General features: G+C 38.7%; 5 protein-coding genes across 6 annotated transcripts; 3 read left to right on the forward strand and 2 right to left on the reverse strand.

Moving 5' to 3' along the window:
- The first annotated feature begins 436,934 nt into the window (after positions 1-436,934).
- On the forward strand, positions 436,935-949,268 carry GALNTL6 (polypeptide N-acetylgalactosaminyltransferase like 6). Its single transcript, XM_075709495.1, has 13 exons — positions 436,935-437,063; positions 574,058-574,066; positions 628,443-628,551; positions 653,839-653,977; positions 672,264-672,430; positions 861,311-861,496; positions 867,062-867,245; positions 901,930-902,047; positions 911,730-911,837; positions 923,074-923,295; positions 934,245-934,361; positions 942,918-943,067; positions 949,101-949,268. The coding sequence occupies exons 1-13, from the start codon at positions 436,935-436,937 to the stop codon at positions 949,266-949,268; spliced, it is 1,806 nt and encodes a 601-aa protein (XP_075565610.1).
- A 33,094-nt stretch (positions 949,269-982,362) lies between these two features.
- On the forward strand, positions 982,363-1,055,656 carry GALNT7 (polypeptide N-acetylgalactosaminyltransferase 7). 2 transcript variants are annotated; one of them, XM_075709510.1, is made up of 12 exons: positions 982,363-982,488; positions 1,016,363-1,016,817; positions 1,033,434-1,033,600; positions 1,039,687-1,039,817; positions 1,040,087-1,040,166; positions 1,042,058-1,042,240; positions 1,044,877-1,044,994; positions 1,046,938-1,047,060; positions 1,048,546-1,048,764; positions 1,050,947-1,051,045; positions 1,052,384-1,052,512; positions 1,055,519-1,055,656. In XM_075709510.1, the coding sequence occupies exons 1-12, from the start codon at positions 982,363-982,365 to the stop codon at positions 1,055,654-1,055,656; spliced, it is 1,968 nt and encodes a 655-aa protein (XP_075565625.1). The 2 variants fall into 2 exon arrangements, with proteins under 2 accessions (XP_075565625.1, XP_075565624.1); XM_075709509.1 differs by lacking the exon at positions 1,042,058-1,042,240 and adding an exon at positions 1,042,409-1,042,591.
- Positions 1,055,657-1,067,762: 12,106 nt separating this feature from the next.
- HMGB2 (high mobility group box 2) lies at positions 1,067,763-1,069,434 on the reverse strand. The gene is made up of 4 exons (XM_075709228.1): positions 1,069,285-1,069,434; positions 1,068,973-1,069,118; positions 1,068,696-1,068,870; positions 1,067,763-1,068,224 (listed from the first exon to the last, which is right to left on the reverse strand). Exons 1-4 carry the CDS (start codon positions 1,069,432-1,069,434, stop codon positions 1,068,072-1,068,074), a joined length of 624 nt encoding a protein of 207 aa, XP_075565343.1. The 3' UTR covers positions 1,067,763-1,068,071.
- A 15,875-nt stretch (positions 1,069,435-1,085,309) lies between these two features.
- On the forward strand, positions 1,085,310-1,092,415 carry SAP30 (Sin3A associated protein 30). Its single transcript, XM_075709497.1, has 4 exons — positions 1,085,310-1,085,618; positions 1,087,182-1,087,304; positions 1,089,952-1,090,050; positions 1,092,102-1,092,415. Exons 1-4 carry the CDS (start codon positions 1,085,310-1,085,312, stop codon positions 1,092,222-1,092,224), a joined length of 654 nt encoding a protein of 217 aa, XP_075565612.1. The 3' UTR covers positions 1,092,225-1,092,415.
- Positions 1,092,416-1,095,872: 3,457 nt separating this feature from the next.
- On the reverse strand, positions 1,095,873-1,097,718 carry SCRG1 (stimulator of chondrogenesis 1). The gene is made up of 2 exons (XM_009488752.1): positions 1,097,483-1,097,718; positions 1,095,873-1,095,927 (listed from the first exon to the last, which is right to left on the reverse strand). The coding sequence occupies exons 1-2, from the start codon at positions 1,097,716-1,097,718 to the stop codon at positions 1,095,873-1,095,875; spliced, it is 291 nt and encodes a 96-aa protein (XP_009487027.1).
- Positions 1,097,719-1,153,433: the final 55,715 nt, after the last annotated feature.

Genomic DNA, 1,153,433 nt, shown 5'->3' on the forward strand with positions numbered 1-1,153,433 from the left:
AGGCTTTGCTTTCATGAATACTGAAGTGTTTTGCACAAAATGGAGCAGCTTTGACAGCACAGACTGAGAAAGACTCTAAAGCTTTAAATAGCGTTTCATACATTCTTCTCTGCCTAAAGTATATGCTCACCCATGGATTGCAAGGAAAAAAACATCTTTTTAGTATTCTTGGTAGTGCTGTATCAGCTAGCACTGCTAGTAATGAGCCAGCTATCTACTGTGTTAAGCTCTGAATGAAAAGGTAACTCCTGCCTTAGAAAGCTAACCTAGACTTTTGTATGCTATGGTAGTTTTAAAAAAACAATCACTTTTACAAAACCAAACAATATGGTATTCTAGAGAGTATCACTCAATACTGGGAATAGCTATAGTCTTAAAGAAGATGAGAGAATAGGCAATAAGTATATATAGAGCCGGTTGACTTCAGCTTGAAGTACTCTGTCATGTGCCTATTGATTGCTGCAATTAATCTTGAACATGTCAAACTTCCCTTGACTTTTCTAAGAAAGGTTTGATAAATTAATTTATTCAGCCTTATCTTACTGGCTTTGTTCTTAGCACTTGCTCCTTGTTCCAATCTTGGTGTTACTTCTCTTAGCCTATCAATACCTCTCATCTTAATGCTGTTTATAAAGGTACTGCAACCTTTCAAAAGTCAAACTGATTCTTTGTTTTTGTTTTCTCCATGTTTGATTAAATGTCAAAATCATTGCCAGGAAGGTTTTGTTAAGATATTTCTTCTTTTTTGCTATTAAAAATATAATACACTTACATTTGAATCAAATGTAAGTTCCCAAACATCTATTTTCATCCTTGGCTTTCTTGCATTGAGTATTTAAAGTTGTTCTGGAACCTGCCCTAACAGTTAAATGACATTTGACTAGTACCTAGACTTTGACCTTTTCTCCTGGGCAAGGACAATTTTCAGTGAGTGGCCTTCTGAGTAACTGAGAAAATATGAGTAGATGAAAAGATAAATGTAATTATGCAATTTTCCTGCTTCGTGCATAGTCTTCAGAGGATAATATCTGGTATGGGTGGCTAGACTAGTTCAGTAATGTGACAATTTTTTTTCCTGGCAAATATATATGACTCTGTGAGGATAACGCCTGCCTAATTTAGAAGGCCAGATTCTCTCCTGAAATGTAGGACACTCCAGTTTGAAGGATTTTCCTGTAGAATTAGTGAGAAAAATCTTGCCGCCTTCTTTTGCTGTTCCTGAGTACTAAATTATGGACATCATGTCTATGTTTTTGACCAGATGCTTTTTAGTCATCAGTTCCTTGTTACTGAAGCACTGTGAATTTTTTCTGCTAATAGAATTAGTCTTTAAGAAGACTTTCAGTTATATGTCAAGGTGCTATCCACATAAACAGGCAACCCAAATTTGGCTTTACATGCATATAATATTCCTGTTGTTCTGTGCTATTTAATTTTTGAAATGTAAACAAGATGCACATATATGACTAGGTCAACAGAGAACTTTACAAGACATGTCAAGTTATGAAAATAATTTAATTCATTAAAAATGAAATTAATTTTAAATCTCAAGAAAAGCTCCCATTATGAGTCAGTAATTCTAAATAAACTGCATTAGACTGAGATAATTTAAAAACAAACAAGCTGAAAATGTGTCTGGATTTTGCATAATAATTTGCATCATATTGTTAACATTTGAATTCTTTTCATTCTTCTATACTGATGAGTTTTTGACCATTTAACTTGGGAAAGGAAATGTAATTGTATGACTGCACGCTATATAACAGCCATTAATAATTGCCTGGTCTATGGAGCTGCCACAGGAAGGGATCTTGCTGCAGTTCTTGGGATGTATCTCCCAGGAATTTTACCGGAAGGAGTTCTTCATTGTCAGGCCCAAGCTAACATAGCAAATGAAAGTCTGAGGCACTATCTCCCTCCTTTTTGGTGCCCAGAAACAAAACAAATGAGAAATACGTACCATGGGAGTGTTACCACTAGAACATGGACAAGCATCGACAAGTTACAAACGGACCCAAAGAGATTTTACAATTTAATAAAACACATTGTAAACTGGTGCTTGAGATTTACACTTTATATTACAGAAAACTTGTGTGATGTATTTATATTGGTCCTGTGATCAAAATCATATGGTTAGTAGATAATTGCAGTTCATGAATATCTTTCCATTAGAGTATAACTTTTTACATACATACAAAGTCTGTTAATTCTTGCTTAGTCGCGGTAGCAAGACCGTGTTTTGCAATGCAGGTGTATCTAATTAAAAAATGTTGGTTACTGGTGTATTCACAGATGAAAAACCAAGATTTTTTTTGTGAATTGGTGCCTGTCGTGGTTTAACCCAGCCAGCAACTAAGCACCATGCAGCTGCTTGCTCACTCCCCCTGCCCTAGTGGGATGGGGGAGAGAATCAGAGGAGTAAGAGTGAGAAAACTCGTGGGTTGAGATAAGAACAGTTTGATAATGGAAATAAAGTAAAATAGTAGTAGTAATAATTGTAATAATAGTAATAATAATATGTAAAGCAAGTGATGCACAATGCAATTGCTCACCACCCGCCGACCGATGCCCAACCAGTTCCCGAGCAGTAATCACTGCTCCCCGGCCAACTCCGCCCCAGTTTACATACTGAGCATGACGTCATATCATATGAAATATCCCCTTGGCCAGTTTGGGTCAGCTGTCCTGGCTGTGCCCCCTGCCATCTTCTCGCTGTCAGGGCATGAGAAGCTGAAAAGGCCTTGACTAGCATAAGCAGTACTTAGCAACAACTAAAACATCAGTGTGTTATCAGCATTATTCTCATCCTAAATCCAAAACACAGCACTATGCCAGCTACTAGGAAGAAAATTAACTCTATCCGAGCTGAAACCAGGACAGTGCCTTAACATCCACGTGATGCATGATGATACTCTTTCACAATAGTGGAGTAAAATTTCACTTTTTTTGGTCACGGACAAACTTTACTTTTCTTCCTAAACACACCCCTCTTTTTGACTGGTGCATGGAAAGCAGATAATAAAAGTAATTCATGAGGTTATAAGACCTGTTAAAGCACTAGGTATGAAATGACTGTCACACTTCACTTTCACAACTTCAGACATAATTATTGTTGCTTAATGGTTGACAGGCTAGAGTCAATTTTTACAGTCTAAATGTTAAGAGTGGATGATAGCAGCAATAAATACCTGTCAGCAACAGCTTTCAAACACTAAAAAAATATCCACTTGTATCTGGTCAGAGTGATAAAAGCACATGAAAGTTCACAAATTAACTGACTTCAAAAGGATTTGTCAGGTCAGAAATGCTGGATAGGTCAGAAATGCTGGATTTCACAATTTATTTATCTTTTTTGAATAGTATTTGTAGCAACAGATTAACAATTATTGTTACAGAAAATCAAGTTGGAGATGAGGAGAAGGGCGAGTATGAGTTTTTTATCTGCATTTGATCAGGCTGCCTGTATTTTTGAATAGTGTGTGCAGGACTTGGTAGTAAAGTACCTCAACTTGTGCTGATGAGGCAAGAAAAAGTGTTCAGCTTTGGGCTCTAAGCCTAGCTCTCATGTCATCAGCAAACATGTTTCGGATACTGAAAATTTTAAAGTATTTAAACTTAAATATTATTGCTTTAGGTTGTATTTCTTTCGGCTTCTATGGTCTTTCAGCTTTCGTACTAGAGACACAAAAGAGGTAGTATCTGTATTAATGCTTAGGTAATGCACAATGAAGCCCTCCAAGGCCCTAAACAGACTGTAAGTCTGACAGCTCCTTTATTTATTTTGCCATTTGACTTTAGTTCATCGGGAAAGTGGGGAGGGATGGGGTGCCATTACCAGAGGTGAGCGAGAACCATCTGCCGGCGGTACGTTTAAGGCATTCGAGCTCGGTGTTTAGATTTAGGCTTTTGGCGGGATGCGAGGTAGCCAAAGTAAAGGCCTATGACTGCTCCTTCCTTCACACTCTTCCCTGCTGCGTCCTTCTTGCCCATTCTATGTATGATTCTATACAGGCTGGATCGATGGGCCGAGGCCAACTGGATGAGGTTTAACAAGGCCAAGTGCCGGGCCCTACACTTGGGTCACAACAACCCTATGCAACGCAACAGGCTTGGGGAAGAGTGGCTGGAAAGCTGCCTGGTGGAAAAGGACCTGGGGGTGTTGGTAGACAGCCGGCTGAACATGAGCCAGCAGTGTGCCCAGGTGGCCAAGAAGGCCAACAGCATCCTGGCTTGTATCAGGCACAGTGTGGCCAACAGGAGCAGGGAGGTGATTGTCCCCCTGTACTCGGCGCTGGTGAGGCCGCACCTGGAATACTGTGTCCAGTTTTGGGCCCCTCAGTACAAGAAAGACATTGAGGTGCTGGAGTGTGTTCAGAGAAGGGCAACAAGGCTGGTGAAGGGCCTGGAGCACAGGCCTTCTGAGGAGCGGCTGAGGGAACTGGGGTTGTTTAGCCTGGAGAAGAGGAGGCTGAGGGGAGACCTTATCGCTCTCTACAGCTACCTGAAAGGAGGTTGTAGTGAGGGGGGTGCTGGTCTCTTCTCCCATGTAGTTAGCGATAGGATGAGAGGAAATGGGCTCAAGCTGCGCCAGGGGAGGTTTAGCTTGGAAATTAGGAGAAATATCTTTACAGAAAGGGTGATCAAGCATTGGAACAGGCTGCCCAGAGAGGTGGTGGAGTCACCATCCCTGGAAGTGTTCAAAAAACGTGTAGATGTGGCACTTCGGGACATGGTTCAGTCTAGTCTACCCTTGATTGGTTTAGTGTGGACTTGGTAGTGTAGGTTAATGGTTGGACTGGATGATCTTAAAGGTCCTTTCCAACCTAAACGATTCTATGATTCTATGTCCTCCGCTCCGACGCGAGCCCGCCGCAGCCCCCAGCCCTGCCCCTGCCCCTGCCCCTGCCCCTGCCCTTGCCTTTCCTCAGCCTCAGCTGCCCGGGCTCAAACCGGTTTCCGCGGGGGCGCCGCCAACTCTGATTGGTTCGGAGGCGCAGCAGGCTCCTCCCATTGGCTCAGCTGTGTCGTGCACCCCGGCCCTTGGGGGACCGGCTGGAACCGGCTGTTGCTCGTTAGGGGGCAGCCCCCGCCTTCTGCCGCCGGGGCTCCCCGCTGCAGCTGAAACGTCGCCATTTACGCCCAATACAAGGGGAGGGGACAGGGCAGGGGAAAGCGGGTGGCAGACGGCTGCTGAGAGCGGATGAGCCACAGAGCCGCCCTGCAAAGGTGCCCTGGGTCCCACCCAGCCGACCCCCTCGCTGCAGGCAGCCATGGCGTAGGTGATGTGCTCTTTCCCCTCCATCACTCCATGGTGGCTGCTTCCGATCCCTCCCTTGCCCGGCGCCTGGCTGGAAATGCCTTCTCTCCCACCCCCAAGGATCGAGGCCAACCGGCCTGCAGTGCCTGGCTCTTCCTTCAGGCCTTTCCTGGAGACAGGAGTCACATTTGCATTCTCCCCACCCCTCAGGAACCTCTCCTGCTCGCTGCCACATTTTAAGGGCAGTCAAGAGAGGCCTCACAGTGAGGTCCGCCATCTCCTTCAGCACCTGCGGGTTCATCCTGCCAGACCTCAGCGTAGCCCTAGCATGGCCCCCACCCTGCCCTAGGAAAGAAACATGGCTTTCCCAATGGTGCAACCCTGCACAAAGCTTTATTGACAAAGTGCCCTGGGGCCACAGTCGTAATGGACCCTGTCTGCTGCCTGCCGCACCCCACTGGGGAACCCACCCCACTGGGGAACCCTCAGCAACCCACGGGCCCTGGAGAGCCTCATTTCCAGTTTCCTCTGCCACTTTTTCCAGGATTTAATTTACCAGTATGGCTTTGAAGTTAACCCTCTTCTAGATGAGTGGTAGGGCCCTATAAGCCCTACTGTGGTTTCCCACCTGCCCCCACTTAATTGTTGCTATTTTGGACTACTGTTGTCTCCTATTCCTCCACAAAACTAACTCCTGTAATAGACACATCACTCCCAAGAAAAAAATACAAGCAGAAGTAAGTTTCACAAGGCCTCTACCAGAGCTTTCCTACAGGTTACCAGCTCAGCATTTGGCTCACATAAACCACAAATTATACTATCTCACCAGAAGGGAATAGAAACATTTTACGTCCCTGCTTGCAACAATTCTCTTACATTAAAAGCCCCTTCAATTTTAGCCAGTGGGTTTAATTTCTATCAGGCCATGCAAGATATCTATGCCAGACCATTGTTCCCAGCTCAGCACTACCATCCTCTTCAGTTACTGTTTTGGATCCTCAAAGGTCACAACCTTATTTGTTTCTCCAAACCAAAACCACCTTGGGCCTGGCACTGAAGAGCTGCTGAGAGACCAGTCGCTCAGAAATGGGACATGGCATTTCACCAGTTCAGCATGGTGAACTGTGCATCTCCCACACCCACAGGCCTGTGAGTTTTCAATCTGCTCTATGCCTCAAACGCATGCTGAGCTGTTTCAAACCTTTCTTTTAAAAATCAAACAGCTTTTCACTTGTTTCCCGAGCACTGTCTTCCCTTAAAAAGAAACTGCTTGGCACTCCTGTTATCAAAGTAATGTACATTTCATGAGAAGGGCACACAGGTTGTGCCACTATAGCTTGGATCTGAGTTTTTCACCAAAGATTTTAGTAAAGATCCCTTTCCATGCTTTGCACATTACAAGAATCCAGCCTGGACATCTTTGGAAAACTCCTTTCAAAAGCCATGTTTCTCATAATACAGATCAAGCCCTTGCAGACAAATGGGCAGGGAGTGCAAACCTTGTGTTGCAAATATTCAGCTGCCCAGTGCACATCAACTATTCACTCACAGAGGCACACACCTGCACAAAGACATTTACTGCTGGCAGCCTGGTCCAAGTGGAAACATTTTCTGCTATTACAGTTCCCATGAGTGTTGCTTTCCAATCTTTCATCAGATTTAGAAATAACTGTTCATTTGCTTTCTTCTTCTAGTACTGTGCTTTGTACTGTTTATGTGTATGATTTATATCATTTATATTGCTTTTATATTGTTTATGCTGTACTTCATACAGGTTGTTACAGAGCTCTTAGTCTATGTGCACTGCCTCACAGCTCAGCAGACTTTGTGGTTACAGCAATAAAAAGACTGTAAAGGTATTTTAGATTCATGCTAGAGTTGAAAAGCCTGACTCCTACATGAGCTGTGTTTGAGTTAAACACAAAGAGATTGTCACATCCCCTATAATCACAACGACATTAAGAACCTTCCCAAGACATGAATTTATCTAAAATAAACCCCCAACATTGTCCTCTTCAAACTGTACTGTCTTGAACTGATCTTGAAAAGGACCCAAATCTTAAGGGATCTACTCCTGACAGAGGGTGCTTTTTTGACACCCTGATCTATTTTCAAACCGCTTCCCTTTCAGGCAAGGCTTAGGAGTGGAAGGCAGTGAAGGTTAAGCAGCAGTCCTCCAGCAATGTCCCAGTTTTGCAGTTTCACGCATGGTTCATGTTCCCCTAGGAATCAGGGTCTGCTCACCAACACCCTCCCCACCTCCCTGCAAAAAGCGGTTCCTTCTCTACAGCCTGCCATCCCCAATGGCTTGAGGACAGCCCAAGCCCTGTCTTTGGCTGCCAAGCTGGACTGATTCTGTCATCAGGGGATACTCAAAAGCAGTGCCCAGAGAAAACCACCTACCACAGTAAGCTCCCCAAAAAGCCTTTAAAAAAAAAAAAAAAAAATTAAGGCAGCCATTTTGTTTAAAGAAAACCAATGTAACTTTGGAACAACAGCTCCATATTTCTGGACTTAAGTTAACATGTCAAATAGGGCACATGTAATCAGAGAAACAAAATAGAACTGAAGAGGCTCATACCCACATGAATATTCAGTTTGAGCAATGATAGCAGCATCACAGGGAGCAGTCATGGAAGCAGGACAATGAAGGGGATGTAAAGGCACTGGTTCCTTCTGAGTGATGAATCTAAAATGCAGAGAACCAGATGTGTTTCTGTGCCAAAAAAGTATTGAAGTTTGCAAGTTACCCACAAGTGCTATTGCTTTCCACCAGAGTAAATGAGTCCCCAGTGTCTTGAAGTTCATGCACTGATGCACAGGTCAAGCGACGATCTGCGCCCACGGGTCACCTACTGTCTTGTTGGGTGGGAGACATCAGGGCTGCTGCACAGCATAACTGAAGTGAAAGGTTTACACTTAGACCCTTAAGGGCAGAGGAGGAAACTGAAAAGCAGGCACTGCTTACTTAGGTGTTCGGTCAATTAACACGGTGGTTAAGATATCCTGAAGGGAAGAAGTGGGTAGTGCTCTAACAACTGAAATATTATATAAAAGCAGGGTGTGCATTTCCCTTCTTAAATTGTGGTACAGTTTACTTCAGTATTCCTTTACTTATATCTTCTAAGTTTTCCAGGGTTTTTCCAATTACTCTTAAGGTGGATTTGATACTCCTCAATTTTGTCTCGTGTGCTTCTTTCCTGTAGTTAGAGCAGGTTGGTTGAAGAATGAGTAGTTACTGTGATGCTCTTTCTGCTTTTCTCACTCAGTGATCTCCAGCTTTGTTACTGTTCTGTTCTGTGCGTATTTGGAGTATTTCAGTTACTTAAGGCTTATTTTCTCTTGATAGATAACTTTGATTAAAGTTAAGTAAGGATTTGAGTAATTATCCTAGAATAACAGTGTTTATGAGCTACAGAATTGCCACAATGGTTTATCTCAAACTGTTTTCAAAATGGATCATGTTAAACCAGATGTGGCACTTTTATCCTAGAACAAGAATATTCACAGATGAATTATTCAGGGACTGCTGTTCTGGAAAAAAAACTATTCTTGAGTAAGTATTTCTGAGAAGCTCACATGTAGAAAGGCTTTTCTGCTGATGCTCTCCACAATTCACTCATCACTCACAACATTTAGTGTAACAGCAATCTGGAAGCAGAGGTGAAAAGAACCACAAATCTCACTTGATGGGCCATGTGGGTTGTTTTTCCTGCAAGCAGCTTAGATGTTCCTTTATAGCCATCAAAAGTTTATTAAAATGCATGAGATACATCCATTATAAACCAGAAAAAAAAGTCCATTAATATTACATATTAAATGAGAGTTGTATCCACACCCCCCCCCCAACCACCAAAAAAAGCACATTTAAATGTAGATATTTAGAAAGGGCAGGAGAATATTTTTATACTGTGCTGAGTAATTGATTAAACTGTTAAAAAGTGGATCAATAGTGAGACCTTCTGCCTAGAAATCCAGCCAGTTCCAAACAATGCTGGCATAGCTCTGTGACATCATGATGCAGCTGACATTTCCTGACCTTGCATACTTTGAAGGCAAATTATATGGCCCTCACACAATAGATCTGGGAGAAATGAAAATAACCCATAAATATTTGAAGGGTAGTGATAAGGAAGGAGAATCCTTTAGAATAAATGCAGTGGTACAACTAGAGTTAATAGGATGAAATTAAGGAAAAGGTGAAATGTAGGTGGACTATCACGAGAGAATTCCTGTTCGTAAGTTACTAAGCTATATTTGGATACAAAATGATTTCTCAAGAGAAGAGGGGATAACACTCTCACTGGGATTTTTTCATGCTGGTCTGTGCGCAGCTATATTCACATGTAACACTAATATAGTATTGGCAGAAAGTAGATTATTTGTTCAGTACTTGAATGTTTGTCTAGTTTCCCCATGAGGTCTCCTTTTTTCAGTTACATACTGAGAAACTGATACAGAATGAGTTTCATGGGTGTATAGGATATGATGAAGTGAACAAGCATGAACTGATGTCCTAAAACAATATTCATTCCTGACTGCGGCTTTAAAGATGTTACTGTTTTCTTTGTAGTCAACTCTAGCTGTGTTTTAGCTTTGCAGCCTCCTAGGAGACTTCTTACTGCAGGATGCTCTCAAAATTAGGTCTTTCTTTTCCAAGGTATGTGCAATGTTAGTACATCTGTGTAATTCTTATAGTGCAGCTCAGCAGGCTTTTGCCAAGTAGCAGCTTTCAAGATAACTCCCTATTGGTCTCCTCTGGAAGCAATTGATTAGTAGCTTGGCTTTAAAGAAAATATTTTTCCAAAATATTTTCCTCTTAAATAAGCTTTTTATAGCTTGTTCCCATTTTCATTCTCCTGTAAATTATAGGAAGTCTATTTTTGGAGGAAAATAATTGTCTTTCCAATACTATTAATTTAATATATGCTGATGTCAGCCAGCAGAATCAAAGGTGTCTATGAAACATGGCAGGTGGATAAACTGCTTTGCTATTAAAGATGAATCATCTCTTGTTTGCATTTATTTCACTCATGTCTTAAAATTGTAACCCTGAAAGATTAAGAAGAAATAAATTAGGTTTTAAAAAATATTCTCCTTCTTTATGACAACTTCTGAAATGGTACTGCAGAACTTAGTCCTTCTTTGCAAAAGGAGCTCAATTTTTGCAGTACCTTCAGTACTGCAGCACACTCTTTTAGGTGGTCTTCTCCAGGTAGAAGCTGTGAATGAAATTCTCTGTATAGACATTAATCTGCTTCTGCAGAGTTTACCTGCAAGGCCAGGAAATGTTAGCAACCTCGTCCATTGAAACAGCACAAACCTTTAACAGAGCAACATGAACCATAATATTAATCATCAAAATTCTCCTCTATCTTTGAAAATGCTCTGGTTTCTTCTATATGTGATATTAGACAAGTGGACACTGCAAACAAGCGCAGAATAACTTGATATTATATTTACAGTGGATTGGAAATGTTTGGGATACATCACATCAACTCTGCTTACAAATTAGGTCCCAATCACTTTTTTCCTGTTTTTTTTAGATACATTTCAATATATGTCAGCCAGGAAGAAAAGAAGAAATAGCTGATGCACAAAATTCCTGACGTTGTTTTCGTGCTACTGTTACATATGTGAGTGGTGGCATATTTTAGTAACCAATTTATTAAACAGTGGTGTTTGGTTTTGAATCAAGAAGAAAAAAGTCACGTTGCTCATAAAGAATTGTGTAGTTTCTATATTCAAGTTTAAGAAATGTACTGAATATGCTGTAGCAGATTTATGATGTCTAGCTATTTCTGTGGCATAGTATTATTGCAGAGAGGGGAAGGAACCGAATATGATCATCTTCTGTGAAAACTGTTGAACATTTAGATTGCACACTATTTTCTTATGATTGTAAAGTCTGTATTAATTAAGCTAAGGGTTAGACATCTTTTTGGTAAAGGTTAAAGTCCTTCAGCTGCAACTTTAAAAAGCTCAGTTTCAACCTGTCATAGCTTAGATGGAAAGGTAACACACAGTTTGGGGCATATAGCTAGGGAATACTCATCACAAAAATTGCCTGCTCTGGAAGTCTAGTGCAGGTACATTACACATCTGGCCTCATTCTTTCATAATCTGAGATTTGACACACAAGTCAAAAGAGCCTGAAAATGGACTTCACACAGTGTTTCAATGCACATAGACTGGAGTCACTTGCATGTATAAATCCGCTTAGTATTAACGTGTGTCTGAATTGTTGAATTACACAAGCAGAAATCTTGCTTTTTACTCAGGTTTCAATCACTGAAACTAGTTCTGTCTAGAATAATACATAAACTTTAATGTTATCACAGTTTTCCATGGGCTTTAGTAAAGATTAGTGGCAACTGGTCACCTGCTCCAAATTTCTATGCATTTAATTCAAGTGGCTCTGTACTGATATCTGCAAGGAAATTTTTTGTTAACTCTGGCCTTAGTACATTTCTGTAGGTATTGCCAAAGTACGTCTACTGAAAATATGTGCTTATCTGCAGAGAGTTTTGGAAATTTTGATAACTTTTTTTTTTTTTGTAGTTTTAGGCTTGTTTGTATATTTCTGAATTTTACATTTTCCTGCCCTCTGGCTTGTAAATTATCTGTAAAAACATGTATTAATAAATCCTTGTATTTTCCCTCTAGATACATAAAACTGATTTGAACCTGCTTACTCTAAAAGTCCAGAGTCTTTCTAATTAAATTGTAAATTCTGTATTTCATATATTGCTATATTTACGTCACACTTTTGAATTCAACTCTCAGGAACCATTTACCTCACAGAAAATTAAATTTAATTTCAAAATGGGACTATGAATGTTAAAGAGCATTAAACATTGGTTTGATTATAGCCAAAGGTTAAATTTCTGTGGCTATGAATGTGAACAGAGTTAGTTTGGCAATGAGTAGTTTTGAGAATCTATGCTATGTACCTGATTTCCAATGATTTTCAGCAGGAGTTGGTTTCTTATGCTCTGCAGATGTCATAAATCATTTAAAGAATGTATCTAAATCTGTACTGGAGTATCGGTGATTCGCAAGGATGTTGCAGCAAACTTCAGAAATTAGCAAAGCGCTCACTGAAAGTCTGTGGCATGGATTTAACATTTAGATAGTGTAGGCATCTAAGTTTTTAGACTTTGGCATTACTAGAAAGAATAAATCACTACAATGTAGCAAAATTCAGGGTAACCTGAAGACTGATAACCTGTAACACTTTCCCATTTTGACTCTTTTTATATCATGGTTTTACTAGCCCTGTAGTTTGAATAGACAAAACAAAATACTTCAGCATCCTTCCAAAATCTGAATTCAAACTTCTCTACAGAATTCTGGTTTGATGATAACAAATATTTTCCTAGTGTCATTAGTTGCATTGTCTTCTGCCAATTCTGAATAAGAAATAACACTGTTAATCCAAACAAGACTGCCTAAGAATTCTTATCATGGAACCATGAGAAGGGAGATTAAGTAGAATGTAAAGCCTGTTGAAGCAGTGCTGTAAAATGGTATATCAAAGAACATACAGAATATATTAGAAATGTGATGATCCAAAGAAAGTAGTGGTTAATCATTGTGTTAATAGTGTTAACCAATGAAAATTATTTTTCTGCAAATTAATACTTTTCAAAAATTGGGGAAGTGTGAAGGCACTTTTTTGTCAAAAAGTCAAATACTTTTTAAATCAAAAGTGCTGTAAAAAAGTCAGTTTCCAAACTAGGAAATATTTGTGTAGCTCTTATGTGTCAGTGAAAGGGAACAATGAAATAATCAGGAACACCTCAGGAATATGAACACTCCAGGAAGAGCCAGAATGGCCTCCAGGGATTGCTGCAGCAAATGCAACTTAGCAGAACTGTTAATTATGTGCTGGGAAGGACCTGCTCCTGGGTTTATTCTGGAATGAGGAAAATAAAACCAGTGTCTTCTGCAGCCCTTTTCTGACACACTCATCTGGTGCTGAGTTGATGCTGGGCCAAATATTTTCCCTAGCGTATCTTTGGGGAGAAAGAACTGGAAATGACAGTGATGGTCAGATGTTTTAGAGAAAGAGGGCTGATTTTATTTTGGTTTTTTTTAGCCTGTGAAAAATCTATTTTATCATCAGAAGCTGTACTTCACCAGCTGAATAAAGGCAATTCATCAGTTTGGATAATTCTTATAATACAGATGAGATAGTTGTAATAGTACAGGTAACAAATCTTTTGCTCTCTTGTATTTTTCATAAGTAGTATGGCCTTCCTAACTCTGTACATAATGTGATACTGTGAAACTAATTTCCAGTGAAACCATTAGTTTCAAGGCTTTCTTTTATCTATTCTGGATTTGTTTGTCCTGAATCATTAGTAGCCAACTTCTTATAATGAGATTTTCATCAGAGTAGTACAGGTTTATTCTTTAGTACTCCTTGAGGGGTGGAACAAAGCTGCTTAGATTAGCTTTTTTGGTGCCAAAAGGGGTTAATACTTGCTCTGACAAAAAGAAGCTAGACCAAATATGTTATTATTGCTCCCTCGTCTGGATGTTCTTTTCTAATGTTATTTGCTGTGTTCTGTTTTAGTAGTTGCAATTATGTCTTGGTCTATCTGGACAGAACAATACTATTTGATGAAATTCCAACTGCAGACATAAAGTCCACCTAAATCTTATCCTAAGTTTTGCGGAGTTAAGAGAACAAAAGCCGTAAGTCAAGCACCTCAGCATTCCTCAGCAGTTGACATCAGAAGATTATTTTACACTGGAAGCGTGTAAAATACCATACCATATTTACAAAAATAGTTTCTAACCCAAAGGGAAGGAAGTTAGGGAGAAAGCTTACTGTATGAATTCTTCGACATGTCTGTTTCAGGGTCCACCAGGCCTGTGCTATCATACAAAAAACCCCAAACAAAACAATCCCCCAAAATAATCCTATCCCACAATATTTATGAGTTGATGAAGTTTGTTCTTTGTAAATAAACAATTCAATGCCAACAGTAATTTTTTTAGTTTGGCAGGCAGCTGTCTTCAAACTTTTGATACCTGTAGTGTTATTTGTTGTTCAAATATTTCTCTCTATATATATTCGCTAAAAATTAATTCCAAAAACCCCTGCTATTATTCTGTTTGACTATTTCCTATTGGTTTTCTTATGTTACCAGAATGACTGTGTGTTTAAAGTTAATTTTGCTGGTTGTTGACTGAGACTGTATAACAAACAACAGTAAAAGATATCTCAGCTTCTAGTTGCCAGTCTTGCATTGCAGAGCTCCAGCTGCTGCAACTGACAGTTTCTGTTGGAATCTCCACTTCTGTTAAATAATGTGAATTTCTAGCTTTTCAGGTGAAAATATAACCTGATTGCAAGGATAGAAATATGATACCCAAACTGGTTATCCCCATGCTAGGGGGATACCTCAGGGGAACTATGATATGTTCTCACACTGTCATCTAATGAGATAAGCAAAATTGAAAATAATGTAACCAAACCAAGTCTTAACTCTGACACGCATCCTTCCCCCCCCTCCCCACTTGCTACAACTGCTAGTTTTTCTTAAATATCTGGGACAGAATGCAAAACCAATGAATGTATTTGAGGAGGAAATAGAACATGTATCACCAAGTTGCAGTTCTAACAAACTGGATAACATACTTGGGTAATTTTTTAAATACTAAGTTTCAGTTTGGAAATTTTAAACGGGGAAAATGCTGTCTGAGGTTATTGAAAAAAATGCTCTTCTGGGTTCTGTAATTAGTTTTGCACTTAATTAGTTATGTTAAGGGACTGTGGTGGTCAGTGAGCTACCTGAAATACATTCCAGATGCCAGAAAGAAAAATTGCATCGCAGTCGTCTTTAGATACTATTGTCTGTCCCCTACTGAGTGGATGTGTGTGTAGGTAGGAAGAGGGAGAGGAGAAAGTTTGGCCACGTTGATATTTTTGTTGGTTTTATTATGCTTTGCTTTCTCTGCTTTTATAGCAGGCTTATTAATGTCCATGCTCCCAACAGTGCTTTCAACATCCCCACAGGCAGCTGCCTGCTACTACCTATTTCTGTAGTAGGTGTCCTTTGTCCTGCTTGCCATCTGTTTCTGAATCTGCACACCTCCAGTGACACGGCATACCTACTGTTAATTGAAACCTCATGATTAAGTGTTTTGTTGCATCAGTAGAGTTAGAAGTCTAACCTCAGCTATTAATGACAGCTCACTCATCAAAAGTGTTACTTGAAACAAATGTGATAAAAACATTAGAGATGCTTGAGTGAAATAATTTTTGTAGTTTATTCACTCTCTTACTATCAAATGATGTTTTTGCTTGTTTTTAATATTTTTATCATGTAAATGGTTTGATGGCTTAAATATTGAAATAAGTCAAAATATATTATATATATACTCAATATATATATCAATTAGCATATATACTTGACGTAAAACTGTATGTGTTTAAAATTAGTAAAGTACAAATATATGAGACAATTTTATATTTATTGATAATTCATTTCAATTATTATAAGACCAACCATTACTGTACTAATATATATTTGACATAGGAATCATTTGCTTACCCAATAGTTGTGTTTTATTCTTTGAAAGTGTTCTTGCATTTCACTTTCACCTTTCATGTTGAAAATAGTTTTCCTCATAATATATAACTGCCATTTTTCCTGGCTTTGGTCCATAACTGCTGTGTAAACCATAAGCAACAAATGAGCAGGGGCTTTTCCGATGGTCTCTTCAGAAGATTGGTCTTGCCAGTGCTGAGTGCTCACAATTATGATGAATTTTCACACTTCCAGTGCCTGGTTGGTGAGTTTTATGTTGATATTTGCGTCATACCATGCCTTACCTACCCTGTGTGAACGTTCTGAGGCTATATGCTAGAAGCCATGATAAAACTTGGTTATATCAAAACTGCTTTATAGAAGTCTGCATGTTTTGATGAGAAAGTTTCTGTGAACAAAAGCATAGATAGCAACTAGTAAACTGGGAGTAAGGGTACCTACCTGGGCAGTGGAAGAGAGAGTCAAGTCCTTATTCTGCCTAAATGAAAGCAAAGACATAAACCTGAATATCTCCTTGAGGAGAGCTTCTTGTCTCAACGAATGCGGAGGGCATTTAGAGGTAAGCTATTTCAGCTCTTCTTTCAGCTTACTCCACAAAGTAGGCTGACTTTATAACCTTCTAGTACTCTGGTAAATCCCTGTTCCAACCAGAGTGAGCTAAACAGAGTGGAAGAGCGTGGGCAAGGGGTCTTGCATCAGACTCGGTTGGTACCTGTGTACTTCCCTCAGACTAGAAGAGCAGGGTGAGCATGACACGCCGCTGATCACCCTAAGCAACTTCCAGATGAGACGCCAGCTTGCATGCTGCCAGCATGGTCATCTCTACATCCTGATTCCCTGGGCAGTGTTTACATATTCTGTTTCTGGCCTTGAATTGGCAGAAGCAGGTCAGGTGCTTGAGCTTGGATTTCCCATGTATTACTGTAGCCTTTTCTGGATAGTGGACTGTTTTGGTAGGGACCAAAGGAGAGGAGGAGAGTTCTTGATCAATATGCAGCATGTGTGCCTTAATGGCTTTATTCTTCATGCTGTTAAAACGCTGCGGGGTGTTTTAAGCCAATAAGATTGTATGACTGAGCATTGGAAAATTTCAGAATAGAAGACTTGTAAAGCTAAGAAATAATTCAGTTAAATAAAGGAAACACATTTTTTCCCCTGGCAATATTCTCCAAAGTCATTCTGGGAGAATGTTGCAGCCAAACTTCCTCTCAGTTCAAGGATGTTCAGGACTAGGATTTGGTTTCTCATGGAATCTGCATAGATAAGAATTTGTTGTCAAATAAATCGCTGAAGTGTCTGCTTTGTCAGTTTAGTTTGTGAAGTTGCTGGAGCACTAAAGCAAAGCACTTCGGGCATGTACAGAATGTGAATAAAGATTAAAAAAATCTTTAGGGAAGGAGGGAAGGCTGAAGCAGAAAGCAAGAAAAGCCTGCTTACTTAGCATATATGAACTTTAACAGTGTTTCACCAGAATGTGACAAAACCAGATGATATCTCAACTGAATTTATTTTTAAAAGTGTAAATTTACAGTAAGAAGAATTAAATTAATGTACAAAGAAACTAAATGCCCACCATATTATACTGGATTGTCTATATAGATTAAAGCTGAATTTTGTGAAGCACTTTTTTGTCAAATGTGTGTGTAGTCACATGCGATGATTCCTACCCTTGGAAAATTATGGTAAGTATTTTCTTTACTGTTTAATTAATGTTATTAACCGAGCATTCCTATTTTTCATTGTGATTTTATTGTCCTTAAGCCAAGATCTTGAGTCCTTACAATTATATTTTAAAACGATCTTGGGACATATATGTTGACTACCTAAGCTTTAATTGATGTAATTGAAACAGTAACTCAGCCAGCATTCCAGTCGATTTCACTAGGAAGAAAGATCCAGCCATTAAAATCAAAAGATTCAATAAAAGGTATCTAAGCAAGCCTAGAATGATTTACATTCAAAGCAATGATAAATTGTATGTCAAATTAAATTATTTGATTCACATCAGGTATTTTATTAACAGTACAGTTCTCATGAATAAATACTTTTTCTTCAGAAAGCAGAGTGGATTTTTCAGCAGTTTGCATGGAGTTAAACCCACAGCTATTAAAAACAATGAGAAATTTGCTATTAACTTTGGTAACAAGTAAGTCAAGGTGAAGAGAGTTTGGAAATCCTTCTAATTTCAGGCTGAAAATCAGTTATATGGAAGTGTATGAATTGTGGCAGATGTAGATGGAATAGTTTAAGATAGTAAGCTCCATTTCCCTGTTCTGTAGTTCTTGCCTGATTCGTGAACACTGAGTTTCTAAGACGACTGTCAGAGCACTAAATCTTTTTCAGACAGACTTCAAAAAAAAAAGTCTGATGGCAAACTGGAGATAGATTTAAGGGGGGGTTTGACCTACTTGTTATTGTCTTTTTGCAGAGATATAGCTAGTAACAAAAAAATTACTATTTATCTTTTCAAGCATCACAAACAATGAAAATCTGAATATTTATCAAGTCTCTTTTTCAACACTTTTCTTTCCATCTGGACCTACCTTGCAGCTCCCTGCTTGCTTGAATCAATATTTTTCCGAGCAGTGGCTCCTGTCAGTCACTCCAATGTTTTAATCTATGGGCATGCTGATATGTAACAGTGGGCAGCTGACATGGAAATGGCCAAAGCAGGAAGGAGGGCTGAGCTGCATTTTTGAAGATAAGTAAAAAAAAAAAAAAAAAGGGAAGGTTAAGATTCTCTTAAAAGCAAGGCTTGTTTTTGGCTAGCCCTTTTCTGTACTTGCCCCTGAGTCCTATAAACAGTAAGCATTAGAAAAATGTATTAAGTAAACATTACGACTATCAAAATAGGATGCATTCAGATGAAGAATTTTTAGAGGAATAGATAGTGTTGCTTTATGTATTGAAATTGATAACATAGTCTTGTCAAACTACTGTGAAGAGTTTGTTTACATTTGGCTTATTGAAAGGCAGCATTGTTGCCTTTCTAGCATTGAAAACTTTGTCATGGTCTTTTCATGTTGTAGAACTGCACAATTGAAAACAATATTAATTATATTTTCAGCAACCAATTGTTCATTTTGCATTAGGGGAAAAAAAAACAGCAGCAAAACAAAACTCAACATAATATAAATCCCATGAAAAATTTAAGGAAAGAAGCTCATATTCATTTCTTTACATAAGCAAGTATTGCAGGGAGAGATTTAAGTTGTGTTCATGACTTTTCAAGGCAGAGTGTGAGGAAAAAATGAGTAAACCCACTAAAATTACCTAAATTTTGTTTGAAGAAAGTAAAAGCTTGTGACCTTCTTTCCTAATTCTGCTTTTTCTTTATTCTGAATCCTTCCATTATAGATTTAGACTTTTTTTTTAAATCAGGGAAAGTACATATTTTTATTGCAAAAATGGATGTTCAGTACTGGCTTGATTATGACTTATTCTGGAAAAGCAGCTTAACGTATTTAATTATCTATGTATTCCTAGTGATCTTAACTTGTTGGCTATTTTCTTGCATGACAAAGCTTATGTGATATCAGGGTTTTTATCAGAGGACTCCCCTATGAATGATAGCATCAGGTAGCAGTGAAAAGGTATACAGCCAATAAAAAGGGAGAATGTGGATTTTACAGGCCATAGACAATATGCTTTTTTTCCCTTTTCTTGGTGAGTGTGGGAAAGGTGGGAGGTGTTGTAAAAAACTGCTTGACCTCCCTGGGAGAATCAGGAAAAAAAACTGGGACTGAATTTATAAAACTGGATCAGCAGTGCAAATTGGTTGGGATAGCTTTCGTTAAGTAAATTAGACAGTAGTGAAAATCCAGAATTCAATGCATTCAGTCTTCTACATGAGAATAACTGGCTGAAGTACAGGAAACCAGTTTCATAGAATCATAGAATCCTAGAATGCTTTGGGTTGGAAGTGACCCTTAGAGGTCATCTAGCCCACCCCCCCTGCAGTGAGCAGGGACAGCTTTAACCAGATCAGGTTGCTCAGAGCCCCAGCCAACCTGACCTTGAATGCTGCCAGGGATGGGGCCTCTACCACCTCTCTGGGCAACCTGTTCCAGTGCTTCACCACCCTCACTGTAAAAAATTTCTTCCTTATATCCAGTCTAAATCTATCCTCCTTTAGTTTAAAACCATTACTCCTTGTCCTGTCACAACAGGCCTTGCTAAAAAGTTTGTTCCCATCTTTCCTATAGGCCCCATTTAAGTACTGAAAGGCCGCAATAAGGCCTCTCCACAGCCTTCTCTTCTCCAGGCTGAACAACCCCAACTCCCTCAGCCAGTTTAGTCTGGGATAGTTGGACTTTTTCTGCTAAGTTATTTTTGCAGTGTAATCTTTATCTCATTTTACAGTCCATGGCCTGGAAAATTCTTACAGCTCGTAGTTGGGGAACTTGCAAGAACAGGTAGCTTTTGGGCAGAAATTTTGCTAACTTGAAAAGGAAAGAAGGAAAAGCTTGGGGCAAAGAAGAATGTAAAGTTATTACAAATATTCCACTTTAATTCGCAGCAAATTGAAATAAAATTTAACCACATTTACTGTTATGCACACATTATGTTTAACAAATATCAGTGAGATTCTAGATCATGGTTGATATTTATGCTGTGAGTGATGACTAGGTAGTAAACCACACACAGTAAATCATGCTTAAATAGTTTTTATTGATCCATTTGATCAATAGAAAATGATTTGTATAAATATATGAATACATATGAATTGCCTATGCCAATTTCATTTCTAATTAAAAAAAAAAAACATCCTAAGAAGTAGACAAGTAATTTCCTGTGAACAAGGAGATTCTTATTTGCTACATTATTTAATGAAGCTGTGGCCTGTGGAACACTAGGCAGTAACTAGTGCTGATTTCTTCTTTGCCACTGTAATGCCATTTTCTCCTTGCTGTAATACTTTTGAGACACCCGCAATTTTTTTTCAAAGGTTTAAATGGGAATCAGCTGTTTAACACTATTTATAGGAAGAAATGGACTTATAATAACTGATACAGGTCTGAAATTACTTTGAAATGTAAGGAAAATGTATTAATAACTGGAAGCAAATTACATATTAAAAATTCTGTTACATTTTTGTGTTCATATGTTTTTCTTCTGTACAATGAGAAAGAGAGGTGAAAGTACTTGGAATAAATACTGCAATGAGGTCTTTGTAGGAGCACCTTGAATATCTTTTCCAAGAAAGAATTGCATTCTTGAAGCAAGGGCAATTTTTTTAGAAGAGTCTATGTGGTGGGTTGACCCTGACCAGCACCCACACAGCTGCTTGCTCACTTACTCCACCTCACCCCTGCCCCAGCAGGACAAGGGAGAGACTAGGAAGAGCAAAACTCAGAAAACTCATGAGTTGAGACAAAGACAGTTTAATAAGTGAAGGAAAGAGGGGGAAAAAACCCAACAAGTGATGCAAAGGCAATCATTCACCACCTCCCACAAGCAGAATGATGCCCAGCCAGTTTCTGAGCAATGGCCACTTTGAAAGCCCACCTGCCTGTCCCCTTCTTCTTCCACTACCCCAGTTTTACTGCTGAGAATGACATTATGTTGTATGGAATATCCCTTTTGCCAATCTGGGCCAGCTGTCCCAGCTGTGTCCCCTTGCAACCTTTTGCCTACTTCCAGCCTTCTTGCTACTGGTTCTAGTACGATAAACGATGCCTTTCTGGTTTTCTCCATATACTACTGTGAGCTTGGAGACCAGTCACAGCTGATTCTATGTCTGAAAACTTGTAACATAGAGTCAAGGAAGCTAGAGAGTGTGTCAGTTCAGTTATTTTCTTCTCTGGGCTCCCCCATATCACTATCCTCAAAGCTGAGTGAACAAGAAAGCTTGGGCAGAGTTGCTTTCATTTCTCATTCATGTCCAGATAGAGCTCCTCCTTCCTGCTGAAAGGGGGTATGTGGGGGGGTGGCGTGTTTATCTTGTTTTGTGTTCCTCTCACTCCTCTTGCATAATGTGGCAAAGTGACACTCCATAGTTTTCAAAGAACAAGAAAAGTTTGTTTTGTATTACAACCTCCCCTTTTCTCCAGTAATACGCTCTTTTTATACCACAATAAAACATTATCTGCCTAAGGCTTTGAGTCAGGGGAGATGGACTTTCAAAAGCCTTTGACTCTTTTTCATTTAGAGCTATCGCATATGTGCCAGGAATTACTGTGTTCCATTTCTGGAGTCCCAGCTGGTTTCTTAAAGACTTACCAAATACTGTCACTGTCAAAATGCCTTCAGGCTTGCAAATGAAGAGGGGTTGCATATTCAGTTGGATAGCAGGCTGATGGCAGATGGGAGGGACCCATCTGTGGAGGGTCTTTGAAACTCCATCAGTTTCACCTTGAAAAGTCTGGCTTGGTCAGAAGATTCAGGGTTATCTTGTGGGCTGGAAAGTAGGGTCTGAAAAATAAAGTGTATTAAATCTGCTTACTGTTCTGCTTAACAAGATCCTGACTTCTGTTTTACTCATTTAAAAAACCTGATTGAATGGAAACTATTAAAATAGATTTTACAAGTAATTAAAAGGTAAGCAGTGCATCATTTTGAAAAAAATCTCTGGAAACTTGACAGCAGCTGAACAAAGATGGAAAGCTTTGGAAATGACTCTGTTCATCTTTATTGGATGTACAAAAAGCCTTATTCTAGGATGATGTAAATTGATAGAGCTTCACTAAATTTACCTTCTCTTGCACTAGTACAAATGTGATTTGGGGTTATCTTTCGTACAGTTTAGATACTCTATTCCCCTTCCTGGCACTCAGCTTCAACAGTCCCATTATCTGCCTCTAACTCGCAGAGGTCAGAAATCAGTCCACTGGAAGAGATCCGTCTGCTTGGATATGGATCTAGGCAAGTCCACCACACAGGAAATACTGAATGTCTCTCCCTGAGGTGAAGGATGAGGCCAAGGATTTGGGATGCTCCTTCCATGGGAAAGGCTGGGACCAGGCTTCCCTACTGCTCTTTCCCTCCCGGAGGAAGGATGTGGAGGGGAAAGTTTCTGCTTCTTTGAGGAACAGTGCTGCCCAGCTCCCCCATGCTGGACCATCCAGCAGTGGCAGCCAAAAGCAGCCATCCACATTTCTAGAGATCTGTCATTTGAGTTATCTGCCTTTCCCTGCCTACACCTTGAAACAGGACATCTGTCACATATAGTGATACTGAATGGTAACAGATACCAGTTTTTGGAAGGCACATAATGTATAACATTTGTCTGCTTCCTCCCTCGGTTACTTGGTTGTAGGACTTCATATCTAAAGAGTAAACTAGAGTTGATCAGAATATCTAGAACCTTAATATGTTTAACGGAGAAAAGTGTTTTCCAGTTCTAGCTATGCTAAAGAGCAACTTCTGTTTTACCAGTTTGAAAGTTCAGGGGCTTAGTGAGTTTTTCCCATGTTTTTGAGCATGCAAGTTAGTGGCTGTTGTTATTCTGTCTCCCCAAATGAACTTGAAGCTTTTCTGTCTTCCTTTATTTATATAGCCTGGACATCTGTATCAGTTAATCTCTACTCAGGAAAACACTTAGGTACATGCTGGAAACTGCTCTCCAGAACAGCACTGTCATCTACAGAAAAATGAATTCATAATACAAAAGGTTTGAAAACACGTTTGTGATAGTACAGCACTGGCTATTAATGTGGACATAACTGGGGGAGATACGGGGTTTTTTCAAGTTAGAATCTTAAAGTCACTGAGATCCTGTCAAACCCCCAAAAGTGGTTAATATTTTTAATTTAATCTTTTTGCTATTTCTAATGACAGAGAGTACTCTGATGATTAGGGTATTCTTGGAAAACTTACCTTCTTTGACTACCAGCACTATTCTGGTTGTTTTGTAACAGTCTGATAGTTTATTGTAAGCAGGAGTCAATGATGCTACCGACTTCTTCATGTTTAGAGGTAAAATGACTACAAATTCTTTTTTCTTTTTTAAAGGTGAGAAAGGTACAAAAGTAATTGCTCTTTGTTATATAGTATTCTTGTGTTTGGCCTTATTTCTGACTGTATTTCATTAATTAACATAGATCAGACATGCATTGTGGATGTATAGAGTATTTCACACCTTTGCAAACCAAGACCTATACAATATATCAAAATGTTTGTGAGTTGGAAACTTAGTTTTATTTTTGATAAAAAGTAAAAGTTTGTAGAAGATACTAATTCTAAAACATCTGCTTCTTCTTACAGATACATTAGTGCCAATTGATTTCTATAATTATATATTATGGTTCATAATTAATGCTGCCAAAGATTATGATATAATTTAAAATATATTAATTATGAATGGCTTCTGTTCTTTAGAGAACTTTTTTTTCCCCTATGCATATTGAGATAGGTTTTACCTATGAGTAAGTCCATTCCACATTTCCCTAGCACATTTTGTGTATATTGGACTCTTTTCAGAAAATCTGCAGCAATTTAAGCAACTGCACAGAAAGCATTTTGCAGCGCTTTAATTCTGAATTTGTTTGCATAGTATGAGATGCTGGGAGTGTAAACATTCACAGTGGTACTGAGAATGGGCCAATGTGAATTTTAAGCCCAGATGTTCTTTTCTCTCACTGTATTAACTCAGATATTTTAGCACATGAAAACTGCCTGGAAGTGCCAGCTCTGTCAGGGACAGTGTTGGAATGCTGGTAGTTTGTAAACACTAGGTATTTATATGTGGCCAGTTTTACATCCATTGCTCACAATGTATATTACTTAGGCATGTAAACAGTTCTCTCAGTTAGATGAAACATTTGCTTTTAGCTCTCTGAGTAAAGGGATGTATACATTTGTGCTGTCCTATCAGGAGAGAAAAAATATGTTGTTTCTGAATACGTTACGTATAATTTAGAGAGATTGTGCAGAAGTTTTTATGAGACTGTCTTATTCCCCTTCGTATTCAGCAAATTATTTCAGAACATTATCTGCTGGAAAAGTTGTGTGCCCAGTGTGGGCTTATTGAATTGACATAGATTAGATAAAGGTCTAAGCACCAAAAAGGCAGACAAATTGTTTACTACTTCCTATGAGTTATAACTGGAATAAATTGGATGACAAAAAGAGCTTCAGACTGGTGTGGATGGGAGAAGACCATCTCAAACTTCCACTCTACCCCTACAGACCGCAAATTGTGCTGAAGCTGGACCACCCAGGCATCTCAGATTGTACTTCGTCATCCATCGGCTGAAAAACAGGGAAGGACTAGACACCTCAGCTGTGATGGATGAGCTTGTTGGAGTCCCCGGACAATTTATGACCTTAGAGCAAAATGTGGTATTCTTCTGTCAAGATTCTGGTGTCCAGGTGACAGTGTGAATTCACTCCAGTGCAAGTAGCCAGCTAAGCATGCACATCACTGCCCCCGTGCAGAATCTCAGGACCTGCTTGAAAAGCCAGTGAAAGGTGGAGGCCAGCAATGGCTGGAGTAGATATATTACCTGTGGTGTAAACTCTCAACCAGTCGGGCCAAAAGCAGGGAGGCCAGTAAGCTTGAGGATGTTGGCATGAGTGCAGTGATACTGAAAGTTTGAATAGATGTCTTCAGTCGGAAGTGGATTAGAAGGTGAACACCACCTTTTGGCAGCCAGCTGGGGAGTGATAAGCATCATCTTTAAGATAAATGTATAGGGATGGAAGATGGGCTGGATGATGATGCTTATTTCTGTGACATGGTGATGCATTTTTCCACACTAGTCTGAGTGAAATAGCCAGAATCCAGGGAGTGGAGGCTGCCCTCTTGGGAACTAGAATAGGATTTTAAACGTTATGTGCCAGTGTTGCAGATTTCACAGGTGACACTGCACAGAAGGCAGGAAGGTAGCTCTCACTTTTCTCTTGTCTCCTGTAAAATGGACTAAAGGATAGACATGCCCTCAGCTGGAATGCGTGCAGTGCCTTCCTATGCCAGGAAGCTAGGAGAGAATTTTGTTGCACTTGGCCTCAGCACAGAGAAAGAAGTAGGCTTGAGGTCTTCTCTGATGAACGGCTTCTGATCACTTATTATCAGACCAGCAGCTGGTAGAAAGCTTGTACAAACAAAATTCGCACAGACACCATAATGATGAGATGGAGCCCCCTCCAAGAGGATGTGTTTGGAGAGTCTTGTGGTGGGAGCAGGGCACAGGAGTTTGTCAAGGAGTGGACTTTATACTGCACTGTTGTGGGTGGCACATTAGAGGGACTGTCTTGTAAGCTGTGTTCTAGTGTCTTGAGCCTAGGGGCAAAGGCAGCTTACAGGATGGGTATTGCTGATGCAGATCACTTGTCTTGATAAATTTAAGCCTGAATTTAGGCATGTCAAGGGCAATTTAGACATTACTGCTGAAGCTGATTGCAAAACTTCCACTCACTACTGTGCAGGCCACCCTTTGAGTTTGATTGCAACTGTGTTATTTTTTTCTAATATGAAAAGCCTATTTCTTCTTACCCATTCATATGTCAAGTTTATGTTCACATAATTCTTGCAGGCAAAACTTTCTATGCATGGATTCTATATGTAATGTATACTAGCACAATGACTCCAGGAGACTGCATATTTCATAATAATCACTTCAGTGTGGATATAAGGGCTCCTGGCAGTATGTTGTGTATGAAAATGCCTTCAGGACATAATAGGCTTATGGTACTGCAACTATAATTCACTTTTTTTTTTTTTTTTCCTAATGTCTAAGGAGCTGCCCTTTCTTTTTTTTTTTTTTTTTCTTTTTTTAGAGAATTGCATTTGTAACCCTCTTTCTCTGATTCACTTTGGAAACTTTTACTCCTTTTGCGCTTTTTACTGTGAGCATGAAGCACATAATTTACACTGAAGAGTACAGAGCAATTATTTATTTGTAAGCATGCTGTGGATAGCTAGGACTAGTGAGCTAGTAGGTGAGGGTTAATATTACCGGACTGAGCATTATATACTCCCCAGTCTGATGAGATGTCTGACAAGCACTTGCTGCTCAGGCAGTTTTAAGTCAGGTGAGGAGGGCTCAACCATCTGTGCTCCTTAGATTGAGCTGATCGTTGATGTTGCTGAGTTGCCATCTTCTGGTTCCGCATTTTTTCAGCATTTTAAACCTTTTAATGTCAGTATTTTTCCTCTTGAGTCCTCATGCTGCTAACTATCCCCATATACACACTTACACTTTTTTTACTCTTATTACATCACACGGCTTTTGGTTCACTTCCTTTTGGTCATCTCAGCAGTTTTCTCAGTAGACTGACCAAAGGTCACACAGCTGTACTGCCCCAAGCTGGGCTTTGGATCATAGGCAGCAGTAGCTCTTGTCTGAGGGTTGCATGTGAATGGTGTTCCCAGATACTTTCCTTTCCTGACTTGATTTTACTCAACAACTTCTTTGCCTCAGTCTTCACTGGCAGCCTGTCTCCTCACCCCTCCCGAGTAGATGGGCCGCAAGATGGGGACCAGGGGGTTAAAGCCCCTCCCACTGTAAGGGAAGATCAGGTTCGAGACCACCTGAAGAACCTGAATGTATGCAAGTCTATGGGACCTGATGAGATGCACCACAGAGTCCTGAGGAAACTGGCTGATGTAGTTGCCAAGCCACTCTCCATGATATTTGAAAAGTCATGGCAGTCAGGTGAAGTCCCTGGTAACTGGAAGAAGGGAAACGTTGTGCCCATTTTTAAAAAGGGAAGAAGGGAGGACCCTGGGAACTACTGACCTGTCAGCCTCACCTCTGTGGCTGGGAAGATCATGGAGCAGATCTTCCTAGAAGCTATGCTCAAGCACATGGAAGACAGGGAGGTGATTCGAGACAGCCAGCACGGCTTCACCAAGGGCAAGTCCTGCCTGACCAACCTAGTGGCTTTCTATGAAGGAGTGACTGCATCAGTGGACAAGGGAAAAGCAATGGATGTCATCTATTTGGACTTCTGTAAAGCCTTCGACATGGTCCCCCACAACATCCTTCTCTCTAAATTGGGGAGATATGGATTTGATGGGTGGACTGTTTGGTGGATAAGGAATTGGCTGGATGGTTGCATCCAGAGAGTCATGGTCAATGGCTTGATGTCCACATGGAGACCAGTGACAAGTGGTGTCCCTCAGGGGTCCATACTGGGACCAGCGCTGTTTAACATCATCAATGACATAGACAGTGGGATGGAGTGCACCCTCAGCAAGTTTGCAGACAACACCAAGCTGAGTGGTGTGGTTGACACTCCAGAAGGATGAGATGTCATCCAAAGGCACCTGGACAAGCTGGAGAGGTGGGCCTGTGTGAACCTCATCAGGTTCAAGGCCAAGTGCAAGGTCCTGCACCTGGGTTGGGGCAACCCCCAATATGAATACAGGCTGGGGGATGAAGGGATTGAGAGCAGCCCTGCAGAGAAGGACTTGGGGGTGCTGGTGGATGCAAAGCTGGACATGAGCCAACAATGTGTGCTTGCAGCCCAGAAAACCAACCGTATCCTGGGCTGCATCACAAGAAGCGTGGCCAGCAGGTCGAGGGAGGTGATTCTGCCCTTCTACTCTGCTCTGGTGAGACCCCACCTGGAGTGCTGCATCCAGCTCTGGAGCCCTCAGCACAAGAAGCACATGGAGCTTTTGGAGCGGGTCCAGAGGAGGGCCACAAAAATGATGTGAGGGCTGGAGCACCTCTCCTACGAGGCCAGGCTGAGAGAGCTGGGGTTGTTCAGCCTGGAGAAGAGAAGGCTGTGGGGAGACCTTATTGCGGCCTTTCAGTACTTAAAGGGGGCCCATAGGAAGGATGGGGACAATCTTTTTAGCAGGGCCTGTCGTGACAGGACAAGGAATAATGGATTTAAACTAAAGAAGAATAGATTTAGACTGGATATAAGGAAGAAATTTATTACGATGAGGGTGGTGAAGCACTGGAACAGGTTGCCCAGAGAGGTAGTGGAGGCCCCATCCCTAGAATCATTCAAGGTCAGGCTGGATGGGCCTCTGAGCAACCTGATCTAGATAAAGATGTCTGTTCCCACTGCAGGGGGGTTGGGCTAGATGAGCTCTAAAGGTCCCTTCCAACCCAAAGCATTCTAGGATTCTATGATTCTGTGATTCTACGATTTTTATGTGAAGTTTTGTACTCATGGATTTAGCTACATCCCACTAAGCTCAGATAGTATATAGAAACAGTCAAGACCAAATTTAGTGTCTTGGCAGTGTGCTAGTCTTTGCAGAATTTAGAACAATAAAATAAAATGTCATGATAAAATTCTATGAATAATAGTTAGGATTTCCATTGTGTTTTGCTGTTCAAGGATGCATACAAATATTAAATAACTGATCTCTGAAGAAAGTGTATTTAAAATAAAATATAGAATATATTCTAGTGTTCAGAAGCCAAAGAGCATTGCACTAGTGAGTAAGAATTACATGGAGAAAATGACTTGAAAGAGGTCTCCACAGTAAATCAGATATTATTACTTTCATTGTTTACCATTTCCTGGCATGTAGAAGAACCTGTCACGGACTAGAATTCCACCCTTCTACACACTATACAAGCAAAACCAAATAATGATCTCCCATCAAAGAATTTACAATCTAAGCATAAAATAAGGGATGATAGGCAACAAAACTTTAGGTTTTGATGAGATGCGTTAGACTATAGCGTAGGTAGTGTCCTGCTACATGAACTGCCTAACTTCAATCTGGCTTTTCTTTAACATTAAACAAAAGAGGTTATAAAGAAGGAATATATATTAATTTAATGAGAAAGTCCTGCAGCTGTCTTTTTTATAAGATTTATGAACCATAAGCAGAGATCCCATGGGAAGCCTGTATTCTGTTTAACGATAAAACCCAAGTGGCTGAGACTGCTGCCTTTTCTGCAAGACTGGCATTCTTCTTTCCATGCTGGAAGAAATGTCAAGTTAATTATCAGCAAAATAAATTCAATTTTGATGATATTTAGTTTCATTTTTATGATGTAAAGCTGTGATTCTGCAGCCATTTAAACAGTGTGTACCTTGGCTCATGTGAGCAGTTATCATCTGACGTGACAAGGGAGTCACAGACACCTTGGCAGCTTTCCACTCTGAAAATACACTGGTCTTTAGCAGACTCTGAATCTACCACTATTAGGTCTTCAGGAGCATTTTTAAATAGTCTTCCAAGGTGTCTTGTCTGGTTCCCACTGTGCTCTTTCTCTTTAACAAAAATCCCCCTTAGATGATTGCTATTCAAATGTCTCAGAATTCCTCTGGAAGACCCCTTGGTTGTTTCGTGACAGCCTTTTTGTGCTTCACATATTAAAGTACCAGAGACAGCTGGTGGAATACCTTCTGCTCTCTTCAGCACCTCACCTGTTACAATAAACGCTTACACAGTGGTGTGTTACAGGTTGGTTGTCTAAGATTTACAGAGATACGGACAACAGGCTTAAGGTTTGGACTTTGTTTTTGGTGAATCTGAAGACTCTCAGCAAAAATGTTTCTTTTTGTTATTGAGAGCTTGCATAGTTTCACATCTGTCTTTGAACTTTCAGCTTTCTTTATATTCCTACGTACAGGTTACAGTCTATCTATGTACGGTGCAGCATATAGACACTTTACCTGAGAGTGGAACCATATGAACAGATAATATCCCCGTCTTCTCTCCTGAAGTATGAAGTGATTAATGATCTCTGGCCTGCAAAGCTGATGTGTCATGTGCCATGATGTAGGATGTTTTCCACCTAGAAGCCTTGATTATGGAGATAAGTGTATAATTGATGAGAAAGAGGAAACAACTCAAAACATTAGGGAAAGAAATTACATGTCTAAGATGGTTTGAGTGTCTCTGATTCCATCTTGGGATGCAGAAATGGACTGGGTAATCTCTCAGGATTTCTTTCATCTCTACTTTTTATTATTCTGTTTCTCTAGAAGAAATGTAAGATACCAGGATTAGTACCTGTCTATATGCAATGCTGTTTCTAAATAACATGTAACACCAAAGTAACACCTTGTCCACAGCCAGTGGCTTGCTCCATGCAGCTCTTTATCCGAGTTTGTAAGGAGGGATTTGCAAGGGGAAAGAGAAAGAGACCAAACAAGGACATAAGCAGAATTAAGACAGAGGCTGAAAAGGGGACTGACATCCAGCTGGATCTGCGGTGAAGGAAAACCAGTCTAAGGGCAGCAAAGACATATAAAAAATCATTTGGTGATGCTTACAAAGAAAGAAATGTAATGCATTCTCAAAGGTAAGCTGTCTTGTAGTTCTCCTTCTTTAGTAGGTGTTGTCATGTCCCTGAGGGCACCAACAGCCCTGACTTTCCCTGCCCCCCGCCTAGGACCTCCCTGCCCAGGGCCCAGGACCCCATTTCAGCCCCCTGTCCCAGCCACGCTGCCGTGGTGCCACTCTCCAGCTCCCCACAGTCCTGCAGGCTGATGTGCCCGCCCAGCCTCGGCCTGTCCCTGTCCCCAGGGAGGTGCCCGATGCCCAGGGATGGGGCTGCTCCCCAGCTGCCCTGCTTCTGGCTGGGGCAGTGGGATGTGCTCTGGCTGTGGCTACCAGGCCCTGCCCTGATGCCCCCGGGGACCCCCTGCAGCACCCTGGCAGGGGTATAGAAAACAAAGTCTGGAGTTAATTAATCCATTTATTACATGGAGCAAGCCTACCCTGTGCATAACTGAGAACTTACACATTACTCCCTTGAACCCTTTCAGCAGCTACAGCCTGAAAAAAAAGCCATAATGAATCTCATGTAAGAAAGTTTTGTGAACATTACGCATGTTCTGCATGACCATATTTAATAACAGAAAAACAGGGCTGAAAGGGACCTCAAGAAGTTGTGGAGTCAGTCTTGCTCCAACACAAGTCCTGTCTTCAGCCGTGTCCAGCACATGTTTTCCAGTCTGTAAATACTACAGCTATATGTATGTTATATGTTGGTGCATATCTCACTTTCTTAACCATGGAGGTTTGAAATGTGTGGCTGAGTTTCATCCACTGCTTTCAAAATGGTGGGAAATAAAGGAGTAGAGATAACCTGGACAGGAAAACTTCCTTGCACTTGTAGAAGAAGGAGCTAATTCAGGTGTAAGTTAGTAATACAGTTTTCAATGCAATCCTGATGTTACGTGAATGTTTCAATTCTTTACTTTTTCCTATTTTTCAACAACTCTTTTAAAAAAATCTTTCTTCTTTCAAGCTCCATTTTTTCTTGGACCATTATGTAAATCCAAGAACCATGTTTGCATTCATGTACAAGTCTTTGTACTGTCATTTCCCTCATTGGTTTCTAAACATGTCCAGGATGACTCAAAAAGTGTGGTTTATGCCATCAAGTTTGACTGAGGCATTTATGGATCAGATTGAAGAAGAAGTTGCTGGTGTCTGAACTGAGAATTCTGTTTCTCTGGGACATGGAGAGGTCATTTGGAGAGACTAGAGCAGAGATACTTACCAGAAATTAAGGTGGTTCTGCCTTCAAACAAGAAAAGCTAAGCTACAGTGATGTACGACACTTCAGTCTTGTACAACTTTTGTTTCCAAAATGGTTTCTCATGTTAGTTGATCTTCCTCAAATTGTCTGACATTTCCACTCTGTTTCTTTTCCTTTCACTCATTTCCCAAGATACTGCTTGAATTCTGTCCGAACATAATTTCTTTAGCTGAGTATCTGCAGAACATATTAAATATATGAAGATAAGAGAAATTTTGCAAAGACTTGAAGACATGGATTTGTTTTGGTTTGTTCCCCCCCCCCCCCCCCCCCCCCCCCCCGCCCCCGCCAGTGGACAAGCACTAACATTTTTAAATTTGTTGCTAGGAAAATCTAGATTTTTTTAAGATAGATTAATCAAAATGTATCTTCTTTCCAAAATCAAACTGTTGATGTTAAAATTTAGACTTCTTATTACACTATTACACAAATTGGAGAATCTGAACAAAGAATGATTTGAAACTGAAAAGGTGGAACATTTTTTTCTGCTTGCATCTTGTCAGAGCTTTATTTGCTAGTTTACTTTTGAAATTAAATTGCAACATAATCCAGTTTTATTAAATGCTCTGATTTCAGCTAAGCAGCCTATTTTTCAGAATTTCTCCACCAGTTCTACTTCCAGTAGCTAGTGTTGAATAGACACAGAGAAAAAATTCCTTAGCAGGACAGGAAATAATGTTGTTAAGCAAAGACTTGTGCTGAATAACCACCACTGAATGTAGAAAATTAATTTCAGTGTGTAGTTTTTTATATTCCCAAGAACTGTGTGGCAGTATAGTTCCTGCAAGAATAATTGCACTATAAATCCTAAGAATGAATTTCCAATAAAATAGAAAGTGTGGAGAAGATGACAGGCATGCAGGACAAGCACTGCCAAACCAGTAAACCACAACACGAAGTTTTCCTATCAGTTCTGCTCTCTAGATAATAAAAATTTCATACTTTGTCCAAAAAAGACAAAGATGATCATAATAGTAATGCACTGTGTATAGGATTTTGAAGAAAATGGATTTTGCAGTCCTGGCACTGGCTGGCGTGTCAGGTTCTATGTTGAAAAGTCTTTGGATTTTGGTGCCACTTCAGTTAAGTTAGTTGTCGATGTGGAAAAACATACTAGATGAGATATTTGACATTATGTCACATGTCGTTTGACATAAAATGTTCTGTGGTAGTTTGGGTGGGTTTTAATTGTGCCTACTGCCAGTATTAGTGCTTTGGGTCATGGTGAGAGATTTACAGATGTTTGAGTTTCACATGAGTTAAGGTGATAACCTTTAGCGCTCTCTGGAAGACTAAATATGTTAATCCCTTCCTAAAATCCTTTTATACCTTTTGTGTTCAGAGGTAAAATGAAGGGTACAGACTAAGAAACTCACTCAAATCATGCAGTTGAATTAAAAAGTAAAATATTGATGACAATGCCCAACTCTACAGCTGAAAATAATATAGGTGAGGAGCATGATATAACACATATAGTAGCTGTTAGAAATTAGAAGGGTGAATTGGGGTAGGTTGTAGATAGGCATTAACTGGACGTGGTTTTAATCCAGTACTCTAAAGTGTGTTGCAAATTAAGAGAAACATTTACCTTTAATGTAAACAATTGGCAAGGCCCTGTGTAGAATTATTAATATTGCAGAAAATCTTACAATTGTAATGTGCTTAGTGTGTGAATGCACTCAGATTGAAGCCCATAAATAGCTTTCAATAACAATTTAAAGTGAGAATATGTTGCTGCCTGCATTCAGTATTGTTGCAATTTACACAAAGAAGCCCTTTCCCTTTTATTTATTAAAATAAAGCACAGTCCCACAGTATACATTTACTCATAAGCCTTGCTGCCTTCAAAATATTTTTCAACAAATTAAGTGCCTGGCAATATACTTTTCTGCAAAGAAAATAATAAATTTGCTAATTTTATGCTGTTAGAAATGGAAGTAATAAGATTTTGCGTGGATCTAGGTGGACAAAAACTTAAATAGCTGTATGACTTGCTAAGAAACTGGCATTTTTTGTCATTCTGAGATTAGCTTGTGCTTAAAAAGCTCCCGTGATACCTCATGGTATCACGGAGAATACCCCATTCTTTCCTAATGATGACAGTTCTCGCAGGATTTCTTCCACATTTCGCTACAGTCTGCTCTTTGGGACCTGTGGGATACATCAGGAGAACCAGCCCATTTTGGGTTTCTCCCATAGAAGAGACTCACGTGATGAACAGCATTATGCAGATCCTATACAATTTTGTGGACATGTAGGAGTGTGTCATATAAATGTTGAATCAAGGCAAAGTGAAAACTTTCTATTACTCTGATGTTTCAATACCTCTCCTGACTTTCAGAAGTAAAAAATCATGAGCAGATTACTTATTAACAGTTATTCTGAGTTTGACCAATTCTAGTGCTTATGTAAAATATCCCTCCATGGCTGCACAGTGACTAACACAGTAAGAACCTCATTGGTGATTGCAGTCTCTGTATCTCACCAAAATATAGATGATAATGGTGATAAGCTGTAGTTGTATGGCACATATCTGGGAGGGAGAGAAAAAAGAGAGAGGGTGCTTGATCTGCGTATTGCAAAGTAAATGTGAAAGTGTACAGGTTATTAAAAGAGAGGCAATGGCTCAGAATAAAACTCCCTATCAAGGAAATTGGATTTCTGTGTTAACTAAATGAGAACTTTAAGCATGCTGCAAGTAGCCTTAAAAAGATTGAAATATACTATCTCTATTTATTTCTTAATATTTAAATTATCAGAAATATCAGAAAAGCACTTTGGAATTTCAGTCATAGGACTTTTGATTTAAATATTCTTTGATCATTTTAAAGTCAGGACAGGTGAAATTGTGGAAATAGCTGGAGAAATATTTTTTTTATTTTCACTAATATTCTAAAAAAGGGAACAGAGGTATTTTTCTTTGTTGTTGTTTTGAAAAAGAGACCTTTTTGATATCCGCACACTGATACATCATGGAACTGCTTTGTTGTGATGCCTAAAGATCCTAATGATGCCTTTCATCTTTATTGCAGCAGTTTGTAGACTGCAAAACAAATCATAAAGCAATCCAATGTAAGTGCATCAAAAATTGATGTAAAATTTTGTATAAAGTGCTTTGAGAATCAGAATGATTTGCCAGTAGAAATGATCTCTGTATAGAGCTTGGTAGCTTGAAAGAGGATTTTAGTGTTAAAAGTAGTTACAAATAGTGAAGCTTTTCTTTTAATTATTAATAAGACAGAAATCATTAAAAAGGCACTATTAGCAGAACCAGTGCATTCAACAGAATAAGTAAGACCTATTATGTTTTCCTTGATCAATATTGAGGATGAACTTGTATGGGATAGTTGGCAGAAAGTTTCACTGTGTTCTCTGTAAAAGAATGACTTCTCCATGTAGACGCTGTTGCATATGCTGTCCATTTCCAACTTATAAATCATGCCTGCATGACATGAGACTTCAGAAAATCAAAGGTCTTCATACTTGCCTTTTGTTTTTTGAAGTTCTTAGCTAAGTCTGGTTGATTCTTTCAGACTTTTTTCTGTGGAAAAGTTATATGTATTTTTACTTCAAGGATTTTAGTAAGCTATACTAAGTCTGCTGCTGCAAAAACCAGAATGCTTCTTGCAACATAAAATGACGTTAAAATGCTTGGCTTACTAATACTGAAAGCGAAAATCACCAAGACGAATGAACACCTATATCTCTGAAAGTCTCTGGAAGTTGTTGTGATTGAAGGTTTTTCTTCTGATCCTCCATGTGTAAGCCTTCTGATGTGGGCAAATGTTTGGCTCATGATGACCAGAATTCAGAAAGATGGGAGTGGGGACAGGACCAAAAGAAGAGTAGAATTAACAAGTAATTAATGTACTAGGACTGGCATCACTTAATAAAAAGGATCTCAGAATAAGTGGTTGTACAGAAAGGTTCCGCTTTTGTCAATAGGAACCCCAGTACTTATGCCTGCCCTCAAGGCTTTTTAAAATGCAATTGAATATGTTTTCCTCACAGATGCCTTAGAAGGGGAAAAAAATTGGTGGCTGGGAGAACATAATTGGGGATTAAAATGTTAATGCATCTCTCATTTTGCATTGTTAATGCATTTATTGAAAGATAGTTATTGATTTAATTATACTAACAAAACAAATTACATTAAAAATGCAGTCTAACTCAGTTTTGTACCTTGGAAATGGAAATAAGTTTTTCACCTTCAGAAAAGAAGAAAATCCTATTTCAAAGACAGGAAATCAGTTGGATTACGTCTAGAAATTTATTATGGATGCTTTTGAAATGCTATTGGCATTGAAATTGCAGAGCACTATTATTCTCCAATGTAATTATAATGGGCTTGATTGCATAATCTTACACATCCTAGTAATAACATTTGCAGAAGTAGATATGGTCTAACCGAAATCCAGGCAGACTTAAATTTTCTGATAACACTGTTAAAGCCCTACAGTAAATTGTAAAGGAAGTACATTCACAGTGCTGCTGCATAATATAAGCTCAGTTTGATATGTCCATGGAATGTGAAGATTCGAGGTACGTAACTAAGCAATGATATGACTGCATATTACGCGTTAAGTATAGACAGCAGACATTCTGGTTATGAATGGATATTTTTTTGTCATTTTTCTTCCCAGAGTTTGGGAGACAGACAGCCTCCTAATGACTTCTGTTCATACAAAAGAGCTAAACCTCAGCCATTCAACTTGCATACATTTTGAGTACTTAGGCTCGTAAGTGACAGTTGAGGAAGCAAAATCTCACTCCCAAACCAGGGGCCAGTCCAGGATCTTTTTCCCCAGCTCTTCAGTTTCTATTGCTGGCAGGCAATAAATAAGTGGGCCTCCACTACTTTATGTGAGTGTGCTGACAGGCAAGCTGGCTGCCGCCCTTTGGCTGCCACTCAGCAGAGTACACTGCATCTTAGCTTTTCAGAAGCCAAGGCCCTATAGCTTCGTGTGGCCATGGAGCCATATGTTGTGCAGAGCTGTTGTAGGAACCTACCCCTAAGTGCTTTTTTTCAAATACGGTTGAAATTTGCTGGTAGATCCAAAACATGCTGTACAGGAGGGATAAATAGACAAACTCACAGCAGGACAGTAAAAGGAATTCTCTTAGGAAACTGAATTAGAAATGGTTTAGGAAAATGTTAAAAATTAGAACTTTTTAAAAAACAACTATATGCAGATGAAAAATGCTTTAGAAACATGTATCTTTTTTTATTGTGGTTAATTCTTTCTTCTTCCTCCTTGATTTTCTTTTCCCTTTAACAATTTTTTTTAGACTGGTGTTACTATTTTCATTTGAAGAAGCTGAATAAGTTATAAAGAGGTACAGATGGACAAAAAAATAAAGTGCAGAAAGAAAGAGAAAATGAAAGTGAAACAAGTATCCCTACACAGTGCTCCTTCTATTGTGCTTAATGGCAAATGAAGAAAAAAATAAGAAATTCTGAAAATGAGTATGTCAAATATTTGAAACATCCGAATTTTAAAATGTCCTATTTTGGCCCGAAATTGAAAAATGTGAATCATTACTGTATGGAAAACCGGAATTTTAAAGCAAAGATGATAATGAATATGAAATACATTTTTAGCAGTAAAATGTCAAACTCATAGCATTGCTTGGTCACAGGATGGTTACAAACAATAAACCTTCTTATTTCAGCAACACTACAGAAGTGTAATAGCAGGAACTTGTGCATGCTGAGCAGAAAGTACATTCAAAAACTCTAGAAGGCTCTGACAGAAGACAGTTTTGAACCATGTTTTTGTGCTGACATTGGCTTTTTATTTTCTCCATATTGGCCACTAAACTAGTATTTACTACACTTCTCTCCAATAAATACTGTCTCTGAACAGTTTGTTAATATAATTCTTGTTTTAGTGGTAACTTCCATTCTTTCTCTTAGTTTTGCATTATGTTGCCTTGTCCAACATAATATTTGATGTTTGTATTTTCCATGTTCCTAATCAACCATCTTTGCTTTTTCTTGGATTTCCCTTTACTAGACAATGATTTGCTTCACCATTCCCATTGATGTGTCTTTATGCTTTTTGCTAGTATATTGCACGGAATCGTAATTTAGGTTGGAAGAAAACTCTGGAGGTCATCTAGTCCAACACAGGTCTCATCGGATCATGCTTCTTAGGGCTCTGTTGTCTAGTTTTGACAAAGACGGAGATTCCATAACCTCTCTGGGAAACCTAATACGTGTTTCAACCTATGACCATTGCCTCTTTGTCCTACCACCTTGCACCTTCAAGAAGAATCTGGCTCCATCTCCTCTGTGTCCTCACAAGTGCTGAAGAGAGGGGAAAAGTCACTTACCTTGACCACTGGGCTACACTCTTGCTGATACAGCCTGGTAGCTTAACACTCATAGCATCTTATGCTTTCAGACTACTGATGCTCCTAGAACTTATGTCTTTTTGAGAACTTGTGCTATTACTAGAGACACATAAAGGTTGAATTAAAGCTTTAGTCAGCTTTTGGCTTTGACTTACTCTGTTTTGCCTCATTTTTTGGCTTCTTATAGAGAAACCAGCAGCTGCTATTGCTAGTACCACACTGACACCTGCAGTTGACTATGACAGAAGAAGCAGGTGGTCAAGCATTGCCCAACCTCAGTTTTGTCCCCCTGAAGAAAGAACTATTTAAAGAAAACCCCTAGTGCGGCTCACCATGATATGCAAACCTGAGGCATGTTATGTTGTTGCATTTTGCAGAACAGTTCAGTAAAGAGAAAAAAAAATCAAACCTACAGTAATCCACGAAGTCCATTTCAGACTCTAATCTTTTCTTTTTTTTTTTTTTTTTTGAGCAAAAATACTTCCAAAATCATCTTAACTGTAGCTCTGGCTGCATGAGATAAGGAATAGTGCTGAGACAATCCTGTTTCTTCCTTTCAACCTACACATCTATACTTGTGAGTGAAGGCTTTGCCTGGCAAGGTAAAACTTAATATATCTTGCTTATGTTGCATATTTCCTTGAACAATTTAATAGAATTGGCAAAGAAGGAAGGGACTTAAAGGCAGTATATAGCCATTTACCACTATGTGTAATATACTTTGTAAAATGAAAATGTGTGTTTTAAGGAAACAAATTCAGCCATTTAATTCCAAAAGTTGAAAACCATGAGCAAAAATCTTTCTTATATACTTCTTTTTAGTGTTTTGATGTCTGCATTTACTGTACTTATGGTTAATATAATTTAGTGGAACTATAAATACTCAAGTTTTTCAAAGAGTTTAATGGAAGTGAAACTTGCCATTTCAAAAGTGTTGGAGACAGAAGACCTTTGACCACAAAATATTCAAATACTGAAAATGGCAATGCAAACTTCAACATCAATGGACTTCATCCCTGTTTGCTGAGCAAGAACTACTTCTCTTAGATTCTGTTATCACATCCTTGAGCCTTCCAGTGACCAGTACTGAGGACAGTCCTGGTGATGCAGAGATTTGCTTCAGTCAGGCTGCTGATAAACTGTGTCATTCATTTGCCCGTTGTTTTCCTAAATGAGTGTTATCCAAATAGGTGGCAGGGTTTTTCAGAAGACCTTTCCCTACTTTAAAGGAAGGGGGGGATTATTTAAATGTTTTAATAACCTAAGTGCATATCACTTTGCCTATATACTCTAACATTCTTGTCACTATGTTGATCACATAGATCAACAGCAGGAGATCCTATAGCCACCAGTTAGAGGCAAAATGTTTTATCTGTAGCCTGCATGAACCTTACCAGCATATATTCTTTGGTACTTTTATTTCATTTAGCAATGGAATGCATATGAAATTAATGGAATTTGCAGAACTTGATACAGCAGCTGTTTAGGTTTGCTGTGTGTATAAGATGCAGTGTATATTCTTGACTAAGCATTTGCTTTTCTCGCTTGTCCTACCTCAGGGTGTTTGTTTTCTTCATAAGTGTTCAGAAACTGTATGATTTTTCTAGCAAAGTATACTGAACTGTGGCTTTAATTTTTCTTTCACATATGTTCTCTGTTGCTTTGTTTTGGTTGGAATTATGATTAGAATTATGGGGTTGATTCTTAAATCTGTAATGTGCTATTGCAGAGAAATAAACTGTTTCCCAACTAATATTACAGTCAAAGCATCCAGTTGACTTTCAAGAATATTCAGTTCCAAATTTGCTAAGTGTCCCCCAAAGGCACTTCGCCTAAATGGGTAGTAAGGAAATTTAGCATGAAAGGAGAGCTTAATCTGTTTTCTTCAGTCTCTTTACTCCACAGCATCTGGAAAAAGTGGATGATTCCGTCTAAGTGCAGAGCAGTATAAAGGCCATAAAAGAACACGGTTAGCTTCTAAGCCAAGATGTGAGATAGAGTATTGATAGCCCCATAGAATAGGGGATTATATCTGCAACAATTTAGAAATTAACAGCATCCATATTTTTGGTTTAAACATACTCATCGAGCCTCATGACTATGCCTTGAGCATAAGCTGCTAAGGAAATACTTCTGAACTCTCCCTGAGAATGGCTCCTCCCTTTAGAGACAAGCTGAGTGAAGGAAGGATGATATTTTTGTGATGAATATCTCACTGAGAAGTGCTGCTCAATTCAAATAAACCATTGACCATTTCTGCACTGGTGTTATTTACAGCTTAATAAATAGAGATGGCTATAAATCTGGAGCTGTGATACTGACTTCCCCATCTACTGCATTCCTTTATGTCATTAAAAATAAAAAAAAACAACTCTAAAAAGCCCTGTGCACTCAAGCTAGCAAAATGTTTGTTTGCAGACTTCACTAATTGTATAACAACTCTCCCTCAAGCCAACACCCTCCCCTGACAGAGATGGTGCTTCTAATTAAGCATTTAAGTGGAAACACATGACCTTAACTCATGGTATAAAAACCCTGTGTGATGCTCAAACATAATGGCAGAACTGAGCTGTGGGTAGGTTGTGTTTTTTCTTCAAAATGTGATGAGGAATAAGAATGGATAGAAATTTTTTCCTTATGTTGAGAGACCAAGCTGAGAGCTCTTGAAAATTATGTTTTCAGGTATGATATTGTGATGTGCAATTAGTTTTATCATAGATGCTTAAAGTTTTAAGATTTCTGTTTTGCAGGAATAGTATTCAATCTGAAGATAGCTTATTAATTAACCATAAAAGGAAATGAGAAGCCTGAAAAAGTAGAAAATGGGCAAACAGGTACTTCTTATTCTTGTGTTCCTTGGAACTCTTTTAATGGCATATGCAAACTTGTCTTGTTTTGCTTTGTGTATAAGAGTAAAAACAGTTGAGAGGTTAACCAGAAATTATCATTCAGACCAACTGAATACTGTTCAATGAGAAAATCTAGGCTCTAGGAGGGATTTAACCTGAAGGGACTTGATCAGACTGTTTGTATAATTAGAAAACAGAAAGTATTAGGTTTCTAATGAAAATACTGTTTCTGATACCAGAGAAAATTTCATTAACTTTTCATCCAGGTAGATGAAACTATCATTAAAATATGATATATAAATCAGAGTTTGTATCTGAGCCTGATATACTGAATAACTCCAATTAATTTTGGATAGTAATCATGTTTTGCATGGTTCTTTAGTAAGTGAAGCCTGCATGTAAGGAATTTGTGATTGTTTGTAGTATCTCATAAGCTAATTACTCTTTTGGAACTGAAATGCTTCAGGTTTTGGTGTTCTCCTTCCCCCCTTCTTAGCTGAGGGCACTATTTCAGAATAATTCTGTATAGAAAAGCATCTGATGTAGTATTATTTTTAGGCTGCATTATTTGAGTAATATAGGTTAATACTCTAAGTGCTTCCTGTCATTTCTAAGCTTTTCCAGGGGCAAGTAAATTATCCAACCTGTAGAAAGAATATGTTGATTCTGGGTCCTGTATGTATTGGCAAGCAAAACTGAAAGGAATTTAAAATAGACTGAGTAACAAGGAGTATTATATATTTTTTTTAATTAGAATTTCTAAACTGTAGAACTTGTTTACTATCCAGGCTTTTTGTCTGGACAGTAGCTTGATTAGAATAATAAATACCATGTCTGGCATGCTCTGTGTTCTGTATCAGCATCTGATTCAACGATGCTTAAAAAATTAACTTTGCTTTGAGGCCTATTTCAGGGATGTTGATGTCAAAAGCACTTTCTTTGCTACAGTTTAGGGCTGCAGACTGAATTCCTACAATGTTATATGTCAGATGCTAACTGGGCAAATATATGAGCCTTCTCCTTTTTTCCATGATAATTCTCATCAACAACAATGTAGAGGTATAAAATACGTGGCTAAAATCCCAGAATTTCTTCTTAGTATGTATGCTTTTTTTTAAAGTATTAGCACTTTTATTTGTACTTTCAAGTGTCAAAGGAGTAGAGAGAAATTTCTACCAAACTTCTTGAGCTCTCTTGATAAGGCCAAACTTGCATGAAAAAAATACTTTGTGCAAGACAAACAAAATTGTTTCAAGGCAGGAGGGAGGAAACAATTTAATGTGCAGGGGCATGTAACGCTTCCAGACTGCAGGTCAAGGAAGCACAGTAGCATGCTGGGGAAAAGAGTGTGTCTCTTATCGGAATAACTGTGAATGTATTGGATGCCAGTTTTTCTTAATGTGGTGGGTGAGTCTTTGCAGCCTTTGGAAAGGTGAGTAGCCAGGTCAACAGGCTGCCAGGTGTATAGAAGTGTCAGTAAACAAACTTCAGTGGTCACACAAAGTGATGGCATGTAAGTGAAGTGAGGTTATTGCTATCCTGTATAACACCTTGAAACCACAAAGGCCTATGGTTTCCTTTTGAAAAGGAAGCAGGGATATAAACTATTGAATACTGAATGTCAGAGCTATGAATATTAATGTACTACTTACAGCCATTTTTCAGAAGATGCTTGGAGGAAAAGCCTGCTTTACAGTTCTGCTTACAGCTTTCTAAAAGGGAGAGGGGAGGAAGAAGAGGTGTAAACTCATTTGAACAAATGTTTCTTTTGGTCGTTGGAACTTGGTCATATTTCCTTCTGAGGCTTTCCTTTTTACTAGTATCATAGAATTGTTTAGGTTGGAAAAGACCTTTAAGATCATCCAGTCCAACCATTAACCTAACATTACCAAGTCCACCACTAAACCAGTTAAGGGCAGAGTAATAATTAGTTTCAGGTTTTCTGGCTTGGTGGATGGATTATTTATAATGAAAGTAAAACTAGGAATCATTAAGGTTGGAAAAGACCTCTAAGATCATCAGTCCAACCATCAACCCAACACCACCGTGCCCACTAAACCATGTCCCCAAGTGCCACATCTACCTGGTTTTTTAATGTCTCCAGGGATGACTCCACCACCTCTCTGGGCAGCCTGTTCTGATGCTTGACTACCCTTTTCATGAAGAAATTTTTCCTAATATCCAATCTAAACCTCCCCTGATGCAACTTGAGGCCATTTCCTCTTGTCCTATCGCTAACTACTTGGGAGAAGAGACCAACACCCACCTCACTACAACCTCCTTTCAGGTAGTTGTAGAGAGTGATAAGGTCTCCCCTCAGCCTCCTCTTCTCTAGGCTAAACAATCCCAGTTCCCTCAGCTGCTCCTCATCAATGCTTGAAGAATATATTTTTTAGGGCACAAGGAAGCAATTTCCCCTGTCAAATATGAGCAGCAAATCCCAAACCCTGTAGTATAAATCAAATAGGATATACCGATTGATTGTTGTAAACATACTTGAATGTATTTATTCTGTGTTGCATTTAATATCTGTATTGCTTTTAATAAAAATTGTGTAAGAAATACTACTTGTGCTTAAAATCATCTAATATGTATCCAAATGTTATAATGGTACACACAGTATTGAAAAAATTGAATAGAATAATGTTTTCAGTATATTTCTTTCAAGTATAACTTCTTAAGCATCCTGCATGAACAGATGAGATGAAAACCATGCTTTTTGTCAGACAGCATATTTTCTGGAATATTTTCATCTACAAGTATTCTTACTGCAAATGGCATTTCAAAGTAAAAGTAATTTTCTTATAATTTTTATTGTAACTGTTATTTTAGTGCTAAATTGAATATTCACTTTCCTTGTGTGTAAATATATTATGTTGGAGAGAAGATTTCCATTTAAGTCTTGAGTTTCATAAAGGAAACAAATGATAATGTGATGTTTTTATGCCAATACTAATCAAATAAAACATATTACTGTAATCTTTCTTGCTTGTATCATTCCTGGCATGTATACAAAACCTCTATCATATTAATTTATGCATGTTAGATATGTATATTTCAGTGCCTGAGCGTATTTCCTACTACTACCCTTGCATATGAATACACACATGCACAAACACAGAAATGCCCTTTGTTTGGTTTTTGGAAAAACTTCACTGGCACTTTTTTTGTGCTGGCTTTTAGCACCATTAGAGCAATCACTTTGTTATTCTTCCTGATAAAACACTACTGTCTAACAATCCTTCACAGGAATGTAGAACTCATTAATAGGATCAACTAAAAGTATTGTTTATAATGGCTTTAATGGAGATCTTGGATTTACACAGTGCCTGAATAAGCAAGTGAAAACATCTTACAAAGAAAACCAGAGGACTGCTAAGTCATCTATTTGTTGTAGAGAGGCAGCACATATTCTCAAGTGAATTCAGCAGTCTGTGTAAGACTGTTACTGCATAGTAACAGTCCCAGAAAACTCTTGGCTACTCCTGGTTTATGGTCATCACTGCAGCTCTAAGCTGCTCTTTGCTGAAGCAACTGTGCTCAGTTACTGTTTAGTGAAGTGATTGAGCTGTCTTCACAGCTGAGGGAAGGGTTGTAATTTCTGCCCAGCATCTTTGACATGCACATTCAGTAATTTCTTCCAGGGCTGGGGTAACAGGTGAGTTCTGTAACCATAGTTTGGGGCTCTTTTGGCTTATCCTATGACAGGCAAGCATTGGGGAGCAATTTAGTGAATGAGAATGTAGTCAGTTGTATGTAAGAGAGTGGCAGCTTTATGTACCTCATAACCTTTATGGTGCTTAAATGTATATTCACCTGTAGTCCAAAATGTGTGTGGTGTATTGCTGCTTGCGATTACAGGATGCTCACATCAGAGTTTGGTCTAGCTACCACATACACCTCAAGACCATCACAGTATCACTCTGTGCCATGTGGCAGTAAGCATGGTTCCCAGCAAGCATTGCTCAGAGCCTGCACATGGAGGTGAAACAAACAAACAAAAAAAACCCCAAAGCAATAAATTACTAATTAACCACATTTCTTCATGAAATATTAACACATTAATCCTCCTGCATAGTGCTTAATGTTACTAAATGACTTGCTGTTACTGAATGAGTTAAAGCTGATATAATCTATGCAGTGCAGCAAAACACTTTTAGACAGTGTAAGTTCAAATTAGAGCAAAGGGTAATTTATATCTTCTTGTGGCCTCTTCTTGGCATGTACCCTGACCAATCAATGTGTAATTTACCATACAGACTGGTTGCATTCACGGGAGGAAAATGGAAATGTTGATGTGCAAGCTTAGGTAACTCTTGGATTAGTCATATGCTGTGGCAAATAACATCAAGGGAATAACAAATATGCTCCACATGTGAACTTTCGAACATGATCTAGTTTTCTTCATATGCCTAAATGATCTTTTGCATCTGTTGAAGTGCATGAAACAAGTGACTTGATTAAAAAGATGCCATTTCACTTTTTAAACTGTAGAGGGGCAATAATCACCAACGAACAGAAGGTATTTATAGCTTTTTTTTTTTTCCTTTTGGAAGATGTGCAGACTGCTTTGATTTTTCTTCCTTAAATTGGTTGTCAGAAACATATGTTAAAATGGCAGTTACTATCTCAGCCAGAATCCTTAACTCTGTAGCCATTTCTCACAGGTTTTTGTCTGATTCATCAGCAATTATACTGTAGCATTAATCCTATATCTGGAATGTGGGCTACTTTCTCCTGTGCTATTGCTTTCCTTTTTGGTCAAACACTAGGAATTATTCCGGAAACAATCTGAATTTTATCCCCTGCTTTCTGAGATTGTAAATCAATGCTCTTCTGTGACCTTATTGATATTAGCAACTCATCCAAACTTTCAATCCTTGTTTCATTCACAGAATGAATTCATAGTTATAGGAGTGGTTCTTACATGAGAAGTTAAGTCCCGTGCACTTTATGTTGCTCCTGTAAGAATTAGATCCATAAATAGCAGAACTGTTCTTTCTCTTCATTTCAGTATCTATGCTACAGAGAAAGTGACATGTTCCTTATTAAAAAGAAAAATAAATCTAGGAAATGGTGACGCAATGAAACCACTGTTATGACCAGAGAACAGAAAGGATATTAGACTTCTAATACATATACTTTTGATTTTAAGTACTTCATAATTTATGAATGGGTGTTACAACCTTTACTATAAGCAGTATTATTGGAAATTCATAGAGAGCATAAGGAAAGCTGTACCAAATTAGAATACAGCCTTAATGTGTCTCCAACCCTTAATCTACCTGTCTGTAGATTTAAAGTTGGCTGATTAGCTTTTTGATTTAAAATTAGAGTTATGAATTTTACTTTTAAGTGATTATACTATATTAGAGCACAGATTTATCAACTTGGTTTTCCACTATGTTAATTACTGATTAATTTTATGAAATCTGCTACTCGGTCTGTCTTACAGCAATGTTGAAAACTCTTTACTGCTCAGAGAGTACATGTGGATCTTCTTTGCATGCGGCAGTGCATCATTTAGGAGGTTCTTCATGGATTTTCATTGCCTTTGGAAAGACATTTTTAGACTGATAAAATAGATTGGAAGTTTTATGAAATGGACAGGGAAAACTCTGTTGCTAGTCCTAAAGCTGATAAAGGGCTTATTTAGGACTAAGTTCTGCGCTGAGTGTAGGGTGGCAAAAATCTCCCTAAGTATGTGCAAATATCTTATTTTAATGTTTTTGTAGAGGAAAATGGTCAGTCAGTAGCTTGGGAGTAGAGAGAATAAGGAGAGGGTAAAGGTCTTGAGGGTTATTATGCTAGTCAATGCTACCAACTGATGGTAAGGATGTTGAAGTTCACAGGTGGTACAAGTCAAACCTTTAAAATGTGATTTGTGAATATCTATGTTTACACATTAAATCCTCAGAGTGAAGACTTTGCCTCTCGGCAAAAAAAGGATGTAGCAGAGGAGGGGGAAAGGCTTTTTAAAGTTGTGGGTGGATTTTTTTCTTTTACTGGAATGTGACACAGGATGGGAGTGGCTGGAAACACTTCAGTCAGGCTGGTGAGATGCCTGGTGGCACTTACATGAATCAATACCTTCACAAATGATTAAAACTCTTCCTTCGCAGGTGTTCAGCTTCAACTTAAATAGACTAGTGGGAAGAGGTGCTACTATCAGGCTTGAAGTACTTATGGGGGGCAGACAGATGGTGGCCAGGTATAATTGCATGGTAACTAATGGGAAAGCATAGGTTTGTGTTCTCCCCACAGCAGCTCAAGATTTTGGGACTTGCGGTACCTGGAATAGCAGGGAGATAGCTGCAAATTGAAGTAACAAATTCAATGTAAAGTCTGTGAGCCAGCTACAGAAAGGGAGATTAGTGGTTATTCAGAAAAATGTGTAGTGAAAAAGCTCAGGGTCATATTCTTAGCACCATGAGACCATGCGTTAACACAGCTTTATGAACTTAGCTGCCAACTGAATACAGCACCAAACCTCTGTTCCTGAAGATTAGAAACAAATATGGCATAAGATGTATCTGAGATGCTGTATCCTCATATGTTTCTTCTATTAAGTGAAAAGTAGAATGTGTTAACCTATGTATGTATATGACTCCTTTATGAAATAGTTTTTCTTCTCATCATGTGGGATCAGCTGACAAGATGAACTGAGCCGAGATCTGGAGAAACAAGTACCTGTCCTGGTTTCAGCTTGGATAGAGTTAATTTTCTTCCTAGTAGCTGGCATAGTGCTGTGTTTTGGATTTAGCACGAAAATAGTGCTGATGACACACTGATGTTTTAGTTGTTGCTAAGTAGTGGTTACACTAGTCAAGGACTTTTCAGCTTCTCATGTCCTGCCAGCAAGAAGCGAAGCTGGCAGGGGCACAGCCAGGACAGCTGACCCAAACGGGCTGAAGGGCTATTCCATACCATATGATGTCATGCTCAGTATATAACCTGTGGGGAGTTGACCGGGGGGGCAGCAATTGCTACTCAGGGAGTGGCTGGGCATTGGTTAGCAGGTGGTGAGCAATTGCATTGTGCATCACTTGCTTTGTATATTATTATTATATTGTTATTACTATTACTATTTTACTTTATTTCAATTATTAAACTGTTCTTATTTCAGTCCAGGCATCTTCTCAGTCTTACTCTTCCAATTCTCTCCCTCATCCCACCGGGGCAGGGGGAGTGAGTGAGTGACTGTGCGGTGCTTAGTTGCTGCTGTGTGTTAAACCACAACAGTCCCTCACTTCCATTTCTCTCCTTTACTATTCTAATACCCATCTACTATTCATTGTTTCTCCATTTAAGTTTGACTCTCGTATTAACAGCTATTATTTTAGCATGCATCTGAAATATCTACCACTTCCACATATCACAGAAGGAGCACAATAGCTTGAAAAATTGTCAGCTGCATCTGAAAGAATGTAATGACAAAGAAAAGACCTGAAATAATTTAGTTTCAGAACAGTGTGGTCTACTGTGTATGGCCTTGAGAGTGACCCATGTCCTCAGGCTAGAAATTCCTTTTCTGTGTATTAATTACTCATCTGAATGATACTGATACGAGTTATTTCATAAAATGTTGTGAGTTGTGCTGGTAAGAAGCGCTCTTTCAAAGCAAAGATTCATTATTTTTCTCTTTTATGCTGCATGATTTTCAAAGAGCTGCTGCAAACAAAGGAGTTACTAAGGCTTCTCGAGAAATGATGTAAGTATCTATTATTATTATTTTAGTCCCTCATAGTGGGCTAGACTTCCGCTACTTTAAGAATGGGTATTCTAACCATGGTTACCTCATTTTAAAATGAGACTTGCTTCATTCTGGGAATCTTATATCCTTAACTCAGCCTTTTTTGTGAGTTAATACTGTGATTTAAAAGACTGTGGACAGCAAACAAGCCCCATCTATTATTGCCTGATTTATTATTGGAGAGGAAACATGGGAGGGATATTTTTGAATTTTTTTGGAAGTCCAGAGGCTGTCAAACCAAGCAGTTTTGTTATAAAACTAGTGAGACAGGACCTCTAACATTCTTTTCTTGAGATGGTCATCATTAGGAGCAGAAAAACATCCATTTTAGTGAAGTGATTTCCTGAAGTGTACAGTTCATTGAACTCATGACATTTAAGATCACCAGCTGGCCTTTCTGTTAGTGTCTTGAGGAAACTTTCAGGAGTTACGAGAGCTTGCTATTCCCCTTTACACTTAGAAGGTCATTTTGTGCTAAACTGTGGACTTGCAGCCTGGGAAGCAAAAAAGCCAGACCGACTTGAAAGGGGAGGTGTACTTATCTCTTTGGCCTGCCATGCAGAGCTGGTGAAAACTTATGGCATGTTTGCATAAGCAACACCTTTGACAGAAGGACCGAGACATGTGTGAGTCCACCTTTTCCACCTTTTTACAACAATAATGTTATTTACTTGATGTAGACACAGAACAGAGTTCCTGGGTGTGAGTCCTGAGAAGAAATATATCTGGAGAGATAAGAATTATCCCTGCAAATGTGTGTGTGGTTTTTTTTTGTTTGGGTTTTTGGGGGGGCTATGAAGCTCATCAGTACTGGTGGTCACTTAAGCAGTAAGCCATTCAGCATGATGTTTTGTGACTTTATTAATAGTATCTAAACTTTTCTGTGCAGTGAGAAGATCATGTTCTTTACTTAGGCTTGTGAATCTCAATGAACAGTGGAGAATCTAAAAGTTAGACCTTGTATTGGCCTGAGCCAATAACTAAGTTGGCCTCTAAGTGCCTTTGGTCTTGGAACGTGATTGGATCATTCAGGGAAGCAGAACATGAAGATATAAGAAAGCGTATGGAAAACATGGACCTGCTCGAGTGGGTCCAGGGGAGGGCCATGAAGGTGATCAGGGGCTGGAGCACTTCCTGTATGAGGCCAGGCTGAGAGAGCTGGCGCTGTTCAGCCTGGGGAAGAGAAGGCTGTAGGGAGACCTTATAGCAGCCTTCCAGTACTTAAAGGGAGCCTACAGGAAAGATGGAGAGGGACTCTTTATCAGGGAGCGTAGTGATAGGATGAGGGGTAATGGTTTTAAACTGAAAGAGGGTAGATTTAAATTAGATATACGGAAGACATTTTTTACAATGAGGCTGGTGAGATACTGGAACAGGTTGCCCAGAGAAGCTGTGGATGCCCCATCCCTGGAAGTGTTTAATGCCAGGCTGGATGAGGCTTTGAGCAACACGATCTAGTGGAAGGTGTCCCTCTCCATGGCAGGGAGGTTGGAACTATGTGATCTTTAAGGTCCCTTCCAACCCAAACCATTCTGTGATACTGAACTGGAAGGTAAAATAGTTAAGTGGAAGGTCCTGAACTGTGCCTTTATTTGCATTGGTAAAGTAAAAGACACTGAAATTAAAGTTGCAGCAAAGGCAAAGTAACCCATGTACAGCTCCAAATTGCATGTGATAGAAGAGGAGAGTGTCTAATGTTGAGGGAGAGGTCAGGCTTAACATAATACTGAGAGTTTTAATAAAACAATTGCTTGCTTGCTTTTTCCCCGCCCCCCCCCCCCCCCTTCCCCATAAAGGAAATTTAAACTTACAGGGTTAAGGATGCCATGAAAGACATAAAAAAATTATCTCTTTTGAGAACAAAAGCTTTTAACTTACAGTATTGCTGTCCTCCCTCCTGGCCTTTTTAGAGACTTGAAATACTATCTTTTGGACTATACCATGCTGTATTACAAGTAAGCATGCACTGCTTGTTAAGTACATGGCTCTTCAACAATTTGTTCTCACCAAATTTTGTTGGTTTTGCACTTGGCTTGAACACATATACTGCTTTGAATTTGTATTAATTTTGTTTAATTGCACTTGGGGGGCTATAAATTCAAGCAATAATTAATAAACTTTATTCATTAGAGGAAGGTACAGAATTACAAAAAAATGAAAGGAAGAAAAACATAAGTGGAAGACATCTCACTTCACAGTCAGTGGTCTATTAAGCTTTGCAGTGCAAGCAGAAATGTTCCCGAAATGACAACTCTGCTCATGTCATTGCACAGTATGTCTTCTACACACACCAGCTTTAGATTACTTTGATATTTGCCCAACAAGTCTTCCAATTTCTTTTCAATGATATCTGAATTATTTAAGGCTTCGATTTTTTTTTTTTCTTTTAGAGAACAGGAACTTAGAAATGTGTTGGCAGTGTGACCCTGACCATTAACATATAAATAATGTAAGCTGCTCTATACTTTGAGAGAGATGATTGGCTCTGTAAAGATATTTGGACAAATGTGTTAGCTATTTAATCCTCATCCACACAAAAACTAATCATCCTGGAAACAGCCTATGAAAGATAAACTAATAAATCTTTGCAAGAACTATGGACGCCTACAATATTTGTTTTGAAAAAGTAGTGAATAAAGGCTATGTATTAGTGAAGAAAATATTGATTGATAAACCTGTCATTTCAAAGGGTTGAAAAAGTATGGCTCTTAGACTTATTTATGCAGAGATGATAATCATTTTTATTTCAGTAACAAATCATAGTATGACAGACACAAAGGTATTAGGTGATAAATCATGAGATAGAAGGATTCAGGTAGCAACTCTGGGAAAATAATCCTTTTAGAGAATAACATTTACATTTAATTTGTTTTAAATAGAAGTATATCTGAAGATGGATACTTATGTCTGAAAGGTGTTCCCATTCTAAGTTAGTAGGGGAAAGAATGTCAAGGTCTAAAGCCACAGCATATTTCAGTGACCTAATTGTGAGGAAAGAGTAGGACACTTATGTGACATTTCTACTTAGGGAAAATGGATTTTATGTTCTGGTTCCTTTAATTATTCAAAATGCTGAAACAACTAAAATTGGTTTATCTGTTCATTGACTTAAAAGTGGCATGACCTAGAAAGTGTAAAGCCAGGCCATTTGGCCTCCATTTGCAGATCTCCGGTGATCTGTTTTGTGACCTTGTCTTGCCTTGGTTTCCTTCTTTTGACCTTCTTTCTGCCTTTTTAGTGGTTACTCTCCAGTGCAGATGTTATCCTCTGTTCTCATTGATAGTTTCTGTCTACCCTGTTCTTTAAAGGCAGCTAAATCCACCATCCAGGTGAAACAATCCTCTTATGTACATTACAATCCACCCAAACTGATTCCAGTTTTGGTTGGAAGATACATTCTCACATGTTCTTTTGGTTAGTACACCGTCAGATCTTCCAGGGTAGGCACGTTGGCAGTCTCTGGGTTGTACATGAGAAACAGACTTGTGTGGGCTCACACAGAAGATAAGTAACTTTAGAACTAAATTAGCAAAAAAATTGGGGCTTTGGTCACTTTCAAAGTCACTATTACAAAATGATGCACACCCAATTGTAGTGCTTACTACAGTAGGATCTTGTGGTACTAATATATTACAAATCGTGAAAAACAGTATGTTTGCTTTTAAAACAAGAATTAATTAAACAAAATTGATTCCTCTGTCAAAACCTAAAAGAAGTTGCATAGAAGTAGGAGTTGGGAGCAAGTTCCTGGCTGGTAGTGAAGCTTGGTAGCTCTTTATTGCACATTTTTTGAGAAACTGTATATGAAATTTTCATTCTTCAAAATACAAAATATTGGGATTGAGAGGGGAAAAAAAAATCAGTCTGAGAAATTTCTATGACATCTGATTAGATCCAGCTTCTTGAAGGAACCAAGGTTTTGACCTTAAGGTTCAATACTGTTATAAAGGTTTTTTCTGCTCAATCACAGCAGATCATAGTTGTCTCCAAACCAGCCAGAAACTGAGTAGCGAATATGCAATTTTGTTTAAAAAACTTTAAAATTGCTTTGTTCTGGGTGTAATTCCTAGTATATCAAAGAATAATGCAATATTTCACTGTTGTATAACAACTTGTGAGTTACATTCAGCGTTTGGAGAGTTCAAAACATGTTAGGATAGTGGACAGAAGAATAGCACCTGACAGTAACAGCTTGAGGTACTCTCTCTTTAGAGGACACTGGAATAAAGAAAATGTTCAGCTGCTGTGGGAAATAAGCATTAAACTGCATAGCTTAAAATTGGGACCTTGCTTTGACTGCAAACTCTGTGAACCATGTGTTGCACAGCATTGAATTCTTCCGTATGCGTCTATTAATTTCTCCACGATGTTTGTTAGCTTTGCCACTCTATCAACTGTGTAGTCTGAAGAGAGTTGAGCAGTCCCGATACCTAGCCACATGCACATGATAAAGGGTGAAAAATGCATTTGGAGAGGAAGGGGCTTTGCTCTGTACCCTGAATGTACCCATTTACCTTGTCTGTGGTCCTGTTGGCCTTGGATGATAAATGAAAAATGAGTTTTCATCATTAAGGCTTACAGTTCACCTTTGAACATTCATGTACAACTGATACTCTTGAGTTGCTCAACTATAATTCCTGCTGAGACATCATGGTCCTTCTTCCCTGCAGCAAGGAGAGAGAACTCAAATTTAAGGTATTTGTGTCTGTGTTAAACAGATATAATATGAAGTTCACTGCATGCTCTCATCTAGCTTGTATTCTCTCAATTGGAACTAAAATTTAATGAGGAGATCATTGCTCTTTGTGTCTGACAGTCTTAGTATGCAGTCTTGACCTGCTTCACTCTTGGTGTGTTTCACAAACTGCCAACGGAGGCAACTGACCTCTTGTCACAGAGGATGAGGAGTAGCCCCACGGTTATTTTTTCAGCAAACAAGCATATGAATAACACTGAGATTTTTACATGAGCCTTGTTCAAGGTGATGAAGTATTGGAGAAGCTGGAATTAATGAACAGACCTTTTGAGGCCTCTGAAGCTGTGCTTGGTTCTCATCTGAATTGGTGACTGCTTAAGGCAAAGAGGAGCATGACTTCCTCTGGGGCTCTGGGTGCCTATGCTCATTTCTTCCTGAGATTGCTGACGCAGCATCTGGTAGCTTGCTCCGAGAGTTCATGACTCATGCTTGCTGACAGAAAAGAAGGGTGAGGAGACCACCCTATGCTCCTCAGTCTCTGCTGTGAGATTCACCTTTCCTCAGTGTATGTTTCCATATCACCTGAGACCCTCTGTGTCAGTTATTATAAGGTCATGACAGCACCTTAGGGCAGCCTCATGTTTATTGTATTAATGTGAAATAGAAATTGAAGGCGAAATTATGTGAATCATTATACCTGCTTATTTTCTGAGACCTGATCTTGGTCTAAGGAACTGAGAACCCCCTCATACGTGCTGAGCAGTATGCAGGCAGCATCTGTATCCCATGTATTAATGGAGCAGGAAGGCATCATGCTTCTTGCAAGCAATAATACATGCTTTTGTTCTCTTGCCAGCACAAAGGTGTCTGGTGCCATCTGAGATGCTCTAGGACATCCAGATGTAGCTGGAAGATACCATGTAGGACCTGTAGGAGAGCTGTTGACTTTAGAAGTTGACAGGGGGAGGTTGGCTATAGTATCTTGGAGCATCTCGGATGACACTCCGTGCCGATGTATGGCAAATGACTCAAGGTTTAATTGTCTCGTGTATCACAGGGTTTCTGAGGTTTATGAAGTTTAAGGCAAGGCCTGTGGTGGCCAGGTGTAGTATCAAATAAGTACCAAACGCATTCTGATCCTGCAAAGAATGTATCTTGTGCTCATAGGAATCCTTTAATTAATTAAATTAGTATTCTCTATACAGAAGAGGATTTGAGCACACTCACTTAATGATTCATGTACCTTTCCTTTGTCTATACTAATTGTGAAATAAAGATAGCAGGTATCAAGAATCTGAATCTGTGATGTTGGCCCATAACCTGGGTTTCTGTTATTTAGATAAAATCGGTCTTAGATTGAATATTACTTTTATCTTGTGTCGACAGTCACAGATTTGTTTAATAGAAAACTTTGCTGTTAATTATAGCAATATCTGTCCCAATCTCCATAATTTTCTTTACAAGCCAATTGATATTTTAATTTTGATTTAGATATCAGATACTTCTAAGTGTTCTAGATGAATTTATTAAGATAATAAACTGAACATGTTTTCTCTTCATGGTTTTCTGTGTTTGGAATTAGCAAACATAGCTTTCCAATCAGAATAAGTTAGCCTTTGATTCTTAACTGTTCTCTCTTTTTTTTTTTAATGTAGAATTTTTATTTTCACTAATTCTCGTTATAATCCCATCAACTGACGTTCATTAAAACTACTGTTTATTAAAATCTCTAAAACACTGAAGATTTCCAATTGGTAATAAAGCATGAGAACTTAGAAATTAGTGACCTGATTTACTTGCAGGACAAAACCTAATTTCATGGTGATACTGGCTTTTAATCAGAGGAGTATGCTGAGAGTGATCTGGTTTGGGGTTTGTATTAAAAACAATAGTAAAACCTTGAGCAGTCACTAAAATAGTCTTTAGTATTCCTCTCAGAATTTTTAGTTAACCTTCAAACTCACTTAGCATCTCTGAAAAAAACTGTCCTACATCTTCATTTATAGATACAGAAGTAACATTACTTCTTAAAAATTTTATTACTATAGGCACAGTGACCACTGTAAGTCTGTTTTTCACTTCAATCACTTGTTAATAATGTAAAAAAAAGTTACAATTATTTCAGACCTGTTTTCATGCTTCCTAAATACGCACTGACACAAACACAAAATGTGTTTTTCTCTTTTTTTTTGAGGTGAAGATATCAGCATTAGTTTATATTTGACAACTAATTGGACAAAATTATTAAAGACTTTATTGTTTCTTATTGTATGACTCATTATCATTACTTCTTTGAGAGGACTTATAGGAAAAAAACAGTCTGACATTGGCAGCTGTATTTGTGAGATTATAAACATTTCATGTGGTTCACGAAACCAGAATTTATTTCAATTTCCAAAAAATGATCCATTCCCAAAAGTGCAAAGATTTTTTTTGCCTTTGTGTCACAGTATTTGGAATATAACTAGATAAGTTATATAGAAGAAACAAATTCTTATAATTATAAATAAGCCTGAGTGAATAAAGTGTTTCATTTAGTTGAATAAATTCATTACCTCTTCTGAGTTGTATATTTAACTAGCATTTCATACATGGAAGTTGAAGTTTTCACAAGAAAATTAATACATTTTCAGAAGATATTTTTGTTAGGATTGCAGCATATTAAGACTGAACTGTAGCTGAATAGCACTCATTTAGTATTCAAAATATTAGAAAATGATTTGTATTATAATAGCAAATGCTATATGTGTTGCTTCCCAAATTTCAGCAAAGATTGACATTTAAAAGAGTTTCAAATATATGCAACAAGGTCATGTGGAACTAAGATGCTAAGAACAACCACAACATGAAACTTACTTTAAGACATATTTTAACTTTGTTAATGCTGTGAAAAGGTTATTATGAAAAGGTATTACGAAGTCTTAAAAAGAGTAGTAGTAGATAATTCTTACATGTAGGGTTAGCATTGCTGTTTTTATTGTTATCTTTCAAAAGTTTCTACTTAAGTGGGAATATTAAATCTCCTTCAAAAATCTTCAGGAAGAACTGCTGTTCTTCCCAATTCTTTCATAACCTATTGCTTTCACGTGTGTGAGGGCAGTAGGACAGCACTAACAAAACCTGTCATTTCTTCCCTTAGTTCCCGGTAGGTGAATAGTAATTGTGCTTGGGAAAAATGTTGGTCTTCAGCTGTCAGTAATCAAAGGAGGAAAGAGAAAAGGGGAGGTTGTGTATTCCGTTGTATTAAGAGCACAACGAGCCTATACAACCTATGGGTGCGTGGTCATGGCACATGTATATATCAGCTCATTGTGCTCTTAGCATTATTTTGAGGAAAGGGAGATTAAAGCCACTTAATGGCTATGCAATTCTCTTGGAGTTTATGTAACTGAGAACATTACTCTCTTGCCTCTACTTAATGAGAAATTTCTGAAGTGTTCAGTATGATCTTTAAAAAGTTATTTGCCTCCCCCCACCCTATATTGCAAATGACTCAATGATCACTTTTCTGTTAACTTTTATGTAAGCAGAAGATACTATTTTTATATCTAGTAAGTTTGTTAAAAAGCCTGTTTTAAGATTTCTTACACTTGTAAATTAACAATTTTTTCTTGTCAGTTCATAAAAAGTAATTCTGTACTGTAATTTTGAAGAGGAATAATAGTGCATTTTTTAGATATGAAGAAACTTAGTTTGAAATCTAAAATACAGACCCAGGAGAAGGGTTTCTGCAATGAATACAGTGCAAACATTTTTTTTTCACAGTGGAAGCAGTACACTTCCTGTGGTGGGGCTTCACAGTGCCAGTGTGATCATAGAATAATCAGAAGTACATCTAATAACTTAAATGTGGGATCAAATCTCCACTTTACATTCAGAGTATAGGCAGGCAAGATTCCACTGGAGATCAAGATACTCAAAATATGTTTTGAAACTGAGATAGATTTGCAAAGTAGGCATAATGTCTTAGTTGTTCTTTGGCTTTACCTATTTAATTTTTAATTTTAGTGCCACTTATGATAATCGATTAAATAAAGTTAAAGCTTAAACAAAAGACAATGAGAAAGTGACACAGCCAATAATTTCTTCATCTTGAACACAAAAAAGCTTTTTAGAAGTTAGAATAAAATCCAGAGGTCCCTGCAAACTTTTAAAATTTCCTTTATTAAATCAGCCATCCTTTGAATTCAATGACTGGTTTTTGCAATGATCTGTGTAAAGTGTGAATGAAGACTGTAGGCTTTGAATTCCTGAATGTTTTAAGTCCATTACGATGCATGCTAATGATTCTTTACCAGCCTCAAAAGCCATGCTGATTTTACAGTCCGTATAGAGGATTCATAACGTAGCTGATCAGCACTGTATCTAGCCAGGTTTTGTTTTTAAACATATGTAGATATTATTATGCAACTTTATTTTGTTCATTGGGCTAGGGATGAGCTGATCCTCTTATGGTAATCTCAGTTATCTGGTCAGATGAAGTGTTAAACCCAGAGTGGGGCAAGCACAAGAGTGCATTTCTACAGCCTGTAGCTGTGGATCCCGTTGTCCAGCACAGAGGTGGGCATCTCATGCTGGCGAAACAGCTCCTGCAGCAGCAAGCAGAGGCTGTGAGGGAGTCTGCGACCACCCTCACAGAGCCATGCAACTGCCCCACAGCATTTACTCCTCAAGCGGTTATTTGCTTTCTCCCACAGAATAAGGCAATAGCTTGGATTCAAGTATCCCATGGGCTGGATGGGTTTATAGGCTGCTACCAAAGATCACCCTGTGCACATCGGTATGCGACAGGAGGGAGATGTTGCGCTGCAGTGGTACGTGCGTCACAGCCATTGGTCTCTGCCTATAGCTTTCTTCCTGTATAGAATGAATGCTCTGTTAACTTGTTAGAACAGATTAAGGAGTATTCCGAGACATCAGCAGCCCTGTATTAAATGTCCTTGGAAGGCCAAAAATCAGATTTAAGCCTTTTTCCTTTTTCTACACCTATTTTCCTTTCAATAGACAGGTTGTCTCTCCGTATGAAGGTCTATGTTCTTTCATATCGTGCTTGTGGTACATGAGGTTAATACATGACTTCATTTAATAATTCTAAAGATTATTTTAGGATCAGCGTGCTGAAATTCATTGGCAGATGGTTGAGAAATACCATTGAAGTTATTCCAGTCACTGCTCTTTCCAGTACTATTTCTTGTCTAAGGAGTGGATTTCAGTATCACATCTGACATGTTAGCATGCAGAGTGCTGTCTCTAACCACATGTTTTAGGTGTCTACATTAGCAATAGATGTGTGTGAATAGTAAATTATTCTATTCATTTATTATTCCTGATGACTAGTAAATTATTTTAATGACGTTGACTATCCTATTCATGCATTACTTGAAAGTGATTGGAAGTGAATTGCTGTCAAAAAGGCTTTGCAGCTGCAAAAAATTACACTTCTTCTTTTATTGTATTCCTTTACACCCAAATAGAATATACTATTTCTATCTTTCCACTTGATTCAGCCAGCTGTCACTCACAGATCCACAGACAATTACAATGCACTCACATCATATCCCAGCTGCCTGTGATAGACTATTGTTTTGTAGAGCAGCGCGTACAGGATAATCTCCGAATATCCATCTCCCACTGGAAAATATTCTTTCATTGGCCACACTCTCTTTCAGCTGAATGATTGAAGATGTTCTGGTCAGGTTCCCAGCACATCTTAATCTAAGATGAGTTTTGCATGATCTCTGTAACACAGGGTTGTCTAAAATGAACATATCACTAATATTTACAACGATTTTGTTTCAAAAGTGAATTAGAAGCATTTTGATTTAGTTTGTAGAGCTTCTAACATCTCAGATCAATAATTTGACATATTACGCTCATTACAGAATAGTTGTGTAATTACAGAGGGAAAACAAAATTGTTGCTTTTCATACCAAGTGGTCTGTGACAAGTATCATGAAGAATGCTTTCTAAAAGGCACTTATTCTCTAGGAATACATTATGTTCATTTAGGGTCACTTGAATTGTTATATTATTTCCTGGTCTATTTTAACAATTGTGTCCATGTGTTTAGTATTTTTCCAAGTATGAAGAACAAGTCCTTAAAGGAATATGCAGAAATAGGAAAAAGAACTATGGTCTGGGGACAGCAAAAGTTTGCTAGTTTCATCTGTGTAACCCAGCCTTGAGTTGAATCATGCAAAATTTTATGCTTATTCTAATGTCTTCCCTTTCTTCTCTTAGTGATCAGATAGGAAATAGAGCAATTATAAATTTATTGATCATGTGTTCTGCTTACTTTATAAAGCAACAAAAAAGATGACACTTGGCAGGGGGGTGGGTGAGTGGAAAGGAAAGCTTATATTTCTCTTACAGAAATTCAGGTAGCCAAAGGATTATTGGCCATGTTACTGTTTATTTGAGACCTACTAGATCATAGAATCATGGAATCATTTAGGTTGGAGAAGACCTTTAAGATCATCAAGTATAGTATTACAGATTAAATCTAAGTCAATGTGAAAGAAAACAGTGATTGGACTATTCCTTTTTAATAACATCACCCAAAGTTTTCAGCTGAGCATTAATGATGCTCAGGAGATGAGCAACTTGGAGTACATGGTTTGCCATGTCTGTGCAAGCAAATTCTGAGGAACTGCTGGTCTTACTCCCTGCCAAGGGCACACAGATAGAGACTGGATCTGATCAACTGCAGTGCTAATCTACAGAGAAGTTAGTGTAGCTTTAAACCCTGAGCCATTTTTGTGGTGTGATATTTGACAGCTTTGTTTTGGAAAGATTCTGGATTTTAAGACAATTTCAGGAAAATTTGGGTCTTGCCTCTTTAACAGCATGACAGACATCTCCCTCTGGCTATTATTATTATTTCTCCTTCATGTTTTAAACTTGCTTTAAGTGATCTTTTTCAAACCTAGTGGCGCTTCTCAGGTTTTTTTAAACCTCATACTTCCCTATTGTGCCCAGTTCTCAAAATAATTCTAAACTGATTGTTATATACTTTATTGGTAATATTTCCCATTATCCATGGCTCTGGAGTCATCTACTAATTATTAAATGAACTTTAAATTTTGTTTTGTATGTGTATATGTATATGCATCTTTTAATCATTAATTATTATGGTATATGATAGAGCAGTTTATCAGCCACTCCCTTGCTTTCAGTATGGTTTTCAAAATACGAGTCTTTTACTTCCCTTATGAGTGGTTGGGTTAAACTGATGCTTTAGGTAGGCATGAATTGGCACGTACTTCACTGATGCAAAATGGTGTGTTCAGTTTGTCAAAAAGAACATTAGCTTCCAGTGTGATTTTTTTTTTTCTTTGTGTTAACAGTGAGAGTTAACAAAATAATGTATGATACTTACTTGTGTTGACACTGAATTATGGCTTTGAAAATACTGAAGGTATTGATGTATGTTTTACACTTTCAATTTTTTCCAGTTAATTTAGAATGATTGTGTTTCTTTCATCCTTTTCTAAGGGCTAGTCCTTAACACCCTTGTTTCAGCTTCCAACTATGAACTTCAGTGAAGTCAGTAAATAATGTCTTATAGAATCAGTTGCTCTTAAATCATATGGTCTTTATTGTCAGCAAATGAGTAAGTGAATTAGAAAGGGTGACATCCAATTAACACAGCCTTTTGTAGGTTTAATGAGCAATGATAAATTTAAATCCTTTCTTTGGCACATTTAAAGCAAGTGAAGTTACAAGTAGAATGAACTAAAAAGATTGTTGTTCCATTGATTCATAATAAATTATTTGTAATTTATTTATACTGGGATAGGAGGCATCTTTGAAAAGAAAGCCAATGGTTATTTGAATAAATGTCTGTTATAATAAAACCCAATAAAACATTAATTCCTACAGTGTGTGGAGTTACATAGTAAGATGAGCCATGCTGTTTCATTACTTAGATTTTTGTTTTAAATATTCAGTTAGTATCCCCTATACCGCTAAAATGTGTGGCTTTTCTTGATTTCCATTGAGGTTACCTTATTAATAGCTCTGAGAAAATGTTGCTAGTTTTGTAGCAGCAATTTTGTAGACTTTGCTAATTAAAATCATAATTAAATGTTTTGCAAGTAGGGTCTCTGCATAACAAATATTTTCTTCTCTTATTAAAGCTAACTAAGAAACTGTGGCTTTTTTTTATTGTTGCTTTTTTTTTAAAAAAAAAATCAGAACAATTTTATAGTTATTCAGAAATAACTGTAGTTAAGGAACATGGTGCATTTGATTTTTTTTTTTTTGTTCCAGTTTGTGTAGACAAACTATTTGTGACTGGGGTTTGATAAGATGCTTTTTGGTCTCCCTGAATTTTTCCAGTCAACAGCAGCAGAACTACTTTGTATTGTTCTGTAAGTCATCTTCCTAGTAAGAGCATCTCTGCTCTGTGTTTCTTGTATATTCCTTGGGGTACTCCTATAAAGCCAATCGTTTAGATTCTCTTGTCACATTAAGGTTCACCAAATGTAGAAGCAAGTCAGCTCATCTCACTATGGTAAATAAGAAAAAAAACCCAAACCCCAAAACAGAGCCACAAACCCAAACAAACAAAAACAACCCCCACAAAACCCAAAACAACCTTACAGGACACAGTCAATGTTTATATAGTTGAAGTGAATTCTGTGGAGCTAATTATCCTTTTCCTCAGTATGGTTTTATTAGCTCTAGATGTAGTATTTGGTGATTTGCATTGATATCTCAGACATAAGGTCCTCAGAGTTTCTACAAATACATCTGGTATGCTGGTGTTGAGGAATTTCACTTGAACATCCTCCATCAAAAGAAAGATAAACTGATTCATAGACTTTAAAAAACAATGTAAACCTTCAGCCATGCCTATATCACATTCTCTTTTGAAATGGGAAAGGAGGAGGATTAATTTAAATGGTGGTAGTTCCTTTCTATGAATCTGTATTTCTTGATACAAAAATTAAACCCTAAAATTGAAGTTAGTCTGAGTTTTGAAACAAGAACTGGAAACCCAAATAAAAATCATCACTTAATGAGTTTTTGTGAATGCAGTTCATCTAACTGTACATGCTATAAATTGTTCATTTGCTAAACTAGTTTAAATCTATCTTGCTGTGGGTATTTGAGGGAACTTCAGCATAGTTGAGATGCTAAGGTATAGAGGCATTGTCATCATGAAATACATAATAAGTAGTTATCAAAAGATTGAAGACAGGATTGAAAGCTCATTTTCTTAGAGATGCATACATTTTCAGATAATGAAATAAAAATAGACTGAGTGTTTTCTTTTAAAGGTGCTCATGATTCTTACTAATTTATGTTCAAATGGAAATAGAGTAACCTGAAATAGGCCATTATTTCACTTTAGGAGTATAAGCTTGCATAATTTAATCAAAAATATGAAGGTTCTGCTCACTAATTATTAGATTTAATTGAACATATCTCTCTTTCTCCATATGAACAACTGCCCTAGTTGTTCCCTACACTTTCTCCCCTTCCTGCTGAATAGTTCCTCTAACCTTAAACTCCCAAAACACCCCTTAAGTCTCTCATCTCTTCAACTCTGTGTCCCCTCAAGGTCTCTTGCTTAGCTTATTGCTGACTCTGCCCTTTGGACACTGGGATATCTTTCCCTGTGTAGAGGCCAATGTAGATTGTTTGCCTGAAATAATGCTTCAGCTTACTTTGTCTTCTTTTGAAACAAAATTAATGTATAACATGATTATATTGATTACATTTCTGGGTTTGGTCATCCTTATTTTATTATAAAGTGCTAATACACTTCATAATTTCTCATGTATCTCAAGGAAATGGTGTGAAACGCAGCTGACTAAAGCTTAACAAACACTGGGGTTTTGTCTGAAGGGTGGAGGTATGGAGAATATAATGAAGACTAGAGACAGAAGAAAATGGGTGAGAATGAAGTAATTCAATTTTTTCACAACTATATCTGAGAAAATTAATTTAATATATTTTTTTCCCTGAACTAGCTTTAGTTTTCCTATGAGATATTTCAACAAATAACTAATAGTCTTTGCTATTAAGCATTGTGAAGCTAGACTTGAAGAAGGAAATGTTGTTCAGTGTCCTCATATTTTTGGTTCATTGACACCTTGCTTAACTACAGAAAGTGCTTGAACTTCTTTAAACAAAGAATTTTTTTATCATTAGTCTTTAAAAGAAAACCTCTACCGAAGCCTGTTGTTTTCATCTACACTAAACCAACAAAATAGTCATAATATTTCTTCAAAGCAGTTTGGGTTTCTTTTGTTCTCTTCCTCTTTTAAATATATTCCTCAAAAAAATTATTTACATTTTTTTTCCTAGTAATTTTGGCATTCTGTAACTGTCTTCCTGTGCTAATGCATACTTGACAGCTTACACAAATCCCTTCATTTTTAGAGCTCTATGCTTTTGCCAAAATTGTTTCTCCTATGATAAGATTTAGCTTAATTTCCTTAGGAAGAACCATAATGCTTCACATCCCCTTAAGGGAGAAGACCACTTTATTGTTGTTGCTTTTTATTATTATGCCTAATCCTAAATTTCTAACTAAAAGTCATATTGTATCATGGATCACAAAGCTAAAGGCTTCATTAAAATGACTCACAGAGTAGCTGAAAACCTGATCTATGGATGAATTGGAGAATTAAGACTTTGAATTGAGAATAGAAAGCATTAAGAATCCGTGGAAAAACTGGCACTCGGGAGAGTATGTTCACGGTTGCTTGGCTCAGTGAGGCAGTGGGCAGCTGGATGAGATGCAGATGGAGGATTCTGCCTATCATAGTGTGTCTGTAAATAAAGTGAGCTGTGGTAATGCTGTCTGAATATGATGATTGTATGGCTCATTGTGGTCATTTCAGTGGGACACAATACATGGAAGACATTGGGGAGCTGCTGCGACAGGTTTATTTTGTCAATACTTGAAAGGATCAGGCTGCTTTGGCTTAGCAATTAGTTTGAGCAGGACCTCATGCCTTCACAGACGTGAAGGACGAAGAGTGAGTGAGTGGGAACTGGGTAAGGATGATGCTCAGTTAGTTATCAGGTTTCTTTTTCCTTCCCGTTGCACACCATCACGTCATTTTTTCACCTGCTTTGGTCAGAGCTGAGCGTATTTCATCTAGGAATAGTGTTTCAACTTTATACACTTGCTTGGGAAAGTGGCACCTAGTAGTATGTAACTCAGAAATTCAGACACAGATGGCTGCAATCTGACTGTATTTGGGAATTTTCCTGTTTCTTAACTTTTCCTTTGTTTCTCAACTTATAGTGAATAGACTGAGAAAAGGAAGTATTTCCACGCATGTTTTGTATTACGCGTTATTTAAAAATTCAGCTGTAAACCTAAGTAAAACTGAAAACAGAATTCCTTAAAATAGTTGGTGTTGGAAATTTTAAACTACAATGCTGCTTTTATGCCAGCATTCTGACAATTTTGGCAGAAATATGACAGCATTCAGTTTCATGACAGTGATATTTAATAGGGCTGTGTCCTCAACTGATGTTGCCAGAGGAATTATAAATTGATCAAAAACTGCAAGCGTCTTCCTTTTTTCCTGCCAGTAGTAATTTTGTGACCATGTTGGATAGCATGGTCTCTCCACTTGTCTGTCTTCAAATGGCAGAGGCTGGGCAGTTCTCCATTCACTGCCCAAGCACAATTTTCATCATAGAAGGTAATGGTTCAGTGCTCCTGAGCTTCAGGAAAGGTAGCACTTCAGACTGTATTCCTTTTATCAGATGAGCTTTAGGAGGTCACTAGGATTTCTGTTTTATGAGGGCCTATTAGATAGGCAATAAACCTTGGCCTGCAACTAACCAGTACAATTATAGACCAGTAATACCCTAAAAACTCCAGTCAGGCAAGTTTCAGACATTTATTAACTGAAGATTAAAGACTAACAGCCACCCAAGAGTCCAAATTAGAGGATGGGTTTGTGATAGTTGTTGATAGCTGAGTACCAGCTCTATATGCTACAACTGACAAACTTTTTACTTCTAATATTATTTTTTTATCTTCTCTCTTATTTCTTCACATTTTTCATACCAGGCATAAGGTACCAAAATGGCTCATCATTTCCTATGAAGAGCATTCACAGACAAACATTTAAAAAAACCAGATCACTGCCCCCCACCCAAACCCAAACCACCCCCCCAAAAAAACCCCAAAACAAACTCCAAAACCAGCAGATGACTGGAAAAATGCAAATCCTTCCTTCTTGTTTCCATTTAATCCTTGTTAGCTGAAGCATGCTGTCTTAAGAATCCCTTCCCTATGGTATTTTTTTCGTGCTAGCACTATCGGGGTAGTAAATCTGTAAGTTTGGAACTTGTGTATTCAGTCGTTACTCTCGTGTGTGCTCCAAAGCAAGCTGAGTGTAAGCTGTTTCTGTGCAAGTGGGGGAATATATGTATTGATTTATCAAGGGGTCATTTGAAATATTTTTAAAAAGAAGTAATCACTGAATATAAATGTGACAGCTGTTAAATTTATTTTGTACGATACATACATTGTAATCTTGGTTTAAAAAAAAAAAAAAAAAAACACAACAAAAAATTCAAGACTACCCCCCCAAAAAACCTCACTGAACTTCTCCTAAATCCTTGCACGGCTTGAGGCCTTTTTCTACAAATATTCCAGGAGGGTGTTTTATTTCATATGTAATTTTCCAAGGTTATTGTGTGTACTTCAGAAGTATTATGACTTTTACAGAATGATGGCATATTTTTAGAGATGAAGTATGAATACTCAACTTCCCAGGCTATTTTCTTTTTCTGTTACTGAAAAATTAAGCTAGAAGATACAAACTTATATATATATATTCAAGTCAGAATTATACATAAAAAAGGCACAGATATTCTAGGAGTGGCTGGTATATATTGAGTATCCTTGGTACTTCTATTAAATATGACAGCTTAAACTCCTGACAAAATTACAAAATTGGGCTCTGGTTTCATATGATGTAAATTATAAGCACCAGATTGTTTGAATTTAACCTTTCTTGTTGACTTTCATCTTCTTTTGAACACTGGGAAATTTAACTAAAGCTAAATGCCTGGAGATCATAATATTTTTAGATCCCCGTCATCTTGCCAAGTAAGAGTTTTGAATGACCTTCTGAAGAACATATGAGAAAATTGCCTACTGTAGATAACACAGTAACTGTGACCAAGGACAGAAAGGACATATAATTCTTTATAGTGAACTTTTTACTGGCTAGTGGCAATCTATTACTGACAGCTTGAGGCTGAAATGAATATTGGATAGTTTCAGCAAAACCTCCACACTTCACATCTAAGGAAAGCCATGCACCTTTTGATTAGTACTGCATCAGGCTGTTCACCAGAGATTCAAACACTTGTAAACAAATCTCTAGATAAGGATGCATGAACTGGCCTTTTTGACAGTTCAGTTCAGCATGCAGTTCAACTAATTAATTTTATTTTGGGGGAGAACCAGTTTCCTGGAGTCTTTTAATGGAAGCGAGAATCCCATCTAAATACCTTTTCATTTACTTTTTATATTCTTTCATCTCAGCTAGCTCAATCTATTTGGTCTAAAAAGCTTATCATTTATCTGAGTGTGAAGGCACTGCTGTGTTTACTGGGCAACTTGTTCGTATGTTTCTACTAACATTTATTAAAACATGTAGCATAAAAAAGAGAACACAGGTGACATGACCTACATGAACCCAAATAAACAGCTCTACATCAAAATAGTTGATCAATATGGCCAATTCCAGTTCTTTTTCACAAAAGCTTCATACATCGTGTTTTTAACTTCTCTGCAGGCTGGCCTTTTAAGCAAGCACTCTAGTGAAAGAAATTTACATTTCAGCTCTGCTGTCATCCTTCAACTGGCACTTCTGCCGGTAACTCTAAGACTTGGTGGGAAACAAAGTATTTAGTGGATTTCTGAGAATTCCTTCCAAACAATAGCTCAAGTCCCCTTGACAAACCTTATATCAGAGATAAGCTTTGAGAAGCCTGTCCAACCTGAAGTATTCTAAAGAATAGATTGTGAAATATTTCATTACTATATACAAACAGATAAGACTTTGTGCAGCATAATCCAGGATATGGAAATACAGTTATTAAGAAGCATTATAATCAAGTCACATATTAAAATGATCAATATTTATGTGATAGATAAAATTCAAATGAGAAAAGTTAGACAATCTCCCTCAGCGAAGTCCAGAGTATTATTATGCCTATTCATCTCAGTTCATGTGTTAGAAAACAAAGTTATGATTCCTTGAAAATACCCTTTTTGCATGAATATGGGTGGCTTATGGAGTTTTCTGTAATTGGTAGAATTTCATCATCTTTTGTCTACTATGCATACTCCTGGGGGGCAGTCAGGAGAGAAATATAAATCTCTCTCTAATCTTAGTCTTTCTCATTGGAATACATTATCTGAGCATGATCAACTATAGAATAGCATCTTAACAATGTTAAATCTACTTTCATTTTCACTGCACATCACCTTCACTGATGGAAACAGGAAAATGTGTATTTCAATCTAAAACCAGCACTGACTAGGAATAAGTTTACAGTCTCTGGCTTCCATATTTTGTCAGTGAACCTCTTAAGACTGGTAAGTTTTTACAGGTAACTGCCACAGGAAAGGGCTTCAGCAAACATAAGCTCTTATATTTGTCAATGGTCTTTCCATGAAAATATGATTTTTCCAAAGAACACCTTGTAGTTGCTTATAGGTTACAGCAACAGGTGTCCAAGCAGTCTGAGTCTTACTCTTGCCATAGTATTACACACTGGCAAAAGCGGTTTTCAAAAACTTTTGTAGTGTAGGTCCCATCTTAGTAGAAAGGTTCTCAGGTACCAGCTGAGAACACTCCTTATGCAATTATAATTGAGTACTAAAATAAAACAACATATAAATTTTTAATAGCAGATGGAGATAAGGGGAAAAATCACCAGTACAAAATAAGTTTGCTACAAAAATTACTCTGTGGACAATGGAACATTGTACTCTGTTCTGGTAATAATGTACCTTGTTTAATGTACATCACTGTAGTATGTTTATCCTTCCAGTAATGCATAAAGCACAGCCACATGAGTGAATATTTCTTTTTACAGTCTATGGTGTAAGTTGTTGCAGTCTGTTCTTTAAGGTTCACTTATATTTGTGAAGTGAATATATATATTCACTTACATACTTGATAAAGTATTTTTAGAGTGTATTTGTCTTGGGTGATCAGTCAGGGAGATCTGCTAGTAGTTTTCAGACCATCAGCTTTGGAAAATGGTGCCATCCTATTTTCATTGTTTTAACAAATACTAAAAATTAACTTAACACACTGCTGTTGTCATGGATGGATAAGTAACTCTTATTTTTTCTGTCTGAATATTTTTTTTTTTCTATCCAATGTGCAACAAAAGGAGGGACTTCACATTTGGAAAATCTAACTTTCCTGCTGAAGTTCAGAGTACAAAATGAACACTACCAGTTTATCAGTCATGGTATTTTGGTTTTCAGTTAGAAGCTTTTCTTTTTCATAGTATTTAATTTGTGTATGAATAAAGTTTGTAGCTGCATAAGAAATTATATCGCAAGTTTTCATTCTTTTGCAGTACTTTGAATTAATGAAACTGGTTTTCTGCTATCAAAACTGGTATTAAGTTAAGCAACAGTAGGGTGAACCTGTAAAGGATATAGTTTGATTCCTCAATATACATATGTAGCAAAGTGTGACACACTAGGAAGATCTCATCCAAAAAGCATGATTCCTGACTTGTCCAAATCAAAGCTTCTACTGCTGACTGTAGGAATGCAACTTAATTGATGGAAAATATTTGCAATGTACAAATTTGCCAGTTTTGTTGGCTCTTTTTGTATTGTGATGTTCTTCCTTCCCTTTTTTCCGTTTCTTTGGAAACCTCCCACACCTCCAATAGTCTCCTTTTCTATTCCTTAGCTCTGATGCAAGAGGTAAGTGTTGCACACCCTGCACACCTTTGTCAACCCTGTCACATCTTGCCACAGCTCTTGTATCCAGCTGGGCTGCTGTAGCACCTTGCTGTCTTGATAGCTATACAACTTTCCTCCATTGCTCTTGCTGAGGCACTGCCAGAGCATGACTAGAGAAAAGAATTTACAATTTTAACTATTCTTATGTTTCAAATGCTCAAGAAAATGCAGAGAGAAACTCTAAGAGGCATGTTATGAAGACAGCCAGCCTAAAACCTTATGTGCTTGGGAATACAATGAAATACTAAAAAAAAAAAAAAGGAAAAAAGAATTGATTTTTCAGTGTGTACAAAGCCTTGAGGGAAATCCTTTAAAATGGAATAGAAAATAATAACAGTTTGAGACACCTGGGAGCCTTGTGATGTTCTGTCTCTCCTGCTCCTTTACTGTAGTAAATTGCACTTTTGTGACTAAAATTTGACGCAGGATTTCCTTGTGAGTGAGAAACAGTCTGTGGACCTTTTGGGGCAATATTTGATTATGTGGGCTTGATGATCCATTCCCTGATTTTAGTTCCTGAATCACTCTGTGTACTTTGATAGTGGTTATGTTTTGGAATTCTGTAATGAGTAGCTTATAGATTTCAAAGAAAGACTATAAAATCTCCTGGAGCTCATCTGTGTAATTCCATAGGATTTACATCCTCCCATAAGGGAGCCTAAAAACATACTGGATGCATCTCACATCTCTAACCTTGTTCATGTCTCATTCACGTGTTTATGTAGCTGTGTGTGCATGTGAGAGAAGGAGAGAGAGTTTATGGTGGGAATCAAGTACAAACTCCTTTTCAAATAACAAGGTATAGATAATTGTTTGTAACTGTGTTGGATAAAAGAATGAAAGCTAGATGATGGAAAGATGACTTCCAATACAATTGGAAAGGTTAATAAACTGTTCTCCAAGAGAAATAAGATAGCAAATGAAGAGGATGTTTAATTTTTAGCAAAAAGTGACATTTATTAGATAGTAGGGTAAAATGCAAGTAGAAGATTGAGAGCTTTAGCATGAATTAGAGGATGTGGCTTATAGGTGTGACTGGCAGAATTAAGGTGGTTGACTGTGCCTGATGGCATGGAGTTACTATTATTCTTTGCTTATTGGTGGTCTGAGGTAGAAGCTGTGCCTGCATTTTCGGCCAGTGAGTCTTAGCTGCTTTAACGCATCAATGTTGATTTACAGTTGAGGCTAGTTATGAGCAAGAAAGATGAGATAACTTCTGAATTGGAAAGTGGGCAAAATATAAGCATTCATTGCAAATTGGAATATGAAAAAGAACTAGGAAATGGATAAGGGATGGAAGACTGAAAAACACATCTTTATCCTGACTGATCTAAATAAAAAGAAAAAATATTTTTAAGAAAGTCAGCTCCAAGTTTAAGGGCTCAATGGGATCTTATAATCAGAAAGATAGGCAGAAACATGTACACTTTTGTTTTAAATCTAGGATTTTAGAATCTCAGACTCCTGAGAAACACATTTGTCTTATTTAATATCTTCAAAACACCTTGGAGATTGATAAAGTGATGCAAGTATTAATCAAATTAAAACATTTAAATGTAGGCTTTATTCAATGTCTATAGTCCTTATTCATTGTATCTCATCCTGTTCATCCTATCTAATCTATCCTCATAGATTCTCCAAAGCAAGAAAAAATGTCCATGAAAGAAAGTATGCAGTACAAAAGGTGAAAATCTAATAGATGTATCAAATATATGTTATTAATTGAAAGGACTGAAAGCTCAAATTCAAGTTCTGAGTCGAGCAGATTATGCATACCGAGAATTGCATTTTGCCCCTCATGTCTGTCTGTTTCTCAGTGTCCTTACCAGCTTCACTAATCCTTTGATTCATAGAGACAGAAGTTAGTGACGTGTGATTGACTAGTGTATTCTGCGTTCTGCCCAGCAGGGTATGATGCAGAACAAGATAGTCCAGTAGACTATAATTGCTGTTTTACAAGAGAAGAAGCTTTCCTCTTCCTTTAAAAGAGCAATACTATAACCAGGGAGAGAAATCGTGTTGGATTTCTGACATTTAATATCATGTGGAGCTCTTAACTTTCAAAATCATATTTGTAATGTTCTCAAGACAGTTCTCTTTGCAATTTTTATAGTGATATCACTGTATAAAAATTTCATTTAATAAAAATCAGGAAAAGCATCTACACAGACTATAGTCCCTTTTTCAAAATTCAAGCTCTGTGGCTGCTATTTCTGCGATGCCATATATTCAAACTTTATACTTTGCTTTTATTTTTATTGTGTTCATGATTACCCATCACTCTCTTCAGTCCACTCTATGTATTTTTCACCCCGACTACCTTCAGTCTTCTCTCTTGTCTGGAGTTAATTTATTAATTTTTTTAAAATTCATTTCCTTAAAGATTGAATTAAATCAAATATATTGTTCATCACCTCAGAATGTGATGTTTTATCTCCCAGACCCTGAGGTATATAAATGAGTTTCCTACTGAAAATGTCACATAGGTCATTTTTCAGTACCCTCACTTCCAGCAAAACTCTGGGTGTGGAAATATATAACTCCAGCTACAGGAAAAGAAGTAATTAATCTGCAAATCAAAAGACACTGCCACATGGTTAGAATAATTGGAGGCATTTTACTGTAACATATTCTGAAGTTATCAGTTTAATTCCATAGGTGAGATTCTTATCTTGTTTTCAAGTAATTTTTTGACAAAACTTTTGGCCTTTCTTTAAGGTTTCTGTGAAGTGTCCTTAAATTCTTCTGTTGCACTGAAACAGTTACAGCTACAGGATTGTCAGGGTGGTAACTGTGTGCTTTAGATCAAAGTCCACCAGAAAAGGGACAAGCCAGACAGTGCTGCCTGGGAACAAGTGGGATTAGAGGAATGGACCAAGAAAGCATCCAGGGGTATATTCAGTGAAACTTCCTAAAGCACTGGCAGTGGTGTCTTGTTCTTGGAAATGGTTTGCTTAGACTAACTATTTATTTAGTGAAGCTACCTTTGTTCTGTTAGATGTTATGACATATTTTCATCTTGAGTACGCTCAACAGGCATGTGCAGGTCAACCAGGGGATCAGGCCCAGCCAGCATGTGTTCATGAAAGGCAGGTCCTGCTTGACCAACCTGATCTCCTTCTATGACCTGGTGACCTGCTTAGTGGATGAGAGAAAGGCTGTGGATATTGTCTACCTGGACTTTAGTAAAGCCTTTGACACTGTCTCCCACAGCATTCTCCTAGGGAAGCTAGCGGCTCATGGCCTAGGCAAGTATACTCTTCACTGGGTAAAAAACTGGTTGGGTGGCTGAGCCCAGAGAGTTGTGGTGAATGGAGTTAAATCCAGTTGATGACCAAACACAAACAGTGTTCCCCAGGGCTCAGTTTTGGGGCCAGTCTTGTTCAATATCTTTATCGATGATCGGGAAGAGGGGATTGAGTGCACCCTCAGTAAGTTTGCAGATGACACCATGTTGGGTGGGAGTGTTGATCTGCTCAAGGGTAGGAAGGCCCTGCAGAGGGATCTGGACAGGCTGTATCAATGGGCCGAGGCCAATTGTATGAGGTTCAACAAGGCCAAGTGCCGGGTCCTGCGCTTCGGTCACAACAACCCCATGCAACGCTACAGGCTTGGGGGAAGAGTGGCTGGAAAGCTGCCTGGCGGAAAAGGACCTGGGGGTGTTGGTAGACAGCTGGTTGAACATGAGCCAGCAGTGTGCCCAGGTGGCCAAGAAGGCCAACAGCATCCTGGCTTGCATCAGGAATAGTGTGGCCAGCAGGAGCAAGGAGGTGATTGTCCCCCTGTACTCGGCACTGGTGAGGCCACACCTGGAATACTGTGTCCGGTTTTGGGCCCCTCACTACAAGAAAGACATTGAGGTGCTGGAGTGTGTTCAGAGAAGGGCAACAAGGCTGGTGAAGGGTCTGGAGCACAGGCCTTCTGAGGAGCGGCTGAGGGAACTGGGGTTGTTTAGCCTGGAGAAGAGGAGGCTGAGGAGAGACCTTATCACTCTCTACAACTACCTGACAGGAGGTTGTAGTGAGGTGGGTGTTGGTCTCTTCTCCCAAGTAGTTAGTGATAGGACAAGAGGAGATGGCCTCAAGCTGCATCAGGGGACGTTTAGATTGGACACTAGGAAAAATTTCTTCTCGGAAAGAGTGGTCAAGCATTGGAACAGGCTGCCCAGAGAGGTGGTGGAGTCACTGTCACTGGAGGTGTTCAAAAAATGGGTAGATATGGCACTTTGGGACATGGTTTAGTGGGCATGGTGGTGTTAGGTTGATAGTTGGACTGATGATCTTAGAGATCCTTTCCAACCTTAATGATTCCTAGTTTTACTTTCATTATAAATAATCCATCCACCAAGCCAGAAAACCTGAAATTAATTATTACTCTACCCTTAACTGGTTTAGTGGTGGACTTGTTAGTGTTAGGTTAATGGCTGGACTGGATGATCTTAAAGGTCTTTCCAACCTAAACGTTTCTATGATTCTATATGACAGCAGCGTGAATAGTACTGACCTGAGGACATTCTTTGCTTTTTTTAGAAATCATAGACAACCAGTCATGTAAAGGAAAATAAATACCCTGTGATTTTTGGGGCACCTGGTTTATAAATCAAAGGAGAATTTAAAACATTGAATGCTCATTGAAACTTTCAAAATGATTGATCCATAAGCTGAAAAGAAGTATCTATTACTATAAATTATTTGTTTATTGCATTTCAAATATGGTAGAGTTTTCTTATTTTTTGTAAGGAATCATATGAGTTTGTGGTTATATATTAAGTTAAGCAGCTGGATACTGGTGCATATGGTCTCACATAAAGCTTACATTTTGCTCCACCTTTTTTCTCAAGAACAACTTTTTCCATTTTTTCTATGATAGCTGGTTAATAAACATATAGATCTACTGTCAGTACTGTGCTGACAGAAATACGTTAGTGATTAAGTTCAAAATATTATATGGAATTATTCTCTCTGTATTTTGAGTATTGTAATTTGTTTGACAACAGTTTTATCCTCCCTTTGCAGGTATTCTTTGCTTGGCTTGCTTTTCCTCTTCAAGGGCATTTCATCGTTTACTTCTGCTAGCAGCTTGCAAGTGTCTGTCCTCCCTAGGCAGTGTGTGCTGTTCAGGTGTGTTCTGCTATTTACTACAGCTTTGTATTTAAATAATACAAATATATGTTGAGCACACAAATAAAATGTTATTTTCTTACACAAAGGGAACAACAGAAGTCATTGTCAAGGAAAATATTGGAGCATTATAAGCAACACCTAAAACTGTGCTATAAAGTACTGTTGTGTGGTATTTCAGATGAAATAGGGATAATGCAAAGATGCAAAGGAATATTAGAAGCTCTTCCTGTCCAAGAATCTGCCTCTGGAAGTGCTTAGTAAGCAGAACAATTTCAAACTAGGGCTTTGCTGTATATGCAAATGCTTACAGTGATAACTGTAAGTGCAAAGTGCAAAAATACTGTCTGTCTGATTCTGTAACCTCTTTTTCCTTTGCTTTGTGACACCTCTGCACTTATTTAAATAGTCATATGGACTGCAGAATCATGCTGACTGGGACCATATATATGAGTGACTAAGCTTTCATTATTTATGTGACTGACAGTGTGAATACAACATTCAGTGATACCCCATCTCTGTGACAGCATATGGTCATCCTTTTGGCAAGGCAAGTCTAGTTTCTCTGTATTGACTTATCCTGCCTATTGGTAATGCAAAAGGTACTAATTAGAAGCAGCTTCTTCCTAGAGCTGCAGCAAGGGAAATCTTGAGCCTGAAGGTGATTTTTTCTTTAAGTAGTTGATGTAATGTAAACTTCCTATATAATGGTTTTCATAAAATAGTCATGCTTTGAGATCCTTGATATATTATATGCTTAATGGGGAAAAGGGTAAGAAAATTTTAGTAAGTATATTAACAACTAAACCTTTAAAAATCATAACAGAACTTAAAGGTAGCTCCACACTGGCATCTTGGTGTATCAAATACATGTCTGGAAACCAATGGAGTTGCACTGACAGTTGTTTTTTTGGCTTGGTATTTCCACATTGAAAGAAGTGATAAGTGTGTTCACTTCTTTGTACTCACAGTGAATTCTGAGCTCCATAAGATTATTGGTAGTCAGTTAAACTTTGAAATGCTTTAAGATAAGAGATCATCTGAGCTGAAATAGAGTGCTCTGCAAGTGTGGATGCTACAGATTATAACTGTGCTTTAAACTCTGAGAAGGTAGGAAACTGTCAGGAGACAGTTCTGTATCTATTCAGTTCACTCCATCAAATACAGTACTTTAAATTTTCAAGATTAGCAATCTTCACCTACAAACTGCTGAAGGACAGCAAAGTTTTACAGATTTCATTTCCAGTGTGTGTGACAGTGTCAATGGATTTGTCACTCTAAGCAGTAGCTTCTTCCTGAAACATTTTGGCAGAATTGGGAAACATTAAACTAATTTCTACATAAGCATTAAAAAAGTCTAGCAACATCTTGGTATTTTTCCACCATATTTGATGTATGAGTGCAAATACCTACAGTAAATTTCAAGGTCACTTGTGCATTCCGAGTCTGAAAGACAACACTGGGTTTCTGAGAAGATGCTGAAGATGGCAGTACGCAGACTTGAGCGTTGTAGGTCAAAGTCTGCATTTGGTTTGTTGCCACTGATATTGTTGGAGATTCCTGGGATAATGGTGTTTAACTCCAGACCTTGCTGAGGTAGAATGAAGGGGGAATCCAGCATGATCCATCTGTCATCTTTGGAATTATGCATGTACATCCTTTTTGAGTAAAACCCGATTAACAGTTGTATGTTGTCATTGTTACTGTAGGGCTATTCATTTAATCACAATTATCTATAAAATCTTAAAATAAGTCAGTAATATTTGAATTTGCATCATCCTCATCATGTGCCCATTTCCTTTTTTTTTTTTTTTTAACCCTTATGGTTTACCTAAGAAAAAGATTGCAGGAATCAGTTAGCCCCCACTTTTTTTCCCCAGTAGATTGCTGCTGTGTTTGGCCTGCAGTAATAAGCTTGTGTAGTTATGCACATTTTAATGTAGAGGCTGATTTAAAAAAAAAAAAGAAACTTCAGTGAAAGAAACATCCCTCTTTAAGGAACAGAAAGTAGTTTTCAAAGGGAGAGACAAGAATTTTATACCTTATTGAAAAAATAGGTTAAGTGAGAGAGGTAACTTTTAGTATAACAGAGTAACATTTACATACTTGTGGAAGGGGGAAAAAAACCTCCAACCCCCAAACACACCTTTCATTGTAACTAGGAGGGTGACTATGACCTCTTCTATGCAGCAAGAAAATAGAACAAGTTTAAGATAAAAGATACTGTCTAACTGTTGACTGATGCAGTATAGTTGACTGATGAGTATAGACAAGGGTGGATTACTCTGACCTAGAGACACTGTTGTAATTCTTGGCATATGAACATGGAAAAGAAGATGCATATTGAGTTGGTTGCTCCTGGAACCAACAGGGCACAGACAAATTACTTGGGACATTCTGATCAGTGCTTCTTTGAAGAACTGTGGCAATCTAACATCCATGGCCCCTTGCAACCGCTGAACACCCCGTAACCTTATAACAGGTTATTTAAAGTCTATTTCATCGCCAAGAGAAAGACATTTAAATTACATTTCTTAAACAGTTCTACTGTAGGCTTAATTTTTTAACAATAAATTGCACCAGTGGCAACAAAGGGAACAATTTATAGTGAGTATGTTCCTAGTTTTGCACATAATATCTGTTTTTAGAAAGGTGTTACTGTATATATCCATGAGGTTATATACAGAACTGATTTATGATTACCACTTTCAATTAATTAATCAGATTTAAAATGGTAGAACATACTTTTCAATCGATTAAATTGCAGATTGGGTATGCTAGGATAATTTTTAATAAAAAAGTGCACGATGAAAAAGTTTGAAAACTAGGTAAATAAGAATGGACAATATTAAAGGAATGTTGTCCTGGTTTCAGCTGGGATAGAGTTAATTTTCTTCCTAGTAGCAGGCATAGCGCTGTGTTTTGGATTTAGGAGGAGAAGAATGTTGATAACATGCTGATGTTTTTAGTTGTTACTAAGTACTGCTTATGCTAGTCAAGGACTTTTCAGCTTCCCATGCTCTGCCAGGGGCACAAGAAACTGGGAGGGGGCACAGCCAGAATAGTTGATCCAAACTGACCAAAGGGCTATTCCATACCATATGACGTCATGCTCAGTATATAAACTGGGGGGGGTTGGCCGGGGAGCAGCGATTGCTGCTCGGGAACTGTCTGGGTATCGGTCAGTGGGTGGTGAGCAATTGCGTTGTGCATCACTTGCTTGGTATATTATTATTGTTATTATCATTATTGCTATTTTACTTTATTTCAATTATTAAACTGTTCTTATCTCAACCCAGGAGTGTTTCTCACTCTTACTCCTCCGATTCTCTCCCCCATCCCATCGGGGTAGGGGGAGTGAGTGAGCGGCTGCATGGTGCTTAGTTGCTGGCTGGGGCTAAACCACAAGTGTTTACTTCTTAAAATGAAAAATAAAAGTCAGAGGAAATGCAGATTTCGTGGAATATGTCTGCAGTTGCAGTTGAAAGAAATGTTGTAAAATAAAACTTCCGTAACCAAATAAATAATGAAGGCTTGATATAATAAAATTAAATTGAAAGGATAGTAATTTTTTTAAGCTTATTGCTTGCAGTTTTTGTAGTAGAGGATTAGAAGGGAGAATGAAGAATAAGGTAGTATGTGAACACAGGTATGTGTCAATGTGAGTAATGGTCAAGATAAAGCACTTTTTTTAATGTTCTGCAGTGCTAGAAGTTCCAGAAACACAATGCATTGGAATCTATGTGACTCCATTTCTTTCTGTTTTTGTTGTTGTAAACAGCAGTCTAAAACTTAAAATGCCCTAGTCCCTTATGCTCAATCTGTTATTTTTTTGTTCTTTCACATTCAAGCCAGGTTATAAAGTTTTAGTGCCATATTCTTTTATTTGTTCATAAAAACTTTGCTTTCAAAAATATTAAGTGACGCAAAGCAAATCCAGAAAGATGGTGGATGTTTGCATCTTTCTGTTAAGTCAATATGTATTGCAAATTAGCAGCTGTGCTTTTCATGATGTAGCCCCATAAGGAGGCAAAATTTAATATACACTACCTTATGGAACAAAGCTTTGTGAAATTGTCAAGCAACACATAATTTCCTGTTTTTCCTAAGGGAATCACCAGTTTTTATTTAGTTTGCAGTGTGACCCTTCTTTTGGGTAAAACATTTGAGGAAAAGGAAGCCGTGCCACACAGCAGGCTGGGTACCAGAAGCAGCATAGCTGTCCGAGCACGTTTCTCCACATAGGTTAGGTGAGCCTGCACTGTGTCACAGTGTCTCCTGGCTTCCACAACCATCTTATTTTAGATGAACAACGTGCTCTAGCAGAAGGCACTTTAGTTTGTGACTACTCCTGGCATTGACTGGCAGCATCAAGAACCGAGTAACTGCTATCATACCACCCATCCAGAAACTTGAGAAAGGAAACGAAACTACGTATTCAGAGCGATGCTTTCCCACTCTTGTGCAACAAGCTGAACAAGCAGACACAAAGAAAAAGACATATTCTGACTGTGCATATTTTATAAAATATCTGAGAATTCTAGTATAATTATGAAATTCACTGAATGATTACTCAACAAAGTAGTTGCCGAAAGATGAAAGGACAGCTCATTTCCCACCTTCCTCCTTCCTCATTAGCCTGCAAAGTACTCTAGTGAGTGGCCTGACCATCCTGCTCCTTAGGCTTACAGAACTTGCTGGAAAAGGCAACCACTGCTCCCCTTCATCTCCCAACTCTGTTCTCCACTTGCACAATCTGAGAAGAGTCCAGCTAACAGGCAGATTGCTATGAAGAGATTATTTCATTTCCCAGGCTTTTGCCTGAGTGTGATATAGTTACTGTTCTGGTCCTGGAGGCAGACACTTCACCAGGGTCATTACTGAACTTCAGTATTATTCTTTTCATTGCTGGCCCTCTGCTAGCTATATTAATCATGCTGGTTACACATAATTTCCAGTATATTGGATCATCTGCAGCTTTATTGCTAGGTACCCTGCTTAGTTATCTTCATTCCAAATCTCTCATGTTAGCTGTACTCCTCATTTTTTTTTTTTTTCTCCTTTATTTATATTATTTTGTACTTTTGGATGATCAGCTCTTCTGCAACTGGTCTTAGGAATCCATTTCTCGCTGTTGGTAACTGTGGGGCTTAGGATGGTCAGGCAGCTTGGATACTTTACTGTCGGCTTTCCTGGTTATCAGTGAAGCCACTTTGGCTTTCTGAATGGGAGGGCTGATTCCACTGTTTATGAGTGTATGTTTGCCCTGAGCGTATGAAAACCTACAGTATTTTTTCCTTCTTCTTTGGATTTGATGGCCTTAGCATTAAAAGGTAGTCTTTGGGTGTAGTGCCTCGAATGTATCCAAATCATTACAGACCCAATAGTCTTCAGGAGAAAACTTCTTGTGATAAAAATTCTTTGCTCAGGGTTATTTTTGAAATCATGCCTTTGCCTGCAGGACTAACACAACTGAAGGCTTTTGAGCAGGGCCATTCCCTTTTACAGGCAGGACAAACAGATGGTGTATGTTTTTAAAAAACAGTATGTTTTAGGACCTGTACTCTGAAGGAATAATTTTGCTTTATAGAATTACAAACATTTAATGGATTGGTTTTACATATTATTGCCCTATCCCCTAAATAGAATAGATTTTCATGTCATTAGGAATTCATTATCATTAGGGTAAATGTAGCATATAAAATTACCTCCCACCCACTGAGGTGGGTGGCAGACGCAGGGGGGTGAAGCTTGTTACCTGAAAACTTGAAATCTTCCTCAGGGATCTAGGAGGAGAGTAACACACCAATATCAAGCAGAACAATAATGAACATACCTATGATGCATCTTCCACATAAATACACTTAGACAGAAGGGAAGTAATTGAAATGCTGAACTTTATTGTAGCAAGATTCAAACATTTTCTATTTTATTTTTTATTAATCAGCATAACATTAATGATTGGAAAATAAAGCAAAATTCTTTGCTTATAGATTTCAGTGGCAGTTTTCCCCAGGGTGTAATTAGGAGTGTTGTGAGACATTTTTTGGTGGTTCTTCTGCTGAAGTCAATGGCAAGATTTTCATTAACTCTCTCCTGTGATAGCTCAGTCAAGCTCAGAATGAAGGAAATACATATCAGGGTGCTTTGTTAAAGCAATGGCTTTAACTGATATTAAAAAAAAAAAAATGAGATTGGCTATAAGCCAGTTTAAGATTAGTACACATAAACTAATTTGTTATCTCCTTCCATGCTCCAAATGTCCCACCACATTAGTACATGGAGCATGGAATTACCAGTGTAAAAGCTGGAGAACTTGGATATCCAGTACTGTGTTAGTGAAGCACTTGATGATGCGAAGAGAAAGAAAATGATGGTACACCATTTAAAAAAAAAAAATTTAAATCCTATAAACTAAAAAAAGTCTGTAAAGATGTGTATAAATACTAGTGTATATATATAAAGATGTGTTTGAAAAGAGAATTTCCCCCTGGAATAACTGGAATATATTAATATTTTTTGAGTAACACAGAAGAATTACATGGAATATACAGCATACCAGAAGACAAATGCTAGGAGAAAATTTATTGTCAACAGGAATTACTTGAAAGAAAATCTTTGGACTATTATTGTGATTGATTAGCATAGCACACCACTTAAAATAATTTTTGTGTAAATATAGTTATTGGAGCAAAAGAAGCATTTTATTTATTAGTAAGCCTTGTCAACAGAACTCTAAGCCTCAGGCAGATTTATCTGTAATTTATTCAGATCTGGGATTGAGTTTTCCACTGTATTCTAGAGAGAAATGGTAATCTTTCTATTAGAATTTAAGACTCATTTGAAGTATTTTTAACAAAGGTTTTTCTTCTACCAGAAGGGATTTAATCACAATTTACTAGACTCCATTCAACACTGCTAATCTAGTCTCTTAAAATTATATTTCTTCTCTAGCTCCTATTTTGAAGTAGTCATAAATATTTTTGTTCTGACTACTCAGACTACCCAGTCTTGGTCATATGTTAAAAGATGCTCAGCTTCCATCAGAAAGTTTGTCAGGGGAGCTGAGTACTCTGAACAATTCTCAAGTATCCTGCAAAATACCAGTGGTTTCAAGGTATTTATAAAGCCAGATAAAGCAACACTGGCCTATTACTACAGCACAAACAATGAAAAAGTCATTAGAAATACAAACCATGTAAAGGCTGGTAAAGTATTTTCAGGAGCTTTTATAGGTTCGTATATAGACAAACAGCTCAAAACATACCAGAATGTTAGCAGACATTTAAAAAACAAAGCAAAGACAGTCAGAACTAAAACCAAACCTAAACCTAAAATTTTTAATTCTTTGCAAGTCCAGTCCATTGGAGCTTGGGCTTTTCCCATAGGTCACCTGAATTTAACATGTGTGAAAGTAACTTGGGGTGACTCTGTGTGTGTTGCATGGCTGGGAGTATATTGTTTTAGAGTTAGTTGTCTGACTGCAGAGGCCACATAAAAATGAATGTCCTAGGATTTAGTCTGGAGGGATTTGGGCAGCCAATATTTAGTTCTTATGTGTAAATAGCAAGTTTAAAAAGCTTAAGAATAAACACAATGTTTCAAACTCATTTTCTTTAGCATTACTCACATAATATGCTTTTAACTGTTTAAATAAAAGTGGCCTGCTGTCCAGAGCTGTTGATTTGTCATTGTTACTTTTGGTAGTTGATCAGTACCTTTAGTACAGAGGCTACCTGTAGGCATAGTCTTGTTTGAAAAGGTTGGCCATGCTGTGAAGTGTGTTTCTATGAGTGTGTATAGCATCACATCCATAACTGCAGTAAAATAACCTGTCTCTCTAAAGTTCACTACTGTGATTTACTTATTCTACAAATCTGGTATGTAAAAATGGATTTTATTTTCTTTATTTCTCTTCTGATATGCAAAATTTCATTGAAAAGGTCAGTCATAGGTCTTGTATAAGTTTCAGAATTGTTAAAAAAAATTGAAGGTGTAAACTATTTCATAATTATTAAATTATACAATGTACTTTTCCCAGATCAACAGCATCTTTATCCTTTGTCTCCCTTTGAAGCATTTTTTTTATATATGTTGGTGTTATATACTAAAGAAAATACAGTCCAAAAGCTGATGTAAAAGGTTTTGACATATACAATCAAATTATATTAGGTCATCAGTCCTTAAAGTCAATAGAGATGAGTTTGGATGTTCATAACCAAATGCATGGCAGGCAAGTAAGTGTCAGCAAGTTGTGAGAAGACAAGTGAATTAACATAATTTTGCTAAATATTTTCAGGATGGCAGATGAATGATTTTATTGTTTTGGGGGGACCAAAATTAGATTTTGTTTTCTCAGCTGAGACTGCAAAATTATCTTTGTAAACTGGGATTGCACATTTATGTATGGGCTGCACTAGGTATATAAAGATTTTGATTTTCTGTTGTTATGGCATCACTAAATGTTCTTTCACTGAAGCTGCTTTTTGTCAAAAGTAACTAAAGGGATTTTTTTTTTTGGTGAAAAACAGTAAGATTGAATATAATTTTGTTAGTAAGAGTTAAAATGCTACAGTTTTTAATTAGCAGTAATGAATAGGTGACATATACCTTGTGAAAGCAGCAGCTTAGATGGCTTCATCTTAGTTGTAGCTGACCCACATAAGAATCCTACTCCTGAGTACAGTAGATTATGTATTTTGGGGGGGAAAGGGGAGTAATTCTTTTTAAAACAGGATCTGCCATTCCGTGCTAAAGGAAAGTGCCCTACATCTCTCTCTGCCAGCAAAATTCAGGCTCAGCAGTTTGATATGACACTAATTTACTTGCAGAAAGATTTATAAAGCTTCATAAATAGCAGAACAATATGATTAGATAGTACTTCTGTTGATTCAATTACAACAGAGGTTTAAAGATACTAAGAAAAAAATCAAATGGCCTGAGCTGGAATTAAGCTTTCTTAATGGAATGGGAAAAAAGTCACCAATGATGAAAATGAAACAAAGAATTTCTACTGTGATCAAGCAGGAAAACCATTTCTTAAGCTGTGATTGATGTATTGCATCAAAAAATGGAATTCTGAACCACACATCATTCTTGTTCGGGATCTAGATTTCATGTATAACTTCAGTGAAATGTTTTTAAATTATTTATTTTGGTTTCCACTGAACTTGCATCTTTTCATACAGAATGGGTTATGCACTGGATCACCCCCTCATAAATGTACCCAGAATACTGTGAGGACTTTTTTGGTAGTGACTTATGCTTTTACTCCCTTTAATGTGCAATGTCATCAGTTCTCTGATGATGTCTGTTTTTAAGCTGAGCAAGGCAGGAGTTTCAGACTAACATCTAGCATACAAATCTACCTGTTCTATTGATAGTTCAGCCATACGTTACAGATATGACAAGCCTCTTGCTACTTGCCTGCGTTGGACAGTTTCCTGTGAGAGGTGAGGATACGCTGTTGAAATCAGTGGGGCACAGGGTTGTAAACTTCAGCATGTGGCTTAGTACCACTAAATCTTCAGTCAAAATTCTCCAGCAGACAAGGATTTATTTAGAAAAAGGTTTTAACTGCCACTATGTGAAGCTTGGCTCACCTTTTTGGTTCAGCTACCTATTTGAAGAAACTTACATATATGTACATGCGTGCACATAGAAAAATTTTTTCTGTATTTCTCTGGCAAAAGCAATTTTTTTAGATGGTACTTCAGGTTGAATGGCACACTTCATATCTGTAAAAATGCTGAAATACTCACCAGATGAGAGGTCATGAAGAAAATGAATGCCTTACAGTGGGTAGGGAAGTTTATTTAGGAAGTTGAATACCTGTATTTCAGCCCTAGCACTAATAAATATTCAAATACCATATGATATTTGGTCCTATCATTCCGAGAAGTACAAGCAGTTTTGCTCAACCTGCTAAGTCAGATTGCTTTTTCCTATTCCTAACCAATGAAAATTAGCTGTTTGACCAGTGATGCTGGATTACAATACAAGTCTAAGTATAATGTACTCCTACCCTACACCTTTGAGTCTAAAGCAAAAGCAAAGAGAATTTGATGTGGCTGTCGCTTTTAAAAGGCTCATGTTTGATACCCATCTTTAAGCTGGTAGCTTCCCAGTAAATATGAAACTGAATGAAAAATGGTCTTGTGAATCCCTAACACTTGTGTCCTTAAGATTGCTTTCTGGGTTTTGATTCTTTTGATTTGGTTTGTGGGGGTGTTTGGGGTTTTTTTTGTTTGTTTTTGTGGTTTGTTTTTTCTAGAGAGGGAGAATGGAAAGGAGGAAAGGACAAGCTGTTTACCTGGTTTTTAGTTCCATTCATGTATTCTTTATAATTTGAGCCATTAATGAATTATGGAATGTCTTGGATATGAATGCTTGAGCAAGATGATACAAAAAGCCTTTGTAGACTTTTCTGTTGAGAGATTGCATAAAGACAGAAGTGCACTGACATGCTTGTTGTTATGAAGTATGTCTAACTGACAAATACATTGAGTAACTATTTATGAGGAAATACTTCCTTTATGAATACAGATCAAGGAACACAGATTTAAGAAAGGAAGAATAGAGGTTTAAAATTAAAATTATTTGGCTGTGTGTTTACTAGTAGGACTTAAGGGTAAAGAAAACTTTTTTGCTATTTGAGGATGTCTTATGCTTAGCAAAGTTTGTTAATTTGTTGACACTCATGCATAAGTGTATCTCTATGGTGTAATAATAAAGTAATAAAATCAGTACATTTACAAAGGGGTAAGAAGTTCTTTGTAGGATACTTTTGATAGTATCTGTAGGCAAGCGGAGAGAAGCAACTGGATCTGAAGGCTTTATTTGCAAGCCTGTTCTTCCATGGTTAGAAGTGATTTGAAGTTGTCAAATATAGTATTCGCTGGCAATTTTATTGACAGAGACGGTTTTCTACCAGTCATATTAAGGATTATTCTTAGCAGTGTGAGGATTATTCTTAACAGTGCCCCCCTATACGATGATAGTGTCAAAGAGCTTTGGACTGAGATGGTGGAAGGAGAGAAACTCCTCTTTGAATTGCAGGTTTGGGATCTTGTGTGTCACTTTTTCCTCTGAGGGCTTACTGTAAGTGGTCAAATCATGATGGAGCAGCATGGGCCACTTTTCTGAGGCTACTGAGGCTACAGCAGCTATTGCTTCCTGGCAGGGGATTACTTAGCTAGCAATAGACCTGTGCTCGTTTTCGCTCAAAAAGCTCTCCAGAAACCTCCAACACCCGGAGTCCTTCAAGCTTGAGAAATGAACTATGATTGCTGTATAACCACTGTTAGAAAGAAGTATTTGATTACCCTGACAGCTGCTCAAAGTGGTAGGAGAGTGACCAGGATTTTTCCATTATGTAAGTGCTCTGAGAGACCATTTGTAACATCATCACTGTTGAGTGTGGTGATTTCCAAAGTTGCTGTTTTATTGTCCTTTGCTTTTTCTTTCTAAAGTATAGTGAATATTTAAACATGAACTGACATATGTGGAGGTTATTTCTCATGAGGGGAAGTCTAGCTAGTGTGGTTTATTTCTCCAGTTTTCTGACTGCATCCTTAGAGGGATGGTAGTATCGGTGGTTAGGAACATTTAAACATTGAACTTTTATCTGGGCTCCGGAGAAGATTAGTGCATAGGGACTAATGCGGTTGGAATTGTATGTAGGAAAAAGGGGTTGTTTTGGGGAGGATAGGTAGGCTGAAGACCCTTCTTCCTGGTTGAGTCCTTACTCTGAGCCTGTATGTATTTCAATCAATGAAGTTTTTAATAACATTTAACTGTTAATTAATGCTGCCTCAGCAAACTCAGCAATGAAATATCCTATCAGAGCTGGACAAAACACCGTCACAAAATTACCTGTGGTTCTGTCAGGAAATGAATTAATGGGACCTGACCTTTCTTTAAAAACTGAGTGGTTTCCTGTTTCACAAGCCAATGAAGATACCACCAGTCCTTATGCTTCTTGGGTAGAAACAGTTACATTGCTGTAGGGTTGCAGAAGCCATCAAATGAAGACTCAGTCAAGCCAGGTGCTACTCCTTAATAAGAAAATAAAAACCTTCTTTCATCATAACTGGTCTAATATAACCCAGTTTAATTGCTTGCAGAGGAAATCCCGTTTATCTGTTCTAGTAGTCTGCAAGAAATATGTTTACACACAACTTACATAGTGATTGAGCTTACTGCTTGGTAGGGCAGCTGTATTCTGTAAGACTCTTTCCATTAAAATGGTTGGCTCAGTCCCCTTACTACTTTTTTTCCCTCTTGGAAGGGCCGTGACCTTTCCATGTAAAATATATCCACAATATATCTGGGAATATTTGCCCAGAGTGTTCTCATGTTCTCTGCAGTCAGAAGAGTTATCGTCATTTGTTTTCAAATTAGAAAATGAAAATACAGATATGTAACTTAGAAATGTGAAGAGTTTTTCTTAGATGCAATCTGTCCTTTGAAGGAAAAGAAGAAAAAAGAATATCCAGTGGGGTTTACCAGTGAATTTTCTTCATATAGTTCTGTAAGTCCAAGTGCTTATAAATAAAGTACACTGAGAGGTAACAACTTGCAGAGGGAATAATACTGAAACAATGCTTATGGATTTCCAGAAGAAAGATTTCTGCTTCCAGCAAGGTCAGAATCATGTTATAGATGATTAAAAATATTCATAGTTTGAATTTTATCTTTGGCAATGCAGAAGATAAAACTAAAAAAACCCCAAACTGCCTTCCAGTTGCATCTTCTATACAAATAATAGAGTGTAGAAGTGTGACTAAATGTATAAAATTATGCATTTATTAATTCAAAGAATCTTTTAACTATTCCAAGTGTTAGAAGTATATAGAAAGTGATCACATAACTGTTAGTCTTTTAAACAAAATAATTTTCATGGCAGGCAAGAGAGACTATAGCTTTCCTCTGTTCATGTCCTCTAATGTTCAGGAGAAAAATAAAAATGAGCAATTATTCACTCAGTCACGTAAATATCATCAAACCGATCTTTTGCAGAAAGTGACTGAATTACATGTTGCCTGTTTGAACACATTTTTGCCTGTCACAAAGAAGGGCAGAAAAAAATTCCTGAAAAGTTGAAATCTCTCCTCACCTTGACAAATACAAGCTAAACCAAGAGCTCCAGGTTATCTTTCAGTAAATATTAACACATAAAACATTCAGAAAAGGTTTGTTTTAAGCTAGTCACTTCTCCACAAAACTTCCTTTGAACCTTCAGGGTTCAAACATTTAACTGTATGTCAGAAAAGTTGTGTGACAGTGACTGACCCCACTTCTTTCCTGTTCCCTTTGATATCAGATATGATCCTGTAGACTTTCTATGAAAAAACATCTTAGTCATCTTTGATGCTTTGGTATGCTGGACCTTTAGGTCAGAAAGCTGTGGCAATGGGCTCCAGGACTGCTATTTTTAGTCTCTCAATATGTTTGGATGAAGAAAATCATCACCTTGAAATTACCTGTAGGGGTTTGAGCTAAGGAAAGATGGAATGTAAAGTGTTCATTTACACTTCCCAGCATAGACAGCATAGTTACAAATGTCTGTAAAAACACCACCAAGGAAGGAAAAGAAACTAAGTTTAAAGTAGTTAATCAAGATGAAATGATAGTAGTGTCTCCCATCAGTGGGGGATCCTGCCCTGATTTTCTTATGAGATCCTGTTTACTCATATCCTATCCTGTATCTCGGGTTGTCCTCCTCAGAGAGAGCACCTATTGGCAAAGTATATATTTTCTGTCCAATCCACTCAGATCCAATTTTCTTCCACTCCTCTTCTTTTCCTCCAATTTATTTTGCCTCTAATTCATTCAGGCAAAAAAGCAGTGTCAAAAATGACTAAATCAAGGACAGATTCACCTTTTTGAATACATATTCTGCTGGCAGATGGGACTCTGGCCTATCCATGCTTTCCTATTTTAGCAAAGGTAACTCACCCAGATCTCCATCATCAAAGTGATGGAGTGCTCCGTTCACACAACTTTTTTACATGAGCTTGCTTACTAACAAATACTATTGCTAAAAACACTGCAGTGAATTTAGGGTGTTGGGCACTATTACTAATTCTTGCTGAGATGTGATCTGTTTACAGTCAATATCTGTAGAGTGCTAACAGGTTTTAGACTGACATTCAAAACACTTTTTTGAGGAATATCTCAATAGCAGCAAATGCATATTAGCCAACAATATTTAAGTGTTGAAGCTTAGCTGCATAGAAGCAGCGTTACTATATATCTGTGTATACCTGAAGACTTGCATATGATATATTAAATGGAGAGACTAATTGCTTAGCTTCCATTATTAGTATTTTTGCAGTGAATCTCATGGAAAAGTTATGCCTAGAATTTTTGTCTGTATTTACAAATTGTAGAATTCAGCTAATTAATTGAACTAAATGTCTATGCTAAATGACTTGCCTCTAATTTACTGCAAAATTTGCAATGCATTTATTGAGTTCCAGGGCATTTCACTTGTGGCACGTTAGTTTAGCAAGATCACCTCTGAGTTTCTGTATAGATTCGGAAAGCCATACTGTAAACAATGGGTTATTGTCTCTTTGACGTACACCTGCATGCATTTAATTTACATGTCCCTTTTCTCTTTATTTTTGCATTGCAAACAAGCTACAGCTGCACACCTCATAAGCTGATGTTATAAAGAGACACTTAAGAAATATTTATGAATTCATAAGGTGATTAAATATTTTAAAACATCTGCCTCTATGTATCTAAAATCTGTAGAATGTATGGCTGCGTAGTAAGGTGTTAGCACAGTTTCTAAAGAATTAGTTGACCAGTTTTTTTTTTTCTTCCAGAATCTTTGCTTTATTATTCAGGTTATCAGTTGATCAGGACTCTCTAAATGAAAAAAAGGAAGGCTAGTGACTAGTTTAGTTTGGTTTCATGTTGAAACTTGTGGTTTGAGGTTTGGACCTATAAATCATCCATATCTTGCTCTAAATACAAAATATTAATTTCCTCATAACCTTTTCTGGGTTTCTCAGCAGTATAACACCTGAGTGCTTCACAAACAAGATTTGATGAATTTACGTTGCTAAAGTCCTCTGAGTGAGCTATGTGATTTATACCCTGCAAAGGGAGAAGAAAACTGCAGCTCCCACTGATTTCAGCTGCAACTGTGAATTGTCTGTGTTTTAACATCTCAGGCCTTCAGATTTCAAGTAAGGTTCCCAGAAAACAGGAACACATAAATTCTGGCTGCCTGTCAAGAGCATGCTTTGAAACTGCTGAATTGCCAGAGAGAAGCCAAGTGAGAGTCCAGTTTTTCAGCACAGCATCCAACCATCCTCACCTTTAAAGGGTGATACAAAGCCTTTGTTAATATCCTTTATTACTATAGGGGTGTTACAGACAGATGTATCTCCATAGACCTTGGAGATCATTCCTCATATGCTCTGATAGGAGGGGATTCTCTCAGAGTGGAATGGGATCACACAGTTAATGCTTATGAAGGGCTGATGTGAAGTGCAAGGGTACAAAGATAACTGTGAATCTGACTTTTCTCAACAGTTAAAATCACAACCTGAAAACATTTGTGTCTTGCTGCCACCTGCATATCATTTCCTAATCCCTTTTGTAATTCACAACTTTTTGCTTATAGAAAATAATTATTTCTGTTAATGCCATTCCAAAGAGTTCTGTTTCATCACCTTTTTTTCTAGTGCTAGCATAATGTTTTTAGTCAAGTAATTTTTCTACTAAAACCACAGTTCAGGACTGAATAAAAGTTCCCATAGATTTGGATTGAATTCAGAATACATTTTGGTCCCATTAATAGGGGGGGAAACATTTTGGAAAGCTTGGTGGTTTTTTTTTTTTTTTTTCTGTAAAGTAAAATAGATTAGGGTCTTTTCCACTTAAAAGAAGATTAATGTAATATTAAAAACGTAGTAACGTGGAGGTTTTAGTCCAAAGTGATCTAAAATATCCAGTATTTAGTCAGACAAAATCTTTATTTTGGCAAAATGACATCGCTTCTATTTTTCTTGGTTGAGAAAAAAACCAAACCAACAAAACCCCCCAACTCCAAGTAACTCCTCAGTTCTTGCTTCCGCCTTTTTTCATTCTTTCTTCCCCCCTCCCCCCCCACCCCCAAGCTGTCCTCTACTGCTTGATTCTACACTTGTTTGTCCCAGTCTCATGATCTACTCTTGTCTTTGCTCCTTCATGCTCTGACTCCTGCCTCTCTAGGCATGTTATCATTATGGATAGTCATTGAATTATCTCCTAGCAGCTGGAGTCCAGAAGTGACTTGGAGAATCTAGGGGAGAAAAAGTATCTCCCTTCCCTTAGTAGAACCCAATCTTTAACTTCCTCATGGAGTACAATGAATACAGTGAATTACTATGCAATCGTTGTGCATGCCCTGCACAGTACAGGAAACTAGTCAGGGAAGGCAAATCTCTACAGAATTTAACTCCTAAATTCTGACCCATGTTACTTCATCAAATGCAAACTTAATTTTTATAAATTTATAATATAGGAAAATCTTTAGGAAGTCTGGAAAAGGCAGATCTCTGACTCTAGTCAGCCCTCTTTTCAAGTTTCATGTTCTGCTGCAGACTTTGGGAATTCTGTGTGAAGTGGCTCTAAGAGTTTAACAGGACATGAACCCATATTTCTTTCTGACTTTGTTCTTAGAAAAGATTGAGCCTTTTTTGCCTGAGTTGTCTAAAAAGTTTAATCTGGGACATACAGCTTGTAAAATTTTGATGCTATTGGTTTAAGTTTTGCCAAAATTAGTTGTAGCTAAATGAAAAAAAAATTTAAATGAGACTATTGTGAACTTACAGGCAGCAATACTTGGCAGAGAAATTATTTCCTGATTACTTTAATAGCCAGGCATACTTTCACCCAACACAATGACAGGACCATTCAAGTCTTCCCCTAGGAGAAAATTGCTGTAGTAGTCTACCTCTCTTGAGATGAAAAAGAGACTGTATGAAGACTCCAATTACAGAAGGAGCTCTGGATGCAAGAGAGTCTAGCCAGGAGTTACACATTTACAAGAAATCAGGCTTCACTGGCTAGTATAACAATGTCTAGTGTCTTTTTCTTTCCTCTTTTTTCCTTTTTCTTCTCCCCCACCCCCGCACTAGTCTCTTGTTTCAGTCATCTTGCAGTCCAGCTGCAGGTATGCTAACAATGTATTACATTTCCATGCTTCATGTGGCAGTTTCGCCTTTGGATAGTCACTATGCTATTTTCTAAGCAGCTGATTAATTTAAGCAGCCTACTGTATTCACTGGAGTCAATGAGTCTTCACTAGTGTGGCTGTAAGCAGAATTTGACCGATAAAATAGTCTTTTTCTTCTTTGCTGTATTGCTTGTGTCTGCTGGTGACAGGGTTGCTTGTTTTATCTCAGTGCTTTTATCTGTTCTACTCTCCAGTAAGACCCTTCTTCCAAATGGCTCCATGCTTCCAGGCGTATTTTAATAATTCATCACAAAAAGCTAGAATAAGCAAGATAAATAACACAGTATGATCTATGGCTGCACCTCAAAGGCAGGAAGCACAAATTGTGTTTAACCACATAAACATCAAGCTCTCATCTCACTTTACAGACAGGGAGTGGTACACGTGGTAAAAAAACTGCCTGATTTATAAACATCTGACTTCATATATATAAAAAAAAGAGATGGGTGGAAAAGTTCACAAAACAGATGGTAATTATTTAAAAAGAACATTATTCAAAAATATAAAGGTGCATTCATATGCATAACAGTTTTTCAAAGAAGTATTAATATAAAACCAGCTAAATACGTCAGTGGTAAATGTCAGCTCTGTTTCTCTTCTATTGCATTTTTTGGCTTTCAGTAAAGAAAAAACCTCAACAGTTATTCAAGTTTTGGTAAAACTGAGATCTTTGCATGTTATTCCGGGTTATTTGTACTATTTAAGTAGAAATGGCTGATAAAAAATATACCTGACCATGCAACTACGTCATAGTTAACTTTTCTTTCTTCGTTGTCCTCCCTTCTTCTCTGTTTGCTTCAGAGTCCCTATTCTTCCACCTCCACTACCTCCCCAAATCCTTAGCAAATTCCTACTTCTACACCTGTCCCCACATCTCCTAGCTCTTCCTGTAAATGTTCCTTGGCAATATAGAGAGTCTATCTACTCATATTTCTAAATATTTTTCAAAGTAGTTGATAAACCGTTCAGTGTTCACTGCATGCTGCCTGTTTTTTGTGATCCAAGGGACAGCAAAGAAGAGCTAAACATACCCAAATATTGGGCAGTTGGGCAGTGAAGATATAAAATGCCAATATGTAGAGGGAAAAAGAGCAGGTTTTTTGGGATACCCAAGTGGAAGAAAAAAGTGGAAGCTTATAATGTTCATAATAGCATTAGCTTCTGCTCTTTGCCTTCTGTTGCAGCTAATGGATGAGAGAAGAGGATTAGGCAATGATGGGGAGAGCAGGAAGATAAGGTTCACCGTGCAGATGCCAGGGAACAAAATCTTGGCTACGGATCCAATTGCTCCAGAAGATGTGCCAGCAATGTCCAATAGCCCCACGGATCTTTAAGCTCACTGGCTTGTCTAGCACTTTTCTCCTTTCTTGGAGACCTGCAGAAAGTATTTCATTCTCTACAATTTGTCAGAAATCTAATGCTGTGTCTTAAAAAAAAACCCTTTAACTTAGATATTTGTGTAAAGCAAGTTTGCATTCTGATAAACTTTTGGTCTTCAACATATGCTTTTCCTATGGTCCCAAGTACATTATTTATGCCTTTCTCTTCACATCCTGTATTTTTTCCTTCCTAATCCTTTTAGTCTTATGAAGTGTCCCACTCATTTGTATAACAGAACACAATCTAAGTCATTGGCTCAAGATATGGGGATGGTCAAATGGCTGGGTTTATGTATTTTTTTAAATAAGAATGATAGTGTAGGTAGATAAAGCTCCTTTCATTCACCAGGATTCTTGATCTCTTCACCCACTGTAAGTTGTGCAGAAAAAAATCTGATACCCATGAACTCTCGCACACTGACAATTAAGATGGTTTCGTGTAATTGAAGTAATTCTAGGTATATTAGTTAAACAGAATGAGTTTGGACAGCACCCAAAGGGGTTAATGCAGTGTGAATGTTTCCAACACTTTTTTTTACACTTTACTGATCTTACTTGAGAGAGCCAAGTATTCTTATTAATCAGTAGCCATATAATGTACAGGATTAATAATGTAAGTACCAAATACAATCATTGCTGAAGGAAGTACTTAAAAAATACACTGTATTTGACAGCAGTTAATGTGAGTGTCTCTTGTCTGTCTCTGTCATCTCTTCTGTGCTCTTTTCAGGACAAAAAGTTGGTTATTGCCATGTTAGAGGTCCCATCCTCCTGTCTCTCCTTCATCAGCAAAATGAAATGCGCAAACTCATGAAAGGACTTGTTACAGAGGAACAGAAGGGCAATGCATTTCTGACAAATTGTGCTTGGTGTGGGAAGAAATCTTTACCTTATATTTTATGCAGTAGCTAAATTATTTCCCTGATCTGTTTCAGATACTTACGTGCAGCCTGTAATATATTCTACTGGAATTAGACAGCGGGTGTTTGCTTCAGGTACACATAAAGTCTTTTAAAAGACTTTAAAATGTCAGTATCAGATAAAAAGTCTTGGTAGGAAGTTAGCTACCATGGAGAGTTTATGGAAATTTTCAATACAGTGCTTCTCTTCAAAGAATTATATCAAATTTTCATTCATCTATGATGGAAGATAGTCAACTGGATGCCTCCAAGAGTAAGACTCTTCTGAAGCCCATGTGCACAGGAATTACGCTGTTCCTCCCTGTGCCCTTTAGGCCATTGCCAGTTTGGTCAGACTTACCATTTCCTGCATGCATTATGTACCTGCCAAGAATTCTGCTTGAAGAAAACCACCCTGTATTTGGGGTTTTTCTTCTCTTCCCCTGACAAGCCTTTCCTAAATTTCTTATGATTTCCACTGACCCTATTCTGATTGTGTTAATTCATTCTTTTCTCCCTTGCTTCTAAGGAAAGAAAGATCTTAGCTTTTCAACCATCTGAATAATCACTGAGAGAATGAATGTGTTATACTGTGTGTCTAAATATCCAGTTAAAACTAGAGTTAGGGACAGACATTGTCTCAATGGAAGAGGGCTAAAACTTGTGAACTGTTTTAATTTAGAGATAATTTAATTAAAAATATAAAAATTAATCAGATAGCTAACATAAACTGAATGCACCCAATATACTAATCCTAACTTTTTTCCAGAATGTGAGGTATATAACAGTTGTGATAATGATTTTTAAAGCAATATATAACAAATTGCTATTCATTAGCTGTACAAGGAATATACATATATTAATATGAATATTAAATATATGAATTTATTCCAACAGCTAGGAAATTTTTACAAGTTTTTACATACAATATTTTACATGAACAATTTTTACCTTTTTATCTGTGGTGTTCTCAGAAAAAGTTAAATTTCACTCTGATCTATCTTTCTGCTGACTTAGCTGCAAGAAAATCATGGTAGAATACCTGATCAATACTAATGCACATTTTAGCGATGACATAATCAGTAGAAAGGAACTAGAGGTAGTCCCTGATCTTATAAAATGGTGTATTGGATATACTTAGGTGATACTCCAAGTTTATGATAGAGCGTCTGAAGTTTCTTATGTTTTAATAGCATATTGCTTTTTACAGCACTCTGTTTTTACCTCAAAGAGACATAAGACAGAATGTGCTTTAGACTATACTGTAAAATAGGTAAAAGATACACATTGGAACTTTTGCAGATTTGCAAAGAGGTTTTCTTAGAGCACAAAAAAGGAGCAAGCACTGTGGGAAATATTCCCAGCAGGGGTTATGGCTATCTCCTGCACTTCTGTAGAGATACTTCAGTCTGTTTCTTCTCATTTTCATCATCTCATGCCATGTAGTGACTGAAGGTCTGCATCTATATGTCTTAACATATTTACACACTATATTTAGAAGTCTAATAAAGAAGACAATGATGAGAAAAAAAAAAGTCTGTCCCCAGATGTTTGCAGCTACTTTTTGTGAGAGTTAATCACCAGAGAGGTAGCAGAATGCAGTGCTGATATTTTACATGTAAACTGCTACACAGTGCATGTTTCTGCAACAAATAGAGGCAAGAATATTTCACTCATTAGTCTAGCATTCCAGTGCAACAACATGGCAGGTTACAAACAAAGAAAAATCAGTTTTGTTCCAATCCAAACCCTCTGCAATTCTACAAATTAAATTCAGAGAAACAGTAATACATAAATATAACTGTCAGCTGATTGTATTGAGTTGATACTAAAAGATACAAATTTTGTTTAACAATTTGTTGACCTATTTTGCTACATCAAACACTTTATTTGGGTTTTGCATTGCAATTTTCCCTTCATTTTAAAGGACTAGTATTCCTTTAAAACCAACACACACAAAACACTGTCATGTTAATGTCAGCAATCCACATACATTATACCGCAAACATTTTTTTGGTGACCTGGTTTTCATTTTGCCTTTAAGATTTCAGTTTCAAGGCAGCCTGTTCCTTGTTAATAGATTGATTGATTAAAGTATGTTCTGCACATCATACATTACTGTTGCTGTCTTGAATTCTGTATTATTTAATTTAGTTATCACTTGGGGGCAGAGAGGATATAAATATCAACAATAAGACTTCCTGCTACGTTTGTGAATAAACAATTTTTGTTGCTTTACTTCCTAAAATTGTGATTGACTTCCTTCACCATGCATTCTTGTTTATTGACAGTTAGGACTTGATGCAAAAGGCTGATTACATCGCTTACGATGTGGTGAATCACCTTTTCTAGGTGCTTATGTCTTTCATTTTCTGTAGAAGAGTTGAGATGACCAACCCAAACTGGACATTTGACTTTCAGTCATCTAAAGTTCAGTGAAATGTCTCACAGGCACAGCGTATGACCTGCAATCTTATGGCTTTTCAGACTTTTTGCTTCAAAGTTGGTCCGTTCTATGCAGTCCTTGAGAATTTGGCTACCAAGAGGAGATTTGTTTAAAAGTCGGAGTTCCCTTGCTTGAAAGTGTCCAGTCCAGTGGAATTGAGTATGAGTAAGGAGTGTGGGTGAAGCAGGTGAAGGTGCACAGACCACACAGCTGGTCTTCTGGCTGGGCTGTTATAGAGTCTGTCTCACACATGATAGGTAGCAATGCACACACAACTTAAGTGACATGTAAATTATCCCTCTCCTCTCATTTGTTTTTGACAGTGATATTGATGAGGTGATTTTTATGAGTTTCAGATATTGCGCTGGCATGACTTTTGAAGGAGTCTGATTTATGTACACTATTGGAAGAACTTTCTTTTTCCCAAGGTCCTTGGGTCCAGAAAGAAAATTGATGTTTTCAAGCTGGCAGAAATCATAATATTTGCCTAAAAAAGAGGACAATTTTTAAAGATTGTGAAATCAACGCTACAGCTAAGCATGAACTTCTGTGACAATTCTGGTAAGCAAAAATATTCATGACCATGTTTTTTCCTTTTATTTCTGGTCAATTTCTCTCACATTATAGCTTTCATTTTATGTAGATAGTGCCAAACACGAAAGGCTCTTACTAACATGGAGAAAAACATTTCTCAGTTTAGTACCTTCCAAAAGATTGAGTGAGATGTCTATTTGCATTTTGTTAAAGGGAATGGTAACAATGTTTCTGATGCTGAAATTAGTTTTGGAACAATTTTCAAGCACTTTTTAGGACATCTTATTATCATCTCTCTAATTGTGCTTCTGCATTGCTTGGATGAAATGGTAAGGTTTTATTACATGCATTTGTTCATGCTGTAAATCTTTGTTGATTATTTTACTTGTTTATTTGATGGTCAGACCATTGAAAAAAGAAAAAAAGACATGAATTCTGGTCTATTTTACTATGTTTTCATTACTTTATCACACCAATTGCAAAGGGATAAATCTACTTTATTGTTTTTCAAAAGGTTAATGTGACCATTAATCTCTCTTGAATTTATGCTACACACAATATCTGCTTTATTGCATATCTATTACAGAGCCAAAGCTTTGCAAATTTGATCAAACCCAAAGAAATTATTTTTCCTCTCGTCCTCCCCAAAACCGTTTTCTGCCTGTAAACTTCAGTGTAACTCTATTTTGTTATAATCCCTTTAGCATTTTCAGCAAATTAGCTAGCAGGCACAGTAAGAGTATCTAGATGACTGTAATTAGATATGCATATTTCCTTCTTTATCAGCCATAGCATAGTTTAAAACTATGCTAGCAGTGAAACTACTTCAGTGGAAGCAGTTTTTAATCCATAGAATCGACTGTTGATATTTCTTTAAAGGCAGAAAGAGGACTTACAGTTTTCTTCATTAATAATGGTGTCTTGGAGAAAAAAAAGACTTTGCTCTGTGGAACTTTGGCAGATGCCAGGTCCCAGATGCCAGAAACCCTCAGAGAAGGCTCTTTTAAGGGTGTATGGTCCATTTTAATCTATGGGCAGCCAGCTCTGTTTCTGAGATAGGAAAAAGGCTGTGAATCATTTGATATTATCTATTGCCCATATAGGAAAGCTAAAGCAGTAGGTGGTGAGAAGATCTGGAGCTGCTGTGTAGTGATATAGTGGGTGCTACCTGCAGAATGGCTGTTACTGTAGGACTGTATTTAGTGTGGCTCAGAAATTTTCATCGAAAATCCCTCAGTAAGTGCTTACAATGTGGTAAGAGACAAGGTCACTAGCAGCAAGAGAGGTCCCCATGGAGCACCAAAGGAGCTATTGTGAATTTAGAAGGGAGGACACTCTCCAAAGAGCTGGGTAATCGGTGCAGGTATCTGCAAGGTGTAATGCACAGTGCTGTGCGTTGCCTCCCGGATGTGACAGCTTTGGGGCAGAGTGTGGTTTATTCTTGGCTGCATGCAGCAGCCCCATGTTATGAACTCTGCTGGGAGGACTTTACCAGCATGTCTGCCTTTCTATTTGTGTACAGCTGTAATCCTTTGGACCCCAGCTGGCTTGTTGTCAAATGAGCACAGATGCTTTCTTATCTTACTTTCCAGTGGTAGCATTGTGCTTAAATCATCTACTCTGCAGACATGCCTTGCAATGTTGACAGGAAAAAACCTTATCTGGTCTTGCTTAGGTAACCACTGGGAATGGCAAGACAGATGTGTACATTGCTTGTTTTACAGTCCTTTTTTCCCCCCTAAGTATTCTGTTTTTACTGAAGTGTAAATAATACTTTGTTTTACTTTGGCCACAGGCTTTTGGAAAGAAGAATCACAGATACTTAAATCTGGTCAAATATGTTTTCATCTAGTTCAGGCTTGTTAAAGGAGTGGGAGACTTGCAAAAATGGCAAGAATACTTAGCCTGGGAAGGAGACAGTAGCACAATTTGATCTATAACCGATAGAGGGTACCAGCCAAAAGATACTGTTCAGGTGTTCCTATTGGAAAGCTCAGCTGGCAAAGCATACTGAAGAACCAGAGACAAGGTTAAATACAGTTGCTGCCACTCAGTTTTGGAAGGCACATCAGTATGTGCTCTGGGTTGTTGGAGTTGCCTCTCAGTTTACAAAAAACAGTCTAGAAAGTGCAGTATGTTTTACTGTAGTTGTAGCTTAATTAAAGATAATGAAAAGACTCAGATACTCAAAGTTATCTTCCTAGCAAGGGCCATGTGTATGATACTGAGCAAAAGATGCAAAACTTCAGGCACCTTTCCAAATTAAGCTTGTATTATCTTCCTTTCTAAGTTAAAAATAGGAGGGATCATTCCAGTGCTTTGCTGCATTTTACTTCCTTTGCACACGTAGTAAGCATAATATATCTGCTTATCCATAAGCACAAAAGGGAGAACATGCTGTCAGCATTTTCAGCCTTATTTATTCCCAAGAATGTCACAGGGATTACAAACCTAAGTAAACATATGCTATTATAAGTAAACGTTTCACAGCCTGCAAGGAAATACTCATTTTTCTTCAACTACTTTCTCTTCTTGCTAGTCCTCCACAATGGATTCGGTTATGACTAATTCTTCATCTCAGCTACCTATTCATTGCCCTCTATTTCATTCAAAATCCCAGGGGTGGCTTGGAAAGGCTAGATCCAGAGTTGCTCAAGATTCACCCTGGAAAATTTAAAAAAGAAACAGAAAAGATATCTACCATCCAACAAATTTTATTCTCTGAAGGGGTCGCTTTCTTATCCAAGAGTTGTTTTTCCTTCGCTTGCAAACAGAGGAAGTCCTTAAGCCCAAAATGTATCTTTAGTTTCATTGTGCAGTGCGACAGGTCCAGACAACTGGATGCTTCTGCAAGTCTTCAGCCTATGCCCCAAGCTGCAAGCCAAATTATAACAAGAAAGCATTAGGAAACAGTGATCAACTTCAGGCAGGATACTTAACCTTTCAAGAACTTCTCATTTTTATACAGAAAAGAGGAAAGGCATTATTTTTGGCAACATGAGATCCCAATATGAAAGAATCATAAGTTTTTTCATCACCCTTACTAATCCTGTTGCAATTAAATTTAAAAAAAACCCTGAACCCCAAACCACTAAGAGCATTTCCCCTCTGGAGGGAGCATAAGCCAGGATTTGATGATGCTTGATACCCTGGACTCTCAAGGGTTTCCTTCACGAAAGGAAAACATTTGGATGAATGGGCAAGTAAATTGTAGAGTCTTCCAGTTAACTCAAGCCACTTGAAAATGAACAGCAAAAGGACAAAGTTTTTGCAGATTGGCTTAAAATGTTAAACACCAGGAAAAGCGACACAAAAAATATTCTCATGCTTAACTGTTAGTCTTTTTGGTGGTTTTCCTGCTAATTTCCTCTCTAAATAAAAAGCTTTGATGAAGAGAAATGAAGGGACAGACTTGAAGGTGCTTTGCCTGATGATATAGCAATCAAGTTATATCTTTATTAAAGTGACAGCCAGCAGACTGCACTGAAGATCGGTTAACCATATGGCAAAAATACTTCAGGGACCTACTATGCTGCAGTGCAGAGAAAATGGTCAGGGACTGGCTGTTGTAGAAGGAAGGTGAACACTTCTGATCAACTTGTTGGCCAAAAATCCTTTTTTTTTTTTTATTTTATCTGAAAGCATTAGAGGGAATGTATGCTCCTTTTTAAGACTAGGCAACTAATTCTGATACTGAATTTTTAAATATATTTTTTATTTTTACTCTACTGTGGACATTCTGACCACTTGTAAAATTTGAAACTGATTTTACAATTCGGTAATGGAGGATGCTTAATTTTTTTAATTGAACAAAAGAAGGCCTCAGTAAAGGAAAAGTATTTCCAGCCCATCTCTACTCATAGTGCTTTTGGATTGCTCCTGGAGATGTTATTTGGATGAAAGCTCCTGTCAGACTTGATAAAATGACTGACAAGGCCAAATTGGCATGCATTAAGGGAAATGACAGGAGAAAAGCTTAATTATGCCTGTACCAATAGATTCAAGCTATTTTGGTGATCACACTGCCATCCTGTGTGTGTCAGTAAGGCTTCACTTTCATCTCTGTAGAAAAAGCTACAAGGCAAAAAGGCAATTGGCCTTGATTACATGCTGAGGAGAGGCCAAAGAGAAAAGTAAAGCTTTCTTGGCACTGATAGGATAACCGGTCATGTGATACACTCTGCTGTGTCCCACAAAACAAACGGGAAGATAGAAGTAAAATGGAGGAATGAATTATTTCACATGGAGAAAGCTTGGAAGTACATACCTCAGTCCCTACCCCTGACCCAGTTCAGTGAGAAAAAAAAGTCAGTGAAAAGTGTGGAATAGAGTTAGATGAACAAAAACCATCTGAGTAACTATCAGGTTATTCTAATATAATGACTATACTATTACTATGACTGATATTTAATATAAGCTGCTAATGAAGGAAAAGCTAGTCCAGCCCTTTTTCATAATTCCAAGTTCCTTTGAACATCCACCATGAAGTATTTGGGTTTCTCCATAGCCACAGCCTTTGCTGGAGGCTGCAGAAACTCACTACTGGGAATTTTTGAGTGGCACAGCTGGCAAGCCTTTAGCTTCTTGGGGCACCATTGGAAATACAAGAATCTAGCTTGCAGATAAAACTCCTGAGTGTCTCCCTCTGTAATATTGACTTGTTAAAATCCTAAAATGCAGGATAGCCACGACAGCAGCATCATTCTGAGAAGCTGAAGGCTGTCAACCACATTACAAAACAGGTTTGGAAGCAGATTTTATTCCACTGACTACAGCTGGCCACCATTTGTGTATAGGTGGGTGTGCTCTAGGGTTAAATTATCTCCTTGAATATTGTTTCCCTGTTTTCCTTATTTTCCTGAAATATTGCTTAAGATTGTTATTAAAGTAATCTCCACAGCACCTCTGCTTTCTGCCAGTCCTTGGCTAAACTCATAGGAGAGGTGAAAATGCTAAAGAACTATTAATTCTCTGTGCTTGAAAGAGAAAAGGATGCTGCTGTGTCACGCAGGGGTTTATCTGAAGTTCCTAAGCTTAGTTTCAGTCCTCCAGATGGGATGTGCTCAGACATGCTAGTGAGAGCCAGAATGATAGACAGGATTTCTTTGCTTTTCTCAGTTTTGTTTTTTGTATCTCATTACTCAAAAAAAAAAAAAAAAAAAAAAAAAAAAAAGTGATTTGGTTAGGTGGGACCTCCCGGCAGGGGGAGAGCAGCTGAGCATGCCTGTGAAGGGAAGTTTAGTAGCTGGAGTTTGTGGCAAGCAGGAGAGCGAGTGATCACGGGTAGGAGCTGGGAGCTAGCGAGGCTGGGATGCTGCTGGGAGCAGGGTATAGATCGCCCTTTGGGCACCACACTGACAAAGACACTTCCTAGAGATCAGGAGGGGTTTTGGCATTGAGTATCCTGACACCAAGGCAAGGCCTTATCTGCAAGAAGTGGGCAAAAGGTTTGTTATAAATAATTTTTTAATTATTATTATTATTATACCTACAGTGTTATTTTAAAAACCATTTGCTCTCTACCAGGAAAATACCTAGGCAGATCTGCTTCAAAGCTCTGGGGTCCTTTTGCAAGCAGAGATATAAAAAAACTGGGAACGCAAACCAGATATTATACTTTCACAGCTTTATCAACACTGGGCTTTTTTCTTTCACTTTTACAGCTTTGTCTACATATGTATAAATCTAGCAAGAATGGCATTTCTGCCACCATGTTGTGCGGATGGTTTTGTAATGGTGTTTAGCTGGAGTGCCACTGACCTCCAGTAGCCCAAGATATACCCTCCTCAGTGAGAAATATAAGAGTTAAGATTAAGAGTTAAGCCAGCAGATAAAAATATTGTATGTCTGCCTCTAATTCTCACTTTGTAATATCCTAATGCACAGCAACATGGGTATGATAGGCAATGACAGAAATTGCATTTATTTTCAGAAGTGAGTCAGGATGTTAGCACCTGGTAGTGTAATCACACAGGCCATAAAAGGATTTACCTCTTTCTAAACCATGAGGAGGATATTGGTGGGTTCTGCTCCTTGCTCCTTTCAGTCCATTCTTGTATTTCCTACAAGCTTTGTCTCTTTGCACATTTCTTCCCTTCTGGCCCTGATCTAAATGTGATTCCCATTCTTTTACTTCTTCATTCCTTAGTTTCTGCCTACAATAAAAAGCACTTCATGCATTCAGAGGCATGATTCCTCTTTTTTTTTTTTTGTTTTTTGTTGTTACCGCTTTTTATTTGCCACATCTCCAGCTTCTCTTCCCATTTTATGAACAAATTCCCTTCTTGACAGCTACTGTGGGACTTTGTCACAGTTTGGTTCCTCAGTGTGTTGCTATCATTTTATTTGAACTTTTACTTATATTTATTTATTTTCTGTTATTTTTGACCTCGTGCCATTCATTAAGCTGACTCCCCCTTATGGCACGGCAGTGTCTTCACCTCTTATGGTAAAACTGCAGAATGCTTCTGCTTGATGGTGGTTGTTGCAGCCTTTCTCTGATACTTTTGTTTTGTTTTGTTCTTTCCTACCCTAACTAATGCTCCTCATTTTCCATTCTCAGACCAGTCACCAAGTCTATTTGCTGCTCATGCTTAATAATGTTAAGATCCTCAGGGGATTTCTTAAGCCTGTTTAGTGTTTGTGGATCACAGTGCTACCCTTCAAAGAGTCCACAGCTGCTATTAAAAACACATTCTCAGATACTATGAGAAAAGATATATGGATTTATAAAAACTTACTTTAAGATATAGCAAAAAAAAACCCCCTACAAATTCTTTTTACGTGACATAAAAATACGTGATGCTCTTTAATAGTGCAGGCTCAGGCTTTATTAAGACAGAACCAGCTATCAGAGATGACAGTCCCTAAAATATCTGTGTATTAAATGGTAGAATGCATGACTTGGTTATTGCTGACAACCGGAACCGAAGCAGGCTTACACAAACACAAGGCTTTACAATTAATGCTCAGTAGCACTAGGCTATTAAAAGTCTTAGTTGATGTTTCCTTTATGGTAAGGATTTTCAACAGAACTTGGGAATTTCAGATCATGTGTCCCACCAAAATTCGAGACCAAAGGGATTTGTCTGGATTCAATTCTGCTGCTTTGACATTTGCAAAATCCCAGTCCCATAGAATCAATGTGTGTGTTAACAAGGACTTAAATGAAGTTCAGGTTTCACCCATGGGTCTTTTGCTTCCATTAACCTTAATGGGCTGTGAATCAGAGCTATTGAACAATGGCAATGAGAAATCAATTACTTTTATAATAAGGTAGTGTGTGTGAGATGGACAGAGACAGATCCGACCCTTTGATTTTATGCTTTCCTACATCTCTGAGGTATATTTTTCATTTATAAAATCACAGATGAACTAACTTCTGTGGATTCACAAAAACACTAACCAAATTTAGATAAGAGTGACTTTAAAGTGGTAGCCAAACCTACCTAACACATATCATGCTCAATGAATTAGCTAATAATAAACTTAGTAGGTGGTAAATGAGCTAATAAAATATGTAATATAGTTCTATGCTGGAGTCCAAAACAAGTGTTAAAATAACATTTACAGTTATGTTTGTAGTAATTTGTATAAGCTGCCTGGCAGGAGGTGAGTGTGCTGCACTATTACAAAAATTACAACAGGAACAATCTCATTATTTGTATCTCGGACGAAAGGTAGTCTGTGAATTTATTCCACAAAATGTGCTTTATGAAGAACCGACTAAGCACAGAGGTCAGCATTGGGTATTAAAATTTAAAGCCCAAGGACTAAAGACAACGTTACCCAGGAGTCAACAGGGGCTGGAGTAATTGATCACGTTAGCAAAAAAAATAGAAGTGCACCATTGTATGCTCTGGAAAAGTCATAAAATGACTTACATAATGTTGATTTGAGTAATTTTTGCTGATTCCACAGAAATATAAAACAAATGAGAATCGAAAGCAAATCCTAACTGAGAAATCTAACACAGAGTGCTATATCCCCTGACTGCAAATTCTACAGGAATTGCTTTGAAATATATATAAAAAGCTGTGTAGTGAAATGATCATGCTGGGCTTCATTCTGCACCACCGACTCTAATGGGATTTTCCTGAGCAGCAAATGCAGGATTCAGCTCTGGTTAGTGGCAGTGCCGCTCTACTCCAATCACATAGCTAGTCAGACAGACCTGGGTGTAGAAACCATGTATTGAATTGTATCACCTACCTGAACCTGGAAAAAATGTTCACCAAACTTTTTTCCAGTATAACAACTGGAAACATGCTCAGTTCTTTTGAACAAAGGGTCAGTTAAGTTATATTTAATTGAACCCTCCTTGACTATTAATGCTTGGGGATACCTGCTCAGGAAGACATGTATACCAATGTTTAAATCCAGTCCCATTCAAAGCAGCATTTAAGCATGCACTAACCTTTGAGCTTAGTAACTCCACCTGTGTAAGTGCTCTCTTCTTCTCCCTTTATCCTACACACTACTTCAGCCAGAGTTTTGGGGGGATGAAGGTGTAAACCAGAATAACATCTCAAAATTGAGTCAGCAATGTTCCCTTGGGGTGGAGGAATGCCAACCTCAGCTGCACTGTATTGGCTAGACAGTAACCAGCAGGTCAGGTGATGTGAAAATTCCCTTCTCCTTGATTTTCTTTAGGTTGCACCTGGCATATTGGGTTCAGTTTTGGGCTACTTGGTTCTAGACGGGGTTTGTTCAGTCCGGAAAAAAAGAGTCTAAAAGGACAGTTAATTGCTGTCTTCCACTACTTAGGAGCTAAGGAAGATCCGGGACCAGGCTTTTCAGGGCAGTACAGAAATAGAGATCACAGTCACAAAATGCAGCAAGAAAAATTTGTACTTTTGCCTAAGAAAAATATTTTTCATGATGAGAGTGGTGAAGCACTGAACAAAGTGACCCAGAAAGGTACGGGAATTTCAATTTTTTTTTTTTAAATATTCAGAATTTCAAGCAGAGATCTATTTTGGAATATGAAAATAGATTTTTAATAAAATGGCTAGTATTTATTGTGGAATTAGGTCATTGAAATCTTCTCTGAGTCTTTTTAATGTTTAAAAGAAACATGGACTTGTGTAGCCTTACTATCTGGAAGTTATATTTAGATACACTATTGTAGATTTTTGTGTTTCAGCTGTTATTGCAGTAGTTTGCCAGTTTAGAGAATGCCAGTGGGTTTCTGGAGTCCCAGTGTATGGCTAAAGCAATGTCAGAGAAGGTATAATTCAAGATCATAAAGCACCAGACTTTGTGCAGACTCCAAAATGCAGATTTTCAGAATTTACTTGCCACTTTAATTCTCAAGTTATTTTATGTTCTGTTGAAGAATACATATTGATTACTGGGATTATTCTGTAATTGCAAGTTACAAATACACAGAAACTCAGAAGCCATCCAATAAAGAGTGTCTCCTCAGAAACTGTTGGACCATGTTGGGAGTATTTGAATTGGAATACTGGAGGCTATTTGTAGCTGATAAACTGAGGTTGAGGTTGATTTTGAAATTTCCTTAGTGCAGAACAATGTACGGGTATTCTACCGAGTAACAAGCAAATATAATGGTATCGAGATCCTAATTAGGGTTGTAAATGCTGTTACGAGAAGAACTTGCTTTGATTCCTTTTACAAGTAAAGACCTCCGATTCACAGAAAAGTATTTTCAATAAAAGAACGTAGTAAACCCGTTGATTGGCTTTTATTTGACTCATATTTCCTCTCACTATAATAAACCTTGGTTATTCTTTATGGCTAAGATGACAAGAGCCTTTTAAGATGTGTTGTAAATGCTGTGTATCTTTACATAACCTTCATGTAATAATTTCTTATACTCTTGTAGATTACATGATTTATGAAAAATATATTGAGGTAATTTGATAATACAACTGGTTATTAGTATAAGAATATTGATACCAACTGGAGAAAGTAATTACCTGGCAATGCTTAAGCAAATTCCTTCCAAACACAGGAAACCCAGAGGACTCTTTCCAGAGGATGCTAACAGTGTTTCAGAAGTTGAGAGGATTAGTGTAAGAATCCAATGGGTTTTTTTCTTGAAATAAAAGAAAAATAAGCACTTATTAAACACAAATAAAATGTAAAATCTTACACAGAAAATGAAATGAGTAAAAGAAAAAAAATACAGCTATTCTTTAAAAGGTACCTGGAATTTTGAGGAAAAAAGTTTAAATCAGACCAAAAGACTAGTTTTAAAGCCTCTAGGTAAAGCTGATATGGGTTTCTGAAGCTGTAGTATAATACAGAAACCAATTCCTGTGAAACACCACGTTGTTCAGCGATCACGTGTGCTCAGAGAGGAGGCATAAGCTAACATTTGGTGAAGAGAAAGGAACAGGGCAATTTAATTCAGATTCAGGACTCTTGCTGCTCAATGATATGCCTGTTCAAAGGCAACACCTTATGTGCTTTTTCTAGGTAACTGACTTAACTATTGTCTTTGTATTTTTAGGCATTATTTATAGGTTACAGCCCCTCGTCCTGTTATGCAGAGTGGATACCCTGAATATCTTATAAGGCAGAATTAACCAACATAAAGATGTTAACCTGTTTATTTCTTGCTTTAGCTATCTTTAGTGATCATTTATGTGGGAGGCAAGATAGTCGGGTCGCCCACTCCTACCCTGCGGGCAGGCACTCCTGTGTTTTTAAAAGTGTTTTAGTCCAAGGTGTGAAAGAACCTGACAATTTTGTTTTTTGTTGTCTATTTTGTTTAAATATTCTCTTTTTAATATAATAGTAATAGTGATAATGTTGATCATTATGATTGTTTCACTTGTTTCAACCATGATAGCCCTAGGGGGTGGGCAAATCTAATAAAAATAGAGGAGTTACCGTGTGGTAATTGTTTTCACAGAGCCAGTAAATAAGAGCTTAACCCACCTTTTCTCAAAACTGCGAGTAGCTGTTTTTAAGACAAAACTATCTGACATTTAGAAACAGATATGTAGTAATCACAATTGCTATACTCAGTGACAGGGAAGCTCATGGAAGAGAAAAAAAAAAATCTTATTAGGGATTTATTCATTAAAAAAACCCTAGAACACTTTGCCTTAATTGGATGGACAGAACAGCTATTAAATGAGGAGGAAGTCTATGCCAATAGAATTGGAATGATGAGAGGTAATTTCTGACAACAAGAAAAGAGGAATTGTTCTTTCTTGTTTCAGTCTATTAAAGTCATGCTGGAAAAAGCATTTTTGACTTTTGTGTAGGAAATACTCCTGCACTAGCAGGGCATGAATGGCAGAAAACAGGCAAAAAGATGTAAAAGGTCTTATGAATTTCTAATTTAAATGAAATTAAAATTGAAAGGAGTTTTTTTTTTTAACTACAGTAAAGATTTAGACTTGTGGTGAATGAACTAAAATGTAACCTTTAATGACAAGGAAAGATAGTGGTATAAAAAAAAAATTGCCTTCTACTTACTGACACAGCTAGATCAATGTTTGATTAGTTCACAGATGGTAATTGAATTAAAGCTCGGAAGTGCAATGTATAGAGTATTGATTTTTCCTGTTGACTAATCAAGAAGCAACAATTTAGATGCTGAGAGAGAAAAAAAATGTTGCCAGCAAATATAATTGCTATTAAAACACATGTCGTAAGGCAATGACAAAATCAATAGAAGACTGATACCATGCAAGTCTGGGTGCTTCTAATTACTTGAAAGTATACGGTCTAAACTCTGTATTGGATTTATACCACATATAACCTCATTGATTTCAGATGAAATTTGGTCCAGTACCTACAGAACACTCCTTTTTGTTTTCCTTTCTCACCATGGGTCTTCCCCTGCTGAAATCAATAGCAGAACTCACATTAAATCTCAATAATGCATGAGCATGGAATATTGCTACTCAAGGAGATGTTTGTATGAAAAATGGGAGAAATAATTTCTCCATTGATAATAATGGCAGCTATATTGATGAGGCTGTTGCTTTGCCACATTAGTTGCCTGTTTTTAATCCAATTTAAAAAATGGCAGTTACAGAGGCTTATGATAAGGAAGAGGACTTGAATAAAGAATACAGGAAAGCATATCTGTGTATTCTTAACTTCATCTATACGAGTAAAGTCAATAGAATTCAATCAATGGTTCATTCAAGTGTAAAGCTAAGGATGTGTATAGAGAATTTTGCTTGGTCAGTTAAGTATACACAATAAGTAACTACACAAATATTTTCTGCAAATGTCCTTCTAAAGTTTACCTTTTTCTCCAAGTGACTGTGGATTTGTAAAGATGTGTACATTTTGGAGGAGCAGCCTACCATCCATGCTTTTCTGAACTCATCATTGTTTGAACAAATACATTGTATTTTAAAATTTTTTTTACTGTCCCACAGAGCTCTCCAGTTACTATGTGGTGAGTCAGACAATAGTTGCGATGTGGTTGTGTGGTCCCCAGCTGCCTTTCAAAATCTGTCCAATATGAGGATTTTGTATTCCTCCCTACATTGCTGTTTGGGCTAGCTTGTGCAATTGTCCAACTTTGTAGTTGAGTGACATTTAGAGATGAACACTTTTAATGTTTCCGCATAGTGTACTTCACTTCCCTATTGGAACTATAAAGACACTCCTTTATTATGCTTTAACATATAATCATTACCAAAAAGGGCTGCATTTAAACAAAAGTCCTTTCAAAATCCAAAGCTTCAGATGTAATTTGCTGAGGCCTCAGTGACTGAATAAAAATATGCCTGCCTGGCTATTATGCCAGATGTCCCATTAGAGATATGATAGCTCTTTTCAATCTTAGTGATTAATATACTGTGACATATATAGATGCATGGGAATTGAAGCTGATTCTATGTTAGAGGATCTTATCTGGTAATTCGGAATATGCATCTCTATATATACACACACACACAACTTTTACATTGACTATATGCAGATGTAAATGGCGTTCTATCAATTTGGCAAACTTTTATGATGACACAGAAATATTATAATCTATCTTGGTTTTCAACATAGTAATTTTGCTCTAGACAATATCCTGCTCCCTCTCACTAGCCTTCTGAATAGCATCCGTGTTACATACCTCCTGCTTAAATGGAACCATTGTGTGCTGGAAGCCACCAGTGCCTGAACAAGGACTTAAAACTTTTTTTCATGTGTAAGAAGAAATTAACATTTCTATCATGACCATACAAAATGAAAGATATGGAATCTGGCTACTCTAAACAAAATTAGTTCATTTGGGGGATTAAGCAAAACATTAGTCAAGTATATTAATCAACATGGAAGTTCAGTGAGCTCAGAAGTATTGTTTAGTTGAAAAAGCTGCAGATCTTCTCCAAGCAGATGATTTCACATACCCAGCCTGCTGGCAGAAAGCAAGGTGGTTAATTGAAGACTGTATCTTCTCAGGTAAGAGATTCAAAGAAGGTAAGTGAGGTGACTGATGGAAGTAGAATACAGAGTTCAAAAGTGAGAGCTAGAGGCAGCTTGGTGAATGCATCCCTCTCTCTTTGAAGAGAATGCTGTGGAAAGGAGAATGTAAGATACGTGTTGGACTTGGGAATTTTGGAGTGAGTTGCTGTCTTGGTTTCGGCTGGGATAGAGTTAGTTTTCTTCCTACTAGCAGGCATAGTGCTGTGTTTTGGATTTAGGATGAGAATAATGCTGATAACACAGTGATGTTTTAGTTGTTGCTGAGTACTGCTTATGCTAGTCAAGGACTTTTCAGCTTCCCATGCTCTGCCAGGTGCACAAGAAGCTGGGAGGGGGCACAGCCAGGACAGCTGACCCAAACCGACCAAAGGGCTATTCCATACCTTATGACGTCATGCTCAGTATAAAAACTGGAGGGAGTTGGCCAGCGGGCAGCAGTTGCTCCTTGGAGACTGGCTGGGCATCAGTCAGCGGGTGTGATTGCATCACTTATTTTCCCTGGGTTTTGTTCCTTTTTCTCATTGTTTTCCTTTTCATTACAATTTTTTATCATCATCATTATTATAATCATAATTTTATTTTATTTCAATTATTAAATTTTTCTTATCTCAACCCATGAGTTTTCTCACTTTTATTCTTCTGATTCTCTCCTCCATCCCACTGGCGGGGAGAGGGTGAGCGAGCAGCTGTGTGGTGCTCTGTTGCTGGCTAGGGTTAAACTGTGACAGTCCTTTTCTGCACCCAACATGGGGCTCAAAGGGTTTGAGATAACAACAGATTAACCAGAGTTTATTAAGGAGTTTATATCTTTTAACAGTTGTGGGTCATGATATTGATTCATCTGTTCTCAATATTTGTTTCTGATCTGCACTATGCTCATTTTTTTGCTGTGCGTGTTAAAGGTTGGTGTTGGGTTTTGCAGTTTGCTGTGCTCTGCAGTGATTAGTGATGTTTTGCCTGGGAGATTTGTTATTAAAACACTGACCTTGAGCTTTATCTGGTATTTGGGTTTTGTACTGAAGCCATTACTGTACTTTGGGTACCACCTCATAGAGACAATTAGCAATTATAGTACTACTTCTGAGAGGTTTTTTATGGAAGGAATACAGAATGGCACCTTTGCTACCTTCTTCTATGATGTTTCCTCCTTCATTACAATAAATTTTCAGTATCTTGAACATCCTTGGGTAGTTAAGATACATCTATTGGTATTTTTTGGGAATATTGTTTCAGTTTTGTCTAAGGTTAACATGCAATTTAAGAATATCATCCAGAGACCTGCCCAAAGGCTGGAGAGTTGTGGCAGGGTGTGTGGGATAGCATGAGCAAATGCCTAGGATAGTAGACACCTCCAGTGTTTTGGAACTTCATCCCTGAACAAGTGCAGAATCCTGAAAAATTGGTAGCGTATTTGGAAAAGGTATGCTGTCACCCTGGCAATTCTAGGGAGACACAAATCACTGCAACATGGTGGGGCCTGGCCCATGCAATCGAGCCCTGTTCAACACTATTGAGTACCCTCAAGGGGAAAAGAAGGTCTCTGGATCTGATGACAAAACAGCAGGCACAGTGGCTACTCCAACCCCAGTGGTGGGCACTGATGTGGCAGTCACAACGAAACCACAACAGTTGCTTTGGGAAAAAAACAATGCAGAGACCAGGGATTAGTTCAACTGGAGAAATGTCTCTTTGAACTGGTCTTGGATGAAGTTATATTTGTGAGACTAATGGCTACCGTTGCTTGTTAGTTGAGGTTCAGCAATTTTCTGGCTGAAAGTCCTCACTGTCTGTCCTGTAAGTGCTCTGACCTCCAGGCTAGGGAGAAAGGTTTGGCTTGGTTTTGTGAGGTACTTAAGGAGGAAGACACTCTTTACAGTACTTTGATTTCTCTTCCTTACTACTAATATTTATGGAAGGTTTGACAGCTTTGTAATGTAAGAGCTTATTGAGTGAGAAAAGAACATTCACTTTTTAGTTTTTAATAACAAAATCCTAGTATTTTCTTCACTTGTTACTAATTTTGTTAAGAAATTTTGAGATATTAAAACATTAGAGTAAAAAATGTATCAAAGGCCAGTTACATGACAAAAGTAGTTAGTTTATGCTCACAAACAGTCCTGTTATGAAAATGATTTGTTGAGTATATATAACAATTTGGTGAATATATACATTGAAAAAAGGAACAGCTTTCAGCAAAATCATTATTCTAAACTCGCCAATTTTTTATACAATATAGTATATGCATATATTTTTTATATAGTATAGCACATACTGTGTGTATGCATACATATATATACACACAAATACATATGTAAAACGACTTGCATAGAACACTGATGGACAGTTATGTTGAAGACCAATTTGAGGTGATATGCAATGTTGCTTTATGGTTGTTGCATAACAGTAATATGTGAACAGTTTTTCTTGCCCACAGTCACCTTTAGAACACTGCTGTAATTTCATGCAAAGTGTAGCCATGTTGGTTACTCCAAATCTGTACTGAACTACTTCACCATGAAGTCTGGATCTCTACCTGGAAAGATTGGGGAACATAATATGTTTGCATGCGCTGTCGGTACAGAGTATAGGGTTCGGCATCTAGGGTTACTTGAATGGAAGCTGCCAAGTGCTCATCACTTTTGATATTGTCTCTTGGCCTTTGACCTAAGTACAGATTCAGAAACCCAATTGTTGTCCCTTATCTTTAAAGGCTGTCCTGACTAGGGATTGATTTGGGATCCTGTCTCTTAGTGGTAATTAGTGTATTTAGTGTTGTGAATGAAGCCTCATTAACTTAAATAAGTTTATATTTTGATTTATATTGTGCACTTTTAGCTTCATCCCAGTATCTCATTTATATTTCTCACTTTAGCTACCTAATGGGTGACAGACTTTAAGGATTTGTCTATAATAGTTTCCAAAACTCTTTTCAGCTCAATGCCCTGATGTTCATTTTCCATTTAGCGGCTATACGCTGTCTCTTTTTTTTTGATCCAAACTCATTAGTCTACATTTATCTGCATTTGTCATCCACTAGTAAGGTGCATTTGTTATTTGCATTATGATGTATTGCATTGCTTTTCTTCATTTGCTCTTCTTCCCAAGCACAGCTGATAGAGTAGTAGGAAATAATCCATAAACTCACCAAACTCACTTTCTTTTTACTGTGATCCAGAAATGAAACATTGAGAGTGGTTCGGTAGAATTTATACGGATATTTATGACAATTTGGACAGATATTGGCAAATCACAAAATATTTGTTAATTGCTGTATGTTCCTGAATTATCAACCATAAATCATTACTCACCCGAAATCTGTAGAGAATACATTGTCCTGTCTGACATTTGCTGTTCTTTAATTTTTTTTCTCATTCCTAAAACAGTCGTCATCCCATCACAGAGAAGAAATTGGCATGATGTGACTGAAGCAAGTAAGCAGACACCTCAAATATCAATAACCCTATTTCACATAACTCCTTTGGTGCACTTGCTTATCTGATGATGAATAGGTTTCTCATTAGCACAACTGTATCCCTATGCATTTCCATCTACTTTGCTTCTCAGATGCATGTACAGAAATGTGTGAATACTCTCTGAATGGCTACACACGTGGACGTTTATTTCTTGTACCAGATGCCTGCTAATACATCTGCTCATCATTCATTTTTTACTCAGGTTCCAAATATATAATTCAATTGAATCATATTTTACTGCTTGACAAGGTATAGAACTCTGATTATAAACCAGATATCCCCTTCAGATATCTGCTGGAAGCACAATCTGCCCTATATAAAGAAAGCTTTTTGTGTTTGGGTTTCTATTCTTATTTATCACTGCACTCCACTCAGTCTGATCAAAATATCACCATAAAAATCACCAATGATTTTTAAATGTGCTTTTCTGCTGTATTATACTGTTTAAACCATGGGGTGGGTTTTTTTGTTGGTTTTTTTTTAAATTTAATTTGGTTTTTTTTATTTCTGCTTTCTCATTTTCTCACAAGGAGGAAAGTCCTGACCTCCTTTGCCAGGGCCTGACCTTCAGTTGACTATACTCCCAACTCAGTGGTTTTGGAAAAACACACAATTTAAAGTGGTGTTTCTGATACTGTAGTTACTCCATCCTTAGTGATGTCTGGCCTGTAAGATTTATGCAATGTTATCTGGAAATTCACAAGCAGGTACAGTAACTAAGTAAATCCTGGAGACAGCAAAATCTACCTCTTACTAGACAAAGATGGACAGATATGCTCAAAAGTAAAAAGAGTGTATGAAAGTTATCTAAAACTTGAAACTTTTTATTTACCTGTTAGTCAGATGTTTTCTAAACCCATATTACAAAAAACACCCATAGGTTTTGAGCATGCTAAGCTATTCATGAGAAAAACAATTGTGTAAATGAATGAATTGGGAAGAGGAAGAGCACCAGTTCTGAGCTATTCTGGGGACATTTTTTCCTGCTGAATGAGAAAGGGAATAAACACAGTAGTTCCAGAACTCATGTAGAGCAATGGAAGGACTCCTGGTGGATAGATCAGGTCTGCACAGACTGAAGATCCAAGAATAAATAAGACTTGATCGCTACCAAAAAGTGCAAACTACCCAAGTAAAAACAGCTCTCAGTAAGTTGTTCTGACCCTGGTCACTGCATTAGCCTTGTGTAAGTCTTCCATTACAAGCTGAATGCTAGGTTCTCTTTCTCTGCTTATATATTGAAAACAAATTGATAGTTTCTTTAAAAGTGCTCCATCACCCTCGAATATTCTGAATGATTTTCTATTTCTTTGTTCACATCAAATCCCTTCTGATTCTGTAATGCTCATTTTTACTTGCATACTGTAATTGCATAAATAATTTCTTGGGGAAAAAGCTGAAGTATAATTTTAAGAGTTTATTTAACCAAGCATTTTAATATTTATAATACATTTAATCCAGAAGGCAGTTAGATCCAAGCATCTTTGATAAAGTGATATTGATTTGTTCAACTGCCCTAAGCAAAATGGATAGTATAATTTCTCTTGTTGTTGATTAGTAAATGCTCTGGCTCTTCTGGCTTTATTTTTTACATAGTTGACAGAATGTTTGGGGGAAACACAATGAATTATCTTTTGAGAACTGCAGCATTAATTTAGATTTGTTTTAATTTATTTTGATGTTATGTTTAGAACTATGATCATTGTAAAGATTTATACTTTTGCAGAATGTAGTGATGAAATTTCCAAAAAATGCAATTGATAGTTCCTTTTACAGAATATGAAAATTATTTTAGAAAGAAGCAACAACTGTGAATTACACACAGTGACATCTATAATATTCATGTGAAAAATGCAAAAGTGAAATTTATGAAAAACCCCAATCATTCATTGCTCCTCAAAACTGAATGAAATCATAAAATTGCTGCTGGAGCATTCTCAGCAGGCTTCAAATGTACTTTTCAATTATATGAGCATCATTCACCATCTGTCAGCCCCCATATCTGGTCATTTATCTGTATGATGACTCACTGCAGGGTGCTATCAGTATCACCATTACTTTATTTAATGAGTACCCTGTCTATGTGCACCCCTCTTGACAGCTTGTGTCCATATCATTCATTCGTTGTCAGCCTACCATCAGCATAGCAGGAAAGGCATCTCTGGCTGCCGTGTCATGACAGCCTGCTGCTTTTGGTAACATCCGTTCTGCATCCATCCCATCACCACTGAGCCCATTCTTGTCGCAGCACCAGTAGGCACAAAGCTACATCAGCTCATGCTGTTGCAGTACTTCTCCCAAAGGAGGAATGGAAACTTCCTCAGGGAATCTGACACCACTTTTGACCTTGAAAAGATGATTATCTGATACAAAGGGAGAGTGAAAAGGAGGTACTGATTCACATAGATCCTCTCTATGGAAAACACCAGGAAGGTTCTGATGCAAGGAAAAAATTGCATGGAACTTCCTTATTCCTCTCGTAGTTCAAGTTGTTCTGTGTGGGAGCGAACTCCTCTTCTCACTCCGCCCATGTAAGAGACCTTGGGTCCAGGTACACTCTGTGGAGCAGAATTAACACCCAAATGTATTAAAGGCTGCATGTAGTGCTGAGCAATGAAGAGTAAATTACTATGACCAGCATGGGCAGAGTCTGCAGAGCGATTAGAAAGAAAACCCCATGGGAGGAAGTGCAAGGGTTGCAGACACATTTTGAAAAGCAGCTTCTGCTATTATTCCTCATAATTTCAAATTTTGTCAACTCATGCAATTAAAATACTCACAGTGAATCAGTATATACCAGTACAAAGTCATTAGACAGGCATCTAGTATATCTTTCCTTGTAATCTAGTAGTGATATGCCATCTCTTCTCCCTAGTCATCCAAACCTAGGAAAGTTGAGAAAGGGTTTACTTTGAAGTCACTTCTACTCTCTTTCTATACCATATGTAAGTAACTGTCCTGGTTTTGGCTGGGATAGAGTTAATTTTCTTCCTAGTAGCAGGCACAGTGCTGTGCTTTGGATTTAGTAGGAGAAGAATGTTGATAACACACTGATGTTTTTAGTTGTTGCTAAGTACTGCTTCTGCCAGTCAAGGACTTTTCAGCTTCCCATGCTCTGCCAGGCGCACAAGAAACTGGGAGGGGGGCACAGCCAGAATAGTTGACCCAAACTGACCAAAGGGCTGTTCCATACCATATGACGTCATGCTCAGTATAGAAACTGGGGGGGGTTGGCCAGGGAGCGGCTATCACTGCTCGGGAACTGTCTGGGTATCGGTCGGCGGGTGGCGAGCAATTGCATTGTGCACCACCTGCTTGGTCTATTATTATTGTTATTATCATTATTATATTGTTATTATCATCATTGCTATTTTACTTTATTTCAATTATTAAACTGTTCTTATCTCAACCCAGGAGTGTTTCTCACTCTTACTCCTCCGATTCTCTCCCCCATCCCATCGGGGTAGGGGGAGTGAGCGAGCAGCTGCGTGGTGCTTAGTTGCTGGCTGGGGCTAAACCATGACAGTAACCAGCCTGGATGCACTTTAAAAAGTGCTCTTTATTCTGCATGATAGGAGTCTGTTGGGGAAAAAAAAAATTCCCGCATGGAATTATTAATCGTGGAACAAGGTCTCCTAGATCAAATAGCCCCTATTGGAGGATATACTTCCAAATTAATTACTTTCACTAGGGGGGCTAGAAAGAAAGCAGTGCAATGTTTCTTTAAGCAAAGTAAAGAAAGGAACACTCATTTGAAACTAACTTCCGTTTGGTTGGTTAAATTTTACAGTGGCATAAAATAATGTTTCTAGATTTGTTATTCATTGGCTGTGTAGTTTTAAAATGTATCAAAAGTGTGGGTCAACTATATAAATGTTAATTTCACTGGTAGAATGAAACAGAATTTAAAATTTAATGAGAAATGCCTATCTGAAGTGGGAATAAGAGAAAAGTTATTACAACTTGCAGTGGTATATGTGTATAGGTGGTAAGATTTAACCCTGCTGATAGGAGAGGTTAATGTCATTCTCATTAATAATGAAGAATAACAACAATAATAGCATGACATCCATAGATCACCTTCTGTTTGCACTCAGATTATCATAAATTATGATTCTCTGGCATTAGGTTAATCAATGTCCACAGACCCCAGGAGAAGATTTTCTAGGTCTTTTCCTCTTCTGGCTTGTTTTCTGCCTCCATGGAAGGAAGAGTCACCTTGGAGTGTGAATGATCTTACTCTTTTGCCTCAGCTCAACACAGAGCATTCTCCTGTAAATGATGAAGCAGCAAGCAAACAAAACCCCCTGTCTTCTCAGTTATTTTAAGTTAGATACTGAAAAGCATAAGTGCCTAAAATGTAGGAAGCAATTAGTATTCTAGGAGGGGACACCATGAACACAATACTTCACCTCATATAAAGAAGCAGGTAATAAATATAAATGAGGAGATACAGCTACAGCTAAGCTATGCGGAAGAGATGTAAGAGATTAATGTATGCTAATAAATTTCCCTTGAAGAAAGGAACCATAGCCAAGGAAGGAAGAGTTGTCCTAATGATATTAGATAGAAAAATACAAATCATAATTGCTGGCAAAGATTCTAAATGTGGAAACTCCCATCTGTTTTTTAAGTGATTCTATCTCCAGTATTTGGCCAGTATTAATATCTGACACATGTAAGTGGTTATAAATGGAAACTGCCCCACCAAACTCTGAATATGAACTTCAATGCAAGAGCATATTTGGTGAGAAAATCCTCAGAGAAGACATAGAAAAATACAAACCCTTTTCACTGCAAGTTCCAGCCCAAGACTGGTTATCAGGAATCTTCTCCCTGCTGTAACAAAAGTAGCAATTAAAAGGAGAGGAAAAAAAAAAACAAAACAAACCAATCCTAGCAGCCCAGATGTAACCTAGGCAACTTGAGAAATGTATGAGGAAACAGTCACAGAATATACGTCCTGTGTTTGTGCATTCTTGTAAATACATGAAATAAAAATATACTTATTTCTTTCAAATAAACAGAACAGTCGGTTCTGAAGCATCTGTTACATGTTATTTTACAAAACTGGCAAGTAAAGCAGCATTTTTAATGCTCATATAATTTAAACAAATATAAATGTAATTGACTTGAATGAGCTGAGATTTCCTCGGAGTACTCTAAGCAAATACATCCCTTTTTCTAACTAAGATGCAAATGAAAATGGCTTCTTGCTCAATAATAAATAAAGCAGACTGGTTAATCAATCTCTTTCTCATTTCTTAGGCTTTGTACTTCTTTTAGATTCCTAACAGAACAAACCAAATCAAAGCCTATGGTATGCTAAACAATTATCTAATATTTACTAGACTTGCTTTTTCATTATTGTTGGGAGGAGCAATAAATAAATAAACAAATTTACACAATTGTTTCCTGATTTTGAAAAAAATGAACTCTGGTCAACTCTTAAAAATGTTTATAACAGTGATATAACCACACGAATTGATGAGCTCTAAATATTAATATTTGTTGTGGTTGCACAGATAGCTGCAAGCCAAATTACCTATTTTGCAGGCTTTTGCTGGTATGATCCACTAACCTAGAGAATCAGAAAGAGGTTCTTCAAAACTGTAAATACTAATAGCCTTTCTGTGAGTAATCTGACTGGTCTCTGGTATTTCAGTGTTCTAGGCAAGACCAAAGCTTCCAGTTAATGGAAATGAAATGAAAATCAAATTCTACTCACTTAAATTGGGCATTCCCATAAAATTGCCTGTATTGACACTCAGTTGTTCTTTTGATCAAGATCAGGTTGATCTCCTACTGCATTTTTGTTCAAATAGGAAGTCTACTAATGGACAAAGTTTAGTTCTTTAGGCCCTATGCTTCAGTGTAGGTTTGGTGCAGAAATTTGATTTAGATTTAAGGCATGTTACTGAGAAGTTAGCCCTAGAATTTTATAAGAACTCCATCTTAGGATAGTTTGTCTTTAAGTAGCCAGCTGATTTAGTCAAGAGTTTAAGCTTTTTCAGTCAGACCATTTTTCAGTAAGGTTACTAAGTTACTAACCCATTGCTTAGTACTGGAGTGGTATAGACATGTCACTCCTTTCTGACTTTTTACAACTATTCTCTTAATTTATCAGAAATAGATGATGTGGTGGTTAGACAAGGATAAAGTTACCACAGAATAAGGGTTATGTGTTAAAGAGCCAGTGCAAAGTCAGCCAACAGCACACTTGACATCTGGTGAGATTTCTTGGCATTTATTAAATATCAAATCATGACATTTAGGAAGACAAAAGCACTTAACCCACTACTAAGAAGCTCTCAAGATGCTATTGCCTGTATGAGTGAAACTAAAATAGCAGCAAATATGCTTATGTATACACAAACATAAACACACATACACCAGAAACTACAAAATGACTAAGCCATACACTGGCCCATGTATTATTTAGCATATTATTACTCATTTATCATATTATATCTTCAAAAGGCTATAACATATGTACAATTGCTCATCAATTTCGCCTATCCACACCACTCGTTTCTCAGCTGCCTGCTGATGTTAATGTGCATGCTGGACTTTGATTTTGCGTGTGAGTTTAGTCATACACCCTTTTGAAAATTGTTAATGGGCTACCTGAAAAGAATCTGAAACACTTCCGAATCTGAAAAAAAACCCACCTTTTCATGTCATTTTATGCCCAGGCTTGCTTTTTCAGGATTTATGTTGCCAACCTTTCCTAAAACTCCTTTATTGGTCTTATTGTTGTGTAGATGTGTAACATCCACATCAGAACATCAGAAATAGGTGTGCAAGATTTTGACCCCATATGTATTGAAAGTTCACTAAAGAGCTCACTGAGGAGAGATTTGGGGAGAGTGTTTTGTTTCTAACCATCAAGACAGGAAGGATTTGGTGGTAATGGACCTTGAGCAAGACTGATTTGCTTGATTTTTTTTTTTTTATTTTTATGTTAAGCTTAATACTATTTGGGTTGTAAAATTGTTTCTAGCTTGGGAGTGTTATATATCAACCAGCAGGTGTTATTGTACATGAACAAAGCATGGTGTATTGCAAAGAAAATGGATCACAAATAATGTGTTCCAGATATGTAATATATTATTCTTATCTTGGACTATTTTTCAACTGTAATGTTGCTTGGGAATATTTGCTTGTAATTCCCGATGATATATATTCTTTGCTGATACATATCTACTGCTTGGAATTATTAAGAAGATGCAATACAAAAATAAATAAATAGGAAAAAGAGATGCAAAATAAGGAAATAGGCAGAGGCTGGTTTTTTATTTTTATTCTCAGGTAAAGCAAGCTGTCTTGAGAGCTCTGTCAGGAGATGACGTGCCAATGCCAACTTTTGCAAACCTGAAGAGCTTTTACATATGTGTTAGAACAACAAGCAAAACAAAACCAGGCTTGCCTTCATTGTAGGTTTTTTTTAATAGCCTACAAGCAAATAAGAAACAGGCATTTTAACTAAAGAAACAGTACAGCATAGGCTTGAAAAAGACAATGCCTAATACTTATACTTGTCAAACTATTAGAGGGAGCTGGTAAACAGATAGATCATGGCTGATAAACTATTAATGGCTTTCTGTAGTCCATCAAAAAACAATCAAAGTGTAAACAGATAAGCAGACTTTCATGAAATTCTGAGACAGTCTCTGAAGTGTCAGTGACACCTTTGATGGTGGACGCATAGATCAGATTATAATACGCACATGCCGGAGAGAAGCACCAGCAGAGTCTAAAAACTAAGAGAATGCACATTTCATACACAAGGTGCTGATTAAAAGATTTGTATTCAGGTCTTTGGGCAGGTAACACCGCTACGATACCCTTTAAGCAGCTGTAGACTGAAGTTAGCATTGCTACTGGCTGCACAGCCTCAGTGTTGATTTGAACTCTAGGAGGGGACATGACTGCATGAATCCAGTCCTGGGAAGAGACTAGAAACATATTCAGGAGTGACACCGTGGCCAGTATGGATGATCAGCTCTGAATTACTGGCTGTTGGTTAGCATTCCTTGGATGCTGGTGATTCCTAGAGATCAGATGTAAATCAGTGTCCTGAAGTTTCAGGAGTCTCTGCTATGCCTGCAGGTAGCTTTTGGGATGAATTAGCCAGCAAGAGAGGCTGACTCCATAAAGAGCAGGCAAGAGAAATGAAATATAGTGAATTCACACATTGCAAATGACATTAAAAGCAATATGTAATTATACAGGATTTCTAGCAGTGCTGTGACATTACCTATTCGCTGCCATCACCCCAAATTTAAAGGCTGATCATCAAAACCAAGTGAGATAGAACAGACTTAAAATGAAGCCACAAGATTAATTTAGCCCAATCTTAATTGCAATGATTTATCATTGTCCACTGGGTATTGCAAAAATATTAACAAATCTCGCAGAAAGATTAATAGATACCTAGTAATAAACTTAGTCTCCACATCATACATAAAATTAAACATGAAGTTTCCTCAAGAGACTCAGATTATTATTTAAATACTTGAATTATTATCACTTTAGTGTTTCCATTTTGTGGAATTTTCATTTCTGCTTTAGCTTTAAATGAGATCATATTTATCCAGAATTGTCTTGACAGCCTCAAGAGTCATGAAGCACACAGTGCTCAGTGCTGTTTTGCCACCCCACAATGGGTACATGAGCTTGGCTTCCACCATTCTCATATCTCACTGCTCACAGCAGGAGAAGCCAGGAGCCCCATGAGGTCCTTTATGGGTCCTCCTGCTTCATTCCGCCAAGCTATTTTCTGAGGAACTCACCATCCTGCCACTTCTGAGTGCAGTCTTGTTGAGATAGGCAACCACTAGCTGCTCTTGGAATCAAATGAGGAAACGGGTGCTGATAGCAACAATGTTAGGATGGGAAGCGCTCAGGGCTCTGTCTCCTAAAGCTCAACCCAGAACCCAGCCAGGAAACCTATGCTGTGTGCAAGCAGAGGAAAGCACCTCATGATGAACCCAAAACCCTGACAGATGAAGAGCAGCTGCCAGTATGACAATACAATTATTTATATATTAACCAAAACTTACTCCTGAGTGTAAGCAAATGGCTCAGGACTTTAAGTGAGGAGGTCTCTGCGTTTAGCATGTACAGACCTGAGGTCTTTTTTTGAAGCAACCCTTGAGTAGTTCTTTTTGTTTGAAACGTGACAATAGCAAACCCACCTTTTTATATGTTGCCCTCTATTTGAAGTGCTCATGATAAGACAAGTCATGAATACCAAGTGGTTTAGTACCTTCCTTGGTCAGAGGACCAAGTCATCCTCCAGGCTGCTGGCATAGCATGGCAGGCATGTGCAGCAGGTGACTACAACACCTCACCACCAAGAAGGGCTCTTCATCCCATTTTCTTTGCTAGGGTAATAAGGAAGCCCGAGAGATTTCCTGGGAAGGCTGGAGGTGAGCAAAGAGGATGCTAACCTATGGGCTTTAGGGATACTTAAAAATGGCCTCTCCTAATTTAAAGGGGCTCCGAATAGTGTGTCACCATGGGAGTAGCAGCTTCATAACTACGAGAAATGGGGAAATATTTCTCCTTCTCATAGGTTAAACTGGCAAATAATGAATGTTTATATGACATGATGGATTCAATGGATATGTTTAATCCCTTTGGTAAAACACATTTCACAACTTCTGACAAGAAACATCCATTAACTGCTCTTCCTACCCTCAGGTCATTTCTTTCTGATGTCTTTAATTAGACTTTTAAAAATGGACTGATCTTATTACATGACATTTTCTGCAAAATTCCTATGTGAATAGAATTTTATCAAATGCTTAAAGGTTGTTCCTCTTTGAAGAGTTATCAATAAAACAAACAATAAGAAATATTAGGGAAATGCAAATAAAATTAGGTAAAATTATATAAACACTTCATAATCAACATATTTCCTACAAGTGATAGGTAGAATGGTGTTTCTGAGAGGATCTTAAGTTTAGGTATAGAAAGGGCTTTGCAAAAGCTATCAGATGGCCATACCAGTCATTAATTTCAGTATGTGGGCTGAGGTCTGATGTGTGACTAAAATGTTCCTTATTTATTTGCTTAGGTACTCCTTTTTAGGAATGTTCTCCTCAAGTATTATCTGTAGTAGAAAATCCTCCAAAGTTATCATGTATAGCTTTTAGTAATGAAGTATCTGAGAACTTGTATGTAGATAAAGACGATGGAGTTGATGGGTATCTGCCTGTAGCATCCTGATCATGTTTCATATTATTACTTTCGTCTCCTTTTTCCATGGATGTGAGTTTTTTGAAATGATGGAATATTTGGTTGAAGAGTTAGAATAAAAATAAAATTGTACATAAAATAATCACCAAAAAGCACAAGAATAAGCAAGAAAATACTAAACTACAAAATGGCACACTAAAATAAAATGATAAACTGCAGTACTGGCTTTTCATTCAATGTTTTATGGATGTGCTGAGACTTTATAGTGCCTACTGCTGTTAACTGCTCTTGGGCTAATTAGCAGATGCTTAAAATCTCTAAAGATTTGGCCTGGAATTACTAATTACCTACTGTACATCACAGACTGAAGAGAAGCTGTAAATATATGGTGTGTGCCATGCACCTGCCAGGCATTCATTCCTTACTCATAACAAAAAGCACATGAGGTTTTCTGAGATAGAAGTTTTTGATTGTCTTAGGGTGTGGGGTTTTTTTAAAGAGTTGAAGATCTGGTCACATTCTCCTCTTTGATCCCTCACATTTCAACATCTGATGAACCTGATAATGTTTTGATATGAGCTTTTAACTGAATAAAATCTTCAGGACAAATGCTGGAGAGAAAGGGAAGCAGCACCCATACTTATAAAGAGCAAAGCTGCTCATTGTGTTAAATAGCATCCATGTAATGTTTATGTGCTCTTTGGCACCGACACATTTAAATCTTACAAAAGCAAAAAACAAACCAACCCCCTCATTTATAATGGAAGCTTCAGAAAGTGACTTTCTTAATTGGTAGACTGATACTCTGTTTGGAAATGACTGGGTTTTTGTATGGCTACCTTTCTGCCTTTTAAAAAATACTTTACAAATCACTAACAATTGGCTAATCTTTGAGAAAAAAATCTTTCTCAACTATGTACATTTTAGAGATGTTCCAGTGTATCTGCAAACAGGTACTTCCGTGTGAACATATGTACAGTACAGGAGAAACATCGTCATGGTCTGAAGTTCCTGTTTTATTATTTTTTCACCTATTTAAACTAACTTCTTTGTGTAATGAGCAGAAACACCTATCTGCAGTTAAGCTAGTTTTTCTAATACTGTTATTAAATAATCACGGCTTGTGTAATGCTCTGATATATTTTATTTCCAGTACTTTTTACAGAGTAGGTTGTTCTTGTTAGCCCAGCTTAGCATAACGACTGTCAAAATTGGGCCCATGTTGCTTAGAGCTCCATTAGTCCTGTTGAATAAAACACATCTACCTGTTCTTAGTTCAGTCCTACACTATCTAACATCTTAAGGCCTAGAAAACCTCTTAAGAGTATAGAGTGGTTCTACATGCCCGAGGTTACTGTTCCTAAGGTCCTTTGAAGGAGAGGATCATATCAGATCAATTAGAAGCAAATTAATTAAATCCTGATGAAAGCATTTTGAAGTTAAACTAACCAGATTTTCCTGAAAAGGGTGTTGGACCTCTCACAGGATCGCCTGTCCATTAGAGTTGTGCATAGTAGTAATACCTAAATAGTGGCTGGTGACCTCTTTTACCAACACAGAGGTAAAATTTGTTCCTGGCTGTGCTGGTTTTAGCTGGGATAGGGTTAGTTTTCTTCACAGTAGCTAGTATGAGGCTATGTTTTGTATTTGTGCTGAAAATACAGAGATGTTTTAGTTATTGTTGAGCAGTGCTTACACAGAGTGAAGACCTTTTCTGCTTCTCACCCCACCCCACCAGCGAGTAGGCTGGGGGTGCACAAGAAGTTGGGAGGGGGCACAGCCGGGACAGCTGACCCCAACTGACCACAGGGATATTCCTGACCATATGATGTCATGCTCAGCACATAAAGCTAGGGGAAGAAGGAGAAGGGGGAATGTTTGGAGTGATGGCTTTTGTTTTCCCAAGTAACTGCTATATGTGATGGAGCCCTGTTTTCCTGGAGATGGCTGAACACCTGCCTGCCGATGGCAAGCAGTGAATGAATTCCTTGTTTTGCTTTGCTTGCATGCGTGACTTTTGCTTTACCTATAAAACTGTCTTTATCTCAACCCACGAGTTTTCTCACTTTTACCTTTCCGATTCTCTCCCCATTCCCACCAGGGGAAGGTGAACAAGTGGATGTGTGGTGCTTAGTTGCCAGCTGGGGTTAAACTATGATACTGGCCTAAGAGTTTTATTTTGTTCAGAATACCCTTGAGGCTTAATTTTAGGATTTTGAGTACTGTTAAAAACAAGGAGTGTCAGCCTTTGCTGGTGTCATGGTTTAACCCCAGTTGGCAACTAAGCACCACACAGCCACTCGCTCACCCTCCCCCCCACAGTGGGATGAGGGAGAGAATAGGGGGAAAAAAAAAAAGTAAAACCCATGGGTTGAGATAAAGGAAGTTTAATAGGACAGCAGAGGAAAAGAAAGTAATAATAATGATAAAAGAATATACAAAGCAAGTGATACGCAATGCAATTGCTCACCACCTGCTGACCAATGCCCACCCAGTCCCCAAGCAGCAATCGCTGCTCCCTGGCCAACCCCCCCCCCCCAGTTTCTATACTGAGCATGATGTCATATGGTATGGAATAGCCCTTTGGCCAGTTTGGGTCAGCTGTCCTGGCTGTGCCCCCTCCCAGTTTCTTGTGCACCTGGCAGAGCATAGGAAGCTGAGAAGTCCTTGACTAGCATAAGCACTACTTAGCAACAACTAAAAACATCAGTGTGTTATCAGCATTCTTCTCCTCCTAAATCCAAAACACAGCACTATGCCAGCTACTAGGAATAAAATTAACTCTATCCCAGTCGAAACCAGGACAGCCGGTCATGTATGTTTTAGCAAGCATGGGAGTAAATGGTGGGGAAACACTTTTTATTAGTCAGTATCTGACTATTAAAATTTTCCTCAGACTGTAGAGATATGGACTAATGCTACACTTTTCACTTTAATAGTTGTCTTTGTATTTTTAACATTTAATCATCCTAATGAATCTTGAAGATGTTACACATAGATATACCGATTTATTTCTTAATGAATTTTTATGGATGTCTTAGCAGTAAGCTGGAACCATTCCTGATTGAGTTAGTCTGATGTACTTAAAAACATACTAGGAATAATGAGTAAGCAGTACATAAAATCACAAACCTTAACATAACAAAAATTAGGTGGCATTCTTTAATGTATTTTATATCTGATTTTTATGGTGGCTCAACTTTTCTACTACATTTCTTCCTAATGAAAAAGGGCATTCCTCATACCTAGTGACACTGCTGCCTGTTTAGCTTCACTGCTGCATTGAAATCAAATAATTTTTCCCTGAAATTCAGAGGCTGTATTTTTCCAGACAAAGACCAGGCCATTCAAATGCACAGGAACAGATCCAAAAACTACAATAGTTAAAGGGATCTTTCACTTAGATGACAAAATTTGGGGTTTTGCCAGAAAAGAGGCATGGAAGCTCTTACGGCTTTAGAGGCCATATTTAATTCACAATTGTGTGCTTATGACAAAAAAAAGAGTTTGGTAAGAGAAACAAAAGTTGAAAGAATATAACTTTTTTAATTTTTCATATATCTATTTGTTTCTATCTTTATTGGCACTCTGGTATAAGGTCTGCATATATAACCATTTTTTGAGAACTCAAAAATAAGTACATACTAGGTTGATTCAGTATTGGTTTTGGTAGTATTAGCAGGAGTAGTAAATGTGAGCATAGGTTTTATACAAAGAAAGTGTTAGTTTAAATTCTAAGAGATGTTAAAACCCTTATCATTTGGAAAGAAAAAGCAAAGAAAGTTCTGGCTCAGGAGAAGCTGTTGCTTGTCTCTGGAGTCACTTCCTTGTTAGGCGGGTTTAGTAACGTGTTTGGTATTTATATCTGGTTTGTGCTTAAATTTTCAATATTTACAAAATTTAAAAGTTAGTATGACTTTTTGGAGTAGATGTATAAGAAATTAAATGGCCATAAAGATGAAAACAATCATCAAAATAGGTGTTTGAAATGAACAATATATATTTGCTATCAGTGTTTAGGCTTCTGCCTGCTCAGAATTTGCCTATATGGAAAACTTCAACATGGAGCAAGCCAAATTATGGCAAAATAAACCTGTCATTCACTCATCCTGCATTCTTGGTTTGTATTTGTTGTTACTTGCACAGTGTCAGTCATCAATGTGAAGTCTCTGAAAATGCCTGTGGATCACAAATGTTTTATGAATGCTAGTTATTCAGCTACCAGGCAGATTTCTTTCTGTTTTGTAATTTAAATGCAAGATTAGTTTGTGTGTGAACTGTTGCACAATTCAGTGAATTGATCAATGAATAATGAAGAATACTGGAAATGTGGACTGGATAACAAGCAGTAGCAGAGACTGAAATTGCAATGAGTAAGTCAGCAAATATTTGAATGTTTGTTCCTAGCTCATGACATTTTGATGCAGGAATACAATTTCTTTACTACTTACATATATATAAACAAAGTCCTTGAGAAATGACAAACTTGAAACAGATGCAAACGTTTGAAATTAAGGCAATGATGGAAATAGTGACTTCCTCTTATAAAAAGGCCACTGCCATTTTCAGACCCCCATGCTTTCCTGGAAACTCTCTACATTATCCTTTTTTATATTTTTCCTGTCCTTTGTCTACTCATACTTTATTGTTTAATGCATTTCTCATCCTAACAAGTAGATGGCATCAAAACTCACATCAGACTTTCTTCAGAAATCTATACAACACATTACAAAAATCTTTAAATGGTTTTACAATCTAAAGGAAGGGAGGGTGAGGTGCAAAAGTAGTAAGACTAATGTAAAAGCAAAGTAAGAAGATAAATTCAAGGAAATGTAAAGAGAGTACCATTGTTCATGAACATTTTATGGTAAGATTTGAATCCTCTTTTGTTATTTTGGCACTTAAAAAAGCGACACTTTAATTCTGATCTAGCTAAATTGGAATAATGAATGGAAATGGAAAAACATAAAGTATTACTGCATTGGCTTTCTTGTCAAACACATACATCTTCTCTCTATTTTTTTTTTTTTTGTTTGTTTTAAAAGGAAGTGACTGTAAGCCTGACTTACATATGTGTTCCTCTCTCACTCTGATACAATAAGAATAAAAAATTAGTAAACAGCTGCTAAGGTCATAAGAGTCTAGCAATATTACACCCAAAAGGTGGAGTAAAGGTCTGGGGATGTTTATGAAAGCTGGAGCATATCAAGGTATCAGTAGCAGACTATAAAGTGGTAGCAAAATCAGACAAAGAAGGTATGATAATCAGCATGCCTATGCTGAATATAGTGGTAAGTCATGTCTGCTTCCTACTTTCTTAACTGGTGTCTTAATTTTTTTCATGTCATGGATTTAACTTAGATGGTTTAGAAAAATATCTGGCACCAAAAGAAAGTGAAAGCTCACTGTATTATTAGTGCAGTTATGAAATGTTATACCTTCTGTTAACTGGAGATTTTTAGGCATGCCACATGATGCACGTACCACAGATTTTACAACGGTGACATCTGCAACTTGACAATGCTAGACAGCAAAAGAAAAAAAGCCCCCCTCACCCCACTCCCGAAACTGAAATTTCTGGTAAGTTAATTCATCATTAAATAAAGTTTAATGCTATATAAAGTAGACCCTATTAGGGAAAAGGGAACCGATTTTATTATGTCTCGCTTTCAAACCAGCAATCACTAACATACTGGAGTGTGTGTGTGTGTGTGTGTATGGATGGATGGATGGACTCCAGCATGGATTGCTGCTTCAAAGGCAGGCCTGTGCCTTAGGGTAGGCTCAGCTTCTTCTGTTATCATCATGAAACCAGAAACATATCAAAATGATTGTCATGGCAGCTAGTAGGTGGCAGAGGGCAGCTAAAAGAAGCCTCCTACTGCTTGGAAGCCACATCACATTGAACATATTTGAGTTTATATTCAACTTATGTGCAGACAGGTAAAGCAATGACACATTGCCATTATTACTGTCTTATTTCAGATTAGGCTGATAAAAATAGCTGAAAATAAAATGTCCCAACCAAATAAAGACTACAGTATCTATTTGTTGATATTATTGTGGCATAAAGTATATTGAGGCAGATTCACATGAGAAAAGATTTCATAGTGGGATCTGTAGCTGATGGCATATGTTAGAACAGTGAAAGGTAGTCTTAGAGTAGGATTAAATCAAAGCAGAGAGAGGGAAGGGAAAGGGAAAACTCTTCTCAGTGGTCAGCCTCTGGGGGCACTCTCCAGTACAGCAGGAGGAAACAATGAAGGTGACGAGTGATGAAGGTGTTGATGATGATTTTTTTGTCATGCTTTCTCCCTGGTATTATATACTTTACACTGGGACTTGTTCAAACGGCCTACAGCTTGTTCTTGCTTACGAGGCTGCTAGCACTGATTGGTGTACGCTAACCAGGTGCATGCGCAGCATCCTGTTTATCTGTTAAGTTTCTGTATGCATGTGCTACTGGATAAGACTTACAAAGTATTTCAGTGGTTGTTATCTACCTTGTTTTGCGCTGTGTTTAGCTTTCTCTCAGGTGCAAGATCATGGGACCAACAGCACAAGAACAACAACATGGGAACACAAGGGAATAATACTGCCACAGAGGCACTGGGAAGAGACTGCTGCAGCAGCTGAGAGAGGCTCCAGAGTTGCAAACAGCGCGGCCTTAGCACTACTTAGGCAATAGCACTAAGGCACCCAAGGTACTGCTCAACAGTATCAGCCTGTATAACCTGAGGTTTGGATTTGATGCGTTTTAGAGAAGATTTTTTGTTTTCTCCTCCTTTGTCCTGTAGAAGTGATACCCCAGTGAATGGCAAGACATGGGTAACTTTGTAAGGGAGAATAAATCCATTTGCAAAGGGAGAAGACATGATAGACATTGTCTTGGATTATGCCAGGACGAGAAAGCTTTAAAACATTTTTTTCAAAGTAATTTGAAAAGTTTTGACAATTTACAATGCTTCTTTTTGGATTTTAACATTTTTATTTTGTATTAGAATATTTTCAGTACTGTTCTTATTTTTGAGCTTATTTCATAATTACTTTATTAAACATACTTCATTGTGAAAACAATCTGCATTCTGAAATTTCTCCTTATTATTTAAAAAAAAATGTTTTTCTATTATTTACCAAAGTAATAGTGTTAGAAAATGATGTGTCATTGACCCAACTTTTCTTAAAGTGGAAAACCCTTAACTGTTTTCCAAACAGTTCTTGAAAGGACTAACCATTTTTTAAATGCATTTTTGTTTTACTGGCAAATACTCCTACCTATAGACATTGTAGCATGTGGGAATGAAAAACTTCCAGATAATTCGTAATTTAAGTATAAGCAGATTAATAAGAAATGAAACACGAATAGAGGCATTTACTGTGGGAAGCTTCCAGGCTAAAAGACAAAATGTCTTAGAAAGATGCAGGAGATGTCAGCAACTTTCTGTGTGTACAGGTGAAAGTCAGTGTCAAGTTACAGAGAAAACATATTACTCTCCAGGAGAATAGCTATTTGGAGCAATTTTTTCAAGAAAGAAGACTAGGAGTCTGTATAATGGGGAGCAGGAGCTTGTGCCACCCTAAAAGCTGGGGAGAGGAACCGAACGAAGGCAGGATGTGAAAGGGACAACACCGGAGCGACGAAGCACGATGTGATGGAAGAGAACAGGACAAGAAACAGAGATAGACCTTTGCTTTAGTTGCAGGCTGAGGTGGGGAATTTAAAGGTGATTTGTTAGGTGCTGATTGAGTTCCATTCCTTTCTCCCTCACGCTGATTTTTGTTGTTGTTTTTCAAGGAATCGCAGAGTGCGAAGAATTGTACAGTTAGTGGCAAGAAGTTTAAGGACAGATGTTGGGGGATGGAAGAAGAGCAGAAAAGGAGAATAAGCAGGACTTTTACTCCCCATACATAACTGCAAACATATCAGTCAATGTCAAACCAGAAGCAACCTTTGTTCTTTTTGCATGGTTATGAGAGGAAGAAAACAGCATTTAGCTGGGGAAGGGCATTTTCCCCTCAACTGGTTTCCCTGTGGTGCTCTTAAGTGGCAGCTTGCCAGTTAAAGTAAGCTTGATTATCCTTTTTTTGAGAAATATAAGGATCTGTAAATAAAAGAAGTTTGGTTGAAACTGTCTCATTCTGAATCTTATTGGCGGGATTTGTATTTGCAGCTGTACTCCCAAATTCTTAGATTGTGCCTGCCTTCCTGCATATGTGCTTTCCTACATAGTGCCTTTTCAATAAGAGAGTCTCTTAAGGTCGTCTTCTCCAGAATAAAATTTAATAAATCCCTCACAATCAGGTCTGGAAGGTGGGGTGATTTTTAACATCTTCAGATTTACGTTATATCTGTGGCAATAAGGGACTTTTCCCAAGAGGTACATTCTGAATCCTTTGGTAATGATGAGTAACACATTGCTATGCAAACAGTACCATTAAATTTCCTGTGGTTTCCTTCTATCACCTTACTTTGGGTCTTAATGAAATTTGAACTTGGATTTCTTCCATCTGAGTCTGGATCATTAATTCTGTTGATGTGATGGCTTATGCTCCAGCTCATCTTTTGTATATAATGTTGCTGCTTCTGCCAGGAAAACATGGGTTTGGGGTGGAGCTTGGCTTGTATTTGAACTCTGTCCCAAAACTCTGTTAGAACTGCATGTGAATGCTCTTCCATAGTTGTCCCAGTACATTTGGTGCCTTATATTACTCTTTCTGACATATTGACATGCTATTTTAGCATTTTTTATTCTTCTCCTCCTTTCCTTAGGGTCTCACCATGAAAAAAAAAGAACAAAAATAGAAAAGTAACTGCAAGATAGTTGTAATCCGTTGCAGGATGAATAACTTGACTGTTAAAAAGACTGTCAAGGAGCAACATGAAAATATCTTCTGGGATCTTGTTCTTGCAGAACAGTCTAAGACACTGGGGTAAAGTTTAAAAAAAAGTAAAAAGTGAAATAGCTTTGCAGCAAAATGAAACCAGCTCTACAGGGCAGTGCCCTACATTTCCTTATACTTGAAAAGTTTTAATAACTTCTACAATGCCAAAGATGTTAAGGATGAAATTTTAAGAATAATGGAGAGATTATTTATTATGAAATCAGAACATAATTTAATAACAACATGAATTTGCTAGGCTTTGATTTCATATGTCTCTTTTGTCCCCCTGGCCTCCAGGCAAAGTTGGAAAATTCTAATTTTAAAAAAGAATAGTTTAATTCTGGTATCCAAATCAAAGGGATTTGCTAAAAGTTTTATGAGCATCTCAATGCTTAACAAAGCCTGTTAAGACTTAGTCATTACTAGATATTTATATATAGTGCTGTACTTTATTTTATCCTTTCATTAAGTGATGCTTGTTAACATATCTTTAGCTAAAAATAATAGTCGTGATATTTTTCTATGACTGTCCCAGACAGCAATCATTGGGTTAAGTACATAATATACTATTTTGTTACTGGTAAATATAAAAGATTTTAAATTTGGCATTGCTTTCCATCAAATATCTTCTGAATGCAATATACGTTTTTTCCCCTGTATTGGTTTTAGGACAAAACTTCAGCTGATTCAAATAAATAACCATACATTTTATTTTAAGTTCCTGCTATAGGTCTTCTGTATCAAGATGTCAGTGAACTGAAAGGAGAGAAGGTAAAAGCTCTGTGACAAGGGTGAAGTAATACTTTTTTTCAGACAGCCCTCCCCCACCCCAAACCCTGGCTCACAATACTTAGTGGACTGCTTCATTTGCCTTTCAGTGTGTGGTTTCATTCTCTTTTCCATATTAATAATGCTAAGAACAGAGTACCAAAGCACCTGGAACTGTTAACTTTCATCAGTGTTTCTAATGGAACAAATAAGCAAAACATTTATGTGTATGCTGGAAATAAGAAACACTTCACTATCCCTTTTTGTTGTTACTGAGTTATGGTCCAACATTTTTTGGTGAAAAGTAGGAAGAAAGACCTCCTAGAGCTAATAGATTATCTGAAATCACAGTAGTTGTTGACAGTCTGAAGCAGCAGCTTAAAAAATAGCACAGAATTCATGTTCTGTTTTGTTTCATTGGATTCTTATGTTGATGTTACATTGTAATTTAAAATACAAGAATAAAAAACCCCGCATGTCTTGTGTTGGACTGAAAAGGGCTTTGTACATTAGTGTTCAGGGCTGCATCGTTTAAACTACTGCCTCATTTAGAGGGAGATGAAAAGCACAGACTACATGGATGTATTTTTCATTCTTCTCTTCCCTGAGGTTTGTGTACCTTATTCAAGACTATACATACTCTTCACTTAGGATTCACAAGTTGGATTTCTTTCTTGGGTGATTTCATTCAAAACTCTTTCTTTCACCTTGTCCCTTCCCAAAGGTGGTCTTAGTCTCCCACAGTAGCTAAGTAGTTAGCACATTTGCCCAGAATATGGGGGAGATAAATTTAATACCTCCTTTTTCAGAGAGGGGTCCAACCCCACATCTTCTATCTTCTGGGAGAATACTCTAATTAAAGGGCTCACATATAGTATCTGGAATATGACTTCTTTTGTGGAAAATCCCAATTTGGACAAAAAAGTTCAAGATCCGCTGATCAGTGAGAAAAAGCTTGAGGAAGTATCCTTTCTGTTGCAAAACTGACCTGGGAAGACAATGCATAATCCTAGTTCCAGTGTGAGACAGTGAAGTTGACCTTAATTCTGTGAATGAGTTATGTGGTTACACATGCTACATGTTGCTATTAAAATGTCATACATTATCAGGGATCTGATGTACAACCTGCTGGCCCATTTCAAGTTGGTCTTGACTGAGGAGGGGAAGGGCCACACAAAGATAGGTGTTTGGGGATTTTTTTTTCTGTATAAATAGTAAGTTATTTGATCAATTGGAAAATCTATATTCCATTATGATTTTTCAATTTTCTTCTAAGCAGACTTAATCTTTCCCCCTAAGAAATTGTGTCAGTATACATGAAGATAGCGGTACAATGTTGGGAATATTTCTCAGCCCTCATAACCTTAGTCTCTCACTGAAATCCTATAATCTGTCAGACCCTTCTCTTTTATCTAGACTAGTATTGTATACCCTGCTAGCTTCCTTTCTATTCTTCTAATCAAAGGAGCACTTCTTTTCAGCTTCTATCTACTTTCAGTTTCCATTAGAGCTCTGAGATTCACTCTCCTTCCTCTGTCTCCTACAGATTGTCCTCAGGCCACCTCATCTGGTCCCATTTACAGATGGTAACACTAAATACCACCCCTGAACTGACACCTTCTAGATCTACTCATCACACTTGACCTTTTGCTGTCAGTCTGCTTTCTGTCGTTTGCTGTGCTGCTGCCAACTCAAATTCAAACCGGCAAACTCATGTTTATGCTCCAGAGCCCTGCACAGCCCTAGTGAAAGGTGATTTGAGTGGCAGATTACCTCTCCTGCATCCCTTTTAATGTTAAACATGCAGCCAGTTCTGCCTGACAATGACAAGTTTTCTGTTTGCTATGGAAGGACCTGCAAATTATGTAGTCAAAGCTCAGTTGTGCTACACATGATGCCAGTTTGGCAACTGGGAGTTGAACAGAGTTGAGATGGAAAGACACTTTGTCTGTGTGGCTGTGGAAAACATTGCTGATTGCAGGGTCCCTTTGTGGAAATCAAAGTCCTGTGCTAATGAGGAAACTATTTCAGTGCAAGCACAGCATTTTTGAAGTATTTAGAATAGAACAGAACAGAACAGACTATTTCAGTTGGAAGGGGCCTACAGTGATCATCTTGTCCAACTGCTTGACTAATTCAAGGCTGACCTAAAGTTAAAGTATGTTAAGGGCATTGTCAAAATGCCCCTTAAACACTGACAGGCTTGGGGCATGGACCACCTCTCTAGGAAACCTGTTTCAGTGCTTGACCACCCTCTCAGTAAAGAAACGCTTCCTAATGTCAAGCCTAAACCTCCCTGATGCAGCTTTGAACCATTCCCACGCATCCTGTCACTGGATACCAAGTAGAAGAGATCAGCACCTCCCTCTCCCCTTCCCCTCCTCAGGAAGCCATAGAGAGCAATGAGGCCCCCCCGCCTCAGCTTCCTTTTCTCCAAACTAGACAAACCCAAAGTCCTTAGCCGCTCCTCATAGGACATTCCTTCCAGCCCTTTCACCAGCTCTGTTGCTCTCCTTTGGATGCATTCAAGGACCATAACATCCTTCTTAAATTGTGGGGTCCAGAACTGCACGCAGAGTTCAAGGTGAGGCTGCACCAGTGCTGAATACAGCAGGATATTCACCTCTTTTGACGGGCTGGTGATGCTGTGTTTGTTGCACCCCAGGATGTGGTTTGCCCTCGTGGCTGCCAGGGCACGCTGCTGACACATTGAGCCTGCTGTCGACCAGCACCCCCAGATCCCTTCCTGCAGGGCTGCTCTCCAGCCACTCCTCTCCCAATTTATGCTTGTGCTTGGCATTACTCTGTCCTAGGTGCAGAATCTGGCATTTTGACTTGTTAAATTTCATCCCATTGATCATAGCCTAATGCTCCAATCTATCTAGATCCCTCTCCAAGGCCTCCTGTCCCTCAAGAGAGTCAACAGCACCTCCCAGTTTGGTATCATCAGCAAACTTGCTGGAGTCCATTGACACTTCCAGACAGCTTATAGTTTTATTTCTTGGTCATTATGTTCGGTTAGTCCTTGCAAGGGAATGATGGCAAGGCCTGCCATTATCACTAGGTACATAGCGTCAGTTCTAATATCACAGGCTAAACTATATTGCAAGTAGTGGTGAGGAAGATTGCTGCTTGCTGCATTTTTATTACAGGTACTGTATCATTGTAATGTATACATAAGGGCTTCCTGTGCCCTTCAATTGATCAAGCGATGACATATGGAACTGTTGAAATAATTATGAATTGAGGATACAAGTATAAAGATCCTCCAGAATTGACTACATTTCTGTAATGCATAATTAAAATGTTCATGTCAGCAAATACCATTGATTGCACTTGATAGTGTATTATGCTACTGTTCCATTGAACTGGCAGAGATACTTGCAAGAAATGGTTAGGCTTTTAGTAGAAAGGGAATAGAAATCTATTTCATATTCTCACTTTGTCTTGTTACCTATAATGTGACTTTATACATATATTCTTTAAGTGTAAGTATTGACACCTGGGACAGTTCTGAAGAATGTATAATAAGTATAAATAAATAAATAAAAAAGTTTTAAACTTCCTTGGCTTTCTAAATGTGATCAGTCAGAAGAAAATTAAACGTCTCACTATATCTTGAGTGGTGAATAATATTCCTTACAATAATGCTTACAACTAGATAGGCACCTGCCATCCCTGGCTACATGATAAATCAAAACACAGATTTTTTTTTTCCCCCCCATAGCCCTAGAAGATATAATGCTTAAGACACAATTTTGCCTTAGACAAACTCAAAACAGTGTATATCATAACACTGACTTTATTAAAGCCATTCTTGATTCATGTCATGCTGTGATCATAACCAGATTTAAGTTCTTTAACAATATGATTAAAGAAAGTTGTCTAATATATCTCTTCTAGTTTTCTCACCTTCTCTGAATTTGAAATTTTAAGTATGATTTTCTGCCTTGCTTTACTGCTGCTCCTGCTGAAATCAGCAATGGCCTAGTATTCATACACTCAGTATCTAGAAATCTATTAATTCCTTTCTTCTAGGTTGGTAATGATATTAACATGCTCTATATGCAATAGGCAGATTTTCCTCCTGGGGCACTGTAATTAAAGTCTAAGTTTAATTCCACATCTCTTTCCTTGAAACACGTTTATTAGCTATGGCAGATGTAGGGGCTTAAAATAGCACTTAAAATAACTGAAGGTTATCCAAATTTGTACTTCATTCAAATTAGGAAGAGAAACCAATGCTGAGTTTGATTCAAACTTTTTTTTACTTAAAGAAAAAAAAGTTCTAAATACTTTTTCCCTAAACATGAAGGAATGCAGTGAGAGCCATTGCCTTTTCAGCACCCCACACTGTTTTTCAATACAAACTAAGGTGAAAAGGTCTGTCTTCAAGTTGTGTTGAAGTGAGGGAAGGCGAAGGAAGAAAAATGAGCGGGAAAGAGTGTTTCCAGTGGTTGCACCAAAATCACCTTGCTATTGCCTGTTCCCTTTGTTACTGACATCAACACCTGCTAATCTCAATAGTTAGCCTTCTGCCTTTGCTATTTACCTCTGGGAAACTTCTTACCCACAAAGTGCAGTATTGCGCTCCCGGTCTAATGTTGGTAGAGGGGGCAATTAGCTGTTGATTCAATCGGTCTTGAATGTCAAGCTGGGAACGACATGTGCCAATTTTGATACCATTTAACTCAATGGTCAGTGCTATTTAGCTCAATCCATGACTTTTCAAAACACATAAGATTTGCTGTGAAAAGAATAAAGGAAATATTTTTTCTTAATTAGCTCTTCTTGACTACTGAGATGAGTCCTTTCTCTGACCCCTGATTTTTCCTATTTGCTTTAGGGACTATGTGTGATTTTCCATATAGCATATGAATACTGACTCTCAAAATAATAGAGTTTTAAAGTACTTAGTTGGGCTTAACAAACCTGTGCATGCAAAAAGATGTACAATAATTTTCAAGAAGATATTTCTACACCATCCTTTATTTACGCCACAGTCTAGACACAGCCCAACTCCTAAAAGCACTTAGTCACTAAAAATATAGGCAGATGCTTAGTGTAATTTTCAGAAGCAGCTATGATTCAGACCAAGTTTCTGTTACCTTAATGATTCAGATCAAGTTTCTTTGTGCATGAGATTCATATTTGCCAGTTCCTTATGATTCTAAAAGGAAATTGAAACAGTCGGTGCAAGGACATGAAACTCCACTCAATGATGCATTCATGATAACCTGTGACTAGGCAGTGCTCTCAAATATTCCCTGCAAGAAACAATTACAGATACTGCAATCTTTAAATGCTTTCTAATGGTATGGAACAAAAACGTCTAGAGGAACATTACATACTAATTTACATACAATGAAAAAGGAAAAGAAAATGGTTGTTCTAAAACCAAACATTTAACGAGCTAATTCAAAACGTAACTTACATAAATGCAGTACTTCCACCAAAAAAAAAAAAAAAAAGTAATTTAAAAACAATAAAATAATGGTATAGAATAAAGTTACTATGTTTTTGAACTCAGTGTTTTGAGGGTTTTTTTTAATCCCAGCATAATATATAGGAGCACCTTTTTAAAGCTAGTATAAGAATTTGAGTATAATTTTAGAAATCTTTTTGTTCTTTTTTATTTAACAACAAACTGGAATTTAGAATAGCAATGGACAGAGACCATCTAGGTGAAGGTCAAGTCTGTAGGCAAAGATTCTTATAGCATTTTGGGAAAATGTATTAATATACTTCTTGTAGTTCTATCCAGATATCAAAATTGGGTAGAAAAGACCTTAACAAAACCCTTTGCACAAAAACTTTATCTGCCATCAGCAGATTTGATGTGATTAAGTAAAACATCCAGGAGAAGTTCTATTCTTGGGTGAAAAATTACTGATTACACAGTTGTTCCTCCAGGTAATGTAAGCAGATTAAACAAGCATAAAAAATAGGACTCCTATTAGCACAAAATAAAAAGGTAACTGGTCCAGTTATGGGAAATGGGACTTGGATGTTTTACATTCATATTGCATTAGAAGTAGACCATTAGTATTAGAGACAGATCACTGGATTTCCATCACTACTATAGTTGCTATATAAGAAAAACATATCAATGTCCATCACAAGTCCTGACAGCAGCAGCTGACAGTGTCAGGCTGGTGGGGAGGAAACATGGGAAAGATCTGAGTATGTCAAGGGTATGAAGCTACCAAGGGTTTGGGATTAGTTTGGGTCAGGAAAAACAACAGCAGTGAGGAAATACTCCCAAAAGGATCCTCTGCAATGAACAAAAGTATTTTAGTGGGAGAAACCACAGCCAGGAAAAAGGGACACATCACACTGTGTCTAAAAGCTGGGGAAATACAGGAAAACCTTCCAGGGAATTTTCCAGAGCATTCTTGGCTTAGTCAACAGAAATTCATAATCAGAAGCATCCCATCTCAATCTCACACCTCATATGACTATATAAACGTATGCAAAATAGTGTAAACCTGATAGCATACATCTGGACACTTCCTATGCCTCCGGGAATGCTCACTGTGCTGTGATGAGAACAGGGTTAATAAATGTTTTGTTTTACCCTCCTCCCAATTGCAAATGAATGCAAGATCAATGGGACCATTACTGGTCTTTTTTCTGCATCAGTGTATTTCTGACAATGTGCACTATGAGCATAAGAGGATGATTTGACCTCTTTATTGTCGTGGGACGTGGCAATTAATTTTTTATTGAAATATCAATTATCTTTTCTGTTCCTATAATGTTTTACCTAAATCCTCTTTTTAAGTTCTTACTGAGCTTACCAGAAAAGATCATCTAAGCATGACTGTGTTAAAAGGTAGAGGTAAAGAAAACAAATTATTTCTATTGTGTACAAAATTGAGGTCACTTTAGGTTAACTGAATCAGATTCCTTGAAGAGATGACGACTTTCCACATCATGAAGAATCATTCAGAGAATTCTAATTGAAAAAGAAAGACACCAGCATCTTATAAAAAGAAAAAAGATACTAAGATTAGTACAACTGAGCAAGAAAACCTGAAACAGATTTTACAGACTGTTGCCTTTATGACCCTCATAAAAGAAGAATTACCAAATGAAAAACAGTGGAGAAAAACCTGTGAATTACAACTTTATATCAAGCTGTCTAGTATCCTGGACCAACTAAAGAACAAAGGAATTAGGTCTTAAAGTTAGAATTCTTATGCATCTGAAATGCTTAAATGCTAATAGAAATGTTAACAAAGAAAAACCTACTCTTGTACTTGACACCAAATTAAGAAATGGTGTCCACAGAGACAATTTTAAATTTCATTTGTCAATGACTACTATTGCTAAGGTTAAGATTATTTTTCCTTGGAAAACTGTTATTTTTGTTACTTGTGACTTCCTGAAAAGCATACTAGTTAACTGAAATGTTATATTATTAATGAAAACTTAAAACACTGCTTTTCCAGTCTTTAGCCCGCATCATGCCAAAGACATTTTGTACTGAGCAATGAAGCTACTTTGTGGAAATGTATATATGTTAAACATAGAGAATCTGAACTTCATTAGCCCTTGTATTGTATAAGTGCTAAACCAGCATTTACACTTAAAATCAGCTTCATTCAATACCAAAAGCTGACTATGTTCAAAAACATAACTATATTGCAGGGTCCTCTGTTTTCTGTGAAAATTTATGTCATTTGCCAAGCTTGGTCGCTGGGATGTGAATGCACTTAAGTAAGAGAAGTTCATAAATTACATACTAGTAATTTCCCTAATAAAGCAAGTCATTCTTACTGTTCTAGCTAAGAAGCCAGTAAGTCCATTTTCACAATGGTAATGCCAATATAACTCACAGGGCATTTAACTCCGTCCAAGAAAAGAAGAATAGATAGATGGGCGCCTGTGCATGTGTGTATGTTGCAGGAAAGTGTTTATCAACTATTTCAGTGGTATTGAGTCCCTATCATGAAGTGCTGGGGCGGGGGGGGGGGTGGGGGGGGAAGAAAGAGGAATTATGGCCTATTCCATACTGAAAGGAGGCTTTTAAAAGACATGACAGGAAGAAATTAATGTAAGCTTAGGGATTCAGTGTGTATCCTCTGATTTGCAGTGACACCAGAGATTGGCTGAAATTCACAGTCGGTACAAATGAATGCAAGTCCTCCAAATCAGGTAGCATCCTGCCAGCCACGCAGGTGGACGTTTCGTACCTCCTGCGTTGACAGTCGGGGCTAACAGTGCTGCGTGACAGATAAAATTCCTCCATGTGTTTTGAAACAAAAATCTGTACCTCCAGAAAAGATGTATTTTCCTGAGTACTTATGTAGCCTATAGGGAGATTACAGAGAGAGGAAAAATGTCAACTACCTCCACCTGCAATCAAAGCTGGTTGCCATAGTAACAGCACCTCGGTTTTGCGTTAATGGGGGTCAGACTCCGGTGTAGTCCCCAGCTATCTTTCTTTTTCTGTCTCACAGAGCTACACTTTTAAACTTTGCAGATGGGCAGTTCATAATTTGAGTCCATTTTTACTCTTTTTGGGTTTAATTTTCTAAAAGAAAACAGCTCAAAGCACATCAGTGTTACTGCTGCACATCCATACATGAACAGCTCAGGAAAATGAATCATGCCTTGAAAATAACATCACATGCATGCATTTTTTCACCTATCTTTATACACCTGAAACTAGTTAAAATTTGTGATTATCCAATGACAAAAGACTGATACAAACATAAGGATGGTTTTCTCTCTTCCTGTTGTGTGTCTTAAAAACTTTGCTATTTAAAGCTGGTCTTTAAAGGTAAAGGAACATAAAGAATGTGTCCTTCTAGGATAGTGGAGGAATGGTTTGTAGAAGGAGGGACTATATTGCTAACTGCTTACACTAAAATTATGCCTGTGGTCAGCGTACCTAAGATTTTTACTCTAAAGCTTTTAACCATTTAATTTCCTAACTTCTGACTGTTACTATTCTCAGTATCTTAGGAAAGTAGATACTGAGTTCATTATTTTATGGTGGCAATTTTGTCTCCCTTTTTGAGAATGAAGGTGAACACAGATTTTCTTAGAACTGCAAAAATGCATTGCTCTCACAAATTGCTCTCATAGTATTTCAACACAACAAAACAGGCCATCACTCATCCAAGAATTGGATAATATGCAAATGAATACATCAATCAAGTTGCTGCCAGGTCTATAGGTAAAGTGGTGACATAAAAAAGCACTAGGTAACAAAAATATTTATATCTTCAAATATTTTTCCTGGTGTTTTCAAATTAGCTGACTGTAATCAAGTCCAGTAACTAAAACAATGATAGTAAGATTTTTATGAAGCATATTCTTCACATCTTTTGTGTGCTTGGATTCTCCCTCGGAGTTACAGGGAATTGTGTCTAGAACATAAACATTGAAAAAATAAGTTGCCTTTTAAGAAAATCTGAGGTTCACCAGGGAAGCTGTAGGTCCTGACTATGTGCATCCAGTAAAGTGATAAGAAAATATACCTGGTTGTTTTGAGATTGATTTAACAAAATGTGTTCCTGTTTATTTTTGCATGAAACACCTGATGCTTTAAGGTTAAATCTAAAGCTCATTTCTGTTTACAGGGATCAATAAACTCTGTAGCTGAATGCAGCAGATTTTTCAGCTTAACCTGTTTGTAGCTAAAAATACTCCTGCATCTTTTCTCATTTGTTGGTCTGATGAATGAAGAGTATTTGGGCCAGTGAACAGCCTGAAACAAAACTCACTAGAATGAACAGGAACCTCCCTGTTGATTTCCGTGATCTTTGAACTGATCTAAGGTTACTTTCAAATCACACAGCTGAATTTCAGCAAAGAAAATCATCTAGCCTGGATTGAAATTTATGGACAACGAACAAGGCTATGACACTTCCAACACGCTAAAGATACTGCATAATAATATAATAATACTAAAAGTTCAAAATCAGCCTCCACAAAAAAATGCATAGAATCTAAGCCAAGAAAATCTGTGAGCATTTAGGGGCAGATGAGCGTTGCTGTGTTTAACATCACTGAGTTGTTTTCAAATGCAGACAGAGTGTATGTATCTTGGATGAAATACTCCACTAGTGTGAAGAAAAGCTTCATACATCATAGGAGAAATGGACAACGTTGCAGTGGAAAAATTAATAAACAATTGCCCTAAAAGTAAATATAACTTCTATTAATTCTGAAAAACAGAGATGTACAAGCCTATGAGATACCAGAAACTGAAGTCAGGAAAAGAAAACCTACAGGCAATAAAGAGTAAGAAACTCAGGCCTTGCTGTGATTAAACTACTAGCATTTTTGTTATGAAGTTGTTTTTTTAGCTTAAATATGTAATATTCTCTGAATATTTTCTGCTAAAATGTTACTCCTTGATGTTATCAGAGTGAACACATGAACTTAATTTTGAATCCTTCTCTAAAACCTTTCTATTCCCCTGATTATGGACTTTTTTTCCTCAGGTTTTGCATTTCCTGAGTAGACCAACTATGCTTGATTTTAGCATTCTATTCTTTAAAAGTCAGAGTGACACTATGGTTTCCTTCGGTGCCCTTCAGCTGTTTTCTGCAATAAACACGTACTGCAGCTGTTTTCTTAAACAAAGGTCTATGGCTGTTTTGCTAGTGTAGGCTTAGCCATATTCTTCAGCTAGTCCATTGGATTTTGGGTAATACCTTATGGTTTGCATCTGTGTGCAGGTCAAGTAGGAGAAACTCCAGGCCTCTGCAAATTACTGGTATTATTCAAATGTGTGTTGTTTTTCATTCTTTGAAATTAGGTCATTTCGCTATTCTCTCACATAGCCAGCATGTCTGACAAGCGATGCTGTGGAGTATTTCACTGTAGTTTTCATGAACAGATTGCCCACTGAGGAATCTTAAGAGTGCTAAGAAAAGGAGATAGTGTTTTCTGAGGTTATTTTTTGCATAGTATATGCTAGGATGCATGTGTGATTTTTTTTTTTTTTTTTTTTTTTTTTTTTAATTTCTGGGTAAATTTCCATTAAAAGCAGTTGCTCCTTCCTTTTCACAAAAAGCTAATTCTTCCCAGTTAGCACATTGGTTTTTTTTACTTCATAAAGGTCACCATTAGTCAATGAAAATTACCAGGTTTGTGAATGTTAAGATTCATTGTGTCTCTCACCATTTCTCTTATTTCTGGATACTTCCAAATGCACCTGCATTATGTAACCAGTTCTCCAAGTCTCATCTCCTGCCCCCACAAAACGGTGCGTGAAGGTCTGGAATGAAACTCTTTTCTGGGTCTGTTTTTCACTTCAGGTTGTCTTTTTATTACTTGAAGATCATATAATGAGACTTCTGTGGAAGAACTCCTTGAAAGGCTGGAGTTTTGTCAGAAATGTTCTCCTGGTTTGAAATCTGATTAGGTTTATGTGTATATATAGTGAGAAGGAGACAGAGAGAGAGAGAGAGAAAGGTGAAGTTTCTGGCATATCTTGAGAAAGGCAATTCCTTCTCACCTGAATAAAACTCACCCCAAAAGCACAGGAGAGATGGTGGGTTCATGACGCTTTATAGTAAAGATACTACTGGTTGTTAAAGTCACTAAACTCTTCAGATGTTTATGGATTAGACTCAGGCTAAATATGAGCAGGCATCTATATACTGCCCACAATGCAAAAAAAAAGCAGGACTTTCATATGTCACATTATGGTTTCGAGATAGTTACCAGCAGGAGAAAGAGACATCATCAGGAAAGAACACCAGCCTTCTCACCATCCTTATCAGATCCTTACAGATTTGATTATTATGCATTTGACATTACCAAAGGTCAAAGTAAATATTACAGTAACATTATCGGATCAAGTTTTTCTTTTATCAGTGGAAGTTTTTCCTGTCCTTGATCATCAGCTACATTTAAAATGTTTCAAATAGCCTTTTGCTGTTACTGCTGGAGAAACTGCTCTTGTATGAATCTCCATTCCCCAGGAAAGCAGAAAACAGAGGAACAGGTCATTAACATGAGCCTGCTTTTAAGGAGAGGCATACTGTCATTTCTAATTAATATATCTATAGTAGAAAAAAGGATATGAGATTTTTAAGCAATCTAAATAGCTATATACCTCAAAAGCATGAATAAAACCCCTCAGCTAGGCCACTTTTCCTCTTTATATCAAGCAGGAAGCTACAAAGATTTCAAATCCAAGCAGCTGTACATCAGGCTGAAAAAAGATCCACTTCACTGCATCCTCCTTTCTCAAAATCATGTGCAAAAAATAAATCATTTCTGTGTTATGTACTGCTCTAGAAGCATGAGTTTCTGTGTCTGTATATTAATTTCTAAGTAGACCAACATAAAACTCTTGTTCTTAAAACATCCTGAGATTTGGCTTGCTTTGTTAAAGCAATTTAAAGATTTGGCTTTCTCTTTTTTAAAGAGATGGCAAATAGCATTATCGGTTTAGTTAGTTTTTACCTGTTGCTTTATAATGAATGTGTGGTTGACATATTTTCAGCTATGACACTGGATTTACAGGTACTTATATGAATAGGTCAGCATGCGCAAAAGAAAAACCATCTTTCATCATATGCATGTTTTATTACTCTCAGGGTACGTAGATCTTGTTTATCCATGGGCCATTTTATTTTGCTGTGGAAATTGCTTTTGCATACAAAGGTGAGGACAGCCTTTATCTAAATAAGTACCAGAGCCAAAACACCTCATTTGCATGCCTCTATTTTATTAAGACAAATGTCCTATTCACAGTAATACAAAAATTATCCATTATATGTTTTTTCTGTTTCCTGTCCTGGAGAGATGAAGTTTATTGTTTATAAAGCTAATAGACATAATGCTGCTACGTTTCCAGCAATATTGGAAAACAACAACTATTTACTGTATCCCGCAAGAATTGAATTCCCTCTGTCATACTATTTAGTTTGTACAAATGCATCCTTTTCCTGAGAGATACTTCGAACCAAACCACTTCCGCAGTAAATTCCATCTGATTTTGGTTTCCACACAACGGTTTGGAAAAGTTTGTCCATTCAAAAGAAGAATTCTTCTGGGAACTCTTCCAGAAAAAAAAAAAAGAGTGTAATGCTATTGTTGGATCCTGCTTTTTCTACATGCAGCGATGAATGACATCATAACTGTCAGGTAAGCTTCTCTTCAGGTATGCAGTTTATATCAACTGTGCTTTTTATCCCGTTTAGCCATTAGGTTTGACTATTTCATATGCTATCACTTGTCACCTGTCCATGAGTACGATAGTACGCTGCTCCACTATCAAACCACACTTTTAGAGGCAGACCTTGACTATATTCGTGACCTGATTCGTGAACTAGTCAATAAGCTATATCAGCTTGCAGAGCCTGCATAGGAAACTTGTTTAAAATCACCAACCTTTGTTAGAATGAACCTGCAGATTAAAATTAATTCTTACTTTTTGCAAAATTTATTTTGTTTTGGCTCACTCTCCTTTCCAAAACATTTTTTTTCAGATGCTTGCATAGACTGATTTCCATATTGGCTTTTCCTCTGCTCTTAATTACTCTATTAGGTACTTGTAGGGAGACAGGAAAGAATGTGGTTTTTTTTTTAAAGCAGCTGTAATTCATTAATATCATCATATGCATTTGTGTTCTGTTGTGCTTGTGATTTGATGGGCATGTTCATACAGGAAAGGTGTGAATATCATAGCTTGTCATACCACAGAAAGTCCTTCTGATAATGACTTTTTCAGCAACAGCCCATTTACAGGGCTGTTTACAGGGTAAAACTGTTACATGGCCAGTAGAGAAATAAGGCCTTAACCCCCCCCCCACTGAGCTATATGGGAAACTCAGAATACTGTTATTTAGGGCATGATCGATGCTACTTTTAGTCTTCTAGTGTTCTAGTACCATTATGCAAAGTGGATTCAAAAAACCCTAAACAGATAATGCATCTGATTTCCTCACTGTTGATCTGAAACACTTGGAGAAGAGCACCTGAAGCAGTGTAGCAATCTAATTCATAGAGGTAAAGTACATTCATTGCTTATCCTGTTTTACTGAATTTAGCTTCAAGGTCTCTGTTCTTTTTGGTGTTATTAGAAAGATAGCAATGAAAGAGAATTGGTGCAACTAGGAATAAATTCAATTTTTACTGAAGTACCCTAAAATACTTAAGAAAAGTCAGTATAGGGCTGTTTCTGGCTCCTTCTTAGAATTAAACAAATAAACTTTCAGGACCTTTACCTGCCAGATTGGTGGTGTTATAAAGCAATTCCCTAGGTCTTAAAAGAGTGATCCATTGATCTCTGGATTATTAGCACCAGCCTAGTATCCTCCCTGCTGGCCAGCTGTCCTGATAACTCCTGATAGCCACATATGGATTTCAGCTGTCAGGGGTCAACTAATCCTTAGCAGTGTTACGGCATCCATAAAACGTGAGAATTTGCACAGCATTTTTCAGTTGCCCACTGCTTAAAGTGTCTTTTTTCTTACTGAAACTGTTTTGCACTTTTTCAAGTAATTGTATTTAAGCCTAATTAGATTCAGGTGCCTATGTAAATAAGGAGGGCTTCCTGTTTTTTTTCTGCCTCTTTATTGGGATAAGACCTAAGGAGGTAAAGGGACAGATTTGTTGTATCTGGCAGGTTATTAATAGGCTCCTTAAACTTTGTGTGTCCTATCTGAGGAACTATTTTGTGTATCTAACAGTAAATATAAAATGCTGGGTGTTTGGGTTTTTTGGGGGTTTATTTTTAATTTTTTTTTTTTTTTAAGTATTTGAAGTTCAAAGTTTTGATAACTTAAAGGGAGTTTTGAATCATTTATGAATCACTTAAAACACTTAACAATAAGAGTTTTTAAACTTTAAGGGTAGAAAAAAATAGATCAGGAACTAGAGAGTGGCTTAAAACTAGTGGGAGTGGCTTTGTGGTTTGGAGAAGAAACCACAGAGCAAAATGCTCTGGAGAATTTTGGACTACATCCTCAAAATGCTTAAGAAAGGTAGGAAATGGAAACAAGAAGCATATACTGTTGTGTTTAGTACATATTTGTGGCCTTGTACAAAGACTGGTTGTTTTTTTTTTTTAATCTCTGCTTCTACATCATCTTATGTTGATTTAGTGAATGCTTGCATATTTGTTTTTATATTCATTGCATAAAAAATGCATTGTTTTTTTGAATACTTTCATAGGGCCTGCCAGCTGTTTGTTGTTGCCATAGGCATCTGAAGAAGTAGAGAAGGCATGTACTTGAGTTAGTATTGGTTTTAGGGATTACTCTTGTCTGCATTAAAATAATCACAAATTTAGAGTTTAGCATTTCTCTTCAAGGACAGAAATATATCTTATTGGGAAACTTCTAGCGCAATTTGGTTAAGTAATGATTGAAGCTTTTAAGAGTTCTGTTGACTACAGAATTTAGCTACCATTTTGAATGTTTTTCTTTTGTTTTTGATGGCTATAAATTGTTCTTCAGAAATAGGCTTTGTTCCCTTCCTCGATTTCTTTTGCCCCTTATGTTGATCTGCCACCTGTGTGTTGACCTTGGATCGCTTTATTTTCTTGCTGGAGGTGTAAGTCTAGGTAATGTGTCCTTCAGTTGTTTTTTCTTAGTGGCCATACTATCAGTTTAGGCTCTCATGACAAGTACAAGTGATTAATTTCAGCTTGGGCATAGAAATATTTTTGTTCAGTTATTGATTTTCAAATTAATTTCTGTATCTCTTCTGCATCTGAATCTGTGGGGAGAAGTAATATGCAATAGCATAGGATAAGCATGCGGTTAGAGTTAAAATCAGAAAATGTTGCTGTTGGCATTGTTACGTGGTATATCTAATTGGTATTTCAGACAAGTATAACCTCCAGATATATTCACTACTTTAATTGGGAGAGCTTTCTTTTTTGTGACTGATACTAACTAGCAAAATAAACCCACAAGTATTTGCACTCTGGTTGAGAAATGGTAAAACCAATTTTTGTTTTATTCTGAGGAATCAGAAAGTCAAATACCTATAATACCAGGAGCTGTTTTGAGTGACACATATTTTAACTTGTTTGACATTAGTACTAGAGCTTGCTTTTTTTTTTTTTTTTTTAAAAGATGTGCATACCTCTAATTCTAAGATCATAAGAACACTGCTGCATTTGGAGAAGGGTCTGCCTCATAGCAGGTGTTAGTTCCTGGATTTCACTGACGTATTATGATGAAAATATAAAAGCAGATGTTGAACAAACTTATTTGCAATGGAAACTTTAAGAAACAGTTTCTTCTGGTTGGTCTTTGAGTATTACCTAACATTAACAGTACAGAGGCTTTTTTAGTTGCTGTTGTTTGTTTGCTTGTTCTTGTTTTGTGCTCATGAGGAGACAGGTTTTCTATAGGGAAATAACTAGTTAAGGTACTAATAATTCAAAATATTTTATGTGCACTGACCAGTTTTGCTTTCTATTTTAGTCATGCTTAAGAAAAAAGTGTTTCATTTCTGTACTCATATGGATGAAAACTTACTGGAGAGTACACTGCAGGCAGAGGAATTACGAACTTGGACAGTTTTGTATCGGGTTCCTTCCCCTATCTCTGACATTCCTTATTGCTCTTTTAGACTGATGTTGATGATTTTAAGGGAACCAGTAGAGAGCTGTTGTGAAACAGAAATGCTGGAAAAATAAATAAAACCACTGAATCTTGTTTCCAGAATATGACTGATCTCTGAAAGGCCAGGAACATGGAAATGGTGTGCAAGAAGCTTTTCTTATAGTATATGAAAACTCAAACTTCCATAAAGAAAGAGGTAAAATTAGTCCACAACTTAATTGTGGATAATTTAACACAAATTGAAATGCACGTTCTGTAATTTTACAGCAAAAAGCAGCAACACAAACAGCTTTTTTTTTTTTTCCCCCCCTTCCCTGGTTTTTAATTTAAATTTTTTTCTCTCCAAGAAAGAATAGGCCCAAATCACTATGATTGACTGAAATCTGCTAAAAATTAATTTCACCCTTTTTAGACAAGGGCATTTAATACTACTTAGTATAATCTAAAGCCTTGTTGAGCAAGGAAGCTTCCTTTATATATCTAACAGGAATGGTATTGTAGGAGAACACTTGAAACTTGGATTTTCCATTCTGTTGTACAATTACACACTACACTATGGAAGTGTGCTGGAAGTTACATGATTTAAATTCAAAACTTTTTTCTCTGACAGTACTTCTAATAATGAATTTTCTTGTGACAGCAATCTCTCAATAACACAAATCTGTCTTAGAGCATGATATCTAAGTCACAACGTGAAATTGACGGAGCTGTTTTTATTTTAGGAAATGTAGAATTTCATTAATGAACATGGACACGTGCCTGTAAATGGTGAAGCGATCTGTAAAGGCCCTTGGATCAGAGCTTTACTAGGGATGTGAAAAGGATAACAGATGTAGCTAGAAAAAAGGCACTGAGTGTATGATGGCTATAAAAATATAAAATCCATTGGCTTGAATCATCACTTGCCAGGTTTGTTGCTCTATGCTTGAAAATACAGACTGACTCATTGAACCATCTACTCATCAGGAAATTGGATGACTCAGAACATGGCTTGTTTTCATGGTTGGGTTTCTAGGCATGCGTGAAAGAAGACAGTGGGAATTTACATGAGTGTACGCTGAACCTGGACTATAGCTGCTGCTTTGCTTGTGGTCAAAACCCAACAGTATGATTCTAAGACTGGAGAACTGATTTATTTTCAGAAGAGTGGGGGTAGAAGGAAAACACATTTCTCTCATGAAGCATGCCTTACACCCTATCCCACCCCTCTCACCCTCATCAAATTAATATTTTCTGGTGCATCCATCTGACAGTCCTATAGTAGAAGTTCATGCAACTTATCTGGTCAGTTCTTCAGATGAAGTCTGAATGATGAAATGGTGGGATAAGAACTCTCTAAGGGATAAAAAACAAGCCCAAATGAAAAACCAAAGCATAAAAACCAACTTGCTTGTAGTTACCGGCCAACAATTCCAGTATGAACAACCAGGGCGTTGAAAGAACACTAGTAATTCAAGATTTGTATCTAGTGATTAAACTACACAGCAATCTTCTACCGAAGGGTAGGAAGGAAAGAAACAGTGACTCTTGGCCAGGAGCCTGGGACTTCTTTGGACTAATATTAACTCCTATTTGAGATGGTAGGAAATGATTAAATTTAGGCAAGTTATGTTTTTGCAAAGTAATTTTTCAGTCTATGAAAGCAAAATTCTTATTTAGCCAAGAAACTGCAGTATGTATCACTTGCATTCTGAATTCCTTTTATTGGTATTTCTGGCAAGTACAAGCCACTATGTAATGTTAGTGTAATTTGTTTATAACATTCATGACTCACTCTGGGATCATTCACAAGGAAAGTGCTCTATAAACATTAAAGGTGACCTATGACTAGAGCAATTTATCTTACTGCCTGCAAACTTTCATGCAGTGTAGGAAATGGGACTTAGATCCCATCTAGCTCTTGCTTATCCACCTCTCACCACTTGCAGTACAGTATGAAACACTAAGATGATGTTTTCACCACCCTGTCTTACAAAGCTGCTTAGTATATTTTCCCCTCGTATATGGACATAGTCCTCCATAAAGCTAAGGTATCATACTTTTCTTCTGCATTCTTATTAGAAAGTAGATGAAAGAAACACCTAGACGATACAGGGACTGTTACCATTCATGAAATCAAGCTGAATATATTGTTGCTATATTGCAGAAGGGGATCAGAGGTACCCAATGCTTTAAAATTTTGGTTTGATTGTCATTTTGTTTATTAAGATCAATTCACTGTAAAAGTAAGTTGTTACATTTTAAATACACTGGCTTCAGGGAACAAAAGAAGTTCACTTCCAAATCTTGAAGTTTTTTTTAAACAGCCTATGTGCTTGTTATAAGAATGTGAAAAAAAAAAAAAAGGGGGGGGGGCGGAATGACAATCTTCAAACAAAATCCAAAAAGACTAATACCCTTTTTCAGAAGAAATTATGTATTTTTCCATAAGGTTATCCTGCTAAGATTCTATTTGCTCTGCATGTGTCCAGATGGCTGTATTTGCATATTTCAGTATCCTACAGATATGATTTTGCTCTGGTGTTATTATTATACCAAGATACATCTCTCATTTAAACAAATCAGTAGTCTCTGAAATAAGCTTAGTTCCAAATTTTTGCCATCCTTACCAAATTGTTATGTTTACTACCTTCAAGATGCCTTTGTTAGCTTAGTGTTGTGGTGTACTAAGTTTAAAAGGACATGACTTGATCTCTAGGTTTTGTTCATAAATGGAACTCCTATTTAGAACCTCATAATGCTACTTTTCTGGAACAAAAGTACAGATTATAATTCAAACCTCAGTGATTCTACAATGCCTACTTAAATTCTGAAGTTTGCTTTCTTCTGCTGACCTAGTCACAAAAATTCTTGCACTATGGAGGTTGCATGCATGGTTCTTTCAGCCTTCTTTGTTCTAAAAAAATATATTATTGCAATCTTACTGATGTAACAGTTTTCACCAGTTTCTCTCCTTTATCCACTAGTTCTTAACATAGCCTTCTTAAACATAGCTACTTTAACTGTTCGGTGCTGCTTTGGAGAGTCTCAAAAAAAAACCCAACCACCAACAAAAACAAACAAAAAAACCCCCCACCACCATGAAACCATCTGAGTTTAAACAAATTTCTCCTGATTCTAATGGTTCTTTCATAAACATGAGCTTATGAAACAAGCTAGTTTTAAAGTAATGGCATTTCAAACGTCCGGCAATATGATTTTGGTTTCCTTGGCCATCTGCGATTTGCTTTGTGTTATTTTTCATGACTATTACTGTTTAGTCTCAGTGTTTGGCCTAATTTGCATGGCAGGGATGGGTATGTTGCTCTTGGCTCACTGCCTAGTTGGTGATTCTCTTGATTAATCTTGAAGAAACAGTCAATAGCTGTTGCAGTCAGTGCTCCCTTTACAGTAAGGTGTTGAAGTCATATATGGGAAGGGTACTTGCAGCGCAACATGGTTAAAGGGGAGTTGATATGCTTCACTGCCTGATAAATGGGTAGGAATTACAGAGGCTATACAGTGGATAACACTGTAGGTAAGGTGTGTATACATAGCAAAGAAAAGACTTCTAACATTTCAGGGAGAAGACAATGTGTTTTAGAAGGAAGAGATGGGATAGAGTCCTTAATTGCAGCCAGAACAATGTCCAGTGAAGTAGCATGTTTCCTTGTGATTAGTGTTACTTCCTAGGTGGTTGTGATTAATATTGCTTCCTAGATGGTTGTTAAAATAGGCTGAAACTGAAAGTGGTTTTTTGGTCCACAGTATTAATGGAAAGGAAAGCTATGAGCGGGATTTGCTCATTAAATGTGGAAAGAAGGAAAATATATTTAAATTGTAAGGGCAGGATATGAACCTCTTTCCAAGCTGTTTTTTTTTATCTTAAAGGCTGGTGGTACATGAGAAGCTCTATTCTGAACCAATCATTGGGATAGCTGCTGTCTTTCATTATTAGAACAACCCCATAAGCATCAACCATTTTTAAACAGAATATCCTCTTTTGATTTACCTCTGTGACATCATTCTAAGTTTTCAATGGAAATATTATGGTTCCAGGTAAAGAATAAGCTTCTAAGGAAAAGAACTTGTTCCCATGCAAATATCCAGCATAACAAAAATAAGAACTACAAAAATGCTTCTCATAGCAAATTTTGGTGAAAATGAAATAACTGCCTGGAGAGCCTCAGTAAGGCCTTTGACAAAAGGATTCATATTCTTGACCAACACATAGGCATGTACTTACAGTGACAGCTACAGAAATGCTTATGTTTGCACTTGCAACACTCGGTTATTTAATGTGCATTTTAGCATTTTGAAGAACCCTTCAAACACTATGCTTCAAAAAATCTGATAGGCCTTACCTTAAAGTTCAGTGTTTATCCATAAAAATGACACACTTGGGTGTATACCAAGACCTGAAAACTTGTTCTATTTAATTAGCATATTTTAATTAGCCAGTGAATTACTGACACAGCCCATGTTCTCAGTCTTGGTCTTCGTTATTACCTTCTGTTACATGTCTGTCTTTTTCCCCCCACTTCCTTCCTATGCTCATCCTTTAGGGGAAATAAAAATGGATTAAATGGTGCCTATCCTTTTATGAAATTGGACCTGGAAGTAACCAGCATTAATTTATTGCAGGGGATAGAAGCATTTCCAATGTGAAAGCAAATGTGCTTCTGGAAGCTTTTTACCCACTTACCTATTATCCAAATCACTTTTTGGGTCATCAACATGGTTCTGTCCTTTCTGTAAACATCTTGTGCACATAGAAATAATGAAAGCAAAGTCACAAATAACAGCAGCAAAGATAGCCATAAAATGTCTGCCAACACTTTTTGAGGAAGCACAGGTGTCAAACACTGAATACTTCATCTTCAAAGTTTATATTTGGAGAGGGGTGCCTAATCCAGAAAATAGTTCTGGATCATTTTTTGTTTAATTTTTTTTTCCTAATCTGTCTGCTTAGGGGAAATATAGCTTTAAAGCAATGAAAGCTGAAGATTTGTGCAAAATAAACACAGAGTCACAGAATTATTTAGGTTGGGGAGAACCTTTAAGATCATAGTGTTCAACATGTCACTCATAACAGCAGAAACAACCTAGAATTATCCTCAGCCAGAGGAGGTGATAAGGTTTAAGCACTTCAGATTTTTGCCAAGTCTAAACAGGAGATTGTCTTAAAAGAATGTTGTGCCGTGCACTCTTTTTGGGCTCTATATTTTAAACAAAATCCAGATGGCTTCCTGATGCAGGAAGATGCCTTTAGGTCCTTGACTACATTGAAGTATATACATTTAGAGGAGTGGGATATATCAACATAAGAGCAGACAGTGAAGCACAGCAACACTGCACATGTTGCTTAGATTACATCAATTTTTCTCAAGAAACTTTTGGTGTTGAAAGAAACTGTTGTCTCTGGCTAGACTTGTGAAAAGATTTCTTCCTCTGTCTTGGAGTAGTTATGTGTGTGCCCTTTCTTTATATTTGTTTTTGTTTTGTTTTCTCCAGACTTTTAACCCCAATTTTTCCTGAAGAAAAGCAGAGGTCCTTCACTGTGATTTCCATCTTAAGGCATAGGCTCCTAATAACTGCTGCCTACATCTGGTGATCAAATCTTCCACATCAGCAGGAGGTTGCAAGTGTCTTAAGATATTATTAGCATGTGTCTCTCCACTACTGTGCTACAGAAACTGTTGTGATGCCATATAATGAATATTTGCTCAAGCTGTCAGTATTCAGTTAATGTTCCCATTTAACACTCCATATACCTGAGAGGACTGTGTGGTAATTTATTTTGCCATATTTCAATTCACTTTTATTCAGTACAATGGAAAAAAAACCCCAAAACCCCACCACCAAACAAACAACTATTCGATGAAAATCCTACATGCTGTATAGATTTTGCTCATATCATAGTTACATCAGTGGAAGCTAGTTTATTCCAGGAGAAAAAATAGATTTAAATCCATGTGTTAACACATGTGAAACTAAAAAGATAGCCCAAAGCAAGCCTATCTCACCCAGGTAGCGGCTGCTTTTCAATGCTGCATTTTAATCCACTTGTCTGTACATTCAGCTTGGTGTTGCACTCAGGACTTACTGAAACATATTCTCAGCTGAGGTAAATGGCATGACTACTGGTTTAGGTGAGGAATTGACCATATTTTCTATCCTTTATTTGTGAATGTGTGTGTGGGGGGAACTCATTGCTTGGAGGCTATGTTTTACCAGCTCTGTTTGCAGGCTAGTTTTGAATCGGAGTCTCCTCCCACCTCTTACCAGTACAGCAAAACAGAAATCAAGAGTCTCTGATCGGATAAAACGCTCTGCTGTGACTGGTGCTGACAGCTGAAAGTCACTAAAAACCCCTTTGACATTCTGTAGTCTTGGGAGAGACAGGGGCTGTTAAGAATGACTATTTCTGGAACCCAGCAGATGTCCACTTCTGTTAATGATGCCTGAGGCAGAGGTGAAAAGAGCCACTGTAATGTGCCCGCTGTGTGTCTCCCACTTGGAAGTGCTGCATTACGCTGAGACTAGAGACTCTTTACAGCATCAGCCACCTAAATTAAGTACAAGAGTGGGGGAGACATGGATCTCATTCAGGTTAAATAGAAATGGAGGAAAAACGTAGGATGGAAGAGGAAAGCATGCCCTATGCATTTGTGAAGGGATAATATAATCTTGACCATCATTTCAGCAATGATCTGTTAGTAGGCTGTGTCTGTCACAAAGGCCTCAGTCCTGCTAACTGGAAGGGAGGATGGAGAGTAATGCCTGGTTGGACTATTCCTGTGCAGCAGTGCAGCTTGGTTCTTGCCAAAATTCCCGTTATTATATAGAGGGATGTATACATATGCTGGCTTTTAAATAAAGACTGCAAAGATATAGAGAGGTTGATTGTCATTAAATGTGATTGTAAAAGGACATGTCTGTGGCAAATGGGCGACTGGCCTGTTTCTTCAACAGGCTACTGTGTAAATACTGTGCTACTTTCATTATTATTTAAATGTAGTAACTGTACCTTTAGAAAGAATGCTGCTGCTTTTGCTTCTTTTCCTAGTTTCACTCTGGGTTTCTTAGAGGGGAGGCCCTTAGCTGAGAGTGCTCAGGTGGCAGAAACTCCCAAAGCGTGGATTTAAGCAGGCAGAGAGGGACTGAGCAAGCAGGGAGCTGCAGGAGCAGTGCAGGCAGAGGAACAGGCTTCTGGGCAGACCTAAAGCTAAGCTGCTACAGGGCAGAAGAAATGAAACTTTCATAAGGATTCAAGAAGACTCAGAATTCAACCAAGAAAGCCACTAAAAGTTTCCACACTAGAAAATAAAACTGGAGGAAAGGGTCCTATGCAATACTGGACAGAGAGGACATCTTTATCTGCTTCATCAATGAGTTCTCACATTCTTTGTTTAGAGATATCTTGTTCCAGGTCACTATTTCTCTGATATAATATGAGTCATCTTTAGAGACTGAGAATGCTTAGGCTAGTTTAATAAGCTCCTCTTAAGGAAAATGTGGTACAATTCTCTCTCAAAGTTTTGGCTGTAACCACACTTGTTGAGGGAAAATCAAGAATTACTGGAAATGGAAAGTTGGCAAAAATTATTACTATTTGTTGGATAAAATCTGTAAATAACTTCATATACTCAAGCTTTACAGTCACCACGTAATACTTAACCTTCCTGAGCTTTAAAAAACAATATCTGACGTCAAACAAACCTCTTGAACTGGTCAGAATTAAAATCTAAATGGTGATATGCATAAATTCAGTCATGTTCCTTGGTTTTATTCTCTCTCTCTTTCAGCAATAACATTTGCCTTCAGTGTCTGCCACTTACAATTGTAAATGTTTCTAGTTCATCCTACTTCTCCACAGGACAACATTGTTTTTAAATGCTTTGTTTTGTAGCTCATAGTCAACCTAATAATATAAACAATTTAATTCAAATGCTAACTAAACAATAACTTTGTTTTGTCCTTGAATTATATATTTTCAACACTTTAAACTTGTTTACTATGATGTTTCCAAACAAGACTTCTTATTCTTTTCTGATGACATCTGAATTATTGAAGGATGGCATCTTGACTGCAAAACTTGCAGAATGTCTGAAAGAATCTAAATCTATTCCAGACAGTATAAATAATTCATACTCAATTCTTCTTTCAGCTGTGGGAATGCTGCTGCTTATTTACAGCGCAGTTCAAGGAAAAAAAAAAGATATCTCATTTTATTAACATTTCTCTGCTATTAGATAAAGCCGGTCATACATTCCTATAGTAGCTACTCAAATCCATTTACTGAGCTGTAATCATCCTTGATTTTCTACGTTTATAGTTAGTTTGTTCTTCATTTATGAACTTAAATTAACAACTTTGGGCTTTTTTTTTTTTTAAACCTGTTCCAAATGAGATAATAGTGTCAGTGTTTTCCTGTAAGGAATTCCCCCTATTCCCCTTTCAGAACTAGAGATGGAGAGGATGTGGGAGGCAAGAGTTCAAACTTCTCCAGGCTTTGGTTTTTTTGTGTGCCTGCTTGAGCACAGTAAGTGTGTCCATGTTAACATTCAGGGTCTTGGCATTAGTTTTCATTCCACTGTCGAGTGAAAACAATGCTTTTGAATGGTTCTGTGAATAAAAATTGCCCAAATACTTTCCAGCTGAAAATTGCAGATTTTTTTCTATGCAGGACTCCCTTCTTCAGAACCAACCAGCCTGTCCTAGCCAGTGCCCTGCAATAACTTCATGCTGATTAGTTTCCATGAAGTGTTTTAATATTGCTGATAACAGGTGTAGCTTGCTGGATTCCCTTTAATAAAATGTGTTTGGATAGGCTCTGACTAATGTGGCTGATTCTACCTGAAGAAATAAAAGGGAAAGTAAAAAATAAGTGTTAAATATGCACTTACCCATGCTTTATATTCTACATTATTGGTATAGGAAAACTTGAGTGAAAATGTTATACATAACCTTCTAACTTTTGGATCTCTGTTTCATATTTCAGATGAGACATCTCTAAGTGAAAATGTAAACATAAGTGTTAACTGTTACTGTTAACAGAGACCTTGCAGATCTTGTTTTGCACTACTGCATGATGTGTTTGCACGATAACTTAGAGGACTGATACTGGAAGAAAAGCTGCTGCTGCTACAGCTATGTTATATTGACACTTATAAGCCTTTTCAGTTACATAAATTAGTAATTCCATAGGTATAGTTTTGTTCTCTGCACTAGACAAACTATTTCCCTCTTGTAGATGTAAATCCAGGTGAATCCTATCAATTAGGGGAATAAGCCAGTATGAGTGCAGGACGATCCACCTTTGCTCAGGACAGATGTAGTAACTGGTAACAGTGTTTCAGAGAAAAGGAATCCATTTGATACTGGAAATCATATAATTACCTGCTCAAGGATGTACTTGCTCCTTTGTCCTCTACAGGTAATGTTCCCTTTCAAGGAGGTTTCTATTATGATTAGTGTTTATACCTTAACTCACAGCTATAGATTTTTTTTCACTATACATGAAAATCTCTAACCCTTTTTTGAGTGTTACTGCTTTTCAGGAACTTATCTCAATATGTATCCCACAGTAGTGTCTTACAGATTAACTGAGGTCTGTAGAGAAGCCCATTGAGCATTCTGCATTCACTTTTCAGTGGCATTGAGCATGTGTTACCTCCAGTAGTTACCTCAGAATCATTCACATTTCTGTTCTTGCAGTTTCCAGTTTACTTAAGTTAAATATGAAGAATTCTAATAAAATGCATCTTCCTTTTTTTAAACCCAATTTACACTTAAGAGCCGTATAGATATTTTTTCTACTGACAAAAAGGATTCTTTTACTAACAACTAGAGATTAATGCAACAAATACAAAACTTCTAAATGAATATTTAAGTGATTAAATAATTAAAAGTTACAAGAGAGGTATTAAATGTCACTTTTTCAAAATACCTAGAATGAAAACAAATTGGTACTAAGTTTTTCAGATTACTTCTCCACACATAATGCTTTAGGAAACTTTACTCTGCTAAGGGGATAAAATCACATTCACACAAACTAATCCCTTTAGTCCACAAATATTGTTCATGTAACATAAAGGATCACACGGTATAATATTTTTAATGAGGTCTTTGTTCAGAAACACAGAATGGTTAAGATTGGAAGGGGCATCTGGAGAATGTCTCTTCTAATGCCCCTGCTCAGGCAGGGTCAGCTATAGCAGGTTGCCCAGGACTGTGTCCAGTCAGGTTTTGAGTATCTCCACAGACTGAGATTACGCAACCTTTGGGCAGCCAATCTTTGGGCAGCCTCTTCCTGTATTTGGCTACCTGCACAGTAAAAAAAAGTGTTCCGATTGAATTTCATGTGTGTTAATTTGTGGCCATTGCCTATTGTTCTGTTATTGGGCACTGCTGAGAAGAGTCTGGCTCCATTCTCTTCATTCCCTCCCATCAGCTATTTATATGCATGGATTAGATCCTCCTGAGCCTCCGTTTCTCTAGGTTAAACACTCCCAGCTCTCTCAGCCTCTCCTCACATGAAAGGTAATTCAATTCCTTAATCACTTTTGTGACCCTGTGCAGGACCCACTCAGTAAATTCATGTCTGTCTTGAACTGGGGAGCCCAAAACTGGACCTAGCACTCCAGATGTGGCCTCAGCAATGATGAGAAGAGAGAAAGGTTCACCTCCCTCACCCTGCTAACAAAGATCTTAATGCATCCTGGGATACTGTTTGCCTTCCTTGTCATGAGGGTGCATTCATGGCTCATGGTCAGCTTGTCCACCAGAACCACAAGGTCCTATGCAAAGCTGCTCTCCAGCTGGTCAGCCCCCACTGTGTACTGGTCCATTTCCCCTTGTTGAACTCCACAAGGTTCCTCTCTGTCCAGTTCTCCGGTCTGAGGCAGGCTTCTCTGAATAGCAGTACAACCATCTGGTGTATCATTCACTCCTCCCAGTTTTGTGTCATCAGTGAACTTCCTGAGGGTGCACTCTGTCCTGTTCTTGAGATCACTAAGGAAGAGGTTCATAGAATAGTTTGGATTGGAAAAGACCTTTAAATGTCATCTAGCCCAACTCCCCTGCAATGAGCAGGGACATCTTCAACTAGATCAGGTTGCTCAGAGCCCCAGCCAACCTGACCTTGAAGGTTTCTGGGCATGGGGCATCTGCCACTTCTCTGGGCAACCTGTTCCAGTGTTCCACCACCCTCATGGTAAAAAATTGCTTCCTTATATCTAGTCTGAATCTACCCTCTTTTACTTTAAAACCATTACCCCTTGTCCTATTGCAACAGGCCCTGCTGAAATGTTTGTCCCATCTTTCTTATATGCCCCCTTTAAGTGCTGAAGACCTGCAGTAAGGTCTCTCCAGAGCCTTCTCTTCCCCAGACTGAATAACCCCAACTCTCTCAGCCTGTCCTCATAGCAGAAGCATTCCACCCCTCTGGTCATTTTTGTGGCCTTCCTCTCCATGCTCCAACAGGTCCATGTCTTTCCTGTGCTGAGGGCTCCAGAGCTGGGTGCAGTGCTCCAGGTGGGGTCTCACCGGAGCAGAGTAGAGGGGCAGAACCACCTCCCTCGACCTGCTGGCCACGCTTCTTGTGATGCAGCCCAGGATATGTTTGGCCTTCTGGGGTGTGAGTGCACATTGCCAGCTCATGTCCAGCTTTCCATCCACCAGTATCCCCATCCTTCTCCATGGGACTGCGCTCAATCCCTTCATCCCCCAGCCTGTATTGATACTGGGGGTTGCCCTGACCCATGTGGAGGTCCTTGCACTTGGCCTTGTTGAACCTCATGAGGTTCATGCGAGCCTGCTTCTTGAGAGATTAAAGAGCATTGGCCCTGCTATTGACCCCTGGAGTATACCGGTAGTGACTTGCCTCCAACTGGACTTTGCACCACTGATCATAACCCCCTAGGCCTAGTGTTATGCCAATTTTCAATCCACTGTCCAGTTGTCTAACCTGTACTTTGTCAGCTTTTCTATGACTATGTTACAGGACACTGTGTCAAAGGCTTTACTAAAGTCAACATCCACTGCTTTCCCCTCATCCATCAAGCCAGCCACCTCATTGCAGAAGGCTATCAGGTTGGTTGAGCATCATTTTCCCTTTGTAAATCCATGCTGACTAATTCTGATCACCTTCTTGTCCCTCATGTATTTGGAAATACTTTCCAGAAGGATTTTCTCCATCACCCTCCCAGGGACCAGGTGAAGCTGTTTGGTCTCTAGTTTCTCAGATCTTCCTCCATACCCTTCTTGAAGATAGGAGGGATATATGCTCTCTTCCTTTCTTCAGGAATCTATCCCAATCACCATGACTGTTCAAAGGTAATTGAGAGTGGCCTCACAAAGACATGAACCAACTCCCTCAGCCCTTGCAAGTGCAAGCCATCAGGTTCCGTGCACTTACATACATACTGTTTGTTTAAGTGCTTCTTAACCTTGTCCTCCTCCACTGAGGGCAAGTCTTCCTTGTTCCAGACTTTTCCTCTAGTCTCAGGGGCCTGGGATTCCTGAAGGCTGGTTTTACTACTAGATACAGGCAAATAAGACATTAAGCACCTCAGACTTTTCCATGTCCTTGCTTTTGCTGTCTATGTATCTGTACAATCCTTTCTTGTTGCTCTTTGTAAATCCCTTGCCAGATTTAACTCCAGAACAGCTTCGGCTTTCCTAACTCTATCTCTGATCAATCAGACAGTAACTCTATACTTCTCATGGAGTATAATTACAATTTATTAATGTATAATTAAAAAATATGAAAACTGTATGGGGGAATATTAAAAAGTTTATTTAAGAATAACTGTTGAACATAAACATTTTTTGCTTACTTTTGCCAGTAGGAGATATTATTTCCTATCTTGTGAAAAATACAAACATGAATGAATTTTATGTGGTGAAAACCTGCTATTAGCTGTATGAATTCAAAGTTACCTGTTGTTTGTATTGTTCTTTCTGATTTACCATGGTATAACTGCATGTAGTGTATATCCTATTGCTTATTTGTCAGAAAACAAATGTTAGAGAATTCTGATGGATGTTCTTCCCTAACCCATGCTGTTAAAACTCATATTGCTCTTCTCAAAGCTTTGATTACTTGGTGACTACCCATCTAATCTCTCTTAACAATGATGGAAAGTACATTGAGCAAAGGTCATAAGACAGCCTCAGTTACCTTGGAAGCATTAAAAGGTGACTTGGAATAAAAGTGGTAAGAACCATTATTCATAGAGTTGTGGTTTTTAAGGTACTTTAAAGGAAAAAAATACATGTTCAGAGCAGTGCAGTTACTATTTTCATACTTACTATTTGTTAGGTGCAAAAACTAAACGCTAAAAAGTGAATCCTGGGTTTGATTTCAAAAGCCGTATTCAAGCAGAACTCTCACCGACTTCTCAAAGTAACTTTGAAATTCACGCCATGCCAGTGACGCTGAGAAAGTAGCAGAGTTCTGATATACCTCAATAATGGAGTGCTTTTTCTTCAGCAATGATATTCTTACCGAAAGTGATTGCAAAGAGAAGCTGTAATAATTCCATTCAGATGCAAATATGTCTGGATTTCTGCTGAACTTGATTTACCAGTGCTATTTGCCTGCTTTAGTAATCTATACCTGTGCAAAATGCAGAGGGGGGAAAGGAGGAGAAAGCCTCTGCTCTATTTTAATGAAAAATCCCTGATTACAAAAGATGCAAGTCAGTGGAGAACTGATCTCAACTGTCTTGTTCTGTTAAAGCTGTCTCTGTTTTCTTCATGGGTCCATCTTGTTTACGTTTCTATAGTACAAAGCAGTGAACTCTTTGGTTTTGTTCTTCTGAATATTACATTTCAAGAGGTACTTATTACTTTGTTATGAAATGATTTCTCTTCTGCCATTAATGTTCCAGGAATTGCCAAAAAAAAAAAGTAGTCAGGCTCGATAAGAATTATGTCATCTGAGACTAAATCTGAACTGTCTGAGGAGAGATCGAAACAGTCAGTTGGTCTTAATACTTTTGTGCTTGATGAAGTTTTAGTTAATTATTTGTTTAAGGAAGAACAATAATTGTTTTCTTAGACCATCTGGAATAAAGAAAAAAATTTCTTTCTAGTAGATTTTTGGTTTTCTTCCCCTCAAAGCTAAAACTGAAACCAATTGAAGCTGCTAACATTGTTTAGTGTTACAGCAAAACCTTGTGTATGTTGTATTTTGAGACTTTTTCTTTACAAGAATAGCCTCCATGCATTTTCCTCTTTCTAACAGAAGGGGAAGGAAAAACTGATGTACCACCACCTCAATTCTATCTTCCAATAGTTTTTGCTTCAGTGACTCCGTTCCCCCTGTGACTGCTTTGTTTTCTTCTGGAAGAGTGTTCTGCCCATCATGACATCTGTCGCATGGGTGTATTCCTCACAGCGTACTCAGAAGGAAACTCTCCTCTGACTTATCCCTCATTTACCTAGATGTGGATCAGATCTGTTCCCTGTTTTGAAAGTCCATGGAAGGGAGTCTCATGGATGTTTCCATTAATTCTGCTCATCATCCCTCCCTGGTCAGGGCATAGATAACAAAAAAACCACCTTTCTTTTCTAAAGCCCTTGTTCTTTTGCTTGTCCTTTTCAGTCCACTTCAAAGTTTAGCTGAAATATCAACAAGGTTTTCTCTATATAGCTTTTACTGATAATTCTTAGCATTTCCATATATATGTATCTGCTTCTGTCACCTTCCTTCCCACCCAAGTTACATTTTGTTTTCTTTCTAATGTAATAGGAAAAAGAATTATAGTATTTAATTTTTATTGGCTAGAATTACCACTTCAAGTTTGGAAACTGTAAATCATATAGGACATATCTTACCACAGCGGGAAAAAGTAGGTCTAAACTTAATGACTTTCCATTATACCTCAGTAGGACTTAAGTGTCTTATGCTTGTGTAGTGCCTGTCACATTAGATTCTACCTACTTCACACTGGTACAATGCAGATAACAGTATTTAAGTGTTTTATTAGCCACGTGGTCATCTGTTGTAGAGAAAGAGCGTGTTCAATTAGAAAGGGGATGCACAGTGTAACCTACTCTAGGTGACCCTGCTTTGAGCAGGGGGTTGGACTAGATGATCTCCAGAGACCCCTTCCCATCTCAACTATTCTGTGAATAGGCCTGTGGGAGGAGGGGAAGTCCAGGTGCCCTGGTTCCCTATCTTGCTCTTCTGCATAAGCCATATAGATCTTATGCCCAAGCCTCTCAAAAAACACTTTTTACAGCTGGGAACTAGTCAAGAACGAATGAGATCTTAGCTCTGCTTCCTGGCCAGACTGGCTTGAGGTTGGATGGAGTGAATGGTAAATTACCAAGGGTCCTTTCTAAAACAAACAAGTGTACCCTCAGGAAAAGGAAACAAGAGAGAACAATTGTGATTGACATGTCTTTCTGGACTATAGTGACTCCTGGCATTAATATCTCTTAGATAGTAACAGAAGTAGCTGACATACTATCTGTATCTCTCAACTGTGCCTAGAGTCACACTGTAGCCTACAGTGTGCCTGCTAATGTCCTCGTCTGAGCTTTTTGTGTCAGCAAGAAAGCTCCCACTGAATTTACTGATGTGGAAATAGGTCTTGTAGCCCTTTAGGGACTAGAGGAACATACACTGTCTAATCAATTCCATTTCAGAGGCTGATATGTGTTCCTACTCAGATAAGAGATGTACTAGTTTTAGATGTGTGGAAGATGCTGGACGGTTTATTTTGTACTGTTACGTGGAAGGTTTCTGTGACAATTACAAATCTGAATCCATTTATTTTGATCACTTTTCCAAAAAGTGCTATGGGAGAAATAAATGCCCATATGTTAAATTGCTACCCTATATGTATAGTTAGATATGGTATTTTGAAAACTTTGTGGACTTTTGTTTTAATTCTCATGCAACTTACTAGTCTTTAAAAAAAAAAATTAGGAAAATCTAGTGTGTGGTAAAGAACACATACACAGACTGACTGAGAGAGAACTTACAGATCCTGCTTCTCACTTCACTGGCACCACTACAGAACTGTCTGTTTGGGGTAGAGAGGAGCGTTCATTTTGTGCAGAAAACAACAAGAAATAGCAGAATTACACTTTTTGTTAGTCCTTGGGGAGACCTAGATTCCTGGAATAGTCATGCTTTTCTGTGACCATACGTAACTTTCTAGAGGTGAGTTCTGTATACCTGATATTTATTTATCCACACATGTTCAGTCAGATACTTCCCTTATGTTGTCTCATTATGTTTGAAAGAATTAATCCACCACTTTCTCTGTGCCCTCCCTATATATCTTGCTCTCTCCTCTTTATATAAACCTAGGAATGGATGGGTGCTATCAGAGAAGGATATTTTTAATGCAGTATCATATTGCCAATCCTAAATACCATTAGAATTTGAGAGAAGTGATTGCTTGTATGAATTTCTCATTAGTTAGATAACTTTACAATAATTTTACTATATCAGAACTGAAGTTTCTTTTCTGTTGAGAAAATTGAAAATCTCAGAAAATACTTATGCTTAATTTTGTACTTGTAAAGTGAATCTGATCTTCACTTCTGGAAACATTCAGCTTTGTATTAAGATGTGCTATCAATTTATACAGAGTGATTTACAGCATAAGGAATACTTGCTTTTATGGTCTCTTAACTATTTTCATTAGAAGGTATGAAACGTGTGTGGGAGTAAAGGTATTCTTGTTTATACTGTTATTTGCTCCAAACTACCCTTGAAAGGTTTGGCTAATGTGGGTTCTGTCTTGCTTTAGTGTGGGCTTGTACTTATTAAATACTCAAAACTGATCTTGAAATCATGCCTAATATATAAGAATACCAATGAAGCTTGGTCTGTTAAGTCTTAATAGTTTTTGTTCACCTTTAGTACCTAGCTTTTCAGAGCAGGCTCTCTCCAATACTAACAGGAGCTCAGTAATGAAATTAGCTGCCTGTTGTACAAACAGATTCCTGACTCTCTTCCCCAGCCAGACCTGCTAATGCCTATTAAACATAAAGCCATTTCCCATTTAACTTCTGTGAGCCCACTTTCCCAAAATTTAAGATCATTCCCAGTTAATAACATTCTTGTAAAGAAAAATAGACTCATTCCAGGAGAAAAGGGTACTTCCTCAGTTAAACCTTTTCTACTGTGGATTTCCTTTGATATGCTAGGCAAATCCCTTATATCAGTACCTAAGGCAAAAAAAAAAAAGTCTATGTTCCTTCCCTCCTTGTGTTGGGCCATATGATGGTGATATTGGAAAGCTTTTGTATGTAATGGTGTGCTAAAAACAAGCCTGCTTTTCCACCTGACTTTCTGACCTCCAATCTCACTGTTTCTCGTACCAAATAGAAAGTATAGGTAATACAGCCTCTCCTCTTCTAAATATTATCATTCTGATAGCGATGAGCACTAAACATTGCACAGTTAATAAAAACCAAATAATTCTGGACTCTTAGAAGACCTTGTTAGTGTTCTGAAAATAAGTTATGAGGTCAAATCAGATAACCTTTTCAAAACATGAGCAGAAGAAATAGTAGCCAAAGTAGATTTTTTTAACAGAGAAAAACAATGGGTGATCACACAAGAACAATACAGAAACGCGTCAAGTGCATATTTTGAGATGTATGTCTTGATATCCAAGAGCTTAACTTTTTAAAGTACTTAATTTCATGTCTACAACTTACCTTCCATGATATATTATTTTTGACCACACTTTCCACTTCTATTGCAGTGATAAGAGATTTATAATAAAAGTCAATATCAGGGTGTTCTTGTCAACTGTTGCAGCGTATACAAAATGTTCCAGAGAAGGAAGGAAATTCATCCTATTCACACCAGTTTTGAGGGACGGTGCAGTAAGAATGCATGGGTGGAATACAGTCCTTTTAATCTTAGAGATCTCGCATACTCCTGCCTCAAACAGTTTCCAGTCACTGTATTCACAACGTTGAATTTGTTTGACTCGGTTAAAACGGAAAGACTGAAAGTCATAGAAACGAATACAGCAGATATCGGCACTAATCAGTATTCAGAGGAGGGCAATGGACTCTGAGAAGGAGAAAGAAAATCAACCTGAAGCCATATTGTTGATGAGAGGCCACCTTGACTCTCTGACAAGTACAAAGGAATCTTTGTGTCATGTGAAATCTCTTCAGAGTAATTCTTCTGAAGTAGTGAATTTGAGAAGAACCAGGGGACGCCAGTCCAGAGATCACATTGAAAATGAATTATTCATCTCCCTGCCTGTTAAAATCTTATTATCAATCACAGGTACATGATCTTCAGTACTTGATCAGTTTGATGAACTGTGAGAGAGCAGCCCCTCTAATTCATATTTTGAACTGTTTGGGGGTTTTTTTGACTGAGCTTGATCCTTGAGAGGAAGAGATGAGAAGGCAACAAAAACACATTACAGGATTTCTAAATTTGTTTGAAGACAGGTAGAACACTTTGCTCTCCAGCTGATGTGGCACAAACCGATGCCTTTCTCTGTTGAAGTGAGGGGCGGGGAGAACTTTGGGGGAAGGAGAGGGAACTCAAAACACACACAAACTGGTACCCTCTTAGATTGTGTTATGTTATAAAAGACTGTTAGGATCAAGTTTAGGCTTTATTAGATATGAAATTGATCTCAATGTCTTAACCGTCTCATTCTCTGGAGATTACAGATACTGGTTTTGGAACTTCCAACACTGGAGGAGTGGACTAGGAGATGTGCTCTCTCAAAACAGAAAATTCTGTAGTTTGCAAAGCTAACTAAATGCACAGCAGTGAATTCAGAATCTACCAACCTTTTTCTCACTAACCTTCTTTGACAGTCAATTTTAGTTTGGTTGCCTTCAAGTCCTCTGATGGAAAGTGATAGATATCTTTACAGATAGGTAGACCATATGCAGATATCTAATACAGGTACATAGATATAAATGTACATCTTAAGTTAAAAGCCTACAAATAGTTTTGAAAGTACACATTAGTACTTCAGACTCCTACTGGATGAAAGTCAAGTCTTCCTATGCCTGACAGCAGTTTGGGGGATCCCTGCATTTTGCTTCATTGTAGCATGCCCTGATAAGGCAAAGAGTAGTGCTGCTGCAAGGAGTGAATGCACAGGCATGCATATATCTTGCTAGCACATTTTAATGAATGTTTTTGATATATCAATTCTGTAGAAATTTGAACTCTGGTAATAAAACTGTAATTCCCTCAAATAAAATATTTATTGACTCTTTCTGTGGTTCCCTCATATCTTTTTTTTAGATGTCTGATTATTTCTTATTTAAAGACTTGCTTAGTACTACATAATCCTAAAGAAGAGGAAAGAATGAGTAGAATATAATGGTGAGATCTTGAAAAAACTGTATACCATGGGCAGGTACAAGTGTTTTATAATGAACAAGACACAAATGTGGCTTTCTTTTCCATTAGGTGAATGATACATAGCTTAGTTCTTGTACACCACCATCACCTCCAAAAAAAAGAGGAGAAAAAGAAGGTACCAAGTACCAGCTGTTTCATCTGGTTTTGTTCTGAGAATGTGATGCAATTGTTTTTAGGTTTATTATGCTTCCTACAAAGCACTATTGGTTTCACTAAAGCATTGTTTTCAAGTGTGTGCCTAAAAAGCAACAGTTTTTCTGTACCCATTACTTTTAGATATTTGGGTTTGAACATATCTGTTATTAAAAAGTAGCTGATGGAACTTAACATGAGAGAAAGAAAGGAATGGATGATGATGTCTTAAGATTACTAAGAAATTGCAGAGTGCTTCAGATAGGGACATATAAGGCAAGGCAAGAAAAAGTGTGAGGTACAATGCATAGCACGTGGTTGCACCCCAGTACCTTCTTAATAGTAGAAAGACTTGCTAGACAGGATTAGGAAAAGAAGTATGAGCTCCTAGTACCGCATGTGTTAAGTATTAGGGCCAGTATTAGGGTTCATTAAATTACTGGCTCAGTATGATCATAAGTTCAGAGGGTTAAATTTCATGCAGGATTTTGTACACTTAACTGGAAATAAGGAGTTCATTCCTGTATGCTGGTGTTTTTATTGACTTCAGTGAGGACACCAGAAAGCTGTTCACTTCTGGATTTCACAGCATGTTCTTGGAAATGGTATGTTATTCCACAAAATGGATGCAGAAATTGACCATTTTCTTAGACAAGAGGTCAATTTCTGTTTTAAATTCTGCAGATTAATGTTTACACTAGAACCTGTTGAATAATTAAAAGTTTGTCTGAAAATATTTTTTTTACAAAAAAGATAGTCACAAGTACTATTGGGAGCAATTAATCCAGATTTACATTGCACAAATAACTCCATTAATATAACTGTAGTTGTTGTTGCCTCTCCCAAAAGATCTTCATCTTTCATCATTTGGTCCTGATCTAAAGTCTGTGGAAGCCAATGGAAACAGTTTCTTTAAATTCAGTGTATTCACTTTTTCATTCAACATTGGTCACCCCTTGCTGTACATGAAAGGGATGACTTATGCTCAGTTCTTGCTGACTACTGTCCTTGGCCACGTATGCTGTGTCTTACTGGGTCAGCTCCCCCATCACATGCACACAGTTTTGCTTGCTAGCAGAACATTCCACTTCATCTTTGTGGGTTTTTTTTTGCCTTGCATACCTAGTGTATATTGATATCCAAGTTGCCATTCTTAGATCTAAGCAGCAAACTATGGGTTTTTGTCAGTTCTGTGTTGCTCTGGCCAAATTCTGGAGGCAAGGACAGAGAGACTTCAGTTTGTTTTGTGTCTGTGCTTAAGCTATAGATGTCTGCTAGACAACAGTGCCTTTCCTTACTCATTTCCAGGTGATTTCTACAGCTTGTGGGTTGAAGGGGTGATTGATTTGGAAAGAATGCTTAACTCGTCTAACTTAGAACTAGACTTTATAATAGGTTTAACAACTCTTAGCATAAGAAAGTAAGTTAACAATCAAACACTTCTATATTAAGATCATGACTTTGCATTAAACTTTAATTAGATTACAATACTGTCATCTCCTTCTTCCTGTGTAATGATTTCTTCCTTCTCTATATTTTCAACATATTCATGAAACCATGTACTACTTATGCTGTGACTGCTGAAGTTTAATGTTAGTCCTACACCAGTGTTTCCATACAATACGAAAGGTTATGCAGAACACCCAGGTCTCCTTTGAATGACAGCTGGGAATTGGCCAACATGTTTACCTTCTCCACCCAAGGTCTAACTCTGAGGTCTTCTACTTTAGTCCAGATACTGGCCCACAAGAAACCAGAAACCTTTGCATATAATCAGTTTTGCTTGTTCATTTCTGTATTGCTTATGTGTGTTTGTGTTACAAATTAATAGCTGACTTTTCCCTCATAATTTATTCCTTGGTACCTGATCATGTTGATTTGTTTCATGTTATTCTTATTTGGTTTATTTTTTTAGGCCTTACATAGGCTTTCAAGAAAGGTTGTCTGTAAGCATCAACGTTCTAATGTTTAAAAAAAAAAAAAAAATTCTGAAAAACCACAACTTTATCTATCAATAAAATTGAGTCATTAATCAATAGAAGCTCTCAATCAATAGAAGAGGAATAGGTAACCTTGATAATTCACTAAGTTAACTGAAATACAAACAGAAAGAAATTACAAAATGATTCTCAACAAGTCAAGAAAGAGAAGGAAACAGGCCTACATTTTAGAGCATAGAGTATATATTGGAGAAATCTAAGATTTAATCAATACTGCAATCTTTTTGTCCAGTTGGTATCCAAACTTATGAAGTTTAACCTCATTGTTTGTGTATCTCTGTGAGATAGTGAAACTGTTATGGAAAATTTTAATTTCAGGACATTGATTGTATTTCCCCTTTCTATTTGGCATTTGCAGTTTCATAATTAATGTACTATAATATGTTTGTTTCAGTCATCAACTGTTTCACATAACTCATCCTGTTGGAATATTTTAATTTATTGTGGAATGGGATTTGACATTTTCAACATGAGATTAGTAGACTGATAATGCATTTGGAACAAAATGTAAGGATATGTAGCTGAATCAGTGCCTAGAGGAATCAAGCTCATGTTTGACTGGTGCCAACTTTTTTTTTTAAGAGTGTATTTATACAGCTTGTGTCTAAGCCAGGCAACGTTCATCAGTGTTTGAAAGATACAGTGTTCGATCTGAAGTAACTTGCTAAACAAAAAAAACCCACTCACAAAAAACCCGCAACCCAAACCCCCAAAAAACCCAAACCCCAAAATATTAAGATTACCTAAAGTACAAGAAGAAATGGAGGACTGAATAAGCAGGTATGGAAAGACAGTGTAATGTTTTAATCCCTTTTGACTTTTGAAGTATTTAGCAGAATCTTTCGCTGACTCTGGTTTTCATCAGTTCTCATCCATGAGTTACATTAGCTATAGGTGCTACAGTCACAGTAGCAGGGCAAGTCTTCTAAGATACAGGAAATATATTACAGGAGGCTCTGCATATGAATAATGCAAAAGGTTTGAGTGGTTCAATGAGGGGAAAAAAAGGCAATCCAAATGGATTCTTCCACTTACAGGTTTTAGGGGTCATTTCTAAAGACTTTACCCTAACAAATTGGTTGCATTTAAGAGCCTAATAAAACTTAAAGCTGTGTTACTAGACTGCATCTGCTCTTGGTACAATGGTTTATTTTAAAGCATTTAAACTGTGCTTGTCAAGTAAATTACATACCCAAGAAATACAACTGACAAGTACATTGGATATAGTCTGAGCTGCTTTGAATTTTAACCAGTGGGATATGTGGTACATCAGAAACTTTATAATGAAAAACATCCATTTCCTTTTTGTGAAATGTTCTCATTCCTTGGAACTCTGGTTCCAATGTGTCCTCTCACTCTGAAATCATTTGAGGGGAGATGTTGATTCCTTCTCTCCTATTTCCTTTGGATCTCTCTGCATTCTTTCTTGGCTTGTTAGTATTCATGTTGATTTCTTTTTTTTTAAACCTGGAGAGAAAAGTGGAATCTCACAGACAAATTAATGGAAAATATCTGTTTTAAGATCATACTTAAAGACTATGTTTAGATAGCCCAGCAGCAGAGTGGATTTGAACCTCTTGTTCCTTGTTTTTCAAACTATGCATAAAGAAACTGATCTGCTGTACTATAGTATACAGTATGGTTCATAAAATGTGGTACTTTGCTTTTTCAGTAGTTGCTAGCAACTACTGTGAAGCAGCAGCTGAGCTTATCAAATTAGTTCAGAATTTCTTAAGATTACTGAAGTATCATAAATATTTCATGTACAATATTAATTTCAGTATCAGTCTTACTCTGTTGTGGGAAACTGGCATGCACAATGGGACAATGAGTTCTTTCCGCTGGTGGTAAAGGAGCAAGAAGACAAACAGCAAAGGAGTCACTTCAGCCGTATGTGGGACTTCTGGATATCATTTCATTCATTGGCTTGAATACCTAACTTCATTTTGATCTCTGTATGGTTGCCATTGTCACAGAAAGCCAAAAATCACAATGGTAAAGGTATAACAGCATTCCAAAATGCTCTCTCTGGGGTCTGACTCTAAACTACTACACTAAAAGCATAAGCCTGAATAAAATAGCCAACTTCCAGAGCTTAAAGGCTGCAAGAGAATATGAACTCTCTTAGCTATTAAAAGGCTACAGAGGTATCTGTACCAGAAGAGCTTGAATGTGTGTGGTGAAGACATGCAACTGAGGCAGCAGTAAGAGCAGCAACTTAATCTTAAGCCAAAATGAGCATAATCAAATCCTATAGGTTGTATGTAATATCCAAAACCTGTTTCTGCTTGTTTCTTCCCCCAATACAGAAAAGAACGCAGCACTGAAGAACTTGCTTACTTGTTCTTTTTCAATAAGGATTAACGATACATTTTAATTTTGAGTTTCTTAAGTCTACTGGTCTAAAGTGGCCAAAGGGCAGGTGAGGTGTAGGACTAATTCACAAGTTTAATCCTCTGTGATTAGACTGAAAATCACAAACAGTATTTGATAATGTGGTAAAATACAAAGACCAGGCTCCAGCTTGTCCAAAAAGGCACCTACGAGGATATCTGAAGGTACTAAGATACAAGGCTCTACTTGACCAGATGTTCTGCTTTTTTAAAACAAAGTATTACAGAGGAAGTATTTTAGGTACTTTGAACACTTCTAGAGAAACAGAGAAGTACTTTGTGACTGATTTCTTTTAAACTGATACAAAAGGCATGAGATGTTGGAAAGTTAGGAGCTCCCTGCTTCAGCCACTGTTTGGATGAAGAGCACTGACTTTTCTCTTGTATCCTAGGCCAGTGCTAAAATCATCAGACTCCAGTAAGGCAAGTTGAATTTTTTCCCCACAACTCTCTATCAGAAAGAGCCAGAAGAAGGGAAGAACTTGGAGAAAAACTTCTTTTTTTTTTTTTTTTTTTTTTATTATCAACACATCACTGGAAATTTCTTGGATCTTAAGAAGGCAGGGAAATCATGACGGATGCAGCATTTTCAGTTTCAAAAAAACTTGGCATTCCAAAGAAACAGTTTTCTTTGGAGAATTCTCAGAGACAGGTGCTCTTCATCTTCAGCTTGGTCATCAGCCAGGAGGTGGCTACAGGACTGATCAAGTCTGAGGCCCCAGTCTCTTTCCCCCTCCCCAGTTCCCATATATATATATATATATATGTGTGTGTCTCTATGTCTGTGAGAGCTCCTGCACTGCAGAGTAAGGATTGCTTTGAGCTAGATACCTTCCAAACTCTCCACTGAGTAAAGATTCTTTGTGCTCATTGCTAAATGCAGACACTTCACTTGCTTTCAGAATGGCAATATGTCTGCATCTGCTTTGCTTCATCCATCTGCTTTAATCTCTCACTTTGGGGTTAGTTCCAAAACTTTTGCAATATCAACATGCCATTTTCTTTGTCCCTTGTTTGTTTGGAATTTTTTGGCTTTTTTTTTTTCCTCTCAGTCTTAGCTGAGTCTAAGAACTGTATGTCAAGGGTCATATGGCTAATCAAATGTATAATTGTCTCCTATCGCTTGCCTGTATCATTTAACAAAACAAAGAATTTTTTCTTCAGGTTGGAGAACTTTGATATTTCTTTCAGGAGCCAGGAATTTGATTCAGATGAACATTAATTAAGATAAATACTCTGTCCTTCCTCATCACTTCAATTGAATGAAAAGGTGGTGACTGATTCCACCCCCCCACTGCCCCCCACCTCTTGCTGTTTCATATAATGAAAAATGTAATATTGTTAATGAAAGGCAAAATGAATGAGAAAGTACTTACACCTGTGTTTTTGATAGTATTAAGAGCTTAATGAAGGTGGAAGCCTCATTATTGATAAAATTCAACTGGTTTGTATTTAATAAAATTTTTTTGTTCTGTAGCATAATTGCAGTTTTAATCATTTTTGGAGACATCAGGCTTATTGAATGTTATCTATACTTACTGCTCTCAAGAAATGGCTAATTAAGAAGACAGTATGACCCTTTTATTCAAGGTTAAATTCTGCTCAGTTAACAGGAATTCTTCCCTGATGAAATTTACCTGTATTAATCTAAGATCCAAGACTCTTTGATTCATTCTGCTAGCAACAGATGGTAGGAATTGCACCTACTTGGACAATAAGCTGACACAGCTGAACCAATAAACAGTATTTAAGGGACACTTTTTACTTTAGCATTTTTTATGAATTTTCATTTTTCTTATGAATACCTTGCTCCTGTTGCATTCTGTGCTATGTAACTCAGCTGACATTGTATGCTGAGAAAACTAGCTATATCAACTTTTTAATATACATGAAATTATTAGGTCTTAAAAGTTGTCAGAAATCTTGAATACATAAAAGGCAAAACAAGCCAGAGAATATAAAATGGGAGCTTTTTAAAAGGATTTTTTTTAAAAAAGAAGATTGATTTTTACTTTTAAAAGTGAATTTAGAGTAGGAGCCAAGCCTATTCTGTGTAAGAAACCTCAAGGCAATACTGCTTTGTATTGTAAGTGGGCTGTATAAGAAGCTGGATCCTGACTTCTTGTTGTAATCTTTTTCTAAAGGCTGTTACCAGCTCTTCAAGACTAGATGTTTTCCAACTAGACAATAAAAGCCATAGTAAGTGCATGTACAAGGGTGTGTTAAGAGACACAGGAAGGGATTTGTGCTTCCATGGTGCATCTGGCTTACACAATGTATGGAAGAAAGTTTAAAATTCAATTGTTTTGGAACACCTTTACCCCTTGGATAAAATGTATTAGCAGACAGAAACATTAAAATATCAGTGAATGCATTTAATTCCCTTTATAGATGTCTTCACTGTCCTTTGCTATCCTCAGGCACTTGCAAAACTGAAAATCTGATGAAAACCTTCTTTTATAGTTTTCTTTCAGGAAGAGCAGTTATGAATTGTTCATAACTGCTCATTAGCCTGAGCTCTTGAACTCCATTAAAACGCTTCCTTAACATTTCATGAAAAAAATCAAAGAAGAAATGAGAGATTAAGGAAAAAAATAGCAAGAATTTGAAGACATTTAATATCTGTTGAGACCAAGGTTTAGACTACAGTAAAGGGGAAAGAGAAGACTGGAAACATTCACAGTGCATCAAGGGACTGACAAAAGAGAAATAGGGGGAGCACAGTATTTGATATGTGACTAGGAAAAGAGGTTCAGAAAAAATGGTACATATACAAGGATATACAGTTTCAGAAAAACAATGGCACAAGGGGAACAAAGTAGAACCAAGAGGAGAGAGGAGTAATGAACCAAGCTTTTAGTAATTTCTGCTTAAATTTCAGCCAAGTATGTAAATGCTGTTGCAAGCAGTTCTGCATAGACAAATATGTTTTGCTTTTGTGGTTTTTTTTTTTTTTTGGGGGGGGTGGTGTGGTGTGTTGTGTGGGTGTTTTTTTTTTGTTTTGGTTTGGGGTTTTTTTAATAAAGTTTTATTTGGCCTTAGGTATCAAATGCTTCAAGTTAATAGGACCTTAAACTTTAATGTTATTTTTAGAATCCCTGTTTGTGTGTATTTGCTTTTCAAGTGTAGTACTGAATCTTTGTGAGATTTTTAATTTTTATCTATAGAAAAATGAGATGTTTAAGGAACCAAGTTGTGGAATCCAGTATATGGAGGCTACCTATTTTGGGTAGGATGCTTGAGTAAGAGATAAACTATACTTAGATTGGGAATTAATATTGACATTTGCTATATGAAGTAGCTTTGCCTACCTATGGAGTGCTGAGTCTGGACTTTCTCCATTTTTATATCTGCTTTAACTCAGGAGCCTACCTGAAAACATATTTTAACCTCCAAAGCTTATAAGTCATATAATGCTAAGGTCAAGTTTTATTTAAGATTAAATTAAAGTGTGGATTGCTATTCTGATCTAATAATGGAAAGTCAGGCTGCCTAGTTATGACTCCTCTTTACTGCCAAAAGTCAACAGTCGCCATTCACCCTGACTTCACAGGGTTCTAATACTGGTGGATATACTAGTTCATAATCAGCACATTTTATAAAATGTGAGAAGGATGTTCTAAACTACTTATATTTCAACACAATTTAATAGAATTACATCTGAAAGGTGGAAAAGATGAAATATTCAGACGGCAGATGTACTTAGAGGTACCAAGAAAATTGGGTTTGTTTCAATGAAATCTATTAAAAATTAAGCTTTTAAATATGGTCTGTCTGTAAATTGACTTGACAAGCTACTGATGAATACAATGGCACAATAACAAAGGATATGGAATAAGAATGATTTTTAAATGACGTTAAAGTGTCACAGCATTCTTCCTCATCTTTGTATAGTAATTGAGATACTACTGATGTATCCATTTGCATGATAAATAACATGCCTTCTTTCTCATATTACTAATCATCTGACTTCTAACACTTATATTAAACAGTAAGTACACCTGACCCTATATCAAGGTGCTCATATCATTTGAGTGTTACAGTAAGAAAAATGCATACAGAAATGTTGCTTTTTCCAGTGTTATTCCCTGTCTGACTGTCCAGGGAAAATGCATATTACCCTCCTGAGACATTGAGACTATAGATGAGAAAGCTAGAGAAATAAATGCTAATGCACCAGAACACTGCATAAAAGACTAGAGGAAGGTGGGAAAGCGTGACATGGTTTTAAAAATGGATGTAGAAAGCATGATTTCATGCCAGCACCATGATTACTGAGAAATTTGCTGCTAACAAATTAATTCACTTTTCCAGGTTGGATTGAAGGAGGGTTATAGATTTGATATTTAGTACTTTGAAATTCTCATATATAAGGATAAGGTAGGGAAGAGGCCAAAAATACAACAAAAAGGCAAACATGCATATATTTTTGCACTGATTCACTGTTGTCTTTGCACATCTTTTTATTGCCATCATGACTATTGGCAGCAAGACTTATCTGAACATTTAACAGCTCCAGTTCTGAAATACGGGATTTGTCCTATCGTTATATTTTGTACAAGACCAGGGATCAGAGCTATACCCTCTGTCCCAATAATCTTACTTTTATTTTAATTCTCTCCAGTTACATATCCAGTCTACTCTGCGATTGATTGATGATATGGACCATGACTGTGTTTAACTGCTTGCATAGATAATTAGGTGAGGGATGCCTAGGTGCTGTGCTTTTAGGAACTTAGAAATGGCTGAGGAAAGTTTGATTTTGAGTTCACAGCATGGCTTGTTTGCCTAGTAATAGGCAAACTTCGAACTGGTATAAAATTACTTCCTTCTTGTATTTAGCTAGCAGTAAATATTATTTCTTACTTTGTCACAATAATTTCTGTGCTAGGTACTAAAAGCTCTGTGTGCATGTACAAGCTAAATGTAGCTTTAATCCTGTAATACTAAAAAATCACTAGAGAACTATTATCTTTAAAAATTGTGGTTAAGTAGATAAATGCGGAATTAGCGGGGATGTGACCACTCACTAGAGCTTAGGTATTAGCTGCTCTGAAGAACCATTTCCCTCTGTTCCAGGGGAAAGAGGAACCTGAGCATTCAGCCTTGAATTCCAATGGCTATGGTGGTTCTGCTCTGACTTTGAGGTGCTGAGAGGTTACCAGAAGAGGAGCTGGTGGTTCTCCTGCCGGCACTTGGCAGTGGAGCTGTGACATGGGACAACAAAAGTCTTTTGCTTTAAGTTTCCCAGATCTCTGAGGAAAGCCTAGAAATAAGATTTCACTCAAAAGCTTGAGCTGTTGATTGGTGATCTTTAACAATGAACTTAGCCTTTTTCTACTTTGTTTTATACTTGGCTGCCAATGCAGTCCTGGGAAAGGTGTTACATCAACAGGCCTGAAACTTCTAAATGCTCAGAGTTTTGAAAAACTTACCTTGCATTCTTAGTTTACTATGCTATGGGTACTTTAAATCCAACCTGAAATACTTACTGTTTCCATTAATTCTTAAACTCTCTGCAAAGATGTTATTTCAGACTTTTATTCTCTTATTTGACCAATGTGAGAATGCCTAGCTACAAAAATCGATGCGTTTTAATTAAAAAAAAAAGGATGGGACTACTAAGTTACTTAAAGATTACTCAGTTGTAATATTGTACTTACAGATTTACTGCTTGTAAACTGAAAGCTCTAAATTTTTTTATGTTTGAAGATGCTTAGTTGTAAAAGATGCAGCATTATTCCATAGTCTAAATAGCAGGCTTTGTCCTCCTTCTCACTTTGCATAACTTCAGTGAATACAGTAAAGCAGAACACAATGTCAGTTTAGGTGATGCCTAGTCTGGAGTTGCCACTCACCATCCAGTATGCAGCATGAAATTTGTTAAATAATAACAGGTGGTGAGGCTGATCTAGTTGCCTCAGGGTTTTTCCTCCAAAGAATAGCTGTATTTAGGGTTTGGTTTGTTTTTTTTTTTAATTATGCTGGGTAAGTGTATATGTTTCTTAATATAATCTATTTATAATTGCCCTGGTGTTCTAGTAGATATTCAGCTTTTCTGTCCAAATCGTTCTCTGCAGATGTAATAAACTGTTAAACAGTGTCTGAAGAGTAAAATCTGCCCAGGACCTGTGTTCTTGTTCTGTCACTAGCTGTTTTATTGGAGACCTTTCCTGGTCCCTGCAGACAGAGGAAGAGCTGAGGAACTTTTTAATACAGCAAAGATGAAAAGATAGAAGAAAAGAGGATATCATATGGGAAGAAGAGAGAAATTGAAGAAAGTGGTGTTGTGATTAAAAATAAGTGAGCAAAGAGGGGAGAGCAGAAGGAGATTAACATTTCTTTATGGGGGGGACATGACACACAGACAATGACACTCAAACAAAAAAAAAAAAAAGCCAAAACCACATATTGTATCTGCCTGTTTGTTTATAGTGGGTTTAGAATATTAAAGGCCTTGTCCAGGAGGTGTGCTGAGGCCATCTAAGCAGTCTGGATCTGTTTCAGTCTGATGGTTCTCAGAACTATAGCATGCTCCTGGAAACCATAGACCCAGGGATGGAAATATCCTGTAAACATCTGTCAGCACACCCTAAAGTATTTGTCATTTAGAATATAGAGCTCCTGGAAAGAACACAAATATTTTAATTATTAAAAAATGATGCATTTGACTACAGCAGTCAAAGGATGGCTCTCAATGCCACAACAAAAGCCCAAACTAGTGCTGTCTGCTGCCCTGGTCAGCAGGTGTAAGGAAATGTCTACAAAAGTGTGAGGAAAAAAAACGTAATTTCCCAGCCTCCAACTCTGGGGACCTTCCAGAGACATATACATATTTGTGCATTTGATAACCTTTAGTGTATTTGTCATCAGAATATTTGTCAAGTGTCTCCTTGAACCTATATAGAAACCTATTAGTCACAATATCCTCTGGCAGCAAGTCCTACAAGTTTACTATCTGTTGCATGAAGAACTGGCTTTTGTGTGTTGGAAACTTGTCATCTCCTTTAACTTGGCGGCCTTTAATTCCTGTATTGGAAAAAAAAAAAAAAATGCAGTGAACAAGTGACTCCTGTCTGATTTTTAGGAATAAGAATCTACCAAATGTTTCCTCAGCTGTTTCTAGTCTAAGGACACCTGACTTATTTAGTTGTCTGTCCCTGTAGTCATTATTACAGTCCATCTCTGAACTTTTTCCTTGCTATTCCATACCTTAGGAGGTTTGAGGTGGGGTGAGCTAGTTGAATACTGTGACATTAAATAGTCTTCTGTTTTCCTGGAACTAGAAATATCATAGAATGGATTTTTGTCAGTATTATTCCTCCCTCTGAGAAAATGTTTATGTCAGAATGGGGTTTGTATGCTCTCACTTATATCTAAAAGAAATTAATAAGCTATTCTTTAAGAAAAATAATAATACATGAGTGCAGGAAGAGGCAGCCCTCAGGAATTTTTCTAGAATGTTTGCTGGAGGAATAAGGCAACATAAGCGAAACAGAAGAATATGGGCTTTTTTGTATGAGACTACAGGTTCTACTATCTACAGAGTAACTCACCTGAGAGATGTGGGGAGCTAGCACATACTGCTGTATCAGCCAAAGTCCTGAAGAGCACCTATTGCTTCTACCCGTATCATTCTGTAACTAAGGATTGATCGGAAGGAATAGCAAGAAGTTAAAATCTCTATTAATGAATATTTTGTGACATTTTCTGGCCTACCTACTTTCTGTCTTTTTTCTTTTTGTTTTTCTCTCTTTTTAAAGATTTTTGGCTTTTTCATCCATTATAAATTTATTCTTGTCAGCTTATGTCTAGGAGAGCATTTTAAAATAATTCCATAGTTTGATCTTGGTGAAAGTTTCCAAAAACACAATGCAGTTAAGTGTCATGAACTTAATGTGTGGTGTGCATTTAATTTACTTTTTAAATAGTAAACATGAATTTTATTCTTCTGCTTTTCTTATGATTTACTGTAGCTTTTAAAAAGCAACTAATTTTTTAGGACTGACTTATTTTGAATGTACTTTTAATATATGTAAACTGTCAAGCAATAAGATTCCCCTCTTCAGAGGAATCCTTAAGCCAGAAGAAAGAATATTGCAGAAATTACTTTAGCATGTATTTTAATGCTTTTTATGAATTTTAGTTTTTAGTGCATAATTACTTATTTTTCTGTTTCAGTATACTGTAAGTCCATTATCGTAATTCTACATGAGATATAATTAATAAAACCAAATTAGCTGCTTCTAATATTTTCAAAATATCCTGAAACCAACAGATATTGTTAATATTAGGTAGCCTAGTTTAAGCTGTCGGTCAAACTAGAAGTCTTTATTGCTAGACTATTTGAAAGGAATGATGGACTAACTGTGGGTTTTGGCTCCATATTTAAGATTTCTGTCTGCTTGTGAGCAAGTGCCAGAATAGATGTTCACTTCTCGAAGATCCTGTTTATGAGCTGCCATGGTGTCCTGGTTTTGGCTGGGGTAGAGTTAATTTTCTTCCTTGTAGCAGGCATAGTGATGTGTTTTGGATTTAGTAGGAGAAGAATGCTGGTAACACACTGATGTTTTTAGTTGATGCTAAGTACTGCTTATGCTAGTCAAGGACTTTTCAGCTTCCCATGCTCTGCCAGGTGCACAAGAAACTGGGAGGGGGCACAGCCAGAATAGTTGATCCAAACTGACCAAAGGGTTATTCCATACCATATGACGTCATGCTCAGTATAGAAACTGGGGGGAGTTGGCTGGGGGGGCAGCGATCGCTGCTCGGGAACTGTCTGGGTATTGGTCGGCGGGTGGTGAGCAATTGCATTGTGCATCACTTGCTTTGTATGTTATTATTATTATTATATTGTTGTTGTTATTACTACTACTATTTTACTTTATTTCAATTATTAAACTGTTCTTATCTCAACTCAGGAGTGTTTCTCACTCTTACTCTTCCGATTCTCTCCCCCATCCCATTGGGGTAGGGAGAGTGAACGAGCGGCTGCGTGGTGCTTAGTTGCTGGCTGGGGCTGAACCATGACACATGGCTTATGAAATATGAAGGAAATCCCAAATGGGTCTAGAAAGACAAAAAGAGATCTTTTAGAGGTATTGATGTAGAAAAGCATAACAATACAGATCTTCACTTGTGCCAGATGTAGAAATATGTGACTTTCACAACATCATTTTGTTAAGACTTGTTTTCATTTGATTTCCTATCTACTAATCAATTCTGTAAGACATCTGGACCCAATTTGTATGTTGCTTTCTAAATCATTCTCTTACTTCCTTATTTTAATTACTAGTCTAATGGTAGAGCTTCTGGTTGATGGCTTTTTTTTCTTCCTCAAAAGGAAAAGTAAAATTGAGAGTCTTTCTATTTGGCTCATCCCTTTTATTCTCCTGAGAACTGGTATTTTAGCGATGGCTTGAAAGATCATTGGAAAAACTTAGCTCTGTGGTAATTTTATTACTAAGTTACTAGCACTATTTTACCTGTTCAGGAAATATTTGCAATTTAGGGGGTTTTAAATTATTTTTTTTCTCTCCTAATAGAGTATTCCATTTCAAAACTCAAAAGGAACCCACAGGGAAAGGGGACCACTGACTTGGACAGAATTTTTCTCTTTATAAATAAGTAATTAGTCTGTATTATCACTATTCTTTCCCTTCAGATAAAGTGTGTGTGTGTGTACCTAAAATGTCTTTTTACAGTAACTACACTTAGCTGTGCTGCAGTAAGATGGCATCCATTTATGTGTGTTAGAGTGACTGTGATTCCTTTTACAATTTCTTTCTGAATGGGAAGAGATGAAGGTTCAGTAAAATTGCATTTCAGACTTTGAAGGGAGGTTGAAGGAGAGCTTAATACCAAAATTACTCAAACGAAAAAGGGAATATCCCTGTAAGTACCCATGACAGTAGAACTGCTAAGCCAAACTAGACATGATCCGTGGAGCATAAATACTGGAGCAGACATTCCCTTTCTGAGCACCATAGTCTGTCTCATAGTGCTCTGGGATTTCCAATTTCAATCCTGGCTGAAAAAAAGAGAAGATGAAGGACGAAACTATGTCACTGTTTGTTTTTTTTTTTTTTTTAAAAAAAAAAATATGCAGTGTTTCAGTTCAGGTTCAGGATATTTTTTGACTTATCTCAACTTTTTTCTTGTTTTATTCATCTTATATTCTTTTTCTTCTTGAAGTTTAGAACAAGCACTGACAATGGAATATCTGAAGACTCTACCTATGCTTACTTAAAATGCTGCTAGTATTTTATTGTAAAGTATATAAATTTCTACCAAAAAAAGCACTTTATACTGCCATGCCCTTGAATCAATTGTCTTTTTTCCCTAAATATCTTGTAGATAAATATGCTGTGCTCAAAAAGGACAGGACAATTTCCATTTGTTTTTCTTGAAGTGAATGTGCAGGTGGTTGCCCTGAGGGGTTTAATATTTGTGGTTAACTAGTATAGTGGAAAAGAGAGGCAGGGAGGTGTGACCCCACATCTAAAAGGAAATAATTCTTTAGTGTGAAATATAAATCCTTATGAGACAGCATGCATGATTTTTTTTCCACTTGATCTTGAAAGTTAGAAAGAAGTGAAATGATAGGTAGGGTCTGAACTATAAACAACTGAGATAAATGAAAATGTAGTTAGAAGAGCACAATGCAGAAATAAGAACAAGTGAATGGTAGGGCTTGGGGTCCTTTCAGATTCTCAGCAAAAGTGAAAACTAAATCCTTGGAAATAAAAGCTAGCCATACTGCTTGCCTACTGGTAGCATGGCATAGTATTTCTTTGCTATTGACCTGAACTCCTTGTGGTAAATTGGAGCAGGACGGAAGGAGGAGGGTCGTAAAGAGGTAGTTCTTGGAGCTCACTGAATTGAATGGACTCATGTTGATGAGATGTGGTTTAATGCAACATGAAGTGCTAACACCTAGCTGATCACTCCCAGGAATGAATTGTTTTAAGATACTAAAAAACAAACACACAATGACAAAAAAACCCCCACCAAATGAAAAAGCCCTAGTTTTGTCCATTTTGGTCTCTGATTAAAGACACCATTAATTATCTTGCTTTGTGTTAGATGATGTGAAGCTATTCTGTGCAGTGGAAGAAGTGAGAACAGCAGTGCATGGGTAACCTGGCAGAAGTTTTATTTGTTTCACATAGACTATCAGATGGTAACCAATTTAAAATTCTTCTGACTTGGAATGTCTTTGTTGCGCTGTAGAAATATTAAGCTTGTTTTTTCTCCCAAAGATTTACTCATTAGTTCATCTAGCTTGTTGCCTCAGCTGCATTAGATCTGCAGTTTGTACATGTTCTGTAGCTGACTGATTCATAAAAGATTATTAAATCGAACATGCATGACAGAAACCACTAACAAGTGTGCCATTAGCTAGTCATTTGCATGCTTGCTGTAAACTATCCTTAGATTGAATAAATAAGTTAAAAGAGAAAGCAGTGATGCAAGCAGGTATGAGATGAGACATGCTTGAGAAGGGGAGGGGGGAAGAACATACTGGTAATTAATGGTCATAAAAATAGAAGTCTGAGTGCAATTTTTGGTTGTTTTTTTGCTGTGAATTGGAGGGGGAGGGGCGGGGGGAAGCAAGTGCCTAGCAAATGGACAATAGTCCCAACAATTCTGTTCTAGCCTAGGAAAATTTTGAAAAGCGATTAGAAATTACATTCTGAGCATGAAAATGTTACTGAAAGAAAACATCTCTTTACTGTGGTGAAAGCAATACAGGAAATAATTTATGTTAAGTTCTGCCATATTTCTATGTCTCTGCAGTAAAAAAAAAAAAAAAAAATTGGGCCTATTGATTATTTAATTGCTGTACTTTCCAGGAGAAATGAACAGTAAAAGTGCAATTCAGTTTGGTTTCTGCTGCGAGACCATACCATATACTGTTGACAAAATAGTATTGTCTAAATCTGAGCTTGTCATTTGACTGGCAAAGATATGTATTGTGAGAAAAAGAAATATGAGAGTGACTAGATTATATTGTTACTAGATAGTACAGGTGTCGTGGTTTTTTTCTTGTAATTAAGGTGCATTTTCTCAGCTTTTACCCTTCTAGTATTTATGTGGGTTTTTTTCCTGTGTTTTTAATATAAGATCTTTATTGCTTGACAATGTTGCAAGCTTGCCAGTAAAGCTACTGTTGTCCTCAAGGCAACAAACAACAGAAGAAAGGAACAAGTACTGCTGCGGATGTACAGTACAAATTTAGAACTTTTTTTGGTAATCCACAGTGCAGGTCCTAACAGGACAGTCAGTACTTTGACCTCAGATGGAATTCTGTACAGACAGTATGTGCCCACCCAGGGGAAGATGCAACACAGGCCAAAGTGGTAAGAGCACTGGAATGCAAAGCCAAGGAATTTAATATAAAATGCAGATTGGCGTAAAACGCTCTGTGTATGAATGGTATACAGCTGAAGACTTTAAGGGTTACTGGTGTATTTCTTAAGGACATTAAGATATGTACTGCTCTGTTAAAATTAGGTAAGCTTATCTAGGGCATGATTGTGCATTTTAAATCTGACTGGATGCTTTAATAGATTGTGCCCTTTCTCTAAGCATGACTTATGCAGGTGTTAGCCATAACAACAGGATATTGTGAAATGACTTGTCCTACATAATGCCTTTAACCCTTTCCTATAAGGCCCATTTGGGACTGCATTAATTCTTTAGAGGAACACTTGAGCACAACAATAATCAAAGGAAATCTTAGAGGCTGTCACTGAGATGGTTTCCTGTGTGTCCACCAAATGGGAGATAAATTGAAGGGTAGCACTGCAATATCAGATGAGATGGCATGAAATGGATCTGTACCTACATGACTCAAATTCTTATGAAGTGAACAATGAAAGGATACAGCTACAGTTAAAACACTTGTAGTATTGCTTTGTCCCAAAGTAATGCAACATGTCTGTGTTTTGCTTTCCTTGTAAGGCACGATCTGGAGAAGAGAGTTTCCCAATCCATTGGGAAATTCTGTGTTTGTACATCTATATCTTTTGCCACTTTTTGCTTTTAACTAACTTCATAAATAATCTAAAAAATGATTCAACATTTTTTTAAAAAGAATCCTATTGAGATCAGATAAGAAGAAAAAAAAATCCCAAACCATAGTGAGAGCAAAATACTGTGTTCCATATTAATATGTTTTCACAGATAGGGATAGGGCCTTCAGTTTTATAGAGACCTGACCTGAACCTTTAAGCTACAGAAGGCATTTGTTTGCACAAAATTGCATTAAAATAGAAAAATATGCCCGCATTCAAACAAAACTAGAGATTATCATCAAATTCTGCAAATCCCAAGAAAACACTCTAATATTTAATTCATGGCTTACAACCATTTGAATAAATGAAAGAAGAATTTAAGTTTTGTTCTAGGTGAAATTATACAGAATTAATATTTTCCACTGTCAGGGTGCCTCAGTTCTTTCTGTGAAGCAACTTTGTAAAATCCAGAGGGCTGAGCGCTAAGTATATTAGCTTTGAAACTGAAGAGAAATTCAACAAAAGTCTGGATGGATGACTTCTTTGAGTCTAGATGCTGTTTTCAGGAGATTTCTCCCATTCTTGGTTATACCATTCATCAGTGTCAAGCTGGTGACTAGTGGTGCTTATTGCTAACAGTTACTGATCAGTGGAACTGACAACAGATTTATAACTGAATATGATTGCATGGCTCCAGGCAAATGAAAATATCACACCTCTCCTTCCCCCTTGTCTTCCAGTCCAGAAGTCATCTTTGTATTCTGCAGTAAGCCTGATGGAATGGTATACCCAACCCTGATTTAGCACAAGATAGCTATTTTAAACTAAACAAAATTATGTAAACTAAATTGCCATATGCCTAGCAAATTCACAGTTGTTTAGTTCCTAGTAACAAGACAAATTTAACTTTCCCCATAAATCATAAAACCTTGTTTCCAGACAGGGTTGCTCACACTGGCCAGTAGAAAAATCACATTGCCACAGACTCCAAGTAATGTTGTCTAGTTTGGTGCTAGGCTCTCACACACAAAAAAGTGAGAAGAAAACAAAGAAAAATAGTCCTTAGAGACATGACACAGAATTATGATTTGGGTAGACTTAATCCTTTCCTTCTTGTCAGATGGACAGAAAACAAGTTGCATCTGCAGTGGCAAAATCTGGTCTCCAACATACAGATAGAGGACTGTGCAATTTCAACATTGGGTCTGGGAGTAGGGTTTTTTCTTTGTGATGGAAACTAGTATGGACTTAGGTAACAAGAAAGTGAGTTTGTAGGCTGGCTTCTGTTGGGATATCTATTTCAGATGTTGTTGATAACTTTCTGTGTTGTTCTCAAGACTTATTTCAGTCTATTCAGGCTAAGCAGCCACTTCGTAGTGTCCACATCGACGTATGAATCTCTCTTGTGAAAAGGCTCTGAATTAGTTATCAACCTATCTGTGTACAAGTAGGTTAAATTGTTCCTTCCAAAGCACATTCCCTTGTACATGTTTAAAGCAAGTGCTTCACCTCTTATTCTGCTGGCAAATTACACAAAGCTAACCTCTTATGGACTTTTGAACAACTAGTCTTGAAAGAACACCACACCTCCTTTTTCCTCAGAAGTAGGAACACATATCTGTACTAACAACACATTCCATGCTTCTTCCCAATGCTTTTCTGATGATCCAATAGGATTTCACCTTTTCACATCTTGAATCTTTGTTGGATATTGAACAAGTTCCAAACACTACATGTGTGTGTCTTGCCTTTTTAGTTTATTTTCTGGTAATGGTCTTGCATACTGCTGTTCATGTCCTCTTCAGTGATAGCAGCAGTCTTGTTCCAGCTACTTTTGAACTACTTCACAGACCATAAGAATTCTTGTATGAACTGCAAGACCAAGCTGTATTTCTAAATGTGACACTTCCTCTTGGACTTACAAATTATTGTTCTGGGCTCAGTTTATTTTTATTACTGATTTATCCAATAAATCTGTTGGCCACCTAGTCATTGGTTGTTTGACATTACGACACCTAGACTTAGCTCTCTGCATACGGGTACCTAGCATGCTTCTATGTGTGTTAAGTATATCAGTTCCCTTTATAGCTGCCTATGTGTATGAGGTGCCCTCACATACTGCTACTACTTCAGGATGAGTTTTCCATAGACTCTCTGATCTTCCACCTACATGCAGATGTTTCAGATACACCCAGGCATCTCAAATACTGCTAGACCACTATATTTATGCAACTGACAATCTTGGTCTGTCCAGAATTGGGTTTGTAGAATTTTAGGAATCTTCCCTGGATGTGAGGGCTGGAAGAAACTCTATGAACTCCTGTGTTGTCTCTTGCAATGTATATACTATTGTCCAAAACCCTCAGTATTCACCAGAAGGATCTAGGAAGCTGTGTAAGCCAAAGCATGATAGAGGTTAAAAAAATTTGCAAAATTTTTATGGCTGGCACTCAGAAAAATAAAACTGTCTGATATAGTAGACATCGTTAACAGGGAAGGTTAGGTAACCTTAGCATGAAGAGTTAACAATTTCAGGGTCATAATCACATCTCCCTGTTGTAAACAGCATAAGATTTTTCCTACCATTCAAAATCATTACATTTCTTAGGCTTAAATTTGCTTATGAATAAATGGGAAAGTCTTAAGAAAACATTATGTTTTCTTTCCAGAAAGTTAGCTAGAGGAATTTGAGTACTTCAAGAAGTCTAAAATATAGAAAAAAAATTTTTTTCAAGGATCCACTTTTATATCAGATACACAAAATTAAACTTTGAAAATAGGAGATTATTGTGGTCAACTTTCAAATTACTGGGTTCATTGAAAGGGTGACTTATAGCTCTAAGGTATGTGCATGAAGTAAACCAGACAACTTCAGTATTTGATGAACAGCCTCCTGATGCCAGATGCCATGTGAAACACCCTCCATCTCCCCCTTCTATTTCTCATCTTTGCCCAAATTTCTCCTTCCTCCTTCATACATCCTAATTAATCTGTGTTTCATTAATTTGTTAATTATGGAATAAGGAGAAAAACCAGTCGCAAAGGGCCTTTGTTCTAGTTGGTTTTTTCTTTGTAATTAAGAAATAAATATTTTAGTTAGAGTTTTGCAAAAGACTTGGAAGTTCTATTCCCTTGTCATTTGCTTAACAGACAGCTGAATTGTACTCTGGTTGATATATTGCCATCAAATATTGTTGCTTTCTTTTTAATGTCCCAGTGTACGTGTTGGATAATGAGTCATATGCTATCATCAAAACCGAATGGAGGGAGTTATCTGTGAAGTCAGAAGGAAAAGGGAGGAGGGACTCAGACAAAGAATTGACAGTGCTATGCATTAGTCAGGAATAAATAATAATCAAATACATGCTGCTCCCTGCAGTCTGACATATTTTCTGAAAAAAAAGTACTTATAAAAGTGAAATAAACTGGATCTAAACTAGAATATGAATTGCCACTCCCCATTGAGGATAGTTAGTTAGGTAATGAGGACAAAGTCATGAATACTTCAATGTGTTCTTTAAGAGGGTTTGAGCTTAGGTTTTGGTTCATGCTCATTTCTAGCATGAACATTTTCAGGCAATAAATTAAGCTGCAACAAAATAATTATTGGAAAAGATTGATTTTTGACTTCTGGTGCCTATTTTCACATTTGCCTCACACCTGCTACCTGCTATCAGACCTTAGTCAAAGAGCATAAATCTTGGGTGATAAATAGCTTGTTTGTGGCTAAAATGGAAGCAATATAATTCGCTATCTCACAGGCTTTCTCTTGTATCTATCAATGCTGCCAGATTCTTGTGAAGAACTTATACAAGCATATGGACATCAGTCTAGTTTGGTCTCTAAATTGGAGAACACAGAACTAAAAGTTGAGGTTGCGATACTAGTAACTGAGGAACAAAGTTAAAAGGGTTTTCTTTCATTCTTTGCCATTCAGTGATCAGCTTTATGTTCTGCTTAAGGCAACATGAATTCAATGTGTAAGACAGGGAACTAGAATACAGTGTAGTACTTTCTAGATAAGCTTGCAATAGCAATATCTCTGGCAGATGTAAACGTGAAGCTCTGTCAACTCAGATAGAAGCAGAATTGAGTGTAATGGAAAAGAACATATGTGACTTGACAGTACTAAAAATCCTAAATGTTACTTAGTCACTATGGCATGAACTCTTGGGTTTTTTCATCATCATTTCCTTTAAGAAGAAATTTTTGGAATGCTTCTTTTTTTTTAATAGTTCTTGTTTCCAAAATGTTTTTAGATTGTGAGAGAAAAACACCATAGCCCTTTTTGGGTGGAAAGGGTCATAGTAACAGTCATGACTTTTAAACTTATAAAATAGTGAGAGTGACTTCTGAGTATATTTCATTCTATACCAGAGTATCACTGAATTAATGAAAGACTCAGTAGTAAGGGAATAATGTGACTGAACAATAAAATCTGTGCTTTGGGCATATTTCTCCCATTGCCTTCAGTACGTCTAGGATCTCCATCAGAATAAACACCCAGGCAGCTTTGAGAGCTTCCAGATCCTGGGTAAGTTATGGAGTAGAGATATGCTTGACCTTGAACAACCTCATCCTGTGCAAATAACAAAATAAAGTTCAAACATTCACAGAAAACGTCTTCAGGGATTTTTGTTTGTTTGTTTTATTCCTCTTTCCAAAGAACTTCTGGAGAAACCTTCGAAACCTACCGTCATTCTCTTACATGCTTTAAGAATACTGACTTTCACAGAAATATTTGGCGCAGGAGAAGGATTAAGTCTCCAGCAGTCACTCAGAGTCCTTCAGACTGAGGTGCAACTAAACAAGAGCTATATTCTGGACTTTGTTGGCTGAAGTCCCTATATACCAGCTAAATTACCTGCTAATGTTCCTGAGTGAAGAATATCAATGGGAGTGATTTCAGACTTCTTTACAGGGAGTAACTCTATTAGTGTTTTCAGGGTCTACAGAGGAGCTGTAACTCTGCCTACTCTTGCCTGCAGGGTTGGATGAAGTAATGGTCCTGAAGTGAGCCTACTAACATCACTTCTTCATGCAAAAGCTGTAGGACTCTTCTGACTCTAAAGTCTCCTTTGACAGAAAACAACAGATGTCTGCTTTCACTTTGTCTCTCATTCTATGCAATCATGCTAGTCCGTAGATAAGCAGGGGAGAATACTTACTATGTACTTAGTTTTACTGTAGAGCATTACAGACAGCTGCACATTCAGATCCACAGTAAATAGCAGTATATGCCCAAGTTTCACTGTGCCTTGACAAAACACAAGGAAAGAACAACAAAAAACGTCTACTCATGTGGTTGACCTTGGAGATCAATCATCTCTCCTTTGATCTTCAGGAATCCTATCAGTTCCATAAAGAAACCAGTGTGGTGTTCTGAAGCTCAGAGTTGTCCTCCTGCTGCTTGCCTTCCTCACTTCCACAGTCTTTTAAACTCTACCCTCTCATGGTTATGAAAATTAAGGCTGCCTTGCACTACCAATCCTCAGGCAGTTTCCCCTTTTTCACAAAGAGTAGATGCAGCAGAGCACCTCTCCTATTGGCCCATCCAGCTAGAATGTATCAAAAATAGTGTCCAATGTAACTCAAAAATTTCCTGGATTGCTAATACCACTCTATGTTGCCTTCTTGTCTTCCCTGCTTATATTTCCTGAAATGTCTGTATCCATCTAACACAGCACTCCTGTCATATGTGCTATGGTATTGCATCTCTTTAATTCCAAAGATACCACAACTCTGCAACTGCTCGCAGATTTCCAGTCCTTCTCATTTTTTTCCCTGTCTACATGCCTTTGTGTATACGCACTTCAGATGACCCTCTCTTTCTGGTATGTAGTTTGAGCCGAAATGTGCTCTACGATTTGCCAAAGTTTAGTTCAGACTTAGAGTTTTTAATGGTTAAATAGATGCTTACCTTTCCATACAAGTGCCTTTTCTGAGGACCGTCAAAACAAAAATTAGAAGTAATAGTATTGACTTTGTTTATAAATCTGCTACCACTGCTTCTACTTGCATGACGCATACCTGCATTCTGTGTAGTAAGGAATGTGCCTATAAAGATTCATGTGAAGGAGAAATTAGCAAAGTTACTCCTAAATACTCATGGAAAATATGTATACTTAGCATAATTTCAGAATATTCAAATAGCCATTTGCACCTTAGGATGCAAACCAAAGACTGCTTTGGTCAGCACTCCTGGTGCCAGTTTTGTTCCAGTTCTGAATGCAGCCGGAAACTTGTAAGAAGGTGAAGCACCACAGACTTAATACTGTTAGAAATGCCTCAGAGTGTTTAATGGGAAAGTTTCTGGATGTATGAAAACAGCCTATGGGCTTTAAAGGCAAAACCACTCACAGACTATAACTGTTTCCAAGGGAGAGGAAGGTTCCCATTGTATCCCGATGCTATAAATGAAGGGGCAGCCACTGAGTGAGATAAAAAATTGGATCCTAGATATTAAAAAGTGTCTGTATTCTATTAATGATAGGCAAGTATCTACAAGGATAAGGACTGAAATGTAATCTAGCTGTTGATGTCACTTACTTAAAAGAGAAAATACTTATGGTAACTGTTTGTTCTTATTATTACCCATTGTTGTGGTTTAACCCTAGCCAGCAACTAAGCACCGCAAAAAGCAGCTTGCTCACTCCCCCTGCCCTGGTAGGATGGGGGAGGAAATTGGAAGAGTAAAATTGAGAACTCATGGGTTGAGATAAAAACAGGTTAATAATTGAAATAAAGTAAAGTAGCAGTATTAGTAATAATAATAACAATATAATAATATACAAAGTGAGTGAAGTACAATGCAATTGCTTGCTACCTGCTGACCGATGCCCAGCCAGTCCCTGTGCGGTGGTTACTGCCCCCTGGCCAACTCCCTGCAGCTTATATACTGAGCTTATATATGTCATATGGTATGGAATATCCCTTTGGCCATTTTGGGTCAACTATCCTGGCTGTGCCCCTCTATATTTATGCCAGGCCTCTCCATATTTATATTTCAGCCATTGCCCTCCATACCAGAGAGGCTTGAACTGCTTGGCTTGCTTGATTGCAGCACATGTTTCATGTTCATGGATAACCTGTGCAATAGTGTCCATGGGCAAGTCCACCCCTCGATCACGAGCCCATCTATATGTTGCATCCCTTCCTTGATGGCCTGAGGTGTCATGGGCCCACTGAGCTATAAGTAATTCACCCTTATGTTGCCAGTCCAGATCCACCTGAGCCACTTCAATCTTAGCAGCCTGATCCACCTGCTGGTTGTTTTGATGTTCTTCAGTAGCCTGACTCTTGGGTATGTGAGCATCTATGTGACGAACTTCTACAACTGCGTTCTCTACCCAGGCAGTAATACCTTGCCACAATGCAGCAGCCCAGATGGGTTTGCCTCTGTGCTGCCAGTTGCTCTGCTTCCATTGCTGTAACCACCCCCACAGGGCATTTGCCACCATTCATGAGTCAGCGTAGAGGTAAAGTACTGGCTATTCTTCTTATTCAGCAATACCTAAAGCGAGCTGGTTGGCTTTCACCTCTGCAAACTGACTCAATTTCCCCTTCTCCTTCAGCAGTTTCTGTGACTTGTTGTATAGGACTCCATAGAGCAGCTTTCCACCTCTGATGCTTTCCCACAAGATGACAGGACCCATCAGTGAACAGGGCATATTGCTTCTCATTTTCTGGCAGTTGATTGTACAGTGGGGTCTGCTTGGCACATGTCACCTCCTCCTCTGACAATATTCCGAAATCTTTGTCTTCTGGCCAGTCCATGACCAATTCCAAGATTCCTGGGTGACTGTGGTTTCCTATTTGAGTCCATTGTGTGATCAGGGCAAGGCCCTTACTCCACGTAGCATCAGTTGCATGATGTGTAGAGGGGACCTTCCCTTTGAACATCCAGCTCCAGGATGCCAGCAGGAGCTGTGCTTCAGTACTAATCACTTCTGAAGCAGCTCAAACCCCTTCATATGCTGCTAATATCTTTCTCAGTTGGCATGTAGCCGGCCTTGGATCCTCTGTATCCCCAACTCCAAAACCCTAGGGGTTGACCTCCAGTCTCCCCTGGTGCTTTCTGCCAGAGGCTCAAGGTAGGGCCATTGTCACCAGCTGCAGTGTAGAGAACATTCTTTACATCTTGCCCTGCTCAGACTGGCCCAAGGGCTACTGCATGAGCTATCTCCCATTTAATTTTTTTCAAAAGCTTGCCATTGCTCAGGACCCCATTTGAAATCATTCTTCTTTCAGGTCACTTGATAGAGAGAGGGGTTGCAATCAGACTGTAACTTAGAATATGCATTCTCCAAAAACCCACAACACCCAAGAAAGCTTGTGTTTACTTTTTGCTAGTTGGTGGGGACATGGCTGTTATTTTGTTCATCACATCTGTTGGGATCTGATGACATCCATCTTGCCATTTTATTCCTAAGAACTGGATGTCCTGTGCAGGTTCCTTGATGTTACCTTGTTTGATGGCAAAACTGGCATTCAGAAGGATTTGGACTATTTTCTTTCCCTTCTCAAAAACTTCTTCTGCTGTATTGCCCCACACAATAATGTCATCAATATACTGCAGATAGCATCATAGAATTGTTTAGAAAATTGGAAAAGACCTTTAAGATCATCCAGTCCGACCATTAACCTACACTACCAAGTCCACACTAAACCAATCAAGGGTAGACTAGACTAAACCACGTTCCAGAGTGCCACTTCACCCTGTTCCAGTGAAGTCTGGGTCCATCCAGTGGCAAATGGTGGGGCTCTGCTTCCACCCCTGGTGCAGTCAATTCCAGGTGTACTGGACGCCCCTTCAAGTGAAAGCAAACCATGGCCTGCACTCTGCTGCCAAAGAGATTGAGAAAAATGCATTAGCGATACCAATTGTGGCATACCACTTGGCTGCCTTTGACTCCAGTTCATGCTGAAGTTCTAGCATGTCTGGCATGGCAGCACTCAGTGGTGGTGTGGCTTTGTTTAGGCCTACTGTTAAGTCTCCACTCTCCATTAGACTCTTGTACTGGCCATATGGGATTGTTAAAGGGTGAGCGAGTCTTGCTGATCACTCCTTGGCTCTCCGGTCAATGAATAAGTTTATGGATGGGAACTGGGGCGTCTTGGTTTGTGCAATATTGCTGCCAGTGACCTGTTGTGGTAGCGATTGGCACCTGTTGTTCTTCGACCCTCAGCGGCCCCACAGTAGAAGGGTCCTCTGAGAGACTGGGCAAGGCAGACAACTGTTTATTTCCTCCATCTCCAAGGCAGCTATACCAAAAGCCCACCAGTGCCTTTTTGGGTCCTTGAAGTACCCTCTCCTGAGGTAGTCTATGGCAAGGATGCACCAGTGTCCACTAGAGCCTTGTACTCCTGTGGGTCTGGTGTGCCAGGCCATCGAATCCACACAGTCCAGTAAACCTGGCTGTCCCTTTCCTCCACCTGGTTGGAGGCAGGCCCCTCTAGTCCTGGTCATAGTATTCATTACTCACTTCTTGTAAATGCAAATCAAAAGTCCCTTTATTAAGATTGGAAGTAAAATTAGCCCTCTTAAGTCTGTCTGGGGAACTGCTCACTGGAAACTGGAGCTGCAATTTTCCTGGGAGAACTGCCTTTTGTAATAGTTTTTCCTTGCAACTCATGCACCCATGCCTCTAGGGTTGAGATGGATTTCCCATCCCACTTCCTCATGTTCTCGCCGTGATCACACAGGTAAAATCACAGGGTGGCCAGTCATGTGTATCCATTATATCCTCTCTCTTGAGCAGAAAGATGTTGACTCCTAATGGCTGAGATACTGGTCCATACAGGTGGAGAGTAGGACCTATCCTCTCTGAGTTGCTGGAACTCCTGGGACAGTTTTTCGGACAGTTTTTCGGACATTTTTTCCACAGCTGAGATGCAGACCTGTAGGAAGGAAGAGGGTCTTTCTTCATATTGCCAGAGTTGGCCAGCAACTCATCCACCATCTGTTCCTCTCCATCTTTCCATGTCATTACTACCAATGAGTTTGCATGTGACGATGGTGCACTCCATACAAACTTCCACCACATGGGTCATGTGCACCTGACTTCACCTGGATTTCTGTTCATCGTCCAGGTCATATAGATCACCTTTAGCACAGCTAATTCTCTCAAGTACTGGATATCTCTGTCTATGGTGGTCCACTTGCCTGGGTGACATATAACACCTTCCTTGAAGGGATACCTTTCCTTCATGCCTGACAGGAGCCTCCTCCTGAGGCTGAGGGCTTGTGCCCCTTTTCCAATCACTTTGTCAATGCCCCCTTCCCTAGAAAGTGATCCCAGCTGCTTGGCTTCCCTACCCCCTAATTCCAGGCTACTGGCCCCATTATCCCAGCATCGGAGCAGCCAGGTGATGATGTGCTTGCCTGGATGACAACTGAAATCATCTTGCATATCTTGCAGCTCACTCAGGGATAGGGTTCAGGTGGTTACCAACTCATTTATGGGTTCTGCTGCTTCCTCCTCCTGTTCTCATGATGGCCCTGGTTCATCTTCATCTCTTACTTAAATAAGCTGATTTTCTTCTGTATTTCTTCTTGTGTATAGGGCAACTGATACCAGCAGGGGTTGGTTCTCTGTTTTAGTCATGGTGCCTGTCATGGGCGTTTAAGTAACCGTAGTGCCTGTCGCTGGGGTTGGAGTAACTGTGATGCCTGTCACGGGGGTTGGAATAGCTGCAGTACCTGTCATTTTGTCATCAGATCCAGACACCTTCTTTTTCTTTTGAGGGTTCTGAGTAGTGTTGAACAGGGCTTGGTAGGCATGGGCCAGGCCCCAGCACATTGCAGTGATTTGTGTGTCTCTGGAGCTGCCAGGGTAACAACATACTTTTTTTCAAATACTTTACTAGTTCTTCAGGATTCTGCACTTGTTCAGGGGTGAAGTTCCAAAACATGGGAGGTGCCCACTGTCCTAGGTAGTTGCCCATGCTATGCCACACACCCTGCCACTCATGACTATCCAGCCTTGGGGCAGATCTCTGGATGATGATTTCAAATTGCTTATTAACTTTAGGCAAAACTGAAACAATATTCCCAAGAAATACTAACAGATATATCATAACTACCCAATGATGTTCAAGATACTTAAAAGTTATTGTAATGAAGGAGGAAACATCGTAGAAGAAAGTAACAAAGGTGCCATTCTGTATTTCCTCCATAAAAAAACCTCTCAGAAGTAGTAATATAATTGCTAATTCTCTCCATGAGGTTGTACCCGAAGTACAGTAATGGCTTCAGTACAAAACCCAAATACGAGATAATGCTCAAGGTCAGTGTTTTAATAACTAATCTCCCAGGCAAATCATCACTAATCACTGCAGAGCACAGCAAACTGCAAAACCAACACCAATCTTCAACATGTACAGCAACAAAAGGAGCATCTGCAGATCAGATGAATCAATATTGTGACCGGCAACTGTTAACAGATTCCTTAATATGCTCTGGTTATTCTGTTGTTATTTCAAAGCCTTCATGCCCCACGTTGGGCACCAAAAAGGACTGTTGTGGTTTAACCCTAGCCAGCAACTAAGCACCACACAGCTGCTTGCTCACTCCCCCTGCCCCAGTGGGATGGGAGAGAGAATTGGTAGTGTAAGAGCAAGAAAACTCCTGGGCTGAGATAAGAACAGTTTCCTAATGGAAATAAAGTAAAATAGTAGTAATAAAAATAACAATGTAATAATAGTAATAATAATATACAAAGCAAGTGATGCATGAGGCAATTGCTCACCACCTGTTGACCAATGCCCAGCCAGTGCCCAAGCAGTGACCACTGATGTCCACCCAACTCCCCCCAGTTTATATACTGAGCTTGATGTCATATGGTATGGAATAACCCCTTGGCCAGTTTGGGTCAGCTGCCCTGGCTGTTCCCCTTCCCAGCTTCTCACTGGCAGGGCATGAGAAGCTGAAAAGTCCTTGACTAGTGTAAGCAGTACTTAGCAACAGCTAAAACATCAGTGTGTTATCAACATTCTTCTCATACTAACTCCAAAACACATCACTATGCCTGCTACTAGGAAGAAAATTAACTCTATCCCAGCTGAAACCAGGACGCTCATGTATTTGATTTACCCCACGCTGTTCACTACAATAACGTGTTTTGTATTGGCTTACTATTAAATAATTGGGTTAGTATGGGCATATTGGGTAAGAGACTGACTTTTGAATCTTTTCTTTGCTCATTGCTGCCTTTTGCTCTGGTAAATTGTACTCTGAATACTGTCTGCCAGTATGCAATATGGAAGTGATGCATTTATCACTTAGCTACCCAGCTTCTCATTCCTCCTTTAAAATGAACAAATCGAACTCGGGTAACAGCCGTAAGTGATGTGACAAAATTCCCTTTGTAGGAATTCTCTTCCTTGAAGCAAGGGAAAAAACACTATGAAGAAAATTATCTTCTCAAATCAAGTTATGAGGAAAAAGTATTTATAGCTTTTGAGTACTGAACTATATGCAAAATATATAGTGGATAAATCTGTCCTAATCATAGCTGAAGACAGTTATCCTTGTGCTCTGCATTGGACTCAGCAATAGCTTACTTTACCCAACAGAACAGAAAGCTAGATCTCGGGCCCAGTTCAGACCTAAGGTTAACAAAGTAATAGGCTCTTCTGGGATTTTTCAGGACACAAGTGAGAGGGAAAGGGAGAGGGAGTGAGATATTTTTAAAGACCTGTTTTTTCTGTACTGTCCTTCCTAGTTACTCTTATTTTTTTTTTTTTTTTTAAATACGCAAGGAGTTTTGTAGTGTGATAGAGGTTGAGTTTTTCCTCATTGAAGAACCTTGTCTTTTTGGGGTGCTCTCCATAATGAAAATGTCTTGTTTGATCCACCTCAAATATCTGGCCAGTTAGCGGTTAACAATTTAATTGACTATGCTTGACAACTTTTCTGCACCACAAGTGGATTTCAGTTAGCCAAAGACTCTCTATTCCAGAGTACGTATTCAGATGGAGTCCAACACTTGTGATATGAACTTTCTATGCCAGGGTCAAGGACAGTCTTCTTTTAATGTTTTTTGTTAACATCTGAAGAAAAAGGAATTTGGACATTTATTTGTGGTCCTACAACCAAAGCTTCTTCTGAAGTTTCTGAAATCCAACCCTGTCTGTTAGTGTCAAATCAAAGAACTCGTATGCATTCGTAAGAGATTAAAGTGTGCAAGCATGTGCACATTGGAATTTTGTATCAACCAAAAAACTGATTATAATAGTGTGTAAGACTGTTAAGAACACATCCATTAAAATGAGGGGAGAATTATGCTGTTTGGAAAACATAGATACTGCACTAGCTGCCTTGTAATATATTACAAATACATTTCATAGAATCACAGAATCATAGAATCGTCTAGGTTGGAAAAGACCTTTAAGATCATCCAGTCCAACCATTAACCTACGCTACCAAGCCCACCTAAACCAATCAAGGGTAGACTAGACTAAACCATATCCCGAAGTGCCACATCTACCCGTTTTTTGAACACTTCCAGGGATGGTGACTCCACCACCTCTCTGGGCAGCCTGTTCCAATGCTTGACTACCCTTTCTGTAAAGAAATTTTTCCTAATTTCCAGTCTAAACCTCCCCTGGCGCAGCTTGAGCCCATTTCCTCTCATCCTATCGCTAGCTACCTGGGAGAAGAGACCAACACCCCCCTCACTACAACCTCCTTTCAGGGAGTTGTAGAGAGCGATAAGGTCTCCCCTCAGCCTCCTCTTCTCCAGGCTAAACAACCCCAGTTCCCTCAGCCGCTCCTCATAAGGCCTGTACCCCAGACCCTTCACCAGCCTTGTTGCCCTTCTCTGAACACACTCCAGCACCTCAATGTCTTTCTTGTAGTGAGGGGCCCAAAACTGGACACAGTATTCCAGGTGCGGCCTCACCAGCGCCGAGTACAGGGGGACAATCACCTCCTTGCTCCTGCTGGCCACACTATTCCTGATACAAGCCAGGATGCTGTTGGCCTTCTTGGCCACCTGGGCACACTGCTGGCTCATGTTCAGCCGGCTGTCTACCAACACCCCCAGATCCTTTTCAGCCAGGCAGCTTTCCAGCCACTCTTCCTCAAGCCTGTAGCGTTACATGGGGTTGTTGTGACCGAAGTGCAGGACCTGGCACTTGGCCTTGTTGAACCTCATACAGTTGGCCACGGCCCATCGGTCCAGCCTGTCCAGGTCCCTCTGCAGGGCCATCCTACCCTCCAGCAGATCGACACTCCCACCCAATTTGGTGTGTCATCTGCAAACTTACTGAGGGCACACTCGATCCCCTCATCCAGATCATTGATAAAGATATTGAACAAGACTGGCCCTAAAACAGAGCCCTGGGGAACATCGCTCGTGACCGGCTGCCAACTGGGCTTAACACCATTTACCACAACTCTCTGGGCTCAGCCACCCAACCAGTTCTTTACCCAGCGAAGAGTATGCCTGTTCAAGCCGTGAGCTGCCAGCTTCCCGAGGAGGATATTATGCGAGACGGTGTCAAAAGCTTTGCTAAAGTCCAGGTAGATGACATCCACAGCCTTTCCATCATCTACCAGGCGGGTCACCAGGTCATAGAAGGAGATCAGGTTGGTCAAGCAGGACCTGCCTTTCGTGAACCCATGCTGGCTGGGTCTGATCCCCTGGTTGACCTGTACTTGCCTGTGGAGTTCGCTCAATATGAACCTCTCCATAATCTTCCCCGGCACCGAGGTCAGGCTGACAGGCCTGTAGTTCCCTGGGTCCTCCTTCCAGCCCTTCTTGTAGATGGGCGTCACATTGGCAAGCCTCCAGTCATCAGGGACCTCCCCTGTTAACCAGGACTGCTGATAGATGATGGAGAGTGGCTTGGCGAGCTCCTCCGCCAGCTCCCTCAGTACTCTCGGGTGGATCCCATCTGGCCCCATAGACTTGTGAGCGTCCAGGTGGTGTAGCAGGTCATTAACTGCTTCCTCCTGGACTATGTGGGCTCCATTCTGGTCCCGATCCCTATCCTCTAGCTCAGGGGCCTGAGTACCCTGGGGATGACCGGTCTGGCTGTTGAACACAGAGGCAAAGAAGGCGTTAAGTACTTCAGCCTTTTCCTTGTCCTCGGTGACAATGTTCCCCCCCACATCCAGCAAAGAATGGAGATCCTCCTTGGCTCTCCTTTTATTGCTGATGTACTTATAAAAGCATTTTTTATTGTCTTTTACAGCACTGACCAGATTGAGTTCTAGCTGGGCTTTTGCTTTTCTAATTTCCTCCCTTCAGGACCTAACAAGATCCCTGTACACCTCCTGAGTTGCCCGCCCCTTCTTCCAAAGGTGGTAGACTCTCCTTTTTTCCCTGAGTCCCCGCAAAAGCTCCCTATTCAGCCAGGCCGGTCGATTTCCCCGCCGGTTGGTCTTACGACACACGGGGACAGCCTGCTCCTGCGCCCTTAAGACTTCCTTCTTGAAGAGGGCCCAGCCTTCCTGGACCGCTTTGCCCTTCAGGACCGCCTCCCAAGGGACTTTCCCAACCAGGGTCCTGAAGAGGCCAAAGTCTGCCCTCCGGAAGTCCATGGTAATAGTTTTGCTGCCCCTCCGCTTAGCATCACCCAAAATTGAGAACTTTATCATGTCGTGGTCGCTAAGCCTGAGATGGCCTCCGACCTCGACATTTCCCACAAGCCCTTCTCTGCTGGTAAACAGCAGGTCAAGCGGGGCACCTCCCCTGGTAGGCTCGCTTACCAGCTGCATTAGATAGTTATCCCCCACATACTCTAGGAACTTCCAAGACTGCTGCCTCTCTGCTGTGTGGTATTTCCAGCAGATGTCCGGCAAGTTGAAGTCCCCCACAAGAACAAGGGCTAGCGATTGTGGGACTTCTGCCAGCCGTTTATAGAATGCCTCATCTACCTCTACATCCTGGTTGGGTGGTCTATAGCAGACTCCCAACAGGACATCCGCCTTTCCGGCCTTCCCCCTCATCCTTACCCATAAGCATTCCACCTTGTCATCACCACTGTCAAGCTCTACACAATCAAAACATTCCCTAACATACAGAGCCACCCCACCGCCTTTCCTTCCCTGCCTATCCCTTCTGAAGAGCTTATAGCCCTCCAGTGCAGCACTCCAGTCATGAGAGTGCTCCTTGCTTTAACATTGAGCAGAAACTTTAGTCCTTCCTTAGGGGTCAAAAGCTACTCTTACTACATGCAACATACTGCATTACCACCATTTACACTTGTCATTATGTGGAATAGCGTTGATAGAAAACACAGTTCTTACCAATAAGATGCTTGCCAGTGAAAATTACTTTTATATAGATATGTTTTTAATATACAAATTTTATTTCATATATATTTTATTTATATATATGTAAAATATATACACAAAATCTACAGATACAAATATCTTCAAAAAGAATAAATACAGTTTATCAACTAAAGTCATACTAATAGCTAACACTTCTGATTTCTGCTCATTGACTATAATGATACAGAAACCTTCAGAGGCAATGTGCCTTATCTTCAAGACTGTAATGCCAAATATGCCTTATAAAAGATTTTCCCTCCCCCTTCTACTCTGTAAAACTCTTTATAAAATGCTTTTGCTGTCATGTACATTATGGACGCTACATAAAAATGTAACATGCTTTATTGTCAAGAAGATAAAAGACAATGGCTCAAAAGTCTGCTCAATGAATGATTTTTACTGAGTAAGGCAAATAGTGGGAACTGAAATATGAATATATGGGATATTTTCAGTTTAATATCTGTAAGCATGAAAAAAAAAATTATTTGACTCACTATTAACCTGAATAAGTATATTTATTAATCACTCTCAAAATATTGTAAAAAGAGAGCTGAGTCTTTAAATACAGTAAGGTATTAAATTCTCATAGATTAATTATTTAAGGATTCAAGAGTCCTGATCAACAGCTACTCAGTTTGGTGTGGAATTGCATATAACTTTATATTTGTGTACTGAGAAAAGTATTAGACTCCACTTCTTAAATTAAGTAAAAAAGTGTATCTCTTTTGACATCAAAATAATAATTGTGTATGCTATACACATCCATATTTCTCTATTGCTAATTTTTCCAGCATGCTCATGGATATTTGTCAGTAGGCAAATTTTACTTTTATAGTGGAAACTCATTCTGCTGTAAAAACAAAACATTTTGGGGAGAGTGTTTGGTTCAGAGAACAATAAATATAGACTTAGAGTTTAATGCTAAAACAAATTATTTAAATACTCCAATGGAAAACATGCTCCTTAGGGAATTATTCTGAGAAGTATATAAGGATGGATCCTCAAGCCTGAACTGGAATGAGAATGTGAGTTTAAAGGACTGGGGTTTTTGAGTGAAACACATGGCATATCTGTCCAGTATTAAAAGGACTATTCTTACTGGACACAAACTATAAAGTATTCTTAGAACATCCAGAAGGAAAAGTATAGAAAGATTTTAGGCTAACCATTTCCTAGACATCTCCAAGAGATCATGACAGCAAGGGATGTACTAGTCATAATGCAAACATTCTAGGATTTGTACGTATATGAATGGAGTATCTATACTGCAGCTACTGAAGATAAAAACCAACTTTTAAAATGCCGTGAGTCCATAGGAAAGAGAGGACAGCTGTGCTGTGCTTGGCTTGTGTTCATGCTGAGGCTCTTCAGCGCTAGGCAATTTGCCCAGTAAAAGGCATTTCTTTAAAACTGTGTTTAGTTAACTAAGTTATTTTCTCAATATTGAGCACTTTAATAAGAAAATATTAAGCTTCAAACAAGTGCAACAGGACACAACCCAGGATACTTATGCCAAGAGAAAAAAAATAACTAAAACAGATTCTTATGAAGTCACAGGGAATTGTCTGCCCTTCCATGTCTTTAAAAGTGATGAACTTCCTATGTGGAAAGAGAAGTCTAAGTCTAAATCAAGAGATTTAATTTGGCATAGATAGACAGTTACCTGGAAAAGAACAGTTGTTGATAAGAAAGTTCATCTGTTCTTATGATTTAAAATCATCATTCTGCTCTATTTAGTCTATTTTTATATTTCATCACCTTGTTAGTATGGGGGGAAAAATGACAAATCACAAAGTTTTTCAACTGTCTTCTCCCTTTCTTGACTTGAAGCAAATATTTCTTCAATGTGAAACTCCAGTATGAGTACCTTAAATAATGAGCTGACTTTGAAATCCAGTCTTCAATCAGGCTTACTTTGAAAATAGTTTCATTTGAGTAACGATAAATAACAGGCATAAACTTGAGAATTATGTCTCTTTCTGTCAGTGGTCAGTCAGGAAAACATGTATGAATCAGGATCCTACTAAAAGCAAGCTTTTTAAAATAGTAATTGCTTGATTTGGTGCTTGATTGTTACTATTCTGTCTGAAAAGTTCTTGTTTTATTACTTGAAACAAATTACCACATCATGTCTAAACCTGTTTTTATACAGAACTCACAGCTAAATCAGTGATTCGGTGCATCTCTTCTAGCATAAAATATTTGTCCCTGGAATTTTACTGAAAAGCTGCCATTCTGAGGGGTGGGCTGCATAAGGAAAATAAAACATTGCTAACCTGCTCATCTTCATGAATCTGACTTATTTAGTCTCCTTAAGCTCCCTCTAGACTCATAAACAATAAGGTTCTCAGAAAGTGATTCACAGAAGGATCACAACTCACATTTTCTGAACTACTTTTTGCAGGAACCCACCTCCCTTACTTATAAAAGCTACTGGCTCAAGTGGTTGCAAAAACAGGCCTTTAATTTGTGTGGTGAGAATATCTGCGTGAGTCACTCATGTAGTAGAACAACTTGGACTTAAATGCAGACAGAATAGGGGGATGGGACGAGAAAGAAATGGAGAGGAAGGCAATGACAGAAAGTGTAATGGACAGATTGTCCTCTAGTTTTCAGGTGAAAATCACAGATTTTTTTGTTTTGTTTTAAATTGAGGTAGTATTTGTGAAGTTAATGTTTCAGAATTGATTTATAACAGAAAATGCCCCTCAATAAAATTGAAATTCTTACTTTTTCTCCAGAAAAATCTTTGACTTTCTGTAAGTGAAATAAAAATAAATTGTGCTGATTTCTGCTAGTGTCGTGGTTTAGCCCCAGCCAGCAACTAAGCACCATGCAGCCGCTCGCTCACTCTCCCTACCCCGATGGGATGGGGGAGAGAATCAGAGGAGTAAGAGCGAGAAACACTCCTAGGTTGAGATAAGAACAGTTTAATAATTGAAATAAAGTAAAATAGTAATGATAATAATAACAATACAATAATGATAATAACTACAATAATATACAAAGCAAGTGATGCACAATGCAATTGCTCACCACCCGCCGACTGATACCCAGACAGTTCCCGAGCAGCGATCGCTGCTCCCCGGCCAACCCCCCCCAGTTTCTATACTGAGCATGACGTCATATGGTATGGAATAGCCCTTTGGTCAGTTTGGATCAACTATTCTGGCTGTGCCCCCTCCCAGTTTCTTGTGCACCTGGCAGAGCATGGGAAGCTGAGAAGTCCTTGCCTGGCATAAGCAGTACTTAGCAACAACTAAAAACATCAGCTTGTTATCAGCATTCTTCTCCTACTAAATCCAAAACACAGCACTATGCCTGCTACTAGGAAGAAAATTAACTCTATCCCAGCTGAAACCAGGATAGCTAGCTTTTGCCCAATTAAGAATAATTCATTTAAAAGATATATTTGTAAGGTCTGAGAAAATGTGGTTTCAAAACTTATTTGAACTGTCAGTGTCTGTAGGAGTTGGTGGAGGGTAAGATTTGCTATGAAATTTGCTGGTCCTCCTGAGTACTCTAGCTCCCTTAAAAGAAGGAAATTGCTTTCCTCAGCAACTTTCTTCATCCTCGTAATACCTACAAAAGGACTGGCCTACTGGGTGGTGTAGATGAAATGTATAACTTTCTCCACAAGGCAGTGGGTTATTATGGAGAAAGTAATGTTTGATGTTGAGGAAATTGAAATCAAAACATTTCCTATTTGTTCAAGGAATGAATGAAAAATTTGAACATTGTCACTTCTTTAAATCTGCAAATCCCTGTCCGACAGGACAAGAAATAATGGTTTTAAACTAAAGGAGGGTAGATTTAGACTGGATACAAGGAAGAAATTTTTTACAATGAGGGTGGTGAAGCACTGGAACAGGTTGCCCAGAGAGGTAGTGGAGGCCCCATCCCTGGCAACATTCAAGGTCAGGTTGGCTGGGGCTCTGAGCAACCTGATCTGGTTAAAGCTGTCCCTGCTCACTGCAGGGGGGTTGGGCTAGATGATGTCTAAAGGTCCCTTCCAACCCAAAGCATTCTATGAAAATGAAATATCCTAACTGGGATTTTCCCTCTTGTAAAAGTACACTCAAAATTTGTGCTTAGCTACCTCACTCCAAACCAGAATTTGCAAAAAAGGTATTTTTTTAAATGTCAGAAATTACCATTGTTCACAGAATCAAATTTTTTTTCAATTCTTTTTCAAAACTGAGGCCTCCTGCACTGTATGCCTTTGGCCTGAATGTGTCTAATTTCTCAGCTCCTGTTGCTTAAAGGCCAATAGGAACATGTGTAGGCAGGAAAAATAGAGGTCCTCCCAATTTCTAGTATCAGCCCTTTGAAATAGTTTTGCTTATTCTATTTTCTCTACAGCTGTCTTACACTGCAGGATTGTTTTTTAATGAGTTTTAATATTCACAGGTTCTCATTGTATTCCTTCAAATCTTTCTCTGTACTTAGCATTTTAAATATTACCAAAACCTGTGGGTCAAGATGGCCACACAAATCTTCTCACATCTAATTTCAGTGAGGCTCCAGCTGTAGTGCTTTTTCTTACTGTGTGGTTTGTTGGGTTTTTTTCCTCCTATCTTCCCTCCTTTGGCCATATTGGCTTTTTAAACTCCTCGTTTTATTTCTGTATGTTATGCATTCCATATCCTTTGGGCACACTTTAATCTCATTATACACGTTTCAGTTTCTCTCTGCTGTTTCCTCTCTTCTACTTTATTACACTCGATTGCACTCAACCTGCTGAATTTTTTCCCCTAAACTCTGTTATTCTGAAACCCAGTATTTTCATTTCCCCCCTTTGGCTTTACTCTAGATGTAATTTTACACTTAACTAGATTAAAACTACAGTGCAAAGCAGATTTGGTTACTTTAATTGTTCTACAAACTTTATCTCAAATACTGTCCAGAACTAAAAAATTCAGTACAGTAAGAAAAACACAGGGGCTGGAAAAAAAAAAAAAAAACAAACCCACACATAAAAAATGACAAATGCATTAACCACTCAGATCTAGAACTGAGGGAGGGTAAATTAAGAACTCCTTGGAACAGCCTATAAGTATGTTCAAGAGATGGGAAAATAAAACACAAGATGAGAGTAGTGAGTAAAAATAACATAAAAGATACCAAACATAACACAGGTAAATAATATTAAACAAATGAACAAGAACAGAGAAATAAGCCATTTGGGACTGAATGATTACAATAAGAAAAGATAGATTTCCATTAGCCTTGCTCACTGTCAGTATCACTAGCTGCTCCCTTCTCCCTCATAGCCCAAATTGTCATGTCTTATACAATTATTTGACTGAGAGATGGCCAAATGAGAATTAAAATTTCCAGGGAGCGGTTAAAGGTATATGAAATTGAAATGACCTTTTTCTTCTATGCATTAGTCAGAGGGTGGAGAAGATAGTTTCTTCATATGCCACATAAGCATGTCATTAGTCAGGTGTGACATACCCTTACTGACCATTGCTCTTTTGTATAATCTGCACTTTACAATGGACTTTATCTAATATGTTCATTTGCTTTTATGCTCAGTAACAATATTACTAATTACATTTGCATCAGCTATGCTCTGTCCCTACATATGTTTTTCTTGTTTTCTGAAAAAACACTCTTTGACTAGAGGAAAATCAAGATTTATTGGCATAGATTTTGGCCATCACCAAGCTCAACAGAAATGGAGCATTTGGGATCATTAGAATTTCCAGAGGAAGAAATCACTGCTATTTTCTTCAAATATCAGAAAAATTATGAAAGGGATTACAATTTATTTTAACTGGCTTGAGGATTCTATGATTCTGTTTCCCTACTAGCACAAGAAATTAATAAGAATAAAAAGTTTATTGCTTTGCAAAAAATATTAACTTGATTTTGATTCTATTTAGAATATCACTTCATATTAAAATTATTTGTCATGAATATACTTCTGTGTAGTCTTATCTTTCAGTTTTCACCTTGCCACTTTGATTCCTACTTTTTCTTTCATTTAAAGATTCCTTCTAAGCAAACCTCAGTTAGCTGTTATATTAGATGTCTCTAACATACTGTTATCTCTTCATACTAAATTAATAAATATACTGACCTGAGTTTTTCAATGGATGACTATACCCCTCAGCTTTTTTGAGAACTAGTGACACAAGCAAGAGCAAGTTTTTCATTCTCTTGTATCTGTCTGAGGAGTGGTGGGATGATTGCTCTGGTATTGCTGAGTTTTTGTATTAGGAATCTGCCACTGTATTTTTTTTGAAGTCTTGGCTTCTCCTAGTCCCTCTGTGGCTAAAACCCAGACTGTTTATGTCTGGGAGGGAATATTAAATAAGTTTATAGAAAATTGAAGGCTATATCAAGGTTTGAAGAAAGAAAACTGTATTTACCCACTCTTCCTATACATTAAAAAGGTGAGCCTACCTTCCTTATTTACCATGTTACCAACTTTTACTATAACATGCAGCTACATTTTGATTTTTGTAGAAACATTTTCCTTGAACAATTAGACTTTAAGTTCATTCTGCAAGAATTTTCCTGTTGATTGGCTTTAAGCATCTTCCCAAACTAAGCAACATCATTTTTTGGTGGTCTGTCAATAGCAAAATAGAAATTCTGAAGTTATGCAAGAAAGAAAATTAACACTATCCTATACAAAAGGCTTGTATTCTATGTAATTTAAGACTTCCATGAAAGTCTTAACTACCTGTACGCTGTTCCTATCTGTGTTTAGAGGAATTTGAGAAGTCTGGAATCAGAAAAGTGTGTAGTTAGAGTACCTTATACTCCTCACATCTCCAGCTGGACTTGGGGGGGAGTCAGGGTTTAGGAACAGGGGTTTTTTTGTTGTTTTCTTCACAACCAGCACTTACAGGGAAATTAATTTTACACATTGCTGTCTTGGCAAGAATCAGAATTCTTATTCTTAAGTCCTTTTTCCAATTGTTCACCTTCAGAAAAAAAACTTTGGCCTAAGTGGTTGCAAAACTAGAAGATCCTCAGAAGTGGGAGTTGTCTTTTACTCTATTTGGTCAATTTTTGGAGTGATACAGATTACATTCAGGGAGGAGTGGATAGAGGTCATCTTGAAGGAAAATGGCAAGGAGGAGTGGGAAGGGCTTCATTCCTCAAACAAAAAATATGTATTTTTTTAAGCACTCAGATATGTCTACCTTAGAAAATAATTGAATAAGGTAGAGCATGGTTTTGGTTACTTTGGGGACTTTCAGCACTGCAGTGCTCTTTCCTCTAAATATATGGAACAGGTCAGATTATTCCCAGTTTAATTTTATTGAGAGTTTTAGGAGACACAGTGATTGCTCAGACACAGTACTCTAGCATGCCATGATTTGGATAGGATGTCCTGCTGAGAAAGTCCATTTAAGTTGGAGGGAAATGTTGGTGATAAATTGTAATGAATTTAAAAGCACCAAATCAAGTGTGATGTCCTTAATGAAAATGGATTTTGTTCAGCTGCAATGGGACCATCATAGGAAATGTAGAAAAATAACTTTGAAATTGTGACCTCTCTAAAAGCAGCCTAACACAGATCAATATTTAGACCTACTCTTAACTGTCAGATACCACCATCTGAAGGAATATCTAATTTTCAAAAATGCATTTGGTTGTGTGAATCTTACTTTGTTTTTTTTTTTTTTTTTTACTCCTACTGTGGAATGTCTTTTTTCCAGCTGCTGATTTTAAAAGAGTGATGAATTTAAGGACATTTAGGAACTTAGGCATGAAATTAATATCAGGAAAGTAAAGAAATAGAAGCATAGAAATGGAATTGGTATGCTGTTAAGATGAAGGATTAAACCAGAGTAGTATGCTCATATATCAGACTAAAACGTAATATTGACTTGTTCTTATTTTTCTACCCCCTCTTTTCAGGAATCAAAATGTTCTTAAATGAATAGCATGATAGAAATGTTGATACTCTAAAAGAACTTACTAACTATTCATGGATTATTCCTCCTCTTGGTAATGTGAAAGTACCAAGAAAAAAAAGAGTGAAATGGGCATTTTTTCATTTCTGCTACAATTTGTTCGGTTAGAAAATTCCTGTAAACCTGCTAGTCAGTAAAGAAAGCAAAGGTATTTGAAATATCATTTCAGAACAATAACAACACTTAATTCATGGTGGATTTGCTGTACTTAGTACTATAAAAATGTTATATCAGATTATATTTTCATACATATACAAACTTAATTTAAAAAGGGACTAAGGGACTTAGTAGAGAAAATATTCATGGGCATCAGCAATAAAGTACAAACTAATTTAGTATTCCCTTGATTTTTGTACTTGTTTATTGCTACATTTGCTACAAATAATTATTGGAATATGGGGTTTTTTTGTACTGATACTATTACTGCATATTTCTCAGCTTCTCCCTCTCTGAGTCTGTACCACTCCTTTTTTTGCACTGACATTGCATTGAATTTTTTGGATTACCATCCTACATATAAAAAGGGGCTTTCACACTGCCATTTGACACAAGTTGACCTAACAGCAGGAGCATAAAGATATGACAACTGAAAAGCTCAGCAATAAGGTATTGTTCTATGTATCAAATACTACCTAAGGACAGCATAAATGGCTCTGAATGAATTGTGTATCAGTTTAAATGATATATAATTCACTTAATTATACAAAGTCACCACCTATCCCATGGCTGTCCCTGTTTTCAGATATATTTTCATGTATTAGCACCATAAAATATGAGGAGATTAAAAACATCAGACCAGGAAATCAGATGATAAGCTCAGTTTAGGGGATGGTTACATGTAGGCCAATACAGGTAATAACATATGAAATGCCTGTGACCCTTTTTTAGTACAGATTGGACCAGTTTACAATAGAAAATCCAGTCAGATTTATTTAGTTTACCTGATAACTTTGAAGATTCAGCTTCCCTCTATGATTGAAAGATGTGGCCCACTGATCTGACTTGTACAGTGTGCAAGAATATTCTTTCTAAGCTCCGTTATTTTCTCATACACCCTCCAAATCTGTGAGGTGTGAGCCATTGCGAATCTAAAGGTTCTCTGTTTGAAGATAGCAAACTACACTGAGACACCCCCGAAATGGGAAACTGGTGGCTTGGAGTGCAGGCAATGCACATGTATGCCCTAAAGATTGCTTCTGCCGGGAGTCACTAGGAAGCATGGTGCTTTGTTGTTTCATGTTCAGCTTCCCCATGAAACATAACCCTCTAGAGCAGATAGGCTTCCAACCAAATATTGGCTGGATTTGAAGGTGTGGCCTAGGAGTACAGGAGACCGGGGCTAACAGAGGTTTTTTCCCCCCTCATACAAGGAGCTGGGGATCTGCCTGGTCAGAGCCTCAGCAGATGATGCAATGGGGAAAGGCAGGTCTCTAAGCTGACATTAGGCTGTATAGAGAAGGAGGTAGCAGCAGATGCATCACAGATTACTGGAGCTACTTTTAAAAGTTGTTTTACTGAAGTATTTCTAGTACAATTATGCTTTCCAGTACGTGATGTTCCTGGAGTTGCAGATAAAAAAGTGTCTGAAGTTAGTACTTGCTTATGGAGCTACAAGCAGCAATGGACTGTAGCTATCAACATTAAAATCTGAGGTTGGGGGAAATGCCTTGGAAGAAAAAGGAGTGAGCATGAGATTTCCTCTTTAACGAAGGGCATGCAGTGAGTAGTTGTCATGTTGGCCAGGGAAAAGGAAAAGCCAGAATCCTTCCCCATGACCAGTGCAGAATTGCCTGAGCACAAACCAGCTCCCTTAGCTCTTACCTGGTTCTGGTGAACTATAACGGGATAAGAATTGTGCTGCAACTAAACAGATGTGTTAAAATCTATCCACATGTGGTGGTGGTCTAAACTGTATTCATTGTGCTGTATTCGACTAATGCAGAGGTTTTCTCAAAAATTTTCAGTCATCTTATATAGTGTTACCTAATTTCGTTCTAATTGGATGAGTTTTGAAAAGAAGGGTCAAATGGATAAATAATTTCTGTGTGATTTCTGTCAGAATTGGAGTAGAGCATAATGTTGGGTAGAATGACTCCCAGCTCTGTAGAAACATATAGACAATCAGAGAACTTTATGCAGCAATGTCTGTTAAGTAGTTTTTATTAAGTATTATAAATGAATATACTTAGAATTAGTTTAGATTATAAATGTTTTAGATAGCACTGTGTTCACAATAGGAAACACTGAAGGAAAACAGTTTTGAGACTGAAAAGTTATGACCATCACTCCCTTATTTTTTCCTGTTCAGAGTCTTTTCACTTTTCAGTTTCAGTGCTGGTGAATTAGAGGAAAAACTCTTTGGTGATTGAATTTTTCTTAATGAAGAATCTTTTTCCAGTAGGATCTGAGTGCTTACGTGCACATGTAGGGCTAAGAAAGGATGGAAGAGTTTTTAATATTCTTACTCATTTTTACAAAACCACGAGGTTTTTAAAGGTTAAAAGACAGCTTCTGATCTCCTAGGTAGATTGCGTGAATGTAGGTGAACACTAATTCAAGTTAAATAATGCTTGTGGGAAGACCAAAGACCAATAAACATCTTAATATCCATTTAACAAAGACATACATAATGATACATCTGCTGTTGATTGGTTTGTTCCTAATCTGTAACCATGTACAGTCACCTTGATTTTTCTTTTGGTACATATCCAGTTAAAAGATAAAAAGCAATAGAGAAGTTATTCTCTCCAAGGAAGTTGTAGGTTATTGGATCGGACTGACTTTAATAACAGACCCACGGAACAGTTTACTTGTAATGAAAATGAAAGCTCTACTTAGTAATTCTGGCAGCTGTCAGCTTGCTGTGTGCATTAACACACTTATGATACGTAAGTGACCTATGTGTATGTAGAGAGTAGATGGGGTTAAAACAACAAAGAAAAAAGAATTGAAACTTCAGAAGTATATATTTATTTCATTGTCAGGCAAAAGCAGGAAATTAAAAAATACAGCTCAAAGTGTAAGAAACATATAGGCTACAAAACTTATGTAGGAGTATTTAAAGGTATTATGTCCATAACCTTTAGTCAGCTAATGAGATGCAATCAGACAACTAAAGCTGGAAGCCAAACTGAACTGAAATCTGTTTCAGTCTTTAGACCATAATTTACTTCTGGCTGCCCTCTTTTATCAAGACCCATGAGCTGGGCAAACTGGAAACTACTGTGTCTGTACACTATAGTTTGGTGATTTGCCAGATTTCTTTTGCATATCCACCATCTATTGTATTTAAAGTCTGAGGTAAGGTAAAGCTCATTACATGTTGGGATTTGGTCTTAGTAGTAGTAAGTCAGTAATTGCAACCCTTTCTGAAAGGTATAGAACCATAATTTAGGTCAGAAGAAAGCTCCAGAAATCATCTAGCCCAACCACCTGCTCAAAACAAGTCTAATTAGATGAATTTGCTCAGGGGCATGTAGAGTCAAGTTTGGAACACCTCCAAGGACAAAGATTCCACAGCCTCTCTGAGCACCTGTTCCAGTAGTTAACCAGCTCTCAAGGTAAAATGTTTCAACTTGCATCTGTTGCCTTTCCTCACTGTGCACCTCTGAGAAGAGCCTAACTCTCTGTATTTTCCTATCAGGTAGTTGTAGACAGCAATGAAATGCCCTCTGAACCATCTCTTTTCCAAGCTGAACAGACCCAGTTCTCTCAGTCTCTCCTTGCATGTCATATTCCCCTGAATGAGGTCCTCTGTGGACTCACACCAGTATGTCAATACCCTTTTTGTACTGGGGAGGACCAAACTAGATGCACCACTCCAGATGCTGTCTCACAAGTGACACACAGAAGGGAAGGATCAATTCCCTGGGTCTCTGCTGGCTAACTCTTACTGATACAGCCCAACATTCAACTCTTAGTCCACCAGGAACGCCCCTGCCCCACCCCATGTCCTTTTCTCTAGAAAGAGCTGCTTCCTACACAGTCAGCCCCTACCTGGATTACATCAGGTTATTCCAACCCAGATACAGAACTTCACAATTGCTCTTGTCGAATTTCATGAGGTTCTGGTTAGCTCATTTCTCCAGCTTTCCTCAGTCCCTCTGAACAGCAACCCCACCCTTCAGCATACTGATTGCTCTCCTGATTTGGTGTCGTCTGTAAACCTGATATCCCACTGGCATCAGCAACCTCTGATGATTGCCATGATGGTAGACAGCAGCCTCACAGTGACAGAACCAGCTCCAACAACCTCAATCCCATAGACTTGTATATGTTGAGGAGGGTTAAGCGATCAGGTTAAGCGATAACTCTTTCTTCCTCTACTGTTGGTACTACTTCACTTCTACAGACTCTGCTTGGAGGACCCAGGATACCTGAGAACAAGCTTTACCAGTGAAAACTGAGGCAAAGAAGGCAGTGAATATCTCAGCCTTACCACTTGCTGTTAAACTTCCTGCCCCCCCTGAGCAATGGGCCCACATTCATCTTAGCCTTCCTTAGAGAACTTAAGTTCCTTAGGAACTTAGAGAAACCATTCTTATTAGCCTTTACCTCTGTTGGTAGTTTCAAATCCATCTGAGCTTTGTTTTTTTCCTACATGTGGCAATGTCTTCTTATTCCTCCCAAGTAGTCTGTTCCTGCTTTCACCTTCTGTACACTTCCTTTTTGTGTTTAAGGTCAAGTCAGGAGCTCCATGTTCATCAATGTTAGTTTTCTTCAATGCTCACTCAGTTTTCTGCAAATCTGCATCTGCTCTTTTCAAGTCCAGGCTTGTAATTCTGTTGTTAATATTGCTCATTACTCTTAGGATCTTAAACTTCACAGTCTTGTGGTCTCTGAAGCCAAGGCTGCCCTTGACATTTACATCATCCAGTAGTTCTTGGTTTTGAGTAGTAGATCCACACTACCCCGGGATGGGCAGCAGAGCACCGATGGGCTGCAGTACACACTGGCAGCACTGCCTGCACCTTGTCCGTGCTCTAATCAGCCTCACTGACCTTCTTTGGAACTATTCTATTTCTGCTCTTACTATTTAGAGATCAGGTAATCAAGCTGAACAGAATTTTCAGAGAGTTTCAATTTCATTAATTTATATAATGGCATTTGAATGTGTTTAGTATCTCATCTCTTACACAACCTGACACCTTCTTTGCTTTCTGACTGTCGTGCACTGAAGTGACGTTTTCATGAGCTGTCCGCAGTTACACTTGCATCTAAGTTGTTTCAGTTCACTTCGAAAGCTGCGAATGCGTATAAATCTGCTGTTTCTTAAAATCTTTCCTAGGTGAGACTGACTTCAGCAATTGTGCTGCAGATTTTGTTGTCTCATTTTGTCTTCCTTTTCTTGGGTTACTCTAAATACACTACGTAAAATACATGCTAAGATGACAAGGATGTATAAAGGTACATGCTATATGCAGAAAATGGAACCTCAGCCTCATGGTATGTTTGTGATTGCTTTTATTAGTATGTTGATTGTTCAGAAGCGGAAACAAACAGAAAGAGAAGTGGCAGGCAGAAGGTAATCTGGCGAACAAAATATTAACATCTTTGTACCTAAGTCAGTTTTCAAAAGGCTTTTTGAACATATTGGTTTATGGCTGAACGTCCTGCTCCTGATACATTTCTTCTATTGTCTATGAAAGATACTTTTTTATTAATAGAAACAAAGGTACACAAAGCACTACAAACAAACTTTTCAAATAAGGCAACTGAAAAACATAAAAACCAAGGAAATAACCTAAGGAGCTAATACATGTGAAAAATATAAAAGATACACTCTGCCCTCTATTGGTCTGCTCCTCTCCCCCTTCCTGTTCATCACACACAGACAACACCTGCAGAACCTGGCAATTTCGCATCTTGTGGGCTCTAATTCTTGTGCATTACTTCATCCCTTCTATTATTTCTATTCTTTTGCTTCATCCTAGTCAGTTTTCTCTCATGTTGACTGCCTTTTTTGCTAGCATTTTTTATTTAAGTAATACTTGCATGTTTTCAAATGCTGCCGTGACCCTCTTGTAGCAGACACTGTTTCAAGTACAGTTTTAGAGATGCTTCATGCCTGAAAAACTTTGCTTGCTAAAGAGGTAGGAGACAACAGGTGAAGACAACAGTCGCCTTAATCACTTGGCTGACTTGCTGGTCAGAATTATGTGGGTGATACCAATGTATTCAGCAGGCATTGGGCTGAGTTAGTCAGGTTTCTGGTATTTCAAAAATATTAGCTCCAGCCATTCCTAAATATAATTATGTAGGATAGGAGTAATCAATAGAAATCCTACTGGTTTATAGTGTTAGCTTTAGAAAAAGTGTAGAAGAGTGCAATTTTTTTCCTTGGAGTATGCGTATGGCAAAGTAATGTCTGCTTCTCTTGAAATCAGTTGTTTAAATGTGGAAGTTTTCCACTAAAAGAGTTGTTCTAGGCTACATGGGTCTCAGTTGTCACTCAAGCAGAGGTAACTGACCAGTCCTTGCATTAATCGTTTGAAGTCATAAAGTTAAAAAGGGTTTTGAAGTTTTATTTAAGATGTTATCTTCCCTTCCTCTGAGACACAAGAACACTGCCTCTAAAGCCCTTTAGTCAGTAGAAATTACGGGTTGTTAATGCTGTCTGAATACTTAAAAATACGTGTCAGCATCTGTATTAGTATTCTACTGACATGGTAAAAAATATTCATGTTACTATGTGCCTGTACCCTCTTGAAGAAAACAAATTACTTCTACATAAAGAAAAATATACACAAAATTACTATAACATTAATACTGATTTTTGCATTTTGTCCTTTGTTTATATGAATTTTCCACATTATCATAGTTTCCTCTTATTAAAAACTTAAAAGGAAATTCACAATGGATGACTAGTGAAGCGATGGCAGGATAGAGCATCAGGTCTGAGTAAAAATATTCAAATACTACAAGATTTAGAAAAAATAGATATACTCTCAATGTTCAGTAAATTCATATGCTCAGTGAAGAAGTGTGTGATTATCACCCTAGTCTAATAGATATACTTGTTTGCGTTTAATGAATAATGGTAAAAATGGCAAAAGCTTTATGGAAAATGGGAAAAAGAATTTTAAAACTTAAGAGAAATCTTTGAAGCTTAGAAAAGAAACTGAGTAATGTTACAGGACATCGGGGCCAAGTGGTTTAGAAGATATAGTTTATGTAGAATGGTGAGTCCTTTCCTAGCGAGATAATTGGTTGTGACTAGTCTTGGACCAGTTCTAAACCGGTGGTTGCTGGACTGAAATGTCAATAGTCAGCACTGATTACTGGAGCGTATGTTGGTAATTAAGTATTAGACACTGTTCTTCTTCCTCAGAATTTGCAATAAAAATGATCTGGCATGTGTAAAAGTAATTAGGTACAAATGCATCATAGTTGGACGCTCACTGAAAAGACTGAGATGAACTAAGTAGAAACGATGAATGCAGTAGAGGCTATTTCATTGCATTGTGTGCAGGCAGACATCTGGTATGAAATTCACTGAAGATGTCATTATTGTTTGGGAATACAAACACAGTATTAGTGTTTCTTTGGAAAAAAATGTATAAAGTCTGTGAATGAATATAAGTGAGAGTTTAGGGCAGGTTGGGGTCAACTCTGGCTACTCTAAGCAGATATTTAACTTCTGAGTTTTATAGACCTGGGAAGTAATTTGTTGCTTAGGGTTTTTTGTTCCATCAGCCCAATCCCTGATTCTTTTAGAAACTAACTTTTTGCACCTCTGTCTTTTCTGCAAACATACACACACTTCTGAAAAATAGTATGTGTTAGATTTCAAATAAAGGAGGTTAGGCGAAAAGTTACACTTGTGAAAGGGAAATGCACAATGTCTTAGATTTTGGTTAAGTTCCAGTGAAGTCTCCTTAAATATTTCACCTATGTGAAAACTGAACAGCTGTTAAAATGATTTTTGAGTGACTTCTACCTTCCTTAGTTTTTAATTTATTTGCAGATCAGTAACTGTATCTTCTTCTCTCTCAATAGTCAGGTTAAAATGAAGAGCTACTCAAAATATAGCTTAAATTAATCTCTGATATAATTCTGCTAACTTTGAAGAACCTTCTTTGCCTACTATATGAGTGGAAGTAGGGTTGGTCTGGTGTAGAGTGTATGTATTGGTGTATAAGCACACACTTCATAAAACACAAACTGACATAGGTATATAATATTGGGGAAAAAACCGCCGTATGTATCCTGACTATAGGAAAAATATGTACTATTATATCATCTCTTTATTGTAGTTTTTGTCTTCCAGGTGGTCTCTCTCCCCATAGTCTATTAAAGTATGGCAACTCATTTGCAACCATTTTCCCTATCATCTTCAAGGTGATTTCCAGATTTGGCATAATACTTCTACAATACTTAAGTTTCCAAAACAAAAACAAAATTAAAAAATCCCTTCAGTGGAGAGTGCAGATTGAAATTTAACCAGTCTAAGTTAGAAATGGTAGCAAGAATATCAGCGCCAAGGGAGCCATTTTTAAAAATATATATTCTGTTTTCTGTATAGTTTTAATACTCTTCATTGGTATTATAAGAAACAGGAATTCTGAGAAAAGGACTATTTTCTTAAGAAAAATAAGAAGAAAAAATGAAGTGCTTTATAAGGAGAAGAGTAGTTCTGAAAAGTATAATTTTTGTGTGACAAAATAATAGCGACCTGGCACTCTAAAGATTCCACCACAGCATAAATGTTAATCAGTATAGATTGCTATTCAAATACAGGGGGAGGGGGAGAAAGGGGAAAAAAAAAAAAAAGATTTATACCTTCAGAAACACACTTTTAGAACTCTCTTCTTTTTTTTTTTTTTATGAGAGAAAAATAGGTCTTTCAGATTGAAATCAATGTCACATGTTGAACACCAGGCAAAATTCTGATTTTATTACGTACAAGCCCAAATACAGATAACTGTAAAAAGTCAGAATTTAATCTAATCCTTCTAGAATAATTAGTTTAAAACCAAGAATAGTGTACATTAATATTTTTATTACAGTCTTATGCATACTAGCATTGTGGGTAAAGGAAGGTGAGTCTACCCATGGGAATAGACTTGTAAGTACTCTATTGATGCCAAACTGAAAATCTTCTAGCAAATTGTTTCATTACTTGCCATTATAATTAGGGTGGAAAAGGGTGGGGAGGACATATGCAGAAGAAGTTAGTATCCTTCTATATCCCTTAACAGCCAGTATTCCTCTTTTAGGACTTTCTTCTTCCACCATATGGGAGTTGTCTTAGAGTCTCATCATATTGAAAAATCACATTATTAATGTAGGATAGTATTCTCAGACCTATTCCATAGTTTTCACCTTGTGTTCGTATTTGCTTACATGAGACCTGGTACTGTGCTAGGGATCTTTTTTTAGCTTAGGAATCCCAATTCAGCATTTATTTCTCCCTGTGAGCCTTGATGAGGCCAAATGTGCAAAACAATTGCACTTTGAGATAACACTGGATATCTACTGAGTCAATGAGGTAGGCTACCTCCTTACATGCAGAGCTGTTATCAACAGTAGCATTGTACACCTTAGCCAGAATGTGTAGAAAAACTCGTGAGAAATTTGAGAACAGTTGTCTGTCTCAAAAGACAACAGATAACTTTGTGGCAGCTAGCACAGTGTCTTAGAGAAGAGCATTCTTCAAGAATTAATTTCTGAACAGGGCTTAATAAGTAAATTTTCTCTCACACAGATACCTCAGACCTCCCATCCACCCATGTATGTCTGATGAACCAGCAGAGGAGATGGTCAGACTTTTGTAGCCTTCTGTACTTGCTCCGATTCAGATAATCCTCAGGTCTTCCACGGAGACTTGCACAGTTTCAGTGGAAAGGACTGAATGTGTTTAGTACTAGAGATTAATGGGTAGTGGAGTTAAGGAAGCTTCCAGGAGTGAGGACCTGTGGCAGTCAGTAAGGAGGAAGAGGGAATTAAACCACTCTCTGTGTATTCTAATCCCTGAGCTACAGAGCACGAATGAGAAAGACTGGCAGCTTCTTCCCCACGTTTTGAAAGAAATGAACATTTTTGAGAAATGGATTAACTTAAAACAGATGGGTCAATCTCTGGTTTCAGTGATTTTTAGCATAGACTATTTCTTTGAAGGCATAAATGGTTACTGTTCTTTCATATATTCAGAGGTTCTGGAAAATTGAACATGCTGTTGATCTTATGTAAATAAACACTAACACAAATTTCTGTTGTTACCTGATTTCATTTGTGTGTTCTTCCTTTGTATAACTGATAACAATCGTATAAAATTGATACACACTAACTTTGTAGCAGAGAATGTGGGTTGAAAGAATTAATTTCCTTTAAAACAGTATCATAAAATACTCTCTATCTTTCTTGCTATTTTGAACCATTTGAAAACCAAGACAGTCCAGAACACCCGTGATGAATTTTCTGCTGATTGTGCCGAGATATAGAAAGTAATAAAACCAGAGAAGAGTCATGTCATCTATAAAACTGAGAAGAGAAATCTTAAAAGTTGTTCAGTGTCTGAGCCATGAGTATATAAAAATTACATTACTGTGAGTCAAACATTTTTTAAAAATACAGAACTTCTAAAGCTGGCAGAACCACTGCATAACTCAGTCTTCATGCTGACATTTTTTTGTTGACAAATTGTATGTGATTCAGAACTTGTCTACAGATGTGACTGATCTAAGTCAGGGGACATAGAGAGGACTGATTGTACCACTGCCAACAACATTTCATTCCAGAATCTAACCATCCTTATAAAAAATACCTGCCTAATTTCATAGAATCATGAATATCTTGGGTTGGAAGGGACCCATAAGGATCACTGAGTCCAACTCCCTGCTCCTCACAGGACTGCCTAAAAAATCATATGACTAGGAGCATTGTCCAGATGCTCCTTGAACTCTGACAGGCTTGGTGCCGTGACCGCTTCCCTGGGGAGCCTGTTCCAGTGACCGCCCACCCTCACAGTGAAGAACCTTTTCCTAACGTCCAATCTGAACTTCCCCCGATGCAGCTTCATACCATTTCTATTTAATTCTTTCCAATTTTAACATCCAGCCATTGGTTCCTGTTTACTATACTTTTTTTAGATAATTTTTGTTTCTCTGCTGTTTTTTTTCCCCTGTGAAGCTTTATAAATAATATAACTAAAGCCATTTCTCAGTAACCTTCCTGAGAGGTAGAACAAACATTTAAATTACTACACAAAACAATTTTTTAGCTGTCTTTTGCATACTCAACTTTTTTTCATCTCCTCTTAAAAAAAGTTGACTGCAGTTTTGTACTGTCTGCAAGTATTCATCCCACCACTATAGCAGACAGCTACACTATCATATCCATACTCTAGCTCACTAGTTAGCTATTTTCCCAGAATTCTGTATTAGTCACTCAGGTTGAACACTCTCCTAGTGGTGCTCTGCTAATGCTCCATTCTGAAAAAAAGTGTGAGATTTTATTTCTCTAGGCAGAATTTAGAAGAAAATTGCAAATTTTTTGTGAACTTCACATTTAGCATTTTCATCCCTGTATGTGTTATCATTTTTGTGCATCAATGATTTTATTCTCGTGGACCTAGATTTGCAACAGCCAACATAATTCTGACAGTGAGCTGGAGGCTAGATGGAAGTTATCAACACAGTGCCTTTTGCCCTTCTATATGGATGTTCTTTAAGGTAGTGTATAGTCTGGAGATTGTACCGCTCCTGAGCTGCTGTAAGCCTCCTTTTCCCACAGCACAATTAGGAATGGAAAGAGAGACGACACTAAACCCAAACTGGTAAAATATTTACAGTCACCACTTCTGTTGAAATCCATCTGTGCAGTCCATCTATGATAAGAAACTTTCATCTGTCGACTTGTACTTTCATATTCTACGACATAAGCATATTGCACAACAGAGTCATCAGTGTATCAGCTAAGCGAACATATACCAGCCTTGGGATTAATATAAAGTATAATATGGCAGTAATTTGGTTATTTTTCAAAAAAAAAAAAAAAAAACCTGCAAACCAACTCTGTAGTGTGTCTATTATTTTTTGCAGAGTACACTTTCTGAGATATGTTTATTTTTCACAACTTGAAAGGACAGCTCAGGTAAATTTGATTATGCTCTCAGAAAATGGTTAGCTTTTCTTAAAAGAACATTGATGAAAACATAATCAGTTATTCACTGCATAACTGTGAATAATACCTGTCTTGTGTCAACCTTTACAATAAGAGTTTGGAAATTAGAGAGAAAAATATGCTATGTCACAGAACTGTTTTTGCATATTGCACCTGACTGCAGGCATGTTACTATAGAGATACTGCTAAAACTGGGTCTTTGGCATTCACTGTTGCTTCGAAAAATAACTTTGAAGTCTTTGGAGGCAATTTACAGGAAAACAATGTATTGCAAAGGTTCCATATCTTGCTCCCATACAATAATGCCAAAACTATTCCCAGCTAGCAATAATATTGCATTATCAGATCTGAGGACATCCTATTGCAAGCTGAGCTAGGGCTAGGATGCCAAGATGGTATTTCTGGAAGCCAGATACAGCTACCACTGTGCTCTTTTCTACTATAAGTATATAAATGCATCTTATGGCAGGAATAAAGAAATAGCATATGCATGGGGTCCACCTTGACAAGCCATCTGTAGAGTTCACTTATTTATTCTCATTTCTAGTATTTCTTTTTGTTTATTGCTGTCATACAGCTGTCAGTTTCACAAAATCTGATTTGATTTATACAGTAATTAACTGGAAAAATTTGGAACAAATCCAGTAAGTTGTTGAGAACATACTGTTAGGAGCCTAGCAGCACTTTTGTCTCCAGGGCAAGCAAAAGTTTTAAGCAGTGCAGACTTATGCGGTTTGTTCATCAGTGTTTAGCATGCCGGGGCTTAGCCCTCTGCCCAGGCAGTTTCTGGCTGGGAGAACTTGGTGGTTTTATTTGTCTGCTCTCATTATAATTGTTATAACCAGGGATTAAATATCAGTGGTGTAGTGTTATGGTAAAGAGGCAGAGTTTGGCAATGATGGGATATCATGTAGAGTAGCAGGACCATGCAACGTTGTTATAGGAGTCATAAGCAATTGTACAAATAAAGCTGTATTAAATCTAGGATTTGCCTTGAATCTGTCATTGTGATTACCTCTTTAATTTACGTTTGCTTTTTGAACATGTAAACTCTTAGGGCTGGAAAAGAACTTTTGAGAAGGTTTTTTTTGAGAACATTTTTCATAGCCATATTTGCATTGAAACTTTTTAATGCTTTTCTTTTTTTTAAAAAAGTAGAACACATTCTATAAGTACAATCCTGAAGTCTGTTCTTAAGCTTTATTCAGATAAACTCAAGTGAGTTTCAAAATGTCAGATAAAAAACTGAATTTGTATTGCCTAAATAGTACAGGCTTTGAATCATACAATTTTGCAGAGTAATAAAGAATCAGTCCACAATCAGAAACACCAGTTCTAGCCAACTGTTAACTTGAATAGTAACCTTTGATGTAAGAAAGCAGAGTTCTGGGTTGGATGTTCATTATTAGAAATAAAATTTAAAAAAAAAAAAGGGGGGGGTGGGGGGGAAGCTATTTTCCATGGAGAGAATATATTTTTAACTAACTGGAACTATTTCTTATTTTTCTTACCCTTTGGGACTCTCTCATGGTCTGATTTAAATCATGTGTAGCTTCATTGAGTTACATTTCCATTATGCTGGTTTAATATTAAAGAGATTTGATCTCCAGAGCAACCAGTGTACAACATAGTTGGTGCATATGTTTCCTTCCTTGATCCATGAATTTTACTTATTACATTAGCTTTTGCCTAGAGGATTTCAGATGCATGTTGATGTCAAATGCCCTTCCAAAAACAACTGTCAAGAGAAATAAATACTGTCAGAGTGATTGACTTGGGGGAGAAAATGTACAGATAATAAGCAAGTCAGCAACATACAATTTTATTCTCAGATAAATGGCCTGAAATTGGTGAGTTGCCCTCCCTGGGAGATCAAAAGGGATCATAAGATTTAGTGAGTGGGAAATATAGAGTGCTTTTTTGCTTCAAGTGATGTTGGAACTTCTGGGGTCTTGGGGCAATGCTGTAAGTGAGTGCAGTGGTCTTTACATTTATTCCTCAGCTGAAACATTTGATAACACATTTTCTGGGAGTTGAAACACTTTATTGGATGATTCTTATCATAAACCTTGTCACAGGGTTTCTGAAAATTAAGATATTTGAAACACTGGTAAAGGCTGATGAGGTTAATGTAAGGTGAGGGACTAGGAGAGATCTAGGTTGCCACAAGATTAAAGATTCCAGACAGCTTGTGATAAATTAAAATTTACAGAGAAGTTTTCTCTTTCATTTCACCTCAGTGAAGCAGTAAGAGTAAAGCAATGCTCCAAAGCAATTTTTCCTTGTGAACTTCTGCATGAGCAACCCATGCCTATACATAATACCCTTTAAAATGTACTGGTTGGCAACCACTTTGAAAGTCCTTTTCCATTTACATTGAATTTCATTTATAAGCAATAGAAAGAACTAAAATGATGGCCGTATCTCCAGCATTTGTAAATTAGCTGTGGAACACCAGGATCTGGTGGCTTCTGACAGCGTAGTTGTCGTGGTTTAGCCCCGGCCAGCAACTAAGCACCACGCAGCCGCTCGCTCACTCCCCCTACCCCAATGGGATGGGGGAGAGAATCAGAGGAGTAAGAGTGAGAAACACTCCTGGGTTGAGATAAGAACAGTTTAATAATTGAAATAAAGTAAAATAGTAATGATAATAATAACAATATAATAATAATAATAATAATAATAATAATAATATACAAAGCAAGTGATGCACAATGCAATTGCTCACCACCCGCTGACTGATACCCAGACAGTTCCCAAGCAGCAATCGCTGCTCCCCGGCCAACCCTCCCCCAGTTTTTATACTGAGCATGATGTCATATGGTGTGGAATAGCCCTTTGGTCAGTTTGGGTCAACTATCCTGGCTGTGCCCCCTCCCAGTTTCTTGTGCACCTGGCAGAGCCTGGGAAGCTGAAAAGTCCTTGCCTGGCATAAGCAGTACTTAGCAACAACTAAAAACATCAGCTTGTTATCAACATTCTTCTCCTACTAAATCCAAAACACATCACTATGCCTGCTACTAGGAAGAAAATTAACTCTATCCCAGCCGAAACCAGGACAGTAGTGAAAAGTGACTGTGTTTCTGTTGGTCACATATGTTAATGTGAATCAGATGTCAGTAGTTCTCCAGCAGTCTTTCTTCCTGTTTCTGCCTTCTAAAAGGAGAATTAGTTCTGCTTTTTTTTTTCTTTTCATGAGAGCCTGGGATGTCTCCATTAAGAATTCTCATTGTGATAGGAAAGATAAGCAACCAGGCGTTTGCCATGTTCTTAGGACATTGGCAAACTATTTTTGCAGTGGAGCAGCCTCAGCTTGTACTGATGGTAGCCCTGAAGCAGGATCATCATGTGCGCTTGATTGCTGAATACGTGATGATATATGTAATATATTTGTTTGCAAACTGTTCTCATGTAAATTAGATTGAGAAAAAAATTGCACTTATCGCTAAACCACAAGGGCCAGATTCTATCATTTTTACTAAATCATCTTGCATAGTTGTTATAACGATGAATAACTGAGATCTGTAGCAGTACAGGCTTTGGGGAATTTGGTCTTTAACAAAGTCTGGAAACAAATGTGTTTTGTAAATGTTTTATGGAAAAATCTGAATGCTACCACGGTCCTCAAAATAGCACTTGAAAAAAAAAAAATCCCCAATTCAGATATCTTTTACACATTTTCTGCTTTTCAAATTGCTTTCTATATTTTTCCCCTTAAATTGCCAACTGTGGTCAAATTTGGAAGTTCTCAGCTTCGCTAAAGAGCACAAATTTGCTTTATATTTCCAAATGTTGCCTTCCAGTGTTCAGGTGCTTCACTGTAAGCATTTGCATTTGAAAACTGATGCTGAATGAGAGTGAAACAAGCTCCAGCATAAGCAGGTATGTTGATTACTCCTGCTCTTCAAGTTGATTTTAATGTTTGTTACATGCAAGGTAGACTGAAATTTCTCTTAGATTGCTTAAGGTGCTAGGGTTTAATTCTTATTCTGGTTCTTCTTTTATGTGGCTTTGACAGAAGCTCAAGATGGAGAATGCCCTAAGTATTCTTTTTCTTCTCTTTCTGGAAAAAAAAAGCCAAACATTCATTAAAATACAGACAAGAAAAGATGAGGTAAACTTCAGAAACAGACACTTGTAGGCAGGGAACATTCAACAGAACTTGAATAAACTGGCACAAATTTGTGCACTTTAATAGGAAGTGCTGAAGATCTTGCCCCTCATCAGGCTGTGCTGGCTATGGTGAGTACCTGATGACTCTATCAGATATCTAGCTTTAGGCTGATGCTCTGTTCATTCTTTGCTGGCTAGCAGTGTCACTGCTGTACTGCATATTAAGGACAACTAATTGTGCTATATTGAGTATGCCTGCAGTAGTATGTTACAAGACTTAGTTACAGCTGACAGTATGCTCTGGTATTACAAAGTGGTATCTACTCCAGTTACCTTCCTTTGCATCCTTTTCTGTAACTTCATGTACTGCATTCGTTTCTTGTACATCCATGCATCTTACAGCAGTATTTAGCCTAATGTTGATTAATCTCCTGAAAAAAAATTCAGGCAGGAGAAACACAAGAAGGAAGGAAGTGGATGATTTCACCAATGCTAGGTCACAAGAGTCTTCACTTCCTTGGTAAATTTGAGACTAACAAGCACATTTCCCTTGATTACTCCTTGCTTCCTTGATGTCGTGGTTTAGCCCCAGCCAGCAACTAAGCACCACGCAGCCGCTCACTCACTCCCCCTACCCCGATGGGATGGGGGAGAGAATCGGAGGAGTAAGAGTGAGAAACACTCCTGGGTTGAGATAAGAACAGTTTAATAATTGAAATAAAGTAAGATAGTAGTAGTAATAATAACAATATAATACTGATAATAATAATAATATACAAAGCAAGTGATGCACAATGCAATTGCTCACCACCCACTGACCAATACCCAGACAGTTCCCAAGCAGCGATTGCTGCTCCCCAGCCAACCCCTCCCCCCTCCCCCCCCCCCCCCCCCCCCCAAGTTTTTATACTGAGCATGATGTCATACGGTATGGAATAGCCCTTTGGTCAGTTTGGGTCAGCTGTCCTGGCTGTGCTCCCTCCAGTTTCTTGTGCACCTGGCAGAGCATGGGAAGCTGAAAAGTCCTTGACTAGCATAAGCAGTACTCAGCAACAACTAAACCATCAGTGTGTTATCAGCATTATTCTCATCCTAAATCCCAAACACAGCACTATGCCTGCTACTAGGAAGAAAATTAACTCTATCCCAGCCAAAACCAGGACACTTGACAGTTCTTCACAAACGGAGAAATGTTCAGTTATGCTATTTCCTCTCTGTTGCAAATTCTCAGGGGTGTATGCTTGGGACTTTCCCAGTCCCAGAATAAATGCTTTCCCTGTCCTTGTGGGCATAAGGATTTATATGTGATAACCTTCAACAGCTTGAACAATGTAGCAGTTGCTTGTAACTCAAAATGATTAATTTACAGTTTTGTTTGATTTATTGGTTGTAATTTGTCTGTGACCAGTTTTTTATGTGTATCCATTACATAAAATCCGACAAATGCATCCTGTTGTGTATCTTTTTTCTGATTGGCTCAGAATAATATTTTCTAAATAGAAGTGGCATTACATATACAAACATAAATTTGAAATTCTCTTTTTAATATCACTATTCAATAAAGATGGTGAATTTGCTTTGCAGGGTTTCTGCTAGGGCTTAGCCGGTCTTTTAAGCTGAGAGAACGTATGGCTTGTCCCACTAGAGCCTTGCCTGTGCTTGGCCACAGCTCAAAGCTGAGGGAAAAGTTGGAGAAACTCCTTGTGAGAATATTCTTGGAAGGATATTTTATCTTCTGCAATTTTCTGTAGCTTTCCTTGGGGTGAATGACCTTTGCAGGGATAGGTTTTCCCCTCCATTTTCTTTTAACAGCCTATGTATTAATACAGTTTTAAAAAAGCTGGTGATGATATTGTATTAGAAATAATAATAAAAAGTCTTATAACTTGAAACAGGAATACTTTCCTTTAACAAATGAGAGGTTTTTACTTAAGTGGATACTGTATATATTGAGCTGGAAACAATCCAGACAGGAGATTGACTGCTCAAAGTAATTGTAGTCCAGTAAGATACATTTAAGTTTTTCAACAAAATTTTGGACTGGGCGGAAACTTTTGAGCTTTATCTCCCTCCTGTTTTGCCATTTTCAAGACAGCAGTCAGATTTTTCCATGATGAAATTACTATAGTTAGAAGACTTGGTGCGGGTACTATGCCCTGCCCTCATAGCAGAGGATCCTGAAAGAGTATTAAGCAATCTGTCTGCCCTCAGTCTGACCACCCTCACCTATCATTTTTACACCAATGAATATATTACTTCTGCAAACAGCTCGTTCCTTCTCATTCACTTGAAAACCACTGTAATATCACTGTTCTTACAGAATATTGCTATAGTTTAAGAATTCTTGTCAGCTAGAAGTATATCATGGTTAGACCATGGAATGCTAAGATTTCTTGGTAAGTTTAAGATGCAGTGGACTCTTCTACCCAAATTGAAAGAGAACCAAAAGCATGTTTTATTCTGCTCCCTTCCCTCGCCTCCCCCGCAAAAAACATTTAGTATAACCTCAGTAGATGTAAATTACTATTGTTCCACTGACTTGGATGGTGTTCTACTAATTCACAACAGCTAGGAAACATCGTCAAGATTTCAGGAATAGTAGAGGATCCACTACACTGCATCTTAGAAACTGCAGTTGTTCATGACATGTTACAACCCAGGTATTAATACATATGTTGCTCTGAATAAAAATGCTAAGGTATTATTTAAGCCGTCTTCATAAAAACTTGCAGTAATTAATACACCAGGGACTTGAAATGAGATAGAAAAGGGAGAGCATACAAAAAAAGCAACTATCTGCTAATTCCCCATCACAAGATAAGATACTAATGTAATGGGCAGAGCAGGGTAGCCTGATCCATACAGTACTTAATAAAATAGGACCACTTTGTGAAAAAGGACAGTGAATAAGGACATATTCTCATTTGAGAAAGACTCTGAGTTTCATAAACTCATAAAAAATGAAATGTCTAATAGTTCTTCTGTGTAGAATTTTTATCTTCTTTCCTGTCTATAACTGAATTTTTTTATCCTGCTGTAATTTAGTTTCTTGGCATTGGTGCAGACACCTTTTTGTCTAAAAAATTATTACTCTTCAGGAGGAAATTTTAATGGGCACATCAGAGAGACTGGATAAAGTGAACTCGAGGAAGGGGGAGTAGCCATTAGGAAGCGGTAAAAACCCCTCCACCCGTCGATCATTATTAGACACCTTCTTGATGTGGAGATGTTTGGAATTTCCTTATTTGCCTGTGTCACTCAGTGCGTATGTGCTCTCTGCAGGATTTTTGTTTTCCTGATCTTCACTCTTGAACATCTTCATTAGTGCTCATAATGCTGATTCATTATTTTAGGGTTGAAGCAAAGCTGTGTCTGGGGATATGAGAATTATGTTTTGCCTTTGTTTGTTGTAAAGTTTGTTACAGCTTGATAAAGATGAGTGGGAGTAAAGTGCCTCAGTACACAGCAATACTGAGTCCGAAGACTATTTAGATGCTTAAGCAAAATTGCAGGTGCCTACACATTTCAGAATGACTTAGTTCAGTAGGAATTTGGCAGCTGACGTAGCAAGGACTCTTATGAAGTCTTGTTTGAAAAACAGTCAGGCAAAATTGAAAGACAGTGGAATAATAGGAAGACTGTAGCCTTAATTCTTTGGTGAAACTAATGTTGTATATCTGTCCACAGGCAATAAAATGTGTTTAAAAATCTTCCCCCCTCTTTTATGATGAGGGTGGTGAAACACTGGAACAGGTTGCCCAGAGAGGTGGTAGGTGCGCCATCCCTGGAAGTGTTCAAGGTCAGGTTGGATGGGGGTCTGAGCAACCTGATCTAGTTAAAAATGTCCCTGCTCATTGCAGGGGAGGTTTGCTAGATGATCTTTAAAGGTCCTTTCCAACCCAAACTATTCTGTGATTCTTTCCCCTCCCCATCCCAGCCTAAAATGACAAACGCTCCCAAGTTAATTATCACTAGGTATACTGATGGATTTGGACTCTAGAAAGATCAAGCATGGTCTTTAAAAGTCATGCATGTATCTGTTCTCCTGGACTTGGCGCTCCATCACACTATTGAACTGAACCCCCAATGACTGACTTTTCACTTGAGCGTTGCGTTCAGAATTTGAAGATCATTTCCCCAGTAGTGAAAATGCAGCAGACAGCTTTATGCCAGTTACTTCTCTGGAAGTCAGTGTCTTTATGCCTGAGTATTCCACATAGGCAAATAGAATCATTCCTGACTCATAGCAGGGTCACTTGGCTCAGGGTGGATGGTTTTGTTTATGAAAAACCAGATTAAACTCAGTAGATCTGTGTTTACTTACTGATTCTGTCCTGGGTAACTTAATTTTTCCACCTTTCATTTTTGTGTTTATAAAATTATACTTCATCCTTCTTGTCTGTTTAGTGAAGTTGGAGATGACTATTGTTTGGCCTCAAAATTTTTGCCAGCAGTATTGCGTTGACTGGGATTTGGGCTTGGGGTCATTCTGGTCTTTACCATCACATGATTTTCAACTCCCCCCTCCCGCACAATTAGTTTTTCCTGTTACAATGGGTATATGATAAACTGTGTTGTTTGGTTAAAAAATATTTTTCTTTCATATATTGCTTCAAATGACATATGTGAGGTCTAACTAGTGTCAGTACTACATTGAGCAGAGATTGATTAAGAATATTGACTGTTCTTAAACCTGTCATGCTGGTTACCAAAATTGCAAACTATTGTCTGGTCCAGAATATTTCTTTGCAAATGGTCTAATGACTGTGTTATTCTATATTTGAAGGAAGCAGCCATCTTCTGTACTATTTCTTCATAAGGAAGTGAAAATCAATGCAGAAAGTGTATATTAATTTATGAACTATGTCTGCAGCACAGGACATTTATCTTGTATTAAATTTTACATTAATGCTGCCTGAGCATTTAAGATATAGATCACTCGTGCTGTGATTGCACCGAGTTTTCCAGAGCAGTGGACTCTATTTTATCAGGCACAATATTCCTTGCCCTTTCTCAGAGGATACACATGTTCAAGATAAAGATATTGGAAGAATATTTATTAGGACTGCAAAGAACAGAGGCTGTGAATTACAGCAAAGGGAGCTGGTTTATCTACAAAAACTCCAGTGAGGCAGTTATAGTTTAAACAGGTCACCTAAAGCCAGTGTGTGTTCCTTGTAGCCAGGTGACAGTGTTTTGCAGAATGTTTATCTTGTATATATGACTTCTTGCAAGGTCAGAGACAGCCCTGGTAATACTGGGAACATTTGGTCTGGGGTTCTTTTCCAGTTGCTGGGAGAGAACGGTGTGGTCTCCTGCACAAAAAAATGTGGTATAATTCTGAGACTTTCAGTAAAGGGCAAAAATTATATTATATGCAGATTTTGCTGTTGATAATGTGTTTTATTTTTTCCTTATTCCCTTTGGTGTGTGGTAGAAATTGCACACAGAAACTTCTACTTTTAAAATTATTGAGTTCCCCTGCCTGTCTCCCACAGCACACACATTCATCTTTACAACAGTGGCCCTTTCCTTTGTCAATCACAGTGTCACTTTAACAAGGAAAATATTTGGATTGTTTTGATATTTGTTCAGGAGGGCATTTTATTCACCTTTGGAAAGCACGTAAATTATTAAAGCCACCCCTGAAAGGCTGCAATTGAATGGGACTTCTAATCCTTGTTTAAAAATATAAATTATTCATTGTAGGATTTAATTTAAAAGTTGGCTGTGTGGTTCCTATGGTTGTTTACATTGCATTCTGGTGAAATTGAAAACACAAATGAATTCTACTAGGTTTTGCTACAGACCTTCTGACTCTGTATATCTGAAGGTTGTCTTTCTATTTCTTTAAATATATAATCCTTTTGGTTTTGCTTCCTGTATCAAAATAAAATATAGATAAAAAGAGAAAGTTGCTAAGTGCCTTCAGCAGTAGCATTTTACTGAATGCTGCCATCCATTCACACTGGCCACAGTTGGCTCTTGGATGCGAAACATCTGAGGAAAATTGATGTCTGAAGTGGTAGTGCTATTATTTCAGTATATTATGTTTCATTGTGAGAAAGAAATGAACTGATGTGCTTAGACCTGATAATTTAGAGATACTGAATATTTTATACCATTTTTTGAAAGAGGAGTAATAACATTTGTGGGCTATGTGAATTTTGTTTGGATAATTTTATCCAGTGTAAATGCCTTGCTCCCCCATCCTAATTCTATTCTAATGTCGTAGGAACATTATTGTTATAGCTTAATGCTAAATTTACTGAAACAAGTGAGCAGTGTATCTTCTCTTTTATGCTAGTGTTGAATGCTCTTGCGTTTAACAGATCAAACTGTAGAGATCAGTACCTAAAGCCCCCTCCCCAACATGCAGAGATGAACAAGAGTTTTGTCACATCTAAAACAATTTCCTAGTGACTGTTATAGCAAAGTAGAGAGAGTTTAGGGAATTGTCTAATCAAGCTCTCTGTTTCTTTGTGTCTTTAAAAAAACAAAAAAATCAGGGAAAAATGAGCAGAAAAGTCAAGGACGGAGTCACAATAAGTAGTCTGAAAGCATGGCATCCAAAACTAAGAATATATCTTTATGTTAACCTCATAGCAAGTGAATGTAAAGAGCAGATAAATTAAGGAGGATAACCAATATGAAATCTGGAGATTTTTTTCTCCAATTCCATTAAAAAATATTTAAAATTATATTTTTTATTTATATATTTTTTATTTCATAAATTGTTATATGTTATTTTTATTGCTATAGGAATATTTTAAGTATGCAGGGCTGTATGATGCCATTTCACATTTTTGTTTTTGTTTTTTTAAAGTAGTTTTTATTGCCCTTATTCCCATGAAAATCCTACACCTCGGGCACAACTGGTCTGGAGAACAGAACAGATTCTATGCCTTGAATATGTACGATTATGAGGCAGAAAGAGGATCCATACAGGTTGGGCTACACATGAGCATGACACAATGATCAGCTGTGTAAGTCCAGTGCAGAGTGATTGAAACATGATAGTTTTGTGGGACTCTAGAGAAAATTGGTTAAAGCAGCCATTATTCTGTATTTAGCTTGGTTTAGATGAGATCAGAATATGGCACGCTGCTGGCTGAGTCTGTTTCCTCTGAGTTCAATCCTGTTGTGTTCTGCTTAAAACTCATTCCTGTTGTGTTTGTGACACAGGCTTCAGTGCATACCACTTCTGTAGCATGACGTTACAGTATGGGTTTTGTATAAACGCTTAGTTTCAAATTGCTGCTTCCCTTTGATCATCCATACTCAAATACGTTTGTGTTTGTCTAAAAGGTGTAATGTTGCAACTGGCTGTCATGTCACCAAGCAGATTTACATGCTGTAATCCTATGCAGTGCCCCTGCTACAGGTCAAGAGCAACCATACGCAGCCAGTTTTTATATATCTCTGTCATTTCACATCACATCAGCAAGTTTGCCTTTCCCTCCTTTTTAAAAAGCAGCACTTTAGATGAAAGTTTATTCAAAATGTCAGCTGACACAATCAAAAAAAATCTATGATTGAGGCTTTAGTGCAGGGAACACTGAGATTATTATATGTGTCGGAGAGTGAGAACTGACTGAGGTTGTGGGGGTTTTGTTTTAATGATTTAGCCAAACACAGCATAAGTGAACACTTCTTGAAAACTTTCAGAAACTTAATGCATTTCTTATCTCCTTTAAGAGATGTCATTTTATTAATAAATATGACATTCAGTTTTATTTTTCTGAAAGATACTTCCACTGTGTGCAGCGTTTCCCTCCACAGTCTCACTAATGATATTTACCTTTAGCGGTGTTCAGGAACTGACAGAAAATGTCATTTTCTTCCCCACAGGATTTTTGTCAATTTCAGTCAAATGTGCTTAAGTAGCTTTGCATGGGGAGAAAAGAAGGAAAAAAAAAAAGATTTCTGTCCTCAAAAAATATGTACCAAAAGGACGTGATGGAAAATTGCAAAATACAACTTCAGTGTTAGAAAGGGAAGTGAACACATTTGGGGATTTCGTTTGTTTTTCTTGAACCTTCTGGAAAGGAGTTCTTGGTTCTGTCAAATATCATGGATTACTTCTGCATAGGTGGGAAAATGGTTCTTTTTCCCTACTTGTTGTTTAATATCTTTTCCTGACTGCCTTTACCACAGTACCAATATTCCACAGCCTTCAGGAGTTTGTCTTCGTTGACTGTAGAAGACTTACCATAGCATTTTACTGTATGTTTCGGCTGTCATATTTGTAGTCTTTCGTGTTTTGTTTGGTGCTTGGACTTTTTTTTTTTTTTCTGCATACCTCTGATTTCCACTATATGGAATACACCTTTGCCAATGGTTTTCTGCCAGGTCTGAAGGAACCCCAGTGATTCCTTTGGTATATTCTTGTAGCTGCTCCTTAAAGTTGATTATATCATTCCCTATAGCTTCAAGCATCTAGCTAGAGCCTGTCAAATATGCAGGTTTGCTATCGTAAGGTACCATCATTTGAATTCAAAATCATTTATGTAAAACAGAACCAGAAAGGAATGCTTTCCTTTCCTATAGTTATAACCAGTGTTAGGTTCTCTAGGCAAAAGCTAAAGCAACATCAAAAACCAACTCACTGAATAGTATCTTCACCTTCCTAACATAGCCATGTCCATGGCCTGGGCATTATATAGCATTTCCAATCTTAGCATAAAACAATCTCTAAGGATTGGTATTAATACCTGTGGAATCAAAAGAAGAACTGAACAGTGAACATGTGCTGTGAATGCTTTAAATTCTGAAAGCAAGGAAAGTTGTGTGGATTTTCTGGCTTCCAGACTGTACTTTCTGGAACAGTTTCTATTCAAAGGATATCATACATAGTCTCTAAGGACTTGGCTTAGGGCTGAGCTTTCAGGAAGCAGACCTTAGAAAATAAGAACATAAGATCAACAGTTCCAAGACAGACAAATCATTTTCTAGTCTGTATCCTTTGGCTAATAGTAGATGCCTAGGGAAAGGTGCAAGATCAGAACAAGCACATAATGATACTGCCCTACATTACTCTCCCAACAGCCAGTGATTTGTAGCTCAACTATTATTGAACCAAAGGTAGTTTCTTTCTGTTTAAGAAACTGTGCTTCATCTGTCTGTCCAACTGTTTTTTGAATCACTGTAGGCTTCTAGCCTCAGTAATACACCCTTTGGTTGAGGCTGCAATTCTAAATGGTGAGTGTTAGGTTAGCCTAAGCTTAGGCTCAAGCATATGTGGAATCATGTGAAAAACTAAATTTTTTGAAACTCCTGACTTCTTGCATGGTAGCATATCCATCTGTTAGTGAAACTCATCAGTTATAGACATATTTTTTCTGATTTACTGTAAATGTACTTCACAGTTATACTCTTTCTTGGATTAAGATCTTAGGTTTTGCATGCTTAACTGGCATGAACATTTTTGAGCACAACTACATGAACTTCTTTGGTAACACCTTTTCGAGGGGAAAAAAGAGTCTTTTATCTGAGCTGAAGTATTTACAATTTGCTTTGACACAGGTTTTCATCAAGAAGGCTTTTGAGGCCCTCAATGAACTCTAAAGGGGGGGCAGGGCATACTGGGAAACATTTTTTAGTGTTTTTTTTATTTTTTATTATTTAAAGGTGGACAAATCAGTATAGTCCCATTCTGCTGTGAAAGAAAAGCAAATTCTGAATATCTCATAGCTGCTGCAGGATTGTTTTTCTTTAACCACATGGTGGTAACACTTTTGACTAAGTGGTTATGTCTTCTTCACTATATGGTTCTAAAAAGGCATATTTTGAAATGCTTATTTCATTGTCAGAATCATGCTGCTCTCTGTTCTTTGCAGAACAAGTACATATGAGAAAGACCTTACACAATTCTTTAGTCTTCCCTTTTGATCCTAAAATAGATGATACTAATAAGACTAAAAGAGTACATGAAGGATTTTCATCCTCCTTTGGTTAATATACACCCCATACATAGTACTGAATTTCCTGATATACTGTTTTATATATCTCAGAGGGCTTCTCAGTGTGTTCTGGGGTTCTTTCAGTAATGATATGTTTATGGGGACAGAGGAATCTTTTCTCTGAGTCTTTCTGTCTGTGGGAAAGGAGCCATCCAATAATAAAGAAACAGTATTCCTTGGCTTTGTGAGGTAGGATTGCTGAGGTATAAAAGGGAAGCAAAAGATTAATCAGGTCCTGAAAGCTGGGGTAAAAGGTCACTTTCAGGTTACATTGGGTAGATAGAGAGTGGTTATGATCAATTTATACTGCAGAAAAAGACCATATTTTTATTAGGAACAGCCAAAAAAACCATGACAAATGAACAAGGAGAATGTTTTGATTCACAATGCAAACAAGAAGCTACAGCTATGAGTCAAAACCAAAGCAAGTCTACATGCTGATCCCCAAAAGACATAAACAAACATTAAAGCTATGCTTCTGGAATGCTTCTCAAAGTGATTAATAATTTTATAGTGTGTAGCTACTGTAAACTAGGACAAGTAGAGAAAATGTTACTTGTGCTATGTCTGATTCTGAGGCACTCTTGAAATCATGGTTCAAAAGGGTGGAAGAAAAATTTCAGAAGCACCTGTGTTTCATTTTGCATAACAACATAAGCATTTTGGAATATAAACCTAATTGAAAGCACTTCTAGTCCTTAGAGAATCGGTACTATTTTGCATTGGGCATGAGGTAGAGACCTAGGTCTTGCATACTGTTACACACAGCACAGCGCAACAGGGAAACGTCAGTCTGGGCTCTGAAAGTAATGCAGTCATACTAGTGCATTTTTAAACTTAAGTTTATAATGCATTTCAAGGGCACAGTCATATAACAGTAATTTGGAGTTCTCTTGACTACGCTCCTGCAAGAGAGTGGATATGTTCATGACTTCAGCTGATGCAACTGTAATCATTGGCCTCAAGCGCTTAAGGTGTTTAAGACATTCCTAGATGACAAAACGCTCTCCATATTGAGTGTGTTACTGTCTTTCAACTGGTTTAATGGCATGACTCTTGCTGTGGAACTCTGGCTTCTATAAATCTCATGTTAAACTAGAGAAGGTGGCATTGATATGACCACTTCAAAATCAATGGCAACATGTCAGACTGCTCGCTAGGTACAATATATTCAGGGTTCCAGTATTTACATTTCTTGATGTGAGAAGGAAATCTGAGCTGGTGTCAAAGAGGCTTCACAGCAAGAAAGATCGCTGAAACAGTAACAACTTCCGCATCAACTTACATTTCTATACACCTTGTTGTACTTTGTTAGTGTGTAAAAAATGCAGACTAAATTTGTAACAGAAATCACACATAGGATGTCTAACGCAGTAAATAGAAGTTCTAAATTAATTTTACTCATTTTTTCATGTCAGCTTTGGAATTGTCTTGAATTCTGTGCTGACTCGCAGTAACATCATTTTATGATTTCTGTCTATGGAGAGTTTCTATTTCAGTAGTATGTGGGGAAAACTGAATAATGTTGTTACAATTTTTTTTCTCAGATTTCAGATCTGCAGGGTTTTTTCCTCACTTATCAAATTCAGCAAGGATTTGAGGCTAATGCTGAATCACTGTTGTAGCTATCGTCGTTGCTGGTGATAAAAAATTCTGCAGCTGGAACTTGGTTGATGATTCTGTTGATGACATGATAGGTAGAATAGAGTCTCTGCATTGCTAGCTGATGTCTCCAAATCTCATGGAATACAGGTGTTGCATATAAAATGTTTGTAGAATGGCATCTTTACCATTCTTGAAATTTTAAAATTGCTAGAAACCATCTCAAACATATTTGATTAAATGATTAACCATAAAGGTATAATTTTTGGTAAAGTGGAAATGTACTGCGGGCATAGAATTTTGACAGTTTTCTACAGGAATGTTTCTGAAATCCATTGTGGATGCCCTGGTCATATCAATAGAAAGAAACAAAATAATAAGAGTGTGGTAAGCACGAATCTGAAGGTTTTGATATAGACTGGATGCTTCAACACATTTCCATTTTTCAAAACTGTCTTAGATTTTACTTTTTTGTCTTGGAATCAAATGAAAGCAGAGTTCAAAAACTGCATGCATGCAAAATATTTGCTTTAATAATTTAAAAGCTCACAATGTGATGACCCCAATAGTGGATTTTTTTTTTTTTTTTTTTTTTAGGTTAAAAGACTGTTTCTGTAATGTATTCTTCATAGTTATGACAAAAGTATGTTTTAGCAGATTTGAATGCATTTAAAAATAATTTAGTCTCTCTTGCTTCTATGTAAATGAAATTAAGATACTTCTCTTTTCTTCAGGTTTGATTGGGGTTTTTTTTCTTTTTTTCTCTTTCCCATTTATTACATAGCATAAAGTAGAAACTAAATGCAGTGTGAGCAAAGGTCACCAAGTAGGAATTTATATGTAGAGTTCAGCTATGATCATGACTTTATCACCCAAAACACTGCATTTGCAGATGTGAAGACACAAGATCATCTGCAGATTTTTAAACCTAACTTTGATTGTGGGTGATTGTTTTTTTAGATAATGTAAATTGTTACATGTTTTACCCTTATGTGGCATATTCTTCTATACCAAAGAAAGTAGAAGCACTCAAATCTAGTATGTATTCCTTACATATAGCCTGGTGGTTAATATGACGCATGTCAAAGAACTCGGTGATATTATGTAGCTTGCTCTAAACAAAATAGATTGTTGCATGGTTGAGATTTGTGTATTGGGAAAACAAATTCACAAATATCAATTTAAGTATGTGAATAGTTGGTATAAGCCAAGCAAACCCCAGAACTGATGTATGTTTTGCACTGTACATAACAGAAAGGAAGATCTATATTATTATGTCTAATATTTAGGAAACATAAGAAGATGCAGATAGAAGACACCCTGGAAAATCTTATCTTATATCAGTGACAAGATTGGTTGAGCCAAAAAGATTGTTTTAGACTTTGCCAAAATCATGAAAAAGCAGATTTTCCCACTTTGCACACTGAAAGAATTTGATTGATTTCAGTTAAGAATTGTTCCACACCTCAAGTAAGAATGAATAGAATTTGCACTTAACGAGGTGAATATTGATTTCCTAGGAAAAAAAGAGTTCGTATAATGAATTTGTATAGAGGTAAGCTGAGACCACTAGCAGTAGGTATAAAAGGTCGCACATTTGGAGAGTGTGATGAAACTAACTGCTGTTAGACGTTTCCTGGTGGAATATATTGTTTCCTAATTAGAATACTTTCTTACATCATTATCTAGAAAATTTGAGTAGTATTCTGTGTACAATAACACTTTGGCATTAGATTGTTAGTATTTATGGGAGATGCAAGTTGTACGTTTGTAAGCACTCTGCACTTTAATTGCATATTTTATTCTTATGCAGTTTTGCACTCAGGGATGCAATCACATATTTCATCTTTTTGTACTATTTATTAGATTATATAAAAAGATAAAAGGTTTTCTTCAAATATTTTTATATATACATAAAATATACATTTTACTGCTCTATTGATACATAGCATCTGATACATAAACAATATTGATGACTTAGAAGCTACGTTCTGACAATTTTTGAGGGTTTGTTTTTAGTGAAAAATATAAAATTACTAAAATGGATTTTTTTCTCTAAGGTCTTGAACATTTTCCTCTTTTGAAAAGTAATCTCTTTATTTCTTTTCAGGAGAAAATAACTTTGTGCTTGTTGTATATTGAAATTATTTGAGATTTAAGGTTTCTGAAAACCTCAAAACATTATTTTTATATGGAATAGTGATTCATTAGTATTTTTAGTTTTGCTTTCCTAATCACATTGGGGAAAACACCTAAACCATCAGTCTTCTTTTTTTTTTCTATGGAATGGGAAATCAATTTCTTAATTATCAAAAGGTCTACTTGAAGTTCTGCACAATTTTTAACCTTTTAATAAAGATACTATTCATTTCCTAAACTTTTGCTACTGGATTATGAAAGTTAAATTGTCGCTTGTCAATACAGTTATCTGGTCTTGAAATTATTTTGTAACTTCAGTGCAACAGGGTATTCAAGAGTGGCTATTTATCAATAAGCTTCTGTAATGAAGGTAACATCTTACAGCCTCTTTCACCTGTAGCTATCTTGAAAATCCATATTTGGAAAGACCACTACTTTTGCTATGAATAGTACTGTATATTTCCCCATATATTAAAAGCTCATTGTCCTTGCATATTATTATTGTGTAAAATACTTCTGTATTTTCCATCCTTGCCACTGGCAGTATAGATGTGCCACATGACAGTGCAGTGAAGCATGAAAGACTGCTCTTGCCTCCTATACCATGACAGCTCTTTGTCCTGTGATGCTCTGTGAAGAGCATTAAACAGCACAATACGACCAGTAGGATGAGACCTACAGTGGAGGGCCCCAGTTAAAGAAATTTATTCTCATGAAGTTATAGAGCATCAGTCTAAGGCAATCCAAGGAAATGAAAGGACAGCGTGAAAGATTTCTTCTTTGTATATTGATTTTTACTTTAAATGATTTGTGACATTTCTGCCATCATCAAGTTTATTTAAGGTATTTTGTAAGGTATTTGTTTAACTGTTGAACATAACATCTTAGGAATTAAATGTGTCTTTGTAGGAGAATGTGGACCTGAGCCAGGCTGTTTAAAATTTAGGCTACATAAACAAGAGGAAATTAAACACTGAAGTGTTCCAGGCACTGGAACTTGATTGTCATGTTGATAAATTGTTGGAACAGTTTTGCCTTGGTTTTGACCCACAGGCTTGCAGATGGTTGTCAGGTGCCATTTGGGGGGGTGTGCGTGGTCAGGGGCCGCTTCCAAAAAGCAGTTTGGACATAGTCACGTCCTCTTAGAGCATAAGAGAGTTTACAGAAAACGTCTTCCAATGCCAAGATAGCTTCAGTGCCTGAATGCTCCCGAGCACATTAAAAATATTAATGTAAAAGTAGCTTTGCAATCTATGGCACATGTACAAGGGAAAAGAAGGGAAAGCAACATATATAAAACTTCTTGTTTTGATAGAATATGTTGCAGGGTATTTTCTTTAATTTATATCATAGTAGGAGAGTGATGGTTATTTCTGGAAACCTTCAGATTAATTTCATTTTTATAAAAAAATGCATTTCTCTGTCAGTCTTCTCTGGTGGAAATCAGCTCTGTTAAGCATCCATCCTTTAAGGGCAAGTCATAATGACTGCATTTGGTTCTGGATTGCGACTCAATTCCATTGTGGCACAAATGGGAGAAAATAATCTGATAAAATGGCAGATGTGCCACTCTAGGGGTAGACAGAAGATGGGAGCTTCACAGCAAACTCACTCTCTTGACAAATGTATGAAAAGCTTACTTCTAATCCTGTGTGTCTGGGTGTGGATGAAGAACGTCAAGCTTAAAGAAAATCAGAGGTTGAGAATGACTATTTTGTAGGGTATAACTTTTTCAGGATCAGTAGAATTTATGGTAGATTTTAGAGGAAACTAATATTTCTCCTATTTTCTGTTGAACATATAAATCTTTCTGGAAAAAGTCCAAAGGGAAGCTGGTGTAGATACCGTTTCATTGCCATTGGCCTGTACAGTATTCTGTTTAAACCAGTTTTTTTGATACTTTGTCCTTTATCTGTATGTATGCCTACTGCAGCAAACTTAACTCCATCTCTCAAACCTCTTTTTGTCCCATAAACATTACTTTTTCAGCTCCTTTCAGCTTCTTCAAAGGCTGTTATTGTACCCTCATTTCCTTCTCTTGTTCCTTAAGTACTGCCATGGTAAGTGACAGTGAGTGCTGTGGCTAGTTTCAAAATACTTAAGTCTAATTAACCATGTGTTTTATGACGGGCTAACTAAAAGGTCAGGAGAACAGATAGTGTAGAGCTTAGATCACACTCGCCTTCTGGGCAACACAAAACTAAGCCTCTTCTACCCCATTATGAAAGAGGTTGTAAGCAGCTTGTAGTTTTTGTAAGTCTCGCTCTCCCCCTGCCTCCTTTCAAAACTGATTGAAATGAACCAAATATCAAAATATGTGAGATGGACGATAGGGAATGGATGGGCAGACAGAAATAGTCTCATGAATAGTCTGAGGTAGACTTGAGTCTGAAAGATGGTGCTTATTTTCAGTAAGAAATAAATCTGTAAACACCCATTTTTATGTTCCCAGCACAGGACAAAGTAGAATCAATATCATTGAAGTTGGTCTTCTTCCTGGCCTGGAGTTACAAATGTTCTTTAAACTTATGAGTCCTTTCCTCTCCCCTCTCTTCTTTCTTCTCTCCTTTTTCCTCCTTATAAAATCAACTTTAACTTTCAAGTGGGTTAACTTATTAAATTTGCAATAGCTATCTACATCTTAATCTAAGATATATACTTGCCTGAAAAAAAAACCCCAAACCCAAATAAGCTTTCAATAAGATTTCAAAACAGTGACCAGAGCATGATGGGCTGTATTTTATTGTCCATGCAGTTTATAATAGACTCAGCAGGGACATGGGTTTGATGAGAGAGTGATTAGGGTTCCCTGAGTCTCTGGTCTCCCTTGGCCACAAGCCTATTTTAAACCATGTTTGTTTGCTTTGCTGTATCTGCCGCGTGTGATCTGGATTGACATAGCACTTTTGCTCTTTTTCCACTTCCAAAAGTGGAAAGTTTCCATCAGCTCCATCTTCTGCCAGTCTGGGTCTTCTATTGGCAAAGCAGTAACGTTATAGAGCTGATACGCGTAGAATGGATCAGTATCTGCAACAAATGGAGTTCTTTTTACTACCTACTTGTTGGCTATTTGATTTCACAGTCTACTGATACCTTTGATTTTAACAGAGTTTCTTTCTGGTCTACACAATTTTATCTTGAAAGAACTAGACATATTGTTCTATGCTTTGATGTACTCATTAAGCCATTTATTGTAAATGACTGAGAAAGACTCCTGTTGTATTCATACAAGGCAATGTTCCAGGCGTTTCTTAGGGCATACTTATGAATCTAAGTCATGCAAGAAAACATCTATAGATAATTAGTAAACTATAATCAGACTGAATTAAATAAAGTTTTCCTAATTTTCTTATTTTTTTAAAATGGCCTCACATGCTTTAAATTAAGATTTCATCTTTAACCTTTTCAAACTACTTTAAAACAGGCAGGCTTCTCTGCTCTCTACTTCCAGTGATTCAGGTTTTGAACAAGTTTGACAACAAGGGAAATGGAAGATTAGCAGCTGTAAGCCTAATCCACGATGTCTTTCTTTGATGGTCAGACTTTTAGCCCTGGATCTCTTCTTGGCTCTTCCACTGGGATGTACCTGCCATTGCCTGGCAAGGCCTGATCCAAGTAACAGGGGTAAAACAAATCAAGCCCATCCTTATGTTCTTCCTGGAGGAAACACAGCATTCTGTGAAATTAATAGTCAGAAACACAGAATATAGTAATTGACCAAATGTTAGCTTTCAGTGTTCAAAAGTTTGTTAATCCATGCACAGAACACAGACTTTCCAAATTTATCTGATCTAACACATTACATTTTCTTTTTTTTTTTTTTGTAATTCTTAGGTATGCCATCTACTAGGTATATAAAAATATGAAACTTTCAACATAGAAGTTATTTTAGATGCATGAAAATAACTACGATTAAATAGTTCACTGTTCATTTTGGAAGAAAAGATGTTAAAGATTCCTGAAATGTATATTAAAAAAAAAAAAGCTTAAAAATATTATCATGCCCTTTCATAATATTGAATAAACTTTCTCAAAAAGTTTGGCTGTAATTGCATTTTTATCATCTGCTAATGTTTTATTGCTTCTTTTTTAATGCATTATGATTCACAATAATGTCTATCTATCACTTCAATTAAATATTTCCAAGGTCTATTATAATAATAGATTCGTGCTCATTTTCTGCTGTATTTTCAAGGTAGAGAATTTTGTATAGAATTTTTAAACTTGATGTCAGTTTTTGCACAGTTGCAAGTCAGATCTGTTTCCAGATACGTTCTCTTTGGTTTTTATCCACCTAAGGTTCCACTTTTCTTTAATCAGAGGCATTGCTCCCTTTCTGCATCTTGAGCGTTAATATAAATTAGGGAAAACACTCATGCAAGTGGAAGATCCTAAGAAACTCCACCATAGTGCCCAGATCCGTGGAAAAAATTTGCCACAGTGTAGCCAGAGTTCCGTCACAGCTGCTTGGATGCTATTTTACATTTCCTGATATTTGGGTCCATATCTATACCCTGTAGCTGCCTAAGTCTGCAATTCCCATGTTACCCCCAGGGCACTGTGGTACTGCACTCCTGACTCCAGTGGGTATTGAAACATTTCCTACATAAAATTTTGAAAACCAGCATAGAACAACTTAGGCTAGGTAGGGTGCAAATTTAAAAAAAATTCATGTTAAATATTTTTGTATTCCAGGTGCTGAAATGGTGCTGTACAAAAAACCTTGGCATTCAATTACATATTAAAGAAAGCTCAGCCTTAACATGCTGCATGTAAAAGTTTAAAAATATCAAGTAACATGGGACTAAAAGCAGTGAGGACATTTTTTTGGAGTTCACGAACAGGCTAAGCTGTAACACAAATTGACCTTTCAAAAGCCAGAAGGGAGATGATCTGAGTTTTAATTTGCTTTTTTTCTGTTTACTTGTTTGATTTTGTAGAAACAGAGTCATGATTTTTAGCCCTTGGGACTGATAATTTCAGGCCAGCTGCACACCACCAAGTATTTCACCTTTTTACCTGTGAAGCCCAACCAGAGCTTCTGTACAGCACTTTTATACTGCTTGAACTGAAGCTTGGGCAAAGGCATGAGCACAGTTATTTTAAATTTTGATCACTGGTTGTTGGTATGTTATCTTTTCTATACAATAAAAAAAAAATTATTCCAGCACTTAGAGGAGATGCCTAATTAAAGCCTTTCTGCGGTAAGCATTGTGAGCAATTCCAACATTGCTTTTGATACAAGGAAAGTGGGGGCAAGGATTAATGGATTTGTTGAAGGCTGGTGAATGAAAGGCAGAGCTTAGAGACAAGGTTGGAATTTACTGCTCTGTATGGCTCGCTTCTGCTGCTGGAAAAATTGGGAAAAAATACTGACATGGCGTTAGAGACTCTTCATCCATTAAAAGACATTTGAGAAGGAAATGAAAGCATAAGCCACAGTTTTATTCAGAAGAGAACTGCCATGCAAGCCTGATTGCTCTCTGTTTTAACAAGAGATAATAAAGTTGTTAGACATCACATAGTTTGATGATTAAATTTAAATTGTAACAAATTTAAGAAGTCCAGCTTTAAGAAAAATGGGTTTTCTGTCCTGGCTTCTGAGCCCTTTGGGATTTGCTTGTGCTTGGATGTTTGTTTATTTGTATATGCATAGGTGTGGAAACAGAGAACATATGTGTATGGAAGTGCATTAAAGATATCAGGCCACTTCTGTTCTCCAGTCAGCAAAGAGACTGATTGCAAAACCCCGTTGCTAGGAATTGCTGACTCCAGCATCCTTCCACTACTCTTTAATCCAGTAAATCAGTTTTACTTCCAGCCAATGAGACCTATAGGGTGATATTTTGCCACTTACCAGTCACTACCTTGCAAAGTGAAGTTTAGGTGCCATTGCCTTAGAACTGCTTTACGTTAGCAGAACACCACAGACTACCTAGAAGCAGGTGACAAATCCTATTCTCTAGTCCAGATTATCACCTCCAATCTAGGCTACTAAGGATGAAGGACCAGCCAATGGTTCAACGGGTGCAAATTTCACTGCAGAGTAAATTTAATCTAAAGGAGGTGAGGACTTGCTGAATATGCCTGATAAACTCTTATTTTTAGATATAATGATTTGCATTGCTATTAGCTATTACTGCATAGTGGTCCCTTTGTTAAACATGAAAAAAATTCTTAGCTTCTAGCTCTTTATATTTGTCATGAGCCCCTGCCCAGACAACAGACTACATGTAAAAGTTCAGTACTACTGATGAGGTAGTAAGAGTTAGACTGAATAATAGAGAAGATGATATCCTCTGTGGGGAAAGTTGCTGAAGTTATTGTAGTGCTGGTTAGTCTGTAATATCTCCAACACTAAAAGAGCTGAAATCTGGTTCTTTTTCAATATTTATGGGGACCTCAGAAGAATTACAAGTCACGTTACTTGTAAACTCTTTTATTTATATTTCCCCATAGCAGTAGCAGCACTTACCTGCTGTAAAAATTAAACTCACTTCACAGAGCTGAACACCAAGCGTGCCTTTTCTGTGACAAATCCAGGTTCTGCTAACTTCCTGATGCCTCAATATTATTGAGCTACCTCCACAGGCTCGCTTCCTCACTCCAGAGTGATGAGATAAAGCTAAACTACTTGGCTAGCTTCAAGTAATATTTTTTTTTTAAGTTTAAAGAAGATAGTTAATTTTAAATTACTCCTGCTACTACATTTAGTTAAATTCTGAATGAATATTTTCATTGGACACAATAACCTTTAAGAATTCCTGAGGGAAAACTGGTGATGTGTCTTTTAATATGTGAATCAACTAAGCGTGCCAAAAAAAGTGATTTATTTAAATATATAATGAAGGGCAGAAAAGTGTCTATGTAGTCTCATCCTTGGCATACCTAATTCAGAAGGTTTACTGAGAATTTTGTCCCAATATAATATTACTAATTTGCTGACATGACTTTCATGTTACAACTCATAATTCTGTGAATTTGGGGTTTGCCTCATAAATCAGTAATAAAATATGACCTATTTTATTCCCTTTCATTTGACTAATTTTGTTGTAATTAGTAGCAATGTAATTTCTGTCAGTTCTGAGGGTTCCTGTATATATTAAAAAAATACCTCTGCTATCATTATGCAGACCCGCAGAAAAAAGCTGTAGTCACAGGTCAGTATAGCATAGACATCCTGATCTATGCAGTCCTCTGAGTCTTTCTCTTTTCTTCTTGAAATAAAAACCCACAAAATATTAATCCCTGTATTAATTTTTCTAGTGTTATAAAATGAGCATTGATATCTCTCTTCTGGTCCTTAATTGGCAGTGGCTGCTCTCCTTTCTTTTCTTTCCAAAGCTTTAAAGCAGCAGCTGATTCAATGGGAGGCACTAGTTTTACTACTCTGTCCATGAAGTCCAAATGAAAGAAGAAGAAAAGAAAAAAAAAAAAAAAAAAAGCAGTACAGGGATGTGACTGGTTTAGAAATAATGCTTTGCTGCTCTCAAATTAATACTGAACTGGTTTTATATCTGTAGCAGTGTGTCTGTGCTGGAAGTAATCGGAAATAATGATGGGTACTTCTTGTAATTGCTGAAGTGATCATTACTGTGTCTCTCTTATCTCTCTTAGCTGCTTTCTGGAAAATAGGGACCAAATCTGAGTAAATACTAAGAACTTTAAATGGAAATCCAGACATATGCATCGTTCAAAGAGGGACAGTTTTGGAAAGAAAATAGGCTAACTTAGGGCTGATTTACATGATTATTCTTTGCTTGTTATTGTAGCCCCAGACCAGGAATATAGTGCAAATCGCAGAGCAAATGGAGACCCCTACACTCTAGTATTGACAGGAGGCCACAGGCCAATGTTCAGAACAAGCTTACCCTTCTTATTCCAACAGGTGTAGCTGCACAGGTTGATTTTAATCTTTCTTTGTATTCTATATTTCTTTCCGCTTTAGGTCTCCTTTCATTTCAGCATTTTGCATTTTCAGTAATGTTTATGGTACCAGAGTGTTGTTTGTATAAGCTTTGCTTAGGCCCAGAGCTTGCTTTCTGGAAGAAAGTTCCTTTTCTGGTTAAACTTTGTCTTGTCTGGGGTAATTGCGCATACACCAGTAATTTTTCTGCCTACAATATAACAACAATACGTGCTCCTATTAGCTTTTCATGTTAGTCTTCCCCAAATGCAAGACTGTTCCTTCTCCAAATGCGGGATTGTTGCTTTCCTTTTCCTTGTTTATTTATGGAAAGTAATGTCCACTTTTTTACCGATTTCCTTTTATTTCTGCACCTTCACCTTTGCAGAGAGTGTGGTGCTGCTTACATTTTTGGAACAGTTTTATGACTGATTTCCAATTCTGAATTAATGGAAAATTTAAAACCCACAGAGAACACCCAAACATTCTGTTGGAGATGTAGGTACTTTTTGGTTGTCATCTTTCTGTTGAAATCCACTGCTTATAGATACACAATGTTGAGCTGATTAGCTTATTTTCTTTTTCTTTTAGAGTTTTAACCTTTGTGGAAGTTTACTTGCTCTAGTCTCCTCCTCAGCTTATTTTATTTTTAATTCTGGGAATCAGGCTGTTTGGTGAGCTCTTCATTGATGAATTGCCAACTGTTGCTGTCCCTAAGAAAAATGCTTCTCTGACATCTCTTCTTCATTTATGCTGAGTGTGGAAAGATAGGAACAGTGCTCAAGAGTGTACATTATATACACGCTGTAGCCATTGCATCCCTGAACTGACTTCACTGATTACTCATGCAGCCAAGAAGGGCACTTCTCTATGGGCTGACCTACCCCTTCATTGAAAAGGGTGTATTGACAGCTGTATCACAGTTTAAATTGGTTTCTGGAATGAACACAAAAATACAATTTAAAACTCAGAATAGAAAATAATAATTTTCCCTTGCCTGTTACTACTTTAATATGCAACTGATGTTCTGAAAATTTCCTGAATGAATAAAGCTGTTGTTTTTCATCCTTCTGAAAAAAGGATCAACTGATCACCTAAAAGCCTTTTTTTCAGTACAAGTTTGGTAAGTCCTGAAGTCAGAGACAGGTCATTTATAGATTCACAATGGAGCAGATGAAAGAGCTTTCTAAAAAGTGAAATGTGGCCTTTTCCAGTATGACCTCACTTGCTACTTATTTGAACATAGGGGAGTGGCTTTCTCTAGAGAATGGGTCTACATAAATGTAGAAGAAACTTCAAAAAAATAATTAAAAAAATACCAGTTTTACAAAAATTGTTAGGATGGGACAAATTCTGATCTTTGTTCTGAAGAATTCAGTAGTAATTCCATTTAAATTAGTAGTACATATTTGGGAAAGGCACTTGCTTTTGAAGAAAATATACAGTATGCATATTACTGAGGACAAAATTGACTTTGCAATGTATTTTTGGTCTTTGAATGATTTAAGCAACAGGTAAGATACTAGCTATGTTTGTTTTCATTAATTGTTGCTTTGTTTTGTTTTCTTTCTTTACCTTTTTAGCAGGCCTAAGTTGTAATTGCACATTCCTTCTTCATAGATATTCCCTCTGGTGACCATGCAACTGTGCTAAGGATCTTAGTTTTAAGTAGCGTTATCTTTCACAGACAGTACCTTGATTAAGACAAACTTTAATTAAGATAAATGGTGGCTACTTAGTCATCTGTTTGGCATGGTAAGACTTGTATCTTCAGACTAATGCTAGAAGTAATGAAAATTTTTCATTTTCGTAGTGAAAGCACAAATTAGATTTTTGCAGGATTGTTGCCCACCTGTCCTGATAAGTGTACACCTGTTAGAAAGCAACAGTAAGCAATTTCATTATACAGATTTTTCTCTGTAATGAAGTTGTATTATCTTCCCAGTTATCCTATAAGGATGCAAGTCAGCAGTAGCTGTTCCGGGAATAATATTATTTAATCAAGGTTAGGCTTAATTGCTACTGATGCAAATAGTGTTCATTTCTTAATTCATAGAAGAGTTGGGGGGTAAGTGCTTTTTGATTTCTTTGGGAAGGTGATCCATTCAGAAATCAAGATAAATTGTTCAGTGGAGAAAACCACAGAATATATACGTTATTTAGTTTGACATTTCATCTTTGTTAGCAGTACTGAGAACATCAGCTTGAATAACAATCCATAAAGGCACCATTTTGTCTGTACATCCATAGGTAGGTTTGGATCTTGTGCAATGAGAAACATTGGAAAATAGACAGTATAAGGTTTAAACCTAATAGCCTGTTATCTTTCTGAGTGTAATTTAAAATACATGGCGTTGCTGTTTTTTAAACTAAAGCATTCTCAAGGTTCCACTTAAAGAAATAAAGAAAAAGATGATTTATATGACCCAAATCTGCCATAGCAGAGTTATGCATGCATTAAATTTTTGTCCAAAACGTGAGCTCTTTGAGCTCATGGAGAAAATCCTGTCCTTTTTCTGGTCTCTGGGTTGTTTGCCTGGGTTCCATCTTTCCACCTGCTCAATGCCTCGGACTTTTTCAAGGAAGTGTACTGAAAAATTTGACTCTAAATGAGTCACGGAAAATAAAATGCAATGTAAAGATGCGAGTTGCCTAACTTTTTTACACTTTTATGGGAATGGTGTTTGCGTGTATTTTGGCTGATACTGTGGATTTGTTCTTATCCATATAGGTATGAGAATTTATATTGGAATGCAGCCAGATCAATGAATATCTTTTCTCCTGCTACTGACTTATAATGCCATCCTTAGAAAGGATGTTAATTTCTCCTCTTGTGGGCAATTATCTTGCATTCCAAATGTAAGATTAGGCAAACCACTTAATATGTATAATAAAAATTGGTTTTAATTTTTTTAATTAAAAAAAATACAGGCTCTTCAGGATCTCACAGTCTTCAAGGTTACTTTTTAATAGATCGGTGAAAGTGATAAATAATCTCTAAAACACAGATCCAACCTAATCTTGGGGCTGATTTAGTATAATTGTCCAGAAGCAGATTATGACATCTCTTAAATTGTGTATATATGCTTCCTTAGTCAGAAAACCAAAGCAGGCTATCAAATGTGGAAAATAAAACCCTACTTCAGAAAGGCATATTTTCTATTACTATTAGGTATATAATTGCTTTTTTCAATGTGCTAGCATAATTTGAATCATTCAGTGAAACCCACATGCAGTTTTCGCAAGTCTAAAGGCTAGTTACTATAGTCATAGTATTAAATTTTAATGTTAATGTTTTCCTGATATGAGTAGTCATACAAACAAGTTATTACGAGTAAAGAAACACTACAGTTGTACTCTTGCTTCAGATTTGCCTTAGAAATAGCATGTTTCTCTCGGCTTTTGTTAAACCGTATTGAAAGGACAACTAGCTTTTTGGTTTTACATTTTATTATACATACACTCTTGGTTAGGTAGGATTTTTCAGAGGATATTTTTGTAATATAGGCTTGAAGTAATTGAACAATTGCCAATGATGATACCTAAATGTTATAGATAACTCTCAATATAGTTTTTTAAGTGGTTTAGAGTAAAAATAGTCAAACAATATTTTGTTATATAATAATGAAATATTTTCAGTCCACTTGATTGTAGAAGTGTGTTATATACACTTATGGTTTAAACAGAAAGCTAAACAGAGGCCAGAATTTTATGAAAATGCATGTTTTATGAAATTCTACAGCTGTGTATTTTATGATTTGACTTTAACTATATGCTGTTTACTACTAATTACTGTTTTGCTAAAAGCACTTTTGTATCCAAAGACAACAATAAGGGAAAGAAACAATATAACTTGAAAAATAAGAAGGATTGTTATTTTGAAGTATTAGTAGAGAAGTAGAAAATGCTTGTGGCAGTTGTACATAGAAGAAAAAAAATCCAACCATTTAAATTTGAATTTTTCTTACAAAATACAAGCAATATTTTCCCAGACTGTTTTATTCATTTGGGATATTTGTTAAATATTTACACTCCATGATTCAGTTGCAAAATGAGATTGTACTGCAGGAGGCTCAAAAAAACCAAATAGCTTTCAAGTTTGTATAAATATTTATTGGCCTTAGTTTATGATAAATGACAAAGAGCATAGCTTTATAATTTCATAGGCCTTGGCATATTTTTCTCATTTAAGTGAAAGGCAGGAACACTAGCTACAGTTTTATGCAGTGTAAGCCAGGTTTAGGTAATACTACAGCGTCCAGATAGTTTTTATATGATTTCTAGGTTTCCTGTTTATATATACTTCATAAGCAGTACAATGTAATAAAGGCAGAACATTTTGTGAAGGTGTAGGGCCGTGTCAGACAGAATCAAACAGATCTCGGAGGCAAGATATCCTGTGCTTTAAAAAAAAATAAGAAAACCACTTTCTGCTTCTTGACCTCTAGTAAATACCCGCAGTCTTCATCTTTCTTGCAAGGACTTTCTAATCTTTAGTGCAGAGTAGCATTTGGTATTTGATTGTAGCTTTAAGCACAAGTGTCACTATTTCAGTGAGGTAAAGCTTAATCTCTTCATCTTAAAGAATCTATTTCTAGAAGAGATTTGGTTTAGGAAGAAGGTTCAAAGCAGCTGCATTTTCTAGTTCTATCAGGGACCTGGAAAAATACACCCAAATAAAATGGCTTCCCACCCCATTTCTCTGATCCTGGGTATCTGGGCTGTGTTACACAATTTTTTTGGACGTTCTTTCTTTTTTTCTACCTAGAAATGTTGTCCTGAGGTACTTGAAAAATTTACATTTATCTGGGATTTTGGTATATCTGGTAGCCTTAATAGATTGTATGGCACAGCCAGGATATGGCTTATCTGGAAATGCTGTATATTATGGCCATGTTTAGCAAAGGCATGTTTAATAAGGTTGATTATTTTAAAAAGCATCAGATGAACTACCTTGTACATGTAGGTAGATTACATATGCAAAGCTTGAACCCATTAAATCTGCTATATCCCAATAGTGCTAGGTACACTGCATCTGCAGAGCAACCAGTCAGCACACACAAAGCAGACTGTGGTTCCTTGCAGTACTACATGCTCTCTACAGACCATGCGGCCTTAATTTCCAGACAAAATTTGGTGGGAGCCAGTCTTCATAGCCCCAGAAACATCTGCATGGGGCTGGAATATATGATGCTTCGGTTATAGGTGACCCGTAACTTTATGGAAAAGGCAGTGAGAAAGCAGGCAGGATACCCTTTAAGACCTCAGATGACACTAGGTTCATGTGTGGGCGTCCAAACTGAGCCCCAGTATAAGAACACCTGATATGGGCACAGACTGGTTCCCAAAATTCTGCTGGAGCTTCCCATGTGTCAATTAATAGAAGGATATACAGAGCAGCATATCTATACCTGGATATGTAATGTATATTTTCTACAGTCTATACAGTCACACTGACTTCCTGTAGTGTGTGTTGTGGTCTTGTTTTTTTAATATAGTCTACTGTCTTGCATTAGTTGAAGAATATGAGTAAAAGCAAGTATTAACTCAAAATGGCTTTGCACTTAAGTCTTTCAACTTGGGAACATAGTAATGAAAAATCACTTTGTAACTTCAAGTATTCTCATGAGATAATGAAAATGTATTGTTCTTACGGAGCAGAGCAAAGGATTATACACATGGTACTGAAAAACCAAAGTGATTTATTGGTTCAGTTTTACAAAACCAAAGAAATATAATGTAATGTTATAAAAAGTTTTAAGGTTTGAAACAACATCTGCACACTTGTTTTCCAGGACCAGAGCTAGTTTTTATATTTCTTTGTTTATTGTTTTAATCTCACATATTATTAGCACTTCCCTCCCATTCTTGGTAGTGGGAGTGCACGCTGTGCAGAGGATTGGCTGGAATATCTTCAGTTAAAAAAAAAGAAAAAAATCTTTTTCTTCACAAGGTACAGGGCATATTTTTGCATATAGAAGAAGTGTTACAAAAAGTGTCATATTGAAGATCATGACACATTCTTTTACAAGAAGGCAAAGCAAAGTGATTCTAGTTCTCCTTGCTTGCCTGTGTAGTAAACTACTAACTTAAAAAGCCAAGAGACCACATACAGATGCAAGCAAGAAGTATCCGGAGAATTCTCCTGAAAGAAGCACTTTTGATAAAGTGTAAGGTTTTAAAAATATTTTTCACTACTTTGAGACTGTTGACCAAAAAAGACAAAAAAAAAACTGAAAATCAAGTATTTTTCTCAAATTCCATGAACTCAAAGACAGGATTTGAAGGCTTTTGAAAGAAAAGGGAGAGACACTGGTAAAAAAGTTGAAAAATGTTGTCAAAGGCGAAGTATTTGAGGAAAAATTTCCAGTACTTTTAGACATCCTGGGTTTGGGGTTTTTTTTAATTGCCTAGTTCTTTTTATCCTTCCTTTTTTTAATATACCTTTTCTGGGTAAAGCGCATGTGTGAACACTGACATTTTATTCTTCTCGTACAGCACTTTTTTTTTTTTTGGTTTCCAGTGCTCATGTTGGCCAGGATGGCATGTACTATTAATGTTAGTGTGATAAATCTTTACAAGCCCCACATAGCTTATGTGGTTGTGATACTTGCAATACTGTAGTATCAGTTGGTAGAGGATTAGTTACACAATAAAAAAATCATAATAAAAAAAGCTATACCTTTACATTACATAACAAATTGACATGGACTCAAAAATTCTGTGTGGTTACAGTGTAGAGGAAGGCATCAGAAAGAATCTTATTGCTGTTGGTTTTCACTTCTATAACACAAATGGCATTTGAGTGCAAGCTCCGTGAGAAATCACTGTATCTTCATCAGGGTCTCTGCACAGTCAAGCACTGGAATGTCTGTCTGGCTAACACTTTTGTCAGCTCTTATGAGCCCTGAGTGGTGATCGTTAAACTAAGGGCTACTTTCATTGACTTTCACAGTGTAGCAATCTTAATGAGGTTCAGTTATTGGTATAAACAGTCATTTAATTTAAAAATGCTGAAACCATGACAGAATGATAGCTGTCTGTCTGTCTGACTGGTGATGTGATTTCATTGCTGTTGTGATGGAACCTGTTGTGTTCACATCTAAAATAATAGTTTTTCTGCTATTTCTAGCCTTGTTCTAAACATATTCTTGGAGTCATTTTCACTGTCCCAAATTTATCTGATTGTCTCAATAAGTCTGATAGAACAGCAGCTGACATCTGTGGGGTGCTTTGCCTCTCACAACCAATCAGCTAAAATGAACTCAAAAAAATTATCTGTCACTGTCACAGCACAGATTTAGTAGAGGAGTTGTGGGTCACAGATTTGTTTAAATGAGTGAGGAAAGGATGGAAAGAAATAAGTAAAGAAAGAATACTAGGCTAGGCTTTGGGGGCCGGGGCACAGAATAGATGTGTTGTTTAAACCTGATAACACAATTACTTCACAGTTTTATGTGTAATTTGTGTTTACAAATGGCAATTGTTTGTCATTCCAAGTAACCCACAATGTTTTGGATTTTTTGCTTGGGTGGGGAGTTCAGGGGGGAAGGAGATGGCTAAATCAGCTGCTTTTACAATGGGAACATTTTGAGGGTATTAATTGGACCCTTAGCCAGAAGATGATACTAAAGGAATGCCAATGAATGCACTTAAACAAAAAACACCCTACCGACCCCTCCTCCCCCCCCCCCCCCCCCCCAAAAAAAAAGCATCCCAAACTTTGTTGCTTTCTAAATCTATTAATTGGTAACAATTACACTTTTGATCTTGAATAGTCGCTGTTCTGTTAGCTAGTTCTTCTGGCTCAGGTCAAAGGAACGGAAGAAAGTAAATAAAGAAATATATCCATAAGCAAGAGAACCCAGTGTCTATTTTATCAGATTAGCAAGAAGACAGTGACTCAATTATGTGTGCCTTGGGGTTTATCTGTCTCTTTGGCTTTCATACAAAGTTCTCATACAGGTTTAAATAAAATCAGGATAGTATAGTATTCCTTTAGGCTCTTCCCCAGTAATATATAATCATAGCCTTTGCATTGGATAAGAAGGTAACTAGTGTCTCCTTTGTAAATACCCAGTATGTGGAATTTGAAGAAAGTGTAGGCTAGATGTACGTAAAGACAAACACTATTTGTTATTATTGTTAGATATCAAATTCTCATTCTTCAAGTTGTTCTTTGTAAAACTTCACAGAAGGCAACAGGGTTGGATGTTTGTTTATTTTGGTAACTGCTGGCTACATTGTCACTTTTTTGTCCTGGAGAAAGATGTGGTATTTTCCAGCAAATAAGATTTTGCTTTTCTTGGATATCCTAATGTAATTTAGTGAGTATTTGAGCTATGAAAGGCGGGACAGTAGGGACCTGCCTAATGTGGGGTTTTTTAGGCAAATGTTGTTTCTACAGCCACATTATTAGTCCCTATTGTCTTCATACAGGCCTATATGATAGAAGCAAGGCAGTTATGCAACTGTTATTTGAAAACATTAATAAAGCATCTAAAATTTTAGAAGTTGTACCTGCTAGTTTTTGGATGGGACTGCTGTTGGCTCTGCTCTCCAGGCACTTGCCCCAGGAGCTTTTGCAGACTCACAGATGACCATCTATGTGAATCCAATTACAGCACTGAGGCCACAGTAAGCTAAATCATCAGATGTTATAAATTTAGAAGAAACACATCCTGTACCAGCTAAAGCTCCTGGAAATACCCCTCTTCTGACTCTCTGATATGCTTCCTTCTTTTTCTTTGCTATTTTTCTCTGATCTTTTAAGGGAGGACTGAGTGATTAGTAAATAATATATTTCTTTATTATTCTTGTTGACCATATAGTTATTGTCTTAAGTTTGGCTGTGTTATGTACTGGCTGTTTGACTCAGAAGCAAAATATTAGGAATTCTGATGAAAAATTAGCCTTCAGAGAAAATTTCAAGTCAATTGCTATATAGTGCTTCTGTGCAGCAAGTTTTCCATGGACATGGTCTCCTTTCTCCCTGCAAAAATTTCTTCCAGCAGATAAAAGGTATTCTCTTTGTTTGTTTTTTCCTTGGCAGTTGGTTGGAACATTGTCATTTAGATAGTAACTTCTCCTGAAAAAAAATTTAGCAAGATATTTAAAATTTCTTCTGGAATATCTGTAGGAGAGATGGACCATGTCGGGATTTGTTTTCTCATCATTTTTGTGGAAACAAGCCTGGTCCTGACACTTACCTATGCATCCAAACCTGGAGCATAAAAATACTTCAGTTGAAGTGCTGTTAATTAATCAAATATTGCCATGGAACATTTCACCCACCTACTTCCTCCAGCAACATGTCTCACCAAAGATATTAATTGAAGAGAGGATAAATGAATGCCTGTAGCCAATGGGAATTTTCATGTTGCTCCATTGCTTTATGAAGGCTTGGAGTTAACCCAAATAACTAGGTCCTGATCTGCTTATCTAAACAGCCTGTTGAGGCAGTTGAACTATACAGATGAGAAAGGGCTGAAAGATGGGGTCTCATTTCTTCTGTATTATGTACCCAACTTGAAATTGCTCACAGTAGGAGAAAAAAAAATACAAGCAGAGACTAAATTGCCATTAAGACAAATGCTTAAATTGAAGCTAAGTAGATGGAAGGCATTATGGAAACTGTAGGGCTAACTCACAGGTATCGTGCAGGCCAGGCATAGAAGCTGTCCTAGAGCCTAAATCAGTAGTGGTAGTTGGAGTTCTGTGGTAGCACTCTGAGTCAGATTTCAAAGCAGTAAGCACAAGTGAACAAATTTCTGACTCCTTCCACTTCCATAAGTCTCTTTTTTTTTAATAATGTCTGTTTGTAGGGATTTCAATGAATAAATCTCAGAAAACATCAATACAGTTTGGAACTTCAGTGATTAAAACGTACAACAACTTATATATTACTCTCCATTTGAAAGATAATAGCTTTACGATATTGGTATTCCAGATACCTCAGCACTTTTTCTTTTTTCTTCTTTAGAAATGCACAAGTGAAAATTCTCGGTTGGTATCACCATAGATTCCTCTTCTCTGTGATGAAAGGCCCTAGCAAGAGTCTAGTGAAGTTGTAATTATAACCTGTACATGCAGCTAATCTGTAAAGAACACAATTTATGTTATTACATTCTGACTTATCAATTATGATTTAAATTGATGACTCACTTTCAAATTAATCAATATATACACTGTGTCATAGTAAAATTGTTTGACCTCTATGGCACGTCCTGTGAGAAGACTCAGCTGAAGCATTGCAGGCTTTGGTTATAAATTTTGGGGAACACAGTGGAACCAGTTCCTGGTTGCTATGGGTGATAAAACAATATAAATATAATGTTCTTGACTAAGAACATAGATGATGCAATATTGTGATAACTGCTAGTAAATATTGATTTTTAATTAACTCTTGCAAATTAACATATGGTAATGCATGTAAGCAATATTTGAAAATATGACTTTACAAAATTATGGTGTGGCATTAACTTTCCCTTTCATCAAATGGGTATTTAAGTTTGGGGGAAACAAATAGCAACAGACAATTCATGCACTGTGTTTTCAAGATAAAAAACATGTAAGTAAAGAATGAGATTTGTAGTATAGAAAGCTTTTAACCCTTTTAATTCAACAGTACCTATCTCCTTTCTTGCAGCAGTGGCTATAAATGCATTTATTTTTTCACTAAATTTAGACTGGCAGCAAACATTTATGTGAATTACTGAGTCTGACATCTAATTAACACAGTCTTTACAGGTTTAATGAGCAGTGATAAATTTCTATCCTTTCTTTGGCACATTTTAATTAGTTCTAATTATGAGTGGAGTGACCTGAAAAGCTTGTTGTCCCATGGATTCATCATAAATTTGTGTAATTTATATATGTAGACACAGAAAGAGGTTTTATGGAATTGAAGACTCAAAGGTTCTTTAAAACATTACATCAGTCATATAATATCCTTCTGTAAAACTCAGGTAAGCAAAATATTGGACATAAATATTTGACCACACTGCAGGTGATGCAAATTTATTGTCTTTTTTTTTTTGTCTGAAGAATAAGCAAACATTGAAATCTACTTCATCTGTTGCTCATGACTGAAACATTGACTGCTGACATTCATCTTTAGTGGCATTACAAGTTTCAAGAAGAATGAGAGTGTATGTGTTTAAAATATTTATAAAGATTTTTAGCACTGAATAGTTGCTTAAGTGAAATGCAAACAAATGAAAATATAATCTTAATTAAGATTACAACATGAATACAAAGTGTTTTCCTTACTAAAGCCATTCTGCAAAAGTAAAGAGGAATAAAACTTTCTAGAAGCCAAGACTATTCTTCCTTCACAGAGAGTTTTGTATAGTCTCTAGGGAGATACATGAAAGAACTGTCAATGAGATTAATATAAATTTACATTACCTAACACAGCATATGAAAGTAAGTGAAAGGTTCAGCCATTAAAATAAAAGTGTATTTCATAAAAATGGTAAAAATCAACATGATAACATTTTATAAAGATCTCAGTCATGAACTGTACTTTGATTAAAAAGATATAATTTCATAAAATGGAACTGTATGTAGCATTTCTCTCCTGTTAATCTGATATTTCACTTCTTAGAATCATAGAATCGTTTAGGTTGGAAAAGATCTTTAAGATCATGAAGTCCAACTGTTAACATAACACTACCAAGTCCATCGCTAAACCATATCCCTAAGTAAGTGCCACATCTATTCATCTTTCAAATACCTCCAGGAATGGTGACTCAGCCACTTCCCTGGGCAGCCTGTTCCAGTACTTGACAACCCTTTCAGTGAAGAAATCTTTCCTAATATCCAATCTAAACCTCCCCTGATGCAGCTTGAGGCCATTTCCTCTTGTCCCATCGCTTGTTACTTGGCAGAAGAGACCAACACCCACCTCACTACAACCTCCTGTCAGGTAGTTGTAGAGAGCGATAAGGTCTCCTCTCAGCCTCCTCTTCTCTAGGCTAAACAACCCCAGTTCCCTCAGCCGCTCCTCATAAGCCTTGTGCTCCAGACCCTTCACCAGCCTTGTTGCCCTTCTTTGGACACACGCCAGCACCTCAATGTCTTTCTTGCAGTGAGGGGCCTAAAACTGAACTCAGTATTCGAGGTGCAGCCTCACCAGTGCCAAGTACAGGGGGACAATCACTTCCCTAGCCCTGCTGGACACCCTATTTCTGAGGCAAGCCAGGATGCTGTTGGCCTTCTTGGCCACCTGGGCACACTGCTGGCTCATGTTCAGCCGGCTGTCTACCAACACCCCCAGATCCTTTTCAGCCAGGCAACTTTCCAGCCACTCTTCCCCAAGCCTGTAGCGCTGCATGGGGTTGTTGTGACCCAAGTGCAGGACCCAGTACTTAGCCCTGTTGAACCTCACACAATTGGCCTCGGCCCATCAATCCAACCTGTCCAGATGCTTCTGTAGAGCCTTCCTACCCTCAAGCAGGTCAACACTCCCACCCAACATGGTGTCATCTGCGAACTTACTGAGGGTGCACTTGATCCCCTCATCCAGATAGTTGATAAAGATATTAAACAGAACTGGCCCCAATACTGAGCCCTGGGGAATACCACTTGTGACTGGCATCCAACTGGATTTAACTCCATTCACCACAACTCTTTGGGCCTGGCCATCCAGCCTGGGCTTTACCCAGTGGAGAGTATGCCCATCCAGGCCATGAGCAGCCAGTTTCTCCTGGAGAATGCTGTGGGAAATGGTGTCAAAGGCTTTACTAAAGTCTAGGTAGAAAAAATCCACAGTCTTTCCCTCATCCACTAAGCAGGTCACCTTGTCATAGAAGGAGATCAGGTATGTCAAGCATGACCTGTCTTTTATAAACCCATACTGGCTGGGCCTGATTGTCTGGTTGTCTTGTATGTGCTGTGTGATGGCACTCAAGATGATCTGCTCCATGACCTTCCCCAGCACCAAGGTCAGACTGACAGGCCTGTAGTTCCCCAGATCCTCCTTCCCACCCTTCTTGTAGATGGATGTCATATTTGCTAACCTCCAGTCAACTGAGACCTCCCCAGTTATCTAGGACTGCTGACAGAGGATTGAAAGTGCCTTGGTGAGCACTTCCGCCAGCTCCCTCAGTACCCTTGGGTGGATCCCATCTGGCCCCATAGATTTGTGTGTGTGTAAGTGGTGTAGCAGGTCACTAACCATTTCCACTTGGACTATGGGGGCTTCATTCTGCTCCCCATCCCTGTCTTCCAGCTCAGGGGGCTGGGTACCTGGAGAACAACTGGTCTGACTGTTCAAGACTGAGGCAAAGAAGGCATTAAGTACATCAGCTTTTTCCTTATCCTTTGTTCACCATGTTTCCCCCCATATCCAATGAAGAATGGAGATTCTCCTTAGTCCTCCTCTTGTTGTTAATGTATTTATAGAAAAATGTTTTTATTGTCTTTTATGGCAGTAGCCAGATTAAGTTCTAGCTGGGCTTTGGCTCTTCTAATTTTCTTTCTGCATAGCTTCACAACATTCTTGTAGTCCTCCCGAGTTGCCTGCTGTTTTTCCAAAGTACTTAAACTCTCATTTTTTCCTGAGTTCCAGTCAAAGCTCCCTGTTTACCTATGCGAGTCTTCTTCCCTGCCAGCTCATCTTTTGGTACATGGGGACGGCCTGCTCCTGTGCATTTAAGATTTCCTTCTTGAAGAATGCCCAGCCTTCCTGGGCTCCTTTGCCCTTCAGGACTGCCTCCCAAGGGACTCTGTCAATGAGGCTCCTACGCAGGCGAAAGTCTGCCCTCCAGAATTCCAAGGTAGCTGTTCTGCTGACCCCTCTCCTTACTTCTCCAAGAAATGAAAACTATCATTTCATGACCACTATGCCCAAGACAGCCTCCAACCATCACATCACCCACAAGTCCTTCTCTGTTCATAAATAACAGGTCCAGCGGGGCTCCTTCCCTAGTTCGTCCACTCACCAGCTGTGTCAGGAAGTTATCTTCCACACTCCAGGAACCTCTTAGACTCTTTCGTGTCTGCTGTATTGTAATTCCAGCAGACATCTGATAGGTTGAAGTCCCCCACGAGAGCCAGGGCTAGCGATTGTGAGACTTCTCCCAGTTGCTTATAGGATATTTCATCTGCTTCTTCATCCTGTTTGGGTGGTCTACAACAGATTTCCACCATGATATCTGCCTTGTTGGCCTTCCCCCAGATTCTTACCCATAAACACTCAACCCTATCATTACCATTATTAGGCTCTAGACAATCAAAATGTTCGCTAACATACAGAGCTACCCCACCACCTCTCATTCCTTGCCTATCCCTTCTGAAGAGTTTATAGCCATCAACTTCTTGTATGAGTAACAAGAGCTGTTAAAGGAGGGCATGCTGAGTCATGGTTAAAATCATCTGAGGCCCTAATTTCTGAAGTGCCGTACCCTTTGGGAGCTGATGGGGATCCAAAGCACATAGCATCCATCTCACTATTCTGTGTCACTGTTCACCATGCTGTGAAGAATGATGTCCTTTTCACAAGGAGGTGGGCCTCCTGGTAGTGCTAGTTTTTTGGCATCTTTCATCCTAATTCCCTAAGTCTGACAGCTACTGCACCACCATGCAAAATATCTGAAGATATGAAAGAGAGGAGAGAACAGGTGGGTTTTTTTCAGAGAATTGCAAAAAAGGAAGCAAAAGAAATTTCACTTGTTAATACAATGACAAAAACATGAATAGTCTGTATTAAGGGTGACTAAAATATTCATATTCAGAAGTCAGAACAACATCTATGTGTGTCTGTTTCCATGATTTGGTCTCAAAATCTCATTCCTATGATCACCAAAGAAGCACTGAACAAATTCCTCCTCTGCATTAGCAGCAAACTGGTGATTCCTGTGGTGTCTTTTGTTATTTTAATTTGGGACAATACAGCTTTGGGCAGCTTCTGCTAAAGAACATGGTAAAATTACTGAATAACACCTTCTGTTGAACTTGCATCTCATACTTGGCAGCCTGTGAATGGTAGGGGTGGAGAGGGAGCAGTAGAAAATACCTTGGCTTTTTCTTCCTAATCTGTATCCCTTTGACTGTGGTTTTTGGTCAGTTGAAACTGCTGTGGTTTAAATTGTAGTCTCAGTCAATCCAGAGATTACCACTGGACTAACCTTAGGTAAAATATATAAGAACAGAACTCAAAAAGCCACGGTAAAATGAACAAAGGACTAGAAGCTGAAAAAGTACATGGATTGGGAAGCTTAAAAGTTTCAGAAAGATTTTTTTCCTCAGAGAATCTCTTGAAGATAATTTTAAAATAGAGTTAAGCATCGCTGTCAAGCTCAGGTCTGTTTGTTGTAGTGCCTTATTTTCATGAACTTCCAGCTTTATTCAGTTCTTTCACAGTGTTTACTATCCTTGTTGTCTGCCTTCATTTTCACTGCATTTTTCCTATTCCTTTTATGACAGTATATTGCTCTCAATTACTTTGCATAATGATTGATGACAGTGTCGTCTTTAATAATTTTTTGATGGTTTTGGTTGTCAGGCTACACAAGGAAGCATTTGTTAATACAGATAGTAATTGCAACTACAAACAACTCTTTTTATTTGATGAGAAAGTTGCATCAGGTCACATGTGCAATTATGGGTTTGTTTCCTAGAGAACATTTACTGTTGCTTTATTAAGCTAGTTGTAAACAGTAAAAAAGATAAGAGTTTCTGTCACTTTCCTTGGGATCCTAGACCAGATCTGATCAGGAGGACATTTTCTTTCTCACAATCATTCTAAATTTTCTTCTTTGGGTATGGTTTGTGCATTCTTAGAAAATGAACTGAGACTTAACATTTGACTCTAAAAAGCACAGGTAAAATTCTGAAAGTAATTTATTAATAGCAGAGTACTTTGCCAAGGACCATTAGATGGTCCTCAGAAGGCATGAGAAGTGTGACCTCATATTTTACCAATTTGTTCTTCTGCAGTCTCACAAGACTTTTTTCAGGATATGCACCATGTTAGCCATCAATATCATGTCACTCCAAGGTCTGTTTTCTCCCCTGGTAAATTTGATCTGTAGAGTTTGAGAGTTTGATCTGTAGCCTTTTCTTTCATGTCATTTATTTTGTTTAGTGAATTGAAGTAACTTCAGCTTTTACTGAATTAATTTAAATTCAGCTTTTCTTCTTCAGTAGCACTATTCTACAAAATGATTAAATCAAGAGTATTTTTGGTGTGGCATTTTGAAACTGAACTGTGAAGACATAAAGGAGAGCTTCAGCAGATGAACACCAGACATGAGAATACTGTTTCTGAGACTGAACATTAACTTCTCCCAGTAACACCTTTGAATGCAAAGGAATCAGTCTTTAGTGTGTCTATTTGTTGAGCTGGCTTTATTTTATACCCTGCTAAACTCATCAGGCCCAAAAAGATGAAATAAAATATTATGAGAATCAAAGTGAAAATTATCCAGCCTATGAGTCTGAAAAGATCCTGGAATCATTGTCTTTCCTCAAGTACTACTGCTCATATCTTTTCCATTGCTCTTGAGACTTATACTGTCATCAAGGAGAAAAATAGTTGAGTCCTAAAATCTTCTCCACTGTATATACGAACGGAGATAATGAAAACTCCTTGGACTCCATTTGGGGACATAATTTGACCTTTCTTGTAAATTCTGTCAAAACTGCTCTGTAAATGGGGAAGGAACAATGACAGAGAATACACATCATTGTTGTTACTAAATCTGCAGAGAGTACTTAGGAAAGATAATGATGACACACATTAACTCTGACAGGTATCACTTCCAAACAGTAGAACTTCCTTTTGGGGAAGTTTCTAGTGCATTTCTGTCTCAATGCATTGTGTGAAGGACCTGGCCATGCTGTTCTGGACTGGGTATGCCCATATATTTACTGTGCAATTAAATACTTCCCCATTTGCGATCACGTAAAGGGAAGATGTGGTCCAAATGGTGCATGGACTGAATTAAACTGGTATGTGTAATAATGAGCTCAAATAAGTTAGTTTGCAGCATTGCAAAGAAATTAATAGAAATACCATTTTTGGTATGCAAACTACCCTTCCATGTGCACTATTTTTCTGGTTTTGATTGTTTTTAAATCAAACTTGTGTTGATAAGAGGATGCATGAATGAAATAAAGCTTTCCACTTAAAAATGGTCAGACCCAGCCAGACCGGCGAAGTCAGTGAAATGGAGAAGAGGACAGCAATATATTTAATATTAGAGAAGGAGCACCATATATGTACTCTACTGCATATTTATTGCTTATTAAAAAGTTGCCTAGGCCCTTATTCTTAAAGGTATTCATTCAGCTCTTCAGAGTTTGACTGACTTAATCTAAATTTCATTGGCAATGGGTAAGATTGAAAACTAGAGCTAGTAAAGGATTTAGGTGCTTTAAAGTCTGTTTTAGGCATTTAAGTCCAAAACTGTTATTCAAAAATCCTAAACTTATTGAGGCCATGGTTCAGGGCAATATTAAAGTATTTAGATGCTGTCTTGATTGGTTTAGATATCTCTCTTTGGCTGTACAGAAAGCAGTTCTAGCATTGCTTAAGCTGTAGCAGAATCTAGTAACCAGATGACACTCCTTTTAAATTTTCTGCAGGCCCAATTATTACACCTCTTAAACACAGACAAGGTCTTGCTCCTCAGGAAATACAGCTGTAGCCATTCTGTTTCAGGGGAAGGTCTGTGATGACATGTTTCATGAAACAAACTATTGTGTAGACTATTTGCCTGGAAAATAGGAAAGCAAATGATCATTTAGAAGAGAAATAAACCTGAATGTTTTAGCTGCTATAAGACAGAGTCATTCCTTTCCTTTATGCTTTTTGTGTGTTTTGTCTGATTATTATTAAATTCTCTTTTCTAAGAAGTAATTGACAGGTTATTTCAAATAAGAGTTATGATATACCATATGTAAGGATGCTACCTGGCCCAAGGAGAATTTCTGCCTTCTCAACTGCATCTTTTTCATCTGTTATAACCATGAAAAAGAAGTGGTAGTTAGCCAAGTGTAGTGCCAACTTATGTACAGGTTGTTTTTATCTGTATTAATGCTTAGAATTAAAAGGCAGGTTCTTAGGAAATGGAAATTCTCGTTGAGGTGACTTTTCAGAGAACTGTTTTGAGAAATATTTTAGTTCTTAATTTTTTCACAAAGCTTTTCCCAAATGGAACAAGCAAAATATTACTTCTGCATTATGTTAAATGATCACTTTCCCATGATGGAGAAAAACTGTCTCACAAGAATGCTGCTGAAATTTATTGATTAAACAAACAAACAAACCAAAAACCTCCTATACTGGTGTGTGTAGAACTATAAAAAGTATCTATTGATTGTTTTCTACATGAAAGATTATTTTTATTCTGATAAATATGTCCTTGCCTTCGTGGCTTTCCTTGACTCCAATAGAAGCTATGCTTGTGTGAATAACTGAGAGTATATATAGTTTTTTTTTTTGTTACAGCAAATGAGAGGAAAGAAGAGTTTTAAGTATTGTGCGATAGAATATTGTACACACTGTGGCTGGCCCTTTTTTTAACAACAAATTTGAAGACCTTCCCGCATTGTTCCCGCTGCATTCAAAGAAACAAAACTGAGAGAACTAGACATTGGTCTGGAAAATGTGCATAAAGTCTTTATCTGGCTATTTTAATAGTATTTTTGTGTTTTCTTTTCCAGTCAGATGTACCAAAAAAAGCAATTGAGTATACTTTAAAAAGCTACCAAGAACCAAAGTACAATCACTAAATTTAAATACGTTTCTACACCTGAGCTTTGTAATTCTTTCTCTCATATACTCAGCAGTCATAGTTACAATAGTCCCAGACTGGACCAGTTTCTACTTTACGTTCTTCATGATGTCTCTGTGGCTGTAAGGAGCGGGATTAGTTCCAAGATTGACATATTTTGTAGAAACTCTGGTCTGTGTATAAAGCTATGGGTTTTTTTCTTTGGCTTCCACTTTCAATTGGCTTCAATGGGTAGCTTTGTTTAGCGTGCATTATAGCTGCTGTCAAAAAGGCAAAGATATGGCTGGTTTGTGATGGGGACTGCACTTTAAAAGGTAGGTGGCTCCTGTCTCTTTAAATCAAAAAGAAAGAAGCACAGTTCTCTTGGTCACAATTACCTGAATGTATTGGGTGGCTGAGGAGCTAACAGTAGTGTAATATGCATTTACTTAGCGTTTAGCACAGACTGAATAAAGTTCCACTCCAAATTAGATACTAATGTGCAATTCCGATAAATGAAGGGAGCTGCTGATATGTGAAAACTACGGGGTAAAAATCTGAGTTCTGAGCAGCTCTATAATTGGAGATAATTTTTCTTTACTCTGTTTTTGTGGGAAATGTTTATTTCTGTTGGATCTTGACCTATATTTAATTTTTTTTCTCATTCTTTTATCGGCTTTGTGGACCTCCCAGTGTCAAGGTGTAGATTTATAATTAGCACAGTTGTAAAGGTTGCTGTGTTAGCCTTCCTACCTGGTTGTACTGTGTCATCTCCAGTGGTTGTGTCCTCTCTCTCACTGGCTTTTCTACTACTGCTCTCTCTGTATTTGCAGTTTTGTACAGAAAAGAAACACACATGTATTTAGACATCTGAAGTAATTTGGTAAGACATTTTAGTGTCATGGCAGGTATAAGGCTAAATTCACTGTGCTACCATTCTTTCTCTGCAATAGGTGAATAAGAAAACTGTCTCTCAAAACAAATGAAGAGCAGTTCATTGTGATCTGCATTAAGATGGTTGGGATATTAGCTGGGCCCAAAATAGCAAAAGCTAAACCAAGTCAGGACTAGAAGGATGGCTAAAAGAAGGCTAGGGGGCTAAAAGAAGGCTAGGGTAAGGAACAGAATCACTACTGAAGAAGAAAACTGGGTAGACTGAGAGGAAGACAGCTCGAGAAATCTTTTTGGTGTGGGCAGAACTGGGCTTACATACTATGCAACACTACTTGAGTAGTATACAGATATTACTATAAGACGATGCACAAACCAACTCTCAATTACCTGTCGGGAATGAAGTTAGGGGGATGACTTACGTATTCCCATCAAACATCTTTGTCATCCTCTCACATAAAGTAACTAAATACAAACCCAAACATGAATCTTGGGGATGTAACATTTATTCATAGTGCTGAACGTTGTTTAGTACTCTATAAATAGGCTCAGGTAAAGAATACACTTCAGTATATACAGTACAGTGAAAAACATAGCAAGAGTCTACCACAGATTCTAGAATTATTAATGAAAAAGCAATTAAAATACTTACATAGGAAAACCTGAGTATGGCATGCTGGATAATAACTGTTCAGCTGGGTTTGGAACAGCCAGAGTGACTATTTTCTTGATGTAAGTTATTTCCCCCCTGCCCCACACCCCCCAAAAAAAAGAGTTCTTTTTTGCATGTAAATATTTCCAGTCTTTAATGCTGCTTAAATTAGATTTTGTGTACACTTAAATCAGTATGTTGGAGAAATCTACTGAAATGTACTCAGAAGTGTATTTCAATGGACTTAATTTTTCTAAGTTTTTTATAATACCATACTAGGGGCACCAGGATGAACTGTAGCAATTTAAAGAGAATGAAGGTGTAGACTTTTTTTTTTTTAATCTCCCACTTTAACCTTTATGTCTGGCTCTCATCTCACCAAATTTTTGCAGATGATCAAAGTAGGAGGAGTTAATTTTATGTGTTTAGTAACAGAATGTATCATCATTCTGGAGGCTTGCCATCAAGGAGGTGGAGATCAGAGATGCATGTGCTTTCCAGGCACCTTTCAGAGTTGCATATGCTTTCCAAGGTGCAGGAAAGTAAAAGAAGACTTTTCCAGAGAGAAGAAATGAACAGATATTCTCCAGGGAGAGTAGGTGAAGAGAGAATGCATACATATTATGTGTCAATAACATTAAAATGAGGTTCATTTACATAGAATCATAGAATCGTTTAGGTTGGAAAAGACCTTTAAGATCATCCAGTCCAATCATTAACCTAACATTACCAAGTCCACACTAAACCAGTTAAGGGTAGACTAGACTAAACCATGTCCCCAAGTGCCACGTCTATCTGGTTTTTGAATGCTTCCAGGTATGGTGACTCTACCACCTCTGTGGGGAGCCTGTTCCAATGCTTGACTACCCTTTCCGTGAAGAAATTTTTCCTAATATCCAATCCAAACCTCCCCTGGCGCAGCCTGAGCCCATTTCTTCTTGTCCTGTCGCTAACTACTTGGGAGAAGAGACCAACACCCACCTCACTACAACCTCCTTTTGAATGCTGCTGAAAGATGAGCAGCAAACCCAAAGCACAAGGCTTGAACTGATTTGTGTACAGCAGCTGAATGCGGATAATGCTCCGTTCTTTAGCCATCTGATCAGCTTTCTGCTTTTTACTGTGTCAAGCATGATCAAAAAGGAGTGTAATGAAAGGAAGAGAAATGATGTAGCTATTCTTGATGCTTAACCACTATCTAAAGAGTGGAAACAGCCATTGGTTTTACAGTGTTAATTAACTGATGGGATTATGCACTTTGTAAGTGTGTAAAAGTGTTGCCGGTTTAAAGTGAATACTGGGTAGCGGAGGAGCTGGGAAAAATCTCCTAACACCATTTTTTCCAGACTTTTTATGCTACAGCTCTCACAGGGAGCTGTGGTATATAAACGATACTGCAGCAAGTGAGGGGTTAAATTAATGGTGTTCAGCAGAGGCAGGAGGAAAGGGCAGGAGGTGGGAAAGCGGCCTAAGACTTGTGGAGATTTCTGTATGTGATGGAGAATTGTAGGAGCGGCAGATACAGGTAAAGGATTTAGAAGGGGTTAAGATGGCATCTCAGGATCTGATGAGCAGCAGTTCATTTACCCTTCAGGATCCTGTGGACAAAATGATATACATAACATCACTAAAGTTTCTACTACAAATTGTATGTATGCAGAGGGCTACCTGGATTCTACCTTCTCCTATTTTTTGGTGTTTGACTCTGAAATCACTGTGGTAAAATAAAAGGGTTTTAAAAAATTTAATTGCTATTATCAAATTTTAATAAAGTGAAATTTGTGATTATGTAAAAACAAATCCACTTTACTATCAATATACAATAGATATGTGAGGATATAATCTGAAAAATAAAATTTAATAAATTCTTTTAAAATCATACCTGCAGTAATACAGAGTCACAAAATCTTTCAAATATCAGACTGATGCTGTATACTATACAGGAAGTAATAAAACACAGATGCAAAATGACACATTACAATAAATAAAGTTTGAGCTCTTAAAATAGATGAGTTAGAGGACACTTTAGTAAGCTATCCAAATTATGAAGAATAAGCATCTTTCAGTGATTATTTTTTCAGACATGACAACTTTTAGGCATCTCAGAATTGTACCTGCCAAAGAAAAATAAAATCAGATTATTAATAACAGCATGTACCTTTACTGTTCAAATAAAAAAAAATATTCTGATTAGAAACACTCCCCTGTGTCTATGGGGGAAAGAAATCTTCATTTAGGTATGAATGCAAAATGAAAAATGTATTATAAAAAAAAAAATGCCTGCATGCTGAGACATGACATGCTATGGAATGATGTTCAATGACTAAATGCCATCCTCTCAAATCTTGTCAGTTTTTTTTGCAAAAATCAGCATTTCTCTCAAATAATAATGAGATGTAGCTGGCAGATAAGACAAGCTAAACATGTTATCAGAGAAAATGGCAGAGATATGTATGTTACATGGTATTTGCTTGGAAATCTCTTTACTTATCAGCAAGGAGAGTGGAGCACCACAAGCACAGCAAAACTGCATTTCTTATCAACCTTGCAAACATTTTCCACCATTTTTGTTGTCATATAATTAGAGACTTTTCTCTTTGCAGAAATGGGGTATACCACACAGAGCGTGACCCAGTAATGAATGAGCTGCCAGACAAGCTGCCACAAGGGTGATCCTCCTGCACTTGTTTTTCCAAGCTATTGAATTTGATTTGAATTCCATTCAGGTTTCTTAAATGCCAACACTCTTAACCACCTCACACTTTTAACCACTTCACTTGGATTTGGATATAAAGACCTAAAATCTGTATACGTGATTGAAAGTTATTTTCCCAGGTACTCTATAGATAAATGCATACTTTAGGAAGTGAGCCAGCCAAAACAGCTGGGTCATATTCAGTTTTCACATACAGGAACAAAATCTTCTTTCTAGTCTCTCTTTTTATCAACACAAAATTTATCCCTAGTGTATACTTTATTTTTGTGTCTATGTTCTTTTCATCTGTCCCAAGTAATTCAGGACTGGAGGATGGTTTTTCAGTCTAACAAGCTTTACAAGCTGAAAGCTTTTGAGACAGTACAGGTCATCCCTTTTATTTCATGCCAGGTGACATCTCCTCTCCAAGTATACAGTGTAGCTAAGTTTGCTCCTATGTTTCATACAGTATTTTTTTTTCTTTACAAAAAGCCCTTTTTTTCCCCCTCATACAACAGTTGGTTTCTACATGCTCCCATTTATTTTCTGGTAAGAAGGAACTGAAATAGAAAAGCATGTTCATAGTGCAGTTTCACCAGTGTCATGTGGTCCAGGCTTGCTTGATGACATGGTAGATCTGCTTTAATAGTCACTCTTTGTTTCCATACCTGCCAATTTGCATCTGATTTTCTCCTCATTACTGACATATGAAGACTGCTGTTCTAGTTTCTGCTTTTCCGTAAAAATTGTGTTCAGGATTCTTTCATATCTATCAATTTCTATATTTTCTTACCTTATTATTAATTTGCTTTACTCATATTTCTAATGCATGCTTTACCCCCTTTGTAGATTTCTGTTAATATCACCCACAAATTTTAATAGTACTTATGTAAGTCATTAATAGGAAATTTGGCTACAACTGAAATTTATGCTATTTTCTTGCAATAAATCTGGGAAATTTTGACAGATTTTATTGTGGTGATCAACGTTAAAAAAAAAAGGCTATCTGAGTTTTGCTTTGGAAACGCATGGGAGCATCAGTATATATGCAGGTATTTTCCTCTCATTTTTCATTTCTGAATTTTTATCTGTAGAAAGTTTACTTGGATTTCATAGTAGAGAAATCAGTAATTGCAGTTTCACCCCTAAAAACCTGTCAGTAGAAAAGAGTTGTAAAGTTCTAGGCTGAATCTGTCCACGTTCCACAGTAACAGTAATGCAGACTCTCCAACAGTAGTTTGGAGGTCACTTCTGAATTGTATTGATAGTCAGTCTTAATACTTAGTTGGCTTGTGTCAGCATGATGACAACAACATATATTTATGGATTAGCACCTTTGTGCCAGTCTCAATGTATAGAACAAGAATTTTGAGAATTAGAAATTGAAACATCCTGTCATGGTTGCAGTTTCTGTACAGGTGCTGTTGAACTGTTTATTCCAAAGGCAACTATAGCGTTTTGTTTGTTTAAAAAAAAAAAAAGAAAAAGAAACAATTGAAAAAAGAGACCAAGGTCTATACAGTGCAGAATAGTTCAATGTGTTTACATTAATCCAAGAAATGTTTTTTCTCAATGTCATTTACTATCTTGCAGAACCATTTTGTGAGTTCTTTCAAGAAATTTGAGGTTCAGGTGCTGTCCAACCTGAACATTTAGTTATTAAATTGTCTCATAGGATCATAGGACAAATCTCTTCAGAAGGGATCTCTGAAGATCTTTAGTCCAGCCTTCTGCTGAAAGCAAGGTCTGCAAGATTAGATGAGCTTGCTCAGGGCTTTATCCAGTTGGGTTGTGAAACCTCCAAGGATGGAGATTGCACAGCTTCTCTGATCAACTTGTTCCGCTGCTTGGCTGTTCTCATGGTAAAAAACAGTCCAAAACTCTCTTATTTCAATTTAAGACCATTGATCCATGCCTTTCAGATAGTGGGCATCCCAAAATTATATGCAATATTCTATGTGTGACCTCGTGGGTACTGAACATTTTTTTAGACTTTGCTATTTTCAGTCCTACTGTTAAAGGAGCTCTCAGTGCTGAAGATACTGACTTCAATCCTTTCTTAATTCTCAGCAACTTGCAGTTCTTTCCTGGGAAAAAAATCTTGCTTCTAATTGCTCTCAGAAGACATCAATGTGAGTCATTGGAGGAGAAGGGCAAGAAGCACCCTCTCTACTGCATTTAGCAACAGCATATTGTCTATGGGATTCTCCTTTGACACAGTTCTTTTCCTTGGGGTCGTCACCCCGAATCATCTGAAGTAATCTGTGCTCTTGTTATTGACTATGGTACAGCCATACTTCAGGGTACTTAAGTACTAATTTACATGGCAAAGTACCATCCTCACAGAGACAGATCGTAACAGAAGTCTTTATCAAGAAGGTGGCTGAACGTTTTAACAGAACTGTTAGTGTAATTTCTTGGGGAAAAAGAGCTACATTCTTCAGGATGGTTTAACCTCAGCAGCCATGAGAAGTGATGCTAGGGTTTGGGTCCTGCAGACCGTTTGCATTTTCTTCTCCCTAAACATCCCCTGCCCCTAGCAGCAGCAACCTACTTGTCCCTAAGCAAGCATCAAACATGGATATTTGACTTTCTTCCCTAAGCAGCAGCTTACCAGTCCCACACAGGTATCTGCCTCCTCTTAGTGTTCACTACCTGCAGGTTACCTCCTCCATCAAAAAGCCACTGATGTACACACATCAGCCCTTCTTCTTGTCACAAAACAGTGGCATTAGTAGGCCTTTCTCCACACTGGGATGTGGTAGGTGTAGCAAAAGCTGCTGTAATAGTAGGTCTCAACTGGGAGAAAAAAGGTGGGATTTCATAGAATCATTTAGGTTGGAAAAGACCTTTAAGATCATCAAGTCCAACCATTAACCTAATACTACCAAGCCCACCACTAAACAGTGTCCCTAAGGACCATGTCTACATGTCTTTTAAATATCTCCAGGGATTCTCTATCCTATTCTAATGCTTGATAAACCTTTTGGTGAAGAAATTTTCCCTAATATCCAAACTAAACCTCTCCTGGTGCAACTTGAGGCCATTTGTTCTTGTCCTATCACTTGCCACTTGGGAGAAGAGGCTGACACCCACCTCACTACAACCTCCTTTCAAGCACTCTGGTGGACCATGCTGATTTCTATCAAAGAAGGATATCTTAAAATGTTCAGCTGTTTTGTGACAAACAATTATGAACTTTACAGTCTGAATGAACTTCTGTTTCTCTGTACAGCTTTAATACCAAACAGATGCTGTGCCTGGCAGGGATCTTTCCTGCCTAAAATACAAATCACAGCAGCTTCAGGGCTGTTCAGAACTCTGCTAGCTTCTAATTTTGTCCAGTGGACATTACTACATGGGCTGGCTGAGTTGACTTGGCTCAGTGGAAATTTCTCTTCTTATCTGAAGAGTATCCTAGCTTTTATAGCTTCTTCAAGCACTGAATGAATGGGTGAGGAGGGAGAGAGAGAGAGAGGAGAATGGACTTGTGAAAGAGATAGAAGGTAGTAACTTGCTTGTAGCCATAGATAATGACAAAAATACTTTTTATAAAGCATTTTCTGTTACCTTATTTGCTTATCATCAGAAATGATTTTATATGACTCCAAAAAATAACAGTTCATAGATTTATTAAATGGTAAATTTGTAAAATATTTGGTTCTTCTAGATATTTTGCCTTTCTGTTTCTTTTTCAGGTTTGTTTATTTAATGTGGAGGATATATCTCTAAAACATGTAATAAAAATGCACCAAATCTTACAACAGTTTGTGATCTTGAATGCTATTAATGAATATAGTTTTAGGTAAATTTTTTTTCCATAGCATAATCCATTGAAAAAGCATAACTCTGAATAGATCCAGAAACCCAGATTCTTATCTATAACTTAACTGAGTCTGCAGCATTCAATCAGAAGTCTCCTAAGAGAGGGTGATGAAAGATTATTCAATATTGTTAAAAAGCATGTCTCTACCCCTCTGATCCTTTTCACTTTCTCATGTAATTCAAACATTCTGGATTTGGGTTGACCTAGAGTATGATAATGCTTTGAATTTCTTAAGATTCAGACTCATGGTCATTTCATCAGGGGAAGTAAATATAATCCTTCAATGTTTCCATTAGATTAAAACCTGAGCTTTGAGGCGACCATTCTATGCCCCACATTGCATCTCCATTCAGCAATATAAAAGTGCCTGATTCAAGTCCCTACTTTCCCTGGTTCATGGCAGAGTTTTGAAACTGGAGTCTCCTATTGCCCCACCTTTTTTCTACTTCTTCAGAAGTGACCAGGGAACCCCAGGACTCTGTGGGAGGTAACTGCTGCACAGTTGGCAAGTTACCTCCTAATATCCAGTGCAGATACTATTAAACTACAGTAAGGACATGTGAAACTTCAGATCGATCTGACCTTGATGAGTCCAAGTATGATATACCTGAACGAGACCAAGTGGTGTTTTTATAATGTATGCAGCCTGTCAGTCAGTGGCATGTGTATAAAAAACTTACACCACTTTCTTGAGCGTATGGGTTCATCTGTGTTAATATTCTACCTCAGATAAGAAATGCACTTTTGAAGCAAATATTCTGATCACACTGATTTTCCAGCCTGGTATATTGCATAGTGATCCTATAGTACACAAGGTGGATTTTCTTTATGTGAAAGTAAAAGAGAAAACATGGTGTAGGAGCGTGCATGATGTGATGTAAACACTAATGGTTATTCAGTCTGCTGAGATCAGACTAGAGCTATGCCAGAGTAAAACATGCTGAAATGCTTAGAATTTAGATGTCAGGTCCTTGGTCTAAGGTGTTTTTTTCTCCAGATCCATTCCATGCTGCCTTCTAATGTCCATGCTACCTCCATGCTAACGCACTGTCTCTTAACGTGGTCATACACAGCCAGTTTGCTCATAGGTTGGCTTATATGGAAGTAACTTTTGCCTATTGATGTTGCAGAAACCTTCCAGAAACGTCATCAACAGCAAAATAACATTTTTCTATACTTCATACCGTTAGCAAAGAGGTAAATATTAATAATATGTAAAGGCTATCTACTCTTTTATTAGAAGTGTTATTAGTCATTATTATTGAGTTTTCAATTTTTGTTGGTTCTTTTGCTAATGATTTTATTCAGTTACTATTTGAGCTGCAAAACACTTTTTTTCTTTCTTTTCTTCCCCCCCTGCCTCCATCTCCTGATGGTTTACCCCAAACTTATTTACCATCCTTGCTATGAATAAGACGAGGTATAATCAGCCTCCCAGAAATAGCTTAAGTGAAGTGCATTGTGGGGTGGGAGTAGGACTGGTACTAATAATAAATTATCCATAAGTGTTTCTGTTTTTTTCTGAGGTGTTTTCCCACATGAAAATAAATATTGATTAATTTCTTTAGATCATTGATTTTTCGGAGGATCTTGTTTTTATCTCTGTGAGAAGGGAAGTTAGATGCTTCAAATTAAACCACTATAAAAAATCAGCTTTGATTTTACCAGGTGGGATTAGCATGGCTTTTATTACTCAATTTTTGTCAATAGATTTTCTAGTCAAGGTTCCTATCATTTCAGTAATAACTAATTTCTTTAATAGTCATCAATCCCATAAGATTTTTATACATATATGTAACACAGTGGAAGGTCAAACAACTTTTTTCTAAATCAACTGGCAGGTACAGCATATAGTGAAGCCTCAAATTCTGCAAACAGGGAAACAAACAAAAGAAAAACAACAGGCCAAAAGAAACAAAAAAAAGGAAAAAACACCCCCAAATCAAGGTTGCCATACACTAAAAGCTCACTGGAATGATAAAAGGCAAAAAATTTCTGAAGCAAAATGAGCAGAACACTGTATCCTAAACTCCACTTAGAATAGGGCCTCCATCTGCTACATGCCATTCAAGTACATAAATAGTCACATTCAAAGAACAAATTACACTGTATTTATGCCATTTCCTTTTATGCAGAAATGGAGTGAAAAAGCTAATTGTAGCTCTACAACTCTGAAGAAAGTTGCCTGTAAACATGGCTGTGTAATATAGTTGTTTTGAATAGTTTAGGCTTCTGGAAGTTTTAGATTTGTATTCTAGGAAGTTCACTGTGCAACCACAAAAAGTGTGATCTCACAGGATTTTTTTTCAGGCACAAGACTGTCCCATCAGTGGATTATCCCACTGTTTTGGGGTTTTTTTTTGTTGTCCAGCTGCCCTAACGTCCTCCTGCTATCATCTGGCACTATTGTGAATTTCAGGAATAGCATATGATTCAATGTCCAAAGCACACAGCTTGATGTCCAAATGAAGACCGGTGACAAGCGGTGTCCCTCAGGGGTCCGTACTGGGACCAGTGCTGTTTAATATTTTTATCAATGACATAGCGAGATCAAGTGCACACTCAGCAAATTTGCAGACAACACCAAGCTGAGTGATGTGGTTGACACTCCAGAAGGATGAGATGTCATCCAAAGGGACCTGGACAAGCTGGAGAGGTGGGTCTGTGTGAACCTCATCAGGTTCAACAAGGCCAAGTGCAAGGTCCTGCACCTGGGTCAGGGCAACCCCCAGTATCAATACAGGCTGGGGGATGAAGGGATTGAGAGCAGCCCTGCGGAGAAGGACTTGGGGGTGCTGGTGGATGCAAAGCTGGACATGAGCCAACAATGTGCACTCGCAGCCCAGAAAGCCAACCATATCCTGGGCTGCATCACAAGAAGCGTGGCCAGCAGGTCGAGGGAGGTGATTCTGCCCCTCTACTCTGCTCTGGTGAGACCCCACCTGGAGTACTGCATCCAGCTCTGGAGCCCTCAGCACAAGAAGGACATGGAGCTGTTGGAGTGGGTCCAGAGGAGGGCCACAAAAATGATGTGAGGGCTGGAGCACCTCTCCTGCAAGGACAGGCTGAGAAAGCTGGGGTTGTTCAGCCTGGAGAAGAAAAGGCTGCGAGGAGACCGTATTGCGGCCTTTCAGTACTTAAAGGGGGCCTACAGGAAAGATGGGGAGAATCTTTTTAACAAGGCCTGTTGTGACAGGACAAGGAATAACGGATTTAAACTAAAGAAGAATAGATTTAGACTAGACATTAGAAAGAAATTTTTTACAATGAGGGTGGTGAAGCACTGGAACAGGTTGCCCAGAGAGGTGGTAGAGGCCCCAACCCTGGCAACATTCAAGGTCAGGTTGGCTGGGGCTCTGAGCAACCTGATCTGGTTAAAGCTGTCCCTGCTCACTACAGGGGGGTTGGGCTAGATGACCTCTAAGGGTCCCTTCCAACCCAAAGCATTCTGTGATTCTATGATTTGTCAGGGGGATCTTAAGCAACAATGTCTAGGGCAACTATAAGTGTGTGTACTGTAGTGTTCTATATTAGATAAGGATTCTCTTTACAACTGTGCTTTGGCACAGAGTATTTTCAGAGTGCTGTAACCCAATTCTTTCTGATGACCCTGAATTGGTAAGGGGTGCTGCCCTGTAAGAGCGTAACTAATGAGCTCTAACCCCTAATGGGCATTAGCTCACAGGACCAAACTGGAGCTAGTCAGCTATAACCCTTTCAAATATGTGTAGCATGGACTGCTGGTCCTCTGCAGCAAATGATTCACTCTACAAATTTCACTCCTGTTGTGCCATACTACTTGCTAAATTAGACATAGTCTATGTTCATCCTTCTCCTGTTCTATTTTCTACGGCTTCAGCAACAGTGGGAATGTACCTTCTCTACCTCATATGGCTCTGAGAGGATCTGCAAGGGGACACACAACTTTTAAAGAAAAGCATTTTTAGATGCAAGGATCTCAGCTGGATTGAGCTTCAGAAGTATCAAGGACAACATAAGACAGATAAAAATAGAGTGGATATTTAAGATCTGATGCAGCTATTTTAATTCCAATATCTGATAAGAATGCTATGTCTGAACTGATTTCTTTGCTTGGTAGTAAATGCACATTTCACTGATTTCAGCAGAGATTATATGACAAGGTCAGAGTTCAGCCTTCACCCAAAAGTCACTTCTGCTGGGAATGTGGGACATTCAATTCAAGCTTTCAACCCAAGTAAACAGGCATGTTTTAGAATTTTTTTCAACCTGCCAGTTTTACAAATTGGAATTTTAAACTAATGCATATTTGTCAAGCATGCCAAGGTGTGAGAAAGTCACTAGGGAGGAACAAAAGTATAATTTACTAACTGCAGTATTTTCCAGTTTATTTAAATGTTGTTCTTCTCCTGTCTCCTTTCTCTGAACTTAACTATGCTATACCTTACTGAGGACTAATAATACAAGGTTATGATGAACACCTACATACAAATGAGTAGATTTCTTTTATTATTCAGAAGAATGAAGGGCACTAGAAGGTCTTGATATTCCCAGAAATAAACCTGTATGCGGTTTGATGTGGTTTCCCCTGTCTGTGATTATGACAAAGACAGCGTGAAACCTGTTATGTTTGAAACTGATTCCAGTTTAAGTCCTGTAGAAGAACTGTCAATCCATTCACTGACATAATGGCAATGCGCAATTAATAGGGCTTCCTAAGCTGGTGACCTCTGCTTGCTATCCTTCTGCCCTTACAGAGATCCATCTTTCTCTCATTCTTTTCTCTGGAAGCTGACTTACTGTGGCACTCCCAACAAATGCCAGAAGTAATAGTTCACAGTTTTCAGTTCCTTGACTCTAAACTCAGTGGTTTTCCAGTGCTTTTCAGGCTTTGTTTCACCCCACTTGCAGTCCTCAGTAACCTGGACCCAGCATCTGTCATCTCAGTTTATACCTTCATTTTCAATTCTAATTGGGAAGCTTTTGTTTCAGAGCTGAGAACATTTTTCTACATTCCTCATCTCCTTGGTCTGCTGCTCAAATGTTCTAAATTTCCTGGAGTCCTTCTGGGCTTGTTCACTAGTTTTGGCCTAGCTATTTCAAGGACTTTCTACACGAACTTTAGGCTTGCTATCCTCTTAGTTAAAACTGTCAGAGTATCAAATACTTGTTTTATTAAAGGACCACCACATATTCAGAGGAAGATAGAAGCAGACATAGGTGAAGAATCCAGACATGATGTTGAAAGAAATATTTACCAATTCCAACTCTTGTGCTAAATTTTGTATTAGTATATTCTTGTGGGAATAGTCCTTGAAAAATATTCCTCAAAACATTCACTTCAAACAACTTGTACTGATTCTGTGGAATTCTTGAAAGAGGTATGTGGTATCCATTTGAGTCTTGTTTAACATATCCTTTAACCATAAATTTCAGAGCTGTTAGTGTTGTGATCAAAAAATAAGCTTGATTTAGAAATTGGAAAATGGCCAGTATTAAGGGAGAAAAAAACCCCTCTGCTATTCTGTTGGAAAATTCTGCAGATAGACACAGAAAACAATTGCCATTGCTTATTTTGTATTTTTATTTTTAATTCCGGGAACAGAGCAAAATGTTGTCACCTTATAAAGCACACATTTACACAAGTTTTCAGAGATAAAGCAAACAGCATGATCATCCTCTGTGAAGCAAACTTTGAAGGAAACTGGATGACCACTCTGTTTACTATATGTTCTGCCAGCTGTGTTGCAAATTAATGTACTGAAGACTGCTGGGCAAAATGGTTTGCAGATTTTCAGTATGAGTGTGAACTGATGCCATAAATATAGGTTTATAGATCAAACACTTGGCAGTGCTGAGAACATCGAGAATGATGGCAGCTCTCCACAGAAGGAAATGGTGTTTTGTGTGACCTTCCAGGCATCTTCCGTGTGGATTAGCACAAACGCAGTCTTTGGATTGATGATACCAAGCACAAGCTCAGTAAAAAAAGTATGTGTGTTTATTACTGGAGGGTAAAGGGCATCTTTGCATCTTTGCAGCAGGTTGTTCCCTCCCTCTAAAATACTGTTGTTTCCTGTCTTCCAGCTCCAATTCTCAAAACTGCTCTGGGAAAAACAGACTAGACTAGCTCAGCAGCCATTACAGCCTGTGTAAACAGGCTCAGAAGCTGTGGTGTTGATAATGAAACGAGGTTTGAATTCGGGCCTAATTCTTCAGTGCATTAAGGACCTCCAGTTCCACTAATGAGATCTGAGGACACAGCATTTTTTGCAAGGAATTCAACGCCTTGCAGAATTAGTCTCTGGCTGAATTCCGGTGAGATGTACAGAACAGGTAATTATGATGAATAGGTATTAAAGAAATATTTGACACTTCAAGATACAGTAAAAGAGATGCTGTTATGGCTGGTCACTAACATCCAGAAACTGTGAGTTGAACAAAAGATTAATTGCTTATAGAGTATGTAAATACCTTTATACATTTTTAAAAATTGTCTTCTGATTATTTTCTAAATACACAGGATCATGTTTTTGGGCTTTTCTTTCCAGCAAGTAATCTCTTTCAGTTTTAACATAGACTGGAAATGCTCAGCCCTGATGACATCCTTTAAATGCAGGCTACCCCAAACAATGCATTTAAAACAGCAGCAGCTGTGGCATCCATTTAAAAAAAAACAACCAAAAAAACCCAGTAAATTCTTATATGTTGATCTTGCTTTAGGAGCTGAGGGTTAATAATAAATTATAATAAGTATTAAATTATTCATAATATTTTAATTATTTAATTTATTTGTTATTGTGCTTTATATTTAATTAAATTACATTCAAGTGTATTTAATATTTATTTTTAATATTTTAAATATAATAAATATCCAATAATCAACACTGGATATATTTAAAGAGCATATTTTTTCCTAGAGTATTCTATGTGGAATAACTTCCAACTCCTACCCTGCCCCCTGCTTAGTTTTCAGTACATAGGCTCTAGTGAAATTACAAAAAATGCCAACATTGATTTGTTTTCAGTGCTGATTAATATGTCAGATAACGTTTTCTCTTCTTAAGTCAATATTCAATTTTTTAAAACTATGATAATGGAAAACTAAGTAATTTTGGTTTAATTCTCACAACTCTAATTACCAGTGCTAAACGTAGCATATCATTTTACTGTATAATTTGCTATAAGATAGGAGACGCATGCCATTTAGAATATTTTCTTCTTGCTTTAGATCATTTTTTCTGTGGTAAGCAGTTATAGCTTTAACAGCAAATGCTGTGTAAATTCATTCTCATAGCTACTTTCCTTCACGTTGAATGTAGGTAGAGAGACTGAAGACAATGGAGCCATCAGGTGGCCCTGGAATTTGCTGAAGAGCAGAGTGCTTTGATACTACTTCATATTTATTAATAAACCTGAGAACTGCCTTAGCTTGTTATGAATTTCAGAAGTACGTGGAGGGAACACTGTAACACATACATGAGAGACAGGGCAAAATTTGCAGTTAGTTGAGATGACAGTACTTGTTACCTAAAGTACAAATTCTCATATGGTTGCTTTTCATTATTCTGGTTAAAAATCCTTAGAATTACAGAAACATTGCCAAAGATTGTGAATGAGTTGTTGACGTACTTGATGTTAAGTGGAGACAATCATTGAAAGCTTTGGGTTTTGGAACAAATTGAATGAAATGGCTAACTGCCACCTAACATTTGATGTTTGAAGGCATGCATGAAGAAATACAAGGCAGAGCTTTTTGCTAAGAAACAGCTTTTTAATGAAAATATATCTGAAATTACAGTCGCTTATTATCATTGTTGTGAAAGGGCTTATGAAATAGTGTATTAATCTAATAGTAAGTCTTGATGTACGGTAATTCTTTCAGCATCACTTATTGCTATTGGTCACCCCAAAGAGTACTCTGCGTTTTTCTTGGGCTCTGTGGGCATGTTTGTGTAGCAATTCAAGCTCTAATTGGAACCTTAGGTTTAAATCTTTATCCGCCTTTTTCACCATGGTGAAATCTGCCTTGTGTTGGGACAAGAACTGTGCCAGTGCCTAGTTCACAACAGCACAAAGTGAGGCCTAGTCCGGTGGGCCTGTATGCAGTGTTGAGCTGCAATGGCTCCAGCTGGTCTTATTTAAATATTCTTACCCCCATGCCTTTTCTGGCTGCTTTTACTGTTGATTTTCTCACTTTCCTCATAGAGGAACATGTTTACAAATTCTCAGCTTCAGTAGTAGCAACCTGCCACTTAAAAAAGTTGTCAGGTGCATACTTGAGAACTAATAACATGCACAGTAACGTAGTTAAGTTGAATTCAGTCCAAGCTGACATGTTCAGTGACAGTATAACTGCTCATGGGGTTGTAAGTGGAGGAAGTTCCTAAGACTTAATTCCTAATTCCTAAGAATTAAGTGATGTTTATACAGGAAAGCTTCCAGAATCAATAGTTTACTTAGAGTTTTGTGCTGAACTCTTCATGGATATGAGTGATGAAATGACAGGAAGTTTGAGAGGAAATCTTCTGTTTTGGACTGGGCATTTGTCATTTGTACTTGCTTGTGCATGGGTAGGAGAGAGGAGGAGAAAACAATACAGTATCTTGATTTTTAATTTATTTTGAGCAGTGGAATAGTTCTGTGATGTGGTAATTTCTTTATCAGCCTTGATCCTTAAAAGATGGTGTTGCTGTTGTGAACAACATTTGACAGACAGTCTTGGTCACTCAGTAATGACAAAATCTTTAAACTAGGATCAAAAAAGACATTGCAAATATTCAGATATGTATAAACAATAATGACTAGGAAAAGGACCTAAAAATTGTTGAGTTTAGGGTTCATTTTAAGAAGGTCATAAGAAGGACAAGTAGAATAGCGTTATGTCAATCCACCAAATATTTTAATTGTTTCTGTACTAATTTGAGAAGTAAGGAAAATAAACAGGAAGAGCTGAAATCTTAATTAATGATCACAACAGTTACTCAATTGGCATATGAGACACTCAGTGGGATAATTCACATGATTAGAATATTAGTGGGTATAATTTGCTCCAGAAACATCTGCAAGGGGGCTAAATGAGAGAATGTATTGCTTTGCATGGCAAGTAGATCCATAAAGAGATGACACACATTTTCTGGATAGGGATAAAATGGTCAAATCAGCTGTGAACTACCAGTTAAGATATGATTCTTGGGAGAAACAAGACTTTTATTGGAAGGGGCAGGGGAGAAGGCAAGTTTTGAAGTGTAAAGACAATGGTAGTAAAAGTTTTTTAGAAAATAGATAAAACAAGGCACAGAATTTTCATTTATTTTGGAAAATGGAGGAGAAAAAAGAGAAACTAAAAAGAAAATTAGATATGTAACTGTAAACATTATGGAGGAACAACAGAAAATGTGAAAGTAGCAAAAAGCCTAGGTGAGAATGACTGTGAAAAGAGAAAGTTTACAGTCCTTAGAAAAGAAAAAAATCTGACAAAATAAAGAAATAAAATTCAAGAAAGTAAGCTTAAACAAATTCAGCTAACTGGTAGGAAAATGTGATAGGAAGCAAGTTTAAGTAGAAAGGGAGTTCAGAGCAGTTCCATCTCCTTATACAGACTAATTTAAAGACATGCATGCATTTATCCTGGGACAGAGAAAGACTAGAAAATATAAGCAGGGATTAATTTGATAATGTAATAAAATCTTCAATGATCTCAAACAAAAGGGTTTGTACATAATGTGGAAAATGCATCAAACTGTTAAGGACATTAAAAATAGCATAAAAACACAGGCACAAAATCAGAAGTGTTAAGGTAGAAAATGAGGTACTTTTGGCACAGGGTTATGAAGGGAAAAAAAGATACTGCACAAGTGAAATTCTTCCACTTAGTGTTACAAGAAAGACTAAGGAAGGAGTAGATTTACCAATCAATAGGAAGGAAAACCTATTGAAAAATAACAGCTGCAGTTCATTTAAAAGCTTTCGTGGTGATCTCTTCATTAAAATTACTCTTTGGCTCTCAAAGGACTGGCACAGGTAACCTCAGAATCTTGAATTGTTATTACTGGGAATATAAAAAAAAAAAAAGAGAAGATTTTTAGAAGAATGAAAAAATAGTGTCTGTCCATAAAAAGATAAACAAGAAAGACATGACAGCCAGTTTACCTTCCCAGAAAAGTACTGGAGCAATAATCAACTATTGAACTATCCATATATCTGAAAGAAAAGGAGATAGGTCTAACATCAGTTCACCAAGAAAAAGTCTTGTGCCACCAACCTAATTTTTTTCCTGTATGAAAGTAGAGGATCTTGTAAATAGGAAAGATGCAGTAGAATTTTTATCCCCTGACTCCAGTAAGTCTGCTTTCCTGTCCTACAGCATTTCCATAAGAGAGCTAAAGCAAAATAGAATACATTACACTGCCAATATCAGAGGAGAAAAAACATGCTCAAGATACCAGGGTTGTTTAGCTCCAAAAAGAAGAAAACTGAGTTGGGAACTAGAATGTGAATGAAAAAGTTAGTTAAGAAAAGTCATCAATTAGGAAAAGATTTAAGTGAAAAAAAGTTAGATTTTTAACATCAAGAGAAGAAAACTTTCTAATGCTGTGGACAACGATGCACTGGAATAAATTATGTAGGGTAGTTGGAAGTTTGTAAATTGTACATCTGCTAGAAATTATTTAGGTATTGCTGATCTTGCTTGGGGCAGGGAAATGGTGTAAATCATCTTCCAAGATCCCCTACAGCCACACTTTGTAGTTATTTCCATGATATCTAGCTACTTAAATTAGCCATGTTTGGTTGCTAGCTTCCACTGTGTTAAACTTACCAGAATTTCACTCCACAGAGAGAGTGATTCCAGTAGTCTCATACAAGTTCTACTGAAAAATCTTACCATTTCAGAGGGTGACTTACATTATTTTCTTTACTTCTACAGAGAGAAAACAAACATTTATCTTTAAATTGTTTGCAGCATTAGGTAAGTTGCACACCTGTGACTAAGAAGTTAAGAGTTGTTAAGCCATGCCAATAATAATAAAAAAGTATCAGCACTTTTTTTTCCTCCCTGGTGGGTACAGCACTTGGAGAACAAAATATTAAGGAACTTTTGTATCCTCCTTTAAAAAAAAATCAGACTTCAAAATATACTTTTTGTTCTCTTACCTGAGCATCAGGCTTTTTATTTAAACAAGTTCAGTCTTCACTTTTCTTGACAACCTTTTCCTTGGGGAAGGGTTGCGGATCTGGGAAGCATGCATTATCGTAGGGCTTCCCCAAATTAGGTGGTTCTTCATACAGGGGCCTGTAGAGATCCTTGCCTGAGTTTCTTGAAGGTACTAAAAGTTCACATGGGCTCAAGGGAAGACTGGACAAGTTTTTGGAAGAGATAAGCACTAATGGTGGTTACACTTTAAAAGATACACCTGGTTCAGGAAGTCCCTGAATTGGTTGGAGCCTGGGAGGTAATTAAGAAGAAGTACCAGATATACATGCCCTGTTCTTCTCACTTCTGTCATGGGCGCTTACCGTCATTGCTGAAAATACGATCCTGGCCTGGAGGGATCTTTGGTGCAATCCACCATATCTGTGAGAATGGATCCCGGGAGCCCCAGCCGGTGGATATATCTTCTCATTGCAGGGCAGCATTATAGTGTCTCTGCTGTTCCCTCGCTGATGTAATGCATCAGGATGATCACAGAGCTGGGAAGCTCTGTTTGGCTTCCATAGCAAGGCAAAAGAAATGGGGTGACGCTGAATGAAATAGAGGTCTGCCTGCAAAGGGCAGTGTAAGTTCTTTTATATTTGTTTGTTTGAAACTTGACAGGACACTTTTTTGAAAGATATAAAAATATGTCTGTTGCATGTGCTACATGAGGGAGGTAAGACATTAGTCTTTCAATCCTATCACAGATGGACCTTTTACTCCCACTCAGTATTTTCAGTTCATTAGGGTTAGATTTTTAAAAAAAAGAAGCCAATTTTAGGTTAGGCAAGCAGTTCAATTGGTATTGAATTATAATCTTTAAAGTTTAAATGTAGCTTTTTGTCTCTTCCTCAGTGTGCCAAGATTACTGTTTGTACAGCATGTTGTTAACAATTGGACTGGGAACATTTGGAAAAAAGTAGATATTGTGGAGCAGATATTAAATTGACAGCATTAACTCATCTCCATAAGTTTGGATTTAACGAGTTCTCACCCTTGAGATTTTACTTTATTTTATAGTGTTACTATTCTCAAATTATCTTTTGCTATATTATTTAATCTTGTGTATAACTTCTAAATATGTAACATTTAAAAAAAAAAAAACCTTCAAATCCATGTTACAAATTGAAGAGTGGAGCTTGCATCTTCATCAGAATATTACCATCAGTTTTCCTGTCATGTTCTAGTCTGCTGCTACTCCAGCATTGAAAAGCTCCAGTTGTCTGAATAAACATTGTCTTACATATCATTGATAATCACTGATGCAGAAGGAAAGGGAATAAAGGGTACTATTTTTACTGCAAGAAAGTACAAAAATCATAGTTCTAATACCACCTTTAAAATCTCAGGTCTATTTTTTGTATGTGTGTGTGGCACACAATGTAAGACTCGTATGTCAGGTGTGGTGTTCTTATGACTCTAGTGTCAGAACAAACAGGAATGATAAGGCACATGCTTTAAGCCTTTTGTCAGTCATTATTTCCAGCTCTGGTAAATACCCCAATTTCATAGAACACTTCAGTTTGCCCTCTTATTTTCTAGTCTCCTTTGCAGAAGAATTTGGTTTTTGCTTAGTCGCTGAGATAATTGCACAGACTGTTTGTGTCTCTCTCTCTCTTGCTCAGTCTCATGGTCTCTCAGTGTCTCTCTCAGTCCCTCCTCACTAGGGTGTGTTCCCTCTGGTGGCCTAGAAGGACATCCCGGAGGTGTTCTGAGGTGCCATGGTGGAAGAAAGTCACTGTCTATTTGTCAGGAAAGAAGCAAGGGGTAATTAATTGGGCATTGGCAATTCCTTGTAGCAGCAAGGAAGCAGGCAAGGAAATATGGTGCAAGGAACAGGGCATCAGATAAAAAAGGATGCAGAGAAGCTTGCATTTAGTTTACAGGTAAGGTGCTAGAGATAACCTTCAGAAACATGCAATAACTGTATGGAGTTTAGGCATTGCAGCTGATTTCTTGTGTGCATCTGCATTGCAGGTCCAGGGGTGGTGACCAGGGTCAGACACAACCCAGTGATCACCCATCACGGCTGTAGTGCCAGGGCAGGTCTAGGATCAAGCTCTGGATCAGGAAGGTACGTGGCCAGGCACAGGGAAGGCACAGAAGCAAGGACCAAGGCGGTAGCCTAAAGCAGCTCCCAAATGAAGCAGGGGCAGGTCTTTTAAGGCTCTTTCTTGAACAGCTCTTCCTTCAGAGTGGTGTCAATTAAGGTGGGTGCCACATCAGTGAGCTGTCCTTGAGCACAGGCAGCTGAACTCCTGCGAGGCAGGGAGTAAGCTTCAGGCCCTGACAGTAAGCAAAAAATAGTGTTGGTATGCAAGACGTTATTGAAAAGAAGCATGATACAGAAATATTAACAGGCAAAATCAATTACTTAGAAGATCTGTAATTGCAGGAAACAAATAATTACTTTGTAACCTTTATGATTCAAAATAACCTGCCTTCTTGTGAAGTAGTGTTAATCCATGCAAGTCAACATATTGTAATCTATTTATGTAATTCTTCTGTGTGGAATTAACTGATGGAAGCAAGAGAGTGATCAAGGTTTTAAATGTCCTTTTAAGAGTGTTTAAACAATAAGGTATTTTTCAAGCAGAAACAAGTAGATTTCCCTTTGAATGCGGAAATTTAAATTACAACCTTTGGTGTATCGTTATACTGTTTTGCTTAAAGCAGCCATTATTCTACTGCAAAGCTGGTAAGTCTCAACAAAGCTGTGTTGTTTTGGTTTTCTGGGCCACATGTCACCACAGCCCTTGTTTTGTATCAATTCTTTTACAAAGAGTACAGTGACATGCAACATACAATTTTCAATTTGAAATATCTGTCACAAAGAGGAGACTCTGAATAGGTTAATGACCTTTTTTGATTTTTAGAACCTTTGTGTTTCTTCTGCTCCTTGATTTATTATAGGTATTTCCCCTATGATGGATGCTGAAAGAAAAATTCTATCTATTTAGCCTTCATAAGGATACTCCTGCTACTCAGAATTCAGGCCACTAGTTTTACATGCATTATAAAACACAGTATGGACAACCCATTCTGTGAAATGTTCTCACCTCTTACTGGCTATGTTTAGGTCCAGTTAATGAGAATGCTAAGAATAAGTGTAGTTTGAGATTTCAGATATGTGCAGGGAGGGTTACTATCATAATTATCTATAGAGAGGGTTTATAACCCTGTATTTACAGTACAAGTATTAATCCAGTACATTTATAGGCACATACAAAGATGTTCTGAGGATATGTTATGCATATATTTTCAAGGCAATTGCCAGCATGTTTTGAAATACAATTTCCATTTAGTATGAACATACAGTGCAAGGGGGATTATGTGTTTGCTTTTTATCTGTTTTAGTTCTCTGTGCCTCCACATCACTCAGCAGTTCTTCAGAGTACGTACTGCTTATGGGAATTTTCTTTCATCGCCCCTTTCAGTCCCTTTGCCAGTTCACTTAATCTATTATACCTGCTTTGTAACATTAATTCTCAACTTCAAAATAATTAATTTATTTATCTCCTAAAATATAATTTCTTTGACTTTCCATCTCCTGTTCCTTACTGTGTTCCTTTATACTTCCAATCTCTCTGTTTTACAACTGTTTTCTTGCTGTTTTTTTCATCATCTCTTCACCTTTCTCCATGTCCACAGGGATATGGCAGGAGGTGGATAAGGGGAAGGGATTGCATTCTTGACATGTTCTCTCCCCTTTGCTAAATCACAGCTTGGATTGATTTCTTATATGATGGTTGCAAATAATTAGTGACATAATTACATAATTATCTGACATGTCAGATACGTTACGTTTACTTACAGAAAAAATTAACACTTTTAAAATGTTATTGCTCATGTCACATGAAATTAGCTTATAGGCAAGTAGTGATGACACTTTGTGGGTGGGCTGTATTTTTATTGTGTCTAATTCGTCATTATTCATTACACTGCTTGCCATCTTATTCTTCAAATAATATCAGTCAGATAATATAATTTAATAAAATTATAAAATAATAATTTTGTGGTAATTTATTCATTAATTATTATAAATGGTTTGAGGATAATTTTGTATATACAGCTCCTGAGAATGAGGACCCTCATCTGGCTAGTGGCTTCACATTATGACAGGTGAAATCATAGTTACAAATATAACTTCTGTGTGATCTTTTGACACTTACCGATGAGTAGCAGCCAACATGACAGAAATTCATGCATAAATATTTCCCAAACCTTTAAAGTAAATTAGGAATGATTACAAGGAATAAAAGCCACCTCAGTGTTACTGGAAGGGTGGGCTCTGCAATTCACCATTAGCATTAATTTCCTGTAATAAGACTGTGGGGTTTTTGTCTCTTGTAACTTTGCCAAATGCTAAACATTTGGGTACCATGTCATGTATCTGCCCTAAAGTTTAACTATTTTATAAACATTTAACCCCACATGGCTCATCTAGGTATGAAAGCAAGGCCAGGTTGCAAATACCTTGTGTTGTAATAGTAAGAAGAAAAGTTCTGAAACTTTGTTTGTTATTTCATATTTCATATGCAATATATATTTTATTATTACTACATTATTTCCTATTGTTATATGCAGTATAATTCTAGTGTCTGTGTTTTTGTAGTGAGAATTTCAAACTTGACAGGGAAACGGTTTCTGTGAGGAAGTACCTTTTGACTTGTGTGGAATCTACTCAAATGTGTCTAAGCCAAAAACTTTTGAAAAATCCTATGTGCTTAGCCTGGTAGCTAGAAGCTTTGAGGTACTCTATTATTGGCAGGGAGTGACTGCTCTTAGTTCTCTTGCAGCTCCCACTGCAGACAAGACAATGCTCTATTTCCACAGAGAAGCTAGACAGGAGTGCGGCTGGAAGGAGGACAGAAGTCTGTTTCTCCTCTGCTAATAACTGAGGCAGCAGAAAATCATATGCCTCAAATGACTTTCAGTTAGAAAGAAAGGAGTAGGCTATAGCTTTGGAAGCCTGGAGAGACAAAAGCTGGGTCAGAAGGCGATAAAAGTTGGTGGAGGAAAAAGGGAATGGAGAATGGGACAATGTAGAAAAAGCAGAGCTAGCTGGATAGAGCAGTAGAAACTAGTGAGGCTGATGGAGGGAGAAGTGATCTCCATTTGTATTTGAATGCTCTGTTTAGCACCTTTAATGTACATTTGTATATGTAGGTGTGTCATTTTCAGTGTTCTGGTTCCTCCCAGATGGCCAGACAGGTATATAGGTGGATCTGAGATTGTTTTGCTTGCCAAAAATGATTAGAATTTGCTTCTCCAAGAGAGTGATAAAACTTGCATAAGATCTCACTGACACTATAATCTATTACTTCCAGGAGCTGAGGGAGAAATTGCTTCTGTGATATACTCCCACGAGATCAACATTTAAACCCAGAAAATATAAACAACACTTTGAGAATGTGAAAATTTAGACATTTACATTGAGGTGACTACTTTTGAAGAGTTTAAATAATAATATGGTACTCTAAGGATAAGTTAAAGCTTTGTGTTGATATACAATTTAAAGGTTTATTGAATATTTAAAGCCTTATTATTCTCTCACCATATATTCATTTTCTGCTAGCACATGTTTACAATTAAGCCTGTGTAGAACAACACTGGGAAATGTCCTGTGTTGGAAATGTAAGCTGACAGAATCAGTTCTGCTTGTGAAGTGCAATGTTAATTTAGTTCACGTGCATCTCATGTAAACCTCTAGGTGGTGGTGAGTGGGTGGACAGTTAACGGTGAGATTACTGTTGAAATATACTTAATAGTCCAGCCAAGGCAGGCACTTTGGGAAGGAAGTGAAAATTCATGAGTCCCCTGCTGTTTGGCTGAGTGGCTTAGGGTGCATCATGCTGACCAAAGTGGCATGTCTGAGCCGTCTGCACAGTAGTCAGCCTATTTTTATTCTGCAGGTACAAGTCCATTTTGTCAGGTAGCAAAATGTCTTATTGTGTTGTTTTCTTCTCTCTAGTCTGACCCTAGTAAAAATTAAGCTTTTATATCTTTTGTTTGAGGTATCTTTTCTTAGAGAAGATAGCCTACTAGAAAGTTCAGATGAAGCAAGGAATTTCACCTTTTGCTTTTACTGCATTTATGCCTGAGTATAATTAGGCCGTAGTTTGCGAAGCAGAAGAAAAGTAAATACATGTTCTTACTTGAAATAGAATGTTCTGCCTTCCATTTGGCCTCCAATACAACTCTCAGGGGATACTAATGTTTGTTCCAAATGTTTAATATGAACATCTATTTCCTTAATCAGCCAGAGGTGTTGCCAGTGTTAAGCCAGGAAACAAGTAGCTGGAACCCAGGAACTAGCAGAGCAGAACATTGTGTGTGCGTTTTTAATTGAAAGGGAGGTGAACAGAATCTTTCACTTGGATGAAGATTGCTCAACGACATCTGAAATCATTTGAAGGCAGTCTTAAAATTCACTACCTTGGGTTCTTGCCTGCATCCATAGTATGTGTCAGGGAAGGTAAAGAGGGCTCCAAAATCTCTCCTGTTGAGACCTCAGTCACCATTGCAAATGTTATTTGATATTGTAGTTTCACCTACACAAGGATTGCCACTAATCTTTACCAGGAAAACACATAAAACTGCACATGGAAAATACCCCCTTCTTCACAGAAAGCTTTTAACAGTTGTCTCCCTTCTGAGCCTAAGGCAAGATGATTAGTTGACAGAATACTTTATTTTGATGTCAGCTGCCACTCAGACAGCAAATTCAATCAAGATGAAACCTCCTGAAAACTGCCTTACTAGATCCTGTAATTGATTAGCCTTGAGTTTTTCCAGAGCTCCCATTTCCATATCTTCTATTGCTTTCTTCCACTTGACAACAAATGCTTATTAGACAAAGGAAAAACCAAAACCAAAACAACCAAAACCTTCAGTGACACTTTCAGCGGTCATTTTTTTTAGAAATCTGCAAACAAATCATAAACAAATATGATTGACTAGATGGCAAAACATAGATACTGCTCAGGTTCAAAAAAGGAAGGTAACCAGTTGTAATAGAAACCTAGAATTGTGTTAATCTCATCAGTTCCTTAGGCTTTACATGAGAAATCCTGTTTCTGATGGGTGCATAAGGTTGTCTAAGCACATATAAATAAATAAAAATCTATATATAAAATGGTAACATGCAAGAAGCATTACTTCTGGTCACCTAAGCACCACATGGGCAGCTGCACATGTATTTTTTCATATTTACTGTGCTCATATACTGTTCAAGTTCTCAGGCTGACATGGAAGATAGAATCCTATTCTAGACTAGCTTAAATCCCACAGACATTCAATGTCACGGGCATTAGTCTAGTGAGATGCTACACACAAAGTCTATATTGCTGGGACAACTGCTTCACTGGAGGAACTGCTTTAGAACTGGGGATGGAAAAATTACTAAAACTTTCTTTATAGACACAATTTTAGAGATCTGCTTCCATAAAAATACGACTCTTATCAAAGAAGGGCTGTTCACCGTTTTTTTTTCATATTATTGTCATCCACATAACCTTGGAATGAAGGCACTTTTTGTCACCTTAAAATCCATCTCAGAGTTACTGCTATCATACAAATTAATGTATGCAAACAAAAATTAAGCCTCTTGATACATTGGGCAATGGTATTGCCACAACTGAGTGTGGTGCTGCCATAGTGTCAGGGCCTCGATTATGCTACTAGATCTTAACCAGCTTTACCTGGGGCATCCACCTACGTATCCTCTAGGGGCTCCATTTACCTTCTGGGCACCTAGATCTCTGAGCTATATTAGAGCTGACCCAGCTTGCTGACTGATTTTTCTGGATGAACCATAGACCCACATTGCAGGCTACTTTGTCTTCAGTCCCATTTTTGGCCATCTCCTGCTGTTTGTGACTGAACTCCCTGAATAGACACTGCACCTCACCTTGTCTGGGCCTGTTCTGATACTGTGCAACTGTGACCTTGTTGATGAGGGCACTGTCTGTGCTGTGGTGGTCTTTGGCTCCTGGCTTGTCTTCCCTCTTGGAGCAGCCAGGCTCTTGCTGCTCCTTGACGCACAGCTCAAAATGTCAGCAGTCCAGGTGTTGCTGCATATTGAGGCACAGGTGGATATTCGGAAGATGGAACTTGATAAAGTCATGAAGGGCACTAAATGCTATCCCTGTAGATAACCAGAAGTTGGTGCTTGTCAGACAGGCCAGGTGTCTTATACTAGTGAGTGTATTAGAACTCTGTCTCCTTTCTAGCTTTACTGATGTTTCTGTTTAAAAAATATATAATATGAAATATAAACTGCATTTTATTGGTTCTCACAGTACATATAAAGTATACAGTCATCCTGTAAATAGCAAGCATGATTTAAAGAAAGAGATGGAGAATGTCAGCATCCTTGAAAAGCTGTCAGGAAGGTGAGCATCTTTGTTCAGCCTTTCTTACTCTTCCATTTCATCCACACCAAAACAAAATTACACTGATATAAAGGGCAAACCACCCCAGACTATTACTGCTGTAGATTGTTGGAGTATATTGCAGTACCACAACCTCTATGTATGTTGTAGTGAGACTTACTGGCTTCTCTATGTTGTATTAAAAAAAAAAAAAATCTCAGAATCAAACTCTCATGTCTTATCTGTATTCAAAATAAATCATAAGAAAGTATCCACATAAAATTTGATTTTATATATGAAAAAAATCCATATATATGTTCTATTCCTTCCTTTTCCCCTAAAGGAAAACATTTGTCAAGTGAGGGAGATTTGGTGCTGCAGTTTGACAGAAAGAAAAAGGATTGTGCTATATACAACAAAAGGAATGCATTTCCTGCTGCTTAAAAGCCTGAAATTTCCTTTTCATGGGAAGGGATGAACACACAGTTAAAACTAAAAGACATCAAACCAAAACCTAATCTAGCAAAAATTGTTGTGCTCATCTTTCATTCCTATTTCTACTTGGTTCGACATTGTTGATCTGAGTAAGGTATTCATTGTATAAAAGCTTTCTTTAAGAAATAGAAGTCAGATGTTCAGCAGAGTCTAAAGGAGACATCCAGTCACACATGTAGTATAGGTTGTGTTTTGCATTAGATTTTTTGCCTAGTTCAATAATGACTGTTATGGTTATTGACATTAGTTATTACTGCTATCACATTAATTATTGTTATATTATTAATAATAGACATAAATAAAACTCATGAGGCAAAATACCGTTACCTGACTCAAATTGGAATTTATTAAAATAAATGTTCATCTAATCCAAAGATATGTGAATGAAAACACAATAAAAACTCATCAGGGAACTCTTTTAATCCAAAGAAAAGGAAGCCAGATGATTAATACCATGATAAAGCCATAGGAATGAATGAATATCTGATAGAATACCTGATAGAAATGAATGATTATTGCTGCATATGAGAGAAGATACCCTACCCTCGGGAAAACAGGAAATGAAAGAGTGATAAAGCAAGTAAGGTATTTCATACCATATCAATGAAACTCATTTAATGTAACTTAAAACTTTAAAACCAAATTTTATAAAAGGAAAATGAATCCACAATTTATTTTTGAGCTAATAAGTGTATCAAACAGGCTTTTTATATTTTCAAAGTGCCAAACTTTAGGAAGTTCTCTATCTCTATTGCTTCGTTGTGTTTGTGATGTGTTTGCATCACTTCTTTAACCTCTAGCACAGTTAGACACCAGAGGGCACAGGGAAAAGCTCTTGTCCTATAGGGCATCTTGGATTTTGCCATACTCTTTTGTCTGTAATACAGGAGGAAACTCTTGAAATACAAGGACAATCTTTTTTTTTTTTTTTTTTTCTTCTCCACATCAATTTTTGTCTCTGCAATTCTACAATGTTTTTCACTTGCCTTGTGAAGGGGTAGTCTCTTTGTGTGAAGAGCTGTACTACTAGACAGGAAATCAAAGTACTGTTTCTTTTCAGGGGAATATGACTGTATTTCAGGTTAAAATTCAGAGGAAATAGATCTACAAAGAAAAATGTGGGAGCAAGTTTTAAGCTTCCTTGGGGAGTCCTACAATGTACAAATTTGTTCTTCAAGAATCTGCGAGTCTTTCAGATAACTTCAGGTTTCTAAATGTCTTTCTAGACCTGTTGGAGACTCAGAGATGCATTCTGAGATGTGGTAGACGTAGTTTTCTGACTTCTAAACATTTATTGTTCCTGCCATATGCTTCAAAAGTTTATAAAGCTTTATTGCCACCAGGTTGACTATGCAATAGCAGTAATTTCAGAGTTAAGGGGAGAAGAGACAGCACTTTTATTACTTCAGGGCAATGCTCTTTAATTGCTATATCAGAAATTCATGTTACTCTCTCTGCTTACTGAAAATTAGCTGAGGTATTTTCTCCCAAACTGGCCTTTTGAACTTCAAATGGCAGCATTAGGTATTCCCTGATATCATCAGCAAATATTTTAAATCTTACTTATGTATTCCTGATTTCATAACGCTAAGAATATTAAAAAAAAAGAAATCACTTTTATATATTTTATTTCATCTCTCTCTATTCAACAAGGTTGTATTGGAGTTTCCTCACTGAAAACAAAAAAATAAATACTATGTTTCTATCAAGGGCATATGACTGGAGACTTCTTGTAATGCAGTATTAGTTACTGATAAGGTTCTTAGAGTTTCTAGGCAAAGCAAACCAAGTTATCCCAAGAGTATTAACCCTTGGAAACTGGGAAATCAAAATAAATAACTAATAAAAATTAAATAGTTCTGCTCCATGGTCTACTACTGCTAGACTCAGATATCTATCTATAATTGGAATGCATGTAGCTCAGTACTACTACTTTTACTTGTGTTTAAATCAATAGAGCTTTTTGTGTCCAGAGGAGTACGTTTAGACTATAAACTATGCCTAAGTCTTCTTTTATAGTAACAATCAGCCTAGACAAGAAGAAAAATGGCAGAGTGGGGACTAAAAGAATTCTGTATGAAAGCTCAGGGTAAAACAATAATCTTCTGGATATTCGGAATACTTTATAAAATTAGTCAGTATGCCATGTCACTGCAAGAAGAACTGAATGCAGACAGGAATTCTGTTAGGAATTATCATAAACAATTTAAGAATGATAACATTGCATTTAAATATGTGACATAGCCAACCCTAGCTTCAAAATACTTGGCTTACATACAGTTTACATGCATGAGGCTCCCTGTGGCTGCAAAACCGTGTCAGGATATTGATAATAAATGCCGAACTCTAGGCTGCTATGGCAACAATGGTAGCAGTACAGGAGTCAGCTAATTTTAGACTAGCTTGGGTATGTCTACAAAGATTGCAGTTACGCTATTGCCTATAATAAAAACACAATCTTAGATCACTTCAGCGTCTTAAAATATGAAGTAAATCCTGAATGCCCAAAAGTAATATTTAGATGTATGTGATGTGTTACTGGATGTTTCAGCAACTTCAGACTTTTTTTTTTTTCTTTTTGCTGTGTATTCTAAGATATATTGTGGTAATCAAATGCAAGGCATAAAAAAACCCATTGACCTCCATGACCAGAATAGATACCTGAGGCAAAACCAATCTGCTTGAGATTTCCTTCAGTATTTAGTAGATTGAAAATCCAATAATCTTGTTGACAATACAGTTAATGTCCATACTTTTCCCCTGGGAATCAATGGAATTTTTCAAATTGGTATAATAATATTCATAAGCAATAACTTTGACATGAAGATGGGAACCGAGCATCTAATTCTTACACCAATGGGGAGTAACATAGTGCAGTGATTGAGGTCACCTTGATTTACAACAGATACATGTCGCAGACTTCTCTGGTCTGGGCAGAATGACAAAATACCTTGTGCAGGTAAGCCCAAAAATAACTTAAGGCCTTCAGCAGTGCATTTTCACTTTCCCTGTATTGCTGATGGCACGTTGAAATTAGAATTTGGTGATAGACTAATATTAGTTAACTGTTATAATAAGAATTTATATTATCAGGGTGCTTGAGGAAATGAATTCGACAATTGAGCTGAACACTATCAGCTACTGCAGGTTTCAAAATACAATGCCTGCTGAAGATGACACAGGTAAGAAAAATATTTTGATTTTTTTTTTTTTTAATTATGGACTGCTTTAACAGAATGTGTTTGCAAATCTGAGTCATCTTAAAACTATGATGAGCTATATATGCCTCCTATTTTGCAAGGTGCTTGAGAAACTTTTAGATTGAGGGGCCTAAAATAAGTATGTTTAGTTTATTTGCCTGACACTGCTTCCCTTATCAAAGCATGGCTTATTTTAATTTAAACAGAAGTTTGCCTTGATCTCACAGCTAGGAGTAGGTGCGATTCCCTTGCCAACAAATTAGCTAAATATTCTTACTTTCTACACCTTATTGCCATTTCATCCTGGGTTAGCTAACTGTCGTGGTTTAACCCCAGTCAGCAACTAAGCACTACACAGCCGCTTGCTCACCCTCACCCCCGCAGTGGGATGGGGCAGAGAATCAGAAAAAAACCCCTAAACCCTGTGGGTTGAGATAATAGGACAGCAGAGGAAGACAAAGTAATAATAATAATGATAAAAGAATATACAAAGCAAGTGATGCACAATGCAATTGCTGACCACCCACTGACCAATGCCCAGCCAGTCCCTGAGCAGTGATCACTGCTCCCCGGCCAACCCCCCCCCCCCCAGTTTCTATACTGAGCATGATGTCATATGGTATGGAATAGCCCTTTGGTCAGTTTGGGTCAGCTGTCCTGGCTGTGCCCCCTCCCAGTTTCTTGTGCACCTGGCAGAGTATGGGAAGCTGAAAAGTCCTTGACTAGCATGAGCAGTACTTAGCAACAACTAAACCATCAGTGTGTTATCAGCACAGTTTTCATACTAACTCCAAAACGCAGCACTATGCCTGCTACTAGGAAGAAAATTAACTCTATCCCAGCTGAAACCAGGACAGTAACATTGTTATTGCATTAGTACCTTGTTCACAAAGAGTTGCCTTGTAAAGGGGACTTATTTTAATGTTTTCTGATAAAACACAAAACCCAAATCAATACTACTTGACTTTTAAAAAGGCAAGGAAAAAAAAGCTTGATTTAAAAAAGGCTTAAATTAAAGCACTGACTATGTACATGCATGCATTTCCACACATGAGTTCCAAAGGTCCAGTGTGATGCATCCTAAATGGCTCAGGTGACAATTGTTGATAAACAGCACTTTGTTAGAGCACAGAATGCAATAATGTCCACACTTACAGCTCAAACACATGAAGGTTTTGCTGAATATTGGAAATACGTAAGTTACTCCTCCTTACAGTAACAGCAATAGAATTGCCACATTATCATTTAGGGGATTTTTTTCCCTTTTTTTTGTGTGTGTGTGTGTGTGTGTGTGTCCGTCCGTCCGTCCGTCCTTTGTATAAAAGGGTTGTTCCAGTGTGCTGGAATGTATCTTATAGCCTCTGAGGTAGATCTTGACCAAACACTTTTAGAACTATAACATTAGTTCAGTTCTGGGGCACTGCACCTGCTAACACAGGTGCTCTCTTTCAGGATTGTTGTTTGTTCCTGGTTTGCCCACAGTGAGAAGGTGGTAGGAGAAATGGGAAAGTGATTCTGTATGCAGGAAAGGAGGAGAGGAAAGTCTTGTTGCTCAGAAAGAGAATTTGTTTCTTTTTTTTTTTACAATGTGTTTGTTCTCTTCACCAAGCAGTCCTCTTTTTAAGGATGATTTAAGGATGGTCCTGATATCTTTTTAATGATTAATTTGCTGATGCTACCTGAAAGATGTGGGTAAGTCATAGTTATCTACCAGGAGAAAAAAGTTTTTGAAAAAAGATCACTTGGCTCTAGCACTGATAGAAGAAAGGAGTTTCAAAAATTGGGTAATGAATCCAACTTTAGGATAATGTAACTGACATATATGTCAGAATTGGATGGAATTTGTGTACGAATAATATTTTCCCTGCTTGTGCTACTAGCACATTTTCAAATCTCTTTTTTTTTTTCAGAAACAGGGCTAAATGTGAAAACATGGAGGAGGCAGAAGGCAAGGTGGGTGGGCATCACTACAAAGAATGTAATTCTGAAGAGTGTACTGACTACTGAAACAGTAAGTGCCCAACAGACCATTACATTAGAAGGGGAAATGTATTCTTGTCTCAAAATTAGCTTAAAAGCTACTGACGCGCCTATGAAGCTTTCATTGCAGAATTAAAAAATCAGAACTGATCTTGTGTCAGCAAGACAACACATTAGGCATATTGGAGCAATTCCCAAAGTCAGTTATTCAGAAAGCAATGTGCACCAACAGGTTGCATGGGTAAGCCCCAGGAGAGCAAAATGGCTTCAGCAGTTAGCAGAAAGTACAATCTGATACCTTCCTTAACGCACATGCTCAGAGGATCTGTAGAAACAATTAGGAAAATAAATATTTACCTCTTTGGAGGAATGAGGTGGAAATACAGGCTGACCAACTTTTACTGAGTGTGAAATAGTAAGGTCTGTGTCTGCTCACCCAGAAAGTGATAGGAGTTTTGCAAATAGGTTATCACAAGCAGCTACTGAGTTTGGAGAACATAAGCAAGACATGAAAAGATGAAGTGTGGCTGGTAGACTATGAAAGAAACCTCTGAGATGTAAACCTGGCTTCTGCTCAGGTTTTTTTTCTGTACAAACTTGTGGAAGGTCACTTCTCTGTATGCCGTCTCTCTCATTTGTAAATTAAGAATAATACCTGCCTGCCTTGGTTTATTTATGCTGAAGATTAATTAAAATTCATAAAAGCACTTTCAGAATTTAGTGTTGAAAAAATGTTAGAAGATTTGTAATTTTGATAAAGAGGAGACCTGCAATGAATAGTAAGAGGAAACACTTCATGCTAGACATGTAGTTAGAAGAGCTGCCAAAGTTTTGGTCAGTCTTTGTGATGGACTGTTTTCCTGAATCTTGTACCTTTTTTTTCCTGAAGGATGGAAGTTTTAAGAATTATTCTTCCTTATTTTTCTTGAAACAAAGCTGTTAACTGTACAATAAAACATGCATGCAGTGGAGATTTTAATGAGAGGCTGGCTTATTTTCATATTGTAGAAGTCTAATTATGGCTTTAAATCATGGGCTGGCTCAAAGAATCTGAGCAAGTTATAATATGGGAAACTAACCTTCAATTACAGTGGAAAAGAAGACCCCATTTTCCTTACGTACTCTAACTCGAAAGGAGTACTTTCACAGGGGAATTTCCTTTGCAGACATTGTGGCTATTTTCTAATCAGGAAAGGGGAAGAAGAGACTGACTTCTTAAATGGCTTTCCATATACTGTTTTCTGGTACAGGTGCCAATCACAGTCTGGGCTTCAATTTTTGCTCCCAAATGGAAAGTGTACATATTGTCTGTAATTCAAGTTGTTGCTGGGAAGTTTTTGTTTGCGCCTGTTGCAAATATTACTGCATGCTCTGGGCAAGAGTCTCTTCACCTCCTTTGATGCCTTGTGATGTGATGTCCTGGTTTCAGCTGGGATAGAGTTAATTTTCTTCCTAGTAGCTGGCATAGTGCTGTGTTTTGGAGTTAGTATGAGAACAGCTGAACACACTGATGTTTCAGTTGTTGCTAAGTAGTGCTTACACTAGCCAAGGACTTTTCAGGTTCCCATGCCCTGCCAGTGAGATGCTGAGTGGGGGCACAGCCAGGACAGCTGACCCAAACTGCCCAAAGGGTTATTCCATACCCTATGATGCCATGCTCAGTATATAAATTGGGGGGAGTTAGCCGGGGAGCAGCAATCGCTGCTCGGGGACTGGCTGGGCATTGGTCTGCAGGTGGTGAGCAATTGCAAATATAGATTTTGTATATTCTTTTACCATTATTATTATAATCCCTTCCTTTTCTGTCCTATTAAACTGTCTTTATTTCAACTCATGAATTTTGCTTTTTTTCCCCCCAGTTCTCTGCCCCATCCCACTGGGGGCGGGGGAGTGAGAGAACAGGTGTGTAGTGTTTAGCTGCCTGCCAGGTTACACCACAACACATGCCCCGGTGGAAGTATATAGGTGCTTGAAATGGGTTCTTGTGTAACCACTCATAGAACAGTGTCAAGGCATTTTGGTGGAAATGCGAATGAGATTCACTGAATATATCTAGGAATATTCAAACAATAGTGCTGCCTACCAAATTCTTGTGTCACTAAATACCAAGTATTGCAGACATAAAACTCATTGAAGGAAGCAATGACTCTTTGTAAACACAGTACATTCATAAAGTCACCTGTGATGGTTCTCAATGCATGTCTGTTAAATCCTAGTTTATTTTCAAGCAGAATAGCTGATGAAAATATTGAAAGATTTTTTTAGAACATAATTTAAATATCTTGGAAACATTCATTTGATTATCTTGAGGTTATTGCATAGCTTCTGTACATATATAATTTCCAGATAATACTCATGAAACAAATGCATTTTTTAAAAGAAAGACTGAAAAATCCGCTCAGACTTTACATGTGATCTGTTCTGTAGTGTTTTTATTTGTAATAAAACTAACAAAAAAATAGTATCAGTTCATGGTTTTGAACAGAATCAGTGCTTTATAATAGCATTTCAGCTTGCTTCCTTGCTGCTTTTTTCCTTATATTTCCATGTAACTGTAGTGTACTGTAAATGTAATAATATACCGAAATAAAGCGGAAATGATAAAAAAAATTATAGTGAAAAATCAGAAATATGTTTCAGCAGTAAAAATGTTTTCTGTTAATTCATTTCAAGTACCAAGTGATAGCACTTCTCTCTCATTTGGAAGGTTAGCTGAAAGAATATTTGAGTTTATCATATCTGAAAGTCCTAACTGTACTCTACTATCATTTAAATTCATTTCCCTAGCTATAGATTTTCAAATTAAATTTAACACTAGCAATCTTTAAACTACATTAAAGGTTTTCTGCTTGCTCTTTTCTTCTTACAGGATTGTCAACATGACAATCATACTTAAAAATAAAAACATGCAAATATGAGTCACTGACAAATGACAAAAAAAAAATTATTAAGGCTTTTAATGAAGAGTCAAAAGTTATCATCAGCCACTTATTTAATTTCCATCTTAATCTTATCTTACATACTTTTCCTCCAGTGGAGAATACCCATACATGTGGGTACCTCTTCTTTTATCATTAATTCAGTGGTACAATAAACATTCATTTCCAAAGGCTCTTTTCCTCCTCCATAAATTATTTCCTTATTTCTTTGCTTTAAATTCCTCTTGGCCTTAAAGTTCTTTGCAACCTTTTTCTTAGTGCTTAAAACAGGTTCTACATTTTTTTAAATAAATTACTACTTCCTTGGTAGGCTTTTAAAGTAACCTAGACATGGAGCTGATAATTTTTACACTCCCCACATCGGACATATGCACCCATCAATTATGGGTGTCATGCTACCAGTTCAGAAGTAGCGGAATTGGACATTTTACAAATGGTGGTTAAGCAAGTTTTGAGCAGCGTTTTTGCACTGTCCATAGCATTCATGCTTTGTAAAGCACTTGCACATGAGAACTGCTAGTAGACAGATGTTTGTGTCACAGAAGACTGAGGAAAATTGAGATTCTGTCAGATCAAAGACGAAAAAGACAAAAGAAACATACTACCTTTCTATATATGGAGTAAAAAAATCTAGATATTACTGTGAAAGGTGTCCTTGCTGATTTCAAATAGATGAGCATGCATCATACATACATGTGTATGAATTCCAAGATAGACTTCAAGTGTGATAGCCAGAATTCAAAGTTGGTGGTTTTTTAGACTAAATTTATTAAGCTGAAGTTAGAACTTGGCTTGATCCTGGAAACTATGATGGAAAACAGAGCAGTCTCATGGATCACAGAGTTTGTGTACGCAGAATGCCACATTTCTTGTTCCATAAATTAGGTATAATTAATTAATTGCAATTATTGAATGTATATTTGCCTGTATAGTTTGGCTCAATTATGTTAAGTAGTATTGTTGAATAGAACTGACCTCTGTATAGACATAGAAGTTTCTATTTTCTGTTGCACTTAAGTAGAAACACATTTTCCTTGTTTCGTGTGAAAAAATGCCTTCCCCTATTTTTCAAGTAAACAGTCTTTCATTAAAGCTTGATTTTTCTGTGAAGTCTCATGCAAATCTGTTAATTAGTTTCTGAGTTCCAGTCAATTAAATACTGGCCTGAAATAGTTCCTATTTGGAGTCTCATGGTATTTTGGGCGCTGCGGTGTGAGTGTTAGACTATGCAGAAAGCCAAAAACTACACAGCAAAACAGTTAGTCTCTTTGGGTTATGTTATTATTTAGTTACCTACCAAAAGGAAAAATGCTCGCTAAAAGAGAAAGCTTTGCAACAGCTGTGTGGTATAGCATGTGTCCCACTAGTTCAAGCACTGTAATAATAATAAAAACAGATATGCAATTTTCTTAATGTTGAAATGGCTCTAGGGGTTTTTTTTTTTAATATGTTGTTAATACTGCATAGATTTTATTTTTGCAAATTCAGTCTAAAGTATTTTTGAAACCTACTGTGTCTGCACTTTTCCCTTAGTACAAGGTATGGCATTCATTTCACTCGGTTCACACCAGTTTAACATTGGTGTAATCAATTGTATTGATTACAGTGGATTAACTGTTATATTTGTAGATGAAAGGAGGTATAGCTGAGATCGTCTCAATAAGGTGCAGACCTTACTCTGTTGTAGTATACTCAAGGAAAGAGGAAAACAGACTGAAGTGAGACAAAAAGCTTTCTATTGTACTTTGTACTGGGAAACGATGTTTTTATGACTTAAAATATGAACAGAATCATTGGTAGTTCTTACGTTGCCCCAAATCTGTAAATTGTATTGGAAACCCTGACTTTTTTTGTTGTTTTGTTTTCCTTCTTGCAGTATGTCTGTGTTTGAAAGCTGTTAGTATTATCATCTACTATCATTGTTGTCCTCTATAATTACTATTATTACTGTTGCTATGTCTTCTTTTTATTGAAAAAGTGAACTAGGTGCACAGTACTGATCCTCACCTCTCTTATGTTAATAGAAACCAGGAATAATTAAGCTCAAGAGTGTGTAGATATTTTGATGAATGTTACAGGACAGGAAATTCAGCTTGTGAAAGTTTGCCCAATTTTTATTGAATATCAAACTTCTGCATCCATATTAGAAAAGAAATTGTTCTCTGCCCTAGTGAGAGCTAGGGTTTTTTTAATCACAGCAAGGAAGATGATTAGAATTAGTGTTTTTGCACTACTACTCTTTTTTTGAGGCTTAGGCAAACTGAATTTACACATCATGAATGCAGGCAAAGTGAGTTGTTTAGGATTTAATGTTACTGGTGAATACCTTTTAAATGAAACAGATGCTTCACTTCTCTACACATTTGCATAGTGTCTGGCTTTATTTTGCTTTTCTTTTTTAAAAAAAAATCCTCCTCCTGCCTAGCTTATTGACAAGATCAGGATACCAGCTTAGGAACTTCAATGGCTGAAAATCTGTTCCCTGAGCACAAAAGCTAATGAGTTCTAGTTTCCTGCAGTTCTGTGTCCTTTCTCCTTCCATCACCACTGCAATACCTCTAGCTCCCCCTCACCCTGCATGGTATCATTCTCTTTCTTTTATTTCTCCTAGCTTCTGCTGGTCGACAAGCAGCATGGGCTGTAACTCATTCCAAGCCAAGTGTTCAGGGCCATATGGTAACCTTAACAGAGCAGGTAAGTCTTGAACTGTTTAATTGAATGTGATTGGAATTTAATGCACTACCAGAAATTAACTTGCAAAACTCAAACAATGCTTTGGAAAAAGAGAACCTGATTAAAAATTGTGAGTTTATTACGAGATATAGAGATGTCCAACTCAGAAATGAAGTTTTGGATTCAGTCCCTGAAAAAGAAGCTTAGGTATGTGAATGGGGAGTCATCCAGCTTGAGGAGTTTGGTTCTACAAACTAAGTTAACATATTTCATTAATTCATTTGTTAGAAACTGCATATGTGTTTGCTGTAGTTACTATTTAAATCTCAGTAATGTTGCATCACTCTTTTATCCCTGTTAGTCAATCAATGTATGCAAGTAATTGTTTTTCAATTTTCATGTTCTCAGCTCATGCAAAACACATAAAGTTCTTCAGCTGCCATTCTCCTTTTTTCAACCTCTTACAAAGTTGGAAAATCCAATCAGACTTGTTTTAATGTTCTTGTATCTATTTTTTCTACTTGCAAAACAGGTGCCCTTTATTGTTGACATGCCTTTTCATGAATGAATTAAAATTTCCTGATGAAATAGCTCAATAAACTGTTGTGGAGAATTACAAATCAAATATAAATAGTCTAATTGTTTTTCTCATGCTTCTTTAGTCATTGTCTCCCAGCTTGTATCTTGCATTGCTTTCTTCTTGTTATTATTTAAAATTGTTTGCCTTCTTTCTTTTCACTTGCTGTGATACAGTGATTAAATATTCCCATCAGTGTACTAACAGTTTAGGAAAACATTTGGTCTAAATAAAAAAATAAGTTACTCCTTTTCATTCTTGATTTTATTACTGATGGTTTGAAATTTCATGCACTTCTGGTAATAATATGGCAATAAGAATACTGGCTGTACAGGCCAAATTCCATAAATTCTTGCATTTAAGTTTAGAGCTGGGAGTAAGGAAACTTTACTGAAAGTACCTCTCATAGTCTCGCTTCATTATCTTTAAGTTGTCTTCTGAGAATAACTATTATATATCTTAGGAAAGCAGAGCTGGTAGGACTGCATTATTATATTGAGCTTCATGGTCTTTGCAGTAGGTCAGTGGAACGAGACTCGAATAGGTTTCTTGAGATTGAAGTAGGCTACCGTTCTCTGAAGAGCTGGTAAGCACACATGCTTAATGTAAATGGGTTTATTTATCAGATGAACACTCGTATCAACAGTGGTTTTCATATGCAAGCTTGACTTTGTCCTTTTTACAGTATTCCTTGTGTTTTCCCTTGATGGTGTGTTGTTTAGGGAAATGAAAAAAACATGCATACGTTACAATCCCACTAACACTTTTAATAAAACCCTTGGGAATTACTTTCAACAAATGAGGCGCTAGAGGACAACTGAATTCCAGGGATTTGGGGTAGGAGGTGCTTACAGGAGCTGAGTGAACCTGAGTGACTAGCCCAGCAGGGGTTTTTTATGTGATTTGAACACAAGTTATTTATATTTATTTGTTTTTTCAGCTTAAAGGTGCAGGGGTACAGGTTGGCTGAGAGGCTGATTAACCACATGCAGTATATAGTTAACAAGAAATGAGTATTAGTAGATTCCAAAAATGCTAGCCACATACTTGAATATGCCAGGAAAAATGATTCCCATCCTTTAAAATGGAATCTTACATTCAAACCTGTTTTGGATTGTGCCCATTACCACTGCATATGCAATTCTTGGTATTTTATTGCTGTTGCAGAACAATTTAGCATTCAAATATTGAGTTTATACGCCATCTAAAGTGGTCAGTTTAAGAGATGCAAGTATTCAGTTTAATTCTATCCTTCTACTTACTTGGAAGCATCTCATGAAATTGTCACTCATGTTGTAATACCCCTACCTTTTGTTATCTAAAGGGATTCTAAAATTGAGACCATTTTATTTCACCAATTCTTTTAAATGTATTACTGTAATTGAAGAGGGACTGATTACATATTTCATGATAAGAGAACACTGGAAAGAAATTGAGAGGCTGAAGGTTTAAAAACAAGCAGGCAAATGACAAAGAATGCAAAGGAAGTGTATTGAAAATAATTTTAAATGGCATTAGAGATGAGTTTAGATTATCTGTTTTCTGGGAGGGATAGAATTCAGAATCTTATTTTTTAAAAATCAAATGCTGCTTTCTGCTGCATTTTTATTCCTACCATTTTTATTTAGATGACTAGCATGAAATAATTATTTAGTATTTCATTTAGTATTAGAGATTTTTCTCCAATGATTTAAAAGAGATATTCTTAATGACTAGGTACATGATTTAGTTCTCAGTACTTATTCAGGCTGATCTCCCATGTCAGGGTCCCATGTCAATACTAAGTTATGTGACGATACTATTTTCTGCTAAGTTAAATGTCTTTCGGGGCTAATGGAGGACCTTAATGAATTTGTTGGTGTCTAGATTAAGTTTTGTAGAGGGCAAACCATGGCTTTGTGCACTTTTACTATAATTATGAACCTTAGAAAAATATTACTATAATTAGGCTAACATAGTCCCTATTTAGTTAATTTCACATATTAATTGAAGTTAATAACTTCAATCACTTTAGTTACCGAGACTAATTTAAATAATACACACATAACATTTTGTGTATATTTGCAGGATTGCAAGCAGTCATGTTATCTATAAAAATCTAAAGAATTTACTGCCGTTCAGAAGGTATATGGTAACTTTCTAATTGTAACCCATCACAATGACAAATAAACATGGATTAGTGTCTGCAACCCATACAAAAAAAACTAGCTAATGAGCAGATGATAGCTGAAGAGCTCATCTACAGTGGAAGACACCGATTTGAGAAGGACAGACAGCTCTCAGAAATGTGAATGTTCCAGGAGCTGAAGTGAAACAGGTGCAGCAGAAACTTTCTTTCTACTTCTTTTACAGTTCAGATGGGTGCTATTAATTCAAAGCAATATGCTATACTTGAATTTCTTTTCCATTAACGGTTTTGTCAAGACTGAAATAATCCTCTGGGAAGTATCCATTATTTTTCTGTGAAAAACCTGATATTGTTCTTACTAGGAACAGCACATACTCTATTGTAGAAATTGAAACTTTCTTTAGTTTTATTTGGCAGCAAAAAACGGTTAATGTAACAACAATAATATTTAGAAAACTGTGTTAATAGGTATATTAATGGAATTCAATAACATCTGCAATCTTAGGCAATTAAAAAAATCTGGTTTAGACATTTTGGTATAAAATAAGTGTTTATATATAGGTAATTCATGTAACGAGATTCTTTTCATTGATCCATCAAACTGGCAGCATTAGAGTTTTTGTGGACTGTGTCAATCCTAGTGATTGGACAGGCAGAAGAAGCTTAAAAAAGTTTAAATACTAATTAAATTGCATCAAAAAAAAAAAAATTTAGACTAAAAAGGAAGTCAGGTAAAATCCTGGTTCCACTGACATCAAAGGGAATCTAGGTCCTTGATTCATGCAGTCAGGGTTTCATCAAGTGTATAGAGTCCTTTTTTGAGAAGAATGGAAATTTAACATGCTCAGAAATTTTAGATAAAAATTGTACCATTGTACAGTTATGTATTTTCAGATATGAAATCAGAGCAATTGGTCACTTAAGACTGATTAGCCATGACATAATAGACATAACTTCTTGTTCATTAGGTTAAAATTTCATGAAGAACACAGCTTATGCTGGACATGATAACATTATTTGATTGTCTTGATTCTAGAAATAAAATGCTGAGAGAACAAAAATAGTAAAATTCTTTACTACTGTCCCAGTTCTTCACAACATAGGGCATAATTCAAGAAAAAGAAGAAAGATACAGACCAAAAGTAAATGTGAGTACCTTTTTATCATATTATTTATTCAGTCTATGAGTTGATGTGAAACTGAACGAAGTGCTGCATACCACACTATTTCTTGATTTTAATAAGGATCTTCTTGGACTGTTGTTCAGACACCTCATTTTCTATAGTGTTTTCAGGCTTTCTGATTTCCCTTTTAGCAGTAATCCATAGAATTCATGAGAGGAACTTCAATAGAAATGTAGAAAGTAACCAACTTTGTGCCTTTGTCACTTAGGCACTTCTTGTGAACACCAAGGATTTTGGAATTCAATTAGAATTGAATTAAAAGTTAGAACTTTTAATTTTATGAGTGGTGTTCTGTAATATTCTTTCCATTTATTATTGGGTTTGTTTTGGTTTTTTCTCTTGGTGCAGGTTGAATAGGTAATGTTGAAGCTGGGAAAGATATAACATTTTTTATTGTTTCTTTTCAGTAACTGAATAGTCTTACTTTTTATCCATATTCTGTGCAAAAATTACTCTGATTATTTTAAATTTGTACCTCAGTTACTGAACAAAACAAAGAAGGCTGCCAACAGCATATTTTACATGATATGGATATCAATTTATTTAAAATGCTTTCTAGAATGTATTGGAATGCACTGTACTATAATTTGTGTGCTTCTGTGTGGTTACTTAGGAAGCTGTTAATATAAAAAAAAAAAAGGTAATTTTACTGATACCTGCGGGAAAATCTAGAATAGTGGTCATTCATATTAAATTTATATCAACTTTATGAGGTTTCTGTCATCTTGACACATTTATGGAGCTGTTAAATTTTTGCTGCCTGGGGGATATAATGTACTTGATGTGACCCCACTTATTAAATCGGGACCATGCAAGTAACAGTGATGACACGTCATTCAAGAATAAAACAGTCAAGTCTTCTCTAGTTCTAGAAGCAGGACATATTTGACAGAGAAATAGGTAGGGAAATAGGTATTATCATCTATATCAAGAAGATACATGAAAAGGGAAAGAAGGAGAAATATACAGGCATTTAATCAGGTATCTCGCAAAACTTCTTCTGCAATTGTTCATGGGTGATAAAACAGGGTAAGACTCGTATTATGATAGCCTAAAAGAACTTCCATTGTCCTAACATTAAATGTGAGTGGACAAGCAGATATACAGGATTTGTTATACATTTCAAATTTCTGTATTAATGTACTTTATAGAAGCTATATTTTCTACATGGATATGTAAGTGAGCATACGTTGTATTGAGACCTTATCACTGTGTTGTCATCACTGCCTCAGAATTCCCATTGTCATTAAGTTGAATAAAATCTATTTAAATTTAAAACTTCTTTTAAGCCTAATTTATTTATGTTGGAACCAGATCCAATAACCAAACAATGTCAGTATTCACTGTAGTTCAGAGAGGTCAAATTTAGAATTATTCTATGTAGAATAATTCTAAGTGAGGATTCCATATCATTGATCAAGAAGGTTTCAAGCTTATCAAAAATCAATTCATGATGAAGAAAGTGGTTGTGTTACTACACTTTTGAGCTTTGTACTTTATTCTCCACAATCACTCACTGAAGAACATGAAGTCATTTTCAAAAAATTTATATTCATACCTTCATATTCTCTAGAACACATGGTATTCTGGGCTAAAATTTTGGGTCAGAAGGGAACACTTCAACCTCTTTAAATACTTGTTTAAGAACTTGTATAACAAAGACATTTTGGTTAGATTCAAATTAATAGTAATACAAATAAGTAATTTTGTGTTTTGGCAATATTTTGTTGTATTATACTAAGATAAATGGCTTTATATTTGAAATCTTAGACTTAATTTATGGGTTTATTTTCCCTAGTTGATTTATTTTCTTCTGTGGTAGGACATGTTCTTCTGGTAGAAAAATGTATTCTCTGTTTCACAGCCAAAATCTTCCTATTTTTACTAGGCACTAACTGCATGGTCATGCACATATTACTGAAACTCTCAGTAGGAAACATTGGCTATATAGCTTTTAGCTTCACTTAGGAAAATATGGTAAATATTCCCATTTCTAAACATAGTACTATATCATATTTACTGAACTGAATCATAGGCATGCAGATTTGTAACTTGAGCTTTGCAACAGCCAAAGACCCTCCTTTTTATATTTTGTTTTACATAAAGCAGCCAACACGCTGGTGTTTCTTTGATATTAACATTGTGAACCTATTTATCTCTCCAAATTGGTAAAGAAGTTTTACAAGAATGTGTTCTAATGAGCATTCATTGCAAATTGTTTCTGCTCAAATAAAAAGTACAGTGAGTACAGCCTCTTTTCTTAGTTTTTTACTTAGTTTTCTAAGTGAAGAAATGCAATGCCACATGAAAACGTATATGGGAGTTAATCAAAGTATTTGTGTACTGCTAGAGAATCCACCTTTTCTTATACTTTTTGCTTTTCTCATGGTCATTACTGTTCTCAATGCATAGAAGTGCTTACAAATGATGAAGCCCAAATGACGACTTGTTCCACAAAGGCATGCTGTATCATGTAGGCAATAGGTGATTCTCTTCCTATAAATTCTGCAGTGTCCCTATAGGTCATGGACTTTAAATCTTAAGGAGGTAAGTACATTCCAGCCATTAAAAAAAAATACCAAAACCAAAAAAACACTAGTAAATATTGCAGAGCTAAGTATGTCTTCACTATTCCATCTAGCATAATTTAATAAAATTCTGAATGTAGTACAAAGTACACATAGTGTCTTTTCTGTGTCAAAGATAACCAGCTATGACTAATTGTGAAGTAGCCACAAGGCTTTCTCATGAGAGTAAATTTTTTATGCTAAACAGGCAAGAGACAGGCAACTTCCACAAATCTAGTTTAATCCACGAATCTTCTTGACAGATTGTAAATTACAGCATCCAGAATTTTTCATCAGGGAGATGAATGAAAGAAGCTGAAAACAAAGGTATTAATATTATCATGTCAAAGATATATATCCAGTCATATGCCATATATTATATATAGCACTGAATTTTAAGTTTGTTTCTTTCATTTATGTAGGTCTATTAAAAACTTAGAAAATTACTTGAGAAGAACAGTGGATATAATTTTTGTATTACAGGCATTTTTACCATGTCTTCAGTGCTTATGTTATTTATTATTATAATGTCAGCAATTTAATTTAGCTACTTTTATTTTTATCCTTTTAGTGGGGTTTTTTGGTTGTTCTGTCCTGTGTTGCAGGTTCATTTACAACAGTTTCCCTATATAACTTTGGGCTTAGTTTATGAGAACAATATAAGAATTTTTAATGAAAATTGAACAATCTGGGTATTTTTACAATTAAAAATAGAATATGTATCAAAACTAAAGGTTTCTTCATATGCATCCCTATGGTTAGGAAAAACAGCCTTCATTACAAGGACTTCTTTATTATTTTTTCCGACTAATCATAGAATTTCCAGAATTATTCTGCACTGGGCCACGTGTGTTTCCTGTGGGTCAGTAATGAAGGTAGAGGTAGCATGGACCAATGCAAAATTATTTTGAAAACTCCACCAGAACCATATTCAGATTATAGCATGTTAACATACTATGTAGTACTGTAGACAGAGCAGTTACTTAGCACTTACAACTCTAATTAAAAAAAAAAAATACTGTATTTAATATTCCATTTCTGATAAGGTATACAATGTTAGTATCAAATATTTTAGAAAATAAGGCAAATAATTCAAATTTTACTCGCTTAGTCACATCTGTTTGTATCTCCAGTCCAGGCAGGTTTGGAGAATGGCAGCATAAGTGCAACTCTTTCATCTACAATAAGCATCCCCAGTTGCTGTCCTCTGTCATCTTAGCACACTATCAGTTCTCTCCACATGCAGATCCAGTACAGAGTGGACTTCAATATTGGAAAGTGTACCTCACTTAAAAAAAAAAAAAAAAAGAAAAAAGTGAGTAGTCATGAAGCATGCTGGTTGTTTCCTTTATCTTCTTCATTCCGCGCTTTCTTGCATTCATCAACAGATACATTTTTTCTACTACCAAATGGACTATTGTCATAGTTTTTGTAATAGTTAAACAGCACATAAAATATGCTTAGTAGAAATAATGTATTTATTACAAAAATGCAAACCACTGAAGAAAACTAAACCACAGGCACATAGGAATGTGAGATATGCTACCTCTAAAACGTATTACTATCTTACTAAGGATTACTATGTTAGCAATATGCAAAAGTACTTTATTGACTGCAATAGGTGTATCTGAAAGAGATTTTTATCCTACATGGCAAGAGGTGTCTTTTATAGCCCAATATTAGGAAGAAAACAACTTTTAAGTTTAGATTCATCTGGAGGAGCAGTTTCTCTTCAGCTGTTGACTGTACCTGACTTAGAAAATATCATTGGAATTTGGGCTTGGAATTTGGGTGTATGGGATGACTGTGTTAACATGCCAAAAAATTCTTATGAGATACTGAAAAATTACTGCCCTGAGCAAAAGAAAACTGGAGAAACTTTTTCTATGACCTGATCTTTTGACAGCTATATCAATAAGAGCTTCTAGTTCCAAGATTCATACAAGGTTCCAGCTGTAAGTAAGTTTATCTATTAGTTATTTCATTTTTTTACAGTCTGTGCTCCTGTTATTTATCAAAAGCCAGTCAGACAAGATGAGCCTTCTCACTAAGGTAGATAAAGCATTTCATTACAATTTCCATTATCATAGAAATAGAGAAAAATCATTCTGAACTGAAAACTATGTCAAAATATTTAAAACATAAATATAAATTGCAGGAGTTGAAATATTTAGCTCATTCATCCTGTTTGGGTCTATTTTTAAAGCCAATGCTTTGAAATCTGCTTGTGGTTTTTAAATAAGCTATTCTGTCAGGGTATTCTTCATCTGCAGGATGTTTTATTTCAGCTACTCACCTGTCTTCTCATTCAATTTGTTACTAAGAGGAAATAGGTATTGAGCTATTTGAGGGGGGAAATCGCCTCTTCAGGAAAAAGAAGGAAAGCTCCAAATGCATCAGCTTTTACAACAGTGTCTTGGTATCAGTGACAAATACCACGATAAATGAATTATTGTAGTGGACCTTTCAACTGCTAAGCAAAAGAGTGTCATGACCATTTTAGGTGAAATAATGCAAGTTAATACAGGAAACAGACTTTTATCGCTTGGATATTGCAGAATCAACAAATAACCAGTAAAGATTAATGGAAAAGGAAAAGACTGTATCATGGTTTACTGTATAAATCTCACTGACAATACATACTAGTTTAAGAAAGTTCAAAAAATATGTTTCTAACTTACTTTCTGCATTGTGTAAAACTATTCTCAGTGAAAAACCAATGTTTTTAATGGTAATATGAAATGGTAATTTGTGTGGCGTTGAGCCTGTAGTTACTATCTTGTAGTAACTAACTTCTAGTGGACTGCAAGAGAGAACAGCTAATAGAACTGTGTGACATTCAGGAGGGAGAGTCCTATTTTTCTGCCTTTGAAAGTGTATGTATGAGAGCCATCCAAAAAATTTATCTAGCACAAATCACTTTGTTTTCAAAGTTGCTCTCAGCCACATGGCAAAACCATGTTTTATTGCAAAAGTAAAACAGTTTTGTCCACAAAACTACTCAAAATATGCTTAAGGAGTTGTGTTTAACTAAAACCAGTGTTTGACATCTTAAGCAGGAAGAGAGCCGTACCGAGTGTGAAATAGAAGAAATGAAGAAGTACATGCCAGTGATTTTCTTCCCTTTTTGCTTGGTTTTAACAAAACCCACATATTTTAGAATAGCATTGACCTCATGGTAAATGAAGGAGATATCATAGGTACAGTCCATTACAAGCCATTCATTCTGGTGAATGAACCACAAAACCAAAGTTACATAACTGGTATTTTTTCACTTCTGCTGCGCTAATGCCAAGGAGTGCATGCTGGAACAAGTAACTAGTGTCAAGCCTTTGAGCATTCAGTGTCAGTTTTGGATGCTCATCACCTTCCTGAGTGTCTTTGCAGATTCATTCTCTATCTAATTCTGGAATATTTTCATATTTAGGAAAATCATCTTGTTCTTAAATTAGAGTGATGTGATTCTGGAGCAGTTGGATAAATTGGTGTCCTCAGTGTACATTGGGTTTAGATCTTGATCTGGTTCACAAGCAAGTAAAAGGAGAACTTCCTTGGAACTTCATCATCCAAGACCAGGCATAGTGTCTTAGTGGAGAATGAAGTTCAGCCCCAGTGGTGTTTCTTTGTCATCTAGTCAGAATACTTTCATACTTTTAGTTGGAGAAACTAGTTAATCCATGTGATTGTGAATGTGTTGATAGAAAAAAATCTTTTAAGATTTCATTTTGAAAAGAAAAGAAAAAAAGAATGTGAATATGCACTTGTACTTTTCCCAAGCAACAATACAGCAAGAAATGGTATTTCAAACTGGTTTGTCACATTTACAATACTTCTAATTGTGTAAAACATAATGAAGTGAACTGGAAGGTGTTTCTCATGTAGTATTTGAAATTCAAAGAAAGATCACTTTTACCATGCCACTCAAAGATTTCCATGTATGTAAAGGCATGTTTAAATCATAACAGGCATACTAAATTATAAACACAGAAAAGAAAAGAAAAAAAAACCCACAAATATCACAAAGAGCTTAGACGATACAGAAATAAGGGATTGGGAAAAAGAATTTTTTTATTCTGCTCATTAGTTCATATTCTCACTTTGTCATGCAAAAGTATTTGTTTTGAAGGAACAGTGGAAAAAAAAATCACCTTTTTTTCCCTCACACAAAATATGTACTGCAATCCAAAGCAATTAAGGTTAATACCATGTATAAGTGGAAATTCTGTTTTCCAGGACATTTTCTAGGTTATACTTTGTTTTAGTGGGTTTCAAATGACAAGTCTGTCCAATACACTTCCGATATTAAACTGAAGGTTTTTAACTGTTAAAAAAACTTATTTATCATATTTTAATAAATGGTTAACCAATATGCTGTCTCTGACAGTGAACAATCACTATAACTTTTTCCTGAAAGAAGGAAGGAGTTGTCTGTTCCCTTCATCCCTGAAGGAAGGAGGACAAATTATAGACTAGATAAATGTAAACTTGGGGCTTGGTCCTGTCTTGCCTACTGAATTATTCCTCTGGTTTCAATTTGTAAGGCAGAACTTGAAATTTAGATCTTGCATGCAAGACCCCACTTTGCAGGCAGCACGCTGCCTGAAGGTACTTCCTCTGCAACTGCAGTACAGGAAGCACAAACTGTAGTATTTCTCCAGTTCTGTGTTTGCTTGGCACTGTACCTTCAGCAATAGTGCAAGGCTGTGGCTAATGGCCCATATACTTCCTGCATGCATGAGCTTGGCAGAAGTAGCTCTAACACTGTACAGGGGCAGATTCCTATTAAAAAAAAAAAAAAAATCGGTTCAGGACATACATGAAGTAACTGCATTTAAAGTTTCAGAAGCCCATAGAGACATCCACCCTCATATGGGAAAATATATAGATCCCTTTGGAAATGCCAGCCACACTGACCACTGACAGTCCAGTGTGTTATAAAAGCCGTGACTCATTATATGAGATGTCACTGTGGGTTTGGCCATTGAGCCCTGTAGTCTGTGAAACTGTACACCCTGTCCTCCCACAGAGCACCCTCTGCTCCTTCCCCTCTTCCATCTGAATTGCTCAGTGTGACTGGTTCAACAATGGTATGATTATTTAAATCCCAGAAGAAACAATACAGAATTGAAAACAAGTGAGTAAACAGGTGAGCATCCTGATCTCAAAATATTTAATTACAAGTAACAGATGATGATCTAGTTCATGCTATGCTAAGGCAAGAGAATACTCTGCCCTGCCCATGCAGGTAAGGTTGTATGGCCAGGTCAGGGGCTTTCTGTTCTTTCAGAAATATACAAAACACTTCCAATTCTTCCGCTGTGACAGAAGAGGAGTGATGCATGCTGGAGGGAAAAGGCAGATTGTAACAACCAAAGACTGGCTGCATGAGGTCAGCCCAGCAGAGACTCTCTAGCCAAGCATTCCACCTCTGGCAGAGATGAGAAGAGGATGACCTGGCAAAGGCAGGAGGCTATCCTGAACTCCCAAGCATACTCCAGTCCACAACTATTTGTGCCTCAGGTAGTTATTAGGCCAAGCGATTTTCTCAGCTTTTTAAAAGTCCTTACATTGTTCAGTTGTGGGTTTTTTTAACACACATAAGTTTTTAATATCCACATCTTACAGCAAGAAGTCCCATAGATTAATTAAACATGTGACCATGCAATTAAAAAAAAAAAACCAAACCCCCCAAAAACCACAAACCACATTTGCTTTCTATCTGAATTCTTGTTTAATTTGATCTTTCATACTTTCTGGAAAAGACTGTTAATTATTGATTTCCTCTTACCCCTCTTACCTTTCTTTATAATATATAGATGCCCATCTTTTTTCCTCTCAACTGTCTCTTTTCCAGACTGAAGCATCCCTGTCTTATGTCATACTAGTTGCTTTTCTCTGGACTTTTCCCAGTTCTTCCATAAACTTACTGAGTTGTAATCCAACTGCATACATTATTCACGACACCGGTGCATCGTGCATTTCCATGACAACATGACAATATTTTTTTATTTTGTTCTTTTCCTTATTGTTTCTTGCATTTGATTCATTTTTTTTCACTGCTACTGAGCTTTGAGCTGATGTAGTGAAAACCCCAAGACAGTACTCCTGAGAAAGCATAGAATCCATTGTTTTGTATATGAAATTCAGATTTTTTTTTTCCATATGCATCACTGTATATCTGTCTTGCTACACCTAATTTTATCTGCCATTTTAAGGTACAATTGCTCAGTCTTTTTTTTTTCTTTTTTTCCCTCTGAAATTGTTCACAGTTGGCTCCTATTCTCACTATCCTAAATAACCTTATATTGTGAAACTTCGTTCTTCACCTTCCTACACAAGTTGTGAATATATTGAACAAAAAATACAAATATATATCTGTACTAGAACAGATGCTGAAGTATTCTTTGCTGAAAGCTGCTCATTCTTTTTTTCTGTTTTTGACTTTGAATTCATCCTTGCAGAACCTTCCCTTTTAATCTAGAGCTGGAAGAGGAACCTTCTTGAATGCCTTAAAAATAGACAATAGTTCTTCCTTTTCCACATGCTACTTCATAATCGAGAGATCTGGACATTCTCTTTTTCTGATGAATCCCAACAAAAGCCTGTGTTGAAACCAGTAGAGGAGAAGTATCTTCCTCTGTGATCACAACTGCTGCTGATGAAAAGTGTACAGGGTAAAATTAATGCAGATTTATTTAGTCTTAAAAGAACATCTTTTATTTCTGAGATATTCAGCCATTTGCAAAGCATGCAGCAACACAGCCTGTATATGGTTGCTTGCATTATCCTCCTTTTCCAATTTTACTTAGGTTTCCAGCCAGGAAGTAACAAGTGGAGCCCATTTGCCCTTAGTCATTATATATCATAAGATATGCCAGAATGCTGACCAAAATGATATGTGTTCTACTTAATGTATTACATTTTGTGCTTAAAAGTAAAAAGATTTATCGATAAAATAATCTTGCCAGTTTTTCAAGTTGAAATCCTTCTCATTCATTCATTCATTTTGTTCTTTGTGGATTCTTAATATTTGCAACTCAAAGGATGGACCCAAATTTTGACCTCATTTTACACTGCATTGAATCCAATGTGTAATGGTCTGAATCCAGCATGTGAAAAAAACAAGTAATGTTATCTTTCTTAGAAACTGACTACCTGTGATTATATGGTACTCCCTTCAAGGATGGGTGGGGAAATATATTCTGAACATCACTAAGAAAACAAGTTCTTTGTTCTTGGTCAGATTTGAAGAGGGACAACTTTTTTGTGAGGCTGATTTACAGTACTCTGAAAGTCATTATCTGTATCCCACTGGCAATTACTTTTCATTATTGCATATATGTATGTTTTGATAAAAACTGCCTTTTTAAATCAGCTCCTCCTTAGACCTAATCTAGGAATAAAGCCATAATGCCGAGTTTATGGTATCTTAGTGTGTTGCTATGGAAGTGATATTAGCAATATTAGAAATCCAGCACTGTGGTCTCTGTAGCAGTAGAATGTGATAGAAACTGAAAGCGTGGATGCGGTAGAAGAGGCTTTCATTTCAACACAAATATCTTTGATTCTTTGGAAAACCATCAGCGAAAAAGAAGACAGCATATCAGAGGAAAGTAAGTATATTTAGAAGTTACAGTTTATCTTGATGAGGATGTCTAGAATGTAAGACCATAAAGTTCTTAATTGTCAAAAAACATGTTTTGAAAAAATAAATTTAAAGGTTAGAATCACTGCACTTGAATTAATATTCTTATTAAGAAAAGAAGAAAGGTTTTTCACTGTTTGCTGTTATGGTCATAGGCTTATTTTTCTTTCATGTTTTCTTAATTTTTTTCATTTATTTCTTTCCATTTCATTTTGATTCTGCAATGGGAAACATACCAAGCAGATGGTAGCAACCTAGTTCTGTTCCTTTTTAGCTGTGATTATTTCCAGTGACAGTTAAGGATGCCTGGCTCTGTCTTGGGCCCTTGTATAGTAAGCCTGTTCATATTGAGTGATTATCGAATAGCTCTATAATATATCTCTATGTGCAATTTAAGGTACAAAATGATCAGTTGAAGTTTGTTACAATGTGCTTAGATGAAAGACTGAAGAATGGATCAATAAAGTCATTACTAGATGGAAAACGCTATGAAAACTTATCAGTGATGTACGATTAAACTAAAGAACAAAAATCATATACAATCACTGGTTCCAGCTTTTGACAGGAAACATGAGCCTTTAGGCATAAATGACTGTGAATGGCAAAATGCAGCTGCTGCCTTCATTTGAATAGCCTAAGGAAGACAGGAGAGCAATCAAAACATGCCCCAGCAATAAGCAATCATTTCGGAGCTTTAGCTGACTTAAAAAGCAATAGCAAGTGAGACCCTGAAGAGTACTAGACAGGATCCTGTGATGTGGCGTTGCCAACCCCTTTGGAGGAGATACAGTGAATAAAGGAATATTCATGAGAAAAGGGACATCCCATAGGGAATTAAGCAGCTGCAGAACCCGCAGTCTCTGCATGAAGCATCACATACGTTCCAGTTTCTGCAGCTGCCCTTCAGCCTCTCTTCAGCTGCTGAAACACCCATCTTTGCCTCCCTCTTTCTGATCCTAATGGATGCTCCCCAACAGCAAGCTCAGAACTGTTTGCATGTTCTGCAGCAATCGGATGCAGTGCTAATAAAATCCATTCTCAGATGCACTGTTTTACATTTACTGCTCCTTTCTTTCTTTTTTATTTTATCTTGCTAAGAACTTAAAAAGGGATAACATACCGGTTGCCCTAAAAATATGATGGACCTGTAGATCTGTGCACAGTAACTATCACAAATAGATTTCTATTGTGAGTACAATTTAAGTACAACAGTGATTTCAGGAGGAAAGAGATTCTAGAGGAGATGCAAACCAGGGGTGGCATGTCCTCACAGCCTAGTGCAGTGCCATTTTTTAAGAGCCCTGGAGGTAATAATAGCACAGGTCTAGAAACAATAGGACCATATTAGCAACACACTGTCCCAGCTAAAATCCCTTTTTTTTTCCTTCTGGTGTTGAGGCAGATTTGATCAGCCAGAGGTTGAAAGTCTGTATCACGCTGCCCAGTGTATTTTGCAGACATGCCCGCAGCTATCTTTACTCTTACTGACATCAAATAAAGCATTTAGGGGGAGGTGAGAACAGGTAAACCAGTGTAAAATATAAAAATAAATTATCTATATAATCAGAGGAGCATATTTTGTTGACCAGCGTATTTTGTTGTCCAGATTTTCCCACTTTACATAGCCCCATTTCTCTTCATTCACCTTTCTCTCTTTTATTGCATTCCATAATTGCCAGAAACAAATGAAATCCAAAAATTCTGTGGAGAAAAACAAGTTAAGCACCCCCAGCTGTTCACAGCAGCATGAGCTGCTGCTCCATTAATTCCAATATGTATGTGCACAGGCCTCAAGCACAGCCTTGCCCCAGCAACTGCTAGGAATGCAGAATTATTGCTTGTAATAAATCATTGTAAGCCAATTGGAGCTCTGGATACCCTGGTGTTTTGACACATGCTGTGTTTGTGAGAATGGTATTTCCAAATGTTAAAAAACTATGAGACAACTTCATTTTGTTACTGTCTTTGTTAAACTTACTTTTTACTTCTGCCATTTTAACGTTATTCTTAAAAAAAAAAAAAAAGGAAAAAAAGAGAAACAATTTGGTTGCTAGTGTAAAGAAAAAGAATTTCAGTTGCTCATAGAAGTGTAGTACCATTGTATAGTTTTGCTTATACTAGGAACCATTTAACCCAAGAGCTGTATTAACCAATGAAAGGTTAAACCATGCCTGTGTCACCATTCAGATATTTGTTGTTGCCTCCAAATGCATTGTCTATGAAGGCGAAACAAAAAAAAATAACACTGTGTAGCAGAAATTGCTAAACTGACACCAAAGATATTGTAAGTATTTGCGTTGCCCAGCAAGAATAAATAAATAATTATCTCCAAGTCTTCTTGAAAGGTACAGTCATCAGTCATATGGCTCCATTTTTTTTTCTTTAACAGGTCATTTCATAATGGCTAATGGAGTGTTCTGCTTAAAATTTCTTGAAATAATATGGCCAATAGCTATATCAGGTAATATGTCATACTCGGCGATCATAAGCAAGGAGCTTTTCAGATGCATCCAGAGCCTTATATAAATGTAGGAAATGCACCAATTCTAATTGGTTTGAATTCACTTAAGCTGAATTGAAGTCTGGTTTATAAAATAAGCCTCATTTTTAATTAAGTAAATGTCCTTGCAATCTTTTGCACTATTTATCTATGTCAATTTAAATAACACCTTAATCAATTTTTTGATTAGAAGACGTGAAGGTATGAAAAGCGTGTTTTGTTTGGTTTTAAAAGAAAGCTAAAAGCCTACTTCTGTTTGTTACCTTATTCCACTCTGCTATCTGTCAGTATCTGTTAAAACAGCTCCAGTTCCTTGAGCTGTAGTGTGAAAAATGGAGCTAGTGTTTGCAAGTGGCTTTCAAATTGATACTGGTATTTAGTGGCATGCTTTCACTGCACAATTAACTGGACACTTTACTTGAGTTGTAACTCACTCCAACCTCACCATCTGTACAAAGGAGCTCGGTTTTAGTGTCCTCACTTATTTATATGGGAATACAAGCAAGTGTCTAATCACTGCCTTCCAGCGGAAACCCACTGGTGAGGATACAGATAATGTCAATAAGCAGAGCATAGTCATCCAGTGTCAGGACAGGTGTCAAACCTGGCTGTCAATCACCTCTATACACTGTGCGGCGAGAAGCCAAAGTGTATCATGCAAGTCAGCGTGATGAAACATTGGAGCTTACTGGTCTGCACGGTCCAGTAATAAGGTGAGGCTGGGTGACAGTGAACACAATGTTGTTTTGGGACTAAATAAAGCTGCCTGTGTGGGGTTATTACTAAAAAGCATTCCAAACTGTGCTTATAATTTAAAACCTTACAAAACCCTCCATACATAAAATCTGAGTTTTGCTCAGTGTATGGACAATTGCTATACAGTGGAGGAATTGACTTTGTTAGCATTTACCTGAAGATACAAGCCTTAGTAAATGTGCCCGGCTAAATAAACAGGTAACATATACAGTTTGGGAGGAAATACAAAATAATGCTGAAGAAATGTGATTGCTAGTATCTCTTAATAAAAACAAATTTTGAGTAAAATATCAAAACTGTTGAGTGAATTGGAATGTCAGTGATAAAAATGCCTTTGGAATTTGAATGTATGTGCAAAAAATGTATATGCTTTCAGGTGAAGATAAAGCACATTCCTGTTTATATGATATATTATTTTATGAATGTTGTACCTTAGACTGCAAATGTTACGTGTTAAAGGAGAACTATCAAAATTGGAACTATAGAATAACAGCACTAAGATCAGGAAGTAGTAATTATGCAGTTTATTTGACAGTTCATTGCTTTGTAGAAAAAGCCAGAGCAGGTATCTACTGATTAACCAAACGCTTGGGGATAACAGGTCCAAAAAAGAAAAAAAGCTTGAAAGAGCATGGAAATTATCTGTATCACTTCCATTAAATGTATGCATGGTGTTAAACTTCCAGAAAAGGTATTGTGGGGAAGATAACCTATGGATGCTTAGCAAGAATCTTTACTGGAACACATAAATTAGAAAGAAAATTTTCATGGTATGTCTGTCTAAATGTTTATACAGGAAAAAGCAAGTGCATGTTTACAGCGTATGTTTTAAGTACCTTTTTTTTTTTAAAAAAAAAAAAAAACAACAAACCCTTCTTTCCACCATAATTTGATTGTTATTTCTTTACTGGCTGGAGACTAGTTAGACAAAGACCAAAGGAGAGATTTGTAGAAATACCTTTGCATACCCACATGATGTAATGCATGCATAATAGAAGTATGAAAATTAGCGTGTTTCTTCATTGGATGAAAAAGATTTAGAAAATATATAATTTATGGCTCCAAAGTTTTTAAAACATTTGTTTCTGTAACACTAGTCCTTTGAACCCTAGATAGAAAAAAATCATCCAAGCGACAGGCCTCTGCCTCGCTTGCTCTTAATCTAAACTAGTTTACACTGTGGAAAAATCACAGAATAAGTCTGGGTGTGATGCAGACAAAATATAGTGAAATAAATCTCTGTGCAATGGATGCAGTTGTCAGAGCAACCGCACTGTGGAATTGGTCTGGTGAGAATCAGTGTAGTTTAGTTTAACCTCTGTGTTACTAATTTTTTCTCTTAATTCCTTTACAGTCAGTGGTTTATTTCTCAAACTGAGCAGTGTTGGCAAACAACAATCCAAGGGGAAAAACAAAAAAGATCAAGCCAGTGTTAAATCAGAAACATTGTAGCTAGAAGTTAGTGTCCAGCATTGTGAATCCGGAGACTGAAGCAAAATTTGTCTCCTCTCGATTTTATGTGAGCTTCATTGTAGTTTGAGATTCATCTTTAATTCAGCGGCAGTTCCACAGCTGACTACGTATGACCTTGATTTGACTTTGGTGAACTCATGAAATTCCCTATCTGTAAACTGGATGTCATTTTCTGCTTAAAATGGATGCTGTGAGACTTAATTAATTGGTATTTTTTCTTATAAGGAGCATCGGGGTCTTGTAACAAAGCCTATAAACAGGCAAAGCAGATAAAATCTTCATGAGTATTGCAAGGGAGAAATCACAGGCCAAATTGTTTAGTTATATTTTGGATATGCACTAAATTGCAAGTCATGCCTTGCCAGAATAATTTTGATACTCCTAAAAAAATTTCTTCTTGAAGAATGATAATGAAAATACAGGGAACTGTCTTCTCTGCTGGTGTTGGAAAGCTTGCTTTATCTCGATAAGGTTTTATTAGGATGTTATAAGGAGGCTGGAGAGGACAATATACTTCTCCTGAGGATTGTTAAATGCCAGTACTGCCCTGGTGTCCCATAAGAAGATTGTTATTAGTGTTAGTTTAGCTCTGATGATTTTCATTATACTCTTTTGATTGCACTTTAATAAATGAAAGAATCTTTCATTTAAATTATTGCTTATATAGTTGTGACCTCAATTTTTATATATTTTTATACACATGCAATGGGTATACACATTTGATTTAAACTATCTCAAAATTGCTTGGAACATTAAATTTGTTGATTGCTTGCACAATGTTTATACGAAAGCTTTTTTTTTATAAAATCAAAAAGGTCAAGTTTATTCTATCATATCCTAGGTTAACAGATACTGAGTTTGAGTTTGGATGAAAATGTAGATGGCTATTTTGCATACCACTTTAACAGTTTAAAGAAAAATTAGTCTACTATTGAATTTTCTCATGTGAATTAGATTACATGACCACAGTGCTTTGAAAATACTTCATCAATCCAAAATAAAGTTCTACTTTAAATTTCCATGTGTTCTATAATACATTCAGCCTATAAAATCAAAACACTTTATAATAGCTGTACTGAATCAGTCGGATTTTAGACTTAGTATAGGCCAGATAAGTATGTCCTCAAGATACTATCTACATTGACTTTTGTCCTATGACTCCAGAGCACAGCTTCCTTGTCCATTTGTCTTACCCTGAAATTCCTTTTTATTACTCTCCTTTTTATACTCTAGCAATACTGACAAACTCAGTTACAGAAGTCTATGCATTTCTCAGTTCCCCAGTATACCAGTACTTGAGATGTGCATCAAATAACAAGCAAGATACTTTGGGATGTATGTTGTGTCATACACCTCCCAACTGGTTGTCGTTACTGCATGTCTATCGTACATCCTCCTCTTATTACATTGTTTGGGCTCTCTGCACCACACATGTCTCCATTCCAGGCAAAAACTACCTTCTTTCTTCAACACTCACTCTTTTTCTAATATGCCGTTTCATGTTAACCTTGGCTGATGTTGCATCATTTAGACGATGATTGCTTGTCATTGTTCTGCTGGGAAGGATGTTCCCTAGGCTGAAACAGGGTGTGCAGATATGCAATCTATCTGTACAAAAATGATAGCCTGGCATCTTCCTTCTTCCTTTCTCCTTGATTCCCACACTACAGCAGATTTTATGAACTCCCCTTTGATAGTGGCTGTGGTATTCAGAAACCCAAAGCCAAATACGGGAACAATTATGTATATGGGTTTTTTTGCCTTTTGGGGTTTTTTTAACCTTTAAAATGTCCTGTGCTTTTAGGAAATCAAACAATGCACAGGCTTAAATGCTCTTATAACAAAGCAGTATCAAGGTCATCATTTGCATGTTGAGGGTAACATTTTTATATTCATTTAAACTCTTTTCATTCAATACTGAAGTTATAAAGGGGGATCTGTTTGAAGACATGTTCCTCCCTTTTTTCCTCCACCAACAACATCTTAGTAGGCCTATGCCAGGACCCATGAACTGTGTGCCCACCAGTTCAAGCTGGATTTATATTAAAGCTATTTAATTCTGAGTAAATAAAATTCTTTTCATTTTTGTTGCATTTTTCAGTGGTTAGTTGGTGACAGTTTTTTTCTGGTTTAAGTTGTGGTTTCTTCTCTGCTAACTAATGCACTCCGATGGACAGTGTAATTTACTGCATTAACTTAAGTAAAGTTTTAACTGAGTTTTGATGCTGATCAATATTTTCTAGTTATATGAATCTCTTTAGGTGAGCTGTTAAATACTACACTGTTACCATGGGTTCAGTTAGAATGGTATACTAGTTAAATGTTGTAGAGTATGACTATTTCTGCCAGTATTTCCTATTCTCTCTGTATATCTTTCAAACTTGTAACTTCTTCAAATCAAGTAGAAGTTGCTTTTGTCATGAACAGATGTCTTTTTATCAGTAGAGAGGAAAATATGAAGCTATTTAGGTTAATTTGTGGGGGTTTGACCTTGGCTTAAGTAGGAAACTCATATTCATTATATTTAGGAAAGGTAATAAATTGATTAGAAGACTTAGACTGTATCATTTATCTTACATCATGACTTTAACAGTTAGGCTATGATTCTAATAAAAAAATGTCACTTTGGATTTTAAATCTATTTTTATCACCCAGAACATCTCATCTGTCAATATTTGATTAGAGGTCCGCGCTGCTTGAAACAGCTTTTCTCTGTCTGACAGATAATCTGAAGCTCCAAGACCATCGATTGAAGCTTCATCTCTAGGAGGGGGGGGGTGGGGAGGCAGGGGGAAGAGCTAGGAGATAATTTTTGATTACACTTCAACCTGTGACTTCTGCCTTGAGCCCAGTAGAAAGGCTGAATCTTCCTGTCTTATCACTGCAAAGACAGACTACTGCAGTATTGATTTAGACAGAGAAGTTCAAATAAGTTCCAGCTTGATTATTTCTTCATAACATCTCCTCTAAGTTTAAGGAAAACTATCCTAGTTTTTTCTTTTCAACCTCACTTTTTCTCCTTGTGATTTTCAGTGCAGTAGAATATGTCACCAGTCTAATTCAGGCATTTAATATGCTTGTCCACAGTGCTACACGTACCATAAGGTTTCTGTTCAAGCACTGTCTGAGATGATTACTTCATTACAATATAGTAACTGTCCTGAAGATGAAAAAAAGGCTAAAATTTCAGTCTAAGATATATGTAAAATCAGAAACAGATAAATTGATTGATGTTGGAGACCCTGAAAGGTCTTCTTTGCCCACCTCCTATATCAACAAGTGCTTGTCTAATCTGTTCATAAGTATGTTTTTTGAAATAAATTGAAGGATATTTCTTGGTACCTGTAGGAAAAAAATACTATATTTAATGTTTTCAAACTTTCAGTTTAGTTCACAACTCCATATTTGATAGAAACTAGCACAAGCGTATTTTCCCCACCTAGCAATTTTGAGTGCTGAAGATCAGGCATTTGTTTAGATATGTACCATAAATACACGGGTAGATTTCTACCTTTAGTTATCCAAGTAATTTTTTTATCTAAATGCAAAGCTTACATGTATTGCTTACCCCTTCTAGAAGGACAACTTGTGAGTTCTTCCTTCTACTGACATATTTGGATCCTGAAAAGGTAAATTTAGAGCCTAACAGCCAGAAATGTGTTAGCTGACTGCACAAAAGCTATTGTGCATATTTTATATTTTTTTATTCATATCTACTGTGTTGAAATTTGACAGTATTCTAGGTTTGAAGTTAGATTTTATGTCAGACAGAGAAGTGTTGGTGAAAAGCTAAAAGCAAGGTGAAACTTTGCTTTGCCTAGGAATATTTAGCATAGACATAGAAAGGGCCAAGCTTTTTGTCTTGTGTCACAATGAAAAGGTACTGATATTAGCCAAAATAGTCAGGAATGGGAGTGGGTACCTGAGACTGCAAGACATCTAAAGATGCATGGTCAAACTTATTCAACCCAAACATACTTGAAAACAAGAAATACAACCACTAAAAATTTGCCAGAAAATTTTTACAAACAAGTCAGCTCTGTTGACATTCATATTAAAAGCTAAGAATTTGAATATAATATGTGGATAGCTGGAAGCCAACATAAGACTCAAAGGGGATGTTCTTGAATTTAGCTGTAAGGTTAGAACAGTGATAGGGACCCTTAGTAATAGGTGTCCAAACAAATGTACATCAGAGATACTCACAACTATTGGATAATTCATATGTAATTAAGTTCTCCTTTGGGTTTCTGAGCTAATGACCTGATTAATTTGCCTTGCAGCTTTGTCAATTATGTATTTTCCTTTTATACATCCGTTTTCGAAGCAAATTCACAGTATGAGCACAGAGTAGTGGTTTGCACACATCACAGAAATGCTATCATCTGCCTTGGCTGGAGTGTTTCTTAATCATTCTTGTGAAATGCAATATTTTATCTATTTCAAGTAACCCTTGCTGATTTAAGTTTCGATTAATCTACTCTATCAAAAGCCTTGGAAAAGAATTAATATCTTAGATTTGTTGACAAGAATGGGCAACAAATGTTGGTTCTAACGAAACTTCTTGTTGAGTCTGGAGATCCTTGAAGCTCAAAACAGTGAGTAAGAAGAATGATCCTGCTGAGACTCCTGTAGTTCCAAAAACAGCCAGCTGAAAAGTAGCGGGTAACTTTACTTTAACTCAGTAATGTTGAGTCATGAAATAACATTTAATGGCAGTCTCTGTTTCCCAGAAGAAAAGGATCTTGGGTATCATGACAGCAATTATGAGTATAGCAGCAACAGAAGGTAAAAGCAACAGGAGAAACAAAATTAAAAGAACTTGTCTTTCTTTTGAAAAGAAGGAAAGCTGTTTATAGTGACAGATATGCACAAAACTTTCTCTGAGCCTAGATTTAAAATATGAACAGAATTACTACAGAGGAAAAAATATATTTAATTCACTTCCATTACTGCAGGAATGTGACATATTGAATCTGCTGTATATTTAATTTCTAACAACCATAACCATAAACAATATTAGTTAACAAAGTAACAAAGTTAGCAAAATTCCCATGTTTGCATCAGTTGTTTATACTATGTTAAAATCTGAGTGAATAAGCAGCAGTTAAATAAAGATCAAAGATCTTCCAGCTATTACGCTCTGGAGAGCAGGTAGAAGAATAAAAGTCAGTTCTCTTTCTATATGCTAGAAAATCCCATCCTTGACGAGAGAGTTGGATTGGGATATTTTTTTTTTGTCTTTTTGTTTGTTCATTGATGTGTCATACATCACTCGTGAACTTCAGGAAGGAAATAACATCTAGATTGTTAATCATTTAATCCACCTTCAATTATAAAAATGCCCAGGGCATCTTTTTTTTTTATTATTTGCTTTTCCTGGATAGATTCAGACGCTTGAAATGGAATTGAATTCAATAGATGAACTTGTGAGTTTCTTTTGCTTTTCTCTACTTCCATTTGCGCTGTATCAGCCTATTCCAACTCCAGAATTTCCAACAAGGTCTTTCCTTGCTTTTCTATGTCAAACATTTTTATTTGTTTCAAAAATATTTATTTTCAGATTGTCTTGCAAGATAAGAAGGTGACATACTGTCATATACTGTCATACATGGAGATTAAGGTCAAAATACCATTCTGTTTTGTTGACAAACTGAGCTACCAATGACCTGCTTTCCAGACTATTTAGCATTACAAATATCTCAATGGTACAGTAGTTTAAAGCAAAGCTCCTGCTGACTTCTGTTGCAGATGTTACTATTCAGTATGTCTGCATATCAGGATCATAGGTCACAAATCAGGTGATCACTAATTATGTGTCCATATTTAATGGCCATCCATGAAAAGTCTATTTTAAATGGCTTGTTCATTAGCACATAGGAATTCGGTAGCTAACGAGAGAATATGATTTAGTACTATGGGTTTTTACTCAGCTGCTTTAATTCTTAGATTGCTTTTGTGGTGGTGTTATAATCCCAGGTTTATTCTAGGGAAGCTGAGGTTGGGGGAGGAAGGAGGGAAGAAGGAAGAATGGAGACTGAGGAGACAGGCTCCTATTATCAGTGTTAATAAACAGACTTGGATCTTACATAGTCCTCAGATACTGCCAGGAAAATACCTGGTGGCCTTGGTCTGAAGCATTCTTAGTACAAAAGAAATTTATCGTTACAGTAAAGCTGTGTTTTCTAAGCACATGAAGACTGTATTTTTAAAAGCAGATAATTTGGGCAGACTTCCACAGGCATGGGTAGCTTATGCTTCCTATAAGAACATTGCCTGCTATGTTTTAGCTGCCTGCTTTGAAAATACATAATTTCTATAGCTTTCCAATTAATAGTTGATGAGAATCAATCATCAATAAGAATTTATTTTAATATTAGGGAACACCACACTTTCTCTAAACTTTTTGCTAAAATCCAGACAAAACAGGTTAAAGTAATCTTGCATGGAAAATTTCTGCCTTAATGATTCTATTTTGTCAAAATTATAGATAATTAAAACCATTGCCTTAAAAAAAACCCAAAAACTTGGAAACACAAAAGGTGATACTGACAGTTCCACAGTTCTAATATTCAATGACAGAAGTTAAAAGAGGAGTTTTTGGTTTCTCTTCTCTTTCAGCAAAATACACCATGCTCTGAAACCCCTGAATTGAGCTGAAAACCTGCCACTGGTTGTAAATGGTCTTTGAACAAAGCCCATAATGAAGGCACAAAATAATTTTTACAAAATTTTTCATCAGAACAGACATTTTTTGTTCTCTATAGTTAGAAGGAGATTTGCTGAAATGATATTTGTAACTGTTTCTTTTTATTCCAAAGCACTTTGTCCACCAGTTCAGTTCTTTGATGTCATTTTTATAATATTGTTAAGGCAACTGGCCAGTCAAGTTTCTTTATACCTGTCTTAGCAGATGGGTTGTTGGAGGCCCCATCTCACAAATGCTAATCTCTTTTATCTATTTATTTGAAACTTTGATCATTCAATCAAGTTCTCCACTGTTCTTTTGAGTGAAGATGTGTATATGTGCATATATATATGTATGAATACATGTTTTGGTGTATACATACACACATATATATGTATATGGTGCACACACACATACACAGATATACACCGAAATGAACAAAAATGTTTCTGGTTTTGATTTCTGTGTTCAAGAAAAGAGCTGTCATTATGCAGTCGCTGCTCATTGCTAACCAGATCAGAAAACTCTTAACTTCACTATTCTTGTGTGCAAAAATATGTTGACAGAAAGCTGGGAGGCTTTTGTATCACCAAATAAAAAGTAAAGAAGTATGTCAATTATATGACAGACTGATAGGACACAAACTGTTTAAGGAAGTGTCTATCAGGTATGCCTATAGATTTAGCTTCCAGAAAGACCATGCAGCTAGGAATGTAGTACTTTGAAGATTATATTAGTGGAGCCTTTAAGAAATCATATTCTGATGCTGTTAACGCTTTTGGAAGACTCTTTCCTAATATAATGTTATTTTTTCATAACTTGATAAATAAATCAATCAGAATTTTCCAGAGAAGTGCAAAGCATCCTTATTTTTCCTTTTTAATCATGCTCTAAAATTTAATAAGGATTTATATCTTTTATTAAATGGTCAAAAAATTACAAGATAATTTATTATTCATTATTAAATTCTACCATTTATCATTATCTACTTAATACTGTTTTTCTTTTGCACAGTAAATAACCATGGAGACTAGTAAGAGTCCTGAAGCTTGAAGCCTCTGCACTGCTCATAATGCTGTCATCTTTTGGTATTTGTAGCAAAATGCCAAGGTATTTCCCCAAACTCAAAGACTTCCTTTCTTACTTGCCTAAAATTAAATAGTATGAATTGACAATATATCTCCTTTTCTGCATATAAGAATGGACTTTTTTGGAAAGCTCAGAAACTTGGACCTTTCTAGAAATACCTTGCTATGCTTATTTAAAGTAAAGTTATAATGTACCATTAAGGGTCCTCAGGATTTTCCCTGGACAAACAAAAACTAGAAAATATGAAATTATATTGAATATCAAGGAGCTGAAATATGGATACAGAAACAAAGCAAACATCTATAGACCTTCCCTTTTACTACTTCATATTCATTTAAAATGAGAAGTAATTATCTCCTCCTCTTTTAAAACTGATGAAACCATAAATGCCCATATTATATTGATGCACAGGAGATTCTGGTCTCTTGAGTAAGCATATTCATTCTCTTTTTTTGTTTGCATGTTTGAATGTCTGACAGAACGTGAGTAAATGGTAAAGAAAGTAAATCAGGCTAGCTGGGCTTTGGTCATTCCCCATTCCTTGCTGTATATGGACTGTATTTTCTAGGGGTTCAAGTTCAGTTTCCACATCTGTGAATGACAGAATCTTATTTCAGACACCTCATGAAGAAGCAGTCTTAACATATTACTTCAAAAGGGGAAACCTGGGTTCAATTAGATTACTGTGTAGATTATACTCTAGATGTATGTATATCATTTCAGCCTTATTTGAATGTTCAGGTTCCGGAACAGCTTTCTGCTGAATCTAGTACTGAAATTAATGTCACCATGAGTAGTCATGCATCTCATGAGAGAATTGGATGCTTCAACGGAAATATAAATGGAACGTGTTTGGAAAATGCAGTGTTAATTCTTTCATCTCATTTAAAGGAAAAGCGTTTTTCTGACATATTGGTCCAATTTAATGCCACTAGTTGGATATTAGGAGCTCTCTATTTTTCTATCTTAATGTTTAGTAACAAAAAGGAGCATGTGAATTTTATGTTTAAAAAAAAAAAAAAAAGAAGGAAAATTGTGCAGTGAAAAGTACCCAGAAAAAACAATCATTTAGTCAGAAACACTCCTACACATCCAAAATGTGTTAATGGTTTTACAAGTAAATGGATTTATAGTTTCATGTGTGAAAGAAATTTGGGGGGGGGGGAGGGTGGTAATTTTAATAATTGTTTTTAATGTCTGCTGAAGCTCACTCTAAATTTGACCAAGTTTTCTTTACAGTATGTAGTTGTCAGCTAAAAACAAATAATAGGGTTTTTAATATGTCTGGTTTTAATTCCTGTTTCTAAAAATCTTCTTTTTTATTTGGATAGTTGACCTTTAGCATGGCATTTTCCTTTCATTCTGTATTAGGTTTAAGACAAGGCAATGCATTCCAAACAAAATCAATGAATCACAGAAAGAGGTACATGATAAGACTGTTCAAGAAATATTTGTATTTGGTTCTGAGGTTTGTAGATAAATATTCTGCAGGTTTAGAGAAATGAGTATAACTTTATTAAATACTATTTTTGTGCCACTGAGATGGAGATCATTCCATAAAATTTTATTGCATACATCAGTCCTTAGTTGCTATTATAGAAAACGTTAAGTTTCTATTCTCTAAACTGCTTTAAAGACAGTGTGAGCAGCACCTTTCTCAATATACGCTGGTGCAAATTCAAGAAATCAATGGTAACATTTTTGCATTTGAAAGTAACAGAGCTGCAGCTATGATGTTGTGGTTGAAAGATGACAAAAGGTGTACAGTAGGGCTAGATCAATGACAAGTATTTTTTATTCATGAGCTTCATTGTTTGCTTTCCTTTGGCTAATCCATTCAGTGTCATTCTTGACTCCTCTCTATTCTTTTTTGCAGCTTAGTAAGCCTTCTTTCCATTTTATCGTCAAAATCCATCCTTCCCTCCTTTCTGTTCATATCCTTGTGGACAATTTGTCCCTTCTTCCTTTGTATCTAAAATTTGCATACTTTGATATGGCTTCTTCTCCCACACTTATCTCTTTCTGTTCAACTCTGGGGTTTTTGCCTTCATATCTGTTACAAAATCAAATTCAAGCCCTTTGCCATGTTTTTTAATAAAGGGTTTTGCCACCCATGTCTAAACTAATAACAGCCTCTTGTCCTTTATCTTCTCTTGCTTCACATTACTGGTTTGTTTTTCATTGCTACTCTTCTTGCTTCCTATGACATGAATAGTCATTGTATTATATCCTCTTATTACAAAGTCTTTCTAAAAATACTTGCTTTGAGAAAATGTTTTACTCCTTTTTTTTTCCCAAAACCTCCAGTTCTTATATTTCTTCAGTACCAGTTCTTATATTTCTTCAGTAAAGGTCTCTGAAAGCGTGTACAAGATAATATTTCTTATTAGCAGTGATATTGATAAGTGAGCATGCTAAAATGAGGAGTAAGTGATGTGACACAAGACTGACTGAACTGGTAACAGGGGTTCAGATTCTCTGACCCTGTTTTGGTTGTTTTCCCTGACCTGCTACATTAGTTTTACAGCTTCGTCTGGTTTAGATGTAATGATTTACAAAACATAGAACATCGGCTGCCAAAAAAATGACAGAGAGAAATTGCTAATGTCCCTTTTTAGTAGGGAGGCTTGCTTTTTCTTTTTTCCCTTTTACTTTACTCTTTCAGGCATAAATTATTCTATAGTATATTAAATGAATATGCTGTTGGTCTCTAGATTTTCATCAGTAATGAAGACTAAGAGTAAAAAGCCCTGAGCTGAAACAAAGCCTAAATGATCCTTCCTACCAAAAGAGATATTAGAGGAAACAGGAGAAATCTAATAAATGCAATCACTCCCATCTTCACCCTTGAAATGGCTAGTCTTAGATATGGTGTGCTCTGCAAAGCATCAGTATTCATACCAGAGTAAATTGAATTAATAGCTCTGAAAAATGCACTATTTCAAAGCATAGATATTTGGTTTCTTCTGCTGCAGTCTTTTTCAAATAGAAAATGAAAATTCATGAACTTTCTGCTATGATTTTTTTTTTTTATAGTATTTAACTTCACTAGGCCACCATTGTGCATGTCATTTCTGATGGATAAAATATTCCTGCAGCAGCTGTACAACAATATAATTAAACATGCTTCCTTCTTTTGATGGATAAATTACTGGAAACATTTATATGGTGGAACAACTGCATTAGCCATCATTTCTTTGTCTGCTATATTGCACCAGAGAGCCTTATTCTTCTATACGTACTGTAACATAAAATTTTGGGGAGGGAAACTACGATCAGGATGAAATAACTGATAGGAGTCTTTCCAGTTTTGACAATGGAGGTTTCTTGGGGAGTGGTGGTAAAGCATTGTTTGGGAAGGAAAAGGTCTGTTTTTGGTTTGCTTGAAAGGAAGTTAATCTATTAAACACCAAATTTCCAAATGTGATTTTACAGTGTGTCAAAATTTGAGATTTTCCTTTCTCAAGGAATTGTAAATATTGCTGTTAGTTTTAAACTTCAAAATTCAATTATGCAAGCTGATTGTTGAACAAACACCAAAACTTCCAGTTCAAACATTTGTGTGGGTTTGCTTCACATTTAACCTACATTCTTTACAAATTTTACTCCACCATTCTCAATGGGATCACTCAGTCCCACCTAGTCTGTATCTTTGTTCATGCTCCATGAAGATCTGACTTATATGAAACACAGTAATAGACCAGTAAGTGGGAAGACTCTGCGACCATATCGGACATCTTACCAACCTAAACCTTAGAGACAAACAGGGAATGTGAAACACCTGGGATGCATTTCTTAAGAGACACCCCAACAGCTCAAAGGAATGCACGTATAAATATCCTGTGATTGGTATATGCAGTGCAGATCCCTAGCCTATGAACTTGGTGGATTTACATTGCGGTGGCATTGTATTTTTTTATTTTATATTTTTTTATTTATTTTATTTTTTCCCCCCTTAGATGTCAAATTGCTATTATGAGAGAAATAAAGCTACCCTGCTCTCTTTCCATTAAGAATACCTCTGGAAGACTGGTAGGAAGGAAGAAGAGACAGCCATGCTGTTAGCTCTGCACCATCAGTTATCAGGTAACACTGCAAGTTTTATAGTGTATGGCTGGGGATAATTCCTATTTCTATATTACAATATGTAGCTACTGGTAGTCATAATTGCTTTGGTGTGCTGCAGATCAAATCTAGAACCACTGCGGGCATTACACAATTAACACAGAAAGCATCAGTTAGGGATTTAGCATTTGCTGTCAAAAGGAAACTAAACTGGAGTAACAATCTCTCAGAAAGGGGTGCTCTGAATTGTATCTGCAATAGCTTATGGTACCTGAGTGAGGAAAGGATTTGTCTTCCAGCCCTATAGATAATTATTATGACCATTGCCATTAGTATGACCATTTAATTTAGCAAAAAGTTTGTGTGATCTTTTTCACTGTTCTTTGTCCTTATTTACTTTCTCTTCTTGGATGGTAAACTCTAAATATAAGTCTGCCTGAGTCCTGTCCCAAAACTCCTAACCTAGAGCTTTCCAGATACAGAAACATCAGCCACAAGGACAAGAGAGTTCTTTGAAGACCAGCAACAATGTGACTCTAGATGGAAGAAAATTTGATTTTTTTCTCTTGTATAGGACAAATTCTGCTTGCCACAGCCCTGTCAGTATTCCAAAAAACAGTCAGATTTCAAGCTCCATTAAAAAAATGCTTCAGCTAACACTGGAATAACCTTTAGAAGGAAACTTTTTCTCTCCATTGCAACTACATTTCTAAGCTGTGTGTGCAAAGTATGCACAGATATTCCCATAGTCCCCAAAGCACTTAAACCAGAACAGGCCATTTGAACTAACTGGGAGATATTCATTATTATTATTTTGAGTCTTTTATGATAATAAAAAGTCCTTCCCTCCTTCCTTTGGGATGGTTTGCAGTGGAACAAATGCATCTTACTGGAGTCTTGGTTTGGCACCATGCATTTATAGGTGATACAAAGAGCATGCACTATAGGAGAAGAGGAATAAAGATGACAGATAGAAGACACTACAAGGGAAACGAATGGGAGGCTTTTCTGAGACCAATTCCTGCATTAATAGCTGAAGCATCTGCTCTGGAACCACAGACAGATATTGTTGTTTTACATAAGTTACAAATATTATTTCAACTTCTTCTTTAGGTTTATACAAGTCTCCTCTTATTAGCTCACATAAGTGTATTCCCAAAACTAAAATGAAATATGAGATGTTCGAAACTCATCAATGATGTTTATTCATGATAAATATGCCTAAGACTGTTCTACATTAGCAGAAATATCTATGTTCTACTAGCAATATATTCAAGCAAATGAAGAGATGCTCTCTTCTCTGGGAATTTCCAGGAACAAGCTGGAAACTTAGGTCCTGAAGTGTTACAGAGGGTTTTCCTCCTACAGATCAGCTAGTCTGTGCAATAGATGCACTCTGCCATCTAGATATCTTCCACTGAACTTGTGATAACCTGAAGTGCATTTCTGATGTTTCATTCAGTGTAAAAATGATAGATGTGTTTTGTTGTTCCTTTTACCCCCCTTTATATAGTCTAGGCAAAAGTATGGCATAGTATGGCTCCAGATATGCTCTGTCTATACCAAAACTAAAGACAGAAAGCCGTATGTAAAGGAGATTGTTTACATATCTTCATGATATAGGTAGGCCCTTGAACATTGAACAAATAGTTGGAAGATACACAATTTTTAAAGACCATCAGAACCATCAAGATGCATGCAAGAGGATATGCCTGAATATGCTACTGCTGTCTTCTAAAGCACCGTTTTTATAAATTCCATAAATTAAGGAATTTTAATAATTGATGTTGTAGCCTTGAGTAAAGCAGTCACTGTGTTTTGAAGCCAAAGTATGACCAGTATGAACAGTAGTGTACACGCAGAATAAGATTTGAAGCTGTAACTTTGAGCTCAACAAATTTATTCAAGTGTCTGTTTACTTACGTGACTGTGCCTGAAAGAGGAATACCACTTGCAGGTCCAAATAAGAAAACCAAGCACTTTAATACCGTCGAAGGGTTATGTTGCGTATTATTTTTCATTTAAAATAGTGAAATTTAAATATTATTTAGAGAAGTGGTAATTAAGAATTTATGCCATTAGTGAGAAAACCTGTCATGTTATTGAAAGGTGCTAGTATATTGTTTCACTCTCCAAAGTATCTTCAAGCATACATTTTTACAGCCTTCAGTGTCTGTACATACTCTTATTCTCTCTGCCTCAAAGGGAGGTTGATCATTTCTGTCACATGGTGGTGTATCTAAATGGATAAGTAGAAAAACTTTACCAAATCTTCAGCCAATATGAAGAGTTACTTCTATTGCTAAAGACAATGAATAATGGCAAGGGTGAAAAAGTATACACCTTACCTGCCTGAATTGCCTGAGTATATGTTTGAACCAGAAACACTGTCTGACAATTGAAGTATTTTGATATAGTGATGAATATTTTTCTGCCAACTACTTATTTTTATAGTCAAATCACTTCACTGATTGTACAATTAGAAATTATGAAGATTTTTTTTAATATTGTGAATGTTTTTGCTTTGACTTGTCTATTTTTTCAAAAGCTGATTTCTGATTTTTTTCATGTAAAAACATGAGCCCGTGAGTGAGAAGTTTGGAAAGGTTATTGGCGATGTCAAGGGTTGAATGGAAGAAATTACTTCTACTCTGGTTGTCACTGTTTTGCCTGATATCGTTGTAAAGAAAAATGTATGAAAGATGTTTTGATCATTAGTTCCTGGATCTACAAATGGTAAGGTGTCTTTACGTTCCTGAGATCTTGATTTTATAGGATTAGCACATTACATTTAATGCTAAGGCTCTGGGACTTACACTTTTGTCAATCGGTCAATTTACAGTTCACCTTAAAATTTAGTCTTTATTTAAATATTATGTAAATATACACAGTGTAGAATGACCACAGTAAAAGATTTCTTTTTCATTAAAAATGCAGCTCAACAGCTTTGTGATAAATGGTGACATTATGTATATGCCAATCCCTTCTGGAAAATTGGAGAGATTCTAGACTTTGCCAAGAATTTGACATGCCACCCTAAATGTTTAATCAGGGATGCTGTGACATTCAATGCTCCTTGTATAAATGTGTCAGTCTAATTTTTATTAAACTTCTTCACAATGTAACAGAATCTGCTTTTGGAAAGAAAAAAAAAATCGACTGAACCAAACTTATGCTATTAATATATTTCTCAATGGATATGATATAAATAATCTAAAATTAACTATGATCCTCACTTCACTGAGCACAAACTTCCCTAGTAAAAGTTTTGAATTGGAATAGAACTCAGAGGAGTGCTGTGTCAAATTAATGATCATGAAGCAAGGCTCACAAAGCATTAGTAGTCAGCTTCTGCCTTGGGTGAGACCAGGGAATAGATGCCATTCAGTCATCTGAACAGAATTTCTATGATAAAATCTGTCCTTCAAAAAACCCAGAAGAACCTAAAGGGACTTTTCTGTGACTTCTTCATCAGCTGATTCTATTCTGGACATGGAGAAACATATTGGATTTCAGATAAGGGCCAGAGAAACCAACTAAAAAGAATCATTATTAATCTGTTGGTGCTGATGCTGCAGATTAAAATGGCTATACAAGTTAGTAGTTCCAATCCTGAAAAGCTTTGCTTATATGTATTATCTCTTCATTTTTATATATAGCCTGACTTTGTTTAGTGAGACTAGCTGCATAATTTAGGAGAATTTAGCAGAAATTAGGTTTATGTGTATGAGTTAAACTTCACAACATGGAACATTTTTTTTATATGAATATTTCTAGTTCATAATGATGCTCTTACTGGTGTTTCTTCAGATTGTTTCTTCTATACATTTTACCTGCTATTTATCCATCCCCTGGTGTTACAAGAAATAAGTAATTAGGTTCTATTCTGTCAACAACAAGAGATAAATGTTTTACTAATGCCAGCTCACCCAGGATTTAATTCCCAGTGCTGTGAGAAAGTAGTGGGTTCCTCTCTGAAGAAGGAGTTTAGAAAGCAAGGGGGTCCTTTCTGAACCTCATGACTCAATGGAAGGATCTTCTTGACAGATTTGTCTGGCCCTGTTCTCTATGCAGTAAATATTCCAGCGTACCTTGCCATCGAATCTTGTTAAATCACTGTCGTGTTTACCTTTGAACCTTGTTAACTCACTTGTTTATATCAATCAATTATAGTTTTGCTTCTCTCTCACTTCATGCATGACAGTTGCTGAATGATTACGTGTCTAGTGGCAGCAAATATTGTTGTTCTATATCTTCTTTGGTGTAATGCTGTGTCCCAGGATATGTACTGCAGCACTTCTTCCCAGACCTGATATCCACTTGTGCTGTTCGGTGGGAACAAAAAGACCCAGGATTATATTCCAAAATACAGATTACACTTAAAAAGAGGCATCAGGTACTCTGGAGCTTTCATGGCTCCTGTATATCCAAGGTTCTTTTGAGAAAGTTAGTGCTTAGATTTTACTACAGAGATTCTATGGTTTAAGGTAAAGAAAAAACCCTATTTCATTCCCTATAGTCATGTTCAGCAAAAATTAACTGATAGACATATGATCAGAAATGTACTGTTTGTAAATATAATATATACAGTATGGTTTTGTAGTGTCATTGTAAGATAAAATAGAATGGAATAGCCAGATCTGCAGGAACACAAATGTTCCTATCATTACAGAGAGCAAATTTCTGTGGGAAGGAGGATTTGGGCATTTAGCAGACAGAAAAAGCTGTTCATAGTTTGTCCTGTATAAGGTCTAGTAAGATACCAACTTCCTTGTCTGGTACACGGATCTTTAATCTCATGTACTCGGCCATCATTCTTGTTATATACACAGTCATCATTCTTGTATCATCAGGATGAAATTGGTATATTCAGCAACCTACTGAAATGCTGGATTAACCCAAAGAGAGAACAATTAAAGATGGAAAAATACTCTACTCTTTCTTACAGTTTTAAGGCTCCTTTTGTCATGTGGCTGAAGCCCTAAATTTAGTCACAAATGCATTCTCTTTCTCTATGCTTGAGAGGAGATTTCTGGAAATTATACTACGACAATTCCAGAAAATAGCAGCCTGCCTATTTGTTCTTCCACCCCCTAAAATTTCTTGCCTCCCAGTTACCCTGGCATATGGTTAAATCATGACCTTCAGTCTAATTCATGATTAGATGAAGGATGAGGCGGGTTTAATGTAGATGCTGAGGGCATTATACTGTTAAGGGCTGTTGAGGTCATTGGAAGAAAGTATTGTTCATCAAGATACTTCTTTTTCCCCTTTCAGCACTTTTAATTTTCTGTTTCTCTCTGTTTATATGTAGATGTCATAATTCTGGAACTTACAAGGATTTCCAGGCAAAACTGAAGAGGCAGTCATGCAAGTCGTATGGTGTCTTTGGGGAACAGTGGAGAAGTTTGACTATGGGCAAAACAGTATTGATTTAGTATCCAATGCTATCTTCTTTACTCCGCTTGAAATATTTAGGTTGCATTAACAGTAATGCTCTATTTGCACATTGCTTGGCCTTTGATGACCAGTCAGGAAGAAGAGAAAAAAAAAATGCAGGCTGACATGAAACTACCTGTTTGCTGTCTGAAGGCAGCTACCTCCCAGTCCTTTTAACACAGAGAGGAAAGAATTCTGGATTCAAAAATCTTCCCACTAAAAATGTGAGGAACAACACACCTACAAAGGGTTTCTGAAAAAACACCAATGAGAAATCAGATAGAAATATACAGACAAGTATGCTTGATATTAAAACTCCCTGTGATTTGATCAGTACATGTAGCAACTCAGGAAAAGTAGCAGTTGTATTTTACATATTATGGAAGAGAAGGAACAGCAGGAGCATAAAATACAGAAAAGACTGGGGGAAAATGATCTTTTACTGTAGTTCACAAAGCAATGGTTGTATTCTAGGATGAAATAGCAAACAACTAGAGAGCCCTTTTAATCATACTAAAGACTGTATGATGATATACCAAGTCCACAACATCCCCCAGTTACAGCAGCAGTGTGGTAAAGTCATACTGGCTATTCCTATTCCAGCAATAAAAGTGAAAAAAACTTGCCTTGGTCTTGCAGAGGCAAGTCATCCATAACCTTAGTGTGTGGAAAAGGAAAAAGAGAGGACAAAAGCTTTGGAGTCTTCAAAGTTGCCTAAGGTGCCCTTTATGGCAGAATGATTCCTAGCCTCAGAGGAAAATAACTATTACTTGATCGATATATCACAGAAAGTACTTTGTTCTATAGTCTTATGGAGCATTGTTTAGTTCATAATTTGTTTTTGAAATGTTTTATTCTACACCATACCCATAACAGTAACTGCCATAACTTTAATGATGTTTTAATATCATGAGATCTCATTATAACAGTCTGCTTATTCAGTTTTTGCTGAAAAGTGAAGCAAGAATGCCAGCTGTTCTGGTTGATTTACTGGGTCCATGAATTACTAAAAAGAAAATTAATGTAGTCATTATTCCTTTTTTTCCTATTGACTAGCATCTAGAGGCTTCAGTCAGGATTAGAGCCTCATTATAATAGATGCTGTATAAACATTAAAGATGGCCTTACATGGTAAATACAACATGCTGGTTTTATTTAGTTTAATGTTGAAACAAGCTGAGTTTTGTTTACATTTTCAGGAAGAGAGGTCATGTTTAAATAATGTTGTTCATACTTAACTAATACAATTAATTCAGTCATCCAAAACCTGTGTAAAGACTAACAAAATGTATATTTAGATCTGAGATTACACTGAAAACTGTTTAACACCTACTTCACTGATTTTGTACTGACAGACTAAATATTGTATTGCATACAGATCTGGGGGTGGGGAAATGAAAGTAAACCAAATTGTTTTCCATCACAAAACAACAGTGAATACAGTAGCACTATTTTATTCACAGCATAGATGTTTGTTTAATCAATTTATTGGTAGCAACCTAGAGAAAATTGAACCAAGTTGCTAAAATATAGCATTTCATCACACACTGGGAAAAAAGAATGCAGATATGTTGCAATTTATTGAAATTTACTGCACTTTGAGATATATTGCATATTGCAAGAAAGATAATTTATCTTTATATCTTATGTTATTATCGTATGTGTCAAATAGAATTTTAGTTTGTCATATTTCTAAAAAATATAGGCTCATTTCAGGAAAGCAGTCATCACTGTATATGTATGTTTGTCATATTTATTTTAAAGTCTTAACCATCATCTCGCCTTGATTTTTCTTGCAGTGATAGAAAGAAATGACCATCTTTCTCACTGTTTAAAAGAGCAAAGTCACCAGCAAATGGGTAAGATCTCTAAAGAGGATTGTAGCATTAGCTCATCTGGGGCATGATGTAGTTAGAAAAGGGTGCAGAGCAATTCTGATGCGATGTTCTAGTAAACACTTGGAATCAGCCTGTTCTTGGAATCAGGAACCTTCTTACTTAAAGAAAGTGCTACAAAAGCATTATCAGTAATTTAATACCTGGCCTTTGGACTTCTCGTGATGACTGTTAGCCAGCTTCACACTGGGCAACAAGCACCATTTGTCTGTATTTTCTGGCTGATGCTGCTGGTAGGTTCCTAGGAAGATAAAAGATGAATAAAACTCCACCAACTGTTGCATAGCTTGGCAATAATAGTGTATGTATAGACTTTTATCAAGCTGCCATCATTGCATACAGCATCTAATAGGTGAGGTAGGAATGATGTCTATTCCATAAGTGAGAAGAGAGTGGGTTTCTGAATTTTGTAGTAACCAAGCACTTGAAGCTCAGCACACAACAAATTATCTGAATTACTTCAAGCAATCAAGTATAAAATACTGCTGTCCGTTGGAAGTTCATAGTAGTACTTCGTAGTGTCAGCAGAGGTGAACAGACAAGAAAACTTGGAAACGGTACGGAACATTTGTGTGCATCAGGTGTATGGTCTGCTGACTTCAGCGTTCAGTGCTCCTGGCAGCCCTTGGGTTCACAGATGTTCATCTCCCAGGCTCTGAGGATCAGGCAACAGAGCAGCCACGTTATTTGTTTATAGCTGGATCCAGATGTATACAGAGCCAAGACATAATCCTCTTGTTAATATATGCTGACACCACACATGCTGAATTTTGCAAGTGTTAGAATAGGCCTATCTAGTCTTTTCATTTTATGACAGAGGTGATTTTTTTTTTTTTTTCTAACTGGCAGATTAGTAAAACTACTTGTCCAGTACTAGGTATCCATGAAAAGGCTCTAAATACCATAAAGGCTCTTCAACTCCAACTCCCCCTCCTCCCTTCCCCCCCCCCCAAGTCTAGAAGGAGTGAAACCAATTATCTGTGATTAATTTTGATACTTATTTTAAACTTAAACTTTTTGACAAATATAAGTGATTTTATCTGTTTTTTCCTATGATAAAATAGAGCATTTTGAAGGGTTCTATTTTAAAAAGTGACTGTAGTCAGTCAAAAATTTACACAGGATTTCTTTTTCCTATGAAAAACGTTATTGTTCAAAATACAGGGGTTTTAATAAAAAAAAAAGTATTTAGATTTTTCTATTTTTAAGAGAATTGCCGTGTCGGTATACATTTTTCTAATTCTTAGTGAAAACGATACATTAGGTGTCATAATTTTTCATTGTGATTTTTGTATACTAAAATTAACTTGATTATCAAATGAAACTACTGAAGTAATTCAAACATTTTTAGCTCCACTTCTTAAAATTTTTTTTTAGTCAGTAAATCATGCCAAAATGTATCTATTCAGAATTCTTTGGGAAAGGGAACCTTCAGAATTTTGCCCAAATTTCACTTATAAAAACTTCCATACTATTTATGTTATCATTCAAGTTTAACAATGACAAACCTTAAATAGCAAATAACTCACTTTGATTACACTAGTATAATAAATATAAAGATAAGCAGCTCTGTTTCTTTTCAGTTATTGGCTACAAGGAGAGAAGCTTCAAGTTTATTAGGCTGGAGTTGGAAAAGTCTTTGAGGATCTAGTAACAAGTCAAGTAAGTGTTTTTAGTAAGTTTTTAAGTAAGACTTTTTTTTCTGCTTTTTGCTTTTCTAAGAAACCTTGCATTTGAAAGAAAAAATATGTTCAAGATTATATTACAGGTACCTTATTTTGCTTTTTGGTCTTTTTTTTTAACAAACAAAATGTTTAAAAATGAAGATGAGAAAATAGATTTTGCTTTTTATATTTTGCATGCAATTGCATATTTTCATATAACTATTTTTGAAAATACATTAAATTATATCATTGCAAAAACATTATGTCATAGAGGAACAACAGTTAGCAATGATTACTTGGAAAAAAAATGCAACTCATTTATATAAATTGATAGCCCAGAGGAACTCAAGAACCATAAAATAAATATCTATAACATTATAGCAGATAAATGTAGCTTCTGCAGAAATCACTTCCAGAACTTAATTAGAGATGGTTATTTTTGACAGAAATCTTGTGGTTTGAATTAACAAATGTAATAAAATATTCAGACTAGGAGTTAAAAATATGTTTTCCTTTATCCTTTGAGACAGGACTTGAATGAGAATTGAACATATACAGGGAATTTTTTATTATTATTTAGCAATACATTAATACAATGTTATAGCCAAAAAAGAATCTTCAGTGTAGCAATCTTTTTGTATCGGTATACGGTCTATGGTTTAGTAGTATATTTACAAGAACAATACTGAACATATTTGGTCACTGCAGTGTTTTCTAGAACCGCCTCATCACTTTTTGCAGCAGGTCTGTGAGTACTGTAGCCAGGTAAGGCCAGTACGGAGCACAGAAAGTATTTTCTATATTAAGGGGCAGGGGGGTGGGGGAGTGTTGACATTATCACATTCTTTAAACAGTCTGTCAACAAAAACTCTGGCTATTTTTTGTTATATAACCTAAGAGAAATACTAATAATTCAGTTACACATGACTCATTAATATCCAAACAAATTAATGTAATATAGCAGTGTCAAAAATTGAAGTTCAGCATAGCAAGAGAAAAATCCAAGAATAATATATTTGCCTGTATTGGTCAATCTTACTGGCATCTTGCAAGCCTTTCTACTCCTATAATTTTGTCAAAGGTTATACATGCAAGAAGTTTATGTGAGCACGTCTCAACCTTCATAATTACAACACAAAAGCTCAGAACACAGTAAATGTTTCAGTTATAGAAAAATTCTCTTTTGGGAACGTCGTGATACCTCTTGCAATAAGTCACTGTAACAAGTTTTGGGGGTTTGGCAAAGATTAATTTTATGCAGCACACAGGCCAGAAAGAATTCAAACGGTAAATAAATTAGACCCATGTTGCGTTTTAATGCAGTGTGATTGCTAGTTGACAACAAATATTGCAGGGTAACTTCAGTAATATATAAGCATCTAATTATCGGCCACCATACTTCTGTAAATATTTGATATTTTCGTCTTTCTTACTTACAGCTGATCCAGTTATGCCTTACCCTCAGTCATGATTCCTAATGACAGGAATTGTCTAGCAGTGTGCACCTGCAACAGGGAAACTTGGAGACACTTAAATTTGATCTTATCCAGCCAAACAGTTCCTGTCTCTTCTTTCCTAATTTATTGTGATTCTGAGATTTAGGGTTGGGGTTTTTGTTTTGTTTGGGGGTTTTGTTGGTTGGTGGGTTGGTTGGTTGGTTGGTTGGGTTTTTTTGAGGGAATAAGAATAAGGGTAGAAAGGGAATGGGAATCAGAAAAGTAAATGCTCTTTTCTTGAATCATGTGATATTCCATCCAAGTGTTTATTCCATCCAAGTTTGTTTATTAATACACCTTGTCCTTTTAGGATGCCTAGACTATCAGAAATATTAAGAGAATGTGATGAAATTTATTCTCCCTAAAAGGTACTCATTTTCCACCTTGCTCAGGTGATTCAAACTCCAGCTGATGTATAGCATGGTGGTATTACAAAAAGTTATGTCACATTAACTATGTTATATTTCAACAGGCAAACACAAGGCACTGTGTAATAGCTTCAGCTGCTCACTGGTGTAGTGATGATATCCTCTGTCCTATTATGGCTGCTTGGATGCTCAGAAGAAAGATGACTTTGAAGGTTTCTAAAACTATCTTTTATGGCAGACAGGTAAAGGGATGTGCAAATCAAAGAGCTGCTGTCATTTCTGGCTGAAGGCCAAACAACTTGGAACAATTCAACAGAGAATTTGAATTGCTCACTCCATCATCTATAGTGGAATAAGACTAATAGTCAAAATTCTTTTTAAATGATCAAAAATTTATGCCATGGTAGGCTCAAAGTGTTGGCAATACATCTTATGTATTAGGAGTTAAAATATCAGATTTGGATACCTCTGGCAATGTTTTTGTCTGGTGTTGCTATAATTTCGGCAGCACCTGACAGCTGTAATAGAGATCTGTGAGTTATTGCAAATAAGTTGCTTATCGTGTAGCTTTGCACTGGAAGAATATTTAGTGAAATTAGTGTCAGTGTTAGTGACAGTGAAACCCTTTGGCAAATCTAGCAGGGAATTTAAAAACTAATAAAGAAATAATATATGTATCTTGCCCTCTTTGTCCCTGTAGCGTATAAACCTGAGGAGTCTCATATCAGGTAAGGGTAAATCTCCCATCTAATCTAAAATAAATTTTAATAATTAATTAGTTACAGAAGTATTGATATCTCTTCTGAAAACCTGATAGCAAGTTGGCCAGACTTATCATTTTCAGATAAACCTTAGACATACATAACATTGACCAGCACATCTTTCCTATTGTCTGTGAGTGGCTTGACAGCCACGCAATACAAAGGCACAGTTTTCTTCCATGTTTATTGAAGGTTATCTATCCTTATTTTCTTTAGATATCAAAGTACAGTTTGGTCTAAGTGGAGGAAAATATTGCTTGTCTTGGTTGCAGCTGGGGACATCCTGGCCAAGGAAAAGAAGACCAGAAATTCTCAAAGGTTATGTACTAAGTATGAAAGGTGAGAACTGGGAGCAGGGGCAGGCAGGAGCAGAAGGGCTGAGGCATTGAAATTGCATCAAACAAGTGGAGGGATGCTTCATACTATGCAGAACTCACCAGGAGGCTGCTGCTGTCTTTGCGTTCATCTTCTCTAGTAAATCTACACCTAATGGGTTGTCTTCTTGGTGCATCAGCATGCAGAAGAATGAACCATCTTAATAAGCTTCAACAGTCTTCCTCCTTTCTGCTCATGACACAAACTGGATAATTGCCTGTCCATTGGATTATAGCAGCCATCATGGATTACGCAGGCAAGGCAAAGAAATTTTCTTTTACCTGTGCTTTTGAATGTATCTGCCCACTCCTCTGTCCAAGTGTTGTATCACATCAGGACAGGAATTCAAGCTCTAAATTACAATAAGATTAAGCACACAGTTTTCTGGGGGCTTGTTGTTTGTCTTTTTTTTTTCTTTTTTAATGCATTGCAAATTACTTAAATAAAGTTTGAATATATATTAATGTTAGGCATTCACTATCAGACTTCTTGCTTTTCAGAATACTTTCAATGATGAAAAAAACGATTCTCGCAAAGGTTTGCTAAAATGTAAATTCCATGTGTTTACTTCTGCATTTCAAACCTAAATGGTACAAGTGTTTTCCTTTTAGCATTCACATTCACTCTGGGTTTATTTATAATCTGCTGAGAACAAAAAAAAATCTCAGTGTGAGTTGCCTTATCTTAAATAGTGGACAATGGAGCCAACATGTAAAACCATCTATTAACATGTCAGTCAGAGTATTATTGTACTCCTCCAAAATAGTAGGTGTACTTTGAACAAGACTGTGATTTATGATTCAGAATCACAAAACCTCTCTTTCTAAGCCAGTAAAGAAGACATCTGGGAAGAGCAGATCTAAGCCTATTCAAACCTCAGAGATTTTACCATTTATAAATTCAAATTATCTGCTTTCAGCATTGAAATAGTGTTTCAGAATGACAGAAGGAAATGATCACTGGTGTACAACAGGCTGACTTAACCACAGGCTTCACTGGCAGTGTGCAAGAGAGGTTTTGTAAATGTGTCATTAAGAATAACTGGTGGTTATCTTGTATTCGGTGTAGGCAGGAAAATAAATTCAAGTAAATATAAATGATAGTTCTTAGATGGCAGCTCCCTATAAATTTATGTCTAATATTAATAATTATACTTCTGAGAAAATTAAGGAACCGTAAAGGCTATTGAATTCAGATTTTAAATGAAGCTTTAAGAACCTTGGGGTCTGTCTGATCTGAAAGATCTTCACATGCTGAAAGTTAATGTGGTTGAAACTGAAGCCAGAGCAGAAAAACAGATCACAACGGTCTAGTGTTCATGAAGTCATCAGATTCTGGTATGAAGTTTGGTGATGTTGTTTTAAATGCCTGCTTTGTGCTGAGTGTGAGATCTGGAATAATAATGTGATGAATAAGGAGTTGGATTCCAGCATATTTGAGGGCAAAACTTTCATTGACTTCAGTTCAGCCAGGAAAACACACTGTAAGTATGTTTGCATGTTGTTGCAAATTTAGCACAAAACATAGGAACTATGCATTCTGAGGTCTGGCTTAGTATATTTGAGCATCTTGTCTTTCTTTTCTACTTGACTATGCCATGAAATTCCTGTTCTTCCCTTTCAGCATGCTTGCCATACTGTCTTTTATAAAAAAAAAAAAAGAAAAACCACTAAACTACAGAAATTTTGGTAACATACTGTAAGACCAACTTTGAATTAGGGTGGAAGAATCTTGTAGAAGGTGAATTGGAAAAACTCACACTCAATTTGTCAATGCAAAATGCTAAGTCTTGTTCTATTAGCTTTGTAGAGGATTTACCTACTGAATCCAAGTGCATACACAACTGTGCTAAGAAATTTCAAACATGACCTTCAGCATCACTTTTGTGCAGGAGGCAGAGGAGTGCCTCTCAGGAGCTGCTAATTCTGCACACACTGAAATCTACCACTGGCTTGAAGTAAGGGCAGGATTTTTCTCTGGAAGAGGCATTCCCAGTAGTGACGAATGATGTAATGGATTTTTTATGTGAGCAAATGGACACTTAGTGTACATAATTGTATTTCCTTAGTATCATTTACCTAAGTTCAAAATGTGTAATTCATTTAGTGTTTTATAAATTGTTATTTTGGAGCTGTGCCAGAAACTAGAACAAAAATTTGAAATGACCATAATATTATTTTTTAATATGGAGTGCACTTATAAATGGAAGGAACCAAATCAAGACATAATTCAGACTCATTATAAATAGCAGCTTAACACCGAAATGTGCTGATATGAAACAAAATAAGTACAGGATTCATTACGCAGAAAAATAAAGTGAACACATGCAATAAACTAATTAAATGTGAACTTGTTCATACAAAAAGAATGTTTACCCTGTCCAGAGATAGATTTAAGGTCTACTGATAATTAGAAAATCCTGCTAATGGTACTACAGGACATTAAAAATTCCTATGCAATATTTCATCAAATGATAGAATTTGAAATACAGGAAACTGCATGCACTTTTCATTCTTTTTAGTACCATGTTCTTCAGCAGTTTTTAGATATGCAGCCTTCTAGAAAGCTATATCTTCTGGATGGCACTGGCCTCATAATATTTCTGCTCTACTCTAGTTCTCCTGTAACAGATTGGATTTGGTATTGAAACTCTTCCAGGTTATTTGGAGTATTTATGCCTCTTGCATCAAATGGCAATTAACTTGTTACATGATCAAAATTCATCAGGACAACAAATTACTATAGCAAATATTCACCTGGTCTGCTCTAATTGTCCATCCTTGGAGACTTTTGATATGTACTTTATGGGAAATACTAACTTAAATGAAGAAGAAGAAGTGTAGAGTTACACCAAATGTTGTGTGTCAAGTAGTACACGTCCAGTAAGAGAGCTTGTTGCTAGGCTAATGGGGAAAATACAGTGAGGTCAATGAAACATTTGGAAGTTTTTAAAAGGCATGTAGCTGTAAGCCTTTCTTGTTAGACCTGGGTTTGCTTTAGCACAATATTGTAATTTACTGCAATCCAAGGATGCTCTTACCACTTCAGCGCTGTGTGCAATGCACTCAGATGACATAATGTATCCACTTTTCCTGTTTGCTACATTCAGTACTCAAGGGCACCTTTGAGAAATGATCAATCATTTTGTGCACATCTACCAACTTTTAGAAAGGTTCCCAGACTACTGTAGGGTCACATTTTTTGTTGTTGTTCATATTTTCAATTTTCAATAACATCCATACACCTTGGCCATTAGACTTACCAGAACAACACAGAGTTTTTTATCTAATTACAGTTGTATTCATCTTTACCATATATATTTATGAAGATTAGTGGCTAAAATAGAGACGGTCCCAAACTGAAATGTTGATTCCAAATACTCTGAAGCTTTTTAAATGGGTGTCCTGGTTTCGGCTGGGATAGAGTTAATTTTCTTCCTAGTAGCTGGCATAGTGCTGTGTTTTGGATTTAGTTTGAGAATAAGGTTGATAACACGCTGATGTTTTTAGTTGTTGCTGAGTACTGCTTATGCTAGTCAAGGACTTCTCAGCTTCCCATGTTCTGCCAGGTGCACAAGAAACTGGGAGGGGGCACAGCCAGAATAGTTGATCCAAACTGGCCAAAGGGCTATTCCATACCATATGACGTCATGCTCAGTATAGAAACTGGGGGGGGTTGGCTGGGGAGCAGCGATCGCTACTCGGGAACTGTCTGGGTATCGGTCGGCGGGTGGTGAGCAATTGCATTGTGCATCACTTGCTTTGTATATTATTATTATATTGTTAGTATTTATCATCATTATTATATTGTTATTATTACTACTACTATTTTTACTTTATTTCAATTATTAAACTGTACTTATCTCAACCCAGGAGTGTTTCTCACTCTTACTCCTCCAATTCTCTCCCCCATCCCATCGGGGTAGGGGGAGTGAGTGAGTGGCTGCGTGGTGCTTAGTTGCTGGCTGGGGCTAAACCACGACAATGGGTGAAGTACAGATTCAAATTTTGTGTTTCTCATGAGATTCTAGTTAAAAGGCAATTTTTTCTGCCATAGTTATTGTTAATCCCAAACTTCTAAGTATGATTCAACCCTGAAGTCTCCTCAATAATAAAGATGTGCTGTCGGTCATGCTGAAATGAATATTGATGAAAATAGTGGTTCAAGAACAATAACAGTTCTTTATTAGTCAAAATTTCCACTCCAGAGACTTTTTGGCAGAGTTTCCAAAGCACTGACCTAACTGCAGCCCAACACTCACAACAAAGGACGCAGTCATTTGTGGCAGGTAGACACCGCTCTAAGCTGGATCTCTAAGAGATTTCAAAGCATTAAACAGGGCCCGGACAAGGGTCCCAGGGTCGTGGCCTTACTGCTGATCTCTTGTTTGAGCAGCAGTGAGGTAAAGGCTGTTCCAGTAAGTACGTAGAGCCAGTTCTCTCTCTAGATGAGAGACAAGAAATGAGAAATGGTCTCTAAGCACAACAACAACAGTGGTTCCTGAGCATTTTTGTTTCAAAGGATGGATGATTTTTTTTTTTTTCTTCACCCATCTGTGTACACTATATACATATATATGTTTCAGGAATAGATGAGAACTTTGTGAAATAATTTTTATTTTTTCTTCCTGGTTATGTTTTATCCATAAGAGTTTTTTTTTCTTTTTTCTTGTGCTTTTCTTTCTTGTTAAGGGGCATTTCCATTTGCATTTAACTTCAGGCCAAAGTCAAGACCCGCTGATTAGAAGGAAGGGGTTTGTGGGTTTCAGAGATACCAGGTTTTTTAAATCCCTGAGACAGCACCACTTACAGAGAATGTTCTGGACCCTTTATGAGGTTACATTATGGTGAATTTTATAATTGTTTACCACCGCACAGGGTGCCAATAAATGCCTCTCTAATAGGTGAATACTTTTATTCCTAAAATGTTGATTATTGTAAGTGATTCAGAAATCCTAATGAATAGCTATGTATAAAGAAGTAATTTTGAAAATGAGTTTTCGGAGTGCGTGAAAACACAAAGAAATGCAGCTTGCTTAGGAGGTGTTGATGAGATCAAACAAGTCCAGCAGGAAATGGAGCTCTTGGACTTGACAGGAATAATTCTGTTAAGTGTGAGCAGATATGACTCCCAAAAAGAGTAAGCATCCAAATAAGAGGCATTTAATCTTGCAATAAAACAGTGCTTGAAGCATTTGCAAACATTCATCAAATCCTTTCAGTATGGGCAAGGAATATTTTAGGCTAGATTGTGACTACCCTTTCTGGCAGAATTCAAGTTATGAATACAAATGGCCTCTACCTAGATGGCTAATAGTAACAGGTTAGAGGATGCCTTAGGATCAGTATTGAGATTGTATGTCTTTGCACCCACAGATGGCTTGAAAAGAACATGAGGAATGAGGAGGTCACAGGCTGCTTCTGGGTATGATGTTTCTTATGACAATGGTTAAATTTATAAGTGTGGCTGATATAATTTCCTGGTTGATATACCACAGCTCAGATCTGCGTTCTTATGCAATTCCATCCTGGGTTCACTTCTTCTGAAAATTTATTTCTTGTCTGGGCTCAGTCCTAGAATATCCTTTTCCTCTCAAGCTTTCAGTAAGCCTCCTATTTCACTTGTCCTCTAAGTAAAAACTTTCTTCAATATTTCAGGAGTCCTGCAGTGTGTCTACTGTCCTGTTAAACTTCAGGTGCTGGGGAGGTTGGAGTTTATTTTTTGGTTTGGGTTTTTGGGGTGGGTTTTTTTTCAATAAAAAGATAAGCCTTTTTTTCTTCAGCATTTTTTGAAGTTTTCCCCCGAGTGTCTGAGAAAAATCTTCTAAACAGCTTCTGGCTTCTTACTCTTCTTTTTTCAGCTCTGTACACAACGCACACAAAAGTAGCTCTCTCCATTTCTTTTTCCCCCTCTGTGGAAAGAAAACCTTCAGAAAGGCTGCCTTTCTCCTTGCTTGCTGTCTAGTTGTCTCAAACACTCTTTTATTTGAAGTGTTCAGGTAGTGCTGAGTGAAATGTATTTATTTTTTCATTTGCTTTCAGGTAAGACTGGATTATCTCATGATGTCTTGCATTAAAATTTGAGCTATAAAGGATGATGCTGCCCACATACTGAGCCCTGTGTGCTAAGATGCCTGAGGATACGATGTGCCTGATGTGCAAACCCTTCTGAGATCCTCTTGCACATCCTGCATACCCCTCTGTCGTAGGAAACTGCATGTAGTGTGAATGTCAGCAATGCCACAGCATTGTGTTCAGGCTCTGGGTCCTACATTGGTAAAATCAATCTTTTAATTGCTGATTTGAATCCAGAAATTAACTCAGAAAAGAATTATACCAGGTGGTTTAGACTGTGAAATGAAGACAGGAGCATTTGAACTGCCACCTACCGAAATACAAATAGTTCACTATTATGCCTGTAGTTTTACTGAAAAGGGTATGCTATCAATTTCACAATGACACTTCCATGCTGACTGCTGTGCACGTATGTACTGATTAAACTCTTGTTTAAAATATCACCAGTGAGAATCGCCACATAGACACAGATAGTTACCTCATATTACCGTTCTCGGAAGAGCATATTTTGGCAGATGGGTACACCTAAAAAAGGTCTGTGGTAAACACCTGGTTTTGTGAAAGATGGTGTGTTCCATAAAGTTTAAGTAGTAGTTGCTAGTAATTTTACTTTCTTAGAGGATGCTATTTAGCAGACTGGCATCTAGGTAGTCAGACAGATTTAACTGACATAACTAACCATTGCTTGGTTTTCAAGTAATCAGCTGCCAAGGGTTAAAGTGAGGTATATTCCTCTACAGGAAGTCAGAGAAGTCAGTTTTGATGAACTAGAGCTTCTGCTTTTCTTTTGTTACTTTGGACCAGGAAAGTAATAGCTATAACACAGTCTCAGAAAATGCTTCTGGTAGTCACACAATCATTTTCCCCAGAAAATGCAGCGAGTGACATGTGTGCTGTCATGGAAGCACCTGGAGGAGAATCCAAGATCATGCAGCTCTTGGGAAAAAGGAACTCCAGAGCTCGACTGGTTCAGCATTTGCCTAGGGACATGAAAGATGTTTCCAGTCCTTTATGTAAGCTTTTAGTCCCAGATGACTTGGCTCTGTGCTCTGAGAGCTCATAATGAGTAGCACAGAGTTTAAGCTTCCTTCTGTGATTCTTCCTAACCTGTGTCTGCTTTTGTTCCAGACTTTACTGTCACCTATCTTTTCAGAGTGTTTTTAAGGCATCCAGATTGATAGTACCTAGGCAAGCACAACTTCACCTCACTCAGAATTTTACTCTGAGCTCCATTATTGGTAACACCTCATACATATTTGATATTCTGAAAATGATTGAAAAAAGTCATGGTTTCAGTACTGAGGAAGGAGGGTGAAGCTTACAGATGGTAAGGGAGCACTGGAGGTCCTGGAGTTTTCATACACATTCAGCACATACATACATACATTCAGCACATTTTAGATCCCAAATTAATAGCTGAAAATCAAATTATTTCACTGTATTCAGTTTTCATATAATTTATTAAACAGTGTAATACTTCTAAAATACTAAACAAGTAAAGAATGCTATTCAGACATCAGATTTTTTCAGAAAGAAAAATAACTCAGTGCGGATATTTCTGGTAACACAGTAAAAAATAAATAAATCACATTATCAGTGGAAGAAGGAAAAAATCCTAAGGAACGTTTAATTTTTCCTTTTGTATACACCAGGAAAGAACCCATACTGCTTTAATCTGGGGTACTACTGGTTTCTGTTTGCTCCAGTGATGGATAAGGATGTGATTATTTGTGACAAATATGAATTTCTTGTAGGTATTTTATATAAAAACACAGAGAAGTGACAAGAAATGTAATAGGCATTCAGGCCACAAAGGAAGTTTAATCTGGATTTGAACCATGTTTAGTTCAGTAGGAGTGTACTGCACTCATCCCTGAGTGAGATTTTGTTATTTTGTGCACAGATTATGATATCACCACAATAAGAATGACAAATGCTCCAATTTGAGCAGGAATCCTATCTGAATGTTAAAGATCCCTTTCCAGGCATTGCCTCTGGATTTCTGATTTCCTAACCCTGTTCATTATGAAAAATATATGAGATGTCAGCAAGTCCGTATTTTAATAAAGAAATGGAAATAAAGGAAAGAAGGAAATGCATCCAATAAAAATTCCCTGGGAAAAGGCTTCTTCCATATAAACACACAGACGCACACATGTGCACCCACATACCCCCTTTCTCCAGTACAGAATTCTTTGTTGTTTTGGGACTCTCTCTGGTGCAAATTCTTCATGGGGGACCTGACCAATATTATGTTTTATCGGGTGCTCCTGAAAGTGTTTACTATATAATCTCTGTAGGATGGATCAAGTAGGTTTAGTCTGAAAACCCTGAGTCCAATGTAACAAAGTGAAAAGTGAAAATATTTGCTGACAGTGAAAGTTCTTTCACTGGGAAATGCAGGTGAAAGGTTAAGAGTTTTTTGTCAGGTCTCAAGTGTATGTAGCCCAGTCTCCTTCCAGCAAAAGAATGGTGACCACCCATAAATCTTTCCAGAGAAATGAGAAGAGGAGGTAACATAAAGAGAATAGAAATACATTTTGCACTTTGATTAAGTTTATTTGTGAGGCATTATATATGACATTAACCGACTTGTTAAAGCTCTCAAATTTGGCATCATAAGGCATTCCTAAGACTTATGATTAATGATTGTGGCCTTAAAATGTCCTTGATCTGAGAACACTTGCTATTTTTTTTAGTATGTGTACGTACCTTGCTGATATTCTCCATTAGTATTGTTGTTTTCATTTTTGTATCTTGAGAAACTACTGACTTCAGTCTGAAGTAGAGCTCTTATTTTGAACCACTGTTGCTTCTTCACTGTAATTTTAAACTTTTTGGCTTTTTCTTTGTGTGTAATAGCTTGTCCTCATACAACAGCTGTCTGTAACCAGGAGGTTCTACTGAAGTTGGAAAATGTTAATGAAAATTTGAATTGGGAAACAGTGACTGATGGTTTGGAGTGTCAGTTGGACTGTGTTTGTTATGGTCACATGACTTATAAAACCTAATTTTTGTTAACATAGTGCCACTAAATATTTTGCAAAATTTCTCTTAAGAATAGTTGCATAAACCTAGTTGTCCTGTGTAAAATTCAGCTCAGTCACCCAAACCGCTATTTATCTTTTGGCTAAATTCATGTGATACACAAAATGATGCCTTTAGATATACACTATGTAACTTGTATTTCCATTTGTAAAGATACTTTGATTAACTATTTGGTGAAAGATAACTGCCAGAATGCAAAGTGATTCTAATAGTTAGAAAAGTTTAACTGTAGTATATATTTAGTAATAAAAGTAAACTTATTTATTAAGAAAAATAAGTTTTTTATAATTGGAAGTAATCAGTATACTTCATGTAATCTGGCAGTAAATGACTGTGCACCCACAGGGCTACTTAAGTTCAAAACCAATTTGGTAATCTTCCAACTGGAAATTACAATACATTAAGGTCATTTCTCCAAGGAATGACGTAAACACTTAAGTAATGGAGCTCCTCTCTTTATGTTGAATCACATAAGTAAAATTAGAGCCTGCTTAATTACATCTATTGTTGAATGTTTCGATCGGGCATTTAAATACCTGCAGTGGGGCTCACAATCACATTTCTCCTTGCTAAGCTGGAAATATTAAACCCCCAAGCAATCAGTGCAGGCATGTCTTTTCTGCACAAAAGGCAGCAGGAGAAAACAGGCTAACTAACTAGTGAAGATATATTAAAAAAAAAAAAAAAAAAAAAAAAAAAGCCCAGCCCTACAGATTGTGGTTTTTTACTTTTCATATTAAAATATATGCTGCTGTCTGTTATACTTTTACACTGTGTCATTAAAAAAAAACAGTTATGAGTTGCTCATAGAGGCTTACAGTTTCTGTTTTATTTTTTTCAAAAGGTATAAGGGTATAGGATATAAGGGTAAGTAGGCATTTTCCCTTCTTTTTTTCTCCACATCTCCATGTAATTTTGCAAGATATACCATATCTTCAAAGGAGAGGCTAATCAGTATACAATACTGTGTGGGACCACACAGTTGGATTGTCTTTAGCCTTCTGTTAACTCCTAAAATGATCATATGTAAATATTGTCATTTTCTAGTGTGACTACATGGAAAAACTCCCTTTGGTACTCAGAATTTGCTTCTTGGCATTTTGGATTGATGTCATCTTTAATCAAACAGCAAAGTTATTCAGTGACACAAAACCAGATTTTTGAAAATAAATGTTTAAGCAGCTGGAGTCCTTGATGCGCTTTCCATGTTTCAGTCCTGGTAGCCAAATTCTGGCTTTTGAGATTTGCACAGGCTTTCCCATGGTAGCACTGCACTAAGAAAGATGATTCAGCTTGGGGCCGCCATGTGTCTTCTAAGAGAACAGACATGAGACTTTTGGGGGGAATCTTTGCTGTTCAGTTTACTTATTAACCTACTTAGTTCTGCACACCATGGTCCCTCATTTTCCTTCCTTATTTAAGACAGTAAGACCAGAAAATACTTTGTCATGGGGGTTGGAGAGGTAGAAAGGAAAGAGAGTACTGTACTGAGCAGATGGGAATGCACACATGCAGCAGGATTTAATTCAGGGAATTAGGTTCCGTGAGCAATAGACACCAAATTTACAAACACCTGTGAATTTTATGTTTTTCATGTTTAAACTTTTTGACTTATTCAGGTAAACCGATATGCAGTAAGTTGACTCAAGAAATGCAAAGGACTACATTCCAGTGGATTAGCTGAAAAAGCCTGTGCAAACTATAGTTTATGTTGACAAGTGAACTACAGAGTCTGTGCTTTATTGAATTTTGTTCAGTTCAATAATGTATGAAAATGACAGGAGGAAATGTATTAAACTTATACATATGGATGTGACAGTCATGCATGAACATTCTGGACATAAAAAACTACTTAATCATCTTTCTCAAACAATAGTGTTTGATGTTGTTCTCAGAAGTACTTTAAATATAAGCAGATAGTATTAATAGAACAATAGAATAGAATTCTAACGGGAATTTTATTTAAGATCATGAATATGCATCCAGGTATCTTCTGTCTCTGGACTAGATATCTATGATTTTCAATGCCTGCATAGCATGACCATAGTCCTAGGTAGTCAATTAAAAAAACCTATTATTCATAACAACATATGGATAAGCCAAGACCTCCCACGTGGCTACAAGTCTATATTGTTATAAGTAACATTCAATTTCATGTAGACAAAATTGGATATTTCTGAACAGTAATTATGCTTTTGCAATACATTATAATTGGACGAATAAAGTTGAAAATATTTTCCTTTTTATATTTTGTGGAACCAGAACGGTGGTGGGTAAGAGATATTAAAAATACTTAAAATCAATTTCTCTTGCTTATTCCACATGGCATTTTATATTTCATTGCATATTTATAATTAGACTTTGTGGGTACATAAATGATACAATAAGTGACAAAATGTTAACTTTTTAAAGACACATTCTTGTAATATTAATATTTATCAACTGAGCTTAAATGATTTTTAAAAACTTCCTTTTCTCTGTACACTAACAACAAAAAAAAAAAAAAAAAAGAGAAAAGATGCATTTCAACCTTGCCCAGCAATTAAGTTTTAAAAATATTTATTCATCTACTATATGTCATTATTAGTGCATGAAACATGGGGGTTTCAGAAAACAGAGGAAAAAGAGGCTATATCCATGCATTGTGCAAAGATGATAAAGGACTCTAAGTTTACTTAATCCTTGCTTTAAGGTTTGCAAAGTCACCCTTTATTTTGTCTCAGTGGTGAGGTATTTGCTTCATTGAAAGAAGAAAAGTTTGCCACTGGCTTCAGCAGAAACCAGAATTTTTCCCTGTCAAGTGGGGAGTAATGTGGAGATTTAATTTATTTTCTCAATAGGGTGCTTATTATGAGGTATTAGAGAAGTTTCTCCAGATCTGTACTCAAATAAATTTCATCTAGTCAGTATTAAACATCATGATGGCATTCTGGGTTCCAGGAACTAAATTATGCTCTTAGAAGGATTCAGTGAAAATATTCAAGTAACAGGAATTTAAAAATGCTGTGACTGTGTTTTGGAATCCTTATTAAACACTGATGGACTCACTTCAGCTTCAGCCCAACTTCCCTTACCTAGCTGAGTGTTCCCACCTGGCTGGATATTTCCCCAGGGATCCACATGAATTCCTGTCTTCTCTCTCATATATTTTTTTATGTCAGAGGAGTTGGTTAGTGTCTGGCTGGCGCCTGAGTAGAAATGCAAAGAAACACCAATATATGTGTAAAAAAAGGTTTGACTTAAGGTGCATGTAAGTTAGTAATATGTTTTTTAACTTAAAACTCTTGAGGCAAGGGAGTTTTTTTTGATTGAAAAGGTTATGGTTTTTATTTCTGCATATAAAGCATGCAACGGTCTCCTCTACAAGGCTAATTTGAAAGCTCAGCTAAATCCAATTGGATTGTAGCTTTCTTCATAGTGAACTCTGCTTTGCTGGGGGACTAGTCCTTTTCCTAGACAGAGACAGAGACTAAGATATGCTTGAGCTTAAGGAAATGCTTTATAACATGGCTGGTAGTCATCGGTCAGTTTATCTCACTTTGATTTCAGTGAGGATTGGAAGGGCCTCTGTACTGATTTTATGGATTTTGTGGGAATGCTGAAGTATAAACAAATTATTAAAAAGAGTATTTGCTTATTACATATTGGTTGACTGAGACCCAGTATCACCTGCCTAAATGATTGGTTTAGCTTCAGAGTTGCAGATCTTGAAAACAATTTAAAAGTTCTGCCAATAAACTAAAGGAAAGTTTAGAATATTTGTTCTACATTTTCCTTCCTCCCAGTATTTCAACGCTAAGCTGCTCCTGCCAGAAGCAGCTTTTCCACTAGGCTTCTGTGAATACCCAACCCCCTACCCCGCCCCCCTTTAGGACAGATCTTTTCACTTTTGAAGGGCAGGGGGGGGGAAAAAAACTAGAAGAAGATCTCAGAAAGGTCTTAATACCCCTGCTCACTCTGCTTATCGTGAAGTGTAAAATGGATACCTCACTTTAATCATCTGTTAGTATTTCTATTACAACAACATCTATAGAGTGTGTTTGATCAACGGTTCCTCTGTGATAGACATTGCACCCTGTAGTACAATACAGTCCTACCCCCAAGAGCTTATGATCTTAAGGTTCTAGGCTCATAATGGACCCCAGTGACAAAATGGAGCACAGAAAAGCCTAAAGAAAATCCCATAATATCCAAACTTACAGACCTTTGATTGTAGAATTGTAAAAGTAACAAGCAGTGCTAGCAGCAATAGGGAAAAAAAAATTCAAGCTCCTTTTGTTAGTTTATAACAAGGATCCATTCAGCAGTGTCTAGTGTGCCAGCTAGCAGACTAGAGTCAGAGCACTTTAAGCAATTTCATTATAAACCCTGCTATTGAGAAATTTATAAGACTGCTATAAAACTTCACTCAAGGCTGATCAGTGCCAAAGAACATTCCTTTTCCACTTAAAAATAACATGTGGCTGCTGTTTATAAATGATAGGGTTGCAAAAGTGGAGAGATAGATTTTCAAAGGCATAAATTGGGATTGGACACCCATTCTCTGTTTCTTGGAATATCAGACAACAAATTCATAACAAAAAAGGTGAGGCAAAAAACTTTTACACAATTCCTGTGTAGCAAAGCATAAATTTTGATGAATAGGAGGAAGTAATGAGGGAAATTTGCCTGCATAATTTTCCCCCCTCAACAGCCTTTTTTTTTTTCAACTCTCTTTTAAAATTATAATTAGATTTTGGATTATGTTCTTTTGGTGATTGAAAATTTAAAAGGACATGTTGCTAGAGTTTCAAAATTATCTTCTATAACTTCTCCTTCATATAATTTTATACCTGCCCATATTGTCCTTTTAACAGCTTCCTGCTGTGATAAATTGTAATGACCATCTGCCCATGATCACCTGTCATCTATAAAATATTGCAATATACATTTTGAAATTGGACAAATTAATCTTTGCGTGATAGACTTTTCCACTGTCTTATTTCTTCTATACCTCTGTAATATTTCTTCTTCTAAATTTGGCTGCCTTCTAATTAACAAAATTAAGTAAGAAAAGTTAGACAAAGGAAATTAAATTCCAAGCTGACAAAGGACAAAGAGTCTTTAGTATGTATAGCGAGTATGTATGATATTATTAACACTATATATTTGCTGGGTGTAGTTTCTCCTTTCTATTAACAACACTAATTCTTAGTAAGGTGCAGTTGGTCCTCATTGACTTGAATATAAAAGTCTCCCTTATAAGCACTCTGCCACCTCTCCAAGAACTAATTTGTTATATGTTTTTGTAGTACATTCTTGACATAGACACAAAAAAAGAAAGGGTAGCTCCAGATGTGAACAAAAGGGAAAGGTGATTTTCAGGAAAAGGGGTTTCTGACCGTTACTCTAAAACGAACAACTGAAAAATAACTCTCCTAACAGCTCTGCAGTTCTTAACTTCCTTTCTTTTCTCTGGTGCTTCCTTGTACGGTGCAAGATCAAGAGAATGCCGCTGGTGGAAGACAATCTAGTAAAAAGGAATGAATGCAGCCACATTACTGGTAAAGTGATCTAAGTCCTAGGAATAAAACTAGAGGACAGGATGTTTTTGCAACTTACCTCCAGGCTTCCGAGTCCTTAGGTTCTGCAGGAACAGACTGACTTCTGCTTACAGGGTACAGAGCATCTACCTTCTCCCTCCAAAATCCTCAGACACTGAAAGGCAAAATCCCAGTTGCCTCTTTGGAGAAGATACAAATTATGTCTAGATCAGTAAAATTTCTTAAAAAATCTTTTCGTTGCAGTTTAACCATTAGCCAGATCAAGCTCAGAATTAAAGACGGTCTTATGCCTCCTGTTACATCTGATGGCCTTTAGCTCAGAAATCCTAACTAATTTTAGAAAAGAAGGACCTGTTACAAATGTGAGGTAAGTTTTATCTAATCTAGCATTGTGTTATTATTTCCGTTTCCAGATATATATTACTATACCTACATAAGGAATAAAGGTGAAATAACATTGTTGGATTTTCCTACACAGGTGGTTCATGTATACATATATAGAGATAAAAAAAAAAGTTATATATGCTGTTTGTCGGGATGTTTTGTTGTGACATGGAAAATCTGCTTTTCATAGTAGCACATGATAGCAGGAATTTTTTTCCCCATATATGACATGACTCTGAAATATGAGGTGAATGATTTTGCAGGAGAATAACAGTTTTAACTATATTACATGTTTAAAATCCCAACTGAACATAATATAACTTTACTAGCTCATTTCTCCTGAGGCATCAACACCATTTATCACTACTACTGCCATCTGGCATGTCTGAACTATCATGATCAGCATTTTATGTGGAAATGAAAGCAGCCAATATGGTCTCTCTTCTCTAATGCCCTGAGGTCAGATACAATACTGCTTGGAGGCAGTGAAGATGCATTGTTATCACACACTTGAGAGATATCCATTTGACATATTTTATAGTTTTCTATGTTAAGACCAGCCAAGATTTTTCTTATTTGCATTGACCTGGCATGAGGTCATTTGCTGTAATGACAATCTAAGATTAATTCAAATAAACCTCCGGTTTACAAACAGAGAAGGACTCGTGGCAGATGTCATGGTCGGAGGCCATCTTGGGCTTAGCGACCATCATATGATAGAGTTTTTGATTCTTGGTGAAGTAAGGAGAAGGGCCAGCAAAACCACTACCATGGACTTCTGGAGGGCAGACTTTGGCCTGTTCAGGACACTGATTGGGAAATTCCCTTGGGAGACAGTCCTGAAGGGCAAAGGAGTCCAGGAAGGCTGGGCATTCTTCAAGAAGGAAGTCTTAAAGGCACAGGAGCAGGCTGTCCTCATGTGCTGTAAGATGAACTGGCAGGGAAGAGGACCAGCCTGGCTGAACAGGGAGTTTTTGCTGGGACTCAGGAAAGAAAGCAGAGTTTACCACCTTTGGAAGAAGGGGCAGGCAACTCAAGAAGAGTACAGGGATCTTGTTAGGTCATGCAGAGAGGAACTTAGAAAGGCAAAAGCCCAGCTAGAACTTAATCTGGCCACTGTTGTAAGAGATAATAAAAAATGTTTCTACAAACACATTAACAACCAAAACAGAGCCAAGAAGAATCTCCATCCTTTACTGGATGAAGGGGGGAACATTGTCACCAAGGATGAGGAAAAGTCTGAGGTACTTAATGCCTTCTTTGTCTCTGTCTTTAATAGTCAGACCAGTCATCCCAAGGGCATTCAGCCCCCTGAGCTGGAAGACAGGGACGGGGAGCAGAATGAAGCCCCCATAATCCAGGAGGAAGCCGTTAATGACCTGCTACACCACCTGGATGCTCACAAGTCTATGGGGTCAGATGCGATCCACCTGAGAGTACTGAGGGAGCTGGCAGAGCAGCTTGCCAAGCCACTCTCCATCATCTATCAGCAGTCGTGGTTAACAGGGGAGGTGCCAGGCAACTGGAGGCTTGCCAATGTGACGCCCATCTACAAGAGGGGTTGGAAAGAGGATCTGGGGAACTACAGGCCTGTCAGCCTGACCTTGGTGCCGGGGATGATTATGGAGCAGTTCATATTGAGTGCACTCAACAGGCATGTGCAGGTCAACCAGGGGATGAGGCCCAGTCAGCATGAGTTCATGAAAGGCAGGTCCTGCTTGACCAACCTGATCTCCTCCTATGACCTGGTGACCCGTCTAGTGGATGAGGGAAAGGCTGTGAATGTCATCTACCTGGACTTCAGTAAAGCCTTTGACACTGTCTCCCACAGCATTCTCCTTAGGAACCTGGCTGCTGATGGCCTAGGCAGGTGTACTCTTCGCTGGGTAAAAACCTGGCTGGATGGCCGAGCCCAGAGAGTTGTGGTGAATGGAATTAAGTCCAGTTGGTGACTGGTCACGAGCAGTGTTCCCCAGGGCTCAGTTTTGGGGCCAGTCTTGTTTAATATCTTTATCAACGATCTGGATGAAGGGATTGAGTGCGCCCTCAGTAAATTTAGAGATGACACCAAACTGGGTGGGAGTGTCGATCTGCTCCAGGGTAGGATGGCCCTGCAGAGGGATCTGGACAGGCTGTATCAATGGACCGAGGCCAATTGTATGAGGTTCAACAAGGCCAAGTGCTGGGTCCTGCACATCGGTCACAACAACCCCATGCAATGCTACAGGCTTGGGTAAGAGTGGCTGGAAAGCTGCCTGGCAGAAAAGGACCAGGGGGTGCTGGTTGACAGCCAGCTTGAACATGAGCCAGCAGTGTGCCCAGGTGGCCAAGAAGGCCAACAGCATCCTGGCTTGCATCAGGAATAGTGTGGCCAGCAGGAGCAAGGAGGTGATTGTCCCCCTGTACTCGGCACTGGTGAGGCCGCACCTGGAATACTGTGTCCAGGTTTGGGCCCCTCAATACAAGAAAGACATTGAGGTGCTGGAGTGTGTTCAGAGAAAGGCAACAAAGCTATTGAATGGTCTAGAGAGCAAGTGTTATGAGGAGTGGCTGACGGAACTGGGATTTTTTAGCCTGGAGAAGAGGAGGCTGAGGGGAGACCTTATCACTCTCTACAACTACCTGACAGGAGGTTGTAGTGAGGTGGGTGTTGGTCTCTTCTCCCATGTAGTTAGTGATATGACAAGAGGAAATGGGCTCAAGCTGCATCAGGGGAGGTTTAGATTGGATATTAGGAAAAATTTCTTCACGGAAAGAGTAGTCAAGCATTGGAACAGGCTGCCCAGAAAGGTGGTGGAGTCACCATCCCTGGAAGTGTTCAAAAAATGTGTAGACGTGGCACTTTGGTACATGGTTTAGTGGGCATGGTGGTGCTGGGTTGATGGTTGGACTGATGATCTTAGAGGTCCTTTCCAACCTTAATGATTCCTAGTTTATATTTTCATTAAAAAATAATCCATCCACTAAGCCAGGAAACCTGAAATTAATTATTACTTTACCCTTAATTGGTTTAGTGGTGGACTTGTTAGTGTTAGGTTAATGGTTGGACTGGATGATCTTAAAGGTCTTTTCCAACCTAAACAATTCTATGATTCTAAGTTTTGTTATATTGCAGTGTTAAAAGTTTGGCACATGCAGCCAAATATTTGGGGGCTGAAAAACAAATGTCTAGTACATTTTTTATAGAGCATAGAAAGGAAATGGAATCACTTGCCCAACTGGTTTCTCCCCACGGAAGGGCTGCATGTGTATGCTTAGCTGAGGTCTTTGTGAAGAGATGTTAGTTGCTCTCCTTTTCTCATGGACAATTCATGGAATGTGGGCTGATGACTTAGTTAAGAGTATCTTGTAGTTTAGGTTTAAAACTTCAGTTCCAGTGTGTAAAAATATATGGCTGTTCCTTTTTTACACTGCAAATTCATGAGTCTCTGTCAAATTCTAAGCCTCAGTAATCCATCACGTGAGAAGCAGTGTTACCACAAATATGTTTTAACATCAGCTCCTTCATGGCCATTTGTGATCATTTTAAGATAGAGGAGGAATTCTGGAACAAAATATTGAGTCTGTAACTCTGCATAAATCACAGTACAATCCTTAATTTCTTTACAATTCATCCTAATAATATATCTCTACTTACATAATTTCAAACTTCATTTTTCAGTGTGACATTAAAATAAACACATTGTTTTTGTTGACATTATACAGGTCATGAAAAATACAGGTAAATTTAGTATAGTCAGGATGTGGTGAGTACATGGGAGGTTTTGGATGTATCTGAAAATTTATTCTGAGCATTGTCTTTTTTTGACCAGTCGTGACTGAATGGTCTCATGCTTTTTCTTCATTGGGTAATATTATGTTAAGGCAAACTATCTTCCAAAAATCGTCATTTACTGAGATTAAAGAACTGACACTTGATGGCAAGCACTATAAGTTAGTCAGGATATAACAAGGTCTCTCTGTAGACTACTGCTTCTTTTGCTCATAAAAATCTACTCATAGTCAGTCACTGTGGTTGTAAAAAAAAAAAAATTTCAATGTTTCTCCATGCTTATTGATTTTCAGTAATTCTACATTAAATCCACTGAGCAGCAGATAAAGGGTCCAATTCTAATACAATAGCTAGTGCTTTACTCTGCTATTGATCTAGTATTACTAAAAAAACCTGTGGCGTACGATACTATGCTACATGAAGACAACTAGAATCTTCCTCCACATGATCTGTTTTAAAACCATAATCTCGTAAATACATCCAGAAGGCTAAAATTTACTTCATGGAAAATGTAACTTAAAAACCACACACCAGTGAAATGTCTTCATTTTTTAATTACCCTTGCAAATTCCATGTGTTAGTTGTTGTCCTTTTGAAAAACAAACAGATAATTTCTGTGGCAAGGTGTTTTTCAGATGTTTCCTAAATGAGAACCATTAGCAGTTATCCACAATATACAGCATATTTACATTGCCTACAATGTTTAGAACAAAGTTGGAATTAATAGTAGTCTCTCCTTAAAATGTAGTGATGATACACTACCCAGGAATTATAGTGCCAGTGCTTTTCTATAGTCAAGTTTCAGGGTGGACCTTCAGTTTAGAAACTCATGAACATTTTAGCAGGTATTTCCATTACTTCAAGGGCCAAAACCTAATCAAAACTTGGAAGAATTCCTCAGTAACTTTCCTAAATTCAAACAATAGTTTCTAATTCTGATATATCTTTAAACTCCTGGGGGAAGACTGTATGGAAAACTGACATTTTCCATTGGCTTCAGATACTGCTAAGAGAAAGGCATAAAATGTAAAGAAATCCAATGGAAGCAATCTAGTAGTATCTCAGTTTTAAGATGTTTGGGCTTGTCACTTTTCTAATGTTGCCTGGCTGAGTTGAATGTTGTCTCTAACATGCAGTAGAGCACAGCAGTGGCAACATTTTTTTTTTCTTATTGTTACTTTCTTTCCAACTTTCTACAATCCTAATCCTGAAAAAGCAAACAGTTTCTCTTTCCCTTTGTTTATTTTTCCATTGTTGTGAAAACTTTCTTTTTTTAACCTTTAAACAGCCAAAATTCCCTATTTGTACCTGTAGCCATCTGTCTTCTCCCACTTGCAAGCTCAAAAATTAGAAATTCACTGTCCACTAAAATATTCAGAATTGAATAGCCCAGAGTACGAATGTATGATTCATACATAGTACACTATGTGTATCATTTCAGATGTCGGGAGACATTTTTTCTAGGAGAGAAAATGTAAATGACTCATATGGTTACCCTCATCTCTCAAATTTCTCTTTCCCTCTCTTTTGCGTAGTGTCAGTAACCTTGACCATAAGACAATACACTGAGGAAGAACTACTGAAAGTAATTAGCACCAGAGCCAAAATTGAGTTCTGCTTTCCTGGAATAATAGCTCAGGTAAACTATAAACTTAATATTCAGGCACAAGCAAAGTTACATAAACATATCCATAGTTAAATTATATCAGTAGAAAGCCTCCAACTATCTTCAGCATGCTAGGATCATTCAGAAACTCTCATGAGTAATTAAAATAATAAAAATGTATAAAATGAGACTCTTTGCACATCATTCATGAAAGATTTCTAAAAAATGAGCTATAGTGAATGCATTGTGATTTCTCACTAAGCTTATTCTGATGATTAAGTGATTATTGTTGGTCCTTTTTGCTGTTTGTCCAATTATGGCCCTTGCTCTAAGTGTTACAGGTTAACAACACTTTGAAGTCATTAATTTTACTTTGAGAACAAGGACTGTGTCTATATTTTAAGAGGAATTCTAAAAAAAATATTTTTAAAAGATAATGAAATATTTTCAAATAAAGTAGATAAGGTATTTGTATAAAATTAATTCTGTACAGTTAACATTCTTTGATTTTGATAGCTGAGGACTAAATTTGGGTAATCATTACTGGGTCATGAAAGCACAATGTTGAAATTGCTCATTTTACTCTGATAACTATTGCAAATGGGACTTCTATTAAAGCTGTCTTAATATTGTCTCTATCTTGGAATTTTATTCAGAAATGTGTACATCCTTGTAGTTCTGTTATATAATATATTTGATGAAAGCTTTTTGAGGGGAGGAAGCATCTCTGTGCTTATATTAAATAGGTTGAAAAAATCAGATAGCAAGTTCTCTCTAGAATTGAGAGCATTTTTTGTCAAATAACTACTTTTTGCTCTTAATAGATGGTAGGGGTTTTTTGTTGTTTTTTTCACAAATCCTCTCTCATTTACAGAGTAAGCTAAGCACATAATCAGCCTCATTAAATAAAAATCAGACTTTTTTATATTCTTCATTCATTTTTGAGTGGTTTTCAGAGATAATAGGGATATCTTGCCAAGCAATTCTTTGTTTTCATATATCAATTGATGAGATAAAAAACTATTAAGTGGGACATCCTACAATAACTATATTGCAAGTCCACATGACCAGTATATAACAAATAGTGTTCATGTTCAGGCTATTTTAATGCAACACTATAAAAAATACTGTAAACCATTTATTTATAAAATAGTGTTCATAAGGGTTAATTGTGGTTTTGTATCAAAATGTGAAGTCTCTCGTTTCCATGTTATGCTTGACTTATTACAGAAAAGTAACTTTCATCACTCTTCTAGCAGATTTGAAAATAATGGAAGAGCATAAAATCCTGCCTTCCACTCTATCATTTGTCCTTTTAACATGGCATTCTACTCTATTTATGGAATCAAAATAAGGGAAATGTCCCATGTAGTGATGTTCAAACTATAGTCTCTGAACTCCTTAAGGATGCTAGGAAAACTAACTTAGACAAGTCAGCTCATTGTCAGTCGGTCTCTATGCATTACTGAGGAGTCCACAACTTTATAGGCTATACCAGAGGTCTCCTGTTTGAAAAATCACTTTTCTATGAAGTATTCATTATGTAAAAATATAGCAACTCTGCCATCAGTTCTATGGGGGGACCTGCGACCAGTTCTCTGACTGAGATGAAGTGTATCTACTTCAAACAGAAAAAAAGAAATGGAGTAAAATGTCATTCAGATTTAAAAACAAAACAAAACTACAAAAAACCCAACCAACAGGTTTCACAGTTGGGTGTTCCCACAATATTACAAGCAGCCCTTTAAAACATAAGAGTGAAGAGCAGGTTGCATAAGTAAAAATTTACTATCAGTTCAGCTATGGAAATCACAGCTGACCAGAAACCAGGCAGAGCTCAAACAGATCATAAGAATAGATCTGCTGAATTTACTGTCTTCAAGAGCAATCCCCAAATCATCTATCCAATGCTAGAATAAAATGATCAGCAAGATGGGGGGGGGGGGGGGGGGGAGAAAAAAACCTGCTAGCAAAACCTTTGCAATAAGCAGGCTGACTCCCTACCAAACGTGTCTCATAGAAGCTGACAGGGTTCATGTCGTCATAAACTGCAGAATCATTGGAAATGGAAGAAACTGAAGATGTCAGTAAATCCTTCAAGGCAGAGACAAGTTCAAGCAAGGACAGAGGAGACTATGTAACGCTTTTCCAGCAGAAATTCACAAGCAGCCACTGGGAGCACTCACAACTGAACCAGCTCTTTTCATCATCTGCTGTAATATTGCTAGTCAGTATGCCTTGCACAGCATTGTGTCTTTATTTCTTTTACATATGTATCCTATGAAGACTTCAGCTAAAGGCAACCCTTCTTTACATAAATCCAGGTCCAGCTTATGTTAGGACATAGCTAATGCCAGGTTAGGGCCTGAGCTCAAGCCCCAGCTCCATATTTCCACTCCAATCTGCCAGCAAAGCTGGATATATATGCAAGTAAACACATGAACCCCCCCATCCAAGAGCATCTTTGTAGAGAGCGAGTGCAGGATAAGGGAAGCTTAGTTCCTAAAGGCTCTTGGGTTTTGAATTACAGATGATTTTTCTAAATTCCTTGTCTAACACTGAAACCTGACTTTCACATCCTATTTCAGGGCTTTGAGTAGAGGAAGAGCCTCTCTCAGGCCAAGTAAACCACCCGTGAGCAGAAGGAAAACCATTCCCAACCTACATGTTCTCTGGTGCAGGTGACCTCTCAGCTGCATCCCACCTCCTCCTGGCGGTGGCACATGAGCAACTCCACCTCTGCCTTATGGTATTCTGCTCGCTGTGAGGAAGCAGTCTTGAAGTGTGACCCCAATGTCAGTGGGGGCACCCGGGAGACCAGGTGCCGGAGACAAGCCCCAATACATACCACCTGTCCAGTATGGATAGTCCTGATGATGCCCAAACTCGATCTTTTCCTCTATATTTCACTCCCACCTAGTTTAGGTACTGTGTCACTAAAGTCAAAGTTCTTCATGGGTCTTCTTGGGAAGGCTGGTCACTTACGCTAGGATCAGAAATCCTGTTAGGAAGACTTCATTTTGGAAGGTAAGGTTTAGAGATGCCTTTGAAAAAATCTCGTGTTAACCCAGTGCTTAGTGTGGTGCTCAACAGCACACAGATGCAATGCATACCTTGAGGAGAAGAAAACAATCACGAAGTACTAAAATCTGTTATAAACTCTAAATTCAGCTACATTAGTTTTCTAATACAGACATTTAGTTTACCATTAGAAAATAGATAATTTCAGAATAGAGGCGAGGTTAGAAGACCTTCACTGTTATTACAATTTCTGTTAATAAGGTGAAAATTACTTCTGATATATTAGCATAATAATGCCAAATACAAATATATTTACATTATCACAAGTATTTCGCACAGATTTTTAAAACATCCATCTCTGTTAATACTGAAAAGCTGAATATTTTAATTATTTCTTTTTTAACTTACTGCCTAGCCATTAATACTTCCAAATAGCTTTTCCCATTCTCTGAAAACAAACATTTCAGTATTTATTGAAGGAATTAAATTTAGCACAAATTTGGAGAATTAAACATGACTGACTAGGATAGCAAAGAGTCCTGGGGGAATGGTTCTTCCCAGTTTTGCAAAATACTGTTGGAAACCTGTGGGAAATAACTAATCACCGAGGGTTTTTTTTTTCTAGCTTCATATACCCTTTCATACTCTTCCCAAGAGACAGACATGTTTTATACACTCTCTAAAGGGAAGAAGGAACTGCTTGATTTATTTATATTTATTTTTTGAATCTCAGACTTGGAATCCTTTGAGTTGTCAAAACAAAAATGGAAACTCTAAAAATCAGCTTTCCTAAATTACTGCCATCCCAGAGTAAACTGGGGATCTGTGTGATAGCCAATGACAGCACTGACAGAGGTCCTGAAGGACTTTAAGTAGCCAGATCCAAAGCAGCCATTTATTATACTAAAAAACCCCCAGAGTTCATCACAAATATTTGCTTTTGTATTAGATAAGATTAGTGTAATATTGTATACCAAACAGCATCTCATCAAGAGAATCATTATCACTTCTACATTGATTTATAATTTTTTTTCCGATGGTTTTATGTGATTTATATACAGAATAGTTGCTGTGAATTATGGGTTTTGAGCTACCATCTCCCTGATAGCTTTGAAAGTTTTATTTGATCTGTCTTTATCACCCTTCAAACATACTTACTGAATTTTCCTTTTCTTTTTTTCTTTTTTTTTAGTTACAATTAAGTAATACAATGGTGAAAACTATGAAAACTGTGAAACTACCTTAGAAGAACATACATATTTGAGTGAAAAGTAAGTGCTTGTATATTAGAATGTTTGTGTTTAATCTGAGTTTATGTACCACTTTCCTAATATACAAGATATTAGACACTGATTTATGAGCATTTCTGTAATTTCCCTGCAGTTTTATCATGACAAAATTATATCCTTAGGTAGAACTGAAATGTCAGTTGATGATTAGTGCACTATTACACCTTTTCACTGGATGGTAATAGAAAGTGTCTATAAATCTACCTGTTAAGAAGTCAATAAAGATTACACCAGCAGTTAACTTGGGTTTTTGCAATTCTTAGGTTGGCAATTACATGTCACATTAAAGACTTTTATTAAGCCAAATTCCAAATACCTGTCAAACGGTATGCTTTTCTGCAGAAGCATCAACAAGAGCTTACTTTTCACTATTTTATGGTGCGCCAACAAATGCCAGTTTATTGCAGAAAACGTACATCACAAACCATCTGAAACAAGCTAAACAAACCTCTCAAAATCTAGGACATGGCATTCAGAGTGTGCACGATCAGTTGTATGAGCCTGAATGAAATCCGTTATGTCAGCGCTGTTCAATGAGGCTAGAGAAAGCAGAAACATTAGCATCACCGAACTGTCAAAAAGCAGGCCTATTTGCAAGTGCTGAGTTTGAAGTACAGAAGGGAACGGTCTGCACAGGATCACCAGCTTTGCCTATCAGAGACGTGCTTGAGATGTGGGGCAAACAAGTCTCAGGCATCACGGCTTAAAGGACAGATTTCACAGCAGGTTCATGGCTCAGCTTTTTCTAGGCTTTTATCATGTTTCACAGCAGTGTGTGGTGGAGAGATGGTACAGGAGAGGAACCACCTCTGAATTAAGTGAAAGCAGGATTGCGCCCATTGTATCACTTCAAAAACTATTTCTTTTAACTGCGGGCAATACCAGTTAACAGAAACTAGAGTTTATTATTCGAGGTTTTTAAAGATTTTCCAGCAACCAATGCACAGTGCCATCAAAGTTTCAATAACCAGTCATTGCACACCTGCACCTCAAGGTCTTTTCCTTGGGCTTCTGATCGCTGTCTGTGAAGCTAATAGCATGTGAGTGAGGTGGCCAATTCAAGTTTTGAAATGGCTGTGCAGCTGAAGCGCGACATACTTTGAACAAATCTTTTGTCGTTGCCTTTTTTTTGGTCAGTCTATGTTACATCTACTTCACAGTGCCGGGTCTCTGCCTATTTAGAAAACCAAATCAAAACACAAAAAGGACTTGTGGAGAAGAAAGGTTCTTTTTAATTAATGCACTGGGACAGTTCCCATAGCAAGGTGCCAAAACTCTCTCACTTACCATGGTTTGGTGTTCATTTATTGGGAAAACCTCTGATTAATAAAGGATAAATATTTGGAGGGCTTGCACCTAGACTGTACTTCAGTGGTTTTCCCTGCAAAATGAGAATGGTACTATTTTCTTTCTTCCATTATTTGTTTACCTTATGTAACATATACATTTACAGTGAGATTATATGGTTCAAGCTTTTGTGCTTGAACACCTGAACTGAACGTAGTTACACAAATGACCTTATTTTAAGAAATGTGAAATCCTTTGTTTTCAGAGGAGAATCAGGGTCTGCAAAAAATGTTGCAAAAGAATCTTCCAAAAGAACCTTGGTCTTTGTGTGAATATAGAAAATATCAGCTAACCATTGTGAAGTCTAGAATTTATTCCTGTCAGATCTCATGACGTCAATGCTGCTTTAGTAAAAAGTGAGTAAGAAAATGGTTCAATACTATTTTAAATGTAGTTTATCTTTCTGCCAGTTATAAACAAAAATTTAAAGACTATTTTAAAAGAAACTGAAAATCCAATTTGAAAGCCAATTCTTAAAAGCACTGAACAGCACTGATACCAGTTTTCCCTAGCTTCTTTCACCTGCTTTCCGTTCTTGCAAACTGTTCTCCATTTCAGATATTATTTCTCATATTTTCTCTAGTTAATATGTCTCCTGAGGTTGGATGCGGATTCAGCTATTCCCATCTACTTCATAAAGCCTACGATTAAGACTGTATCTCATTTTTAAAACTCATCTATATTTTGGAAGAATTTTGAGCCTCTACCAATCAGTAAATGCAACAAAAAAATTGGTACAGTACTTATTACAGAGAAAAGAATGTCAGCTAGATTTGACAACTCAGACTGATTTTGTTTCACCTGGGATCTTTTACAAAATGCCATTCCTTGATTGCTTCCACTTATTTCTGCTCTCATGACCTCTTTTCTGTCCTTTGCAGTTTTCACTTTCTGCTGCTGCTGCTTCTCTCCTCCTTTCAGCTTTCTTCTGTTGCTTTTTTGCTGGGTTTTTATTGAAATATTTGGTGTTCATAATCATTTGGATTAACAAATGATACACTGTCTCTTGCTGTATGAATACTTACCATGCACGTAGCTTAATTAATATTTGCAATATTAATAGATCATGATACAATCACAATGCTGGGATTTTTGTGGCATAATTTACATAAAGCAATTGTTCTTTATCTAGTGTAATTAACTGAGTGTTACCCAATTGATAGAGCTTGGAGGCTTTACTTCCAAATCCTTATGTAGTCTGTATCATCAATAGTGAAGACACTGAAAACTTAAAATTAGGCTAACAAAATCAATCGTGTAGTTAGATTGTCAAATCTAAAAACTGTAAAGCAAAACAGTAAGTAGTAGCTTGCTGCTTCTTTGCTCTAAGTAGGCATTCAGATAGTAATGGGGCTGTGAATAATCTGTGGATTTAATTTTTGCTGGAGCTGCTAAACAGTCTCGAAGATGAGCCATAGTTTTTATCCTGGAAAAAGTATCATCATGAAAACTAGAAATAATCCAGACATGAAACTAGAAAATTCAATGTAAATTTTAAACAGCTAAACGAAGGTAATATTCATCAAGTCCAAAATGGAAGGCTAATTAATCCTGTTGCTGAGTTTACCATTCAACATGTTTGTGTAGGGATGTTAGGGTGCAAATACATATACGTTTTTGAATCACAACCACAAATTTACACCCCATCAATCTAGCAACAGGAATAACTTTATTTTAGTTGCCTATAGGTCTACAATAACGACCTTGCTTAGAGTTGTGAAATAGAAAACTGAAACTCTGATAGCTTTAGCTTCAAAGGTTTGATATCTGAAAAAGAGCTCTGTATAAACCTGTGTTAAGTTTTACAGAGGAACTAATTTGTTGAAAAAAAGAAGATAAATAGTGATTCCTGAGCATGACAAGAAATAGCAGTACGAAGACACTAAAGAAAATAACTTAAGTGAAAGAAGAGAATAGGGAAAAAAAAATCCACCAGAGATAAAATTGAAGAAATAGGGAATAAAGAACATAAACTACAGCATATCTTCAAAAAAAAAGTGCACAGGTGAAGAGGATGCTACTTAACTCAAAGAAACTGACAGTGGTTTTTGATACACTAGAGGTACTTAACATTTTTATTTAAGTAAAACAAAAGATAACAACTATAAATGTGCTAAAAAAGTTTGAGAAATATGACACTGCAGATAGAAATGAAACATTTTTAGATTTCAGAATTTATTTTACAGGTAAGGTATCATTCTGAAAGCATCAGGCTTGTGCTGAGACCTCCCAAATTCTGCCCTAGTACTGGTTTCATAAGTAAAGCTCAGAATGGAGTGATAAACTGAGAATGTAGTTTAGTGGGCATGAGATTACATGGCTTGCAGATGCACATGATCTTAATCATTTAGTTCTACCATCACAACCTAACAGTGAAAAAAGATTGAAGGTAACGAAGCAATGATTAGACAAAGTTGTAGAATCAGACTGAGTTGAATTTAACATTGCTGATTTATAGGATAACAGCAGGGAAACATGTTTCAATGCTTACAGAAATTTTTATGAGTAACTGGGAATTTCAATGCCTGTAATAGATGCTGATGTTAGAGGAACTGAGAAATTACAGACATATAATGACTCAAAATAACAGTGGAGAAGAAAAAAAATCCCTGAAATCAATATTGCTTTATCAAAATGACACAATGACTATCTATGATGGAATTTTTTTTGTAGGGGTATGACACAAAGTTGTCACTTTGAAATTGATAATCCAAGTCACTCCTAAAATAGGGAAAAAACAGCATGTTGAATCTCAAGTCACTTACATGGAAGACTAGCAAGGGAAGGGTGGATATATTACCAAAAAGGCAAATGATGCACAGTATCATTTTAGAGAGGAGATATTAATATGCAGCTTCTGTTTCCCCTCCCTATTTCAGAAAAGGTCAGTGTTTCTGAACAGAAGTATAACATGCCTTGTAAGACAGCTGAGATCCTCATAACACTCCCTGAAAGTGATTGTGCATCTCTTGACAGCAGTATGAGTGACAGACAGCACTATGCATTTCAGAGGTTAAACGGCATTAATAAATTCAGTCAATAGATAGATTACAAATATTTGGAATTACACAGCAGAGTTCTGCAAATTGTTGTTGTCTTCTTTGCCTGGAAAAGAAAGATGTAAAATTAAAACTTATGTGCCAGTTCCAGCAAACACCCTAAAAGTCTTAATTCCATGTAAACCTCTTTTTTTATGCTGGTTAGATCTGTCCTGATGTCTTGGTTGGTTTAGGCAGCGTGAGCTTGAAACTGCGGAAGCTGAAGGATTGTTTAGCACTTAACGGTCAAACTGATCACCAGGTAAAAGGTGCATTCCTTACAAGTATGTTGGCTCCAAACTGATTCTGTACTCAGAGACAAAACCTCATATTATATGAGGTACATGACCTTACTAAACTGTAATAAAAGCAAAAAAAGCATAAGCTAGAGCTCTTTGATTCCAGCAATAGCATCCATCTTTCTGTGTGTGATTAACTGAATATCTTTAAGGATAATACTTTTCCTGCATTCCTGCCCCCTGTAAGAGGTAGACAGCAAGGATTTCAAGTAGCACTTTGTTCTATGTAGATCCCAGTGAGGTCTTCTGCTACACAGTTCAAGAAGGGACAAGACTCATCCAGGTTTGTAGAAACTTAGGCAAACTCCTGACTAAGTTAGTATAGCTTGTACTCCTTGCATTCACAAGAAGAAGATGAATGTCTGAGCTAATTTGTATGGTTTACTAGAGATTTAGGTTTTGACAGAGTGCATTACACACAGCTGTGGTGTCTCATCAGCGCTAGTCCCTGCTCTCTGCACTTCATAAACCAATCTCTACTATAACTTCACTCAATTCCCCAGTCATCTTCCTCCTCCTTTCTACCTGCTACAGAGAAGTGTGATGTGTTAATTACCTAATTAACACATCTGCTTTGTAATTAACCTGGCCTTCTCTTTATCCTGACTATCCACACCAGAAAGAAGGATGTCAGGTGGATCAATTTATGGCAATCTAAGCTGTTTACAAGCATATAGGCAGTTTAAAACAAATAGTATGTTAAAAAGGTCTCAATAGGGAAACAAGTTTTATTACCAGCTACTGAGGTAGTAAAAAATTACATTTTTCATTAGAATACTATCTATGCTGTACTCTCTAATGCCCAGCCTGGGAAAAGCTTAGGACTGTTTGTTAGAAAAAAATTGGAAGACATGCCCCACTGGGCAGTAAAAGGGAAGAGGAAAAGATTAGTCTGAAACAATCACCTGCTGGAAGGGTGCAGGATCAGAGAGCACATTTCCTGACAGCAACCTTTGGATGAGGCATTAGTCATTCTCTCCTGCTTGGAGCGTGCTGCTTTGTGTAGGTGGGTCTCCTGGGGAAAATCCTGCTAAAGGGTGATTAGGAGCAAGAGGTTTTCAGGGATAGACTACTGCTTCATTCTATTTGATTTAGGTGGATAATGTTATGGAGGGATTTCATATTTAATTTATATAGTTGTGAGTGTAACAAAACATTTCTAAAGGACTAAGGCTAATTTAAAAAAAAAATGGAGTTATGTATTGCTTTAAAATACTGCTAGTGCCTTGCTTTTAAGTGATTGATCTCTTGAGTGGAATCCAAAACCTGATAGGAACTGTTCAGTTTAGAGGTGTATTTTAAATCCATTCCCTTTCCAGAGCCTGAGTGACCCAGAGGCTGAAAATTTTAATTTTGTCTGCTTTGGAAGAACACTGGTGTGGAGAGATTTGTTGATAGTTCTCCTTTGAAAAGAAACTTTTTTTTTTTTTTTTAAAAAAAAGGGAAAATAGGAGAGGAGAGACCAAACAACCCAGTAGTTGCACTTCTGTGATGTCAATAGTAGCTGATTACCTTGAGAAATCTAGTCTGTAGTATTTTACATATCTGACTCAGCTAAGGTTTCATGAAAATATATAAACAGCCTTGGCACCTAGTGCTTCCCTTTCTAGGTAAGTTTTTTTTTTCTTTTTCTTTCATAATTGTACGTCTTCTCTTTTTCTTCTCTTCTTACATGGTCTTTCTAACAACTGAGTTACTACATAAAAGGAGTTGATAATATTTTCCCATGCAACGTTTAGAAGAATTAAGAGGCCAGTAGTCTGACTTCATGCATAGCTTTATTCTGAAGGCATTCTAGGAACACTTTCAAGCAGTAAGAATCACAGAAGAAAAAAAAAAAAAAAAGCCGGTTTCTTATATTATATTAGGTTTAGGTAGGAGATTGTATAGTCTGTCTACTCAGCTCTGTCAGTGCTGAGGTGTTTGTGGAAATACACTGAAGAAAAACTTTCAACACTTGAGAAACTATTAGGGTAAAGAGGTGGAGGCAACAATGACAATTTGAAGTGTTTTAAGTGTGCTGAGGTAGATGAGCAGGGATTTTCAGAACTATGAATTTTAACTTAAGTGGCTATCTTCTGTCCAAGTTGTGCTTCAGATGCTGAAATCTTATTTTAAATCAGGCTACTAAAGCTTAGGTAGGAGTGGTATAAACCCAAAAGAGTACTAGTTCTGTATTCCTTGGGTGCAGTGAAGAACAGCAGAACCAGATTTTTTTTTTTTCCTCCCCACCTTTCTCACAGTCTTACAGCCTTTTCTTAAGGAAAACTGAGAGTTGGGTTTAAAAAGGCTTCCAGAAAGCCTTTTCAGCTTATTTCTAGAATTTGGCCAGTGTTCAAATGAAACGTAGTAATTAACTCATCCTCAAATTAGGTGATTTTTGAAATCTCTTCTAAAGATGAAATTCTTTCTATTGCAAATGAAATTTCAGGAGCACCCTTCTGAGTGCAGTGCACACTGCCTGGTGATGCACGGCATGAAGGATGCAGTCCATATGCTGCTGTGTGACTCACAGGGGAGGATGTCCTCAGTGCAAGGGGATGCTGTCAGCTTACGCTGCTTTTTTGATTTAAGTTCATTTGCTGTAGTTGCTCTTCTGCAAACACGATCAACTTAAAAAATTAGTGCTAGAGACAATTTTAACAGATTTGGGTACTTAGCTGAAAGCAAGCACAACCCCATGACATTTTTCACTTTGCTCTCTTGCAGTCATCTGTCTTGGCCAGAGCTTAAGACTGAGGCTATAGATGTAAAGCCTTGCCTTATCTGTGTGTCTACAGAGGTAGTCAGGACAGCAACACAGTCTGTTACAAATTAGTTTGCGTTATTCCAAATATTTACTAGTTCCGGAACAAATACAAAGTGCCTTTTTGAGACCTGTCATCAGGAACTGATGTTAATGAGTCTAGACACTTGGTTTGCGGCAGGACCTGCCCACCATCTCATATAACTGTAGGGAATGGGCTTGCCCAAGCAAGCACAGATACCGTTCTCTGTGTGGTTTTTTTTTAAAGTGCATCTGTATGATTCTGAATGTCCTTACCAGCTCTAGGCACTGTGGTGGTGAGAACTGCAGTCTTTGGAGATGCTGGGGGTGTGCGGCAGCTTTTGATAGCGACTCCTCTGTTTGTTAGGAAGGCTCTGTGTCTTTGAATCCCAGCTAAGAGATGGCTGCCTTCAGACAGGAAGAAATTGGCTTCCCAGTGTTCCTCTAGGGATGCTACCTGCCTTGCAGCTCTTCTTGTGTGTTCTTCAATCCACTTTAAAGCAGTATTAGGAATTTTCATTCATACCAGCACAAACCCATGTTCATTGAAGCCGGTGGGGGGGCCCTGCACCTGTGCTCTGTCCTGCTGCCTTTAAAGTTCAGCATCAGAGAGTAACCACACAGCACTTGAGAATTTGGTTCTGTGCAAGTCTTACCATTCTTTTTTTTTATCAAGCACACTACTGCTCCAAAACGATGGGAAGAGATGAGGAGCATGGACAGTTGTGCATGTCCAAGTTAAAAAATCCTGACCAACAGACAGTGAAATAACCTACATGTTATATCCCAAACAACAGCCAACTAAATCACCCCTGATTATTCCTGACATCAGCCTCTGGGATTCCCTCTCTCCTCCTGAACTGTGTGCTGTAAGAAGAATTTACAAAATAAAAAAAATTGCCAACTGCTATTCAAATGATAAGTGGTGCATGCTAATTACATTTTATATGGTGATTAATTAAAAATAACCATGCAAATGTCTAATTTAAGAGTCACTCAATTCACTAAGTCTTCAGACACTGCCTAGCTGCCCTAGGCATTTGGTAGTTAGGCAATTTATTCAAGCTTTCAAAATATTCTCAAAATGTCTAAGATAATGAAGGTTCTTGAAAAAGTTCCAGCTAGCTTGGAATATATAAACAGAGGTTTCAGAACAGTAAAATAGCACTGCATATATTTGCATTTTTGAGCCAAAGTACTCTGTGTATACATAAAAATAGACCAGGAAGGGAATAATAGAGATTCTAAATAATCTGAATATTTAGCTGCAGTGCATAGTAGACCAGTTCATAGATTATTTCATTGGCTGAAGAAAATGAAATACCATCTTACTTAGCTCTCCTGATACAATTCTGTTTATTTGTGAATAAGGCAAAGTCCCTGTCTACGTGTGTATCAAAAGCTTCCTCTTTTAAAGAAAAGAAGAAGTCATAACTGTGACTTGATTCAAAGTGAATTTTAATCAGTGGAATATGCAATTGACAGAACAGGTTACAACGGCCTAGTGGATGGGAGATTAAAATATACAATGTGAAGAACATTTTCAGAAAGTAATGAGTAAAAATTTACAGAAGTATAATTTACCATTTTTACTAATAGAAAAATAATGTTAATATTTGAATTCCATATGCCTTTTTTTAGTAGAATTTTTATTTAATTTGGTCAATAAATAATCCAAAAAAATGAATGAATATGTGTCTAAGAAAATCTCTGCATTTAATTTAATGTTCCTGCTTATGTAAGAAACAGTACCGTAATGACTATTGCCACAACTCTTCCTAGACAAAATACTTGCGGTTTGTGTATCATACAAGAGAATGTATGCTGTTCCACAGCATCATACTCTCATAACTTACCTTTTTTATTTTAAGACTCTTTACCAGATACCCAAATGTTTTTTACAGAGGTGAATGAGTTTTGGATTATGACAAATGGTCTTAAAAGCATCATCTGCACTGGGGCAGCTTCACCCCAGTAAAGGAATAATCGATACATCCATCTTGGAAAAGAGAATGATGTTATAAGGGCATTAACCATGCCATTCTGGGCTAGTTGAAAATCGTTTCATCTCTGAAACTGTTCCAGTAAATTCTACATATACAGCAAGTTTATCTGCAGGAATTTTCTGGTATTAAAAGAGAGAAAATTTAGATCAATAAATGCAGAATACACTTACTTTTCCATGCATTAGTGATGTTCTTACTGCTCTCCAGATATTCTACTCAATTTTTCAAAAATTAATTTAGTAATAACAAACACTTGTTTTCTGGGACTATTCTAGTTTGCAGAAGGCTATAGAGTGCTAAGCTTCCGTAACTGCAGACATTCCTACCTGCAAACACTTCACAAGCATAAAAGTAAAATTAATTAGTAATAGTATTAATTATGACATATTTCACCAGGTTTTATAAATAGCAGTATTTCTTGCCACATACAATGAAACCCACAGTAGCTGAGATTATATGACACTTTCCACTCTTCTCTAAAATGAGTTTTACACACAGAATAATTATTTTACTTTTTAATGTTTAAATAAAGTTTACTGTTTAAACACTTCAGATAGCAGCTGCATAGAATTATGAATAGGAGAGGTGGAAAAGACATACTGTGGTAGATTTGTTTTAGTTGTCATTTGTTCATATGAAATTTGTAACTAGTTTTGTAAAAAAAACTTCCACTATGCTATCTATTTTTTTTTTTTTAAGTTATAAATTACTCAGTATTTCGAGTGATGGGATTCAGATTACCTCCCACTGGCGGCACCTGTTGTAGATGCATCAACACTGGAATCTCACTGGTTTACTAAAACCCCTCTTTGTGTGTCCAGAAATTATATGTTTGCTGTCTGTTATTCTGATACTTCCTCCATATTAAAAGAGCTTTTTCTCTTTCCTGATGACCTTCCAGTGTGGGGTGTCTAGTGTAGTTTGAGGCATATTTTATAGACTTTACTAGGTGATCCTTTGAAAAGTGTACTAACCACAGAGAAGTATTTAATAAATTCTGTCATCTCATGGTATTCTCTATTTAGTTCCAAATGGAGATGCTTCTTCATTGAGCTAAGGTCCTGGGGTTTTTTTTTAAGGAGTGCATTTAATCTATAATTGCTTTAAATTGGGATAAGGTGCCAGAATACAGATTTATAGCTTTCTCCAGATATGCAAATACACCTCATGCCCAGTTTTTGGACTCTTAATGATCAAAAACTCTGTCTTCTGAAGTAGCTACTTTTTCCTATATAAATTACCTGTATGAAAATATCCCAGATCTCACTCAGTCCAACAATTAAAAGTGATTCCTTGTTTCTCCAGGATGTTTGAAGAAAACTCTTTTTTTTTTTTTTTTTTAAACATCAATAGAATAATAAAATAACAGAGAGAAAAGCATAATACATATCTTCAGCAAAAGATTCTATTGCACTTCCCTCTTTTGATTAACTTCCCCCATGCTGAAAGCGTGTGGAGGTTGGTAACACAAGTTAGGTGTTTTAATTCATCAGCTCTGATTGTGTTTCTGATATCTGTTGTTAGAATCATCTTTTCTCCACTGGTGTGTCCTGCCTGAGGGCCACATGTTTTGAAGGTGCTGTCCTGGGAGGTGAGATGTGTAGTAGAGAAATGAACGTTTCACTCATTTTGTAAGTGATGCTTCAGTGCATAGGGTCTGTGCAGGGGGGGTTAGCAATGGCATCATGACCATTCCAAAACCAAGTGATTGCTACCAATTCTTTTTGTTGAGAGCCCCATCCTTTAAAACATAAGAGGCAAAATTTAAGAACATCAAATGGAGCTCTTTGGGGGATTTACTAGAAGAATGTGCATTTTGTGGCTCTTAAGCAGGCTGAACATAAGTGCTGAGCAGCGAATTTCTGGGTTTTTTCCCCATAACTAGGACATATGTAAGAAACTTTAAGATCAAAAACTTCTTTAGAAGACAGTATAATTAAACTGCATTATAAGATGGAATTTGAGTGGATTTTAATGCTTGTAATTTTGGACTTGGACTGTTGAAAAACTCCAGGGAGTCCTAATTCAGATGTCTTCCTAGTGCTAGTGACATCATTTCTGCAGTGTAATAAGTGTTGGTAAATTTTCTCTGTGGCATCACATAGAGACTATAGAATATCTTTGTCCTGATGTAAAAGGAGTTTAACAAGTGCAGAGTCTCAATATTGAAGTTTTCTGGTACTGAGCATCTTTTTAGATGACACTTTCTTCCTCAGTGTAGCCAAAGCTATATCCTTCATAATGAAGCCACTAAGCTAGTTCACGTCTCTCTTGTTCATATGCAACCTTTCTTATTGGATTTTGTATGGAAGACTACAATCACTAAGCAGACACTTTTCATTTGAGCAATTTTACACTTCTCTAATTATGAATGTATTGACCTGTGCATATGTAACGATGCTAAGAATGCTGGAGGTCATCTTTGAATACATTTTAATGCCATAATTGCAAAATCTACAAGAGTGTTTTCATTTTCTAGAAAGAAGGCCCACAAGGCATATATGTTACAAGTAATTTCCAAATTATATTCAGTTATTTTCTGTTCACATATTTGGCATTTTGTGGATTTTTTTCATACTGTACAGCCTTTTAAAAAATATTCACACTTTCAGCAATTGCACCGATAAAACACCAAAATGACTTTTAGTACTGTCTTTCACTATTTGTCATTTTCATCTTACCATCATTATCTCATCTCTCATTACTGTCTAGTCTGACACTATATAATCGGTCTTTAGGAGAAAGAGTGCTGGCTTTTAAGTAGGTATGAGACCATTTTCATTCCTAATACTTATCTCTGTAAGAGTGTATCTACTGTATAGCAGTGATAGTGTGTGCACATAACACGTTATTAGTTATATATATGTGTAGCAATTCATGGTGCACATACACTATCAGTGTCTATATAATGTTCTATTTCTATATCATACCATAGATAAACTGCAGGAGCAGTACTGCAGTTGCAAATTTATGGTCACAACATAAAGTCTCTGAAGCAATTACACTGATAGGTCTTTGTTTTAATAATGTGAAAATTCATCTTCTACATGTTGAGAGCAAAAGTTCAGCAGTAGTTACTCTAATAGCTTTTCTGATAAGTTATTATTATATAAGAAAAGTATTAAGTCTTTGGTTTAATGTTTGTGTTCGAAGGTATACTACATTCAACAAGGGTTTAAATAGTGTATATCCATGAAACAGTTTTATGCCTTGAAAGGGCCAGGATCATATTCAGTGACAGTTACTCACCTCTGGAAATATTTAATTTTTGTTATTAGAAACAATGAGGGAGTTCTTACAACAACAAAAATTAATTTGGGTTCAACTCTGGTTTCCCTTTATCCTAGCACATAATAAGTCATGGGAAAAATAGTCACCTCCATAAGGTCAAAATCTGGTACTAAGATTAGGTCTGTATATATCTGTGTTTTACTCCTGATTATGTCTTGTGCACAAGCTGTTGGAATACAAGATTGTGCTTATGATACTGTAGGGGAAAATTTGGGTGCAGGAGCCTAAAAGCACTCCTACTTGTAGAAGCCAGGCAAAGGTATACCCAGTCCAAGCCTGCCACTGTGTATTCCTTCTGTCCTTGAAGCAATATCGAATGACCAATGTCATGCAGAAAATCTGAGACCCTGGAAGGGTTCTAGTACTGTATTTGCAAAGGCCAGTAAGATCTGTAAGTCAGCCTGTGCTCAGGTTAGAGCAATGTGGCTGCCCTGTATAAAACTAGATGTCATTCAGCGACTAATATAGGTGCCTGGAGCATGGGTTAGGAAAAATGCTATACTGTAACCATTTCCTTAAATACACACCTCCTAAATTTAGAGGGTCTTGGGGAGCATGGGGACTGAGGGCTTAATAGGTGAAATGAACATTTATGAGAGAAAGAAGATTGCCTTGATTTTCATGTACTGTCACCTATTTATTTCCTTAACAAGGTTTGTAGAGAATGAATCTTCTACATTTCCTATTTCTCTTCCTGCATCTCATTTTGCACTAGAGATACCATAGTGAACGCTGTTTGTAAGTCTATTCTGTCCTTTGCATCTGAGATACTAAAAATGCTAATTAATGAACTTTCTTTCCAGCCGCACCCCCCTTCTCATTTGTAAGCATTTTGTAAGCCCTCCAGAACAGTCATGCAGTACTTGTCAAATAGGCACATTAAGAATTAGCTTGTATTTTCAGGGTCAGTTTGGAGAACTTTTTTTTTTTTTTTTTTTAATGTTATGCACTTTCTAAATACAGTCAAGGAATTTTCTGGGTCTTGTTTTGCTCTCTTATCATGCCCATTCACAAGGCTTTAATGAAAAACCTACTTATCAGTGAAGCTGTACAATTAACTGTTCACTATGTTCTTCTAAGTGTGAAGGGAAAGATATGCAGCCATGTTGGGCTTTATAGTTAATTATGGGATTTTTCTCTATATAAAACCTAAAATGAGTTCTACATTATCAAGTTACAAAAATGATGTTTTACCTTTCAGTAGTATTGGAACTAGAGACCCAGGGCACTAAATTTAGTCCCATAAAGTTCCACTTAGACTTCTGAATTTAAAAACACGGTCCATTACTGTTTGAGCCTTGGTATTAGGATCAGTAGTGTGAAGGCAATAGCTGATACCTAACGCTACACACAGACCTACCGCTCTTCCAGGTGGTCTGCGGAAGAGGACAAAATGTCCCATCATGTTAGAAAATGTTACGATTGTGAGGGTCTTGGGGCTCTGGTGACAAAACTATATATGATTCAGTCAAATGAACGTTACGTTGATTTCTCCTCCAGGTCTTAGTATTTTCTGCTGGAGGTTATTGAATTCTCAGGTTTTAACAGCATGGAAATAATTTTCTGTGCTAAACTGTGTCATGGTTCAGCCCGTCGGCAACGGAGCACCACACAGCCACTTGCTCACCCTCCCCCCTGGGCAGGATGGGGGAGAGAATTGGAAGGGCAAAAGTAAGAAAACTCTTGGGTTGAGATAAGAACAGTTTAATAACTGAAATAAAATAATAATAATAGTAATAAAAATTGTAATGAAGAGGAGAACAATGAGAGAGAGAGAAACAAAACCCAAGGAAAAAAAAGTGGTGCACCTGCTCACCACCTGCCAACCAATGCCCAGCCAGTCCCTGCATAGCAATTGCTGCCCCCCGCCCAACTCCCCACAGCTTACATGCTGAGCATGATGTCACATGGTATGGAATAACCCGTTGGCCAGTTGAATCAACTATCTTGGCTGTGCCCACTCCCAGTTTCTTGTGCACCTGGCAGAGCATGGGAAGCTGAAAAGTCCTTGACTAGCATAAGCAGTACTCAGCAACAACTAATATTAAGTCACTAATTAAGTCACTAATATTAAGTCACATATGAGAAAGCTTGAAGCCCAAATCATTCCAAAGTTCCCCCACACCAGTGATTTTGCGTTTGCATTACTGCTCATGTTTTCTGTTTAGATAACAGCAGAGCCAACAACCCATTCAGTACCTTCTAAAGTGCAAGTGGGTTAATTTTAAAAGATTAATGGTTCTGCAAAGCAGTAACATAAATGATTAAGAAGCCTAAATTCCCACATTTAACTTGATGCAGTGCCCTACACTTAAAAGAAATGTAAAATTTGGCATTCTAGTTGAGTTCTGTCACAATATGAACAAAAGCAATTTAGTTATGGAGCCTACAACAAAGAAGAATGAAAGCAAGACCAAAGTTAGAATTGATCTAGTTAGAATCAAAGGCGTCTTCTTATCAGGGAAGATAAAGGTTGAATTATGGAGAACAGTGATATAATTGTTGACTCTGGAAGAATCAGGAACAGTATCACAAGAGGAAGGCTATGGCAAATGGCGGCATTTACGATGGGCACTTGCAAGGTAATGGAGCCTGCAGTGATTAGCATGGCAATAAGCTAGAGCTAAGCCATTATATTCAAAATAGTATGTAACTGTAACTGGCAGATAGCCATAAAGTCTAAGATTACTGTACAGGATATTCAGAGCTGTCTGAATAGCTGTTTCTTGTTTCATCATGACCAATACAGAACACAAATGTACCAGAGAGCATCAAGGGCAACCATAACTTTATCTTTGTATTTTGTTTATTTAGTGTGGGAGATGGGTTTTATTTCCCCTAATTTCCCCACTTACATTATGAATATATCTAAAGTGGCCCTGATTGCATCTGAAACCAGGAATTGGAAAGGAGTACAAATATGGTGTGTTATGGTATGTGGAAGTTTAGCATATTCCATCCAAGAGATGTTGTTGAACTGTTGGTTGTAACAACTTGTTATAAAACTTGTATTAATCTTTTTTCTTTTAGTACTTATTCATCTCTGAGTATTTTAGTTATTAAAAAGTAATTGTTGTGGTTTAGCCCCAGCCAGCAACTAAGCACCGCGCAGCCGCTTGTTCACTTCCCCTACCCCGATGGGATGGGGGAGAGAATCGGAGGAGTAAGAGTGAGAAACACTCCTGGCTTGAGATAAGAACAGTTTAATAACTGAAATAAAGTAAAATGGTAATGATAATAATAATGATAATAATAATAATAATACACAAAGCAAGTGATGCACAGTGCAATTGCTCACCACCCGCCGACCAATACCCAGGCAGTTCCCGAGCAGCGATCACTGCTCCCCGGCCAACGTCCCATGGCTTATAAGCTGAGCATGACGTCATATGATATGGAATAGCCCTTTGGCCAGTTGAATCAACTATCTTGGCTGTGCCCACTCCCAGTTTCTTGTGCACCTGGCAGAGCATGGGAAGCTGAAAAGTCCTTGACTAGCATAAGCAGTACTCAGCAACAACTAAAACATCAGTGTGTTATCAGCATTCTTCTCCTACTAAATCCAAAACACAGCACTGTGCCTGCTACTAGGAAGAAAATTAACTCTATCCCAGCTGAAACCAGGACATAATTAATTCTGACACTGTGAAAAATATTTAGTTTGTGTAATAGATTTCAGAGTAGCACATGCATGTGGGGAAAAAGAAAGGGGGGAAGAGTCATGTGTAAAACCAGGATGCAGCAAGTAAAGCACACAGATATCATGGGAGTTAAAGTACTCTAAGAAAATTGTAGCAACTAGAAATTTGGGGTTGATAAACATGCAGAGAGAACTCTTAGCTACTTCCAGAAATTCCGAGGAAAACTAGCATCTTTCTAAGTAATAGTTCTTTAATAATGTATCTTGAGTAAACTGCCAAGAATTACAAAATAGTATGTTACGCACTAATACAGAGATATCAGAAAGATATAGAACACAAACTTCCTTTTAAAAAAGGGTTTCTTTCTTTTTATGGGTAAAATGATGATCTTCAAAACATAGGGGATCCTTCGCCCCTCTACTCGGCACTGGTAAGACACATCTGGAGTGCTGTGCCTAGGTCTGGACTCCTCACTCCAAGGGAGACATGGACATACTGAAGCCAGTCCAGCAAAGGGCCACAAAGATGATTAAGGGTCTGGAGCACCTTTCATATGAGGAAAGGCTGAGAGAGCTGGGACTGTTCAGCCTGGAGAAAAGCTATGCTCAGGCCTATTCATGTGTACAAATACCTGATGGTGAGGAGGGGAGGCGAGTAAAGTCAACAGATGGTATTTACTATTTCTGTTTTTTATGAGTGCCCCTAATGGATGTGACATGAAAAAATTAGAGATCCTGGTAGCTGTAGGCAGCTCCAGTTAAATAATTACAAATAGCGTAAAGGTTATCTTATCTGATTAGACCAGGAATAAGAGAAAATACTGCTATGGTTAGGTTAATGAAAATGAAAAGGCACAGTTCTGGAAATGTCCTTCTCTGTAAGGAAATGTGCCTTGATAACATAAATTTTGCATGGCCTCTTCTAGTCCTAAAATAACAGATTAGAATGCACATAGTCTTCACAAATTGAATTCTTGTTGGTGTCCAGCATCTCTATAGTAAACACTCTGGTAAGGCATAGGAAACAGGAAGGAGGAAAGATGATAAATAATAATAATATTTGGGAAACCTTCATAAAGGCTTTTATAATGGTAATTGTGATATGCCTACAGAAGCTGAAAAATCTCAGTGGACCTCTGATAATAAACATAACTAGTACAAAGTCCAGAAAATTGCACCGCATGTTTGCTACTCCATGGGGAAGGTGTATTCCCTCCAAAACTCACTGCTAGATTATATTTTCTGTCTGGAGACTTAAGGCCAGTTGACATTGACTGTCATCTGTGTCTTATGAGGCTTTTCGTTTTTTCTTTCTTTCTTTCTTTTTTTAAATCAGCCATGTTTACATTAGTACTTTACATGCGAATTACTCACAGATCTTGCATACTTCCTGAATTCATAGTGTAGCTTCTTGACCCAGCAACTATAGTGATTCAATTGCATCATGTTACACAGCGTGAGGCTACGTTGTAGTGCTGCTTGTTATGGGGACATTATTTTGAGTTCTCAGCAAGATGCAATATTCTAACAGTAACACTCACACTATTTTTCAGCGTAAAATAGCTCCCACGTTTATGATGTTGTTCTCTCAAGACTGCAGGTTTGGATAGCAATTCCTGATTTGTGGAACAGGTTTTCAGCTGAAATGTGCTGGCCTAAGCAGGAATGGCATAGGAATGCTTTTGTATTTCCATCTATTTGACTAGTGTAGCGCTTTCAGATCATCAGTCTTTGCTGACAGAAAGGTACAGTTTACATCAGTTTAAAAGTCTACCAGACAGAATTGCAGCAAGGCAGGCTGATTCACATAGCATTGTTTCAGCTACAGAAGCTTGCCTACTAAGTGAAGGTCTTCCTAAAAGCTATGATAATCCCTCAATGTCTTCAGTGGAACATAAAAAGTAATGAAACTTTGGAAGTCCACGGAAATATCTGTACAATGAGCTAATAATCTTTCAGTTTATTAGTTGAGGAGAATGTAGAGAGAAGTTAACTTTGTGATGTGCTGAGAAATTGAAAGACGAGACCGGAATGGTGCTGCAGTCTCTAAGAATCTGATACACAGCAGGATTAAAATTAGATAAGATAATTTGTAATATGATATTTAGTGATTGCTATACCTTTCAGTATTTACTTATCACATAATGCAGATTATTTTTTTTTACCATAGCCCAAAGGAAAAACACTTGAATATGACTTGCTAAAATTGACCTTTACTTACACATTGTGACTTTTACATGGCAGTATTATGATAAACTGACTCTAGCTTCAGATTTATTACTCAACCCTGACCTTTGGTTATATTAGAATATTGCTTTCAACCAGACTAAATAATAATGTCTCTGTGAATGTAAGGAACTGGCAGATCTGAGATGTCAATTGCCAGCTCAATTTTCCTTTCACCTGGGAGTATAGCATGTCACAGTGCTTTATTGATCTAAGAGCCATTAGAGTTCAGTGTTATAACTCTTCAGTTTTCCACACAGTGCAGTACAGTGCACTGTAAGAGAGATGAAGCATGAACTGGAGCGTGACTCCAGTCAAGACCGGTCAAAATTTGGAATGACTGTTTCATCAGAAAGAAGTATAACTATTTTGAAATTATTTTTCATCCTAAATTGGAACATGCAGCCAAAATCTCTTAGGAAAGATATCTTAAAAGATCCTTCCAAAAGTATTATCGTATCGTACTTTTAGTATATTCTGGAACACACTCGTTTTGAGATTTAAGTGCTTAGTTTTGATGTTACTGGAACACTTCAAACAATTGCATTGTTGCAACTACATTGTGCTCCTTTTGAGTACAGTGTAGTAAAATTTTATTTCATGACTGAATGTAATATTCAAAATGAAGGACATCATTTTACTGCAAAGAAAATTCTTGTGAACTTTTTTTCCCTAAATGTCAGTGATGTTGATAGATTTTTCTGATACGTTTTGATTTAATAAAATCAGTATCCACTAATAGAAACTGTTTAGGTAGCCAGAAAATTTTCAGTCTGTTGTAAACTAGAGGATAATAATGAATAAAAGCACCTCCTTGTCACTTCTGTTCATCATGCTTCAGAAGAATGATAGTATTTCTGTGTAAGAATGTCTTTCAAGTGGTGAAGCAGCTTCATGTGCCTTTGCTTTTCAGGTAGGGACTGAAATCAACAGGATTTTCACTTAAAAAAAGGACTAAGATTATAATCCTATAGAAACTTGCATTATTAAAATAATAATTCATTTACTTAACATCTACATAAAGATTAAAGTGTTTGGCCTACTATTATTAATATGCTATTGGTGCCAGGATTCTTCTGGATACTGAAGCACATGTCTGCTAGCATTTGGGCCTTAGCCAATTTTTAAGCATGTTCATAAAACTGTTAGTTGTTATTGAGTCTTAAAACAACTTTTCATATGCTTCTGTTTACTGTGCTGCTCTGTGGATGAAGGGCAGAGTGGCTTATTTTTCCTTTTTATGAGGCTCTGTAAATTTTATAAGTTAATGTTTTAATATTTAATATGCAGATTAAGCTATGTTGTCTCTATCCAAATTATTTTTAAGGTATTTGTGTTGACTGAAAGCAAAAGTGACTAAGTAGGTAGATATTCATAATATAGAGATATTTTAACAAGGTGTTTTCTAGAAGACACTTTGTTGAATTCTTTTTTTCTTCCAATGACATTTAATTAGTAGTGGAAAAAGAAAGGAGAATTTCTTCATGGATTAGCAGGGTATAGTTTTGTGGTTTAGTATTTCCTTCAAACTAAATACATATTGGGGGGGGTGTTAATATTTTAGTCTGTTTTGCGTAATTATTTTAAGTGTACATTTTTCCTTCCTCACTCATGGTGGAAAGAAACATACTTCAGAATCTACCAGAGCAACTTAAAAATGGAGGTGATAAGTAAGTGAAATAAAAAACATTGATACTGGCTTACAAATAGCAATGTCTTTCAAATTCCCATTTGTTAAAACCTAATTTTGTGCTTATTATACTTGAAGTCATACTTAGGTACTGTACATAATGTTTTATTTACACTTTTAAACATCATCTTTAAAATACACTGGTAGTCATTCCACCATCACAAAGAGGTCTCCAGTCATCTTTCTTTAAAATCAGAACTGTTTACAACAGATACAGGATTTCACTAGTTTGTTGGCAGCAGCAAGGTTACCTTTAAAATGTTCACGTTAAAGCAGAGGTGCTTTCTGGAAACAAATTCAATATGTGATGCTTTGAAGGCAGCCATCAGTCAGCAAAATGGTTGTAGAAAAAGATTCCACCAACTATTCCTCATTTCATTTGACTGATTGATCTGATAAGGCCAGTACAGCAGAAGCAGTTTGTTATTCCAAGCACTCTGAACTTAATCTCACTTAAGGGGAGGAAAAAAAAAAAAAAAAAGGAAAAAATCAATTGTCATTTTCAGCTTTTTAGAAGACTCTGTATCTTATTTTACAAAACAAATACTTGTTCCTGTTATGATGGAGGAAATAAAAATGCAACTTCTGTCTAGAAATTACTGCTTAGCTTATTGCTATTTTATGAGCATTTCTTCCCCTGACTGAGAACACAGTTTAATTGCCCAATAAAATTGTAAGGTTTTAAGACAAAAAAATCTACTATAAAATTAAATGAGATTTAAAAAATGTATGCTAAACAATGTGTCAGTTCATTACACCAATGCTGGTGGTTTTGAGAGCTGAGAATGAGAGGGTCAGATTCATTAGAACTATATTGGTGTCAGATGAAGTTGAGACAGCATTTTGTCCTAAGTTTACAGCGCGCTCAAATTCAGCAAAACACTGAAACAAAAATTTTGTGGAACTGATCACTACTGGGGATATGAGGTCTTTATTCACTTATAACCCCATCTTCCCAAGTGAAAGAAAAGAGACGGATTGCAACACTTTGTTGTTCAGGGGGTTTGGGCTCTGTGACATTTCATTTGTGAATTCCATCTACTGGGCAGTGACAAGGTAGACAAACAGAATTCTCCACGCCTGCTCTGCTATTCAAAAATTAATGAGAAAAGACAGTAAAGGCTAGGTTTAAAGCTCCTGAGAAGAGGGTGTTGGAGATGCACCATAGGGGAAGGATTTTTGCCTGTAGCATTCTTACAGATTCGCAGGATTTGTGAATAAAGCCAGTGCCTGACAGTTCGATGTGATGGCACTCCACAAAAACTCTTGCCAGCCATTGCCTTCACCTCTACAAGGTGTTTTGTATTTCTGTGCTGCAAGAAATGCTCCAGCTTCTTTAACCTTCAAACCATAACCAGGGCACTTTTTCATACCAGTTTTGGCACCCTGTCGAAACAAAAGTAGAGTTTTTTCAGGGACCGTGGCCAAAGAGCGGTCAGAGGGACAGGCCTGGGACTGGTGTCTAGCTGAGGTTTTCCCCTTGTTCTGCTCGCACAGGAGATGGGGACTCGTGGTTCGGGGTGGGACCTGGGTGGCAGGAGGCTGTTCCCCCAGACTGGGTGTCAGGGAGCGGCAGGCAGCAGCGGTGCAGAGAGCAGACTGCAAGAAACCATTGATGAGACAGCTTGAGGTCAAGCAGGGGCTTCCAGTTCCATTTTGATACAAAATCAGAAAAATTGGGAGTGGTTGGGGTTTTTTTAGAATTACTTATACCAAAGCAAAATTCAGAGGTTATATAAGCCAAAGTGATGTTAGATTTAAATTGTGAATCCTTTCCAGAATCCTGGCCAGGATTAAGGCATACTGATGAGAGAAATATTATGGCCATTTTTACACATATTTGCTTTCATTTTTTTGCATATATTTCATTGTCTGTTAAACCCTTGCATCACTAGAAAGCCTAAAGTAACTTTCTTCTAAAGCTGAAACCAAATGGACTTCATTATAATGAAAATAGCATACTTTATTCTTCATTATTTTTTTGTTTCACTGCTATTTTTTTGTTTCACTTCACTTTGTAACTCATAGCTTTCCATCTGCTACTTATCTTTGTTCTACAGGTTGGAGAAGAAACAATTCCATACTAATAAGCCCAAATTGAGTAACAAGATAAACTCACTGGTCCTACCCTCATCTTCAAACATGGAGGCAGGACTTTCTCTTGCAGGTTCTACCCCAGAGTCTCAGGCATGCTTGTTCTCAGAGAAGTATAAATCTTTATAGAAATACGCTAGCAGAATTGCTGAATCTCTCAGAGTTCTCATAATCTGATATTAAATTTAGATTCCATTTTGTGGATATTTCATTAATTTGTGCATTTCCTCCTTGATGAATGGTTACATCATAACAATGCAACATCTTTTACCACACTGCTGAGCAAACGGTGGTAAAATTTTGAGTCACTGACCACTTCAGAATGAATCATCTGCCAACAGGGAACACTTCTCTGGACTTTGGTTACTCTGTTTCACACCTCTGAGATCAAGTATTTTTCCAGACACCATCTGAATATTTGCAGTGATGAAAAGAGGAAAAAGACCTCGTGATCCATGATATGGAAAAGGAGAGAAAGATCCAACTCAGAAAAGCTCTGGACAATGATACTTACTGATGTTTCTCCACAAAAAGAGAAATACTAGATACTATTTTTATCTATTGCAACCTGGTAAAATGCAGGTAGAGATAAGGTGACTTTTCAATTTATGCTTGCAGTTCCTCTAACATAGCTTTTGTACCCAAAAAGAAAAGAAAGAATATACGTTTTAATTTACACTTTTTAGAAACAGTGGCTTTGAAATCTTCCGTTAACACAGTAAAATCAATGGCCTAGTGTTGCAGCTCCCGAGCAGAGAAATCCTGTTGACTTGCATGGGAGTTCTCAGACTGCAGCTGAAAAATTTCATTTTGGATTGATCCTGGTGCATTTTCTCCTTGTAAATGTTTCGGTTTATGTACAAAAGGCGATGGTATTCATTCTTCTAGCTACTTCTAGCACTTCGGAAAAAAAAAATGCCATTTTCCTTGCTTTGGTCTAGAATGTGGCAGCATTCATTGAATAAAAGAAGTTCTCATATCTGGACACTAAATATTACAAGTACTATGTGAAAATTAAAAATATTATGGCCATTTTCTTTCACGTTTTTATATGTATTTCATTGACTGTTAAACCCTTGCATCACTAAAAAGCCTAAAATAACACGTTCAGATCTACGTGGGCCAAATCTTTTCCCTTTCTGTTTAACAGTCATTTGTTGGACGAGGAGCTTTTCATAGCTCTTGATAATTGGTTATATAAAAAGACACAGCTTACCACTGCTGCTGAGATTGCAGCCAGATGTTTAATCTCACTTAATTTTCCATGTTATTTTTACCTATTTTGTTGAGTCAAGTGAGTCAAATACTTATTAGTCAAAGAACATATGTGATTGTACTATAGGTATCTGAGTAAGAGATGTATGCTTTCCTGCACAGAACTTTTATTAAGAAATGACCTATGATTCTCTGAATGAATACATCATTCAGAATTTCAAATGTTTTCTAAATAATGTTTGAATAACTCCATTTTCTACCAAAGAACTCTTTCACCCACTTTTGTATTCCCAAGGCTTTTAATTAACACACCTGGAAAGCTTCACTGCAAGTGGTTGAGGTTGTGAGCGACTTAATGTATTGTGGAAATTAACATCTTCTATTCTGATAAAATTATATGGTAAGTAATGCACGCATTCGTTTTGAATGAACATTGCAAAATTTGAAATTAGTTGTCACTGATTCTCCCTCTGTGTTATTTTCTGAAGCAGCCTCAGTACTCGGTCTGAAGCACTTTTTCATGCTTTTTGGTACATAAATTATGAAGATGTACTTTGATGTTTTATTTCATTTTAGAAAACCATGACCACCAATTGGAAGGAACTCTACTGCTCTTCAGGACATGTAGGACTCAGCAGACAGAAGTGGAAGAAACTTTTTTATTATCCTCCAACAAGACAACTGGGTCAGTGAATGAAGCAGGCAAAGTATTGAAGAGGTACCCGTCTTCACCCTAGAGCACTGACAGAAAATTCTTTGGGTTTGGTGGTTGTGTTTTCTGTAATTAGAACATATTTTTCAATCATTCTGGATGCATTCAAGTTGTAAGTGTCTCAGGATGCACATAGCAAATTATTATACTGCTGGTCTATACTGGAAACTTTATGAGACATTCTGCATCCTGATTTGTTAAAGGAAGATAAAACAGCATAAAAATCAAGCTGAAAGGTACAAAAAGCATTGCTGCTTTGGTTTTCCTATTTATGAAGCACTGAACTGTAGCGTAGTCTAATGATAGCTTGTATTAATTTTAACAAACTTGAAAATCTTGCTGACTAGTCTAACATTTAGGTGCTTTTTCATTCTGTTTCTCATCAACCTTTAGCTTTCTGCTGGAGGCACCACATTTGTTATGTTAGTGTAAATAGATAATTACAAACAGTGGTAAAATGAAACACCACCACTGGTAAAGCTAAGAGGCTTTTAAAAGCTTCATCCCACTCAGTTAAAAAAAAAAAAAAAATTAATTTAAATTAAAATACATGGATTGTGAACATAGCAGTTTTATTAACACAAAACCCATTTTTGTGCTGCTTGCTAAATAGCTCCAATTCTCTTAGAAAATACTCTGTTTCTTAAAACTAGCATTTTCTGGTTCTTGCTTTCTACTTACACATGAACAGTGGAATTTGTCTTCAGAAACTACCCAGGGGATTTGAAAAAAAAATGTAATGCCTCTTCTCACAGATTGGTCTTTAACTAAAGGTTAAATTGTATAGCAGTTGAAACTCTGGTGATCCCGAGTCGTCTGTTGGAGGTGATCTTTAGCCTTTTGTAAGCAGAGCTTTATTTTGCAAAGACACAGGGGACATGTTGTAGGGGAGATAGGGTATAATGCCTGATGTGTTGTACTGGAGAGCTGAAAAAGAGAATACTAAAGAGGGAATAATAAGTGTTAAGAGAATAGCACAGGGCACAGCAAGTCCCTCCTCTTCAGTTAAATTTAGGAAATAAAAAAAACCACTGGTGGTTCATTTGGATGCTTAACCCATAGCTGCCTCTACTGATGCTGCTTCAAAATTTGCTTATGTCTAGGCAGAATACGCTTTATATACGTCCTGTAAACACTACAGCTCTTAATGCTTTCTTTGGCCTTTGTTCTATATTCCGTTATCCTGTGTGAAATTAATCCTGGGAGCAGACACTGGGCACAGGACTGTATGAGTGTCAATGAAGTTGTCAAATTAAAACCTAAATGGGACATGGACTATGTGCTGGCCCTTTTCCAAGGATGAATTTCACCTTTTTCTGCATGAATTTCTGACTCCTCTTCTTCCTTTGTGAGAGGTCTTCTATTTCTGTTAAGGAGTCCTTGAGCTCTTTAAAAATGAATATATATTTTAGTCCTTTATTAAACAATGTGGCAAGAATACTGGCAGTGAAGTAATCCTTTCCTTTCCATTCTTATATCCAAGTGAGATTGGATAGGGAAAAAGAAAAAGACGGAAATACAAATAGACTGGCACTTCATAATACCTATTTGTAAATAATATCCTCAAAACCATGTTCCCTTTTTTATTTTCTGTCCTGTTTCAATATCAGCATATGCCCTAGGGGGACATCACAAAAAAATGTAAATATGTTATTACCATTTTTCCATTTCCCTGCTATGCAAAAGACTAATCAATATTGCAGCACAATATTGCAGTTTTTGAACCCCCTGACTTTATTACACGTGAAGAGTGCATAGTGCATCCCCAGGTATTTGCTACTAACCTTGTCTTCATATGATTCTTGATAAAAATAAGGATAATATCCTGTCTCAAATCTGCAGATGTGGATGTATTCTGCAGTAATATTTTTCTAAACATGAAGTTATAGAATTTACTTTTAAAGCCTGTTTAGCACTGACTATCAATACTTGTGTTTTATAATTGAATTAATTTGCTGTTTTTTTCAACTATCATAGCAATGTTTAAAGTTTTTTTTACACAAAAAGTTTGTAAGCAAGTATTTATGCACGCAGCAATTCAAATTTCTGTATACTTTGTAAGGTCACATTTTCAAGGAAAGCATCGACAGTTTAGGGAAAAAAATCCTACATACACTCAAGCACACATGCTATCTTTATGACATAGTTTGTTATGATAGAAACAGAAATCAAGTATATTGGGTGTAAGGGAAGTTTTTAGGCTAAAGGAAAAACACTTCAGTTGTTGTCCTTGTGTGAAAAGGAGAAACACTAACCATATGCAGTTTTCTAGGGATATTAAAATAGTTGTTAGAACTGTGTAAGCAAATGTGTACTGCAAAATGGGAATAAGGCATATGGCAAAGTTGTTGAATATCTTAGTGAAGGAGTTGTAAACTGATTTCAATTTAGGTCATTCACTGACATTCCCCAGAACTCAAACCGTAGCTTCAACAATCTCCTTTAGCAGCATTCCTCATTTGTGTCAAACATGGAGGTTTTTTTAAAAAATGGAAGAATGGTCTTGCATTTTTGAAAGTACCTTTAAGAGGCAAAACCACAAAGCAAGTGCTTTACATCAAGCTAAATAACTGAAAAAAGAAGAGTGGTGTTTTCCAACTTCTTTTTTTGTGCTACAGCTTCAAAGTGTGATTAACTGGTTGTTACGCTCTGTTATAAATATGCTTCAACTGAAGAGGTGTTCAATTGGCTGTTAACACTTTAAATTAATCAGTGTGTACCTCACAGTCAGCTAAAGCTCATTTTTGTGACTGTAAAGTGCCATCTTTGTCTTCTTCTAGTACAACATATATACATGCTTTTCTCCACAATATCTTTAAAATAGCTCTAAAGTGATCTCCAGGGAGCATACTTGTCATGAGATAATTACTGTCCTGTACTATATGAAACTCTTGGCTGCTCTTCATGCTTTAGGATATCCCAGGAGAATAATCTCTGTATTACAATGTCTTTTCTATTGTGATTTAATATCTTCTTACACTGATTGACAAAGCAGTCAAGATGAAATTAATTTATCTTGTACCAGTAGTTTCCCAGCACAATCTGAAGTGAAAAGACATTGGGTAATGCTGCTCAGAAGTGTTCAACGGCCCTCTTTTCTGACATTAGACTTCAGCTACCTACATTTAAAAAGCTATGAAGCATGACATCTGGCAAGCTCATTCTTCTCAACCTCTTTTTATAACGGGGTTTAAGACCTCACTGGATATTCCCTAGGTGAAGATGCGCAAAGCCTAGCTGCTGATACAGTCTTTAGATCTTAACATACAGAGGTGGTACATAAACACACAGCTGGAGAAGAAGCTGACATCCAGCACTTGAGCATTTCACAGTACGGGTCTCATTGGGGTTAGGTCACCACTGCCAGGTGGGGTTGGCTTGTGCAAAGCTAATACAGATCCCCAAATACAGGAGTAAGTAAACCAGGAGGAACTGCGCAGGCTGACTTCACTGACCAGCGAAGGGAGTGAGTAATGGCTGAGGAAACCTCCGTGGTTATGCACAACTCTTTCCTGGGAGATTCACGCAACTGCTTCTCTTTGGCTCTCTAAAGGATGTGATGTACATCTCGGTCAGACTAAAACTTGGGTATGCAGCTTCTGGGGACAGAAAGGTTGCTGTTCCTGACCACATACCACCCGCTCTGAGCTTCAGTGTCATACACCAGCGCTGCATGGTGCAGCTTTTCACCTTACTCCCCTCCCAGCCGCTGTGGTGCCTGGCTGCCAGAACAGCCCCTTCTCACGCAGGGGGCACCGCCTACATTATTTTATAAGATTCTCTGACTTACATCAGTAAAAAGACCTGTTCCTGGTATTTTGAAAGGAAAAGGGGGAAAAACAGGTCAGAGGCAACTTGGGAACCTGGAAACAAAAAAAGAAACATTTGCAAATCCAAATGAATATTTTAATTGTCAAATGAAGGATGACTGCTTCTTAAAGACAGGAGTTTGGTTTTGTGAATGTTTTTGTGATTTCATGTGCTTTTCTAACAGATGCACCTGCTTCCAAAAAAAAAAAAAAAAAAAGCCTTAATTTTTAGTACGTATGTAAAGCAACAAGGAAGCATATGGAAAGAAGGCTGGAAACCATTGTATGATTTATTGTGAGAGGAAAAGTAAAGTTATATGAGAATTTCTCCAGCTGAAAGACAGAAAAAGGACAATATAGTGATGATTCGTGATGCAATTTATGATTTGCCCTTAAGATATTTATGAAACTATTATCTTTATTTCCCCTTTTTCTTCTCATATAATTTGATTTGTGGGAAAATTAATAAAAGAAATTACATACACAAAAGCATAGCCCATAACTGCTGCATACTCAAATTGATAAATGTGAACCATACTCAGTGTGATATTTAACAGAAATGAAAATATGATGGTACTAAAGTTATAGCTCTCTTTTTTTTTTTTTCCCTCTTCATTGGCTCTGCTATTAAATGAAAGGAAATCTGAATATTATGCGTCTTGACAATGGACTCTTACATAGTGAAACAGCATTTAGCATTATTAAAATGTGAGTTATTCTTGTAATTGCAATTTTTTTCAACACTAAAACAGTGATTGATGTGCATAATATTCGCCTAAGTCACAGAAAATACAGTAACAGTAAATTTCTTAAAGCAATTAAGTTGTCTTTTGCTAACATTTAAATTACAGCCAAAGAACACTTATTAGGTTAATAAATGTATTTGTTGCATATATAATTGAGATTAAGCTAGAAACTAATCTAAACTGAATCAAAATGTATTTTTGCAGATAATATGCTTCTAATAATATGTCTGCTTGCTTAGGTTAGACAACTACAAGCTCTATCTACGCACCTTGATGCAAAAGTGTAAATATACCACCAGAAAACTCATCACAGAAAGGAAGCTTTGAAAACTGAAAAGCCAGTCCAGTGCTTCTTTCTTTCATGCTGTAGTAGTGTGGTTTCTCGTATTTTCCATGTAGAAAATAAGAACTTTTCCCCACCTTATTGCTATGTTGATCTTCATGTGTTATAAGATCATAAAGAAAGGTCTCATGCTATGGTAACAGTGGCTTATGAGCTGCTGCATAAACAACTAATTAAATAGGCGCAATCATCCTACCCAGCAACTAATGTCCTACAGACATGGACCTGAGAAATCTCTAAAAACACTTTGTCATTTGAATAAAATGAAAAATGTATTCGCTTGTCAAGCCTAAGAAAATCAAAAGAAGGTAGAAAAACCTGGAAGAAGTATTTGCACAAAATGAAGAACACAAGTACAGTGCACAGGTAAAATAATGCCGTGGTGATATGCAATGAAGACTTTCATAGCCCAAATAAGAGTGACTTTCAGAATCACTTTAAAAATGGGAATTTATATAGAGAGAGCCTTCCCATTGCGGTCAAGAAAGCATTTGCCAAAATTTGGCAATGTATCTTCTATGGTTGCTACATGGTTTGCAGAAAAAATGTTTAGAAAAGCTGTTATTCTTATTTTTACTACCACTTTTTGTGATCATTAACATCAATTCTTGTGCAAGAAGACTGAATACTCAGTATGTCAGGCAAAACACATAACGAGCATATTTTAGAAATCTATGAAATTATCTAAAAAAAGCTTCAGTCTTACCATCATAATCCAAAGTCTCACTTTCTCTTTGTAGGTTATAAAATAGAGGCCTCTTGCGCTTTTGAGAAGTTACACTTCTTGGATTCCTATTATTGGAGGCTTAGTGAAGCATCATGTGCCAAATATTTTTCTAATGCAAAGTTCCCGGGTTAGGAATGAATCTTGGAGGGAAAATTCCATGTGTGAAAGCAAAGCACCTTATTTTCTTTTAAACACCATAGTTGTTTGAAGCTATTCAGAGGTTATACCATAGCTTTGTTAAGTTTTTGAAGTCGTCTTAGAAAACTTTCTGAAGTGTGTTTCTAAGCAAATAACGTGTCTGTTGTGTGTATATGCACGAACGTTTGTTCTAGGTAAATAGTGGCACTGAAGTCTTGCCATGTTTATTTCCAGATCTCCAAATAATCTGCCTAAAGTAGTGTTTTTCACCCACGCGCAGAGTTTTTGCACAAAGAAGAAGAGAACCGAAGGGCTGGGGGGGCTTTGCTTTCTGGGACTCTCGGTCTCCGTGATTTATTCCAAAAAGCTCCACATGAATTTCCCCAGATGAAGTGATAACAACAGGAGTTTTGCCATTGTTCAATGGGATCAAGGCTTTGCACCAAACCACTGCCCCGTAATCCAATTACATGGTGTCAGCAGCAGAAAAAAAACACGCTTTCCTTCACATATGACTTGCCTGCATTTTGCTTTCTCCTGATTTGTAAACTAAGTGAAATTAGCACATCTGAGCATCCAGATGTTGTTGTTAGCAAGCCTCCAATAGCATAGGTTATAGCGTCCCAGGGTTATAAATTAATATCGTCGTACTGGGAAAGTGGTTGGTTTGTTTCTTTTTTTTTCATGCCAAGTTTCTGAAAGTGTAGCACAGCATAAAGTTATGTGTTTGTTCTCTCCTGGATGGCAGGACTGACCTTCAACCAAATATTTAAGAAACTCTGCAGAGCCTGACATGCTCCATGCTGCATGAGTCAATGGGAAGGAAGCATATCTCTACAGGAGGTCATCAAGAAAGTAAGATAAAGCAGCCACTCTGAAAGGAACAGCAGCAGGACATGGCTTAAAATATTATCAAGGGAAGAAAACTGTTTTCTTAAAGGGCAGCAGTCTCCATTGCAGAGGTAATGCATTTGCATTGCAACACTTTTAGGAGGTATGCGATTTTCAATGGGGTGTCATGTCATTCAGACAAAATGCCACACACAAAAAGAGTTTTTATAATCTATTGTATGTTTTTAAAAACTGCCTGAATGTGTGCCTGCTGCTATGAAGAACTTAAGCAGTTAAAAGATTGAAAGTTCTGCAGCTTCCTCACCTAAATAAAAAATATTTCTTTTCCCTTTAAAGGAATGGACACAGATAGGTATTAGAAGTATTGGTTGCAACTTTAACTATACATGTTGTATAGAGCGCATGTGGTAACAGCACATTACAGAAAAGATTTCTTTTCAGTCTCATTTTTCTTCTTCAAAATGTATTTCTGAAGGGAGAATTTAGGCTCTCGCATGTAAAGGTCAGGAGCAATATCTTTAAAGAAAGATACAAGACCAATACTTTGTGATTTATGGTAGCACAGTAGGGCCTTTGAGAAGTTTCAGCTGACCTTACTGTGCTTCTCAAGTCCTACCTGAGCAAGTGTATAAGCAGTTAAACAACGTATCTCATAGCAAACAGCATCGAGTATTTGATTGTCTTCCTTTGTGCTTTTTAATGCAATTATACAGAATTTGAGACACCTGGAGTCTCCTCATGCTCCTTCAAAGTCTTCTGCTTTAACAATGCAGCAACTATTTCACATAAATTTTGAAATTTTGAATGAAGACATGAGTGACAGAAAAGAGGAGAGTGGAGCCAAGGGGAGAAGTGTAACCCTCCGTATGGTTGGTGACCAGCCAGCCTTCCTCTGGCTCTTCAGTGGTGTGAGGGCCTCTTCAGGTCCATGTGCCTAGGGTATTAGTTGCTGGATAGGATGATTGCACCTATTTAATTAGTTGTTTACGCAACAGCACTATATCAGCTGTTAATTCTAGAAGTCCACTCACTGAATGTAAGGGAAGATGTTTCTTTTCCCTGTTGTTAATGATCCTATATAATTCTATGTTAGATACATCTCCGTTAAACATTTAGAAGACTTGAGGAAGTGTAGCATTATCTTTGGTATTACGGGTTTTTTTTGGTAAAGCTACGTATAAATCGCTCATATATGCATGCATACACACAAATGTTTATACACATATACACATGTACTCACACATAAATTAACCCAAATTTATAATAGATTTTAAAGGGTAGATAATGCCATTAATATTAAAGAATTCATAAAACATCTCATTTAAAAATATATTTGATTATCATACACACACTGTCATATAATATTGCAGTGTGTTTTAAATACTGTTTGAAAGCTCTGTGATTATAATACTCAAATACATACCATCAAGACTGTCTGAAGGCAAAAGAATGTCAGAAGAAATACATGATGAGAATAAAAATTACATAAAACTAGCCTTCTAAGTAACAGTCAGGCATGGCACTGGCAAATGTCAAAATAAATAATGATTATCATGTGCAAATTCATATCTGAATGATATTATAGAGTAACTATGCCATGAGCCCTGTACCTTGTATGAATATTATATAATCTCTCCCTCAGATTTTGGCCAATTTGTTTGCACTACTCTAGGTTTTAATATGTAATATGATTTTAAAAAAAAATTGCAAACATCTAAATTTAGATGATGTGCATAGTAGTTGTCTTTTTTCAAAAAAGCCCAACACCCTCCCCCACCCCCCAAAAAAACCCCTCCTACCTTTTAAAAGTCATAGCCATGACTAGATTTCTTAAAAGTGCTAACAGAATTATTTCAGGTTTGGACAAACACACTGCAACTTCAAAATATAGCTATAATTATATCTGCGCATTTAAACATCCTGGTTTTTCTGAATGCAATTTGATTGCCTTAACATCGTCTTCTGCCAAAGTGCTATAGCATTAGAAATGTAGCAATAGCAGTTGCATTGGAATGATCCTACTGATCAGAGCAACAATCCATCACTGCTGCATCCCATCTCTGACAGTGGCCAATCACAGGTGCATAGGGAAAGCATATAGAAAATAAAGATAGAGTAGATGTGTGATGCTTTAGCAGTTTGTCCAAGGTTTTTAAAAAATCAATAACTTATGTTTTATTATATTATTTTCTCCCACAATCATATACACTAGCCTTTGATGGGTTTTCTTTTATTACTTCTTTAATTATTTCTTAATACATTTTTGGTAATGCTAAATGCCATGGCAAAGTTATGTAATTTTACAATTGTTATTTTCTTTTGCTTGTTTTAAATCTGTTGCTTGGTAATTTAAGCACGTCACCTAGTTCAGGTGTTTTGGTGGGAAAAAGTGAATACATTTTTTTTTCACTTCATTCAGAGCCTGCATAAGTCTACAGCTCTCTATCATATTCTCTCTCAGCCACCCCTTTTTCAAGTGGATAATATATAGCTACCTATAATTTCATATATAGAAGCCGCTCAATGGTTAGCTTCATCACTATTTTCTCTATCTCTAGTTCTTTTTGAAAGTACTATTTCAAGTCTGTACTACAGAATTTATCAATTTTCTTTGCACATTGCTGCAGAATAACCTAGATTTCTCTAGGAAGCTGAAATTCCACCAGTGAGCTTCCTTTCCTCTGGCAGTAAAGCTGATTTAAAGGATAACTAATACACTTTACGCGTTGGCAATTTCACATTGAAATATCAAGCAAATATCACATGATCTGTGTGATTTATAAATATTCAATTTATTGGTCTGTTTTTGAAAATGATCTATTAGCATGTCTAACTGAAATGATTCCCCAGACTTAACTCCTATAAAGAAAGGATGTAGTATCAGCTTTCCTTAGACTTCTCTGCTATGAACATCAAGGCATTGGGATGCTCACATTTTCCGTGATGGCTTTTTCTTCCCACAGCATCCTTTTTGTACCTACAGGATCTATTGACCCTGAGATCATGGATCTTTGGCATAGGATTGCAAGGCCATACAGCTGTGTTTGCCAGATTCCATGCTTACGATAAGTCTGTAAAATTAGTCATAGCTTTGGGGCATTTACATTCCTCAAATCTCTTCTTTATCTTGCATCATTAATGGTTTCACATTTATGTTATGAAAGGTAATCCTTCTCCTGGTCTGATTTACTCCTGACTTCCATGTCTTTAATGTATTTTTGCTGTAAGAGCCTCCTTTTTCATTTAACTATGGTACAGCCTATAAATAAGATGGCTGTTTTTTCAGAGAGGGGACCTTTTAGATGAGCTTTTGGTGTGGTGTTATTTTTATCCTGATTGGCTAGTGCGGTGTCTTTAGCTATTTTCCATACTGTACTTTACCCTTTCAGCTGCTCTTTTTAATTTCCTTTTTTTTACAAGCTTCACATTTTTATATACCACTGCTAATTGAAGGTAAGCAATAGTCTTATGAATAGTTAATAGGGTATCTCTTTTCTTCTATAAGGATTTAGGTCACTGTTACAAAGTCACTATTTGATTGAGGTATTTTGAACAAAATCATGCCCTTTTTCAGAACTAAATCAGTAATTTTTTTCTCTTTTTGTGAGTTCTGTAATGAGTTGCTTCGAGTAGCAGTCACATATGATATAAAAAATCTATACCTTGCATTATATACCATCTGACATTTATCCACTGTGGATTATGTTCTCATTTATGGTTTTATTGACCACTCTTGGAACAAGATATCCATTAATCAGTTTAACTGAGCCTTTCTTCTGACCTAAAAATAGATCAGTCAAACTTCTGATCTTATTTACTCATATACAGTGAACTGTATTCACTATTAAAATGGATACCAGAATTACTTTGGGAACCTTAATTTCAAAAGGGCCATGGGAAATCTAGTCCACAGATAAGGAATGGAAAGAAAGCAATTTTTAAACAGGGAAAGAAGAAAGGTCTTCCATAAGCTGGAGAATCTGATATCAAGAGATGTTTAAAGATCAAAGCAAATTTCTCTAAAGGGTGGATATAGAGATAGCCCACAGAGGAAATGAGAGTTCTAGAAGAGTGAAATAAAGTTGCCTACAGAGAGTAACGGAGAGTACTGTAAAAGTTAATAATAACTAGGTTACACAAGACCCAAACAATATAGCTCTCAAAAGTCCCCCTTTCCCCTAAAACTGCAGGATAGCAAATTGCTTTTATGTGGAGACAGAAGAGCTAGAAACTGTGCTTTAATTTAGAATTTTGTCACTTGGTTCAGGTGCATTTTGTAATTTGATGTGACAAGGTTTCAAGATAAATGGAAGAAATAAGTATTTTCCCAAATTACTAAGGTATGTCTCTGTTGTGCTGAGTCTCTGCACTCACTACGCACTAGATTTGTACTTAACTCTAGTATTCCTTCTCTGAAATGGCAAACATACCCATGGCACTTCATACAAATGTCATTGTAAATGAAATGCTAAACTGAAATACTAGCTATGAATTGCCTATCCACATAATCTGTAAATTACTTTTAATAATCCATAAAAGGAAACAGACTGTGTCATGTTAAAGGTTTTTGCTGTATCTCAATGAGTGCAGCTCTGCAGAAGTCAGCTGAGATCTACAGTTGCATTCATTCACTCTGGGAAAAAATCTCCTAATGCCTCAGGTGGAGAAAAGTCTTCAGCATCTAATCCTTGTAGCCCAGATCTCCAAGACTGCAAGAAAAAGATGTTCCTGTAGCTGTTCAGATAATATAGTCTCCCTCTCTGGCCCAGAATCCTAGAACAAATTGTTGAAGTCTGGGGAATAGCATGGCATAATTGAACAGGGAAGAAATGGAAATTATATTATGTTGTTCTGATTTACTACACAGCATAAATGCATGTTTTATATGGGAAAAAAAAAAAAAAAAAGACCTTTCTGTGAGAACTCTGCAGAAGTGGAGTGGTTACTTTGAGGGTTTTCTCTCATGTTGATGTACTTCTACCTCAGAACACTCTTGATGCTATGCTAAAGGTAATGTTACTACGTAACATACGCATACCATAGTCCCATCCCTCCAAAGAATACAACCAGGCTGGGTCCACTTAGAGAAGTGGTCTCTTGTAAAGCCGGTGTCAGATCTTACAGCTCCTGTATATACTAGTCAGCCTTAGTCTTTGAGGACTACTCAAGTGTTTACAGTGATTTATAAAGAATTTACAGGATCATTGTGAGAAAGAAAAAAACAAGTTTTGTCTTCAGAAATGCTGACAATCTCTTAATATAGAAAGACTGGTATGGGTGCTTTATGATCCATATCAAAGAAATATTTTGGTGTTGCTGATATTTTAGTACAGCTGCATAACAAGAAACAGTCAAAAGAATAAAACTGCATGGCTGAGATTCAAATATGCTCATAAAGCACAGTGTTTGGATGCTCAGTGAGTTTTGTAGCGCTGATAACTCTCAGTTGTGTCACATCAGAAGCCTTAGGCACTCTTGTCCTCTGATGGCATCTTGTTAGCAAGCAGCAGACCCCAGCAGAAACAAAAGCTTAGGGCATCTCTGCCTAACTGCCCATGAACTCCAGTTTCTCTAGAATTCTGCCTAACAAGAGGCTTGGTTACTAATCTGACTTGTAGAAGAGCAAACCCCTGGCAAATTAAAAGCAGCAAACGCTCCCAAGTGATTTGCTGCAAAGCAGAACAAATGAGTAACTTCTTTAAATGAATCGTATTCCATTAATTTCACATAACAGAAAAAGTAGGATTTTTTCCCTAGTTTATAAGTGAAGTTGTCTTATTTGAAAAAAAACATTATTGGAAACATTGACAGTAAAGGTGGTTTATAGACAAGACCTGATTATGTCAGTCCTTAATTCAAAAGTTGCCATATAAACAGTATTACAGGTGTCAGGGGACAACCAAGTCGTCATCCCCTTACTCCAAAATTGCTTCAGAGTTCATGAGAGAAATGTATTTGGAAAACAGTAGGAAGATTGTCATGCTTAACATTGCTACCACACAACTATGAGGAATGAGAAATATTTCTCACATGTATGCCTCATAGTCTAGTGAAATAATTGCTCAAACGCCTAGGTTTAAGATCAAACAAGATGGGCATACTCAAAGTATATTTTACCATTGTTTTCCCATTACAAGTTTTACAAGACATTGTATCAAGAGCTAACTGCAGTAGAAGAAATTAAACAGGTGAAAACTGGAACAGATGAGTCTATTCTAGGTTTTGACGTACAGAAGGATTTGAGAATCCAGAATGTCTTGACCTATTTTGCAGGGTCAGAGCTAAGGAAAAGATTCTCAATAATTCTCAAAATAGTAACATTCCCTATAAATATAAAAACATAGAAGAAATGAGGACTTCCTACTATAATGCTGGATAGAATGAAACATTTCTTTTAGCACTGGCATGCTGTGCTTATTCATTATCCATGCATTCATTCTGCGCCTTCTTACTGTTTTTCTCCACGATTTCTGTCACTTTTCCATAAGCGAAATAAAACAGATGTGTCAATTTTCACATAGAAATCTCTGCTTTTGGTGCTTAGCATCATTCATTATTTTATTTCCCTTTCTTTTCAAAAACTTTCTTTATGTTAAAGCTAAGCTAAAGCTTAAGTTGTAAAAACTATTCCTCTCCTGATTTTACAAACAGTTTCATCTTTACTCACCTTATCAGTGTCACTATAGTGTAATGTTTAATTTACATTAATAATCCCAATGACTTCATTTGGGTCCTGTTGCGGGACTGAAAGTCAAATATGCATCTTTAATCACATGCCTGATGAGCCCATTTGACATTCAGTCCCTGTCGTGGTTTAGCCCCAGCCAGCAACTCAGCACCACGCAGCCGCTCGCTCACTCCCCCTACCCCGATGGGATGGGGGAGAGAATCGGAGGAGTAAGAGTGAGAAACACTCCTGGGTTGAGATAAGAACAGTTTAATAATTGAAATAAAGTAAAATAGTAATGCTAATAGTAACAGTATAATAATGATAATAATAATAATGATACACGAAGCAAGTGATGCAACAGAAACCAGATGAAGTCATTGGGATTATTAACGCAAGCTAAACATGTACGTATTTTCTGGGCTAATACTCAGTTGTACTTAACTGTTCCTCACTGTCAGTAGAGGGAACTAAATTGAATTGTGATTCTTATATAATTTCTAACAATCATGGAAGCAAAACACGAGTTCCCTCCTTGGAGGCTGTTTAGGATTGGTTTGTGTTCTGAAATATAAAAGATACAAACTACAGAGTAGGTACAGCCTACAGAGATGCATGCCATGAGTAACACTTGAATGTATAACTTTGCTGATACTTGTGTGAAAATCTTGAGAAATATGGTGATATTCTCTTGTCATAGAGGGTGCTTAACTGCTGTAAACACTAGTGTTTTCTAAGAAAGCAGCATTTCAATGTACAGAGCTTCAAAAAAGCAAATAATGACAAAAAGAGGAGCAAACAGAAGAAGTCATTCTGCCACTCTCTAAAACTATGGCATCCCCTTCTTTTGAAAACTGTGCACAGTGCTCTCATTTGTCTTCTCAAAAGGGATAGAGTGGACCTGTATGGCAAGGTGTGACAAGGATACAACAGGGTTTAGGGCTTGATTGGGCATTTGGTCTTGCATGTTGTGGTTGCTTTCACAGACTAGCAAACCTCTGTCAGCAAGGTAAATGCCTGGGGGAGAGGATATCCCATCTGGCCCAAATGTCCGGTCCACTTGCAGATCTATGGGGGATGGAGAAGCCCCTGTGTAAGACACAATGCCCCTCTGTGACTGGTGTCAGACAGTCAGCGTGACCGCTAGTCCTAGTTCTTGTCGTTTTCTGTCTCAGTGCTCCTCCCACTCTTCAAGGTTCATTCAGTTTGTTGGTGATGATTTTCTCATGTCCCTACAATAGGCAGTCACAATTTGATAAAGGAAAACACTGCTTATGAATGATGTAGGAATCGCACTGCTTAGTCAGTGATATATCTCAACCTCTCAGCCATATTTTCCCAGTTATGTTTTCTGTGCTCCTAAGTGCTGCCCTAGATGACAGTGGAGCTAGTCTGACACTTGCTCAGCAGCAGTTAACAACAGACTAAAAAAGCTTTTACAGCACTGTTTATATCTAGTTGCAGTAACATTCAGATTTTTCATGTAAATCAGAACTCTCTTTTTTGTTTCTTCTGAAACTTGTATTCACATAGTTAAGCAGAATAATTTTTCATTCTTGATGTAGAAATTTTGAGGCCTGGAAAGGTCAAACAGCTCATGGTCTGTACTATTTTTACCGATTAGTTGGCACAAAAGAAAATAATTATAAAGCTTGGAAATTCACAACAGGAAAATCCTCAATCTGTGAAGAATCTGCCTGTGGGAAGGAACTAGGTAAGGGACAAAGGAGGAATACATTTCCTACCCTCAGCCATTTGTGCCTTTCCTAAGCAAGAAAAAGGGATAGAAGGTAGTTCTCACAATTTAGAAGCTTTGTGCAATATAGACTACTAGAGCAGTAAAAGCCACAGTGATGATCCTTAGGGCAAGAGTAGATAATCAAAGGAACTAAGACCTACTTAGGTATCACTTTGTAACTGACAGCGGAGGCTCCCTTTACCTCCTTCAGCTGGGAAATGCACTGGTTTAATATACCATGCTTTAGTTTTTAAAAACCTGGATTTTAAGCATTTCCTCTGTTAGGCTGAATCTGATGGGGAAACTACACTTTTATTTGCAAGCAAAAATGTATTAGTTAATCATAAAGCATGGTGCACTCTGTAGATGAGGGAGATGGACCAGCTAATGCCTTTGACGGAGTACCTATAAGATGGTAGGCATTACTTTACAGCTGAATAGCCATGGGATCAGGAGCAACGGGATTTTCAGACATGCATAATCCTATTTACGCTGGTCATTACAAGAGCAGAGCAGTAAGAGTTGATGGTGTCTAATCCTTCATATACTCTTCTTGATAATCATTATCCACCAGAGGGAGCTGCTCTAGAAATATTAAATAATAGGTTTTATTGTGAATTTTGGCTCCAAGATATACTTCTTCCTCACCTTCAGCCTAAAGGAATAGGGATATGTTAGAAGTATGTGTACTGAAGTAAAAGATCAATCTTAATACATGCAGTATGCCTTTATGTAACCATGTGTCATGCTTTTATCCTTTTTATAAACAACTTTCAATCTTAGGGTTCATGAGAAAAGCTAATGCGCGAGGCTCAGTGCCAGTCTGAGGGCATAGTTATTAAGATATTATATTAATGGAAATGACCTCTGTCAGTAAGATGGACTAAGCTTGCTTCTGAAGCCTATCCGGTCTTTACCAGTTTTATATTTCAGATGCTCCCTTAGGCACATCAGTGCACTGGCATATTAAGTTATGGAATTAAAGGAATGTAAATTCCACTACTAAAAGTATTCCTATAAGTAAGTAAAAAAGTTCAAAATTGTTTAAAATTTGTTGAGCAAGTGACTTCTGAATACTAAATATTTTCTTTTCTAAATGCTAGACTGGACTGTGTAAAAGTGGTTGAATCTTTCAGTATTGGACAAATTTGATCTCTCATTTTACTGCTGTGGTATCTTTCTTTTGTTTTTCTTTGTTTCCCAGTGCTCTGAAAGAATCCATCCAGGTTATGGATAAATTTTACTTTAATTAGTTATACTTAAAGCTTACTCATGGGAATAATCCTGTTAATCCCCAAAATTAGATACTCGTGTCATCATACATTAAGCTGTTCATGTCTACACAAAATTGTTCCCAAATCAACACTTTTAACAGCAAATTACATACCAACTTAGGTCAAGTCTGCAGTTTTTAAATTCCAACTATTTATCTTGGTCATCCTTTGGATTATTTTTCTAAATATGTGTAAATGAATAGGTGGTTTTAAGAATTGGTTGCTGTCTTTTCTTGGTTTTCCATTGAAAGTGAATACAATAATGTTCACAGTATTTTAAGATAAGCTTTTACTTCGTATTGGCAGTGGACTAGATGTAGGGCAAACAGGAATAGCCCTTTAGAAAATACTCCTAGCTATATGAATTTTAAATTTCTATGTATGTAAAACAAAAGGTAGTAAGTGGATGCATTTTACAGTATCTAGTTTATCTGTCTCCCTCACAAAGAAACATAATTACCTATCTCCAGAGCACTCTGAGAAAGGGCAAAACCCAAAATACTTTGAGAGAAATACCTTAACAGCTGGGAACTACATTTCTTTGCTGGAACACTAAAGCTGTAGTACCTTATTTTCTAAGGTTATGTAAAATGGTAATATACCCTAAATGTTTAGATACTTTGTTATCTACAGAAAATCAATATTTTTTGCAAGCAGCTGCTGAGTCTGATCAATCATACATCCATATTCTGCTCCAAAGTCTGCAGATGTGTTTTAATAAAGAAGATCTTTTGTATCAAACACTAGACAGATTAAAAGCAATTTATTGAGATAAAGTTTGAGGCAGATTTCTGAGTTGACTTGCCAGTTGCATCTTTTTGAAAAGCTACAGGTAGCTGCAGCGAGATGCATTTACAACTTCCAATAAGCTTAAATCTAAATGATCAGCAGCATGCCTGAGGCTGTGGTGAAAAACTAGGGCAGATTCACTGCCTTAGAAGCCAATAAAGGCAAGTTTGCTACGTGCTACAGCTACTGGCAAGGGAGAGCATCCATTCAGCACCTGCTATATTTCAAGCTCCATTGAGCTGCTTCTGGGCAGCTCATCTGATAGCCCTGAAGGAGAGTTTAAATTTGAGCAAAGACCAAAGAAAAATCAAACAAATGTTTTGTGCCTTGAAGCACCAGATAGAAAGAAATTTTATATATTGCATAAAGTAGTAAGTAACATACATTTGTATATGCTTTACATAATTTTATAGGTTAGTCTTTTGTTTCAATGACAAAGGGAATGCTAGTAAGCCTGACACCGCAGCTTTTTCTACAGTTCTGGCAGTAGAAAGAGGCATTTTGGACACACTGTGATGTGATCTTTCCTGTTGAGTACCCTTAGTGGTCACAGTTCCTAAGAATCCCAAGCAGGTCTGGATACCAGTCTTAATGCATAAATTTGTAGTAGGAAATTAATAATTTCCTTGACCTTGGTGCCGGGGAAGGTTATGGAGCAGATCATCTTGAGTGCCATCACATGGCAACGTACAGGAAAACCAGGTGATCAGGCCCAGTCAGCATGGGTTTATGAAAGGCAGGTCCTGCTTGACCAACCTGATCTCCTTCTATGACAAGGTGACCTGCTTAGTGGATGAGGGAAAAGCTGTGGATATTTTCTACCTAGACTTTAGTAAAGCTTTTGACACCGTCTTCCACAGTATTCTCCAGGAGAAACTGGCTGCTCATGGCTTGGATGGGTGTACTCTTCACTGGGTAAAAAACTGGCCGGATGGCCAGGCCCAAAGAGTTGTGATGAATGGAGTTAAGTCCGGCTGGAGGCCAGCCACAAGTGGTGTTCCCCAGGGCTCAGTATTGGGGCCAGTTCTGTTTAATATCTTTATCAATGATCTGGATGAGGGGATCGAGTGCGCCCTCAATAAGTTTGCATATAATGCGAAGATGGGTGGGAGTGTTGATCTGCTTGAGTGTAGGAAGGCTCTACAGAGGGACCTGGACAGGCTGGATCAATGGGTTGAGGCCAACTGTATGAGGTTCAACAAGGCCAAGTGCTGGGTCCTGCACTTGGGTCACAACAACCCCATGCAACGCTACAGGCTTGGGGAAGAGTGGCTGGAAAGCTGCCTGGCCGAAAAGGACCTGGGGGTGTTGGTAGACAGCCGGCTGAACATGAGCCAGCAGTGTGCCCAGGTGGCCAAGAAGGCCAACAGCATCCTGGCCTGTATCAGGAGTAGTGTGGCCAGCAGGAGCAGGGAGGTGATTGTGCCCCTGTACTCGGCGCTGGTGAGGCTGCACCTGGAATACTGAGTTCAGTTTTAGGCCCCTCACCGCAAGAAAGACATTGAGGTGCTGGAGCGTGTTCAGAGAAGGGCAACAAAGCCTGGTGAAGGGTCTGGAGCACAGGCCTTATGAGGAGCGGCTGAGGGAACTGGGGTTGTTTAGCCTGGAGAAAGGGAGGCTTGGGGAGACCTTATTGCTCTCTACAACTACCTGAAAGGAGGCTGTGGTGAAGTGGGTGTTGGTCTCTTCTGCCAAGTAACAAGCAATAGGACAAGAGGACATGGCCTCAAGTTGCACCGGGGGAGATTTAGATTGGATATTGGGAAAAATTTCTTCATGGAGAGGGTTGTGAAGCATTGCAGCAGGCTACCCAGGGAAATGGTTGAGTCACCATTCCTGGAGGGATTTAAAAGACACAAACTCAAATTTAAAATGTAGATGTGGTGCTTAGTGACATGGTTTAGTGATGGACTAGGTTAACAGTTGGACTTAATTTTAAAGGTCTTTTCCAATCTAAATGATTCTATGATTCTATAATAAGGAAGAGTTATTATTACTTGTACTGTTGTTGTAATTTCCACTTTAATTTCTTTTCTGCTTTAATTTACTGTGTATAAATTCTTCGTATAGCTTCTGCAATGCGAAAAAGTATCAAAGAATGTGCTTTGAAGTTCAACATATATCAATGCAGGTGACCCATTAGATTCCCCCATCATCATGGCTTTCTTAAATTGGGACTGGTTGTCCCAGCTTAACACCAAATTATCAGGAAAATATTTCATTACGGCTTTAGGCTTTTTTAGTAAGAATTATCCTTTAATTTAATTTCAGCATTATCAGCTCATGACATGGTATTTTTCCAGACAGAAATGTCATGTTTTAGACACAAAATGTGATTTTTTTTCATATTAGTTGGTTTACTGCCTTTTTCTATATTCAACAGCATAGAGAAAACTGCATGAAAATAAACAGCTTTTTTTTTTCATTCCACCTGATCAAACCAGAAGGGCTGCTGAGGCACTTAGTCCAGAAAGACATGTAAGGAAAAGGAAACTTAATTTTTCAATTAATTTATTTTTCATAGAGATAACTTTTTCTGAAGTATGATTAGAGCTGAAGAAAGAAAAAGAATTGCAAGGAACTAAAAATTTCTGGAAAGCAGCTTCCCAGTTACTATGGAGGAAGGCTTTTAAAAGCCTTCTACAAATTTGGAGTTTCTCTCCAAAGGATCTGTCTGCTACTTCAGATTTGAGAAAACTGAGAGACACTGAGAACATTGGAATATTAAAAGAAGTAAAGTTATTTTCTTTTTCCAGCACAAAGAAAAGCTATAGATGCTTCATAGATGTATAAAGGCAAAAAGGAACATTCTGAGACTGAGACTATTTAGTCATCATATTCTCTAAGGGAAATTACAAAGTGATTAGCAACATGAAGCAGACCCAGGGCATGCAGCCAGGGATTTAACTCCTCAAGTAAGCAAGACATGAGAAGAGGCTATTGCAATGGTAATATTCAAAGTTTCACTGAATGCAGGTATTATTGGAGCATTCAGCCCAACCTCTATAGTAACCGGTCCTTATCTTTGCCAAGATACCCTGTACTGAATCCAAAAATATTCCTGGATAAAGCATGTCTTCCAGAAGAGCATTAGGTGAGTCCACCCATCCTATTAGTAAGGCATTGCAATAGCTAATCTCACTTATAATCCCACTTATTGTTGAAATTGCATGCATTTTCTCATATGAGTTTGTGTGGTTTCAGACTTTCAGTGCCTGTCTCTTAATCTTGTGTTTCCTAAGTGTCATGCACGGTGTTTTCTCCCTGTGAAGGTACTTAGGCACTACTTGAACTACCTCTACTGGTGGTGGCGGCAGAGGGAAAAAAAGCAGCTTGCAAGGTCTCTCACCATAAGGAGTTACTTTGCTACATCCATCAGAAGAGGCACCTAATTACCACCAACATATTTTACCTGGTAATGCTTAAATCTTCTAACTTTATGTAAGCCCATTCTACCATGCATTTTCCACAATGCATTTAACTTCCTTTATCAGATTTCTATATCACGTAAGGTTTAAAGTTTATCTTGATTTATTTTCTATTTCCTTCTTGCTCTTTTTTTATACTGTTAATTACTGTCCTCACATTGCCCTGAACCAGGATGCACTTTTTAATGTACTTCTCATCTCGATAACAGAATTGTTACTGCATGATTCTTGCTCTCTAGCAGCCATCTTATTTTTAAAGAATTTCCAAATGTCTTTTGACATCTTTCTCTTTAAACATTGTTTTCTAACCTGTTTTTCTTATGATGGCCTTCATTTTGGGGAAAATCACTCCTTTGGAAATTTATGTACTAACACAGTTCTTAGTGGCTGGTACTCTGTTCTTTTTCCTTACAGAGAGATTGGTGGCCAGCTGCATTATTGCCATTGGTCTGCAGGTTCTGAAACAATGTCCAGTTCTCTTATTGATTAATCTTTCTGCAACATAATGATGTCCAAATTAAATTAGAATTGCAGTTAAAAGCAGTGTCTTTTGAGCCTGGAAGTTATCTTCTTCATTTAACATTGCTATTATTCTACTATTTGGTATCCTATGTGCTTTAAAATCCAGGTTTTCTTTATGCACATTAGAAAAATTCTTAAGAATTACCTTGTCCTGGTAATATTTTTTAAAAATAAACGTTTTCAAATATTTGTATGATCTTTCCTAATTACCACAGTTTCCTAAATATGCTATTTAAAATTTATTTATTACAGTATTTGTCTAGCACAGACTGACTCCGTCCATCTTTTTTCTTCTTATTATTATTTTTTTTAAACTTCTTGGTAAGCAGCTTATTGGTGACTTTTTAACATTGTAATAATCTGACTTGTTCTGCCAGGTTTCAGGCAATTCCTTTGCTCTTCTCATGAGTCATAACAATTCTTTTCCTTAGCAAAACAACTGGCATTGGTTATATAAGCAGTTTTATATTCCTTGTCAGCTCAGCTGAACTTGTTTGCAATATGCTGAGTAGGAGTTTGCATGACAGTTGTCATCTCAGCACCCTTTTCTCCCTGTTGCTAATGCAACAGCCTCCTTGATGTCCAGCTACTCTCTGAGATCATTAGCTCATTATCATCAGCGGAGATGCAGCCTGTTCTTGTTGTCTAGCCTCCTCTCTTATGGGGATGTTGTACGCTATTTTGCAAAAAGAAATCTTCTACTTTGCACTAGCTATGCAAATAGTAATATGTCTGCAGCACTCGCAATAACAAATTGTGCTGCAAGAATAGCTCTAGAACTTTGCTAATATCCTGAAATCTTCTGCTATTAAAGTAGGTCGCTGATGGCAAAGTGTGTCATTAGAGGCAGCATATAATTTTATAATTCCATGCAATTTACAGTTGCATTTTTACTTTTGCTCCAGGCAATTGGCACAATACCTGTACTTAGTACTGAGAGCCTTCAGTCTCACCTTAGCTGTAGTAATGCTTCCAGCTTTTTTTCTCCAGTCTCTGAAATACTGCGTAAGTAGATACATCTCTTAACTGAAGAGCTTACAAATTAGAAAGGTATATTTTAGTTCAAACAATACTTATGAGGATTGATTCTTCAGAGCTTACTTAACCTCTAACACTAAGACAAATGGAAATTCACTACTAACTGGCAATGTATATTTCAGTAGCTAGTTTTCCCTCATGTTTAAATGAATGGTTTAAATGAAAGGAGGTGGATTGAGGATGATAGGCCAACAGCTATGGATGAAAATGTACTCTGTTAGCATTCTATATCTATCTATATCTATATTCTATATCTGAATAAGAAGTACCCCTTCCAAAATGAGTACAAGATGTGCATGCCAGTTGCACATACAACCTCAAATTTGATAGTCCCCCTAATTGCTAATATACTGAGTGACTCTCATACATACAGATGAACACTTAACACATTTTTGTAGCTCATTTGCCTTTATAAGCATTTTTAAAGGGCACAGCCCTGAAAATTGTATCTCCAGAAATTTGCAGAAGTGGCATCCTGTTACCTCTCTTAAATGAAGAAGAAATTTCATTCCTAGTGTGCTAGTTACCAGCAAAGACACTGTAGAACCTCGGAGGATGCTGTTAATTCTTTATATCACCCATGCAAAACTCGGGAAATATCCAAGGAATCTTCTCCAGATGTAACTAGGAGCTGGTGAAACCAGGGCTCCTCACCTCAAAGAGTGCTCTTTGCCTGCTTTAGGACAAGAAACAACCCACTGTAATTAGACATAAGCAAGTTCTTCTGATAACATGATTTTGAGATGGTTTCAAAGTGAAGGTTCACAAATCCATAACATTTTACTGCCACATGCAACAAGAAGAAGCCTTTTCTCTCAGACATATAGCTCTTGTTTGGTTTATGAGACAGTCATCCTACACCTGCATCAAATAGGCTGGACTGTCTGTGACACTCAGTGGTTCATCCAGAGTAGTAACTCTGTTTCCACAAATTCACAAGCGAAGTAGTAAACTGGTAGGGTTTTTTTCTTTTGACTATCCCCAGTGTGACAAGAAGAGATGTCCTAGGAAGCACCCATTCTCTCTCCTTCTAAGAATAATCTAGCCTGACAGGACATGGGGAGCAGCATTGAGCTTCACTCACGACTTCAGTTTTGATGCTTTTTTTTTTTTTTTTTTTTGCTGTAATGAAACAGCGGTAAATAGCTAGTACAAAATATCCTAGAATTGCTCTTATTTTACATCATTATTTTTTTATTTATATTATTTTAATGTACATCTGAGTGGTAACATTTATAATGCTTAAAAAATAATTTTAAAGAGCAGAACACCTTTCAGTTTTGGAAATGAGATTAAGGCTTCACTAAAAACTGATGTATATGCTGTTTTGTTTTTTAAAATATGCTTGCGAATGGGGAAGAATAGTCTGCTTTATGAAGCTAATTTTGGAGTGATACTTTATCAAAGGAGTGATTTATGCACTTCATCTCAGTTAAGTTGCTTTATACTGAATGATACTTTTCATTGGCATATAAAAATATTTATCTAAAGTCAAAGATGCTGACTGTCCCCAGGACATTTGATTATAGTCTGAAGTCTTTGTGGAATGGTTTTGTATGATTTCCTTTCTGAAATGGGAATTTCCCCCTTGCTGTGGTATACCTATGACATAATCTACATTCAGCAGCAATGAAACTTAATGACTGGCACTCTACGTAAACAACTAGCTATGTCAGTTAATGAAATAGACTCCTTGAAACACTTCTTCAGTTGCAGCTGGGTCTAAGGAATCACTGTTACACAGGGTATGCCGGAACAAAGCATTCCTGTAGGAAGCTGGATGCTCTCACACATTACGTTCCTGACTCTCTCTCAGCAATGTGTAAAGCTCATGCTTTTGGCTCCACCATGGAGCTACCAACTGTAACTGCACCTGCACTGTTGACACTCATCATATGACTTGAATCTGAAACTTAAATGTCTTTATATTACTATCTCTAGCCTACCTATTTGTAGTATAACTTCAGTCATAAGATGTTTTAAAAGCACATGATGTTTTATCGAGAAATAGTTAGGAATAGTAGAAAGATTGCTAAGCTATCAAAAGTAATTATAGTTTGCAAGTTAATGCATTTTTGAGACTTTTTTTAGAAATACAAACATGATGAAAAAAAATTCTTTTAAAGTCTCAGTGAAGCAGCTGGTTTAGTACATTCCTATTCATCAAACAACTCTAACTTTCTGAAGTTCTTTAAATTCATCCTCATTTTCCTATGCTTATGAACTTTTGGTAGTCATAACAATGTGTTTTTTTTACTGAACCATCTCAGTACATATCTCAAAACTCCAGAACTTTGGTCTGCTTTGGTGAAGCTTTTTGATGTTGTTTCCATCTTGAAAACTGTTATATATCATTTATTTCATGTTTCATACTGTGTCATTTCCATGTTAGCCTCAGCTTTTACGTTCTATTGCTGTCTTCTACAAAGGGGATAACTCCTTTGTCACATGCCTGTAAGAAAACAAAATCTTTAAAAAAATAAGCTCAATGCAGTTTGAAATATAACAAAATGATCACACATACTGACATGTTGCATAATACTCATCTCGTGGTATTCCATCAAATAATGACATAGCACAGTTCACATTGTTCGAGTCACTGTGTTTTAGACACAGGTAGTTGAAATGGCAGTTATTAGTTTTAGGACACGCTTTCTATGTATTGGTAAGAATCATCAATCCTTCTATCTGATACAGATTGCTGTGTGTGGACTAATCAAGGAGGATGACTAACCAAGCCTGCCCAGGGTCACCATATTTTGAAATAGATTCTCCTGATCCAAAATACTGGCAACCTATTCGTGAGTCACTTTATGAATTTTCATTTTTCAGAATTTTAATCATTCTGTGACTATGCTATATTAATAAAATAAATGTGCGCAAAGTCTAATTCTGCCCTACTTCAGGCACCCTCTTGATAAGGTAGGCTCTCTGATGTGTAATTTTCTGAAACTTACTGGCATGTAAAATTCCGCTGAACTTCTGTGGAGGTTCAACCATGCAAAATGCCTGGCACTGCAGCCAGAAAAAAAGAGCATTTGAAACCTCGTTAAGCCAGGAACTTTATGGGGTAGATTCCCCCCCAAAACTAGAATTTTCATATGTTTGAATTTGTCATGACATATACTGAGGAACTTTGATGTTTTCCAACTTATTGTCAATGTCCTTATATAGTTACACTGACCAAAACTACTCAGGCGTGTTAGTAATATTGGAAATTATCTTCTGGGGTTACACAGCTAGCTCCCTTCAAAAAATAAGCAAACAAACAAAAATATCTTAAGATCTATTTTGTCTTCCATTTTTGGACCTTTGGTCTGAATCAGCTGAAGAAGAAATAGTAGGCTTGTGTGACTCAGTATGTAGTGAGTGACCCAATACATAGAAGCAACTTTACTGCTTCCCTTAAAAGGCACTCTGACCCAATTTCAGCTTGGTTTCAATAGGGTTTCAGTTGGGTAGAAGCAATGTTTCTCTTTCTGTACTTTGCCTGCTTCGTATTCTGTTCTTTTCCTTTAGCAGCTGACTTGTCAAGGAGATGAAGCAGTTTGAATTGTAAGCATTTTCAAAAGGATCCAGTTTTGAAATACTAATTCTTGAAAGAACTAGACAATTGGAAAACTAGGTAAGACAATGCTCCTGGCCCTTGAGTAGGAGGGGAATACACAGTTTGGAGAGTTTTAGACTTCTTCATAACACTCATTAAGAAGGGAGGGAGGGTTAGCATTAGTCAAATGGATTAAACAAGTTAGTCGAGCCCCTCAGGCTGGAATGGACCCCTGGATCTATCAAGCAAGGTCTCTGCTACTGCATGTAGTCACAATGTTGTTTTTCTAATCATAAAGTTAGTGAGATCATTTTAAACAAATTAAGTTGCTTTCGCCTAACACTTGATGGAATTTTAGTCTGCTAGCTAAAATGTCATTCCCAATTTTCACTATCTTTTTTTTTTTTTTTGGTCATTTAATGTATCATCTTGTCCCCAACTATACTAAACTCAGTTTCACCTTTATTATTCTAGCCATCAAAGTCATCTAGCTCTTCCTATATAACATTCTAATCTTCTCCTTTATTGCTGATGACTCTCAAAATGTCATTAGCATATACCTACTTTTTGTGCCAACATCACTAACATAATATTCAACAGCATTTTTCCCCAAGACCAATGCTTGACCAGCCTCTACAAGAACTGAATTTTACACAGTGAGGACAGATTTATTTAAAAAAAAAGGAATGTATATTAAATTATAATCTGAAATAGTGCATACCCCCTAAAGACACAAGTATATTTCTCAGTCAACTTGACTGAGTACAGTCAGAAGTTCAAGAATGGAGCTGAAGTAAAATGAAAATACCAAATAACTCATGTCAGTAACAGAAAGTGCTTCTAAATACAGGTCTATATGCAGATGGCATCCTTTCCTTTCATAATGGCATTGAATATGGGATATTGATTAACTTTTTTTTTCTCTGTACAGAACCTCAAGAGACCGGAAGAAATTTTTCAGCTTCAAATTCCAATTAGCCTGTGCTAGGAATAATGTTTTGACTGACACAAGGCTGACCAAACACTGATGTAGTGCTGCATTATTAATCACCAAAACTAGGTAAGCTTGGCTGAGGCCCTTTCCCTTCTTGAGAATTTTTTCCCATTGTCTTATGCACTGACAACATAAACTTATTACCAAATAGATAGGTGCAGTCTTTCTGAAAAGTAGGTGGTATAGATGTGCCCCTGTAACTGTATTTATGCAATTATGTTTGCCAAACCTATCATGAAAACCACTTATAGCAGTGAAAGCATGTTTTCTACATGCTGCCTGTGAGCATCTCCTGCAAAACATGCTTCTCTAATATGATTTTAGGATACTTCCCAAGAAGATGTTCAAACAGGTATGCTTAAGCAGCTTTTCAAGTGTAGATGCATAAACATGATCAAAAACTGTGTATTAAAAGCTGTTGGAACACCAGCTAAGCAAAATACAGAAGAATCTTTCTTGTGAAAGGATGGGGTGTTGGTTACAAAACAGATTTGCATTCATAGTGAAGACAGGTCCTTAGGTGCAGCAACCTAAGTCAGCAATTACATGATAACGGATATAAGCAGGGTGGTTGACGCATGCACAATGGCAGGTCCATCTTCACTCAAAACCAGACATAAGCAGTGCTCAGAAAGCTCTTTAAACACTGTGGGGTTTTTTTCCCCCCTCTTCATCAATAAAATTTGTGCCTCTTCGCAAGATATAAGAGTATGTGTCATTGTTATTCATGGAAACTGTCAGGCTTTTTAACTCCGTTGAGAAACATGAAGAGTGAATGACAGATGGGGACCGCTATCTTGGCAAGGAAGTTCTCTGCTAGGAAAATGCCATGGTATGAGACCTGAAAGAAAGAAAAGACGACAATTTAACTTGTTCTTATACATGAAAGTAATCTGAAAAGAGGCATTTCGTTGTGAAGTACCCTGAGATGCTGCAGTATTTTAACTCCTATGTGTTTAGGCTGAAACTGTCTTCAGTCCTGCCCTTAGAAGACAAATGGTCTTGAAAAGCTTAAAACATATCAGTTAGGCTTAATACTGCTAATGCCAACCAGCTGCTCTGGTGGCTTCCAGAAGACAGGAAAGCATTTAAATCAGGTGTGATAGCTTGAGAACTAGAGCTTTAAGATTTTATAAGAAACTTCAAAATCCCTACCAATTGTTGAGGTGTTCAAAGTGTAGTGACTCTTTATCTTGATAAGTGCTTTGTATGGTACATTTTCACATGTCCATTGCATGCTCTACAGGTCGGGGACCTGTATCAGGGCAATTACCTCTAATATTTTACATCTACATTCACAATGTGCCAATGTCCTCAATACAAGGTCACTTAAAGCATGGGAAGGACATAAGTGAAAAACACTGCTCAATTAAGTATGCGAGTATGTGAGAATACAGGTGGACAGGGATGGAGGCTGATGGCCTTTCTGATGGCCAAAAGGAAAAACTGAAAAAGAAAATTCATTTTGGGCTAAACAAAAGCCCTCACAGACACTGAAATGGAGCACTTGCTTTGAATTTTGTTTAAAAAGATCTTAGGCTTTTTTCTTATTTCAAATTTTAAAAGTTACCTTACAGTGGTCATGTTTTATTTTTTCTTTTTAGGGTTCTTCTTTGGTTGTTGTTCAGTTTGTAATCCATCCATTTGCTTCAACATCAATGCAAATTCTGGTTTGTTTCATTGAATAGAATCTATAATTATAGCAGAAATCTTTTTCCTAATTTTTTTCTCCCTCCTCTAGTTATATATAAAATTACAGATGCATGTACCTGGAAAAAGTTCTAGAGAATTTGGGATTTACTACTTGACAGACTTCATTAATCACTTCATAAAGAGCTGTTAACATTAGCTATTCTTAAATTTATCATTAACTTCAGTGATGAAAGTTTTTTGAAAATCCATTTGGCTCTATTCTTAGCTATTTTTTATCCTTGAACATGGAATGATCCTTTTGATATTGTATTAAGTGACTAAAATTATCTCCCCAAGGTGTGGAAGGCCCTCTATATCCTAGCTATAAAAAAAATGTTTCCTCTAAATAATTAGGGGGAAAAAATTCTAAGCTACATTTGCTAAGATTAGGCATTACCATGGAACAATGTTTCTGTTTCAGAACATTAGCTTTTTTTAAAAAATAAGTTTGTCAAGCCACACAAAAGAGTACTCTTTTATTGCCTGTAGCATGATTCACCTCTCATTTACTTCGCATTGCTGTAGCTAAAATGAAGCTGTTCTTGTTCTCACTTTAAGCAAAAACTTCAAGCCAGATACATGTGTTCAAGAGCTCTAACTCCAAAGTGAAAGGACAGGACAGAATGCTTATTGATTCACATTACAGCAGCAGAGGATGTTATTGGCTTTCCCCACATACATTTCAGTGTTGGCTAAGGACTATCATCTCTCAAGTTAACTTATTGCAGTTCTAGCACCTGGTGCTGCTTCTGACTATTTGGAAGCAAAACAAGATTTAGAAACATACAGTAAACTGGGTATTTTGAAACAACAGATTCGTGGATATTTTAACACCAGAAGTTGCCAGCTCTCACAAATATTCATAAAAGGAATAAGCATGTGCTCATGGAAATGTCCACAGATTTGTTAATACTGTCCCTGCCCTCAGTTTCCTGATAGTTATTGTCTTGGTTTTTACTCAGGTGTCATGGTTTAGCCCCAGCCAGCAACTAAGCACCACGCAGCCTCTTGCTCACTCCCCCTGCCCCGATGGGATGGGGGAGAGAATTGGAGGAGTAAGAGCAAGAAACACTCCTGGCTTGAGATAAGAACAGTTTAATAATTGAAATAAAGTAAAATAGTAATGATAAATAATAACAATATAATAATAAAATAATATACAAAGCAAGTGATGCACAGTGCAATTGCTCACCACCCGCTGACCGATACCCAGCCACTCCCCAAGCAGCGATCACTGCTCCCCAGCCAACTCCCCCCAGTTTATATACTGAGCATGATGTCATATGGTATGGAATAGCCCTTTGGCCAGTTGGGGTCAGCTGTCCTGGCTGTGCCCCTCCCAGCTTCTTGTGCACCTGGCAGAGCATGGGAAGCTGAAAAGTCCTTGACTAGCATAAGCAGTACTTAGCAACAACTAAAACATCAGTGTGTTATCAACATTCTTCTCCTACTAAATCCAAAACACAGCACTGTGCCTGCTACTAGGAAGAAAATTAACTCTATCCCAGCCAAAACCAGGACATCAGGGTATAAGGAGAAAAAAGAAAAAAAGAAAACCAAACCAAGAAAACACCCCAAATCAAATGGAAAAAACCCTCAGCTTCTTTACATCGAGGGTCACTTAGATTGATGTTACATTTTTTTTATATCTGATGGCCATTAATACTTTATTTTCTCACCTTTGTGCTAATATGAAATTCATTGAAATTATAGGGTTTTTTTTCAAAGTTTTCAATAAGCTTTTGATGAAGGTCTTTGGTTAGTTTTATCTTTATTTCCTTCATAATATTCAGTGATGTCTGTATTTGTTATGTTTGATCCTTTAATGTATTCTGAGTCCTGTTCAATATCTTATGCACCTGAATGAAGTCTGAGACTGAAAAGACAACTTGTGATATCTGAATTGTAACAGCCAACAAAATCTTCCAGTTCTCATGATGGCTATTTTGAAACGTGGATAACAACTTCCATGGAAAATACTAAATATCTGGTTAGTGGGATTACAGATTAACCTGACAGTAACTATTGGTTATTTAATAGGCACTTTTCTGAGTGGCATTCCAGTCCTTTACGTTATACCTTTGGTTGGCTTATCTCTAGTCTTCAACATTTGCATGTAAAATGTGAAATATGTTAAGCATTAAAAAGCAGAAAAAACTCTTACTAATACCCCTTAGAAAAAATACTTTCTAATATAAAGTATTTATCTTGAGCCTTGTTTCTTTCAGCATTTATTTTCTTACTTGAATATGGTGGAATCAATATTGCAAATCACATTCACACAGCTCATCAGAAATCATTGGATTTGGTGATTATAATTTTAAATAAAATGACATTTTCTCCTTAATGATGGAGCAATACATAGTCATTAGAATCCAGGTTATGTAATTGCTGGGTTGCACCCAGAATGCATAAAACCATCATCTTGCCTTCTATGGCATCTGTGATGCCTTTCTACAGTACACAATGCAATTCAGTGCAGTAACGTAGTATAAATGTGCTACTTCTTACTTGCTTCATGTTATTATATTTATTTATACTAGAAATTTGCACTGATGGAACTGGAGCTGTCAGCATTATGATCTTCATTTACATTCTCTTTGACAGATTCCCCATCTTCGAATCTGAAGAAAGTATTTATACAGCATTTGTTGTCCTAGGTATACTTCACAGAAATTAAGTCAACTGTTGGTGAGTTAGGGATATACTACATGTTATTAGCATTGAACTGTTAGTAGCAAACCAATGTTTTAGTTTGCTTGCTTTTCAACAGGGAGAGGAAAAGGTGCATGCCATTACAGTGTTTGAGGTGACATGAGGTCTCTGTGTAAGCCACTAAAGTGACTTTCTTCCTACCTCAAGGATGTGTAACGTACCCTAGGGAATGACAGGAAGGCATGGCGAGGGTTTGGGGCATGTGGAGCTCAGCTGGCTGGGAGTGCATGGAAGATGACAGAGATACAACCTGGTGCCATCTCATCCATTCATCCCTTTACATGGTTAACTGAAAGAAATGATTCCCAGTGCTGGACCTGGGCTTGGTCTTGGAAAGAACTGTTTGGAGCAGCCCAGAACAAAACTGGAGGCAAATGAGGAACTAAGAAACGCGGAGCTCCCTCTAGCCCATTCTCCTGTCCTATTTATCAGTGTAGATGTCTCCGTTGGCGATGCCTTTAGTGAGAAATCAGAACTGAAGGTGACATCTGCTACCTTTTGATATATTCTGCACATTTTACAAATTTGGTGAGATGAGACTTTCAATCGTGTTAAGGAAGCTTTGCAGAATGTGCTGCTTTACTTCCAGTAATATAAAGTTATTTGAGATCCAGCCTGGATCAGGTTTTGTGATGAGAGTGTGAAGGCACTGTGTATTATCAGACAAAGGAAACTCAGATGTGAAAAGAGTAATGTTGATGTGAGTAATGTGATGTTACTAGACACTTGGAAAATATATAGCAAGCTTTCTGAAACGGGCCAGAGAGAAGACCGAAAAGGAGGGTTGATCTTCGAAAAAGCTGAATGCTTTTCCTAGCTAACACAGAGCTGAGTTTGTTCTGTTCTTGCAAAGTTAATATATTGCTTCTGTTTGTTGAAAAAGATGATCTAAAAGATCTAAAAGAAGATAACTTTTTTTTTCATCCAACTTCCTGCGAATGCCATGTTCCTGCACCATATTTAGGTCCAAATTACTGTGGATTTTTGTGAAAGGAAGAATAAGAAACTGTTTTTCCTGACATCAGTGTTTTATGATTACTGAGCTATTTAGAAATATTTGACATTGTACTGATTTTCTTTCTCAAAATAAACTTTTCTGATTACCCTTACATTTCAGTGATTTCTTTTGTGCAGTAGTGAATCTGCAGCTTGTGAGGTAACTGGCAAAAAGTCTGATCCATCAGCATTTTTGTTTGCTTTCTTGACTTTGTAGTGGCACAGCAACAATGAAGAAGCAATCATCCATCATCCAGCTAGTCAAACAGAATGAAGACTTGAAAGTGGAAATAATTCATGGCGTTAGCATTACTCATTTAACTTCTATGTGACTTTTACTGGAGCAATAGGGTTTTTTTCAGAATTTAAACCAAACTTTATAGTTCTGGAATAGGAATTTCATTATATTCTAAATGCCAAAGATATTGGGGGGGACTTCCCCAATAATCTTTTCATATGACTTAGTTCTTTCCATTGCTATTAAACTTTTTATTTAAGGTAATGGACCCTTAAGTGTACTACAACTAGAAAATCTCCACCAGCTAAAAAGAAGAGATCTTCAGATTTACAACTACTTCGATTTTAGTAAATGCTTGTTGTATACTTCTCAAGTAAATTTTCTGGCTCTATGCAATATTGCCAAACCTAGTAACTTAAAAAATACAAGTCAGGATCCAAAAATTTTGATAAAAGGAACTTCTCCTGAGTTTCTCTCTGGGGACCGAATTTCTGTATTTCCTATATGAGTAGGAGGGCTCCTAGCTTTCCCTTTCAGCTGAAATTCTCAGTTAACTTTGAGAACAGAGTTTGATTTTAAGAAAAACCCAACAAATGAGATTTACAAAAAATATTTCCGCAGTTAGCAGCAGTATAAATATGCGATGATGATTTTGAAACTTGATGACAAAACTGGAGACAGAGGAGGCCAAAATTACTTAGAAACAGAAGGTCAATAAAAAACTGTTACATGTATTGTTATTTATAGCCAGAGTCTATATATAAATGAGCATTTCAGTTTTTGAGGTGAATATGTTGAAACTTTTCTCTGCAGAATACATTGAATATATATGTTCTCTGTGGGAGTCTGGCGGATCTTGGATTTTGAACTTTTGTAGAAGAGTACTTTCCTATCACATTGGATTTCCATTTCTATTTCTAGAATGCTACCAGCGTCATGCCTTTCGCTTGAGATTTTGGTTGATCTTAAGACAAGTGATACAGAGAGAGGGTGTGGGGTGCTGTGAGGGACCCTTGGAGGTCTGAGGATGAAAACCAGCTATGATAAAAGCATGTCAGTCCGCTAAATACTAGAATCGCCAATTGTTGGCACCTCTGTTTCAGATCTGGGTTGTACTAGTAGAAGAACAGACCCCTTTGCCCCTCTTCCTGCCTTTGGGAGTGGTTTGCAATGCTACGTGTTGTCTCTAGCTAAGGCGACTGCAACAAAACATGGGAACAGATCTGGTCATTTTACATCCCAAGTTACCTGGAGGTAAATACTGTAATCAAAGCAAACTCCCATTCCATTACTTTTATTCACTCTTTTATATGGCAATATTACACACGGTTAATCATCATTTTACTAGATTCATTCTCTGTTGAGAACACATCAACCTCTGCTGTTTGTAACAGTGAACACGCAGGTGGGTACTTTATCTTTCATGTGAGTGCAGAGTTTGGCTCCTGCGATACATGCACTTCATAGTGCTTGTCCTGCATGAAGAGTATTGATTAGCCATGAGCTGGAGTTTCTTTTGAGTAATTCTTATATGTAAAGCTGTGATCTCAAAAAATGCACCTCACAGGCTGTCTGAGTTCAGCTTCTAGGTTTGAAACGCATGGCTGAACAGCTCTCATAGTCATCTCGCTTGGTAGCTCTCATCCCTGCTAGGGTGCTTTACACTCTGCTCTGATTTTCTGACCTAGGTCGTATCAGAAGTCTTGGTGGAACTTTTGACTTAGGAGGACATTCTGGTAGCAGGAATGAAAATATGTCCCCAATACACTAAATTGTGGTGCCAAGGTGTGCACATTTTCAGAATGTACCTCTTTCATTCTTTTTCATATATGACTTGAGATGTCAAACAGCAAATACTTGAAGGCTTGAATGTGTTCCCACTGAAGAAACTGTATATTCTGCAGCTCTACTACAAGTTCTTCTGGGGCAAGCATATGTTATTGCCACATGCCTTGATCCGTGTTTGCAGCTTTTAACTCACAGAACCGTAAGGCGCTTTTTTTTTTTTTTCTTTTTCCTTCCTTTAAACTACCTTAGCATCTTAAAATTCTGCAATTCTTCTTAGGGCTAGGTGGCTTATGATTGTGTGTAAAAATTATTTGCTGAAAAATGTGCTTTTATTCTTTACAAAGCAGACCTGAATTTGCTAGTTGTGGACTATGACCCTTACTACAAAGTCATTCTCAGGATTCAGGAAATTACATTGAATTTCATCTGCTGGGAGTGAATGTCTGCATTCACTTCGATCTGCAGAGAAGGACTTAACCAGCATGCTATGGAATCCCAGTACGCAACATCTCCTAAACCTTTCCTGCCAGTAGTCCTACTTTTTCTATACAATTATTATATGATCTCATAGCAATCATTTCTATACTTAGGATGGTTCCCGCTATTATGCTTCTCACACTGAGTGGAAGAACATCAGGGCTGAATCCCTTCAGACAAAAAGGCAGCTGAGTCAAAATCTTCTATATGCTGGGTAAGTGTCCTAACCCTGGATGACGAGCTAAAAAAAGTAAGTGGAATTTCTGACAAGATCAATGCTTTTTGGTTTTGTGAATACTTCTAATCTTTTGGTAGACTCAGGTCTTGAATACAAACCCAAATTTTAAAAATTTGATTGAAATGAATACCTTATTGGTTAGCTGCAACAATCAAAAAGTGTAACCGTTTGCGTAGCCCTTTTGGCGGTCTTCCACGACATCCTTATAGCCTGGCAGGGGTGAAAAGAAAATAATGAAGTATATCCTTTGCCACTAAGACAACAGAGCAAAGCCTTGCACATGACACTCTTCTAAGCAAGAATAGTTTACGTAGGTCTTGCAACTATCAGGGTGAGTGCAAGATTGTCTGGAAACTACAAAGAGAGTAAAGTATCAACAGCTCACTCTCAAATGTGGGAGGATACATTTTGTACAGCTCTGCAAGGATCTGTCCTGCATCTGAACATGTTGAAGTTCTCGCTAACAGTCTGGACTACAGAATAGAAATTGTTTATTAAATTTGTATATGACAGTGGAAGATAGGCTTAAATTCAAAGTGATTTTGACAAACTGGATAAATATTTTGGAAAAAAATGATGATAGTCAATAGAGACAGTGCAAAAGGGAGAACTATTCAGCCATAGAGATAGAAATAGGAACAATGAATTAGGTGGTAGTTAATTCTAGGGAAACAAAACCAACTAGAGATTAAATTGCATCACAAAATTGTCATTAGTTAACAGCCTTCTGCTATTACAACCAAAGCCTGCATTCCACACGGACGCATGGAAAAAGAGTATACGCTGTGACACGTGCACAATTATCCTTCTTTTCTTATAAACATTTATAAGTTCCCAAGTAGCACATTACGCCCAGCTTTGGACATTGCACTGCAAGAAAGATACAAATCAGTTGAAGACAGTCCTTGATGAAAGCAGTAAGAGACATCAGCTGTTGCGATGTCCCGAAGTGCCTGTGGAACAGTATCTGGAAGTGGGCTTCAAGTATGTAAAGACTGAGGGGAATACTCTGCAATCACAGCAAGGAAGATTCAAGTTAAACGTTAAGGAAAAGTTTGTGACTGCAAGTCGGAACAGATTGCCTGAGGAGGCTGTAGTGGTGCTATCGCTGGAGGACTTCAGAACGGGTTAGACAAACACTTGTCAAGAATGACATAGATGGAGCTGATCACGCCTTGGGGCAGAGCCATGGAGGAGCTGACCTCGCAAGGTCCCTTCCAGTCCTACTTTTATGTGAAGAGCATTATGCTGTTTCCTCCCACCCCACCTTCAGCGTTCAGAGTTCTTCTGTTCCTCCCACAAGCTTTCCTTTATCTCCAGCTTCTCTCCTAAAAATAACCTTTAACTGCCTCTTTTACTGTTTTATGCATGTGTAGGAAACGCTTTCTGCACAAGACAGTTCTGTGGATGGACAAGATCGATCTCACCTATGGAAAAGGACAAGATTACTTCTCACCATTTGTAGAGAAGCACTTTGGTTACAGAAAGAGGGTTCTCACTGCAGGATTTAGACCTAGATGTTCAGAAATATTTTAGCCACCAACAGAAATATGGACCGTAATTGAAGTGATAGCTGTTTATACGCAGGGCAGAAAAAAAGGCAGTTAGATACACCCTTGTCTTTCAAAATTCATTCTAGACACATTAACGTTACAAGCCTGGTACGCATTTTCCCACCGTTTGATGCGATGAGGCTGAAAGGGCGCTAGGTCCTGGTAAGCTTGACCTACGCATCCTCCTGTTTTGCAGAGAGGAGTTAGTTGGAGAAGACAGGATAATTGCCGTGCGCGGTCAGAGCGAGCGGCTGAACTCGGACCAGAAGCCCAAAACGGGTCTGATGCAACAAGCAGGGTAGAGCCGACGACCGGAGCGACGTGGCTTTGAACATCTCCTCCCCCCGGTGCTGCTCCCGAAGCGGGGGGTGACCTCTGCCCCCCGCGCTGCGGGGAAGCCAGGGGCTGGCGGGGCTGGCGGCCGGGCGGCGCGGGAAGCGCGGCGCTGCGGGGGGAGCCCGGGGAGGGGAGCGCCCGGGTACCGCCCGGCGCAGCGGGCCGCGCCGCCGGACAGGGAGCCGCCCGCGGGCTCTCAGCGCGGTTCCCCCCGCGTTTCACGCAGCGCCGTGGAGGACGGACCGGAACGGGAATTGCAAGCCCCGTCCCCGGTGCGCGGCGGCGGCGGCGGCGGCACCGGCACCGCCCGGCTCCGGCCCGCGGTCCCCGCGCCGGGGGCCGCCCCCGCGGGGCTGCTCTGGCCGAGTCGCCCTCCGGCGCGGACAGGCGCGGAGCCGGGGATGGCACCCGCGGGGCGGCCGGGATGAGGGGCCCGGCGCTGCCTCCCGGCCCGGCCGCCGCACGTGCTGGCGGGGGGCGCGGGGGGCGGCCCCTCCTCGCCCGCCCCCCCGGCGCGCAGGGGCGCGCTGTGCCGCGGCACCAGCCTCTGCCCTCCTCTCCTATTATTATTATTTTTTTTTTTTTTAATTTAAACTCTTGCTTCGCAAATTGCGCGTGATGAGCTCATGATGCCGCGCCCCCCCGCCCCGGGCCCGGGCAGGCAGGGGGGCGGGAGGGGGACGTGAGGGGGGCGGGCGCGGCCCCAACGCTCCGCGGCGCCCGGGAGGCGGGGGCGCTCTCTGGGGCCAGCGCTGTTTACCGGACTCGGGTTGCGTGGTTTTGGGTTTTTTTTTTTTTTTTTTACCTTTTTTTGAAAAATCATATTTTTTGCTCCCCCCCCGCCTAGCTGTGCGCTGAGCTGCTCGCCGCCCCGTGCGCAGGTGGATCCATGCGCTCCCCCGGGAGCGGCCCCGCCGCCGCGCAGCGCCGCGCCGGGGCGGGGGGAGCGGCCGCCAGCTCCGGCCCCGCCGCCGCCGCCGCCGCCGCCGCGGGGGGCGGCCCCGCCCGGGCACGGGGTGGGCGGTGGTGAGCGGGCGGGCGGGCGAAGTTTCTCCGCGGCGGCGGGCCCCTCCGAGCGACGGCGGGGAGGGAAGGACCTGGCCCCGCGGTGCTGGGGTAGCCGCTGCCGCTGCCGCCGCCAGAGCAGCCCGGCGTTGGCCATGAAGAGGAAACAGAAGAGGTTTCTGCAAATGACGCTGCTCTTCACCGCGGCTCTGATTTTCCTGCCTGACGTCGGCCTCTGGTCTCTCTACAAGGAAAAGCACCTGGTGAAGCCCGCCGAGCCGCAGGTAGGTGCGAAGCCACCCGGGAGCGCTGCTCCGCGGTGCCGCGCTGCGCCGGGCGGGCGGGGGGCGTGGGGGGGGGCTGCCGCCTCTCGGGGCGCGGCCCCGGCGCTCGCCCCTCCGGGGCTGCGGGGGGTGCGGGCGCCGGCGCGGTGCGGAGCGGAGAGCGGGAGCGGAGCGGAGCGGAGCGGAGCGGGGAGCGGGAGCACATGCGCTTGCCCGGCCTCCGCGCTGGAGGGAGAAAGTTGTGGGCGAATACATGAGCCCGCCGGCTCGGGTTTCCCCGGGAAGGGCAAGGGTGAGCGGTCCCAGCAGCTGGCTGTGAAATTAGGAGGACGTGGGATTTTGCGTGCTTCGTTGGTTAGCCAAGGGTGATGCTGGTCTCTAATTTTCATGACGAGGAGTGGAGTTTTTTTTTCCGGCAACTTTCATTTGTTGGCCGATCTGTAATACTTCTTGAACTGATCTGTGGCTGTATGTCTGCTAGAATTGCTAGGGATCCATCTAGGTAACTAACCGCCTAGATTTTTGGTTTCCTCTTCCTTTCTGTTGAAAACTCGACAGAAGTGACTGACAGTCTTTTTCTCCTCTGAACGTTACTAATGTGACCTGATACAGCTACGCTGTGTGTAACTGCTTGTCAGACGGATGTCACAACGAACTTTTAAATATTTCCAGTTTACAGTCTCATCAATCACTGTTATTAATAACAGTAGTTGACAAAAGCTATTTCTTTTCTTAAGTTATTCTTCAACTCGCTGGGTTTATGCATGGCTCGTAAATCGCAGTATGACCTGCATTAAGTGAAGTTTAGTTTTAGGGAGGAGTTGTAATGCCGTGCTTTAAAAGCCTGCCTGTAATTTACCAAAGCTTCTATTTGTTCTGTTCAACGGTGTTATGCTCCTACACTGTAACTGTCAGTGTAATTTAAATAGAATATAAATATTTCATAGATCATTAGTAAGAAATTATGGGATTGTTTGATATTTTAGCTTGTTTACCACTTGCATAGCCTTCATGTTAGAGTGTATTAGCATCGTGTATCATTTTAGTGTATTAGTAGTCTTAATTTCAAGGGTCATCACCCATGTATATAATGCACTTTCCACATACCAAATGTATTTAAGTCAACAGCTGCGGTTGAGCAATAACATATTTGATTCTTCGTTACTATAGCTATCCATTACAGAAGTTTGTCCTCCAAAGTATCGTAACTTTGGTTAGTGCATTACGCTGAATGGAAGATACTTTATTACTACAGGAGAAAGTTAGGGGTAGCTTCTTTATTTGAAGCTTACTTTATCTTTCCAAGGGTTTTAAAACGCAGTAGGTGTCAGGTGCTGGATTTTAGTTGGAAGTAATTTCTGCTGAAAGAAAATTATGCACGATCATAAGTGTCTGTCATTAGTTTACAAGGTGCATACTGTAATCTTTGCAGTTCCTAATTTACTTTGTGATTTAGGAAAGCTCAGGTGTTCAATGCAAATAATGATTTCCATGTTTGTTGCCTGGCTCTTTAAAAGACACATGCCTTGACATAAGATGAAATTTCTAATGTTCGACACTGCATCCTAAGTAGAGCATGACTGGATAGCGCTCAAAGGGAAATAACTTTAAAAAAAAAAAAAAAAAGAAATTAGTTCTGGATAAAACGGTGGAAGAAAACCTTGGAGATCAGCAGCCGAGCATACATGAAGGGCCAGTGAGACTTGCTAATGAGACCCCAGCAAATTTTGAGTCCTAGGTTTTCTGAACGGGGCTTTTTACTAGCTTTGTCTTTTTTTCCCTTTTTTTCCCCCCTTTTCTCCCCACCTGAATGCTAATTGAGCCATAATGGGACTATTTAATGAGCAAACAATAAAAATGAGCAATGAAACTTCGAACCGTACAGCTGTACTCTAATGTAATTCCACTGTCACTGTCAGAATTGAAGTCATGTTGGCAATGTCATTGCCCAGTGAGGATAGCAGGTTGAAGTAGAGGTGAGTATGCAATTGCAGTACTTGTGTCTTTTGATGTGCACTTTATAACCCAAAATACATACAAGGAGCAAGGGTTGAAATACAAGTTTTGGATTCAACTCTTTTAAATATAAAGGAAACCATAAGATGGTCAGTGTATTTCTTTGAGACTACACTAGAAATGAGGTCATACTATAAAAGACTACATTAGAATAGTGAAATAGCATCATAGTAGAAACAGAACTTTTTCCCCCTATCAAGTTAGTAGGAGAAGCAAGAATTTCAACACAATGCAGTCATTCTTTGCCCTTGAGGTGTTCAGTTACTCAATACTTAGTGTGACTTAACACAAGTTTAAAGGTCAGTCCTACTGACACCGCAGCAGACTTATGTATTCTCAAGTTGTGTTAGGTTACGTAGGTACGTATGTAGAGTCAGCACATGAGACAGTGATGTACGGTCAGGCTGCTAGGGTATGTCCTGACCGTGGAAGAGGGGCAGAGCTGTCAATGACTTAGCCATAGGCTGAACTGGTTTTGCCCTCATGGGTGAAATGTGTGTCTAGCGGTATTCTGACCTTGGCAGTAATGCTTATAAACATGCCACCTTGTTTTAATAGCAATTAAATTAATGTTACTGATCTTCAGATTTTTTTTTGAGGAGGTGGCATTGTGAAATCCTGATTTTCTGACTAGTTAAAAATTAAACTTTCAAATGCATTGCTAAAGCAGGCATCCCCAGACTTCCCTGTGAATGAGGACTCTGTCAGCCTCTCCCACCACCTAAGCTGCTTGCCACACCACCAAAGCGAAGGAGGGATAACAGGCTGATGGAGGAGGCACTGATATCCTGACAGCAATAAACAGAGAAGCTGTTCAAAAGCAGTCCACAATGCAAAAATTTTCTATCAGTGTGTAGAACAGTGTCCCCTGGGAACTCTGTCATTCCTGGTGCCTAGAAGGGGGCACTTGTGCTCTTTACTGCTGCCTAGAAATTCTGATGTGACAAAATAAGTTGACTTTTTTATTCTTTAAAATAGTGCTGCAATAAGTTGCATAAGAGTATTTTTTTGTCATTGTGCAAATTCTGTTTCTGAGCAGAGCAGCTCTTCTTTTCTTCTTTAGGAAAGATTAAAAGATGAGAAAATGGTATTGACAGCCCTGATTTCAGACAGCGTTAATGATTTTGATCACTGTACATTAATTCTGTACACATTATTAGCCTCTAAGTGTTTCGTACAAACTTACTTTTTTTTTAACCTATCGTATTTTCCTAAAGTTTTCACTTGGGAACTTGATAGACTTGGTCTTTATATTTTGATAATTGTTTTTTACTTTAGGTTTATCATTAGTGTAACTTCAAGGGTAAAGGTACAGATATTAAGGTTCTAAGTTACATGGAGCAACAAGCTCTCCGTAAAATATAGTTTGACAATAAAGCTGTACATGTGAGGAAAACAATACAATCAATTTCTTGGTTAATTCTTTTTAAGTCAGTTTTCCTTGCTGTACTATGGGAATAAGGGAAAATAAATAGGGTATTTTTATCGCCTTTTTAAAAAAGACTTATAAATTACTTAACACATTATGGTGTCCTTGAGTTTTGACTACAGTTTTTACAGTTAGTTTAACTTTGTCTCTTTTTTTTTTTTTTTTTTTTTTTTTTGGTCACTGAAATATTATGTATGTGATATAAGTATCCTGTCTAATCTTTTCTTTTGACAAAATCCCAAGATCAGGGAGTTTGGATACTGAGTTATGCTGATAAAACTTTTTAATTTTCATTTTGTTTTCTGTGGAGGAAAAGCAACAATGCAGTACAACCAGTAGGGTGTAATCCTGGTCCAAACCTGTTTATCTGATGCTATCTGAAGTTAGTGCTACTTTATTTGGCTACAGTAAAGCTTTATCTTTGTCTGTTTATATACTTTCAATATATGAAAAATAACTTCATGTAAAAGAACCAGATTTCCTGCAGCAGCTTTCCAGTGTCCGTAATCTAGGCATTTGGTGAAAAGTGCTGTGCAGGATGTTTCTTTCTGTTCTTATGGGATGCCAGTGTGTTTGGCTGAAAGGAGGGCAGTCTAGTGACGTAACCGCTAATGCATTTCAACTTCATTTTGTACTTTTTTCATTCAGTTGTCATCTCCCTGCTTCCTGGTGTCAAATCTCCTCACTTAAAATTGGATTGAACAGCAGCATCTCTTAGTCACAGGTGCTCTGTAGTACTTATTCATAGGTGCATTACTGATATGCTTTATGATGTGTAAAATAAGGAAAGAAGGTAGATTTCTGGCTTCGTTTCGCTTATGCTTTGGCACGGTGGGGCATGCTACTTTAACCTCCTGATTTAGGCACTTCTGCAGGAGGAGCTCTCAGTGGTGTTGGCCCTCTTTGTTTTGGTGCATGCACGGTGCCCAGAGCAAAGACCAAAAATGCAGCCGTGCTGTCAGGGGAAAGCGTTGGTCCATGGGATAGAGTCACGCTGTCTTTCCCTTGTCCTGTGAATTCTGTATTTCTGTCTGGTTAGCCCTATGATTAGGTCTTTCTCTTGGGGCATGTGGGGTACGGATTTAAATGAGCTCCTCAGGATAAGGAGAACTTAGTTCTTAAAAATGCTGGGCAAACAGGCACAAAATCCACCTTCCAAGCCTGGTGGCTGTGAAAGGACCAGCTTTGGCTCCTGAATCCAGGAAGCGGTTTCAGCCTGAAATCAGTCTTGCAAACAGCCATCAGTTTCTGAAGTCCATGAAAGAGGTGAAAATTTAAATTTACCCGAAAGTGCAGTGTTTCCCACTGTTTAGTACACAGGTTCTGACAATCATAATTGTTCCAGGACAGTTAACTCTGTGTACTCACTATTGATGCCAGTGAAGGACAAAGCTTGGGTTGGTGAATTCTGCTTCTGGAGCTACAAAAAAGCTGCATCTCAAAAGTGAAACTGCCCCCCCCCCCCTTAGCGGTATTTCCCTTGCTTTTCCAGTTGATCTCAACAACTGCAAAATCTTGTACTAGGTATAGTTTGGTTAGGACACAAATGGGCACCTATTTCCTATGATTGCACTGTCAGGACACTGTCAGTTACTTATGTATTTAGTTCCACTGCCTCACTTACTTACCTTTGCTTTCACCACAAACTTGTGAGGTGGGAGCATTTTGTTTCTCTTTAACAGGAGTAAATAAAGTATAGAGTGACAAACAGGGCCAACTCTGCAAAAGTAGCTGCTTGACTATTGCTGACATTAATTTGTACTATTTTGGGAGACCGTATGGCTGACCATAAAAAAATACTGATAAAATGAAGCCTCACTGTCCACACTCAGTTTCTGTGCATGTGCTGTTCCGAGCAAGTCCTCATTTCTCTCCCCAGAGCAGCAGCTGGGAGCTGGTGTGTTCAATCCTCTTTTATTCTGCAGCCCTGCTCGTTGCTGTGCAGGTGTGTCAGCTCCAGGAGCCCCTATACATGGCATGGCAAAACAGAGCTGAGTGTCTTAAAATGCAGTGAGCTGGCGATCTGCGTTTATCATTTAAGTATTTAACAGTCATACGGTTAACGGTTCTGTAATTCACTTCTTCATCTGAATTGTTCATGTATAATTTTATTCCCCTGTATATATTGGAGCCGACTGAGGAAAATATCATTTGAGGTCTAAAACCTTTGTTACTTTTAAGCTACAGTATTATTTTTGGCAATTAACAGTATGTTTCTGTTGTATTCAGTATACCAGAGGGAGCCCTCCTGTGGTTAATTTAATACCTATCAATTTTCAGGAATGTTACTAAACAGAGTATATCTTACAGGATAAAATGGACTGGTTTATATATTTAGTTTTCTTTCCATTTAACCTGGCGTTTGTAATGCATTTCAGCTAATATTACTGTGTGTAGTTACCTTTTTTTTTTTTTTTTTTTAAAGCACAGTCATTTCAGATTAATCCAGATCAAAACAGAAGGCCAGGAAACCTCTGTGCATGCCAGCGTTTGGACTTGTAAAAAGACCAATGAGGGGGTCTCCATGGCCTTATCGAAGGAGTTGGATGCAAGATTGCTCACTGATTAGGGAGACATACCCAAGCTGTTTTTTGTCCCCTCGCTGGGACATGATGCTCACTTCTTTCCTAAACTTCCTCATTTCCCTGTGCAGGGAAGGTAGCTCTTGTGTTAGGGTCTGGGGAACTGCAGCGGTACCATAGGTTCATCCTGGTTGGGAGCCAGACTGCACTGCACATGCCGTTCAGTGGAGATGCAACCATGTGTGTAGGCAACTGGCTGTTCACATATAGAAGAAAGAACAGTTCCGCTTAGCCTTTTTTTTTTCTTTTTTTTTTCTTTTTTTTTTTTAAAAATGCTCAGACAGGTAACTTATGGTCTTTGTCTAGTGATATGCTTATGCACCCATTTATAGCAATTGACTTCAGCAAAACTGAGTATGCTGAATATTTTGATGGATCGGGGCCAGGAGCAGACATGTTTGTTTACTTTAAACAAGGCTGAAAAAAATTAACTTAGAGGTTGACAAGTTAAATACAATGCAGCTCGGGAATCCCAAGCTAAAAATGCTACATCTATTGTAAATGTTCCTCACTGTCAAGAGACAAAATTACGCTGACTGAACAAAATAGCAGTCCCAGTTTTTTAACGTTTCTTTAAAATGTGAAAAGGCTTTATTAGGAGATGTCAACCTGCTGAACCAACTCCTTTCTGAGAATTCCAGTGTAAACTGCTGTTTAAGGTCAAGCTGTATCGTGATTCATTGGTTTCAAACTGTTTTTGACAATTGTCACATTTGGAGGAGTTTCACTGGGTGATGGGCTTGGCTGGGTAATCTTTCTCAAAACATGTCTTCAACAGAGAAATCCTTTCCCTCTTTTTTATGAAAAAAAAACCCACTATAGAAGAGACCTACTTGAGGAGGTTTGCTCAAGAGGTAAAGGAGAGGAAGAAAATCGATATTGCAGGAATTTAGCAGGATTTTATGCTTCTCTTTTGAATTCTTCACCTTCATTTCCATAATTTGCACACATCTTTCTTCATAGAGAAGGTGACATAACTCCAAGTCTATGCAGACACCTGGTGATTCAGGTCAGCTATTTGATCGCCAAACTAATAGCAGTATATTGAAGAGAATTGTAGGAATAAAAGTGATGAGGTGTATGTGCAGCTAACATAGAAATGTATGGGCTACAATATCCCACTCTTTTCTGGATGTTGGTATTCTGCAGTGTCAGAACTGCCATGTTCCTGTTCAAGGCAGTGTTTCACAGGGACAATGTTATCTTACACTGACGTTTTAAGATGTCTTGGCGGATCTTATTGAAGGAATTTCCTATCCCCTCTTTCTCCTGGTCAGATCCTGTTTATTGAAGACCTCTGTCCTCACTATAGGAAGCAGTCACTAGCTGAAATACGAGGCTTTCACCTAGCCACATGCGGATTTAACAGATGACTACAGCATCCCTTTACCCCCATCACCTCCAGCTGTTGGTTACCATCCAATGCCTGAATTTTCCAGCCAAATCTCTGGTGACAGGACATAGTGGGGCCTGGCAGATGCTTCATTGGATCATCTGAAACCACCTCCACAACCGTTTAAGCCTGTCTGCTAGACTTTTCCCTGAAGTAGTTGAAGAATATTTGCATGTCTTCTTCAGAGCCATGCGAGCAGTAACCCCCAGGAGAGCTGCAGCAACCAGGAGTTTGGAGACTGGTGACATCTGGCAGTGCCATGAATATGCAGTGCCCTGAAATTTCTGTCAGGTTTGTACCAGCTAAGAGTTACCATGTCCACTGCAGTTTCCTACACTTTGCCAGTTGGTGGTTGGTTTTTTTTTTTTTTTTTAATGCCAAATTTACAGTGCAAATTGGGCAGAGTAGACTAGAAAATCTGGCCCGTACAACCTAAATGTTTCATCGATCAGCGATAAACCATTGATTCCGTGCTTAAGATGCAGTGGCGATTTAACAGTTTACTATACAGCGGTTTATGACAGGATGCGATACTGCTAAGAGATTTAGCTAGGCAGAGTAATTATCTGAACTAGAATTTGGTCAGGACACCAGTGTTAATACACGGTGCTTTAGAAATTGGATTGCTCACTGAAGTGTGTAAGTGTAGATTTATCAGACTAACTTAAGGTGCTCATTTGCTTAAAGAAGCATATTTTTTCATACTTGTACTTAAAATAGAATAACAGATGAGTTTGTTTAGAAATTTTGGCCTGTTTGCTTACTGTTGCTCTCTGAAAATAGTTTTCTATAAATTAAGAACTGGGAGAATGCAGACAAATGTTTAGGACAAGCAAGAACGTTTTATAGCCAGCCGGTGACAAGTTCTATATATAGATGAAGATGGGGAAGAGCAAGGGCTCCTTGTGTCTCTGTTCAGAGCCAATGTCTGGGAAATATCAGCCCTGCACGTGTATTCCTGCAATGTTAACAGCTTCTGTAGTGTGAGGGAAGTATTTTAGCCCATATGATTTTGCCTCACTGTGATTAAAATCTCCCAATTTTGCATTAGGTAAGATAATTGTCTGTCATAGGCAGTTGGTCTTTCCGTTTTGTCATCCAATCCCTGGGCTAAAAGTTGTGCTTGTAATGTAACATTTGGGTAATGCTGCTGAAGCTTTAGGTGGCGGTGTCAGAGAAGGCAAGGTCAAACAAGTGCACATGTACTTTGGAGGTTTGAGATATTCCCACCCGCAAGAGTTAGCTCCAACAGATATTGGCAACTGAAATCTCTCTTCTGCACAGATTAACTATACCCTTGGCAAAATTTTGCCAGTCCCTGGCGAAGCCTGCACAGACGCAGCAGTAGTTAGCCAGACCTAGATAACTTGAGAAGAGACTGTAAATTGTACCAGATCTTGTGCTGAACCAGTATCCTTCAGTGGTTCACCAGCTCTGAATTATCTGTCTTGCACAGAATGTAATGCATGGTTTAATGCAATAATTCACTACTTCTATATAGTATTTTTTTTAATACGAGAGGCAAAATAGCTACTGTGGCTCTTCAATGGGGAAAGCCCTCTTATTTTACACATAGCAGCACACCTCTGTCTCTTGCCTCTTTCTCTCCTCTTTGTTTGGGTTTTTTTTTTTTTTTTGAAAAACATGTTTCAGCTTCTTTAATGTTTTTGATATCTCATTTGATTGCTGGGTAAATTATTATATTGGATTGCTTGAATCTTGGAAATTTTTAGATTGCTTTTTCTACAGAGCAGTAGTTTCACATTAGCATGGGGAATGCATGAAAAAGACACATTAATGCCAACCTACAAGAAATATATTGCTATTTTTCAGGCTCTGATAAATGACTATGTTTTAAGTTGCATTTGATATGGATACAGAATGAATGACAGGATTGAACGGATGTTGTTTTTCCAGAATTGCTCAACATAAACTAAAGTGACAGTCAAATTGCTGATCAAATTTTGCAATTACAACACCAGTATAAAAATGTAAATCCAGATCCAGAACTTTTATGACATTAAGTAACAAATTCTCCACTAAAGTTACAAAATCGTTAGAGACACAGCATACATGGACATAAAAAGTACTTGGGTTGGCTGTAAAAATTAGCAGAAAACTCAAAAATGACATGCAAAAACCTCACAGCAAAATATTCCTGCAGTATATATAACCTGTGTTTCACATCAGATTAGATTTTTTTCAGCATAAGGGCATCCTTGACATAATTCCCAATGATGGTGAAGCAGTGGGAATTTCTCCAAGTATCTAGAGAGACTCCTCCTAATGATGGTCAGATTTTATTTTGATCTGTATTATTTCTTGGTCTACGTAGCGGTCTGAGAGAAGAGTGGGTTTATCTCATCTTCCCTGTCTCCTTGCTTCATGAGGAGAGGATGCACCAAGGGCAGTACAGACGCCGAAATGTTGTTTAAGCCATCCATACGCAAAGCGTAGAGAGAAAATGCTTGACAAAGAGTTATGAATGTGAGACTTTTTATAAAACTGAGGTGGTATCTCAGCAAATTACTGCTCAGAAATTCTAAGCGCTGCAGTTCATATGCTGGCCCCACACAGAGTAATAGTGCAGTCACTGAAGAGAAAGGTTTTTTCATTGAAGCAGCTTAAATATGAACAAGTCAGAGAGAAATTTTTCTTCAAATGCACAAGACGCACAACAGATGTCTCCTTCAGAAGCAATGAAGAAAAATTCTATTTTATATTGGGAGAAGGGAAATGGAGGTGGCATCATGCTAAGCAGCAACCTGCTTCTAAGCAGCAACCTGCTTCTGCATCTGGAATGGATGTGCATGACAAATGAACGCAGGAGATCGAGCCCAGGACGTGTATTTACTGCCTGTGCACGTTGTAACCTCTTCAGACAGAGGTCTTGGGAAAACTCACCTTTTTCTCCTGTTGTTGTAACGTTTGTTCTGTGACTTGTGAGAGTAAAATCTTACTGAGTTGAGTTTAAAACTAAAATTCAGTGAGTTGAGACTTCAGTGCACTTTAAAGAAATTGTTAGTAGACTAGATTCTTCAGAAATGGTTATTAGTGTGGGCTTTGAGTTTTTCCTTTAATTTTTATATATATATATATATATACACACACACATATATGTACACACATGTGTATGTGTGTTTATGGGCAGGAGGAGGTGAGGACACCCTCTTTGCTTCCTACAGGGAGAGGGAGTTTATTTTTCTTAATATGACATGCCCTAACAATCTTACGAGGAGTGGAACCATTTTGTGAAAGCCACCATGGAAATACATGGGAAGGTGTATGTTTATGACTATAAATTCAGTACAATCTACAGTGTCTTTGGCATTTTCCTTTTTAATGTGGATTTGTTTGTTTTTGTCTCCCCTACCTCTTTATGCACAGATTGTATGTGGGCTGGCTTTATGTTCAGTTTTTGAACGCTGATAACTTTAGATGATCTACTGAGCTTTTTTTCCCCCTCTATTTCTAAGTCTTGAAATATGTAGGCAATAAAGATGTTGGCTCATTTCGTTTATGCCCTTGATTCTTTCCAATCTTTCCTGTTAGTTGTTTCTACTCTCTAGACAATGGACTCTCATATACATTTCTTCAGGAGACCGTACACAAGTTTGTTCAAAAAAATACTTGCCCAAGGCTGCCGTTTTTACAATATACTTTGCTAACCTGCTTTTCTCCTGACATATGTGATCTGAAATAATCAAACGACTGACCTTCTCTTCCATTTAGTAACCTTTTTCATATTGCAGATTAACCTCCAATTTACTTATCTGGTTGTTAGATAGACCAGCTACTCTCTTTTAATGATAATGGAGAATGAGAAGCTGCCAGAGTGTTAGGATGGAAGTGACAGAAAGAAAACATGAAAGAAAGGAAAACGTACAGCCAGGAGAAGAATAAGGAAAATATATCTCATCAAATATATTTCTGGAACTTCTAAGTCATGTTGCTATCATGTTTCCTATGCTATCTCTTTCATGGTGCTCTAATCTGCACCTCTGGCATATATTGTTATCATATTATTATTTTTTTAAATGCATGCTTACTGCAACCTTGCTTCTCTATTCTAATTTATTATAGCGTATTAGCAAAGCTGCTTTGGAATACCCTGGATTAATGGTGCATTTTAAGCTGTTTTAAAATGACCCCAGGTTAGGTCAATTATTGAAGTAGTGCCAGTGAGGAATATTTTATTTTGATTGCAGTAAGCTCTTAGTTTTATGTTAACCGCATCGTACAAACATGACCTGTGGACTTTTAATGTTGTAGTGAATTGAAAATGTGTGAATAAAGCATGCTTCATATTTTTATGTAGCAAGCTGAGGCTCCTTGAGAGGAGACTCTAAGCTTGGTTTCTTCTGTTACACATGTGGTCACCTTTTTGTACTAGTGCTCTGAGAAAGCAGGCTTGTCTTTTGATGTAAAGGGAAAAGTTAGTGAGGTGCAGGTGCTGCTTATGGCATGTTAGGTGTCAGTGCACTCACCCCTCCTGTATCCCCCCAGCTTAATAGACCCGTGCTGCTACACTCGTACTTGGACAAAACGGTCTCTCTCTTCCTTTGCAGCCTGAAGGTTGAAGGACCGAGTAGCTCAGGATGTTTTGATGTGGGAACTGTAGCTTGGTGATGTTCTTTGAGCTCCTACCAAAAGCAAGGGGAGATTCTTAGTGGGGCTGCCTTGCTTCGCTTCCCAGCGCTTCGTGGTGTTTTTGATGTCTGCAGCCAGAGACGGGCTTTGCAGAGGACGTCCGAGGAACCGCAGCGCATGTGGGGAGGAGGGCATCAGTTTCCCCAGGGCACTGCGGACGCGAACAGCGTTGATGCCTGGTAATGCACTGATGCAGGGCTTGGGGTGGCCTCCCTGAATCACATTTGCCATGGCTAGGCGCAGTGTGGTGTCAAGCAGTGTTTAAATGTGAAGTGATGTGGCCATTAAGGTGGTCTGTGAGGTACACCAGGCTGAAAATCATAAGAAGGAAGTGCGTTTTACCCCGGCTTTGGAACACGAGTGGCAAATCACTCTTATTTGTGGTGCAGGGAGGCTGGAAGGGTATTGCAAGGAAGTGAAGTTGTTTGTTCGCCAAGTATTTATATCTTGTCTTTAGGATTTGCTGTTGATCACTGTCAGATAGTTGGCTAGATGGACCTTTTTGTATGACTTTTATAAAAAAAGTCGTTCTTAAACAAATAATGTGTAAGTTAAAGTCATCCATAGTAGCTGCTGATAAGAAGTCAAGTTGTAGAACAGGAGGAGATTTTGAATGAGTTACTGGATGCTGGAGAGTGTTCTGATAAGCCAGAAAGAATAATAAATGCCACACAGGTTCAGTGCTGCAGCTCCACAAAGAATTTGAGGTGTGGCACACCGAGAAAGCACGCACCTTAGACTAAGTGTAACTGTAACAATATGCATTTTCCTTTTATAAATGCATGTCTTGGTGCATGAGTTATAATATTTAAGGGAGACTAAAGACACAATTTCAAGATTCTAAACTTTTAATTGATACTTACAGGGGCACTGATGCCCATCATCTCCATTCTCTGTTAGGTGGTAGCAATAGGATCACAGAGTCTTCTGCGTACTTAGTTAGCTTTTAATTTTTACGCAACATTTTCTCTTTTTCCCTCTCCTAAATAGTGTTAAATTTTTCCTCCTCGGGATAAAACAGGGACATGTTGGATATGGTAGAGTGTCATAAGGAACTTCGTAAGTCTGAGATTGTGGTATTGTGTCAGTGTATGTGGAACAGCTTGGGGGGTTCTGTTTTTCTTTCCTTTTTTTTTTTTTTTAATACTAAAGGGAAATATTTGCCTACATTGATATGTTGCATACAAAGAGGAGATTATGGCCTTAAAATATTTAAAATACTCTGCGGAATATCTGCAGAGCTGTACATTCATTCCTCTGTAACTTGAACTCTTGAGTACATATAGATATGAATGTGATGTTTTGCTATTTCCAAATGGTTCCCATGTACCTGGTATTGATCTTTGATATCAAGGCTGTATTTTGGATTTTGATATGAATGGAATCTACCACAGGAATGTGTATCTTAACCAGCTAAGAATAAAGAAAAAAATCTTTTCTTTCCCCTCTGCATCAGTAGAGGTTACTTACTGGAAACCTTATTCATTAGGATTCTATAGCTCAGCTGGTCAGGGATTTGCCAGGTGCTTACCAGAACACCACTTAAGAGTTTGCTGACAGTAACTGGTGAAGATAAAAGCTCATCTCTCTTTTTCCCTTTTTTTTTTTTTTTTTAAGTGAATAGCATAATGTGAAGTTGCTAATGCAAAGCAGCACATCTAAGATGGAAAAGGTGTTTTTAAAGAACTCTCCTGGCATTTAGTTTTAGAATCGTGCAATGGATGGGCTATAAGGGACCTGAAAGGTCATCTAGTCCAACACCCCTGCCATGGGCAGGGACATCTTTCACTAGGTTAGATTGCTCAATGCCCCATCCAACCTGACCTCGAAGACTTCCAATGATGGGGCATCCACAACTTCTCTGGGCAACTTGTTCCAGTGTCTCAATACCCTCATCATAAAAAATTTCTTCCTTATGTCCAATCTAAATCTACCCTCTTCCCATTTAAAACTGTTGCCCCTTGTCCTGACATACAGGCCTTGGTAAAAAGTCTCTCTCCATCTTTCTTATAAGCCCCCTTTATATATAGAAAGGCTGCAATAAGGTCTCCCTGGAGCAGTGCATGCTTATTTGCTAAAACCTGCTCCTGCACTGCACTTCCACGTATGAAGTAGAAACTCGTGTTATTTCTCTTTCCTAAATAAGTGTCTGCTATATAGTCCTAGCTTGTATACAAGTTGCAGTGTGATACTATCAACTATACTGTTGACCAGGTGTCAGGACTTGAGTTTTAGAATTACACAAGTGCTTCCAGAGTATTTCATAGCAAATCAACAGGATTTTCAAAAAAATAGTCTTCACTGCCATCATCCTCATTACTGGAGTAAAGCTCCCATTGCATTCAATAGGAACTGAGTTTTGTAATCAGTGCTGTCAGTCACCATCTGGACTGACTTTCTCTTTCATGTCTGAATCTTACCATAGAGTCCTTCCTTTCTGGGATGCCATCTGTCAGGCAGTTTCTTTTGACTTGTTTCCAGCATCAACCTTTGTACCGTCTTTCATGTCCTCTTTTGTGCTCCAAGCAACCTCTCAAATCTTCATTCTCCCTGCTGTTTTCAAAATACGTTTTGAAAACTGGTGTACACAATGAAGTACCCTAGCAATAATAGCTATTACCAAACCCCAGGCAACATCACAGTCATCAGAAGAAAATCTGTCAGGAGGCCAAGGCTTCGAAGGCGTTGACCCCAAACCCTTTTCTCATCCCTACAAGTGATATTTCAAAGCAGTGGCTGAGGGAGAAGTTTGAACCACCGATGACTTTGAGTCTTTTCTGTCGATAAAAGAAATCTCTTAGTATGGCGGTTAACCTAATAATAGCTTACAAAGGTATCAGCTCTTATAGGTTTAAAAATAAGATCAAGTAGCATTAATCTAACAGTATCACTGGTTTTTAAAGGCTTTTACTTGGTAAAGCCATATTTACGAAGACTTAAAAAAACCTGTAGTTTTTGAGCTGATGGTTGCTAACAGCCTGCATACAGGGTTTTCACCCTGACATAGTCAATGTTAAATGCCAACAATTTATTTCACACTTTATAAGCAAATCAAATGAAAAGTATGAACCCAAAACCTTCCAGTTTGAAAGAGAAAACAAAACATAAGAAACATGTATTAGAAATAATAAATACATAACCTCAGAAAAAAAATCATTTTTGAAAGTAAATCCAAGATAAGCTTAAAAAGGGATGCATCTTCTTAATGAAATAAAGATCAGTAGTTAGCATGTGGTTTAATTAATGAGTTTTAAATATAATTCAGACATGATATTCACTGTAACTCATGCATGGAGGAGATTAGTGTATATCTGAACAGCAGCCTTTCTTCCAAGTGGTTTCAAGGATGTGATTTTTTTCCAGACAAAATTTGAGTGAACTCTTATTGATTTATGAATTTGATCTGAACTATAAACAAGGATGATTTAGACTTTCAAAGAGATAGAAAAAGCGGTAATTTTTATAGCAGTAGGCTTTTTTAGTGTATATATATTAAAAAAACCTCCAAACTCACATTGTGACTAGATAGCCTACAGATAGAAACAAACCAATTACTGTGTTCGTATTGTATTAATTCTCAAAGGAAAATATTATCTGGTATGAAAAGCCCTGCTTATTTCAAAGGTCAGAAAATGTGGCAACAGACAATTGTGTAACAGAAAATTGAAATCGAGATTTTACAGGACCAAGGCTTGCCAACACCTTACCATACTATATTTGCTCATCATTATTTTGCATAAAAATTAATAGTAGAAGGCTGTGTTGGAAAACTGTAACTACATTGCAGAATGATTAAAAACTGACATACAATATGTGTAGCTAATTTCGTTTGTTTAAATGTATTGAAATGACAATAAGCAATATTCTTCCTGAGAAGCTAAGTTGGCATAAGACACATGCCTTTTCCAAATATCAAATCCATTTCTTGCTGGGAAGTGGTATGAATGACCAGGTACTGGCCTGTCCCTCGGCAGCTGAGGCTCTGTTCATGACTCTTCAGTCCCTCTGCGATGCCTAGCTTATCGCTTCGTCTCTCTGCAGTTAGCTTCCCTTATTTTCAAGATGCAGCTAGGAAAATTTCCTCTGGAAAGCAGTTTTCAATTGCAGATGAAGAGAGCGATACATAAGAACCAGATGACTAATAATTATTGTGTGCCTGGTGTTACTACTCAGCTTTACCTTACAATGGTTTCTTGAAGGCTCTTTGCTCTCTGATAGATCCTGCAGGGAGCTGGCTACTTATGTGCCCTTTTTCCTAGGATAAGATAGCTGTGATTATCTTACACCTCCAACTGCATGGTGTCATTCTTGTACTATTCCTCCTTGAGAGGAAAATGAAGAAATTTGTCTGACAGAAAAGTTAGAGAGGTTTTTCACCTAGGTTAGTGACACACTTAAGTATTTTTCAATCTTGCATTAAACCTTCAAGGTTCCCCAAGCAATCAACCTGAACTATATCTGTTACGGCAAACTGTCCATTTCCCTCATTTCCCTCTTCCTTCTAAGCAGCCAGATAGATATGAAAAAAAAAAGTATCATTTGAACTTTGCCACCAAATTTACTTGTGGTGTCTTTCTGCAGAGCAATAATAGGTGGGAGCAAGGATGAGGAATCTGGCTGTAGTGTATCAGCTTTCAGTAGCTCTGATAGTTTACCAGACTCATATTTTTCAAGGCAAAGCTTTGGCAGCTCCTAATTTGGCTTTTCTTTCTGACTGTCTTGGAATTTTTCTGATTCAGTTCATTAGTTGAAATGGGGGGAAAAATTTGAAGTCTGAGGAACAACCACTGTCCTGTTGTCACCTAATGGCTTCCCTCTCCTAGTCAAATTCCAGAGGGACCAGTGAGCTTGTGATGTCATAACCGATACAGAAAGGTATGTGATTAGGCTTTCTTTCCAGGCAGTGAATTGTATACAGTTAAGATGCTGCTTGAAACCATAATAGAGCAATGCATGGGAGTTTTTCATATGCACCAGAAAAAATTGTTGTCGCTATAGACTTTGGATGTCTCTGCCTTTAGTGATCTTTTCAAGTGTATTTTGTCAGTATGGGGGCTTTCACTCACTTATTTGTGGGCACAATTCCATCATTTTATCACTTTTTTTAGACCAGGCCCTGAGCTATTATAGGCTGTGAATCAGTCTTGTTCCTGCAAAAGCAGCTAATTTCAAACACCTTCTATGATACGGTAATCAATTATACATGCAGTCATCAGGGAATTGTAAAAAGACAAGGCATTTAATAGTGGGGGATCGTATCTAGAGGAAAAGGATTTTGCAATTAGGAAAGATGCTCTAGTGGGCCTGGTGTACTTCTGTTTCTTACTTAAGTCCTCTGATGGTACCTGGTCTGACTGAGCTTCCTCAGATAGCGTAGCAACGTGCCTGTGTCTTAGAGTTCCTCTGAAGCAGAGGTTTCCTAAGGAAAGTTCCCCACTTTTTATAAGGAGTCACTTTAAAAATCTGGGCATTATTAGGAACTAGGTAGAAATTACTACTACTTAACTTTACCATGTAAACTTTTTTTTAATAAAAATCGGTTAGCTTTTGTTTGTAATTATTTGCCTTTTGTTTGTAACTAGTAGCTTTTGTTGTAACTATTTGCCTTTTTCACTTTATTTGCAATGAATTATGACAGTATATTTACAAAATATGAACTTCTGTGTTGGATAAATCTGGTTTTATAGCAGTTTCATCATCCCCTCTCCAGCCCTGCCTAGTAAGAGGTGTTACACAGGATTTTTTTTCTGAGTTCCTGTGATGGATGATTATGGAATAACATGCCCACAGGGAAAATTATTTCTTCTAATCCTTGTCAGTTAGTGGTTGGCTTATGTCCTGTAGTCTGAAGACTTGTATCCCATATACTTTACAGCTAAGTTCATACAGTACTTCATTTTAGCTGACTTCAAATTTTGTTCATTACTGACTTCCAGCTTGGGAATATTATTATTCCTTATTGTTCTGCACTTCGACAAAATCAGTCAAGAGGCCATCATTCTAACAGAAAGCTGTGACCGATTGCTTTAAAAATAAATGATACTTGCAGTGACACAAGAGAGAAAAAAGGTTCATTAAAACTCATGTTGGAGAACTCTCATCATTCTTTTTCCATTGCATTTGACATTGCCTGAGAGACTGTTAATATATTATGTTTATTTTTAGAGACTATTGTTCTCTTTAAACCTGCTCTGCAACTTGAGGAAAGCAATAATGCTTTCAAACAGAACTTAAATTTACAGAAGCAAGACATTGCATGTTTCTGTTATAGTAAGGGGCTGTCTCATGAAAAATCTCTTAAAAATAAGTTTGACTTTGGCAGGGAAAAAAAAACCATAAGGAGAATCATAGACTGCTTTAGGGCACGCAGATTGAAAACTTGTGCACCTTTTATCAAGAATGTAATGACATTTATAAGTGTGACCTTCAGCAGCTCATGCTTATTTTAATAATTTCTTTTGAAATGCTGAAAAAGCAAACTAGTTTCATTTAGTTTACTTTTGTCCCCCAAGATTGACCTACTCTGCTACAGAGCTCATACAAAACTAACGTGTATCTACAGTCATACTTGGAAAAGCAAAATATCCTTTTGGAGCTAAATGGTGTCATGGTTTAGCCCCTGTCGGCAACCAAGCACCACACAGCCGCTTGCTCACCTTCCCCCCCCCCAGGTGGGATGGGGGAGAGAATCAGAAGGGCAAAAGTAAGAAAACTCTTGGGCTGAGATAAGAACAGTTCAATAATTGAAATAAAATAATAATAGTAATAGAAATTGAAATGAAAAGGAGAACAAAGAGAGAGAGAGAGAAACAAAACCCAGGGAAAAAAAAAACGAGTGGTGCCACTGCTCACCATGTACCGACCGACACCCAGCCAGTCCCCGAGCAGCGATCGCTGCCCCCCTGGCCAACTCCCCCCAGTTTCTATACTGAGCATGACGTCATATGGTATGGAATAGCCCTTTGGCCAGTTGGGGTCAGCTATCTTGGCTGTGCCCCCTCCCAGTTTCTTGTGCGCCTGGCAGAGCATGGGAAGCTGCAAAGTCCTTGACTAGCATAAGCAGTACTTCGCAACAACTAAAACATCAGTGTGTTGTCAGCATTCTTCTCCTACTAAATCCAAAACACAGCACTATGCCTGCTACTAGGAAGAAAATTAACTCTATCCCAGCTGTTTAGCTTCCTTACCCTCTAATTCCAGGCTACTGGCCCTGTTGTCCCAGCATTGGAGCAGCCAGGTGACAATGTGCTCGCCTGGACTGATGGCTGAAATCTTTTCGCATATCTCGCAGCTCACTCAAGGATAAAGATTGGGTGGAAAATTAACTCTATCCCAGCCAAAGCCAGGACAATGTTTAGAGTAAATGAATTGGAATATGTTTCAATTCCTTTCTTAATGAATGTAATATAAACCAATAAGAAAATGACAAACTATTTTGGTTTTAGCATAGACCAAAACTAAAATACAACTAGTTTCAATTAGAACGTATTTAAATACACAGGGGAAGTATATGGTTTAACCAGACAAATTGTAAAACAACAAATTTCCTATATTTAGGAAATTGGTAAGCAGATTCAGGGAAAACCAGACATTCTTTTTGTTTGCCTTGTTTTCTTTGTCCTCTTCTATGTTTCAATTCCTAGTTACTTCGCAGGGATAAAATACTAGTGCTTGCCTTCTTTCTCCTTTTAGGTACCTTGTGTGTTTATCTCATACAGGTAACATCAAATGGACTACAGGGTCATGGCTGTGACTTCAAACCACCTTTGCAAACCCCTAATTTCGGCCCTCAGGACTGACTTTTGGCCAGGTGTAAAACATGCCATGCTTCTCCTCTTTCCCATTAATACCAGAGCATCATGACTTGCTTTCACCTGAACTGAATGTTTGTAGGGAGAGAGATTCGTGACTAAATAAAAATTCAGAAAGTAAAGCTGTCATTATATATTCTACAATGCTGAAGCAGCTAACACATAATAACAGCTGCCAAATTACCTGTAATCAGCATCCACACAATAGAAGGCACTCTGCATACTGATGAAGTTGTGATTAACACCTATTAACAACATGGAATTTGTCAATGAAAAAGTAAAGATGATTCAGTGCAATATTCGGAAAGAATTGCTGTCTGTGAAGTTTCCTGACTTTGGACATAGTAATTTCAGATTGTTGTCAGAAATTTGCTAACAGTTTAAAAGCATGCCTTGAAAAACTGTGTTCATAACTGCTAAGGAAAGGAAATGTGTTGCAAAATGATGCTTTAATGGAAAAAGTAGTGGGTCTGTCCTCCTGGCTCTTCCCCTCCCCCTTCTGACTATATTAAACCATACTTTTTTTTTTTTTTTGGCATGTCAGGTCTCTGATTGCCTTGGGATTGTCTGTCTAGATTTTTTTTTTTCCCCTCTCTCTCTTTCCTTATTTTATTCTTCATCCACGCTCTGTAGAACTTGCTGTAGTAACCTGTGATAGAAGGATACACTAATTACTGTAATACCACCCTTGTTATTCCCGCTGGAATAATGTAGAGGACACATGAGTTTCTCTTTAGAAGTGTTACTAGAAGAAGCATGTCAAGAAAATGTGATTTTTGCTTATGCTCTTTTTTTCTTAATGCCCCCAAAATCTCAGCGGATAAGTAGGGACACTGAATATTCTAATTATTTCTCATGTTGAATTTCCAGTCTAGGACTTGTCTTGGGACTTCATGATACAAAAGTCAGCTTAGAAACATGTTTATGGGCTTTAACCAGCTTGGAGCCCTAGGGTAGTGTCTTGACTCTGGTACAGTCATAGAAATCCACCTTTGGAATTTGTGAGTTTGTGCATTGACTTGATTGATTTAAGGCTAGGTCCGAAGAGGGGCCTGGTTGTTAGAAGCGCTGAGCTTTTCAACACTTAACACCTAGGACAACTGCAAAGTTCCAGAAGCCTGTTTGACCCTGAGGATTCAGTGTCTTGATCATATGCTTACTTGTGACCTGCTTAACTTAAGGACAGGGGGAATGGACCTGCATGGAAGTAGCTGGAAAAACAATGCTACTCAAAGTGTGATTCCTTCGCTGCACCCTTCTTAAGAAGCCAGCCTGAGGGGAGATGTGGACAGCTTTCATCGATAGTGACCCTGGAGTTGTATTTTAACATCCTATCTGTAAAGGAGGTGCAGTGGTGGTGTTTTTTTCCTCAGCATTTTTCTCTCAGACATTAACATAGTGATGAGAGCATATGTAGACTCTGGTTCAATTCCCTTCTTTGCCCGAAGGCAGCTAAGGGTCAGTTTTCATTTCTCTGGAGAAAGAAACTGCCAATTTTCAGGCAGTTTTAAGACAAGAATGCTCTCCTTGCTCCCTGCTGAAGATACACCTGAAGAGAATTCAGCACATGTTGGTTACCATCTAGGGAAATTATGTTATTTCGGTGTCTGTCTCTCAAGTGGCTTAACTTCCGGGTATGCTCGGTATCCACAGCACCTAACCGGTGGAAGATAGGGGATACTGGGCAACTTCCACGCTGTGCTTGGAGTAAGAGGTTTAACGCAACTGGGCTAGCTGCTGAGTACTTGAGAGAGAGGTGGATTTCTGAACTAAGGAAGCCTGCAGATGAGGTCAGCCTATTTAGCATGAGTTCTGGAAATACAGTATCAAATCTCTTAGCTTAGTCTGGCACCAAAAATACTAGCTTCCTTACAGGGTTTTGTGAAGAGAGGTATCAACAAAGCCTGTCTTAAAACACCCTCACTGTGTTCTACTGAGACATCTCGTTGTATCGGAGTTCCTGGTTCATTCTCTGTCTGCAGTGTATTTTGTCAGATTTTTTTAGACTAATCCATTGGGAAAATGGGCTTGTCAAATCTCCTCCTCATGGTTTACAAAAAGAATAAATTTAGTAATTGTTAAGTTATCTGAAGATTAGTCTCTGTGGTAGTCTAGTACGTTCTGCCAGCAGAGTAGCACCATTAGCCAAATTTAGGGTCTTTGTTTCGTGTGTGTAATCCTCACTGGTGCTAACAGAGGCTCGCAGCTGTAGTTAAGAAGAGTAACTTGAGCCAGAATATGTAAAACCAGAAGTCATATGCAGACAACTCTGATGGCAGTGCTGTTTTTTGTCACTAAAGAGTATGTACATTTCAAACAGTTGTGGGGTTTTCGGTTGATTTAAGGGTGCAGCAGTTGAGATGGAAAATTTGCAATGCTGTGCATTTTTTTTTTGGTGATGTGACAACTGGCAGAACTCATGTGCTGTTCTGATAAGACTTACTGAGGATAATTAGCTTGGGGGTTTGGGTTTTTTTAGTGTATACATATGTCACTAGCAGTGAAGCTTGAAAACTGGAAAAATGTGTATTAGGTTAGAAATATCTGAAATATTTGCAAGGGACGGGGAAGAGGTAGGTTCTGATGTCAAGTTATTAGACAAATTTGTATCAATATAGGACTTCTGTTTTTTACAGACAGACATTTTAACAGTACAAAGAAAAAATTATTCCCTAAAGTCATGTTAAAGGAAGACAAGTTGAACTATTTGTATGTCCAGAGTTGTTCTGTGAAAATGAAAGAATTCTTTAAACCTTGCAGGTCTGTATTTTATATATGTAAAATGCCTTAGAAGGTGAAAGAGCGTGATGGTGCAGGGCACTTAAGAGTTTCTAATGCTATAATTGAGCTATTCTCAATGCTATCAGGAAATAACACTGCTTCTCCAACATGAGATATTGTCTGAACTATGTAGAATTTACTGCCTCTTGTTTCTGTAGGTTTGCTTCCCTTGGAGCTGGTACAAGGCCCTGACACTGGACCTTGATGACCCGTAAGGCCTAACTTGAACCCCGTGGAGATTGTTGTGAGGTTATGCAGGGAGAAAATTAGAACAGCACTGGTGAGACCGCAGCTTGAATACTGAGTTCAGTTTTGGGCCCCTCACTGCAAGAAAGACATTGAGGTGCTGGAGCGCATCCAGAGAAGAGCAATGAAGTTGGTGAAGGGTCTAGAGCACAAGTCTTATGAGGAGCGGCTGAGGGAACTGGGGTTGTTTAGTTTGGAGAAGAGGAGGCTGAGGGGAGACCTTATCGCTCTCTACAACTACCTGAAAGGAGGTTGTACAGAGGTGGGTGTTGGTCTCTTTTCCCAAGTAACAAATGATAGGATGAGAGGAAGTGAGCTCAAGTTGCGCCAGGGAAGGTTTAGATTGGATATTAGGAAAAATTTCTTCACTGAAAGGGTTATCAAGAATTAGAACAATCTGCCCAGGGAAGTGGCTGAGTGACCATCCCTGCAGGTATTTAAAAGACCTGTAGATGTGGTACTTAGGGACATGGTTTCATGGTGGACTTGGTAGTGTTAGGTTCATGGTTGGGCTTGATGATCTTAACAGTCTTTTCCAACCTAAATGATTCTATGATTCTCTGATTCTGTCTGTGGAGATTGAGGGTAGACGTGTGCTGGAAGAGGGTGAACAAGTAAAGTCGTTTAGACTCTGGAGTGTGAGTGTGCATGTGCTGCCACATGTGAAGTGCCAACACTCTTCTGCTAGCTAAAGGGAACTGAGGCATACCAAGGCCTGTGACAGGGAGGAAAGTGCTGTGTAAAAGCCTGAAATTTCAGCTGCGGTTTTGCACAGAGATTCAAAGAATCATTAGTAAAGTATCACGTGAGGTAAATATCAAGAATCCTCAGTAACCAGAAGAACACTGGTCTTAGACATCTCCAGTTGTGCTGGGAAAAAAATTAGTAACTTTATCTTCTTCTTGTTAATAGACCCACGAGAAGCTGCTTGTTTTCTGAGGGTTTGTTTTTTTTTTAAAGGGAGGAAAAATGGCAATAATGCTGAATGGTGTCTTGCCAAGAGCACAACAGACCTATACATCCAAGTCTACGTGGTCATGCAGTTAGATTTTGCAGAATGAAAAAGACAGTTCACAGGAGTAATAAGCATGCAGAATAAATTATGAGAGGGCAGTAAAGGCAATGAGCTTCAGTGGATTCAACGGTAAATCAACAAAGTTTTAAGCAGAATATAGCAAATGTGTACGTAAACCCAAGAGGTTCAGAGACATGTATCCTGTCTCCGCCCCCGCCCCCTTGGAGATTCTTAGAACTAAATTTCATCAAAAGGCAATGCTAAACATCTCTTAAAAATAGATATAAAGTAAGGTGTTCAAAAATGTGGTACAGAAGGAAAATTTCAGCAGCAGGCTACATGGGTACAATGTCAGTGTTTTCTGACTGCTTCCACAGAAGTGTCTGGCTGGCAAAATGTCTACTTTGAAGTAGACATGTCTACATGAAGAGTCATGTCTGTGGACTTCAATACCATTGCTCTCAGCAGAATTCTCCTGGGCAGTATCCCATTCTACTTTTGCATGTGTGGTACTGCAAATACGTGAATACTTTAGACTTCTATCAGCCTGGTGATCTGTCAGGGGGTTATTCCTGTGATTCACCAAGCAGCCATGGACAATGAAGTTCTGTTTACTCATCACTCACTTGTTTTCCTCTACTCCCTAAAACATACTAGATCTCCAGTTCTTCTTTACATGCATAGGAGTGGTCTTGGAGGATGAATTTTCAACTGAGAATAGATATAAAAATTTACCATGGTTTCCTGCAAGCCATAAAGAAATGAGTGAGGGGATAAAATCTTAAATTAATAGCAAATAGCCAGCATTATTTGACTGTATGATTAAAATTTTGTGAAGATGACACCTGCAAAATGTGTCTGGGTGATCAGATTTTCACAATAGAGTAAAAAACCTAAGTCAGATGTAGTCACAGGCCTTGAAATCTCTGTCAAAAATATTTTAAAGGCTTCTATTTGTTCTGCTGCTTTTCAAATAAGATTTGATTTTTTTTTTTTTTTGGTGTGTGTGACGACAGAAAAAAACAAACTGTAAATTTGTAAATGATTCATTTGCAATGTGCAGTATGATTCAAGAAGTTTGACTGCTTCTAAAATACAAGGTCCTTTCCTTCCTAAGAAATTTGGAAGCACGGTGTCTGGAAAAAAACCCACAACTTGCCATCAAAATTTTGTGTATTTCTTGTATGATTCTATGATTCTATGTTCATTTTTAGATGAAGACAAGAGTGGGCAAGGCTGTTTGGTGGGAATGGCAACCACCTGCAGAGTTGCAAGGCTCTTGACTGTAGCTGAGGCTGCCTGCTCCCCTCAGAGACAAATTAATCTCTGGGCAGTGCCCTGTGCTTCAGTTGCTATGCTTAAATCATTAACCTACAATGTGAACATTTTTGGGAATGGAATAGCATGATTTGTATCTTTTACGTAACTATTTTGGTAGTACTTGAAGGAATAACCTTAAAGTGTCGTAATTTCTACAAATATATATGCTGAAATGTAATAAAGTTTCAGACCTAGCATGGAAAGCTAATGGCTCATCAGGGTTACTGTTTAAGTTTACTGTTTTCTGCTCAGCAGCTGAATAACATGCAATAAAGCAATACAGTTGTTTGGAAAATAATGTAAAACAATGAAATATGAGATTCATCCAGCAAATGGAAGTAAGTGTATTGCAGAGAAGGTGATTGATTTTGGGGTTTTTTTAGCGCTTCCAAGTTCTGTTTTCAAGGTGATTTTACATTATTGAAGGTTCTTTATGCATTTTTCAAGGACTAAAGGCCTCAATATTATTGTGCTGTGGGTTTTTTTGAGATTTTTGTTGTTGTTGTTTCTGTTTTTTTCAATCTGCATTTCAAACATAAGGGACCAATTTTCCTGTGTGGTGGTTGGGTTTTGTTTTAGTTTGGTTTTTAGACCATGTGTTGTCACCTGTGTGCTTTTAAAGAGAGAATAAAATGCTATCAAAACAGAACAGCAGTGTTTCACATCTGCTTTGCACCTGATTCAGAAGGTATAAATCTTAACACACGCTATGCATCATGCTCTTATTCTTCATTCTTGACCAGATTTTTTCTTCTTTTTTATGGAAAATAAAGCAACTCAAAATATTTTTCTGTTTGTTTGTTGCTGTAGGTGGTTGCCAGATAAATCTTTACTTGTTTATAGCTGTAGTGGCAAACCTCTTTAAGACAGGCCTTTGATTTTGCTCACATGGAAGTTCATATACTTTTGAAATAAATCAAAACCAGTCTGATCTAAGCGTAGTTTCTCATGTTTGTATTTGTAACAAAAGAAACATGATGTGGAAGTACACACAGTCTTAATTGATGCTCCATCTTTACACCATGATCTGATCTATGGACAGATTGTCTGGTTGCACTGTGTGCTAACAAAACCAGAGCCATTGAAGGTAAATGTTTCTTTCATGGAGATCATAACTAATGGATAGACTGAACATCCAGGGCTTTTGTCAAATTTAAGGCATTTGATAAATTCAGATATTGCAATCTGAACCCAAATGTTTGAGTTCAGATTGCAATAGTGTTACTTTTAATTTTTTTAATCCTCTTGTGAGGATAATATGGGAGGATTATAATCATGCTTTCTTCTTGTGGCATCTGACTATCTAGATAGACGAACCCTGCAGTGTTACTCACAGCGTTACCTTTTGGAAGACAGCAGCTGGTATTTTCTTCTCTCCTACAGGCTGTGACTGTCTCTTGCCAGATTGGGGTATTGTGCCTCTTGCTTTCAGACAGATTTGGCTAGTTCATGAGCTTTCAGCTCTGGTGTCTGTCACCTTTTTGTGACAGTAATCCGTCTACACCCATCTGTGCAGAAGTAAGAGGTTATTCAGGTATTCAAGTGGAAAGGAAACAAAATAGCAAGTTGGATTAAGTGGAATTGACAAATGAATGTTAAATGAAAAAAAACTTACCTGATAAAGAGACCTCTTTGGTGGAGGAGAGCAGGAGGGAAATGAAGTTGATGAAAGAGCACAGAAGGGGGGGGGGGGGGTGATTGCTATGAGCAGACGCAGGTTGATGAGCCTTTGGGTAGATCTTAATTTTTATCCCTACCATGTCAGTAGTTTGCAAAAAAGAAAAAAAAAAGGGGGGGGGGGGGGGGGGGGGGCGGAGAGTGTGTGATGCCATCTCTGTGTCTACAGCCAAATACACTTCTTGTTTAAAAAAAAAAAAAGAAAAAAATGTATGATCCCATAGTCTTCCTTTACACAGAGCTAGAACAAAATATAATAATACATTTCTGCTTTGGAGGGCAGCTTCTGAGCTATATGCAAGTCCATGGCTTGTAGAAATCTTAAACAAAATTAACATATTTCAGAAAACCTAAGTGAATTTACTCTGTCACTATTGCTGAGTGACTAGAAATAGTGTGAAGGATCCAGAAACCTCATTATTTTAGGCTTTTTGTATCACCATGCAATGCAAGACAAGAAATTAAAATAATCCTGAGGAAAGTCCGAGACCTACACGTTTTTGGAATGCATTTTCTCACGTAATTCTGTGTTGCTAAAGGAGCTTATTATACTGGATTCTCATATGAAAAAATCAGTCAATGTTTGTCGAGCTGGATATGATATTAAATAAAACCCCCCACATATTACTTTCACTTATTTTATAACTTAATTTTTGAATACAAAGTCAGAATTTATGCAACTGGAGTTAGTAACTAAAGTTTTGTTTACCCTTGGTGATTTTCTGTACTTGGTTTTTTTGTGGGTTTTTTTTTCCTCTTCTAATTTTGTAATGAACTTGGTATCTTTAAAGAAAGGTACACCATTATTTAGCACACAAGATTCAAATGCTTTTTGTGTCTTTTGAATAAATTTTCCTTAACCTCTGTTTTTATATTTTTATATTATTAGTGCTATTATTACTGTATAGTACTTGAAGAATTTAGTGTCCTTTATCTTGGCAACTCTAGATTAATTAAGATTGAGACACAAAAAGTATTTTGTCTTGCAGATTTTTGGTTGAGTTAAGATTAACTTATATTTGTAAGAGTATTTCAGTGTATTCCATGTCCTTCTGTCATGGAATATTTAATTATAGTAATATTTCAAAGAGAAAAATAATTATTTTTTTATGGAGTGGCATACTAGAGTGGGAGAGAGAGTGGTCATCATCATAGATACTCATCTACTCTTTTGACTTTGCTCTCAGAAATATATGCATCAATTCCTATTGAAAATGAGAATTCAGTGGCTTTAACCATATGCATAGGTTTCCTTATGATCAGTCTAAAGAACTTATGCTGAGTCTGTGACTTGAATGTCAAAAGGAGTATAAAGACCCATAAACCTTGCTGAAAGTCAGTTCCAACACAACTGTTCAGAGCCATTTTGTTGCACATTTCCTCAGAATTTAAAATAATAATAATAAAAAAAGCAATTAAGATGTCTGTTTCTCCCTCCCTTCAACGTATCCCAAATTTCTGAACTTGAGGTCTGTTTGCTCAGCTTGGCTCACTGGTCATTAAAGCTCCATGAAACATGAAAAGCATTTGGGAAAGGTCTCAGTAGGGCAATTAGAAATTAACCCAGGCAAACTACAGTTTGCTTATCCTGTATTGCAGATTTTGGGGGTTTTACTGATTATGAGGTTGCAGACTCGTCGTTGCGTTTATAGTTCTGAGTTAATATATACTTTGGAAAATAACTGGAGTTAAAATACTGCTTATATGTAATGATTAACTGATTAAAATAAATTATCAATTTATGTAATGTATACAGAATTTTCATTGCTTTAGTGTTGAATGTTTAATTTTTCCTCTCTTGCCCATGTTTTAATATGTTCTGCTTGCCTCAACATAAAAAATTGTTTCCTGTTGCATACATATTGGGAGGGGGAAAAAGACATTTTTAAAAAATTGTTCGGAGGACTTCACAGTTGCCTCTAGAAAAAATCTAAACCACTTCAGATTAATTTTCAGTGATGATGTTCTGCTGAGTTTGTGAGAAAATAGGTTTCATAGGATCTGCACAGATGGATCTCTGCACCGTTTCAACAATCCCTCCTGTTCTTTTTATATCTATCCGTGTTTTAACAAAATGACTCACCAGCTTTGAATCCTAGATTTAATAGTCTGGGCTTCTCATGTTTAGATGCAAATGCATTAATCTGGTCAGTGTCTGACAACTCGTATAATGACTGAGATTTTTAAGTATTAGTCTTTTTTTTTTTTTCTTCTGTACTCCAATTTTTGTAAACCGAAAGAGAAACAATTCCAGGTAGTACATGGTTAACAGAACGTTAACATAATTTTGGCTTAGTTTAGGAGTGAAAAGAGTGATGTTTGCAAGCTGTGGGAGAGGAGGGGTTGTGCAGGACAGAGCTGTGTCCGAGGTCGCCGCGCCGGAGGTGCCTGGCTGCAGCCCTCTGCTGGAAACGCAGCACACGCCAAGAGAAATTCTCCTTGGGCAGATTCAGGTTCGCCTTCTGCGTAGCAGGAGCCAAATCAGCCGGAGCACTGTTTTGTCAGCCTACACCGAGGAGTTTGATAGCACTGTGATGTCAGTTTTGAGGGCGCGGGAAAAGAGGAGGGATAGTGTATTTCTGTGGCTAATTTTCTGCAGTGTGGAAATGGTTGGGTTGACAATGTTTCAGTGCGAGCCTAAGTCAAGCCTGTAGCTAGAGGCTGTACTGAAGGTAGAAAGTGTGTTTTACCAGCAGAAAGTCAGCTGTCAGGAACACGGCTTTGGTGGGAACGCGCTGACTGAATAACTTGTGAATGGCTTTTGGCCAGCTCCTGGGGAAACACGGAGCGAGCGCGTGTCCTGTGCCGTCCCCGTTATACCGCCCCGGCTGCTTGAGGTGACGTGGAGGGGAGGTGGTAGGGGGTATTCACCTACAGCGTGCCACCAACCACGCAAAACTGGTGGAAAGCAGGATCTGTGCCTGATGCTATCAACAAAGCTGTTTGGACTATGTGCGAAGGTGTGCCAGGCAAGGGAAACATCTGAGGTTACGCACACACAGAGCAACCAAGGTCCTTTAAATCAGGTATGAAATATCAAAATCAACTTGAGTAATCAGTAAGTTGTGGATTGCCTTTCTGCAGGCACTTGGTGATACAGGAAACCCATTTCAAATAAAACAAACTCTCTTTCTAAAATGCAAGAGCTTGAGCTAGTCCGTAAGTGCACTTCTGTTGAAAGGCAATAATTATTTGTGTAGAAGTATTTCATTAAACGAACAGTGTATTGAGTGGGTTAAATTTGCAGTGGTTCCTGACACTTTTTACAGGTTTCTCCTAGTTTAAGTATGGCAGCAATGAATGCATTTTGCATAGCTATCGACATGCTGTCACTGCACGCTTACTTTTTGAACAGAACCTTTTTCCCTGAAATTACTCAACGTTGTGGACTAAGTCTTTAATTCTGCTCTGTTGCTTGGAATCATCCTGGCACTACAAAGTAATTTTTAAATTGTCTTAACTGGACCCTTGGGATTTTCTTCGCTGTGATTCTACATCACTGTTTAAGAGCTCATCGCTGGTGTGCCCCTCACCTGCTGGAGAGTGGTAATTTGATCACTGACAATAGAATAAAGCGATTTAATTTGAAGATGTAAATGCAGTTAGGGTAGAATAATGAGTCAGTTCCTTGATCGTGTAGATGGTAGCAGTACCATTGACTTCAATGGACCTGTGCTATTATACATCAAGTGAGAATTTGACTCAAAGCCTGACTAATGAACTCATTTAACTCCTGTGACTCAGAAATACGACTTTTTTTTCTTCCTGTAGCATAAAGGGTGAGGTGTGTTTAAACAGATTTAATTAACCTGTCTAAATTTGATCATCTGACTAACAGGTGTTCCTGTTCATTTAGGGATGAGGCAGAATCATTGTGTTTTCTAATTAAGAACTAAACTTAAGGCTGTGTGCCTGTTTGAAATATGCAGTGTTTGGATTAGAAGGGGAGATTTGGAAAGAAAAAGAAAGCCAGCTGAACACTTAATAGAAAGAAGCTTGGCCAGGAAGGGAACATAAGCATTGCTGGTCATTACTCCAAGATAACAACAAATAGATTAGAGACTGTGCTTTTATTTCATGTATTTTGCAGTGGTCCCGTGTGAGGGTTTGCACACCTGGTGATCTACTTCTCTTTCATACTTATTTCTCATTCGATTTCCTTCTTTCTCCTGGTTCTCCCTGTGAGAACTGAAGCTGTGGGAAGGCTGGGTTTAAGGTTATTTCTTTCAAGAGAGCTCTGATTCATCTCACCTCCGCCTCCAGCTTAAATAAAGAATTTACAATATAATTGTGATTTTTTTTTTTTTCCCTTTTTTTCCCCTTCTTTGTTTTCCTTCCCTGTTCTCCCCAGTCCCCTGTGCCTGGCAGCTCAGGACCTCCTTGCCTCCTATACTGAACTTAACACCTGCTTCCATGTGCTTGTTATGTGTTTTACCAATTTCAGTGCTTCTGTGGCATTTCTCTGAGTCATGGGGAAATTCTTTCTTATTTCCCTCCCCTTGGGCAACTTTGTTCTCCCTTCAACTCAATCTGAACCACTGTTGTCTCTCTCTTCCTCCTCCTGCCCCTGAAACCATCATCTCCTCCCCTGTGAGATGAAGTGACAATGCAAATGCTGTCTCTGTCTCGCTCCTGGTTGGTTTTGGGTCATTTCTTTGCTTCTGGTTCCCTCTGGGTGCTCTGACCTTGTTACAGCTACTCTTCTTCTTACTGTCCATCCTGTTCTCTCCAGGATGCTCTGGAACTACTGGCAGGGGTATTTAGGGCAGCACAAATCAGGCACGTGAGTAAATATTGATGATACTCTTCCATTATAAACTGACTGTGACCATCCTGATCAGAAAACTATGCTGTCTCTGGCCACTACTGTCATTATTTCTTGTGCTTGCCTTCTTGTTACATAAACCTGATCTTAATTTCTGCTTTTTAGAGCCACTTTTGCTCTGGATCTTTGTTTGCCATGCCACAGTGGGATGACTTTTCTGTTCTCTTTGTGTCTCTCAGGGGGTGAGATTGATCTTATTTTACTGAAATTTGCTGTATTGAGGGTTTTGGAGAGATTTTTCTTTTTTTCCCCCCAGCTTGGTAGTAACTGGGAAAAAAAAAAAAATCGAAGAGAGTTTTAAAATATATAGTGAATAATCATTACCCTTCTTGTTCTCCGTATCATTAATGATTTTTAGAGATTTTCAGACATCTGTCCTGTTGTCTCCTCACTCATCATCTTCCCAAGCTGGAGAATCCCAGTCTATTTAACCTTGCCTAATAAGACGACAGGTTTTGTACTTGTGATCATCCACCCCCAGTGCTACTAAAGCTTCTTAGGTTAGAAAGGACCAAAATTTCATGCGTCTCTCAAAATGTAGCTACACCTTGACTTACACAGCAGCACAGTGATGTTCTTTTATTACTTTTATAATGATTCTTGGTATTCTGATTGTGTTCTTGGATACCTGCTGAGCACTGTCTCTAGTACGTACTTTATTTTTCCCTAGCATGTAGGATTTGTAATTACGGCCAGTAACTGAAGAGAACATGTCAGTGCACTAACAATTTCAGGTAGGCAAAAATGCAAACCATGGAATTTGGGTAAAATACTGCAATTAATAGACCGGCGTAACTGAGTTTAAGTATATATATATTCTTACATATATTATATGTATAATGCCTTAAGCTAAGGCATTAGAGATCACTGTGATGCGAGTGTTAAGAAGACTGATTTATCAGGCCAGTTCTGAACTTGAAAACTACATTTTGCTAAGCTAGGCAATCACTAAACCCATACCTCCTGCTAGTAGTTTTTTGTACATTATTAATCTTTGTCACTGTCTGTTCAAAGCAGTCAGTCCTTAAAACTCGCATTCTGCATTATGAGTATACAATGCCGCAGAGCTGATGCAGTAGGCAATGACAAATAATGGTAACACAAACATCATTAGCATGAGCCAGGACAGCTTGAGGTTTTCCCACCTTCCCATTCTACTTGTCTTCACCTTTTCACGGCAGGTCTGGAGGAATTTTTCTTTGTCACTCTAAGTCATAACCAGGTGCTTGTCAGAGGAAAATGCTGGGCAGAACTGGATGGCTCAGAGGAACACTCAGAAATTCAGATACAGTTGACCTCGGGATCCTTGTGGCCTGACCCTACTCTTGGCAGCGTGGGTAGAAAGGACTCCCCTTTGCTTTGGTGTCAGGTGGGTCCTTACGGAGCTCTGCTGTTTTAATGGTAGATTGTATGAATCAATGCACCTGAAAACACAGAGGGAAGTTCTCTTTGTGTTGGGAACTGCAAATCTCAACTTGGGCAGCACTCATTCAAGGCCAGCAGGCACTGGCTGTACAGTTCAAGGGGGGCATTACATTCTGTGTTATGATAGCTGTCAACTCTGGAAAACTAAATTTTTAGAAAATTTCAAATTTGTGTGATTTAGCAACATAAATTAAAAAAAAAAAAAAAAGTTGAACTACTGATACATCGCTAATGTCAGAAGAATTTTGGTTGAGGTAAAGGACCAAAAGGCAAAGAACACGTCATGACTGATCTTCAGTTACTGTAACATGTTGTAGTTTGTAATTTCAAGCCAGTGGAGTGATAAGAATTTACACTGGCTGAGAAACTCCTCAGTTTTTAAAAGTACATCAACACAATTAGGTTCTGTAAATATGGCATTTCAGTAGCCAGGAATAAGAACAGTTTAAGTTGATACTCTGTACTGAGTAAGTGAAACATTTTTGGTGGGAATTCTGAGTATGATGAGCACTTCAGAATAAAAAAAAATATTTTGGCACTTTAGGCATCAAATTCAAATACTTTGGCTATGTTTCTTAACATACATATACACACACACATATATATGTTAAGGATATCTCCCTCCTTCCTTCTCTCCCTCCTTTTCTCTCTCATTAAATTCAGTTGCATCAGTCTAACTACAGTATTTTACCCAAATTACATGGTTTGCATTTTGCAAACCTAAAATTGTCAGAATCTATCCATATATATATATATGCAGAAATAGGTGTTTTCAAGTAAAGATGGAAAGCTGTGTTATAGATTCTTACTAGAACACTGGAATTACTGTATACAGCATTTTACATATGCCCTTGAGAAATGAAGCTTTCAAAGATTTAAAAAATTTGAAGAGGGGAAGAAAAAGAAAGTGGGAGCAGCTTGTCAACAATACTTAACCAAATACTTAAAAAAAAATTATATCGGGGAAAAATGATACTTTTTGCATGCAAAATAGAATTCAAAAAAGTAAGTTTGAAGCATCAGCTAATGGAATGTGGCATTTGGCAATACTGCCAGACTTGCAAGGAAGAGATTGAAGTTGCTATGGCTTCAAACAAAATGTTTCACATTGTTTGGTGATCTAAAATACTTGGGTGTAATTCAAAACAACTCTTAAGAAAAAAATACTTTAAATTTTCTACTTTCTATTACATCAACCTGAAATTTTCCCCAAGGCAAAAAAAAATCAGTTACTTGGAAAGCATTTTTAAAATTGAGATTCAATTATCGTACTTCTAAATTTAAATTTTATCTCTGTTTCATTATGAAGGCCTGTGAAGCCATTATCAATATGGATATACATAACTCCTTTAATACTGTCAAATTGGTATTAAGAGATTTGACTTCTGTATAGAACTCATCTGTAGTATATTCTGATTATACTGTAAATTTTGTTGTTGGCCTCAGAATTGTTGTGGGGAGGGAGAATTATCTGATTTCTATGAATATTGTTCTGATTTTCCACATTTTTTTCCTTTAGTCATGCAACACAAGCTCCATAGCATCTGTACATTGCAACCACAACTGTTTGCAAAACTGATAATGCGGAAGTACATCAGAAAATTACATATTACAGGCACAAATTTTCTACTCATGATACCGATAAGGCACTAGAGAGCTGTATCATACTAATAATTTCATTGCAAAGATGGAATAGTTCATCACTACAAGAACCTGAATTTTCTTGAAGTAAGGAACTAGGAATTGAAATGAAATCATATACAAAAATGCAAAAGGTATAGAGCTTAAGAATTTCTTCTCTAAAAAGGGAGCTCATCACCTGGAAGTGACAGCTAAATAGAAACACTTAATCTCATCAGATCATTAAATAATTGCAATCTACTAATGTGGTTCAGCAGGAAAAAGACATGTGTGACTGTAATTTTATGAGTCAAGGGAAAGGGAAGTACTAGCACAACCCCACACATCACTGGTAGTACTGTGCCCTGGTATCCCCTCTTCCTGAATGATGGGTGTAAACACATGTGCAGAGAGAGCTCTTGGGTAACCAGAGGAGGGGAGATAGAGCACGCAGGAGGAGATTAAAAGATCCTCTTGTGTCTTGCCAATCAGGGAAAAAAAAAAACCCAACCCCCAAACCCACAACCCACCTTCAAACATACAGCACAACTGCAGAAAAGAGCCCAAGAAATTACAAACTGGTCAGGAATACATCAAGTTGGAAATGTGAAGGAGGTCCTTAAATGTAAAAATTGTGCAGAAATAGCCTGTCAGAGCAGTAATAAAGGGGTAAAGAATCCTTGAAGACTGTGTTTGACCACTTTATGAAGGCAGTCAAGCAGTTTTTGAGGTAGTAGGCAGCTGGAGTCAGTGTCTTGGGGATTCCCTTACTGTTTCTACCCTACAAAATACTAATTTGTATTGAAGGCCCACTCAAAACATACTCCGAAAAGTAGAGATGCCACAGAAATGTTCAAGGGCTAATCTGTTTAATACTAAAGATTTTAGCTGGACAACTTAATTAAAAATGCAAACAAGAGTTGTGTTTTTAAAAGACTTTCTAAACGAGTCTTTTAGAGCTTGGTATTGTAATATGCTGGATGCTTCTAACGCCACAGTTCTGTGAAAGTTCAGGGTGTCAGCCCCTCACATGGTTGTACTTTCTTTCATTTCTGATTTGGTTTGATTTAATTACGTTAGGTTTCTTTGAAACTGCCAAGTTACTCTGTGTGATAATACAGGTCTCTTATGCATAGGGGGTTGCAGACTTTGCATAAATATTCAGAAAGGGAATTTTAATAAGCAGTTTTACTCTGCGTGCCAGGAACAATAATTTAACAACCTAATACCAACCAACTGTGTTTCAGGACACAATTAGTGGATTAGGTGTCAGCGCTTACATATTTCAGTGATGGTTATGTACTTTTTCAGAAGTCTTCTAAGCTCCTACATGCTATTTAGATACCTAATTATTATAGGAAATCTGTCTCCTGATTTTTAAATCTATTCAGTATCATTAAAAAAAGTCAGAAAAGAGGAGGGCAGCTTGCTAGCAGTACAAATCACAGAAATGAATGTATAAGAAATCGTCTAAGTTGTTTTCATGACAAAAGATTCAACTAGGGATCTGTGCATATTTTCTGAAGCTCGTGGTGCCGTTCTGACAGAAATACCTCATTAAAATATTTCCATCCACATTATCCGAAAGGACGCCTGGTACAAGTTTCGGGTCTCTTACATGGTGCCAGAAAGCCTGCGAAGTAGGATGTTTCTGTTTGGCGAGGCAAGGGGAACCAGCTACAGCCATTACGCGACCGCTTTGGCAGCAGCCGGGGAGGCGTGGGCGAGGCGTGGGCATTGCCCCGCGGGCACGGCGTGGGCTCCCGAGGAGCCGTGGGTAACTGCAGGGTACCTCCTGCAACAGCAGCAGGCACTGCACCCACCTCTGCTACTTCAGTGGGGGCTGCCTTTCATCTTGCAACTCAAGCAGAGGCCTACTTGATCCCAAACATAATAATGTCGTGGTTTAGCCCCAGCCCGCAGCTAAGCACCACGCAGCCGCTCGCTCACTCCCCCTGCCCCGATGGGATGGGGGAGAGAATTGGAGGAGTAAGAGTGAGAAACACTCCTGGGTAGAGACAAAAACAGCTTAATAATTGAAATAAAGTAAAATAGTAATGATAATAGTAACAATATAATAATAATAATAATGATATACAAAGCAAGTGATGCACAATGCAATTGCTCACCACCCGTCGACTGATACCCAGACAGTTCCCGAGCAGCGATCGCTGCTCCCCAGCCAACCCCCCCCAGTTTATATACTGAGCATGACGTCATATGGTATGGAATAGCCCTTTGGTCATTTGGGGTCAGCTGTCCTGGCTGTGCCCCCTCCCAGTTTCTTGTGCACCTGGCAGAGCATGGGAAGCTGAAAAGTCCTTGACTAGCATGAGCAGTACTCAGTAACAAATAAACCATCAGCTTGTTATCAACATTCTTCTCCTACTAAATCCAAAGCACAGCACTGTGCCTGCTACTAGGAAGAAAATTAACTCTATCCCAGCCGAAACCAGGACAGTATGCTATAACGGTTGAAGCGTTTTTGTACCCAGTAAAACCAATATTGTCACTGCTAATAACCTTAAGCTCGCTGTGCCTCATGTGAACAGGCATTACGCTAACAGTGCGGAGCCCAGTCCCGGCCTTTTATTAGGCTTATTATCAACTAAGTACAAGGACTTGCTGTGCAGGCAGGGTCGTGGTGCCAGGTGCTGTGGTGATGTTGTACGGCCTAAGGGTAGGGGTTACAGCAAAGGCTTTGAGAGGGTGGGCACAGGGTGCCAGCGGAGGCCCCACAGCCACCGTGCCCCACTGATGGGCCATGAGGAGGGCAGCCTGGAGATCTGGGAAGAGGCTGCTTTTGTTTTAAGAAAATTAGCCAAGCCATGGGAGGAGGCAGCTGCTGTGGCCTGGGAAAGTAAGACCTGGCAAGCACCTTGCAGCAGGTGGTGCAGGCCAGGGGGTGGCAGTTGTCTGCGAAATCAAATGTCTGACAAAAGAACAAGATCCCAAATGCGGGAGGGGGCAGGTCCCCCTTTGGATTCTGGCTCCCTTCCTGGATGAGCTCTCTTGAGCCTGTTTGCTTTGCCCTTGAAGGTTGAGACCATCAAAGTTGAGGTGACCCATAAGATCAATGGGATCGGAAGGTCTGAACCCAAAAAAATCCACCCCAAAAAATTTCTTCTGTGGTGTTAAAATGAATGTGTAATTTCATATCCCATCATTGATAGTGTCACGTTTTCATAATCTCTGTAATAGATCTGTGTTGCACCTTACTGACAGAATATCCTTGGCTCATATTTTCTGAGTTGTGGTTGGCAGTTTTCTGTTTACATCAAGCCCTGGATTGTGTGGGGCATAGCTCCGCCTGATAGAGCAACCTACACTACAGTAGACCATAGTAGGTATACTAGTGTACTATACTAGTGTGGTGAACTATGAGAAAGGTGTAACTAAGGAATAGCTTACACAAATGCAATATACAGATGAGCCATAGGATTCACTTTTAAATTCTGCAAAGCGCTTTGCTCTGGTCTAATACTAGTAATTGTGTGGTGGAGCCTTTTGCCTGTAGGTCATGAGCTCAAATTCAGTACTGGTCATTGCTTGCTGGCTACTGGATGCAGGAGGTGCTGGATCCAGCCCAGCCTCCAACAGACAAAAACTTGTTTGTGTAGAGAGAATTGCAGTCCCAGAGGTGGAGATGTTCAAAATCACTAGAAATTACTCAACTACTTTTTTTTTTTTTTTTTTTAACGTAGTTTGTTCTATCTTCAATCATTTTCCCGTCCTAGATTATAGAAGAGAGGCTTATTTTTCAGCATGACTGAGAACCAGTTGATATTACTTTAGGGAGTCTGACTAATAATTCGCAAGCGAGAAGCTGGAGTGATCTGAAAGGTTCAAGAAAAGAGAGTACTTTTTCTTTATGAGTTACTGAATATAAAAGACTGATTATGTCTTTTGTTTTTGTGGGGGACAGAACTCATCATCGCAACACTACCAATGCCATAAATCTGGACAACCCAACGATTTAAAAATATTCTGTCATAGCTTGTGGCAGTGGTTGTTCAGCTCCTTTCTCTAGAGTGAAATAATCTGATGTAGTATTGAAACTGCCACTAAGAATTGTTAATGTATAATTTATCCTTGCAATTAAAAAGCATTTTTAACCAAGTGTCACAACACACTGACAAGTAAATTAGGCTCTGATTTACATTACAGTGCTTTGCAACTTGATTTAGTGTCACTCTGGAGGAACTGACAAACAGCCCCGGTGGAGTAAGACAGTGCTTTCAGTAAAGAATGAATTCATTTCCCATGTGTTGGCAAGGATTGAAAGATAGCTGCTGCCTGGTACTGAAACAATGATTCATATTTTTTGTTTGTTTTCTAAAATGTTAAGCAATACAATAGCAAAACTTTCTAGACAGAAAGAATACTCGGGTCAGACACAGTGACTGATAACTTGGTGTTTTTATAAAATAAAACTTAGTTTATACCTTAAGGTTTTTTTTCTTGTCCTTGTAGTAAGAAAGGAAGACGAGTCTGGTTATTTTGTATTTTCCTTAGTCATTGTCTAAAACTGGGAGCTTTGCAATATCAGGATATGAAAACCATGAAGAAGTCAGATTAAGTGTTGCTAAATGAAACTCACCAAAGATAAGTTAGGTGCAACACTATTACCATTGGATTTAGAAAAAATACAGTCCCTTAAATGTCATCAGTAATATCAAATACTCACTACATTAGTATTTTGGGATATCATTCACTGTTGGTTTTGGATGCTTCCATTTTTTTCTTGTCTTATCTTCTTTCCGAGTAGTACAATAACATTATAGAAAATAAGTGTGAAACTGTAATGCTGGTGGGATTTTTGTTGAGGGGAAAAGGAGGAAGAAATTCTCATACAATGGGCTAAATGAGTCAGTCATTCTCCTCATTAGCTATAGTTAGCTGTTTCTAGGGAAACTGTACCAACAGTGATGGAGTGAGATTTACCAATGTGTTCCATCTGTAATTGCTCTGCTCTGGTAACTGGAAGTAGCTGAATGAACTTCTTGGTGTCCTGGCGGTGTGAGAAGTGTTCTTTCGGTCTGTGGCATGACTTGGTAGTTGTAGTCACTAACAGTGGTTAAGCAAAGACTGTTCATGCAGTGGGAAGGAGCTTCCATTATTGTGAGATATTTATAACATTCAAGCCTTTAATCCACAGTCCTTCCCTCATGTTAAAAAAAAAAAAAAAAAAAAAAAAAAGGCAAATTGAACTGTTGATATATTATCTACATTTTATGGACACACTGTTCATCAGTCAAATAATTGCTGGAGGTCCAAGATCTCCAGGAAAGCATCTCTGCAAGTGGACGGCATTCAGTAGTTTGCTGACTAACAGCTCAGTTCTTCATTGCTGTTTAGCAGCCTGTAGCTAAAGGACAACACAAGGAGGAAAAATACCATAAAAAGTTAAGAGCCCAGCCATGACTGTTTTGTTAAAACACAAGCTTTCACAGTCCTTAAAATCAGCAAGACATTTTGTTTTACAAATACTTCTTGTTGGAAACATAGAAGAAAAATATGTTATGATTTAACTGGGTCTTATTTTTCTTTTTGTCTTGCACTGCAAGAAAATTATCATTTGGAAAGAGCTGGTATTGTAGGGAGGAAGAATTGTATGTGTATGTAGGTAGCATGTTAAACATTTGTGGGGGCCTTGGAGTGGATTTAGCAGTAGTCTTTTATACAAGGGAGTATGTTGAGCTGTAGAAAATTATAGCATTATTATGATTACATATAAACAGTTTGTGAGGTAAGATGGTATGACTCCGGCATATTTTAATGGTTTGCCAGATGATATAAAAATTGCAGACATTACGAAAGGTATATAGTGTCAGTGAATTGGCAGTGTACTCTTTTGTGTAGCTAAAATGTTGCATAACAAAATTTGGAAAGGTGTGTCCTGATTGGCACTACTGGAGGAGGTACTGGAAAGCCGGTGGGTAGAAACTTAAGATGGGATAAAATGAGGTTTGTGCCTTTGTATTGTCTTCACTTAGGTCTGCTATGTGAATTACATTCTGCCATATTCAGGTGCGTTTCCTGAAAACAAGGCAGGTATGTATTTTGGTTGCTTGCTTTTCTGCAGGTAATCTTGATTTCACTTCGTGAAGGGTGGGGAAAAAACCCTGTGGTACAGGGATGTTTCTCCTCAGCTCCCTCTGATCCTGTTCAAGAAAGACGATGAAAAACTGACAACAAATCAATCTCATCCAAACAGTTGCAGACAAGTTAAAAAAGTGACGCTAATTCCACATTCTAAGCATATTAACCCTAGTGCCCAATGGTATTCCAAGAACTTTTTCTTCGTGAGGGGTTACTCCTGTTCTCATTGATCTGCTGTAGCCTTAGTACCTTAATAAAGTGTCCTCAAAGATCCTAAAACAAATTGACTAAATTTGGAACAAATTACATGGCTTTTTTTTCAGCCCTAAATACAAATTCTTAGCTGGGACTTATTATACAAGATCTTGTTAGGCAAACATCTTGCGCACCAGAAAAAGTATGGCAGCAAGAAGGGAAGACGATGATGTTTTTTGGTAAAGCTCAGGTGTAGCAGCTTGGTTTCCTGATTTCTCAGGCTGATGGCTTGAGTACTTTGCACACGTAAGGCAAGGTGTGCCTTGGTGTTGTCTGCTCCAGAACACTGTAAGCCAGAAGTGAAAACATCATAAGGTAAATTTGCCTTCTTGAGGCAATTTCCTTCTGTTCCTGCTCCTGCTGTCAGTGAAGTCAGTAACAGGACTGACTTCACAGCTGTAAGTTCAGTCATCTTTGGTCTCCCCTGTGCAAAAGTCAGGGAGCAGAACAGTGCTAAGACTGGAGCAAGAGGTGGTTATTGTATACTGGTATGTCTTCATTAGGAGAGCTATGCACTCAGTCACAGTGAAGGAAAACACTTCTGTGACCTGCCCAACAAGAAGAACATTAATCTTCTGCACATTTTGTAACTCTTGGAAGTTACTGATTTTCAAAAGGTTTTTTCGGGTTTTTTGGTTCGTTTTTTCCCCCCTCCTTTGAATTCTTATAGGATTCCGCTGTGGATGTTGATGAGCTAATACGTTGAAAAGATACTTAACATAAATGTTAACAGTGCTTCTTCGGTACCTTTTTTTCTGGGTAATCCAATTCAAGTAATAGAGGTATAAATCCAGATGTGTGGTCAGCTTTGTAAGGACAGAGCTTCATACTGAAAAGCTGGGTGGACCAATGCCTGTTCTTTCCCAGTTTTGATATTAGATAGATATATTTTGTGTTACGAAAAAAGCAGATAAGTCCTCCTTTCAAAAGCTATGAAATACTGTTGAGAGTGTAGGAGCCAAGTTTGATATTGCTGATTTTTATAGATGTGACTTGAAAGGTAGCCAGACTTTCGGATTTTCTAGGCTTAAATTAATGAGATAGGGTTATTTGTAGTGTGTTCTCCTTGGTAACTTGCACTCATCTTGACTTGTGCCCTCCTTTCTCTCCATGGCATAGGTCAGCAGTACAGAAAACTTCCCTTATGTCTGCCTGAAGTGATTGTATTGTGCTGTTGATTTATGCATGAAACGTGTATGTTGTTGTCCAGTGTAAGCTAGATTATGTAAGGGACATTACCTGAATGTATATTGTTTTCTCAGGGTACCTGATGATATCTTTATAGTGCTAATACCAGAACATGTGAAAAAGCAGAATATGGGTAGCAATAAATAGACAGAAAAGGAAAATCTTGTAGCGTGTCTTAAGTGTTGAATAGAGGAGCTGCTGGCAAACCATACTGAGAGGAGGGACTGATTTATTTCTTTTTGTGTGTGACAGAGGGACAGACATATTGGTGGACCTTACATTTAACACTGTACTAATAAAAATAAAATCGAAGAAATATTAAAGAGAATCTAGTTTAAACTAACTAGCTGGAGGCAGAAACTGGTGTCTCCATCCCTTTATTCCTGCCTTTCTCTAAAGATCCGAGAACTGTGTGGCATTTGGTAAGAATTAACTGCTTGGAGCGGGGCTTCATGCTTTCCATAAGTCTGTGTCTGGTTTACAGGTTTATATACAAAATAACCTGTTTACCTACCATGATTTATTTTGAATTTAAACTCTTTTTCCGGTGCAGTTAGGGTGGGTTAGAAATAGAAAAGAGGCAGTGGGAAGGGAAGAAAAGTAAAAGTGGTAATGCAGGAGACTTCAGGAGAAGGGTGATGTGGCAATAGCAGGAAATAACCCTTCCTAAGAAAAGAAACCATGTTTATTACCAATGGAAAGCCCAAGGTGCCTGGGGCTGATAAAGAGCATAAAAGAAAGAAAATCACAGCGCCTTTCAGTTTTCTGCTACAAAGGAGGTTACAGGACCTTCATCACAGGACATGGACAAAGAAGGAAGGGGAAGGAAAAGCATGGTGAAGCAGTTTTCTCTCAGGATTGCTTGGCTTGTTTCTATTTATGTGTTTTAAAAAACAGACTACACTAATTGCACTGTTACAAGTATTGTTATAAACAACAAAAATCAAGAGGCAAGTTTCTGCAAAATGTTTCTTCCACACCAACAATTTGGGAAGGTGGTAGAAGAAACAGGCATTTAAGAATTAATAAACAAAAACTTTTACAAAATATATTAAAGCAGGCATAATTTCCAAGCCAGTTTAACTTTATTTTTAATTGAATATATCACACATTGATAATTTTTACTTAACTTCAGCTCAAGCAAACTGGAGTTCACATTCTTTCCTAAAAATTATTAGATTATTCTTTTTTATTTTTTTTATTTTTTTTTATTTTTTATCTTTTTTTTATTCTTTTTTAGATGATTCAAATTATAGGAACATTTGCAATACTGTTTGCATATGGTAGGAGCTTTACTTACAAATTATATACTGTGAATACCTTGTTGTTTTATGTAATTATATATCCTTAAAGCTGTTTCATATGCAGTTAATGATAGGGAGTTTGAAGGCATTTAAGTTTGTACAATGCAAAGAGAGATGAAAGAAAGGGTTCACATTATTAATGTTTGTATTTTAGTAGGTCTTGGAAACAGCATAACAGCACTGATATGGAGGGAATAAAAACTTCATAAATTGTTTAACTAAGAAATTGATATTAAATGGGGTGAAATTGTGCTTCTGTACTCTCAAATTCACCAGTTTGTTTCTACGTCCTGGTCTTTCAATCTTATCCAAGAAAACATCTTCTGTCCTAAAATTTTGACGCGTACTTTTATGGTGTGCAATAGCAGTCCTCAGCGCCGTGTTATAAATGCACTGACAAGTTGCACGACAGCCTTCCCATTGCTTCAAGTACATTGAATTGTAAAACACAAAATTATGTCTTGGGCCACAGAAGGCTCCCAGCCGGGACCGAGTACCGTGCCATGAAGGTCCTTCTGTGAGCAGCGTGCATGTGAGCCACTCTGGCCTGAGAAACCATTTAGTTTGAGTATCAGGGATTGTTGCTGAGTCTGAAAACATGTGACAAGGTAGATAAACCTCAAAAAATCTGTGATGTCAGCTATTTGATTTTACACTGAAGCAGAGCGGAGGAGAATTATTCTCACAGCCAACAGCTGGTATTCAGCATGGAGGTAGAAAGTACCAGCACAACAGAGACTAAGTGAAATGTCTGCCATCTCTCAGCTGATAGCCTGTCTGGATGAGCATTTTTCATCTGCTTCCATCCAGCTTAAAAAAGTGCTGCAGACAGCATAAACTAAAGCAATCTGACATTTTGTACAGCAGAGGAGAACTGAAAACAGGCAGGTTCACAGGCAGGTAGGAGGCCACGTGCTGAGGGCACTGCCCAGCTCAGGTGTTTGTCACTAGTGGCTCTTGGAGGCTCACCTCCCTGCTTCTTGTAGAAGGTGTCTAGCTCCATCCGAAGCGTCAGAGGAAGTGTTCTTGCCCATGAAGCATGGATCAGGCTTCATATGGCTGCAGGCTTAATTAACAATTGAAAATGCAACCTGTGCCTTTGTTATTTTGCCACAAGGAGGTAACTCCCAGGCTGATGTAGGGGAAAAATAAGTCACTTTTTGTAGCAAAATACATATGTATACAAATATGCATTCAGGGAGACATCTTACTGAGAAACTAGCTACAAGTACTAACATAGAGAAAAACGTTTGTGTGTGTGAAAGAGCAATAGTGTGTATTTTCGAGACTTAAGCTTACAGTTACATTTTTTATGCAATCAAAATCATGCTTTTTTACTGGTATTCTTTCTAATTGTAAAAAATGTATTGTTTTGTTAGATTCTAATAGTGTATCTGAAATCTCAGAGTGGTACTTCAAACATTTGCCAGTTTACGTTAAGAGAAGTAACTGCAGTCTTTCATTCCCTTTTTCATCCCCCTTTCTCCATTTCCCTTTTCTCCATTTATCTTTCTGGAGAAAACCATAGTAGATTTTGTATTTATTTACTAAGTATTGTTCAGCACTGAGCATAACATCCCAACCAAAAGAGTCCATAATATTTAATGCCAGAGAGGAGGAATGAGTCGGGGATGGTTCTAGGTGTCGCGGAACTGAAACCCAGAAGATAGAATCATTAAAGTCTAGGATGTCTGTGGTAGATATTAGTGTTTGGTATTTCTAAGTCTAGTAATTATTTTGTTTATAAATGCATTTTATGTTAGCTGAGAGAGAAATAAGTGGTAATAGGAAGCACGTCATAAAACTATCTGATCTTGACTTCTTAGTTCTTTAATTTATTCCAATAATCTACTAGTTGTAGTTTGGTTGCAGAGTTGCAAGTTCCAGCCATTTAAAAAATTATGACAGCCTTAACAATTTTATACTATTCACTTTGGATTTTAAAAAAATATTCCGAAGACATACAGAATTGCAGGTAAACACTTAAAACACCTGTAACAGATTTTAAGTGGTATAAATTGCTGTAATTTTACTGACTTCAGAATTAATTCTAATGTGTTGAGAAACTGTCTCTTCACTTTGAATCTCCAATAATTACCACCATAGCTGAGCTCAGGGAAAATTGCTGTTAGATTCCACAAACCTGAAAGAAAATGCAAAAGCTGTAGGGGTGGGGGGAATTCAAATGAATGCTCATAATAATTGATGTTTGACATCCTGTTCATGAGCAAAAATGTTTCTTGGGCAGTTTATATAACGGAAAAAAGCATTCTATTTTAAAATTCAGAAGGACCTCAGAAACTGCTTAAGGAGACACTGAACGGTTCATGTTGATCCTTCCTAGGAGAAGAAATTCTTCAATGTTTTTTCTGTCTGAGAATCACAGAATCCTAGAATGCTTTGGGTTGGAAGGGACCTTTAGAGGTCATCTAGCCCAACCCCCCTGCAGTGAGCAGGGACAGCTTTAACCAGATCAGGTTGCTCACAGCCCCAGCCAACCTGACCTTGAATGTTGCCAGGGATGGGGCCTCCACTACCTCTCTGGGCAACCTGTTCCAGTGCTTCACCACCCTCACTGTAAATAATTTCTTCCTTATATCCAGTCTAAATCTACCCTCCTTTAGTTTAAAACCATTACTCCTTGTCGTGTCACAACAGGCCTTGCCAAAAAGATTGTCCCCATCTTGCCTATGGGCCCCCTTTAAGTACTGAAAGGCCGCAATAAGGTCTCCTTGCAGCCTTCTCTTCTCCAGGCTGAACAACCCCAACCCTCTCAGCCTGGCCTCGTAGGAGAGGTGCTCCAGCCCTCGGATCATTTTTGTGGCCCTCCTCTGGACCCGCTCCAACAGGTCCATGTCCTTCTTGTGCTGAGGGCCCCAGAGCTGGACGCAGCGCTCCAGGTGGGGTCTCACCAGAGCAGAGTAGAGGGGCAGAATCACCTCCCTCGACCTGCTGGCCACGCTTCTTGTGATGCAGCCCAGGATATGGTTGGCCTTCTGGGCTGCGAGTGCACATTGTTGGCTCATGTCCAGCTTTTCATCCACCAGTACACCCCAAAAAAAAAGTTCTTGAGCAGCGTCTTTAATGATTTATCTGCCATTGCAATACAATTTTTGGTACACCTTATTAAAAAAGCTATGGTTTTAAGTCCTGTCACTGAAGCAAATAATTAGCATGAATACCATTATAAAACTTCTCTTTCTGTTCCCTCAAATTCATGTAAGTGACATATGTGATGTTGATTACTGCCTTCCAAAGATGTAAATGCTGGAGAGTTGTTGGACTTAGAGCATGTGTATTTGTAGCATTGGAATCTTTTCTGTGAATCCTTCTACACTGAAAGCAGAGCCAATGAGAAGATGTCTTCTGACATTAACCAGTAATGCTGTGTGGTAAAAGATGCTATGTGTAAAAGACTCAGTAAACAAAGTAGGGGCATAAAAAAGTTCAGCGAAACATGTAGAACTTTCAGGCTGGAAAGGGGGCTACATCAATAAGAATAATAATTTTTGCTTTCACAGAAAAAGAAAAAAACAAACAGGCGAAAACACTGAAATAGAAGGTCCGGTATAAAGACAAAATTTTCTATGTCTACATGAAGAGTTTTTCATGCAATTTTGGCATTTTTATAGTCAGTGGCTAAGCAATATAGTCCCTGGAGCCTTTAGAGTGATTTAACTTATCCTAAGAAGGACTAGGTGTGATAGTCAACAGAGGAAAGAAAGAAACAAGCAGATTAATGCATTTGCAATTTGTAATCCGGATTATGTAGCAACTCAGTGAGGAAATAAGTATGTTCTTTATAGACACTTAGAAGTGAATCTGCGGTACTCATAGTAAAATCTTGTAAACTGTAGAAGTATATAAAAAAATTATCAGAAGAAGAAGGAAAAAAAGGGACTTTGCAGATAAGGCAGTTATTTTGGATACTGTGATAATAAAAGATGATCTGCAGGAGAGGAGTAACAGCAGTGCATTAATGAGTTCTGAAGTGGAGAGAATGGCAAAAAAAAGTGTTAACTTACAATTGCCACAGACGTAGGACTTTTAATTGGGGCTGCATTCGCTGCTCTTAAGGACAGTGAGTAAGGGTTTAGTTCTGGGTTTTATGAAGACATCAGCTGGGATGCCTCAACAGTTTTATTTTGAATATCATCCCTGCAGTTCTGTGCATTCTGTCTTTTCTCTCTTGATCTTTTTGTGCTCATGTTACTTCTTTCAGAGAGTAGAAGGACAACTGAGGGAGACAGGCACCTAATGTAATGAAACCATCATTAGCAAAGATACAAATATTGAAAGGTTATAAGCTAACACGTAATATTTAGGAATTTTTGCTGTGTGATTTCCCTCTTCTCCCCCCACCCCCCCCCCACCCCCACCCCCCCCCACCCCCGAGTGGATATACTTAACAAGCCTATTCAGTAAGTAAAGGTTACTTCATTTTGTTTTTTTCAAGTGAAGGTATATTTTTCAGTTTGAAATGGGCTGTGCTTTCCATACCTTTTTTAGAAGGCTCATTCATATGCAGGCACACAAGCTTGTGCTTTTTTCTGTGTACAGATACTGTAGCAGTTCTGTCAGAATATGAACTCTACATTGAATTAGAGATACCTATAATGCTGCTTTTTTATTGCACAGACTGCAAAAACAAACAAATAAAAAACCCAAGCCGGACAATAGCCTACATGTTCATAGTAAAGGAGTAGAGTTCTGAAACAATAATCCATAAATTTGATTTGCTCACTGTCAAAAATGCCGTGAAACTTCTAGTTTGACTTGAGGGTCCGTGAGAGATCCGTATGGGAATCCCAACAAGAACTGGGTTCTTTATTTCTAGTGGCTAATATTTTATAGGTTTTTAGAGAAAACCAGCAGAGAGACAATTCCACAGTGCTTTCAATAAAAATTAAAGATATAACCTTCATGTTTGGAGGGAGGGGGAAAAATAACATCTCTGCCAACCATAATCTGTATCCCAGACTATGAGAGTTTTGTATGCTGTGAATACATTAACTATGCATGCTAATGCAACGCTATCAGTACAGTGATCACCAGCAATATTGAAGTACATTCCACATTCTGGGCTTATCTCAATTTGTTAATTAAATACTGCATTTTATATTTGAAAAAGTATGTTTTCTGTGCACTAAGGACTAACAAGTGTGACACACTGCTTATCTTCTAGTCATCAGCAATTTGTCTTCAACCAAATTGTAATAGAAGCTTGTGCTCTTTCCTGAATACTTCAGAGGAGGACTTTTAAATTAGAAGCTGCAGCTAGAGCAATCATTAAAAGCAGCCAGGAACACCTGAAGAAGTTTCAGCAAATGTAGTGTTTTAAAATATTTGTAATTTGTCATCATAATTATGAATGCTAGATCTTTAACTTTTCTTAATATTAATAGCTGCAGAGACTTGGACTAGTAACAGTACATTTTTCTTTCATAATAAGCTTCTGTAGATGGGCATACTTTTTTCACTTGAACAAAATCCCAGTGACATCCACTAGTACACAACTGGTCCTTGTGTGTGCCATTTGGAAGCAGGAGCTCTTTGAGATTCATATCTGATGGAGCATTTCAAAATCTACTTACCTCTAAGCACAGGATTTTAACCAGGTGATTTCAAGGTGAGACAATGTCATAGAATCCTAGAATGCTTTGGGTTGGAAGGCACCTTTAGAGGTCATCTAGCCCAACCCCCCTGCAGTGAGCAGGGACAGCTTTAACTGGATCAGGTTGCTCAGAGCCCCATCCAACCTGACCTTGAATGCTGCCATGTGTTAGGCTTTTGAGAAAATGATGCCTGAGAAATTTTAAGTTAAAAAAACAAAAGAAAAAATAAAAAAACCACATAATTTTACCTACCGTTAAGAGTCTGAAAGCAGCTCCTTCCATAGGGTTGGTCCAGAGATGGGCATTGCACCATTGCTGTGGCTGAGAAGGATCCAAAATTGTATTTGCTCTGTATTGCAATGAAAACAAAAACTTTTGCATGTTGTTTGTAAAATGCCACAATCCTGCTCCAATGTTTTCATTTTAGCCTGGTGATAAGGGCGAATCTGTAGCACAGGAGCATTACAACTTGAACAAGTTCCAGGCAATGTCCTGCTTGATTAAGATAACAATTATGTACCCTCAGCAACCCACCTAAAATGTCGGAGATAATTGAGTTGATACTGCCCAAGTAACGTAACTGACATCCGGAATGATGATTAGAGATTAGTAATGCAACTAATTACTGCTTCTGGGTTCGAAACTGCATCTACCCTGCTTCTTTATGGTGTCATTTGGAGTCATCAGGTCACTTAGCTCTAACTCTAATATTTCAGGACTGTATTGTGTAAACCTCACCTGAGTGGGAAGAGCAAAGACCAAAGTCTTCCCCAGACATATGACCATGATCATCTGACCTTAAGGAAAGAAAGCACTGTTTCAGGGACAGCTCTGAATAACTGCATGAGGCATCGTGACTATAACCTGCCATTTTGTAGCAGGATGCGTATACCACATACGTCTTTCAAGGTAGTTGGAGAGAGCACCGTTGCACAAAATCTGTGATAGTGGAAACACTTGCTGAGTATCCCTGAGTGTGACAGATATTTTCCATGAATGGAGTCCCTGTCTTTGTATCTTAATGAAGTTACCCTGCCAACAGTGAAATATGTACCCAGCTACTCTGAAGTGACCACTGACATGCTTTGTTCATTCAAGTCAGTGGAGATACACAAAAGAAGAGTTACTCGTGTATAGGAGCGTTTGCATATCAAATATTTAATAGAAGGGTTGTTTTTTTCTGAAAAATGATTTATCCAAACGACATCTAATGGAGAAGGTTTCTGAAGTCTGACAAAGAATGAAAGAGAAAAGAAATAAACATTGGCATATTTTCAGGAGAGAGAGGAAAGCATATTCTGCATAGTGAGACACTGTCTACACTCAGATTCTAACTGTATTAAGATACAGACGCATAGCAAAATTTCCCTGGTATAGGTGTACTTAAAAAGAAAGAAAAAAGTGATAACGCAAAGGCTGGTAAAAGTTTTTTTGGTACTAAAGTACCATAGTAAAATCTGATCTAATCAGACAAGGTAATTGGTGGCATAAGGCATTTTGTCTAGAGAAAAGCAAATCTACTCCAGAGGTGTTACTAGCTTAAGTATAATTTAAAAAGAAACCCCATACGCACCACAGTTACCTAGTAAAATTTTAGAACTGTAAAGCCAGCTTCTCATAAACTTTTCAGTATCGATCAGATTTCTCTGATGCTATAAAGTATCTGCATGCCAAGTGGCCAGTGGTTACCCAGACGGATGCGTGCAGTGGTTCACTCTGTAGGTAGCAACCTTCAGCGGAGAGGTATTTCAAGTCCTCAAAGATGTTTGTTTCATGACCATGCTGTGTAAATATAAAGCGCAAAAGGCAGACCTCTAAGAAGAAAATACCATCACAGCCTTACAGAGTTCAAGAATAAACTTTAGAAGTAATTGCTCCACCATTTTAAACCATTGTTTAATTATTTCATTAATTCAGTTAATTGAAATTATATTGAATTAATGTCTTAATAAATTTCTTCAATTCAGTGGAAAAAATATGGTGTGGAAAAAGCGTACCTAATTATTAGTTAATGCCTAGTATTGCGGTTAAAATCCTCTCTTCAAATAGACTACGCTGTATGTCTTAAAACAAGTTTTCATCTCAAGAAAATTATTGCCTGTCCTGACATAGGAGAGAGTTGTTCTTGTCACTTCTTAGATCTGTCATTTTTATAACTAGGTAACTTTAATGGACTTTTAAGATTTTTGTTAGCAACTGATGTATATGCATATCAGCTGTCTTCCTAAAATGTCTGAAGCATCAAGAACATCAGCATTGAAATAAATACCAGGGACAGTTTCATGTATAAAGTATGAATCTTTACAGTCCTTTCAATTGTAGGCTTTAAAATTATTCATAATGCTTCTTCTATATTATAAACTATTGGCTGGAAAAGTACAACTCGGGGAAAGTTTTTCAAAAGCTTTTATAAATCACCCTATTCTATATACACACGTATTTCTGTATGCACCTTCAGGGGTAAAATATTCAGTGTTTTCTAACTTCTGAAACTGGAATTAAGAGCAGGTATTGCACTAAGCTATTGCTTTTGCGCACAAGAAGGTTACATTGTTAAAAGGCTACCTGTGCTTAAATGGAAGCAACTTACATGCCTTATTCAGAGGTGATTTAAATACGTAAGATCTACATCCTTAGAGAACTAAATATTGATTTTTAAATTTAACTTGGGAGCCTATCTCCTATAAGGATCTGGATAGTGGAGAGCAAGGTCTTGTGTAAACCAGTAGCGCTTACCATTTTAAGTGATTCCTTTTCTGAAAGGTACTTTTTTTTCCATAATTCTGAAGAACTTGAAAGTACATACAAAGTACTGTTAATTTCACTGTTCCCACAGTTTTATAGGGCCACATTTCACCCTGCTTTCCCAGGAGAGGCTAAATAAATAAAAAAAACCCTAAATACAATAGCTACCCTTCAAGGAAGTGTGCGTGTCATTCTTGCTAGATCGACCTTTTGAGTCTTTGTGCATCTTTAATATAAATGAAGCCTGTTGTGCTGGATGGTTTATAGCTGTTACACAGCAGCATGAAAACACTTAGATTAAGATTTTATAAATAAATATATATTTATATATTTTATAAGTAAATATAGATTTAATAGATTTTATATAAATAATATAAATTTGTTTTTATCTGCTCAAAATCTACTGAAAGATTGAGTTGGTTTGGTAGCTCATAAATAATGAAAGCTGTGCAAATCTGAAATCATGTTAATAACTCATTAAGTATGAAGTAATTTTTTTTCAGATCTTGTTAATAAATGGTTAATAAAGTATGTTAAAAGATCTCATGATTCTCTACTAGCTGTGTAAAATTGTGCCATGAAATTTGCAGCATGAAAATTTAAAGTATTAATTCCATCAGTTGATTACCAACTATTGCTAAAATGTTTCTTTATAGCCATTTATTTCTGCCATTTCTAATTTTCTCAAATCACTGGGGTCTTGCAATGAATTTCATAGGAGCCTTAAATGCCACTTGGAACAGCTGTTCTTCCAGAGTACTGACTCTCCTTCTTGAAAGTTTAGTGTGTTGTAGTCTCTCCTTAAATTTGGGTATGGACCAGTCCTGTTATTTTAAAGGAATATTGCAAACAGGACAACTTTAAAATTGGAGAGTTTCCAAATGTGCCTATTTTGGGGAAAGTAATGGAGAAATGAGATTACAATCTCTCTAATTGTTTTTATATTGAATAAGCAGAAAAATAACTGTGATAAAGCTGGCAACTTTTTTCATGAGGACAAGATCAGTGTGGTTGATATCTGATACTCAGGTGTACAAGATTTGTTATTTAAGAAGCATTACTGCCAAATGAGGGCTAAGATATAATGAGGACATTACCTATGTTGTCTTTCATTTCCAGTTATAGGATATTGTGTTCAATCTTAACTGACAGTACTTTAAATTAAACCTGAGATCTGGTTGCATAAGTAGCAAAATCTTCACTAGAGAGAGTGACATCAAGTAAAGACATCAAGTAAAGAAGGGTGTTGTGTTCTGTGTTCAGATGCTTGTTTCTCACGTGCAGTTCTCTTAATTTTCAGTGCTAATTATTGGGTGGGGAAAAAGGGGCCATCTTAGTTATTTGTAACGGGGATACGTGTAATTATGTGTATGAGATGTACGTATATACACATGCTATTTAGTGTAGGTGTAACACATAATGCTTACATACTTCCATATACATAGATGTAAATTCTTTCCTTAGTGATCTGTCACATCTCTGTACTACCCACACACAGTACGGTTGTGAGTATAATATTTTCATAAAAAGGTAATTCAATATAACAGATACCCAGCATAAGAAAATATGGTAATCAAAAAGATAGAGTTATGAATTACAGTAACTACACATTTTATTATATGACACCCTTTACATTTTACATTTTATTATAATATACATTTTATGATTATTACAAAGATTGTAGCTCCTGAAATAATTTAAATGTTGATTTAATACTGGTACTAAATTGCTCCTTACTTTTAGCTGGTACAGCTATACTTGTTACCTGTTATGTTGTCCGGTGGAAAAAGAATAAATAAAAATTAATGGGAACAAAAGATTCTCAGGCCCAGACTAAGTTCTGCATGTTCAGAATGTAGCTCCAGTGAAGTCAAAGAGAATATTATTGTCTGGTAGCATAATAGAAACATGGATATAGTTTAGTGGAGACTCCTGAAACAAAGAAATCCAAACATCTGAAGTGCCAGATTACCTAGTAGGTAGCGTAGCAAAGGGTCACAAACCTATTGCTTAAGAGCCGTCTGTGACTGATGAAGCTGAGTGTTGATGTAGGAGACAGTGTGATACTCTTCATTATTTGGACTGAGCTCAACTATGTACGATGAATGTTTTCGGTTAACAGGAGACCGGGCTATTGCATAGTGTCAGTTTTCAAGCAAGGATGCCATTATAGGCGTTTGTAAGTGAGGAGATAAGCTCAGAATTTCTGTCTAAAGCATTAATGTTTTCTACCATTTTGAGTTATGTTTGTATAGCTTTTTGTTTTCAGCAGAGAGTGTCAGCACAAGGAGGATATGGACCTGTTGGAGCGGGTCCAGAGGAGGGCCACCAAAATGATGCGAGGGCTGAGCACCTCTCCTGCAAGGACAGGCTGAGGGAGTTGGGGTTGTTCAGCCTGGAGAAGAGAAGGCTGCAAGGAGACCTTATTGCGGCCTTTCAGTACTTAAAGGGGGCCCATAGGCAAGATGGGGACAATCTTTTTGGCAAGGCCTGTTGTGACACGACAAGGAGTAATGGTTTTAAACTAAAGGAGGGTAGATTTAGACTGGATATAAAGAAGAAATTATTTACAGTGAGGGTGGTGAAGCACTGGAACAGGTTGCCCAGAGAGGTAGTGGAGGCCCCATCCCTGGCAACATTCAAGGTCAGGTTGGACGGGGCTCTGAGCAACCTGATCCAGTTAAAGCTGTCCCTGCTCACTGCAGGGGGGTTGGGCTAGATGACCTCTAAGGGTCCCTTCCAACCCAAAGCATTCTATGGTGCTGTGTCTCTAAGTCATACACTGTCTGCTTAATGAAATGCTCTCTCATGACTTCTGTCTTCTGTGAGGATTATATCAAAATATATCATATTTTTAAGAATAGATTTAAATTTGGGGAGTCCCAATAAAGAGTCTTCACTTTATCTCGCTGACTTCCTTAAGAGTATTGCCAGTGATCCATTGCCAGTTGATCTAACAAATACTCACATTTGGTACTTGATGCAAGACTGTTCAAGAACCTTAAATTTAGATGAAATAATGTGAGATGAAAACTGAGAAGTAAGCAGGGATGGAGCTTCTACTCCTTGAACTATTTAACAAACAGGGTGGAAATTTGCTCTGGTGAAGTGTGAGTCTGCTTTAATCCCATCTGTGCCCATTGACTTTCATGTCAATTGATACGGCATAGGATTCTCACATTTCTAATTGGTGCAGCATTTGTACGGTGAGCCTGATGCTTCTGGTTTATTGCGAGTGTGTTGGCATATAGTTGCTAATTCAGTGTGGTCTGGGTTTGTAGATTGAGCCTGGAAAGTATAAGGAGTTGTGATGGTGCTGGATTCAGTATGCAGGTGTCAAATATACTGCACAGTAAAGTCATCGTAGATATTTTGGACTCAGCAGACAGCCAGTCCTGTGCTTATGCTTCTACAAATTGTGGTCTTATCTTCTTTACTCTGGACAAATTTCTGAGGGGAAGAAAAGAGGACTGCATATGGCAGTTCTGACTTCAAACCCTTTGAGTAGTTGCGTATGTTTTTTGTATTGTGAGCAGAATGCTCCTTTGTTGCAGAAATGAGCTGGTATTTGTAGAACATCAAAGGAAACTTGAGATGGCTTGTTGCAAACTTTTCAAAACAAAATTCTGAACTTTTTCAGTCTTCACTCATGGCAAAATACAGTTGATAGGGTTGCTTTATGACTCCAAGGATTAGTTGACAATCCAGGACACTGAATATTTCTGATAAGTAAAGGCTTTTCCTGTAAGAGGAAAATGTTTCTCATGCTGTCTCTAAATTTATGGGTAACTTTATTTCCAGGTAGGTTGCATAACAAAAAAAGCATAACAAAACAGTCTTTTTGAAGGTTTATACATAGGGTTTTTTTTAATGGATGCCAAACATTAATACATAAAGAATTAATGGGCACAGATATTTGAATTTTATAGAACTGGGAATATATTTGAAAGTAAATGATCATGAAATTGATACAGCTTAGTGTCATCGGCGTAACAGTGAAAGAGGAGAATGTAACAAACCATAATTTGCCTGTGGGGTGAGATGTAAAAAAAGCTGGAGGGGAGACATACACTAGTTCTTTGGGCCTATCCAGATATCAGAGAAAAGGAAAAGAAACAGGTGGGCAACAGAGTGATTTCCCCTCCCTTCTTCCCCCCATCCCCATTAGTAAGTTCAGTGAGGAGTGATTGTGGAACTGATAAATCTGGATAGGAATTTCTCATACTCATTCATAAATAGTTAATCTTTTTATAAAGTTAGGCTCTCTAGTTAATTTTATTTAAATTGTGCAGCTGACATGATTTCATTAGTCATCTGATAACTCTAATCAGCATCACTATACTACACAAAAGATGTGTATCCTTAAAAAAATGAGGTTCTAGTCAGAATTGACAGTCACTGGAAGGTTTTTTTGATTATACAGTCTTTTAAATTTAAATGTCATCTCTGAGGGGTATTGAGCAGGGGAATAGCTTGTGCTTGACTTAGCCTATCTGTAATTGTGCTGTGTATCCTCAGATGGTATTCCCTGGAGCTGAACAACTGTATCACTCTGTTTCTGAAAGGAGTAGAAATTGTGGCCATTTCTGACTTCAGAAGTAGTTCTTTCTCTTAATTTTTAAACATGCCTTTCTAATTCACAGATGGAAAATATGAGGGAACATAGGACTGAAAGGTTAGGATCTCTTCCTGACTTGGATAATGACTTCCTAAACGGAACTCCTGATGAAGTTACACTGTTACATCTCCAGAAGAACATGACAAAACAAATAGAATTTTAGACATTCCAGAATTACTCAGGTAGTTTCTTTCATCTGGTTGGAAGGGGCCAAAGAGGAATTAAGGGCCTCCCTTCTAGCTTTCCAAGTGCTTGGGGGGATTCAGATGAACAAGCTGACCCAGTTCTGTTAAGGTGACGCATAGCTTTCGAAGGGATGTGCCTCATTGCTTCTCCTTTTGAAGCACAGCTGAGCTGAGGTCAGCTCTCTTTTGAACCCTCACAGTTACCAAGAAGAACCCAAGCTCCTGTCTGCCTGGTCTAGTCTTTTCTGACCACTACCGAGCACTCTTACCATCTATGTGACTGTGCATCTGTGAGCTGCCTTTGTGTAGTTACCTGTGTTAGTTGATTAAATGCGTGTTAATATTTTAGAATCACAGAATCATGGAATGCTTTGGGTTGGAAGGGACCTTTAGACATCATCCAGCCCAACCCCCCTGCAGTGAGCAGGGACAGCTTTAACTGGATCAGGTTGCTCAGAGCCCCAGCCAACCTGACCTTGAATGTTGCCAGGGATGGGGCCTCCACTACCTCTCTGGGCAACCTGTTCCAGTGCTTCACCACCCTCACTGTAAATAATTTCTTCTTTATATCCAGTCTAAATCTACCCTCCTTTAGTTTAAAACCATTACTCCTTGTCCTGTCACAACAGGCCTTGATAAAAAGATTGTCCCCATCTTGCCTATGGGCCCCCTTTAAGTACTGAAAGGCCGCAATAAGGTCTCCCTGGAGCCTTCTCTTCTCCAGGCTGAACAACCCCAACTCTCTCAGCCTGTCCTTGCAGGAGAGGTGCTCCAGCCCTCGCATCATTTTTTGTGTCCCTCCTCTGGACCCGCTCCAACAGCTCCATGTGCTTCTTGTGCTGAGGGCCCCAGAGCTGGACGCAGCACTCCAGGTGAGGTCTCACGAGAGCAGAGTAGAGGGGCAGAATCACCTCCCTCGACCTGCTGGCCACGCTTCTTGTGATGCAGCTCATTTATTACGCTGTTATGCAATAAATTTGGTTGTTTTCCTTTGGTCTCCTTCCTTCCCCAATATTTGAAGAATTGTTTCCATCAACACCTACTAGTGTCCTGACCAATTAAGTCAGTGCTGGACAGTAACTCTGCTTAAGCATAAATGTATAGATAAATCTATCAAGAATATTTACTTTCTTAAATATGGAATCTATTTCCCTAAAATTACATTTTGATTTAGGGTTAGAAGTCTTTGTTCCTAGGTTAGTAGTGGCTTTAGGCACTGGGCTGACAATGAGAGCTCTGCCATTGATAGGAGAGGTATACCAAATTCAGTGGGGAACTGGATATACTTCCACAGATTTGTATTTTTTCGTAAGGAATTTAAATGGAATGAATTAGGTTCATGTAGTTTCCTAGCTATGAAGAATTCTGGGAATGGATCCCTTTGCTTTAAGTGTATTTTAGCATAGAAAAAATATTATGGGGTAAATCTTAGGGTTTGGGGTTTTTTGTAAATGGTTTGAAATGACTGGAGTTGCATTGTAGAATTAAAAAAAAAAAAATTAAACAAGTTCTATGAAACATTGTGGTATAATCCTTGACCTTAAAAGCATATTATATAAATTATATTAAAATTGGAGACTTAAAAAATTAATATACTTCCCTTCAAAACTCTATGCACTTTGTGTGTCAGATTGTTGGGGCATTTTTTCGATATTGTATGGCTATGTCACTGAGTAATCTTTAAGAGGTATTGATGGTGAAGATAGGTAAGCAGCCTGTTGAAAGTAACTTTACCACACAGTCAAGTGTTCTATCTCCATATATTAATGCAAAGTATTTGATGAGGGAAAATTTCATTTCTGTGGTGGATCGCTTGTCTACACGTCGCTGAAATGGCGTTGTCCCTGGGCTTGTTCCATTCAGTCAGAGCTCTTAAAGTCCTCAAGGTGGCTCACGGCAGCTTGCAAAAGTGGGATTTTAAGTGTAAATCCAGATAACCTAAATTCCACCCAGGTCCCCACTTCATCTTTGTGTCTTTATTGGCTGCCTGTAAGCCTCCAGAACCAAAGGTCTCAGAAGCATAAATGGAATTCAGGCTACCTGGACCTGAGCTTTTGTCCTGAAGATAAAATGAGATTCATAGCATGTACAGATTGGTGTTTGTGTCCTTTAACTGGTGTTCCATATCCAAGTGAATTTCACCCTGTAAAAATGCATTAGTGTCTGCAGTTCTTAAAAGAGAGGTTTTCATCCTGAAGTTTTGGGTTTTCTTTAAATAGCTCAATGCTAAACTTCTTGTAAGTAGGAAAAATTCTGTTTTCATCCAGTCTCATGTGACTTTTTTTTGGTAAATAAATAGAAAACACTGAGAGAATACAGAAGCCATGTCCAAAACAGACGGAACACATTTAATAGGGAAACTTGGGATATCTAGTCTATCTACACATCACTTTCATAATTCCTTTATGTATTTTTTTTCTGGAGAAGTTTCTGATAACCTGCTTAAGAAGTGTATTCATTTTGTGTTGTCATGCCTGTGAATTCCCTCTTGAAAATAACAGAGGAGAGGAGTTGTTATTATGTTTTATGTTTTAACTTCTAGTGATCTTTTGAAAGGAGTTTACAGTCTTTCACTTTTGCACCAGGAGAAAACTATTTAGGGGAAAAAAAACACACCTTCAAAAAAGTTTTGTTGACTAGAATTCTGTCATCTCTCATTGGACAAATGAAAAAAAGACTTCTCAGCCTCGATGGATAAAGTAATGTAGAATAAAGCAGTGTAGGATAAAAGAACACTGTACTAGTTGCAAACTCCTTTTAAATTCAATGTTTAATTGCAATAGGATCCTTTTTTATTATTTTACCCATGAAAATTTTTATTATAAAAAACCCCAAAAACGCAGAATAGGCACATTTTTCTGCATCTCTTTTACCTAATTAGTCAATTAAAATTTAATTTAATTGAAATTGGTAACAGTTTTTGCTAACTTTATGTGCTGTGGTATTTATCAGGAAACTGGTTTAGTATTTAATTGTGGTCTAGATGGCTCACATAATTTTTTTTTTTTTCTTTTTTTTTTTTTCCTTCCCCTCTGAGATACTGCACTACCTGCTGTTTTTGTTACGTTTCACAGGATGCTCTGGAAAAGCCAGAAGGGTTCCAGATTTGCTTTGATCTAACTTCATATTGCATGAAGGAGGCAGTTCGGTTGCCAAAAGTAGCATCTTTCTTAGATCTTTTGTCTGGAAACCATTTCTTGGGTTCAGAATTTTGCAGCGAGAAAATTTAGAGACTGAACCAGCTAGAAAGAAGAAATGATTGGACCAACTGGGTTGGAGGTAGACTTATCCATTTCTGCTTTTTTCCTTCTCCATACTCTTGTAGAACAAAACTCCAAGTGGTGTAATTTTTTTTCTTGTAGAATCTCTGTGTCTGTCCCTTTGTTTCATTAGTTTGTCCGAGTCCTTTTCTACAGGCTCGGTTAGTGGAAATGAGAATATTTTATAACCTTTGTAAGAGAAATGATGGTGATGTCTTACATCACCCAAGAGATGAAAAAAGAACAACAGAAAAATGGAATATTCCTCTGCTTCTCCTCTTGCATCCTTACAGAAGAGCCAAGCAGAGATCAGTCCTATGCTAATATTGCTAGTATTTAATTTCTCTTTACATTGTAGTGGATAGCAACAGATGTTTCTTGACTGAATACAGGTGGGAGGAAAAAATACTTTTTTTTTTTTTTCATATGCTTGCAGTAAATAGTGCCTTAATCTGCATTCAGACTGCTGAAATTAAAAGAATGTCTTTTGCTATCATGTATCAACTGTGACACAGTATGCCAGAATCTGTCCCAGAGATTCCCATGAACAAAGGCTTTCATACCCAGTTATTTTTAAGAATATAGAGCTCTAAAAAAAGTAGTAATAAAATTAGAAAACCATTTTGTTTCCCACTCCATCTTACAGAATGTTTCTCTGCTATAGTGGGAAAATAAAGTGCTTATAAAAATGAGTTACTCTATTTTGTACGAGCAATGATGTGTATTGTAGGTATATATGTAGCGGATACTGTAAGGAGATTACATGTAGGTTGACAGAGGAATAGCAGGGAAATATGCCTTACCTTCCAAAGGTGCATGTGGGCTTTTTCCTGAAAACCCCCAGTGAAGATCTTTGTTTCTCAAATGGAAATAAAAGGGAGTTCTGTGCCCAGTATCTGTGTAATCTTTGCTATAAGAAATTATAGCATGGTTAATAATCAAAGAAAAATGTAATGAATTGACAGCAAAGAAGCAAGGACAGATAATATGTATAAATTTGAATTGTTTTAAAACATAGGACTAAAATGTTGTATTACTTAGAAATTGCTTAATCTCTCTTTAGACCTAACTTCTTCAAACTTAAATCTTGTTTTTGTTATACTTTCATAGTAATGATATAGCAAGGTGGAAAATTTAAGCTTTGTTAATACAGTTGGATGATTAATTATAAACGGAAAGTCAATGATGATAAGTGTACTTTATTAATCTCCAGTTATCTTTTCTACTATTATAATGCGTTGTCTTTGCCTCGTAGTATGCCTAACAATAAAGGAACACTAATACATCCTTAGTGAATAGAGTTGAAAAAATCAGTCATATGCTTTTATTTTGCTATTGAATACTTGTTTCCAAACCAATCTGCTGCTGAAAGACAATCTCTATGAATCAGCAGTTGCTATTATCACTAAATAGAGACTGTTGGTTGCTCTGATGATGGAGTTTTCTAGTCTTTGTAAGATTTACATAAGTGTTTTTCTCAACAGAATGAACAGTTATAATCTAGACATTTGGTGTTTTCATTTGGATCTTCTAGTCACTTTCTCTTCTACTAGACCTATCATAATGCAGATGAAATCCATACAAATAATCAAATAAGAACAAGTTTCTTTCTACAGTGGCTTCCATATAAGATCTGAGCTCTCTCATCAAAGTCACTGGCTAAGCTTAGAGTTAAAAAAAAAAAAGCAGAAACAGGGAATTTGAAATTTATGCCTGTTGTAGTTTTAGTGAGTTTATTTCACAAAAAGATGCATGCTCTGTGCTCTCAGCTGGTGACAGCATTCATAAAGAAGCTCTGGCTAAGACTCATGTAATTGGAGCTTTTACAAGAGGATTTGCACTTCTCTCGGTGTGGCAACCCCACAATAACTAGTAGCAGGTAGAGAGCACCCTAGGAAGGTTCATGATCAATGGAGAGCAGCTGAACAAGGCAGCCCAAAGGCAGCCCAAAGCCAGCGGGCTTGCTAAAACCTTTCAAAGGCAAAATCTGTCCTGGATGGGAAACAGCTGGTAGATGAGATGTCTTGTTGGTATGAAGGTCTGCTGCTGTACAGGTCTTCAAAGAAAGGGAAATGCTTTGGAGGCAGAATGGTCGGGGAGAATTTTTTGGCACTATTTATGAGTTAATACTCATGAAAGGCTGGAGAAAATGAAATGAATATTAAAAAGAAGTAAGATTTAAGGAATATTTTAGTAATACGAGATAGATAAAGGTAATATGTGAAATATGATTTAATGTTTCTTAGGTTTAATGTGTAATAAAGCATAGATATTTTAAAATAATTAAATTCATCATGTTTATTACAGTAATACTTAAGTATTAGTGAGGTATATGGTTCCATAGCTCTATAGAACCCATCCCACCATAATTGTAAACACAATACTATGTACAGAGAAAGGTGAGGGTTATAGGCTGTATAATGTGCAATAATGTGATTATTGAACATTTGAGGGCTGTTGACTCCCCAAGGAGACCAGAAAAGCTCATTATAAAATGTCAAACAGAGATTTTTATGGTAAGAGGCTGTGATCCACACCAGTGATAAGGGATATTATTTCTGCTTCTTGAAAGAACGTGTGCGCTCATGAAAAGTTCAGGAAGGAATCATGAGACTTTTCTGTAATTTGCTCTCCGCAGAATTTGGACTGCTTCATTTTCATAGCTTGTTCACTTAAGTTATTTTATGGAACATATACACATTATATATTTTTTGTGTACATGTACACATTAAATCCCCCTTAATTCTTGCACCTCTAACTACAGTGCTTTCTCTGCTCACTTCACTGATATTTTTGCAGAGCCAAGCCTGTAATTCTGGTAAATACTAATGTTATAATGTAAGGCACTGTTTGTTATTGTTGTGTTTGGGTTTTTTTTTTTTTTTAATGTTGTGTGTCCCCCCCGCAAATGTAGAAGCACTGCAGAAAAGAATAGAGCTGTAGATTTGTTGTTCTTGCTTGCTTTTTTCTTTCTTTTCCCTTTTCCATTTCCCTACCACTTCAGTCTCTATTACTTGCAGAATCAAAGCTTGAGTTAATAGTTGGCTGAAATTGGTTTCTCTTTCCTAAGAAAATAAGAATTAATTTTGGGGTTTTTTTGTTTGATTTTTTTGTTTTTTAACTGCTCCAACTTTCAGTGACGCTTGGGTAGGTCAACATTTCACAGTCCTGTTGTTTGTAAGCTCAAAGAAGTTTTCTGAGCAAGTTTTTTTTCCACAAAAGCAATGAAGTAAAAGAAAAAACTAAACAAAACCCTACAATATACAGTAGATGATACATACTTTGCAACTTGTATCTTCTTTTGAATGTGATTCTGTGTGTGGTTTTGTGTGAATATAATTGCAAATGTGATACAAATAAATGCTACATACATACTGTGAAAAATACAATAATATTGGTATAGTGATTGCAAATGTTATTCTGAGAAGAGCATGGAAGAATTCACTATCTCCTTTTACATTAACGCTCCCAAACTTGCTTTTGTCGCTTTGAGTAACCAAAAACTTAGTGAAACCATTTTGACAAGCTGAAATAAATGATACTCTCTTCCTCTGCCTGTTCTTTTGTTGTATCTCAAAACTTCTACCTAACTAGGTCAGAACTTTCCATCATTTTCACTGTGATTTCTCCATGCAGTAAACTTCCTTTGTAGTCGGTGAGAATTTGAACAAAGAACAGTCGTAAGATCAACCTCCCTCTGTAGAAAGATTTTGCATCATTGAAGCAAAATAGCTGAGGATGTGGCTCACAGTGATTTAGAGGTTTTGTTGGGTTTTTTTGGTCTCAGGCAGCTCCACCAGACTCTTTAATATAAATGAACGTGCCATGTTTAGTAGTAATAAAACAGATGGATGTAGAACTGTTATCAAAATGGACTGTATCAGAATAGAAGTTGTGCAGAACACCTTAGGCTAAGTACCTTTTTGTTCTTTTGTAACTGCATATGCAAATACATATCCTCTCAATATATTTCTCTTCCTGCAGCTGGCTTTTTTTCCTTTGTCTACAAATCATTAACCAAGCAAATGTCAAAATCCTGAGAAGAAAGGCTTGTGTGGAAAAAATACTGTGTATTATAAACACGTATACTGACATGATTTATGTATATTCACTGCGGGAAATTTTCTTTGTATTTTTGAAGGAATAGCTTTTAAGCAATTTATTTACCTACAGCAATAAATCCATAAATGTATTACATCTATGAATAGATTTTGAAGTGTCCACCCAAACATAAAAAATCCCATCGGTATTAAAAGCCATTATGTTCTGAAACGATAACATACCTCGAGCTTCTTACACAAGAATTTCTTGATATAATCAGAGATGTTCACTGTCGTTACTAAAAATATTCTTGATAGTGAGGTGGGATTTAATTTAATAATTTAATAATTTTCATTTTAATATAAAAATTTCTTAATTTTTCCATGGAATATCTGTAAATGGTTGAGGTTGCATTTATAATTGTATAAAGTTTTTGGAAGCAAGTTTGTTGTTTGTGTAAGTTTGGCTGAGTTTTGTGCATGTCTAAGTTGTATTCTTTAAAACATGAAGCTGTAGTTTGTATTTTATGAATGGTTAGTGCTCACTCTTCTCTTCCTCCCATCCCCATGTGTCTCTATGCTGTTAATCTATGATTACAAAATACAAAGCATACTGCACTCTAATCAATTTAAGAGGGAAACCCAATATCAAGAGCTGTTGTAATTCAGAACCACCCCCCTGCGTGAAAAGTGTCTTGTTTTCCATTTCAGAATGCAAAATTAAACATTTTGATGTAACAAAACCAAAGCAGTTCTCTCTTAATACCCTATGAGTTAAGAAGCACCCTGCCACTGATTAGTTGTGATTGATCCATTGGACTTCCCAGCAGTCGCAAGCGGCAGAGGCGCCTGCTGTCCTGGGCAGGTTTGCTGTGCACACACGCATGGGTGCAGGTGCGCACCTGATTCTGTGGATGCATTCCAGTTCTGCGCTGGTGATAAAAGTTATCTAGATTACTATCCTAAATGTATTGCTTGACTCTCCTTCCTTACGCCTTCCCAGACTGCTTCTAAGTGCTATAGAAATGCTTATGGGATTGTTTGCCAGCCAGCTACATGACATTGGATTGCTGTTCTCTTAGCGCTAGTCTGACTTTAAGTGTCAGACCTAATATATTAAGTTTTCTTAGTTTTGTTGACTGTCTGTGACTGTCAGTAGGATGTTGGAATATTTTAACGTACAGTTCACTAATAGGAAGTGGTTATAAGAGGCCTCGTACCTGGTGAAGAAATATGTAAAAATTACTTTATTCCCTCTAATTTTTTTTTTTTAAACCCTTACATATAAAAGCTATGATGTTCCATACGTATATGTCCTAGTCTATAACGTGTCTTTCCCTACTCAGGAGATTCCTTGAGTTATTATTGTGGAACTAAGTTACTGGAAAAAGAAAATCAGGCTTCAAATTTATTGTTACTCCTAGTGAAATGCTATGCATTTGACAAAGACCATAATCTTCGAGGATCTGGTTTGTTATTCTTTTTTCTGTTCCCTAAGCCCTTGTAGTATCCTGGTATCCAAATCACAGATGACAGTCTCTTTTTATCACTAGCATTAGTTCTTTATTGCAAAACAGGTTGCAGAAGGTGAAGCAGAGTCATTATAGCAACTGTAAGTCCCTACATAGTAACAAAATCTACTTTCATTGTGGGTATGATCTCTTCTGGCAGACAAGATAGAGAAAGGAACAAGACTCCTATGTGATGCTGAGCTGTGTTAACAAATCCCAGCTTAGAGTTAAAATAAAGTGTAAGTGGGGGTACCCATAAATGTCTTACGTATACTTTAGAAAGTGATTTAGGAACAAGTAACCTCCAAAGTACAGTGCTGTCTGCACACTCTACAAACAGTAAAGTGAAGAATCTTGTAAACGTTGTATAAACCACAACACGTGCAGATTTCAGCCTGTATTTACATTTTGTGTAAATTTGCCAAATTGAAAAAAAAACCCCAACCTTGCACAACTTTTGAAAAAGTAGTGAGCTGGTCACTAGTCCCTCTATTCCCTATTGTAAACACCAAAGAAGCAATGTTTTGTTTTCAATGTTTTTCCCCCGTGCAATCTGGCAATTCTGCACAAGAACAATTTTCCAGAGTTGCATAAATACGAGCAGGTAGGTGAATTTTCCTTTAATCACTCTGTAAAGAGTCTTTCCTCTAAAGCATTGTGCAGAGCACTGGGTAGAATGCCAGGGAACTGATTACAAAGATACCCATAAAAGAAAAATACTAGTCTCATAATTCTGTATTGATTACCTAAGCATTAGTGACTGCTGCACGCTGTGTCTCATGAAATCACTGGATATGAAGTGTGAATACTCTTTAAAAATTTTATTGACTTCAATCTGACAGTTTTATTCTCACATTAGTAAATTGTCTCAAGAGTGCTGCCTTTTTTTTGTGACGTGTTTAGAAATTCAGTTATCATTAACAGAACAAAGGCTACATTGCAGGCATACTCTTACCAGGAACTAAGAAAAATATTTTCTCCAAGTGCCTAAAACTGCAGAGGAGCCTGTGTACCTAGCTACTGAATAACTGAAAATGCTTTCTTGTAAATATTTCAGTATTGTTTATGAGGCTAAATAAAATCAGTTTCCCTTATTCTGCACACCCACCCCCAGGATCCTGTGGTACGTGGTTTCCAAATGACAAATAAGGGTATTTGTCATTGTTAGCATCAATTTGTGGCTGCAAACCAGGTTTCCTCATCTGATTCCTGTTGATTTTCGTTCTTCACCTTTGTTTGCTTCTGTGGCTGCCGGTTGGGTATCTAAGCTCTGGTTCTTTCTGATGAACCAAATTCCATAAGGTACGTCCCTCTTTTCATAATGAAGGCGTAGCTCTTTTAAAAGTAGAGCCATTTGGGTTGTAGCAGCTTTCTTATCACGTATGCCACGGAAAGGTCTCCAGAAATGACAAAAATATTACTCCTGTTTTCCCTCCTCCCCTCTTTTTGTGGGTACCGGTCTCCCAGCTGACAGCAGAGCACCACCCACGCTGTTGCTACCGGAGGAGGTAGAGCTTTCACCACACAACATCCTGCTGTCTCCCAGGAGGTTTGCGTTTCAATGTCAAGATAAAACTCAGTTCTTTTGTACGGCAGAGAAAGGTCCAGATGAAAATTACGATTTATTTTTATTTCTGTTGGTGGTGGCTGTTACTACAAGACAGCTCAACAGGGTTGTAGTGCAGTTCCTTTTATACTAAATCAAAACCAGTGCTCCAACCGTTCTTAGTGTTTGTAGAGGTTTTGATCTAGACATGAGCAGTACAAATGCAGAAACCTAGTGAACAATTAAAACCCAACATCTCTGAAATCTCTGTGAAACTATGTAGCCAGACTTGAGCTTTGTCATTTGTATCCATTTTTAAGTAGCACTGGTTTTGCTTTTTTTGTGTATGTGGTTGGGGGGGGGGTGCAGTTGTTGTGTTTTCTTTGTTTAGTTTTGTGTTTATTTTGTGGGTTTGGTTTTTTTGCAAAGCTGGGGAGAGAAGTTTCTCCATGGGGAAAAAATAATAGAGTATTTCCTTTTTCTCATCTTGTTTGTGAAGGCATTACAATGAAAGCAAGGTTAAAAATAAAATATAATTTCCTGTGAAAGTGACAGTAAATGGGAAAGATATTTTGTTTATTTCTTTTGAACCAGTAGGAGACATAAGCAAAAAAGTAAATGTTGCTTTGAGTCAGACTGTGGTACTTGTCTTATGAAATAAAACTTTTGCATAAAGTCTTTTTATTTGTTCTGACATTACAGAATTCTTCAATTTGAAAATAAAGTAAGTAGCATATATAGTAATTTGTATGTGCCACTGGCTTCAGTATTGAAGTATTGAAAAATTATGACAGGTCAGAAAATATATGGTGTGTTTAGCAATGGTTAGACTCTTTAATAAGTTCGAAACATACCCAATTTTTTTCTTTGGGGAAAATAGTCTTCAAAGATGCTCATTCATTTAAATTTGCTAAGAATATTCATTCAGTATGCATGAGTTTTTTTCATTTGCGTGAAAGAATGCACAAGAATATTCATTTCAGAATGCACGTTTTTAAAACACGCTCAATTTCTGAATGTACTTACCTTGATGTAGTAATGGCAATGATCTAAAGCATACAGAGGGCTGTGTGTGTGCATGTTCCTTTGCACCTAGGGAGCAGTTACCCAATTTGTGAGCGTAACTAATTTCAAAATGTGGCTCTGGAGCAGCAACGTTCTTCTCTTCCACACTTGCAGAAGAAACTGGTTTGAGTTCTCTGTAAAGTGCTTTTCACTTTGAAGGCTTTGCTTGGTTTTTTGTGAGTTGCTGTCAGTGCCAGAACTGCTGTGCAAAGAGGTGATTCTTCCCTGAGTTGGTGTGAATGCTTGCATTTCAGGTGAGGTCTGCCACTTCAGCCACACTTGATACTATCCCAGGTTCGGTGGGCTACCCAAGCACCTCCTTATTTTCAAATACAGAGTTAGGAATAATTTTGTGCTGAAATAAAATTGAGGCTTTGCTTACAGCCTTTGCTAAATTGGTCACTTTACCAGGTGATGAAAGGAGATAGGAACCCAAGCCTGTAGTGTAAGGTTAGTCCTTAGATCCTAGGAGTTAGGGGTGCTCAGAGCCCCTGCAAGTGTTTAGGTTATAGGCTATAGGCACGATGGATCCTTGGAGTTCTCTGTTCACTCTAGCTGTGAGAGGGCAAAGAGTTTCATGAAGTTAAGATTTGCTCAGAAGATTTATTTTCTAAGTGATTTTATTTTTTTTTACTACTTCTGTGGACTTTGATATTTGAAAGTCGTATCTGTTTCTTACAGAAATGTGTTTTCTTCAAAGAGAAGCACTGATTTAATACCATTGGCATGTCATAGACAGAAGTCATCTATATATGTATCTTGTATTACCATTATTTATATTATAGGGAAAGCTTTTTGAGATCTAAAGTGTCATAATGTCTTTAAAAATACATAGATAAAGCAAGTTGTTATTGCTGTTCTTTCAAAAATAAATGAGATTATGATCTCTGAATCAAGATTTCAAGGTTTGTTCATGTTATCTTACAGTATGTTCTTTCTTACAGACATTTGTAAATCCTATAGCTGTATGTCATATATCATACCCTAAATCATTTAGCTACTGTACACTTGTGTGCTAGTATTGCAAAATGAGGAATACTGCCAATTCTAAAGGGTATTTTTACACTATTTTTTAGCTGACAGAATAGATAGAATTAAGAATGGACTGATTTTCTGGATGTATTTGAAAGTCTCTACAGAAAACTAATCATTTTCTTTTACAAATAAAACAACTCTAAATGCTTTGTGTTTTGTTGGCAGAGGGACAGCGGAGCAGATGTCTCAACGTCAGTGTCAGGTCCTGCTGTTGAGGCTGCATTTCTTTTACTAATGAAAGTATGCAAGGCTGTAGGTCAAAATCTTCTTCTTCAGAGCCCGCTCATTTAATGCCATCGTTATTATGGTTAAAATCTATCACTGTTTCAAAATATTGTCAAACAGCATTGGTTACTTGCTAGCTTGAATTAATGCCTTGTCAAAGTGCCCAAGTACTTCTCCTCCTCCCCCCTCCCCCCCCAGTTTTAGCAAACTTTGAATGGCAGCAGAGCAGCAGTTACGGTCCTAACTAAAATGTGTCATACAAGATGACATTGATGATTTATAGTTGACTTCTTATGTACAAAATGTAGTGGTAAATGTGTTGGGTTTCTCCCCCCCAAAAAAGTGAAGAATTGCTACCGTAAAGGGATAAATTCACTTAATTTATGGGATTTTTGGTTTTTTTAAGAATTAACTTTTCTATTTCCAATTTAATATTGAGGTTTCTCTGCGTTCACTTCTACTCACTTCACTGCTTTATGTGGATCACGTTTTATCCTCTATACACTAAGATGCCTATAATAAAAGTAGGAGAAATTTTTATGAGAAATTGTTCCATTGAAAAAAAATCTGGTAGAAACACTTGGAAGTTGAAGGTATAGGCAAATTTCTTGTGTGGGAATGTTGCATCCGGAGGGAATTTTTAGCCCTAGAGTTACCTTCTGTAACATGAAAGCTTTGCTTTTGTTCTTTAGAATGTCTGGAAAAACAGAAGTTTCTACAAAACATAAGATTTCTACCTTCTAATGAATTTTTACCACTATCCGATCTTTAATAATCCTTTAATATATTCGGCTTCCACAGCATCCTACATTGGCTGGTTGGAATACAAACTGACTTTGATGTATGGCACATCTTGGAAGAGGGCCTTCCTAGGCATCCTTCCTCCAAAATAAGCTTCCTAGGAACAGGCACCATCCTGGTCTTTAGCTCAGGGGCAGAAAGGAAACAATTTTCACCTTCTTTACTGAGGAGTCCTTTAACTGTAAAGTCCATTGATATATGTCTGTTCAGTGGTCCTTCTGCTGAGACTTCCAGGAACACTTTGAATCTACAAAATAGAATGGATTTCACAGTTCATGTGATGACTGACGAAGTGTTGGGTTTCTCCCCCCTGCCCCCAATACTTTTAAGGGTGCTCCCTTACAGCTTGCATTATGAGAAACAGTAAGTAATGTTTCCTTATTTAACTTTTTTATACCATTCATGTTTTCTATAGCCCACTAAGCTGAAGCGTCTTGGAGTTGTTCTTGGAAGCTTTTCATGCCTTTGATCACCTTTCTTGCCTTTCTTCGTGCAAGGTTTTTAGCTTCATTTTAGTTTAGTCGTATGTTTTTGATATAGGGTGAACATTGTGCAATACTCAAGGTGCTCAACCACCACAGAGTTATATAGTGAGTGGCCTAATAATTTATTCTCTATTCCTTTATAATAATTGCAGAAGTTTTGTTATCCTTTTGGCTTCTACTGAAGAGAGATTCCAATTTCTGTTTTTTCCTAAGAGATAATAACAAATTTACAACTTATCATAAAAATTATCATAGTAAGTGACTTTGTTATCAACACTCAATTTTCAATTTTGTTTCTCATTTTATCAACTTGCACCTCTTTTCCATGTAGCTTTACTTTTCATTAGTCTGAATAATTTCAAATCATCGTAACATTATTCATTCCCTCTTCCATATCAGTTGTTGAACATACTGAAAAATACAGAGCTCAAGACAGGTATTGTAAAACTTGTAAATCCTGCTTATTATGGAAATGACCATAGGTTCTTCTCTTTGGTTTCCCATCTTTAATACATAATCTTCCACAAGAATGCTTTTGATTTTATTCCATGACAAGTTAGTTTCTTTAAGAAATTTTAAAAAACTGTGAGAGCATTTTGGGAATTCAGGTAGGCAACAAGACCAGCCTATTCTTTCCATACTAATCGACTTCTAGGAATGCAAATATATTTGTGAAATACAACCTTCTTCAAGCCAGTACTTACTGTACATCATTACATGGAATGCCACCTGAAGTGCTGGTGAATGAAATTTACCCTTATGAGTCCTTTAAGTTAGTGATTTTGTTTGGAAGGCATGTAATCAATTGTATTATGGAGCTACATAAAATATACATGGGGTAGTGATTAATAGAGACGGTACAGCATGTTCTCTTTATAGAGGTTTCTGTCTGCTGGCCATGTATTTGCCTAACAAGGCCAAGAACCAACAGTGTGACTTGACAGTGCTGCGGTGAGGTCTCTTATTCCATCAGTGTCTCCCATGAATTATGCCAATACCAATAGAATCATTCTGATCTGCAATAGTTTAATGAGGACAAATAGGCTCTCTGAGCTAATCTGCAAAAATGTATGTCATGTACGTTCTCTGTGTGACTATTCAAGTGTCTTCCGTGGTCCTGATGCCACGTTGTTAAAATAATAATGTGAACTCAGTTGGGGCTCTATGGCTGTTATATTATTGGGTGTCAAAGGCCAGTGATTATAACCACTTATTACAACAAAACCCTACAGCCACAACACAGGATGTAAAAGAGTGTGAGTGGTAAAGAAATGCTCTTAAAAAAGCGCCAGTGCTTTAACAGAATATAAATAAGGAGTTGTCAAGCTCATAGATTTGTCAGCACGAATAAACTCCTTTAACCTAATCAAACATTAATATCTCCTTCTCATTGACATTAATGCTGTGAATAAATGAAAGCTGTAGATTGTCATCATCTTGTAATAAGAAAACATTTTCTATGTATCTTCTTTGTTAGTAAATAGCGATACAATAATTTTTCTAAAATCTTTTCATCTCCCTCCATCCGATATGCTCAGCATAGCTGTAAACCAGTGTGACTAAGGCCATGACTCTAAGCTTACAATTTCTGTAGCTCATTACTGTTCTTTAGCAGCAAACATGCATATAATGTAAAGCAGGTGTATTTCCTGTTTCACTGCATCTCTGCTTTATCTGGTGTTCCACTGCTAAGGACAGCTTCATAGAAAAGACCATTTAGTGGATATATTTGGAAACATGTCTTTTGAATTCTTATTCTGAATACCATGAGTATGCAGATGAGAAAAAATAATTTTCCTATATGATGTGTTTGTGAGAGAGTGTTTTACATACAGATGATCTAATATCTTAATCACTTAGGGCCACATTCAGCCAAAACCAGAGAGAGACTCTGTGCCATAAGCTGGACAGCAGATTAAGGCAGGCTTCCTGACTCATTCAGGTGGCTATAGCAAAGGAGAGGGTGAAGCACTGTTCCTTACATGCAAAAGAGCGAAGTAGAGAAATTTTCTGTGTTTGCCAGAATTTGTGAAAATAATCTTTGATCCTTTATTTCGTAACAATATTGCTCATTCTGGAGTATCTGGAGCCATTGTTTATAGAGTTGTTAAAGCTCAGTCTGTGGAAATGTCACATAGACACTGAATTTCTGATGTTTTAAAAGCAAAGTCATGTAGCATAATTAAAATCACAAACCCTTTTTAGTGCTGTTGTTCTAGTTCAGCATTTTTCACTGCTAAGAGTGTTTGCTGTCTTCATAACTTCTGCTTTTTGGCTTACTTCAACAAATGTTATATGAGTCTATATATGAGTTATATGAACAAACTATATCAAATGTATAAATCATTACCAGCTGGAAATCCTTGAACTTAATTAACTTCTGTGCAGCGTACTCAGGTCTTCATGGGGAGCTTTCCACTTTTTGTTTCTCATTGTATGAGAGAGGATATATTGGATTGAATGCTACCAGGGGATGTACAGAGGGATACAGTAAAGTTGTAACCTGGGCAGCAGCTCTTTCCTGCCCACACTGTATGGATGTTGCTTCAGGGCCCTAGGTGCTACCTGATCAGTCCGAAAATACTGCTTACCGTGATCCTGGAAATCTCCAGGTTCACATCGCTCTGATGTGTACAGAAATTCAGACACTGCAACAGAAACCTTGAGGTCACAGAAGATCACACTGTATTTGGGAATGATAAGAAGATCCAAGATAATTTTGGGGAAGCAAGGAAAGTTTGTTTATATTTCTGAGAGATGTAGCAGTAGTAACATTTTGTGTGTGACTAATTCGCTGAGGTTAGCAGACTTCCTCAAAATCACAGGACTGAGTGAATTTTCCAAAGTGCTACACTAAACCTGTGCCAAGAGAGGAAACAAAGCACAAAGAACTCCTTTTCCCCCCTTTTATTTTTAAAATCTTTTTTAAAGATTTTTTTAAAATTATGACTTTAAAATTATTTTACTTATGCTTCAAGACCTGGAGGGGGTAGTAATTCTGATGATTATGGGTGGGTTGGGTTTTTTTGTTTTGGGGGGGGGTGGTGTTGGTGCATATCTTGGATAATCCAGAAAGTAGGTTTGTGTATCTGGCTAACCTAATACCATATGAGAAATGAAGTTCTGCATTGGGGATACCTTGAGATTGCAGGGTGTCTTGACCTTTTCAATACATATGCTTTAAATGCCGATGCAGAAGTCGTTGGGCTTTTACTTTGGTTTTCTTCCCCCCCCCCCCCCCCTTCAAAAGAAGCTACGATACTATTTGTAATATTTGAAACTTGAGGAGGCTTGGAAGAAGAGGAGAAGGGGGATGGGTACTCTTGCTACTAATAATTAACAGTAAATAAAATAATGTGACAGAGGAAAACACATGGAGGAAACAGGACAAGAGGATTAGCATGGGATACAGTGTGCTTGCAGTTTTTGCCAGCCCAAATAGTACAAGATGGAAACCCTGCTGCCTGAATTGAACTGTGAGAGTGAAAGAGAATAAAAAGATATAAATGCCTATAAATATCACATTTGCCATGTGAGATAGCTTGTCTGCGTATAATGGAGTCCAGAGAAACAAGAATTATCTAAAAGAGTTCTTTACCTTGCTGAAAATGGGAGTGATTGGTAGAATAATAACCTGGCAAAAGGGCAGTGAAATGAATGCTGAGGAAACAGATGTTATAGCAATAATCTGTTGGGAGTCTAGAAACTCGTAAGAGTGTGGGCAATAATCCATTGGAAATGGTTGAGAAAAAACTGTAAAGGTATTACAGCACTCACTACAGAACTACACACAGATTTCCAAGTTATTCTCTCAAGTGTTGTCAAAATTTAACAGTATGATATCTTTTGTATAAGGTGTATTTCAATTTGATAATGAGCTGCTAGTTTATCTAAATGACCCCCCTTAGAGAATGCTGTGCTGGGTGTCAACAGGTGAACTAGTTTCATGGTTTGGTGTAGCAATGTGTGATACTTCAGATCACAGCTGTAAATAAGAAAAAACCCTGACATATAGATTGTGTTTGAGGGAGTATTTTTATTTTCAAGTTTTCAGTGGTTTTTTTTTCCCTGTAGAATATTTGAGCTTTTGGTCCTCTGTAACTAGGACAACTAACTTCAGTTGCAAAAACTCAGATCAACTTAAAATTTTGCTTTGAAATTATTTCATCATTCTATCAGGACTGGAGACCTAGACTTCAAAGTGAGTATCTTGCAGACCCTAAAACTGAAGCCAAATGTGCTGCGATACTGGATTTTCATCTGTTTCAGCTGAACTACTGTAATAACTACTGTAATACTTAATACTTTGATAACGTAAAAAAATATTTTTTTCTTTTTGATGCGACAGAATAATCCAAAATAATTGTTGCTTGGTTAGTTCTGATCTGTTGCTCAGTCTGAGTGGTTTCCTGATTTTTACCATGCTCAGTAATTACTCAGAGCCCAAAGCAGAAGTCCAGCATCTGAAGCAGAGGAACTGGTCTATGTTATGTGCAATAAGCTTCCACATTCTTGGAAGAACAGTCCTCTGTCTTCTTTTTCCAGTTAAATAGATTTATAATTAATAATGACCAATATTTGTATGTCAAAGACTTTTCAAACACTTAGTTTGAAACACCCATGCCTGCAACACTGGGTGAGCTTTCAGGACTCCCCTAAACATTAATTCCTGTTGGCGAGTGCCAGTTAGTCTAGTAGTTTTCCTTGATGTCTTACAACAGTTGCTAATATGAAGGAAAAACCTGTTGAAAACCAGTCAGTTTATTGATTTCTTTCTCTGCCTTTTTAAGCAACTAGAGAATTGTTTCCTACTTCTTCATGGTACACGTCCGCATGGGTGAGAGCTGCGTGTCTACGACACTTCTGCTGTTTACAGCCGTGGTATTGGATTGGGACAGTGCCATATTTTTAGCACTTGGAGGCAATTACTGGCATCTTAATTTTTATATATATATAAATAAAATAGAAAATAGAAAAAAAGATTCTCATTCTCCCTGTCAGCACCTTGATGACAAAAATTACATGGGTTTGAGCCCAGTAATGACTTTTCCTTTCTCTTACAAATCTTGCCTTTTTCCATTTTTTTAATATATTGTGATGTGTTTGCCCTGGCTGAATGCCAGGTGCCGACCAAAGCCACTCTGTCACTCCCCTTCTCAACCAGACAGGGGAGAGAAAATATAATGAAAAGCTCGTGGGTCGAGATAAGGACGGGGAGAGATCGCTCAGCAACTACCGTCATGGGCAAAACAGACTTGACTTGGGGAAATCAGTTTAATTTATTGCCAGTCAAATCAGAGCAGGGTAATGAGAAATAAAAACTAAATCTTAAAACATCTTCCCCCCACCCCTCCCTTCTTCCCGGGCTCAACTTCACTCCTGATTTTCTCTACCTTCTCCCACCTGAGTGGCACGGGGGGACAGGGAATGGAGGTTGCGGTCAGTTCATCACACGTTGTCTCTGCCGCTCCTTCCTCTTCAGGGGAGGGCTCCTCACACTCTTCCCCCGCTCCAGCGTGGGGTCCCTCCCACGGGAGACAGTTCTCCATGAACTTCTCCAACGTGAGTTCTTCCCATGGGCTACAGTTCTTCACGAACTGCTCCAGCGTGGGTCCATTCCATGGGGTGCAGTCCTTCAGGAGCAGACTGCTCCAGCGTGGGTCCCCCACGGGGTCACAAGCCCTGCCAGCAAACCTGCTCCAGCGTGGGCTCCTCTCTCCATGGGTCCACAGGTCCTGCCAGGAGCCTGCTCCAGCGTGGGCTTCCCACGGGGTCACAGCCTCCTTTGGGCACATCCCCCTGCTCTGGCGTGGGGTCCTCCCCGGGCTGCAGGTGGATATCTGCTCCACCGTGGGCCTCCATGGGCTGCAGGGGCACAGCTGCCTCACCATGGGCTGCACCAGGGGCTGCAGGGGAATCTCTGCTCCAGCACCTGGAGCACCTCCTCCCCATCCTTCTCCACTGACCTTGGTGTCTGCAGGGTTGTTTCTCTCACTTCTCTCTCTGTCTGCAGTTCTGCTTGGGTTTCCCTCCATCCCCTTCTTAAATATGTTGTCCCAGAGGCACTACCACCATCGCTGATGGGCTCAGCCTTGGCCAGCAGCGGGTCTGACCTGGAGCCGGCTGGCATCGGCTCTATCGGACATAGGGGAAGCTTCCAGCAGCTTCTCACAGAAGCCACCCCTGTAGCCCCCCCGCTACCAAGACCTTGCCACACAAACCCAATACGTATATTTTTTGTTTCAAGTGAATGCTACATTAGTAAGATTAAAATAATTACTATCAGTTCTTAACACTTTAGCTTGCCCATGGCTGTTTGCTTACTGCTAATATTGCTGCTCTTGGCACGCATGGGACTCTGCGTCACTGTCAAACCTGAAACAAATAAAATCCTCATATCCGTTCATACTGATAAGCTGATAATTTTCTGTTGCAATATTTGTCCAGTCCTCCTATGAAGACCTTCACTGAACTAATGTTACTTTTCTTGTCCTTTTTGGCAGTGCTGCGCTTGCTTTGCGGTGTTTTCACATTCAGTTTTTGATCCTTGGAAAGTGGATAAAATATTGCCTTTTTTTGCAGCTTCTTCCAAGTTTAGGTACTGCCTAGACTGGTATCACTTGCTGCAGTTTGTGTGGCTTGCAGTACATGAGCTGGTTTTTTGGCTGGTGTTTTGGTTTTTTGTGGGGTTTTTTTTGTTTGTTTGGGTGTTTTGGTTTTTTTTTATGGAGTTAGGTTTTAGTCCTATTTATTTTTCTTAGCAATATTTCTCATAGTACTTTGCATTATAGGTCCGTAGCATTGCCCATAGTGCAGTGGGGTTTCTGTCAACATCTTCATACACATTATGCAGGCATTAGTGGTTGTAAACTGTTGCAAAGAAATGTAATGTGGATTGTATTTTTGTGTCATTTTCCAGGCACTGTTTTAGACTTTGTCTATTTTGTATACTATTACTCCAGAACAGGGTTTTTTCAACTCTCTCATAAAGTTTTTGTCCATAGTCTTCTCTTCTCTTGTAGGGTCTTAGGTTGCTTATAAAATTAGAAAGCATCAGCATGCTCAGCTGGCACATTCTCATAGTTTTTGCAAGAGTGATTTTGGGACATAATGCCGGGTTGTATCTTTCTGACTGTTTTGGTTCAGAATAATCTGGTCATGCTTCAGGTACTCGGTAGTCTGGAAGATTTTTAGGCAGATTGCAGTATTTCTGAAATTTGTCACATTCTTAACATGCTTGCTTGAAGTTAACTGATACTTAATTGCCCATTTAAAAAAAGGGGGGGGGGGGGGGGAAGTGTGTAAGAACCAGTTCTCATCTTCATTGAGAACAAACAGTATTTTTTGCTTTTTTTTGCTTTTTTCCTACAAATTTGTGTTCTTTTAAAGACTTTTCAAAAAATAGTGAATATTATTTCAGCTTGCTTTCTGTTTTCAGAAATTGTGTAGAGTCATGAAGGTCTACTTAATAGTGCCTATAATCTAATCTGCATACCATAATTTCTGTATAAGATAGGAACAAGTTCCAACAACTAGTTTAAACGGCCCAAGCCTTTTAATAGTACGCTTTTTGACATATATTCTGAGTATGAGTGCTCATGGGGTCAAAATTATAAACTGTTTTAGTTTGCAGAGAGGTTGTTGCTTAATCACATGCCAGTTTTTGCATGGTAATAAAGCAGTTTGTTATTGTATGTTAATCTGTTATTTTTCTATTTTAAAAGTATTATGAATGCTTGATAGGTTGAAATTTATTTGCATGAACTATTATGGGTCAAATTCATGGATCTTCTCCTTTCTAAGTTTGTAATGAGACATGAAAATATTCTAATTAAAAGATGTTCTTAATATGGTACTAGAGGAATGTGACTGTGAAATGTGTCATGAGAAAAGGAGCAAAAAGAGACCAACATATTGTTTTCTCTGAAAGAGATTTTTAAAAAAACAACAAACACTTATCAGGAGAGCTTCTTAGACTGTTTCTTCTCTGACTCAATCCAAACTCTGTTGAGGTGACCTTGGGAAAAAGATCAGCAATGGAGAAACCAATTAAGAATTTAGTAAAAATTTTGTTAATTTATAATGTGAGACAGGGAGGACATGTACACTATTTCAGTCAATAAGACAGAGGGATTTGCTGACTTATAAGTAAAGAAATAGGGCCAAAGCATGGCTCAGAGCACTAGTGTCCAGTTCACCATACTGCTATACAGTGAATAATGTAAAGAACATGGTGTTGCTTATGCCAGCTACCACACTCTTAAATGGTGCATCAACAAAATTCAGGGCTTGGGATGGCTGGCCCCCACTCGCAAATTTGTTTGGAAGTGGCTGCACTGATTTGAGGGCTTGGAGAGTTTGGCACATGGTGTATCAGTTCATTTTGGGGGCAGAGAATGGTGTCTGACCGGTTTTATTTACCAGTGTAGATACAGGTTAATGAGTGATGGCAAATGAAGTCATCAACTCATTTTTGTTCACCTTTGTTAGCTAATGGTAAATTTATGTACTTCTTATTCCAGTTTAGTTCACACAATATAAATACTGGTTTCTTTGAACTGAATTTAAAACTCTTAGCCAGGACTCAGACCAGTCTGTGAATTCAATTCGTAATTTCTGAAAGTTCTTGCTCACAGCATTAAGTACTTACACAACCTATAGTAACAGAGAGAATAAGAAAATCTAGGTATAGAATATTTTTTAAAGTGGTGATCAATAGCAGAAAAGATAATAATTTCTGTCTTAAGAGTTATGCAATTACAAGGTATCAATCAAAGTCTATAATATCATAAATATTGATAGAACTGTAATTTATTTTAAGAATAAGACAGTCTGAAAGACATGTGAAGAGACTGAATAATAACAAAAATCTTGAGTAACTGGACAATTTTCCAGAAGCTTTCCTGGAAAAATAACTGCTGAAGCCATGCTGTCTTCTCCTCTCAATGATGCCTGGCATGCCAGCACAGCTAAAAGAGTACATTTATCTCCCTACACCTCATTTGAGTCCCTTATTAATGCTGACATCTGTTCAAATCTTAATTACCACATTACTACAAATAGTCCCTTGTCAAATCTAACCTAATTTAAAAATAGCTCAAAAACAGAAGTGCAAAATGTGTCTTCATGTAATACAGTGATGTTTTATTAATAAGTCAATGGATAAATAATTTGAATAATATTAAAAGCATCAAGATTACAAAGCTTTTTATTCAGTTTTTGGAGACTTTTAGCATGAAATCTATATTGTTGATAACTTTTGTATATATGAAAACTGACTCAAATGCCTCATGCTTGGAAGGATGATCCCTAATGTTCCTAAGGAAACTTTTTTATATGATATATAGTAGTTTCCTAGTTATGCGTCCCTAGGTGATACCTTTTACAACTGCAAACATTATTACTAAAAAAGAAAAAAATAAAACCACCAAGACTGAAGTATTTTTGTGCCATTTTTGATACCTAAATATTGAGCACGTTATCATATGTTTGAAATGAGTATTTGAGTAGCAGAACCAGAATGTTAGAATATTTCCTGTCATCCAACGGAGTTAGTCAATGGCCTTTCTTCCTTGATGCACGTGTTTTCAGAGGCATTGAAAGACCTTTAAAGGTCATTACCAGGTGTGTGCAGCTCCAGATGTGCCTGCCAAATGTTATCACATTGTATATCTTTCTTAATGATATTGTTCAAGCCTTTGCACAATCTATGGCCTTTAACCATCAGGTGAAGTGGCAAACTCTTGATAGTTAAAATCACAGCAAAAGTCAAAATTTGCCCTTCAGGGTTATATAGATGGATTGTAGGGCTTTCGGGTGCATCTAACCCTTGATCAGCTGTAAAAGAGATCTAAAGAATCTTGAAGATGTGTTATTCAGGCTTAAGAATAAAGGTGCCTTCTGTTATACTCATAACTGAACAAAACCAAAAAGTGTGAAATGGACAGGGGAAAAGTATATATGCATCTCTATATCTGGACCTTCCTGCCTGGGTATTTAGACCTTGACTACCGAGTCTGTTATCCAAAATGTGATTGCTAAGTATCATCTCACCCCAGCTGTTGGCAAAATAAGAGCTATACCTGAAACTCACAAATTTCCGTTACTACATGGGCCATTGCTTCTAGGGAGGGTGTTGAATCAAAATCTACCAGATTGGATTTGAGACCTTGACAATCCTTAGGGTTTTCTTTCAGTACAGCTCATCTGTGCAAAGGGACTTTATTAATAGTTCTGTCAAACCTAAGAATACAAAAAATCACTTTGTAGACTACAACTTTATAAAATGTCAGTTAGTCATTCTTGTATCAAGTTGAATGAAACTGCTTCAGAGCAGGCCATGAAGTTGGTTGTTTTTTTCTGAAGGGGTGTTCTGAGGTGTTGATGGAATGCAGGAGGTTAAGCCTGAGAAGTGGTATCAACAAGAGCTTCTAGCCAGTGCACTGAGGGAGTGCTTTGTATGTATTTTGCATGTGTTGAAACAGTCCAAAAATTGCCTGACCCACCTAGAAGCTGATTTGTGGTTCATAAACCTCCAGGCATAGAGAAAGGAAGATGTTAAAGTATTTGCTCCTTCCCTGTCTAAAAGTTTCCTGTAATACAGAAAACCAATGGTCATCTATAATCTAGCAATGTTATTACTTCTGTGCATCATCATGTTATTTTGTGCTTCTCCAGGTAAAACCCAGCTGTCTCATCCAGACAGCAGATTTCTGTGGTGATCTAGATGAGGTTCAGAGCACTTCTAATGTGGGGCTCTAAATGTTTAAGATGGGGGATTTCACCTCTGTTCTTCGAGTTGCTTTCAATCTGTAAAAAGAAATTACCCTTTAGATACTTTTCTTCTATTGTTTTCAGTGAATTGTATGATTATGGTAGTCAAGAGGAGAGCAATGTTGTAAATCAATTGAAGTGACATAATCTATGAGAATTGTTCACTTAGTGTCTGTGCCTTAAGACCTCAGGCCACCACACTGTATCAACTTGTTTGCTTTTAAGCACATAAGCACTCTTACTGACTTTTCTGATAATTTAATCTTTCCTCATAAATACATTGAATCTCTGTATCTTGCCATTGGATAGGCTTCTGAATACACGCTTACATGATCATGTATAGTAAACAACCTGGTGCTAACATACTGTAAAGAGGTAAATAGAGGTAACATTTATTTTGCAGTTCTAAACATATAACATGCTGTACCAACATTAAAGATCATGCCCTCTGATTGCATAAACTTTATTCCCCCAAAGTGCAAGTTTTAATCACTGTGCTTTAATTTAAATGTAAAGCACAAATAGTGTTATATTGCCTTCCATGTTTATGCATACACTTGTATTTAGTTTGCAAGCTGAGAATACTCATATGTTCCTATAAAGATTTACAGGTAAGCTTGTAAAGAAAAGGAAAATCTAAACTTAGGTCTTACATTTTCAATTCTATACAATATGTTTTAACTTCACCTAGTACTTGACTGGTAGAAGACTCGGATGATGATATTTTCTTCAAAGGTTTTTTAAAACTGAGATCATGTCTTTCAAGAGCTCTGATGAATGCTGGTATTTGGATAATCTATTGTGTATTGAGAATGAGTTTATCTGCTGGCTTGTCATACGTCAATAACACTAAATGTTTTTTTGTAATGCCTTTTGTGAATAAAAAACTGGTAAGAATCTTTGGAAGTTTTGAATGAGACAAATCAATGAACTGAAAAATCAAATAATGCCTTTCTCCTAAATATTATGTTCTCTTGAATGTGAACATGGGAATGTGAAGTTATGACTAAAGCAGGCAGCTGAATTTGCTATTTTCTCATCTCTGTACTATCTTTCCACAACTCTGGAGTATATTGGGCATCGATGATTTTTAAAGAGCTTAAGGAGTGGGAATCTGTTGAACATAAGGTGATGATGTGTCTCAAACACCTTCTTTTATGCTAAAAGATCAGCAAACAAGTATTTGCTTTTCCTTTTTCACGTCTTTTTGTTACGCAGAAATTAACCTGTATCTATGATCCAGCATGTGCTAGATTCCTTCCTCCAAAACCAACACAAATCTTCCCCCTCTCTCCCTCCCTCCAAATAGAAGGACTGAAGGGTGGGGCATGCAAAAGAAGGAAGTTATCCTTACCCTTGGGTAGTCTGCTCCATGCTCAATTAAATACTGTGTTCTTTGGCTCAACGTTACTCTGCTCTAGACTACATGGGTAAAAATGATACCAGGGTGTTGAGCAGTTTCTGGTTTTGTGTATTTCGTTGCATCTAGTGACACATTTTATTTTATTGTTTGTTTATTCTAGCACAGTTTAACACCATAATACAGCATCCGCTGAGTTAGCTGAATTCTCTTTTAGTGCAGAATGGCTTACCCACAACTAATGAGTTACATCTGTGAAGCTCCAGCAAAAGCAGCTGATGCTTAGAGTCCACTTTGGATTACCAAACCTTTATACATAATAACTGCATGATAGCAAAAAGTCCACTGACCTCTCTAGCCCACAGCTGGCTGCTGCGGGGAAATAATCTGTTTTCACATTGAAACGCAGCGGATTTTTGATAGCCAGTGGAAACTGAGTTCAGTGATGCATAGTTTAAGAGTTTAAATTTTCTAATGGGTATCTAGGTAATTGCATGCTTTTGCCTGCTAGAAGCAAGTGAATGAGGCAAGAATCAGAGAATGCTGTTCAAATTGTTTTCTAATTATTGAGCTAACTACCTCAAAATATACCTGCAGCTCTCAATCCCGTCTAATTTCTGTCACCTTGCATCTGCTTTCTTAGTCCCCTCAAGAGCATTTAAGAACAACAGTGCTTTTTATCAGTCACAGCTTGCTGTCTATATCTGGAGTGCTACAATCAATACCATGTACTTTACCTCCAGAGGAGATCAGCGCATTTTATGCTTAAAACTTAGAGTGTCATCAGCACTTCTGTTTTAGAAATGGTAATATAAGCCTGCAGCACTAAGGACCTTGCTGAAGGCTTACACACATGAAACCAGCAGCACGTCTGTTGCTGTAATTGTAGTGTGTTGTTGCTGCTTGTTATGCCTGTTGGGTGGGTTGCTTTCAATGTGTGCTTCCTTTTCCATCTTTTCATGTGTCAGTCTCGCAGAAGTTTGGAGGGCCTTTAAAAACAAAGTGGGATTCGGTAAATGCGTAGATGACATTCAGTGACTTTTGATGCATTAAAAAGGAGGTAAAGTTCCAAAATGGAAAAAGGAGCTTTAGCTTTTCTTCCCCAGCAGTGAAATATCTTTGTCTCCTGGTCCTGTTTACTCATTTTTACAAATGCCATATAGTGTTATATCACTGTATTATGAACTATAATCTATACGTCTCAGTGACTAACTGATTAATTATCTTTTCATCCTGCAATGATCCAATAGCCAAAACAAAAGATGTGTAAAGTCAGGTTCTGGATATATCTGTTTTTCAAGATTGGCTATCCAAATGTTTACTGAAACAGGTAGAACCGATTGTTGCAGTCCCTTGAACAAGAACAGGTTGTAGTCACTCTGCTTTCCTGAGGAGCGAGCACTTTCTCAGGAGCTTGTCTTTGTCACATTTTTCCATAGGTCTTAAAAATTAGAATGTCTAGGTGGTAAATGGTAAAGTTTGCTATTCCACTAACAAAATAGCACAGTAGTTGTACGGTTTGCACACACTACAGGGAGACAGATTTACTATATTTGCGAATATGTTTCCTATAAGTTTGTTCCACACTGGTATCTCGGGTAATGTGACAGCACACGTGTTCCCATCTCAGTCTTCAACCATGGAACTTGTGTTAGTGGAATTGCATTTCTGAAATGGCTGCTCACTCAGCATTGCATACTGCAAAGATAAGCATAATTCAAACTAATTATTCTTTGTTATTTGACTGTTACCTTGATTTGATACCACCTGCCCCTATTTATCCATGTTGGGCTTCTTTTCTAGATGTATTTGTCACCTTTCTTTCCAATTCAGTGCTTACCCAGCACTGGTGAAGTCAGGTATTCAGTCTCTTCATTCTCGTCTAATTCTCATCCTTTGCCGAAGGGGAATGTCTATTCATTCATCACAGAAGCACAGTCCTCTTTGGCTTCTCAAGTGAGTATTGCTTTTCTTTGAATACATAGAAATGTGCATTCTAAATTCATGTTCACTGATGGGATAATATTTTTTGTGTGAATATGTTCATCGGACCCCATCGGCTATGCTTCAGATTTTCTGAGCATCTACCTACCTGTGCACATGCATAATTGTAATTTATAGATGTACGTACATAAATATCTAGATGCGTGGTTTTTTCCAGTGCAGAACAGTGTCCCGTGAATTACGTCTTTGCTTTGTCGCTATGCTTTCTTTGACCATCTCTGATCTTGTCACCCTTGGCACTTCTTTTTTAGCCTGTAAACAACATCCTTGTTGCCCATGCATAGATAGGGACAGAGATCTTCCATGAATTCAGGTTATATTTATCTAATGCAGCATCTATTTATTATTGCTGTTCCTGAATTTTTTGTCTGTCCTTAAAAGCAGGACTGTCTTTTCTTGTGTCTCTGAAAGATGTGCATCTCTGACATTACAGTAAACAAATAACCTCAGGTTGGAAACCAGCATGAGATTCATATCCCAAGAAGACATTTTCTACTCTGTTAGGCATCAGATTCCTATTTCCTGCTTATCAAAGACAAAGTAAAGTGCTGGTCTTCCATGCAGTTGTATATATTTTAAGCATATTTCTTGAAACAAAAGATTAGCTGCTTTTTTTTTTTAAAGGTATTCTTGTTAATGTAATAATGGCATTGTCTTTTGAACAGTTTTTGCAATTTAATCAATTTTTAGTGTCTCTTGGCACTGCAGATACCTGGTTTTCAGTTTAGATTAAATGCAGATTTTGGTTTTTTTCACATCTAAGAAAAAAATCCTGCATTACATAACCAAAATCAATTAGTTCTATATTCTCTTTCCATATGTAGAACACCAATTTTAAGTCATTATTATTAATACTAATCACTAAGTGTTTAAGTATTACTGTTCTTCAGTAAGTGTAAAAAGTTTTCAAAAAAACTTGGGAGAAGTAACTTAGGTAAAAACGCTTTTACTTAGGTAAAAATAGGTACACCGAAGCATTTTTACATGCAGTATTTTTCTCCCACCTATAAAATATATATGTAATTTTTTATTACTACAGTATGTATATTTTATTCCACATAGTGTATAGTAGAATTACTGGTAAGGGAAACATTTGTTGCAATTAGCTTATTGTGGTTACTGTTTAAATTTCTGTAGCTAAAAATGTGCAAACAGCACCATCCAACTAATGCTCTTTTCATTTCATTAGTAAAATGAGGAAATGTTATTTATGTTAAAATGTAAATAGTTTGCTAGAATAGCATCCATATATGGGCAGAATAAACTTAATTATTTGCAAACATTTTTTGTTTTCATGCCTTTACAAATGAGAGGAAATACTTGCTGAATTCTGTTTTGGTTTAGAGTGTTTTATTCCTATGAGAATCAAAGTGATGAAACTTTTACTATGTTTCTCTGTTCAGTTGGGCCATGATGAAGCAGTTCTGCATCCTGTACAACTGCTGTTAGTTGTCTGTGTGCTAAAAACTACTCCTTACTGACTATATTGATCCACAATGCCTAACACTCTATGTACTGAAGGTGTCAAGAAAATTTCTGTAGTCGTCAGCATTGCATAAGCAAGTTCAGCCAGCGTATCTTCCTCCTCCTGTGTCCAGGGTGTTCTGACTCATGGGAAGTCACAAAATAATTTTCAGTGATTTAGAATGGATGAAGAGAGGTTTTCTTTCCAGCCTGCAGGTAATATGTGGTCTTTTCAAGATAATTGCGGTGTTTGTCTGCGTCCCTAAGCACGTAGTCACTCTTATCTCCACTTCACTTGAAAAGCTGTATTTGTCCGTCATAGCAAACATTTCTTCCTCCACCGCGAGTGACTTTGCTAAGAGTACTCCACTGAGCATAAATATAATTAACAAACTCCAAACGAGTGTCAGGAACCTTTCCTTCTGATCTGTAACTTCATCTAACTGGTTTTGCTGGTGCTCAGAACGCTATTTCATTGCAGTAGGTTATCCTTCACGGGAAGAATTACTTGGTTCTGGATGTGAACTTATGAGTTCAGGAAGTAGCAACTCCTAACTTTGTTTGGACTTGATATTTATGGAAAATTTGCTTGTCCATGACACAGACAAATACAGCGCCCATGGCACTGTACATGGTGGCCACAGCTCTGTGGGTGCACAGATTCCTGTTTAGATTTGCATCCGTTCTTTACTGTAAGCATGTTTAATTCAGGTGGATAACATCATCTTATAGTTACAAGGGCTGAAACAATGCTTGAGATAACCTTCCTTAAGAAGGACAGTGTTGCAGTATTCTAGTATTTTTCAGGCAAATTCACTGATTTGTATTTGCTTGCTTTAGTTTTCATCATACTTCTCTTAAAAAAGAAAACCTTTTTTTATAGTATTTAAATGCAGTAGATGCTTCTTTTGGAGAGCTGGGACTATTCTTAACCACATCTTACCCAATTAACCAGTGCATACAACAAAAATAGTATCTCAATGCTTGGACAAGAAAATCTGTGATAATAATAAATAGTCAGTTCTTCGTGTGGTTAGCAGCCTTGAGGTGTTGTCGTTCTTTATTATTATTTTATTTCTTTTTACTTAGAGCCTTAAATTAAAGGTACCCTGTGAAGAAGTTTTAATCTCACTAAAATAACATTCTCCTTGGTGGGGGAGTACTAAGTTTTTGAGTTCTCAGGGAGTCTGATTGTCTGCCAATTGAATTAGTTCCTGAACAGAATGACTGGTTTTCTTTCCTACAAAGGGTTTTCTTTTTAATTCCATGAGATTTATGAATGGACAGACACAGCAGTCATGCTGTAAGTGTATACAGGAGGAAATGGCAGAAGGAAGAAAAACTAAGGTTCTTTTCTTACTTTGAAAGATAATAACTTCATTGGTGTTGGAAGGAAAAAAAGTCAATTAAAAATCCATTATCATGCTTCATGTTTGAGTTATAACTGTATCTATTAAGTAGCTGAAAATTGTGACTAAGAGTTATGACAAAGTGTATTCCTCTTCTTAAAGGAGACAGTTTGTGTGTTTTTGTCTTTTAGCTTTTTACATAAGACATCCCTAGTCTGAAAGCAAATTTTCATTGCAATTCATTTTTCAAATAGCTATCCAATAAAAGGCCACCAGTTGGGTGCCAATTAATGGTATATGATTTTTTGTGTATAAGTTCTCTCTTAGAATGATTCTATTAAACCTCAGGTTTAGGTAAGCTATACCTTGCTGAAGAAAACTGATTCCTAATTACTTCTTCTGCTCATTTTGATGTCATAGCTTTACCTTGCCATTATTTGTCAGCTCTTTTCTGGGATTGAGTTAGCCCAAGAAATCTTCAGCATATTCACACCCAAAAGAGCTCCCATCCTGCAAGTTGCCATGTGCCCATTCAACTCTGAGATCCTGAGAATCCTGTTTCATGCAGAATCGGGGTCTTTGTTTTAAGTGTGTCAATCTCATCTCTTTAACTCAGTATTTCCTTAGAGTCGTGTTTGTATTTAAGAAGTTATACACTGATGTGTCATTACTTTCATATTTCTTAAATATGCATTTAAGATGCTGATTAGCATGGAGTTTGGGTCTCGAAGATTACAGCTTTCCTGTAAAATCTTTAACAATAGTGAGACCAGAAAATTGAGAGCTTTGTTTAGGTAAGCAATGTTCCAGTCTCCGAATTATTAAAAGGTATCCAGGCTGATCTGAGATTCTAGGAGTTTTTAAATCTGGAGTTGTTGATTAGGGCCAGATATCAGTATTTAAAAAGTTATCTGTCCCAATTCTGGTTGTCTTAGATTGTGGAGATCTGTAATATCTCAGTTTACATAAATGGATTTATATCTGTAACACGTATGGAAAATGACTGCAGAAGTGAAAATCCTTGACTCCCTGTACTTGAAAAAATGCGTATAAAAGAGGATGTATGCTTTAGTATTCTTACCTTTTTATGACAGCCATTGCATTTGACATTATTATTGCACTGTCCAAAGAAAAAGAACCATCTCTGTTATGCTTTGCTTTCATTACTTGAGTTATTTTAAAGAATAAATGTAAATTGTGGTTTTGTTGTTGGAGTGTGCCCCAGCTGACAGCATTTAATTCTATTCTCCTGTTTTTTCACAGCATTAAGCAGTAGCTGAATTATTTTGTTGACATTCTCTTTATATTACATTTATTTAAAAATCAATAAAGAAGCCATATTAAATAAACATATTTTTTAAACTGTGTGCTCTGCTTTTTCTGTAATTCTGTCTATGCTGACATTTTTCCTAGGAAAACAAATAACAACAAAAATGCTGTATGTGCCTTGTTACTTTGTAGTAATGTTGGTTAAGGAGTTTATTCATGAGTGTATTAGGAAGGCTTTCATGTGGGTTATAGAGTTGCTTATACAATAGAAGTCAGTTATGTCTGAAGCCTTGCAAGTTGGAAAAACTTTAGCTATGTTCACAACTGTTGTATCTGTCTGGAACTGTATTGGAAGGGTATGAGTTATATTTGGTTTTAAGCTCTAAAACCTGATTAATATTTGTAGCTAACCCGCAGCATACTATCAAAAGAAGGGTTTTTTCTGTTAACAGTGACCTTAACCAATGTTAATTAAGCTTTCTCTGAAGCTAATTTTATCTTATAGAATAACATTAAAATGTAATGACAAATTCTGTTTTCACTTGTGCCGTTTTGATTCCATTAGCTGGCAACAGCATGTGGTCGCTGGTGTTTCAAAAATATATATCACAGTTAAATACATTGTCTTAGGGCATTGTGCTTTCAGGAAATTGATTTTTGAGTTAAACACTGAACATGGTAAATCTGGGAAGCTTTTATATGCTACTAATGCTATTTATTATCTGTCAGATAGGGAATAAACTTCCATGTTTTGAAATGAAGTCATCCTTTGCTTCCTGGTTGAAGAAAACCTGGACACAGTGATTCAAAAGCATAGTAGTAGTCACACTGGGGTAAATCTTTCAAACTGGTGCTTATGCCTGTATATCACTGAGAAATGCCAGATGAAAATTACTTTCTCTCTCTTCTTGATCAATAGCAATGGTCCAAAAGAAAGAGCATTAGCCCCCATTTCCATTATATCTAGGAAACAGCACACAACGTTACTGTTTGTTTGGGCAGCAGCTTTGTGTCTTTAACTCTGCATGGGGCTACAAATACCTACCTAGCTGCCCCCCGCCAATTGCCAGTGTTTCATCTCATAGAGGAACTGGCATTTTTTCAGCTCATTTTGTTCTGTTTATTATACCAGATATGTCATGACAATTAAGTGAGAGTAGAAAGAAGGTAAAGTATGTTCAGTTGAATTAACTGGAGAATTCAGCACCATGTTATTTGGTCACGTCTTTATCAAGAATGGAGTTGAAATCTTCCGGATTGAAACATTTCTGATGATAGTTGCTCACATATAGGAAATAGAAAAACTTCACATAACCACTATTTCAGTTGTTTAGCTTGAAAAAAATAATGTAGGGACATGGGATTATTTGTCTTTGCTTTTGGATTAAAACGTGCTCCACTCAAAGCTGTTCACAGAGTGTCTGTTTAGACTTGATTTGCTGCTTCCATACATTTTTGTTGTCGTAACATTTTTTTTTTTTCCCCCAAATTGCCAGCTTCATTTGCTAACCACCCTATCAGGCTTCAGGTTTTCATCAATTTCTGGAGAATACTTTTTTTTTAAGTTAGGAAGAAACTTTCTTCTGTTGGTATTTTATTGTTCCTAAAAAGTTCAGTTAAAGAATCCAGTTTTGTTTTTAGTGAATCTTACAGTGTCTTAGGCTTGTGGGTTTCTGTGACACAGTCACCTTTTAACAAACCTCTCTACTTACAGGGTGTGAGTAAATGTTCTGATCAGTTTTGCTTTCTTCTGCGTGCAGTTCTTCATATACTGCCTTGTATATCAAGGTAAGTTTTCTAGGTGTTTAGGCATTGGTCCACTTGATTCTGGAAGCAGTAGTGTGTAAGAAAACTTTGTGCTCAAGAACTATTTTAAACGTAGTACAAGTCCTCATCGTGAGCAAGGGTGTGGGAAGGAAGAGTGAGAGAGGAACCTGGCATGGTCAGCAGGATTCCCAAAGAGGAACTTCAGATGTGTTAGTCTGGATCTTTGTAGGTGGTGGATGGACCTTGAAGGTCCAGAGAGGGCTTAGTGAATGAGCAGGGTCAGCATGCACTGGAGCCTGTAAAATCCTGAGCCAATTTCTCAGTAGTTGATAATCCGAAATATTAAAGTTCTGTATATTAATTGTTCTACATTATTTCAACTTAAATGCTGCTAGAGAGAGGAATACCAGCAAAGTGACTAAGCTAGATTAAACCCAAGTGCTGTCTATGAGTTTAAATCTTACCGCATTTCTGGTTTAAAGTTATTTATTGCTTTTTGTCTGTTCGTACATCTTGTTCCTAATTACAGCCAGCTATTAAGATTAATGCTTACCTTGAGCAAGCAGTGTTTGCCAGGTTTACCTTTTGTTTTGTCTGCCTGATGGATGTACCCAAAGGAGAAGGCTTACAGGATTCCCCCTCAGACACAGGGAAGATTGATCAACTGTAACGATAAGAACAGCAGCACTGTTTTGGCTTTACCATGGGGTGAAAGCGTATCAAAATGATATAGTTAAACAAAAGTGAAAATCAATTAGTCAGGGACTGTAGTTTTTCTGCAGGGATTTTGTTAACCTTTGATCACCTGGTTAAATTTCTGTTTCATGCAGCTGTAGAAAATGGAAAAATATGCCCTTTTTTTTTTTTTCCTTGGTTTGACTGAAACAGGTGCTATTTCCTTTTAGCATTAACTTTTTAGTTTATTTCATTAATGGACTGCCAGTTCTATTCCTAAAGTAGAGAACATTTTCAGTCATCTCAGCGCAGTAAACACACATCGAAGCTCAATGAGCTGGACCGCAAGTTCAGTCAGAAGAGTTTTAAAATCTACCCCAGGGTAGAGGCAACATGACAAAAAAGCAAAAGGCTGTCAGGGTGCTTTTTGAATTTTAGACCTGTGGAATTTGATGTTTCTTTACTTCTGTAGACTCTGCATGTGTACAGAGTTCTGCCTTTCCTCTTTGCCTGTGAAGAGATATATACTGTGTACAGAACGATAGTGCCGGTATGTTCAGTTAGGCCATATTTGACTTTAATTATGGTGTCAAGAGTTGAGCTAAAATGGTTAAAAATCTGTTGTTAGTGTGTTCTTCAAGCTGAGAGACACTTTGATCTTTAATAAAAAAAAAATAACTGCAGTTAAATAATTTCATTAAGGAATTATATAAATTTCTCCCCCTCCCCCCTCCTTTTTTTAATGTTGTTATTAGGAGGACTGAAAGACTGAGCAATCAAAAATCCAGTAATGGCTCCATCCTCTTGAAAAGCTGCATCATTAACCCCATTGCCTATAAATTTTAATTAGGGTAGGTCTGGTTGCCGTACTGATGCATGTGGGTAGCTCTCCAGTGACCACGCCAGGTTTTGCTTAGGGTTTGGCTGGCTGCCCATGTTGCTTTTTGGGAACATGGGGAGGGAGGGAGGGTGTGGGGTTCCTGTCTTGAGGAGGCAAGCGGTCCCCTTGGGGACAGGCACGTTGATACTGCAGCAGAGACGTGGCCTCGCTAGAAAATCAAAAAAGCTGCCTGTGAAGTGGGGCTTTGAAGAGGAGGGGTGTCACTGTGGTGGTATGTGCTGCATGTTAGCCTGGTGAAAGTGCTGAGAGCGCGGGGATGCTCCAGGCAAAGATACTCTCCTTGGTAGTCCCCACAGGAAGCAGCAAGGGTCAGCTGCTTTTAATACTTCATATTATATCATATATGGCACATCAGTTCAGGAACTCTTAACTCTCAAGAAGAAATACTGCTCCATGTTGTATACAGAATAGCGTAAGAGGTTGCTCACTACTGCCAAGGTAGTCCTTCTTCACTCTTATTTTTTGAAGAGTGGGTGTTCCCAAAATCTTGTGCTTGTCCTTACTGGTCTAATATCCCATCTAATTCGTTTACTTGATTCGTTTAAAAATATTTTGTATTCTTCTATTGGATCACAGAGTGTTTGCTCCCCTAAAACCTGACATTGCCTGCAGATTTAATGATTCATAAATGAAGCACTAAATAACATGGTGTCTTATGTGATAAGGAACCATTCGCAATGAGTTTTCAGGTATGTTTCCCACAGTCCATACATGGATGAGATTGCAAATTAATTGCCCACCTCATTTTTTTAAAGGTGATTCCCAACACATCCCAAAAACTTGTTGTACAGCTGTTTTCAGCTGGGTCCCTTATCAAACACGTAACTGAAGTTTCCCATTCACACTGAGTATGGGATTTTGGGTACTTCTGTTTAATCATTTCAAAAGAAACTCTTACCATACTACTTTTTTTGATGATCCATAATAGAACTTTATTATGAATTGTATGTATGTACTTATATATGGCTAACTAAATAACCTTGATAAAAAGAATGAACATGTAGCATATCTGTAGGACAGACAAAGCTTATTTTTCTGACTACTTGCTGCTTCAAATTGATATGGTCTTTGGAGATTTTTTTTTTTTTTAAATGCTCGTTTGTTGAAAATACAGTAATTAAAATTCTGAATATTTACAAAATGTTCCATCTGGAGACTAAATACAGAAAACAGTTAAAAAAAATCCAGTCTTACACTACAGATTATCTCTGAATAAAACTTTCATCTAATTTGAACACTTTTTTATTTCCTTGTAATACTTCATATGAAAAATGTGTTTTTGTATTGTAGTGGGGATGCTCAAGTAAGACAGTTGTTTCCTGAAACCCAGGCAAATCAGAAGTCCTGGGTTAGTCTAATCTCTTAAACGGAAAGCTATATGACTATTGGTTTGATGATAAGCCTGTATTTCGTGATTTAATCCTCTTTTCTTTAAATATTTTATATATATCTCTCTCTTAAAATTGAAACAAAAAATTATGCAATAAGCTACTAAAAATTGAGATTTCAGAAAAGACTGGAATATGCTTTTGAGAATTTTTTCCAGCTACTCTCCTTTCAACAAATGTTCTTAATCAAAGCCTAATCTGTATTGTTCCTTTTTATTGTCCTTTGCTTTTTCTCCCGAAGCTAAATGTGCCAGACATCGCAATGAATTCATTATACATGGATGTCAAAATTGGCTTAGGCTCTTCACATTTGCTAACAGGTAATGAACTAGAACAATTGACAATCTATGCAGATTTCTTACTGTGAAGGCAGTTTCTTTAATTTGAACAGATGACCTGAGTACAAGGTCCGTTAGCATAACCATAGATGGTGTGCAAGGAGTAGTTAGTAAGAGGACTGTTTTAGTATTTTTCCTTTTCCTTCTTTTGACAGAAATAGATGGCATTTGATTTTGCAATTACTTTGAGCCAAGAATACTTTTGTCAAGGACAGTGTTTCACTAACGGAGAACCCTAAATAATCTTGACACCGAAATCTAGAAATATGAATTTTTCATGTGGAATATCTTTACTGATATGTTGTATAATGATCGTCCCACAATGTGCCACGAATAAGTTGCTTATTGAATTAAAATAGGAAAGACAAACTAGAGAGCATAGGGATCAGATCCTGGCGTGTGACACTGTCTTTTAAATTTAATTCTGTAGGCAAAGTAGACTAATTCGTTTGCATCTTTCCCAGGAATTACTTCCCTCCACTTTCACCTGCAGCGATCTTCATAATTTTCTATTTCCTTTTGATCGTTATGAAAGTATACGGATCTTCATCTCCTGATTTCATCTATACAATTTTATCTTGTTGAGATTAAATACAATTTTATAAATACCGGTGAAAATATCTGGAGTCGTATTTTGCACTTGAAGGGTGAAAACTTGGTGTGTGGCTGAACTGCACACCGCAATGAAGATAAACATGCCTATTAGGATAATTTGTAGAGTGCTGACAACATGATATACAACATGCCCCATGTTGTAAAACAGCTTGTAAGGGTTAATTGCTGCCTCTGGCTTAGCACGAATGCAAACGGAGAAAAAACCCTACAATTCACAGTTTGTAGTTAAAAGTCTCCTCGGGTGGTAGATGTCAGCATTTTGTGTAAGTGTTTAGGTAACACAAAGACAAGCAGAGGAAAAAAGAAAGAACTGGAAGGAAAAAAACCCAGCAAACCCTGTGCCAAACCCTCTATGGTATTTGCATTGTTTCTAGGTGCCCTACAGGATTTCCTGACCTCTGCCTGTAAGCTGTGATACTGCTTCCATTGCCTTGTCCCTTTTGTAAGTTTAACTAGGAAAGCAAAACAATGAAAGTAAGTCAATATATTTTACTTTCCATGCTGTATAAATGCTAGTGCCATGGGTGGCATCCTGTCCGTGCTAACCTCCAAGCTTAGCTGTACCAGAAGAGGGAGGGGATGGGAAAAAGTGGGAGTCTGTCTTTGCTATCCTGTGTAAGAAATTATTTTGCTAAATGAGGATAAGCGAGTACATTGTAAAGTAAAGCTGAAAATCATTAAAGGAAGACAAACTGGATGTCTTCAATTAGTTCCTCTGTTAGCGGAGTACTAATGTAGAAAATCGTGAAAGAGGATCTAGTTCACTAACGCAAGCGTGAAGCTTATGTCCGAAGACATCTTGATAAAGGCTGGCTTTTTTCAGTTCTTCAAAAGTGCTACCTGGGGGGAAAATGGCCATCCCCTTCGTAAGCACGCATATTTGAAGGCTGATGAAATATGTTTTAATCTGGAAGCAAAAAAATTCCATAAAGTCACAATTTTAAATCCAGTAAACTAAATCTCTTTCCGCTATTCAACTTCTAACATTCCTTTGTCCTATAATGAGTTATGGTTTTCTTCTCAGATAAAATTTTAAATGGTTTCTGTGCTCTCTCTGCTGACTCCTGAAGGCTTGTTTGCACCCAGCAACTAATTCCAAGGTTTCCAGTTCTTCCCCTTTCTTGCCCTCATGAAGCAATAAAGCTGTACAGATACCGATGTTCAGGTCAAAATTCAAAAGGAACAAAACCTTTTGCTTGCATGACTTACTGCCCTGAATTTTCACTTTTTTCTTCCTCTCCGGAACTGTTCTTTTTTAATTAATTTATTCCTGATTTCAGAATTTCCTGGATGTGCCAAAAAACATTTCTATTTATTAAACAAAACCCAAAATTACACGTGCTATAGATGGGATGCCTGATTTAAAACTCCACGTCATTCAAGCAATTTGGTTTAGCAAACCTTAATATACAGATTCAGTCCAATGTAGAGACAGGTGTTAACTAACCATCCATCTACTCAGATAGTGGATAAACTGAAAAAAATCACTAGCGGTATGCTTTTCTATTCCAAAGTCTCCTTCCAGTGCTGAACAAATGGGGACTGAAGTAAACACTGGACTTCATCAGAGTGTTAATAATCACTGGATAGGAGAACTGAAACTTTGTACATTTCAGCAAAAAACACCAAAGAAATCAATAAGAATGTAATTGTGGTAAAAATAAACTCTGTAGAAAATAAGCTTCCTATGCATTTATCTGTGGTTTTTTGTTTGTTTTCTTTTTTTTTTTTTTTAAACCGTGTTCCCATTGTTTTTTTTTCAGCTCTGAATTTATCACTACCTTATTTTTTTTAATTTGTAATTTAGGAGACACATTTCTTCTGACAACATAGTGTTTCCTGCATGATGGTGAGGGGCAAAGATACATCCCTGGCATATTAATTACAAGTGAAATAATAAAACGGATCTTGTAATTTTTATTAAGGTCTTGAGTATACAGTAGTAAAACATACTACTAGTAAGGTGGTGGTCTAGATGTGCTGTTCTCCATAAAGTCTTTGCAAATTTTCTATTAATATAGTTCAAAAATATGAATTGTGATGCTCTACCATCCCTGATGGTGATGAGATAGTGAAATGATAAACTTTTTAGTGAGATAGTGAGAGTTGTTGAGATGGCTGCTTCAGTAAACCTTGGACTAGTCATTTGTATGTTTTTTTTTTATTTTTTAATTTACTTTATAAATGCAACAAAGGCCAGCACTGGTAAATTCTTCATGTTTAGAAAGGCTTCATGGAAGCTCAGGTCTTGCTAACAATATTCTCATTAATGTCGAATTTGTTTAAGAAAAAAGCAGAGACATTTTTTTTTTAGTGTTATGAGCTCCGATAATTGCTTATCTCAACCCAGAGTAAAAATTTTAAATTCAGAGCTTACGTTCACGGAAGGTGAAACAGTTACACTGCTTTTGCGCTGCTGGTGGTAATAGGAATTATGCTATCAACAAAATAAGGACAGATAGCAGTAGTTAGGCGTGAAACCAAGCTGTCATTTCTCCAGGTCTTTATTCAGTGCATAATCACAGAAGGTCTGTTCTCAGGAGATTACAGAACTCTGTAAATGAAGCTAGAGAACATGCCAAAAAAATTGCCATCTCTACACCAACTGTTAAAGGAAGTTTAAGGTAGCTTGTCTTGCATAATTTTCAAAAAATGAAATGAACATTCTTTCTGACAATCATAAGAAAGATGATTAAGCCGATTGGAGCAAGAGTTGCTGGAAAAAATGATTGGGCTACTAATTCACCAGCAGATTAATTTTGTAAACTACATCCAATGGAAATGATTGGTCTACCTTACCGATTTTGTAAAAGTGAACTGTGTCAGGAAGCACGCATGAGTAATGCTAAATGGTGTAGCAAAACTATGAAAATTTTTCTTTTTTTAATAGGGAGATAACTAGAGCAGCTGTACCAAAGTGCACTGCATGGAATTGACTCATGATGGTAATTAGCAAACTCAGCAACTAAGTGTGCAGCCATCAGTCATCCTAAAGAATTAAAGAAAAATCAATTAACAATTTAATTAAAAGTCATTTGATGACCTCAGTTATTCTGTTTAAATAAGATCATCATTTCGCTTCCCAGTTTAGAATTTAGACCAATTATTTAATTAAAAGGCCAATGAAATATTGACCTAGTGAAACCTTTATTCTAGGTGTTTTAAATATACATTATCAAATTATCTTAACGACAGCATATCCCATGAGATAAGAACAGTGGTATTCCTTTTATTTTATGGAAAATTTTCACTGCTGGTGTTATCCTTAAGCTTTAATATAGAGGTGTTTTCTGGCAGAAGGGCACTCAGGCTATTTTTATCTGCTGCTCAAATTTTTAGCTGTTGTCTGAGGGCTATTTCTTTTACTCACCTACAGTCCTTGTCCATTTTCTTTCACTTTCCTCTGATGAGAAAGCACACTGGGAGTGAATTATTAGTTTTTGTTAATTCTTTTCCAAATCTCTTTGTTGCTGTGGTTTGTCCTTTCCTTATATACAGAGGCATCTCAGTCCTTGACTGAGTTCTGTCTCTTGTCTGTGGGAACTTCTGTTTTCCCAGATTAAGATTTTGAATCTGCAAGATGCTGTCTACACTCAATTCAGTCATCTAGATGTTATGTTTGGGGTTTTTTTTAATCCAATTAGATTATTTTAAAATAGAATATTGCACTGTTTAAGCAATGTACATCAGTCAGCTACTGTGTTTCTGTTTGATTGGGTTTTAATTTAAGATAAAATACTTTTTTTAAACTTCTGCAGAGTTGTAAAGCTTCCTCTTGCACTTCCATCTCCCCATATTTCTGCTAGTAAAGGTTAAAAAAAGTTATTGAATGTAAAAAGAAACATTGAAACTTTATATTCCTTGAATGCTTTCATGTCTTGTGCAAAGAAAGTGGAGGAGAAAAATACAGAACATAAAATAAGACAGTATATTGGCAGTCCTGTCTTGCTGCTGACATAGTTAAGATAGTGGGGGACCTAATATGAAAGAAGTAATTACCACCCTCCTTGCCTCTGCATTCTGCTCTGGTGCACACAAGCATCTGCGACGATGAACAGGTATTTCCCCATTGCTGTAGTACAAATTTCTGATAACAGAAGGTTATCAGCACTATCACTGTTGTCATGGATAGGAAGAGAGGAACTTGGTAACTTGATTTTAATGATTTCCTAGGCATCACTTGGCACTAGGACAAGCACAAACATATCAAGCAGAAATGGGGCATCCAAGCTAATAGTAGCTAGTTAACGTGGGTGTTTGCTGCTATGAAACGTATTGCAAAACTTTGAGCAATCTTTATGCATTTCCCTTTGAGTAAATTTCAGGAAATCTTGCTTTATATGCATGTTATATTTCTAATAGGCCCTGCCGATCCACATTCATGTGGGGCAAAAAAAGGAACATTTGGTAAACTATGGCTCAGGATCATCTTTAAGTGTCCTTTTATACCAATGAAACCAGTGTGAAGCTTCTGCTTTTGGCAGTGGTCACTGGTAGGATATTTGGCTACATGGACCCACTGCAGCAGTTATTAAATTATTTGGAAAAATCATTGAATCAGTAATATAAATAGACCATCAAGTGTAGTGCACCACCTTCCCCTGTATCTGTTGAAGGTGACAGAAGCATGCAGTCTTTCTGCACAGCTCCTGTACACAAAGAAACTCTGTCTCTTCCCATCGCTCCACATGTAGCATGTTTTATTAAGTTGAAAGAAGGCAGTTTACACAATGTCTGTTTTTTACAACTACCTTTGCTGACACAAGGAAGCACTGATTTTTTTTTTTTTTTCCCCTCCGGATTTATATTGCAAAACAAGCTGGAACTATTTTTACAAAGGTCTAAAAGCACCTACTGGTATCTGTGAGGACTCACACTAGAAAATTAATAATTTCAGTAGTGTTAGTGTTTTTTTTACATGACAGATATTCATTAAACTGACTTTTTAGTTGAGACTCTTAAAAATGTGGAAGATGCATAATGTGATATTTTAGTCACTGACGTATTGAAGGTCACATTAAATATTTACTGTGAACAAATTGAAATATTACTGAATGAGTCTTTGGGGACTAGGAGCTTCCATTCTTCAATCTATGAAAGCAAGCTTAACATTCAGAGCTCTCCTTTCTTACGTTGCCTTTGTATATACAATACAACAGATATCAGAATGTACAGCCAGAGAGCTAATGTTTGTTTGGTTGTGTTTTTTTTTAAACAAAAGTCAATAGGAGTGTAAAATTTATGTGAAGAGCTGAATTATAAACAGTCGCTGTATGTCCATACACAGTGCCTCAGTAGTTGTACTACAGAGTATATAAGATATCTATGCCATGGTAGATTTGGTACTTCAAGTCAGTTGCTATTACAATTTGATGTCCTAACTGAATCTTGCCCACAGTATATGTAGTTTTAATGTACTAAAATATACTTGAAATGTGATTAAATTGGTTGTCGTGTGCTTTGGAACATTTTACGTTCTCTTGTCTATCAATATGTCTTCTGGATATGCTCACCCTTGAACACTTTTAAACATCTTGTTCCTCTTAAGCAATCATAGTCAGCTGTTATATGTCCATTTTTATCTCACTTGTAGACCTTTATATTGCACCCTGTCATTATGTGCCGCTTCACAATTTATTTTATAACACTCAACTGTAAGACAAGGACTGTGTCTTGCAGTTTTCTGCACTAATCCAAAATGATGTACTGCATGATTTAATAGACCAGGTCATGAGCCAGGCTTGGTTCTGCTAGCTGGAGTTTATTTATACTGCTTTAAAATGTGCATTTCTTTCTGCCTCTAAATGTCATGATCTTGTGATTCCACATTTTCATCTTGACTGAAATCTTAAGTTTAAAGCTAATCTTACTGTAAGAGTACAAAATCAGTTTTTATTTTATGATCTTTTAATTTTAATTCTAGTCTTGGATGCTTAAAATGGGGTGGTTTTTTTTTTTTTTTTTTCCCGTCTAGACCCTGTGTCTCTAAATTGCTTAAACAAGCATCTGGCTGTGTTAAACTTGACAAAAAATATCTTTTTACAGGGTTGTATGTGATTTTTATAATGGTGGTTTGCTGGTTGTTTCTTTCTTTTTGCTTGGTTGTAAATACCTTTTTACAGGCACTATTTTTTATGAGTTTTATTTTTTGTTTCTGTTAGCTTTATATTAATTCTTGCACACTGAATTCCCACAAACATTGGAAATTGGGGTAGGTTCTCCTGGAAGAGGTATCAATAGCACTGAAGACTGCAATTTACTTATCAGTTCTGCTGACGACAAATGATTTTGACTAGTTTCTCTGTCATCCAGACATATAACAGTACTGCAAGCATAACATAGCAAGAATTTATTTTTACCACTGGAAGAAAACAAATTTCATGTTGATGTATGTCATACGTCTGTTGACAAAAATACTGGTGATTTACTAATACTTTTTCCAAGCAGAGGTTTATGTAAGTTTCTTTAGTTACCCTAAATTAAATAGACGAAGATCTATTTGGGCAAACCAGCCTAATGCTGTCCCACGGTAAGTACCAGCAAGTGTAGTATTCACACTACCAGGTCATGCAGTCCTGCCTCTGCCCCATTTCCTGCTTCACCCCCTCCTATTCTGAGGCAGTTTGTGTATTATACTGCTCAGATGGCATGAAAATTCATGTTTATTTTTTTCCTCCAAACAAGTTTAGTAATCCCATCCCAATGCAGTTGTAAATCCTCTTTTGTCTGCAATTTACTTAAATTTGTGTTCTTTTTTGTTGTTTGTAACTTTGTTGTCTGTGACTCTGAGCATCCTTCCTTCACATCCAAACACAGAGTTGGTTTTAAAACTTTCAGGTTTCCATGGGTCACAATTTTGTGCCTTTTCAGTTTTTTCCTCCAAACAAGTTTAGTAATCCCATCCCAATGCAGTTGTAAATCCTCTTTTGTCTGCAATTTACTTAAATTTGTGTTCTTTTTTGTTGTTTGTAACTTTGTTGTCTGTGACTCTGAGCATCCTTCCTTCACATCCAAACACAGAGTTGGTTTTAAAACTTTCAGGTTTCCATGGGTCACAATTTTGTGCCTTTTCAGTTTTTTTCTCTTCTTCCAGAAACTATAGATATATTTAGCTAAAAAAAGGTAGGGTTTTCATAAAATTGGGTGATTCTAGGAGACAGAGATGAACTCTAATATGTTCTTTGGAAATAAGAGTCATTAAAATTTTAGTAATTTTCAATGCCATTTCCTCACTCATTAACATTTTCCATCACTTCTAATGGAGTCTGCATGAAGCTCCCTTTATTTTGAACAGTTTTCGTTCTGTTTTAAGCTTAAACATAGCTATTTATGTGTATTCATATTTTTCTCCATCATCTTACTATATAAAAGAAGGGGTTTTATTTGTTACATGGTCTTCTACTTTAGTTTATATTCTTTTAACCACTGCTATAAACTTTGATTTTTGTAAAGTATTTTAGCATATGCTCTATGTGAAAGATATAATACTGTATGAAATTTTATTGTCCTCTTTAAGATTGTGAAGACATCCTGTTAAGTGTAGTAAATTGTTTTAATGTATGGCAATGAGTATTAAGAATAATATAGGAACATAAAGCAACAGGAACATATATTTATAGTGGAAAGTTTGGTGATAATTATCTTTCACACTGTGTGATGAATGTTTCAGCGTGTAAGTGGTGGCAATTTCTCAGTGATAAATCTCTCAGGTATTCTAAAGGCTAAGCGCAAAACTTTCGCATCAAAAGCTGTCATTCTCTTCTGGTACAGCTATTTGTAAAGGCAGCCTGGAAAATAAGGCTTTCTTTATAATGACATCTGAAGTTTCACAGCATGATTTTTTAATCAGTATTGCATTTTCTTAACAGATCATGCTAAAAGTAGTTTATCTAGCTTCAGTCTTATGTGGGTATCATTAGTGTAGCAAAATAACATGGCAAAATTTACAGGAGCGTGTAGTGATAGGACAAGGGGCAATGGCTTAAACGGAAAGATGGTAGATGTAGAGTAGATCTAAGGAAGAAATTCTTCACTATGAGGGTGGTGAGGCACTGGAACAGGTTGCTCAGAGAAGCTGTGGATGCCCCATCCCTGGAAGTGTTCAAGGCCAGGTTGGATGGGGCTTTGAGCAACCTGGTCTAGTGGAAGGGGTCCCTGCCCATGGCATGGGGGTTGGAACTAGATGATCTTTAAGGTCACTTCCAACCTAAACCATTCTATGATTCTATGAAAATTATCTGAGTTATGGTTTGTACTTCCACCATATAATGAGAGAGGGGTGACAAAAACCCTACCTTCCTGCTGCAGTTTTCCTTGAAGTGCATGTGAGTTTTATTAATCTGAAGCTTCATGATGTACTTTTTGTATTTTCCTGCCTGTAAGGTAATACACATCTTTCTTTGCATGAAAATTTGGTCATATTTAGAGAATATTTAACATACGTAGAACTTTCCTGGATGAAATTGTGACCTTGAAAACTTCCAGAACCAGTAGAGCTTTGTTACACAGAGGCAACTGCTTCTGCCATTAATCATAATAGGCTGTGCCTACAGCTATTGTTGGCTTTTCAAAGTGAATTATTAAGGATATAGGAACATGAGAAGTATTTATTGCAGATCATTTTATCAAGCAAAAAGGGCAGGAGTCATTTCGTATGGACTACAGAAAAAAGGATGTTTTTCTTGTCTGCATTTACAGTAGGCCTGTGACTTTGTGCTTTTAGAATACGTCAGCTTAAAATCAGTGAACTTTTTAAGGAATAAGGATTTGATAAACCAGCTGCTAAATATTAGTGTCTTTATTCACAAAGGTATCTTCAGGGTCCTTTATTCCAATGCATGCAAGCTATGTCATCTGAAATCTCCCTGCATATTAGGCAGCTCTCTCTTCTATTTCTATGTCATCACAATTCCTAGGGGCTATCTGTTAGATAAAGAAACAAATACTTGACTGCCTTTTTATCTTAATTAAATCCTCATTGATGAAATGATGTATTGATTTATAGCTCACAGACATGCCAGGAACTTGGGGTTTTAGGCTCAGATGAAAATACTAAAAATACTCTTTTAAAACAAAATGAAAATTGAATAGTAATATTACTTTCCCAAAAAGCTCATTGTTCTCTTTCTGTTGGGTGTAATTAGTTGAACCAAGGCCAGAAGAAAAAGGAAAAAAGTATAATCACCAGTTGTAAGAAATACATAATTTAAGCAACAGATACATACAGAAAAGAACTTCTGAGAGAGGTCAAAGTGGGCATGCCCAAGTCGCTGAGCAGGTGGATAGGCTTTTCCTGGGGAATTTTTGTGCCACAATTGCCAACTTTATTTGGTCATCTGAAATTCACTGCATGGATCTATATGTTGACTGCAAATGAGAATGTCTATCTCATCTTTGGAAGTAACTTTGAAAAAAGAATATTACATTATTAATAGTACTTAGCAGTATAGCAGCCAGTAAGGCACAGTTGTGCTTTGCTTTCTTTGTGTCAGGGTAGACCTTGAGTTCGAAAACATTGTTGTGTGCAATGGCTCACACAAGTTCAGTTCCCTTTTTGAAAATATCTTCACTGTCAGTGTTTGGCTAGCTTAGGAAGTTTCTTTTCACTTTGTCAGTGTGAAATTGAAGCTCATTTCTCTGGGATACTGCTACTAAGGTATTTCAAGGAAAGCAAATACATTTTTTTCCCCCTGAACAAGTTGAAATATTTTTTTTTTTTAAAGGTGATAATTTATACATAGGGTGCTGTAAACAGATACTTATATTGGATATAATAACTTGTAGATTTTTTTGGTAAATCTGAAAAAACAATTAAGCATTGGCCAGATAAGCTGCTGTACCCTCTTATGGGTAAACATGATTTAAATTATTCCATACCTTCTTCTGAGAAGAAAAATCGGGAAAATAAATTTATATGGACTAGAAAGAGGACTGAAATGAGACATTGCAAGACAGGCATTGAAAGGAGGTAATAACAATTTTATATATCTGTAGTATTTTAAGCTGGATTTTAGCAATTGTTCAGTATTTCAGGTTTTACAGTTGTTACGGGCTTCCTCTGAATCCTGTTATTTAATGAGGACAATACACAATGTTAGATGAAAAATGAGAATGTTTTTTTTTAAAGGGAAAAACCAAAGGAACATTTAGTGAACCTTAGTTTCTCACACAGTATTAGCTTGGGAGCCCCTCTTCCTAAGGAGTCTAAGTACACTGAAGTTCAGTGCTTAATTACTGAGCTTGCAACAGTGCGTAGTCTATTCCAGAGCTTCATTAGAATATTTTTCTCACTATCTAACCATACATCTTGCAGCGGTTTAAGGCCATTTCTTCTTGACCTGCTCATCAAAGATATGTTTCTGCTTTACATGTTTTAAAATTGCTGTTGAGTTGCACCTCAGCTCTTATTTGTATATGAGAGCATTAGTTTGGACATGAGAATAAATTAATGATGAAGTTATCCAGAATAATGAACAGTAGCACAAAGATGGTGATGATGATTTAGAGATTTTGAAGCCTCCTCTTGGGCCCTCAGTGGCAAGTTCTGAGGTCTCTTTGATCGATCAGTGTTTTCCAGGGTGCTTCCAGGCATGTGTGAAGTCCGGGGAATAATGGCAGTCTTTGTTAGTATTTGAGGTTTAAACAGTTAAATCTAGACTGTAAGCTGCGGAGCCAGCCTGGGCATGGGCGGTCAGGCCCCACCGAGTGGGGCTCTGTGACTCTCAGGGCCAGGCACACACGTTAAATTCATTTAATGCACTGAAATGTGAATTTGACAGGGTATATAAACTGTATTAAATGTATGCGTGATAAAGCACACATCCAGATCGTTAGCAAATTGCTTGCTAGTAAATAGATCAGCTAACTGTATTAAAGGTCCTATTTATGTGTTTAACTCATGTTGCAACTTGGGTGACAGGTTTAGGTGCATCACCCAGGCAGGCTTGATTCTTGTGATTTGTTTATCCTTAAAATTTGGGAAAGGGTCTTGTATTTCTGAAACACTTTGCTGGCTGGAGGACAGCAGGTATGTTGTGTGATGAGAATTTAAATTTTCTGAGAGTTTTGCTCATCACAAATGGGAGAACTGAAACATAGAAAAAGTTGAGTTTGAACTTTAAAGTAAAAACGTCCCCTTCTATTGTTGTATTCTGTGGAGTGGAGTTTAATTGTAAAAAATTGTAGATTTTTAGAACTAATCTCATGAATTTGTGTTGCTGTTAGTAGATATGAAAGAGCTGCATTCGAATGCTCTTTCAGCAGAGAATTTCATTATAAATAAAAATATGCACTTGTTTTAGGTAAGTATATATATCAATATTAGCAGGCATTTAAAATCTTGACTGTAATATGTTTCATAAATTTCTTTCAGCGAAAGAAGGAAGAATGTCAGCCACTGGCAATGCTTTTGAAGCAAAGTAATACAGAAAATATAGTATAGTACTCCCAGAAGATGAAGGTGTAAATTTTCCCATACATCATCTTAATGGCAACATTTTCTACAAAATGACATGGGGCACTCCTTTCATATTTCATGACTTCTATTTGCCCAGCTTCAAAATGCCAAATGTGCCAGTGAACAGCACTTTAATATTCATGGGTTTCTGGGATGGCTTTGACAGTTATCAGCTAGAAAAATAGCTTAATTAGAAGGAATCTGACTTGTGATTTCTTCATACTCAGCCACATACACAAACACGCAACATATATCTCCACATTTGTCTTTTACAGAAACTATAATTCTTGAGTGAGAGTATTCTTTTCCCATTACACTTGACTATGTTGATTTAAAGTGCATTTTAATTTATTAAAATTACTAGAATAGTACCTTAATGGAAAATGTACTAGAATCCAGGGGGGAAAAAAGTCCTGGTCAGCACTGACACTAATGTCTTAAAATTGTAAATATGATTAAAATAGCATGAATATTAATTTATGTTATCAAAGAGACAAATATAAAACTAAACTACAGGCAACCGTTTTCCAGACAGCTGAGGTATTTGTGTAAGAAATAGATTTTTGAAGAGATTGAAGAGGAAGTCAGACTGTTTTGAAGCGACAAAAGGTTCGGGGGGGATCATGTTCATACTGAATTATTAACAGCAGGAGGGGATAAGTAATTGGACTAGTCTGTAAGGAAAATCAAACGTAGTGGCAGAATGTGTTGTTCTGAGAGGAGGAAACAGAGTGAATATAAGAGTTATCCTTGCGGATGAAGCCCCGTGCAGTTTGGGGGGTTTGTAACTTCTCATACACTTTAAAGAATAAGAAAGAGACTGTCAGTATGAAAACCTCAAAAGTATGTATAATATCAACTCGTTCCAGTTCATCCAATACTCATTAAAAATGAGGTGATGATCAGAATATGAGCATGTGCTTTAAAGAAAGTGTGTTGTTTGGACCACACCAAAGGTCCTTGTTATAATGAGGTATAAACATGTAGGAAGCCGAGAAGGTGAGCATCTTTAAGGTAAACATTAAATGATCATATGCTTCTAAATCAAATATAATGTATTTTGTAAATTATGGTATAAAAAACAGGCAGGAAAATTCCTCTATAGTTCTGGCATACAATATTTTAAAAGGATCCTGAGTTTCATGGGTATATAGATGGAATGACAAGGGTGTAGGATTTCACATAATGCTTCACTAAAAAAGCAATACAGCCAGATGGGAGAGAGTACAGTTTCTCATTAGTTTAACTTAACTACCTTTCGATGAAGTGCAAACTCCATGTTTGAATTCTATACAGATTTTGTTGCAATTTGAGCTCTGGTTCTATCAAAAATTAAAGGAAACTGAACAGGCATTTTTTTTTTTTTTTTTTTTTTACAATTAGATTTCAGTTTAATTTTAATTAACATGTTAGATTCAAACATGAACAGGATTTAGGTCTATATCACTAGAATTTCAGGAGTTCCACTGTGCTTCCAGCTCAAAGCAATAGCTAACTACTTCAAACCATTGGAATCAATGGAATTTCTTCTCTGTAACGAAACTATAACTCAGAGGGATTTTTTCAGATTTAGGTCTCAACAAGAAATTAAAAATGCATTAAAAAGAAATAAATATATATACTTTAAAGTTGTTTTCAAGCCAGGTTGTGATTCCATTTCACCAGCTCTGACTGTATTGTGGTGTTTTTCTCTGCATTTTATTCAGTGCCTGATTTGGTCCCCATATCACTTGTGGTAGAGTTTGCAAAATGAGACATTCTTACCAGTTCTTGACCAAAATTATTTTTCCCACTAAATTCACAATGAAGTTTCCATCATCAGAAATCAGTTGTTATACCATCCTAACAGTAGTAGTAGATCATATCACATTAGTTCCTGAAATCTGAAGGTAAATTCATTATATAGAGAGTTCTTCATAATTTCTTGTCTTTTGCTGCTGTGTAAATATTGCTATGGGATGGTAGATCCTCAGCAGTGGAGATACTGTTGTTGATGAGTAAGCACTTTGCTGCACTGAGTAGTCACATAGCCTCTGTATAGCTAACTTAATGTAAGACCCATTTCAGAAAAATGAATAAACATTTTCTTCAGTCCATCTGTAGTCAGGGAAGCAGTTAAACACTTGTTTGAAATACATACCTGATTTCCTTAGGATTCAATGAAAAGGTGTGGCGTCTGAATTAAGTCTTGAATTCTGAACACAAGGTGTAGACTTGATATGACGGAGGATCAATCCTGAACTTTCTCTTCAATTGCAAAATCTGCAAAAGCATCTGATCTTTTGATTATATCAGCTGTGAAATCTGTGGCAGTGGTCATTCATCTGCCCTTACAGTAATTCAGGCTTGTCTGAGTTACTTCACAATGATTTATTTGGATTTTAGTTACTCTAAGATTCTAATACATGTTTTTGTAGCTTCTAGAAATGTTTTGCCTTTTTAATTATGCTTATTCCCTGTGAAAATGACTTTTTGAAGAAAGACATTTGGCTTGTTGCAGACATATATTTTACCACAAGTGAACTTTTACTGAATGTATTCATTGTGGCCAGTGCCACAGATAATTAAACCTTGAGAGAGAGAGACAGCAGAGAATTAATTCTTTTTATTAAGAAATGAAGATTCATAAATAACAATGAGGGTAGCCACGATGTGTTACTACACTGGCTTACTGTTTCCATTCATCAATAATTATTGTTATTTCTGGACTTAGATGCTGATCCTCTAAACACTTTTTTGCATGTGTATATAAATTCAAATGAACTTCCATTAACTTCAGGAAGAGTTCTCATAAAATTATATATGCATAAGCTTTGCAGAAGTGGCATTTTGGATTATTAATATTCTAGATAGAAACCAGAGAATTAACTTCCACCTGGCATTAGCTGAAATAAAGCCATAGCTTTAACTGAAACTGAAGTGATTTATATCAGCTGATTTTTTTCCTTAAGTTTTTAGATTTGATGATTATCAAAATTTGCATTTAGCAGTAGTCAGGATCATCTTTGCCATACAGAGATGGGAAGTCATATAAAGATACTGAGGTAACTGTATTTATCTTGGGATCCCAAGTAGGCAAGTATTTCCCTGCCTTTTTCACATAACGCAGCATTGTGTTATGCAAGTAATATATTATATTCCAGAGTAATATATTAAACTTCAAAAAACCACGTGGAATTCTGTGGATACTGTTGTCTGATGTGAGATGATCAAGACATTTTTCAGTGCTATGGCACTTTTAAATAATGAATACTAATCAGACTCTTTCATCATGTGGATGAGGAATAGGTCACTAGAGAATATAACATTCTCAGGTGACATGCCATTATACAACACGGACATCTCTGAGAAATTCTTTGACATGGCAGTATTTCTTAACATGATTTTCCCAGAGCTAAAGTCAAATTTATTGTAATCCTGCACAGCTAGTAAATCTGCCATCGACCTGTCAGTTACATCAGTAAAGCTACCTTTCCCCAGATGTCAGTCAGTAGTAAATCCTTTATTGTATTTATTGATTGAGCCACAGATTATTTCAACTCTGGCCTTGAGTTTCTGATAAAAGAACAGAAAGAATTTGTTTCTTCCTCAAAAAAGGTTGTTAAATTTAAATTATGGATAACACATGATGAGAAAATCTGCATACTATTCACAGATGTTGTCCTTGATGTAATTAATCTTCTTTTGTAAATAAAGTTTAGCAAGATGTGGGTGGTTTTCATGAGTGGTTTTGTTAAAAGAAGTAGTAGACTTCAGTAGAAACTCTTGAACTTTAAATTCTAATCTGGCAGGGTCCATTTAGAGCACGTAGTACTTAACTACATGTTCAGAAAACAGCACGAAAGTGAGTGGAGGAAAGATTGCAGTTGCTGCTGTGATGTGATGTATACACTAAAAAGACATGAAAGTAGTGTGAAATACACTGGACTTTTGCTCATTTTCAATTAACTATCATCTAAATGCAGTGTATCTAGAATCAGACACAATAACCAGGAATTGAGGGGGGAAAAAAGGCTGCAACAGTTAGCTGTAAAAAAAAAAAAAAAATTAAAAAGATCTACTTTCGGAGCAGTTTCTCAGAACAGTAACATTTTCAGTAATGTTCATTTCCCACGACTCTGTTACTTTACATCAAGCTTCCGTCTATCTTCATAATTCAACATTATAGACATACTCAAGTTTGATATTATAGTATTTTGAAGAAATCCTAAATTTTAGCTTATTTTGCAGAGAAGTACAACTCGTTAAAGGAGGGGATTTTATTTTTTAATGACAGTTAAATTCAGGTGTAGATATACTTGGGTCCTTCTGACGTTGTTTTATATAAGGAAGAATACAATATGGTACTAATTTTAGTAAGAATAATACAGTAAAACATGCAAGGTAACATGAAAAGTTAGGAACGTATACCATAAGGCAGGTGCTTTTAATCTTCCATATTATTAAGAAACAGACATTTGTTTAAATGTATTAATTGGAATATTAGCAAGCAATGATAGATAATTAGTCATGCTAGTAAATGGAGTGCTAACACTACATTTAGTGTTAGCATTTAGTCATTAGGTACAGTCTTTGCCAGTGGCACTTTTTGACCTTTTGTGTAATGACAAGATTGTTAAAACTAGACGGACATGAGAACACAAATTCAGAAGAAACAATTGCAGTTTGCATATTTTCTCTCTATATTCCTTGGCAGAATCAGGAAGGGTTCTCGGAAAGTATCTAAAATGTTAGGAGCTCTGAAGTCAATGAAGATGAGAAGATGGACTTTAGAAAGTGGGGGAAAGGTGTAAATCCAAGCCAACCCCTTCTAGCCTGGCGTCTGTTGAATTTAATGTTGCCAAACTCATCAGAATAACATGAAAATAATGAGTTTTCAATTTATGATGTTTGAAAAGGTTGTGCTGAACTCTCAACAGAATACTTAGAATTCTAAATTTGGGTTTTAAATAATAATGATCATTTTGCATAAAACATACTTCAGTTATGTGGGAATTCCCCCACTTCTGAAATATATGCTTATCCTTTTTTAGCAAGATATGGTACAGGTTAATGTGTGCTGTGAGCTGGTAAAGTACTATATACCATTTCAGTCATTTCTTGAGGTCCTCAGACTTGATGGACTCCTCAAAGCCATGTCTCTTGGCACTTATTTCGCCAGCTCTGCAGTCCTTCTCTCCACCTCAGCCATCTCTGGTCCCCATTGCACCACCCTCCTGTGTCCTCCTTCCATTCAGAGCCTCCTCAGGCCCTGCTCATGCTTCATTATTCCTTGCTTTTCAGTGCCCACTGATTGCTGTGGATCTCTGGCGCAGTCGTCCAAAACAGTCTGCCAGTTTTTCTGTCTTTTCTAACCTGAGTTCCCCAAAACTTGCGTTGGTCTTTCCCAGCTATTTTGGATCTTCCTGAAACTATTGGGATATTCCTGTTACCACAGGCAAGGTCCTGTGGCAAGGACCTCCCTGTTGTCTACATGCAGAAAAGTTTTGAAGTGGCTGTGATGAAATTAAATTCATAGCAATCAGCAAGTAGAAAATAGAAAAAAAATCCAATAAGCTGTTATCTTACAGCATCTCTTCTTTCTTGCCAGACCTGCGTGACTATTTTCTTAATTCCTTCAGTATGAAAAGGTTTCTAGTACATTTTGACTTCATTTCTCTTTCAAGTTGTATCCTAACATTGTAGATAGTTTAATAATAAGGATACTAGTAAATCCTCAAAAGCAACTGTATCTACCTACCTACTTAACTGTTTGTATCCCTGTATTTCCAGTTATTTCAGCTAGACTATTTATGATTATTAAGTGGCTGTACTTGTTAGCAGGGCAAAAGTTAAACAATTAAGTAATAAACAAAGAGATATGCAAGGAGGAAGTTAGGAGTAGAAGTGTAATTTAGAAATCTATCATAAAGGCCAGATCCTGTCTTTATGCTGAAGATTTAAATGGAAAGGTCAATACTTTTAATATCCTCTTTGGCTCATCAGATATGCTGTTAAATGTCAGGACTTTACTAAGGTGCATACTAAATTTGTCTCCAATATTTTGGTCTCTCAGTCTTTGTCTGGGCCTGTTGTTTTTCCAAAGTGGCAGAAGACAGGCCATCATTTTAAGGTTTCCAATAGTAAGCATACTCTGGGAATTTTGGAGGGGGAGGTGAGTCACAGTTTTTGTATGATTGTAAAAACCTGTCGTGGTTTAGCCCCAGCCAGCAACTAAGCACCACGCAGCCGCTCGCTCACTCCCCCTACCCCGATGGGATGGGGGAGAGAATCGGAGGAGTAAGAGTGAGAAACACTCCTGGGTTGAGATAAGAACAGTTTAATAATTGAAATAAAGTAAAATAGTAATGCTAATAGTAACAGTATAATAATGATAATAATAATAATGATACACGAAGCAAGTGATGCACAATGCAATTGCTCACCACCCGCCGACCGATACCCAGACAGTTCCCGAGCAGCGATCGCTGCTCCCTGGCCACCCCCCCGCCCCAGTTTATATACTGAGCATGACGTCATATGGTATGGAATAGCCCTTTGGTCAGTTTGGATCAACTATTCTGGCTGTGCCCCCTCCCAGTTTCTTGTGCGCCTGGCAGAGCATGGGAAGCTGAAAAAGTCCTTGACTAGCATAAGCAGTACTCAGCAACAACTAAAAACATCAGCATGTTATCAGCATTCTTCTCCTACTAAATCCAAAACACAGCACTATGCCTGCTGCTAGGAAGAAAATTAACTCTATCCCAGCCAAAACCAGGACAAAACCTTACTAGGGATGGTGCTTCTCAACATCATTACACTGAGCTTATGCATGGAAGGAGAACCTGCCTTCTTCCTCTTCCACTCACTGTTGCTACTTAATTGACTGACCCGTCAACTGCTGTTCTTCAATTGCTGTGTCCCCTGCAGCTCTCTATTGATTTTCTTGTAAAAAATGTTCACTGAGACAGCTGCAGTTGAATCTAGGGGTTTTTTTTTGTTGTCGGACTTTGCTTTCAATTAGTTTAAACTTTTCTGTTTAAACAGACAAGTCTGTGGTCTTCACTCGCAATGGATATATAGTGTAGAAATATATTAAACAATTATGGTGGCCTAAAACATTCATTAAAATTGTAATACAGTAAACATTTATTATATCAGCAATAGCAGGCTGCACACCACTGGCTAAATAACAAATGTGTCAAAAAGATATATTAGTGGAATTTTATTTAGCTTTTCCCTTACACTGTAACCCGGAAAAGAAACTCTAAATCTCAAAACACTGGTTAGGAAAGTAACTGAGATGGAGAATGAATTGTTGAATGAATTACATAAGAAAGTATTATGTTGATTTCATAAAAATAAATTGATAGAAACTTTTTTTTATTTGTGGCTTTTAGCCTGATGGTTTTATAACCAAAAAGGTAATTATATTTTTCATTAATTTGTAAATCCCTTGGTAAAGGAAGTTCTATACAGTATTACCCTTCTTTTTGTTAAAATGAATAATATATTTTCAGAAAATAAAAGCATTTTGAACAGTTAGATTTTAATTTTATTAGTGAAGTGATTCACCTCTCTTCAGCTCTACATGGAATAGAAAAGTGTGTGTCTAACTTTTGCTCTGTAATTATCTCTGCACACGCCTAGCATGACTGCTCATCTAAATCAAGAAGGCATTCATGTTTAGACACATCCAGTTTGCATGTGTGAAAGACTTTGCTCCTTACCAATCCATATGTCCAGTTTTTCCAAATTGCTAAGAATTTGGAAAAGCCCAAATCCAACTCTTTACGGGGCTGTAGAAAACCTCCCTCTGCCATCTCACAAATACTTTATTTGTGGAATAAATGGAACACATGATCTCCCAAACCGGCACTACAGCTCATCTGCTGGTATAAAATCAGTTGTGTGTGTAGGCCTTTAGATCAATAGACAGGCTGAGCGGGGCAGTAAAGTTACTGATAGAGGGCAACCCAGATTAAATTAAATCAGGACACATTCAATTAGGTTTAGCAGAGACATTAGGAGGGAGCACAGCATGAAAAAGAGCAGCAGAATTGTGAAAGCATCACAGTGCTGCTGACAGCTGATGTGCACCGTGAGTGTCTTTTATACCTGCCTACAGAAATATTATTTATTGACACCTGTGCTGAGTTTTTGGTGTGTATTTGGGATGCAGTAGTAGTATAATTGCATATAAAAACAAATACTAATCTAACATTAGTACAGTAGCTGTATGTAAAACACTTGGTTGTTTCAAAGCCATGAGTTTATGAAGCCTGTCAAACAATTCTGCCTTTCTCAAGCATAAAGCCCTGAAGAATATGATAGAATTACTTTATCTGAAACTGTAAAACGCCACACTACATATAATAGTTTAAAATGAATGAACAGAACAGAATGCAGTAATTTAAGTGTTTGTGTGTTTGATCAGAGGGATGGAGTCTAACCAAGAGTTTTTCATTGATATAAGAGCATGTGACAACATTGTCCCATTGGCACTGAGAGAGTGATTCCAGCCATAAGAATTCCTGGTCCCTCGTAATTCCATTTACAGTTGTGCATTGCCTACTATGAATTCTTATTTGATTAAAAAAAGACGAATGTCATACTAATTTATAATGTAGTAGATTGGAAGGAGACAGAAAAATAGAATACTAGTCTCCTTTTTTCAGTTTTTTTTAAATGGAATAGTATCTAGTGGGTTGGTTTAGAAGAAACATTGAGGTCACATGTAATTCTGTTCCTTTATGTAAAACTTTACTCATGAACGTCAAGTGAGAATAAGTAAATCCTCTCAGTAGTTTCAAAAGGCCTTAAAAGTATCCTTAGTGCTTTAAAATAAAAATACCATCATACACATTTATTTGTTCTCATCACAACTACCTGTGGCCTGTCCAGCCAGTTTTAACGAGTTGATGTCTGTATTTTGTGTGAGTAGTCTAAACTGTGACATCTAAACTACATTTTTAAAGTTAAGAGTTTCAAAGCTTCTGCTTCCCCACCTGTTGCGTTTTCAGTTGCATGAGGTCTTGCAAATGGGCATAACCCGTGCTAGAGATTGTGATAGTTTAAAAGGATTGCCGTATCTTTTATCTTCATTTCATTTTTTAAAGATTAATTACATCGTCATTAGGCTAACTAATACTACAATGTGGGGAATAATTACAACTTTGCTGTGTATCAATATCAGAGTACAGAAAGGCCACAGACAGTTTTAAGGCCCACAGCGCTGTACCAGCCTCCTCAAAGGCACAGTTGGCTCTGTCAAAAAATTCTTCCCTGAGGTTTTGAAGGGTTGTTAACTAAGCCAGTATATTATGTTGTTATGTGTTTAGAGCCTGTGTGTGCGGTCAGCATGGGATATTCAGTGGAATTAAACATCAGCTCACTGGCAGACTGAAATCTGGGGATTCAGGCTCCCAGCCTCGTCTGAGCTCCAGTCCCGGGAGGACTTGCCAGTGCAATCTCCCTGAACATGCTGGCAGTGGTTTTTTCCCTTTTTGCTCTTCGACACCCTTACTGCTCCCTGGGCTGTATGGTAAGGAAATCTTGCCATCGGTGGCACACTGCTACAGGGGAGCTAGCCGTGGCCTAGGGTAATGATGGTACAATAGATACTGTCACAGAGTTCTGTACCAATGAATTTCAGCCCCAGCTGTTTTTCTCAAAGAGTGTATTTCCGAATATGTTGAAGGTAAAAATCAAAATCCAAAAGAATTAGGATGACAGAACCTCTCATCCTCTTTCCTGCTGGAAGGGAGGGCTCTGATCCTGCCCTCCCGCTGCTGCATAACCCACTGCTGTCAGCTGGAAACAGAGGTACAGTCTGCACTTTGTATGTTAGCATCCTGTATGTAACAGTCAGCTCTTGGACTGTTGTTAAGACGCTCCTGAGCCTCTTGTTTCCCTGCCAGGATTACAAACTCTTGGTTTTTGAGCAACCTCTTGGAAAACAATTAATGCAGAGCAGTAATGAGCTACGTCTGTGAACTCTGCAGACAGTGAGAGTAGGAATCTCCGACTTCCGATTTTCATTTCAGAAGTTTTATTCTGCAAATAGTAACGCACAAAGTTGCTTCTTTTGTGCAGGGTAATTTTTAAGCAACTCCTCGAGAGATTAAACATTCAGGTTAAACATTCGTAAGATTCTTTGTTATCTAATTAAGTTCTGATAGGAGCCATGCTGCCCTGTGCAACGTGTGAAAATATTGAAAAATGGGCTGGGTATTTTTAAATTATTAGTTCAACAGAGGGAAAGAAATCCTGAGTTTTCTGATATCTGGAGTGTACACTGCTCACAGCTAGAAAGCAATTCACTATGATAAGTGTAAGTGTGAAATGAATATGAAAAGATTAATGAAAATAATGGAAAAGTTTTGGAGCAGCGTTGGGTTTAAATTTGTTCTGGGTACAAAATACGTAATTACAAGTACTATAATCTTTTTTCCTATGATAATATTCTAAAAATTAGAGGATAATTAGTGCTAAGCAGCATTCCCTTGTATTCATTTCTTACTACATGCTTTTTACGACATTCTCAAGTCATTCCACTCAGGGAGGTACTACATTTAAAACATGTTAATCCTTCATATTCTAACCTTGATGTGTTTTTCATGACTGAAAACAAGGAAGGACATTCATCCTGCTCTTAAAGCTCCAAGTGGGGCTTGCATTATGTGTTTTCTCTTGAGCATCACCTTCTTTTGGGGTCTGTATGTACAATTCTATACTGGCTCCAGGGTAAGGAATTGTCAAAGCTCTGAAATGCAGCCAGGTCCCCTGTGAATCCTGCTCACCTAGCAAACGTACCTATAAGGTACCTTCTTTATTACTGGCAGGAGAAAAGCTCGTTCAAAGTTCATTCTTGATTGAACTTCCAAACTGAAATCTCCTTCTACTCTATCCTTCGTCTGAATTTGAACACTTGCCCCCGTTGGCTAATTCTGAAAGAGAAAATTATCCATCATAACTTAGTTTTCTTCTGAAGACTCACCATTAGACTTAGGAAATTTAGACACAGATCCCCTAGAGTGCTAGATGCTTCATTGCTAATGACATCAATGGCAACTCCTTGTGAAAATGTTCCAGACATTAAATATTTTCAATACTAGAAGGTCTAAAACAATTTAGAAATACTTTAAATTGCACAAATTATTTAATGTATTACTTTGAATTAGGTTATATTGTATTAATGTAGTATAATTGGTACAAAGGAGTTAGTAAAGGTGATGTCTTTTAATAGAAGAAAAAAGGTAAGCAGACTGATTAAAGCATCAAGCAGAAAAATTATGTGTGCTTGTTGCTGATCAGAAGAAACCCATGTATTAGAAGAGTATCATCTTTTGAATTCAGAAACTAATATACTTTATTTACTTACTACATTGCATGATAGTTTAGAAATTTATGTACCTACAGCATTTGTCAGTACTGTTGTAAATAATTGCCATTGATGGCCTTCACTTTTTTTAACTTTTTTTTTTTTTTTTTTAAAGTTAGAACAGAGCTGGAATTTATGCTCTGCTCTGTTACTATTTCCTGGGCATGTCTGACAGCTGAGCTATTTGCTTGACTGTAAGATTTAGAAGTTTGAGGAAGAAAGAGGACAATTCATCTCTCAACCCCAAATTAAAGTCTTTCTGACGTTTTGATGTAGTACTTTACACCTCACTAAGTGAGTGTCGAGTGGAGGCACTGACATCTGACACTACAAAGACTAAAATATTCATGCGTACTATAAATACAGAATGTAAGAAATAGTGCTCTCTACCCACATTCATTGCTAGGAGTTAAGGCCGATATATTAATCATGTCTTTGGTATCCCCCTCTGTACTTTCATTCACTTTCCCAGAACCAAAGATAAGACATGCAGCTTTTGAGCAAGTTTTCATCTTCCGTTGTTTTGAATGCTGGTTGTGTTGGAAAAAGAAGGCAGAAAATCTCCATTTAAAATTTCCAGTACTCAGGCTTTATGCAATCCTCTTAAAAAAATAATCTTTTAAAAGAAGGAGGAAAAAGGGAATCAAAAATCGAGTTTATATTGTTTATTGTAATAAAGTAATTATTACAATTGCTTTTCTTTCTTACTTTCTGTGCTTCAGCAAATCAGAAACTATTGTCTCTCTTTAAAATCTCTCTAAATAATTTAAAATCTCACACTCTGTAATGATTAGATGGAGCCATTCAGCATGTCATTGGCATATCCACTACTCAAAAAAAGCCGTATACAGAGGAATTGCATCAATCTGAAGAGGGCCTAATTTCTTTCAAAAATTATCTTTTGCACACAGGAAAAACTATTCCTTCTATTCTGTTCTGTTCTGTTCTGTTTTCATATTTCTGTGCACCTTGTAGTCTATCTTTGGAAATAAAGAGCCAGCATTTGTTCTGTGTCTGTCTTCACTTTTGAACAGGCATTGGGGCAAGCAAGTCATCGTACAGTACAAACTGTATTAGAGCTATAATTTCTGCTAACTGTTGTCCCACTGCTCCAATATAAATCTTCTTTTGTGAATATTTCCTCAAGTGATAATACGTCTGATTCTGGCCACTCGTGTACTACTGTTGAAATGCTTTACTATTTTGTATGCTTGCAGGAAGGAGCTGGAGTAAAGTGGAAGAGAAGGAAAAGCATTTTCCTGTCCTCACTCATGAATGTTTGTTTTTAGCTTAATGAGAGGAACAGACAAAGTTTGTGGTCCACAAAGACAGAAAACATTAATTTGAAATAGTATTTCAAATACAAAGAAAATACAAATTTTGTTTGTTTGTTTCAGAAAGTTGTATTTTTTAGCCATATCTGTGATGGAAAAAAAGAGAGGCAGATAATTACTTTTTGATTTTTAGGGTCATCAATATTGCTTTTTATACAGCTGATTTTTTTTTCATTTCTGGTTTGTGAATTCAGTTGTTGGATGGGTTTGTGCAAATGTCAAGTTTCAGAATTAACTGTATGTGAATGACTTAGATATACCAAACAAATGCATTAATTCAGCTGTATTCAGTATTTCTCACATACTCTTAAACTCAGTCACTGCCCAGTCAGTTAGTTTTTTCCTTTTTAGCACAGATTATAAGATATCATTCTTTGTCATAGTATAAGCATTTAAACATTTACAAAAGTGAAACAGAGGAAGATAAATTCAGGTAGTTTGGAAAAGAGCATTTTCCAGTTGTACATGTAACTGACTCACAGCAGATTTAAGGAGAAATTAATTTTTATTTGGTTTGTGCAGAACTCAAAAGGTGCTGAGCTCATCAACATCATAAATTCCTTTGTGCCATTGGTACCCTTTCAAGATTCCTTGAACACCGGTGGAAAACTTTAGTGTTGTTGACATCAAATTACACTAAAAAAAAAATCCAACAAAAAATCCCCAAACAAAAAAATCACCACCCAAAACCAGAATACAAGTAATTGAGAGAACACTTGCAGTCAGTTGAAATCTTGATAACTAAATACAAAACTTCTTCCAGATAAATATATGAATATTAACTCTTTATATGTAAGAAGATTGTATTTGTGTTGTAAAACTAAGAAAAACATTAATTAATTACTCAGTAGAGAAAAAAAAGTATAAATACCAAACCAAATGATATTCAATAAAATAGAAGAGACATGGCCATTCTGCCACAAATAAATATATATATATATATATATATATAAAAAAATAAATTTTCCTATTTTTCAATAGAACATTCATAAAAGTATAGAAATATAGAAATTCATTTGTAACAACCAAGAGTATCCATTTTGTTCCTGTGTCTTCCCTAGGACTTTATTCCAAATGCACAAGGAGACAATACCATTTTCACCTGGAACATTTTCTTTGTACTCACCACAATATTTTTTCTATACCAAATGTTCTTGTTTCTTTCTTGTTCTTGCTTTATTATTAAATCAATCTATTATTAATCATAGAAGTATGATTATGACCATTAAAGTTGGGGGGGGGTTAATTGTTTGCTGTTGTTTTGCATTGAATTTCTGTCCCACCAATTACAAAGTTATTTAAAATATTAAGGAGTTTCTGGTACTTTGTAACTAGCAGAGGAACTCTGGGAGAGGAATAGAAATGGTAGCAAAACCTAGATTAGAATGATGAGCGTGGTAAAACTATATAAATGGGACTTTTTGAAAAACAGATTCTAAAGTTTCTACTTGACGTTACAGAGACAGTTTTAAAAAATTACTTTTCATTCTCTGATATTAATGACCATAAAAATACTTATTTTTAGTATACATGGGTTTTGCCAGATAATTCTGTAGTGCTCTTTGCCATATGTCAAGTTGACTTTCCTAAAGCAGTTTAAATTCTAGCTTGAATAGCTCACTGTTGAAAAGTTAAATCAATACTGGATAATTAAAAGACAATTATTACTAAGAATATTACCTGTGCAATTAATTATTTAAATTTCTAGCTGTGCTTCTGAGATGTTTTTGGGAGTAATGACGATCTCTGTTGCATTGTCAGCAATACTGTCTCTTACGGAAATGGACTGAAGTTCTAGAGTCTGGGTGTGATATAAACTTAATATGTCATAGATACCATATTTCACTATAAAGTTATTATCTTTCTGTGACCTGACAGGATTATGGAAAATGCTTGTGGTGTGTGGATTGGGAAAGTATTTGGTTTTTTAAAAAACAGGTTATATTATTTCCACTGGTGAAGTAGTTACTATACTGTAACTTTGCTAAGTTAGACTCAAATAGCAATTATAGAAAATTCTGTAATAACCTTCCTAAGAATGAGATATGCAGTTTCTTTGTGATTTCTGCTCTGTCAATATAGTCATTTCTTGTACTTCTCCCTTACAAATCCACTCCAAAAACACTTGTTAGAGAACTGACTTGTTACAGTGAATTTAACATGTAAGTTTATGACCATTGGTAAATGTAACGCTAAGAAAAACCCTAACTATTGTTTAGTTAGAACATTGCTTTGAAAGCCACAGCAGTTTTTCAATATTACTAAATTTTTAGAAGTTTTCTTTTGTTAATTGTGTTTAGATTGCTTAAACTATGGGGAGTTTGTTGTTGTTGTTACTGTTTCTTTGTCTGTCTTAGTACACAAAAATGTTGGGTTTTTTTCATTTTATGGGTGGTCTTTAAGTTCTTTTTTATTATTCTTACACAGCTTAAAGTTCTTGATAGAGTTTGCAATTTCTTGTTTATCAGCTTAGAGTTCTTCAGTTTCCTGTTTGTATGAAATCAAGCATTGTGTCGCAGGATGCATGAAACTTCCCATATGGTGTTTGAACCTCTGCATTAGTTAAAAAGTAACAAGCCAAAATCTGTGAATGTGAAAATAGTGTCTCTTCCCCAAGATCTTTTATGTACGCAACACGAAGTGACTATGGGTCCATGACACTATTTTCCTTGTTCTTAAATTTTAAGTTGGAGCAAAAAGAGCTAGAGGAGGGACTAGAACCTCCATGATATTGAAACACCTGTTTTCTTTTGTAGTCACCTACCGCCTGGTTTCAACTTTGACCTTGAAATTCCTAGTCAGAAGATGACTGGTATCAGAAAATTAGTTAAGGCCAGACCCAGAGTCTGGCTAACCTCCTCATCAGTGCCTCATTTGCTTTAAATAGGCACAGACATTTGGCTGTGAATATTACTATAATTCAATTAGAAGAATTGACATGGGTATTTACATTTATTTCATGTTAATGAGAACAGTTTCACGATTGATGTTACTGTGCTCCTTTCTTCATCTACTGCCTGTCATTTTGTCATATTACTGTACTCAGTAGAGTCAGGACTGACCCTGCATAATACACTGTCTTTTGTTCTTTTCCATGTATTGTTTTCCCCTAAATTTCTGACAACTTTGTGTATCTTTGGAGAGCCCTTTTTTTCTTAATAGTTGCATCCTTCATAATTCAATACTTGCATTTGTGGATGACGGGGTTGGAAGGAGAGTCTGGTTCAATGACTCCATTCCAACAGCTTCAAAGTTATTTATGACTTTCTACAGAATACTCATTAGACTCCCCCTCTGCCTCTCCCCAGTTCTTTTGTGAACACTTTCCAAGATGATGACCCTGTTGCCTTTCTTTCAGCAAAACAACCCAATTAGCCTCACTAAATATGCTTGCATTTGTTTAGGCTTATTTTTCTTTTCATACTTTGAGGGCCATTTCTTCATGTTCTGACAGTAACTACTTTATATATACCTTTTCATTGTTTTCATTAGCTCTCCTTATGTATTTATAAAGAGTTACTCTACTCTTTCAATCGTATTTTTTTCCTCTAGTGTATATTAACTCATTTCTCCTACCTGTTTCTTTATGCAGTATGTCTTCTAATTTTTATCTCGCTTCTTGCTCTTGCATTACAGAATACCATTTTACTGTTCTGCATTCTTGCTACCACTATTCTGACTATACAGATTAGCAGCATATTTATAGTATTCTCTGCTTAGCTGTATCAATACATCGGAAAGAGAAATAATTGCCCCACTAGAGCTGTCAGTACAGTCCGTCTGTGTACAGTCTGTAGCATACAGTGCTAATTTTGTAATTCTGTTCATGTTCAGTATATTGTATTTTATTCCTCACATCTTTTCCTGCAGTGCTGTTCCCTAGTCAGTATTTTCTGTGGTTTATATTTGTCCCTTAGAGCTTTTCCTCTCCAAGTGTATCTTGATAAAGTCTCAGTCAAATGACTGTCATATTTATCCAGTAATATTACATCTTTAGTCAACACATTAACCATTTTGTATCTTTGACTACAAATGAAGTTTAGAGTATGTTTTTTCCTCGTCATTCTTGAAAAAATGGTGATTTCACCTTATCCTTGCTTACCCCACCTCCTTCCTATTTGACAGAGCAGTGGTTAAGACATAATCTTGTTTTTTATCACCTTTGTATTAATGCTGTGCATTTTTCAAATGTGCTTGTGTACTATTTTTGAAATTCAGGGATTGCCACTGAAATTCAGGGGTTGCCACTTCCTGTGGTTCTGGGACACTTGTGTTCAGGGCTATAGTATGTTACCATAAATACAGCAATAGTTGTTAATTTCTGTGGCTATGTTATTGGTTGTGCAGGCAGTTCTTAGGGTCTTAGTAAGACATAGAGTACAGAGTATGGATTTGCAGAAGTTTTCCTCTCTTACAATGCCTTTCAAAACCTTCCTATTAATAGAAATGCTTACCGTAGAGGGCAAAGGAAGCAATGCAGATGTTGACATCGTGAAGTAGCCAGTCTAACAGGGTGAGGGTGTCATCAGCACATCACACACAGAGATGTTCCAAGCAGCAGTAATTTTGTGGGCTGAATGTTTAAATAAGAGCTCCTGCTTCCCCTCTCCTTTGACACTTGACATTGAATCAGTATTACCTTCTGTGTGCTCTTCTCTTCAGCTGCACTGTGAATCTGAGCTGGGTTAGATTCATGGCAGTGTTGCCACCTGTTTCATGTTACTTGATTTGCTCTTCTGCAACTCTTCAGTTCAGTGTAAGAGAGCTCTTGAATCTGTTCAGGAGTATCATTTGGGCTCTCTTGCTAGTAATCAGTGACATATTTCAGTTGTAAATACAGTACAAACAGATAGAGTCGTTTAACTTCTTATGGAAGAAATGGAAGGCCATTAACATAATCATAAGGCTATTTAATTTCTGCAGCTATAGTATACTCACCAGGCGTGAATCATGGCTATACAAGTACATGCATTCAATTCTTGATCTTTTTCTCAGCCTTACCAAGACAAACGCAGAGTTTCTACAACAGTTGTTTAAGCAACAGGGAAGAACCCAACATATCCCAGTTGAAATCAGCTAGATAGCAAGCTAGTGCTCAGAGCATAGAAAACTGAATATGGCATAAGAGTACGCCAATAACAGATCCATTGTATTGTGAAACACCATGAGGCGGTATGCAGAGGACCCAATTTCTGTATTTTTGTTGTATTAGACATTTTTTTCTTGGACCATTAGTTGACAGTTATGATATTGCAATATGAAGTATGAACTTAAAGAAGAAATGGTAAGCTACTGAAAAAATTCACAATATTTACTTTATTTTCTGAATAAAAGTAAAACATTATGTTATTATATTGCATTATCAATGCATAATTGGTTTCTAACTGACCATTTTATTGATTTTTTTTTTTCTCTTTTAGAATTTGAGAAGGGAACAGCTCTCCTTTGATGGTTATATGATGTCTCACACACTATACAATGCAGAAAATAAATATCATAAAAGTAGATCTCTGTAGTTTGCCAAGTGTAAGGAATGTAGATGCGGAATCCCCATATTCATGTTTCATGGAGTTTATGTCAAGGATTCAATTATTCCTGTTATTTCCAATAGAATAATATATGAAGGAGTATTTAGTCTTGAGAAAGTAATGAATTATATGACTACTTAATTTAATGTGACTTACCTTACAGTAGGGCAATAAATCATATGCATCCTTAGATTGGCTTTGAAACATTTTTATGGCCAAGATCAGGATGTAAATTGAAAAACTGACATACCATTTTAGAAATAATGATACAGCTGCAGCAGGGATAGAGATCGCCAAGGATAAAGAGGCAGCCTCATTTTCTGAGGTAATTGCACCTGTGCTCCTCTCATGATTTTTGACATTGCAGGAGTGTGGCCTCAGAAAGTGACTTCAGTTTATTGCTAGCGGTTCTGTTCCTGTCTGGGACAGGGAAAGTGTAATCCTGGGGTCACATCTCTTAGGAAGTAAGTTTTGTGATTAAAAAATATTTTTATGAACAAATTACGGATTTATGGTTTACCAGGAAGCTGTGGGCAGTGGATAAGAAGTATTTTGGGTCTAATTATACAACTCTTTTTTGCTAATTGTTTTTTGTGCCTTTGACTGTTCAAGTGGTTTCTTTCTCGCTCAGTTGTTCACTCTCTTTCCTCTACCCCTTTGAGGTTAGGTAAATGAGGTTCGGGTTGTTATGTGACATTACAGATCACCTATAGATTCCAATATTTTGATCAGGAGCTACCAAAGTTTTTGCTTTAAGAGACTCGTAACTTGTGGTTTTTTCATTTTTGGAGAATAGCCTTACCTGTCTTTAATTCTGTAGCTAACCTCACTAGCTGTGAATCTGCTGAATGAGTATTAAATTAGAACATTTATTCAGTTCTTTATCTTTTCTTCAGACCTAAGAAAACTTGAATCATTGAGCATGTCACCAAACATGATATATGAGATGATTATGGAGCTATGAGCCATTTAAAAAGTAAGAGATATTAATGATAATCATTATGTTTAACAAGATGTCCGTGTAAAGGTAATGTGTATACAATTTTATTTGCCTTGGAGAACAGTTTAAATGCAGATGAGCAACATAACAAATTCACATTTGAAATATGTAAGGGGAGTTGCACTATACACAAACTTATCAATACTAGGGGCCAGGGCAGCAGGCGGAGGCCCCACAAGGAGCAGAGGATCCCCTGCCCTCTTGCCGGCAAGCAGAAGGAGGGGATCCAGGAGACGGGGGGGAATGGAAACAGGTCCCTGCCCGGGGAGGCAGGCGAATCCCCTCCCGGCCTCCCTCACCTCCCCAGCTGCCCCTACACAACAGATACGGGGCTCTGGAGGTTGAGGGCCAGGCAAGCGGGGAGGGAGGTGAAGGGGAAGGTCCAGCCAGGGGGCTGCCGAGGGTCAGTCAGTCACCCCCACGGATTACGACTGCCCCTGTTAAGAAAAAAAGGAGGGTGATTGTGGTGGGGGATTCCCTCCTGCGGGGAACTGAGGGCCCGATCTGCCGCCCGGACCCATCCCACAGGGAAGTCTGCTGCCTCCCTGGGGCCCGGGTTAGGGACATTACGAGGAAACTGCCTGACCTCGTGAGGCCCTCCGATTATTACCCACTGCTGGTTATACAGGTGGGCAGTGACGAGATTGCAGAGAGAAGTCCTAGGCCAATGAAGAGGGACTTCAGGGCACTGGGGCGATTGCTCGCAGGATCGGGAGCACAGGTTGTGTTTTCCTCTATCCCGTCAGTGGCAGCAAGGAACACTGAAAGGAATGGGAAAACTCACCTGATTAACAGGTGGCTCAGAGGCTGGTGCCATCGCTGGAATTTTGGGTTCTTCGATCACAGGGAGGTCTACACGGCACCGGGCCTGCTGGCGGCTGATGGAGATCGGCTGTCTCCAAGGGGGAAAAGGATTCTCGCCCAAGAGTTGGCGGGACTCATTGAGAGGGCTTTAAACTAGGTTTGAAGGGGGAAGGGGATATAAACAGGCCCGCTAGTAAGGAGCCCAGGGGCGGCATGGCAACATTGGGGGCAAAATCGACAGCCCAGCTTAAGTGCATGTACAGCAATGCACGTAGCATGGGCAACAAACAGGAGGAGCTGGAGGCCCTTGTGCAGCAGGATGGCTATGACATAGTCGCCATCACGGAAACGTGGTGGGACGACTCTCATGACTGGAGTGCTGCACTGGAGGGCTATAAGCTCTTCAGGAGGGATAGGCAGGGTAGGAAAGGCGGTGGGGTGGCTCTGTATGTTAGGGAGTGTTTCGATTGCATAGAGCTTGACAGTGGTGATGACAAGGTGGAATGCTTATGGGTAAGGATGAGGGGGAAGGCTGGAAAGGCGGATGTCCTGTTGGGAGTCTGCTATAGACCACCCAACCAGGAGGTGGAGGTAGATGAGGCATTCTGTAAGCGGCTGGCAGAAGTGTCGCAATCGCTAGCCCTTGTTCTCGTGGGGGACTTCAACTTGCCAGACATCTGCTGGAAATACCACACAGCAGAGAGGCAGCAGTCTTGGAAGTTCCTAGAGCATGTGGGGGATAACTTTCTAATGCAGCTGGTAAGCGAGCCTACCAGGGGAGGTGCCCCGCTTGACCTGCTGTTTACCAACAGAGAAGGGCTTGTGGGAAATGTCGAGGTCGGAGGCCGTCTCGGGCTTAGCGACCACGACATGATAAAGTTCTCAATTTTGGGTGATGCTAAGCGGAGGGGCACCAAAACTATTACCATGGACTTCCGGAGGGCAGACTTTGGCCTCTTCAGGACCCTGGTTGGGAAAGTCCCTTGGGAGGCGGTCCTGAAGGGCAAAGGGGTCCAGGAAGGCTGGGCCCTCTTCAAGAAGGAAGTCTTAAGGGCGCAGGAGCGGGCTGTCCCCGTGTGTCGTAAGACCAACCGGAGGGGAAATCGACCGGCCTGGCTGAATAGGGAGCTTTTGCGGGGACTCAGGGAAAAAAGGAGAGTCTACCGCCTTTGGCAGAAGGGGCGGGCAGCTCAGGAGGAGTACAGGGATCTTGTTAGGTCCTGCAGGGAGGAAATTAGAAAGGCAAAAGCCCAGCTAGAACTCAATCTGGCCAGTGCGGTAAAAGACAATAAAAAATGCTTTTATAAGTACATCAGCAATAAAAGGAGAGCCAAGGAGGATCTCCATTCTTTGCTGGATGTGGGGGGGAACATTGTCACCGAGGACAAGGAAAAGGCTGAAGTACTTAACGCCTTCTTTGCCTCTGTGTTCAACAGCCAGACCGGTCATCCCCAGGGTACTCAGGCCCTTGAGCAAGAGGATAGGGATAGGGACCAGAATGGAGCCCTCATAGTCCAGGAGGAAGCAGTTAATGACCTGCTATGCCACCTGGACGCTCACAAGTCTATGGGGCCGGATGGGATCCACCCGAGAGTACTGAGGGAGCTGGCAGAGGAGCTTGCCAAGCCACTTTCCATCATCTATCAACAGTCCTGGTTAACAGGGGAGGTCCCTGATGACTGGAGGCTTGCCAATGTGACGCCCATCTACAAGAAGGGCCGGAAGGAGGACCTGGGGAACTACAGGCCTGTCAGCCTGACCTCAGTGCCGGGGAAGATTATGGAGAGGTTCATCTTGAGCGAACTCCACAGGCAAGTACAGGTCAACCAGGGGATGAGGCCCAGCCAGCATGGGTTCACAAAAGGCAGGTCCTGCTTGACCAACCTGATCTCCTTCTATGACCTGGTGACCCGCCTGGTAGATGATGGAAAGGCTGTGGATGTCATCTACCTGGACTTTAGCAAAGCTTTTGACACCGTCTCGCATAATATCCTCCTCGGGAAGCTGGCAGCTCACGGCTTAGACAGGCATACTCTTCGCTGGGTAAAGAACTGGTTGGGTGGCCGAGCCCAGAGAGTAGTGATAAATGGTGTTAAGTCCAGTTGGCGGCCGGTCACGAGCGGTGTTCCCCAGGGCTCTGTTTTAGGGCCAGTCTTGTTCAATATCTTTATCAATGATCTGGATGAGGGGATCGAGTGCACCCTCAGTAAGTTTGCAGACGACACCAAATTGGGTGGGAGTGTCGATCTGCTCGAGGGTAGGATGGCCCTGCAGAGGGACCTGGACAGACTGGATCGATGGGCCGTGGCCAACTGTATGAGGTTCAACAAGGCCAAGTGCCGGGTCCTGCACTTGGGTCACAACAACCCCATGCAACGCTACAGGCTTGGGGAAGAGTGGCTGGAAAGCTGCCTGGCCGAAAAGGACCTGGGGGTGTTAGTAGATAGCCGGCTGAACATGAGCCAGCAGTGTGCCCAGGTGGCCAAGAAGGCCAACAGCATCCTGGCTTGGATCAGGAATAGTGTGGCCAGCAGGAGCAGGGAGGTGATTGTCCCCCTGTACTCGGCGCTGGTGAGGCCGCACCTGGAATACTGTGTCCAGTTTTGGGCCCCTCACTACAAGAAAGACATTGAGGTGCTGGAGCGTGTTCAGAGGCGGGCAACGAAGCTGGTGAAGGGTCTGGAGAACAAGTCTTATGAGGAGCGGCTGAGGGAACTGGGGTTGTTTAGCCTGGAAAAGAGGAGGCTGAGGGGAGACCTTATCGCTCTCTACAACTACCTGAAAGGAGGTTGTAGTGAGGTGGGTGTTGGTCTCTTCTCCCAAGTAGCTAGCGATAGGACAAGAGGAAATGGGCTTAAGCTGCGCCAGGGGAGGTTTAGACTGGAAATTAGGAAAAATTTCTTTACGGAAAGGGTGGTCAGGCATTGGAACAGGCTGCCCAGAGAGGTGGTGGAGTCCCCATCCCTGGAGGCGTTTAAAAAACGGGTAGATGTGGCACTTCGGGATATGGTTTAGTCTGGTCTACCCTTGATTAGTCTAGAGTGGGCTTGGTAGTGTAGGTTAATGGTTGGACTGGATGATCTTAAAGGTCTTTTCCAACCTAGATGATTCTATGATTCTATGATTCTATTAATAATATCAAAACTATCAATACAGCATGACTTAGTATCTAATTTAGCAGGCTAAATTACCTGACTAATCTCCCTAGGATCTCTTCAAAGTATATGAGAGAACATGGCTTCTCCAGAGAGTAATTCTTGAGCAGAAGCCTAATTTAAGGCTCTGAATTGTCCTCCAGAGAAGTTTATTGCTCTCCTTTGAATAAGCCAGGAGGTTGGTTAATAATTGCTAATTATTTATCAGCATGCTAAGATAGGTATCCGAAAATGAAATGAGAAAGAATGTATATGAAATGTTGACTTACGGCAATATGGGAGATTCTGTAATTTTAGGCTAAATGGCCCACTTCGGTCTCTTATTTCTATAGTTCCAGACTTCCCCTTGAGGAGCAGCAAAAAAAGGCTTAAAACAGCATTTATGAAAATATAAGATATTAAAATAGGCCTCACATCAGGAATTCACAAGAGAACTTCGCATAGGTGTTGGGCTAAATACATAGGGGAAGACCAGAAGTAGATTGAAAAGAGGGTGTTTGAAAGAACTCATCAATCTACAAATTCTTGGGTGTTACTAAGATGCAGTATCTTACAAAGCCTGATAGGTTTTCCATCCCCTCTGAATTGTCTTTCAAAGACGGTCTCTGCAAGAGATGCAGAGGTAACAACACAGTCATAAATATTACCTTCCTGAAGGTAAGTGTCTTTCCTGAGACCCCATAAATAGCAATTGCTGAGTTACAGCCGGAGAACTCAGCTTGGGAGTTTCGCAGCTATTGCCTTGTAACTAGCAGAAGCTGTAGTGTTGGTGTGGGGATTTTGTTGCTTTGCCTTAAAGTTGCGTGATGGTTACATTAATTGAAATTCAGTATTCTTGGAAAGTCTTTAAATTGATGTCATACTTATAGGTAATTTTCTGCTTGGTAGGTGTTTGTTTGCTGAACATGTGTATGTACAAGTGCATGAGCTCCTCAGCAAACCTCTGAAGTGAGTTCAGTTTCCAGGCTAGGAAAAGCTTTTGAGCAGTACTGAGCTTACAAAAGCCGGAATAAGTGTCTTGAGATTGAGCCAGCTTATGGCCTGGTAGGACCTCCTAAAATAGATTGAATTTGAGCTAGCTCAACCTTCTGCTTAGACTGTTTCCTAAATTGGAGTAATTGCATTAGAACTGTGAAGAGATTTATTATCCCTTCAGTTCTTCCATCTAATTAATTCTGGCCTAATTGTATCCACCTGACTCAAAAAGAATAAAAAAAAAAAGTAAATGGAATACTAATAACATACTAGAAAACTCTACCTACTTTTTGAGGGGGGGTGGTAAGTGGGTGAGAAAGGGAGAGAGTTAGCTTTATGAAAACATTTAAAATATCACCTAGGTTTTCCTGAATGCTGTAGGTATGTCTGTACTGCAGTCAGAATGTATGACGAGCAGATTAGTTAGGCATGCCTGTTCTACCTTTAATCCAACTGGCCTGGATCATCAGTGGTATCATGGCTGCACAGATTTCTATGTGGATTATACTATCTTTACTAGACCTTGCATATTAATTTGTGTGTGTTCACTGCTGTTGCAGTTCATATTCATATGATATCACAGTCATGTGTCAGTGAAGTAATTAGGTAAAACCTCCACTGATGAATTATTGGTATGTTGATTTGATGTAGAGATTTCTAACAGATGTTTAATGTGTTAATAGCATGTCCTATTCATTCTCTGAAAAATGAGAAGCTTGTTGAATAATGTTTGTTTAGCTTTGTGTAACACAACAGAGCAGAGATCCTCAAGCTAGCTCAGGCTGGCAGAGCAGTATTTTCAGATGGCACAAGATAATTGCCTACAGCTGCATGTTAGCAGCTAACACAGTACTCCACCTGGGTTTATATTACTCTGCTTCTCAGTATAGGTAATTAAACAAAGCAGAAAGGATTAAATAAATTTTCCCTCTTTTATATCTGTAGGCTAATATAAGTTCTTAATGTCCTGTTAAGTGAATGAGCTTAAAGTTGAAGTATTGGGAGCAATGAAACAAAAAATTGTCTAATAATGATGTATTTAGTGCTATCCTTCATTGTTTTATGAGGAGATACTCTTCTTGATGCAGATGGATCATTTTGACGTGATTATTTTGGCATGTCTTGTCACAAATGGTCAGCTATGTTTTGTAATACAGAAAGTTTTATTTTCCTAATTAATGGTTATAATTTGAGTTAGTAAGCTCCAGTTTCCTATCAAGATGCTTTAATTTACAGTCCTAACATGGCCAATGCCAGTAAAATGTTCTAGTATATTATCTGGCAGTAAATAAAAACTGTCAAAAAAATCGATAAAAAGAACAGTGCTTAACAAAAGACATATGCCTCATAAATAATATGTCATGACAACTAGCAGCCATAGTAACATATTTGAAGGAAAAGGCTGAAAAAAGTAACCAACCAGAAGGAGCTAATGGGTTATTTTTGCTAGAGATCTGCCATAGACTTTTCCTGTCACAATATTATTGCATTTGTGATAAAGCAAAAGGATTTGTGCTGTGATTTTTTTCTAGCATACTATAGAAATTTCACATAGCAAAGATCAGATTACTTTAATTTTTATAAAGAGCAAGTGTGTCACCCTATCACTAATTCCTTTATATATTAGTATTACATTTGTATTACTCATCTGTCTTAACCCCAGATCTGACTCATTGTTTTTCAAAAATATATGATGCACTTATGCAAAAGGCACATTTAACTGCTTATGAATCATTAGTTCAAATCCTAAAACATAATATTTTGGAAGAAACACATCCTAATAGTTTGGAAATGGCAGGCTAATAGATTTGAAAGAAATCTGTATGTTTCACTTGAATTAGCAAACTAAGTAACTTTCAAATCTCTTGATAGTAATGTAATTCTGATTTTTTTTTTTTTTTTTTTTTTAAATGAGTATGCTGGAAATACTTGTGGTGAAGGGGCATACTTGCTTTAACGCAGTATACGATGGTGAAGTGTAAAATGACAGTAGTAGCATGGAAAAGCCACACCACGAACACCACCCCCCAAAAAAAAACCCCTCCGAAACCCCACAATCCTGTCTCCCCAAAACAAGATATGAAGGTATTGTGAAACAATCGCACTAAAAGTAAGCTTTTAGGGAGATTTCACAGTAAGAGTTAATTAGAGGCTTAGATGAAGCCAGATTTGATGTCATGGAAAGCTTGGAATATGAAGGCCAAAAAGTTTTTAGACAGAAGATGGTGGAGACATAATATAGGGGGTAGGGTATAATGCAGTAGAAAATAGCAGTAAAATAGAATAATAAAGGAAAGCAATTTTGGAGTTGTCATCTTGAATTGATTCAAAATTAAAATTTAGTTAGAAAGGCTGGGGAGGAAGAGAGAGAGGAAGAAGAGATGTGGTGTACAGCTTTAGCAGTTGCAGGAAAAGGAATGGATTATGGCACTAGTGATTTCAAAGAATTTTTGTGCTTTACTTCTTATTTTTGTGTCAGCTTTGCATTTAGCAGGTAAGTTAAAATGTAAGTCTTCCATGTGTTCTCTGATGCAAAGAAAGAGGAAAGAAAGCTGTAACGTAAATGCGCAAGAGTTCCTTGAGTACTTAATGGGCTGATTTATAAAAAGTTCAGTACTTGTCCGATTTATCTGCATTTACTCTGTGGGTGGCAGAACAGCTATTGTGAAGTATTGTCTTCCAGTATTAACATTTTAAAAAAAAAAAATTACATGACATTTAAGTTAAATGTGAGGCTTCACTAATCTTAATACATTCATAGTTTTCCTTTGTTTCATTTGTGATTTTACTGTACAATGAATTCAGTGCTCCTATTACTGTTGGTGAATTGAAAGTGTGTTATTATCGCATCAGCCTTACAGAAGCTGGTATGCGAAATGGTGGCAGGAGCGTAACATCACAGCCCTCCTGATATGCGAGGTGCAGAAGTCATGCTATTTGCTAATTATGTACCTTTTCTTCTGTGAACAGAAATACTGAGTAAGACCAGAAATGATAAAGTGGCATTGACTACCTGCATCATATTTTCAGGAGAGTAGTGTGTCTCAATTCAAACAGCAAAAGAGATCTCTTCTTGAAATTTTTAAGTAAGAAATTCTCCTTTTGGGATGAGGAACATTATTTCTGTTAATTCAGAGGAGAGGCAAAACGACCCTGTAGGTTGTTCTGGATGCTTTTCAAATGTGTCTGCTTCAAAAGCCCTGTGTGATGCTTTTGGTGGATAGTGTGGTATTGAATATGATTTCAGTGTTTCTGTATTCTTACACAGGAAGCATACTGAGGAGAAATACATATTGAGAGTAAAGACCGGTTTGGGTCACGTGGATACTATAAAGAGGATCATCTCAGCACTCAAGGAGTCTGGTCCTCTTTGTCATTTGGGAAAAAACTCCAAGTAGACAGGAATTTGGAAGGTTTTCAATGCAATTCTGTTTTAATTCTCCATTGATGAGAAAATGTATGATAAATGGAAAAATATTTCTTAAAAGAGTACCAAGTGTTACTTTGTGGTGTTAGTACATCCGTGGGTAGATCTTACACTGCTTAGGGTTTTCTACTATTATGGTCAGAATACAGAAATTTGTCCTACTCAAAACACTACTGCCTATAGATCAGATGGAAATGTTCATTACTCTCTATAAAAAGTGTCTCTTTTGGGGTGGGACTGAGATTAATTATCTTCATTTTGGCTTATGCTAGGTCTGGATGTGTCTAATGTCACATCTCCTGTGTGCTTATTGGCACCTTCCACTAATGTGAATGCAAGCAGCCTTGCTCACTTCTCTGTGCCAGTATTGGAAATCTAAATTAAAATATGCTCTCAGCAAGCAGTGCCGCAAAGGTCAATACGAGGAAGAATATTCTATCTGCAATTTGGGCAGCATGAATAGTAGCCAGAGAAACCAGCTGTGGAAAACAAAAGAAAATATAAGCAGATACTAAAAAATACAAAATCATATTTAGAAACCTCAAGCCACAGAATGGAACCCTAAAAAGGGATTTATGATGTATCACTTTTAATTCTGATTTGCAGTCTGTTATTATGATATAATCTGTGGTTCTCTTTGGGGAACAGCAAAGAGCATCTGGTAGCTCTTTGGATTCCTTCCAAACTGCTTTGAAATAGATATGGATATAGTAAAGTAGCGTGAAGGATAGGCAGCTGGTGAGTGTATTGGAACGATGAGAAATTTTTGTTTTTCAGGGTACCCTTTTCTTTACATTCTGGTAGAGTTTATTGTTATGAATGCTGAGTTTAAGATAAAACTTCAGTAAGCTTCTTATTTCAAGTGCTGTAATATTACTTTGCTGTGTGAATGTGTTCACAGCCGTCATTGAAGGTTTCCATAAATTGCACAGCACAGGAATGTGGAGGCTGGCTGAGCTTACCAGTCAGTCTTCAGCACTGCACCGGAGTGACGGAACTGCTTTGAGGCTGTGCCTGCTTTAGGTTCACTGTCTCTTTGAAGTGCCATGTCATGTCACAGCATCACAGCCAGGGAAGTCTGTCTGGGGATGAGGCAGCATAACTGGGAAAGACCGCTGCGGCTGGCTGACTCCTGCAGCTCCAGCAGCCTTTAAAGCCAATAACTCCAACTCTACTGACAGAAAATCCACATAACCTTTTGCAGACTGATGTGAGCTGACTCTGTCAATAGTGTAGGCTGATGCAAATGAGTTTGCTCCTGAGAATAACTGGAAACTCTTTGGTTGTATTTGCACAGTGCAGAATGCAAGCTGACATATGCCATTTTTTGGTTTTGGCCTTGATGGGTGGCTAAGTTTACATCAACAAATAGCGTTGATAGCACAATAGCTGCTGCTGAGGATTCAATGTCTATTTTACATTCGTTCCAGCGTGGTACGCTCTGGACCAGCTCTAGACTGGTCCCATGGACTGAATGCTCGCTAGCTGGTAGCTAGTAGAAGATTTGGAAAAGCTCAGTTCTGTGAGCCTGGGCAGTTAGTTCCTGTATCTCCACAAAAGTCTGTATAGATGTAGCCTGGAAGCCCAAGAAGAGGAAGACCATCATGTAGGTATACGCTACCACATTTTCCTTCCTTTCCTATCTTGGTATTTTAATAAAATATAATCAGTTCCTTTGGAAAACTATATTATGATTTAATTAACCTCACTGTTATGAAATGTCTTTCAGTGTCCTGTCCAATTTCTTTAAATTGCATCATACTTTTAATTATTTCTTGTAATAATTTCATACAAGTCTCTGTGTTCCTTAAGATGATTGTGCTTAAATCTATATAAAAGTTTTATCTTCTGCACCAATGTGATTATTCTCTCTTTATAGTTATTTACTTTAAAAGTATGAATAAGTGATAAACAAGTATGTAAGAAAAGTAATTATATAGGCTATCTAGATATATCAGGTAAAGGCTGATTTCTACCCCCCACACTTCACACACAGTTTCTTATATTTTTTCCCTTCCAGGAAATCTCATCTCATGCTTACAGGATTTTTTTGTTTTAATAGTTACCTCACATAGCGACCTGAATTGCCATTTACTTGTCTAACTCAGCGTACTGATCTCGAAAGATATTGATGCCTATTCAGTGACTTGATATCAGTGAGTGCCCAATATTGGGAGTAAGGTTCTTATAATGAAATCCCTACGCCTTGTGATTTGCTTTTATAACTTCCAACCTGCATGATTAGATCATGTGTACCATATAATGCAAATCAAAGATTCATATAAAATCTACCGTGAGAAGGATGTGTAGGAATTTTCAAGTCTTTTGGTGGTGTTTCTGTTCTTCAAAAATCGCATTAATCGTGGGCATGAGTAGAAGAGCAGTTACGCTATTTATTACCACATATGTCTGTGAAAATGCTTATAGCATCAAAAATCTTACGTATGTTCTCATAGCGAAGAAATGTAATCCTAAAGAGGTGGTTATTTCATTATATGAAATTTTACAGAATTTAAATAGTTTTAAATAATTTAAATATCAAGAAAGAGCTTTATTCTCAATGCTTTCATCAATCAACTATCTCACAAATTTATAAGGAACTTCCCCATCAGCAGAATTGTTTGGGTTTGGTTTTTCTTGGTGCGGATTTGGAGTTCCAAACATAACATCCAAACTGGAGATTTCATGAAGTTGTAATACAAGTAATAGTAAAATAATTTACACGATAAAACACACACTCTTTCAATTCCTTATCAGCCTCGTGATATTCTTAAACTAGGAAAGGTTTTCTGTGTTTACTATACAATTTGCTTGCTCAGAAACAAATTCTTTTTGCTCTCTGTTATTCCAGGACAGTTAATCTATTAATGATAGGGTCAAGTCATTGACAACAGGAGGCTCTTAGTCTTTGTGATTTGGAGCATACTGAACAAGGGAGTAGCTTAATTATTTTTAAAAGCAAAGATACACACAGTAATTGGGAATCTTTGTCTATGTTTCTTTATAATACAAAGTCTGCTTTAAAGTAATTTGACAACAGAACACAGATCCCTATTTGAAGCAAGGGGATTTTTATCAGGGCCTGGATGCGTGAGAAGGTGCATATAGCACTCCCCTCACAGAATAAAAGAGAGTAAGCCTTTGAAAAGCACAGTCATTAGTATGGTCAAAAGTTTAACCTTCCAAAAATAGGCAAGTGCTATTTCTTGTCTCTTATTAGGGAAGCTGTAGATAAAAATGACTCTGAATCCCAACTTGTGGATACCGCGGTGCTCTTGTAGGAGCAAGAAGTTTTTAGTTACATTATTACTCTTAAAACCCACCCACCTGTCCACCCATATTGGACTGAAAAGTAGATGACTTCGCTTTAATGCAGTGGGAGCCTATTTGTTCCTAAAAATCTATGAAGAATATAATGGAGGTCGTTAGTAAAGCAATTCTATTACAACTCTGCATGCAGAGCATTAGCAGTAAGCATTAGAAGCTGCTGGTTCAGTACCTTTGCAGTTTGCCCACTGACTCAAGCAGAAATTGTCCTGAACTCTGTCAGAACATCTTGGGTGGTGATTTTTATTGGTTTCTTTTTCTTCATTGAAGTTTGTTAGTTTGGGGTTGGGTTTTTTTTTGTTTTCTACATGTAAAGCATACCTGCTTATGGTGTGCTGTGATGAATTAGGTAACACCAAATTGAAATGGAAGCCAGTAAATCTTACCTGTGACAAAAAAGCAATTACTTATTCTTTGTAAAACTGTATTTATGTTTATTGTACGCAAGCAGTATAAGACGTGATAGACCTGGCTGTTTTTATCCTTTCTTTCAAGTATTGTGATTTTCTGAATGATGTAGCAGGAGCCTTTATGGCTCTTGGTGATCTTTACCAGATTTTTAAGTATTCTTTTTGTTTTAGCAATGGAAAATAGGCCTAATCCTGCTTCTTTGAAAGTCCACAGCAACATTTTAATTCAGGTTAGCTGAAGCAACTCAGATAATTTAAACAGATTAGTTGATGACATTATTATTAAACTCTCCAAATTCATTATTACAAGTATTGTTTGTCTGTAAATCTCAAAGTGTTTAAAAGACAAGTTTACAAGAGGGGTGCTGGTGCCTAAATGTCCCTGAAGGCATCTAAATCAAGCATTTAAATGTCAATGTATTCATACCTCACCTGTCAAGTACTGAGAAGAAAACTGCTTTGGATTTTTAGTTTCAAATTCCATAGCTGATAATTTGCTGCTTCTCAGCATTTGCATGGCTTACAAAATGTGACCAGTGAGCTGACCTGCAAGGAACCTGTTTGAATCATTGGCCTTATTTGTGAAAACAAGTGTATATGCAGCATGGATACTCATGTCCCCTATTCTGTGGTGATATGCAGAGGATGTCCTTAAATGAGCTGATGAGAAAAGAGCTGCCAGAAAAGATGGTGTAAAATGGTTTTGCTTAAAATATTTTGCTAAAATACTGGAGGGACTGGAGTCACACCTCCTCCCTTTTCTAAGGGATTTACATTCAGGTTTTCATGCTAACCAGTTGTCTAGTCCTTTCAGCGACTTTCATGATGGAGCTGCTCTATTTAGAATTAAGTACTTAAATATCTTTTAAGCCAGAGAGAACTCTGTAACCTAGTGATTAAGGCAGCCCTTTGGGATGGGAAATCGGGCTTCCAGATTCCACAACAATGAACATTTCAGTATTCTAAATTCAGCATTCATTAGAGCAGGGACTGGAACTTGGTCCTCCCTCCTCCCAAGTGAATACCCTAATCATGGAGCTATGGCAATTCCTACGTTTTCAATGTGATCCAGGGAGTATCTCAGGATTCCTTGTGGTGCCAGGGAGGCGTGCTACGAGGGTATGAGGATGAATGCAGAATCTGTTATCACGAGCTGGCTGTGACACTCTTCTGAAAGTGGGAAGCAAGTATTCAGACGCCCTTTAGTTGAAGGGGTTTTGAACCTGTGCTTTCTGTTCTCTCATGTGCACGTTGTAATCAGCGAGCAACCGGGTAAAACAGCAGCTCCATCACACATGTTTTGAAAGAATCGGTGCTGCTTACTTTTCAGAAGGAAGCTCAGGACCCTGTTTCAGAAAGTTCCAGAGTTACAAATCAGGGGATAAATGCCTTCCTCTGCCAGAAGTGAGCTGCTTGAGCCTGTGGAAGGGAAAGGACTCGGCTTTCTTGTCAGCCTTCCATAGTGACTACTATAGATGCCCTGTGCTCAGTGTGCTGACTGTAGTGAACAGCTTTCCTAGACACCACGTTCTCCGTATACATCATGAAAGTGTCACGATCAGGTACATACACATAAACTTGTAGCCTTGTCTAAAAATAGAGGTACATTGTGCAATAGGTTTGATTTAAAGAGAGAATTATACATTATTTTATAGAAACGTCAAGTTTTGAAATACTACATAAAAAAAGAACTCTCTATATAATCTTCCCTATCATTAAAACCAGCAAATTAGTTAAGTGAAGAAATGATAATTGCAAGTGATTTGTATGGCATAAGTGTGTGCTGCTTTGTAAAAATAATTGCAGTTCTTGTGCCAAATACTTTTAAATCTCTAATTGATTTTTAATATTTTTGACAGGAGGTTCCTTCTGTGAGCTTTAACAATTAATATTGTAATAGAGCAATCTAGGGACTTCCATGATTTAGCTCAAACAGTTTATACTCTAATACATTGTAGAATTTGCACTCAGTTACTGTAAGTAGAACTGGTGAAATGTCTATTAAGTTTGTTCAATATTTCTCAATATAATTTTCAATTTTAAGTGGTTTATGACACTGTTGAGCAAAAGGCATAATGGTTGGAATTCCTGATGTGAGATACCTGCATCAGGTTGAATATTTGGAGGGAAATTTTCAGGCAAAATGCATGTTTCAGAAACCTCAAGTAGGGAAAACAGTGTTTTGCTTATTTATACATATTATTTTACTTTAAATAGTCTTACTGGCCTCATACTTTGAAGCAGGAAGGTGAAATTACATGGAGAAGGGATTTCTATCGAATCAATGCTTATTGTCTGCTTCATAGGCCCAAATTTGGACAAGTTTTAAGACTTTTAATAGCACCACTTTTCACGTTCCTGATGAAAATTTTTCTCACCTTCGTAGGTAGCTCTTCAGAGATCTTTTTGTCACTTCACATCATTAACCCTGACCCATGGAGCATCAGAGCAGAATCCTATGGACTAGTAGGTGGGAAAGGTGGAGAGAAACACATCGTGGTCCCTGCTGAGGGAAGCTTAGAATTGAAAATGTAGCACACGAGGTCTGTGTCATAAGTGACATGGGGAAAGGAGGGGAGGAAAATGGGCATAGAATCTGATAAGATTAGGAGACGGGTATGGGGGAAAGAAGCTGGGACTGAATTTATAAAGGAAAGGCACCAGAACGAAGAGAAGTTAAGAGTGGGAAGAGAATTTGTACAATTTGATCTGGTGATGGTAGCACTGTGGTGGGTGAGGTATTCTGGAAACAGCGCAGTGAAAGCGGGATGAAGTACAGATAAGAAAAGCAGCCGATGACTTTGTGGAGTCTTGATTTCACCTGTGTTGCTGGAGATCAGATTTGGGAGGTATTTTGAATTAATCCCCTTTTCTCCATGTTACAAGATCTGATTCAAAAATAGTCATTAAGCATTAAAGATCATTTGCATTCTGGACACTACCAAAGAACGTGTTTTAAGTTCCAGAATAAAGTTGCCTCCTAAGCAGGGCCACAGTAGACATAGAAAGGAAAAGATAAAAGAGAAATTATTTTAGCTTGATGAAACTTATCATCAGTCCCGCTGGTCCTGCCCTTGTCCCTGGAGCCGTTAGGAACCATTAATATTAGGTATATATTCAAATGTATGGATGGTACCTTATTGGCTGATGGCTTATTTGATTGCAGATGAGGCTGTAAATTTATTTGTATGACAGATACGGCTACAAGGTGTAGCTCTTTCAGCATGAATTTTAATTTGGTAGACATAAGATGTCTGTTTTCTCATCTGATTTAGGAGTAGAGATACACACTTGAAATTGATTATTTGGAATGTTGATGCTATGGGAATCTCAAAATAGTTTAAAATGGGAAATAACATCTGTCTATTTATGAGTTCCCAGAGGAGGCAACTCTCTTTTCCTTGCCTAGTTTCAGGGGTAAGTTCTAGCAAAATTCAGTGTTCATCAATAATAATTATTCATTGTCTTTAAATGTACTGAGAGTGCTTTGAAAATGATACATCTAATCTACAAACTTCAAGCTTAACAAATATGGTTCCTTAAGATTTCCTTGAAGTACAGGATCCAGAGGTTGGGTGAGTTCATCTTTCTTCTTCATTTGGGAATGCTCATTCCCATGAGTTTTACCTCATAGAGTGTAAGCAATACCTTGCTGAATCCATACTGCCATCACCTGGAAACAAAACTGCACATTTCCTTGCTATGAAGAGGTGTGTGGGTGTTTGGATATTTCCCCTCTCCTTATCCACTCCAAGTGATGAAGTTGTTAGTTTGTATTTGTTGTGTATCTGAAGCCATAGTTGATAAGGTTTGTACATTTCCTGTGTTACATTTTCTGAACTCTTAGAACCTTATTTTGTAAAAAGAAAGATACTCAATATATTTTCATAAAAATCTAGGTGCTAATGAGGAGGCTTTAACCATGTGCATTGTGATAATTAGCATTATTGACTTGCTTCAATACCCTAAATATGTTTTCTGCCTAGACATCACAATCGCTTAGGTTACCTTCTTCGAACGTTTAGTGTATGGCCTTGTTTCTTAGTTGAGAAGAGTTGACAACGTTTCCTTTTCTGTAGAAGAGGTAGGAGTTGCTTCTTTTCATTGTTTCTGTCAGTTCGCTGTAAGCATTTGGAATACATTGATTTTGCACAGGTTGAAAATTAGGCCAAAATTGGTGCCTTTTGCCTTGTTTAATGTAATGTTTATTGTAAACATAAATTATGCTAAACTGCTAATTTTCAATTACTTTATCAATCATTAGGCAATGTAATAATGTTGCTTTAGTTTGCATTTGACAGTTCTAGACAGATTTTCTGCATAATTTTGAGCCCTGAAAACCAGAAACTTTTTATAAATGAGCTTTTGAAAATGAGCTGGAGTATTTTCTTTTAAAATGTGACGGAAGCATTTCATATTTAACATAATTAGCACAATTAATTTGTTAACAAGTTTTAGGGTTTGTTTAAAGATAAAATGAAAGGAATTTGTGCACTAAAAATCAGTAAAGATGGAACAGTATATCAGTGGGTGATAACTCAGGTCCTGGAATGCAATTTAAGGAAAAATTACACTAAGGATGAAAAAAATTGAGTATTTAAAAGAAAACTGCACCACTGTTCCAAAGCACTGAGCACTGACTGTGGTTGCCTAGGGAGGTTTTGAAATCTCCACCCTTGGAGATACTGAAAATCCATCTGGGCAACCTGCTCTAGGTGGCCCTGCTTGAGCAGGGGAGTTGGACCAGATGACCTCCACAGGTCCTGCCCAGCCTCAGCCATTCTGTGAGTCTGTAATAACCAGGTGTTAAGCCTGTATTGCTTGGAGGCTAGATTTTGGACTGGATAAGATCCTTGAAGTCCAAAAGATAGGTGCAAAAACTTGTATTAAACAAACAAACAAACGAACCTGCCCCCCACCAAAAAAACCCCAAACTCCACCGCATTTTGGCTTATTTATTTTTAATGATCTAGCTTAACCAGTATTCATGGCTTTTATTTTCTTTCGCAAGCGTTCAGAGCACAGGTGAAGCTAATTCAATCTAAGGAATTAATCTCTCTACTCTGACTAGTCTTGGTTTTCTCAGTGGCTTGAAAGTGAGGCAAATACAGCTTAAGCCAGATCTTCGCATAATTTAGAAAAAGTTTTAGTTTACTTCATAATTTATTTATTTGGGGAAATTGTATACCTCAAGAGAATGGTAATGGGATGTATAATCTGTCACCTTGAAATAACCAGTGTAAATAAGGTCACCATGATTAGTGATCAGAACTTTTTTGGCATTGCAGTGCATCACTGAATACCTTTGTGAAATGAGATTGGTCTCAGTCCAGTTCACAGACTTCCAATGGATTTTTTTTGCCTCAGGAAACATCAGCTTTTGCTGACAGTTTCCACAGACAGATCAAGAACTTCTGTGGTAAATTTGTTTGAGAAGAGAGCTGCAGGTGTAATGTGTTTAGGTATGTTTTGATTCTGCCTGATGCTATATCTTTGTAAAGTAGGTTGTTTCAGGGTCACCAGGTTAGAGAATGTCTCTAGGTTTTGTTTGCTTTTAGAAATAAGTATGTTACTAACTTTAAGCAAAGATCTATAATTTTTAATGGTGACTTATCTTAATATTTTTCTATTATAACAAATCAATTAGCTTTGAAACAATGTGGTTAAAACTTTATTGCTAATAATGTTTAATTGCACACAGAAAGCTGATTTGAATTCTAAGCTTCTCTGCTTTTTCTTCTGCTTTTTTAAAGACTTTTACAGATTTATTTAATTTTTTTTATAATTAGGTTCTGTCAAAAATCTTGAGTTAGTAAGCCCTTGAATTAGTAAAAATCAAGAATACGAATGGCAAAATATCCTAATTACAGGGTGTGAATAAGCATGATTTTCCTGAGAATTTTACTTGGAGATTTGTTAAGAAAAAATCCTCTTCCATATGTACTGTGAGGCTGATGAATTAATATGTACTATGAAGGCTGATGTGACGCGTAACTGTAGCAACTTACTGGAACAAGCCTCTGTGGCTTCTCCCACCCCATCTATTGGATTCTTCAACAGAGAAACTACAGAGTTAATTTTTGCATGTCAGGGTCTGAAGTACCAGCTCGTACTGCTTTCCTGCTGCCAACCATTCTAGACAATAAAATTGCGACATTTTTTTAAACACTTATAGCAATGAAAGAATATAATTGACAGGTTATGCATAGATAATTGTTATTTTGGATAGGAACATAAGCATATGAAGAAAGGGTCTTTTAAACTAAATACTCATGAAAAATTAAACTCATTTTGCATTCAGTTCATTCATTCCAGGTAAGAGATTAAAAACCTCAGGGTTTGTGAGTTTGAAAAATGAGGTTTAAAAGCTCATAAAAAAAAATGCTGAATGATTTCTCCTGCTCCCCACACAGTATGTATAACCTCCTCCTTCTGTAACCGAACATGCTCGCTGTTGCCTGTCGTTTCATTCCTTCGCATGTGATGGAGCCATTGAAGATCTTTGTTGTGTTCTTCAGGTAATACTTTCATCCTAGTCCAGGCAACGCTGCTGTGTTCGTTGCAGTACTCATCTTGCCATCGTATCTTAAGAAACAATTATACAAAGACATCATTAGGTGTCATAAGCTTTTTCCATGCAGATATAATAAATACTTGATTTGATGGAGGGGACTTCATTGCAATATATTATCCATCAAAGTCATTGGTAATTACAACTTACCCTGAGACTTTTCAGAATGTAGCTGAGTAACAGAAATACAAGCAAGGTCATTGTCCTCTTGTGCATGAAAAGTATGAGATATTGTTAAACTCTGTGCTGCTGATTCCACAAACATGTACTGTCCAAACAAGATAACTGTTTGCATAGTTTTGGACTGTGCAGAAAGAGAATTTCAAGGGTCAGTGGAAGCTCCTCTATTAAATCTTTCTCCTCATCCTCAATGCTAACTTTTATGTCTCATCTCCTGGTCTGTCCCGTCTTTTTCCACTCTTGACCCTGAAAGATCTTAGATAGACCTTAATTATTCCCATTAAAAGTTCTAAAATGATCACAATAAAATGTTTGATAACCATATTAAAGAGGGTACCTTGAATGTTACTTGTTAACTTATTTTGCTTAGTTTGTAGCCGAAACATATACAGTATGTGAAGATTTTTCTGTCATATATGTATGCTCAAAGAGCAAATAATAGATTTTTGTAATTTTTCTGCAGAGATTTTTGTGATCTAAATGTGAAGTTGAAGGTTAAGCTCCCTATACTTTTCCTGCCTGCATGATATATACATAGTCTTGTACTCATCGGTTGCGCTTCTTCATTTCTATCCTTTTTTGTACTCACCTTCTACTGACTAATTCTTTGCTGACGCATGTCAGCCAATAAAGCTTCTCTCTCAAGTTGATTCAGGTCTTTATAGAAGCAGACAGTTAAAAAACATTGCTTCAGCCACTTCCTTTTAAAATAAAATTGTCGTTAAACTGTGTGTGCCCCAAAGGCCCATAACATCCAGGATAGTGATTTGATTTTTCCAAACATTTATGCCGTTCCGTTTTGTGCCAATGCAAACTTGCATTCATACCTATAATAAATATGCTAACTGTGATGTGTACAACATTTCTGGAATAGAAGGAAGAAATCATACACACCTGCCAAAACATATAAGCCTTTATTTGCAGAACTCGAATAAATTATTGCAGTCCAAGTCTATAACAACATAGCAAGAAACATTAATCCACTTCTCCATGTAGTACTCTGTCTCCTGACTGCTATTATCCAGCTATATGGTTGTCCAGATTTTCAATATAGTGTGTAGGAGTGAAATAAGGATTATTTAAACCATCAGGACAGACTACCCAGTTTTTTTTTTTTTTTATGAGTTAAGTTGCAGCTCATATTTTATGATATTTGTGATTCAGTCATTGTGGATCTGAAAACAGGTATGGTGCTCTTCCGTTTCTTCAAGAGATTGTTCATTTTTTTTGAAAGATAAGGCTTTTCTTTCAAGTCCTCAGTGTGTGACAGAGTCTTGCAACTGTTGAACTTTGGAAAGATACTGAAAGTCAATGCCATGCAGAATGAAGAGCTAAAAGGTCCTTGAGAAAAACTGTTGCAATGTGGCTAACTAGCATACAGGAATCTCTGGGACTTACTAGTTGCAAATAGCTTCCCCAGGTAAGCTTCCTTAATGTTGCAGTACAGTGCAAAAAGTGCTTATAAAAGGCACATTGAAGCTAAATGCATTCCAGATAGTTTTAATTATTTTATTATTGCTCTAATACTGAATTTGAGGAAGAGGCTAACTGAAGATTAATACTTCATCCACCTTCAAGTAGTTCTTGATGTATGTCTACTCGCAGTTCTCTGTTAATTTAAAAAAGGAAAAACCTGTGAAAGTAATTTTGAGAGTATTTCTTTATTCTTTCTTATATAATTTTAAATAAATTCTCTGTATCAGCGGTAACTAAGAGTACATAATTAAGATAAGTAGTTATCATACTTCTAGACATAAACCCCACATTTAAGTAAGCCCATACATCAGACAGTCCTCTCCTAATCAATATCAGAATTGGGGTGGGGGTGGGGATGAAAAGCAAGAGAGGTTTTGTAATGGTGGAAATAGGGTGAGGATGAATAATAGCATGATTACTATTGAGAGATGCAGATTATGCTATAAGGCTCGGGCTGTGGAAGACAGAGATGCAGCTCTGAGATAAACTTCCCTGTATATCACTCTTTATGTATACGCAAGAACAGTGCGGCTGCTTCACAGATTTTTTTCTATGTATTAACCCCCAAGCTGTAAATATGAAAATAGTGCAAAGTGAGAAGTAAATCTGAAGGATAGAATTACCTTTAAAATAAGCTTTCGTCTAGCAGTATATAGCTTCTTTCATTGATATGGTTCAACAAGGCCAAGTGCAAGGTCCTGCACCTGGGTTGGGGCAACCCCCAGTATCAATACAGGCTGGGGGATGAAGGGATTGAGAGCAGCCCTGCGGAGGAAGGACTTGGGGGTGCTGGTGGATGGAAAGCTGGACATGAGCCAACAATGTGCGCTTGCAGCCCAGAAGGCCAACCGAATCCTGGGCTGCATCACAAGAAGCGTGGCCAGCAGGTCGAGGGAGGTGATTCTGCCCCTCTGCTCTGCTCTGGTGAGACCCCAACTGGAGTGCTGCATCCAGCTCTGGGGCCCTCAGCACAAGAAGGACATGGAGCTTTTGGAGCGGGTCCAGAGGAGGGCCACAAAAATGATGTGAGGGCTGGAGCACCTCTCCTGCAAGGACAGGCTGAGAGAGCTGGGGTTGTTCAGCCTGGAGAAGAGAAGGCTGCGAGGAGACCTTATTGAGGCCTTTCAGTACTTCAAGGGGGTCTATATAGGAAGGATGGGGACAATCATTTTAGCAGGGCTTGTTGCGATAGGACAAGGAGTAATGTTTTTAAAGTAAAAGAGGATAGATTCAGACTAGATATAAGGAAGAAATTATTTACCATGAAGGTGGTGAAGCACTGGAACAGGTTGCCCAGAGAGGTAGTGGAGGCCCCATCCCTAGAAACATTCAAGGTCAGGTTGGCTGGGGCTCTGAGCAACCTGATGTAGATAAAGCTGTCCCTGCTCACTGCAGGGGGGTTGGGCTAGATGACCTCTAAAGGTCCCTTCCAACCCAAAGCATTCTCTGATTCTAAAATTATGAGGACCACTGCTCTTAACGGTTGCCAGAGCTGATGTGAACACAGTTCACCTATTAAATGCCTTGTGTCTTTTTTGTGCTTTCATCATAACTATTTCTGATCTGCCTTTCAAGCTGACCTGTTTGTGGAGTCACATGTTTGACAGACATTGTAGGCAGTGGCATTTCACAAGTGAATTACTTTGTCACTGGAATCAGTGCTACTGTTCTCCTAATCTATTGTTATCCTCTGTCTTCATGTCTCTGAACTACTTACATTCTTGAAAGTTGCCATGTTAATAAAGCAAATCAGAGCACACAGACTTAGCAATTGTTTCTTCCATTAACAAGCACTTTGTGGTGTTGGGTAGTGTATTTTTTATATTGCAATAGGAATGCTGAATAGAAGCTGCAGTTCTGCTTCTTAGAGGTGCTTGGGACTGTCGTCTACAGATGTTGGCTTTCAAGTGCTTTGAATTCCCGCTTTTGAATGTCAGACTTCACTGTTACAGCAGACATCTCTTTACACCTCAGTCTTTTTTTTCCACTCAGTCATTTGTTGAGGAATCTTCCAGTCTTCTTGCTCTTTTTTTGTCCCCGGTAGTGGAATGGACTCCATTTTGCAAGGAAACACACCATTTAAAAAACAAAGTGGGGAGGTGTCCCTGTTATTGCTCTGCTGCTGAAAGTTATCCAGTTCCCTATCATCAGCTCCTGAGTAAATGGACGTCCAGAGTTAATGGTCATGCTGGTAGGAAACATATTATTCCAGTACAGAAAAGCTGTTAAGTGCTGAAAGCTCTTGATTCTTCTGTCGCGGTTTCCCAGAAGGAGAATGTCTGCTACCTGTCAAGCTTCTGATACAAGATGGGTACTGTAAATTGCAGAGAGGGTTTTGATCATAAATAGCCCTCATGTATCAAAACCAAATTCATAACCTGAGACAAGGCATCTTGGAAACTCCCATGAACATAATGCTTCTTTCTTTGGATACAGAAAATTAAGATTCTGGAACTCAGTTAAATTATTGCCATTGGCAAAGTATTCCTGTCATATTTTGTGATTTTAATTTTTTATTTTAGGATTGCCATAGTGCCCAGAAGTCCCAGTCTCGAAGCATATTCCTGTCATAGGCAGAATAAGGCTCCAAGAGCAGCTCTTGCTTCCCTTTTTATCATCTTCACTAAAAATGCTAAAACCTATGTAACATTCAATGTTATCCTGTTTTCCTCATGTTGTCTACCATGATGAAGTGTTTATACCGATTCTCAGTTGTTGATCAGGGCATTAATAACTGATTTTAAGTCATTTTGTTATTGCTGCAGAAAAAGTAATATAATGTGATGTACTTTATTGCTCATAAGACCCTGCAAGCAGTATTCTTAATAAAACTTGGTAATTATAATTATCAACACTGAAGTAAGCAAGCAGGGCTCTAATTATAATCCAAAAGCTATAATCTGTTGTAAAAAGCTGTCATTGTAACACAGAAATTTTAAGAGTTGAGTCTCATTTTGAAAGATCTAAATAATTGCACCAGTAGTCTCTATGACAGGTTTACGATTAAGAAAATGGTTGAAAAGTGTGCCCCACTGAAAACCCAGTCCAGTATCCATTTCCAGTAGGTTTATGGTATCACAGTCTGAAGTTTTATTCAGTAGATATTCCCTTAAAATTATTCAGTCTTTTTTTTTTTTTCTCAATTTGATATACCGAAACGTCTTGTATGCTAACATTAATAGGAATTAAGGATAAGAGTTTAAACCGGTGTCTTATCCACTATCTTGGACAGGGCTGGAAAGACCAGGGAAGATAGCTAATGAGAGAATCTGTAATGAACTTCTAATACTAATACAAGGCAACTCTTTCTTGATTTAGAGGTCAGTTTGTCTTGAAGCATTGGAGTTGGCAGTTGTCATTGTTTTCATTCCAGCAACTAACTTTTGAGACTAGCCTGCATTTTTAATATAAAGTTTTTAGATAGAAATATGAAAAATGTCCCAGTATCATAAAAAACACCTTGAGACTAAACAACTGAAATTTTTAAATCAAAAGGCTCTGAGATTCAAAATGTAGAGGTTCCGTGATACTCATGGAAAGGCATAATTTATTTTCATTACATAAAATCTGCATTAGATAGAAAGCTGTGGATCATTCAGGAATGTGACGGCTGAGGGTAGAAGTATTTTCTCATGAGACTATAGTGATGGTATCAGAGAAGGAAATAAGGCATCTGCAGAATTCTGATAAAGAAAATGGTATATCTTGATGATTTTAAGCCTGTGGAAAAAGCTTGTCTATTCTATCTCAACAGTCACTAAAGCAGCTGAACTCATTATTGAAAGGCTGACCTATCTGCTGTACAGCCTATTCAGTTCTGTATCTTTCAGGAACTTTTTTAAAAGGATCATGGATGTACTCTGTATCATAAGCTTCAGTCTCAACATCACTGGGTTTTTGGTACAGTGATTATGACTGAAAGACCTAAACCAAAAAAACCTCAAGTGGGATTTATTTTCTCCAGTGAAATTCTGCAGTTATCTGTTAATAATATTTAAAAAAAAAAAAAAAAAAAATTACTGCCCTGGCACTAATGACTCAGTCACTATTTGTATTTCCTCTGTCTACAGTTCTTATTACAACTGCTAGTGCATGTTATTAATACTAATGTACATGTAAATAATAATATAAATATTATTATATATGAAGCTGGTAAGTTTTTGGTTTAAAATATACTAGAGGTTGTTTCAGTCAGGTAAAATTCTGTCAGCCAGACATGATTATTTTCTGTTGTTATTTGCTTATCTTCTTAGGTATAAGCCCATGGAAATTTAGTTAACCTCAGATAGGATCACGACATACAAGTCTCATCTGTGGATCATATGAATTAAATTAAGACATTCTGAATGACTGTTTCAACTCTAGAATCCCATTGACTAAATATGTTTTAGTTTTATTTTTCAGATTCCAACATAATCAGGATGATTGCATAGCATCACAATTAGGGCTTAACAAATTGTTTTTCAAAGGTTAAAATGGTTTATTTTGACACCCCTGATTTCACATGGTTTTTGGTTTTGGTTTTTGGGGTTTTTTTCATTTCAAGCAGTCTCAAATTTCTTTTCTGTTGTTTTGGGCAATGAACAAGAGGAAAAAAAAGGTAAGTATTCACACATGTGATCACCATGTCTGCATGCATAGTTGTCTGTTTTTTCATACCACATGAGATGGAATTTTCCTAGTGATGATGGCAGGAGTAGGGATATCAGTTTCTAGGTCAGTGACAGAAAAAACTCAATTGGAAATAACATTTCTGTATGTTCTCTCCTTCTCTACTTGTCAGCATGTATAGGGCATATTCTTTTCTCTTGCTCTTTTTTTCTCCTTTGCTTTCTGGGGCATCCACTGCACCTGGACTCCCCTCTGGAATCTGATCTGCTCACTACTGTTAGCACTGCACTACAGGTGTGAATAATGCTAGTGAGCAGGTGGGGAATTGCTGAAGGTGTCTTCTCGCTTTCTGTCCCACACTTAGTTGCTAGATCCTGGTGTGGCTGAGAGCTAGACAGACCATCAGTTCTGAACCCTGAGCTTGTCCAATGAATTGCATTCTGCTGCATGCGTTTCTTTCATCTTTTCTGCAACATACAGGAGGTGTCTGTGAGTATTCATAAATTTTACTGTACTTGTAATAATCATTCACTGTGCCCTGTTTACACTATATCAAATGAAACTTAAAAATCAATGATATGATGAAGGAACACGTTATTTAGCCTGTATGTTTAGGCAAAAGCAAATACATACAAATGAAGTATAGACATGTAATGCAGACTGGTAGTGCAATTAATATGGATTACAGTCAAAAGAGTATATTTACAATTACTTGCTATCACAGAAATACACATTATTTTCATCACCAATATTCACACTTTATTATCTTTAGAAGTTCACGTATTTGTCACGATGTATAAGACCTTTAATAATGCATGAAAGCTCTTGTGCTTCAGTTTAAAAATGCAATGGTGCATCATTGTTTGCAGATGATGCCAAACTGAGTAGGGAAGTGGACGCTTTGGAAAGGAGAGCTGCCCTGCAGGAAGACCTGGATAGACTGGAAGAGTGGGCTAACAAGAACCTCATGAAGTTCAACAAAGACAAATGTTAAGGTCTTGCACATGGGAAAACATAATCCAGGAGTGCAGTACAAGCTGGGATCTACCTGGCTGGGGAGCAGCTCTGTGGAAAGGGACCTGTGAGTCCTGGTGGACAACAAGCTCAATGTGAGTGAACAGTGTTCTGCTGTGGCAAAGAAAGCCAACAGGATGCATCAACAAGGGCATCATTAGCAGAGAGAGAGAAGTAATTATCCCACTCAGCATCTGTCAGGCCAAACCTGGAATACTGTGTTCAGTTTTGGTCCCTGCTATACAAAAAAGATGTGGACAGCCTGGAGAGTGTCCAGAGAAGGGCCACAAAGAAGGTCAAAGGGCTGGGAAGCCTGCCATATGAGAAAAGGCTGAGAGAACTGGGTTTGTTCAGCCTTGAGAAAAGAAGTCTTAGGGGAGACCTTATCACCATGTTCCAGTATGTCAACGGTGACTACAAAGAAGATAGACTCCTTTTTTACAAGGAGTCACATGGAAAAGACGAGCGGTAATGGGTACACGTTACTCCTGGGGAGATTCTGATTGGACACAAGAGGAAAATTTTTCACAATGAGAACAATCAGCCATTAGAATAATCTCTCCAGGGAAGTGGTGGATTCCCCAACATTGGACACTTTTAAGATTTGGCTGGGCGGGGTGCTGGGCTGTCTTGTGTAGACTGCTTTTGCCAAGACAGGTTGGACCAGATGATCCATGAGGTCCGTTCCAGCCTGGTATTCTATGATACTGTGATTTCTGTGATCTACTCTAGCAGAAAGAGAATGTCCATTTTATAGTTCCATAAACATTAATCATATGCAGATTTTTTTTAATTTACAATTTAATGTGTACCCCTGTAACAAAATCTACCAAGATTCAATGAGTTACTCTATGATAACAATTAACTCTATCATAAATAAAGGTCAGACATAACTTGAAAAATATGTATTATACACTATATATCTCTTATATATGCATATCATAGATGTGTGTAATATATAAAGACAAAAATCTGAAATAATTTGTCACATTAGGGTAATGTAGGTCTGTTACACAATTAATACCAATTTTAAAAATACCAGCTGTTTTAAGAAAAAAAATACAGTGGCCATGTCAAATACAGCTTTTGATGATAACCGTCATGCTTCAGTGCACATCCTCTGAAATCTGCCTTTTGTCTTTACATACTACCAACTCCTGTGCAAGTGAGAGCACAATTTGGGTTGTCCTGATATCCGCACAGGGAACTTGTGCTGCTATAAGCCTTAGACACTCAGAGGTGTTCAGGACAATTTGGAGGAAGAGCAGGTGGAGAGGATGAGATCTGCTAATTAGGGTTGTCACAGCCCAAAGTGGTATTATAGCAGTTAAGCTATTTACATGAATCCTGTTTAAAAGCTCTAACCCCACCCTCCAAATCCCTTACTCACTTGCTTGGCACATCTAAAAAGTAAATGTAAGTAAACTCTTCTGATTCTAGTTTAATTCAAACAGAAAGAGTGGATTTAACAATATGATTTGAGAGCATTGCACAGTTCTAACTAAAAGAAACGTATTCTCATAGCCAAAATTTAACCTGACTTGAGGAGGGACAAAAGTGATAAAAATCCAACTTTGACCAGAGTTCCAGAGGCTATGCGAGGGAAGCAGCAATAATATCTGGCAATTTGAAATTCATCATTCAAAACAGGTCCATATGTGTTTCTGCCTAGCCTACAACCACGTGGTCACAGGGCTGTTGGTCTGAATTGTTCTGAAAACCTCAGTCTAAACAGAGAAGCATTAGTTGTTTCTGTTCTGGGTTTCTGGCCACTCCTGTAGTCTTAGGACTCTGGTCCATCATCCTTCCTTTAAACAAATTGACTGCAGCATTTCAACTCTGAAATCGGTGTCTTGGGTCTCCCACGTGTCCACCCCACGCTCGCTCACACATATATTCCCTCAGCATCTGATGATACTCAGGCATCAAGTTCAACCCATTTGTGGATACAGTAGATAGCAAACAGTGTAGGCACAGCAGAGGAACTTTCTAGCAATAGCCAATTTTCAAAGCACTTGAAGAAAGATATTTAAAAAATACACTTACAGTTCAAGCTGAGTGTTTGAATTGGGCAGAGAGGGCACCTTGCCCTTTATTCTCCAATATATGTCATCAATACATGACATGTGGTGTCAGTAAAAAACATCCTCTTCCTTTAAAAGCAATCTCTCTCTTTATTTCCACAAGTTGAGCTGGGAAATTCAACTCTCCCTCTTTAGTCCCACTCATCCCATCTGTGCAAAGAAAATGTGTTGCTCCAGGGAACAGATGGAGTCAGTGGTTGCACTTTGTGTGTTGTGGTGTGGGCTCCCTATCCTGGATTAGTCACGTTCCTTGAGTAGGGTACTTTTCTGCAGTATAATATAGCAAGCGCTATTGTGTGAGTTTACTAGATATTCAGCATATAATAAAAAATAGAGGTCAGAGTACTCTTCAACCAGGCTCCATTCTGCCTCACCAGAATTTCTGGTTTTGGATGGATTTAATTTTAATAGTATCTACCTAAATGCTATATATGCCTATGTGTGTGCTCACAATTTTCTTTAGTTTTGCTTTTTAATTATATATCTGCTCTGGGGAAAAAAGTTAACAAACCGTTCTAAAAATAGAAAATCCACCCCTTGTAATTTGACTTTAAAAATGTTTGCAGTCCCAGAAAGCACAGTATTCACCATGCAGAAATTAGTTTCAAGAGAAATTTATGATCAAAAGAATCCTTTTCAGCTCGTTAAACAAGGATAGATTAAAAAAGGTCTAGAAACAAATGCGTAAGGATAGTGTATGGACGGTATCACAGATTTAACATTCATCCCTTGGGTGAAGTCAAAGTTTCTATGAGAGTCTGCTATGAGACTTGATTGAGATTTGCTGTTTAGAGCAGCCACAAAGGAAACATGAAAAAACTTTCAAGAGTATATGAATCATCAGTAGCTATGTTCCAATACTACAGCTGTTTAGAGAAGACTTAGGTTTTCTTCTTACAACTATGAAGTTATTTTAAGATAGACTTCTACATCTTCTGAGTTTAGGTTAAGTATTATATTAAATTTAAAGCATTAACAAAAATACCTTCTTTTGTAGAAAAAATACATTTATTTTATCAGTGGAATAAAACTTCCACCTTTTTTTAGTACAGATGGATTTATTTTTCTTCTGAGAACAGTGAAAATAATGTATTGTATATATTATTGAAATTGAAATCTATCTTAATGAGTTTGCAAATAGCAAATTTTCAAAAGTAAACTCAGAATATGTAAAAATAATATAAACAAAGCAGGTATTGAATTCTTTATGCCAAAGTATAACCCATTTAATTTTTCTGTGGTGGTAATGGGCTGATTAATGGACAAAACAAATAGGTAGAACATAGACGTAGTTTATGCTCTGCTGTCATAAACACATAGGATAACCTTGTGTGGAAATGATATGCCTTTACATCCACCTATTTGCCAGAAAATATTCAGTCTGGCAGATGGTAGTACACAAAGGACCTTATGCTGTCCTCTCGAAAGGGAGACTTGGGGACCTCTGTAAGTTGAGAAAGTCTTTGCTAACTGATGTATTATTGCTTAGGTCATCCAGATTGCTTGCAAGCTGGAAATGCTAGAAGTTTGTGGATGAGGCATATTTTTGCATAATTACAACCTTTTTTCCCCTCTCCTTTAAAAGCAAATACTCATTATTCTCTGGAATCACTGTCTTTTGACACTTGGAGCGTATTGGGGTTTTTTGTGATGGTACTTATCTTCAGTCGTAATTGTAGCTGGACACACAAACAGATTTCTGCAATATGCCAGCATTTTTGAAAATAGTGTGTTGTTACCCAAGAACTGCATCTATGTGAAAAATTTAAAAAGCTGATGAAAATTTTAGGTGGCAGCTTTGCAGGAAAGCAGACAGACACAAAGACAAGAACAATTTTAAAGATAACACTGCTTTCACGCCACCCAGTTAAAATACAGATACTTTCTAAGGTGCTTTACAATGTTACATAAAAACACTTCTTCAACACTGCTTGAATTAAGCTCCAGTGCACCCTCCATATCTGTTTCTGAAAACCATGTTTAAGGATTGTGTAGTCTGGGCTATATTTACATTTTCCTACATTTTCACCCTGTAGGAAAGGGTGTTATGCTCATGTGGTCACCTCCTGGGTCTTCTCAGTACAAAGGTACTGCACCATACTGAAATTCTTGCATTCACATGGGCTAATAATATTTCCTCCTGGCACAATATTTTATGCTAGACTGCATAGGATCGAAAATATTTATCACCACCATCAGTTCTATATGCACCAACACCATGCCCATAAGCGATTATTATGTAGTATAATCCCTTGTGGACAGCTTACCAAGTAAAATAAGGAACATGGGCTTTGTACAGCATGCAAAAGGTCAGGGGCCCAGGGCATATGAAAGTTGTAGATCTTCAGGAAAAGCGACAAAACACAGCAAGGTCTCCTGTCCATGTCTATCCTCACTCCTTAGACCCACTGTGCTTTCAGGCAGTCCCTTTCTTGCTTCTACAGATCCTCTTTGGTAATGGTGGTTAACTGAGAGAAAGACTTTATTAAAAGTTTCTTTCCATTCTTATGTCACCCACTACCCAGCTTCACTTCAGCCATGCTCTTTAGCAAAACCTTTTAAGGGTAAAGTCCTTATGTTGGGATGACAGTCACCACCAGTGACATTTGTGTAAGCCATCCAAGAAGGTGACAGGCATTCCAATAACTTGTCAGCAGCTCCTGTGACAGCTACTCACAGTTGAAATATGTTCTTGAAACATAGGTCACACTTTTCCAAAGGCAGCTATAATCGTAAATGAAGGTCACAACTTTGATACAGATGTGTACGGACATGTGTCTATTATACTAAACTGTGAGGATTAAGCAGAAAACAATGAGGTGTTTATTTAGAATAAGTTAGAGACCATGAAGATTTTCTTCTGTCTGCATACATTTTTGACTGTATAATAGCTGTAACACTTCAGTATTTTTGATTAACTTATCATCATATGACATTTGTAGTGCTTGTATTTGATATGGTAACGGGAAGGTATAGGAGACACCTTTGGCACTTTAATAATTCTCTCTACTTTCAATTAATAAACATCCAAGCTATAGTAGCTACGAATACATGATAAACAATGGAACTACAGGTTTTGTTTCTATGTCTGCAAAGACCGTTTTATATGCAAAGACTGTTGATTTTTTTTTATAATCTTAGATAATATTGCTGTGTCTTTTATGTGTATTTGCTATAACTGAATTGAAATGTACCAACTGATGATTCAAACCTTGTGAATGAACTGTGGTAATGAAAATTTGTTTATGCACTGCTCAGTGCTCTACTACACACTCCGAGTAATGCCTGTAGTCTTTTCAGCAGGCATGTTGAGGATTCAACGTTACTGAGATGAAAAGTGAGTTAGGAGTGTTACAGCTAAAATATTTATAATTTTTTGTCATGAAGTCAGTTAACTGTATTTTGCAGGTGTGAAAGAGTTTGCTAATATTTTTCATGTTTGTTAAATGTAAATGCTCAAACAGAGAAATTGGATTATGCAGTCTGACAGCTGGTGTTTGACTGTGTTGCATTAATGCTCTGTCCAAGCAGTGCCTTTCTTGTATGTAATACCCTAAATTTTTAACTCTGCCATGAATAGTGGCCAACTACCACAGGGTGGCCAGCATCCACACTATGCAGCTCCTGCTTTCCAGAACAGGACATCTCAACGAAAAACACCTGATGGGAATCAGTGCTCAGAACACAATCACTGCAAAAATGTATATGGGCTAGTTGGTAAGGGACGAAAGTGTGACAGAGATTTTTCTAATGGTTCGCAGTTATGAAGAGCCACATTCCCTTGCCCAAAATTACTCCCAGGCACTTTTAAAGGTATTAGTGCAGATAGAGCCTGTCACCCTTAATAGGCTGCAGTCGCCCTGTCAGAATATTGCCCTTTTTGAAGCAACAAATTACCTCAGTTGTCAGTGCTTTCATGTAGTGCCTTGTTTAGTAGTATCTCCATTATCTAGATATTTTTGATAGATGACAGGTTTTTTCCAATACTGATTTGACTTACGCGTAGTGCAGATGATTTTTCTTTATGATTTTCCCTTCCCTTGTTGGTTTTGTTTTACCTTATGTTCCTCTTTTTATGACTGAGATGTCTTATGGCAAGTATATTCTGTGATATGTGGTCTTCCTTTTTAGTAGATAGTACTGCATGGCTGTAGCTTCATATTATCTACAAAGAGAGGCTGCCGTTTATGGCATTTGTTTTCAGGTGCATTAATTTAATCGAGCGCATTATGGCCTTAGCAGTATGGTGTTTTTTCTAGTAAATGATTCGTGTCGGGTCCAGAAGTCAGCTGGCTGCATGGCTTCACCAGAGGCACTTTGAAGAAGGCTCTAGGCCACTGTAAACGCAGGTTCATCACGAGCCACAGAAAATTGACCTCCATCTGTTGTTGCCCAGATTTAGTTCACCCCAGGCTTAGTGTATTTCTTAGGTGATGTTTAACAAGCAACTTGAGCAGACGGTCTGCTGTGGATGGTGCTGGGTTTTGGTGTTTTGTATTGCAGATAACCATTGTGGATGGGTGGCGCTCAGGCCTCAAGAACAACTTTCTGGAAAAAACTTGTGACCTTTTCTTAGTTTCCAGTTCACAGGGCTGGTCCTGTAGCAGTGGTTGTGTGGCCGCAGTTGTTCATTTCTTAGCTGACTTTACACTGTTCTTAATTCACATTATATGATGATTAATTAATTCAGTCGTTATTATGCTAAGTGTTAATTCACATCATATAATGACCCACTAACTGATTTATATTTTTCTAGATAACGTATCTCCAGCTTTCTGGTGAGTTGCGTATTTTTTAAAGATACTTAAAGCTGTTTTTCAGGCCTTTCGAACTTGGGAAAGCGAGGAATATTTTCAGTGTAGGACTGGCCAGGGAGCAGCAAGGGGCCCAGCAGGAGGGCCAGGCCGCTCCTCTGGAGCCTGGTGGCAGGGCCAAGCCGGGCCATCGGCCCGCGGGTGAGGGTCGGGATCTGGCCTGGTGAGGAGAACCAGGGTGAGACGTAGCCCGGCATGGCCAGGCAGGGCCACGGGGACGAGGAGGCAGCCTGTAGGTCGGGGCCTGGGTCCCAGGCCCACGGATGGCTCTGGTTTGGCAGCGGCAGTCGCTCAGGTACGGCCTGGGCCCCCGCAGCCAGACCCCAGAGGGGGAGGCATGGCACTCAGGGCCCTGGCAAGATTATTCAGTATTAAAAGTACCTTACATAATACAGTTTCTTAATACAGCGATTCATTCTAAAAACTGTGAAGCGTTAAAAGAATGACCGTAATGTGACTGTTCACCGTCAAGTTACACTTTAGTAATTAAGATGCAGCTTGTGAAAAATATTTTAGTATAGCATTCATAGCAATTACATTATGGTTATCTAAATTCTGTTCTGAGAATCACAATTTTTTCAGATAATATTAATTCATTCACAGGAAGAGAAAAGCTATATATAAATACAAATTCAAGTAAAACTCTTCCAAAAGATTTTTCTGCACTGAGTTTTCCTTTTCCACATGTGCATTAGCTACAGGCACCTGGTGATTAATCAAGCACTGATTCAAAGGATGAAAAATAAGTTACAGCCAGTTGCCACAGAAATTGAATGAGTCTTGAGTTGAATTAATTGCTTTGGTTGAATTGCTTATTGAATGAATTGCTTAAGTTTCACTTGCTACAGATATTGATATTAGATATAGATTAGAGATGAAATGGTGATATTTTTCATCTCAGAAGAGACTGCTAACGATAACTGAAGGGGTTTTTCCCCTCTCTGGTATGAGAAGGACTAGGTTATAGCTTCTCTTGAAGCTCTTATTTCCTCTTCACATCAGCTTAAGGAGAACTATTCTCACTCATAGCGAGAATTGTATGTTGAACTGAAATTGGGTGGCAGAAACATTAAAATAAACTATTCTTAAATGATTTATGCATGGTGCTAAATACAGACAATCTGACATAGATGAATACTTGAACACAGATGAATGACAAGTAGTGACTTACACAGGTACTGAATTAGTACTGAATGGTAGTGAATACAGAGCAGCTGATGAAAATGAAACTGTGGGCACATGCCTGGTGCATGTTTGCATGCCTGGAGGTGTGATGGAGGACTTCTCCAAGTCAGGACATATCGTGGGGGAGATGTTGCAATACCCAAGTGATGCACTTTCTGTAGGGTTTGTATGTGCAGTATGGGCTTGATACAGGTAATCAGTGAAATATAGACCTCACAAAGGGCTGTATCACACACATACTCTCCAGGATGAGCAGAGTGACATGAGGCTTTTACTGATAGTGCAATTTGGTGTCACCACCTGTGTCATCAGTGCCATGCCCGAGTGAGATAAAGAGGTACTGGGGGACAGGAACGCATGGGTCTAGTTGACTGTGTAAAACCCAACAGGCGTGCTCAATGTACAAGGGTGTGTATGAAGAAAATTGTATCCTACAAAATTTCCAGACCAATTCTAAGAAAAATGAGGGAGCTAAAGAGTTACTTCTGATTTAAAGATAGAATCCTAGAATGCTTTGGGTTGGAAGGGACCTTTAGAGGTCATCTAGCCCAACCCCCCTGCTGTGAGCAGGGACAGCTTTAACTAGATCAGGTTGCTCAGAGATAGTGTGTGGTGTCTTGTTTGAAGACGAATTGAAAACTTGAGTTTTTTTCTCCATATCTTCAGGGAGACAGAACAGACAACCTTTCCTATTCATCCGTAGAGCTGAATATTTGTTCAGACATCAGCATCTCAATTATGGTTGTATCTTTCTCCCTGGACTTGAAAAAGTACAAGAAGGCTACTGCCTTGACTGTACCACTCTGTTGTCCCTAATACAAAACATGAAGCATTTTCTGCTTGATTTCAATCCCTAAGTGATTCAGAGATTACCTCTTTCATTAGGTCTTGAAACATCAGCTCTCATCATCCAATGGAACTCAGCCTAAACCCTGATCTCCCTTTTGTGTAGGTGCCTGGGAGTAGCACAAGGTAAGTTTCTATGAAATAATGTAGCTGTTCCTCAATTAGAAAGAAAAATCCTTTGTTGTGATGACTATATCTTGAATTTAGTACTAGTTAGGTTCATAGTGCACTGAAAATATAATTTTCTGTGCTGAATGATACTGTCTCATTGCTTGTATTTCTCTGCTCATCTGTTTAGGCTTAGACTGTAAACACATTTGGGCAAAAACTAGGTTTTGCTGCTGAGCACGGTAGGCTTATGATTGGGAACTGGGGATGTTAGACACTGTCATAGTGAAGGATCTGTAATAAAACTTTAATTACAACTGTTCTCGATACTGTTGCTGAAAACGTGTCCATGGAAAAAGCTTAATAAGATTTGCTTGCACTCTGAAATTCCATTTAAAAAAAAGAAATCTTCTATTCGATAGATTTGCCGTTAGTATGAATGTAGAGGTGTGGGCATTCAATTTAGTAACAAAACCATATCCTTTTGTTTCACTTCTGTTAACATCGTTCACGCTGAGCACAGCTAAGAGCATAACTTCAGTTTATTCCTTCTCCTTCACCCTGACTGGATTTGATGACTCACCTGCAATTAGAGGATTAACAGGCTTCACCTGTGTAAACTCAGGGATGCACATGACTATGCACAGGTGTTTCTAGGGGCACAGATTTTGCTGCTCAGAAAATGACTTGGAGTAAAAGACTGTCAGAGGTTTGCTTCATTTGGGGTTTGTGGTGACCTGATCAGCTTTATGTAAGTGATGGGCTTCTTCAAATGGCTTTATTCAAGATCTAAGGGTACAGATATTAATATCTCTCTTCTGAAGTTATAGGTATTGGTGACTGTTAATATTAATGTGGTGATAGATGCTGCAATATAATGAAAGGACCTTACTGTATATCTATCTTTATTTCTGAGATATTTTACAAATTACTATTGAGCTGTTAATATTTCATTGTATGGTATCTGTGCCAAGCCATTGTATAGCAGGGTGATAATATAACAGTTAGAAGTGAAAATTTTCCAGTTAAATGGATAATATGCTTTAAGAATATGCTGTGCTAGCTGTCATATGCTAGTAACTCTGATTTTACAGAATTACATCTCTAAATATAGCCTGGATTCACAATTCTAGTTTCTATATAAAGTTAGGGAGATCTGTGACTTTCAGTTTTCGTTTTTATCTGTGGAACATCTAGTATTGAATTCTGCCTCACTATTTCTGTGAAATGTGCTAGACTGTGCCTCCAAATACTGAATCTCTCCCAGGTTGGTTTTCATTTTGTAACTAGAATTTTTTATCTTCAGGGGTGGATGAAAGGAATCTCTGGTTTTATACCCGTAGGGAGGGATGGTGTGTACGAATAAAATGGTAGGGGAAGAGAAGTAAATTACAAATGTATGAAAAATAAGCTGTCACTTGCCTGGCCTATGATCTTTTGCTTTCCTGTTGATCCTTAGATACTTCTTTCCTTACACTTTGGGTATGCTGAGATGCAAATAGTGCATGTCACCTTATTATCTTTTCGTATAATCACTGTGTGTTTGTTTTTTTAAAATTATTATGGTTATAGCTGTAGGCATTGGAGTCTCCAGAACTGGAGACATGGGAAGAACAACAGACATCAGGATGCAGCTGCTACTATGATTGTGTTTGTGCTTATGAATTCTTTGTTTTAAGGTTTGTCAGCTTCCTCTACAGGTTGTTCTCAAGTCACCCAAGAGATGTCTATGGGCTCTCAGTCTGGACATTATTTTGTTAGGACTACATACGTGAATAGGACTATGTACTTAGTTACTTTCCATTTCTTTGTGTCTTACATGAAATGTCTGCTTGTGGAACTGCATATACATTCCTTAATAGCCCTTTTAAGATGAGGTTTACTTGAATCTCTCTTTTTCATCTATTGTATGTTCTGGTTTTATGGTTGTGACCTTTATTAGCTTCCCTTGTGAACTTTCTTTCTCTATATATGAGCTAAGTCATAGCTCTCTGATGTTTCACTTTAATGTCTTTGTACCTGAGACCTCATTAATGTTTAATATTCATAGATGAAAGGTGAAATTTAATGTCTCCATGGATTCTAATATATATTAAGCTGACAATTTAATGTGTTTCCTTTTTGACTCCTCCCCAGACCCAAGACATTTTAAAGTTCAGGTTTTTTGAGTATTGAAATGTCCAGCTAAGAGAAAAAGGGGACTAATAATATTAATCCCTGTAATTGTAACAGTCATCAGTAAAAAGTCAGTTTTTGAAGAACAGCTACTTCATGGTGCTAGCTGAGATAATATCATTTTTTCTCTGTATCTACATGGTAGTAATGGTCCTGGTTGTAGAGAGAATTGGCCTTTAAGGGAGCCCTGGAGTTTGCCTTAGAGCCACTGAAGCGTAGCAGGATATCAGATCTGTTGGGGAGCATAAGGATACTGAGTTCAGCCAAGGTGGCACGGCGGGAGTAAGTGTGTTTTATGTTTATGCATAGAGACTTAGGAAAGGCAGAACGGGGACTCTCCTAAACCCTCAGCCAGAAAGCCTGGTGAGAGCCAGTCTGCAGGAAGATGTGAGCCTGCTGGGATGAAAGCCTCCACAGGGCCAGGGTTAACCGGCACCGCAGCTGTGACCCAGCGGGAGGCTGGCAGGAAGGTCTGTTGTCTTGAGTTTACTGGAAAACCTGCCCTCGGAGGAGGGGGTTATGGAAACTGTCTGCACGACCATGCTGCAGCACCTTTTTCTCAGGGGTGAGGGCTATGGAAAGTGCACTACCATTTCTCCTTCTGCCATGGTTTTTGCAGAACTTACATGGCTCTTGAGCACAGTCTTTTGATTAATTCCTCAGTGCAACGCCACAGGAGGGTCTCAGGTACAAGATGCTTAGATATAGTAACTAGCAGTAACATTTTCAAACTTAAGTGCTGACATTAGTAGGAGCTGTGGGTGCCTATGAAAATTAGGCTGTTTATATTAATAAACAAACACAAATTTAAATACCTAGCTTTGGACATGGGGTGGGTTCTCATTCTTAGAAGACTAAAGGTCGTCTTGAATTAACTCAAGTAATGAACCCACATTGGAAAAGCGTTATTATCTTGCATTTTAAAGAAGACATTTTCAAAGTCTATAAAAGTAGTCTGTAGCAAAGGTGGGTATAGCTTCTTCTGCCAAAAGAACTATGATAATTATTTTTAATGTCAGTCTTTTTTTTTAAATAAGGATTTTATGTTTAAAAACTTTCCACATAGCTCCATACCTATCTATTTGGTGTTTGTATATTACAGGGAAAAAAAGTCTGAAAAAAACTGAAGGTCAAATCTTTGAAGTTACGTTTGAGTTACAGTAGCTTACCCTGTTCAATGATGTGGAACCTTCAATTCCTACCAAAAGAGTGGGAGACAAGAATTAGAAATTAAAACTCAGTGTGTCAATCAAAGCTGTTCTTTCACCTTACTTTAATATGCTATTCGCATTCTGGCTGTTGATAAAATTAGATTTAATTAATCACAGTACTCCGTTTAGTGAAATATACTGTGATTGGTTCTGTAATTGAAAACTATTGGCATAAAATGGAAAGGTCAGCTTAAATGGCATTAGACAGAGAAGATAATCTGTTTGTCCAATTTCAAAGTTTTTTGTTGAGAGGAAAAAAATGAGGTTATTGTGTGAATTTGAAATAGTTCATTAAAACCTCTCATAAGTCTTCCCTCCTTCCACTCCTGTTCCTATTCTCCCACCTGGGGAAGAATTTCTGTGCATGTCTGAATTCTTTAAATATGCTCTCACTGCTGGGGGAAAAATCATCATTCATTCAGACACAAGCAGGAGAAGTACAAGACCTGTTAGATCATCATTGCTAGTAGTTTGGTAATTTTAAGTATACGAATCCCATTGAACTTTAGTATCTTTTCAGGTTTGTGACATAATTCTATCTTGACTGCCTTAATTATCAGTAAACATCTCAGCTATTTGTCCACTTCAGTGAAGAGGATTCACTGCTGCTTCATAAAATACTGTGAGATCGGGTTGGAAGTATGAAGTATATGAATACGCAATATGGGTATGTTAGGCTATTTTATTGTTAGGCTATTTTATTGTCAGTCAGAGAGGGAAAAAAGCATGTTACAATAACTAATTTAATCTTTCTTATTTTTAAGAAATGACCACCTCCACATACTTGTCTTAGTTCTTTGTCCATTTGGTATTAATGTTTCTTGTTGGTTTCTTTGGGGTTTTTTAATAAGCAGTTTATACTTGCTATTCTTAGTCTTATCCAATTATTAACAAAGTAATGCTGTTCTCTTCAAAGTTTCATATACTCCCAGGGTCAGCAAAAAGAGCTGACAAAAAGTTGAAAAAATAAGAGCATTTAGTCTAGAGGAGAGAATAATTTTCATGTCCATGAAATGTAGCTGCTGGAAAGGAAATATGTTATTCCTGTCCCTGGTGAAAAGAACAAAGAAATAAAAGGCTTAAATTACGGAATGTAATGCAGGTTAGATGAAAGGGGAAGTTCTCTAATTGCAAGAATAATGAAGTATTGAAGTAGATTGCCTTGAGAGATTGTGCAGTCTCTGCTATTGTTGGTCTGCAAGGGCAGATTAGTTAGATACTTCAGGGAAATGATTTAGGCATACCCAGTCCTGATTTGAGGTGGGGCAAGATTGTGTCTCAAAGGACCCTCTAGATATATTTTTATGATTCTGTGACTGATCGTTGAATTTCACACAATAAAACATGTCTTAAAACTTTCTGTAGTAGTGAATTTATTTTTGGTGTTTCAACAAAAATGGCCATGACAGGACATCAGCAGGAGCTGCCATAATATTGTAGTATTAAGATTCTTCAGAACTTCTTCAGTATTAACCTGTTCTTGCAATTAACTGGATTCAGTTAAAGGAGAGCAAAATCTATTCCCTTTTGGTATGTTAAGGTATTCCTTATATTCTTGTGTTATTTTTTAGTTGGTAGAAAGTAAGAGATTGAAAACCTTTTCTCACGTGAGTGTACTAAACAATGTTATTTCATCAAATCTCCCTCAATTTACTTTAGAGAGTTACCTGTAAAAGGTATTTGTGTGGGAATAGCTTGACTTAAAAACACTTAGAAGAAAGGAAAGGAAATGATTGTGGGAATGAGTATGAGATTGAGAATGGAACAAGCATGGAGTTAAGTCAGATTCAGAAAGCGTGATGAGAACCAAAAAACACCCCAAAACCCAAGAAACAAAAAAACCCCTAAAACCAATTTATTAAGAGCAGGAAGAAGGGTTATAGTGCAGGCTGGAAAAAATGTAATCTAACTTCACACAGGGAAGTGAAACAGGGTCTGTAGCTCATAGCTTAGCAACTGTTTTTTTAAAAAGTAAATGACTCAGACTTCTCTCATGGTTGTCTGTGAATATGTACAACCACTGAAAATTTTAGTTCCTTTTGTTCCAAACTTCATCACACTGGGATCGCTAGCAAGACTGCCATTGGCCTCAGTAAACTGGCATTGAGTTCACACAAAGCACAGAAATTGTCATGCTTCTAAAGACTTTGGAAGAGGTCTCCTTGTTAGCTTCGTATTGTCTTAAGAAGGCTGAACAAGAATGTAAACCTGTCGGTTATGTTTAATCGGCTTGCTTTCTGTAGCAGTCTGTGGAGTTTGTTTGAAAATCTCTTTGACAATGGAAATTACTATCCAATAGAAAGAATTCTTCGAGAGATTGAGTAATGATGTAATACTCTGCACCATCAGAGGCCTGCTGGTAAGAGTTGGCACTTGCATTTGGGCAAATTAGTTTCATTCAAGGTCGTCTTTAAAGTGCAAGTTGATAATTCTTTTCCAACGTAGGTTCATTACAATGTTTTGTTTTCTTTAAACCAGTGTAACCTAAACTGCAGATTCCAAAATCGGGTATTAATGACGCATTTAATTGGTATGTTTTAAAACCAGTTCTTGAACTGATGGACATTTTTGCAGGAAGAAAGAGACTCCTACTAGGAACAACATTACTTTTTGCAGGTTGTTTTGCGTAGAAGTTTACTTTTTAATATACATAGTCTGGAGTACTTTTAAGCAGATTAGCATTATGTGACACTAAGCAATACAATAAAGTGTTTCCCTCCTCCTTATGGGCATTGCGAAAAACTTGAGTATTTGGCAAATCAGTGCCCTTGGAACATGAATTCTGTTGTGGCATGGATCAGCAAACAGCTTCAGAAATACTATTTTTCTTCTGTTTATAAAACTGGTCAGACAATACTGTAAAATAAAAAAGTTACTGTATTTAACCTGTATGCAGAGGCTGTTTCATAGTATGGTAATTTATCTATAGAGATTAGAATTTGAAGCTCATGGAAACCCTCATTAAGCAATCTACTACTCTTCTATTGTAACAATTAAAAAATGTACTCATGGAAGTCTGTTAGGTTTTACAAATACTCTGAGAGGCTGTCGTGGTTTAGCCCCAGCCAGCAACTAAGCACCACGCAGCCGCTCGCTCACTCCCCCTACCCCGATGGGATGGGGGAGAGAATTGGAGGAGTAAGAGTGAGAAACACTCCTGGGCTGAGATAAGAACAGTTTAATAATTGAAATAAAGTAAAATAGTAATGCTAATAGTAACAGTATAATAATGATAATAATAATAATGATACACGAAGCAAGTGATGCACAATGCAATTGCTCACCACCCGCCGACCGATACCCAGACAGTTCCCGAGCAGCGATCGCTGCTCCCCGGCCAACCCCCCCCCAGTTTATATACTGAGCATGACGTCATATGGTATGGAATAGCCCTTTGGTCAGTTTGGATCAACTATTCTGGCTGTGCCCCCTCCCAGTTTCTTGTGCGCCTGGCAGAGCATGGGAAGCTGAAAAAGTCCTTGACTAGTATAAGCAGTACTCAGCAACAACTAAAAACATCAGCCTGTTATCAACATTCTTCTCCTACTAAATCCAAAACACAGCACTATGCCTGCTGTTAGTAAGAAAATTAACTCTATCCCAGCCGAAACCAGGACAGTATCCACCCCTTATTCTATACCATCTACGTCATGCACAGGCCCTCCCCTTTCCAATGTGTTCCAATTAATCACCACCCCTTTCCCTATCTTGATATACACACAGATATCATTCCCTTTGTCTATGGCCCATCCCTCTAAAATGTCCATTGAGTTCATTTAGCCCATGACTTTGGGTTCCATCTGTCATCACAGTCTTTCAGAGCAGGAGAGGTGGTGTGCAGTGTTGGACTGTTGCATGCTGAAGTCAGTTCTCATTCCAACATGGTTTCATCAAAGTTCATTTTCCTTAGGCTGGGCAATTCTTACTGCAATACCATTGATGTGGCATATAGCAATCATAATATATAGTATTATATACTTAATATTAACCTACTATATTATTATATTAACATGCAGTTAAGAGATAACATATAGTTAAGAGATAACATACAGTATTATAAAGCAATTAATATTATACAATTCAGTTCATTGGCTATTTTCACCCAAAATCAAATTCCCTTGAGGTACACATTGGGCTTCCCCATCCTTTCGCATCACCCACCAAGTGCACCCAGGTCCTTGAGCAAAAGCAATCCCACGAATGGGTTTGCCTTTGCCAGAGGGGGAAGTAACCCAGACTGTCTTCCCCAGCATATTTTTCATGTGCACTACAGGAACTTTATCTCCTTCTACAGTACGTAAAAGTTTTGATTGGGCAGGGCCAGCTCGATTGGCAGATCCCCTGGTGTTGACTAACCAGGTGGCTTTTGCTAAATGCGTATCCCAATGTTTAAACGTCCCACCACCCATTGCTCTCAGGGTAGTCTTTAACAATCCATTGTATCGCTCAATTTTCCCGGAGGCTGGTGCATGGTAAGGGATGTGATACACCCACTCAATGCCGTGCTCTTTGGCCCAGGTGTCTATGAGGTTGTTTCGGAAATGAGTCCCGTTGTCTGACTCAATTCTTTCTGGGGTGCCATGTCGCCACAGGACTTGCTTTTCAAGGCCCAGGATGGTGTTCCGGGCGGTGGCATGGGGCACGGGATATGTTTCCAGCCATCCAGTGGTTGCTTCCACCATGGTAAGCACGTAGCGCTTGCCCTGGCGGGTCTGTGGGAGCGTGATGTAATCAATCTGCCAGGCCTCCCCATATTTATATTTTAGCCATCGTTCACTATACCCAAGGGGCTTGAACTGCTTGGCTTGCTTGATTGCAGCGCATGTTTCACACTCATGAATAACCTGTGCAATACTGTCCATAGTTAAGTCCACCCCTCGATCACGAGCCCATTTATACGTTGCATCCCTTCCTTGATGGCCTGAGGCATCATGGGCCCACCGAGCTATAAATAATTCACCCTTATGTTGCCAGTCCAAATCCACCTGAGCCACTTCAATCTTAGCAGCCTGATCTACTTGCTGGTTGTTTTGATGTTCTTCAGTGGCCCGACTCTTAGGTACATGAGCATCTACATGACGAACTTTTACAACCAGGTTCTCTACCCGGGCAGCAATATCTTGCCACAATGCGGCAGCCCAGATTGGTTTGCCTCTGCGCTGCCAGTTGCTCTGCTTCCATTGCTGCAGCCACCCCCACAGGGCATTTGCCACCATCCATGAGTCAGTATAGAGATAAAGGACTGGCCACTTTTCTCTTTCAGCAATATCTAAAGCCAGCTGGATGGCTTTCACCTCTGCAAACTGACTCGACTCCCCTTCTCCTTCAGCAGTTTCTGCGACTTGTCGTATAGGACTCCATACAGCAGCTTTCCACCTCCGATGCTTTCCCACAAGACGACAGGACCCATCAGTGAACAGGGCATATTGCTTTTCATTTTCTGGCAATTTATTATACAGTGGGGCCTCTTCAGCACGTGTCACCTCCTCCTCTGGTGATATTCTAATGTTTTTTCCTTCTGGCCAGTCCATGATCACTTCCAAGATTCCTGGGCGACTGGGGTTTCCTATTCGAGCCCGTTGTGTGATCAATGCAACCCACTTACTCCATGTAGCATCAGTTGCATGATGTGTAGAGGGGACCCTCCCTTTGAACATCCAGCCCAACACCGGCAGTCGGGGTACCAGCAGGAGCTGTGCTTCAGTACCAACCACTTCTGAAGCAGCTCGAACCCCTTCATATGCTGCCAGTATCTCTTTCTCAGTTGGAGTGTAGCGGGCTTCGGATCCTCTGTATCCCCGACTCCAAAACCCTAGGGGTCGACCTCGAGTCTCCCCTGGTGCTTTCTGCCAGAGGCTCCAGGTAGGGCCATTCTCCCCGGCTGCGGTGTAGAGCACATTTTTAATATCCTGCCCTGCCCGGACTGGCCCAAGGGCTACTGCATGAACTATCTCACGTTTAATTTGTTCAAAGGCTTGTTGTTGCTCAGGGCCCCATTTGAATTCGTTCTTCTTCCGGGTCACTTGATAGAGAGGGCTTACGATCTGGCTGTAATTTGGAATATGCATTCTCCAAAAACCCACAACGCCTAAGAAAGCTTGTGTTTCCTTTTTGCTAGTTGGTGGGGACATAGCTGTTATTTTGTTGATCACATCCATTGGGATCTGACGACGTCCATCTTGCCATTTTATTCCTAAAAACTGGATCTCCTGTGCAGGCCCCTTGACCTTACTCTGTTTTATGGCAAAACCAGCCTTCAGAAGGATTTGGACTATTTTCTTTCCCTTCTCAAAAACTTCTTCTGCTGTATTGCCCCACACAATGATGTCATCAATGTACTGCAGATGTTCTGGAGCTTCACCCTGTTCCAGTGCTGTCTGGATCAGTCCATGGCAAATGGTGGGGCTGTGCTTCCACCCCTGGGGCAGTCGGTTCCAGGTGTACTGAACACCCCTCCAGGTAAAAGCAAACTGGGGTCTGCACTCTGCTGCCAAAGGGATGGAGAAAAATGCATTAGCAATATCAATTGTGGCATACCACTTAGCTGCCTTTGACTCCAGTTCATATTGAAGTTCTAGCATGTCTGGCACGGCAGCACTCAGCGGCGGTGTAACTTCGTTCAGGCCACGATAGTCCACTGTTAGTCTCCACTCCCCATTAGACTTTCGCACTGGCCATATGGGACTGTTAAAGGGTGAGCGAGTCTTGCTGATCACTCCCTGGCTCTCCAGTCGACGAATCAGTTTATGGATGGGAATCAGGGAGTCTCGGTTGGTGCGATATTGCCGCCTGTGCACAGTTATGGTAGCAATCGGCACCTGTTGTTCCTCAACCTTCAGCAACCCTACAATCGAAGGGTCCTCTGAGAGACCGGGCAAGGTGGACAACTGTTTAATTTCCTCTGTCTCCAAAGCAGCTATACCAAAAGCCCACCGGTACCCTTTTGGGTCCTTGAAATACCCTCTCCTGAGGTAGTCTATGCCAAGGATGCACGGAGCATCTGGGCCAGTCACAATGGGGTGCTTTTGCCACTCATTCCCAGTTAGGCTCACTTCAGCTTCCAGTACAGTTAGCTGTTGGGATCCCCCTGTCACTCCAGAAATACAAATGGGTTCTGCCCCTCTATAGTTTGATGGCATTAGCGTGCACTGTGCACCAGTGTCCACTAGAGCCTTATACTCCTGTGGGTCTGACGTTCCAGGCCATCGAATCCACACAGTCCAGTAAACCCGGTTGTCCCTTTCCTCCACCTGGCTGGAGGCAGGGCCCCTCTAACACTGGTCACAGTATTCGTTGTTCACTTCCTGTAAATGTGAATCAAAAGTTCCCTGATCAAGGTCGGAAGTAAAATTAGCCCTCTTACTCTGTCTCGGGAACTGCTCACTGGAAACTGGAGCTGCAATTTTCCTGGGAGAACCGCCTTTTCTAATAGTTTTTCCTTGCAATTCACGCACCCGTGCCTCTAAGGTTGAGGTGGGTTTTCCATCCCACTTTCTCATGTCCTCTCCATAATCACGCAGGTAAAACCACAGGGTGCCCCGTGGTGTGTATCCTCTATATCCTCTCTCTTGAGCATAGGGACGTTGACTCCTAATGGCTGAGACACTGGTCCGTGCAGGTGGGGAGTAGGACAGATCCTCTCTGAGTTGTTGGAACTCTTGGCATATTTTTTCAGACAGTTTTTCCACAGCCGAGACACAGGCCCGTAGGGAGGAAGAGAGCTTTTCTTCGTAGTCCCGGAGTTGTCTAGCCACTTCATCCACCGTTGGTGCCTCGTCGTCTTTCCAGGCTAGTATTGCCAACGAGTTGGAATACGATGCTGGTGCGCTCCGTACCACCTTCCGCCACATGGATTGTGTGCACCTGACTTCATCTGGGTCTTTGGTTAACCGCTCATCATTCAGGTCACTGTAAATCACCTCCAGCACGCCTAATTCCCTCAGGTACTGGATACCTTTCTCTACGGTGGTCCATTTGCTTGGGCGGTATAAAACATCCTCCTTGAAGGGATACCTTTCCTTCACGCTTGACAGAAGTCGCCTCCAGAGGCTGAGCGGTTTTGCCCCTTTTCCAATTGCTTTGTCAATGCCCCCTTCCCTGGAAAGGGATCCCAGCTGCTTGGCTTCCCTACCCTCTAAATCCAGGCTACTGGCCCCGTTATCCCAGCATCGGAGCAGCCAGGTGATGATGTGCTCGCCTGGATGACGACCAAAATCTTTTCGCATATCTCGCAGCTCACTCAGGGATAGGGATCGGGTGGTCACCATCTCATTTATGGGTTCTTCCTCCTCTGGTTCTCGTGATGGCCCTGGTTCATCTTCATCCCTTACTAAACGAACTGATTTCCTCGTGTATTTTTTCTTCTGTATAGGGGCAACTGATACCGGCGCAGGTTGGTTCTCTGGTTTAGCCACAGTGTCTGTCACTGGGGTTTGAGTAGCCGCAGTGCTCATGGCTGTGGCTGGAGTAGCCACAGTGCCTGGGGCAGGGGTTTGAGTAGCTGCAAGGCCTGTAGTGGGGGTTGGAGTAGCCGCAGGGCCTGTAGTGGGGGTTTGAGTAGCCACAGTGCTTGTTGTTTTGTCATCAGATCCAGAGACCTTCTCTTTCTTTTGAGGGTACTGATTAGCGTTGACCACGGCTCGATAGGCATGGGCCAGTCCCCAGCATGTTGCAATGATTTGTGTCTCTCTGGAGCTACCAGGGTGACAACATACTTCTTCCAAATACTTTACTAATTCTTCAGGATTCTGCACTTGTTCAGGGGTGAAGTTCCAAAACACTGGAGGTCCCCACTGCCCTAGGTACTTGCGCATACGATCCCACACACCCTGCCACTCATAACTATCCAGCCTTGGGGTAGATCTCTGGATGGTATTTTTAAACTGCTTACTGACCTTTATCAAAATGGAAACAACATTCCCAAGAATTATCAATAGAAGTATCTTAACTGCCCAGGGGTGTTCAAGATACAGGAAAGTTGTTGTAATGAAGGAGGAAACATCATAGAAGAAAGCAGCAAAGGTGCCATTCTGTATTTCCTCCACAACAAGCCTCTCAGAGTAAGAAGTATAATTGCTAACTCTCTCTATGAGGTAGTACCCGAAGTACAGTAGTGACTTCTGTATGAAACCCAAATACCAAAGAATGCTCAAGGTCAGGGCTTTGATAAGGAGCCTCCCAAGCAAAAGATCATGAATCACTGCAGAGCATAGCACACTACACAAACTGACAGCAAGCTTTAACGCGTGCTGCAAAAAAAAGAACATGGTGCAGATCAGAAGAACTAATATCGTGACCGGCAACTGTTAACAGACTCCTTAATACACTCTGATTAATCTGTTGTTATCTCAAGCCCCACGTTGGGCGCCAAAAAGGACTGTCGTGGTTTAGCCCCAGCCAGCAACTAAGCACCACGCAGCCGCTCGCTCACTCCCCCTACCCCGATGGGATGGGGGAGAGAATTGGAGGAGTAAGAGTGAGAAACACTCCTGGGCTGAGATAAGAACAGTTTAATAATTGAAATAAAGTAAAATAGTAATGCTAATAGTAACAGTATAATAATGATAATAATAATAATGATACACGAAGCAAGTGATGCACAATGCAATTGCTCACCACCCGCCGACCGATACCCAGACAGTTCCCGAGCAGCGATCGCTGCTCCCCGGCCAACCCCCCCCCAGTTTATATACTGAGCATGACGTCATATGGTATGGAATAGCCCTTTGGTCAGTTTGGATCAACTATTCTGGCTGTGCCCCCTCCCAGTTTCTTGTGCGCCTGGCAGAGCATGGGAAGCTGAAAAAGTCCTTGACTAGTATAAGCAGTACTCAGCAACAACTAAAAACATCAGCCTGTTATCAACATTCTTCTCCTACTAAATCCAAAACACAGCACTATGCCTGCTGTTAGTAAGAAAATTAACTCTATCCCAGCCGAAACCAGGACAGAGGCCAAATTAATTTTTACATTATACTGCTGTCAAAAATATGGAATATGCTATCTCATTGCTGCAGAAGCTCATTTTTTGTAGCAAATTATTTATTTAGTGCTAAAACATGCCAGGTAGCGAGTTTGGCTAAAGTTAGTTTCTGCATCTGACCTTTCTTTTACAATGTTTCTATTACAACAGAATATGCCCAAAAAAATCCATTTCTATTGAAAATATTGGTCAGCGTGGGTTATTTAAAAAAAGCAATAATAAATGGTAGCTATTTTTTTCAAATATTGCTGGGTCAGTGGTATCAGATTTGCTGCAAAGCTGTTATCAGCTGTACCACAGAGATTTGAAGAGTGTTACACTCATGAATAAAATGAAATTTTTGATGAGTACAAGGTGCACTAAAGGAGAGAAAAAAAATTAGAAAATGCTTCTGAAATTTTTGTTGTCTCATGCAACAACAAATAAGTTGAAGTTTTCTCATTAGTTATTATCTAACTGTAGTGATCATTCCGTACTATTTATAAAATGTGTTCAGTACTCTGTAAATATTACCTAAGAGAGGATGTGCTTTTATTAAAAGAAATTCAAAGGCAAATTACTTTTAGATGTAAGCTAACATAAGAAAATACGATTGTTAGTCACCATTAAACAGATATCTCAAAGTGAGACACTATTTCCTGCTTAAAACACCTGACACTTGAATCCTGTAAAAGGACTTTTTGTCTTGAGTTGGTGCAGTGGCCAGTACGAAACAGCATGATTCTTTCCATAGTGAAATTCTAAAGATGTTATTCTAAACTTGAGGAAAAATACGTATATCTGAAAAGTCTATTAACGATAAGCCCTATTGTATCTTTATTATTCATCCTTGCAATATTGCAAACTGCAGGTAGTCAAAAAATTAACCAGTCTCCAGACAGATTTATAACTGTTTCTTTTTTTTTTTTAATTAAATTTTAAAAATTAACAAAATTACTAACAGTCTGGTTCTTTGCCATGGTCATAGGGTTCGGTTTTGGTTTGTGGTGTTTGGAGGGGTTTTTTTTTATTATTTTAAGGAGAAGTGAAAGGCTGTTTATGTAAAAGAACATACTTGTAATTTCCTATGACTGTGTGGCACATGTTTTAAAAAAAAAAAAAAAAAGCAAAAATCTGTCATGTAATAAATTCTTTCAGGAGTCACAGTCATTGTTTATATTGTTTATCAGAAGGGTCTTACACAGACCTTTGTTGGTTCAAAAACCAACCAATAGCCATGCTGGCAAAAATCCTGCTGAGTCTCTTCAAACCCTTTTCATGTTTTTTGATGTAAAAAATAACTTCTGAAAGAGGCAGTCATTAAACATATACAGCATATAATATCAGGTATGACTTTTAAACTTACTGAAGATGAATAGTCAAGTATGGGTTCAGGCTCTTCTGCAAGCTTACCCTGTTGTGTTGGCAAAGCACTGTTGAGTTAAAGGAAGAGACCTGGAGAAGCAGCATGCTGTCAGCGTGTGCTTTAGTTCATTTAGATCTGTCGTAGATGCTGACGTTACTTGAGTTTGGTTTCTTTTCACCAAGTTGGAGTTGAGACAAGTGAAAATAAAACATTAAGAAAAGATTGGTTTAGGTGTTTTAGTTATTGAGCAGATCTGTCAGCAGCTTAAACTAGCAGGCAGAAAGAGGGGGGAGTTGCTCACTTTGAGGAATGTTTTTTATTATCCCTTCAGTCTAGACCCTACCTCCTGTCCTACAGTCAGTTGAAATTGTGTCATTTAGGAAGCCAAGGTTCACTGCCAGACTTTGTAGGTCACCTTTGGCAATTCATGGTGTTTCAGGTTCAACAGATACGGAGTCCAAACTCCTTCAGAATTCAGTGCGTTTTATTCCCTGTCTATGGAACTGGTGATGTCCTCACCCCCATCCAAAAGGACTGGTACATCTGCCATATGCGGAGAAGCTGAGGGAGCTGGATCTGTTTAGCCTTAACAAGACATAGTATTTATAACCCTCTTACCAGTGGCTATAAATACCTGACTGCAGGGAGTAAAGAAGGCAGAGCGAGACCTTTCTCAGTGGTTCTGAGGGAAAAGGCAAAAGGCAATGGACACTAACTGAAATACAGAAAAATCTGTTCAGACATACTGTGATGTGCCCAGGATAGCTACTTTGTATTATTCTGTCCCACTCGCTATATTCTTTTGGGGATTTAGAATACTTTTGCCTGTGTTACCTGAGTCATTCTTAGCAGCCAGGACATACGAACGTCAACTTTCTGGTTGCTTCTGTTTTATAGTAATAAGAGATGCCAGCATGTAACTATTTGTTCTTAAAACAAATTAACTGAAATTGCCATGTTCCTTTCACTGAGGTGATAATGGGCATTTTGGAAATGTTAGATGTTAAAAGAAATAAGAATTTTTTGAGGATAGCTTCAATGTATGTCAAAGTTGTGAAGCTCAGAACTTTCCTTGGGGTATCACCTGATATAGTCAACATAGTAGGAGTCCGTGAACCCTTTTCCTGATAAATTGTAAAATACATGTGTTTAAAATTCTACATCCTGAATGGCAATGCATACTACAAGCTCTTAATCCATGAATGATGGATGCAAGACAGGATCTGTGCTAAAGAAGCTGTTAGTCTTCTCATACCAATGTATGTTATTAAACACCTGTAATCTTCCATAATTTGATGTGAGAAATCTCAACTTTCCAGCATGCAAATGCATCCTTACAGAGTTCTCATTCACCCAGTGCTCAAGCACTCATACACTGGGTCAATAGGAAATTGTGATGGTTTAGAACTTATGTTTTAACTTAGTTTTTTCTGCATTTTTTTGACTTTAACAATACAATCGTAGTGCAACAATAACAGCTTTTATACCTGTCTATAAAAATCTTGGTAATGAAATGCTTGGGGAGCTTGGCATTTTCTAAATAACATTATTAACAGCTTTAATTTGGAATTGATGGCATGATGCTACTGGGTTGTCCCTGACATTCTAGAAACTGAAAGCACAGAAAGTCTGATATAAGTGTTTCAAAAATGAAATAACCTTGAGTCATTCAGATGTCGCAGACTAAATCAAGTGCTGCCCTTTTTTTGATGTGCTGGGCTAATTATTTCTACTAATGTAAATGTCAGTGCAATGAACGCTTATTTGCTGTGGCATAACAAATAAATGGCACAGGAAATCTGAGCATATGAAGAAATTCATCATGTCCTCAACTCTATTCTGTTGCTTCAAGTCAAGGGTTTAGAAAACAATTCAGGTTCGTATTTTTAAAAATGTTTTAAAAGTACTTAAAAATAAAGTAAAAATAAAATCAAAAGGCAGTAAGTATATCTGAATGTATTTTGATTTTGTCTTCTTTTTGAAAGATTCTGAGCTTTAGAGCCTTTACCATCTTCTCTTGATAGCAAATAGTAGTTACTGAAATACCTTTGCTTCATCCTCAGTACCTTTCAACCTAATAAGTTGTCGTGGTTTAGCCCCAGCCAGCAACTAAGCACCACGCAGCTGCTCGCTCACTCCCCCTGCCCCGATGGGATGGGGGAGAGAATTGGAAGAGTAAGAATGAGAAACACTCCTGGGTTGAGATAAGAACAGTTTAATAATTGAAATAAAGTAAAATAGTAATGATAATAATAACAATATAATAATGATAATAATAATAACAATATACAAAGCAAGTGATGCACAATGCAATTGCTCACCACCTGCCAACCGATACCCAGACAGTTCCCAAGCAGCGATTGCGGCTCCCCGGCAAACCCCCCCCCAGTTTATATACTGAGCATGACGTCATATGGTATGGAATAGCCCTTTGGTCAGTTTGGATCAACTATTCTGGCTGTGCCCCCTCCCAGTTTCTTGTGCACCTGGCAGAGCCTGGGAAGCTGCAAAGTCCTTGACTAGCATAAGCAGTACTTAGCAACAACTAAAAACATCAGTATATTATCAACATTCTTCTCCTACTAAATTCAAAACACAGCACTATGCCCACTACTAGGAAGAAAATTAACTCTATTCCAGCCGAAACCAGGACATAAGTATATCTAGATCTACAGCAGTCATTTATTTGAAGTATGTGGCAGGGTGGCGCTGTAGGATGAGGTCCCTCAAATGTCCCTCTGGCTATCTCGTCTCTTCAGTTCTCCCAGGGCATCTTTTTTATGTCCCTGAAGCGCTGCTCTGAAGGGCAGCAGTTTTGGCAGGCAATGGCTGGCCAGCAGCGGTGCAGGACCGACTGGAACCGCCCGTGAGTGGCATGGAGCGGTGGGTGCCGCAGTGGGCAGCCTGCCACTGCAGCCACTGCTCCCCTCCCAGAGGGACAGCATCCCAGAGAAGGACCCTGAGAAGCACGAGGCCTGGAGGTTTAAAGCTGTCAGCTGATACTTCCAGGCTGTGCAATGCCTGCTCTTGGTATCTTTAGAAAAGATCATGGTAGATCCAAATTACTAGGTGGGATACTTTCCTTTTATGGTGATGGGAACTTCACAGGTGCTTAAGGACTGTATTGTACCTATTCACTCTGCATAATACTTATACACAGATCTCAGTTATATTTGGCAGTTCAGATGTAAGCCCTTTTTTTCTTTTTTGAGAGATACAGGAAAGGAGAGTCACACAAGCAGTGTTCAGAGCTAAAGTGTAGATTGGATTTTATACCTTTTCTATAGATCAGGCTACATTATACTGAGCACATCCTTAGGGGAAATAATATTTTGGTTTTCATCCCTAATTCCCTCAGCTAGTCACTGCACCAGAATGGATGTTCCTTGTGTGTGGAAGTGGGAGAGCACTTGACTTAAATTTTGGTGCTGTAGTGCTAATATTTCACTTTGATAGTCTCATGCTAAAATTTAGCATCAACCAAAAAAGCGGAAATCTTCAAAAATGAGCAGTTTTGATGACTGTTCCTCCTCTTGCAGAAGAAGCTTCATGAAAATGTCTGTCTTCCTATGCTTGTAACCACACCAGAACAGAAATTTTGGAAATGGACACATTGTGATATGTGGATTTATAATAAACATATGGTGGTATATCTAGTGATACCGCCTCTTTAGAAGGTGGTCCTTAACTTTATTCTGATAAAAAATTAATTTAATTGCTCAGTGGGTTCTGTTTTTGGTTTTGGTTTGTTTTTTTTTTTTTTTCTTATTGTCTTGTTTGATCAGAGTAGTTGGTGAGGGCTTAGAGTCCTAAGAGTTATCTATGTTAGGCGGATGGAAAAAATATTGTAAATTATCTGTTCTGCACAACACTGTTTACAAACACTATACAGAATCTTTTATTTCAAGAACAAAGGGGAATCAAACAGTGGTTGTTTTTATGCTTCTCTTGAAACATCCCTGAAGGTGTCTAATCTCAGTACTTCTTTACCACTTTTCTTTCCCATGTGCATCTTTTCCTGAGCAGGAACAAGTGCCTATGTTCTAGGTAAGATTATTTCCTAAAATTCATTAAACAATTGGAAATGGTTGTGCTGATCAGCGTATGATGTTTTTTTAATGCAGTATTTGATTGTATATTGGTGTTCAGTAAAATAACCCTAGAGCTAGTGAGCAAATCCTCAGGCTCAAAGTGAATCTGTAATTATCTCTTCTTTTTTTCAGAAAGGTGCATTTCCATTGATATATCATCTTCCTTTGCCTGAGTCCCCTCTAATTGTCTGCCTCCGCAGAGTGAAATTAAAAATAAATGAGTTATTCAATGAAGGCACTTGTTTCTGAGTTTGAGCTTCAAATGTCACAGCAGAGAAGCTTTTTTTCCCCTCTGAGGGATCTAATAGTCTGTGAGTGAGTTTTTTGATAATTGTACTATTTTTTGGGGCTTATCATATTCTCTGTAATTGAACCAGATGTTGAGTCTTCTCTAGAGGAGAAGGATCTTCTGAGTCTGTGTAGTATTGTATCAGTCTTGCATCCCAGAAGGTTTGAGGTTAATGTGAAAATGAAATAGTAAGGCAGATGCTGTATGTAATGTTGCTGTAGGTGGGTAATCCCTTTTGGACCAAAACACAAAAAATGTGCAACTCACAGCTGCATACTACGTGTAACAAATGGTTGGATGATAAATTGTTGTAGGATTTTTTTTGACAGCCAGTCAAAATCTGGCTCTTCATATCCAGAGTAGTATTTTCTATTATAATAGTGCTGCAATGATTCTTGAGTTCAAGAGGCTAAGGGCTGTGTGGCAGACTGCACTATTTGTGGGTGACTTACAGAAATGTTTTGGAGGGGAAAACCCTGAGTATATTTCAGCTAATCAGCTGTGGTGGTTTCTCATTCCTATATATTGATATATCACTAAAGAATACATATAAGCATTGTTTCTATATTAGGGTGAGGTACTGGGGAGGGTGGGGGTGCCTGGGCCTTCTCCTTTCTCATACCTTGGTTTCCTCTGGAAAGAAGCCCTACTGCGTATGTTGGAAGGAACCATAACATTTCTCCAGTCATGCTTCCCATTTCTTAGCCCCTCATGTACACCAAAGAGTATTGTTACCCTTGCACATATGGGCACATGTAGAACTAAGACTTCACACCAGTCTTGCAGTGTTGCTGCTATTTAAATATATGAGAACCTAGAACGTCCAAATAACAAACACGTATTCTCCAGAATACTTTGTCTCCCATGATCTGTGGCTCAGTAATTTCCTTAGCCATGGATTAATAATCCTTGATAAATTTTTCTTTTATGGGCTGGAACCCAAGTTTATTTCATTATTTGTTTACCTGTCTAAACTCAATTTTGTACCGAAGTCATAAGATATTTTATAGCATGAATTTAATCATTTTTAATCTGGCTGCTCATATGTTACCCCTAAAATGAAGAATTCATTTTGTTGCCTTCTTTAGCATTTCTACTTATGCAGTGTGGTTAATTTTATTTCAGTTTAGCCCATCAGCTTATGGTTAAATATGTGTTCAGCAAAAATACAGAATCAGGATCTGTTAGCACATTGCATCTTGTGAAGTGACTTCATATTCACCTACTTGGAACTTGTCTTTCTGAGAATGGCCGTAGAGGTTGGGATGTGGTTTCTGGGCTTACAAGTACTTACAAGTAGCAACGCTATCTTGGTTATTATTATCTAGCCATTACACCAGATAGTCATAGCCTGTGTATAACAAAACCAGAGTTTGTTCTAGTTTGTTGGAAAATAGTGGAAATTATCAATGTATCCAAAAAGACGGAGAACTGAGAAAGAAATAGTATGTAGGGAGAAGACAAGGCTAGAATAAGACTATTAAATTATTTCTCCTTTTTTTTCCTTTTCCTTCCTTTCTTTTTGCCAGCTTGAGATGCTTTAGAAATGGGGTCTGTACCAGTCATTGTCATCTGGAAGAAGGAGGCATGTGAGCATACTTAGATGGGGTTTTACAATGGAGTCTTTTAACAGTTTTAAAACATTCTAGAAACTGTGTTTTAAGGTCTTTCAAAATGCAATTTGTTTACCCTTAGGCAGAAGTGAAATGGAGTAACCAGTTTTCTCAAGTGCTTTTGTGTCTCATTAAGCAATATAGCAACATCAAAAAAGAAAAAAAAAATCCTTCAGTTGCTGACAAGGGAGATACTTAGTTGAGGGACTGAAAGCAGTTCTGATTTCTTCAGAGGTATAGAATTTTCACTGCAAAACTCTTGATATTTCCAGAGAGTTTGGCTGTGAAACTCTACATCCCTTCCTAAGCCCTATTTCATGCTCACTGCAGAAGCAAAACTCTAGTGTGTACACAGGATGAACTTCATGAAGTCCAGTCCCTCTAAGGGCCACAATGTTCACTCCCCATTGAGATTATGCTTCCTGATATCACTCTTAGGAGGTCACTTGCAAGGGCATTGTATTTAATTCCCCCCTACATAAGAAGGATGCGAGAGCTGAAAAATCACCATGGTACTGATTTCTCTTAACAGTATGTATTTTGATGGGAGAGAGTGAAGGGATTTACTAAAAACAAAACAAAAAAAACCAAACAACCACAAAGAATCCAAACAAAACCCTCAGTCATTAAACAGGGACTTACGACGGCACCAACACTATGGTTTTGGATTTGTTTGTTTCCTCTTTCCTCTTAGGGCAATGTAACCTTTCCCAGATATGAGCCACAGCAAGACTTCGGTTAGCTTTTTGTGTATCGCATGGTATTTGGATTTATATTTATCCTTTTGCTAGATTAATTTTAGTGAATGTATTTATTTAACTATATTATCCTTGCAAGAGGGCCCCCTGGTACATTAGAATTGTAAATGTTATCAGGTAAAGTAACTACAAGTAATTAATATTTTTAAGAGTATTGGCATCAAAATGCAAATGGGCAACAGGAAACCAGCTGTAAACTCTACTACTCAGCTTGCTTTCAGTGTGATGCAAACTTGCCATTTAAATCACTGTTTTTAGGGAAAGAAGTCAGCACAGGAATAAAGGGTCACAAAAGTTAAGTTTATCCTGCTTTTGATAGTTTTGGTAGTCTTGAATTTTTGGGGCCACGTGGTTCACACCAGCTGTACCCATATTGACAGGGGATAGAAATTTAATTGAAGCCCATCTGTCTGGACCTGACTTTAAAGAGCCAGTTAGTGCTTCAGGGTGCATGATTTTAGGAATTTGGGCTCAAGAATCATGGTTAACAGTGTTGCAGCCTGCATTCTATCTTATGCTTCTGACTTTAAAAAGCAAGCTGTTACTGTTACGACATTAGCATTACTTGAACTCAAGAATTATTGAAATGAACGAGTTCATTTCAAGGACAAAAGGTTAGCTGTTTTGGTAACATGAAATAGTTTTATCAGGCTATCTTCTGTTCTTCTTCAGTTCTTCCAGCTGTGAACCTCTGACTTGTATTACATGAAAACATGACAACAGAGTGTTTTCTTGGAATACGTCTGCGAAAGTTGTAATAGAGGAATAAACACAGGCTGGATTGCATTTTTGGTGATGTTAATATGTTACCTTTAATACCAAAACTAAAAACGTAGGCCATGCTAGCAGAATGTGATGGATTTTTCTCAGTAACTCAGGGATTTACTGGAGAGCATGGAGCTCAACACCTTGCCCTGAATATCCAACATTCACAGAAATATCAGCTGACCGAAAGCAGAGGTTTTCTGCATGGGTCTTTGTCAGCCAGGATTTCTAGCATCCTTTGCTTGAAGGTAACCAGCCATGCTTGGCATTCCTCACTTCTTGCTTACAACTCTGAAAGCCTTTGAATCCCAGATTTAAGGATGGCTTAGTGACCAGGTCCACATCATGTAGCTTGGCAAACATTTGACTGTCCTAAAAAGAGAAACCCTGACTGAAAATGCTGGGACAACTTCACTTGGAGCCATTGAGTATCATCCAGTTGTGCTGCTAGTAGTGTAAAATGGGTAAGAGAAGACGGGCGAGTCCAATGTTTGTTGGGTTTATGTACTTCATACATGAAGTTCAGAGCATCGCTCTTACATATGCATAAGATTTTTGTAGAGCTTTCAGTATTTCCTAGTAGAAGGCTGATCATATGTTGGTTCCCCGGAACTGCTTTTCAAGTGTGTTTTCACATACCCTTTGTTAACAGCATTTGTAACATGCATTGTACATATGCCCTTCATTCTGGACAACTTACTGGTTCAAACCTAGAATTAACAGAACTAGAGTTTCATGTTACTCCTAAGCAGCAATGAATTGCTTCCTCACTTTCTTCAGCACACATATGGTAGATCATCTTCTTTACTAATCAAAATTTTCTCTGCTTCTTTTACCACATTTTTTGTAAATTAAGCAATAGGAAAAGGCTAACTTAATTTCAAACCTTCTGCAGCTTTGTACTACTTCTTGCAGATCTAAATTTTGTTTACTTCTACTGTACTTCTACTGGTACTTTCCTATTTTATTTTTATAAAATACCAGCATTTGGCAGAAAGAATGAGAAAAAAGAAAAGCTCTAGAAAGATAAATTTGCTTAGAAGCATAAAAATGGTTCTTAGTTTTACCCAAGAATTTTGAGTCTGGAAAGGGGAAGTCAACTTACAATTGCCTGTTGCATGGGGTTTTTTTGTTGGGTATTCTTTGGGGGGGTGAGTTTGTTTGGTTTTTTTCCCCTTACCTCTTACCATGAAGAAAGATCTACATGATTTGAAAGTGCTTTAAGGGTCTTTTTGCTCTGTGCCTCTGATGCAGTGAGCCTGGCCTTATGTGATTAGCAGTAACTCATCATTAGCTATTAAAAAAACCCAAACAAACAAACACAAAATTAAGGGGGAACATTGGAAGGTGCTGAGTATAACTCCATTTTTGCACAAGTGATAGTTTAAGGAAAAAATCAAGGTAGTTCATGATTTGAAGGACGAATCATTTTTGATACCTCTTCAGTTTTAGTGATCCATTTAACTTCCCTGAGCTTCTTGCCAAGCAGTCATAGCAGGGCACTGCTGGAAAAAGAAATGTTAAGCACAAGTTGTTTGACAAACCTCCATTAATTGTTTGTCAACAACTAAATTCATGTTTTTCTCTCCTGGTTTTGGCTGGGATAGAGTTAATTTTCTTCCTAGTAGCTGGCATAGTGCTGTGTTTTGGGTTTAGGGTGAAAATAATGGTGATAACACACTGATATTTCACTTGTTGCTAAGTAGTGCTTACACTAGTCAAGGACTTTTCAGCTTCCCATGCTTTGCCAGCGAGAAGCTGGGAAGCGGCACAGCCAGGGCAGCTGACCCAGACTGGCCAAGGGGATATTCCATACGATATGATGTTATGGTCGGTATATAAACTGGGGGGAGCTGGCCAGCAGGCAGCAGTCGCTACTCAGGGACTGGCTGGGCATCAATTGCGGGTGGTGAGCAATTGCATTGTGCATCACTTGTTTTGTATATTCTTTTATCAGTATTATTATTATCCCTTCCTTTTCTGCCCTGTTAAACTGCCTTTATCTCAACCTATGAATTTTACTTTGGTTTTTTCCGATTCTCTTCCTCATCCTACTGGGGAAAGGGGGAGGTAGTGAGTGAACGACTGTGTGGCGTTTAGCTGCCTGCAAGGTTAAAGCACAACAGTCTTTTTGGCACCCAACGTGGGACTTGAAGGGTTGAGGTAACAAGAGATCTGACCAGAGCATGTTAAAACAAATTTGTTATAAGCATTCATTATATTAGTTTAGTAGTCGCTGGTCACAATGTTGATTTATTTGCTCTCAAAGTTACTTTATTTTTTTCTCAAGAGTTGTGTTATGTAACACCTTACTTGCTGTATATAATGTTTATCAGTATTTACGTGCACCTCTGGGAGTTGGATTAATGTTATAACTTTGCTGTACTGTGTAACACTGGCTTGTGGTATGATAAAATTATTGGTTGTGACACCAATCTTGTATTTGTACTGTCACGGTTTAGCCCCAGCCAGCAACTAAGCACCACGCAGCTGCTCGCTCACTCCCCCTGCCCCGATGGGATGGGGGAGAGAATTGGAGGACTAAGAGTGAGAAAAACTCCTGGGTTGAGATAAGAACAGTTAGTAATTGAAATAAAGTAAAATAGTAATGATAATAATAACAATATAATAATGATAATAATAATATACAAAGCAAGTGATGCACAATGCAGTTGCTCACCACCCACTGACCAATACCCAGACAGTTCCCGAGCAGCGACCGCTGCTCCCTGGCCAACCCCTCCCAGTTTATATACTGAGCATGATGTCATATGGTATGGAATAGCCCTTTGGTCAGTTTGGATCAACTATTCTGGCTGTGCCCCCTCCCAGCTTCTTGTGTACCTGGCAGAGCCTGGGAAGCTGAAAAGTCCTTGACTAGCATAAGCAGTACTTAGCAACAACTAAAACATCAGCGTGTTATCAACATCCTTCTCCTTCTAAATCCAAAACACAGTACTATGCCTGCTACTAGGAAGAAAATTAACCCTATCCCAGCCGAAACCAGGACAGTACTCAGGACTACAGTCACCTCTGTACCTTGGGAGCCACCTCTCTGAAACTATTAACAATTACACTCTTTACCTATTTTTCCTTGGAGAGCCACTCTATGGGGGAGACACCTTCCTTCATCTTTCCCTTCTCCTCCCAGCTGATTACAATAGCTCTTGAGAATCTTTAATATCCTTGGGATGTTCAGACCAGCATGGTCCTATTGCTATGTCTCCTGAATGTGGTTCAGGTCTTGTTTAGGTTAAACAACTATTTAAGAATACCATCCAGAGATCTACCCTAGCAACAGGCACTGTGGCTACTCCAGCCACCGGTGACAGGCACTGCGGCTCAACCAGAGAACCAACCTGCGCCAGTATCAGTTGCCTCTATACATGAGAAGAAATACAGAAGAAAATCAGCTTGTTTAGTAAGGGTTGATGAAAAAACAGGGCCATCATGAGAACAGGAGGAGGAAAAGGCAGAATCCATAAATGAGATGGTAACCACCTGATCCCTATCCCGGAGTGAGCTGCAAGATATGCAAGATGATTTCAGTTGTCATCCAGGCAAGCTCATCATCACCTGGCTGCTCCAGTGCTGGGATAACAGGGCCAGTGGCCTGGCAATAGATGGTAGGGAAGCCAAGCAGCTGGGATCCCTTTCTAGGGAAGGGGGCATTGACAAAGTGATTGGAAAAGGGGCACAAGCCCTCAGCCTCTGGAGGTGACTTCTGTCAGGCATGATGGAAAGGTATCCCTTCAAGGAAGATGTTGTACGTCACCCAGTCAAGTGGACCACCATGGAGAGAGATATCCAGTACTTGAGGGAATTAGGCGTGCTGGAGGTGATTTATGATGACATGGACAATTAGCAGTTATCCAGAGACCCAGATGAAGTCAGCTGCACACGACCCATGTGGCAGAGATTTGTACGGAGCACACCATCGTCACATGCAAACTCATTGGTAGTAATGACCTGGAAAGACAGAGAGGAACAGATGCTGGATGAATTGGCTGGCCAACTCTTGCAATACGGAGAAAGTCTCTCTTCCTCCCTACGGGCCTGCATCTCAGCTGTGGAAAAACTGTCCCAGGAGTTCCAGCAACTTAAAGAGGATAGGTCCTACTCCCCACCCGTACAGACCAGTATCTCAGCCATTAGGAGTAAGTGTCCTTCTGCTCAAGAGAGAGGTTACAGTGGATACACATCACGGGCCACCCTGTGGTTTTACTTGTGTGACCACAGAGAAGACGTGAGGAAGTGGGATGGAAAATCTACCTTGACCCTACAGGCACGGGTACATGAGTTGCAAGGAAAACGATCACAAAAGGGGGTTCTTCTAGGAAAGTTGCTTGTCCAGTTTCCAGTGAGCAGTTTCCCAGACAGAGTAGACGGGCTGATTTTACTTCCAGTCTTAATAAAGGGACTTTTGATTTGCATTTACCAGAAGTGAGTAGCGAATATTATGACCAGGACTAGAGGGGCCCTGCCTCCAGCCAGGTGGAGGAAAGGGACAACCAGGTTTACTGGATGTGTGGATTCAGTGGCCTGGTACACCAGACCCACAGGAGTGCAAGGCTCTAGTGGACACAGGTGCACAGCGTACCCTAATGCCATCAAGCTATAAAGGGGCAGAACCCACCTGTATTTCTGGACTGACAGGGGAATCCCAACAGCTAACTGTATTGGAGGCTGAAGTGGGCCTACCTGGGAATGAGTGGCAAAAGCACCCCGTTGTGACTGGTCCAGAGGCTCCATGCATCCTTGGCATAGACTACTGCAGGAGAGGGTATTTCAAGGACCCAAAAAGGTACCGGTGGGCTTTTGGTATAGCTGCCTTGGAGATGGAGGAAACTAAACAGCTGTCTACCTTGCCCAGTCTCTCAGAGGACCCTTCTATTGTGGGGTCACTGAGGGTCGAAGAACAACAGGTGCCAATCGCTACCACAACGGTGCACTGGTGGCAATGTCACACCAACCGAGACTCCCTGATTCCTATCCATAAGCTGATTTGTCGACTGGAGAGCCAAGGAGTGATCAGCAAGACTTGCTCACCCTTTAACAGTCCCATGTGGCCAGTGCAAAAGTCTAATGGGGAGTGGAGACTAACAGTGGACTATCGTGGCCTGAACGGAGTCACACCGCCAGTGAGTGCTGCCATGCCAGACATGCCAGAACTTCAACATGAACTGGCATCAAAGGCAGCCAAGTGCTATGCCACAGTTGGTATCACTAATGCATTTTTCTCCATCCCTTTGGCAGCAGAGTGCAGGCCCCAGTTTGCTTTCACCTGGAGGGGCACCCAGCACACCTGGAATCAACTATCCCAGGGGTGGAAGCACAGCCCTACCATTTGCCATGGACTGATCCAGACTTCACTGGAACAGGGCAAAGCTCCGGAACACCTGCGGTGCATTGATGACATCATCATGTGGGGCAACACAGCAGAAGAAGTTTTTGAGAAAGGGAATAGTCCGAATCCTTCTGAATGCCAGTTTTGCCATAAAACAGAGTAAGGTCAAGGGACCTGCACAGGAGATCCAGTTTTTAGGAATAAAATGGCAAGATGGACGTCGTCAGATCCCAATGGATGTGATCAAAAAAACAACAGCCATCTCCCCACCAACCAGCAAAAAGGAAACACAAGCTTTCTTGGGCATTGTGGGTTTTTAGAGAATGCATATTCCAAATTACAGTCCGATTGCAAGCCCTCTGTATGAAGTGACCAGGAAGAAGAATGATTTCAAATGGGGTCCTGAGCAATGGCAAGCCTTTGAAAAAATTAAATGGGAGATAGTTCATGCAGTAGCCCTTGGGCCAGTCTGAGCAGGGCAAGATGTAAAGAATGTGCTCTACACTGCAGCTGGTGAGAATGGCCCTACCTTGAGCCTCTGGCAGAAAGCACCAGGGGAGACTGGAGGTCAACCCCTAGGGTTTTGGAGTTGGGGATACAGAGGATCCAAGGCCCGCTACATGCCAACTGAGAAAGATATTAGAATCATAGAATCATAGAATCATCTAGGTTGGAAAAGACCTTTAAGATCATCCAGTCAATTAGCAGCATATGAAGGGGTTCGAGCTGCTTCAGAAGTGATTAGTACTGAAGCACAGCTCCTGCTGGCACCCCGGGGCTGGATGATCAAAGGGAGGGTCCCCTCTATGCATCGTGCAACTGATGCTACATGGAGTAAGGGCCTTGCCCTGATCACACAATGGACTCAAATAGGAAACCACAGTCACCCAGGAATCTTGGAATTGGTCATGGACTGGCCAGAAGACAAAGATTTTTGGAATATCGCTGGAGGAGGAGGTGACATATGCTGAGGAGGCCCCACTGTACAATAAACTGCCAGAAAATGAGAAGCAATGTGCCCTGTTTGCTGATGGGTCCTGTCATCTTGTGGGAAAGCATCAGAGGTGGAAAGCTGTTGTATGGAGTCCTATATGACCAGTCGCAGAAACTGCTGAAGGAGAGGGTGAATCAAGTCAGTTTGCAGCGGTGAAAGCCATCCAGCGGGCTTTAGATATTGGTGAACAAGAAAAGTGGCCAGTAATTCTTCTCTGTACTGACTCATGAATGGTGGCAAATGCCCCGTGAGGGTGATTACAGCAATGGAAGCAGAGTAATGGGTAGTGCAGAGGCAACCCCATCTGGGCTGCCGCGTTGTGGCAAGATATCGCTGCCCGGGTAGAGAACCTGGTTGTAAAAGTACGTCACTTAAATGTTCATGTACCCAAGAGTCAGACCACTGAAGAATATCGAAACAACCAGCAGGTGGCTCAGGCTGCTAAGATTGAAGTGGCTCAGGTGGATCTGGACTGGCAACATAAGGGTGAATTATTTATAGCTCAGTGGGCCCATGACACCTCAGGCCATCAAGGAAGAGATGCAACGTATAGATGGGCTCGTGGTCAAGGGTAGACTTGCCCATGGACACTATTGCACAGGTTATCCATGAACATGAAACGTGTTGCAGTCAAGCAAGCCAAGCGGTTCAAGTCTCTCTGGTATGGAGGGCGATGGCTGAAATACAAAGATGGAGAACCCTGTCAGACTGGTTATAGCACACACCCACAAACCTGCCAAGGCAAGCACTATGTCCTTACAACGGTGGAAGCAACCACTGGATGGCCAGAAATGTATCCCGTGCCCCATGCCATCACCCAGAACGCTATCCTGGGCCTTGAAAAGCAAGTCCTATGGCGACATGGCACCCCAGAAAGAATTGAGTCAGACAACAGGACTCATTTCCAAAACAACCTCATAGACACCTGGGCCAAAGAGCGTGGCATTGAGTGGCTATATCGCATCCCCTATCATGCACCAGCCTCCGGGAAAATCAAACGATACAATGGGCTGTTAAAGACTACCCTGAGAGCAATGGGCAGTGGGACATTCAAACATTGGGACACACATTTAGCAAAAGCCACCTGGTTAGTCAACACTAAGGGATCTGCCAATCGAGCTGGCCCTGCCCAATCAAAACTTTTACGTACTGTAGAAGGAGATAAAGTTCCTGTAGTGCACATGAAAAATATGCTGGGGAAGACAGCGTGGGTTATTCCTGCCTCGGGCAAAGGCAAACCCATTTGTGGGGTTGCTTTTGCTCAAGGACCTGGGTGCACTTGGTGGGTGATGCAGGAGGATCGGGAATTCTGATGTGTACCTGAAGAGGATTTGATTTTGGGTGAGAATAGCCAATGAATTAAATTGTATCATGTTAATTGTTATGCAGAATTATCACTTCTGTGGTGGCTACATGCCATATTAATGGTACTATAGCAAGAATCACCGAGATTAATGAAGAATGAACTTTGATTAAACCAAGCACAAGCGATAATGGAACCAGAACTGGCTTCAAGCATGCAACAGTCCAATACCTCCACCTCTCCTGCCCTGAAGGACTGTTATGACAGATGGAGCCCAAAGTCATGGACTAAATGAACTCAATGGACATTTTAGAGGGATGGCCCATAGACTAAAGGAATGAATTCTGTGTGTATATATCAAAAGACAGGAAAAGTGGTGGTGATTAATTGGGATGTATTGGAAAGTGTGGGACCTGGGGATGTAGATGGTATAGAATAAGGGGTGGATACTGTCCTGGTTTCTGCTGCTACAGAGTTAATTTTTTTTTTCCCCTTCTAGCAGCTGATATACTGCTGTGTTTTGGAGTTACTATGAGAATAATACTGGTAACACACTGATGTTTTAATTGTCGCTAAGTAGCGCTTACACTAGTCAAGGACTTTTCAGCTTCCCATGCTTTGCCAGCGAGAAGCTGGGAAGCGGCACAGCCAGGGCAGCTGACCCAAACTGACCAAAGGGCTATTCCATACCATATGACCTTATGCTCAGTATATAAACTGGGGGGAGCTGGCTGGCGGGCAGCAATCGCTACTCAGGGACTGGCTGGGCATCAGTTGCAGGTGATTGCATTGTGTATCACTTGTTTTGTATATTCTTTTATCATTATTATGTTTATTATTATTTTTCCCTCCTTTTCTGTGCTTTTAAACTGCCTTTATCTCAACCTCTGAATTTTACTTTTCTTTTTTCCAATTCTCTCCCCCACCCCACTGTGGGGGTGGGGAGTGAGCGGACAGCTGCATGGTGTTGAGCTGCCTGTCAGATTGAACCATAACACATGCTATTTAGAAAAATAGCTTCATTTACCACCGTAAAGTTTCAATATTTGCATTGGATAAACTGAATGTTTTATTTACTTCTGCCATATTACAAGTGTTTTTCTGTAATAATGCAAACCATATAAGTATGTATATATTTATTTGTTTGTGTGTTTACTGTTTTCACAGACACTTCCATTGGGGCTGGGAGATGGACAGCTCTTTACCTGGACTGATGGCTTGAAAAGGAAGGACTGGCATGATTATGAAAGCATTCAAAAGGATGCTATGCGTTCAGGTATACATAAGTTTGAAGCAAATTTAAGTGGTTTATTCATTCCTTCTCCATATGGTTATTTTTTCTTTTAAGTCAACTAAAAAGCTTTCCTAACAGCCTTTTTTTTTGATTGCAGCATGTCACAAGGACATAGTGTTCTGAACTGAGGGGTCAGTCCAAGCACAAATACCTTATTGCTGAAAATAGCCAAGTGAAAATAAAAATAATGTGCTTCGTGCTAGTAGCTATATAATGGTTGTACAAGGAAATGGGCAAAAATATTATTAACAAAATATTTTTCAGGTTGAAATCAGTTGGTATACTGTGACCAAATATAAGCAAAAGTGTTTGTTTCCAAAGAGACATCTGTTACTGCTGAAGCTGACTTGTCCTTAAATCAGTGGATAAAATCTGAGCCCAGTACCTGTAACTGTCAAGAACATCCAAGGTTCTGTTAGCAACAAACTTTGACACTTTTACCATTGTCAAACTCGAATACTTTAGTGTTGCTAAAGCTACTTGACTTCATTCTGACAGTCTAAAATTATTTGAAAATGGGAGCAAATTGTATTTGCAGATACACTGAAGGACATTTTGTTACAGTGAGTAATGTAATTTTAATGTACCTTCACGTGCTGTATGCCATATGTGCAAAGAAAGGTTTGTGTTCCTCTTTCTGTCATCAGAGCATGTTCAGATTTGAGTCTTTCTTTTATGATATAATTTACAACTATTCAACATAAGATGAATTAAACTAAAAGGAAGGAAGGGAAACAGCCGTTGAATTGCACCTTAATCAGTGTCTGAAAGTCATTATTTTACAAAGGCAAATCTACTATTAGAAAATAAATTATGCTGTCTTGATCCCACTGTCAGAAGACAGCCAACATGTCCCTCAAAATAAGTCTGCAACTGAATCATAAGATGTGGTAAGTACTTAGTTTTGTAGGGGCCTGAACCAGTAAAGTATTTCAGGTGTAGGTAAATTTTGTAAAATGTTTTTCCCTTTCTCTTTTGAATCTTTTTGATCACTGTCCTGGTTTCAGCTGGGATAGAGTTAATTGTCTTCCAAGTAGCTGGCCTGGTGCTGTGTTTTGGATTTAGGATGAGAATAATGTTGCTAACACTGATGTTTTAGTTGTTGCTGAGCAGTGCTTACACTAGGTCAAGGACTTTTCAGCTTCTTATACTGCCCTGTCAGCAAGGAGGCTGGAGGTGCACAAGAAGCTGGGAGGGGACACAACCAGGACAGCTGACCCAAACAGGCCAAAGTGATATTCCATGCCATATGACATCATGCTGAACAAAAAATGGGGGGGGGAGTTGGCCGGGGCGGGGCTGAAAACCACTGTTTGCAAACTGGCTGGGCGTTGGTCAGTGGGTGGTGAGCAAATGCATTGTGCATCACTTGTTTTGTATATTCTTTTATCATTATTATTCTTTTCCCTTCCTTCTCTGTCCTATTAAATTGGCTTTATCTCAACCCAAAGTTTTACCTTTTCTCCGATTCTCTCCCCCATCCTGCTGCGGGGGAATGAGCAAATGGCTGTGTGGTGTTTAGCTGCCTGCTGGGTTAAACCATGACAGTCACTAACTAAAAAAATTATCCTTCCCTCCCACATGTGCTTAGGAGGAAAAAAGGTGGGGAGGGGGATGAAGTTACTCTAGACATCTTAGGAGTTGTCAGATCAATGTTAACTGTGTTCCAGATTGCTAAATGTAAAATGACAAATGTCTAAGAGAGAATGTACAAAATAGAAGTAGCATGTATGTAGAAACATGCACATCTGTAGGGAATATCACATGTTATCTGGTTAGAACGGACCTTTTTGAGGGATGTACACTGATGCTTTGCCAGTGTACTTTTGATTCCTGAGTATGTAATGTGGACCCCATATGTTTTGGAAAATAAACAGTAAATGATTATCTCATGGATAGCTATAGCATTACCAACGTAATGTAAGCCACTGCATGGAGTTGACCAAGAAATTAGCAAAACATGTTACGTAGCTCGGTGATTCCCAGTCCTACTCCTAATGTTATAACTGTAGTAGAACACTCTAGTATGTGAATATTTTTTCCAGTAAGCTTCTATTCTTGGTAATAATAATAATACATTAACTTGAAATATTCTGACTTATTTATGCTTTTATTGGCTTCCTTGTGATAGCATTTGCTGAGTTTGACCACTTAAGAAATCTTCCTTAATGATTTCTGTCATTATTAGTCATTAGATTAAATTAAGTTTTAATGATTTTTTTTTTCTTTGAAAATCACAATATAGTAATACAAATGCAAAGCTAGAATATCTCAGTGCACTCTTTTGGGACATACTATATAATTTCTGTCCCTAATAACAATACAAAATATAGCTGAAAACAACTTTTAGTTAAAAATCAATCTGAAGGTATGAAAAATAACACCACCGAAAGGGCTTCTCGGGACATTTCAGAAAAAACAGTCAGTACTCATTACACAGAAAAGAAGAAAGGACTGAAGTCAGTTTAGCGGTTTATCTGTAAACCTTACAATTTCCTAAGCACTGGGAATGTGAATTTCATAAAACTAATTACGGAGAGGTGCTAGTTTCTCTATGGCTAGTTTTTCTGTTTCAAGGCCAAATATTTTGTTCCCCTATTATTCCATCGAATTAAAACTCATGTTCCTGAACTTGGGTGGTCTCTCCTCAGTGGAAATCGTTCAATAATTTTAAAGCTAAAGAGAAAAGCCATTTGCAAGACATGCAGAAAAAATGGTACTTTTTCTATTTATTTCAAGTGTTCTAGCTCATCTTTTTTGGCTCTAAAATTACAAATGATCTGGCATACAAATGCTGAAGTAAGCTCATGTTACTTTTGGTTTTGTGGGGCTTTGTTGGACCACCTGAGGTTCAAATGTGTGTTCATGGTGTTTCTACCATTAGGTCACATTCTGTTACCATGATGATGGTACTTGAGAGGGACTGAAGTGAATAATGGAGTGGCAAGGCTTTATACACATAAGCTCCTGATGTAGCCAAAATGTAATTACTATTCAAAGACTCTTGCAGAGACGGAGGCTTCAATAACCGGTACTACTTTTTCAACCTCTCACTTATGTGGAATTTGCTCATGATATAGATCCTTCCAAGGTCAGTTCCCTTCAGCTGGAACTATATGCTGCAGTCCTTTTGAGCGGAAAACACCCTTGTGGGCTTCCCACCTGAGAAAACAACTACACACAGGTTTCTCTGAGATATTGCCATGATCCTACTGATACTGTTACACAGATGCACAAAACAGCAATCAGTTCCTACACCTATGCCCAGCTGTATCTTCTGTAACAGAATACATATTGTACAGTCATCGCTGAAAGGAAATTATCATCCAGTCTGCTTGGATTTTCCTCTCTGACTTCAAACCATGTGTCATTTTGATTTAGAAAAGAAAAAAAAAAAAACCACAAACCCAAACCACCCAACTCTAGAATCAACAATTTGCATTTTCTGAAGTTAACTGGACACACAGATGGGTTAAAAATTCCCCACTGACAGATCTTCAGATACAGTTGCCATGTGAGTGATTCCTTCATCTCCAGAAATGATGATGCAATACTGGCACAAATGGTTACAATTTAATAAATTATTTCTTAGTAGTCAAGTGCAAGGTCAGTGAAACTGATAATTCAGGCCATCCCAGATAGGTCATTTTCTTGCAAAGATGGAATGACTTGGGGATCTTCAGGTTACTTGTGATATATTTTCTGCTATGAATGGAAAGACTAAAGTGGTCCTAGATAGATACGAAAAGAAATTAATTTACATGATACTGGTAGAAGTATTATTTAATCAGTCAATGTAGATGGAATGCCCAACCTTTCTTAAGGAAATTACATATGGATCTTTGCTGAAAAAGAACATTACATTGATAGCATCATGATGTTTAGTGTTGATGTTTTCCAATTAAGACATCCCAATTTTTATTTCAGATTGATGCTTTATCTTGGAACTTGATTGTTTTAAAATCCTCAAAATTGATTTTTTTTTTTTTAAATGAGTTACTTTTAAATCCCCCAAATTTATTTTTTTTTCTTTGTCTAGAACATAGGAAACCAGTTATTCACAGGGCAGCCAGGTGAGACACAGGAATGATATTGGTCCAGGTGATTGAGAGATGACTCTTTTATGCTTGAGAAGTTTCCCCATGCTTATTTATATTGCTGAAGGTTGTTCTGTAAAAAAAACCAAAAAAAACCCCAAAAAACCCACATGCGAACAAAACCAACAAGAAAACCAACCACACTGAGACACGGTGTTGAAGACATTTTTGCTGGATTTTATGCTTTATGTTCTTTAAAAGGCTCATTAAAGAGCACCCCTATTTTAAATGTACATATAAATTGACTAACCAGTGCCTATTCCCTCTGTACTGGGAGGAACAACTGCACTTGGATACACTGTTCGTTTAGGAAATGCTCTTTTCAGATACTTTGGTAAATAACCTTTCATAGAGCCAGATTTGTCATCCCATACCTATTGTCATTGTAGGTGTTCCATATTTAAAACTTCTAATTCTGTCTGGAATTTTCATAGTTCTCTGACTGCTATGATAGAATGATTTTGACAGGTTAATTGTATATTTTTTGTATGCTATGATGTTTAGTCTTGCTTTTTTACTATGAGTTGGGAAAAGCACTGGAACTACTTCTCCAATACTAACTAATTTGCTGTTCTACTCACAGCTTATTTCTCTTTCACAAGTTTTTAATGCAGTTTCAATATTTCCAATCTCTCTGAGTGGAAATAAAACTTGCAAAACAGTTCTAAGAATTTTAGTTGGTTAATTTTGATACATGAATGCAGGAAGCCAATAGAAGGAATGTGCTCTTGGGTTGCAGAGGTGATAATTGCTATACTGTTGGTAGAACAGGGAAGATTAGTTGACAGTTATCCAAGCCCTGATTTACTCAAAAGCAGAAAGAAGCATTTAATGACATGTTAAATATACTGCTCATCAGTACAGAATAGACATAGTGAAATGAAAATTATTTCATTCACTCATCCCAATCACTTCAGTTTTTCTCTGAATATTATTCTGCCATTACCTCAAAACCAGTGACTGAAATACAGAAAAAGAAAAGCAGAAGTTTACCTTAAAAAAAACAACCAACCAAACAAAAAACCAACAAAATCCTTCTTTACTAGACAGTTCTGATAGATAGTTTAGGAAGAAAAAAAATAGAAGTTCACTTGTTTCCACTTTCTGAAGGAACTCATTAAGTCAATCAGATATTACAATGGAGGGGTCGGGAACAGAATAAGCTAATCAGAGAAACTGACTTTATTGGAGCTGATATGTCATGCCATCTTTTTGACAAGAAATCAGCATTTAAACTAAGAGTTTCTATTAATTTAGTTTCCTCTAGGAATACAACTGGTGATATGCGTTGATGAAGAATATGCTTAATTTGCATTAAAAAATATGAGAACTATAAGCAAATGCAAATCCTACATCTGTCATCATTTTTGTTTTGGCAAGTAGTAAACAATGTCTTATGTATATCAGAAGAGCATTCTTGCATTGCAGTTCAGAGTTGTGAGTGCACCCTGTGTAAACGCAGCTTGCATAGCAATAACCTAGGTAGCTGCTGGTATGGTGTGGTCCAGCTTCAGCAGCACTGATGTATCAGGGCAGTGTAAGTCTGTCTGCATCTCTGGATATATAGATCCTGGATGATGAAGCCCTTGGTGTTGCCATTTTTCAGCTACTGAACTGGCAAGTTGCTTCATTTCATCAGAGATTTCCCTACTTCCCTTCAGTTGTCTGGGGAGGGCCCTGAGGATATGTCTCTCAAGATGTTCATTTCAGGAGCATGGCAACTGTTGTGGCACCAGTGACCACTGATTTTCCAGGCTTTCTGTGTAGAACTAGGAGTCTGAGGTCCCTGAATGCTCCCATGAGAGATGAGATTCACAGGAGAGAGCCATGAAGGCCTAAGATAGTAATTCAAAAGCATCCATGAGGAGAAATTATGTTGATTCCACCTCTATCTTTACATCCTGGGTAGTGAGACTAAGAGTCCTAGAGAATCAGTCAATGTCATTGTTACTCCGTTGCTGAAAGTTATTGTATCTATTTCCCTCAAGAAATTCTCAGCTGTATGTGCTCATCAATTTTGAGTAATAGCAGTAATGATGAATTACAGCCCTTCTCAGATAAGAGGAAGGATTCAAATGTGTAATTCTTGGGCTTTTAAAGAAGTACAGATTGAATGTTTATATTTAAATATGGTGCAATTTCTGATCATGAAAAGCTATTTCTAACTACAAGTGATAGCTTTCCCATTGTAAAATACTGCAAAAGGGGAACTGGAGGAATAGAAAAATTGAAACTTTCCAGCTACGCAGAACTGATGGAAAACAAAAAATAAGATTTAATTTCTGAAAAACTTTTTATCAATTCTATTAATTAAATTAATAGCCTATAAAGTGATGTGGAAAGATTGCATACTGCAAGTTCCATAGTGGTTTTTTGTTTTCACTTTCTGTTTCACATGGTTTCAGAAAGGAAACATTTCAAAGGACTGTTCTTTAAATACTGTCTTTGTTTATAATGGTTTGGAGATATTTTTGACTGCTTGCATGTGTATGCTGAAATGATTATGCTCTATGAGGGTCATTGAAAATTCACTGTAATTGAAGCAAATTTCTGAGAGAATGTTAACAGGTAAGGAGCTGTGTTTATAGCACTAAATATAAATTTATAAAAAACTTTTTCTTCAAAAGAAATTGGTTAAAGAATTGATAAAGTGACTTCTAAGATGCGGCTGTCAGTACTTTGATGTTTGACTGCTGAGCCATTTTGCTCCTGTATGCTAATAAGATCTCAGAGGAAAAAAAGTTCTAGAATGTACTGTATCCACCCAGTAGTTATCCCAGCAGTTATCGAGCCATTTGCACTGTCTTTGCTCCTCCTATTTGTATATTTAAATAGCATGTGAAAGCCTTATGTGGAGTGAAGGAATGAAGGTTTTAATTCTTTCCTATATTCAGTATAGTCTTTACCTTTCTGCTTCTTCAAAATGTTATCTTGACCGGGAGAAGGGGATTTTAAAGATCTTGACCTTTACATGCCTCAGTGCAGGCATTTCATAAAGATTAGTTCTATAAACAAACAGACAGTATGTTCTATAGTTCTACAAACAATCATTCATACAGATTAGTTCTATAAACAAACTAAACAGAGACATTGAAAAAGAAGTGAACTGTATATGTTTGTGATGAAAATGGAAATAGAATGAAACTCTGTATTCTTGGGTTGGAATGTTAAAAAAATGTTAAAAGAATCAGAAGTGCTTTTGTACAGCAATAAAAAGTAGTGAACACCTGAGATTTGACTTCTGTGTGACCTAAAGAAATTGTGCACTGGTGAGTTTTTTTCCAATCACTTCTGTTCAAGAATTTTTGTGAATAAAGTGCAGTAGAATAATTCCCCCAAACTTCTGTGGTTAATCCTTATCATTTTGAACAGTGCCCGTTCTTAAATGCAGAAGAACTTGTCAAAGCAAAGCTTAGTGCCAGAGTGCCTCTAGAAGATATGAGGCAGCATCATACAGATAGCAATATTAAATGTAATTCCCTATTGGTTATGAAAAAGTTAGTTCTCTGGTACTTATACAGATAAATATAATCAAAGTTGTGCAGGGAAAGAAGCGTATACTAAAATATTGGTTTACTTATCCCATATTTCAGATGGGATTATACACAGGGAATTCTGTCAGCATTATATATTAAACAAATTTACTGAATTTAATTTAGGCCTCTGAACTTGCAATTCCTTTAGAGAGAATTTGAGAACTTGCAATATAATTGGAAATGTAGTGGTAGCCAAGGTCTCAACAAAGAGTCATAACCTAATTGTTCATAGCATTAATCATGAATATGCTTCATGCAGTTCACAGTGTATTGTTTTGTAAAAGGGAAAACTTTTCATCAGTTTATCTTAATGCAAGTCTGATATGGTTAAAAAATTCTAAAACGTAATGTTAATCATTGCTTGTCAAGGAGATGGCATTTAAAGGATATATAATATGAAAGAGATGGTTACAATCTACTGCAGTTACATAAAGTGTTTCACATATTAAAACACAATTGCTCTGTAAATATAAAGTGCTCTAGACTATGATCTGATTCTACCACTCTTACTCAAGCTTAATGGACTGGATGTCCTATTGAAAATGGTGAGATCAGTTTGGAGTCAGGTGCCAAGCACAAATAAGGCTATTATACTCTCTAATATTGATTTGGAAAGAGAGATTTTCCAGTGATGCCTTCTCCAGAAGTTTAAACCCTGGTATCTAGAAAATATGGTTTGTTTTGGTCTTTTTCACAATTGCTTAAGTTTTTCCCTGGACAACTACAAACTTGCTTCCTCAGATTGTGGAATGGCATCTCACAGTATTATTCAAGTGGTAATTTGGGGTTAGTACGCACCCCCATTGATCTCAAGTTGCAACCTAATATTGTACTGCTGCAGAAGAAGTCAGGAAGTGTGAGGCTGTGGCTATATAGCATTTGTGTCTGTCGGAAACTGTGCACATGATAGAACTAACTCTTGCCACTTAAATCTACATGTAAAAAGGAGTTTCTGTGTGGCTGTATGTCAGTCAAGCTTCCTTTTTAATGCACAATGACTCTGTGGTCTCAGTACTCACAGCAAAGATTTGAGGTACTTCTTGTGGTTGAAGTTAAGTAGATTCTTCCCCTGTTCTTCCCTGCCTTCTCCCGCCTTTGAAAATTCATCAGTGATACCACTCAAATGTAATTGGTAAGCTAATTTTTAAGGACTACCAGAGAGGCCAAGAAAGGGGGAACAGAGTTCATAATACATCCCTTTGACTCATATTAATTAGAGCACTGAAAATGATCTTCAGTGCACCCTTCTGTACTGGGCATTGGCATGTTGATTTTTACCATGACAGGCAGAAAGAAAATTGTATTTCCAGTAACTTGGCAAGAAATGCCTGTGACTACACTGTAAACCAATGATACATATTCTAGCTTGAAACTAATGTCCAGATTTCAAGAAGTGCTCTGTTAAAAAAATTATTGAAGTTGCTAGTCTTTCATCTTTCTCTATATTTTCATCTGGGGGCGAAAGCATGGTGTCAAATCCTTAACAGACCAAACTCTCCTCTCTAGCACCTTCTCCCCTTGTATTTGAATGTTGATCTCAATGGTTACGCATTTTAAAGAGAGAAACAAACATGTCAAAGCAAAAATAAAATTTACAGAAAACACCAAGAAGCAGATGCCATCTGCCAATTAACTTGTCATAGTCCCAAGTATGTTTTTACCTCTTCTGCACGGTGGTGAAGATCTGTCAGTGGATTCACATCAGTATTGGTGATGAAGTACTGATGTTGGTGAATGTACTTAATGTGTAACACTTGGGGGTTTAATAGAGTTGCTGCCTGGAAGTAAGTGAAAAAGAGGGGAAACTTGAGTTCAGAAGTTTGGGGGTTTTTTTGGGGGGTGGGGGTCGGGGGGAAGAGGAGGTCTCAGTTCAAATCTGTCTTTTAATTTGTCACTTGCAGTCTGGGAAGGTGGTTTGGTTTGGGGTACTGCTAGCACCCTGTTATCTTTGTCCTTTTGCTTAAACTTTTTCAGGACTGTCTAAGTGAAATTTAATAGGAATTCATCTGTAGATACTAGTTTTATTTTCTTTTAAAGAGAAATATATTTTGTAGTAATTCTGGAAAGGGAATTTTATCTGGATAGTCTTCTAAAATGTTCTCATTTGCAGAGAGAGTTTGAATTGAACAAACAGCTGAGACACCTTCAGACTACACCTGTCTGTGTGGAAGGAGGAGAGCTCTATAGACCATCTAAGTTGAGTTGGTTGTCTCTTGTGGTAGATGTGAAAATGATCAAGTTTGGCCGTTCAGGGCAATTACTGGTTGACTCAGTGGCACAAAGAAGCATTGTTTTCTTTTGTATTTCAGTTTCCAGTTGTTGCTTGTTTTGCTATGAAAATCCCAATTCAAAGAAGAAGGGGGAAATGAATCCTGACTAAACTGTGGCAAAAGAACTGGAACAAGTACATGACAACAATTGTAGCATATCAAGACCATAGTTTTCAATTCAGAAGCAATGACAAAAGGGATTTTTTCCTTACTACTTTTGTGTCATCTTTTAGGTTTAAAACATGGAATAAGCTGCCGTCAACCAGCTTTAAAGGCTATTTCTTTTAAAGATTTGAGGAATACATTCCTTTGGCCTGAATCCAGGTCAAAAGACCCATAAGAGGAACTTCAATTTTAAAGGTTTGCCAAATGATTGACCAAGACTCTTTTTGGTCCAATCTACATAATACTTGAGGGAATTTGCTGTCAGCATAGTATGCTGGTGCCACGTATTGCCTGCACACTAGCCAGTAACCTTGTGTTACAGACTTCATCATCTAGAATAACCATTATGATAATCATAAGCATGCCATTCGAAATAAAGTAGAAAGCTCTTTACACTCTAAAATTCACCAGTTGCTTTCCTTAACATTGGAAATGTTCAAGTTCTTCAAATAATGTATTGCTGTATGATCCTATCTATGTGCTTCTACTTGACTTGATGTTGTAAACTTAGTTTTTTCATGTGTGGAAAATACAGTTTAGCAGAGGATGTGGTTAAATTCACCAACACAATTTTGGAGTATTTTTTAGCCTTTTGGCCTTCAAAAGGCCAACAAGATGTTTGGATTTAATAATCGTTCCTAAAGAAACCAATAAATTGTGCCTACTTCCCTGTCATAGCTTTTTTCTTTTGACGGTATGAATTAAGTTCGCAAGTACAAAAGTCTAGTATAGTTATCTCAGTGCAGTTTATGACTTAAATACGTGTAAGGTGACTTTCCTTTCTTCTCCTTCCTGTTTTCATTAAACAAGCTGACAGAGGAAAATTATTGGACTGGTGAAACAATTTGTCTGACATCCAATCAATATATATGAAAAGGCAGAGATATATGACTGTTTTGCTATAATTTGCTTTATAGACACTAGCTCATCAAATGATGCTCTGTAATCACTGCTTCTCAAGGAACACAGCTACCTTTTGGCTGTGGTTATGTGACACAAAGTCGTCCACCCTCCCTGCTTGCAGTGGAGTGGTATTTGGGAGAATCTGTCCTCCTTCTAACAAAAAGAAGGTAAAAAAAAACCCCACATTTCTTGGAGCGGCATTTTGTTCTGCCAACCTGTGTGATAGTTCTGCTGTCTACGAGCAGGAAACAAGCTTTTTTAGGCAATCTTAACTAAAAGGCCTGCAGGTGATCTTGAAATGTAAATAGTAAAACTTGGCAGGAAATTCAGTGAAAGAACAAACTAACTTTAATGCTCAGATTAAAAAAAAAAAAAAAAAAGTCAAGATATATTTTTAAATTGCGTTATCAGTATTCTTAAAACATGGAGACAGTCTTGCTTTTGGTATTTGTCAGTTAATTTGCTCTGAAAAGAGGTTTATATTTTTAAATGATAGCTAAAGTAATTTCAGGTTACCCTATTTTCAGGTTACTTCATGCACGTGTTTTGGAAACTTTAGTCAAAGTCTGTGAGGCTACTGATACTTCTAGTTGCTCCTTGCATTGTTGTTCCATGGCAGCTTACAAAAGGTGAGACTGATCATGAAGCACAGTGAGTACTGGTGTAAAAATCAGGGAAGGAATAGTCTCCAGAGGACAAGCTAACAGACACTTAGAAGATGCCAATTCCCTTGTCCTCCCAAATCTATTTTCCTGCTCTTTCAAAGGAAAACCTGTTCTGGTTATTGAATACTTCGAGTCACTCTTCAGGGATTTTATAGTGGAGAGAGTAATCTACTTTTAATATTGTCACACAAAAATTAAAAGAAGCCCCTAAATAAATAACACATTGGTTTATTTGGTTTTTCGATATATTGTGTTCCCAGCTTTTACTAAAGCAGTTACACTGGGAAGAAATCCAAACTTCACATGCTTGAGAAAGAAGAGTGAAAGCTGTGAGCTGTTAAAAGATCTAGAGGGCTGACGTTTTAATTAGCTGCTGCTATTCAGTAAGTTCAGCAAGTTACTAACATACTGCCACTTCAGTATGGTATTTAAATGACTTTTTTCCCCCAGTTTATACAACTGTCAACTTTTTTTAAAGTTCATAATAAACCGTGATACAGACCATGTTTTCATATGGTTTTTTTTCTGAGTAATCTGGAGTTTTACATTGAAGTTATGAGACCCTGAGCATTTCTTGGCAATGTCCGATACTCAACATTTTTTCATTTCGTATCTGTTTTATTTAGTGGATAGTAATTACACATCTTAAAAATGCTAATAAGGGTACTGATAAAAGGATAGATGCTTGGCTACAATTTTAGCCTGCTCGTGTCATTCTGTTCAGACCTATCATTTGAGGGAAACTTAATCTCACCATTTTAAGTACTAAGTTCAGGAGCTAAATCCCCATTTTGAGAAGGTCCTTTAATGATAATCCTGTCTCTCTGAATACCCGGATGAAGAACAGTTTATGTTTTCAAATATTTCTTGGTCAGCTGATAGAAATGAAAGGGAAAACAGAGAGGGAAAGGAATTGATTGGAAGGTTTCTCATTGCATAGTGTAAAACCTGAATGTACTGTGTAGGAATGTTTTTTGTTCGTTTTTTTTTTTTTTTTTTAGCAAAGACTCTTAACAGCATTTTGAAGGATGTATTCTTTCAATAAGCTGAAGTGTATTTCATGCATTTTCACAGACCATCTGGATGATGAATCTATTGTAAAGGAAGTGAGCTCATTACTAGTGATTTCTGTCAGCAGCAAGTCTGATTTTAGCAAAAGCATCATGGATTTTGGAAAACGTATTCTGAAAATATAGCTAAAACAAATCAAGACTCAGTAATTAGAATAAATATCAAAAATTGAAAACATTTGGAAATGCCAAAGGTAACCTTATACAGAAAGTCTTCGTCTGTGTGGAGCATCAATTCTTTATCCAGTCCAAGTCCTCTGTCATAATTTCTCTTAATTGTAGTAATACACAGTGAGGCTTTTAACTATTTTAAAGATGTAGGTTTACTATGTAAGAAAGTACAGGAAAAATTAAATTAAACATGCAGAAATACTTTCTGTAAGTTAAAGCATGAATGCAGAGATGAATTAATGGCAACAAAACAGACAAGCTAAGTGGGTGGGTTTTGTTTGTTTTTTTTTTTTTTCTTCTGGAAAGTATGAGGAACGGTGATTTCTTTCTGCTTTTCTAGTTTCAAATATACTTGACAAATTTGAAGGTCGAATTTCTGGTAATGCTTCTAAAACAAGCCTACAATTTAAGTTAATCTGTGCTTTATGTCCTGTTCTTCTGTTACCTGTGGTTATGGAGGGCTAGGGAAGTGCATATGCTTGCTCTCTTAGCATGGTTGCTGAAGATCCCCTCCCTTCTCCTCAAAGACTGGATTTGTTGAGGGGCTTTTGATCATACAGACAAAAATAGAATTGAGAATTACAGTGTGCTGCGTAAATCTATCATGAATCTGCATAATGGGAATTAACATTTTTAAATTTTTCTCAGTGAGAAAAATTTTTAGCGAGTTGCTTCATATACATCTGAAAGTTAAAGCTGTGTGCATGTAAGACTTTTTGGGTTGATACTTGAAACTTTGTTCTGTCTATGATAAAATGGGAAATTATGGTTTTGGTTCACAAACAGGATTTTCAGATTGCATGTCTATCCTTTGATAATGTTAGTTAAGTTTTGTCATTTATATCAGAATTCGAAAAACAGAGACTGTAATTTTAGAAGTTTGTTTTCAAAATATAGTTTTGATTTGCTTCTTTTAACCCAGACATCAACAAAATGAAAGAAATACAGCAAATAATTTTGGCTGAATCCAAACATCAGTTTTTAGCAAATTAACTTTTTCAAAAAAGTTCCCAATGGGCATATGCAGGTTCCTGCTGAATTATGCATAAATGTGGGCCTTGGGATAAATATTTAGTCATGTTCTGTAGGTGATGAGTTGTCCTTTTGAATAGAAAATATTTAAAACTAATTAGTTAAAAGTTCAGTTCAGTTCATGGCTGAAGGTGATTTTTTGAGTCTCCACATCTGCCTCTGCTTGTTTCCACAGCATATATTGACTTGAAATTTCAGTCGACTTTAGTACAGGAAATGTACTCAAATTTGTGTCAGGGATTTGAAAAATAGTTGGCATTAATTAGACTCCTCTTATTCAGAAAGAGGTGAATCAATGGCAAGGGAGGAAAAGGGCTATGTAGAGCTGTGCTCATAGCAGGCCAAGCATTAAGTTTAGTTCTCCTTACCACAAGAATGTCAGTCAGTCAAAAGGCTCTTTAAAATGAAGAATGTGTTTTAAACCACAAAATGAATGATAAAAGGCAATATTAATGATTGCAGCATTAGTGGTGTCTTGTAAGAAGAGGGAAAGGCAGTCACTGGGAAGTGCAGTAGCGGTGAGTATATGCAGCAGTATATGTAGTATCGAAATAGTTTTCAGCACAGTAATGTGTCTTATTTTCAAAAAAAACCATGAAAAGTAGAAGAGCACTGAGATTCAAAGTGTTACTTTGGGTGTGGTAGAAAAAATGTATTATGTTTTAAGTAAAGCAGAAGGACTTAAGCAGACCAATCCCAAGAACATGACATAACTTGAGTTTCAGTTATTTATCTGCCATAACTGCACCTTGCTGTATCTTAACATGTTTGTACAGTTCCCTGGGCTTATATTACTTGTCTTGAAGATAATTCTAGTATCTCTGAATTTGTGGGGGTGGGGGTGTCTTTTTTTATTAGACCAGGTAATTATTTGCATGCTCAGTTTCAGTTTCATATTAAACTAATTATTGTCTGAGAAATACGGCACTGTATTTTATAACATATAGATCCATGCGCACCTGAAAAAGTAATAAAATACACATATACTACCTGAGGAAGTTACCTTCTTGGCCCTGAGTGTGCAAACTCTGCCTGCTTATGAACACCCTTCTCAGCTCTACAGAAGGAAGAAGGATGGCCTTGTCGCTGAGTCACTGTGGTAGGAATCGGGTGGCATAGTTCTTGTTCCTGGGTCTGCCTCACACTTTAACTCTGAATATTTATTGTCTCTATATGTAGGAATGGTTTTGATTTTTTTTTTTTTTTTTTTTCCCTGGTAGGGGTCTTACAGTGTAAATCTAAATTTGCTGGGAGCTGTGACAGCTCACGTATTCTTTCTCTGTAGGATACACATCATGGAATAGGGCTTCTAGTGCAAGAGTGACTATGCTATTGCACACTATTTACATAGCTAAATGCCTTTTTAAATGTTATTCCATCTTCGTTGTGCAACAGCCACAAAGCCAGCTTCTAGAGCTAGTTTAGGTTGAAGCTAAATAAAAAATTAAAGAACTCCTACTAATAGATTTTTTTTTTTTTCCCATGGAACATCCTGTTTATTTTCCTGTGACGGTATGCCGTAAACACATGGTTATAATATGTCTTAGAATGAAGAAAAAAGAGGGGAGGGAAAAGTCTCATGTTAATTACAGCTCTTAGAACCCTGTCATTTTGTATTTCTGGGCTTTCTAAAACTGTACCTATGCAACTGTACTTTTGCGTTAATTTTGTGGAGCTGTTTAGTTCCTGTATATACCATGTTACTAACACTTTAGTTTGAGCTTTTCTGAGAGATCAGCTTGGACACGTGTATTAATTACAGAAAACCCACTGGTACTAGAGACTATTATAATGCCATTCTTGATGCAGTTTGTGTGAATTAATTTCTTTAAGCACTGAAACAAACACCTTGCCACTATCAGTAGATTTTTTTTCAGATTCTCTCGTTCCATAGTAGGTCCTTTTTATCCTAGCAGGTCTTTCATGTACTGTCCTGGTTTCAGCTGGAATAGAGTTAATTTTCTTCCTAGTAGCTGGCATAATGCTGTGTTTTGGATTTAGTAGGAGAAGAATGTTGATAATATACTGATGTTTTTAGTTGTTGCTGAGTACTGCTTATGCTAGTCAAGGACTTTTTCAGCTTCCCATGCTCTGCCAGGCGCACAAGAAACTGGGAGGGGGCACAGCCAGAATAGTTGATCCAAACTGCCCAAAGGGCTATTCCGTACCATATGACGTCATGCTCAGTATATAAACTGGGGGGGGTTGGCCGGGGAGCAGTGATTGCTGCTTGGGAACTGTCTGGGTATCGGTCGGCGGGTGGTGAGCAATTGCACTGTGCATCACTTGCTTTGTATGTTATTATCATCATTATTATATTGTTATTAATAATATCATTACTATTTTACTTTATTTCAATTATTAAACTGTTCTTATCTCAACCCAGGAGTTTTTCTCACTCTTACTCCTCTGATTCTCTCCCCCATCCCATCGGGGTAGGGGGAGTGAGCAAGTTGCTGCATGGTGCTTTAGTTGCTGGCTGGGGCTAAACCACGACACCAAAATGTGAAGCCTTTCCTGTGTTTGAGTTCTGTTTCTCAGATGCTTGCTCATTCAGTGTTTGGCTCTGATTAATGGTCTACAGCCACTCTGTTCTAATGTTAAATGTAAAAAGGATTCTGGTGGCACTGGCATTTGGTGATAAGTAGTTAAACTAAATAGAAGATGTACTGTGCATCCCTTGGCTACAGAGTTATGATTAGATTCAGCTCAGCCTGCAAAATGCTACTGAGGGTATTGCTGCTCTGCTGTAGTGATAGAGCAACTCGGATCAAAACAGCATGTGTTGCTGCTTGTCTTGCATTGTACACTGCAGCATTCTGAATACACTGGATGTGCCAAATAGTATGGTCTTTGTCTTGTCCTCCTTTTTTTCCCTAGACTCATTCTACCCCCTTTTCCATTTTAGTGAGTCTTTCTGCCTACCAAGCTATTGTAGTACTTGCATCAAGTGTTAAAAGCCATGGATTTTTTAAAATACTCTTATTTATTTTTCTGAAGTGTTTGTCCAAGCCTTCAAACAATTTACTTTTCAAAGAGTTCATATGCAGTCACCCTTCTGCTGAAACACAACAATACCACTGGTTAACCTCATGATGTATTTTAAAGCAATTGCTTTCCCCCCACACACTGTATTTTTGCATATGTTGGAAATTCAGAGGCTGCATTTTTAATGTTTCAAATGGATGAAAAAGGTGAGGGATACACTACTCTAATGTTCCATAAAGCACAGGCTGTAAGATTTAGGAATCACTTATTGACTGAGAAAATGCACATATCCCTCTGCTCTGGTGAGACCCCACCTGGAGTGCTGCGTCCAGCTCTGGAGCCCTCAGCACAAGAGGGACATGGACCTGTTGGAGCGGGTCTAGAGGAGGGCCACAAAAATGATCCAAGGGATGGAGCATCTCTCCTGCAAGGACAGGCTGAGAGAGTTGGGGTTGTTCAGCCTGGAGAAGAGAAGGCTGTGAGGAGACCTTATTGCGACCTTCCAGTACTTAAAGGGGGCCTATAGGAAAGATGGGGAGAATCTTTTTGGCAAGGCCTGTTGTGACAGGACAAGGAGTAATGGTTTTAAACTAAAGGAGGGTAGATTTAGACTGGATATAAGGAAGAAATTTATTACGATGAGGGTGGTGAAGCACTGGAACAGGTTGCCCAGAGAGGTAGTGGAGGCCCCATCCCTGGCAACATTCAAGGTCAGGTTGGCTGGGGCTGTGAGCAACCTGATCTGGTTAAAGCTGTCCCTGCTCACTGCAGGGGGGTTGGGCTAGATGACCTCTAAGGGTCACTTCCAACCCAAAGCATTCTGTGATTCTGTGATATTTAAGATAAAGCACAGTGTCTTGATTTCAAATAACCAAAATGAAATGAGTGATATAAAGGTTATAAGCACAGTTGGATTGTTCCAACTGTTAGCTGTATAATGCACCTTTTCTGCTAGGGCATAACTGCCAACAGCAAGGGCCAGGTTGAAATTTAATGTGATATCTAGTAAAATGCCTAGATACTGGCAAGAATTAATCTCCAGAGCACTGACCTAATTTTTTCTTCTTGCAAATTAATTGACTCAATAAACAATATTTTATTCAAGGTAAACAAATAACATATAAGGGCTAATTCCTCAAGTATAACAATAATAATTTTGCAGTCCTCTCTGGGAAGGCAACAGCTAGGCCAGCTGATTGTTCCCCACTGCAGAACTAAAACTTTCCTTACTTTTGGGAACTGTGGAGTCCTGCGATGAAACAAGGCCCAATTCAAGTTGCCAGAGCTTTCTTTGGTGCTGTGACCTGGGGCTTCTGCCACTTTGCCAGACGTTGCTGTTTCTTGCTCCACTTGCTATGCTGTTTCATTCTTCTGCTCAGCACCACTACTGCTCTCCTCACCTTTTCGCTGCCCTGCCTTACCGCTGTGTCTTTTGGTAGCAGTTTCTGTTGATTCAGCTTTTAGGAAGAGTGTGTGAAGCACTACCATGCCCTTAGTGTATACAGACTACTGGTAATCAGCTTCTCCCACTTCATGGACTCATAAAATGTCATGCCATCTTTTTCTTTGCATTCTGACACGGAAGTTACGATCTTGGATTAACATTAAGAGATTAACATCCAGGCCTGGTTAGTCTATGGAAATCTGGAAATTCTGTCTAATGCCCTTAAAAAGCTGTATTTTGTAGTAATTTGTTTTCACTTTGATACACATTTCTTTTTACAGAAATGCCTCTCAAACGTAGTAAGACCAAATACGTAAAATAAGTACATTTCAGAGGTTTCCAGTTGTCCCTCTTATCTCCTCTTCTCTCCAGGAAATGCTCTTCCTTTATCTACCTCCTTCCAGTATGGGATCTCTTTTTGTTGAGGGATGGGAGAACACATCACTGCTATAAGTATAGATCTCATTTCTGTGTTAGCAACAGGTTCCTTTCATTTCTATCTCATGTGAATGATAAGCAAACAATACTCTAAAGATTCAACTACAGTGCAATATGAATGTACTCTTTTAAATTTTTTAAGGAGCGTATTCTTCTCTCGTGTTTTTTTTGTTGTTGGGGTTTGGTTTTTTCCAGTTCTGGATGTGAGCTGGCAGTGAAATAACATTTAAAGTTACATCTTTTTCTCACTTTTTCTCCCAAGCTGTGGTATTTGTACAAAGCCATTCCTGAAGAGAGAGGCAGCTCAGTTCATATTTCTCTTGCCGACCATCATGTTACTGTAGTAGCAGTCCTGAAAGGACAAGGCCTCACATTTGCTCCCATTATTTCTATACCACTTACTGAGGACTATGTGGTCCTTGAAAAGAAATCATGTATGTGCTACTGGCATCTGAAGGTTAATAAAATAGTGGGAATTTGAATACTTTCTACCAGAAAACTGGAGTGAATTTTGCATTGTTTGTTGTCTGTAGTAGTTTGATATTGAAACAGTAATAAATACATTTTGTTATGTATTTACAAAGAAATTATTTATTCTTGCTTAAAAATGTATTGTTCATGATTTACTTGACAGGATTTTTATTTGTCCCAATTGCACAAGTAAGATTTGATTACAGCTGTGTCTGTTTTGCTAAGGAAAAGCCTTTTATATTGCCTCAGACCTTGACAGAATTATGTAATAAATAATTAAAAGTATTGTAAATCATACTGCAAAGGCTTTCCAACCTGTTACCAAATAGAGTAGCAAAAAATAGAACCAATAGGCATTTCTGATCCATTTTCCATTAACGTAAAATCAACTAAATTGCCTTCCTATAAATTAGGCTCATTAAGTTGTTTCTCATTCCATAACAAGTCAGCAAAGAACATTCTTTCATGCATTTTTTGACCAAAACCCTTCACACTTTTTGGTGGAAATTAATATAAACTGAAAAAGGCATGTGTTCAAAGCAAGCAGTTCTTTCCCTAGTATGAAAGGAGAAAGTGATTTGATACCTTTCCCCCCTTTTTTCTAAAAGACTGGTCTTGTACTAGTCCCTGACTTGACTCTTGAACTAATTTTAGATAAAAAAAATGTTCACCCACATGTCTTCAAAACATTTCAAAATACAAAGTTTGCAGACAGGATAACTCCACCAAGTGTAGATACTCCAGAAGAGCTGAGACATTTACTGTCCAAAAAAAAAAAAAAAGAAATCCTATTTTGTGCATTTATCAAATCACCTCTCTGTTTAAGATAATTTAATATGTATTTTAGCAGACATGCTGCACTGTGCCATCCTGTTTGTGAGGATAAGGAAAAATAAGGAAGAACATTATTTTGTTTGTGCTCAAATGGAAAATCGTTTCCCAAGAAATTTAGAATGCAGTGGCAGTCGAATTGATAATCTGTTATATTTATTAATCAAAATAATATAAGTCCATCTCCACAGCGCAAGATGGCAAACTTATATACAGCTGTGCATTGGGGAAGTTCATAGATGATGTAAAATATACTACAGGTTCCTTTAAACACGGTTTTTGCCCTCTGACTCGGCCAGTTGCACTGACTCCCATATCAGGGAGCATAAAAGGTTATTGTGTAGAAGTTTATGTGGCAAGAAGGTGGAAAATGATGTCTGACTCAATGTTTTTATTCAGCTGATGATCTTTATTTCCCCTTTTACTTCTTACACTTTTTTTTTTTTAAGCTGATGTGTGACTGCATTCATTTTGAATTTGTGTTCCTTTGTCTACCCTTGCTAAGAAATACAATCACTCTTCCCCCATGGGACTTCAGTGCTGTATTGAAATATTGCTCTAGGATAAGATTAGATACCTGTTCTCCTCATGAGAACTTTCATGAGAAAGGATGAGCTCTGAGTTTACGCGTGATGTGCACAGACAGCATTGTACTAGATTCTGGGTGGAATATTTAGGGGTAGTAGAGAAAATTCCTAATATACTTTAAAAAAAAGAGGCAGAATTATCCAAAATAATGAGATGCAGTGTAAATAAGAAGACTTACTTATTTGTTGGCTCATGTATTAAAATAAACTCCTTTTATTTAGTAAAGCATTTAGTACATGGAGAATTCTTATGCCCTATTACAAATCTTATTGGATTAAAAGATACTTGAATTAAAGGTTATGCTTAAATATTTTTTTGAGTTATAGTCTTAGTGTGACTGAGAAGTCTTGCCTGAGTAAACTAATAGAAGTGAGTATAAACAGTAAATAATTCAGATTTGTACACAGTTCTTCCCCACAGACACTGACTGGCTTATGTTCTTTATCCACTTAGTTTCCTGTGTTAAGATGTCAAGCAATTGCTTAACTTCCTTTAACGTATATGGCAAAGCCAATCTTTTTTACCGTGCCTACTGAACTATAAATAATGTTAATCTGAATTATAAAAACAAATGCCCAAAACAAAACCCAAAAGACCTTGAAACCAGAACCTGTTGCAATGTGTTTTGTTCTTTATAATTTTAAGCAATGTTCCCTATCCATTGCTTGCAGAAGTAGTGCAGAACTCTTCTGCTGTATGTTCAAATTGATTTACAGCTGATACATTTTGCCAGCAATACCCCTGTTCTCTTTATAATTATTGTACTTTGCAACTGTGCCAACATGGCTGATTCAGAGCCATTATTCTGCTATTACACATTTGTACTGAATATACAGAATGTTTTTTTTATTTTCTTGTCTTGCCCTAATCCTCTTTGTTTTGTGCCATCTGCTGAACAAGAGAGTTTATTCTCCTTCTGCTGTATCTGTATTTAGTATAAGCAGAAGGTGCTTTAATGGAGGTGTCCTTGAACTATCAGTTATCAGTTGTTGTCAAGCATAAAACTTAAAACCTTTAGGGCTAGGTATAGAGTGTATTGTTTCCTAGGAGACATTAACATCTTTGAGTGGGGCTAAAAAAGCCTTATAGAGCATCTGATATTTGGCCAAGCCACTGCTTTATTTGGATGGCTATAATATTTTACTTTACCATGTTTTAATCTGAATATCTATTGAGACGCATTTTGAGATGGTGTATTAAAACCCTTACAATAACATAGTACTGAGCAATGTAGAGATGTCAACTTCAAAACCATCACAGTGTTGTAAGGAAAAAAAAAAAAATCTAGCATATTTTCAAAAATGCTGGTTACACTGAGTACCGAGTTAAAAATCAGTGTAATAACTCTGTAATCACAAAGGTTAGACAGCACCGTATGAATTAAATGGTGCTGTTAGGATTCCCACGCAGTGGAGCATTCTGATGGAATTTTGGGGCCCAGGTTGAATATATGTGTCATTCTCATGCTTTTGGGTTCTTCCCCTCCTTTCAAAATCAAAATCCAAGTAACTGAAATAAAATTACTGATTGTCCTTAGTTTCTAGGGTTATTTATGCTGCAATTGTAAACCAGCCTCAGAGAGAGTTAGTACCAAGTCTTAGTGCTGGGATGGTTTTATCTGTCACGTTTTGGTGAGCCCCCCTTTAAACCCAGAGAGGCCAAAAATTAACCATCAGGCTTTTTCACTCTTTCTGTTCCCTACAATACTTTCTAGCCCTAATGCACTTTCTGAATTGCTATTTTGCCTTCAGGCAGAACAAACAGTATAGGAGGGCTTATATCTGTCTATTGATTGGTTTAAAGTAGCCTTCTGTAGTCAGTAAAAAGACATTAAACCCCTTCATGCTCTTTTTCACAAGAATTTTACTCTTCTTGCTTTGTGAAGTTTCCTCTTGTCACCCTGGGATTTTAGGTGAACTTCTGGATAGGCTAGCCAAACCAGTGTGCAGTGATGGCAATTTCTGTCAGTCATCTAGGAAAGCAAATCAGTGACAGAAGAGAATTTTAATGTGCTTATGATAATTTTTATTGCGGAGGAGACTCATACATGGCAATTTTCTGGACAGCGGGAACCCTTCAGGGCTACTGACTATCCAAAAGTAGTTGTACTTTTTTTTTTTTAATACTTATCTTCTAAGCTCTCTATTTCTCTCCTTCCAAGGAGAGAAATGGTCTCTTTTTACCTGAGCTCCTTTAGAGAAATTAGCCAACTGCTTTCAGCTGGATCTGGTAGATGACCATCTAGCTAATCAGGAGGAGCTGCAGAGTGAGAGAGCAAGCAAACAAGAAAGCTGGGAGAAAGATCCGCTGGATTCCCAAAAGCCCACAAGCGTCTGTTAATGCTCTAGGTGTGTATTTTAATATAGTGTTATGAAAGAGTCATGCTTCACAACTTCTAGTGTACCTCATGGCTCAACTTACTGTATAAATGCAAAAACAATTTGTATGCAGCAATTGGTCAAGTGTTTCTGCAGTACGATATGAGAAAGTTCAGCCCATTCCCAAGTTGTTCTAGATAACAACCATGGTATATATTTGTTTGGCTTATGTGCAGTGATAGTGCTCCATATTCTGTGAGAAAGAGTGGAAGACTTCACTTTAAAAGTACTTAAGTTTTACTAGCAGGGGACAATAGGAAGAAACTGTAGTACTATGAAAAATATTCATCTCCTGAACAGCCAAATGGACTCCTTTAAGAAAAGCAAAGAATCAACCTTTCTTAATACAGGGTGAATAGGTGGAATATACAGAAAATTATGTTGTAAAAACATCAATTAGTGGTAGTATGTCTTATCATATAGGTAATTTATTCTGGAATTTCCATTATATTAGGAACTACCTGGATAAATCTGTTATTAAAAGCAAATAAAAATAGTTACTTTGGGTCTACTTAGAATATGTACTGAAAGAGAGGCTAAAATTTCTGTGTCTTGGGGGTTGAATGACATTAGCTTATTGTTACTGTACTATGAAATAGATTTGATATAATTGTACTATTGAATTTTGAGCAGTATTCTGACTCATCAGCTGCTGCTTTAATATTGTATTTCCCCCACCATATTTAGTATGAAATCATAAAGGTTCACATAGAATATTAGTCTCAGATTTTGTATTATGTTAGCATGTTACGTGTATTTGGGGATGTTTGAAAATAAAAATGACGAGATGCCTGTTAGTAATGAAATAGCATAAACAAAGAGTGTTTCATAATACAAACTAACTTTTTTCCCTTGTAAGTAACATTAATTATTTTCATTAAGAATTTAATGAAATTGTAATTATATGCACAAAGTTTGGAATAAAATAATGATTATTTTATCTGCAAGACATTCAAAAATTGAAAAACTACAGCATCTTTAATTGCATATTCTATGCTTTTAGTGTTTTGTTCGTGTGCAATATGAAATAGAGTATTGACAGGGTCTCGCAGGCTTTCAGGATACCACTGGATGTTTTTCTTGGCTTGCTGTTGCTTTCCTCTTCATCCCGTCCTGCAGCTGCTCCTGATTAGCTGAGGATCAGGTGGCCTTGGTCACTTACCAATCCAGCTGGGAAGTTGATTAATTTCTCTAAAAGAACTTAGGTAAAAGGAGCTATTTTCTTGTGAGTGGGCCCAGAGGGACAGGGACATTATAAGCTGATCAGTTAGATGTAGAAGAAGGTGTATCTTCTTGAGAACCTGAGTAGGCACAAAGGGCTCAGAAACTCTGAAGAGTTCATCCTCTACAAGAATGAAAAGGATAAAAATAGTTGAGAAGAAGTGATGGCTTTTATGTTCTGATTTTCTTTGAAGTGTTTTTGTTTGTCCTCTGCTCTGACTGGAAGAGGTAGAGGTATAGTTGCCCGAGGTAGGTACTAAGCAAACGAAGTGACTGATGATGAGAACTAACTTGGGAATAAAAAGCTGGAATAGAAAGTCTATGCTTTGCCAGGGAACAAGCAGATGATTTCTTTAGGGAACTAAAGTGACCAGTTTCTGAAACCATATTAGTAGTGCTGAGACATTAGAAGCACTGAGTACATCTAGTTGGTCCCTTGGAGTGCAAGGATGTTCAAGGAGCCAAGAGCAAAACATTTGGTTTCCTTACCATTTGTTCTGGAAAGTTGGACACCCTAAACATCAATGCTAAAGTTGTTTTTGGGAAGGAGGTGGGGGGGAGTGATGTTCTGCCTGCTAAAATGTAGAGTAATTGAGTAATCGGGTTCCTCATATCAGTCAAAAGCAGTAATGCTGGAACTGATCCATTTGTTCATAATTTTGCTATGAAAGCTTGATTCTGATGCAAAAAGGTCTTATTTAGCTTAATTTACAATTCAATTTTTTAATGTATAAATGGCTGTAAGCTGATTGTGTCTCTGGAAAGAAGGAAAGCTAGATGAATTGAATGAATTCAGAGGGACTTGTGAGTCCCATTATTTGTACCTACTTCATGGTTTTGTACTGGAAGTAACAGGAGTGTGGCTAAAGGCATTGCAAGAAATTCCTTAGAGATGTTCCAGACACGGTGTACTAATTGAAGTTCAGTCTGACTTATTTTTGTCTTTGTAGTCCATGTTGTGCTGTCAGTCTCAGGCAAATAATTGTTTTGTTTCATTGCAGGGAAAGGTGAACATGGAAAGCCGTACCCTCTTACAGAGGAAGACCATGATGATTCTGCTTATAGGGAAAATGGCTTCAACATATTTGTTAGCAACAATATAGCACTGGAGCGATCCCTGCCAGACATCCGACACCCTAAGTACGTAAATTGTTTTCTGGACTATTTGATTTTAAGTTTTTATCTTTGTATATCTCTAAATAACCTGTTTTCCTGGAAGGTCAAACATGAACCCTCAGACAACAAAAAGTGACTATTGCATTAGATAGGAAATGGAAAATTTATCACCATTGTCAAATCATTTGCTCTGTCTGTCTTTTACATTGACTCTCATCTCATTGGTAACACGTTAAGGCTACAGAAGGCCTCTTTTAATTACAGAATGATTTTCATGTCATTTCTGGGTAGTGAATTGTTAGGCAGTGAGAAATAACATTTCACAGGGTTTTTCAGGTTCTCATTTGGTAATAGCTGCAGGTCTTTGGACTGTGGTGCAGGGTGACAAGTTGCATAAAATTTTTGGCTAAATATTTGAACCAGTGTTTCCATAATGTTTCTCTTGGTTTTGTTACATAAAGAGTGAAAGCAATCCAATAGCTACAGCTTATCAGGTGCTGATACTACAGCTGATTTATGCAGTGTAGAATTACATGAAAACAGAATGAGCAATGATGAGATGCACATGCAAAATTGGGGGGTGGGGGGGGAGGGGCGATGAATGATGGCATTGTTCCTTGATAGCAGTAATGTCCTACAGAAAAATAGGGTAAAGATTATTCTGGAAAATAAGCACTGAGCTAAAAATTATCATGCAGTTCTCAGCAAACATAAGTTTCTGTTTATGTTCTGTGATTTTTCACTCCCTTATACAAAGAGTAAAGCTTCCTATCTGTAACAGGAAAGGTCATGTATGCCTTTCTAGGCTGCAGGCTTTAGTCCTCTAGAGTCATTCTGAGCTCTAAAAGGGTGGTATGATTTGGTTTATTTCTTTATGTGGTGTTTTTGCCTCTTCTAATTGAGTGTTTTGCAATTAGTATACAGGGGAAAGGTACAGGTGTGTGACAAAACTAATTATCTCCATGACTAGGTTTGTCTTTTCCTTCTGATACAGTTCCCTTTATTGTAGGATGTTTCGGGTTAAGACTTCTACTCACTTCTTAACCTATACAATTTTGCTGTAAGAATTAGTTTGAAGTTCTTCAGGGAACTGAACAGAACTTGAGAGCTTGACAGAAGTTCTTGGTGGGTGGAAAGAGAAATATCATGGTGTCGTGGTTTAACCCCAGCCAGCAACTAAGCACCACTCAGCCGCTCGCTCACTCCCCCTGCCCTGGTGGGATGGGGGAGAGAATCGGAGGATAAGAGTGAGAAACACTCCTGGGTTGAGATAAGAACAGTAATAATTGAAATAAAGTAAAATAGTAATGATAATAATAACACTATAATAATGATAATAACAATAATAATATACAAAGCAAGTGATGCACAATGCAATTGCTCACCACCCACTGACCAATACCCAGACAGTTCCCGAGCAGCAATTGCTGCTCCCCAGCCAACCCCCCCCCCCCCCCAGTTTCTATACTGAGCATGATGTCATGTGGTGTGGAATAGCCCTTTGGGCAGTTTGGATCAACTACTCTGGCTGTGCCCCCTCCCAGTTTCTTGTGCACCTGGCAGAGCTGAAGGGAAGCTGAAAATTCCTTGACTAGCATAAGCAGTACTTAGCAACAACTAAAACATCAGTGTGTTATCAACATTCTTCTCATCCTAAATCCAAACCACAGCACTATGCCAGCTACTAGGAAGAAAATTAACTCTATTCCAGCCAAAACCAGGACACATGGCAACTAACACTTCTTGTTCCATTAAATGTGGAACTGTCTTTTTCAAAGAATGAACAGTGTATGAATGTTTGCATAGTAAGATTTTAAACAATAATTCACAGTGGAGGAATTAACCAAAAAAAAAATTTTTAAAATAATCTTTTGTTGGAGGTGTTTCCTATTTAATTGCTGTGTTTCCTATTTAATTGCCATGTTTCATTGTTTTTAGAAAACACTGTTTATCTGTTAATTTGTATATATTAATATTGTTTGCTTAGAATTAAGGCAAAAGAAATAATTTTTAATAAGCTGTATCTTTTAGATACCTTGTTTGCCTTCTACCTTGCCAAGTTACCTGAAATGATTTATAGAAAGAGTGCTTCCAAGAAGTTTGAGTTCTAATGTACAGCATCAAAGCTGTGTTAAATTACATTGCTGGCATAATAAATATGCTCATCAAGCATCTTTCTCTGTTAGCAAAACTGCAGATTACAATTACTAAATACAAAAGGAAGTCGACATGTTTATCCTCCCTTTGTGTTTTTGTTGTTTCTCACCCACTCCTGTCTGCACAGTGAATGACGTTTCCCTGCATGTCCTCAGAAGCAATGTGAGCGATGTGTTATCAGAAGTGACATATTAAGAACAAGTCAGTGCTACGTCAGCCTTTCTCAGCCCTGCTTCCATCTGCACCAATCCTTTAGTGACTTTCACCCAAGCATCACATATGGGAAACTTGAATCCTTAGGTATCTGTATCATTTTCATGTTCCAGTTCAGCTAGGTTCCTATGGTGTTCAGTGAAGTCTTGTATGGTTGATTTTTGGTAGTGTCCCAAGTGAACTGACTTCTGTCATGTCCTTCTAACCTTCCTTACGTTAAACACTTGTAACACAAGTAGTCCGTTAGTTAATTGGCTGTGTCACTTATCTTCTAAATGTAAAGATAAAAAATGTTTTTGCACTAAATTTGCATACTAAGTAGTACACTGAGTAAGATGACAAAGCTGGGCTCTATACTTCTGATGGTTACATCTTGAAGCATGTCTATGTCTTGAACTTCTAGGACACACGAAAGTCTGACAATGCTTTCTGACCTGCTGTCAGAAACAAACCTATCTCTCAGCTGCTGTGTGTTAAGTATGATGCAGGCCAGTCTCAGATTGCCCTTCGCTTTTGGAAATGTGTCCTCTCTTCAGAAGCATGTGTGAAATGTGAACTAATTCATACCTCATAAGGTTGCCTTCAGATAAACTCATTGGAAAACTGTATAACTTCTATGCCAGAGAAGGGCTTTCTTACTGAAATAAAATTAGAGTAGGTAATTAAAGTGAGATATAGCAGGCAAGAACTAGTTTGGTCAGCTTCTGAGTATTATAAAGGGTTTTTGCTTTGTGGAGTTTCTAACTGCCCTTCAGCTTTTAACTATCTTCTTTTGCATGTTTGTGGGGCATACTGTTATAGACTTTGAGCTTTTGATCTTCTGTCTCTATTTAGTGTATACCATTTGCACAGGGGCTTGCCTGTGCTGAAGACTAATTTCCTGGAAATGTTGCCTAGGAATTGTTTTAAAGAACCAAATAGAATGGTTTTGTTGCCATCAGTAGAGAAAAATTCACAAAACAAACCTTGAAATACAACAAAAACTGAGTGGGGAATCTTGTAATTTGGATCAAAAGGTATTTAAATTGAAAGAGTAGCTATAATAGTTTCTATGTTTCTGTGAAATCACTTCATCGAAAAAATTTTATTCCAAAAATCTTAGACCAAAGAAATTTCAAGTCCCACTTCTAAGTGATTGATTTCCTGGGAAGTATGCAAAGATAGCAGATAACCAAAACTTGCTCTTTTTCATCCAAATGAACTTTTTCCTTCTGGGTCTCTTTGGAAATTGTGCTCAGGATTTGCAAAACACATTTTCTGGGAGGGGGATGGGTAGAACTAAACAAATGCTTAGACAGTTGAGCTCTGAGAAATTCAGGTTTTCAATTTTTTTTATAATATTCTTGTTTTTTTCCTTTAAGTGTTATATATATAGACTCATAGAATCGTTTAGGTTGGAAAAGACCTTTAAGATCATCCAGTCCAACCATTAACCTAAAATACCAAGTCTACTCTAAGCCAATCAAGGGTACACTAGACTAAAAAAGCACTTAAGCAAGACATGTTCAGATTGATGCTTCTTTCCTTTTTTAAGACACTAAAATGTGCATGCTGTAAAAATCCCTAGAGAAATGAAACAGTTAACTTCCCTTTTAGGGCTGACAACAGCTTCTTTGTGTCCTTAATATGTTTCTGTTGCATCCCTCTAATACGTCCCATGTTTTTTTTCCTGTCTCTCACAGCTACACTTGAAGAATACCTTTTTCCATTTCTGAGTGCTCTTTGATGTCTTGTTTCTGTCCCACTCTTGTGCAAAAGTCTTCTCTCAGTGGATGCTCTCTCCAAGTTACATTAGCTAATTCTCTGTCCTTTACTCATAATCACCCCCTAGCTTAAAGTTTAAAAAAAACCCCAAAAACCACAAAACAAAACACCAAACAAAGCAACTTTTTTATTTTTCTTTAATTCTAAATGAAAATCTGAAACAGGATTGTCATCTCAGTTCATTAGGATTTCAGGAATGATTTAGTTAAAGAAAGAGTTCTGGGCACCTAAAGTGGAAGGCAACATGAGTTTTGGGTAGTATTGAGGGTTGGCGATGGAATGACTATTTAAGAGTTAAAAGTTCTGTACCAATATGAAAAATATTTCCAAATCCACAAGAATAGTGGTTTTTTTTCTTTTCACCTGCCCCATGCCACTTTTTGTAGTCTGGAATACAGCAAACCCACTAAAGCTAGGAAGAATGCTGGCAGTGTTGTTTTCTGTTGTAGAGAGACAAATGCTACTTATTCTAATTATTTAATATTGCAGTTACCATTAATTCTTATCTTTTCAACATTATTAAATATTCTGCCATTCATACAAGTTTTGTTCAAACAAACAAAACTGAATCTGAGTCACATGTGATTTTAATGAGGCTTGGGGGAATGATTGCAATCATCTAGTCTGAACAATTAATATGAATTTTGTGGTATATCCTGTTTCAAACTCCTAAGTCCTTGTAAACTAGAGCATCCAAGTTTTTTAGCTTTTCATTCTTGAATCAAGGAATTCGAGTTAATTCCTGATACCAACCGAGTTGCGAGCATTAACATTTAAAATCTTCCATGGTTTTGTATGTTTGTATAGCTTGATTTCAACAACAGTTCTACTTTTATCTACAGTTTGTAGATCATTTGTTGATAACTTGTGTAGCCACAGATCAGATGTACAAATGCTTGTTGGCTTGCCTGGATAATCTATCGCAAGAAATCCCATCTATTTTAGGTTTCCATGGGCACAGATTGGTTCATTTTGTACTGGAATTCTTAATGTCCGTATTCTACATTAAGGATACCCAACCTGATTTTTGTGATGTCTGTTTTTTAGCACGTATGGGCTGGAGTCAGTGTTTCCAAGTGTTGACTGCTGGTCTTGCTCTTGCTGTGTGAAGTGATGGCCCATCACTGTCTGTCCAAGCAGTACTCCTTTTCTGAAGTCTGAGCTATGCTCATTTTTTTTTTTACACATTAAATTTTTCACAAGCCTCAGAAGAAATGCTTTTTCATATTCAAAGAAATACAGATGTTTAGCTAAAGGCTGTGAGATCTTCTGTGTCCTGAACACTAATGAGATTTTCTTTCTTTTTAATAATAAAAAAGCAAATTTCACTCTACCTGTTCTGCGTAAGTGAAACTCTCCAACTGTCCCTCCTTATCAGTAGCAGAAGCTGAGAGAATGTTTGAATGGTTCTCTCTCAAAATATTTAAATGCAGTGTGGTTGCTGTCCCTTGTATTTCTAAGAGGTGGCTAAAATGAATATGCGATGGGATTTCTTAGGGGGGCTTATTTGTTGTTTGGCTGTATTTTTTTTTTGTCTTTGGAATAGTTGCAGGGTTACTGTTAATCCTTACTTACGTTTTGGTAAACTTTGCAGAAAGACTAGAATTAGTAGACTAATATGGGAATGGGATATATTATATAAATATTACAGTTACACAGTCATGCAGTAGTTTGTATCTGAAACCTCTAAAAATTTTCAGTTATTTCATTGAAAGTATTTAATTACTTTCTTTTTATAAATACAGTGCATTTGTCACAGTTTAAGCTGTGTATATTGTCCTTAAAAGTAAAATTTAAAAATCCATCTTTAATCCAGTACTCCAAGATAGATTCCAATGAATTCCCTCAGCATTCTGTGATCTTAAAGACAGGCTTAGGTTGTCCTACTTCAAGACACTAAAAGAAAAATTATTTAATATAAGTATGGTGAAATTCACAGTATTTAATAAGGCTCATGGAAATAATTAGTTGTTTAGATCAAACTTCTACTGAATTTTTTATTATATGTTGAAAGAAACTAAGAATAGAATGTTTCTTTCTAGTTCTCATTCACTTTGGGAAATCGGAAATGTCTTTGTAGACATATACATGCTGCATTACTTTGTACTGCTGTTTAGTAGTATTACCTTAACCTCATCTGGCCACAGAGTAACTGGTTAAACTCAAATTGTGCTTTTAGCGGGGTAATGAGAAAGCTGGAGGTTATTACTCTGACCACTTTTCAAAGCGTTTTGTGCAGTTACTGAATAATGTAGTGAAGGTGGAAAGTCATGCGGTCAAAAACATTATAGGCAATGTCCCCATTTGCAAGCCTTGCCAGATTGTTCTCTGCAATTGCTTCAGGGCATCTCATTCAAAGTGCAGCTCCTCGAAACAGGATCAGGAATATTTTGTACTCAAGAAAACTCGTGGCCTTCTGTCTCTGTCATGCCTGCTATCAGTTCCTCTGCACGATATGTATTGATAGTAGCAAACAACATGGAATAATTCCCAAGTGCTTTCTGGGTGCTTTGTGTGTCTTTTTTTTTTTTTTTTTTTTTTTTTTTATGGCAGCAACAGCTAAAATGTGGCTGGAGATTGACAATTCCCCTTCCATACGTTGGTGCAGCGTTTAACAGGCCAGTGAGGAGGGTCCAAGCCTGATGGGTCTGTTTCTGTTTACTGAAAAGAATTTGATAAAAGAATAAGCTGTTTATACAAGTGGAGGAAAGTAGTTCTTGTGTGTTTAGATGCCTTGCATGTTACTTAGAATCCAGTAAAGCCTCCCACACTGCTGAGAAAATAGGAAGCTGCAGTAAACATAACTGTGAAATCTAAACTTAATAGGGACAGGAATACTGAAGGATATTTACCCTTCAGCCAGTTCTGTGCATCTGGGATAGCCAAGTCTGTTAGCATTTGGCAATGTTTAAAGCCAGAACTTTTAACTCTCAAATAAAACAATACTAAAATTGGAAAGTACGTGTAACTTCACGAAGATCTGTGAGAAAAGTGGAATGTTCTGAGGACCTGTACCTTTGGAGTTCATGGGTGAAAGTGATGATGTTATATGCTGTTAGTTTAATAGTTTTATGAAAAGCTTCAGTATACCCTCCTTATTCTTATATATCCGGTCTTGCTTCCTTTCCAAGCATATTTTCATAGAATTGGGCATGTATCTAATGTGAATTTGCAGAAGACTGGATACTTCTAAGCAAATGAAACATCAGCTCCAATATTAACAAAGCATGGCAAGTGCCAGCGGTACATTCTCACTGGCAACAGAATTAGCTGTTATACCTCATGTAATAAGGACAGCAAATGTGCAGCAAGGCTGGAATGAAAAAGCAATTTCTTTCTGTTTTGCCTGTTTGATTACAAATGAGCTTATCAAGCTCTAATTTTCCAAAGGCTGTGCTGGCCACAAGATGTGGTAGCAGGCATGAGAACTTACTGATTGTGCTGGCACCTGTGGTCCATGAGGCCTGATGGTAGAACTCTCACAGCATTTGCTCCCACATCTACTGGCTGTAATTTTGGTGTTATAGACATGGTCAGACCTAATAATATCTTGCCCATTATTTAATTTCATATATTGTGTATGGGAGATGATGTTGAGAGAGAGGTGTGAGCTTGGTCACGTATTGCTGTGAAAGGCAGTGGAGGAGAGATGTAGGTAGATCACAGAAGGAATATCTTAAAATACTTAGGCAAACTGGACATAGTAAGTCCACAGGCCCTGATGGGAAGTACCCATGAATGCTGAAGGAACTGGTATCATTTTGAGGCCACTCTCAACTATCTTTGAATGATCACAGCAATTGGGAGAGGTTTCTGAGGACTGGCGCAAAACTGGGATGAGCGGCTGATACACCAGAGGGTTCCTAGAAGCCTATGGGATGGCTTTGGAGTGTTAAGGGCAAGTGGTAAATGGATAATTAGGATTTCTGAAAGAGAAGTTAAACAGTAGTTGAATGTCATGGGTTGGTTTGTTCCTGAAGTAACGTGCTTAAAATGCACTTTGAGATGACAAAAACCTGAGGTTCTAATCCTGTTTCTTCTCCTTCAGCCAGGAAAAGGAACCTAGACTCAAAATAGAGGGTTTTTACTGATCATGTTAAAGCCTAGCTGACTTTTCAGAGACAATCAGATAAGTGTGCTTGGTGTGAATTAATTAATTTTGAGAACATTGATATTTCTGTAATCTTCTCTCTCTCAAAAAAAAAAAAGTGGTTTGGGGGTGTGTGTATGTGTATATATTATATAAATTGGGCTGCTTGCTGGTATTTTGGAATTCATAGGTAATAAAGTGCAAGGTTTAAGCTGAAATACAGTACTAAGATGCCTGCTGATGTAAGCTTCCTTGTGACGGATTTTGAGATGGTATAAAATTACTATATTTCCTTTTTTTCCCAAGCCTAGATTTAATACATATGGGTAAGTAGGTAAGTTTCTTAAAGCATGTTAAGGCGTGATTTCATTTATTTATTTATTTCATTTTTGTTAGATCTTTCCATGAGTGATGATAGTGAGGTATAAAACCATCTTTTAAAACAAAGCTTTGCAAACATAAAGGTGCTTTGTGTCATAAGGTTTATCTGCCTCTTATGTTCTCCTCTTGGTTAGAGAAAGCTTTCGATTTGAAGGATGAAGTGAGACAAACTCACTGACTTTGATTTCTTCAAAGACATGCAGTGCCACTGCAGAGATTGTCTATGACAGACCAAAATGATGCAGTGTGACATAAAATAACAAGCACCTAGTTCAGCTCTATCAGCTCTGATGAAGCCCATACTGAGGGAGACCTACATAAAGAACACAGGGCTTCGCCTATTTAGTTTCCAAGACATGTTGTTTGTTAGTGCATTTAATAGCAATAATGTAAACTATTTCTACTGTACAATTTAATCTTTCTCTTTTTTTTTTTTTTCCATGAAAATAGCAATAATGTTTTGGAGAACGTTTATTTGTTCTAGTAGGGAAAAGTGTTGTGACATTTATTGAGGCCCATGCCCAGTAATGCCTGCTTGCTTTCCAGCTGTGAGCCACTGTGAAAATAAAGATTACTTTCCCCTCCATCAGCTCACATCCAAGCTAATTTTACAGCCTTGTCAAATGGCAGCAGAAATTACTAGTTATCGCTACTTTATCAGGCTCGGTTGACAAGGCTAGATTGGAACAGAAACACGGTGTGACTGAAGCTTGTTGCTGTAAACTGAATACTTTGACATGCTAAGACAATTACTATGTAAATCTTCACTGGAGAATGTTTTGTCCTGATAGCTTTGTAGAGGACTTGTCAGTAGCTGGGAGCCCAGTGGGTGCTGTAGTTCCCTTAAAGGGAAAGAAAAGGTCAGATCTGAAAAAGCAGCTCAGCTAAGAGAGTGTGTGCTGACAAAGCCAGTGGAAAAAAAAAAGGTTGAAAAATCTCTTTCTGTTTTGCTCTTTCTCTGGCACTTCTTGTAAGAGGAGAAAATTGGAGGTGGGCTACTTTTATGATCCAGTAACTGCTGTAGTAGGCTGCTACCTTGCTTCTTAAATGCAGCAAAGGGATGTCTGCAAGACATTTAACTTCTCCTATTCTATTATCTATCAGAAAGGGTGGTTTACAAGGTTGTTGATGTGTCTGGAAGGCACAGAACCTGGTAACTGGCCAAGGCATTGCTATTGGCATCCCTTAATGTGCATAAAATATTGTTGTTGTTATATCCACAGGGTCAAACAAATTGCTGCTTTTATGAATCGGTTTTTGCTGTAAAGTGGCTGAAATGGTGCCAACCCTGCTCTCCTTTCTCATTGTTTTAGAAGCCTGTTTTCTTTCATTTGGTCTTCCACAAAGGTAGTAGATTTGTGCATGTTTCTGTTAACAGAGAAGCTGTAAAGATGGAGAATTTTGCAGTTCTGCATCTTTTCTTAAGCTAGTATGATGCTTTAGGACTCTTTTTTTCCCCTACTTATAAAATCATCAGGGAATTAAACAGAACTATCCCTATACCTTGAAGTAAAAGGATGCTATTTCTTTATTTCTGCCCAGTAGACTAACCTACAAAATAAAATCATAATAGTCTTAGGACTCTCAGCAGTGAATAACAAAAAAGTGTAATTGTAACTCCTTTTCACTACCTCTCTTTATGAGTGGTCCTCTTTTCAAGCTGTATTTTATTAGTGCCTGCTGCAAATAGCTTCCAGGTGTTTCTGTGACAATTTTTTTTCTTCCTTAGGCAGGTTAGTATTTCAGGAATAAAGGAACCTCTTACTATTCTTCAAACCTTCTAAAAGTCTCCCTGCAACTTTGAAAAAAAACTCTAAAAGTGTTTTATCCAGAAACTCGGTTTTGATTCTTGTTTCAACCCAGCAGAAGAATTCTATATCTCAAAGGAGTAACTAAATCAGTATTGAGTATTTTAAAGCAAGTTAGAGCATAACAGTGTATCATTTTTATGAATAAACTTCAAACTCCTGGAGCCAAACGCCCAGCTACAATAACAAACTGTAGGAACAGTGTGTCAAATACAAAGCTGGTAGAAAGTTCCACTTCATCAGTTATGTATATTTAACATTTTTCACTATAGAAATTAGTTACAAATAAATTCTACCTTACCTTTTTGTAAAGAACTTTGATTTCATAGTAGGTACTTTCTGGTGACTCTGTGGTAGGTGTGTGGCATAAACAGCATTGTGCAGCTTTCAGAGTTTAGTTTTTCAAAATGAAGTACTTGAATCACACATATGAGAGAGGAAGGAGATTCTTTGGCCAGAGATAGTGAGGAGGTACAGTAAGCCTTGAAAATTAACTTGGTAAACAACTCATGCCCTGGTAGAGAGGTCCTCTGTTTTTAAAAAAATCTCATCTGAAAGTCTCTAAGGGGCAAATTTAATGATGTAGTATTATTCTTTGATAAGAAATATCAGATATTAAGTTCTGAAATATCATGGAAAGAAAGACAAGATTGATCAAGGGTAGCAATATTTGAAAGCATAACTCAAGTTTCATAACTTTGACTCATGGTAATAATCTTGAAAATGTCATTGTATCTGATTCATTAGCAAATTCATCATTTGGTGCCAGTTTTTTCATACATACATACACAAGTGTTTGTGTCTGCGAAATATTTTTCTGGCAAAGTCCAAATTGTTCATGTTATTTCATAATTCTGAGAATTAGTGCAAGGGAAATGCATAATGCCCCTTGCACGATCTCCTCTTCTAAGCTGCCTTTGTTCTGAATGCTAATGTAATAACTCAATAAGAAAATACAGGTGTGAGCTACTTACCTAGCAGGATGACAGCTGCTTATCATAGTTATTTTCTTCCTAGGTATTCTACCAAGATGTTTGTATATAATTTTCAGACTTAACACAGAAATTATTCAGAAATTTAAGAGTTTATTAAATAATAAGTTTGTAGAAATCTATTAACATTTATGCTAAGAAATTGTCATTCTCGTAACCTTAGCTACCAAACCTATTATTCAGCATTGTTCCACAAATAAGTGGTGGTGTGCTGCACTTAAATATGTGATGTTTAAATGCAAGAAAAGACACATCTTTAGGAAAGCATCTGTAGTACTTTATTAAGGTCAATATGTAGTATTCTGTTAAGGTTAAGCAGAATATACTTATGCTGAGTAGGAGCGTTTTTCTAGTTTCAGTTGTCAGGTTCTTCTCCCCCTTGAATAGTATTCCTGCCATGAGTGCTAGATATGTACAGTTGTTTCTTCATGCCCTTACCCTCCCTGCCCCCTGCAACTTGTTGATTCAGGCATTTGAATCCTGCACTTTTGAAGTAAATGACCTTACTTTCCAAGGTCTTAAAATAATCTCTTTTGATGGCAGCCACTTACTCATTTTGAAAAGTACAACCAAAAGACTAGTTATTATTTGACTGAATTCTGGCTGGAAAGTTCTGCATTTTTAAGTGTCTAGGGCAAGTGCATGGTTTAAAAATACAAAAATTAGAACCACACCCTTTCCTTAAATTTAAAAAATTAAATGCACCTAGAGAACACAATGGTCTTCTGCTTCCCAGTTTGCCTTTATAACAGTGGCAGAATGCAATAGGATTATACTGCTGAAGCAAGTTATTTTGGTTTAATAGCTAACTTGCCATATGGAGTAATGGTAAGCTAGGTTTTTCTCTTGTTCTGTGTGATCTTTTCTAACTGAGTGCAAGCAGTTACTCTGTGTGTGTATGTTTAGCGGTGGAGGAGATATCCTTAGAAGTAACTTGTGTATTAGTTGTATCTTCAGACTTATCAGGAGGAAAGAGAATAGGCATACCAGTACAGCATGCATGTCTGATACACATATTCCTACAATTATGCAGTAGCTAGAAACCATAACCAAGATCAAAACATCACTGTGGAAGCCGGTAGTAAGATGGAGTCCGTGCTTCCAAAAGAGAAAGTATTGGGAAGAGGTTCTGTAAGATTAACTGAAGAAGAATAGTAGTATAGGCAGAACGGTCCTAACCACTGAAAGCCAGTCTTTTAAAGCTCTTAAGAGTTGGCATGTTACATGCATATGATGAGACTGCGTGGTGTAAGAACAAGAGAGATAACATTCCCATATATTGCTGGATTCCAGTCCTGGCTGTGAAATGGGCAAGCTGCTTGAATTCCCCACCCTAGTCTGGCAGTCTGTAAAGCTAGGAATAATCCCAAATCTGCCCTCTGGAGAAGATCAGAGGCCTGGGTCTATTCAGTTAGGATGGGCCACAGGATGTGCAGGTGCCTGCTGTTCCACTGCACCAGGTGCTGATGATATAGCAGGGCATATACCTAGAGATACAAGCATGTATGTGAGCTAAGACGAGTGATCAGGTTCTCTCAGAATACTTTGGGGAAGACAGCCTCAAACACTGAAAAATTAAGCCTCCGATTCTGTAAATGGTCACTTACCAACCATTGATGAGGAGGATGCATTAGTCATGTAACTGAACAAAAGAAGCTGAGGAGTAGGTAGTGTGAGGTTTCTTAATTCTAGCAATTTAACTTACAGGGAGCTGTACCTCAAGTACAACTTGATGTGTTTCTGAGCAAAGTGAATGAATGCTACCTTAAACATTACAAAAATCTTATGAGCTATTTGGTTATCTGAGGAAACACAAGTATGGCAGTAAGGATGAAAGTGAGGAAAAATATAATGAAAACGGTGGAAGACTAGTCAAATAATGTGCTCTTAGCATCCTTAAATATTTATCCTCTTATTGGTATGGGCATGATATTGAGTATACATACATAGCCAGGACTGATTACTGAGAACACTTTCATGGAAACTATTGTGAACAAAGCTGGTGTACTAATTTCAGGTAGACTGATTTAGTTTTCTGCCCTCAATCCCATAGGCAAAATTATCAAATTTCACAGGAGGTTTTTCTTCTGAGACTTTGCGTGTTTATACTAACAGACATTTCAATCAAACAAGCCATTTTACAACATATACAGCACAGAGTTATCCGAGTCAAATGACCTGTCTTCATTTACTATTCAAATCAATCTTGTTAGTGCAAAATTCTCATGAGTTACTTTAAAAGTTAATCCAGATGAAAATACCACTAGGGCAAAAATTGGTCCTGATAGAAACAAACTAAAAATAGTAAATAATACCATAATATTAAAAATTATTTTGAAAGACCTCATAGTTGCACCCTTTTTTCAATTGCCCACTGATTTTTTTTTGGTTTTTTTTAATTCCTTAATCCAAATATGATGTGATACTAAAGCTGTATAGTAACACATGCCTTTGTCAGTTGCACTATGATTTGATAATGAAAAGGATAGCATAAAGTAATGTTGATTGACATCAACTATGTTACAATCTTTTCTATGTTGAGTTAGATGTTGGAGCAAATCCTTACTTGACTAGAACTGGCTGAACTGTTTATCTGTCTGTCTTAAATCTACTAACCTTTTTTGAATATTGATTTTAGGATTTATTTCCAGGCCTTTGTGGATTTCCCAGTATTCCAAGCTTTAATGAAAGTCAGTATGTTCTTTGGACACTTTATTCTGCCATTCAAACTACTTGAATAACACTTACTGTCCACACAGAGCCTACATTCATTTAAAGTGTGCAAGTAAGTTGCAGTGTCTTCAGGTGGAGGCTGACAATTGGAGTGTGTACAAGTACTATCATTTTCTAAATCGATACAATTTTGACAAAATTTTCCACTGAAATGTGAGGCTTTGGAAAAGAAAATTATTTTGCTCAGCAGTATTTGAAATATTTCTGTAGGAAGTCAGTTCAGTTTCATTTAACATATATACCACAATTTAAAAAGTTTTACCTAGTGAATATTAGTGCTCATTTGAACACTGTTAAAATTGGATGGTAATGGTAATCTTTTATACATAGCATTTTTCCTTTCTGCAGTAAACCTTGCTTTATTTTTTATTTTAATAAACTTTGGTAAGATTGCATTCTTCAGGAAATATGAAAGCCTCTTGAATTATAATTTCTCATTTCTTTGGAGAATCAAGAATCTTGCTTTTAAAACACTCATTCCGCAAGGTAGTTAAGATATTAACCAAATTAATTTTAGAGAGTAGACATACTGAAATCAGTGTCTGTATTTTGTTTAGAATGCTTAAAACACTGTTATCATGTTAGGATTATTTTGGTGAGAGCAAAAAGGTGGTAGTCTTGAAAGTATGACTTTATGGTGGCTGAAAAATAAAATAGTTATTAAAAGGTATATCAGAACCTTGGAACCAGCATAAATAACAAAGCAAGGTTAGTTTGAAGCTACGATCAAACTTCATGTCAGCACGTCTCCAAATGCACTCTGCAGAATTTTTGATAATGAGCTAGTGTTGCAAGAACACCTCTAAAAATCTTCGATGCTGATGCAAAATTGTTGCAGTTAATGGTAAAAGTATCTTTCTAGTAGCTTATCTAAAAACATTGCTGATGCTTCTTGGTTTTAAACTTCATTCTCATCAGTAAAACACAGATGAGTTGACATACATAGGTTTATCTTCTCTAATATTTTAGGATTTATGGATTTATGTCAGTTACTGTTGCATATAAAAACTGTTATCTTTTCTGCTTAATACATGAATCATACATCTACCTAGACTGGATTATTCTATGTTGTAGGCACCATTAATAAATTTAAACGTAATAATAGTTTATGACTGTGTATTTCACTCTGACCTAGTGATGTGATAAATAGTTCTTTGTTCTAGGCAGAAGGACCTGATCATTATTTCGAAGACTAGCAATGGCTTACAAGAAGCAATGTCTGTGCTTCCAAGTAGTCTTCTGGCAGCCAGGGTATTTGGCATCACTTCTGGAATGCAGGATATAAAGAACCACACTGATGGACTTTGAACAAATGCTGCACACATATATGATTATTCTCTTGGTAAATCCAATGTCTCAGCAGTGGATGTCTGACTGCATCTTTATTGCAATTCATGGGCCTTCCCTGAGCATTACAGCTATCCATCAGATCTGTCCTGCAGCCCATCACAGCACAGAGCCAGCTATACTCTGCTGTAGATAATGCTGAAGAGAACCTCAAATAAAATGGATTTCTGTGTCTGTTACAGTTAAAGTCTCATGTCAGAGAGCAAGGGGCTAAAAATGAGCAGAATTTAACTTGCTGAAGAAAGACAAGTAGGCCACCACTATGAAACCTGACAGACTGTCTTAACAACAGATGATGAAATTTAAGCTTTCATTTCCATGAATTTGAGAATACGACTAGCTTTTTTGAGAAAAGTAGGAAAAGGGTTTTTTGGTGATTTGTGGCTCTTACTGGAAATCAATTCACATATAGCCAGGTACCTCTGCAATGACTATCAAAGTAAAAGTGAATATAAATGAGGATTAAAGGTCACAGTGGTATGATGGAGACACGTTAAGAAAATGTAAGATGTTTTCCTCTTCTGCCTTCTAAGCATAGCACCCTTAGGGTTAATAGAGCTATATGTTCTGTAGGAAGAATGAAATAGTTTAAAACTAGGACCATCGATGTTGCTTCTCCTTCTCATCACTTAGAATATGCAATTACTCTGAAACCATCAATGAGAATATCCAAATCCAATGACCTTCCCCATCCTTATACACTTAAGGTTACAATATTGACCATGCAAATGCACAAATTTCAGTACAACCTCTTTCAACACATATATTGTTATACAGGAGGGGTGACATTTTTAAAAAGAAACAACATTCTGATGTATTTGGGTGTTTTGGGTATTCTTTTTTTTCCCCCCTTACCCATTAGGAGTTGTAGTCTGACGTGTGGGGTTCTTTTGCTTGTTTTTGTGTGGTGTTTTTGTTTGTTGGCTTGGGGTTTTATGGAGGTGGAGAACTTACTAGTTTGAAAATCATACTTACTGCGAGTTAAAAATGCTAAAGGGAAAATCTTGCTTTCAGGAATAGCATAAGAATTACGTGCATGTATAGTAGTTGCATTTGTTCTGGTGCAAGAAGCATCTCTGTCAGCAAACAGCTGGCAACAGTAGGTGGTTTTGGTAGGTCGTTTTCTTAATTTGCCAGCTGAAACAGCTACATACTAATAATGGGCTTCTCTTGTTGTACTTCTTCCTACAGATAAGAAAAAGAATTTTTACTTAATTCTATTGCTGCAGTGTATTTTTTTTCCCTCCTGAAATGTTAGAATATGTACTTAGCCTTTTCTGTCACTGGGTAATGAGCACTGTTTTCTCCAGAACTTCACATTCTTGCAAAGCAACTGTCCTTTTTCCAGTGTGCATATATGTTCTACCAGCAAGCTGCTTATTAAAAAGTTTCAAAAAGTATTATTTTTGCAAATGGCTTGTTACTAAATTCATTGTTGCTACTTTTAGGAAGAAATGTCTGAATTACAAATTTAAATCTTATTTTTTAGGTAAACATTCAAAAACTTGATTGTTTCTTCACAACTACATAACAGTTAATATTTTGCTGTGAGTTTTTATTATTTCTTTGGAACATTTCTTCAGTGTGGTAGCTGTACAATAAATTGGTAAATATTGATTTCTCAGTGACATTTATAAAGTGGAAATGCAAACTAAGCTGCAAATATATGTAAATCAACATTATAACCTACAGCAGTGTTTGATATGCATAGTTATTCTTTCTGAAAAGTAGCAAAGATCTCTGTACTACTTTTATACCTAGAAATGGCAGGTCTAAATTTTTTTTTCCTTTTTTGTTGCTTTTGTTTGTTTATCGCAAAGCTGACATGTTTCTGCTTGTAGGGATACCTTTCTCGGGGTGCAACTTTCTCTTGGGAAATGATAAATCATTCGGTTAGTTTGTCCCCAGAGCTGAAAATGCCAAGCCGTGTTAAAAACAGAGGAATGTGTCCCTTATCCTGCTTTTTCAACAAAACATGAAAGATGAGATCCTATCAGTTTCAGTAGCCTGAACATTGTACATGAAATATTCTCAGCTATTAGGAGAAACTGAGTTACAAGGCCATTATTTATTTTTAAAGAATAGGTTTTTGCTCAAACATGTAAACAAGTCAATATTCAAAATGGTGCGGTTAAGCACTGATATTACATAGGTGCTGTTCAATTAAAATGCTGAAGGTGTGGTTCTTTCCTTTCAAAAATGAAATGTTATTTATATTTTCTTGCTTGTATCAGTCTACATCTTCAGAATCATGTGTTGTTTTATCTCTATATACAACAGCAGCAATCATTTTGTGAATCATAGATATGAAGTCGGAGTTGTATTTGTGGATGTAGTTGTTTTGCATACTGTGAGCACATGTCAGCCAGGATAATAACACTGAATTGTTTCTCTAGAGTTTATCTCTTGGTATAATAGACTGCTTTTACAAATTGTCTGCTACGGGAAAAAAAAAAGATCATTTCAGGTTTTCTTTTGCTTCACATTATGTTTCAGAATTCTTTCTGATGAGAGGATTTGTTTTCTGGAAATAGTGTTGTAGAAGATATGCCCTCTGTCATTTTGCAGGAAAAAGTTTCCAGTAAAGGAAAAGAATCTCATTCCAGCTAGTGTACTTAAATTTTGTCATTGTTCAGATTTATTGTATGTTGTAAGCAATATAAATATTTTAAATGAACTAGTTATTGTCAAATAAAAGTACTGCTTGATTACACTGTTGGATTTTGTGCCAGAAACCATGATAGCTGAATGGCCCAAATGGATGGCAGTATTTGCCAACTCAGACTTTTCAGTATGCTTATACAATTATTTTCTTCTCTCTCCAGCTGTAAGCACAAGGTGTACTTGGAAAAGCTACCCAATACTAGTATAATTATCCCATTTCATAACGAAGGCTGGACTTCACTCTTGCGAACAATACACAGTATTATCAACCGCACTCCTGACAGCCTGATAGCAGAAATCATTCTTGTGGATGACTTCAGCGACAGAGGTAAGGCCCAACTGGTTTTGTTTTAACTTGAAATTTATAATGCAGTGTGATCCATATAGAAACTAAAGGGAAGCAAAAAGTGAGGAGATCGTACCTGCTGGACTGCTTGCCTTGAAGTACTGTTTGATTGTTAGCTGGAATAAGCGTCTATAAGTGGGTTTTGTTTTACTTTGCATGAATGCTGAAATTCATGTCAAAGGGAAGAGACTGTGAACTGCTCATTGGCCTTTATTAATAAGGTATTTAGAATATATTATTTCTGAAATACTGCAAATTCTAGTGTTTCAACATTTTTTCCGTAGGCTTCACTTTTATTGAGAAAACCTATTAAATTTGACCATTTTGGATGCAACTCATTAGATTTTGATCCTGGAACTTTATTGAGTTAGCTTCAAATACTGGTACAAAGCAGCCATACAGAGAAATGAGACTCTTGAATGGCATGTGAAAAATTGCTTTGGAATAGTTAATCAAAGTTTACATCATCTATGTATAGCACAATTAAGAAAACTGCAATCACTTAATGATCTTTCCCATCGTTACTTCTTGAATGCAACACAAGAAATGAATGCTCTGAAGTTAAATGAAATTTAACAATTTCTTAGGTAAAATTCATCCCTAACAGTGATACAGAACTGGGAAATAGATGTACAGAAATTTGAAAGAAAAACTTTTAGGAATTCAAGCATGAAGAGCTTTGACTGTTTTTTAGCATTTGGGTTTTGTTTTTTTTTTAGTTGTTTCTGTTGAAACATCAGTTGCTAGTGTGTATGTTCCGAGTAGATTGATAGCAAAAAAGAGAACTGTGCTCTTTGCTAATGTTTTAGGTAAAACCTTTGTCTCAGCTAGGAGCTTACAGGAGCAGATTTCTGACCTACAATAGCGAGAAGCCCCTGGGTGAGTGAGAGGAATATTAGTAGAGCACTGCAGTGGAATCATTTTTGTAAGATTTTTTAAACTTGATATTTCAGGGGTTAGAAAGATTAATGCTGCACACATCTATCTTACCCTCTCATATCTGCTGGTTTAGTTGCAATATGTCCTTTGATGAACTGCTTCTCTATCTGTAATGTAATTTAAGTGAAATTGTAAAGTGAGTACAGTTCTGGCTAGTCTATGTTTATAGAATCTAGACTGTAGATGAAAGTTTTCAAAACAAGAAGTGTAAAGTAGCACAACAATTTTTCTGCAGGCTAACAATTTCCTAGTAGTAAACAAATTACAGGAAAGTCTGTAAGTTTGTTTTATGAGGTCTCTGACAAGTAAAAATGCTTCTTATACGGAGAGAGCAGCTATTGAGGCTATGCTTGCTCAATATGGTGATACTGTAGCTTTTTTTTTTTTAATGAAGATCATACTGACTATTGTTGATATACTTTTAAATGTGTTAATGTTTTAGAAAGCTTGTGTACTTCACAGTTATTGGAAAAAGAATGAAAGCCAGTAAACGGGGAATATTGTAACTTCTGTTGCTCTTTCTTGCCTGCCCTAGGTTAGGTTCTGCTGCTGGCTGAAAGTATTTTGGGAGTAAATATTACCTGTAATATTAATTCCTGTAACACTATAAAAAACTCCCAAATCTTCTTCATTTCTAGTTATATAAACCTATCTAACTTTTCAGTGGAGCAATTTTCAGCTGTAAGTGGTTCATATAGCATGGAAATGCTTAACATAAGTGTCCGGTTTGAAAATCTGAAAGAAACCTATTAAGATGACTTTTACGGAGCTGGGCCTAGAACTGTTGTACCATTAGGAAGATTTACTTATCTGGTTTTTGGTAGTATTAAAATAAAGATTAGAAATGCATTTTTGAATGGTTGCCAGTTTTGCACTTGAGCATATGGCCTGAAGTTGCACCAGGGGAGGTTTAGATTGGATACTAGGAAAAATTTCTTCACCGAAAGGGTTGTCAAGCATTGGAACAGGCTGCCCAGGGAAATGGTTGAGTCCCCATTCCTGGAGGTATTTAAAACACCTGTAGATGTGGTGCTTAGTAACGTGGTTTAGTGGTGGACTTGGCAGTGCTGGGTTAACAGTTGTACTTGATGATCTTAAGGGTCTTTTCCAACCTAAATGATTCCATGATTCTATATTTGGTAGCGTATTCGGTACTGTATGTTTTGAAAAGTCAAACACAAGAAAAATGTGCTGGCATCTCTACTCTGAATTCAGTAACACTGAATTTCAAGTCAGGTGATTTGTTTTGGTGCATCAGAAGCAGGTTTAATTCTTGTATTTGTGATCCTCTAAACTGTACTTAACTGAGGCTATATCATGTTTTCTTGCGCCTTTTTTTCTTTTTTGTGAAGTGGCCATGCGTAATGCAGTTGGGTTATTCTGTGTTGAAAAAATGCTGACTGATATCTATCCCCCTCCCCTCCCAGTTCATAAAATAATCTTTTTTAAAAGTGATTAAATAGATGCCATGTTTACTGTTATTAGTCCTTCACCCTTTAGTTGCTTTTTCCTAGACTGATGAGAGCAGTAAAGCAGTGTGAAAGACACTGAAGACAGATTAGGTCAGAAATTAAATGTAAGTGTGTTCAGTTGTTGTCAAAACTGATAGAATCATTGCAATCAAAGTTTACTGCAGTGTTGAAGCAGTATAATGACTGGTGATAAATGCCTCTTTTTCATTGTATAATTTCTGCATGAAGCTTCATATGTCAAATAGCTGACAAATGGCTGTTACTTTCTTTTGTGATATCAGTTACATACTATTTAAGTGATACTGTGTATGCTATACTTGTTCCACAACTCTCTATTATAGAGTTTTCTGGTAGTAACCTAAACATCATGTGTAGATAGCTGAAAGTGAGAATGGGATGTTTCAATAGCACTGTTATTTTAAAAGTAGTGATTAAATGACAAATGTTTTTGTCTAGGGTTTTCTACTAATCAAACTTTTCCTTTTTACAAAAGTCTACGAAGTTGTTACGAAAAGCCAGTCCTTGTTAGAAATACAGTAGATGAGAAAAAGTAGAAGCTTGAAAGTGGTGTAAAAGATGGATAAAAATGCTGGATCTTTTTTATTTTCTTAACTAATGCAAATATAAATACTGAAATGCACATAAAGAACTTTTGATAACAGATGATGAAAATGTTTTAGTGCACAGCCAGGTACCTGACAGTTTGCTGGTTTGTCTGCAAAATTACTTGTGTGTGTTCATTTTATTCATATTCACTTCTTCAGCTTTTGTGATCAAAACCAAAAACTTTAGATAGTTCACGCATAATATTCACCATAAATTATGACATTTAGATGTTATAAAACTAAAAGGACAGCTGCACCTTTTTAAATATCAATATAATGCAGACTAGAGACTTGGTATTAAGAGGGAGGTGAGCAAATGTTATGGAATTTGGAAGTGCAGTATTTGGCTATGGACAGATTTAATATTAAAAAAAAAACCTACATGAATATAAAAAGTCATCTGTGACAGTCGGAAGGAAATGTAAATTTAAATATAGGTACCCAAAGCTGCAAAATATGTTTCCTTATATAATTTATAGAAAGTTTATAGACTTAAAAATGATGAAGAAATGGGAGGGAGAAAATTGATCGAATTAGTGGAACTCTTTGTTTCAACAAAAATAACATTTTTGATTTACATTTGTTGTGGTTTAAGGTGGCAGGCAGCTAAACACCACGCAGCCATTCGCTCGCTCTCCCCCCCACCCCCCGCAGTGGGATTGGGGAGAAAAGTGGGGGGGCGGGGGAGGAGTAAAATTTGTAGGTTGAAATGAAGACAGTTTAATAGGACAGAAAAGGAAGGGAAAATAATAATATACAAAGTTAGTGATGCACAATGCAATTGCTCACCACCCGCCGACCGATACCCAGGCAGTTCCCGAGCAGCGATCGCCCCCCAGCCGGCTCCCCCCAGATTCTATACTGAGCATGATGTCATATGGTATGGAATAGCCCTTTGGCCAGTTTGGGTCAGCTGTCCTGGCTGTGCCCCCTCCCAGCTTCTTGTGCACCTGGCAGAGCCTGGGAAGCTGAAAAAGTCCTTGACCAGCATAAGCACTACTTAACACACTGATGTTTTAGTTGTTGCTATCAGAATTATTCTCAAACTAAATCCAAACCACAGCACTATGCCAGCTACTAGGAAGAAAATTAACTCTATTCCAGCTGAAACCAGGACAACATTGTAAACACAAATGGTGTACTGGCAAGATGAAAGGGAACTGAATCTAGAGTTTACAGGAGTTTTACCACACATAAAAGAAATACATTGACACTTAACGAGCATTATAGAAGAGAGGCAAGTATTAGATTTCTACTTAGTTTGCCTTAGAAAGCTATTGATATCAAGGGAACTGGCTATGCTGTGTGCTAGCAGACACTTAAATTTAAGAATGCTTTTACTCTTCCCAACTGATTTAGCAGTCAGTTCTTCACTAGAAACTTCCACTGAATACCTCAGTTCTAGGTCCAAGTAGCATAGCTTTTTCACAAAAGTTTAATGATGTACATACCTTTGCATACCAAGGTATGAAGAATATTTCTGACTTTTTGGTGGATTTTGGGTTGCAATTCAAATCCCTGGTTCATGCAAGCACTGTATTCCAAACTGTGTGTAAATTAAAGACCTGTCTGTTTCAGTAAGGTCATCTGCCGTGGAAAATGAACACCTTTATGTTGGAGATAACATACCTCTGTGTCAGGTGTCTCAGCAGTGGCTTTGTGTGCACCTCTGGTATCGTGAGGCTGGTTTCTGGGAAAATGAGCCTTGTGGAAAGTGGCTTTTTTCTGGGAGGGTGGTTTTTTTGGGGGGAGGGGGTTTTGAAATGGGGGGGTTGGTTTGCAGGTTTATATTTGAGGATGGGGTGTTTATTGTTGTCATAGTTTGCTCTGAAGTTATGGTCTGTTGGCAGATCTCTGAAAACATGGCAAGAAGCAGAATGTGGGCAACAGTTTTGGAGGAAAGGACAAAATAAAAAAGGAAGCAAGTTTTCATTGATTCTGTTGTGGAACAGCTTGCATTTACAAAGGAATACTAAAAATTCTAATTAATGTTTCACAACTTTGGGGAGACATAGATTGGCATAATTAATTAGTTAAACAATTCATGTAGGTTGCCAACATGTTATAGGCTTGTACATCAACCTTTATTCCTTTTGTGCTTTAATGACTTTTATTAGTATAGTCAGGTCTGCGAACTGTTACTTAACACAGCATGTGCCCATGCATGTCGAATTGACTTACCAAGCATTTTTACTTTACCCCATAGTTCTCTAACTGGTATAGCATCTATTATAAGAAAAAATAAACAATGCTACAGCCAACAATGAATTTATGAGCAGTAACAATTACCGGGCAGTTTTTTAGTTGGCAAAAAAAATTGATCAGATATGCCAAGGAAAAAAAAATTTGAAAACTTAGCAGCCAACAGTTTCTTGCAGGACAGAACTAGTTTCTGTCACTGGTAATGAACTGTTTTTTGGTGGAAAATGACCAACTGGGAAATTTTCATTCATGTTGATGAGCCAGTGCATTCTCCTTTTGTCACCTATTATGTTCTCCTATCTCTGTCCTCTTGCTTAGCTCCGTTTTCTGCACCACTACTCATTTGATTTTCAGCATCATAGTGTTCCATATTAGATAGCAAAGCTGGTGCTTTGCGCCAGCTCTCTGTTCTGTGAATAGCCCAGATTAATAATGTGCAGGTCAGTCTACAAAACCAACCTGTGACTACTTGGTCAGGGCTCGATTTAGTTGCTCAGTGAAATTCAATGGCAGAGATGCGCTTTGTTTTGTGTGAACGTGGAAGAAGATCTGATCTGTGGCCCAATTACCATAATAGCCTGCCAAACCCTTTTTGGCCATATAGAGGTTGTCTGATTTTATTATTATTTTTTAAATGTTTTTATTTAAATTTAATTTTTTGACCTGTATTTCTGTAAATGATATTGGTTATATCATACAATAATGGTAGGGGAAGGGAGTTTGTGCTAAAAGCAAAGCAGCTTTATCAGAGTATCAGATTGCACAAGTTCCTACTCAAGAAATACATGCTATTTGTTGCATGAAGATAAAATTCCCTGTATTTTACTTGCAGACAGCTAGTTTATGTGATGTGTCACTTGTGATTCCAATTTATGGATGCTTGACTTCAGATCATGGCTGGATGTAACTTTTCTGGTGAAGTGAAAGTGAAGGTTATATTGTATGAACGACTATCTTGTCATAGGAAACCTCTGCTATAGACTGCAATTCTCTGATATGGTGAAAATTCACTTCTCCAAAAATTGCTATTGTTGTCAAAATATACAATGTTTAAAAAAGAAAATCGGAAGAGGATGTTGTAATATTGTGAAAGTCAACCTCTACCGAAGAAAATACTTTCAAGTCTTTCCCTTTCCTTAAGTTTAAGAGCATGTTTTTCAAGATGGTATATAATTGCTCAATGACTTTTATTTTGAGCTGAGCTCTTTAAGGTTACACAAGTGATTTGTTTTTCTTAAATATCAATAAATCTGCACCTTTATATATCAGAGACTGTACTTTTGAACTTGGGTGCCTGCCCGTCTCTAAAAACTAAACACCCTTCTCCTCAAAGAAGTGTATGCCTGTGGGAATTGGGACACTGAACAGAACACTTCCAATAACGTCCATGCTGAATGCATACAAAGGATTATATGGACACAGTTCATTAGCACTCTTCCCAGAGACACAGTAGGTCAAGCTATGCTACTTATTAATTGTTAATGGGAAGGTGTCTGGGATTGCCTCCTGGTGCTGTGTATGGCCAAACTGGCTGCAGCTAGGAAAATGTGCTGTGACGTGCCTTTCCTTTGAATAGAAAGGGTATAACTAAAAAGTGTTTGGTAGGAACAGAAGTCAGAACCTGGACAAGACGTACTGGAAGTGGGAGGAGAGCCCTAGCTGCCATCAGTGGTATGTGTGGAGGCAGCAGTGGTGATGAATGGAGGGGCTGAGGACCATGATTGCTCCTGATGGCAAGTTAACAGCTGCCTGACTGTCTATGGCTTCTCAGAAAGCTGAGAAACAAGCTTTTATAAATACAGAAAAATAATTCTGTGCAAGTAATTTTATGGCAATATTTTGTGACAAACCACTGGGTTTGTATTTGATGGTGAGGGTTGTTGTGGTGGTGGTGTTCTCCATGCTGTGGTGATACAGGATATTGAGCGTATTGAACATTGCTTATGTGGTCAGAACCCTTTGTGGCAGAATATAAAAAAAAAAAAAATAGTGGGAGGAGAAGGGCAGAAGCAGAAGCATCCCTGCTTCTACAGGTGTTACTAGCCTAAAAATAGGGGTTCCAAGTGAAGTTACAAGTGCCCAACTGCTGCTGAGTAAGGTTAATGAGCTGGGGAGAAATGCTGTGCTTATGAGACTAGACTGCTTTTGGAACTGATGCTAGCTTAACTGTCTCTCTGGCATTATATTGTACAGGATAAATCTCTATCATAGGAAAGCTGTGCTGGTGCAACTTTCTGCTACCTACATAAGATCTCCCATGGTTAGAAGTTTATACAATAGGAAAAACTTCAGAAATCACCTGCTGTACAGTAGGATAGACTGAACAAGTGTTGAGAGTTAAAAAGGAATGGGATAAAGGTGCACAGAAACCTGTTGCCTTGACCGAGTAATAAACTGAAATAATTCAGTTGAAAAATTAAGGCTAATTCTGTTTTAGCTTTACAGATGAAAATGATTTGTTAGTGCTGTAGTATACGTACATCAATATTTACACAGTGCACTTAAGTCAAGCTGACTTCAATATACAACAGTCCTTGGTGCAGACTTGAGAGATCTGCTTCATTTTGAAACGGCTGAGAATGAAAATAAAACTAGCGGTGAACATTGAATTTGAAACACGCTTACTCTAATAGAAGGCATGAGGAGTTGCATTATCTTTTTCATCGCTATATTTTGTGTATGACATTGGCAAGAACTTTGAGAGACAGCCAGTGTTATTCCTACGCCAACACCGAAATCCGAGTGTGGTGTTACAACTTTCTCAAGCAAACTGCTCGGTATTGTTAGTAAAAGGAAACGTCAGATAATAAGAAAATAAATGCTAATAAAAGTCCTTGGATAAGGCTTGGTACTTGATTTAGCTCTGAAATATTTGAAATGGTAATTTTTTTTTTTTTTTTACGAAGGACAAACTGTGAGAGTCTGTGTGGAACTGTAATGCAAACAGCGATTAAACAAGTGTATGCTTTTGCAAATGGAATTCTGTTATTCCCCATCCCCCACCAGGTTTACCCAAAATACAGCTCTGCCACAGAAGTTTCTGGTGAAAAGCATTGTTATATCAGTAGGTAGTGGTTCACTGAAGTATGTTTCCAATCGGCTGAAAGTGCTAGGCCAGATCTTGCCATCTTTTAAAGTAACTGGAGACCAGGGAGCCTGGAAGTGGTTTGCGAGGAGCAATCTGTGCCTGCAATGTAAAATGTGAAGGATTAAGCATACAGACTTGTCTTGCCACAGAAGAGCACTCTCAGTGTTTACCGTTCTTGTATCCTTGAGGTATCTGTCCTTGTGGTATACCATGGACAGAAGAGAGACTGCTGAGAACAAGAGGCAATACTGCATCTGCTAGACCAGCCCGCTTTTTGCCTCTTAACCTGGGAAGGATTAATGAGCTGTTAGTAATGAGGCTGCTCAGTGACCTTATCAATTACAGTATGATTCTTGCAGTAGACACGATACCTAGAAAAAGGACTTGCAAGTGAATCGGTGTCATCCAAAAGTCATCCCAAGTGTAGATGCTGACGCCCTAGGTATTTGAAAGCTATAAACTTGAGAGAGCTAACATTGCTATCTTGAAAACTCTTGTCAAGTTAAGCATGCCCTCATTAACCACAGTGTTGGCAGGTATTTGCAATACTAGACCTAACTTGCGTAGACATTATGTGTAAGAAAGTAAGTGTGAATCCACATACCTATTACATTTATAGCTGAATAGTTATACCTGAAACACATAACCTTACCAGCTGGGAAACTTATTGCTGCAGTCAAGTAATTATACACAGGTAAAGGTAGATGTTTTCTACTCCCTAAAGAATTTGCGGTGGCATCACTCCTGCTTAATGTAACATCCTGGAACCCAGAGTGATCCCAGCAACTTCAGCTGCACTGTTCATATCGCTGATAGGGTAAGAAAACCTTTACAGGAGCAGAGTTTAATGCAGCATAGTTTTGAAGTTATGTTGACCTTAATGTTAGCATATTACTGCTTCATGTGCACTACATCAGAAAAATTATGAGACCAACCCTCATATAAGGTTAAAAGTTAAGTCTTTTTATCCAAAGTTGATAAAACAATACATCACTATGTTTAAAAGGAGATTTAAAAAAAAAAAAAAGCCAAATAGAAAATGAAATATTCAATTTCAAGATGTCTATATTGACTAGAGATCTAGCTAAACACAGGATTTACATTTTTATACTTGGGGTATCAAGCTATAAAATGCCTCTTTCATTTCCTCTGTAATGCACTCACACAGATGTTACTTGAATTTTATTAAACTTGGGCTTGCTTCTGGTCAAAATAAAGTACTGTTAGTGTAACGGGTACAATTTAAAAGATACCCGAGCATGAGTTGGAATAAACTGATTTGAATCCATAATACCAAGTTTTCTGTTCTTCACTGTCCATTCTCAATTTTGATTATTTAATATTATGATTTCTGTTATGGGGTTTTTATTCTAAAATTACAGAGTACAGGCTTTTGCCTTCAGCTCCTTGATATGTAACTTGCAATAGCAGTTTCATTACTGAAGGCATTCTGACTTGACAGAATGGCTTTACCAATGGGAAAAGAAAGGGTTGCCCTGAGGTTGAGGAGAGTTCAGCTCAGCAGAATAATGGTCATTTTGAAGGTATCTGCAGCCCATCTCAAAATGCTTTTCATTTGCTGCAGCAAAATAATATTGTCATGTTGTGAGAAAGGGAGAGGTGGGAAGAACTTCAAATAATTGAAACTGTGCACTTCACCTAGACAGAATTCATTGGGAATGTGGCTGCTGTGGGAGAGATTTAGAAGTTACAGAAGCTCAGTTGGTTAGAGCGTGATGCTAATAATGCCAAGGTCACGGGTTCAATCCCTGCTCACTGCAGGGGGTTGGGCTAGATGATCTCTCAAGGTCCTTTCCAACCCAAAGCATTCTATGATTCTACTCCCACATCCCAATGCTGCCTGCACTCAGGCAACTCAAATGCAACTCAGCTGTAAAAATGAAAACACCAGTCATACAATATTAATACGAAAACAAATTTTTACTTTTCACATAGTTTCTTGAATTGGTTATAGTGAATAAGCAATTTTACTTTTTGAGTAGTTGTGGAGTCAGAATACAAAGGTTGCGTTTCCACAAGCTCTGTATTGGTCAACTTTTCTCGGCTTGCTCACCCTATGAAATGCTTGCTGGGTGTGCATCACGCTGATGGCTGTAGGACACATCTCTTTCTCATGTGAACGTGCAAAGAATTTTTAAGATAGAAACAAGGTGGTAGCAATGGGCAGCCTGTACTTAGCAAGGTTGTGTCTTCTGTGCGTCAACTTCTAAAAATGTTTATGCCATACTTGTATGGAGTGTCATTCATGAGATATCTGAAGTAGATTCTGAAATAAATCAGTATATGCACTCTGAGTAATCTTGAAATACTAGAAGCATATTTATTCATGTAGTAAATTAAATGCATTCTAGTTTTGTGCTCTTTTTTTGTATTTTCCACTACACATCTCAGCTTTTATTTACATTTTTTTAAGGTTAAATTGAATTATGGCTGAAACTAAATTATTTTAAAATTCTTCATGTGGAATACTCAAATGGATCTCATAAATAGGAAAGAAAATTTCTAAACCTGAGTAAACATTGGTTTCTACATTCGCTTTTCTCTCAAACATCAGCTGTTTACTTTCCACTCGAAAAAGCATTACTATATTGCAGTGATACATTAAACAACTTGACAAGAGACTTGAACAATTAGCTCATGGTTACCTTCTTCAGCTATTCTAATTAATGAACTATGGAAAAGATGCACATTAGTAGCTGAAAAATTGGAAAAGATAGAGTCCTTCCACATCTCCCTACATTCCTTCTTCTCTTTTAGTGCTACAAGTCGAAGCAAATTTTTTAAAAAAAGTCAAGTTGATGCTATGAATTAGGTGATCTTGGGAATCTCATTGGCATTTAGCAATTCTTAGCTAGTACTCCAAATGTATTACTTCCACAACTTCAGTGAGTAGTGTAATGAACATGATAGTTAACTTCTACATCTTTGGATGATATGTCTCCTGAATAAAGTATTCAGCATAAGAACCTGTAGTCAGATGATGTGGGATAGCAGTTGAAGTCCATTGCTTTGGGCCTCTTGCAAACAGTCCATGTAAACCAATCAAATTTTCTTTTCTGGGTGGTTCTTTGTTATTAGATGTCAGGAGTACAGGCCTGAGACCTTATATAGTACTATTTGTCATGAGCTAATCAACCAGGTTTTGCCCTAGTATCAACATAAAGGGTTCTTGCCAAACATTAGTTGTCTGTTATTTAGAAGCTTTCTTTTAATTTAAAATCAAAATTTATTCATTATCTTTTTCATACCTGACTTGTTTCAATGTTATTCTTACTTTAAATAACTCGTTATCTTCTCATTGTATACAGAAAAGACTAGAAGCTTTCAGTTTTCAAAGTTAAATGCAGTTTAATAAGGTGTGACAAGCTTTTGAATTAACATCCTAGTAGTCTTTCTGAAGATGGTAGTTTGTTACAGTCACTGTTGTCTTAATTGCAACATTTGAGTTCACCTAAGTAGACTAAAAATATCTTTCCCGTTTCCGGAATGCAGACTTTAAAGTAGGCTTATAATCACCAAGCAAAATATTAACATCCTTAAAAGAACAGGCAATAGCATTGTGCATGCGATGAGTTGCATTTTATGAACCTTACAGAAAATAATATCAGAAAAGTTTTTACATTATTTTACTGTATTAGAAATGTTTAGTCGTTTGGTTTGTCCCCCGCCCCTTTTTTTTTTTTTCCTTCCCATTAGCAAATCATGGGCAAGCCTGAGATCTACTAATATGATTATTCTAAATATATTACCAGTAGTACAAATGAGTTGTTACTTTCCTGTTCATTCACTGGTACCAAACTTGACATACAGGCAAGAAGTAAAGGTAAGGTAAAGGTAAAGATAACCAAAGCAGGAAATTATGATTGTCACTTGTAAGAGAATTTTAAACTCAGAGTTCTGGTAGCAAAACACTGTGTATAGGCCTGTAAAAGCCCTTACAGTCAGATACTAGGTGTAGCTAGTAGCTTCTAATAATTTCTCTGGGAGATATCTGGGAGAATGTTGATTTCGTTGCTAAGTATATGATTTTTTTTCCAAACTAAATGCCAGTGTCTTTTCTATACTGCTTATACGTAGGATTCTTAGTGAGTGTTTAATTTTCAAGTCTTAACACGCCCTAGAGAAAGAAAAATCCTGTAATGAGTTTAACAAATGAATGCCTTCAAAGCTTTATATGTGAGGAACAAAGGTTTGTCCTGTCCTATTAATTTGGTAACCGTGACAAAATCAGAAATGTTTAAAAAGCTCTAATAGCTATTCTGACCTTGCTTCAGACATAGAGTAAAACAGAAAATAATTTCAGTTTCCATTAAAGCTCTGGTATATCCTATTTCTGTCAAAACAAACAAATAAAAAAAGCCTACAGAATATTTTCTATGAGTATTAAAAGAGCTGCAATTCATTTGTATTCATTTAATGTCGATGCTTTTCTGTTGAGATAACACAATACATAATTTGACAGCATTTGTTTCTGATGATTCTTTCCTGGCTAATGGCAAGCAGTTCCACCATCATCTGTATTTATTTAATTTATTTCTCCTGCATAAATGAAGGCCCTGCTGCCAAAAGCATCTATTTTGTTTAGTGTTGTGTGTGTTTATGCAGATTTTTATTTTGTGCAGTCAAAAATCAAAATTGTACTTATGTGTGTTTGTTCATTGCTCTGCGCATCTTGGATGCTTCACAGGAGGCATTAATGACGTATGGAATTGTCTAGTTACAAATCTTCTTGTACAAAAATACAATTATAATTCTGATTAGCTTGAAAAGGAATATTTTGTTGCTCTCAGAAATCACTACCCAGACATTTCAGTCAACTTTGGGGGCTTTTCTGTATGTGCTGTTTTCCCAAATTGAGCTCATGCATCTTTCAGGCAGATGGGCAATTTTATGAGATTTATAAATGGCTGAACGCTTTAATGGATCTGTCATGCACAGTTAGTTCTTTAAATGTTGCTGATTTGCCAACAAAACATTAATAACCTGAATCTAGCAATTATAAAGGATTTATTTTAATAGGACTGGGTCAAATCAGGCTTTCCAAATTAGAATAAGTTCCACATACAGTGGAAAATTTTGGTGAAGACGACAGTGCCAGAAGCAAGATGATTTGGTACATACCATGAGCTTTTGAGTATTCCCCTCTGCCTTCCCAAGTTACAGATACAAAAGCTTTTTCCATGGGGATAGTGATTTTGGGTGGTGGGTTTTGCGCCCCCCCCCCCCCCCCCCCCTTTTATCCTGTTGTGTGCTTATGCATTGTGAGAGTACATGCTTCAGTTTTTTGCAGCTTCACAGGGCTGCTGCATAATTCCACTGAGACACAGACAGCACATAGAGGCAAACAAATCTGTTGATTTCATTTATGGTCAGTGACTTAGCAACCTTTGTTCACCTGCTGTAGGAACCCCCATATCTGCCCTTCCCATGCACAAATTCAAGAAATAAGCATTAGGACAAATGCTTCAAACCTGGAATGAAGCTAATAATGAAAATAAAATGCATACATCTGTCAAGAAAAAAAAAAAGTTTATGAAAAGCTTATATATAATGTGAAGCTTGTTTGAAGGTAGTTGGTATTATTTTGTTCCATAATGTAGCACCGGCTGGAGAGGTGAGCAGACCACCCAGGTTTGAGAAAGGCCAGACTCCTGCAGTGTCTCAGCAAACCAGAGTGCACTGAACAATACGGAAAATCCTAACCATTTAGAACAGTAATTGTTAGGGATTTTGCTTTTATGTGATAGGCAGAACACTTCCAATTACACCTGTAAAACATACTGCAAATACGTGCATGGCATTCGGGGATGCAGAGTTCCAGTCTCTGGTGATTTCTGGTTTTGGAAGCTTGAGTGAGTGTTGCTATTGTCAGACAGGTGTGTAAGGTGGGGGGGGCAGGGTTGGTTTGTTTCCTTTGCTTTGTTTTTTAAAATATGAGCTAATTTCTCTTACTGCTAGGTCAGGATACTTTTCCACAGTATTTTCTATCTCTGAAGAAAAATCATCAGCGGGAATGCATAGTATTAATTTGCAGGCAAAATGTTGATTCCTTATTAGGAACCTAATAATCTTCAATAGGTGGAAATCTCTCAACAAATCTGGAAGAGGATGTCTGGCTAAGGTCTGGGGCTTTTTTCCCCTGCGTTTGAAGGGCAACACACCTAATTTAGAAAACAGAGTTGACATTCTTTGTAAAGGGTGCTGTTTGTGCACAGCTATCAAAATAACAAACTTGTTGCTTTAGATTTAGCAGGATAGACACGAGTTTGCTGTCTTACTCCATTTCTGCCTCATTTAATCACAGAAGAGACCCAAATTAATTATCTTTAGATGTTTGAAGGTGTGGAAGTCTTTTGAAGACAGCCCTCCCATGCCTCATTTTTCTGATTTTTCTGATGTCCTCTAGCTATACTGAATAAAGTAGTTGCCTGTTCAGTCCCGTATTTTATTGCAAGAACTGTAGGATTTGATAGCTGATGCTTTCTCTTTAAGAATTTCTAAATGTTCTGATCAACTAATTGGTTATCATTGCCTGTAGGGAATGCAGCCTGTAAAATGGCTGGGTGAGAAGGGGGTGTTTTATGAGTGGGGAACCTTTCTGGGTATCATGTGTATCCGGTAATCTTAAAGGCCAAAATATCATTAAAGTTTTCTTTCTGACAAAAATGAAATTATATATGTCTTCCATTTCAAAAGCCACTTAATGTATCATCCTTCAGATTGAAAATTATTATTGATGGAGAAGGCGAGTTAAAGGAGAGTTAATAAGGCATAAGATTTCTAACTTCACTGATATGTATGTGTAGCAGTTGTTTCTGCTGCAGCTCCACAGAGTGGCTGTGAGCAACTTCCCTTTGCCTTTTGCAGCATTTTCTGTATTTGTGGTACAATATTTCTAGTCAAAAGGCAAGACGCTCATGTTTAAGACAATTTTGTAAATATTCTAACTTCATAACGTTTCTTTTTTAAAATACCTTATGCAGTTTTAATGGAAAGCGATGGTGCTTTAAAACATGTTTCAAGTACAAGTGATTCATTTAGATGAGACTTGAAAAAAATTACTTAAGGATCTTAGTCCCACAGTCTGTTCCATAAAGTAGATCCAGGTGTGTAGAAAGAAAGAGATACTGTGTACAAACAAATGTAATGATACTGAAGTCAGTATCCTTTAGGACTACAGAATATTTAAGAACAAATGTTAGGCTTGTTCTTTGAGTGGTTTACCTATTGCAATTTTTAACTGAAGAAAGCAATGGTAGATTATGCTAATGAATGGAAAAAGGAAAATAATCCTAATTTGTATTTGAGTCTAAAACTATTGCTGTCCTTGAATAGACTTGAAAACACTAATTTAAGTGCTTGCTTCTTATCTGCAAACCTCCTTTTTCTCTTTTTCTATTGGCAGTTTGATATTAATTGTAGGAAATAGTTTTTGTGCTACAAACTGTAATAATACATGAAGATAGCATTGGCATGTACTGCTGGGCAAATTAAAATATCTGCATCTAGTCGGAGTGTTATTAACAGGACCTTAAATGTGCTCTTTTGACATATTCCCTGTTTTTTCTCCTTTGGAAGAAAGTTAAACATGCTCTTAACCAGTGAGTGAAAATCTGGATGCCAGCTGTGAATGTAAGGGCATGAAACATAAAACAAATTGACAGTGCCACCTACACTGGAGGCCCCCCCCCCCCCCCCCCTTTTTTTTTTTGATGTGTACTCCTGTAGTACAGGTGATTACATTTTAAAGGTAATTGATGGCTATTACTTTTGAACTGAATGGATTATTTCTGTAAAGTCTTGTAAGTGTTGCTAGTTGAGGTAATTTTAATGGAATTTAGAGCTTCAACAAGAACTGTGAGCTAATTTCTTCTTCCCTTTCTCATGTCCCCACCCTTTTGTTTGATTATTTGAGTTTTTTTGAAGTGTTATCTGTTTCAACTTTGTTTCCTTCTTGGAGTGGGCAACTTATGCTGTACCTGCCAAATGCTATATATTCTAAAATGCTACGACTTGATTATGAATGACAGTAAAATAAACAGTAGTTACAAAAATGCAATTAAAAGCAAGTTTTCTTTATTTCAGTGGGATAGAGTTTGGGAGCCCTTTAAAGAGGTGTGAAACTCTGTAAACTGTATGCAAACATTATATAATAAACTATTCTATGCCGTTTGTTGGCCACAGTGTCAAGTCTTCATTTTTCATGTGAACAATCACTTGGATTCCACTGCGCCGTAGTGGTTTTTGTTTGCCCTCTTTGGGTACTTTCAGAATTCACATAAAGACCAGTAGAACGGATGGCCTTGTCCTACTATAAAACAATTATGTTGACTGAAAGAGATCTGTGATGAAATGGCTTGTATCTCTTGAAGGATATCTTACTAAGCTGGCACATACTGGGTTCAATTTTAGCAACCTGCATTAGGTCAGAAAAAATCAAACCCAACGTACCCAAGAACTCTTACCCCCAAAAAACCCCACTCAAAATCCCCAAGAAACAATCCACCCCCAGGACTATAGGCTACATTATGAAATCTTCGGAAAACTGTGGGATAGTCATCTTGCTTTCAATCCGTTTTGCAATCAGTTTTCGTTTAGGCAGATGACGTTTTATTTCAGCTGCCTATTAACTAGGCCCACAGGGTAGAGTCACCTTCTATTCCAGCATATTGGCTGCCTGACGGTCTCTGCGATGTGAAAATAGTAACTCGCGCGGCACTCCTGTGTTACAGGAGTATGTGCTGTGAGTATGCTCACAGCATGAGCTGTGAGGCAAGTCAGGGGCACAGTGGTCCGACTGCATACTAGTCTGTATGAAACAATTTTTAACTTTAAGGTGCCAGTCTAACCTCTCTGGCTATTATAAATCATACTGCAGGTGCATGCATGTTTCTTTGGTAATGCATCCTTTGCAGAGTGTTTCTGTAAAGCCACTTAAAGGTGTATGCCTTCTTGTCATAAAAAGGTAAATATGGATGAGGTAGCAGAACCCTGCAAAGTTACATCCCTGTATGCATACAACAGAAGTCGTAGAGGAGAAACAGAAATTGTCTTTCTGCTTCCTGTCTTCATTCTCCTCCTTCAGGCTGTGTTCTTTAGCATTGCAGGAAACATTTTCTCGCTTCTTTTAGATATTTGTCCAAAAAAGAGTGTCCCTGAAGCTGAAACCCCTTCATAGCTATGGAATGGGCTACAAAATCCCAGGGAACCTGAATGTATTCCAGGTTTCAGTAGTTGAGGAGAAAGAATAGGGATGGTGGTGAAGTCATTCTTGGAAAAAATGTGTGTCGAGGGGGATCTTGATCAGTACAATCTAGAGGGAGCTGAGGGACAAGAATGAGAATCTGTTTTGCAGGAAATGGAGAGGGGGATCATAGTAAAAAGGGGTGACTGTTAGAAAAACTCAAGTCAGACCAGAAACACAGTTCTGGTACAATTATTTTAAACTTTGAGATGCATTTGCTTTTTCACTTTTATCTTTCTGCAAAAGGTTGCATTTTAAGATGAATCAGCAGTATCTTAATTTCTCAGAGTATTAATCGGGTGTTAATCAGATGTCTAAAAGCCAGTTCCCATTTGCTGCAAAGGTAAAAGCAGTTTTTCTGATGATACACAAATACAATATACAACTGCAGTTCTTCCTGTCTGCTTTAGATAGCTGGACAGAGCTTTGGAATGATAAGGTTACACTAGTGTTTCTGACTAGTATGTGATATATAAAACTCACTGGTACAATATGTCTCTAACATATTTGTGAGTGTAAATGGAATTATTTAAGTATTAGCTGTAAATATAAACATTCTAGTAAATTTAATGTTCCCAATCACAGACATACTTAAAAAAAAAAAAAAGTCTAGAACTATGAGCAATTTTGCTTGTTTGACAGTAGCACGCTCATTTACTTAATTGACTGTTTTATTCAAAGTGATGTTGTGAAAAGTATTATATAATGCTTTCTAAATCATTCAAAGAATATCTTGCTGTAAAAATATTCTTATTGAATGTTCAAAAAGAACTTTATGGATTGCTGCCGAATATATATATTATTTTAACTCTGCTTTTAGAATTATTGCACAGAAAAAAACAGTAATATTAGATTTATGGAAATTGTTCTTGAATTCAATTACTCTTATTCATTTGTGAATGTATAAAATAAGAAAGATGTTTAGTATGTGTGTTTTTTGAAAGAATAAGTGTTCTAAAATTACCAAAATGAGCATGCCTCTTCTGTGGCATGCAAATTCTCTCCTTTAAATTAGTTACAGAAATGCACTGTGTGAAGAAACACATTAAGGCTTTTATGAGCAACACACTTGCTTTTACCCAGCTTCATAAGAAGTATTACTGAAAAGTGCTGAAATGGGCATTCTGTGTTTTCTTTCATATTTAAATAGAACTAAGTTGCTTCAGGACTGAGGTCAGTGTCTCTGACCAGCTGCCTCGCTGCTTCTCATGAAAGTGATGGTTGGCTGGCTGGCACCCAGACCTGGCCAAGCACAGCAAATGCAGAGGGAAATGGATTAATATGACTGGTAATAATAACCTGCAAATCTGATTTTCCTTCTTTGCATAAGACTGAGAAAGTGCAGGAGCTGATTAAAGTACTTAGATTAAGCCATGAGAAATCAAAGAGATGCAGAATGGCTCATTTCTGGGTCTCCGGTAAAGCAGCTCTGGGATGATATAAAATGCCATTCTTTGCTGTTTTTCTGCATGGCTTTGGGGGACTAGTAGTTGTCAAGGCGAATTGAAGTAGAGTGATTGATGTGTTAAAGTAAAAAGTCGGTGATGTAATCTTCATCCCAGAAGGCATGTTGTTCCTTGGTATATCACCTGTTTTACAAGGAAAGGCTTAGAGATTGATTGATTATGTATGAGGAAGAGTAAGCTAGAATTAGCCAAGAGAGTATAATATTCATGTAGACAGTTTCCTTTTAAAATTGAACCACAAAAAATCTATGCAAGTGATGATAATGAAAAGCAAATAACCTTAGGCTGAAACATAAGTGAGAAAGTTGTTGTGTGGAAAAACAAGAAACAAGCTGTCTTTGTATTCGTTGTAACAGGAATGTTTGTTTCCAACTATAAGTGGATCTATCTAATGTTTGTCCCTTCTGTGTTGGGCAACTTTGTAAGGCACTGTATTGGATGTGATGGCATCTAGACAATAGTGTTTCAAAAGGCATTAAGATGATATTGTTGCTTTTATGTTGTGTATCTTTCTAATGAAAATTGCCATTTTAATTCTGACTTCATAATTCATATGAATGATATCATATGGATATACACAGTTGTGAAATGTGGCATTATGATTTTTGCTCTGTGTTCTTTGAGTTTTAGTGCTAGGTGGCTGTCTTCTGGAATTTCTTTAGGGGAAAAAAAAACCCAAAAACAAAAACCACAAACCAACAACCAAAATGAAAAACTTTGTATTTAAAAGAAAAATTAGGTAATAATACATCTTATTGATTCTTACATTGATTACATTATTTCTTCCTGTTTACGTCAGTGGGACTCTGGTGTATAAAGCTGTCTAATTTTATGCTGAAAGCTGGTGAGTGATGGGTGCTTTTGATAAATTGTATTTCCTCTCTGATCAGTACAGCTAAGCACTGTGACTTTTGCTGGGTTAGGAAATCTAAGAAGAATTTAGGTATAAATGGAAACCACATACTCAAGAGTTGAGCAAAAATTAAAGTACAAGACAATTAAATATAATTTCTGGGAAACAGTCAGAATTTCCCTTGGACATGTCAAGTTATTCCTTTTCAGTTGAGCAATCTGGTATAAGAAACTTATTTTTAATTGGAGGATGTCTTAGAGAGTTTTTTACCTTAATCCTCTTTTCAGCTTTTTAAATTGTTTTTAAGATCTGTCTTGAATTTCTTTTCCTGATATTGGACATCTGTAAGCATACTTAACTCTGAAGCCTTTCTTGTCTGCCTGATGTTTTGATATCGTGCAGTACCTTTGCTTTGCCAGTGTCATAACTTAATTTTATTTTTGTCTTTTTCCAATCACTTTTCAACAGGGAAACCAACATCATCTTATCTAATTGAGCAAAATTAACTTAGCCTTCTTAACATTCCTGTTGCTTTGTATAATGGTCTCATACCAGGAAAAGCATCTCATTCACTACTTTGCCCACAAGTACCTCTAACCAGCTGGAATGCTAACCCAGCAGATAAGATTATGCATTTGAGAAGCTTTATGCCAAACTGGTATTGCTGCTGTTGGTATCCAGCGATCTTCCACAGGCACAGAACACCTTATTGTGAACACCTTATTGTGAACACCTTATTGTGAACACCTTATTGTGAACACCTTATTGTGAACACCTTATTGTGAACACCTTATTGTGAACACCTTATTGTGAACATCTTATCAGCAGGGATAAAAAAGAGTTGCTGTAGGAACATTCTCAGGTAGACCTCAAGATTTGTGTACAGTTATGCCTGTTTTGTGTTTTAAACTCTGCGCAGTTCCCCAGCACTCTGATCAGATCTCTTGCCTTGCCAGCAGTTTATCGTACAGCAATTAGAAACACTCAGTTTGTGGTGCCTCGAAGCACATGGTAATGACTCCAACGTTTGAACAGTAAGACAAATGTTTGTTGGCTGTGGGATGCAATGAAAACAAGATGTGTGTGAAGTGTGGTGTAGTATAGTGGCACAACACAAACAATGAATAAAAAGGAAAGTTTAAATTGTTTTCACGCAATTTGTTGGAGAAGGTTAGGGCCTTCCCCTTATGCCTGTGTTTTATTCCTGTCAAATACCCACCATCTTGAGAATATGGCTAATACTTTAATGACCATGTCCTTCTCCGTTCCTTTTGTTTTAATGGCCGCTGCAGTTTTAGCTTCTGGTTTAATCTCAGTTGTGTAGAGGTTACAAACCTTAAGAAAATTGTTTTGGGTGGGCATGCCACGGCAGGAACTAAGGTAGGGTATACTTTTTTCATTAAGCCTGCATTCAGCAAAATGAAACATCTAGGGATGATATTTTCCCTGCAGTTTACAATACCTTGAGTGTCACTATACTGCTGTTACGGCAACTTATGCAAGTATCATGTATTGGAAAAAAGTTAACAGTATAAATGCTTTTATATGAATAAAGCTGTCCACACTGAAGTGATACAATCTTCTAAAGGGGTTTCCTTAATTGTTTAATGCAGGATAAACACTGAGGTGAATCAAGTTAGGCTTGTTGACCTTACACTGAAGTGGAAGCTCAGCAGCTATGTAAAGCAAGTTGCTTCCATAATTTGGCTGACTTTATTGGCATTATGTTAATGATTTGCAATTTCAGACTATGTAGCCTCAGCATAAAAGTCAGGTTTGAAAAGAATTTGATAAATCATTAAAATAGTAGATTATGACCAAAGGGTTAAAATGGTAAAGTTATTTTGGTCATAGAACTATAGTTGAACACTGAAATTGGTTTAATAGAATAAATTATTCAACTATCAGTTTAATTTTTCCATAAATTAAATGTTACAAAAGAGTGACACTTCAGGATATTAGTGAATACACCAGTGCATAGCAGCATAGTATATATTATTTTATTAAGTAAGCAAATAAATTAGAGGACTTTCACTTGGTGCACTTGGTCTTAAAAACAATTATCACTGTCTCAATGTTTCCTCGCTCATTATGGAAATCTCCTTATCTCTGCTTGGGTTTTTTCTGAAAAGTTGTGCATTGCAGCCAGAATGTAAAATGGAGATGATGGAGATGGACAGGGAGGAGTTATCTGTGATAGGAAGAAGGGAACCAGTTACACTGAATGCTCCCTTTTTTCCTGATGTCTCAACAAGGGCTTCGCCACAGGCTCCACTCATTTCTCCTCTCCTTGCCACACTTCCCTGGTTTTCTTTCTTGATGTTGAGAGACAGCTTAGTCTGGGACTGCCTTGTGATGTGATGGACTCTAGCAGTTTTTAGTAACAGACACAAATTGCTCCCAGGGTGACAATAAATTATTTGGGTGTTTTCAGTGTTCCTAATTGCTGCTTTTACAGCCTTTCTGTGGGGTTGTCAGGTGTGATTTAAGCTGACTGTAGGTCATGACTGAAGCGAGAAAAGACAATGAAAAAGTAAAGGACAAAAAGGCATAACAAATTCTTGACATTATCGGTGCTTAACTTTCCTCTCAGACCACTGTGGTTACCTAAAACATCATCTTAACTTTTAAAGCACATACTTTCATTGCAATTAATTATGTTTAGTGTATGATGTTGTATAAAGTATGCTGTAACTTGTAATGTATTGTTATTTTATACCCTGAACAAGAAACTATACATGCATTTCTTATCCATCCAGCATCTACCAGACTTGTAGGCTGCAGATCAAGTATAATTTCCGCATTAAATGCGGTCACACGTCTAGAGTATGCCGCTAGACAGATGATTGTGAACAATCCATTTGCCTTGTGAGGTGAATGTTGATTTTAGCTGTTCAGACACTGGAGTCTTTTGCTGTTAACTTTCAAGAAAGGAAGTGAAAATAGGTTATGTTCTCTGCGCAATTTCTAGAGCTTTGTACTTTTATCCAAGGATCTCCTCATTTTGTTTTTTTTAAAAAAAAGTTAGATCTGTAATGATGTTACAATGTTACATGTGAAAATGAAATGCTAGGGGCTTCTGACCTGACCAAGTTACACAGAAGAAAAAAGTAGACTTTTGAATAAAATACAGGTTTTATTCCTTTCTGCTCCTATCTGTTCCTTAACACTTTTGCAATAATGCTACAATTTAAGAGACAGTCTTCAACTTGTATGTGTTTGCAGAGATGTTGTGACAGCTAAGCAGGGAATGTAGGAGAAATAAAAATAGATAATCTTCTCGGGAGTCTGAATCCAGAACGTATATGGGCACAGTTGTCTTGGCTGCCTTCTGACTTAGCTAAGCCTAATTGCTCATATCTCTCAGAAGTGATCGTTATTCTAGGCATTAACTCAAATTTGGCTTTTAATGTTTCTTAAGAAATTATCTATTGAAACTGTACTGAAACTACAGCATCTGTATTCACTTTATATTTTTTGAGACATTTTATGCTCTAGGTTGTTCCTAACTGCCCATTAATAACAGCAGCAAAATTCTTTCAATAATGCAGAAATTATGACACAAGGGAAACAACTTTTTTTTTGTTGGTTTTTTTTTTGAAACACTGTTAAACTATCCTTGAGACTACATTTTTAATACTTTTCCAAAAAGTTTTTAGATGCACACAAATATCTTGCAAGCGAACAGATGCGAGTACTGCAAGAGTAAGGTAAAATAAGAAAAGAAATAAATGCCAATGGCCCCTTTAGGGCTGAGTTTCTTCAGTTATTGTATTATCCAGTTGCATGATCCTGCAGTCAGGTGCAGACACTCCGAGGCAAGAACTGTTTTTGTGGGGTGGTGTGGGGGGGTGTCTGTGTATGCCTGGCACAGTCCTGATCTCAACAGATGCATGTAGGAATTACTACAAAGCACATAAAAATATAAAGAAATGGGTTGCCTCACAAACAATTAATATTAATTGTGTCTTTTAAAGGTAACTAGTAGTGATGGCTTGAATATTAAAGAGTGCCTTAGCCTGAATGAAGCCTGCCGCTACATGAGGCAGTTACGCTTTTCCGTTCATGAATTACTTAATTCCTGTCTCATTTTGTGTGACACGTGGTACCTTCTTGGAAATGCATATAGTTTTCCATGGAAAAAGCTTGCAAAACTTTCTAATACAATATATTCTGAAAACTATGGTATTCCAAGTAGTAAATGATCATTTGAAGAGGTTAACTGTTCCTTTTCATGCTAAGGTGCACTGTTAACCCCATGCTCCTAATTCTGTTCTTAAAGTTTCCTTCTAGAGCATGAATGTCAATGTGTACAGCATCAATCTCAGTACTTCTTAAAGCACTTTTGTTAGAATTGGATCATGGTTTGGAAACTTCATTTAATTTCAATTAATTCCCCATTTAGCTATGTACAGACTTTAATTCCTGGACTCCTTAGATCAGTGAATGTTGTTCATTTTGTCTTGTCATTTCCTAGGATTAATTGTCACAACCCAGGCAACCAAATTTATTCCAGTTATGAAACATGAGTCAAACTTAATTTTTGGAGGTGAAAGCTAGTAGTGTATATAAAAGCATCCTGCCACCTCCCTCCCTAGTCAGCTGTTCTGTTTGCAATGTGAAGATGACAGCCAAAAGGGTTAACGTGAATTACTTTCTTTATGATAAGAAACTGGGAGAGAATTACTTTTTCTGACACGACATTGGGAGAGATAAGGAATGGAAGCATAGTAGCAAATTGGTGACATTTTGCAAAAGAACTCAGAGAAGCTTCTGTATGTTTGAAAAACAAAACCAATTTAAACCTTCTGGGTGAACTTATCCAGAAAGTAAAAATTGGAAGCAGGCAGCTTTCTTCAAAACAGAACTACAGTTGCATTAAAAAAAAAAAGCTGCTATGAAATTCAGTTGTAACTTAGTATCCCTGTTACTTGATAAAGAATACAATAGAAAGTAAAACCAGAATTTATTTTAAGGTTATGTGTGTGTTTATATTTTTTTTTCTACTACTTCTACACCTATCCTTGCATAGACAGCATTTTTGTGATAAGTATACAATATACAAACATTTATTTATTTTTTTTTATATATAGCTCTTAGCTCTGTAGCATTTTTCTCTATCCTTTCCACTTTCCCCAGGTCCACTTTGCAGCATTTGTGTTTCTACTTGCCCTGATATTTATTGAGGCATAAACCAAATCTGTGGGCAGCAAACTGTTCTCTTTAAATAGGTGTGTTAGGATTATATCCTCACAAATGCTTTTTACTGTTTTTAAAAATATTTTTGTTTGTGAAAGTAGTGATATCTTTATTGGTCTTCATAATTATTTTATTTATGTAACTTCATTTATATCTGTGTCTATATTAAACAAGCCTATTGCATCACCTTAGTTGATTATGAAGTACTTTATCATCTCTGCTAATTTGCGTGCTTTGAGTTCTAGTTGAAAGCAAAATAAACAACCCCTCTGCTCCCCCATTGCAATTTTTTATATCTTTTGTAAATCTTAAATATGCAAATTGAAGATCTACCAGGTCTGGTTGGATTGCCTAACCATAGCTGAATGTTTTCCACTGCACATATTCTTCCGGTGTATTACCAACCTAAATAACTTCTTAAAGTTTTCTTGCAAAAGACTCTAGAATGTACTTCTACAAAACACCTTTAGTAACACATTGCTTAAATGAAATGCCTAAGATCATTTTAAGGCAAGTTTCATCAAGAACTCAGTATTATTACAGATGGGCTTTAAAGAAAGCATACTCTTACAGAAGTATTAAGTTGATTCTGTTTCATATTGGGATTTTAAAATGTTCTAAAATGTTTGCTTTTTGCATGGGGAATATAATAGCAACTTCACTGCAGTGAAGTGAATTTATCAAGAGCTGTTATATTTGCGACAATCGTACAAAAATAGCAAATACAAATACTGATTTTTAAACAGCGTAAATCACCCAGTAAAGTAATAAGTGTATTTTTAAAACTATCTAGAATAAAATGTCTAAGTGCTAGTGAGATGAAAAGAATAGAGAGTTTCTTAATAATCGCTATGTAATAATCACCAGCCAGTGTAATATTAACAGTGTAGGCTTATGTCATAATCATCATTGTAGCATTCTTCTCAACTTTCGTTAATTATTTTTCCCCCCCAAAATGGGCTTTTTATCACACTGTGAAGGTCAGCAATTCCATGTATCTTGTACCAATCTGGATGGTATACTCAAAACTTGAATTTTGCACAAAATAGATTGACAGTTCAGGCCTTAAGCTAACACATAAAACAATCAGTGAATTCACTTTTCCATTTGCTTGTATAATTTACAGTAAAACACTATTATAAATTAAGCTATCTTCAGTGCTAGCTGCAGTGTTCAGTTTGACTTTATTGCGGTCATCTAATCTAAAATGTATAAAATTTATAAAGACAGGAGTACCAACCAGATTTGTAGGTAACAGAAAGTATTATTGCTCACTGTCGATCTTTCAGTTACGCTGAAGTATCTGGAAACCCAACAAAACCTACTCTGTCCCCGTTTGAATATCCACAGAAGATAGGCAGTCTTCATACAATTTCTTCTTCTGTTTTCCCTGTTGAGCTGACTGGATGCTGTTGACCAAAAATTATAGTTATCTATCCTGGAAGTGGTACTGGATGTCTTGAGACACAGTTAAATTCGTAATTCCAGTGGACTTATAAGAATTACTGTACAGGGTCAGAGCAATGATCCATGTCCTGTCTCCACAAGGCTGATGACACATACTTAGGAAAGAGTAGGTCAAAAAAAGTAGTGATGCTTACATGAAATACCTTTTCAGCAATCTGTAGTTTAGTAACTCCTTAAGGCAGAAGTACTAACTTCTTTCTTTTTACAACTTGGTGGCTTCTCCTTCCAGGAATTTGCGTAATTCTTTTGAACAATGCTTTGTGGCACTGAGTTTTGTTTTTAAATGCATGTAGTGTAGAAAAAGTACCTGTTTAGTTCGCTCTTGTTTGCTTTGATACTTGTCAGTTCCTGTATTAGAAGAATCAGTAAACAAAAGCAGGGTTATCTCTACCTTTCTTCCATTGTTCATGATTTCACACATAAGGGTTGCCTTCAGTCTTCAGTCACCTCTTTTCTACACTGAAGACTTTTAGTCTGTCTACCATTCCTTTCGTTCCTTGTTTGGAAATATTTTTTCTGCGCTCTCTTCTGCTTTTTTGCTGTTTCTACCTATGCTATACCTTGGGTGATAGCAGAGAGAGCGCTGTAGATAGTACAGGCACACAATGGGTTTGAGTGGCATAAAGAGTTTTTGTATTTTCTTAGTCTTCTATTTCTTATTTTGATTACTAGTGAGCATTGAGCTGTCATTTCCACCAAGATGTCTACTTACATCTAGTATCAGGGTTTTTTTTCTGCATAGTAGTAGTTGTCAGCTCAGTCCATCACTTATTTGAAGTTAGCCTTTTCTTTCCCATCTGAGTTATTTCGTTTATCTACATTAAAATTCATCCAGTTATTGATGAAAGAATTTAGTCTTTTTTACTAGCCTTTTTTTGGCAAAAAATTGTCATTTCACTATTAACTCTTTTTTTGAATCATACATGAATAAGTTGAAAAGCAGTCCTTAAATAGGTCTTTGTGGAATTCCAGTGCTGGCTTCCCTCTGATGTGAAAACTAGCAATTTGCCTACCATTAATCCTGTGATTAGGCATTAATCCTTTCATGAAAGGAATTTCCCCCCTCCTAGCATCTTAGTTGCTTGCTTTTTTTATGTTTGGCAAAAAACACATAGATTCTGTAGGATGATGCATTATCCGTATGTGCATAAATTCTTTATTTTTTTTCACTTTCTGTCAGTTTTATTGATACTAGTGTCAGACTTTAGGAGCTGTAGTTTCCCAGATCCTGCAAACACACTCTCTCATTAAATACTGAGGCTGTATTTGCCACCTACTGTTTCTCTGGTGTCAAAATGCTAAGTGATAACTTTGTGCTGTGGATGCAATTCAGCCATTTCAGGCTAGGGCTCCCTTAAACTCCAAGTGGAATAGCCTCTGCTTCTGACATTCTGATACTGATCGCATTATAAACTTGTTTTACAGTTTCTTCCACTAATGATTATTTCGAGACAGATCTTCCACCATATCTGTGATAAGTAAAAGTTGTAATGTGAAAATCACCATAAACTCTTCTACAGTGGATTGCAGATGCCGCATAACTTGCATAGATTTCTACCATTGTCCTATCTGATTGCTTTTATACAGTAGTCTTACTTTTGGCAAGCTTTCCTCTTTGGAAAAGAATTTATTATTAGGTATGTATGCATTTGCAAGCTGTTCCTCAACATCTTTTTTCTTTTTTGCCCTACCTTCCTGAGGACAATTTTCTAGCCATGAGGTTTTTTAATCATTTAGATTTGACTTTAGAGTATAACCTTATTTTAAACAGGCTTTGATGCCTTGCTGTTTGACCGGTCATTCTTCCTCTCACTCTCTTTTTTTTTTAATTTGTTGTACATTCATTGCTCTGAGACTGAAGTGTAGTTTATTTCAAACAGAACAAAGACGACCAAAATCAAAAATCCCTTAGTGCTTCAGGGGTGCTTTTTACCCTTTCAGATGTTTCTCTTAGCATTATTTTACGGAACTTTCTTATTTTGATGTAATTCTTCTTTGAATATCTTACTTCACTATTCTGCAAAAATGTAGAATGTAGGTAATTTAAAAACCTGTGTGGAAGTTGCATTAAATTATTCATACCATATCTTGAGTATTACTCAGGATCAAGTGAAAACTTGTTTCTCTTCATGTAGTATTCTTCTCTATGTACTAATATGTAGCACTTGTGATATCAAAAAAATAAGTCACTGAAATTGTGTGCTGACCTGAAATTTACATAAATAGGTAATGAAGTCATTGCTGATTTTGTAATGTTTCCTACCCACATGCCTTTCTAATGTCAGTTAGCATATCACACTGATACAATCCTGGCCATCATTTAGTTTGTAGCACAATACTATTTTTCCCTGATTAGACCTAAAATGTCAGTCCATATTATTCTATATTTGATGCAGTTATCTATTTTAACAGTCGTCTTAACATGTAGAACTATTCCTTCACCAGGTGGACATTATCTTTTTCACAGATAAAGTACAAGTTGGGAGTCCCTGGGACTTTCTCCTGCCAGCCTCCTGCTATGCCTGCATCAGCCAGTAGTTAGATCTCATCAATTGTTTAGAGCCCTATTATTTGTACAGAAGCATCTATATGTTTAATTGTATTTGAGTCCTGTAACGTAAAATTTCTTGGAAGCAATCCCTACCAGAGAGCACAAGATTAATCCAGTAATGTAACTGTGGACCCTATTTTTTTTCTCTCTGGGGAAGAAAAAAAAAATCAGCACAACAAAGGAAATTTCTCTTCACTGTTGGATGCTAGATTGCCAAATAGGGAGAGAACTGGAGCTTTCTGGTTATATTGATAGGTGACTTACCATGGTCTTTTCTTTAATCTTAACAAAAAATGAATGCTTTAGTGCTGCTCAGCAACTCAAATGACTGTCAGTCTTTATAATTTGTTTTGGGATTTTTTTCAAGTAGGTTCTGTATGCATATGGTCTTTAAGTATTTAGCATCTTGACAACTCTTCTGGCAAGCCAACAAAATCCCAAACCCACAGGATTTAGTAACCCTGCTAAGTAAAGAAGGGTAACTGGCAAAGTCCTGCCAAAACAGAGTGGAAGAGCCGATTATCCCTCATTGCTATTGTGAATATATCAGGCTAGCTCATAATAGCAAATACTGGATTTGTTATGGTGTTTACCTCTTCCATGTCAGCCAATATAGTATCTTCAAGACATTTGGATTTCTATCTGATCCATTAAAGGAGCATAATGTAAATAGTTATCCCTGAATGTCACTCCTAAGCAATCTACAAAGGGGTTTTTTTTGCATAATCTCATCTGTCTCCTCTTTCTAGCATTTGTTGTGTATTTTTAATTTTTTATGTTACTGTCTTTATAATAAATGGTTGAAGGTACATCTATCACTGAGTTTTCCGGTATCCTGTTACAGCCTGGCCCCAAGTGATCATGTAAGGGAAGAATTCCTGTTGGTTAACCACTTCCATTACAGCTTCTTTGCAACGTTCAAACAGTTGAATTGCTCCTCTGTTGCTCTTACTCATCCAGAAGATTGACATGAAATCATGTACCTGGAAAAGAGAAACGTAAAAAGCGAAGATTGTTATACTTCTATTAAGGATGTGCAAAAGCAAAGACACAGCTAATAGCTCCCTACTCCTCTTGATCTGAATAGACTTAAGTCTTCAGTGCTGACTGCACAATAAATCACGATGAACCAAACGTCCCTTTTGACTATTTCCTCACTGTACTTTTTAGCTGATACCTGTGTGTATTGTTCGGTGTGATCATCACTGTGACTTAAGCTTATGGAGAGTTTGTGGTGCATAAATCTTGGCTCCTTTTTTAATTGCAAAGAATTGTGACTATTACGTAGCTGATCTTGCAAATTCAAAAATGTTCAGTACTTTAATTATGCTTACTTTATTTAAGTACTGAAGGCTGCAATAGGCCTGCAATTGCTAGAATGTTAACAGCACATAATACAGCCAATTGCAAACAGCAGTCTAATTTGTTGATTTCAAGTGAGGTGTAATTATATTGCTTCATTTGCTGAGCAAATCATATGAGAGCTTCTCTAAATCAGCCTGATTGTGTAATGAAGAGCTAATTACAAACAGCAGTGTTCTTGCAGTAAATTTATGGTGACTGCTAATGCCAGGTTGGCGCCGGTATGACAATGGCTCATTAGTACATTTACAAAAGCAACAGTGGAACTCTGCCCAAAGCACAGCAACTGTTCTATATTTTGGGAGACCAGAGTGATTACCTCTCTCCCCTCCATTGTTATTATTTAAAAAAAAAAAACCACCCAAAAACCATAACCCCCCCCAAAAAAACCCTTTTTGTTACTCCTTCTTGGAAGGAACTAAATAGCACTTCTAGAAAAGCCCACCATAAGATGGAAAGACTTGGAAAGTATTCTTCCCAGCATTTAGAGCAGGTAGGCTTTGAAAATGTTGTTTGACCAGAAGCCTTCATCATTAGTGTCAACTGGAGGTCTGGTATGTCCTTTTGTAATTCCTTTTCTTCCACTGTACCTTCACTGCATGGAGTCAAGGGTCATCTTGGCAGTCACAAGGCTAAAAGAGAATTTCTGATAGAATTAGATTTTTGTCAGCCCTGTGCTGATTAAAAAATTTTAGATTTCTACATTATAATTTTTTTCTGTTTAAGTTGAAATTTGTGGTGACCTGATACAGCTTCCATTATTTAATTCTAAATTATGTTTACTGTCAGGTGAACCGACTCAAGCGGAAAGATGAACTGGTCAGTGTACAAATTCACAGCAGAGGATAAGTTCTCTAGTTTTTCTGAAGTTTCTATTAATCTTTTGGGTTTTATTAATTTCTTTGAGTTCCATGAAGCATACTTTCTTATAGGTACTTTCAAGCAAACAGAATAATTTATTTCTGAATAGATGTGTGTAATTGCCTGTTCGATTTTAAGGCTGACACCCACAGTAGATTGAATGCTATTTTACACAAAGGCTTCTAATCTATTAAATGGTGCACTGGGACTGATTTCCTATGAAATTGCCTGATACACTTTCTCTCTTGGCACAATAGCACGGAATAAATTTCTTCCTGTATATCTCCATCCTGCTTGCTTTCTTCTGTAGCACAGAATAATGAAGCTGTGGCCTCTTATTATTTCCTCTCTAATCCTGCTTAGTGACAGGTGACCCTTGATGAATGATCTGATTTGGAGAACCACCCCAAATACAGAAATACATGTTCATTAGATCAGCAGCAATGGACTTTATATGAAGCAGACTTCTTTGAAAAATATTTGATATTTAGCTCCAACAAAGTAGTGGGGTTTTCCACCACAAGCTCCAAAGTGTCTGTTTGCTCTGATGTCTTTCAGTCTTGACTGTTTCTGGAGCATGTGCGTCACATGAAGACAGTCCAGGCCAAATTTCTAGATCAACACCTTGTGGTCAGTAGTGAATTCTTGGAGAAAGAGTATAAAAAAAGTTAGAAGAATATAGTAGTCACTGGTAGTTACTGACTCTATCTGGGCTGTCATTTTATATAGCCTCCAACAGAAAGCATGTATGTGTAGTGTTATTTTGAAATTCCAGAGAGGAAGTGAATACAGGCAAATTTCATCTAATTATATATCTGTTAGGCATGGGGAACACTGTTTTTTAAAAATCACCATTTACAAAGTGTTTTGCCTCAATCTTGTGAAGTATGCATTCTCAATGAGAGATTATAGATGCTTTTGATTTTAGCACCATATTCTAACATAAAATCCGTTTCACTAAACAGATCTTCTGCTCCAAAACTAATATATTAATAGCTGCTAGTCAGACTATCAAAGGAACCATATTTTTATATTTTATGAGACATAGCCAAAATATTGCAGTAGAGAATTCCATAGTTATTTTTGTATTTCCTTAATTGTTTCTTAGTTCTCTGGAGAATGTGGGAAGGAGAGGTTGCAAAAGCACAGAAAAAATTATTTCCCAAAGTTATTCTCCCCGTTTTCAGATTAGACATCAGACAGAAGGGAAGAGTACTATGATTGTATATTAACCCAATGTGCATGTTAGCTGTACTACTCTAGATAAAATCTGTAGATAACTACATTTCTTTCTCCTCTCCCTTTCTGCATGACAGAAGAGTACTGTCAGTAGAGTACTAAATGGTTATCGTACTGTACTGAAGTATTTCTTTCTCATTTACGGGCGGTCTTCCTGTTAATCTGTATGGTTAGAGTTCAGTAATTTCAATTAACTCTGAAATAATTTTAACAGAACCCTGTCACATTCAGGGAAGTTTGCACTTTGGATGAAGACTGGTCTCTAACACAGAGGTGGCTTCCAGCTTTCTCTTTTGATCTTGGATTTGCAGGCTAGTCTCCTTATCCATGCTTTCAAAGAGCACACATTCATCTACTTCTTCCCTTGATCTCCCTAACCAAGATTTATGTAAGTGATAGACCTTTCACAAATTAGTCTCTTACTTTGATTTCCCATTAATCTGAATTTTAAAGCTGAGTTCAAAACAAATTATTCCTTTGGGTGGGGTGGAAGAATGGAACAGAGGAGCAAACCACCTCCAATTGGGCTGATGCCTAAGGTACCTGCATGAACTTTTGTCTAGTTTCTCACAAGGACCAGCATCGACACTTCTTTCCAACACTACAGACTTGGGAAGAGTGGCTGGAAAGCTACCTGGCAGAAAAGAACCTGGGGGTGTTGGTTGACAGCCAGCTGAACATGAGCCAGCAGTGTGCCCAGGTGGCCAAGAAGGCCAACAGCATCCTGGCCTGCCTCATAAATAGTGTGGCCAGCAGGAGCAGGGAAGTGATTGTCCCCCTGTACTCAGCACTGGTGAGGCCACATCTGGAATACTGAGTTCAGTTTTGGGCCCCTCAACACAAGACAGACATTGAGGTGCTGGAGTGGGTCCAGAGAAGGGCAATGAAGCTGGTGAAGGGTCTGGAGCACAGGTCTTATGAGGAGTGGCTGAGGGAACTGGGGTTGTTTAGCCTGGAGAAGAGGAGGCTGAGGGGAGACCTTATCGCTCTCTACAACTACCTGAAAGGAGGTAGTAGTGAGGTGGGTGTTGGTCTCTTCTCCCAAGTAGTTAGCGACAGGACAAGAGGAGATGGCCTCAAGTTGCATCAGGGGAGGTTTAGATTGGATATATAGGAGAAATTTCTTCATGGAAAGAGTGGTCAAGCATTGGAATAGGCTGCCCAGAGAGGTGGTGGAGTCACCATCCCTGGAAGTGTTCAAAAAACGTGTAGACGTGGCACTTTGGGACATGGTTTAGTGGGCATGGTGGTGCTGGGTTGATGGTTGGACTGATGATCTTAAAGGTCCTTTCCAACCTTAATGATTCCTAGTTTTTACTTTCATTAAAAAATAATCCATCCACCAAGCCAGGAAACCTGAAATTAATTATTACTCTACCCTTAATTGGTTTAGTGGTGGACTTGGTAGTGTTAGGTTAATGGTTGGACTGGATGATCTTAAAGGTCTTTTCCAACCTAAATGATTCTATGATTTCCTTTGATATTTGCATGTATCACTTTTTGTTACTGTCCTATATGAAATCTAGATCATGGTTCCTCTAAGGAAAGAAACTGGGCTTTTTGTTGTTTCTGGAAAATAAAATGCAGAAATATCTTTTTTGCTCTCTTTTTTTTGTTAAAAAAAGAACAAATTAAAGTTTAGGGTGCCCTATAAAGTTAGTAAAAACTGATTTTAGTTAGAGCAAATGTAAAACAAACTCGCACACAAGCCTGTATCTGTAAGAACTGTTTGAAAATCATTGGGTGGTGTGAGATTGCATTATATGAGGGGGAAAAAAAGTAACAGAAATAAAAAAAGGTGCTTTTTGTGAAATCCTCATGTGAACCTCCCCAGATAAACTTCATCTCACAGAAGTTAGCATGAAAATATTGTTGAAAGTCAGAATGCTTATTATGGTACTCTAGTTTTCATTTACTCTATCTGTATCTTATTTTGCTATTTTGTTTTGCTTACATTTGATAAATCTTTTAATTTTCATGCTTATGGTGCTCTCTTGGGTATACTTTACAAAACCAGTGTCTAAGGTTTGGTTTGCTACTGAGGCAAAAAGGGAATGACGTGACAAGATTGATTAATAATTTGGCCCACAGAGCAGCCTTCATCTGTTCCAAAGTCATAGTGACTCAGTTGACTGGGGATGATGAACAGATGTAAGCTGCAGGATTATTCATGCATGTTTCTGTGGCAACAATACCATTAAAAAGTATTAATATAGATATATGGACAAATATGGCATGTTAATGCTATTTTTTTGTGTTGCAGCACTTCATGAATTCAGTTATGTCTGATGTTCATTGTCAGGGAATGATTTTTTTTTTTTAAATAACATGGGAAATTTCAAAGAGTGAAGTGTATGTCGGGCGTAAGAAGTGGAAGATGTATGACTTTCTACTTTGACTGTAGAAGTTTGTGCATTTGGATAAGGTTTGCATGCGAATATGTATGTGTGCATGCACAATCCATGCATTTGTACTCTGCATATTCTAGGTTGTACAATACCATTAAATCACAACTGTCTTTATAAGTATTGAGTAGGTATCTTGCTTAGTGCTTTCATTTAGACAGCAATTTTTACTGGTAGAAAAGTGTCTCATTTTGGTTAACAGATTGCTAATCCTTCTGACTGAAATCATCTGGCATTCATGATCCTTTTGTGGAACTGTTTGGTTTGAGGTCTCCTGAAGCCAGCTGTACTTGAGTGTTACCTACGTGTGTTCAAGTCTATGTCTATCCTTTAACTGTGCATTTGACAACTTGTGTATTAAAGAATAGGAGTTAACAATTGATTTCTATTTATCACTTCATTAAACACCATTTAATGTCATCCAAAATATCCTCATTACACTGATTTAATTCTAATAGTGTCCTGTTTCAATAAAACTTACTGCTATTCCATATTGTAAGCTGAATCAGTTTACTGGGGCTTCTTAATAAAATGGCAGTCCCAGTTCAGCATATCCCGATTAAACCAAGTATTTTGGAGCAATGTATTACACCTATGCAGCAGTTCTGATGAAGCGTTTTACAATCACATATATAAACCATTGGACTACAGCTCCCTAAGTGGTAGAGGGCAGCTGTTAACTGAGAATTTAGGCAGTGCAGGTTAATGACAAGAGAAAGTTTGAACAGTTATGTTAAGGCAAACATGTTACTTTAACATGCAGTACAGGCTCTTCGACATCACCTCAATTCAGTCTGTGCTGAAGTTTGAGAACTTACCTGAAAACCCTTAGAACAAATAATCTAAGACTTTGCCGTTAAAAGACCCACTCACTTTCCTGTTCCATTCTCCAAACCCTGTACTGGTCTCCCTTGAAGGAGAGGAAATTTCATTTTATGTGAGAGGTTGCTTTGCTTTGAGACCTTTTTGCAATATTGCAAAAATGCTATTAGCACATCTGTTGGTGCTACTGAAGTACTAAAAGTGCCACTGAAGTACTAATAGCTTGTCACTCAGTTCAAGTTGCCATCTTCAAAAGGAACATTGACTGGACTTTGCTCCACACACCCCCATTCTTCACAAATACTGGCAATAGCCTGACAACTGGCTGTTTCTCATCCTAATTTCTTTAAAAGAGTGCTCATATATTTCCTCTGTCTAGAACAGACTATAGATGAATATTAATAATAACTGCAAATGGAAATAATGTTCCTACAACCTCTTGGAAAATAAAATTACTTATATTCATGCCAATTTCTGGTTGAACGTGGTAGAAACTTGAATCATCAAGGCTATTCTGCTGCCTTGAATATATCTTACAAATGTTTTCTTCCTGAGGTGGAGAAAGAGGGGGTTTTGAGATTACTTCAGCTTTAAGTATAAAGGTCATACAGACTCCAAAGAGCAAGCCTGTTGCATGAGCTTTGATATCCTGATAATCATCAGAGGTTATTTTTTCTACATAATAAATAGCACTAGTTATATTAAAGCTTTGTTGCTCTTCCAGAAATGGTAATGGATCACTCATACCAAGATGTCTCAGCTGAAAACTGTCACTGAAATTAATCAGTTGAGATTAGTAGTAGCAATCTGAAAGTGTCCAATTTGCACAGTTTAGGAAACTAGGATTAGTGAAAACTACTATTGGTAAAATAAATTTTGCCAAAGAGAAGAAAGGAGAGAGAAGAGGAGGAAATTAGGTATTTTGGTATCAGTTTACATTGCAGCTGCAGTGAGATGAAGTTCTCCAAGGACATAGGATAACCGGAAGCAGGATTCAAGTCAGGCACAGAAACTCTTTCCGCTATTCTGTAGTGTCACTCCCAAGTTTTTATGGTATTATCCACATAGCAGAAATGTATCATCATGAGGGATAGACTTCGGGGCAAAAAGGCCCAGAACTTTTTGGGTGAGCTGTCAGTTCACCCTTTAGGAAGTAAAGCTGAAAATCGCATACTGAAAGGAAACAGATAAGCATACAGAAAATTTTAAAGCCACCAAGTGAGACATTCTGTGCATGAATTTCAGATAAGCTTTAAAAAAAAAAATCCAGTTAGAGCAGTGAAATATTTATATGTTGCTTTTCTGAAACACAAATAAAATTATGTAGTCATGTCCACATCTCTCATATATATCAGATTCTTGTTTTAATATCTGAGGGGGGAAAAAAGACAGTTGCTGTCAAACTATCATTTTCTCTCAGGATATATAAATTGCAGCATAAATTATGGTATACTTGTAGGAAAATACAAACTAGAAAGTGCTGTTTTGCTTTCTTAAATTGAATGGATATTTATTAAAATATTTGGATAAAGGACTTGTAGTTAATATGATAAACAGTACAATGGGTTTCAAGTGTTAAAGATGATACTCATCTAACACATGGAATATAACTAAACTCTGATGTGCTTTTTGCTGTTACAGTATATTCAATGCTGGCTCCAGAGTATTATTAAAACATATTTAAGCTTCAATAAGAAACTGTCTGAAGTATATCAAATATATTTTGAGCATACTTTTAATGAATTTTCTAGTAAATTAGTTTATTGATGAAAATAGTTATAAAAAGCTGAGTGTCTTTAAAAATATTGCTTGATTTCTGTACTTAAAAGTGTCTTAAACTGTAATTCTGGGGAAACTAAAAGCAGTGCTCACACCAGTACAGATCTGAAGCTTGTTATTTCTGCTTAATCTTTGACTTTGAGTGTTTTGGTGAACACATTACCAAGCAGAAATTACTTGTGTAAGTTAATTGGCCCATTTATTATACATGGGAATCTTGATAAGTTCACAAATACTGCATGAGCAGACTGGGGGAAATGAAAAAAGATCAGTTACGTCCTTTCAGAAGATTTTTATCTTAAAGTTTGGTGGCATATGTAAAAATGGTAAATGATATCTCTAACCATGCAAAAGTACCACATTCCTTAATTATAGGGAAACTGCTGTCAAATGTTATAAAATCAAATGGCTGATATTTATGAATATATTGGTCATCCTCCAGTATCTTCCACTTATTCAGTATAGCCTTGAAGTCTGACTTGATACCATCCTAAGGAAGTATTTGTTTTTTCATCAAACATCACCGGAGTCAAAGTCAATAAACCATCATTACTTCGAGTGTATGAATCAGACCATGGGCAAAGTCCTTTTTTATAATTTATGCTAAATTGACAAACATCAGTTCTTTTCAACAGGAATTCAGTGCAGCACTATCTAAATGTTTATTTTAAAGAAGCTAGCATGGTACCAACTGCTGAAATGGAAATTGATTTTCTGTTTTTCTCTTGCTTAGCAGTGGTGTTGGTCAAAGAGATCCCCGGTACTCTTTTACATGACCACACACACTTTTCATGATATGTTGTAATACTTGACTCTGACACAGTGCGTTTCAAACTACTGGTGAGAATTACTTTACTGGGGAGGCCAGCATTACTGTCTCAATTCTGCAGATAGGGACAGGGAGGCACAAACACATTCACAGCTTCTCCGAGATTACTAAGCATATCAGTAAGAGGAGAGGGAATAGAGGTCTGGTTCTCCTTTTTTTTTTTTTTTTTTTTTTTTAAGGCAGTTCTTGAAACTAAAAAACAAAATGTTCAGTCCTGTTTACAAAATCATGTTATTTGAAATCTTCTTACGTCAAATTACTGGCTTAAAAGCCTTGTTATCCAATTTTACAGTATAGGTAAACTCTTCCTACAAACAGTATACCTTCCTAATACCTTCCTACCTTCCTTTTCTTTCTTGTAATACAGTATTAGATAAAATAAACTTTTAAAATGTCTCATTTCATGTTTTGCCATTAGTGAATGTGGGTTTTTTTAAAATACTTTTTTAGTCTTGGAAATTAAATTGGCCTTTATATCCACGTAAACTCAAATGCTACATTATTTTAATATAACTAAACTAGGCAGGGTGTTTTCCCATTTTGCCAATCCTACTCAGTGCCTGTCAGCATGCAGCTCTGTTCATGGGAGCCTTAGGAAAATCACATTTAGAAGTCTCAGGAATTATTAATGTGGATTGTTTTCTGCAAACAGACTTGGTTTGACAGGCAGCTGTTGAAAAGTCTAAATTCTTTGCAGCATCCAACTTCCATGCCAGTCAGCTGGAGACAGATAAATCTCTGCCTCTAGAACAGGAGGTAAACACTTAGTATAGTGTGTCAGTATCTCCTGATTTCTGGGTCCAAGATTCGCAGTAGATTGCATTACCTGTTTGGAAATATCATTCAACTTGGTTTTCTCACCTGTAAAGTAGGATAGTATTTACTTTTAAAACACCTAGAGGGCAAGTGAGCTGTCTGCAGAAAATACTCAAGGCATTTGAATGCATGTTCTTTCCTCATAGGTCGCTCTAACAAGTTAAGTATTCCTCTACCTGTCTGCAGAGTTTAGTTTCACACTTTGAAGGTTAATTTAGCTCACAGCAGAATTACAATGGCAGATAACTTAAACGTGACAACGTGTGAATGTTCTCGTGTAAGAAACCCTGCCCTTGACTCTCACGTTTCTTAAGCTACATGATAGTTTAGTGGGGAACACTTACAGCCATCTGTGAAGATGGCATGTAGCCCATTTCTAATAGGTGCCAAATAAACATGTTTTTAGATGGGAATCTTGTGCAGCACTGCAAATGCTATCTCAGCTATAGAAAGGTCATGCGCTGTGACAGTTTTGCCAAGCATCTCTTTACACTTCATGATACTTGTTGACACTAACATGCCAGAAGAAGAGAATTTTTCTTAACAGTGAAAGTAGGCACCTGTGCCTGCCCGCAAGGAAAAAAATAATTTCAGGAGTGACCTTGAATAACAGAATTTGTCAGAAAACTAACATACAAAAGTCCTGCAGCAATTCTCTATTATTAATCTAATTCCAGAGTGCATTAGTAAATTAAAGAACAGGGCATAGATTTCAGACTTTTCAAAGAAATTGGTAACTGGTAATGAAAACAGAAAGTGCTCCCTCCCACAACTTGTCATCATTGGATTTTGGCATTGTGGTTAGATTAAAAGGGATGTTACAGATCTGCCATTTGTCATGAAGCTTAGTCATCTTTATTACAGCCAGCTTAATTAGACTCTTAATTCAGCTCACAAAAGTTGTAACCTTTGGAAAATATCTAGTTGATAAAGTTAATTGATAAAGTGAAACTTTCTGCTATGTGTTTTGTTTTGACTTTTTTTTTTCTTTTAAATGCCTGCCTGCCTGCCTTTTGGCATTTCTCAAGGAATTACTTATGTCATCTGCTGTAATTTTCAGCACAGTTCAGTGCACCAACTTGCTACCAGGGTGTATTTAAAACATTGAGTTATCATCACATAAAAGCCTGTGAAGAAATTTTGTATCTTAAAAATATATATAATTTTAAAACATAGACTGAAAAAAAAACCATACTGGGGATGGTTAATATTTGGAAATTTTGCTTACATGAAGAAATAGTATATGTTTGAGAAGCCTTATATATAATTTCAACCCTATTTTGTCATTTCAGAACTCATCAGAAATTATTTCACACTAATTCCCTCTTTAGAATCTTAAAAAAATTCAGGCATGTTTTTACCCAGAAATGATCTTAAATAAAGTTACTCGTCACTGTAGAGTGAAGAGTACTGTTTGAACCAATTATTTCTCTGTGCCACATTAGCATCATCAGTCTTACGTTTGAGCTCCAGTTTCTTTGTTTTTCTTTTTTTTCTCTATTATACAAGAATGTAAGATTTGTGAGAAGAATCAGTGGCGTGACACAAAGTTAATCAAAACATAAATAATTCTCTTACAGTCATACAGCTCCCCACTGCATATATGCAGTTTTCATGGGCTGGAGTACCAGAACAAAGGATTAATTTATCTAACTTGATTATGCTGAAGAGAATAACGTAACTCACAAAATGATGGGACTGGTAGAATAATTCAAATCCAACTTGTGCAACTTACTTGTAAATCTGAGAGAAAGTGAAGATAAAAATGAATTTATCTTGGACAGAAAAAAATGTAATATCTCTTCCAAAATTGTTCAGTTTTGAGTAGTGAAAATTTACAGTATGAAAATGGATGAACTGATTCATTATTTCAAAGTTTTTGCCCTGACTATGCTGATGAACTGTGATCCCAAGTTGTCTTTTCATAGCTGGGAGGTATTTGTACAGGTGCTGCAAGATTTGCTCTTATTTTTCAGCCAAAGACATGATTGTGGTCCAATATGGTCAGTACTACTAATGTCATAAACTGCAAGGACATAATCTGTACCATCTGTGGAATATAAGGAACTATAACAGAGTATCTCTGCATTGGTATGCAGTTGGAGTTAAGATATTGTCCTCAGTAATGAATACGAAATTATTGTTTTATTTGCCCTCAGTTATGACAATGATTTATGTTACTCAAATACGGCAAGTAGAGTTGGTGCAAATTTGCTTCAGAGAAGGCCAGTGACCAGCATAGAGGTCATAGTTGCTGATGAAACATAGAAGCATAAAAGAAACCTAAACCACGGATTTGTTGTGGACTGTCTCTTGCAGCAGTATTCGATGTGCGAGAAGGATGGTCCTTGCAATTTAGGCTTGCATTTAGGCATCTTTAGGCAGTTGTGGCCTTTGCCGCTAACCTCCTGTGTATATTTTGGTAACAATATTTTATATCTTCAATAGCCATTCTTTTCTGGTGAAATCGTATATTGCTGGGCAGGGATTGTTTGTTATTCTCTACAGTGTCTGGTATAACACATTCTCAAACTTGATTAGCTCCATCTTATACATTACTATAATAGGCCCTCCTCATTCCCCATGCCCCAAAAAAGTTTCGTAAGTTACTGATTTTTGTTAGTCATCTTTCACTACTCTCCACTGTAGGTACCATATTGTTCAAGGATTTAAATTCAGAGAATTAGTTTTTGTGGAACAGCGTTTCTGTTCTGTTTGTTCATGCTGATTTTATGTGTAAATTGGAAATAGCCTTTTATTTGCATGTGTTTAACTAAATTTTTAGTAATATGTGGTGTCAGTATAATAAATTTTTGAGCACCTAGATGCTACTAGATATGTAATGAAAGAAACATGATGGAAATTGGTATTTAAACTTCTTTTTTTTTCTCTTTAGAGTGTTGATGGCATGTTGTCCTGATGCTCTATCCACATTCTGTTTAGTGGAGTCTTCAGTCTAGGACTTTTAAGAAAAAAAAAAAAGTGTGTCCTTCCTAAAAAGGACTAGTCATTCATAGGACTGAAGTATAGACTTTGAGAGTCTCTTAAGTACATGATCAGAATTAAAGCCAAATTTCACTTAATGTTGCTGCTGTTTGTCTTCACTTACATTAATTTCACCACCACTCCATCATGGTTGGGAGCTCTGAATCATAATTTTTTTCAATCTCTAACACATTTTTTTCCCCAAGGAGACGCTACATTTAAAAGTTAATTAGTTTCCTCACAAATGTACAAGTCAATAAAAGTGAGTTATGATTATTAAAATCATAAAAAAGACATCAGTCTTACAGATCTGGAATATTTCTGAACATGTATTCATCACATGCAAATTTCATTGGGATACAGATCATCTGCACTTCACGCTCTGACAAGACAATATGCTAAGACAGGGATGCGCTCCAAAAAAAAAAAAAAAAAAAAGAGACAAGGTCATGTTTTTAAAAAAAAAAAAAAATTTACATGTTAACTGGTGCCAGCCTGCAGAGCTCTTTTGCTGTCTGACCTCTCCTTTTCTTCTCTTTCACTCCTCTTTCATGGTTGTAGTTTTCATTTGGATAATTTTGGAAGAACAATTAAGTTACTTGCCTGTGTAAATGTGCTAGTAATAACAGGAAGGTAAATGCTTGAACCAGTAGTGAATAACTTAGCTACAAGAATATCTGAAGGAAGAAAAACAACAACAGGAAGCAAACAGCAAGTTACCAGAAATTTGTGTGTGTGTCAAATACATTAGAGTTCCAAATTGCTACTTTTGCCAAACATAATTTTTCAGCAAATTCCGGAGGCGGGGGTCGGGGGGGAGGCTGGAGAAACATGTTACTCAAAATATGTGTCCTACTGCATAAATAGCATAAGTCAATAGCACGTCCAGTGGCAGGGCTATTGTTCCTTACTCTTAATAGTGCAATAGCGTTGCAATATTTAGACCTAACAAATGAGTTTAGGAATGGAATGAACATGCATGTTTTCTGTAAGGGATATGAATGTTGACCCCTTTTTTCTGTTTGTTACTTTCCTTTGCATGAGATTAAGCTATTTTATTTTTCTCCCTTATTCCTGGTCTAAGTATTTCTGAAGCTGTTGCTACGCTTTTGTAGAGTTCTAGTTATGGATCATTTCCACTGTGGCTGAAGGTGTCAAGATATGATTTTCAGTTTAAAAACTCATAAATGACACTCACATAAATTAGTAACTCATAGTATAGGTGAAACTACTCTTGCATGTGCAGCTGTGCTCACAGTGATGCTCAGTGGCTCCTAATCAAAATAGCAAGGGGTGTGTGTGGATATCCATACGGTTGTGCTCTGGTTCTGATAGCATTATGTATTTTTGCTATTGGAAGATTGAATAGAACTTGTGCCTGTTAAATCTAATGATAGTCAAAAGCTGGGAGGGAACCTAAGCATGTTTGGTTGCACAACTGCAGTTTTAAAAGATCTTGGCTATTTGGAGAAACGACCTGGAAAAAATAATTCATTTTTTGCAACAAGGCAGTTCACAAGGACAGATGTGTTACTCTTCCTTTTAACAAAAATATTCAACTTATTAAGTATAGGATGAGGAAATTTGGGGTATAAGTAGGCTTGAGAAAATGTGTGTAGATATCTAGAAGTCTATCATCTATGTGTAAATATAAAAGTGAGTTATAGTGAAACTAAATCTGCCAATGAGTGGAAAAAAAAAAACCCAAAAAGCATGGTTGTATAAAAAAATGCAAAAGTTATAGTGGACTGTATAAACAATACAAGAGATGATGCAAAATACTTTTTCTTCTGCTCAGTTTAGTCCTCATAAGCCTTCAGGAAAAAAAGGAAGCATGTAGATTTCTACCTAGCTTTATGCTAAAGGGATTTTTTTCCCCTCTCAGCTGAATGTAAACTGCCACCATTTCAAAATGGTTGGCCCTTTCTTCTGCCATGAAAGTACAAGAAAGATTGAAAGAATCCATAGTGGTCTGCAACTGCAAGATATGTCCACATGTCTACAACATATGTCTACATTTTTCCCAATGTACTTGTAGTATGGAATTCAAAGTTAACATTAAGAATGTGCCAATTCTCCTTCTATAGATTTTACATGGAATATTTTAACACAAATACTAAAAATATGGCTGTTCTGAAGCATGTTACACCTATGCAAAGCTTACCTCCCTCCATTTATTTTCTCTTTCTGAAAGTATAATCTTCTATTTCTGCACAGTAACTATTAAATTATACTGTGAAAACAATTTTGTAATAGAACAGGGAAGAAACTGTTCATAAGAATTCATACGTTCAGAAGAAACAGACTTTGTTTTCATGAGAAAAGCTTTATGCTTTTTCAGTAAATAAGGTTTTTAAATATATAGTAGTACTTGAAAACATCACTGAAATACTAGCAACTGTACTAAAAGTAATAAAGGTGAACGAAGAGAAGACATGGACAAAATGTGACAAATCTGCATAGCTTCCACATTTTTCAGGTTTTCCCAAGGTGAATTAGCAAGCCTTGTAACTAGTGACAATGAGTCCTGATATGTTTTTTGTGAGTTACTGCTTCTTTTTCCTTAAACTACAGTATGTAATTTTGACTTCAGTTTGAAAGAGATTTTTCATAAGGGAAATCTCTCTCATTCAAAGAAGTTGCATTTTATGAACTTTCCATCAGAATGGATCTTCAGAGATTATGTGCTTGATGGTAGAAGTCATCAGCAACAAGTCTTTTCACTCTGTTTAAAAAAAAAAAAAAAAGTCCATTTCCTTCCAAAGAACAAAACACAGCATGTCTTCCAAAAGTTGATGACATCACTGGTGTTTCAATTCTAAGTTGTAACAGTTGAGATATAATAAAAACATATTCCTCTGCACGCATCAGTACAGCCAAAAGCATTAGAAAATCTGCCAGTCCTTTTTGGTATCATTATGTGTTGAAGCACTAGTGGGTTTTGGTTTGTTTTTTTTTTTCCTGTTCCAAAAGGAAAACTATATGGGGGATCTTTTGTCTCACTGATTTTCTAGTATAAATGAAACTTAAAAAAAAAAAAAAAGCTACGGTTGTATAATTTACAAATTGGCTTGCATCTTTTAAGCTGTAACTGCCAAATACCTATAGCATATAATTTATTAGGTGTATTTAAGCAGTTGTATATTTGTTCTAAATTTTTAAAAGGAGAGGCAACTGAGTGATATGGGTTTTTCCCCAATGTTTTGACAGAATGCTCTGAAGTACTTTATTTCTGTCTCACTTTTCAATGGCAGGTTTCCCTGGCAGTTCAGTAGCATCTCTCTTGGACAGTGGAGCTGGCCAGACATCCCCCATAATTATGTAGCAGTCATGTGTGCCAAAAAAACTAGTCAAATTATAACTATGTACTTCAGAGGCAGATAATTTAATGGTATCAATTCACAGGTATGCCAGTTACATTAATGCAAAAGGAAAATCAAATACTTAGATGTATTTTTATTATATGTATATAAACATATACACACTTTTTTGCATAAAGTGAGTTACTGAGACTTATTCCTTATTTTTTATTTTATTCTTTAAAGTTTTACTCTTCATTTTCAATTTTATTGACCAAGCAAGCAAGATACGCAACAGCAGTACAAGGGATATAGCTGTTGTGGTAAATTTGTAATCACAGATTTATGATTATGGTACAGACTTGTACTTCAGCCTTATAGGGTTATCTTCCTGCAGCATTACTTTAAGGAAGTGATGAGGCATTCTTCAGCGAGAATTTTTAATTTTATGCTAAGAATATGTCCAATATCGTATTAATTGGTCTTAATATTTGTTTTACTGTTCAAAACACTAGCTTTTAACGTATGTGTTGCATTTCAAGCTCTTTACATATGATTCTATGTTTACATAGAATCCTCCTTTAGATCAACTGCTATACTATCCCTTATTCTAACTGAATTCTTCTAATTTCTTATGCATTACTTTTTTAACACACTGAAATATAATTGGGTATTTTTGTTTTTCAAATGTATTGTTACAAGCATATCTTGATGCTAAATAGATATCGTAAAGTCCAAGTTTGCCTGCTGGTAGTTAAGCATACTTGCACATCCTCACATGAACACAACGGGATGTTCATGGAACAACCTCACGGAAACACGGTGGGATGACTCGCACAACTGGAGTGCTGCAGTGGATGGCTATAAACTTTTCAGAAGGGATAGGCAAGGAAGGAGAGATGGTGGAATAGCCCTGTATGTTAGGGAATGTTTTGATTAACGATGGTGACGACAGGGTTGAGTGTTTATGGGTAAGAATCAGAGGGAAGGCCAACAAGGCAGATATCATGGTGGGAGTATGTTATAGACCACCCTTCAATGTGGGAGCAGTTGCTGGATGTTTTCAATTTCAGAGCTCCACTTGGGCTAGAGTGAGAGGGAGTGTTGGGACCATGAGGAGGCCAGGCAAGTGCAGAGCTTCAGTGTTTCTGGGGCTGTGAAAGTGCTGCCAAGGGAAGGAGAGGACCAGTAACAGCTTTCAGTCCTGGCACCTTTGGTGTGGGAGCAGTCACTGGACATTTTCAATTTCAAAGCTCCGCTAAGGCTAGAGTGAGTGAGTTTGTTGGGAGCCCTGCTGGACCTGTTGTTTGCGAACGGAGAAGGACTTATGGGTGATGTGATGGCTGGAGGCTGTCTTGGGCATAGCGATCATGAAATAATAAAGTTTTCGATTCTCGGAGAAGTAAGGAGGGGGGTCAGCAGAACTGCTACCTTGGAGTTCCAGAGGGCAGACTTTGGCCTGTGTAGGAGCCTCATTGACAGAGTCTCTTGGGAGGCAGTTCTGAAGGGCAAAGGAGTCCAGGAAGGCTGGGCATTCTTCAAAAAGGAAATCTTAAGGGCACAGGAGCAGGCTGTCCCCATGTGCCAAAAGATGAGCCGGCAGGGAAGACGACTAGCCTGGCTGAACAGAGAGCTTTGGCTGGAACTCAGGAAAAAAGGGAGAGTTTAGGTACTTTGGAAGAAGGGGCAGGCAACTCAGGAGCAGTACAAGGATGTCATGAGGTTATACAGGGAGAAAATTAGAAGGGCCAAAGCCCAATTAGAACTTAATCTGGCTACTGCAGTAAAAGACAATAAAAAATGTTTCTATAAATACATTAACAACAAAAGGAGGACTAAGGAGAATCTCCATCCTTTACTGGATGCAGGAGGGAAACATAGTGACAAAGGACGAGGAAAAGGCTGAGGTACTTAAAGACTGAGGCAAAGAAGGCATTAATAGTCAGACCAGTTGTTCTCCAGGTACCCAGCCCCCTGAGCTGGAAGACAGGGAGCCGAATGAATCCACCATAGTCCAAGGGCAAATGGTTAGTGACCTGCTACACCACTTAGACACACACAAGTCTATGGGGCTGGACAGGATCCACCCAAGGGTACTGAGGGAGCTGGTGGAAGTGCTCAAGAAGCCACTTTAAATCCTCTGTCAGCAGTCCTAGATAACTGGGGAGGTCCCAGTTGACTGGAGGTTAGCAAATGTGATGCCCATCTACAAGAAGGGCCGGAAGGAGGATCTGGGGAGCTACAGACCTGTCAGTCTGACCTTGGTGCTGGGGAAGGTTATGGAGCAGATCATCTTGAATGCCATCATGCGGCATGTACGGTACAGGACAACCAGGTGATCAGGCCCAGTCAGCATGGGTTTATGAAAGGCAGGTTCTGCTTGACCAACCTGATCTCCTTCTATGACAAGGTGACCTGCTTAGTGGATGAGGGAAAGGCTGTTGTCTGCCTGGACTTTAGTAAAGCCTTTGACACTGTCTCCCACAGCATTCTCCAGGAGAAACTGGCTGCTCATGGCTTGGATGGGTGTACTCTTCACTGGGTAAAAAACTGGCTGGATGGCCAAGCCCAAAGAGTGTTGGTGAACGCAGTTAAATTCAGTTGGAGGCAAGTCACAAGTGGTGTTCCCCAGGGCTCAGTATTGGGGCCAGTTCTGTTTAATATCTTTATCAATGATCTGGATGAGGGGATCAAGTGCACCCTCAGTAAGTTCGCAGATGACACCATGTTGGGTGGGAGTGTTGATCTGCTTGAGTGTAGGAAGGCCCTACAGAGGGATCTGGACAGGTTGGATCAGTGGGCCGAGGCCAACTGTATGAGGTTCAACAAGGCCAAGTGCCGGGTCCTGCACTTGGGTCACAACTACCCCATGCAACGCTACAGGCTTGGGGAAGAGTGGCTGGAAAGCTGCCTGGCAAAAAAGGATCCAGGGGTGTTGGTCGACAGCCGGCTGAACATGAGCCAGCAGTGTGCCCAGGTGGCCAAGAAGGCCAACAGCATCCTGGCCTGCCTCAGAAATAGTGTGGCCAGCAGGACTAGGGAAGTGATCGTCCCCCTGTACTCAACACTGGTGAGGCCGCACCTGGAATACTGAGTTCAGTTCTGGGCCCCTCAGTACAAGAAAGACATTGAGGTGCTGGCATGTGTCCAAAGAAGGGCGATGAAGCCGGTGAAGGGTCTAGAGCACAGGCCTTATGAGGAGCGGCTGAGGGAACCGGGATTGTTTAGCCTAGAGAAGAGGAGGCTGAGGGGAAACCTTACCGCTCTCTACAACTACCTGACAGGAGGTTGTAGTGAGGTGGGTGTTGGTCTCTTCTGCCAAGTAACAAACGATAGGACAAGAGGGAATGGCCTCAAGTTGCGCCGGGGGAGATTTAGTTTGGATATTGGGAAAAGAATATTCACGGAAAGGGTTATCAAGCATTGCAGCAGGCTGCCCAGGGAAGTGGTTGAGTCGTCATCCCTGGAGGTATTTAAAAGACCTGTAAATGTGGTGCTTACTGATGTTGTTTAGTGGTGGACTAGGTTAATGGTTGGACTTGATCTTAGAGGTCTTTTCCAACCTAAATGATTCTATGATGGGAATATATTTAACACCTGTTATTTATTAAATGTTATTTATATTGTACAATAGCTAGAGGATATCAGTTGTATCTGGCAGAAGCTGGTTTCTAAGTAAACCAAGGGAAGGGCAGTTTTTTATGAAAAACAAATCATGCAGCTGTCAAATTTAGCAGGCAATTCTGTGTAGACGGGTTCAAGGCAAGACTGGAATATTCATTCTGAAATACATAGAAGCAAGGTGGCTCTGAAACTACCTTTAATGAAAATGGTTATAGTCTAGGAGGGCACTGGGGGAAGTATTGTGTACATTTGCCCTATGTTTTCTTTGCTTTTCCCTGGACATCTCTTTATGGCTTGGGAGACAGGGTGGTTGAATCAAGTGGTTGTTTAGTCTAATCCTGTACACCCATTCTTACATTGCACCATGAGCCATAGCTGAGTTTGCTTTTTGAAATAAAATTGTTGTTGTCTTCTTCCCTGCTCTGTAGATTTATTCACAGTCTAAAGTATTTACAAAAGGCTTTTGGCATCAAAAGCACTTCTAAAAGTTCAGTATTTGATTTTGATCTGAATGGAAATGTTGTATTAAAAGGAAGTTGATTAGAAAATCAAGGATCTTGTTATACCTGTTGGGGAAGCAGTAATCAATTTACAAATTAAATTTGTAGTATATATATACACACACACAATATACTGCAATCCTAGTGCGTAGTATACATCTGAATTTTATTTGTCTAAACTTTTAATGGAGTCTAGAATGTTATTCCTGACTCTCTACTAAAGCATAAAGGTCAAGTTACAAAGTCAAAATGTGTAACTAGACAAATTAAAGGTAATTAAATTGAAATTTGTTTAGGTATAGTATGACAGAGGATGTCCGTCGGAAGAGTAACGTGTAAAATGTTGTAAGTTGTCAGCGTAAAATGATATGTTTGTGCACCTGTATTTTGCTTTTTCTTGTCTATGAGATTCCAACAACCTACATCTTCACATTTCCTGTGATTTACACTGTGATTGTAGTTGTAAAGTGTGTTCGGGCTTAATCAGTACAGTGAACCTTATGGAATAACTGATGTAGCTATTAGGGAAAGAAAGTACCCTTCTGAGTAATACAAATCTGAGTTAATTTGAAGAAAAAATTTATTCCTCTTTGGGTACTTGCTGGGAGAATGAGACATTCTTCTGGAACCTATGGTGTAAAGAAGCGTTTGATCATTTTATACCCTTTTAAAAATTGTGGTAATATTTTTCTTGGCGTATAAACCAGATAAGGAATAGATACCATTTTAAGTGCTGTGTTGATCATTTTAAAAGAGATTAAACAGCAGAATCAAGTGTATTAGATTTCAGTGACGAAAGCTTTTATCTTGCAATACCCACTTGGTGTCTTAACGAGGCTTAACAGGATCCCGCTGAACTGCTTCAGGCGAATGTTGCATGGTGCATTTCCTGAATATGTATCATTTGGGATCTGATGGCCTCAGTTACTGGAGAAACACTGGATTTAGAGTCAGTAACATAGATAATTTATCAAAAGACAGAAGGTAAATGGTTTTCCTACCATTCATTTCTTCACACTATGGTAAAAAAATTATGAGACTTGATCTTGCATAGCAAAGAGATTTAAAGAGAATGTGGAATTATTTTTTTGATTGCTAAATAAGTGAGGTGCAACAAAAAAAAAATCTGTAGCAGATATTAGTTTTTCATTCATGCTGTTTTTCATATATGCATATATATATGTATGTATATGTGCTGCAGTCTGTTTTAATGTAGACCTGAACTCGGAGATAGTTTACTTTTAGCTAAGCCTACTTGTAGTGGAGAAGAACAATTTCTATGTGACTGTTAGTAGCCAATTACTTTCTTTCTATTTAATTTGCTTTTATTCAAATCTTACAACGTGAATTTTATTGAAAGTGTTCTTATGATGAGTAAAGCTGAATAGAAAGTTGTGTTCAAAAAACAGGTAGATGTGGCACTTCGGGACATGGTTTAGTCTAGTCTACCCTTGATTGGCTTAGAGTAGACTTGGTAGTGTAGGTTAATGGTTGGAGTGGATGATCTTAAAGGTCTTTTCCAACCTAAACGATTCTATTCTATTTTGTAACTGATTTTTTACTAAATCAGGGATTTGGAAAACCAGCTTGAAACCATCTCTTTTTTCTTGAAAACATGAGTACAACATTACATTAATTTGCTGCTTTACATAAAATATTTAATTTGGCTGTAAGGAAAATACTCCTTTTTAATCTTAAGATGACAAACTACAAATCAAGATAACTGTTATGTTTAAAACATTTTAAATGAAAATTCTGACTTCAGTTTTTATTTTTTTATCAGAACAGTTTACTAAATTTAACATGAACTTCTGTGCAACCATTTGACTCCAAAATGCATTGCTCAGCAAATAAATTATTTTTAAAATTTTGGCAAGATCTAATATTGAGTCTGATTTAGTTATGAGTGCTGACATGTTAACAGCTACCATCTGCTTTATGTAAATGGAAAAACGGAAATACAAAATAGAAATAATTAATGATGTACCCTTGTCATATCACAGGCTATGCATTTATTTGTCTATTCCACAGTTTGGTGAGATGAAGTTTTTCCTGAAAATAAAGTTACAGATCAGAAGTACAGAAATTGTTCATATTTCTCACATCCCAAGTTTGACTTACCATAAATCATTACTGTCTCCTGACTATTCCAGTTACTCTATTAATAATATTTCCTTCTTAGAGGTTGTTTCTAATTTTATATGTGTAATTACAGTAGCAAATTATCAGATATACCTGCTTAATTAATGACTTCTGTTTAAATTCTATTATTTGTGCCTTCAATTGATTGTGATCGAAAATAAATTGAAGGACCAAGACTGTCTCTGAAAAAATTAGAAATTGAGGTTTAAAACCTTTTTAAACATATTGTTTCCTATGCGAAGAGTTGTTATTCATGTTATGCCACTTCAGTTAATTGTGGCTACACTCAGAAATAAGACTATAGGGTAAAATCTTTAACATTTAGAGATCTGCAGGCTGTGGGACTGACAAGCTGCTTGTGTCTAGTAGATGTGAGTCTGCTTTTGTCAGACCTACTTATGCTCTGGAACCACGTTGTGTGTGGATCTACTGAGCACAGAAGAGCATAAACCCAAAATCCTGGTTTACTGTGTATATACTTAATCCAGTGTGTTGGACTTGTGTTATATAACATTATAAAATTTAGATGTACATGCAGACTTCTGACTTTTCACCTGCTTGAGGCAGGCCTGCCAATAAACTGTATCACTGTTCTAATGAGTGATATCACTGATACTGCTAGATTTTGCTAATTCCCTCATTTCTCTGCACATAACCTGCATGATATTAGCACCTCCTTCTGCTGACTCACAGTCACAGGGCTTTGCAAGGGAAGGGAGTCGACAGTAACCCTAGAAGGAAGTTGCACAGTCTGGACTGAAATTTGAGGCTCTATGGAAACTGCTTTCAAGGTCAGCACCTATGTTTATCGCATTCCAAAGACCAAAACCAGTTTTGTAATTATGGAGTGAATTCTAATACAAGATTTATTTCAGAGCAAGACGAGTGTTGTGGTTTAGCCCCAGTCAGCAACCAAGCACCACACAGCTGCTCACTCACCCTCCCCCCACCGCTGGGATGTGGGAGAGAATCAGAAGAGCAAAAGTAAGAAAACTCATGGGTTGAGATAAGAACAGTTTAATAACTGAAATAATAATAATAAATTGTAATGAAAAGCAAAACAACGAGGGGGGCAGAGGGAGAGACAGAGAAAAAAACAAAGCCCAGGAAAAACAAGTGATGCAACCTGTCACCACCTGCCAAACGATGCCCACCCAGTCCCCGAGCAGTGATCACTGCCCCCCGGCCAACTCCCCCCAGTTTATATACTGCTGTCGTGGTTTAGCCCCAGCCAGCAACCAAGCACCACGCAGCCGCTTGCTCACTCCCCCTACCCTGATGGGATGGGGGAGAGAATCAGAGGAGTAAGAGTGAGAAACACTCCTGGGTTGAGATAAGAACAGTTTAATAATTGAAATAAAATAAAGTAAAATAATACTAATAACAATATAATAATAATAGTAATAATAATATACAAAGCAAGTGATGCACAATGCAATTGCTCACCACCCGCCGACCAATACCCAGACAGTTCCCGAGCAGCGATCGCTGCTCCCTGGCCAACCCCCCCCCAGTTTCTATACTGAGCATGATGTCATACGGTATGGAATAGCCCTTTGGGCAGTTTGGATCAACTATCCTGGCTGTGCCCCCTCCCAGTTTCTTGTGTACCTGGCAGAGCATGGGAAGCTGCAAAGTCCTTGACTAGCATAAGCAGTACTCAGCAACAACTAAAAACATCAGCGTGTTATCAACCTTATTCTCAAACTAAATCCAAACCACAGCACTATGTCAGCTACTAGGAAGAAAATTAACTCTATCCCAGCCGAAACGAGGACAACTGAGCATGATGTCACATGGTATGGAATAGCCCTTTGGCCAGTTTGGGTCAGCTGTCCTGGCTGTGCCCCATCCCAGGTTTTTTTGTGCACCTGGCGGAGCATGGGAAGCTGAAAAGTCCTTGAGTTAGTGAAAACACTGCTTGGCAACAACTAAACCATCAGTGTGTTATCAATGTTATTCTCATGCTAACTCCAAAACACAGCACTATGCCAACTACTAGGAAGAAAATTAACTCTATCCCAGCCAAAACCAGGACAATGAGATATGGAGAGTTTATATAGTACCATACATTTGTGTTAGTAGGCTGTTTAATCATTTTCAACAACAGCATCAATAAATGTCAGGGATACTCTTCATGTTGTGCTGACCCAGTCTGAACTTCTTGCATAGACAACTGACCAGGTTTTCTGGTTTTGTTATTTAAAGTACTTCAGTGCAAAACAAGATCTGTGCAGAATCTCTTCTCACTGGCAGTGGTATGGAAAGATTGTCTCCAAACCTGGGTGCCTATTTTTTACCAATTCTAAGCTAATCAAGTTTCCTCACGTAAGCTAAAACTGGTTATTATGTTATAGCTATTTTACTAAGGTTTTTCCTTTATTTTTTCCTTTGTTTTGCTTGCCTATAACTTTAATTATTTCTGTAAAATTTTCTTTGTTTAACATGGTGAGCTATTTTTATTGAAAGCTTTCAGATTTCTTCAGTGTTTTTGGTTGATACCAACAAATGCATATACAGTTTACAGACATTTATAGACATCTTTTCCCCACTTTTAAACATGAATTGAAAACATCACATGGAAGACAGAGCAATCATACCACATAAGTGCTTTCTTTGCAGTTGTATTGAATGCTTCTGGACTAACATCACAGGTTTAAGCTTTCTTAAACTAACACTGTTCAAATCTCACTTGAATAATTATGTAAGTTTTAATTATACCAGTGACTAATAAACAGCCATCATTTATAAAGCGGCCTAATCAAAAATGTTGCTGATGCTAAATTAAAAGTAATGAAAGGGTTTCCAGATTTTCAAATTGAAGTCAAATTGAGTACTTGAATTAGTCAAAATAATTGTCTAACTTGGACAACGGATTCTTGGTTTTGATAACTCTGCCTTGAATAAGTGTCTTCGTTGATAGACAAAGGATAGTGATTTCTAACTATTTGTTATAAGCATTATTTTGACATGTCTGTTGAACATCAGTGGATTAAATCTAATTGAATTTTGATTGCTTAGCAGATTTGTAATGGATTACGTAGCAGGAGTCATTGGCTTATATTTACAGCTATAATATACTACTTAAAATTCAGCCTCCTTATAAACAATTTCATTTAATGATTCTATTTGCCATATTAGAGTCAGCAATGAATTGCAAGAACTTGCCTATTGCCTATCATAAGCATGCTTGTATAGAACAAGAAAATAAAAATGTGGAGGTTTTTTTCTGGTTGGGTGAAGGGAAAAATCTAATTTAATTATGACTGACTTCTTTCCTACTGTTAAATAAGGAATATGTCATATTGGGAAAATGGCAGGACCAGATGAGCAAGAATTTCTTTTGGTTTTTTTATCTCATTACACTGTGTAACCAAGCTTCATGAAGAAATGCTCTCCCCTTTATTTAGATTAACTTTTGATCTGTGTTTATAATAGCCTGTTTCCAATGATAACTTAGCAGCAGCCTTTCAGTTAGCACATTTTGTAGCCTCGTTGACCTTTGACCAAATATACTATGCAAGTGTTGCTAATAAATCTTTCAGTGATAATTTTCCAGTGGCTAAAAGCACACCGGGAAAAGGTATATTCTGGGGACTTTTCAGAGAGTTCCTGTTTGTGCAGAAAAGGTGGAACAACTGAGGCATCAAATGGAAAAGGAAGGGAGTTGACAACTGCAGTAGCAGACCTGGAGTGAGACCACCAGAGGTAACATGGATTCGGGGAGGAGGGGGGAAGCACCTAACCTCTTGCCTTGGTAGCCAGGTCTGCTTGCACTCACTCTTTTTTTCAGGCACTGCAGATCTCCCCTGCAGTTTTCCTTAAGAGTCAATGCTGAAAAGTGGAAGTATCATGTCATGATGCTAGGGTCTTTCTTATTAAGCTTTGAAATAAAGCAAAAGGGATCATTGTCAAGAGCTGATAGTTTTGCCAGGAAACAGTTTGTCAGCGTGGTATTCATTCTGAATTCTGGTTCATGTGCCTCCTTTCTGGTTTGAAGAAGGAATTTTGCTGCACATTTCTCTTCAGGTGTAGCAAAATGTCCTCCTGCTGATGTATATATTCTGATTTTTCAGCTGTAGAATAAGCAGTAGCAGCAGGCTGCTCACTGACCTTGGAAAACAGTCTCTTACTGTTTCGCTGTATCTGTAAATGTTTAAAAAATTCCTCATGTTTATTACATCGGTATTAATGTACCCCGGAAATAGAAACATCTTTATTCTTGTGATTACCACTTCTTTCCTTTGTAGTGCAAAACTTTATATACAACATTGTGAAATAGTTGCTGTGCTTCAGCAGCTGACAGTACTCTAGATACCCAAAGTATTCTAAGATAACAAAATGGATGCTATTCCTGCAGAGCTCCATGGACTTTGATGAAGTTCTGTAGGAGGAGCTTGAATAATTTCCATGATTGTTCAAAGATGCTGGGGAATACAGTCAAATATAGAAGGTTCACATTGAAGGCAAACATTAGATCTGTCTAGTTACTTCTCAGACTAGGCTTTATGATCTCAGGAAAAAAAAATTACTTATTTTAGCTCTGAGAAGTGATTTCATCATTAGCTTTGGGTAGGGCCTTTTTTTTAATACAACCTGCTTTAAAATGTTTCTTGTCACTCATGTTTCTGTTGTAGCTTGTAATGTCCCTAGTGCTTTTGCTGAGCTTGAGCTGTTTTCTAAGGAGCTTATTCTGTCACAGATTTAGAAAGAAATACAGTTTAGAAAGAAATAAATAACTACACATCATCTGAATATTTCCTGGGAGGAAGGAGGCAATAGCTTCATCTCTTGGTCATTTGCTGTGGCACTGGCACTTGTCTTTCTGATGTGCTGCAGCAGCTTCTTTGAGAGCCCACACACACCAAGCAGGATGGCCAGAAAGCAGAGGAAGGCATTATCCCTCTTCTCAGCACAGTGACACGCTCAAGGCTCTCTCTGTTAACGCCTGCAGCCCAGAGCCAGTTGCCCTCTCTAGGTCTGGGCTAGAGAACAGCACAAATAGCAGGGTACAAGTAGAGTTAAAAGCTCAGGTGTCTTCTGCATTGGAGAGTCTGCTGGATGGCACATGGCTCAGAAGAGAAAAGTGACAGAAGTTGCTGGGTTGTGACGAGTTGCGGGGAGAGGGGACAAAAGAACATTCCATAGAGAAAAGGGTATAATAGTTCATTGCTTGTAGCAAATCTGTAAAGGTGAGCATTTGCTTGACCCTTTGCCATGTCAGTCAACCATATAATGACTTTCAGAAGAAGTCTGGTGGCTGGGAAGCCTCAGCTATTACTGCTGTTTCACTGTTGGTAACACATTGCAACCAGAAGCTGCTAAGTTGCCTCTCTAAATGCGTTGGCAGGAAGTAGTTCCTACAGGGAACAAGTCTAAAGTTAAAATTATAAAAAATTAATCTTGGGTTATTCCATTTTTCTCCTTTGCGAGACTTTGCAATGCAAACAAGTGGTCTTTACATATGTCTGCTTGGATTGGTTGCTTGTTTATGTGAATTGGTATTATCAGGTTTTATCCTGCATACTGGCACTTCATGGGCAAATGTTAGAAAGATTACAGGAGGTCTCACTGTGCCACCCTGACTAAATGTTTGCACTGTAGAAGCAGCTGGACAAATGGCCCAACAGTTAAAGAATCAAGATTCTCTCAAGAATCTGTTTTTCTGCCATATAGGTGAATCCTTCAGATGTAAAGCTTTAATCGATGTCTGAAAAGAAGAATATGCACTCTTGGGCACATGGTAGGCATTACAATTAGCTATATTTAAAGGCAAACTTGGGAGGTGTTATTTGAAAACTTGCTTTTAGCTGACTTACACTGATAGTTTTCTAAACACAAGTCTGAAAACGAGCAGAACTTCCAGACTACTTGACTAGAGAATAGTTGTGGTCTTCCCAAACAGTGGGGACTTTTTTATTTTTTTAATAGAAATTTGTGTAGCCAGTATTTAATATGGTATGTATTGTGGGTTTTTGGGTTTTTGTTTTTTTTTTCTTCCATGCTGGTGGTTTTTTTACCAGGGTGATTTAATGAAAACCCTCAGATATGCTGTGCAGTTTCACTGCTTGTTAGTCAACTGGCCAGACAGAGTAGAGATTTACAGCATTACCTTCCTGTGCTAGCTGAGCACTGTATTTACCAAATGATCTTTAATCGGTCCGGTAGCAGCAGGCCAGATTCTGAACTAAAAATTTGATGCACCTTTGTTTTGACATGTTGACCTCTGCATCCCTGGTTTTGGATCTGTGCTTATCTGGTAACAACTAACTGGTCTATTTGAATCAAATTTCATGAGTGCTGAATTCTGGCAATTCTTTCTCAGTCCTTGGGGAATAAAGAAGAAAATGTATTTTTCTACTGGGTCTGTCCCTCCCAGTTTCTTATGAATAAAATTCTAGTAAATAAAGCTCTGTTAAATACACTTATTCACCCTAACCCTTCTGAGAGAGTGTTTCATGTGAAATAGAATGAGAGATGCACCAGACTCTTAATTTGAGGTCTAGGTTTGGCACAAGAATTATCCTCTCATCCTTTCACGTGTGAAATTGAAGGTTCCCTGCTGGCTTAACACAGTCCTTAACAGCTGAGCACTTGGCCACAGTGCTCAAGCTGCAAGTATCTTCCAACAAATAGTTCCTCCCCAGGCCTGTTCATCTCGGGAGACTATGAGAGAGGCAACACAGCGTGTGCCTATTGCAGATTTCTATACGGTTCTGCTGGCACTTACGGAAAGAGCTGAGCTCTGAGTGGATCTTTTCCCTTTGTAATGAATATTTGTACCAGAGGTCTCTATGCAGAGGTCTCAGAGCATTTCCAAAAATGGCTGTTTGATAAAGATTTCAAAATGAGAAATAAAGTAAAACTAATTAATGTAGTTACTTGTGAATACCATAAAATTCTCCAGTTGCCAACAATAGCTGCAACCAACAGCCTGTGCGTGGAAACCTCGCTTGTGTCAAGTGTGTTATTACCATCAGTGTGAAAGGTCAGTAGCTACATTGCTTAATAGTGTGATTATATATTTAATGAATCAAGAAAGATTTTACTTATTCAGAGTAACAAAATTGTATAAGAATGAAACATTTTTCCAGTGTGCCTCTTCCTTCTGTGAAATTTTTAGGTGATAGTTGCCAGCCTTTCTCGGTTCAATCGGTTTTCTTTTCATCTATGATCTAAATGAAAAACCTGCCCACAGCTGGGAAGGCTAACTTCTCACAAAAGAAAACGGTGTTTGCCAGCTCTGATATTACTACAGCAAAGAAATTCTTTCAAAGCACTGGTACAGCTAAATGATTTTTCCTCGTATTCTTGTACTCTCACTGACATGTTCATATAGTTATAGACAGTGATGTTCTGTGTGAAACGATTTTGTACATACCTATTTTACTTTTAGATGGAAATGATCCGTGCTCTCTCCCTCTTGTTCCTTACTGCCCCAGACTTGGAAGGCACCCAACTAGACAGTACGGCCACCAGGCAGAATAAGCTTCAGCTACATACATTGAGTTTCTACCTTATCACAAATACCATACAAACACAAAACATACTAAGTAAAATCACTACACTAGCCTTTCACAGTTTCTTAAATGTGGAGCATGATCTAAATGTCTTTAAAAAAAAAAAAAAAAGATATTTTTAAATTGGAGTGGGGGAAAAAAAAATCCAACAGAGAATGTTCAAAGCCTGGACTCAAGGATCCAAGAATGGTATTATAAAACATCTCATGACCTTTCACGGCTTCATAGATAAATTTACTGTATCTTCTTCTGCCTAAAAATGCACAAGAATCTAATGCAGGTGGTGATACATTAATTGTACAGCATCATTTCTGACTGTGTTTTGTCAGAGTACTTTTCAAATTGGCATCCTGTCCAAAATGAATTCTGCACTTGTGAACGAAGGTCCATAAGATTAAAAATTTATTTGGGTGCCTGTCCTGATATTAGAAGCACATCAAATAAAGTGGATGAAAAATATATATGGATATTCACAACTCGGAGTTTTCAAAAGATCATTACAGATATTTTTCCATTTTTTTACGTATTTTGAAAATATCTACTGATATTTACAAAAATAAAGGAGCTGACTGTAGCAAGTTATGTTTCCTAATGAAAGTTATATAAACATTATGTTCTCAAAGAACATTTTCCCAGCCCTTAGGAATAGTGACACTGGACTGGAAGTTATGATTTTCCATTCACCATGTCATTTTTAGAGAAAAGCCATCCTGCAGTAGATAGCTTATCAGATGTAAGAGTATATGTTGAAGGGCATAGAAACATAGGCCACATAGGGTATTGTTTCATGCTAAGATGCATCATTTCCATTCTAAAGGTTAACTAGCAACAACAAAGATTAAAAAAATTACACTGCAAGGAAACACAAGGAAGGATGTTTTATACAATATTTAATTTTTATATATATCTATATAAAATTAAACATTATTGTATGAACAGTCCCTTGGTTAATTTTTGTCCCAGACAAATCACATCATTTTTCATAGTTCAAGAGGAGATTGTTTTCTTTCCTTCCATATGCTGTCCTCTGTCTTTTACTGCATATCTGAAATGGAAGTGAAATAATTTTCTTCTGTACTCATGCTAATATTATTCCTCTTCCCCCATGTGTAATTTACACAATATATTCAACAAATTTATAGTGTAGGTTATTTAAAATTCGGTGATTGTACCTGGCAACATTTTTTTAACATGTTTTCGAACATTGGCTTTTGTGCCCTTCTTTTTAAATGTGGTGGTGTTTGCTGTGAAGCTGAAGACTGCTGTATTTGCCTCAGATTTTCTGCATTCAAATAATAGTTTAAGAGGCTTTAGGAAAACATAAGCTACAATCTTACATAGTAATATTCAGTGCTCATAGCTGAGGGGGCATCTCTTTCTCTAAAACTTCTGTCATTATAGAATACATTCATGTCTTTTATGCAAACACCTAAAGCCGCAAAATACAATTAGGTCAAAGGTAACACTTTGAGAACTTTTAATCAGGAGGAGGCCCTGGCTAATTGTTTGGGTTTTTTAAATAAATGAAATCGAATAGTATGTACACATTTTGGGGAGAAAGTATTTTGTGTTACCACAGTTCTGCAAGGTATGAAGAATTCACTAATTAAAGGATTGGCTCAACAGTAAAGAACCAGGGTTTGATTCAAGTTTTAATAACTGTGTAAAGAAACAGGTGACTATAAGTAATTGTTAAAACACCTTAAATTTTGTGGAGGGTTTTTTTTTTTTTTTTCAGGAGACAAATATTAAAAGAGCATAAAAACATAAGAATTAACTGCTGTCATCCTTTGTCTTTGAGATTAACAGTGTAATGAGCCTAAGGATGAAATCTGAACTATTGCTCTGGTTTAACTATATTAGGATATACCATTAATTATAAAGAATGTGTTCTACTAAAGCTAATAAATGTAAATGATAGTTTTATGAAGTCAATAGTAGTATATGAAATGCATTTTAGACTAATTAATAAATTGCAAGAATAAAGGTTTATGCAGGGCAACTTCTTGAGCTTTGGAGGTCATATTGTAACTGTATAAATTTTTCATGTTTAAAATCAAAAAAGTACACATCACTTGATGTGGGTCCGTGCCTGCTCACCATGTGAAGTACATTTCAATTATCACTGAATGGCCAGAATTCAAAGAATTACCAGAGTCCACTAACATGTGAAGGCTTGTATTCATTGCACTGTTGTCCTTTTCTTGGGACCACATTGAAGGGTGCATTTCATTTGAAAATGCTGACAGGTGAATTTTCAAGATGAAAATTCAATTCAATTTTCATTCAAATTGAAAAATTGATTGTTTCATTTTATTTGGTGTAAGTAGTTGTCCATCTTAAACTTCGCTATAAACTTAAAAAATGTATTAACTCCTGAAGACTAAAATTTCTTGGCCTACCTTCATTTTAATGATTCCTCAGATTATTTTACTGGATGAAGGCGTTAGTGTGGCAACTTTATTTGACCTCCACCCCAATCGGCAGAAGCGAGGAATAAATGAGAGGTCGGTCCATTTGTATGTATGTCCAGTCAGGTTTTTTGTTTTCAGACTAACTACAGCAACCCAATGTCAGCATCAGTTCCACTCCAAATTGAAAGAATGTTTTAGTGTTTTGAGTTTGGGGTTTGGTTTTGTTTTGGTTTGGTTTTTTTTTTTTAAAGTCTTGAAGGGGATTTAATCTTAGGCCAGACACAAATTAATGTCTTGTTTACTTACACTGATTCGCATGCTTAAATCCCCAATCTGTATTAATCTTTGTGGCAGTAAGAATTTTAGTCAGTCCTCAATGTAATGTTTCCAAGTGAAAGTTAAGAACTTTAGAATCCCTGTCATAGACTTACATTAGCTAAAAAAGTATTCATAATGTGTATAAAAAGTGTATGAGAAAAAAAATGAGGACTTCTTTTTACTTTAAATGTGTGCAATCCTGACTGACTGCTTAGTGCTTGAGGTTTTTAGTCTTTCTTCTAGAGAAAACCTTATACCTTACACTTACAGGAGCAATTTCCATTGGACTTGTAGTACTATTCATGTGCCTGAAATTACACCTGTGCCTAAAAGATTTCTGCGTCAAGGAAGTGATCAAAGATAGAAGCAATTAGTTTGTTGTTATTTTGTTTTCTCCTTTTCCCCCTCTGTTCACTAGAACTTCATGTAAATCATTTTACTGAAACAATTAATGGAGCTATAGATGACAAAAAGTTATATATATCTACTTTGAGAAGTAGTTTGTAGTGCAAGTAAAGATACTGGTCCTTGTCCATCAAGTTCTCCTTCTAAAGAAATTAATAACTTTGAAAACCTTTCTGAGGATACCAGACTACTGAATGCACAGTGGTTAGAAAGAAAATAATAAAACTTACATGTGTGCTAATTCTAAAATATGAACATTATGTTGTCTAAAGTGGAGGTGACCTGAATATTCATGGTATTTATTCCAGTATTTCTGTAAATTGTTACACTGCACAAACACATTTTTTGAGGAGGAAAAAGATGAGATCTAAATCTTCTGTCACATGTGTGTTGGAAAAGAGGATTTGGTATTGCGATTCATTGCTTTATTGCAAGGCCAAAATAGCTATTTTCTGGCTAGTTTCTTCTGGTCTGGATTTCAGCAGCAAACATCAACCTTAAAGAATGGGAGTAGCCATCTTCTTTAGTGCCTCTGCAGCCCTAGTTCACTGGAGGAATGACGTCTCTCTTAGCATCTCCACTGGTGCTCCTAGCTGAAGCATTGCTCCGGAGTTTCAGGCTGTAACTGGAGAGAAGCGTCAGGCCCAGAGGCAGACCAAGTCCGATGTGTAGGCTTGGATGTGAGCGGAGCTGGTGCTCCGTCACGCACTGGGATTTTCCACTGCCCAGTGGGAAGGAGATACCTAATGCTGCACAGTTAAGCCTCCCCTTAAGTCTTTTGGATTTTTGTCCATGGACACTCGTGAGCATTTTTGTGCCTTGATACCATTGTGCTTTTATTGGTTTCTTTCTCCGTGATGACAAAGGGGTAGATGCATGTGTCTGAGTGATCGCAGAGAGTGTCACAGAAACTTGTCACAGTACCACATCTGAATGGAAGTCTGATCTGGCTTTGCAATGAGCAGTCTCGGATACAAGTGTGACTCCATCCTGGTGTGTAGTGCACGTACTTATTCCTTGTTTGAATATTGTGAACAGAATACTATTTAAAACTTCAGTGTCAACAGCTTTAAATATTTATGGAAATATCCCAGGCGGAATTTAAAAGTGCGTATGTGTGTTTGGAGGAGGTTCTTTTTTGTATTTGCCTATATTCTGATGTTTTGATGTGTATAAGATAAACGCTCTGCTCTTAAGGCATAGGGCTGTAATGGAAAAGGATGAAGCCTAAGGTAATACTGAAAAAAGTTTTCTTTTAGAAAGTCCATCAGCTCCCTTTTTTTGTAAATATGGATATAGGTCCCTGCACCATAATCATCAACACTTTTATCATCTTTTTCGGTTTCTCTGTAAGAGACTAATAAGGCAGAATGATGTTTGAAGTAAGGAGAAATTTTCACTCATTACTTTCATATGCATTTTGTGTCTTCTTTTCATTGCTCGGTTTGAATAGTCTGAACAATGTAATTTATAACAATAGGCTAGAATGACTAAATGATTAGCTGGCCAGCCCACAGACTCTGAATTTCTGTTCTTCAGAGATGGCAGAATTTTTCAAATCTGTTTCTTTGCTTTGTGTGCTTTCATAAAGACACACTTTCCATTACCACAGTGATGGTTTTGTAAAAGCAATTTGGAAACTAATTTTTTTTTTTTTTTTAAAACCACTTAAAACGTAATGACATTTCTATCTTCACTGTCTGTTGAATTTGCTTTTCATTTTGCTAATTTATTTCTGTATATTAAATGCCAGTATGATGCAGTTAGGTTTTGGGAGGTTCACAAGGATATTTTTTTTTTTCTTTAGGTTTTTGGTGTTTTTTTTTTTTTTTTTTTTTTTTTAGTTTTTCAAGATCGCATTGGGTGTCCTTGTGAAGAATCTGGCAGATGTCCACAGACCCTTTGAGCAAATTTAGTCCTCCAATTAAGTGCAGCCCTCTTAGCCCTCTTTATTTTCTTTGGAAAGCATGTTTTCTTCCATCAAACACTAAAATCATTAAACTGTGCTGCACACGGGAATATGAGATACTGAGAACCATGCAGCAAGCATTCAGAATTTGAAGGAGTTTTCTTCCTGTTAAAAGTTCTAAATTTTAAATTCTGTGTCCCCTAAACAATTGGACACTATTCTCACCTGATAGTAAGGATGGAAAGTGTTCACTGACTTGACATGCAGGCATCTCAGTTTTGCACCATGAGCATTAATCTGTTGTTACTTGCATGTATAATACGCAAATGTCCTAGTGACCGAAACAGATTCTGCTCTTCTCAGTGCTGAGAAGAGACACCTTTATCATGACCAGTGCTGGCAGGAACAGCACCATGCTGTTCTTACTCATGGCAATGCTTCCAAAGCTGTTGTTATCTTATTGGCTTAATATCCAAGACTTGTAAAACTTTATTTGCTGGAGTCTTTCTCCTTGCATACTGAAGTGGGGAGAGGCAGCTCACTATCGAAGCTCCTGTTGGGTGAGAAAAGGCTAAAAGAGTAACTGATGGACTGTCCTGAGCAAAAGCTGCTTTGCAGCTGTTAATATAGAGTTAGCAGAGCAGATGACACCACTGGTAAACATTTTTGGCTTTGACTTAATGGGGGGTGGGGGTGGGGGGTGGATTGTGAAAGGCACTTGTTTGAATCATTTATGTGAAAGCAGCCAGAAGAAATGACACTGTCAGAATCTCTAGACTAATGGAACTGTCTGAATAGGTAGGCTGTTCTTCTTCCTTTATCTGGTGAGTTGATATTTGGGGTACTGTGCATTTTGTCATTTTTACTGCTTGTGTCTCCCTGTGGAAAAAATAAATCAGTAAATATTTTCTATTCAAACACACAAAAATGTGAAGCAAAAAATGAATTGAAATAGTAAATTCCTCTTTCTTGTTTTATTTTTTCCCTTCTATTTCTCTTTCCAAATTCATTTGCTTCCTATAGTTTGCTGTTCTTTATTCCTTAATAGCTGGGATTCCGTTTCCTTTTTTTTTCTGCTGGGGTAATGATTCAGCCTCTGTGCCACAGAAAAGCAGAACAGTAGAAATGCTCTTTTAGTTTCTAATGTAATTAATAATTAATGCAGTTCATATAAAGTAATTAATGTAATTAATCAAAATAATTCAAGTGAGATCTTTGGTTTTTACCCAAATAAGTTTCCAGTTAAATAAGAAGAAAAGTAATGCTAAAGCATTTATGTCAGCTTTAACATCGGTAGTTCCATAGCTCTTAAACAACATGGTGATAATAATCCTAATAGCTTTGACTATGTGAAGAATGGCCACCATTAAATCTCTTCTTTCTTGATGCTTGGAGTTAGTTACCTCTCAGATTTGTCAGTCCATGGTAGTATTGGGATGCATCCAGGCAGGATTCAGCCTGCTGGTTCCAGCCGAGCAATTTGAATCACTAGGGGTACGGTTGCTTGACAACCCTCAGCCACTTTTTCAGACCCCTTTATCATGACTAAATCTGTTCAGTACTACTTTGCATCACTTCTGGATGATGAGTCTGGGACATGGATCAAGAAGAACACAGAGAAGTTTCCAGCGTGGTGGCAACCAGGTTCTTGATTTCTCAGCTTTGATTTCCTTCACACCTACTAAGCCTGACTAAGATGACAGTGAAAACTATTGGGTCAGTGTCATGTATCAGATCACATATGTGAACTATATTGTCAGGCAGAAGGTAACCTCAGTGAAGTATCTTGGTTCCTAGTGAACAGCTATACACGTGCTGAAGAAATTCTGCATAGTGCATATGCTTGTAAAGGGAAAGTAACTTGTGATTCGGGAATCATGGTGATGGTTCTGTCTGATCAGACCAACTGGCCGGATGTTACCTGACATATCTGTCATACTAGACAAAGCCTACAGATGTTTTGTTTCTGTACCAGGTCCTTTAGCACATTCACAATCTGGTATCAAGAGGTGAGTTCTTTTGCCCAGGCTGTGATGCAGTATAATTTCTGAGGTTATGCTGAATGAACTAGGCTTGGTGGACTAGAGGACTAAAACGATGACATTTCAACAGGGAAATGGGCTGCTGTCAGTGCCTTTTGACAATTTCAGCTATTTTGTTCATGTAATCTGTTATATATTAAAGAGAGAAGATGAGGAATTCCTTTCACATATGTACTGTCATTTCACTCAATTTCAACTTCAGTATTTGAGCATTCTCTGTGCATGTTTGCAGTAAACGTGAAGCATAGTCAATGCAGTGTGAGCATGCCGATACAGAGAAGGGATGGACATAGAAATGATTCTTAAGAGGTGAGAGGCAATTGTGACTCTAATGTCTTCTCATGCATTAACTAGTTCAATTATTCAACTCTGATGCTCTGGAATTATACAGAAGTTGCATGGAAGGATCAGAGGAAAGATGTAAATGCAGAGAAATTTTTCTTCTGCTTTGCAGTCTCACTTATGGTGCTTGCAGAAGACCAGGTCTTTGTGAATTGAAATCTCTGTGCTTGAATGTCTGTGCAGTCTAAGACAGGAACTAATGAGAGAAAAGTAGTGGAAAAGAGCACAGCAACATGTCGGCAATTTCCCTACTTCTGACTTTCTCCTCTGTTGGTACTACTGCTGATGTGCAGAATTTGATGAAAATAAGTAGAGTTCAGATACGGGAGAACAGAATGGTGGAAGGTGGAATTTATTTCCAACTGTAGATAGTGCATCCCTCTGCAAATTCACATCTTTATATGAAAATAATGTTTACACACAATGCATAAACTGATATGTTGCCAAAGGCAGTATACATTCCATATGCAAAGCAGTAAGAAACATGCAATGAATGCATCCTGTGAGAGGAGCGTCAGCATTTTATTTTGACAAGTCTGTGTGTTTGTATGTGTTTGCATATGTATGTCCATACTCATTTAAAGTATCTTTAAATGTGAACTAAATTCTTACCACTGAATCATCAGTTACTTTTGCTTTTCTAGGAAGATAGTGGATAGAGTTTTACCATTTAAATTCTGGGTGAACTTTGACCTGACATGTGCACATATTCAAGACATTTAGGAGGAGCAGGTCCTCACCTGATGTACTTGTTAATTCTAGTGAGTCAGTGGAGCTTCAGCAGTATTTATATATTAGCTATAAATAAGGTATAAAAATGGCTCCTCTCCTTTTCCTGAGAATTATTGTGCTATTTTTCCATGCATCTTTCTTCTGGCAAACCAATTCAGAATCACAGTCTTAAAATGTTTACAGCTGTTAATTTTTTTTTTTTTTTTATTTTTTTTTTAGAATTTTATATAAACAATTATGCTGTAGGTGTTACTTTCTGAATATCCAGTAACTTCATCCAAGTTTTAAAGCAAGGTTGGGAACAAGGATCCATTTTGATGTAACTTGCTGATCAAGCCTGCCTTGAATTTTTCTGTCCCTCTACTCCAAGTGAAGCCTCTTGTGGTGTATCGTCACTTTTTTTTATTAGTATTATTTCATCATTGATGTTTATCTGGATTTAGTTTATTGCAACTGAGAGCAGAATTCAGCCTCATATTGAGGGTGGCTGAGCAAAAGTTATTGCATCTTCTTTTTTTAATTATTGGGACTGATCCTGCATTAACCCTGAGTGAACTACCTTTTACCCACTGAGATTCAACAGAAAAATACAGTATTTCAAGAGATTTTACAGTCCAAGTTTAAAATTTCCTTTCTGTCCTCTCTTATTGAAGTAATTCTAGCACACACAAGAAAGCAATCCAATGTTAATTAAGATATTGACATGTAGGACTTAATACTCTATAACAGAAAGTGGGGTACAGAGTCCTTTTTCCTGAGGAATTTCAAGACAGACCATAGATGCTGATGCATCTAATCAAGATGTCCTTCAGTCTTTGAATATGTGAGCATGAAATGCATTCTTATACATCAAATAGTCTGGAAAATAAAAATAAGTAAATCTTCATCAGGAATGAACCATATCTTTAGGTTATATTTTAAGAATAGCTTTTTACACAAAGAATGAAATGAGAGTATAAAAATGTCATACTTACAGAGAAAATAAACTAGGATGAACTGCTGGCCTGATCCTATCCAAGGTACTTACGCAATTAATCAGGCTTTGCATTTCCACAGATGATATGTCTGTGATCTGAGATGGCAAAAATGTTTTGTAAACATTAAATGATTTTTCCTTATTGACAAACCTTTGTTCTCATGTCATGTCTAAGAACAGTAGTCTCGCATAGTCTGGGATTAGGCATGGCAAACTCCTGAAAAGGGTAAGGAAGCTTTCTGTAGTTGAACTATAGTTGAAACAACTGGAACTTTTCTGGAATCTTGCAATTTATTTCACTACTCCTCTGAAGAGTTTCCAAGGGGCCTTCACTGGCCACCAGTCATTAGTTTTGTGTCTGAGGAAAGTAATAATCCTACCAAAGTCTTCCAAGCACTGAAATCTGTACCTAGTGTTACATTACAGTGGCAAAAACGTGAGTGTGTCACACACTGTATAGGGTACATTAATTCTGTAGCAACTCAAGGGAAGCAGCACAAGATGAAATATCTGCAGGTGTTGGATAACACACACTGTTCCTGAGGAAGGCCTGCTGCTGTGAATTGGGAACATCAAATTTACTAATTTTTCAGTTTCTCAATGTTCTTTATGAACCACTGGTTTCTTCAGCCTTTGAAACATTTCTAGTATGTTTCTCCTGTATGGTTGTACAATTAGAAAAGGCTTCAAAACTAAATAAAAGGGAGGTCAGTGAAAGAGGCACAAGCTCTTCAACGTAAATATTATATTTAGTTGTTGATTTTAAAAAGTAGACAACCTTAGAAAGATATAGTATTCATTGCATTTGCCTTATTACCTTTGCCTTGGTGCTTGTAAAGAGATGGTAGCAATGGGTCCCAAGAAAGCCACCTGCGGGGAGAGTATAAGGAAGCAAATCAGGCATACACAGAAATGGTGAACTGTTAACGGATGTGAAAAATGTGTTTTCCAATGTACGTGAATGAGAGAGTCTTCCATGTTTTGTGCTTGTGTGGTGCTTGTTTGCTGCCTCCCTCAGTGGGCTGCTCTGTGGCAGGAGTTTCACAAATAGACAAACAGAAAGCAGCAGCAGAAAACCTGTGGTTGGAAAGTCACCACTGCTAATAGTGCAACTTGCTTCTCTCCATAAGTAACTGGAAAAATAAGTACTGCTGCTGTTCTGTGCAAGAGAATCTCATGACAGTGGAGCCCACCTGCTGTTTCTGGGGATAAGAAGTTCGGAAACAATCTAGAAACCCATGCCAGCTGTAAAAGGAGGCAGAAACTAAAAGAAAATTTGTAGCTACCAGGGAAGAAGAAGAAGAAGGAAAAAAAAAAGCCACAAACAAATCTTGTTTCAAATGTAATTAACATAGGTGATTGGAAGAAGGTAAAAAAAAACCCAAACCTGAAGATCTGATTTGCATGTTACTGTGCTTGTACCAAGCAAAATCATAGAACAGTAATGAAAAACACCAGTAGCTATCTATAGATGAGAATAAGAACTGTTTTCTGTCTAAAATAAGAATAATTATTTGCTCCTATCTTTAACTTAAAGGATTTGGGTGCTATTACACATGCTGCTACATTGAACTGTCCCAGGGCAGGGGCTTTTTGCTGTTTCCTTTTCCCTGGAAGCAAGCCTTGAGTATCTAAAAATTCAGCAATGGAGAGGGAAAAGTAGAAAACCACAAATAAACATACGTGTCAGATTGCATATAGTTTGCATTTTCCCATAGGCCATCAAGGGTAGGCTGTTTTCAGTTTCTGTTACAGAAAACGAGAAAGCACCATACGTTCTCTCAAGCAGAAAATCCCCCTGTGACCCACCGGAGTCAGAGCTGACAGCCTGTCCTGCTGTTTTTCTGTGTTGCCTCCTCTCCAGAGTGAACGTGCATGTCCTCCTAAAGCAGAACAGACACACGGCTCTCCCACGGGGAGCCTATTACGATATTGCCCTATATTGTCTTTGTTTCTGATGATGTTCAGACAAACACTGCCTACTGTGAAAGCAGGTGCTCTGTTCTCAACAGCACCTTTCCCATGGGAATCCCATCTTCACAAGTATAATGCTCCAGGAGGTGACGTTCCCCTATTTCAGTTAATGGCTTGCGGTTTTCACTTTTAAGTGCCTGCAGCTCGTTACTGCTTCATCTTCTGATGTGTGCATAAGCCTGAAAGAGAACAGCTTTAGCCCTTTTCTCTTTTCCACCAGTCTCTAAACTATTCGTCATTAATACTCTGTATGAATCTTGAAAGGTTAGTCACCAAAGCAAGAGAGCCCCAAGCCTTTTTTAATACCCTCATTGCAGTATCTTCACCATTTTTCTCATAAAAGCCCTTTTATATGTGTTCCAGTAGATTTGCTGTAGTGTTTGGGGGGAGGTTCTGATTCCATTTACAAGTTTCCTTCTCCCCTCCTTGCTTCTAAGCTATTGCATGCTTTTCTGAATTTTTTAGCTTTGTGAGTTCTTCATCCCTCTCCTGTGATAATCCAAGACTTTTCCTTCCTGTATTTTCAGTATCCCAGCCTCCACCATAACTATTTTCTTTCATGAAACTGAGAGATTAAATATATTTCAGCGCCTAGCAGAATTTGCAAACATTCGCATCTGCTTTTGTGAGTACTAATGTTTGTGAAAACAAAAGTTAGTAAAGTGAGTGCTACGAGAGTATCAAATCCATAAGGATTAATGTGAGTCAGCTTAAAAGTATGTGTTTGCTTATTTGATGTTTTCCTACATGTACTTGCAAACATGTAACTACCATTTGCACCAGATATCATGTTGTATTTACCAAAACTGGGTTCACAAACATGGCCTCTTAACCAGATTGTGTACATCTATTTAAAAGGGCCTGTGCCATCCTTTAACAATATTGACATACGGAATGGAGTAATTTTTTTCAAAATGTGTTTTTCTTATGGTTCTGTCTTTATTTCATATTTTTGTTTCTTCTTTTTTTCACTCTCAACACAAGTCTCGCTTATGGCTGTTTTCTTAGTTTTCACATTCAGACTTTATCTTAGCCAGTTCCTTGCTGCAGAATCCTAGTATCTGTCAGTCTGACCCGGGATATCCTACATTGTGCTTCACAGTTGTGTTGAAATTTTTCTTTGATAACTATGAATCTTATGGTGCTTTTTCCCATGAGCAGCTGTAGACTAAGTGCCATGTCTTCCTTGACTGTGAATGAATCCCAATCCCTGTATTCTTAATTTTGTGTTAGTAAATCTGTGTGCTTGATTTTGAGTTTAAAAAATTATGTCTTTTTTTTTTATATAGAGGGAAAACAAGAACTGAAGTTACTTGTGTAGCATAAGGCTTTAATATTCTGAAATGTTTGTGGCTATCGGGCAACGCTCATTACAAGAAAGTCCTAGGACATCATGTCAAATAACCTTGCCAGAAGCCAAGATGCACTTGCATTTCTACAGTGTCTCATCTAGTTGGCAGTGAACCTGTTTGAGAAGAAAACTGAATTGCTTGCAATACTTTTCTATTGGCAAACTTGTGGTGGTGGTTTCTCATCTTGTTCTTTTATTAGGTGCTCATGGTTTTTTCTGTTGTTTTTGATTTGGCTTTTTCTTTTCTTTTGCTCTAGTATTTTTGTGGGGATTGAATCTATTTGGACTAGCCTATAAATTCTCAGGTCCTCCATTGTTCTTCCATTTTATAAAAATAGGTACCATGTTTGCCTTTTTCCAGTCCTCTGAGATGCTCATCCTCAATAAGTTCACAATGATGGTGTAGAGATTGCTTCAGATGCTTAAGTTACTCTAGGGTGGGTTTCATCAAGTGTTGTGAGCTGGGCTGGGCCTTCTGTCCTTAAGTTAAGATTAATCTTGTTGAGTAGCTATACATAATTTATTGTCCTTATGAATATTCTTTTTTGATACAAGTCTCCTTGAGTCACGAAGATCTCCTTAAAGCTGTTGCATTATGTCCCTTATGTCACAGTGTCTTTCTGCCGCATCAGGTTAGTTTTTTCAGGAAAGCATTTAATGTTCCTTTCTAGCAACCTTCACCCTTGCTTAAAGTCTGTGGTTTTCTCAGCAACCCTATTTTGTAAAACTCTGTGCCATAACGTTCCTCTTGATTCTGTCTCCAGTGCTGTGGATTTGCCTCTGGTAATATTTGAATGAATCCCCACATAGCAGAGGGATCTGGGCCTGCAGCAAGTAGTGCAGTGCAGCAGAAGATGCTTTGCAGAAGGAAACAGTAGGTGCTGAGGAGCCAAAATCTGCACTGTTATTATTATTAGAGGGAGTTACTTTGGACTAGTTTGACTCTCTTCCCGTTGCTTGAACATCCATTAGCAGTAAAAGGATATTGGATGTGCTTCTGGAAAGCATCTTGATTTAATAGTGTCCAAAAGTAATCGTTGCCTTTCTCTGAGCCTGTTCCACAAAGTGTACCAAAGCACAGTAAATGGAGGCTATTGGGAGAGTCATTTCGGAAGTAATTTCTGATTTTGGCTACTTCTACATTTAGTTCTAGTTAATGTCTTACAGTTTGGCTTCTGCCCAGTAATTTGTTTATACAGGTAATGAGTTGAACAACAGGCCATACCTTTGTTGCGGTCCTCCTCCAAGTGATGTTTTTCTAATTTGCTGGTTTGGGGAGTTTAATGCTCACCCGAAGTTTCAGAGATTTTCTCCTCTGTATGACAGTGACACGATCTACATCTTTTATTTCATTAGGAGCTTTTCCTAATCATCAAAGCATGGGGTATTGCAGGTTCAGTGCCCTGCCATTACTTTCCCTCCTGAGGCTGCACCACTCCCTGTGGCAATAAGGCAGAGTGAGAGCAAGAACAATTCTGGTCTGCTCCTAGTGGGTTTCTTTCCAGTGCTGATTTCTGAAAAAATCTGTTTCTTTTTCATTACACTTCACTCTATGCTTGAAGAAAGCCTTTCTTACATTTGGGACTTTATTTGGGATAGAAACTGAAAAATGTCAAATCCCAACCAAAATATTTTGTTTCATTCCTTGGCTATTGAACTCCAAAAAAACCCCATTATTTCCAGAGCCAAAAGTCATTCACTGTCATTGCTGTGAAATCTGATCAGCTGAATCCCATTTGATTATGGGACACTCTTTTGAACTTTGGCAAGAAGATGGGGAAAAAAAAATATTTGCACCTTTTCTTAAAGCCAACAACAATAACAAAAAGATCTTACAGCCAAAGATGAATGCTTTTCTGATCTTTTTCATATGTTTTTAATGGGTCATTGATGAACACAGACTGTTTTATCCATTGATTTGTAAAATAAAATTACCCTGGATTTTGTTTTTTCAATCATGAGTTAAGCAGTTGAGTGATAGGTTATATGTTTTTAGCTATGAATTTATTTCGTTGTAGCATGAGTATACTTTTGTTTTACTTTTTCTATTATTTAAAGTAAAACAATGAGCTCTGGCTAGGATAATTTTGTATTGTCAAAAAGAAAGTGGGGAAAGTAGTTTCCTATTTCAGTATTACGCATGAGCTTAGACTAAATGGTAGGGTAAAGAAAAATGACAGTAAATGCTAAGCATGGTTGCATAGATTAAATATCTGTAGGACGCTGAGCATCTTAGTGAAAGATTTAGTGCACTGTAGTGAAATTACCTAACTAGTCCTGGTCTACACAGGTACGTGCAAAAGAAGATGGCGGGGAAAATGTTCATGTTATTCCTCATTGTCTTGATGTAACAATGGAGAGATATTTAAGAAGTTATTCAGCTGAGAACATGAAAAAAAAAAATTGCTCTTTACCTTATGAAGGATAACTAAAACATGGAACTCATTCTTTCAAGATACTATGGATGCTGTATTTGTAACTGGATGTGCAAAAATTTCATCAGGTGAGGTCATATAGACCAGATTTATTGATTATTGAGAAAAATTATGTTCCAAATGCAACTTCTCAGTCTCTATTTCCCCAAATTGCTAGCTAGGGAAGCATTACTGTGGAGGGACCACTCTACACCCAGCGTTTTCCTTCTGATTCTCTGCTACTGAACAATGTAAGAAGTGGGACAGTGCACCACTGTGCTTTCCTCTGGTCCTGGGTTGGAGCAGTCTTGCCTTCAGTGAAACCTGGATGGATGCGAGACAGATCTGGTCCCCAAGGCATCAAGCTGGGCCTTTCAGCACCAGTCAGGCACCTTTCAGGCTTTTCAGCCAGAAAGGCTTAGAACCACCCAACTATAAAGTCAGTTTTGTAACACCTGCTTCTACCCAAATCCGTTCATTTGCTGTGGGACAGAAGCAACTCAAATTTCCTTAACAGGAACCATTTTTATGGTGTAGGTGATCTGTCTGCTTGGGTAGCACCAGACTTAATCTTCTCAATTCAGAGGAGTTGAGATAAAAGGATTACACTCTAGCAACACATTATTGACTAATACATTTGGTGTTTAGGGAGGTTGAGCATGTAGGTGAATATATTTTTGTCATTAAATGATTCTGTGCTGCTTTTAAGTGCTATTGTATGGTTATTAAGGTAATAATTTCCTAGCATACATTTCCTCTATATCTCCACTGAATCTTTGTAAAGGCAGCTTCAATGTACAGGGTGTTGTACACATAATAGACACAAAATAGATCACTTTCCCAACTCTTTAGCAATAAGAATAAAATGTTCTTACAGTCTCCAAATGTGTCCTAATAGGTCTTTACAATGTTTTTACTGTTACACACACACACTAAATTAATGTACAGTTGTTACTGGTGAAATTGACTTTTCCATGTGCAGTAGGAAGAAAAACATAGTCTGCTTTTGATTTAAATGAAACATGAAGGCATCAAAGAAGGACAGAAGTGGCATGTTGATGCCAAAGCCATGCTGCCTTCAAGACATTAATATCATCTTAATACACCGAAGGAATGAACTTCTCGGTTCTAAAAGTAATTCCTTGCAGAAGATAGAGAAAGCATTTCATCAGTGCAGTCTTGCTACAATTTGTCTTTGACTCTCTGTTTAGGAAGACCATTAACTTCCATTGTAATTCCACTGGCATCTTTCATAAAAGTTTTGCCCAATGGAAAGAGAGAAAGACATCAATATTATATAACTATAGTACCTTCCGTATTCAATAATATCATTAGACTGTATAAACTTACTTACTATAACTTGTAATCTTGTTACAGTGATTTAATGCAGGGTCTCTTACATCAGGCAAACCAACCATAAACTATGGAGTACATTCTTTATTCTGAATTCAAAATAACGTAACAACTGATGGCTGATTTTTATCCTTTAAAGTAACCTGGGAAGGATGTGAAGATTTACAGATGTTATTTAGCATGATTAATGCAATTGTTGTTATTTTACTGTGGTGTTGATTTCCAGATATTTTTTTAATTCTGGAAAGAAATGCTCTACTCTTGCCTTCCAAATGCATGCTAAGTCCATGTGAAAATCTATCCCAGATTACTATGTTATTTAACCAACTACGTATACAAATGCAGTATGCTATGTGTTTATTCCAGGTATCTTGATGTTGTTTGCTTTGTTTCAGCTTCCCCTCCACAAATATGTTCAGAAATAGGCCTCATTCACAGGGGTTTGGGACACAACTACTGTAAAAAGTCAAGTTGCCTTTTACTGTAATTGTTTAATGATCCCAGTCCTCCCAGGATTATTCTACTTATGCATTTTTCTCAGTCATAAATTTTATTATTCCACTACAGTGATTTACTCTAAGAAAATTAATATAATCTCTTCGAAACTCTCAGCTGTGAGCCATAACTCTCTGAACTGCTGTTTAACTTTCCAAGCATTATAAATGCATTTCCTTAGCTGCTCCATGTGGAAGTCATCTCATAGCGAAGTGTCATTTTCCCAGTGGACCAATGGCATACAGTAATAATAAGTGTAAATAGTAAATATTTTTAAGACTTGCAGTACAACAATCACAGAATGCCACCCCATTTATGAGAAACATTCAAATAATAACTTTGTATTTTAAACTTAAAATCCTATCCTGACTGTGAGGTGTGATGTGTCAAACAGGTTCAGAGCTGTATAACCTGTTGATAAAACCTCATGAATATAAACTCAGTAACTTTGTGGATAGCTTTTTGTACCCTAAAAACCACTCATGAAAATGTAGGAGAAGTATGTATAAGAGAGATCCAATGCATCAAAGAATATTCCGAATCTTAAAATTTTAATGAATAATTAAAGGTGTTGCATACCTTTAAGTACAAGATACAAACAGTTAGCAAGCCAAAAATATATACTTTTTTGCCATATATACCTCATCAGATACTTAATGGAATGCCATTAAAATGCTTCAAGTAGCAGGTGCTTCAAATATTAATTTGTAATTGCTTCAAATATTGTGTTTCTGAGCATTATGCTGCTTGTCTTGATTATTTGATTACAGTATTTACCATTTGTATGTAGTCAGTTTTTTCATCATACTGGTGGGGAGGATTCCTTACTCAACTCTCAGGAAAAAGTCTGAATAGTGATTTCCAGAGTGATAAAAATTGTGTAAAGGAGGAAACTTCTTACAAATGGTAAATGCACACACAGACATGGACACACATGTATTTGCTTTCTGTGTATAAGGGCCACATGTCTTTCTGCATACCTATGCAGAAAAATTGTATCATTTTCATTTTTCCTGGATGGAGTTTAAAAATCTTTAAATTAATTTAATTTCTGTAACTAAGAAAAGAGAGTTAATATGTAGATGTGAGAACAGAGGTGTCAAAGGGTGATTATTGTTTTTAGTAGGAGGCACTGAATTCTCATCACCTTGTTGTCATCCTTTGTGACTATGCACATTGTGAAGATGGCTAAGGTAATAAATAGGATTGTATTTTGCTGAATGTTGCCTCTAAATGTGAACTGACAAAAAAATACGCAGCTTAGCTAGAAAAGCAATGCGTTTGTTCTCTCCAGATCTGAAATGGAGACTTCACAAGAGGAGTTTCAGAAGAGTGTATGTTCTCTTGGAGAGGAATTCAAAAAGTGAGAAAATTCTTACTTGTTTTTACAAAGTAGAAGAAAAAGGGTATCAGTTATCATACGGTTCAAGATTTTAGCAGCTGTACAGAGGCTGTGTCACCATACCTTACTTTAAGACTGCCTGTGACAGCAAGGACTGTGGCCCAAAAGGTTCCTTCCAGATCAGTGGTGTTAAGGGTGAGGAGTGGTACACATCTATGTTGATGTAAGATAACCTGTGAGAAGAAATTAGATTTTCTGGTGTTCAAGGAAGGGGGATTCTGTTCTTTAATTTTTTCAAGGTGGATTTCCTCTTCTCTGGCCAATGTAAGCAATTCTGCTAGGACAAGCATGGAAGCTAGGGGAAGGAATGGGAAAAGGCAAGACAGTTCCATGTTCTCACTTGCATTTCATGGAAAGTACGCCTCTCTGTAGTGCAAATACCTTTAGGAGAAACTGTGAGCTTTGTAAGGCAGTGAAATTAGTGTAATGTAAAAGCTGTAAAGCTGTATCGTATTAGCTATTTATGGAAAAAATAAGGAAAGAAGTGGATCTTACTGATTTCTAATTATCTTGAATTTTTCAAGGCTGCACTGGTCATAAACCCTGTCATAGGCAAGCATATACTAATGACTGCAAGCCTTATGTTTCTACAGTTTATTGTTAGATATCTCCAATATTTAAAATTGTATATAAATATGTTCATGCTCAAAGAAAAATATTTTTCAATTATTATTTATAATGGTTTGGTTTATACAGAAGTTTGAAGTACCTGCTGGTGGGATTACTTGAAAGCATTTTAAAACTTCATAGTGCATGCTTAGGACTACAGGAATTACTTACTTATATTAGCTTTCCTTTACTATCACAACATTATTTCAGTATGTACATTTTGGATGGGGGGAAATGTAAATGCATACACAACATATGTGGCTATGGAATACGTTGCCTGTATAAACATGTATTCTTCAATTTTCCTAATGCTGCAAGTGTGCATCCATTGTGAATTTACTTTTCTATTTCTAAAACACCACCACAAGGTTCCTTTTCCATCTGTTGTAGTGTTTCTGTATTCAGATAAGTGTCTTTATTCTACCCGTATTTCCTCTGTTGGATATAATATCTCTTCTGAGAGAAACCTCCTCCTTTTTTGGTGAGCACTGTGAGGTTGAGGTTCTTCCCATTGAAAAGCAGACTGATGGCTGCAGTGAGTGGGTGGGTGGGTCTGGATTGAAGGTGGTTCTTATTCTTAGTAGCTTGTTGTGCAGTAAAACCAAACAGCCAGACTTCATTTAAAAAGTGAAATTCAATAAACATAAATAGAACTCAATAACCTAGGAAGCCAGCCTTACCTTAGACTTTCCAAAGGATGTTATAAAAACATAATTATCATTGTAAATTAAGGGGATGTTATGCTACTGACGAGGGTCATAAATGCCTTTTCCCATTAGCAGTCACCATGATGTTTCTATTTTTATAGAAATTTGCCATCATTTGTAATTTTACTGTGGCTCAGTTCTCGAGACTATTTCATCAATAGATGCACCACATTTTCATGGTGTTCTGAACGCTGCAGGAATTTATTAGTATTCCCATTGTCCCATCACTACACAGAATACTTGCTGCTGTGATATATCATCAGAGTTCCATTCACTTCAGTGAAGTGGCACCAGTTTACAACAGCTGAGGAGTTATCGTTTACATACCAGTAATGATGAAAAGCCTTATACAAGGGTGGAGCTCTGTCGGGCTTTGCAGCTCTCCATGCATTATTTAACGATTATCAGTTAAATGATACATGCTGTAATAATTCTAAAATGACTAGCAGTACCTCTATGACCAAGGGTAAAGGCTGTGTAAATTAATTTTTGTTTTGGAATCATAGAATCATAGAATCCTAGAATGCTTTGGGTTGGAAGGGACCTTTAGAGGTCATCTAGCCCAACACCCCTGCAGTGAGCAGGGACAGCTTTAACCAGATCAGGTTGCTCAGAGCCCCAGCCAACCCGACCTTGAACGTTTCTAGGGATGGGGCCTCCACTACCTTTCAGGGCAACCCGTTCCAGTGCTTCACCACCCTCATTGTAAAAAATTTCTTCCTTATATCCAGTCTAAATCTATCCTCCTTTAATTTAAAACCATTACTCCTTGTCCTGTCACAGCAGGCCTTGCTAAAAAGTTTGTCCCCATCTTTCCTATGGACCCCCTTTAAGTACTGAAAGGCCGCAATAAGGCCTCTCCACAGCCTTCTCTTCTCCAGGCTGAACAACCCCAACTCTCTCAGCCTGTCCTTGTAGAGAGAAGTGCTCCAGCCCTCGGATCATTTTGTGGCCCTCCTCTGGACCCGCTCCAGCAGGTCCATGTCCTTCTTGTGCTGAGGGCTCCAGAGCTGGACGCAGTGCTCCAGGTGAGGTCTCACGAGAGCAGAGTAGAGGGGCAGAATCACCTCCCTCGACCTGCTGGCCACGCTTCTTGTGATGCAGCCCAGGATTTGGTTGGCCTTCTGGGCTGCGAGCGCACATTGTTGGCTCATGTCCAGCTTTTCATCCACCAGCACCCCCAAATCCTTCTCCACATGGCTGCTCTCAATCCCTTCATTCCCCAGTCTGTACTGATATTGGCGGTTGCCCCGACCTTGCACTTGGCCTTGTTGAACCTCATGAGGTTCACACAGGCCCACCTCTCCAGCTTATCCAGGTCCCTTTGGATGACACCTTGTCCTTCTGGCGTGTCAGCCGCACCACTCAGTTTGGTGTTATCTGCAAACTTGCTGAGGGTGCACTCCATCCCACTGTCTGTGTCATTGATAAAGATGTTAAACAACGCTGGTCCCAGTATGGACCCCTGAGGGACACCGCTTGTCACCGGTCTCCATCTGGACATTGAGCCATTAACCACTACCCTCTGGATGCGACCATCCAACCAATTCCTCATCCACCAAACAGTCCACCCATCAAATCCATATCTCCCCAATTTAGAGAGAAGGATGTTGTGGGGAACCGTGTCGAAGGCTTTACAGGAGTCCAAATAGATGACATCCATTGCTTTTCCCTTCTCCACTGATGCAGTCACTCCTTCAAAGAAAGCCACGAGGTTGGTCAGGCAGGACTTGCCCTTGGTGAATCTGTGCTGGCTGCCTCAAATCACCTCCCTGTCTTCCATGTGCTTGAGCATATCTTCTAGGAGGATCTGCTCCGTGATCTTCCCAGCCACAGAGGTGAGGCTGACAGGTCAGTAGTTCCCAGGGTCCTCCTTTCTTCCCTTTTTAAAAATGGGAACAACATTTCCATTCTTCCAGTCAGCAGGGACTTCACCTGACTGCCATGAAAATTCAAGAATTATGGAGATGGGCTTGGCAACTACATCCCTCAGGACTCTGTGGTGCATCTCATCACGTCCTGTAGACTTGTGTACATTCAGGTCCCTCAGGTGGTCTCGAACCTGATCTTCCCTTACAGTGGGAGGGGCTTTACCCCTCTGGTCCCCATCTTGGGGTCCATCTACTCAGGAGGGATGAGGAGAGAAGTTGCCGGTGAAGACCAAGGCAAAGAAGTTGTTGAGTACCTCAGCCTTCTCCTCATATGTTGATATTAGGTCACCATTCCTGTTCATCGTGGGGGATAAGCTTTCTTTAACCTTCCTTTTCTGGTTGACATACCTGTAGAAGCCCTTCTTGTTATTCTTTACATCCCTTGCCAAATTCAGCTCCAGCCGTGCCTGGGCCTTCCTGACTCCATCCCTACACAACCGGGCAGCTTCCTTGTACTCTTCCCAGGATACCTGTCCCTGCTTCCACTGTGTGTGCAGTTCCCTCTTGCTTTTTAGTTTGACCAGCAGGTTCTTGACTCAGCCATGCTGGTCTCTTCCTTTCCTTGCCTGATTTCTTACACTTGGGGACTGAGAGCTCTTGCACTTTATGGAAGGTGTCCTTAAAGATCTGCCAGCTCTGTTCCTTTCCCCTGTCCCTGAGGACTGTTTCCCAGGGGGTCATTCTGACTAACTCCTTGAAGAGCTGGAATTTTGCTCTCCTAAAATTTAGGGTCCCAACTATACTCCTCACAGAAGCGTAAACTCCACCAATGTGTGATCACTGCAGCCCAGGCTGCCTCCAGGCTTGACATCATTGATGAGCTCACTTGCATTGGTAACCATCAGGTCCAAGTATTGCATCCCCTCGGGTAGGGGTGTCTATTACCTGGCTTAGGAAGTTATCCTCAATGCATTCTAGGAATCTCCTGGATTGCCTACAGCTTGCCATGTTGCTTTTCCAGCAAATGTTGGGGTGGTTGAAGTCCCCAGTAGGACAAGAGTTTGCAAGCGCAAAGCCTCCTGGAGCTGGAGGAAGAAGGCTTCGTCAGCAGGCTCCCCTTGATCAGGCAGCCTGTAGTAGACACCAAGCACAAAGTTCCCTTTGTTTCCTCTGTCTCTGATTCTTACCCATAAGCTTTCGACCTGCTCATGGCTATTCTTCAGGGACAGCTCTTCACACTGTAACGATTTCTTTATGTACAGGGCGACGCCTCCGCCCCTCCTTCCTCGCCTGTCCCTTCTGAACAGTTTTGGAGCTAATATTGTCCTAATATTAGCTCCAAATTAGGTTAGGCTGGTTCTCCAGTCTAGAACACTCTATTGATTTATTCCTGTACATTTGCCCTTGGCTACTGAGATTCAAAGAACATCTTCATTACAGGTGTAAGAATTTGCATAAATAAGCACCACAAGACTATGGCTGCATGAGTTCATCTCAAGGTTGCTTTACTATAGGCAGTGACAATGACATTATGATATATGTTCTCTGAACTACTGCCCTAATTTTTGTTTTATTTTTTAGTCATACGTGATTATTCTGAGGATACTGTCTTGACAGCTTTTCTTATAGCTGGCCAAAACTTTGCATCCAAAATTTCTTTCCCTCTTACTGGCTCAGTGATAGTGGTGAAATCTCTTGGCTCTTGCAGTCAGTAAGCGGCAGTTGGTCCTTTCGTTTCTCCCTGGGAAGAGAACCTCCTGTCTCATCCTGATGACCTGTACCTGACTTCTGATGTTACACTGGTCAGAACCTCTTCCATCGTTTCATGAAAAAATTTGCTTTCAACCCAAGTAGGTTGTGTTTTATCTATCGTACTCCTTTTTACTACCTAACATACTCATCTTGTTGATGTATAGCATTACATACTTGCTTTAGCTTTTATTCTCACCCATCTTGAGGAGGCATGTCTCCGTATCAACCATGATTGCTAGTCCTTGCTGTTTCTAGTGTACGTAGCATCTGATTTCATGTCATGTAGGTCTTTTTCACCACATAGATGTGCCACCTTTGTGGCACTAGGGTACAAATCATATCAGTTGTTTCTCACTGACCTTGATGGCAAACAGCAACTCTAGGCTAAATGAACTTAATTAGTTTGTCAGCCTTGAACTTCTGCCTTTCAAGTCTCGCTACAATATAGCAGTTGCGGGAAACAGAAGGTACTGGGGGAGACATAGAAAAAAGAATGGTGTTACTGTACAGGTTGTAGCAGGGAACCCTGGAGATAAGTCAAAAAGAGACAGAAAGGAGAAAGCGCTGTTAGATGAATGATTGATTTGTCAGCATCCCTTGCAGATCTAAATTAATTTATCATTAGTAACTTCCATGATTAGTGTTTAAACAATGCTCGTAAGTGAGATGTCCTGAAAACTAATATATTTTGGAGTATGGTGTCTTGGAAAAAGAAATATTAAAATGCTTATTATTCACAGTTTTGGGGGGTTCAAGGAAATATAGAGATTGACCATTCAAGTGTAGAACAAAATAATTTTGGTCCTGCTTCAAGGCCCTGTTTTAGTGAACTGCATAAATGCCTATGTTGGAGTCATACTGAAATAAGATTTAAACTTTGTTCTTTTAGTGTTTCAGGGTATAAATGCAAATGCCAAATGAACTTTCACTGCACATAGTTGCATCTTGTAAGGATATCTTAATTCAGAACAATTCCTGCTCAACTTTTCACTCTCAGCCTCCTGCTTATGTGTATTCTGGAAACATTAAAACGATCGATAATTTCGCTGCCAAGGTACACTGCTTTTGTGGATAGATTTCTCAGCTATGTCACATATTTATTAATAATACTGTAATTATTTCATTTGCAAATTTTTATGCTGTTGTGTTAGTCACATAAATTGTAGTTCAATGCATATGAGTTCCTGAATAATTAGGTACTATAGGAGCTGGGTGAAAAATGTGGGTGAGCAGTCGGTGTTGTCCTTTCAACATACGCAGCTTGAAAAGCAGATGGAATTGTGTTCTCATGATGTTTAAGGACTTTTAGAGCACTGCATATCACCAGCATCTGGAGACCAATTACTGAAGAGGCTCCATGGGGGTCCTGCCTCAGGGTTTTTAGTTGGATGAATAATATATAAACTCTATAGTTTCCCACAGAGAGCAACTGGAGCAGTATCAGAAGGAAATAAGCCTTTTAGGAGTTGAACTGAAAATGAAATAACAGCATAGGATTTAAAATGAAGCAGTTTTGCTTTTACATACAGAGTTGAACATAGTATATTAGTTATGTGAATTCTGAATTTTTTTTTTTTCCCCCTTTATCATTTTGGAATCTTGCTTTTCCTAATTTTGGCACACATCTATTTGAAAGCCTTAGCAAAACGCTATAAGGCTTATTCAGTTACTCCAAGAACTAGCATACTAAATTTCCTTTTAAGGAGTGGTGGAAATGATCTTTAATATGTGCATCATTCATTTTATAGCACAGGTTCACTGTTATAGTACTCAAACTGTAATCTGATTTTATCTCACCTATCATTGTGTCTGGCTCTGGGTTTACTCACTGCATTTTTTACAACTAGAAACAGATTGCAAAATGGCATATCCAGTACTATTCAAAACCCTCTTTCAGCTCATGATATCCCTTCAAATTCCTAATCATTGTCTCCTGTTTCAGTTCACTTGAAAGCAAAACACATTTGAAAAGGAAATAAAAATATCTGAATGGAGATAGTTGGATCTGACAAGAAATTTATGTCTTCCGCTTAATTATAACAGAAATCCTTCTCTACTTGTTCATTGCAATACAGATCGAAGTGGAAATTCACTGAGTGGACACTTTAGAGCTGAAGAATACATTAGCTGGAAAACACTATCAAGACCTATGCAGACGAAAACAAACAAGAGTGTATTTAAAAAAAAAAAAAAAAAAGCACCCAAAAAACCCCCAGCTTTGTCATCGGTGCTATGCTTGTTTTAGTTTACAACTTCCTGCCAGATAATTTGGGTAAATCTGGAAGCTCAATCCCTTGAATTTTTGATTCTTCATGAGGCAATATTCCTACCAACTTCAGCATAACTATACAACTGAATATGCAACTGAAGCATTTGCAGGTTTGATCATGACAGCAAAATCTCCTAAAAGAAATCAAAACTGAAGGGAAAAAGGTAGCAGTAGAGTGGCGTTCCTGGGAGAAAAGGATCAGAATATCTGTGGAAGTTATATGTTATAATAACATTGATTGATTTGATATTCAGAGCTTCAGAAAAACAAGTACAGCTTACCCTCCAAGAGAACAGAAAGTGCTATATTAATAATTAAATAACTGTTGGCATGCAGTGGAATGCCAGAGCCACAACAAAAATCAGGGTATAGTTGTCCCAGATTACCTATCAAACTATACTGAAAGTATGTAAATTACTCTGCTTTTTTGTGTGAGAAAATACGCATGTATTCTAGTAAAGGGAAAGAAAAGTAGCTACCTGGACTAAGTATCAGGCTGAATTGAATCTGGCTAATATAACAGAGCTCAAGTTGCACTTTAATGAGATTAAGAGAGTCCCTTGGCTTTGACTGTTCCAAAACCTGTATCCTTATCTGAATTGTCTTGAGTTGCTCGTGTGCATCATTGCTGTCTAGGGCTGGTGGTCTATTTCTGATGATGTTTGGAAAAAGTCATTCATCATCTCTCTTCCATTCCCCGTTATTTCTTCCCAGCCTCCATTTTCATTCATGAATACTGTATCTAGTGTTTGTTAGTGGTACCTAATCATCCTTCATCTGGTCATAGTGCATTGTGGCACTGCTCCTTTGTGCAAACAGTATCAAGAAGGTTACTGACCTTGAAGCTTAAAAGTGGCTAATGCTAAACTTCGTGCCTTCAAGTTTACTGTGGGAATTTAAAAGGCAAGGAAAAGGTTTGGTCACAGCAATAGAAACGAAAAAGGATTTAGAGTGTGTAGAGATAGTCAAAGTAACAAGGGAAATAAATTATGGTAGGTGTTAGAGCAGGGTACTGAAAACTGAGAAGGTTTCCAGGTGTCACCTCAAAAAAAAAAAAAAAAAAATTTTCTTTTTAAGTTCGTGCTCCCATTACAAATATAGCCTAAGGAGCACAGGTCAGTCTCCAGGGTTTTTTTCTGTCTGTTCTTCAGCTCTTAGTTTCGAGTGCCCAATATTGATTGACACCTGAGCTACAGAAACCATTATGAACTGGTCAGGATGTCTAAGATGATTCAGAAAAAATGAAAGGACCAACAAAGTCATTGCAAAGTCAATTATGATAGCCCTCGCTATGAGGAAAAAAAACAATGTGAGGAGTGAATTTGGCATGTGCAGTTGTGGTGTTGGTTTGTGGGGGTTTTTTTAACTAAGAAAACTGAAGACTTCAAAATCAAACAATCAAAATTTGGTATATGTGGAAATAGAATCTCTTGGTAACTTCTAATACCCTCCCAGAACGTGCAGGTGAGCTGAATCTAAATCCCTGAGAGCACAGAAGTATGTGGTTCAGTTATACACTGTCTCCATAACACAACTTTTGAGCCTGCAATCTTGAGTGGTGCTGCTACAAAGCAATAAAGCAGCTTAGAAGCATTTCTGCTGCTAGTGATGCTATAAAATAACATAGAAACAGCACAAATGACCCCATAAGTTCATCACTACCAATTTCTGTGCAGAGTGCTGGCTTAAGTCAGGCCAGGAGGAGGGGAGCTGCTTGTTTCTGGCCACCTGCACGCAGGGACTTACCGTTCCCTCTCAGGGAGGATTGTACCTGAGACATTTCCTTTCCTTATCCATTGGTTGGCCTCAGAGGTTGCAGCCAAATATGCCACGTTTCTTCTGAGCATCTTCTTGGCAAGATGAAAGCTCTCTGGGCTCAGCACAGTAAGTCCATAAAATGAGAAGTCTGTAAAAATAGTCAGTCATAAGGCGTGCTTGATCCCTCCAGGCACAAATGCACAGCTCATCCTATCACAGTCACAGCTCTCGTAAGCTGCTGGAACGAACCCTTCCACTCTTTGGTATAACAGCTACGTCTCTTGCAATAAGGACTGTTGGACTGTATTGAGCTACACGTGGGAATGGAAATGCATGCCCCAAAATAAAAGTACAAAGATACAGCACACTCATTTTGAATGCCTTTGTTTCTACTTATGACGGCACTTTTACTATGCCATTACAATTCCTGGGGATGGGAGACAAGATAATACCTGGTTTAGCATGTCATCTCAGTAGCTGTTTCTCCTCCATCTGTGAGAACTAGCTTACACTAACTTTACACAGGAGCTGAATATAAAAGATGTAAGCTTTGCCTATGCCCAATTTTAAATCGGCTTTTGTCCATCTAGCAACTTCACGCACTCATTTTAGTATCAGATACAGCTGAGAATCTAATTATCAATTAGACATAACTCTTATCCTAATTTTTCTGATGTGATTCTTTTGTTGTCTCAGTTTCTGCATAATTGAAATGCATTTTGCAGAAAATCATAGCTTATAAACTTCCTTTTGTGTAAAGTTGTATTTGACTCAACTAATAAAACTGTTAGTTAATTTACAAAAAGGAAACCTTTTCTAGCAGTGGTAGAAAAAGAGCAAATGTAATTTCATTTCAGTTCTCAACTTTATAGCATTGAAAATGAGAAAAAGTACTTCTTGATTTGTGAATTGAACAGCTTCTGTATTGGACCCATTTGGGGGAAAGTAGGTATCGATACCGGAAGAATTCATCTTTATGAATTATTTTTTTGGAGGAAAACGCACTTCACTGAGTTTCAGTAAGTTGAGAGATGCTTGCTTCATGTTCTGGGTCTCAGCCTCTGGAGAGCTTGCTTTCTCAGTAGCCTGTAGCAATAAGCGGGGCTGTCAAGACTCTGATTTTCATCTCCTTACAACTTTAGCACTGGACACTTCCTTTGAAAGTATCATGAAATATTAAAAACTTGTTTCCTCTGGTATTTCTCATCTAATTCAACACATCTGTACACATTTCAAACAGATCACTTTCTCAAATCTCTCTCTGAACTGGTTGGGTCTTTTAGGAGTAATTTTGAGCCATCTCTAGTGATAAAAGTTTAAAACACAAAGGCAGTCTGTAACTACTAATCACAATTGACGGCTCTTTTCTTTTCTTTTTTCCAAAAGAACTGCATGTGTTACTTCTTTTTTCTGTTATGCGTGCTGGAAGAATTTTTGAGTAAAAATAATTGTGTTTGCATGTATGTATATGTGTATATAGATAAAAATCATTATTTTATATATATATTTCCATCTTTTTGTAATGGGTATAAGGTAGAATTAAGAATCATCTCTGCTTTTCATAGCATCATCTGCTATGCTATAGTCTAAATGAAGGGGTGCTTGAAAAAACATGTTCAGCAACTTGTTAATGAAAAATTAATTCTATTCCAAAATATGCTGCAGTTTTAAATTTTTAAGGTTTGTTTAACCTTTTAAAGCTAATTTAGCATCTTAAGAAATGAGTTTCAGCTGCCGTATATATCATATGTATGATATTGTACTCCATGCTCTTGCAATGTTTATGAAAGATAGTATGTTATTTAAATATCTTAATAGATATAATAACCCATTCCTTTTTTTTTTCTTTCTGATTGTTTTGCAAGAGATGTTTAGTCAAAAACTGTCATCTTTCCAGCAAACTAGATCCTTTGTCTGATTCATCCCTTACTACATGAACCTGGCATTGTGACTGCTCAGCCATTTCCCAGGAGATGAGTTGTGAGGTTCCAGCAATTGCATAGTTCTTTCCATATTTTTGGCATCGTCACCAAGCAGACTGGTCACAAAGAACCAAACCTTCTCTTTGACCAGAGAGAACCTGCAGGCTGCTTTGATAAAGAGAAAGAAATTACCTTTTTTTTTTTTTTTACAGTTTACCACAGTGTGGCAGTAGTTCTTTTTGACTCCTGTGAGCTGATCTTGGCTTCTGTTGCAAAGCTTAGGCGTTTACTACTCGGCACCCATCTGATACCTTTCAACAAATTCCAACTCTTGTCCTACTGATAGTGGCCAGGTTCCAGGAGCATTAACAACAGTATAGTAGAGATACAGTATGATCTTTTATCATCCAGAGTATTTTCCTCCTTCCCCTTTTCATGGATATTCAATGCAGAATTGCCTTACTTTATTAAATGGGTAATCGAGGCTGGGATATCTGGCAGGGTTTTCCTGGGGGCACACACCCTTGCATTTCTACTGGAATTCACTACTTTCAGCTTTGAGCTGCCCCCCTCTATACTCTGCCTTCAGGCTTTTTGCTGTTGTTTCCTCCATTTTATCTTTCTTCTTTCTTAGTGATGGATATCTCATTGTACCAGTTGATTCAAAAAGGCATCACAGACTTGCAGCTTTCATGTTTTATTTACTTGTTATTCTAGCCTTACACAGGTATGAACTCTAGATGCAGTATTGCTGTGTTAATGGGTGCCTTTGTGACTAAATTCTGTTTAGTCCAATATCACAGTCTGGTTTAAGTCTATAGACTAGAAAGAAAACAGCGTACAAGGTAGCTGTGTGTGTATGCACTGTGATTACAACGATAATCAATAGGTTAAATCACTGAAGTACTAAGAAGGTTGTGCCATCTTCTTTTAATAACCTGACTTAGTAGAAATATACTCATTCCTAAAACTTTCAGAAGTGCAGTCCCTCTAAGCTTGTGAGAGGCAATAGCAGCTGATAATGTGTTCTCTTAGAAGAGAACTCTTAGAAGAGAAGTCTGGAGATAGCAGCCTGCTGCTTGCTTCCTGCAGGTAGGTACCTGACCACATGTGACTGTGCTCTGAATTTGTTGCATGGAGCATATGCAAGAGATACTTTTGATGTTGGATGTTAAATAGGAGTTTTCTTTTATACTCAGAGCAACCAGAGAAAGGCGAACCGGTCTGTTACGTACTTCTAAATAAACAGTTGAGTGTGTTATAAACTGGATCTTTAGAACAAATGCTGAGCATTAAACAAAAATAATGTATTTCTTTCTGAGTGAAATTTCAGACTCCTGTGTGAATCTTGCCTATCTACAAGGTCATCCTTATGGAAATTCCTGGTCTGTTGTTGGAAAGTGAGAGTATCTGAGGTAGACTTGTTCACTGACTTTAAAATATGGAAGCTGAAATTACGGTTTTTTGATTCCAGCTCTGATGACTAGGCGCAATGCACAACAATATACGCTGATGGAAGTAACTGGACTGTTTTGTCAGCAGCCATGCAGAGAATAATACTGCTTTGTCTTCAGAATAGCCAGGGAGTATGATATCTGCAAGATGAAAAGGTGTTGTGTTTTGTTTTGATTGTAATTTGGAGAGCTGGTATATGCACTGGCCCTGATGAATGAGGATGTGCCTGTATTACTCGTTAAGAGAGGAAACTCTATCAAGAGGAGGCAGGTTATTTTTATAGAAAATGCCTTAAGCGTCTGAATCCTGGGAGTTCATAGAAGTTAATGTGCAAAATTCATTAACAGAAAAACTAACTGGAGATCAGCTGGAGCTTTATGATACTTCTCAAGCTATGTAGTAGCTCAGCCACTGGAGGATGAAAGGACAAGACAATTGCTGGTGTCTGGGTGGTGTGAATGATGTCGCACCTCGAGCTGTATCAGCAGCGATCAAGGGAAATAATTTCAGCTTCGTCATTATATAAGATTTGCTGACAATTCCAGAAATCCAAGGTTTCTTAAAGGGAAAGTAACAGTAAATTAGCTCAGTAAATTTCTATAAAGCTTTGAAAAGTTTCCTAACTCCTTCTCAAAGGGGGAGGGAGAGAAGGAGGCGGGAATGAGAATTGTTATCTGACAAATTGGCACTGTATGGCAGTCAAAGATCTGATGAACCCTCTTTGTCATCTCTCATGTTGGTGACTTCTTCAAAGAACGACAGTGTGGTTACTTCTTAGCTATTAAAAATAACTGGCCATGGAAAATAGATAGCAATTTAAAAATGCCCTGTGATGTTTTGCTGACTAAAAGATGGATCTCTGCTGACTAAAATTAGTTCTGTGTACAGTGCCTGGAGTTTTAAGGCCTGTGTAAAATTCTGATGTAGTCCTTCACCTCACATAGTATTTACCATAAGGACCATGTTTTCTCAATTCCTTGAGTTATAACATTATAGTTTAGGGACTTTAAGGGTTGGGGTTTTTTTTCGTTCTCAATGTAGTTTAACTTGCTGATACCAAATTAGAGGTATAGCTCAAAGCAGGTAATGTTGACTGAAACGTTGATTCTGAAATAGTGGCCAAAAATGCAAATTAGGAAAGGAGTTGAGTAAAGAAAACAGAAACATTGTTATACCATTAATGTACCCTTGATCCATCCACAAGTTGAATCCTCTGTGCGATGGTCTCATCTCAAAAATGGCACGGCAGAATAGGGATAGATTTGTAGAAGAGTAGCATGAATGAAAGATGTGAAATTGCTTTGCTACAGGTGTTATGGATGCTAAATGATTATATTGATTTGCGAGACTGGAAAAATTTAAGGCAAATTCACTGAGGATTCATAAGTAAGGGCAAGCCCTTCACCTCAGGACTCTCTGAGGTTCACACTTGTAGAAAGAGAGAGAGGTTTGGGAAGATATAATGGTAAACTTGTCTGTTCTCATATGATTTCAAAATTACATGCTGTGGATCACTCAGAAGATGCTGGACTAACTGTACCCACAAAGTACTTCTACTCCAACCTGATTCAGGATAAAAGTGAAGCTCAGAAATGACATACATTAAAAATTCCTTTTACAATAAAATAAAATTAGAATAATATACAATAAAATCCAGGTTTAGAAACAACTTTCACACAGTTGTGTTAAGGTGGGCATGTAACCCTGCCTTAGAGCACTTATATACCCTCTCTGAAGCGAATCAAATTTTCCCTGGTTAATGACTGCAGAGTTACTCTACTCTCTACTTTTTCATGGAAAATAATTTCTAAAAGTGTGGTCTGAGCAGACAAAGTATAGATCAGTGAGTAAATATTTAATGGAAGAGGAGTATTTATGGGAAAAGAGATGCTGCTGTTTTAAGAAAGTGGAAGGGATTGAGTTTAATAGAAACCATTTTTTGTTTTTCCTACTGTTATTGAGGTATCATGATGAAGATTTAGTGTTAAATGGCCATCATATTAATTCATTATGAGAACTCTTAAATTTAATGATTCATGGCTGAATTCTGCTGCTCACAAATAGAAATCTGGAGACTTGTCTCAAATTATTGCAGGTTTACTCCAAGTTAATCAAGGTCCAGTTTTGAGCTTCTTTTTTCTTGTTAAAAAGAGATTATTTAAATAATCCAAAACAGAATTTTAGACCACCCGAGTAATCAAAAATTAACCTGTTCTCTAAAAGGTAAAAAAAAAGTTCATATGTAGTGTGTTTTCTCAGTCTTTCATTGTCGTCTTCTCCCTTTCTGTGTCACAACAGGAAACACAGACAAGTTAGTCTTCAGAAGTCTGGTCCCTTTCCAGTTCCATGAAATGTGGGACATTATTTCACTTCTGTGAAATAAAAGTATTGTCTTTTCTTGGTCATTTTTCCTTTTAGTCTGGGATCTACTGCAAAGGAATAACTCTTCAAGAAAACAGTACAGCTGGAGGTGTAGGCTTAACAAATTCAAAGAATACAAACCAAAATTATCTGCCAGGGAGTGGAGTTAGGCTGGACATAAAGGAAGCTGAGCTCATGGTGGATTGAAAGCCCATAAAGGAGTACTAGAAAAATCAGAAAGAAACATTAGATAAAACTTCATAATCACTTTATAATTATTCAAATATTAATTATTGCATCAGTATTTTTTCTAGTTTTATTCTCCATATATGATCTTAATGTGTACATCTGATACTAGTTGTGAAAAATGGCTGAGAATTTGAAACTTTAAATTTTAAAAAAACCACATAATTTCCACAATGCCAAGGTTAAATGTTGAGACCAATTGTCATTTATTTATTGCTACATTTTAGTTCATACTGTAGTTGTATACAGAACATGTTAATCATTATAAAAACAGAAAGACTGTTCTTGCCTCAGGATTTTTCTGTTTCTCTTTCAGATCATATTTTTGACTGGCATTTGCAGATTCTACGGCAAAGCTGTTAATTTAATTTTGACATTTGTTAGCCAAGGGAAGGAGAATAATTTCTGCTGTGAAAATAATATAAAAAGTCTTCATAATTTTTTTATTGAAATGTTTCCCCTTTAGAAAATAAGGTTTTCTGAAAGTCAGACATTTCTTCTGTGAAGAATCATCGCTTTCATTGAAACACTTCAAGAGTGTAATAATAGAAAGTAAAAAAAAAAAAAAAAAAAGAGATGAAAAGTGATTTCAAAACCATTTTCACTTTACCTTGCATCATAGTTTTCTCAGATTTTAGGATTGCATATATTTTAACTTTTTAGCTTTGCTAAACAGTTTTGAAGCTGTTCAAAGAAGTCAGCCTGTAATTATCCCTAAATCTTCTTTCTTTTTTTCTTTTTTTTTGTTGTTTTGCTTAGCTTTGCTAAACAGGCAAATATAAATAAGAAACAGCAATAAATTATGAAGCATCTGAACACAAACTTGTACACAACATAATGACTTGAAAGCTTTTTAACAAAGACATATCAAAGAGTATGCCCATTGTTCTATTTTAAGACTTAGGAAATCTGGTTTTTGAACAATGTATTAATGGAAACTGGATTTCCAGCTATTTATTGAAGTCTAATGAAAATTTAAATAAAGTCTAATTAAAGTTTAATGAATGTAGAAAATTTTAATGATATAACAGTGTTGTGACATGTATATGTGCTGTGACAGTGCACGCTATTGTGAATTAGTTGGCAGAACATAGGCTTTTATAGTTCACACCTACAGCTTTCATAAAACTTTCTTTTGATTTTGCCAGTTTTGCTTATCTTTAGAAAGCATGAGCAATTTGAAAGGAGAGCATTGTAATCTAGTGCCCAGGCTGAAAAAACTGTTCTCCCTTTAGTTGCAGTTCCTTATTTCCTTTGTGATTTCAACATGATATTTGTAGCACCTTGGATCTGCAAATGCATTTTTGCTGCAGCTGTCGCTTCTTGTTAATGGTTAATTTTAAACCCACAGCAGATATAAAAATGTTGAACTACTAACACCACCAACAAAACCAATACTTTATGAAGAATACTGTAGGTTGTCCTAAGAGTGCCTCCTAAAAGGCTGTGAAAATGGCAAGATGCAGAAGGTGACTGTGGGCTCAGTTAAAGCTAGCCTACATGGTATCAAACCCCAACAGCTCTGTAGCTCCGAAGGTACCAAATCTCTCTACGGCAGCATGACAAGTATATGGACCATACATCACCAGGGCACTGGAAACTCTAGAAAGTCTCTTTCTTTTACTGCTTCCAAAAATGCAAATTGTACAACTTTCTCATCACTTGCTTGTACAAACAGGATGAAGTCTGGATTTTATCCAGAAAATTGAGTTTGTAAGTGTCTCAGGCACTCAGGTACAAACTGACTTGTCGTCTTCAATTTAAACTGCCTGTTGAGATTTGAACAGCCTTTGTAGTATAGAAATAGAATCATAGAATCGTTTAGGTTGGAAAAGACCTTTAAGATCATCCAGTCCAATCATTAACCTAACATTACCAAGTCCACAAATTTTATGTTTGAACAGCTTTGAGAAGTTGGTCATTCTTATAACCATGGGTTAACCTGGTAGAAGTAGTTACTAGAGCAGGTTCCAGGATCCACTTTACAGGATTTATATGTATATATCTGTATCCATAATATTTTGTGAGCATTTCCTGTTCTGGAATTTTTTGTCTTCTGTCTTTGGAAAACGGGCCAGATAAATTTGGAAAACTGTAGCAATCATAAGCAATGTATATTCTGTATAGGTTATTATTGGGTTTTTTTTCTGTAGTTCAAATAGATACCATTTAAAAAAAATGATATAATTCCTGGTAACACAATTACTTCCTTATAAAAGCATAGTAAGTATATCAAAAAAAATTCTAGAAAAAAATTTGAATAGGTGTTTTATTATATTTACACATTTTGCAGGTATGGGATACAATCCAGAAAGTGTAATATTTAATGAAATGCATTGATGACTAAAATATATCGTTACGAAATGTGTCTGTGTTTTCAAATGTACTCAATATGGGATAAAAAGGAAGTTTCAGAAATTTTTGAACCTCTTTTTATCTTCAGTGACATTTGTCTTACTTTAATTACTCTTTTTCCTTTTGTGCCACCCCATTGCAAATGCTCTTTTTAGGCCTTTGAAGGACCAAAGAACTCTAAATTTAGAATTTTGGGGAAAAAAAAATCTTTTAGCACAAACAGACCTTTGGCAGGTTTAACACATCCGTAACAGCTGTTATAATTTGCCATAATTTTTTATGCAGCATCGTAAAGAAAAGGCCATAACTCCCATCTCTAAATGCAGCTGGCATATTTCTTCCTGCTTCTCCTGCTGTGGACTGCCAATTATCAAGAGTGAGTAATGAAAGAGTGAAGCCTTTGGAGCAGCCAATTCTCAGAACCATTAGTTTTCTTTTATACTCCAGCCTAATTCCAGGAATGTGCTAGATGAGAAATAAGACATATCATGTCATTTCAGGATAATACCCTGTAATTTGGGGGTAATAAAGAATTCATTTCTGGAGAGAGAAGTGATCTGATATGGAAAAGTTCAATTTCTTTCTCTCCAGAGAGCTTTATCTCTTCAGATGTGACCTTGTATAATTAAATATATTTCAAATATCAAGAGAAATGGCAGCAGAGCAGACAATAGAATTCTCTATTTTATGTAGAAATGAAATGAAATTATATGAAGCAGTCAGTGTAATATAAGATGAAGTAGATTACTACTATTCATTGTTTCCAGTGGAATTCCTGCTGTTTGATTTTATTCATTACAGTTTCGTAAGGAGGCAATTGTATTGTGTCTGTGTGACTAGAGTTTTAGACTTGCACTTAATTGCATTAATTCAGAAAGTACTGGCAAGAATCAGTACTTAATTGCTGTTATTACTTGAATATAAAAGAGAAAAGGGATGGTGTCCACTATACAACAAGTTACAAATTTCACACATGAAATACCAGGTGCTTGGAAGCTACAGTTCTGGTTCTTAAAGGAAGATGTGTTTAATAAAAGAGGATCTAAATCCCCTTTTATTCCAACAATAGATTAAAAATATTTCAAAACAAATAAAATAATTTCTTTCCCAAACCACCCATTTTTCCTAAAAACAACTAACCTCACTAATCTGTCAGATAGTTTTGACTGGTTTAGACAGGCTTAGACAGAAAAATTCCTTTATTTGCTGTAATTTGAATCCTATTGCATTAACATACTTGATACTATACTGATTGTCTCAACATGGTTTTAAATTTGGTTTTGTAAGTGTCCTTATTACAGTGCTTATACTGAAGGAAGGCGGCAAAAGATAATGGTTGGGAACATGTTAACTGCTAGAAAGGACTGAGAATGGCCAAACATATTTTTCCTGAAAGGAGCATGCATCCTCAGTTGCATTTTCATGTTTCACATTTAGTCTTTTTGAGCTGTTACTTAACTATATTGGTTAATGGTGCTCCGCTAATAATCTTTATTGTGTTGCTCATTGGGTTACTTTTGGGGTAGAGGTGTAGGGTTCCTCCTCAGGCTTGAGCTCGTGTCTAAATCACGTGAGCTGTGGAGCGCGCTAAGGGGGAAAGAACAAGCACGTGTTGCCCTGTGTCCTCGCCCTGTGCCTCCCCTGCTCCCAGCATGGCTGGACTGGCGATGGCAGCCTTGTCCTCAGGCCACCTAGGCATGCTTGTCCTGAATTAGCAGGTATTTTGCGGGTGGCAATGTGGATGCACGGAGGCCAAGTACAGAAAGTGCTGCACTTTAGCCTGTGCTTTGACATGCTCTCTAGAAGGCCAGGCAAACATAATTTTTATAAATGTTTTCTTTAGCTCTGATTTTACAGCTTTGGCACCAAGTGATATGGTAATATCAGATGCTATCTAGAAAATATATAATAGCTGAAACTCCTTGCAATGGATTGTCCCTAGACCTTTTCTTTATGATTGGTGTCATTTTTAAAGCAATAACATAACTTAATGTAACATGGCAAATTTTATTCTATAAATGGAGCCTGCTAGAAAATTAGATTTAGATTTCCATTCACTTAGGGTACTCGTGGTTAATGGCATTTCAATACTTGCTGAAAAGGCAGTTTTAGGAACTTGTGGTCTGAGGTAGATTAATAATACAGCAAGGTGACTCCTAGTATTGAGACGGACTTTTTGTTTACTTTGCATCATATCAAATGTTAAAGAACGTAAGGCTTGAGCATAAAAATTTATTAATGTTTTTCTGTGTGTTCTGCTATAAAAATTAGTGTGCCAATTTCAGCTTAAAGTGTGGGGTGGGGTTTTGGGTTGGGTTCTTTTTTTTTTCCATAGTATTGATTATGTATCACTCTCCACTCTGTTTGGGGTGGGGGAATAGTGTGTCGAAGAAAGTCTGTCTCAGAACAGTACTTTATATTTTGGTAAATATAAACTCATGTTTTATGCCAAGATAAAGGCATGAGTTAGACCTTATTCTTGTGGAAAGAAGCCTTTTGGAGTTCCACAGGGAGATGAACATTTAAAATCTCTTTGAACAAAAAGGCATCTACATGTTCTTGACTCTGGCATGGTAGCCTTTTAGTCTACAAAAAATATGTTAATTTGTCCATAATGTTATTTCTTTTGAGAAAGATAGTGGGTTTTAGAATGGGATGCAAAAGAGAGGCATTTTGAGCTGATTTACTTTGTTAGTGTCTCAGCTGTTGGCTTGATGCATCTGTGTTCAAGAGATTCTTTTATCTTCTCTTGCAAGTGTCCTGTGGGCATGATCTAAACGAGAGTTAGAATAGGAAAGCATTTCATTATACAGGTCCAAATACATGCGAGCTAGCTTAATTCTCGCTTGTAATTTGAGAATCTAGTATCTTGTGAAGTCAATGTGAGGAAGAGTTTTGAAATAGATGGTTTCAATGTAACCTCAAAGTTAATGTTGTATTCATTACCTTTTGAGCTATACTACATCCTTTGTGGAAATCATGCTTCACCGAGTGTCTAAATAATTTCAAATGTAGAGTGTTGCTGGGCTTTTGTAACTGATGTACAGCTGAATTCAGTTCATAAAAGTTTGTTGTCTTTCTAACTCTAGTAAAAATTAATTTTATTGAAGTTGCCAATTCATGTATTTTTGTACTGCTAAAATACTCACTTTTATTCTGTAAATTGCAGTTTTACATTTCAGTTGGTTCTAAAATTATATGATTAATTTACTGTTTATTATTTTTTCAAAGTGCAAATTGCAACTGAGTATCTGAACATGAATTATGCAAATTGCAACTGAGTATCTGAACATGAATTATGCAAATTCACATTCAGTGTAATATAAAAAGTCCCAGTTTAAGCTTATTAATTTCACTAATATGACTCAATATCAGCTATACATATGAATTCGTTTGAAATGCTTAAGAGTTACTCATATTATAAAGGCCCTAGGAATTTAAGTAGTATTTTCTGCACCTCCAAGGGTGCAGAATACATAGAATAAAAGTATATATGAGGAATACATGAAGCCAGCATTATTTTGGTGGTTTGTAGTCAAATAGTCAGGAATTGGAGCTGAAGACTTAGTTTCATACAGATTTGTGCATAGTTCCCACTTGCATATTCTTTCTTCCAAAGGAAAGGTAGTTGGTAATGTGACCCCAGACTTTTATAAAAGATAAGTGTAAAATAAAAAGATTTTTCAATGATGGCGTGAATGGATGACTGCTACCAGCAGGATAGGGATCTGATAATGCATGTCATATGTTTCCCCATCTGTTCCTGTGTGTTGCCACAAAATGTCGTGATGATGACAACAAAGGATCTGATAAGAGGATGACTCATGTATTGTTTATTTTTTACATCATGGCAGTGCAAATATTTACATGAAATTATAGTAGTCTTTGGCAGAACAATTTCAGTAACTGACTTTTTCTATTCACCCTTACCTCTGTGTGAGCCTAATATGCTCTCAGTTTTGCTGGTTATCTGAAAAAGTTGCGGTGATTATGAAGAATTTATATTGCTAGTGCTCAGATGTCATCCTGCACTGTAATGTGCATGTGCAAAAGCAGAAAGAAAGAAAAGTATTTCCTTAGCAGAGTTTTAAATTGAAGTGCTATTATTTTATAAAGGAAAGTTTACAATAAGAAAAAGAACTTTAAATATAACATTAATTTTTGTGTTGCCAGTATCTGAAGTAAAGGTAGATACAGGTTTTCAATGGAAGTGTTATCTTTACTGTAAGTTTACTTGTATTAATTAAAACTGGTTTTCAACTACTTACAATTATGAAAGGTTATTTGTCTGTTTTCCCTTTTTCTTCTCCTGTTCACATTTTCTTTCTTGAGTAAGTGTGTGTGTGTCTAGAGAGCATTTTTGTGTGGTGGGGCAATAAATCTGTAGGCATATATATGTAGCTGTCGCTAACTTCCTTTTGAAGTGATGGCCTGTGAATGAAAGGCATGGAGACCACATATATATATGTCAGGCAAGTGCAGCATCCCTGAAAACTCCCATATCCATCTCTGTCCTACTAGCAGTCTGAATTTTCACTTTAGAAGTTCTCGAGGATAAGCACAAGTGACACTGCAATCACCTAATTGTCACCTTCTATTCAGGTTAATTCAAATATTATTCTTTGTTTTATCAACTATATAATGCCATGATGTAGCTTGCTACAGACTGGGTTTCTAAAATGCTTGCCTTGAGAAGGGATTTTGTGAATATTCACTAAAGCTGCAATTGCAAGGAGTATCAAATAAAAAGCGTGACGGGAAGATCCAGAGAATTTAGCTGCTAAAATCTCCATCTCTAGGGAACATATGCAAACTATGTTGAAAAGACTGCTATAGGAATGGCAAAAAAGAAAACTCTGACACAAGCCTCACCCACATCTGTCAAATTTCAATTCTGTTGTGAAGCAGCAATTCTCAAGAGGTTTTTTTCCTTTTTTTTTTCAAAGCAAAGATGCTGAGAATTGTTTTTCTCCAAGAAACAATGTCTTTTTTCTAGTTAGTCATCAGCTGTTGAACTATTTTCTGAAGTTACTCTGATGATAAAAAAAAGAAAATAAATCTTCATTAAGTCCATGACATGGAAAATTTCAGTCCTGATCATTAAATTTTGGTAAGGTTGACACACTGAAAACAGTCTTCTAACAAGGAAATGTTGAGAAACATTATTAGTACATAATGCTACCATTTACTCTGTATAAAATAATTAGCAAGCACCTTCAGTATGTACTGATGACTTTTTAATAGTAATTTATTAGGCCCACTAAGGATTAGTATGATACCATTTTCTTCTAAAAGGTAGATAACCTGTGAAATACAGAATTTGGTGAATTACCAACAGAGGGATTTTGTAAAATAACCAGTAGAAAGGTCAAAATTTTTCAATCCCTTTGACTTACCTATACAGTCATGATGATGCATTGAGCAAAGAATCAAGCTTCTTAAACATTAGTTTTCTGTGATGGTTCATATATACTTATTCATTTACAAATGTAAAATAAGACAAGTTTTTATTCCTACTATTTTTCATGCTAATTAAAAAGCTAGTAGTCAGCAGCATACATTCTCTAATATCACAGGGAAAAAAAAAATTGAAATTAGTTCAGAATAACTGTATGGTATTCTTGTATTCATGAGCTACCTTAACCTTCAATGAAAATACCTAACTAACTGAAGCCCTAGATCATGTACTTATAACAGAAAAAACCTTTTCATTTTGATTAATGTTTTCCTTTGATCTTTCTTTTGAAAGGCAAAGGAATTTTTAGTGCAGGTATTATTGTTCCCGTTACCCACAGTTCTACTCTAGTGACTCCTTCCTCATGCGTTCCTAAGAAATACCTTGATATATATCTCATAAGTTTGCAGATTAGAAGAGTAAAATTTAGCAATGTTCTGATCATTTTGTGAAATACTATGTTTTGAAGTGCCTTTTTCTTTGGTCTTTACTTTACAAAGTTAATTTTTTATGGGGTTAAAATTACAATATATCTCAAATACTAAAAATAAGACTTTTCCAACTATATAGTGGTGAATTGCATCATATTAAAGTTTTTATTTTAGTAATAGTTTCCCAGTATTTACTTACTGAGTAGAAGAGATAATAGAAAAGAACATTGTAATCATAAATAATGTACAAAATAAACCAAGTGTGTCAAAAATATTTTATTTTTATACTAACCGCTTAAATAGCAGCTCTAGCAGTCTAGATATGACTTACTCCTGAAAATATGACAGTCAGGATCAACAAGACTAATGAACCTCAAGGTCTTACAGATCCTCTGGCCCTATAAAGACAAGGATTCTTTCATCTCCATGCACTGCACATGGATGTCCCCCATCAAATAATCCAAACAGATATAAGAAGGTAGAGTTGAACATACTATCTTTTTTAACATAGTAAAGTAAACCAATCATGGACAGCAACAAAGCTCATGCTTTCACAGAGCTAATTATTTGCTTTTTAAAGTGTTTTTCTGCAGTACTTTAGAAGGAAAAAGGAGATAAATCTCTGAATGTTTGCTCTGATAAAAAGAAAGTGTGTAACAGAAATGCTGTACGTTGAAGATTACATGAGAGCACCTCTTCCAGTTTGTAGCACAGCTAAACTGGACTGTATTCAGGTGTCAGCAGAGGCACTCAAAATTGTCAGTCCTGTGTAGATTTGAAGAGCTGCAGGATCCTGATAGATTTTTAGACAGTCTATTCTATTTCAGCCAGGGTTCTAAATTTTTCATAGCAAAACTGCTTATTGTAATCATCTTTGGCAAATACATTCTTCATACCATCAAAGAGCTACAGGACTTGGTAAAAGCAGTTGTGCCAGGTTTAAAGCAATACCTATGGCCTGTCTTAAAAAAAGCTAGAGAAACCCACTTGAAATTCTAAACTTGTGCTCCCATCTGCCTTTCATTACTTGTGTTCAGATCAAAACATCACATTACCTCTTTATTTAGACAACCGTGTGATGAGGAATTATTACCAAGTTTCCTCTTCAGTTGAGACGATCACCAGATACTTACTGTCTCTGGAGGATAGTTGAAAAACTTAGAGCTGAGCTGCTCCTTTTTTTTCTCTGTTACCATCTTCAGTGTTTTTTTCCGCTTTAGGTCGATATTTTGAAAGATATAGGAGAGTAGGGAGTCGCAACTTCTGCTGTATGAAATCGAAAAGGTAAATGTTTATTCATAAATCTTTTGATATGGAAAAAAATAACGACAACATTTCCATCCCAAATATCTACAGCTATTTTTGAGTTTTTGAAAGTGTTCACCAGTACTAGGTTTTAGGGTTTCTTAGAAGATTTAATTTCTTGCAATGTAAGATTTCCCAGCTACAGGGTTAGCTGTGGTTTTGTCTCTTTCTGGATATCTCTGAATGTTTCTGTAGAGGTTTTTAGACATGAATCTTTATTTCTCATGTAATATTTTCAATTGGAGACAGTACCATAATGTAGCAATGATTTTTCTTCAGCAGATCTGACAGTCTTCAGTGCTTGTGGTCCTTTTCTTGTCTGTAGACACTAGCGTATGTAATGATCAGACGAGCCTTTTGAAATAACAGTGTTTATATTAACAATAGACAAGGCCTTTTAAGAGGAAAAACATGTTTAAAAATACTCCACACATTTATTTACCTAAAGGTCTTACTACTCTGTAATTTCTAGCTGAACAGCCTTCCTTTCAGTTAACCTCAGTAAATTGTATGTCTTGCCTTGCTTTCCCTGTTCCTAGTTCCCTACTGTGTTTAGAGAACACTACTTTTTAAACCTCTCCATTCTTTTGATGTCTGTTATGCTTCCAGCATCACCTAAAAGCAGTCTTTTTCTGTACAGAATTATCTCTTGGCACTCCTTTAGTATTTGCAGAGAACTGACTTATCCTGAACAGTTCGGTTTTGTCTTTAAACCACACCTTAAACCAAACTAATGTCTGTATTTAGTAACCTGTGCACCAATATAACATCACTTAGTGTGTGCGTAAGCAATTCTGTAGTTTTTAATTCTTGTTGAATATCCTTAGGTTAAAATTATTTTCTCAGCTGTCAACTTTGAGATTTTGAGCTCATTCTGCATCTTGTAGAATAGTTTGAGCAAAATTGTTTCAGCTTCTAAGGTGAGCTGAAGTCCTGCCATGCAGGACCTAGCAAGACAAACAGTATTCTCTGTTTTGTACTGATATCCTAACCTACATTAAATCATAGATTACATTCTCACTTTATTTGAATAAGTATCATTCTGTCATTCTGTTTAATTCAATATAGCCATATAGATTAACTCCAGCTGTTTTTCTGTTTCAGCTAATTCCTCTTCAGCTTACAAGTATGTAAGATTGGACCATTGTAACATACACAGTGGCTATATATTATTCCAGATGCCCAGACTCCTTGGAGTGATGAAAGAGAAAAGCTGTTCTCTAAAGAATGTTATTAAACCTTTTCTGTAACTTGGATATGTGAGACAGAAAAAAAAATAACTACATCATTATAAGCTAATTCTGGCTACTGCTAACAGCACCAAACACAATGATTCTGATACTTTATTTGTGCCTTGCTGCTTTCCCACCAGTAATGATCCTTTGATAGAGTTGATAAAGTTGATCAGGGAGAGTAATTTTCATTTCTCTAAATTCAGCTAAAGCAGGTTTTTGCAGCTATCTTGGAATTCCTTTAATCTGGCACGTATTAAGGAGGTTTCCTGACTGACTCCTGAAGATGTGTCTTCACGGACTCTATAATTGCTAGCTAAATCATATTAAGGGGAGTTAACAGTTTGATATTTTCTGAGTATTCCACAAAACTAGGTACTAGTGTTTTGCTTAATGCAAAGCACTGTAGTATCCAAGATTTACAAATTGCCACTGTGATGGAATGTCCAGACATTATTCAATATCCATGAAATCCTTCTTAACACAAATAAAGTTCAGATAAAAGGTACATTAATGTACAAGATCCAAAATTAAGTATTGCATAATTTAATGAAGGAAAGAAAAACATGGTTAATTCACTTATCCCTAAACCAAAAGCAAAAACTTGCTGTCCCATTGCCCCGTCCTTCATGCAGCTGACAATTAATGTGATCAGGAATTCAACCCCAGTAAAATTCTCTTAGCTTTCAATTTTTTTCAGGGAATAATCAAATGGAAATTTTTTTCCTGAAAAAGAGTGTGGATCCTTCAAGTCTCTCCTCTTGTGAAAATGTTCCCTAAAATTAAGTGGTAAATTAAACTGTAATTCCCAGTTTTCCATGTTGACTTTTTATTTTTAGTTGAGTTAGAAGAAATAACATACCAGAAGAACATTACTTTATGATTTTCCTCTCTCATATCCCTCTGGTTTTTTGTCTGTGGTGAATATACATGGCCATGTGAAGAAAAGACAATCCTACATCACTTCTTTCCTTTACCTGCATCCCTTAGGTTGCGCTTGGCGGTATGTGCCCTGCTTGAATTCTTTACATACTGTGAGGATAAGTAAAAGAAAGAACTCCTTTCCCTTCCTGATCCTGCTCCTGATGTCTAGCACCTTCAATTAAATCAAAGGCTATAAACCCACAGAGTTTAAAATTACTCTGGCTTCTCCTCTTCATCAGAAGATCCTTTTAGAAATTGCTAATTGGCAGATATTTCAAAGGCTCCAATGATACTTCAAATGGAAGCTGGGTTCTGAAAAGGGTTCTGCTGTTACACGGATTGCTCCCCCTTGCTGGATTTTAGATCCCTTGTCTGCAGTCACTCAGTTATCACCATAGATGGGGAATGTTTCATCAAGGTGAGTTACTCACCATCTATAGATTGTTATTGATTATTAGATTATTTTTAGATTTGTTATTACTACCAAATTCTCTGGAATGTATGCAGTTAAGAATTCTAAAGGTTGGGAATGTAATGTTTGGTATTTAATCTAAGGAAACACTGTAATTTGTGCACTGTAAATTAAAAGATTTTGCAAATGGGCTAATACCCAGGCTTTCTCTCCCAAAATGCAGTCAGACTAGTGTTATTTACCATCTTGGTTATAAGTGCATCTCACTAATGAAAAGACGCCACTGATCTTTTCAGAGGCGTCTATTGTTATGAAGAGAGGATATCATATATCAAAAGAAAAAAAAATTAGTGAACAAAACTTGAAAGCAGATTTGAAAGAAACCACCTTTTTTCTTTTTTTCTTGTTCTAAAATAGATACAAAATTACTTCTATAACACACATACAGGAAAAATAAGATTAAGCATTTTTTTGCCCTAATTATGTCTGTGTTTTCATTTTTTGTTTTCATTTTTCATCTTCATTATTGGAAGAAACAAAGAACTACAGGTTTCTAGGGTTTGAATAGCTGTTTATTAACTAGTAGATATAGCCAGATGATTACAGCATTATGTAAAGTCATACCTGTAAATCTGTGATCTGCAGTATCCACTCTTGCAAATAATCCAAAAGGGCCTTTCAGTGACCAGTTTTCATGTTTAATGGCAAGGTGTTGCTTGCATTGCAAGAAAGGTTCTAAAACCTAATTTTATAATACTTAATACTATGAAACTTTAACAGCTACAAAAGATTTAATTTAGATAATCGTTGGTTCCAGTTCAATTATTTTCTTTTCTATTTATTTTTACTTTTTTTTAATAGTAAGAATATCTCAGTATTATGATATATTGCTCTCTGTTTCATATAAAAGGTCCCTTGATAAAAACAAAGTATTTTAAAGTATTACTAAATTCATTGGTGAAAGGAATTGAAGCTACGGAGGTGACTCTAAAGTCTCCTGCAGTTCATAGTAATTAGTTCAAGTTAATGTCACTTAAAGTTCTGCACATGGAAATGCATGTGCACTTCTACTGAGTATTCCGTGCTGAATAATTAGGGGTAAGATCTTTGACCTTATCCCTTTTCACCTTCCAGGAATTTTGTGGATTTGACACATTATTAGTAGTAATTGGTTAAAATACTCTTTGGCTCACATAACTCAAATATGTTACACAGGTGCTTTAAAAGTGTTTATAAGGCGATTTACAACATAAACTAATCTGACTCATTAAGAAGTATTACAGTCTTTATATACAATTAACATTTAAGTGACATGTATGCAACTACTTTTTTCACTGGTTTGTATTTCAGTCTTCTCTTAGTTTTCTTATGTTTTTCGATGCCACTAGATAAGCAAAAATGATGCAATAGTTGGAGTTGTATTTGGGCAGATGAGGTTTAATGGTAGCCTCAATGTCAAGTCTTACTGTTACTAATTAGTTAGCCTTGGTTTCTAAATTAATAGTTCTGTCTTTTAAATCCTACCCCGATATTCGTGAAATACGGAGTCTGAATTTCCCAGAGCCATAGACTGAATCTTCTGTAATTAAAGCTTCCCATGAAGAAGATGCTAAGTACTTCCCAGATCGTGGATCAGGCCTTTACAGTGTAGATGATTTTCACGGGATACAAAATGAGTAAGATAAAGTACTTTTAATTATTATTTGTGTTAACTGGAAATGTCCTCTCAGTATTCAAGCATTTATTCATTCATGCTATACGAGCTATTAGTTTTTAGAGATGGGCTCACTCTTTTACCTGAAGAAGCAGAGAGCTTGCATGATTTTTTTAATACAGAAACATTGCAGGACTATATTTTCCTGGTAGTTATGAAGATTCCCAAAATGATGTATTAAAAAGAACTGAACCATGAGTACAGGAAGGAAGGCAAATAAACGTTTTTCTTCTTTTGATTTGCATGGCTTAAGAATGCTAAGAATTAAGCCGGAATCAGACAAACATGGTAATACTGATAAATTCTGTTTTGTTAAGTCCTTTAACAAGTAGTACAAATAAATCATTGTGTTCTTATTGCCAATGATTTTCCAGTGACAGGGATACTTGCACACTTCTCAGTGCAAGAATGCATGGAGCTTTGTTACGTGGTAGAAAAGTTCATAGTGTTTTCTTGAAATGAAGAAAACAAAAATCTCTGTTCCTTTCTCTCTCTGTGTCTCTCTTCCCATGTTTACAGTGAAGATGTTGAGTAACCAAAGTCATCTGGAAGTCAGATTGGTCCTCAGCGTTCTGACTCTGCAAAATCATTTAAGCATTTGCATGACTGATTATTTAGCCTGAATTTCTTGTGAAATAGCCCTTGTTTGTTCTTCCACCTAAACATTTCAAAGACAACACTGTTTAATCAAGGGAATTGCTGTTATTTAAACTTGGCTGATACGAAGGATCTAATACCAGCAGTGACTCCGTGCTGCCAATAATCTTCAGACCGTATTGGAAGCTGGACTTTGTCCGTATTTTTAGATACACTTAAGTAGCTAGAAATTAGATGAAGATGGAAAAAATGCTGAAGATAACTTGCCAGGCCCAGTTGAATCTATATGATGTAACAGACATGCTTCCTTCAAGGTCCGTTATTGCCAGTAACCATAGTAAATGTTGAATCAAAAGGAACATGAGAATATTTCAAGGAACTTTGACTTGAAATTTCAGTGTTTGTTGGGGAGGGGAGAAAATATGCCTCTAATGCTTATAATGTAGACATGATCATGGTGCAACACCACTGCAGCTATAGTATTTAAGATGCTGTCAATAACCACTAAATTAGCTTACAAGGTAAATGCCAGAATTGCGAACCTAAAGACAAATTTAAAAAAAAAAAAATTTGAAAGTAATAAATTCAGAAGTGACACAGATGTTGCTAAGTTATCCAAAACCAACAAGAATCACAGAACATAAGATTCTCTAAAGTCTAGCTGTGCAAGAACCTCTGAAATGTCATGCCTGCTCAAAAGTTGTCCTGTTTCATTTCATAATGGGCAGCAAAAGATATTTTTATGGAGGTAAAATAACATGCAAAAGAAAAAAAAAGGTTTTCTTCTAATTCTTCCTATGCAAAAGTTTTACGTTTGACAAAATTCTCAAAGTTTGAAAAGTTTTGTGAAAATCTTTTTTTTTAAATTTAAAATTAGAAGTTAAATCTTTAAAAGATTTAAAAATTGAATAGCTGAAATGCATCCAAAAGGCACATTTTGGTCATGTGCCCCAAAGGAAAAAAGGCCATTGCTTTGTAATTATTTGATGTGCCGGGCTGCTTATGAAATTCATATTGTAAAAACTGCCTTGAGTCTGGAATACTTGCTTATGTCTAAATTCACAGCAAACCATCGTGCGTTTGATACTGTAATTTTCATGTGACGGAATAAAGATGTTAACATGGAAAATACAGGGAGAAATACTTATTGAGGGAGCTAATTATTATAGGAGCCTCTAGTGGTCTGCATAGAGGGTTCCATCAGTAGTCTTGGGGGGATGGAAACCAACCAAGTGGTTTTGCTGCTTGTTTCACCACGTGGGGAAAATGGTACTTATCTTCCCCAGAAGGAGACTGTGAATATTCAATAGTATATTTGGTGAGCTTAGAAGGTGAAAAGTGGTTTAGCAATACTAGGTTTTAAGGATACCTTTTAAGATACCTGGTAAAATTACTTGGTGTCTATTATGTGAAATAAGAAAAAGTGTTGTATTTTGTTGTAGTAATTCAGTATTATCTGTTCATTAGTAATACTAAACTCCTGTTGATCCTAGGTATTTCCACTCACTTCAGTAATATAGGGCCTCTGTTTACGGTCTATGAGTTAATCCTGTTGAACTAAATAGGATATTTCAAGAATGTGGAGAAGTAACCCTTCTGATAAACTCACTGAAGAGATTCCCATAAGTGGTTTTGCATTCCTTAAACACAGTGTTATTCCCTATGGTATCTTGACAATGTAGGAAGTCTATTTATAGTTACTCCCATAGTTTATAAGTAGCCATTTTGTGTATTATGTCTGAGTAAAACACTGGCCTTTTCTGCAGCTTCAATCCCTATTTGATTTGCTCTGTCCTGCTTCTATAGATTTTTATTATTATTATTATTTCCCAGAAGGCTTGCTAGTAGCTGTATTTACTTCAGAAAATTTGATACAATGTGATGTTACAGCCACAACCTACTCAAAGCAGAAGAAAAGTAAAAAAAATGGCTTTAGAACAGACTGTCAGAAATACTAGTTGATGGGAAAAAAGGTGGGAAAATGTGACGGTGTCAGGCTGACTCCAACGGGGTAGTTTCAAAGATAAAGTGTATCTGTTATGGAAGTATGAGCAGAGGTTGACTGTCCAAGCTGTCTCTCCAGCCCTCTTCTAGTTCCCTGAAGCATTTTTATTTGTGAAAAATGGCCTAGGACTCATCCCCATGACAGAAAATTAGTTTTTGCACGTTGAACTGAGGAGCCTTGAAGTAGTGCTGGCAGCTACTGTGAGACTTGTATAAGGATGCAGCTTTCAAATTAGTCCCTGCACTCAAACTGAAAACCAGCATAAGAAATGCACGTCCGACAAGTTGGCTAGCACTGTGTCCTGTTTTTTTCTTTTAAATATTTGAGGTCCACTGGTGTAGTACTTTTTAAAGTTTGTTTTAAAACATGGATCAGTGTTTCAGCAGTAAATGTGTTTGAAAAAAATCAAGCAAGGAAAGTATGTTGTGGTTGGAGGAGGGGAGAAGGAAGGCTCATTTAGCTGAAATATTGCTATTTTTTTCCAAACTGAAAGAATGTAACTATTACGATAGCTCATTTAGGATTACGTGACTTGATCAGTCAAAGTTTCTTGTGGACTACAGAAATCAAAGCTATGAAAAAGATTGCTATTTGTGTTATCCCCATTGCTGAGAATACCCTCATTACAACAATTCCTTTCTGCATTTTCTTCCAAAGGCTTTCTAATCTTCATGGCAAAACTTTGACATTTAGTAGCGAGAATCCACCCAGATGTTCCATTGTCCTCTGAAACGCTGTGTAGATTTGGGCCAGATCTAATGTATTAAAATACTTTCTTTTTATTTGTTCTGTTTTTCTGTGAGGATACTGGCATCTGGCAAATCACCAAATTTTCTAGCTCTCATAGCCATAATAAAGAAGCAGTTTCAGAGAATGTGCTGAGGCAAATTTTCAGTTACTTCAGCTGTCATCATGTAGGTGGGTAAGAGGAGACCTGTTGCAGCCTTGCACAGTCGTCTTACCAATTGGAGTAGGTCTAGATGACCACAGAGGGGCAAATGTATCTCACTAGATAGATTCACTGCTCGCTATCTAACGTTTTGTTATAGCATGGTGCCAAGGGCCAAGCTCAGTACTCAGTCTGCCCTTAGCAGACCATGTTAATTCTGTTGGCTTTATGCTAGCTGCATCCATCATGTATGTGGCCTCTGGTCAGTCCAGTGTCTTGAAGAAGAGCTAGGGGTGTCCCCTGTGTTGTTTGGGTACCATTCAGAAGCTAGGAATTGGGCAGCAGCTAAATTTAATTCAGGGTCTCAGTTCTAGTTGATGGACTTTGCACAATATGTATGAAGTAACAATTTCAGGAGGATTTCAAAAGAATTTTGATATTGAGGCTTCTCCATATCGATAGCATATTATAATATCCATAACATTAATACAGTGCAACATTTCAGATACCTGTAATTGATATATGAACTAACATTCAGTGACTCTCCCAAGGTGCCTTGCTTTAGTGTCTTGAAAACATGCTGTTTTATGAAGAGGCAAGAAATTCCTCAGCTCTGGCTGTTGTCTCCTGAGATGAAGTTTTCTCAGGCTGATGGACTTGCATGTTGTCTGAGACTTTCTGAGGCAAAACACTGATTTAGTGCCCTGGATAACGTTTCTTAATTTTGAAATTAAATATTCTTCTCCCTGGCGTAAGTCTGTGTGGGCAACCCTGTACATTTATAAGCCTATCTTTTATGTCAAAAAGGTGAGTGTTGTTTCCTGTTACAGACATACACCATGAGTTCCAAGAAGCAGTAAGAACTCTCGGGTCTTGATTGCTGTTGATCAGCTAATGACAGAAATGATTATATGTCTAAGCAGTCTCCAGTTTTCATGTGATATCAGACAGATGTGCTTAGGTCCTTTTCCTTTTTTGAACAAGCAGTCTAGTTGTGAGTCTTGCCTAACAGCATCTTTTCTTCAGGAATCTATCTCTGAAGTTGTATTTGTAAAAGGAAAAAAAAAACAGTGTCTGTATTCTTTAGGGAATGTTTATTAGGACCTGTTTGGTTATAATACTAGCAGTTTGCAGTCAGTATTATTTAACATGGACTTTTCCTACATAAGGCATGTTTTCATGTGAGTAGACATTTTTTGTGCTGATGGACTACTGTCAAAGCCAACTATTCTATATGAGTATAATCAATATGGTACAAGTATATAATCATATAATGTATATTACTCTGTGATATACAAAACCCCATGGCTTTTAGAAGACTTTTACCAGATATCTGTGATAACTTCAGTATTGGTGGACACTGCCACAGGGACATAATCCTTTCCGTATGTTAAAAATCTTCATCTTTTTTCTGTAGATTTCCTTTGCTAATTAGAGAGCTCTCAGGTTGCTTCTATAGGACAAGCAAAATGCAAATTCCTCTATCAAACTCACCTCTGCAAAGAATTTTGATATCCTTGTTATTTTGGGGCACCCGCAGTGTTGGATCTATTTTGCTAATACTTACTGGCACCATTCACATGATAAATTCTCTTGAACAGAAATCATATCCTTAGGGGAGACATTGCAATTTTTCTTTGTTTGGAGTTAGTCAGATATTCCTGACCCTTTCTAGAATCATTCCATGTCTATTTTCGTGTTCTTCTAGAGATCATAGTCTCCTGAATACCTTATAGCACATCGAAAGTGATTATGTTCTTTAGGTACTGACTACCATCCAAATGGCAAAAATTGCTTTGAAGGACACAAGTGAATGCTATGAACTGGTTACAGCACCTGACAAAATCTTGCTGACTTCCCAAATATTTAGCGTCCGTCATCTCTCCTACAATTTCTCCTCACATATTTGTTGATAGTACAAAATGTTCCATCCTTAATCTTTAAACACAGAAGCCCATCAACTCTTACTGTGATTAATTAATCCTTTAACTCGGCCATCCAGCAAAAACATATACATATCACATGGTTGCTCTCACCAACCATCTCTACTGGTTTTAGCTTTAATTAGCTAATTTAAAAGATACTACTTGATGCAATGTTACCTCACTACTTTGCTCCTGAGATTCTTAGATGTAAATGAGGTGTAGATACCTCAAAAGGCTAGGGAGATCTTAAATACTATGAGAAGTTGGCTTCTGTTTGTCCTTTTGGTTTTGCAGTGCTTGGCCCATGTTAATATTTTGCATGTTTAAGAACGCACATATTAGCAATTTACATTGAATGTATCTGATTGCTAGAAAAATTGTGAAAGAAATCTGTTTTTTAAATTACACATCAGGAATGCTATCTTGCTTTGAAAACCCTATTGCCCAGCAGACAAGAAAACAAAATGTGTTCCAGAGAGAATCGGAGACAAAGACAATTGTGTTCATCATGTCTTTAAATGAACTGATTCACGGTATATTGTAGGATTTGGAGGGGAAGGAGAAGGCGTCATAGCAAACAGGTCAAATAAATGGTAAGAAATAAAATATGGGCATGAATAAGGAGCACAAATAATAATTCATCCCTCAAAATAAAAGCAACTTAATTAAATTCAGTTATTTGTGTTACAAGGGAAGGGCTAGGATTAAATTTCCGATCAGTATTAAAAATGCAAAATCATAGTAATTAGACTCATGTTCTTAATATTGCAATCTGTTTGTTATTCTCTGATAATATTAGCATTCTCATATGCTTAACTGTGCTTCATTAAGTTTTATTTTCTACCATTAGACTACCCTATACGTCGGCTTTCCGAGGTTTTAAGAGATTAATTATATTTTAGTCATGCAGTAGTCCATGCTTGTATGGCCTAATTAAACACATCTTCACTGCTAATCCAGACAGGTAATTAATAATAATATTGACATATAAAAGTCAACTGTCCTCTGAGCTGTGTATGCAGAAGGGGTGCAGCTGGGTGCTGAGGATAGAGGTAACTACTGGTTTACAGGCAGCTCCTGCTGACGGATTGACTGGGGCAGTGATGGGTACGTCCTCAGAGGAAGTTCTTGGTCCACGAAGTGAGAGCAAGGCTGCCGCACTCTAGATTTTAGAAATGGAAAAAATGAATCCCCAGCATATACAAAGGCAACTGAGTTGTCAGCTGCCTGACACTGAATATTAGGAGTCTTTTAGTTCTTGGCAAGTTAGTTCTATGTTTGCAAAGTAGTATATTTGATGGTGTGTCCTGCCACGAGCTGAATAATTACTCTCTGCGAGGATCTGCTGTGCAGGCAGATCACCTCTGACTCTTTAGCTGATTGTCCTGTAAATCTCTTCCAAAATAGCAGCCTGTGCTGGGATGCTTGCAAAATAGCTCTCTTTGCTCTACTGGCAATGCTGATCGTTTGATTAGTCAGACTAGGTGCACTATTATCCTGATTAACCTCTTGTTGCCTTTTTGTCTTACCCGTAAACTGCAGAGCGTTATGTGTGCTCTGTGTGGCGGTGGCTCTGATGCTTGCCAGTGCTTCTAGAGCTGAGTCTCAGTCAAACCCTGCCTGTAGCTTCCACGTTCTTTTGCATGCGGTTTGCTTCCTTTCTGTGCCTTGAGAATACATTAAAGGGCAAAACCGTGACAGGGTTGATACCCACAAAAGTAAGTGTAACCTCTGCGTCACCTAGTGCAGCTTTTAAACGTGGTGCACTCTCTTGGACAAAGTGCTTGAACAAATCTGTCTCTTATGTGACGAGGGATAGAGGGCCACATACCTTGATACACATTCTTTCTTTGCAACGCCTCAAAACTTTCAGTATTTTGTACCAGACTATGAGCAGTGGAAAAATAAACTAAGAAGAACTGCTTTAGCTTTGGTTTAAAAATTAATTGAATTATTTGGGTTTGATTGGCTAGGTGAGATATACCGTTCTCTGTGTCTAGCAGCACTCTGAATCTTCTTAATGGACAGATAATGAAATTATTTCTCATTTCTCTGCATTTCTTAAGTATTCCTGAGTTTCAGAAAAAGAAAAACCTGGAGGACAAGAAACTTAAATTAGATTAGCTTCTCATCAATAATGTATTCTCTAGGGTATTAACATTTTCTTTTATAGTCATAAAGATATTTTTTTCTGTTCATCTGTTAAAGCTTTTTTTTTCCCTGAATTCATAGGCTTCTTTTCTCCTTGCAAGATTAATTTCATTGTTTTATTGTCTACATTTTTCTCTGTGTGTCTTCTGCATTGTATTTTAAGCTTCTAAAGTAAATGGTTGTCGTTTTGTTTTCTTTCTAACTGGATTCAAAACTTTCTCTTCTGAGGTAGAATTCACTGACATGCTTGGGACTCTGCTTTTTATAGTCAGTGTATAACAATACTCTCAGTGGTTAGTGTGATATGAGAAACTTGCAAGTAGTGCTCTGTTTGGACAGAGTTATTACACATTGGATACTGGATGATTAATGAGGTTTAGGTCTAGAAAGGAATATTATCATAGTCTGATCTCTCTTGTATACTGTACGCAGTATATCTGTGGTTTTTTTAGAGATCATACTCTCAGCAGCACCAGTGCAGCTAGAATGCATTTCCTCTTCCCCTGCATTGACAATGTCAATAATTTCAGAATGAAAGACCTGCTGTGTAACCAGGCCTCTGCAGAAGACAGCACAACTTATCTGAAGAGTTACTCTCTGGCTGCTGGTCTGTCCTTATTATCCTGAGCAATGATTGATTTTTCTAACAGAGCCTGAAAAGAGAATAATGCCAGTGTGATTTCTAGCAGTTGTATAAACACTAAGGTGGTGTATTGTATTTTGTGATGGCACAACTTTGTATGCTCTTGTTTAAAGTTTTTTGTGTGGGTAGCATTTTTCCTACATGTTTAATTAATTTGAGTCTATTGATTTCTCTGAGTAAGAAAGGTTTTTCTTTTTGAAACTCAGCATAGTGACAATGTTTATCTTATTGTGCTAATACTATGTTGCATAGATTTTTGATATCTGGCTTCTCTGACTTTCATGATGCTGCGATCTCCATAGGGTTTCTGAAGTGGTCTCTTGTCACTTTCCTTCTCCTCTTTTTAAAGCTACCAAGAGATAGAACAGAGAATAATTGCTGCCATAATTACTGAAATTGTTTACACAGCTACACTATTTGTCAAATTTCATTCTGCTTAAAAATGGTTCTTTATAGATCCAATTCACCAAGCATCAATAAAGAATAAGGACAATTAAAAATTGAATTTCAATGCAAATGTGGCCTTTTCCCTATTCTGCATGAACGCACATTTATCAGGCTCATAAACCCTGCTGTTGACAGTGTACCATTGAAATAACCAAGGAACAGCCATACTGTTATTGTTTCATGAGCCTTTGCTATCAAGATTCATTTCCCTCCAGAAAAAGATTGCAAAAGGTCAGTAACATGTCATAGAAGTCTGTACAGAAACAGCTTAGGGACATATTTGCCTAGATTTTTGCAAAGAGTCTGCAACACTGATGGGACTGATCCCTGCAAGTGTGACTTGTTGAAGAAGCATTTAACACAAAACTGATCTTATCCTTCATTCATATATTCCATTATTACTGACAAGTTGTGATTATAGAATCACAAAATGGTTGAGGTTGGGAGGAACCTCTCAAGATCATCTCATCCAATGCTCCTGCTCAAGCAGGGTCAGCTAGACTAGGTTGCCCAGGACTGCGGCCAGTCAGATTTTGAGTATCTCCACAGATGGAGACTCCACAGCCTCTCCGGGCAATCTGTTCTAGTGTTTGGCCAAATTCACAGTAAAAAAAATAGTGGGTTTTCGCGTTCAGATTGAATTTCATGTGTTTTAATTTGTGAAGTTAATCTGGTTCTTAACCTTACAATAATCCGATGTATAGGAGAAGATGTGACACAGTCCTTCAGGACAGGTCCTTCTGTGTATAGAAATCTGACAAAGTTTCAGCAAATATTGCTGCCTGTTATTTTCTTCTTTAACACTTGTATTACTTTTTAATTAATGAAATCTACACCAACCGTTTAGGCGAGGACAGGCAATGGAAATGTAGTTTTCTGTCTATTCTGTAAGACTATGCTTTTAAGTAAGATTCTTTGCAATCTGACAATTTGTTAGATGAACTTCACTGACTAAGAATATTAAAATTTACTTTTCAATTTCACACTCGAAGATTCAGTAATAGGGAAATGTAGACATTTAAATTTTAAGCTACACTAAATGGACTTCTTATATTTAAAATCTGGATGTTTACGTATGTACAGTAGAAGCCCTAGAATGAGGCCTCTGAAAGGCAAATGATGAGTTACAAGACTCATTTCATCTTGGGAAAATTCAGTCATATTCTTACAATGAGATAGAATAATAACTTCTGTGAAATTTAAATTCATAAACGATGTTTAATGCATTGATGTGTGATATACATAGCGAAAAGTAGACGGTATCAATCTTGTTGAGACTGTACCACCTATCAATTCATTAATGTACAGGGAGACTAGAGGTCAGGATGGCCGCGACAGTTTCTGACCGAGCGGCTACTGAGTTCCCAGAACAAGCCTACAGCTCTAGGTCAGAAATACATGCTGTGCAAGTTACGGGCAGAACTGATAACAAATTGAATGGTGCTTTCACCTTTCCAAAGTATGGATTTTACTCCTTAATTGCAGTCATGAAAGTAATCTCATTCTTTGTCCTTATCTTTCCTCCATTGTCGGGTAGGGGCTGGTAGTGGCTGCTCATATTTATAATTTATTATTATTATAGTTGTTGTTGTGGTGGTGGTTTTTTCACTAGCGTCAGAACCCCCTTGATCAAAACTCTTGTACAATTCAATACTAAAAAGCAGTACCATGGCAGCGATTTAAGAGATTTCATGGTCAGGAGCTTAGACCCCTTTCCAGCCAGCAGCCAAATTCAGAAGCCATACTTGGAGCTAAACCTGCCCACTACATACAATACTGTATTTGGATTTTTAAAATTGTTGTTAAACTTTATGATTAAAACCAAGAAAAAAATTACATCGATAGTTTATTATATTAAAGAGTTATTTTATATTGTGTTATTTTTATACAGTTAAGTGTAGGCATGTTTCTGTTAAAAGAACAAACGTCTGAGGTTGCGATATATAGATATGATGTGTGATCGTTCTAGTAATAATAACATAAAAAAGTACCAGTCTCATTCCAATCATGATGCTGCTTAATAGATTTCCATAGCGGACATCATCATCATCATATTTTTACAGAAAGTTGTGAACTACTGTCATCTGAAGTTGTGTGCCCACAGTGACCTGTTTGCCCAGGAGATCTGGGCACTAAGCGGTAAGGCCAGAGCTGTACAACACACACTTACTGCATGCGAACTGCACAGTTGATTTTTGCAAGGGCAGAGTGTGTTCAATACTCTGAATGTGTTGGCCATTCACAGTCTTTATTGCTAGTGTTTCTCTACAATGATACTCTTTTCAAAATCACGAGTAATAAAGAGAGACTCTCCTCAGAGCTTGGAATAGCATATTTATGCACACACTGAATCTGGAGAAGAAAGGAGAAAACACTGTCCCCCCTAAATTTTTCCTATTAAAATAAAACCACCTTTTTCAGTTGTGTCATAAAGTGGCTTTTGCTAGAGGACAAAGTGAATGAGAATGCATTTGCATTTGGGAATTAAATACAGTCATGGGTCCATTTAATTTTTTCTGTACTTAAAGAACAACATTTAAAAATTATCTCCCTATTTTTAGAGGAAACTTGTGCAGTTTCCATCCACATTTGACATTTATTTCATTTATAATGGTAGTTCATTAGATCAGCTTCCTATTTGGTTCTTCTTTTGCTTTTTAAACCCTTTGTTTGGATCTGTAAAAACAACATAAAATTCTACTGCTGAGTAAATGTGATGGAGGATAAAGGATCATTCGATCTCACAAGACGAAATGCATTTGTGGGTCCAGAATTCTTTTATGTGTTTGGAACATCAAAATGTAACACTGTTACAACAGGAAATATAATTCAGCTCGTTAGGAAGAAAAATCTGTAACTTTATTATATAGCTATTGGAGCACCGACTTTTTTAGATGGATAACTTTACAAGTGAAGATTGATTGAAATCCAAAGATATAATTATTAAACTCTTAGTAGTCTTGATTATCACTTATGCAACCAATTCCAGTGTATTTGAACAGGATTATTGTTGTGAATAATTGCTCACGGGCATGAGTGAAGGTTACAGAATAAAGCCCCTGAGCATTCAGGGTCAGACAGATTTCACTCTTTGCATCCCCACACCCTCCAAAACCAAACACTGCAATGTAAGTTTACACAAGTAAAGCTATGTAGGAAGATTTTTTTTTTTTTTTTCCATCAGTATTGATCCCAAAAATGCAAATATGTGAAACTTAAAAAACAGCTTCAGGAGAAAATTCACACAGATAACTTCAGTTCGATTTCATGGAGAAGTTCATAGCGGTAGCTGGTGCAGGCAATACAGCGAGGGCTGTGTTTACTGCTTGGTGGTAATGAGGTGGTCATTATCAGCAGGTTAAAATATTTTATGAAGACAGCCTGTGATGCTGAGGACATGTAAATTATTTCTGTTAGTTTCATGGTATTTTATGAACTTCTACTGATGACACGTGCCATCATTTGCTTAAGGTTTTTGTTATAGGCTTTGGTAAAAATTCCAAATTGAATTGCTAATGGACCTTTGTTGTTCAGTAATATAAATGAAAATATTAGTTATATAAATATTGTCACATGTAATTAATGTCCCCAGTGCCCTATTCATTTGCATCCTCCTGGATGCTGGTTGCAAAACTGATAGATTTGCTACCAGGAGACATTAATTGGGGGTGGCACTACTTTAGTTCTGTGCACATTCCTATTCAATTGTCTTTATTGTAGCTTGATTACTTTTCATTTGATTCTAAAAATTGCATTCTATCAAATTACCATAGCATAGCTTCTGATACGATTTTCTCTCAAATTAAAATACTTGTTATTGCTATACTTAGGTTAATTTAAACAATTAATCATGCTGTATTTCAATATTCCCTGGAGGAAAGTTTCAGGAATCACCAATAGCCCAGTACTGCTTTAGTATCATTAAATATGAGTTACTTGTGCTTTGAGTAATACAGAGAGAACCGTATTATCATGTTGGAGGAACTGGATGTCAATACTTAACATTATGGAAAATATTTTTAATGGATAATTTTATTTAGTTTGCAAGTTTCCACTTACCAGGTTACATGGCACTGAGATAGGAATGATCATTCTAATGTTTAATGATTTGATTATTTGTTCACCTTACTTTGATCAGCTCTGAGTTTGTTACCAGTAAAATAAATAAAAATCAATCCTCAAGCAGCAAAGATAGACGCATATAGCACTTTCTAGTCAAAGCACTCAATCTCTCATAAGGTCTTTAAGCCTAATAAGACCTTTAGTAGGTAGGATTTTACTTCAGGCTCAGTGACTGTTACTTAAAGGCTAACACAAACTTTACAGACCAGCCCAGAGCACCCACTGCTTCAGCAATGCTATTAATTTAGATGTCCCCGTGCCATTACACAACACAAACAAATGGCACTGTTCTGGGCTCCCACTGCTTTTTGCAAAGTCTCTCTCTGTCAGTTCAGCAGTTATGGTGCCCAAGCACATCAGCAACCACAGCGTTGTCTATAACCATCCAATCAGCTGATTTCATGCGAGACAAATACAGCTCAGCAGGCCAAGGATGACGCATGTGACAGCCAGAGATAAAGTGTTCTTGGCTGAAGAGTATTGGTTGTAGAAAAAGCCTTTTATGGAGACTGATCTATGTCTCTACATTCTGTTCATGTGGATAATATTTTACAGTGCCTTTTACTGATAAAGCTTTCCCACCATGACAAGAATAATTTGCTTTCATAAAGGCAGAGGGAGAAGAGAATGATTTTCAACCAGGTCCACCTGGAATATTTTAGGGCACATTAACATTGCTTGCATGGTGATTGGTTCTATAGGTAGATCATCCTATACGTAATTTGATAGCTAGGTCATTTTGTCTAAGAAGATAAAATATATTTCTGTCTTTTTTGAGCTGTTTATTTGGCTCATTATTTAGCCATCTTCATGTTGTTCTTCACAGTGTTGAGACAGGTGAGAACCCTAGCCCTGTTATAAGCATGGTGAACACAGTTATGAAAAGTAGTGAACTCCAGCCTTGATTCCGTATTAGATTTTCAGACCACAGTGTTCAGTTTTATCTGCCCTACCTCTCTAAATTTTCTCCTATATTTAGGCTACAAAGCTCTCTGTTCAATGCAGGTGGAGAATTAGGCCGTTCACAGGGTCATGCAAAATGCCGTACTCATCAGGAATTCACTCCAGAAAGATATGAGCCTTGACTCACCAAACCTCAGCTCTGTTCCTATAGTTTAAACACAGTGGGTACCACTTCAATATTGTTTAAGTCGGAAGCAGGCATGTGCTTTTAAAGAAAAACTCCCTGTCATCCCACTTGACTGTGCTTTGGCTCACGTCATGAAGTGTTCCTGGACTGGATCAGCTTACCTTCCTTTGCAGCCTGGTTGCTCTGCAAGGCCATCACAGACTCACAGAACGGTGAGTTGGAAGGGTAGGTTGGAAGGGACCTCTGGAGGTCATCTTGTCCAACCCCCCTGCTCAAGCAGGAACAACTAGAGCAACTGGAGTCAGTTGTCCAAGCCTATGTCAGGCAGCTTTTTAATAACTCCAAAGATGGTGACTTCAATTAGCTGATCATTGTGGGGAAAAATTGGAGAACAAAAGTCAACAAAATAAAAGTATATAAAGAAAAAAACTTCAATAAATATCCAATTCTATGGCAAAAAAATTAGTATCCTATGTATAAAATAAAAATAGGTCCTAAAAATATGTTCTCTAGTAACATGGGAAAAAGAGAAATTATATCACTGCAGCATGAAGATTATGGCATTCCCATAAAAAGGATCATTTTATGATATGGGAACTACTGTTTGGATGCTGCACAAGTTCCACCTCTTGTTTGTAATTAGCTTTTGTTATATAATTTTTTAACGTAAGTTGTCTTGAAAAGCCCTTATATGAACACCGGACTTGATCTGTTCTTTCAAGTCTGTGTTCTGAATGTCAAAGTAAACAGTCTGTCTGTAGTTTCTTGGACGTATGGGAACAGGTGGCAAAGAAATCTGCACCTCCAAAAATCCTGTAATGGTATTGATTCTCCTGTCGTATAGACAGGAGAGAATAAAATTGATAATCTTCATATGAGGAGCATGATGATCCTTCAAATCATAGTCAGTTAGATTATTTGATAAAATTTTATGTATTATTTCAACAATTTTTTCTCTATCATAACAATTTTCAGAGACCGTTATAGAACTGATTGTAATTAGAGGAATTGTCATTTTATTTTTTCTTCCAGTAAAATCATGAGTAATTCAGGTCTATCACCTCTCGCTACTCAGAATTCTAGTGACTTTTGTGTGCTTGATTGATAGTTTTCAGACTTTCTGGTCATGTAGTCCTTCTGGATTTAAAAACCAAACCAGTGGTTTTAAAGTGAGCATCCGGTCATTAATAAAACTATTTTATAGACAAAGGTTTAATACATTTAGCTTAGCTTTTAAAAGATGGGTGAGAACATCCTCTGATGCTCCAGTTCTAAGTTGAGGGAGGGCAGTGAGTAGAACTGCAACTGTCCTGTTAAGCATTTAGCAAACCAGTCTTTTTCACCTCAAATATGGGAGAATGTGCTATATTTAAGGCATTAAGTCCATTCCCTGGAGCAATGGGAAACTAGGAAGACAATTCTAACCATGTCATCAAAAACTTTTGGTTAATGGGACTCTGAACAAAGCTCCTCTCTCACTTTTCTTTAAGCTTTGGTGCAGTCATAGTGTTCCTGAGGTTTTCTTTCATATTACTTTTCATGTCTTCAATTTAAGTAAAGACATCATTTCAAAGTTGTTTTGTTTTTTTTTTAAACAATATTATTCTCACGCCTTTTTCATGTTCTTCTCTTTGTACATTTCTGTGCCCTGTTAATAATTTCTTTCCACACAACCAGTAAAGTGTACAGTAAATCTCTAATTGTTCTGTCATCTGTTTCTCTTCCTTTTCTGAAAAATCATAGGATTTTAGGGTTTTCTGTTTTATTGCCTTTCCATTCTTCTGTTTACTGTCTAAAACATGAATAACGATGGATCTTTTACTACATTGGGTTTTCATCACCTGTTGAATTGACTCCTTCATTTTTCTATGTTTGTGGCATCGTCTTTCTACCACACATGACACAATTCTTAACAACACATATGCACATAGATTACTGAATCAGGACATTGTGTTGTATGTATGACCAATGAGTTGTTCAGTAAAAAAAAAACCCAGAAAAAAAAAGACTCTATGTATTCTAAGAGCAGATCACCTCCTATTCCTGCTCCAAATACTGTCTAACTTTTCCTCAAATACATACTTCTTAGGGGAAAAACGTAGTAGTGTGGTGACTAACACCACAGTTAATCTCTAACTCATTAATTAATCTTTGTGATATCGTAGGCATTCATCCCTTGACACGGAAAGGCAATGTTTCCTCTTCCTTCTTGAAGTTTCTGCTGTGGGATAAGGAGGATATTCTCTAAGCAGCAATGCCCCAAGCTGGGACTGCCCTCTCCAGTCACAGTTTGTGTTGGGTGGGAACTGAGTTGGTAGGTTCGGTTTTGCCCATCTATGCCAACAAAAGATGTTACAATCCCCTTAATCATATACACACAAAATATAGGGTAAAACTCACCCTTCCCATATGAGTAACTGTTGTAGCAATGGATCTCTGATTTTGTTGTTGCTGAGATTGCTGTGTAAAGGCAGCATGGGAAGTATTATTTCCAATTTTTGTCTTTTTGGAAAAATCTATCCGTGTTATTTTGTGAGGGCCATGAAGGACAGAAATGCTGTTTGCTGCTATGTCCTCTTTTGTGTTTTTTTAGCTGCACTTTTTAGCGTGTCTTTTCAACGCATTGATCATATGAGCACAAAATTCTGCTTAGACGTTTGAAGAATAAAAACTGAATGTGATGTCATCTAATAACTGAAGGCAAAACTGAGAACAAAATTATGTAGAAAAGTTGATATACACTATTTCTAAAAAATATGTTCTGATAACATTCAGTCAGCAGTGGTCACTCAATGTAAGGGTGCTTACACGTTTTGGAAATGTGTATAAAAGTAACTTTAGCTGCCCCTTAACTTTGTATCTGAAGGAAAGAACCTACAACATAAATTTGAGGGATATATTGCACTGAGACAAAAATCTGTCATCCGGTCCTTTGGGATTTAGTATGTCAGATTGTTTTAATTCTTGAGCAGCAGTCTTAAAATAACCAGATGGGCTGCAATTCTGAGTAAAACTAGGGAAGCATTGTCAGCATTGTACACTTAATAAGGTAGGTGATGTGGATCAATTCATGCTGTCCTTGACTTTCTGCTTCTATTAGAATTCTGGAAGATCATTAGCCACCTCTGGGATGTATTTGATTAATAGGCTTAGTTAAACAAAAGAGGTGAGGTCAAGCATGAGCTGAAATTATGAAAAATGTGTATTCCAAAGGGAATATCCACTTTCCAAATTATGAACGGAGGAAAGTACCTTCTCTCTTGATTTTGATGAACTGTGTTTTGCCATAGTGATAATCTGCAAGAGCTTTGTTTTGCCTATAAATAAAGTTTTATGCTATACTGCACTGTTTAAAAGCAGTATTTTAAAATATGTACTATTAGTATGCATGTTAAGGAATAATAAACTTAAAAGACAGTTCTAAGGAATTAGTGTATTTAAAAACATCATACAGATGATTTAACTTAGATAAGACAGGGAAGTGCACATCTTTATGATGTCATTTTTTTCCTCTGAAGATGATGATGTAGCCTTTATTTTGCATCTGCATAATTTCATACAGAAGACAATTCAGCCAATTCACATTCTGTTATCTATATGCATGTATTTATCAGTGCCAGAGATGGAGCTATTGGCTGGTTGTTACAGATGCTGATGTTACGGTGGTGTAGAAAGAGTGAAAATGAAAATTTATTTTAACCATTAGTAATCTCCATATTTCTCTCCTCCCTCCTCAGTCCTTGGTCTTTGTTTTTCATCCCAGGGTTGTATTACTAGATTACATTTTACATAGTATCTAAGTTGTTATAAACTTAAGTGACCATCACTTTTAGGTTTTCTCTTGTTTTTATACATGGAGAATCACATGGAACAAATCCTGAGGAAGGAAGATCTCCCATTCATTTAGCAAAAGGACTGTTTTCCAACTGCCACCTCAGTGAAAAGAACATTTAAATTTACTTATGGGAAAATAATGTTGCAGGAGAAAAGATGACAGCTTTCTCATACAAGCTTTTTAAGACTAAAACAATCTTTTTCAAACATATAATGTAACAGTAGTTTTCAGACTTCCACTACAGCAGACGGGTGCTGGTTCACTGGGCTCAAGTATTGCCTGGGCTCCTCTTACAGGTTCTTCTGTGATTCTTCACAGCTGGCCATTGTCTTTATTGCATTAAAAAACCCTTCATATCATCAGCAAAATAACATCACCGTGTAGTTTACCCCTTGTTTTCCAGGTAATTTTTGAATATATTGAATGGTATAGGTCCTAGTATGGGCTATGGCAAAACTGCACTAGCGATCTCCTGTGAGAACTAACCATTTTGTTTTACCCTCTACGCCACGTGTTTCAGTCACTGTATGTTTATACATCAGGTTTTTCATCTTATGCCTTATTAAATTCCTTAAAAACCTCATGGAAATCCAAGTGGACTATATCAGATAGACTGTTCTTACCTCTGTGCAAAGAAGTGTGAAAGTTTGGCAGGGCAGGATTTTCTTTTGCAGGAGCCATGCTGACTTTTTCTGTATTTATCCAGGTGAGGTGTCCTTCTGTTATACTTTCTTATAATTTGTTACTGAAGCCTGTAATTCCCAAGATATTCTTTGAAACTTTTTCTGAAAATTTGTAGCTGAATAAGAGAGCTTGAAGACAGGTAGAGTTTAAAGCCTTTCTGTTCCACTTACATATAAAGCACACAGCTTTCATAGCTTTTATTACAAGCAGAGCTAATAGTGCTGTAGCTGTGCTGGTCTGAGGGCACCAGTGGGGCAAGGAACAGGTTTTTTCAGTAAAACAACTGATGCAGGTGAAAAAAATAAGCAAGCGTGCTTTTGTCCTAGCACTGGACCAAGACTAACCAAGAGCACAATTTTGCACAAGTGAAACCTGTGTGTGTCTGCCCTGCGTTCTTTTGAGGCCAGTTCAACCACTGTCCATCTACAGCAGATTTCCCTAATTTATCTATGTGAACATTAATGAAACAGTTTTAAAAGTATTGAAAGGTCAAGGCATTTGACTTCACTATTATTTTTCTAGTTTCTCTTATTATGTTAGAAAAGGGGACATAGTTGATTTGATATTATTTATTCTGAGTTGATCTATGCCACCTTCTTATTTTCTTGGTGATTACAAGTAAATTTAATCTTTGTGTATAGGCATTAGCCTGACAGAAGTATAAACCCTTGAACCCCTCCTTTTATGGTTGCATATGTGTAAGCATTGATTAGTTTTACTGCAGATTCTATGTGTAATTACATATACATACATATATGTATACTTTTATATCATATTTATATATTATATATACAATTACATGTGGAATATAAATATATTGTCTAATATGTAACCATACCTATATAAAAGAATATATTTGTGGCTGTGCATTTACATTTGAATGTGCATATTTATTTAAACTTCCATCTAAGTTGTTTTAACGAGGAAGAAATTTTTCTTTCCATGTTTTTATACATACACATAAAAGGCCAGTTTTCATTATGCTAAGTTCCGGAACACTAACCCGTGCAAGTACACAAGCTAAATGTGAGAGCCTTTAAGAGCCTGCAAATTAGAGACCACAGGAAAAACATCTGCTACACCAGAGAGCTAAGTTTGGTGTAGGGTTTTGGTTGTGCTGTTTCTACTGCTGTGTCTTTTCCCCTTACTGCTCAAGTGGAATGTGCTGCCTCCGATTGTTCGATTCTCTACATCACTTTATTGGCAAGTGAAGGTCAAGTCATAGATAGAGCATTACCATAATAGCTCTTCATGGTACCTAATTATGAAGCACATCATTTCTGTTATCCACACATTTATCATCTACTCCAAGCAAACTGCAGTAGTCCTCTTTATCACATTTTTGGTTGCTCTATAATAATAGTAATGTCAATCTAATGTTGTAAAAAGAAGGAAACTGTCTATAATATATATTACTTTTCAAGTCTTGAAACAAACTTTAGATATGGCAGTGCTGAGTTTCTATTTTGTTTTCCTGAACCCCTATCTTGTAATTACAGGAAGATTTTTATGAATTATAAAACATATATTTATTTATTTATGTATTTTTAAGGCAACAATATGGACTAACTGCTTTTGTGAGTGCCATCCAAGTCAGGCTAATAAAATATGAATGAAGATCTCTTTAAAAATAAATTGGAAGCAAACATACTCATTTACCCTTGTTATCTAATGATTCTTTTACGTTTTATATTTCACTTAGGAAATTAGAATAAGTTTATTGAATATTAAAATGTATATTCTATGTTACTACAGCTACAGTGCTCATGTTTCACACAAATTATGATTTTTTAAGAACTAAGAAACAAAAAAAGAAAGTAGGCAAGTTGTGACAAGATTTGTGTCTACACTCTATCTCTTTGCCAGAAAGCACTGATATATACCTGTTCGAAATGGCAGTGTGATATTACATGGTAGAGAGTTTCACCTGCATGGTGCATATAAAATATTTGAAGTAATACTTCTGTTGGTTCATACTTTTATGAAGTTTTGGTTGTTTTTATTGTTTTCTAAATGCAAGCTAACCTTTGAGGATACTCTTTGCTCTTTGGTTGTAGAAAGAAGGATTTCATGCCTTCACATTCAGGAAACGTGCTTCTTGTGCTTTTGCAGACAGCAGCAGGCTTGCAGGGCTTGCAAAGACATGGAGGGACAAGATGAACATTGAAAATTATTTTGACAAATAAGTAAATTAATCTAATAAGGAGATGCTATTCAGTAAGGGCAAGTGCAATGTTTCTACACTTTGAAACAGGATACGTTAATACATATATAAATAGATGTAATAAGAGAAATAGAAATAATTAGCAAGTAGAAAATAGGGAAGCTTACTTGGTAGCATGTATTTAGAACAGGAATTTGGGGCTATGGTGCCTCACAAGCCAAGTGTGACTTAACAGTCTTTGCGTTGCCAAATGTTAAAATATCTTGCAGGGGATATTTCTATACATGCATCGTGTATTTCACAGAAATGGCAACGCCTCCATTGGAATACTCTGGTCAGGTTTTGGTTCCACATTGTGAAAGGTTTTGAAGTTAATATTTTAAAAAAGATGTGCAAAAATTGGATCTGTAAGTCTACACTGTGTTCATTTGTTCCATTTATTGACAACACTGTGTCTTATCATCTGGAAAAACACGAGGCAAATATGTTAGTATGGTTTCAGTACACAAGATTTGAAGTAAAAGTTTTAATCCAAAGGCCCTGTAAGGATAGATGGTTGCTCTTTGTGGAAGATTTTTGTTATTTTTAAATTGTCCAAAAAAACCCATGGTAGAGTGGCAGTGCAAATCAGTCGCTGCAAATCACGCAGAAGAGCACAAGAGGCCCCTTTTATGGCATCCTTTATCTATACTTTTTCCTGTTCTTGCTGTTTCTTAGTCTTCCCTCAGTTTGGTGCTTCAGTACTGTAGATTAAATGCTAGTTGGCAAACTGCTTTCAACCATGCACACTATTCACATTCCTAGAAGCTTTCTTGGGCAGCCACCCTCTCATTTAATTTTATTTGACATCCATATTGAGAATCACAAAATTCAAAGAAATTTGTGGTGAAGAATCCGTATCTGTTTAGCTATGTGCACTTTCACACCTACTCCCATAGCAAAATAAGCCCCATAAGCTATTTCACAATTTTTGTTTCAGACTTCACTGTATCAAACCTTTCTGGGAAAGCAGGATGAAATGGAACAATAAGAAATCAGTACCATTGATAAGGTCCACATTTGTGTGTTGTCCCTTATGTTTTTTTAGAAAGAAATTACTTCTTGGATGACTTTGTTTTCTCTCTGTCTGGAGACTTCAAATGTCTTAAATCATAATTTTGCTGACAGTGTAATCTCAGGATCTATAGCAGAAAATACAAACTTCTTCCCAGCTGCTTTACTGTAGCAGTATTTATTTTATTCTTGTGTTTGCTGGCCTGCTTCTCTACTAATAGCAACAGCAAAGGAAGCTGGAACCCACTGTCCTTCAGATTTCTGCTGTTCCCTTTTCTGTGAAAAAAGGTAATAAGCAAAATTAATGGATCAATGCAACTAATGAAAGAGAGAAGAAACGATCTGTAATGAGGGGGATAAGAAGCTTGTAACTTCATTAGAGCTTATAATGACTGGCAAAAAGATTAAAAAATGGTTGTAGTGCCAGGCTCATGGGAAAAAGGAGAAGCAGCCAGTTGTTCATGGTGGCTCTCTAACAAGTTGCAAACTCTTAGATATATTTATTTTCCAAATAGACTTTGTTGTGTTGCTCCACCTGATTTAAAATATTGAATATAAACAACTGTACCCATGTTAAAATCAAGCAACATCTCTGTGCATTCTCCCTCTCATAACAGTCCACTGTCTCTGCACAGACACATTTATTTCACTTTTTATTATCCATAGATGGACTTTGGAGAAAATCTCAAATAATGGAGGGAAGAAAAAAAAAGCAGCACTAATTTCCTGTACAGTTCAAAAAGATCTGATGCTTCTAGTTTTCAGATATTAATCAAACAACTTTCTATAATACCAAACCAGTAATTAGTTGAACTAAATTGAGGAATTTCATAGTGTGCAGCTCTTACACATTAAAAAACTTGGACACACTAATGAATCCACAGGGTTTCCTTCCAGGTATGCTGAAAATGTAGAGGATCATATGCTTTATTGTTCTGCCACAATTAAAAAAAAAAAAAATAGATTTAACCATTGCTTTGAAATGCTGGAGGAGATATACTCAAAGCCCTACAACACTTCTCGTTAGTGTACAACTACAAATTTTATTAGTATGATTGAGAGGGGAATTATTTCTCACCATTAGGTAATCACTTTACATGCTTAAATGTGAGATTTGATCACCATTGTTAAAATACTTAGCACAGGTAAAAATGTGGTTGGAAGTTATAAAACTGCTGGGCAGCTCTTCCAGCCCAGGACCCAGCAGCTTCCTCCACTGTTCTCCCTGAAGTCAACTCTTGGCTACCTTAAAACCTCTTGTTTAGTCTGGGCTGTCCGTCACAAGGTGTTTTGTTCCAAAATCAGCTCTTGACTAGATTTACATGGAAAAGGGTTTCCAGGTGGTTGCAAGGATAGGTGCTTTCTTTAAGAGCATATAATAGAAATTCAGCTAATGGGTTGCATGGTTCTCCTCTGAGCCTGAATGAAGGTATGGTTTCTGTTAGGACTTTGTATGTCAGTGCTGGATGCATGTACTTTTTTTTTTTTTTTTTATGTAGAAAGTCATGGTACTTCAGGTGAAGCCTGTAGAGCATTATAGCCATTCAACTCGTAATTTAAAAGCAATAATTGAGGTGCTATAATTTTGAACAGATGCAATAAATAAATATTAAACTTCAGGTGGATTGAGGTATAATTTTACTAAGAATATAATTTTTAAGATCACTTTACATTCCTGCTGTGTACAGTGTACATGTACACATGTATGTGATAAAACATACGACTTGACAGTTCTGCTTGAAGAAACTCTTATTAACTTTGTACCAGACTCTAAGAGTCCTTAACAGAAAGTTGTCACAGTTTGCAAACAAAGTAGTTATCTCTGAACGTTTTTTCTGGCCTTTTCACTTATCCCAGAAACGTCATTAGGAAGTTCCCCTCCTGCTAGTGTACAGCATTAGTGGGAAATTTTATATGGAAAATTCTTTGGTTTATATGTTATGTGACGATTTATTAAGAGTTTTAGAGAATCTCTTATAGACACAGAAAAAAGACATATTTTTATCCATTTATAAAAAGAAAGAAGACAGACATGAAAAAATGGTAAGTGAAAGATGATCAGCATAAATGTATAGGCTTCCTCTGTATGCCATTTTTAAATATAGGAATGAAAATCATAGGTATTTCTGTTTTTCTGTGTAGTTAGCACAGTTTTGTACTAGGGCATACCACAGATAATTACAGCTCTTCTTAATCTCTGAAAACATCTGTAGTTTGACATAATCAGACAAATCTCTCTTCATAGTAGTGGTTGTTTTCTAAATTATCTGGGCATATATTAGGTTATAAATGTTATGAGAGCAGTAACTCAAGTGACAATAATTGAAATATCAATAATTTTAATATTTTTAATTTAATAATTTCTAGTTAATTTGTTGCTCTGACATGTGTCTAAGCTTAAAAAGAAAAGAATATTGGGTCCATATTTTTTGAAACCTAAATTACTTCCTTTCCCAAATACACCAGAGCAGTGTGAAGTATTTTAGCAATAATATGTAAGAAAGTATGTCATATTTTTTGTACTGTTATATCCTGAAGATGCATTTCATGGCATGCCAAGCGCCTGAAACCATACATTGCCAGGATTTTATCCACAGCCTATAGATAGGAAATTTTCAATAGAAATTACCCGTAAATAACATCATGTGTATAAAAGAATCAGTCTTGGCCATAATGATACCAGTTTTGGATATCTTGATTATTAACAGCAGAATACAATATATTATAGTACAAGGTATTCCATTGCTTACAGTTCACACGGAAATCTGTTTTCATAAATTTTGGAAGCCATGTACCTTTCTGCACAAATTATTTGTGTTGACTAGTATTCACTATAAAACGTTAATAAGTGGTGTGACATTTCTTTGTCTCATGTTTATGAAGGATTTTTTCAATACGAATGAAGATTACAGGTAGGATATCTTTAGGACAATATAAGATCTCTCTCTTAATCAGCAGGTTTGTGGACTGGTTAAATTTGTGTTAAAACATACGTACAACCCACTCCCTTCTTTAAGGTGCATTTGTATTTCCCTGGAATTTCTCCTACAATGCTTGATGGCAGTGAAACTGAACTTGAAGCTGTGGTCTTGGAATACAAAAAATACATACAATTCAGTCCTTCCCTAAAAGTCAAATATTTACATGGTAAAACACATGTCAGATTACTTACAGAAGAGAAATTTTAATACAGATGTATTAATAACAGAGAAGTTTCAAATCAGAAAATAAAAGCTTGTTTAATTACTGATGTTTACCATTTCTTGTGAAGTGAACCACAACTGATATTTAGAGACTTGATTCCATAAGTTTCTTGTTTCACAGAAATACTGCTGTGTTCCTGTCAGAGTGTAGCCATCTTGCTTAAAAACTTTGCCCAACCTGTTACTGTCTAAAATGTGCTTTGTTGGCATATATGAAAGTCACAATGCTTCCTGTCAGAAAGAATTTCCGAAGAAACACTGTAGTGGAATAAGGGAATATGTATTTCCTTACATGGTGGAATATAGTCCCTACATAATGGAATATCTATTGCCTAATCCTGTCTAATATTTAATAAACCTGTGATATTTGAGATAATCAGAAATACTTATTTTCATATATAGGCTAAGCTTTCATACATTAACTTTGCCTTCAGTTTGGGATGTTTTCTCTGGGCTGGTTATTGTCATGTTACAGTGTTTTTACAAGTCCTCATCTTTGGCTGTTGATCCCTTCTAATAATGAGTTATACAATTTAATATCATCATCTTTACTGTTAGTACAATTTTTTTTCTTGGCTGAGGGCATACCTGTTGAGTAGATACTGATAAACCAAGGGTGGGGTTTCTGTGTAAAATTTCTCAGTGTAATCTTACTAAAAATGAATCAGAAGTATGCTTCTTGCAATGCAATATTCAGACAATTCTGAGCAATTGCAAGCTGCCACTGTCTTCTGCCTTACCAGGCTGATTCACCACCCATACCGGGCAGTGCTGTCATTTATTTTATAAAAATGGAAAACTCTTCAATCAAACACCCTTAGTTTAAAAATAGCAACAGCAATAGAAAACCCCTTTTTGTTTATTTTTGAATTTGAGTACAGCTAAATTCCTTAGAGGAGATGGTACAAATTTCTGTATGTGTAATCTCATTTTGTAATTTTGCATCTGCAGTTATTAATGAAAAAGTACAAGACTGTATTATACCTACTGAAGATATTTTTTTATGATGTTCTAAGTACGGAGCACTTAGAGATGTTATTCCTGATTGACCCAGTTGTGAGAACAGAATGGCAGGTCCACTTTGTAAAAAAGTGCAAGTTGATCTTAATGCTACAAGAATACTACCTAAAGGTGTCCCTTTCTTCTCTTCCCCACCCCACCTTAAAACCTGTCTCATTTTAGCCTGCCACTCTCATGCAGTTAAGCTTCAACGTATGACTCAGTGGCATGCAGCCAGTCTATGGTTGACATGCTCTATCATGATATATCACAAAAAAGCATGCACACAGAGCTTTCCTTTAGCAGAATTTTTCTTCTCTATCCCCCCATTCTCATTTCACCTTAATTAAAAGCTCCACTCAATAGTTATATATCTGTTAAAAAAATTCACACTGGGAGGACAGGAGAATAAAAGGTTACACTTTGGAGGGCCAGTTTATTAGAAGAAAAAAAGATGCCTACCTTTGCCTTCTGGCGATAGCTGACCAGTAGAGCTGAGTGCCCATGCCTCCGTCTTCCATACAGTATATGTCTGGTTTTAGCAGAATTGAATCCGCAAGGGATATGAACAGGAGTAACATTTTCTGAACAACCAAATTATTTATTTCTTGAGACGCCTATTGCCTCTACCTACTTTCCTTTGACATAGGAAGCAATGTAAAGGAAGAGGTAGGCTCAGAAGGCAACAGTCTCCTTCTGTTCTTCAAGAAGGCCACTAAAGACAAGTAGAGAGTGCAAACACAAGTCTTGAAAGCAGCCTTTAGATGTCAGACTTATGAGCATCCCACTTTCTGTGACTGAATTTGCTGTAGACTACTGAAGGGTGAAAGAGTAGGTAGTGCCTAGCTCCATCAATAGGTGTCCTTCTGTTGACCTGCTGAGTTCAGTTTTAAACTCTAAGAATTTATCATAGTTCAGAATACAATTTTTCTTTGTCATCTTAAGAAGAAAGCCATGGTCACTGTAAAAGTTTCAAAGTTTTCAGGTCTTTTTATTCCATCAAGCATCAGAAACAGTGAGGTGATTTTTAGAAACAATTAAGCAACACACTCAAATTCTAAGTGTTGGATATTATAGTCTATAGACTCAGTGTCTAAAGATGCTGCATTTCCTAAATGATTTGTTGTGAATTATTCACTCTGCTGTCAGCTATCGTTTGGTCCCTATAGCTAGGGTACTATGCTAACTGCTTTGGTAAATCTTCCTTTTTCTAATTGCATTTCTTTGCCCTGTCTTACAAAGTGTTTTCATTCATGTCTCAATCCTACTGGTTGGTTGCTCCAGTAACAAGGACTGTCAATGACTGTGGTTAGTAATTATGCTGATGCGGGCAGACAATCCGTCATGGTGGATTTTGCATGTGGCAGCTGATAATTAATCATGGGGCCATGGTGCAGAAACTACACAGGAGAGCAGAAATTTGTCTTCTAAAGGCCAGTTCAGGGTTGGAGCATAAAGAATAATGAGCCCATAGCTGGTAGCTGTTGTTTACCAATCAATCTTCCTATTTTGCCTTTTAAACTCCTCTGTAGGGTTTGATGAAATCATCCATGGAAGTGATAATAATAGTTCAGTGGAAAAAATGCACATTTGACGAATTTGCTTTGATATTCTTGGGTGGGGTTGGTTTTTTTTATGTTTGCATCTACTACATAGTAAGAGGAGCTAGATACTTGACAAATTACAAACTGGATATATTAGTTTTGGCACCAGGTGAGGGGGGAGAGGTCTGTGCAAGGGTGGAAGGTCTTGTTGCTGTATTGATGACAGACATAAAGTATCCTCATAAGATCAACAGAAGATGCCTGAAAGTAACGTGAATATTTGCTATCACGCTTTGGCAGTATATCCAGATATGACTGATGTTCTGTCAAGGCATTTCCACTCAGATTCATTGAAATTCAGTTCTTCCTTCTAAGAATTCAGTATCTTAGCTGTAGGTTATTGTATGAAAACCGTTAGAAAGCATGAAGTTCTTTGTGGCTTGTTCCCTGAACTTGCCTAGTTGAGGGGACAACAACACTGAGGTGGCGTTGTTCCCACAGACATTGTAGTCCAATGTTTCCATAATGATAGGATTCCTCAGCCACACTGGATGTAGTCGGGGACAACAGGTTGTACTTAGCTGCAATAATAAAGGTCTGTGGAGATTCAGAAGAAAAAAGAATCATGGAGCAAGCCAGCATTCATTTTTGTCACTTAACAATAGCATCTCACAGCTTCTTTTTGAAAATTTTGTCTGTTTCTTCTTGTTGGTTTTTGCTTTACTCCTAAGTTTCATCTTCGAGGCTTTCCCAACCTTTACTGATAATTATTCTTTCACTCCCTCCCACCCCCAACAGTGGTTAGTGGTATCAGCTGATAGTGTGGACCCTTCCTCATGTCGTTTGAAGATGATCCTACATGAAGATCTGTCTCACCTGTAACTTCCAGTCTTAGAGTTGCTCAGTTTTATCTGTTGAGTCCAGGATTCCACATGAGCGCATTGTTGCATTTGAGTGTTATAGCGTAGGATGCAGACACGGCAAGCCCTTGCAGAGCAATTGCTAACTTAGTGAACACATCAAAAGGAAATTTGGCCTAGTAACCAATAAAGAAGAGCAGGAAACAATGATTTCACTATTGCAGTCTATGCTTGTTTCTACCTGAAAGAGTTTTGTCGCAAAAGGCAGATGCGATAGGATTCCACTCCTTTTTCCTTCCTGATGAACACTCCAGCTGAAGGTAGCCTGGCAGAAAGCCAGTGCAAAAGATCAATCTTTGATTTATTTTTCTTTAAAGAAAAATAGAAAAGAAAAAAGTCTATAAAAAGCAGCACTTTAGAAAATCATTAAACTGAGTGTAGTTTTTGTGGTGTTTTAAAAGTCAGTGTCTGTCTGACAGCAATAGGATATTGAGTGAGATGGACCTTTAGTCTGAGTCAGTATGGCTATCTTACCAATACAAATATGATCCACGCTTCTTTGAAAGCTCCATGGCCACTTACGTTCTTTAGACCCAAAGTTGTAGTGCATCCGTTATATCCAGTGGACCTTGAACTAGTCCCCAAAGATACCCTAAATAAGCCTTGCCTTCCAGCCCAGTAGGTTGAGCAGGTGACTTCTGACTATATTGTGTATGGATATACAATGGGTACTTAATTACACCGTTCTTTTCTCCAAAAATGAGAGGTGATTGTTTCATCTACTGCTATCAACCTGGACTTCTAATGTTCTGGCACTGGTGATGTATCCACCACATTTAATTACACAAGATATGTATCTGCCATAAAAATGAAGTTACACTTGCTCTTGCCTCAAAGTAGAAGAATGGACTAGCTATTTCTTAAGGACCCTTTCAGCTTGCTTTATTATATTTTGATCTATATTTTTCTTAAAAACACAACAGCTTTTCAATAGTGCTTCTGGACAAAATGATATGTGTGCATATGCATGTTATTTATGGACACTATATAATTTTCAGTGAGCATCTACTCTGCTTCATGTGCTGCTTAGACAACTTCTAAACACACATGTTTTGTCTCATGTAGCTCACTGAATGAAAAGCATTAAGTTCATTGTTTCATTATTGTTTAAATCCCCCCTTCAATTGTCAGAGTTCACACAATGTGTGTGGACCTTCTTGTCCCTATTTTAAGTGGTAACTGTATAATTCTGCCAAAGTTTGCTTTCATCCTCTGTCTTTTCTGTTCCACTGAAATCTTTTATAACCTCAACACATTATACCAGAACTTCATTTGCTTTCTGGGATGCTTCTTTACCTTGTTGTTACAACCATTCTCAAGCCTTTTTTCTCAGATTCTGGATACTTTAAATCCTTGTTGCTTATTTGCTAGAATTCCGTAATACTGACCTATTCTATAATAAATAGTAAGTAGTTTGATGAACTAGGGCCTTTTTAGAGACATTATTGTCTGGTGATAAGAAAGTAGTGAAAATCCAGAGGACTCCGGATAAAATTTTTCTTCTGGACTTTCATGCAGCTGCTGCCTGGTGTTGAGCAAGTCGCTTTCCCCTCTGTGTTTGTTTTGCAGTCTGTAAAGTGGGGCAAGATTACTCTCATCTTTGACAATTCTAAAATTAGTAAGTGTTCTTGATTTTGCTATTAGTTAGGCATCCTAGGCAAAAATGGTAGGAGAACTTTTCTTTTTCCCTTGTAAATTATTTAGCATAGGAAAGACCCTAAAGAAAGAATAAAGAGATTGAAAGATTAGAGAAGGGTGCCTGTTTTACTCTTTTACCAGAAAAGTAAGGATCTAAGATTTAGCCTGAGAGCTTAACCAGATCAAAAGCACTATTTAGTCAGGAGGAAACTCTGTCTGTGAGACTATACAGGACCAAACAGGGGAAAGTGAAATCAGGCTTTGCTCCAATGGGGGGAAATCAACCACAAGCATCTGGGCTTGATTGTAAAAACAGAACTTTTAATGTTGAAAACTGAAGTGATGCACATAGTTGTCTTATCATATGTAATGGAAGTCTGTATGTGAACAAGTAGTTCTTTTAAGTAATAGGAGCTGAGGTAGGTCCTCTGCTGTTTTTTTATCCTCACTCCTGAACTTCACAGAAAGAATTCAATGAAGAAACGAAGTCATCTTCTCTCCCAATAATTTGTTCTTCCTTTTACTTCTCAGTTATGCTTCACAACTTCTCAGCAAAACCAGCTTTTTTTATAGCTTTTTTAGAGCCGCTGCTGCCAATCTCTTCCATGTCACGCTGTTTCCTGATTTGCTCACCTCCCTTCACCGTTGCATTATAAAGTTAAACATATTGAGTGAGGGTAAGAGTACAACTTGCTGCCCAAGATCAACTCATTTTGTAACTATCACATTTTTTGGCCTTTTTTATAGGAATTAATAATTTGCCCATATCTTAAGTATTATCATCATCTCTTGAAATATTTTTTTTTCTTTTACAACAAAAAGGTTTTCAGATTTGGGTTTCACAACATTTCTGTTTTCTTCTGCAATTGAAAATACCCTGGTACTTATTAAAACATTGTCAAAATTGTCATCATATTTCCTATAAGTAATGTCAAACAAGGCTAGGCCAGTGGTCTAGATTTGCCTACTGGCAGCCTTTAAAAAAAACAAAACAACAACAAAATAGTAGAGTGAGAAAAAGGAAGAAGAGAGAGGAGAAAACACCAACGTATTTGTTTTATTATTCTTTTCAGTGAGAATTGGATAATACGATTAGATTATTTTCCTGTCCTACACATAAAAATGAGATAGATAAGTAATAAAGTAGTGCTGTCATACTGACTGACTTTAATTTTTTTTAAACCATGAAAATAGTATTAAATGTATTACAGAAATTAAAATGCAGAGGTAGAAAGATTACTGAAGAACATTCGATGATACCACAAGCAGTTATGCTCTAAGGACAAATTTAAAAGTTGCAAGAGCAAGATGCATTTTAATTAAGGCAAAACTATCTGTGAAAGGGAGGAACTGCAAAGCTCAAATAGGCTGTAAAAATATTCTGTAAAACCTTGAGATCTTATATGGCTTGCAACTACTACACTCTGTGTTCATTCCTTCCTTTCGCGTTTTCCTTTCCTTCACCTGTAGCGCCCATCCAGCTCTACATCCAGTCAGTCTCTCCATTATATCCTTTCACAAACCTACAGCTGTCTAAAAAGGGCCTCTCTCCTTTTCACTTGTCTCTACTCCACCTCGGCTTCTTTCCTCATTTAGGCTATTAGGACCGCCATAAGACAATAATACTAATAACTCTCAAATATTTAAAAAAAAAAAAAAATCTGATTTGTCCTATTGTTTTAGAAGCAAGAGCAAGGAGATGATTACATACCACAATGTGAAGTACAGGAAATACATTTAGAAGCAGCACAACTTGGTACAAGTGTCAGAGGTTGTCTGGTTTATGTTAGAAAGAGTTTTATAGATTATTAAAGCTTCCTTTGAATTTCTGTGTGTGCCATTTACATGCGGTAAACCTACCTACAGGCAATGCTGTTGCCTAGTGAAGAGTAAGATTTTTCATTCTGTTTGTAATTAATACTCTGTAGAAACTACCTTTGTAGTAGAAACTACCTTTGTAGTTTCTACCATTGTACCATGGAATCCCTTCTTGCCCTTCATTACCGTGTCCTTGCTTGTTGAACAAAAATGTTGAAACAATTGCTGTAGTTTGAGGGGTAAAAATGCTACCCTTGAAGATTGTCTCCTGACCCTTCATCTGGTCGCACTGTAAAGTTACCATCATGTAATTCAGTACTTGAGCAGATGCCAAGAGGTGACTCTATCACAGGCAGCAGTGTAGCAACAGGATTTAAAATGCATAAGGCTGACCTTCATAAAGCTACATTAATTGAAGCTGGTACACCGTAAACTGGCAAGCAGAGTGGCACTAATGAAATGTTGAGGTTAAAAATGTATGAATCGGCATAGTGGTATCATTAATCTATAATAAAGAAAACAGCCTCAAAACGTTTTAAGACTACCAAACAACTGTTTTGGCTGCACTGTGAGTAAGATTTGTAAAGACCCAACAAGATTCAGTAGCATTGTGTTTTGTATGAGTTAAAAATTTGTATGGTAGCACCAAACATAAAGACTAGAGGTACAGATTGGATTAGTAATGCCTCATAATATTAGGTAAAACATTTATTGTTTACCAATATATGTTCTATTTGAGGCATGACCCCCAAAAAATGTTCATATTTCTCCTAAGTCACTGAAGTGCTGCCTATCACTGCAATAAAAGTACTGGAGAATCTGTTCTGCACAAATGAGAGATCGGTCTAAAATATAAATAAGAACAAAAATCTCAGTTGCTCTTATAAGAGTGTTTGCTGTCACAAAGTAGTTGTTCTTCAGGTGTAGGGGAAAGGTCTAATAGCCATTGCATTCCCCTGCATAGTATTTCTCACTGGTTATGTACACAGTGTCAGTTTTTAAAGATATGCTGTTATCATTTACTCGGGGGGGGGGAGGGCGTCCCTGCTGTATATGCTGTAAATCAGTGCTATCCTGCCTGTGATCCACTTAACTGTGACAATTCTGTTTGCTCTATGTTTTTTATTAATAGCTGTTTCCATTTTTTTTTCACTGCTTGAAAGCTGTGATACTGGGTTTACAGGTGTATAAAAAGAGGAAAAAGGTAGTAAGTGAGAAGGGGCTTGGAACTAGACAGTAGTTGTCAGAGGGACAGAAGGGGACTAGCAAGCTGATGCAGCAATGAGGCATGAAGAAATTGAGTTGCATGTGCCCAGTAAGAGGGGTGGTTGTGTCAACAGGTAGTTTCCAAGGGGAGGTCCCTGCAATGTGTAGGCTTTTAAGGGTGGTTTCCAAGCTTCAGTAACAGTTTTAGTTGGTGGGGAGGGCTAAAGGGGAGCAAACAGAATGCTTCTGAGTCACATCAAAAGAAAACTGGTTTGAACAGAACAGTTCCTGGGACTACGGCAGGATTGCAAGGTAGAAATACCATGTGTTTCTGGGAACTGCTTTGCAGGAAGGAAAAAATAGGAATTTTCTTCATGCTTAGGGTTGGGAAAAGTGGCAGCATATTAGTTGTAGGAAGAACAGGGCGATGAATAACTTTTGCAGACAGGGACTGCCTGTAGACAGACAGACTTGCAAACTGAACCCATTACTGCTGCTTTTCCTTACCCTACGGAGTTTCCAGGCCTTGAGCCTGAAACTTGGTGTGAGACACAGGCTGGGAGTTGCTTAAGAGCTGGCTTCTGATCTTTATTCAATTCCTAAGAATTTTGGAAGAGTGAGGTAGAGATCAAAGGTTAGAAAGGTCCATTTGACCTGGTTTCTGCCTTCTGTATTACTCCCAAGTAGAATACACTGCACATCATCTCTGAAGATTTTTAAGAAGTGATAGCACAGTCTTACTCAAGAGAAATTGAGGGGATGTTAGTTGTCATTTTTTCATAAAGGGGGATTGGGCAAAGCTATTTGAGCAACAAACCTGGAAGAGGCATGGTATTTTCAGGATAAAAAAAAATGAAGTGCTTCAGGGGAGAAAGAACTGTTGGTGTTTTCCACACCTTGCATTACTGCATCCCCACTTTGGGACATTTCTGACAGTGATATTCACATTTATGCCATATTTGTTTCATGCTTATCAAAGTTTTACAGAAATTTGACATATCTTTGGATGTTGCTCTGGGGACAGTAGAAGTATGTTCATTATCTACCATGTGTGCTAGTTTCTTGGGAGATAATATAGAGGAGGAGTAATGGTTGCGAGCGACACCCCCAGCTGAAGAATTCAAGGGAAGATTTCTGGCTTTGTGTATGCTCTGTAAAAATGTGGTTGAAATGGTAAAATGTGTCTCTGTAGCTGGAAGAACAAATGTTGCTTAGGCAGAAAATACTTTTTTAAAAGATGCCAATAAACAGAAAAGTACAGTGCCAAATATAATTTCAGATGTAGCTCTATTTCAATCATTACTAAAAATCTATGAAAGAAAGCAAACAAATGGCAAAAAAAAAAAGCAAAAGAGATAAAAACTAATACTTCATGAAATTTCTTACTGAAAGCCTACAAAATAGGGGAAACAAAGGAATACGTATCCAATTTTCAAGTTGTATCAAAATTCCAGCTACATAACCCTTAACAAATGTCTCCATAACTACCATAAATCTCCACTGCTCAATAACGTCACAGTTTAGAGCTTCATCCTTCTTTGGCCTTGGGAGAAAAAGTGTAGTAGATCCTTTTGAAACATTAGCAGTTATTTTGGAAGCATCATATCAGATAGCTTCATTACTCATTACTCATCATTCATTGAGGTAAACATTTTTATTAAAATGAGACATTTTGAGTTTGAGATTTTGTTTAAATATTTTTCAACCTTTAGTGAAATTGTGGCATGAAATTGAAATGAATGATTAAGTCAGAAAGTGGAAATGTTTCATTTGAAAATTGGCTTGACTGTACATTTCATTGTGTGGGGGTGTTACTCAGAACTGGCTTGGTTTTTTGCTGCATTTGACAAGAGTGGCCTGGTAACTCTAAAACTAAAAGGTTGCTGTTGTTAACATTTTTAGAGGAAAAATATTTTAGTTAGATTTAGTTTTCTGTAATTGTATATTACTGTATATATTTTTAATGTACTGTCTCCCCTGTGTTCCCTTTGACTGGGGTTTGGAAAGGAAGAAGAGGAGATGCAAGGAGTTGGTTGCTGTCTATTCTGACGTGGACCTGTTGAATCCAGTGGAAGAACAGCAAAAATTGAGACAACAGGCTCAAGTCTGCCTGTTCCTGGGCCTCGTTTAATCCTTTACACCTTTGCAAAATCAATGTGAAGCATGAGCATGCTGATTTTTGTAGTATGCCAACTTTTCACTCAGTCTTCACAGAATGAATTACAGTGAACACTTGTCCTTTGGGCAACCAGAGCACAGCATGCTTTGACTCTCTTCTGATAAATAGTAGTTGTGTGAATATAATTTTTTCTGCAGCCTGTGAGAGCACGTTAGACTGTTTGCCATTTTAAATAACATTTTTAGTGGCAATGTGTATGTTGTGACCCAGAAGTTCGTTTAATTAGCCTTAGTCCAGCAGGTTCATTCAAAACTAAAATTATGGCATGATCCAATACACTTAAATGAGTGCGTAAAAATGGCTTTATAATCAAATAATTAATTGAAGACTCTCAGCGACATTTATTAAGTGAGATAGGTGCACAGAGAGCACAAGCAAATGCCAGAGAGGAGTCTGTAATCAGCACTCCAAATGTTTTTTCGTGAGCTTGCTATTAACTCAAAGTAAACTTGACAATTACTTGGGGAAGCATTTATTTTGAGATCATACTGAGCTGGAGGGAGTCCACTAAGTAAACTGGGCTTCAGTGAATTTGTGGAGGGCATTGACAATAAGCTTTCAAGACTTCAAAACAATGGTGCAAAGATCTGTAACTGCTGTCTTGCTTGAAAAGAAACATGTTTTTCTATGCACACATAGTCACATGTAAATCATTTGGGTACAAAGGTACTACTAGTCAGAGGAAAATTTCATAGATTATGCAATCCCAGCCATTAAATACCAGGATTCAATTGTCATGTTACAGATTATTTACTTATTTTTCTTGGGACACTTTTAATTGTAGGTTGCAAAGAAATTAATTGGGTTTGTGTGGAAGGCAAAAATATTTGAACTTTGATAGTCAAAGTTTCTTCAAATGCTTTAGAACTGTAAGAATTTTTTTTTTTCTGAAACAGGGTGAAATGCAAGTATTTTCTGAACCCACTAACAGTATGTATCACATATCTGCTTACTGTATACTGCCAGTTTCTTACCACTGTCAGGTGGGCTTATTGCTTTGTCTTTATAATATCAACCCAGATCACAATCTAATATTAGGCATTATCCCTCAGGCTTAACTAAATATTTGTAAAGAGAAAAGCTGACCTGTGCACAGAGAAAAAAAAATTGCCAGTCATTTTTTATTATTAAGACAGAGTGAAGCAATTTTTTGTTTGTTTGCAAGTATTAATATTAATATGTCCTTCTGGAAATTGCTTAGTACAATTTAATTAATAAAATATAGTAATTCTTGAGCAGAAAACCTTTAAAGTTCCATAAATAAAATAATTGCATGAATGGGTAACTGAATTAATTACACCATCCTGTAAAGAAAATATGGCTAAAAGAGAGGACGTTTGGGCATCTTAGTTAAATTCTTGACTCTAACAGCTTTCATGCCTAATTTTGGCACATTTCTGGTTGTCTGTACATCATTCCCTTTCCTCACCTAAAAAATCATCAGCTTCCCTCATCTCCAGCCATGCTGCCAGAAGTAATTCACTAATGCCTATAAAAGCAAAATGGCCTAAAAATAAATAAATAAACCAAATAGTTTTGACCTGGATTTCCCTAATCTGATTTACAACATAGCTGCATAACTGCTTGTACCAGCATAAAAGGAACAAGATCGAGTGGTGGAGTGAAAGTGGGGGGACACATTGCTTCTTTTGGAACTACCAGCTTAAAATGTTCATGAAACAACACCTTTAATGGATCTTAGGGCCCCTGAATACACAAAGAGAAGTCGCAGCCTGTTTTAATCATGCATGACCCGTTCTTGCTGAAGTTAGAAGGAAAGCTCACCGTGCCTTCAAAACAAGCAAGGTTTAACTCACCTGAAAGAATGTAACTGCCTAAGCTGCTCCCCATCACAACTATATAACTCAAGCTTAAAAATGCTTAATAGTATACAAACTCTGCGCAAGTACTAATAATTTTCCAGATTTGGAAGCTTTTTTCTTTTTTTTTTTTTTTTTTAATTTTCTTTTTAAGAACCAAAAAGTAATTGAGGTAGGAGGGGAAGGGACGGACTTCAGAGGTAAAGCAAGTTGCTGAGGACCTTGTCCAATTCAGTTTTGAATATTTCTAGTGGTGGAGGTTCCACAAGGTGAGTGGTCAAGTGTTTGATCCATGAAAAACTACTTTAACGGAAACAACACTGGTAGTCAAGTATAAGATTTACATGTCTTGATAAATAATTGGATAAAGCTTTCCTATTTTATCGTACCAGTGAATTTTAGAGAAGTGCTTCAGATCATTTGCACACAGTCTGACTTGTTCCCATTCCTCATCCTTGTTTGAAAATAACACTTTTTCCAGGGTTGCTGGCTCTGCAGGTTGTCACCTGTGGGGATATGGCAATGTTCAGTAGTTATAATTCAGGAAAGCTAGGGTTGGTTTCATGGAATTAATTCTGTAACCGTGTCACTTTATTGAGAGCCTGCAATACCTTTAAAAACAGTAGTGTAATAATGTTCACTAGAAAAAAAACACCTAAACACGACAGTAAATTTCTTGTAGTAAAACACGCAGGATATAGAAGAGACAAACAATACAAAAGGCATTTAATTAGATGGAAATTTAAAGTTAATTTAACTAGTGTTTCTTCATCAATTAATTGAATTTTGCACATTGAATTGCTTCTGTTACTGTGCCCTTTCTTTTATTTCTGTCAGTTGAATCAAAATGGAATGGTGGTCTGTCTTTGCTTCGAAAATATTCCAAGTGAAATCCTTCTGGTGCTGAATCTTTTTTCACAAGTATCCCAAGAAGAATTGTCTTTTTATTTTAATGTCCCTCTCCAGTGTGCTAACGTGTGGGAAGATGCATGTTCAGGAGTTTGAGAAGAACTACTGTTGTTGCAATTAAGACAGCTGCCATGTGTAGTAGCAGCCATAAAGCGAGAGGGGCTAAGGAGATCTGTCAGACAGGAATCTAGTTTTCCAAGCTTAAGAGCTGCATGGGAAGGCTGGATGTGAGCTCGGGCACTTGCACCTTATCACTCTCTAAATTCCGTGGAGGACCTGAAAGTGGTCCAACAAGGCATTAGTACTTAGCATTGTAATATTTACACACTGGCATGGTTTACGAAAGCTCTCTTAAATATTCAGTATTTCTGTGGGCTGAAATGGGAGTTATAAAGATGCATAATAGCTGTTGGCTCTGCTTCCAGACTATATTAAGATACATTGCTTTTTCTATACCATTTTGTACAGAATATGTGCAGTATTGTCCTTTTGCGGAGGATGAAAACTAGTCTTGCTTTTCTTACTTTTGGAGAGGGAAATTGTGTCTACTTTTGTAGGTAGTTGTTGGAAAAGTAATTATACTCTCCCTTAATAGAAAAAAAAAATCAATCTAATTGTGTACCCATACGTCATAGCTGAAGAAGATGTAACTAGTTTCATCCGAAGATATTAGGATTTTGAAAGAGAAGGGGAATAAATATAATGGATTGTGCTTCTTACGTTTGTTAATATGTAGATACATTCAGAAGATCAAGAAAGAATTATACAGGATCATGTGCAACTAATAGTGTTTTCCATTTACTAATTCTAGGTTTGATTACATGTAATCTAAACTTGATTACATGTGGGAAAATTGATTTTTCTCTTATAAATTGTGGAACTGACACCGTTTTGTAGTAAGCAGGGCAGAAAACCCAACATCATTGGGAAGAATGGCAAAAGATCTATTGGAGTATTGGGCTGTTTTCATTTGTCTTACAAAGTGATACCTGAAGTATTTGTGGCAAGGTCTGTAGATGTAAGCTAGACAGTAACAGGCATGTGTATGAATGCTTAAACTCAGTGATCTAGATTGCTGAACGTTTTAAATTTATAGAAGACTTCCTTGTACAGCTTTAGCCTGGGCCAGTCAACCATACAAAACAGTTCCCAGGCATGGTTTGGGAGATAGCAGGAACTAGGACTATTCCTGTTATGCAATTTGGGGATTGGTGTGGTTGTTTTGGAGGTTCAGAGAGGTTAATAGCATGGTTGTCACCAATCGTTAGCTGGCCTGAGGGCAACCTTTGGCAGCAGGTATTTAATTAGTATAGATTCAGTCTGTGAGCTCTGTGTCACGTTGACCCTCATTTCATAGGCTACCTGGTTCTGCCTACCTGCTGGTTAAGCTCCTTTACACCACAGCAGTACCGTACTAAACCAACAGACATCCTCAGGTGCCTGAAGCTCTACCTAAGGCTATGCTTTCAACTTTGAAGTGAAGGCAGATGTGGATCTGGTCTTGACTTTGAACCACCCCTCTTATGCTGTCAACTGGGGCTAGCTTCCTATGCCAGATTTGTACAGTGTGATAGTCAGAATAACTCCCTGGGTAACCAGAAAACAGAGAGGGAAGGTCAGGGAAAAACCTTAACAGGAAGTACACTCGCCATAGGCTGTGCATTAGTGGGAGGAATACATATAAACTTCTATGGCTCCACCTTGTGCTTTGTCAGCTCTGTCAGTCCATTGCCATGGACTCAAATGCAGATTTGCTGCTTGATAGCATAAGAATCGTTGCATAATTCTGATCATGTGCATAGTAGCATATAGTGAAAGCCAAGTAAAATAGTATATGTTCGTGTTTTTTCCCAGTATAATGATTGCCTTTTTCATAATAACTTGACCTTATTGACTTGTATTCAGCTCTGATCTACTAGAAATCAGGGAACTGTTTTGAGGAACTACTAGATGAAGGAAACCACTTCCCATCCAGCCTTTGTACAATGGCTTATTTGTCCCTGAATGTTGGAGGCTTCCCTTAGTTGAATGAAATCCCTTTTCTTCAATTTGTCTCTCCAGATTGACTGGATAGTTTTGAATTCTAATCCCTTAATCTCATATCTTTTAGCATTTTTCAGCTCCCTGTTATGTGGAAAATTAACTGGTATGCTATTTAACAAATGGTATGCTCTTTTCCAGATCATTAATGGAAAAAACAGAGCAAATTCAGGACAGATTGTGGCAAATCCGTATAAGATACCTCTTTCTATTTTATAAAGTTAATGATGGACAATGAAGAAAAAAATAATTGAAGTTATACTATGTGTAATTTTCAGTGGCTGAGAAAAAAAAGACTATGCAAAACAAGATTCACATTAGTAAAATGTACATGTTTCAAGTTCAACTCATTTAACCTCCTTTAACTTAAACAAAATGTTCTGTATGAATTTGAAAGGTGTGACAGGAATGAATGGCAAGTATCTGGCTCTAAAATTCAAGTTTTGTTAGTTAAATGTTTACATATAGCTCGAGTTTGTCATCCTTCCCCAATAGGAGGACAATTTCATTTTTTAACTTTTCTTCCCATTTCCTTTCTGAGGCCTGGTTTTAGGCTATAGAAGGAGAATATTGAAAACTGGGGGAAAATAGGGCGGTAGGGTGACATCTTTCTGATCTCTGGTATCAGGAACCACATACAGACCATCAAGTCATCTGACAACATTAAAGCCACACAGAGGAGCTTGAATAGGGTAAAGGTACAGTTCTATTAATCAGTCTCATTGAAAATCTCATCTCCTCTGTTAATCAGTTTTTCTTCTGTTACTTTTAGTATAATCCAGTATTATCCTGGAATCATTTATGGTCAAAGAAACACCTTGTGAATTTCTCATATTAAAACCAAGCAAATGATACAGGTAGAAAAAGAGAAAAATAACCTCAGTGCAGGTTTTAATGTGACAAAAAGCAAATAAACTCCTAAGGTATTTGTTCCTTTAGTCCAAGATTGCATTAACACTGAAGGCTGATTATGTGCTGCATTACCCGTTCAATCTCTGACAGGCACAGAGTGGTTCAGTCATTCCTCTGATAGACTTGTTGAGATCTTATTTCTGTGATTCCTCCTTCAGACTGGACAAACTGCTTGAGAGAGTGGGGATGTGAAGATAATGCTTTTTTCTTTGGCTAGCAGCTGCCAGATACCACAGAATATCAGATTTCATTCCTTTCCTTAGGCTGTATGGAAGCATCTGAGGACAACAAATTCTGTCACATATTCACAGCCTCATAAATATTGAAATCCCTGATTTTCTCTGTAAAGACAGCGACTGTGTGTTTTCATACCCATAAATAGAGCTGTGAGTACACTCACCAGGAGCTTTATCTGATTGCTGTCTTTAGCACGTATCTGCGCACAAAAAAAAAAAAAAAGGAAAAAAAAAAAAAGAGAACCATAAGGATCTGGCATTAAAAGATAGTAGTTAAAATGCCTTTTGATATTTATATGTAGAGAGAATTATGAAATGGCGCTCTCAGGCACAGAATACCTTGCTGCTATTTTCCCTGCACCTGATATTTTCACTTGCAGTCAGTCAGATGTGGAGAGATCGCATTTAAATTCAGTGGAAGGATGTGATGTGCCAGAGGAAGCCTGCACGGCTTCCCCAGCTGCAGAGCTGCCACTAGGGACCTGTATACGGCAGGTAGGACTTGAGTTTTTCTCAGTGGCTCATGTGGAATGCAGAAGACCACTGTTCTGGTCTGCAAATTAGAGTTCTCCAACGCAGAAACTTGCTCAATGAGAGGTCTGCCCAAACTGGAAAGAATCAGGAGATTACAGACCAAAGGGTTTGTTCTGTTCCACTGAGCACATGAAAAGAGCATGTAGCCGCTCCTGAATCACCACTTGCTGCCTACAGTATTTTTCCACTGTAGACAGGAAGAAGCTGGAGCTGTTTTTTCTTCAGTGACTTAGAAAGGTTTGCTTTTTGCTTTCAGTCAGATCAAATTACAGCAATTGTGAAATCTCTTATTCACCGTTCTGGGAAGATAAGCAGCTTTAAATCTTAAATCTGTAAATCTTTACAGATTTTTTTGGCTGACCAAGCACAAAGCAAACCACCAATGCATGAGAAGTTGTCCACTCGTCACCAACAACAGGCAGCCGAGAGTTGAGCTAGAAGTCATTCCAGAATTTGGCAAAGTCTCAGATGTGTGGAGGTTGTTTGAAGAGGTCGTGAGATGTCTTAGACGTCTGCACTGAAGGAAGTGACAACTCTTCATGCACGTAAAAAGCAGCTTTGTAGAGGAAAAGACCGTATCAAATTCACAGCAGACAGGATAGGACAAAATGGGCCTAACTACCTGCAGCAAGGTAGATAAACATTAGACTGTAGCAAAAACTTTCTCACTGTAGGAGGCACAAAGCATTGGAGTAGATGGCTAGGGAAAGTGAAGACATCTTTACTCGTAAAACCAGATTAGACAAAAATACATCAGCAATTATGTCCGTGTAGATATCCCACCTTAGGTAGTAGGGAGAGACTTGTAATCTTGCAAGCCAAAGTACCTCAGATATTCAGTCCTAGTGCACAGCTGTTGAAATAAGGTGTCTGATTCTGGAGTTTGTAATTCAGGAAAGACACTGATAAAAATTGAAAGAGGTTAGAGGAAAGCCATAAAACCATGCATTATACAGGAGTACAGTCTGTGTAAATTAACAGTAAATTTTAGTTATCTGTAGATGTCCACACAAAAATAGAAATGTGATACTAGAACCTTAGATCTGTGAAACAAAGATATAATCCAACAGCTGGAAACTGAACAAGAACTCTGCCGGAATCACCTCCCTGGCAATATTTAAAACAAGTTTGGATATTATTCTTTAAGACAGAACAAAAATACCCCAGTAGGAATTAACTGATGTACAGACTATTAGCAGATTAGAGCAGACAATAGCTCTGGCTTTATGTTAGAAGAGCTGTCATGTCAGTGGTGACGGAATCCCACCCTTCATGGGTTTCAGGAGGGGGAAGGAGAGAGATGGAGCGGAATTTTTTCACAACTGTCTTAAGCATAGCAATAGGAAGCCAGTTCTATTGTTTTGGGAAGAAAGGAGCAGAAAGAAAGAAAGCACAGTCATATTTGTATAAATCTAGAAGAGTTTCATTGTAAGTGTGCTTCAAGCCAGTTGCAGGGGATGGGGAAGGAAATCGTTTGGATTTTGTTTTTCTTTTTACTTGTGTCTGTTCTAATGCACACAATAATCTAATTAGTTCTAGTGAAATAAAATATTAAAAAACAGAGGAAAACAAGAAGTAATAGAGATAAAAGAAAGATTTTTTTATTATTATTCCAATAAATATAAGAGGGTTCAGAGACAACTGAGTCATAGATTACTGAATCTTTATATTAATAGTCAGTTCAACTATCCCTTATCAATCAAACAGGATGTCTATGTTTATCAGCTTGGGAAAGGAATGTGTTAAACATAATACATATGATAGATATAATTATCTAATCTATATGAATAATATCATATATATTAAAATAATTTAATATCAGTTTATGTGGTAGACCATTTCATGATCTAATACACTAATCACTTAGTTTTTAATATTATCTGTTGTTTGCACATGCCCGCTTTCTTTCTTATTATCTTCTTAAAGTCACCTAAAGTGTAAGTACAAAGGACAGGGTGAAGTCAAAAAGCATTATCTAAGTCTTTCTAGACTTCAAACTCACAAGTCTTCTATGTTCATTCCAAGACTGATCTTTTAGATAAGCTGCTTTTATAGCTTAGCCTGGGAAAGTATTCCACATTTTTATTGTTTGTTTGGGGGAGGCAAGGGGCTAGCTTATATTTCTGCTGAAAGCTTTCTAACATGAAGTTACAACTCTTGAAAGCTCAGCCTACAGCTTGCTCTTTGGAATGTAGTATCTTTAGTTATTATGTGTATTGAGAGACAAATTCTGCTAATAGAGGATTTGCTTTGGATGACAGCAGCTGATTCATCAACCTGAGGTGTTTTGATTTTTTTAATATTCTTTTTATGAAAGAGCTTATTTTAAATCTTGCAAAATGCAGACTTTTGGACAATGCTTAAAAAGTAGAAAAACTTAAAAACATTGTTTATTAATGTGACTTCATAAAGTTTGGGTTTTTTTCCTCTGTGAAGTAGCCAGTAGATATATAGGATGTTATCAGAAACTACTTTGGAAGTGATATACTAACATAGTGACTTCTAGAGTTGAGGATATCTATGCACAAGTTAGCTATTTAGAAAGCTTTAGTGACCAAAGTATTTTAGGTCCACTTAGATTAATATTTCACCATAATTTTAGTAGCGTTGCGATGTAATATAAACTTAAAATCTAAGCATTCTCTCAGTGATAGCAATGGGGAGCTCTAAGAACTAATTCATAAATATCTTTATATTGAAAGCATACTGTATGTGTTGTTGTAGAAAGGTACCCACCATAAAATGGATTGTTTATTACAAATATTAAAGTGGTTGGGGTATGCTAATGCATGAGCCATATATCAAGCTTGGCGTGCTTAGCCTTAACAATGTCATTTGAAAAAATGTTCTACCAAGAAAGAATACAGATCTTGAACAAACAGATGTCTTTTATTGTCTTTGTAAGCTATGCAAGATCAATTTTCAACCTGTCACAAACGGTTTTATATGTATTTATCATATCCTTGTTTTGCTAAGTTTCGGGCACAAACCATGCAGACTGTATGAATGAGTGTATGATGGCACAGGAACGTCAAAGTTTGGAACTAGGATTTGCTACATATAGGGGTCAACTGAGTAACACTGTAGGAGCCAGTCTCAGTGTCCTGGCTGGCTGGGCCCCCGTTGCTCAGAGTTGTCGGAAGCAGACATGCAGTCGGTTTGAAAATCATCTGTGTTTGACCGTTCAGAATTGGTGTGGGCCTGCTGCTGTTCAGCTGTACCTGGAAGCTGCAGTTCCCCCATCACTTACTTGCAGTGGTTCAAGGTAAATCCCCTTACCAAAGATCTGGCTTATCTGGTACATTTGATACTGTGATGCTGGTCATATCCTGAGTTGAAATGTGTGCTTTGAGAGCACGGAAATTAATGTCCAGCAATGTAGTGGGTATTGGTCAGGTCTACAGGTATGGTGTCCAGCAGACAGTTCCTCTGAAGCATGGTGTTCTGCTTTAGAATGACTTTTTTCCTAGCTAAATTATGTTACTTGAGAGAGGGTTTTCCCTCACCTGTAGTGCTCTAGGAGAGATGACCAATAGGCTTAGTACAATATTCAAAAGAATCATAAACTGTTGATTATTCCAGGGCTTTCTGATGCTTCCTTATTGTGTTGTTTCAAGGCAAATGGGCAGTATGGTAACAGTCAGACATGCTGACTTGACATGTTTTTGCGATTGGTGTCAGCTCTTCCCAGTGCTTCATTTCCCCTCACACTAGCAGTATGCACCTATGAGTGATAAATCCTTCCATCTGAATAGCCCTTGCATCATATCTTTTATGATCTATTGAACTATAAAAGGACTTGCACATATTAGGTGCTGAATCTCAATATTTTCTAGGTGTGAGCACACTCTTCTATCCCAGGCCAATATCTGTTGGGAAGATGATTTTCAACTTTAGCATCTGTGGAATTATCAACCCTTTTCCAGAAAGAATTCATCTGGGAAAATGTGGGTGTGAAACATTAAATTTTAAGGAGAATAAAATATTTTAAAATACTGCCAAAGAAAAATTTCTTGCATCACTATAATCCCTTCCCAGCCAGAGGTATAGCTTATTTCTCTTCTGATGTATGAGGTTTTACAAGATCTCGCTTGATTTTCATCCAGCGGTGTTGAAGTTCGGAATGATAAATCCAGCTTATTGGAGTACTGAAGGACTTTCAGTGTTAAATTACTCTGAAGATTCCTTGCCTGCATTTGAACCTCTTCTCAAGACCTAAATGAGCAGAAAGAACTAAAAGCAAGTGTGCTGCAGAAACAGTAATGGCAATTTCATTTCATTTGAGCACAAACCAGAACAAGTAAGCCTTTCTTTTATGTTCTGTGAAAATAGAAATGATTCCCCCTTAATATTGCACTGCTGGTAAGGCTTTCTCTGTGTATTTTTGCAAAGTTGCAAAAATACAGGCACAAACTTTCAGTTCACTGCAACAACAGTGAAAAGTCCTTACTCTTTAAGTAACAAAGAATTGTTATGAAAAGCTCAAGAAAGTACGGAAACAGCTGTACATATGCTAGAACTAGCTGGGGCAGAGCTGACAGCAGTCTGTAAGCCTCCAATTTTATCCTCACACAACCACAACTTGCAAGCTAAAGATAATACCCCAAAAAAAGAGAGACATGGGGAGAGAAGAAAAACTGATTGAAAAATAACCTGTGTATCGCACAGCATTGCATGCACTTGAAATGCTTCCCTTTCCCCATTCCTTTAAAAAGCAAGTCTTCGGGAGCTTTTTTGGGGTCAGTCTTCTGTAAAATTTACCAGACTGCTTTGCACTGAATTTTCATTTTGATTTGAGAAATGCTTGTGCTGTAATATACATTATTATACGTTAGAGGAAAGTGAGCTGTATTAAACTGATGTTAAATTTGCAATTTTATACCAAAAAATCAAACAAAATTCAAAATGCTGCCAATCCATGTTTGCTGCAGTTAATCTACCTAGATATCATGGTACATATGGGAAAAGATACTTCCAAAGATTTTGTGGCACTTTCAAGGGTTGTAGTGGCATTTGAGAAGCAGTTTGCAGGTTCACCTTAATATGAAACATTTTTAAAGCTTGGGGGGGGTAGGGGGGAGGGCGGGAATAATTTTGGGGGAAAAACTGTGATTTTGGACTGAATTTTAGTACCCAGTTTCTACTTCAGTGCCGCCATTTGAAACAAAGTCTGCTTGGAAAACAGAAAATCCTTGGAAGCAAGTCCTATGAAAAGACACCTAGGTAGCAGCAGAAGTAAAGCCGACAGTATTCTGCAGTACTCCTTGGTATGATGTAGTATGCTATGTTACTAGTTCTGAAATTTTTCAATGAGACTGCAAACCTGAATTCTCACTATGAATCCCCTGGCATACCACTTTTTGTCCCCACTCCCACCTACCACCCAGTGATACAGTTTGTGAGTTAACTAAATTTTCTTGGTTCAATTCTGTTGTAAGAATTACTTACGTAGGTATGACAATTAGCTTCAACTGATTATCGCTCTGGGAGCTTTTTGGTGCTTTCTATCTTCAGTTACTATGATACTGTTTGTTTTACTCTTTAGTAACAGATTTTTGTTTATGAAGAGTATATATTTTGAAATGAGATTAAAAATCAGTCAACTTAAAAAGCTGTTTACTCAATGTCAAAACTGCATGGAGCAGGAACATGAGATGCCTTCTTACACATGACCAGAACGATTTTAAGGAGGAGGGTATCAGTTTTACTGTAGATTAAATGTAAACTGTAAAGAAAGCTGAAATAAAAAATGTAAGGTGAAATGGAAATTCAAGGACTAAATAGAGAATGAAAACAAAGTGAAACCTGCACAGGCATAAAAAGAGAAAAGCAAAAAAAATGCTTATCCTGTTACACACTGAATTTATCTGTGTCTTAATTAGGTCTGCCAGCAATGTACTCTGCAAATACGAAACAATATGTCATTTTAGAGTTTATAAAAACATTCGTATCCAAATAATTATGTGTAGGACATATTTAATTAAAAGATAACCTACTGTCACCCATGCTAAAGGTGGCACACCTGTTGCAGCGAGACATTTCTAATGCAGCTATATATAGCCAAATATCTCGTAACATGTCAAGTTCAACCTTCAACAGTATCACAGTGGAAGGTCCTCTGTATCTAAATCTTAATGTCAGCATATCTCTTTTTGTCGGCTATGTTAACAACACTATGATAAGGGTCATTATTTTTGAAAGGGAAGAAAATTGTTTTCGTAATGTAAAACTTGTGGCATACGAAACTTCTCCAGAAATCCATAGAATTTAAAGTATTTTCCATTTCTTGTGCAATCAAGTATTGCAACCTGAGCCTGGCGTATACTAATATATTGGAATAAAGTTGAAGAGTAAATGGTCAGTTTTTCTAGATTATGTATGTATTTAGGTTATTAAAATCTTTAGATGGATGTAAAGTACTTTGGAAGAAAATTAAGCCTGGGATAGCGTTCCCTAAGTCACTCAGGTGCCCACAGTGGATAAGACCCTGTTCCCAGACAATGGTGGCCTTGGGAATAGGTCTCAAAACTCTTTGGAGGGCAGCAGACTGTTTCAAACACTTTCCTACCTTTGCTCTCTCCTGTGATTGCCATGTGGATGAATTGTGGGTAAAACCAGCATAAACTTGGCCAAATGTGTCTGTAAGGAAACAATACTTTAAGGTGTCCCTGTAAATGTGAACCAGCTGTAACTGGTGCCTCTCTCATTCCTCTTGACTGTGACTTTGGTATGGTGTCTTCAGCAGCATGGTGTGATTTAATCTGTCTGACTTGATGACACAGTGGAGGAAGAGCACTTGCACACTTGGGCATCGGTTTCACCCACAAGATGTGGTTAACAGCTAAGATGTAATTTAAGATGTTCCTTGCAATTGGCCGCTGTTGCAGTCTCACTTCTGAGATGAAATAATTAGCATTTCTGTATTGTATTGTGCCATCACCTAACTCATCAGTGTCCTTTACCCTAAAATTCTCAGGTTATTACAGGCAGGACAAGCAAATATTTATATTCTACCAAAGTGACTTTTGAGTTAGGGACTTCAAGTCTCTCTAGCTGAACTTGAATATCTGCTTATTACTCAGTTTTTGTAGCGCTGTGTTGTTGTCTGAAAACAGGGATTGATTCTTCATGGAGTTGTGAGAGACTTTATCGTAGATTATTTTTTCATTGTAGCCTTTCAGACCCTAAGGGTCTGAGGTTTTGAGTTTACAGGGAGAGTATAAAGTTGAAAACTGAGACTTCAAAGTTATCAGGTTTCAGGCATTTATCATCTTTGTACGAGTCATATCAATCCATTAATGAACTTCAGTAAAATTTGTTTAAAGATTCCAGATAAGAGTTGCAAGCCAAAGCAGGTGACTCTCTCCTGTATTTGGATTTATTTGCATATACTTCACAGGGTTCATGTCACGATGTCTGTGCTATTAGATTTTGTGGGAATTTGCATAGCCAGTTCCTTTTTTAAGAACTTCAGGCTAGTTTTGTGTCTGTGTGTTGTGCAGAGGAAGATAAGAATCAGCAAGACTATTTTAATAGAATGATGTCCAGAAAATGCATTTGATGGTACTATATAACTGTCTATCATTTTGTTATTTCTTTTTGTTCTATATTGCTGGTCTTGCGTCAATGGCACAAAGTGATGAGGATGAGCCAAAGTGAATGGCAAGCAAAATAAAACTTTATATAGCTGACTCAGTACTTGCTGTATTCTTTTTGCTGAGATCCTGAGCTGATGCTGCTCAGTAGCCTCCACAGTGTTCCTCTTGCATTGCAAAGTTTTGATAAAGGCATGGAGTTTGTTGTTACAGGAGTCAGGATTTTAGACAGCAGCTGAATAGCAAGCAGTAAAATGGGGAGGAAAAGGCTACCAGAAACATTGTCCAAGTTAACTATTAATTTGTTTACAACTCAAAGTGTTGAAAACACCATGACAAACTTTTAATTACTGGTGTGGAACATGGACATAACAGAGCAATGAGAACAAATGAGGTTGCTAGAATAACTAGGGTTTTCCATAGTGCACTGTTATTTCTTGTGACAATGTAGGCTAATCAGTGCCATGTAAGATAATTTCAAAAAAATGTCATTGTAATCTAAAACAGAACTGTAAGAGTGCTTTCTTGTGTGTGGTCACATAGCTGATGATTTCATCTATTCACTTCTGCCAGCCTTGAAAAGCCGAGGCAGCTATGAATGATTGAACAGTATTGTGTTCCAAGTCAGCAGAATTGTTTCTCAAAACAAAGCCATCCTAATGAATAAGTTAGTAGAGATACTTTGGCTCGTATCTGCAGAATGCATTAATAAATACTATATTTTGGGGATTATAAACAAGAATGAAAATGTAAGGCACTCCTAATTGTTGGATATGACCTCTTTGGGGGTGAGTGTGATACTTTTTAAAGGTGCTGTATGGTTGAATTGTCCCTCCTGAGGGTAAAGGTCCCTGTCAGTGTCCCTTTTAGATGCTTGGAGAGTGCTTCCTCTGTCCTGATTGAGGCATTTAATGACTGTAATGTTTATGCATATGAACGTCTGCACAGTTCGGGGTTGCTGCTGCTAAGTGGCATTCAAAAGAACCAGCGCACTGCCTGTTGCTTCTGGTAGGAAACTTTTGATTTGAGGGATTTCTGTAACTTCCCTTCATTATCTTGGCAGGCTACGAGTGCCTGTTTGCGTGCCTTTGGCAAGAACTGCTCTGACCTGTCTCCTGGAGTTATGTACTTTCTTTCAAATAATAGGAACGGCTGAGACCATTCTTTTAAAATATGGTAAGTGTGGGAGTAAAAATGGTGCCATATATACTTGCCAGAGGAAGGGAAAGTTAGTAAGTTATCATTTTGCAGCATAGTTTCCCTATGGAAGTGGAAGTGTTTATTCCGCAGACTGTTTACATATTTTATTCAATGGATATTTTATGCAATATTGGCAACAGTGTGTGAAATAGTGACCCTATATCAGGCAAAGCGGATATTTCCATATAGCTGAATATATGCACGTACAGGCTCACACACATGCACGCACATACGCACAGTGCTGGGGGCCTTGAAAAATGGATTACTGGCTACTTAGCTGCTGCAGAGCTTAGGTGGATTCCGAGGACTGCAGTACTACACAGAGAAATGTACACTTTTCATAGGCATTTTTGTAGGTCTCTTCTTAATGTTTATTGTTATAGGTCGAGACTGAAGATTTTCTGTATGTTGGTTGTCTAAAAGTGGTAGTAGTTCGTTTGATTAACTATGTGTATGTTGTTCACAGGAATATTTGAGAAGCATCTGTATATTGGGTATTCTTTAATCTGACAGCAATGGATATAACTGTCTAATCCTACCACCCAGTCTATCATTTTCAAACAATATTTTGGCCCATGCTATCAAAATTATTTTTTTCTTCAATAAGTACTTTTTAAGAATGATTTCTGTGCTGTTAAATCATTTTAAAATTCAAATGCTATCATAGAAGCAATGCATTAAAACACTACTCTCTCAGCATCAAAATGGATATAAGCCAATATTTCTTCCTTTGAAAGGCCTCTTGGCATGAGCCTGGTGAACTTCTGGAACACTTATATAAACATAACTTAGTCAAGCGTAGTTTACAGCTTTGAAAGCTAACTGAATTAGACTTATTGGACTAAAGTGTTGGATATGACATTAGTTTATAGCCAAAATGTTGTTGTCTATGGTTTCCAACAGTTTATATTTGTATTTTTATTTATGGGAAGGAGACTTCATGCTATGCAAGGTGTTGGTCTGAAGCTTGTGGTTGGTGCTGATGAAGATCATCTCACTGCTGTGCATGAAGCCAGGAGCACTGAACCCCAGATCTTTTCCACCACCCAGAGGGCTGCTGAACTTCCTGAAGTTTTGTTTCCTTTTTGAAACCCTGCTTCTTGGCTCTTAGGTTCACGACTCAAGTATCAGCTAATTATCAGCAGCTGATAATTAATTTAATAATTTTTGATGGGTCTGTGTTTCTGTTCATAACTGAGCTCCCTTAGTTTGGAAGCTGCAGCCTTGCCTGCACTGCTGTGTTGGGCATCTCCCATGGGAAGCATCACAAGGAGAGTTTGGTGTTTCCTGTCTTCCCAGCAAGATTACAGTTGATTCCCTCCTGTAACTCCAAAATTATGTTAAGTCCCTGGCTAGTATTTTTGCTATGTCAACACAGGAAAGTTTAGAAGGTCCTTGTATGAACTTCCACTGATAGTTTCAGGCCAAATTATGCTGAGCTGTGCCAGTGAAGTTGGCCTTATTAAAAAATACCAAATCATTTTACAAAAACTGAACAAAACCTGCTTGTTGTTTCCGTAGCCAGCAGAAAATATTACAGGGTATAAGCTGCTGTCAGACTGCTTCTCCCACCACACTAACTCCTTATTCTCATACCACTGATGGTGTCAGAGAGTCACCAGAGAAACCCGCAGCAGATGACACTGCTGCGTCTGAAATGTCTGCCACAGGTTGTCTCGCCTGCCCGCTCACCACTGGAAATGAACATCGGCCCGCATAGCGCTGGCTCTGGCTCTCCACTGCAGGACTGGCATGTGTGAGGTGTGTTTTAGCAACCAAGTTCAATCTTACCTGGCACTGCCCTAGTTCTAAAAAGCCCAATCCAAGCTAACATACAAAGAACCCACCATTTTGAGCACATTCTTCAAATAAATGCAAAAAACTGATCTGTGACATACAGCCCATCACTCTGTATAAAAGGATCTTATCTCCCTGTATAAAAGGATCTTGTCCTCAGCTTTCTGCCCTGCAAGTCCTTCATCTCCTAACCTATCAAATCATTGCTTTGCATCTTTTTTTCTACTTTTCTGGAGTTTGTTCTCATCAGAATCAACGTAAGTCAATCACTCCAACCACAGCTAGCCCCTGCGCTCCCAAACCCTGGCAGTGATTTCAGTTTGCTGAAACTTCTAAGGATGCTGGTGACAGGAGGAGCACATATTCTCTCCTTGACATCATTGATAAATCTGTTGCAGAATGTATAGTAAGTCTGAAGTATATCCATAGTGTGGGGTATCAGAAAGTTTCCCTAGGGCCTCTGCTGCCTTGAGTTTACTGTTGTGTCAATGGACCAAAATCCCACTCATGACATGCAATGAGCAACTTCTTGTGTTGAAAGGTGTAGTGCCTGATGAGAGGCCACCATGTGCCAGTAATGCAGTAGGCTGACGTCTCCTCTTTTGGCCGTTAGGCAATTGAGGCCCATCCTCATATAGAATTGCATAAGCTCATTAAAATATTTAAAGTACTGAGTGCTTCTGATGTTCCTGAACTGCAGTGGTCTGAGGTGTATTCTTGTCATGATCCAAACGGGGCTGCCCAGGGAGGATTGTGGCGGTTCTGTGATTCCCTTGGGCTAAATTAAGGTGAAATGACACCAAACGATCGATTAAACACTTTATTGATGGAAAAACACCAGCCTGAATTTGGAAAGCGTAATGGTAGGCAACCTGAACTAGGAAAGCATAACGGTAGGCAACGTGGGTTCTAATCAGAATACTTATAAGAAGAAAGGAAAAGGAGGAAAAGGGAGGGAGAGGGAGACATATCACCACCCTTGGATCCTGCGATGGCGATGGTAAACGTAGTAACCCTCCGGTAGTGGGCACCCACATGGCTCCTTGGAGTTGTCTCTTTTATAGACCAGTTCCTGCCTCTCGATCGCGCCAATCCCGCCCCCTTGAGGACTTGTATGGTTCTTGTTCCAGAATGTTCTTGATCTTCTGCACAGGCGCCATTGTCAGGGGTGGTTGCAAGGGGTCTTTCGGGTGGTGGTGAGCCCCTTCCTCAAATGAACTCTGGATGACCTCTGGCCACCTATGGTGAGTTGTGAGGCACATCAGAAGGCAGAACTGCACATCCTCCAACACACACCTCCTGGCTCCGCGCCAATTGGCTTTTCACCTGTGGTGCAATGCAGACCCCAATTTGTCACTATGGAGACCTTAACTTGTCTCCACCGCAGTGTTTGAGGCATCAACATACATTAACTCTTTCGGTCTTTCATAATGCTTAAGACGCTTGTGTTTCAGGCAGGCCAGATACTGTCCAGTGTGAACCGAAAGCCGTACAGCAATTGTGGTCACAGTGTTAAGTCTGAACAAGCACAATTCAGTTGTGCAGAAATTGTGCCTGGTTTGGAGCTGGATAGTGTCAGGGCTGTTTGCAGAGTGGCCTGAGCAAATGCACACAAAATCTCCCATGTAGACACATAAACGTTATGAGTGGTCCTCAGCTTAAAAAGCCATTGTATTTTTAGGCTTTCAGGTTAACTTCAGTAGCAGGTGTTGAAGCCTGTCCACTAGAATGAGGATGCACCAGGCACACTGCTATTGATTCTCAGTACATTATTTTTCTTGTCTTTGTCCTTGAGTCTTTTGGATGAGCAATGAGGTCTTGACCACTCGGGAGAATGGGATATGATCTCATTTATACTGCTGTATCTTCTGGCTTGAATCCAAAGAAGTTATTTGACCGCAGGACTTGCAGGCAGTGTGGTTGATCCAGATTTATGTTAGAGTACAGTATATGAAAATCTGATCTGTTTTATTTTAAGAGTCATAAAATTATGGGCATTAGGTTTAATATCTTGGGGATATTTGAGTTCATGCGATTCTTTGATAAAAATGTCTGTACTCTCAATTATGCATAGTAGTCTTCCCTTTCTCCTCTGTACCTCTCCATTGAGCAATGTGCTGTGAAACATTTCTTAAGCTGCTTGAGAGCACCATTTTTTAATCCTGAGAAGCAATTCCTCTGCAATTTAAGAACAAAATGCAACACTGCGTTACATGAACATAAATCCAGGTTAACTCCACTAGTTTCTGTTGCCTGTATTTGTAATGATATAACCGAAGGCAAAATTTCATCTTATAAAAAAACATTTTTGAAAGTCAATTTTAACCTTTCCCAAAACACTGTTTTATACACAGTTGTTGGCGCATAAATCATTAATCATGTTATACGGTGCTTTGATAGGGACATCTCAGATTTTCCCTAGCTTGCGCCCTATTTTGTTCGCCAATATTGTAATGTATACATGATTTATGCTACAAAACATCTTGAGAAATGCTACATCCCGCAGATGGGTGTACATGTTGGAAAGGCACCTTATCTCATTTTCTCCCTTCCATCTTACCTCAGAAACTAGGACAAATTTAAAGCTGCTCTGGTGAGCTTTCCTTCAACCTTCACACTTTTTCTGCATTGCTTAATTGTGTTTAATAACCATGAATGGTATGCAGTGTCATAAAGGCTGAACATCGTTTTCTCAGCCAGAGCCCAGAATACATTTAACAACATATTGAGAGTGAAGTCATATCAATTCAAATGTTTAGTAGCTTTGCATATTAAATGGCTGTTAGTAGAATCATCAAAATCAATACTTCATTTGTCTTTCAGGATGTGACTGCATTGGAGTTTCATTCATTCCTTGTCTAATTATCCCTAATCTGCTGCTCCACATGCTCAGCAAGTGAAGCAATTGAGATAATAAAGTTGTATTAAGGCGACCCTGGCAATAATGCAAGTGTTTTGGATAATAGAAGAATTTTGTTCATTTTGTTGCTTAGTAACAAAAATACTGCAAATAGGTTGTGGGGGGAAAAAAGAAAAAGTAATTTTTAGTCAGGTGTTTATATTCTGCATATTTATAGATCATGATTAATGTTGCTGCTCAATTTTGACAAGACACCGTGTTCAGGTTTTGAATCTGCAGTAAATCAGCAAATGGAAAAGTCACTTGGCTTGAAATGGTATTTATATATTCATTTGTTAAGATCCCAAAGTAAGTGGCAAATATTAATTTGTTTGAGGGCAAAATGATTTTAAATTTTGTATATATGCAATGATTTTTTCTTTCCTGTAGAGAACACCAAGTATGTTTTTAAACACTTTTACTGGTATTTTGTTAGGCTAGGCAAGAGACCGTCTAACTGGTGTGAGTGCTGGGAAGACAGGAATGCAGAGCATGATACAGTAAGTGCGTATGCACATGTTTAGCTTTCTGTACTGTGAGAATATCTCACGTACAGCAAGAACGCCTTGATTTGTCCTTGGGTCCCCTATGCTGCGTACAGAGTAGGCACATGAGTTTGTAGCTTTAGGCCAGTGGATTCTTCTACTTCTTTCTTTGTATGATGGGACAGGTTTGTTAACCTGGGCTCAGTGAGAAACTCAGAAATGTACAGCTGGATCTCAGCAGCAATTTCAGTGAGAAGAACCCAGCACAGTGCTTCAGTAATAGAGTAGAGCTGCCAGTACTCATTTCCATAAAATAAAAACAATTGCATACATAATATGCATAATCTTTTTTGGAATGCTACTGTCCCTTTTTGCATATGAGCTTCTGTGTGTATTTTTCTACAGCCTTGGCCTTAAGAGGGAAAATCAGCCTCTGAACTGTAATCCTGACTTTGGTACCTAGTGGGATGGCCATGGGCACCACAGAGCTAATACCCTCTCGACCCATAAGAATTAGTGCAGTATGTGTTTCTATAAGAGATCTGAATGGTAAATAAGGAAATAGAAGTCTGTCTTGATGTGTAGGAGGTTTGCTGTTGACTTTGGTGAGATGACTTCACCTCAGATTTGAAAGTTTCGGACAATTTCCCACACTTAAATAGCATTGTGAAAGGCTTGTAGTGGCTGTTACAAATTGTGTATAAAAAAAACATACTGAATTAATGTTACTTGAAATACCACTAAAAAGTGTTATTTGTGAGTTTTTCAATTCTAAATGACCAGCCTGGAGGTCATTTTCAGTATTTGTAGTTCTTCTGACTTTGTTTGCTAAATGCACAAATCATTTGCTATTGTTACTCATCCCAAAGTAGCTTTAGTGTAAGATATTTTCAAGTTGTTTCACTCTCAGTAATAATAACATTCCACTTATTAGCATGGCTGGCAAAGAGTGGAATTACTACTCTCAATAGCAGAATTATGACCATTAGAAAACATGATAATCTAACCCCCAAGTATTCTAACGATGTATATTTCCAATGGACAGTCAGTATTTTGAGAGGAGCATTGACTTTTTCTGAATGCTGTTGACTAATAAATCTTGTGTTGAAGTACATGAGAAATCTGAATGTAAGTTTTCAGGTTTTTTAAACAATTCACTTTTGAATTGTAATTATTTGTGATATTATTTTAAACAATATTATTTATTTTCCATGTTATTTCTAATAATCTTTGAATAATTATTCATAGTACAAAAATTCAATAGGAGACCAAACAAACTTCAGAGTACTGTCTTCCCAGACACCCTGTGTTAATAATGACAGCAAAGGACAGGAAGTATTGATCTTGAATTTTAACTGTCTCTCAGTAAAAGGCAAAACATTCCAAAGGTGCTGAGTTCCTTCAGCATTTCTGGGGAGCCCAGCTTGTTAGTGCCTTGGTAATGAGTAAATGATTTGAAATGTGTACTCTTTGCTAAAGGTCAGTCAAAATATTATAAAGAAACTATTGCTACTGAAGCAAAGGAAGAACACTTATTTTTGTAGAAAAGGCATTATCAGCATTATTCCAGGGCTTCCTGCCTTCTCAAAGATTCAGTTGTGATTAAATTTTCGTGATATCACAGTTTTATAGAAGAATCATTAATTGTGCAACTTTATAGTCCTTGGACTAAATTGTTGAAGCTTCATGTTTTCATTGAGAGGTCCATTTCTGGAAGATTAAAACTCACAGGTTCACACATGGGTGAATTTTAAGCATTCAAAGTGAATTCCAAAAGCCACCTTCTTGCTTGGTTTTCAAATATATTTGCATTTTAAGTACATCTGATAAGATACAATTACTAGGAGCTTTGAGGCAAACTTGTCTCTCTCTTTTTTTTTTTTTTTTATAATTATGCTATTTCCTGGTATTTTATCTTGTTACTTTGAAACATGCTGTAAGCACTGGATTTAAGTAATGATTTCAGTACCTTATAACAAGTGTGTAAACGTTCGCATTGGACATGGTTTTTGTAGCAAGATGCTGAATTTCTTTTATTTCCAGTTAGTTGGGAGGTGGAGTAACTGAAAATGCTGTTATAATGGCAAGTACAGAGAAAGCTAAGATGTGCTGCTTCAGAGGTGTGGAAGAAGGGACATCAATGTTCGTGTACGTACAAAAGGATAGTTCCCTTCTGGGAGCTGGCAGTATCCAGTAGTGATTGTATTGGTTATGCTCATATCAAGCCTCATCTTAAGGTGATAGGAATATGCCAGTCAGTCATTCCATGTATTTCTTCATTAATCAAAGGACAGTGACACAAATAAAACAGGAAAAATACTGCTCAACCTGATAGAAATCTTTAAATGGCTGAAAAATTCCTTGATCATCCTTGAAACAAGTTCGCATTGTATTTATTTTGTCTGTAAAATAATACTACCCCAATCTATAGCAGATTTTTCATAAACCTGGATCACCAGTGCATCTGTTCAAAAACCATGTTTCTTCTTACTCCGTATTTATGTTTCTATTTTAACTTATTCAAGGGCAGAATACTCATTGTTAACATTTGTAGCAAAAGATCATTTCATCTAATAGGTCTATATTCACTCCTTAAATTTTTTCTGCACTGTTTAAATTATTTCACAGCACCATTCATACAAAATTTTTCACACCTATGTTTGAGCTATTGTGATTCAGCAAGCATTGAATTTCTCTTCATTATTTTCTATTTTTTCAAAGTGTGAGGAAAGTATTAGATTGTTTTAATACAAGAATCATGAATTATGTTCTACAGGTCACTTCCGGGCTGTGTTACCTGAGAAATTAAAAATACAGTATTTTGAATCTTTTGTAACTTCTGTATTTTTTTTTTTGCAAGTATGTGTTGCTGAATGCCTTGCACATGTATCACTTCAAATGACAGACTGCTAACCTGAATTCTTCCCGCTCGCTTCCTTAAAGTGAGATTACTTTTTATTTAACATTTATCTTATTTATGTAACATCTTCTCTTACACCTGATGACCTAATTGAAAAAAAGCTACATTCATTCTATCACCTACTTTAATGAAAGATTTGATCCATACAACAAACCCTAGTTTCCCCTGTACCCTGACTGTCGCAGCTCCATAAAACTGATACTGGCAATTCTCATGCAGACATAATTTTCCTAAAGCATCAGGGAGTCTCTTGTCATGAGTGGCATTAGGTAATTAAATTACCTGTGTACTGTTTAAAAGAATTTGCATGAAGAGAATGAAAAGATAGGAGACTACCATCAACAACAGCTTTAACCATTTTCTTCCTCTTTCTCCCTTCTGGGTTTTATCTTGTGTCTTTTGTGTCTTGTATCTTCAGACTTCTGCCTCAGCATAAAATAATGGGTAGTAGGAACTTGGTGAAACTTTCAGCTCCTCAGGAGTCCTCTCCTCATATACTAGAAATTAAACTGGATCTCTGCTCTTTCAGATTAGCATTAATAGTTCCTGACATTGTGTGTATGCTACATATTTTAAATTACAAATTCTTATATAGACATACTGAAGGAGCTTCTCAAAATTGATTTCTCGTCATGTTCAATCAATATCTGACTCAAGTGCCTATCATCCTGTTCTCTAATCACTCACCTGAGCAGCAGACTATGAAATTCTTCAGCTAGCTTGGGTAAGAATATTTTAAGGACATCTCCGAAAGCTTAATATCGGAAGTTTGATTTTTGCCTGTTTTCTTAGTCTTAGTCTTGACTCTGCAAGCTTATGAAAAGCATTTTAACTTTAAACAATGAAGTTCCATTTACCTGAATGAAACTATCCAGATTCTTAAAGCTAAGATTGAGCATAAATAACTGCAGCATTAAGTCTTTTTACAGTTGTCTCAAAATAGATGAGCCTAGTTTGGTCTCCTGCAAGATCACATTTTCCAAGTATTGTGTTAATGGAAAATATTTAATATAATCTGTCCTTCTCAGAAATTAACATTTTATTCATCCTTGGTAAGTCATTGTTAGGGGTAGTTGGACATAATTTGTAATGTTCTAGCACACAAATGAGCATGTAGATATTAATGTGAGGAGATCGATAGTACAGAGTGCAAATACGGTGATGTGGTAAAGTGTAAAGGCTTAAATTAGCAAGAGAAAACCACCAGACTTTCTGTGAATCCCAAGTTAATGTGTTACTAAAGCTTCTAATTCATAGTCATGTGTTTTATATATACCACATATGATATATACAGGATACTTCAGAAATTTTGCAAACTTCGAAGGATATGTGGTTTTGGCATCTTGATTCATAATACAAGGGATTGCTGCTAGGATAAATATAAAATTCCCTGAAGTGGTTAATATCTTTTACTGTTATTATTGAGTGTGTAAGGATTTATGTTCATGATAAATGTCATCACCATTATCATCCTATATGTTTGTTCATCATCATCATCATTTTCTTTTCCTATATCCAGTTCAAACATCATAGATCTCTCTCCTCTAGGGTCTAAATCTTCTGTTTCCAGACCCATATCTTGACTGAAGTTATCAACTCCGCTCATTGAGTGCACAAACTAGCCTAATTTGGCACATGTGGAAAGGGAAATATTTTTCTATGGAACTGAATGTATTTGGGGACCACAAAAAAGAAAAAAGAGTAAGCGTCTGTAGGCATTCGCACTATTACGCTGGAATAAGCCCCAAATCAGATCCCAAAAGAAGAGCCTTACATAGCAAAGAAAGTTTTGCACAATCAAATTTGTAGGTGAATCAGTCTTTGAGCTCACCACATGGACAAGTACCTACCATATCAGTGCTTAAGTAACTGCAACATGATTGAATTTTTAATGGGTAATACCTCTATTATGGATATAATAAAGGGATTTATAAATTTTTATACCAGTGCCAAAATTTATTCTTATTTCACAGTTTTTTTCTTATTCTGGCCCTTCTTTGCAAAACTGATTTTCTAATGCATAAGGCATAATATTATAATGAAGGTTGTGCCCCAAATCATTAAATAGACTCACAAGTTTTCTTCAATGCACGTCAGTAATTTGGGGAACCAATCTAAACTGGCAAACAGGGATCCAGATTCTAAATTCATTAAGCTTAGGCCAGTTCAGACCTAGAATGCTTTATTTGTTTGCTTGTTTTTCCCAGCAGAATGAAAAATGCAAAATGCAAATGCATATTGATATTTAGAATCCTTCATGGGCCAAAGTTCAGAGATAATAACCACTGGAATTCTTATTACTTCAAACTGTTTTTGTTTTCTAGAGTCGGTATGATCTTAGGTTCAGCCTTCACAGGCAGCCAGGGTCAGTTCACCTCTAAGCAGACGGCAGAGTCCCAGGCATCCCTAGACTCACAGAGATACGAGTGCATGACTGGCTTCATCCTGATTTCGGTACCTGGACATGTACCTACCGCTGCCTGGACTCTGGTTTCCACTGGAAAGGGACCTATCTAGACAGGGGCCACAGAAGGCTGCCCCAAAATGGGGAAGAAGGTAGGATGGACCAGAACTGTAGGCACCCTCCACACAATCTTGACTTTCAACAACCTGACTATCAGTGAGCCACAGATGCTCATGTAGCATGGTAATTACTTGGCGAAGGCTAAATTGGCCAAAAGAGCTTACTTTTTTTGCAAGTCTGATAATGCCTAATGACCAAAAGTGATTTCGCTACTTAAATTGCCTTGTACTACATTAGGTACATCAATAGGAATTTTGTCAGTTAAAGCTGTTGGATCAAATTGTTAATTTGTGCAGATATTGAGACAACTTTGCTTACAGTACGCTAACTTCTGACTAAAGAGTTCCTTTGATGTGTACATTTAATTTCAGTTTAACAGTAGGATGTGTTAAAGCAGACGTAAAATGTATAGTCCTGCACTGTAAATATCAGAGGCTATAAAAACATCTTTCTGTGGCATATGAAATGTATCTATGTACCATTTTGTTTATCTTTGTCTCAAAACCTGCTGAACAGTTTTTGGTCACCAAAACTTGGTTATGTCAAGTTAGAGAAAAAGGAAACTTTTCTGTTACTTTTCCACCTCTCTTTCCCCCTGTTTTTACCACTGAATAAATACCAACAAAATATACTTTAATGGTATCCTAACAATTTGTAAACAGTTCCAGAGAAACATTTCCACAGTGTAAATCAGACTGATAATAATCATGATAACGCATGCAGTTAGCTTGGAAGCTGATGATAAATTCTGAATGTGGTGAATCATGGAGTGGTAATTATCACTTCTAATGAAGAGCATCTTCTAAGACCTCCTTTAGGATGTAGATTAACATTCTACTTTTTGAGGAGATGTCAAGATCATGGATCAAGTCTCTTTCTGTATTTTTTTGCCAGTGATGGGCTGCTTCCATATTATTAGTATTACTGGATTACATTATCCAGTAACATTTGCAAATGTACTTGTGCTAGAGTGTAACAGTGATACTTACTGTCTCCATCTGCCTGAAGCCGTCAGTGTGCAAGCTTTATTTCTACTTGTTATCTACTGTTCTGTCAATCTGCATTTGTCTGGCCTCCATGTCCTTGTCCACATGCAAGTCTTGTCACCTGCACTAGGAAAGGTGCTTTGTGGGTTTTTTTTTAATTTTTTCTGACATTTAGGCCATTTGAAACAAGCTAAGCCTTACTGTCTGCCAGTCCCATCAGCATTGCGAACATATGTTCTAGCACATGTGTTTGTGTGGCTGTTCTTCAGCACGTACTTCGCGCTTCAGTCTCCACATCCCATTGCGATGCTCTGCTTCACTCTCAGCATCGCTGCCTGTGGCAAAGTGGATGGCGTGTGGAAGGAACAAGAGATTTTTAGTAACTACTGACGACCAGGATGTTTTGTTCACAACAGAAGACAATTGTAAAGCATAGATAGTTCGTAATACAATAATCCCATCAGTTAAATTAATAGCAATACTCAAAATTCGGGTTTTGCTTACAGCTCTCCTCCTTATCTGAGTTACGGTGCTTGGATTAATAAGTGCATGTGCACTGCTTTGAAGTCATTGTACAGTGATAAATATTGCTCCCTAATTGTATCCAATTCCATTTTTCAGGTAGCTTTTACAAATTAACTTGCTGAAGAAAAATTGCAGAAAGTGAGGTCAGAATATTTTTACCTATTAAGCTTTTTGGTTATTAATGAGGGTTCTAAAAGTATTTAAATACTTATCTCTCGTTGTTATCAAGGACCACTCAATGCTTGAAGACCTTTAGTGTTCTGGCCATTACTTACTGATTAGCTCATCTGACACGGTGATTGCTCGTTAAAGGATTTTCTCTACTTGGTTTGGCCCTATCATTTAATGAGAATTTACAAATATAAGCAAGGAAACTTTTCTAAAAACACCTGACTGACTACCATTAATTCCTCTCACTTCAGATAAAGAAGCAAAGTGATCTTCAGAGATTAAATAAAAGGCATCTCTTTCCCTAATGCTCTGCAACATGGGGCTGAACTGTGAAAATTTTAGATTATGTAGGAAAATCTTCCTGCTTGGTGTGTGCAATTCATAGCTGTCTGAAGTTGTTAATGTGAGGAACCGTTGCTAAAGCGTATATTCATAAGTTATCCTTGCAGGGATGAATTTTGTAAAGTAAAAAGAACGTGAATCTTTCAGTGAGGTCTTTTTGAAAACAGTCTTCGCAGTTTGGCTTCGGCAAGAACATTTATAGGATCTAGATTACCCTTGGGGAGAAATTTTCAGTTCCGCAAGGCAGTAATTTAATTGCTATCGCAGGATGTATTGTTCCATGCTTCCTGTAGGCATTGATCTGTGATAACAGCAGGTGCAGTTTTCCCACTCTACATTGTCCTGCGGACAGTTCGGATTCAAGAGCAGGTATTAATGTGGCAATTAAAGGGGAAAACACAGCAAGCAGGTAGAAGGCAAGTCTTTTAGATGACATGAAAGATGAGGAAATATAGACTACAGTGATTTAGAAAAAAAATAAAATTCAGCAAAGCCTGGATCCATGTATTTCTGATGGGTCAAATGCTGCGTTGTTTGAAACTGAGATGTATAACAGAAAGAAAACAAAGAAACAAGTTGTTCTTTACGTACAGTTTTCAAGACTGATGACAGAAAAATCTGAGAGAAAAGATACTGTGGATCAAATGACTATATAGAGCTCATTCTGCTTTGCTGTATTAGCTAAGTTTTCCAGGAGAAACTTAGTGCAAGGTAACCATTTTTTATATTCAGCTTAGGTTTGTTTTCAGAAAAAATCAGAACATTCATAAAAACTTATTGGGTGTTTAAAAGTCCATGTGGGAGTATTATAAAATATTAAAAAAAAAAAAAAAATTGGTCTTGCAGAGTCTTTTTACTTTAGGCACTTTTGCAGGTCTTGCACAATGTGAAATACATGATGTCATTCCAGTGCAGAATAAGTAAGAGCGTTTCACAAAGCTGCCAATGGTAACCATTCTCCATTTTTACTTAGGCAATCACCTTTTTCACTCAGAAATATGAAAAAGGGATTAACTGTAGCTTTTAATAATGAAAAAACAAGTGATGTCTTTTTCCCTAAAAAAGTGCCTCTGGTCTAGTTTTATTCTTTAATCTTATGTAACTGTAGCTCTAATGGCAATAATGTAGAGTGTGTGAAAATGTATTAATGTGTTAATGACTGACTTTAAAAATCTCCCTCCATTTTTTTTTGCAATACATCCATTTTTGTCCAGGAAGAGAGACTGTGAAGAAATGTGGAACGTATGGAAAAATAAAATTAAATTAATCAGAAGTATACAATAGCTTCAAAGTTACAGTTATTCTATACAGATATGTTTAAAACATAGGTGAAGTTTTGGACAAACAAACAAACAAACTGGGCTTTATTGAAAAAAAGAAAGGAAAGTTTCTGCAGCCTGACAATTAATTTGGCAAAAACACCGAAGTGTAGCAGAAATACTTAGAAAGTTCAGTCATGGTATTAAATTGACTCCTGCTGTTTTGCCAAATCTTACTTGTATTAACATCCAACTTATTAATTAATAGTGAATTATTTCCTCAGTGAACATAATTTATTTTTCAAAGTGTTTAGTGTCCTGAAGGGTTTGACTGTTTTTGTGTATCTGTTTATCTTCAGTACTTTTTTCCAGGTTACTTTTGTGAAGACATGTGCATGTGTGGTTTTTCCCTGTGTCTGTGGATAAATTCATGGCAGATAGTTTCAGATAAGCTACCTAGTTCACCCATGGGAGGATCCCAAGGCATAGCTTACATTTAGGGACTCCAGGGATGAGACTTAGAATAAGGCCTCTCATGCATACATTTGCCATTATCAGTTCCTGCAGGTAACTTTGGTTCAGAAAACTTTTCATAAAATAAATAGCCCTAAGTTTGAGTAGAATTATTTGTTCTCAGCTTTAGCCACCTGAGATGGTAATTCATTCATTTTTGTTGTCTAACCAGTCACCGGAGTGATACGGGAGCTTCACAGGGAGTGAATTTCCCATCTGCTGCACCTCCTGTCCTCATGTGTATACACACACACAGGTAGAGTGTTTTGGATTATTATTTGGGGGCAATGTCTTAAAGACCTGATGTACCTGCAGTGCTTAGGCTACACTGGCTCGTTGGAGTCAGAAATTTCCCTGCCTCCCCAGCAGTTCTTAAACCTCCTCTGGTAGGGATGCTTGAGCCCTTCACGCTCCCCAAAAATAAGGCCCAGGAAAAATGAAATGAGACAGGAACTGAATGGGGGTCCTGCACTACCTTAGCAGCTCTCGGAGACATTGTACCTGGCTGGGGTTTAGTGAAGCTCGTGCCCATCTGAGCCATCAAATACGGAGATGGCATTATAAATTCTGTCTCCTGTTCTTCTGTATATGCTACCCTTGATTGGCTTAGAGTAGGCTTGGTAGTGTGGGTTAATGGTTGGACTGGATGATCTTAAAGGTCTTTTCCAACCTAAACGATTCTATGATTCTATGCTGAAGTTTTCCCTGTATAGTTCACAAATTATCTGTGTTATGTGAAAGTCCTTTTCAGAAGATCTTGGTTTAAAACAAAGTGCATTTTCATAAACTTGCTAGTGTATAAAGCTATTGCTTGTGTGTGTAAAGCTGCCTCAGTCTTACGGCAGATACTGAATCATTACACTAACAAGCCCTAAGTCCCATGGTAAACCGTTGTCTGATGAAACAGATAGCTCTGGTGTTCGGAGGCTGCAAAGGGTCTTAAAAGTGAAAACAATATTGACATTGACGAATAGATGAAATACTGCCTTGCTGACTTTGTTGCTTTCAAAGTATTCTGCAGAGTTTTGCTAGAGGAGTTGCTAAAGAAAAACACACAGTAGGGTTATTGAAACAAGAGATTATGAAAAGTCGCTAAGATATGTTCAAAGGAAGCAGAAGTATTTTTTATTTTCTCGCATTCAGTGAGAGCCTTCCAAAAGCCTAAAGTGTACTGTTATATATGCAATTTAGTCATAGAAAACAAAAGAGCACACCTTTGTATCAAAAAATTAGAATGTATTGTTAATCTAATGCTTTAACTGCCTAAACAAAATACCACAATCAGTTAATTTTGTGCAATTTAAATTTTATTTACACTTACGCAAATTATCTAATTATTCCTTGTTCTTATTAATAATGCAATTAAAATAGTTGTAAGCCAGCATCCTATTATCTGCCCTTTTCTCTGGTGTTATGCTCACCCTCCCTATGCGCTGCTGCATTGACCTGAGTTCTTTGCCAGCAGGAGTATGAAGTTGAGGGTTTCTTCCTCCCAGGGTTGGTTAGTTAGGTTTTTTTAATCCTTCTCTGTAGATGGTACGTTTTCCTTTTAGGGGGAGAACCATACAGCTACACAAAGCTAAACAAAATGCAACAGAAAAAAAAAATCAAATAATGTAACTAAATCTCAGAAACACAGGATAAGCAACAGCCAATTTACCACCAGTAATTGTGGTGTTATAGCTAGGGCAAGCTAGACAATAATCGTCAGATCTTTAAGCAAGTTGCAGGTATGGTCTATATTTCTTACGTATTTTTACAGATACAGCAAATCAAGATACAGTAAGTTCAAGGCACAGCATAACAAGTCCTATGTCCTGATGTGTTTAATTTTTTTTAAAAAGGCTGAAGCCTATTGCTAGTACTTGGCAATGCCAAACTGAGTGGTCCACAGAGCAACAATATAAATGAGCACTTCAATCCTTAATTCCCTTGAAAATGAAATTTACACTTGTGTAAAGCTCTTGCTAAACAGCTAAAGAGTTGGCTGGTAATCTTAATAAATGGAGCACATTACCTTTGTACCGAGGGAAATTTCCTGTTAAGGGAGTCTCTTATCATCGAGAGAATTCCCTCTGGGCAAAGTGAAGCATGTATCAGTGAAAGAAACCAGGTAGCATGTTATTATTTCCTTCTGAATATCTCCAGCTGTTCTTTTGGAAATCAGGTTCATTTGTACTTCATTTGTCTGTGAGTTTTAAGTGTTCTCCCTTTCACTGCAAGCCACAAGTGAACCAAATTACAAGATGTATTACAAAGATGCAGTCTGTCCTTTGCAGCAGAACTAGAAGCCCAACATTGTCTTCAGCAGAATGACAGCCTGGTATGAATAGAAGTCATATTCATTTCAGAGTATTGTAGTTACTTGTATTTTACCTTTTACTTATGTAGTCTCTACTGGTTTGGTTTTTATAGCTTTCCCATATTCAGCTTTGCCCACTGTAACTTTTATTTACTCCCCTGTTGTTTTTCTGTTGCTCATTTCCTTTCAACTGCTTCCAGGAGAGTATGAACACAGAAACATAACTCTAGAAAAGAATTCAGAGTTCTTGCTCTCAGGTAGCTTTGAAATTAAGCTGAACATCTTCCTTGACCTGTAAGTGCTGTAACAGTTTACTTTCCAGAGCCTGACAAGCATCTGCCACTCTAACTGATGGTAGGTGAATCTAGGAATGCCTTAGTTAATCAGAAAATTGAGTCAAATTTAATTTTTTTGGCAATTTTTTATTCATTTCTGAAAGTAAATCCACTAAATGAGAACAGTTACAAAACTGGTATCCGGGTCACTGTTAGCACTGTTTCTCTGTTTAATTGTACCTGCTTTTACCTATGCCTATTTTGTGCGGTCTCTACCTGTTTTACTTGGGCCTGAGCAATGCCCATAAAAGAGGAGGAAAAAACCGAACCTTGGGGAATAAGTTATTAAAAATTTAAACAAAAACAACAAAAAAGGAGATAAGTGATTACAACATTTCCACAGGAAAAACTACCAGCTCTACAGGTCAAACTACAGGTAAAATGCAAAAATACTTGTGTTTTTTCCAGGCCACCCATTGCTGGAGCTGCCACGGAGATTAGTGAGTTGACTATTGGAAAGGGCCCATGTGATTCTGAGGAGGAGGAGGTTATCTGTAACACGGAACAGCTCTTGATATGTGACTCACACAATGAAAAGTTTTCCCAGGGAGAGTATTTTCTGCCTTGATTTTTTTTGCCTTGCACTTACATGCTTACTACAGTAGATCGTCACATGGCTGGTTTTCAGCTTAGAGTGCAGAGGACATATTGATTAAAAATATTAAATGTTTGCAACGAACGGCAACAACTTTCCTACTCCTTTGTTACATCTTTTTTTAAAAGACTTTCTCTGCTAAAGGTGGGAAACCTCACACCAGCTCAAAATTGGGGGGAAATGTAAGTGACACACTATGTGAGAACCACAGTGCCTCCAGTTCAGCAAAAAGATGGTGAGGGGAAGATGCATATAGTTCTGGTCAGGACCAGTACAGTTTCTTGTGTCAGCCAAGATATTGACAAGTCTGCTGAATACTTTAAGTAAAAAGTGCTTTAAAATGAAAATGAGGCAATCTTTTGTTTTTCTGTTCATATATTTCTTAAATTCAGGCATCTCCATTATAGATTTAAATGCAGTTTTGGACAAAGTTATTTTTCATATGTTAAGGAAATCTGAAATACAAAGGTTATGTCCTATATTGAACCTATAATCAGTAGTTTTAACAGTAATAAAGGTACGAGAATTGTGTTCAGAAGTACAGCATTTTGTCCATCTTTAAGGATCAGTAAAATGCTGTAAAGCAGATATGACCAGTCTGTTTTTGAAATAGCTTTACACTTTCCAAGAGCAATAAGACACATTCATGGCAATGATTTATTTTTCACTTGTTATCTGCTTATCCACTAATCCTTTACTTATAAAAGATTTGAAAAGATCACTAGGAGGAGACTGTGTTTATACAAGTAAAGGCCAGATGTAACGAATTCATGTGTTTGGATCTGGACTCATGTGACTGTCCTTGTGGAGGTGGAACAAGCCTCAGGTTCAGCTTTCCAAAGGGATTTAGAACAGTCCATGCCATCCTTATTCCTTGTACCCAGAGATGACCATGTTGGCGTAAACTTTGTTAACATATAAAGTAAAAAATACTAGATTATATCCTATGTCACATCCTCTGTCTTTTGACATTGCAAGACAGACAGCAGTTTCGGGGAGGGAAGGTGGTGAAGGAGTGTTCAAAATAAGCTGTGTAGAAATGTATGGACATAGTCTGAGCCTAATCCCATTGTCATCACATGAAAGCTGCTAGGAGCTTGGATCTGCTAGTTAATATTCAATATTTATTTATTTATTTAAACTTTGGATCTTAGCTGTTCATTTAATATTTAGTATGTCTTTCTGTTTCTTAAATTTACATCCTTAATGAGGGAACCTGCCAGACTAAAGAGGATATGAAGAGCTTCAGTGATACTGCAGAACAGTTGTGACAGCTGAGAGATAGGAAAAGACAGGTTGATTCAATGTGTAAAACAAAGGGAGAAAAAAGATAACAAAGAAAAGAAAGAACTTGGATGTCTCCTCTTCCAAAGCTTGATTTATGCAGAAGCTCATTTATTTGTTCTTTTTCTTGTTTTAAATAAAAAGTGAAAAGCCAATCATCTATCCATGAAAAAACCATAGTGTTATTGTTTGATTAATAGCTCATACTGATGTTAGGAGATGCCTAATTATGCATCAGTGTTTGCCTCGTTATGTAGAGGAACATCATCATAGCAGATTAGCCTATGAACAGAGAATGGTTTCCTTCTTGATAATTAATTCTCATGCTTCAAAGCATGTAACCCAAACAGCAGTCTAGTTCTTTCACTACAAGATTTCTATACACCTAATTTTGGAAGCAAACTGTTTGTTGCAAGTAATGAAAGTAAAAAAAAAAAAAAAAAAAAAAAAAAAAAAAAAAAAAAACCACCTGACCTAATCTCAAAAACATGGCTCAACAGATTGCTTTTCTTTGCCAGTAGGTTGTCAGAGAATTCCCATGGACTGCAGCTTTCTGAAAACCTCTTCAGCAATATTAACTCCATCTTATTTCACTGCACTCCTTGACATAGCAGTGCCTGCAAAGGTTATATGAAGAATATGCCTAACTTTTGCAAATAAATGAGCGAAATATTTTTGAGAACTACAGTCGTAGCTTAGTAAAGCCAGAGACTTTTTAGTATCAAAGTTTCAGAACAAGGGATGTATTTCTACTCTAGACAAAGTTGAAAAAAAGAAAACTCTTAAAATAACAACTAAGAAAATAAAATTTTTGCATGATGGAATGCAGCACTCAAGAGAAGTAACTGGATATTTGCTTCTTGAAGCTTATAAAGGCCTGTACTCCAGCCGTGAAAGTAAGTCTAGTAATGACAGGTGCTGTGTTGTAGGACATAAAATTCAGGAGATACAAAGGATATTTCAAAGTTCATGGCTACATACTTAGTTCTAGCATTTGCACTACTAGGAGTTTAAGGCCTCTTTCAGTAGGTTAGAGAAACCTCATTGAGTATCTTCATCTTTTATCCTGCTGCAGTACGTAGAGCTTAGGTAAATTCATCACTCCATAGTAAAGACTTGGTGCCTCAGAACTCCAATCCCTATGTCAGAGGGGGCATTTTTAAAAAGACATATGTTGATACAAAAGTTGGAAGACGAGGGCAACTTCTTGATACAATATCAAACTTCAAGGAGAATAAGGTATTGCCCAAACTCTCTTTTCTATTTTGAAATCTCCGTTTCAAAGCATATTTTGAGGACTTCTCTTATTTACAAGAACAAACCCATGCACTAGGAAAAAGCACCCACTGAATTCTTGAGGAAAAGGACTATTGCAAGCTGTGTTTAGGACCTCACAATTTACCCAGGATGGTTAGCACATAGAATGGACAAGAACTACAGAAATGTAGCATCTTCAGTTCAGCAGGAAGTTATTCAAATATTCTGTTAGGAGATGGCCATATTCCAATATCCTTAGGTCAGTAGAGCCTCAGGTTTGCAATGAGTTGTGATGTCAGTAGAATTACTCTGGGAAATGAAAGTGTTCAGTGTAGGGAGCTGTATCAGAATCCGATGCCACTTAAAAAGTAATTACATGAGTTGTGTGACTTCTATTTCCCCATTTCCAAGGACCAGTGTTACTGTCCTCTGCAAATATAAGGTCAGTGTCATCCTCGCAGCAGTGTTTCACCAGTTCTCCAGTATAATCTGTCCTTGGCATTTGAGAGGTTAAAAAGAGCAGTATGAGAGAAAACTGTTCTCTGAAGACAGCACCTACTGTAAAAGTCAGTGATATATTTTTCAGGAAGAACTAAAAATATGTCAAAGAGTTTCAGGCAAAACAGAAAATGTCAGTGTAAAGACAGGTCTCAAAATCTGCAAGACTGTTTGCAGTGTTAGAAATATGTTCCAAAAAGGTCTTGCTTGACACGTCATAGTTTGCAATTTTTAACAATTAATATTGTCAGCATGCAGAAGTGTGACTGAAAACAAGAGGGTGGTATTTGTGAGCAGTGTATTGATCCCAAGGAAAGTTACGCTTTCCTGGATTCACTTCAAAACAACGTTCTTCTAATTGGCCTTGCAACCTGGAAGAAACCTCGCAACATGCTTCCCTTGGGGACAAGTTACTGTATAAATATCTGTGTAGTAAACAGGCCTGTTAAAAAGAATCAGATTTTAATGCAGCAAGGTCACCCCTTTTGACAGGTCTGTACTACATAATTGTGTCCAGAGAATGATCTGTAAAGGCAACTGTGCATTTCTTTGTTATCTTACCACATACTTATCATAGTTTTCCTGATAACTAATCCAGTTGCCCAGATTCTTGTTTGAGCTGTAGCCACAGTTACATTTGTTGAATTAGTGGTGTAAAAAAGTTCCAAAGCAAGTGCATCCATCCACGGTAAAGTCTTTGTTGTAAAAAAATTGTCCATAAAAAAAGCTTTTGCAACCTCTTCTGCCTTCCTTCTCACCACCCGAGTGGGCAGTATGTCTCTGAGCATGCTTGTGTGGGTCATGTGAGGTTCAGGGCTACCAAAGTGATACAGGGAACAAATTCTTCCCAGTTTGGTTGAACTTTATTCCACGAGCCATGCTGCTGCAGCGGTGAAGCTATTCCAGGGAGTGAAATGTTCTGCAAAGGGCCATTCAACATGAGTTGCATGGTTTCTTTTCACCCTTAAGGTCAGGCACTGCACTTTTAGTGCTCTCGACCCATACAGTTAGCGGGAGGACAAGCAGAGAGGAACACGGCTTTCGTTTCCTGTTTGTGTGCAAAGACCTCTCTCCCATTTAGTCTGCTGTATCATTAATCGGGTTCAGTTTCTTGATCACATTGCAATGCAGGTGATTATTGTGTTTACCTTGCAGCAAAAATAATTTCCTGCTAATTAATTTTTACTTCCTGTTTAAGACTGTTTTGCTATATATTCTTAACCAACTTCCTCATCCAGCATAAGGGGGTTGCGTTTTATAATGTGTCATTCCTTTGGTGAACAAAATTATTCCTACTCATATTATAGCTGGCCAGCCATTTGGATACAACCAGAGGAACAGAGCTATAAAAATTACATATTTCTTCACTCCTTTTTTCAAAGCTTTTTGCACAGGAAATACAATATTGGGAAAATAGTCAGAAAAAGGTATGGGCACCTTTATGAAGAAGCGGGTCACAGCCTTTCTTCAGGCAGTTCCAAAACCCTTTTCTGAACATGGACACCAAAGGGATGTGAACAGCCTTCATATGTAAAAGATAATTGCTCTAAAATGAGACACAAAGAAAATACAAAGAAATAGTATTTATTTTAAATATTTTAGTTAAAAAGATCTTTTACTTTTGGGGGGATATGTTTAATTGTCATGGCTGCAAAAGACAGGCCAAAAAGCAGAGATGGATACAAGGGTTTTTTGAAATTTGTTTAATATTGTGTATTAAGCATGTAAGATCAATTAATAAGGAGTAAGTGCTTAAGTTCTTTTTGCCTCAATTTTAAGGTATAAAATATATTGAGCATTGATTAATTCCTGGAAGAGTTTAATTGTGACATGTAAAATACGATTTTGGTAATTTTGTTACTTGGGAGGCTTTCAGACGATAAATAATGATTAGATCATTTAGTCTTTGGGTAAAAGGTAGTCCTAGCTTTCTCGCAGCTGGAGACCCCTTTCTCAGAGCTAGACTGATGCAAACATAGCAAATGAAGGAGTCTGCTCTCAGCTGTGGAAAAGACACCAGTTACCATACTGCAACACCAGTGGGGGTATCAACAACTACCTCATACAACTGGCAGTTGGAATAAATCTGTAAAAACAAATAACCATCTTTCATTCTTTCCTTATGAAAAGGGAAAATTCAGAGCCATGCCAGCACTAACAACAAACTAGCAAGCCAGCCCTAGCTGCTCATGGGGTGGTCTTACTATGCTAAATTACTGCAACCTAAAAATGATGTGCTTTGCTCCTTTCCCTGTTTGCAAAGTCTGGAATGGAAAAGAGTTTAATGATGCTTCTGTGGCATCTGTATAAGAAGTCACCACACCTTATATCTGAGTAACCTCCTGTGTGTATTCAGTTTCGTGAACACTCGCCTTGTTGACAAAGAGGTCCTAGGTGCTTCTGTGCTGGTGACAGAATGACTGTGATAACAAGTCACAATTACATGGGCTCAGGGAAGTGGAACAAAGAGATACCAGGATCTCTGCATGTCTCTATTGACTGGAGCTATAGTCTGAGGAAGTCTCAGCAAATCTAGCTAGCCTCACAGATTCTGCAGTCCCAGCCACTCCTTTCATGACTATATGAAAGCCCATACACTACAAAACAGATTTGTTCGGAGAAGTTTATCTCAAGTCTATCATGAATGAAATCAAGCTAAGCTACGTATTCATCTGCTCTGTTCAGCCTCCTGCTCTCAGTAATGCTGACCTTTTGAGGCTGTAGCAAAGGAATGTGCGTTTGCTGTCAAGTTCGGAGGTTCTTTCAACTTTAACAGGCTGTAGTTGAAACTCAACATCAAAATGAAGGTGCTGTCTGGAAGTTTATAGTCATTGATGTGCAAGTGATGAACAGAACTGTTGCACATTCAGGATACTCTCCACAGCTTTGTAGTATAACACCCAAGGACTTTGGTTCATTATTAACATCAGAAAAACAGACTGCATTTTAGCTTGCCCCGAGCCAGCTAACCTAAACATCGCAGCCAGGAGAACAAGTTTCTGTGTGATTGGCACAAATGCCTCTCTAAACAGTGCTACTTCCAGGTCAGCAGTAACTACATAGCTTTTCTCAAATGATCTTATTCTTAGGCATGCAAAACTGTTACAAAAGAATGGGTTATCTAGTGCTCAAATAAGATTGCTGTTAGCCAATTCCTATTATACCAAGCAGTTATAAATTTTGCTCTTACTTATCAGTCTCTGTCAGACTTACCGTACCCAACAGTTTTTCATGGTACCTGTCTGCTTCTGGAACTTGTTTTAGTCTGGCATGGCTATGAATCAGATGCTAAAGTCTGTCTGGCAGAAAACGTCCCCATCCTTCCTCCAGGATTACTCAGTCAGGACTAATTAGGAGTAAAAGACTTTGGATCTGGGTATCTGAAAAGAGAATACTATCACACCCTTCTAAGTGAAAAGTAAAGGCACGATGGAAGGTAACCAAAAAACTGGGAACCATTGGAAATGGCAGTCAACTAGAATGGGTGACCAACTAGAAAAAGGTGCTACTTACATCTTTGAGGAAGAGAGAGAAGTGGATCCAGTAACTGCAGACCAACAAGCCTCAGCTCACTGCCTGGAAGGATCATGAAGCACATCTTGTTGCGTGGTGCCTAACCATCTGCAAATACAAGAAGGACAAGAAAATAATATAGGATGGTCATCACATATTTACCAACTGCAAGTCATGTTTGAACAGTCTGATTGCCTTTTATGATGACCATGGTTAAGAGAAGGGTGATGAATGTAACTTGCCTTGACTTTAAGAAGTTTTAGTCCCTGTAACGTTCTCAGTGGTAGATAGAGGAAACATCTGCTGCACAAAAAGACTGTTAGATGGGTTGTGTCGATGGACTCAAAAGGTAGTTAATCAATGGCTTGATGTCTGTTTGGCAGAATATCTTAGGTCAGTACTGGGGGCAGTCTTAGTCAGTATGTTCACCAATAACCTGAATGATGAGACAGTGTACCCTCAGCAAATCTGTGGATGATACAAAAATGGAGAAAGTGGCTGACACATCAGATAGTATAATGTCAGTCCAGAGAAGCTCTAGGCTTGGGCAAAATAAATCTCATGAAGTTCAACAAGGACTGCTAAATTCTGTACCTAGGTGAATAACCCCATGTACCAGTAAAAATGTAAATGGGTTAGCTGGTGTGCTGTGAAGGACCTGCAAAGGTCGTAGTGCATACCAGGTGACTAGGAGAAAGTGGTGGCCTTTAGTCACCAGGAAGGCAAACTGGATTAGGCTATGCTAGCATGAGAGTGAGTATATAAAATGAAATTTTAAGGCTTTTTATGATGTTAATGCTGCATACACCTGTAATTCTGCATCCAGTTTTGGGCTCTGCAGTTCAAGAAGGATGACAAAAGCTGGAGTCAGTCAGGACTGGAGTCAGAGGACTAGCAAGACTGTCATGGGCCAGAAGTATGTGACCTTTGAGAAGAGGCTGAGGAACCTGGGCTTATTTAGTCTGGCACAGCAGCAGCTAAGTGGTGATCTAACAGCTGCCCACAGCAGCTTGAATGGGAATTGCACAGATGGCAGAACCAAATTCCTCCTGCTACTGGCAGATGGTACAATAAGAGGCAACAGTCCCAAGATGCAGCTTGGAAGATTCCGTTTGGACTTCAGGAAAAAGTTACTCACCAGAAGGGCAGTACAGCAGTGGATTAGCTTACCCGGACATGTAGCCAGGGGAATTGTCCTTCTTGGAGTCTTCAACTTGGCTAGAAAAAGTGGCGGCTGACCTGGTACAGCCTTTGCAACATTTCTGTGTCCAACCAGCATTTCCAACCAACCTTCTGCAAATAAGAAACTTGAAGGGAAACTGGAAGAAAGAAAGATGATGTAGCCAAATTCATGGGCTCACTTTGTATTCTCTCTTCAGACTGATTTGCTTTTATGGTAGCATATATACAGGCAGTGAAACTAAAAATAATGACAGTGCACTGGAGAGGGCTATTTAGACAATTGCAGCAGAAAACAAATAGTAACTGAATAATCATAGGCTACTAAGTTTCCTTTATGTATTTTCTGTCAAGCTTAAGACTTAAACTAGACAGAAGCATTTCAGTCACCAAAAGATTAAGCTGAGGTGTTCCGGGAAAAATGTATGCTCCGGGCCTCAGGAAAGGAATGGAGGGTATCCTTGCTAATTTTACCTGGGAAGAAACTCCCATCTTGCAGAAAAGGACATAAAGTGATGGAGGTCCTTTTCATGATGAGAACCATGGATGTTGCATAACTGTACTTGCAGGTTTTTTTGTGCAGATTGGGCACAAAGCTTTCTGCTGCTGACCGGAGAGAAAAAAAATTGAGAAAAATCTTCTTGAGTTGGCCTAATTATTGTTGCATGTCGAAACAGCCATTTGACCACTTTAATTTTCACCAACAGAAATAGTCACTTGCAGATTATTTTACTGACCTAAGGTCACAGACTACTGTGGTTTTGGCCATGTTGCTTCCTCCCATATGCCTGTGCTGAGGTACTAGGAGAGGCCAGCATATGTTTTCTACTACCATAAGGATTTTTTGAACTATTTCTATATGGTTCATGTTGGGAATGGGAGAACAGCTCAAATTACATACTTCTCAGTCAATTAAAGTTAAAAAGAAACAGATTTAGTTAAGATTGTTTATCAGGGCATTTAGCAGGCTCTGCTGCTGTTTGTAATTATTTGATAATTCACAGGTCACTGATGCTGTAGAAGAGGTTGGTTGTCAGTATTTGGGGGCAGAAATTGGAGGTGCAGAGGGTAAGCTGTGTTACAGGCATAGATTTGGGATGGACTTGCCTGGCTGTCCAGAAGAGATGCTTAACAAAAGGCTTTATTTTCTTTGTATTTGCCGTCCTATTTCATGGTCCATGCTGCAGTCAAGCAAGTCCTGAAGACCAGCTCTGGCTTTCACATCAAATTTTAAGTCGCTCTTAACACCTTCTCAATAACCTTGGAGGACCATTGCTTGTCAGATAGCACGTGTTGCCAGGGGTACCAGTGCGATAATGAAATATTCCCTGTATGCGTCCCAACAGGAGAGAATTGCAGTTCTGCTTTTTTACTACTATGATTTTTTTTCCCCTGACAAAAGCGGAACCTTGATTTCCAATTTCTTTCTGGGCACCAAATTAAGTAACTGGGTACTCTGCTTCATCTTTAATTAGTATGACCAGGCAATTGTGTGTCTGCCATTCTTTTAGGAAGACTTCTCCAGACTTTAAAGGAAGACAGAGAAGGCCCACACAAAACAATTACAGTGGAGAATTTGTTTACAGACTATCACTAGAAGAGACATAATGCTTCTCTTTATCATCACTTGTCATAGCAGTGACAGCCTGTAAACCTCCTGCCTGTGCATTATTCTTTATTTGTCACTGCCTGTGCCAACTCTTGCCCTGGCAGGTGCCTGGCATGTGTCAAACATATGATTCATCGGTTCATTTGATCAACACTGTGAAGAAAAGAATGATGTATTTTCTTTTAAATTACAAATTAGACATTTACTCCCCCTATCTAGTGACAGGGGCTTTGGCTTCTTTATATCCAAAGTGCACCATTTATAGCTTACTGTAGAATTTAAATACTGGCTTCTCTCTCATGCCTAACTCTGAAAGTGGAATTTATGTAATGTTACAGCATATAAATGAAACCATCCTACCTCCCTGTTTTATTGTCATGGCAAGCTTGCTTGAACTGTTTCCTTTAGTAATAAATGGGCAGACTGCATTGTCCCCTGGACATTTGAAGGCTCTTTTATTACAGGTTGCTTTCTATTTTACGCTCCACATTATCATTCCTTTCAGAGAATTTCTTTAGAATTACAGTTTTGCTCTGACATTGATTCATGCATGTTTACTTGGGCACTCAAGTTTTCTTGCTTCTAAATGTATATGTGTAATATATATGTTCTGTGTGTGAGATGCTTCTTCTGGAGATAATACTAGCAACACAATAATTGGGAACTGTGAGAAAATGCAGTTGTACTATAGGAAATAAAATATCATCTGGTTTTCTCTTCTGTGAAGGAAATTTATGCAGTTCTGTGAAAAAGGGCAGTTTATTTTGATACTTTTGGGAAAAGACAAGGTTAAGAAAAACCAAAATTTATTAGTAATCACAAACATCTAGAACATTTGTTAATAAAAATTATTCCCATACAGAGAATTCTAAAGTCTTGTCTCGTCTGTTTTAAGCAACACTTGAGCTGTGAGATTCCCAGGTATTGTCTTTGTGAGAGCATCTATGTCTTCATGACCCCTGGCTCAAACACGGGCTCTTTTATTAAGTAGCCGGCTTTTAAAGCCAGCTGCTGACCACAGGTCCTGCAGAATTGCCGTTTTGCTTTAAAGTCTCACCTATGATAATACCAGTATATTGAGTAATGCAGGAGTGGCTTTAATGAGTGGTTCAACAGGAAAATATGGTTTTAGTACTTATATAAGTAGTAGAAAATACTGCAGTTTTCTTTAAAACTACTACTGTTCTTCTGTGTCTGGCTGTTACTCGGTGTTTGTTTCTGCTTTTAGAGATTTGAAACAGATAGTGCCACAAGACCTTGCAGGGGAAAATACAATATGAGAGCACTTTGATATTGATTTAAGTTTAAAAAATCATTACTTATGGACCCAAAAGGGATTTTTTTCCTCCACTTTAAGATATTTTCATTCTCACAACCATATTGGAGTTGGTCGTTGAACTTAAATACTTCATGATGTTTTTGTAGTGATTGAGAATTTTTCCCAAATAAATTCCCGAACTGTCATCTTGGCCAAATCTCAAAACTAAAGATATGCTAGGTATTGTTACTGGTATCTGTTTGACTATGTCATGACTTATTGTTAGGATATTACTAACGTATAGCTGTTCTAACAAATCTAGGTACCTTATGTATCTCTAGTAATCTATGTACTTTGATTTTTAAGTAGACCTGATCTTTTTATGTTACTTGTCTAACTAAGACCTATAAAAATTAACACTTACTACTTTTGTTTTCTTCCTGATTACTACCAGATATGTCTAAATGAGAATGCATTTAGAATTCTGTGTGAACAAGACATACAAATTTTACTTGTACACTTCTGCCTTTTTGCGAGTTCTTCTTTGAGCGACAAGGAGAAAATAATAAAATTATTCAATCATGGGGCTAATTGAGTAGATGAAAACAATTCTGGGATATGTGATTCTGGCATCAAAAGATGTGCTGGATGTTTTAATGCAGTTCTTCACAAATCAGATGACATGCTGTCTGAAATGTGTGAAGAGTTATCTGAGAGAGAGGGAGGAAGGTGGTATAGAGAACTCTTGTTTGTTCCACATAATTACAGGTATTATTCTGGCCCCCAAAAAATTACAATATTTTAAATTTGAGATACCTCTTTTCCTGAGTTTGCAAGGAACCTGAAGCAGTGAAAGAACAGTACGAACTGCCATTGATTTTATGGAGTTCAAGCTCCAATACAACTGATGACAATCAAATTATATTATTCAGCTCTTTTGTTATTTAGCAACTGATATAAGAACAGAAAAGAATGTATCGTAATATGATAGTTTACATCATCTCTCCCTGAAGTGTTTTCCTGAAGAGGCAGGCACTCAGCTTTCAGCATTTGCTCGTTGTAAGATGTGAAAGGAATGAAATTAAGTCCTTTGTATGAGACTGAATTTCACTGAATTTATTTGGCCCAAGACAAGTGATAACAATCAGAGTGCACAAAAAGAGTGCGTTCGTATTAGTTCATTTAAGCACCAGTGGTGGCCATATTCAAACTGTCTATTGCAAGGGCCTTACCTTAGCCATTGTGACACTTAACTAGTGAAGGTCCAATTCAGGCATGCCTTGAATTTCTGTACGGGCAACAGAGAGCCTACCAACACCATGAACAATTTAAACTTAGGTTGTCCAAGTAAGGTTCCTGCTTCTCTCCATCAGATAGTTGAGGTGCTTCCTTGGTAGCTGCCTTCATGTACAAAGATGGAAACTGCCTAGAACCAGCTCACAGAAAAGAGTAAAGCAATCATATCTGATACGTAGCCAAACTCAGAGCTATGTAGTAGGATCCTCAGATCAACCAGAGTCTCATCAGTGAACCCATCTCTGAGGGTAGGCAGGTGAAGATGGAGGGTTTGCACTATAGCCAAGGTGTTAAGTGCTTGATCGCATAGTTGGAGAGCTGTCTTCAGGCTGAGTAACCTGAATCTTCTTACTAGTTGTCCGCACAGTGTGCAACAATGCAGTCTTGCTCTTGATGCGGGGTTCATATGCACTCTTCAGTGCAAACAAACTTAAGACCTGTGGGTGGAAGAGATCAGAGGGGAAAGGGTTAGATGACCTTAAAGAACTACAGGAAATTTCCAGTGGCTGAGGACTAACAGAAGCTACGGTACCTAACAGATTAGGTTTGATTTACTTTGGAACTTTGTAATATCCTGTCACTTTGAAACAGTTTCATTTTTCATGGCTATAAGATGACACAATTTACAACAGAAAAAAACGCAGATTGACAGCCCTAACAGACTTTCTTTATATTACCTGCAAGGTCTTTGTATCTTTGTTTTTAAGGTCTATTTCCCTTCTTCTATTTTCCTACACTATGGGAATAGCATCAATGGAGCTCATAAAAACAGGAAAACAGTTCAATAAATATATGCTTTAGACAGTCTTGCATGTGGCCACAGAATGATCTAAGATGTGATTTAACCTCAGTTCAGTCACAATACTGAATTGTAGCTGGTACCTAAAAATGAGTCAGAGTGGCACACAGCCCTTGTCCCATGACTATGGTTGGTCATACAAAGATCATCATTCAGAGACATTGTACATGTCTTATCATTGCAACTGTTGGGGGATTGTGTTGGTTTTTACTGTGTACATAAGTAGCAAAATGGGGTGAAAAAAGGGATACCTCTTTTCTTCTTATTTCATAGAATCATTTAGGCTGGAAAAGACCTTTAAGATCATTGAGTCCAACCATAGATGAACAGTATTTCAGAATTTAAATCTGTGTATTCTACAATCAGCCACAGAGTAGAAGACAAAAACATTTGATGTTTATCTGAATGTCTTTTTTTTTTTTTTTGTCTCAGACTTGGTCTTTCTCACTTGATCTAGTACTTCTCTTGGTTAGTACTATGAATACAAACCACTCTCTTGACTCAGCAGATCTCCAAAGCATTCAGTTTCCCCATCCCAAAACCCCTGGTCTGTTCTGTAAGCCTTGCAAGCCGATGTTCCCAGGTCTCAGGCTGCTCCCTCTTCTGTGTCAGCATACATCAGGATTCCTCAGTGCAGAGAAGCATCCCATGCAGTACTCTCCCACTAAATACATATAATTACACACTAATGTTTCTACTCCTTCCTAATATGCAGGTAGATTTGGAAAGTCTTGTGCCTTGGTCAGCTAGGAAGGAAAGGAGCAGAGACAAGAAGGAGCATGTGCAGGAAGCTCTATTTCAGTGGAGCTTGATTTTATTTTAACACAGTTCTGTACTCTCTGCACTGTGACTTGTTTGCTTTTTGCCTTTAATCTATGTGTCAGCCTTATATGCTCAAGGGTACTGCTAAATAATAGTCCTTTCGGGTAGTCTGCAGCAAACTTCTTACAATCTCTAATGATGCAAGGTCTGGATCAAGGCCTGTACTGACCACACAAGTCCAAAGAATTAGTAGCTGATATAAGAAGCAGTCATAACCTGGCAAACCCATTTCAGTGAGACTTAGCTTGCAACCCCTAGCATCACCAAATGTGGCTTATCATGAGTTTTAATTATTGGACACTGAGATTTTCTCTTCCTCTTTCCCTGCCAAATGAAATTATCAGATTTTTCCAAAGTAACGAGTCTGACAAGCTGAGGTGGTATATCGAAGACAAAAGATCAGTATTTCTGTTGTAGATGTATTTACGAAGAGGCAAAACTTTAAGGTGTTTTTTTGCGTTGGGGTTTTTTTTTATGATTCTTAGTGTGTGTTTCTAGTCAGAAGAAAAAAAGTTCCCAAAGGTGCTGTTTTGTGATACAAACAGAGCCAGGTTATGCAGATAAGAGAATCTATCAACAGCTCTACATTTGCAGCTTAATTTTATTAGGAAGTCAGCTGTCCGTTTGCTTCACACTAGTATCCAACTATTAAGATCTTCCTTCATGTCTGTTTCCCTTCCCGTTACAAAAACAATCTAATCATGCTAGTTTAATGGTTACTTTTTAAAAATTGCTTTCCACACATAGTTCTTCATAATTAGTTGTTATAGGAAACCCACTTGGAAAGGACACTGTTTATAAAACAGCATGCCAGAATATTCATCTGGCCTTGGGCTGCAGGAACCAGAGGATGGATGAATATCCTGCAGTTGTTTTGGCCACGATTATATCGTGGATGGCAGGTTGCCAGTAGTAACTGCAGTAAAAGGTCCAGAGTGTTAGTGTCTTCCTCTGTGTGATAAAACAGAGAACATTTGCACTTTCGGAACCGTCTCAGAGAGGATTTGTGGCACATTTTGGAGGACTTGAAGTGACAAGAGATGGAAGTAGATAAGCTGCTTGCAGGTTGTATGCCAACCTGTCCTTCTGTTGGCTCCTCCAGGCCTGGCACCACTGACGCTTTTTTTGCCCTTCTTTCTAGAACATTTAAAAGAGAAGCTGGAGGAATACATGGTCCGTTTTGCCAAAGTGAGGATTGTACGTACCAAGAAACGAGAAGGGCTCATTCGGACCAGACTGCTAGGAGCCTCGCTGGCTAGAGGAGAAGTCTTGACATTTCTGGATTCCCATTGTGAAGTCAACGTGAATTGGCTGCCTCCCTTGCTTAGTAAGTGTATGAGCGTTCATCAGCCATTAAAATTAGAGCGTACAGCATAGCTTAAGCAATCAAAGCCATGTCCCACAATAAGCAGGACATACACTGTATAGAAGTGTTTGGATATGTGCTGCAGTGTCTGAAGAGTCAGTATGAGAGAGAACTTGGAGAAATGCGAGCAGCTCCATTTTATGGTTCTTGTGACTAAAGAACTAGTAAAATTTTCAAGTGTCACTTTGGCCTATGGAGTTCTGATTTATTTTATTATTACTACCACTAAACACACTGCTAAATCTAGTATTATGCTATGCCCTTAGTATCCACCTGAAAACTTTTGTTACGCAGGTATTGTACTCCTTTCTAGTCCTCCACATTCCATTAAAACAGCTTTTGCTGTAAATGTATCCAAGACCTCAGAGTTAAATCCAGTAACAACTGCATTCACAATAGGAAGCTCAGAAAGAATGATTTGCTATTGACTGCCTTGCTGGATTCCAGCTGCAGCTGGCAAAGCTCCATTAGTCAAAGGAATGGAAAGAATCAATTGTTGTACTCTAGGATTTCACTTTAAGAGACAATGTCCACCTTTCTACAAATGTCTCCTTTTCTACCTGAGTACATGCAAAGTGTATGCGCTTTGCAAAGTGAGTGCTTTTTTGCTAGCAAAGCCAAACAAAATTTCTGAGTTTGCTATTAAAGAAATTTGTATTAATTAAAAGAGTATGTTGTAAGTACGTGACAGGATATGGTTTCACCGAGTAATGGGTATTGTTTCTTGAATTTTGTTGCTAGGACTGGTTTGGCCACGCAATAAACTGATAAAGCATTTGCAGCCAAGAAGAGATGCTGTTCTGCTAATGAACTATCACTTGAGACCAAAAAAAATACTAGTAACTAGTTTTTCTTCAGATCAGTAACAAGACAATGTACAAAATTCCAAATATGCATCCTTTCTAGCTTTCGTATGAGATTACACATACAGTCTATCCCCTTGTTACCACTTTGCCCTTAATCACAACATCAGCATTTTTAAAATAACCTCCATGTCTTCACGTAAAGCCCAAATGGCATAAAGGAGCAGAGGGAAATACAAGTTTCAACAAGCCTTCCACAAGCAGCCCTGACAAATAGCCACTAAACACTCTGGCATATTCTAAAGCCACCTTTCCTCTGCTTTCTGATTTTGCCCCACCATGCATAATACATTGCCACTAATGAAAAAAACTCAGGAAGATTCTCACTCTTGTCCTCTGAAGTCTTTTGCTAAGTTACTGCAGTTGAGATGTAACCCTTCTATTTTGCTAACTTAGACATGGGAAAATTGCAAGCTGCAAACCCAGTTCCTTTTCTTGCTTTCTTGCCTGAAATGAAGGTACATCTAGCTGGGTTTCACCCTGTAAAAACTGAAAAATAAATAGAATGGTCACAAAGGATTCATAATTGCAGTTACGTTGCAGTTAGGTACTGAACTGATGATCACAACCCTCAGCGTCAAGCCAGAAAACTGGAAAGATGAGAGAAGCTTCATCAGGGACCAAGTCCCAGTTCTCCTTAGTTCTCAAGTGGAACGAGATATTTCTTGTTCCATATGTAGTAGAAATACCCTTAGCTAACCAGCCAGAGAATCTAGAAATTAATCTTGAGAACACTGGAGCCCAGGATCAATCTTTCTTTTGAAAGCAAAAGTAGAGTGTTACATGAAGAAGGACAAATAGAGAATGAATACACAGCTTGTATATTTAAGGATGCCCTATGCCATGTTTTCCAAAAGGGATGAGAGAACTTTCTCATAACCATTAGGTGGCAAATATTTACTATACTGAAATCAGATAACACCTAGCTACTAATTATAGAAAAGTTAATACATTTTTGCAAGTATTTATCAAAAGATCTATCTTGTGATTTACTCAACACTGCATTTGACTGAATGTCATTCAAGAAAACCAAAACAGAGGATATATTGAGTATTTATTGCTTTGAAGCTGCCCTGGTTTAGCTCTGATTGGATATGCCATGTGTAGTGAAAAGTCCTCAACAGGAGCCCAGTTCAGCCCTGCTCTGGAGTGAAGACTGCCAGTCTTTGCTGAGAGGGGCAGTGGTTTCCACTATTCCAAACCAGGGTTGTTTTTTTTTTCAAAATGAGACCTTGCAAGCTGGGGGGGGGGACCAAGAGCAATCACTTGAAGACAGTTCTCAGAGTTATTTAGGCATCTAACTTATATTTCCAGAACTGACTATCACTTTTTAGACCAAAGGAAGACTGAGTTATTTCGGTACTTGTTAGGGATCTAAATAGCTTTGTGGAGCTGAGCCATAGTTGTTTTCAGTGACAGTCCTTTGTTCTGTTTTCTTAAAAACAGGTGCAAAATGGCTTTTCTTTATTTTCTTTAAGCTTTGTTTAGTTTATTTCTTTAGCTTAAATGAGTTTCTAAACTGAGATAAGCCACTCTGAGATCTCAGAGAGTTTTGCCTCATGTTCACTGAGCAGGCAGCTGTAGTCATGTAAAAATGTTGGCAAACACAGCTGTTTGTTATCACTCCTCAGTATAAAATCAGCAGGAGAGATGTGACTTGGGCTCCAGCTGCCATAGTTGAGTCTAGTGTAGTGTGAAGTCGCAGTTATTGCAGGTAAGAAACTGAGCGGCAAACCAGCTGAAAGATGCAGGCACATCTTTCCTTCTGCTGGTGTTGCTGTGGGAGCAGTAAAAGCGGAGATGGACAATAGCCATAGGCTACCAGAACTAAGTTTGTCAAAACAGACTTTTTTCCTGACCAAGACTTAAAGCTATATTATGAATAGATCATGCTTAGCAAGTTATCAAGACACCTGCTAGCTAGAGCTGTCCGTCTCCACAACACTTACATGATGCATTACTTGCCAGTGGGGAGACTGAGAGTACAAGTACTTATGACAACTCAGATAACAAAAGATAATTTGCCGAGCCACTCAAATGTTGTCACCATCTGTAATCACATATTTAAGTAGGAAAATAAGAGTATTTGCAATGTGGCATTGTTACTTTAACCAGGCCGATTTGAAACAAGCACTTGAAATTAAAGGGGTGCATCTTTCTCATAATGATAAAACCTACATTTTTGCGATAGTGACTTCCCCAATATTGAAAACTTGTGTTTATTGTTGCATGTGCACACTCTGCTTGATAGTAAAAGTGCTGAATTCAAGTATGTATGTACATATTGCTTAAAATTGCTAGGGAGACAGCTCTGAGCAATGTTCCCTCTTGATCCCATGCTTTCCCTCAAATCTGCAAGATTTTTACAATACGATGATGCTTATCTGTCTGTTCTTCCCTTTATCTGCAGTATATGTACATTGAAATAATGCATGGAAATTTTCAGACCAGTAGGAATTTGTGAGAGGATGATGAGTGAACGCAATAGAACAGAAACCGTAAAGCATTTCAGCTATGACTTCCAGACTCTTGCATTAGAAGCAGGTGGGATAAAGAGCAGTGGCTGGCAAAGGCAGCAGCGTGTTCGCATCTGTAAAGCTATGATACTAGCACTCTCATGAAATATAAGCTAGCCCTACCACCCTTGTTTCTGTTTCCTAAGCTCATATTGGGGCTACATTTGAGCCTAAGAAGTATGTATGCAAAATTCATTATTTTAGGCATACTGAAAGAAACATTGAGGCTGCAAGTTTGATTACTCTGCCTTTTGGTATGCACAACTACAAACACCCCAGTTTCTTGAAAAATCAAGATCTTCCCATGGTTCCTCATCATCTCTGAAACATTTCTGGGGCTGAGAATTAAGTTCTGCAGATACACACAAGAATAGGCAGGTAGGCATCATCTTATTTGCAAAAATCTTGCAGAGTTCTAGGAAGGAAGACTGGGATTGAGTTTGAGCATTGCTCAAATAATTTTCTCCCTGGCTATCTCTGGATGTGACTTGGCGATTTCCAATCCTTCAGTCTATTTAAAGGCAGCGGCTTTTAAAGATGAAGAGAAGGATGCTAATGTATTGTGAGTCTACCTTTGACCTGCTCCAGCCAAATCAATCCCATTTAGTTTCTCTCCTCCAATCAATTTAGAAGGAGGGGGATCAGAGACAGATTATTATAAGCCCTATAACTATTAGCAGGACCATCACAGGAAAGAGATTGTGTAAAAATGACTTTACATAATGATTACAGATAACACTACACAGTATACCAGTGAATGTAATTATATTTGGCAATAGCAACAGTAATGCAGCCATTATGTCTGAGATGAGTTTCCTAGAATTTTGTGAGAGCCTGTGCGTTACATTTATTTCACTATTAAAGGATAAGGATGTAAAAACCTGCTGAACTTCCAGGCACAGTAATCTCTTACTAGCAGTTGGCATTGTTCCCCCATTTGGACAGTCTGTAAACAACTGAGAATAAACATGAAAACTACAGATGTTTTGCTAACAATCTTTTTTCTTAATTTCAATCCTTCAGAAGCAAGGAAGCAGAATCTGTGTTATAAATCATTACACCAGTATTACCTGCCTTCCTATCTAAGTGCTCATTCCACACTCAGCCCTCTGATTTTTTGGGGGTATTACCAAGCACCAGTGAAATCTAATGCTTAAAAACACAAAACAAGTTTTCCACATAGGCCCTACAATGTATTACATTTTGTAAAGAATCAAGGCTACTATTTGGAGAAAAAGCTTTATTATGCTTGGAATTTTGAGATTTTGTTTTTTCAAGGGTTCATAGATAGTTTTTCTGCTGCCCTTTCATGCTAACGCAGCTACAAATATTCCCTCTACTTCCTCATTTCAAACCATTATTCTTCTGCCTAATTCTTGCAGCTGGGATATCTTCTTTACTTTTCATTCTTTTCTGAGGAGCTCTATGGGATGAAGCAACAGGAGTCACCAAAGACTCAGGCCCACCCTGCTCTTATACTAGAGATAGGAATTTGATATAGCCTCACAGTTCTAATTAAAAAAAACCCAAACCACAAAAACTCCTTTCTTTAGAAAACAGGTGAGTAAGAATAATACTGTGGGGCCTTCTTTATATCTCAAAGATTGGTAGAAAAAAGGACACAAGCCCTGTTTTGTTCCTCATGTTGGAGTTTGCCTTTAATTTATAACATTTGATCTGAAAGCTGATACACACCAGAGCCACAGGAACAGCGGCTGAATGGTTGCAAGAGCTGAGATTCACATTTGGGAACACAAATCTCTCTCGCAGGAGCTTGCCATACACACTCCCCACAGCTGAAGGAGTATTTTTACATTTTGCTTGCTGACTTGTTCCGTAGCTGACAGATTAGGGACAGCTCAGAGTAGCAAAGTGACAGAGATACAGATGACTGGACTCCTGTAGGTCTCACAGGGATATGCCTCCCTTTAAAGAACTGTAAATGCTTCTAATCATTGCCCGACTGCATTAAGTCCACTTTAGATAAAGGCTTGATACAGATTTGAAAAATGAAATGATTTGGGGGCCATAGGGAACAAAGCAAGCAATCTTCAAACATCAGAAAACCTGTGGGATTCGCTTTGCAGTAATATGATAGATGGCTTGACTAGACATGCCGTTTCCTATTTTCTACTTTCATTTTTCAGACCAGATTGCACTAAACCACAAAACCATCGTGTGTCCTATGATCGATGTCATTGACCACAATCACTTTGGCTACGAGGCACAGGCGGGGGATGCCATGCGAGGAGCTTTTGACTGGGAAATGTACTACAAAAGAATACCGATTCCTCCAGAGCTCCAGAGAGCTGATCCCAGCGACCCCTTTGAGTAAGTAGCGATAAAGGGGAGAGTGGGAACATGAATCAGAACAAGCAAACAAGGTAACTGTAGCAGAAGAACCCAAGCCCAGAAATTTCCATGTAGGCCACGTCGTGCTAATGAAAGGTAGTAGAAGCAAACAGCTTCTATATAGGTTTATAAAACCCCCAAACTAGGAAAAAGATCAAGGCAGCAAGTTGCAGAATTCCAAGCTGTGCCTGGAAACACAAATCTTTCCAATTTTTCGTGGCCCAGTGGTTGTGCATAAAAGAAACAGGTACACACCTGTAGTTAAGAGAAAGTGTTGGCATTGGACAAGGAGTGAATGTGACTGCAGTTATTCTGTTTATTCCACAGAGCACTTCCTGAACAGACTTCAGTTTAATGTTTTCTTTGCTTGAGAACGATGCAATATGTGCATCAATAGCTGAGTCCACGTTCTGCCAGCAGATGCTTTGTTTATGACTGGTGATATTGCTACTGTATATGTATTGCTGTAACTTAAACACAGGGCTGTCAAACCTGAACAGCGTCGAGCTGATTTGTAAATCATTTTTGATAAGCCAGCCTCTGATCCCAGTATTGTATAGATCAGCTTATTCACAGGAATGATTTTCTACTCTTCACAAAGGTAGATCCTTTTTTCTTTTCTTTTCTTGTAATTATTCTCATGTAGGATCAGCTAGGATTAATCTGCACCAGCAGAGAGAGGACAGACAGACAGGCATGGTTCAATGTGGCAAAGTCTCCAGGTCTCTCACACAGCATGCATCCCAGCAGGGCTGGCAGCAGGACTGGCTCTGATGCTGTCAGCAGCCCTGGCTGAAACTCCATGCTGCAGGTTCTGGCAGTTTAAAAACTCAGCATTTTCCCCTCTCCAAAACTAAACCTGGAAACAATAGCAACAGAAAACCAGCATCTCTGTCCCAGACTCTGCACTGTTTTGAAGTAATGGATCTGATTCATGCAGAAATTGACCCTTATATCCAGGGAATGACCAGTTCTGTACAGGGAGAAGTAGGTAATTGCGGCATTCAGTGGGCTTATTTTCATTATTCTACTTGTTCCTTTTTACTTATTTCTATCTAGGCCCATCAGTCTTCATCTTGCATTGGTGTAAGTGCTGATGAAGTACTTTCCATCAGCTGCCAATGTGACCACTCCACGACACAGATGCAGCTCGTGCAATCACATAACACTCTGGAGTTGCTAGAGCCTCTGTTGCTCTTCCACAGGTCTTCCTGGTCCTCTGAGCAGTTGTAATGTCTTGCCATTTACTCAAAGTCGCCTAGCACATCATAGGATTTGGTTCAGCATTTAAAGTTTGTGTAGAAGTAAAACTTACATATTGCCAGTGTAGCTACAGGGTTGCTTATCAGCCATTTCGCACGTTTGTAGTGTGCACCTCAAAGACAAGAGAGGCCTGAAGAGGAGGTACTCATCGGAAACTTTCTAGAACAGATGAGGCTTTGTGGAGTACAGAACAGATGCGGCGGTTTTGCATGAACTGTTGTTACAATCGGCATGGCAGCAGTTGATACCAACCTTGCCCTGCCTGCATTTGTAAGACATGAAGATAAATGGCTTTACCAGGAACAACTTACAGGACAATGCAACCTATAAATCTCTTGTAATCTGAGTAGTCGTCTCCCCAGAAAGGTGGAAAGGCTTCCCAGTTCCTACACAAATCAGTAAGAGTCTTCCTTTGTTTTCCCCATCGCAGGATCTGCATCAGAGCAGTGCAGGTGGAAAAGCAGCACTGCACATGGAACCACCATGTCTGTCCCCACAAGTGGCAGCAGGATTGAAGGCTGGCTGCGCTAGGACAGTATCTTTGCTCAAAAGTACACTCTGCCTACAATGGCGAGGGCATAGAAGTGTTTTAAATAATCAGTATGAGTTTTGCTTGGGGAAGGACTTACTTTCTACTTCAAAGTCAGTACTGCTTTTCTCTTAGGGCCTTCTCTGTTGACACCTCAAGCTTTTAATACCTTGCTTACAAGAACGACGGTAAATGTTACAAACCATTTTAGGTATCAGTAACTTAATTGACCAAGACAGCTTCTATAGAATTAAAGAGACAGAACAGTTTTCCTTTAGTTGCATATACACTAAAACTAGAAGTGGCTTCAGCCAGCACCGTAATTATTATGTTACTATTTTGTAAGCAATAGGGATTTTTTTTTTATTTAGGTTAAATATTTTACTATTGGTATCTTAATAGCTTTATTTCTTGCCAGCAGCATCAGATCTCTGCTGATCCTTAATGAACTGGAAAATTGCCAGCATTTTTAGTAAAACACCAGCGAATAATGGGTACGTGATCCAAAAATCGCACTGATGAGTTTTTTCCCTCACTTAAAATGCCAGCTCAGTATGTGTGTTAAGCAGAAAAGGTCACATCAGTCTAAGAAATAATGTACATAAAACCAGATCAAACTACAGAAGACCTAAGAGCAGTCATTGTATTATCTGAATGATACGTTTGTTTTCCATCTGCACATGATCAAAATACTGCTGCAGCAGACATCAACAGAGTGTTTGCTGTTGACACAACAGACTGAAGCATTATGAGGTAGGCTTTTAGTGTGACAGTAGCATGGAGCTTACTGAGCTCCAATGCCAGCTGAGCTAGTGTTTCTGGAATAAATTTTTCCCCACTTTTTTTTTTTTTTTTTTTTTTTTTTTTTTTTAACTGTACTGCACTATGGTGGGTGTTTGACAGGCCCTCTCCTGTTGGACAATGTCTTTCTGGATGCAGTCTTTCCATTCAGAATCCCTCTTGTGAAGAATCTAGGCATTCTCATCCATTTGCCGTGTGAGCATGGGCATGTTTTATTGTTCATACACCTGCAGTGCTGCTCAGGCAGCATCTCCACCCTTTGCTGTGAAAGAACTTGGAGCTTCATTCCACATCTCAGCTTTTCCTGATGTACACCCAACACCCATTCTCAGGCCCTCTGCAGTTGTTCACAACAAGTAGCTTTACACCAAGATTTGGCTTGATGTTTATGACTTTAGGACTGTATAATGCTCTCAGAAGCTTCCGGCCTGCCCAGTGTCAAATTCAGGTACAGATGATGTACTAGCACCAACCGGGGAGTCACATGACAAATTTATAACTGCATTTGCATCAGGCTGCATTCATCTATAAAATTTATCATTTTGGTTCACATGTAGTTTGTCACTGGCCACGCCAAGTTTCCCATAGGTTTCACTGAACCAAACTATAGCCATATAAAATGTATTTTCAATCAAAGCTCCTATGTGAATTATTGGATATTGCTTTATGCTCATTGTAGTGTTTAGGAAGGTTTAACAACTATTCCATAAATGGATCTCGGGTAACCTTTAAGATTTGCTATTTTTCTGAAAGATCTGTGTTGCTGTTTTTCAGGATACATTGAACCCTTAGAGGCATGGAAATTGGACTTCACCCCTAATAATGTTGCCTTCCCATCCAGAGACTAAATCTGTGAACTCCTTGTTGATTTCCCTTTTTCATGTGCCACGGAAACAACAGAATTTTTATATTGCATTCAACTGATCTGTCACACTTGCAGCTCATCACAATTGGCTGTAGTGATTTTTCTCGTGCGATTCATGTATGTCTACCCCAATATATTCTGAAGGGGACTTCATGCTATTTTCCAGTGATGCATTCAGGATTGTGTAAACAAACACAGAGCAAATTGGTGTTCTGATGTATTGTGGGAAATCGTCAGACAATCGTGAAATCATCATCATGTCACGATGATGTTCACTCATGGAGTGAGGGTCAGTGATCATTCAGCAGAATTTGAGATGACTTGGGAAATTGTCTTCTAGTCTATAAGCAGGGAGGACCAGAGATGTTTACCTCCTTTGTGGCAAGGAATACTTTGGCTTATTATTTCTCACTGATTTGTTTCTCTGTCATGGCAGGGGTTTGGGAGCATGGCCTTATGGGATATGTGGGTTTGGGACATAAGAGCATGCTCTTGTGTGGCTGTTTGTTTCTGCGGTGCAAGCACTCTAGTCTCTGGAGGAGTTTGCCTAACCCAAGCAATTGCCACTTAAACTAATAGGATAACCGTGTTACTATAATGGACTGTGATATACAGCATGTCAGTTTATATGATTTAATAGCCTGTCTGGGCTAAAAGCTCTGTGGAAGTTTAAAGCAGAGGCTTGATATGCTCAAGCCTGCTGGGGATGACTGCTCTTTATTTCCTGGCAGCACTTACGTTACATCAATTCATGTTATCGCATGCCCAATCTGAAAACGGGCATCAGTGTCCATTCATGCCAGCAGCAATATATTTTTAACCAGACAAGAAAACATCAACAATTCAACTCAAATATCTTTTTGGAAAAAACACAAACTAATTGAGAAGATTAATATAGCACAGATCAGTTAGGATAGGAAAGGGCTGCACAGCTCCTCGGACCAGTTTTATGGTGGTGTAACTTTGTGATATAGGAGGGAGGGAAAGGTGTGGGTGAGTCCTACAGCATTGCTATTGAATTGCAACTCAAGATGGAAATCCTAACTGATGAGGGAAGTGTTGCGCTACTTACTGGATGCCAAGACTTCTAGCACCTCTCTGGGAAAGTTAGTAGTTTTTTGGTATATGGCCACTCCTTGCTCTCTGAGGGTTCCTTTCTATGACAGTCTGTTTGCCTTCTGCCTCTCCTGAAGGGAGACAAAGCTGGAGAATCATGTAATTCTAGCAAAGGACCAGAACAATAGTTTGGCAAATACTGGGCTAGCCGAGGAAGTAGAAGCAACTTTGTAACCTCTGGCAAGACATTCATTTTAGTTCTTGTATTCAGTTTCCCATTTATAAAAAAGGAATAGAATCACCCCACCATCGCAAGGCTGCTTTGGGTATGAGTCTGGCAAAGGTTATAGGATTGAGGTCTTACAGTAATAGGGGCCATTTATGGTTTATGGATGTACTTTTTTGTAACATTTTGGACATACTAAAGGGATGAAATTAGGTGATCAGTACAGTTTTCTCTTCCCTTGCATCACAGACTCTCAACCTTGTATGTAATGTATGACCTTAATGTAGCCAGTTGTGTGTTCGATTGGAAGGTTACCTGGCACCTTCTGTCGATTTGTATATGTAAAATCGTATTATTATGTAAGCTGTTGTCAGCATGCTCTTTTCTTTGAATGACGTACTCTCAGAAATACTCTCTTTTCTGCAGCTTCTTATTTTCAGTATTTATGGATACTTTTAACAACATGTTGGTGCAAAGAAAGTCTTTGCTAAGACTGCATTTCAAATCTGACAAGTACTTTTACAATTTTATGACAATTTTCTGAAGTTTAGAAAGTGCTTTGGACAATGGTTTCTGTTCTGTAGCTCCCAGTGCTTTATAGTCTGTGTCTTTTATGGTTGATTTCTGCCTATAAACATATTCATAAAACCTCTCACAACCAGAAACAATTGTCTGGTTTTTTAAAGCCTGAATATAATATACTGTTTTAAACTGTGCTACAGCAATGTTTGATGCAAAGGCATTATTCTACAGAGAAGCAGTCTCCAGCCAGTGTGAGTTTGCGTAATTTAAGGTCTTGATTTATTGTTTTGACAAGCTATGGTCTGTAGAAGACTGTTAGTGGAGATAACAATAGCTTTTACAAACTGCCGTCCACCTGTGGCACCATGAAAATCTCAGACTTTTTTAAATGAAAAATGCTGATACTAACACACCATTTATGAGTGAAGATATGAATATTCAATCATTTTCTCCTGCCTTTGGTTGGATTTCAGTGTAGAGGTTCTGTACAACAAGTACATTTTCTCTGAAGGCCAGGTCAGAAGAGAGAACTCTACAGAGAGTGTAACCTGTCAGAATAACAAAAAAAAACCCCAAAATCATCAAAGATAAAAAGCTGCTGCTGCTGGTATAATTTTTATGACCTCATAAGAATCACTCAAGCAATTACTTGAGTCCTATGTACTAGTTGAATTGGGTAGATTCAGGTTTGATACACAACTTCTCACTTGGATGTTGCTAGTGGCTCATGCCTCCCAAGACAAAAGGGAGCAAATTTTGTTCATAATGCCTTGATGCTGCAGTGCCAAAGTAGCTATGCTTTTTCTGCTTCTGTGGAAACTCATATTTCCAATTGTCCTGGTTTCAGCTGGGATAGGGTTAATTTTCTTCCTAGTAGCTGGCATAGGGCTGTGTTTTGGATTTAGGATGAGAATAATGCTGGTAACACACTGATGTTTTTAGTTGTTGCTAAGTACTGCTTATGCTAGTCAAGGACTTTTCAGCTTCCCATGCTCTGCCAGGTGCACAAGAAACTGGGAGGGGGCACAGCCAGGACAGCTGACCCAAACTGACCAAAGAGCTATTCCATACCATATGATGTCATGCTCAGTATAGAAACTGGGGGCAGTTGGCCGGGGAGCAGCGATCGCTACTCGGGGACTGGCTGGGTATCGGTCGGTGGGTGGTGAGCAATTGCATTGTGCATCACTCGCTTTGTATATTATTATTATTATCATCATCATCATTATCACTGTCATTATTATTTTATTTTCCCTTCCTTTTCTGTCCTATTAAACTGTCTTTATCTCAACCCACGACTTTAACTTTTTTTTCTGATTCTCTCCCCCATCCCACTGGGGAGGGGGAGAGTGAGCAAACGGCTGTGTGGTGTTTAGCTGCCTGCCGGGTTAAACCACAACACCAATTTTCTTTCACATTTGGAGCTTCATGGTTAGCATAGAAATGTAAACATCTTGAATGTAATGTTTCTAGAGCTGTTAGCCTACTACTTCACACAAGTATTAACTTTAGAGCTTGATAGTCTATATGCCCATATGCTGGGGCAGATTCATAGAGTGGGTCACCAAAACTACCAGTAATTAGAAAACTAAGTAGTTTCTGCACATGAATTTAATATTTCTTTACATAAAAAAGACTGGGATGCTGGCCAAGAAGAAGACAGAGGTATGTTGCTCAATGCTTACAGGTGAGCTATTTAATGTTATCAACATGCTGTTGATACAGATGACTTGGCTTTCAAAATTATAAAATTATGTCTGAACAATTTTCCATGAAGCAAAAGAAATCACACTTTTAAAATAATTATTTCTATTTTTAATTTTATATTTTCAAGCCATTTTCTCTAGAACTTTCATGCAGAATTTGGTGACATCTGTTGGTACTACGAAAGAGAAAACCAACACCCTTCTCTTACATTTTATAGTGTTTACCAGCATAAAGTTGGAATTGACATCTGCATCCACTTCCATTTCTGTTTGTTGTTGTGGGTTTTTTAAAGAATGACCTATTGCTGTCTCAAGCCCATATCTGTGCTACAGTTGCTTCCAACAGAAGAGAGTAAGAAAAGACTAAAACCAATGACTAATATTGTCAGACCCCTCAGTGTGCCAAACAGCTTCCAAATCTGTACATTGATGCAAGTTCCATACATGCTCGTTGGCTCAAGTTTACTAATACCCTTTAGTGTCTGTCCACTATGAGCAGTCGGGGTTGGGGGGGAGGGGTCATTTCCTCCTTACTCTGCAGGGTCTGCCAGATACTCCACAGAATCACAATGTTTTTCTTCCTTTTCCCCCCAATGTCCACGGTTCTTTTTTCAGAGGCGGCGATCAACTAAGCATGGCATAGAAGCATCGTCACCTGCCAATATATATCTTCAGATTTTTTGTCTACATAGAATAATTCTGACTGTCCAGCTCTCTTGCTGTAGGACTCCCTTAGCCCTGAGATGAAGATATCTTTTTGGCTTCCACTCTGAAGAAATTAAGCTGCCAATGCAGTGTGTGCTAGAAGCATGAAAAGAAGGGGCTGGGAAGAAATTTATATATAGCCAGTGTTTCCATACTTATAATATCTAATCAGAAACTTTCTTGCCACAGCTTTAACGCCTTTATGTTTTGTCAAGTACACTATACACGGGGAGAAGACCTTTTAAGTACTTGAGGACTCATGTCAGATCAGTTCATTGTTCATTTTAAGTAAATTATCTTACTTTTTTCAGTGTCTCTTAATAAGTCATGTTTTCTAGATCTCTGATTATTAACTTTGCTCTCCTCTGGACTTTTTCCGTACTGTGAGCAGATAATGCACCAGCCAAAGCCTTATCATTGCCTAGTAGAATAGGCGGGTGACTTTGCCTGTCTCAGAGGCTATGTTTTTCCTTGACACTGTTGATTCATGCCAGGCTTGTGCTGTGGTGTAACCTCCACATCATTTTCTGCAGAACTGGTATCTAGCCAAGTGTTCATCATCCTCATCTTGTAATTCAGATTTTACATGTTTGAAGGCAAAGCATTTGTCTTCGTATCTATTTGAAGTGCCATGTCCAAAAAGGTGATCTGTCTTCATTATCCCTAAATCAGTGTGATACTTTGTAACTGAACATTTTGAATTTTATCTTTTTTGCCTTTGTTTACTTCACTTCTCCAATTTTCTAAGATTTTTTAATTCTGATTAACCCTCCAATTTTTACAGCTTATTGCAATGTTATTTGAGCTCTATTTGATGTTCATGCAAATGGCAAATTCTGTTCTAAATCCTGATTGTAAGAATGTCTGTTTGGTCCATGCCAGAGATCAAGATATGCAAAGTCTCTGGCTTTCCAACAATACATCCAGCGGTTCCTCCATATTTTCAGCCAAAAATGCAGCGTGTACCACTTCTGTGGCCCTGGAAAATTTGTCAGATTTGGAAGCCTTGCTTCCTGCCAAGCAGACTTTTATAAAATGGTACACAAGGCTGCCCCCGCATGCTCTAGATGGCATCAGATTTACAGCACAATGGCAGCTGGCTCTTCAGATCCCTTTCCAGACCTGAGACCAAGGTCTAAGACCTCATGGGTACATGTTCCAAACTGATACAGTTATGCACAAAGCCCTATTTAAAGCTCCGTGGAGTAGGGTTGCTGAATTGCGCCATGCAAGTTTTTAATGCAACACTGAACTGAATCAGACGGAGGACAATGTTTGCAGATACTCTCTCGAGACAATTTCCATTTTGATGTTGGGTTATAGGTGGTTGCTTTTTAGTAATGGCTATCAGCAGTTTTTGCATCTCTCTGACAGTCATTATGTCTCTTCCGTATTTCTGTAGTTGTTAACCCTGGCAGTTACCTGTGAATCAGATCTTTTATCTGAGACTTGAGTGAGAAAAAGAGAGTTAATACAAGTTTTGTTTAAAGTATTAGGAGAGTTCAGTATAGGTATTGACATGATGAGGACCTTAGAAATAAGACATGCAAGATCATGTTCTGAATTATCCCCAGACACACTAGCATCTGTTGTCTTTTCATGTAAGTAACCAAAATAGTGGTATTCTACCTGGAAGACAAGTTTTGTCAAGTGGCAAAGGCAAATGCCTCCAGCAACTCATGAGGTGAAAATTATGATAAACACTCCAAATTTTGCCATGTTAGTTTATTTATAAAATGCTATGCATATCTTTTGAGAGACCAGGAACAAATGAGGCTCAAAACAGTTGACTTTTATTGTTCCATAAGCTGCCAAGACAGTGTCCTTTATTAGGGAACAAGATTCATCTATCAGCTTTGCTCATTTCTAAAAATACCGATTTCCTTTGTGGGAAAACAGCATATAACTATCTCTTCAAGTGAATTATTTGCAAAATCAACCCCTCTGATGTTTCCTGTTGTTAAGTTGGTATGTAAGTGTTGTTTTCGGTGCTGGAGAGGCGCTGTAGGCATGAAGTTAGACAAGTCCATTTGCCCCCTACAGAGAATGAGGTGCCTGCAAGGAGAGAGGAGACCCCGCTTCCTCCGTTCTCCTGGTTCTCCAGCAGAAAGTTTAGCTGATTCTGCAGAACTTCGCTGTCTTTTTTGTGCTAGGGCAAATAACCACTCTGTTTTCCCATGAGTACAAATGACCTGTGGACATGCAGTGAATTAGGAGTGGAAAAGATGGTGATAAGCCAGGAGCACAGTGGGAGAACAGTAACAACATTTTTTCCTTTCCAAGTATTGTGAACATGCAAAGGGCCTCTCAGAATACCCGAGGAAAAGGTAAACAGTGGGGAAGAAAGTAGGTTGGAGCAATATTTTCAGACCACTGTCTGGGGACCTCAGGGTAGTGGTTTCGAAGAGGCTCCCAAAAGGCGCTGAAGGAGAGCAAACTTCCTAAGTTCTCAGCCCACAGGAAATGTTTTAAGTCCCCAGCTCGCTGCTTTGCAGTAGGTTTTAATGCCTAGCCCATTTTGTAGTGATTCTTTCTGACAGAATGACAGTTTAAACAGCAAAACTGTTCAAAGAACAATCTTTCTTTGTTCCTGACTGTTCAAAGAGCATTCAGGGAAGAAGAATAGTCCTTTGTTAGTTGTAGTTACAATATATATAATTAGTTGATATAGCTAAATCATATGGACCCTGTTATTTCAGGGGTTTTCTCATTTGACCTTAAATCAAGAAGCATAACCAAAACAAAGAAATTATTATAAATGTCCAACTATATTGCCTTAATTTTTACACCTTATCTTATATTACTGTAATTGTTTGCATTTCCATTTCTGCTAAATAGCGATATTATTATTCTATAGCAGAGTGATGTTAAGACATGACTGCATCTTTCGTAAATCACAAGATATTATTGCTATTGCAACCAATTTCCAGTATTAGTTCCTATAATGGTAATTGAATAGATTCATAATTTTTTAATACCAAAACAGAGTATTGTGACTGTCTCAATGGAAGTGGTAATACTTTAAGAACATTCATACATCTACTGGGAGGTAACAACAAGCTCATAATTTCTGTAGGCATGAAAGGACTCAAAACTTGTCAAAATGTGGGTATTGGGATGACTGAGACTACACATTTTTTTTTTATACCTTTTTTTTTTTCTATGTGGCATAACAGAATACTGATGAAGCATTTTTAAAATACTTGACAACACGTGGTCAGGCATTAGAAAATATGTCTTTTGATCACCTATTTAACTTTTTGCCTTTTTACTTTCATTAATAGTTTGTTGAATATGAAATTTCCCTAAGCTCCGCGGGCACAGCTGACCATAAACTGTAAGAATGTCTGAGGCAAGGAAGGCTGATAGATGGGCCTTAACTGCAGACAGATTTCATCTGTCTCATCTAATGCTTATTAAGAAATCTAACCTCGGTTAAGTTGTATTTTACAAACCTTCAATTGTATTAAGGAATGCCAAATAGCTGTTTTCTGCAGTAATTACTGGACTTCCATCGCCACCTACTGGTTGGTGGAGCAAAGTCCCATTCAAATGTCAGTTCAAATGAAATCAAAGTAGTGTTTTACCTGTAAAAGTTTTTCTTACGATATTAAAATCATTTACAGCCACAGTTTTTAGGGGAAGTTTGTTCAAAGTTGTTTGGCCATGTATATAATGAAGTCACTGCCTTCAAACTCGTTGACCTGTGCATATTAGCCTCAGTCTTAATAAAGAGAATACAACAAGATTTTTAAATCAGAAAAAAAAATTTATTTAAACCCACCTACACATCCTTTCAGTGGGAATGCATGAGCACATCCAAGAGCCAAGTACACAGCAGACCTGTAGGAAGCTATTCCCATGTAACTCAAAAAAAGCTTTAAAGGCATAACAAGATGTCAGTAGAGAAATGACTTTTTAAAAAAAGAAACAGAAAAATCTGTTGTAGCAAAAGAGTCAGACAGCTGACCCATAGGATGATTATCAGTGTTGGCATCCAGCGGAAAAAAAGGAAAAAAAAAAACACAAAAAAATCCCAATAGCAGTTTAGAGGTTAGCAAAAAGAAGAGGCTGAAATTTAGTAACAAAAAGTTCAATATCAAAGTGGGCTGATAATGAGAATTTCTTTCAGAATAGATTTCATCCCTCAGTAACAGTAGAGGAAGAGAAATGCTGTTTGTAAAAGCGGATGATCAAACACCACAATAACTCTCCAGTGTGATAACAGCTGTGAAAAGGGCAAATGCAATCCTGGAACTTATTTTGCTGTAGCCCTTGGCCCTTTGTGGTTACAGAATATTTCAGAATCTCAGCTGCCCCCTACTCCTTTTCCTCACAAGTCAGGATATCATCTCCTCTCAGCCTCAGATGGAATCTGTCATGCTTCTGTTGTCTTTCAGACACTACAACCTCTTCCTCATTTCCCTGGGGAGAAGGGGAGAACATAGAATAAACAGACACAAAATTACAGCATAGGGTGTTCTTTTATACCGTAATTTTCTCCAAAGATTTTGCTTTCTTGTTCTTTATGATGGGGCATTCACCTGTGAGAGCTGATGTCATGTCCCCTCTACCTGCACCTTAAAATCTTTTGACTGGCATTTCTACTTAATTTCTGCTTAATTAGTAAGTTTCTGGCTTCAGAAAGCTTCCTACTAAAGATACATTGGTAAAAGCTTAACTTTTGTGAGGAATAGTAAGTACACAATCTCCCTAGTAGTCAGGTAAAGAATAAATACAGTACAGTGCATGGTGAAACTAGAAATCTGATGCTTGGGCTGAGTAATAGTAACTCTCCCACACACATACTGTTGGATTTACAGACTCAGTTTAGGTCAGATGCCCCATCAGGTGCATCTACAAAAAAGTCATACGAGCCACTTAGAATGAAGTATCTTTTTCTACAGAAGTTTGTGTTAACAGTGCTAGAATTCAGATGCTAAATGAGAAGTAGGTTTCTTCTAGATTTTTTTTTTTGCTCTGAGCAATTTCTTCAAATAGTTACAGAAATAACACAAAACAGGAGCGTGCCCTGAACAGAAAAACAGCTATTACCCAGCTGGAAAAGAAATTTTCCAGAAATGTGGAAGATAAATGAAAGAAGCTTGAAAGGCACTTTGCTCTGTATCTGTAAACAATAGGCGCCAGCAGAAATATTAATTACCTAGTGAGACGATAGCTGTAGTTCTCAAGACAGCTGATTTTTTAATGATTCCATTTGACTCAGAGAAAGTTAATTATGAAACTTTATTAAATGAACTTGTAAATTTCTGCATGTTGTGACATTCTGGGTGCAATAGAGAATGTAAAATACCCTGAGAGCAGAACTGACACGGAATTCAACCCATAAAGCCGCGACACCAGCAGGACTAGAAGGCTTCCTGCGACTTGACAGCAGCAGAGATGATGCCTCAGACCTCTGAAAATGCTGGTCTTCTGGAATTGAATTGAACGCACCAGGTTGTTTAAAAATATTTGATCTGTCAGATATCTCCTGGTCTGTTGCTAAAGAGAAATCACATCCTGTTTCAGTCTTCAATTCAGTGGCCTTCTTCAGCCTCTTCTATCAGATAAAATGCCGGATCCATAATTCCTCTGATTCTTCGGGCACAGCTCTAAGCTTAGTTTCATTTGTCCTTTTTTGAAAATAGCAGGCCAGATTTGTATGCGGCATCATACTGCAGGAGTCCTCAGCAGTGCTATTGATCTATATCTGCTGGAAAGATCTCTACTAATAGATCTTAAAGTTGCACTTGCCCTTTCCAAAGCTTATCTGATACTTGTTTCATCCATTCCTGAACTGTCTGACCTTGTGTATCTCGGATATTTGGAACAGCTATTCTTGCAAAAGTTCAAATGATCCAGTCTTGGTTCTGATGAGGTAATGGGCACAAGATGTACAGGAGAGCAGCAAGACGAGATGTATTTGAAAGACTCCCTGAGAACTTTGATGTTGCTTTTCCAATACTTGAGTCCATTTTTGCTCAGTAAGTGTTGATGTTTTTTCACTTCCATTTCTAATGAAGCCTGAAATTAACATAGCTTTTTTGTTTACTTTCTTATTTGCAACAACATCGTTGATAGTAATAGCATGGCACTGGGAATAGTTCTCGTAAAGCTGGAGGCAGAAGGGAAAAGTATTTTAGATAGGTCCTGTATGTTAGGAGGAGGAGTGTTCTGAGTTATTTGATCCTTCCTGATATAACTAATATTTAATATCTCTACATTTAAACTACTGCTTGTTTTGCGGGGGGAGACAATCCGTGTGAATCTAAGTTAAAAGCCTTTTTGACTCTGAACTCTTTGGTAGCATCACTTTACCTTAAAACAGATGCTGTTTTATTAAAAAGCTCAAGTAGACACATTAATTTTCTTTTTGTGATTTAATTTTCTTACTGTGATTTGCATGTGTAATAGCATAGAAAAAACAATACATTTTTAAGGGAAGAATTATACCAGTTAATTGTTCTGAAATTTCTGAAAACCATTGATAAGCATATATTACTGGTGAGCTAGATTTTAGTAAGTAAGTTTTTCCAGCTGGAAGTGTGACACGGATGACTAGTATTTTGATATTCAAAATGCACCTTGAGACTTCTGGTGTTGTGTATATTTGCTATCTGTTTAAGTAAACTTGGTCTTAGCTATAAGGTCAGAGTCCGTTAATATTTACTTTGGAGAATTCTGCCTTTCTGAGCCTTTTTTTTTTTGGTCTCTCTCTGGTTTCTATCCCTGTAAGAGTAATGTTAACAGTATATACATCCTTCCAGAGATATGATAGTAATGGAAAAAGTAAACTTTGGCGTCCTTAATCCATTTTACATAGTTAGACATTTCGGTCTGAACAATGTACTGTTTTGGAGATTCTCTTGTTGGGACTCAAAAAATCTGTAGATGATAACAATAGCTGGAGCAGTAGTAGCTCGTCGCAGTGCCAGAGGCAGGGCTGGTAACTGATGTGCTGTCAGATTTGTTAGCTAAAACAGACCCCTGGGGATTTTCATGACAGCTTTCCTTTCTGCACATCTGATATTCCTTTTTTCTGAATTATTCAGCATTGCTGCTGCTAAGTCAGATGGTGTCTCTGGAGCATAATTAGCTAAGCAACGGTTAAAAACAGGAAAAAAGAGATGTCCCAATTATATGTTCATTGCTTTGTGAATACTTGAATAGCAGTTTAAAATACCAACTACAGTTCACAGGAACCTGTAAGGCAGGGCTAGGAAACTCTGGAAAAAGATATACTGGTCTCAGTCAAGTTAATAACAAAACTCCTCTTGCATAAAACAGGGCAAAAATTAAACCTCTCAAGATACGTAAAAACAGACAGACCTAAACTAATGCTGAAATGTGATCTATCCTACATCTGTCTCACTGTTAAGATAAATGGAAGGACAGTCCCTTTCTCCATGTGTTAAATGCTTTGGTTGTTCTTTGTCCATGCCTCACCTTTTTTGGAAATTGAAATCAATTTAGTTCCCACCAAGATAATAACGAGACTATGTAGCTAGTGTTTGATCTACTGCTTTTATTGCTGGAGCTATGTTTTGCTAAAAAAAGGAATGACATTACAGGATTGGGAGCTTGGTAAGCTTTTGATTAGGTGTCTAGGTGCTTTAATATTTGTCTCATGGTAAGTCAGAGTATTCCCGGTTGGTTTCCTTTCAATATGAGTAGGCTGGTTTAGCTTAAAAAGCATTGTTCTTCTTGGCAACCACCATGCATCTCTAATCTATGGCAAAATATACTATCAGATACGCAGAATACATAACCTCTGTCTTTGCTGTGACTGATGTATATGGGAGAAATAGGCTTTGCTGCTGGTCCCTTGGTCAATGCCAAGTGAACCTACTTTGGTTTTTCCTTTGGAAGACAGATATTTGTGTCAGATGGCCGCTGGCTAAAATGAACCCTTGAAAGTCTCTGAAAGACAATGGACACACTTCTTCTTGGGATTGAAACAAAGTTTTAAGAAATGAAATGGAAAAATTATTTTAATTCCACGAGCACTTAATGAAAACACTGCTCACTGCAGGGGGGTTGGGCTAGATGATCTCTAAAGGTCCCTTCCAACCCAAGCTTTCTATGATTCTATGAAAAGAAATTACTTTTTGTTTCTTTGACCTTTCACTAGGAGCTTTTAAAGATCTTTCTCAAAAGCTTTTGTTTGCATCACGAGTTTTAGTGAATGTGTTATCAAAGCATCCCACTGAAGTAGAAAGATATTAATATTGAATTTAATAGATGAAGCACAGATATATATACACAAATATATATATACACAAGTGACTTACTGGAGAGGCACGTGGCAAAGCTCAGAAGAGAGCAAAATTCAGTGTAATTATCACGAATACCTTCTCCCTGCCTTGACAAAAGAGTTAGTTGTTCTGGATTTGGGTCATTTTGATATTTTGAACCATTATTACACCTAGAGTCTTGAGAAAAGAAATAGCACTTTCCCACAGGAATACAGGACTTAAAGGGCTGTGCTCCTTCTTACTGCAGGATGTCGCTGGTAGCGCACATGCTTTTTGCAGCTATCTGCATTTGAATTTGTCAAGAATTTGTCAACCAACCAATTGTCTATAAACTGTCTCATACTAAACTCAATACACTATGGTGCTGAAGTGTTAAAATCAAACACAAGTGTCCACAGAGGACTACTGAGGCCAAATTTTGCTACCACGTCTTAGGCCTTCTTCCCCCCATTTTCTCCAGCTGTTAACTTTCTTTATAATTTAATTAATTTAAATCAACTAGTTAATTAGCTCTTTGGCAGAAATTTAAAAAAAAAAAAATCATGCATTTCCTAAAATATTTTTGGACATTTAGCTGTCGTGTATAAATTTAAGGAAATAACACAAAAATAAACTCCACCGATATTTAATGTCATCTACAACCCCTTTCAGTTTGTCTTCAGTTGGTGCATACATAGCTTTATTATCTCAAAAATGCATGGAAATTATATTTCAGCTTTCTGTGTACAGGCCTTATTGGAAAGTAAATGGGCAGCTGTATATTTACACTGAAGCAAGGAGAGAGCAGTATCGTACCAGGTGACTCGGTTGACTGGTCACAACAAATACAGCTCAGAATATGGAACTTTTGACCCATGAAGATAAATTTCAAAATATTATTAATGGAATAATTTTGAGTGACAAAGATACTCAGGGAAAAGTGCACTGCAAGTATTTTATAAGCCTAAAAAGAAGCTGATTTCAACAAGGTAAATGTTTTGAATTTGAGATTTCTGAATGCAAATGTCAATGTTGTGGAAAATAAATGAGAATAATCAGAAATGCTGGTATAAACCCAAATGTTTTGTTAGAATTGTTGTGTTTTATCATTATCAGAAGTAAGCTTGATTACTGAGTAGAACATCCTGGAGCACAGGCTTAAAGCCAAATTAGCCATCTGTCTGTATTAGTTACCTGCAGGAGTGGTGTCAGAGTTGGCTCTGGGGACGCTCCAGCTGGTGTTCTCCAAGGGAAATACTGGACGTCATCAGTCTGAGTGCACCTTGCAGACGCACTTTCCTGCCCTGAAAGTAGGGTCTACGCACTCTGATAATAACAACAACAAGCAGAAGAGGTGAGCCATTGGAAAGTTGTTTGAGACAGAGGTTGTGCTGGCTGTGGCTTCCCCAGGTTCTTCCAAAACTGGAGTGATTCTGTGATTCTGATTTCAAGCACCCAGAAACCTGCAGATTCAGGGCATCATTGCAGGTGCAAATGATAATGCTGGGTGCAGCATGACTGGAAAAGGTAGGCATACTGTTCTGGGTCTCAGAAGCAGCCTAAAATTCAGAATGCTCCCAGGAGTGCTCTATCAGGTATGGCAGACACGGGGATTCCCCCAGTGTTTTGCAAATCTGATCTAGAGAGTAAGAAGGAGGAGGATTTCTGTGGTTTACAATATTATGTATACTTGCTATGAAATTGTGGGACAGGCAAGAGGCAGGGTTGTTGAATGACTCTGGATGGGATAAAAAGGGAAAAGAAAAGGATGATGGTAGGTACTACAGAATACTTAATCTGTGTTTGGAGGCTCTTATAAACCACCTAATCGGAAAGAAGTGAATAAGGCTCTCTTTGAGCATGGATAGAAAATTAGAAAAAATACTAAATAATCTACTTGCAGTTACCTAAAGGTTAATAAAATTATTAATATGGGCTTATCGGGAACTGACCTTGTCATAGAACTTTAGTTTCCTCCTTTGACAGAGGATGTGGTGCCATGAGACACAGGGAGAGCACAACCAGCTCCATGCCACCAGGTTGGGGAGAGGATGCTCCTGCTGTGGGGCAGTCTGTCACACTGCTGACTTAGTGCTGCCTCCCGTGCTTTACAGTACCCGCCCCCAGGAGCCGAGTAAACTCACTGAAATGGCAAAAAAAACCCGCCATACTCAGGAAAAAATGTCTAGTTTTCTAACATTTGAGTGAATTAAGCAGTTTGAGGAGGATAAAGCTGTTCCATGGGGAGGAGACCACACCACCTGCAAGCTACAGCTTGGATGATTAGAGGAGTGAGCCGGGAGTGAGTTCTCCCCTTTGGCAGCAGCAAGTCATTAGATGTGTTAAGAAGTATTAGGAACTCAGCTACTTAGAAGAATAGGGAGGCAGTAAATGTGATCTTCCTTCCAAGGCTTTTGGTGTTGCCAATGTTGCTTTCTCATAAAGTTGATAGAATGTGGATACATCTTTGTTTTCATCAGATGACTACACAACAAGTTGAGAAGAAATTGCTGGCAAAGAATGTGAGTGGTTTGATGTTAAACCGTGAGATTGTCTCAAATACTGATGTAGGTCCCTGCGGCAAATGTCTCTACAGAACCCCACATCATACTTCTGTTCAGTGTCTTCATTAACTATCTGAACAATAAATGGGTAGTAAATTTTTAAAAGCCAAGCAAGCTGGCATTGGCAGGGGGTCACAAGTCATTGGGAAGATAGGGTCAAAATGCAAGTAGGTCCTGCCAAATTGAAGAAATGATTAGAAGAATATAACATGAGATTAGGCAATGAAAGGCATTAAGTGCCCCAGCTGAGGAGAAATTTAAAGCATAAATGCAAATAGCTAGTTAGTAAGCACTGTGGCAGGAAATGGTGAGAGAGTTACATTAAATAAACAGCAAAGTTCAATTTTCATTGTGCAATGTGTTAACATCATAAGAAACTGCAGGTAGCTATATGCTGTATCTGGATTTGTTCACCATACCTGGGAACCATGCAGTAGACATTTGGAGACTCCAGCTGAAATTCAGTTGTTTAATCTAGAACAAGGAGGACTGAGAGGTAGGACATAATATCTGTTTTCTGATATGAAAAAGATCATTAAAAAGGGGATAGTGGTTAAGTGTCTCCATGGAGACTGGGACAGTTTTTTCAAAAAGTTGTAGCATTGTCCTGTCTTGTCTTTATTTACTGAAGTTTGCATCAGGGAAAGGCAGTGTGTGAAGTGGTCAAGGAGAAGACAATCCGGTTTATCAGCCCTTAATATTTTAAGGAGTGCTATATAAAGCTTCAGTGGTGGTGGTTTACTTGTGCACAGCTATTTGTTTTGCTATGAAAACTGTATTTCCATGGACAAAGAACAGTGCTTAGTGATTTGTTGAACTCTTCAGCTCCATCAAAGGGCTTAATTTAGTAACTGAGATGTTGGAAGGAGCATTCTTAATCCACTGAAGTACTTCATTTATGTGTTTGTTTCCAAAGAGGGAAATATAACATAGTAGTTAAACCTTTTGTGGTAAAGTTTAAAGTCAGTTTGCAAGGCTTACAATATGAGGAAATGTTTAACTTTAAAAAAGTTTTATTTTACAGATTAAGAGTTGTAGAACTGGAAAGTAAATCAAGCAAAAATTCAAACAATATATTCGAAGTTAACATGTGTGAAATCATATTTCAAAGGATTTTTTTTTTAACTGCAGCTTCCTGCATAGTAGCCCTGAAAGCATTTTATTTGGTATTCTAGGTCAGTATTTTACGTCCTAAAATTAAAAATACTGCTTCTTAAAATAAGGTGTTTTCAGCCGGTAACTAGGCTGGCGTGAATGCAGGGTGTCTAGCTGCACTGAGGCTGTAGGAGACAGGCCCAGCTAGAACAGTTTGGTGACTGAGGAAAGTTCTCTTCATGTATCAATTTCTAAACAAACACCTTTTTGCAAGAATTGATATTTCAAAGGATTATTTGCATCAGCAGACAAGCCATGCACTTCCTGAAAATGGATTCTTTTTCTGTTTTGCTACTTACTGCAATAGATTGCATGCTGACTTCTTGTTAGAAAATATGTTTAAAAGATCTTACACTAATCTCCACCTAGAGTACAAATTAGCTGTGCTTCATCGATAAAACTCTGTAGCTGGAAAACTAACTCAAAATCTCTCATGCAAGAAGATAAATGTTCTTGACTATATTCCTTTCTCTGAAACAGGAGCTTTTTATTACTTACACTATTTGTCAAGAGTATGATACATATTTCTTGCTGAATACTTGGCTGTTGGCTTTTGTCTTGATAATGAAATACATACACACATGCTCTGAACATAACTTGACAGTGGAGTGAACTTCATTATTCCACCGAGATGTGAAGATCTGTTGTAGGAATATTGGCTCAGTTGCGTAGTGTTTATCATGTGGACACCACGGCTCATGGCAACAGGAGTTTGTGGGGGCTGATATTATTCATTTGGAGTTTTGCCTGGCACCCATCTTTATTATTAGCGCACAGCAAATAATGAGCTGATCTTGAAGAACTGCCAGGAGTACATACATGGACGTTTTGCTGGCATCTAATGTGTACTTTCAGAGTTCCTCAAGTTTAAGAAGCAAAAATAGGAAGACTTATTTCACTGTTTCTTAATTTTCATCTTGGTCATTACTTCAGATAGCACCTATACAGTCGGTAATGAGAGTCTGTGTCCTACAGCAGTCATCTTTAAAATCTGAACCCCAAACAGACAGTGCATCTCTTGCTTCATTGCTCTCAGATCTAATAAATCCCGCAGGAAGTGAAACCAAGTCTCAAGGTGAATTTCTCCCCTCTGGTGCAGGGAGAGGAAGGTTGGTTTGTGTGTTGCTTCTACATGGGGAGTTGGACTACGTTGAGGTTTCTCCTTGGGAAATGCAGGTGTAAGGACCACTCCCAGATTAATGGGAAGGTATCTAAAGGGTATTGGTACAGACAGGGTGATGTATGAAGGAAGAAAACCACTAATGCAGAGCGTGCTGTGTCAGATTTGCTTGAAGCTGCTGTCCCTGATCTGGAAAGAGAAGCAACAAAGACAAAACGCTGACCTCTGTGAAGCTCATTCTTCTTCTAAGAAAATGTACTCAGTCTTTCTTTCTTGCTATTACTCTTTGTCAAGAAATTGTATCTTCCAGCTAGAGCAGGTTTTGGCCTCCAGGAATAGTTGCACCTGCAAGTGATTGAAAGATATTGTCAGGAATTCACTTCACCTGACCCCAAAACACAGCTTAGTTGTGACTGTATTGCTTTTCTGCCTCCATTGAGAGATTAAGCCTCATCACTGAACAGCAAGTTCAGTTATCAATGGGGTTCTTTTAGCGATACTTGGAAGCAGATTTTTTCCCTTCGGCTTGTTTGCTTTCACACTTGCTCCTAATATTAGTTGTTAATGGAATAGCATCTTCTGTGATTACAGTGGAGGCATGGTTCTGTTTTTAAAGTATAGTTATGAGGGGAAAATATTCACAGTGTTCTGTTTCATTTTATCTTTATTTATAAGCATAGCATTTAGAAGAATAGCATCCTGTGTATAGCTTCAGAAGGAAAGCTATAACAGTGATTGTGTCAATGCTAGTAATTTCAATCTTTGACCTGCAATTCTGTGTTTTATAATGTACTTACTTGTGTTCTGCAATTTGTATTTAATTGCATGTCTGAGAAGGCTCGTGCATAACATTCTTCCTTTAAATCTTTCATTAGTTTTATTTTCTTGCCAGCAGAATATGGCTGAATGCTACAGCAGCTGCTTTGCAACTATAACTCTTCCTATTACTGATAATGATAGCCAACAATTTAATGTGTGTATTAAGTCTGGTTATGTGTTGTTGTATAACTGAAGTTTTCAGGGAAATGTTTTCACAAACGCAGGACAACAAATGTCAGACTGACCTAATTACTCTTTTTCTCTACAGTTTCTGTGGGCTCTCTTCTGCTAGCTGGAGATGAGTGGTTTGAAAATGTATTCGTTAGCAAAGTATTCAGATTTATTATCCTGCTGTTTATGGCATCATAATTCCCATTTCTGTTTAGCTGCTAGTCAGGGAATATTTTTACTTATGAAAGTAAAGGAGGCACTGCCCTAAGCGGAGGGAGTGAAACCTGCAGGTGAGAGCCACGCTGCCCGGTTTGCACTAGCCACAGAGAGCAGCGTCCCCTGAGAGCTTCCCCCTTTTGGGGAGCTGGCGGAGTTTCCCAGAGGGAAGTTGGGGAACGAGCTAGGACAGGGTCAGAACGGGTAGTCAGGAGACTCGGGTTGAGAGATCAAAAAGAAAGCAGGTTCCAGTGACAGTATAGACACAAGCAGTCCTCTCACCAGAGGACTTCCATCCTTCAGAAGCGTACAGCTTTTATTCAGTTAGCGTAATCCATGCTGGCCCTGGCCATTGCCGCTAAGTAACAGGTGATAATCTCAAAGATTAAGGGTAGATTACTGAGCAGCACAAACAGAGGTGATATAAGTGCCTGCAGGGCTAAAGGGATGTCCTATGGTGAGAAGTTTCTGAGCAGATGGAGCAGTTTGATTCCTTGGGGAAACCAGATGATTTGAGGTGTGAGGCCAGTCTATAGGCTGACATTGGGCGTAGGTTACAGCAGCACCTTGATCTCTTACCGAGATTCAGTTCACACTTACAAGGACAGCCTCTGCATTCGAGGCCAAGAAGCTGGGGAAAAGTGGAAATACCTCAACATGTGTGGACTCAGGGCCTTAAAGCAGCCACTGACAATCCTCTTTGAATCTACATTTGAAGTATTTCCATGAGGAGCTAAGAAACCTGTTGGATCAGAAGCACCAAGCACTCTTTGTGTAGTCTGTAAAATGATAACAGTATTACCAGTTCCCTCCTATGAATATCATCTACTTAATGAGACTATCTGTCAGTAACCGTCTTGACAGTATAAAGCTCATTCGTTTGTGGTGGTGAATGTGACCATGATGGGGGATCATATGAAACAAGAGTTTCATTGGGGCTGGTGGCTGCCATTTCTGACAAAGATTATTCTGATTATTTCAAAGGATTTGCTTTTTCTGTTTATCTTCTCTTTTTTTTTTTTTTTTTATGTAAACTCTTGACATAAAGCCCTTATAGGTCTGTTGCAAGAGTCCTTATTACTGTCCGGCTTACCTTCCTGCCAGTTCAGGATTTGATATGCCTTTTGTGTGCTTTCTAATTTAATTCTGAAGTGATAGGGCTTTCACTAGCAAATTTTTGGAAATGAAAAAATGACTGCGCCAAATTTCTCCGACTCTTCAGGTGTTTCTTAAAATAAGCATATCATTTATTTTATCCGTATACTATTAGTCTAGATAAATGTGAAAGAATAGTGTTTCCTGGAAGCGAATATAGACAGGAGTCTTGGGATTTGAGTTAACGCAGTTGCAGTGCTTATACGTTATTGTTTTCAGTTCTCAATTTTTTCTTGCAGTATTTTCATTATAGATACGTATATGTTAGGGTGACCCCTCCTGGTCCTTGCGCTGTCACGTGGCAGGCAGTGGGACGATGCTGGCACAAGGGTAGCTGGGCAGTGTGAGCCGCTGGATCCAGGGGGGAGAAATCCTGCAAGGCAGCTGCCGTCTCTGCTGGTGAATCACCCAGAAGCCAGCCTTGAGTGTAGCCAGTCCAGCCCTATCCCACATGAGGCAGCTTTACTTCTGGGGAACTGCCATTATCCTGCCTTTGAATTACTCCCAGAGGTCCCCTTCAGCTTGCTGTTCTCAGAAATATATGCTGTACCTTCCAGCTACATGAAAATTTTGGTGTGCAACTCCAAAGGTCAGGGAGGTTGGCTGTCTCACTGGATGGAGGTACTCTTCTGTGTGTGGGCAGTTACACTACACAGGGATTCTTGTTTCCAGCTCTGAGATCAATGTGGTTTGCTCAGAGTAGTTTGCACTATAGCCTGTACAAATTAGCAGAATTCTATGGCAAATTCATTATCCTTATTTGCCTTCAAGGTCAGGTCCAGAGTTCACGTACAACAGCATAATTTTGCTGGCAATGTATTCTTCACACACTTAAACCCTCTAAAGACCCAGCTTCAGGGTTGCAAGACATACTGGTTGGAAGCACAATCATGTATTCAGCCATACAGATTTCCAGTGCTTCACCTCTAGATGTGGCCATTTATCAGTAAATAGTGTAATAAGCGTGCTTGTGACACTTAGGTAAATATGCACTTATATTTAGAATAAAAGAAAAATGTGATATTTCAGCTGGGATAGGCCATTTTCCTCTCAGCTGCATATCAAAGTATTCACATAGCTGAAAGAGTTTCTAGCAGAAGTGAGCATTCATCACAGCAGTCAGCAACTCTTGCCATCAGAACATTTTACTAACAGTTAATGAAAACTGTCTATACTCTTATTTTTGAAAACAACCAGTTCACATCCAAATTCTGAAAGCAAAACACTAGATATAACTCTTTTTTGAGGAAATAAAATAAGCTATTGGGTATCTTCTGCAATTCCTGACAGCCTTGCTGTTGAAAACCTCAAAAATATTAATCTCCCATAGATCACAATGTAGATATTCTCTCTCTAGCTCATTATTGCTAAGGCACACTTCCATGCACTTTTAGTACAGAGTGAATGAGCTTATGCAAATGTGGAGAGCTATCCCTAGACCAGACTTTCATTTTATTTTTATTATCAAATTGAGATTTTTTTTTTTATGTGATTTACTAGGATGATAAAACAGGAAGGTTCATTTCCCTGGGTTTCCACAGCCCTGCCCACCCATCTTTACCACAACATTAAATTAAAAGTAGATATTGTCGTGGGACAATGAAGTGCTCAACCTCATCAGTTTTCAGCTCCTTCATCCTTCATTGTGAAGTGCTTTCTAGTGTTTTTCTGTCAGTTCTATTTTTTAAAAACTGCTTTCACTGTTTCACAGTTTTTACAAGAAAATATTGTTGTGCCTCTGGTGCAGACAAGGCGAAATCTAATTTGGTTGTAGTTAAGTGCCTGCCTCCCCATTACCCTCCATAATAGGGTAACACAGCAAATTATAGAGCTTTAATAAATAGCAATGATGCATCTAGGAGCACATTTCCAGGATCCCAGAATACCTTTGGCTGCAAATTTGCCTCTTCAGGCATCATTTTTTTTGTCGTCTTAAAACTTAATGATAATGCTCTTGAAATCTTTGGCCACTGGCAAATGGATGACCTGCTTTTTGTAGCAATGGCTGGCTACACAGGCTCCAGTCTCCCTCCCTGTCAGCATGTAATCATCTCAGGCTTCTGCATTAACCCCCAAAGACAGGCATAAATGAAATATTAAAATTACCTTTTGTCCCCATTTCCTGCCTGCGTTTGAAGCAGCGTGTGCGCGTAAGGGTAGAGTGGGGGCAGTTGCTGACAGTACTACTGAAGAACAGATCAAAGGAATAATATGTGTCCACATCCTCAGCTCCATGGCAGATCACGGGCCGTATCGTTAACTGTGTGTCTCATTCACTTAGCCTAGCGTGAGGGCTCTGTCTGCTTGAATCAGAGTCGCCAGGGGTATTTTGTGGGACCCTGAAGAAAAGCCGATTCCGTCAGCATGCTAGGCAGCAGTACTTTAAAAGACTTTGCTAAAAAATCAGGAGCATGTTATTGTAACTATACTTGAACTTACTTAAAATCCTTGCAACTCAGAAATGTTCTGGAAATGGCCCTCGCTAACTGTTCAGTCTGATCTGGCATATAAAAGGTGGGGTGAACAAAAAAGCAAACCCACTGAAACTCCTGTTGCCATTTCCTTGCAGTGTTTCAGTACTAATTCACATTTGCCCACCTAAATCATTCAGTGTGGCACAAATAAAGCTTCGGTCTGAAATACTGCAGGAGAGCCAGAAAAAAAAAAAAAATACTTCTGTTTTGTGTGGCGTTTATGGTGGCGATTGTAACTCAATTTCCTTTTTTGTCCTTTGTCAAAGTTCCCTAACTGTTGCAAATGTGCATATGGTGGTACACAGTAGCATGTAGTACAGTGATTAGAATGACATCTATTCCTCACCTGGCATCCACAAAAAGACCCAAGCAGCTTTTTTACCAACCCCTGGGGAGTGCGTATGGCACAGGAGGCAAGGCAGGCGTGGTGGCCACAGCCCCGCTGGTCCTGCCCGCAGGGCGGATGCTGCGGTCAGCAGCGCTGCCGGGGCGCTCGGGGGCCACCTGGCTTGGTCCGCTTGTGAGGCTGTGCTGGAAGGTGCGAGCAGTGCAAAAAAGGCTGTCCCTGGGGCAGTTTGCAGTTGTGAAGTCACTTTTACACATCATGTGCAAAGTTATTTTTCTGGGCTGCCGTGCTGTTAAATCTACTTTAATCTGGAATAGGTACATAATGTTTTAGAGTTATAGAAATCAGAGTCACAGAGTTATAGTGATCAGAATAACTTATTCGAACCACCTGTAACTTTTAACAGCAGCCTGTTAACCAGTTGGATTTGTTATTATTTATCTGGGAATCCCTCTTGGAAGGATAAGGTTGAATTAAACGACTATTTTGGAAATAAGAACCTATGGTCAGGCCAGTGGGTATGTTTTAAGAGGAATCATTTGTCATCTTTCATGACATTTAAAAATTTCTCCTTCAGTTTAAACTTTGCTTATGATGCTATACTGGGCTTAAGTAAGTCAATAAAGCAAAAGTAAGCACTGGAAAAGGATAGTTCTCTGGTGTATACCTCTACAGCTAAAGAGGGGAAGATAGCATCATAATTGGGTAGTAATTCTGCTCGGTTACTGCCCGCGTATATTCTGAGAGAACATCCTTGAAGGTAGTGATGGGATTTAATGAACTGTTGTTATTCCCTAATGCTTGGGAGATGGTGATGGAGTTACTGCACAACCAGGATGGATAATCTGAAAATATGCTTCTGGCCTTGTTCCTTATTTGAAAATAAAAGTTTACTCTCAAATGAGATGTCCATTTACCTAAGTGTTGCTTTCCATAGACGTGGATTTCCTCGTTAGCTTGAACAGATTTTTCCTGTTTAAAAGTAAGATGTACACTCAGGTTAGAGTATTGGCATTGCCTTAAAATTCCAGCCTTATGTTTCATTATAACCCAGAGGAAAAAGATGATTGTAGGAGGTTATTTGTGCCTTCATAATCAAAATAATTGGATTTTCACAAGAACCAGGAACAGGGTGACTTCCTCTACTTTCAAAATTCTTAGGCTGTGCAAAACACTACTTATCTGTTTGAATTCTGACCTTGGGTAACCCAAGGTAACCTTTATATGCAGAATTTAGTATAGCTGAGAATCTAGACACGTCGAGAAACAGTATATACTTTAAAAACAAAAAAAAATTGATCTTTTTTGTGTTTAGTTTTAGACTTCAAACTGAAGCTTACTAAAAGCCAGGAGGGCTAAAGTAAGTTTCTATTTTAGGGACAGTTGGTAATATTCTGCCTCCGATCAATCTTTATTTTTACATTTAATTTTCAAAGATTATATTTTCAAGGGATGACCCTGAATAGAAATGATACCTGTTGATATGAAAAGATACTATAAATAGACAGAGTTGTGTCCAATTTTTCTTTGAGGTTGTTTTTTTCCCCCCAACAGTTCTTACTCACTTCCTACTAATAGGCTGAAGGGGGTTTTGCTGCAATTGAATTCTGCATGTCCAAGATCCGTGCCTGCTCATGACATTAATGTGGTTCAGCCAAAGTGCTCTTCTCAGCTCCCCTGTCTTGCTTTTACAGTATTGAGGCCTCAATCTTGTAAGGCTGCTCATGTATTGGACTGATCTCTTCAGTACAACTTGCAGCATAATATTCTAGCTGTTCCTTTGTTCCTCAGTTTTATCCTTCTGAACGCCTTTGCCTGTAAGACACTTCCAGAAGCTTTCATTTTCTTTTTGCTTCAGGATGATAATTTCTGCTCATCCACCTCCCTAGTTGGAGTCCTGTAGATCTCCTTTAGCAATGATTCAGATAGATTTCCCTTGGATTATGGGAGGTAATTATGAGAAGGGAAGCCCTCTCTTCAGAGTCTTCCATCTCCACCCAACTGACTCACCTCTTCTATAGCTTCATTAATTTCCTAAATACGGGAGGGAAGGCTAAATGGGCCTCAGCATCATTACCCACATAAGGGCTCATCACTCTTTTACAATATGATTTTTTCAATGAAGTTTAGCAATGTCCTAAGAAAAATATGTAAAATATGCAAAGAAGCCATGTGATGAAATCACAGTGCAAATTTTTATAAACTGAACTTTAAACGCTTTTAGAGATTCCTTTGTAGCTGACTCTTTGCAGCTGACTTTCTGGCTGTCCATTGGAGAAGAATGGGGTTTTATCTTAATATTTCCAAAACAAAAGTCTAGTTAAAAAATTAAATTTAATTATATAGGGACTTGGGAGTTAATTTTAAGTAATACAGCTTGGCTGCTACTTGTTTCAGCACAATGATGATTTGAACTGATAGCTTATGTAAAAACTAAGCCTGATGCTTTTTTCTTTCTTTTTCATACTTGTAAGAATATTTGCTTAAATGCCAAAAATTTGTACTTTCAAGCTTCAAGTGTATAATGCCACTTATATGGGTTTCATGTAATGAACGTAACTGGTCATACTCTCCAACAACAGTCACTACACAAGAATGCAAATTTTTATTAAAGCTCTTTGAACTCCACTGGTCATGAAAAATTTGCCACATTTGGCATCAAAATGAGGCCTTGTTGCAATTTTAGTAGAGAGACTGTTCATTATGTGGAGATGCAGGCTACAAAAGTACAAGTCAGAGTAAATTAGCTCTGATCTCCATCCTGCATAATAGTGCTGTCTGTGCTGGGAAGCAGCAGAGAGTTAGGAAAAGCTTGTGTGACTTTGTCACAACCTGTCACAAGCAGCTACTATCACTGGTGGGTACTGTTGGGTACATACCCACTCTTCTGCCACACTAGCATTTCACAGGTTTGAGTTGTCCAGGAAAGATGTTACTTTAAATTAAAACATAATGGAATACTGCTAAATCTGAATGCAGCTCTGCTCTGGAAAAGGGCATGATTTCGTTGTCAACATTGACTAGAATTTGAATGGAACTGCTTAAAAAGCAAGATATTTATCATTGCAAAGTTAGTAATTTTGTGCTAGCCTATGGGTAAGTGCTCTTTTAGGCTGAGTATTTTAGAGATTGTTTTGGGAGAAAAATCAGGAGAACATTTAGCACAGAAATAAACATGGGTGAAATTTTAGTGCTATGCTTCTTAAAGGACAGATATCTCACAATTTAATTATCACTTGTAAAATAGTTGACTGGATGCCAGTGAGTAGAAATGCGTGAAACATGCATGCATATACACAGGTATTTATTGATTTATCATAGGTAAGATGGAGACAATGTGCATCTATTTTAAATCTATCAACGTATGATGGATTTTGCAAACAACTCATTAGAAAGATAGAGCAAAGAAAAATTAACATAAGAATATCCTCAGTTCCTAAGAGTGACAATAAAATTCAACAGTTTAATAAGAGAATACAGATTACTGAAACCAACTGGATATATAGAAGGGGTCTGCAAAGTGGGATACAGCTCTACAAATTAGAAATTGTGTGAGTAGCTTCAGTTTGCTTTGTGAAAGTTGCTGGAGTACCTTACCATAAAGAATTAGAACTAAAGAGTTACATACATTAACAGAGGAAAAAAAAATTATCTGGCGATTTACAGTGGACTGTGGTGACAGCCTTGAATGTACAGTGAATTAACTGCTGGGGTGGAGGCAGTTTTTCTGGGGACCAAATCAACTTTAAGACAGACCCTTTCCTTAGTTGATCTGCCATACATTTTAAGATACTGTTTCTAGACTCTCTAAGGAGATAAAGATGTGGACATCAGGAATGGAGTGGTTTGCAAAACCTGTGTGATCATTTGGTACAGACAGGGGCACAAACTCATCAAGGGGAAAAGTTGTTCAGAAGACTGGACACTTGTTCTTGAGGAAAAAAAGAAAGAGTAAATCCCATAAGCTAATGTCACAGATACAGGGTTTACTTTTTAAATTTTCATGATTTTATAAACATGGAGATTACTCATGTTGTTAGAATGGATAAAAGAAAACAGTGCCTTACAGAAATATTAAATGTAAAAAAGTCAGTACATTTAAAAATACATTTTTAAATATATTTGCTTAAAGACAAGTATATAAAAGATTCCACTTCTTATTTTACTTCTTGAAAAATTTGGTAAGTCTGATCCATATTCATTCAGCTACATCAACATCTTTATGTATGCACAGTATAGAATCTGTCCCTCAATTTATCTTTAGCTGGAGCAACCTTTAAGTTCCTATTTTTGTCATTTATTTGATTAATCTGTATCACTGCCTTGCCATTTGATCAATTAATCTTAATTTCACTTGCTTTTATTTCTGCATTCACTTCACTTCATGTGAGTGACCAAGTCTGTCTCTAGCATTACGCATACATAGATTTTAATTTTCAGTTTTATTAGAACCTCTTATTATCTAGGATTAGCATCAGCTTCTGCTGTTTGCTTTAAGAAGCTTTGGTGCAGTATCAGGGATCACTGCAAAGAGCACCAGGAGCAATAACCACTGAAACATTGTATTTGAATTTATTCACTCTTCTGAGGTGCCGTGGTGTGGTATCACTGGGGTGCAGGGGCACACTCCTTGATTAACAAGATGTTGAAATTTGCTATAAAAAGTGCACAAGCCCAGCTCAAAGCTGCATTCGGTAGGTCACCAGTCATTTCTGGGACTGTGTGTGCCAGCAGCAACACAACCCCCTTCCTCCTCATCTGTCGCATCTGTGACTCCACAAGGTCGGCAGGACCCAGCGCTGACTCCTGATGCAGGCTGACATTTACTCCTGGTTTTGTACTATGTGCCAGCTGGTTTGGCACTGAAGGTCGGTTTGTCTAACATATCCTGCATGAGGTGGACACATCTTTTTGAAATTCATCTGTTTCTGTTCAGTAGTTCAGCACAGAGCCTTTAATCAGTCTGGATTATACAAAGAGATGCATAGTGCAATACGCCATTCACTGGATACAATTATAATGATCAAATTTCAGCTGTTCCAGGCAGGTGATCCCTATAAGCCCTTTCCAAAGTGCCCCAGTATGCAGCATCATCATCTCAATTCAACAATTTCTTTATGTTGAATAATAAATCACACAAACGTACGTTCGCCTACTGACACGCGACACTAAATAAATTTGTCATTGGGCATCTTCCAGTCTCAACATCAGCGTACCTACTGCACACATCACCTAGTACAGGTGCTTTCCTAAGTGTCTTTCTGCATGCTGTCAAAGCTCCTCTTCCTTTTCACATCTTCACAAATCCTTTAGGTCCACTGTATATAACACTCTTGCAATGTAACGATTACAAACCCTGCTATGCTGTTCATTTGTTTGGAATATACCACATTAACTTCTAATGCAAGTAACTTCACACTCCTTTTAAGTCTGTGTCATTCTTCGTCTTACCTTGAAAATTCATAGATGATCTCTTTTCTTACTCTGCATGTAATTACGAGAAGTTACAAAATTCTTCACTGGCTTGTGTTGGGGTGGGGTCTCAGCACAGGAATCTGTGACCTCTTGGGCCGTTTTTGGATCACCTTACTTTTACTTGCAATATTGTTCTTCTAGGTATAGTCAGTGAGTCTGTGCAGTACTTCTCATGTGGAAGGTTTTTATAACTATTTTTAAGTTTAGCAACCTTAGCCTTTCCAGCTTTTCTGATGTTTTGGGAGTTTTTGTTCTTTTAAGTTTTTGACTGTAATTATTTTACAGCTTTCCACTGTAATTACATAATATTATGGTACAGTAGCTCAAGACTGATTGTTTAAGTGTCTGAGTAGGACATTTCATGAAAAATTACTTCTACAACCATAGCTTTGTACTTGACATTTCTATACGGAAGCCATTAAGCAAGAGATTAATTCTTTTCCTCTGGGCTCAGGGCAGTTCTCATCTGTGTGAGCGATCCTATTGACTACAAAAGGACTTTTCATATCAGTCATGATTGTAGGACTGGACTCTTGTCTTCATATTTTAGAGACAATTTAAGGCCTGTTCAGCAGCAGCTGCTTGTGGCATGGAGTGGAATACACATCCTGTGCCAAGTGGTCAGGTTCGCATAGCTTATTGCTATCCCACTCCAATGAGAACCAAAAAGCCATCTTGTTTGTCCTTGCCATCACTCTTCCTGCAAAGCAACAGATGTCAGAACATGTTGTGGAATAAAAAAAGAACAGAGCAACATCACATGAAATATCTTTTTTCTTTTTTTTTTTTTAAGTAAGCGCAAGAAACTTGAGTTTGCTGCTGTTCCAGTCATTGTTTCATAGTTTTGCTAATTGTAATAAATGTTCTGAACTTTCATGAACTAGCATCTAAATAACAAAGGGTTTCTTCACTCAGTATTACCACTGGAAAAATCTACGGATTAGTTATAAAGTATCATTTGTAAGTATCTGCCAATTATTTTGCAATTTGAAGTCTCTGATTTTTTCATCTTCCATCTGATTCACTTGTGGGGATTGTCTTTTTCATAGGCCATTCACCGTGTCAAGAGCAATGCTCGGGAAAGATATTGTACCAATGAGAATTAGAGAAAACCTGCATTTCCTCAGTGATTTCTAGGACTTCATTTCTTCTACTAATAAAGATTTAGTCATAAGCATTCTCCATGCAAGTCCATCTTTATAAAAGGACATTGTTTTGATTATTTAGAACCTGAAGTCACAAAGGGCACGCTGTAATTAGATTTACTTCGGTAGGAATTAAAAACACATTGTAGTAGTCAGAATCCCCAGGGGAAGGTTTCTAATAAGATGTCCATTGAATTTATTCATATGTGGAAAGAACAGTCAATAGTTGAGGTATGAAATGTCAATAAAAATAAAAAAATATTAGCATTCATTGTATGTTACAGTGCATGGCCTTGCCAGTTAGAATATTGCAGCTTTGTTTCACAAAGCTTCTATGTGCTTTTAAAAATATAATCTCTAAAGGAAAACAGAATTACTCTGTTAAAAACAGAGCTCCCTAGTCATGAAAATGGGTAGTTTAGTATAAGATATAATCTAATATATATATTTTTTAAAAACTATCTTATAGAAGTGAAAGGTAAATATCTGTAATGTTTTTCATTACCATGAATGCAGATGAGAAGACCATTTTATAACGTTCATGCGTGTGGGGATTTGTTGGCATCCTAATGGTGGCAGAGGCCACTCAGCTGTCTGCTTGCTATTTTATCTTCTGCAATGGCTTGGATAAAAGAGAGCAATACAGAAAGCATTAAGGCAGAGAAAATACGGCAGAATGTTGTTCCATTACCTTGATGTCCTCTTCAATAAACTTCTAATTTATGCATAGATTCCTGTGGTACCCACCAGTCCTGAGTTCACTGCCAACTCCTAAATCAGTGGCAAAGGGTGAAGTTTTTATTTGCCAGTTAGTTCTTCAGGGATGATACCATCTGCTTCCATAGCCCCCCAAAAAACACCAATAGCAATTCAGCATAAAAGTGCCCTTAGATGGGATAATTTTTCCTCAGGGGCTGCAGTGTTACAACGCACATGGCATAGGATCCAGTTTCATGTCTGTTCTCTGATAAGGAAGTACTGCCTGGAAGCCATCCAGGCATCCTTTACATAGGGAGAGTTATGTGTCTTTTCTCTTGCTGATCAGCCATCAACAGGAGTGTGTTCCTTCTAGCCTCTTGCTCTAAAATTCATTATGCGAGTGTTGACCTGTATTGATTGAATTGGACAGTTGGATTGGACTTTCTTCAGCCTGTTGTCTCCTCACTGTTCAGTGTAGATCCCTTTTATCCACCTTCCACCACAACTTCAAGGAATCAGTGAGCAACATTTAAATCCTGAGAGCAGTCAGTGTATTTACTGCATTAGAAACATGGTCTTCCTGGTAGTGAAAAAGACAACTGCTTAGTTTCCAGTACAAAATTCCTGCTTATAAATTTAAAATGTACTTTTCATGAATATTCTCTAACACTAATTTTAAATATCTCATTTGTTTTCTGTATTGTCTGTGGAAAAGGTTGAGTTAATTCAAGTAAATTCCACATGTTTATTCATGGAATAAATGGAAACATGGCAAACATAGCAAATTATTTGTCTATGAGTTAAATTACCACTGTGAGACAAAGTTTAGGAGTTTTAAATGCTGCTGTAGAAAAGCAGATGTTTAACTCCCAACAGCTGCTCTGTAGCCATCCACTGTCACCTTTCTGCCTTTCTTTAGCCAGCACCTATGAGACTGCAATGAATTGAAAAGTTTAGCTAACTTTCAAATGTGAGTTATTTCACATGGAGTACTGAGACTACATTAAACATGTCTGCAGGTTTCCAGGGTCCCTTTCTTTTTCTGTTATATGGGTTTATTTAGTAATGAACAGAATTTTTTTTTTTTTAAATGGAGTTTGTGCATGACTGTCTGCCATGCTCTATATCTATCTACATGTCTATCACATTGTCTGTTTCTCATCTAGAGTTCATTTTGGGGTGAGTAAAGGTAAATGTTCTTTGTTTACAGTACCCATTTTCTGTGCCTTCCATAGCTTTGCAATTGCGGAAGCCAGACCGCCTACATTCACACAAACACAGAGGCACGCAAACACACACACGTGGTCCAAACATCTTCATCATTGCTTGTCCTTGTACATTGCTAATCTCCTCAGTTTTTTGAGCATGGCATGATGGTTCCTGTCATTCACAGTTGGTTTTATTCGTCCTTCAGGTCTCCCGTAATGGCTGGAGGTCTATTTGCCGTTAACCGGAAATGGTTTTGGGAGCTGGGAGGCTATGATCCAGGATTAGAAATATGGGGAGGAGAGCAGTATGAAATCTCCTTTAAGGTAAGTCGTCAAGTCACCTTATATGATAGTTCCTTACTTGTTTGGTACAAGACTCAGTCTTACACCTCTGGATTTTCATTTCTCATATGCTTTGTGATTATGATACTTTCGTTCATACTGGTGTTTGTCTTTTAACTAAAACTAATGTAGTACAATACTACTTTTTCCCCTTAGGAATTTCCACTAATTTCACAGAGAACTATGCCATAAGCGTATGGCTCCAGAAGCCATACAAAAATCACACTGAGTGCAGATCCCTCTGAAAATCTCGTAGCTTACCACTATCATAGAATAAAGTTCTACTTTGTCCCTTTTGTCAAGTTTTCTCCACTTACCTTCTCTCTGGCACTGCATTTACTTCATGCTCAAGTGTTGAGCTCAGCTCAATAAGCCAAGAGAGAACTAATCCAGAAAAAAAGAAAATTGCATAATTTTCTGCCCAGAGCAACAGGTTTAATAATCTCTGGGGGTAGGCTGCCCTGGAGCCAACTCAGGGAAATGAGTGGAAATGGAAAGAGAAAGTCATAGGAAGAACTCCTTTCAGTAGCAGTGAATCACTAGATCAGCTCAGCTGCTATGAGCTGTTATCTACTGGCCAAATTTTGAAAATCAGATATTTTTTTAATTGCATTTGAATAATTGTAATGACAAAATATATGGGGAGTTTTCGAGTGCTCAAGTTATATACAGCCAGCCATGGTATATCCTCTATGTCAGGATGTGTATTGAAATCAGTTACTTGGCTTTTACATGTCGAGTTGAAAGTCTCGTTACTTTCCACATGTTAAATAGGTATTTGAATTAGTTTGATGAGGACTAGCACGTCTAATTTTGAAAATTAAGTTTATTATGTTCCAGTACACCCAAAGACATAAGAACTCTACATGCAAAGATTTTCAATGACTTGATAGAATTTCATAACATACATGAATTGGGTCAAGCGTATTTGGATAAAGCTTGGAAGTTAAATTAGAATTCACGTTTAGCTTCAGGATCTTTCCAACCTGCTTCCAAACTCTGACAGTGTAAAGCTCAGTAAATAAATTTAGTATGTCAGCCATGACTAGTATCATACATCTTGCTGCATCTGAGTTTCAACAGCAATTAAAACAACAGAGCTGAGGCTATTCTGTTAAACAAAACATACAGTGTGACCCAACAGTGGACTGCCAGGCTGTCTTTACAGGAGTTATCAAGAACAGCAAAACGGTTTGTATTAACTGTGCTACTCTCATGTTTCTCTGAATCGTTTTTATACCGCAGCAAAATAAAACAGGAAGTCAGGGGAAACCCAGTAGCTAGACAGTGTATTTAGAATATATTGATTTACCTTCTGTCCATTTAGGTTGTTTCAGAGGCAAATGTAAGTAGTCACTAGTAGCTGTCACAACGGTCTCTGACAGGTCACCCAAGATTTTATTATACTATTTCAAATATTCCTTTTATTCGTCATCACAAAGAATATACTTGTAATGCTCTCCAGTCTTTGTATAGAAACCATGGTAACAGCACTGGAAATTGAGATACTAGATTGCCCCAGTGTTTTCTGCTCAAGGGATAGATTTTTTTGGAGGCAGCTGTGTCACACGGTCTCATTTCAGTCATATCTCCTGATTCATCTTATTAGTATATACTGACCTTAGGGTCCCAGTCCTTTCTTATTAGTGTTAAAAGAAGAAAAAAAATACTCTTTAGAAATGATTGCGAAATAGGAACAACTTTCTATTGGAAGCATTTAACAGATGTAAGTTTTAAAAAGACGACTGCTGTTTTGTTTGGAATGACAAAAAATGGGAGAAAAATCATGGAGGTGGGAGGGAGAAACAGAAAGGACTGGTTTTTATTATAACAGAATCACCAGTACCAGCTTGGGAAAGGTTTCTACTTCAACAGTTTCTACTGTAGCTATAGATTCAGTCATCTTAAAACTTATTTCAATGAGGACAAGTTAGGCAGACAGTTTAATTTACCGGCTTTATTCACAAAACTTGGGAAAATGGTGGACTTGCCATCTCTCTGATATTCACAAAATCAGTGAAAAATTCAGCTGACCAGCCTAATTCAGTTTCCTCAGCTGCCTGAGCGGGTCTGAAACTACATCTTACCTTTCTTTAGAGCGTCCACATCTATGGCCTGTGGAATTGCCATAGGATGGGTGCCCTGTGTTGATGCCATGTCTCACGTTAATGGTATTTTGCTTGGCAAACAATTATTTGGAGTATCCTGCCTCAAGAACATGTCTAACCACCAGACATTTAGCTGTTCTCACTCATTTCTTCTTTGACTCCATTAGTTCTTAATATTTTGTAAAAACACGACTGGTTTTCATTAAAAAGTTGTAAAAAGCAGCTGATTTGAAATACCTTGTAATTGTGCAAAGTTCATATTTAGAGGACAGTTTCAGGCTGATCTTTAACCTCAGTGACAGACACGGTGTTCCTTTTATGTTCTTCATATATCACCTTGGTTTTAACTTTGAGATTCATTTGTACAAAAGCTTCTATATAATGGTAAATAAGTAAACAATCTAGCTACTATAAACAGAGACCATGCTGATGACACAACCTTCCCAGGGTCAGACTGGGGATTCTTGTGGCTAATTGAAATACAGCGATGTAATTTCGAGGGGGTGAATGCCGGAGCGAGAGCTGTCATGTGCTCCCTGAAATGAAGTAGTGTCTGGTTCATCTTTAACTGGTTGCCCGGCTCTGTGAGCTGGAGTGAGGAGAGTTCGCAGATCATTTCTGCTCCTGTACTCTGTTGCATTTTAAACTCCATGGATCGACAGACTACTGTAACCCTTCTGCTTAACAGTTTAACAGTAGGTCCAGGTACTGTAGAATAGACAAGCTGTGGCATGTGTCTCTAATTAGCACCGCTGTTTTGATGCAGAGGTAAACTTACAGGTATGTTAAGGAAGATTTTTGATAAACGTGTGTCAAATATCATGTTTGTATGTCCAGATTCACTGGTGGCAAACGTGGAATCATGGTTAAGAAACAGTATATGTTTGATATTCTCTGGCCTAATTTTATTTGGAGAAGAATTTCCTATATGTTGGAATGAAACTTCACCCTACAGAAACATTTGCATGCCAAGGGGAAGAAAACGCTTGATAATCAATATCCTATTAAGGAAAAGCATCTTCTCCACCAAAAACCTCTGCATTACTGTATCAGAGACATCCACAGTCACCTCCACAACTCAGGTTACAGGAGTGTTTGTTACAAAGCAAGTGGGAAGCCACGAGTGCAAAGTGTGGCCTTAGAGAGTCAGAGAAATTGGATCTTTCAGAAAAGTATGATGGCTAGATCTGTGCTAGTCAAGACTCAATAAAATAGTTTGTCTAAAGTCCTCTGACTTCAGGAATTATTAGCTTCTTCATCATGAACTTAATATCGACTACTTTGCTCACTGTAATCTTCTACTGCACTTTGCAAACCCCAGACACGCAATGAATGAACGTCTGGTGCTGGATCAAGGGCCAGCATGCAAGCTCAAAGGAATCGCTAATAATAGCAAAGCCATATTGCTTTATGAGTTCAAGATACTAAGACAGAGTTCAAGGACTGATTAAAAATTAGATTAGCAGGACAAGTGGTTGCCCAGGGAGCCAGGCAGCAGTTCCTGACAAGAAAAGGTGGAACCAGATTTAGGAAAGATACTCAGGCTGGAAAGCTTGGAGGGAAAGGGTCGATTTTGATGTTTCTCTCTGGCTGCTTCACTAGACGTGACCGGGGGTGACAGACACCAGGCTTCAGTGCAGAGCACAGTCCTAACCAAAAGTCTTTTTCTGAGGTGGAGGTTGCATTATCTTATTGTACTGGGGCAGAAGGTGGGTGGTGGGAGCAAAAATATATGTTTGTGTGTGTTTGGGGGGGAAGGGTCTTCGATGGAAAAAGAAAGATACTAGAGAGAGTGAGTCCGCAGTGAATCTCGATTTGCTGCAGCATAATTCAATAAGTTTCTCCAAAATACAGTACACTTTATAATGTTTCTGTGACATTTGGAATTGTGCCATAGCAGGAAAGGAAACTTCCTCAAACTTCAGGCATGACTGTTCCAGGTGCTGAGTTGTCAGGAACACAGAGACACGGGTTAAAAAAAAAAAAAAAAAAAAAGCTGCTGCTTAAAAATTTGCTTGACCTTTATTTCCTCAACTACAAAAACCAGTGTATTTCTCTCTTGTTCTTTTCTGCTTGGAAACATTGCTGCAGAGAACAGCAGCAAGCATAGCACTGAGTGCCGTGCTGATTAACTGCTGTTTCCAAATCAGAGCACACGCATGCACTTTCAATGGATGGTGAGGCAGCCACAACCCGTGTCTCAAAATATGACCTCTTCATTAAATATTTTCTTAGGTTAATTTTTTACATAAGAAATAATGTGCAGCATTTTAATTTTTTGGCAGCATAACCTCAGGATCAATTTTTTAATTAAAAAGATGTATGATATCTTGCTGACGATACTGTTCAGCGTGTGCTAGACTTGTGAAAGCTGGCAAAGCGCTGGAACTGACCTGATTAATAGCGTCTCTTCTCAATAACCAGGGAAGCCACTAATTAGGAAATCCTAAATTTGAATCTGTTAGAAAGGCAGAGTTTATGTAGTAATCTCCAAAATAGAGAGCAGTGAAAGATACTAATTTCCTGTGTTTGCTGAAGATCCTTTACGCTGCACATTCCTTAGGCATTGTAAATCATACCTTATCAAAAACGCTAATGGTGCTACCCTAGCTAGTTACCTATATCTAGAGTTGGTTTATCCTTATTCACGCTGACACATCTTCCAGTATTACTGAAATATCCGCAGTCGTCAGTTCCCAGTTTACACGGTACAGTTTTAATATCCCTGATAGGAAATCCCACTGTGCCACAAGTGAATGGTTTTGCACTTTGTGAACCCATTGACTGCAGATTTGCCGTCGGTGATCCTATTTTTCAATTTTTTCTTGCATTTAGCTGAACGTTCTCACTACGTGGCAAAGTTGACAGGAAAGTATTCTTCTTTCTTCTTTTCTACAACTGCCAAATCTGTTCTTTTAGCTTATATTTCAGGAAGAGTGACTGAAAAATCCCATAAAGTTTTTATATTCTTATTTTCTACAACTTTTGCAGCCCCATTGTGGTAATTCATTTCTACTGTTTGTAGTCTATACTTCTTGCACAATGCTCAGAGCACCAAGCTGACAGCTTTGCATGGCATACTTTATATTCCTTTTCCACCAGTTTACTGTTTGTTTGGTTTTTCCATCCATTTCGGTGTCTCTTGCTGTTGTCTGTCTTGTTAGCGACTCTCCGCAGCAGCATGTTTCTCAATTAGTTTTGAAGCCTGATCCAAAATCCACTCAGTCCCCCCTCAATCTTTTACATAATTTGCTGTATGTTTATGCTCCTGTTCCACAGCAACACATCCTCCACTTCTCAAAAATCATGAGTCTCTTACTGCAGTAATTATAATTACAGTGTAGCATATGGATTGGAGTCTCATTCTCGCATGCACAGTATTTACATTTGCCAGATAGTCTCTGGGCTGGATCACTCATAAACTACCTAGATAAGGCAGGGGAAAAAACCCCACAAGATTCCAAGCAGAATTCAATTTTAAAGACAAAGAAGTGATGTGAAAAGAGGGTGATTCACCCAAAATCCCACAAGAGCTGTAGAACAGAGCCAAAAAATGCATCTGTAACATCTAAGCTCCAGTCAGGAAAAAACCACATAACCACAGCTTAATCTCTTTTAAAGCTTGTGTTCAAGCTTGCCATTTGCTTTCAACCATTCCTATAAAGTGTTTTGCAACATTCTGTTGGAAGGAGCTATATAAAGATAAATTGTGATATAGTATATAGTTGACACATAAACTACTCTTCTTTTGATCTTTCCAAGCTGAAATTGCATTGGTTTGGTTTCATCTTTGGTTTTTATACCTCAGCTGCAGACCAGATTCATTGCCTTTGTAAGAAGGAGACATTAGCGATCTTGAGAGTTTCATTGCTTGCTCCTTAGATAAACAGAGGGGCAGTGGTGGTGTGATACCATTTCGCCACGTGTCCCGCACCACCTGAATTCCTTTTGTGGTACACTGGAGGTCTGTAATATTTAACACAGACATCATTCTCCAATTTCTTGCATTTAGCGCAGGTGACATAAAAATGCACATTTTAAAGACCAAGTTGCCAGAATTGATCTTCCCAGGAAAATATAAAAAATGCTTTTAAAATCATTCTGAAGCTGAAAGATAAACAGGAACAGCTGCTAAATGTCCTTCCAGGCAGCCTAAGATTCATTTCAATTACCCTGCACAGCACACCTCAGGTGCAGCACAACATTTTCAAGTTTTATAGCTATCAAATATAAGACTAACACAAAGTGTTATTTCCTCCCACTTGTTATTGCCTCAGCATATCTGACAGGTTTTTTTTCTAATTCCTTTTCTCCTTTTCTTTTCATATTTCTTTTACTGATATCCTGCTGCTTTAGAGGAAATGCAATATATGTCTACTTCAGCTCTCATTGTCTGAGTTAAAGTGATACAGGCCTATATATGTATTTTTCTGCTTTCTTGACTTTTAACTTTGTTCTGTGGGTGACCTTCGTCTGAGTAAAACTCCTATGCTGTCCACTCTTCAAAGGCTAAGAAGCCTTGATTAATCACTGTAATATCTTGTCTAACCTTTGAAATAACACCTTAATTTAAAAAACAAGAACAAATAGCAAATATAGGTTTGCACTTTCATTAATGCACAGGGTTGGTTGAAGACAGCCACAGAGAGGAGATTTCCGCTAAGAAAAGGTACAAATGACATAACATACAAAGTATTGGCAGAAAGGTGAATAACTTTTTTTTTTTTTTTAAATGGTGGCACTTCCCACCTGATTTTAACGTTATCATTTTTATGATTTTGAATACATTTGTAAACATGTTTTTCAGTGGATTAGGTGACATGGGATTAGACAGGTGAGGATTTCAAGGTTTTCTTTAAGAAGCAAATTTTACAAAATATTTTTGAAAAGAAAATAATGATCATATCTACGTGGCGTAGTAAGACTGCTCTGGGCTGCAATGAGCTATTTTGGCATGGGGAGGAAGCGCTCACTTGGGTCTCCATTTCCAACCCACCAGTAAATTTCCTCCCTGAGAAGGACTGTGCTCACTAAAAGACCAGACAGGATATCCTCACCGCAGCAATAGGTACTGAAATACTCTTGATTCTGACCTACGTGCTTCGGCAGAGTGATGCCCAGGACAGCTGCCTTTATTACCCTGTGCCTCTAACCTGCAAAATTTGTCTCCTCTTCTGAGAAGCTAGTGTGCACCAGAAGCACCTACCCAGAGCCTCCTGTGCCTTAACTTAGTTAAGAGTTAACTAGCTGTGTTGGGAGGTGGTAAGTAGCAACTTCCCAAGTAGCTCTCAGCTGTACCCGACTGTGCCCGGGTGTCCGTGGAATTTCAGGACAAAGCCAAGCATGTCATCTTCCCCCACCTTTGATGGTTTCAAACCTTCCTTAACAATTTACGCTAGTGTACATAGGTTTATCCTGTAATGTGGTGTAGATCCTCAAACATTTTATTATCAGGTGTCAGCTGGGTGCCATACCTAACAGCTAAGGGACTGTAAGGGCTCATACACAAGTGACCCATAAGAAGCAGGTTCCTAAATCCCTTTGGAACTCAAGCCTTCACTCTAAAGCCCCTTTTTTCTCCCTTCACGGTATGAATAGCACAGTCAGTCTCAGGGGCTGAATTCCAGCATGCCACCTTCAGCAAGTCCTTTAAGTCACACTCAAGCACTGAGTTATTCCATATTGCAGTGTTTAGCATCTGCATGTTCAGATTACTAAAATTTAATCCCAAACTCACAGCTACACTGCCAAGACCAGGCAGATATACCCACTGTAACACAAACAGGCGAGCACAGTGGAAGAGGCCAAACCCTTGCCTATTTCCACTATTGTTTTAAATGAACAAAATTAATCATTTTGTTTTCCTGTGATTTCAAAAAGCTAGTAGCTACAGCCAGCTGGTGGGCTGGACAAAAGAGTTGAAATGAAAAATTCATGGTAAAAAAAGTGTAGAGATGTGCATTGTTCTCTGCAGGCTTCATGCAGAATGTCAAGTATTTGTGATCACATCATATTTTCTGATACCTTTTTTTTAAGGGTCTGGTTACTGTTGTTTTAATTCAGAGTGTATAAACTTTTGGATTAATTCCTTTCTGTATGGAAGTTGTTGGTGAAATTTTCAGTTGTCACTGTTCTGCTCTGCTTTAGCCTCAGTCACAAACTTATTTCACGCCACTTTGCTCCAGAGTGCATCAAATACAGATAAAATTCCTTCATATATGTAACGCATGGACCTAAATTCTCATCCAGATTCATGGAGGCGGTTCATGAAGCATCTTTATGTATGTCCACATAAAGAGGCATGGAAAGGACAAGCCATTTCCCTTTCTTAGCTTGGGTGATGTTTTCTTTTAAGTTGGGTGGGAGGTTGTTGGGGGTTTTTTTGTCTTCAGTCTAAAGGCTGAAAGCTGAGACCACAAGTGTCCCTTACGTGGAATAGGAACCATTCCGTTCTAATATTTGTGGGGAACAAAAAACTGTTTTGCCAGGATTAGGAAATAATTTTTATAATACCGATGTTTTCAGTCTAAATTAGTTTTAAACTCTTGCTGTGTGGTTGGTTTTAGGATACTTAAAGAGTTCTGCTTGGGGATTGTGGGGGGCGGTTTTGTTGTTGTTTTCCATTTCTCTGATTTGCAAAATCAAATTGCTGTTTTTGAAATCAGAAAGTTGTGAATGTTGTCAGTACACTACGTAAATCATCTAATAGCCATGTTGGAGTTTGGTGGTTCTGCACTGTCAGAGCAGAGAAAATCATGCCCGTAGGTGTTACTGGCAAGGTTGCCATAGTTCCTCAGCCATGGTACGCAACCTTTCTGTCACGTACACTTGGTAAAACAAAGTCATGCTAGGTGAAGAATTGTGAAGAATTCCTTACTTGCTGCCCATCAGGATACAGCTTGATTTTTAGAGCCGTGAAGTACTTGCAGCTCCCATCAATGTTGACTGAGTTGTGGTTGCTCAGACCTGAAGCATCAAACCTGTGTACTCCAGATGGTTCCGTCTGTTTCAGTATTAAAGTACCAATGATGAAATGTAGCAGCATGATCTTCCTTTTCTGCCTACATAAATTTGATCAGAAGGAGATTGATTTTTGTTCCTTTTTCTTTACAAAATGAAGCACGTTTTAGTATTTGAGCTCTGTATTCACTATTCAAAACAAAATATAAGCCAGGTGTTTTGGAGAAAAATTTTTTTTACTTCCAATTGATGGCTTGCTTTACTCACATAAGCTTCTTTTGTAATTTTGGTCCCATATGTTTTAAACAACAGCCACAATAATATCTTGGTTGTGTTGCAGGAGCATCATTGGTAGATATTCTAAATATGTTTTATGATTTTATTTTGAACATACTCTGCTTTTGCGCGGTGAGATTCCGGGTAGGGGAGTCTGCCATATTACCTAATCCCAGCTATCAGCATGCCGAAAAGGCCACCACTATGACTGTGGGAGGGGTCAGTACAGGATGATGTGTCGTTTTCACATACCCATTACTTAAAATGCCTTCTTTGCCCCATTTGTTTCCAGGAATCATTCTTTCATGTGCTCTTTCCAGGTGTGGATGTGCGGAGGTGGCATGTTTGATGTTCCATGTTCTCGAGTTGGGCATATCTACAGGAAGTACGTCCCGTATAAAGTTCCTTCTGGAACCAGCCTAGCACGGGTGAGTAATTGGGTCTTGCTGTTTTTCATTTTTGTTCATCACCAGTCTCTTAATTCCCTGTGAACTAGTTTCCAGTACACCATTAAAATGGAAAATGAATGTTTCTTTATTTTTCTGAAATGAGATGTGCCATTGCTGCAGTTATGCTGCCTTCCAGAGATAAGATTGCCAGAATAAAATGAAAGCTTAAAAATACAGGGTTGGACGTTTCAGCACAGAAGTGTGTTTCATGCTGATTCAAAAGAACCTAGGAATAACCTAAGGCTTACGGTTCTCAAATTGCACAGTGTTGTCAGTCATAGTTTTTGCAAGCAGGACCAATTTGAATGCACATTTTCTTATCAGTCAGCAGAACAGGCAGAATCTCGCAAAAGGAACATTTTCTGAGGCAAAAGGACTGAGTAACAATGATTTGAGTGACTGTCTAATTATTGTGTAAAATCTGGTTGTGGAATACAGCCAGCTTGGAGCCGTGTGAGTGAGAAATTACAAGACCTCTAGACATTTCACAAAGAATACTGAACACATCCATATCCGTAAGAGGCTTTTTGCTCAAGAGAAAATGTTCTGTAACTTTCTGGGGATGTTCATGCGATGTCAAAAGATGGGAGACAAAGGGCACAGATGTAGCTTCCAGGCAGATACTAGTATTTGTTAATGCTTGAGTTTAATCTCTTCTGGTTTAGAGGATTTTTTTTTTTTAATAAAATGGCATTAATATTAAAGTCTGCATATTGCCATAGGGTAATATTTTATGAATCATATTTTCTCTTAATAATGAAAATGTGTTATGAATAAAAGAATAAATTTCTTGCTCTAAGGGGGAGATATTCTTGGTTTCAGCACCACAGGACAAGGCTTGCTGTAGTAACTGCAGCAGAGGAAAGAGGCTGCCTGTACTGCCTGCCTGACAGCTGGCTAGACAAAGATTTGCCTTAAAAGAACATCCGTGCAGACAGTGAGACACACGATACAGTAATGGGATTAGTGGTGGTGTTAGTGGTGGTGATAAAAACTGTATTGACTAAATTGTGAGATTAAAATCTTCCCCCAGTATAGCTCTATGTAGTATCAGTATCAGTTTCCCCATCCAGATTTTTGCACTGACTGAAATAAACTGCATTTATGGTGTCCCCTGCAAAAATCACACACAACTTGACATAAGAAATCCAAACCTTAGTCTCTGTTTTTCTCTATTACAGCACAAAGTAATCTCATTAGAGAACATGCTGTCTCGTGCATTACCTATAGGAGAAAAATACAGTAATTTCTATTTGGACTATTAGCGTCTCGTACAGTTCGACACTTAACTTAGAGCCATCAGGTAGCCACAGCCTGCAGCCTCCCTATACTATTTATTCTAGCTTGATTTCAATAAATCACTCGTGAAATACTAAATAATCCCAGTTATAAAAATGAAAGCTCTGCCCATGCACAGACTGACTGCCCTATATCTTGTGGGAAAAGTTCTAGTGTGCTGGTAGGGTGGGTCATATCCTTCCCATTCAAATAATGGATAGTTTCTTCTGTGTTGTGGGGGTCCAAAACATGATGCTTAGGTAAATTTCTGGCATATATTTATCACTGAATGAAAATTCTCAGGTTCCCAGTTTCTTTCCAGTACAAGATTTTAAACCAAAACATTGCTGTTAGGATACATTGCATCAAGGCTGCCAAGAGCACAAGATCTTCTGTATGTTTTAGTGTTTGGGGCTATCTCAAAAACTAGCCAAGGGAGAGAGTTTGGTCCCTGAGCCGTCAAACTGTGTGTATTATTAGGCCTAGAACTATTCTCTTTCTCTCATCCAAGCCAGAAAAGGAAAGGCGAGGACATGTTCATCTTCAGCATGTCAATCCCTTTGATACAGACCACTTGTGGTTCCAAATAAACTGCCCCAGATGGAGCCGTTAGCCAAAATAATACTAGGGGAATATGCACAGAAGTGGCCTGGATATTTCAGATATCTTTGCATTATCCTCCAAACATTATGTTATATCCTCCAAAGATTATAGTCTACCCCTTATGAGTATTTTATCTAAAACTTCCCTCTAGTTCAAGAATATAATGAATAACACACTCAAGAATATCTGGAAGTATTATCCCTGCTGCCAAAAGCAATACTTTTCACTACTAAGTAGTTTCCACAAAGGTTTTTACTAAATCCTTTTCCATCTTCTGCTGTGTAAAGGAGGATGCTGGAGATGCAGTTCACAAAGGAATGAGCCCTAGGAAGTCCAGCTGTGATTGTATAAATGATTGCAAGAGCCCCTTCATTAATCAAGGGAGAATTTCCCCTTATTCAGATACTGTGTTAAAGAATGACAGATTTTCCCATCTTATCCCCCAGCAGCAGCACGAGGGATATGGAGACTGGAGTTAGGAAGAGGACAGAACTCCTAGACAAGCACAGTCATAGCCCAAATCATGCCATGGGTTTCCTTTCAAGCTGTTTCATCTTATGTTTGCCCTTAACAAATAATGCTTCAAGTTGGCATTTTACCTTCCCTTGGGATTTCACCTCTCTATATCTTTTAGCAGCAAGTTTCAACACAGTTTTCAGCTAGCTACATAATGCCTGACCAATCTAGATATCTTTTTAAAGAGGTGTGACCTGGCATGAGGATCACATATGCTTTATTAAATGAGACACTTGTCAAAAACACTGTTCTTCCTCCCCATCACTAAATAACCACTAGTGTACCACACACAATAGTTTATATCGTGACATCAATTTTCTGTGTCCTTCTTACCGTATTTCTTACCTTCCTATCTGTCACTCAAGACCTGCAAGACCTATGCATGTATTTTGCTGACACATACCCCATAAATTGAAAAGCACGCACATGTGAAATGCTCTGTCAGTAAAACTGGTGATACAGAGCAAAAGTAAAGCAAGCTGTAAATATGTGTAGTAGATTTATAAAACAGACTGTGACAACCAAATGCAGATAAAGCTGAGTATTTTTTTCCTGGAGATGTCTTAAGATGTTGTGGCTTGCCAAATGTAGTCAGTGTCCAATTTACAGGTAATTGCACATAAAGCAAGATTAATGGGCATGCAGATGTCAACACTGATTCCACATTATAATGTGGAAGCACCACATAATTATTCATTCATTCCAAACCTGTCAACCTCTGCATAAAACTGCAGTGACTAATAACTGATTTTGCATATTTGTTTTAGGTAAAACACATATAGAGAGCGAATCCCCAAATCTTGAAGTCCTATGCAAGATGTTGCCCTATTAAAAACTTCTGGATTGTTTTACTGGACTATTTTAGTTGCTTTGTGGTACTATTGACTGTTGCTTCATTTTTACCAGTTCTAGCTAGGCCATTTTCTTTTAGCCAGTTACCTATGAAATTAGACTTTAAAATATTTTTAGGGTACTTCAAGTACCTACGTATCTTGTAGACGTATCCCAGTTCGTTATTTATTTTATTTCTTTTTCCTGTTTGGGGCGGGGGGGGGGATTTTTTTTCTATTCATGATTCTATAAAAGCCATAAGAAATTTATCAGTAAAAGCTCACTGTTCCATAGGATATGCAGAGATGAACTCAGAATTTCAAAATATATCTACAGAAATTTTTTTCATTTGCAGGTATTTTACACATCATTTTAGCATTAACTACAGAACATAAGAGCATTAGGCCTTTCTGAAGGGAAGGGCAATCCCACTGAAGTTCAAGTCTGGATGCTAAACCCAGCAGCGTGGTGAATCCTAATCTTAAGTTGAATTCCTCCCTGCACGCCAGGACATGGGATCCCAGAGCACAGTGATCCTCTGACCCAGCAGGCACAAACACGATGACATTTGCCTCATTACACAGTGTCGCTGAATTGGAACTTGCACGAGTTTGGGTTCAGGAACTCAGCTGATAAAGGTGGGTTCAGATTCCCACCTGAACCATTTGCTCAGCCTTTTTGTGTGGCTTCAAAAGTGATCTATAAAGAAAATTTCTGTAGCTATACCATCTGGTGCTGTGACCACGTTTGCATTTTTGACAGAGCTTCCTTTAATATTATGACTGTTTGTTTAATTTTTTTCCAGCTGCAAATAAAGTTTGGGGTTTTCTTAAAGCAGCTCATGAACATTTTCTTTTCCCTTTCCAGCCAAGTTAAAGAACCAAGGAGAATCAGTTAGGTAATGGCTATGTTTTCTCGAGACCGGAGTGCAAACTGACAGATGTGGCATGCTGTTAAGGGAGCACTGCTGGCTCTTTTGCTCTTTAGTACAGAAGACTGTAGCACAAAGTCAGTTATGATTCAGCAGTCACAGTAAGCAGCTGAAACATCAGCTCAGAGTAAGCAAATTTTTTAGGAATCAAGCAAGAGTTGCCTTCTTGCAACAGCATAGTTATAATAGATGATGATTATGATTATACAATACAACTTTTAAGTTTTCATTCTAACTTTTTTCATTCAATAGATTTATAAATTCATCATTAAAATTAATTAAACCAAGATCTCAAACAGAGCACTTACCAAAGAAAAACTTCAAAATAATATCTTCTAATCCTTGAACACCAGAAAGTCAAAGTAATTCTTTTAAATGCTAATTTTTTATATTTTCTCCAATATGAACAGAAGTTTTGCTTTTAAGATAATAAATGCAACAGGACAGCCAGCTTAACTATCCGAAAGGAATACAAAGAAGATGGACAGCTAGATGTTTCTGGACAATAACAACATCAAAGTGGTGGCAGCTACTTTCCAGGATTTGTTCAATAGACTAGCACTGGAACCCAAGATACATGGCTAAAGAAATGCATTTGGAAGCAAACCCCTGAGGTGGGCTATGATCTATATGTGCCCACAGAGTATGGGTCTGTCAAGTGAGCATGGCAGTAATAAACAAATTTGTGGAGATGTTACACTGTCACTCTGCTTTCCGCAGCTCCCCAGCAGCCAGCCTGGCACAGACCTGCAGCCGCAGAGCTGGGGGCAGGCAGCATCCCCACAGGGGACCATGCTCACCCCTGTCCCCCAAGCCCCGCAGGCTGGCCTCAAGTGAGCCACTGAGCAGAGATGTAGCCTTTAGTCAGCAGGCTGGTTTTTCACTTTTTTTTCCACTTTTTTTGAATGCGTAGATCTCGAAATTTTTTGCGGTGGAGATGCAAACCTTTATAGAGAGAATGAAATCCTGGCTGTTTTCAGAAGACATCTGTGGAATTTCAGTTCTAGGTATTTGCAGGCTACAGGCTGAGGATAAATGGTCTCTTGCTTCTCTGCCAGCTGTGCTAACTCTTCACCAGTTATTTATATACATCACCAGCTTCGTCACCTAGTTAGCATACTGTCTTCCATGGAGACCCATTCCTTTTATGCCTGCAGACATCTCTTTATTTGGTTGGGTTTTTTACACAAATACAAACTGTTGCTGCAATGAAACACAGTTAAGTTTTAAACACAGTTAAGAGAAAAGGACCAAAATAAGATACCCAAGAGGGGGAAAGGTTGACAAACACTAGCACTGCCTAAGTTAATAGGGAGTTAGGCAAGAAGGGGAAAGGGATGAAACCCCCCATTTAGACTTAACCGATGTGGGCAGCTTAGATATTGAGACCTGAACATCACAAAGCTGTAATTAGTGTCTGGGAAATGTTTTGTCATGCTTTCACTGTAGAAATACACAGAAATGAGAAATGGTTGTGTTCCGACACTGATGGAAGGACCTTTGCATGAAATTGAGGGTACCATTTTTCTCCTTGTGAGTGCTTTGGAGTTTTGTACCTTGCTGCCTCTGTCATATTAATCCATACTTGTTGGATGGGCTCCTCCAGTCATACTTTGTTCTCCTCCTCCGTGATGATTTATTGTGACATTATGCTACATGTATTCCAGATGAACAGGAAGTATAGTTGTCTTGGCTGGATGGATCCCAATGCACTTTTTAAATGCATTTTATGTAAAACAAACTGTATATTATATTGTTTCCAGCCAAATGAAATACAGCTGCTTACAGAAATAAACAGGGCACGCATTTTGAAGTACCAACAACACTGTGCTTCACAAAACAAACAATAAAAAACCATTTAAATTAGGAAGATGATGTAGGTGGAGTGAAAATAACCCCACTGGATTTTTATTACGAAGGAAAAGAGATTAATATGTCAATTGTTGCAGAGACTGTTGTGTTATTTTTAGCAAATAAACAGTCATATCCTCTCTTGTGTTTCATAACTGAAATACAGTCAGGCCTCAGACGTGCTGTGGTGATTCATGTTTGATTGGTGTAATTGAAAGTGATTTTTGATGTCCTGGCTGATGAGAGAAATTACTCTCATGACGAATAAGACTACACCAGCTGGTGACATCCAGCTTCCTGGAAAATGTTCAGATTAAACGTAGGACAACAGGAACTCGTTACAGGATCCAAATGTTTCTGTAGTGGTTTAATATTGACAAAAGTAAGGTCTGTGGATTGAGGTCAGGGTTGCTTTCATGCAAACAGCGAGATAGGCACAAAAGCGGAAAAAACAGGTTATGCAGGTGAAATTACACAAATAATAAAACCATTGTGCTGCCTTAGTGCCACCGGATGACAAAAATCTACTTTAGAACATCTGGAGAAACTGAAAACAGAAATTACATTTTTATACTAGTTTAACTGCTGCATCTAGCATGTCAGTTGGAAAAGATGCAGCTACAGAATGGCGTTGCGCAGGCTCGCGATGCGGAATAGCGTTACAGCTAGGTAGCTCTCTTACCAATGCTGTCATTGCAAGCCAGCACACCAGCCACAGTTATGACATGTGGAACTAGCCCTCTTGTATTAGGGACCAACCTAGTTAAACCTTGCTTAGAGGGAATATTTATGAATCTGTCCTTTGACCTGTTCCTGCCTCACTCCACTTTTCCATTCTCATGGCCAGCACCTACTTTCTTCTCAATGGGTTTATTTGAGTAGTATCACGTCTCTTGAAAATGACAGATGATCTGACACACTTAAAAAGAAGGGACAGTCATTTGATCAGAGATATATCTTCCCCACTCACTGAAGAAAGTGAAAATGACAAAATGGTCCATGAAAAATTTCTTTTCTGCAAGTGGAGAAGTCCTCATTTATCTCTGTCTTTCTCCAGTCAAGTTGATTTAAACTCTTTTATTGCAGTCCAGTATCAGTGACATTGTAACTTACTGTCTTGTAGACTATGGCTGAGTGAAAATACAAAACAAAGTCACAGTCTTAAATGTGTGAGTTCATACAAACTTAAAGAAAACTTGTCCAAATGTAAGACCGATGGTAAAGGATTTACCAGAGAGTAAAATTGTAACAGTGACACAAAACTTAATTATATCAAGAATGCATACGTGGGCAGCTGATGACAGCTGATGAGTCAGTCTTACTGTGGTTGCCATCACTTTTGTACGCATCTCATAATGACAAGAGAGAGAACAAATTGTCATTGGTCTGTCATGGATAGGTCCTGAGAAACTCCTCAGATGTCCATCTAGAGTCCCTGTGGCTTCCTTACATTGTGTGTCAATTCATGTAACTGATTACTATGGAATTGCTCCTATTTAATTTTTATTTTTCCTTTTTTTCTACTAAAAGACCAGCATAACCAGTCTGGACATCTGTAACCTTGCAATGAATTTGACAAGCAAGCTAAGCTACAGCAGTTTTCAGCTGTAGAAACATGTTTCATTTTTCCTTTCTGTATGCATTTAGATGAGGTGTTCAGACTGAAGTAAAAGAATGCAAACAAGTGTGATCTACCACAAAGATACCCCAAAACTGTTTCTTCTTATTGATAAAGCTATTTGATGCTATTTCAGAAACTGACATTTAAAGGAGTTTTCTTCAGAAGATTATGCAAAGAGTAACAGAGACTGAAATCAAGAAGATTCAAATCTAACTCGTATTTTGTTTGTTCTAAATTCTTTGTGGATTAGCTTCACTGTGAGACTGGAGCGCTTAAATGATGCTATAAGACATTCACAAAATGCCACCTAATCTGGTAGGCTCTTAAACAGCTTTGACCTGTAAGTTCTGCAGCAGTATACACACACAGAGTAAAGTCCTAACAAAGTCAAACTTCTTAGCACCTATTATGTTCCTAGGAGGTTCTTCGCATAGGGCAGCTTTTCATGCCGTTAGCCATAGAACAGGGATATTCCGCTTACGAGACCTCACTCATCTCATCTTGGACAGCCTGTATTTTTGCTCTAGGAACATGCTAAGTTAGCATGTTCTAAATAGGACTGTAAATTATGTTTGCCTTTATTGTGCAAGGTTGCACCAAACTAGCTTTCAGGACAGCAGCTTTACCTGACTGCGTTCAGTTCAAGAATGGGGATTAACTGCAATCTGAAGTTTTACTACTAGTCTGTACACATTTTTGTTAAAAGGAAGTTTGGTGATTACCGAGCTTGCATAGTGATAACAAGGATAAGAAACCCGTGCTAACTGAAGTCAACAAATCTCTTTAAAGAGTTTGGATGCTGAGTGCTTGCTTCCTGGTAACTGGCAACTTCAGAAAGAGCTTCCCACTACTCCAGAACACAGAGTTCCTTGTAGTCATGTTCATAAACAGTCCAGAGATTTAGAGCTAGCAAATCAAGAGTTTATATTTTTAAAAGGGAACCTATTGAAATTCAAAGGGCTGCCTTATATGGGTTCAGCTTATGATAGCAATGTATAAACACACTAAGGATAATGTATAGGCTCATTACAGGATCTGGCAAGATTTGGGAAGATTTTTAGCACACGGTGGAGAGAATGGTCTTGGAAGAACTGGGAACAAAGTTTTAAATAGATTTCTCTAACGTGTCTTACCTAATACTTGGGGAATAGTAGGAAGAACTGTCTCTTTTTTTATTGCAATGTTTTGGTGGGTTTACACACACACAGAGAAAACAGTGATAAAGGAGTCATTGGAAAACAAAGTTTTTGAATGACGAACAAGTATTTAGAGCTAGTGTCCAGGTATAATACTAAGATTTCTGTTGGACTCCTGTTTTATTCAGTTATAATTATCTAAAGTAGAATGCCATTCTTTTAACTTAGCCAAATAACTTAAAGAGGAGAATCCAGCAGAGACTACTCTTAATATTGATGGGGTAAGTCTTTGCTAGAGTTGCTTTGAATTTTTCTTTCCTAAGAGAATGTTTTTACTGTACTTTTGCTGTATGGTTCTTTTTACAGTATGTTTTTTAAATATGAAAATAGCACTGTCGTAAAGTGATTACAAGAAGTAGTATGATATTTTCTAGAATAGTCTTAAACTGCATTTGCATTACAGTAAATGAGGTGTACAACATTTACGAGTGGAAAATATGCTAGAAAGATCACACCTATTTTCATGATTTTGGCTTCTTAATTTAATGTGCTTAATCATATTTTGGCCTCACCTACAAAGTCTCATCATATAGTACTTTTACTTTGCAGGAGATTTCTGTGTTACAGGGTTTCTGCCAGAAAGGTGGGATTGTCATTTAGATGTTGTTCTTGAATTTATTCTGGTTTTCTTTGTCCTACCCAGTTCCTGTATTCTTGAATTCTAATTTCTTGTAAAGCATTTTAGGTCTTCATGAAATTACAACAAAAATCAACCTTATGTGGAGCATGGGCCATTTTTTAATAGGGTTGTAAGTGTTATGATTTCTTACACTGCTTTAATTTTTCTTGCTTTATCCCTGCAGGTTTTAACATATTTGCTTCACAGAGAGAAAGCACACAGACACTTATCTTGCAGTGTCAGCTAAAAGTACTTTGTTTTTTCTGTATCTTGCTGTCTTTGTATTCAGATAAGCCTTATTAGTTCAGAGACATTTAGTTTGTGTGGATTAATAAAATTCAGGAAAAGAATTTTCAAATGAATCTTGAAAGCAAATCAGAGTACGAATCAGGCTTACTTAGATGCAGAGAATGTTCTGAGAAAAAACATTACCTTATGTTGCTGATAATCAGATGTATATTGTCCTCCAGCTTATTACAGAGCAAATCTCAGCATTTTGCAGTTAGTGTTCTATAAAAAGAATATTACAAAACTTGATGATCTTGTTTTTACAAACGAAGCAATAAGAACACCCTAGTATCTCAGTGTCATCCAGTGAGATGTTGCTTTGTTGGTGGGATAAGAGGTTATTGGGCAGCTGTGGAAATGCAGACTAGACTAAGCCTGTACTCCACTACAACATCTGCATATAAATTTGTGTGGATTAAGTTGCAGGAGGAATTTTAAAAGCAAACAAAAATACAGAAAAATCTGTCCCTAGCCTATTTAGATTCCATGATGCTAAATAGCAATAAAATAATATCTCTTCAGTCTCATCTATTCCAGATTTTTCCTTACAAGTCTTTTTTTGTTTCTTTTATAATTTGAGTCAGCTAATTTAATTAATTATAATTTGAATAAATTCTTGTGCAATAAAATAGGTCATTCTGTTTCCTGTAAAATGCCAACAAAAATAAACTTTGTGGGACATAAACCAGAACTGGGTTTCATGGAACAGAAATAGTGTTGGATATGTCTATAGGATGACGCAGAAAGCCACAAGTTGACATACCTATCCCATGAGCTGCTTTGCTTCAGGGCAGCTCCGCTTCAGGGTTATGTGCTATGGTTTTGCACAGACTTACTAGCACACCAACACGGTGAAGCTTCCAGTCCAAAGGTGGTGCGAAACCAGCTGTGAGACGGGGCAGAGCAAGCTCATGACTGTTAGCCCCCATACGTGTGCATATAAGACCCAACCCTAAAATTTAGGTAGGAATTGCTAGGTGACTCAGCAGTATGATGACAGCTGAAAATTCAGATGCCTTTCAAATGCAAAGTGAAATACATCAGAAGGAATAATGTGAACATTCATGCACATTAGTAGGTTCTGAACTAACAGGAAAAAAACATAGGTACCAATGTAAGCAACTGAAAGAAAATGTCTGTTCAACATCCATCATTAATCAAAAACCCATGTGAAGATAAAAACCCATGTGAAGATGCATAAAGAATATGAAGGAAAATAAGATATTCAGCAGACAGAAGACCGTATCTTACAGAGTCAGCAGGAAAGCAGGGTCCTTAATACTCTATAGTGTTAACTCAACACTGTGTAGATAGCATAGGTTTACCGGTATTTTTCCATGTTTTAAGACTGAGAAATTAGACCAGCTAAGCTTAGAAGTTGTGAGGACCGCTGAATATTTTTTTTGTTTAATTCTCCCCATTAGAAATATCATTCACTCAAAGCATGAAGAAATTAATGATTGCTTTTTTCTGCTGCACAGAACCTGAAGCGCGTGGCAGAGACATGGATGGATGAGTTTGCAGAGTACATTTACCAGCGACGGCCTGAGTACAGACATCTCTCAACTGGTGATATCTCTGCCCAGAAGGAACTTCGCAAGCACCTTAAATGTAAAGATTTCAAGTGGTTCATGGCTGCAGTGGCTTGGGATGTCCCCAAATATTACCCTCCTGTGGAGCCTCCACCTGCTGCCTGGGGGGAGGTGAGGAATACACAAATTAGATCAAATTTAAATGAGTCTAAAATTTTACATTACAGGAAATTCAAATTATTAAATTAGATTTAGCTCCTATGATAAGTAGTGTTATTAAGGGAGTTCATAGTGATTGGAACAATCCCTGGACTAGCCATTAAAATGAGAAACCATCATGTCTTAGAACTATTGCTGTCCCTTTTATAATTCATTACAATTTTGTGTGTACAGGCTATAAGATGCATGCACAATGAGGACAAGAATGTGGAAAAGAGTATGTAGAGCTCATTACTGCATGTCACAAGATGATTTTCGATGCTGAGAATCACCTTAGTAAAAAGGAGGTCTGAAGGCAACACTTTTTTTTTTTTTTTTGCATATCCACTTATATACCTCCTCCTGTTCCTACAAGGACAATTGTATGTAGGTAGAGTTAGGTTTGCTCTGTTTTGCTCACACGTCCAAGGGTGACAAGTGAAGCCTGGATACTTTTCTTTTAAAAAGACTGTTTTTGCTCACCCTGTGGTCTGCATTCTGTAGGTGCTGTCATGACAGAGTACCAGTACTAGCCAAATGCAATTTCTCATTTGGGGGATGAGGGGAGGGAGAGAACACCAAAGAGAAGCCAGTATTCGAGCATCACTCCAGAGCAGGGGGTGAGCAAACAGCCTGCTGGAACTCTCCACCTGTGATCAAAGATGTTCTGCATTCAGACCTCTCTGAAGAGCAGAGCCATAGCACACCTTGCTTTGACAGTTTGTTTTGCGTAGAAGAAATGAAAACACGAAGAGTGCGGGGACAGGAAATTACTTCCGTAGCTGCACTGAAAAATTGCAGTGGCCTTCTATCTCTGGGAACTAAAGTGGATTCAATCCATGGAAAGGTGGCACACAGGGGGCTTTTCAGATTTATGAAGAAGGCTTTGCTCTTTCAGTGTATTGTGCTACGTTTCTAAAAAACATAGGAATACCTGTACTGTGAGTTCTGGCCTTCTCTGATTTTGCTGGTGATGTTCTTGGGGCTCTCAGACATTTATATTTGAAACCAAAGGATGAAGCTGAAACTTTCACCAAAACATTCAGTAAGACTCCTCACATCTCTGCATAACCCCAGTGGTCAAGGCTGGACCATGCAGGGGATTTCTAAACATAGGTCCCTGTACTCTTTTCCAGAATTTCTTTTTAAAAGAACAAACTACCTCATTGCGAAACTCTAAAAATAACTTTCTGTGGTAGTAGCAGTCCTTAATTCTTCTTTCTAAGTTACAGTTACAGATGTTCAAAGGAACTTCAATTTATATGTGTCTTACTGTTTGCTACTTCTTGGTAATAATGAATTCCTTTGTTGTTAATGTTTCTTATATCTTTGATACTGCTGCCCACACTTAATGGGATTAATGTATACCAAGAGGTAATGAGTTTATCAGTAGACGTCAGGCTGGACTGGGGTGCTGTGACTGCTGTTATGATCTTCCTTCACCATCTTCCTCATGTATACATGTGCGTCCTTGGAGGACTGTGGTCATGGGATGTATAATTTCTCTAGCAAGCTGAACAATCCTTAACTCAATCAGACGGTCTAAGTGGAAGAGATTGTGATTCAGGTATTAATTCTTTTCACAGCAATAGTAATATACTCTTTGCATAAAAGCAAGACTTTTAAAAAGTAAATCAAAGATCACAGTATTGGTATCAAATCTGTACCTTAAAAGCACTTATTGAGTTCTTAGGAAAGAAGCGAAGACAAAAGGCTTTCTGTTTTCTCTAAAATGTAGTTTCTCTAAAATAGCAAGTGAAGTTTCAGCCGTACTACTCTATTTTTTCCTGAGACTGTCACATTCCTGTGAAGTTTTAATTAATTTGTTGGCACTTGCAAGGAACTTGAACAAACTTGAAGGTCAATGGCTGTCATAATTAGAAGCTGAAAGAGGAAAACAGACTGTGTGTTATTGCTTTGTAAGAATCAAGCAGCTCTAGAAACCTTGCTGATTATACACAAAGTCTGTGCCAAGACTGACTGTCATTTAGTATCCTCTCTGCTTCCACTTGGAAAGACTTTTCATCTGCTTGCCTGTGCCAGTCTGAGAAAGAATAAACAATGAGGTACTCAGGCAATTTTTGACTCCAGTATTTTGATATCTAGCTAGTAAAAGCACGTGGCGTGAAAGCAGACATTTCATAAACAGCCTCTGCACAACTCCTCTTTTTCTGCAACACATTTATTTAAAATCTGACTCTTACATTTCTTCACAAAATCTGTTCATGATGGAAAAGAAGGAAATTTGCAAAACAAAAACCAGTATTCTTCACTACACTTGTCATGGCCTTATCTCTTCTGCTTGTTTGTGCCTTTTGTCCTTTGTAGCCGGTAGGGTATACGTTCCCTTCATATTCTGTTCTGCCTTGTAACATCTGAAATATGTGCGGTAAAGCAATGTAACAGCAAATCCAGACAGATTAAGGTTAGTGAGACTGTCAGTTCCATGTCTGGGTGAGATAACTGTACTCGCTCCTCTCCCACCATCGAAAAAAGGAAAGTTTTCAATTAGGCTTTGTTCTTATCCTTCCGAATATATTGGAAAGTATGCTACCAGTTGAAAAACAGTAATACTCATCCCATTCTCTTTCTAAGACAGAATAATTTATTTGTAATGTGTATGTGAAATCCTGTTGAAGGAAGTTAAAACAATAGCTGCATTACGTGAGGTGTGGACACCAAATGTTTACTTGGGAAGTACTCATGAATCTACAAGCTGTGATCCAGCATGAATATATTGTGCGGATATCACAGCTTCCAACAATATATTTGAAAACACATTTTACAGTAAAGCAATCATATAATGTCAGCCATTGTCATTTGTTTTAGACTTCATGAGCCCTATAGTCAAGGTGATATAAAAAAAAAGTTGAAAGGAAAATATTTAAGCTTGGTTTCATTTGCTGTTATACGAACTTGTTATTTAATGATTTAATACACAGCAAGTCTCTCAGTCACTGCAGCAGTGGTAAGCTGTAGGACCTGAAAATACTCCTTTCTCAGTCCCAAACTCATGGATTTTACAGAATTGTTTTACAGCACTGACATGAAAATGTCACCCATGAAGTTAAGTCAAGTAGCACATTTGAAAAAGGATTAAAGCCTAAGAACTCACTAACTTCTCTTTTGATTACTTTCTTTTTTTAAATTGTCATCCTCATACCCTTAATGAGTCAGTCTCAGCCCACCAAGTGTCACACATCTGTTGTACAAAAGCGATATAACCAGCTATTCCCTACCCTGCACAGACCAAGTGTTGCACAGCTGGGCTGTTCAAATTCTTTCATTGGGCTCGGTGTCGCACTGAATAACCGAGTCCCCTGTTTCTTCAGTGAGGTCTTTGGCAGTGCTTGACTTCTTTTAACTTTGACTTTTCTTTTTTACGGCTCACACAAAGGATAAATACTTTTAAAATTACTATGTATCAGTTGACAGGAAAGGTGGCTCATTTTTCCGTATTTGATCTGTAGACGCTGATAGCCCTAGGGTTATCTGAGAATGTAAGCAGTGCACTAAAACTGGCTTTAAGTGCTGCTCAAACGAAAAAAGCAACATAAATGAACATTGCTAATGTCTTCTAAGAGCTGCAGCCACTTTATTATTTGAGGCATTAAATCAGATGTACGGAAAGTATTATATAAACTGATAGTACCAAGGTGCCTCTCTTGTTGCTCTATTGGGTCACCCTAAGGATAGTCCCAGCACCATCTTCACATTCATCATTCTAAGAGGTGACCATATTGAACATAAAGTTGTCTTTAGATTGCTATGCTTTCCCACTTTTTGCGTTTGGTGCAGACAGTTTCATGTCGTGATGAGCATGCAGGGTAGCTCCCAGGACCCCTGGGAGTGCCTCTCCCTCTCTGACTTGATCCCCTCTGCCCCCAGGAAGGCTGAAGTGACCCTGGGTGGCAGCCTGGCTCCGGTGCAGGCAGGACAAGGCTGCTGCAGCCAGTACATCACCCACTACCTCAACAGCAAATCTTGCAGGAACTCATTTGCCTGTGAACGAAGTTGTAGAGTTTTAGAATTTTCAAAGATAATCAGTCAATATAACCACCAGACCCTGGGAAGCTTTAGTTTCCCTCTGTAATTTCTTTTTCAGCCTAAAATACATTCCCTTAAAAGGAAGGGGGAAACTCACTTTGCTTTAAAGTGCAGGGGGGTGGGGGGAGGTTGTCTTGGTTTTTTCTTCATTTAACATCGAGCATGCAAGTGTGTCATTACACAGCTCCCAGCACAATGTTCAAAAATCTCAAAATTAATCCTAGCAGGTTGTATCAATGGCCTGCGACCCTTCATTTTCCTCAGAAGACTGTAATCTTCTGACAAGAAGATTATCATGGTAATCAATACATCCATTGCTTTCCAGTTTCCATTCCATGCGTGTGTACTAATGGCAAATACGATGCTTTTGAGAGTGTAGTGCTAGACCATCTTAATCTGCCTCTCCCATGGGGAGCTTATTAAATCATGTAACTGCTGGCTTTCTGCAAAAATCCAACATTAATTTAGCCAGAGGTCAAGTTATCTGGGGGACCATATATTCTGCAATATGTAAACACTATTTGGGAACCCCTGATTCTTTTCCCCCCCCCCCCCCGTCTTGATAGGTGTTCAAAAATATCTCTCTTTTTTTTTCCCCCTTGAATACCTGTCTATTAAATCAGCGGCTTCAAATGGCAAGAGGTAACAGTGTCGTCTTCAAACCTAAGGTCTAGGCTTTCAGGCCTTCTGTCCTCCCATGTTCCAGCTCCTAATTAACATCACATTCCTCTTTCCCCATTGCAGTGCCAGCAAGATAAGCTATTTCTTCCTCAAGGCCTGGCCTACTCTGCAGAAAAGTCTTTTTAACACGGGCTGGCTAACTGGGAGAAAGCAAGCTGTAGTTTTAACGTTAACTGCTTTTTGTAAAACCCAAGGATTACTGTATCTAGTCTTACCCAGTGATTTCTCCTTATGGCTTATTACCTCATTTAAAGGACGGAAGTCAGCTGCTACAACAACAGAAATCCCACTCAGGTGACATGTCTTTGTCCCCAGGTGTCAGTGCAGCACTGAGAAGCCTATACATCCTTGCTCGGACACCTCCAGCATAGAAGAGGGAGAAAACAGACCCCTTAGAGTTTATATTCTCTGTGCTTTTATGCCTCATCTGCTCTCTATAAGGAACACAGGGCCCATAGTCTTAGTGTCTATGTCCCAACATGTGTTAGGATGGTATTTCAAGAATTAAATGTGCATAATGACTTACATACAGTGTCCCATGCTTTTTTCGGAATTTCTTTAATTCTAAACCAGCCTTTAAGATCACTGCTAACCATCCTTGTTAGTCCATACAGACTTCTCAAAAGCATGCTTTTCACATACGCTTATCTGTGTGTACAAATGACAGCATTTCTGGTCGAACAAATAAGCGTTGTATGTAGCAACTCAATGCCCTGCCTGCATGGGTGATAAAATCTGTCTCCTGTTCATTCCCAGTCTCTACAACTGCACAAATACAAATGTTGGAAATGTGAGTGTATTAGGAGTACTAGCTATTTCTTTGCTAGTTGTAACTCATAACCCTAAAAATTCAAAATCCATTGTGTGAGTGACTGGAGACAAGGCAGTTTAAATGCATATTGATGTATAAATGAGAAAAAGGCCTCTCCTTGCTGTGCTTCTGCTTTCCTTCCTTCTTCCATGAAAGCATCTTAGGGCCGTGTGGTGCTGGTACTCGGCAGAACATTCCCCATGGTTCTGGCAGCAGCATGATGGCTCAGTTCAATTTCTAGCAACTGCCAAGGCCACACAGAAACACCAGAAAACAAAAGCACAGACTTGACTGAAATGCCTGTATTACAAAAAGAAAATGAAAACCAAACCATGACCCTTCTGCAGTTGAAAGGAAGGATAAAACAAAAAAAGGATGAGCTAACATGTAAGCTGCAACAAACCAGAAGAAAAATGACCTCAAGGAAACCTTTCAGGAGAAGAGGAAATAAAGAACAGGGGAGACAGATTCCAGCAGTGGAGGAACTAAATGTAGCTTCAACTCAAACCTTTCCCAGAAATGCACAGAACAAATTTATGACCTAGTTGCCATTACTGAAACTTGGTGGGACTGGAGTGTTGCTGTCGATGGCTACAGGCTGTTCAGAAGGGACAGGCGAGGAAGGAGGGGCAGAGGCATTGCCCTCTGCATCAAGAAATGGATGGAGTGTGAAGAGCTGTCTCTGCAGGATAGCCACGAGAAGGTTGAAAGGGTAAGAATCAGAGACCGAGGCAACAAAGGGAACCTTGTGGTTGGTGTCTACTAGAGGCCGCCCAATCAAGGGGAGCCTATTGATGAAGCCTTCTTACTCCAGCTACAGGAGGCATCACACTCCCAGGCTCTCATCCTGCTGGGGGACTTCACACCAACATCTGCTGGAAAAGTAGCTCGGTGAGCTGTAGGCAATCCAGGAAACTCCTGGAATGCATTGAGGATAATTCTTAAGTGAGGTAGTAGCGCTACCAGAGGGGATGTGTTACTGGACCTGTTGGTCACCAACGCAAGTGAGCTAATCGATGACGTCAAGATTGGAGCCAGCCTGGGCTGCAGTGATCATGCACTGGTGGAGTTCGCAGTCCTGAGGGATATGGGTCAAGCAAAGAGTAAAATCAGGACCCTGAGTTTTAGGAAGGCAAAATTCCAGCTCTTCGAGGAGTTAGTCAATAGGACCCCCCTGGGAAACTGCCCTCAGGAACAAGGGAGCAGAAGAGAGCTGGCAGATGTTTAAGAACGCTTTCCACAGAGTGCAAGAACTCTTGATACCCAGGTGTAAGAAATCAGGAAAGGAAGGCAAGAGACTGGCATGGATGAGTCAAGACCTGCTGGTCAAACTAAAGGGCAAGAAGGAAATGCACAGGCAGTAGAAGCAGGGACAGGTGTCCTGGGAAGAGTATTGGGACGCTGCCCAGTTGTGTAGGGATGTGGTCAGGAAGGCCAAGGCACAGCTGGAATTTGGCAAGGGATGCAAGGAATAAGAAGGGCTTCTACAGTTATGTCAGCGAGAAAAGGAAGGTCAAAGAAAGTGTACCTCCACCCCGATGAGGAAGACTGGCAAACTGGTGACACCAGATGAGGAGAAGGCTGAGGTACTCAACAACTTTGCCTCAGTCTTCACTGGCAACCTCTCTTCCCACACCTCTCGAGTGGATGCACCGCAAGACAGGGACTGGGGAAGCAAAGTCCCTCCCACTGTAGGAGTTAAGGTTCATGACCACCTGAGGAACTTGAATATTCATAAGTCTATGGGACCTGACAAGATGCATCTCAGAGTCCTGAGGGAATTCGCTGATGCCAAGTCACTCTCCGTGATATTTGAAAAGTCATGGCAGTCAGGTGAAGTCCCTGGTGACTGGAAAAAGGGAAATATTGCACCCATTTTTAAACAGGGTAGAAAGGAGGACTATGGGAACTACCAACCTCTCAGCCTCACCTCTGTGCCTGGGAAGATCATGGAACAGATCCTCCTAGAAGCTCTGTGAAGGCACATACATGGAGGACAGGGAGGTGATCCGAGACAGCCAGCATGGCTTTACCACGGGTAAGTCTTGCCTGACCAACCTAGTGGCCTTCTGTGATGGAGTGACTGCATCAGTGGACAAGGGAAGAGCTACGGATGTCATCTGTCTGGATTTTTGTAAGGCCTTTGACACGGTCCACCACAATTTCTCTCTAAATTGGAGAGATACGGATTTGATGGGTGGACTGTTTGGTGGATGAGGAATTGGTTGGATGGTCGCATCCAGAGGGTGGTGGTTAATGGCTCAATGTCCAGATGGAGACCGGTGACAAGTGGTGTCCCTCAGGGGTCCGTACTGGGACCAGTGCTGTTTAACATCTTCATCAATGACATAGTGGGATTGAGTGCACCCTCAGCAAGTTTGCAGACAACACCAAGATGAGTGGTGCAGTTGACACGCCAGAAGGACAAGGTGTCATCCAAAGGGACCTGGACAAGCTGGAGAAGTGGGTCCATGTGAACCTCATGAGGTTCACCAGGCCAAGTGCAGGGTCCTGCACGTGGGTTGGTGCAACCCTTGGTATCAATACAGGCTGGGGGATGAAGGGATTGAGAGCAGCCCTGCGGAGAAGGACTTGGGGGTGCTGGTGGATGAAAAGCTGGACATGAGCTGGCAATGTGCACTCGCAGCCCAGAAGGCCAACCGTATCCTGGGCTGCATCACAAGAAGCGTGGCCAGCAGGTCGAGGGAGGTGATTCTGCCCCTCTACTCTGCTCTGGTGAGACCCCACCTGGAGTGCTGCGTCCAGCTCTGGAGCCCTCAGCACAAGAAGGACATGGACCTGTTGGAGAGGGTCCAGAAGAGGGCCACAAAAATGATGCGAGGGATGGAACGCCTCTTCTGCAAGGACGGGTTGAGGGAGTTGGGGTCATTCAGCCTGGAGAAGAGAAGGCTGTGGGGAGACCTTATTGTGGCCTTTCAGTACTTCAAGGGGGCCTATAGGAAAGATGGGGACAAACTTTTTAGCAGGGCTTGTTGCAATAGGGCAAGGGGTAATGTTTTTAAAGTAAAAGAGGATAGATTCAGACTAGATATAAGGAAGAAATTTTTTACCATGAGGGTGGTGGAACACTGGAACAGGTTGCCCGGAGAAGTGGTAGGTGCCCCATGCCCAGAAACATTCAAGGTCAGGCTGGATGGGGCTGTGAGCAACCTGATCTAGTTGAAGATGTCCCTACTCATCGGAGGGGGGCTGGGCTAGATGACCTTTAAAGGTCCCTTCCAACTCAAGCCATTCTATGATTCAATGAAATTTACCGCATAGTCCAAATTACTCAGGACAGGATGGAGTGATGCCATCGAGACAAAATTATGAAAGCCCTTCAATCCAATAAGCATTCATTGGATGTGGACTGTATTCACTGTCATTTTACCATTCTGAATCCATAAATATACTCCAGTTATTAATGGCAATTGTTAGCAGCTCCATTTCAATTAGCTCACATGCTCTAAGAACAGAACTGATGTATCATTTAATTTTGTATTAGGCCAGTAATCTTTACTTACACAATGTAAATTTAAGTGCACTGAGAAATGATTGAACACACTGAAAAAAATTATGCTTGGAGTAGGTATTTCACATGAATCTTTGAAAATATAAAATTAAAATCTGTTCCCCTCATTATTCTTTCCTGTCTCTTTTGCTGGGTGATATGAAAATGAAGGCAGGTTGTTGAGAACTAACTAACTGCGTTTCATCCCCTTTTGCCATTAATGTGACCCTTTGTACTGTGGGGCTCAATGCTGGGTTTCTGCATCTGGTTGTGTGTATAAAATGCTAGTGTTTTACGTCATCTATAGCCATTTTTATTGTATCGAAATAAGGAAAAATACCATAGAACTGGCCTTGTCTGAGTTTTAGAAGAATACTTCTCTGAGCTACTGTGAAGGCTCAAAGGTTCTTGGAGCCAATCACTCAAACTGATGCTCTCATCATTCGCCCAATCTGCTCTTTTCTTGGCTAAACAAATGCAGCTCCTAAAACCATTCCTGAAGGTGATGGTTTTACTTTTTCTCTAGTTCCTGTTGCTTTCTCATCTGTCTAAATCTTTCTTAGAACATGGTGAATAGACTCAACTCCAGTTCTCCAGAATGAGAAAAAGAGCAGAGTAGCTCTCCCATGTGCCTTACAAGCATGAGGATTGCCCCCCCCCTTGCAATGTTTTGTGCTATGCTGAGAAGTTTTCCATCCTTTGTTTTTGTGTGAGGTACACAGTATTTAAGAGTGGCAGTGTGTACATTTGTCTAATGTAATACAGCAACAACGGTGTCTTCTAAAATACTTTCCATGGAAAAACACAAATGTCAACTTGACCGTATCTCCATTCAGCATCTATTTTTTCTTTTTTTAAAATAAGGATCAAAGCAGTAGCCAGAATGTCAAAATGTGCACCTGCTTTCTATGTATTGTGCATACAGAATTTGTGCACATCTCCATGCATGTACACAGACTTCGCTTACTCAGTTTCTGTGTATTTCATTGACAGGGAAAGTTTTTTAAGAAATTCTCCTCATTCTGGAGGTGTCTAAAGGATTTTTAAATAGCCCAGCTAAGCTACTCAAGGAGAAATGTGCATGCATTTGCAAAAGAAATTTGGGATTTTCCTTTTTTTGGTGGATGTGGGCAACCTGCTCCTTTTCAGTCCGGTCTTCCAGAAAAATATACATGGCAGCAGTGGTACATAACTGGTGTGTCTGATAGCACAGATTAATTATTACTCAGTTGCTTCAGTTTCAAAAATTAGATTTTTCCTTTTAAGAGTAAGCTACACTGTGGAGTGTTTGCAGACAGCACAAGGAACCTCCGTGGGTAAGCACAGTTTCAGTACAAATCTGTTAAGTACTTCTTAATTTTATGTACTTCGAGCCCTAGTGTGTGACCTTCTCTACAACAGTGTTATTGTGTCAAAGTAAGAATAAGCATTGGAACAGGGTGTGCCTGAGTTTTCAAGAAATACTGCTCCAAAGCCTGTGAAAGACTCATACGGAAATTATTTCCTCTTAATACAGTTGATCTCTCTTGCTCTGGTAGGAGGGAAGAAGCAGTCAGACCAAGCTTTGAACTTCTCAGACTTTTTTTCCTCTTAGTGTCTTTGCATGAAAATATTTCATACAGACCTACCTTTCATCTGTTAAGCAGAGTATTTCAAACTTTGCTGCTTCTAAAGCTGTTCACAAAAAGAACAGTTCATTCCAGGATGTGGCTCTCTACCCTGTAAAAAGTAAGTTCCACCAGTTTTATGTAACTAATGGTCAGTCTCAATCCCTTCAGTTTCTAACTGAGGGCTAAATTCCTAACCCCCTAATGTTGGAAGCTCTATTCCACAGCCTGGTTTAATGTGCAATGTTGCTGCTTGGTTTTGCAGATTCGAAACGTGGCAGCCAATCTCTGTGTGGACAGTAAACATGGAGCCACGGGGACTGAGCTGAGGCTAGACATCTGTGTGAAGGATGGCTCAGAACGGACGTGGTCACATGAACAGGTATTTTATCGGTGGAAAGAGAAATGCAGTGTAAAATTGTTGCTTCTCTTTTCCAGTTTCTAAACATTTCTCTGAGGGCTTCCCCTTTTCCTAAGGCAAAGCAGGGTGTAGAAATAATTTGTGAATGATTACTGACCTTAGCGGCTTTCACAAAGTGCTCTTTAACATAACCTCAGAAATTCCAACCACCACCTGGGCTGTATATTCTTCTTAATTTCAAAAAAAAAATTGCAATGCCCAAAGAGTTTTTGGGTGCCCCGTTCCCCCCCACTGTGTCATGAAAACATGTTGATTTTGGTTCAGTTACCTGAAAATATTTTAAATGTAGTACCTGGGCTTGTAAAGCTCTAATGGTTGTCTGCTTCTGTGCTTTCATCTCAATAAGCTCAATAAGCGGTTTTATTTTAAATTAATATGAGGTATAAGTGAGATAAATGGGTAAAAGCTAGAAAGAAAGAGTTTCACAAAGACAAGGGATGATAAAGACTCAAAAAAAGCTTTTATCTAGGTTGGTTAGGTAGAAAAATATTAGCTTTCAGGAGTACAGAGGAAAAGAGCTCTGATTTGTACTCATTGTGGCTGTGAGTGCCTTAGGAAAGGGATCATGACCCACAGGCTGTGGGTCTGGCCAACGTGAGCAAAGAGAACCTGGATGAAAAGTACAACCTAACCATTTACTAGCAATTTTAGTGAATGTGCCTTTCACAGGGCAAGGTCCCAGATTAGAAAAACTTCCCGATACTGAGGAGAAAAATTGACCTGGCAGTCACACATGGCACTTTGTAAAAGCTTAAAAGCTCATGAGAGAGGAGTTCTGAGGGATATTTGAAGTGCTGAGGTCAAGAAATCTTTCTCTGAGGCTACTGAGAAATGCAGGGGGAGAGGTGCAAGTGAATGAAACGGAGAAGCTGAAGGATGATCACAGTTTAGGTAAGCGCCAACATGGGAAAAAGGAAGTTGCTGAAAGAAGGCTTCTTCACATAGCTACCAAAGATGGAGCACAGTGATAGGATGCTGAGACTAGATAATATAATTGGTTTGTTTATGAAAGACATCCAGTAATTCAAGCCATGAACTGAAGGAAGTTGTATGGTCCAGACTAGATCATCACAGTGCTCTCTGGCTTTAAAATCTGCAAACCTGAAGAGCTCCAAACCTTCCTCAAGAAGGGAGGGAGTCCTGAGGCTGCCAGAGATGAGAGAAAGGAGGGAAGAAAACTGGATGAGAAGGTGAGAGAAGAAAAAAATTTAGCAAGGAAAGCGGAGACAAGGGAGACTTGACATATCCTTTGACAGAGTAAGTGCTTGTGAGGAAGGGGAAGGGACGCAAAGGGAGAAGGACGGGGAGGAATCCGTGTTTCAGGGTACTCCAGCGCATTGCGACGTTTGGGATCAGATTCGATGTAAAGGTCTCATTCTATGCTAATGACAAAAAGTGACTTCATTGAAATGAATGGGGTTAAGCTAGCATGAAAAGAGTTCAGCCGACCAGCTCCTCGGATCGCAGGGCCAGAACTAGGAAGCCTCGAGCGCGTCCACGCTTGACGCGGGCCCCAGGGCGAGCACGAGTTGTTTCTGCGGGCCGGGGTGGCTCGGCGAGTACCTGCTCCCTGCGGGAAGCGTGGAGGGCACCGCGAGGAGCAGGGCTCCCAGCGGGGCTCCCAGCGGGGCTCCCAGCGGGGCTCCCAGCAGGGATCCCAGCGGGGCTTCCAGCGGGGCTCCCAGCGGGGCTCCCAGCGGGGCTCCCAGCAAGGCTCCCAGCAGAGCTCCCAGCGGGGCTCCCAGCGGGGCTCCCAGCAGGGCCCCCAGCGGAGCCCCCAGCGGGGCTCCCAGCAAGGCTCCCAGCGGGGCTCCCAGCAAGGCTCCCAGCGGAGCTCCCAGCAGGGCTCCCAGCGGAGCTCCCAGCGGGGCTCCCAGCAGGGCTCCCAGCGGGGCTCCCAGCGGGGCTCCCAGCGGAGCCCCCAGCGGGGCTCCCAGCAAGGCTCCCAGCGGGGCTCCCAGCAAGGCTCCCAGCGGAGCTCCCAGCAGGGCTCCCAGCGGAGCTCCCAGCGGGGCTCCCAGCAGGGCTCCCAGCGGGGCTCCCAGCGGGGCTCCCAGCAAGGCTCCCAGCGGAGCTCCCAGCAGGGCTCCCAGCGGAGCCCCCAGCGGGGCTCCCAGCGGAGCTCCCAGCGGGGCTCCCAGCGGGGCCCCCAGCGGAGCCCCCAGCGGGGCTCCCAGCAAGGCTCCCAGCGGGGCTCCCAGCAAGGCTCCCAGCGGAGCTCCCAGCAGGGCTCCCAGCGGAGCTCCCAGCGGGGCTCCCAGCAAGGCTCCCAGCGGAGCCCCCAGCGGGGCTCCCAGCAAGGCTCCCAGCGGAGCTCCCAGCGGAGCTCCCAGCGGGGCTCCCAGCGGGGCTCCCAGCAAGGCTCCCAGCGGGGCTCCCAGCGGAGCCCCCAGCGGGGCTCCCAGCAAGACTCCCAGCGGGGCTCCCAGCAGGGCCCCCAGCGGAGCCCCCAGCGGGGCTCCCAGCAAGGCTCCCAGCGGGGCTCCCAGCGGAGCTCCCAGCGGAGCTCCCAGCAGGGCTCCCAGCGGAGCTCCCAGCGGGGCTCCCAGCGGGGCTCCCAGCGGGGCTCCCAGCGGAGCTCCCAGCGGGGCTCCCAGCGGAGCTCCTAGCGGGGCTCCCAGCGGGGCTCCCAGCAGGGCTCCCAGCAGAGCTCCCAGCGGAGCTCCCAGCGGGGCTCCCAGCGGAGCTCCCAGCAGAGCTCCCAGCGGGGCTCCCAGCGGAGCTCCCAGCGGGGCTCCCAGCAGGGCTCCCAGCAGAGCTCCCAGCGGGGCTCCCAGCGGGGCTCCCAGCGGAGCCCCCAGCGGGGCTCCCAGCAGGGCTCCCAGCGGGGCTCCCAGCGGGGCTCCCAGCGGGGCTCCCAGCAGGGCTCCCAGCGGGGCTCCCAGCAGGGCGCTGCGGTTGCCTTGGGAAGCGCCCGCCAAGCCCCGCGCCGCGCCGCTGCATCCCCTCTGCTGCCCAGGCCCGTGGCCTCTCCGGGCTGGCGAGGAGCGGGGTGCGCCGGGCCGGGCGCGCCTGCGGCCGCCGCCGAGGGCCTGCAAGGCGGCAGCCGGGCAGCAGAGGGCAGCTCCGGACAAGCGGAACGCCGATGGACCCACAGGCAGCCTCGCGAACTAGCTACGACACCCTTCCACCCGCAAAACAATCTTCTTTTCTTTCGTCTCGATCCGTTTGTTGGGCTTTCTTGGGCTTTCTTGGGGGTTTCGTTGGGTTTTGTTTCCTCCCCAGGAGGGAGCACTTGCATGCAAAGGTTGTTCTTCCCGCCGGTAGGAACGCAGTGACCGATCGTTCATCCACTTGCCAAATTCCTAGAAATCAGGCGAGAAATGTTAAAGAACCCGTAGAAGATAATTTGGGTAATAAAATTAGGGTAATAAATAAATAACGTTGTAATGTATTTATAGAAATAAATAATTATATAAAAATATAGCAGAAATTATAATAATAAATAAATAAATGTAATTTGACTTTCTCCTAGAAAGGAACTTTATTTTCCAAAACTAGAAAATAGAACTTTTAGAAGAAAGATGATTTGGTGTCTTACCTTACCAGCTAAGGACCTGGCATAACATCCACATGTATTGCTGGGCGACTTTTTATTTGCATAATTTTAGTAGTGGTAACATCCTGTTGGTTTCTGGATTACCTGAGAAACAACGAGAAAGTAGTTTTACTCAAGTATTCAGACTCCTGGTATGAGACACATTCATCTGGCTGATAGATTTCAAGGGTGAGTTTGTGCAAGGTACAGATTTTAAAGATAGCAGTTGAGAAAGAAAGGAAGGAATTACAGAATCTTATAAACTAAAAGATGAAGCAAATGAGACAGTGCACCTGGCTAAAACTAAGAATTTCTATCCCATAGGAAACTACAGTATGTGCAAAATATTTCATCCAGAGGAGAACTTTCAGTTTTCCTCTAGAAAAGAAATGTTGAAAATTTTTAATTTTAGAAGGTCAAAACATTTGGGTGGTGCAGGGCTTGGGGGATTTTTTTCAGAAACAAGATAGCATCCTTTTCCCCCTTTTTCCTGAAGTTTCCCTCAGCTCATAGTGGAGGGACCGTGTGCACTGTGTTACCATCTGGGCTTCTACTACTCCAGCCATAGCCAACACCTCTGTGCCCTGAAGCCCCCCAGGAACCTGCAGGGCAAAATCTCAAGTTCCAACTTGGCAAGCAAAATCTGTCTCTATATTGGTGACAGTTGATAGAAGTGAAAAAATTCCCACAAAAGTGTGGTTTAGATTGGTATATTTTGATGGAAATTTCTTGACTAGCTCTCCATACTCAATCCCAAAGGCTGCCCGGTCAGGAACATTACCTGTAGTGCGTGTAAGACCACAGTCTAATGCAACATCTGCCAAAGAGAAGGGATGTGATCTTCCACTTGCACCACAGTAAGCTGTGAAGATTAACTTTGTTAAAGCATGTTTGGGAACAGCTGTCAAACACCTGACCAACCCTCAGAGAGCTCCTCTTTATTGCTTATATCTTCTTGAATTTGTTGCCTACATGATTTCTATACGTGCCAGTAGAAACTAGCAGTGTTAATGAAAATATCAAGCATTTTATTATGATATTTCAAATAGCACGGATTGACACTGAGCTGGTCTCCTAACTTCTGGTAGAAATTTACAGGGAGTTCAGTGGCAAAATATAGTAGCTTGATGTGATCAGCGCAGCAGGTGTCAGTGCTGACGCTAGATAGAGGTATGATCCTTTGTGCCACTTGATCCGTGTCACGTTACAAGGGCAGGAATTGAAAGTTGGCAGTCTCGGCAGCCGTGCTGGGGGGCACAGCCCTGTAGCAGCCCCCAGGAGAAGGAGGAGACCTTCCACCCCAGGGCTGTACAAGCCCCGACGGGCAACCAGCAGACAAAAGGTTCACGGGGCACTTGGAGGCTTTCTGGTGAACAGGAGAAGGGTGGGAAGCGAGGATGAGTGTCGCTGTGGTATCTGGTAACTTCCCCAGAATTAAAAAACAGAGGGGAAGAAAAGGGGCAGGAGGATGGCACGGCACGGTGTTCTTCCACCTCTGTCTTCCCAGAGCTAAGTTCTGGCTTCAGGGGAAACTGGGGCTCCACTGGGCTTGTAACCAGCAGCAAAGGAAAATGGCAGGCATCCCTCTCTCTTCTGAAGTCCCTCTGCCTGGCCAGGTGTCATCTCTAACACAGCCCCGCAGGTGGCCACGCAGCCTGCCCAGCTCTTGGGGGCTCTACTTGGAGGTATCGTTCAAGTCAGAGCCCAGTTCTGAAACATGGCGTGTCACCTTTGTGCGGGGCACATGTCGTCCGCTCAGGTCTAACGCCACAGTCAAAGCACAACGCCAGCTGATGGATCCCAGCCAGGCAGCGAGTAACTGAACAATGTTGGCAGGCTGGAAAGCATTAATGGTATCAAAAGGGCCTTTGTCCTGTAGATGGTCCCAAGCCAATGGCTGTACCAGGCAACCATTTTTCAGGCCCTGTGCCAATTATAAATGAAGCTGGAAAGCTGTATTTTCCCCAGTTACTGCGTGACAGGGCTAGGCTGCATGAAAAGCTAAAGCATGAGGGCTGAGGGGTTGCCTGGTTGCAAATGCAGAGGATGGGGCACATGTTTTACAGGTTCTTTACAGAGAAGGTGGAGGAGGAGAATGAGCAACCGCTGAGCCAGGACAGAGGGTTTCTTGGGTCAGCAGGGAGCAGTGAACAGCAGCCCCGCAGACTGAAGGTGAAGAGCCAGCCTGCTGTTTGTTAATAATGTGTCTGGAAATTTAGGTGCAGCCTTGTTTCAAATCAACAGACAGGAATGGATGAAGGGTACAAAGCTTAGGTCAAAGGAACAACAACATCCAAAGTGACAGGTGGTGGCAAAGCAGAGCGTTATGTACTCGGGACTTCAGCTAATAACATGTAGCATTGTCGTACGTTATGCAGAGGAAAGATAATTTTTATATCAGCCAGCTTTAGTGTTAACTAGAGAGAATTTGCTGTATAATGGAAGATAGCATACAATGATGAGATTGGAAGGACCATAGACCTTCACATTTTATCTGTAAGTACAAGATTTTAATATTAATTGGGAGTATAGAGAAGTATAACCTTTTTTCGGACTAATTTTTTTCTCTTCTCCCTCCTAGTCCTAAAACTGTGTTTCTGCCCAACAAGGTTGATTTTGTGATGGTATCACTAGAGAGAAAACAGACTGGTTGATTTAAAAATGAAACTGTTTTACCAAACAGGAGGCTAAGAAAGAGGAAAAAGAATCTGTGCTAGTCTAAACATTGAGATCTAGTATTACACAGATCCTGGTTTTCAGTGGAAGGGAATAAAAAAACCCCATCTGTTACTACGTCTTGACTTTCAAACAGGACACGGCCCTGGTGGTCTTCAGAAACCACACAGGAGTGGAAAGGGCAAAGGGACACCCTGCATCAGTATGATCTGATTTAAAAGCTAGCTTGAGGTCTTTCAGGTGTACTGATGCATTCAGTGGGGTAGTAGTCCTCAGGCCAAGGTCCAGAGAGCAGCAGGAATTGGCCCCTCAGCTCACCAGTCATGCACAGAATGAGAAATTTGGAGAACCACCCACTGGGAATGATGAGGAAGGTTCTGCAAGAGGATCTCTCTCTTGTAGTAGTGATGAGAGTGAGAACATCGCAGAACCACTGTTCCACACCGTTCCCCTAGGTATTTGTTATTCATCACTTTGAGCTCTAGGTTTATTACTTAGCTGTAGAAAGGTAAAGGGCAAGAGAAAGGAAATGGCTTTTGTTGCTTTTTCCTTACAGGAAAATAATCTCAGGCTTCTCTTTTTCTACAGAAGCAGCAGCATAGCTTTTTTCTGTACCAAATCTTACTTCTGAGTTTGCTTGTGAAATGATAAGTTATCTGTGTAGGGAGTCCATGATGCTGCTTCCAAGAAACATGAAGAAGAGTGGAAAAAGACTTAAACTTTTAAAAAGCAGGATTTGGTTTGAAAATTAAGTTAAAGCTGTCCACTGCATTTTACTGCAAATAAATGAAAAATGCACCCTGTGGGAAAGAAGAAATAAGCAGGACACAGGGGCAGACTGACAAAGTGCTGTCTAGAAAACCTATAAGTAAATAGGGAGTGACAGCAGCTAACAGACAGAACAAGGGCTTGCAGTGAGATACACATAAAAAAAGGCAAATATTCAGATATATGCTTGTATTTTGTGCCTGCAGGCTGAGGGAAACAGTAGTGCCTATCAAATGTGGCATTTGGAGGATAATACAGCATTGAAGATGAGTATTTTTAAAAGCTGTATCTTTTGTGAAGACCATGGAAAGAAGATAGCTATCATAATTAAAGGGTTACAATCTGGGAAATGCAACAGACGTATTCAGGATCAGACCCGTACGACACCAAGCTTCAGTTTGGATTTGTAGATACTGGTTCTACCAGGGAATGTACACACTGCAGGGAGCAGGGTGCTAGGACCAAAACACCCTGCGATGAGGTAGCTGCGGTGCTGGAGGCGGTCCGAGCACAGTGTGGGGAGCTGCTTCTCCAGATTCCGAGCCTGAGTGCAGTTCCACATGAACCATCACAGTTAAACAGTTTGCTCATTTAATGAGAGCTTCACTTTCTCAGTTCTGTTTCTGTTCATACTATGGAAAATAAAAAGTCATGGAGAAAGCCGAAGAATAGCACTGACACCAAAAAAAAAAAAAGGAAAAAAAAAACCCCACCTCACAGCTCTCAGCAGAGCTTCTAGGTAGCAATTTACAACCTGTAACCTGTCTTCTGCAAGGATTGGTCCATGGGAAAGGAAAATGCACTCTGCATCTTTAAATTTGATGCTGTCAGACATGTCACCTTCATCTGATGATTGAAAGGCTGCAGTGTCACAGCATCATTTCAGACAGCTGGTGTCTGATTGAGGAGGATTCTTCTATTAACTGTGAGCCTCCATGATTACTCTCAGGCAGCAAGAAAAAGGGCTTTAACAAGCTGCCTGTAGCTCACAGGTTTCACAGTAGAAAGATGAAGATCACTTAACGTGTGTTGTTTGGGGGGAAAAAAGGTAGTCGAGAGAGGATATGCTAACAGTGTCCCACATAAACAGAAGGAAACTGTTCATTAAACATGGGAAGGATGCTGTGATGGGAAGATCTCTCTAGGTAGCTTCTTCAGACCCAAATGAGAGCTAGAGGAACACTACTAGCAGAGGCTTTCTGAGTCCTAGGTAGCTGTAGTCCTAGTGCATACAAGTGCTGCTTTAACTGGGGTAACTAAAGGCTTTAATACAGCATATCCCCTCTCTTCTCCACCGTACTGCTTTGCAGGAGATTGTTTTCTTCCCTGCCACAGGGACTGTGCCTTCCTGGGCTATATTCCACATCGTTGCCGATGCACTTCGATTAAGGCATCACTGAATCGTACACAGGCAGGATCTCATTTAACCAGCAGCTGGGATGTGCGGAGTAGGGAAATGCGCATCAAGCCTTGTGTGTGGTTTTAAATGGTTTTCACTAGTAATATATCATTATGTTGCCTGATTGTTTTTCTAGCTCTTCACCTTTGGCTGGAGAGAAGACATCCGCCCCGGGGAGCCACTTCACACCAGGAAGTTCTGCTTCGACGCCATTTCGCACAGTAGCCCCGTCACACTGTATGACTGTCATGGGATGAAGGGAAACCAGCACTGGAGCTATAGGAAGGTTGGAGTCACTCTGGGGCATCTCGGAGGTTCAGACTGTCTTGAGCCTATATTCAGTTTAGCGCAGGCTTGTGTTTTCCCATCAGAGAAGTTTTGTTTTAAAATCCACCCAGTCTTATTCCAATTTAATTTTGTGGCAATCTCTCTAGAGTACGTTCCTTTTGAGCGTTCGGCTATTTAGGTCAAATTTAAATGAAAATGGATGTGATCCAGCTTAGAGGGTGTCTGTGTTGGATCTGTTCCCTGAAAGGTGTTTTACCATTCTGGCGCTTCAAGATGCTTGTGTCATTTTAACAGAGGCACTGTTGGAAATATTTTCATCCAATGTGACAGCAACAAGAAATGCTGTTCATGAGTTAAATATTATTATTTTACTACATTTTAAAGATTACAAGTGGCAGAAAAATCTCCCTCAAAACAAACCCAACCCAACATTAAAAGCACTGCTGTAAGCCCAAAGAAGGCAGGAGTTTATAAATTTAAGATAAGCAGCTTAGACACTACTTTGATCTGCTAAGTTTCAGCCCATTTTTATAAATCACTGGAAACAGGAGGTCAAGCTAAAAACCGTCAGAGCCTCATTTAGGGCAAAAAGTCCTGGAAATGCTACCGAGTTGTTGTTGTTAGGTTCTTTTAAATGGTTAATCAGCGAGTTGCCTTGATTAAAGATTGCACTTATAAACTCTGTATTCCATGCAGTATAAGGACATGCATATCTCTGGAGCACTGAGGTTTCCTCTCACACATCCTTCACTTTTCTGCAACCACTGTGCCTTGCCCACCACTTTGCTTAAACTGAGGCCAAAGTGCCAGGAATTGACCTTCCCCAAATAAACCTCAACAGTGCTTTCTAGTTTGAAATGATATATAGTAGAAATATAATTCAGAGCCATTAAAAATAGTTTTGCCCCGACTCTTTTTCTGTGTGCCTAGTTATTAGCCTGTGCCTTTTTACCCTATTTATGTTGCAATTGGAGATCCACCATAAGATTTTCCAGGAGTGTAATCCCTTGAAACTGAGGTATTATTACCTGTAATAAAGTTAGAAGGTATGGGCCAGATATTTAGGGGACATAAATTGTCATGGCTGTATTGCTGCATATCTGGCTTTATAATGCCATAATGATACCTTCTTGCTTCAAAACCCTTCCGATTTATCTTTTTGCCTACTCAAGCTGCAAGAAAGAAGCTTTCTAACCTTTAGCACTTCGTTGGTGCCTAATGTAGCCAGTTCATAAGACAAAATGCAGGTCTGGAGCTACCCTCTATAAGGCTCATTACCTTTGATGTGGACAGAATACAGCAGATAACTAAAAAAAATGACATTTGAAAAAATACACAGTGTGATTTCTATTAAATCCTCTGCACAGCTTCATTTTTCATTTCCAGAAGCCTGACAGGTTCATATAAAAATTCTCAAGGCAAGGCAGGCATTTCCATCTCAGCAAGAAACACCACAAAATTTTGTTATGATGGAAGTACTGACACAGTCTTAACTGTAATACCAACCTGACAGCAAGCCGATTAGTTTGCATAAACCTTCAAATTAAGAAACTGCATTGGAATAATAGAATTATGTATACATGGTTTTCTTTAGGCTTAGTTTTAGTTTGACTACATAGCAAGTAGTTTTTTTATTGTTTCACATAGTCTATTTCCAGAGATACAGGGCAGATTTACATTAGAGATTTTTGGTGGTACAGCTATACCTCCAAAATCCTTACGATATAATCCTTATCTAGTTTTGAAAGCATCTTGGGAATAGGATTTATAGTGTTTCCCACAAAAAAAAAAAAAACCAAAACAAAAACCCCACCTGTACAAGAAAGTGATGTTATATTGGTTTAACTGTATCTGTACTAGAGCCCTTTACCTAGAGGATGGTATGCTGCTAAAATTGCCCCCTAAATAAATAAGAGGAGTAGTCTGGTTAAGCAAGTGCCTCCTTTTAAAAAACAGAGAGCAAGTCAGCAACTCTGCTCTGTTCTCTGCGCCACTTACAGACACTGTGGCTTCCTAATGGTCATGTATCCATCCTGCCAATAGTTCCTCCTATGTTTTAGGAAAAATGACCTTTTTTGTCAGTATCTTATAAGATGCTTAATATGAAGCATTTCTTACCATGCTGTCATACTGTTCCTATAAAAGTAGAAGATAAGAGGTTTTTATTCTTTCAAGGATGAGCCTCTTTTCATCATCATCTGCGTCCTCGAGCCCCTAGTAAGAAGTAGTTAGGGCTGTGAAGTGATTACAAAGTGCTGCAAATGCAGTTTGAAGCCAGGCACTGTTTCAATATTCCATATTCTTATAGCATAGAAACCGTAACAACCTGTATTTGGATACTGGCAAATAAAAACAGCTTAAATATTTTAGTGGCAAGTAGAATTCATTAATATTTTACTTTGGGTAAGGAGTGCTCTCCTGAAAAACTTTCCAGCTTATTCCCATTACCTGCACTTTGTTTTTCATTGCAGTGCAGTCCCAGAGTGTGCAAGCTGGATTCTTTTCAGATGAATGAAACCAAAACTACCACTAATAAACATGTGTCAAAAAACTATTCTTATTCCCATACTGCTAATCACATATACAGCTACCTGATAAACTACATCTGAGCAACTATTTGAAAGTCTAGTAAGTCTGTGATGTGAATTAATCAGGTTTTTAGGACCAATCCAAAATACTGGTTTCTAATAAAACAGCCAAGTATACCTTTAAGAAATCCCTGTAAGCAGCAATGGAGTAGAATGAATCCAAGTAATACCATAAACACTGCTGTGGGTTGGAAATAGAAGAGAGTTTAATACCGGGGAAAAAAGTATTGACACCATAATGGGGCTCCCATCAATGACGGGAGCAACATGAGAAATTAGGTAGATAAATGTAAATAACCTGAAATTATTAGAGATTTGGGAGAATAGTGGCTTCTCAAGCTAAAGCCATTTCCTTGACTCTATTTGAGATTCCTAAGCATGCCAGAGGAAAAGATCAACAGTGCCTACAAATTTCCATTCCTTGCAGCGAAGGAATACACCTCTGGTTTTCAATGTAGCATCATTCTGGGTTGACAAGTAATACATAGGTTCTGATAAAGTATGATTCAATTTATGTGCTCTAGTCCCGTTAGCACAAGTATCCAAGAGGGGTCTGATTTAGTAGGTCTTTAAAAAGAAACAATTGTGCAAAATCTATTTCATTATACTATAATTCTACCCTGAGCCTAGTGATTATGATAGATGCTAGACTGACGACGTCAAAAACTATGCCCAGAACAGTGTGGTTTGCTCATACTCTCCTGACAGCTTCAGGGACAAACTGTAAGAGTAAGTTCACTCTTCACACAGTAGGTACATAGATTATTTCCTCAGACAGCTGAAGACATGTCATTGTGATAGTGGCTTTTATCATATGGACATGTGTCCTGCTGGAACTGCGCTGGGGCTACCAACTAATTTCAGATAAACTACTGCAGCCACCAGCTGATAATGACTTCCAGTTGCTATTGACCTTGGCCATAGTTATAGCAGTGACCTAGAAGAAATGAAAGGCTCTGTGTCTCATTACCAACCCCCTGAACTGTCGAGGCCCATTATCTTATGGAGAAGTTTCTCCTTCTGCAAATAATCTTCAGACTTGCCTTCATGCAGAAGAAAAAAAAAAAAAATCACTCTGCTGTTTTCAGATGTTAGCAAAGTCTCCACAAGAGCTCTTGTGGCTTTTTAATATTGGTGTAAAGAGGAATTTATATATTTCTCTTGGCAAGTTCTTCTCGGGGGTGCACGCAACTGTTACCCCTTAAAGTCCTGAGCCTGTTTCCGTTGAAATCCATAAGAGCAGCAGGCTTTGACCTTAGGTCAGCGTAAGCTTGAGATGATAAATTAATAGGCCTTTATATATGGCTAAGTCAGCCAGAAGTTTTTCCAGGGTGGTAACTGTGTCCCTGTTCTTAAAAGACGCTCTTCTTTCCTAATAACCAGACTTTCTGAAAGAAAGCACCAACAATGCTTCACTCAAAAATTGCATCCCCTGGGTATTTCTGTGAGAGGAAAGACTGCCAGCTCTCTTTGGGAAGGCTGGAGTGTTTTTCATAGCACGCTTTTTGTACTGAAGCAGTTTCCTTTCTTCTTGTACCAGCTATCCTATTAAAGCTTCTAGTATTCCAGCTTTGGCTTCCTAATAGCTGGGCTGATCCTCCTGCCCAGCTATGATGCAAGGAAGACCAGATGCCACCTTCCTCCGAGGCCCCACAGCAGGTGGGGTGGCCATGGCACAGTCACTGTGTCCTGGTTTCAGGCAGCTCCCGCTCCATCAGTCTCTCACAGGAGGACAGGAGGAGCCAGCAAGGTGCAAATGGGTGCCTGCACCTCCCCATAGGGTGCTTGGGAGTTCTTGCAGGCCCACCTCCTAGTAAGGATATGACAGCCCTTTGTACACGGTACAGGTAGCCCCTTCTTGCAAGATGAAGTATCCTACCTGCTCACCTCGCAGAGCAAAACGGAGCGTGATAGAAAGGCCTCTACCCATTTGGTTTAGTCCTGTTGGCGTTGATGGCATCCCTCTGAATTACGATCTTGTGTGTGCGTGTGTTTACCCACTGTTTTGGGGGAAGGGCAGATGCTGGAGGTGAAAACCAGTGTTTGTGAAAGGCGGATGTAACACCATCACCCTCAGCCAGAGCACGAGACGCTTTTGACATTGCTCTTTGTTGCAGATGTTAATATAAAAAAGGGGCATTGTACTTTACCAGTGTTTCACAACCCCCAAAATAAATCAATTTCATCTTTTCTAAATCTAAAAAAACCACCCAAACCTTTATTTTTGAAAAGTGTTTTTAAATAGCTACTATTTCTTACTGGTTTATTGTGTTATATTTATTTTTGTCTTCGTACTTCTTTTTTGAATGTGGGGTATTTTTAGTTAACGAGAAGTTTCTGTATGTTTCACAGCACCCAGAGCACTTCTGTGAGGTTTTAATCTATTGCAATTTGTCAAGTAGCGCTTTTTTTTTCTCACAAACTGTGCAAGCAGACACATCCTGGGTTACTATTAAAATACTGGCAGGGCATGTTTGACACAGAGGGGAAAAGCCTGGATGCATTTTACAGAGAGTAATCTGAAATTTATTTCAACAGATACAGTAAATGCATAGTCCCTGGGAACTTTCAACCCATCTAATCACTCCCACGTCGGTCTCTCTCAAACACTTGCCTATGTAAACTAAGTACGCTGAAACTACCCCCCACAATTACCAGTTGCTCATCTGGGTAGTTTTTGCTTTACCAAAGATTCACAGGTTATTTACAATTTGATCCAGTTTTGTGAAATAAAAATTAATAAAACTAATCATCATAAATATCCTTTCTAAAGCAATTTAATCCATGCTTAGCCTCCCAAAATCTCCATAGGGAGCTAAAACAGTGTTAGGATTTCCTTCTTATTAGGGGAGAGGGCCTATTTCAGTGGCTGGTCTTTCTGAGGCCATAGGCAATGTCTCCATTTCATGGGGTGAGAACTGAGATCATCAGTCCTGGGTCTGTCTGTCCATCACACCACTTCAGTTAATAACTCCTTTTTAACATCCTCCTCAAGTTTAAGAGTATCCATTTTCCAGACAGATTGTTACAAATCCTCCTGCCCAGAAGCAGGGTAGAAACCGTCAAAAACAATTGCAAACAACAAAACCCCCACTTTTCAGGTTCAGACATTTAAATAGGATCCAGGGAAGCACATGATAGGCAAAGATTATTAAAATACATTCTATTTTTTCATTATATTATGTGGTTGTTAGTTAAAGACCAGAAGATGTCTCCTCGTTCTTTCTTGAATCCCCAGTTTCGTGAAGAATAACCCAAGGGAAAAAAACACCCTATTCTCTACAGCTTCCTAATAATAGCTGTGGTTATTACACAAGGTTAGCGCACAGAGACCACAAAATCATTTTCAGATAGGGCTGTGTTAATCCATGTTCTGTAAAATGAGAACACTTCCGATGACTTGGCATTTGCTACTTAATTCTATTTTTTTCTCATTCCTGTAGGACAAAACTTTGTTCCATCCGGTAAGCAGCAGCTGCATAGATTGCAACCCAGCCGAGAAGAAGATTTTCATGAACAGATGTGATCCTTTATCTGAAACTCAGCAGTGGATTTTTGAACATATTAATATGACTGTTTTAGAAAAATTTAACAGCAAGGCCAGTTCCTAGAAAGAAAAAAAAAAAATGAACACAGCCAATTACATACAGACTGCAGACTACATTTTTGCCAGCATCTGGGTCGAAGGAGTCAGGAATTAAATTTCCTAGATCCAGGAAATCTGTTCTGAGGATTAAGAAAATGCCACAGCAAGAGCCAGCAGGCTGTCCTTGTGGATGTACAGTATCTGAAGAACTTGGCCAAGAGCCTCACCGGATGCTGCTGAGAACTTCAGGCTGAAAATTCCCTTGCTGGTCGAGGGGAAAAAAAAAATGTTTAAAAACTGTTTAAAAGTACTCCAAGTTAATAAAGTAAAACAAAACTCTAGAGTTTCTCAGGTCAAATCCTGCTGTAGTGAGTAGCTCAGAACAGACACTATAATTTGGGATGGGTATACGGTGTGCATGACGGCTACAGGAACCTGAAGAAATCCCAGGTTTTAGAACTAAACGTGCTGGTAGAAGAATAATGATGTCCCAGCACTCCCTAGACAAGATATATGCTCTGTTGACATTCTCTTAATAAAAGGTTGGGTTAAGCAGGTTTAACCCTCAGAACTGCTGCAATTAATTTTAAATACCTCCCTTTTACATTCCATTCATTACCAAAACAGGAATGGTAGAAATCTTAGGGTCTAGAATTACACTGTAGTGAAGCATGAAATAAACTGTAAAGTTTTGCCCTCACATTTCCCCCCTTCAGGAAAAAAAAGCAAAGCCATCAAATTTCTATACATGATGTATTTAGCAATTATGATTCAAATCCCATTGTCACACAAGGTGAGATTTTTTTTTCAGTGACAAATATAACAGCAGCAGCTGCAGCATAATGGAAGGCTTGTGGACTAGCTATCTTTTCTAAAGGTAGAATCCTTACCAAAGTATAAATTAAATTGAAAACAGGCTGAAAAAAAATGTCAGGAGAGTAGGAAATAATTGCATGCTGAACTAGGTTAGTCAAATTAACGTTGGTACACTGCCATCACCTAAAAGCGTGTTGACTCCCTGCAGTGCAGCTTAAAAGATCTTGCAGAGATCTTGCAGTGCTCTTGACGGGTAGGAGTGGAGAGAAAAATTGACATGAAACTAGTTGGGTGGTTTCAGAGTTTTTGAAATCTGTGACAGAAATCACATGAACTTCCCAGAGTTAGCAAGCGAATGGTAGTGTAGATCTCATGATGGAGGAAACAAGAAGTGCAGACAAGTTAAATGTTACAATCTGTTGATACTTTAGCCACAGGCAACATTCAGGGTAAGACAGACTTCTGTCACACGGATGATCATTATGGCCCATGGTGTCCCTCAGACCCATCCAGCTGTTGGCATGAGAGGCCTCTGAAACTTGGGGGGGGGGCCTATGGTTCTTCTCAGCAGAAACCAGTTAATACAGATGTGTAGAACATAATGGATAGGTTTGGGATTTTTCAAGGTAAGAGCAAGTATAAATTTATATCAAGTAAGTACGTGGTCTGCTTTTACTTGAAAGATGAATTTACAGCTGAAAGCACCATAAATGCAGATACATCGCATCCTCTAAGAGAGGGCTGTAACAGTGCTTTCAGGTTCCAAAAATATCATATGTAATTAAGTTGCTTATTCTGATTGCTGGAGAGGTTGCTGACTAACCAAAATGATGCGCAATCTACCCTGATTTGAGGGAGTAGGGTGACTGTGTTTTGTTTGTTGCTCCTTAAGCTGTGTTTATGCACAAAGAGCATTGATTGCATCCAGAGGATGGTTCTAGTACCAATAACTATGTGATATTTTATGGCAGCACCTTGTAATTGTAGATTAAGACCCAAAATTGTAGGTCATAGGAACTTTTTAGGAGGGGAATGAGATCCTGTAGCATTCAGGATGCATGCACTTGAAAAACTGTGAAATGCATCCATACATTGAGCAATTGCTGCAAGTTAGTGAAGAGATCTTTCAAATAATCTGAAAGAAATGTGTCTATAGAGTTAGACTTCTAATTTTATGATTTTAAAATAAGTGAGCTTGTTTAGGTATTGTTTAAATTTAATTTGAAGATATGGTGCACTCAGGAATGGAAGCAGTAAGGCTACTGTATGAGGATACTTCAGATTTGTTTAGCTATCAGTACACAGAATCAGACTAAGCACTGCAGACTGTCAGCCTTCACAGGTGCAGTGCTCGCAGCATCATTTATTTCCAGCCTGAACATGAGGAAAGAGGGTTTGGAAAAAGAAGAAAATGGCTGCCTAAAATTTAAATGCAGCCCTCAAGCTGCTGATTGTAACTGGCCCCAAACTGTCAAAGCCCTGGAAGCAAAACTGTATGCCCAAAATAGAGAAGCAAAGGAGAATTGCTAAACCAGCTAAGCAATTTATATTATGCACGTATTGGTAGGCTTATATCATTCAGTGTCTGACTGCGTCTCAGTGGTCTGATTTTGAGATGCCTGATGGGAACTAGGCTGCTGTCAGGGCAAAGAACTTCTAAGCCTTTTACATCATTCATTGAGTAATATTGCACAGCATCTTGCACTGCCAAAGGAAACCTTCCCCTTACTCATAGCTGGACACTAATTGGAAGCTCTAGCAGTCCTTGTCCGAAAACAATCCACATAACTAATATTCAGATGTTCTGGGAAAAAAAAAAATACGATCTACATAATGTTTTCAGGTTTTATAGGCAAAATGTAAGAAAAATATATTGGAGTTTGTTGTGGGTCAACAGTGAGCAACTGTTGATCAGTCTGGAAATATAAAGGTTAAATGAAGGTCCATATCTTGAGGAAGGTTTAATAAGAAATTGCCACAGTGCGGAATAGAAATGCACACTGTCGTGGTTTAACCCCAGTCAGCAACTAAGCAGCACACAGCCGCTCACTAACCCTCCCCGCCTCCAGTGGGATGGGGGAGAGAATCAGGAAAGCAAAGTAAAACCTGTGGGTTGAGATAAAGGCAGCTTAATAGGACAGCAGAGGAAGAGAAAGTAATAATAATAATGATAAAAAAATATACAAAGCAAGTGATGCACAATGCAATTGCTCACCACCCGCCAACTGATACCCAGACAGTTCCCGAGCAGCGATCGCTGCCCCCCGGCCAACTCCCCCCCAGTTTATATGCTGAGTATGACGTCATACAGTATGGAATAGCCCTTTGGTCAGTTTGGGTCAGCTGTCCTGGCTGTGCCCCCTCCCAACTTCTTGTGCACCTGGCAGAGCATGGGAAGCTAAAAAGTCCTTGACTTAGTGTAAGCACTACGTAGCAACAACTAAACCATCAGTGTGTTATCAGCATTATTCTCATACTAAATCCAAAACACAGCTACTAGGAAGAAAATTAACTCTATCCCAGCTGAAACCAGGACAGTATCCTTATTCTGTGCCATCTGTGTCATGCCTGGGTTCTACCTTTTCCAATACATTCCAATTAATCACCACCACTTTTCCTCTTTTGATATATACACACAGATATCATTCCCTTTGTCTACGGGCCATCCCTCTAAAATGTCCTTTGAGTTCATTCAGTCCATGACTTCGGGCTCCACCAGTCATAACAGTCCTTCAGGGCAGGAGAGATGGTTTCAAATATTCGATATAACCAGAACTGCACAGAAAAAATGATAGGACACATTAAACAAATGGTGAAGACAGTTATCTCACTGTTTTCAGTTTAAGCAAATTTCTCTTTTTTAAAAACTGAGACTAAAAAAGCTAGCATGCAGCTTCACCACAGTCAGCTGTAATCCTCCTACAGTGGGTATAAGGTGGCCCTAGGGACAGAGTGCTTCAGAGCTGGGCTCCTGTAACATTTGGGATGATGAATTCACAAAATGGTTATGACTTGCTAAGCACAGGACTCCTTCAAGAGAAAGTTTTATTAATAATAAATGATCATCCCTACCTCTAAATTAAATTGTGTCTTGGGTGTTCTCCAAAGCTTTCCACTAATAACAGTATTTCATGACTAATTTAACACTGAGAATTTCTTTAAGTCTTCATACAACCATATCTTTTCCACCCAACAAACATCTGAACAACTTGATAGGATGGACAGATATGTCTTCCTCTCATATTTCACCAGGAGCATTTAGCTTTAATATGCATTTCTTCAAAAGACTATGAAGTTTCTTCACAGAATTTTTTTTTAAATACCAGCTAGTTCTGAATGTATTTCGAATCTAGGGCACAGGTAGCATTAACTGCTGTGAGCTCATCATTTCAGTGGAGCTATACTAATCTGCCCCAACTGATGACTTGCTTCAGGTTTTTTCAATTAATTATTTTATGGCTGAGAGGTCTTTAATCAACATGCCCGAAAAGAAGATCTTTGTATCTTAAGAGTGCATCAGCACCTGCCCTAAACTTTTTCCATTTAAGGTTATCTGACTTTTTTTTGTGGCCATGAAACTACTACTACAGGAGAGAGCAACTGGAAAACTGGAATAAACACGGAAGTGCAACTAAAACTCTAAAATCACGTGTGTTTCCCTGCATATATTCCAGAATCTAAACTAAACAGAAGCCTTGGTGGAGAGGGCTTAAAGGAGAGAGGAGGAGCTGGGAAACAAAGCATTTAACGTGTCGGAGAGCAGCCTTGTTGCAGAGGCATGACAAGACTTCACTTTTCATTGGGCACAGTCTTATTTCAGAAAAATGAGATTGCTTCAGAACAACTGTTTCTGCAACGTTATGGATATTTTAATGATGTAATGCATACTTCCTGGGTGTTACCAGTTTGCCGGTCTGTAGCTGCTGAACTAGGTCTTCCTCATGATAAAGATAGACTAAGCTTGAAAGGAAGCTGACAAGCACTTAACAACCTTTGATTACTGGCAATTTACCAGGCATCAATGTCTCCATGACCTCAGTGAAATCCGATGCCATGGAAGATCATAGAAGAAATGTATATAAATAGTTTAACCAAATTGATTTGATGGGTTGCACCTCTGTAAGAGTGGATGTCATCTTTGGGGTTTTTTTTTAAAAAAAAAAAAGTCATCATAATCAGAATTCATTTGCATTTTTGCTGATAACTTCTGCAAGGGACTGAGTGAGTGGGACCCTTTTAGCCTACCCAGACACACTGGGGATGGAGCGTTTTTGGGAAGGCAGTATTGAGAGGCTTTCAATGTGGCTGCCACTGGGGGTATATCCATTTTCTGTTTAAAGAGCATCAATCTTTAATGATGTTAGCCCAGCATTTTTCAAGAGAACACAAGATGTACATTAAAAAAAAGAATATGATAATGGATTTATTTCTGGGTTTTAATCCATCAAGGTTGTTAGGGGAACCATTTCAAAACCCTTGAAAACAAAAAACCTAATCAGAAGTAGCTTTTCTATAGCAGATATTAGTATTACAAAGTTCATTAATTAATTTGTTTAACCTTCTTCCAATTCTGTCCATATATGCTCTTAGAAAGAGCACAAGGGTCCAAGAGTGCTTTGATATAACATTTTGAGGATCATGCCCTGTCTGAAAGAAAGTTCTGAATGACCTTTAAAAAATCAGCAAGCATAAGCCAAAAGGCAACAAAAAATCCCAAGGAAAAATACCTGGCTATTATGTCTAGCGTACCAAGAGATTTTGCTAAACTTCTTGTTCTAAAATAGGAGCCATTGACTGGAAAATTTTAGATGAATAAGTAATATAGTTTAGTAAATCATTAGTGTATAGTGCTTTCTGTTTAAGAACTTAAAAAAAAAAATCAGATTTTAGTGAATCTGTATAGCTAGTTGCTGACAGGGGCTTTTTTAATCACATATCATACATAAATCTGTCCTGAGGTCTCCTGTAATCTCATATTTCATAGAATCATACAATGGTTTGGGTTGGAAGGGACCTTTAAAGGTCATCTGGTCCAACCCCCCTGCAATGAGCAGGGACATCTTCAACTAGATCAGGTTACTCAGAGCCCCATCCAGCCTGACCTTGAATGTTTCTGGGCATGGGGCACCTACCACTTCTCCGGGCAACCTGTTCCAGTGTTTCACCACCCTTATGGTAAAAAAATCTATTCCTGATATCTAGTCTAAATCTATTGTCTTTTACTTTAAAAGCATTACCCCTTGCCCTATCGCAACAAGCCCTGCTAAAAAGTTTGTCCCCATCTTTCCTATAAGCCCCCTTGAAGTACTGAAAGGCCACAATAAGGTCTCCCCACAGCCTTCTCTTCTCCAGGCTGAATGACCCCAACTCCCTCAACCCGTCCTTGCAGAAGAGGCGTTCCATCCCTCGCATCATTTTTGTGGCCCTCCTCTGGACCCTCTCCAACAGGTCCATGTCCTTCTTGTGCTGAGGGCCCCAGAGCTGGACGCAGCACTCCAGGTGGGGTCTCACCAGAGCAGAGCAGAGGGGCAGAATCACCTCCCTCGACCTGCTGGCCACGCTTCTTGTGATGCAGCCCAGGATACGGTTGGCCTTCTGGGCTGCGAGTGCACATTGCCAGCTCATGTCCAGCTTTTCATCCACCAGCACCCCCAAGTCCTTCTCCGCAGGGCTGCTCTCAATCCCTTCATCCCCCAGCCTGTATTGATACCAAGGGTTGCACCAACCCACGTGCAGGACCCTGCACTTGGCCTGGTGAACCTCATGAGGTTCACATGGACCCACTTCTCCAGCTTGTCCAGGTCCCTTTGGATGACACCTTGTCCTTCTGGTGTGTCAACTGCACCACTCATCTTGGTGTTGTCTGCAAACTTGCTGAGGGTGCACTCAATCCCACTATGTCATTGATGAAGATGTTAAACAGCACTGGTCCCAGTACGGACCCTTGAGGGACACCACTTGTCACCGGTCTCCATCTGGACATTGAGCCATTAACCACCACCCTCTGGATGCGACCATCCAACCAATTCCTCATCCACCAAACAGTCCACCCATCAAATCCGTATCTCTCCAATTTAGAGAGAAATTGTGGTGGACCGTGTCAAAGGCCTTACAAAAATCCAGACAGATGACATCCGTAGCTCTTCCCTTGTCCACTGATGCAGTCACTCCATCATAGAAGGCCACTAGGTTGGTCAGGCAAGACTTACCCGTGGTAAAGCCATGCTGGCTGTCTCGAATCACCTCCCTGTCCTCCATATGTTATATTTCCTTGTTGTAATTCTGAATGCACAAGGCTGAAGAAAATCTAAACAGAGGGGAAAAAAAACCAAAAACCCAAACTCTAAAACTCTATAAGAAACCTGTGCAAAAAAACCCCCAAACAATTGGAAAGTTTAGCTAGAGAGGATCAGAAAAATGCATCACTTTTCCGAAACTTCAGCAACATTGAGAAAAATATATTTGGTCTGTGTGTTGGCTTTCTATTCTTTCAGTGTGTCCTTAGTATCAGTTGTACTGCTCCTGAGGCAGGTCTTCCGAAAATGATGTGCTATCATTTGGCATAGTAGATGGACAGTATGGTGCCAGAGGAAAAAAAAATTACTTCCTAGGAACAGTTCCTGAAAAAAATTGTATTCAAACATTGCAGTCTGGTATGCCTTAAGAGTCTTAGCTATTTATAAGGTTCCCATTATCTTAGTGGTTTTGGTTTTTTACAGGGCCTGGTAGTGTGGTAGGTGCTTCAACGGCCCTTATGAAAACAATGCAGACAAATGGGAACAAAGAGGACATGGGTTAAAACAATAAGAATTGGTGGTTACCTAAAGGTGTCATGTTCACAGCACTGTCAAGGAGGTTAATTATACACAAAGAGAAGTTTGTTTCTTTTGTATGGCCACTGTGGTAGATGCCCAGCTTCACAGAATACATGAATGAGAAGGAGCCTTGCAAAGATGGCCTGCAGGAAAGCTCCTACTCAGCAGAAGATGTAGAAAAAGTCACAATGATCCATTCTAGAGAAGCAGATGAATAGGGCTTTGAGATAAATATCACAGACAGTGTAAGGGATGTGAGGGGAGCTGCAATGAGGCAAGTCTGGTAAGTGGTACTATCTAAAAGACATTAAGACATAGGAAAGGAAGACTTGGTCCTCATTAACCTTAGCCATCATTAACCTTGGCAGTATCTCTAATGCTTTGTCAAAGTATTAGTTGATTTAATTAAGTTAATCCTTCACCTCTCCCAGTAAATGACTCAAGCTGGAAGGAATCACAACCCAAGAAATTTTCTGTTGATCAGCTTGGAGCATCTAGTTGGCACAAAAGACCATTAGGCACAGTTTAGTCAAAAACCCCAACTGGCACCAGAACTAAAACAGTATTATCAGCCTGAAAGATCTGTAGGCCTCTGGCATCCCTCTGTGAAAAAAGGTTTCACTTGCCTAAAGGAGTGATTGATGGTAATGATCCTAGATTAAGAAGATCAGGAATCATGAGTTTGCAGGGAGGTGAAAGGCCAAATGGTGAGATTAGGAGTTGGCAGTTTAATTGAGAAAGGAAGGAGGAAATAGGTGGGTAAAAGGGAAGAAGCAGGAATCGGGTTTCTTTCTGGATATGAAGGAAGCATGACCTACAAAGGTCAGCCACTGATAATTTTGGATACCTCTTCATACCACGGCTTGCGTGTTTATTTCCATCACAAATATTCAGGAATTGAGAGGCAATCAGTTCCACCCCCTCCTGCAAAGGACTTTTAAATTTAGAATAAAGAGAACTGCATAACCTGAAATATATTGATCATGAAATACATAACCGCAACTAGAGCAGTTTTGCTGGACACCAAGCCAGTGCTGAGTTTTCCACCAAAGGTACGTATGTGCGTTCCTGAGGATACTTTGTGGATAGTGTGTAGAAGCAGAACATTATGGTCACTGTTTTATCTCAGATTAATATTTCTCTGCATCTCAGGCTTTTTTGAAGCTAAATTTTAGCTAAATTTTCCAGGAAATGTCGAACCAGATCAGTACAAAGTAGCTCTGCCTAGGCCCTATGTGGATCAAGACGTGTTTCTCTTAGACATCACATACAGCTCTTAAAAAAAGAACAGCGTGACTCTGCCTTCATGACTCCTTGCAGCACTCACCTCTTTTCATCCCTTTTAGTTATTTTCTTTATTCTTTTTCCTTTTTGGTGTTTCTTCCTTTCTGCTGGCTCCTCATCTGCAGGATTCTGCCAGAATGCTGGTCCTCTTTCTTCCCTCCTTTCTGTTTTGTGCCGAGAGGTGTTTCTGCTGTTGCAGATCCCTTCCTCAAGATAAGAGTGACTAAAGCTGCTTTGATCTTGACTTGACAGAGCCAAGCCCTTCTGCCTCGGGTACTTTGCTTGCTGCAGCTTGTGCTAGCAGAGGGGTGGAGAGGAGAAAGGCACCTGAGAAGGGAAAAGTTCTGTCCTTAAGGGTTGGCCACATTACAGCTTTTGTCCATGGAAGAGTTGTAGCACATAGCACAGACAGAGAAACATCTCTGAGGGAGAAAATTGCATTGGTGATCTACTTTCTCACCCATCTTCAAAATTCAGTGCTACCCAGAGAGGGGAACATGTAAGAACAGAAGCGTCTTATTCAGTGGATATACTTCTTAAGAATGTTTAGAAGCAGCTGAACTTAACCTTGGCAAGCAGATTTTAACTTGTGATTGTCCTTATTGAGCTAATGTAGATACAAGAAACTGAGTTAGAATTATATTAAAATATGGTTTGTATAAGCCACCAAGGGGTTATAACAACTTTAACTGAAGGCATTATTTCAAATCTGAAATGGACGTGTAAACTCTGCTGAATGCATGATACAGGTTAACCTCTAGTCAGGCTGCAGAGAGCCAGAGGGGCTTTTTTACAAAACCCCCAAAAGAGAGAGACTGTCCAACGTGCAGCAGCTTTTGCTTTCAGTTGTACAGGGTTCCAGTTCATTCCCCAATATGTCAGCAAGGTTGCCATCTACAAAAAGATGTCCCCGTGATTCTCATTACCAAAGCTGCGTTTGCAGAGATGGCAGTAAAACATCACCTTTCCTTTCCTATTAGTAGAAAACCCTTTCATTTGTTTCCTGTTTGGTTTTTTATACCCCTCCAGAGGTGTCCCTGCAAGGGGCACATTCCTCCAACTTTGGCCTGACCTGCAGTTTTCCACCTCAAACTCCACTGGCCAAAGTAACTCAGTATTGACCAGCTCTTCAATCTGGTCCACTGCACATCTCTTAATGCTTCACAGCAGTCCAGCCCACATAAACACACACAGTTTAACAAGCATCAGGTGGCAAAACAGAAATTTGTGGTCCCTTCTGAGCCTCTGAGAAGCTTCTATTTATCAACTAGCCTTTCTGATGGTCAGAGTCTTTTCCAGGCATCTCTGTGAATAAACACCCTTTCCTGCAGGTATCCTGCAAAATATCCATTTCTCTCACTTTTCTGAGAGTCTGGAATTACAGCCTTCATTTGCTGTTAAACAACATTCAGGACAAAACATTCCCTGGCAATTCAACTATTATAAACTGTTTTTAAAGTGCCAAGAAGAGCTGGAGACAACTTTGTGTAATCCCTATCCAATGTGCTAGTAGACAAGGCAGCCAGTGATGAGCTGGGCTGATAGGTGGCTAGTAGAGCTCAACCAACAAGATGGAGTTGTCTAATTTTCTGGGAATCAAGGTGAAATTCTTTGGTTATTGTAATTTAGGAAATATAGCTCTCTGAAAAAATGCGGAAAATATTTTCAGGTGTGTGCATTTGAAGTATTATACAATAGACTACAATTACTAATATATACATTATAATAAGGAAAAGGAAAACATACACTTCTGTGCTGACTAGTCTGAGATAGTTGGCTTAGATGTTATTAAACAACAGCTGTAGAAGCTTTGACCACCTTACTGATGCATTAAAATAATGTTTTCAAGACATGTTTAAAGGATTTACAGAGAGCACATGCCTGTACATTACTAGACTGTAATTAAGAAGCTGAACTATGGAATAAAAATTGTACACCTGTCCTATTTAATATTTGGATGTATTACGTGACGGAATACAAAGTAAAAGATTGCTGAAGTAGAGTTTAAAAAAAAAAATTTCCATGATCTGAATGAATAAATACCTCTCAGAAGCTACAGCATTAATGTTTCAATTTGTTGTCCCTCTACTGCTGCTAAAATAACCTGCTATGTCGGGTGGGTGAAGGACTGGACAAAGCCAAGCAGCTGCAGGGCTGCCCAGGGCCATACAGCTGCTCGCCATTCCCACAGCCCCTGGCCACACCGACTGTGTAATATCAACAGAAAGAGAAACCAAAGTCCTCTTCTCCAACAAAAAGCACTATTAGCTCTGGCAATATCAGAACTCATATCTCAAATGGCCACTTAAATAAGAGGCAAACACAGAAGTGAGTACAAAACAGTCCTACACACATAATAGCCCTCAAGTGACAAGTAAGGAAGAACAGCAAAAGTCAGTGAGGACTTGATTCTAGTAAAAAGTCATGGAAGTAGAGATTTATTCGTCCCCCTTCCACACCAAAAAAAAACCCCATGCTAGAAGTTCCCAGCACCACTGGTTCTTCTATCTACAACTGATAAGATATAAAATACATCATGTTCCTAAGCAGAATTAGCTTACTGAAAGTGGGTACCCACACTGCAGATGTTTAGGAGTCATATAGGGGAAGAGAAAGTGTCAATCAATCATCTTCAAAGACTAGGGAGGAAGAGTTGCTTATTACCTATTATTTTATTTATCTTTAAAGGAATTATTTTTCTTTATTTGCATCTCTTTACTTTTAGCCCTATAACTGAATTTTATGCATACCCATACACTTCAGTTCTTCAGTGCTGTACCTCTACCATAAAACTTTCTAATCTAAATTAGTTGGTTAAATTCATCCCTGACATCCACTGCATATGATAGAGTTGTGGTAGGATTTAACTGGACACAATATAATTTTTATTTATTCAAGCAGCTTTCCGAGGGAACAGTTAAAGTGGACATTGCTTCTGAAGACCTCTGAATGTCAAAAGTAGCAAAAATGAGAAAACTATAAGCATGCACATGACTGTTCCTTGTCTAGAGAGTTTAAAATGGTGCTGTAGTCAAATGCAAGCTGAAGGCATCCCCAACAGCAAAAAGAGAAAACCTGCTATTTTCCACCTAAACTTTCTACCTAAACTGCTTGGGACTAATTCCTTATAGGCAGTTCCACTGAGCAAACCTGGGTAAATATTGTTCCAGAATGATGAGAACCTGAAATGGTGATTACAACAACAAAACAAAACACAAGTGAGGGGGATTTGATGGCTAACAAAAACTCTTGTCAAATCCCTGATGAGGCTGGAGTCATTAATGTTAGAGGCACTACCCTTGGCAAGGGAACAACTAGGAACAAAGAAAAATTATTATTAAAAGAACAATAAAGTGCTTTAGATACATGAAAAATAATTAGGCATTAGTTTTAACATAGCCTAAAGTTAAACACAGTAAAACAACAGAGGATTGTCCCATTTGCATCTCTTAAAGTTTACAGCCTGGGGAAAGCACTGTGTATAAAGAAACGAGAGAGCCTTATGTGAATTGTGTATCAATTATCTAATTACCTTTGATAACATCAGGTGCAAACCTTCAAGGAAAAAGCTTTAAAGAGCTTTTTGCAGGTAAGGACATATCAGGAGAGTAATAAGACCTGAAGTGGGGAGAAAAGAAAGGAGAAGGGACTGCATCTTGTTCTGAAATGAGTAACTTGTCCCTGGCCATGGGAACAAGTAATGGACAGGAGTTACACAGCAGCTACCAGTGCACGTTTATCAACTCGGAACACAGCTGAGTCCCTCACCATGGGAAGAGGGACAAGGAGGCTGCATGGGTTTCTGCTTTGATTCTTCTTTTACCTCAAGGCTGAGATGTTGACGTATGTATGCCTGCTGGTCTGGAAGCAGAGGATCATCCAAGCCTGGCTCCTACCTCCTCGCCTCCCTTCCTCCTCTGTGATGCCCAGGGATGGGGAAGGGTAAGGGCAGTTTGTGATCCTCCTGGCTGGGCAGCTCCTTGGCAGGAGGGACGCTGCTCCAGCAGAGGAGGTCAATGGCAGCCACAAGACCTCTGTGTTCAGATATGGCTCCATGTTAGCAGCAGCTGTTTGGAAGAGCTTGCAGAGCACAGCTACCCACGGCCTGAATTTCCATTGTGAAAAAGCCTGTGACCCCACCAGCTCATGCAGTAGCTGCCTCTCAGCTCAACGGTAGCACTTGCATCCCTGCTTCTCTGATGGTCATTCCCTGCGCCAGTCAGAGGCATGTTGCCTGTCTGCACAACTGGTAATGCTATGAGCTCTGGTCAACAAACTGCCCCAGTTGGGTGGGAAGGAGACACATCTGTGCGCTCCTGGTCAGCAGCAGGGTCTGCTCCTTGGTTTTGAAGGGGGATTGTAGTGATGTCTTCAGCTGGAGGCCTTGGGGAGAGGAAGCAGAAGAGGTTATCTGGTGGGGTGTTTGTGTTTGGATTACCCTAGTTAGACTCTTTTTTGGCTTTTGAGATAAGGGGGGAAAAAAAAAATCAGGATTTTTTAAAACTTTTGTTTTTCCTCTGCCTAAGTGATTATTAAGTGACCTTCACCACTGTCTTAGTTAAATGTGTCTCCTGATTTAGAACTAATAAGCTTCTGCTTTAAGGAAATACCAGGGTGAGCTTTCATTCTGGCAGGGGGATGTAAAACTGACAGGTAGAAGGAAAGTAGCTCCCAACAGGCAGGCAGACAGACAAGTAGGACGAGCTGAGAAAGCACAGCCAGGAGACTAACCCCAGCAGCGGTACCTGCGAGCTAGTAATTCACAGCCCTTTGCCAAGGAGGTTGGCTTGGTAGCTACTGCCTGAACTACAAGACGGACACTGTATCCGGATTACTTGGTTATCCTCATCTCCTCGGTGCTTCCCAGAACCCAAATTGAGAGCAGGAAGCCAGTCATCAGCGGGCACCCCCCTGAAGCACCTCCTTAGGCCACCCACGTGCTTCAGGCGGACGCAGGAGGGTCCATGCTGGCACCAGCAGCACCACCAGTACAGGGGGCTTTAGTTGGGGGGAACTGCTGTCACCTGCACAATCCTGGATATCCCCAGTCCCATACAGCAACAGACCATAACAAAGGGCATATAAAGCTGATATTCACTCTCAGGTTTTTTTGAGCTGTTTTGCTTCAGGGGCTCCTGATTAGTGACCAGCTGTGGCTCCACCATTTTCATGCCAAGACACCTGCATTTGCAGCCTTCTGAGAAGATACAACCCTGACTCTCCAAGCACTGGGACGCACAACTGAAAGGAGACCGTGCCAACCCAAAATCAGGTCAGTGACTAAACTATTTGATGTTGGCGAGTCAAGTGTCGGTACCATAAGGGAGCTTATGAAGTCATTTGCAGTTGTTGCTTAGACCTGAGAGCAAGAACTGTCTATTTAACTGTTTCTGAAATAGCAGCTGGAATGGGGAGGAAAAGGTGGGGAGATAGGGGTGGGTGGGAAGACAAAATTTCAATGTGATCCACTGAGAATGCAGATGTGTTTTGCTACTAAAAGCTTATGAATGTGGTACCAAGGGACACTAGCTGACTGGCACACGGGTCTTGAATATTCAACTGTGGACGCAGGACTGTAAAAATTCATGGCAAGCTGCATTTGCTGGTTTCAGTTTATTTCTTTTAAACGGCACACTACAAAACCAAGATCTGTGGCCCTGACCTTTTAGGAGCTCTAACCTGCTTTTCAAGACGGTAGCTCAAGAAATTACAGCCTGCTGTATATGCACACTGGCTGCTTGGCAAGGATGATGGTGCAATGTGTGCCTTGTTGAGCAAAGGCAAAATAGTATTGCTCCTCATCCCACCTGGCTGTCAGCATGCCCAGTGCTATTTGTGTTGTTGCTGTTCTCATTGCCATTTCTGCTAAGAGAAGGAGATGACACATTTTTTTTTTTGCAGCACAGGCAATACCAGCAGTCTCTTAAGCTGATAGGCAACACGGCATAGCCTAGGGGAGCTACAGGATGGAAAAAAGGTAGCTTTGTGTATTACCTGGCAGCATATCTAGGGAAATGTGATGCTGTGTGGCAGGTTAGCAAACATTTCTCATGTAACCTTTTTTTTTTTGTGTGTGTAATTAGGAGAGAGTTTAGTACTTTGTTAAAAGCTTTGAGTGCAGTGTCCTGCCTCTTCCCTCTTTCTGACATAGCTTTTGCATTAAGAAATGCAAAGTACTACCAGAGCACGTGTTGGTAGGTAGGAGCTGCCACATTCCAACATCCAGTAAATGCAAAGCAAAACCCAGAAATTTCACATCCTTTGTGCTAGCTACTTTTGATACAGGGGATGTTGCTGAACTTTTGTTCCATGCAAAAAATCTTTCTCTTGCATCAGTCTTTCATCTGACCCATTACTGAGATAATCTTCAGCTGGTTTACTCTTAAAAGGCTGAAGCTGTGGTGATTCTGAGGACAGACTTGTCATTGCATATGTGAAGAAATTAAGGACAGTCTAGCCATAAATAAGGTCTACAATACTTTCAGTTCCCCTGAGAGCTTCCATCAAAGTAAACCTAGAGTAAAATATTTCCCTTCTGAAGCACATGTTTGAAGCAAGGTGGACTAAACATTTTTTCTATTATACGCCTGCCACAATATTCTTTACTTGATGTTTGAGCACAGTGGTTGGGATATGCAAATATAGCAGGTCATTTTTTAAAAAAGCGTAAGTGTTATATCAGTAATAAAGAAAACAGTTTGCATTTCAGATGAAGAGTCAACAATATATCACAAAATATTTACTCTACCCAGAAGCAGCAATTTACAGACAATTTAACAGCAGTTTAAGATTTTTTTTTTGTCAGTATGGGTATACATTTAAAGCTTACAGCTTTGTTTTTAACTAAGGTTTTCATTTGTGTGTTAATTTTCTTTAAGTAAAAGGATTAGATTTTGACTGGCTCATATCTTTGAATTTATATTCTTCCAAAAGCAGTAGTGATTTAGATCTGAATTTTTATAGCATGTGGCATGTAAGGCATGTTTAGCTTCTTGTGAAGTTTTTCAGGGTTTTTGTTTGGTTGGTTTTTGTTTTGTTTTTTAAATCATAGTCTTTATTTGCTTTTCTGGAGAGGGTTAACGTAAAGCTCCTAAGTATTCTGCTTTTAAGCAAGGTAGAAAACCTAACCTTTTGGGCTTTGTTAGTTTAGTGGTCTTAGACCAGTCACCAAACAGGAACATTTTCACTGAGAATGGATTTTCATCCTTCTCTTTCTCTCTGGCTCTTGAAAAAAAGAAAAAATAAATTAAAAAAAAAAAAAACCCTAAAAATCACTATCTCATCGATCAGCTGGAGGAAAAAAACCTCCCCAAGTCATCTATTTTTCAAAAGTTCATGTAGTAGTAGTAGTAGTGATAAGTGAGGGGAGGAAGTGGCAGGGTGTAAGAAAGGATAGGAAGAGCCCAGTTAATGCACAGCCCTCGGGCAGACTCTTGCAGCCCCTTGGCCTCGCTGTGTTGTGTGAGCAGAGTGAACTGGCGCAAGGGAGTTTTGTACTGCCATCGTTAGAGTGCATCTGGTCCCAAAACTGTATTGCAGGCCTCTCTTTAAGCTTTATTGATTGTAATGGCAACAGCTGTGTATGAGGGCCACATGTGAGCTTACTGGCATGGAGACGTTCTCATAAGCGATGCCAAACCCCAGCAAAGAGGTGTGGGCTCCGCAGTGCTGGACAGTTTGTGCATCTGCAGCTGCTCACATGGTGGGGGCAAGGAGCCCGCTAGTTCTTAAAGAAATACAGTTTACAAGGAGAATACCTGCTGGGGCTTGGCTTCTCTCTAACAAGATGGAGCTGGTGGAGAATAAGAATAGGAAACTGTTGCATAGTTCAGTGTCACACGGACAAAAAAGTGCTGGTAACGTTTGGTTTGTGCAAACAAAATATATTGTCTGAATGGCTGAGGCAAGGGGGACCTTGCTGCCTGTACAGGCAATTTTCCTAAAAGGTAAAGGTTTTTTTAAGGGGTTTTTTTTGCCTTTCATAAATGAAGAACATGATGTGCGTACCAAGGAAGGAAATGTTAACACCACCTGCTTTTGAAAGGGACACAGGATACTGCATTGGCCCAGCAGAGAAGCGAAGGGCAGCCGACAAACTCAAGTGCAGGTGCCAGGGCTCCCTGGAGGTGTAGGGTCTGCTCTGGAGACAGCAAGCACAGGAGGTGGTCCTGTGGTCCCCACCTCCCCAGTGGGAAGGCTGCTGTAACTCCCCTTGCAGGGTATGCCACTACCCACCGTGCTGAAGCACATGCTCTCAGGCCATGGTGAAGTTAAGTATGGAAGAGCTCCCAAAATAGACCCTTTGACTTACCAAATTCACAAGAAAGTAATTTGCTCTATAAACCACATAGCTAGCTATCTGCAGCAAAGGATACCGTGTCAGATAACCCAGGCAGCGCATATATATATCTATCTATATATATCTCCTTGCAATACCTGAAGGCTTCACCTAATTGCTGTCTTACTTGCGGCAGCAATGCCTCAGAAGAAATTCCTCATACCTTTTGACTGGAGCAGGGGCCCTGGCTCCCACTGCCATAGCAACAGAAGTCCTCCCAGCTGCCAAAGCCAGCCGAGTCCAGAAAAGATTGCCGGAGACCTTTAGAAAGCTCAGGAAGTTTTATCCTCAAAGAAAGAGGAGGCTGGAAAGACAAAACAGTTTGCCAGTGGCAAGCATCCAAAACTTACCAGTTTACCTCATAAAGTATATTAACGTGTTTGCATTGACTTTAGGGCTATTTGAGCTCTCAGCAGGTTTTTTGGGGGAGTGGAGGGTGATAGGGCTTGGGGAGCAAGGATGGGAAGATTGCATTTTTCTTTAGTTGTCATGGCTAGTAGTTATTCATAAAGCTGCAAGGACTGAGGCCCTATGCAAAAAGCCCCAGAGCTGCAAGAGCTAGCATCAAAAAGGAGAAAAAATTCCTTCCTTTGGCTTGTTTTCTGCACTCTCCTGCTCCAGCATTTGGCAGAGCAGACGTAAAACATGGCATGCTGCTTTTGGGGACACTGGTTACAGTACTGGGTCTGGGGTTTTCAGAGACAGCTTAGTCCTACTGCTAATGGCAGACTGAATTTGTGGGTCCATTTACTGGGTCCAGGCAGGATCATCCTCTGGTTGGAAAGCTTTTTAAAAAATTACAATTTTTTTATGCACCACGTCATGCTTAAGGCTCTATATGCTTGCAGGAGTTCACTCTTGCGTGCTTAAAGCATTTGTGTAACACTTCCTTAGACCTGTATAAACTATAACTGAACATCTGATGTTAACTATTTTGAAAGAAAAGCATTTTTCCCCCCAAAAGTGAATTAGGACTGCTGGGGTTAATACAGGGAAGAAGCTGAATGCACAGCACAAACGCAGCCTGGCTCACTGACCTGAAACGCTGCACTAGCCAAGGAACAAAAGCTTGACTCTGGCCTCCTGTCCTTTGCCTCTCCTAAAGAGGCTATGCCAAGTAACCTCACTGGGCAGCAAAATGAAGCAAAAAAAGACACCCGTCCCATCCCTCTATTGAAAGAGGTTAAACTACAAGGTGCTGGAGGGGAATGTGTATTGAGGGTTCAGCCACATCCTCGGTTCTGCAGCCTCCTCTACTCCCATGCGTTCTAAGCACATAGGTGATTCTGAATGCAGGAAATTTTCTTCAAAACAGAAACCCTTTAAAATACCCACAGAACATACCTGGTATTAAAGTTGCATTACTAAGAAGTTAGGGATTTAAAAAACAATTATAAAAGCATAGTTGTCACAAGGAAGAAATAGAGCATAGATAAGAATGAAGCCTTGTAAATACCTTAACATAAGGAAATACTCAAGTCTTAACTTTTCTTTATGCTTTATCTTTCTACCTGTCGTTCAGCTTTTCATGCCTATCTGCAATGCACATTATTCTTGTAACCCTAACATTTTCCAGGGTCTTTAAGTAGTGTGCAGCTAACAGTTTAATTTTTTTTTTCTTCAGGGGACAGTTAAATCCAGTCAGTGGATATTGCTGTCTTAATTATGGAAAAGCCAATACACTTACACAGCTTCGGGCAGCGTGAAGAACAGACCCAGCATGAGCTTTAGTACCTTGGTTATGAAATGATGACTTAGGCATGTGTGTAACTTCATGATAACAGGGTCATTATAAAGTCACTATCCCATAATCCCTGAGGAAAGGGGAGGGCAAGTGAGGCCATCCATGAAAACCTATAGGCATACTAGATAACTTCCCCCCCCCCCCCCCCTTCCCCTCCCTCCCTCCCTTCTAGGACACTTGCACAGCTTTCTTATTCTCCAATTATTTGTAATTATGTTGTTATTATTAACAGAATCAGCCAGTTAACCAAAAAGCTGCAAATGAGGCAAAAACTTGGAATTCCAAATGTGGTATATGGAGGAAGCAGTAGAGTAATATGCTTTTTTGGGGATGCAAAATACTTCACCACATGCTTTGATTTGGTCTGAAGAAAATAGCAGGATGAGAGCTGGTTTGGTTGTGCTGCGGGAGGCAGGTGAAGGAAGAAAAAAGGCAACAATACATGACTCTGCCCTGGTTCACATCAGGGAGTGCTAACCTTGGGTTTAAGATTGATGGCTGGCCCGCAGCACCCAGGGAGAGCACACACAGCAGCAGGCGCGGACGGAGGAGTGCCGGAGTTACCTCAGACAAAGCAAATACTGCAGGGCCAGCCGGCACCCAATGAAGCCAACCCACCTTGTTTGGCACAGCCAGCCAGCCACGTGGCATGCTGGCAGACCTGTGCTACAGCATCCGTGGGGAAGTGACCAAAGGCATCCAAGCTTAAGCTCAGCAAACCCAACCCAAATTACCAGGTCAAGCATACTGCAGGCAACAATTGGATGCTAGGCAGGCTTACTTGTCGTGAAAAATTGATGTGAAATAATAATGCAAAGTATAACAGACTATGAAATGTCAGGAACAATTGTGGCTGCCAAGCCAGCCTGCAAAACCCAGGCATTTTAGATTAACATTTCAGGCATAGCTAACATGAAAAATGTGGCAAGTGACTCTACCATTTTGGATTGGACTGAAACTTTACATAATATCTACAAGTTGCTTCCATTCATTGGTGGAAATTTTGGTCACGCAAAGAAAAAGAATGCGTCTCCTGTTAAAGGCATGCCTAATGCAAATATTTACACATACAAATGTAAAGTGCAGATTGGAGGCAAATTGGAAAAAACCTGCAGAGCATATCAGCTGCTGCTAAAGATGACACACCCCTAGGTTATAAAGTTGAACATTAAGGTTATATGTTCACAAGCTCTTCAAGCACAGCATGTACCTTGGAAGAGAAAAGGGTAACTGTGCTGTAAAGGATGCATGCTCTGAGCACAGTGTTTACAAGCCAGCAGCACAAAGAAACTGATTTTTAAAAAAATCTTTTAACTCTAAAGCGTAAATCTTTAAAGCAGTGCAAGGGAGTCATGCACACAAATCTCATTATTCCGAAAGCTGCTTAGAAACCTTAGCCCTTAGAGTCAACATACCACAATGCATTCAGAAGTACAATTTCAAAGAGTTACAAATGCTTCTAACAATTAGCTAATTTTAAAAAAAATGAAGAAGAAAAAAATAGGATTTAAAAGGATTTAAAAGGAAAGAATTACGGAGGGGTTATATGTTAAGAAGGAGGTAATTGAAAGGGATTGAGAGGGGTACGGTAGGAAGTGGATGTGGTTAAGGCATTTGTAAGATTAGTTGAAGAAAAGTCTGGTAAAACTGGAAGTAGGAAGCCAAATCCTGGGACAAATGAATATAGTTTCTTTGATGTATTTGGAGCTGTATGATTTATACATATTCAGCATCTGGCCTGTGGACCTGAAGAATGACTGAGTAAAAACAGTGATGAAAGCTTATTAAAATACAAGTAGAAAAAAGTAGTATATCATATTTGATGCACAAAAGGTACTTTTATTTTCAGAGATGAAATAACCAGTCAATGGTACCAAACAGCTGGAGGTATTTCGGCCTAAGGGGTCTTAGGGAATTAAGCAACTTAGCAGTAATGGAAGCTGTGACTTGCTATGCAAGCTGGTTTATTGAAAACAAGTTTTCACAGGATTTATTACTGTTTTAGACATGGATTGCAAGTGTGCAACTCCTTTTCAAATGTGTCCTTAAAGAAGCAGGATGATACAAATGTTAAAACCTGGGCGGGAGGGGGCAGATGGAGGTGATGAGGAAAGCTCTGGCATACTGACTCTAATTAGTGCAGATACACCTTGTGAAATTCCTGTGCGGTTTTTCGTATCTACAGAAAACATATTGAAACTCCCAGGTAAGTAGGTTGTGTCTCAACTTTTTCCAGGATTAAGAGACTCTAAGTACGTGCAACCATCCTGTAGGCACTCTAGTAACAGACTGGACTAGTCTGTGCTAGGCACTGGGCAAACACGGAACAAAGATACACAACAGACACTGTACAAAGCAAAAAGACAGCAGAGAAAGATAAACAAAGAGCTGAACCAGGTCAGCACGACAGTACCCAAACTTTGTACTCCCTTGCCGTGCTGCAGAGCTCCTAGGATCTTTTTGCATTTTGCATACTGAAATTTCAAAACCAGAAGGCAAGGGAATCTCTGTCCTGACATTAAGCAGACTCATTTCTATGATGACTCTTATTTCATTTGCATTGCTTCAGTGAGCCAGTGCCATGTTCAGAGCACTGTCAGCATTCAGGAAGAATAGACAAGCTCTGAGAGTTTCATGGTCATAAAAATAAACACTGGCAGCAGGATACATAAAATAATGCATTGAATTTGAAACATGGCATCACAGAATGCAGAAAACCAGATGCATCTGCGAAGGACTTCAAGACAGATCGATTTACATAATGCCATTCTTTAGCTATATAACTTTAATAAATACGATAGGACAGTGCTGCAGATCTGGGATAGCCAGCAATGGACACCAGATCTTTATTATGTCAAAAGAAACAAAAAAAGCACCATCTTTTCTGTCTTGGTACAAAACTCATCAGGGTGATCATCCCTGGAACCCCGGAGCTTACGCTTGGTGGAAAGCTGGGTTTGTTCAGACAACTATGTGACAATTTGCCAGCTTGATTTTGGCCCCTTCTTTAGAGTCCTGGTGTCGCCACATTTAATACAAGGACTGTTGTAACGAAGGCGTGTGCTGCTGTGTGGAGGTGAGGTACCCCAAAGCCATGAGCTTGGGCAGCATACAGGTACTTGTTAAGGACTTTGCCCATCAGAAGTTCTTGAGCAGTGAGAGACACTTACTGAATGCATCTGCCTATTCTTTGGCTTTTATACCAGGTCTCAGGATTCATCAGCGGCTGGCTGGTATTACCCTGAAGTGCTGGAGGCTTGTTTGATCACTGTGAGAAAGTTGTCCCATGCCTGCAAGTAGCAGGGAGAAGGCTGCAACACCAGAAGCTTTAAAAAGCTCTGGATTTTTCTAAGTCTATGTAGTGAGCGTAGACGCTGACGCTATCGCTGTTTGTCTCCATGCACCATGGGGTGGGATGAAACACTTGCCTTCATAATGGAGATTATTGCGGATACTTGAAGGGAGAGAATCCTTTAACTCTACCCAGATAATTGACCAGGAAACTGGAAATCCTAGTATCAAGGTTGGAGCCTGATGAGGAACTTCTATTGTACAAAACGATCATTTTTTTGAGGGAGAGGAAAGAATGACAGACTAACAAAAGGCCAGTAGCAGGAAAGGAAGGATTTGGTGAAAGCTTTGAATGATCAGAGAGGACATCATTATCAGATGAAGCAATTTCTGGGAGGCATACAATGAACTATTTTAATTTTTCAACAACAATTCAAGCTGTGCAGCCATTCATAAAAACATAAAAGCTCTTTTAAGATAATTGCATGCATTTTACATGTACTATATGCTCTTACTCTTTCAGAGAGTGCAAGTTATTGATCGCTCCTGCCTAAGTTAATAGTGCATCTCTGGATTGCAAAGCAATAACTACTTGTTTAATTAACTTCTGTAGGTATTACAAGGCAAATTATGCCTAACAGAGTCTAAAATCCAGATTCTTGAATGGAGGGATTTTTTAAGTGAACTTGACTAACACGCTTTTTGAGTAACAACTTTGTGGTTTTCTGCTGTGGACAGGGCAATAACACTCAAAGTTTAGAGCCTGTATAAGCCACACAAATAACTCCCCTTCCCAATGCCCATCTCTCTCTGTCTCATCAAGCTGATATGGAAGCAACAGTAAACTCCAAGAACTGTAACTTTCACTAATAGTCTACAACCTGCTCAGCTACTTGAGGCTGATGAATTGGAGAGGCAGAAAAAAGTGGTGACAATGTAGCAGCCTAGTGGGCATTGTACATGGTGGAGAATGACGAGGTTAGAGAGCATTTTGGTGTCTTCATATTGCTACCACCACCAAACCACAGTTTGTACAGTGTTTCAGCTGAGTGATGAAGCACAAGAAGGGGTAAGATCCCTAAAGCAAAAGGACAAATATGCTATAATCTCTCAGTAACTGTACTCTGTCCCACACCATCAAGCTTATTTTCGTATCGTACTTAATGCATAGCATCAGGAAGCCCCTCACCGTTAGAAACACTTGTACAAATCTAGTTCATCCATCAGCTCTGAATTCAGCTGCACGACCAAAACCCAGGCAGAACCTACCTGCTGTAGTGCACAGTGTTGCTGCATGTGCTTGTAGGGCTCTGAGATACAGCCAGAAATGTGGACCACGATGAAAAAGATGAGAGTCCCTCTCCTATGGTGAAGTCCAGTATCACAGGAGTGGACCTTGGTGGAAAAGCAATGTGAATTGTGACGGTTTATGCTAACTTGTAGTATTATTAGTATCACATCACCAGCCTGTGTGCATTTTTTACCTGTCAAAATGGCATTATCTTATTACCTGTCTGTGGGTTCATCCTAAAACATTAAGCGCAAGACAGTGGCATTTGGCACTTCCACAGCATTGGCTATGTAATGCAATGCATCTATATGTACTTTTGCTGCAGGTGCACTCATCCTACACCTAAGAAAATCTGCTTTCCTGCTTCCAAAGTGAGCTAAACCATAAGATGACTTCTAAAATACAGTATGCAGATGTGAGGCGTGTTAATGCAGGTATCGGTGGACCCACAACTGCACATTTGAAGGGAAGGTAAATCTTAATTCAGGCAAAACTCATGGTTGATACTGATTTGACTGTTTCTCAAATGAAATTAAAAAAAGTTTTTCAATATGGATTTTTTAATGTGTTCAAATCAAGCATTTATGAATAGCATTTCCTGCTTTACTAATCAACTCACATAGGAAAGGAAAACAAGTATGTGAAAAATCTGCATCTTATTTACATTTGTAATACTACATAATTCTGAAGGTATCGGTAGAAGCATTTAAATGAGGATTTTGACAACAGTGCTGTACCAAATGCAGTGAAAATCCTCTTAATGCTTAAATAAAGGAGACTGTAAGGACATCATTTGAAAAACTGAGGTTGGAGTTAAAAAACATACCTCACCCACTACAAAAATGTCTGTGCTGTTCTTGGCCTATGTTTTAAGTGCATATTAATAGATCTCCAATAACAGGTATTTCTTGTTCTGCAAGTAATAAGTTGTCTTGTCTTCTAGTACTTTATCATCAGGTATAAAAAAAATCATCTAACTTTGTGCATACTAGATGAATGCACGTTTATAGAGCATTGAATTTAAAAGTCACATTACTTTGCCCTCAGGACATACACGTGGTACTTCTTGAGACACCCAGCACCTTGTATAATTGCATATAAATTTAGCATTGCTAATTAATGCTTTATCTTCAGTACTGTGATTCTGTGCATCACTATTGTGATATAGAGAACATGAAAGCAGTGTATCCTTAGTTCAGTAAGTGTGCTGGATTATTTTTTTTATTTGTCGCCAGTTGTGTATCCACTGCTCCATAGTGGCAGCTCATCTTGATTTAAGCACTTCCCTAAGTTGACGAGTGTATTTGCAAACTGTTTATGTAATTCTGGTAATGACCATGAAGACTGTAGACTACAAAAGTGCACAAGTACAACTCAGCCCCTTAACTTCTCCTGAGCTGCAGCAGGCTTTTAGGTGATGTTCTTATTTATTTTGCAGCTCTCCTCTATTTTCTGGTCTTAATTTGATTAAACACCTTGTATACACGTTTGGCTTAGAAAAATTAAAAAATATGTGATTCTTTTGAATAGCAGCATCAAATTTAGAGTTGAGAAGGCCATAGCTGGTAACTTTTATTCTAAAGACAATGGGAGGTGAAATTTTGGCTCTATTTATTCACCCCTACTAAATACTTTATATCCTAAGGGCTCTATAAATTGTTGCATAAACATTACATAGTTAGACTATGAAAAAAACCACCCATTAGCCTTTAGAAAAGGGAAATTCCTCATGTAAGGTAAAAATCTTTGCTGCCAGCTTTCTATGGGAGAAGCTGACAGAGGTAATCCTGCAGTGATGGAATATTCTGGGATTAATTAGACGTGGCCTAGATACACGCCAGAGAGCATCAGAGCTGACCTAAATGTTGCGAGGAACAGTGCCTCTATCTCCTGCTTTCTGTTAATCAACCCTGACACTGAAGGCTTAGCAGGGCAAATTTGAAGAGTGCATTTGGATATAAGCCTGAAAGAGAGGCAAATTGTTACATTAATTTTCATTCATATTATAAGACCGCTTATTTAAATCTAAAGTGTATGGAGAACCTGTTTTAGCTTCCTGTATCTTGTAGGTTAATAAGAAGTCAACCAGGTTTTTCAAGCAGTTAGCCAAGAGTCTACAAAAGCCCTGCTCTGGACCACCATGCTTTAACAGAATATGAAGTTTTCCTATCGCTGCTGCTTTGTCCCAAAGCACCATTTCGGGGTGGGGGGAAATCAATTAATTACACAGATGCTATGTTCATTTGCAGTTATATTCCAGTATGTCAAAGTTTTTGATAGTAAATGAGGAATGGAATCAACTTCACTTTGGCCTAAGGTTTACAGGAGCAGCTTTCACTACTGAAAAGGTCAGGGAATGGGAATAAGTCAGTGATTCTTCAGTTTAATTTGAAATAATGTTAATTGGAATAGTCTTCTGCTCTCTAAGCATGCTTTTCAAGTTGCAACCAGTGAAATAAATCAATCTCTTATTTTTTTAAGGACAAAACTTTAAATTAATTTTTTCCCACTTATTCTGCAAACTCCAACTAACTTCTAAACCTAAAGGATGTCCCTGAGTTGATCAAACTACTCAGAACAAAGATTTAGTTAAGCCAGTATTAAAATAAAAGTACAATCTAGAGATCTGCTTTCTGCTAATTGCACGCACCTGGGAATTTTAGAAAATTTTTGGTTTAATTGGAATACTCAGCCAGCTAGTTTTTAAGTCATTGCAGTTATACATTAGAAGAAGCGGGTTGAGTGGCAGTGAATTGAGCAATCTGGAAACCCGCAGTATTTGAAGATGGATGAGATCCTGCCATTGTCACTATTACTTGTCACAGGTGACTAAAAAGCAACGGAGTTCAGCTTGCCAAGATGATGACTTTATTACAGTTCTTCACCTTTATTTCAAAGTCTTTTTTGACAGGTCTAGGTATTTTGTCTCTTAAGTTTTTGAGAGTTTTTGGGGGGGGGTTTGTTGTTTGTTTGTTTAACTTTCAGTTTGGGAAAAGGATGGAAAACATACTCAAAAAAAAAAAAAAAAATTGAAAGAAGTATGTATATCGATACCTGAGCTAAAACTGTGCAAGTTGGAAATTGTTTCATTCGTATCAGGGAAGGATATCTGTATGCAACTTTGGACCTGAGAAAAGGGAGAAACTTCCACAAAATGATGCATCTGCATGTTATACTAAAGCCCTTATGAAATCTATTTCATTATGATTATATTTAGTAAAAGACTTGAATGTGTGCAGTGTTATGATCCAACAGCTGCTATTGCCTGCAATTCCACAAGCAATTCCCACAAAATATGCCTTTTATAACAGAATCGTTTCATTGAATTACTAATCAATACAACTTGGTGTCAGATGATACATAATAGAAATAATCTACTGTTTCAGAATTTCTCTCGAAGTAGCAGCTTGGTAAGAAAAGAGGCTGCTCAGCACCCTGGCGTGGGTTCTCAACCACTTGCAATATCAAACTTAGAGTTTATGAAATCTGCAAAAAAATAAGAAAGCTCAGAGCTGTCTAGCAATGCTTTTATGATTCATTGCTACTAAGACTCTCAGCTTCCAGTTATCAATTTGTGATGGAGGCTCTGTACTGCAAACTTTAAATGACTAATGGCGGTAGTCTTGCTGTCATTTTCTGTTGCAGACATCTTTCCCCATTCCCCGGGCATCCAGGGACCCCAGTTTGAAAATCAGAGTCTAACTCTGTGATGATGTTATTCAGTTTCTATTATTTCAATGTTAATGTATAAACCTGTCTATTGGACTGGACTTTTACAGTAATTATTAATTGACTGTTTACGTATTTATGTAAAATGAGGCAGACCACTTTCTGAAATAGTACTTTGCTCACTTACCCTGTGACTAAGTTAAGGAACAGCAAAAGATACTTGGTTTAGGGACTAGTAACTGTTGTAGGTCCGTGCTTTTCTATACAACAACTTTCAGGTGTCTTTCTTTATTTGCCTATGAAGCTTCAAAGGGCTTTATCCTGTTCAGATTTGACACGTTGACTTTATTGAACTTATCCAATGCTTTATAAATTTTTAGTATCTTCAGTGGTTAGGTTTTGTTTAATTTTTAACAACATAACAGAATACATCCTCGGGAAAAAGCTGTCAAACTTATTGAAGATTTATAGCCGATCTAGCAGGTATGATACTGAATCGATAATATCCAAGTTACCAGTTATTTGTTAGGCTATCAACATTTTATCATTAAATAGTAAAAGTCCACAGAAATATGAAAATATAATTAATTATAGTTGTAAAGTGTTCCATTTTGTACCTCAAATGCACTGTGGATCTTGTTCAGACTGACAATTTCATCGAATTAACTCCACTAATTTACTGCATTTTATACGTTTTTTTTAAAAGTAAGTCAGCATCTGAAATGTGGGTGTTTACACCATTCATTTTTTCAGCATAACAGAAATTGCAGCAACCTATTTCAATTTTCTCTGCCCTAGATTCAGGAAATGATTCAAGTTAGTTTCTGTTCAAAGTGCTCAGAAATATGACACCTTGGAAAAGGATATATTCTGGACCTGAGATTATGACTACTTATACTTACACCTGATTCAAAATACAGGTGAGAGTTCCTGAAAAAAATATATATTTTGTTTTTACTTTTTGAAATTGCAAAACCATGCTTAGAATCATTCCAATTCTCTTCAAACCTAAATGGAACACCCACGTAACAGACCATCCCATCCACTATTTTAAAGAGATCTAAATCTGTCAAGGATTGTCAACACTCATCACAGTGTGGATATTTTGAAGATTTGCAAATCCGAAAGAAGTTAAATTTCTTTAGACAAAAGTAGTATTAGTAATACAACATTGTTCATAAACATTGATTGGTACTCAATACCAGAAAGTGCAGCTGAAAAATAATATATAGATTTTTTACAATCCAGTCTTCAGGACACAGGTAGAATTCAGACCAGTACAAAATAATGAACTCACTCACTGTTGTTGTGTGGGAAAAGAGAAGAGGAGCTAGAGGTGATATTGCAGGAGGAAAACCAACTAAGTAGGCATGACAGGAGTATGGGGGCTGAATATAATGACAGGAATTTCATAACATGTTCTTCATAAAAGTGACAGGAAAAGCAAAGGAGGCAAACTGCACTCTGCCAAAAGCATCCATTCAAATCCTGAAATCCTGAAGGATAATTTTTGGTAGGGCACGTGTTGCTAAACCTCTGGCTTATAAAAAAGAAGGATTAATGAGAATTGCGGGAAGAATGGTACTAAAACTAGAGATCATGAACACAAAACAATGAAGATGAAGCACATCACAGTCTAATTTGCAAAAGCATGTATTAAGTATTACCAACAGCTGCTTATTTGGTTAAAGTACATTTAAAACAATCACAGAAATTAAGAACTTAAGACCCCGTACTTCATTTGCTTTTTATCAGCTCTGCAGTTAAATATACACACATTGTAAATATTTAGTGCATAACTTTGTCTCCATTGTAGTGTATGCCAAACTCTGCCCTTCTGGATTATTCCAAGCAGCAGCAACCTCGTTAATCCAGAATCTCTCTGCAAATTCCTCAACACTGGGGACAGTGTCAGAAGGGAGTATGAGCCTGGTTAACAGAAGTTAAGGTAGATCTGGCCAGGCTTCTCCAGCCGCACCTTCAGCTTCTACCTTCTCAGATGCAAACTCGGGAAGGAGTGTCTTGGGTTCTACCTGGACACCCCAGGGTTTCAATATGCAGAACTAATAGATCTGTATTAATGTTAGTACACTACACGAGTTTTCCGTAAGTGTCAATGGCCAGCTTGCCTTAGATCCAAAGTAGCAATATGGAAAACTGCATAAGCTTTGTTCGAGATGACCACTTAAATGCAAGTAGCCTGAGAAATGCTGACAGTGGAGTAGGGAAGGTCAGAAGGGATGGGAAAAGGCACTGCACGGAGCTGGAAGTTTTCACTGGAGCAAAGGGGTTTTTTGTGTTGAGAATATCCAGTTTAGGAAAGCAAGTTACTGGCTGCCAGCTGGCATTTTCCAGCACTTTCTTCTTTAATCAAAGCATGACCAAGTTTGCCGTTACATGAAGCTTAGAGTGTATCATGTAGTGAAATACTGCACTAGATGAAGTGTTGGTAGTTAATTCCAGAAACTTCTAAGGAAAGTGAAATTGCTTGATGTCTACAATCCATTGCCAATTTCAAAGAACCTATTTACATGAAAAAAAAACCCCACTTGTGTTTTGTGCTCACTGCACTCAGTAGAAAGAGAAGTTGGTCTCTGACTTGCAGATTTTACAAAGGAGACCTACATGTTGTCAGAAAAAAACGTGCAGATGAGCAAAATGTTGGGAGTTTATGTACTGCGAAGCCTTTAGAGCAGCTCGTTGTATTATGGAACTTTGTACTACATGAGTCTCATCGTGATAGGTACAACAGCCTATAGGAATTTCCTTTCAAACTTTGTGTTAATGAACAAGCAGAGTGCTTTATTGTGGCCAAATATTCACGACAAGAGTTAAGAGGCATAGCCAGACCCTGGTGCTTCTCCAGTGGAAGCAACTGTATGAGATTTTGACATTTGCTAGTGACCTTGCTCCAGACACCATCCCCCAAATCCCCAGCAATAAGGCAACTGCATGGCTTAGGGGATTGGTAATCGGATACTTCACCTCCAGGTCATCATAGGTCTCTGGTTCAAGAGCAACAAGGCTTTGTAATGACTTAAACACCATCAGATATTTATTTGGAGGCATATGGAGAAGTGAACATATGATTTCCGTGCAGCAAGCAGTAGACACGTCCACATATAGATACAAACATTATGACAGTTGCCAGTCTGTTAGAAAAGCTTGAATGACAGAATACCAGTCTAACAGAGGTTCATTAACTCCCTAATAACAGTCAGGATTGTGCCTTGTTTTAGTGCTGGCTGGGTAGTAAAAGGATCATGGTTTAGACAGTATTTTGCAACTGAGAAAGGCAAAAATCTGCGTTTAACCCTCTCTCTCCCCTTCTCCAGGTTGCAAAAGACTTTTAAAAGTGGTTTTGAATGTTACTGGAGCCAACTTTAATTTGAAGTTTTTGTCTTAGCTGGTATGAATTCAGCAAGAGCGAAAATATGTTCTGCAGGTATTTTTAGGCACTTTACTACATAGGAGAAACTGTAAGTGCAGAATTTGAAACTTCAACGCGTCCTTAAAGAGGTTAAAACTGAAAAAACCCTATGTCCAAGGTCAGTATTAACCTGATACTTCTGGAGTCAGACTGTACGACCTGTGTATGAGGGGGGAAAAAAAAAAAGGTGGATGATGCTCCCTGTTGCGGAGGGCCCAGGGCAGGGCAAGCCAGGAACATGCCGCCTTCTCCCACCTGCCGTCAATGGCAGTTCCAGGAGAGAGGGGCCGGCTGGCAGCAGCGCCCTGTCCATTGGCCGGCACTGCCTCCCAGTGGGCACCAACTACTTTCCTGGGAAAAGGCAGGGTTTTTTAGGATGCCCTGTACAGAAGCCACTGTCTTCCGTCAGCTAATGGGGGAGTTCACTGGCAAGGAGACTTCTAAACCCGAAACACAACAAAACTCTCGGTCACTTTCAGGTGTGCAGCTCTCTGTGATAATCATTGGTCACCCATGGGTTTCTGCAGAACGCAAGCCTCCATTTAAAAAAAAAAAAAAAAAAGTTTTGGCAGGCAGACTTAGAAAAGTGAATTCATGTAGCATCGGCTCTCACGCAGAGGGTTCTGTCCCTGTCACTCACAGCTTTGACAAGCAGCAGCAGAGCGGTATCACATCACATGGCTGCAGCCAGTTTTACAGTACCCTCCCTGTACGAGTAACTTATTTTTTCTTTTCACTCTTCTTGAGTGTGCTCAGAGCACCAGCACAGGACAGTAAAAAGGGATCCCCAAAATGGAGAATAAAACAATGGGACGGAAGAGCACCTTTTGCCGCAGTAAGGTCTCCGGAAAGTAGTGAAAGAAGAGTTGGGGGGAACATTTCCATACCTCTTTGCCAGCCTGCAGAGCTTCACAGTTTGTAGCCCCAACCTGCCTTTTCCTACCGGGCTCAGACAGCCAAGGGCACCTCAACTCTATGCCTTTCCCAGGAAAAAAAAAAAAAACATCCCTCCCGGCCCTGTGCAGGTGCTGTTATCTAACTGAAAACAGTCACATAAACCTCTGTGTTGAGATATTTGTGTGGTTACTGCAACCGCAAACAGGGAGGGGGCTTTGGGGAAAACGCCTCTGGGGATCTGTGAAAGTCAGAGGGCTGTGCAAACACTCCTAAGGATTAGAGCTGTTGCCCACACTTTAAGTGTCGCATTTGTCTACGTCTCATACCATGATCTTACAGAACGGGGAAAAAAAATCACATGGTGCTAGAGCACTTGTATGAGTTATACGAATAAACAAAGTCGTCTGTGTCTAGGCGTGTCCAACTACAAAGGTCACTTAGGTGTGGGGTGGGTTTTTTTTCCTCCAAAGTGATCCTGTTCAGGGTGTAATACCCTGTTTTATTTCTAGAGTGCTTATCGCTGAAAGTTAATGTTCAGGATCCTTGGATCTGATATCCTCCCCGTGCACACAAGAAATAGAACTGAAAAACGTCGAAGCAAGCGGATAGTCCTGAGTACGCAGCAAAGGCAAAAGTATTACATTGGAAGGATTGCTCTTGCATCACTCCGCTTTGTGGAGTGCTCGCATGATCAGGTTTGTGTGTGTGTCTGTGTGTGCATGTGTGAGCCTCCTTCAAAGGAGGAAATAGGATGCCTAACTCTTAGTGCAGAAAATTAGTGACAAAATACACACAAGCTAAGGGCTGATAACATCTCTGTAATCTCGTACTTAACCTGCTATCCTCAAGAAAAATCTGTTGGCTTTTCGGCGTTACTCTGCCCGGGCTGCATACAGTAATTAATGGGCCTGCGTTAGCCCAGTCCTACGGCAATCGCTGCGGTTAGACGCCCGCGCCTTGATTTTTACAAGTCGGTGCCCCGAGCGGCGTTGCCCACCCAGCCGACAAAAGCCAAAAACCCCACGCGTGCTCCTTCCATCCCTTCCCATTTTCCAGGCGGGGTGCAAGCGCGGTTAACCCCAGCCGCAACCCGGGCTGGAGCAGGTGCAGCGGGAGCACGGGGCCGGGGGCCGGGGGGGGGGGGGCGGCCGGGGCGGGGGCCCGGTGCGGGGCGGCCACTTCCTGCTCCGCATCACCCCGGCCGCTGCGCCCAGCGGGGAGGAGGGCGGGCGGGCAGGGGCGGCAGCCCGCAGCGGGGGAGCCTACCGGGGAGCGGGGGGGGAGGGAGGAGGAGGAGCGGGGGGCAGAGAAAAGGGGAAAAAAAAAAAAAAGAGAAAAAAAAAAAAAGTTTGTACGTGCAGCGGCGGCGGGAGGAAAGCCTCCGCAGGCGGGCGGCTGCCGGAGAGCAGCGGCGGCTGGGGGAGGAGGAGGGGGGGAGGCGGCGGCGGGGCCGCGGCGGGGGGCGGGGGGCGGAAGGCCGCCGGTGCGCGGGGCCGGGCGCTGCGTGCGCGGCGGCGGGAGGGAGAGGGCGGGCGGGCGGGAGGATGCGGCTGAAGCTGGGCTTCCTGCTGCGCGCCGTGCTGCTGGCGGGCAGCTTCTTGGGGCTGCTGCTGCTCTGGTCCTCGCTGTCGCCCCGCGCCGAGGAGCCGGCTCCCCCGGGACGGCCGCGGGTGAGTGTGCGGCCGCGCCGGGCGGCGGGACGGGGCGGGTGGCGGGGCCGCCGCCCGCGATGGGACCGGCGGCGGCGGGGGGCGGCTGCCCTGGCTGCGGCCTGCGGCGCCTGCAGGCCCGAGAGGGGAGCGCCGAGCGGCCGGGCCGGCCCCGGCCGGCCCCCGGATCCGGCGTCCCTGCCCGGGCGGCGCCGCGCCGTCGCCCGCCGCCGTGGGGCTGCCGGGGCCGCGGCGGGGCCCGGGGAGCGCTGCGCTCCGCTGGGGCCCGGCGGCCGGGCCCGGCCGGTGTCCGGTCCTCCGGGGCCGCCGCAGGGCCCCCCTCCCCGCCCGCCGGGGGCCGGCAGCGCGCCGCCGGTGTCCGCCGCCGGCGGGTGGGGGGGGGGGGGGCGGGCGGTGCCCGGCGGGGCCCTTCCCTGGGACCTCCCCGGCGGCGATGCCCTGGGCACCCGAAGCGCGGGGGTTTCCCTTTGGGGCTTTTCCATCCCTCAAATCACCGCGCTGGTGGAAGCTGCGGGAGCGTTGTGCAAAGGTCCCCCCCAGAGCTTCAACAAAGGGCGCAGGTGTTCCCCTCTCCCACTCACCCCGCCGCCACGGATCGGCCTCCCGACGTTTTGTACTAGCCAAACGACTGGTTTCGCCAAGGAGAAGCAGCAGATCAGGTAACGTAAGAACAGCGCACGGAAAGCCAAAAGGCGTTGGATTGATCGCGCAGGCGTTGCGGATCTCCCACCCCGAAATGGTGGGGTAACCCGTGAGCCATGGTGTGGGCAGCGCTTCGGATGGAAGGGACGGTAACCTCTAGAAACGCTTCGGGAGGTCAGGAGAGCAAATCTGGGGAGCGAGCCTTGCTGTGGCCTTGTCTTGGTCACGTCAGGCGAGAAGAGTCTGACTCTTGGACACCAGGGTCTCGGAAGGAGTCAAAGTGCTTCTTCCATATTCCCCAGATGTTTGAGTTGTGGAACATAACTGTACTTAAGGGGATCTACTTGAAGTAAGATTAGTCAGGATTATTTCAATCTTGGTAAGGTCATAACATTTTACAGTGATTATCTTAAAAAGTGATCTTTTACGATGTGTTCACTGATGATCTTGGTCCTCTCCGGTGGGCTGCTTTGAATAGTTGTGGAAGGCAAGCGAGCTGACAGAATTCTTGCTTTTGAAAACTGAAAATTACTTTGGACTCCTTCAGCAGATGCTCTGTCTTTCTGAAGCTGTTACAGTTTACTGTATCTTGGCAGTTACTGCTGAGATAATAGGCCATCGTGGTTCTTTTGGAGATACACAGTTTATTAAGTGGTGAAGTTTCTGTAATCTGTTCTTCCAGACACAACACAGGATTTTCTGTGTACAGAAACATTTTTAGGAATTTTAATTGCATACCTCCCAAGAAAACCTCGGGCAGTAAACATTTGGTGTCAAAACCAGTCAAATTACTTTTCCTGCGTAACAGGTACTAGACCTGTAAAGTGACATCCTCTGGGAAGAAAAAAAAAAAAAAAAAAACAACCCACAAACCAGTTATGGTTGCGTTGGCATGTAGGGCAGTGACCATCTTCAGATGATTGTTCTGGGGTGACAACTGAAATATTGCAGTCCTGCAGTGTGCATGCTGTAGCAATTTATGCAGGTGCTATAATGAATCACGCTATCCTTTCTCACAAGCCTGAAGGCTTTCACTCGGAGACTTTTGAGCTGAACCCTTGTATCTACCTCCATTCGCACGTGAGGTGTAATGCGGAAATGGTTTCTAGCTGATCCACCTGGCAATACGGGAGTCGGAAGAGTTTTTACAGTCCAGCCCCCGATAAAGCAGCATTCTGTCTTTATTACCCCTGCCTCGACTGGAGGAAAAAATATCTGTGACAGCCACCTCAGGAAATAATTCAGTCTTTGTTGGGAACAAATATAATTATGTTAAGCAAACACTGTCAAAGATGAAATCTAAACAGAATATATGGTTCGTTAGCTAGATCAGCTATTTACTTATCAATGTGATATATATGAGATTGGGTAACGCATGCTTCTTCATCATTTTCTGGGAAACGGTATTGTTATTACCAAATTTGTGTTTTGGTTTGGACTGCTTTCCTCCTCAGAAGCTGCTCAGGCGATGAATACTAGTTAAACAGTAGTGAGCGGACTCACTCCTAGCAGTGCTCCAGCGTATTTCTGGGGAGCTGGCAGAGCCCGGGAATACGTCCAAAGGTGAGGGCCTGCGTATCCAGCATCCTGCAGGGCGAAACAAGGCTGGCCCCGTGAGGTGGGCTTGTCTCTCGGGTTATGCTCCCTGCCACACCTGGAAACAGACTGCCTTGGTGCAGCTTCGGCATGTTGGAACTAGGAGTTTAATTCTAACTGCTTCTCTGAAATGCACTGGTGCACGCTTTGTTCATTTATACAAATGTGTATGTTTGCTCTGTTGTTAGCTGCCAGAAAGTTTGTTAAGCTAAAGATAACAGAATAATTATTCTTCCCGTACAACGCCCTCCTCCCTTTGCTTGTGCTGAAAGCTCAAGCCAACAAATGTAAAATTCCTTCTCAGACAGCACCAGCTTAAAATAGAATTTAAGTTTTTATAGCTAACCTCAGGCAGTACCCTTTCCCTCTCTGCACTGTAACCCTGGGCCCTTTTTAATAACACCAAGGCGTTAAAGAAGCAAAGATGAAAAGTTCTGCTGTGTTGTTCTTTTTGTGTTTATAACCTTGAATCTTTTCCTGCTTACAGCAGCAGACAAGAGTGGGATAGACAGTAATACTGAAGATCTTGTAGTAGTGTTATAACTATGTGACTTTTTTTAAAAAAAAGTATATTCTCCCTTCAAATATGGTGTTACGGGTTTTTCTGCTGATCTTAAAAGATTTCAGAGGATCTTTTGGAGAGGCAAGATGATTAATGTACAGAGAGTTTTCAAAGAAGTGAAAGTGGAGAAGTGGCTGTTTAGGAAGCAAGCAAGAGAACTCAAAGGTAATAGCAGTAATATAGACGGTTGGAGATAAGACCTTTATTTCTGATAGAAGACTACCACAGGGCGTGTATATTCACTGCTGTTGAAAGCATATTCAGAAGCTGGGGAGACAAAGCCCTTCCCCGGGTAATCTGCCTGTGGTTTCTGCAAGACACTGTTTGAGGAAAAAGTGCTTGTCAGATTCAGAGCGAGAGGTTAAGTATTTATGTGTCTGCATTATCAGAAATACCCAAACAGAACAAAATAATCATTATCCTAACGAGCTTTTAGCTTCCAATCTAAGCCAAATAGAAACAATGAAAATATATTAAGGTCTATCCTCAGAGTCTTTAAAAGCATATCTGCTGTTGTGTAAGTAAGGACACCTGCTATCTGATAGTAAGGATTACAAGGGTACTGAAGATTTAGGCAGGGACACTCTTGTTTATGGTTGTGAGGAAAGATTAGGCAGAATTGTTGATTGAATTATTATGTGCATGTTGTGGGGTCTTTTGGATGTTTTCTGATACCTTCTGCTCTTCTGAACCAAGGAATCGCAGCTTTGGAGCTAGCAGGAAATGATTGAGGCTATTCATCGTAGGAAGATTGCTGTAGGGATCCCAGCTATAGGACTTGTTGGTCTCCAGCCAGATGTGTCGCTAATGATCAGCCTCAGAGGTACAGCTTTAAAAGCTGGTGTCATCAAGGAGTGGGTAGTACAGCAGGCGGAACCAATAGACTGAAACGGTAAAGAAAGATTCATTACTGAAAAGTTAAAAACAGCGTATTTGGAGGAGTAAATGTAGTGTAGGAGTAAATGTAGTATAGGTCAACTTTAACTCTCCAAATCTGACCAATTACAAAGCGTTAAAGTGACCAAATTAGTATTTGGAAGCTTTAAAAATTATGTATAATTGAGGCTGGTGGGTTTACGTTTTGGTTGGTTTGTGGGGGTTTTTGGGGGGTTTGGTTTGGTTTTATTTTGGTTTTTGGTGTTGGGTTTTTTTTTTTCCCCCAAAAGATCTGTTTAGCCTACCTGAGGCAAAGTTCAAAGTACAGTTTTGCATGCTTATAGTCTATGTGGTAGTAGTATGATCAGTAGTCTCATACTTCCTCTAATCTTCACTGGAGCCCTCCAAGAAGCTAATAGAAATGACCCTATTCATTTGTCCATATGAAGGAGAATAAGTAAGGAAGAGTGTCCAGCGTGTTAGTTATCTCCTTCCAGAGCCTAGGAAGGTAGTAAAAGATTTGCTGGAAGTGTGTGGATGACCTTGCACGGCTCAGAAATGTGGTGGTGAGACTGCAAAACCCACAAAATAAGTTTCCTCCGTGTTCTGCCCTCTTGTGTGCAGCGAGGAGAGCTTCCTGAAATCTCAGCATGGGCTACCTGGCCTCGTATCTGCGAACCTGGTGCTTCAGATTTGAAGCGTTACAATATTTGTGGTATGTCCCAACTTTAGGTAGCCCATAGCCACCACACCTGAGCCACCGATGGGCTGCCATTAACTTGTCTCGTCATGTATTGAAGGCATTTAATTTTCTGTAAGTGATGTGTTCTTAATGGGCTTTTGTTTAGGGCGTATTTGTTTATCAACAGTTCTGAGACTTTCTGGACTGGGTTCCCAGGGGGGTTTTTGTGTGTATAAGTAACTGGGCAACTGTCCCCTTCCTCCTACCCACCCCTAAAAGCGCGCACATCTCCTACGCCAGGTGCGCCTTCAGTGCTCTATAATTTAACGGGAGCTTTTGAGGTCACGGTCTCCCACCCTTAGAGATTTATACCCTCATCCCCCCTGCCAGGACAGTCAGCTGTCTTTGCTGGCAGATGTCATGGTAGCCGTGCCGTAGCGAGGGAGGAGCAGTTGCCCTTGGATCGGGAAGGCAGGCTCGGCCAAGGGCCTTGGTGCAGGCAGCAATTCTGGCATGTCCCTCTGGTGCAGGAAACCAGATGATGGGCTTGCAGCCGGGGCCGTGGGCCCTCACCAACCACCAAGTTTAAACATTACAATTCCCGCATGGCCACTAGAAGGTGGAGAATTTATGAGGAGGAGGCAGAGGACTAGCTCACTTGGTTAGAGCATGGTGCTAATAACGCCAAGGTCACAGGTTCGATCCCTGCTCACTGCAGGGGGGGTTGGGCTCGATGATCTCTCAAGGTCCCTTCCAACCCAAAGCATTCTATGATTCTATGATTCTATGACTTAGGAAAAAAAGAAAAGCTGAATGGACATTTTCTGAGCTTTCCGGTGACACCCCTTTTTCCCCACTTTAAGGACCGCTAATATCCTATATGCCTTCACTGGATTGTCACTGAGAACTTAATGACAAGTTGCAGACTGAACTTGAAGAGGTATTGTGGTTTAAATTAGATTCTTTGTAGTGGAAGTCCCAGCGGAAATTATCCACTTTCCCTTAAGGAGTAATGGCAAATGTGCTTAGGAGAGAAACCGAGACGCAGGAATTTGAAGTTGATATCATTACTGGAGGAAAGGAGGGAATTGGAATAAGATCATAAATCTTATCACAGAGGGAGCGGTGTTCAGTAGTGAGGGGATTCAAGTTGTCCGAGCTTGGTAAAAACATGATGCGTTGTGGTAAACAGGTGATCAAATAGCACAATAATCTCGCTCGCTCTCTCTCCCCACTGCCCCCGCTCCCCCAATTGCTTTGTGTAGTTATCTGTACGTTGGTCACTTTTTTTAAACTGGTTTGCCTTTCTATAATTGGGTGAGACCTAACACAAGGAGTGCCACATCAGTTCCGCCACGCTGGCATTATCTGAAAGCTCAACGCAGTCCATCATCATCTGGGTGTGAAAAGCTCCCTACAGGTGCAGGGCTAGCCATAGGCACACCGCCTTCTGCAGTCAAAGCCGTAATAAGTCACTACCTCTTGTGTGACACTCAGCAGAAATGAACACCTTGACAAATTTTTCGTGTTCAGCAGGTTTTGTTTGAAATCTGGGTGCAGGGCAGCAGTGAGCTTGCTATAGCCAAAGTATTGTTGTTCTTGGAAGTAAGCATCACTTTCTTTTTTCCCCTCTGTTCATTATAATCTTAACTGTTGCTAGCGACAGTAATAGGCAAAATGTTTTGAGATATTAAATGCTAATTTTTTTTAATGTGTGCTTTCATCTAAATTGGCTTTGAAAAAGCTTGTAAAAATCTGTCACCCTTGGGAGAGTGTAAAAACTCCAATCCCTATCATACTAAAAGTGAAATCTTTTGACAAATGCTTCCAGTTATGTTGCAGAATAAATGACCACAAAGCAAATAATGTGAAAGAAATGAGGGGGGAAAAAAAGGCTACATAATTCCTACAATTTATGTATACATGCATAGATTGTATTAAAACTTTCTTGAACTCTTTTGTCATTAAGATCCCTTGTAATAAGTTAGGTAAATAACTCATTATTATCTCAAGACAATTATGTAAATGTCTACTCTAGAGAGAGCAGTTTTGCGCCATTTTATATGTATGTGACAAGATTCCTTTTGTCCTGTTCTAGCCCCAAGTGTTACCATTCATGAGTAATGTAAAAGAACTGAACAGCTGAAAAATCAAAGATGTTAAGGCTGATGTTTGCTTTTCAAGAATCCTATTGCAGGAGAAGGGGATGTAGAACATCCAGGGAAACTTTGGCAGGATCCTCAGCATAGGATGAAAGGTGGCTCTGCACTCTTAGGTAAGATTATGCAACAAAAAACTTAGTAGTTGTGTCTGTTTTGGGGATCGCCCAGGAAAACTATTCCACTGTTGCAGTACCTAATGGAGAAACCATGAGTAAGACCACAGAAATCAGGAAGGATTAGCACAATGGGTTGGTAGGTTGTCATTTGTTTAAAAAAAAAATAAATAAAACCAAACACAGAAGTGGTAATTTGTGCTGCTTAGTGGCCAAACAATGGGGCATTGAAAATAGCATCTAATGAAGTCCTTTTTTAAATAAAAATCTACATAATAGTTAACTCTATATTTTAAAGGTGGTGAGTTAAGAGATGATGGCAAAGCTGAAGTAGTAGAAATTCTGTTGCTAGTAAATTTAGTTACTAGAAAAGGCCTAATGGGTCGTCAGGATGCCAGCCTTGAGAGAAGGCAGAAGCATATATGTGGGTTTTTCGCCACGTGGCCGAGCAGCATGCACCTTCCCTAACCCAAGCTCAGCAGAGTTAAAATTGCTTGTATTGAGCTGACATTCCCTAATGAAAAATGACAGTATCTTTGTCCTATTTTTGTCAGATATTAAATCAGCATTACAGGAGACTGCCAAGTAGAAATAGGGCAGGATAAGCTGTTACATTAATAGGTTTGACTTCTACTTTGGGGGGTGCGGGGCAGGGGGGGGGGGGATGCTTTTTACAGAAACTAGGCGATATAATCTGAGAGAAGGATTCCAAGTCTGGTAACAGTCACATTTAATTACTAGATTTCCTCCGTAAGTGTGGAAAACAAACGTCTACTGTGAACGATTAGTTTAAAAATAGCAACATGCTGCTTAAAAGGCTGCCTCCTCCATCAGTTTTCTTTAATCTTTTTATGAATTAAAGGGAATTTATCTTGCTTGAATCTGCCTTTAGCAGTCCACCTCCGCCCCACAGCGCTCTAGATTTAGACGCTGTTTTGGTGAGTGAGGTTTCCCCCCGCCATGACTAGCAGGAGTGCCAAGGTAATGTGTTCAGTAAGGCAGGTGTTGCCAGAATGGCCCAACAACGGGGAGCAATAAGCAGCCAGCAGCGTGCACGTCTTCGCAACCTGTGATACTGTTTAGGCTTGGATTTGGGGGTATTCTGGCCTTTCACCTAATATAGGTTTTCAGGGAAAAAACCCTAAACTCTGTAGATTTCTGTAACTTAAACCAAAGGTTAAGGTTGTGCTTTATAGCAGATTTCTAGATTGGGATTTATCAGTTTAATTATAGCCTCCTCCTCGAAGGAGCCTGCTAGGAAAGTGTGTGCTTTTGTAGAAAAAGTGTGTGTTTTGTTGTTAATAATTGTAAAAAAAATACGGAGGAGAAGGCTAATACTTGTATTCTACCTTTGTTTTTCAAATAAACATCCTTATTGTGTTCCCCCTGCTTGGGACTGAACAGTTTTGAAATGGTTGCTTACTCAGTGGAATATCACTTGAATTGGTAGGTCTGAAATTTGACAAAACAAATTGTTTGCTTAGTGCGAGCTGTTTTTGAAATAGGTTGGTGCTTTCCTAGGGATGCATTTTCTAGCATAGAATTCCTGTCTTATGAAAACCCATTGACTTTCCATGTGGGAATAAAAATATTACTCTTACCAGGCTACATACATACATTATTTCTAAAACAAAACTGGCTACTTTTTGTAATGAAGAGATGATGCTTAAAAAAGTATTGTATTAAGCAGGAATTAAGCATGCTTCTCTATGCATAAGCATGCTTTCTTGCAACTCACAGAACAAATTGCCTTATTTTTCCTCTCTGTTACAATAAGCTAACAGTTTGCTGCTCTGTGGTGGTCTGCATTTCTTAAGTTTCTCTCTTACCATGTCTTCTTGAATCCTTCATTCTAATCGCCGACTCCAGTAATGTTTTTTTAGTATTGCTCTGGCTTTCCTAAGCTACAACTTCATTTTCCTTTGATTTCCTTGTGGAACGTTCAGTTGCAAATAGCAGCAGTTGGCACTGATGTGCAGTAAACTCCTGAGCAGCAGGAGGGAATTGTAGGAAGGTATAAGGTAAAAACAGTATACTGGTTTACATGCTGTTTACATTTGGAAAACTTTCTTTACAGTTGAAGGTCTCAAAATATAACTGTTAATGAAATTAAAGCATAAGCAGATGGTGCTCAGCCCACGAAGTTTCTTACTTATTTTGTTGTCTTTTAAAAAATTGGCAGTGAAAATGGCTCAGCAAGAACTGTTCTGACTTGAGTGAATACAGTTGATTTTTTTAATAAGGCAGAAAGTATTACGTTAAATAGCATGCTTTAGAAAAAACGCAAGTTTTTAAATGAAACTGAATATAGTTTTTTTTAATATTTAAACACTTTTGTCACAACTTGGGTATTAAAATTTGCTTCGGTTTTAACATGTAGTAAAAGATTTCCCTTTTAAGGATGACTAAAGAAACCAAGGCATAGCATTTCAATAGGGCTGAAGCATAGTGCCACCCCATTTTCTTTCTCACTTCCTGCCTTTGTGGATTTGAGATATTGAAGCAATGTCTTTGTTTTGAGCTAGTTAATAAGAATTCTAGATATGTCAAAGAAGGAAAACAAAAAAAGTAACCAAGCTACCTCTTAAAAGCTTCTGGGATGGTAATGTCATGAGTTTTCTATTCTTCCTATTGAGGAAGGAAGACCAAGAAAGCCAATATTGGGATAGCGTGTTCTTCAGAGAAAATAAATTGTTCTCTGCATGCTTTAGTCTTGAAACAAGATTTGCTACACTCTCGCTGAAATGAGGCCTTGAAGTCAGCTCCTCCAGGCTTGTAATGTATGTCTTTTATAAGCCATGCATGTGTCAATGGTGCATTTATCATGCACCTTAGACTGCTTCACCTGCTCTGTCCCTGCTAATCCATCTCCCACAGTGTTATTCTAACATGCCAAAGCCTCTGAGAAGCTTTAAACAGCAGCTACGAAATACGTTGGTTTTTTTTCTCACCTCTTCCACGTTTTCCACCCTTATTTCCCTCCCCTCTGTGAAATACCTTCCTCCTGCACAGAACCAAGACCTTCAAAACAGTATCTCAAGGGTGGGAGGCTGGTTTTTTTTGTTTGCTTCTTTTGATGGACTCTGACCTTTTAGCGATTGTCTGTAAGTGTATCATTTGCCTCTGATCGCAGAGTTCTTAGCCAGCAGCTCTCAAGTCCAGAAGGATGGTGCGTGGGTTTCCTGTGCCTCAGCTCCTGCTGGTGAGGGAGAAGAATCTCCTGGTGCTTCTTGTAGCACTTTTTGGAGATCCTCAGCTCCAAATGCTGATATTTCACTCAATGTAAGATACTCCTACGGCATGAGATGTACTGAGTATGTAAAGTGGTCTTGAGTACTCTCTGTGGAGGTATTCCAGCCCTGGATGTCTAAAGTAAGACTGCAGATCAGTTTCTGGGATGCATTTGTGTGATCTCGGCATCTGAGAGTTGAAGACTCCTTGTGTCTTACGTCCCTTTCTGTGTTTTCCAATACCAATCTAAAATATTTGTCTTGAAGACTTGCTTAATTTTCAGTTATGTAAACAGTACAGGAAAGGTTGGGCTAAGGAAGGCCAGGAAGTGTTGACTTGACAGCGAGGCTGTGAAGCAATTTGAGTAGGTCCAGGGCACAACAACCCCATGCAGCGCTACAGGCTTGGGGAAGAGTGGCTGGAAAGCTGCCTGGCCAAAAAGGACCTGGGGGTGTTGGTAGACAGCCGGCTGAACATGAGCCAGCAGTGTGCCCAGGTGGCCAAGAAGGCCAACAGCATCCTGGCTTGTATCAGGAATAGCATGGCCAGCAGGAGCAGGGAGGTGATTGTGCCCCTGTACTCGGCGCTGCTGAGGCCGCACCTGGAATACTGTGTCCAGTGTTGGGCCCCTCAATACAAGAAAGACATTGAGGTGCTGGAGCGTGTTCAGAGAAGGGCAACGAAGCTGGTGAAGGGTCTGGAGCACAGGCCTTCTGAGGAGCGGCTGAGGGAACTGGGGTTGTTTAGCCTGGAGAAGAGGAGGCTGAGGGGAGACCTTATGGCTCTCTACAACTACCTGAAAGGAGGTTGTAGTGAGGTGGGTGTTGGTCTCTTCTCCCATGTAGTTAGAGATAGGACGAGAGGAAATGGGCTCAAGCTGCGCCAGGGGAGGTTTAGGTTGGAAATTAGGAAAAATTTCTTTATGGAAAGGGTGGTCAAGAATTGGAACAGGCTGCCCAGAGAGGTGGTGGAGTCACCATCCCTGGAAGCGTTCAAAAAACGGGTAGATGTGGCACTTCGGGACATGGTTTAGTCTAGTCTACCCTTGATTAGCTTAGAGTAGACTTGGTAGTGTAGGTTAATGGTTGGACTGGATGATCTTAAAGGTCTTTTCCAACCTAAACGATTCTATGATTCTAGGCGTGAGCTCCTCCTTCAGGGTCACCAACAGAAAAAACATCCTGAAGGAGCGCAGCTATCCGTGGCGCTGGAATCAAGACTGGGAGAAGGCTTCGATGTCAAACCTGGGGCAAATGTAACCATTACTCTAGCCCAGCTGTGACAATGTATGATGAGACCCTCGAGTGCTCACAGCAGGGAGTAGCAATACAAAGTGTCGATACCATCACCAGTACTTCGTGTAGAGAAACAAAAGGTCGGGAGTCTCTGTAAGATACAGAGTTGCTGTATTAGAGAGCAGACTTGCCTTTTCCACGAATAGTCACGTCAGTCACCTCTCAGGGAGTTTCTAAGTTTTGCTGCCGTTATTATCTTCTACCAAGGCTGGTGATGACAGGGGAGTTGTCAAGCTGTTGTGATAAAAGGGAGCAGACTGCCAGGATAGTTCATGTAGCCTTTAATCTTTGTGTATGCCTGAGGGGCCTTGGGAAAAGAGGATGGCAGGGAGCAGGCTGGATTAATTTTTCTGGATGAAATGGATATGTCCTGGGGGTTGGCCTACTTTAAAAATAATTAGAATTCTTTGAAATCTGCTGTCCTTGAGCACACTTCATCTGCCCTATGTCCCCTTGCTCTGACTCCCATATGGATCTTGTGGTTGAGAGATGCCGCGTGCCTCTTTGGGAGGTGTTTGTTTTGGCAATATTTCCCAGGGGTGCATCATTTCTAAAGCCAAGCTGACTTGAATATATGTGTGTGGTGAAATGTGCACAGGGACTGGAGGTAATCAGAGGTACCTAGTTATGTTGTTGCTGTTAAGCTGGTAACAGAGAGGCTGCTGGGCTTGCAGTAAGGCTTGCGAGACACTGATTTTCAGATCTTAGTGTATAGAAACAATCTTTCTCTTTTAAAAATTTACTTTTTTAAACAATCCTGTGTGTTTGCATCAGGTGATGAAGGTATGATTGGATCCTTAAGAAGGAGGCTTGATGATGATCATTGACTGCAGCCAGCACAAGTTCATGTTAGCGTAATGAGGTGCATTGATCTTCTGTTGTTCCAGGTTCTTATTCCAATCTCATCCTCAGCTGAAGGATGAATACCTCAATTTGTTTCTTTTTTTTTTTTCCTGGTCAATTTTTTTTTCTCCTTATTTTTTTTCTTTGTGGGAATTTGGGGAGATAATTAGATTTATTCTCATGACCCACTGTTCAACAAGTTAAGAGTTTTCTTGCATTGCAGTGGGATATTAAATGATATGGGTATCTGGAAGTAAGGAAGGAAGATAAACGATCAGACTACTTCTCGTGACTTTATCCTCTGTAATAGTTTGGGCAATCTATCTTCTAACAGGTTTGTCACAGGATATAAAACACTAAGGTTTTTATGGAAAAAAAACCTGTTTCATTTTAAACTCTACAATTCGTGTCTATGATTAAAGAAGTCTTCACAGCCTTAAACGCTAAGCGCTGCAGTTTTCATTGATAGAATTGGCCAATTAGCATTGCTGCAAAGGAGAGGCGCCTTGAACGGGTTTTTGAACAGGTTTTATCTTGCACGATATTTGCAAGAATTTAGTCTGTACCGATTACTTGTCAAAGTACAGTTTGCAGTTTAATCCCAGCAATCCTAATTTTCAGGAATTGTTCACAGCTGTTAATTTCTAAGAAACAGACAGAACTTTTATCTATTAATTTGGTTTATCTAACAACTGTAAAGTACTTCTTTATGTTACCAAAGGCAAAACGTTGCAAGCAGAATTCATTATACTTTTAGGATGATGCTTTAAAAATATATTTTGATATCTTAACTGAATAATGTTGACTCTGATGCTTTAAAATGTTCATTGGTGAGAATGCTTTTGAGTATCAGAAAGAATTGTATTTTATCATCTTCCTTTTTTCATCCTCAGACCTGAGACTTCCTAAGTCCAGAGCAAAATACTTCTTACATATTTACTAAAATGCGTGGGCATTTATTTTTAAGCTCATTTTTACTGATGAGGAAGTTAAAGTTTCAGATACAGAATCAGTATCTTATAGTTGAACCCATTAAATATTCCTGTATGTAGTTGTACGCAGCTGACTTCCTGTAAGTCACTTTGGCTTTACAAATAGAAGCCTTCCAGCAGTGTATATTTAGGAGATCTATTCATAGTCTAACACCAAAACCCAACAACTTTCCTGTAGGAAGTCCATTTGCTCCCCTGCATGCATTTGTTCATTTTGTCAGACCTTAATATTGCTTAACTGTTTTTATACTGTATCGGCTATAGGACTCAAAGAAACTTTAAATCGTGTGAAAAAGACCAGTTATGGCAACCCTAATGTTTTATAACCAGTGCTGGTTTTAGCCCAATACATGTTAACCTCTGCAATGCTCCTTTCCCTTCATACATTTTTGCTTTTAAAGTTTTGGTTTCTTTACTTATTTTCATTCATTTTGTCTGTAGACTGAAGTAATGTACCCAGCACTAGACTGGGACATTCCCTAATACCCTTTCTTATCTAGCTGTAGTGGCATAAAAGATTGGATATGGGAGTGAGAAAATAAATGCTAATTTTGCTTAATTCTTCATCTTATGTGGAAAGGAGTTCTGCCTAACATTTGGGTGCATTTTGTAAGGAAAGAGTAGTACTGGAGATCTAGAAATACATGTTCAAATCATCATGCTATGTAAAGTAACCATTTTTATATATTTTTAATGAGAACTCTATTGATGCTTGGAGCTTTCCTGAGAAGTGCCCTCACCTAGTGCAGGGCAGCCACTGGTTATCATATCTTACCCCTCCTCCCAGAATTTAAGAACATGCAGCGATCTCCTTAATCTGTAGGAAGAGGAAAATAATCTCTTTTTTTTTTTTTTTTTTTTTTTGTAGCTCTATTTTGGTTTACAAGAATAAAGGGAGATTCACGCTGCTAAGAATATTTAACAGAAATATAGTTTGGTTTAGAGCATAACAGTGTCCCTGCATTACCATTTACCATGGAAAACACTGGAAGAGCACTCCAGGGTGTCCTGGGAAGGAGACCAGGAGCGACTGCCCAGACCACCAAACCCAAAGTCTGTTTTACTGTTACAGGCTTTCCCTGCATAGGAATGCTTGGATTATTTCTTGCTTCTGTGGCTGAGATGGGGTCTGGGTGTGGTGACTCAAAAAACACATGACTGGGCAAGCCTGTATATTTTTTTTTCTGGTGCTCTTACTTAGTACACCATGAGTGTCTGGCCTTAAATTCAGGAGAGATGCAAGTGTGCTGCCTTTATGCCTCCGCCCAGCAACTGGGTCTCCTCCAAGGAAGAAGAAAGGTTTGGAGAGAGGCACACTGGGTCTTTTTCATTTGGTTGGTTGTTTTATTTTGGTATAAAGGTACAAAAGAAACAGACCCTCTCTTGAGCCAGGCAGCTGCTCTCCTGCCAGCCTGCAGGTACTTGTTCTCCCTGCTGCCCCACAGAGGTCCCGAGGAGGGCTTTGAGAATGGCTGGAAATCAATCTGGAGGAGCAGGGCTGCGTGGCCCTTGTCTCCCCTCTGTATGCCTCTGCACAAGTAATGGTTTTAAACAGCCTGGGGAGGCAGCTGTGTTCTGCGTGTTTTGCTACTAGGGCACTCTCCTCCGTTTTTCAGCTACCCCTTGCTTCCAGCAGCTTTTTTTCACGCTCCTGTTTTGAACTAGCTCAGCACTGGTGTTCACCTTGCCTATGGCTACCAAATTGATTTGGCTTGCCCACACAGCTGGCTCTGAGAAGTCCTTGATCCAGCTCGGTGTGCAGGTGTAAAGGTGCTCGTGTCGGCGCACAGGCAGGACAAAAATGTGTAGCAGAGAAGTAAACTGATTGTAGAAATGTATCCATCCTACTCTGGAACATCAGCTTGAAAAACCCAGCACCTATCAGACAGAAGGTTAAATCTACAACAAGTTAGCGAAAACAAAAATGTAAAGGCAGATTGTCTGCATCCAGCTAAAAGAAAAATACAGTTTTCATTAATTTTCTGCAAGAGCTAGGTGCATCTTGTAATTTGTACTCCTGGTATTCCACAGTTCACCTTGCAGCAGAGATGAAAAATACCACCTTCAGCTTTTACTGTATATCTGCAATCTTGGGAAGATAAATGTCAATGCAATGCATCATAGTATTGACATTCAGAAGTCTTCCAAACTTCGCTTTTTAAATAAAACAGGGAAGTCAGACTTGAATCCCTTTACTCAGTAGGAAGAGTAGGCAAATGATTATTTTTTTTTTGCCACATCTTATATAAATCTGACTTCCTTTACAAATCTACAGTTGTGTCATACTGTCACGAATTACTGAGCTGGAAATGCCATGCTAAACAAAAGGATAATACGCTGGTTCCAGGTAAAATGTTATGTCTGAAGTGACTTTTATTGCTTGTGGCTTTGAGCTGCTCTTTAGCAGAGGTGCACAGTGTTTCTGGTATTCATGTTCTGTTGAAATTATTAAAAATGGAAAGCTGAATATTTGCTTATTTTTAAGCTTTCATATCCTTTAATTGGACCAAGTTAAATGCAAAGTAAAAAATTCCAGCTTTAATGAAGTCAGAAAGGCTATCCAAATTTTTTGCATAGGATCATAGGATAATTCAAGCTGAAAAGGGACCTGACCTAGTCCAACCTCTTGTTCAAAGCAGGGTCAACTATGGGGTCAGACAGGCTGCTCGGGGCTTTGTCCAGTTGAATTTTGAAAACCTCCAAGGAGGGAAGATGGCACAACCACTCTGCCTAACTTGTCCTACTGCTTGGCTGTTCTCATGGTACAAGTTTTTTTTTATATCCAGTTGAAAATTTCCATCAATTTCACCAAAGAACACACTGAGACCTCTTCATTGCTATACCTGATATTTTTAGTTTGCCATGATACTTAAAAGTGTAGAACTGTTTAACTGTAATTTAAGAAAAAAAAATAGTGGGTTTTCTGGTTGCTTTTTGTGTTGGGTTTTTTTTGTTTGTTTTAGTTTACTGGAACTGTTTGGTGGGATAGTGGCTCAGTCTGTCTTCACTTAGAAGATTTGTCCAAGTCTACGTTGTGTGATAAAGTAATGTATTGAGAAAATGTTGATTTGGGTAACTTGTATACGACAATTTTAAACAGGCATATACCTTTTATGTTGTGTTGTTGTCACTTATGTGCAAGAACTTTTAAAAAAGAAAGCATCTCATCCCAAAAGGCGACTGATTAATGACGGCAATAATACTGGCTTGGTTGACAACCATGCGAATGCGTTGTCTCTTACAGAAAAGGTTCTTCTATATTGCTTTTCCTTACCATTTTCAATATAATAGTTTTGCAGGTTGTTGAAAGGTAGCAAAACACAGTGGATTTTATTTCTTTTGTATTTTGATTAGAGTGTCTTCCTTGTGGATTTTTGGGTTTGTTTTGCTGATTCTCTTTTGATATACAGTAAACAAGTCTATATTGTTTAATTTTACTGTCCTGGTACATCTGTCAGTTCATCCTTCTCTGGTATTTGATGGCTCATGCATATAGCTTCTCTTTCATATAGAAGATCGAAATACTGACATCTTTCTTCTTTTGTAGTTCTTCCTCTTGGGAGGCACTGTCTATCCCCAGCTAGACATAAGCATGAACGGCCTTACTGACTCTTCCTTCTCCAGCTGCTGGCCAGATTTTGCCCTGTTAGAGACAACAGACTCTCTTTCTCAGGGACTGCAGAGGGCTTTTGAAATTCGTTTTCTGACAGGCTTTAACAAAAGTGTCTTTGTTAGGAGTTAAAGTGCAAGGCTAGCATGTAAAGGTCTTGATTCAGCTAAGTGCATTCCAATTTAAACACCCATTTAATGAACTGGATAGATCATAAGTATGCTTCGGTAATATCTTTTCTGTGTTAGATGCAGTGAGCGAAGGACACAGTTTTCATAAATGCAGTTATTAGTGACTCCATTTGAAGCCTACCAGGAGCGTGCATGCTTCGTGCTTGTGGAAATCGCTCTAGCTGGGAACATCATTACTGGGGTGAGTATAACCTGAGGAAAGGCTTGCCATCATTTTGAGATCAATTTTTAACCAAAATTCCATTCTGGTTATTTACATGGAGAGTCTGAATTGCCAAGACTTCTGATTTCATAACAAAAATGTTTACAAGGAGTAAACGTTTGTTAAAAATATTACAGTGCTTCAGAAAAATGCCTCTTGCTTTTGCTGTTTGGATGGTGGGGGTATCCTGCAGTTGGACCCGGTGCTGAGAACAGAGTCCCATTCATTGCAAACACGAAGGAGCCTCGTGTCTTTATTTGTGTGTGCTGTATGCCAAATAATTTAAACGGTAGAATGCTACAGCCAATTGCAAAGGAATCGATGCACACGGGAGGATGATGTTCATTTGCATCTTCTCCAGACATGTGGTCAGAAATGCCAGTCAGAGCATAGCTGAGCTGGAAACACAAAGGTCACATGAAAACACTCTTCAGGATCTGACAGATGTAGGCAGGTCCCTTGGAAGATGTTCAGGGCTAGAGGCTGATCTTGGGTGCCATGTTAAGAGAAAGCAGTAGGATATCATTTCCCAAAGTTGGCTTTGAGAGTAGTGTTTTGAACATTAGTCTCGGGCAGCTTCAAGTTTAGATTGCTGGCACCACCGTGGATCATCTGCACTAACACAGTAAACGTCAAGGCAGTCTGTTTCTTGAAGTCCAGGTACAGTGTGTCTGCTTCTCCGCTAGGTCTTGTGGTCTCAACGTGAGCATGGTGACTTCCATAGTCGAAAGAAAAGATATTGCGTGGAGAGTGCAGAGCTAACTGCAAGGCTGGAAGCATAGTGGAGAGCAGTCAGGTTCAATGGAGTCCATTTGAAGAAGTTTGTGGGTTATGTTATAGTATTCTTGCTCGCTATCTAAAAGATGCAAAGAACCTGGCTGTGCTCACACATGATGTGGTTTCTAAAGCAAAGCTATGAAATAGGTTTTCATATTCATTGAGTTTACTTCACAGCAAAACAAGGAATGTCACTAGCTGTATTTGTCACAGAAAGAGTAGTCAATTTACCAAGATTGATTTACCTGTTCAATAAATTGGTTCTTACTAGTTTAGTATTGTTGCAGATCTGTTTTCCTTCTTGTACTTCAAATGCATGTATTGTGTTGATGACATTTTTTTTTTAAGCATTTAGGACAGATACAAACTTGCCTTACCTCAGCAATTCAGTAGAATATAACTAATCTATTGGCAAATACCACACAGATTCTTTTTTAATATCTTAGATAGAAAAGATGCAGGAATGAAGGGTCAAGGAAAAATGAGACGGAGAACACAATTGATCATAAGAAGTGATTTCCCCTCACTTATCTAGTCAAGCAGTACACAAGGTAATTATGTAAATACTCCAAATTTCTGAAGTCTTTTAGGAGTTCAGATGAAACTGTCAGAAATGGGTTTTGGACTGTATGCATAATTTTCATCTAATGCAGCTTTTGGCTTCAGCTGGCTGTTTCTTTGAAAAAACTTTCAAAACGGTAGGGTTGATCAAATTGTGAAATGTAATTTAAAAAAAAAAGACAGAAACAGGCTGTTGTTAAGCTTGAGAATGGTAACAATATTTCAAGATAAATGAAAATCTAATCATGCAGTTGCTTCTTAATAGCAAGAAATATGAAATGAGATTGACATATGTGTCTTCAAAAATTGAGGCAGACAAGATATAGCACAGAAACCTTCATCCATTGATCAAGCATGTCCATCAGTGATGGATTTATTGTATTGTAAATGTCATTTACTCACTGAGGTATATAAAACAAATGTATGATTTTTAAATATCCATCTGTCAGATGACTAAGAAACAAGGATGAAGTTCCTCTGCGGGCTTTAACCAGTGCAATGTTCATAGCTGATGCCTGGAGGGCCAGAAAAGCTGTCCTCAGCTGCTTAGAACATGAGGATTGATGGTAGTTTTTATTTCTTTCTGAGGCTTTTTCCCTCTGGAGGGAAAAGTAATAGAAGTTGGATATTTTCAATAGCAAAGTTAGGGATTATAAATTGTAACTCTTTGGTCTCTTACTTTTTAAATACAAAGCATAAGCAGGTAAAAACAAGCATATCTCTACAGCTTAAAATTTGATTACTTAAATTTTGATGTTTAAGTCCAAAAGAAACAGCTTCATCTCTTTCTTCAGTCTACAGAGAACATTCCTAAAAGGGGCTTGGTCTCAGTAAAATGAAAAGCCTTTCCCCCTCATAGTCTACTGTGTAACACTACTACATAGGAAAAGGAGGAGAATAATCCCTCCTTTATGGAAGCAAATGAAGCTGGACTGAGGGCATCTTTGAAGTCCTTAAGAATCTCTCATGTCCATATGAATAAACATGAGTTCTATTTTTAAGATCTCTTTCAAACATATGCATAAAATGAAGGATATTCCTGGAGCGAGACAGAACGTGGAAGGAGCAATGACTCAACTAGAAAGGTCACAAGCTTCATTTAATGTTGAAATGTAGTGACGGGAACAAATCTTGTCCTGAACCTCTTCAGTGATGCTGTGTTTTAAGCCTTTCACCTTGGAGGGCATAACTTTCTGGGGGGAGAAAAGACGAATGAGATTTTTGGGATGGGAAAGAGATGGCTTGTTGCTGAACCGTTAAGAGCTGTCAAAGAAAGTTCTTAGTGATTGTAGTAATGCCTTGAGTGTAGGTGTAGGACCAGTGGAGACCAGCTGCTGGGCACAAAAGACAAGGTGATGCAGCTGAAGATCACAGAGTACAGGAGTGAAAGAGAAAGTACCAGAGAAAAGGTCTTGGTGATAGAAATGATAGTGTTCTAGATTATGGCAATATTGCAGTGAAATAATTCATTCTCATGGCTGTTTTCTCTCTTTGTCTTCCATTTGATTGCAAAAACTATTGGAATTGTTTGCCAAGCACTTGAAAGCATGTGCGTGTGGCAGTAGCAGAATACTACTGTCGAAACAGTTAAATGACATGGATGAGCATATACTAAATTGACAAGACATCAATATAGCACTATATATATTTTTGGGTATTCAGGATCATTTGCTCTTAATTTTTATTAATTGTTAAAGTTGAATAGTCTAAGGGATCTACAAGGGGAGAAGATTATTTAAGCTGAGAAACTGGACCTGCTTTCCTGTGTGAATACCATTTTACTAATCTCCTAACAGAATATCTGCTATTCTGCTAGACTCTAATTGCAATACAGAGAAAAATAGTAAAGCTCAGATGAAAAATCAATGCCTTTTTTTCTGAAGGAGGGAAGAAGTAGTCCAAGAGTCATAGATAAAGACCTGATACCTGGAGGCCCTTTTGCATCTGGCAGTTAGCTCTGATGGAGATGATGTCTTAAGCAGTTGTCCATTTTGTTCTTAATACTCATAATTTTTCCAGTCAAGCATTTATAAAATTCCTCTAGAGAAAAAAATTGTGGACAGTTGTCTAATCATAGAATCATTTAGGCTGGAAAAGACCTTTAAGATCATCCAGTCCAACCATTAACCTAACATTACCAAGTCCACCACTAAACCAATTAAGGGTAGAGTAGCAACCCCACGCCTCCTGGCTTGATGGCTGGATCATTTATAATGAAAGTAAAAACTAGGAATCATTAAGATTGGAAAGGACCTCTGAGATGATCATTCCAATCATCAACCCAAAACCCCCATGCCCACTAAACCATGTCCCAGAGTGCCACGTCTACCCGTTTTTTGAACTCTTCCAGGGATGGTGACTCCACCACCTCTCTGGGCAGCCTGTTCCAATGCTTGACTACCCTTTCCATGAAGAAATTTTTCCTCATATCCAATCTAAACCTCCCCTGGCGCAGCTTGAGCCCGCTTGTACGCTCCTCTTTTTCCTTGTATCCTGTGGAAAAATTTCATAGGCCAGCGAGGTGTTGGTTATTCAAATTATTATGAAGTAATTTATTATAGCCCGAGTATGCTTCTGATTATTCCACATTTACAATAAAATTAATAAATGCCTTTTCATTCTGATTTGCTGGTCTGGATTTGAAAGGCTATTTTTCTATTAACAAAAAATGGGTTTCAGTTTATCAGGGTGCATTAGAAAACTGTATCTTATGGTTGTGAGGTGTTCTACACTATATGGTCCAAACACATGTCTCTTAGGAAAAGCTTAGGGAAGATGGAGAAAAGCATCTAATACTGAACTCTGAAGCCCTGGTATGCAAGTTGAAGGGCAGATTTATGTTTTCCTTTTTTGTTGATGATTTTACTGTTTTCTAGATGTCTTATGTGAGCCATTCAGTACTGTTTTCAAAATCTGATCAAATGCATAGCATTGCTCCAAACCACATAGCCAGGTGCAAATGTGGTACTCCTAATCACTTGGAGGAGGGAGACAGGGGAAAAATCTTGCACTTTCTGCCATCCCCTTCTGCAATCCATTTTTCAAAAGAGTTTTCCTGATATTCAGCTTTTGTCTAGAAGAAAGAGTGGGAAAAATTTTCGCCTCCACCTTCTGCCCCTCTAAAATAGGGTAAGGAATGGCACCATCTTAATCAAAGCACTGTAAACAAAACTGGAAATTTGAGAGGAATTAAAAGGAGAACATAAGGTTGCATTTGAACAAAATACAAAACTGGAAATTTGAGAGGAATTAAAAGGAGAACATAAGGTTGCATTTGAACAAAATACATAACAACCAATGTTTACAGAAGTGAGAGATGATAATATTGATTAGAGTCAGCCAGAATTCTGAGCATTTGGAGACTTCCCACAGCCTTCATCTGCTTAAACATTTTTCTGCGGTTGGCTGTCTACCTAGAAGCCAGTTTGTTGCACTTTTTGCTTAGAAATGCATCACTTTATCTACTGCTTTGCTGCTCCTCTGATACCTACTGCACCGATTTGCCAGCAGTTGGCACATTTGCTTAAGGAACGAGTCACCTTGCTGAACCTCTTGCACAGCAAGATACCCCATGGATTGCCTCCAGGTTCAGAAGTTGAAAAAGAATTATTTTCATTAAGTTTCTTCGGAGAAAATAAGGTTTAACTTTCTGGGCAATAAGCGTTGTCCTTCCTGTGAGGAGATGCAACTTGATATCTCCTAAGGCTTCAGGTGGAGAGTTGCTTCAGGAAAAAAAGGAAAACTGAAAGCAATTGGGTCCTTAAGAGTCTCTGCTCTCAAGACTAGGCAAGAAACTAGACTTTGCTTTGGAAAGATAGGATCAGCGTCTGGTGGGCTTTGCTTACCTGGGACGGTTTTTCTCCCTGGTGCCACAGTAGAATGATAACTGTGCCCCAGGTGGCCTCTTCACAGGACTTGGCTGTTATCACAACAGCATTCTGAACAACTAAATGACAATAAAGTGTTTTAAATGGCTGAATTTAGCATGAAGTGAATCAACCAGCGTACAAATTTGATTTTTTTTTTTTTTTTTTTTTTTAAATTTGTGTGGAGTCTCATCTATGGTATAGCAACCCATATGGTGCATTCAAGGGTAAACATACTGAGCAGGTGCTTCTTTGCTGGCTTGGAGGTCTGAGTCACTGCAGTCTCTCTTTGAGAATGAACTGCCGTGGATGATACTCTGTAGAAGTTTGCAGTTGAAATACCATGATAAATACATGCTAATGACAATGTAGGCTGCAGTACATAGAAATGTGTCTTGTTGTGCAGAGAAAGGAGGAAGGTTATGGGCATTTGAAAAGCAGTTGAAGGCAGACTCGTAGAGTTGCACAGTCGCTGGGTTAGCTGGCGGTTGATTAGACCAGTCTTAAGTAGTTAACCTAAAATGACTTACATTGTATGATATACAGTATTTGTCTTTTCCTCATTTGTGTCATGTTCCATTAAGAAGAGTAGGCCAGGATCAGTGCAGGCAAACCTTTTTGGCATGCAAGGAAAGCCTGTGGTCTCTTGTGGTCTGTGGTTTCTTGGGGACCAGAGAAATTGCACTTTGATGCAACAGAGAAAGCCACTTAATTAACAAGGAGCAAAAACACACCTGGAAAGACGCAGTGTGTAGGGAGATGCTTGGCTTTTATGCTTTTACTTATGTTCTGTCACACTTAATCACTTCGGCTTTCTTCTACTGAAAATGTTGATTATTCTACCTGTAATAAACTTGTAATCGATTCTTCTTGTTCTGAGCATAAAAGCCTTTCTGTCATCTTTGGTCTGCTGTCTGTAAGGAGAGGATCTGAGAGGCTCTGGATCATACTTTTGTCTTATCCAGGGTCCTCTAACAACTTTTCTATTATTCTGCAGCAAGCAACTACAAATGTGGTTTGGTTTTTTTTATTGCACAGTCTGCTAGTGCCAACATCTTTCCATTTCTAGAACATGGGAGAGACTAAAATACATCACCTTAGGTAATACAGCAGCTTCGTTTGTGATTCAGTTTAATAATATTTGTGTTACTTGAAAATGATTGTAATCTTAATGACAAGAGGCTATTTTGCCTGCTTTAAAACTAGCCTTAAGGTACAAAGTTAAGCAGAGACTTCTTTAATATCTGTTTATTCAGGTATTTATCTAAGTCTTTCTATTGTAGATCTCCTTAGTTACTATCCCAGATTACATGGTGCTCTCCAGAGCTGCAAGGAGAGGTGCATTGCTTGTGATTACCTCCACAAAGTTCCTGGGCATCTCTTAAGTGGAGGCATTGAGTGAAGTGGATCTCTGGCAAGACTTCCTTAACACAGCATGACTATTGAACTACAGATGGGACCAGGGGCAGCATGGGACAATAAACTATGACAGTACCAGGAATGGAAGGATGGGATATGTAAAAAGCTGGGTAAGAGTGGAATCTCAGGCAACAAGGAAGGCAAGTTGGAAGGTTTAACAGCTGGTTTGGTATTCCCCAAACACTGAGTGCCAATAAAAATGAGGACAATAAAAAACTGCTATTTTTGACAGGAATTTGTTCTGAAGCACTCGGTGTCTTTATTTTTACTTGCTTTCAGTCAGGCAGAGTCTAATTATGAAACTGCCTGTCGCACAGGAATTCGAGAAGTACCTGCACCTCTCCTAAGGAGGCACCATGTCAGAGAGGTCAGGTACAGGCCATGTTCTCACTGTCCTGTTTTTCACTCTTAAATCTCACTGCAGGTGAGAGAGAGAGAGAAGTTTGTGATTTTGGGGTGGCCAGTGGCATCCCCAGTAAGAGACTGGGTCTAGTATGAAGGACTCTGGCCAGGTCTCCTGGTAGTCTCTGCTTTTGATGGAAGTAACTGAACTTTGCTAAGTGAAGGCAGTCACTCAGTCTGGACCAGAGTGTGACCATGACATCTATAGAAAATCCAGAGTCCTCCAGGAGGAGGGGCATGTACAGCAGGAGGTTGTGGGGGAGCAGGGACATAAGAAAAAGGAGTGTAGGAGCAAGGGCAGGGGGTAAAGCAGTACAAGCTGAAACAGCACTTGTGGCAGGATTGCATTGCTCTGCAGGAGTTTAAGTGATATGTGCACAGCAAGGCCAAAGAGGATCACAGAAGCATCATTAGCTCAGACGAATTCCCTTTGCAAGTGAAAGATAATATTGCAACAGAACCATTTCATTTAAATGAGATGCTTAGATGGGTATCATACTGACTTATCTAAATGTCGATACATATCTTTAAACAAGGTACTCTGCAGGTAAACGGGTAAAACTCAGGATTTATGGTGTTCCCCTCTGTTAGGCAAATAGCTGGGCAATCAAGTTATTTCAACTGAAAATAAGTATCCTTGCATTGTTAGAAATTTGAATATCAGAGTTATGTAGTTTACAGATATGCCACAAAAAAAAAGGGAGGGACGAGGGGTGGAGGGGGTCCCCGTATGATTTGTTACCTGAGGGCTTCCACAGCTGAATACAACTTCATATGCAATAACCTTGTGAGATGTTGGCTGCAGATCATGGCAGTATGCAGCAATAGCCTGAAGTCACTGTCCTAGATGAATGCTTCTTCTGTGATGAAATAGACAGTATCTTCACAAAAACCCAAGAAGACAGGAAGAGCTAGTTGGTCTTTTTGTCCAGGGAACTCCTACAGCAACAGCAACTATTTAAAAAATAAAATAAAGTTGAGAAACTGAGCCTTATCTTCCTCGGTGTCTTTCTTCCACTCACAGGTTCAAACACCAGCAGAGGTGACCTCATATGTTAGTGAATATTGTTAGTTTTTAGATTCATTACTAGGTAACAAGGAGTTACCATTTTTTTTGAATCAGTGATACAGAGACTCACATAGATTAATCCAAGTCACTCAGAACTTGAATGCTAAATTGTGTCAAGCTCCATAATAGCAGAACATGGAGCTGTTGCCAAATTCACATTTTTACAAACGGTTCCTCTGTTTTATTATGTGTCCTTTCTGGTTTTGAACATGCCACCTGCTTTTCCATAAGCAATGCTCCCAAACTTCAGGAATGTCAACCCTAAGGTGGAAGAAAATTGTTGATCTTGCTCCCCTAAGTTGTTTTGCCTCAGCTAACTCAGGTAATTTGGGGGCTCAAAGGTACTGGTACTTCTTTTCTTTTCTTTTTTTTTTTTCAGTGGGCTGAGTCAATATTAATGACTGTGGTCTGCTGGGTATCTGTTGAAAACTAAGTTACTGCTGTAACTGTAGAAGTGTAAGTACTAGTGATTTTCCTGTTCCACCAATTCAGATAGAATATAAGGAATGAGTGGGAAAAGAGATTTTCCTCAATGCTGCTGACTAGCAGTTTTATTACAGGTATCTATCCCTGGTAAAACAGTTGCCTCTCAAGGAGCTACTTGGGAAATGAGAGAAAGGGGAGCAAGAAAAAGGGGCAAGAAAAAGCAAGCTGGATAAAGGATGGTGCAGGGCAATGAGTAGTGCATCACATATCAATCAGCTTGATGGATGCTGTGAAATCTAGGAAGCAGGTGAAGGGGGAAGCTGCCTTGCTTGTTTTAAATTTAAAAAAAAAAAAAAAAAATTCATTCTTCAGATGTAGGTGGGAGTACAATACACAGCAGTATAAAACTACTGGTGAACATGCATTTTTCCAAAGCTGTCTGTGGCCCTTGCACCTCAGTTACACTTCAGTTAAGTATTTTTTTAATGAATAGAACATATATATATAAATTGTGTATGTAATGTAATGCCTGCTTGTTTAGATCATCAAAGTTCTTTTTAATTGTTTGTGGAGTTTTCTTTGTGGCTCGTAAGTGGCTTCTGACCAGGTCTTGTGTTGAACACTCCAAAAAGTAGACTGATGTGGTCATTGTCTGGTAGGATTATTTGGTCTTTGGAGATGCCATCACAGTAATGTGTTTGTGGTACAAAACCGTAGCCAAGTTAGTTCTGTCTACCAAAACTTATTTGGGGTTGGTATAACACAACTTACACAGCTTTAGTGCTAATAGGTATGATTTAGGTGTTGTTTAAGTACCTTTTGTTTCCCCTAGAGTATTTAACAGGGCAGAAATCTACTATGGAGAGATGGTATTGGTTGCATAATGGACTTTAATGTTGTAAGTATATCTGTCAAAATTGAGGGCAACTATGAACATAAGAACAGAACTTACAGACTTACATTTTCCTGGAAATGCTGGTGACAAATACTATCAACAGTAGGGTTTTTCACTTGGGTTGCCCAAAGCATGCAATTACAGTGATTTAGCAATCTGTTATTTTTACAAACGTGTATTTTTAAACTTGAAAAGTTTTCTATAATTTAGTGTGAAATTGTACTTTTCTCTGTGTTTCTACAGTTCCCATAAATGCGCTGTTCTAAGTTTACACAAGTGTTAAAAGTCACTGTAGGAGCTACTGAGCACATAAGTATGCACTCTATCACCTTTGGAGTGCCTCTGAAATACGCTGAGAGAAGAAGCCAAAGCAAGAGAAAGACAGTTTTGCCCAGGCACTGTGACAGCAAATGCCCCTTTTGAGCCAGGTGACTTGAGTGCCACTGCTCATATTCAACAAAAGAATTCTCCTGGTCCAACTTCTGCCCTAATCTAAGTCAACACGGTTGCCTTGTGATGAAATTGTTTGATGAAGGTTTTGTAAAATATGACTTGAAGGCAGTGCTGCATGTGGAGCTTAAAACAGACTTTTTTGTGCAAAACACTGTAATGATTACAAGGGCTTTTTTATCATTTATTTACTGAGGTTATGGCAGTTGTGCCATAGATCTTTATCCTTGTTTGAGAAGCTGTGTTTTTCCATTTGTGTGTGCTTTTGGTTTTGCTTTCGCCTCTGCAGCTGGTCCTGCAGTAGCTAGAACTTCTGATTGCTTGGATGGAGGTTACCACAGGTGGTGGAAGGGGAAGGCGTGCAATCTTATGGGGTCCCTTTGACAGTCATAGAATCATAGAATCACAGAATGCTTTGGGTTGGAAGGGACCTTTAGAGGTCATCCAGCCCAACCCCCCTGCAATAAGTAGGGACATCTTCAACTAGATCAGGTTGCTCAGAGCCCCATCCAACCTGACCTTGAATGTTTCTAGGGGTGGGGCCTCCACTACCTCTCTGGGCAACCCGTCATTGTAAAAAATGTCTTCCTTATATCCAGTCCAAATCTACCCTCCTTCAGTTTAAAACCATTACTCCTTGCCCTGTCACAGCAGGCCTTGCTAAAAAGATCGTCCCCATCTTTCCTATAGGCCCCCTTTAAGTACTGAAAGGCCGCAATAAGGTCTCTCCACAGCCTTCTCTTCTCCAGGCTGAACAACCCCAGCTCTCTCAGCCTGTCCTCGTAGGAGAGGTGCTCCAGCCCTCAGATTATTTTTGTGGCCTCCTCTGGACCCGCTCCAACAGGTCCATGTCCTTCTTGTGCTGAGGGCCCCAGAGCTGGATGCAGCGCTCCAGGTGGGGTCTCACCAGAGCAGAGTAGAAGGGCAGAATCACCTCCCTCGACCTGCTGGCCACGCTTCTTGTGATGCAGCCCAGGATATGGTTGGCTTTCTGGGCTGCGAGTGCACATTGTTGGCTCATGTCCAGCTTTTCATCCACCAGCACCCCCAAGTCTTTCTCCGCAGGGCTGCTCTCAGCCAACTGTGTTGTGGGAATCATTGCTTATTTTATATATTCTGAATTTAGTGGGTAAATCTATTCAGAAATATGTTATTGGATGTGTTGGTTTTCCCTTTTGTCTGTTTTTGATCCTGTATACTGAAAAGTCTTCCAGTTTTTTGGTCGTAAGAGTGTTGTGGAGTCATCTTCTATCATATGGCACAAAAATAGTTGCAGGACTAAGTAATTTGGTGTGGCACTTTATTTTTTCCATCTGTGCCCTGAACTGTAACCTAGTAAGAAAGACCCATGCGTAATGATTTAAAGCAAACCAAAATACACTACATGTTGGGTTTTTTTTCCTCTCTCTCTTATTAGCTGGTAGAGCAGAATCATGCTAGAAGCTTGGCTGAGAACAGGCATTATTTTAGTATCTTCCCAGCATGAGTCAAGTCAACAAGGAAATCTGAATCCAGCTTCTAGTTGTTTTTGTTTCTTTTTTTTTTTTAACAAGGTCACTGAATAAATTAAAAGAACTCCCTCCTGTTTACTGAAATAATTGAAAATGCTAGGCTCTATATAATTTCCTTCAAGTGGCCTTATTTTCTCCAATAAACTAGGAGTGTGGCTGCATTAAGGCAAACAAAGCAAAATACGTTGAAATCCTTGCTAAACTGATAGCTGTGTGGTCTCCGTCAGAGTATCTGTGACAGAGGCTCTATTCAAAATGCTTCTTTTTTGCATAGAAGAGGAACTTGCATCAGGGGATCTCTGAGAGCTATTGGTTCATCCTCAGTTAAAAGTCCTTGAACCCTTCCTTATGGTAGAAGAATGTATATTGTATTTGCCTTTCATAATAAGTGCAGTGGTGTAGATACAGCCAAGAGTTAAGAAGGGTAAAAGCTGAACTGGAGAAAATAGAACTATGTAGGGATTGGCCTCCTAGGTTACTAAAATACTGTATCAGTTTTTACTGTTTTTTCATGAGGAACACCAGAGTATTGCAACACTCTGTATCTGTCTTTAATCAGCTGGATATGAACATGTATATTCTGCGAGTGCAAGGTTTTTTTAATTTCCTTTTGCATCCTTGGGTAATGAGATTGCTACTGGATCCTACTTAATTATTCCCCTTTTCATTTCTTGTGCAGCACTGATTTTTGTCTAGATAAGCAAGTTGCTTTTATAGACATTGCTTTGAATTAGCAAGCTTTTTTCAGTATAATAGTCTTCCATTTTAGAAATGAAGCAAATCCACTTTTTTAACATCAGTTTGTACTTCAGACATTATTTCATGGGGAGTTTTAGGGAGTTGCCAGTCTTAAACTGGTTGACTGAAGAAAAGCAGATTATGCAACTTTTACATTTGCAGGTTTTTTTGCCAGTTAAAACTCCAACCCCCCTACCACTTGACCAATCTTGCAGCCCTATGAAGACCTCTCCCAGTTTTTCCTTTTACTTTGTATAATTTAGAAACATGTTTCCAAAGGGATACAGTTATGTTCCCAATACCTTTAATTGTATTCCTCTCTTTTGCAAAAAGGAAGAACCTAGTTTGCAAAAAAAATTACACCAAATACCTCCTTTTTTTTACACAAGTCAGGGACTGACTGTATTTGTATCATCTCACTGTTTCCGAAACACCCGTTGCAGTGACTCAGACATAATCCCCTAAGGAGTGAAAAGAACATTTAAAAAATAAAGAAGCATGCACTGAACTGGCGCTAGAAAAGCTGGCAGGAAACCCTAGATCTAGCCCTATAGAAAAAAACAATGATCTGTTGGAAAAAAACTTTTTTTTTTTTTATATTACTGTATGTAAACAGCTTACTATGTGTCCTTTATAAAGATGTAATGAGATGTTGTTGTTTGTCTCCAGATGTGAGAGAATTCACAGATTTTTTTGCTTCTCTCCTCTCATTTTTGGACAACCTAGAAGCACAGTATTCAGGTGTATGTCGTGCTCACTTCTTCTGAGCCCTGCCTTCACCTTGTTGTCATTGATTTGTCTCTTCCAAATTTTTTCGAATCATTTTAAGACTACCTTGTTTTTCCACTTTAGAAAGGTTGTTGTGGTTTATTTTTTTTAATATGCATGCCATCCAGTCTGACTGTAATTGTTGTATGAATCTTTTAAAAGTTTGATACAACATTTTTAGCTGAGCCAAACTTTTAATCAGTGAGGCATACTTTAAAAATTATTTCACTTTTTTGATATGTCATTAAAGCATTTAAAAAAAAAAAGGGGGGGGGGAAGTCATAATTCATAAAAGAGAAGAAGCTCTAGAAGTTCCTCCACTAAGGCATTGTGGCTTATATGATGACCAAAATAGTTCTTAGACTGTGGTTTGACTTTGCTTTTTTTCCGGACAGTATTTGGAAAACCTTTGTCTCAGTTCTCTCTGGAGAAATGAATAACCTCCAGGAGCTGTGGTCTGCACCACACACTTAAACACTGCTAGTTCCTTTTTTTCTGTTTTGTAAAAATGCCCATAAAATGCTGAGATGGAGTTAATTTTCTTCATAGCATCTCATGTGATGCTGTGTTTCAGATTTGTGACCGGGGTGAGAGGGAGGAGTGAGCAGCTGTATGGTGCTGAGCTGCCTGCAGGGGATAACCCACAACAAATGCCTTCTGTCATATTTGTCCTAGGTGCATAAAGATTGGAGGAAAGAAGTGAATGAGTGTGTCTGTGTGTTTGTGTATAATTTTCTTGTTTTACGCAATATTTTCCCAGGCCTACAAAAATGGAATATATTTAGTGTCTGGAAGGGAACAGCAAATAAATGCATTATAATGCAAATTGTGCATAACAGTTACAATGAGGCTAAATGTAATACAACACAAGTCATAGTTCTGACAACAGCAAAATAAACAAATTACTTTTGAGAAGTGTTACAGTTCAGTCAGAGGACTAGCTAAGTGGAAGCTCGTAACTTTTATAGGTGATGGAAGTGGAATGAAAGGCTATTTAATTTCATACAGACCAGGGGCATAAGAAATTCCCGCCTGCCTGAAACTAGTGATCCAGGATGGTGTCTGAGAGTGGCAGTGTGTAAACCTGGCTGCTTTCTATGCTTCCTTCCCTTTGGATTCTTCCAGCATCCACAGCTGTTGAATTAAGAGTTTTTAGAAGATACCTCCCTGCCCAACCCTTTTACAGTCCCCTTATGGACCTGTTACCCATCACGCTGTCTTATCCCTTGTTCAACTGTACCGGCTCTCTCCACAGCCTCCTGTGCAGCATATTCTAGGAGATCACTGTGCAAAGAACATTTTTTGGTTGATCTCCTGTCAATTTTGTCAAGCACCTCAATTCTCATATTTAGCGTAAACAGTGGGTTTCCATTCAATTTATCCATCACCTTCATGATTTTCTAAACTTCAATTGTATACCCCTCAGCCATCACATCTCTAGACTGCAGAGTCTTAAGATGAAAGGCCAGCATTTCTGGCCTTTCATCTCAAGACATCTATCTACCTTCTCCTTCATTCTGGTTGCCCTACTCTGTACCTTCTTTCTCTAACTCCTTTTGAGATGTGGAGACTGGAACTAAATATTACTGAAGACATGAATGCCTCAAAATTTTATGCAGTCAAACTTATGCTCTCTTTAAGTATCCTTCCTGATGATGCCCACCATTTTGTTGGCTCTTTTAGCTGCCTCCGCATTCAGGAGGAATTAGATGCAAGTTGGTAAGAGCTGAGTGCTCAGCAGTGTTCTGACAATCAAGTGGCAAAGCCTATTTTGATTTCTAGGGTAAGTGTGAGATGATGCTCTCTTCAAAAGTCCTCTCAGGGCTTTATTTAGATCCATGGCAGCCTTCTACTTTCTTGCAAAACGTGCCTTTTCACGAGCCCTTATCCTTCCCTTTCTCACACTGGCTTTTGAGTTCCTCAAAAAATGGCGATGGAAGAACAGAATAATTAACACTTCTGCATTTTGTATGCCTTCCCTGTTTAAACTAGAGCAAGCAGAGAGGTCAGAAAGTTTCCTGAATTTGAATTGGAGCCAGTCTGACTCCCATTGTTATCATGTTAACCTAGACATATTTTATACTGGATTTTTCTTAATAGCTGAAGTTTTATTATGCAGAATATGAGGAAAATGCTGTAATGTAGTAGTAAGTATCGTGTGGTTTAGTTAAACATGGACATGAGTCAGCATTGTGCCCTTGCTGCAGTAAAAGCAAACTGCATAATAGGTTACACTAGGAAGAGCTTAGCCACCAAGCAAAGGGATGTGGTTTGTTTCCCAGCACATAGGATTAACAAGCCTGTGCCTGGAACGCTGTGTCTGGTTTCTCTTTCTGCACTGGCCGGCACAGGAGAGATGTTAACAAAATGAGAGGAACTAGCAAAGATCTGCTAAGGAGGTTAGAGGGCTGCAGGATGTGACACAGTCATGGGAAGGGTAGAGGAGCTTGGCCTGGTTTGGCTGGAGAAGTTCAATGGGAAATCTAATTGCAGCTTACTCCCCTCAAAGCGGGGTTACAGAGAAAATGGAAATAAAGTCTTCTTGGGGGACAAGAGGCAGTCATCACAAGTTATAACATGAGAAAATTTCTACTGAGGTATGAGGAAAAGCACCTTCATTGTGAGCCTGGTTGAACAACTGGAACAGGTTGTCTAGAGGAACTAGAGGTGTTTGGGGTGTGACTGGACAAGCCTTGGAGAAGTCTGACCTAACTGTGAAACTAGCCCTGCCTCAAGCAGGTTTGAATAGGTGACATCCTTCTAATCTCAACTTTTTCTTTGATTCTGTACTTGTGAATAGATAGTGCGACGTTGCTAAAATGTGTGCATTGTTAGATCACAGTGACTTCTGTAGACAACTTCTATCCTGTTTACAAACAGATAAGTCTAGCAGGAAATCTGAACTTTCGTCAATGTTTGCATGTTGTCCTCTTGGACGGCAGTATTGGAAAAAGCAGTGACTGTATGTTTTGGTGTTCATGGGTGGGGCTGTTGTACTCCAGAGACCACACTCAGACACTTCAGAGCCTTAATGTCTGGTTTCTGCTCAAATCACCCACCCTTGTTGTAACCCCACCAACCTCACTCATCACTGAACATGCCGAGCAGTTTTCGAAATCCCAGCCTTTCTTCTCGGTGAGAACTTCGTATCTCTTGGTGGGGAGGCAGGGAGGAGTGCTGTAAAATGGTAAAGTTGTTTTAAACAAGGATGCAGGAGGTGCCAGTGCCTGTGGCAGCTCTCTTCAGCCCCAGCGCTGCTTTCCCAGGCGGGTCTGTTTCTGTGGCTGTGCAGGAGATCAGGGCTGCATCTCACTTTTGCCTGCTGTCACCCGTGCCTTCAGCTTATGTCATGGCTCTAAAAACAGTGCTGCTGATGCAGTACTGCTTGGTGGGAGCAAGTCGGTAGGGTGAAGGGTAGGGATTAGATGTGGCTCAAGGCTGCTGCTGGTGTGCGTGCCAGATTACACGTAGTCATGGCACTCTTTCCCAGTGCAGGAGCGTGTTGAGGCTGTATCTAGCAACCCCTGAGACCCTGTGGAGGTCTCAGCAGCTGGCACACATAGCCTCAGAAACACCCTGTCCAAGAGCGGCCCCAAGGATGCTGTGCTCCGCATTGTGGCGTTGTCTGCCTCCGTGCCACCCTCTCCTTCCTAAAATGATCTGTCAGTGCTCCCTGCGCATTGCTTTGGTGTGCAGCCTGAACTGTGTTCAAGTTAACATGCCCTATGTGGGTATTTGGTCTTTGGGAATGCTTTAGACATTACTCCATTTCTAGGATCTACTCACCAAGGTAAGTGTGGACACCAGCTGATGATGTTCTCCAGCAGCTGCTTGCTTTAGTAAAACATGTTGATTTAGCCCCTTAACAGAGACTTCTTCCTTCTTGCTTAACATATATTTAGTACCACCTCTCAGTGCGTTAGCTACTGGATTTAAATAAATAAAGGGTCATAAATTTATATGATCTCCTGCTGTTTCTCTGTGTGTATGTATAGGATGACAAGGAAGCCAACAGACCTATGCCAAACAAAGGAGACCATGGACTAGGAAATGAGAAGTTCAAACCAGTGGTACCTTGGCCTCATGTTGAAGGCGTGGAAGTGGACTTGGAATCCATTCGAAGGAAAAATAAGGCCAAAAATGAACTAAATCAACATGGTGGTGATAACAAACAGCAAAACATCTTCCAGAGGCAGTATCTCACATTCAAGCCTCAGACATTTGTATACCGTGATCCTGTTTTACGACCTGGAGTCCTTGGTAATTTTGAACCCAAAGAGCCTGAGCCTCACGGAGTTGTTGGTGGCCCTGGAGAGGAAGCGAAGCCATATGTTTTAGGACCAGATTATAAAGAATCCATTCAAGCCAGCATTAAAGAGTTCGGGTTTAATATGGTGGCAAGTGATATGATCTCACTAGATCGGAGCGTTAATGACTTGCGTCAAGAAGAGTAAGCAAACTTTTTGTTTTCTTTTAGTTCTGTTTTTACAGGATTTAATTATTTTCTTCCATATATCTTAATTGATGCTTAAAATAATACTATTAATTAGGCCAAATACTTAAGGCTTCTTGTCCTGACAGGCAAGAGTGCTGTACTACACCAAATGTTTCCATATATTATTCTTAATGCTGTTCCAATTATTCCTTTCATGAATACTTAATCTATATTGATTTATCTCTGAAGTAATTCATTTCAGTGTCTAATTGCATGTGTTTGCATATTCCAGGTCCAGCCACGGTCTTCGTGGTCATATCTTCTTTACTTAATCCATAATTTCTTAAGATATGTTTGTAAGAAAGAATGCTTTTTCTTCATTATGTCATGCAGAAGTTGCAATACTACAGTGAGTTTATTCAGTTTCGGTTTCACTCCAGTGCTTTAAAAATGTAAAAAAAAAGAAAAAAAAAAAAGAGAAAGAGAACAGAAACAAAGAAATATTGCTGTCTTTAAACAACTCTGCCTAATTACCTGCATTAACAGAAGTATAGATCTGCCATGTGGTGTTTGGGGTTTGGAGCTGGCAGAAGAGTAGTCTTCTAATAGTGTCTCACAGTATTTGTCATAAAGAAGGAAGCAATCTTAGAAAAAACATTTTTTACTTGCTGGGAGGGTGTCTGCTTTGGTGTGTGGAAATTCTGGGAAGTTACTAGCATTTGCTCAATGATTACTAACAGGTTTACACAGTCTGTTCTGATCTTTGGTATATGCTGGAGCCAAGTTTGCTCTCAGGCTAATCTGCATTTGATATAATTTTCATTGTTAAATATCAGCCTAAGGACAGGTCTCTGAGCAAACTGATTGATTGGTAGGGTTTTGTTTGGTTTTTGGGGGATTTTGGGGGGGGTTGCATTTGGAGGCTATATGAATTTAGATGTGAAATGAGGTACTTGCCTGTTTTCACTTACCCCTCATGCCTATTCCCCCATCATGCCGATGCCTGGATTGGGTGCCAACCTCTGGGTTGTATCACTGGCTGGTTACTGAGGCTCTGCTGTGGCCTTTTATAGTGGGTGTTTCTCCATTTTGCAAGGTAGGAGAGAACTGGCCAGCTGTGAGTCTGACTCATGCCTCTACATGTACAGCTGCTTGAATTTACTACCTGGTGTGTACTCATTGAAAGCAAATGAAGCGCAGAGAATCCAGCGTTTCTCTTTCTTCGTGCCGTGTTCCTTGGGTCACTCACTAAAGGTTTCCGCTTGCTGGCACGCAGAGGAGAGGACCATGCTTGTCCACTGGTGGTGGTGAAGAAGCGTTGGCTGTCCGAGGTTCACTTCAGTTTTCTTTCTTCGCCATGGTCAGCTGTTGGGCCTCTGTGCTAAAGAGATTTTTTTCTGAAGGGGAAGAAACAATCTGGGTAACCTGCGTAGGACAGCGTTTTCTTTTAGGAGGTTGTTCCCCAGAGAGTGCTGCTTCTGCTGAGGTGGATGTAGCCACTGGGGCCCCTTTTACAGCAGGCAGCAGGACTAAGGAAGCTCACAGAGAAAAACCATGTACCCGTCTGGTGCTGTGATTAACTGAGCAGAGGGGAGCTGATGCCAGTTCTTGTTAGCAGAGCTTGCTTTGGCCCTGCCTTCCCTAGAGAGAGGCGGAGGAAGGAAGTAGAAGCAAGTTCCCCTCTCCGCTCTCTGCTCCGTAAGGACAGCAAAGCAGAAATGGCAGCATGTGATGTGAAAGTGGGACCAGACTGCCTCTGCCCAGGCTAGTAGCAGCCTCTGCCCAGGCTAGTAACTGCATTTTTGGCAGCAGAGCTAAAGTACTCCCTCCCCTCTGGTTTTCCCCAAGGCAGAGGGCATCAGAGAGCATACGTATCTGCCAGATAGTTCCACACCTATAGCTTCCTGAAGTGTTTTTGGCATAATCTCAGAGTTTGTCTTTATTTCTGTTCGGAAGGAGAGTAATAAATAGAAATTCCCAAAGAAGAATTAAATACTTTGCATACTTTGAGGAATAGGAGGGAGAGCCATGTGACCACTCAGAGCAGAAAAGATGACTTTTAGAAACAGTTTCCTCCAAGCACACTCGCAGATAAGACTTCCATAGAGGTCAAAGCCAGCAGCTCAAATCAAAGTTAGGTTTTATTATTTAATATTCTAATCAAGCAAACAAAATGGCATGAAAACCAATGTGAACAAAAGGCATCTTTCAGACAACTTTTATACCAAATATTTTATGTATTGAATACTTGGGATGCTTGCAATTGCCCTAAATAGGTTAAAGGTTTATAGCTTCTGTATGTCCCCTGGAAACAGCAGAAGAGAGGGGAAGCGATGTTAAGATTGGCTGATATTGCTGTATACTTTAAGGTATCAACATGCTCGCTTTCCTGCTCATCCCCCGATACCAGCGAGAAATGCAGCAAAAGGTAGCAGATTGCCTGTGGGATGCACTATTTACTTCCTCCCACTGATCTGTTTAGTAAGTCCAGAAGCCATTTTGGTTGATAAGGCTGGTCAACATTCAGTTTAATCCTACTGAAGAGCAGTATAATAATCTTTTTTTTGGTTAATGGTATCTTGGCATTGCTAATTGAGGAAGATCTTTCAGGCAAAGACACGGGTTACTTGTTCATAGACATTCAAGTCCAAGTAGACCTTCTCCTTTAGGCATCAAAATTTTTAAGTGTCACCCTAAGCAGTCAGGCTTGTTCAGTGGAGTATGCTTTCCCAGGCAGTGCTAGCAGGAGTGGAATAGTGCTGCAAGAACTGTCTCTCTCAGCTTAAAAGCCCCGTAGCCTTAGGGCTTGTCCCTGCTGGAGGGGGAAGAGGGAAGAAATGCCAATAAAGGGGGATTCAATCCTGCTATGTTTAGATTTGACTTTGGAGTCGGACATGTTGCCAAGATGATTTGCCAGCTACCTTTATTGATTCAGTAGGAACTTCGCTGGTGATTCTGAGCAGTCTCGGCTGCCATAAAAAGCCTTAACTCTTGCTGTGCCCTGTAGAGAGGAGTGACATTGGATGGTGTGTTGAAGTTGTTTGTCAGGTACATCAGAGTATTTCCATTTTGCTAGTACTGCATGCTCTTGCCTCGTGGATTTTAACCAATCTATTTCAAGCTTGAAGGCAAGCAGTTCTGTTGGCATACAGCAAGTCATAGGTCTGGTTAAACAAAATCAAGAATGTATGGGGATGCGTAAAAGTCAGTGTAGAAAATTTCAAATATGGCATCACCTTACTGCAGTCTTTCAGCATTCTGCGGGAGGGCCGGGGGAGCTATAAACAGGGTTTAGGTGGAGCGATACCTCTTTTCCACCTTATTTCTAGTTGCAAAGAAGTAGAGCAGGTTTAGCAGGCCCTGTCCAAAACCTCTGTACAGTTGCTGGAAGAAAACTTTTTCTTAAAACTTGGCAATTTTCACCATTTTTTGATCTTTTTTTATTATCCTGATAGGTGGCAACCTTTTACTTTTAAGAGCAGTCATTTATATTGAATTTTACATGTTGTCCCTGCCTCCTAGCAGACCTGCGATAAAACTAGTGCTAGCTTTAGGGAAGAAGGTTATTAATTTGATTGCTCCCTGGATTTTTTTTTTTTTTCTTTTCATGATCAGGAGTCTGCACAGAGGTAGAGCTGAAGTGAAAACAGAGTGATAAAGTTTCTGGATTATCTTGGATTCGAGAAAAACACACGATGCTAGGGAAATAAAAAATGGACCTAGGTCTGAGGATCAATGCCATCAGGTGTAACAAGGTGTGTCCTCTCAAAAAACCCATAACTGAAGAGAATTGCTGCTAGGGAGAACAAGAACTGAGTTGATTTTCCAGCATAATGAGCCACTTGTCTAGAGTAATTTAAAATAAAATGAAATTTTAAAAATATAGCTACACTGGGTCTGACCAGAGATCATTTTTCTTGACAATCTTGTCTCTGGCTCTGGCCGTTAACGTATGCTTGGGAGAAAACAGACAAGAATGGACTAAGTTTCATTCCTGGCAAGCAGTGGGCTGGGACACTTGAGCCAAAAATTGCAACAGGATTGTCATGCTTCATAGACTTTTTTCTGTGCACAGATTTGTCTTTTAAATGCATTTATACTTTGGAATTAATGACATCCTGAGTCAGTGACTTTTTCCAGGCTGAAGAATGTGGTGTTTGTTCAACCTTTTCTCCTGGATACTGTCATGTACCTGTGTTACTTTGCTGCCCTGTGATATAGGAATATTGAGATCAAGCTACTATACAAATGTTTCACATTCCTTCCTTATTATTACTACCATTCTGTTTGCCCTTTCATTAACTCTGAGCTAAAATGCTCAAAGAGTTATCCGTGTTTGACTCCCAAGATTTTTTTTTTTTTTTTTTTTTTTTGAGTGGTAAGGCCAAGTTTGGGGTCTATCACTGAGTATACACACCAAGAGTGGTCTAACACTCCATATACATTCATTTGCACTTGCAGTGAGCTATCCTGTCAGCTAATTTCCTTGGTAGTGTCCTTGAATTATTCTGCAGCTGTTTATAGTCATTTTAATTGCAACTACCAAGAACTTTTTTTTATTGTTCAGTAATGACCTGGAAGAGGAGGTGGACAGCTTGGATCCCAGCACAGACACTTATGCTGCTACAGTCATAAACTCCCTTAAAAAATGGGAATGAATAGACAGTTTTTACACTTGAGCAGTTACTAATCTAAGAGATCTTCCATCTTACCTTCCCATATTTTGATGAAGACCTTTGCTTGCAAAGAAAGCAAAGAACCTCATCAAAGGCTTTGGAAATTCAGTTACTCTATTATAGGCTTACCTGTGTCCACATAGTTTCTGATTTCTTCAGAAGATGATAATATGTTTCTGTGGTGTGGTTTTCTTCCACAAAAGCCGTGTCAATGGTTTACTAATTTTGTTATTTATTACTAGCTTCTTTTCATCACTGAAGTCAGACTTAGTGGACTGTAATTCTTTAGCTCGCTAGGGCCCTTTTATAAAAATTCATGTCATTTTTTCCTCCTTCTGTTTGTTTGATAACAAGGCTGGTGTCAGCAATTGTTGTACACCACAATAGTTTGTCAATTTATGTTGCATTCTTTTGGAAATACTGGAAAAAAAAGGCAATTTGGCTACTTGTGGCAGAAAAATCCAGTACAAGCTGTCATGCAGATACCTGGTATCCAAATTACAAAGTCCCTAAGCTTTAGGTAGCTGAAGATAGGCGCATATAGTGAGTAGTATCACTGTGTGCTTGCCCTGTTTTTGTTCTCTGCCCTGGGTATCTGGTGTTGGTCACTGCTAAGAGTTCAACGGAAACAACTCAGTGTTCCTGCTTCTGAAGTGGTCTCTTTTCATTTTGATCATCTGTCAGGCCAACAGACTTTCTGGCAGGCATCCTACTTGTGGTGTTTGAAAAAATATTTCAATAGCAACTTTTATACTTAAGTAAGCTATTTCTCAAACTTGTTTTTTTTTTTAAAATCTATCTTATTATTTACATTCAATTTGCCTGAATTAGAGCTCGTTTCTGTTTTCCTTGTTCAGACACCACCCTGTGTATTTAAAGAATGTCTGTCTTACTGCTAACAGCATCTGGGTTTTAATCATGCTGGCTTTCCCAGTTCCTGTTTAGGCTGTTTTCATGATTAATGATAAACACTCTCAGCTTCTAATATGGTGTCTTTGAAAAAGCTCCATGCTACCTGAAAGCATTTACCCTTAATTTATCTTTTTAATAAGCCTGCTCAGTTCCTTATAGTTCCTCTTTTCAAAAGGAGGTGTTACCAGGACACCTCTCTTTTGGCATTAGAACTTCAGTGCGTTGTGGCTACAATTCGAGTGTGGCTCCTACACAGGTATGTCTTCAGCTGAGCTCCATGTTGTGCTGAGGACTCAAAATGTGCTGCTGCTTTTGTGGGTTCTCTGATGTGCTGCCCTATGGAAACACTAACTAGTGATGCCTGAAATGGTAGTCTCTGGAGCACAGGTTATATCTACTATGTCCCCTGAGGCAGTGGAGGTCTCCTGCCTGTGTTCTTCTGCCCTCAAGGTGCTCCAGGTCCTGCATACACCACATCACAGGTGCTGCCCGAGTCCTGTTTGGGCAGCCAGTACTTCTGCATGGTTGCATCGATGGCTTCCCCTTGTCTTCATGCTAGAAGATCCCTGGCACATTTAAGCTCTAGTAATCTGGTTCTGGTTTACTTTAGAGAAGGCCATCCTTCCTGGATAAAGTTAATCAATTCCAAGAATTTCACCAGGTACTAGTGAATTTAAAACATGCTGCTCTGTGGCATTTTCTCATCCAGGCACTGAAGCTCTGCTGCTTTTTTTTGCCATTGCCTAGAAATTTGGTAAATCCAGCTATTTTCTCCCTCTTTCCATTTGGGGGGAAAAAAAAAAAAATGTCCATGTCCTCTCAGCCCCATGACTGAGGATATGAGATGCTGAATGAGTCCTTGGGCCAGGCCTCTGTTGTCCTTCTTCCAATCTCTTTTTTATTTTTTTTTTTTTCCAATACTTTCCATGATGTAGCTCAAGATAGGAAAGGCAAAGCAGGCACAGCACTGGCTGAAGGGGCTGTGGCATTTAGAGCTGTGGGTATCTAACTGAAGAGACGCGCTGCAAAATCAGTCCTCCAATTCAATAGGTTTAAAATAGAGACCTAAGCAAAGTGATTATCGCTCTGTCTGATTTCATGAAGTCTGTGGTTAATTGTCATGTCAAATCAATGAGAAATGTTCCTTCTTATGTTCTTGTGGCAGACATTAGTTCTGCTGCATGACTAAAGCAGAAAGTGTTGAATAATAATCTCGGTGTGTTTAAAAAAATATTAGTACAAATCCCAGTGTTAAATGTTGTCGTTGTGCGTTGGCCTCCTTTTGACAAGGAAAAGTCGAACTGCATTTTGCTTTTTAGATCGTTATCCTAAGTGGATCCTTGCAGGATGTAGCCTTATGCTTGTTATTCCCAATGGCTGCTGTTAATAGCTGGTTAGTTGGGGGAGAAGGCATTAATTTGGAGTTGGAAGCTTTTTCACGGTCAGGATGATGGATGTGCCCTTGGTAAAACCACGTTGGCTATTCCCAATCACCTTCTCCTTCATGCGCTTGGAAATTGCTTCCAGCGGTCATATACTCTGTCATCTTTCCAGGAGCTGAGATTAGGCTGGCTGGCTGTAGTTCCCTGGATCCTTCTTCCTGAAGGTGGGCATGGCGTTTGTCTTTGCCATTCCTCAGGAACCACTGTTAACCACCAGGACCTTGTAAAAATGGTAGAGCGTGACCTCACAATGACATCACAAGCTCTCTCAGCACCCTCCGGTGCAGCCCATCCAGTCCCATGGACTTGTGCTGTGTTTATCCCGTTTGCTGTGATATGTCCAGTGAAGTGATCCCTGACCCACCCTTCCTCTATGGTGGGTATTCTCTCACTTCTGCAGACTTTGCCACTAGATGGAGGGACTTGGGAGGTGTGACAGTAAACCTTGCCAGCAGAGACTGAGGGAAATCAGGTGTTGAGTTTCTCAGTCTTTTCTGTGTCCTTTGATGCTAAGCTGCATCTTATTCAGCAGTAGACCCATGTTTTCTTTAGTCTTCCTTTTGCCTATAAGCCCTTCTCATTGCCCTTCCCATCTCATGGATTTCAACTGGAGCTTGCCTCTAATTCTCTCTGCGTGTGCTCAGGCAGTATTTCTGTGCTTCTTCTAGGTAGCCAGTCCATGCGGCTACTTCCCTACTCTTCCTTTTTGCATTGGAGCTCCATCGGGAGCAGTGCAGCCAGGTGGGCTTTCTGCCACGTCTCTTTGACTTACTGCACGTGGGAATGGACTGTTCCTGTGTTTTGGGGAGGTTGTCCTCAAATAAGTCATTCCCAGGCCCTTTTTGGCAAAGTTGTAACACCTGAAATCATGAACTTCTCATGGTAGATGTTAGGAAACATTTAAGTAATGGTTTCTTTATGAAAGAGTCAAAAAGGGAGAGAAAACTGCCTGATGGACAAAAACACTGATGAGTGTGGAGCTCTGAGAAGAGGCTGTCTGGTGTATGGTTCATTTCAAGAGCTGTACCTGGTTATACAAGACCAAAGCAATGTGAGTTGTTCCAAAGAATCTGCATTGGGTATTTCTAAAAAGAGCGTATCCGCAACGCACTAGTTGCAGTAGCGTCTTTGTAGTTTCTTTTATCTCAAAAACACTAAGAAGCAATGCAAGTTTTTCCTTCATGAAGCTCATTTTCACAGTACAACACCCCCATCTGTATCTGCTGTTTCCATTGGTATGTTTTGCTGGGCTTGGGTCATGCTTATTGCACTTCAGGTTGAAATTTAAGTCAAGAAGCATTCTCTTAAAGTGTATTGTAAGTGATGCTCTGTGAAACTCCCTGTCTGTCTTATTACTAACTTACATTACTGTAGAGCCCTTAAGCCGGGGATGTTCATGCTGTTGATCAGATTTCATGCCAGGGTAATTAACTGTGTTGGCTGTAAGAAAGGATCAGTGCTGAACATGCTTTGCTCAGATGTGATATGCTGTCGTTATCTAACCATGGAAGACTTGCTTACAAATTATTCTTACTGACCCAGAGGGGTTTAGTCTTATGACTCTATTTAAGCTAGGGTTTTTGTTTTTTTTTTTTTTTTTTGACAGCTTCTTTTGACAAATGTTACGGGAATTTTATCTTGAGTAGTTTGACTGGGAGAGGAGGCATCATGACTCTTTGTGAATGTTTATGGCATGAGACAAATTAATCTCTTACTGGGTTTGTTTTTTTTTTTTTTTTTCAATATGACAATAGATAACTGCTGTCTGTCTACTCACCAGCGTGAACCAGAATTTCAGCTGCATCACCCACACACATCTGTCAGTCTGATCATGGCAAAATAAATATTTTAAGTGTGTTTTCCTTCTGTGGGTTATCCAGTTTGACTTTTCCTTTTTAATGACGTTATTACTGTTACAGGGCATGCCCCCTGGGCCATACAAATTTGTACTTGAATAATTGGATCTGTTGTCATGAGTCACCTTTTTACTTCAAACAGAACAACTGGCAATAAGCTTTTGTTGAAAAACCTGAAAAAGTAACTCTTCCTTGCTTGAGTACAATGCTCCTCGTGTACAGAAATGTATTTTTGGACAACTGTTTTTGCAGCTCATGACATTTTATAAAACAAAAGGGAATGAGAATTGGCTTGTTTTTAAAAATCATACGTGTAGTTTTGAAGGGCATTTGTTCTATTTTTTTTAATTGTTACTTTTAGTACAAGCAGAGGAGGGAATTCTTGCCAAAAATAAAGACTTCTGGCTTTACTTAAGAATACACACATGCAGAGCTGTGTGTTAGTAAAGCAGAGCTCTTAGTAAAGATATTTTTCGTATCATAGTTTGATAGTGACAGCTTGGACCCTTTAGTTGGTCCAAGTACTATTAAAAAATATAAAACTGTGTAGAAAACTTTTAGTGCGGGACTTGAGTTGAAAAAATACCAAAATCTTTAGTTATTTCATACCCTGAGTAATTGTTTATAAGACAGATGAATCCTAGCTGCTCATTGGAAATGGATGGTCTTTTTACTCTGGGCAAATAACATGAATTTAATATGTTCTCTTACAGTAAGTAGTTAGCTGTCCAGTCAGTCTTCATGTAGCTAAGGAGATTGAATAGAAAAGCTCTGGAGTGGAGCCTGCTTTCTTCAGGAATGTGATTAGTTCCTTAATTATAGCACTGTACAAATTACATCTTTGATACTGTTACACGAAATAAGCTTTCAGTAATTACTGTTGGTATCTGTGTCATTGGAAATGGAGCATTAGGGACTTCGTTTCACTTCACATGGCACCTTGGGAAAAATTCTTTATTCAAGTGCCACATAGTATACTGGAACTGTTCTGTAACCAAGAAAACTAATTTTATAGTACGCACAGAAATCTTTGTGTGCCTCAGTGAGAGCTGGGGTTGAGAATCAGGTGAATTACAGTGGTCACACTAAATCAGGAAGGCTGGCTTTCCATTGCAGGTTATCAGCTGCCTTACTGCTGGCAGACTCCTGGAGGAAAAAAAAAAACCTGTTTAAAATGTAATTAGCCATGTATTGTCAGAGCATCTCCTTGCGGTCAGGAAAGATTTGAATTCCAGGCATTGGCCTTAAAGCAAAACCAAGCATTTTCTGTTAATGTTTCAGGTCTCAGTAGTGAAATCTACAGTGAAGATGAATCCTGTGTCTCTTTAGTGTGGCTGCTAGCATTTCAAATTCTGAGTTTCAACAGATAAATAGTTCGCTGGAAGAGTACAACGAAGTTGACAGAGGCACTGGGTGTGTTGTCTGTAGTTGGCTTTACTTATCTCTGTGTGTGTATCTGAAATGAGAAGGCTGAGCTCTGAACAGGACCTCTTACTCAACAAAAATGTATAGCGCAGCACCTGGACTATATTTAAATCCTGCCCTAAACTGACTTTGGAGGAGGGGACAGAGAAAAGTCGGAGAGGTTTCCTGCAGCTGCTTGTGTAACCTTCCAGGTGCCATCTTGTATCATAGAACTTGTGGGGCAAATGGAGGAAGCATTCTGTCAAATGAGTTGTAAACTGAATGTAAAACTAAAAAATTAAATGAACTTCTATGAACGTCTTGTTCCTGTTAACCAGAACTTACTGTGGTAGAGCACTTAAACTTGCATAATATAATTCAGTCCAACTGAGCATGGGCAGGAACTTCATTTAGTATCTGATGAGCAAGGCATGGTGGAAATAAAGCATTACCGTGGGACTGAGCCCGCTGCCCCAACCTTCTTTCTAGCCTTTTGTTTATTATATTAGGTAAAACTTGTCAGCGTTTGATAAACCCAAAATTCTTCTCTTCTTCCTTTCTCTTCTGAGCTGTATGTAAGCAAATGCATCAAGCCATAACTTCCTAAACTAGTGCCCACCTCCGTGGAGACATGACGAGAATCGCCATATGCAACAAGCTGTAGCTTCTTACCAGGTTTTCTGAGGACAGGGCACTAGCCACCTCAGAGCCTCCACTGAGCAAACTGTCCTTCTTGGGTTGTCTGTTCACTTCCCTTCCAGAACCCCTGTTTTGTAAGTTGACTAATTTTATATTAATGTTGATGATGCATAAAAATATCCTGTAAGGATTCATAGGTAACAAATACAGTATCAATGTTTGATTTACATAGTCATACCTTAACAAAATGCCCTGTTCTATAATCTGCTTCTGTCTACTCTAGACTTAGGCAATGATCCCTGACTTGCAGGCAATCAAGCAGCCAGTCTCAGCCAGGACCTCAGTGGTGTCAACTGTATCGATGAGCAAACTGTTGAAGGCGTTTTGTGAAAGAGACTGTCATCCATCTTCTTAGGGGGTAGATGCAGTTTACTGCAGTAGTCATAATAAATTGAAGATTTAAAATAACATGCAGCTCTGAGTTCAGTATTGAACTATGTGAACAGCATGCTGTCTGCTGAATGACTGTGTCCTTATAAGATAAGAACAGGGCTTACTAGAGAAGGAGGCTACAAATGAAAACAGAGCTCCTAACTTAGTTTTAGGCTCTGCTAGTGCTAGAGCCCTTCAAAGAGCAAGAAATTGCATGCACTGTGAAGCAATTATCAGTCGGTGATAATTTATATCACTGTGAATCTCATACCACTTTAAACATGAAATAAAACTTAAAATACAATTTAAAATTGTGCACAGTTCTATATTGATGGAGAAGAGAGATTAATTTTTTTAATGTCAATTACAATTTCATGCTAAATTGAGACCTTCAGCTTTGTACTGATTCAGGGCTCTCAGCTTGGAGCAGCTGACTCGAGCTTCTTAGGAGTTGGCTGCTGGAGCAGCTACAGGAATGCAATGGCAGCTGCCTGCTATCTCGGAGAAATCTGTGCTGCTGCGTTTTGACCTGAGCACACAAGTACAGTGCTTTAAAATCCAGAGAGGGGACTGATGTGCCTTTGGTAAGCACAGGTGCTAGTTAGATAGTTGACCTGAGGAAGATAGTATCAGGATGGAGAGCTGGTTGCAGCCACGATATCTCTTATGTTTCTCTGGAGCTTAGGTGCTGGTAGGCTAGGGAAGTTAGGAATTCGGGATGACATGAGAAGCTCTTCTGTTGGCTCAAGATCTTAAACTGCCCTCTAGGTATCTATCTGATCAGGGCTTACCCTTAAATTGCTCTTGAGGTGGTCTTGTTCACTTCCTGTATTTTTGCTTGATGGGTGGATTGCTCTTCCAGGAGAAGCAGCCTCTAGCCTGGGCTTTTTTTAGTCTGAGGAAATTTGAGCCTACGTCTGCAACTGCAGCGGTTGGTAACGGGGAGGCTGTAGGGTCATCCAATCCTTGGAGCATGTACCCACAATCACTTTTGTGGGACCGAGGGACATCAGTAAGAGCAAGCCAATGAATAGGGTACAAAGCTGTAAAAGCAGAAATTTCCTCAAGCCAAGGAGCGCTCCAGCCTAGATCTCCAGCTTCTCGTGCAGAGGGGTCCTCCGTAAAAGGGCTTCTCTCCTGCTGTGGCTGGTGCACAACTTCATGATCGGGGGACAGGGACGTTAGTGTGGCGCGGTCTTCAACAGTGCTCTTCCCTCCCAGGGGTGGGGAGGGAGTAGGACTAACTCACGTCTTAAGCATGCAGGCTGATAGAAGAAACGTTACTCACTCTGCTTCTCCATTAGATCACTGCTGTATCTTTTGAAAGGTTTCTTCTCGCTCCAGTGGTGAGTCAGTCCATGTTTTTGCTCAGTAACACCAGTGCTCATTTAGGAACAGGAAGTTTTTATTCATGGACTGATCTGAAGGTGTTGCTTCCTTTCACCCATGAGTTCCCTGAAGGAAGGAAGCAAACAGAGCTGCTCTTCCCCGCAGCACTGCCCAGGGAAGGTATTGCCAGCCCGTCACAGATCTGTGCACGCCTGCTCCTTCTTGTCCTGTACAATAACTCTTTGCAGGGGTCAGGATAAGTGATGTGAAGTGTCTGGAGGCAAGAGTAACTTAAGGATGCTACCCTCTCATTCCTGCATATATGCTGCAATGTGCCGCCCTCTCAGCTGTACCAATAAGAATTCAAAATAATTTTAAGTGAGTTTATATTTACGAGTTTGGTTCACAGCATTATCACCAAAGCTGGCCTGCAGGCTACACCTGAAGGGGCACCGTGCTACCTACCATATGTGGGCAGGACAGCACCCAGGGGATGAAGCTGGAGGTTGAAACGTATTTAAATCCTCTTTGTCACAGACCCTGAATGTGTCCCGTGCCAGTTTCCAGGAGCTTGCAGCTTTTGCCTGGATGCCCATATCTACTTGATCCTATCTTTCAAAACTGCAGCATGAGTCTAGAAATTCAGGCTTTTTCCCTTTCTGATGCCTAAAATTTACAGGGAAACTAGTACTGTAAAATTCAGCTTCAAACACAAGGAAAATGCATTTACAGTTACTTGGTATTTGGTTTGCCAACCACTGGATGTCAGTGCTGCTCCACTGAAGAAAGGCTCTTCCCTGCTTCCTTCCCTGTGGCTGTGAAGAAAACAAGAGCAGAGACTCCCGATTTTTGTTGCTCAAATAATTGAGCAATGTTTGAATTTCTTGGAAAATTTGCCACCAAGATGAAAATATGCATTAATTGCATATATCTGAAACAACTACTATGTTTCAAACCTCTAATTCTCAATGCAAGACAAGAAACAAGATTGTGCATACGAGTTACTGCAGTCTGTTGGAGTTCATGGGCTTGATGAGTCAATCTGTGGACTGTCCAATAAGTGAAATAAAGCCTCTGGAAAAACATAAAAGTGTGATCTTACTAGAGGTATAAGTGTAGTGCTTTTATGGCTTGCAAATGACACATTTAGTAACACATGATTTTTCAAGTTTAAAAAGTAAAACGTGCTGACAGATTTGAGGAGATTAAGTTGGATATGTAGCAAAAAGCCTGTCTAGACCTCTACTTTTATGTTTTAAAAGTGTGTTAAGTACAGATCAAAAAATGCTTATAAATTGCTCACAGATGTGTTGTTCAATTCAGGCTTTTGTAATAGGTTTGGCTTTTTAAAATTATGTTAAGTTACTGTCTGTGTTTCTTACGCTCTTCACTATTTTGTTCCTAAATATGACTTACCTACAGTGCAGAAAGTGGGAGAAGAAAACAAGGAAAATATTTGGGGTTTTTTGCAGTGTCTGCTTTATTTCTGTTGTTGAAGGCAGTCTGAACTGTTGTGGCTGTCTTTTTTTTTTTTTTTTTTACTTGGAGAGCAAAAAGTTTCCTAGCTAAACTTCTGAAGGTGCAGGTCAGCGGCACAGTGCAACCTGCAATCAGATATTGCCTTCTCCTCTGAGGCAAAAAGTACTATTAATTTCCCCTACCTTTTACATGGAGCTCTTGAATGGCATTCAGCTGGCATACCAATTTTGAATGTATAACACCCAATTTTCCTCCATTTTAACATAACTGTGTCACCAAAGTTAATCCAGGTGAATAGATGTGTAAAACAACACAGTTCTGTTATTAATCTGTTATTAAACACACAATGGAAAAATCTTTCTTTACACAGCCAACTTAACACACCTAGGTAGCATATCCATTTTATCTCTGCAAATAGCTCAATAAGTTGTTGACAGCTTAAATGCTTGTGCTACAAAATGAAGGATTGTGTTCTGTAATCAGCTGAAATCTTTTGAGGGGGATCTGTGGAAGGAAGGCATCAGTGGCCTGAACCATGCATTTTAAACAGTCAGTCTATATTGGTAGCTTACAAATATGATTAGCTGTGGATACTTCAGGCATGAAAACAATTCAGCTGGAGGATTTTAGTTGGTAAACTGTACTTGTAGAGATCGTGCTGTTTCAGAGGTTGCTTACAGCATGCGTGACTAAGAGAAAAGATGCCTTATTAGATTGGTCTTAGTTATAGACTGGTTTGATTCTGTAAATTTTTTTTCCCACAGGACCAAAATGAATAGTACATTTATACCAATTTCTTTTTTTTCTGGTGGGTTGGAAATATATATTGATGCTGTTACTTGACAATAAGTGAAATACGTCCTTCTTCACGAAAGAAATGCTCTTTAAACACCTGTAGATCTGTTATGTGAGTTCTTCCCACGTTTAACATAATTTAGTTTCAGAAACGGGAGATTTCTGATGATTAAGGTAATTTCTTTTCAAACACAGGGATGTTTCTGTGCATTTAATCTTTTTACTGTATATAGAGAAATATAACTATAGAAGTTTGTGCATCTGTAAGTTTAAAAGTTTCCATTTGTCAGGAATAATTTTTCAATACATGATGATGTCTTTGAAAAGTTAGATTCTCTGTAGTAGAGACTTCACTTGCTGAAAGATGAAAAAAGGAAGTCTTTTGCCCATTGAAATCAAAAGTGCTATGTCTCTGGGTTTGGTGATAGGAATTGTATTATTATAGTTTCAAAAAGGGCTAGTGATCAGGTAGGGAAACTTCTAGGTAAGGGAAGACCTGGACTGGTTGTAATTAGGGAGACTGTGAACGCTCTCATGTAGGGATGCAGTTGGGGAAATGGACATTACAGTTGCAAATTAAATGCATCACTGATAAACGTGATTAATAAATATTGGAAAGTATGGACTGAATTTCTCATATTGCTTGTTTCTAAATCATCTGTCATACTGCAGGAAAAAAGACCTGAGTCCAGGTCCACAGTGAAATTGAAATGCAAAATGTTTTAGATACTGAAGTGCTTTTCATGGCATGCCAAGCTGGAACCCTGAATGGGTTTGGTGAACTTTTTTTTTTGTTTTTAGCTACATTTATTATACCTGGAAGCTTAACCATGAATAATAAACAGTAAAGACAGTCTTGTCTGCCATGGGATTACATTTTTCCCATGAGCAGCTATGCTTTTCTGACCGTTTTTGCAAATGGAGATAGTTTTATGCAGAACAGCTGACATGAGCATTTCGTGTGCTGCTGCTGTACTTCTAGCAAGTTTAATCACTATGTTCAAATCAACTTTATTGTGAAAGAGCAGAAATTAATGACTGTTGTTTGCCTTGCCACAACAATGTTTGTAACTTTGCTAATTATGCAGATTCTGCATGTGGACTGTATAAAGCCAACAGAAACGCTCCATAGACAGTCCTTCTACTGGGTAAATCTGATTTAAAGAGGCTTAGAACAAAACAGCGCTTTCTTATTGTGTGTTGTGCAGTAGGTCAGCCAAACGCAGGGTCCATCCTAAATCGTGGTATCTGATGGTTTGACGAAGACCCCCATCTTGGCAACCACAGTTTGGGGCTTTTCTTCCACTCTTCTCCACCAGCCGCACAAGCAGCAAGGTGGTGGTGGTGGTGGTGGGGATGTCTCTCGGCGGGGTCCGTGCAATGCCATCCACCTACACAGGAGGAAGCATGTAGCTGTTGAGGCAGCGGTCGTTGTTCACCAGCTACATCCTTTCTCTCTCAGGAGGAAAAAAAGGCTCGCTGGCTGGAAGCAAGCTGCTATTTGGGCCTTGTACCTCTGTGATGCACTTAAGCTATATTACCTTTTATATCCTGTTTCTCTTTAATCTGAAGGATAGCTGTCAGTGAAGATTTCATTTGCACAAAGATGATGTTAAGCAGTTCTGTAAATCCTAATCTGAAAACTAATAAAATCAAATTTTTTACAGATGCAAATACTGGCATTATGATGATAACCTGCTCACCTCCAGCGTCGTCATTGTCTTCCATAATGAAGGATGGTCCACACTCATGAGGACAGTCCACAGTGTCATTAAGAGAACACCAAGGAAATACTTGGCAGAAATTGTGCTGATTGATGATTTTAGCAACAAAGGTATATCTGGAATATTAACACACTACTTGTAGAAAAGGAAATTTCATTTGTTTTAAAAATAGTTTTCTTTTTATTTATTACCTGCTCTGGATTGAGTTGACTCTGCAAGAAAAGTAAGTTGCTTCTTCACGGTCCTTTCAGTTTTCAGTGAAGGGAAAGCTCTTTTCTGATGAACCGGTTTCGTAAAGGTGGCAATCCTTTGTGTGTTTTCAGCTGTTTGAAATACAGGATTTGTGGTGGACTCTCTTCCATGGTTATGTAGTTGTATATAGTAGAAAGCTGGGATAACTCTTAACCCTTGTGAAAACAAGTGGTTTTAAGAGCATTGAAGGAGTTTCGGTTAAGCCTGTTAGGAATAATTTCTTTCTTTATTCCATATAGGAATCCAGATTCCTTTTTTTCTTTAATACTATAATTTCTTTCTTTATTCCATATAGGAATCCAGATTCCTTTTTTTCTTTAATACTATAATAGAAATTTATCTAAGGCTATTGAATTATTCTGATTCATTTTCACTGTCTTTTTAATTTCTAACTTCTGTTTTTTATTGACATCGTGTTGAGGTGGTTATTGTTTCTTTTTGGGGGGAGGGCCTTCTAAGAATTTAAGTGCGTTTTAATTTCTGCCTTTCTTTGAGTCCTGCATATCAATCTCTTCAGAAGTCCAGGGATTTTCCTCTTCCTCTGTAGTATACATTATGGTCTTGTGGTCTTGGTTTATAGTCACGATGTATGTACTTATGTGTGATTCTTATAAACATACTCTGACTTTTTTCCTTTAATGGTGGTATCTTCAGTGTTAATGCAAATCAAGGCTGAATACAGAGAAGACCTGAGAGTGGTATGCTAGAGATACAAGATGATTTATATAGAGGAAATCAGTCTGGTTTTAAACTTTAAACAAATTTCAAAACAGTGCACCAAAACTGCACATTCTGCAAGATTTTATTGCAGCATAGTTCTTGAATAGAAGTTGACAGAGAAAAAGAGTAGACAGGTAAATAAAAAAATAACTTTGAGGGTGCAGAATGACAGTCTTCTAGATGATGCCAGTGATGGCTTTTAGGAGCCCAGGCAAGTTTGAACTGGTCAGCAGCGTAGCATACATTCCCGTTACCCTCCTTTGTTTTTGTAATAGCTGAATTGGGTAGTGGCACGGAAAGCAGATGACTCTGTTCTGAAACTCTCCGTTTTATCAAGTGATCTGTGTTTCTCCCAGTTCCAGCCTCACAGGAGGAGTTGTTTTCTGCAGTTATACCCACTACAAATTTTAAACTGAACTCATTGCATAGTCAGGGTTGCCTTTTTTGAGTATAAATCACTATTAAAAATAATTATTATTTGTTAATTTTTAAATCATACCTGTAGGTAGGTAGGTAGGTATCATTTCCTGTTTGTTTTTACAGGAGAGGAAAAGTTTACCTGTATTATAAACTTGACTATATCTGGCTTAGTCTAATAAAGATACTGAACACTACATTATAGTCTCCTATATCCTTTTACAGCTTTTGAGAATTTGGCTTAAATATACACACACGCTATAAAACAAAAATACCTTCTCTCCTAAGGGATATAATTTTAATAATTCAGTCAGCAGACATGTGCTGTGCTTTTCCTTTTCAGCTGGGATCACAGCTTTTCTGCAGAGCTATTCAAGGACTGAGTTAGCTGTATAAAATAACTATGACACTGCTGGTCTCTAGAAAAACTACCAGATTTTTTCACCAATGATTGGACTCAGTACTTGGGTTTCATATGAGATGTAGCTCACTCTGTGCTATGTATATGTAATTCATGGAATGAATTTGTCTGGCATAACAACTTGTACTAAAGTTTTCCAATATATGACGTTTGTTAAATAAAGGCAGTATTTTTCAAGAAATTTGTTTTGAAATACAGAACTTTACTTATGCTCTGTGCTCGTATATGAATGGTTAGCAGATACATCTAGCCTGGACCTAACATCCAGCAGATCCTTGTCTCTATATTTCCCACACTTCATTTTTTCCAAATAACTTCCTTGAATCAGAAAATTCAGTAAAGCAAGCTCAAGATGCAATTTTCTCATGGATGAGTGACTGTAAAACAAGCACAGACTGGAATGGCTCTGAACACCTTGCTTCAACTGTACTGTTTCACTATAATAATTCTTCAAACTGCTTTAGGCTATTACTTGGTAAACATAATTAACTTAATTTCAATAATTCAGATTGCATTCTAGAGGAAAAATGGCCGAGAGAGTAGAATCTTGCTCCACTTCTTTCTCCCCAGAGAGAAGCATGAACTAGTACAGGCTGCAGAGCGTGCCAAGCCGCCTGAAGAGATCTCCAGTTGTTAGGAGAGCTGCAAAACACAAACACTCTTAATCATAGCAGAGCTGCTGGTGGCTTTTTGCTCTTCCAGCCAGAAGAAAAGCAGTGCTGACAGCACAGATACAGGATTTTCTCCTTCCCCACCTGCTTTCCAACTGCACACTTCATATCTGCCTTTCCACCCGGCAAAGAGCATCTTACACTCTTTAAGACCAATGTTGAGGGACACAGATGCTGGCCTGGGTAGATGTTTGCTGACGCTCAATGTGGCTGTCCTTATTTCTTAGCTGCCGCTTTCTCCAGCGATATGAAATGAAAATGGAGTGTAGTGGTTGCAAACACTTCTAAATGCTGGCTCATAAAAAGCCCTGCCTGTCCTTCTTTACAAGAAATCCTCTTTCATCAGAAGGGAGTTACGCCTGCATAGAAGCTTATACATGTTACGCCTTACAGGGTGGAACAGTTGCAATGCTTGGAAAATGTTCCTTTCATTATAATTCTTTGTATAAAGTCAGTTGGGAGCAGTCTTTTTGCTGAACGACACTCTCCCTTCCTTCCCTAATCTCTTCTGCAAACAGCAGGGCTTGACTGTGGCGAACTGCGCAGAGAGATGTGCTGAATTCTGCTCGGGCATTTTTTTCCTTTGTCAAAATACAAAGGGAACTGTAACAAGAAGATGACGCCAAGCTAATTCAATGATGCTAGTTCTGATGTTTTCAGTGGAGACTTCTGTATTAATGCCTGTTAGAGTCCAAGGAGTGTTGCAGCAGCTTCTACTGCAGTGTCCGTGTGGCCACGCTGCTGCACACAGAGGGGTTTTTTTCCCAGTTTTTCTTGTGTTTCTTGATAGAAACAGTTTATTTTGCTGTGAGTGCTAGCTATGTGGAGGATACAGCTGTTCTGGAAGGGCAATCAGAATTCGTAACATCAGATTTTTCTGAAGCTCCCTACAGTTACAGTTGTGTATGTAGGTCTTCAGTGACTACTTGTTATGTACTTAGGTGTATCAGCTTTATTTCTTTCTGAAGCATAGAGGTCAGTATCTCAGCTAGTGCAGCTCGTTTTTGTAGCCTGTGCACCTGTAAAGAGTGACTGTGAGGTAAATACCAGTGTTCTTAGTAGCATTTAAAGGCTTCATCTACCTTTTGTGTTTACTTACTTTTTCTGTATCGCTATCTGTATTTCCCACTGATGGAGCATCCCATAAGATAACCAAAGGGGAAGTAATGAGCGTAGATAGGTAATAGGATTTTTATTAACTCATTTAACTGTGCTCGCAGCGGGGAAATGGAAGGATTAATCAGTGCTTGTGTTAGAGCTGGGCGCCCCGTGTCAGTAGTATTACAGTACAGGGGACTCGGAGGCAGCTGCTTTAGGGAGGACTTGTGATACCATTTTTCTAGTTCTCAAACTGACATCCCTGAGTCAAGGAAAAAAAACAGCTTTCCTCCTCCTCCCCCATAATCTGCAATGCCTAAGATCTTTTGGAGAAAGGATGTTTTTTAAAAACATTGATTCATGCTTTAATCGTGTACTGAGGCATCAGAGAAGAACCCAAAGAAGGGAAGACCAGATTGGTGGTTTTAATATTTTTGGAGAATAAAATATATTTTTGAACAAAAACCAGAATGCCGTAAGGCTGTTGACAGATATCATAAATACATGTTCTAGGTGAACAAAATTGAACACTGGCCAAACAGTATTTCTAACTGTAAAAGTATCAGGATTTTATATACTACTGTCATGCAGTCTTTGTAGTATGGGAAGGGGGGGGGGAAATTCGGTTTTCCTGTGGGAAATAGCACTTGCTGCTAACCCTGGCACGGTTTCAGATAATGGACTGCAAAGTCCTGAGACTTGTACTGTAGAAAAGCTTTACACGATCAGTATGACGGGGTTTTACAGCTCCCTGTGAGCCTTACATAGTTGAACGTTTGATAACTAAAACATTTGGCTTCATAGGCAGGAGCGCTGGAAATAACTTCAGGATTTAAATCTTTAAAACATTCCTGACACTCCTTCTGTAATATGTACTTGGAATTTGCAGAATAAATAATGGTGTGGTATAAGGATTCTCTTAGTACCACTTCAGTATGACCTCATAACTCTGTTGAATTTATCCTATAAAAATTTATATCACAGCTATCATATCATATATTCTATATATATTACACGGCATGTTATTCTGTACAGCATATGTGGTAAAATTGTTGTTTCTATAGTTTGATATTTATGTATCCTTGAAGTTTTCCTAACACACAAGGATTTACAAAAGAAATTTTTAATGTGTGTGGGAAAGGAGAAGACAATACGTAAAACTTTTAGTTGAGAAAAATGTATTCTTCTATAAAGGTGAAGAGGAGGGATAAAAGATAGTGGTTTCAGAAGACTTCTTTGGTAGGATTGCTGAATTTTCAAGTTTGGAAACTCACTTCCAAAAAAACACCATTTCCATTTCAAATATTTTTATACAGCTTTTGTTCAAACTAGAATTTTCTTAATACTTTTAGCAAGAATATAAAACACACTGAAACGTAAGTCGCAGGAAGCTCCAGACTTCAATCATTTTCGTTCAGAGTGTGGAAGATGTTGCTGCTGAAGCAACCTGATGGCTTGTTGCTGCTGAAAGGGACGTCCTTCTCCTTCCACCGCTGCACTTCCCCTCTCCTGTTAGGTCAGCACAGGCATGGCACGTAGCTGCCCCTTGAGCTGGTGCAAACCAGTGCGTGGATGCCTCAGCTGTAGCTTAGGTGGCTTATTTTGGTTCCCAGCTGAGTGGAACTGAAGCTGTAGGCAATTCTTTCGAGCCTTTCAGTACAAAAATAGATTTTAAATGAATACCAGTAGTTACATCAGCGTAGCCTCAAAACAGCAAGCGCCTGACTGCCAGCCCTTCTGCCTTTGTGAGTTTTCTCAACAGAATCATCTGTGAAAAGATATTACGCAACGCTAAGATCCTTTTTTCAAACTGTGTGGTAGGAATGTGGTTTCCAGATTAGTTTGGCAAAGACCCATGTGCAAATACAGATGTGTAACCATTTAAGCGTAGCCCATCTTGATTCTTAAGCGGTTACTCGTCCCTTTACTGACCAAGTCCCTTTAGCTAAAGGTTTCCTGTCTCATCAGTACAATGAGCTACGCCGTTCGCCGCAGTTCTGTCCCTCCAATTATTCTTATTATTAATTTCATTAGAAAATTAGCATAAGACCACCCCAACCCCAAGGGGGAAGAGGTCTAGGTGAGGGAGGGCAGCATTTTGAGTATGGTGGGTTTCTGTCTCAGGTATCCAGATTTAATAGACTGACAGAAAATTTTGTGAGGCAGAAAGTGAGTGAAGAGAAATGTTGAACTGAAAAGTGGTGCCTTCAGCTGTACATGTGACGTTACCTGATGAGGAAAGACCATGTGCTGAAGTGTAGAAACTCCTCTGGCCTGGTTGAAATACAGGCAAAGATCTCAAAGCCACTATGTGATACATTGAAGTGACTGGGAATTCTCCACCCAGATCCCCTGTGGTGTGGCCAACCACTTCAGCTGCTTTTTCTTCGGATGTGCCAGAGACAAACCTGTGCCATGAAGTCAGAGAGTTCCAAGTCTTGATCTCTTCAGGTTTAGTGTTTATGAGCAGTAGTACAAGCAGTTGAATTAAAGATTCTCTTAATCCTAAATGTCTGTAGATATTTTTAAGTAGAGTTGGATTTGGGTTGTATTAAGAGTACAAAACTGTTTATTATAAACCTCACCAAAATAATTCTTTTTCTTTGTTATTTGGTAGCACACTTAAAAGAGAGGCTGGATGAGTATATTAAGCAGTGGAATGGCCTTGTAAAGGTGTTTCGAAATGAGAGGAGAGAAGGTTTAATCCAGGCTAGGAGCATTGGAGCCCAGAAGGCTAAACTTGGACAGGTAGGAGCCAGTTCACATCCAAGTCTGTCTTTTTTTTTTTTTTTTTTTTTTTTTTTTTTGCGGGGAGAGGTGGTAGTGGGTCTATGTTCAAATAGACATGTAGAAACATAGTATTGTATTACCGATATTGTTTTAAAGAGATGAATTTTACTCATCTAAGCTTCATTTTTTTGTTTATAATATGAAAGTATTTCAGTGTAAAAATTAAATCATCGTGGTCTTGTATACAGAAATAGAAATGACTTTACTTTTTTTTTTTTCTTTTGAAGGTTTTGGTTTACCTTGATGCCCATTGTGAGGTGGGAATTAATTGGTATGCGCCACTTATAGCGCCTATATCTAAGGACAGGTAATGTTCTCCTGTTATTTCCTGTCTCTGGCCTCTTAGGAAGAAAAAGTCACAGTAACAATCTTCACTTTTCAAACTATAGTCAATATGGTTTATATCTATATCAATATATATCAATATCAAACTATATCAATATTTGCTGTATGATGATTTTATTATCTCCCAGCATAAAAGCTACATGAGGAGGAAGGAAAATAGTCAGGCAAATAAGTCTCTGGATAGTTTATTTCAATAGGCATACTGAATATTTTGCTTACTATGGATTAAATATAAGACAACTCTTGTCTTCTGCAACAGTCTGAGGGACTGTTATAAAAATGATCTGTTCTAGCTGAATAAGGAGCCTCACTGAACAAAATAACTAAACAAAAACGTGATTTTTGGTAGAGGAAAAGTAGCAGTAAGTGTTTTGATTTAACAGGGATTTAAAGCCCCTGCAATCTTCAGAGTTTTATAACTTTCTCATCTTTGGTCTTGCAATATGGTCATCTTTGTTTCCTCTGAAGCACTTTGGAACATTGCCTCTAGCGAACCGAGGCCAGGGCTTGAGCCTGTCTCTGCCGCAAGCCCAGAGGCTTGCTAGGAATCAGCGGTGGAAATGCCTGCGCCGTGTGTGTGGGATCTGCGAGAGGTGACAGAGGAGGGAGATCCCCAGGGGCTTCATTTCTTCCAGCTGTTGAAATGCTGTTGTTGCTGTGTGCTACCCTACTCTTAGCTTGTGTGGTCGGGGGGGGTACGTGTGTTTAGGAAACCATGTGCTTGTTTAAACTCTTTAATCCCATAAAATAACTGCTTAATCCTAAAAACTATTTGTTAACCTGTCGTACTACCAGAACGTTCTTGAAGGTGGGTTTTGTGTGTTTTAAAGGCTGTAACTCAGCTTCAAGACTATATTTGGGCCAGGATACTAGGTAGAAGGTGGAAATGCTTGTGTGCTTCTATCAAGTGTGTGTTACTCTTTTACACGAGAAAGGCAGGTGAGAACAGGCATCTTTAGAGGCATCATCCATCACTGCCCACAGAGGCGGAGGTTACAGGAGGACCAGGGGTGCCGAGGTGCACCGTGCTGGAGGGCAGCACTCGGCAGCCTTCTTCCAAGCCCTGGTCCCCTGGGTGCAGCGTGCTGCTGCTTCTGCCTCAAAGAGGAGCACAGCATTAGCGTTTCTTCCCACACACACACACATGCTTGTTTTTCTCTCTCATAGGATTTGACTTAAAAAGATGGAAGTGCTCCAAGTTTGGTCACCGTGAAACTCATTTGGAAAATTTGGGGAGAATAACAAGATAATGTCTTTTCCTTGGTGAATATTCTATATGATAGATCACAATGAGGAGCATATTGCAAATCAAAAAGGAAAAATTCTACTGAAGACTGCTGCGAGGAGCACCAGTAACATTTTTTTTATCCTGAGAGGTTGGATTTGCAGGGCGGTTGAATAGGACAGAATAGTGAAAATCCATGTTTACACTAGTAAAGGCTAAGAGCTTATCATACTTGTTGACAGCTAAGATCTGATATGAATAGGAATTATGGGAAATAATAATACTGTGAGAACCCTGGCCCTCTAAAGGCTTCTGTGTTGCCTCCAGCAGTGCTTTATTAGAAGACCAGTGTTAAGAAATACACATAAAGGAAAAAGTATTGATAAATGAGTTGATATGTTAGCATTTCAGACCTAACTTTTCTGCTTTCAGAACCTGTTGAAACAACATAAAGGAAGGACTATCTCTTTTTTTCTTCTAATGAGGCTTCATTTTTTAATGTTTACAAGTGACTTTTCATATAAACTGCTCTATAAGATTAATGATTAATGGTGTAAATTTCAGATTAGACAGATTGCTCTTCTGAAATTGTATTTTGCTCTTTCTTTCCCTTCTATAAATGTTTCAGAACTACATGTACTGTACCTCTAATAGATTACATAGATGGGAATGATTATTCCATTGAGCCACAGCAAGGTGGGGATGAAGATGGTTTTGCCAGAGGGGCCTGGGACTGGAGTTTGCTATGGAAACGAATTCCGTTAAGCCACAAGGAAAAGTCCAAACGAAAACATAAAACTGAACCTTATCGGTAAAGAGAGCTGTCTACATACTGTGAATTGTAATGAATAATTGTCTAAACCCTTTCGTTTTTCCCTCCCTCCCCCCTCTTTTCCCACGAACTATGGTCGGTGCACGTGTGCCACGCGGGTCCTTGCACATAACCACATCTTCCCTGCCACCATCTGCCATCCTGCAGAACCACATGCACTGTGCCGCTTATAGATGTCATAGATGGCAACACTTATAAGATTGTGCCACAAGGGGGTGGTGACGAAGATGGGTTTGCTAGAGGAGCGTGGGATTGGAGTATGCTATGGAAGAGGGTTCCCTTGACCAAGCAAGAGAAGGAAAGCAGAAAGACAAAAACTGAACCGTATCGGTAATCACTAAATCACTTACCCGTTTCTTTTTCTCTGAAGTCGATATTGATCCACTAAAACTTGCATGTAATTCTAGCCTGAAAATCTTCATATTTCTAACCACACCCGCTGCTTTCTTTAAGTAGACCCCTTTGCTGCCTTGTGCTGCCTCTCCATTCCTGCTCTTGTGTGGTTAATAGGGTGCACATTAGAATGACAGGATTTTGTTTGGCAAAATAAAATATTGTATGACTTTGTTTCCAGGGAAAACTTTATTTAGCTATGATACTTTTAAAAAAGTAGGGTTGGAAACAACAGTGCTTATTTAACCATTTGATTTGAAATAACAAGCATGCTGTGAGTATTTATAATAGCCAGTAATGTATAAAATCTGTAGCCTGCTGTCACGCCTTGATGCATGCATACAGCTCATGGATTATGCATGTGCCTCAAAAATACCCCTTTTGTCATATTTCTCCCACTTGCTTCATAATAGATCACATCTGACAAAGAAGCACAGTATTTAAGAATCTTGGCTAGATGTTTTCGAAGGTCTCAGTATGTTAAAAAAAAAAAAAAAAAAGAAAAAAACACCACCTTACTTTCTGGGAAAACTCCAATAACTTTCACAGAAGTCCCACCTTTTTCTTTTGCTTTGTAGGGGGGCATGTGTTCTTCCCAGCAAACAGAAACTGGCTAGCAACCCTAGCTTAGAAACCAGGGTTTCTGGATGGCTTTTCAAGACTGGGAGACTGTGGTTCTGCTGGTTTTTATTACTTTCCCCTTCACACTTAACTAATCGTGTTACTACATTTGAAAGCAATCCTCACATCTTCAGAATCTAATGTCTTCTATTGCCTGTATATATGATTTAAACATTGTAAGAACTGATGTTGGTAATTCCCTATCCTCACCCATGATTGTTCTCTGCTAAAATGGCAACACATGCAAGGAAGTTATGAAGCTTTGATCTGTTTTGTATACAGTATAAATAATACCATTTTCTGACAAGGCTGTCCACATTGGAACTTTAATATTCTCTTAGAGGGGGATAAACTATTTCAAACATCACTGTTGTGTTCTGTGTTTACCATCCAAACAGGTCTTAAAATCCTTTAAACTGTTTCCAGAAACACAGAACACATGTTCTCAGAATGGTTTAAAAGATTACTTTATTTTTAATAATACTTCCCGAGTTACTATGCTGCTTCTAAAAAGAGACATTCCCTGCATCTGTTTGCTTCCCGGCTGCATGTATTTTGTTGCAGCAATACCAAGGCAAGTAAGACCAAGTAAAAGTCTTGCTGAAACCGAAGCCAGGATTGCCTAGTTTAAAAAGAAAACAAACAAACAAACAAAAAATGCCTCACCAGCTTAAAGCACAGAAACAAACTTTTTGTAATGTGAGAATTGCCTCAGGACTGAACCCTTCTTTCAGAAATATTATGCTTACCTCTTCATATCCTATAAAATAAACTACTGAGCTTATGTGGATTTGACGGTGTTACACTGGAGGCCAAGACTGAACTTGGCCTCTACGCTTGCCGAGTCTTTATGGTGCTGAGGAAAACCAAAAATGCAGGAAAGCCACAAGGCTGTACTCTGCAGCGTGCTTCTCCCCGCTGTGCTTGCTGGCTTCTGACCCTTTGAACCCCTGCAATGCAACAGCGGTGTTGGAGGAAAATGCAGGAGGCAGACAAGTAGAAGGGGATATTTAGGAGTAACTCGGCATCTGATCAGGTGATTTGGAGAGCAACTAAACTGATAACCATTACACTTAACTCAGCTGATAGACCCAGCAGCTCTGTTTTTGTTGTTGCTCTGCCCCTGCTGTATGGAGGGGGTATATTCTAACCCTATGGGTTATTTTTTTTTTAAGCAGTTCTTCTCCAGACATTTGTGTGCAGAAGGGAATACATAATTGTTGCTGTTAAAAAGAGCACCACTAAGTTAAAAATCTAACGGAATGAAGAGACTGAGTAGTGCTAGAAATGACCCATCTCTCAATACTTTGGTCATGAAGGAATATTTCACTTGTGTTTTACTTGGCTTGCCAGAGTAATCTGGACTCTTGGATCTTCCTCCTAAAAACATAATAAAATCTGTGACTTCACTGGAAGTTCTATAGATGTCATTTCAGAAAATTGCTGGAAGCTGATGACAAAGCTTTATGATTTTTCATTGTATTGCCATTTATCTAATCTTCCATTATATGTTAACACTGAATTGCTTCCTTAATCAATGCTTTCTCCAAGTGTTATCATATCCTTTTGGCAGAAGGACTTACACTGTCTTCCTCTTTCAGGTCCCCTGCAATGGCTGGTGGATTGTTTGCCATTGAACGCGATTTCTTCTTTGAACTGGGTCTCTATGATCCAGGTCTTCAAATCTGGGGTGGTGAAAATTTTGAAATTTCTTACAAGGTAACACCAAAAACTGAAAACTAATTCAATTTAGTGTATTTTTTTCTATAAATACTTCTGTTTGGAGGTCAGACAGACCTACCTCTGATTGGCACCACATCTGTCTCATGAAGCCCAGTAGGTTTTGTGGCGAGGAGATGTTGTGGCAGATGTACGCCCTCAGTGTTTCCTCGGCTTTGAGGCAGAATGTTCAGAGAGGTGGCCTAGTGCTGAGACCCAAATGCTGAGTAATCTAGATTTTGTTAACGGTTTCGGATCACGCACAACCCTAAATATCTAATCTGAAACCAGACTGGCAAATTTTATGGGGAGGAGAAACTGAGTGCTCTCATGGTGAGTATAGAAAAGTGTTGTTTCTAATGAAAGTGATTATAGAGAACAAGTAGCGCTCAGTTTATGCATAGATGCCTGTAAAGTATGTAATGATGCAACAAAAAGTAATCTGCCCTGGTTTCCTCTTCCCTACCATTTTTATGGGTGAAAAATGATCTCATATACTTTTCAAAATTTCAAGAACTTCTTTACAAGAGAAGTCTTCATAATTGAAACACTAACTGCATAATTCATAATCACTGCAGAAGATTTTATTTTCACTCCTAGGCATATGCATACTCTTCAGTTAGCAGGAAACGCAAGATGATAATCATTAGCTTCTTGTAGCTTCAGCATTCATAATGACACAAGTGGCAGACAGCAGGAATCTGTCCCAATTAACAAACAAAAGTGGAGACATCTAATACCCTCAGCAGCGATCTGTGAAATCGTAGCTGAATTTTACTAAAAGTACATTCAGAGCTCCCCTAGCTATTCTTGCTCTTCATGATTTTGAGGAAAGCTCTGAGTGCACTTGCTCAGCTGTAAATCCATATGCAAAAGGTAGTTACTGAGGATGTTGCACATACAGGGTCTTTATCTTTCTAATTCTCCGTCTTGCTTAGAGCTAAATCATGATTGAAATTACATACAGTAGTTTTGTAATTGAAGTGCTGATTATGTAGACACCTTCAAATTGGTTTCATGTAGATCACAACCAGTCTTCAGAAGAACTAAGTAACGTTTATCAGTCTTGCATGCTGACTTCTAGATAGCAAATATAATGGCCTTGCATATCTGAGGGGGTTTTTTGATGAAACTTAAGAAAATTAATATGATGATGCAATGAAGGAAGTAAACTCTTCTGCCCATCTTTCCTAATGCTGTTGATTCATATTTTTAATCTGGAGTTTGGACTAATTTGGAACATCCCCAAAGTTAGCTTGAATTTGGATTTGATGCTACATTTCAAACTTGTCAAAACTATGAGCAACTAAATTCAGATTTAGGTATATTTTCTTTTCCCCATAAATGAATTATCCAAGGACATGTGGGAGGGAGGGAATTTCAGAATGGTAATGTGTTTCACCTATTTTTTATTTTCAGCTACTATAGCTAAAGAAAAATCTGTTTGTACTTAAAACAATGGGTTACCAAAGACATCCGTGTGTCCTACTAGTTTTTATCAAGAAAAATTTAAATGAGATGGGCATCTAGCCAAAGCCCATCTTAGTGATGGTATGTGAATTCCTTTAATAAAATCAAAATATTATTAATTCTGTCATAATAAAAATTACCCAGCTCCAGATTTTGTGCACTCATTCATTACTGTTGTTTTAAAATAGCAATGGAATGTGATGGCAAACTTTTAAAAAAGCTTTTTTAAGAAGTAATTTAGTTGAGTAGGTTCGTGGCTGAGTTGAAGATGTAGTCAACACAGCCTGCAACACAGCCTTTCATTTCAGAGATGTATTATGTTTATGCTTACATCTGAAGCAAAAATATTTAAATATATCACACGGTATAGTAAAAAACCCAGTTGACATTTATACCATGATTTATTATCTATTTGTCTGTCTTAACTTCTTGTACATATAAATTAATATCTCCACCTTTGCTTTAACTTGTAGATCTGGCAGTGTGGGGGAAAACTGTTGTTTGTTCCCTGTTCTCGTGTTGGACACATCTATCGTCTCCAGGGTTGGCAAGGAAATCCACCCCCTGTGTACGTTGGGTCTTCTCCTACGTTAAAGGTACTCTTTTGCTGCAAACTTGAGGTGTTTTGTTATTTTTAGTTAACAACAGTTTTGGGTAAATCTATTTAAATCATCAGTAGCCATTTAGAGAGCACTTCATCCAAAGCTATTTAGTGTCTAGAGCCAAGATGGTCATCCACATGGGAGGGAAATCTTTGTGCCAATCCCACTGTTATTAAGAGTAGAGATTCCTAGAACCCATAATTCCAGTCCCAGAGCCATCTTCCTACATGTTACCTGTGACGATGACAACTGGTAGGGTTACAGAGAATGGCTTCAGCCAAGCTAGCAGTTGGTTCTGTTGAAAAGGGAATGTCCCAGCCTTGCTTAATGGTAGAAAACTAACCTGGTACCCACAAAAAAAAAAAAAAAAAAAAAAAAAAAATTCCTCTATTAGTAATATGAATTGATTAACATTTTGATCAAACAAGCACTAGGACCAGTATGACAGAGGGTAGGGGGAAATGGACATAGGTGGGAGTAGAGACAGAGCAATGGGAGACAGGATGGCAAATGACAGCTCCATTGCTCAGTGCAGGCAAGATGTTTGTTTGCCTTGTCTGAAATTATAAAAACCATTTCACTCTTCTGAAATGCTGATCAAAAATATTTGCTGCATATTTAAGCACCTTACATGAGTCTTCTTGTCTGCTTACTGAATAAAACAAACCACTGCTGAGTGTTCTTAAATATTAAGTTGCTTCTCTGTACAAGGCAAGATGCAGGAATAACTTTCTCCCTCTTTGGGCACCCTCCTATCCCCATAGTAAATGTAGGGTTTTATAGCTTTGTTCAATTATACTGGGGGTGGATTAAAGTAAAACTCATAATAATTTGTTCCTTTAGTCAGATCTATTAAGACTGTCTTAACACCAGGTCATTAATGCTAGAAGAATTGTACAAAGTGAGGTGTGCATCTAGAACATGTACAGGTAATACAGAGATAAGAGCCATCAAGGAGACTGAGAAGAAAGATGTGAGGGAGAGGCTTGTTCACCAGGCAAGCTATCCATTTTTTCCCCTTTTTCTCCTTGGTGTGTCATAGCTGACCCCTTTAAGACTTAATTTTTTCACCGTTAGTGGACTAATGCATATCATTCTCTGTATTAAAACTGTAGAAGGTGAATACAAACTCTGAATTGCAGTTCTGGTGCACAGCAAATGATTGCAACATTTTATTGCACCCATAACTGAAGAGTCTTTATTTTCAAATAAACGTTTTCTAAACTTAGAAAAAGACTTCGTACTGTCGTTAAGCAAACCAGTTTATTTTGCTGGCTTCAGTCCTAAACTGTCATTTGAAAATAATATGCATGTGTCTTGTATAATCTGCTGAAGGTGACAAATTATTAGTGCTATATAATAATTTAATGCTGTCACTTTTTAAGAGGAGAAATCCTTAAATTTCTGGAATTAACATGCAGTTACGTCTGACCTGTTGTGTGTGCTTTGACGTAGCAGCAATGTCCTTGTTCTTCACAGAACTATGTCAGAGTTGTAGAAGTGTGGTGGGACGAATACAAAGATTATTTTTATGCCAGTCGGCCGGAGACAAAAGCGCTACCCTATGGAGATATATCTGAGCTGAAAAAATTCCGTGAAGATCACAACTGCAAAAGTTTTAAGTGGTTTATGGAAGAAATAGCATATGATATAACTTTATATTATCCATTACCACCTAAAAATGTGGAGTGGGGAGAGGTAAGTACAGCACATAACCTGTATTTATTTTAGGAGCTTTTTTTTTTTTTAAATTAGGAATTCAAAAGGAAGCAATTATTACTTGACATCAATCTGAGAACAGGCTCTTTGATTACTGTTGTACTAAGGTATATGATACTAGCCAGAGAGCTATAGAGATAGGAGAAAGATATAGAGACTTTAAGAGGTGCAATTTTTTTAATTAGCTCCATAGTTCCTTGAAGGATTATCTCTAGCCCTGTCTTCAGTTATGTCTAACGCTCTTTTTTCCATAATTGCAATTTAGTTTTTCTTTAAAAGAAAAAAATACAAATCCTGTGTGCATAGGAGTATTGGCAAAGATTAATAGGTGAAAATCTTTTTCTGCAAAGGCCTAGGGAATAGATCATGAAATCCAGGTGGAGTACATTCTGCCTACATTGCTTGCCTGTGATGTACTCATACAGTTACAGCCTCAGTAGATCCCTTATCTGCATGTAATAGTTTGATATGATTCTGTAACAGTCATCTCCAGCATTAATGTGTAAGAGTAAGATTGTGCTAAATTAAGGATATAGTTACAAATTTGGCATTTTCCCGTGGCCGACACAGCATGTTGCTGGGCAGGTGGAGGACACTTCGCTCAACTCTGCCTGTTTCATTCCAGCTTTTAGCCCACACCTCAAGGAGCTCTTACTGCAGGTCTCCTGCCTGCTTTCAAATGAGTTGGGGTTTTTTGTGGTTGGGTTTTTTTTTTTTTTCCTTTTTCAGCTGTTTCCAGCCTTGCTTTGCCTCTCCTATCAGTTTTTCTTTTGTAGATCATGGAGGCAAAATCAGAAAATTGTCTCACTAGGAGGGGAGGAGTCCTGTGTCCCACCAAACTTAACAGCCTTCTTTCCCAAGATATGATAGACCCATTTCTGTAACTTCAAAAGAGCATTAGAAAGTACAGATGTATGCTGTTTCCTATGGCCAAGAGTGTGTCATCTCTAACTTCTCTGAGGAATTAGTAATACAGAGCATGTGAATGGTGGAAGGGGATACAAATAGTCTTGTATCTGAGGCACCAGGTGGACAACGCCACCTTTATTTCTTGCCAAAAAGCTAGCACAAAGCATCAGTTACTACATTAGCCTTAGACCTCCTTTTGAATCCACATAAAGGCTTAGGAAGGCATGTTATGTATTACTGTTCACTGAGGTGAAATTATCTGAAGAGAATATAATAGTAATGGCCACCTTGCGGGAAATCATCCCTGATGAAAGTGAATGGCTCTGGCGAAGTAACAGGAAAGTCGGAAGTTCAGAGACTTCTCTGAAGTTTTCTTCAACTCTTCTTCACTGGCTGCCAGTTATCCTACATCTGAGAATCTTTTTCCCCCACCGACTTGTAACACCACACTAATTGCATTTCCAAACTGTCAGGAATGAAAGTGTGGGGTTCATCTTCCCTAACGCTCTCTGGAAGTCAGGTCTAAGCTTAGTCCTCCAGACTTTCTTCTACAGTCACAAAGAAGAAAGAGGCTCTGGCAAAGAAAATAGGTCTGGAAAGAATGTTATTTGTGTCATAAAGTCTTTGTAAAGCTGTTCGCTGGCCCTTCCGAGAAGGGAGTGGGATAATCAGCAGTTCAGGCATGCTTTCTGACAGGACTTTTGTTCTTTATTCCTATGCCTGTGCCTGCCCCTCATGAATTTTATCTCCTTTTTTGCCATGTAATTGCTGCTGCAGAACGTACTTCTGAGCATCCAGGTCAGTGGGCTGTGCCTGGCTGCATTTAATAATGGCTGTGCGTAACTTCCGTGCATCACATTTCTCTCATCCACAAGATGAGAGCAACTTAGCTGAGCTCCTGCTTTATTTATGATGACCTGGGAGACTGAACATGCTTTGATAGGAGATTAAATAAATTTAAAATACTTGGAAGTCCTACCTTTCGGTGTCATTAATTTGGAACTGAGCTTTGCAACTCTCGCTTTCTCAATTTACTGTAGTTCACGTAAGAGCCCGCAAATTGGCATAGGCAGCTCGAAGCTCCATCTTGCAGAATGGTGAACATCAGTATTTAAATTTTATATGCAGGTTTGTGTCATATCTCTCTGGCAGATATCTGTTTCTGGTTTGAAATATAAGTGGGAATTTTCTGAACTCCTTCATGCTTATTTTTTCCTTGAGACTAATTTAGAGTGCAAAACCTCTTTTCCAGATTAGAGGCTTTGAAACCGCTTACTGCATCGATAGCATGGGGCACACCAACGGTGGCTTTGTTGAGCTTGGGCCGTGCCACAGAATGGGAGGAAATCAGGTAAGGAGCTTGGAGGCAAGTCTGAAGGAGAATTGCTTGGGGTGGATGATAACAGGCCAGTTTCCTGTTAAGCCTGTACATAAAGTGACTTAGGTGTCAGCTACAAAAATGGGAGTTAGGGATTTTCCATAAGCATAGCGACATTGCTAAAATACGGAAATCTGATAATGTCATTTCAAACACAAACAGTACAAAATTGAAGGCAAATTCATGATGTCTTCTTCAGTGAAGCAGGTACATGAGGAAGCAAGAACTGTGTTTTGAAGCAACCGTATCACTGCATTAGAACAAATGCAGCTCTTAGCATTGCTGCTGATTCATCATTTATCTTCATTTAATAATTAATCCTTCAGGAAACAATCCCCTCCTCACTCAATTATTTCACAAAGTTGTTTTGCTCTAATGGAAGTATAAAACACTTTTGTGCAGTAACTCATCTTCCACCACAGGAGACAAGAAATTGAATACAAATTTGTCTCCGCTTCATTTACAAATTAATTGGCAGAACATAATTACTAATAGGTGGTTGCAATCCAAGCTGCTATCATGTTTGACCTGTATCTTCACAAACCTACCCACGCTACCACACAAACATGCTGTTCTGTATTTACAGCTCCTTTTTCAGTTGGAAAACTTTTCAGCATTTAAAGTCCTTATTTATGCTGATGTAGAATTGAACCAGGCAAGTTTTGTCACAGCAGGCATGAAATTGTATGCAGAATGATGCTTTTAAAAATCATATTTGGGTTAGCTCTTAGTAGCCCATGAAAATGTCTCTTTTATTTTGATATTTAATGAAAAAGTTCCCTAAACTACTTTTTCTGTATATGTTACCCCCAAAAACCCTGTAACAATTATTTCATAAGAAGCAGCTAGGATAATCTTTTTGTATCTGGATGCATTAGTTTGATTTCTTGGGTAAAATGCCAAAGTTTTACTGCCTTGACATGAAATTCCTGTCCAGGACCAAGGACTGCTACCAGGTCTTTAGAAAGATAGTGGATTGTTTGGCCATCAAATACTGCAAAGGTTTTTAATCAAACACTTTCAGAAGGCTCCCAAATAGGGATCCCTTTATTTTTATCATTTTTGTCTTGCTAGGTAAGTTTCGTAGCCTTCTGAATCCTGCACGAAAGTTATCCATGAAATCGAGTGTCATGATAGTAAAAGTGCATTACATCATGTAAAATAAAGACCCCTCCTGAAAGACAGGTGTAATAACACCAGAGAATATTTTGAATGATGCAATTTTGTTTCATATTTTCAGTGTTTCTAAAATACTCGTTGTTTTGAGTCAACTGTTAAAAAGGTGGTTTCTTTTTTTTTTTCCCCTATTAGCTTTTCCGAATCAATGAAGCTAATCAACTCATGCAGTATGATCAGTGCTTGGCTAAAGGACAGGATGGATCCAAAATTGTGATTACACACTGTAACCAGAATGAATACAAGGAATGGCAATACTTCAAGGTATGCAACAGATATATAGCAGAAAAGAAATTATAATTTGCATCCTGGTTTTTTTGTACTTTTAAAAATTATTTTATGTATATCTGAAAATAAAGATCTACAACAAGGTTAACTGGACCAAGTAGAGTAAATTGTTAATTGCACATTCTCGGAAATCCATGCTTGCCAGGAAAACTTCCTCTAGGGAAAGATGCTTTTGCTAGTGGTTCTAGTTGCTGTATTCTGTAGCAAAATCTTTAAGGACAATCTCATGAGATTACATGTGCTGCCACAGATGCGTTAGGAGTTAGCACTTGTCTCAGAGGAAGCAAAGAGGATGTCCACTACCAGTGACAGAGTTTCTAAAAGCTTTTTATGCCATCACCCTCTCTGCTTGTATCCTTTCTATCACGGAAGTTTCTTTATCTAATGGATGCTGTGAGAAGATTACTTAAATGCTGAGGTGCATTTAGCAGCTAGGGTCAATATTAGATCTAATTTTGGGAGGTCTAAATTGAAGTGTTACTCTGTTTAAAGAGAGAAGATCTTTTTAAGCCTACATAGGAGTAGGTAAACATAGCATTACTCTTTGCCTTTTTGTGTTGTCTTTGCCTTCTTCCGTATTTCTTTTCCTGTTCATTAGCCGTTCTCTAATAACATGCTCTGTTGTGAATTCTGGGTGCGGTGCCATTATAATGCTATTGCAAAATCTATGAATTTTTAATAAAGACTTGGAATGTTGGCTGATATACATGTGAGGGCTGCTACAGTCTATTTAGTCACTATATCTGTAAGTCCTCTATTAATTCTACTTTCGAAAGTGTTATTTTAAGAAATGTCTAAGGTTATGTTTCTGTTTGTCTCTTAAAAAATGAGAATGAATAGTCTAAGTTATCCTTGGATATAGCCACACATAACTTGGTTCTGTGTCTAAGAAACTATTCTGTGTCAATTTTTCATCAGTCTGTCTAGTGTATTGCATATTTATTAATTCATTAGCTGGTTATCTGGACTGTGTCTGAAAGATATAGGCACTGTTGAGTGCCATGAAATCTGTTTTGTTATCCTTTAAGTCACCCCACTTTTTCTGATATGCGTAGAGCTAGGAAATACCAGGCACCATAAGGCCATTTCCACCCAGCTTTCTTGTGCCATAGAGACAGACAAAATTCTTTAAACCTGAAATTTAAAAATAATAAGCAGTGTTCCAGTGCCTGCTAACTTCTGCTTTAATAATGGAATAATATATAGGACTTGTTAACTCTCCAGCCATTCTAGTGTGTCCCAGCATGTTACTTGGCTCTTCTCTAAGCATTTCTTTTATGCAAGAAGATCCATTTCCTCCACAGTGGTACCAAGTTGTGTAATTGTTTGCTTATTACCGCAAGTTATAAGGAAGCCTAGTAGGCATGGTCTGGGCTGTAGAACAAAACACTGACTGGCTTCCAGAAGAAAAAAAAAAAGGGGGGGTGAGAGCAAAAGGACCACCAAGGGTGTGTAACCGAGCAGATACTAGATATTTGGCACACACTGCTGTGCAGTACGGAGGGTATGACTGTTTCTTCTAATGAGGAGGTGGTAAGGAATGAAACGCTAAAAAATGTTGTAGCCTTGTGTAAATGAAAGCTGCCAGGAGATTTTAGCTGGTCGGTTGGTTGGTTGTTTCTGGAATGAACGTTTGTGTGCCAGTTTGGCGAGCCTAACATCTGTGCCGCTTGAGCGCTGAGCAGTAGCAGGGCTTCAGTGCCCATAAGCAAACATCCAGAACAGGACTGGTGGTGGTCATTGCTTTTCTTCAGGCATCTGTTTACCTCTCCAAGTAGAGGACCCTCATGTCTGGCCACACGGCAGGAGAAGGTATCAAACTGAACCAACATTTGGACATGCATACGCATGTGGGAGTGACGTGGTGATGGAGAGTGTCCCCATGCCGGTGGGAGCGTGTCTTCCCGTGGGCGCTGGGCTCACGGGGCAGGGCTGCAGAGCCCCAGCCTGGCTGCAGTGCCGCGGGTTTGCTTCTGTTCCATTGCTCTCCATGAGGAAATGGGCTTAAGCTGCACCAGGGGAGGTTTAGGTTGGAAATTAGGAAAAATTTATTTGCGGAAAGGGTGGTCAAGAATTGGAACAGGCTGCCCAGAGAGGTGGTGGAGTCCCCATCCCTGGAAGTGTTCAAAAAACGGGTAGATGTGGCACTTTGGGACATGGTTTAGTCTAGTCTACCCTTGATTGACTTAGAGTAGACTTGGTAGTGTAGGTTAATGGTTGGACTGGATGATCTAAAGGTCTTTCCCAACCTAAACGATTCTATGATTCTATGCTAGATGCAACTGCTCGGCGAGTCAGGGCTGCTCTGGCAGGCGGGGTCGGCAGGAGGGAAGCCACGGGCCGCTTTGCGAATGTGTGCGTCTCGGGCACGGCGGCACTGGCAGCGTGGAAGGAGCCAGACGTGTGAGTGTCAGCCTGAATGTGCCAGGCACAGTAGGTCTGCAGTTACTTAGGCAGCCTCCTGTTGCTCCAGAGGCCAGATGCGCTCTCATACCTTTTTCTCTTCCTTCTACCAGTCAAACAGGAAGCAAAGTTACTGCTTTTTTGTTCCCAGTGTGGTTAACACTGGTGATGGGCAGTTGCTTTATGTGAGGGTTAGCCAAAGGAGGATCTGCCCAGTGAAGTCGGTTCTCATCTGCTCAGTGAGTTAGCTGTCCTCAAGAGTTAATCTTTGGTTTTGGTTACAGGATGGATGAAAAGGCTGGAAGCATTTTAGACACAGTTTTGCTTATTGTCTTAGCAGTTTGCTGCCTAAGAGAAATGCAGGGCATTTCAAGTGGACCTACGCATATCAAACATTTCATAACATGAAAGCTGTTAAAATCTAGGTTTAACAAGTAGTAAAATGAGTATAGAGCTGATCTGTTCTGGGACCCTGAAGCCTGCTTTTGTAAATAGCTATCTTACAGTTGTGAAGAAAATATTAGGGGGGAAAAAAAAAAAAAAAAACCAACACATGTTCCTGATGATTTTGTTTTCCAGAATCTGCACAGATTTGCTCACATTCCATCAGGGAAGTGCTTGGATCGCTCCGAAGTCCTCCATCAAGTTTTCGTTTCAGAGTGTGACTCCGGTAAAGCAACGCAAAAATGGGAAATGAACAACATCCTTAGTGTGTAGACAGACAAAACCTACCTACTGACACATTAATTTGTACAGGACTGAAAATAGCCTGAACACTGCTGCAATTATTAACTTTGTACAGCTGCGAGCCTCCTGGCTTGGATGAAGGACATAGACGAACTGTGACTATTACAATAACATTATCATCTGCAGTTAATGTTTACAAAACTGCTTTACCTTAAACTCTGTAGATGTTTACATCTTTTTGTTTTAAGATGTTGGTAAATTAATGTGCTGATAGCTATGTTTCATAGGAACATAGTTAAAAGCGTTGTCGTCTTCTTTGGGATTACACTCAGGGGTCTGAAGGCAGTTTTTTTACACACACTTGAAAAGGTTGGAGTAACCAGATTTTCATAGAACTTGGTGATTATCAACCTGTTGTATATTTTTATTTAATTTTACATCTTACTAAGCACTGCCACAGGTTATTAGCCAGGGTGGCCTTCTCTCACAGTCATGCTGCTTTTTTGGAAGGTGAATTTCAACATATTTAGTGCCTCTTTCATTTCTCTCTTTCACAAGAAAAGCATTTGTTGGAAATTATACAGTGGATTTTTTTGAGCTGTCACCAGGGGTAGGGACCAACCGTACCACCCCGTGTAATTATTGTGTTACTGAAGACAAATTTCTGTTGCCAGTTTGGCTGCTCTACTTCAACTGGATGCTGTGTATGGTGCAAGGAAGAGTTTAGTGTCAAGTTTAGCACTAATGTGGTACATTTTGATGGAAGTAAGCACCCTTGTGATTCCAGTTAAGAATTTATAAGCACTAACTTGCTTGTTTAAACTATGCCTTACATAAAAATAATTTTAAAAGAAAGAAATAAAATAAAGCTGCACAATTATGTAAAACTTAGAAAGAATCCAATGCTTCATGTATATTGTTATTTTAAATGGAAATCACTTAGAGGTGGAATAAGACTTCTAATTAGGAAAACACATCCAGCTCCTTAACACATCTACGTAATTCTTTACAACGACATCTGTCAACTAGTTTGGATGCCAGATTTACATTTGAAAAGAGAAATAGAAATCCTGAAATCTCATTTATTCATACTAATTTTCTTACTTTTGTCATTGGAAACTTCTCCTAAGGGATTACAAACACAAAATACAACCACTTGGTGCTATAGTGTACAGAATAGAACACGAAGAAGTTGTTTCTAAAAATGTTCTGGAAAGGAGTTTATGCAAACTCCCCTAGGAGTATAAATATTTACTCTGAATGAACAGAGAGGTGGAGGAGAAATTACTTATCCTCACTTCCTTATTCCAGATTTTGTGACTGTTAAATGTTGACATCAGTGTACTGATTTCGTAACAGTTATGCCCATAACATGTCACTATTAAATAGGACTAAGTACTTCTCTGAAATCTAGAATGGCATTGCATGCAGCTTCCATTGATGTTAACAAGGGTTATGTTTCATATTTGGTGACAGAGTTTGATCTTCATAGGGCTGTCTGCACTGATCTGTTAGTTTGGGATCTTTCCTAGTTTCTTTAAACTTCTCATCTGTCCTTTCACAGCTATGAAAAATAGAAAATAAAGGAGGGAGAAACTGGAAAAAAAGGAAAATAAGGGTGTGTGCCGGTACTCGTTCCTTGTGTGTATGAAAACTGACTCCATTTTTGTGTGTTGGGTAGATTAATTTAATCATATGACTATGCATAAGAGAAAGAATGGTGGCACACAAATTGTGCGGGTGTGCGTTTTAAATGGGTATTTTGTGCAATTCATTGAAAGCTGATGCTGTATGTGAATATGAATCTGTATGTGAGACTGAAACCTTGCAAAACATGAGATCATAAGAAGCTGTTGCTGTAATGACTTTTCCTACTATAGCAGGCTTGGAAAAAAAATAATTCCCATATTCTTGCTTTGTAAGTTGATGAGAATATCACTATGCATTTCTACATATTTTATAAATTTGATTTATGCAGATTTTGATACACTGTATGTTTCTGTAGAAATTGTATAAATCTTTAAAAAATTTATTAGGGATAAATCTGGGAAACCTATGTATAATCTTACTTATGGGTTGCTTGTTTTTTAGGTGAAGTAAATAAAATATTTGAACTCTTGGGTTTACTATACTTTTACAGAGTAAAAATTGATTATTACCTTTATAGAAACCCCATATCTCTAAATCTAGACAACTTCAGTGTTACAAACTTGCAAATATTGAAAGTGTTTATTTTATTTTTTATCTAGGTACCTTTTGTCATATCTGTGGGAACTCATTTTTTTTTCTAGTGAAGTGAAAAATTAAATTCGCACTGAGAGTTGCCACGTGGACACATTTGGATTTTTCTATCACCTGCCCCGATCTAAATAGGTAGATTTAATATGCTTATAGAAAATGAGCTTGAGAATGATTTCTAAAGTAGAACCAAAGGTCAGGACTAGTTGGTAGTGTTTTGACTCTATAGCTTATCTTAGTCTGTGTATGTTTCCACCAACAAACATGTTTCAATCAAACTTTTTTTTTTCCTGAGAAGGTTTCTTAGCAAAAGAGTATGCAATTAAATCAGGACATGGAATTCACAAGTTCTGGCCTAAGAGCAAACCTAAATGCTGAAACCTACAGCACTTTTTACAGATGGGATTCTTGTTTCCCAGCTATGTCTGTCAGTGCACTTTTGTGTATTCAAATTTCAAAAGGCTCCTTTGGCAAAACCCTGGAGGTACAGCAGCAGCCAGTTCATGTAGGAAATACCCTTTTATGTATGGAAACAGGGGGTGATAGGAAGGAGGGGACATCTTTCTTCATTACTGGAGATCCTAGCACCAAGAGAACCAACAGCACCCTTTGAGCAGGACCAAAGATGCTGTCCCCATTGATGGCATCCTAGAATCAATTTGTTCTCTTTCCCTAATGCCAGTCAATCTCCTCTATTACTGTCTGCTTCTTCCATACCATCTGCCTCCAAATTGCAGTCCCTAAAGACAACAGTCAAGACAACTTACTGCTCTGAAACTAGACCAAGAAGCCTGAGATCTATTACACTATGCCAGGGATGTAAAAACTTTATGCTTATCTCTGATCTATGAGACTTTTCACGTGAAAAGAAAAAACACACCAGCTGCCTATAAAAACGCAAAAGATGCTTTGCTAGATGTTGCTGTATATCAAGCACAATTTTTCCTTTAGGTTACAGATGGCCAAATTATGCAAGATTCATAGAGGCACAGGAATTTCAGAACAGCAGAAGAAATTATCTACACCATTGAACACAAACTGGGGTTTTTTTTGTAAAAGCATTTATTGTTTGTTCCCTGCTGGTGAGCTTGATCTATCAGTTCTAATAGGTGAAAAGAAACAGCTCAGGAAAAACAAATTAGCAGTGTTTCTGTTTCTAGTTGTTCTTTTCCTTGCTATAAAAGGCATGGGAATACTAGGTCTTGCTGCGTTCTGAAATCTTATCTCGCTACATTTATGAGAGCAATCCTTGAGAAGTATCAGTGGTTATCTTCCAGAGTAATATTTACTTTCTGGGAACATCAGAAGCGGTTGCCAGCATTTAGTCCTCTGGTTGTTGACTTCACTTACCCTGCAAGCCTCCTCTGAACTCCTGTAGTGTTGCAATAGGAAGTTGTGTAGCTTGGCTGGCACTGAACAGGAGGACGCTCTGTGTAGAATGAGGCTTGGTAGAAAAAGTGATAGGCTATCAAAAAATGTAGGTGACTTTGCCTCCCTTTGGACCTCCTTTCACTGTGGGGAGCCTCTGGTCATCTTCCCTCACATGCTGCTGCCACAGGTGCATGCACTGGTGTGTGCTGCCTCGCTCGTCATGCCCTCAGCTCCATTAACTAGTTTGGAGCACAGCAAAAGTGGGAAGAGATGTTTGTGTGGATTATACATCTCGGTAACCCAGTTAATGGTTAGTAACATTTGTTTTTTAAATGTTAAAAACATAGTCCATTCTTCACGCTGAGAAACAAAAGTTTAAGTATTTTTCATTACCATGTAACATGGGTCCTGATAAAAGAAAAAATAAGCTGTCTGCACAACCCTTAGGTTTTCCACCACGTTGCACTACTCTGTGGCTGTTCTGAACAACAGTGTGGATGGAGACTCTGCAGCAAGGTAGCAGCATAGCATACGGTCTGATGAATCTTAACTGACTGATGAAAAATGCATGTTCCTTCAGTTAACAGGTCCACGAAGGTGACCAGGATCAAAGTGTGTAAAGAGGACTTACAGCTGTTCAAACACCAAGATGAAAAGGTATGTTTGCATGTTAGATCCCTTCTTTTTCTCAGTCATATACTTCACTGAAAAGAAATGCCATTGCTTTAGGGACAAAAACTGTGCCCCATCCAAAGTGGAACGCAGGTAAAGCAGGGCTAAGGGCTAGGTGGATCCCGCAGGTCTCATGAATGCGATCGTTCAGTGTGAAAGCAGAACTGCCTCTGATGGGCTGCCAGTTCAAGCAACTCAGTGATGTTTCTTGTGGAAGAATAACATCTTCTGCACAAGAAAGGAGCAGAAAGGTGGGAGAAGCAGTCTAGCACTAACCCATATTAAAAACAAAACAAACTTTCATGCCCGAGATGCATGTGATGGCAACAGCAGCCCTATGGCTGAGAGTCCCAGGGGTCCTGAAAGGGGAAGGGAAAATTAATGGAGAGATGGTATTTTATTTGCCTGGGAAGGGCTGCTGGTGGCAGTGTGTGTCAGTCAAGAAGGCACCATGCCCAGACAGCTGTTAAAAGCACAGTCTTCAAATGCAGATGAGGAAGTCCTGCTTGGAATAGGCTGTCTGAATCACTTGAAGGCACTAGAGTGGAAATAGGAATCAAAATACAGCCTTTTCCCATGAAATTTGTGGAAAGATTTCCCCAGGAAAATAGCGTAGGCCAGGATCTTTGAACAAGCCCTGACATTAAATAGTGGTGGATCTCTGAGTATAAAGTCCGCTGGATCTTCTGTGTGTGGGTGCATGTCCTCTGAGTTAGGCCAGCCACAGAGCTACAGCATTAGCGCTTGCAGGTAACAGCTACGGCCAACGCCATGAAGGCTGGTGCCTGCATTTCCAAGGGCTGTTAGGTGAAAATGCACCCTCTGCAAGCTGTGCTACCACACAGCCATGGATCTCATCCCGCTGGGGAAGCACTGTGTCATCCTGAGGTATGCTCAGGAGACGCCGAGCCCTACCTGGCCATGGATGCCTTGCTAGCCTGAGCCTGCAGGATGGCTACACCCTCTTGCCAGAGTCCTCAAGGCCATCACCGTTGCCCACCAGGCAGCTACAGTTGCAATTTTCATATTTTTATTTCTGAGGCAGCAGAAACAATGAATGAAAGTAGAACTGGATGAAAATAGAGGCCTTCTGGAGGATTCTTGGGAACATCATAAGAAGGGAGCTTTGGGAAGAGCTGACCAGGAGAAAAAGCACACCAAGCTCTGGAAGTGCTTCTGGTCACACTGTTCTTCCAGTTGTACTGAGGAATGCCCTGAAGTTCTACCTGTCCTGAAGATGCCAAGGAACCTCTAAGGACAGAGCTAAGCAACCCAGCAACGGAAGGGAAAGCTGTCTGTCCTGCCATTTGGGAGTGAAGGTAAGATGGTGTGGGGTGTCGCTGAGGAAAACAATTCTGTAACCCTATAGCAGAGTGCAGTCTGGCTACTACTGATACTAAAGCTATTGGGAATAAAGTAAAGTTGAACTGGGCCATTCCCAGTTGGAGATAGGAACCACTCCTCCTGCTTTTTTTTTTTTTTTTTTTTTGCCTGTTATGGTATCTTCCGTGTGATGACTATGAGACGAATGGAGTCCACGCTCCTGAAATATCAGGACCCTTTGTCTCTGGTGGACAAAGTTGGAAAATATTTTGACTTAGGATAAGAACTGAGCTTAACATAAGAACTTAAAAAGTACATGCAAGATCAGACCAAGAGTCCAGCTAGCACTGTAGCCTGTCTCCCTCCATGGTCAGTGGTATCAACACGGTTAAGGAAGCACAGGGCAGAGCAGAAGGACAGGGCAAGGATACCTGTCTAACACTGTCCCTACTTCTGGCAATACACAACTCAAGCACTTTCTGAGCTAGAGGTGGTATTTTCTATTTAATAGTCCAGAATTTGTCCAACCAGTTTGAATCTAGGCAGACTTTGGTCATCCGTCACATCTGATGATGCAAAAAGTTTCAAGGTTTCAGAAGAGCCACACTTGCTCTGCAGTTCACTCCTCTGCTGAGACAAATCAGTGTGATATAGCAGAATTATGAAGGCTTGATAAAGGTCTTAATTCCCAAAGGAGTAGTTAGTTCTAGGTCAGTGCTGGGTCCAGCCAGCCAGGAGCTGGCTTCGGGGTGGCAGCACTGACAATAATATCATCACAGCACATTTTTCAAAGGGCCTTTAGAAGCATATGGTCTTGTCCACACAAATATAGAATCATAGAATCATTTAGGTTGGAAAAGACCTTTAAGATCATCCAGTCCAACCATTAACCTAACGCTACCAAGTCCACCACTAAGCCAATTAAGGGTAGAGGAGCAATTTTGTGTTTCGTGGCTTGGTGGCTGGATTATTTTTAATGAAAGTAAAAACTAGGAATCATTAAGATTGGAAAGGATCTCTAAGATCATCAGTCCAACCACCAACCCAACACCACCATGTCCACTAAACCATGTCCCAAAGTGCCACCTCTACCCGTTTTTTGAACGCTTCCGGGGTGGGGACTTCACCACCTCTCTGGGCAGCCTGTTCCAATGCTTGACTACCCTTTCTGTGAAGAAATTTTTCCTAATATCCAATCTAGACCTCCCCTGGTGCAGCTTGAGGCCATTTTCTCTCGACCTATTGCTAACTACTTGGGAGAAGAGACCAACCCCCACCTCACTACAACCCCCTTTCACGTAGTTGTAGAGAGCTCTGCTGGAGAACTGATTTATGGATACAAACTTTACCAATAGATGTTTGGGCCAGGAAACATTGAGAATAGCCATACAACTTACAGGTAGAGCACTGGATTTGCTGGCTAAAGGTTTTTCTGGTGGTTGACTCCATACTCAGTCCTGGAACATCAAGAGCTTCTCCAACACTGAGGCTAGGGGGGGATAGTTGATCTCAGGGTATCAGGATAGCCAGAACAACGTACAGGTTCACTCACTAATTGGTGCTGGCCTGTGAGAATTACTTAATTGCGCTGATGAAGAGAAATTTGTGTAGGCGGTCAGCTTTTTGACTGGGTAGGTCTGAATCTTGTGCACATCCAGCAGAGTTATGCATCCCTCAAGGGCTGCGTGCATTGGAGAATGCTGCAGCAAGCTCGACATCTGGGCTCCGTTACGGGATTCTTGACACTGGATTCAAAAGGAATCATGGAAAAGCAGACGGGGCTGTGATGCGGCTCATACGAGAGGCCCAGCAATTTTGGAAATGCAGGGGTTGCTGGCAAAACACTTAATGTATTTCAAGATGTGGAAAGAAATACAAGCCAAAATGAGAAAACAAACAGAAAATAAATGTATGCTAAGGATGTTAAGGCAAGTGAAGCAGGATCAGTGACAGTCACCACCACAGAAAATAATCCATCACTGAGCAGCAAGTATTAGATTATGTACCGATGTTATATACAAGATGCCTGCAATAGACAGTTATGAAAACAGTTCAATAGATCATTAGCTAATCAAAGATAAAACTCCTATTCCATTTTTTCTGATTTTCTCTCCACATGCGTTTGCAATTTCTTTTGTGTTATTTGAGTTCTAAGTATATATTGTTCTAGGTATATACTGTAGTCAGTTCCCAGGTCTGTAGCTGTTCTGATCAAGCTTTTCCTTTCGAAAACGCACAAAAAAAAAAAAAAAAAACCAAAACCCAAAAGAGGTATATTTGCAGTTCTTCAGACCATAGGTTTTGCTTGGGAAAAGTAAGAACAACTTTGTAAATAGGCTTTGTTCTAAGTTGATCTAAGAAAAAGGAAACTTTATATTCCTTTAGGAAGACAGTAAGGAAATACTAAATATTTGGTTTGTTCTTAACTCTTTACCTAATAATGCGTAACACGCTATTTGCTTTTCCAGCAAACATCTATTACATCTTCACAGAATTATCTATTAAGGCTCCAGCATCTCCTGAAATGTAGTTTATTGTCCACCCTCATTACCCATGACATAAACGTTAGGCCTGCTTTTTCCCCTTCGCATGTGTTGGGGGAGCACGTATTAACATTTAATACACTCTGTATTAATGCCGTATTTCACCTGCTGGTTTTATTATCCTGTCACTTCAGGCTGGAGGCTGGCTTTGCAGTTCTTCGCTGTTAGCTCTCATCTTTCTTGTAGCACCATTCACCACTTTTTTTCCAAGACACTTATGTGTATATTAAACAGTCTTCACTAGCCATTAACCCCATCTCCAAAAATAACCTGTGGGATTTCAGAGGTGATTTTCCTCCACTGGTGAAACTGATGACTGATTCTTATTTTGTTCCTGTATTGTTAACCAGCTATTTATTCATGCAAGGCCTTTAATGGTGACTTTTTTTTTATGAGAAGTAGACCAGAAGACACTCAAGTAGACCAGAACTACCTGATCTCCTTTACCTTCAAATTCACTGATCTCTTTGAAGCATATTTACAGGTCTGTGGAACAGGATTTCCTCTTGTGAAACCGCGAGTCCTATTTAGCCATTTGTCCAGCAACTCTCAGCTGTACTGTGGCTCCTACCAACTTGCCATATGGACATTACTGGTCTGAAGTTCCCTATATCTCCACAGAATGCTTTCTGAAAATTAGTGTCATATTTGTGACCTTCCATTCCTCTAGCACTAAGGCAGCTTTAAGTGAAGAAAAATATAAAGTACAGTTCATAGTTCATCCATTTCATCCTTGAATTTCCTTAGAACTCTTGGATGAATACCATCTGTCCTGTCATTTTGTTTCAAAACCTTTTACACTTGGATTTGAGACAGATGCTCCACCATGCCTCTCCCATTAAAAAGTTCTGTCATGAAAACTTCCTGAAGCTCCACTACAAGGCTGAAAAAAACTTTTCTTTTCCTGAAATCTTCTCTAGGCATTGCTACTATATCTTGACCATCTTTAGTCCCTAGGACTGTTTGGCAGGTCTCCTGGTTCTGAGGTGTTTGAAAGTTGTTATTAATCCGTGAGTTTTCTCGCGTTGCTCTGATGCTATTCTTTCCTGCCACGCATTGCTGTGTCTGGCCTGTTGGGGTATAGGTGTCTTCTGGTACACTGGTTTAGAAATAGCGTCAACTTTTTAAAGCCTGCTTTGCTACACTTGTTGTTCTCTCATACCCACTCTTTATTCACCTCAGTCTTTTTTTTTTTTTGGCAGTCTTTTGGTCTGCTTTACTGGGTGGTATGCCTTTTTGCTGGACCTCTAATGCAACGTGCGCAGTCTCCCTGATGCCTGCAACCATTTTGGGCATCCCTTTTAGTTTTGATATGAGACAGACCTCCCAGTTCACCTCCAGTGAAAAGTTTCCCGTGAGTAATTTCATAAGATTGTCCATATTGAACACGGATGTGAAAAACTAATTTAGCTTTTCTTCTGTGGCCTTACCTTTTCTGAACATTCCTGTTGCACTTTGATCCCTTACTAGTCCTTTCCAGTGCTAGTTCTTTCAGCGCTCACAGATGGGCATTATCTGAACCCCCCGACGTGACATACCATACTTTTTAAAGCTTAATTTGAAAGTAGTAATTTCCACATGCTCTTTTCCATTTGCCTTTAATCTATACTCAACATCCTTCTTATTGTAAGGACAAAAATATTATCTTAAAACACCTACTAATTATCTTTAGTCTTGACGTCGTTCTTAGTTGATAGATCAGCTTGATGCAGAGCTTTGCCGTGGCTTGCTGCAGCTCATGCTGACACGGCGTGCGCACAAAATGATCTGTGTAATGATGTGGGTCAGGCTAGTAGAGCGGTGCAATAGACTGTTTTTGCAATGAGGATCTCCAGCAGTCAAGATATATTTGTAAATGAGATCATAAACAAAAGTAACCCACAGGTGGCTTTTCATAGAGCATCGTTAGGACGTGGGACAACGGAGTGGCAACATTAGGCAGTTCTGCACTGATTTGTGCAGAAGTTGCATTGAAGCTGAATTAGCCAATTAATGCTAAATGGAATTGAACCCAAAAGTCATTTTACCTCACTGAGGAAAATATTAGAAGAGCTCCTTTGTTCTGAATGACCTCAAAATATGTTCTTATTCTGACAGAATATTTAAAATTCTGTAACCCGCACAGCTTTCTAGGACACCTGAAGGGTTGTATTTCATTTCAATTCAAAAGCACTTGAGCAGCAGTAAAAAACATTTCAAATAATCAAACTAGTCAGTTTACTCTGATGCTAGTGCTCCACTGCAAAAGATTATTTAAATCTAATCAGAAAGACTTCTTGAAGCATCACCGGTCTGTTCAGGGAGGGAGTCTGAGAATTGAGGGGAGGTGACAGTGGGTTTCTACAGGGAAATCTGAACAGAATATGCTGCAAATGAGACAAACATAGTCTCGGCTACACGCTATGACAGCGAATTGCCTCTAGCTGGAAGAATTTTTGAGTTAAGGATAAAGGTGCTCTAGGATTGCAGACTCTCTACAGGAGAAAATGTTCTTCAGCGCTGGATGTACTGCATGGAAAACAACTGCCTCTCACTTCCAGTTTATGCCTGTGGCTTCCCAAAATCTGAGCTTGCAAAAGGGAGCTATGGATCCTGCCTGTGCCGAGTATCTCCAGTAGGTCCAACATGTAAGACAGCAGCTAATCCTTCTGATACTCCTTTAAGTATCTCAGGGGCAGGGTAGGGAGGAAAAAAACAACTCCAGGTTTCTAAGGCCTTCAAAGGTTAGTGCCTACTTCACTAGAAAAATGTTTTAATTGCCTTTACAGTTACCTTATTTCCATACTTTCAGGAATACACAAAGTGGTTTTGTCAAGACTCGTTTCAGAAAGCGCTATGTTATCTTTAACGTACTGCAGTGGCATTTGGCATGTTTATAGAGCTGAAATATTTTTTTTTGTCTTACACATGTACAATGACTGCATGCAAATTTATTTCGGAAGTTGATAGACAATAGGGAGACACTTTAAAAACCAGAAAAAAGCTGGAAGCCTGCCCTTTATAGTGCTTAATACTTTAGACATTAAATGTTTTTTTCAGTGCTGGGCTTGCAAAGGGTATTGCCTAGTATTTATCTCAACAAATTAAACTTAAGCTATTAGTTTATCTGTGGGATCTCCAACTCCCCACTTGCAAATATTGTTAGATATCTAGATTTAGGCTTTTAAATATACTAAAGGTTAAGTGAAAAAACCTGAAAAAACCAAGGCCTAGTGTAACAGGCAATACAGTTACCACCACAAACAGGAACATAGCACATGTTCTTTACAAATGCCGCCTCTCTTTCCTGCAGCAATTTATTGGCATGTGCGGAGATAACATTCCAACATTTTTCATGCTGTTCTGCAAGCTGTGTATTTTATGAGAAGCCACTAATACTGGGGCCGGGGGGAGAGGGAAGGAGTAGGGAACATCTGGGAAGACATACCTCTAGCCCCATCTGTCTTATAGCCAACTTTCCTACCCTGATACAGACAGCGGAAAAGGCCAGTGACCCTGAGCTCAGGGAGAGAAAGTTCCTAAGATTCGCTCATTATCAGCTAATACACCAAGATAAAACTTGAAAACCTCTGCTTCATTAGTTTGGGGGGGGGATGCAAATCCAGGAACATCAGCAACTTTGGCACTTAAAACTAGAGATACTTTTTTCCCTCAGAAGGTGACAGAAGGAAATGCTTGCGTAAGAAAAACATCAATTACCACTAAGGGTAGCGTATGTGGGAGAGAGAATTGCGGTTAAAGAGGAAAGAAAAAAAGTTTCAAATCCAGTATAAACTACAGGAGTCAACACTTCAAGACTTGCCAGTTTTGCAGCAACAGCAATAGCCCAAGAACAATGCAAAGCCTGATCCTGCACAGGGCTTCAGCATTCCGGGAGTACCCAGCTTCTCAGAAACATCAAGAATACAACAGTAATCATGTACAACATTTTATTACAAAATTGTTAAAAAAGTAATACAATGCAATATACTACAAAATATAAGATCAGCTATTAAGCTACCTCCTTTGTTTTACTTAGCTATAAAGAAACACCTGGCTATCAGTCACTGAATTTCAACAAAACCATTAAATATGCAGAAACATTCCACAACTTTTTTTTTTTTTTTTTTAAACCAAACTGTAGCAGCCCTCGGCTACTACTTACATTAAAAATAGAGGTCTCCCTACAAAGAACCACGTTACCTATACACAATTCTGTACAGATTTTTATACTGAAGCTAACAATGAGCTGCACTTGAGTTCACATTCTTAGCAAAATATTGGATTTTGAGCATAAATCTTTACAGCAGGACATTCATTTATTCCTCATCCTCATCTTCTTCTTCCTCTTCTTCATCTTCCTCCTCCTCCTCCTCCTCTTCTGGTTCTGCTTTCTTCTTAGATCCTGCAGGCCTACCTGGGCCCTTTTTTCCTGCGTCACTCTTGCTCTTGGCACGATACGCTGCAATATCCTGCAAGAAAAATGCTGTTTAGTTGCTGGCAATGCAACTCTGAAGACAAATTTGTACTGCTTCAATAACTTAATGCTATACTGTGCAGATCAAATACAGTGTGTGCGCAAAAGCAGGGTTTCAACCTTGGGACTTTCATGCTTACGCCTTTTGGCAAGAGAACGCATTATCCCATTTTAAGAATTTTATGACCACAGTGCTTTGGAGTATGACTGTGTACTTTTCCAAGCAGGTGACCTGTTTTCTGGAAGTAAAGCATCTTTTTGGTAAAATCTCTAGACGCGTAAAAACCACATCCAGGTTCACTGTAAGGGTTGCAGATGCCTCCCACACCATGCAGTCTGAAGCCTGACAAAGGCTGACATAAACATTTAGAAGTATGAACCGTATATAGTTTAAGTGCAAAATGAAAGCCACACATTTACAGCAACCTCTACAGCTTTAACCATTATTTTATCACTTTCACTCTACCTTTTCATATTTCTCCTTTAGTTTTGCAGCCTTCTGTTCATATGGCTGTTTATCTTTGGCTGACTGTTCAGACCACATTTCTCCTAATTTCTTTGCTGTATCTCCAATAGACAAGCCAGGATGATCATTTTTGATTTTTGGACGGTGTTCAGAACAGAAAAGGAAGAACGCAGATCTAAAATGAGAGACAGTGATTAAAATTAAGTGTCAGACTATTGGAACTAATACCCCCCTCCCATCCCCCCCCCCCCCCCCCCCCCGTCACAGAAACACTCACGGTGGTCTTTTAGGAGCATTGGGGTCCTTTTTCTTTCCCTTCTTCTCGCCTTTAGGAGGAACATAGTTTTTCATCTCCCTGTCATAACGAGCTTTGTCTCCTTTAGCCATTTCTTCGAACTTTCCTTTTTCCTTGCTGGACATGGTCTGCAGACACACGGAGGGGAAAGGAGAAGAGTCTGGGTCAGATAAAGCGCCCGGTGACCCACTAACGGCCGAGCAGCAGCTGCTAGCAGGGATCTTTTTCCCAGCAGCCCGCAGCAGGGGCGGGGGCCGGGCTCAGCGCGGCAGGGCCGGGCCGGGCCCCGCTCACCTTCCACCGCTCCGAGCACTTCCGTGAGAACTCGGCGAAGTTGACGGACGAGTCCGGGTGCTTCTTCTTGTGCTCCTCGCGGCAGGTCTGCACGAAGTAGGCGTACGAGGACATCTTGCCCCGCGGCTTGTTGGGGTCGCCTTTGCCCATGGCGAGGTCGGCGGCGGGTCCCTGCGAGGGGTGGGAGGGGAGAGGCGGCGTGAGGGCGGGGCCGCGGAGCGCAGCGAGCCCCGGCCGGGCGGGGCCGCGCCTCGCCTCAGGCCGCTCCCGCCTCTCGCCCGCCGGCGCCTTCCCGCCCAAACACGCCCTCCGCGGCCGCCGGCCCCTCCCCGCCGCAGCCCCTCGCCCGCCCGCCCCGCAGCACGTTCCGCCGCCGCCGCCAGGCGCCTCCACCCGCCCCCCGCGGCGGCCGAGGCGGGCGGCCCGCACGGCGCCGCCGCCCGCGTCCCAGCCCTCCCCGGCGGGGCCGCCCTGCCGCCCTCCCGGCGCGGCCGGCCCCACCCGCCCGGCGGGGAATCGCCCCCTCGGGCCCGGGCGCGCCGCCCGCCCGCCCCGGCAACCCCGCGCTCCCTCCGCGCCCAGAAGCGGCGGCGGCGGCGCCCCCTCCTTCCCGCTCCCCCTTTCCCGGCGCCCTGCCGCTGCCCTGCGGCCTCCGCCGGCGGGGGGTGCGCGGGGCCTTGCCTGGCTGGGTGGAGCGGGCGGCGGCGGCGCGGGGCTCTGCTCCCTCCGCGGCTGCTGCTAAATGGTTTCCCGGCGGCGCACTTACAGCCTCTTGTTTTCCACAGCCCTACCCGCCACAGCAACTTGAGCCGCGGCTCCCGGGGGCCCGCCCCCCGCCGCAGCGGATTGGCTGCCGCGCCGGTTCAAACTGCCTGCGGTCCCGCCCCCTAGGGCCGGGGCCACCAGGGATTCGCTGGTTGCCGTGCCGACGTCAGTGGCCGAGCAGCTCCACGGCTAGGTCGAGCGCGAGGGGGTCGTTAGCGCCCATACTCGTTGGAACCGGTTGGGGTGAGGATAGTGAAGGGGGCGGAACTAAAAGCGCTGGGCGGTGATTGGGTGAGAGGGACGGTTTAAAAAACCGCGGGGGCCCCCGCCATTGGCCGCCAGGGACTGCGCGCGTTTTGATTGGGCAGAGCGGGATGCTGTAGCGTGGTTTAAAACTACAAAGGGAGCGAGGAGGGCGGTGGGGCGGGCAAAGCCAGCGGAGCTGCGGAAGGGGACGGGTGGCGGTGGGGCCCGCTGGGGCGGGCGGGGTCGGCTCTGGGTAGCGCCCGCAGCCGCGGCTCGGGACTAAGCCTGTGCCGGCGGTCTCGGGAGGCACGGCAGCGGGCGGCTGCCCCGCTTGCGGCCTGGCCGCCGGAGGCTCTGGGGCCTCCTCGGATGGGGGGAGCCGGCGCCCTCGGCGCTGCCTTCCGCCCGCCCGGGGGGGCAGCCAGGGGCAGGCCGCGGCGACGAGCGCGGCCCTCCCTCCCTCCCTCCCTCCCTCTCGGGGCGGCGGCGGCGGGCCCGCGGCTCCCCGCGCCTGGCGGGCAGCAGCTGCCAGCTGCAAAACTGGGCTTCGCCTCCGGCCGCGCCGCCCGAGCGGGGCCCGCTGCCGGGGGGGCGGTGGGGCCGGGCGGCCCTGCGGCCCTGCCCTCGCCCTGACCCGCCGCGGGGTAACGGCCGGGGCGGCGCCGCCCCCGGCTCCCGCCCCGCGGGGCCTGCGCTGCGCTGGCTTCAACGGGAGGGGAGGGCTCGGGGTGCCGCCGAGGTGCTGGGCCCGGCTTGCAGCACCCCTCGGGGGGAGAGGGGCCTGGCCTGCCGGAGGGGACGTCTGCCGCCGCCTCTCCGGCTGCCGGGGCTTAAAAGCAGAGCCCGTGGCTGGCTGCAGGGGGGTGGGTTTGCTCTCTCACGCCGGACTAAAAGCACCGAGTCTGGGGAGGGAAAGCGTCCCCTCTCTTCGTGTGGCGTTAAAGCCGCAGCAGTGGAAAGCCTGGCAGTAAAACTCAGTCGAAGTTGCAACGCCGGTTGTTCGCAGTTTATGCTTTCAAGGGAACCACCGGTGCTGAATCTGGCCCTTTTGGTTTGGGGATAAAACCGAAGTTTCCGTCCAGTCATTTAGTCTGTCTTACTGTGATTTGGCACTAGTGTACACGATAACGGGTTTTGCTGATGTTGGTTTTCTCCTCTCTGGTTATTTTCATCCGCTTCTCTAGTTAACATCAGATAAGTATTCTTGCTAATCTAAGGAGTTTCTAACACTTGCTTTTTCAGGTGTAGTTATAGCAGTGCTGGAAAGCAAGACTCTAACTTTGCTTACTGAAGATGCCATGCCTTCAGTAGAATTTTAATCATGTTAACCTAGCTGAATGGCAAAAAAACCTCAAAACTGTAAAAGACAGCAGCAAGAAGATTTAAGCTATGTGAGGGTATTGACTAGTTGAAGGTGTGAGATGTCTTGACCTTTAGAGTCTCCCCCATTCCAGATCTGCTTAGTGTAAGGAGTGTTGAGTAAGAAGCACTTACCAGGTCCAGGCCTTCAAGCTCTTCTTTTTTTTTTTTGTTTTCCTGACAAGGACATGTTCATGCAGAACAGTTCACTAATATAGTAGTAAATGGCTGTTTCATTTTAAGCTTTATGTGTTTGCTCAAACCACAGCCCTAAAAGACATAATGGATACTGGAAAAAGTTAGGCAAAACCTTCTTTGAAGAGAGGGTAGTTGGGAAGTAAATTGACAGAGCGATGTGGAGATCTGTATTCCCTTTGCAGATGTTAAAGCCTGTCAGAAGCCAGTTATCCAAATTCTTATATTGGCTAACTTCTGTGGCTATTCCTTTTGATAGCGCTTAACCTACAAACAAAGCTTATGCTTATCTTCTAAAATCAACATTTGCAAAGGGGATATTCTGTCTTACAGTATTTATTACTTGCAAACCATTCTACTACTTCTGTGCTACACCACAGTAGCAAATTCATGTTCTCAGCTCTGTGGTACTGAATTGTGTGAAGGCCTAGCCACTTTGCAAGGATTTGCTTTAAACAGGCTTTAAAAATGCTTTTACTTCATCTATTAGTTGGAAAGCACTATTTTTTTGGTGAATTAAGCTGCCAGATGGGTTACTTATTAACTTTGTAGTAAACCACCTGTATATGATATGACAGTTTCTTGTGGAGTGTTTTCTAGTTAATAAAGTAGCTTTGTAACAGATGGTAGAATCTTACGAGTGTGTACTGAATGAATCATAGTACAGCCATTAGTATCTCTGGTGTAAAACCATTCTTCATCCACCAGACTCACCCAGAGCTTTCCATATCACGCCGTTCAAATGAGAACAAATTCATAGGTACCTTGTGCATTGTTTACAGCCATATGAAAGTGTAGGTTAACTCCATCAAAATCAGTTTTACTTCTGAATCCTCACCGATGCAGTTGAAAGAACAATGAGGTGGTCCACTAGGTTTCAGAAAACAGAGTTTTCTCAACGTCAGTGCTTCTAAAACAGCAAGTCATGACCTCTCTGGGAGTTTGTCACTGAAAAGTTATCAGGATGGCTTACAGGCACCAGAAATGGTTTTTTAACAGTTGAAAGGAGAGAAAAATTTTTCCCATTTTACCCTTCCAAATCCATTCTCTGTCAGTTCTTGAACAAAAAAAAAAAAGCTTTTTAGAACTTTATTATTAACATATTTTTACTCTTAATATAGCAAGTTGATGGAAAAAAAAATACTTTGGAACAGTCTTTGGAAATTATGGGATACAATTGCAGTGAGGATTTCTGTGTTGCATCTGTTTTCATACCTGCTTTAAGAATATGAAGAAAATGACTGTGGAAAAGCAGGTAGAGTGAGAAAGTGTAATTTCTGCTATGGGAAAAAATGAGACCTGACTTTCAAATGATTTAATCAAATGTTTTAAGAAAGAAATGAGGTCCTCTGTTCTTTTAAATTTATTCTTTTTCTAGATTCTCTTCTCTGAAAAAGAAGGCTTTTGTACAATTAAATATATACATAGAGGGTTATGTCATGCAATGTCATGCAGCATAGGGCAGCATAAGAAACCAAACAGTTGTACTCTTTAACATCTGTCTGTCCTCCAACAAGGAAGGCAGTATTGAAAATTTTCCACGCTTGAACATGATACTGGAAGCTTTCCACAGCAGCGCTGATGCTGAAAGCTCCATGCAAGAATGCCGATGTTAGAAACTTGTCAGTCCCAAAGCTCTGCCTTCTCCCAGCACCCTCGCGCCTGGAAAAGCGCTTCTCTCTGCGCCTGGTTCCACAATAAGCTGTCACCGTTTTTTCATTACACCACACTGTTCCTTTTCAGACAAAACCACAAATTCTGTCCCAAGAGATTCAGTCACTGTTACTCCTCTACAGCAGTGGTCTATGCAGTCTTGACTTGGGTCGGTCTGTGTGGTTAATTTATTAGCCACATGTGGATGACAGTTGTGGGGAAGAAGCATAAACTCCAGGACTTGAAGCTTACTTCTGCTTGAATAACTCAGCTCATGAAATGACTGTTAAGTTTTATAGCTGCCTGGCTTTGAGCCCTTTTGAATTTCTAATCTGCTGCACAATTACAATTTTGGGTGCTATTGTTAACTTCACTTAATCTTCAGTAAACAGCGTGTGAGGAGAGAAAAGCAATGTAGTGACCAGAAACACTGGAGAGAAGGAAGAGAAAAGACCGGGGATGAGACCAGGTTGCAGAGCTGAGAAATGGATTTGAAGAAAAGTATGTCACAGACAACAAAAATGTGTGATCGGAGGGATAATACTTTACATCATACTGTATCTCCTGGCTTCTGTGGGCAGCTTCTACAACGTTTCTGGATACTGGTGCTGGTGTGGACAAAGCAAGGGAAGAAAGTACCAAAGACCTTTTATTTGGATTAATGTTTCCATCAACGGATCCATTGCAACAGATACCGCTCAGCTGAGGAAACTGCAAACTACAGTTGTGTGACCTTAACTGACCAAACTTTCATTCTGGTGTAAGTGTATTATATGGTGACACTGTCACTTTTAATTCAGTCAGCTGGATGAAGAAGCTATACTGCCTCTCTCCGGAGACTCTGCTAGCACCCAAATTCCTGTATGGAATATGCCTTAATGGCAATAAAATTTGGCTTTGGAAAGTGATTGTTCTTGATTGATTACTGCTGGAAGGGTCTCTCTTATGGGCCTGAGAAGTCAGTGTTTACCGGATGAATAATGAAAAGGAGTTACAGCTGCTGTCAATTTTAATGCCACCTAACTTCACTAGTAGTAACTGAAGATATTGAAAGAAAAAACAAATTTTGCTTTAATCAGCAATTTTTTTGTTACAGAAAAAGATTAAAATCCAAGACACAGAAAGCATTGAAATAGGTCACTGATTTAAAAGACCCCTTTTAAGGTGAGTTACGAAGTCTACAGATGGCAGCTATGTTTTTTGGCCTATTTCATGTGAGCATCTCATAGTAGGTATATGGTAGGAGCTTTAGGTTGAAAAGCAAAAACCAGAACTACCTAGGCTACTGCTTAGCTAAACTGAACACAAAACTTATTTTACTGTAGTGTTCCAGTTATAAAGTTACTTTCTTTGTACTTTGATAAAAGCGTATATAACTGGTGCTGCCCAAAAGTTCGCAAAACAGGTATTTCTGTCAATATCTTAAAGAATTGCATTTATGATAATATGTTAGAACTTTCCCCATTTTTCCTGTGTTTTATAACATGCAAATAATATGTATTTTATAAAAATGAGATATATTTACCCTTTAAACATTACAGTTTTACTATATGTGCTATTGTAAAGCCTGCATAACCAGTTAAGCAGCTCATAGGCAAACAGCGGCTGTGTTACACCAGGCGGGTTTAGTCTGAAAGCTCAGGAACTTGTTTTGACTTTGCGCCGTGTACCAAATACCTAAAACAAAGGCAGCCTACATTAGACACTACCCGGGACAGCTGCGGAGCAGAGACTGAACTGCAGTGGTCATATGATAGGAAATAAATGCAACAAATCTCTCATGGTACTAATGCAGATAATATTAGGAACACCAGCTGTTTCTGGTCACAGTAATTAACTGAACTTTTTCAGTCTTAATTTGACAAAACTTTTTTCCACTTGCATTGGCTTTACAAGCTTTTTTTTTTTACTTTTCTATTCCTAGACCTTGCTTTCATTTACTTTCTTATTTTCTTATTTACATTCAAAGCAATACTCATGTAATGCTTTTCCCCTGGAGGTCTCAACAGACCTCCTTTATATTTTTGCTATATTGTTAATCCCTTATTACATATATGAGAAGAAAGCAGTAATTTGCCTTTGTTCATCCATTAGATAGTTTCACAGGCAGTTTAGAGGGGCTTTAAAATGTGGATAGCTGTAACTTACTCTACTAAATTGATTTAAATGGGTAAAAAAAGTTTCTTTCCTTCTGCCTCCGCCTCCCAAACTCTTCCAGCCTTGGTAAACGTTGGTACTTTACCCAAAATGTATACATGACTTGCTCTTAAGAAATAAAATAGAATTACTAATAAAAATGTTGTATCATTTGGGAACATAGTTTCAGGATATTTCTTTTTTCCCTTCTAAACAGTAAAACAAAGGGTGGGACTGTGTCTGGCCCTGGAGGTGTGATGTCCAGTGAGCAGACCCGAGGGGCTGTGATCACCGCCCATCTCCCAAATAGTCCAAGCACCTCTGTGAGGCCAGCCGCTGGTGCTCACCGCTGCCAAAATGACGTACGTATCAACTCATGGTGACTTACAAATGTTGCAGCTTCTACAGAACAAACCAGAACATTTTGTTTGTGCCTTGTCCATTCTGAGGGACTGTGTTCTTTTGCAGCCAAGAGGGCTAGAAACTTAAAAGCAAGCTGAACCTGGCAGTAGAAGCTGTTTCCTATGTAATTGCAGCTCTAAAATCTTCTAGGAAAGAGAAATAATAGGGTGAGTTGACAAGGCTGTGTGCCACAGGGCCACAAGAGGAAGGAGGAATCGCACCCTCCTGTCTCCCACAGCCAGAAGAGAAGCAGGTTTGGCTGGCAACAGCCTGGTTCTTTGTAAGCACTGGGATATTCATCAACACGTTGGCCTTGCATCCAGGTAGTGGAAAAACTTAAATGAATTTCAGTGCGTCTCATTAAACTTAAATGAGTCTGAAGTTTTGGTCATGTGGAATACATCCTGTGCTGTTGATAAGGTAGATGATGTCTTGGTAGAATAATTTGTTCTGTTATTTCTGGCAAATAGGGCTGTCGTATGTATCATAGAAATGATCATAGGATACACAAGTAATCTGCTAAGACTAGAAAGAAAATGCTCAGCAAATTTTGAAATTGTTGATTCAGTCTCATTTTTTAGTCATGGATCCTGTGTGATCTTCCAGCAACTGATGATCTAAAATTATAGTTTCTCTAGAAGATCCCATTTTATACCCAGCACTATACCATTACATTAAGTGTTTTACCGTAACGAGAAAGGTTGTTTCAGATATCTTATGCTACTCGAAAATGTGTCTGTCTATAATACCGGTCAAAAGCTAAAGCTTCTACTCCACAGCCCCAACTCTTGTGGAAAAAAAAAAAAATCTTAAGGAAGTTCGATAATAAACCCTTGGGTCTGTGATTCATCCTCATCATTTAGCGTGGCCATGTGTGAAGTTAAGTAGAAGCTCTCCCTAAGCACCGGCAGGGCTGAACGCCTACTACAAATGAAAAAGAAATAGGGAGCGGCACAGTCATGCATTTGAAGAAATAAACAAGGAGATCTCAACTGAAGTTGTTCTGTGGCAAAGAAAGGCCAGCTTGTTCAAAACTACCAAGAAACTAAATTGCAGTCCAAACCATGTCTTTTCCAGCTTTTATAAGTTGAAAAAATATTAAAATTCTTAAAACCTGTAAGCCCTCAACTTCAATGTAAACCTTTAAAGAGAGAAAACACCTTGAATACACTTCAGTTCATAGGCTTGATCACACTGTGCAATTTTTATGTCACTTCATTTTATACTAATAATTAGCATTTATATGTTGTTAAATTATTGTACTATGTACAAATATCAAAAACATAAAACCCTCATTCTCCTTTTCCAGTAGTTAAAAATTTACTTTGTAAATATATAATTCATTTTGGAACAGACTTTCATGATATAACTAGAAACGCCAATAATCGCAGAAGGTAAAAGATCTGTATTATTATTTTCCTAATTCTGACATACTTTACAGGATCATGTAAAATCCTGCTCCAGCAGTCACTTCTGGAGAGAGGTAAGGATCTTTTAGTGCCTGTGGATAGCTGTCATAGCAGAATCAGGTCTCATCTGTGGTGTTTATAATGTTAATAAATATCAACAACCAAACACTTGGATTAAAAAAAAAAAAAAAAGCCCTTCTAAAACCATATCTGTTTAAAAAACATAATTTTGAAACTGGACGGTGGGGGGTGTCTTTTCCTGTTAAGTGCTGTAGGATATGTCCTTGACCAGATTTCAAACTTACCTTTGCGACTGTAAAGGCTAGAAGCTTTATCAGTGCGAAAGCTGAGCCTCTAAGGTTACCTCTCAAGTAAGGGAGTTGAGGTTTGAGGAGCATTAAAGATGAATGGCATTATCTCATGAAGAGGCAATGCTTTTGATCAGCTGCTCTGTGTTGAATGAATGTTCGCAATAGGTACTAGCCAAATGTAGGAAACCTGGCACAATCTGCCTAGTGGCCATTTCTTGTGAAAAGATTTGCAAAACATTTTATCTGATCGTTTTCCCATAGTATTTCTCAGTTAAGGGTTCATTGTCAAGTAACATCAGCAAAAACCAACTGCGGTTCAGAACTATCGTTACACTTGAGTTTGGTGGAGTATAAGCCTGTATCTTTTACCCAGAATGAGCTCTGCAGGAAGTCAGGGAAACATTTAAACTCCAAGCCCACATGTAATTTTACTAATTTTATTCTTATAAGAATACATGTATTAGTATCAGACTCTATTTTGGTTTTACTGACAGAATCCAAATACCTTCTAAAGACCTTCTAAACGATGCATTCTGGACTCGGGTGGAAGAAGCATTCACCCACTCCCAGGGGACATTTAAAACTTGTTGTTAACTTCAACGAGCTAAGTCAGACCTAGAAATGCTTATAACGGTACTGCAAAGACAAGGGTGCTGGAAGAGGCTTCAGGGCTACAGAATTTTCACGTTTTCCTTTCTGAAGAATGAATCTGTATCAGAAGAGGACGTGATGGTGAAAAGGAGCACTGTAGTTTCTAGGATCCTCTGACAAAACTGCCAAAAGATGGTATGATATGCGTTATTCAAAGCAAAAAGCAAGTGATTAAAGGCAGTGTCAAATCTGAATTTCTATAAGCAGAAAACAGTGGTTGACAAAATGTAGGACTGTAGCAAAGAGTATACAGTGCTTTTTGTCGTATCAAGAGTGCACCTGAGACCAGCAAAATTTGCTGAAAAGATATGAGTGTTTCTCTTACTAACAAAAAAAAAAAAGCGCTGAGCAAGCTTTTTATTTCTTTTCAGGGGATTAAAAAGTAACTCTTGAGCAGTGTACTACAACTATCGGCCTATTACTCATAAATTTGTATTGTATTACTAAACAAAACCTCTGAGGGTGGTACTTCTTCGCTATATGTTCTAGATAGTTGCAATTACATTTCAGCAAAGCAGTAAAGATGATTTTGTTGGGTCTCTTTCTGACTGTGGGATCTTATACAATATGACACAAAATATTAATCCAAGCAACCTGGATGGACAAAATGATTGATGAAACAGTGACTCTGGAGGAAGCAGATGGACATGCGCTTTTAACTCGGCTGAACGGGGGGTTATGAGGAGGAGGGGTGTTGAAACCTAGTGGGTACCTCAGTGCAAAGCTGGAGGGTGGCTTCTCTGTTTGCTTCTGTGCAGTTGTTGTGTTTGAGGTATCTCCCTTATGCTGTGTATTTGGTTTGTGCGGCAACGTCTTGGTAGCGGGGGGGCTACAGGGGTGGCTTCTGTGAGAAGCTGCTGGAAGCTTCCCCTATGTCTGATAGAGCCGATGCCAGCCGGCTCCAAGTCAGACCCGCTGCTGGCCAAGGCTGAGCCCATCAGCGATGGTGGTAGTGCCTCTGGGATAACATATTTAAGAAGGGGAAAAAAAAAAAAACCCTAAACTGGGCAGCAGCAGCCAGGGATGAGGAGTGAGAATATGTGAGAGAAACAACTCTGCAGACACCAAGGTCATTGGAGAAGAGGGGGAGGAGGTGCTCCAGGTGCTGGAGCAGAGATTCCCCTGCAGCCCCTGGTGCAGCCCATGGTGAGGCAGCTGTGCCCCTGCAGCCCATGGAGGCCCATGGTGGAGCAGATATCCACCTGCAGCCCGGGGAGGACCCCACGCCAGAGCAGGGGGATGTGCCCAAAGGAGGCTGTGACCCCGTGGGAAGCCCACGCTGGAGCAGGCTCCTGGCAGGACCTGTGGACCCATGGAGAGAGGAGCCCACGCTGGAGCAGGTTTGCTGGCAGGGCTTGTGACCCTGTGGGGGACCCACGCTGGAGCAGTCTGCTCCTGAAGGACTGCACCCCGGGGAAGGGACCCACACTGGAGCAGTTCATGAAGAACTGTAGCCCATGGGAAGGACCCATGTTGGAGAAGTTTGTGGAGGACTGTCTCCCGTGGGAGGGACCCCACACTGGAGTGTGGGAGACAACGTGTGATTAACTGACTGCACCCCCCATTCCCCTGTGCCGCTGGCAGGCAGGAGGTAGAAAAAATCGGGAGTGAAGTTGAGCCTAGGAAGAAGGGAGGGGTGGGGGGAAGGTGTTTTTAAGATTTGGTTTTATTTCTCATTATCCTACTCTGATTTGATTGGTAATAAATCAGTTTTTTTCCCAAGTTGCATCTGTTTTGCCTGTGACAGTAGTAGGTGAGTGATCTCCCTGTCCTTACCTCGACCCATGAGCCTTTTGTTACATTTTCTGTGCAGCTGAGGAGGGGAGCGGTAGAGCGGCTTTGGTGGGCACCTGGTGTGCAGCCAGGGTCAACCCACCACACGCCGCATTTACCGTTGCTTTATCAACCAAAAGTAGGTGTCGTACTTCATTGTTTAAGTGCCCCAACAAACAATTTGTCACGTACATTGAACAGAGAACATCTAAAGTTTCTGTACCAATGTTTCTGTATTTTTGCACATAAGAATGAAGCCTTCTAACAGCAGGTCCTTTGATGCCTCCTGTAACTAGTGGCTTATTGCGGAAGTGAATTGGCACAAACCGTTAAGGGGCATGTATTACAAATCTTTAAAGCTTTTACAGTACAAAGGCTTATCAGTTTTAATCCCGTAACACCTAGATTATTCTTAAAATACAACATTTATTCTTGGACCTTGTTTACTGCTTTAAATCTTTTAATAAAAGCCTGTGTTACATAAACTCTTTCGTACACCCTCAGTTTCCACTGTACAAGGCAGAATGCTTAAAAAAGGAACAGTGGCTTCAGCTGGATTACTCAAAGACCTGGAAATATGAGTTTTGCACCAATATCACTAATTTGGTTAAAGGTATGATTTTTTTTTCTTACCGTATTACTTGAATCTTATACAATAAGCTCTATGTGTAGTAATATAGATTAAGTTTTGTCACACAATTAACTATCTAAAGTTACATTTCAACTATCCTGGTGTAAAACAGATAAAGAAGTAAAAAAAAAACACAGTTTGTAGGTAAGTCCCAATATTCCTGTGCTTTGGGCTCTGTGCTTTAACACATTTGGACAATAAATTGGAGGCAGAGCAACAGGCAGTAGCACAGCTAGTTGGTGCTGGAGTGGGAAGGGAAAATCAGAGATTCAAAAATCAGAGAAAGGAGAGCGCAATAAAAAGAATGGGACTTGTTTCTGGTAAGGAAGGAGAGATTTTGTCACTGTTCTTTATCGCAGCCAGTTGCTCTTTTGTCAAAAACATCACGGCGTGTGGTGGAATTTGCGGAATTTTTGAAGTGTTTTAAAGGAATCTATTTTTCATTGACATAGTTACAATCCAAAACAAAGAAAATGTATATTTCCTGTGAAAACTGTATACCAGTGGTTTTCCTTATTATTCCATTTGCTAACAGGATAATTTCAGGTGCTGCACACAAGTGCACTAACGTACACTTAGCCTTCAGAAGAACGGTACCTGTTGGGGAAGGGAATAGTCATCCCCTTGATGACTTGAACCTTATCATGTGAAGATATAGATACAGTTACAAGCCACATTTCCTTTCCAAAAATAATTACCAATAATACGTTTGCAGTGTGCTTGCAATATATCCAAGGTGATGCATCCAATAATCATTCTTCTCTCTCAAATTACAAAACGTATCAGTCAAAAGCTAACAGGAACTGGGACATATGGCATCTGAGAGAGGCACAAGCTGCCCTGCTCCCACCTGCGCCTGGCCCGCCTCGGTGCCAGGAGGGGCCGCCGAGTCCCGCTGACTTCGGAGCCTGGGAGCTGCGAATTCAGGCACACATTTCAAGTTGCTGTAGCTCCTGCTCCTTCTGCACGCCACTTATAGGTTGTCCATGCTGTGTTTTTGGCACCCATAAGGGATGTAGAGCATGGCTGCCTTCTGTATCATTCAGCTCTGCTTGTGTTCATGGCCCGTAAGGGCTAGTGAAGTCTCATGTACAGAGTTGCTGGTCTGGAGCTGCCGTGTCCTTTGAACTGATTTAATTTTTGAAGTTTTACTCTAATCGGTACACTGTTGCAATACTGCATGGTTTTATGCTTATTTAAAATCTCTCCCTATATAAGCTTTAGTTATATCTGAATACTTCTACTAACCACTACTAGAGTTTATGTTATAAAATTATAATTTTAGACAACATACTCTACGATGAGTGATTTTTTTTTTTTTTTTACTTCCTGGGGCCCAAGCTTCATGAAAGTTTGCAAATCCATCCTGCTTCATACTGCCTGATAAGCCCATCTAGCTGCAGCTCTTTGTATTTTTTCATCCCACATATGATGCAAGATTAAAAGTGACATGATTTCTTTGTTACTGTAAGCAGGCGTTCATACCAAACGAGGTGGTCATCCCCCTGCACCAGTCACACGGTCCTGACCTTCTGCTGGACCTTCCTGTGTGCTGGGACATCACGCAACTGAGTGGTAAAGCAGATCAGGGTTAAACTTCACTGGTTTTCTTGTTGCTGGTCTAGCGACAAACCCAATCCAGTTTGCTGTGCAGCCATAGAAATGCTTGTACAGGCATAGAGAAGGACAGGGCACAGGTGTGAAAATGAGCATCTTAACGGCAGAAGCAGAACGTCTTTCTCAGCCCCATTACTGTCTTATCGTGATCTAATCATGAAACTATGATACTACTCTACCTGAAATTCCGCTTATAAATTAACATATTGGCAAGCATGGCTGGGTAACATAATCAGGCTTTTAACTGCTCACAAACTGTACAAAGAGGATCAGAAGCATTTAAAATGCACAAGTGATCTTTCCACCGTACCAAATCACTGGAGCCAGACCCAGAGTGACGTATTTTATGCTCACAGTAAGGTCAAATCCATCTGAAGGAATAAAAGGGACCTGAAAAGACATAGCCTAAGAGTCCAGAAATTGCTATTCATGACCCAGATTTCCACTGAAGAATTCCTGGAACTTACCCTTGTCCCACTTTTCCCAGCTCGTGCTTCCTATGTTCGTCTTTAAGGCCCGCTATCATTGTTACTGGGGTTTTCATTTTAACATTATTACATTTTTTGAAAGTGTGAAATCACAAGAAACTCAAAAAAGTGAGTTAAACATCTGTTGCCTGACATTATACAGCAGCAGAGCGTGGAATTAAACCCAGGCACTCCATGTAGTCTTCAGCTTGGCTGATAACAAAACGGGGTTCGGTATTTTTTCCAGCTCTTATCCAATTCCCCTCTCTAATCACTGAAACGTGCCCTCAAGGTAACTGTTGTCTGTTACTTTATGCTCAGCTTAGCGTCAGTTCCTGTATCCTTCATTCAGCTGCGACTGTGGGGAGCACGAAGGGGGACCTACCCTTATTCTCTAATACAGGTTATGCAATCAGATTAAGGAGCCATCTGCAGCGCAAAACGAAGCTGCGCTATAATCGCGTCCGTGGCTCACGCAGAACTTTGGCTTACGCAGGATCTCTCTCTCCTCGAATCATTCACCGGCCTCCCCGCTACTCCTCTCCTCCTTCTGCAAGTGGAACGCACATGGCAAGCGATACGGTCAAATATTTCAGCGATTAAATCATTACACTTTGAGTACGGTCAGCTCGAATGCCGTTTCCGAGATTTAAAGGACTATTTGCGGCAGTTCAAAAGGAAAGCAAAACCTCACCCTTCACTGTGAGCGCTTCGAATGCGCCTGAAGAAAAATAGTAGGTCAAAGCTTGCCGCTTCTGCCGCTCTGCTGTCGACAGCTGAATTGTTAAATGGCTTAATGCAAACACATCTCTTACGCAGTTGGCTTGTAAAGTCTGGAAACTAAAAATACTTGCTTTTATCAAGTATTTTCACAGTATCTCTTTCAGCTAGTCGTATGCACAGCAAGGTCTTGGTTCATGACTAGCGAATATAGTTCCGCATTCTCAGTCTTTTTTTGTTGTTGAAGTCACCTTTATTAACGCAAAGTCCCTTTAAATGACAAAACTGGAAACTCGCCCTGCAGGTCGCCTTTGTCCTCCAGGATCTTCACTGAAGGAATGCCAGACGGACGCCTGGTTACACGTGTTTTAAAAGCAGCGTTAACAAAGGCCCGAGCGGCGCCTGTTCTCGGTCCGGAGGCAGGGCGGGCGGCTGCGCTGCGGCTCGGCTCGGCTCGGCTCGGCGGGAGCTGCCGCCCGCCGGCGGGACCCGCTCTCCAGCCATGGCCGACGGAGAGAGCGGAGAAGGAAAGGCGGCAGCGAGCGACAAGACCGAGACGGAAGACAGAAGGGGAAAAAAATAAAACACACAAAAAAACCCTAAAAGACTGTAGAAAATCCTAGACAAGCAGCCTGAGACCTGCGGCTTAGACCGAAACATTAGAGCTAGAAAAAGTAAAAGCGGGGGGGGGCGGGTCAATGCCGAAGCGAGAGGCGCAGCCGGAGGGCAGGGAGGAGGAAGCGTGGGCGCCTGAACCTCCCCCGGCTGCCGCTCGGTGATGGGCGCTCGGCCGTGCCAGCGGCGGCAGCGATCGCTGCCCCCTCAGGGGCCGCCGCCCGCCCCGCGCTCCCTCAGGGCCGCCCGGCCTCCCCCGGCCCCTCTTGCCTCCCCGCCGCCGCCGGGCCGGGCCGGGCCGCACGGCCCCTTTCAAATCCCAACGGCCGCGCCGCCGGGGAGGAGCGACAGCGGGGCGGGGGGGGAGGCGATGGGAACGGGGCCTTTTAAAAGTGGGCTGAGCCGCTGCCGCCGCTCCCGCACGGCGGGCCCGGCCTCCCGCCGGCGGCGGGGGAAAGGCAGCGCAGCCCTTCGCCGCCGCCGCTGCCGCAAGGGGAAAGAGCAGCGGCTGCCCCGCCGCCACCGCGGGACGGCATCGCCGGCCTGAGCGCCGCAGAGCGGCACGCCGAGCCCCCCGCCCGCGCTCCCGCCGCCGCCGCCGCCGCGCTGCACCTCGGGAGCTGTAGTTCCCCCGCGGCGGCCGGCGCGGCGGGGGCGGCGGGGGCCGGGACTGCATTTCCCGAGGCGCCCCGCGGCGGGGGAGCCGGCATGCGCGGCGCGGCGGGGCGGGGCGGGGCGGCGGGCAGGTTGCTGTTGTTGCATAGGAAACAGCTGAAGAGTCTCCACATGACAGGGGGGGAAGGAGGAAGTGGGGCGGCCCGCGGGGCGCCGCCGCCGCTCCGGTAGCCGCGGGGCTCGGGCAGCGGCAGCCGGCGGGGAGAGCCCTTCCCGCGGCGTGCGGGCTGGCCGCCCTCGAGGGCGGGCTTGCGTCCCGCTGCCGCCGCTGAGGGGAGGCGGGCAGGGAGCGGGGGAGCGCCCCGCCGGGCCGCGGCGCCTCGCCGGGGAAGTTTGGTGCGGGGCGGGATCCCGCCGCCCTCCCGCGGGCTTCCCGCCGGCCGCGGCGGTGGCGCCGGGCATGAACGGCTTCGCCCCCGAGGAGGTGACCCAGCGCGGGGCGGACCCCGCCGCCGCCGCCGCCGCCGTGGTGAGCGGCGCGGGCTCCGCCGTGGAGGTGCCGCCGCCGCCAGCGCCGCCGGGGCTGGCTCCGGCCGCCGCCGCGGGCTCGGCGGGCGCCGGGGGTGCGGGCGGCCCCGGGGCCGGGCAGCTGTGCTGCCTGCGGGAGGAGGGGGAGCGGTGCGGCCGCGCCGCCGGCAACGCCAGCTTCAGCAAGCGGATCCAGAAGAGCATCTCGCAGAAGAAGGTGAAGATCGAGCTGGACAAGAGCGTAAGTGCGGGGAGCGGCGGGCAGGGCGCAGGCGGGGCCGCCGCCGCCGCCGGCGGGGCAGCAGACAAAAGCGGCCGGCAGGGCCCGCCGGTGCGTGGCCGGGCAGCGGCGGAGGGTCCGGCCCCGGCCCCGCTCCGCGCGGGCCGCTTGCTCCGATGGCTTGCTTGCTTTGGGGGCTTTTAGTAAAGTTTAGGGCTTTTTTTTTTTTTTTTTTTTGCTTTTCTTTTTTGTCGGCGGGGAAGTGTCGTTTCCCCCTTCCCCGCGGTTTCCCGTAGCACGGTGGAGTTTGGCTGGCGCTGCAGGAGCACGGCCTGAAAGTGCTCTCCCTCTGCGGGAGAGGGTCGGGGGGGAAGCGCCCGCTCCTCCTGCCTGCTTCTGGGCTTCCCTCCCGCCCCCCAGGAGCCGGGGGCACCGGCTGCGTGTGTGTCCCGTCCCCCCCCCACTCCCGCCGGGTAGCTGGAGGGGGAAGAAGCGTGGCCGGGAAGCGCTGCTGCTCCTCCTCCTCCTCCTCCTCCCCGGAGCGGAGCCTGCATGGCTCCCGGCGCGCTAGTTTGTGTCTGTTCCTGGCGAGGGCAGCGCTCGGCTGCTCCGCCTCGTGTTGCAATGTTGCACGTCTCCCCTTGCCACTGTATCTTCCGCCCGGCAGCCATCAGGCGCCGCGCAGCGCGGCTGGCGCGGCCGGGCAGGGGGGAGCGGACCCCCCCACCCCCCCCCCCCGGCGTAGGGGGCGGCCGCCGGGCCGCCTTCGGGGGCCTTTCTGCGGCAGGAAAGGCCGGGTGTTTCGGCGGGCTGCTTGCCCTTGCCCGGTACCGCGGGAGGGTTTGCCGGGGCGGGGGCAAAGCGGATTAAAAGGGGCGGCAGGCGGCGCGACCCTGCTCCGCGCCTCGGCCGGAGCTTCGTGCGCCCCGAGGGACCCCCCCACGGCCCCCCGGCCCGGCCCCGGGGCTCCTCGCCCCGCAGGCCCGGTCCCTAAAGGCAGCTCCGTGCGTTCGTTGCCATTAAAGCGCGCAACTCTGGAAATCAGGGTTGGTACGCGCCCAGGAGTTCTCCCGAAGCGTGCAGATCCGTACAAAGGGGAACTTTTTTAAAAGAAAGAAAGGAGGGGGGGGAGGAAAAAAAAAAAAATATATTGCTTGACCTTGCCTAGGTAGTGGAAGTAAAACAAGGAGGGGGGGCCTATAGATGGGAAATAAGAGCCGGTGGGAAACGAGAGCCGGGTTTTTGCCCTCCAAAGAACAACTGGAAGCTTGCTTTTTGTTTGTTTGCTTCCCGATTCCCGAGTTGCGATGAGCGGCCGGAGGGAGGGTTGTACTCGCGTGTCTCTGCAGCCTGTTACTACTGAATCAGTCGACTGCAGCACTTCGGCGTCCTCTGGGCCAAGCCGGTGGCAGTGATCTGTAGCATAACGCATTCTTTATTTAGAAGAATCCAGCAGGAAAGCTTCCTGAACTCAGTCAATGTGACTGTGGTTGCTGGAGGGTTGTCTCTGTACACGCATTTATATCATAAGTCTGGGAGGTACTTACATGGATTTGATTGAAAGACGCGGTATTATTCTTTTAGGCAAGACATCTGTATATTTGCGACTTCCACAAAAATTTAATTCAGAGTGTGAGAAACAGAAGAAAGAGGAAAGGCAGCGATGATGATGGTGACTCACCAGTGCAAGACATCGACACTCCAGAGGTAGCTACATAGTTGGGGTTTTTTAATTGTTGGTTAAGCTTGTTCTTAATGACTACCGAGTCCGCATGGCTACCGCTTTTCCACCCTTGCAGCTCTCCTTCTTTTGGCACATGCGGGAAAGGAAAGGCTCCCCATTCACTCGGTTCTTGATACAACAAAAGCTAACTGAATTTTGTCATGTATTTTCTGTGTTAATTGTGCAGAGCAGAATGAAGAAGATTCTCTAGATTATTTTTAAGTGTCTGCTAGTTCTCTCAGAAGATTGCTGTTTTCAACTTTCGCCGCCTTAGTGCTTCCTCTCCAGCGTGGTGCTTTGCCACGTATCAGCAAACTGTCTTCTGCAGGAGTTGACAACTTGAAGGGAATTGCACATAGGGCTTGGGATATAAATGCTTCACTGCCCCATCCATCTGATCCTTTCCTTCTGTGCTAAATGTGTTGCAGATGGCTCTTGCAGTCATTCTGTTGCCGTAGTCTAACTAGGGAAGTTTGATGATGGTAGCTCTTTGGTTTTACTCCTTGTTGGGGGGAAAAGATGGTTGGGGAGCTGTGCTAGAAAGGAGTGGAGAAGGATGGTGATTTTTCCAACCTGTTTTCTCCACTGCAGACCAGTGAAACCTCACCCATTATAAAAGCGAACGGCAGCTTTCAAACCATTTGCATAGTACAGTGGGAGACTGCTCCTAAGGCTCTTTTTCCTACATGTGTTCTGTATTGTTTCTGCTACAGCCTGGCTTAGCAGGTGCTCTTCAGTTTGCTAATTTTGACCAGAGGCTGTCATGCCTACTTGGTCCCTTCTAAGAGTGGGTTTTGTTTGGTTGGTTTTTTTAAACACTCTGCAGAAATTGCTCCATAAGTGTTAATTTAATGGGGTCCTTATGGTCAGCATCTGCAGATAGCAGCATAAGTGATGAAACTTTGTGCAAGAATCCTTGCCTAAAGGCACGTGGCTCCAGTCTGAAGGCTTTGGCTAAGAGGATTTTAGGGGATTGGGAGTAGTTTGATGCTGGGCTGTGTTGTTTGTCTGTTAAATACGTGGGATTGCTTCTTTGAAAGTTCTGTCTAAAGCTAATGTTCATTTGTGACTTCAGGTAGCTCTCTGGCACAGTGGTAATCACAGCTCTCCTGCAAGCCTGTTTTCTTTTCTCATGCAAGAATTACAAAACAGGTCACAACCGATGGATATCTCTAGAACAAGAAAGCAAGTTGTTTTTTTTAAGGGCACTACTGAAGGAAAGAAAACTGCCTGGGAAGTATTTTTGAGAAGCTTCAGCTGGCCGTTTGGACAATGGCAGTATGTTCATGCCATGTGATTACTGGATGCCTTAGGTGCCCGTTGGCCCTTGACCTTCTTTATTTTCAATTGCTATCCAGTTTACTAAGGAAAATAAAAATACCACTCTTCTGAAGACTTGTAGGGCCCTTCTGTTTCCATCTCAGTCATGACCATCGTTACCTATTAAAGTGATTCCTACGGGAGGGGAGGAGGCTTCTGCAGTATTGGTAGCTTCTGGGACTTGGTGGAGAGCTGCTGCTACTCCTCTGCTTGATGCTCTATTGTGTGGGTTCCCCACTGTGACTTGAGAAGTGGAATTTGGGCCCTGTAAACTTCAGAATACCAAAGGATGCCCAGCCTCTATCATGCAAGGCGGCATTGCATCAAGTCTGGCCGGGTTACCAAGTACACAGCAGCACTGTTGTTTAAATATTCTGTAGTTGAGGCTGCTAAATTAATTTAAAGCAGAAGTGAATGCCTTAACCAATCTTTAATGCAGTGAGTTTGGAGAATACTACTGTAATTGCAGCTGATCTAGCAGAATTTCTCATTCAGCTTGCTTTCCCACTCAGTCATCTGATGAAGCTCTCTTACATTGTCAGGGAGGGTAGGAGGGTAAGCTGTTGCTGGGAGAAATGACTGTTGATCAGAGTTCATGGGATTCAAAACCAAGGGAGTACTGGCTTAGAGTTGTGTATTTGTATCCCTAGGAGGACCTTGTGCAATTCTCTCAACTGTCAACTTGCGCTGAAAAATAGTTTTGGACAACTATGCCCGTGCACATAACTCCTGCATTGTGCTTACGTAGCAGGGGTATGTTTGAAGAGCAAGAGCAGCTGTTTTCTTCCCTCACCTCAGGCCAAGAAAACTTTGTGCTCTAAATTTTTTTCCCCTGATTCTAATACGTGCTATCTCATGGTGCAGATGTGCTATGTCTTGCTTGTAACTTGTGTAAAATTTGATGGCCGAAATCACAATATAGGGGCCTCATTTGAATCAGCATCATCATAGATGTTATATGAAAGTTGTTACTGGGCTTTGTGTTATCATGCTTGAACTGGGGAACAAACAAAATACCCAGAACTGATTAAAGTACAATAATAAGTTCCAAGTATTGTCCGCAGTTAAAGGGAGGCAGAGCCATGTGGGGTAAAAATAAAATGCCCCTAAACCGAGCTGAGCTGTTTTCCTTTCCACTGGAAGGTGCGGGGTGGAGTTTGCTTTTTGTCAAAATGAGATCTGCTCAGCTGACGGTTTACGCTTTTGTATCTGTGAGATTCCAAAACGTTTTTGAGAGGTGAACTATTAATGACTGAATCCTTTTCAGTTACATTAGATTGTTTTCCTCCCCCTTCCCTCCTTTTCTTCTAGGTTGATTTATATCAGTTACAAGTAAACACACTTCGAAGGTACAAAAGACACTTCAAGCTACAGACCAGACCGGGACTTAACAAAGCACAGCTCGTTGAAGTACGTATGAGTGTTTGTTCCATAATAGAAAATGCAACTTGCTATGGCATGTGGTTTTCTATACAATGTGATCCTTGCATAAAGAGCATATGTAATCTGGATTTTAGGAGAACAAAAGGGAACTGCTTATCTAGCTTCCTTCATTGGACACAGCTCCTGAGCCAAGTAAATCAGAAGTAAAAGTTCTTTCCAGAGGAGGGACTCTTAACTTCTGAAAGGAGCATGTGCTGCTTAAAAACATGAAGTCTGGAGTTGGAACAGTAAGATGATCTGCATGTCCCTTAATATCATAGAATCACAGATTTATAATCAGTCACACCTTCACCCAGAGTGTCCTGCTGAAAAGAACTAGAAACTGAGAGGTGACAGTGAAGTTCTAGCAAGGTTCAGACTTTGCTTGAAAAAGCTAGTTAATACAAACATAGGTGTTTCTTTGTATGTAAAGTATGGAAACGTGAAAAACAGGCTTCTATTAATAATTATGCTAATTAAAACCACTGGAATCTGTTGCCAGAAAACCAGAACATTATGAAATTAGGTTTTTTCTTATCAGTATTTTTAAAAGTGCTGAAGCTGTATGTGAGTACAGCTGGATGCAAGCATCTTTGCTGCATGTGAGAGTAATTTTAAAGGAATCCTGCAGTGCAAAGATGCAGTTACAGCATGCTGATGTAAATACGTGGGAGAACTGGTGATCCTCTCTTAACAGGGAGATAGCAATTATTTTTTCACTTTTGTGCGGTGATATACTCGGTTGTACTTCGGTGCAGACATCTTGTTGGTCTCCCCCTTAATCTGTGTGGATTAAAGGCAAGGTCCTTAAATGTGTGGGAGATCTCAAGGCTGAGCTATAAAAGAATAGTGCTGCTGCCACTATGAGTAAGAATTTAAAATCAGTCTTCTGTTTTCTTAGATGTGAGCTGAGGTACAGCTAGCTCTTGAATTAGCAGGACTGTGATTTGAAAAAGCGCAAGCAGTTTTTGTTCTGCAAAACTAGCATTTCTAAGGTTCTGCTTTAGGTACAGCTCATGAGATATTTGTGCTAGCTTATGCTTCTTATGCTGCTTGATGTGAATAGGCAAAGCTGCCGTCACGTGCTTTGTTTGACCTGCAGGTATTTGTGAGCCATAGCTGCAGAACTTCCTTAGTTTACAGTGCATGTGATTCCCTGTGACCTGTCCTAATGCACAATAGACACTCCTCTAGCTGTTACCTAGAAGTCTACTTTACAGGACTCTGTCAAACTGTTTCTCTGTGAATTTTTTGGGGGTGGGGTTTAGAAAGCTTTCTAACTTGCTAATTATGCTAAACATTTATACTTATACCCGGTGGTAGTTAAATGAGCAGTCCCATTTTTCTCACTTCCTCTTGCTAATTTTAATCTACCAAAGTATTCTGCAAAAAGCCAGAGAATAGTCTTAGGCAGATAAAATATTTTGAGTGCTTTCTTTTAAAGCTGGTGTTCATTTTGATGAAGGGAAAGACTTCTGAAATTGCAAAAGTGATTCTAGAACTGGCTACAGCATGGTGAATTTTCATTGATAGCTCTGTTTTGAAGAGCTGGGTGTTCAATTATAATTCTCAAAGATTCTTGTATTGACTTAGATGTTTCTATACAGGACTTGATACGGACACATGCTCCCCCTGCCCACGGGAATGATGAGCAATAGCTTCTCATTTCTGTGCTGTAGCTCTGTTGATATTCTATAGTCATTACTTGCTTTACAGTCAAGCTTTACCTATACAGATGTAATGATACTCCCATGCTTGTTTTGAGAACTCATTTTTTTTTCCCTGAAAAGTTTCTGGGCTTTTTCCTTTGGAAATTAGGGTACAATCTGCTTTATTTAGTTCATAGTTCTCAGTAAAATGGTTCCTGTTTACTTTTTTATGACTATTAACAACTTTTGAAGAGAGGTAGCTTTTCCTTTTTTTTTTTTTAAGCTTCTTGATCAATCTTTTAAACTTTCGATGTAGTTGATTTAAATCTGAATCTCCAGTTTCTGCATATAAGAGTGGTTATTTAATTTCCTTGCATTCTTCCTTCACAGATAATTGGCTGCCATTTTAGGACAATTCCAGTGAATGAAAAGGACACCTTAACATATTTCATCTACTCGGTGAAGAACGACAAGAACAAACCAGATCTAAAGATGGATAGTGGGGTTCATTAGACGGAAAAGGTTGGGACTGAGACTCAGGCTGCAAATCAAAAGACTGAGGGTTTTTGTTGATATGCAAAAGCTTTCTTTGTAACTTTTTTTCTCTCCAGAGAGTTTGTCTCTGTTTTATTTTTCATAACCTTGCTGATTTGTTTGAAAACCATCTCTTATGAAACAAATTTCCTCAGCAAAAGTATTTTAAATAAATATCACTGATATTGTTGCTCAAGTGGGTGTGTCTGTAACTTATTTAGTGAGTTACTTGTACCTAATAGTTAAGCTTTGACTAATTATGTAATAATATTAAAATATTTTTCAATTAAAGTGTGCCAAGGATATATTTATGAATGTACTTCAAGTTCTCGTGATGCAATGCCTTTAAAAAAAAAAAAAAAAAAAAAAGCTGTAGCAGACTTGGCAATAGGTTCTTTTTCCTAAGGTAAAAGGCTTTAAATGACAGTTCCAGTTGTTAGCTGGGCAGAAATGGCTGAATAACATTTTCTTTTTCCCCTCTGGAAACAAGAATTGATGGGGGCTTTTCTGATTTGTTTATTCATCTTGTCATTACTGGGATGTGTGCTTCCAAGCACCGAGGCCTTCCTGCTCCTATATTAAAATGGAAAAAATGCAGCTCTCGAATTTCAAAGCCATAAGTACAGATGAAAAGACTGCTGCAGCTTACTGTGCTGTGAGAAATCCTTCCACTCGGTAAGAAATCCTTTAGCTGCTGACTTTTCCATTCATCTACACAGAATGTGACTAAGAACTTAACTGGAGAATGGAAGACAGAGTCTGTGCTGGGTCAATATGGTATCTTCTAATAGGCATGCTGTTTCTTTTTCATTGCATGCATTAGCTCAGGCCTGTTTAAAAAAAAAAACCAAACCCAAACCAAAACTTACGGTAACTTTTGCTTTTAATTGAGTATCTTAGTAAAGTCCAATGCTGAAGACAATATTATGAATGACTTCTTGTATTGTCATTTGACTGTTGTGCCAAGTCTAAATGTGTGGTATATGGAATATGATTTCTTTCTGCCTTAAGGTCTGCACATAAGTTGAAGAAAAGGTGGAGAGAGAAGAGCTCTCATCTTAAAGCAGAGGAGGACACAGCTTCAGCTGGTTCAGTTAGCATGTGTTGCACCTCAACCTTATCAGATGTTTAAAAGCTTTTTCTTAATTTGGGCAAAATAAGAAAGCAGTATTTCTATCGTCTAATCTGCTCAATGTTAATCTTGTGAGTTTTTTGAAAACTACTACTTTGCTGGCATCACTGTGACTAAGATGCTTTTTGACCCATGACACTCGCATAGAACTGAATGATGATAAACCCCAACCTCAAACTGGCTGCCTTCCCAGTAGCTCTCAGTGGCCTGATTTCTTTCACTTGTAGTATCTTATGTATTTCCACAATAAAGTTCTGTGGTGTTGGCCTACGTTCAAGACAGTTAGTGATATCTAGCTAGTGGTAGCTAAAATTGGTATTCCTTTGAAGAGATTTTTTTAGTGCCTATTTCACTACAGTGACTGTAAAGTTGTTTGCCAAATATCCTTTGCACAAATTGAGCTTGTCATCTTTAAAGCACTAGCTGGAGAAACAGCCAGGGAACTTGGCCATGGATAGGACATCTGAAGGAGAAAGGCTTTTTCTCCAAGTGCGTGACAGGGGTGAATGTTCTCACCTAGGCCTGGCAGGACCTGTAGAAGAAGCTTTGGGAGGGAAGGAGAGTGGGGAGAGAAACAAAAGCAAGTTTCTATGGGAAGTTAGTCCTGAAGTAGTAGCCTAAGTGACCTTATCCTGCTGCATGTGGGAATGTGCAAAACTTTTCTCCAGTGGATCATGGATTTTCTTTAGCCAGGAGTGGTGGAAGGAAAGTAACTGGAAACCACCTACTAACTTTACTGCCCAGATTTGCATCTGCCTTAATTTTTTTTGCTACTGCTACTTTGGAAAGCTGTGATGCCAGGCATATGCAACATGATTCATGTAGAAACTAGATGGCACAACCAGCAGAAGTTACATGCCCTTATTACTGCTAGAAGCTTATAGAGGACTCTGCATAAGAGCAGATGCTATATATTTTCTTAGCAGAGCACTGACTTTGGATATTTTGACTGTGGGTTGCCAGATTTATGTTTTGGTTTTTTTTACCCTTAATTGATGATTTGGTAGGAAGCCCAAATGACTCAGGAATAATGAGACAAACCAGGCTTAAAAAGCCTGGTGACACAAACTGTCAGTAGCCTAAAAATTACTTGGCAGAAATAGTACACACAGATTTACTTGAAATGTTTATTATTAGCTATGTATAATCACCCCCTCCTCCACTAGCCAGCCCTCATTTACTAACAGAGGAAGAAAAACAGTCATTGTGATATCTCATACTGCATGTGAAGTAAGTCTGGTAAACTGGTGGTAGCAGTTTTCATGGTGTAATAGTGTAAGGTTATTAGATGAACAGTACACTTTAAGTGGAAAAAAATAAATACTTACTTCAGAACTACGCACCCTCCATGTGACTGATAGCTAAAGAGTTTTGATATGTAAGGCAATAAGCCAGGCTTACAGGCTTGTTCAGGTGGCTTTCCTTAAACTTACAAAGGGACATAAATCATTGGCTGTTTTTCTCTTGCACTGTAATCAGTATTGGCATGTGTTGAGAGGTGACTGTATATCTGCAGCCTAGATCACGATACCTCTTAAACTTTAAGATGATTACTTCTAATATTTTGAGATACCTCTTTGTATTCACTTCCCTAGCTATTTCCCTACAGGGCTAGCCTAAAAATAAAAAGCCAGCATTTTAACTTAATTCTGAGGTACTGTATTTTAAACAAGACTTGATTAAAAAAGCTGCTCGAGTGTGGATTTTTATGTTGCCTTAACAGACCTTGCATCAGTCCCATCCTCTTTACATGTCTTTCTGAATATAAATATACACTATTGTAACTGTTCTACTATTTTAAAAGTTCAATGTTAAGATTAAACAATTTAAGGTTTTACAGATTCCGTAGTTAATGCATGTGACCAGTTAGACATAATTAAGACCGAAGTGTGCTTTAATGCTATTAATGTGAGTTTTGACTATTTTTTTTCCCAGTGGAATTTTCATATAGGAATGGTGAAAGTTTGCCTTCTGTATGTGCATGGATTTTGTTTAAGATGCCTAAATAGAATGTGGGAGGCTGCAGAAGTGCCAGGGACTGAGTAGCCTCAGCTTAAAACATTAACTGTGTGGTGGCAGTAAAGCAATAGAAAGCTGCACTTGCAGTAGGTTGCTACGAGAGTCATGTTCTTAACCACATGAAAGCTTAAGCTTGGCATTTCTTCATCAAAAGTAGTTGAGAATGTGCTGCTGAGTAATGCAAATTAGGCTTTTCGCTGTGGGCTGCATATTAGGATGCATTAAGAGCTTGTACTGTCTTTTGCACTGTTGTGGAAATTAAAACAGCTACCACATTTGAAAGGAAGGATTTCTTACATATTTGCGATTCCAAAAAGGTATAGGAAGGAAATTTTTTGACAGTGTAAAAAGAGGCACTGTCTTGTGGTTAGGAAGGTTTTTTTTTTGTTGGTGGTAGTTTTGTTTTTCCCCTTGAAAGCATTATTACATGATTGTAGAATGATGTCTGTTGTCTTCACTGGCAGACTTGATGTCCATCACTGACTGTTGCAGGGAATCACAAAAGATATCTTCGGTCCAAAGAAAATATCCCTGAAAGATATTACCAGGTATTTAAATTAGATTATTGCTTTATCAGAGCTTTAGCATGACATTCATTTCCAGTTGTGGGGTTCTTTTTTACCTTTTGGTGGGGTGTATGTGGAATTAGTGTGTTTGTGGGATGCCTTTCCAGCAATGCAAGTGCAGCTGCAGGTCTGTATGAAGATACTGTGTTTCTACCTCTGCTGGCCTGGTTTGGAAGTGATGGAAAAACTTTCATTGACTGACCAGAGTGCCAGGACTCCACCCTGGTATTTTAGCTTTGAGAAAGTAAACTTACCAAATACGTAATTTTAGAAAAATAAAGAGCTTCCGCACGTGCACGCATGCTGTTCAGTGCAATTTGTCCTGAGAGCAGACCTGCAAAGTAGGTCTTCAGTACCTCAAGATGGTTGAAGGAAGACCTCCTTACATATTTGTATCAAAGAAAAGGGCTTTCTTAGGCTGCTCAAAACTCAGAGGTTGAAGCTGGAAACCCAAAGTGTGCTTCAGGGTGAGGACACCATATCTGGTTTTAGGGAGAGTGAGATACAAAAAACTTATTTAAACCCTGCTCTCAGTTTGAATCTGAGGTTTCTAGCTTTAGAAGTCGTTCCCACTTGGTTCAAATCTAGTCCCCTATGGGAGTGCTGAAAAGTTGCCTTTTACTGGATTTTAGGGGACCTGAGAAACTTGGGTGGTAAGAGGAGCACATACAAAAAGTCATTTTTGCTTGCCTATATAATGCCATTGCATTTTAATGTCCCTGAAGTATTAGTAAGTTTTGAAGTGCTGATATTTTTAATCTGAATTTCCTGAAGAAAAGATGTTACTGGAAAGCTGAATGAAATAATACCTCTTAATAAGTTTTATTACTTCAAACCAGTATGGGCTGGTGGTGTTCATTAACTCAATTTTGTTGGGATGTACATTCTTTCTGTGAAACGAGAAAAAATCCACGTTCAGTGAGAACTTCACCGTCCAGCTTTGTCAGCAGTGCCAATGAGCCAGAGAAGTGTTGACCTTCTTGGGCTAAATCTTTTCTCTCCCTTGCTGGCATTTGTGAACCTCTCTTCCCCCCTGTGTGCTTGCTTTCTTTAAACAGCTGTCTTTACAGAATCATTTATTCAACTGACATATGTGCGTGCATCTTAGAATAGTAATACAGTTCTTTTCCGTGGAACAGAAATCAAATGGTTTTGTTTATGGTCCTGAAAACGTCTTCATTGCAAAGTGCTGTGAATAAAGATTTGATGTAGTTCTCAGTTTAGATCAAACAGAACAGTCGAAAGTTGGGTGATTTAAATGCTAAAGTCGTCTATAATAGGACATGCAGGTTTACAAAATATGCTTAGCAAGTTCTAGGTGAGCCCCTGAAAAACAAAAACTGAAAACTGGCAGAGTATCAGGTAATTGGCTATATCTTGATATAATTGCAAACCATCTGAAGTGATGCATTTCTTTAAAATGATAGCTTATTCCTCCAGTGGGAACTGTAAAATGATGGAAATACAATGGGTGGTCATATAGAACTGTACAAATGTGTATGAAATGAGCATGGTCTTACTTTGGGCAGCAGAGCAATTCATTCAAGCTGCAGTAACAGATCACCTCACAGCCCTTCCCTTCCCAAAAGTGATCTTGCAGACCTTCATCGATTTGTCGAAGGTTCTCCGTGCCTTCAGGGATGTTCTGACAGTTGTGGTCTTTGAGGGCCCTCTTGTAACAAGAGGGATGCCGGGAAGGCACCGCAGGGGTACCCAAGAGGGTGCTCAGCAGAAGCAGCGCCGAGACCATCTTCATTTTTGCGAGGCTTCCTGCAGTAGGATGCTAAAGAGAAATGAGGTACGTGACACAGGTATAGCTGTTGCACAGATCTCTTTCCCCAATTTTCTTTCTGGCTTGCATTTTTCTTTTCCTTCCTGTGAACTTTTGGGGGTTTGAGCCTCTGTGCTGGAGAGTGTTTTCTCCTAGGAGGTAAATAATATTGCAGCAGAATTGATATTCATTACTTTCTGTACAACCTTGGGAATCCTTTCATTGGGAATTGAGGCTTCTGTTGCTGGCAATTTTGTTGTTTCTTTGGCCTCTCACCTTGAGAAAATTGCTTTGAGCTGGCTGTGTTCTCTCGGTGGTGTAAGTGAATGTATTGATTGCTACCAAATCAGGGGAAAATGTCTGGGTGTGTTTCCTCGCCTTCCTGGCCGTTTTGCCTGTTGAAGAGAGTCACTCACATAAAATTAATAGTATCTTTCCCCATCAAAGTTGTGGAAAAACTGTCTGCTGATTGAATCCTCTGTCACGGACTGCTCGAGAAACTGAAGCATTAAACAGCAGAGGAGGCTGAAGCTCTCTGCAGTGCTGTCCTGGACGGTGGTCTCTGTCATTCCTACACTGCAGGCTCTGGTATGATACAGCATTACTGAGAAATTTCTCTTTTTTTAATCTTTTTTTTTAGTACTGCAAGCTGCTTAGCTGAGTCTTGCTATAGGAGGCCATTAGGGTTTAATTGATGCTGCTTTTTAAAAGATGGGATAAATGATCCCTTGCAAAACTTCGCTGGTGGTGACTAGGTTTTCCACTGTCTGCGTGAGCTTGTTTAATGCTGGCTCTGCTCTTCTGTGCTGCTTTGCGCAGAGAGTGACCATGCCACAAAGCTTTGGATAAGACCCTCAAACCTGCATTCACTTTTAAATCAGCATTTTGAACAATGCCTCAACCTCGACTTTATTGGTATTAGGAGAGAGGGTGGGTGTTTTACCTTTCCTCGTGCTTAAATGAAAGGGGTCTGATACCTTACCGAATTTAAATAGGAATTCTGCTCTGAAAACTAACCTAAAGCGTTGGTCAGCTCTGCCCAGCGAGCTCTCCCTGAGGGCTCCTCACTGTACTTGTGCTAGCCTCACAGAAGACTTTGTTGCCCTTCGTCCTGTTGGCACTTTGGAGTCGATCCCCTGACACTACAACATTATGGCCTGTTTCTAGTCTTTCTCGCGGGGCTACAGAACAGAGTGCTCTAGACTAACCCAAAAACAACTGGGAATAAAGCAATGTCTGATCAAAGACTGTCAAATGCCAAGTTAAGGTGGCAGAGCTATTATCTAGATAAGAAAAAAAATTAAGGCATGCCAGCTGTAGAAGTTGCTAAGATAATAGTCCCGCTTGGCTTATTTTGTAAAACTCTTGAGGTCACCTTTGAAAATACAAACAATAAGCTATTAAATGTATAAAGTTTCTGTATTTTGTCATAATTTTTCCTGGGTAGTTACCTCACCACCGTAGCTATCTTGCTGAACTTCCATTTCTTCAGCCAATGAATGACACGCCAGAGACTCTAGCTAAGAAAATCTGGGAATTTGGATTCATATTAGGGCTAAAATACTACACCTTGATGCTCTTTGATTACATTTTTTCCATAAGATTTTGTGCAAACTTGTTTTTTGAACACAAGTAGCCAAATAAAATACTAAAAAGTGAACAACATATTAAAGAACATGACTGAAGTGAAAATAAACTCTTGTGTATTTTTGAACTTCCGTCATAGAAGCAAAATTCATTGAATGATTGCTTTTAGTTTCCATGAACTTGTATGTGAACTTTTGAGTAGGAGACTCGTATAAACTACTAGTAATGGAGCCTTGGGGATCTATTTTTTAATTACCTTAGAGTGCAGTATTGAATAACATACTGTCTTTATTAGTTTTAGACCTCAAAACTACTTCTCAGATAAAGTAAACATTGTTCTAACTTTGCCTGATGTTGTTTTTTAGACTTGAGTAAAGAATCTGTATTATTGTAATAATGGTTTTATTTTGTAGGAGTATAAACACTGCAGTTATCAGGGTTCTGCTCGGAGAAGGCTAATGCTTAAAGAGAACAAGTTTGTTTATACTATACCTTGGTAAATGCCAACGTCAAGGAGTACAATTTAACATTCTTCTGTTCAAATAATTGAGCTTAATTATTGAAGTGTGTCATGAAAGAGAAATTTAGGAAGCAGGGGGGTTATGCCTTTGTTTCCTGTGATTGGATTATTCTGTGAGTTCTTCCCCTGAGGATGAGGCATGCATCATATCTTGCTCTTGTGTGCTTTTTTTTGTTCCTAATAATTTGGGTGATCTTTCCCTACCTGGGATGCTTGTTTGAATCTGTTGCTAGCTGCCTGTTTGCTCAAAATGCATAGGAACTCATTCTGTCCTGAAAACGGGCAGATTTTCTATAGACTGTCAAATTGCTGGATTAAAAAATCATGACCTACACTTTAAGGTAACTCACTACTTGCCTTGGAATAGAACAGGATGTTGCTATAGTGCATCATCAAGAGGGCTTATATGGATAACTGCCAAAATCAGTATTAGCAAAGTCAATATGCTGGTGAGCTACAGATAGACAGCTTCACTGTTGGGTCAGTTACGCATCTTACCAAAGCTCAGCATTGTTGTTATTCAGAAAAAAACTTTGTATTTATTTTATTACAATTTTATTTCTGCCTAAATATTTCCTCTGGGTTTTTTGCAGATCATAACCGAAAGGAAACTTTTAGTCAAAAGACCTTTCTTCAAAAGGTTATTCCTTTCCTGTGAGAGAAAGGTTCCTGTTTGCAGATGAAAGACTGCCAAGGACCTGAAGTGTTTCATCAGCTCCCTGCACAGGATCGATGCTGATAAACTGGGCAGACCCTTCAGATGCAGCATCTTTTTCTGACAAACTGCTGCAATTTCTTTTCCTGAATATTGTTGCACAGATGATGGAGTGTCACCGATTGCCTAGGTAAAGAACAGAGCTAATATGTGCATATTTATTTCGAAATACATGTCAAAGACCTTATCTGCTTTTGCATACCACGGAAGCAGTCTTTTCTCATAAAACAAATCAGGGAAACATGCTGAACAAATCCAATCACTAAGGTGACTCAAAGACTTGTTGCCAGCAAGCACCCTCTTATACTACTTTATTTTATAAAATAACCTTCTGAAAAAGTAGCAATGCCAATCATGCTAAGCCTGACCAGGTCGCTCTATCAAGGTTATAGCGTTTCAAATTCTAGCAGGAGTAAAGCCATCTAAAAATATTTAAAATTAGCTCCCTGCATTTGCATAAGTTCTTTGCAATTAATTCCTTTGGTTACTTTGACGTGGCATAAGTAAAGTTTGAGAACAAGTGCATTGATAACAAGTGCTTTGAAATAACTTGGAGTTTTGTGTAAAGGAAAATGGTTAGTTTGGGAATATGCACGGTGAGTCAGGAATCAGTGCTGTCCCTGCTCATTCAGCTGAGGGTGTTTGAGTTGCCTGCCAGGCAATTTGGCACCATATATTCTCTGGATCGGCTAGATGTGGAAGTAGTCAGAATAAGACCAAAGAAAAAAAAAAAACCATGTTTCAGCCTCCTTGGACAATAACAACAGGGTAATATTTCATGAGAAGTGATGCCCTTTAACGGTCACAGGGTATTAGTAGGAGCTCAGGTGTTAGAAATAGGGGATAGAAATAGGGAAAACAGAGAAATGGCACAAAATGTGTATTTCAGCACTTCTAGAGATCCTGCGTGTTTGGGAAAAGATAAATATTTACAATTTGGTCTATCGACTATTAAATATACCCTTCAGAGTTATTAAGCAGTCTGCATCTCCAGTTGCCTGATGTTGGAAACAAGGAACACGTTAATTGGTACACTTCTGGTGTATGATCTTTTCCCATCTGTCCAGTGGCATGTGCTGGGTTAACAAGTTGCACTTAAATTGAAGTAAATTTAATATATACTTGCTTCTTAATGTGCCTTGAGTTCAAGTGTTAAAAATACCTAGTCAAAATAATATGTCTTTTATTGTTTATTTGTTTGTCAAGTTTCCATTTCAGGAACACCTGTAAAATGCTGAGCTAAGCATTTAATATTGAGGTGCGTTAGTGCGTAATAGTTAGGTTTATTAGTGCATTCCTAAGAAATCATTACACAAGAGCTGCACAACTGATATTATTATGAAGAAGTTTTTTCCATTTTAAAAAAGTCCTTCAAATCTATTTTATTTGAACAGTTGGTGCATTGTAAGGACAGCAGCTAGTCCACTGAGGATGAATTCAGTGAATTACTGCTTTGTAATTACCATCAATACCATGATTCTTTCCAGAAATTGAGTTCTCATTAAAACCCATTTAGTTTTCTTAAAGACAGCAACTCATTGTGCACACACCTCTCTCCATATTCACCAATTTTGCAATAATGTTGAGCACTGGAAGGCAATATAGTATGTTTAATGACTTCAGATGTTAATATGTAGCATCCAACTTTGAAGAAGAGCAAGGTAGCGAAAGAATTATCTTTAGCTGGATCACATCCATGCATCTGTCTTGAAAAGCATCTTTCGCCTCCAATGTATCTGCACCTCCCAAATCTTCTCCTGCATGTTCCCATATATATTACTAATTCTGTACGCTGTAACTAGCATCAGCGGAACAAGTGCACAGGGATAATTTCAGGAGCAAGACATACCTTTCTCTTCTGCTTCACTCCCTTTCACTTTCTTGGCAGCTGTATCTTTTCAGATGTACCCAGAGAGAGCGAGCACTAGCGGGGATGAGAAGAGGGAGGGCTGATGGGAGATGCTGTACAAACAGCCCTTTGTTTGTCCTGACTTCTGCCTGTGATTGACGCGCTCTCTTCTCCAGCGAGGGGCCAGAGGATGGGCTTCAAGAGCTACCTCTTTCAGTCACTGCCAACCTAGGCTAGGGGGAAAAAAATGAACGTATCCTTTCCAGCAGGAAACGATTAGTTCATCCAGGATCCGATGAGAAGGTGTCTCCTCAGAGACCAAAGCATAACATGCAGAGCCAGGGAAGAGGAAACACCCTGTGGAATAACTGTGTCTTGCTGTGGAGCATGAGCAGGCTGGGGGGAGCGGGAAGCAGTGGGCTACCGGGATTGCACAGGCAGAAGAACGTGGTTGCTGGACAGATGCCTTATTTTGCATTGGGAGGGAAGAACAGACCTCACCAACAATCTCATGCAATACTTTAAGTCCTGACTTTGAGATTCTTTCAGTTTTTTGAAACTGAAATAATAAAAAAACCTGTAATTACTTTAACCAGACTGCTAGTGCAGCATACTCAACAATGCCATGCTTTGAGTTCCTTACTGACTGAACATTTAATCAAGAGGTAGAGCATTACATTGAACAGTATTTCAGGGGAAATTACTTGAGACTAATATAGCTAATCAAATGATTTGGTATTGCAAAAACACATAACAAGGTTCTTATGTGTAATTGAAGTATTATATATTAATGAGGGAATATAGTCTTGGGGGTGAAGCATGTGTCCTCGTATTTCTGTTGCAATTTGGCCCTCCTTCTATTATGGCCATTCTGGATCTATTTCGTGATGTGAATAGAGAAGTATGATTGCACCTTAGCTGTTGAGCTGTAGTTTTTACACTTTCTAGTCTGCATTGCTTTGATTCTGTTGTTGCTTTGTAAGAGTTTGATTTTGTCCATCTGTTGGGCTGCTTCCAGTACAGAGGTTTGTTAGGAGTACAAGAAGGTGCCTCTGCTCAGCTGCCTCAATTTACAATTTGATGTCTTCGTGCTTGTTCAGTTTGATTTATCATATGCCAGGAGTGAACTAGGGCCTACGTAAGAAGTGCATGTCCCATCTTCTGCTGCCTCAGCAAGGAGAGTTGGCAAAGGGCAGAGATGCTGAGAAGCAAACCTCTTGAAACTGAACCTACCTACTTGTGGTGGTCCCATCCAGCAAGGTATTCCCCCTCTGCTAGAGATGGGCAGCTGGGACGGCAGGGAGCAGGATGCATTGTTGTACCTCTACCTCTAATTCTGATCTGCAGGACATTTTTTGCCACTGCTGCTATGGGTATGGCAACTTGAAAGGCAGGGAGGAGGTAGCTGCAGGCAGCTGCTGTCAGAACAGAATATCCTTGCCTTTTCAGGGGGACAAAATGCCTGGCACTGGCTCTGCTTTTCTACACAAATTCTTTTCTGGTGCGGATCCTGGCCACGGCGGTCCATGCCTTAAATGAGATTATCCTAATGCCTCTGGGAGTACGCAGTGTTCCAGGGCAGCACTCTGCTGTGGGAGGAGGCTGTGAGCCTTGTGCGGACGTACATCAGCAGGGGACTGGCTATAAGCAGGGATAAAACTCAGAGGACGGAATAAGAGCATATTGTGCTGATGCTCTGAATTTGGGTGCCTTTTTAGTTAATTGCAAATAAATTTTCGTATGAATAATTTGAACGTTTTGTCAGAAGAAGTAACAAAAGTGTATTAGGATTATTCCCTTGCTGCCCATTTAAATTCTCTTGTGTTTTCCAGGGAGTATCTGTGTTTCCAGAACACATTTTGCTCCCTGGGTTACCCCTGTTTGGACAGCAGTCCAGTGACTGCTAGTTTTGTTTATAAAGTGAAACATGTGAGGGATAGTTTTCTTCAGGAAACGTCCTGCTGCGTTTTGAGAAAAGACAGTTCTAATAAAGCTAGTGTTTTGCTGGTGATTTTATTTTTCCTCTCCCTCTGTAGCTCCATGTATGATGTTTTTGGTCACTGAAAACATTGAGGAACAGGAGGAAATTTTCTCGCTCATGATGCTGCTTCAGAGTAGAGACTGGAAAGCAAATTGGGATTTGGAGGAAGCAAAAGTTTTAGGGAATTTCGGCAAAGAAACGCAACCCCAGAGGAGATAGAAGACTGCTGTAGGAACAACTCTGAGGTGTGAAAAGCAAGGTAGTTTATAGGAAAGTGCACTGAAGGGCAGGGGAGCCTGCAATGGGAGAAAGTAAAGTGCGAAGCAGTATTTCCAGATCCTACCTCTTTTCCCCTTTCACCACATTGCCCCTAACCCATAGCCCTGAATATCTGTTTCTATACTGATGCTGTGTCCCTCCCTGTCTCCAGCCCTGGTGGCCCTTTATTTTCGGTTCCCTTCTGCCTTTTTGCTCCAGCACCGTGTCCCCAGCGGGCTCGGCAGCCGGTGTCTGGGGCAGGCTGGCGGAGTGCCAGCCGTGACAGAGGGGTAATGAAAATCGCAGAGGCTGTTTGTTCCCCACCATGGCATCGGGGAGCTGCAGGAGAACCGTAAGGAAATCTTGTTGTTTCACCCTCCTTCATCTATGTAGAGATGGTAATCATGAATCATGTTCAACTCCTTATATTTAGAGACCCTTTTTTAGATGTATACATATCCCTGTTCCTGTCTGAAGACGTATGGCCATATTAGAGGTAAGATGCAAAGTAGAGCTGCTTTGGCTTTCCTCTCCCTGCCCCGCCAGGCTGGAGCTGTTGGAGCCAGCAAGAAGCGATGGCCCATGAGGAGGCAGCGGCAGATGGAGGCAGGAGGGGGTGGGGACAAGGTAGCAGCAGCAATCCATAGGAGAGAAGTAGTTTTCAAAGGAGAATGTCCCCGGTAGGGTGAGAAAGAAGAAAGAAAAGGCAGCACTGAAATTCAGCTGCAAAAGCATGGCTGCCTCTGACACGTAGCATTATTCTAGACTAAATCTGTGTAACGTGCCCTGGGAAAATAATCTTACTTTTTCTTTTTTTTCTTTTTTTAAGTACTCAGCATTCTAAATATGCTTTGCTTTTTTAAATATTTGAGCCACACAGGTTTAGCTTTTCTCTGTAAACAAAAATCCTTTTGCATCTTATTGTATCATTGATATCAACACTCAGCTCTTTGCAGGCTGACAGTGAGAAATACCCATGCTTCTCCACTCACATCAAGTCTTCTGAAAAGATACTGCTTAGCCTATGAGTCAGCTGGCTCATTAATATGTAGAGTTTATATGAGGAGATCTATAAGGAACCTCAGAACCTGATTTTGGCAGATGATGCAGTCTAAAACCTGTACTTGAAGATTGTAAAGGAACATAAGTATTGCAGAGATGCGAAGACCTTGGAGACTTAATGCCACTAGTAATGACAGTGGCAGCACAGCTAAGACTTTAACTGCTGTCATCATTTGTTACAGGTCACAGTGGGTAGGGTGCCTTGGAGCCAATCTTCAGCACAATGGACTTTTAAGCAAAGATAAAAAGCTTACATTCTCATTTTACAAATGTTTACATGTGTAAAACAAATATAACTCTCATTGCCCCCTTCATGTCATGCTTTCCCTCACTCAACATCTATAATGTCAGTCAGAAAAAGTATTTGAAAACAGTTTTTTGTGCTTTTACTTTGTGTAATTTTAGTTTTGTGTCCTTTCTTCTGTTGATGATTGTTTTTAGAAAATGTCTGTGCTGTTAAATACTCTACAACGTTAAATACTCTACTCCTCCTTGCCTTTGTAATTCCTGCACTTGCTTTATACCTTGTACCTGCATTAGCCTGGGGGATTTGTCTGAGTTTTCTGGAACAATGTTCACTGCTTGTTCTGAAGAAATCGGGGCTACAGTAATTCTTGTTCATGCAACATTTCTTCTCTCTCTTGCCTTTATTGTTGGGTGCTGCTTTACTTCCAGCGGCTGTTCTCTGTGGAGTCCCAGAGCCCCCCAGTTTCCTCTTTCTGATTTTCAGCTTCCTGGTTTTGCTGTTAGTTTTCTAAACTTTTTCTGCAGGCTGCAGTCTGTGCTTGGTTAAAATATGCGACACAAAGCACTGGGCTAATCAAAGGCATCTTTTAGTGTATTTCCTCAGATCAATGGTCTATTGGCATGCTTGGGCTGCTGTTGCTGCTTTTCTATGAAGTCAGAGAGGATGCAATATATTCAGAAACTGCTGATGCTATGAACTATCAATTCCAGACAGGCCAAATGACTTAATGTTGTAAGTGTGTATGTATAAAGTCTGGTTTCTCAGGCTGGCAAATGAATCTGAATGTATTATGGAAAAATTACTCTAAATTGGGAAACTGCTCCCAGTTACCAGCCATCACAGCTACTGGTTGTCTGATACCTAGAAATCCATGCCTGGTCTGATTCTTTGTTAATTCAGAATGTTATGGGAGTTGGTTTGGACTTTTTTTTTTTTTTTTAGTGCTTTGCCAGGAATTAGCTATTGATACTTAAAGGCCCCTGGCCTTGAGGCTGTGGAGCATTCTGCAGCTGTTGAAGTTGGTTGGTGCCAGGAGTCTGATAGAAAAGATACCTTTGGTAAGTCTGATAGAGAGATACGTTTGCCTCTATCATCTGTGCTAATTTCTCTGTAGTAAAAGAAAAAAAAATGAAAAAGCAACACAAAAAACCCAAGCTGTCCTGGTTTCAGCTGGGATAGAGTTAATTTTCTTCCTAGTAGCTGGTGTAGTGCTGTGTTTTGGATTTAGTAGGAGAAGAATGTTGACAACACGCTGATGTCTTAGTTGTTGCTAAGTAGTGCTTACTCTAGTCAAGAGACTTTCAGCTTCCCATGCTCTGCAAGACGTACAAGACACTGGCAGGGGGCACAGCCAGGACAGCTGACCCAAACTGGCCAAAGGGCTATTCCATACCATATGACGTCATGCTCAGTATAGAAACTGGGGGGAGTTCGCCAGGGGGCAGCAATGGCTGCTCGGGAACTGGCTGGGCATCAGTTGGCGGGTGGTGAGCAATAGCATTGTGCATCACTTACTTTGTATATTATTATTATTATATTGTTATTATTATTTTACTTTATTTCAATTATTAAACTGTTCTTATCCCAACCCAGGAGTTTTCTCACTCTTACTCCTCCAATTCTCTCCCCCATCCCACCAGGGCAGGGGGAGTGAGCAAGCGGCTGCATGGTGCTTAGTTGCTGGCTGGGGTTAAACCATGACACAAACTTATGCTAATTATAAGGTCTGACTTAGTTTTCCTTAATCATCACCAGTAAAAACATTACAGATACTGCACTGACTTTCGAAGTTCTTGACCGCACCACGGCCTTTTGCCTGTTACAGGGTAGCTCTGACCCTACACAGGGCTGCTTGCTGGGTGCTCAGCTCTGGGGTGTTGCAGAGAGACTGTGAAGGCTTGTCCAGCCCTCAGACTTTTACCCCTGCTGCTCATCCATGTGGTCACCAACAATATAGCCAACAGAGACCTGGAAAGTATCAAGTGTGACTGTGTGGGGCAAAAGCATCTTTGCCAATAGGCTGGCCAACCTGGTGAGGAGAGCTTTAAACAAGGAACAACAAAGGAGGGAGATGGCCACCCACAATTGATTGAGGAAGTGGTGGAAACCTCAGGAAGACTGCAAAAGAAGCAGGAGCAGAGAGAGGAGACCATGCACATAATGGTTAGGCTGCCACTCAAAGGGCCTGGAGAAATAGGCTGTCAGGAACACCATGATGTTCAACAAGAGCAAATGCAAAGTCCTGCACCTGGGGAAGAGTGACCCCACGCACTGGGATAAGTTGGGGACCAACTGGTTTGAATGCAGCTTCAGAGAGTAGGACCTGAGGGTCCTGGTGGGCACCAAGTTGAACATGAGCCAGGGAAGGACCCTTGCAGCAAAGGCGGCCAACAGTATCCTGGCCTGCATTGGGAGGAGTGTTGCCAGCAAGTCGAGGGAGGTGATCATTCCCCTCTGCTCTTCACTGGTGAGACACACCTGGAGTGCTGGATCCAGGTCTGGGTGACCTAGTATAGCAAAGATATAGACAAACTGGAGTGAGCCCAGTGAAAGGCCACAAAGGTGATTAAGGGACTGGAGCATCTATTGTATGAAGAGAGTCTGGGAGACCTGGGACTCTTCAGCCTGGGCAAGGGAAGACCCAGAGGAGGTCTTACCTCTCTCTCTATCTAAAAATACCTGGTGGGGATTGGGTAAAGCAGATGGAGCCAGACTCTTCTCAGTGGTGCCCAGTGACAGGAGAAGAGGCAATGGGCACCAGCGGGAACACAGGAGATTCCATTTCAAAATCTAAGGAACATTTTTACCTGTGAGGAAGGTCACAGTGCCCACAGAGGCTGTGGAGATCTCCTTAGAGATATTAAAAATGCAGCTGAACACGGTCCTGGGCAACCTGCTATAGCTGACCCTACTTGAGCAGGGGAGTTGGACTAGGTAGTCTCCAGAGGTGCCTTCCAACTTCAACTACTCTGTGATTTCAGCCCCATGCTCAGATGGAAGTCGGTTAGCAGTTCAGCATAGGCTCCAGAACTGTAATCACCTGCACTTGAGTGCACCATCTTGAATGAGCTCATGTAATTGTGGTCTGACAAAGCAAATCTTTTGTTTGCAGACTCCTTATCGGTCCCTATCAGTCTTTATCAGGTCACAGCCCAGATGTCCTGTGAGAACAGAAACCTCCCTGTGTCGTGGCAAGTGACTGTGCATGTTACCATTAGTTTCTGAACTTTAAGTATGAATAGACAATTTAGTTTCCTTAAGAGCCTCTGATGAGGCATTTTTGCCAAAAACTTTCTGGAAACTGAAGTACTGTGATAGAAGCTAAATCACCCTTATCCACTTAGTCACAGTTCATCTCACAGGGGTGTTCTTCCTGCTGCTTTACCTGCCAGAAATAGTTTTGGGCATATTAAAGCGGAAAGAACTTTTGCCTTTGAGTCTCACCAGCACCTCTTCATTTATTGATAGATAACAATGTACTTTTAGATGCTTATTGAGAGGGAAAGGATTTGTTTTTCTAATAACTAACATAGAATAATGGTTACGGTTCTGAAGTACTCGTCCCATTTTTTTGTGAAGTTGTCCATCCGCACTCTCTCATCAAAGGAACTGTTAACTTCAGCATCTATTACATGGCCCTTTGGTAACTTCAAATTAATTTACAAAAGTTTTGTATCTGTAAAGGGTTGTAGGTTCTGAGAAGAACTGCTGCTACCTGTACCAGGTCTTTATGATTCCTACAGCTGCTGATAGCAAATGTTACCAGCTTTAGGAATAGTACAAAATGGCTAGCAAATCCACTAGTGTTAATGGAGCTAAAGGTGTTCGTAGCTGTGTGCTTAGATTATTTTGTATTTTATGAGATGAAGACTTTGGACGCTTGCTAGCTACACCTATGTATGTACCCCAAATGAAGCCCCGCACAAGGCATTTAGAAGTTTCACCCAAACATTACTGCTGTTGGCAGATACAGCATTCTGTAGTGCTCTGAAACATATCTAAAAAGATAGATCCTTGGCTCTTAGGCAGGTGTGACTCTATTAGGGGATGGAGATGGAGAGAGGAACATCTCCACAGTCCCATCTGGGGACTTCTCCATGCGAAGCGAGACAGTGTGCTTTACTGTTGGAAGGGCTGTCTTAAGTATGCTGCAGGCCCTACGCTAAATACTGCCTGGGCTTCTCTACCATAATGAATAAAGAGGAATTTTACTAAAATCACTTCTGAATCCAGAATTTTATTCTTAACGCAAAACAAGAAGTCAAAACATTAGTGTCTTATGTATATAACCTAAAGACTGCAGTCATAACTGACATTGAGAAAGACTGCTCCCTAGACTTTTGGGTAGCAAAACTACAAATCACAGCTGAAACCTTTTTTTTGAAGGATATTAGACTTGACACTCACCAGAGACAAATAATATGGTCTTATTTGTAATGTATATCAGTGCAGCTCATTTTTAAGCAGCTTTAACTACAAAAGACGACCCTTTACTGTTGTAGTTTACTATCATCATAACCCAGAAAAATCCACAAAAGAATGTTATTTGTAGAAACGTGTAATTCAGCTTATCAATCTTTATTGCTGAACAGAAGCTGAGTGGGGATGATGATTATTCCTTTGCTGAGGTATACAACTTACAACGAATACCTTTCACGTTGTTCTCCCAGGTCACTACGGTCAAGAGCATTACTTTTCTGATACTATTTTATTTCCTCGATATTCATAGACCCTAATGAAATTGAAAAGCAAAGGCATATACTGATGCTTCATATGCCTTTTTTGGTGACCCTTAAGTCAGTAAAGAGTATATTTGTACTTTTGGTTTCTGTGTGGAACAGTTTTGGTAACTCCTTCAAAGGGTACTTAGGTGACTACTTCATTGTTGCAGGTTTCTTGCCATCACTGGAAACAGTTTCTAGACCTTTTAACTTTGCATTTAAATTTAATATGTCAAGACTTACAGTAGATCTCTGATTTCCAAGGTTTGATAAGAATATAAATCTTTACAAGGTATCTTTTACAAGATATCCAATATACATGTATATATATGTAAGTCCTCAACTTCTTCTGCAGTCTTCCTTGCATCACTGGAATGATTGAGAATCTAATCCAAAGAACAGTCAAAAATACTTTCCAGACTGTGCCTGCTTCAACGGAGACTTAAAAGCTTCATGTTCAGAGTATCTAGAACTGAATTATTACTTTATAATCTTTGCACAGACCCTTGATTGTATTAGCAAGACCTGACAGTTGAGTGCTAGGTAAACATTGTGCAACTCTTCAGTTTGGACCTGGTAGAGTTCAACATGTTTTGACAGTAAGTAGCCCAAGAAAAAGGACAATTTTGCATAAAGCAAAAACTATGAAGCAATCTACTGCTGTCTTCAGCAACCTTGGCACTCGTTAAATTTAAGAGATATCCAACACATGGAAAATATAAAAATAATTTGACCTGAGAATGCTGTGTATATTTATGTAAATGTTTATGTAAAATTAGTATTTTCTATGTATTGCCCTATGCATATCACCACCAAATTAATCAGGACATATCTTTCTCCTTAAAAAAATTCATCACCATATTTGCAAAGATAGCTCTATGGGAGTAAACTATAGAAACCATTCCATCTGGGCTTTTGTTTATATATCACAGCATAAATGTTTAATTGCCTGTATGACACACATTTACAGCAGAGTTCCCACTAAATGATTAATATTTTTTAGGTTTTTTTGGTTTACAGTTTCTTTTTTAATAGTTCAGAAATAAATGCAAATAAACCTTTCTGCCTGGTAGGGTGACAACCCAAGTGTGAGCATTCTTCACATTTCTTGAGGCATTCTCTTTAAGGAGAGAGCTGGTTAACAGGTTCAAAAGGTTAACTGGTTCCCTGTTTCCTACATATTTCTGTCTGTTTTGTTGTCCTGTAATGGGACTGTCTCCCTGGGATTCACAACTCAATAATGATTACTTGAGTTGTAATTACATTTAACCCCTCTTGCCAATGCTGTTCCTCACTGTTGAACTTCATTAATTCTGAGTCAATTTTACCAGATTGCTTTTGTCAGTACCAGCACATTAGCATACACAATTCAGGGACCATTTTTATACCCTGAAACATAAGCCTCAGCACAGTCAGTAAAAGAGTTTGTAGAGTTTGACAAATCTGTGCTTGAAAATAACTGGCATGCAAAGCAGCAAATTGACTTCTAGGTGGTGAATATTCACCATTTATAAATTCATGGTGCTTAGTTCATGCTTGAAAGCTGTTTGCGTTAAATATCTTGGGTTTGCTTTCTCACCAACTGAATAAATATAGGAAAGCTTACTTAAATCCTAGTCCTCATTCTGCCAGTTCTTGAGGGCTTTTAGTTATCCAACAGGAATATCATTCATTGTTAATTGTATACTATAAAGCTGGATTTGCTGGAAAGCGTGAAGACTCTCATGGTTTGAATATTCCTGCAGTGTTTACTGTAACACCCTTTTCTTTGCTTGCCTTCTCCATGGTACTTCTTATGTAATTTATGACTCGGTAAGTTCTCCAATCTCAATGTGGATAAGGATTCATTTCTGCTCTTGTATTACTTGATGATGAGCCTAATTTAATGTGAAAAATAAACCTAAGCATAGCTGATTTGCTCCTTTTTTCTTACCTTTTTTTGCTATTCCGTTTCTATCACTGTCCTATCACATGTAAAGCTCAGACAACACCACCACCACCCCCAAAGCATTTAAATTGTGGAAGTATGAGTGCTGTTGATGGCACACTATAGCAGCATACCAAAGGTGGATTCTGAAGAGGAATAAATCAGCCTTCCAGTGACCACAACTTATCCCTGACTGGTCACACTTAATCACTAGGTAGGTAATGATTTCTCTCAAAAAGTCACTTTGGTAGGCATCGCATATTGCTTTAGGCTTTTATTTTCCCAGTTTATGCTTTGCAGAGGGTATGTGTCATTTATAGGTGGTTTTGGCACTGGCTGCTCAGTGGCTGGGATTTGTCTTAAATTTAAACCCCAAGGCTTGGTTCTGCTTGGGGGGTGCTAATAGAGGAGGGGCATAATGCTTCCCTGTACCAGCTCCCTGGAACATGTGCCCTTGGTCTATTATCATCATTAAAAGTATGCAAGACATGTATGGGAGGGGGAGGTAGGAACTGTGAGGAACTTCCTTCCTTGACGACTTTCCCTAACAAATGAGATTTTTAACAAAAAAGGTTTTGTGCAGAAAGATTAGTCCATAAAGGGTAATGCTGTTGCCAGATGGATGGAGAAAGTGTTCCTGCACAAGATTAAAAGGTAGAGAAAGAAGATGAGCAGAGAAAGACCATACAGTTCAGGAAGATCTAAGGTCTGTGGCTGTATCCATCATGTGAGATCTTATGGATTAAACATACCAGGGGTTTTAAGAGCCCTCATAGCCCAGTATTTTTTGGAGGCAGAAGCCTAAACTCTGTCACCTGAAAAGAAAGCAAGAATCTGCTCTTCTCTTTCCTTGAGCTAGGAAGGGAACCGTACAGTAGTTCAGTGGTTAGCCAGCTTTACCACAGTAAGAAAGGCAATTCCTTTCTCCGCAACTTAAAAGAGTGCTCTAAGCAGTAGGGTATAGTTTGTGTAAGATAATTGGCAGCTGTTATGTTTTGCGTAATTACTTCTCTGTGTATGGAAGGGAAAGAGGAGAGAATAACTTATCTCCCTTACAGGTAAGACGAGCTGGCAATTGCAGATCAGATGTCTCGGTTCTAGATGGCCAGACTGAAGCACAACTAATTCCACCCAGGCTGATCTTTATCGTCACTGTGGGTGAGCTATTGCATGAAATGTGGTGTTCCCCTTGCCACCACCTATGTTTTGCTTGGCGGTCTGGCGGACATTGAACTGGACTGGGCCCTGAGGGTGAGAACTGGGAGGAATGCTAGGCTTCGGCTAAAGAGAGGTTTGGATCACAGTTTTAGATTAAAGTAATTAAGCCCTTTTGTAATTCTGGCCCATTACTGCTTAAATTTGCAACTTGCATTCTAATGATATAATAGTGGCACAAAAGCACTGTTGTTTTTTTTTTTTTAGGTGTACAGTCTGCTAGTTTAATGCATATGTTGCTAAGCATCAATCTCTTGAAAAGTAGGGGGGGTCAGTTAAAAAAAATGAGATGTTATAACAAGATTCTGTAGAATGTAAAGTAATTTTTTTAAAAATTCTTTTTAATTCTAGCAGGCAAACACTGTATCATTGTTACAGGAGTTATAACTCTGAAAAATGCTTTGTAGGAATATGCCCTTGACCTTTTGTCAGAGCGATCTGATCCCCAGTTCTCCATATTGTGTGACTGGTGTCCAATCTTGCAGCCTTTTACTCATGTAAGTAATATTTGCTTATTTTAATTTGTCTTTACAGAACTATGTGTGGATGGAGGAAGAGCAGAATTCGTTTGTTGGTGAGACAGGCAGTTTCAGAGCAGAGAAGTGGGAGATCTGGCTAATAAGGAATTCTTAAAAATAGATCCTTTAAACTATTTTCACCCTGTCAAAAGTAAAAATATAGCCTAAATCATGCAGAGAACACCACAACTGCCACAGAAGAAAATGTAAAAGTTATCATTTACTGAAGCTGGTATTCAATTTCTTATACCCATCACCATCATCGCCCTAAACAGTAATCCTGACATGCAGATATTAAGCCTGAAGTCTGCCAAATTGCATCGCTCCTTCCATCCTTCCTGAACCTCTACTTAGACGAAGGAAGTTTCAGCAACGCACTTTGTCTCTTCAGAGGTGGAGAGAGAGAGCGCCCTTAATGCTATTGAATTTAGGAAGGACGCCAGTTCTGCCATTTAAGAACACGAAATTCAAGACTACTGCCTGATTGCTCATTATGATAGAAAACTTTTTAAAAGGTTCATGGCCTAGTTGAAGGTCTGAAGACGTCTAACATACAGAGAATCTGACAGGCATGGTCTCCACTTCCAATTTGAATTGTACCCCAGCAGTGTAAATCGGAAAGGAAAGAGCAGGCATCACAGGAAACACATTGCATAGAAAATTTATCTTGTTACTGTATCAGAAAGCAGTGAGGTTTATGTAATTACACTTTGGACAACTTCAGCTGCAAAATGCAGTGGTAAGCATTAAAGTGCAGAACTGGCTTTCCTTATTGACATTTCTTGAACAGGATGTTTGACTTTTTTCAAAATTAATTCTCCTTTAAAATTATTTTTATTAGTTAAAGCCTGACTTGTACACAACTCTTTTAGTTGATCAGACAGGTGGGACATGTCTGTGACTTTGCGCTGGCTTTTGCTTGTTTTGACTGTGCTAATCACACCCTGAAACCTGCCATTGCCTGAAGAAATTACATCGTGATAATTGTGAACCTGTCCATAGGGTTAGTTTGCTAGCATAATGGTCATACAGCATGTGTGTATAGTACAAACATACATATTTTTTTAGATAATACAGCATATTTTATCCTGCCTCCTGCTGTGCAGCTGTGGAGAACATCAGTGCCTCCCTGTTGCTCTGCCCCGAGGCTCTGGGGATGCGCAGGTGCGAGAGCTGGTACCCACAGGTCGCATTTTCACCCCGAGGGGGAGCGACCTTCTGGCTGGGATATCCACACCCCATCTGGTGGACAATGTCCAATAACGGCTTGAACTACTTTTATGCTCAAAACCAGAGGAAGCTTCAGGGTTAAGTTTCTGCGTGTGAGTTTAAGAGCAACCTCTGTCCGTTGGCAAGATGTTGAGTACATAAATTCTGATCACTCCCCTTCACACCCTGCAAAGGAAACAAAATTAAATAATTGGCATCGGATTGAACACCTGTAGCATGTAAAAGACAATTATTCAAATAACTGTATTAACTTTGTGTAATCAGGATTTCCTCTCCCTCAGTTTGGAAATTCACCCACAGCAGTACTGCAGCTTCTCAGCCACTTCCATGGTGGTCTTCAGGTGTGCTTTTCTTGCACGCATACATGCACACAAACACACACACACAAGAAGTCCCAGCCCAAATAACTTTATTGATTATATCAATGAAAATCTGAAGTAACTTCACTGTGATCAATATAGAGATTTATGGCTACCTAACAGGTAACAGTGTTCTGCATTCGTCCTGGTTGTTTAGTGTTTCTCCTAATCCAATTATTTCTGATTTTGTTAAACAAGAAATGTTTTCTGAGGGCCCGGTTGATCCACTGGAAGCCCGAGCAGCTGTTCAGTGGGACCTCCACAGGCTGGAGGAACAGGGCAGCACCAATCCCAAGAAGTTCAGTAAAGACAAATGCAAGGCCCTGCACCAGGGCTTGAGTAACACCATGCACCGGCGCAGGCTGGGGACAGACCGGCCCTGGGCAGTTTAGCAGCAGAGGACACGTGGGTGCTGGCAGATCGTGTTGGGCATGAGCCAGCACTGTGCCCTGGTGCTGGTGGAGGCCTGGCATCTACTCAGCTATGGCAGCAAGAGATGATTCCCCTCCTTGTCCTTATGAGGCTGCATCTGGGGTATTATGCCTGGGTTTGGGCTCCACAGTCCAAGGTGGAGGCAGCAAACTGGCGAGAGGCCAGTGGAGAGCAACCAGGGTGTTTTGGGTGCTGGAGCAGGTGATGTGTGAGGAGGGGCTGGGTTTGCTCAGCCTCAGGAGGAGAAGTCTTTGGGGGGACCCCCCAGAGGTGAGGAGGAGCATCAAGGAGATAGAGCCAGGCTCTTCCCAGGAGTGTGTATTAATAAGTGCATGGCAAGTTGCAACAAGGGAAACTCTGACAGCATGTGGGAGTGGCTGGGAACTGGAACACGTTGGCCAGAGATACTCTGGAATTTCCACCTCAGAAGTTTCTAAAACTTCATAGGAAAAGACACTGACCTACCTGGTCTAGCTTAAGTTAGCCCTGTGTTGAGCAGGACAACTATGGGCTGTGACTTCCAAAAGTCCCTTTCAATAGTTTTATGATTCTGTGAAACACCACAGTGCAATGCCCTCATGCCAGGTACAGTTATAATGCTTCTAAAATTATAATTGACTATGGAAATGTTGATAAAAGCAAACCAGCCAGTTCATCACCTTGTGCTATTGGTCTTTTGAGCAATATTCTGCAGCAAGAAAGCATCACCCTTTCTACCCCATTCCAGCACAGTAACACATGACTCAGTTTTGTGCTGAGCATGCAAAATTTGGTGGTTAGGCTATTGTGAAGAGGGCAAGCTGTCAGGCTGACCAAAGTGTTGGGCTAGAAATCATGCCTGTTGGCTGTCCAGCATGTCCCATCTGCACTTAAGTGCTCTAAAAGCATGATTTCTCCTCCCCCAAAGTACTGCCCTTGCTCTCGTTGGCGTGTTACTTTCAGATTGAGTGGCACTAGCCAATGTTGGTGGCAAGGAGAGCCCCACTCAAAAACCTGGTGACTTTGTAGCAGTTAATTAGGAGGGATATGTGTTTGTTGTGAGCTCCTGAGTTGCTGCTGTCAGGTCCCCTGGGTGAGCATCTGCACAGACAGGTAGAGCCTGGGCTGCTCAGCTGCCCCACCACCTCTCCCCGTCTCCATCTAGATGGAGGCATTGCTCTTGGTGAACTCACCCCAGATGCATGCAGAGGTTTGTTGGTTTTGGTTTTGTGTTTGGTTTTTTTTTTTTTTTTTTTTTTTCCAACTATCACACATTTCTGTGAGACCTTTTCACCAACTTTAAAAAAAAAAAAAAAAAAAAAAAGCCACGCTGTATTGAAACTTGTTATTTGGTGCCACCTGGTGTTTAAATGACCAGCCTGAGAAAGGAACCGTGCCTGCAGAGGAACGGACTCATGTTTTTGGGGTACAGGCAGAAATCATCGCTTGATGCGGTAAACTGGAGCTACAGCTTTGCTGCGTCTTGCAGGTGGGGAAATGCATACAAAACAAGAAATCTCAGTTATCCTAAACGGCTTTCTGAGCTGGTGCTTCTCTTAGGGAGAGGCGGTCAATGTTCACTGAAGTTCGCCAAGACAGACGGCAGAGGGCATTAATGAATGCCTTAAGTATCGGGGTTTGCTTCCCAGCAAAAAATCTGAATTTCCCTGAGAGTGTAAATGTACTCTTTTCCTTCAACCTTCCCCCCCCCCGCCCCCCTTTTTATCATGATGTGGCTATGTTTGTCATTAATTTGTGCATACCTTGTTTTCATTTCTGCATCTTTTCCTATATACTTCCTGTATAAAAATAAAGCAAAATATTGCTGACAAACCCAGGTCTACTCTGCCTGAAGTGATGGGAATGTACTGAACAGAAAAATACAGAACTGTTAGGCATATGGTTGAGCAAGCCTAAGCTTCATGAAGAATAATGAAAAAACTGAAAGCCGTTTTTCCCTCCTTACTGTTCAGTTATGGCAAAAAGAGTCAGCTGAGACGTCCTTTTGATGGGAGTATTGCTGGTTTTACCAGACCCGGTGGACTGCCCTTTTAGAGCTGTAAGACTGATCAAAAGAAAATACTCAGCTACTCTAATACTTTATAGGCATGTTTCGCTCTTGTACTATTTAATTTCTGATAGGCAAGTTCAGGACTGGACTAATTTACTCCTGGCATGGAGCCTGGGATGTAGCATGCCAAAGAGCAGTATATAATAACTACAATTGAACGGAGGAGTGTAGGTCAGCACACGTTTCACACCCCTCCTTTTACTGCTGGAGTCATGGGGTAAAATCTACTCTTTTTGCCAACTTTGGTGAAGGTGTAAATGCATATGCACAGTGTAATGGCTTTAAATCTTGGATTCCTACTTGTATGCGCCAGATGGATCTTGTATAAATGTTCCACTTTACAGCATGTTAGCATTTGCTAGTAGTTAGCTGGAGGTTATAGCTGCCAGACTTTTCTGTGGCAGTTTCCAGGCTTAAAAAAAAAAAGGCAAAAAAGGGAAAACACAAACACAAACAGACAAAACAATCGCCCACACAAGAGGGAATGTCAAGATAATAGATAAAACTAATTTTAAGAATTGCGTGTACCTGTATTTGTTCTTGAACCATGTTTGATTTGGCTTGTACTGATTTGAACTACATTGGGTAGAGGAATTTTAGGATTTGTAAGGAAAACTATCTCCATTTATCAATAATGATTGAAAAAGTCTTATAAATGTTAGTGTATTGTACACAGGATTGTTGTTAACTTAGGAAATGTATATATAGCTGTATATGTGTATGTCTTTTTCTTAAAAAACAAGTCTGGGACCTAGATAAGCTACCAAATTAATTTAATCATCTTTTAATTTGATGATATAGGCCAGAAATATTTTTCAATATATGCACTACTGTATATAAAATGCATTTTGTACTCTCTGTATTTGCTAAACACCTTTGTCTTCACTAACTAGAAGAATAATTCTTGCAGACTATATCTTTAAGACATGACAATATGCATTTTAGTAGGCTACTAATTCTTGCCTCAAGTTCAAATGTGCTCCTCTATATACCTGAGGCATATATTAATGGTCTAGTAAAATATGCTTTAGAGTGTCTGCATTTCATATTTCTCTCTTTCCTTTTCCCTTTCTCTTCCCCTATCCTTTTCCTTTGAAATCAAATTTGTAATTGCTGAATTAAAAAAAAAAAAAAAAAGACAAAAGGAGGTTCCAAAAATGCAGAATTAAAATTCACTGGGTTTATGAGGCACATGTTTAAAACATACAATATTGGCTGGGCAAATTGATAAAAACAGGGCAAAACCAGGTCTTTTCTAGCTGGCTTCTTTCTCTTGCTCTCCTTCTACTGCCTCTTTCTCTCTCCCTCCCACGACTCTCTCATACTCCAACCAACAAGCACGGTTTTGTCCTCATAAAAAGCACGTCAATGCTTTAATCCAACATTACCATTACAGGTGTATAAGAGGTATGTGATGCCACTCCCGTGACTTACAGGAGGGTTTCATCACGCTCCCATAGACAGCCGGGGGGTGCCTGTGGCGCTGCTGTGAGCCCCACTGAGCGTGAGGGGCATCCCCCCCATCCCGCACCCTCTCCCGAGCGTGCCAGCAGCAGAAAGGCTTGGTGTAATCCGGCTGTGACCCTGAACGGCCAATGCCTCTGGAGGCATGGAGAGGAGCATACAGCCTTGTTTGGTGTTGGCCCCAACACACGGCACCCGTGAAAGTGAGCAGCTGCAAAACTCCCCCAGCCTCAGGGGAGAAAGATTTCGATAGCACCGAAGGCGTCAGAAGTCGTGCTCCTGGGCTCCCACGCCATGGAGAACAACATGCGTGCCCGGTTGATGTGCTGTGAATAGTCCCACAGAAACCTCTTGTTTCAATTTAGGCAGGTACTTCCGTACCCTGGGGGATTAGGCTGGCAAGACCTGTTTCTGTCCTCTGGGCAGTACCGCTGAAGGCAACGGACTCTCAAGAGGCAATGCTTCTCGGTAGCATTGTGGGTTTTTTTCCTCTACAAGGGCAAGTTCAAAGTCTTTTGCTCTGAGGGAAAATTTACAGTGTTTTTTCCTTAGGATCCTCCTGTATGTGAAGAAGAAAACGTTCATACAGCTGTGGCCATACTCAAATGTCACAACTGCATCTGTTGCCTTTTTCTGCAAGATCTTGCCACCGGTCCTGGGTTTAACATCAGATACGATCTCTTGCGGTATTTAGGGTTGATAATGTCTCATTTTTTAAAATGTAGTGAAAAATGTCTGGAAATTTAATAGTTGCGCTTCCCACCGTGGAAAGCACATTTGCAGAAAAAAATGAATTGTTACCAATAGCTCTAATTGCCAGTTAGATCATTAAACTTTGCCTTGGGTCAGCCTTTCAATCTGCCAGAAGACTATTAAGTACAGATTAAGAGGCCTTTGCTAGCATTAACTTTGGACTCATAAGGCATCGCTGTTCGCAAATACTGTGAGTTTTATTTGAGCGAATTTCAGCAGCGGAGCATTTTTCTCAAAACATTCATTAGCAACCGACTTTGAAAGAGACTGAAGGCCGTAATCGGATTATTCGCTTCCCACTGGATGCGGAGGACACAGGCTTCTGCTTGTCTTGCGTTGCTGTTGGATCCTTCCCTGCTCCCTTTAATAGCTGAGGTATTGTTGAACGGCCGCGGTCCAGGGGCCGTGTCCTTTTGTGCCGCGAGGGCTCGCATTCCCTTCTGCTCTCCGCCAGCGTCTCCTTACTGGAATGCTCAGTGGAACATTTTAATCGTTGGAAGTGTTCACTTCTGAGCTCACCATGCATTTTAGTTCTGCGCTGTTGGCCGGGATTGATATATGCGGGGAAGAAAGCTTTAAAAGGCCTTTGGATGTGTTTGCGAAAAGCTTATTTACCGTATGAATGGTAAAAAAACCGAAATGTGTGCACCGTGCCGGGCCGTGCGCAGTTTCCAGGCATATTTTACCGATAAAAAAAAATCTTTCCTGCCTGTTGAATTTATGGCCGAGATAGCCAGATTACTAGAAACACTTACGTGTTTAATCTTTTCATGTTTTGAGCAGGAGAAGGTAGGGCAAGAGAGTCGCCCAACGAAAATGCAGTGGAATTGCTTTTTATTTTGTGGAGATTGTAAATTCTGTTATGGAAAATGTAATAAAGAAGCAGCTTAAACAAAAAGAGTGGCTGTGTGAAATCGCAAAATTTCCATTGGGTGAAAACAAATCCTAACTTTATGTACATTTCCCCTGAGAGATGTAATGTGAATGCTAACAGCTGTTTTTAGTTTCTTATTCCCTGATTAGGTTTAAATTAAAGGAAGGATGTCATATTGAATTATGAAGAATTACTTATTTTACGTATTTTGGTTTATACATACCTTCTATCACAGTCTCGCTGTGGCACTTGCAAGGACGTATTGAACATGTGCATGCAAATAATATTAAAAGCAAACTGGCTGCAGCATAGTGGTTCTGACGGAAAAATGCGTACAGCTCCCACATTTCCCTCCCCAGTACCTTCACTGGGAAGGGAACACTACCCCGCCACACCTAGGCTTCCCCTGCAAGACAGGTCATTTGCTGCCCGGGGAAGAAGGGCTGTGTCTTTGGGAAACATCCCCTGCGGGACCCTCTGCTCCGTGGGGTCCCGCTGAGGGACCGGCAGTCTGGGGCATCTCCCCTGACCCAGATAAGAGGGGACAAGCTCCCGGAGACAGGCAGTGTGTCCAGGTCTGAGCCATACCTGGAGCGAGCTGAGCGGGAGGGGAAGGGAGAAGGAAATGCCGCGGACGGCCGTGCTGTTCCTAAATGCAGGCTCTTTACTTAATGTCTGCTTTCAGCAAGCATCCAGGCAATCCAGCAGCCCAGAGGTTTGAAATTCACTCTCTGGGGAGATTTACATCTCTCTTCCAAAGGGAAGTGCTTTCTTGCTGTGGAAGATGGTATTGTATGACTTACCTAAGCAGTCACAGCTCCGTGGTGTAGCTCAAGCTGGCGTAGGTTTGGTTCAACTGCAGATGAAAAGATTAGAAAAGCTCAGTTTGAACAATTGGCACACTCACAGTTTTGCAAATCGGTTTCGAAGTATTTCATGGGACGCTTTGACTGCTATTTTTCTTGCAAATTATCAGCTCTGCAGGAGTTGCAAGACATAAAGGATTCATTAATGAAAACCACTCTGGTAAATATATATGTACACACACACACATATATTTGAAATAGAGTAGGAAAAAAGAATAAAATTAGTGAGTTGGACAGAAAAAGTGCTGATTTGAGTAAGGGGGTTTACAGAGCTGTACTGTGTCATGCAACATACCATTTGGGGTTGGGATCAAAGGGGAAGAGATCTTCCAGGAGCTCCATGCCTGGTGGGTGTCTATATTTTGCACAAGTGAAGAGCCTGCTAGCACAGCCTCTGCAGTGTGAGTTGCAGTAACGTAACACAGAGATGCAAAGAAGGTGCTGTCTTGCTGCAGCTGGAAATCATGCTCCTCTTAGATGTGCAAAAAGCTGAACAGCCCATCTATATCTTTGTGCTTCTGTAATCATCTCTCCTCTTTTTCCTTCTTCAGAAGAGATTGTTTACACCATGCTACGTTTTCAAGTGGAGGACGAGGAACTTGCTGCTGACCTGCAGGGTCATTGCATCAAAAAGAAAGGATGATACTCTGAGAAGTGTAATTCTCGAAGCTGGCAGGCAAGGGAAAAGGAAGATGGAGATGGGGATGTGCGAAGCAGTTTTGCCATGAGCCTCTGGGCATCCTGTGGAGCAGCACCTCAGGTGTGCTTGCCTTGGCCTCCACTGGGCTTCCCCAAATGTTCTGCCCCAAAATCCCAAATAACACTAACCTTCCCTCCTGTCAAGACAGGGCATTTGGGCCAGGTCTGCTGGAGGGGAAGGGGAGACCAGCTCTGGAAATGCAAACACCAGCAAAGTCTGGTGGTGGGGGTGCTGCAGCCTGCTCTGGGGCGTTCTGGTGGCTGAGGTCTCCCTCCGTGCCTTGGGGCCTGGGGAGGAAGAGGAGGCCATGGAGCAGGACGTAGAGTGAGAGCGCTGCTGGTCACCACTGATCTTTTTGAGAGACACTGCTTTAAGGAAAAGAAAAGTACTAATCATGGCACTGTTATATGGTAGAGCTGGCCATTCACTTATAATTTATTAGTGTGACTTTAAGAATAATTCTCCTGTCCTACCATTCCATCTAGAACAGAAAGAAGTCAGAACTCCTCAGTCTGCTTAGAAATATCTGATCTGATGACCCCCTCAAGTGACCATCAGCACAGCTGCCGGTTTCCATCATCCCAAGTAAAGAACAGTCTGAAGATGATGCCGCTTTGCCAGTCACAGTGTGTAACGCTACTTCAAATGTTCTCCAGACAAGTCCCACTTTAGGTTTGACCCGCACCACAAGGCATGCAGAAACTGGGACCTATGCAGCCTCTGCAGGGGCTGGTGGCTACTTCCCGGTCCTTATCCTGTAGGAATTGTACGTATCTTGCTATATGGGTTACCTTGTCTTATCAATGTCTTATTCATCAGCTCTTTCCTCTCTGCTAGTCTGTAAAGTCTTTGGGATGTTTGTAGTCTTCAGCAACAGTTTTGTGTAGTAACAGTAATAATACTACTACTAATGCTGTTGTCTTTATCTTAAGGTTTCAAAGAGGCAGTGGCCATCATTCTTGGAGAAAGGGTGACCACCGACTCACACTCTTGCCCTGAAATTTCCAGATTCATCTTGCTCTATCACTGTATGTATCCCATCTGACATTGACTCAGAATATTTCTGTACTGATTTCCCCTCTGTAACATGGAGGCAAGAGAGACATCTGCTTCTCAAAAGCACAGTGTAAAATTAAATACCATACTGTTTTGAAACACTTTAATGCAATATGAACAGGAGCTATTAAAGTACCTCAGACTGAGAGGGGGAGAGAGAGTCTTTTATTACACATTTTGGAAAAAAGCCCCTGCAGAAGAGACAATGGATACTTCATCAGTTTCTTTACCTTCCTTTTTAAATCAGCTATGAGACATATAAACTTGTAACTTGCATACACTGATGCTTTTTTTTCCTTTTCTTTCATTCTATGTGCATATCTATAGCTTATTGCAGCTTCTGTGCCTCCTTTCAGCCAGAATACTTTTTCCTATTGATCTGTGGTATTTTGCTTAGCAAGTAAAATATCCTTGAACAATACCACTTTTTAGTCAGTCACGCCACTGATTTATTTCAGCTTTGGAAAACTGACCCTTTTCAAGTTCCCAACGTACATATTGTGACTGGTGTCATGTTTTGTCTGCACACAGCAAATGCAACTGGATTAAAGTCACTGGTACCAAAGCAACTCCTAATTTTTCAGACCAGCGAGTAGGTCTCTGGCCTTTCTCATTCTCAGGCTTCATGGAAAATAAGGCAACGGGCAAGAATGGTTAAAATGTACAGGTAGTTGCCACACACACACACAAGTTAAAAAAAAAAGTTCCCTCTGCTTTGGAAAGTTGGGATTTTCTCCTCCATGTTCTTGACTGAGACAGTGACCAAGAAGGACATTTCTCCAGCCTGTAGGTCCCTGCAGTCCCTGGTCTCAAAAAGAGAAAACAGAAACAAATATTCCAGTAGCAACTACTCAATTACTCCCTCGCTGTCAGGTGAAGTGTTCCATGAAGTGGGTTGGTGTGTTTTGGATATGTTACTGAGTGATGCATTTAATCAAGAACACCTCACAGTTGTGAGACTTGCTTTTTTCTTTTTCTTCTTTCTTTTTATTTTTTCCTTTTTCCTTTTTCCTTTTTTTCTTTTTTCTTTTTTCTTTTTCCATCCCTTTCTCATCTCTTCTCTTACCCCTTTTCTGCTTTTTCCTCTCTCTCTCTCTTTCTTTCCTCAATAGCTGAATCTATTGACAAGTAAATCCCCTCCTTCAGTTACTTTAATATGCTTTCATACCATGTTTGCTTGACTTTATTTCTCAGCTTTGTTATTTCCACTCCCCAGTAAAATCTATCACCTTTGAGTGAGTTATTTGCTTTTCCGGACTGCAGCAAATACCACCCACTCTGTTAAGGTCAGGCTCCAGCTCTTTGACTTCGCTATTGTTCCATCCCTTCCTTACCCACTCTGTCATTGCAGTACGACAGCTCCAGCTGGGAGGGCAGGGAAATCACTCCCTCAAGAGCAGTTTATCATGGCAATAAATGTTATGTGTTTTACTAGGATGCCATCAAAGTTCACCATCATGCTGAAGCCGAAACAATTGTTTCTTTTATTCATCTATTATACATACTGTATTGGGTAGGTGCCTATATCTTGCAGAGGTCAGCATCCTGAAGGTGCAAGACTTTACTTCTAGCTTCTGCTGTGTTGTGAAAATTACAGAATTTGCAGAGAGAGACATCATAATATTTTTAATTAATTACTGCTTCTCAGTTTTCTTCCTGTTCTCCCTACTGCCTGGGTTTTAATTACTTTGCGTCTCCAAAGTCACGTCAATTAAATGGTATACATGGCCTTTACATTTCTTTCTGGTTGTTTTCTTCTTTTTATGGTACTGCCTGTGCACAGCTCTGTTGACTTCAAAGCATCAGAGGCCTGAGATTTTTGTGACTGCAACTGGTACTCAGCAGAATCCGGCCAGCCAGCTGAATTGGTCTGTCATTCATGAAATTAGATTTTTTTTTTTTTTTTCCAGATACTAGACAGAAAAGAGAAACCTTTCTGCTTGCATTCCCTCCCCCATCTTCCTATTAAATATTGATCATTCCTCAGCCAAGAGAGCTTAATAAAAACTGAGAATACACTTTACTGCATTAATTTCATCCAGCAGAATTGCTTGTAGTAATATGAAAACAAGTTGCTGAATGTGTGACAGGGTAATTCACTGAGCACTAAAGGAAATTGCTTAAAACAAAAAGAAATTTGTTATACTCTAAGCTCTCAGTGACATATGAGAGCTCCCAGTATTCTGGTGGGAAAAATGGTCAGCAGTCTTGCACTGACATATGTTAGGTATTTCAGTTGCCTGCGATGCAGGTTTGGATAGAGTGAAAATATCTGGGACTTTAGGTTAAATTCCCAGCAACATTTTCAGTCAAGAACATGAAAGAAAAATTGAAAAGGCAGAATATTTCACTTTAACGTTTTCCTACAGAAACCCCTTTCATTCTTTTTTTTTTTTCAGAACACTGTGTTTCTAAATCTGGCTCAGTTTAGTGAAGAGAAGAGAAAGCAACACCCAAACCCAGCATTCAGAGCTTCCCCTCCTCTTCCTCCCAGGCAGAAGGGGCTGGCAGCTCACCTCACACACGCTGTTTGCTCCATCCTGCCAGTGGCACTGCAGTCACCCACAGTGATCGGTGCAGAGACAACGCTGTGGATCCCAGTGCTCCCGATGACCTATTTCACCATGAAATAGAGGCTTAGAGTCAACCAAGATAAACCAGAGCCACCATTCCTGAAATCACCTTCGGGATGGATTGGGGAACTTCGCTGTAAAGACAGATCAGAGGTTCAGTGATAGGGCTCCATCCCCCTGTCCCCCGTGTCAGGCTAGGTACCCTTGAGAAAACTAAGTATTCACTGCTGGGATCTTAATTTCGGGACCGCTGCATGATTTATTTCGTCTTATATTATGCAGGAATGCCAGCTGCAGACAGAAGGGAGAAAGCTTTGCTTTGACTAATGAACGATATGATGCATATTGAGTCTGCAAGAGGAAGAAAGGAAGATATATCACTGGTGGATGGGACTCAGCTTCAAGGAGGTAAATATCAAGTGCAAAAATAGAGGATCATTAAATGAGATGATACAGCAGGACTGTTGCTATTGGTGTCAACAGCTGTTTTCTTTCTCCTGATATGATCAGTGTTCGCTTATTGGTGCTCGGCTGAGCTGGATTAAAAGCTTTTGATCAAAAGGCAAAGAAGGACATATTTTCCTGCTGCATATTTTCCTGCTTTCTGGGTGTTTTTTTCTGTTGGAAATGGATATTTGGCCACAAATATTATAAAAAGTTTGTGTCCTTGCTTTCAAGAAAGAATGCTGACTGGGGGTTAAGAAGGTTACTCAAAGCAAGTGCAAATGCTTGGGTCTGGAAGCAGTGTTTTCTAACTGCATTCGTGGTAGGATGTAGAGTGCCTTTCCACTGCCTCTGCTGTTGAGCAGTGACATGTAATTCAGTAAGGAGGCCAGAGGCTGGGGTTGTTTTCTGACAGGCAATTTGATGGTCCATAGTTAGAGCAATAACAAGAGCGTAATGAGGCTTTTTGGGTGAGATAATTCAACGTTTGTGTGGCACTGCCATAGTTTCCATGGGTTTGGTCAGCTTCAGTCAGCACAGGTTTTGTCCTCCACCAGACTCCTGAACTAGGGTTTCAGAGCTAGAAGTAGGAGATCCAGAAAGCACAGCACTCTTCCCTCCTGGCTACCACCTCTTTGTTTTCAAGTCCAAACACTGCCTCCATGTCAGGATGCACATTTATTTCAGGGCCCCTGAGAGCTAATGGAGCCAGCATACTGCCAGCCACTGGAAGGGAACGCATTTCTCCCCTGTGCTCCAATTATCCATGGTGTTATCTAAAGCTGAAATGCTTTTGGGCATTGTTAAGGTGTTATCGCTAATTTTTATCCCTTGGCTCACCTTTGGTTCTGACTAACCAGCTGAGCAAAAGGTAGTAACATAACATAGACTGACTCAGATGGCAAAAGAATGCTTTTAAATATCATTAAAGGTTCCTTAGGGCTTTGGGTGGCTACACAGATAGCGCAGTTTTGTATGAATTAAAAAATATAAACAAAGCATGAATTTATTTATTGTAGCCAGGCTGAGACTGAAGTCAAAGAGATGGCCTGTTACCTATCTCAGCCAGCTTCAAAATGGGAGATTATTTAAATTCAGTGTATCAGCAAAGCTTTGCAGTAAAGGCATAAATGGTTGGGGGGGTAGCTCTAATGCTTTCTAAGGTCATAAAGAATAATTTGACTTACATTTTGGTTCAGATGGTCAAGTCCCAGACACCAATAGCTGAACGGTCTTGGGAATATGCAGGTGCTCTTCTAGTCACCTGACTTCTGTTTAATTTGGTTTAAAGTGTTGCCTCTGGTCAAGGGAGTGACTATGGCTTCCTGTGTTGAAAAGGCTTTTCACATCCCTTCCCTGTGTAACCAGAGCTGTTCAATAAAATTGTGGTCTTCCTGCCATTACCTTTTAGAGCTGTGTTACATCACAGCCAAGATAGCCCACTGTTTTGACCCCTCCCCCCCCCAAAGAAATTAAAAATGAAAAAAATAACCTAGTAAAGCCTTACCAAGCCTGTAGTCCTTTTGCATGGCTGCACTATCTGCAGCTCAAGCTTCTGACAACTCAATATAAGCATGTTTGGTTAAAATAGTGGGGTCTAAATGATAGATGGAATGGCTGCATCGTATCTTGGGAAAACATTTAAAAGGGTGTTTTGTTTCTGTGAGTACACTTGGGATTTGATGTAATAGTGCTTGCAAGAGTTGATACAGAGGAAATTATTGCTTCCCAATAAAATTCTCCATTTTTATTGGCTCACGTACAGAGAATGGCAGCCAGCTGATAAAATACTCGGTGGAATTTTCCTTCCATCTAGCCATGTACTCTACAGCTATGAAGTGCATATTTTTTTAAAGTGGGCAGATTATGATTATTTGAAAGCATTTTATGTTTATCATACTACACTTTAGGTGGGAGTCTTTACATATTTTGTGCTTTAACTGAAACTTTGGCTTTTAAACCTGCTGGATGTGACAGTAAAGTAAAGAATAATCATTAAAATAATCATATAAATCTCTTATCTCTGTCAGATATTTACAGGCAAAGTAAGATGTATATTCTGCAAAAGCATTTTTAACTTTTCACATGCGATACGGATTCCATATAGAATGTCTAGTCAAGGACATACATATATACATACACACACATATACATAATATGGCTTTGTAAGACTGAAACTGTAAACAACATTTGCAAAATATTACTTCATCAGGGGCATGAAAATCTAGAAAACAGATCAGCCTTACTATCTTCCCTAAAATAAACACAGACTTCCTCAGAAATTTAAACTCTGCATCATTACTTGCATTTACTAATAACAGTTCCTTAACTTTCCAGAATGGAAAATCTTCAATTTCCTACTCATTTAGTTACTGGAAAGTATAAAACATTTCATCCCATTAAGCTGGGTTTTCTTTGTTCACAAGGGGGAATTTGATTCCTAAGCATTAGGGCCAGAAGAGGACCTAGCTGATGGGTTTTTAGGTGCCTGCTCTCTGGAACACATGCCAGGCTCCCCATCTTCCCAGGCTGTGCACTGAGAAAGCTGGGTTGCCCCAGGAGGGAAGCCCCTGCGACTGAAATTGCACAGAGCTACCCTGCTCTGTGGCAGGTACAGGGCACCAGGTATCTTAAATCTGGTCCCCTCCGCAGGGTTACAGGGGAGGTCCCTCTCTTCATGGCATCCATGGGTGGTTTGAGGGACATCTCCAACTAGAAGAGTAAAGACTCTTTTCCACCCAAGACACCAAAGAGCACTCTCCTGGTGGGTAGCTCTGAAAGCACTGAAAAGCACTGTCATGGCAGTTTTCACTGCTGCTTGTGAGGAATAGGAGCCTAGCAAGGGGGTGAGGTTTGTTTTGGGGTGGCCTCCTGCAGCACCTCCTCTGGGCACCTGGGGTAGGTACACTAGTTTGTCCGTCTGGTTAATGGGTGAGCTGAGCTCTTCTGCAATCCCAGCAGACGTGACTGCCAGGGAACTGTCAAAATAAAATAAAAAAAAGCAAGGAGACAGTTGAGCTTAGTGCTGCAGGGCTCAGCTGACTAAAGGTTGTGGAATCACAGGTTTGGACTTAAGCAGCAATGTATCTATCACCTGAACTCTGCTTTGCCTGCTGTTTCCTGACCTGGCCTCCTTTTTCAGTGACATTTTGGCTAGAACTCAGCAGGGGTTGGGATCAGCTTTGTAAAAAGGTGCTTATCCACGGCAAAGCAAAGCAGGTCAGTGCTGTCCAGACCTGGCCTAGTAAGTTGTAGAGGTGCAAATGGAGTTGCTGATGTATTATACCTGCTTTCTGGGCGAGCAGCAGCTGAGAAGGGGATCTAACAGTGGAGACTGAGATGTCTAAGCCCATTTCTTGGCCTAGCCCTCTCCAGCGTTTATATACTAGTAATACGCTCAGTCTACCTACTTTTCTGTCACTGGGAATTTATAAACCGCCTTAGCTTTCTCATCACTATCCAGTTTGGCGAGTTGATCACAAGATACTCCCCCTGGAAAATAGATCAGTTCTGTTGATTAGCTGCAGGGGTGGGGGGATGGAAAAAACAAGCAAAGATGATGGTGACCATTTTCATACCAGTTATCAGGTCACCCGATGACTGGGCTTTCCCCACAACCGTGGAAGAGACAGATCCTCTGACTGCTTCTGTAGAGGCTAGCAAAGAGAACAGCGATGGGGGAGAGCCTTAGTCATGGAAAACAATTTCCTTTAACGTGCAGCATCCTGCACGCAGAAGCCCTGTGGGACACGTCTCAGCCTCTAGGCCTGTTAGCCCTGTTTCCAGCTGGCTGGTGTGATTCACCTGACTTGCCCCCTGAAGTGTGTCCGCATAATGCCTGTTTGCCCACACTTTGTATGCATAAATCAGCTTTCACCTGAAGAACAGGAACTCCTCCTCTTTGCTGTCGAACAAGTGTGAGCTGTGAAGAACCTGCAAAGTGCATTATAGCACTCCGGAATGCTTGTCAGCTTTCCAGAAGGGTTATGCTGTTAGTTGGAAACATCTCCTTGTTCAGTTCCTGGAGTTCTCCAGGCCTAAAGTGTCCTCGTTTGAATTGTCAAACAGATCATTGTCACCAGAGACAGCTGGCATGGGAAATAACGCCGTGGAAGAATCAAGTGATATGGCATTTTTGCGAAACATTTGACAAATCTGTATTAAAGCCAACCTTTTATTTCTAATTAAATTATCATCATACCATGCTGAAACTTTTATGCACTAGTTTAAGAATTACAGCTAAATGATGTTATGAACTCATTATGTCAATATGCAGCAGCATTGACCCAGTTTTGTCTCCCAGTCCTCCAAATCTTATCCATTCCACACTTGGTTTACCACAAAAATGGCCTGGATTACTATAATCTTAAAACAAGAGGACACGCTTTAACATAGCTTCTGTGTTTCAAATGTGCAATGATGGTCTAGTTAACAAGAAGCAGATCCAAGCATGCCTCAGACATGATGGCAATTAGGCATACATTAGTCGTCCATTCTGCCAGAGCACAGAGTGAAAAGAGATATCCCTCCTCTGGAGTGTGGAGAGGACCAGTTATGAATTTTAGGAAGTATCCAATGGAAATAGTAGTTTATGAGTAAATAAATGACAATAATGAAATTCATTCTGTGTTGTCCACTGCTGGGAATCGCTTCCTAATGGGAAGGTGTAGAGAAGATGGAGCCATCTTGTCAGGTACATGCAGCAGAAGGACAAGAGGCAACAGGCACAGGCTGGAAAACAGGCAATCCCAACTCAGTATAAATAAAAAAGTTTTTTCACCCTGAGAGTCATCAGACCCTGGAGCAGATTGTCCAGACAGGTTGTGTAATCCCCATCTTTGGAGATATTGAAAACTTGACTGGGCAAGGTGTTGATTACCTGCTCTAACAACCTTCTTCGAGCAGGAGGATGATCTAGGGGACTGCCTGAGGTCCCTTCCAACCTCCATGTTTCTCAGTTTGCATGTGTGCAAGAACTGTGTGTCCTGCAACACTAGCGCCGTGGGAAGCTGGTTGCAGACACCATTCAATGACAAAAGGGGGGAAGCAAGGTTGCATTGGATGGAGTTTCTGGAATATACTTGAGAAATCTGCTGGAGAGTAAAGGGAGATGATTTGGTCAGATGGGTGTTTGTTCCTGCACAAAACTGTTGTTTTGGTGAGCTTTTTTAAAAAAATTTTAAACATTTTTATCAATGCACTTGTTCTTCCTTCTGCTTCCCTTAGTAAGATCTGAACTAGAGGAAAATATACTTCTTTATGCACGTAGTCACAGGGACAAACAAACCATGTCAAATACGTTTGGGATGAAGATCCAGCTACAGCGAATAACTAATTCTATTGTGAAAAGACACAGGAAACTGGAACATGGTGAAAAGGCAAGAAGTTGCAAAGGAGAAGGTGCACAAACAGAAATGGCTTCCATAGCTGGTAAGTACTTAGTGATGCCTGTTATCTCCTTTGTATTTCTACAGTGTTTGCTATAGCAGAGCACAAGAGCCAAGGGCACACAGTCATTGAGCTCTTGTGTGGTGGCTGCTGTTGATGCCAGCAAATTGTCAGGAAGTTTAGACAGTGGGACTACGCAATGTGGTTCTCTAGAGCAATAATCAGTATTTTAGTGATTACTTTCAGAGTGAGTTCTAAAAGATGATTTGTGACTGCCCATACGAGGTGTACATCTCATGTTACTCTTAGTGGAGGGAGACATAGTTTGAGGCATTGGTGAGGTACTTCTGTCATTTGGTTGATGACTGTCTTTCATTGCTTCAGTAGAGTTGGGTGAACATCAATGACTGGCCTCAGGTAAGCCTCCTTATAACAATACTTTTGACAACATTGAAACACTTACAAAAATGGATATTTAAAATTATTATAATCCTAATAATGTAAAGAGCATCACTTTTTTTTTTCCAGATTCACATTCACAAGTGTATAGAGATGTCATTTATGTCCTAGACACATTAATTTCTGATTTTTTTTCCTTAAACTCTCTTAATTGGAAGAAAGTATGTTACTGCTGATTTATGAACTCTTCAGAAGTGCCAGGGATCATTTTAAATGTACACAGCTGCTCTGCAGTAGTTTAACTTGGCAGATAGTATTAAACCATTGAATTGTGTCATTTATTTGTGTATGCGCACAATAAGTTCCTTGTGCAGGTTCTTCAGAAATAGTCTCAATGTTGATTCGGAAATGTGGCCTAAAAATAACCTAGCCCCATGATTTATTGTTTTGGTGCTTGTCTCCAAACAGTACATCTAAAATGAAGAATGGGATACCATGTATACCCCAGATAAGGCAACGGAATGGAAACCATCCGTAAGAGGAGCTGTAGACCAAGGTCTAAAATGGAAAAGTTCCCAGGGCAAGACACATGATGGGAATTGACCTGTGTTGCTGGTATTTGGGAATGCTGCAACTTATTTCTTTGCTAGGCAAGGGAGTGTATGATGTTGTGTAATGAGAAAGAGCAGCAGTCGTGACAGTAGTATCGCTGGCTGTAATGGAGTATAAATCAGGGCAATTTACTCTGTCATTCCATTCAGGGCATCATAAAAGTAACGCCTGTCGTCTGGAAAAAATCTAAACTCAGAGAATAATATAATGCATTTTGCATACACCCTATTGAATGTATGAAATCCTACAGCACCAGAAATAAAACACTTAGAAATCAAGTCTCTTTATACTGAGGGGTGACATCTGTAAATATATTCTACCATCAATACTATGTGACTTGATTTATGTCTTAAACAATTCCATGAGAAAAAAAAAGCAGTATAGATTCTGTTATAGCTCTAAAAAATAACTTTTTAGGCCATGATACTAATCCCTTTGATCCACACCATTTAATGCATTGGAAAGCAAAAGAACTTCCCTTACTTCTCCTTTGGCTGCAAAATAGAATAAAAATAGTCTTCAGGGAATTGTAGGTTCAGTTACATCCTCAACAAGAGAACTTAACAGGCAGTGTTTAAAGACTGATTGATAGGCATCATCTCTTGATGGTCATAGCAGAACTTTTTAGGCTGCTGATTGCAAGCACAGACATGCTGGAAAACAAAATTTATGCCTGTCAGGCTTTCTGCCGCACTTTGTCTTTTTTCTTCCCTTCCCCTCAAACCAGATTTCAGCAGTCTGACATGGAAATCAAGAACAATGGCCAAACAAATCTGAGCCAAAGACTAATATCAGACCCATAAGTTTCAAATATTTTTCTCTGGTAAACAGTATAAAAGAGAGAAATTAAAAATTAAATTGAGTGTAAATTTGCCTTAATCCTCCAGAAAATTATGGAACTTTAGCATGTCAGAAGCTTTAGGAGCCATAGGGACTTTAGAAGGCAGGTGTAGCGTCATTTATTCATGATGATTCAATTCTTTCATCCATCACTGTCACAAAATTTCCATGTGCTCTGGGCAGGCACAACATGGAGAATGAGTTGCTTTCAGGAGGTCATGAAATTTCTGTTACCTTGTTAGGAAGGTCTGTGAAGCATGGATTTGCTTCTTAGCCAGGATCAGTGCTGGCAGTAGCTGATGAAATATCAGTAGGATTTCCCTTTTTTCTCCTTGCCTTCTGAGGTGGTAACTTGGTGCTACTGGGGCAGTTGTGGAGCCATTCAGCTGCCTTACCCAAGATGGCAGTGTAAGTGAGTTCAGACCAAGGTGCAAAAACCAGAGCATCTTGAGTCTTTTGCTTTAAATAAACTGGGCTAGTATGCTACCAGTCAGAGGGTTAAAGCAGAAAGTAGTATTATCAATGATCTGAGTGAAGAACCTGTTGGACAGTGTTGCCTTCTTGTCTTACACAACCTCGTCTGTCAATGAGGAAAAATACGAAGGCCCAGGTACTAACGTTGGGTACACGTGGCATGCACTATGGCAACTGGGTTGCGTATTTATGAGGTGGTGGGCAGTATCCTGGACACATCACTTGGGCCATCTAATTTAACCCTCACTTTTATATGAGACTTCTTGGTCCCGTTCATCATTCCCACTACTGTGGTACAAATCATGAATCTGGTCTATAGTGTTTTTCTAACTTCTACTTCTCCATTGCAGTAACAGTCTTGGGATTTTTTTTTGAGGCACACATTGTGCTTTGGAGAGTGGAAGAGGCTTTTGCTTAAGTCAATAAGGAGGAAAATAAATATTGATATAAATAACAGAAGATATAACAATTACCTTGGTAGATTGATCTTCTGTTGTTAAATCTTGTACTTTTTAGTTGGGCAATCATAGCATAACACATTTTTTTCAACACTTTTTTTTTTTTTTAATGAATACATTTTTATGTTGACATTGTCCTGAATTATTTAATTTTAATATTGAAGTACAGAGGGAATTGCTGGAAGTGTCCTCTGTGCACAATTTCACTGCTGCACAGGCCCAGCACAACAGGCAGAACAATAATCAGTTTACTGAGGCTGCAGCTATAGCCCCATTTCTTCCATTAGCTGATTAAATCTTTATGACTGATACAGAACATAATGTTTTTTTAAGCAAAATTATTACTAGGCCAACAGAGCAGATACTCCATGGATGACATCTTCGTCTTCATAAGTAAAAGTCATGTACCACAGGCTGAGGAACTAGTCAATAAATAAGTCCCAGAAACCACCTTTAAACCTGAACAGGACTAAGGTTTCTGCTTCTGGGATGCCAGGTTTACAGCATCGGCAGTGACAACACCCAGAAAACTTGTTGGTAACTAAATAACGCCCTTATGTAGAACTAAATTTTCTATATTCTAGGAATAAAAAAACAAGTAGAGTGAATTTGTTATTTCAGTCTTTTAACTGCATTTTGTAGTATTTGTGATAAGAACAGGAGGAAGAAATAAAAATGTTTTAGGTAGGTCCTACAGAACCACAGGAGGTTTCTATCTGACACAGTTGCAAACTGTGGATAATTGTATCATATAGACAGGAGACAGCCACACTGCTTTTGTGTCCAAACACCAAGACACAATTAACAAGTGCTTGGAAGCCCCCCACCCTGAGAAGAGGGATAAGTGTGAGGAGAGCAATTTAAAACAGTGAATTTCATCTGGGGGGGGACACACTTACCTGGGATGTTTTAGGACTGTTTCAGACACCAGAGGGTAAACATGCAAGGGTAAGGGGTCTGATGGGACACCCAAGGAGCATGGCGTGGATCTTAGTGCATGGAGTGAAATGGGGGCAATGTACAGTCCTGCTCCTCCACCTTTGTGTCCTGGTATCTTTGCCTCCCCCTCCAGCCCAGGAGCCATAGCAGAGTCCACACCATGGACTGGCCTGTGGTATGAATGAGGTATAGCTGTACCACAGCCTAAAAAGTGCTGCAGAAGTCAATCCTGCAAGAGAGCTTGGTCTTGGGTAACCATTCTTAAGGAAAACTATTTGGAGAAGAGCTAGCGATCTCTCTCCTTCAGTCTTACAAGGCAAATGTCAGTGTTACTCCCTGTGCCAAAGATATATTCCACTTTTGTAGCAGTTCTAATGCACTTTAGCAGGGATAAGAAAGCTTAAAACATCTTTTTTTTTTTCATCTCCTTTATGGAGGACCTTATAAAGGGGCATACAAGGTGCAGGATGCAGCCTTACTCTTCATAGATGGCTCTGTTTCTTCAGTGGTATGGTCTGAACACCTTTTGGTGTGTTTGAAATACAAAGCCAGATTTTTCTGCTCTAACTTGCTTCTAACTGTGAAGGAGAAAGACTGTCTTGCTTGTACTGAAGAGGGGCATGCTTTTGACTGTCATTCCAAAGCTCATCAAATACTTCGCTTTGATTTCAACACCTTTCACTGATCTGAATGAAATGGATTAATTAAGGGAAATATATATCTTAACATCCTAAAATATTTTGAAAAATCTCCCTCTTTGGCCTTTCAAAGTAAAAAAAAGTCTTTTGAATGCAAACCAGCACAACAAAAATGTTAGTTCTTGTGCAGAAGTGAGAAAAATCAAATATTCATGGCTCAAGAGGGTGTTAATGTTCTATTCGTGCCAGAGCAGATTTCTGACAATTTTCATTAGGAGGAATCCGAGGGTGCCAGAGGCAAATAGCAAGATCCTGACTTTGAGAGAATTTGGAAAATGTAGTTATTGCTGCAGAGACACTGGTTGCTGCAGACACACTGCCATGCCCACCCAGAGATGCCAGATGCAGGTCAGTGGAGGCAGGCACTTGAATGCTGCCTATCAGCTGGATGTGTGATCTAGAAAGTGATGGAGAAAACCTGTAGACCAAGTATCAGCTTAGAAAAGGCCATATCCTCACATTAGGACTAGGAAAAAGCTATATTTTTGACAATAAGTATTGGTAGTCTTAATTTTTTTAAGATCACGTATTTTTAAGAAGGAAAGAAAACAGTGCAGTTGTGATCCCTGCTGAGCAGAACCTTACTTCCTTGACCACTAGAAAAAGCCTTACCCTTCAATGGCTGGTTCCCAAATACTTCTGAGTAAAGGTTTGAAAAGTTTTTAATGAAACATAAAACCAGGCAAAATCCCACCTGGGTTCAGGTTTTTTTAATGAGCCTGAAATTTAGATTCAAGTTTACCAAAGATTGCCGATTACTGGAGAGAAATTTGCAGTTCGGGTTTGAAACATAATTCTCTGCTTGCCAAAACTCAAATGCATGGCAGATATAAACTAAGCACCATAAAAAACCCCAAAACCTGCCACTGCTATTCAAGCAGGAAGCTTGAAATGCTGTGGAGTTTATTTTTCTAGGACAAATACCTCCATAACCTCATTTTTGCAATTCTTCATTTTCTGTATGACTGTATGTGAGAGGGCACACAATTTCTATGGAATTATGGTAACTAGAGATAAATTAAATGACTAACCTCCAAAAGTCCTCCCCCAGATGTGTTCAAAAGCTCAGTTTAGAAGCTTCTCAGCTTTGCATGGTCTAAATTAGTCCTGAACAAGAACCCTACATTAATCAAAATGAATGAAAATTTTCCTTTAGCTCGAGTGGTAAGAGGCCTGTGGTTTGGGAGCAGAAGGTTGTGATTACTGTTCATCAGGCTATATCCAGACCAAATTCTGCTGTTACACTAGTGTAAATCAGTAATAACTCAGCTAGGTATTGGGATTTATATCACAATGCATTGGAAGTCAGAAACTGATCCACCTCAAAAACCACTCTTGGAAATGAACTTTCATTGATCATTTTAACACCAGTATTACTATTGCAATTCTTCTGTTAACTAATTCAGATGCCCATTTGATAGGCGTGCTGGACAAACAAATGCTAATCCATCCAGGGCACTGGAGGGCAAGGGGATTACTCTGACTCTTAAGTGCCCAGTTTGGACCCTTTCATGGACTTTCCCAGCTCCAGAAGAACAACCTCTGAAAGTCCTGCTGTCCCTTCTCCTACTGCAGCCCTTGCCATCATGCCTGTAAAACAATCTTTTTAGCCCTGCGTCCCACAATGGTAAGTTGACTCATGCAGTAAGGCTTCAGGAGGAAAATATCAGCTGATACCTATGATGCCAACTCCAGGCTCCAGCACTGCAGTCCCAAAGTCATAGAAAACTTGATGGATTGGAGCTTGATCACACAGCTGCCACCAGACAGTCCTGTCACACAGGTGATGAGTTATGACCTGATGAGTTGGGTAGCAGTCAAATGTTGCATTAAGGTAATAATTTTGTTTATCAGCACTCTGTTAAAGTTAATCAATAATTATTTTTAAAATTAAGGCTCTTTTTAACACCTGATGCTCAGTGGTTTTAGATGTATGTGTTTGATCATTGTCAGGGCATGGCCGAAAATGGTCATCTTGAACAACATTTTGGGGATGGAAAGTCTTTGGAGAGCTGCTGTGTTGGGATCAGTGGTGCAGTATGCACCATGGGAGGTGAGGTGTCTGTACTGGAACATTCTTCCTTTCCCTGAAAGCACAGGCCTTCAGCCATGGGGGACTGAAGCTGGCCAAAGCCTGAGACTTGTTGTCATCAGAAAAGTTTGCACGTACTTATTTCAGTGTAAGGGTCAGAACTTCCCACCCTTTCTTGGACCTTCATTTTGGTCTCCCACAGGTGCTCCCTGCAGGATTTGTGGGTGGAGGGATTTCTTCAGCAATCTGGCTGTTCCTAGTGGGCAGCAAGAGCCAGCAGTGACCGGAGATGTGCTTCCCCAGCGAAGACTGAGAGTACGTGCTTGCCTACAGATCTGCAGCTGTAACGTCATTCTGCTGGAGCTGCTGTTGGAGATTAGTGATATCTAAACCAGGGACAGCAAAATCAGATTTGGACAAATTTTGTTAGCTCATTTGTTAGTTTATTTTGTCTTGAGTACCATATGTGTGCACCAGAAAAGTAGAGTGTGATTTTCAGGGAGATATTCATGCAGGACTGACATAACTATTGAACATGACCTTTAATAACAATCGACAAATTGTATGTAAGAAAGAAGTTTAATAAACATAACATAACTCCTTTCTTAAATGTTGCTATAAAATTACTTAGCTATGGACAAATCATACATATATGTAATTTATTAAATTTTTGTATATATATATTAAAAAAATTAACACAAACAAGATATAGTCATCAACAAATTTGAACTTTCCCTTCTCTATGTTTTTGCCCTCATTAGACTCCAAGAACCCAGACATTCCTTTCCTTTTATTTCTGTGAAAGCTTATAAAAATAGAGGTCAATAATCCAGCAATCCTGGATTTAAATTCCTGCTTAAGCAGATTAATTCTTTATTCTTAAAATAAAAAAAAAAAACCCTGTGATGTAAGAATTGCAAAAAGTAGCAGTATTATTCAAGTATTGGCAGTTGGTCTTTTCCCAAGAGCCTTAAGATACCAAATGCTTCTCAACAGACTCTTGTAACCTGCTTGTGTGTTTCATTTTGAGCCTTAGCTTTGCAGGTCTTTTTTCTCCTCAGTTAGATTGGCAGGGATCGCTAATGTTAGTGCAAGGTGTGGGTCACTTTGTAGGCTGCTCTGGGAGTTGTATGTGATGATTACCTGCTGGTGAACAGAATAAAAAAATTAAGAATATTCTCTTCCTCTAGTATCTTATAGTTGCAGGTGTTGATTTTTTTACTGTGGATGTTATGGTTGTTACAGAGGAGAGGGAAGGAGTGAGAAGTAAGTATCTTGTGTCTCCTGCCCAAATGTGTGGTTGCACACTGGTTAACCCGGATGGGTAAACCCAGGATGACGTTGCTGTGACTGTGGGGCTTCCTCTGTCTTCTGGGTAGCTGATTTCCTTCTCCCACAACCCAGCAATCTTTTCTCTTTTATTTATAGATAGTACTAAACTTTGTGCTACATTCCACAAAATAATCTCCATCTTCCGGACACGTCAACAACTTTCCATTCTCAATCCCTCTTACTTCATTGTGGCCAAATGCCTTGCAATAGATGAATAATGGGTTTATTCTTCCTTTGAGTATGTACCTTTATGTTATCTCTTGGAATATTTTTGTTTCGCAGGCTGGCACCAAAACAAAATGAAAAACATTAATGGAACTTCAAAACAAGCCACCTACTCTTGGAAACCTTGCTAGTAACTTTGTCTGCTTTATTTTGATCATAATGTATTTTAAGATGTTTATCTTGGAAACGCGAATGGTGGCCGATTCCAGCTTTCATGCCTCTCATTAGTTTATTGCATCTAAAAATGACTGTGGAAACTCAAATCTATTTCTAAGTACAATATTACGGTTCTACATATCTGTTTGGAATGAGGTCAGAGGCACGGCTTCCAAGCGAGCTGACTCTTTGGTTTGGTCCTTACACTGCCATTTACATGGGTGGGAACACTGCATACTCCAACACTCTGGCTATGGTTGCACGCCTGTTTGCCTCAGGTTGGAGTGGAGTGGAGTGGAGTGGAGTGGAGTGGAGTGGGTGGAGGAGCCAGCACACGGCGCTCAGCTGGAGCAGCATCAGGCTCAGACCTTCAAGCCAGACTTCCCTGTGACACGGGGACAAGCTGCCTGCTGCATGGCATGGGGATTGTCCTGCCATAACTTCAGGCAGACTCCGGTCCTTAGCCGTTTATCTGAGCAGGGTGAAATTCCTGTGCTGTGTGTAAGGAAAGACAGAAACTCTCCAGAGTCACCCCCTGCCCCCTGATGGGTACACCCGGATAAGCTCAGGTTGGCACTGGCTTTGGAGTAAGTGCTTGCCCAACCTGCCTCAGGTATATGAATAGTAGGAAAGTAAGTCTCTCAGCATGGACTTTTTCCTAGCAGCAAATCCCTCTGTTAAACCAGCATTTGAGGGAGCCAGTGCACGTTACTTGTGCTCTTCCAGAAAGGGAGACCAACTCACAGGACTATGTTCGGACATGGAGACAGAGCTGGGCACAAACCACCAGATGTGCTGGCTGCTCCATGTGCAGCCATCTCTTGGCCAGGAAAAGGTGCTCCCATCTTGCGCTATCAAAATGTCCTCCTAGGATGCTCTGTTTCATTGGCATCCATGTCCTGAGAGCCAATGAAAAGGAAGTTGGATCCCCTCAGTGAGGTTTTATGTTGTTCCCACTGTTACCATGATAATTTTCATATTTTGAATACATTCCAAGAACATTTTGCATCTTCCTTTCTACTACGGATACGAACAGATGTTTTAAAAGAAACTGATAAATAGATGAAATCTTGTGTGTTTTCCAAGTATTCGCTTAACTACAATGACTGCATTGGGAAAAAGCAGTTTCTGGACTGAGGCTTGGTTTGCAAACACTTGATTTATGATCCAGCGGGTAGTAATTTACTCAGTATCATGGGACCAGACTGCTAGTCTCATATTCATTATTGATATACACAGTTAAATGAAAATTAAGAGAATTCTCTTCAGGAAATTCTCTGTTCAAAGAGAAATCTCAGGCTTGCTTTATACCACTGATAATTTAGAATTCCCCCCAGAAAACATAATTTTCACCTTGTATTAATTCTCAGCCCTTTGACATTGGCAACTGGAATTCCCACTGATCTCTGTGGGGACAAAATTTCACCCATGTATATAAACGTATTTGAGACCACAGGTGTAGAAGAAATCTATTTCATTCCTTAATGAGAACTAAGAGCTCCTTTCTATCTGTTGCCAAAGAGGTTCTTTCTCTTTTACTTTGCACAGCAACTAGTCCACAGTGATGTAGTCTTTAAATAAAGATTCCAGCAGAGGTATTCAAGTCTGGAGTTAATTGTCAAATAAGTCATGATACTTATTTGTAAGAAATAGCAACTGGAAAACTTCACGTTACATGCTAGAAATAAAATTAGGCTAAATAATTCTTGTGCAATGTTCAGATGTCAGGCAGGAAATCCTGCTCACATGGGACCACATCATATTGCACACCTTTTTGGGACTCTTTATTGAGAAAAGATTTCTGTTGCCTTTTAAAACAGTGGAAGGGTTGCAGTAGAGAGGGGAAGAGATGCCTTTACCTGCCAAGGAAGATCTGGTGTCTACTGAGGGCAAACTCAGGCAAGGCTCAGGTTCCTGAGGACAGCATGATCTGTGACAGACTGAGTGAATTTGGGGTGTATCACCACTGGAAGCGGACCACCTGAGCCTGACACACCCCAAGGAACCTCTGGTGTGCCCTGAAGCAATGTAGGCAAGAAAATGCCCATGGCACGAGTGCACCCGCCTGTCCACGAGCATTGCCAGGAGATTTTGCTCAGGACCAAGAGCAGGTTTATGATATCTATGACACAGGCAGCAGATAAGAAAGGGTGTGATACATAAGGGCACCCATATGTGTTGGGTGAGAGCAGAAGGGGTGCTGTAACATGCCACCACTGGAAGATGGTGCTGGCTCTGGAAGCAAAAGTTTCCAGGGTACTGAGCTAACCACAGATCTTTGGGTACTTGCACTGGGACTGGCAGGTGTGGCCTCGCAGGTCCGCTGCCAGTCCAGGCCAGCCGAAGGGCAGGTTGTGGCTGTTGGAGCTGCACTGCCTCTCCAGAGTTCAAAGCCTGCAGGGGTGTCTGGCACCTCGGCAGCACACGAAAATACACGCCACAGTGATTATTTTTGTTTGTTTGCTTTTTGCTTTACTGGCCCAGGCTAGGACTCCTGCTTTAGACACTGGTGCTCACCCTGCCATGGGGGTCTGCTTGCGCTGGAGCTCAGGCGGGCTGGGAGGAGGGAGTTGTCCCAGCCAGTGCTGCTGATGTGTACCCAAATGTCCATCCTGCCTGCGGGCACAGAGCTCAAGCCAGAGCGAGGTGGGGCAGCCAGGCTTGTCAAACCCATCAGGGAGGAGAGGGGAGAAAAAGCAAATTTGCGCTTGATTTTGCAGTCCAGCTGTGGGTTGAGGAAGACTGGGAACTTATCCCTTCCCCCTGTGACAGTGTATATGGATTCATTTTACATTAGATAGGCACCTGATTGAGAAAGAGGGACTCCTCTGTTTCCCCTTGATTATCACCAGACTGCTGATGCCAGGACACTCCTGTCAATTTGGGGAAGGAGTTTTGTGTCCCTAACTGCAGAACAGCTGAGTTTCACCTGAGAGTTGGATGGGAGCGCCCTGTTAGCCTGGTGTTTTGGGTATCTTTGTAAGAGGGTGGACCTTCTCAGGCTGCAGGCGGACCAGGCACTGCATCGCCTAGTTCCAGACCAAGTGCTCTGATGGGGACATTAGGAAAAAGCAAGCTGCTGTGACCACTTGTGGCAGTTTCTGAGCCAAACTCACCACTGTCAGTGGACAATAAGCATGCTTAGGGTAAGATTAAGGAACCAGGACCTTCAAGACACTAACATCTCCTCAGCTTAATCAAGAAAAGATATTATCAGCGCAACCTTTGGTACCTATGTTAAGACTGTAATTCAGCTACAAACATCTATAACATAGATTTCTAAATCTGACTTACCCATTTAGGGTCCCTTTAGATCAATTGGAAAGAAATAAGCGCTCTTAAGGAGTGGTTTATTTCACCCAAAAGCAGGCATACAAAATGGATCACACAGATTTCCACCCAAAGAGGTTTCGCAGAACGCTTAATTTATTACCTTATATCTATATATGATTTTTTCCCTGGCTCACTGTGCTGAACATAAATGCTTATGATAAGTCTGAGGGGCATGGAGCCCTGGGGGAATTTAAGCCTGAAACTGTTGCTCAGACTGAACAGGACTGCCTTAGCTGAAGACTTTTTCCAATGTGTGCTAGCAAAGCTCTGCATGAATATCTGTGATTGTCTATAAAGCAATGTGATTATTCAGTGCAAGGCTGGATATAGACTGCAGACGCAAGCCTGAATGCCCATCAACAGCAAGACAGCTAGATAGCCCAAAGGTACTTTTCCCTAGCCTTTTCATTTCCAACATAGACTTAGGGCCCATTTCCATAGATGCGTGCAGGGAGTAGCACGCCTGCTCTGCCCATGCTTGGAGCTGCTGGACAAGGGTCAGTTCTGGAAGCCATTTAACACCACAGCAAATTCACATTCCTCAGGCCTCTTTAGATCTCTGCTGCCGTGCCTAGAAAGCCAGTCCTTTGATCAGACTTCAGGGCTAAACTTTAACTATTCCCTCCTTCCCTTCCTACCTCCCTTTTCCTTCCTTCCTCCTTCCCTCTTTCCTCCCTTCCCACCTTCCTCCCTTCTTTTCTCCCACCTCCTCTTCTTACCTGCCTGCCTCTATGTAACCCAAATAATTTTAAACAATATCTTGATTTTTCATGACAAATAAATAAAGAATAGTTCTGGTTCTTCCCCCTGTGCTTCTATGCAGCATCTATGTCTTTCATCCTTTCTGTGTGACCTCTGGTTTTCTTTAAGCCAAGCAGGACACAAAATGTCTATGTTATGTGTTTATGCAGCAACCATTGCAACTATCTTTATAGGCAATTTTACTGAAATGAAACAAGTTTTAGTATAGTAGTTAATGAAACTACCTTAGAATAATAATTTATTAGGCAGAGGAGCATGTGGATATTCTCACTTCTAAACATCAGTACCATGAAAGGAAAAAGAGAAAGTACATACCTATTCCCCAGGAGGATATTTAGATGATCAATATACTAGTAGGGATGCAAACACAAATAATGTGCAGAAAGGAATGGAGACAAAGGAAAAAAAAGTCATTTGATTGAATCACATACAGTATTATTGCAGTACTATTTTCCTTGTTTGAAGAAATCCATAGCGAGCTGATATTTCTTCCACACTTCGTAGGATGCATGGGCTAAAGAAATGACTTTATGAGGGATCTCAACTCCTTTCACATTGTCATCAAACCTGTAAAAGTGTTGGGCATAACAGGCTTGCTCAGTTTATGTTGAATCACTGTACTAAGCCTCTGAAGCCATAGGTGTTCTCCCTGCCTTGCCATCAGTCCAGTGGGTGACCACTTCACTCTATGTGTGCTGCATTTCCCCATCTGTAGAACAGGGATAACAAAATTGCCTGCTTTCTATAAAAATAATAAAAATACATAAATTTTTAAAAGCTGGCAAAAAACCACTATGAAAATATTATGTATTCTTTTTTGGAGTTTACAAAAAAAAAAGAACAACCTGTCAGATTATAACAGCTTATAGAAACAAATTATTTCTAGGAGCAAAGTACATCTCAGTGAGACTGAAGAGTCAACATTTATAGCTTTTTTGAAAGCCACAAGTTTGCATGTGGATGGTGTTTGAACTTTGCCTTTTCACTTACAAAACACTTCAGCGTCATTCAGTAACTCAGGAAGTGAATCAAGTACAAAGGTGTCAGAGTACAAATTTCATAGAGGAAGTGACACTAAGGTCATTACCTGTACTAAAAATAATCAAGCCAAAATTCTTGAAAGTACCTTTTCTTCCTATGGAGAAGATAATGTACAAGGACTGATTTCTTCATCATAGGGGTTTTTGGGGGGAGTGGGTGTTTTAGTTTTAGTTTGCTTCCTGAAATTTGTACAGACTTGGTGAAAATGAAAATTTTCAGCTATGAATTTCCAGCTACTGCCAAGTAGGCGTATACAGAAATAAGCTGATTTGTTCTTGTAGCTCCATTTTGCAGCCTAATCTGCAGTCCAACCCACAGCTACAAAAGAGAGGTTTCACTCTTTCTGAAAATATGCCCAAGGATAATTAACATGACAACAGTTAGCAATTACTTCACTCTTCATCATCAAAGCACTTATCAGATCTCTGCTTCTAGTCCACTTAGATTTGTGACACCTTTTTGTGTAGGCAAAATTGTTTCTCTCAGTTTATTTGCATCACAAACTGGCCTCTGTGAGCTGGGTTTGTGCTGTTAGAAAATACAAAGCATCCAGAGTGTAATAGCAAATCTTGGCCTTACTTGGTAGGTTGGGATGCTTTTGCTTAATCAAATAACCCCTGTGCAAGGCTCACCTGAATTTAAATCTCTGAGTAAATGTAGGGAGTAAAAGTGTTGCTTTGTAAATCCCCACAAATTACTTGTTTGTCGATGTGCAGGCTTTCTAGCCTCTGTTGGCTGGAGACTGCAGTCAGAGCTGGAAGTACTTAAGCAATTGTAGTCTTGGTTAATATTTGTACTTAGCGCATCTGCCTGGCTCCCACCTGCCCCGGCACTGAGGACCGCTTGCGTTCCGGCCATAGGACCTGGCCAAGCAAAGTGAGCCAGCTCCAACTGGAAGTTGGTGGGATGGAGTACCCTGGAAACTGCTTAAAGAGAATATGATTCTTTAATGGGAAAAGTGTGATTTTTCCGAGTAATTTGACCCGAGTGGAAACAAAGCTTGTCGGAGACTGTATTACGTGAAAATGTTTGCAGAATGATGTCAGTGTGTTAGCACTGTTAGTAGACAGTTGGGGCTTTATTCACAAAAAGGGCACATTTTCACTGCATGTAGTAGATTCATAAATGAGACTTTCTGTGCACAAATGAGCTCCGTGAAAATACAGTCCTTCCGTTTTGAGGAAAAACACATTTTTTGCATAGATGGGCCAAACTGGTTTGCGGCTCTCTGAACGCAAAATATGGAAGGGCCTTCAAAGGTTTGTATGTGGACGTGAGTCTGTCTAAGCAAAGGGTAGGGGAAGGAGACTGGGGCACAGGCTCAAAGGGGCTTCCCAAGCACCAGGTGTAGCCCCCTGCTCTTGCCGTGGTGGCTCAGGTCAAAGATCCACCTACCTCTGCCTCCCCTCTCCCTGGCGCTTGTTTAGGGAAATGTGTAAGAAGCAAGGAATGTATGAAGTGATCCGCTCTCAGATATACTGCCGCAGCTCTGACAGTCTCCACAGCAACCACATCACACAATCCACTCCGTAAGACAATTGGAAAAATATGGTTTGTTTGGGTGTTAACAGACCTTCCAGCTCAGTGACGTTTTCTGCTGGAGATGATAAACTTGAAGACAGTGCGGACAAGCAGTGAACGCGGGACGAGGGAATTGGAGGGATGTTTTGCAGAACCTGGGAAGCCTGGAGTTGGTCTCGAGCTTGGAGGCAGGCAGCCAGTTCTCCATAATATTTTGGGGATGCTCAGCCGCCCATTTCCATGCGGGTAGGAGTCTATGAGTGCTAATGAAAGGGCGGGATTCACAGTGCCAGGCAAGGGGAGGCAGAGGCAACATGGTCAGCTACTGTATGGGTCACCTTTTTCAGTGCTCCTGCTGTCCTTTGCCTCGAAACTGGCAGTAAGGAGCCTGTGGAGGAATTCATGCAGGAAAGTCTTCGGTAAAGCCTTCTAATTTTCTGTAGCTGGCCCTTGCTCCTCTCTTTGGGAGCGAGGAATGAATATTGCCTGTATCATTTACAGCTTGCTGCCATCAGTTTCTGTGGAAGAAAATAATCCCCTTTCCCCTCTGCTCCAGCTTTTCTGAAAAGAAATGATATATAATCTGCAGGTGGTCTGTGGGATGGTCCCTTGCTGGTGATTTCATTTTCGTTGTGGTGCAATATATTGCTATGGTTATTTGCACATCTTCAGTAGTAACATGCTAGGGAAATATGGATACTTTTATTAGTACGGGCTGAAGCACCTTAGCATTTGGGAATGATTTGGCTTTATGGTACTTGCTGTGCCACAGATTCAGTGTACTTGTGCAAGCACATCTGTAACAGGAGGTAAACCATACTTCTCCAGCATCATTTCCTATGCCCTCCCATATGGGTTCCTACCCTGCACTGTTCACTGGTGTCTGAAGCCTAGTGCAGTAGTGCATGAAGTGATGTGACTAACATCTGTCATGCGTTGTGCTCTGAAGGAAAGTGTGCGCAGCAGATTTAAATCCCTCCTTAGGCCTAATGCACATGTATTTCATTTAAAAGTCTGACAAAAAAAAAAAAAAGGAAATAAATCAACACGGTCTTACCCTCACTGTTTAATTAGTTCTTATTGTATTCATAGCCCATTTTCACTTCATTATTCATAACTGTCAGTTCACTTTTTTTTCCTTGTTTAATTAAAATTATTTAAGAGAAATCAGAGCTGGGCGAGGGTGCCTGACTTCCAGGCTTGGGGACCAAATTCTTTCTTTCTGCATAGGTCAACTACAGTATAGGCAGCTGCAATGAAAGCTGATCTCTGCTAATCTGCCACAAGTCACGATTAAGGGAAAAGACAAGGTAAAATTGTCTCCTCATTAATTTCTCCAGCCCGGTTTCTTCTTCCTTCCTTGGTCTGACTTGTGCCTGTTGATACCTAACTTCAGTGCAGCAAGATAGTGGAGGTGAGCCTCGGCCCTCCAGCTATGCTCAGATCTTCCTGAAAGACAGTATAAAGCAAGTCCAAAGTCAGACAGAGACCTTCACAACAATCTCTTGGTGGAAATCATGAGCCAACAGGATTCTGACAAAAGCCAAGCCTCTATATTTGTATCTCTGTGCTTCTTGACCTGTGGCACGGCAGTTGTAAAGGCTGGAAGTCTTCTTCCCTGGGAAGAGGACCCTGAAGATGGCAGCGATGCTTGTTCATTAGCCCCAGGAACTAGCTCTGCTTCACTTTTTTGCTTTGCTTGTCAGGCATTTGGGAATACCACGTCAACAATACCCAGATGAGACTTCTGCCTGTTTCATTAAAAGCAGCTGGTGCAGATGAGGGGCTCACGCCGTGCCACAGGGACCCTGGGCCTCGGAGCTCAGGTGGCAACAGATATGGGGACCAAAGGCTACGGCCAGCGACAGGGCTGCGGGAACAGCGGTGGCAGCTCTTTGGGTTGGGGCAGTTTACCCACCTTTCCTTCACACTGGGTACAGTGCTCGTTTCCAGGTACAGTGGACTGACCAGCAAAATTGCCTATGCTGTACCATATTTCTCTGTGGTGTTGCAGCACGCGAGGAAAACATTTAATCTCAACATCTGGTGGAAAGCATCCTTAATGGGGAATCCTTAGCTGTTTTCATTTTCTCCTTCCTAAAATTTGAATGTGCCTGTTCGGGTAACGCTGTCAACATTTTTATTGAGGGATAAGGGCTGCAGAGGTTTATTGGTAGAGGAAGAGCTTGGAGGATTCGGGGACAACCGAACAAATATTTGCTTTTGATTTTGAGTGCCCCGATACTAACAAGACTCTAGAGTCAGCACATTTCTTTGAACTTAAAAATCAATGAAACTGTGATCATTGTAAAGAGCTAAACTGGGGCATTACTCGGCTTGTGTATTTTACAGTGAACACGCATTTTTGTGCCTTCTGCACTGGCATAATTGGGCCACTGTTCAGGTGCATATTGCTCTTCAGGAAGGACACATAAGCATGTGTTTAAGACCTATGAAATCACCAGCCTTTTTTGCCTTTCCTAAATCAACAGGGCTTAAGCATGTGCTTAAAGTGCTTTTTCCGAACTGGGGCCTTAAAGAGCTGAGTTAGCTTATCCACCTTCCTCTTTAAAAGATGGATGTGGAAAATTTCCCAGATTATACATCTGCTCTTCCAATTTACATTGCAGAGGGTAAGGCTGAGTACAGAGGGAGTAGAAAAGGGGAAAGAAAAGTAAAAACAACCCTGAGCTGGCAGCCTGGCAAAAAGAAACCGAAACAGCTGCCTGCCAGATTCAGAGGACTGCGCGTTGTGCACACCACGGCGGGGCCATCTGCACGCCAGGCTTGCACCAGGTGCTGTATTTAGAATAGAAGGCGAGCCTGTTGAGAGAAAGCAAACCTGCTTACGGTCAAGAGGTGTCTTATTTTGCAGTCTCTTCTTGCCATTTTGTCTCCGTCTGACAAGTTCCTTGCTTCTTTCCTGCAAACTGTTGCAACGGTACCAGGAGTTACGCATTTAGGGAGGCTGCTGCCTTTTTCTCCCCCACGCTGTTTGTTACCAGGGCATGGAAACACAAAGGGAACTCCTGCCATTTGAAGATGGGACACTTGGGGTGCCCCGCAGACAAAAAAAAGGATTATTCTGCTACAAACCCAGCCTTTTTGGAGGAGTGACGCTTCCCGGGGGTGGTAGTGCGGTTCAGGTGCGAGGAGAACAGGCAGCTCGGTGCCTGCGGTTGCGCGTGTGCTGCCCGCAGCCTGCATTTCGGTCCCCCTGCACAGGAGGTTTTCATTAGCTGCACCCGTGCTGCCTCCACAGGTAAGGTGAGCCGGTCTCCCTGCATTGGCAGGGAAGATACGTTTGCTCCAGCCGTCACACCACTGCGTGGGTCACCGGCGAGGCTGCCTCAAGCATCTAGTGAACAAGACACTACTTTTTGATCCTCCAGCTTTGACCCTGATGTGCTTCTCATCCCAGACGGTTCCAATGAAAGCTTTTTTTGTTTACTTTCACTGTATTTCCACCCCCATTCCTGGAAGTTTTCTTTCATTGCAGTGAGGATTTGGTTAGTCTTTCACTGAGGCTATGACAAAAAGCAGGGGCCAATAGCAATTATGCTGTAGTCAGTCTGAGTTCATTGCAGGCCTGACTGGGTGAAATTTAGTGGTCCACAATATGTGCAGGCTTGACACTCTGACGACTCCTCTGCCCTTAAACCTAGGGAATTTATGAGCCTTATCTTGGCCGCTAGACCATCCTTCTCTTCCTTTACTTGTTCTTTACTTCCTCTCTTATAGTTTTAAAACTTTATCTGGACCTAGGCTGTTCTTTACATCACATACTCTCTCTTTGATTTCAAAGATGGAAGGGAAGTTATTTAAAAATAGGCTCCATCATAGACAGCGTTCTGGTAATTAGGCACGGAGCTAGACCTCGTAAGTACATCTGTGGCTCTGAGGGAGGTCAGCATGGTTTAACTTTTGAGGAAGAGAAGAAAATCAAACTGTTTCACCATTTGACTGGTGAGAGCCAGAGATCCCTTTGTATGAATTTCTTCATGTTGTCGTGTAGCTTTGGCTTTTTTATTCAGCTTTCCAGTGTAGTAGGTAAAAAATGAACTCCACATAAGATCACTTGGTGCTGATGGGGCTGGGTGGCCGGCTGGCATGCTGTGGCTGCAATATACAGTTTCCAAAGAGTGACCAGGGCATTGCTCTGAAGATACTTGTCTGTTTGAAACAGGGATGAAACTGTCAAACTGATCTTTTATTAAATACCAATTAGATTATGATCTCTTATTGCTCTTTTTTAATCATGCTGATGATGCTCCGGGGCTGACTTTCGTCTCAATGAGGTATAAATCACTGAAATCAACAGATGTGCTTCTCCGTTCCCATCTGCAGTAGCAATGGGCTGCAGAGGAGTCAGCAGTTTCAGATGATAGCATTTTACACCTAACCCGGGTCTTTTGGGAGGGTATTGCTTGGGGACAAACTTTGCCACTGATCTGCAGTGGACCCCATGGAGCAAATCAACTCATCTCCTGTGCCTCCGTTTCCCATCTGCAATATAAACATTAAGTGCTTTGCAAGCAAAGATTGAAAAGCTCCATAAAAGAGACATAGATTATTATTACTTTGCACATGGCACAAGCAATGAAGAATCAGTCCCACGGAAAACAGTGGAGGTGAGAGGAACATATGGCTATCTGTATGTCATTAGCAATCCCCAGAGCCTCTTGTCATCCCAAAGCTCATAAACGGCGATATGAACATTTTAAAAGTAACTTTTTTTTTAAATGTAAAAGGCTACTTTAATTAAATGAACATATCTTTTCTCTTAGATCATAACCTTGGATCCCAATAGCTATGTTGGGAATTCAGAAGCATTTCAAATAATTAAAAAAAAAAAAAAAGAAAGAAAGAGCGGTGTTCTTTTATAGTTGGCAATTTTTCAGGCTTCATATATTAAACCAGCTTTTCCTTTTGTTAAAAGCAAGCTGAAAAGCTTTTGTAATAAGATATTAAAAATTGTTTAGCATCCTGGATCATTAATAGAAATGCTTGAATGTAGACTTGAAGACTTTAAAAGGGACATGCAAATCTATATATAACAGTAATTCCTTTATCTGCCCCTTTTTTGTTTGATAGAACAGGATCTTACAAAAATAAAAGTATTGTGTGCCAAAGTGGGACTTTCATTCCGAGTAATAAATAGAACAAATAATCTTACTTTCTCATTGTTTAATCTACTGCCATCCGCAGTGTGAAGGAGATGAGAGCTTGGGCTTGTGGTTTGGGCTCAGTCTGAGATGACACAGTGGCTTGGAGCAAGCAAGGGCGAGCAGAGCCGTTGCCTAGCGCCATGGGGCAGCAGCCGGGGGTTTGCAGCCCCAGGTCCCAGCAGTGGTGCTCTCTTAGGGCTGGGGCAGCACCGCATGGCCATGCTGCCAGAGCGACCGCCCAGCACAGGGCAGGCCCTGCACGTGGCCTTGCTTGGATATGGCATCAGCGTGGAAAGCCATCTTGAGAACCAGAGAAATATCACTTTCTCACCACCCCGTAGCTCCTTTTCTCCCAGATCTAGAAGGTCTGCCACTGCCAGTCCCTTAAAAATAATGATGGACAGAAGATATTTGTTTCTCTGTCTCCCACTGGGACAATATGGTAGCCCTTTCTGTCCTTTAGGATCACTAAATAACATGAGACACAGGCCCCCTTGTTGCAGGCAGTAAGACAGAGGACTGTCATCTGGATTGGCATTCCTATTTTTGACTAGTTTTAAGTTGTCAAACTGCAGAATTTGCTGTGGAGACCTGTGAAATATGTGTGGACACTGAATACAGCATTTCTATGTGCTTCCTTAACCCATCAAGCTTCTGGTCTTCACAACATATAGACAGGAACATTAAATTAATAATGTTGAAAATACTGATTATATTTCTCAGGTGACCAGTAAAAGTGAGAGACTCATCAAGGTGTGTCTTATTTCCAGGTTAATTTTGGCTGAGCACTCTTCTCATGTGTTCGGGATGCTCTCAACTATGTGTGGAAGCTGAGGTGACTTATTTATCATTGTTTTAATGCCTGTCTTGACCTGGCAAATATTTCTAATTATGCAGCCCAGTTTTAATAGCTTGTTTAAT

This window comes from Pelecanus crispus, chromosome 4 (assembly GCF_030463565.1).
Source record: "Pelecanus crispus isolate bPelCri1 chromosome 4, bPelCri1.pri, whole genome shotgun sequence".
Classification (NCBI taxonomy): Eukaryota; Metazoa; Chordata; class Aves; order Pelecaniformes; family Pelecanidae; genus Pelecanus; species Pelecanus crispus.

Excerpts from the sequence above, each read along its gene's own strand:
- GALNTL6 (XM_075709495.1), top strand. The coding sequence starts at position 436,935 with ATGAAGAGGAAACAGAAGAGGTTTCTGCAAATGACGCTGCTCTTCACC. Across the intron at positions 672,431-861,310 it reads GGATGACTTCAGCGACAGAG|AACATTTAAAAGAGAAGCTG; the intron begins GTAAGGCCCAAC and ends CCTTCTTTCTAG. Across the intron at positions 861,497-867,061 it reads TTGGCTGCCTCCCTTGCTTA|ACCAGATTGCACTAAACCAC; the intron begins GTAAGTGTATGA and ends TTCATTTTTCAG.
- GALNT7 (XM_075709510.1), top strand. The coding sequence starts at position 982,363 with ATGCGGCTGAAGCTGGGCTTCCTGCTGCGCGCCGTGCTGCTGGCGGGC. Across the intron at positions 982,489-1,016,362 it reads CTCCCCCGGGACGGCCGCGG|GATGACAAGGAAGCCAACAG; the intron begins GTGAGTGTGCGG and ends GTGTATGTATAG. Across the intron at positions 1,048,765-1,050,946 it reads AAAATGTGGAGTGGGGAGAG|ATTAGAGGCTTTGAAACCGC; the intron begins GTAAGTACAGCA and ends CCTCTTTTCCAG.
- HMGB2 (XM_075709228.1), bottom strand. The coding sequence starts at position 1,069,434 with ATGGGCAAAGGCGACCCCAACAAGCCGCGGGGCAAGATGTCCTCGTAC. Across the intron at positions 1,068,871-1,068,972 it reads AATGCTCCTAAAAGACCACC|ATCTGCGTTCTTCCTTTTCT; the intron begins GTGAGTGTTTCT and ends CTCTCATTTTAG. Across the intron at positions 1,068,225-1,068,695 it reads TAAAGGAGAAATATGAAAAG|GATATTGCAGCGTATCGTGC; the intron begins GTAGAGTGAAAG and ends TTTTTCTTGCAG.
- SAP30 (XM_075709497.1), top strand. The coding sequence starts at position 1,085,310 with ATGAACGGCTTCGCCCCCGAGGAGGTGACCCAGCGCGGGGCGGACCCC. Across the intron at positions 1,087,305-1,089,951 it reads AAGACATCGACACTCCAGAG|GTTGATTTATATCAGTTACA; the intron begins GTAGCTACATAG and ends CTTTTCTTCTAG. Across the intron at positions 1,090,051-1,092,101 it reads ACAAAGCACAGCTCGTTGAA|ATAATTGGCTGCCATTTTAG; the intron begins GTACGTATGAGT and ends CTTCCTTCACAG.
- SCRG1 (XM_009488752.1), bottom strand. The coding sequence starts at position 1,097,718 with ATGAAGATGGTCTCGGCGCTGCTTCTGCTGAGCACCCTCTTGGGTACC. Across the intron at positions 1,095,928-1,097,482 it reads GAATTGCTCTGCTGCCCAAA|GGATATTTTCTTTGGACCGA; the intron begins GTAAGACCATGC and ends AATATCTTTCAG.